The sequence below is a fragment of the Aedes aegypti genome, chromosome 2, assembly GCF_002204515.2.
Source record: "Aedes aegypti strain LVP_AGWG chromosome 2, AaegL5.0 Primary Assembly, whole genome shotgun sequence".
Classification (NCBI taxonomy): Eukaryota; Metazoa; Arthropoda; class Insecta; order Diptera; family Culicidae; genus Aedes; species Aedes aegypti.
Window position 1 is genome coordinate 195,454,163 of NC_035108.1, and position 975,175 is coordinate 196,429,337.

The 975,175-nt window shown below is 38.0% G+C and overlaps 14 protein-coding genes, 7 long non-coding RNA genes and 3 other non-coding genes across 41 annotated transcripts; 15 read left to right on the top strand and 9 right to left on the bottom strand.

Annotated features, from left to right (window-relative positions):
* The first annotated feature begins 54,422 nt into the window (after positions 1-54,422).
* On the top strand, positions 54,423-54,980 carry LOC5572980 (immediate early response 3-interacting protein 1). Its single transcript, XM_001654261.2, has 3 exons — positions 54,423-54,648; positions 54,738-54,839; positions 54,902-54,980. Exons 1-3 carry the CDS (start codon positions 54,561-54,563, stop codon positions 54,955-54,957), a joined length of 246 nt encoding a protein of 81 aa, XP_001654311.1. The 5' UTR covers positions 54,423-54,560; the 3' UTR covers positions 54,958-54,980.
* Positions 54,972-55,799, bottom strand: LOC5575610 (biogenesis of lysosome-related organelles complex 1 subunit 2). Its single transcript, XM_021843592.1, has 3 exons — positions 55,596-55,799; positions 55,211-55,517; positions 54,972-55,152 (listed from the first exon to the last, which is right to left on the bottom strand). The coding sequence occupies exons 2-3, from the start codon at positions 55,505-55,507 to the stop codon at positions 55,024-55,026; spliced, it is 426 nt and encodes a 141-aa protein (XP_021699284.1). The 5' UTR covers positions 55,508-55,517; positions 55,596-55,799; the 3' UTR covers positions 54,972-55,023.
* A 1,298-nt stretch (positions 55,800-57,097) lies between these two features.
* On the bottom strand, positions 57,098-59,191 carry LOC110675482. Its single transcript, XR_002499528.1, has 3 exons — positions 58,589-59,191; positions 57,368-58,521; positions 57,098-57,305 (listed from the first exon to the last, which is right to left on the bottom strand). It is a non-coding gene; the product is annotated as an uncharacterized LOC110675482 (long non-coding RNA).
* A 19,085-nt stretch (positions 59,192-78,276) lies between these two features.
* On the bottom strand, positions 78,277-91,477 carry LOC5572982 (PRA1 family protein 3). 2 transcript variants are annotated; one of them, XM_011495227.2, is made up of 3 exons: positions 91,319-91,477; positions 90,784-91,234; positions 78,277-78,788 (listed from the first exon to the last, which is right to left on the bottom strand). In XM_011495227.2, exons 2-3 carry the CDS (start codon positions 91,211-91,213, stop codon positions 78,652-78,654), a joined length of 567 nt encoding a protein of 188 aa, XP_011493529.1. In that variant the 5' UTR covers positions 91,214-91,234; positions 91,319-91,477; the 3' UTR covers positions 78,277-78,651. The 2 variants fall into 2 exon arrangements, with proteins under 2 accessions (XP_011493529.1, XP_001654308.1); XM_001654258.2 differs by having other exon boundaries at positions 90,784-91,267; positions 91,319-91,475.
* Positions 91,478-95,733: 4,256 nt separating this feature from the next.
* Positions 95,734-155,443, top strand: LOC5572983 (tyrosine-protein phosphatase non-receptor type 61F). 3 transcript variants are annotated; one of them, XR_002500239.1, is made up of 9 exons: positions 95,735-96,465; positions 125,933-126,106; positions 137,027-137,289; positions 137,514-137,739; positions 138,381-138,527; positions 138,593-139,269; positions 140,864-140,986; positions 154,249-154,390; positions 154,652-155,443. XR_002500239.1 is itself a non-coding variant. In XM_021843594.1 (8 exons), exons 1-8 carry the CDS (start codon positions 96,328-96,330, stop codon positions 154,271-154,273), a joined length of 1,773 nt encoding a protein of 590 aa, XP_021699286.1. In that variant the 5' UTR covers positions 95,735-96,327; the 3' UTR covers positions 154,274-154,432. The 3 variants fall into 3 exon arrangements, 2 of the variants coding, with proteins under 2 accessions (XP_001654307.2, XP_021699286.1); XM_021843594.1 differs by lacking the exon at positions 154,652-155,443 and having other exon boundaries at positions 154,249-154,432; XM_001654257.2 differs by lacking the exons at positions 154,249-154,390; positions 154,652-155,443 and having other exon boundaries at positions 95,734-96,465; positions 140,864-143,446.
* Positions 155,444-169,311: 13,868 nt separating this feature from the next.
* On the bottom strand, positions 169,312-171,565 carry LOC5572984 (zinc finger protein 808). The gene is made up of 3 exons (XM_001654255.2): positions 171,317-171,565; positions 170,488-171,260; positions 169,312-170,419 (listed from the first exon to the last, which is right to left on the bottom strand). The coding sequence occupies exons 1-3, from the start codon at positions 171,467-171,469 to the stop codon at positions 169,357-169,359; spliced, it is 1,989 nt and encodes a 662-aa protein (XP_001654305.2). The 5' UTR covers positions 171,470-171,565; the 3' UTR covers positions 169,312-169,356.
* Positions 171,566-172,266: 701 nt separating this feature from the next.
* Positions 172,267-178,139, top strand: LOC5572979 (zinc finger protein 25). Of its 2 annotated transcripts, none has more exons than XM_021843596.1 (3): positions 172,267-172,557; positions 175,110-175,849; positions 177,140-178,139. In XM_021843596.1, the coding sequence occupies exons 1-3, from the start codon at positions 172,402-172,404 to the stop codon at positions 178,116-178,118; spliced, it is 1,875 nt and encodes a 624-aa protein (XP_021699288.1). In that variant the 5' UTR covers positions 172,267-172,401; the 3' UTR covers positions 178,119-178,139. The 2 variants fall into 2 exon arrangements, with proteins under 2 accessions (XP_021699288.1, XP_021699289.1); XM_021843597.1 differs by lacking the exon at positions 172,267-172,557 and adding an exon at positions 174,054-174,647.
* A 19,971-nt stretch (positions 178,140-198,110) lies between these two features.
* On the top strand, positions 198,111-200,825 carry LOC5564029 (endothelial zinc finger protein induced by tumor necrosis factor alpha). The gene is made up of 3 exons (XM_001648301.2): positions 198,111-198,393; positions 198,461-199,287; positions 199,737-200,825. Exons 1-3 carry the CDS (start codon positions 198,220-198,222, stop codon positions 200,779-200,781), a joined length of 2,046 nt encoding a protein of 681 aa, XP_001648351.2. The 5' UTR covers positions 198,111-198,219; the 3' UTR covers positions 200,782-200,825.
* A 19,743-nt stretch (positions 200,826-220,568) lies between these two features.
* LOC5564030 (zinc finger protein 62 homolog) lies at positions 220,569-241,934 on the bottom strand. The gene is made up of 3 exons (XM_001648302.2): positions 241,602-241,934; positions 240,800-241,536; positions 220,569-221,530 (listed from the first exon to the last, which is right to left on the bottom strand). Exons 1-3 carry the CDS (start codon positions 241,773-241,775, stop codon positions 220,597-220,599), a joined length of 1,845 nt encoding a protein of 614 aa, XP_001648352.1. The 5' UTR covers positions 241,776-241,934; the 3' UTR covers positions 220,569-220,596.
* Positions 241,935-246,873: 4,939 nt separating this feature from the next.
* Positions 246,874-247,616, bottom strand: LOC110676289. The gene is made up of 2 exons (XR_002500241.1): positions 247,257-247,616; positions 246,874-247,199 (listed from the first exon to the last, which is right to left on the bottom strand). It is a non-coding gene; the product is annotated as an uncharacterized LOC110676289 (long non-coding RNA).
* A 3,602-nt stretch (positions 247,617-251,218) lies between these two features.
* On the bottom strand, positions 251,219-252,035 carry LOC110676288. The gene is made up of 2 exons (XR_002500240.1): positions 251,602-252,035; positions 251,219-251,544 (listed from the first exon to the last, which is right to left on the bottom strand). It is a non-coding gene; the product is annotated as an uncharacterized LOC110676288 (long non-coding RNA).
* Positions 252,036-274,825: 22,790 nt separating this feature from the next.
* LOC110675483 lies at positions 274,826-276,895 on the top strand. Of its 2 annotated transcripts, none has more exons than XR_002499529.1 (3): positions 274,826-274,860; positions 276,353-276,511; positions 276,858-276,895. It is a non-coding gene; the product is annotated as an uncharacterized LOC110675483 (long non-coding RNA). The 2 variants fall into 2 exon arrangements; XR_002499530.1 differs by lacking the exon at positions 274,826-274,860 and adding an exon at positions 275,414-275,452.
* A 151,502-nt stretch (positions 276,896-428,397) lies between these two features.
* Positions 428,398-497,367, top strand: LOC5579646 (zinc finger protein 329). The gene is made up of 4 exons (XM_001648055.2): positions 428,398-429,274; positions 493,669-494,631; positions 494,701-494,873; positions 495,567-497,367. The coding sequence occupies exons 2-4, from the start codon at positions 493,691-493,693 to the stop codon at positions 496,193-496,195; spliced, it is 1,743 nt and encodes a 580-aa protein (XP_001648105.2). The 5' UTR covers positions 428,398-429,274; positions 493,669-493,690; the 3' UTR covers positions 496,196-497,367.
* Positions 497,368-499,955: 2,588 nt separating this feature from the next.
* Positions 499,956-501,055, top strand: LOC110676290. Its single transcript, XR_002500242.1, has 2 exons — positions 499,956-500,272; positions 500,699-501,055. It is a non-coding gene; the product is annotated as an uncharacterized LOC110676290 (long non-coding RNA).
* A 366-nt stretch (positions 501,056-501,421) lies between these two features.
* On the top strand, positions 501,422-505,905 carry LOC110676291. Its single transcript, XR_002500243.1, has 2 exons — positions 501,422-502,394; positions 504,935-505,905. It is a non-coding gene; the product is annotated as an uncharacterized LOC110676291 (long non-coding RNA).
* A 14,400-nt stretch (positions 505,906-520,305) lies between these two features.
* On the top strand, positions 520,306-520,378 carry Trnav-uac. The gene has a single exon. It is a non-coding gene; the product is annotated as a tRNA-Val (tRNA).
* A 20,771-nt stretch (positions 520,379-541,149) lies between these two features.
* Trnav-uac lies at positions 541,150-541,222 on the bottom strand. Its single transcript has one exon. It is a non-coding gene; the product is annotated as a tRNA-Val (tRNA).
* Positions 541,223-556,020: 14,798 nt separating this feature from the next.
* On the top strand, positions 556,021-587,211 carry LOC110676292 (fibroin heavy chain). The gene is made up of 9 exons (XM_021843599.1): positions 556,021-556,722; positions 580,782-580,882; positions 580,952-581,052; positions 581,117-581,200; positions 581,258-585,396; positions 585,454-585,653; positions 585,711-585,833; positions 585,954-586,027; positions 586,130-587,211. The coding sequence occupies exons 1-9, from the start codon at positions 556,654-556,656 to the stop codon at positions 586,897-586,899; spliced, it is 5,661 nt and encodes a 1,886-aa protein (XP_021699291.1). The 5' UTR covers positions 556,021-556,653; the 3' UTR covers positions 586,900-587,211.
* On the top strand, positions 556,827-556,899 carry Trnav-aac. The gene has a single exon. It is a non-coding gene; the product is annotated as a tRNA-Val (tRNA).
* A 41-nt stretch (positions 587,212-587,252) lies between the features above and the next one.
* Positions 587,253-636,791, bottom strand: LOC5578845 (coiled-coil domain-containing protein 102A). Of its 3 annotated transcripts, XM_021843600.1 has the most exons (7): positions 636,280-636,791; positions 619,686-619,796; positions 599,811-600,587; positions 599,543-599,752; positions 599,209-599,483; positions 597,966-598,710; positions 587,462-587,833 (listed from the first exon to the last, which is right to left on the bottom strand). In XM_021843600.1, the coding sequence occupies exons 1-7, from the start codon at positions 636,373-636,375 to the stop codon at positions 587,825-587,827; spliced, it is 2,223 nt and encodes a 740-aa protein (XP_021699292.1). In that variant the 5' UTR covers positions 636,376-636,791; the 3' UTR covers positions 587,462-587,824. The 3 variants fall into 3 exon arrangements, with proteins under 3 accessions (XP_001664051.2, XP_021699292.1, XP_021699293.1); XM_001664001.2 differs by lacking the exon at positions 597,966-598,710 and having other exon boundaries at positions 587,253-587,833; positions 636,280-636,768; XM_021843601.1 differs by lacking the exons at positions 619,686-619,796; positions 636,280-636,791 and adding an exon at positions 600,647-600,776.
* On the top strand, positions 623,890-624,580 carry LOC110676294 (lysozyme-like). Its single transcript, XM_021843603.1, has 2 exons — positions 623,890-624,253; positions 624,326-624,580. The coding sequence occupies exons 1-2, from the start codon at positions 623,947-623,949 to the stop codon at positions 624,463-624,465; spliced, it is 447 nt and encodes a 148-aa protein (XP_021699295.1). The 5' UTR covers positions 623,890-623,946; the 3' UTR covers positions 624,466-624,580.
* On the top strand, positions 627,212-627,858 carry LOC110676293 (lysozyme-like). Its single transcript, XM_021843602.1, has 2 exons — positions 627,212-627,587; positions 627,662-627,858. Exons 1-2 carry the CDS (start codon positions 627,281-627,283, stop codon positions 627,799-627,801), a joined length of 447 nt encoding a protein of 148 aa, XP_021699294.1. The 5' UTR covers positions 627,212-627,280; the 3' UTR covers positions 627,802-627,858.
* An 8,616-nt stretch (positions 636,792-645,407) lies between the features above and the next one.
* Positions 645,408-657,649, top strand: LOC110676295. Of its 2 annotated transcripts, XR_002500245.1 has the most exons (5): positions 645,408-645,462; positions 646,135-646,678; positions 646,738-646,866; positions 656,141-656,251; positions 657,504-657,649. It is a non-coding gene; the product is annotated as an uncharacterized LOC110676295 (long non-coding RNA). The 2 variants fall into 2 exon arrangements; XR_002500244.1 differs by lacking the exon at positions 645,408-645,462 and having other exon boundaries at positions 645,980-646,678.
* A 680-nt stretch (positions 657,650-658,329) lies between these two features.
* LOC5578843 (homeodomain-interacting protein kinase 2) lies at positions 658,330-970,899 on the top strand. Of its 10 annotated transcripts, none has more exons than XM_021843606.1 (14): positions 658,330-659,298; positions 659,500-659,690; positions 670,260-671,316; positions 679,225-679,812; positions 876,349-876,429; positions 896,476-896,816; positions 917,536-917,856; positions 948,894-948,994; positions 949,130-949,339; positions 949,402-949,848; positions 949,984-950,583; positions 963,979-965,189; positions 965,475-966,076; positions 968,671-970,899. In XM_021843606.1, exons 3-14 carry the CDS (start codon positions 670,785-670,787, stop codon positions 968,782-968,784), a joined length of 5,148 nt encoding a protein of 1,715 aa, XP_021699298.1. In that variant the 5' UTR covers positions 658,330-659,298; positions 659,500-659,690; positions 670,260-670,784; the 3' UTR covers positions 968,785-970,899. The 10 variants fall into 10 exon arrangements, with proteins under 10 accessions (XP_021699298.1, XP_021699299.1, XP_021699300.1 ...); XM_021843607.1 differs by having other exon boundaries at positions 658,330-658,487; positions 659,210-659,690; XM_021843608.1 differs by having other exon boundaries at positions 658,330-658,487.
* Positions 970,900-975,175: the final 4,276 nt, after the last annotated feature.

Here is a 975,175-nt window from a genome sequence, read left to right on the forward strand (position 1 = left end):
GCTGACTACAGTTACAAAAGAGCCAATTCTCCATGCCTCTCCAAAAAAAAATAGATCACAGATGGTGAGCACATAGAGCCGATCGTTACGATCACATCTCAAAGAGAATCTGAAGATAGATACTCCGTAATCATAAACTACCCATAAAAACCTTATCAGTAACCCTCATCACAGGCCGATACACTCTCGCAGCATCCCATCTCTCGATTCGCCTCTCGTTATCGCCACCCACCGATGAGATGTGATACACCATCATGGTTTGAGCTGGGTCATTTAGTTGATGCAAAGTCAGTAGTCAGTTAAATGTTAAGCAGGCAACAAGTGAATTCAAGCTTTCGAACGCAGATAGCCTGACTGACGAAAGCTGTAAGTGGCAAGAAGAGAAGAAATTTAGATGTGCTCCACTTTCAAGTACCCACATAGTGGAATGAATCCGTTTGTGCGAGCGAGTAGAAAAATGGAGTAGTGTTACAAAGATTACGGAGATCGGTAAGATTAGGGTGAATCGTAATCCCTGAAATGTATCCCAATATCCTGCGAGTGACCTAAAGTGCCTATTAAAAATTGTTTTCATATAGGCCTTTCTGTTCACCCAAAAACCCATGGTGATGGTAGCCATACGGTGGCTCAGTGTTGGGACCCTAGATTCGGTACTAGCGTGGTCAGCGATGGAGATGCCGGCTTGGCGCCGGTGGTTAACCCCTGTCTGTCCGGGCAGACCCGTTTTGTGCAGCCGCCGAGGGATACACCATACACTGACGCCCACTCCACATTAGGATTAAGTATCATAACTAACAAGTAAGTAATAAATCTTTATTAATTATTATGTGAAATCTCTGCTTTGATTTCTCCATGGTGAGACCCGTATAGCTTTTTTTTTTCTTTTTGGTTCCACTATATCGAACCTGGTTGTTAGTTGGCAGAGTTGATATGTGGGAAATCAATTCCTCTGCAACTTCTTTCAACCGTTTTGTCTCCGTCTCATGCGGCCTTCTTATGGGGAGGTGACAAATGGCGCCCAACGTAAATGTAAATGTACAGTGGATAACCATCTTGACGAAGTTTTTCAATCATGGAGTCATTCGCTTATAATAAAGCAGGTTTTGAATTTTCATGTGCAATGGTGGATGGCTTTTGTAAATACCTTTAGAATAGTTTTCTTTGAATTGAAACTTTTGAACTTTTATTGAATTTCTATAATGGATTTTGAAAAGAAATTTGAATTATGCCTTGCATTTTTGGAGTTTTGGCAAGGAGTTGTAAATATGTAAATAGATTAATAGTATTAATGAATAGAATTAGTATATTGAATTGAATTTACTTGAAGCTTTATGAACGTTACTAGTATTATAAGTATTCTTCCAATTTCATTTTCATTTCATTGAATTTCCATACGTTTTTCCATACTTTAACACATTTTCAGTTTTTAGGATAATGAATAGATTGGCCGATCTCAAAAGTAATCGTTTCGTCGTTAATTGAATACCTAGAAGAAAAGTGCAATTAAAGTGAAAGGACACTAATGGCGCATAGCGTAGGAAGTGAAGATATCGCGGATAATTTAGTCGATTTTGATAGTGAAGCTAGTCCGGTGATGAATATAAATAAAATGAGTCAGCGGCAAGTTCGTAGACTCACAATCTCTCCCACATTTCGGGACAGATTAAACGAGGTTTATGAGAATAAAGCAAAGCAAACTGCGGATTCGGTTGTGGAAAATCAACGGGATAAACGCGAGCTCGAGAAAAATCCGGATAATGAAAGGCAAATTATTCCTCCCCCGCCGCCACCGGCAATGCAGCGTGAAAAAGTTACGCGCGGTGAAAATTTAGATAGCATTCGCGAACCAATGATAGCAGGTGAAAAGTACACGGGTACTAAGAAGAAGATTTCGTCGGTAGTTCAGGAACAAAATGGTGCTCCTGATTTAGATTTGAATTTCAATCCTGAAGTGATTTTAGTTGAAGACCAGAAGGATTCGGTTGAATTTCTTCCACCGGGTTTCAACATTACTTCTCAGTTTTCAAATCCAGCTTTGTCGAACAATCCCCTATTTTTTAACCTTCCAAATAGAAGCTCACAAAACAGCAAATCGCTTCCGGTTTCTCAATGGCCGATCAAGTACGCAGGTAATGACAATGGAATCGGTTTGAATCTTTTCCTTCGAAGAGTTGAATTCTTTGCACAATCTGAAAAGATGTCAAAAGAAGAATTGTTTGAATCAACCCATTTTCTTTTAGTAGGGCCTGCTCAAGACTGGTTTGTTGCGAAATGGCCGATTTTACGCAACAAGAACTGGGATTATTTTATCCAAGCCTTGAGACACCAGTTTTTGCCAAGCAACATTGACCACTACATCAAAGTGCGTTCATTTTCAATGTTTCAGGCGAAAGCAGAATTATTTTCGAACTTTTTGGTTCGCATGGAACAGTTCTTTTTGTGCAGAACCACTCCAATGTCTGAAGAAGACAAATTCGACATAATGTGGCACACAATGAGGCCCATCTACCGAGACCGATTGGCCTTAGTAGACGTTAAAGATATTCACACTCTTGAACAACTGTGCACTAGAATTGATAACAATAATGAATCAATCATGAATAAGTTTGTTCTCTCATTCGAAAATCAAAAAATAAATGAAATCAATTTTAATAGCAATCCTAGAGCAAACCTTCACTCCATTGTCGGACCATAATCGAACAATAGTAATCAAACCAATCAACAACGAGTTCAACAACATAATCAAAATAATAGTAGAAATAACCAAAGCAACTCAAATCAAAATTTCAACCCGCAAAGCAATAGACCAAGGAACAATTCTAATTATAACAATAATCAAAATATTCAGCAAGAATACCAACCAGATTGTGGATGGAGGGAGTTGTCGTTGGATGATATTCTGAGGCACTATAAAGTTCCAGATCGCAGAATTTGTTTTAATTACAGAAAATTTGGTCATCATTTCACTAAATGTTTCTCAAGGTGCAATGTATTTTGCTGCATATGTGGACTCCCGGAATTTCATTACGAGGAATGTCCATTCTGTGAGGCAAAAAACCAGAGAAGGGGAGATTAAAGGAGGTGGTTTCCCCAACCTCAGAAATTCCTCCAGATTTGAGTCGTAACCCTCAAATCATAAATGCATTTCAACAAATCGTTTCAGAATTCCAGGATACAGATTGTACCATTGAGAAACACGAAACTGATGATATAACAAATTACGTTGGTTATTTTCATCAAATTGAAACAGTTTTTGTTAATTTAAATAACGATGCAAGATTTTTTTTTGAAATTTAGTGTTTTAGGATTGCAGCTGCATGGATTATTGGATAGTGGGAGTAATGTGTCATTAGTTGGAGAACACTTTGGAAATTTAACCAACTTTTTACAAATTCAAGATCTGAACAAAAACGTTAAAATCTCAACTGCCAGTGGTGAACCAATGCAGATCAAAGGATTTGTTCACGTTCCATTTACAATCAAGCAAACCACTAGAATTTTACCTTGTTTAGTTGTGCCTGAACTTGGTGCTCGATGCATTCTAGGGATGGACTTTTTCAAATTATTTAATATTAAGCTTACCTTTGAAGATGTTGAAGTGTTTGATACGTTGGCTAACTATAATGTGGAATTAAACAATGAAATTCAGCCAGCCTCTCATCTCCTTGATGCAGAAGAGACTGAATTACTAGAATCCGTTAAAAGTACTTTCAAAATATCAGAGCACTCTAGAAGCTTGCAATGTCATGAAGCATAGCATTGAACTTACAGATAAAAATGCCATTCATTTGAATCCCCATCCATGGTCGCCCACAATTCAAAAGAAAGTCAATGAAGAAATAAATCGATTATTGGACTTAGACATAATTGAACCCTCAAACTCAAATTGGGCCTTGCAAGTTGTACCAGTTACCAAAGAAAATTGTGATATGAGGCTTTGTTTAGATGCTCGCAAGTTAAATGCTAAAACTGTTAGAGACGCATATCCTTTGGCAAGTTCCATGAGAATCTTGAACAACTTAGGCAAAAATCGCTACTTTTCGGTGCTGGACTTGAAAGAATCGTTTCTTCAGGTAAAGCTTGCCGAAGACTCCAAGAAATATACAAGCTTTAAAATAATTGGCAGGGGTCTCTTTCAATACAAAAGACTTCCCTTTGGTTTAATCAACAGCAGTGCTACCATGTCTCGTATTCTTGACAGAGTTTTGAAAGAAGGGCTCTACGAACCTTTCATATTTTCCTATCTTGATGATATTATAATTGCAACCAGAACATTCAAGGATCACATAAAATATCTAAAAAATGTCGCTGATTGCGTACGAGAAGCTAACCTCTCTGTGAATTTGGCTAAGTGTAAATTCTGCCTGAAAAGAGTAAAATATTTAGGTTTTATTCTTTCAGAGAACGGCTACCAGCCGAACCCTGAAAGAGTTACTGCGATCTCCAAGTTTGCTCGACCGCAAACTCCAAAGGAGATTTGCAGATTCTTAGGATGCGAATTTTAGCGGTATATCAGCCCCTATCTCTGACTTGTTAAAAGGCAAGCCCAAGAAGATTAGGTGGAATGATAAAGCAGAACAGGCATTTATCAAACTAAAAGAATGTTTGATCTCGGAGCCCAGACTGGGCAAAAGAATTTACTATTCAAACCGATGCCAGTGATGTGGCAATAGCTGGCATACTGACGCAGGAGTTGGATGGTAAAGAGCACATTATTGCCTATTTTTCACGGAAGCTGAGCTCTTGTGAAAAGAAGTATGGGCCCACCGACAAGGAAGGTTTAGCTGCACTCGAAGCAATCGAGCATTTCAGAAGTTATGTGGAGGGTGCACACTTTACACTGGTAACGGACTGCTCTGCAGTGACGTTCATCTGCAATTCGAAGTGGCGTCCTAGCTCACGATTGTCACGATGGTCAGTTAAATTACAAGAATTCGACATGACCATCAAGCATAGAAAGGGACGGGACAATGTAGTTTGCGATACCCTTAGTCGTGCTGTTTGTGCCGTCTTCGATGACTCGACTTCAAAATGGTACAATGAGTTGAAAAGTAAAGTGAGCAATACACCAGAAAAATACCAGAATTTTAAAATTGAAAATGGCGACTTGTACAAGTTTGTCACTTCCAGATCTTCTCTTGACATGGGCAGACTGGAATGGAAAGTGGTTGTGCCACCTGACAAGATGACACAACTAGTGGATGAGGAACATGCCAAACTAATGCATTTTGAAGCAGATAAAACCCTTGAGCGAATAAAATTAAAATATTATTGGCCTAAGATGAAATCTGATGTCAAAAGGATTTTATCTAAGTGTGGCATTTGTAAGCAATCTAAGCATTCGACGATTGCTACTGTTCCTCCAATGGGGGAGCAAAAGGATGCTACGCGTCCATTTCAAATGATTGCTATGGATTATATTAGCGGTTTTGTGCGTAGTAAGTCTGGAAATAGTGATCTGCTAGTTTGTCTGGATGTGTTCACTAAATATGTTCGTCTGTTCCCTGTTAAAAAGATTAGTGTTGAAAGTTTGACTCAGTTGATTAAGTGTGATTGGTTTTTGAAATTTGGGGCTCCACAAGTGGTAATTTCAGATAACGCTGTAACGTTTTTAGCTAATAAGTTTCAAGATTTGTTGTCTAAGTTTCATGTTCAACATTTTAAAAATAGCAGGAGACATTGTCAAAACAACCCTGTTGAGCGAGTGAACAGAGTCATTCTGGCGTGTATTCGAACATATTGCCAAAATGATCACCGTATTTGGGACTCTCGGATCCCTGAAATAGAATTCGCGATCTATAATACCAAACATTCATCGACGGGATTCACACCTTTTTTCCTGGTGCATGGCTATGAGTCGATAGTTGATGGAAGGGACCATCTCCAGGATAGGTACACTTCTGATCCATCATCAGATCAATTCATCCAACGCAGGAATGAAGTTATGGGCACCGTGTATGAAGAGGTAATTAAAAAAAATAAAAAACAGTTTGAAAAGTATAAAAAGAACTATGACAGCAAGCACAAAGGTCTGCCACCCACTTTTACCATTGGTCAAAAAGTTTACAAGAAGAATTTCAAAATTTCAAGTGCTGTAGATCACTATTCAGCCAAACTTGGCCCCGTTTATGTCCCTTGTAAAATTATAGCCAGAAGAGGAGCAACATCATATGAGCTAGAAGATGAGGAAGGAAGGAATTTAGGTGTGTTTGCGGCACAAGATTTGATTCCTGAATAGATTGTATGAGAATTAGTTCGAGAAGTATGTCTTACTGAGATTAGTATGTTAGTTCGTGTAATGTCCGAGAAATCTTGGATTGGGTTGTACAAATGAAAATCGCGTGCGTTTGAATAATTGAGAAACATTGGTAAAGGATGCTCGAGGAATTGGTGATCACCGAGAGTTTGCGTAGTTTAAGCATAACAAAATTCGTGTATGTGTAGAAGTTTGAATTGAAAGAATATTTGCGTAGGATAAACCGAGTGTTCGCGTAGCCTAAGCAAAGAAAGTTCGTATTTGAGAGTTTGAGTCAATAAGATATTTGCGTAAGCGTAAACGAGATTTCGCGTAGATTTAAGACAGTGTTTGAGGAATGTTAATTTGAGTTGATCTGTTATTTGCGTAAATGTTACTGAGAGTATATGCTTGAGTGAAACTCAACTAGACTGTATGTCCGTGTTTGAATTTGTTGTGTTATAATGTATTGATATGGAAAATGTGTGGATAGTTATGATCAATGAATGTTAGAGTTGCTTGCACGATTTGTATTGTTATTAATTTTTTTTGCCCAATGTTTGGAGCTCCTCAGCTGAGCGCCAGCACGACCTTCAGTTGTCTGCGCAAAACAAAATCAATTGAAATATTGCTGTGTGCATTTGAAACGCAAATATCAAATGCGGGAACACCAAACGCGGTAAGATTTTTCACAAGTAATGCGAAGTCAAAATTTGATTTTCTTTGCTAGGTTGGCGGTGAAATGGATCATGGTTGCTAAGTATCCTTTGCTTGCTTTGTGTTACCGCATTTGAAGCCCAGTTAGCCAAGGTTTGCACGTCAAACGCAAACAGCAATATAAACAAACTCTATGTAGACACAGCAGTTCATCGAGAGTCATCGTTGATCTGTTCTTGGACCAAGTAAGTCCCTGTTCTTAAAGTACATGTTGAGCTGAAATAGAGCTAGTAAAAATAAGCATTGATATCTGGTAAACAAACATCCTTTCACATATGAGAGTTGAAAATTTTGCTCGGACAAGAATGATCTTTGTGTTGGAATACAGATAACACTTGACGACACCTTACACTGCTTTACAAGGTCGACAAATGTCGAACACATGATTGGATTGCAAATGGTAAGAGAGAAACCACTGCTATATAGAGATGTTATCCCTATATTGCAGTCTGGTGTGAGGGTATTGTAACCTGCATACCCACTACTACCGTCCTCGCGTGTGGCTTTAAATGATTCCACAAAGTCTACCATATGAAATGGAAGTATAGATCCCTTACCATATGTAAAACACTACACTTACAACACACACAACAGAACACATCGTCTGGTCAGCAGCAATAGCTGACCACAGTTACAAAAGAGCCAATTCTCCATGCCTCTCCAAAAAAAAAATAGATCACAGATGGTGAGCACATAGAGACGATCGTTACGATCACATCTCAAAGAGAATCTGAAGATAGATACTCCGTAATCATAAACTACCCATAAAAACCTTATCAGTAACCCTCATCACAGGCCGATACACTCTCGCAGCATCCCATCTCTCGATTCGCCTCTCGTTATCGCCACCCACCGATGAGATGTGATACACCATCATGGTTTGAGCTGGGTCATTTAGTTGATGCAAAGTCAGTAGTCAGTTAAATGTTAAGCAGGCAACAAGTGAATTCAAGCTTTCGAACGCAGATAGCCTGACTGACGAAAGCTGTAAGTGGCAAGAAGAGAAGAAATTTAGATGTGCTCCACTTTCAAGTACCCACATAGTGGAATGAATCCGTTTGTGCGAGCGAGTAGAAAAATGGAGTAGTGTTACAAAGATTACGGAGATCGGTAAGATTAGGGTGAATCGTAATCCCTGAAATGTATCCCAATATCCTGCGAGTGACCTAAAGTGCCTATTAAAAATTGTTTTCATATAGGCCTTTCTGTTCACCCAAAAACCCATGGTGATGGTAGCCATACGGTGGCTCAGTGTTGCGACCCTAGATTCGGTACTAGCGTGGTCAGCGATGGAGATGCCGGCTTGGCGCCGGTGGTTAACCCCTGTCTGTCCGGGCAGACCCGTTTTGTGCAGCCGCCGAGGGATACACCATACACTGACGCCCACTCCACATTAGGATTAAGTATCATAACTAACAAGTAAGTAATAAATCTTTACTAATTATTATGTGAAATCTCTGCTTTGATTTCTCCATGGTGAGACCCGTATAGCTTTTTTTTTTCTTTTTGGTTCCACTATATCGAACCTGGTTTTTAGTTGGCAGAGTTGATATGTGGGAAATCAATTCCTCTGCAACTTCTTTCAACCGTTTTGTCTCCGTCTCATGCGGCCTTCTTATGGGGAAGTGACAAGGTCTTGAGCCTTTTTTTCAGAAACGTTGCTGTTGAGCCCTTTTTTGCCCGACCACGCAAACTAACACCGCTATCAGAAAGATTGGTGTTAGCTCTTCCTGATAGTGGTATTGGTGAGCTTGATCGAGTTGAATTGGGCTCAACAGCGTCTTGCAAAGCCAATGTTTACCAAAGTCGATGTGCCCTTTTTAAATGTTTGTCCAGAATTAGTCATTGGAGCTTTCTCATGAAATGTTCCAGATATTGACAACAGTTACGAAGAACCATATACGCTTGGCTAATTTGCAGATGATTTGGAAATAGCTCACGAGCGGAAATCTCACATTTGATCTATTGTAGTACAGTCATCTTTCCCTTACTCGCTATTGAAGGGACCATCGAGTTAGGGAGGTATCGAGTTACAGAACACAAAACCAGTGCAGCTGTGATCTGAGGGACCATCGAGTTAGCCATGAAAACCAACTTTTATTATGGTTCTCTAACTCGATATCGAGATACGGAATATCGAGTAAGGGAGAGTTAACTGTATAACTTATGATTGCTTCAACGCAATGACTGTTTTTAGTTACTGCGAGCTTATTTATGCGACTTCCCTGCAGACACAAGTAGAATAATCATTCGATGAAATTCACAGTTAAAATCGAGTCTTTGCTTATACGTAAACCATGTTACATAAAACGCATTTGTGTATTTTCCACGGAACAACACAACTGATGCAAACAAGTGAAACTTAATTTGAATTGAAAATGGCTGTCCTACTTCAGCACGCCTGGTCGCATCAGCAACAGAGCGTGAAAGGGTAGTGTAAAAATAAGTTACTTTACCTTCATACAGCCAATTTGATTTTCAAATGCTGAAAAACACACTAAAATGTGCATAACTATTTTGTTATTCGATGGATTTTAAAAATTTTAGAACTTCCCGAAAAAATCTTCTAGTTTACGGTACGGGATACTTGGGAATATGGTCCAAGTGGTTCCAGAGTTACTCCGGATTGGACCAAAATTGGACAAATCATTCAATCAACGGATATCTCAAGACCCAAATGTGCAAGAAGTTTGATGTATTGTGCAAAATTGTTCAGCAGATCAAGGCTATATGGCAGTAACAATTGTAATTGGACATTTATCCACTAGGTGGTGCTAGTAACTTTTTTTTTTTAATTTTCTATATCAAGTTCCTGATGAGCTAGAAGGTTGGCTGGAAGTTGTTCAGGAGATCAAGAGCTACCCGGTAGTAACAAACCTAATTGAAAATATATCCGCTAGGTGGCGCTAGTAACAAATTTCCAAATAATCTTCCATATTCAGAGACACTGATAAGCAAGAAGGTTTGTGTCTTCGGCAAAGTTGTTCAGCAGACCAAGGGCTATCTGATTGTAAATTTATCCGAGAGGTGATATTTGTAGCAAATTTAATTCGATCTTCAATATTTAAAGATCCTGAAACGCTCGAGTATTAGGTTTTTTAACAAAGTTGTTCAGCAGATCACATTGTATCACATTTTTCATAGAGATCTCCAAAAGCCTAGCAATTGCCAAAGGAACTTTGTTCTCCACGCCCATTTATTCAAAATATATATATATATATATATATATATATATATATATATATATATATATATATATATATATATATATATATATATATATATATATATATATATATATATATATATATATATATATATATATATATATATATATATATATATATATATATATATATATATATATACAGGGTGTTTGGTTCCATGTTTTTAATAATTGGAGGGTAGATAGGTCTCCATGAGATATGAAAAAGTGCCCATGGAACATAGGGTCGCAAATCACTGCTAAGTGAGTTATTCACGATTTTAAGATATTCAACTTGTTCATCTTTGGAACCACATATCTAATTAACTATGCGTCATACATTTAATCTCAGCGCATGAATCGAAAGCTTATGATCTAATCTATCTTAGTTTCTTGGACGTAATTTTTGTAGAAAATGATTCAAAGGCTCAAATTACGAAAAGTTTGCAAAAAGTGACGGAAAAATCAGCATTTTTCGACGTATTTTTATGAATTTTATTAAAATTATCGTAATTAATGTTAAAAAAATTCTTCTACAAAACATGCATTAACTTGTTAGCTACCAAAGTGTCTTGAGAGCAAAAGTGTATCTCTTGTAGATTCGTCACAATATCATGTTGAAAGTTGTGCTTCAAAGAGCAAAAAAATCAAAATAAATATCGGCTGATAACTCTATTCGTTCGTCCGTTCGTGTGTTGCCTCCGCGTGTGGATGAAGTGCTCGGAAACGACAGATGTCGGTCGTGCCGAAGCGAAGGGGAAATGAAATCGCTTCGCAACATGCGCCATTTCTTTCTTCTCTTCGCGGCGTTTGGTTTGCAAACAGACGCATAAATAGATTTAGTGCGGTCGCCGCACGACCACAGCAGTAGCGAAAGTGTGTTCATAAAGACTGATCCCTTTAAATTCCTCGCACTAGTAGCTGAGCTATGGTGCAGAGCAGATGGGGGGTGCGCTTGCGCGTGTAGCGAGGACTCAATTTATGCATTTCTCGCCTATGACGTGGAACTTTTGATGCATTTTGAAGGGTTTTAGGTCGTCTATTAATTACATAGAGGTGGACAAGTGAGAGTAGAATTCACGCCGTTGTAAAAGTACAACACTACCAAGTAAACCTCGCCCGTGATACACAGCACGAGCGAGGTGAATTCTTAGGTTCAATAAAGTAATTTAGGTATCGCACTAATGCTTAGCGTGAACTGTTGGAGCAGCAGGATGAAATATCTCACAAAATTAGTGACCGTCTATCCTACTACAGCTTGGTTTTCTGTATAAGGTTGCTTACAAATTATGTTCAATAGATCAATAATCTCTCAGTTAACTATTTTTATAAAATCAAATAATAGACCTACATGTAATATTTCATAGAATTTTCAGTGTCGTAACCAGAAAATTGCTCTGGGGAGACGAACGACGCAAAAAAGTGGATATTTTTACAAAAATTGGGATGGCTCAAGACGGTTCAACCACATCATTTTGTTTTTCTTTTATCCAGCAAAATAATAGAATAACTGCATAAAATTAAGAATTTCTTTTGAAGTTGAGACTTTGGCAGTTTAAAAGGTTCTATGTGCAGTCACAACAATTAAAAGTCACAATTTGTAGATCAGTACTTCTCTTAAAAAAAAAAGCCTGAAGCCTTGCAATGTTTGTAATATGAAATCAAATATTTTGAAAAAAAATCAAATAATTCATCAAATTCCAACATTTTTACTTCATTATTGAAATAATTTATGATAGATTGAACGAAAACGACACAATTTTATCAAGCAGGTTGATGAGGTTCTTGTACAAGAATAATAAAATATAAATAAACCTTTTGTTATGCTCTAAATCAAATAGTAATCAGATCAGTACCCAAATATTTGTAGTTCAAAATTTCATTTTTTTTCTCTCTCTCTCTCTCTCTGTTGAGTTACTGAGTTCTATTTTTTTTAAATTTGAATTAAAAACCAAGAGAAGTGTTAATTTTGAACCATAACATTTGAAATATTTGCAGTTTGCTCTAATAGATGGAAAATTAGAAATCAAATTGAATATAATTTAACAATTAAATGTATTGAAATGAACTTTAAACAGTCACAGTCACAATTAGAAATTGAAGCTCTTTCCAAACTTTAATCACGTTTTAATCATCAAGTTAACTGTAACTCTAGCGATGGCAAAATCATTTAAAATTTGACTCATGGAACATATTCAAGGCATAAATGTGTATGATTTAACACGAATTAAATTTAAAAAAATACCTGCTGGAAACCCACCAAAACCCGGAAATATGAGAATATGTCATTTTTCAAACAAAACTAGTTTCATGTTATTTAAAGCTCCCACAGCAATTTACGGATGCTAATGGTTGTCACTATGGCAAGCCTGTAAAATTTCGTGAAGGGAAATATCCTTCATCATTTTAGTAACAGAACCTCCGAAATGTCAAGAAGGCGAAAGTGTAAACACGACACGTAGCAAAACATTTTTTGGGATGAACAATATTTCATTAATAGTATCAAGAACTTTGGTGATCACTAAAGCCTCTCACTAATTTGAATTTCAAATCCAAATGTTTAATTTTAAAAATAAAATTCAATTCACATTTTCAAAACTGAATAAGCCAAACATGGTTTTAAGAGCGTTTTTCGTATTTCAAGTGGTTTCACACCAAAAACTTACTCCAAAATCCACTAAGGTGGAGAGGGAGGGAGGGTTGACCCTCAAACACACCCCCTCCCACTGATCACTTGTTTCTGTTTTGTAGACAATATGATCTTAATTTTCTTTCTGGCGTTATGTCCCAACTGAGACAGAGCCCTGCTCCTCAGCTTAGTGTACTTATGAGCACTTACATAGTTGTTAACTGAAAGGTTTTCTCAGCCAAAGTTGCTGTTTTGTATGTGTATATGGGCAGAGGCATATACGTTTTAAATATTTTATATGGGACTAAGTCCACGAGACCCCTCCCAGCTCTGAAATTCTTTGGAAATGAGCATGTAGCTTAAGGACAGCCAAAAAAGCACTGCAATATTAAATAAATGAAAAAAAAAAAACTCTAGTGGAATTAAATGGTATAGTACTAGATTCGGGTTTTCTTTTATTTATAGGTACCTATTCCACTAAACAGCTCGAAGATTTAATACACAATATTCTTAATTTTTCTCATGATCTCAATTAAATGCTTTTCACACAAAACAAAAGCATGATTACTGCATTCACATGAAAATATTAATTTAGAAAATATTCAAGATCTATCCTGCAATTTCCAAGTTGTTCCAATAATTTCTCCACAAATTCCTTCAGGAATTCTTTCAGTTAATGTTCTCAGGAGTTTCCCAGGGATACCTTCAGACTGAGACCACTTGAGGAATCCCAGGCTGGTTTTTGGGAGGGCCGATCCGACAACGAATCAGATATTACCATATACATCTTGCAAATGAACTTAGATAAATTCTTGGAGTATAACTAGCAGACTCACCATCTGTTTGGATTGGAGACGAGGTGTCAATGTCGTGTGTGAATTTAGATGGAAGTAAGGAGACGCACTTTGGAATTCATTGTTCAACATTGCACTCCAGGGTGATATTAGGAGACCAGCGAGCAAAGAAATGACACTATCATGACACGGTCACATCTTCTTCTTCTTCTTGACATTACGTCCTCACTGGGACAAAGCCTGATTCTCAGCTTAGTGTTCTTATGAGCACTACCACAGTAGTTAACTGAGAGCTTTCTTTGCCAAAGTTATCATTTTCGCATTCGTATATCGGGTAGCAGGTACGATGATACTTTATGCGCAGAGAAGTCAAGGAAATTTCCATTACGAAAAGATGCTGAACCAACCGGCAATCGAACCGAGACACCTTCAGCATGGCTTTACTTTGCAGCCGCGGACTCTAACCACTCGGCTAAGGAAGGCCTACGGTCACATATGGTCCTTGGTCTTGTGGACGATATCGGCCACATTTAAATCGATCGCAGGTCAGTGGAGGAGGTTTTCGAGGCTCTGAAGAATCTGAATATCTCCAAGAATTCGTTGAGGAATATCTGCAAAACATCTTTCAGCCATATTTTTAGGGATCACCCCTGATGCTCCTTCAAGAATTATTTTATGAATTTCTCCAGGATTTTACATCAAAGATTCCTCTAGGAACTCCTCTAAAATTTCTTCGGGGTTTCGCGGATTTCACCTAGCACTCCTTCTCTTAATTCCACTAGGGATTTGTTCAGAATTTCCTCCAAAGATTTTAACAGGAATTCTTCCAAAGATTCTATCAGGAATACCTCTTTGAATGCCTCCAGAAATATTTACATTTTTTTTCTTTATTAATGTGAATTTTAACACATATGGCTAGTTCTTCACTCATACAGAAAAATATTTAAAAGGATTTCTCGTAAAATACATCCAGAGCTCCCTCCAGGAATTCCTTAAATTACATTCCTTCAGCATTTTCTCCAGAAATACCACCAAGAATACCTCCAAGAGTTTCTCTAAGGATTCCTCTAAAAATACGTCCAAGGTTTCCTCCACGAACTACACAAGAAATAACTTTAAAATTCTACTAAGAATAGCTCCAGGGATTCTTTAGGATTAACTTCATGGTTTCTTCCAGGAATACCTTCAGGTAGAGGAATATTTTTCAGGATTCGTCCATAAATTACTGCTTAGATTCCGCTAGCAATAGCTTCTAAGATTCCTCCTGAAATTAGACCATGGGTTCCTCCTGATAAACTTCAGGATATTTTTATCAATTTCTCCGTCATTTGTATAGGAGCTGTCTAGTAACATCCTGTAACTCCTCCGGAGATTCCTGCAGAAATTCCTCCAGAAATACTTTCATTTTTTCCTCCAGGAATATCTCCAATGGTTTGTTAGGAAAACCGTCAGGGTTTTCTCTAGCAATCAATAACATATCCATTGGTTTTTTTCAAGAGTACCACTAGGTTTTTCTCTAGGAATACCTCCAAGGATTCCGTCAGTTATAAACCCATGAATCTCTACTGGAAAACGTTCAAAGATTTCTTCAGAAATATCCTACCTCCATGAATATCTCAAAAGATTGCTCCAAGTAAACTATGAAGATTTCTTTCAGGGAGTCTTTCTGGAATTCTGTTTAAACTTTTCTTCGGTGACTCCTGCAGGCATTCCTCTAAAGAGTTACTCCAAGAATTCCTTTAGGGTTTCATCCAACGATTTCCTTAGAAATCTCTCCAAGGATTCCATCCGGAGCTTCTCCATTGGTTTCTTCAGGAATTCTTCCAGAGTTTCTCCCTGTTTTTAAGAATAACGATTTGGATTTTCTCTTGGAACTTCAAAGAATCCTTCTTAGAATACAGGGGATAGGCAAAATGATTGAGATAGGCAAAATTTTTCCCAAATTCAAATGCTTATAACTTTATGAAAAATGGATGAAATTGGATGCATCTGGAAGCAGTCGACGGCAAATTTGGTTCAGTTTTAGGAACTTCCTTGGCCATGCATATTGGCCACTGGACACCGGAGATGTTCCGGATTTTCTGACGTCATGTCCAAATGTCATTTTTTCTGTCGCTTGTATTTTTGTGTGGTGTAAAGTTAGATAGATGTTTGCAATTTTCCTAGAAACTAGAACTAATAGGAAGTTGAATGCCACCGGACACATTAAGATTGGTTGGAAATCTTCAGAAATATGACCATTTCCGTAAAACTGGTTCCGGAAAGCATGGTCAGTCATGTTTGTATTTCCAATCATGTAAATATTATCCGGAGCTATATCCAAGCGGACACCAACCTTAAAAATGATGTTTCCTGCAGCGTATTCAGAACCATTAGATGCACAGACCACTCTATAGAACGTTCCAGGTGCCCTGGGGGAAGTAATCAATTAGGAACATATCCAGAACCATATCAATATGGGCATCAAACTTTATTATTTTCAAAGGTTATGCTTTCCGAAGCATTTCCAGCATCACCGGCTGCCATAACCACTTTATAGTAGGTTCCAGGTGCCCCGGGGGATGTGACCAATTCGGAACCTAACCTGCCTATTCCCTGTAATTTCAGGATATTTTTCATGATCTTTTCAAGAATTCTTATGGAGATTTCTACAGTGACCCCTTCAGGAATCAATCCATTCTTAAAAACAGGGAGAAACTCTGGAAGAATTCCTAGAGAAACCAATGAAGAAGCTCCGGACGGAATCATCGGAGAGATTCCTATGGAAATTGTTGGATGAAATCCTAAAGGAATTCTTGGAGGAACTTCTTAAAGCAGTGTTTCCCAAACTTTGTTAACTTTCGCCCCCTTTAGGCTAATATTTTTTGGAATCGCCACTTTAATTTATGAAACACACATGTATGCCAAAAAATGTCTTCGATTTGCATATCCCTCATGAGGGATTATGAGGGATATTGCAATATTGTCGGTTATCGGACAATGATTAAAAACGATTAACTGAACATACAGTCGACTATCCACATCTTGATATCTCACCCTATGTCGATGAATTCTTCGGTCCTTTTATTCTGCATATAATTATCCTCTCCATGTGTCGATATCTTCGTCGATCGATGTACTGCCCATAACTGCATATTTGTCACATTCAACATTTTTGAAAATTTCGAGTTTGTACCGGGGAGGGTTATCAAATGACAAATACTTTCGATCAACTTACCGAAATCTTTGAGATTGTTCTAGAAAATTAGAAAAAATGCATAGTTGTTTTGTCACATTGGCAATTGTAACCGCATAACAGTCACATTGAGATTATACATGAGCCTCATAATGTAGTAGCAACAAAATTTCTATCAGAATTATTTTTTGACTACTCTTCCTATATGCAACATGAGTTAGGGGGCCGTCCATAAATGACGTAGCATTTTTTCGCTAAATATTTACACCCCCTCCCCCCTCGTAGCATTTAGTCACAAATACTGATACCCCCCTTGGAAAATACGTAGCATATCAAGCATCCCCCCCCCCCTTTTCAAATTTTATATTTGTTTTCCTCAGCGATTGGGCTAAACCGAAAATTAGATCCAGAAATTCAAAAGTTTGATATGTTTAATTGATGTTAAGTACCGACTGAAAATCTGACAAATGATAGTTTAATATACTGTAGCGCTTAAAAATCACTTGGAAAACAGTTTAAACCAACTTATTTTCTGTTTAAGTTACATAATTTTGGTTCCCAGTTTTAATTTAATTTGATTAAATTTGGGTTAAATTTAATATGTAGTACTTTTGCTGTTGTTACAACCTAGAACAAGTATACAGCCGAAAATGTAGACAAAAAAGATTAAAAAATTTGTGCAGATTAATAAAACTAACAGCAAGGAGTGAGTGTTCAAAATAAGAGGAGTTTTTATTGGTTATTCCTGGTTAAGAAGCAGGTTTAAGTGAACATGATCAACAAAATTCCTTAATTTGGAATGGATCTCCGTCATTATTTTCTAAATTCAAATCCATTCAGCAAATAGTTACCAGATAGAGAAAAAGAAACAATTGCAATATTTGGAATGTTTCAAAAATCAGCTATTTTTAAACAATCATCTTTATTTATATTTCAACTAAACTTAATCATCGTCACCCATACTGAAATATTCTAACACAACTCATAATGACAAAATGAAATAATAAAAATGCTCGTTTGCTGAATTATCGAGTGATTTAGAAAACTTAATGATAGAAAAATTAACATCCCCGAGATAGTCACTAAAAAATTTTCAGTGACGACTTCCTTCGGAAGGGAAGTAAAGCCGTTGGTGAACTAGCCCAGGGCTAAAAATCTCGTTAATAAAGATAGAAAAAAAAACACATTGAAAATAACACTCGAATTTGATGTCCTCATTATCATCTAGGCTTTTCATCGAGAGCAATGATATATCGAAACAAATCGTTGAGTTGACTGAGTGGAAATCTCCTGCAACATTGAACGCACTGAATAAATATCTTGTTTTACTATAACAACGTTAATATTTGCCTTAATGAGCATATAATATTCTTTTGAGGAAATAGGTATTGAACTTCAACAGTTGATGCTTTATCTTGTTAACAAATGGAAAAACAATCCAAGTCGATAAAGCATTGATTTTTTCTTAGCTTATTGAACTTTAAATTTGTTTATTTATAAATAAAATAGTTTGGACTCGAATACAATATAATGTTTACATAAATATTTAAAGAGTCACAAAATCTGTTTGATTTCAGAAAAATTAAAAATGTCTTAGTTAATTTAATAATTCGATAAGAATGTTATAATCTTATTATATTACTGTTTTGAAGCTGAATCATAATTTTACAACTTTAGTTAAATAATTCAGACAAAGATGTTTGATAAAAAAAACCGCTTGTTATTTTTTAGCGTTACTCTTTTCACCGAAATTATTCAAAATGCTACGTCCGTAAGCTGGGACCCCTCCCTCCCCCTCGTCACCTATCGTCACAAAATCGTGAAGACCCCCCTCCCCCCAAAAATGCTACGTCACTTATGGACGACCCCTTGTACAAAATTTCAGCCTCAAATAAGCAATTATGGATTCATAGTGATTTTTTTGAAATTTTAGTTTCCTTCAATACTGCAATGAAATGCAAACTAGGTATATCATTTACTAAATGCCTACTTTTGTCGAATGTTACAAATATGCAGATATGGATAGTTTAGTCTTGTAGTTTTTTCATTCCTGATTTTCTTTCCGTACGTCGCTATGCCCATTATCAAAGGATACTAGTTCAAATTTTCGCGATTCAAAATAATATAGGTGCATAAGATGACGTCTGCTTGTTTATTATTTTGCTTATTTCCCTTCGTATTTCCACGCAATCAACGCATGCTTCGTAAACTGTTTAAGGTTAACGTCAACGAATTAACGAAACGACGTTAATCGTTGATTAACGCTAACAACTCTGTTTTGTACGCATATTTATCGATCTACAGCAAATTGTTAACGATTTTCTTCGAATACTTCGATAGGTAATCTCAGAATAACATATTATGAAAACAATATCTGAAAAATAGAATCCAGTTCATTACAGCAGTGTTGCCAATTTTGATGATTGTCAATGTACTTTGAATGGTCTTCTAAGAATGAAGCAATTGTGTTTCTATTGTGCTTTAAATGTGACATTGGGACTTAATAAGTAACTCTGTGAAGGCGTAAGTTATTTTTCATATTAATACTATATTAGCACTTCCGTCAGGGCGTACTTTTATCCAAAAAAATCTAATCATATCAGTTCCTTTCAAATTTAAAATATTTTTCTCTAAAAAATATAGGGGGAAAATGATTTTATGATATCTGTAAAATTGTTGCTCCAAAAATAATTCGATTTTCACCATCAGGCTTCTGATTGATGATTTTTCCTAAGAACAAGCCTTTTATGAAAATAAAAAATATAAATTGTCGAATTTTCAGCCAATTTGAGCAATCATTGGTTTTGATAACCTCCAAAAATCGACCGTTTTAATCGTTGTTCTATATTCGTGTGAAATTTAATTATTTTGGAGATTTTTTATTATCACAACATTGTAAAATACTAGTCGAACGATGTACAGAAACCCGATTGAAATTTCATTAATATATTTAAAAGTTACAGCATGCACAAAGTGTCCATTTTATAAAATGAACAGTCCTTAATTTCAAAGTTCCATACAAAAAAGTTCCTGGTATTCAATATTGAACATTGGGATAATTACTTAAAATTCTCAGATAAATGTTTTGAACTTTCAAAACATGTTATCTGTGTTCTCAATGATATCAGTGATTTATCTTTTCGATTCAGAGAAAATCTCAAATACCGATCATTCACATGATATGGAAAAAATGAATGCATATTACAAACTTTTTGTTTTTGACAATCATTCAGTGTTTTCTATCATAATTTTAAACGGAACATGCTTAGAGTTCTAAGCAGTCTAAGATAAAGGAAATCATGAAAATGGTTTAGTTTAGAAATGATACTCCTTCAGATGCATTAGTAATAGTTTCTTGTTGTATAGTTGTACTTGAGTGTGTTCTTCAAAGGTTATAAGTAACAATTTTCAACTGCTCCCATGTCAGCTTTTTCTAGATTTTCGCTCCCCAATTTATGTTTTACAAATTTTCACTTTAGGAATCACTGCTTTAGAGGATTCATCGGGTTATAACTGACGGAATCCTAGAGAAAACCCTAGTGGTACCCTTGAAAAAAAATCAATGGATATATTATTGATTGCTAGAGAAAACCCTGACGGTATTCCTAACAATTCATCAGAGATATTCCAGTTAGCAGTAATTTATGGACGAATCCTGAAAAATATTCCTCTACCTGAAGGTATTCCTGGAAGAAACCATGAAGTTAATCCTAAAGAATTCCTGGAGCTATTCTTAGTAGAATTTTAAAGTTATTTCTTGTGTAGATCGTGGAGGAAACCTTGGACGTATTTTTAGAGGAATCCTTAGAGAAACTCTTGGAGGTATTCTTGGTGGTATTTCTGGAGAAAATGCTGAAGGAATGTAATTTAAGGAATTCCTGGAGGGAGCTCTGGAAATATTTTACGAGAAATCCTTGTAAATATTTCTGGAGGCATTCAAAGAGGTATTCCTGATAGAATCTTTGGAAGAATTCCTGTTAAAATCTTTGGAAGAAATTCTGAACAAATCCCTAGTGGAATTCCTAAGAGAAGGAGTGCTAGGTGAAATCCGCGAAATCCCCGAAGAAATTTTAGAGTTCCTAGAGGAATCCTTTGATGTTTCTCATAGGAAATCCCTGAGAAAAAAAATTGTCAGAATTTACCAAACAATTTCTGGAGAAAACCCTGGAGAAATTCATAAAATAATTCTTGAAGGAGTATCAGGGGTAATCCCTAAAAATACAGTTTCTTCAGAGCCTCGAAAACCTCCTCCACTGACCTGCGATCGATTTAAATGAGGCCGATATCGTCCACAAGACCAAGGACCATATGTGACCGTAGGCCTTCCTTAGCCGAGTGGTTAGAGTCCACGGCTGCAAAGTAAAGCCATGCTGAAGGTGTCTCGGTTCGATTGCCGGTTGGTCCAGCATCTTTTCGTAATGGAAATTTCCTTGACTTCTCTGCGCATAAAGTATCATCGTACCTGCTACCCGATATACGAATGCGAAAATGATAACTTTGGCAAAGAAAGCTCTCAGTTAACTACTGTGGTAGTGCTCATAAGAACACTAAGCTGAGAATCAGGCTCTGTCCCAGTGAGGACGTAATGTCAAGAAGAAGAAGAAGATGTGACCGTGTCATGATAGTGTCATTTCTTTGCTCGCTGGTCTCCTAATATCACCCTGGAGTGCAATGTTGAACAATGAATTCCAAAGTGCGTCTCCTTACTTCCATCTAAATTCACACACGACATTGACACCTCGTCTCCAATCCAAACAGATGGTGAGTCTGCTAGTTATACTCCAAGAATTTATCTAAGTTCATTTGCAAGATGTATATGGTAATATCTGATTCGTTGTCGGATCGGCCCTCCCAAAAACTAGCCTGGGATTCCTCAAGTGGTCTCAGTCTGAAGGTATCCCTGGGAAACTCCTGAGAACATTAACTGAAAGAATTCCTGAAGGAATTTGTGGAGAAATTATTGGAACAACTTGGAAATTGCAGGATAGATCTTGAATATTTTCTAAATTAATATTTTCATGTGAATGCAGTAATCATGCTTTTGTTTTGTGTGAAAAGCATTTAATTGAGATCATGAGAAAAATTAAGAATATTGTGTATTAAATCTTCGAGCTGTTTAGTGGAATAGGTACCTATAAATAAAAGAAAACCCGAATCTAGTACTATACCATTTAATTCCACTAGAGTTTTTTTTTTTCATTTATTTAATATTGCAGTGCTTTTTTGGCTGTCCTTAAGCTACATGCTCATTTCCAAAGAATTTCAGAGCTGGGAGGGGTCTCGTGGACTTAGTCCCATATAAAATATTTAAAACGTATATGCCTCTGCCCATATACACATACAAAACAGCAACTTTGGCTGAGAAAACCTTTCAGTTAACAACTATGTAAGTGCTCATAAGTACACTAAGCTGAGGAGCAGGGCTCTGTCTCAGTTGGGACATAACGCCAGAAAGAAAATTAAGATCATATTGTCTACAAAACAGAAACAAGTGATCAGTGGGAGGGGGTGTGTTTGAGGGTCAACCCTCCCTCCCTCTCCACCTTAGTGGATTTTGGAGTAAGTTTTTGGTGTGAAACCACTTGAAATACGAAAAACGCTCTTAAAACCATGTTTGGCTTATTCAGTTTTGAAAATGTGAATTGAATTTTATTTTTAAAATTAAACATTTGGATTTGAAATTCAAATTAGTGAGAGGCTTTAGTGATCACCAAAGTTCTTGATACTATTAATGAAATATTGTTCATCCCAAAAAATGTTTTGCTACGTGTCGTGTTTACACTTTCGCCTTCTTGACATTTCGGAGGTTCTGTTACTAAAATGATGAAGGATATTTCCCTTCACGAAATTTTACAGGCTTGCCATAGTGACAACCATTAGCATCCGTAAATTGCTGTGGGAGCTTTAAATAACATGAAACTAGTTTTGTTTGAAAAATGACATATTCTCATATTTCCGGGTTTTGGTGGGTTTCCAGCAGGTATTTTTTTTAAATTTAATTCGTGTTAAATCATACACATTTATGCCTTGAATACGTTTCATGAGTCAAATTTTAAATGATTTTGCCATCGCTAGAGTTACAGTTAACTTGATGATTAAAACGTGATTAAAGTTTGGAAAGAGCTTCAATTTCTAATTGTGACTGTGACTGTTTTAAGTTCAATTCAATACATTTAATTGTTAAATTATATTCAATTTGATTTCTAATTTTCCATCTATTAGAGCAAACTGCAAATATTTCAAATGTTATCGTTCAAAATTAACACTTCTCTTGGTTTTTAATTCAAATTTAAAAAAAATAGAACTCAGTAACTCAACAGAGAGAGAGAGAGAGAAAAAAAATGAAATTTTGAACTACAAATATTTGGGTACTGATCTGATTACTATTTGATTTAAAGCATAACAAAAGGTTTATTTATATTTTATTATTCTTGTACAAGAACCTCATCAACCTGCTTGATAAAATTGTGTCGTTTTCGTTCAATCTATCATAAATTATTTCAATAATGAAGTAAAAATGTTGGAATTTGATGAATTATTTGATTTTTTTTTTTCAAAATATTTGATTTCATATTACAAACATTGCAAGACTTCAGGCTTTTTTTTAAGAGAAGTACTGATCTACAAATTGTGACTTTTAATTTTTGTGACTGCACATAGAACCTATTAAACTGCCAAAGTCTCAATTTCAAAAGAAATTCTTAATTTTATGCAGTTATTCTATTATTTTGCTGGATAAAAGAAAAACAAAATGATGTGGTTGAACCGTCTTGAGCCATCCCAATTTTTGTAAAAATATCCACTTTTTTGCGTCGTTCGTCTCCCCTGAGCAATTTTCTGGTTACGACACTGACAATTCTATGAAATATTACATGTAGGTCTATTATTTGATTTTATAAAAATAGTTAACTGAGAGATTATTGATCTATTGAACATAATTTGTAAGCAACCTTATACAGAAAACCAAGCTGTAGTAGGATAGACGGTCACTAATTTTGTGAGATATTTCATCCTGCTGCTCCAACAGTTCACGCTAAGCATTAGTGCGATACCTAAAGTACTTTATTGAACCTAAGAATTCACCTCGCTCGTGCTGTGTATCACGGGCGAGGTTTACTTGGTAGTGTTGTACTTTTACAACGGCGTGAATGGCACGTCATAAATTCTACTCTCACTTGTCCACCTCTATGTAATTAATAGACGACCTAAAACCCTTCAAAATGCATCAAAAGTTCCACGTCATAGGCGAGAAATGCATAAATTGAGTCCTCGCTACACGCGCAAGCGCACCCCCCATCTGCTCTGCACCGTAGCTCAGCTACTAGTGCGAGGAATTTAAAGGGATCAGTCTTTATGAACACACTTTCGCTACTGCTGTGGTCGTGCGGCGACCGCACTAAATCTATTTATGCGTCTGTTTGCAAACCAAACGCCGCGAAGAGAAGAAAGAAATGGCGCATGTTGCGAAGCGATTTCATTTCCCCTTCGCTTCGGCACGACCGACATCTGTCGTTTCCGAGCACTTCATCCACACGCGGAGGCATCAACACACGAACGGACGAACGAATAGAGTTATCAGCCGATATTTATTTTGATTTTTTTGCTCTTTGAAGCACAACTTTCAACATGATATTGTGACGAATCTACAAGAGATACACTTTTGCTCTCAAAGACACTTTGGTAGCTAACAAGTTAATGCATATTTTGTAGAAGAATTTTTTTAACATTAATTACGATAATTTTAATAAAATTCATAAAAATACGTCGAAAAATGCTGATTTTTCCGTCACTTTTTGCAAACTTTTCGTAATTTGAGCCTTTGAATCATTTTCTACAAAAATTACGTCCAAGAAACTAAGATAGATTAGATCATAAGCTTTCGATTCATGCGCTGAGATTAAATGTATGACGCATAGTTAATTAGATATGTGGTTCCAAAGATGAACAAGTTGAAAATCTTAAAATCGTGAATAACTCACTTAGCAGTGATTTGCGACCCTATGTTCCATGGGCACTTTTTCATATCTCATGGAGACCTATCTACCCTCCAATTATTAAAAACATGGAACCAAACACCCTGTATATATATATATATATATATATATATATATATATATATATATATATATATATATATATATATATATATATATATATATATATATATATATATATATATATATATATATATATATATATATATATATATATATATATATATATATATATATATATATATATATATATATATATATATATATATATATATATATATATATATATATATATATATATATATATATATATATATATATATATATATATATATATATATATATATATATATATATATATATATATATATATATATATATATATATATATATATATATATATATATATATATATATATATATATATATATATATATATATATATATATATATATATATATATATATATATATATATATATATATATATATATATATATATATATATATATATATATATATATATATATATATATATATATATATATATATATATATATATATATATATATATATATATATATATATATATATATATATATATACATATACATATATTTTTTTACAATTTTCTATTTTGATCAATAAAACTAGCTAGGTGCTTGATATTTTCTGTCAATTTAGCGAAATAATTGTTTTAAAGCACTTTTTGATCTATTGTCACAGATAAACAGAGGTAGAGTTGTGTTTGATCCTTGACGCTTGCTCCTGCGGGGGCCGGCGCACACTGGGGCAGAATTGAAAAAACGCGGAAACAACCTGTAGTTCTTTGGAATTAAGAGATAGACGTTTGGTGTCTTCAGCGAAAATGATTCTTTCAATGAGGACGATGTTTCGAGATAAAGTCATATTTTTTAGTGTTATTCGCATAAATGACTGAAATACCATTTCGGTCAAATGGCAGTTTAGGTGAATGGTTTCTTCGGCAAAGTTGATCATTATTTGATGCTCACATTGATGAATGGTAAGCTAATCCCAAGCCCCATTCACTAAATCCCTGTGCAACTTCGATTGTTCTGGTCAATCACGGAGTAGCAACTACGAATTGTACGGTCATTTATGCTCATGCTCATGCTCATGCTCAAAGTTGATCATTATTTGATGCTGAAAATAATTGCTGAAGACGTCAAATTTCCAAGGCCTACTATTTTTGAAATATAGACATTTATTTAAAAAATGTGCTAAAACCGAAATATTTGGGTTTGGTTTGCAATGTTTCAATTAAAATTCCATATATCGCCTATGACTATATCGTTAATTGACATAAAGCAGGTCTGGTGAAAATTTGATGGTGAAAATAAAATTTTGTTCGATTTTTTAAGTAACATTTTCAAAAAACAGGGATATTGCGTAAAGGCCATTCTTGCGATCGGGCAAGTTCGGGCAGGTTTTTTCATCGCCATCCACTTACGAAAGGTCAGAGCAATCATGTCTAATTTTTCCAAGGATATGATATTTAATATATTTTTTCTATGTGATCTGAAAGTATGCTAAGCTTATAAAAAGGTTCAAAATTATTTTACATAACGATGTAACAGTTTTACAATATAAACAAAAGTTCAACATAGTCATAAATATTCTTGTGGTTTATTGGTACCCAAATGCACTTAACTATTTGCTTTTTACATTGCTTGTATATTTGATATTCGCAAAAACGCCCTAGGCGCCAGACTCATTATGTCAAATCATTTCGGTCGAATGAAAATGTAGGTATATGATCCTTCGGCAAATTGGATCGTTTTTTAAAGCTAAAAAACAATTGCTAAAGATTTCAAATTTACAAAGCCTACTATTTTTAAAAAAACTGACAAACTATTGATGATTTTTGGTAAATTTGTTTTATACATAAGTTTAATATTTTTTCGGCTTAAATACCATTTATCGCCTATGATCATGTCATTCATTGGCAGAACTGGTAAGAAATTAATGGTAAAAACAAAATTTTTGTTTGATTGCTGCAAGAATAGACAATATCACTGTTAGTTTTATTGAATTTTCTTATTTTTTTTTTTGTTTTTACAATCTCTGCCTAATACCAATGAATGGCAAGATCATAGGCGATTTGGTATTTGAACTGAAAAAAAAACACAAAACTTATGTATATAATGGTCTTTAACACAATTTATCAATTTGTTTTCAGTTTTTAAGAAGAGCAGGCTTTGGAAATTTGTCATCATTAGCAATTGTTTTCAGCTTGAAATAACTTGATCGACTTTGCCGAAGGAATCATATACCTACATTTCCATTCGACCGAAATGGTTTGACATAATAAGTCTGGCGCTTTGGGCGTTTTTGCGAATAGCAAATATACAAGCAATGTAAAAAGCAAATAGTTAAGTGCATTTGGGTACCAATAAACCGCAAGAATATTCATGACTATGTTCATCTTTTGTTTATATTGTTAAACTATGTAAAATAATTTTGAACCTTTTTATAAGCTTAGCATACTTTCAGATCACATAGAAAAAATATATTAAATATCATATCCTTGGAAAAATTAGACATGAAAGCTCTGACCTTTCGTAAGTTGATGGCGATGAAAACACCTGCCCGAACTTGCCCGAATGGCCTATACGCAATATCCCTATTTTTTGAAAATTTTACTTGAAAAATACAACAAAATTTTATTTTTACCATCAAATTTTCACCAGACCTGCTTTATGTTAATTAACGACATAGTCATAGGCGATATATGGAATTTTAATTGAAAAATTGCAAGCAAAACTCAAATATTTCGGTTTTAGCACATTTTTTAAATAAATGTCTATATTTCAAAAATAGTAGGCCTTGGAAATATGACGTCTTCAGCAATTATTTTCAGCATCAAATAATGATCAACTTTGCCGAAGAAACCATCCACCTAAACTGCCATTTGACCGAAATGGCATTTCAGTCATTTATGCGAATAACACTAAAAAATATGACTTTATCTCGAAACATCGGCCTCATTGAAAGGATCATTTTCGCTAAAGACACCAAACGTCTATCTCTTAATTCCGAAGAACTACAGGTTGTTTCCGCGTTTTTTTCAATTCTGCCCCAGTGTGCGGCGATGAGGGCAGGATCAAACATGTCGCGCATCGGTCGAGTAAAGTGAAAAAGGGCCGCGTTCGATTAGTTCTTTTTGATCTTTCGACGTTGACGCTTGCTCCTGGGCAGTGCGTCAAGAAAGTCCGAGCAGTTGTTTTACCTCTCGGGTCGCGCGCCTATTTTCTCTGAGTGCTTTTATATAGCCGAGCAAACGAGTGAAGCTGAAAGTGGATTGTTGCTGCTCAAGGATGACGGATCAATTGGAGAGCTCGTTTCATGCTACTATTTCTAATCTATAAAATATGTATGACTGCACCTTAAATCGTTATAACGGTGAGACGTAAATATGATTTCTCAACAAACTATGAAAGGTTCGTCACTGTGAGTGTCGACATAAACTCTGCTTCATAAATTATTTATGTCTATTTTTTTTTCAAAACACCTTTTTCCTTTAATCTTTACTTTTGTAATTAAAAAAAACTTTGAATGGTTCGACACTACGAGTGTAGACTTGCGAAAGGTTCACTTTATTCAACAAACTTTGAAAGGTTCGTCACGTCAAGTGTCGGCATAAATTTTCTCTACATTGATATTGTTCATATTAAATGAAAATGTTATATTTACATATAAGCATGTTTATATCTCACCAATGATTATTTATCATGGTCTAATCGCTTATCAAAGTGAATCCTGTGACCCAACGATCCTCTCCATTAACAAACATCCCTCCCAGTAACCTTTGTGGAGATGCAGAGGCAAACACGGTCTCCAAATAGCAAAGGTTACACACTAACATTCCTTCCCCCAATCCAACCTGACTGCAAGGACGTAGCCGGCGCCGTTATTGACCATGTATAAATAGAGGCACTGAATTATGCACACTGAAGAAGATTATGGCCAATCCCAGCCGATCTTCTAATTGATTCTTTGTGCATTTTCACTGACTTCGGTCAATCACGGAATAGTAACCATTGATATGTGTAGTCAGTCTAAGCAAAGCTAAGCTAAGCTGGGAGAAATCATACATTGTGTGCGAGAACTGACTTTAATTATTTTGTACGAAGAAATTCGGCTCGTTTGCAGCTTTCCAGAAACACTCCCAGCTCGTCATTTCTAATCAAGTATCTTACCGAAAAACTGTGTTTTAACGCTTCCAATCAATACTGACTGAGAAATAAAAGACGAGGAATTTGATAGTTCCTGCTAATTTATTCAAGATGTTTCAGATAGTGCTGAAATGCATCAAACAAAATATATATCAAAAAATGGGAATAGATGACAAAACTGTTCACCCATTAAAGGTTTCTATGTCGTATGCTTGTAGTGAAGCGGTCAAAGAATTTCTAATGAGATAACAACGGTTGTGTAATTTGATAATAAAGAATGGAAAGCATGAACCAAAACATGTTTTTATTTTGTTTTACGTGACACACAAAACGCCGTAGGCAAAATGTGATTTCTGCTGAAATTGCCATTCGATGAATGTTATGTCTAAAATTGGGCAGATAACACATCTGCACAAAACGTTAAAATATGACAATTTTTATCATAAATGGTCATTTTTCATAAATCGATCTGGTGGATCCACTTAACGATTGTTTAGAACGTTGGTTTTTTGTACAAAAATGCTATGAACAAAAACATCTTTCACAGGGTTCGAACAAAAAGTGTAAACTTTAGTGAGATATAATGCACATAATTGAACTAAACATGAATGATATGCCATGTAATGTACATATAACACAAATTTATATGATTTCAAACTTAAAATAACATGACTTAGTGGCACAGCCGAGAAACATTCCTTACGAAAAGTTTCAATGACTGAGGACGGGAATCGAAACCACATCCTATGAAACGATGCAATTACTGCCTGACAATACTAACCGCACGGCCATGAAGCCCACAAACATTACATTCTAGGGTAGAGTAGGGTAGGTGTACCAGTTTTGGCCACCCTAAGGCAAAATATTGTTTATACATAAATCAAACGATCTTTGGTTACTGTCAATACATCAAACGAAAGCAATCAATCCATGCTCAGCAGGAAACATATAAAAAACTAATCAAAAACTTTGTTTTTGTATTGAAAATGGTGGTGGCGAATACTGGACCACTTGCACCAGTATTCGCCACGATTTTAATTTCGGTTCCTGAATTAGCCACTTACGTTGTTTTCTTATGGAGGGTGGCGAATCAGGAACACCATAGCGAAAAATAGGTGCAAAGTAGCAAAAATTTTAAGGAAAATGATTTTTTTCTATTATTTTCTGAGAAAATTTTGCGGTTTCCGAGAATGTTTCTGTATCATCTTAAAGCAATTTATCGAACACTAAACAATTGGTAACCATATATGTCGTAAAACGGTATATAATCTGGGGTGGCAAATAACTGGTACATGGCGAATACCGGTACACCTTCCCTATTTTGACTTTTCGAACAACGATTTTGTTTCTGGGACACCCTATTTTACATACAATCGCCAACCGAATCGTCGACCGAAGTCAGTAGCACAATGACGACGGCGTGGCGCTGCAACATTGAAAATGTGCGGGAAAACGACGAACATGCAAACAATCAGAGAGCAAAAACAAGCTGGCTTTCGGGTTTACCGGCATAACGATGAATGGAAGAAATAGCATTTCCTTCCTGGGTGGGCGGAAATTGAGGTGGGTCAGGTGAAGCAGTTAGAGGTTTTGCAATATTGACTGTGTAAGAAAGCTCCTCGCGGTGTAGATTTGTTGATTGTGTACATAACTACATTGTCAGACGAAACTGAATGGATTAGTTTTCATGGTTTGTATGAGCCGTACTGTGGCTTGTGATGGAAAGTCTGACAAGTCTGGAATTTTGAACTTCGTAGCTTGACATCATGATTACTAATTCCTGTCAGTAGTGATAAAAGGGGAGACTGAACGTGCACATCAATAGCTTTATTTATCTTGACATGTCTATGATATAAATTTCTCATTTCTACAATTTTGAATATTTATTCTCCAGGAATTTCTTCTGATTTTCTCCAGAAATTCTACCAACAGTTACCCTAGAAATTCCTACAGATTTGCTCCAGAAATTCCCCTGGAGATTCTTCCAACAATTCCAACAGGGATTTATCCTAGATTTGCTCAAGAAATTCACCTAGGGATATTAAAGATTACTTTATAAATTCATCCCAAGGTTTTTCGAAAATTTTTCTCGTGAATTATTCCTAAATTCCACTTATTAATTTTCTTTATAAGTACAATTTCAAACTTTACTTTTTTTATATCAACATATTCTGTATTACGCAACAATACTAGTCTCAATTGGTAAAATAAATTAAGCTATTATTATCATTTGAGAACTGCATACTGCATTTCATTTCTGTTCGGCACATAAACCACTGCGACCAATATTTGATCTAATTTCCCGGGATTCCCGTGTCCTTTGTTTAGTGCATGTCGTGTTACCTTATCACTATTGAGAAGTGATAAAGTATTCGGTTTTCTTAAAGTTGTAATTCCTAACTTGATCGCAGGAAAGGATTCTAATTGAAAGGTTCCGCTGTTTATACCCTTTGAAGAATGTGGTGGGTACACTCTCCACAGACACGCCGATTTATCAGTCAAAATAGGATCCCTTGATAAAGCCAAGAAATTACACCGATATTGTCCATGCATCAGAATCCTAGTCCTTACATCTTCAAACTAGAGAACTAAACACATAAAATATTAGAAAACAAATTTTTGTGTTCGACTCATTTTTTTCCTAGTCTCAAGACCATTCTCGGCAACTGGGAAAACCGAGATTTGTCACTTTCAACAAGGTTTAAAAATGTAACAAGGACTGAAAAATGTTCCTTTGATTACTATAATATTCTGTTCTCTTCGTTTGAAGCAGTCAGGACTAGGGTTCACTAGTAGATCTTTACCTCACTAGATTGGTTCAAAAAATCGTTTTTGCTCCACACCGCTCATTCGATTCTAGATCAAATTCTGAGTGTCCTCTGAGCTCATTTGGATGAAAACTGAGACTGCACAAGCCCTTTAAAGTTTATATGGGAATTACTATGAGAAAAGCAAGAAATTCATTCAATCGGTCATAGTGTTTGCCCATGTGCTCTTGGGGATTAGAGCTACGTTGATACTGTTAGATACATTCATCAGCTACAACTTTGCCGAAGATCGTTTTCAAATCAGACACCTCAGTAATTAGTTATTGATTTATATCCAGTCACAAATTCTTCAGCAGTGCTCATTTAACTGAACAGGCAACATTGCTGCACCTGGCGCGAAAGATAGCACGCACAAATCATGGCTACTATGTTTTACTGCATATATCCAGTGATGCCTGCAGAACAGCCCAATAATTATTGCCAAAGTTTTACAACTCATTCAAAAATCAATAGCTAATGACTGGGGCGTACGATTTGAAAACGGTCTTCGGCAAAGTTGTAGCTGATTATTGTATCTCACAGTATAAACATAGTTCTAGTCCTCAAAAGCACATGGACAAACACTATGACCGATTGAATGAATTGCTAGCTTTTCCCATAGTAATTCCCATATAGACTTCAAGGGGCTTGTGCAGTCTCAGTTTTTATCCAAATGAGCTTAAATTTTTGGAGAGCACTCAGGATTTGATCTAGAATCGAATGAGCGGTGTGGAGCAAAAACGATTTTTTGAATCACTCTATTACCCCACGAGTTTTGCATACAAAATGTTTTGCTATTACGAAAAATGTCGTTCTATTGAATTATTTCTAACAGCACAATCCTATTTCAAGAGTATTCACATGGCCTTCCATGCGATGTATAGACTCAGTAGTTTTCAATGAGGTAGGCTGTGACACAGCAGACTGATTTTAATTATGTCAGTCACAAATTTTCACGCTTCAATCGAGATTCTATTGATCTGATTTCAACGAGGGACCTAGACGCCGCATGCAATTTTCGACTTTTTTAAGATACAGTAAGGACCCGATTTTGTCAGCCCCTCGATGAATTTTAGGCTGACAAAATGGGGAACCTGACAAAATCGGGTCATTTCATTTTGTTCCTGTTTTTCAAATTTTGACGTGTTACATGGTTACATGGACTTTTAAGAGGGCACTGGGGCTCCCTTCTCCCTTATATTGGTCATATCGATTTTTTTCACTTTTAATAAAAGGCATTGCCATTGCCTCCTCTGGCTACGCCCGTGCGTGCATGACATCAAACATCATCATAAACTTTAATGTGAACGTGGTAAAACATGACGATTACAACTTTTTGACAAATTTAAAATAGGCTGACAAAATCGGGTCAAAAAGCTGACAAAATCGGGGGTAGACAAAATTGGGGGCAGACAAATTCGGGGGCTGACAAAATCGGGTCAGTACTGTATTCATCTTGTACAAAGCTGCCTGCACGAACCTTGAAGAAGCGTGAAGTTAGGTTCCAGATATTTTGGGGTTTACCCTACAGCAACCTTTACAAACACTGGGTGAGCTGCTTCTAAATCAGAATGGCTCTCTGATCTCCTTTTACTCGGATACCAATCGCCCAATTGTTGCAGAAGCATGCATGACCATGATCAAAAACGTGAGATACAGACGTATGAAAAGACGATAAATCTTCGAGCTGTATCGTATTTCTCATGTATACCTAAATGAGCTAGTGTGCCATGCGATATCCCATATCGCAGCTCACAGATTATGTGAGACACGAGATGCAGATACGTACAAAATATATCTTAGTGAGCGAGTCTCATGAGACATCTCGTGAGGCTCGTCGCATGCGCTTACTTGGAGTACTTTTTTGCAGTTATGTTTGCCTAGTACAACAGCTCCACGGAAGCATACGGCTTCGGTCTATGCCTATGCTTCTTTGGTGACCAGCAAAAGTTTTTCAATTCAAATGCTAGAATCTTAACCGCGTTGAACCGCGTCAGTGCTTACAGGCAGTTTAATCCATGATTTGATCCCTTTCCCTTGCTTTGGCAGCGAGTCTCAAATGCACTGTCACATTGAGATTTTCTCATGAGACGGCACATGAGCCAGTGCAGATGTGATCGTTTGAGCTAGTACATTGCTACATGAGATCTAAAAAAATGTGTCTCACCATAGCACGTGCTCAAGCGCGCGGTTATTTTTGTGCGCTCATGGCAAGCTGATCTCAAGCTCTTGATGTGAAGCGCGTATACATGATGTCTGCTGTTTAGTGGAATATGATGAGTATGGAGAGACGCCAAGTTGGTGACTCTCAAAACAGAACTGAAAAGTGCTACTTTTCAGCATTGTTTTTATAGTTAGGAAAAGTAGGCCGTTATGTTGTGCATTACCTTGATATAAAGTAGGCTTATATGCAACTTAATAGCAAAAAAATCAATCAACGTTTAAAATTAGAGCACATCCCATTCGGTGAAAAAATAAATATGGCCGCTCATCAAAACAACATCTCCGTCAATACAATCCAGTTTTTGTGCTCTGAGTTTATTACTTAGTTATTTGTTTTAAAATCCATATTAAGTGCGCATAAACAAGTAACATAATTGTCATCTCCAGGTAAGATTCTGTTAATTACGCAGTGCCGAACGATATCGTCGAATGATGTGCTCTTTGCAGATATCCGTCATACAACGCATTAGTCCGGTTCTCAATCACCATCAGCAAGCATCATTTGTTGGCCTCTGCGACTTTTTTTCACTCTTCTGGTACATGTAAGTGAATAAAGCTGAAATCCTATGCAGCCGGAACCACTGTGCACCGGCTGCGTCCGATGCAGGTCATTCTGGGAATGGGAGAGAAATGTTAACGGAAAATATTATAGAAGCCGGGGGGCCCTCTGCACTTCCACAAGAAAATACTGGAAATTTGAAAATAGTAAAGGATTCGTTAAATGATAATGAAAATTACTGCATTGCTCGTTATGACTGAATGACACATGATAAAAGTGATGAAACGATACAAAAACGTGTCCTTGAAGGTGTATTGAACAATAGTAGTTTACAGAACAAGTTGAGTGCTGTAAAAATCGAGTTCTGCAAAGAGTTACGTACAACATTTTTTGCAATTTCGTAGAAGACCACGCGTGGGTATCAAAAATGATATCGAGTGCATTCACCATTGTTATACAATTTATGAAAAATTGTTGCGTAATGATTCATTACGCAACTCAAAGCGTGGCGTAATGAATCATTACAACACTGGTTTCAGTTGCGTAATGACTATTCCCGCACTGCATACTTCAGTGCCGTTTTATGACAGATTGGCGTGATGAAAAACAGCCTACACAGATAAAAATATTTAAATTCCAATGTAGTGTAAACTAAGGCATAGAGTTAAAATAAATCAAATTCATCTATTTTTACGGCATTTCGTTTAGTATTCAACCGAAGTTGCTTGAATGTTACATGATCGTGTAATTTTAAAGTGCATTTGATTGAAAAATAAGCGATTAATCGTTGGCATTTCAGTTTATTTTGATGCTCCAGATATGTGCATGGAAATAAACTTAAATTTACAACATATTTTTAGCTGTGTATTACGATGAGAAATTGCAAAAAATATGTAATTTTACATGTTAAGGGATACGAAAACGATGGAAATATGGTTGACAGCTCCCGAATGAGAAACTATCGTATTCAAATTGAACACAAATAACTAAATAAATAAATAAAAGACTTAAAATCATAAAATTTGGGGGGAGGGAGATGTTAGAGGAAAGCAATCTGATTGGACGAAAGCACGAAGCTTATCACGCTGTACTTGACCACCTCCCCCTCCCTTGGGACGTGACATAATTTGTGCATGGCTCCAAATATGAAAAAAATAAAGAAGGAAATAGAAACTTTGAGCAAAATCAGCAACAACTCTCTTACACCCAAATTTTTATTTTAGATCTAATTATCATTTTTCGCTATCTAAAATCGGTCTAAGCGCGTTTTGGATAAAAACTCATTTTTTATTCATAAATTTATGAATTTTGGTTTTGATTTCTCTAATTTTTACTTTTGAACATCTTCATACTTCATAGAGGTTTCAATCTTCTGATTGTCGATTCTTGACAATAATAAAAATTTGAGTTTTTACAGTACTTCGAAAAACAAAACAGAATATTTTTTTCTTGAAGAAGGGAGACTTGCGGCTTCGGCACCATTTGACTATTATCGGCAACCAAATTTCAAACGCCAAATATACAGTATTTTTCTATCAAAACTCACCAATAAAAACATTCAGATGATTCTTTGTTCTGTCAGCTTCTCGCTGACGAGATTTCCGAGACGGAACAAACAATTTCGTCAGAGATGTCATCAATTCAAATGTACACGCCTCGAAATGCGATTGATTTGGAGCTGCCGAACAGATTCGCCTGCAGCTCTTATGGGAAAACTGCCGAAGAGAATGAGGCTGCCGACAATAGTCACAGTGACAAGATATATTCGCAGCGTTGTGAAAACGTTTCCAAAAATATTTAAACAAGTCTGTCGGTGTGAATCGATAGAGGATTGAGCAGCGCATAAGAGTAAACAGACAAACACGTAATTTGTCTGCTGATGTCCGAAAAAATTACAAAAGAAGCGCGGCATTGGCTTGAGCTGCCGAGAATACGTAAGTTTCCTATAATTCATTTTCCACAGGCACGATTGCACTTCATGCCTAGGGAAGTCGAGAAAATTTCCTTTAAGAAAAGATCCTCGACCATCCGGGAGTCGAACCAAGATGCCTTCAGTATGACTTTGCTAAGACTATGGAAGGCCCTAGTACGCTAAAGAAAACCTTAATATGACATCATATAACGGAGGCAAGGTTGAAAAATAACTGTGCGTTGTAGTGCAATCCCGAACTTTTTCACTGAAGCGCGAACCACTTGTTAAATAATTAGCTACCATGCGCCCCCATGCGTTCTATCACTTGAAGCAGTGACGCCTAAAGTGGGCGAAATGGATCTTTAAAAACATTTAAAAAATTTGATGAAAGTAGTCTCCGATTGAGGAGAGTAATCGACTACTCTACCACTCTAATTTGACAAAACGATTCTTTGCTGTCCATTTTATGGGCAACACAACTGTATCTGGGGGTGGCCAAGCCCCTTATTTACTCTTCTCCTACTGCAGAAGCCATCAGCATTTTTCCTCGCTTTTCTTCTACAATTTGGGGAAGCACGTGTTTGTCATAACCGAACTCGACCTTCAAATCGCTGCGCATACAATGCACTGGGACGGGTCGGGTTGTGTGCAACAGAAGTACAAGATGTATTCGGCATTAATCGGGGAAACCGGAACCGGTAGGATGTGGGAGGTGGGTGGCAGATAAGTTCAACTGGACCGACCATGATGGGAGACTAACTTCGTTTACTTGGCCAGCGCACACACCATCGCATGGAAAAATGCATCATTGCAGCAGACTACATGCAACATTGCAACGGAACGAACACACCAAAACAGAAATCCGAATGCAGAACCCGAACGGCAGCCTATTAAATGCACAAATAAAGAAATGCTCCAACGAAAATTAAAAACTGCTTAATTATAAAAGCTGTTTTTCCTTTACAATTTATGACATGTTCCACAAACAAATGAGATTAATAAAAGCATTTTTTCTAATGGTTACTGGTACAAAACAACGAATTTATTGACTTGAAATAGAAAATTGTACCATTGAATAATTTTAAAATACACAAATATTGTGACTAATAAAATACACAAAATTTACCAATAGACCAGAGTTGACTAGATCCTTTGCTTACCGGTCAACAAAGACTGTATGAATATTGTATAGATATGACAATAACATATGTAAGAAGAAGGTACACTAGTTTTGTAGTCAATGGAAATGTTGCGAATTGGTATTATATGTGGAGTATTTTCGATGTGTATAATGTAGTTTGTTGAAATTCATTGTGGATTTTGATTTTTTATGAATAAAAATTGTATTTATTATGGAGTTTTAAAACTATGACTACATTATATGTTTTATATAGACTATACTTTTATTTTTGCTGCGTATTTTAAAATTATTCAGTAATTCAATTTTTCTCTTTAAGTTACAAAATTTTTGGTTTTACCAGTACCACTGATGTTATTTATGGAGTAATTTCGTTTATTTATGGAACAAGTTATAAATTGTTATGATTTTTATTTTCTATGGAGCGTTTTTATTTTCTTATAGTCGCAAAACCCTTTTTGTCGAATCCGAACATATCCGATCCCAATCGTAAAGCTACTGATCCTGGCATGTAACGGGAGCAGGAAGCCCTTCACTACTAGCTGGCTGACTCTACGACGATGATGATGACGACGACTGCCGTTGATGATGACGGTTACATTGTAGAACACATGCTTGAACCACAAATACAACGCCAGAATCAACGTCTCGCAATACGATGAACATAGTAGGAGTGCATATGCAACCATAATGCACAGACTTAGTCTTCATTTGCGCTATGGCAAACCACACACATTATGTCACATTAGAGAATCATCTAATTAATAATAATCTAATTCAGAAAAAATGATAGCATTCGTCAGATTGGGTTGATAACAGTGTAAGTAGTGATAGACCAAAAGGATTTTTTTTGAAAAGGACACGTTGACGTGAAAGGATAAAACAAGAAAAAAATAACAACTACCGAAAAGCTAAACATTACATATAATTTGCAATTGGATTAGATGGACAAATTGATGTGAAGATTTGCGAAAAAGTTACACGTCTTCTCAGTGAGAATCGAACTCACGACTCCCCGATCTCTAGTTGGGACGCGTTACCACTACGCCATGGGAGGACTCATGAACGCAGAAGTTAACCTGAATTCGATTTCATTTCGATCGGGGAGTCGTGAGTTCGATTCTCACTGAGAAGACGTGTAACTTTTTCGCAAATCTTCACATCAATTTGTCCATCTAATCCAATTGCAAATTATATGTAATGTTTAGCTTTTCGGTAGTTGTTAAACTTCCACTCGGCTGGTTAGCCGTAAACCACGATTCATAACTAAAAACAAGTATGAAGAAAAAAATAGCCAACCAGTAGGGGAAAGTGGGGTATTTTTGACCATGTTTGTTTTCGGAACATATCTCGCATAGCTTAGGATCACGCCCTAAAAGCCAATGGTAATCGAGTGTGTAGCATATTCCTTCTGTACAAACGAATAAGTATACGTGTTATTTAACAATTCTGTGATGAAGAGAAAATTCTCCTCTATCTCCCAGTTGTGACAGTTTTTTTATTCTTTCATTTGCTTAGAAACAACGAACTACACACTATGTTACCATTGGCTTTCAAGGCGAGATCATAAGTTATGATGAGATGGGACGTCATGTTTGTTGAGAATGATGAAATCGACTTGCTTATTCAGGACGAAGTTGTGAACTCCTCACATCGCGTTAAAACTCTAAGCTGATGATTGGTTCATCTCTGCGTTACCAACGGTGTGATGAAGTTTTTTACAGTAGTTTTCAATGATTTTTTTTCCGAAATTTTTCCTTATTTTGAACATAGGCTATTCTTTCGAGTTCTACTGGTTTCGTTACTAATGGCAAAAATTTGGCTTATATTTCAATTGGGAATTATACCTTCTTCAAATCATCGGCAGTTATTTGAAGTTATACTGATGTACCGTAAATTCTGGTGAAATAGATCACCATGTCACACGATTTTATTTCTTCCCAATAGAGCACAGATATCAATGTAATCTGCATTTAATGAACTTTGTTTGTCGCAATCATTGTTCAATTGTATGCTGTGAAGTTTTTTGCGTAAAAGAATGTTTATTTCTATGAACATAATGTAAAATTTCAAAATCATGTATCGTGTAGTTTTAACACAAGAAGAATAATTTAGCAAGAATATTCAGATTCAGCGAGCTCAAATTTAGTATATAGATCCGTTTTGAAAACCAACAATAATCGCATTTACAAGTGATCAATTTCACCCCGAAATGGGATCCCTCGATTTTTATATTAGAGATGATTTTTAGTACTAAAATTAAACTTATCGTACTTGTTTTTCTGCATGCACAACATTATAGAAAATAGACAAGTAAAACTGTTAAAAATGATCAATTTCACCCGAAATTACGGGGACGATTATTTGCTTATGTTTTCATAGAAGATTTTTCCTTCTTTTGACAAAAGACTGTTCTCTCAAGAGAAAACTATTCCTTATTATTACAGTGGGATTCCGTTTTTGGCATGTTGTGTCTGTTGCTCTTATCATTTGAATAGCAAGTCAACTACACACCGACTACACTCCAGAGCACCATTTTCGTAGATATTCCCCCAAATCCCACCAACTACTAAGGGCTCTCGTGCGCGCCTATTTAGTTCGGGAAAATCATCGTACATGCGCAACGTTTCATGAGGCCATTAATGTCCATCTGAATCTCAACTGGAGAACAAACTTTTTTCTTAGGCATTCATAGGCCAGTAGGTGATACACTTAATAAAACCACTTTTCTTCAGACTCAAGAGCAACACAAAGCTTATGACCCACGCAGAGTTTCAATCATAAATTTCATCTCATCTTTTTACCACACTGTTCTTATTATTATGGAATTACATACATTGCGTATGTCAAAAAAAGTAATAGAAACAATTAAAGTAAAATGTCGTGTATAATATTTTTTACGAAATTTCATAAAATAAATTGCGTTATTCTATAAAGCTGCTGAAGTGTCAACATGTAACCTAAAAAGTGTGCATATTTCACTATTTTGTATTTAATTTTTGATAATTTCAATGTACCGTTTAATACTGCCACCATAACAAATGCGAACACAGTGCTGCAAGTTTTTAACCATGATAAAGTTATTTTTACTGTCCAAATGATGCCATGGTAAAATTTAATGCACAAAATATTCGAAATAAATACGAAATTAGTCTACACAAATCAAGTGGCGTTGTGTATTTAATTTAACTCTCTGATATAGTATTTTCAACCGCAACGCTGTTCTCAGTGTACGCTCCCAAGTAACCACAAGCATTATATCATTGCATTAATTTGATCGAAAGTCAACATTTTTTGTATTAATAATGTTATCATGCATTTATTCAATAACTGTCCAGCACTGATCCATTTGATTAACATTATAAATGCTTTGTAGCATTATTTTAATTCAGCATTATGCTCAACGTTTATAGTGAATATACAGTTATGCTGCCATACAAGATTACGTAACCTCATTAAACGCACTCGAATCTGTAATAAATAAGTAGGACGATCGAGCACGTTTGCACTCGCTTATTACGTTTTGTGAGATATGGAAAAAGAACAATTTTTATAATGAAATGACTTTCTTCCATCTCGAACACCGATTTCATGATTCATTGTATTGTACTTATTTAGAATTATGTTGTATTTTTATTTATGAGACTCTTTTATTTTTATGGAGCGAAAAGAAATGTCGATCAATTTCTCTTCCCTGAATGCGCTGGGGCATTGTTTTGTGGGTTAAGTTCTGTTATTTCCTCTACGAGAAAGAATGATGATCAAATTCTTCCTATTGATGTTTCATTTGGTGAGGAAAGGAAATCACTGTTGTTCAATCGCCGAACAGAATTCTTTCTATTCGTTATAACTGGGCGAACAGTAATGGTTAACACACACAGTGTCATCGTTTATAAGGAACTTTTAACCAACCTTATCACATCAGCAGCTTTAGCACAGGACACCAACGCGCCAGGCATCCAGCACACCATCATCCTACAGTATTGGACAAAACATTTGCAACATTTTCGATTTTCCATACAAAATGACCAACTTTGGTAAGCTAGATATCACTTATTTATCGTCCGATTTAAATAAAATTTTCACAGAACATCAGATATAACTTGAATTTTAACATATATTTTTGAGTGATTTTTCCAATCACGGGTTTATAAATTATAACGGTTTATCTAAAGTGTAATTTTCGACGAAAAATTCATAACTATTTATCTCAAAATCTGATAGCCCTGCACAAAAACTGTCTTCAGCAAACTTGTTCACCTCGTTAAAATCTACAACTTTGCTGAAGATACCATGAAGCTATTCCTTCAATATGTTTAGTTATGTCATTAATAAAAAATCATCAAAAAAATAACTTCAGTCAAATCGTTACTGCTTTTGAACTTGTGATTGGAAAAATTACTCAAAAATATATGTTAAAATTCAAGTTATGTCTGATGTTCTGCCAAAATTTCATTCAAATCGATCTATAAATAACTGAGATATAGCTTACCGAAGTTGTTCATTTTGTATGGAAAATCGAAAAAGTTGCAAATGTTTTGTCCAATACTCTATGTGTGGGTTCGAATTCTGATTCCAACAAAAAAAATATCATTGAGGTGGTAAAAAGACCATTGAAAAGTAGCCAATGGATTCATTGTTTTGTTTACTTTTAACGCAAGCCCTAAATATACATTATTTTAAACTAATATACATCATGAACCCTAAAAATACAACCATAAATGCTTTAGTAGGGCTTGTGCATTAAAACTGCTTAACCAAGTATTGCATTAATTTGGTTGTTATGGAACCCTTTCCCACTTTAATTATGTTTTATAAAGCTCTTGAAGATTTGTTACCTATGTGATAGGTCACAATCATGCATTTGACTTTTTTTTTTGTATTTTTCTTTTTTCATTTTGTTGTATATTTTATCCTGTAAATAATTATGCTTTAACTCTAGCTCAAATTTGAATATTCTAATATGTAAATATTATTCCTATAATCTTTATCCTAATATACCATTTACTCTTAATATAAAACATAAATAAAAACCCAAGTAACCACAAGCATTATAACATTGCACGTATTCTACTGCATATCAACACCATTGATGCAACATTGCTTTTATTCAACAAATTTCAAGAGCTGTCAAGCAATAAAGCATTAACCCTACATTGCAAATGTATCAATGCACTAACATCACTTTATAAATTGTACTGCTGCATTAATATTACTTTATAAGTTGCTTCATTGCTTTATCGTCCTTTTTGCATTAATTTAACTGTAAAAGTGCCCTTTTCCACTTTTAATCTACTTTAATGGTAGGCTTACGGCAATGCAGCTGCATTATATATGCAATTATATAATGCTCCATGGTTACTTGGGAATATGTAATGAATTTGTAAATATAAATAATTTAAATTTGAATTTGAAATCCTCCCAAACAAACCTCTGGTATCCCACCATCAAAATCCTTCCCAACCATATATGCACTGATGCATCATGGCGCCTAATAGGGATCATTCAAATATTACGTTACACAAAATTTGCCAATTTGCGACCCCCTCCCTCCCCCACGTAACAGCTTTTGTATGGAGAATTTAAAATTTTTGTATGGATCGTAACATCATGGAATACCCCCTCCCTCCCCCTATTGCGTTACGTAATATTTGAATGAACCCATACCAACTGTGCGAAGACAAATCCCTCCCGGGAAATGTTCCACTGATGATGTTTACTGCATCATCCTAAGGGATATAAAAAGGATATGCAAGCAAAGGAAAAGATCTTTTCGGTAACAAAATTCCGACAGTTTAAATCGTCCGTTATTTTTAACTTTCCAAACCCTTAGGTACAAAATTATAAGTGAATCGCGAGTGGAAGACATCTGTACCCCACCGCAGCTCAAAATCGGAAGTGATAGTGTCAAAGTGTCCTACTAGTGGTCCTGGTGAACTACTTGGGACGACCGAACCGGACGAAGCTTCTTTGGAGATATCCCAGAGACGTGAAGCCCCGTTGGTAACACGATCACCGTCAGCCAACGGCCGGTCATTTGGTATAGCCGTCGGCAAGGAAACCAGATCAATCGCCGCCTACCGTCCGAGCCAAAAATCCCTCCACAAACGATAAACCGCAGTTGACTTTTCAAAGTGCATTCCTTCCATAATTTCCTAAATCCTAATCCTAAATTAATAAATTTACATATACATTTGAAATTATTAGTGATTCAGTATAATTATTTCGAGCGCAACTCATTTTCCTCCTTCTTAAACTGTGTTAAAATTGAATTCGCGAAGCAAGTGTGGGTTGTGAGTCCGCCCTAGTAGTGATTCTCCCGGACCCTGAGAAGGCTTAAATGTAAATAATTCAGCAAATTTTGCCTTAATTATTAGTTTTTGAATTCAAGTTTTTTCTTAGTGTTAATTTCCTTAGTTTTCTAGTTTTTCTTTTCTTATTATTATTAGTCTTGAAATTTAAATGAATTAGTGTTTGTGGAAAAATAAAAGATTATGTCACTTTAAAACAAAATCTGATAGTACACTATAGAGCAAACATAAAGCATTCATACATAGCTTCGTGGTTACTTGGGTTGTCTCTCCAATACAACAAGGGAACCAACAACGGCGGAGGCCGTGGAATGTAGGCGACGGAGGGTGCCCCGATAGCGTCTACAGCGGGATGGTGATGGACAACAGATCGAGGCGGTAGTCTTGAATTGTTAGGGGTATAGCGGACGACGTGGCGAGGCGGCCGGCCTGAGTAGATGGGTGGCGAACGACGTGGGAAGGCGGTGTGCCTCAACTGACTCCCAGGATGAGCGATGGCGGGAATCCAGCAGTCGACCTATGGAGGTGACGGTCGCAGATGACGATGGCGGTTTAGCGAAGAGGCTTCGGGTAAAATGCCGTGTGCGAAGTAGGTTCCGTTGCTTTGCACTGAACAATGCGGGCCACGCAAAGCAGATGGATGCTGTTACTACGACGAACTGGAATAGCGGGCAAGGCTTCTTCTACTAGAGCCCAAGGAGCTACTAAAAATTGACCAGAACCAGAATGTCCACTTGACCAATCGGAGCTCGGTTGGACAAAGTCGTTTTTCTGGCGATTTGGGTTCTTTGCGGTTAATGGTTTAACACTAACCCTAATTTGTTTGCTAACAAAGTCCGAAAACCTCCATACTACCTCCTGTAACGGCCGTGGGATTCGAGAACTCCAAAAGAGGCCTTTTGAGCTCGCCCCGCTGACTGCCGTTGGTCTGACCAGCAGTCTGGGGTTTTGACCGGTTCCCCACCTGGGCTTCGGTGTCCAATGCTCGAGGGCTAAGAGAACCGTACCAGAAAAACGGTAACACTATACTTTGGACCCCCTGGGTCATTTTCTTGCAAATTTCCCAGCTTGAATCGAGAGACCAAATCAATTCGCATTCTATTTGGAAAGATAGGACTATTCCTCACTTGCATCAACCGTTTGTACATAGTGTTTATTTTATTTAACTATCTGAAATCAATTTAATTTAATCGGCAACCGATACAACACATTACATACAGAAATTGAAGCCGACAGAAATCAATCGATTGATTAGACCACAGACAAACAGACGTAACACTGATAAAATTTCCATCGACCAGTCATTTAACGATCATTTCAAATTCGATATGTTACAAATCTCACAACCAGAGGCGCGCGCATCGTTTTTCTTCGCGTTTGACGTTTCACACTACCAGCGGGGCCCAGATAGCCGTAGCGGTAAACGCGCAGCTATTCAGCATGACCATGCTGAGGGTCGTGGGTTCGAATCCCGCTGGTCGAGGATCTTTTCGTAAAGGAAATTTTCTCGATTCCCAGGGCATAGAGTATCTTCGTACATGCCATACGATATACACATGCAAAAATGGTCATTGGCATAGTAAGCTCTCAGTTAATAACTGTGGAAGTGCTCATAAGAACACTAAGCTGAGAAGCAGGCTTTGTCCCAGTTGGGACGTAACGCCAGAAAGAAGAAGAAGAAGTTTCACACTACCGCCACCTGCCGGTCTTGTTGCACGAAACACCTTTTCGTGCAACATGCACACCAGATGATGATGGTGTAAACTGGGCGATGGATTTTAAAGAAATTTGTTCCAAGTGTTACGTCTGTTTGTCTGTGATTAGACTATGGGCAAGCATACTATACAACCAGTGTCGTGGACCTTGTCTTCAAACGATAAAAAATGCCAGATGTCCAAAATATATACTTTGAGAGTCCAAAATATACTGGTGTGTCCAATATAATGAAAAACAGTGCTTCACAATCAAGGGGGTGGTCACTCTGCGCATTGTGCCTTGCGCAGCAATGGCACATTTCGGCGCACTGACTGGCACACCTTACCAAAGTAGGTTGCTATAAAAATTGCAGTGAACTGAAATTTCCGTCTCAGCTATCATTGCGTTTTCTGAGTTGTTTGTTATCTGTCGAAAACTTCAACTTCGGGTTCAAAACTAAGGGGTCTATTTTGTAAATCGAGCGGTTTCATGTGACTCATCTGTAGTCATTGTCGATCAAAGCAAGCATGCATATTTCAGATGTCACCCGTCGACTCCCATAGTAATCCAGTCACATAAAGTGACAACTGTCGATAAACTCGAGTGACAGAGCCGACTCGAGCGAACTTTTTGGTCGACAGTGACTCCAGTCGAATCGTTTTTGATCGACTCGACTTATAAAATAGGGCCCTAACCTTCTAACACTTTTAAATATAGTGGGTTTACAATTATATTTTTTTTTGTTTCAGAACGAACGAACCTAGAGTGGCACCATACCAGCAGGGCCCAAACGATCTGAAGATGATGGAATCGGCTGTGACTCATGTCCTATACAAAATTCACAATAAATAATTACAAGATACAAAAAAAAAAGCGTCAGTGTCACTTATAATGACGGGGAGATGGGTAAAACATGTAGGAGATCTTTGGACGTATGTCCCGAGGATTACAGTGATCTACACATGACATACGTCTTACTGCATTGTGCTTTCATCGTAATGTTCTCGCAAATCTTCGCATCCTTCTCCCTTCTACTACGATTCCGTACATAATCGTTAACGCTGCGTGCTGCAGTTTTTCATGGGGTGGTACTTTTCTAAATTAACGAGAATCCAAGTATATGTAAGACTTCAATAGGAAGATTTAGAAAATGGCCCAAACGAATTTCTGTCCCGTGTTGTCCTAGAATTCATGCGCACCATTTTCTAAACCTTCTTATTGAAGTATTTTTTACATTTATTTGACTTGGATTTTTCGTTAGTTTACCCTAAAATAATGTAAGTAAACTGTATCCCGGAAAACAATCGCAACATAAAAAAAAACCCTGACGGAAAAGTAATGCAAAATTTGAGAGGCAATCCAAAAAAAAATGAAATGTCAATGCTTGCTGAGAAAGTTTTTCCATAATTTCAGTTCATTGATTGTAGTATTATAGCACGTTTGGCACGCTTGGCACACTTTGGCGCACTGAAGGCACAACTGTGCCGAATGAAGTGCGTAAAGTGACCTTCCCCTTGTTCACAATTCAATTATTTTCGACGTTTTTTGGATCCTACATGACCGTATGAGAATTTTTATCTCGTAGGGGAAGTTTTCTCTACATTTTGCCGTGTTCTTTGACTTGGTTACGCTGTGCAATTAATTAATAGGGTCCTAAAATGTCGAATTAAATCTTGTTTTCATTTCATAACACGAAAGAGCATGTTACTGCAACTACTTTAGCATTTTTTCCCGCTCAAATAACGGATATGTCATATTAAACCTTTAATTTTGGAAATTTGATCCATAAATAAAGCGACCATATATGTCCCGCGAAACGCGGGACACCATGTCAGATATTGTTCCCAATCAAACATTATCCGTAATGGATGTGTGTTCTACAAACATTTCAGGTCGAAATCATGATCTTATTGCTCAGTTTAGTCAAACAATTCGATTTGACGCGTAATATCATGTTGAAAATTGCGTTGTCCCTTATCCATAAATCCGTCTTGTCATCTTATCCATAAATAAACCTTGACACTTGAGATCATGTTCTCTGAGCAGAATCTCAAATAGAGAAACTTTAAAGTAGATGGAGTACCGTGTACCTTTTAATTCCGCTCCTAAATGCTTATCTTTGACAGACGCGCGTATCTGTCAAAGATAAGCATTTAGGAGCGGAATTAAAAGGTACGCGGTACTAAATCTACTTTAAAGTTTCTCTATGTTTTTTGTGCTTAAAAAAAAGACAAGGACACCGTCTTCAGCCATTTAGCTGCACAGACTGTAACTTAACACTAGACAAAACTGAAATGAATGGCTTCGTAAATCGAACGACATTTAATCAATAGAATTTACAATGAGCAAATATTGTCAAAATTACTATAAAATCAGTTATAATGAACTTCATTATGTTATTTTCTTACAATAATAAGAATGTAAAATTGACGAACTTCAAAGTAGAAATTTCCATTCGTTTTTGTTTACGTTCCACCATTTTATCATTCATCTGTATTCCTAATATTTACAAGTGGAAGTGAAGAAAAATTGTTATGTTTCCGTCTTAATAGCATATGGAACCACTGTTATTTGTGAGAATGATAAGCGCTGAGCTAAGAGCATAGAAGATTATATTGGGTAAGTCAATATTTCACATAAATTACTGTTTTCTTCATCTGTTTGCTGCTGTTTGCCTCTTCAGGTCATCCTGGGAACAAGTTCGTGAAATACAACGTTTGTACGTAATATGGTTTTTAAGGCTCCAAGTTACCGGCGTCTTACAAGTGTAGCACGGATCCTAATACATAAAAATACCAGATGATGAAACTCCGTAAAATATGCGTATAATTATGTGTAATATTTATCAATGTTTGATCCTGTTGTTGAGCATAAAATAAATAAAAAAAATAGTTTTCAATGACACAGTATTGAAGATTTTTTTTTAAGTGATTGAACGCCATGAACTATGCAGCAGTTTCTTCAGCACAGTCCAAATAACAGAGTTTTCTTGTATATTTAACTAATGAACAGTAATATAGTATTCATTAGTGAAGCCAACAACCTCGACCAAATTCTGTCATAATAGTAAAAACTACAACACTTCTTCTTATGGTAATCATGAAATCACTTCGGTTGAAAATCGTTGGTGCGAGTCTGTCAATTGTAACCTCTATTGTAGTAATTTTCACTACAAAGCTGTTTTCAGTGAACGGACAAGCATGCTCCAGTGGCACAGCCGAGAAACATTTCTGACGAAAAGTTTCAATGGCTGAAGCGGGAATCGAACCCATACCCCATGACACGATGCGCTTAAATGCCTGACGACACTAACCGCACGGCCATGAGGCCCACTAAACAAACGAAAAACATAAAAAATAGGGTAAACCTGTGTTTTTGGCCTAAACTCAATTCGCTTAAGCAACATTTGTGTTAAGCATATTATATTATGTGACCACGTGGGAAATTTAGTAGATTGAGGAGTATTGGAAATCGAAATCTTCTCTTCTTTCGTACACTTCAAAAGAAAACATTATGATTTAATGAAAAGCAACGGAATTTCTCTGTTTTATGTTGGATTCATCGCATATTTTTGTTATGCACCGGCACGGTTTATGTTTGCAAGAGATGACGGTGTTGTCAGGTGGTAGGTGACTGATTTTTCTACCAATTGTTATGTGCGTGCTTTCGGAACATTTGCTGCATATTATAAAAACTTGCCATTTTGTAAAAAGTTTATCATCACAAGATCACTGATTTAATAAAATTTTAATGTTTTTGTGATCAATTCGCATTAAATGCTATGATTTTGCGGATAGCACTTCTGACATCACTGAGCTCAACGATCGCGATGATTTTGTACACATGGTAGACGCGTCCCGACGCATCGCACTGTGGAGCTTGTCATTATTTTGAGTGGTCCAAATTGCTAAACTCTTGGTATAATTTCATACTTCGTAGAGATGATTTCTGTAATTTGTAATAATCGCAAACAAATAACGTATGAGTTTAAAGTTTCCATGCTATGCCCAACCTTTCTAAGCTGAAAATTACACCAACAGAAAAAAATGTTGGACATTTTAGACTATAAACACAGGCATGTCTAAGTGTGCGGCGGCGTCGTCGATTTGCAGCAAGTGAAAATCACCGCCATCATAGTTTTCAGTGCTGCGGTTAATGAAACTATATAAATATTTGATTCCCGTTTGAAATGTGTTCCTTTAAGGAAAGTGTAGGAAAGATTTGTTTAGTGGAATTGTTGTGAACGCAATATGAAATTCAAAACACAAATGTTTGCTGCAGAATTACAATGAAAAAGGTAAACACTGTTTATTTACAAGTGTAGTTGTGTGAGGCAATGAAATGCGGCATGAGATCGGAGATTTTTTTGAAAATATAAATCTCATGTATATTGTCGCTAAATTGATAATGCTGTATCTGAAAATGTGCCTTAAATATTGAAATACCACCTGAAGCATTTTTCTTCGTACAAATTATCCATATAATCAGTGTACGTAAATTAGTTGTAAGTTGTGATTGTAACGAGTACCCAAGAAACATTTGCCTATTTTATAATCATTTATTAAGCAATTTTTCACAACTACATACTGAATAGTTGCTTTATTATATTACTTTGCAGCTGCTACGCACACATTGTTCAAGCAAATCTGGCGAAATTATTAAGCTTCTTATCATTTAGTGACTGTAATCATATATTGTAATGATGTTTATTCAGGTTTCACTTAGCTTAATAAGGATTGATGATTTAACAACGCTAGTTTAACAAACTACATTATTGCAGTTTAATTCAGCATCATGTTTAACAACATTTTAATTATTTCCAAGTGAAGCCTTTGTTCAGGCGTTGTTCACACAAATTTGGAGAAGTTATAAAGCGTGTCGTTGTATATTGACTTTATTCTACAACTTCAAAATCGCTTTATAAGCATTCATATCAGCTTTTATTCAACTGCCACAAAATTGATTGAAAACAAATAAATGACTAAAAATAGCTAACACTGTATACATCAAATGCAGTGTATACATTTACCATGAGTTAATAACCACCCCTTTAATAATTACCTGAATACTGGATTCAAACTCGAGACCTTTCCATCGTCAGCGGTATACCTTGCCATCTGCGCCATCCTTGAATTCATATATTAGCCTTCCAGTGCCCAATATAAACCTCTTGTAGCTGATTATTGATCATGCTTGAGCTTCTATTCAACAATGACTAATCAACACGTGCTATGCTGATCAACAACTGAATAAGCGCATTACTTCTGCTGCTGTTCAGTACTGATGCGAGGTGAACTCCGAGGGCTATTTATAGCGCACAGTGAGAAAATTTATTTCAATGCTGGGCAAAAATAAAGTTTATTCACAAAGTAAAAACAGTCTGTAATGATTAATCGAATTTCATAATAAGTTTTAACTTGTTTAAACTTGAATTGAATTGTTCATCCAACTATACTAAAATTCATTTATTAAATGTATAATATTTCTACTAGGTTAATAATTTTAATTAATTGTCACAGTTTTTCCATCTATTAAACATTATACAAATATAAAATATATTTCAATCAATAATCCTATGTCAGAAGACTGATTCAAATATTTTCTAAACATATTTGAATATTGTATTGAGAAAGCATCAGTTATTATTTTATCCAACATGTTTTTATATATTAGTAAGTTAGTGACGAATTTGCCAAGAGCGAAAAGCCACTCAAATAAAGATAAATAATAATAATATTAGTAAGTTGAACATTGCACTACATTAGGAATGCAACGCAATTTTTAGATATTTTGTCCATTTTTTTTAAAATTTGGCTATGGTGTGACCTATTTTGTAAGGCTTCTTTGTTGCTGAACAATGTGTTTAGTAATCGTTATTTTGGACTTCTTTGGATGACCTGCTCGGATGATATATCTATGTTGTATTAGGATTTTATAAAATACCTATTCAGCTTTTAATCATGTTCATGTTAAACATGGAAACAGCTGAAGTGCGAAGCAACCAATACGTTAGTTCGTCTCCTGTACATCTGTTTACACAATTATATTTGTTTGGTGGAATATTGGCTCTTTAATAGAAGGAAAAATGACTTGTTCAACTCATTAGTAAAACAATCTTGACAAGTCGGCAGAGATTCTTTGGAGGAGTTTAATAAGTGTTGATTCTACTATTATTCATTCCAATGAAAAATGTTGAACATTGACTTAAATTTGGATCTAAATACCATCTTCTCAGCTCTTTGTAGCGCATTTTTTCAACTGTCACCATTATTCAACAATAATTAACTATGTATACGTTTATTTGTGACACTGGACTGTAAGTTAGGTAACCACTTTCATGTAACTATTGTTAAATTATTATTTATACTTCGATTATCATTAAAAATGTTATGAATAGTAACTTTTTCCGATATCAATAACGTCGTAGATGATGATCACTACATTTGGAAAAAATACATTTTGATATTTTTAATCCAATGTGATTCGAACTTTACCCTCGTTGATCCATTTCGTCGCCATTACGTCCATTACGTTAATCCATCCATCGCATACACTTCTTGGATTTGATTTGAAAAACATTTGAAACATTTGAAAATAACATAAAAAGACATAATACGTTTTGCTTGAATAAGAGCATACTCATATACTGTTATTCACATTGTTTATAAGTTTTACTAATCATGCTGGACAACATTTTAAGTATTAGACACTGAAACTTTTGTACGATTTGTTGTTAATCAAATGTTCAATATTCTACTAAAATGATGTCTACAACCTATAGAAGCTTTTAATCAGTCAATTGTTAAACTTCTTATGTGTTGTAGAACAAAACCTACTATATTTGCATTTTCGGAGGTTTATTCAGCTCTTATTCAAAACACAAACTGCAAGTGGAATAACAGCTTTTTTATAAGCGGAAATTAATATTATTCAATTATTGATTCAACTTAAAATTTGTTCAGCAATGGTTGCTGCTATGCAGCTTGTATTAAGCACGTAAGTATCTTAAAAGCTACCAATTGTTCCTTGGGTAGAACCCCCACCGAGCAGGAGCACTCCCAAGTAACCATGGAGCATTATATCATTGCATATATAATGCAGCTGCATTGCCGTAAGCCTACCATTCAAATAGTTTAAAAGTGGAAAAGGGCACTTTTACAGTTAAATTAATGCAAGAAGGACGATGAAGCAATGAAGCAACTTATAAAGTAATATACTGCTTCGCGTTAGAAAACGGGTTAACCAACGTGCGAAGTTTGATTTTTGACCAACTTCGCCGCGTCGCAACTCGATTCTCAATAGTGCGCATAATGCACACGGTGACGGGCATAGATGCGCACTATAGCGAAGTGACTCGCGACGCGGCGAAGTTGGTCAAAAATCGAACACAGACAAACAGACGTCACACTCTCACCGATGTCCATCGACCACCTTTTAAACGGCCGATTCAAATATATGGTAGGCGGCCAATCCACCACCCGCAGCGCTCGCATCGCTTTTGTTCTCGTTTGACGTTTACACACTACCGCCATCTGTTGGTCCATCGGCCAAACACACCGATTTTAGCATTGGGCGTACATGTCCTCGTGACTATGATTTTTATCGCGATTTGTTCTAAGTGTTACGTCTGTTTGTCTGTGAATCGAACTTCGCACGTTGGTTCATCCATTTTTAGTCGCGAAGCAGTATATTAATGCACCAGTACAATTTATAAAGTGATGTTAGTGCATTGATACATTTGTAATGTAGGGTTAATACTTTATTGCTTGACAGCTCTTGAAATTTGTTGAATAAAAGCAATGTTGCATCAATGTTGTTGATATGCAGTAGAATACGTGCAATGTTATAATGCTTGTGGTTACTTGGGCTGTTTCTCGGTGGTGGGCAATAAATCAGTAAAAGTAGTTCAAGTCGTTCGTTATTCGTCTGCCCCTTCGGGACTTAAAATACACAACGTAGGGCCTGGTCAACCTTGGACGAAACAGTATACTTTCAATAGGTTTAGCTTACTTCTTAATTATGATTATCATTTTAATGTTATGAAATCAATTATAGCCTTATGAAATCAAGTTTTATGTTTTTTAATGTTGAAAATCTCAAAAAACTTGTATACATTAATTAAGCTCAGTTTCTTTCTTGTCATTTCAATAATAAAAAATTAATAAAAGCCTTATGAAATCAAGTTTTGAGTATTGTTTAATGCTTCATAAGGGGGATTTGATGAATTTCGATAATTAATTTGCCTGACTGTATGTGCAAATTTCTCGAGAAAACCTGTTTCGGTATTTCTAAGAATAAATTACAAGATGTCAGTTTATTTTTCAATTTAATATCAAGACGCAAGGTTGCATCAGATCACACCCCACACTGAGAACAGCGTTACGGTTGAAAATACTATATCAGAGGGTTAAATTAAATACACAACGCCACTTGATTTGTGCAGACTAAATTTGCATTTATTTAGAATATTTTGTGCATTCAATTTTACCATGGCACCATTTGTATAGTAAAAATAACTATATCATGGTTAAAAACTTGCAGCAGACCAGAATCGAACCGAGGATCTGGCGATTGTCAAGCGCGAACGCTAGCCGCTCGGCTATCGACGCGGTTGGATTGAGAGGGAACAAAACGCAAATAAAAAGCGTTCATGATAGCTCAATCGTGGTTGGAATAGTAAATTTAAAAACACGTTCATGGTTCTCATTACTGCAACGCTTGTTTCAGTGCAGCGTTCTGATATAGTAAGCCGTAATACTGTTTACGCCCTCTTTCTAGCACACGCTTGATTTTTCGTTTTTCGAATATTTTCCGTGCCGGCTCTTTGGTGTTATACAGCGTTACATTTAAGCGTAACGGCTGTTATGATGCGTTTCTCATTGACAGAGATGACGTTTCGCAACAGTGTCACTTTTCGAGTGCATCGCGCAGCGATTCGGAATTTGAAAACATTTCATCGTAGTCAATCTTGAACAAAAATTTTGAAAATTTTTAAATAGTTCAATTTAGTTCCACTTTTATTCACCCAACAATGTTTACACTGTGGTCACTGATAGAAGCATCGCTTCTCTGCCTGAATGCGGTTTGTATTTTGCACGAGGAACGGTTTCTAGCTAAATGTAAGTTCAAAGTGTCATCCATCTGGGAATTTGCTCAAAGTTTGTGAAATAAATATACCGACCACTAAATGTTCAAAAACTACTTTCAGTTGGATGGGGTGCGACTGCCCAGGTTCAAGGATTCGGCGAAGCGCCTACGGTGAAAGCTCAGGTTCTCAACTTAGTACGGTCGATTAGAACTGTTGCCAAAAGTAAGTAGCTGGTGTTTGATCTAATTCATGAATACTAACTTTTAAATCTATTCTTCTTTCAGTCCCGCTAATATTTCTCAACATTGTGGCAATAATATTTAAATTATTACTAGGATAATACAACCAGTTCACTCCAATTACCTAAAATATTTTTATTACGAATAAAATCACATTTCAACTACAATTATTTCTTAGCTTTCAATGCTTTGAACTTATTCTCTAATCGAATGGTGTAAGAATCGAGCTGATAGGCGGCCGCTTCTAGTTTGTTTACGGTCGATTCTATGTCCTCTACCCTCTGGAGAAGTGGTTTCTAAAATAGAGCAACTTCTCTTAGATTTGAACAACAATCTCGTTTAACCGAGACTCACCAGTTCCTCATATTTCCGTGACAGTTCGTTGTTCTTGACCGCAATCGATTCGGACATCTGTTTCATCTCCAGTACCTTTCCCATCATGGCTTTGTTCATGTTCTCGATGAGCCGGTAATCGTCCGCGGTAGTGCTTAGTTCGTGGCCAATGTACTCGCCGGTTTTCTGGAACATCTTCGTGGCCAACCTGGACAGATTCGGATCGTGGGCGTCAAATGGCTCGAAGCTGGATGTCGACGTGGAAAGCGTTGGTCCCCGCTTGGGTGAATCCGTAACACCACCGTAATCGTCTTCCATGGTGCACTAGCTGCGGTTTTAGGGTTTTGTTTGGGTGAAATTAGTTTTAATGCAAGAAAATATTGCAAAATCTAACGATTTTATTTACCTTTCTTCTGAGATCGATTGAGGATGTTTTTTTTTTTCACTTTGCTTGTTTGCATCTACATTATCGACTGAACAAGCGTATGCTAGAATAAGAGCGAAAAAAACATGTTCGATTCCTTATCTTTGATACTCTTTCCTCTGAATTAAAAGTTAGTAGTATTTTTGCATATACATTTCCATTACTGTTAACATTTTAAGATGAAACACTTTTATCAAATTTGCTTCTTGACACCTTTATTAATCCAGTTTACGTCATTTTTCTAGAAGAAGCTTCAGCTTATTAGAGATGTGAGTCGATTAATCATTATTTAATTAAGGTGATACTTTAAGCTAATCTTCACGTAAAACAACGCTAGACCTGGGAGGGAGAAACCAATACAAAATTTCTCTACGTCACAGTGAGCCACCTTGCTGTGAGAGTTTGCTGTCACGAACTGTCACTGTGAGCCCGGATCTTAAACAATGGACAAACATGATAAAAGCGCTTAATTAGCCTAAGCATATTTTTGCATTTTATCAAAAGTAGTAAAAATCGAATTAGAATCAATTCATGCACATTCAAAAGTAACGTCACGAGAGCACTGTTTATTCTAATTGAATGTAACGTATTGGAATGAGGCTCTTTTTACGGTTTTCATTAAAACTGAAAATTAAACGCATAGAAAACTGTGGCCCTTTTTCAATGTTTGTCCAGAAAGATCGAAGGTACACAACAAATGAAAATTAGCAATTTTAACTAAGCCTGCCTTGATTGCCATTGGCAAACTGGAGTTATCTTGCAATTGGGTCCTAAAATGTTTGATAAAATCTTGTTTTTATTCAACAACACGAAAGAGCATGTTACTTCAACTACTTTAGCATTTTTTCCCGCTCAAATAACGGCTATATCATGTTTAAACATTAATTTTAAAATTGGGTCCATAAATGAACCTTGACACTTGAGATCATGTTTGACGTTCGCTTAGTGGACAAAAACACCACAGGGGTTTTAGTTTTAACACTGGGGTTGTTCCTATCTGACATTTCGGAAGGGACACGGAAAACAAAATTCATCCAAAATTTGAGTTTAAGCCAAAGGGTGTGACAAAATCTAAAAAAAACAGAAAAAAATGTTTTTCGGACTTGAACCAACGGAAAACATTGAAAATTGAATAAACATGTGTTTTTGGCCTAAACTTGAGCGTTTGGCACTAAAATCGGGACAGGGCTTTAGGACCCTATTTGGAAAACAATTGTATGCAATTTCGTGCACGCTAACATCAAAGTACCCATTAATGAGTAAAAAAGTACCCATTTTCGAGAATAGTGGCTTAACTCATTAAAAGAGTAAAGTCGACTTACTCATTAAAGGGTATTCGCTTCGAACTTCAAATAATGGGTATTTTTCACTCTTGGTCTTCTCGATGAAAATACCCAAAAACCTCACTTTTTAATGAATTTTTCCACAGATTTAGGTTAGGGATTCGGAGAGAAAAAAAAGGAAATATGTAACAACACTATAAGAAGACTTTGTAAATAACATATAACACATTTATTATCCATATGTCAATCACGAATTACAAAATTTGTTTCCCACTGCGGGATTAATCAAAAGCCAATTGAAGATGTTGAAACACTCCAAAACATCCTCCTTGGAACCGGCCGGAAGATGACAACTTTGTCCATGGTAATGCCTGTAGCGGGCAGTACGACAGAGGAGAAGCTAGAATGTCTGCAAAATAGAAGCGATTTGTAAAAATCATCATTTCTGAAAGAAGCACCGATATTACTTACGTATTTGTACAGTAAAACAGTGTGTCTTCCACTATGCACAACGTGTTTTCATTAATTCTAAACGGCAAGCGAAACAAAATCTAAAAATGGCGATGTTGATGGTACCAAGCTACCATGTATACTATTTACCCATTATTTCTATGAGAGCAGATACTCTATAATGAGGCTAAAATACCCTTTTTAATGTCATTGTAAGATACCCTTTTTCTGACATTTCCATAGAGATTATAATAATGGGTACATGGTACCCATTTAAAGGGTACTTTTATGTTAGCGTGTGTGTAGTATCGGTGCCTCCCTCCCAGGTAGATACCATTAAATCAATCCTAAATGAGGTTTGAAGTGCAACAGCTCCCAAAGTTTATCGAAAATATTGCGGGCACCATCTTAGCATTCGAGCTCAATACTGAATGTTCGTGCGATACGCAAATGTCAAAATTAATTTAGGTACCTACGTGAATTTCAGGTCAGTGTGATAGGTAATTAGGTTAACCTCAGTAACAATCACCGAGTGTCCATTTGGTGGTTATGTATGCACTGAAAGAAGGTTGATGGTGGAAAATACTACAATCGGGGTTAGAATTGACAAACTCGCACCAACCGAAGTGATTTCATTATTGATATGAGAACAAGAATTGTATATTTTACCATTATGGCAAGGGGTTTTCAAGGTTGGTGCCTCTACTAATAAATCTACCATGGATCCGTTAAATATACTAGAAAAAACGGTTAATTTGATTGTGTTGCAGCATGTAATATAATTATCGTATTTAATGATAATTAAATTGTTTCTTTGCAAATATTAAAACAGAAAACAGTTTTATTTAACTTTTTGTATTTATATGACAAATTATTAAATAAACGTGATCATGCATTGCAGTTAATAGTAGGATGTAGAGTGCCTGTAAACAAGAGTGACGTCATGTTCCAGTTTTGACAGGTCTCCTGCTCGATTGGAACGCGGATTTGTATGGAAATGACAGTTCGCCGCTGTTCCAATTTTGACATTGACGCCACTCTTATCTAGATCCACTCTGTAGGATGTGAGTTCGTTCGATTAGGTATGTGAATACCTGGTTTACATTCCAGGTTTACATTACCACTTTTCGAAGTATGGTTAGCGTCTGTCGAGGAAGCGACGAATCCATCCACATCTGAAAAAATCACAATATTACTAAATCAGTGGCCATGTTTTTCTCTCAATATGCAAATCGATATTACCCATATTACCTTACCATTTTGCATATGTACATCTTTTCCATCAGCGAACATTGTGTTGATAATAACTGCTATCTGCTCTGCTACGATCAAAAAGCGAACTAAACTTTATTTTCTGTAAAAAAAATATCGCCAAATGTATTCTGAGCTGTGACTAATCGAATTGTTTTCATAATTCGTTCACATCAACAAACAAATGAGGATTGAAGCAATTCCTACGAAATGTTTACTTAGCAACAATCACTGTATATTCTTCCCAGTCTGCGCTAATTATTGAAATATTTTTTAATGTTTTTAAACACTTTTTAGCCAAGAAAACTTAGAAGCTGTTCCCGCGTTGCAACATTTACGATGAAGGACAAAATGGAGGGCAGTGTATAAATAAAAACGGATGAGAAAATGTATTTCGATGTCGGTAATTTTTACATTGTAAACATTGTCAAATTGAGAATTTCATTATCTTGTGAACAATGAAGATAGTTGACTGAGCCATAAATTGTCATAATCTGTTTTTTGTTTTCAAAGACTTTGTGTTGTTAAATTTACCATCAGGTATCAGGTATCAGAAGGCCGGCTCCAAAGGCACGTTCCCCACCAGTTGGGAGATTTGTGCCATCGCCATATTTGAGCCTATTTCGTCATCTACCCGATGGGAGAGGAAAGGGAAGGGAAAGATGGGAGGAAATAGGAGTGGGGTCCCTTGAAGAGGGAAGATCGCATAAGCGAAATGAGAGCATGTAGCTCCATACCACAATGGGTTCGAACAGCGCCCTAAAAAGGGCACTGCAAAACGCATGAGCGTAAAGAGAGCCTATAGCTCATTACCACAGCGGGTTAAGAATAACAGGATGTCCTGAAGATTCAGGCTTCTGTATTCAGTTTCACTTAATAAGTGTTTACCAAGTAATTGGAATCGCATTTGCGCAAAAACTGGACAGTTACATATCAGGTGATACGAAGTTCCATAATCGGAGTCACAACTATCACACACAAATGAGTCAGCACGCTGAATATTTGCCATGTGATAGTTGAGTCGGCAGTGGCCTGTCAACGCTCTGACCAAGAGACTGCAATTCTGCTTTGACAGATTTGTTAAATACTTCGCCACCTTTGAAGATGGCTCAGTAATGTACAACTTTGTTTGACGACACGACTCCAAACTATTCCAATATTGCTTGTGCTGAGTTGCCGCCCAAGAATTAATCTGAAGCTTCACCCAGCACTTCGAAATTGGAATAGCCGGCTCAGGGCCAATGAAGTCATGCGATGCTCCATCGCGAGCTAGCTCATCAGCCAATTCATTTCCAGCGATGGAAGAATGGCCAGGTACCCATACAAGATTTACAGAGTTGACTGAATTCAGTTCCTCAATTTGAGTTCGACATGCGATAACAAGCTTCGACCTTGAGTTGGCCGAAGCGAGAGCTTTTATAGCAGCCTGACTATCTGAACAGAAGTATATGACTTTACCCATTACGCGCTGTTGAAGTGCTGATTGCACTCCACACATAAGAGCAAATATTTCCGCCTGAAAAACGGTGCAGTTTCTACCAAGTGAGTAAAACTGATTCAGCCTTAGCTCACGAGAATATACTCCTGCACCAGCTTTATCTTCAAGAAGGGAGCCATCAGTGTAACATACTATATTGTTTGATATAATTCTTTCCAAATAGCCAGACGTCCACTCTTCCCGTGAAGGGAATTGTGTGATAAATGTCCTGTAAGGAAAGTGACAAGCAATTGTGAAATCACTTGGAGCAAGGACAATTTTGTCCCAATTCACCAAAAGTGGAAACAACGAAGTGTGTGTAGATCTACGATTCACCGGATTTTTCTCCAGTAGATCCAGTACCCATAAACGGTAAGAGCAAGAAAGTGCTTCTTGTTTAAGATATATGTGTAGTGGCGCAACGTCGAAAAGGGCCTCGAGCGCTGCTGTGGGAGTTGTAGAGAACGCACCAGACATCGCCATCAAGCACATCCTTTGGAGATGGCCCAATTTTGATTGGATTGTTCTCACTTCGCCCTTTTGCCACCACACAAGACATCCATATGCCAATATTGGTCGAACAACTGTTGTGTAAATCCATTTGATATATTTGGGTTTGAGGCCCCAAGTTTTACCAAAGGTTCGCCGGCATTGACCGAAGGCCATACAAGCTTTTTTGACTCTGAAATCAATGTGAGCTGTCCATAAAAGTTTGGAATCTAGAATGACTCCGACATACTTTACTTGATCAGTCACATTAATCTCAGTGCCAAAAAGACATAAAGGTCGAATTCCATCGCGGTTTCGTCTTTCCGTAAAAAGAACAATAGATGTTTTATTCGGGTTAACCGAAAGGCCATATTGGCGACACCAACTCTCGACTACCTGAAGAGCACTTTGCATCAGGTCGAATAGGGTGCTTATGCACATACTAACTATCAGAGCTAGATAGTCGTCGGCAAATCCATAAGTTGGAAAACCGCAATTATTGAGTTGCCTAAATAGCGTATCTGCTACGAGATTCCACAAAAGTGGTGACAAGACTCCCCCTTGGGGGCATCCGCAAACACTCAATTTTCGAATCGCTGCTTGACGCAATGTCGAGAAGAGATGTCGGTTTTTGAGCATTTGATGAATCCAATTGGTAATCATTGTAGGTAGCCCATGGTTTCGTGCGGCATCCAATATGGCATCGAAAGACACGTTATCAAAGGCACCCTCAATATCCAAGAAAACACCCAAGCACGATTGCTTCTGAGCGAATGCTTTCTCGATATCGTATACAACTTTGTGTAAAAGAGTCACAGTGGACTTTCCAGATTGGTAAGCATGTTGATTCACATGAAGAGGCATGTTTGCCAAATAAACATCACGGATGTGATGATCGATAATGCGTTCCAGACATTTCAGAAGAAAAGAGGTCAGACTGATTGGTCTAAAACTCTTCGCTTCCTCATACGACGCACGTCCTCCTTTTGGGATAAACTTTACAGTAATATCACGCCAGGATTTGGGAATGTACCCCAGCAGCAAAACTGCTTACAAGTAGCTTTTTCAAAACATGTTTGATAGACTCAAATCCCTTTTGGAGCAGAACAGGATAAATCCCATCCGCTCCTGGAGATTTGAAAGGAGCAAAACTATTAAGTGCCCATTGAATCGATTCAGTAGTTACGATACTGCGAGCCGAGCCCAGAGACTCGTAACTACATCAAAAGACATTTGGTTCATCCGTAGATGCTATGTCCACACATCCGGGGAAGTGTGTATTGAATAAACATTCTAAAACTTCTTCATCGGAAGAAGTAAAGTCACCATTAGGTAAGCGAATTTCGTTCACTTGGAAATCCTTAGACTTTGCAAGAATTTTGTTCAACCGACTGACTTCACTCAAACTGGAAACATTTGTACAAAGGTTTTTCCAGCCGGATCGTTCAGCAGAACGAAGAGCCTTCTTGTAAGCCTTGCGAGCCGACTTGAACGACTCTGATCCAGCTGAACGGCGTCTGTTCCAACTCCTTCTACATTGTTTCCTGAGTCTAGTCAGATCGGAATTCCACCATGGGGTCCCTCTTGTAGTCTTTACAGACCGCAGAGGACATGCTTCTTCAAAAACTTCCATAATGTAGGATGTTGTAGTATCAACGGCATCATCCAGATCACTTGGATTTTCAATGGATGGAGAATATCCATGAAATTTGGTCGCAACCAATTCAATATAGAGTTCCCAGTTTGTTGACCGGGGATTCCTAAAACGCAAAGTCTGCGCAGTTACATTTGAATGTTCAAAGAAGATGTAGCGATGATCAGATAATGATTCCTCATCTGATACATGCCAATTCGTCAACTCGTGACTGATTCTATTCGAGCAGAGCGTTATGTCTAACACTTCTTCTCTATTAGAAACCATGAAGGTTGGGCGATTGCCTATGTTAAGTAATCCAAGGTCTGTACTACTTAAGTATTCCATCAGACTGGAGCCTCTCAAATTGATATCCGAGCTGCCCCAGATGATGTGATGAGCATTGGCATCACTGCCCACAATCAGCGGAAGGCCTTTTGTTACGCAGTGTATGACAACTCGTTCGAAGTCATCCGTTGGGGATGGTTCATCATGTGGTAAATATACCGAACAATAGACGTATTTCCTGTTGAGGTCACCAACAGAAACATCGATTGTGACAGCACATACATCTCTGGTAGTTAACTCAGAAATGAGTGTAGCAACGATTGCTTTATTAACGAGCACGCATGCGCGGGGCATGGAGCGCGAGTTTGCCATTTCAAGTTTGCTAAAAGTAGCAAAAACTGGGTCCACAAGGTCACCTAGATAGAAGTTCCCTCTACGAAAGTAGGGTTCTTGAACTAGCGCCACTTGGGCTGCACCATTTTGCATGAGTCTGCAAAGATTGATCGTTGCTGTTCTTTTATGCTGAAGATTGATCTTAGCTAACCTAACCGTAGCCACTACCCAAACTAGGCAGGATTAAGCTTTTTGCAATCTCAGCACGAAAAAGACCAGCAACGAAAAAACCAGATCGGTATCTATTTAAAGTCGCCAAAGGCGAAAGAGCACAGAATACACTGTGTAAAACGCATAATGCGAATCCATATAGGTGATAATTTAAATTAAATGTCAACATATTCATAATCCCACCCTTATTAAGCCTCAGGATAGAGACTGAAGAAGGGCAGCCGATTATCTCGGAGAAACACAAGGTCACCTGCACCATTGCTCCGGGTAGCACAGGAAGGACTCAATACTGTGGAGGGCGCCCTGGTACCCCACAGGCTCCGTTAGCGGTTAGGTTTTATTTAGACCCCCCTAACCATTCATTCCTAGGCACGGTACGCATCACACCATAAATTAGGGGTCACCTGTGAGGTGGACTTTTACCACCGGAACAGGCAGTCCGTAGTGTTAATTCTTAGCCAGTTGAAACAACCGCTACCGACACTACGCGGCTATCTAGGCTGCTCGGGAAAAGGAGGTTAATATTGATGATCAACTCCTGACGTGCCCAAGCAGCCGCCGAAGATTTTCCATCAGCGAACATTGTGTTGATAATAACTGCTATCTGCTCTGCTACGATCAAAAAGCGAACTAAACTTTATTTTCTGTAAAAAAAATATCGCCAAATGTATTCTGAGCTGTGACTAATCGAATTGTTTTCATAATTCGTTCACATCAACAAACAAATGAGGATTGAAGCAATTCCTACGAAATGTTTACTTAGCAACAATCACTGTATATTCTTCCCAGTCTGCGCTAATTATTGAAATATTTTTTAATGTTTTTAAACACTTTTTAGCCAAGAAAACTTAGAAGCTGTTCCCGCGTTGCAACATTTACGATGAAGGACAAAATGGAGGGCAGTGTATAAATAAAAACGGATGAGAAAATGTATTTCGATGTCGGTAATTTTTACATTGTAAACATTGTCAAATTGAGAATTTCATTATCTTGTGAACAATGAAGATAGTTGACTGAGCCATAAATTGTCATAATCTGTTTTTTGTTTTCAAAGACTTTGTGTTGTTAAATTTACCATAATAGAATGACCTGAAAGATTGTTAAAATAATGAAATAATGATAATTTTAACTGATTTTATAGTGATTTCGACACCTTTTGTCCATTGTTCATTTGACTACTCGTTGGTCGTTCATTTTACGATTGAACTAATTTCAGTGTGGTTTAGTAATCACTACCTTAGTCAGGTGAAGCGGACTTAAAATGAATTTAGAATGGTCTACGTGATTTTTCACGTAGCAATGACGTTTGGATTATTTTGAGTGTAGCTCTTGTTGGAATAGAGGTAGTGACGCACCTCAGGTAGAAGAATCGTCGGTTGAGAAGCATGCGTCGTCGTACACGCAGCGAACTGGGCTATCGAATTTCATACATTTTGCCTTATGAAAAGTGGAACGATTATTGCAATACGAACGCTTTATGTATCGTTTTAGCATCACTCCACATCAAGGCGTCGATAGGCGCGTGGTGTACGCTCGGGCCTGACGATCGCAATGTTCTTGGTTCGATTCCAGGTTGCCGCGTAAACGTTTTTTGTTTTCAAATTCTGGTTTCATAAGGCAAATTTATTAATTTCAACCCGATTTCATATGGCGACCCAAGTAATCACGAAGCTATATATGAATACTTTATGTTTGCTCTATAGTATGCTATCAGATTTTGTTTTAAAGTGACATAACCTTTAAGAGCTTTATAAAGCATACACGCAGAGAATTAACAGCTATTCAAAATAATAAATATTTGTGTTGTTTTTTATAAACATTTTTAATTTATTGCAATTCAAAAATGCGTTGGAACAACAATATTTTTTATCAGAATAAATCAAAAAATTTGTTGGATTGAATAGGAGCAATTCTAACTAGAAATTTGTTGAAACAACAAAACAAAATCATTATATCAAATAAAAGTTTTATTTGTTTTAATTTCCCTCACTGTTGGTTCAATTAACCATGCGTGTAGCATGAAAACTGCCCCGCCATTTTGGTTCTCATTTGAAACGGTACGAAAGTGGAAATATTAATTCGGTGTGTTGTATTTAAGTGAAAAACGTGCAAAAACTGCTGTGTAAGGAGTTTAGGTCATCGTTTTTTCATTACTGTTTCAGAGTCGAAACTGTTTTTGGTAAGTTTCGGCCATTGTTTCTAAATTGTTGTTTCCACTAATGCATTCCAAATTATTGCAGTCGATTCCTACACGAGCTGATGATTGCATTCTTTCTTGTCGCAGAGCTGATAAAATTCATTCGTCAGTTGAACACATTATGGAGCAAGTTTCATAAACTTCTTACGTAAGAGAAAATAAAGTAGGCTATTCAGAACGATTATCGTTGTTTATTTTATAAAAAGAAAAAAAAAACAAAGATTTCGGGGGACTGAGATTAATAAAAATGAGTTTTTATTTCAAACAAAAACATTATCACACCAAAAAACAGTGCAATATTGTTCCAAAAACTATAGGTTTTATTTTAATGCAGAAAATTGTTGTTTCGAAAGAAAAGAAAGTCGAAACAAAATATATTTTTGTTGCCCCGCATTTAACCCAGCTGTCAAATTCAACAATAAATATTTTTGAACCAAATTACGAGTTGTTATTGAAACAATGAAAGGCAATTATAAGCCGGCAAATAATACAGATATATTTTTGTAATGATATAGAATATATTTAATATTAAAATTGTTTTCTCTGCGTGTAATTAAAGTGGGAAAGGGCCCCACAACAACCAAATTAATGCAATACTTGGTAAAGCAATTTTAATGCACAAGCCCTACTAAAGCATTTATGTTTGTATATTTAGGGTTCATGATGTATATTAGCTTAAAATAATGTATGTTTAGGGCTTGCGTTAAAAATAAACAAAACAATTAATCCATTGACTACTTTTCAATGGTTTTCTTTACCAGCTAATTTTCATAAGGTGTTCCTATGTTTATCGATAGTCCATTTGCCTGAGCACGGAGGAAAAACAGCCTAGTTTGAAACAACCAATTTTTTGGTTGAATTTCAAACTAGCAATTTAGTTGTTTTTAACCTAATATTTGTTGTTTCAAGCCAATGGTTTTGTTTGAAACAAACTTTTTTTATTGGCTGTTTTAAATTGAAATTTTTATGTTTTTTAACGAGTATTATGGTTGTTTTAAACTAAAGTTTCAGTCAATATTAACAAACAGCTGGTTTGTTTTAACTAAAAACTAGTTTGTTTATTTCTCTAGTAAATATTTAGTTTCAAATTGAAATAATAGGTTGATTTGAAGATAACATTATGTTGAAACAAACTAAGATTTTGGTTGGATTATAAACAACCAACAAATTAGATTGAAACAAACCAACTTCATGTGTTGTTCTTTTTATTGTTGGTTAGCTCACAGTTATCTTTAGAAACTCCGACATCTTGAAATATAGTTGAAGAACATTTAAGAATATGACAGGTTCCGGAGGTAATTTGATTTGTTATATATTGTTTTTTAATCCATATTCAGTCAATACTTTTATTTTCAAGCGTGCATCCAAATGAAGGCCATACAACATCCTTCGCAGAGCAGAGAAAAATACTATGGAGGTGCTTCATTTATTATTATTTCATTCCACAGCAACGGTAAGAGAGATTTTCTTTAACTTATTTGGATGCGCACATCAAGTGCTTTTCTAAAAATATATTTTTTTTTTCCAAGACAACCAAGACTCGGAATCGCTATTCTGAATTCTGAATTCCTTGAGGAATATTATCGACAGCATACAAAATTCGTTCAATCGTAGAAAGTCATTATAATGCGGATTTAATTTTTTTGTTATTCCAATTAAATTTAAACACACGATAGATTTGTTGCATCAGTTTTATTATTGAGAAAATGAAAAAAAAAACAGTATAGTACCATAATCAAACACAAACATCAGGTTAAATCAACCAGCAAAATTGTTTACTTTGAATTGATTCTTGGTTGTTTCAAACTGCTTTTCTTGGCTTGAAACAACCTAAATTTTTGGTTGTTCTCAGAACTGTCAAATTCAACAACAAATTTAAAGGTTGTTTCAAACCTAAGATAAGATCGGACACCTGGCTTCTTTTAGTTGTTCTTCTTTTCATCCATGAGCACGGTTAAATATAAAAATACTAAAACGCTTATAAACCATACTAAAACCACATTCGATCTATTCACCCCTTACAAGGCATATCCCTGCATTATTGCGTCATATAATAAAAGGCTTTTAATCGTTGCAATGCTTAAAACGATTAAATTCCCGCAGTGGCTTTCAAGCTTTTATTTACTTTCCTCCGGGTATTATAATAACAGAAAAAATCAAATAAAAATGAAACTAATCAATGGATTATTTTTATTTTACTAATTCTTTAAATAATTGTACATCACAAACTGAATTGAACAGAGATTAGTGCAGATAATCATTTCGGTCGGTACCAGATCAAGATCCTACTGCAGTTTGGTTCGCGTATGCCGGTAGTTGTTTGGCCGACGAGTTTTGTGTCGGTTTTTATTGCACCCGCTTCCATTGCTGCTCCGTCTCCCAAGTTAAGATTCACTCCAGAGAATTATCAGATTTCGTATGCCAGGTCCGGGTTCCTGGGCACTCCTGAGCTTTCTTGCGACCAACGATGAAACCAGGTCCGTCCAACTCGGGCTCAGATTTGGTACCACTTCTAGTACTGCATTTGGTCCCTCGGTAGTGCAAAAGGTACCCAAGTTTGACAGATCGCAGTACACTTTTCACGGCATTCTAGATTACCTTATGAGCCATAAAATTTTGGGCAACTGCAAGGGACATGGAGGTCTTTAATGTGTCTTTGATGAAACCCCTGCGATATTCTGTGATTAGTGAACAACACAGAGAAAGACAAATATCATGTAACTTACCATCACGTCCCCTTCATGCCTTCTCAGGAACATTCTTGTTGAAACAGCTTCTGCAGCCAGCTTCTTTTATGTCCATAGTCTCCATGCGGCATACGCCCTGCGTTTTTTCGAGGCTTTTGTACTTATCAAAGTGAATGAAACACCGACTCTTTGTTAATGAGGACTGACTTCAATATTTCGAACTTTCTGTTGATAAATTAAACTGAAACCCGCACTAGATCGCGTTTTTCGTGTTTGTTTAAACCGCATTGCAGTAATTTATGTCGGTTCGGGAGCCGGAAAATATCACTAAGTGCCAAGTGTAGCGTTAAGTGTCTCATATGCACGAGGAAAAATAAATCTCAAAAATACATTACAATGATTAAAATATATTGAGCTTGTGCATATTTTATATGATTTGTAAAATATAAAGATGATAAAATTCAATATGTATTAAACAATATTAAACAATAGTCTAAATAGAGTTTTCGTTTTTCTCCGTGAGCCCAGTTGTGAATTTTCCACCCTTGCGTGTTACGTAAAAACAGTGTTGCCATTTGTATGGAAGACGGTACACTATTTCACAAAAAAATATTCCTTATTATTATTTCTTTTTAATTGTATTGATTAGGTGAATTATAGTTGTATTCTTCTTCTTGGCATTACGTCCTCACTGGGACAGAGCCTGCTTCTCAGCTTAGCAAGGATGGAAAAAAATCAGCTCTAACGACAAACAACACGGTATTTGAACGGTCCAAGAGGGCCATCGCTCTTGCAGCAACATGATTCCAACACCTCACCACGCGCGCTAATCATAGATATATCGAGCATCCGATAAACTGTTTGTCGTAGGGGTTTGTTCACAAATTTCATAACGCTAAAAATGGACATTTTCGACACCCACCCACCCCCTCGTAACGCTTTTTGTATGAATATTTTACAAATTTTGTAAGAGCCGTAACAGCACGAGGACACCCACCCACCCCCTTCAGCGTTATGAAATTTGTGAATGGGCCCTAGGACAAAGGGTTTGTCGGATGTTGTAACAAGTTGCGATTAATGCGAATCAATTTAAAATTCACGGATAAACTTTCTCACATTCCATGCACGATTGACTTTAGGATCAAAATTGGTATGCTAGAAGTCATATTGCAGAGTGAAAGCGTGAAAATCTTCCAAAATTTATGAATTCGGTTTGCGAACAATTGATCGTTAGCACACTGGCCGAGCGATTTATTTTTCGCGGAGCGAAGTTTGTTATGATGGCTTGACGACTAAGGGTTTATCGTTGTTGCTATGATCGCACGATAAAGAACAACCACGATGCATCATTTGTTTTATCATGATCACTAGATTTCCATCCTTGCAGCTTAGTGTTCAATTAGCACTTCCACCAGTTATTAGCTGGGAGTTTTTATTGCCAAAGTGGCCATTTTCGCATACGTATATCGTATGGCTGGTGCTATAATAGTTTATGCCCAGGGAAAGGAAATTTCCATTGCGAAAAGATCCTGGACCGACCTGGAATCGAACCCAGACACCTTCAACATGGCTTTGCTGTGTAGCCGCGGACACTAAAATTTGTTTTTTCAATTTGTTCTTCAATTCGAATAATTTCAATCGATTCAGTTATTCATATATTTACTTTATACATATTTAAAGGGCCTTCCTTAGCCAAGTGGTTAGAGTCCACGGCTACAAAACAAAGCCATGCTGAAGGGTTCTGGGTTCGATTCCCGGTCGGTCCAGGATCTTTTTGTAATCGAAATTTTTTTGACTTCCCTGAGCATAGAGTATCATCTTATCTGTCACACGATATACGAATGCGAAAATGGCAACTTTGGCATAGAAAGCTCATAATTAATAACTCTGGAAGTGTTCAGTGAACACTAAGCTGTGAAGTAGGCTCTGTCCTAGTGAGGACGTAATGCCAAAAAGAAGAAGAAAAAGGCATATCTATCAAAGGCAAAAGCTCTGTCACTTCGCCTTGTGCCGTCTTCTCCTGGAAATGTTACTATTACTTGTAGTTTTGCAACATACAGTTTCAAATTTTTTATTCATTCCGATCTGATTTCGTTTCATTTTTTTGTTAGGTTTACATCAGTCGGCTACGAACTTTTATGCATAACCGCAAAAAAATAAAGACCCAATATAGCAATCCGACAACACGGGCACAACCAAAACAAACGCATCCGATGGTAACTTTCCACACGCAGCTACACACTCGCAGACATCAAATTCAACCAATCAGCGACTGGATCACAAACTGGATTCAATTTTATTCCCAGTTGTAATATCTTTATCTTAGTTTCAAACTAAAGATTTGTTGAAATTATCTGGAAAACCGAAAAACAAACAACCTGGAATTCTAGTTAGTTGCATGTTGTTGATTTAAACCAGAATTTTGTTTGTGCATATTTCAACCTATAAATTTGTTTGAAATTAACTAAAAATTGGTTGTTTTTACTAATTATTTTTCTCCGTGAGTGTAGGTAAAAGTGTGGAAGATTTGTTGTGAGATATAATATTTGTGTAGGATGTTGAATTGTAAAAATAGATACCTGGTTTGAATAAAGAGTGTAACCCCCTAGGCTATGCTCAGTGGAAGGGGATCTACAGGGTCGGAAGAAGGGGAATCGGTACACACTCACTCAAACGTCACTCGAAGAATCCATCTCCAACGGGAACTGAAACTAAGAGCACATCCACTGACGTAATTAGGGTTGGGTAAACTCACTAACAACTACTTATGATTGTATGCAAGCTCAAAGGCCACACTACAAATAATATTCCAATCAGAACAAGAAGGGAGGGAGGCATGAAGATCCCTTTGTGGACCCGGAATGGAACAGAGAGAAAAATGGAACAATAGTGAGACTTTAAACACACTGAAATGACTTAAACGATCAAATTCACATGCACAGAATTGTATTAAGCTAATTTTACAATAATCAACGTTTTCATTTAAGCTTAAGTCTAAATTGTGACGTCACATTTGCTACTTGCGGTTAGGTCTAGCTTTGGCTTGGTGTTGTTGCGTGGTCTTTCCTTGTATACCCAGACCATGGGTTGCTGTACTGGGTGCCTAGCTGAACAGCTAGGGTAACATCGGCGAATATTGCCCTCCGGGGTTGGTGGTAAAGCATCAGCCACGGATCGTGCGCAGTATAGCCGGAAACTGCTAGATCTTGGCTTTAGGATGACAGCTTGGCCGGATATGGTTTAGAACCGTTGAACAATTCCGGCAATTGGAAGATCCAAAATGGCGCCTTCCTAGCGCGGTTTTGGCTTGCCCGCTTTGCAAGCTCGATCCTTTTGTTCAGTATTGTCCTGTTCCGTCCTTTGTCCGAGCGCGATGGCGGCGCAGACAATGGGTTGTCCAAAATACAAAAGAAAAAGGCCCTTTTTCTCTGCGATCGTATCGTAAATTGATAGTAACACTTTTAGTATAGGCGATTATGTGTCACACTACCCACTTGTACATAGTTTTTTTAACCACTACTAACAATACTAATAATGATTTTTGATTTCTTTTGGACACTAGACCTTGAGCTATTAACACGTCGCGCACTTGCTGCTCTCTAGCGTGTTCGGAACGGACTCAATTTTGTAGTGCTAGCATGCCGAGCATCTACCGTTTCTTCAAATTCATAAGAATCCGAACAAACCCGAGTTTGTCGGATATTTTTCATAATCTGCCTTATGAGTTACGCCACTCCTTGCCTTGCCTATGGATAGTGCTAAGGAACTCGGGGCTGAGTGCACGCCGATGTTCAAACCGCTGTGAACAAATCTCTCGAGGCGAGAGTGTGTGATACCGCAGGGAGATATTGGAAGTGGGAGAGTGAGAGATGAGCCCTTTCCCGTGAGCATAACATTAAGGTAAACAAAATCATTTCTTGTGATGGAGTCACAAGCCCAAATTTGGAACCATCGGTTCCAAGAGAGTTGCAGCTGCTGGTTGAGGCATCAGTCAGTTAGCTGCCCAGTTGAAGGAGACATCTACTGTATTGTATTTCTTTATGATTTGCAATCGGATGTGGACGGGCTAGCCTCCCTAGGATTTGCGTGGTCTTAGCGGACTAGCTCTTCAAGGGTTTATTCAAAAATTTCATAACGCCAAAAATGGCCATTTTGCACACCCACCCACCCCTTCGTAACGCATTTTGTATTGATATTTTTCAATTTTTGTATGAGCTGTAACAGCGGTAAACGTGCAGCTATTCAGCAAGACCAAGCTGAGGGTCGTGGGTTCGAATCCCACCGGTCGAGGATCGTTTCGGGTTGGAAATTTTCTCGACTTCCCAGGGCATAGAGTATCTTCGTACCTGCCACACGATATACACATGCAAAAATGGTCATTGGCATAGTAAGCTCTCAGTTAATAACTGTGGAAGTGCTCATTAGAACACTAAGCTGAGAAGCAGGCTTTGTCCCAGTTGGGACGTAACGCTAGAAAGAAGTAGAAGAAGTATGAGCTGTAACATCTCTCCCACCCCCTTCAGCGTTATGAAATTTGTGAATGGGCCCTGTGGGAATCTCGAACGCTACCAACAATCACCCAGCGCTGATGTACATGCACGACCGGTATCCAAGCACGTCTGCTATAGACTGACAGCAAGCGGAGGACACCATCAGTGCCGCAAGTGGAGTCATTGTCTAGACTGGTCCGAATATAGGCTGGTCAATACCACACAGGCCCCAACAGCTCTTACATAATTCCTGAAAAATGATTTGATCAAATTCCTACTGGCATCATTCATACAAATATTTAGAGCTTATTATGACGATTTTTGGACAGGTTTTTTTTTGCAGGATTGTTAAAGGAATTCTGCGCGATGAAACATGCTTCAAGCATCTTCAAATTCTCACGAAAAAAAAAATTGCGATTAGCAGGGTTATTTCAGTGCCAAGAGAAAAACAACCCAAGTAACCACAAGCATTATAACATTGCACGTATTCTACTGCATATCAACAACATTGATGCAACATTGCTTTTATTCGACAAACTTCAAGAGCTGTCAATCAATAAAGCATTAACCCTACATTACAAATGTATCAATGCACTAACATCACTTTATAAATTGTACTGGTGCATTAATATTACTTTATAAGTTGCTTCATTGCTTCATCGTCCTTCTTGCATTAATTTAACTGTAAAAGTGCCCTTTTCCACTTTTAAACTATTTGAATGGTAGGCTTACGGCAATGCAGCTGCATTATATATGCAATGATATAATGCTCCATGGTTACTTGGGAAGGTTCTGTTCAAAAATTTTGCTACAGATTTCTTTATTAATTTTCCCAAAAATTCTTCCAGTCATTTATCAAAGGATGCTTAGGAGAATTTCTCCAAAATTTGCTTCGGGAAATCCTTTAGAACTCCAAAGCTATTACCTCCAGTAATTTCCTCAGCTATTACATTGATATTTTTCCAAAACTATCCTAGAATTGCTTCCAGATATTTCTTTCACTAATCCTTCAACCGAATTCTCCAGTTTTTACTCCAATGATTTCTACAGAACTTTTTTCGTACAAATCCTCAAGGGTTTATTCCAGAGTATTTGAAAAAAAAATAGCTTAAGAACTCTGCAAAAAATTTTCCACCTGTTCCTCGAGAATTCATTCACGATTTTTCCTAGAAATCCAAAGCTCCTTGAGGGGTACTTCGAACAAATCCTTGTTTTTAGGATTTTTTCCAGCATTTCATCCAAGTATTACTCTCGCACTTTACCAAACATTTCTCTAAAAATTACTCAAAAAATTCCCATCTTCAAGAGTTCATTTAAGTTTTCGCACAATTCTATACTACAGCAAGTTTTCCAATAATTCCTCCGATCATTCCAACAGAATTCTATAGAGATTTCTGTCCAATGTTTTCGAGTAATTTCATTAGAAAACCCTTCTGAATATTATCCCGCGATTCTATTGGTTTGTTTATTATCCTAGAAAATTATCAAGGAAACCTTCTGAAACTTCCTCAAGAGTCCAGGATTTTTCAGAGTTCCTTGTTCATTAGGCGGACTTTGAAAATTACACAAGTTTTATCAGTGGTAACCCTAGCATTTTCTTAAAAAAAACTTGCAGGTTTAATTTTTATAAAAAAAATTCTTGTCATTTATCTGAACCTGGAGACATTCATGGAAGAATTCTTGAAAAAAAAAACTTTCAAGATATACTTGAGAAAATTTCAAAGAATTACTGGAGGAATTTCTTTAGAAATATTAGAAGCGATCTGTGGAGCAATTACTGAAGGTATATTTAGAAAAAATATATATAAATCCTGAAACACAATTTTAAGGGAAATCTTTAGAAGTTTCTGGAGAAGTTATTGATTGAATTTAAGAATACGTTTTGACCGGGAACCTCGAAGGATGTGTCAGGGAAATCGATGGATGAATCACTGGATAAAATCTTCGATGAATTAGGACTTTCTTGAAAATTATTTGAGGAATTCAGATGATTTTTGAAATATTCTTTAGAAACTAATGCATTTCTGTGGTTCTCCTTGGGGAAATCCAGGTTGAATTCTTAGGGCATCCTAAAAAAATCTTAGAGAAATTCCCTAGGAAAACTCGTGGAATAATGATTGGTCTCTATTTATTTTTTCTTCCCTTTTTTGGGGCAAGAGGTCTATAATTTCCTATTTTTAAAACACTCAGTCGCTGCTAGCTTTTCAAAAACGAAAAGCTTTTTTAGTCTTGCCGTAACTACTGGTATGGAAATAAGGAGATTATAAGCAAAGGGGTGTCGTGACAAAAACCTAGTTTTGAGAAAAAATAGTTTGAAGTTTTTTCAGCAATTTTTCATTCTATACTAATTGTATGGGAGTAAAACAAACAAGGCAGTCTTCTAAGATTTATGTTTTTTTTTCTGTTGAGTGAAAACATCAACTGAAAATATCGTTAGAACGCTAGGAAACATTGGAAACAGTAGAATTTCCTCAACTCAATTGAACACCGACCAAAATGCCGCTTACACTTGCGTTTGAGCCCCTCAAATACAGTAACTCTTAATTTCCAGTCCAGGGATATTTTTTTTTTTAGCTTCACTATGTATAAAATATTTGTCAATGTTTGTTCTACCCATGGTTTCGAACTTATACGCGCCTCTGACTCTGACTTATTGTGATCACCGAAATAACTCAGGAATGACCACCGGAGATATCCGGTATTCGCCATGTACCAGTTATTCGACACCCCAGATTACATACCGTTTTACGACATATATGGTTGCCAATTGTTTAGTGTTCGCTAAATTGCTTTAAGATGATGCGGAAACATTCTTGGAAACCGCAAAATTTTCCCACGTGGTTTACGAGGTCAGCACATAAACTTTTTTGCTGACGCATTTAGGACTACACAATGTTCTACAATGTTTTAGAACAACCGATTTGAAGCAACTTTGCCGAAGAACCCAAATTTCTATCTCTTATGGTTCGTGAGTTATGATTTTTTTTAACAAAAAAGTTAGGGTGGTACTGAAAAATCAGTTTTTTCTTGATAACTTTTTATGCGATAATTTCTCACAAAAATTTTGTTCCGAGCACTTTTAGAACTTTTGATTGCGCCACTTTTTGCCGAAGAAACTAATGTTCTATCTCTTATGGTTACAGAGTTATCAGAAATTTTCTCCAAAAAAATGGTTGTTTTCAAATGCCGATATCTCTGCAAGGCGCAAACGGATTTTCAATCTTTTGTCGGCATTAGAAAGATTATTTCTTTCTCTGTTTATGGTGAAAAAACTGTGAGGACGTTTTTTGTTTGAAAAGATTGACAAAATTTTAAAAATAATATGATTTTCAACCGAAAATTGTCCATAACTTGAAAAATATTCGAGATAGCTCTTTGGTGCCTTCAGCAAAAATGTGCAAAATTGAAAGTTCTGAAAGTGCTTCATACAAAGTATTCATAAAAAATCATTGCTTTTAGATATATTCACCATAAACCGAATTTTATATGGTAAAGAAAGCGAAAAAAAGAGATATTTGCTGGAACATCCGGAATAACTGTATGTAAAGTCATTTAAAATTGAAAATATATGTAATGAAATAAGATCGATCACAGTAAGCGAAATGTTTGGGGTTAAGGAAAGTTAGTTGCTGAAGCAGTTTTAACAGTGATCCATGGAACATTAATCCATAAACGATGTCTTGTTATTTCACGCGACATAATGTTTGTCCAGCTAACCTATGCCGTGGTTGGTTATAAATTGCTACCGCTTCGGCTTACTAAGCAGAAGGTCATGCGTTCAATACCGGTTCCATTTATTATATTATCAACCCCAAACGATAACAAAACGTATACTTTGAAGAATTCCTTCAAATTACCAAAACCTTACTTCCCGTGATATCCTCCCATAGAAATATAGAAGTATCTGCAATTATTCTATCTGAGCATCCAAATTATCCCATTCAATTCAATCAAATCCAATAAATCTGCCACAACGAATTAATCAGGGCAGCATTCGCGTGTTGAAGAATGCATGAATCTTGAACAAGAGCCAGATAGAAATCCCAAATATCTGTCTAAGGTAACGAACCAGAAGTTTGGCCTTGATCACTTGAAAACTGCTTCAGCAAATAATTTTCCTTAGATTCCGCTTACTTTGATCGATATCAATACATGTGTATTCAATTTTAAATGACATACATACAGTTATTTCGATTGTTCTAGCAAATATCTCTTTTTTCGCATTCTTTACCATATACAATTCGGTTTATGGTGAATATATGTGTAAGCGTTGATTTTTTATGAATACCTTGTATGAAGCACTATCAGAACTTTCAATTTTGCACATTTTTGCTGAAGGCACCAAAGAGCTTATTTTTCAAGTTATAGACAATTTTCGGTTAAAAAACATTATTTTCAAAATTTTGTCAATCTTTTCAAACAAAAAACGTCCTCACAGTTTTTTCACCATAAACAGAGAAAGAAATAATCTTTCTAATGCCGACAAAAGATTGAAAATCCGTTTGCGCCTTTCGGAGATATCGGCATTTGAAAACAACCATTTTTTCGAAGAAAATTTCTGATAACTCTGTAACCATAAGAGATAGAACATTAGTTTCTTCGCAATCAAAAGTTCTAAAAGTGCTTGGAACAAAGTTTTTGCGAGAAATTATCGTATAAAAAGTTATCAATAAAAAACTGATTTTTCAGTACCACCCTAACTTTTTTGTTAAAAAAAAATCATAACTCACGAACCATAAGAGATAGAAATTTGGGTTCTTCGGCAAAGTTGCTCCAAATCGGTTGTTCTAATACATTGTAGAATATTGTGTAGTCCTAAATGCGTCAGCAAAAAAGTTTATGTGCTGATCTCGTAAACCATGTGGGCCACCCTATTTTCACATCTCTGAAAAAAATGTCTGAAAAATATGGAGAAACTTTGCCGAAGACACCATACATCTAAAATTGACGGTTTAGGCGCAATCATTTTTGTCTTCCTAGATATGGCTTTGGGACCAATGTGCATTCGTTTGATGTATTGACAGTAACCAAAGGTCGTTCGATTTATGTATAATCAATATTTTTCCTTAGGGTGGTCAAAACTGGTACACCTACCCTACCTGTGACTCTTCTAGTTCAATTATAGATGAATGACCACTCTGACTTATCGTGACTCCCGAAATAACTCAGATCATGCTATCGAATTCTTCCAGCTCGTCCTCTCCGATCAGACAGCACCGCACCTGTCCGGCCTCGACCGCATGTTGGCCTCCAACTATTGGGCACCTCGTTTATGCCACCAGGCTCTACCTCCTCAGCGAGATTCTGCCTCCTCGTGGTTTCTCATCGGAGTCGTCTCAGCGTCCTCCAGGCGTTCCTGGGCCCATAACCTGTTGAAATAACCTGGGTATTTACGGGGTAAAACTCCCGAAAGCAATTTCCTGGGTATTTAACTAAAAGGCTTCTTCATTCGTGGGCCCCAGATAGCCGTAGCGGTAAACGCGCAGTTATTCAGCAAGACCAAGCTGAGGGTCGTGGGTTCGAATCCCACCGGTCGAGGATCTTTTCGGGTTGGAAATTTTCTCGACTTCCCAGAGCATAGAGTATCTTCGTACCTGCCACACGATATACACATGCAAAAATGGTCATTGGCATAGTAAGCTCTCAGTTAATAACTGTGGAAGTGCTCATAAGAACACTAAGCTGAGAAGCAGGCTCTGTCCCAGTGGGGACGTAACGCCAGAAAAGAAGAAGATAAGCTTCTTCATTCATCGTCTTCGGCTTAGATTCACCAACTTGATACTTATTCAAGTTTCAAGTAACGGATTAGAATTCGTTCCATAATCTTGTATTTTTAAATTGAAATACCGCTCGGTTTCAAACTTGATCAAAATATACTTTATTGATGTTCATTGTTAAGGTGTTATATTATTTTTTGAGAAAGACAAACATTATTTTAAATATAATTACCTCCACGGTGAAGGCTCTACGACTAGGTATTGATTGCTGCCTTGCGCTAATTGATGCCTATGTACATTCAATCAAATCATGAAACAGACTCCCATCAGATTCTTTTTAAGATTTTCAAAACATAAGTCCGTTCCAGCAACGGTTGGTTTCGAAGAACAATAACGATGTCTGTTTAGGCTTAATCATTTAGTTTGGTTTCGTTAAATAAATCACTGCGCTTTGGATGGCTTAGCGAAGCAGATAGTGTCCGCCTGATGGAAACGCGTAGATCGCGAACAAGTTAGAACGCATCGGGCATCAGACCCATCGCTTCCAAAAACTGTCCCATCGGGCTTTGCTTGACGCCAACGACTTCAATCGTGTTGGTGATTTTGTTCTTAATGTTTCGCAATCGCAGAGAAGCGTGGACGAAGGTCACTGAAAGCAAGATAGTACGGTTAATTGCTCGTCATTCTATTTATCAAGAATTAAGTACAGTGGGATGAGATCACCGACGCACACTGTTTCGTTTTGTCGATTTTGTGCGCTTTTTTAAATGCGCCCAACCGTTGATTTTAGCGATATAGTTTGTTCGGAGATGTTTCCTGGTAAATTGAAGCGCATCTTTTAAGGTGAAGATGAATCGAAGCCACACCTCAAATTTTCGAGAGCACAAATCTGGAGAACCGAACATCCGTTTGAGCTGAAAATTGACCAATCTATTAAGTTTGCAGCTTAAACGGATGTTTGGTTCTCCAGATTTGTGCTCTTGAAAATTTGAGGTTTGGCTTTGATCCATTTTCACCTTAAAATTCTCACGTCTGTGCGACTATTGTCGTCAGCCTTCCCCATAAAACCTGCAAGTCAATTTGTTGTTCTATCGGCAACTAGGGAGTCGAAGCCGGTTATGGACCCTGTGCGTATTATGGACCCCCTACAGAAAAACATAAAATTAACACTCAAAGCAACCTTATTCCTATGAAAATCCACCGGGGGAACTTCGATTGCATTGTTAGTCAGCAGTTTGAGGCAAAATAATTCGTTTGAGACGCATAAATACAGATATTTGAACAGGTTTGTAAATGAAACCACACAAGAGGGTTCATAATACGCATTTCCAGGTGGGTCCATAATAGGCTCGTCGGCAGCGAGCCGGATTACATGGGAATCAAATGGAGGGTCCATAAAAGGAAACGTCAAATTTGTGAACATTCCTATTATGGACCCCGGGACGGTCCATAATAGGCATTCGGACAACAGTTTTTCAAATGCATATTTCGCTGGAAAAATCGAATGATTTTGCATGTTTCACAGGCGTACTGTGAAGTAAAGACATTGAATTTGTTGTTAGACTCCACAAAACGCATATGCGCATATGAGATATCATTGCGGATAAGCGTCGAGAATGAATTTCAACTACTAAGGGGTCCATTACTAACATTGAAACCCTACTAGTCAATTGCATTTTAAGCTATATTTATTTGATTCAATGACAACGTGGCGAAATTGTTCAATTCATTCTTAGAAATCTTATCAGGGTGACAGACCAAAAAATTATCTGAATGTTTCAGTTTTGAGTCCAATGGTACCGAAGCTGTAAATTACCATAGAGAGCTGGATCCTATTCTTGGCATTTTTGATTCACTTCGACAGTGGGGTTTTTTGAAAGCTATATCGGACTATATATATTTTTGTCTTGATGCATTTTAATTTTAATTTGTTTTTTTTTTTTTTTTGTTCAAATTCATCCTATCTGTAACTTTTGATTTAATAGTTTTCACACAACGTTTTCCAACCGTTATCAAAAATTGAGATAATTTGTAGTTCGTCACAGAACATATGAGAAGAATCGGATGAGAAACGGAGGAGATATAGCTCTCTTGAGTTGACCATTTTGTATGAAAAATGGCTTTGGTGCATTTACCGCAAGGTTTTACCACAGACAAACAGACGTCACACTTTCATCGATGTCCATCGACCTCCTTTTAACAGTCGATTCAAATATATAGTAGTTGGCTAATCCACCACCCGCAGCGCTTGCATCTTTTTTGTTCGTGTTAAGCTTTGATTACACAGTGCGTGCAATGCACGAACATTTGTTCATTCGTGCTAGTCAGATTGATAATGAAAACACTGGAGTAGGAAGAAAATTTATCTAAAGGCACTACCAGAGATTTCTCCATGTTTTTTTTTTTTTTTTTTTGAAGATTCCTCCAGGGATTTTTCAACAAATTGATTCAAGATAACCTCTACAGTGATCCATACATCTATCCATCCAGGTATTTTTCAAGCGATTTCTCGTGATGTTTCTTCAGAGATTTCTCCATAAATTCTTTCAGATACTTCTCCAAGCACTCCTCCAGAAAAATATCTACTGAGACTCTTGCACTGCCCATAACTGCAAAACAGTCACATTCGACATTTTTGACAAAATGGAGTTAATACCGGGGAGAGTCATCAAATGGCAAATACTTTCGATCAACTTACTGAAATCTGTGAGATTGTTCTAGAAAATTCGAAAAAATACCAAGTTGTTTTGTCACATTGGCAATTGTAACCGCATAACAGTCACATTGAGATTGTACATGAGCCTCATAATGCAGTAGCAACGAAATTTCTATCAGAATTTTTTTCTGACTATGCACCTTATATGCGATATGAGTTGTACAAAATTTCAGCCTCAAATAAGCACTTTTGAATTCTTAGTGATTTTTTGAAATATTAGTTTCCTCCCATACTGCGATAAAATGCAAACTTGGTATCCCATTTACTCAATGCCTACTTTTGTCGAATGTTACAAATATGCAGTTATGGGCAGTGCAGTCTCTAAGAACTTCTCCAGAGATTCCTCCAGGGTTTATACTAGAACAACTTCTTTTAAGATTACTTCAAATATTTCTACAGAAATTAGTTCGAGGATACATACATTCAGTGTATTCCACAGGTAGTCATCTCGAAATTCCTCCAGGAATTATTTCGGAGATTCTCAACGGATTGCTTCAGAGATTCTATCAGGAATTTTTGTAAGGATTCTACCATGTATTTTCCTAGGATTCTACGAATTCTTAAAGGGATTCCTCAAGAGTTTTTTTTCAGAAACTTTCCTAGACATAGCTTTAGCAAAATCGCTACAGGAAGTAATTTAAGGATTTTAACAACTACCTAATTATTTTAACAAATCCTCCAGGGATTTACCTAGAAGCTTATCTAGAGAATTATTCTGGGCCTCAAAAATTACCTTAGGGGATCTTTCCAAGAATTGCTATAGAAAATCTTCCACAGATTCCATCATGAATTCCTCCAGGAATTTTATCAGAAATAATCCCAAGTATTCTTTTAGAGATTCCTTCGAGAACTTTTGCAGAAACTCCTTCCATGAAGAAATTTTTGGAGAAATTCGTAGATACATTCCTGGAGAAATACTTGGAAGGATTAGAGGAGCATTCCAAGAGGAACATAGAGAAAAAATATTAAAAAATCCCTGCAGCATTTACGGAAGAACTCCCAGAGGAAGTTCTGTGAGAAATCCTGGAGGAATCTCTGGTTAAATCTCTGTAAAAATCCCTGAAGAAATTCTTGCCGAAGTTTTTGGAGGAACACCCGAAAAAATATTGGTGAAGGAATCCTTGGAGACATCTTTGGAAAAATCCCTGGAGAAAATTCCTGGAATATCCTTGGAAAAAAATCTGGAAGAATTACTGGAGGAATCTCTATCTATATTTTTCTGGAAAAATCCTTGGAATGATCCTTTGACGAATTGCAAAATTTATGAAGAATTACCTGGAAAAATCTCTGGAAATTTTTCTGGAGGGATTCCGGTGATTACCGGTGGAATCTCTGAAAAAACTCTCTAGCAAAATAACTGGAATAATGGAATAAAGCTTTATCGGAACTGGTCTAGAAAATACGGTTGTGGTAGAAAGTTCTTTTTAGGGAATCTCTGAAGGTTTTTTTTTTGAGAAATTTCTTGCAAAATTATTTGAAGAGTTCTTGAAAAAATAGATACTACAGGTATGTTCCGTTTTTATCAACACGATCGGCGATTTTCAGTTGACAAAAACGGAACCGTGACAAAAACGGAATAATTTTCTTGGACAAAATATTTTACAAATCTGTATAGAAAATAGCACTTTTAACCGAAAAGTACACATTTTCGTTGAATATTGATGTTAAGGGGCAGTGAGGATCCTTTCAATTGTTCATTCGTGTAGGTACGTAATGGAATTTGATTGCAGTCTCCAATCAATAAGTATGATTTTGCGATAAATCCTTAATAGTTGTAGTCTTACTTTTGGTCAGAATGGCAATATATGCGTTATGGAATCAAGTTAACCGGTTTGTATGTAAATTTATGTGCAAAAATTTACAGCATATATGAGTTTTTGGATGCTAATTATTACGAATCAATGAAGTGTGTATTACTTTCGTTAATACAAGAGATGGATTATTTAGAAAACTTTGTAACTGGCATGCAAGCATGATCGAAAATTCGATCAAATTGATATTCCGGTAATTTCGAACAAATCATGTCTAACACTAAAGTTAAGATCCTATTTTGCAAGCTCGCTGTAAATAATTGCCAAAAGATTAAAAACCCTAGTTCAAATTTCATTGAAACATCAATAAAACAAGGATTTTTTATAACTTTGACAACCTTCAATAAGAAATTGTGATGTGCTTGTAAATTTCTGTGAGCGGTATAAGATTCAACATTCTAAAATTTAATGCAGATACATAAAAGACACACGAAAAGGTTATTTTTGTTTCGCAATGTAACATGTATTTTTGAACTGAAAACTTAACTAAAGTTCTTGTTGTCTATTCAGTAGAACTTATGTTGAACAGATTCATCAAAAATATAGAAGTATACATACTCAACAACAAGCATCCTTGTCAAAGCATTGAAGCTTTTTGATTGGAAAATGTTTTGTTAATGGTTTCAATAAATTAGATGCATTATAGGCTAATGCCAGTTTGTATAAGACTCTTCATAAATGTATTTATTTCTAAGTGGAGAAGAGATGAGTGTCTACTTGAAGGTCAGGATCCCAACAAATTTGTAATAAAGAGGTGCATAGTGTGGTAACGGCAGATAGACAGCTTCTTAAATTTTCAATCATTTCAGCCCTACCTATTTCTCCTTCCTTGATGTAAACTTATATAATGGAGATTCAGAAATTTTCATTAGATTGCTATGTTCTACTGATTCTTGTCCTCTCCCTCTTGAATTAGAACTCTTGCTATAATCTGTGAAATTCCATCATGTTTGAGTCAAAAGAAATAAGAAATGATTAAAGTTTCTTTATCCAAAATACAACGGGTTTATAACTAGTCTTATCAAATACGAAATAAACTCGATCTTGTACCGTGTGCCGTTGCCCAAACATTTATGGTACTTGAGCAAAAGAAAAGTGTACAGTAATCTGTCAAATTTGGGTAACGAATTTAATACTAGAACGGGTACCCAGTTTGAGCTTCATTACAGCGTCTTTATTTCGTCTCTGGTCTGAATGTAATCGCCTCTACTTTTATGACAGAATATTTTAAATTTATTCCCTAGTTCATCTCTTTTAACAAGGAATTGAACATTGTCTGATCGAATATGCCAATAACATTTACATCGAATACCCTATGATGCCACATGACAAATAAGGATATCTGCAGCTCTAAAGGTACTTAATTTATTTTGAATACGTACTTAATTCAACTAAGAGATCGTCCATAAACAACGTGGTCATTTATTGGAGGAGGGAGGGGGTGTCTGGCCAATGACCACAGTCCATACTAATTTTAAAATTGTTGTATGGACAAAACACCACAAGAGGGGGAGAGGTCCGAAAATAAGAAAATGACCACGTGGCTTATGGACGACCCTTACAATCTTCAACTGTTGCTAAGACGTGGCCGTAGCAACTATCGACTGTTGAAGGATGTGTTAATGTTGTCTAGTAGCCCTAGTCAAGCTTGAACACTCTGTTTAAACAAAAGGAGGCCGAGAAGGAGGCAACCCTCATTGAATAGTATAGGACTTGACACCCACAATACATGTGCACAACACTAACATAATGTCGAAAATCCAACTCTGAGACATTCAAAAAACATTTGATTAGCTTCAAAATAAGTTTTTAGACTATATTCTAAGCATTCGAAAAAATAATAATTTTCCATATTTTTGTGTTGATAAAAACGGAATAGTTTGTTGACGAAATCGGAACGTGACAAAAACGGAGCGTTATAAAATCGGAACGTGACAAAAACGGAACATACCTGTATAAAGATTTGGAGATAATTATGAATAATAAAACGACCTTCTAGGTGGCAATACAAAGTTAGTTTTTTGTGAAAGTCATCAATAAATTTATGGAGAGAAGTTGGAAGGGATCTGAAAGAATTCCTGAAAAAATCCCGGCAGAAATTATTATCCTTTCTAATACATTAAGAAAAAGTTACACATTATGCATTAAGGGTCAAAAATGACCCATGTATTTTAAACCGATATTCGTTCTTTTAACTTTATATGAAACGAATAGAACTCTTGTGGGTATGGCCATGTCACAATGGCACAAGGACACCTGGAACCTGTTTCAGAAGGAAATGGTACATATCATTTACGGTTTAAATTTCATAGTTTTGCATTTACAAGAGCATCAAGAGAAACTTCTACAGTTTGAGTTTATTTTTTTGCTCATTGACCATGCTGATGTGTATATCGTATGGCAGGTACGAAGATACTCTATGCTTTGCTAAGTCGGGAACATTTCCAATCCAAAAAAAAAAACATCGACCGGTGGGATTCGAAAAGATTCGCTCTCATTCGACAAGTCATAATTCATGTCTTTTTTACCTATGAGTAAAACGACATTTTATCGCTGACGAATTCTAACTTTTGATAGCAATCAAATGACCAGTTCAAATGGGGCTCCAGGTTCCTTCAGGAAAACCTCCAGGGATTCCTTCAAAAATTCCTACCGAAATATCTACAGAGACTCTTCCAGAGATGTTTCCAGGAATTCATTCGGAGATTCCTCCAGAGATTTTACCAGTAAATACTTCAAGATAATCTCTCCCGTAATCTCTATAGGATTTTTTTCAGGAATTCCACCGGCGCTTTACCAGAGATTTCGACATGAGACATTTTAGACCTTTTCTTATAGCGCTTCAGGATTGTCTTCAGCGATTCCTCCAAGGATTATTCCATGAATTTTTGCAGGGATATTTCTACAGGGATTCCTTTATTTAGAGATTTCAAGAGGAGTTCCTGCAGGAATGTCTCCAGTGTTTCGTTTATAGATTCTTCCAGTAAAATCTTTACTGGGATTCTTCCAGGAGTTTGTCTAAGGATTCTTCTAGGATTTGCTTCAGGAATACTACGCATTTTTACGGAGATTTTTCCAGGGATTCAAGCGATTTATCCTTGTATTCCTTCAGAGGTATCTCTAGAAAATCTTTCGGAGACTTCTTCAAGGATTCCTCTAGGAAAATCTCTACAACGATTCTTGCAAAGATATATTTAAGGCATTCAGCTAAGTATGCTGTTTCGCTCAAGAAAAGTAAAGAAATTCCTTGACTGAATGAGTCAAGAAATTTCCTACAGAGAGCCCCCTTTGAAATGACATTTCTTCTCAACTGCGTACTGCGATCAGAAAAATGTGATTTTCTGGACCATTTCTGGAAATAAATTTTCCACACATCGAGATAGGCGATTCCTTTTCTTGTCAGTAGCAAACTAGCCTTTCTTCAGAAATTGTTCCAGGAGTTATAATCTCTTCAAGCATTATTAAAGTTATTTCCCTAATAATTTCTCCAGAGTTTCCTCTGAGGGTTCCTCCAAGGATACATACAAAGATATGCACAAGTAGTAATCTAGAGATTCTTTCAGGAATTAATCCGAAGATTTTTTCCGGGATTCTTCCATAACTTGCATCAGAGATTTTACCAGGGGTTTCATCGGGAATTCCTCCAGGGGTTCTACAACTCACGAATTCCTCAAGAATTTTATTCAGGAATTCTACTAGTGTTACTACCAAGAAAATCGCCGCATGATTTACTCCATTCCAAGGATCTGTCCAGATAATACAGGGATTCCCCTTAGATTTCTTGGGAGATTAGTTCTGGGCCTCCAAAAAAAAAAAACATCCAGCGATTCCTTCAAGAGTTCCTCTTCGAATTCTTCCAGAGATTCTCCCACGAATTCCTACAGGAATTTCATCAGAAATTATCCTATCCAATTTTCCAGGAATTACATTAGGAAAATGTATACTAAAGTTCTTCCAATAAATTCTCTAAGGGCCGATTTCTTCACCCTTGCTTAAGTCGTAAACCACGTTTACCCATACGATTAAACCAGGTTTAAGGTCTAAGCGGTGGTGAAGAAACCGCTTATAAGGGCCAATTTCTTCACCTTCGCTTAAGCCGTAAACCACGTTTACCCATACGATTAAACCAGGTTTAAGGCCTAAGCGGTGGTGAAGAAACCGCTCATAAGTCAATTCCTTCAGGAAAATCTTTTCATGGATTTCCGAGGATTTCACCTGGCATTTCTACAAAAATTTCCCAATGGATTCCTATAAAGACTGCGTAGCCGAAAAGCGTGTTCCATGTTCCAGGGATTTCTTCAGAAATTCCTCCAGACATTTTCTTGGGAATTTCTCCACAAGCTCATGCAAGAATTTCTCCAGAATTTCTTCCAGAAATTTCACCGAGGATTCCTTTAGAGATTATTCTAGATTTATTAAAGAGATTCTTCCATGGATTGCTCCAGAAATCCCTCCAGGAACTTATCCAGAGAATTGGGTCCTAAAATGTTTAATGAATTATTGTCTTTATTCAATAGAGCGATCAGGGTGGCCAGTGAAAAGTCAATTTCAAATTCCCGGTTTTCTCCCGGTTTTTTCCCGGTATTTCAAAAATATTCCCGGTTTAATGATATGCTAAGAAACATTATTGCGATTTTTCAAACGACTTTTAATAAGATATTTTGCTGCGCATTCAAATTTTCTGGGCTTATATTGATTCTGCTAAATTCCAGTTTGATCTATGAAACGATATTTTACGACGGTCATTTTAAGTAATCGTGGAAATTGTTATGAAAAAGTTCAGTGGTAAAACAAATTTGACCCTTGTTTATATGATGGGATCGAGTCAATCTTTGAATAAATCATAGTTTAAATTTTAAACGGTCACAGATTTGGAAGACATAAAAATGAATTTTTCAATTGTTCAACATTTCGTTCCATGGTCATCAGCATAGAATTTTTTGTTATGTTTTATCCCCACAAATCTAGAACATTTTCTCAAGGCAATTATTTCTGATAAAAAATAATAGTCATAAAAAATAGTAGTCTGAAATGAACTAGAATTTTATAGTATTTTTACCAAGCCCAAACAAGAAGCGAATGGCATATCTTCAATGAATAGCGTAGGTTGTAAACGCATTTAATTTGATCTTAGTGAATTACAAGCTTGCTTAAAGAAATTTATAACATTCAAACATTGTAGTTTTTAACTTAAAAAGCATCATGAAACTATATGAAAAACTTTTCGCAAAATGTTCCTTCATTAAATGTTTTCAATTTACTGGCTAATTATTTACTGGATTAGAGTAGGGGAAGACGGGGTAAGAGCGCCCGTCGGGGTAAGACGGATCACCTGTAGTTTGGCATGAAAATGGCGAGTTTCTTGAAAGTTCAACAAGCACTTTCAATAAACACAAGATTTTTGACATTCCGAAGTATTTGGGGTGATATTCACATTATTTTTTTTTTTTTTTTTTCATAACAAGTATCAAAACAAAGTTTCTGCTCGTCAATATCGAATTCGATCTAAGTTTAACAGATGCTCACTTAAGGATTTCGCAAGGGATTGTTTTGTAAAAACATATCAAATTACCCGTCCATGCTTTAACAGAAATATCATATATACTGCAGTGAAGTGATATATGAATTGTGAATATTTAGCTATGAAATAAGGCTCTTGTTGTGAAATTTGTCCAAGCGGGGTAAAACCGACGACTGTAGATGGGGTAAGACCGCCACCTCTAATTTATACCAAATAAAATGTCTAAACCATTTTAAAAGTTGTACATTACTATTCATGTAAAATGAAATCAATTTTGTTAAAAATACAAGCCAAATCCGCATATTTTTCCAAAATATGGATGCCTTAAGGTAATAATAAGTATATATCTAAGTCTTTTAATTAATTAACCCTAAATATTTTTCAATATCCACGATAATTAATGAAAAACATGATACTTTTAGAATAACAGGGAACTGATATACTTTTTTCGCAAAATTGAGCACGAAAATCGTGGTGGTCGCTTTTACCCCGTGGGTGGGCGTTTTTACCCAGTCGCTAAAAATAATCGTGATAAGAAATCACTTTTTCAAACTTCAAGAAATAAATAAATTATCACAAATATTTTGATCATGCACAAGGCTTCAAAAAACGATATGCTGCATCGAGAAGGGATTTATTCATTCTTAATTTTGACACATGAATTGAATTGCTTAGGCGGGCGGTCTTTTCCCGTCTTCCCCAAAGTGGTAACATTAGTATAAAGAATATGTTCTTGACTTTATTGACTAACTTGGGATTCGAATTCAGAAGCTTTTGTAAAACTCCACTAAAGTACAGATCGTGCTGGTTAAAACATTACTTGGTATGCATAATTTTCCCGGTGCTAATTGAAATTCCCGGTTTTCTCCCGGTGATTCGAAATTCCCGGCTTTTTCCCGGTTTTCCCGATTTCCCGGTGCGCTGGTCATCTTGGTGTTCTTGCAACTACTTTAGCAATTTTTCCAGCTCAAATAACGGCTATAACATATTTAAAATATAAATTTAAAGATGCTTCCAAATATGAACCTTGACATTTTTGATCATGTTTGTCGACAAAAATGCCACAGGACCAGTCTTGGGAACTGTGACCACAATTCACCACAGTTCATCGATTCTGCCATTCAACCAAAACACAAAGCAGCAGCAGCATCAATACCATCAGGCGTTGCGCTGCCAACGGTTCACACACTGCTTGACTGTTTTTGTCTCTCTACTATGACCGTTTTCGGGCAGCCATTCCGAGGTGAATGATTGAAAAAAGTGTTAAATCATTCAATCGCTAATATTTCGCTAGTGTTTTCAATAAATTGAAATCTATTAGCCCTAACAGAAAAAGCATAATCATTCCGTTGCGATACATATAAACAAGTTCAATTTCATGCTACCTTTATCGAGCAAAAATGCAAAACCCCGAAAACCGCAAAAATCGTGTCACCACTGTGCTCGAGTCATTTCGCATTCGGGGTTGAAAAACGTTAGGAAGAAGAAGATTACAGTTTTGAAGAGCCGTGACATTTTTTGGTTTCGAACGGTCATGGTTTGCTTTGGATTTTGATGGTCGTGTAGAAAGATGTAAATGTAGAGGCGGTAAATGTTTGCTCCAGTACTTTTCTCATCACTGCACAGGACTTCTTATTTATTTGATGAAATCTCTGGAGAAATTCATGGATGAATCTCTGTAGGAATTTATAGAGGAATCCTCGAAGAATTTTTTGGACGCCCAGAATTGAAATTGAAATCGAAATTCCGTTACTCAGTTCATTTCAAATTCAATTAATCCTTTATAAAGCTCCACCAATTCAGACCTGTCGCATGGCTAACCATGGTCACTCACATTCCAATCGCAGTGTTTGATAAAAAGAAGAGTAAAATTAGCACTTGGTTTGCGTAAATTAAAGATTAAGAGAATGACTTCAAGTATCGAAAATTAATCTTTTTTTAACAAACATACATTAATAAATATTAGTGTTTTTTTCCTGTCGGTGGTACTTCCAGGCGAGGATAGAATTTTAGAAGCCGCGATTTTCGTGGATGAAATTTAGAAACAGCCCTGAAATAGTGACTTTAGTGAATTTTTGTTGCAAATACTGACATTTAACTCTCACATTCCCATGGTAGCTCCTGAGCTCCATTTATTTTCAACGAATTTGAGACAAAGCAAATCAGATGTATGTATGCATTAGTTACTAGAGTATAATTATTCACTCATCAGATTAATCTACATGTCAACTAACTGTTTCAGTAGCCAAAACTATTGATAAACAATCAATCTTTAAAAACATAAGTATCGCGTAAAGTAATAGAAATATAAGGCTAATGTTTCTACTCGTAAAGTATAAGAGAGAGAAATATCGTCTCTTCGGCAAAGTTGTTTCAAATTATATACAACTTTGTCAGACACCATATGTCTATTAAATAGAAAACTATTCTTTCGTAACATTCACTGCTAGATGGATTGATCACAAAACTTATTGCAACAGAAGATTCGCTACAATATATCAAGAAACTATCATCGCTAAAATCAATGGTTTATGCGCCATTCTAAAATCGCTCGAAATCGACAAAACGAAACACTGTGGCGATGGGTTTGACTTACGTGAGAAGGGAAGAAGCACGGCAAGCATCACAATCAGGACAGCATCGAACATGAACAGCAAAAGATAGCAGCATCCGAGAACTCCTCCCAGGACGGCCCACTTGTTCGGTTGCTGTTGGCTACTGGCCGCCCCCATCGTCCTGCGTGCCTCAGCAGCGAAGAACTTTACAAACACGTACAGCAAGGCCATAATGACCATCATTCCCAGGATCACCTTGTAGGGATGAATCAACCCGATCAGCAGAAATACGGCTCCACTCATCAGCATGTAATTGGTTTGATAGTAGAGCAGGTTCTTCACCACTCGGTTGCCCCACTTTTCGAAATCCTGAAAGTTGGGCAGCTGGAATCGGGCCGATTCTAGCAGGAAATCATTGACGGACCGCAGAGGCGCCAGCTGGAGGCTACTTCCCGCCTGAGTGCTAGTCATGGTTTAGTCCTTTTACGAGATCTGGAAAAAAGAGGGATCCGAGCCAAAAGAGTTCTAAAAATAAAACATACTCACTTCACTCATATTTTTAATTGAAACACTTACCTCGGGAAGCGAAAAAGACCTTACTTCTTGCGCTTTGATTCTGGATGTGAAAATGCACCTTTTCTGTGAACTGCACGACGATGACATCAACAAAAGGGAAAATCAAATTCTCTGTTGTTGTTCTTTTTCTCTTATTCTTGCACGATGGTGACACGGAACATCATCGATGACACCGAGGCAAAAATGACGATGACTCATCAGAAGGTGCTACGCGTAACTTTTTTCACACATTGATATTGCGGCGCTCATTTTAAATCCACATCCAGCGGCGGTGGTAACGCGCAGATAATATTTATGCGCACAATTCAAACGCAACGTCATAATTCAAGTAAGGTTGGATTTTTTTTTTCCATTCTTCGAGGACGCGAGCAGCTCCTCCTTTGTAATAGCAGCTTCAATAATCATTTTATCTTCTTCAAAGCCAATTCAGGGCGTGAACCATTTGGGGTCTTCGTTTAACTTTTGGTTAAAATTTGACAGTTCGGTAGTTATTTCCCCTCAAACGGTAGAAAAATAACTTCGGGTTCGACCCATTTGGAAGTTTGACAGATGGGTGGTTATTTGAAGTGAGTCATTTCTAAAGTCTCCCATAGCATTTCAAAAGCACTTATGAACGTTTTGCACTATTTTTTTTTAGTCCATGTATAACTTATAGTAGTTTTTGAACACAAATCAACACTTCATTAGATAAAGTATGCTTCAAAAAATTATTAATTTAATTGATTTGCCTAAATTAATTAATATAAATTTCGTTAAACTCAAAATATTTACCCTGTAGGAATGAATATAGATAAGTCCTTTTTGAATGTTACTCGACAAATAAAGTTCAATCCAGAAAAATCAAAATTGAGAAAACTTTCAAAAAAAGCAAAATGATTTCCTACGAAGTAATTTTGTTGATTTTCGTGATGTTTTTGTATTTCTTTAAGCCAAAAGATAACTCAGCGGAAATGTTTTTACATTGCATGATGCCATCTCCCAGAACCGTAAGTTTAATTGATTTGTTTTAAAATGAAATTTTATTGATTGATTTCTCGCATAACTTCTGATCTCGCCCTAAAAGCCATTGGTAACCATGTGTGTAGCTCGTTGTTTCTGAGCATTTTAATGGATTTTCATGTTATTTAACAACACTATGTGGAAGAATGGATCATTATCTACCTGCCCGTGATGTTGGTTTGGATGCTTATTCTTTCATTTGCTCAGAAACAACGAGCTACACACGTGGCTACCAATGGCTTTTATGGCGTTATCTCAGAGTATGCGAGATTTGTTGATATGGTTTTGTTTTCAGGGAGTAAAATATGCTGTAAAATGTCCTGGATCCAGAGTAATGACGGAGATTTTGAACTTTAACCCTGTCGCGATAAAAGAGCACCTCAGAGTATCAGCAGCCGTTTTTCAAAGAATTTGCCAGCTAGTTCCGGAAAAGCGATCTGGATGGGAAACGGAAATAGATGTAGCTGTTTTCCTTTTCTGGTTGGCTACTGGAACCAGTCGTCGGGTGGTTGGCGCAGTGTTTAATGTTCCTAGAAACACAACGAAGAGGATCTGTGACAACATGTTGAATTTCGTAATCAAGATTTTGATGAAACAAATCATCAAATATCCGCGAGAAGAGGAATTAGCAAACATTGCCTATAAATTTTGTAATCGAACCAGAACACCGATCTTCGACAAAGCTGTAGGGGCGATTGATGGTTCACACATTCGTATTCAGTGTCCGACTGCTTTACATGACCAGTACATCAATCGCAAATTGACCTATTCGATCCAGTGTCAGGCAGTTTGTGACAGTAATTACAAATTTCTAGATATTTGCGTAGGTTACCCAGGTAGTGTACATGATACACAAGTACTGTATAACAGTTCGTTATACTATAAGAGATTGTATCCTCCTCCTGGATACTACCTGCTAGGGGACAGCGTTTATCCATGCAGCTTGAGCCCAATTGCTTTATTAACTCCATTCAAAAAAACAGGTGGACAAAGACTTCCTGCGATGAAAAAGCGATTTAATAATCTCCACAGTAAAGCGCGCAATATTGTCGAATGTGTTTTTGAACAGATGAAAAACAGATGGAGAAGTATTTTTAATAAAGAATTAGAACTGAAAATAGAAAATAGCATAAGAACAATCGTTGCATGTTGCGTTCTACATAATATCTGTGTGGATATGAATGACATAATGGAAGCTGATCTGGACGTAGAAGAACAAACACAAAACATTCGGAATGAAGCGGACGTTCAACCCGTTTCCGACACAGGTGAAGGAATAGCTTTTCGTTTAGATCTTTTAAACAAACTGGAAAACATAGTATTGTACAACTCTATGAATAATTGATATTGATGTAAGCGGACTTTTTAGTTGATAATAAAGAAATAAAAAGTATACAGTTCGATTCGTTTATTTCCAATAATTCATTTAAAAAAACAGTTTAAAAGTTCGAATTTTAAAGACTTATTCCGATCCCGAGGAACTGGAGTTGTCGAATGGAGGAACGGAGTTGTTCTGTGATTCTGCTATCGACTTTAGCAACATAAGACAATTTTTGGTTTCTTTCCGCTTTCGTTTCGACTCTCTGCGGAAAAACTCAAACATGTCCTGTTGGAAGTAACGCTTCTTTCGTTTTTTCTGCGACTGCATCATATTTTCCGGCTCTTCTGTACCAGGGCTGTCACGGGTTCGTTGGTATCCTGAAGGACCAGCTACAGGCGAAGACGTTGCCATTGGTACCGGCTCATCGGAAGACGATATTTCCGGATCAAACATAATGTACTCACTTATGTTGAAGTTTTCATCATTGCCAGCTGTCTCCTGCGCGTTTCCGTTCAGGCCATCGACTTCCGGCTCTGGTTCAAAACCAATGCAATCACTTAAATTGTCGATTCCGTCACTTACTTCCGGCTTCGGTTTTCTCTGTGAGTTTCTGATTACATCGCCGTTACTGTTGACAACCAACGGAGGATAGCATGTATGCTGAGTGGACATGAACTGATGCATTTTATTAAAATGTACCCACTGATCCGCTCTCAGCTCACCGTTCTCTGTTGAGCCTCCTGTTGGGGGTGCGATAAGTTTCAAGAATAAAAGGTAATAATTAATTCTGACTTATACACCAGCCATGAAATTCAGATTACCTTGTACTTTTTGGCCAGGTTGTTCCATTTGGACTTAATTTCTCGCGTAACATTACTAAAGGACCTATGTACAAATGAGAGATTCTCTCCTCTCTCGTTCTCTTTCGATTATAACAGTGGAACACTAAAGATTTTGGGAAGTTTTTCACTATAGATCGAAAGTCAATTTCCTTGACTAGCGTTTCATACAAAAAACGCAATAGATGAGATTAATGTGACTCAGTTATTAATGAAAGAGAAAGTAAACAAAGAGAGCCTCTCAATGTTAGATAGGTCCTTTAGTAATGTTACGCGAGATTTGCTCTATGGAATAGTTTTGGAGTACTGATGTTTCTTGTATGGTGCTGAAAGTTAATAATATTAGGTAAAATGTGTTAACGCTACCATATGAACACTTACCGCCAGGCCTCCTTTTTATCGTAATTTTTGCTCGTGAACAAATGGCTGTGTTTTATGCGGACACTGATCAAGTACGAAACTTCGATGTCACTCACTGTAAGAGTAAAATTAGTTATAAAAGCATACCTAGACAACAATAATTTTAATAATACTTTTTTTCGCTTTCTGATGCTTGCCTTCCATCGTTCTGATATTCACGAAACTTATAAATACAAAAACAAAATATTTTTCCTGTCTCACTTCTGGCCGCCTACTGTGTAGAAAATGAAATAACTATCGAAGTGTCAAAATCAACCATGCTCAACAGCAGGGTTATTTTCAACCGGAGGGGAAATAACTACCGAACTGTCAAATTTTAACCACAGAGAAACAGACGTAACACTTAGAACAAATCGCGATTAAAATCATAGTCGCGAAAACATGTACGCCCAATGCTAAAAACACTGTAGGTGGCCGATGGACCAACAGATGGCGGTAGTGTGTAAACGTCAAACACGAACAAAAATAACGCGAGCGCTGCGGGTGGTCGATTGACCACCTACCATATATTCGAATCGAACGTTTAAAAGTTGGTCGAGGGACAGCATTGAGAGTGTGACGTCTGTTTGTCTGTGTTTTAACCAAAAGTTAAACGAAAACTCCAAATGGTTCACGCCCTGAACAGTCGAGTCCAATCTGGAAATCGTACAATACTTGGGCCTTAAACAATAATTATTTTGTTCTATTTTGTCTAGAGCTATCTCAGCGTGTACTATCGTCGATAAAGAAGAACGAAAATGATGATGATGACACAACTGTCAACGCCAGTGTTGCCATCCTGCAAACTGTCAAAATGCTTTGCTCGTGCGAGAGTGTGTGTGTTCGTCTGTATGTGTGCACCGTCGAACGAAAAGTCGCGTAGTTAAAAATCCGAATGGAATCGAAGCGAGCAGTTTTTTCTTTGCAACATCAGCCATCATCGTCGTCGTCGCCGCGGTCCGTCGTCATTTTCGTCGGATGTTTGTGAAAAACTGGAACCATGATCTGTTCCGGAACGAACGGATCCAAGCAGTTTTGAGATTGTTTCGCGGATTGGGAATTGTGCCGAGTGGTGACCAGATAGGTTAAGTGCGGAATTTTCACGGCGAAAAGTGTGCAGTAAAGAGCTTTCCTACATTATTTGAAGTTGCGGGGAGAAGCAAAAGGAATAAGAAGCAGAGGGTTTTTTTTTCGGAAGAAATCGACGGGAGTGGAAGAAAAGAGAATCGGTAACAAAAGTGTGTGGAAGTGAAGGAAGAATCTTTCTTCGGTCGGAGGCTGGAAAGAAGCGTAAAATAAAGTGTGCGTGTGTTATTGAAGAAGAGGGTGTTGCTTTAGGTATTATTTTGCTCTGATTTTTTCTCCGTGCTGAACATCCAAGAAGCGGTGCTACGCCACCAATCGAATTCTGATTGCTCCTGGATTCAAGATTCAGGGATCTGTGCTTCAAAATGAGTTCCAACAATACGGCCACCACAAACAGCAGCAGCACCACCAGCAGTAACAGCAGTAGCAGCAGCGGATCGAACAGCATCGAGGCGGAATACAACGAGATCGAGTCTCGCCATGGATGGGCTTTGGTTTTCCAGGTGAGCGATATTCCTATTCATTCTCCTCCTCGTTGGATTGCCTTTTGGCTTCCCATGCAATCCGTTCGCCGCCCCCACGCACAGATAGCTTGAATTATGATTGCAGGGCTGGTCGCGAGTCACTTTTTAGCGACTTAAAAGGCACTTCAATCCAAAAAATTTTCAGGGTTTAATTCAAAGCTTTTCCTCGAATCCTCAATAAGTCCAATCGGGGATTTCTTATCAAGTTGTATGGCTGAAAAGCTTGGGCACGTCAGGAGTTAATCATCAATATTAACCTCCTTTTCCCGAGCAGCCTAGATAGCCGCGTAGTGTCGGTAGCGGTTGTTTCAACTGGCTAAGAATTAACACTACGGACTACTTGTTCCGGTGGTAAAAGTCCACCTCACAGGTGACCCCTAATTTATGGTGTGATGCGTACCGTGCCTAAGAATGAATGGTTAGGGGGGTCTAAATAAAACCTAACCGCAAACGGAGCCTGTGGAGGGGTACCAGGTCGCCCTCCACAGTATTGAGTCCTTCCTGTGCTACCCGGAGCAATGGTGCAGGTGACCTTGTGTTTCTCCGAGATAATCGGCTGCCCTTCTTCAGTCTCTATCTTGAGGCTTAATAAGGGTGGGATTATGAATATGTTGACATTTAATTTAAATTATCACCTATATGGATTCGCATTATGCGTTTTACACAGTGTATTCTGTGCTCTTTCGCCTTTGGCGACTTTAAATAGATACCGATCTGGTTTTTTCGTTGCTGGTCTTTTTCGTGCTGAGATTGCAAAAAGCTTAATCCTGCCTAGTTTGGGTAGTGGCTACGGTTAGGTTAGCTCAGATCAATCTTCAGCATAAAAGAACAGCAACGATCAATCTTTGCAGACTCATGCAAAATGGTGCACTCCAAGTGGCGCTAGTTCAAGAACCCTACTTTCGTAGAGGGAACTTCTATCTAGGTAACCTAGTGGACCCAGTTTTTGCTACTTTTAGCAAGCTTGAAATGGCAAACTCGCGCTCCATGCCCCGCGCATGCGTGCTCGTTAATAAAGCAATCGTTGCTACACTCATTTCTGAGTTAACTACCAGAGATGTATGTGCTGTCACAATCGATGTTTCTGTTGGTGACCTAAACAGGAAATACGTCTATTGTTCGGTATATTTACCACATGATGAACCATCCCCAACGGATGACTTCAAACGAGTTGTCGTACACTGCGTAACAAAAGGCCTTCCGCTGATTGTGGGCAGTGATGCCAATGCTCATCACATCATCTGGGGCAGCTCGGATATCAATTTGAGAGGCTCCAGTCTGATGGAATACTTAAGTAGTACAGACCTTGGATTACTTAACATAGGCAATCGCCCAACCTTCATGGTTTCTAATAGAGAAGAAGTGTTAGACATAACGCTCTGCTCGAATAGAATCAGTCACGAGTTGACGAATTGGCATGTATCAGATGAGGAATCATTATCTGATCATCGCTACATCTTCTTTGAACATTCAAATGTAACTGCGCAGACTTTGCGTTTTAGGAATCCCCGGTCAACAAACTGGGAACTCTACATTGAATTGGTTGCGACCAAATTTCATGGATATTCTCCGTCCATTGAAAATCCAAGTGATCTGGATGATGCCGTCGATACTACAACATCCCACATTATGGAAGCTTTTGAAGAAGCATGTCCTCTGCGGTCTGTAAAGACTACAAGAGGGACCCCATGGTGGAATTCCGATCTGACTAGACTCAGGAAACAATGTAGAAGGAGTTGGAACAGACGCCGTTCAGCTGGATCAGAGTCGTTCAAGTCAGCTCGCAAGGCTTACAAGAAGGCTCTTCGTTCTGCTGAACGATCCGGCTGGAAAAACCTTTGTACAAATGTTTCCAGTTTGAGTGAAGTCAGTCGGTTGAACAAAATTCTTGCAAAATCTAAGGATTTCCAAGTGAACGAAATTCGCTTACCTAATGGTGACTTTACTTCTTCCGATGAAGAAGTTCTAGAATGTTTATTCAATACACACTTCCCCGGATGTGTGGACATAGCATCTACGGATGAACCAAATGTCTTTTCATGTAGTTACGAGTCTCTGGCCTCGGCTCGCAGTATCGTAACTACTGAATCGATTCAATGGGCACTTAATAGTTTTGCTCCTTTCAAATCTCCAGGAGCGGATGGGATTTATCCTGTTCTGCTCCAAAAGGGATTTGAGTCTATCAAACATGTTTTGAAAAAGCTACTTGTAAGCAGTTTTGCTACCGGGTACATTCCCAAATCCTGGCGTGATATTACTGTAAAGTTTATCCCAAAAGGAGGACGTGCGTCGTATGAGGAAACGAAGAGTTTTAGACCAATCAGTCTGACCTCTTTTCTTCTGAAATGTCTGGAACGCATTATCGATCATCACATCCGTGATGTTTATTTGGCAAACATGCCTCTTCATGTGAATCAACATGCTTACCAATCTGGAAAGTCCACTGTGACTCTTTTACACAAAGTTGTATACGATATCGAGAAAGCATTCGCTCAGAAGCAATCGTGCTTGGGTGTTTTCTTGGATATTGAGGGTGCCTTTCATAACGTGTCTTTCGATGCCATATTGGAAGCCGCACAAAACCATGGGCTACCTACAATGATTACCAATTGGATTCATCAAATGCTCAAAAACCGACATCTCTTCTCGACATTGCGTCAAGCAGCGATTCGAAAATTGAGTGTTTGCGGATGCCCCCAAGGGGGAGTCTTGTCACCACTTTTGTGGAATCTCGTAGCAGATACGCTATTGAGGCAACTCAATAATTGCGGTTTTCCAACTTATGGATTTGCCGACGACTATCTAGCTCTGATAGTTGGTATGTGCATAAGCACCCTATTCGACCTAATGCAAAGTGCTCTTCAGGTAGTCGAGAGTTGGTGTCGCCAAATGGCCTTTCGGTAACCCGAATAAAACATCTATTGTTCTTTTTACGGAGAGACGAAACCGCAATGGAATTCGACCTTTACGTCTTTTTGGCACTGAGATTAATGTGACTGATCAAGTGAAGTATGTCGGAGTCATCCTAGATTCCAAACTTTCATGGACACCTCACATTGATTTCAGAGTCAAAAAAGCTTGCATGGCCTTTGGTCAATGCCGGCGAACCTTTGGTAAAACTTGGGGCCTCAAACCCAAATATATCAAATGGATTTACACAACAGTTGTTCGACCAATATTGGCATATGGATGTCTTGTGTGGTGGCAAAAGGGCGAAGTGAGAACAATCCAATCAAAATTGGGCCATCTCCAAAGGATGTGCTTGATGGCGATGTCTGGTGCGTTCTCTACAACTCCCACAGCAGCGCTCGAGGCCCTTTTCGACGTTGCGCCACTACACATATATCTTAAACAAGAAGCACTTTCTTGCTCTTACCGTTTATGGGTACTGGATCTACTGGAGAAAAATCCAGTGAATCGTAGATCTACACACACTTCGTTGTTTCCACTTTTGGTGAATTGGGACAAAATTGTCCTTGCTCCAAGTGATCTCACAATTGCTTGTAACTTTCCTTACAGGACATTTACCACACAATTCCCTTCACGGGAAGAGTGGACGTCTGGCTATTTGGAAAGAAGTATATCAAACAATATAGTATGTTACACTGATGGCTCCCTTCTTGAAGGTAGAGCTGGTGCAGGAGTATATTCTCGTGAGCTAAGGCTGAATCAGTTTTACTCACTTGGTAGAAACTGCACCGTTTTTCAGGCGGAAATATTTGCTCTTATGTGTGGAGTGCAATCAGCACTTCAACAGCGCGTAATGGGTAAAGTCATATACTTCTGTTCAGATAGTCAAGCTGCTATAAAAGCTCTCGCTTCGGCCAACTCAAGGTCGAAGCTTGTTATCGCATGTCGAACTCAAATTGAGGAACTGAATTCAGTCAACTCTGTAAACCTTGTATGGGTACCTGGCCATTCTTCCATCGCTGGAAATGAATTGGCTGATGAGCTAGCTCGCGATGGAGCATCGCATGGCTTCATTGGCCCTGAGCCGGCTATTCCAATTTCGAAGTGCTGGGTTAAGCTTCAGATAAACTCTTGGGCGGCAACTCAGCACAAGCAATATTGGAATAGTTTGGAGTCGTGTCGTCAAACAAAATTGTATATTACTGAGCCATCTCCAAAGGTGGCGAAGTATTTAACAAATCTGTCAAAGCAGAATTGCAGTCTCTTGGTCAGAGCGTTGACAGGCCACTGCCGACTCAACTATCACATGGCAAATATTCAGCGTGCTGACTCATTTGTGTGTGATAGTTGTGACTCCGATTATAGAACTTCGTATCACCTGATATGTAACTGTCCAGTTTTTGCGCAAATGCGATTCCAATTACTTGGTAAACACTTATTAAGTGAAACTGAATACAGAAGCCTGAATCTTCAGGACATCCTGTTATTCTTAACCCGCTGTGGTAATGAGCTATAGGCTCTCTTTACGCTCATGCGTTTTGCAGTGCCCTTTTTAGGGCGCTGTTCGAACCCATTGTGGTATGGAGCTACATGCTCTCATTTCGCTTATGCGATCTTCCCTCTTCAAGGGACCCCACTCCTATTTCCTCCCATCTTTCCCTTCCCTTTCCTCTCCCATCGGGTAGATGATGAAATAGGCTCAAATATGGCGATGGCACAAATCTCCCAACTGGTGGGGAACGTGCCTTTGGAGCCGGCCTTCTGATACCTGATACCTGAAGTTCTTCCAGATATTTTGTTCTAGGAATTGCTCCTGCATTTCGGCCACAAATTGCTCTAGCTCAATCTTCATGATTTTGAATATATGTGTCTCTTGTAGATCAATTATAGATGAATGACAACTTTGATTCTTCTTGAGAACCGAAATAACATAGGAAAGATCACCGAAGATACCCGTATTGAAACAATTGAGTTATTGTTCCAAAATTTCAGTTTTTGTTGAACTTACTAGTCCAATAGTAAATCAAGTTACTCAGGACTTCGAATACATTTTCAATCAAGAGAACGTTGTCGAAAATTCCTGGGAGACTGATTTGGAAGAAGTAAGGACTATTATTAAAAAATTCAAAAATATGAAAGCTCCTGGCGATGATGGAATTTTCTACATCTTCATCAAAACAACTTCCAGAAAGTAGCTTACCATTCTTAGTTGATATATTTAACAAATGTTTCAGTTTAATTTTCCTGACAAATGGAAAGATGCTAAGGTTGCACAAATTTTAAAAACCAGACACAAATCCTAGCTATCGTCCAATCAGTTTGCTTTCCTTCATCAGTAAACTTTTTGAAAAGGTCATTTGGGACAGAATGATGGTCCACTTCAACGAAAATTCAATTTTTGCTGCCAATGAGCAGTTTGGATTCCGCCATGAACATTCGACCACTCATCAAATTTAACGTGTAACAAATTTGATTCGTCCCATCCCAACAAATCTGAAAGCTATTCTACTGGTCTTGCTCTTCTAGACAAAGAAAAAGCATTCGACAGTGTTTGGCATGAAGGTTTGATCGTAAAATTATTAACTTTTATTTTCCAACATACAGAATATTTCAAAGTTATCTGTCAAATCGTACACTTCAGGTTAATTATCAGAACTCCAGGTCTGAAAGACTTCCTGTAAGAGCTGGTGTTCCTCAAGGCAGCATTTTGGGACCAATATTATACAATATTTTCACATCTGACTTACCTGAGTTACCTCAGGGATGTCAAAAATCCTTGTTTGCAGATGACACAGACCTCTCCGCCAAAGGACGAAGCCTGCGTGTCATCTGTAGTCGATCGCAAAAAAGTTTGGATATTTTTTCTTCACACTTGCAAAAATAGAAGATTTCTCCTAATGTTTCCAAAACTCAACTAATGATATTTCCACATAAACCAAAAGCTCTTTATTTGAAACCTTTAAGTAGACATGTTGTCACGATGAGAGGGTTTCCAATAAATTGGTCAGATAAGTATCTAGGGCTCATGCTAGATGAGAATTTAACTTTTAAAAATCACATTGAGGGCATTTAAGCCAAGTGTAACAAATATGTAAAATGTCTCTATCCCCTTATTAATAGAAAATCAAAACTTTGTCTTAAGAACAAGCTTTTGATATTCAAACAAATTTTCAGGCCAGCCATGTTGTATGCTGTGCCAATATGAACTATAGAAAGCTCTGCAGAGAATTCAAAATAAAATTTTGAAAATGATTCTGAAGCTTCCTCCCTGACGTAGTAGCAATGAGTTGCATAGAATATCCAATGTTGAAACATTGGAACGAATGTAAAATAAAATAATTAATAATTTCAAACAAAAATCGTTACAATCTTCTATTGCCACGATTAATGCGTTGTATATTTAGGTTAAGTTAGGTTAAGTATATTTTTCTCTTATAAGCAGGTGAAATCAACTCACCTGTAAAAAAATCTGAACTGCTAGGGTGATGTGCTAGTATCCATCGTATTAAGCTTTGATCAGTGAGAACTGCCGTTTTTCCAGTATTGCAGTGAATGATGCTGATACAAACCGATGCCAAACAATTCTTTCTCAAAACGGCTTTAGCATTGTATAATAACATTTTGATAAATCTTGATCTCTTTTTGGAAATAATGCAAAGAAAATGCATCTTACCGTATTCTCAATCCGTCGTATCGTTTTCAACTCCGTCGCAATCAGTTTCCAGATTCGTCTCACAACTTACGGCTCACTGTGATGTATTGAGTGGTTAAAACACAACATATCAACGCTATAATAAAATGTTTTACTAGAATATAAAGATCTACGGGCATCTCCCTCCATTCCTTCAGCATGATGGAGTATACTAATTTCCTTTAAAATTAATTGTTCGTCATCAAAATTCAGCCCAAACATATAGAGGGAGATAGAGGAAGATCTTCTCTTCATCGTAGCATTGTTGAATAACGTGTAAATCCATTCGTTTGCTCTGTAAAAACTAGCTACACATGTGGTTACCAATGGCTTTTGGGGCTTTATCCCAGATTATGCGAGATTTATGGCATTTGCTCACAGTACAGCGAAAACAACACAATCAAAGGAACACGTCGAGCGTCGCGCATACATTGATGCGCACAAGCTTTTTTTGTCAGTACGACGGATTGAACTTTGTTTACATTCTCAATTATACGCGGCGGTTGAGGAAATTTCGTAAAATTTGGTGATTTATTGAAGTTTTACGGCGTGTGATTAGAATGAAATTCAGTGAAGAAGTACGAAGGTATTCCATAGTGAAAATAATTGCCCGGCAAAGTAAGTCACCCACGGGGGCGGGAAGAAACTTGTGTTGGAAAGTGGTGTAACTCAGTCGATCGCTAAGCATTACTCTCAAATCGTGTTCGTCCATGCGATTTCGGTGAAAAAGTGCAAAGTGAATAATTGAACTCAAGTTGTTTACCGAAATACAGTAGTTTTATTGCATTTTTGGTGTACAAGTGTACAAACCATAACAGCTTTCACAAAATTACACTTGGATAATGAATCTATGTTGTAGGGAAGTTTGAATATCCGCCGTAGTGGAACATTTAAAGTTTGATACGACCCATTTAAAGTTTGATACGACCCAGATGGGGCCCAGATAGCCGTAGCGGCAAACGCGCAGCTATTCAGCATGACCAAGCTGAGGGTCGTGGGTTCGAATCCCACCGGTCGAGGATCTTTTCGGATTGGAAATTTTCTCGACTTCCCAGGGCATAGAGTATCTTCGTACTTGCCACACGATATACACATGCAAAAATGGTCATTGGCATAGTAAGCTCTCAGTTAATAACTGTGGAAGTGCTCATAAGAACACTAAGCTGAGAAGCAGGCTCTGTCCCAGTGGGGACGTAATGCCACAAAGAAGAAGAAGAAGACGACGAATAATAGCGCTTACGACGAAGTAGAACAAAACCCTACGGCAAATGAAATGTAATATGTTGTTAACAAAATGTTAATAAAATCTTAGATTTGTTTTACCAAATTAGGACGATAGTGTTGTCTAATAACACAGAACACCTAGATATAAGAAATGAATGTAATGTTTGGAATAATAGTAAAAAAAATATAAAAAAACAACAACAATAAAAGATAATATTTAAGTTTTTTTTTTATCGCAGATTTTAATTTTTCTTTTAGTGATTCGATTATCCGGAGGATTTGATTATCCGGAGTGAAAGAAAATCGATACTCCGGATAATCCAGTCCGACCTGTATATATCGTATTTAGATGAATACTAAGTTTTACATAATATGATTGGTTACTATTCACGGCTTTAACGAACGTAATTTCATTTTACGGTAAATTTTAAGATCACTGTTTTCAGTTTTAAAGTCACTTTTTAGATACTATTTGGTCACTTTTTTGATAGAGTGCGGTTTGAAAAGCCCGTGCAAGCATGAGTTTTTTTTTCTTTGCGTCTCCGGTTTTGTTTTTTTTTTCTCGGTTTTCGCCTTTGCCGGGCAGTGCGGTTTGAAAAGCCCGAGCAAGCATGGGTTTTTTTTTCGTAGCGTCGCCGGATTGTTGCGTTGAGTACAGCTAAAAATGGATTGTGGCTGCTCAGTCAAGGATGAAGGACCAATTGGTGAGCCCGTTTCATGCTTCTATTTCAAATCTGTAAAATTTGTATGACTCCCCATTTAATCGTTCAGCGGAGATACGTCAATATGATTTTTCAACAAACAAACTCTTATTCATAAACTTTATATGTTTTACATATTTTATTTAAACACTCCTTTCCTTTTATCTTTGTTTTTGTTATTAAAGAAATACTTAGAATGATTCGACACTATAAGTTTAGATAGTTTAGATATGCAAAAGTTTTACTGTATTCAACGAACTTTCAATGGTTTGCCACTGTATGTGTCGGCATTAGACTGTTCTGTGATGGTCCAGCCAATCGAGGTTTTTTCTTTTCATATAAGTAAAATATGATAACACATGTTTCCGTCCTGACAGCTTTAGGAATGGTGCGTTTAGCTATTTGTGCCGCAAATTTTGAAGGGTTCGTCACTTCAATTGTCGACTTTATTTTCTTCTACTGGAAATTTTTTTCATATCAATCAAAAATATTATATTTAAAGGCATGTTTATATCTCACAAATAATTATTTATCATGGTCTATTCGCTTATCAAAGTTAATTCTGTGACCCAACGACCGCACAGTATTTCGATCGGACGAAATCGTGAACTTAATTCTGTAGCACCTTTAAACGTGATTTTTTCGGAATGGTGTCTTCAGACGTAAATTTTCTAAAAATATAGCGCATATATTGACGGTAAATGTTCGCAACTTTGCCACGGGCGGCGCTGCGAAATTTTTTTTTTTTTTTGAAATGACGATCTTTAAATATAATGTCTTCGGCAAAGTTATAGATAATTTAAATACAAACAACTTTGCCAAAGACACCTAGTGTGTATTCAGCCGCATTTCCAAAATACGGGAGTATTTTATGAACGACCCCCTAAAACTAATTTTTCTCGTATATTTTGAAAATACGAAATTTCCGGTAGCAACAATGTTCTACAAAATTATGTAAACAGTCAAAATGAATCATTCTCTAGAAGACACTAGGTTTCTGAAGATCAAGGAAAAACAGTTATAACCATTTCAGTGCAAAAATCAGCCATTTTTGGAGTCCGTGTATTTATTCGGGTGGCAGATGAAACCTAGTAGAATTCAAAATACATCATTAGTAGTTGTAAATGTCGATAGTGTCATAAGTATCCACGAGTATCCCTTTTACGTAGAGGAAGTTTCATCAATGACTCTTATTACCCTGTAGTACTTAGTTATATGATGGGTAGAGGGCTATGTGGCTTTTTGACACATTCTTCATCATTACGCATAACCAAATACATTTTTGAAGAAAGTTCTAAATCTCGAGAAATGACATTTTACGAAATGACTCGCCCTACAACTATTTTTCACTTGAGATTTTTGCGTTTTTTCGTACATCCCAAGTAACCAAATAGCACTTTAATTTGCTCTGCGTGCTAGCATTATACAGCTGACACGCTTAATTGGTCGAATAATAGCACTAAAAGACCAAAAATATGAACTAGCAGGCTAGTGTTTATTTGAGATATACACTATGACACGTGCAAGCACGATGCGGTGAGTAGCACCGTGATGTATCAAATGTATTAAGTGATTTAGTGATTGTATTCAAATTAAGTGATGTATCAAATTCAAATCCAAAAATCAGACAAGAGCTGCAATACCCGATCATTTTGTAAATGAGTTTTGCAACCGTGAGAATTGCGTTAACGTTAAAACACTGATTTGACTCACAGAATAGTGATTCAATTATTTAGTCTTTTCTCAACAGAATATTTCACCAAATTTGCATAGCTTGCACTTGCTATAGTGTCTATGTACGAAAAATAGCTAAAACTGCAAGCGAAAAATAGTTGTATGGCGAGGCGTTTTGTAAAGACTAATTGAGAACTTTCTTCATAAAAGTTGAGTGTGTGTATAAAGATGAAGAATGTGTCAAGAAGAAGAAAAAGAAGAAGTTTGGAGTCACATAGCCCTCTACCCATCATATAACTAAGTATATATTTAAAGATCGTCATTTCCAAAAAAAATGTTCGCAGCGCCGCCCGTGGTAAAGTTGCGAACTAACATTTACCGTCAATATACGCGCTATATTTAAAAAAAAAAATTCGTCAGAAGACACCATTCTGAAAAAAATCACGTTTAAAGGTGCTACAGAATTAAGTTCACGATTTTAGCCGATCGAAATACTGTGGACCGTCCCCATTAACAAACATCCCTCCCAGTAACCTTTGTGGAGATGCAGAGGTAAACACGGTCTCCAAATAGCAAAGATTACACATTAACAATCCTTCTCCCAACCCCACCTGACTGCAAGGATGTGGCCGGCGCCGTTATGCATTATGCACACTGAAGAAGGTTATGGCCAATGCCAGCCGAAGTTCTAGTTGATTATTTGTGCATCTTCACTGACTTCGGTTAATCACGAAATAGCAACCATTGATATGTGTAGTCAGTCTAAGCTTATCAAACTATTTGGTAACTTTTTTGATAATTTAAGTCCAGCACTGTATGCAAAAAACTAATAAATCTCAAAGCATCCATATGGTAGGCCTAGAAACAATCGATTTTGATTTTCTTTTGTTCCATACAATGAAAGTTCGACAATTTACCTGGGATCGAATCCCATCCCCGAGATTGTCACTAAATTATAGTGACGACTTCCTTCGGAAGGGAAGTAAAGCCGTTGGTCCCGAGATGAACTAGCCCAGGGCTAAAAATCTCGTTAATAAAGATAGAAAAAAAAAGTTCGACAATTTTCTCGTCGATTTTTATAATATTTGGAGTGAAAGTCTCTTGCGAATCACTATGATTCGAACTTTTGCGCCAGTTTACTTTATGGATGTAGGAGAAAAAAAATGTATTTTTTTATGAATGGGTGTAAGCGTGAATCTAATGTTTACACACTCAATCACGATTTGCTTGTTCGATAATTGTTTATACTGGGTACGAATTGTAAATCATAAAAAATACCGAACTTTCAGCTTTTGGATTGCAAACTTCTGAGGTTCAGTCATAATTTTTACTTTTTACTGAACTACGGTAGCTGTCAGACCCAATTTTGCAACATTACTGAACATGCCGAAATGTCAGTAAAACAATTACCGGCTATTCAGTAGTTGACGTTTTTTACTGACTTGTCGTCAAAATCAAATCAAGACAAACTGATGCGCATGCGGGAATGTGTCAAATGAGAATCTCCTGATGTAGAATCGAAACTTTTCCTGCACCTATTCTGCGTTTTCTCGTGGTAAGTAATCGAAATTTAGTGACAAACTCAACTATTATAGCAATCAAAAAGGCTCAGCACGATTTAACTGCTTACGTTGGTAAATTCGGTTGTTTTCCATACAAGAGGTAAATTCATCTGTATAATTGAGTTTGCCTCTTGTATGTAAACCAACCAAATAATAATGATTTTGTCACACATTTTTCGATTACTTCCATTGAAATATGAGCATACTATAGATGTTTATTCTCACGAAAAATGCTTAATAAGGGACATTTCCATGTCGATAGAGTATTTATATTTATTTTTGAAAAAAACAATAATTCAGAGGAGCCAAATACTCTACAATTTTACTGACTAAGTCAGTAATTTCCATCAATCAAAACATGTTTTTGTTTACTGGGTTTTTTCGGTAATCGTAAAAATTACCGAAAAATCCGTAGTTCCAAAATCCAGTAAAATTTTACTGGAGTCGGTAATCTGAATTGGCTGTGCATATCAATGTTGGGAGTGACGCAGCTAAGAAAGTTAATGTCACTCCATGCGCGTTTGTCTTCCAGGGATGAAGCACAGGTATTTCCACCTTGTATTATAGCTAATGAGCTTTGTATTAAGCGCCATTACTCGCTCTCTGAAACGAGAAGATAAATTTACCCTTCCATATGATACAGAAACAGCCGAGTTTGCATTGAAAATGGGCAGTTTAATCGGAACAGTCTCACCAAATCCGTTCGTTTATCTTAACGCTGGAAAAAGAAGCCATCTCCACAAGGAGTTCCAATCGTTTTGTTGGAAAGTGGAACCAACAAAGCCAAGAAAGCACAAACGAAAAAAAAAACTATCTGGGTGTCGTAACACTGGCCCAACCACCAGCGGAATCACGTAAAAATCTATCACGCATAACGCCACAAGCCGTTTTTGAATTCTTCGTAAAACATGTTTATTACTTTACTAAACATTTGCAAGTGGTATAGCACTATCAGCCGATTATATTTTTCATCAGCTGAATTGCAAATAACGCGGAATCGTGATAAACGTGACAGAAAATTCAAAACGAGGCCGCCCTCGTGTGCGGCTTGCTGCGATCCCTCAAACGTCAATGTTAACCTTTACGTTACCGAACTCCGACACGGTATTTTCAAATAGCTGCCTTTTTGCCAATAAAATAAATGCCATTCGATTTTTTTTTTGTAACCACCTTCAGTTGACTTTAAAAAGGTACTAGTTATTTATCCCAAATGGACAATGCTGAATGCGGAACCATACAGGAAATATTCCGGGTTGTACTGGTGACAAATTTTGGAAACACCGTAGTCGGTTCCGCCAGGGCCTCTTTGGGGACATTTCCGTTTTATGTCCAAAACATACCGTGCGACGTCTCAATCTTCATGGATTTGGGAGAACATGACAGTAAAAAAAGAAAAAAAAATGGTACGAACAGATGTGGCCATTCCAGGGCTCCTGGCACAGGTTCCATGAAAGCCTTTTTTTTAAGTACATTTACGTTTTATGTCCAGAAAATGCCGTGCGACGTCTCAATCTTAATGGTGGGCTTCGTGGCCGTGCGGTTAGCGGCATCAATCGTTTGGGCGTATTGTGCCACATAGCGTGGGTTCGATTTCCGCTCCAGTCGGTGGAAACTTTTCGTCAAACGAAAAATTCATCACTGATGTTCGAGATTGTTCAGTCTGTGCAGCCTTTGGCTGAAGACGGTGTAAATCAGTGATTCCCAAAGTGAGCGAATTCGCCCCCCTGAGGGCGATTTTCACGCTCAATGGGGCGAAAATTTGTAAAACAGAATTAGGTGGGCGAAAAATCCAGAAAGGGGACGAAAAGGCTAACACCGAAGCATTTGAGAATATTTACACATAATCTTTTTAGGACACACACATCTGAAGGTAAATCAATTCCAAACTTAACTATGGTACAAACTCAATTGGAGTTTTAAATAATGGCGACTTTAACTTAAAATTTGAACTCGTTTTACAGAATTACTTCCTTTTTTATTTTATTGTTTTAATATTTTATTATTAAATTATTTTAATAATGCAAATGTGCTACCAGCCCTGTGGTTGCAAGCCGGTTTTGTGTCCACTTTCGCTGAACCACGGTCATAACGCTTGTCCTTGCGCCAGAACAACACATTCATTGAGCGGCTGGCGTTGTCCTTTCTCTAGCTAAAACGGACAGAAGCTTGGGTGCAGCAGCCTTTCGCCAGATCATTGTCCCATCAGTGCAAAGTTATCCACAGAGGAATTAGAGGAATAGAAAGAGAGAGATAGAGAGAGAGTTTGTGTGTCACGGATAAATACGTTCGAGGAAAAATTAGTCACGGGCTGTCGTAATTCTTGAGGGGATTGCCGTTTTGTGGCACCACACAAGAGTTTGCACAATTGATTGTAGTTGTAAAGGCATCCATCGCTCGCGACGAAGGGAAATGCATGTTTCTGTAATCGAATTGCATTACTTTTTTCATACGTTCGTGGGTTTGTGCATGGCCTGGCTCTGCTGCTGTTTGGCCAGATACCTTTATTATAGTTGGATCGTTGATCTGGTCCGGTACCCACACAGCATTACGAGCTAAAGCATGGAACGGAGGTTTGCAGGAATTTATTGTTGGCGGTTTGCCGGAATCTTTCGTGCTTGCGTGTGTGCTTGAAATAGTCACATTATCTCCTTCTTGGAGAGATTTATTTCAAACTTTCGTTGTTGGTATTTATATTAACAACAAGCCGTAATTATCGCAAACTCGATTGTTCTGCAGAACTGGTTAATGATTGCCTTATAAGACTTCATGTTTTCTTTGATGATCGAGAAAATTTTTGCGACTTTGTAGCAAAATTAAGAGCATAATAAAAGTCATTGATTGCTAATCCAGTTTGTAGCTAATCAAATCATAGCTTCTGAACATATGTAATACAAAGGGTGATAGAACAATGTTTGCATTTTAATTTATTAACGCTATGATAAACACACTCCGGGGCTTGGAATTATATTTTCCAGGGAGCGATGATTTTACATATTTGATCGCTGTATGTTGCAGTGTTGTAGGTTGCATGAACTGCCAAACAGTGGCAAAGTTTTTATTACGATCAGATTTTTTTTGTATTCTAATTTAGTGATCCTATTCAAACTACTGCATTATACGATTACCATTCATTGAAATCATTTATACTCCAGGGAGTGCGCATCGTACCTTCGTGCTGTGCGTACTTGAATTCTCTTTGCTCTTGAAAGTTTTTTTTTTCCAAACTACTTGAAGCAATAAAACAGTGCTTTTCAGTGCAACAAAAGCAGTAATTTTCAGTGCTAAAATTAAAAACGTCAGTCAGTCAGTGCTACTAAAAAAGTACTTTTCAGTACTATATTTTCTACTATTGATCCCTTTGCGATCCTACAGCTATAAATGGTAATTTTTCTTGGACACCGTTTTGGGAAAAAATCTCTTCTTTCGTTCATTCACTAAACATGATTGCAACTACAAACAAAAAGAACGGTGAATCTCTGAATTTACAACTTCCTTCAAAGAAAGTGGGGTTTAAAACTGCCACTAAACGTGGCAAGAATGGAAGAAAGGCCGTTTCTCCGGATGATCCGGGTAATGTTGATAATTCCATTGATATGATCAGGCTCTTTGATTCAAGTGCCGAAGCAAAGAGTTTCGCATATCGTGGTCAGTTGTTCCGAATTTGGGGGCTTTAGGCAAAAGATCTTGAACTCCATTCCAAATCGCAAAGAAATGAGACTGTCGTGTTTTGCCGGAAACTCTTAAAGATCACAAACTTTTTCCCAAACATCTTGAAAGAAGAAGCACCAACTTTTTACTTATGACGACAAAACTGAACGTTTATTCAAAGTCGTCTTGAATAATCTGTCAAGTGACTATAAGTCACATGAAGAGATCAAAAATGAAATAAATGATTTACTTGGATTTTCCCCAGTCCAAATAATCATTATGAAAAGGAAAACCAAATCTGGCATTCTTCGGAAAGGGCTTTCTCAAGGATATTATTAAGTTCACTTTAACAAGAAAGATCTAAATAATATTGAAGCTTTTGATAAAACTAGACTTATGTTCGATGTCCGTGTGACATGGGAACATTTCCAGAACCCCACTCAGTGCCGTCGGTGCCAAAAGTAGGGTCATGGAACAAAACATTGCCTAATGTATGCTAAAGTATGCATGATTTGCGTAGGACGTCTATCCAGTGAAAGAAGATACCAAAGAGTTTGAATGCGCAAATTGCAAGGGCCCTCATGAACCTAACTTTTGGGATTGCCCTTCGCGTAAGCGAGTCGTCGAGACTCGTGCCAGGCAGATGAACGGTAATGTCCGTTACGATAACGGTCGTTTCAGGAATGTCCCTAGTAGAGTATCGAACAATGCTCATTTTTCAGTTAACGATCGCTTGATTAAGAATCATACCCATCAGGAAGATTATAATCATGCTCATACACAAATTAATTTTGTTCCGTCGGGTAGCCGTTCGGATCTTTGAATTTCGAATGGATCTACCCAAAGAAAATCCTTTACCGATATTGTGCTAGGTAATTTACCCTTTTTCATACTACGAGTAACCGGTCTGATTGTTCCAAAAAAAGAAAAAAAAACAAGTTGCCTCAGGAAACTTCCACTCCGTCTCTTCAAATCAAATGATTGATGCAATGTTCAAACCACCACTATGACTGAAGTAGTCCAAGTTGATGTAAAATTCACTAATCAAAATCAAATTGTTATTGGATTACGTTTTTCTAATGAATCCAAATAATAATATAAATATTTTCAATTGGAATGCTCGTTCTTTGAATTGTAAAGAGGACGAACTGTTTAGTTTTCTAACAGCTAATAACATACATACAACAGTTATTACTGATACTTATTTGAAACCTGGATCCAAACTCAAAAGAGATCTTATTTTTTTTTTTGTTTATCGTAATGATCGACTTGATGAGGTATGTGGGGGAGTTGCAATCATCATTCATAGGCGTATAAAACATCAACTTTTTTCGTCATTTGAAACTAAAGTTTTGGAAACTTTATGTGTTTCTGTTGAAACACAGCTTGGTAAATATACTTCCATAGCTGCTTATTGCACTTCCCAATGCTCTGGGAAGCAAGTTAATTTGCTCCAAACTGACTTGCGAATGACTTCAATGCCAAACATCGGTCATGGAATAATTCTCAAAGTAATTCCAACGGCAGAATTTTATTTGATGAGTGCTCTTCAGGATATTTCTCAATTCAATACCCTGATAGCCCTACGTGCTTTTCCTCTTCTTGGAACCCCTCTACGATTGATTTGGGCTTAACCGACTCTAGCCACCTTTGTAGCCAATTGGTTACGCATTCTTCTTCTTCTTCTTGTCATTACGTCCTCACTGGGACAGAGCCTGCTTCTCAGCGATAGTGTTCTTTTTTTTTCCTCATCTGTAGAGCCTTTCCACCACTGCTTCCAGTATTTAGCAATATTGTGGTATGACCCATATTTTATTTGGTGCTCATCAAATATCCTTTCACAATTGAGATGTGATAGACATTGGTTGATGTGTCACACTGTCCCAACTGGGCACAACTCGTTTTATAAAGTCTATTACCCTATTAGGACTACCTTGCCAAATTTCCAAGGGCTCTAATAACCCTTTTCCAAATGTTAACATTCTTTGATTAAGCAATGCTCCGCAGTTGCAGAGTAAATGCTCAGCAGTTTCGTTTTCAGCTTGACAAAAACGACACTCAGAGGATTGTATTTTTCCTATATTTTTAAGATGATACCTACTTGGGCAGTGACCGGTCATCAGGCCAGTTATTACCCTAAGATTTCCTTTATTAAGATTCAGTATAGCCCGGGCTTTAGCTAGACTGGGTTTTATGAATCTTTTCGCTTGCTTGGATGTATCCGTGGCGTTCCAATTGGATTCTACCATGGACATTTCCCAATTTTTCAGTTTCATCCTGAGAGTGCACTCAGGAACACCACAAAACGGTTCAGGGCCGACAAAGCTCAAAACTGCACCCTGTCTTGCTAGATTGTCGGCGATTTCATTCCCCTCAATTCCGCAATGGCCGGGCACCCAGTACAATGTAACTTCGTTCCTACTGGCCAATTGCTTCAGAGAAAGAATGCATTCCCACACTAACTTTGATCTACATGTGAATGCCTTTAGAGCATTCAAAGCTGCTTGACTGTCCGAGAAAATACAGATCTTTGCAAACCTATAGTTTCTTTTGAGACAAACATTTGTACAGTCAATGATGGCTTGTATTTCAGCTTGGAACACAGTGGGGCTGCGCCCCATAGCGATTACCTTGCTGATACCAGGGCCGAAAACTCCAGCTCCGGTATTGTCGCCCATCTTTGACCCGTCGGTATAAAATACAATAGAACCTGCACGTAAACTTGGCCCACCAGAATCCCAAGTATAGCGGATTGGTTTAACCACTTTGAAGGGAACATCATAGTTGGTCTTCGTTATCATCCAATCTTCTATTGTTTTGTTATCTGAATTCAAATTGAATTCCTTGATGATCTTCATGTGACCAATCAAATCACCATCTAGTATTTTATCATAACGAATAAACTGCAAGGCATTTTTGCAGCTTGCAGTTTAATGAATTGATGCAAAGGCAGTATATTAAGAAGGGCATCCAAAGCAACCGATGGTGTACTTTTCATTGCCCCTGTCATTGATATACAAGCAAATCTCTGCAACTTAGCCAGCTTCTTCTGAGCGGTTACCTCATTTGTCTTGGGCCACCATACCAGTGAAGCATAACTAATTTTTGGTCGGACTATTGCTGAATAAATCCAGTTTACCATATTAGGTCGCAGTCCCCAAGTTTTTCCTAGGGCTTTATTGCAGACCCATAGGACATTAGTACACTTACTTATGACCTTGCTCAGATGAGAGTTCCAGTTCAATTTCTTATCCAAAGTAACCCCAAGGTGTTTAACTTCTTCCGAAAATTGAATTTGAACTCCATTCAAAGAAGGCTGTATAAGCTTTACCTTTTTCCTTCTGGTAAAAGGCACGATAATAGTTTTTGAAGGGTTTACGTTTAACCCCTCTTTCCTACACCACTTGAGAGTAATGTTTAACGCAGTTTGCAACCGATCGGAAATCGTGTTATCAAAATTTCCACGAACCAAGATGGCCACATCGTCGGCATATCCAATTACCTCAAAACCTTGATCTATTAAATTTCTAAGGAGTTCGTCTACTACAAGAGACCACAGTAAGGGCGATAACACTCCTCCTTGAGGACATCCCTTCGTAGATATTATAGATATTTGTGCACTTCCTAGATCAGCAGAAATTGTGCGATCCTTGAGCATAGTCATAACCCATTCGATAACACTTTTATCCAAGCCCCTTGCTTCCATGGCTGAACTCATAGAGCTATAGGATGCATTATCGAATGCTCCTTCAATATCGAGAAAAGCAACCACGGCTATTTCTTTGACTTCAAGAGATTTCTCGATTTTATTTACCAGCGACTGCAGCGCCGTAATGGTAGATTTACCTGATTGATACGCAAATTGGTATTTACAAAGAGGCATTTCTATTAAACTTGTTGACTTGATGAAGTCATCAATTATTTTTTCCATTGTCTTTAGGCTTATAGGTCTAAAGGCTTTGGGAATTGTTTTATCCTTTCTTCCAGCTTTTGGAATGAAAACAACTCGAACCTTTTGCCACGCTTTAGGAATATATGAAAGCGCAACACTTGCTTTGAATGTTTCGGTTAAGAGCGGACAAAGCGTCTCTTTTCCTTGTTGCAGTAAGCCTGGGAAAATATCATTTTTCCCGGCAGATTTGAAAGGCTGAAAAGAACTCAATGCCCATTCGACCCTCGAAGGCGTGAAGATTTCACAAGCTTTCTGATAGGCATTTATCGACCATACATGTCTTGCCTCATCTGAGACCTGTTCTTCATCCGAATATGGGATCGATTCAGGGAAATGAGTTCTCATCATTACTTCCAGTGTTTCAGAAGAGTCAACAGTATAACTGCCGTCTTCTTTTTTAAGGCTACCTAGACCATTTGAATGATCTTTTGAAAGGACTTTGTGCAGCCTTGCAGCTGCAGGAGCGTTGTTGATGCTTTCACATACCCGTCTCCAGTCCTTACGTTTGGCGTGCCTTAGTTCTCTGTTGTATTCTGTTAGGGTTTTTTTGTATTCAACCCAATCTAAAGTGATCTTTGCTCTATTGAACAACCGCCTGGATTTCTTCCTCATCCTGCCAGCTTGTCATTCCACCAAGGCACATCCCTGTTAGATGACCTTTGTTGAATAGGACAGCTAGCATGATAAGATGAGACCATTTGGTCAATGATCCCATCAGAGGCATTTTCCAGTTGTGAAACAGTCGTGAACTGTTCACCGTTATATGAATTCTTATTCGTTAAATGAAAACGATAAAGATCCCAATTGGTTATCTTCGGGTTTCTATAGCTTTCTGTTATTTCTGATCCAGCTTTAAAATCGAACCGGATTTGTTTATGATCTGACAATGATTCTTCATCAGAAACATGCCAGTTCACAATCTTCTCCGATAACAAGTCGCTACAGATTGTGAGATCAAGCACCTCTTGTCGGATAGAGTTTACAAAAGTAGAATCACCTCTATTACATATGTCTATGTTGTTAGACGACATGTAGTTTAAAAGATCTTCTCCTCTTTTATTAATATCGATGCTGCTCCAAATTGTATGATGGGCATTTGCATCGCACCCTATTATAAATTGGGCATTAATTTTCTTACAGTAGTTGACAAAATGAACGACAGAGCATGGAGGCACATCCTCAACATCTCCAGGAAAGTAAGCAGAAGCAATACATACCTCCGTCAGGGTGTCTACTACCTGGAAAAACCTGGAAAACCTGGAATTATCAGGGAATTTTATTCAACCTGGAAAAAACCTGGAAATCTCAGGGAATTTCGGCCACACTCAGGGAAATTATTCCGAAACAGTAATACATGGTGGAATATGTCCTTTTTGTAACACAAAATCTTAGAATGATTTTTTTTGGCTGCGCCGCTATTAGAACGCTACTTGAGATATTCAGTACTTTATTTTTTATTGATATCTATTTATTTAGAATAAAACTTGTCTAAACAAGGAGGCAGGATTTAAGATTGCCAAGTACAACTCCTGGTTCCACCTGGTTGCCTTTCATGAGCATAAATTTCGTAGGGAAAGAGTAAATATTACAATAGGTATGAGAAATAGTACATTTTCAGGTAAGCTGGTCCCTTTCAAGAGTCTTAGTGGTGCATGTCCCTAAGAAATCTATTTTTGGTTTAAGTCTCTATCGACATTCTAATCAAAATGGTCTCTAAAGCCACTACTTTGCCCTAATCTGCTTGCAGTGAATCCTGGTGCAACATTTTAGAGGCTCCAGTAAAACTTTCAGTGATTATGTTCCTATTTTTCCAGAGATTCCTCCTGGAAAACTTTTAAAAACTCTAACATGGATGCGATCAGCATTTTGTTCAATAGATACTTAGAAGAAGTTCTTCAGAATTCAATCCAGAAAATCCCAGAGCACTCAGTAATTTTCGTTTACCCTGCAAAAAATCTCAAGATTGTCTCCAGATGTTTTTTCCACTGATTTTTTCACCGATTTGTGTTACTTCTAGAAAATGTCCTACAGAAGTTTCTCCACAAAGGTTTATTCCAGAGTTTTCGAAAAAAAATCCAACATTTTTCAAGAAAACCTACAATAATTCCTATGTCTTTTTTCATTTATTTCATTTAATTTTTATATGGGTTCTTTTAAAATGCATCCACAATAACGCTCCGAAATTGCTTAAAAATTCCTTAAGGCATTTGGGCTTAATCAACGAGTGGAGTGAGTGAGAATGGTCGGTCTCGTAAAGCGAGATGACAATTCTCTATTCGAGTGAAGTGCAAATCAAATGAAGAGCCACTTCACTCGAGTCGAGAATTGTCACCTCGCTATATGAAATCGACAATTCTCACCTCACCACTCGTAGAATAAACTAGCGTTGGGCAAATTTGTCTATAACATCGATGTTACTGAATCGATTCCCAATTGAACTGCTGAATCGATTCACCGATTTTATCGAATTATTTGAATCGATGTTTCAGAATCGATTCGAATCGAATTCGAATTTAAATTTATGAAGTTTGAAATAAGACCATTGCATATGCATTTGATTTGACCATCCTTAAATTTAATCAGTTGTGAAATTCAGTGGAATAGATTTACTACCTCGTGCACAATGTGATGAAAAATAGATTTAACTTATGATAACAAATGTTGGTTTGACAGCTGCTACGGATTGATTCGACTTATTTTGTACGAGTGTACGGGACGAAACAAAATGTACAAATGAACTCAGAAAAAAAAAGCATTTTATGCGAGGAAACTCATCAATCTGACGAATGGTGCATACACTGTTTTGCGGGTTTGATGTAATTTGATGAATTAACGAGTTATTACGTGAACTTTCATACGATTTATGGTTGTCTGGGCAATCAATATATGAAGGTTTCTAAACGATTCTTGGAAGAATTGCCTACATAAAAAGTTCGTAAAAAATCAGGAAACAAACTCCTCAACAGGTCTTTGGAGCAAAATGTGAAATAAATTTACAAAACGAGCAGTAATACTTGTTGTAATGTCACGAGGATTTCCAAAACAGGTCTTAGAAATATTTTTTTAGATAAATCAAGACCAACAATTGAAAAGGCCTCAAGTCCAAAATGTAAACAAATCGGTTTTCTGCTGATTTTAGTGTATAAGAGCCTATTCTTACTAAAACATACAATAGTCATTTAAAAATATGCATAAAAGTTGAAAAAATAACATTTTTCTAAAAGGCCCCATCTCATTTTCCGCTAACCAGGATATTCATCGCAAATGCGGCCTTTTCTCAAAAAGGCCTCATTTCTATATCTGACGGAAACCGAGTTGAGGCCTGTTAAAAAAAACATCAAAATTGCAATGTAGGTTGCGAAAACGTTCCAAATTCACTAAGTAGATGCAGATTATACTACGGAGCGACTGCTCCTTGTATTATTTTATACATTGGTTGTCTAAACGGCGAACATTATCAAGTTTTCCGTCGGGCTCCTGTAGACTGATGTATTTTGTATCACACTACCTAATAATACCTGTGTCAGCCTGCCTGTACTTCACAAATTATCAACAAAAACACAATTTGGTTTCAATTGCATGAAAAATAACGTTCAATTGCAATATTATTCCAATTGAACCAATATTTCCATACATTTTCTCGACGACAAACTCGCGTAGCACATACATAATGTTCATGGATGACGAGGGGTTCAATCAATCACATATCTAATCGACCGCACGAATCTTCTCTTGCTGTAGGGATCTCCATGTACTTTACTTCACCACTTAACACTCTTCTACACTTCAAATTTCTTATTTCATCATCAATTTTGAATGATTTTCAAAAGGCCACATCAGAAGATAATGAAAAAACAAGCCACAACTAGAAGGCCTCAACACATTTTAGAGTAAACAAAGGCGTCAACTCACAGGCCTCATCAGCGTCGGCCGGCGTCTATGGGCACAAATGAAAAGGGCTGCACAGCTTTTGGTGAAATAAAAGCCTCATTTCCTTTGACTCGTTTTTTTAGCAGGATTTTTTGATAAAATGATAGTAATGAATATTCATAGCTATAAATCAGTTTATCCATCGACTTTCTGGACGATAAAATAACATACAATGCTTAAATTCATAATTTAAATTTGATTTATTGTTTGACAAAACAAGATTGCATTTTTCTCATTGTTTACTTTTTGGAGATGAGGCCTTTTGAATTGTTAGTCTTGAAATGTCGGTTCAAATGACGAACCAACCTCTTATGTCGTGATTCTTGTTAGGTTTATTTTTGTATTCATAATTTATACATGATCTCTTTTTATTTAATGTTTATTTTTTTTACGCAAGGGTTCCCTAAAGTTCTTGATCCTGAAAATTTAATGAAAATCGCCAAATTTCTTAATTTTTTGTACGTCGATTACATATTTCAGACATTTTTTTTTATTGAAGTGAAAAATACTTTGAAATTTATCATTAGTTATTGTTTTGGTTTCAGTTTTTCGAAGCCATACTACCTATATTCAAAAATAATTATTTAGTTACCTAAATGTAGCCAATAGCCATTCGTCAATCTTTTATGTATATTGGAGTTTTTCTTAAACCTGGAATTATTTTTTCCAATCCTGGAAAAACCTGGAAATATCAGGGAATTTCATTTCTGTGAATCAGTAGACACCCTGTCCGTTTTCCCACGGATAGTTGGCACCTCTACTTTGATCGCAACAATGTCTCTACGGATAAATTCTGTAATTGGGACAAATTTTGTGTCCCTATTTAAAAGAATAGCTGTCCGTGGTTTGGACTGAGTTTCGTCGTACAAAACTCTACAACTGCTCGAAGGGCAGCCAAGTACCCTTCCATTATTTACCCAGGGCTCTTGAATTAGTCCCACATTGATATTTTCCTTGGTGAACCTCCTGCTGAGCACTGCTGATGCGCCCTTTGCATGATGAAGGTTCACCTGGATAATTTTGATTCGATTCATATTACATTAACATGCTCCCACTCGTATTAAGCCTCTGATTTGAGGCTAAATATGAGTAGCCGATTATTTCGGAGAAGTACAAGGTCAACTGCGCCATTGCTCCGGGAAGCACAGTAAGGGCATAATACTGTGGAGGGTGCCCCGGTACTCCACAGGCACCGTTCACGGTTAGGTTTCTTTTGACCCCCCTAACCATTCATTCCTAGGCACGGTATGCTTTTAGCCGCATGACACCATGAATTAGGGGCCACCTGTATGATGGACTTATACCACCAGAACAGGCAATCCGTAGTGTTATTTCTAGCCTTGTTGTAATCGGCTACCGACACTACACGGCTATCTAGGCTATTCGAATATAGAAGCTGATATTGAGGATCAACTTCCATTGAGGCCGAATAGCCATCGTGCCATAGTGTTCTTATGAGCACTTCCACAGTTATTACCTGAGAGCTTTCTTTGTCAAAGTTGCCATTTTCGCATTCGAATTATACTCTATGCCCAGGGAAGTCAAGGAAATTCCCATTACGAAAAGATCCTGGACAGACCGGTAATCGAACCCAGACACCTTCAGCATGGCTTTGCTCTGTAGCCGCGGACTCTAACCACTTGGCTGATTTTGATTCTGATCATGTCCCTGTTACATTTCAAATATCCCATGAAGCGATTCTCAATTATTTTCGAGCCGACTGGAATATATATGGAACGGTTTATGGACAAAAGGTCGAAAGACAAAGCGTCGAAAGGACAAAAGGTTGAAAACTATTTGCTTGGTGGGAAATTTTTCCTTCTTTGAAAAAAGATTTTCGACCCTTTGTCCCTTCTTTTTTGTTCTTCGACCTTTTGTCCTTTTTACCTTCTGTCCTTTCGACCTTTTGTCATATTCATATGAAACATATATCGATAGTAATCTTGATGTTAACATATCAAAACTTGATATTGACAATACTCTTGAAACTTTAACAAATTTCATTGTTTGAATCTGTGATTATATACGATGATGTTAAATTCTTGATCCGTCATAAAAACGTGAAAAGAAGGCAATTTGTATGCACTCGCGATCCTGCTATGAAAATTATATGGCAGGATCTGCAGAAAGAAATTAAAAAACCGATTTTCACAATTAAAAAACAAAAAAATTGAAAATAAAATCTCTCCCTTTTGGAAAAAAACTCAGATGCCAAAAGAGGAAAACAATTACTATTACTTACTATGCAGTTTGAAAGCGCGCACAATTTTACTTTAGCTCTTACTAGTCCAAAAGAATATCAAAGAATATCAAGTTACTCAGGACTTCGAAAACATTCTCAATCAAGAGAACGTTTTCGAAAATTTCTGGGGGACTGATTTGGAAGAAGTGAGAACTACTATTCAAAAATATGAAACCTCCTGGCGTTGATGGAATTTTCTACATCCTCATCAAACTTCCAGAAAGTAGCTTATCATTTTTAGTTGATGTATTCAACAATGTTTTCAATTAGCATATTTTCCTGACAAATGGAAAAATGCTAAGGTTGTACCAATTTTAAATCCTCTACTAGCGTCTAGCTATCGTCCAATCAGTTTGTTTTCCTCCATCAGTAAGCTTTTTGAAAAAGTCATTTTGAACAGAATAATGGTCCACATTAACGAAAATTCATTTTTTGCCAATGAACAGTTCGGATTCCGCCATGGACATTCGACCAGTCATCAACTTTAACGTGTAACAAATTTGATCCGTTCCAACAAATCTGAAGGCTATTCTACTGGTCTTGCTCTTCTAGACATAGAAAAAGCATTCGACAGTGTTTGGCATGTAGGCTTGATCGTAAAACTTTAATTTTCCAACGTACATTGTTAGAATAATTCAAAGTTATCTGTTAAATCGTACACTTCAGGTTTATTATCAGAACTCCAGGTGTGAAAGACTTTATGTAAGAGCTGGTGTTCCTCAAGGCAGCATTTTGGGACCAATATTATACAATATTTTCACATCTGACTTACCTAAGTTTCCTAAGGGAAGTCAAAAATCCTTGTTTGCAGATGACACAGGCCTCTCCGCCAAAGGACGAAGTCTGCGTGTCATCTGCAAAAAAGTCTGAATATATTTTCTTCATACTTGCAAAAATGGAAGATTTCTCCTAATGCTTCCATAACTCAACTAATAATATTTCCACATAAACCAAAAGCTCTTTATTTGAAACCTTTAAGTAGACATGTTGTCACGATGAGAGGGTTTCCAATAAATTGGTCAGATAAGTATCTAGGGCTCATGCTAGATGAGAATTTAACTTTTAAAAATCACATTGAGGGCATTTAAGCCAAGTGTAACAAATATGTAAAATGTCTCTATCCCCTTATTAATAGAAAATCAAAACTTTGTCTTAAGAACAAGCTTTTGATATTCAAACAAATTTTCAGGCCAGCCATGTTGTATGCTGTACCAATATGGACTAGGTGTTGTAATACCAGGAAGAAAGCTCTGCAGAGAACTCAAAATAAAATTTTGAAAATGATTCTGAAGCTTCCTTCCTGGTATAGTACCAATGAGTTACATAGAATATCCAATATTGAACAGTGTTCCCAAACCAACACCGAACACGTTGGTTCCGGCGGTTTCGTACTCTCCTTGCACTCTGTTCTCGTGTGCAAACCGAAACGCTCGAACCTGAACCTAAACCAAAACATTGTGTAAAATGAACTTCCTATCAAACGCCGATTCAAAAACCGGTCCATTTTTTTTTTAATTTGTTTGTTAGTATCATTCCAAACATTACATTCATTATTTCTTATATCTAAGTGTTCTGTGTTATTAGACAACACTATCATCCTAATTTGGTAACACAAATCTAAGAACTTAACCTAAACATATAACGCATTAATCGTGGCAATAGAAAAAAAACCGGTCCATTTGTACCTCGGTTGCAACCGCGGTTCAAACTTTGGTGCAAATCTTCGATTGCATCCGAGGTTCAAAACGATGACACAAACAGACAGACAGAAAATAGTTGATATTCACGCTTAGCAATTTCTGCATATCGTGTCTTGTAGTATGATAAGTAAAATCCTTGTTTCATAAAGTTACCGCTAAATGTTATTCAAAGTATTGATCTTAGTTGATCTGCTTAAATAAAACATTTATTCAAGCCTCAAGGGTCTTGCTGTTTGAACCAAGAAGTTCCATATATGATCGTAGAATTTTATCCGCGCGGATTTCAACCGTTCCCTGTCTGTCTGCGTTGTGCCATTATTTGAACCAAAGTTTGAACCGAAGTACACATATAACGGGTTCGGTTTGAAACACTGATACAGAGACGAAGCGCGTTTGCGGTTCAACACAAGTTGCAAGGTTCAAACCAAAGTTGCACATTGGTTCTGTTCATGGGAAGACTGAGATTGAAACATTGGAACAAATGTCAAATAAAATAAATAATAATTGCGTTATATATTTAGGTTAAGTTTTTTTTTCTCTTATAAGCAGAATTCACCTGTAACAAATCTGAACTGCTACGGCAAATGAAATGTAATATTTTGTTTACAAAATGTTAATAAAATCTTAAATTTGTTTTACCAAATTAGGATGATAGTGTTGTCTAATCAGAACACCTAGATATAAAAAATGAATGTAATGTTTGGAATGATACTAATAAAGAAATAAAAAAAAATGTTTTGGAGAAAATCGACTTTTAGGTTTTTAGCCATTTTTTATTCCACACATATTGTATGAGAGCCAAAAAAAAAACCAATCTTTTATGAATAATATTATTTTTCCTATTGGACGCCAAAACCACCTAAAAATACCGTTAAATAGTTTAAAGTAGAAAAAAGCGAAAAAAGGGGGCATTCCAAAATAGATTTTTGGTGGCCAACCCTGTCTCCCCCTACTGTAATTTTTTGATGAATTTTTATATACTAGAAGGCTTGAAATGATAACTGAGAATTAGAAATTTGGTCAAATTATTATTAGACGAGAGTAGTCTTATTTTGTGCTGGAAAATTCCATATTTTCACAAGCTATGATAATATACCCATAAACTCATATTCTTATTATTTCTTATTACTTTTATCATGGATAGTAGTTGGATGAACGTGTATGACGTTTTTTTTCAAACAAAATTCATTTTATCATTCTCAAAATTGAAGGGGCGCTAATCTTGCCCCGTCCTACCTTACAGGGCCAAACCAATGTTTCTATAGAAAACCTAATGTAGAGCTTTGATATTCAACGTAGGGAGTCGGATCTTATTCTTGAAACATTTGATTCACGCTGGCAAAGAAGGTTTTTGGAAGCTACTGGGCTCATATGAGCCCCACATTATGCGACGTATTGAAGTGCCTCTTTAGTTATTACAAAGTTTCAGACAACTCGGCCAGCCCCTTGCCAAAGTGAACTATGGAAGTGCCCACGTAGTTCTTTACCTTAAGCCTAGTTATCTTTCAAAAGCTAATAAAAGATTGTAAGTATTGTTGAATTTAGAATAATATCAAAGACAATCTTTCGGTGTTGAAAAAGTTCCATGCTCTATTTCAGATCAGTTGCCGACAAAAAAAAATGAAAAATAAGTAAAGCACTAACTACACTGTCATATATACCTTACCGGCACTTGCATGAGTCGTACCAGACAGCATTCTAATTCAGAGCAGAATGAATAGAATAGAACTTCTATTGAAAGTCATGTTGTGTGCTTTCTCCAACCATGTCCTAACGGTGTCGTTCACCATCATTAGTATCCATCGTAGCATACGTCTCTGCAGCGGCGCAACTGCTGCTCTATTCTGCTTTAGGTTCGTTATTCAGTTCCAAGCAACAGCGTAAACATTGTTCTAGCAAACAAAACCGAAACCGTCTGGGCCACAATCTAAATTTGATTGAATTGACACTTGCCATTTGCGAAACTTTCAATTTGCGCGCCTCGCACGAGTATTGTTTTTCCATTCTAAATATACAGGCATATTTGCGCATTTTCCCTCTTCCTTTCAATACTAGGCCAGGTCAAATTCTCGTCCGGTTCGATTCAATTTCGATCGTCTCGGATTGACTGGCTGGCCGTGTTCCGTTCCGCATGACTTTCCAGCACGTTTAGTTTGTTTCCTGACCTTGGCTAACAGTTTGTCTGAACATTTTTTTTATTTCTGATTTTCAGGAAATCCGGGAGAAGAGCGAACAGGAAGCACGGTCGAAGGATTTTTCCACCAATGAGTCGAAAAAGTTGGATAACAGGCGATTGAATCGGTACAGGGACGTGTCTCCCTACGACCACTCCCGGATCGTGCTGAAGCGAGGCGAGACTGACTACATCAATGCCAATCTGGTTAAGGTAAGCGGATTTTGGATAGCGTAGAATAAGGAGATTTCCTTCAATCATGTAAGAAGGATTGGATGTTTTGATTTATACATCATTATCCGAGAGAAACGGGTGGCTGTAAATTCAATTATTTTTTTAAAGGTACGCTTGTCATTTCTAATTCTGAACTTTATTATCAAAACAAGTATTCTATCCAAAAATAAGCCAATTTTGTAATTTTTTAGAGGTAGCGTAGTCCGGGGCAAATTGATCACTATTTTACATCTTTTTGTTTTGTTATCCTTCGGAATTCAAATATCGCGCTATCTAGTGTAACTTTTTAGCAAATTCCACTACAATTTGTCCATTCAATCCAATTGCAATGTGTATGCAATGTTTAGTTCTTCGGTAATTGTTTAAAAATGAAATAGTTCAAAATCATCATTAGACATATGGTCGGTGTTCAGACAGACCGGACTAGATTCCCGACTAACCAGTCTTCATAATTCTTTATAGATCTTTGTCCGACGATGGCGATCGCTAACGATTCAAAACGAATCGGTATCAATTGCTATCAAAAATCTCTGACTGGTTGACCGGGTTATATTTTGGTGTTCTAAAGATACGTTAAGAACTCTATCAATTCTGATTTTTCCGATGCTATTTTGATACAGATGCGTCATAATATGGATTAGTTCCATTACTATAGCTAATAATGCAAGTATTTTGATATTTCAAATACCTGGCGTACGTTTTCCTGATACCATCAAAAAGCACTTGGTCCAGTCTGTCTGAACACCGGCCATATATAAATTGTAAAACATGGAACGCCTGTGATGCCAACGAAGCATTCAGCATCCTAGGAAGGAAATGCTTTTTGGTACCGACCTGATCAAATTCACCCCAGTGATCAATTGGTCGGGGTTCTGCTAAACCGCACCAAGTACCAAAATCACTTTTTTGAGGTATTTAACTTTAAAGTTCACTCACCTGCGAGTAGATCGCGAATGACTCTTTTCACAATTTTACCGCTCACAGATGACTAACAGGTTCCAATAAGTAAGTCAAGATAGAATATTCAAGAAAAGCATCATATATTTTCCATGTAATTAGAATTGATTTCAAAGTAAAATGCACTCAGTTCACTCTGGCTGAACAAAAATGGAAGAAAATGGTTTTCAGTTCGGTATGGCTGAATGTGTTTCATGATTTCCAGCATTACAAGAAAAAAATGAAGACAAATGGTTCGTATCATCGCCATGCATGTTGAAATGCATGTTTCAAATGTTTATGCACTACGAATGAGAAGGATTTGTAATTTTCCATAGAACTGGTCTACAATGTAATGTTGGGGACCTATTTGAACAATAAATTGGTACAAGGCATCCTAAACGTATTCTATCTGTCTTTCTCATGGTGGATTACCTATTTTAATAGAAATTATGTTAAACCAAGGTCCACACGCGTTCAAAGATTCGAAAGAGACAACAATGATGTAGTTAAAAGGCGATGATCGAAGAAAACCATGAATTTGTTCTGCCAGAGCGGTCCAAGTTACTTGCATTAAGAGAACCTTGGCTGAACAAGTTCACGATTCTTCACGTGAAGAATACCAGGAATTGCATGAAATCCATCATTCACCACGGATAGCATGAAATTTTCATTGTTTATAAAACCGCTTCTGATCTATAGTTTAAAAATAGTCACATAAGCTGAAAGTTGATTGATTTATATGACTATCTCTTACAGGCAATGTAAAATAAAATATTAATCGGGATTCGAACTCGTGCCCATCGTGTGATGATAAGGCGCGCTACCTCTCGGTCGTTTCGAACTGTTGAATTGAGAGCTAAAAACTAGAAACAACTTATGTGCATTCTGATCAATGAGGCTTGATGGTGAAAACGTAATTTTCTGAACAGCTAAAGCGCACCATGTGCTTGCAAATAATTCAAACAACATCAAATTAAAATGTCTTGTTATTTCATTACGACTCCTTCATGGATCCATCAGCATATTATATAAAAAGCAAAGGCTAGCGTTTAGCGCATGTTGATACCTTTTCTTCATACAAAAACACGATTTTCATATAAATGGTATTTGGTGCGGTGTGGCTGCACAAAATTTGAATGAAAATACATCAGCCCCACCGAAACAATAGTTTATTTTACATAGCCGTTCGCTTACATTACATGCTAATATCGGATGTCGTTGGTCCTGTAGGTTGTCCGGAATGGCCAGTTTGCAATGTTTTAGGAAGAATTTGAAAAAAATGCCGTTTTGAATCAAAATACTAAATTACCTCCAATGTCAAGCTTAGGTTTATGGTTCGCTCTGGTTGGCTACAATTTCAGTTTCCAATATCCTGCCAGAGAAAATTTTTGAATTTACACAAAGAGGAATGATTTAAATTCTTCAATGTTTGTAATGTGGAAAGGTTATGATAATCTGAATCCTCTAATGTAAATAACTCATTTTTGGAAAAATTGGCGCTTGGTGCGGTTTGGCAGAACCCCGACCAATTTGCCTTCGGATTACGATATATCACAACGATTTATTAGAAAATACCTTTAGTCTTTCGCTAATACAATAATCTAGCACAATACCGAAAATACTAAGGGCGAGGTGTCTCTACTTCTTCATTATGCTTAGTTATGCAAAAAAAATGCGAAAAGATATATATTTTCCTACGCAACCAAATTAACTTTTCTTTTGTTTTATTTTTGTATTGAATTAAATTAGCTATTCCATCTAGGTGTTACAAACCTATCGTTCATACTTCATGTTTATCCATTACTCAGATATACAAAAAAGTGTGACTAATAGATATTTTTCTTACAAACCTCTATGCTGATTTGCAAATGAAGGTGGGAGAAAATTTGATTGTTCGGAAAGGGCTTTCTCAAGAATATTATTTAGTTTATTTTAGTGAACTAAATAATATTAAAGCTTTCGAAAAAGCAAGACTTATGTTCGATGTCCGCGAATGGGACATTTACAGAACCCCACTCAGTGCCGTCGGTGCCAAAAGTGGAGTCATGGTACAAAACATTGCCGCATGGATACTAGATGCATGATTTGGGGAGGTTCTTCTCATGCTAAGGACATCTGTCCTATGAAGGTTGATATCACAAAATTTGTATGCGCAAATTCCGGGTATTCATAAATCTAACTTTTGGGATTGCCCTTCGCGTAGGCGGTTCTTCGAGGCTCGTGCCAGGCAAATGAACGGTAATGTCCGTTACAATAACGATAACAGTCGTTTCTGGAATTCCCTTGGTAGAGTATCGAACAATGCTCATTGTTCAGTTAACGATCGCTTGGTTAAGAATCATACTCATCAGGTGGATTATAATCATGCTCATTCACAAACTAATTTTAATCCGTCGGGTAGTCGTTCGAATATTTTAATTTCGAATGGATCTACCCAAGAAAAATCCCATGTCCATATCGTAACAGGTAATTTGAACTCCTCCCCTTTTCATACTACGAGTAACCGTTCTAATAATGGTTTCAAATCAAATTTTAAAAGAAAACCCTGTCGCCACGGGAAACTTTTATTCCGTCTCTTCGTCTACCGAAAATCTTAACGGAAAATTATCAGATGATGTACTTACTTTAAGTAATATGTCTAACTCTGATTTTATTTTTCTAACTGATCAATTGAATCAAATGATTGATGCAATGTTCAAAGCCACCACTATGACTGATTCAGTCCATGTTGGTGTAAAATTTACTAATCAAATTGTTATTGGATAGCGTTTTTCTAATGGATCCAAAGTCAAATAATAATTTAAATATTTTTAATTGGAATGCTCGTTCTTTGAATGATAAAGAGGACGAGCTGTTTATTTTTTCTAACAGCTAATAATATACATATTGCAGTTATTACTGAAAACCTGGATCCAAATTCAAAAGAGATCCAAACTTTTTTGTTTATCGTAATGATCGACTTGGGGGCCCAGACAGCCGTAACGGTAAACGCACAGCTATTCAGCAAGACCAAGCTGAGGGTCGTTGGTTCGAATCCCACCGGTCGAGGATCTTTTCGGGTTGGAAATTTTCTCGACTTCCCAGGGCATAGAGTATCTTCGTACCTGCCACACGATATACACATGCAAAAATGGCCATTGGCATAGTAAGCTCTCAGTCAATGACTGTGGAAGAACACTAAGCTGAGAAGCAGGCTCTGTACCAGTGGGGACGTAACGCCAGAAAGAAGAAGAATGATCGACTTGATGGGGCATGTGGGGTAGTTGCAATCATCATCAATAGGCGTATAAAATATCAACTTTTTTTTCGTCATTTTGAAACATTAGATGTTTCTGTTGAAACACAGATTGGTAAATAAATATGGTAAATATACTTTCATAGCTGTCTATTTGCCTTTTCAATGCTCTGCGCAGCAAGGTAATTCGCTCCAAACTGACTTGCGACAATTGACTTGCAATAAGTCAACATTTTTTGTCATTGGTTACTTTAATGCCAAACATTGCTCATGGAATAATTCGCAAAGTAATTCCAACTGTTACATATCAAATATTCCATGAAGCGATTCTCAATCCTATCAACTCCACTTTCAATTATTTTCGAGCCGACTGGAATTTATATGAAACATATATTGACTCTAATCTTGATGTAAACATTTCTTTACAAACAAAACTTGATATTGACAATGCTCTTGAAACTTTAACAAATTCCATTGTTGAAGCCAGGAGCATTGCAATTCCAAAATGTGAAGTAAAATTTGAATCCGTGATTATAGACGATGCTCTTGAACTCTTGATCCGTCTTTAAAACGTGAGGAGAATGCAATTTCAACGCACTCGCGATCTAGCTATGAAAATTATATGGCAGGATCAGCAAAAAAAAAAAAATCAAAAAATCGTTTTCACAATTAAGAAACAAAAATTATGAAAATAAAATTTCTCAATTGGACCCTGGCTCAAGGGCTCTTTTGGAAATTATCTAAAAGTTTGAAAAACCTCAGAGAGCAATACCGGCATTGACAGAGAAATATAACTAAATTGCTAAAAAGCTAAAACTTGCTATGCAGTTTGAAAGCGCGCACAATTTTAAATTAGGACATACTAGTCCAAAAGAAAATCAAGTTACTAAGGATTTCGAAAACATTCTCAATCAAGAAAACGTTTTCGAAAATTCCTGGGAGATTAATTTGGAAGAAGTGAGAACTAGGGGGATACGGGGCAGTATGGACACCCTAAGGAATTTGCCTATTTTGACTGTGAGGACATGAATATTATACTGTTTTTTATGTGCAGTATGCTTTTTAGAGTTCTTAAGCATTTGTTAAACATGGTTGCATAATTGGGAAAAAAATATTTTGTTTTCATAAATAGGTTTTAAAAAAGCTTATATTTGATAGTCGCCATCAAGCTAGCGGGCAAAGTTGACACCCCCATGGGACAGTATGGACACCCTAATGTTTATAGAAAAATTGTCCCGCGATCGTTCTCAAAACCTCGAAAAATGAAGTTCATATTCAGGAAACCATAGTGACAGGTCACTGTGCCACTGAAAACATGATTAAAACCAATTTACGACATTTTTCGTAAAGATGCTTTCAATATTGCTTCCAGGTTAGTTTTGATCAAGAATTGACAATTTTCAACTGATTTGTGGTTCCGCTTCATAATCATTGCATTGAATGCTAAATATATTTGGATAACTTTGTACCGTAAAATGGGGTGTTGAGGGATGAAAAAAAAAATTCCACTTAAAATTCGAGCAACTTCTAGTATACCAATAATTGAACAAAATACAGTCCTACCATTCTTCCGGCGTGTATATCAAAAGCCAATTACAATGAAGACGATCATATGGCAGATTTCTGAGATAATCATAAAAATGTGTGATTTTTGACGAAAATGCAATATGGGGTGTAAAGGAATTTGAGCTTTGTATATAAAACTATATTTTGCCAACAGCAAAAAAATATTATTTTGGTCAACATCGTTGATGTGTCCCTTCAACTCTAAAGGTCTTGTTAAATCTAAAGATGATATTACTTCAATATAATTCAAGTTGGAACTCCTGAAAACGATAATCATTTTATTTTAACTGCTAAATCTCTCATACCTATTGATTCTATTTTCAAGCAAGCTATCAGTGCATCGCACAATTGTCTTGAAAAGATTTTTATACTTATGTGCAGTACTCGTATTCTAGAACAGTGCAGAGCAATCTTGTCATGACTTGTCAAAAGATAGATAATTTCAACAAGCTTTAAGTGTGAATAGGGTAAGTGTCTAATTTGCCTTTTAAATAAAGCACCACACCAAATAACGGATTTGCATGTAACACCCAGTGGCATGATCGGGAAAAATCCTAACAAAAAGTTTCCAATACAGAGCGGAATCGTTCACACTATACCACACACTATATATTTTTCCAAAAAAAGCTCGGAAATAACCTTATACTATAATTGTTTATCTAGGACCTAGGTAATACTTAAAAGAATTTGATGGAATATCGACCGTTTAGACTGATTTTGAGATTTATTGGCGTAATTTAGGTCAAACCTGTTTAGATGTGCTCGGGTGAAAGCTGTGTAAGTTTGTGCTCTGTTCAAATTAAAATTATGTGAGTTAAGTTATTATGTCCGAATTTATTTGTAATTGCAGTGTAATGTTGTTAGCCGTTCAATCAATGTTTGTTCAAACCCACTTGACTTAAAAACAAATCAATGATGTAAGTACTATTAATTAATGTTTCGGACTTGACTAGACAAATAGTATATATTTTTGTAAATTGTATTTTGCCCTGAAGATGAGCAAATAAACGTCGGCTTTAATCAAAACGATTGGTTATTAATGTAACCCGTGGACCGAAATTACGCCAATAAATCTCAAAACTTAAAAGAATTAATAACTCCAAAACCATTTCAAATAAGATAATCATTCCTATATGCAAACTTTTCTCCAATGTGATGGAACAACTTATGAAAATATTATCATAAAACAACCATATTCACATTAATCAGTTTTTATTTAGATTTTCCTACCAATTTTATCAAATTTTGAAATAAGTCATTTTTGGAGATATTTAGTGACTTACTAAATAGATCCTTTAACTTTACATTGTAGTTCAACTTGACGGAACAACTCAAAACTGTATTTAAATATAATACGGCATAAATTTAATGAGTTTAGTTACTTAGAAAAGTTAGAATAGATAATTCCTTAACACCCCACTTATTTTCAAAACGAGACTTTTTTCATAAAAGTTTCTAAAAACCGAAACCCAGACATAATTTTATGAAGTTCTTGTCTGTACTATGATCTCAATTAAATTTCCTTATCTTCTACCTCACTCGTGAATTTTTCTAAAATGTATTTCATGGTTTTGTAGACAAATGTATTTAGCCCATAAAATTCGAACAAAAATGTTTTGAAAGGTTTTCAAATTCTAGAAACCACAATACTTCATATTAATAGACAGCTCCTATTACATAATGCAGTTCACAATCCTCTGAACAAATCGAGCATTTCAGATGACTTATATATCGATTTTCGAGGTTTCTGTGATTTGTCGAACTTGATTGAGAAGTTCAATCCCTTAAAACTCCACGAGTCCTTAACACCCCATTTTACGGTATTTGAAGTTATATTATTTTCTCTTTGAAGTGTCAGCTCTACTTTGTCACCCGGTGTCCATATTGCCCCAACAGTATAAGAAATTTTTATATAAGTTTTTCAATGTCTTAAAGTACCAGAAAAAAATCTACTATATTTTTGAATATAGCATAAATAATTGAAGATTCAATCAAGAGCTACATTATCGGTCAACTTGCAGTCATTTGCCTCTGAAACCTTATTTGGTGAGGTGTGAATGTTATAATTTTCGAACCAAATAAAAACATGCTCAATTTCTATTTAAAATCAATGTTTTGAACATTTTTTCTGAAATTTTAGTGGATAATTTACTCCTCCGACAGGCAACTGAAATATTGTTTGCATTTAAAGTGTAAAAGTATTCGCTTATGCAAAGATACAGGGGGTGTCCATTCTGCCCCGGGTGTCCATACTGCCCCCGGTACCCCTATTATTAAAAAAATCAAAAATATGAAAGCTCCTGGCGATGAGGGAATTTTCTACATCCTCATCAATAAATTTCCAGAAAGTAGCTTTCATTCTTAGTTGATATATTTAACAAATGTTTTCAATTGCCATATTTTTCTGACAAATGGAAACATACTAAGGCTGTACCAATTTTAAAAACCATACACAAATCTTGCAGATGCTTCTTGCTATCGTCCAATCAGTTTGCTTTCCTCCATCAGTAAATTTTTTGAAAAGGTCATTTTGAACAGAATGATGGTCTACATCAACGAAAAAACTATTTTTGACAATGAACAGTTCGTATTCCGCCATGGACATTCGACCACTCATCAAATTTGTAACACATTTGATTTGTTCCAACAAATCTGAAGGCTATTCTACTGGTCTTGCTTTTCTAGACATAGAAAAAGAATTCGACAGTGTTTGACATGAGGGCTTTATTGTAAAATTAAAAAAAAAACTTCAATTTTCTTATTATTTTTGTTATGTCTATAGCGGTCATGCGACTCAAAGATAAAGGGAGTCTATAGAAGATTTTTGCAAATGATGGAAATGAATAGGTGGATAGGCGTCGCAAGGGAGCGACAAGATTGAAATTTTATTAGGTGGTGAAAATTGAGCATGTCATTTTAAAGTCAGTAAGCATCGAAGCGTCCTGTAATCTACCTAGCTTCTCTACTGGAGAAGAGTTTGCTCAAAACTTTGAGCTTTGCTAACAACACAGGCAAAATACAAGAGGCTTCAATGTGCTCATATTCTGAAGGCAATCACCCGAACGGTTCTATCGATCGATGACTGATATTGGGAATTAACACGCAGTCAGAGATTGTTTGTCCCTATCATGTGTGCTCTTCCCGCCAGTCACCACATGGTACAGTTTGAATTGCATTTCTTATTAGCCAAATTTCAAATACATAGGAGAAGGTATCGACCGTGATTGTTTTATATTATTTTTGTTATGACTAGGTATAGCGGTCATTTAAATGGCTCGATCAATTTTCACCACCTAATAAAATTTCAATCTTGTCGCTCCCTTGCGACGCCTATCTTATTTATGAAATCGTACACTTCAGGTTAATTATCAGAATTCCAAGTCTGAATGACTTCCTGTAAGAGCTGATGTTCCTCAAAGCCTTTTTTGGTAACTTTTTGTTTTATTCAGGCATGAGGTCTCAAAAGTTCCTTCTTTTCAAGCACTTAGTCGCCAATAGTGTTGTAATTACTATTACATTAAAAAACAAACTGAGAAACTGTTGAATTTTAAATGTTTCACATTATAATACCGAATCAAAGATTTTTTTTTTTTTTTTTTTTTTTTTTTTTTTTTTTTTTTTTTTTTTTTTTTTTTTTTTTTTTTTTTTTGTATGGTATTCAGTTGGAGCTGCCTGACAGCTTAACTTGTCAAGGCTGAACCCTCGGTCTGGCTTTCGCCAAGTTTCCCCTCTACCAGGACCAATACTCAGACGGACTAGGCAATGGCGCCCACATGAACACTGTTTTTTATTAGTATTGTGACGTGGTAATTTTTGAAAAGTACCCATATTCCCTTGCTTCTGAGAAAAGGAAGCATTATGAAAATCAGCAGCTCCATTAGAATTTGTTTGAAATAGTAGTGTAGAATTTGTTTGAAATAGTAGTGCATTACTAATACTGTCTAGTCGAAATGGTTTTGAATAATTTGTCTTTCAAGTGCTATTCTGATTACTATTGTCTTTTACGTAAGATTAGAGTCTTAAATGTCAAGTGTCGTCAAGTCTTAACAAAATTAGGCTGTTCAGTAGTAGTTCTAGTTAATTTCATTTTTTGTTGTTGAAAGTATTTATTGGTCATTACGTTCATATATCCTTAAAGAAAAAAGTCGCTTTCCTTGACTGTTCAACAATTTTTCGAAACTAGCAAGTGTATCCTAATGATCGATCTCAGCGTCTTACTTTCCATAGTCATTTTTATAGTGTATATTGAAGAGTAAAGTTACCTTAGGCTTCTATTACAGTCTCCTACAAGATTCACTTTTCGGTGGCAAATGCAATGCTTCACAACGCCTACTTTCTACTTGTAAATTTTGCGAAAATGAAGCTGGAATTAGATTATTTATACCGCTGTTACAGGTATTTCTTATTATGGCAATGTAAAAACCATATTAAAATAAGATTGTCGCCACTTATTTCTACTCAGTGAATCTACTAGTCATTTTCCTAAGAGTTCCTAAGTATTCCCTACGTCGTATATGATAACGATGTATCTAGCTAGCTAATAGTAAGAGTGGCTACGGATCATTCTGGTTAGCAAAAGGCAAACTGAACGTCACCAATAGTATTAATGTCCACTTCGAATAGATTAATTATTTGAAATGGGCATCAATTCTATCAATGACGCAGAATGTCCGTTGGATCACATCCGAGATATTATTGCGTCTATGCCATATGAATTATGACGCGGCTTTAAGCAACAAATGCCAAAATGTGATACCACCACTACAGGTTACGCCTTTGGTTTCCATCATATGGGCTAATGGATTATGCCCTCCCATCGCGGCAAGGTCGCATAACCAAGGGGAGGGAATACCGAATCAAAGATTTTTTATACTTTTAAAGCTCTTAAAGAAGGTGGAAACTTCCCTGATTTGTTATTTATCCAAATCTACAATTGTCAGATCCCGTTGGCTATGGCTCGTTAGCACTTGCTATTGTTGAACTGATTCTGAGAAAATCGCTTTTGATATTTGGCCACCTGGATTCCCAGAACTCGACTTCGTAGCAACATATATTATGCTGACAACGGCAATCAAAATGATTTATTAGTTTCATAGAATTTAATCTTCATTTTTTCAGTATCAATCTACTAATCAACTATGTTCGTCCTATCGTTTCAGATGGAACGGGCCGAGCGAAAGTATATCCTCTGTCAGGGTCCGCTACCGCTCACCGTTGGACACTTCTGGCTCATGGTGTGGGAATACAATTCCCGGGCGATACTGATGCTGAACAAACTAATCGAAAAGAAACAGATCAAGTGCCACCTGTACTGGCCGGAAAAGATTGGCGAAGAGCACAAATTGGAACTCCCGGAAGTACAGCTGGCAATCGAGTACGTCAAGTGTGTCGAGTATAAAAACTTCTGCAAAAGGACGTTCCGGTAAGTTCGGTTATATTTGTTTATGATTCTGCTTTCCAAGGCTGTGTACGATCGGGTGATTGCGTTTAAGTGAATGGGTGTGATTGATATGTGAATGAGGAAACCCCACTCGTGGAGGAAATGAGTCACTTAGGCTCGAGTGTCATGTGCTAGCAGCTGTTGTTACGATTACGATGCGTTGTTTAATGTTTGCATTTCCCCGTTCTTCTATTACAAACCTATAGATTAACTGACATGGAATCGAGTAAAACACGAGAAGTTGTACAATTCCACTATACCACTTGGCCGGACTTTGGCATTCCCAGTTCCCCGGTGGCGTTTTTGCAGTTTTTGAAAGAGGTTCGAGAGTCGGGAGCGCTAGATAAGGATGTAGGTCCACCGATCATTCACTGCAGTGCAGGAATCGGCCGGTCCGGAACGTTTTGCTTGGTAGACTGCTGTCTAGTGTTGGTAAGTCGACTTGAGTTATGGCTGCAAAAAGCTGCATAAGAAGGTCGTTCCCCCGAACACCGTTTCTCAGGTTTCAACTGCCCAGAATCTCGTTCCAAAGAATGAATCATTCCCCAGAATTACTAATTATCCAAGTACGAGATCCTCAAGAAATAGGCTGTCCATTAATTACCTAAGACAATTTTGAGCATCTTCCAACACCCTCGTCCTCCTTGATAAGACTTTTTGTATGCAAACTAAAAAAATATTTCGTGCATTAGAAATCTTAAACCCCTTTCCCTCCATAAGCCCTTACGCAATTAATGGACAGCCCAAAATTAGGGTAGATAGGGACAGTCCAAACTAGGGTAGATAGGGACAGTATGGTCCTCCTAAGCAAAAGCTCTCGAAAAGCATAGAAACACACTACAATTTAATCTTTCCATGAGGTTGATTTGTATTTTGAAGTATCTCCTTTCATATAACAGTTGTATTTTGTAAAAAACGTTACTTAGAATTTTCTTGTGGACATTTTTGAATATTTGTGTGTGATTCTACACTAGGAATTTTGAGGAACGATTCATTCTGGGGAAAAAATCTTGTAGAAATGTTACATAATCCAAAAAGCAAGGGAAAAAACTAAATTTGTCTTATTCTTTAAGATCGATAAGGAAGGAGAAGACAAGGTGGCAGTACAAGATGTTCTGCTGGAATTGCGGCGATACCGCATGGGACTGATACAAACAGTAGATCAATTGTATTTCTCATATCAAGCTATCATTGAAGGCATGAAGCGTATGAATAATTCGGTAAGTAATGCCAAATGTTCTCCCCTGGTTCTCCAAAAGTAACTTACCAAACTTTCTTTTTCCAGTCATTCGAAGATTTCGAAGAGCTGTCGGTGGTGGCAACCAATAATCAGGTCACATCGGATCAAGAGAATGACGATACCCCACCGCCTTTACCGCCACCTCGATCGCACTCGCTTACAATCGCTCAGAAACCGTTGCCACTGATTCCAAACAGCGAAAGTGTCCACGAAGATTTCCTAACGTGCAACGAGCGGGACATGGTTAACAATTTGGTGAACCTAGAAAAGAGTAAGCAATATGAGATTAGTAAGGATCGACCGCTGCCACCGTTACCTAAGGACTCGCTGGAGAAGGTACACGAGGCGACCAGTTCAGGTGATAGTGGCGCGTCCAGTAGTGATGAGGACGAGCTTATTGAGGAAAACGATAGCGACCAAAACGGTGATGACAGTGAGGAGGACAATAGTGATAACATCGAAAGCTCCGTGCTAGACGATACAACGATAACCAGTTCGTCCTCGTCGGCAATGACTTCAACGTCGACGGCCACATCTACGACATTGACAACGACGACCAGTGCAACAGCAACGGCAGCCAACAGTAATACATCGACGTTGGAATCCAATCGTGGCGGAGAAAAGTTCGATGCCAATGCGACGCTGCCACCAGTGCCCAATGGTGTGGACAGCAATAGTAATAGTGCCGGAGAGGAAGCAGTGTCTAGCCCAGAGAGAGGACAGTAAGTATTGCAAGATTATAGGTTCCATACGCGATTTTTTCCATAATGAGAGGTGTTCAGATAATCTTTGTCACTTTCTTTAACCTCGCATTAGAAATTTCATGGACTTCAAATATAGCGAAGGATATTTACGCTCATCTACCGCATGTTTGAGCATTACCATTATCATTATCTTTCGTTTACTTTACTTGAGGTCTAATCTGGTTTGCCCATATGATTTATTTCGTATAAAATTTTATATGAAGAATCCTGCTGCAATTCAGTTGCCCATGGTTCTTTGTAAATATTCAAATGAATTGAATGACGAAAAAACAAATAGTTTAGTTTTAGTTGTTGTTCAATAGTAAATAGTTCTTTGAAAATCAATAATAAGTCAAACAAAAACTTCATATTTCGTATGAAAAAATATCGGAACTGAGCAAAAGCTTTCTAAACACATTAAAAATCTTGTTGGTCAATATAGGGAGTCGATGCCAGCTATTGACCCTTTACGTATTATGGACCCCCTACAGAAAACATAAAATTAACACTCACTCCGGGAGGGTCCATAATAGGCATAAGGACAAAAGTTTTCCAAATGAGTATTTCACGGGCTGAATCGAATGTTTTTGTGTGTTTTAAAAGCGCACTATGAAGTAAAGACATGAAACTTGTAGAAAGGCTGCACAAAACGTATATTCGTATGAGATATCATTGCAAAACAGCGTCGAGAATGAATCTCAGCTACTAAGGGCTATTCATGCTTATTCAAAAGTAATGTTACGATTCTGATTGAATATAATGTATTCAAATATGAATCATTTTATTTTTTCTAATAAAAACTAAAATGAAATGCATAGAAAACCTTGGTCCTTTTTCCATGTTTGTCTGAAAAAATCGAAGGTACACAGTCAAAAACACTAGCTGTTTTCATCAAGTTTGTCTTGATTGTCGTTGGCAAGCTAAAGTTTTCTTGCAGATTGAAAAAACTTTGTGTCACATTTCGTGTGTAGTATCTGTGCCTCCTTCCTAGCATTTTTTTGCTACGACCAACAGTCATGGAACAGAAGACATGTTTGTTCGAACTGTGTAATAATTATATGGGCAAAAATATCGTCTTACAGAACCTCGAACAGTTCGCGCAAATAATGAACAGTGTTTTTGAACAAACGTTCGTGAATTGCGCGCGTAGTGTAATCAAGACTTTAAAATTTAGTATCATCTAAAAAAATGGAAAAAGTTCTTTAATATGCCAGAAGATAATCAATATCATCAGAATTCATTGACGGTATTTCTTTTTTTTTTTTTTTTGCAAAACTATGAAGTTTGCGAAGTTACAAACCAGCGTTTAGAACTATTTGAATTGTAGTTACTTCTCTGAGGGTACCGGGTTCCCGAAAAATCCCAAAATTTGCCAGTACTTTTGAAAGTTTCTGAAATGCTCCTGGAATAATCCTGAAGAGAGTCAATGTCCCACTTCCCTGATGGCGCAACATTTCTGCAATATATAAGGAAGAATCTCTTTTGAATACCTCTTCGAAACTTAAACATATTAAAATAGATTTTCATTTCGTGCCAATTCCTACATTTTATTTTTTTTTCTTTCTTCAAACAGATCACCAAACGCCGAGCTGCGCCGCCGGAAACGACTCGAGCGCCAGTCCGCAATGGAGGAAAAGATTCGGGAAATCAAACGCAAGCAGAAGGAATCGGAAAGCAATTCGCCGAAAAAGCGCAGGTCAATAATTCTTACCATTGCAGCCGGTGTCTGTATCGGTGTGCTCTGTGTCTACCTGTACACGAGAACGATGTAAAAGCAAAACCGCCCCCTCGTTTCTATCCTATTTCCCTATAACTGCAAATGCTCGTCCTGCAGCAGCTTCCGTCGTTTCCTTGTACACGCCCCCCGTAAAGTGTACCTCGCATCTTCGCACGGTACGGGCTCATTGCATTTAGAAATTTCACACAGAAGGGGAAAGTCGGGAGAATGTTTACCAGTTATTGTATGAAAGTATGTTTTGCATTTTTGCTCGATTATTTCCATTTTTTCTCGAAGTGAGAATATTTTACCGAGATATACTGAAAAGCAGGACAGAAATGAGGAGCGAATTTATTTATTGCCAGATAACATCTGTATATCTGTAGCAATTATATACAAGCGAACTGTGAAGTGTCGAACAAGTAGAAGAAGGCACATTCTTATAGAGCAAGAGGAGCAGTACAGCTATTAACCAACTAAAGCCGATTAATTGTGTAGTTTTAAAATACGATCAATGTTGTATAGTGCTGAACACTCACAGATACACACATTAGACATGCCGGTGTTTTGGTAACGTCGAGATCGTAGCGCGTTCTGAGAATGGATTTTTCAGATTCATGTTTTTGATTTATTCTCCTGGAGTCATCGGATTCATTCCAAGTAGCGAAATCGAATGAAATATTAGGATATTGAGCTCTTTCCAAGAGCGGTACATCCCATACATAATGTCGACATCATTCACACTCATACACACCCACATGTTAATCTAAATTTGCGTTAGTTTAATATTCAAACAGAATGCCGAACGAAAGTTTACATATCAAGTAGATTGGTGCAGCATTGATACTATGGTTCTCACCTAGAGTGCGTATTTCTGCTGCAATGCCAATTGCCCTTGATGTGTTCTTTTTCGTTTAGACGAAGCATAATAATAATAGTACCTAGTTGATAATAGGTACACACACTCTTAGTCGCATAGTAGTAAACTCAGTTGAAGCGGATTCCCTTGTTTGTTACACCATTTTCGTTTCAGAACCTGTTTTGCTAGATTCATTTTACTCTTATTTTTAAATACTGGCTGATTACGTTTAGAAACCCATTCATCAATATTAAATGTAGATCATTGCTTCCTTTTTAATTTCATAATTAACGCTTTTTTAGAAATCTGAATTTTATTTCCTTTGTATTTATTTCTAAGCGAAACCTTTTTGTTTGAAAGACAGATGTTAACATTTTTGTGATAGATACAACAGTGAAATAAATGAATGAATTTTTACTGTGCTGTTCATTTATGTATGTAAACCACACTGTTGGACATACTGTTGTTAGAATCACAATAGATTGATATAATTCTGTTGACGCATTTGGTGGCTTTTATTAGTCCAATTAACTTGTACACTACCAAACCTGGATTGAATGTTCGCAAAGAAAGCCATCATACGTGTTAGCTTCGTGGGGAGGTCATATGGCAAAAAAGTCGCTAAACATAAAGCCATTTGGCTTAACCATTTTAAACACTGAATGGTCATCTATGAAATTATCATTTCATAGTTATGCTCCTTCTTCCTAAATGGAATGTGTTATGTCAAACGTCCATTGGTCATATAATGAAACGACAACGCCAACCGACCTTATGCCAAACGACTTCATGCCGTTCAGGGTAGCCCCATTACCTTGTGTCATCTCAAACAATTATCAAAACTACAGCCATTTATGTGAGGTTATTTACGAGCCGGTATCCCTAAATTTTGCGAACTATAATGAAGGGAGGAACCAAGAACGTATCACACACCAGCAATATCTACAAACCGACCCTACATGTGGCCCGCCGAACAGGTACAGGTACCGATCGTAAAGAAAAGACAGGGAAGAGCGCTCTACGTTGTTAAATTTCTTCAAATAAGATGTTACAAAAATATAGGTGTGTCAATAGGTGTTGAAAAGAACACAATTAATACAATCAATAATACAAGGAAACAAATATATGATACGAAAAGACACCAGTGCCGTGTCTCCTATCCAGCGTAGAGAAATGAGAAAATAGCCAACGGTCTCGACAGTTTGTAGATCCGAGATATCTGAAAGTGAATATCGTCCATGTTTTAGAGATAGAAGTTTACATTTTTCTACCGATGGAATATTTGCTTATTTTTTATTATATGACACAAAGGTGAAACGAGACAGAAATGGATCATTGTGAAGAAATTCTAATATTTTATTATAATTTTCCTATTCTATAGAGGACGTAGATTAACTATGTAGATTGTTTTGTAATAGAAAAGCGCGAAGAGTAATAATCACTGGCAAAAGAGAGCGAATGATAAAACTGAAGCTGAACTTATTATATATAACTGCAAGAAACGATGCAACTGTATAGATGATTGTTTTAGACAAAAATTAAAGAATGGAACATAAAGATGAAATTGGTAAAAACCTAAATTGCAGTTTGTTTTATTTTAGATTTGACTGTTTATATCGTTTGTCTTGGTTTTCTTTTTTGGTTACGCGTCTTTAATTTCTTTGTAGCTGATGCATCCTAAACATTGTTGCGGTCATGCAAGAGACAAAGGTAGGACAATTTTCTCATTCATCAGTAGATTAATGATCATAAGTAACCTATAGAGCACCAATCAATATGAATAGAAGAAATCACTTTTTGGCCTCTTCCCTGTCTGCTCGGAACGTTCGAATGAGTGAATGGTTAACTAATGTGATGGCGTGGAAAATAATGATTGTGGTGTGATTGAGTGTGAATCAAAATTGTTGTAATCTTCAACTGCCTTGTATAATGCACCTATAGTAGTATTTCTAGTTGTTTGAACACTTTCGTATCGTGGAATGGTTTTAGATTCAAATGCCACAAATCCGAAATAATTCCTCATTACTGACTATTGCATTTTAAATACCTTAACATGTCTACTCTGTATAGGGGAACTTACCTATTTTCGATCGTTTTGCTCATTTCGTCATAGGAGATTTTTATCAACCAAATTTTCTAGAACTCGGCAGGCAGTAAGATGCACTTACATATATGCTAAAAGCATTGATGTAAATTTTCAAGGAAGTGAAGAAACTAATAAGGAATTTTCGCTAAAACCAGGCCGCCATCGGCAGTCGGCACACATTGTTAGAATTTTTATTTTATTTCACTGTTCGCTAATATCAAATTGGTGGACCCCTCGTACGCAAACTAGCTAAATAGTTTGCGAGTAAGCCCATTTTTTTACAAGTCCTAATTCTGCACATGATATGTCTATATTTAAATTTAGAAATTTGACCGCCATCTTGAATTTCGTCAGAAAAACTGTTTTTTCACCATTAGCTCGTTTTGAATTCTGAGACCACCATCAAAAAGCTGAGATGAAAGTGACTAAGATATGCTACAAAAAATAGGTGAGCAATGGTGTTTGCCCTATGAAATGAATGATTTTCTAAACCATGTTCTGCGACTTTTACGTATATAGTAAATGCAATCATTGCGAACATTTTTTGTTTCTTAATTATTGAGACTTTCAGCCCTAGGCTGGTTCATCTCATATTGATAGAAAGAGGAGATTGTTTAGGAAAAAAGGAAACCTGGTTACAAACCATGGGGGTAGGAACTAACTGTTTTTGAGAAAAAAAAGTAATTGTTTTTCTCTTCTGGTTCTCGATATTGGAATTTCAAATTTTTCCGGTATACCGATGTCCCGTGTACTTGCGGGGTCTGTACCTGTTGGTCTCCGTATTGCTTTTTCGGCATTCCTTGTTGCAGTTAAGGATATCTCTCGGGGCTCCATGCTAGCGTGCTTGGTCTATAAATTTGGTCATAAATTTTAGCATCCTTCAAAAATTTAAGCAGCTCTCTTCATCTCGACTGAGTGCTGTTTGAATGCCGTGTTCTCTTTGTAAAGCTCCAGGCTAGGACAACTGGCAATAAAATGTTCGACGGAGTTGTGGGTGTTGTAGGTTTCGCACCATATTCTGAACTCGTCCCCTTTTGGCTTCCATATTATGGGGGAGTCTGGTGTCCTGTGCTTAGTTTGGAAAGGACAATTTAGTTCCTCCATGATGCAGGGTCGTCCTATCATTCAACATTGGGTTTGATTTTCCTAGCAAAAGTTGTTCGGTCTAGAATCTAGATGCCAACGAAGAGACCATCAGTCCCAGATTACTTTCTTAACCCAAAGCTTTACGTCGTCCGCCGATGCTTCGGGTGTTAGTAGATGACTTTATCAACCCCGATTTGTCAGCAGGTCCCCTTGTTCATTACCGTGTATTCCACAGTGACCGGGTACCCATATTAAGGGTACGTCAATTTCTTTCTCGTCCAGGATACGTTGTATCCGTTGTATAAAAGGGTGCTTATTCGTCGGGGATTCGATGGCCTGTAGTGCACTAGCTGAGTCAGTAACTATCAAGATCGATATTGTGCTCGGTTGTTGCTGCTGCTTCCGCCATTTTGGAAGGGACACGGAAAACAAAATATTCCCAAAATTTGAGTTTTAACCAAAGGGTGTGTCAACATCTCAAAAACCGTAATAATATGTTTTTTTTTTACTTAAACCAACGAAAATCATTTAAAAATTGAGTAAACATGTGTTTCTGCTCTAAACTTAAGCGTTTGGTACTAAACGGGCTTTAGGACCCTATTCGCTAATGTTCTTTCCAAAAACGCAAGCGCTCACAGAGTTGCTTTTCTTGGATCCTTCCTTCCGATCAGCTCATTGAAGTGGCCCTGCACTTCGTATGGGGTGGCATTTCTTTCAATATGATTGCCGATAGGAGGAACTTTTGCCAACCAGCTTCTTGGCCCGACGCGGTGGAGCCCAGCCACCGGGGGAAGCTGGTAATTGGCCACGCTTTACAGGGTACGGTTGGCTTGATCGGGACCTATGTATGGTACGTTCTAGGAAGCCGATAGCTCGGTTGCAGAGTGCATATGCTGTTTTGTACTCGACTGGCAATATTCCTGCTTCCGAACAGGCTGCAAGGGCTGGTGTGGACGGCAACAAGCTTGAGATAATTCTAATTGTTTTATTGAAAGTTGGCTCAAGCATGCTTAAAAGGGCGTCGAACGCTCGGCAGGTGATTTCGTTACTGTACAAAATTTTGCCTACGATAACGGCATCAGCGACACGGAGTCTAAAGGTACGATCACTGCGTGTTCTTTGCCCAGATATAACCCTGATAAGGTTCAGTCTGTTTGTATAGCTGTCTTTTATTTTTTTTTAAATGGTTTTGGAAGTCCCAATATTTTAATGGCCATTCGCATTGGAATTGCAGTTCCATTGATTGTCACTGGTCTTCTTAATGGTAGGTGATTGGACCCACAGATATGCAATCTAGCACATTTTTCAGCTGCTATATCAAAACCTTTTCGTGTCGCCCTCTTAACGACGGCAGTTACGGCTAGTTTCCTGCGGATTAGCTTTGGTGCTTATCCGTCACCAATACGCTACAATCAAGGACGCATTTACGGGGGGCCGAGAGGGCCATGGCCCCCACAAATATTGACAAAATTATTTATAATTTAACTTTTACAAATACTTATTATTATTATTATTATCTTTATTAAAGAGATTTTCAGCCCTATGGCTGGTTCATCTCCGTACTTAGAATCAATGAAATTGTACAAAATTTTTGAAATCGTGTGATTTGAATAATTATTTTTTTAAACAAATCCGGGATAATGGGAAAAATGTATGCAATTAAACTCAAATAAAATTACTAAAATCATATTAGAACATTCAGAATGGATTTTTGTTAATTTCACGCGGAAATGAAAACTAAGTAAGATGCAAAAAAGATTTGGATAAACAAGTAGAGTGTCATCCTTTTGCTTAAATTCCTAACGTTCTATAACGTGACTTTTCCAACTGTAACGTAAGCTTTCTCAACAATATTCAAGACTAGATTCGAATGCATAAGTACAGATCAAGTTATAGAACTTCATTATTTAAATATTTATTTTGAAAGTGACTCTATCGATCACACTGCAGGGCTGGTAGTGTTTAAGTGCCTTGAATATAGGAACTTTAGAAACCTCTAGCTTAATAAAAGAGACCAGACCGGAACCAAAAAGAGACCGAAAATGTACCAAACAGGGAACAGAAATACAAAACGTAACCTAAAAAGAATCAAAATTTAGTGAGAACTTAAGTATTTTTCCAAAGATTTAGAGATTATTCCGAAGATTTCTCCAAGTGAATATTTCCCGTGGAATTCCTTCAAGAATTTTCCTAAGAAATTCCTCCAATAGTTTTGTTTCGGATATCTTAAGAATACATGGATTTTCTAGGAATAACCGTAGAAATTACATAAGAGATATCATCAGTAATTTCTCCAAAGATTCTTTTAGATATTTTACTAGGAAGTCCTTAGTCCTCCAGGATTTTATCCGGTGATTCTTACAACGATTTTAGTACTAATAGTACATCCTTCAAGATTTACGTTTAGAACATCTTCAAACAATCTTTGTAAGACCTTTTAAAGAAACAACTGTAGAATTCAGTTGGAAGATTAGTGAAAAAATATCTGGAGGAACTGCAAGTATAGTCTTTGGAAAAAAATGGTGTAATCCCTGAGGCAATTACTGGAGGATTTACAAGAATTTCCTGGAGAAAAGTCTGGAACAAATCCTTCGAATAATCGCTGGAAGAACTTCTGGGAAAATTGGTAGGAGAATTTCTGAAGAGAACCTCGTATGCGTCGCTGAAAGTATTCCATATGAAATCTCTGAACAAATCACTAACAGATTTCTTGAAGTGTTGAGACATTTGAGATGAAATTCTAGGAAAACCACGTAAAGACTTTATTTTTTTCGCTGGAGTCTGTAGCATGTATCAGGATTCACTGCGATCAGAATAAGGAAGAAAGAGACTTCAGATACCATTTTGATTAAAATAGAGACCAAGTCTCTAGAAAAAAGATCTACTACCAGCTTTACACCAATTTATTCTACTCTAAATTGTTAAGCAAAGTTGAACAAACAACAACTTGAATATTAAAACCTGTATAGGATAAGCATAAGAAGGAAATCATTAAATGAATGTTGGTGTTGAATAAGCCCCAAAAACATTGCATTTACCTCTAAACATACAAAATCTACAAAGAGAATCAAAAAAGTAGTTTACGTAGTAGTAGTAGTACTAGTAGTACTCAACCTTGTACCAGTCAGTGGAATCGAGTAACTGACACTGAAGAAGGCTTCAAGTGGTAGTCAAAAAACGCGTATCTTTCAATGATAATCAATTAGAGCGGATATAAAAGGTACAAGGTACTCAAATGTACTTTTTTGATACTCTATTGAAATTCTGCTGAGAGGGTTCGAATACATTAAAAAGAGAAAACCTAAAAATATAAATAAAATATTAAAAAAAACATTAGGTACATTAATTTCAATTTAAAATTGGTTTATGTTCATCATGGATTTAAAACATTTGTTAACGTTATAGAATGGTTTGATTTCAAGTAATGAAAAACTTGGCCTAGAACATTAAAAATATATCTCGAAGACTTATTCAAACAGACTCAAGTCAGAAAAGTTAACAAACTTACTTTATCAATCCTACGTGTTTCGTAGACGAAATTCTACACGTTCCGCTCTAAATCAACTCGATTTTTCCCTTTTGGAACGTTTAATTTCCGGAATTACAATACGACGAAAGTAAGATTCTCCACTTTTGCAACCTTACCGCTACTTTCGCCGCTCCGTTGTATGGGAGACAAAGTGACTTAACCACGAATCAAAACAAAACACTACTTGAGTCGATTTTACACTGGTACAAAAACGTCGTAAGTAACTGATTGAAACGGCTTATCATTTTGTTATACAATTTTTGTGGGAAGTGAAAGGAACTACCTTGAGTTTTAACGCGAGTTGATTGTATGCAAAATTTAAGCTATGTACACAGTAAAAAAATGTTAAAACGGGGATTCATTTTAAAAAAGTTTAAGAAGAAAGTTTGTGATTCTTCTTAATTAATTTTCTCAAAACCGTATGAAAGTTGCTTACGTCGATTTGAAAAAGTAATCGAGATATAGTCTATTCTAAAGTATTAAAATTATTTTCTGGAAAAAGGGCCCCCACATATGTAAATCCGGCTCTGGATACAATAGTACGTCGACAGCGTCCACCAAAATGAAAACGCCCCCGGGAGCCGCATGAAAACGCCATTTATAGCTACAAGAAATAAGGTCACAGCTATGACCGAGCCCTGAGGCACTCCGGTTTCTTCAGGTACCGTTTTAGATCGACGATTGCCAACGGTAACCTGAAAGGTGCGGTGCGACAAATAATTTTGCAGGAATTTCAACATATTGCCAGTAATTCCCCAAACAGCTAACTGCTGCAGTACTCCGGGCATCCAAGCTCTATTGTAGGCTTTGGCTAAATCCAAAGACGCCAATTCAACATGCTCATTTTGTTTCATGGCGCCGTCTAGAATCTGTCCTAATGAAGCAAAGTACGTGCCAATACCGAATCCAGGACGAAACGCATGCTGTCGGGGGTCGAGCCTTCGATCAGATTCGAGGAATTCGGTCAGCGACGATTCACCATCCTCTCCATTACTTTTGCTAAACAGCTGGTTAAGGTGATTGGCCTGAAATTATTCACCATGTTTGTTGGTCCCGTTCCTTTTGGAATTAGGACTACTAACCCATATTTCCATTGTTCTGGAAGAGTGCCATTAGTCCATTCCTTATTGATACTTTCGAGAAGAAGACGTTTACCGCAAGGCGGTAGATTCTTCAACATTGGGTACCCAAAATCGTCGAGACCCGCAGATTTTTATTTAGACCTTTCGAAGGGCAAGACTAACTTTTTCATGGAGAATGGAGTGTTGAAGTCCTGTCCTCGGTCCGGTGGTATTTTCAGGTTTACGATTGCTATTGCAGCGGTCGGATTATGCTTGAGGAAGGTTTCATTGTAGCGCTGTATGGACGAGGCCTCCTTGAAAAGTCTGCCAAGGTGTCCTCAATAATGGTCGAATCTCTCGAATCTCGGTCGCGGATTGACTATAATTTATGCCATCGAGGAATGCTGTCCATGATTTTGCTTTGGCCTCTCGTATAACTTGACGGCAGGTGTTGCGGAGCTCGTTTATGGCTTCAGTTTTGTCTGGATGCATATCGGGACGTCGCTTGCAAGCTCTCAACGCTTTTCGTCATGCTTTGATCGCTTTTCTGTGGTCCCACGCATGAATGTAGAAGAACCGTCGTTGAGGAGAAGAAGCTGATGTTTGTTAACGATGTTCAGGATATTTGAGCCGCGGGACAGTTTTTACTGCTACTAGATTATGGAAAATTCTGTATCGCGAAGATCCTTTTACTGATTGTCTGCGAAGGCGGTGACATACGGCTTATCAGATCCCTATCGACCGCTCGCTCCGGCGAGAGTAGAATCCGTTGAGTTGGAATTTCGAAACTTCTCATCACCAGGATTTGTTGAGCATCCGGGTACTATCAAGGCTCGAGGGCCATAGCGGGAGCGATGCAAAATGTCATACAGGTGGGAATTTGTAGCCTCTGGGCCGAGGGAGGTAAAGAATTGTTCCTCGTTAGAGGGGCAGCCATTAGTGGTACATTGTTCTGATACACAATTATGTTGCCATTTTGCTGAATCGATTGTTAAATTCACAGCACAAAAAAAAAATCAGCGAAAATTTGCTGGTTTACAGCAATAAAATTTTGGTGTAAAGAGAAGGGTAATACTTTCGGTTTTACATCGGGACCATCCAAAAAACCACGTGTTCAGGAATGACGGTACCCCTGATCCTGAGAATTATGGTGACCATGTTCTCTCGTTTGCCACCCTGTGTTCGTCGCGTAATTCTTTTCACTTTTCTAACCCCCTGGTCTGGAAGTTGTTCCAATAGGTAGCCCTCACTCAGTCCAATGGAGTCATGGTTTGTCACAACACACTTTCTTTGGTTCAGGAACGGATGTTACGTAATCCGTGTCGGGGTCCAATCCTGAAGTTGTGTCATACGTAGCAGCCGGTTAAACTGCTTCTTGCTCCGCACCTTCAGAACGTATGATAAGCCCTTGTTTTCTCCTTAAAAGCCCCGAATATGGAACCTCCGATTGCTTTTTCGACGGATAAGCGTAGGAATCACACCAGCGGTTGATTCCATTTTTATGTATTGCAGTTGCCCTGCGATACCTTTCGGGTCCATAAAATCAGGCAGTAGTTGACCGGTATAGTCACCATTTTTCCGGGGGGTGACCCATTTCGCTTAAAGACGTTTCGCGTAAGGACGTTTCGCATAATGGACATTTCGCATAAAGCAGTTTTATACAAGAACAGGTAGCATTTTAAAGAAGGCATATAATTCTCATTATGCCAAACGTCAATATGCGAAACGTCCTTATGCGAAACGTCTTTATGCGAAATGTCCCACCCCCATTTTTCCGGTTATCTAAACTACCTTATAATACCAAGATGTTTGTCACACAATCATAAAATTGCTGTTGAATATGGTGATGTCACCAATCACATCAGCGACTCTTGTCTTCGAGTTATTGTCGGCGCGGTAAAAAGTTAGAAATGGTCCCTCGCCGAATTTTGATTTTTCTCAGAACCTATGGGCGATACCTAACTTCGGAAGTGATGCATTCGATTCGCATCGGAATGCGCTCAAATGCGCCCTACTTCCGAAGTAGGGTATCTTGCATGGATTCCGAGACACATCCAACTTCGGCGAAATTCATTTTCTAACGATTGACCGAACTTACAATATGTAGAATTTGGAACATCCGCATTGAAACCGCTGATACTTCCATGGAAGATTTTCTCTTTTTTGATCTAAGACTACTTTTTTGTCTACATTGTGCAAGAGTATAAAACACAAATAATGAATCGCTTACTAAAATGAAGTACACTTCAATTTCACGTCTCAACCATAACAAAATAATGGTAAAATAAGAACAAATTTTGCAATCATATCTTGTTTAATCATTATTATGGTATTGATATATGACATAAATATCTCGTCAATAGCAAAACACACAATCATAGCAAAATTTGTCGTTGGTATGTTATACTTGAAAGTCATGTAATAACTAATCAATAACAAAATATACTATCATAGTAAAAATATTAAAAAACATGAAATATCTTAAGAATAACAAACATCGTCATCACAGTAAAATATGTCATTATTTTGATATTTGAAAACTTTATTTAAATAATTCATGAGAACAAACTAACATCATATTTTGCCATGATAGCTCATTTTACTATTCGTATGATATTCATTGAAGATTTAAAAAGCAAATGTTTTTTGCAGGAAAGCAGAAAGTTTATTTTTCAATCATGCTAAATTTAGATATTAAAGTCAAAGAACTAAAATTACCATTATTTTGATTTACTCGTGAATAGCTCATTTAGTTATTATTTTGTTATCAATATCTAAATAATAACATATTTTATTATTTACGGTTGCCTATATTTTTGCTATTATTTTGTTATTACAATGACAAAATATGATATTATTTAGTTTTTATGCCATATAAACTTAGTTATTATTTTTGTTATTTTATCTTTTATTTCAAACAAACAAAGAACAAATTTTGCTATTCAAACATTCTATTTTAATGGTAAGTTTTGTTATTCTTTTGCAATTCTCCTCTACCCGGGTGACTACTTAAAAATGGTTCAAGCTGGATTTCAAGATGCTAACTATAATTGAAATATATGTTTCCATCGTTACCTTGTAGTTAATTATTTTCTGTTTTAGGACTAGTTTGAAATTTTACGCTAGAAAGTTATTTTATATCAAACGTCCATTATATCTAACGTATTATTTGCCTAGCGTCTGTTATGCCTAATGTCTTTATGCCTAACATTCTTATGCCTAACGTCTTTATTGGATTATTTGCCGAAGAAAGTTTTGTACATTTCCAAAATCTATATAAGATTATTCGAGGAACTTTTTGATGAGTCTTCAAGAGAACTCTAATTCGTGGAAAAATCTTCGATGAAGTCCTAGAACATTGCTTGCATAAATTTTTGCAGGAAATGCCAATTAATCTTTTATGTAATGTAATACCTGAAGTAATTCGAAGATTAATCTGAGAAGGAATGCTTGAATAAATATACCGGTAAATATTTTAAACAAATTGTAATGATTGGATGAATTATGTTAACTTCTTTTAGAACGTTGAATAGGTGTTGCTGGGAAAATTATTAGGATAGTATTTAAAAATATTCAGGGCAAATCACTTTGAAGAATCCCTTGAGCATTTTTTTTTTTTTTTGAAGAATCCCTGCTGGGAGATGTTTTTTGTCAAATTTCTTATCGAAAGGAACACGCTGAAGAATGACTGAAGACAACCTCTCCAAACACCATAGCATGTACTTTTCTAGAACAACTGAAACAATTCAAGAAGCAAATGCTTGTATTTTGAAGAGTTCTTTCAGGATTGATGCAATCCCAAAAAATACTTTGAAGTATTGCTGATGACTCGGTAAAGAAATTTGAGGTAATCTAATAGCAAATACACGAATAAACTCTGAAGAAAAAAAGGCAAAAATGTATCAAAAAATCTGAGAAGGAAAATGTTTAGCAATTCCTTAATAAATTCTTTGACGTATTCATCGAAGAACTCCTGGATGAATTTATTTTAAGATAGCTTGGCACATCCTTGGTATAAGCCTTTTAAGTTCCATAACACATTTCTGGCAGATCCCTCGCGAGATATATTGCGGACTGTTGATAAAACCTTTGAACGATTTCTGGTTAGATTGACGTTTGAAGTCCAATTGTTTGGTGAACTCTAAAACTTCTTCAATAATTCAATAATGACACAAATCACTTAAAAACAAATACTGAAGAAATACATTGAGAAATGTGGCGAGACAATGCAAAATTTTCTGAATGATTTCCTGGAATATTTTTTGGCAGAACTCTGGGTTTTAAATGGAAAGGTATTATCGAAAAAGTTTATCATGACGTAATTTTATGTAAATACAAATGCTGAAAACAATCTTTGAAAAATTCAAACCATATATTAACCTTCATAGCAAACTAAATGAATATGATTTTTTTTTTTCAGCCAGGAGGGAGGGGGGGGGGTTTAATTATTTGATGTAAAAGTGTATTATTCTAAATTAATTCAACCAGCAAGTGGATTCAACTTTGTTTGCAAGTAAAAGTTCACATCACTAATTCAAGTAATCAAATTAATCTTCTAATCAAGACTGATTATCTATAAGGCAAATCAAATTTATCGAATGCATTTTTATATATTTACAGGAAACAAATGGAATCAGAGAAATGATATTTGCAAATACCATGGAAAATCTATTTCATATGTTACATCTAAAACGATGTAAGATTTCGGCTACAGAAAAAAATTAGCAGCCCAGCAAGGACAAATGAATTGTTAACAATAACCGTAAAAGCACAGAGAAACAGACGTAACACTTAGAACAAATCGCGATCAAAATCATAGTCGCGAAAACATGTACGCCCAATGTTGAAAACACTGTAGTTGGCCGATGGACCAACAGGTGGCGGTAATGTGTAAACGTCAAACACGAACAAAAACGACGCGAGCGCTGCGGATGGTCGATTGACCACCTACAAGATATTCGAATCGATCGTTAAAAAGTTGGTCGATGAACAGCGATGAGAGTGTGACGTCTGTTTGTCTGTGGTAAAAGTGTTAATCTATGGACAGCACAAAATGTAGTGGAGGTATTCGCGAGTACCTAGGCCGCAGAAAAGTCATCTCTTCATCAGCATTCACACAAGCTCAACAACAGCAGGAAGTAAAAACTACAGTGGTATGATATAGGGAAAGAATATCGATAACACTGGCTGCAGAAAAAAAACACACATAACTAGGAATCAAAGACTGCATAATTTGTATCGATTTATAAGTAGAGAAAAACATATTCCATAATAAATAGTCGATCATGGGAAAGCATTGGAAATGAGAAAGTTCAATTACAGTACACCACACCACAATAAATAACCATTACCTTCTAATGAATTCGTTTTTGAAAAATATAGAACGAATCAGCAATTCGATACGGTTAGGGTAGGTTCCTCTGATACATTACAGTATATTCCTATAACAACGTGAAGGCACATATTTTGGCATTCAGGTATTGAAGGTAGGTTTAAGGCTTAGCAACTACAAGATAGATTTGGGATAGTGGTAATAGCGGTAGGATTTATTAAGTTTACCCTCATTACATATTAGACTAGTTCATTGATTTGTAGACTTTGCGTTTTACCTCACAAGGACTCGTTGGTTACAGTGTGACTGGTATTAGGTTACTTTATTAGTGTTGTCATATTGGTACATTCGATTTATGCAGTTTTAATCCAACTCTGGTGAATGATTTGTAGCGAACATTTTGTTTTAGAGATAAAAGCTCAAAGTTGTCCCGAAATAATTGTTTAACAAGAAGAGAAAATAAAGGAATTGATATTTCATACAGTTATGGTTACGATTATAATTTTCCGTATATCTTCTTCGCAGCAGTTTTCGAAGGTATTATTTTGTAGTTTTTTGCTTTTGTATTGTGCAAAAAGGAACATGTATCCGAAATCGGCCACTCGGCATATCCTCGCTTCGAATTTCGTTATCTAGAAGACGCAAATGAGGCCTTTCTTAGTCGAGTGGCTAGAGTCCGCAAACGCTACAACGGAAAGCAATGCTGATGGCGTCTTGGTTCGATTCCCGGTCGGTCCAGGATCTTTTCGTAATAGAAATTTCCTTGACTTCCCTGGGCATAGAATATCATCGTACTAGCCACACTATCGAATGCGAAAATGGTAACTTTGACAAAGAAAGCTCTCAGTTAATAAGTTTAAAACCAGACAAATTGAGATGTAATATTGGGGAGAACAACAGAATCGTTCTGGTGGGCCTCGACCCCACGACTCCCAATACGCTAGACTGGGCGCGTTAACCAACTACGCCACAGAACGGGTAACGATTCTTTGGCCAACCTGAAACCAAAGTCCGTCACGACCCCATATTCTCCTTCACAACCCAATGTCCAATTCGCAGGGCTGGTAGCAAAAATCAGTGCCGAAAAAAGTTATTTTAGTGACCAGATTTGAGAAACAAGTGACTAAAAAGTGACTTCCGATTCTCGAAAAAGTGACTTGAAAATCAAAACGTAATTAGTTTTTTTTTCAGTTCTACTACACTGTTTTACGATGAAGAAGGGAATATCCTTTATGATCTAATACAGGTAGGGTAGATGTACCAATAGTGGAGGTACTAAGCACTGTTGAACTTCATTTAACAGCCTAAATTTAGAAGCGCAACGAATGTACATGTTAATGTTGTAACGGAAACTAACGACCATTGACTTAATGAGAAAAAAATATTTCATCGCAGTAATCCACGGCATGTCAGTGAAAAATAATACCTCCATTATTGGTACACTGTTCCTTTAGTTGCGGTATATTTTTAATTTGTGTTCCTATAGTTGCGGTATCCGTGGTTTTCTTATGGGATCCTCCACTATAGGAACACTTTAGCGCAACTATTGGTACAAGCAAGAACAGTTTAAGCAATTTTAGTGATATTTCATCAGTTTTAAAGCAATTTGAACGCTCTTTTCAATTATTCCGTGTATCAACAAGCCAATACGTTGATTGGCAGTTCCGGTTCTGTGGCTAATGTAATAAAATCAGTGAAAACGATACTACCGCAACTATGGGAACACCCACAACTAAGGGAACGCTTACCCTAGTAGTACCGTGAAGGCCCCTAACTCTGCGCACTTTAACCAAAATCCATCAAAATCTGGTAAAATATTTGAATTTTCGTTCAAAATTTATTTTTTATATATTGCTATCATAGTAATCAAAAAGTACGCGAAGAATTGTCTTGACCGTACTTTAATATAAAATAAAATAGCTTTGGAATAAAGTAATTTTGATTGTTTGTTTAATTTCATGACTCAATATCAAGTAATGGAACATCGACTCAGGAGTCGTATTTGCAAAATAGAAACGCCAATAAAATACTGTTTTTGATTTTCTATAGGAATCGTTCATTAATTACGTCCCGCTTATACAGATTGATGATTTCGATTATTTTGAGAGCTACATTTAATGGCATTCAATAACAGTAACTATCCGGGATTGAATTATAGATAAAATTCACTTCACTTAGTAAAATTCTATGTTTAAGACATGCCACGTTCCACTGTGGACGTAAAGTCGTAAAAAGCAAGAAAATAAAGAACAATTCGGAGTTTAAATGCTAGTAATGCTTTTAGTAAAATACTTCACCCACCCGTTATAAAAAATTTATCGAGCGCGTAGAGTTAGGAACCTTAATGCGCAGACTAACGAGCCTTGCAAAAATGAGTGCGCAGAGTTAGGAACACGTACACCCTTGAGAAGATTAAAAAAATTGCAATGAAAATCATTACTTAGTGAAGCTTTTATATTTTTGCCTTATACATAAGGTCAATAGGTATGTGCTCCCAAAATTTCAGAGTATTGTGTTTTGTTTTCAATTAATTACAGCTGATTGAAATTTGAAAAGCCTTAAGTGCGCAGAGTATGGGGCCTTCACGGTAGTCTAGTTGCCTACCAAATTTAGAAATTTTTATTGAACTTCCAAAATTTCAAGATATTGGCAACAATTTTAAACAGAAAAGTTAGCATTTAAGCAAATAATGCTTTTTTTAGTAGATTTCCAACCGTTTCAAAGTTTTAGAAAGATGCATTGAAGAAGATCACCATTTGTGTCTTTTATATCACCAAAGTACAGTCGCCTCTCCACATTTCGATATCGAAGGGACCATCGAGATAAGGAGAGATAGAGACAAAGAACCAATTTTTATCGAATACTAGATTGAAAAGCACTCCGTTGCCAAGAAAATAATAAACAATTAGACGTCATTGCGCATTCCTAATTTGTTTTGAATCCCAAAAATTTGGTCTAGTAACCTTTGGTATTGGTCATATCGACATACATAGAGAAAATTGGGAATGAAAAATCAACAGGCACACATCGAGATATGGAGATATCGAGATAAGGAGGATATCGAGATGTGGAGAGAGAAAATGTATGCAGAATGAAGGGACCTAAGAAATCATCGACATAGAGAGAGATATCGAGATATAAGAACATCGAGATGTGGAGAGTCGACTGTATTTTATTTTGTAATGTAAATTTTAAAAAGAATTTGGTATACACACGCAGAAGAATTTCTGTATGTTAAGATTGCAATCCTGTCAATTTCTTTAACTTACGCACAAATAGTTGTTTCGAAATAAAATTAACTTACGCCAACACTAAATTAACGTCAAATCAAATACACCCACTTCTTTGATTGAGCTATCCACTTGTACTTATAACAATTATAATTTTGATAATTATCACTATTCGGAAACATTCACCTCCCTAGACTTCAAGTCATGCTCACAAATCTTCTTACTTCTAACTTGCAAGGAATAGTGTAGGTGCTAAGATGACCACCTCTCACGCAGGAGACCACATATCAAGTTTTTCGACTCGCTCTTTGTTTTCATTTTTGCAATGTTTTTTTTAGATCGATAAAGCAGCACCGATTTTTTTCAGATATGTTGATAAAGCAGAACAAAATGCTGAGTAAACATTGCAAAATATTGTACTACTTATTTACTTATTTGGCTTTACATCAATTATCTTGATAAAGCCTCGCCAACAATATTTCGCCAATTCCCTCGGTTCATGGCCGCTTCTCTCCATCCTCGACTGTGACCCACGCTCTCCAGGTCCTGGTGTACCTGGTCAATCCACCTAGCTCGCTGCGCCCCACGCCTTCTTGTTCCGACCGGATTCGTGGCGAACACCATCTTTACAGGGTTGTTGTCCGGCATTCTTGCAACATGCCCTGCCCAGCGTATCCTTCCAGCTTTAGCTACCTTCACGATACTGGGTTCGCCGTAGAGTTGAGCGAGCTCGTGGTTCATCCTTCGCCGCCACACGCCGTTCTCCTGCACGCCGCCGAAGATCGTCCTTAGCACTCGGCGTTCGAAAACCCCAAGAGCTTGCAAGTCCTCCTCGAGCATAGTCCACGCCTCATGCCCATAGAGGACTACCGGTCTTATGAACGTTTTGTACATCGTGCATTTGGTGCGGGGGTGAATCTTTCTTGACCGCAGTTTCTTCTGGAGCCCATAGTAAGCACGACTTCCGCTGATGATGCGCCTTCGTATTTCCCGACTAACATTGTTATCAGCCGTCAACAAGGATCCGAGGTAGACGAACTCGTCCACCACCTCGAAGGTATCCCCGTCTATCGTAACACTGCTTCCTAGGCGGGCCCTGTCGCGCTCAGTTCCGCCAACCAGCATGTACTTTGTTTTCGACGCATTCACCATTAGCCCGACTCTTGTTGCTTCGCGTTTCAGGCGGGTGAACAAATCTGCCACCGTTTCAAATTTTCTCCCAATAATATCCATGTCGTCCGCGAAGCAAACAAATTGTCCGGATCTCGTGAAAATCGTGCCTCGACTGTTAAGTCCGGCTCTCCGCATGACACCTTCAAGCGCAATATTGAACAACAGGCACGAAAGTCCGTCGCCCTGTCGTAGTCCCCGCCGAGACTCGAACGAACTGGAGTGTTCGCCCGAGATCTTCACGCAGTTTTGCACACCGTCCATCGTTGCTCTGATCAATCTTGTGAGCTTCCCGGGAAAGCTGTTCTCGTTTATGATTTTCCATAGCTCTATGCGGTCGATACTATCGTATGCCGCCTTGAAATCGATGAACAAATGGTGCGTAGGGACCTGGTACTCACGGCATTTCTGGAGGATTTGCCGCACGGAAAAGATCTGGTCCGTTGTCGAGCGGCCGTCGATGAAACCTGCTTGATAACTTCCCACGAACTCGTTTGCTATAGGTGATAGACGACGGAAGAGAATCTGGGATAGCACTTTATAGGCGGCGTTTAGGATGGTGATTGCACGATAATTTTCACACTCCAGTTTGCAAAATATTGTAAACTCAATAAAATTCACTTTGAATCAACTAAAATATAGTTGAATTTTGACGTTTGACGTTAGTAAATTCAATCAAAAATATAGTTGCCAACAACTATATGGTATAGGGAGTCGATGCCGGTTATGGACCCTTTGCGTATTATGGACCCCCTACAGAAAAACATAAAATTAGCACTCAAAGCAACCCTATTCCTATGAAAATCCACCGGGGGAACTTCGATTGAAATGTTAGCCAGCAGTTTCAGGCAAAATATTTGGTTTGAGGCGCATAAATACAGATATTTGAACAGTTTTGTAAATGAAACCACACAACAGGGTCCATAATACGCATTTCCAGGTGGGTCCATAATAGGCACGTCGGCAGCGAGTTGGATTACATGGGAATCAAATGGAGGGTCCATAATACGCAACGTCTAATTTGTAAACAATCCTATTATGGACCCCGGGAGGGTCCATAATAGGCATTCGGACAACAGTTTTCCAAATGTATATTTCTCTGGGAAAATCGTATGATTGTGTATGTTGCATGGGTGTACTGTGAAGTAATGACATTGAACTTGTTATTAGACTCCACAAAACGTATATCGGCCTGAGATATAATTGCGGAAAGGCGTCAAGAATGAATTTCTGCTACTAAGGGGTTCATTACTAGCATTGACACCCTAGTTATAGTTAACAATATACTGTCAATTCAACTATATTTTTAGTTATCTCCAAATCAACCTTAAAATATAGTTAAATTGACCGGAAAAATGATTACGAACACTATATTTTGTTCTCCGTGCATGTGAAATTTTTTTTTTTTCAAACTCCCAAAAAATGATATATTTAAATCCGCTACAATTGAATTCCTTGTAAAATGTGTAGATCCCAAAATGTTTTCATTACTTCAAGTCGATAAGAATTATTAGCGTATAGATGAAGTTGGATCAAATATAACATTCACAGGTATCCTTCTATTAGTGTAACTAGATCAAGATTACGGAAAATGTAATATTTGGCCATCAATCAATATTTCAAATTAAAAATGATTATGGATTAGGATCGAATATGATGCTTAAAACCAATGTCGTCCTTCGAACGCCGACTAAGGGTGAACACATAGTTGAATCAAGCATGAGTGAAATTGAAATTTTTCAAAATAGATTTCGATCAAATAGATAATATAATTATTCTTGAATTTGCGTTTTAGTTTGAATACCTTTTTGTAAAATTTTAAAGAGCTAATGTGCTTCAGACTAGGAAGGTTTGGTTAATAAAACGGATTTCGACGACCCTTATTACTCTTATAAGGGTGCATATTTTAAAACGTAGTGTTCGACAATAGTCGTTCCATGTAATTTATTTATTTATTTATTGTAAAAGTCTTCGATAAAAAAAACTAACTATCGTATAGACTATAGCTTATGCGCTAATTCTTAATCTAAACACATTTTTGGACAAAGTAAAGTCAAACAAGTGGTACACTTCATTGAAACGTTGACAACACATATTTAGAGGGTTATTATGCCCATACTGGGTGCGATGCGTAGCCTTTCCAAGAGATCGGAGCAGTCAAGGTTGTTGTTGAGCAGGTCGAATATCAGCAATCGTTGAAGAAGTTCTCGTCGATTCTGTAGTGTAGGCAACTTTATGAGGGCGCAACGTTGTTCATAAGGAGGGAGATGGTGATTGTTACGCCATGGGAGATGACGAAGTGCAAATCGGAGGAAAGCTTTCTGTACGCGTTCTAGGCGAGCGATTTGAACAGCATGGTAAGGTGCCCAGACGGTGACGCCGTATTCCAATATACTGCGTACAAGAGATACATACAATGATTTGAGGCAGTATATATCGCGAAACGCTTGAGTATTGCGTCTGATAATACCCAGCACTACAAATGCCTTTGCTGTCACGGATGATATATGTTGCGAGAATCTGAGTTTAGCATCGATCGTAATTCCTAAATCTTTAACGTATGCAACTCTCTCCAACACGTTATCACCCATAGTGTATTCAAAAGCGAACGTTGATTGTAACCGTGAGAATGTATTTACGTTGCTTTTTGTAAAGGCCCAAACGCAATGATAGCGGAACGGCAACGGAATGCGGAACCGGTTCGCCAGCAAGAATCACACCATCTCGACTGAGCTGACAACGAATGAAAGTGAACCAACACTGAATCGACAAGCATGTTAAAGTTCATGCTGGCGAATCGGTTCCGCATTCCGTTGCCGTTCCGCTATCATTGCGTTTGGGCCTTAATGTTCACCTCCATATCATTTTCCTTGCACCAGTCCAGCAGACGGTCGATATCCATTTGTAGTGCGCAGCAATCTATAGGAGATGTCACCACACGGAAGAATTTGAAGTCGTCAGCATACATCACTTTAGAGGATTTGATCACAGTGCATAAATCGAGAGCAAACAGCACAAAAAGAAGTGGTCCTAGGTGGCTGCCCTGCGGGACACCAGATGCGACTGCGAATGGGGCACTGGGGCAGACATTGATGATCCAACCCTTACGTATGCTTTGCGACCTGTTACCTGAAACCCATATCGTTTCAGTTTCTCGACTGTGAGGGACACGGTCAAATGCTTTCGAGAAATCGACGTAGATGGTGTCCACTTGCTGTCGTTTTTCGATTTTGTCTATGAGAAAGGACACGTAGCTCATGATGTTGGTGGTAGTTGACCGTTTTTTGACAAACCCGTGTTGTTCGGCTGCGATGATATGGTGCACCGACGGGTATACGACGTCGAGTAGCATACTCTCAAAAATCTTCGGTACGCAATCGAGGTGAGTTTTTATTCGACACACTTTGAAAGAAACACGAGAATAAGCCTGCGGGCTCGGTGGGCGAGCTAGATGTGGTATGTTTGTAGAAAACGTTCAGAGGAATTCCGTTGCTCGTTGTACGCTGCCGAATATATTTCCATATATGCTGTGGGTTTACCTCCATATCGTTTTCGATGCGAAACACGTAAGACCTAAAGCATGCTTGGTTCAGAGAGTTGAATTGGCACTCTAATTCCCGCACAACTGCTTTTTGATCCCTGCTTCTCGAACGAAAATAACGAACAGAAGAAGCCAACCATCTAATAATCAGAGTTGTTAACGTTAATCAATGATTAACGCCGTTTCGTTGATTCGTTAATGTTAATTGTAACGATCAACGAATCTTCCGTTGATATTTTAAAGCCGTTGATCAACGTTAACGCTTGACGTTGATTTAACATCAACAACTCCGTTAATTTTGACGTTAAAGCGAAGTATGTACTTCAACAGAAAAGTAATCGCCTATCTCGATGCGTGGGAAATTTCTTGCAAGAAATGCTCAAGAAAAGCATTTTTCTTTGATCTCAGTACGCAGTTGAAAAGAAATGTCACTTCAAATGGAGCTCACTGTAGAAAATTTCTTGACCATTTCTTCCGCAGAAATTTTTACTTTTCTTGAGCGGAACAGCATACTTAGCTTAATTATAGCCTTTGTGCTCTCAATATTCAGCAGATCCCAAACCGTGCTTGTATGAAGTAGGATGTGTAACATAGGGCCTCTCGGAGAAGCAATTGTGCTTATTCTGCGCGGCGTGTGAGTTGAGACGAGTCGCTCTCACCTCGAGTGACGTGAGACGACTAATGTTAATCAAATGGGATCGAGTCGACAATTGTCACTTCATTTGTCTCGTCTCACCTCACTCACCGCGCAGAATAAGCACAAATTTAGCTATTTTGGATAAATGAAAAGTTTCTGGTTTATTTTTTGTTGTTTTCAGACTTTTAGTAAACAAAACACATATAGTTTACGTCATCTACTTAAAAAAAAAGTGAACAATTGTTGTAAACTACAATCAGTTTTTTATACAGTCAGTGACAAATTTAATAAGCAAATTTTATTATTCCATACAACATGCCCAAGTTTGGGGCTCTGTATCTCAGCTTCTGGAGTTTGAATGAGCTGACAAAACCTGAAATTTTGTCTGCATTGAATTCATTACACCGCAGTTATTTAAAAAAAAAGTTTTAGATGGTTGTTGAAGGACAAAAGAAAGTAACCGAGATAATTTAATTTTATTTAAGAACCGTGAGTTGTAGGAAGTTGACGTGTTCTGCAAATATGCGTAACTTCTGAAAGTAAACAACTTTTCTGTAGAAATCATTCATCCACTACTTACCGTTTTATAATTAAAATATCTTGGTCACTTACTTTAGTCTTTGGAAAATCCTCTAAAACTCTTTGGTAAATGGCAGTAATGTAATGAATTCACTACAGTTAAAGCTTCAGGTTATTTATGATTCGTGATTCAAGGTTTAGCCTGAGATACAGGTTCCCAAACATTAAAATTTTGTATGGGAAAATAGCATTTTATTTCTTACTTTTGTCACTGACTGTAGATGAAATAATCTTCTAGGAAGTAGCTTCATGACCACCAGATCCTTTTTCTAGATACGTATGTTCAGGAGATCGAACCTATGTAACACCGTTTTCAATCGCTTGGTTCGGGAGTGGTCAAGAATTTCTCTTTATCCATGTAGGGGAATTCGGGGTAAAACCGACACCCTAAGCTTATTGATAAAATTTATGTACTTTAGCTTGTTAAACGAACCCAAAATTGTTGTAGAATCACATATTGGTTATAAATCTATCAATCCTTGCAATCGCTGGATGATATATTAAGGTTATATAGTGATTTAAATCAAATTGATATTGCATCATTTTTAGGTGAGACAATTGAGAGTGCGGGTAAGATCGACACCCTGTTGGGGTAAAACCGACACATGCACTTTGAGTAAAATTTATACGTTGTAGGGGAAATCAGGGTAAAACCGACACTGTGGGTAAGATCGACACCCTTTGATTTTTCATGTTTTGAGCAGATTTTCATACAGTTTCCACCACGCTCTATCTTAACTTGTGAAATATTGTGTTTCGAATCACATTACAACTTACGCTACCAATAAACTGCCAAAATAAACAACAAAATCATATTGGATAACATAGAAGCAACAGCAGTTGCAATATTTGGCTGTTATTCTTTAACTATTTCGCATGTGAAATTTTTTAAATGTCATTATTTGTTCTGCGTCTACATCATCATTTACTATTATTACGTTGATACAACATAAAGGAGAAATTATTTTTTAGTTTTACGACAGCTGAAAACGCTATTGAAAAATAAATGCTCACTCGGGGTAAGATCGACACTTTCATTTGGGGTAAAATCGACACCTTTCTTTGCTTCATAATCTAATTTCAGGGAATCTTTCTAATCGGAGGACTATCTCTGTAGTTTATGTGAGTCTTTATTTTTGAATTCCAGTGAAGTTCATGGACGGCGAACTTGTTAACATGTAAAATATGATACTATGTAACTTGCTATCATTTAGTATTAAAAAAATATTTTTATGCTATCACGTTTCAACTTATTTGATGAAGCTTGAAGAAAAATTTCTCATTTAAAATTGAAGAATTAACAGAATTTGAAATATTTTCATATAAATTAATCTTATTATTTATTTACGAACCATGAGGTTCGACAGTTTTTATTATCTAAAAATAATTACACTTTTCTGTTTTGTAAAAATAAAACAGTATTTATTTTCACAACCAATTATTCGCTACAACTTTATCAACGTAAACATTACATGAACACAAATTAATAATATCCATGTGTATTCACCCCAACTTTATAATCTTAGCATGGAACATTTGAAATTTTCACATTTATTTAGTGGTTCTTTGACCTCTCCTCAATGATTTACGTAATATGTGTATGATCCTTCAGAGGAAGGGGTCATAAATGTCGAAAGTCATGTTTTAAGCATTCTTTCGAATATGAAATGTGATGGTGATGTTTACAACGTATAAATTTTACTCAAAGTGCATGTGTCGGTTTTACCCCAACAGGGTGTCGATCTTACCCGCACTCTCAATTGTCTCACCTAAAAATGATGCAATATCAATTTGATTTAAATCACTATATAACCTTAATATATCATCCAGCGATTGCAAGGATTGATGAATTTATAACCAATATGTGATTCTACAACAATTTTGGGTTCGTTTAACAAGCTAAAGTACATAAATTTTGTCAATAAGCTTAGGGTGTCGGTTTTACCCCGAATTCCCCTAAACATCACCATCACATTTCATATTCGAAAGAATGCTTTAAACATGACTTTCGACATTTATGACCCCTTCCTCTGAAGGATCATACACATGTTACGTAAATTATTGAGGAGAGGCCAAAGATCCACTAAATAAATGTGAAAATTTCAAATGTTCCATGCTAAGATTATAAAGTTGGGGTGAATACACATGGATATTATTAATTTGTGTTCATGTAATGTTTACGTAGATAAAGTTGTAGCGAATAATTGGTTGTGAAAATAAATACTGTTTTATTTTTACAAAACAGAAAAGTGTAATTATTTTTAGATAATAAAAACTGTCGAACCTCATGATTTGTAAATAAATAATAAGATTAATTTATGTGAAAATATTTCAAATTCTGTTAATTCTTCAATTTTAAATGAGAAATTTTTCTTCAAGCTTCATCAAAGAAGTTGAAACGTGATAACATTAAAATAATTTTTTAATACTTAATGATAGCTTGTAACAAGTTACATAGTGTTACATTTTACATGTTAACAAGTTTGCCGTCCATGAACTTCACTGGAATTCAAAAATAAAGACTCACATAAACTACAGAGATAGTCCTCCGATTAGAAAGATTCCCTGAAATTAGATTATGAAGCAAAGAAAGGTGTCGATTTTACCCCAAATGAAAGTGTCGATCTTACCCCGAGTGGACATTTATTTTTCAATAGCGTTTTCAGCTGTCGTAAAACCAAAAAATAATTTCTCCTTCATGTTGTATCAACGTAATAATAGTAAATGATGATGTAGACGCAGAACAAATAATGACATTTAAAAAATTTCACATGCGAAATAGTTAATGAATAACAGCCAAATATTGCAACTGCTGTTGCTTCTATGTTATCCAATATGATTTTGTTGTTTATTTTGGCAGTTTATTGGTAGCGTAAGTTGTAATGTCATTCGAAACACAACATTTCACAAGTTAAGATAGAGCGTGGTGGAAACTGTATGAAAATCTGCTCAAAACATGAAAAATCAAAGGGTGTCGATCTTACCCACAGTCTCGGTTTTACCCTGATTTCCCCTAGTAATTCGACCTGATGGTTTGTGATTATGAAATCACGTCGTTTCCGGAACCAGTGTACAAGACAGCATTTGAAAATTAATTCGGCGAAGGGGCCACTTTACGAATGGTGATACGCAGGGTAGCTTGGACATGGATCTGCAGATCTTCATTTTTCTCCTTTCATCACCTTTGACACCCTTGTTTTCTAAGGTCCTCCTTCGATTTGAGGTACATTCGTTTTGAATGTCGGATTGCACAGTGCAATCGCGAAACGTAATTCCAAGCACTCTGAACGTGTCCGGATTCGTTGAACACTAGTAAAAAATTATCTTGAACCTTTAGGCTTGCACCCTTTTATACCCGTAAACAAGGTGTTTTTTTCTCAATTTCCTTGGTAACGGCATTTGCATTGAAATAATTTGTTTATCCAAGTAGAGAAAATTTTCATTGCATATACACCTGGCTACACAAGTCATTCAATAATCAACGATGAAATTACCGCTGTTCGTTGACGTTGATTCAACGCAACCCGTTAACACTAATGTAACAAACATGAAAATCAACGAAACGCCGTAGACGTTGATCTCGACAAAAATTAACGTTAACGGCGTTACTGGTTGTTTAACGTTAACAACCCTGTTAATAATACACCACAAGATATACAAAATCCTATTAAATGAGAATTCACGAGATTTTCAAAAAAAAAATACTAAAAATTGAAACCTTCAGTTTTACAACAATGAACTTACAACATACTAATAATAACTTAGATACTATTACAAATTAAGTGCAACTCTATGAAAGATTAACTTTTTTCACACAAAAACATGAACCAAAGTTTCGATACTGACATTAAGTTAAATTTAAACTAAGCCTAATGCCAACTCGACTCTCCTACACTGAGGAAAGCAAACGTAAGACTGTCATAAGATTTGCTTATGGAATTACGACACAAGAAAAATCTTTGAAATTCATAAGACCATCGTATGGTTTTCGGCAGATGTTGTTTCCATAATACACTTCGAAGGAATTTCGTAAGATGATCTTATGAACCATCATTGACTTGATAACAAAATCCATAGATAGTCTTATGAATTACGTTCTGAACCATTCTGGGTCCATAAGACTGTCTTGTGTAATTTGAGCTTTAGATTATAAATTTCAATGAATGAATAATACTAATCCGCGTTGAAAAATAGGTTAACCAACTTGGGAAAATCAAATTTTCATCCATTTTGTCACGCCGCAATTCGATCAAAGCACTTTACTGTAAGCATTAGAATCGATTTGCGATACGACAAAATGGATGAAAATTCGATTTTCTCTAGTTGGCTAACCTATTTTGAACGCAAAGAAGTATATCATAGCAGCGAAACATTATTGAGAAAAGTTGTGAAGAACGCCTGAATTGTTGCAGGTTTACGTTAGGGGCGGATTAATGGATGAGGGGGGTTTGTGATTAATTCTTACGCGTCATACAAATTGTTTTGAATTTTCATTCCCAAATCTTATTGTTTGGATCCAATTCCTCAATCTGTTCGAAAGAAAGTGTTAGTTACAGCGGAATTGATGATAAATAGTAAATATTTACCCTTTGATGCATTAGAAACGGAGTCAGTCAACGACAAATCAGCAAACACGTCCATTTCGGAAGCCATATTGAATTTCTGATAGTGAAATGAGAAAATTTGCCTCACGTGGTTCTTCACAATGATGAGCAATGGGGTTCATAAGCTTTCTTATGACATTGACAATTGATAGTTATGATAAAATTACACTTGTCTTATGAATCTCAATCTCGTCGAATGAAATACACAAGTGTCTTATGAACCAACAAAAAAATAATAAAAAACGCGTTCATTAGAGTGATCTTATGTAAATCATGCGAGATTTTTGCCTCAGTGTAAGCGTGCCTACGAACTACAATGAGATATTTTATTTTTAATGTCGTACTGTTGCTTTGTTTGTACCACACTACTCATAAGCCAACGATTTTTTTTTCGATTTTTTTTTTTTCGATTGTGATTATGCTAGCCGAATAAAAGCAGAGCAAAATGCTTGAAAACGATTTTAAAGCTAAAAATTAAAGTTGGTATTCAACGACATGCTTTGAAGTTTCTGGAAAAAATAGTGTGAACAAGGCCTGGGGATTATTTGGAAGTAATATTGGATTGGAGCAAATCGAAAAATCTATTACCATTAGTTGTTATTCACTGGTTTCGTGAACGTTTATTTTCGAAGTTTTTAATTGGATGATTCAACACCTTCATTGTTTCTTGGTTTCATGACATTTATCTTTTTAACTGTTTGAGTTGTTTGATCGCTATCCTGTGCACTCTTATTGATGTTCGAAACCTTATCACTCAATTTACGCTTTTTAGTCACTTTCGCCACATGTACACGAGCTGTGTGTCTGCCCAGATCCATCTTCCGCCGGAAAACTTGATCGCATTCGTCACACTGGAAACGCATATTGGCACTGTGAACGGCCATGTGCTTCTTCAGGTCGCCATTATTGATGAATGCTCTATCGCAATCGCTGCATTTGGCTAGCCGTTCGGTTGAGTGCATTCGTATCACGTGGTCTTTCAGCAGGTGAGATTGCTTGGCTCGATAGTTGCAGTGAGGGCACTTGTGACGCTTCTCTGTGTCGTGCGATTTCATATGCTCCTTGAGAAGGTATGCTTGGGAGTACGCTTTTGGACAAGTTTCACAACGGAAAGGGAACTCCGTGGCATGTTTGTTAGCTATGTGAGCGGAGAGATAGGAATGGTGTTTAAAATGATGACCGCATGTATCACATATGACCGTCTTTTGCTCGACGCTGTGTTCTTTGTGCCTGTGGGACCACAACGAGTTCTTAAACCGATACATTTTACCGCAATCGTCACAACTGTATCGAAGAGCGAATTTTTCCCTTTCTTCTCTCGATCTCCGCTTAGCCGTGGATCGAACTTGCTTGTCCTCTTGCGTTTGATTATGAACTTGAGTATTGTGCTGAAGCAAAAATTCTTCACTCGTAAACTGCAAATTGCATAGAGGACACTGATGAAATGTAACTCTGTTGATAGCAAAAATTGTGAATCTAACTGGTTTCTGTTCTACGCTATTTTCTGAGTGTTTCATGCGTTTATGTCGATCCAGCAGCGCTTGGCTCAAAGATGTGTGATCGCATTGGTCACATGTGAATAACGTTTCAGGATGTTGCTTACGAGTATGGCTGATCCAACCAGGAAGATCAGCGAATGTTTCATCACAGATTTTGCATACGTTATGCTCATGAAGGTGAGAATAGAGATTCTTTTGCCTGAAATCAAAAGTAGTTTGAGCGCAATCAAATACTTTAAAACCGATTTCTTTTTAAAGAACACTTACTCCATGAATCCTTTTGCGCAGTATTGGCAGTTGAAGTGTATTCCAGTGTCGTTGTGCACTTCTCTGATGTGAACCATCATACTTCCTCTAGTGGTGAAAGTTCTCTCACAAAACTGGCACTTTACTTTAGCCTTCTCTCCATCGTGCAGTAAAACGTGATTGTGGAAGGATGTTCGTGACGCTAAAACACGTCCACAAACTTTACATCCATATCGGTGAAAATTCTTCTCATGATGTAGATATGCAGCACGATTTCCAACCAGATATTCTTCCTTGCAACCCTCCAGCGGACAAGATTTAAATTTTTGACCTTCTCTGCAAATTGTTTTACGTGACTGTTTCCGCCTTTTCTTTTTGAAGGGTTCTTCATCCTCCTCGGGTTCTGATTTCTGTTCAGCTGTCTCAATGATTGAATATTCATTTTCTGAATTCATGTCTTGATTTTGATCAACATCGACAGTAACTTCTTCCAAATGGACTTCCTCTTCTATGGTTTCAGTTTTATGACCATTTCTCACATTTTCAATCAGAGTGTCGATCGTTAACACTTCATTGTCTATAACATTTAAACGGCGTAAAACGCGTTGCAATTGATCAGATTTGTCAGACTTGAGCATATCAATCAATGGTTGAGAATCGTTTCTTTGCTTGAGCGCCAACAAAGCGATTGAAAATTTGAGAATATGTTCAGTCTGTCGTCTGAAATTTGAAAATTGCTCGATGCGTTGAGCACATGCATTGCACAAAAACGATGGTAGATCATTCTTGTATTCCTTAAAATGATAGTTAAAATTAATTATTTATTATAATTACTAGTCCATAAGCATACCTGTGGCGGAATGAAAGATAGTTCGTTTAATAAATCCTCATATGTTAAACGGAGTTTGCAATAGTCCAACCTTGCAAAAGCACTAATGTTGCAATCAAGTGTTAACTCGAAACAAGTGCGGCAAACCGACGGAAAATTTGAAAAATCTAACATAGCTTTCGTTGATAGCTCTTAAAATGTTTATTCAACAACTAATTGTTAAGAAGAAAAAGCATTATGTAAATATTTTTCAGGTTTTGTTTTGGTCGCTTTATACGCTTCACATACACCATCACATCTTCAGTCGTGTTACCAATTATATGGGGTGATGCTGAACGTATTGAACCCGTCTAAAATATAACAGCAGATGGTGAAATACCAAAAAACTTATCTAATACTTATTAATTTGCTTTAATGCAATATTAATGTTTATGTAATAAATGCTAATTCAGGAACTAATTTCTAGAACATTGCATTTCACTTAGTTGAAAAAAATACATGTATCCTGAGACCTAACGGCAAGTACCATCGATAGTAGTTTACGAAATAAGTTGCAGAATGATGATTTTTACAGCACGAGTCGTAGCTTGTTGTTACTGAACAAACGAAAGAATTTACACATTATTTAACAATGCTATGATGAAGAGAAGGTAATCCTCTATCCCCCAGTTGTTGTGATAGTTTTTATCTCGGTTAATTCATTCGCGTAAAACAATGAGCTACACACTCGGTTACCAATGGCTTTTAGGGCGAGATTAGAAGTTATGTGAAAAATCTAGAGAACTAAACAGCCGTCCAAGCTGAAAACTTGGGTCAGTTGGTCACATGATTGTGGTTTTCAGCTGGAACCGTATTCTGGACTATCGCTCTCGAAGATTTGATGTATGACTTCGATTCATCGTCATGTTAAAGGTATCATAACAATTGGACATTCTCTTATAATTCCCAGAGATGGCCCATTGCTAGCTGGTAGCATGTTATGTTGATGGTTACCAATGTAGACGTATTACAATAATCATTCGATTTGTTGTGTAAACATAGCTAGGAAAATCGACAGAGTTAAAATTTGTTATTTTAATGTTCAGCTACTAGGTACGAAATCGAACATGAATGCATACGGAAAAACGTACTTTTCCAACATTTGCCGCTTGTGTTTGAACAGTGTCGAAAAGCACAAATCGTTTCCAGTGGATGCAGTTGAAGAAAGGAGCGGAACCAGTTATCGTCAATTTCTCAATCGATGGGACGTCGAAGCACGAATGGTATGATTGAAGATAAGAATGTTGCATGATTCGATTCTTGAAACTTATGATTCACTTCAGAAATCACAAAGGCATTCAATTGACGTCAAAATGTTTTTAATACAAAATCATATTTTGTTAAATTTTTGAAAATTGTATTAGACTTTTAAGCCAAATCATTCACTTTGGCTTAAAGGTTTCACTGAGAAAACGAAACGTATGAGGGGCACACAATTTTCTTATTTAATAACGACATATGGAAATTTTTGTTTTTCAACTCGAAAATATAATAAATGTCCACAACAGGCTTATGGCAAAATACTCACAATTCAAACAGGTCTAATTTCATAAGGAATCCTTCTAGGTGTCATAAGCATTGGTCATTGGCTTTCATAAGACAATGTATTGAAGTACCATTTTCGTAACTATTTCAATCGAAAAGTTATGAAAAAAAAAACGAGGATCAATTTTATTACCATAAAATGTCATATAGAAGTTCCTAGGCGTGCGTATGACGGTAATTTGTAATGCCGTTCCTAATCCGGAGTAACATCGATCAGCGGCGTAAAATTGATCGAAATGTCCCTCTTAATAAGAAGCTCGAATCATCATTTATCAAAGGAATATTTTCAATGCATGCATGCAGCTTCTTTTTATTATATTCATGAGCAAATAAAAATTAAGCTTTTTGTAAAAAATAAGTTTCGATCATACTTAAGTTTTTCAATTTTTTGAAACATTAATTTCCATGATTATGGATGACACTACCCAATATTCATGTCTCAAATGAGTTCTGCAAATGATGTGAGCAAGCAAAATGTTGATTTTACTAAAATAATGGTATCGCCAAAAACGATTCCGTCGTCAAAATTTTATAAGTATTTTCAATTCAGCAACATTGACGAATTACTATGAGAAATGCCGAATTTTTTTAGGAAATCGCCTACCTGTAGACGTATACCGCGGTTCAAGGTATATTTATTTTTTAAATAACTTGAAAATCAAATGAATTGTAAGAATTTGGCCTTGATATTCGGTTTGAGGGGCCATGATTTTAGTAAGTAACGTCTTTTTCATAAATACCGATCATTGTTAACTTGAGTGATCAATGTTACCCCATATCACCTAAATCAAAAAATCTCACAAATCATCTTTTTCAACATGCTTAAATCTTTCAGAAAACAAAATACAGCAAATATTCACGAGCGATTAAAGCCAGCACTGGTTTAAAAATATAAAAGTTGCAAAATTTGCATTTTCAAATGACATTTTTAGTAAATATAAAAAATAAAACTGATCGATGTTACCCCATCTTGATGATCGTGTCAAAAATACGAGTGACTTACATGCGAATTTATAATGAAATAAATACATAAGAAAACCCTATAAACTTCCATCGATCATTGCGTTAGAAATATGAATTGATATATAGTTATTTATGCAACAAGATGCAAAATGATCATTTTTTCAGCACGAGTCGTACAAATACGATGAGTGCTAGTCATTGAAAAACACAAAGTATTCCAAAGACAAGCTGTAAGAACCATTGAGATAGTTAGTTGGAGATTCTCAAAACAGTACTGAAAAGTGTTACTTTTCAGCACCCAAAACAGTGCTGGAAAGCAGCACTTTTCAGTTCTCTTTCTTTTGTTAGAAAAAGTAGGCCGTTATCTTGCTTATTTTATTGATAAAAAGTAGGCTAATAAACCACGGAATAGCAAAAATATCTTTACTGTGACGAAGTAATGTAGTGTTGTTGAAGTATCCATTCAGACAACATTGTATGATAAGCAGAGAAATGTCTGTATGGAAACCAATTGTCAGTTATTGCTCTAATATTGGCTCGTAAAGACGTTTTGAGGAACACTATTTTCAAGTTACTACAAAGGCGCAGCCGGTCGACACGAGGTAATTGAATTTCTCGAATTCCTTGTAAGGCTACTGAAAAATACAAAATCTAAAGAAATATTGATAGAATAAAATAGTAGTCTCCGATGGACATGGGCGGAGATGAAAGGCAAACGTTTTCTGACGGAAATGGACAGAATTCCGAAAAAAAATGGTCTCTGGTGGACAAAGGCGGAAAATGGCAGAACTCCAGAGCAAAACTGGTGACTCTAATGAATACTGAGTCCATCTATGAGTGTGAAATATTCCTATTGAAGTTGTATTCAAAATTATTCATCTATTTCTGGAACTCGAATGAACAACATATGGCTTTGAAAAAGCAGCTGAGGTTGATACATAAATAGCATAAAAAAGAGCTCCAAAAAGGAGGCGTAGAGGACCGACAATTCAAGCATCAGAGAATAACTTGAAATGGCCTATAATTCGAATGTCGTTGTATCTTTGGTATCGAAATCTGATGATCTTTATCTGACGACAGTTCATTGAAATTCACACCGAACGGCTAAGTAACATGTGAATGTCTAATTATTACCTCTATATAGAACTTTAAGTAGCTCTATATTAGCCATCTAATATGGGTTTAGCACGATATACAACTTTTGGGTACCTAGGAATTATCATTCCCAACGACACTAGTTACAAATAAACCGAAATTATACTTTTAGGATCAGGCGATCGAGGAACATCTTCCGCAAAGAATATGCCGCACCTGCCAACGCAAAGTGGACGATGTCCTACACTTTCAGATTGAAACCGTATCCAATATGCAACTGCTGATGGCCGTAGCTAAGGCCAAACAATACGGAAGCCTTACTACACTCGAAAGTCAACTGCAAACCGATCCATGCCGTAACGGTCTATTTCGTATGAATTTAATTAGATCGAAGGATTTATCAGAAGCGGAGATTATGCAAGAATTGCGACGAAATCTTCTTCCTGAATCTAGTATCGATATAAAGACTGAACCGCTCGATATTGTCGATTATGCAATCTATCAACAAACAGAAGATACAGTTCTAGATGAGTGTGTAGTAAACAACGATTTACAGATGAAGTTTGAATTGGGTGAAGAAACTGATGAACCAACCAGCAAGATAGCAAAGCTCAGCGTCAAAAAGAGACCTTGCACCACACAGGGTTGCGAATCCGTTACTATTGGACAAGGCATGCAACACGCCATTGAGAAACATCGATCTTATTGCAAAATATGCGGACAAGTATTCGGCAAACTCAGTCAAGCGATGTACCACGTGGCAGTACACAAGCCCAAGGAGGAACGTCTGAGTTGTACCATTTGCAGCAAGACGTTTTGTCGAAAATATGGACTGGACACTCATCTACTAGAGTTCCATGGTCAGGCAACAGCGAATCACGAATGTTCTCTTTGTGAACAGGTTTTCTATAAGTAAGTAAATACAGTGTTGGATAGTACATTTGTACCTTTTGAGAATTTCCATACGAAGTGGTCAACTTTAGAGGTTTATATGTGAGTTATTCTTAGATCAATTTGAATGAAGTTTTCACACAACTTTAGACATAACATGCAGAGAATATTTTATTATAGTTTACTCATTTGAAACAAAACCATGAAACGAACGCACCACTTGATAATCCATCCTCGATCGAGCAGCCACAAACAACTTTTAAATTTTACATAAGAACGATTGCCTGGGGCTCAACAAAACATTCGCTTAATTCAGCAAAGCTGTAGCGTTAGACACCAATATTGTTATACGGTCTAGTTTCTCGTCAAAAGTTTTATGGGTTGTTTAAGCGAGAAAGTAGTACGTTCAAAATTTGGCGGCATACCCTTCATTTAGATAAAATGAACACATTTGTTAAAGATACTTGATCAGTATCAGCTGATTATAATTTTAATATGAGTTTGTAAATATGTAACCCTAGAATTAAGCAATGAATTTGAACCACCCTAACATTATATAAACTCTCACGAGCTTTACTGAGAGCGAATACGAACGGTCAATTTTTTGCCTGACCGAAGAAACGGCAATTATATTTAATCAGTAGCAAACAAAACGTTGAACAGTTCGCTAACAAGGGTACCTATATTCGGTCAGTATTTATTGTTCTTGTTGCTCGTAGTCTACGAAATGAAGTGTAGTGTCGTGGTGGAATAAACAAACCAATTTCAACTGTGGTCCCGAAATAATTAACTATTGGTCGGTCGTAAAGTACGTGCGTGAATGAATTTACGAAACTATTCACTCAATTCTGTGTGGTAATCGTGAAGCCACCAAGAGATCTCTGCAGATCAAGTCTTTTTATCACTTTCGATTAAGCAGGTGAAGAAAACGTGTGACAGTGTTTCGTACCGCAAAATTGTCCCCACTGGTTTCTGTGCGCCGTTCGAAACACGAACGGGAAGAAACACTTCCAAATCCCGGCAACATATCGAGCCTGCGGCTCGAACAATACTTCTTGTGCATGTCTGTATTATTTTCAAATAAATGCAAAGTTTTTTTTATAATGTCTATACATTCAAGTAAATTTCACTTCGTTATTAGTTCATTGAGATACCCTAGCTGTTTCAACTGCTGTGAAAATTTTATTCAAATTGGTCTATGAATATCGAGGAAGTTGCAATTTTTTGTCTGATACTATACGTATTACATAAGTTTTAAAATTGTTACAAACCTCATATCACAGTTAACTAATCTTTTTTTGAAAATTTCAGAAAAACGGACCTCGCCAAACATCGGGAAGTTCATTTGAAGTCGCCTTGCCAATTCTGCGACCGAAAGAAACCTTTTGGAAGCTACAAAAAGCTGAAGGAACACTTCCGAATGATTCATGAGAAGCAAATTTTCAAATGTGAACAGTGTGCAAGCAGTTTCCTGGGTCGGCGAGAGCACGAAAACCACATAGAAAAACATCGAGACGGTACAATCGATAACTGTGTCGAATTTGCTCTTCGATTGTGGAATGATAACTTCAAGTGCACGGTGTGCGATCGGTCGTTCTATAACGAAACGTATCTTGATGCACATCTGGAGAAGGAACATAAGGTATACAACATCAAAGCTCCTGATTGTAAATCAAATATGATCGTCCCTGACTACAAATTTAAATGTAAGGAATGCGATGCTACGTATCGCTTGAAGTCCTCTTTGAAAGGCCACGTGTTTAAGAACCACCGAAGCCAGCCAAAGGTTTGCACTCACTGCGGAGCAACTTTCAAATCGAATAATGAACTGGATTGTCATGTTCGCTACCTTCATACAAAGGATTTTCGGTTCAAGTGTGACTTCTGTGATAAACGATGTAACACTAACAGTGATCTACAGGTTCATCGACGGACCCACACCAACGAGCGTCCGTACAAGTGTTCCTACGAGGGCTGTGGAAAGGACTACAAAACTAACGGGGCCATAATAAAGCATATCCGGTCAGTTCACACCATGGAGCGCCCGTACAAATGCTCGTACGAGAACTGCGATCGGAGTTTCGTTTGCAGTCAACAACTGAAGTCGCATGGTTTTACGCACACCAAAGAGAAGCCATTTCCGTGCGCTTATTGCGAATTGCGATTCAACCAAAACTATTTGCGCCGTGCCCACTGCCGAAAACGACATCCTGGACAACCGGACGAAGTAGTACCCGACGGTAAGGATAATCTTGAAGGGGGGATTAAAGTAGAAAATTCACTGGAATAAATAGATTGTCCTTAGTGCCTATTTGTAGGTATTTTTGAATTCCCAAATCCGAATCGACCGAATATAAGATACCTACTCGAAAGTCACTATCGGTGCAGCAATATACAGTCAAACCCCTAAAAGTCGATATCTGAAGGAACTATTTTTTTTTCTTCTGTTTCTGTTCGGGATGAACCACTGCGACCAGTTCTCTTTGATCTTTTGTGGTAGGTCCGTGTCCTTTGTTTAGTGCATGTCGTTCTACTCCATTACTATTGAGAAATAATGAAGTAGTCGTTTTTTATACAAATATCATTCTTTACCATTTTGCATAGAGCCTCTTTAGAAAAAGATACCGCTATTTATACCTTTTGGAGAAAACAGTTTGTCACCATTAAACTCTCAAAAGCGCGCCCCTTAATCAGGTTCAGCCACTAAGCTGGTTGAATGATACTGATTTTGACCATGCATCGGTACTCTAGCGTATCAAATTATTGCTTCTACTTATAAGGTACAAAGTCGTTTTTTGAAACTGTGAACAGGTTTCATCGCAGGAGACATTTAGATTCCTTGAAACAAAAAGCTTATTTTAGAAGTTAAGAGGTCTGCTACTCCACTGATTCGGAATCGTTTCCCTCCTAGATATCGAAAGATAAACTCTTGAACTTGGAAAGTACTTGTCTCATGAGTTGAAACCAACCTCAGATGATGATTGAGCCATTTTTCCACTTCGACCTCCTCATCATCTAGGACAAATAGGTGGGTCTTAGTGGCGTACCGTAAAACGGGGCGAATAGAAAAAAGTGGGGCGAATAGAAACAAAGCGACCTTTAGTTAAAAATGCGACTATTATGCAATGCTAAACTTTAGAAACCTACTGAAATATATTTTTTTCCATTAGTTCAATAACAACAGAGTATCGCTAAACTATTTTCAAATTAAAAATTTTGCTACATTTCTCATTAAAAATTTGAGAAGAAAATATTGAAATCTCAATCATTTTTGATAGCTTGAAACATCCGCCATTTTGGCTGATTTCAAAAATGATCTAAAATTGAACTTGGTTTCAAAATTTTTAATTTTTTTCTTCACTAGGTAAATACATGTTGATGTTTCTTCAAGATACAGTTAAAAATGTGTTTATTTTCCCATTTAAATAAAAAAGTATTGATATTTACTGAACAATGTTTCTATTCGCCCCATTGCGGGGTGAATAGAAACATACAACATTTTCATAAATCTTTGTACAATATAATTTTTATTTTTTAACAGCGATTGGGGTCTTAGCAAAGGAAGACGCGACCCATATTTAAGACTAATAAAATTGGATTTTATCCACACGGTTTAAGTTTGTAACGAGGTTACAGTATTTTAATGTAATCTTTAATTACAAAAACCAAAACAGTGCGAAATGTAATATTATTTCCGTGTAGCCACTTTTCGCGTACCAAGTCTCTGATTCCACAAGTTGCGATGCAACAGTAGAGTCCTTATCAAAACTGAAAACTTGCGTTCTTAAAGGAAGTACACGAAAAACGACGAACATTTACGAACTCGGGAACCGCCGGTACAGGGTAATAGCCCAAAATTTCTGAAATTGCCATCCTCTTTAATCTAAACCGTCGAACAGTTAAGACGGTCTTTGCAAAAAGTTAAATATAAAATTAAAAGTCAATCAGTGATTTTATACAATCTAGTTAAGAGTGAAAGGTGTGTACGCAGTTGAAAAGTAAGATTTAGTAGAAGTAGAAATTTGCCAAGTTTGTTAAAATAAATATTAATTCCCATTGAACAGTTTTTTTGAAAACGTGCTCTGAACAAAAGTTTAGATTAGTTCTGGTAATTTCGTGCGTGTGTGCAATCAGGTAACTCTTGTAATACAACGAGAAACAATGTTAGAATCTAACTCCAAATACTGTCTCGCTTGAAGAACTTTCCTTCAAGTGAAGGTCCACCCTTAGGACGGGGCGAATAGTCCAAAGCCTCCACCGTCGACGGTATTCATCGACGTGGTGTACGTTGGGCCGATGAGCATAGTGCCAGTGCAGCATAATCAGCCTCGTGTCGATGTAGCGAGTGACAGATCGCCGTAGCCAGGACCACCATCATAATTATTTCGGCCAACAACAACAACCTCAAATTCACCACGCTTCCGAGAACGTCACAGAGCGAGCATGATTGTGACGCTCAGAACGTAACGCACTGTCTTCGCTAGCGGCCGCTAGAGGGCCGTGAGAATTTGAAACGAACGCACGTGTACGCTACCCGACCAAAAAGGAATTCGAATCGAGGAGATTGGAACGGAGAAAGGATTCGGAGTGTAAAGGAACAGGATTCGTTGGACCAGGAAAGGAAGGATAAGGAATAAGGACAATGGGAAAGGATCAAGTAAGCGCTACCTAAAATTGTAAATACTAACCCCCTACATTTTAAGATGAAGATTATAAAGCCATGAGCAAAAAGTGAATTGAATAAATAGGTACCTAATGAATTTTCAAGCCTTGGCAAGATTTTAGTTTTTGCACTTTTAGATAAAAGAGAACTGGTATTTTCAGATTTCGGTTTTCGGGACGAGTAGAATAGGCTCTGGGTAGGAAAACCTACAAAGGAAACCTACCCACCCTCAAGTGTTGAAATCGTTTCTTGATAGTTTGTTTTTATTCGTTGGAGGTCGTGTACGGATGTTTCGGTCGTGGGTCAACGGTCGCGATTAAGGACTCGCCCTGAGGTCTCGCAGCCGGGTCGGGATTCTTTGTTTGAGACAACTCGCTCCTTCGCGGCAAGATAAAACTTGCCTGGCGCTTAAGCGGAGGTAGTATTACATCCGAGGTTTTTGCCGCCCCTAGTCCCGTTACATTTGGCGCCCAACTAACGGTTTTTTGAATTTGTACAGTATTTAGTTAAATTGAGTAGGATTAGTTTATAAGTTTAAGTGAATTTGTAGATATTTAAGAATTGGGATTGAGTTAGTTACGTTCATTGAAGATATATTTCGGATTAATATTAGAATTGGCTTTAAATTGAATTTGTTTTGCTGCATTATACAGAATTTGAATTTTTATTTTTACTGAATTGAATTTTTATAAAAATATAGGTCAATTAACATATAATTATTTCTTTTTCTTTTTCAATATTTTTTTTTATTCTCCATTCTGTGATTGCGAAGGTGACCTGAAAGTATAAAGAAAAACTTGTTAAAATCATGGAAGTTCAGAATTTTGAAAAAATGGATTATTATATTAATCCTAATGATTTATTACAAGATGAAATTGATTATGAATTAAAATTGAGATGCTTAGCAATTGATGGATCCGTCCAGGAAAAACGCCAAAAGTTGAGACAAGCCCAGCTAGAAGAAATACGGAAACAGAAAATTTTCAGAGTAAAAAAATCAATCACGCAAGAATATGATACGGTAAAAGCAAAGGTTCAAGCTATCAAACATGTAATGCAGTTTTATCCCGAGCAAAAACTTATTTCACGACTAAGACATTGTAGACTTAGAATCATTCGAGCAAATGCGATCACAAGAGAGCAAGTTCGGTTGAAAAATGAACTAGTCTACGAAATTGAGAATTTACTCGATCGATATGGCAGTTTAGTAGATCGTAGAATGAGCTTGCCGCTAAATACTCATTTGAATTTTTCTAATGTAGCGGAACTTAATGTTCAGAAAAATGAACAGGTTGGAAACTTGAACTTAACAAGCCCTTCAGTTATGGGACAAGCTATTGTTAATACAGTACAGACCCAGAACCGAAGCTCAGATGCTCCTTTTTTGGATGAATTGCGAATTGAAAACAATTTATTGGATGAAGCAGTAGGAGGAAATGATTTTGCGGAAAGTGACGGGTTCGAAGAACAATTAGATCTACTGTTTAACGATTTTCGAGACGCATCTCAGCATCAAAGAGTACGTACTCATGAGCCTCTATTACCTGGTAGAAAGGAACAAGATCTGATCAACGTTCTGCCACGGAATCAAATAGATACTTTGAAGCAAGAGATCAATCAATATATACAACACGCTTTATCCGAGCAAATGGCGTCACTTATGGAAAAAATATCGCCAATGTTAGATAATCAAAGGTCTTCGACACCTAATTTACCTCCACCCCCACCTCCGCCTACACCTCCACCACCCGAAATGGCAGCACCACCGTTTCAACCACCTGCGCCAGCACAACCTCCTAGAGAACAAGTGCGGCAGATGAGAAATGAGTATTATCCTAATTCAGTAGCATCACATGTTTCGCTCGCAGGAGATATTAATCCCATACAGCTTAACAGACCTAGTTTTGAATCTCGCAATCGTTGGCAAGTCCCGGTCAGCAAATGGAGAATCAATTTTAGTGGTGACTCGCGAGGACCAACGGTCACTCAATTTCTCAACAGAGTTGAAGTGTTGGCCACAAATAACAGAGTTTCAGAAACTGATTTGTTAAGTCAAGCTAACTTCTTTTTTAAGGAAGGATCGGAAGCGGAGGAGTGGTACTTCACATTCTGCAATAAATTTACGAACTGGGTCGGTTTCAAGCACCAGCTAAGGTTGCGCTTTGAACAGCCGAATAAAGATAAGGTTATTGAACGGCAAATTCTTGACCGGAGGCAACTCCCACATGAAACGTTCAATGCCTTTATTTCAGCTATTGAAAGGCTGGCTCAACAATTAACTAAACCAATGTCTGAAGAGAGAAAGCTGGATATCCTTACTGAGAACATGAAGGATAGTTATAAACCCTTCCTAACAATCTATAGGATTGAAAAAATAGACGATCTTGTCGCCGTCTGCCATGCATTAGACAAGTCTATGTATAGGAGCTACAATAGCTATCCTAAAAGTAGACCGCATCAAATTAATAACATTGAGGAAACGGAACAAGATTCAGATTCCCAATACGAACAGGAAGAGGGTGAATTAAACGCAATAGGGCAAGCCCTGCGGCGTAAGAAAGTAGACGAAAAGACAAGGGAATACGCTGGTGCTATTCCAAAAATACCGAAGGATGACCAAAATAATGTCTTGTGTTGGAACTGTAGGCAATATGGCCATTTTTGGCGCAATTGTGACAAACAGAAAAAGATTTTCTGCCATTTGTGTGGACAAATGAATTTTGTGACCGCAAATTGTCCCAATAACCATCGATTCCCATCACAAGCTCAGGAAAACGAAAATCCAGATCGATCGTAGGGAGTGATCCATCTGAAGTCACGGAAAACTCCCCAGATAGAGGTTCTCAAAGAACTGAAAATGATCAATCATATTCAAAATATGCCACAGCGTTCCAAATTAATACAAAACCTAATCGGTGCCCATATGTTAAAGTCGAAATTCTCGGGACACCAATTTTGGCGTTACTAGACTCTGGGGCTAGTGTAAGCATTTTGAGTTCCAGAGAAATAGTAGAGAAACACAAGTTCAAAGTTCAACCGATCAACTTGATAGTTAAAACTGCAGATGAGACTCCCCTAAACTGTGTAGGAGTGATACAGATCCCATTCACATTTCAAGGAAAGACTAATGTCATTCCGACACTCTTGATTCCAGAAGTTTCAAAACCCCTTATACTGGGGATCGATTTCTGGAATTCATTTGGAATTGCTCCAGTAGTGGTAGATCATAATGGAATGCAACCAATCAGTACTGTTGGCGATCACGGACTGAACATGATTGAATCGTTTTTTGGTGATCCAGATGAGTTGATTCTTTTTACGGTTGAACCAAACGGACCTTCAGTGGTAGAAGAGGATTCAACCGAAGATATTTCCTTAGAACTTCCGTATATAGAAGACTCTGAAAATAGAAACATAACAAATATTATTACAGAGCATACTCTAACAATACAAGAGCGAGAAGAACTCAATGAAATAATTGAACTATTTAGAACTACTAATAATGGAAAACTAGGAAGAACCCATCTGTGTTCCCACAAAATTGAATTGGTCGACGGTGCCCAACCTAAAAAGCCCCCTCAGTACAGATGCTCACCCCATATTCAGAATGAAGTGGATAAAGAAATAGCAAGAATGTTGGAACTAGACATCATAGAAGAGTCAACCGCAGAATGGTGTAATCCGTTACTGCCAGTCAAGAAATCGTCCGGTGAATGGCGAATCTGCTTGGATTGCCGCAGAATTAATGAAATAACAAAAAATGAAGCATATCCGTTTCCAGATATGCTTGGGATCCTTGGGCGCATTGAGAGGTCGAAATACTTCACGGTAATCGACCTATCGAAAGCCTATTGGCAAATACCCCTGGAGGAATCCAGCAGGGATTACACTTCCTTCAGAGCTGGAAAGCAGTTGTTTCGTTTTAAAGTAATGCCATTTGGGCTGAAAGGTGCGCCAATTACTCAAACGAAACTGATGAACAAAGTTCTTGGGTTCGACTTGGAACCGCATGTCTATGTGTACCTTGATGATATTATTATCACGTCTAATAGCTTAGAAGAACATTTTCGCCTTCTGCGCATTGTAGCAGAGCGGCTACGACGAGCAAACCTCACAATAAGCTTAAGCAAATCTAAATTTTGCCAAAAAGAAATCAGTTATTTAGGCTACACTTTGTCAGATAAGGGGCTAGCAATAGACAGTACAAAAGTTCAACCAATTTTAGAGTACCCGATCCCCAAAATTCCTAAAGACGTAAGAAGGTTCGTGGGTATGGTCAGTTTTTATAAACAGTTTATAGATCATTTCAGTGACCTAACTGCACCCATAACAGACTTGTTAAAGAAGTCGAAAGGGAAAATTGTATGGACCAAAGATGCAGACGAAGCTTTTTTACGAATAAAATCGGAGTTGATATCCCCAAACGTATTAGCCAACCCAGATTTTAATCTGCCCTTCACTATTGAGTCGGATGCTTCAAACGTCGCGGTTGGAGCCGTTCTGACTCAAAACCAAGACGGAATTAGAAAGCCCATAGCATTCTTCTCCAAAAAGCTCTCTGCAACTCAGCGGAAATATGCCCCGACTGAAAAAGAGTGCCTGGGAGTAATATTGGCCATACAGAAGTTCAGACACTATGTAGAAGAGTCTCGTTTTACTGTAGTGACAGACGCTCAAAGTCTGATCTGGCTTCGCCAAATCAGTGCCGAAGGAGGCTCAGCAAAACTGATCAGATGGGCACTGAAATTGCAACAGTACGATTTCGAACTGTTGTATCGAAAGGGCTCCTTAAACATCACTGCTGACGCGCTGTCTAGAGCAGTCGATGCGGTTAGCGTAAGTGACCCCGAATACGAGGAACTGAAACGAAAAATATTGTCAAATAATCAGAAATTTAAAGATTTCAGGGTGACTAAAGACAAAGTGTACAAGCTGATTCCATCCAAAATGATTGACCCTAGGTTTCAATGGAAATTTGTCCCACCAATGCAACAACGATTTAAAATCATTCAGGAAACTCACGATTCCATGCATTTTGGGCGTAATAAGACATACAAAAAATTGCAGGAGCAATTCTATTGGCCATCAATGGAGAATGATGTCCGAAAGTACTGCCAGGGATGTGAAACTTGTTAAAAGGTCAAATATCCCAATGCTAACCCAAAGCCATTGATGGGCAAACAGAAGTTGGCATCGATGCCATGGCAAACAATATCAGTCGACTTTGTCGGACCGTTCCCTAGGTCCAAAGCAGGCAATTCGGTCCTTTTAGTAGTTACGGACCTCTTCTCAAAATTTGTAATCATTCAACCCCTACGGGATGCAAAAACAACACCTTTGATCACATTTCTCGAAAATATGGTATTCCTCCTTTTCGGAGTACCAGAAATTCTGATCTCTGACAATGGGGTGCAATTCAAAGCCAAAGAATTTGAAAAGTTTTTGAACAAATATCATGTGTCTCATTGGAGAAATGCTAACTACCACCCTGAAAACAACCCCACAGAAAGGGTTAACCGGGTGATAGGAGCGGCCATCCGTTCGTATTTAAAGGAGGACCATAAAGAATGGGACAGAGATATACACAAGGTAGCCCTAGCCATTAGGACAGCTGTCCATGAATCGACACATTTTACACCCTATTTCATTAACTACGGGCGTAACTACATCAGCTCAGGAACTGAATATAAGTATATAAGGGATAATGGAATGGATGTTGTCTATGAACCATTGCATATGAACGATAATCTGCGTGAAATTTTCGATACTGTTAAATCAAATTTGAAGAAAGCATATGAACGGTATGCTAAATACTACAACCTTCGCTCAAATAAGGCACTCCCAACGTTCGATGTAGGGGAGACTGTCTTGAAAAAGAACTTTCATCAATCAAATAAGAGCAAGCAATTCTCTGCTAAGCTTGCTGATCCATTTTCGTTGGCTAAAGTAGTAGCAAAAATAGGGACAGCGTGTTACGACCTAGAAGATCTCAACGGAAATCGTTTGGGCGTATATCACGCTACGCATCTACAGAAGAAATAATCAATTGAACCAAATTTACAGCTATGTCTGATGCACACTAAAGCACAGTTACAATGAGATTAGTCCAAAAAAACACAAACTTACGGTTTGGCAACTCCGAGTTCAGCGGGAGGGATTGGCTTCAATAACAGTTTTCATCCTACAAGCAATCCCCTCTTCGCGTCTCGATGGCATCACCCTAGGACTGCTTCTGACCTAAAAGAAGAAGAAGCATTTAGTTCTAGTGGATTGATAAAAAGCTATGTAATAGAATATGCAAGAGAAAAATCGGTTGCCCTAGAACGATCAGTCAGCTTAACCACCCAAGCCCGGAGTTCACCGAGGTGAGCTGAGATGGGAGAGTACGCTGGAAGTCGGTGCGAGTCTGTAGGGCCAGACGATGACCAGACTGACGTTCAAACCTAGATTCTTCTCTTACATATCCTTGGACAAAGTTTCACAACACAAAAACACTTCGAACAAGTCTTAAGTTCACAATTTTACAGCTATGTACAAAAACAAACGATAATAAACACTGTGAACGTTTACCACAGGCACTAAGCGTAAACATTGTATATAGTCTGTTTTTAAGCTATTTCTCAACTTAATCAATGAATAATCACTTATTTTCGCATTCTTCAGTTGTACATAATATGTATTATAGTTGTTCAGTGCGGGGGCGTAATGTTTTCGTCCGATGCGCAGTGAGCGACATTTAGTGCGTAGATGATTACCATGTTTCCATAGATCCACCAATGTAAATTTCCTGTTAGAGTTCCATGTATCAGCATCCATAGTCCATTCCGTGTTTTCCATCACAATTTACAATAGTTTGTTTAGTTTTTCGCGTAGTTTCAGCAGTTTTTTTTTTTTGATAATTCTCACAATCCTGAACCGATTCCATGTTTTTTCTTGCTTCACTTTGTTTTGATTGTCTTTCTTTTTCACATTCACCACAGAGATTTTGACAGTACGATATGTCAAAGCTTTTCGTCGATTTGTTTGACATGTCGATCAATCAGTTTACAGTAGAGGCTGTTGCAATAGGGATACCGTAGGTTGATGTTATTTTGGGAGCTCTGATAGTTCCTGCAACAAATTAAGTAGTTTGGTTGATGTTTGTTCGGATGTTTCCGGATAGTTCAAAATCATGATTTAATGTTGGTTTAGAAGTGGCTGAGAAGTTTCTCGGCGATTCAAGTAAGGATAGGGAGATGCGTTGTGAGCTACGCAAATGGAGTTTTTCACTTAGGTATCCCATATGAACGGCACAATATAATTGGCGAACTTAAAAAATAGGGTTTAGTTCTTAGATACGCATTAGATATTAGAGTTAATTGTAAATATTCAGAATAATTATTGAAAAATACCATGAATTAAATATAAGTAAACGTATATATGCAGCAACACAAAAGTTTTTCCAAGTAGTTTAAAAAAATACCAGAGCAATTTTATCGTCTACAGATGACTAGTTATTTTTTGAACCACAAAAAAATAAATTCAGTCCCTTCATTCATATTTTTTAGTTGGTAGGGGGAAGTGTAACGAGGTTACAGTATTTTAATGTAATCTTTAATTACAAAAACCAAAACAGTGCGAAATGTAATATTATTTCCGTGTAGCCACTTTTCGCGTACCAAGTCTCTGATTCCACAAGTTGCGATGCAACAGTAGAGTCCTTATCAAAACTGAAAACTTGCGTTCTTAAAGGAAGTACACGAAAAACGACGAACATTTACGAACTCGGGAACCGCCGGTACAGGGTAATAGCCCAAAATTTCTGAAATTGCCATCCTCCTTAAACTAAACCGTCGAACAGTTAAGACGGTCTTTGCAAAAAGTTAAATATAAAATTAAAAGTCAATCAGTGATTTTATACAATCTAGTTAAGAGTGAAAGGTGTGTACGCAGTTGAAAAGTAAGATTTAGTAGAAGTAGAAATTTGCCAAGTTTGTTAAAATAAATATTAATTCCCATTGAACAGTTTTTTTGAAAACGTGCTCTGAACAAAAGTTTAGATTAGTTCTGGTAATTTCGTGCGTGTGTGCAATCAGGTAACTCTTGTAATACAACGAGAAACAATGTTAGAATCTAACTCCAAATACTGTCTCGCTTGAAGAACTTTCCTTCAAGTGAAGGTCCACCCTTAGGACGGGGCGAATAGTCCAAAGCCTCCACCGTCGACGGTATTCATCGACGTGGTGTACGTTGGGCCGATGAGCATAGTGCCAGTGCAGCATAATCAGCCTCGTGTCGATGTAGCGAGTGACAGATCGCCGTAGCCAGGACCACCATCATAATTATTTCGGCCAACAACAACAACCTCAAATTCACCACGCTTCCGAGAACGTCACAGAGCGAGCATGATTGTGACGCTCAGAACGTAACGCACTGTCTTCGCTAGCGGCCGCTAGAGGGCCGTGAGAATTTGAAACGAACGCACGTGTACGCTACCCGACCAAAAAGGAATTCGAATCGAGGAGATTGGAACGGAGAAAGGATTCGGAGTGTAAAGGAACAGGATTCGTTGGACCAGGAAAGGAAGGATAAGGAATAAGGACAATGGGAAAGGATCAAGTAAGCGCTACCTAAAATTGTAAATACTAACCCCCTACATTTTAAGATGAAGATTATAAAGCCATGAGCAAAAAGTGAATTGAATAAATAGGTACCTAATGAATTTTCAAGCCTTGGCAAGATTTTAGTTTTTGCACTTTTAGATAAAAGAGAACTGGTATTTTCAGATTTCGGTTTTCGGGACGAGTAGAATAGGCTCTGGGTAGGAAAACCTACAAAGGAAACCTACCCACCCTCAAGTGTTGAAATCGTTTCTTGATAGTTTGTTTTTATTCGTTGGAGGTCGTGTACGGATGTTTCGGTCGTGGGTCAACGGTCGCGATTAAGGACTCGCCCTGAGGTCTCGCAGCCGGGTCGGGATTCTTTGTTTGAGACAACTCGCTCCTTCGCGGCAAGATAAAACTTGCCTGGCGCTTAAGCGGAGGTAGTATTACATCCGAGGTTTTTGCCGCCCCTAGTCCCGTTACAAGTTGTACACATTCAAACATGTCGGAAAGTGTTTCTATTCGCCCCATTTTACGGTAACTTATAAGTATTCACAAGAACAGATACAGCAAGAGTATAATTTGGTAGATCTTACCCCGTAACGCACCTCGAAAAGGTGATCTACCCGCGTTACGGGCAGAAGAAACTATAGACTCATGGAATAGAAATTGTTTGGAAAGCTATTTGAGGGGATCATCATAGTAACCTTGAAGTTTATTTTTTAGATTGTTAACGATAATAAATTATTAACGAAATTTTTAACTCTAGGATAATGGACCCTATTAGCTATCATACTAATTTTTCGTTAATTTTTTGTTTGTTTTTTTTTTGTTGTCCAAGAATCGGTGTTTCTACTTCAAACATTATGTTTAGTTTCTCCAATGAATTTTGCAATATGTTTAATTTTTTTAATGTCTGTGCTAACTTTGCTGCTAAATCCGCCCTCTCAATTCCTACTAATCCTGAGTGACCAGACCAGGTACCCATTAAATTTATATCCTTTCTATTTGTGATTCATGTATATCTTTTTTCAATTTTGTTACCAAAAAGTTATCATTTGTTGCATTGTTATTAATAAACTGTGCTGCACTTTTAGAATCAGTTAAAATTACTGCCATTGTAATATTTTTAGTTTTGAGATATTCTACCGCTTTCAAAATTGCAAATATTTCTGCGTTCATAATTGTATATTGCGTTTTTAATCTTCCACTGCACGAAGTTTTCTCTTTACTGTCGTATATTCCATACCCTGTTTTACCTTCTATTTTCGAACCATCAGTGTAAATTTTGTAATCTCATTTGTATTTTTGTAAAATTAATTCAATTGCCATTTGTTTTTGTATAGCTGTTGATTAGGGTGCGGCTTATTTTTCAAAAGTTCTCAAAACCGAAAATTCGTGTGCTCTACTGAATTCAAATCACATTAAAAGAGAAACCTCAAAATTTGAGCCAAAAATATTAACATTTAGGGGTGGCGCAAGCGTCTTGAAGGTGAATTTTCAAGTTATAAAAAATAACCTTCAGTGAAGTAAACATAACTTTGTTAGTTTTCAAGCGATTTAAAAACTTTTAGCATCAATACCTTTAAAATTAAATTTACAAAAACTTTGTAGAACATCAAATTTGTCTAAAATCAAAACTAGTCTTAGTTCAAAATACTTTTATACACATTTTTCCTCATTTTACTAAAAAAAATCAACTTAGTTGGACCATAACTTCTTGAATACTCAATCAATTTCGAATCTTTTTACATGTTTTTGAAGCAAATTTAGTTGTTTTCAAACTGTTCATACAACACATTTTTCTAAAAAATGGTTTTGACTAAGTTTTTTACCAAAAACTATCCAAAAACATGATTTTTTAATGAAAAAATCAAATTTCTTTTCATTATTTAAGTTTTTTCGCCGGAAATTGCATTTTTTCTATAAAACTTTAATTTATAAAGCATCTTGCCTTTATTACGAGTTGAATAGTGCATATATTTTTCAACATATGCAAACATATTTTTGTTTCAAAATTATTTGAAAATTGTTGCAAAGTCCTTCTCAAAGAATTAACAAATGTGAAAAAACAGTTTCAGCTTTAGAGATAATATTTAACTTGCAAAAGTTTGAAAAAACTGGCATTTTTCGTTAAAAAATCATGTTTTTGTGCAGTTTTTGCTGAATAACGTGGTCAAGACATTCTTTTAGTGAAATGTGTTGTATGAACAGTTTGAGAACAATAAAAACAGCTTCAAAAACATGTAAAAATATTTGGAATCGGTTGAGTAATCATGAAGTTATGGTCAAACAAAGTTGAAATTTTTGGTAAAATGAGGAAAAATTTGGAATAAATTACTTTTAACTTAAACTTGTTTTGATTTTAGACAAATTTGATGTTCTACAAAGTTTTTGTAAATTTAATTTTGAAGGTATTGATGCTAAAAGTTTTGAAATCGCTTGAAAACTAACAAAGTTATGTTTACTTCACTGAAGGTTATATTTTAGAACTTGAAAATTCACCTTCAAGACGCTTGCGCCACCCCTAAACGTTAATATTTTTATCTCAGATTTTGAGGTTTCTCTTTTAATGTAATTTAAATTCAGTAGAGCACACGAATTTTCGGTTTTGAGCACTTTTGAAAAATAAGCCGCACCCTACTGTTGATGTTTCTTTTTTCCTCAAATTGTCTATTTCTGCGAATACTTCCCTGGGCTTGGGATTATATTTTCCAAGGAGCGATGAGTTTTGATAATTGATCGCTGTTGTTAGTAGCTTTGATTAGATGTTGGATGAATTTCAAAGCAATGGCAACCTTTTTATTACAAAATTTAGATTTTGTCTTCTGACCTAAAGATTCTGGTTAAACCACTGAATAGTACGGCTATCACTCATCAAAATTACTTTCACTTCGGGAAAATATAATTTCAAATTGGCGAGCAGATCACAAACTGAGGGTGGGTTAGGAGTCAGACCCTTGAATGTGCAATGTGGGGTAGTAATTGGGATTGCCATTGACGGTTTGTAATCTTCTACGAGGTTTTCGAAAACCAACAGGGCGCGTGCACCGGGTTGCGGATAGGAGTAAAGGGAGATCAATAGCATCTACTTAAAATAATAGAGCAAAAAGCCGTTCCATGATTAGGTAATGTTTAGCGATCTTCTATGGTGTTCTAGTACTAAAAAAATATTCACTCACTGGGAATTCTGGCCTTGATAATATCAATAGTGATAAAAACATAAAACAATACCTAATACTCAATAAGTACAATGTAGCCTCAATGTAGTAATAAATGAAATAAAATCAATTTACTATACTTGACAAGGTTTTGAAGACAATCAATGAGTAAAAGAACTACCTATTAGAAAAGCCACATCAGCTAAGGCTATACATATACAAATGTTTGTCATCCGGTCATGGCGAGCATTCGGTATGTATGTCTATGACTGATTCTGATCTAATAGGGGCACTGGAAGACCACGCGGACAATTTCGAAACAAATTATTTTTATACATCGGTCTTATGATCCGAAAGGCTCAGCTATGCTGTAATGTCATTTTTTAAGCTATTTATTAGTGCTGTTTAATTGTTTATTCTAACAAAACTACATAATTACTCATTACTAATCACTGTTCCTATATTCTCTCTTTCTCACCTTCTTATCTGTTGCATGATTATGATCATTACTAATATAATGCATGAGCATGCACAATAAGAACAATTTCAGAATTTTAAGGAGTCAATGGATAACTGGATAGAATAGCTTCGAAAAGGATGCTCAAATCAGAATAATTCTGGTCAGGGAAGTATTAACATCATGAGTAAGTAACACATTTCATTTTAATAATATCAAATATGTTTATATATATCAGCACCGCAAATAATTTTATATCTGTACATGATAAAAACAGATAAAGTTTGTAAAGTTGTCATCATCGATTGAATTGCGTTCTTTATAGTAATGTTCAATCATTATCAAAAGCTCCTAAAGCGTCGCATCGCGCCATTAGCAGTTCTTAGCATCACTCTCATATTGTTATTACTTTGTTGTTTATTAAATTTCTATAAAGCGATCAGCTCATTCTTTCTTACTTGTACAATTGTTCGGAATTTTAATAAATCAAACCAAACTTCAAAACTCAAATTAAATTGCTCTCAGCACATTTACATTTTGCAGCATTAACCGCATTACTGTGTCAAGTCTTCTCCAATTTCCTATACCCTACCCCAACCCTTCCTATCATTTCGATGGTGTTCAAGTGGTCCGCATAGACTATTACGGCCATTACCTATCCCTGCCCCCGGCTTTGGACTGACTTGCGCTCTCATTGCCCCACCAAATGCTGCAAAATGAAAATGAAATTGTCTCTTTCTGTGAATACTTTCAATTTTGTGGTGTTTTCAACAGGTATTTTAAACCCTAATTGGATTAAGTGAAAGTTGTTAATCGAAGCAATTTTGTTTTTAAATAAGAACATTGATTCGGCAATTCGTCAGATGTAATAAAAAATTGAAAAAAAAATAGACAATGGCGTATTCTGGTAGCATAATATTTTAATAATTTCCTTCAATGTTAAATATTCTGCTCTTTCCTTTAACGGCACTATGCCACTTTCTGCTAATATAACGTGATTTGGCGTCGATCTCGGATAACGCATACATGTTCGTATGTATAAATGATGTACAGTTTCAAGTTTGGCAAATATTGTTTTGGTGCTTTAGCAATTATTGATATGCCATAATCTAAATGTGGCTGTACTATGGCTTTGGCTATTTCCAACATAGTTTCAGGATGAGCTCCGTTTTTACGTTTTCCGATCATTTTTAAAATAATAAATTTCTTTATAGCTTTAACTACTGTTGAATTAATATGTGTTTTATAATTTAATTTATGGTCGATTTGGATACCAAGAAATTAATGGAATGCTTTTACTTCGATAGGGTTATTATTTATGTTAATATGTATATTTGGATGAAACTTATTTGTAAAAACAAGTGTAGCACATTCATCTCGATTGACTACCATACCGAGATTATTAAGTTTATCAACAAATTCTGCAAGGAAGATGTTCAGTTGATGTTTTGCTATTACAATCACGGTGAAATTATCAGCAAATTGAATTAATATTTTATCCTCTTTAACTAAAGTATGGACTCTTTAATGAATATAATGAATATCTCAAATAGAGAAACTTAAAAGTAGATGGAGAACCGTGTACCTTTTAATTCCGCTCCTAAATGCGTATCTTTAACAGATAACTCGTTACTCTTTGACGTCAGTTACTCGTTACTCTTTGACGAGTAACGAGTAACTGACACTGAAGAAGACTGCAAGTGGTAGTCGAAATACGCGTATCTGTCAAAGATAAGCATTTAGGAGCGGAATTAAAAGGTACACGGTACTCCATCTACTTTTAAGTTTCTCTAAAGTATGGAGTTCCGTGGTATGTATATTAAAAAGAATAGGAGATAAGGGGCAGCCTAGAGGTAGTTCCTTATTCGTTGTACACTGAAATGAATTTTATTGTAGAAACTACTGAATCCATGGTAATATTAAGAACTGCACCAACGATTTTCAACCGACTACATTAATCTGTTAACTCTACCAAAACATAGTCAACATCACTACACAAGAAAATATATTCGGTATATTTAACCAGAGTTGTAGTATTTATGACTAGAAATATTATTTATTTGACAAGGTTGGCATTGTACTTTTGACTACATTGTGTTGTACGGTGAGTGTCACGGATTGAAATACTATGCTTTGTAGTGGATGCTACTATGGACATTGTCATATTTACTGCACTGCTTAGTGATTTTTACCAGATTGTAGTAAACTTAACAGATTTTTGTAGTCGGTTGAAAATCGTTGGTGCAGTTCTTAATTCTACCATGGATTCGGTAAATTATACAACAAAATTTGTTTACGTGTAGCTGATATAACATTCCCATCGTTAAGAATCAATTTTGTATTTCTTCTCTTCAAGTAATAATAAATCCAATTAGTGATAGGTGCTGGTACTTCAATTACTAATAGTCTTGAAAGTAAAATTTTAACATCAACGTTATCGAAGGCTTTTGTTAGGTCTAAAAAGGAAATAAGAACCGAACTATTACAACTTCACCATCTCTTTTTGCTTTATGGACATGTGAAATAAGTGTATTGACACAATTAATTGCAGACGTTTTAGTTTTAAAACCAAAAGAATAAGCAGGTATGTTGTTCGATTCCAGAAAAGTATTTAATTGTTTTTAAACTACAAAATTGACTATTTTCAGAATTACAGAAAGCATAGATAAAGGTCTGTAAGAACTTACATTATTTGGATTTTTTGATGGTTTTAAAATTGAGACTATTTTTATATCTCTCCAATTGCCCGGATATAATTGGGGATATACTGTTGACAACAAGGTGTCACGTGATTCTCGAATGTCCTGAGCTTGTATGTGTGTAATTTTAGTTTGTGGTTGTGTAAGATCTTTTGTCGTGTATTTGGTCTGTTCCTGTGTTCGTGATTGTTGCGTTGCAGTTCCGGCATCCGCCATGTTGTCATCTGTGATTATTTCAATTCCTGTCGATTTTCCACCATTTTCTTTTTTGCGTCCCATTTCTGTCTGTAGTCGCTTAGGTTCTACGTCGTGATCTTCATTCAATTTCCTTTTATTTCTTACTTCAATGGTCTTACCTTCGGAAATCGAGAATCTCTCGATTTCTATTCCATTATCCACATCACCATTCATTTACAACTTACACTACCGTAAATTCGGGTGAAATTGATCAGTAGGGTGAAATTGATCACTGTGTTACACGATTTTATTCCCCTCTAATAGAGCACAGAAACCTATGCAACCTATGTCAATGAACGTTGTTTGTCTTAACTATTGTCAAATTGCATGATGTGAAGCTTTTTGTGTTGAGGAATGTTTATTTCTATGAAAATAATAGGAAATTCCATCATCGTGATCTGTGTGGTATTGGCAAACAACAATAAACTTATAGTTTTCAACAAGGATTTGGACATGGTGTCAACCTGAAAATTTGTAAGGATGCTTGAAATATATCCCCAAAACAAATTTTATCATCAATATTCGTACCAATTTGTTCATTCTGTTGTAATAATTGAATTTTTGTATAGATATCATCAAATTCCTTCGGAAATTGCCTATATTTAGGCGTTTTCTGCGGTATTGCTGAAAATTAATTGTTTATTATTTCCATAAATGTTGCATTGTTAAGAATTTGGCAAGCATATTTGGATTCAGGAGGCTCAAATTAAATAAGTAAAGTTGTTTTCAAAACTAACAATAATTGTTTTGACAGGTGATCAATTTCACCCCGAAATGGAATTCCTTGATTTTTTATTTTAGAGACGATTTTCAGCACTAAAATCACAACTGTATGAAAATTTGAGTATATAAACCAATGAAGCTCACCGTCGTACTTGTTTTCCTGCATTAAGTTGTTTGGAATTGGCAACATCATGAAAAACAGACATGGAAAACAGTGAAAAGTGATCAATTTCACCCGAAATTACGGTACTGTTTTTATTCTTGATAATTATGTACACCGTTTTTCTACTTATTCTAACCGACACCGCTTATGCTAATAAATTGGAGAAACTTAAAAGTAATGGAGTAATAAAAAAAACGCGATCTTATTACATGCTATTTACACCTTCACCACTGGCATCCAAAAGATCGAAAATTTAACTTCAACTTTTTCACAACCGAATTCGCTTCCGCGGTAGCAAACTAAGACTTAGCTTTTACTTTCCACTGTTGCTGCGTTGCTAGTTGGTGCGAGAATGCCTATCAGCCTTTCCCAATTTTAATACTAAATGTCAGACAGGAACAACCCCTGTGTTAAAGAGTTGAACCCCTGTGGCGTTTTTGTCGACTAATAGGGTCCTAAAGCCCTGTCCCAATTGTAGTGCCAAACGCTTAAGTTTAGGCCAAGAATCCATGTTTACTCCATTTTTTTAATGTTTCCGGTAGTTTAAGTACAAAAATCATTTTCTATGTTTATTTTAGATTTTGTCACACCCCTTGGATTTAACTCAAATTTTGGGTGCATTTTGTTTTCCGTGTCCCTTCCAAAATGTCAGAAGGGAACAACCCCAGTATTAAAACTAAAACCCCTGTGGTGTTTTTGTCGACTAAACGAACGTCAAACATGATCTTAAGTGTCAAGGTTCATTTATGGACCCAATTTTTAAATTAAAGTTTAAACATGATATAGCCGTTATTTGGGCGGGAAAAATTGCTAAAGTAGTTGCAGTAAGGTGCTCTTTCGTGTTATTGAATAAAAATAAGATTTCATTAAAAATTTTAGGACCCAATTGAACGTCAAATATACCTCTACCTAATACAGAACACCTAGATATAAGAAATGAATGTAAAATGTTCGGAATGATACTAATTAGGAAGTAAAAATAATAAAAAAAAACTGCACACTTTATAACTAATGACTTTAAATGCGAGAGCAAATTAAGCGAGAATTATATCACTTTTTCAAATCGGAATGCATCCTTCCCAATAGACCAATCCAGCTGCCTGCGTAGTAGTGCAATGTTGACAAAATTTTCTTTGTTTGCTGTGAGAACTGTCACAACATTGCTTTTGTTTGCTGTGAGAATCCAAATATAAACAGAATTGCTGCAAAACAACCACTTCCTTGTTGGCCTGCCGTTGACCGAAAGCTCAATGACGTCAAACAAACATCGATACGTTTTCATTCTGAGGAAATCGACTTGTGTAAGATTAATTGTGCGTTGGTGTTCGTGGCAGTTTGCTTGGGGACCTCTATTCAAACACGATTTTGTACATATTTAATGTCGTTTTCGTTTTTAGGAACTGGGTCGGTGATCAACACATAAACAAACCAATGTCAAATAAATTGTAGTTCCGTTGTAGTTGAATCGGGTTGGGGTGGAAACTGTGATTCAGAACGGGTTGCGCCAGTTCCAACCTAGGTTCAAAAACGAATTCGACATAAGTTTGCACTTAGAATTTTGTCAATAAATTTCGATTTCTGGCCCATAGTACACACCTCCTGTCAAAATTTCATTCATAAAATCAACGATCAGCTGTTTTTACGGCTCACCTGTGGGATACTTTCTTTGGATATTCTTTCATTTACGTAAACAAGCTAACAAAAACATGGATATAAAAATTAATATTCCAAATTACCCGAACATCTGTCGGGTATGTTTTGTGGAAATTAGACACACTGAGTCGTGTGTCTCGGTAAAGGATCAACTGAAGAATGGTGCTAGTTACTGGACGTTAGTTCACGAGCTATGTTCTCTAGGTCTTGAACAAGAGCCTAACGAGGTAAGATGTTCCTTTCCATTGTGATATGGTTCCTGTGAAGTAATTGACCAGATATATATCTTTGCAGAATGACACCAGTGGAAGCCTTCCTCAGTACATTTGCAATAACTGTACAAAGCAGATAGATCTCCTACAAACATTTAAGTCCGAAACGGTCGCCAATCAGCTATTTCTGAACGCGTGGATTGCATTTAAATATCGAGCAGATGCAGGTCCTTTGAGGGACCTGTTTCACATACAAGTCAGTTATCACGATGCAATACGCAAAACTCTCCGGCGAATCAAGATACTTGAGGACGAAGACGTATGTCTCGAGACTTTGATAAACGATTCGGAGGAGGTCAGTTCCCATCTTGAAGTTAAGTTTGAAGTGAAGAATGAGCCTTTGGATATCGAAGACCCGTTGCTAAACTCTGTCTATAGTGAGTTTGATAATGGCGCCAAAGAGCAAAACAATTACGATCACCAAACTTGTGAGGATGAAGATGGGTTTGGAGAGAACAGTTTGGTCGCCCTGAAGGATCAAAAGAATGCTGGAGACAATAAACCTCCGAAAAAAAGAAAACGGAAAGTCGATCTTGAACTGAACATAGATGGCGTCTCAAGTCGACCGTGTTATCTGGAAAACTGTGAACCGATACCAGTGGGTCAAGGGGAAAAACACATTCGCGAGAAACACCGGGCTTACTGCAAAATTTGTGGAATGGTGTTCTTGTCCCACTCGCAAGCTGTTCACCACGTGGCGATTCACAAAAACGACGAAGACCGCTACCGGTGCGAGGTTTGCGATAAGCCGTATTGGCGTGAACTTGATCTCAAACTGCATAGGCGGGACTTCCATGGGATCGACGTTGCCAATCACGAGTGTCCCTATTGCGACGAAAAATTCCAGAGGTAAAATAGTTGGCTTAGGGGAGAGTTTGCTATGGCCGGTCAGCCTGTTTGTCCGGACACTAGGGACGTTTTTCAGAAATTAATTGTAATTTAAAAGGTTTTTCTGGCCCACGACTGCTCTGGGAAAAAATGTTCTGAATCAAATTTCACTAGTTGTTAGAAATTGTCTAAATTTATCGAAATCGTTAAAAATGGCTTGATTGTACATAAATCAATATATCAATATTTTTTGGGTATCAATAGTTACACTATTTAGGTTTATTCTACGAGTGGCGTGAAGTTAGAAAAATCGGTAACGAGAGAACTTTTAATTAGAACAAAACTATCACCAAAATTACTCTACCTTTTTAATTAAAAAATTGAAACAAAAAGTGTCCCGAATATATATGATTATTTCCTATGACTTTTTTTATAATCTTAATATAGTTTGATATTTCATATAATTTCAGAAAAGCCGATATGTTACAGCATCGCGAAACCCACACCGTTTGTAAATTTTGCCCCAAGCAATCCAAATTTTACAAAACTATGTTGAAGCACGCGAGGGAGCGACATCGAGATCAGCTTAAATCTTGCAAATCGTGCCAGGCCGTGTTTCTCGGAGCCAAGGAACTAGACATGCACGAAAAGGCACATCTTGAGGGCAGAGAGGAAAACTGCATTCAATTTCCGATCAAGAACTGGACCCCAGCGCATTGTCAAACCTGTGTGAGAGATTTGTTCAATCAAGAATATTTGCTACGTCACAACGAACAAGCTCACACGCATGGATTGTCGGAAAAGCCGCCGAGAAATCGGAACTTCAAAAACCGTACCAAGGAAGAGTTAGATAAGCTGGAGTACAAGTACAAGTGTGACGATTGTTCTGCTAAATTCCGTTTGAAGACATCGCTCAAGGGTCACTGGAGAAAGAATCACAGTGGGGAGAAATTCATCTGCGAGCACTGCGGAGCGTGTTTCAAATCCAGAGCTGAAATGATGATGCATGATCGGTACTTGCATGCAAAAATCACGCCATTCGCGTGTGACTTTTGTGATAAGCGCTGTCACACGAAAAATGATTTGAAAATCCACCGGAGAAGCCACACTAACGAAAAACCCTACAAATGTTGGCATGAAGGTTGCGATAAGGCGTATAAAACTAGATCGGCCGTGACGAAACACTTCCGAATCCATACCGGGGAGAAACCGTACAAGTGTTCGTACGAAGGCTGCGATAAATCCTACGCTTGTAGTCAACTGTTGAAGGTTCACCGTCGGAAGCACACGCTGGAGAAACCGTTCAAATGTTATTACTGCGAGTTGTACTTCGATTCTACTAACAACCGGAGAAAGCATTGCCACCGGCATCATGCAGGTTTACCCATCGGTAGGGAACTGGAGAGGCTAAATCAACAAGGTGCGAAAGGGAATAGCACGGGTGAATCTACGGAGCATTCTGAGGGTTCAAGAAGTGCTGAGATGCCAGTTAAACAAGAGGTGGATGGTTCATGATAAGGAAATAAAAGCAAACTCATACTGCAACGTGGGCAACAGAATTGTATTGTATTTTCGGGTTGGAAATTTTCTCGACCTCCCAGGGCATAGAGTATTTTCGTACCTGCAAGCTGTCCCAAAATTTCACTTTGTCAGATAACTTGGGGGCTAGACCTCCAAATGGTAGCTAAGGATGTTACAATCAAACATTTGTTGAATATATCAACTAAGAATGAAAGCTACTTCCTGGAAGTTTCTTGATGAGGATGTAGAAAATTCCATCATCGCCAGGAGCTTTCATATTTTTGTTTTTTTTTTCAATAATAATTCTCACTTCTTCCAAATCAGTTTCCAAAGCGTTTCGAAAACGTTATCTTGATTGAGAATGTTTTCGAAGTCCTAGTAACTTGATTTTCTATTGGACTAGTAAGTCCTAAATTAAAATTGTGCGCACTTTCAAACTGCATAGCAAGGTTTTGAGCTTTTTCGCAATTAGTTAATAATAATTTATTTTCCTCTTTCAATGCCGGTATAGGCTTCTGAGGTTTTTTCAAAATTTTAGATAATTTCATAGACGGATTCATATTTTACTTCACATTTTGGAATTGCAATGCCCCTGGCTTCAACAATGGAATTTTCAAGAGCATTGTCAATATCAAGCTTTTTTTGTAAAGAAATGTTAACATCAAGATTACTATCGATATATGTTTCATATATATTCCAGTCGGCTCGAAAATAATTGAAAGTGGTGATTGGATAGGATTGAGAATCGCTTCATGGGATATTTGAAATGTAACAGGGACATGATCAGAATCAAAATCAGCATGAGTAATCAGTTGGTTACAAAGATGACTAGAGTCGGTTAAGACCAAATCAATCGAACAAGGGTTTCTAGAAGAGGGAAACACATGTAGGGCTATGGACAAAACAAAAAATGTATGAAGCATGCAGAGTACAGTAGTAGCAAAACACTACAATTGCACTAGAAAACGCGAGAACAATATTAAACTACAATTGCTTGAAGATAGACATCAATCATGCATTTCTGGCATGAAAGGAATGTGTAGACAAAGCAATGATGGCCTTATAACACTCAACAATAGAGTGTTATAAGGCCATCATTGCTTTGTCTACACATTCCTTTCATGCCAGAAATGCATGATTGATGTCTATCTTCAAGCAATTGTAGTTTAATATTGTTCTCGCGTTTTCTAGTGCAATTGTAGTGTTTTGCTACTACTGTACTCTGCATGCTTCATACATTTTTTGTTTTGTCCATATCTGTAGTTGCAAACTAATTATGGATTTGTGCTAGCTCTTGTCTAAATACAATGACCAATTCCGAGAATGCCTGATATACATGTACATTCTAAGTAGGGACAATGGAAATTCGTGGCCAAATTCTTGAGATTTCGCGTTTGACCAAGGCGATAAATTCAAAATTTCGCGGTCTTGTCGCGGTCCCACACTTTTGGCCTTATTTTACACAAAAATACACATATTTAGTGAAAATAGCCTTTATATGTGTAAGTTTTGCGGAATGTCATCAAATATAGTGGATATTTTACAAATTTAGATAAAAAGTTTGTTATAAGGATGGTAATTCAAAAAGTGAAACGAAAGTAGCAAATCAAAAAGACGTCCAAGTTAAAACTAAACAGGTATTAAATTTTGTGATGGAACTTCAACTTCAAGATGAATAGACCATTTTCTTGAACAAAACACTGAAATGCATTGTGATTTTCATATAAATTCTCCAAATTTAACTAATTTCGCGGCATTTCGCGGGATTTCCTGAATTTCGCGACAGAGACCAAATTTCGCGGATTTCGCGGCTTCCGCGAAATCGCGAATTTCCATTGTCCCTAATTCTAAGGTTATTTTATACACAATCAGCCCCACATGGATGTATCCGCATATCAAATTGATTGTTTAGTATAGAACATCTAGGATTTTTCAGAGTCGTGCTGTTGTTCACGGGTGGCGACAAGGTTTCAATGTAAGAAAAAGGTGGTTCATAGAAATATTAGAAATTCTGAAATATTCCATGACATTGCGTAAACTGCCAGTGGATTATTTCAGAATGATCAAAACCAACGGCTCAGCAATCCATGAGCGTTCTGATGATTTAACAAATGTCAACAGTTTGTTTTAGTACGTATTCGGAAAATCGAACAGTTAATTATTAGTGTTAACAAAGTCTAAATCATGCTGAGATTATCATTCACTTACTTTCAGAGCAACACTGCTTTTTACTTTGATCTATTCTACCCACCAGGAGCACCACTGCTGCCTGCTGGGCAGTGGGTTCAGCATGCAAAATGCATACCCAATTTATGATTATCAATAGCAATTTATCCCGACGTCCAATCAAAATGTGGTCTTCGGCAAAGTTGTAGCTGAAAGGATTTCACATGAGAAGATTGTGTTCACTTTTCCATAAATCATTATGACGCAGATATAAAGGGCTGAACACAAAAGGATGGCGTTTTCCATAGTAATCTCCATATAAACTTAAAATGGCCTGTGCACAGTCAAATTTCTTCAGATTCATTTCAAACTTTGGGAGGATGCTATTTACCATAATATAAGTCGTTTGTGCATAGGGGAGCCAACATTTCAAAATTTGCATCACTCTAATGAACATCGATCATAACGATCAAGCGGTGGTCCCAACGACCATAGGAGAGGTTAAAAAGTCTATCAACGAGACTGCTGGAAAGGACGAGATCCCGGTTGAGCTTCTCAAGCACGGAAATGAGCAGCTTTAGCAGTCGATCCACCGAGCACTTCTGAAGGTATGTCAGGACGAAGAAATGCCCACCGGATTGTTGTATGGCCTCATATGCCCATCATGCTGTTTAACAGACTGAGACCGTTCTAGGAGTCCTTTTTCGGCGGATACCAAGCTGGTTTTCGTGAGGGCCGTTTGACAACGGACCAGATGTTTAGCTTGCGAATGATCCTAGATGAATTCCGGGAGTATAACTTTCAGACTCACAATCTGTTTATTGATCTCCAGGCGGCGTACGACTCAGTGAAAAGAAATGAGCTTTGGCAGATAATGTCTGAAAATGGTTTTTCGGCGAAACTAATTAGACTGATATGTGATACACTGGATGGTTCGAAATCAAGTGTTCGGATCGCAGACGAGGTGTCAACCTCGTTCGTGACGTTAGACGGGTTAAAGCAGGGAACACACACTTTCGAATTTACTGTTCAACATTGCACCCGAGGGTGCTGTTAGGAGTTCTGGCGTGTAGAAAAATGGCACTATTATCACAAGATCGCACATGCTCCTTGGCTTTGCGGACGATATAGACCTAATTGGAATCGATCGCAGGTCAGTGGAAGAAGCCTCCGTGCCTCTGAAGAGGGAGACAGCGAGGATAGGCCTGACAATTAATTCTACCAAAACGAAGTACTTGATTGCAGGTAGAGATTGGGTCAGGCCTGATGGTGTAGGTGCTGATGTAGTGTTTGATGGGGATGTGTTTGAAGTTGTTGAAGAATTGTTTACCTTGGAACACTTGTGACATGTGACAACGACGTTTCCCGCGAAGTGAAAAGACGTGTTGCGGCAAACGGTACCAAAATTCCCTGTATAATACATTGATTCTTTCGGTGACTCTCTACGGGCACGGAGTGTGGACGTTGAACGAGGCAGACCGGAAAGCTTTCGGTGTTTTCGAGCGTTAAGTGCTGTGAACAATACTCGTAGGGAAGCTCGAAAATGGTGCGTGGCGCAGACGCATGAATCACGAGATGTATCAAGAGTACAAAGATGCGAATATAATCAAGCGTATAAAATACGGCAGACTTCAGTGGGTAGGTCACTTAGTGCGAATGTCGGAAGAAAGAATTGCGAAAATAATATTCAGCAGGGAACCAGGTAGAGGTCGGCGGCTTTGGGGAAGACCACAAATACGATGGTTGTACGCAGTGGAAGAGGACCTGGCCACCCTAAACGTTCGGGGCAACTGGAGAAGTTTCACCTAAGACCGACGAAGATGGAGCTCTACAATACGCCAGGCAATGGCGTGACGCTACGCTGTTTCCAACAAGGTAAGATAAGGTAAGGTAGGTTTCAACCAAGGTTTCAACAGAAACTTCTGAAGTTTCAAAAACTTTGGTTTCAAATGACGAAAAAAGTTGATGTCTTAAACGCCTACGAATGGTGGCAACTCCACCGCATGATCTATTCAGGTGATTTTCTCGATAAATATAAAAGTTTGGATTTCTTTTGAGTTTGAACTCAGGTTTCAAATATGTTTCATGTATGTTATTAGCAGTTAGAACATGTTATTTGCTATTCAAAGAACGAGCATTTCAATTCAAAATATTATTTGGATTTATTAAAAGCTGCGCATATTCAACTTTTGAACATAAGGCAGAAATTTTGAAATACCCAATGGGCCAGCGATATTTTTTTTTTTGATGAAAAGTTTACAGTTGATACCGACTGGAGAGAACCCACGCTTCGTAGGATTCATAATATACCTGAACGATCGATTCCGCTTGAAAGATTTTGAATTTCGAAGGCATTGATGAAAAACATTAAAAATTTCGAAAAAGTTTTTAAAATTAATCTCAAATCGTGTTCCGAACAGACGAAACAAGCAAAATAAGAGCAAATTTTTATATGGATATCTAAAAGTGATATTGACTTGATAGGTGTAGTAAATAATCTGAAAATGATATCTATACAACTTACTCCTGAAATACCATTCGTATAGCATTTTCAGCTCTTGTAGGATTTCACCAGTAGCAGCGTGCTATTTATTAGATCTGCAAATATCAAAACATGCTATGGCTCAGAAGTTCTAGGAATTCAATTTTTATATTATACACTCCCGTGCAAAAGTTTGGGTTCACCCCCTAAAAAAATATACAAAAGTGTTCTGTCCATATCTCTGTGAATTCACGTCCAATTGAAACTCTCTAAGTCGAAGTCGAAAGGCAAAGAGTTATTCTTACTTCGTATGTATTTTTCCAAAAACATTTTTTGAATTTTGTTTACTAAATTTTAACTTGAAGTTGTTGCATTTTCAAAAAGCACACTGAAAAATCATATCTGATTTCCTCAGCATTGGATCGACCAAAATTTTAAATCAAAGTGCCATTAGAATCGTAATTTTATATTCCTTGAAGAGACCCCACGAAATTTTAGCGAAAAAATCTGGAAAGTATTCCAAATCAATGAAACAGTCAGTCAAGTCATCGTGCAGTAGTTTGGGTTCACCCCTCAGTATGATGCAAATCGTGCAAAAGTTTGGGTTCACCTGAGCCGCACGCATATCATTTTTGTCAATATCTCTGCCATTTTTCAACCGATTTTAATAGTTTAAAGCTTTTTTGAGCGCAAGTAATGGCGCGTACATGATTGGTTTGAGATTTCACAGATTTAAGTAAGTTCAGGTGAACCCAAACTTTTGCACGATGACTTGACTGACTGTTTCATTGATTTTGAATACTTTTCAGATTTTTCCGAAAAAAAAATCGTGAGTGCCCTTCAAAGAACGATTCTAATGGCACCTTGTTTTAAAATTTTGGCCGATCCAATGCTGAGGAACTAAGCTATGTTTTTTCAGTATGTTTTTTGAAAAATGTCACAACTTTATGTAAAAATTTAGTATACAAAGTTCAAATAATGTTTTTGGAAAAATACATACGAAGTAAGAATAACTCTTTGCCTTTCGACTTCGACTTAGAGAGTTTCAATTGGACGTGAATTCACAGAGATATGGACAGAACACTTTTGTATATTTTTTTAGGGGGTGAACCCAAACTTATGCACGGGAGTGTATTTTATGTCAATCAAGCCGACATCACGTTTTAATGGCCAGAACTTCAGTTTTTTTGAGTTGAGGAATTTATGCAGGAATTGTGGTTGCCATTAAAGGTTTAGTCTTTAGGGGAATTCCTGCCAGAACATGTTAGGGAAATCGAGTGGCATCCTAAGAGGAGTAGTACCTTTCTTCCAGAGAGGTATTGTGAGCACATATTCCCTGTAACAGTTTCTTGGAGATGTACTTAGAGGGTGAGTGAAAATTTGGATCATGTGTTCAGGAAGGTCTTGGAAATCCGGAATAAAGAGACATTTAACTTAATCAAAATCCAAATCAGATACATATAGAATAGTATTGTTTTTTTTTAAGGCTAAGGAGGGACGTTAGTAATTCTTACACATTTTTTAAGTGATATAAATGGTCGGCGTTAAGTCAGAGGGGACCAAGTACAAAACTTGGGAAAATTGGATTATTCTCTCATTAGATGCGAAATTACATTACCTCCGTTTCACTTTGATCAAATTTAATGAATGCTGTAAACTGCGAGAGATATGTAATAAATTTACTTTGGATGATCAATTAAAATCGATAAAAGTATGCAGTAAGAGTGGACCAAGTGCTTCTTATCATAACCGCGAAAATGATCAGCGCGCTGAGGAATGCGAGGAAATGGAAAACATTTTAAGTGATTTGTCAGGTTTTTCGACATCGAATGATTCTTCTACTCATTCATCAATAGAGATTTATAAATATTACTTTATTCGGTGCATTTCATTTTGATTTTTAGCCTTTTACCATATTTGGATAGGTGGTCAGAAATTGCAACAATTTCTGTGCAGACAGTGCGGACCAAGTGATATCCTGAAGAGCACTCATCAAATAAAATTTTGCCGTCGGAATTACATTGCGAATTATTCTATGACCGATGTTTGGCATTAAAGTCACCAATGACAACAAATTTTGACTTTGCGAGTCAATTTTCGCAAGTCAGTTGGAGAAATTTAACTTGCTGCCCAGAGCATTGAAAAGACAAATAGGCAGCTATGAAAGTATATTTACCAAATGGTGTTTCAGCTGAAACACCTAAAGCTTCAAAAACAAATGACGAAAAAAGTTGATGTTTTATATGCCTAGGAATGATGATTGCATCTCCCCAACATGTCGATCATTACGATAAACAAAAAACTTAGGATCTCTTTTGAGTTTGGATCCAGGTTTCAAATAGGTTTCAGTAATAACTGCTATACCGGTTATTTGGCAGGCTCAGGGCATAACAGAGCCGAAATCTATTCTTTTTTTTTTACATAATTTACATTTGGAAATTTGTACTTATTTTAAAAACTATGTTAGTTTGGTGAAGTTTTAAGGTTAGGGAATACATGTGTAACAGGGAAGGAGAGGATTTTTCGGGATTTCTTAAGCTACTTAGACTACTAAGCTGATGAAGCTTGAAGGGACAGGATGTCCAGATCTGTAAAGAAACTAAACAGAAACGGTTTGTGGGATACACGACAAGAAGAGGACAATTTGAAGGGGAAAAAGAAAGACAGGGAACGAACGACAATCAAACTCGGATATTGATACGCTTCAAAAACAGGTAGATAAAATTCATATATTTTAAATCGAGGCCCGCCAACACTTCCCTAACAGGTTTCTGCTGTCTTCCTCGGATCCGGAGAGTTTCAGCCAGTTCAGATCTGATGCCACGATGCTCACCGCATCCCCACACAACATATTCGATATCCTGGTAAGCCACGCCGCAAACCCAGATTGCTTTTGAGAGCCCAATACGGTGGGTATGCGCGTTTAACGAATAGTGATTGGACATAAGCCGACACATGACACGAATGAAATCACGGCTCATGCACAACCCCTAAAGGTGAAACATCTCGGAATCCAAAGATGGCCGTCATAATGGCCGACTTGTGACCCTACTCGCGTTTTCAAAGGCACAAAACTGGAGAAATAGTAGGCAAACGTTCCTGATCTTCTTATTTTAAGCTTTTTGCTAGTGCACAAAGCCAAAATAAAAAGTGCACTGTTGTTGGAGGCCTGCTTTGCGGGATTTGTGCCTTTGAAGTTTTAGTGCAATCTCAGAAGTTGATTTCAAGCTGTTTCACCTTAAACCATGTTTTTTCGACACATGTGGAAATATTGAATGCAGCCATCTACCCATTTCTCCGTCCCTCCATTTCTGTTGCCAGCTGATCAAGGTCTCCCGACGAGCCAATGAAATAAAAAATCATCGAAGGCGATTTGACCAATGAGAATATATCCTAAGGTGTGGAAGAAGAAGCAAAGGTTATGTATTAGTAACAAGAAAAAACGTTAACAAAAATACGTCACTATTTTACACGGCTTCTTATAGGAGCTCACTTGCCTGTAGTTGTGATAGATTTTGCACCGTACACGGATATCACTCACGCTAAATGTCGTCTTCCTCACCTTGGTATATATTCTCATTGCGATTTGACGCTCGTAAACATCGCCTTCTTTAGCGCCTACCTTAGCCAGAGAGTCCGCATTCTCATTGCCCGGAATGGATCAATGGGAAGGGACCCAAGCTAGAGTAATAGTATAAAAGCGATTTGACAAAGCACTCAATGCTTGGCGAATGCCATTCAAGAAGTACGCTGAGTGCTTCACGGGCTTCATTGACCGAATAGCCTCCAGAGAGCTTAGACTGTCGGAAAAAATGAAGAAGTGTTCGGGTGGGAGAGAACTGATGTACTTTAAGCTGTATATGTAGCTGCTAGCTCAGCAACATATACAGAACATGGCTTTTGAAGCATGAAGAAGGCGCTATGAAAAACGTTGTAAATACCGAAACCAGTGATACACTGATTCCACAGTTATGAATCATTTATGGATCTGCTTAAATTTGAAAAATTAGGACGGACCAAATCTTAAAATCTTCTTTTGTCACCTTCCATCAAAATGTGTCGAGGTGGGGGGGACAATAAATAATAAAATGAAAACTCAGGGAAATTCATCATTTTTTACTCTCATATGCTGCAAAACCATGTTTTACCATATATATCCGTCAAATCAAAATGTCTTGAATGTTCTTTTTCATTTTTCATAAGATCGATCGCAAAACATTTTCCATAAAACGACTATCAAATTGTACTCTAGCTATTAACAATTTCAAGAAAAATGCAAAAATTGTGCACTTATATGTAACTTGAAACCATATTTAAATAGTTTCAATTTGGTTCAACGTTACATACCACTCTCTTAGTAAAAATATTCACTAGATTTGAATGTAATTGAAGAAAATTGGCACTGTGAAATATATTGCCCTTCTACGCCTTCAGTGTCAAGTTCTGTGAGATAAATATGCATAGAATGATAATATAGTAGGATGTAAGTATCTTGAAAGGCATCGTTGAGGGCACTTATCCTACATACAGTTTTATACTTATGCAACAATTTCCCCCATTCATATGATTTTATTTTTTAATTCAAAATAGAATCAACTGTATAAACGTATAAGCACAATGATGACAAGTTATAAAAACACATTTGATGCGCAGTTTGTGAATGATGATTACCAACAGTACGCAATTTATAATCCATAAGAAGCAGAATGCATAAGGAAAACATAAATATATTGGAATAAACTTCAGGAATCCGATGCTGAATTGATTTGACAAGTTGTTCATAGAGGATTTCTATAAATAATAATTCCATGGGTTGCAGTTTCTGAAAATTTTTGTGTAAAGATTCATTACGCAACTTAAAACAGTAGCATAATGAAAAAGCGTTGCTTATTAGTCATTAAGTAACTTTTTTCAACCTATTACGATGAGAAATTGTAAAACATAATCAAAAGTTACACTGAAATATTTTATTTATTTTCGCCTTCTGACTTTTTGAAAATTTAGGAGGGGGGGGGGGGGAGAAAAAGTAAAATTTCAAATTTGTTCCGGCCAGAGAGCAAAATAAACAATATTTTTGATGAAATTAATGCCGAATGGTAAAGTGGGGTAAATACCTGCAGTTCATGCACAATGTTGTCATTAAAATTGTTGAAAACATTTGAATTTTTCACTTATTTGAACATTGTTTAAAATCACAATTTGTGAATCGGCAAAAAAGTTGTCTACAAATATGAATCAATGTAAACACGATTTATGAATCAGTTGTTTACTTTCAATTATTTAAAAATTAAATGCTATATAATTCATTTGTTTATTAGAACATTGCCTCGGACAACGTTAATTATATCCGGAGGTGAACCGGAACCAAGTATTTCAAGAATCTGCATAAAATTACTTGTTTTTTTTAATTTCACTACTGAGAGGACCTAGTGAACATTGAATTTGTGGATTTATATATTTTGAGCATGTTTATTTGGAAGAGGTAGTATAATAGGCAGGTAGTGTAATTAGATCTAGATGGCAGAACTCGTAAATGCTTGACTCTTCGACTGCCTTTACTGGAGGGTTCCAATTTGATATGGCGATTATATGGTGGCACGCTACGCACGTGAAAAAATCGGGTAAAGATAGTCCATGACCTCTGATGTTTTTTATTTTATTTTTTTAAGCGTGAATACCTTTTGCTTCTCCATGTGTCTGATAGGAAAGCCAACAGTTTAGCCTGGGAGTTCATCTAAAACAACTTACGATCAACAAAAGTGATCATAAAAATAACAAACAATTGGTATTGATATCAATCACAGAAGATGCAGACCAGTTTTTTTCTTTCTCACTCGTTGCTTTTGGTCCTTCTGAAGAAGTAATACCCCGTTTTTATAACAAAATAAGGAAGAATAAGGTGTATCAGATGTCACTAAAACATTCTTTACATTGTTTACATCTATACTGTTTCTTTTTGTTCCTCACAAATTTAGGATTTTTTATTTATCCATAAATTATTCAACATAATGAACTTTGAGGCCTTACATAAACAACGTCCACAATTTTTATGTACATATAAGACTATATCCCCCTAAATAACTTTTTTCATAAGAAGTTGTTTTTTTTCTCAAAATCATAGAAATTTATTAGTATGTTCAGAGTCCTTTTCCACAAAAAAAAAACGTTGTTCATGAACGGTCGAAAACCACTTTTTCTCTCACGAAACAAAATTTTACGTTGGAAATTATTTGAAACTGAGAAACATTTTTTAAAGTACTAAAAAATACTAAGCATTAGTAGTTTGAATGCTGATTCATAAATGGTGACTGGTGTGTATATTTCCCACAATTTATTGATTAAGTATTTTATTCAAAAATCTTAGCCAAATCCGTATAAATACGCATTTGTCTCTCATAGCTTTGTTCATTGAATCTGTAAATGTTGTCTAGGGCTCAATTTCTCATAGAAAATCTTTGAAACAAATTTTAAAACGTCCTTTCTAGCTAGGCGTCAATTGGCACACGGTTTACAAAGTTGGCCAAAAAAACCGCCCAAATAGCTACAAAAATAATTTAATAATATTGTTGGTTCATACCACGGTCCAGAGCTATTTTACTGAGATAAAAAGCCTTGAAATGGCTGAACACTATGTGTTGCTTATCAGTAAAAATGATCCTGTGATGTTCTGTGATGAATTTGATAATAATTTTGTCTTTTGAAATCAGCTGATTCATAAATTGTGGGTGATTCAACTGCGTGGGGTGACTGTATCAGTGAAGAACTGTTGGTACTCGCTGACAGTCCTGAATTTACTTGCAAACATGGAAAAGATAAACTTTGAACGAAAGTGATCTGGTATACCATCTGGTATCTGGTATTCATGGACAAATCAAATACTACAGAGGAACAGTCGAAGTCTAGGAAGTTGTAGCGATTTGTGTTTAGCGAAGATGGGCTGACCTCCAGCGTCATGTACCAGTAGTACACACTCATGAAACCAGTTTGAGGGTTCTGTTCAAGCAGCTTTTTGTAGTTTTCAATAACCAATGGATTGAGAACCTCACAACGGATGAGGAACCTGAGTGTATGCATGTTATTAGCTGTAAGAAAATTAAACAGCTCGTCCTCTTAACCATTCAAAGAATGAGCATTCCAATTTAAAATATTTAAATTATTATTTATTGGATCCATTAGAAAAACGTAATCCAATAACAATTTGATTAGTAAATTTAACACCAACATGGACTGCTTCAGTCATAGTGGTGGCTTTGAACATAGCATCAATCATTAGAATCAAATGTTCAGTTAGAAAATTCCCAGTGAACCACGTATCGTATAAGAATGTGCGCCAAAAATCTCATATTCATACGTCAAAAATCAGAATCGCACAATATGCCTAACCCAAACGAATAAATGTTAACACAAATTGTATATAATTCTTCACTACAATTCATTGTCGACAAACTTTGTTGACAACAAACCATGCCGTAAATAGTATAATCTAGAATCGCGTCAAGTTATATAAACTGACAGATCATATATCAATACAGACTAGCAAGAAATGGAATCGCAATAACTTTGCAAAATTTGCCACCCGACCCGATGTTGGTATCTTCGAGCGGTGGGCTTCAAAGAACAACAAAGCGTATGTAATGTATAGCAAACTTCCTTTCATATTGGCAAATAATCACACCTCGTTCATGAAGAGATCTGTAGTGTAGTGGTATGGTACCGGGTTAGGGATTCAAAGGTCCGGTGTTCGAGCCTCGGTGGAAACTTTTTTTTTATTTTTATCGGAATTTTGTGGCATCGTATTACTGACCATGGAAAGTCTGAAAAAGTCGTGGGAAGTGCGTATATGGCCTCCACTTTGGTGTGTATATAGCGTTTTCGTGCATTTTATACGAGTGATTCAATTCATATAGAATGATGTATAGCAAAAAATATACCAACCAAAATGTTGACTGGGTTAAAATCAGAGGCAGACATATCACTTGAAGTGGGTACATTCACCCCTATTCTTGTTTACGTTCGAATGCTCTTTCGATCGAAAATCGTTTTGCATTCACGTTTACGCCATCAAAATCAAGTGGGCTATGGATTCGAACGAATAGGATTCGATCGAAAATTGGATCCGTCGTAAACAAGAATGAGGGTGATTATCTGAGGATTTTTCGTTAGATTTTTCGGTAGACGAAGAGGCGGAGTAGAACCCAAGAAACAATTTTTGCTTTAAGAAAAGTTTCAAAGAGCTGTTAGTTGCTTAATGATTGACTTAGTGAACATCAAACTTTTATTCAAGCCTTATTCGCCCAGAAATGGAGAATCTATTCAACAACAACCATTTTGATAACGTAATTTAGTACATGTTTATTCAACTACCTTACCTCGGCTGTTAAACAGTGGTAACATTATAAGTAGACTTTATCATGTTTATTCAACATTTAATCCACCAGATTTACAGCAATCATCAAGAGATGCTTATTAGGCGTTTGTTTTACAGGATTTCATGACGTGTTATTTCTAAATTGTCGAAGAGAAGTTGTAGATGCCATTATTACTCATGATTACTAGTGTACAAAATAGAAGACTTTGTTCAGCATTATTTCAACAACAACACATGTTGAACACAGTCTGTTTAAGTGTTTTGTTCAACTGAATTAGACATCATATTTATTTATAGAATGAATTGTATAAACGTACAAAAAGAGGTTTGTTCGATGTTTCTTCAACATTTATTTTATATAGGAAACAGCAAAAACATTGATAGTTATTTGCGCTCTTCATTAATGTCGTAACTTGCTGAGGATGGTAAGCATCCTCAGCCAAACCGTCGCAACACGTCCGTTGCTTTCAACTATGACCGATTAACTGACTCAATTTTTCTTCTGTGATCATTGCATAGTCAGCAGACCTCCCTATGACTGTGTTTGTGATCGTATCACTTGCGAACACACTCTCTCGTTCTGTTCTTTGCTGAAAGAGAGAGAGAGAAATAGAAACGGCTTCTTCCAACCGAAGTCTACACAGATTCAAATAACGCACCCACTGGAGGGTACATCCAGCGTGATGCTCAATCGAGCGTTATTATTGAAATGGTCCTATTTTCAAATGATGCTTATCGACATCATTTATTTAAGATCAAATTTGAATGTATTTCTTATAGCTTCAATATATTGTAACTTTAAGTATTATATAGAGCTATGAATCCATTACCACAATTAAGTACTTATATCTGGATGGCTAGAAATCTGACGTTTCATTATTAAATTTCAATTAATTAAACATTGTTACGATGTCGAGGCTCGAACTCAGGACCTTCCGATTTACAGGCGCATGCATCTCCACTGCTCCATCCAAGGTTATATAGATCAGCAGGTGAAGAGCAATATTTAAAGAAAATAAGATTATCGAACAGATTGTCGTACATATATTGTTTAAACACTGTCTAAGTATTTTGCCTGCCTACGGTGTATGTAAACATCATTGTTGAACATTGCTTGTGAAAAGGTCTCAAACGCAAGCATCATTACAGTTTAATAGCAGACGAATAATCACCTTATGAAAACATGTTGTTGAACTAACACTGTTTAAAGGTTATTTTTGGAATGATGGTGATAATAAGTAATAAAGACTTCTTCAACTTTTCTTCCACAATTTATTTATTCTCGTTATAAATCCCTGTTAGACAATCGCTGAATAAGCATTTCTGAATGTTCAATGGATAACTGGTGGTGTAATTGTTGAATACACATTGTAGAGTCTATTTAAAATGTTATTACTGTTTAACAGCCGAGGTAAGGTCATTAAATAAACATGTACTATATTACGTTAATCCAATGGTTTATTATTAAATAGATTCATCATTTCTGGGCGCATGAAGCTTGTATAATAGTTTATTTTTTACTAAGACAACCATTAAACAACCAATAGCTGAATAAATCAGCTCTCAGAAACTTTTCTCAAGGGAGAAATTCAAAGTTGAATTAAAAGCTTCTCAATGCAAACATATCATCACTGCTGTTTTGACCCATTTAAGTATTGTAGAAAAAGTGACGAAAGAAGTGTTTCTAAAAATTGTTATTCAATTGTATGTCGCATGTGGAACAACAGAGTCCAGATCTATAGAAACAGCTCATCTTCAATTATAATAGATAGTAGCTTTTAGACAACCAAACTAAATTATCAACCAAAGTTGCTTCAACTTTAGTACTACTTGCTATTAAAATTCCATGAAAGTTTGGAACTAAAGCGCTGCTAAGAATATTTGCAACATTTGATCATCACTTTATACAACTTATACTTTTGTTCAACAATCACGGCTATTGTAAAGCTTTAGTTAAGCAGACAAGTTTATCAATCGCCTAGAATTGTTTCTTGGGAAGTTTCTTGTGGCGACAGGGTTTTTCCCATTTGATTTGAAACAATTAGAACGGGTACTCATAGTATGAAAAGGGAAGGAGTTCAAATTATCTGCTACGATATCGGCAAAGGATTTTCCTTGGGTAGATCCATTCGAAATTAAAAGATTCTAACGGCTACCCGACGGATTAAATTTAGTTTGTGAATGAGCATGATTATAATCTTCCTCATGGGTATGATTCTTAATCAAGCGATCGTTAACAGAAAAATTTTTCTTTCATCGCAGTACACTGTTGAAAAAAAATATCAATTCAAATGAAACTCACTGTAGAAAATTTCTTGACCATTTCTTGAGCAGAAATTTTTACTTTTCTTGAGCTGAACTGCATGCATACTTAGCTTAACGGACATTACTGGCACGAGCCTCGACGACTCGCCTACGCGAAGGGCAAGCCCAAAAATTTGACTTGTGATTGCCCCCGCAATTCGCGCATATGAACTTACCGGTATCTTCCTTCACTGGACCTAGAACCTCCGCAAATCATGCATTTAGCATCCATGCGGTAATGTTTGGCACCGACGGCACTGAGTGGGGTTCTGGAAAATTCCTACAGGTTTCTGGAAATGTTCCCATGTCACACGGACATCGAACATAAGTCTTGATTTTTCTAAAGCTTTAATATTATTTGAGAATAAGTTCGCGATCTTTAAGAGTTTCCGGCAAACCGCGACAGTCTCCTTCCTTTGCGATTTGGTAGGAAACCTTGATTCCTCTAATGGAATTCAAGATCTCCTGCCTAAACCCCCCCAAATTCGGAACAACTGATCACGATAAGCGGCACTCTTTGTTTCCTCACTTAAATCAAAGAGCCTGGGCTAGAGGCTGGTTCGAAATGGTGTTCGGAAAATTTGTCTAGAGCATTGAAATGATTGCTCATTTTGATGCAATTATCAACATTATCCATTTCACCCTTGGAAGAAAGCGCGCAGAAACGTCCTTTCTTCCATTCGTGCTACGTTTAGTAACAGTTTTAAACACCACTTTTTTGGAAGGAAGTTGTGAATTCAGAGATTCACCCTTGCTTTTGTTTGTAGTTGCAACCATGTTTACTTGTATTAATTAATTATGATTCGTGGTTTACGGATAACCAGCCGAGTGGAAGTTTGACGACTACCGAAAAACTAAACATTACATATACTTTGCAATTGGATTAAATGGTCAAATTGATGTGAAGTTTGCGAAAAAGTTACACATCTTCTCGGTGAGAATCGAACTCACGACTCCCTCTTCTCTAGATAGGGCGCGTTACCCTTACGCCACGAGAGGACACATGGACGCAAAAGTTAACCTGAATTCGATTTCATTTTTTTTTTTTTTTTTTACTTGGGATTATATTTTCCAGGGAGCGATGAATTTTGATAATTGATCGCTGTTGTTAGTAGTTTTGATTAGATGTTGGGTGAATTTCAATTTCAAAGCAATGGCAACCTTTTTATTACAAAATTTAGATTTTATCTTCTGACCTAAACATTCTGGTTAAACTACTGTACTATGCAGTTGGGCTGCACTAGGCTATCACTCATCAAAATTACTTTCACTTCGGGAAAATATAATTTCAAACTGGCGAGAACATTACGAACTGAGCATGGATTAGGAGCACAATCAGACCCTTGAATGTGCAATGTGGGGTAGTAATTGGGAATGCCATTGACGGTTTGTAATCTTCTACGAGGTTTTCGAAAACCAACAGGGCGCGTGCACCGGGTTGCGGATAGGAGCAAAGGGAGATCAATAGCATCTACCTAAAATAATAGAGCAAAAAGCCGTTCCATGATTAGGTAATGTTTAGCGATCTTCTATGGTGTTCTAGTACTATAAAATTCTTCACTCACTGGGAATTTTGGCCTTGATAATATCAATAGTGATAAAAACATAAAATAATACCTAATACATAATAAGTACAATGTAGCTTCAATGTAGTAATAAATGAAATAAAATCAATTTTCTATACTTGACAAGGTTTTGAAGACAATCAATGAGTGAAAGAACTACCTATTAGAAAAGCCACATCAGATAAGGCTATACATATACAAATGTTGGTCATAGGGTCATGTCGAGCATTCGGTATGTATGTCTATGGCTGATTCTTATCTAATAGGGGCACTAGAAGACCACGCGGACAATTTCGAAACAAACTATTTTTATACATCGGTCTTACGATCCGAAGGCTCAGCTATGCTGCAAAGTCATTTTAAAAGCTATTCATTACTACTGTTTAATTGTTTATAATTCTAACAAAACTACATAATTAACTCATTACTAGGGACAATGGAAATTCGCGGCAAAATTCTTGAAATTTCGCGAGTGCTCAGGCGATAAATTACAAATTTCGCGGCTTTGTCGCGGCCCCGTATTTTTGACCATTCTTTACACAAAAATATACATTTTCAGTAACAGAAAAAGCCTTTATATGTGTAAATTTCATGGAATTTCAATCAATTGTTTATTATTTTACAAATTGAGAATATATGTTTGGGTGGTTTTTGCAAAATGTAAAACGAAAATAACTAGCAGGACAACGTCGAAGTTAAAACTAAACAGTTATTATTTTTTTATGGAACTTCGACTCCAAGATGAATAAACCATTTTCAGAAGCAATAAACTGGAATTTACCTTGATTAGCATACAAATTCTTCAAATTTAACTATTTTCGCGGCATTTCGTGGGATTTCCTGAATTTCGCGGCGAAGCCAAAATTTCGCGGAATTCGCGGCTTCCGCGAAATCGCGAATTTCCATTGTCCCTACTCATTACTAATCACTGTTCCTATATTCTCTTTTTCTCTCCTTCTTATCTGTTGCATGATTATGATCATCACTGATATAATGCATGAGCATGCACAATAAGAATAATTTCAGGATTGTACTGGATACCTGGATAGAATAGCTTCGAAAAAGGTGCTCAAAATATAATATTTCTGATCAGGGAAGTATTATTATAAAGGGTATGTAAAATTTTTCCATTATTAACACTTAGATCACACAAACAAATGAACTAATAATATCAAATATTTTTATATAAATCAGCATTGTCAATCAGTGCAAAAACCTTGGCAAAAACAGATAAAGTTTGTAAAGTTATCACCATCGATTGAATTGCGCTCTGTATAGTAATGTTCAATCAGTATTAAAATCTCCTAAAGCGACGCATTGTGCCATCAGCAGCCCTTAGCATCACTCTCATATTGTTATTATTTTGTTGTTTATAAAATTTCTAGAAAGCGATCAGCATATTCATGTCGTCACTTGAGTGAGAACGACACGTTGATAGCCTTCCCACATCTTTACTCTTCCACAATACAGTTGTTGTGGAAGCGATGTAGGTACGATAGGCAAACAGTTTCAACACTAAACAAATCGCACTCGCTCGCTCCGCGTGTGTAGGAACATGAGATGGATGGATATTGGTTATGAAAGGGGTCCGCGTGGTCTGTAGGGATTTGAATTCTAAACTTGTAACCAACTCAGTTATTGGGTCACCAAGTGGCTCGGTAGCTTAGTTGGTAAAGCGCTCGTCTAGCATACAAGAGTCCTGGGTTCAAATCCCAGCCGAGCACGTGGATTTTTTTCATAATTTCACCCATAATTTGTCCATCTTTACCACGCGTAATGAGTTAATTAATTTAATAACCATGCGGATTGGATTACCGAATAGCTCAATATAAGTGTCAGCATATTCTTTCTTACTTGTACAATGGCCGATCTATTTGGAATGTTAATAAGTCAAATCTAACTTCAAAACTCAAATTAAATTGCTTTCAGCACATTTACATTTTGCAGCATTAATCGCATTACTGTGTCAAGTCTTCTCCATTCCCTATACCCTACCCCAACCCTTCTTATCCTTTCCGATGGTGTTCAAGTGGTCCGCATAGACTATTACGGCCATTACCTATCCCTTCCCCCGGCTTTGGACTGACTTGCGCTCTCATTGCCCCACCAAACGCTGCAAAATGAAAATGAAAATGAAATAATCACGTGGTCCTTTTTTGCAAAGCGCACCTCTTTCGGAAGAAATAGATACCCATCCAAACACAACGCTTTATATTTATATCCAATGCCTAGCCCGAGAGCGCATTATTTTCTAGGTATTGACATACCACACCACACTAGCCAACGTTTTTCGGTAGTCGTCAACCATGTTTAGTGAATAAACGAAAGAAGACGTGACCTTCGAGAGGTTTTTTCCCAAGACGGTGTCCAAGAAGGATTACCGCCGCTACCTTCCGCTGGCAGGTCCAACGAAAATCGGAGGCACGGGTCCAAACAAGGAACGTGTAGGGATCAATAGTAGAATAAAATAGTACTGAGAGGTACTGTTTTTTAGCACTGAAAAGTTCTGTTTTATCGCTTTAGGTAGTTTTTAAAAAAAAAACTTCCAAGAGCAGAGAGAATTCGTGTACGCACAGCACGAAAGGTTTGACCATCGAATCTACCAAAACGAAGTATACATGATTGGAAATAGAGATAGAGGGAAACCTAGTGGTTTCGGTGCTGAGGCAATGTTTAATGGGGATATATTGGATGTTTTTCAAGATGTTTTTATTGTGCAATATGTATAAAGAACATGTGATAAAGATGAGCAAATTTAACTATTTTGATGGAAAAGAAAATTGATTGACCGATGGCTTCCAAATTCAAACCGTTCTCTTTTGAGTTAGATCAAATCTTATAGGAACCTTTATGATAATGCTTTCTTTTGTCCTATTTCACCAATCCTTCCAGTATCGATGAGTTTAAAAATATATTAATCAAAGTTACGTACCTTCCGTAGACTCCTTTTGCTCCAGTTTGGTAGGCAATCCGGGATGCGCCCGCAAGATGTGTCTCCTGCGATTCCTGGGAACATTGAAATGCTGTTCGCAGTGGAAGCACTTGAATGCCTTCTCATTGGTATGGGCAATTTTATGCGTCTTCAAACTGCAGTGGTCTTTGAAAGTCTTCTCGCACAGATCGCACCGATAGATCCTCTCCCCGGAATGTGCTCGCATGTGCTTCCGATAGCCATCGTTGGTTTTGAACCGCGCTTTGCACAGCTCACATTGATAGGGACGTTCATTGGTATGGACTCGACGATGTCGCAGCAGATCGGAACTTGTGGCACAAGCTTTCGGACAGAACTCGCAAAAATAGCGATAGTTTCGCGTATGTTTATAGGTGATGTGCTGCTTGAGATTGGACTTGTTATTGAAGAACGCTCCACAAATATCACAGACGAATGTGGCGGAATGGGTCTTCAAGTGCGTTTCCAGTGAAGTTGGTAGTCTGTAGCAAGCGTCACACTGATCGCACTTAAACTTTTTCTCCAGTTTGGCCAACTCCGCCTTTGAACGCCTTTTGAATACAACTTTAGGTCGGCTTGCCGGGTCATGCTTTGTCATGTGTGCCAAGCGGTGCGCTTCTGAAGTAAATTGCTTCTCGCATTGGTCGCAAACGAAGATGGGCAAATTTTTCAATGTTAGTAACTGATAACTGTCCTCAGAGAAAGGTGATTCCGTATGTTTCTTTGAATGACGATCCAATAAAGCCTGTGTAACGAACATTCTTCTGCATACATTGCATCGCAACAGATGCGTTGGATGCATCCTTTTTACGTGATATAGCAGTTTATTTGAATGGTCAAACTGATACTCACAATAGGCACAATTCTTCGGAAGATGCGATTCTCGGTGAATATTTAGTAGCTTACGTCTACAACAATAAAGGTAAAAATGGTAATTAAAAAAAATATTGTATAAAAATCCCCAGAAAACAGAATCTCATTCCCCAGAAAGCTGTATATCCAAGTTTTTGGAAGTTGCTATTAAAAACAGCTAAGAGCAAAGAATAGTGATGCACTGAGTATTGATATTCCAGCCAACAGTTATCTGAGACAGGCAGTAGATACTTTCTTTTCGCAAAAGCGGTTTGGTATACGCTTGAATAATATATGATCTATAGAAACCATTGAAATCAAAATCGAATTCCAAAGAAATACTTTAATTTTGTATGGCTAAAAACAAATTTTAAAGTGTTTTTGATTCAATATTAATTTATACATTTCTAGAAACTTTTTTAACGCATGCTGAAGCTATTCCAATATTCAATATTTCAATATGAAGGTGCTAAAAATACCAACGTTTAAGTTTTATTCAAATAAAATATTAATATAATTTTTTTTTCTATCTTTATTAACGAGATTTTTAACCCTGGGCTAGTTCATCTCGGGACCAACGGCTCTACTTCCCTTCCGAAGGAAGTCAATTGATATTATTAATATATTAATAATATATATTAATATTATTTGCCAACGATGGATTTTTTTATTTCGTTTGTAAGAGCTCTGTTCATCATCGTGAACTGAACGGAACTTTGAAATGCATCATGCATATGCTTCTTTTTTAATGCTTTTTATTTCCAATTGGTCATTTAGATACCTAATACAGCCTCATGGGCGCATGGGATTTGTGGCAATATGTTAAAATAAAATCTAAGTTTACCGATGTTTTCGCAAGTAATCATACATTTCTGATCTGCATAAAAAATAAATTCTTTAAAATATCTCAAATTGATTGAATCGTGTTGAAGGTTCGTTACAAAAGTCATCTGCTACATATTTGATAAGGTAAATATATTCCCATCGAAATTTGTACAAATAATCCCACCACCACCAAGTGGCTCGGTAGCTTAGTTGATACATCGCTCATCTAGCATACAAGAGTTCTGGGTTCCAATCCCAGCTGAGCACGTAGTTTTTTTCATAATTTCATCCATAAACTATCGATCTCTACCACGCGTAATGAGTTAATTAATTTAATAACCATACGGATTCGATTACCAAACATCTCAATATATGCGTCAATACAAATCATCCGTTTAATTTTTAGATCCCAAGATCATTTTTTTTTTTGATAATAGAAACACGAACTTAAGACAAACTGATATGATTCCATACACATCAGATTAACCTAACACTCGTTGATGTCGTTCTGGTAGCGACTTAATGCCTTGAAAATAGGAAATTTGAAAAACTCTTTTCTGAAAAAAGAGACTGAACGAAACCAAAATGAGACCGAAAGGAGACCAAACGGTAATCAAAAAACAAAACGAGACCTAACAGTAACAAGAAGAAAAAAGTTTGATACGACCAGACATTTCTCAGAGAAAATTTCTTAAACTTGTTTTGGAAATTTCTCGTGACATTACGACAAATAATTTCTTCGGGTTAGATGAATAGATAGATAACTTTATTTGAGAGATTTTCTTTTTTTTTCTTCAGAGGTTTATTTAGTGATTATTTCCCATAAAATCTCCAATATCCCCGTTTAAAACATGTTGGAATATTCAACCAGAAACTACTCTAGATGTCTCCAAGGATTTATCAGGATTGTCAGGATTTATATCACCTTCTCAATTTTATGTGGGAAAAATAAGGAGATATGTTTTTTGCTTTTTTCACGTACACGGTTCCTTACGAGGTTTTCCGTTGGTGCGAGTGCTTTGTGAAATCTCTTTTTGCTTCGTAGTCGCGAATTGCCTGTAGAACAACAGGAGTGTTGTGGAGTTTAACAACTACCGAAAGCTAAACATTACATATATTTTGCAATTGGATTAAATGGACAAATTGATGTGAAGTTTTGCGAAAAAGTTACACGTCTTCTCAGTGAGAATCGAACTCACGACTCCCTGAAAATGTTTTCGTAGCTTGATCGAAAGGGTACGTTTGTCTAAGTATAATACAATTTGATAGCGCTTCAATATCATTATTTTGACGCTATGATTGATTAATGAAGATTTAAATCTGTACACTCAATGACATTTCAATTTACATAATAACGACTCGTCCCGTAGTAACATTTGCCGAGCAATGATTCAAAAGCGATTTCTATACTAACTTCAAATGTAATTTATAAAAGTTCCAGGGCACGAAAAATTATGAAACTTTGGATTCTGGCTCAATTTTTCACGTAGAATCATGATATGTAAACAAAAACTAGATACCCCTTAAAAAGCCAATTGAATAAATTGAATTTATATTCCGATTGCAGTACAAATTTGACCGATTTTCATAACTATTTTATCTGTGTGAGTATTTTCGTGTAAGATAAACAAAAATGCAGCGTACCTTCAGTAGCTGTCAAAATATGTTGGGCAGGGTGTCTACTCGTTTACCGAAACGAAATTCCCTGATATTTCCAGGTTTTTCCAGGTTTCACTAAATAATTCCAGGTTTGAGAAATACTCTAACTTTGTATGGCTAAAACAAAATAATGACAAATTTTAAAGTTTTTTTTTTGATTTCATAGCAATTTATACACTTCTAGACATTTTTTAACACATGCTAAAGCTATTCCAATATGAAGATGCTATAGCAATACTATAGTTTAAGTTTTTTTCAAATGAAGTTTATTTGCCAATGATGGAGTCATTTATTTTGTTTGTAAGTTTGTAAGAGCTCTGTTCATCATCGTGAACTGAACTGAATTTTAAAATGCATCAGTATGCTTCTTCTTAAAAGTGTTTTTTTTCTTGCAAAAAAAAAAATGCATCATTCATTTCCATGGGTTTAGTAGTCATACAGTTCTGACCTGCAAAAAGCCATTTTTTTAATATCTCAAATTATTAAATCAATCGTGTTAAATGTTTGTTACAAAAGTCATGTGCAACATATTTGATATCACCAATATGCCGGTAAACAAATCAAATATAATTATCACGATCGATATTTTAATCGATTATTTTAATCCCAAATTACTTATCCAAAATCTTTTTTTTAATCAAATATTTTCGAAAAAAAATTAAAATTGTGCATGAAGCAGTTCTGGTAGCGACTGAGTGTGTTGAAAATAGGAAATTTGAAAACCTCTATCTTGAAAAGAAGAGACTAAACCAGAACCTAAAAGACTCTGAAAAAAACTAAATGGTCGGCGTCAAGTTAGAGTGGAAAAAGTGACATTTTTTATTTTTTAAGAAAAATGGGCTTAACGTCTAACACTTTGTATTTTTTTAAACTTGTTTAAATTTTAGTTAAATATTTCTACACATCTTTATGTTACTTTCAAAAAAACTAATGTGAAGTGATTATCATTAAAAGTCATAATCCAAACCTCTGATAGAACGATTTTTTGATGGACTATGTGTACTTGGTCCAATCTGATTGACCTAAAGACCACCGTTCAGTGAGTTGGTTCACTCTGACTGAACAATTTCTTGGAAAATGACAATCATTTAATGCTTGCATGGTCAAACTAGGTGCATATCTCTAAGATAAACAGATTACCAAGACCCTTCGACACCAGTATCGTAAACTCTTCAATAATCCATATCGCCAATCCCGAAATCAGTGCTAGCTACCATGAAAATTAAGGTTTTGCAGGGTCAAGGTGAAGACCAGAAATATTCAAATACGCGTTCAGTCAAAATGAACCAAGTGAAAATCTTGAGTACCGACTAAAATATACTGGTCTAATAAGCGAGTTCTAGGACATCCCATACATAGACTATAGAACTACAATAAACTTCTTCTATCGGACTCTGAAATTGACTCAAAAAATGCAAGAATAAATCAGTTTATTGCTTTTTAACACATGGTCCGGTCTGTCCAAAGGCAAATTAAAAACCTCCATGTCCCTTGCAGTTGCCCAAAATTTTATGGCTCATAAGGTAATCTAAAATGCCGTGAATCTGCGATCTGTCAAACTTGGGTACTAATGCACAGAAATTGTTGCATTTTCTGACCGCCCATCAAAATATGGTAAATGGTCAAAAAACAAGCTCAAATGCATCGGATTAGGTAAAATTTATGAATGTATATTGATGGATGAGAAGAAGAATCATATGATGTCAAAAAATCCAAATGTCAAAAAGTCCACTCTGACTGCATACTTTTTATCAATTTTTATTGATCATCCAAAGTAAATTTACACCCGATTCTGTTTTTGTACGGGGGATGCGTACCGTGCAAAAAGGTTTTCAATTCAAAACCCGTGCAAAAAAAGCACGGGTTCGATTCCCGCCTCAGGCCAAAAACTTTTCGAGAGGAATGTTTTCTGACTGTGCCACTGAGCGTTGCATGCTAGTCCGTTGTCTAGTGTGGTGCTTCCTTCAAAGGGCAAATAGCCCACTGGAAGCATTAACGTGTGTAGTGTCCTTTTTTTTTTAAACAACATTTATCAACGTTTCATGCAAAAATAAGGTTTTGGCGGAAAAAAATGTATGAAAACTTTTTCTCGTAGTTTACAACATTCATCGAATCTGATCAAAGAGAAATGCAGGTAAGGTAATTTCGCATCTAATGAAAGAATAATCTAATTTTCCCAAATTTTGTACTTAGTCTCTTCTGACTTAACGCCGACCAATGGTCATCACAAAAACAAAACGAGACTTAGTACCCAGGAGAAAAGAGTTTGGTACGACCAGACACTCGGAGAATATTTCTAAAACTTGTTTGGGAAATTTCTCGAGACATCACGACAAATAATTTCGTCAGGTTAGATGAATGGATAGATAATTTTATTTGAGAGATTTTCTTTTTTCTCAGAAGTTCTCAAAAGGTGATTCTTCTTCTTGGCATTAACGTCCTCACTGAGCACTTCCACAGTTATTAACTGAGGGCTTTCTTTGCCAAACTTGCCATTTTCGCATTTGTATATCGTGTGGTAGGTACGATTATACTCTATGCCCAGGGAAGACAAGGAAATTTCCTTTACGAAAAGATCCTGGACCGACCGGGCATCGAACCCAGGCACCTTCAGCATGGCTTTGCTTTGTAGCCGCGGAGTCTAACCACTCGGTTGAGGAGGGCCCCAGAAGGTGATTATTTCCCATGAATCACTCCTAATTTTCCTAAAGAACTTCCAAAAAAAAATGTTTTAAATATCTCAAAACAAAAACCTGTAATTGTCCAAAGATTACTACAAACAATACCTCCTGTTCCGTCTCCCGACGGAAGCGCAAATCATGCACCACCCTATTCCCATGCGTACCCATCACCACCCTAATTTCAAACCCAGCTCAAGCCAACTGCAGTCTCAACGGCTGCATCAGTTCACTTTCACCCGACGCCGAGAACGCACCTTTTGCGTAAAACCGTATAATATTCAAATCGATGTAGAGAAGAAGTAGAAATAAAGTTACTAGTTTTAGCGTAGCCGTCCGCGTTCAATTCCTTCGCATCCCAAGAAAGTTGGCCCTTGCCAATCCTCCCGCGAAAGTGATCCTTCCGCCGCGAAGTGTTTTGTTCCGCCGTGTTCCCCCCATAGTGTTTTACAGTCCGCTGCCTTTCGACCCACCCTGCTGGGCTCGAACACCTCCCGTTTAAAACATGTTGGAATATTCAACCAGAAACTACTCTAGATGTATCCAAGGATTTATCAGGATTGTCAGGATTTGTTTAAGATTTTAATCATTAATTGCTCTAAGGATACCATCAGGAATTACTCCAGAGATTGCTGCTAACATTTTTTTGAGAAGACATCCAATCATTCTAAAAGATTTCTCAACGAAGTTTTAAATAGTTATTTATGCAACAAGTTGCAAAATGATGATTTTTTCAGCACGAGTTGTATATTTATCCAACGAGGCTCGCCGAGTTGGATAAATGCAACGAGTGCTGAAAAAATCGAGTTTTGCAACGAGTTGCATACAACATTTTTTGCTATTTCGAAAAATGCAGTTTCAACTCGATAAACTCTAAAAGCACAAACAAACATTGCAAGAGAATCCACATGGGCATACAGTCATGCGTAGTTTCAATTCAGTATTTTTCAATCACGTAGGCTGTGACACAGTAGTACCCATGAATGTCACAATTCTTCTCGTTCCCATCGGTATCATGCAGATCAATATTCCCTATTAGAGGAATGAACAGGTAAGAAAGCACAGTGACTACAAATGCTGGACGATCCGACCCCGCATCAGTATCGCCAACCTGTGTCGGAGCCTGATCGCACGACAGATGTAGACTCTAGTGAAGTGACTCGCCATGTAAACCAAATGGAAAGTCACTTCGCTCGAATCGAGAATTGTCACCTCGCTATAGGACATCGACAATTCTCACCTCACGCCAGACATAGAACAAACTCAAGAATCAGATGCACTCCTTCCATTTGATCAACATTAGTCGCATCACGTCACCCGAGGTGAGAACGACTCGTCTCGACTCACACGCCGCGCACAATAAGCATGGCATGAAGAGACTAGGACACTGGGTTGTTCGGTTGACGCCTACCAAAACAGTACTGAAAAGTGCTACTTTTCAGCACCGAAAAGAGTGCTGAAAAGTAGCACTTTTCAGCACTGTATTATTTGGTAGGAAAAGTAGGCCGTTATGTTGATCAACTTCTCAATGAAAACTTGATTGATTTGCAACGGAATTGCAAAAAAATATTTTCAAGCATTCTTTCGGGAGTTACGTATTTCTAATGCAAATCTATCTTGTTAAAACATGTGTAAGTTCTTTAGAAGAAGTAAGGATTTCTAGAAGAAATCACTGTTTAAGAAATTTTACCAGATTTTCTAGATTATTGCTAAAATAATAAAAAAAAACAAATGAATCTCTGTTTAATATCAAGAAGGATTTTATGAAGGAACTCCTGGGAAAAAAATAGGACGCAATCCCTAAACGAAATGAGTAGGAATAATTGAAGGATGTCATGAAAAAAATGCAGTAGTGTCAACTGGTGTGGTAGCTTAAATGAAGCTTTGAATATTCCATGGGGATTTTTTTTAATAATTCGTTGAATATTTTTCGGAAGAACTCCAGTAATCCTTGAATGAATGAATGATTTTTTTTTCTCTCGGTTGTTGTATTTGCTGTTGTTGTCCTTAAGTCCAAGCAAGCGAGTTTGTTTGTGCGTCGCCTGAATGTCTCCGTTTACATATTGCAATGGATCAATGCACGCGTTCACTCGTTGACGTTTGAGCAGTGCCGTGTTATTTACGTGACCATAGAAACCAGTGCATTTGGCACCGCTTAAACGTCAAATTAGTGAACTCGTGCATCGGTCCATCTGACGTTTGAGCGGTGCCATGTTATTTACGTGTCCATGGCAACGAGTGAATTCGGCACCGCTCAAACGTCAAATTAGTGAACTCGTGCATTGGTTCATTGTAGAGATAACTTTCCGTTCTACGGTTGAACAGAAAGCTACCGCAGCTGTCACAGTACTGATTTTATCAAAGCATCATCGATCAGTTGCGATGATACCTTGGAAACCACGCTGATGTTGTTTTCAGCTGTTTTTCAAAGCTTTCGACTCTACAAGCATACTTTGATTAGTTGGTTTCGTTCAATGATAAAATCAAGGTTCTAGATACCTTGGATAAAATGATTTTCAAGTCTACGGTAGAACTTTGACAGCTGCGATAGAACTTGGCGGCTACCGCAGAACGGAAAATTTTCAAATGGACCGTAATACGACGGCGACCCAAACCATCACAATCGTTTACATAATCCCATGTGTCGACATTTTTCATTTAGATGGTCGATTAAACGTTGAATTGCAGAGAAGTTTCAAATGCAGAATTCGGTGAGTTTGTTCCAATATAAACCAATGCCAAAATAATATTCATAGGTGCCAGAACGTCTGCCAAACGTACCCTACGGCCTTCCCCATCCTATTAACATTCCACAATATCCTGTAACACCTATGAGAGGTCGTAGAGTGCATTCTCTGCATCTTTCATAAGTAGGTGTTCAATTAATTATTCCTTCTCATTTCTCAGCATTCGCAAGGACGTGGCCAGGCCAGCTCTCAACTGTTGTAGAAGATGGGGGCTAAGAGTCAAAGGTTAGTCCCAAATCTTTGACTTTGGTAACGGACGGGGAGGAGGTAACCCTCATACAATGGTTTAGAACTGTACCACCTACGAATTAGTGCGAATTGCCTAATGTTAATGCTAACTCCAGTAATCCTTGAATGAAATGCTGGAGAAACTCCTGGAAAAAAGGATCTGGAGGAAGTCTTAGGATAGCCTATGGAAAATTGTTGAAAATTATCCCTGAGAAAATTACAAGAGGTAGTAACGTTGAAGTGCTCAAGGATTTCCTGAGGCAAATTCTGGAGAAATTGTTTATTGGGATCCTTTGAGAAATTTCTGAATGAATCCTGTTTTAGTTCCTGATAGTATTTTAGATGAAATCCCTGGAAAAACCACTAGGATAATTCCTTAAGGTGAAACAGTTTGGAATCAACTTCTAAGATTGCACTGAAACTTCAAAGACACAAATCTTGCGAAGAAAACATCCAACAGCAGTGTACTTTTTATTTTGACTTTGTGCACTAGCAGAAAGCTTAAAATAAGAAGATCAGAAACGATTGCCAACTATTTCTCCAGTTTAGTGCATTCGAAAACGTGAGTAGGGGCACAAAACGTGAGTAGGGGCACAAGTCGGCCATTGTGGCGGCCATTTCTGGATTCCGAGATGTTTCACCTTAAGCTGTTCTTGAGAGATATGAGAAAAAAATGCATCATAATTATCTGCAAGCAAGATACGGAAGAAAAGAGACTTTAGAGACCTGTTACTTGGGAGTCGGATGACCCCTCAGCAAGACCTGAGTACCGGCGAGCTAGAGCGTGAGCTTTTTGCTCTCAGGATCGGCTTTTCGAGAGGCTAACCAAGGGCTCAATAAAAGGACACACTCTAAATGAATTTTACTATTTTATTACTCACAAATCTGTGTGGGCTGTGTGGGTGTTATTCGGTGGGATGGCCGGCCGGCGCTTACTGCTGCTGCTGTTGGGGTCGGTGGGTCGTTTTTGGTAGGCAGAATGGAGGCGAGGAGACGGCACGTGGTTTCTCCACTCTTACGAGACGTCGGGTCCTCGAGGGTTAAACTCCAGTCGGGAATGGCCTTCGACCGACAATGGGGGACTTCTTCGGCGGTAGCTGGTCCTAATTTCAGTTGGGCGCTTCCAAAATGGAAATAAGCTAAGCGCTATTGGGTCCTAAGGGCATTAAAGGTTAGGGTAGGTTTAGGGTTAGGTGATGGGCTACTGGGTTTATTGCTGGGTAATTACTTCTAGAGGAATGGCATACCTGATTTACTCAATTAACCGTGTGAATGCGGTATCTTGATTTCACTGCCACTGGCGGTATTTCTAGAAAGTTTCACTTCAGCTTTTGAATTGGCTTTAGCTGAAATCTAGCGTCTTACAAGCTTGGAGATCACTATAGAAAGAGACCGAGCCAGCTTTTTAATTTCCCTAGTAGCCTACCCTTTCCGTACCAAATTCCCTTTTTCATCTCTTTTTCTTACAGTCCTTTCCTCAACTCGCGACAACTCCTCGAAAGTTTCCCCTGCAGCAGTTTTTAGTGTGTTGTGTGCAATGTTCTAAATGTGTTTTACAAATTTTGTTCTGTTTAACAATCATGACTTCTTTTTAATAATTTAATAACTTATTTCTACTAACATTTTAAGTGTGCATGCATATTGTAAAGGTTTCTTTTAAGTTTTAATTACTTTTTAGTACATATATACTTTAAGTTTAATATAGATTTAAGCGACTAACATTTTAACCTTACTGACTTTTTCTTTTTATTCGGCATGATTTTGGATTTTATGCCCCAACGGTAACACTACCTCATCTCCCCCCTCAAAATTAATCAAAACAAAGTTTTGGATTAATTTTTCATATGTTGGATTCATTTATAGTCATCTCAGGGTTGAGTCGCAACTTTAATGCTCTCGAGAATTCCCAAAAATCGATATAAATCGCATCTTTTCAACAAACAGTTGCCTTATTAAAAAAAAGGACTTTTGTTAATGCAATTTCATATTCGCGGAACGGTTTTTCAATCTATTCATCTCCCAATGGCCGAAACATTTGCTTGTTTCGAGGAAGAGGTAATTTTTTTTTCTTTCTACCAAAACGAAATCTTCTGATGGTTTGATTTACGAATGATATTCTTGCCAAACTGAGAACCATAATTTTAGGTGTGGTGTGATAAATTGAGGTAATTGACTAGGAGTGTGTTATCATAACTTGGAAAAGCAGGGCAGATCACTGGATCCGTAGCTACTGCACATCGCGATTTAGAAATTTTTCATTTGTTATTGTTTTTATCCTTGATCGGTTAAATTTCCCTGTCGCTTCTGCTTCAACCAATAAAGATGGACTATTATTCTATTTTAGACGAAACGGGACAGCAATACATATATTGTTTTCGGAACGGCCAGACATTCTAAACCAACAGATTCGCTATTTCACTTACACAATATTTGCTGTACAACTCACAATAACCGACGATCATCTTATTTACGTACGTTGACTTACGAAGGCTCTACACAATTCTGGACACAACATTGGAATTTCTGGACGTATAGACTCTAAATTGACAGTGGAATTGGACAAACATTACTCTTCATCGGGGACACCGGGTTTCAAATCCGCCGACGAAAATATCCCAAGATTCTTACCTTGATTGTCAATAAGCTCATATGAGCTTGTGCCTCGGCGAGACACAACAGTGCATGGAGTATAAGCTGGACCTAATTTTGCATTATAGGCTTCTCCAGCCACCGACTGCGAAAAGTTTCGCTTATAAACATTCTGTCCCACCTGATATACTGGAGCAGGTTTCCGGAACCGAAGATTATAAGCTCTGGTACTCTTATCATGAGCTTTGGCTAAGTTTTGGCGTACTATTCTCTGGATTTGATCATCAACTTTTAATTTCCTCTCTGCTCTTTCAGATTCAGACACATCGGAAGTATCGGGATCACGAAGATGTTCCGTACCCTCGGAAACGATCTCATGTCCGAAAACAATCATATACGGGGTGAGACCCGTAGACGAATGCGACGTATTGTTCAGTGTGTGTTCTACCTCGGAAATTCTCGTATCCCACAAACGCTGGTCGGTTTTAACGTATGTTCGGATACAAGCGTTTATACTCCGGTTCAAACGTTCGACCGGGTTGGCCTGGCTGTGATGCCGGGAGTTGGCCCAGTGCTTCACCTGATAGCGAGACAGAAAGTCCTTGAAAGCATTACTGAGGAAGCTTGTTGCGTTATCGCTTATCAGGATTTCAGGAACAGAGAAGCGGCGGAACCACTGTTCCTCGATAATCTTAATAATAAGATCTGTCGCAATTTTTCTCACAGGGACCAAAACAGTCCACTTCGAAAAGACATCTAACAACACCAGAAGGTGGGTATGGCCAGCTTTAGATCGCGGCAATGATTGAATAAAATCAATCGCCAACATTTGAAACGGTTTTCTAGCTAGTCGTGGGTTTCCCATGACTGGATGCTGAGAGATTGTAGTGGGTTTGCACTCTTTACAAGTTCGGCATCGCTCAACGTATCTGCGAATCGTGGTGGCCATCTTCGGCCAGAAATATCTCGTGCGAATTTTGTCCAGCAGTTTTTCGTAACCAATATGGAACGCTTCATCGTGCTCTTTTCGGAGAATCTCATCTCGTGATTTCTCCGGAACACAAAGCTTCCATTCGAAACGAAAATCGAGGACTTCGGTCTTACTTGGTACAAATTTGTACAACTTCCCCTCTTCAACCTTGAAATCAACGTTCTCATCCGGTGCAGAGCGAACCTTTTCATATAGAGAGGAGTACCATGCGTCCCCTTCGCTCAGCGTGGCGATCTCCATCGAACGCGAGAGAGCGTCCGGGATAACATTGTCCTTCCCTCTTCTATGCCGAATTTCAAAATCAAAACCCTGCAGCTCGATGCTCCATCGGCTGAGGCGTGACGACGTGCGCCACTTCCCATTCATGATATGGGTGAGTGCGGAAGCGTCGGTAATAACGACAAATCGAGTGCTTTCAATATACGGTCGGAATTTGTTGATTGCAGATAGCACCGCTAGACCTTCCTTCTCGGAGGCTGCATATGCTTGCTGTGCCGGAGAGAGTTTTTGCGAGAAGTATGCCACCACTTTCTCGCCACTGTCGTGCTGTTGTGTGAGGATCGCAGCAATAGCACTGTCACTCGCATCGGTCTGAACTTGGAAGGGCAGCTGGAAGTTTGGATTTGCGAGCACTGGTGCTGCAATTAAATTCTCCTTTAGTTCAAGGAAAGCTTTCTCTGCGGTCGTATTCCATACGATCGTTTTAGGCTTTTTTCTCAGGAGATTGGTAAGAGGTGCCGAAATCTCGCTGAATCGGGGAATAAAGCGTCGATAATAATTCGACATTCCCAAAAATCGACGTAAAGCACGAAGTGATGTTGGGCGCTCATAATTAATTATTGCCGATACGCGATCGGGGTTTGGTCGCAAACCGTCGGATGAGATTATGTACCCGAGGTAGGGTAACTCTCTCAGACAAAATTTTGATTTGTCGAGGTTGATGGAGAGGTTGGCCAGTCGTAATCGACGGGCCACCTCGGTCAGAGATTGGATGTGTGCTTCGAATGTGCTGCTTACCACGACGATGTCGTCGAGGTAAACGAACACTCTCGGTTCCAGTTCACCGTACCCTAAAACTTCGTCCATTAGTCTTGCCAGGGTGGCAGGACTGTTGACTAGGCCAAAGGGTAATCGGGTGAACTGGAACAATCCTCTGCCCAACACCGAGAACGCCGTATATTTTCGTGAGCTAGGGTCAAGTGGGATCTGCAAAAAAGCTTTGGTTAAATCGATTGTTGTTAAATATCGACTTGACCCTAGCCTACTCAATATTCGATCTTGGTGTGGTAGAGGATAAGCGTCCCTCCTAGTCCGATCATTTAACCGTCGTGCGTCCAGGCACAGGCGAACATCGCCCGAAGGTTTAAGCACAGGAACCGTACTAAGAGCCCAATCGCTCTTGCTTGGTTCTATAACTTTTTGCCTGAGCATATTGTCTAGTTCGTGGTTTATCTTCTGTTGCATAGCGGGGGACGTGGGATAGGGGTTGATTCTCACCGGTGGCGCTTTTTCGAACTCTTCTTTGAGTTCTATTTTGTGAGAGATGAGTGGAGTTACTCCGAGAACTTCTCCTTCAATTGCAACTTTGAAAAGTTGTTTTACTTGCTCAAGTCTTAATTTTTGTTCTTCTGTTAGAAGTTCCTGCTCATTTCCTCCTTCCTCTTCTCTAGTTTCCTCATTCCCGAATCCTTCTCTCTCCATTTCTTCCCTCAACTCGCAGTGTTCGAACTGCACAGTGGGGTGAAGATTGAATACTCTCCAAAAATCATACCCGAGTATTAATCTACGTTGGAGATTTGGAGTGATCAGAGCCTTAATGATTTTTGTCTCATCATTGAAAGTCACTGGTAGGTGTACGTAGCCTTCTACTTCTACTGGAGTTCCAGAAACAGTTTTCAAAGATACATCCGTAGGAAAAATTTTTAAATTCAGCGATTTTATCAGTTTCTTGCACCCTATTCCTAGTATGGAGCGCTGAGCACCACTGTCCAGTAACCCGATCATTTCTCTTCCCATCAAATGAACTTTTGCAAACGGACGGTTGTCTCCATCTACTTTAACAAAAAGCTCGTTAACTTCCACTTCGGGGACATAATCGTCATCCGAAAATGGTTTATAACCGTTTTGCAATAGGTCTTTGTATAGCCGATCGTCTTTTGAAGGATTTAGAGTCGAAGCTTCAGCTTGCCTTCTCAAGCTGAATTCTGCTCGTTTTTTTGGCAGAAAGGGCATTCCGGCGTAATGACGTCCAAGAAACCACATAGCCTACAAAATTTGTGTCTCTTTTCTGAGCAATCGCCGTAATGGTGCCCATGTTTCCTGCAGTTGTAACAAGTGCCTATCGGTGGGCGCACATATTTTTCAGCTAAAGCTTTCAACGTTCCCTTAGACGACCCCTCAATCGGATTTTCTTTCCTCTCATTCCTCTCCCCTCTCTCATTCTTTTGCTCCTCTTGCTTGCTATGCTCATTATCGGTCTTACTTTTTGGTTTACTCTTGAAAAAAGTTCGCGTGTTTTCGGGTTGACTAAAAGTTGGTTTAGATTTCGAGTTGTTTGAGGCTGAGATCTCATTTAACTGGTGAGTTTTGGGCCGATTTGAGTTTTCGCTCGGTTTCTGGAACATATTCCAATTGTTCTCATCTATGATTCGCCCATATTTCTTTAATTTGGATAGAGATTTAACCCCTGCTCCAGTTAAAGCATTTTTATAGTCGAATCTCATATTTCGCCAGATGATTTCAAATTTACGGCGCTCTGAAATCGGCTTTGTCATCGACTGAAAAAGCTTTTGCATGTCATGCATATAATCGACGAATCTTTCACCGCGAGCCTGTCGACGACCAGTGGCTTGAATTTCGATTTGAAAATCTAAATCGGGCGGTAGGAATTCTCGTTTGAGCTCCCTTTTCAACCCTGACCAGCTATGAAAGTCATGATTTTCGTATGCTTCCATGAACCAGTCCTTAGCTCGTCCTGTAAATAAGTGGATTGCGCTACGAAAAAGTTCTTTGTCGGATACGTCTTCCGATTTACACCGCATCTTAACTTCCTTCAGAAATTCTGCCAACTTTCGTCCCTGATCCCTTCCGTCATATTTTAGTTTCCATTCGGAAACTGGAATTCGCCTCAAACTCTGCCTAGCTTTTCGTTCCTTCTTATGCCTTTTCCGCCTACGTTCTGCTGATCTACTAGTACTCGACGAACTTTCTGAAGTATCCTCGCTTGCATCTTCTGAGCTACTAGTAGTTTGTGAGCTACTAGTTGTACCACTGCTTGTCGAAATTGAGGAAAAGCTCACCTTTCGATGGCGCTTTTTGTTAGACTTTGTGGATAATGATCTCCTGTTACTTTTCTCCTTTTTCCCCTCCTTCTTTTTTCTCCTTCCCTTGCTTTCTACTGATTTATGTTTCCGAAAAACTTCAACCGGACTTTCAGAACTACTCTCTTCAAACGATTGCTGTTCAGCGATCGTTATATCTTCTTCTTTACTCGATTTTAATACTTGGTCATTTTTGCCATTCGGTTCTAATGACCCCTTTCCCGTATCTACCTTCTCAGGGTTTATTTCTGACTCTCTATCAATTCTCTCCTGATTAAACTTTATCTGATCATTTAGGTTGATAAGAAGCTTTTCTAATCTTTTTTTCCGCTCTATATTCTCCTCAGCTTCTTTCATACGTTTCTCTTCTAAAGCGATTTCTCTTTCTCTCATTTCTTTCTGTTGCTTCGTAGTGTGTAACACAAAATTTTTGAAATGTTGGATTACATCTTTTAAGCTTTCCTGCTTTCCTTCCTCATATCCTGTTAACACCCCCAAAATTTCATCACATCGAATCATTGATGCCTCTAGCTCCTGCTTTTTAGACTCAATTGTCTTCTTCTTTACACCCCCACTTGCTCCCTCTTCCACGACCGGCTCTTCCAAGTCATTACCTGTAGCTGTTACATTTAAAACTTCTATTTCGCTTCTGACTTCCTCTAGAACTTGATCAATTTCTGATTCTAAACGTTTGGGTTCGGGTTGGGCTTCAGGGCTAGATTCCATCTCGGGAAAATGTTTACGGAAAATCAGACTAGCTAGTTTACCAAGATCGGTTATCTCTTTCGTAAGTTTATCCGATCCAGGTGATTTATAGATCATGTATATTCGCACTCTATAATGCACCAGTCGAGTACACAGCTTTTCTCTCTGGCGAGCATCGGTTTTTGGATTGTCCAACAATCCTCCGATGACCAGAAGCTTAGCCTTAACTATCTCAATCTCTTCAGGTACCGTTCTCCAAATAGGAGCGGCAACAAAAATATTATTTTCGCGTTCGTACTTCATTCTATCTTTCAACTTTCTCCGTTTAATGCTTTCATGTTCATCCGGTCCGAATACCATGTTTCTCACATGTAATTCATGTTCAACCTCATCCATGGAAAAATGAGACACGTCCATCCTTTTATAGAGCTTTTGTAAATCCATATCAAATACCGATTAATTACAATAAAATACCTAATTGAGTAATCACGAAGATACTATTTGAAAAACTACCTAATACAGCTATCACGAAGAAGCAATTGAAAAAAAAACCTAGTTGAGCTATCGCGAAGAAGCTATTGAAAAAAAAAACTAATTGTGCTATCACGAAGAAGCAATTTAAAAAAAATACCTAGATGAGCTATCACGAAGAAGCTATTTGAAAATTGCTAATAATCACTCAAAATTGAGAGTGTCGACAAAATCATTCATCAAACCAAACAATTTCAGTCGTTTTGATCCGAAACATTCGTTGCTCAGGTCATTTAGAAGAATCAAGACCCAATAACCATTGTTATCTTTCAATTAAACGCAAAATTACTCCTACTGGTTGGTAAAAAAATTGCAAAGAATATCAACTTTTGTGAGTGTACGCGCACTAGTAAGATGGCTTAATGAACTCCGAAACGATCCCCAAAAGCTAAAGCTTTACCATTGAAACACTCAAACCTTATCACTTGCCGTAACCTAGCTAACCTACCATGCACACTTGATAGAACAATGTAGCACCTTTTTGAACTCTTGATTAGCTTCGATTTTAGTTGGTCGCCAATTGTTACTTGGGAGTCGGATGACCCCTCAGCAAGACCTGAGTACCGGCGAGCTAGAGCGTGAGCTTTTTGCTCTCAGGATCGGCTTTTCGAGAGGCTAACCAAGGGCTCAATAAAAGGACACACTCTAAATGAATTTTACTATTTTATTACTCACAAATCTGTGTGGGCTGTGTGGGTGTTATTCGGTGGGATGGCCGGCCGGCGCTTACTGCTGCTGCTGTTGGGGTCGGTGGGTCGTTTTTGGTAGGCAGAATGGAGGCGAGGAGACGGCACGTGGTTTCTCCACTCTTACGAGACGTCGGGTCCTCGAGGGTTAAACTCCAGTCGGGAATGGCCTTCGACCGACAATGGGGGACTTCTTCGGCGGTAGCTGGTCCTAATTTCAGTTGGGCGCTTCCAAAATGGAAATAAGCTAAGCGCTATTGGGTCCTAAGGGCATTAAAGGTTAGGGTAGGTTTAGGGTTAGGTGATGGGCTACTGGGTTTATTGCTGGGTAATTACTTCTAGAGGAATGGCATACCTGATTTACTCAATTAACCGTGTGAATGCGGTATCTTGATTTCACTGCCACTGGCGGTATTTCTAGAAAGTTTCACTTCAGCTTTTGAATTGGCTTTAGCTGAAATCTAGCGTCTTACAAGCTTGGAGATCACTATAGAAAGAGACCGAGCCAGCTTTTTAATTTCCCTAGTAGCCTACCCTTTCCGTACCAAATTCCCTTTTTCATCTCTTTTTCTTACAGTCCTTTCCTCAACTCGCGACAACTCCTCGAAAGTTTCCCCTGCAGCAGTTTTTAGTGTGTTGTGTGCAATGTTCTAAATGTGTTTTACAAATTTTGTTCTGTTTAACAATCATGACTTCTTTTTAATAATTTAATAACTTATTTCTACTAACATTTTAAGTGTGCATGCATATTGTAAAGGTTTCTTTTAAGTTTTAATTACTTTTTAGTACATATATACTTTAAGTTTAATATAGATTTAAGCGACTAACATTTTAACCTTACTGACTTTTTCTTTTTATTCGGCATGATTTTGGATTTTATGCCCCAACGGTAACAGACCATTTTGGTTAAAATAGAGACTTGAGAGACCTTTCATCAAAAATAGAGATCTTTTAGAAACTTGCATAGAAATAAAGACCAATTCTATAAAAAAAACCTGCTATCGGCCCCAAATATGTAAAGCATTTACTGAATAAATGTTGAGATTTTGAAAGCTTCCAAAATTTTATACTCGGAAGGACACTCAATGAACAGCTCAAATAATGTTTTGATAGCGGCGCAGCCGAATTTTTTTTTTTTTCAATTGAATATAGAGAGGCGAATGACTGCTTTTGCGGTTAAAGCCTCGTTAAACCAAACAACCAACCATCAATTGAATATAATTTTCTTCTGAATTCAAATAATGGTTGCGCTCTCTAGGTTTTGACGCAAAAATCATTTTGTTGTGATTGTGAACGAAATTTCCTGATAATTCCAGGTTTTTCCAGGTAGTAGACACCCTGTCTTTGAAAGATCACCAAGAGTAACAATTGGAGAACTCGGTTGAAGAGTTAGTGGAAAAATATATGGAGGAAATCCTAGGATCTTCTTCTTTTTCTTCTTGTCATTAAGTCCTCACTGGGACAAAGCCCTTTTCTCAGTTTAGTGTTCTTATGAGCACTTCCACAGTTATTTATTATAATTATCTTTATTAACAAGATTTGCTGCCCGAGGCTGGCTCATCTCGGGGCCATAATTATTTACTGGGAGTTTTCTTTGAAATTTTTGCCATTTTCGCATCTATATATCGTATGACAGGTACGATGATACTCTATGCCCAGGAAAGACAAGAAAATCTTCGATACGAAAAGATTTTGAACTGACCGGTAATCGGACCAAGACACCTTCAACATGGCTTTGTTTTGTAGCCGCGGACTCTAACCACTCGGCTAAGGAAAGCCTCCATCGCAGGATAGTGTTTGGAAAAACAAATTTAAAGTAGCTCCTGAGGAAATTACTGGAGGTAGTAGCTTTAGAGTGCTGAAGGATTCCCTGGAGCAAATTTTGGAGAAATTCATTTAACATCTGAGCATTACTGAGAAAATTGGAATAGGAATCTCTAGAAGAACCCAGAAGGAGTCCTTGAAAGTATTCTAGATTAAATCTCTGGAGAGATCACTACAATAATTTCCTCAAGGAATCTGAGACGAAGTTCTTGGAGAACCTGTTGATTAGTTGCCGTTAGAATTTCTAAAGGTTTCTCGGGAGCCTGTAGAATTTTGCATCAGGGTTTGAAATAAGCACATACGCAAAATAGAGACTTATAGACCATTTTGGTTGAAATAGATACTTATGTGATCTTTCATTAAAATAGATACCAAGTTTCTAAAAAGAGACCTGCTACTAGCCTTATTCTGGGGAGTGTTGCTTTCTGGGTAAAGACATTCTGGAAAATGATACATTCTGGGGAATGAGATTCTAGGGAACGGGAGTATGTTTTTCTGGGGTATGTTATAGAATCAGCAGTACCTCCAAACAGAAAACGTACCTTTCAAACATTTCACCGCACTGGTCGCACTCGTAATTGGCTGCTTGCTGTAAATGAACATCTCTGGCGTGGCAGCGCATTTTGGCCACATTGCAGAACATCCGCTCGCAGAAGCTGCACTTCACAGTCGGTTGATTTTGGCTGTGACTAGTCACATGTTTCTCCATAACATGCTTCAATTTCAATATTATACCGCACTGTTTGCAGCCGTAGCGGTGCATTTCTTTCAAATGGTCAGTGTATCTGTTACCTACCAATTGTTGCTGACAGTCCGGAACGGGACAAACAGTCAATCGAGGCGCCTTTGAGGCTTGTTCCTTCCGTTGAATGGTAGCTAACGTTTCATTATTGCTTGATTCTGAGCCCTCTGAATCAGGATAGTTTTCAAATTTTGGAGAGTCGATTTCTACTTCATAACTAATAAATGGTGAGTTCTGAAGATCTTCCACTAAGGCATTATCCTTTTCAGATTTAATACAACCAATTTCGGAAAGCAACGTATCACTGTCAAGGTTTTCACTGGAAGTGACTCCCAAACGGAACAAATGAGCTCGTAAATCGTGGCTTATACTGTCCGCCAACAGATTCGATAGTTGATCATCATTGCTCTGGGCCTGTAGTAATGTTTTATAAAATCCGTACACTTCCGTACATTGACTGCGGAATAATCGTATATTTTGCAGCCTCTGGAAGCAGATTTTGCAAATTCCATTCCCCTCAGAATCCGGTGTTTCAAGCTGAAACAAAATAAAAATTAGAATCATTACCAACTTGATGGTCCTAAGAAGTAAAAGACACTAACCTCATGGTACGAAGAATCCAGGAGTACCTCGTGAAGCATCATGGCCACCGTCAATCCGGACTGCGGATCCACGAAATCGGGAGACACGGTTTCCGTTTCCGAAGCCGGTTCCATCGGTTTCAAACATACGCAGCAATACGAAAGCAAGTCCTTGTAGTTGAACGTGGTTGACATTGTAATTTGTTCGGATAACAAATACGTAATTTAATAATTAATTATTTTGTGTTAGTTGAGTTTTTATGATAACTTTTTGCACAAAATATGATCTTGAATCAGCGCAATTTGTTTATTTTATGGTCGTTTGTTTTTGTTTATGATGCGGCTTTTGTTTGTGTGCCAGTGTTGCCATTTTACCAACACGCTCGTTCAAATCTACTCAAAAGTTAGTAGAATTCGACTCAGTTTTGGAACAAAGTAGGGTAACGGTCGTATTTTGGACCCTCTAAGAGCAACTTTAACGGTGTGCGACTAAACTAAATTACATTGCGCAGCATCATTACGCTGATCCGTACCGGGCGCTGCTAACCGGGGTAGCAAAAAGACAGTGCTGCTTTTGGGAAGCATCGGGTGAGCAAATTTAGTTGCGCGATAGTAGCGCTACTATTCGATTTTGATTTAAGCATACAGTGGGAGTTCTGAGATTCTGGTGGGAAGTTTGAAAATATGATGCGCATAAAGTGGAAATTATGAAATTTTGGGAATTCTAGTAAAATTTCAAGATATTGATAAGAATACTAGGAATCTGATTTAATTATTGGAAATACGGGAGAAATTTTTGAAATATTCGATTTCTCGAAAGAATTTGTCTTTCGGAATTCTTGGGATTCCAACGTGAATCCATAGGATTTTTTTGATCCTTTTCTTGGATTCCCGTTGGAATCCCAAGGATTCCCGTCGGAATCCCAAGGATTCCCGTCGGAATCCCAAGGATTCCCGTCGGAATCCCAAGGATTCCCGTCGGAATCCCAAGGATTCCCGTCGGAATCCCAAGGATTCCCGTCGGAATCCCAAGGATTCCCGTCGGAATCCCAAGGATTCCCGTCGGAATCCCAAGGATTCCCGTCGGAATCCCAAGGATTCCCGTCGGAATCCCAAGGATTCCCGTCGGAATCCCAAGGATTCCCGTCGGAATCCCAAGGATTCCAGTCGGAATCCAAGGATTCCAGTCGGAATCCAAGGATTCCAGTCGGAATCCCAGGATTCCAGTCGGAATCGGAAGGAGGCGTTCGTTACCGCAAAGTTTGAGCGACCGATTTATCGATAGAAGTGCGATAACGACGGTGAATATCGTGGAAAGCGCTTCAAGAAGTTTTGCAAACGCAAGGGAATCCAAATTGAGTGGACGGATCCATATACGCCAGAGCAAAACGGGCAAAACGGGCTGAGTGAGCGTATGAACCGTATGCTTGTTGAAAAGGCAAGGGCGATGTTTGATGATTCTGCTGTTGATCGCAAATTCTGGAGATAAGCTGTACTGACGGCGGCCTATTTGGTGAATAGGAGTCCAACTGCGGCGCTCGAGACGAAGCAAAATCCTTACGAGCTGTGGGAATCGAAAAAGCCGGATGTGTCGAATATTTGTGTTTTCGGCTGCGATGTGTTTGTCCATGTTCCGAAGGAGCTGCGACAGAAGCTTGACGCTAAAGCGTGGAAGGGAACCTTCAATGGGTATCGCGTGTGGGACCCTGTAAAGAGGACGATTGTTACAGCAAGAGATGTCGATTTTGTGGAGATCGAGATTTAGAAGCGAGGACAACACACACCTGAGTACAGCGAGCAGTTGTTGGAAGTGCCATCGAGCATCAGGCAGCCGGGAGAAGAGGAAAGCTGTGAGGAAGATTCTGCCGGAGAAGATGTGTCGGATGACGAATTCAATAGTTTCATCGAGGAAGAAACTGATGTTCAGGTTCCAACGGGTACACAATCCGGAGATGGAAGACCGCAGCGTATACGGTCAGCACCCGCATGGCATAAGGATTTTGATGTGGAGTATGCCAGTTTCGCTCTCAATGCCATGAATTTTATTGAGGATATTCCGGACTCGGTTGCCGAGTTGAAGAAACGCGATGACTGGTAGAAATGGAAGACCGCGATGAACGATTAGATAAGTTCCATGGCGCGAAATAATACTTGGACGCTGGTTAAACTTCCTCCTGGGCAAAAAGCAAACACCTGTAAGTGGGTCTTCAAGGTGAAGCGCGGGGGTGCGGAGAAGGAAAATCGATTCAAGGCGCGGCATGTTGCGAGAGGATTCGCCCAGAAACAAGGTTTTTATTACACCGATACGTACTCTCCAGTGGCGAAGCTGGATACGCTACGGGCGGTGCTAGCGTTGGCCAACGAGAGCAAGATGTTCGTTCATACCATGGACGTGAAGACCGCATTTTGAACGGTGAATTAGCTGAGGAGATCTATATGACCCAGTCGGAGGAGATTCAGCAGGGGAATGGATTGGTCTGCAAGCTGAACCGGTCAATTTACGGCTTGAAGCAGGCGTTACAGGCGTGGAATGATAGATTCCACCTTTTCATCAGCAAGCTGGGATTCGTCCGAAGTGCCAACGATATGTGCCTTTACACGCAAGGAGCTGGAAAGGAGAAAATTATTCTGGTGATCTATGTTGACGCTATTTTGCTGGCCTGTTCGTCCTCGCAGTTGTTAGAAGCGGTGAAGCAGAAATTAGCTGAGGAGTTCGAGATGACCGTCAAAGGCGAGATCAAACAATTCCTCGGAATGCGTATCGATCGCGACAGGAGCGCAGGTGTTTTGACACTACCAGCATGACTACTTTCATGGACTACTGAGACGTTTCGGAATGATGGATTGCAAGCCAATTTCGACGCCGTTAGAAAATCAACTGAAACTGCAGAAGGGAGATGAGAAGCAAAGAACATCCAAACCTTATCGTGAGTCGTTTGGGTGTTTGACATATGCGTCGATTATCACGAGACCGGATGTAGCTGCGGCTGTGATTTTTAACAGTCAATTCCAGTCGTGCCCCAATGAAGAGCAATGGATTCATCTGTAACGGATTACCCGCTACATCAAGGGGACATTGGACGTGAGTCTGGTGTATAAGTTGAAGGAGAATGAACCGTTCTGTGATGCGGATTGGGCGAACGATCCGACTGATCGTCGTTCGGTTTCTGGCTACGTGGAGAAGTTGTATGGGTGCACTGTCAGTTGGCTGACTAGGAAGCAACAAACTGTGTCGCTGCCGTCAACGGAAGTAGAGCTGGCGGCGCTGTGTACTGCTGCGTGCCATACAATGTGGAAGGTGCGCGTACTGGAAGATCTGGACAGACCATTACATGGTGCTGTTCCGATATACGAGGCAATCAGTCTACTATCAGAATAGCTGAGGATTCGCGAGACTTTAAGACGCTGAAGCACGTGGATACCAAGTTCCATTTTCTTCGAGAGCTTGTGCAACAAGGTAAGGTGGAGATAAAGTTTTTGCGTTCAGCTGAGCAACAAGCGGACCTTATGACTAAGGGTTTACCGGCAGTCGTTTCCAAGGGCCTTCGCTCCTTGTTTAGATTGGAGACGTGCTGTGTTTGAGCAGGGGTGTTAAGATGGCAACCACTGCACTATAATTGCCCCCACTTTGTTCAACCCTACTGTTCTGAGTACGACTCTGGCCATTTGACAGTTTCCATTTCCGTTTTTGGTTTTGTCATTACATAAAGAAAAACACCGTGAAGTCAATACACGTTTTTATTTGTTGTTAATCAAATTGTGATTGTTTTAATTAGTTTTCTGCCTCTGGCTCATCCGAAAACCTCTACCGGCAAAAATAATTGCCGAGAAACCTCTCAGCGCACCACTACCACAGCATTATCATTGAGAGGAGTAGAAGTTCCATGGAATATTCCTAAAAAATGTAATAAAAATAGCTGTATCAGAGCTGACTTGCCTGAATGAATAATATAATAAATTATCTGAATAATTACATGTAGGCACTCTTCCTCTTTCCAAGAACGTTTTGAAACATTTAGAGCACATGTTAGTTTCTGCAGCTCTGTTTTTTTCGGTTTAGGCACACGGAGAACAAAATATAGTGTTCGTAATCATTTTTCCGGTCAATTTAACTATATTTTAAGGTTAATTTGGAGATAACTAAAAATATAGTTGAATTGACAGTATATTGTTAAGCATAACTATACCATATAGTTGTTGATAACTATATTTTTGATTGAATTTACAAACGTCAAACGTCAAAATTTAACTATATTTTAGTTGACTCAAAGTGAATTTTATTGAGTTTACAATATTTTGCAATGTTTACTCAGCATTTTGTTCTGCTTTATCAACATATCTGAAAAGATTCGGTGCTGCTTTATCGATCTAAAAAAACATTGCAAAAATGAAAACAAAGGGCGAGTCGACAAACTTGATATGTGGTCTCCTGCGTGAGAGGTGGTCATCTTAGCACCTACACTATTCCTTGCAAGTTAGTAGTAAGTAGATTTGTGAGCATGACTTGAAGTCTAGGGAGGTGAATGTTTCCGAATAGTGATAATTATCAAAATTATAATTGTTATAAGTACAAGTGGATAGCTCAATCAAAGAAGTGTGTGTATTTGATTTGACGTTAATTTAGTGTTGGCATAAGTTAATTTTATTTCGAAACAACTATTTGTGCGTAAGTAAAACTAATTGACCGGATTGTTATCTTAACATACAGAAATTCTTCTGCGTGCAGATTCACTTTGCCGTAATATTTTTTTCAGATTTGACTTAGTTGATTGTATTAGCAGATTCGCGAAGAATTAAGTCCTAAAATGTTTGATGAAATCTTGTTTTTATTTATTGACACGAAAGAGCATGTTACTGCAACTATTTTAGCAATTTTTCCCGCTCAAATAACGACTACATCATATTTAAACTTTAAATAAAAATTGGGTCCATATATGAACCTTGACACTTTTGATCATGTTTGACGTTCTGTTACTATTTGGATACTAATTGTTCTAATTCATTTAATTCAAGAAAAATAATAAGAAAAAAGGAACTACACTAGAAAACTAAAGAAATTAACACTAAGAAAAAACTTCAAAAAACTTCAATTTAAAATTAAAAAAAAAAACTAATTAATCAAGCAAATCTTTGAGAACTATTTACACTTTAGCCCGCTCAGGGTCTATCCGGGAGAATCGTTTAGGGGCAGACTCACAACCCACACTTGCTTCGCGACTTAAATTTAACCACCACGAAAGAGAGAGAAAAAGGGGAATGCGTCCCAAATAATAATGCTGAACCACTAATAAAATTCTAATTTACACATGATTTATTTTAAAGGGTAAGGATTTAAGAAGGTATGAAAGGAATGCACTACAACTTCACCTGCGATTTGTCGTTGCTGATGGGAGTTTCGGTCCAATAAATGGCTAGTGACTTGGCTTCCTTGCCGGCGGTCGATGGATGTCGAGATGCCAGCGAGGCTTTGCGTCTCCGGAATGTCTTCGAGACCCGTCCTGTTCGGTCCTCTCAGGTTCCCTTGAGTTTCTAGTGGGACACTTGGCACTTATCACTTCCTATTTGATCTGCGGTGGGGTACAGGTGTCTTCCACTCGCGATTAACTTTTAACTTTGTACCTGAGGATTTTTAGAAATCTAAAATATCGGACGATTTAAACTGTTAAACTTTGTTACCGAAAAAGATCCTTTCCTGGGCCTGCATATCCTTTTTATAGGACTTGATGATGCAGCAAAACCAAATCTTAGAACATTTCCCGGGAGGGATTTGTTTTCGCACAGTTGGTACCGGGCGCCATGCATCAGTGCATATATGGTTTGGGAAGGATTTTGATGGTGGGATACCAGGGGTATAGTAGGATGGGTATGAAATTCAAATTTAAATTGTTTCTATTTACAAATTCATTTTTTATATAATTCATTTTTTTAATATTAAGGGTAACTGGTATCTTAGGATAAGGATTATAGGAATATTATTTACAAATTAGGTTATTTATATTTAAACTAGAGTTAAATCATAATTATTTACAAAAAAAGGGAAAAAATATAACAAAACGAAAAAAGAAAAATACAAAATAAGCAAATGCACGATTGTGACCTATCACATAGGTAACAATTATCCCGGATCGAGTGTAAAAAAAAACAAAGTTTTTTTTTATTATGGGGTCCTCTACAATCGAGTGATCAGATTACGTAAAAAAGTTCAAGCAAAAGTTCTCTCTTCTTCCAGATTTTATTGATTTGGAGCAATGATCGATCCTATGCGGCAAGTGCTGTTGCTCGAAACCACCTAAATTTGGAAGAATGAGCCTGCTTCTGCATGAATCCGGTTTTTGTTCTCTGCCTCTGACTATAGGATTCCCAGGCGTCCAACTATAAGTTTCGCTACACAACTCTCTGTTCTGCCAATTTTAGTTGATTCTTCGCAATGATTGATCCTGGACGGCAAGTGCTGTTCCGAGGAATCATATAAAATTAGAAGAGTGAGCCTGGTTGTCGCGGAATTCGTCTTTGTCAAGACTTTCAATATCCGAATCTTTTCTTCGAGCTACCATGTGGATAGAACTGCCGTTTATTCTATACATAGTTCTCTTCTTCAGGTTGATTTGGAGCAATGATTGTTCCTATGCGGCAAGTGCTGTTCCTTCAAATCACTTGAATTTGGAAGAGTGAGCCTGCTATGAATAGAAATATAGCAATCCTTTCCGGTCGCTCGAAGGAAAAGAGCCGGAGCTTCCAAAGTATTTCCATTTGGTAGAGGGATCTGCGTGTCGAGATTTGGTCAACTATGAAGACCTATTCAATTAGTAGTTCTCTGCTATTTCAAATTCAATTTAATTGAGAGCAATGATTGTTCCTGAGCGTCAAGTGCTGTTGCTCTTAATTACGTGAATTTGAAATAGTAAGGCTCACTATCTAATTGAATACGTACTTCTATGTCGCCATGATCTGGACAGGTGATTTGTCCCGAGGAATAATTAGAATTATTAAATTGTGATCTGCAAACTGCAATTGTACTTGAAATTACAAAACCATATTTCGTCAGAAAAGCTCGCATTTTGCCACTCACAGAACCCACTGAATACAAGGCCTAAATAAATTATTTCTCTGTCAACATTCGTTGACTAAATAACTTAGAACTAATTTGCTTAATTAGAGAGAAAAACAATAATTACTTCTCTTTTTTTTTAATGACGTCACAAGATTTCACTTGGACCAGATTTGATTTTCATATACTCACATTCAAACCTCTCATTTAACAAACATTCATCAAGCTACTCAATCATTTCATTTCCACTCATTCTCCTTTATAATTTTCAGTCATCCCATTCATTCACACTTTCTCATTCAAAAATTACACTCATCCTACTTAATTACTACTAAACACATGATTGTAGGGCGCCCTTGATTTATGGTTGTTTCTTTGATCACTCTAGCGTCTCTTTTTCTAAGAGAACTGGTGATCTTTCTGCGAAACTTAAATTTAATGAACCGATCTCAATGCTGCTTCTTTACTCTCTCGCATGCGAGAAAAAATTGCAAGCAACATGAGAGGCTTTTAATGATTACAACTAATGTCGACCATACCAGGTTGAAAAAAGCCTTTTACTCAGCCCTGTGTATGTCGACTAATAAAGAAGACTCTTGTGTGGGTGTGAAATGTCAAAGCATGTTTACATCTCTCACGAAACAGGAGTTGGATCACCGTGAATCTGGAAGATAATTCACTGTTTTCACGGTTTTTATCACGATTTGCAGGTGAATATTAATCATACGCATTGATTGCGCACATAAATAAGTTTGTTTACATATGTTTCTTTTATTTTAGGTGGATTGTTGATTTATTTTTACAGCCAAAGAGTGAAGAAAATAAAATTGAATGAAAAAGAAAATCCGTTGAGTTATTTTATTCGTGCAGAGAAATGCCTAAAACATTTATCGGGTTACCGTTCATACATGTTTTGAAAATTAAGCGTATGATTAAGTTATACTGGACACAAAATTGAGTAGCCAAAAATGATTCATGGCTAGATTAATGATGGTATGTTTGTATAGGTATTGGTTTGCTCTTATGGTAAGAGATAATGGGAATTTACGCACTAATTTCGGATTGATGTAGTGCGATTAGAAGAGCCACAATCTGCGCATAAAATGAAGGTTGAGCGCTCGCCGTTTCCTACCGGGTGGCCAAGATTGCCACAATTGAAGCATCTGTCTTCAGGTGGGGGGTGGTACGAATCGAAACGGTATTCGTATGCCGATGGTATTTTCGCATGGCTTTCAGGATTAGTTGGTTTCAAAAGTTGAAACTTTAAGTAGCATGAATGCGGTTTGGTTGATCGGGAATAATAGGAATGTGTTGATTGCTGATTGGGAAATGGGTGAGATGACTGATATTTATTATTGAACAGATAACCACTGCTCCATAATTTTGAACAACACTGTGGATTTGGCCAGAAAGTCATTAACGGTGATCGTAAATTGACGCACTTTAACTGTGATGAAATGTCTGGTAAATTCTGGAATGCATTTGAGTGATTTATTTCGTTCGGAGAATTAGAATCAATCGCCGTCGGTGGATTCATGTAGGCTTGTTGCATGTCGATTGCCAGTTCAGGTTCAATAGAACTAGATGTGGAATTGCTCGACACACTGCCGTCGGCAACTGAGATTTGCACTTTTGATTCTTCTTCGCTATTTTCAGCCAGTTTACTTTCAAGTTCTTTGACTCGAAATAACAAAGACTCCAAAACAGTTTTCTCATCCGCACTCATATTCGGTTGTCTCGCACATAACTGCGTATAGTCATACATGAAGGTAGAAAACGTAGCCATTGTCATAAGATCAATTCGCAAAATAATAAAAAAAAATCACCAAATGTGGAAAAAGTAATTCACAAAAGAAATAATTCACAAAAGGTTTTCAATTCACAAAAGAAATTCAATTCACTACACAATTAATTCACAAAAGAAATTCTATTCAACACAAAATCAATTCACACGTTATTTAAATGAAAATAATTCTATTCAGGACTGAAACAATGAGCTATAGAATGACACTTAATTGTTCAATGAACAAAGAAAAAAAAAGCTTTTATCATCATCCGAAATGGTTTTGTTCTAACACAATAGATTTTGCAATTTGAAAGCACAATTTAGTAATTTTAATTTGAAAGGAATTGGAACGAAATTGAAATTTTTCGATTTCGGATTCTCCCGGAGCACAATTCAAAAAAGGTTCTAATTTAGAGTTAAAGTAGAAACTTTGTTGTTCACACACTAATTTACGTTGGGCGCCAATTGTTACTCTAGTCTTTACTAACTCAGAAATTCATTTTGGTATTTAAATTTTAATAATAAGAAGATAAGAAAAAGATGAAAAGAAAACTTGAAAACTAAAAAAATTAACACTAAGAAAAAACTTCAAAAAACTTCAATTTAAAATTAAAAAAAAAACTAATTAATCAAGCAAATCTTTGAGAACTATTTACACTTTAGCCCGCTCAGGGTCTATCCGGGAGAATCGTTTAGGGGCAGACTCACAACCCACACTTGCTTCGCGACTTAAATTTAACCACCACGAAAGAGAGAGAAAAAGGGGAATGCGTCCCAAATAATAATGCTGAACCACTAATAAAATTCTAATTTACACATGATTTATTTTAAAGGGTAAGGATTTAAGAAGGTATGAAAGGAATGCACTACAACTTCACCTGCGATTTGTCGTTGCTGATGGGAGTTTCGGTCCAATAAATGGCTAGTGACTTGGCTTCCTTGCCGGCGGTCGATGGATGTCGAGATGCCAGCGAGGCTTTGCGTCTCCGGAATGTCTTCGAGACCCGTCCTGTTCGGTCCTCTCAGGTTCCCTTGAGTTTCTAGTGGGACACTTGGCACTTATCACTTCCTATTTGATCTGCGGTGGGGTACAGGTGTCTTCCACTCGCGATTAACTTTTAACTTTGTACCTGAGGATTTTTAGAAATCTAAAATATCGGACGATTTAAACTGTTAAACTTTGTTACCGAAAAAGATCCTTTCCTGGGCCTGCATATCCTTTTTATAGGACTTGATGATGCAGCAAAACCAAATCTTAGAACATTTCCCGGGAGGGATTTGTTTTCGCACAGTTGGTACCGGGCGCCATGCATCAGTGCATATATGGTTTGGGAAGGATTTTGATGGTGGGATACCAGGGGTATAGTAGGATGGGTATGAAATTCAAATTTAAATTGTTTCTATTTACAAATTCATTTTTTATATAATTCATTTTTTTAATATTAAGGGTAACTGGTATCTTAGGATAAGGATTATAGGAATATTATTTACAAATTAGGTTATTTATATTTAAACTAGAGTTAAATCATAATTATTTACAAAAAAAGGGAAAAAATATAACAAAACGAAAAAAGAAAAATACAAAATAAGCAAATGCACGATTGTGACCTATCACATAGGTAACAGTTCGCTTAATCGATAAAAACACCACAGGGCTTTTAGTTTTAACACTGGGGTTGTTCCTATCTGACATTTCGGAAGGGACACGGAAAGCAAAATACACCCAAAATTTGAGTTTAAGTCAAGGAGCGTGACAAAATCTAAAAAAATGTTTTTTGGACTTGAACAAAAGAAAAACATTAAAAAATTGAGTAACCATGTGCTTTTGGCCTAAACTTAAGCGTTTGGCATTAAAATTGGTGTCATGTCTACCTATCTTAAGTGATGTTAATTATTTTACCTTTTGACTTGGTACCTTTTATCTGTTCGTACCTACGGTATTTCTGAGCTATAAGTACTGGCTACAGTTAGTGCAGAAGAGAGACTTCCCGAACTGTGGACTTATTAACATATTATTTTATTCTTTATTTACAGGATATAAAAGTGGCGACGAGGATCATGGAAACGTGTGTTGAAGATAATCGATTTTCTTTGGGGTGGCGAATTGCCAATTGTATCTATTTTTGAAAGTGTGGTTAAATTGCCAATTTGAGTTGAACCAAATTGTTCTTCAGAGCTGACGAAATTGTCGTTTATTGTGAACATAGTTGTTCTTTTGTGAAGCGATTGCTGTATTGAGATTAACGAAATTGTTCTTAAGTGTTGATGAATTTGTCAAATGTAATGTTGAGCAGTAAAATCCAATGATTTGAATGTTTTGTTATAGTCATGGAATCAGCAAATTTGCGTATTTAAGATAAGATCGTGGAATTCTTTGGATATATTTTCGATTGTTCGTTGTATGAGTTGTTGCAACTTGTAAATGGCTTTTAATTATTAGAAAGTTTCTAAAGGGGAAAGGACTGTCATATCTTAAGTGATGTTAATTATTTTACCTTTTGACTTGGTACCTTTTATCTGTTCGTACCTACGGTATTTCTGAGCTATAAGTACTGGCTACAGTTAGTGCAGAAGAGAGACTTCCCGAACTGTGGACTTATTAACATATTATTTTATTCTTTATTTACAGGATATAAAAATTGGGACAGGCCTTTAGGACCCTATTAAGGAACTCATTATATATGTATACAGATATCTGGCCTTTAAATGCTCTATCTTATAGGAAGGCTCTGGAAAACTGAATTATACTCTGAATTGAATGCACATTTAAGAAAATGCATGCTATCGAATTGAAAACTCGAAAACAATTATAATTTATTTTTCACATGAATGTCAGCGTCCGGATATCGGTGCATCACGGTATTTAGGGTAACCAATATATTTTGGACCCCTATATATTTTGGACCCCTGGGCCATTTTCCTGCGAGTTTCCCAGTTTGAATCGAAAGACCAACTCAATAGGGTCCAACAGCCGTGTCCCAATTTTAGTGCCAAACGCTTAAGTTTAGTTCAAAAACACAAATTTACTCAATTTTTTAATGTTTTTCGTTTGTTTAAGTCCAAAAAACATTTTTTTTATGTTTTCTTAGAGCATTTTTAACGGGGGCGACTATTCCGGTGAGTAAAATGATCACCCACAGAGCTGTCATTTTAGTTTAGTCACTCATTCTCACACCGGTCGCTACTTCATTTAGTACAGTCAACTTTCGTTCGTTGCACTAAACCCGTGGCCCGATTAGTGAAAGACTTTCACTAATCGGGCTAAGATTTGAGCTGTCAAAACACCGATTACAATAGAAATTCAGGGCTACCAACATTGACAAATTGCGGTTTATGTCAGAATGTGACGCTTGTCTTCGTTTTAGGTGGGCTATAGCCCACTTAACGGGAGCCCGATTAAAACGAAGTGCAATTAAACGTAGTGCAACGAACAAAATTCGACTGTAACTCATTTCCGTACCGGTCGTTGCCTTTTGGGTCAACATATTGGGTTGTGAAAATAATGGTGATCATTACAGACTGGGAATTTTTGGAACTCTACTGGAATATCTATTATATTGTGGTGCGGAATCATAATAATTCAATCGGAAATACTTGTGAATCTGACTACAATCCTAGGGATTCCGACTGGAATCCTGGGATTCCGACTGGAATCCTGGGATTCCGACTCCAGTATCCCAGGATTCCAGTCGGAATCCCTAGGATTGTAGTCAGATTCACAAGTATTTCCGATTGAATTATTATGATTCCGCACCACAATATAATAGATATTCCAGTAGAGTTCCAAAAATTCCCAGTCTGTAATGATCACCATTATTTTCACAACCCAATATGTTGACCCAAAAGGCAACGACCGGTACGGAAATGAGTTACTAAATGAAGTAGCGACCGGTGTGAGAATGAGTGACTAAACTAAAATGACAGCTCTGTGGGTGATCATTTTACTCACCGGAATAGTCGCCCCCGTTAAAAATGCTCTAAGAAAACATAAAAAAAAAAAATGTTTTTTGGACTTAAACAAACGAAAAACATTAAAAAATTGAATAAATTTGTGTTTTTGAACTAAACTTAAGCGTTTGGCACTAAAATTGGGACACGGCTGTTGGACCCTATTGAGTTGGTCTTTCGATTCAAACTGGGAAACTCGCAGGAAAATGGCCCAGGGGGTCCAAAATATATAGGGGTCCAAAATATATTGGTTACCCTAAATACCGTGATGCACCGATATCCGGACGCTGACATTCATGTGAAAAATAAATTATAATTGTTTTCGAGTTTTCAATTCGATAGCATGCATTTTCTTAAATGTACATTTAATTCAGAATATAATTCAGTTTTCCAGAGCCTTCCTATAAGATAGAGCATTTAAAGGCCAGATATCTGTATACATATATAATGAGTTCCTTAATAGGGTCCTAAAGGCCTGTCCCAATTTTAATGCCAAACGCTTAAGTTTAGGCCAAAAGCACATGGTTACTCAATTTTTTAATGTTTTTCTTTTGTTCAAGTCCAAAAAACATTTTTTTAGATTTTGTCACGCTCCTTGGCTTAAACTCAAATTTTGGGTGTATTTTGCTTTCCGTGTTCCTTCCGAAATGTCAGATAGGAACAACCCCAGTGTTAAAACTAAAAGCCCTGTGGTGTTTTTGTCGATTAAGCGAACGTCAAACATGATCAAAAGTGTCAAGGTTCATATATGGACCCAATTTTTATTTAAAGTTTAAATATGATGTAGTCGTTATTTGAGCGGGAAAATTGCTAAAATAGTTGCAGTAACATGCTCTTTCGTGTCATTAAATAAAAACAAGATTTCATCAAACATTTTAGGACTTAATTCTTCGCGAATCTGCTAATACAATCAACTAAGTCAAATCTGAAAAATTTATTACGGCAAAGTGAATCTGCCTAAACCGAAAAAAACAGAGCTGCAGAAACTAACATGTGCTCTAAATGTTTCAAAACGTTCTTGGAAAGAGGAAGAGTGCCTACATGTAATTATTCAGATAATTTATTATATTATTCATTCAGGCAAGTCAGCTCTGATAAAGCTATTTTTATTACATTTTTTAGGAATATTCCATGGAACTTCTACTCCTCTCAATGATAATGCTGTGGTAGTGGTGCGCTGAGAGGTTTCTCGGCAATTATTTTTGCCGGTAGAGGTTTTCGGATGAGCCAGAGGCAGAAAATTAATTAAAACAATCACAATTTGATTAACAACAAATAAAAACGAGTATTGACTTCACGGTGTTTTTCTTTATGTAATGACAAAACCAAAAACGGAAATGGAAACTGTCAAATGGCCAGAGTCGTACTCAGAACAGTAGGGTTGAACAAAGTGGGGGCAATTATAGTGCAGTGGTTGCCATCTTAACACCCCTGCTCAAACACAGCACGTCTCCAATCTAAACAAGGAGCGAAGGCCCTTGGAAACGACTGCCGGTAAACCCTTAGTCATAAGATCCGCTTGTTGCTCAGCTGAACGCAAAAACTTTATCTCCACCTTACCTTGTTGCACAAGCTCTCGAAGAAAATGGAACTTGGTATCCACGTGCTTCACCGTCTTAAAGTCTCGCGAATCCTCAGCTATTCTGATAGTAGACTGATTGTCCTCGTATATCGGAACAGCACCATGTAATGGTCTGTCCAGATCTTCCAGTACGCGCACCATCCACATTGTATGGCACGCAGCAGTACACAGCGCCGCCAGCTCTACTTCCGTTGACGGCAGCGACACAGTTTGTTGCTTCCTAGTCAGCCAACCGACAGTGCACCCATACAACTTCTCCACGTAGCCAGAAACCGAACGACGATCAGTCGGATCGTTCGCCCAATCCGCATCACAGAACGGTTCATTCTCCTTCAACTTATACACCAGACTCACGTCCAATGTCCCCTTGATGTAGCGGGTAATCCGTTACAGATGAATCCAGTGCTCTTCATTGGGGCACGACTGGAATTGACTGTTAAAAATCACAGCCGCAGCTACGGTCTCGTGGTAATCGACGCATATGTCAAACACCCAACCAGCTCACGATAAGGTTTGGATGTTCTTTGCTTCTCATCTCCCTTCTGCAATTTCAGTTGATTTTCTAACGGCGTCGAAATTGGCTTGCAATCCATCATTCCGAAACGTCTCAGTAGTCCATGAAAGTAGTCATGCTGGTAGTGTCAAAACACCTGCGCTCCTGTCGCGATCGATACGCATTCCGAGGAATTGTTTGATCTCGCCTTTGACGGTCATCTCGAACTCCTCAGCTAATTTCTGCTTCACCGCTTCTAACAACTGCGAGGACGAACAGGCCAGCAAAATAGCGTCAACATAGATCACCAGAATAATTTTCTCCTTTCCAGCTCCTTGCGTGTAAAGGCACATATCGTTGGCACTTCGGACGAATCCCAGCTTGCTGATGAAAAGGTGGAATCTATCATTCCACGCCTGTAACGCTTGCTTCAAGCCGTAAATTGACCGGTTCAGCTTGCAGACCAATCCATTCCCCTGCTGAATCTCCTCCGACTGGGTCATATAGATCTCCTCAGCTAATTCACCGTTCAAAATGCGGTCTTCACGTCCATGGTATGAACGAACATCTTGCTCTCGTTGGCCAACGCTAGCACCGCCCGTAGCGTATCCAGCTTCGCCACTGGAGAGTACGTATCGGTGTAATAAAAACCTTGTTTCTGGGCGAATCCTCTCGCAACATGCCGCGCCTTGAATCGATTTTCCTTCTCCGCACCCCCGCGCTTCACCTTGAAGACCCACTTACAGGTGTTTGCTTTTTGCCCAGGAGGAAGTTTAACCAGCGTCCAAGTATTATTCCGCGCCATGGAACTTATCTAATCGTTCATCGCGGTCTTCCATTTCTACCAGTCATCGCGTTTCTTCAACTCGGCAACCGAGTCCGGAATATCCTCAATAAAATTCATGGCATTGAGAGCGAAACTGGCATACTCCACATCAAAATCCTTATGCCATGCGGGTGCTGACCGTATACGCTGCGGTCTTCCATCTCCGGATTGTGTACCCGTTGGAACCTGAACATCAGTTTCTTCCTCGATGAAACTATTGAATTCGTCATCCGACACATCTTCTCCGGCAGAATCTTCCTCACAGCTTTCCTCTTCTCCCGGCTGCCTGATGCTCGATGGCACTTCCAACAACTGCTCGCTGTACTCAGGTGTGTGTTGTCCTCGCTTCTAAATCTCGATCTCCACAAAATCGACATCTCTTGCTGTAACAATCGTCCTCTTTACAGGGTCCCACACGCGATACCCATTGAGTGCGTATCCGACGGGCCCAGATAGCCGTAGCGGTAAACGCGCAGCTATTCAGCTAGACCAAGCTGAGGGTCGTGGGTTCGAATCCCACCGGTCGAGGATCTTTTCGGGTTGGAAATTTTCTCGACTTCCCAGGGCATAAAGTATCTTCGTACCTGCCATACGATATACACATGCAAAAATGGTCATTGGCATAGTAAACTCTCAGTTAATAACTGTGGAAGTGCTCATAAGAACACTACGCTGAGAAGCAGGCTTTGTCCCAGTGGGGACGTAACGCCAGGAAGAAGAAGAAGCGTATCCGACGAAGGTTCCCTTCCACGCTTTAGCGTCAAGCTTCTGTCGCAGCTCCTTCGGAACATGGACAAACACATCGCAGCCGAAAACACAAATATTCGACACATCCGGCTTTTTCGATTCCCACAGCTCGTAAGGATTTTGCTTCGTCTCGAGCGCCGCAGTTGGACTCTTATTCACCAAATAGGCCGCCGTCAGTACAGCTTATCTCCAGAATTTGCGATCAACAGCAGAATCATCAAACATCGCCCTTGCCTTTTCAACAAGCATACGGTTCATACGCTCACTCAGCCCGTTTTGCCCGTTTTGCTCTGGCGTATATGGATCCGTCCACTCAATTTGGATTCCCTTGCGTTTGCAAAACTTCTTGAAGCGCTTTCCACGATATTCACCGTCGTTATCGCACTTCTATCGATAAATCGGTCGCTCAAACTTTGCGGTAACGAACGCCTCGTACTCCTCAAAACACTCCGTTACTTCGTCTTTCGACCCCAACAGGTAAACCACGGTGAAGTGGTTCCAGTCGTCGATGAACGTCACAAAATATTTCTTTCCATCAAATCCGACTGGCGTAACCGGACCACACACATCCATGCACGCAGAAGAATTTCTGTATGTTAAGATAACAATCCGGTCAATTAGTTTTACTTACGCACAAATAGTTGTTTCGAAATAAAATTAACTTATGCCAACACTAAATTAACGTCAAATCAAATACACACACTTCTTTGATTGAGCTATCCACTTGTACTTATAACAATTATAATTTTGATAATTATCACTATTCGGAAACATTCACCTCCCTAGACTTCAAGTCATGCTCACAAATCTACTTACTACTAACTTGCAAGGAATAGTGTAGGTGCTAAGATGACCACCTCTCACGCAGGAGACCACATATCAAGTTTGTCGACTCGCCCTTTGTTTTCATTTTTGCAATGTTTTTTTAGATCGATAAAGCAGCACCGAATCTTTTCAGATATGTTGATAAAGCAGAACAAAATGCTGAGTAAACATTGCAAAATATTGTAAACTCAATAAAATTCACTTTGAGTCAACTAAAATATAGTTAAATTTTGACGTTTGACGTTTGTAAATTCAATCAAAAATATAGTTATCAACAACTATATGGTATAGTTATGCTTAACAATATACTGTCAATTCAACTATATTTTTAGTTATCTCCAAATTAACCTTAAAATATAGTTAAATTGACCGGAAAAATGATTACGAACACTATATTTTGTTCTCCGTGTGTGCACCAGTTCGAGCACCCGCGACGATCTACGGCCTTCATGGGACGGGAAAGGCTTTCGAGTTTGCTTCCCCACGACGCAAGATTCGCAAACGACGCTATCATTATCCGTACCGGTGGCGTTCAGTTTCAGTCCCGTTCCGCACTAGACACTTACTCGTTCAAATGTCCATACCGACGGTGCCAAAGTTCAAAACTATTTTCGCATTCGGCCGCACGACATCAACGAGACATTATCCGCGCTATGCCTTTCGGAATAAAAGTTCAGTCCGTACAAATTATTCTGCAACGAACCGCACGCGACGATTTCGGAACCACTATAGATGCTTACTTTACCCGCTTCAAATACAACGTGCATTCCGGCTTGCTCAACACGCAGCACCGAAAACGCAGCGGAACGTAAAGTGCACTCTTTATTGTGCAATCAGTATTCCAGAGTATTCCGCTCGTATCGTTTCCCCATTCTTGGCCACCACAATCTCGATAGGCTTCCTCAAACGACGCAACTCCAAAAACAGCTCCTTGTCGCGCACAAGAGTTCGTAGCTCCCGAGTCGATGAACCTCTGTGTGCGATTCTTCTCCGGCAGGGCTGCTCCGCTCACACTAACGAAGCAAACACTTTTCCGTTCGCCAGATTCCGCCTTTGAATTCTGCTCCTGCTTGCGTACCTGCTAGGTTTTCTTCTCCGGGCATTCCAACAGCTTGTGGCCGTCCTTTTTGCACGCTGCATCCGATTCGGAAGGGGTCGACAAGTCCATACCTTTCCTCTTGGTCTCCTCGTCAAGCAATCGACACTTGACGAATTCGACTGACAAGTTCTCCTCGGACATGGTTTTCAGTGCCTTCACCACACCGGAATACGACAATCCCAGCGTGAGTAGCAGATGGCACACAACATCCAAATCGTCTAAAGCCGCACCGGTTGCACGATACTCCCGGACCAGCTTATCGAACAGCAGAAAATGCTGCTGCAGCTTACCTCCATCAAACCGCATTGACAACATTTGTCGCTTGAGGTACATCCGGCTGGCAGTACTCCTCCGCTCAAATACTCGATGGAGAGCGTCCCAGATGTCCTTCGGCGATTCCTTATCGTGAATGTACTCCAGCTGCGTGTCGTGGATCCAGCAACGATTTGCAGCGATCCTTTTTGATTCGCTTCTCCAAGGCTTTTGCCTTTACTTGCTTCTCCTCTGGTCTGTCGTTCGGTTGCTCTTGCAGCTCCTCCAAATCCGCAACGGTCGTCCGCACACACTCCAGCAACTCATGCTCCTCTAGGAGTATCTGCATGCGGAACTTCCACGCTGAGAAGTTTGAGCCGTGGAACAGCGGCAACAACAACACCGATTTTTCCTCCTGTATAACGCCCAGCAAAACCGATTACTACTTCGGATCAAACGCGACCTGGGCCCATATCCTGAAGTTTTCGGATGAGCCAGAGGCAGAAACTAATTAAAACAATCACGATTAACAACAAACAAAAAAGTGTTTTGACTTCACGGTGTTTTTCTTCATAAATATAATGACAAAACTAAAAACGGAAATGGAAACTGTCCAACGGCCAGAGCCGTACTCAGAACAGTAGGGTTGAACAAAGTGGGGGCAATTATAGTGCAGAGGTTGCCATCTTAACACTTATGAGCACTTCCACAGTCATTAACTGAGAGCTTTCTTTGCCTAAGTTGCCATTTTCGCATTCGTATATCGTGTGGCAGGTACGATGATACTCTTATGCCCAGGGAAGTCAAGGAAATTTCCATTACGAAAAGATCCTGGACCGACAAGGAATCGAACCCAGACACCTTCAGCATGGCTTTGCTTTGTAGCCGCGGACTCTAACCACTCGGCTAAGGAAGGTCCCTATTTTGCCGGCCTCTGCGAAATAAATTAAGTTTGAAAACATACACTCAGGCAAATGGACTATCGATAAACATAGGAACCCCTTATTAAAAATTCGCCACAAGGAATCGGGTTGAAATTCATAAATTTACCTTAGGGTTCATTCAAATATTACGTAACGCAAAATTTGGCAATTTGAGACCCCCTCCCCCACGTAACAGCTTTTGCATCGAAAATTTTAATTTTTTGAATAGCGTTAGCGTTAGCGTTAGCGTTAGCGTAGTTACGGTATACTTCGTAGATTGGATACTAACAATATTCATGTTATTATTTTGATAATCTCATCCAGATTGCTTTCAGGAACAAGGCTTGGGAGTTAACCTTTATCCAATCATAAACAAGAGTACCAAAACCATGAATACTGCTATTCCCGGCCACGCCCATCTTTACCGTAACTTGGGATAGGGAAAGGAAATGTTGATGTAGCACTTACTAAACGAGAGGCCACCGACTCAGCGACGCCCTCATAAGTGCTACGGAGCTGGGGGTTGGGAGGGGTATTAGGTCATTATTCGCTTGAAAAGCTAGCGATGGACACAGAGCATTTGTTGTTTAATTGTTTTTAATTTAATCTCTTGAAACCCGGCAATCAAAAGAGAAGCAATATTTTATTTACAGTATGAAGAATGTTGTTTCGCGTGAAATAATTGAAAATAATTGATTACGGTAATAGTTTTCTGCTTGTTAACCAGTAAAAAGCAGATTCGATCCCTCCAGGGTCATCGAAATGTAAAAAAAAGGTCGAAATTAAGGTGCAAGAAAAAATGAAGCAAATGTCGAAAATGAAAAAGCAGTTTTTGTCCTTGATATCAACAAATCGGAAAAAACAAAAACACACAGCCTTTTTATTTTGCAAATAAAACAGCTGTGCGTCTTTATTTTTTTCAATTTGTCGATTTCAACGCCGAAAACTGCCTTTTCACCTTTGACATTTGCTCCATTTTCACTTGGGCCTTAAAGGAAAGTTTAGCTATGACAACCGACCGATCGAAATGTGCAAACCGAGATAAAAGCCTCAATCCGAAAAAAAAAAATATTGCGTTTACTGCTCTTGTTGGTAATTACCTACAATGTTTTTTTATATTAACCTAATCGGCGCTGATTCTACCTACGAACTCCGAAATCGTCAATATTACCGCGTACGAGCAATGCAATGCAATGAACTAATGATCCTAGACTGAACAAACTCAATTCACCAATGGACAAGTCATTTTCTAATTTATAACCACACCCGTCATAAACTGATTTACTTGCTTAAAGAATTTATTCGAGTTGAGCTTGGATTACATTCAAACGTACGAGCCCTCAGGTCCAATGCCAGATCGGCACAGCACCTATCAAAAATGAATTCCATCTATCGAATCCATTCCCATCAGACGCGACTAACGATCATGGGATTATCCATCGGTGAACCGAGTCAAATCGGTCCGATAATCCAGAATCACTAACAGGACTCGAACCCCCGGAGAGCATTCAGAAGCGTGCCCGCTCAAGCTTCAAAACTCCCGCACCGAGCGAACTCAATTCCATGGTGGATAAGTCAATACCCGTAAAACACTCATAAAACACAAAGACGCATGCTACACAAGCTATAATGCTGCACAGCTTCCAATCAAACATGCGACGCATCTCCCACACAAAGTAAAAAAAAAAAAAAATACACACTCGTGTGAGCGTCGCGTAGTGATCGAAAATTTCTGTGCTCCCCCCGCACATCCTACACTGCGTGATGAATGCAGCATTCATCGAAGCAAGCAGCACACATACCTACATATTCTTATGTGCACGCACGTATGGTAGCATCACAGCACGGAAAAAATGAGAGAATGGACCTATGCACTGGTTCAATATTTGACGTTTGAGCGGTGCCGTGTTATTTACGTGACCATGGCAACCAGTGAATTCGGCACCGCTCAAACGTCAATTTAGTGAACCCGTGCATTGATCCATTATTCTCTCGTCAGTAAGCACCATACACACTCACTCAGCCTTACTGGCGTTCATCCATTCGACACACATACACAGTGGTAAAAAGAAAAATACTTCCTTGCGATTAATCCAACGAGCGCAGCAGCCATTTTCGAAGCAGCTCAATTTCTATCACCATCTATTTCACTTATTTCACTAACCAACACTTGACGATTCACGATTTCACTTTCAAACGAAGCCTATTACTATTATTGAGCAATTGCAAGATGGCAACACATTTTAAACACGCAAATTCTGACCGAATTTTATATAAATTTGAGAGCTAGCGATTTATTGTTTACACTGGGCTAATGTTGCCGTTCAGCTCTCCCACTGCAGGTTTTCGCACCGTGTCCGAAAATTTTAATTTTTTGAATGGACCGTAACTTTATGTGATACCCCCTCCCTCCCCCTGTTGCGTTACGTAATAGTTGAACGATCCCTTATGAAACCGAAATTTGAAAACAAATATAGTTTACGCGGCAATCTGGAATCGAACCGTGGGCAACGTCGATAGACTCGTGCGTACACTCCACGCCTATCGACGCCTGGATGTGCAGTGATGCTAAAACGATACATAAAGCGTATGTGTTGTGATAATCGTTCCATCTTTCATAAGACAAAATGTATGAACTTCGATAGTCCAGTTCGCTGCGTGTAGGTAATATGTTGTTTCAACAGAAATTAAAAAAGAACAGTAAGCTGAAAATAAGAGTTTTAACAATTTTTAGAGAGCTTTGGAAATTTGAGGAAATGCTGAAGCTCTTACCCTACAAAAGGTTCCTAGAATAACTATAGAATCTCAAACAGATTTAAAATCGTTTTTATGCTGATAAGTACAATCGATTCTCAAATTTAAATATACAATAATCGTTTTAATATCCAACTGAGAAAAATGCAGTCAAATTTGCCATGATTTAACTGATCATATTTTCAAAAACTTTAGGACTATTTAAATAACATTGAAATTAAATCTCGATCATCGTAGAAGTACGGTCTACATTACATTATTTTTCAAAATCCGTTCACGGGTCGTACAAATCTCTCTCAAGGGGCGTAGTTTGGTGATCACTGGTATAATTTGTTGAAATGTGCCACCCCCGTTTCTGAGCTTTTTTTCGGACTCCCTCTGAGATTCTTCCGCAGATTCCCTGTGTAATTCTTCCGTACTCGCTCTTGAGTGCTTCTGGAGACCGGATTCCTTCTGCGATTTTTTGGACTTCTTTTGGAGTTCTCCTAAACTCCATGTGGAGTTTTTGTAGTACTCCATCTGGGATTAATTCGGATTCCATCTGAGGTTCTTTCAAACAACATTTGGGTCTTTTTTGGATTTCATGATTTCATGTGGGATTCCCAAGAAACATTAGTTGCGGAATAACAGTTCATTTCACTGAATTTAGCTTGAGAGTGATATGTTCAACTTTTATTCAGCAAAAATGTTTGTTTGATTATTATTTTCAGACTCCCTCTGGCACTGAAGAATTGAACTTTTGAAGGTTTCTTCCAAAATTTTTCCTCAATCATCATGATATTTGCAGGAACTTTTCAGATTGTTTCCTGAATTATTCCGGCAGGACCCTTGCAGAATGCTTTCAGGATGTTTGCAAAATTCTTTCAGGTTCACCACCATCAAGCAATTTGATTGATTTTCAACGCGAACTGCTGTCAGATTCTACAGTCTTGTGCACTTAAAAATTCAAAGTTTGGCTTCGTTTTATAATCTCCTTTCTACTTTTGTAAATTCTGAAACTAACGATGGTTGTACTACCCAGCTACCTTGTTCTCTAAAAGAGACGAAAAGGAGAAACAAGCGTTTAAAATTTTTGATGACATTTCAATTTAAATATTTATTAATATAAATTGCAAATAGAAAGGTATATAGACCACAAAATAGCTTTGGGACAATGATTCACTGAACAGAACGAACCGACAGCTGTGCATCGCGCCGTCGTCTCAGCAGGTCATCGTAACGACGGGATGGCAATCATTTTGCTAAGTAGTTACACTTAGGGACTTGTTATTCATTCAGGAAGTGAGTAAATATAGCAACCTATTTGCAGTGAAAGTTAATACATGCATAGTGACTATAGGGAGTAGCAATCGGAATATGAAACGAACGAACGCAAACGGGAAATATAAGCTTTGTACTTGTCACAAGAATCAGACAAATCGGATCTGCAACGGTGACATGCAGTGTTGCATTTCATTCATGAAAACACAAATCATAGGTTACGTTGACTAATGGCCATCACGGCTTAATATGTTTTGAGTCAGATTTTATTATTGATTAATAAAATTACGTCAAGCAAAACTCGGAGATTTTACTATTGTACGAAGACCTTTATATATCAATAATAAGCATTATATTTACGTAATGTATAGTACATTTTTATTCAATGATGTTACATCGTATGTTCAACAGTATTAACATTATAAGTAGCAACTACAGTCCCAAGTAACCATGAGCACTAAAAACAAGCCATAAATCAGCATCATTGATGCATACAGGCATTATAATAACATTACAAATGTTTACACGCTTAAGAACAGCACTTCCACCACATAGGAAACCAATTACCATCAGTTGTACTGCATATGCTATTTGTCTCCTTGCCATTACCGTAATCCGGGGGCAAATTGATCACTATTTCACAATTTTTTGTCATGTTATCCATCAGAATTCAAATATTGTCAAAACTATTTCGGTAAAATCAGTACTTCATTGATCTCTATCAGTTTATGTAATCGATTTTTTATGAAATTAAATTTAACATTTCATAAAATTAGTTTTAATAGCAAAAATTAAAAATGACATATTGGGGCGAAATTGATCACTATATAATAAAGAATATTTTAGAAAGTAATATTTTCCTATCTACTAAATTTGGGTCTCATGAATCTGAAAATGATGTCAAAATTCTTACAACTCATGTATATCATCATTTTAATGCAAAATTAAACTTCGTAATTATGAAGATCCTAAATGTATGCAATTTCCCTTAAAATAAGCACGTTATTCAACAATAAACGGTTTTATGAGCAAAAAAACTATTCTTGTAATGCTGTACGATTTCAAAAAAGAATTCACACTGAAGCTTACACAACATTTTTGATACTCAAAGTTTGCATGCAGGCTAAGCACCAGTGGATTGTTTAGTACCGATATTTCCAACATGATTATTAACACCTTCAAAAACTGTGAATATTTCTATGCAAAACTGACTCTTATAAAAATGAAATAGTTCAATATCATAATTGAACATCTATGAACTAGAAAACATGAAATGTCTGTGATGTCAACGAAGTATTAGGCATTAGACTGATGCAAATTTTGAAGTTTTTGCTCCCCCTATGCTTAAACGATGTCAATCATGATAAAAATCATTCTCCCAAAATTTGAAGTGATTCGGAAGAAATTTGTTTGTGCACACGCCATTTGAAGTTTATATGGAAATTACTATGGGAAAGGCGAACCTTTTGTGTTCAGTCCTCTAACTACTCGTCGTAATAATCTATGGAAAAGTAAACATACTCTTCTCATGTGAAATCTTCCCAGCTACAACTTTGCCGAAGACCACATTTTGATTGGACGTAAGGATAATTTGTCATCATTGATAACAAAGTCTAAATCATGCTGAGATGATCATTTACTTATTTTCAGAGCAACACTGCTTTTTTGCTGTAGAACATAGTAGCCTGGATTACTTTGATCTATTCTACCCGCCAGGATCACCACTGTTGCCTGTCGAGCAGTTGGTTAAGCATGCAAAATACAAACCCACTTTATGATTATGAATAGCAATTTATCCTGACATCCAATCAGAATGTGGTCTTCGGCAAAGTTGTAGCTGAAAGCATTTCACAAGAGTAGAGTTTGTTCACTTTTCCATAAAATATTATGACGACGAGATAGAAGGTTGAACACAAAAGGTTGGCGTTTGCCATATAGAGTAAGGTGGGGCAAAAGTTCGACCTTAGTGGTATTATCAAAGTTTCCAGGAAAACAATAACAGTTAAAACAAAACAAATACCATACAGTGAACCTTAAACATATTGGCTATAATTTTGCTGAACAAACTTGTGTCAAAATATTTACCCATTTTTAGTTATAACAGTTTCAAAATTGATTGTCTTATTCGAACTTTTGCCCCACCGGTGGGGCAAGAGTTCGAATCTAGGTGGGGCAAAAGTTCGCTGGCTAAAACACAAAATATCGATCCTTTTATGACAGGCATACTTTACACCAGCCGTAAACTTAAGTTTAACGCAAAATACACACTAAATTTTCATCAAAAAATTGCCCAAAACCGGGTTGATTGTAACATACTCAAAAATAGCAGTTTTTCGAAAAACTAAGTGGAAATGTAAAATTTTGGTGACAGTTTTCACACGATCAGACAAATTTAACTAAATTTGAAGATAATATGTGGATATTAGGCAATTTGCAAATTTTTACGTGATTTTTTACATGGGTCGAACTTTTGCCCCGCTGATTTGAACTTTTGCCCCACTTTGGGCCAAAAATTGTTTTCAAGCATTTATGCAAAAACTAATACACCACAAAGCATCCTTATGATAGGCCTAGAAACGCCCTTACATAAAATATTGAAAAAAATTTTGTCTTCAATTGGTTCCACGCAACGAAAGTTTGCCCAAAAATTATAATATTCACGTCGAAAAACAACAAATAGCCATAACTTTTCCAAATCTCAATCGATTTTTATGATATTTGGATTGAAAGTCTCTTACTTGAATAGCATTCGAACCACCATGACATTTATAAGATTTGTTTTGAATTGAGCTAGAAATCTTAAAAAGAAACTCTTACCCCACTCGAACTTTTGCCCCACTTTACTCTAGTAATCTCCATATAAACTTCAAATGGCGTGTGCACAGTCAAATTTCTTCCGAATCACTTCAAACTTTGGGAGGATGCTATTTACCATAAGGAAAATCGTTTAAGCATAGGGGAGCTAAAATTTCAAAATTTGCATCACTCTAATTAGGCATCTTTGAAAGAAAATGCTATATGGTATCGACCTGATCAAATTCACCCCAGTGATCAATTTGCCCCCGGATTACGGTACTATTATAAATACAATTAATTCAATTTTTCCATCTTTATCAATTGTCAGGATGATTAAAGCTGGTGTGGTTAGACATTTAACATTTATATTCTGTTAGTTAGGTATTTTGCCTACCCAGACATTCGCGTATAATGTAAGCCTGCTACCATATGGTCCAAGCTAAGATGGGGATGGAGGGATGCTGACACACTGGGACACATTATTCGCCAACCGACCGCCCATGAATTCTGTGTGTGAGCACGCGCTCAAAAGATATTAATGCTTTGTTTTGATTTCATTTGTCGTGAACTGCTGGCACTTTGTTAACCATGTGTGCCTTTTTCGCTTACTGAGTGATTACAAAAAAAAACATACACAAAGAGATATAATTTGTTAAACAAGACAGTTATCAGCTCGGTGTTGAAAATGAAGACTACCTACGCACCCAGTCGTCGATATTATACATATTCATATACACTTTTGTTGTACATAATAAGAATGATTTTTTAGTCATTTTTTTGGCCCTACTGATAATAACTACCCATAAACGCATAATTATCCCATGTGAAATAGTTTTTTAAGGAGTTTTTTTTTGTTTATTTATTAGTATTATTTTAAACATTAAAATAATTTCTTATATCTAGGTGTTCTGTGTTAGACAACACTATCATCCTAATTTGGTGAAACAAAATTAAGATTTTTTTAACATTCTGTTAACCACATATAACATTTAATTTACCGTAGCAGTTTATATTTTTTACAGGTCAGTTGATTTCACCTGTTAATCCAAATATCCAATCTGTTTTGCAATCTACTACAAAAGACATGCCCTTTGGCAGAAAGGCCTGTGTTATCTGCAAACAAGGATTTTTGGCATCCCTGAGGTAAGTCAGCTAAGTCAGATGTGAAAATATTGTGGTCCCAAAATGTTACCTTGAGGAACACTAGCACTTGCAGGAAGTCTTTCAGACTTGGAGTTCAGATAATTAACCTGATGTGTTCGATTTGACAGATAATTTTTGATTTAATTTTACAATCAAGCCTTCTTGCCATACACGTAGAATACATTTTCTATGTCTAGAAGAGCAAAATCAGTAGATTAGCCTTCAGATATGTTGGAACGAATCAATTTTTTTACACATTGATGCGTGGTCGAATATACATATTATAATCCAAACTATTCATTGGCAAAAATCGAATTTTTGTTGATGTGGACCATCATTCTGTTCAAAATGACCTTTTCAAAAAGTTTACTGATGGAGGAAAGCAAACTGATTGGACGATAGCAAGAAGCTTCTGCAGGATTTTTGTCTGGTTTTAAAATTGGTATAACCTTAGCATTTTTCCATTTGTCAGTAAAATATGCTAATTGAAAACATTTGTTGAATATATCAACTAAGAATGATAAGCTACTCTCTGGAAGTTTCTTGATGAGGATGTAGAAAATTCCATCACCACCAGGAGCTTTCATATTTTTGATTTTTTTAAAATAATAGTTCTCACTTCTTCCAAATCAGTCTCCCAGGAATTTTTGAAAACGTTCTCTTGATTGAGAATGTTATCGAAGTCCTGAGTAACTTGATTTTCTATTGGACTAGTAAGTCCTAAATTAAAATTGAGCGCGCTTTCAAACTGCATAGCAAGTTATTGAGCTATTTTGCAATTAGTTCGTAATGGTTTGTTTTCCCCTTTCAATGCCGGAATTGGCTTCTGAGGTTTTTTAAAAATTTTAGATAATTTCCAAAACGGCTTAGAGTCTGGGTCCCATTGAGAAATTTTATATTCAAAATTTTTGTTTCTTAATTGAAAAAATTGTATTTTAATTTCTTTCTGCAGATCCTGCAATAAAATTTTCATAGCGGGATAGCAAGTGCATTGAAATGGCCTTCTCATCCCGTTTTTAAGACGGATCAAGATTTTAAGATCATCATCTATAATCACGGATTCAAATATTACTCAACGTTTTGGTATAAGCCTCTGTACGTGCCATAAATTATTTTGTTCTTATGACTTTTACTGTGCGCCGTGTGTTGGTGCTGTCTCGCTCTCTCTTACTGGCAACTTGAAAACAGGGCGCACAGTAAAAGTCAAACGTTTTATAGCAGGGCTGCCTATTTTGTGCGGCCCGCGAAGTGTTCGAAGATTCTTCTCATATTTTGCCCGTTGAATATTCTACCAACCCGAATCTAGAACCTACTAACCCAATTCAATTTAGTTTAAACCTAATATTCTAGCTTAGTAAATCTTTGAATTGTTTTGTTTTAACCCTCTTAGATATTTTATTTTATGAATGGTTAAAATTCTAAATCTCTGGGTGTTTCAACAATGTTTCTACCATGACTTCCTCCGACATTCATCCTTGACAGGATTATAAGAAAGGCAGGCTTTTTACAAAATCTTGAACAGGCTTTTTAAAAAATTCTGGACACGACTTTCAGAACAGAATTCTGGACACTAAATACCTTGACTGAATGGGACAGACCCTATTTGAAATGGCATTTCTTCTCAACTGCGTATTGCTATCAAAGAAATGTGATTTTATTGACCATTTCATGCAAGTAATTTCCCACGTATTTTGATTGGCGATTAGTTTTCTTGTCAGCAGCAAATAAGCAGCAGCCTTAAGGTGAAACAGTTTGGAATCAACTTCTAATATTGCACTAAAACTTCAAAGGCACAAATCTAGCGAAAAAAGCATCTAACAACCATATTTTGACTTTGTGCACTAACAGAAAGCTTAAAATAAGAAGATCAGAAACGTTTTCCAACTATTTCCCCAGTTTAGTGCCTTTGAAAACTTGAGTAGGGGCACAAGTCAGCCATTGTGCCGGCCATCTTTGGATTCCGAGATGTTTCTCCTTAACATTCGCAAGATTCTCTCTGACTTATTACCAGGATTCCATAGCCAGGATTATCAACGAGTTCAATTCATATTTTTTAGAATACTGGGCAACATTACAACATAACGCTATGTAACATTTTGCCAGAACACTAAACGAATTCATGATAAAATTATGAGCAGGTTTCTTTTTTTTGGTGGCTTTTGGGATCGGCCAGTTTATAATCTTTTCAATTTTATCTTGGTTAGGTCTTATGCCTTTCTGGGTGACAATAAGACCTAGAAACTCGCACTCTTTACGTAGGAACTCACATTTATCAAGCTGAATCTTAAGATTAGCTTGTGAGAGTCTTTCAAGGACTTTATTCAAATTATCGAGATGCTGTTTGAGGGATTTACCGAAGATGATGATGTCATCTAGGTACACTAGACAACATTTTCCAATTAAGTCGCCGAGAATATGATTCATTACGCGCTGGAAAGTGGCTGGTGCGTTCTTCAGCCCAAAAGGCATGCGAATAAATTCGAAATGCCCTTTGTCCGTGCTAAAGGCGGTTTTCGGTCGGTATTTGGGATAAACTTCAATCTGGTGAAATCCAGATTTCAGATCTAGTGTAGTGATATACATACTACGTCCAAGACGATCTAAAATTTCCTCAATTCTAGGGATAAGAAATTTGTCATTTTTGAAATTTTTCATTCAGTTTGCGATAGTCAATGACGACTTGCCATTTCTGCTTACCGCTAGCATCCAATTTCTTTGGAACAATCCAAATAGGGGATGTCCAAGGAGAAATGGAATTTTGAATGATGCCGTTTTGCAACATTTCGTCAATTTGTTTTGCAACTTCTGCTTTATGAATATGTATCTGTATCTTTTTTGTGTGGACTGGAATGTCGTCCACAGTTTTAATTCGATGTTGTATTGCAGAGGTGCAGGACAACTTCTCTGATTCATGGTGGAAAATTTTAGAATTTCTGGAAAGGGTTTTAAGTAATGCAGATTTTTCTTCAGAGTTGAGGTGGTCAATTCTAATCATATTTTCTAATTCAGAAGTGGTTATGTGAGACGCTTGAAAGGTTTGGTAGGAATTTATAATGTTGACTTCTGTTACTTCGATAGTTTTAGCCGGTTTCGTCCAGCGGAAAGCTACAGGTTTTCCGAAATTTCTTATTGGAGCGTTCACAAAACTTTTCGTTGCTTGGTATAATCCAGAAGGGATTACAGCATTGCTAATTTTAATATCGTTAGGGAGATAGACGTTGCCACTACTCTGAGAAACGGGGAGTTTGATAATTCTTGTTGAATTTTCGGTTAGTGTTATCATTGATGGCCCTAATTTTCTTATTTTCATCGGGACTGTCTTATGCGGACAGATTAGTTTATGATTGTTTACATCGATCAATGCCTCCAAATCAGAGTTTCGTATCCAAGTATTCCGTCAAAAAAATTATGAAAATTTAAAAGATAGAAGGTTACTTTTTGACTTAGGCCAAAAATGGTGATTATATACTTTTTATCAGCAGAGTGATGCCCTGAACTGTTTGTGATTTTAATGGTTTTGCAGTTAAATTGTTAAGATTTTGGGATGAGATTGCGCGAAATGAAATTTTTGCCATAAATGTTTAAAATGACATAAGGAAGTCCGTTTATTGCATTCACGTCAATCCGTTCTGAGCGCGAATCAGCTAAAACTTTACACCTGTTTCACATCGTTTTCGCTATCAGTGTCATGGTCCTCACTTTCGTCTAACTTGTCTTGTTCTTGTTCTGCGTCATGGTGGTACACGCTAACTTTAAAGTATCTAATACTTATTTTTATTGTTAGTACTGAGTTGTCAGAAAAAGGGTATTATTTTTTGACATTAAGAAGGGTACATTTTACGCTTCTTGATGAATGTGTCCCTTCAAAAATAATGGGTAAAAAAGGCCACTTGTCGTTACTTGGAGCAAAATATTGAAACTTTTTGCAGTTAATTTTATTTCCTTAATTTATTGGAAAACAATCATGGTAAGTAGCTATTTTTTGCACAAATCGTGTATATCTTAGACTAACTTAACGTTCTTTTAAAGCAGAACCCTCCGGAGGTGGAGCAGGAAGATACGGAATAAGTTACGGATACGGAAGGACTGAAGAGAAAGTCTACGTTTCAATTACCACTTTATGTATATAAGTATGATTCAATAAAATGATTTTTTATTAGATTGTATGTGTTGTGTCACCTGAATTACGTTAAATCTTAATTTGAAACCGTTTCACGTAGGTGCCGGCAATAGGGGGGTATTTTTTACCCATTTTTGTGAAATCCATGAGGAGTAAATTTTACCCATTTCCTGAAGTTTGTGGCAAATACTCTTTAATGAGTAAACGGCCAATACACTGTAAGATGAAAGTACCCTTTAAAGGGTAAAAAAGTACCCTCTTTGAGATAAACTAGTTTAACTCATTAAAAGAGTAAACGGCCTGTACTCATTAAAGAGTAAAGGGCTTGTACGTCAAATCAACGAGTAAATTTTACCCATTATTCAATATAAATTGTTTAGCAAAGTGGGTAAAATTCACTCTGTTTTATTTGCTCATAATTTCGTCTTTTTAAAACAATTTCAATCAAAAACTAACACAACAAACGCTATACGTTAGGCTACGTTATATGTATTTATTAAAAGCCATTTGAAAAATTATAAAAATAATTGATTGGGATCCTCTTCTTTCATTATAATCACCGAAGGAAAAAAAATGGCTGGATAATGGTAACTTTCGTTGTCTGGAAGAAAAGCCGGAAATAACGCTCTTCGGATTATGTGTCCTGCATCACTTGATAACTTAGTGACTGGTCCAAGTAGTCCCATTGCAGGCATTACCGTAAAAAAATAGTAGATCTTTGATAGCGGAAGATTTGTTGCCTCCTAACTTCGTCTTCGATTCCATAATTTCCATTCTAAAAACAATCATTTTATCGATTAGGATTTGGTGATAAAGTTAATTAATTGTACTTACATTTGAAGTATTTTTGATGCTCTTTCCATTACTTTCTCGCTTCAAGACCATGAATGATTAATCTGTATCACTTCCCCAAACTTCAAGAAATTTTTCACCCTTTAATGGGTAAATGCTTTGAACTTTTAAATGGGAGAAAAATACCCTTTATTCAAAATTTGAAAGTACTCTTTATTTTGACATTTCCATATAAAAAGAAAAAATGGGTATTTTTTCCACATTAAAGGGTAATGTCGAGTTTACAGTGTACCCATCAAATGAGTTGAACCACTTTACTTTGAAATGGGTACGAAAGTACTCATTAATGGGTATTTCGAAGTTAGCGTGTATATTCTATTTGAGCGTAGCGATGGGTCAACTTCCATCGGTGTCGTTTTATTTCTATCAGATGCTGCCTTGTATCGCATTGTAGGTTGAGTGTCTGATTGTTTATTAAATGGTTTGTTATGGTTTAACATATTTACTGGTATGTGGTTGTTGATCGTATAGTGGTTATCACGCCCAATGGTATGGGTGCCCAAGTGTAGAAGTAGTTGTGAACCTTAAAGGAAAACAATATGCACTCTGTCTCGAAAAACACCCAGAATCCGGGTGTAAATTTTTCAAATTGGGTAATATTTCCATATGCATTTTAATGAGTCTGGAAAGGGTGTGCAAGTTTTTTTTGAGGAAAACAAAAACAAACTGTGTATGACGAGTGTATGCTAGTCTACGTGTGTTCAAATGTCACTAAGCTCTATGCAGCTTGCGTTTGTGATTTTGTTTTCTCCGCGTTTTGGAATCTACATAGAAAAGCGTATGCATCCTCCAAATCAGCGGGTTGCGCTGTTTGAGCATAGCCAAAGTAAGGTTTACTCAGGCCATTTATAAATGCCGCCAAGCATTCTTGTTCCAAAAATTGATTTATTGCTTCCCAATGGGTCGCGTAAGTATGGTTTTGTCTAGCTAAAGATTTCATGTTTACCATGATTTCTTTAGTGCGTTTGTAATATAAATGTAATGATTCGGTCATTTTTAATGACCATAATTGTGTTTGGTAAGTTGCAATTGTATTGCGATCACTATGAACATTGTGTAGAATATCCGCTACTTCGTCGAAAGTAGTCGGGTTTCCATTCACACATATCATATCGCGGGCTTTACCCTCGATTTTGTTGATCACCGCCTGCTCGTACATGGCATATAGGTCAGGTGCAACGTGTGGTTGGCATAAATTTAAAGCACGTCGTGCTGTTTCCAGCCAGTGACTAAGCTGTCTTTTGTTCCCTTCAAATGATGGTATCATTCTGATGGGGTCCGGAATGGATCATTAAAATAGCCAAAACGGCCGCTATGAAAAGCATAGATAGCGCCGTCGTAGCCTTGTGTGTTTGACAGAACAACAATGCTGTCACAATGTTAAATCCCATATACAGTGGTGCCTTTGTTTTGATGCGGTGAGTACTTGCAAAAACTACCTTCAATGATCCATTCTAAAGAAATCCGTTCGACGGCTTTCCGCTACGGGAGCCTGTCGCTGTAATTGTTGCAACTGTTGTTGTTGCTGGAGTAGATTACACCCGATTCTGTTTTTGCACGGATTTTTTTTACACGGCCGTGCAAAAAAAGTTTCCATACATTTTTTTCCGCCAAAACCTTATTTTTGCATGAAACGTCGAGAAATGGTGTTACTTTTTTTGCACGGTTTTTGAAATTTTGAACTGAAAACTTTTTTTGCACGGTACGCATCCCCCGTGCAAAAACAGAATCTGGTGTACTGAGCTTCTGCTCCATGTTTTGGATTTGGTCGAGTCGCCTACGTGTCGAGGGATGGTTGGTAAGCTGCGTCCTGCTTCACGAGATCGCGAACAGAATCAAGGCCCAAACGCAATGATAGCGGAACGGCAACGGAATGTGGAACCGGTTCGCCAGCAAGAATCCCACCATCTCGACTGAGCTGTCAGCGAACCAACGCTGAATCGACAAGCATGTCATAATTCATGCTGGCGAACCGGTTCCGCTTTCCGTTGCCGTTCCGCTTTTATTGCGTTTGGGCCTTCACTTTTGCACTCACTTACTTTCCGGCACGTTTGGTGTCACGGATTGGACACTAATTTGAGAATGTCACTAAATGTATGTAAAACGCCACGGATTGGGCTTTCACACTGCACTTGGTTCTTAAATAGTCAGGTTTCTTCAGCACCGTAGAGTGCTCCGGACGACTGCGCCACTCATGTCTTGATCATCATTGAAGATTTTTAAAAAACACTACACTGCGACTTGTCGCTCCTAACTCACAATCTTAACTGACTTTCCTGTCTGAATTTACCTATCTCTAAACCTGTCACCTGGACTAGTAACTGCTGGCTCAGCGGGATCGATTAAGTGGCGTCGACTGGCCTTTGTTCCTTGGCAGGCGACGAACTGCTGACTCCTCGGATTCCTCCTGGCTGATGCAATAGCGGTGGCCGGATGTGGGTTGCAACATCAGCGTACCTGTGGCTGACCGTTGGCTGGTAAGTGGATCGCTGATGTCTCCACGTGTTTGGTACTAACGATGGGTTTCGGCTAGCGCGTACTTTGCTGACGTCTGCGTGTACTGGGGCTCAAGTTATCGAGAGGTTGCAGGATGCGTACATAACTGTAGATATGTAAAACGGTACTTAATAAGCCGAAAAACATGTTATTATTGAATATTTTGAGAAAAAATCACTTTGGGGGGCTAAAATGTCAGTTATTCCCCTACTATACTTCAGAAACTACTAATGGTGCCTCATTTTAGTTTATTATTATGATTTTGTTGATGATGTTTACATTTTTATTAATTTTACTCCAACAATTTTTGTTTATATGTGCTAATAGTGTCGCCAAAGCCAAGCGTGAGCTACGGCTTTCTCGCCCTAAAAATAGAAACCGCACGTACATCGCACAAAAAGGAGACCGAGAAGCTTGCTCCGCACCACCTTGCGTCACGCATCCATCTGCGTTCTGGCGCCAAAGTTCGCCCGGTGGCTCGAAGCCGGAAGGGAGTAGCGACCGTCACCAACGCACTCCAAGCCCATTTCCATCCATCAAGCTTCGGAAGTTGGATCACTAGCCCGAGAAGTGCCTGTGAACCTCGTGAGCAACCGTGAAAGTCGTCGAAGCGTCAGCATCCCTCGAGCGACCATCGGCATCCAGTCGACTTCATCGTCGACGTACATAGTAAGCTACAAACCGTGAGTACGTTCCACGAAACCTTGCATGCAAGCGTGTTAGCACGGACACAGAGAAGTTAGTGTTTGGAGGGGATTTTAACCTCCAAATTGCCAAATCATCACCTCCAAGTTAGTTCTAATAACCTCCGTTATATGAAATATGGTGGCGCGTCGATCGTCGCAAGTTTATCGTTAAACAGTCAATAGTTCAAACATTTCTGAACAAATAAAAGCTTTTGGCATGTCCAACGACTGTATTATTTATTAGGTAAAGAATGCATATCAATGAAAAAATGCAGTTTGCACATATTGGGCTTACGTCGATTATGCGAACATGGGTATTAACTATTTTGCTGAAAGTATGTTTATTTTATGAGAAGATAACTACATATTGATAACAATTCGGGAACTAGGTACACTAGGTACAGGTGGGAAAACCTTAGACCGTGCGTCAATGGTTCAAGGGCTTCTATCTCCAAAAAGCCCTATATGAACAATCTATTGATAGAAGATCAGCATAGGCCCTCAAATAACTGATTTTTTATTGGAGATCAAGGAAAAATCTAATGAATGTTCAGAACAACATCTGAAAACAAAAATGCCACAGAAGAATAGGAAGATTTTCCAATCAAAAGTCTTTAACAACTTTAAACCTGTCAGCAAGTTCTGCTTTAATGCGTTTGTGTGCTCCATTAATGGCGTTCTGCTTCATCTTTGGAGAAGAACGACTGCCATTTGATATCACTTTACACCAGTGTTGATTACTAATCGATCCTAAATGGGTCCACTACATTACCGATTTGGGTGTGTTTATTTTGTTTGGCAGTCCCTATAAGCATGGTTAATGGAAGGCCCTACATCGCGAAGCGCCAGGCCACGTTTCGATCCATAGGATAGGGCAAAGAAAACACTCCATCTTCGAAGCTTTATTTTCGCTGGATCGCAAAGCGATGGTTCATGGGATTGTGTTTGTTCACTTGTGCAACTGCCAGCATACTTACCTTTGTAAGCTAGACTGTATCGAAAAGTAATTATCAATATTTTTGACTGTCCCAGAAATGTTGGGTCGATCTTCAAACTTATTACACTATTTTGGTGGCAGATTTTCTTTCACTTACAGGTTTACTATCATATGGCGAAATTATTTTAATGAAAAAAACATTAATCATCAATGTTCAAATAATACAATTTTTGGTAGCTTCCGATGAGAATGTTTAAATCTGTTTTTAGTGGTTTATAATAGATATAATTGATATTATTCTTATTTTTAGTGCAATTTTTTTTTAAATGGAGAGGGTGGACGAATCTTAATCTTTTTGAGAATCCTACTTCCTTATCTTAAGGGGGCAGGATCCGTCATTGATTTCGGAATTTTTCAAAACAGTTTTTTCTTTCAAAATCACGAAAATTTGCAGGGAAATTTTTTCTCTGTATTCTATTCTCCAACCGAAACACAGTGACCACATTTTCATCAAACAACTTTCAGTTTTTAACAGAAAAACTGCTTTTGAAGTTTTGATGAGGACGATGATTATGATGACGGAGCGTTTAACTGTAAAACAAGCATCTTGGATGTTGCTGATTTTTTTCGATACTGTCTTTATGAACAGGCCATCCCGGAGGAAAGCGGCCGGCCGGCCACGAAGTGTGGAATTCTTTCTCTTGCACTGCTTGATTTGTTTGCTTATTTACGAAATCTGGTTGCAATCGGCTCCGGGCGTTGCATTTTCCAATATAACCGATAGTCTATCCTCTCTATCGGAATGGGTTGGACTTTGTGTGGCAAAGAGACGACGAAGTGGTTCGTTCGTAAAACTACTCCTGGCACGCGTGAACGCACGTATCTATTCTCCGTTGAAGAGGAACTTTGCAGCTTGCCCTAAGCTGACTACTGTAGTTTGGTGGGAATTTGAATATTTCACCTTAATGCCCAGAACATTGGGCACTATACTATATTTTCTGCACTATCTCCAGCAATCATGAATCAGGTTTAATCACATAAAGAATAATGCAGTGGAGGATTGAATTTGTACAGTTCGTTTAATAATGCAACACCCATGGAACCGTACAAAGCTATGAAGGTTGCAATTACCGACCACTTTTGTTAAGTATCGCATTTACGGTTCTGCAGTAGTCAGTATATGTAGTACCGGTAAAATAGTAGTAATGATAGATTTTTCACTAAATCAGTATGAGGGCTAGAGCGATTGAGAGTCTGAAAATTGCATGTCGGAAAAAATACCAAGTAGAAGAATAAAAAAAAGGCCAATTAAAAGCAAAAAAGACCAATCAGGAGCCTTGAAGCTTCCTTCCTGGTATAGTATCAATGAGTTACATAGAATATCCAATGTTGAAACATTGAAACAAATGTCAAATAAAATAATTAATAATTTCAGGCAAAAATCGTTACAACCTTCTATTGCCACAATTAATGCGTTATATATTTAGATTAAGTTAGGTTAAGTAAATTAAAAACGTGTTTTTTTCTCTTATAAGCAGGTGAAATCACCTCACCTGTAAAAATGCTGAAATGCTACGGCAAATGAAATGTAATATGTTGTTAACAAAATGTTAATAAAATCTTAAATTTGTTTTACCAAATTAGAATGATAGTGTTGTCTAATAACACAAAACACCTAGATATAAAAAATGAATGTAATGTTTGGAATGATACTAATAAAGAAATAATAATAAAAAAACAATGAGGCACTTAACCCCTCTACCGGCAGCTTCATTTTTTACCGCAAAATAAATATTCAAATCGTTATAACTTTTTTGTTTTTCAATATTTTTGCACCATTTTTTCACAAATTCTCAAAAAACTCTTCTAGTTTAGAAATCCATGTCGATGTCAATTATTGGTCATCTGGTTTGAAAGATATTCCGATGTTCCTTGGGGGACCGACATTTTCCATATAAAATGTCTTTGGCGGCCATTTTGTTTTTGATCAATTTATCAAAAAAATAAAATGTTGGCTATATAATGCCAGATAATAAGGAGCTTCTCTGAAAAAATCATACAAATCGGTTCAGTATTCTTGGAGATATCTGAAAATTACGATATGATGTTTTTTGAAGTTTTTAAGATCTCTATTTGGCCAGCGTGGTTCCAGAAACCTAAATGGCCATTACTTAAAGACGGCTGCACCAAATTGTTTCATTTTTTCACAACATACTCTCATTAATGTATTGTTCCGAAGAGTGAATATCCGAATACGATTAAAATTCTGTAGCCTGAGAAATTAACGGGGGGTTCTAGTTACGGGTCGGTCCCCCAAGGAATTTTGGAATATCTTCAAAACAAGATGACCAATGATCAATATCGACACAGATCCTAAAACTAGAAGAGATTTTTGAAAGCTTGTGAAAAAATGGTGCAAAAATATTGAAAAACAAAAAAGTTATAACGATTTGAATTTTAATTTTGCGGTAAAAAATGAAGCTGCCGGTAGAGGGGTTAATAACGTTGTAAGAGTAAATTCATCAGGATTCTATAGAGATTCCCTTATCAGAAAGCATTTTTAAGAGATACCAGCATACGCTTGCTCTTCATAAAGTGGTATAAGAGACAAAATACCGAAAATAATGACCAAATATTTATATAAACAACACCTGCACAATAACAAACTGAAGTACCGTCGATGGGGGTGACAATGGGTCTGGGGGCTGAGATTGGGTCAAAACGGAAAAATATGATTTATGAAATATTTCAGCTAATAATGCTGATATTACTAAAATTAATAATTCATATGTTAGGGAACATATTATTACTCGTAATTCATCACAATATACATTTTTAGAAATAGTAGCCTTTGTTTACTATATCAATAAACTTGTATGTTGAAACTAGATAAAATTTACAACATTAAATTTCCCCTGTGCAAAGTATCACGCATGTACTTTAACCTCTGTCGTTATATTAGTAGGAGGTTGAAAGTCTTTTCATTACACTTCACACGCATTTTTCGGAATGTATTTGATTTTTCCACAAAAATTTCATTTTTTTCGGTACGGTGTCTAAAACATTAAAAATGGGGGTGAGATTGGGTCAAGCAAGAACGATAGTAAATGAAATTGCAAGTCCACTTTTTTGATATTTTACGGTGCCGGATGCTTTTTTTCATTCATATGTGTTGATTATTTCTAAATACAGCATCTGTGAAACATCAAACAAGTCTACTTGAGTATTCCATGCATTGAATAACAATACAACGCATTTTGACAACTTCTCAAGCCAGAAACTGTGTTTCGTGCGCAGCAACATCGTAAAATTTTATCAATTGTTTTTTTTTTTTTTAATTTAATTATTTATCAGTGTTTTCATATTATAGAAACATCTCACGGAAGTACAAATGAGTAGGATCGCTGAAATACTGGGATTATGACGTCAACATCTGTCTGAAATGTATTGATCGTGGAATGTCGCATCGAAATTTAACTATTTGCGATGGTTTAAAATAATCACTGTTTCAGTGCACCTTTAGGGAAACTTAATAGACTTTATGGCAATGGGGATGAGACTTTGAAGACAATTTGAGGAAAAAAAAACAAGAAAATTTATGTAAACTTAATGACAAATGTTGGGTTTACATATTTTTTCTCAAAGCTCTTCAATTTTTCGGTATATTCGTTTTCTTAAGTTGGTTTATGATACTTGTGAAACTTCTTTGATGTTTTTTTAGTCTTGTTTGCATCATATTTCATCAATATTTTTTAGCTATGAATGGCTTTGTAATCATATTCTCAAAAACAAGTTATTTCAATTATAGTGACCCAATGTCACCCCCTCTATGGGGTGAGATTGGGCCATTTTTCATTCACTTATAGTACCGCAGTGAATAAATATTTTTCTAAATTTTTTTGGACAGTTGTTAAAGTACCATCAAAGTACATATACACCAAATTTGAAGTTTATTGGAGTTAAATTGCGAAAGTTATTCAATAAATAAATCGTACATATCCTTTTTTGACCCATTGTCAACCCCAACGACGGTATATTAATACTATATGCATAACAAAACGTTGTTAAGTGTTCTCAAAAGTTCAATAAGTTATTGAGTAGGTATTGAATAATAAATTCATAGCAAAATTGTTATTGTGATAAGCGAAGTATGCATTTAAACAGAAAAGTAATCGCAGATCTCGATGCGTGGTTAAATTCTTGCAAGAAATGCTCAAGAAACGCATTTTTCTTTGATCGCAGTACGCAGTTGAAAAGAAATGTCAATTCAAATGGAGCTCACTGTAAGAAATTTCTTGACCATTTCTTGGGCAGAAATTTTTACTTTTCTTGAGCGGAACAGCATACCTAGCTTTAGTATTTAATACCAAATTATGCTGGCAAAAGCAGCACATCTTTTTCTAGATGTAATAAATGACATTTTAAAGCAACTAATTCATTTCAAGATCTTGGTTGTACGATTTATGAGGTTCATGACACATAGTGTCAATGATTCCCACTTCAGCCTTTGAAACTATTCGTGAGAAATGTTTCTCGACTGTGCCATAAGAGCATGCTTGGGTATTATCAAATATTGAGTTACATTTTGTGCAACTGAATTGCTGAAGAACATGTACTATTTCAAGGTCAAAATGTGAAAATTAGGCATCTATTTAGTTAACATCTAAACAGATAACACTAAATCAACATTTTCATGCTACAATACTCGGTCCGTGGCTGCATCTCTCCATCCTCGGTTCTATCCCACGCACGCCAAATCAATACGGCCACCTAGCTCGCTGCGCTCAACGCCTTCTTGTACCAACCGGATTTGATGCGAACAGCATCTTTGCAGGGTTGCTGTCCGGCATTCTTGTAACATGCCATGCCTATCGCTTTCCAACCTTGGCCACCTTTTGGATACCGGGATCGCCGTAGAGTTGATCGAGCTCGTGGTTCGTCCTTCACTGCCACACAACGTTTTCTGCACACCGCCAAAGATCGTCTTAAGCACCCGGCGTTCGAAGGCTTCAAGTACTAGCAAGTCCTCCTCGAGCATCGTCCACGTTTCATGCCCGTCGAGGACTATTGTCCTTATGAGCGTTTTGTACATGGCACATTTGGTGCGGGTTGGAATCGTTTTGACCGCAGCTTCTTGTGGAGGCCATAGTAGGGCGGTCTTCAACTGATGATGCGCCTCATTATTTTACGGCTCACGTTATTGTCAGCCGTCAGCAAGGTAGACGAACTCGTCGACCAACTCGAACATATCCCCGTCTATCGTAACACTGCTACCTAGGTGAGCCCTCTCGCGCTCGAACCCACCTACTAGCATGTACTTTATCTTGGTCGCATTCATCACCAGTCCAACTTTTGCTGCCTCGCGTTTCAGGCCTTTGCACAGGTTTGCCACCTTTTTAAATGTTCGGCAAACAATGTCCATCTCATCCGCGAAGCAAACAAGTTGACTGCATCTCGTAAAAATCGTACCCCGGCTGATGAGTCCGGAGAATCGGGCATAACACCTTCTAGCGCTATATTGAACAACAGGCATGAAAGTCCATCACCTTATGGTAGTCCCCTGCGGGATCCAAACGAACTGGAATGTTCGCCTGAAACCTTCACACAATTTTGCACATCTTCCATCGTTGCTCTTATCAGTCTTGTGAGCTTCGCGGGAAAGCTGTTCTCGTTCATGATTTTCCATAACTCTCTCCCTGCACATCTCGGCTCGAGGCACGAAGCCGTTGCGGGATGCGTTGGTTACGTGTTTCTTGAGTCCGGCACAGCTGTTCCATCTCTACGCACTCCGTCTCCTACAGGCGGCGTTTTCTCTGCCAAAAAACGGGTTTGCTGTTGTCGTTTCTGTCTATAACGTTCCACGTTTTGCGAGGTCTTGATGCAGCATGACCGCCCGCGCTGCATTCTTCTTTTCCAGAATCTGTCTACGTCTCCTCACTGTTGTCCTGCAGTCCTCAAGAGGGGCTTCTCTAGCTCACCCTTTTCCGGTAATGCAGTGTCGAGGTGCTGCACGTACAAAGTTACGACATCCGGTTACTGAAGCCGCTCTAGGTCATACCGGGGTGGCCGTCGGTACCATACGTTGTTAACAACGGAGGGTTTTGGGTGCAGTTTAACCACAGAGAAACAGACGTCACACTTAGAACAAATCTCGATCAAAATCATAATCGCGAAATCATGTACGCCCAATGCTAAAAACACTGTAGTTGGCCGATGGACCAACAGGTCGCGGGAGTGTGAAAACTTCAAACACGAACAAAAACGACGCGAGCGCTGCGGGTGGTCGATTGGTCACCTACCCAAAATTTGAATCAATCGTTAAAAAGTTGGTCGATGGACAGCGATGAGAGTGTGACGTCTGTTTGTCTGTGGTTTAAGCATCACCCAATAGTGGTCAGAGTTGATGTTAGCGTTTTGGGTGCAGTTTAACCATCACCAGATAGTGGTCAGAGTCGATGTTAGCGCCAGGTCCTGAAGTCAATAATATCGGAGAAGAGCCATCAATCAATCAGAACGTGGTCGATTTGTTTGTCGGTCTGGAAGGCTGTCGTACTCGCGTTCGAGCTGCGCCTAAAAAGCGTCTTTATCATCATCAGTGCTTCCGGAGTGAGGGCTGTGCACGTTTATTATGCTGAAGTTGAAGAACCGGCCTTTGAGCCTCAACTTGCACATTCTCTCATTGATCAGCCACCACCCGATTACGCGCCTCTGCAAATCATCCATCACTATAAAAGCTGTTCCCAGCACGTGTGTGTTGCCGTAGCTCTGGTAGATGGTATGGTTACCCTAAACGTTCGCACCATTGATTCCTTTCAAAACACTTCATGCAACGCTACGATGCCGAATCCGCGGTTCTTCAGCACGTCGGCAAGTAGGCGAGTATGCGTGTGCTCCCGATAAAATTGAGAGATTTACAGTTCCACGTACCGAGCTTCCAATCGCTAGACGTCGCTGTGGTCTTCGCCGATTGTCCTGGTTCGTATTCGCTCGTGGATTATTCGTTACTTGATCTTTTTTACGGCTGGTTTGCAGGGCCTGAAACCAGCCCCCTAGATTTCCGGAGGAACATTCCCCCTAAATATTCGGAGGACCATAGTACGCAGTTTAGCTCAGAGTTCTTCTCTGACACTCGGACGATGATCAGCCGCCCTGCCATGGGGAACAGGCGCTGTTGTAAGCCACTTCAAACATGGAGTACAGACGCTCCTTGTCAGCATACGACCAAAGTTCCCGCCGGGGTTGGTTACCCGATCTTTCTCAAGGTAGCTCGTACCCCGGCTAGTACCGTGAGGAGATAGGGATAGGAGTTGCTGGGCAAGAGGCTAAGAGATCTGTTTTATTCTTTCAGGTACGCGAGGTACCAATGGTACGCCATGCCCAGCCATTTACCAACCGTTGCAAGTTACTCATTTTAGTTAGAAAAAAAATCGGGTAAAAATTTGACGTCCGTAAGTTGACGCTAAGTGGTCCCCCAGAGGCCCTGTAATAGAACGTGGAGGTTATGCACTTGCGACTTTGGGATGGAACTGGATGGTCATCGAACTAAGAGACGACGCGACTCCTTTGGGGTTCTAATTAGGAATCATTTTATAGATTCTTATTCAGACCTACATGCTATCGCGCGGTGGTGCATACGTGACCTTTTTCGCTACATCAGCATAAATGCGTTCATCGCCCGGGTGGCGTGATCGCCTTTATGCTGATGTATTGTTTACTTTAATTTGCGCTTATGGATAAGTCCAACGCGTATACAGGGCCGCATCCACCACAGCCCTGAAGGCATCAGATGTAGGTGACCTCTGTGCGCAATACCGAACACGCTGCTCTAGTGTACGCAATATACGTACGTTGCCATATGGTTGAGTTGCACCTTACCTATCATCTAACAACGAAAACATAGTCTGGCAACAGTTTGTTTGTTTAACAGGTGTTTCTCATGTGTTGCACGGAAGTTTTTGCGAAAAGTTTATATTATTTCAGGCGTGGCCTAATTTTGCCAGTAATGAACTTGTATTCCGAAGGGTGCAATAAAGCTGTAAGCAACAAGCTTAGATTAATGAGCCCTGTGGTCGCTTTTATAACGCATTGGCGAAGCAATAGGGTCCTAAAGCCGTGTCCCAATTTTAGTGCCAAACGCTTAAGTTTAGGTCAAAAACACATGTTTACTCAATTTTTTAATGTTTTGCGTTTGTTTAAGTCCAAAAAACATTTTTTTATGTTTTCTTAAGATTTTGTCACACCCCTTGGCTTAAACTCAAATATTGAGTGTATTTTGTTTTCCGTGTCCCTTCCGAAATGTCAGATAAGAACAAACCCAGTGTTAAAACTAAAACCCCTGTTGTGTTTTTGTCGACTAAGCAAACGTCAAACATGATCAAAAGTGTCAAGGTTCATTTATAAACCCAACTTTTAAATTTAAGTTCAAATATGATGTAGCCGTTATTTGAGCGGGAAAAATTGCTAAAGTAGTTACAATAACATGCTCTTTTGTGTTATTAAATAAAAACAAGATTTCATTAAACATTTTAGGTCCCTATTGTTCGAAGAGCTGGAGGAGTAGTGAGTAGAGGAGAAGATTGGTGATTTTGAGGTCGGAATTTCGATTCTCGTTCATATTTTTGTTTTCATTTTTTTCTTTTAAGTATTTTGCAACAAATAAGAAATTTCAATATAACTTCAACATGTTGCAAACAGACTCCGCCTCTTGCAATTTTTGCGTTGCTATTCAGTGCAATTGAAAGTCATTTTTTCAGCAATTGACAACTCTGATTAGTTTCAAGAGATAATTTTATTCTTGAGTTGAAACAAACTGTGCTGCTTGGGAACGTGCACTCTCCAACGGTGAATTTATAACATTTCGCATTTTCGAAAAAAAAAGGACGGCCTAATAGCCACTCATATTATTTCAGTGGCCTAAGCAAAACGAATCGCCAAAACCCAACAGCTGAGAATTTGGTAATTTTAAGTTTTTGAGCAACATTTTTCCTGGACCGACCGAGAATCGAACCCAGACACCTTCAGCATGGCTTTGCTATGTTGTTAAGTCGTATGAACTTAAACACACTGAGGGCCTCAAATGTAGACATACACTTGGGGCCTTCCTTGGCCGAGTGGTTAGAGTCCGCGGATACAAAGCAAAGCCATGCTGAAGGTGTCTGGGTTCGATTCTCGGTCGGTCCAGGAAAAATGCTGCTCAAAAACTTAAAATTACCAAATTCTCAGCTGTTGGGTTTTGGCGATGTCGCACATGCGAATTTTCACTAGTTGCAAAACAACTCAATCGATGAAGTAAAACCAGCCGCATTCAACAATTCGATTTCATATGTGAAACACAAACTAATTTTACAAGTTAATTTACAAATTGTCGAAGTCCTTGCTGGTCAATTTTATTAGCAACTTCTTCTATTTATGACACCAATATTCCATTTTGGGCGCAGGTTTCCCAAAAAGAACATGTTAATAAACACGTCACGCATTGAATTGAAAAGATAATCTTTATGATGATATGCAAACTAGTTCTACTAGTGATGGACTTTATAATTGTGTTGAACGTTGAAATCATGTGTAAAAGACTTTGGTATCGAACCAGAGTCAATCTCTAACAATATTACAAATTTAATACCTTGTCAATCGACACAACAGATTCACGTTGATAAGAATTTGAACTAAACGTGTGGATTATTTTCAGTGTAACGTATTCGGATATTGATATACAATGATAAATTTTCAAATTGATTTGTGAACTTGAACTTGAGATCTGCTTCTTCAAATGTGCAGGGTAATGGTTGCAGATTACAATGTTTTCCTGTGCGCCATTAAGGTTCCTAAAATTTCCGTTCGATATTGTATCTAGCCTAGAGTTCTGCATACACTGATTTAGTGACAAGTATATGTTCCGCAAGTATATATGCGCAATGTTACTCTATCTCACGGTATCTGCATGGACATAGTGCAACGACTTTTGGAATCGATGCTAAAAATAGTGCGCGACACGTTGCGTAGAGTTGGAGTAGTTCTAGTGGCGGAGGGAACACCGTTCAGGAATCACGGTGAACTGAATAGTGGTGCCGATGAACCGTGATGGTGGCAAATGCTGTTGAACCCATCGCCAGATGATGATTGGCCATATCCGAGGGCTGGTATGCAATGGCAAGCTTAGGAGGAGGCACCCGTAGCCTAAGGTGAACGAACTCGATTAGGTACTGGTTCAGTGGCGGTTGGGAAATGGTTTTCCACAAGTGGAGGACTCTATTAGTTGGAAATAGACACAAATTATGCTAGGCAGTGGTATGAATCATCGGCCATCATCGCTGGTCGTGATGTCGAACCATATTCGCTATTCAGAGAAGAGGCATAAAGTCTTTGTGCGAAAACTTACGGCACCTGTCTGGCGTAGAATACGCATCATAAAGGGTACGCGCAAATTGTAAACTAAAATTGTTTACTCTCAGAACCGGAAAATTAACACATTATTACCACGCAGCTTGGAACCTCAAGATAGTAATTGCCCCTGGGTGGAATTGCAGCTGCCTTCGAGTCAGCTGTGGCAGTTTTATTATTCGAATACAAGTTTCTCATAAGGAATTTATGGTTTGGCTTCACACAACGCCGACTAACTATTTGAAGATTTAAATTTGTGCTATTGATTTTCTGCTATCACATGCTTTGAATGTGATTTGGTTTGATCACCACTACGACCAGAGAATCATTTTTATAACGTTACATACCAAACTTGAAAATGGTGCTCCTTGGCATGTGGAAATTAAGATGTACTACTTTTTTTCCGAATGTTGTTTCCCGAACGCCAGTTCTCTGAATACTCCATTTCCTAAAATAACTTATTTCCCCGATAAGTTTTTGGCATCCATAATTGTCATAACTTTGGTGCTGCTTCATAATAGCCCAGTACTTCTCGATGGGGCGGAGCTCCGGAGTGTTGGGAGGGTTGAACATTTTCGGCACGAAATTGATATTATTGTCCGCATACCACTTCAGCACGTCCTTGGAGTAGTAGCATGAAGCCAAATTCGGCCAGAAGATTGTTGGGACGTTGTGGGCCTTCAGGAGAGGAAGCAACTCCTTCTGGAGGCACTCTTTCATGTACACCTGTCCGTCTATCGTGTTCTGGGTCACGAAAGGTGCACTCCGCTTCCCGCACGTGCAGATGGCTTGCCAAACCAGGAATTTCTTCGCAAATTTAGACATCTTCTGAGTGCGGACATGCTCCGGAACGCTGAACTTATTCTTGGCCGTAAAAAACAGATTGCCGGGGATCTGTTTGAAGTCGGCCTTCACATATGTTTCGTCGTCCGTGATGCAGCATTCAACTTTCGTCAGCATGTTGAGGTACAACTTCCTGGCACGGGTTTTGGCGGACTTGTTCTGCTTCTCGTCGCGATTAGGGGCCTTTTGTACCTTGAACGTTCGAAACTCAGCCTTAGTTTTGGCCTCTTGGACAAAACTTCGGCTTAGGTGCAGGTTCTTAGCAACATCCCGAACGGAGGCGTTCGGGTTTCGGTTGAAGGCCACAACTACGCGGTTGTGATTCTGGGCTTCCGATCGGTGGTCAATCGTTCCTCGAACCGCTTAATCACTCGCGACACCGTGGAATTCGCGATTCCCAACGTTCTAGCGATGGAACGATGCGAGAGATCCTTGTTCTCGTGATGAATGCGCAAGATTTTACCACGCACGAGCTGTTCTTTCGACTCCATTTCCGCGAGTTTTGATCATAGGACTTTAAAATAATGCACTATGAACTAAATTCACCCAAATTTTCATTAAATTCTACCCAACGGTTAAAAAGTTAGAGCAATTTCATAGTGTGGCAATTTCATCGTGGATACCCTTTAAAGGGTCAATCTCTGAATTCACAACTTCCTCCCAAGAAACTGATGCTCAAACATAGCAAACATGAAAGGAAGTGCGTTTCTTCGGAATGCGCGCTTCCTGTTAAGAGTTAAATTGATAAGGTTAAAAACTATACCTAGATGAGCAATCAATTGAATCAAATTTTCCGATCAACTACCAAAGCAGCCTGTTGCCCAGGCTTTTCGATTTTCTAAGTGAGGTAGCAAATGATATCGTCAACCTTAGTCAGTATTTCCGGATTGGTTGAATTGGGATTCATTGCTACTACGCATTGTTCAAATTTAAATAGCTTAAGTAGTGTAAATTTGAAAAAAGGAGAAAATACACAACATAACCATTGATATCTATTTAATTTTAAATAAATTGTACATAAATCGAAATCACAGCCTGCTTTTAGAAGAAGGGAGTGTTTCTAGTTAATGAAAATTAATGACAACATCATCCTGGAAAATTTTGCATTTTTTTTTTCTTTCATGACAAGAGTATATTTTGGATAACTTATTTCAGAAACACCAATCGCCTAGCTCAGTTTTAAATAGCTTTTGACTGAGCTTAGTATAATAATATATGATACGTCGCTATGGTTAAAATATGTATACAAAACAATTTATGTAAAACTAATCCTAAAAAAATAATTGTATTTGTAGAGCAAGTGGCACGAAAACATTTGGCTTTCCACTAGCCGTCAAGATTTGTGATTTGCCAAAATTTACCATATACCTACCCAATATATAATACCATTTGATATTTTCAATCGAATTAATCACTATTATTTTTTTTTCCAAATTGTAGGGTACCTTATTTCTAATTATTTTCATGCTTTTACTGTAGTAAATTATTGAATGAACAAAAAAAAAACGCGATATTGGTTAACCTCCCTCAAAATGGGGGCTGGTTGGTTTCCATCATCCGCAGCAGGCTTTGGAAAATTTAACGATCATTGACACACGAGCCATAATTTTATCCCATTTATCCGCCTGCAGTCATACGACACGCATGACATTTATCGTTTGTTGAAGATAACGAGCCATGAACGAAAACAAGACAGACACACAACCACCCACTTTTTGGCGCCGTACACTGTGTGTCAACACTTGTAACATTCACTGACCCACTCCCATTCTGATCAAGAAACAGAGGCGAATATTTTCAAACTTCTGTGCTATGTTTGCAACCAAAGGGATGTTTAATCCAATAGATTATATTTAGGTTGTCAAAGGCTGCATAACCAGAAAATATGAAAGTTATTACCAATTTTAAGCAAAACATAAATCACCCGAATGGCTCGATACTGTTGCAGTCTGTGAGAGTTGCTGCTCTTGAACGCTCTCGTGCCACGTACCAAATAAGATAGTGAATGTTTACATTCATATGGCTCTCTGATTGCGATGTGCCACGAACTGTTATGGTTCGCGAACTTTTACACTCTCCGAATTTGGTTCGATCGGCTATTTTGATCCAAATCCAAACACTGATCCAAAGTTTTTTTTTTTTTTTTTTTTAATTTCTTTATTAGTATCATTTCAAACATTACATTCATATCTTATATCTAGGTGTTCTGTGTTATTTGACAACACTATCATCCTAATTTGGTAAAACAAATTTAAGATTTAATTAACATTTTGTTAACAACATATTACATTTCATTTGCCGTAGCAGTTCAGTTTTTTTTACAGGTGAGTTGATTTCACCTGCTTATAAGAGAATTTCTGATCCGAAGTACTGACGAAGACATTTCCTCCGTTGTCTCGACCTTCATTGCCTGTGCTCTCAGCGCATTAGTTTAGGGTGATAGTTTAGGGCGCAATTCAACCATCACCAGATAGTGGTCAGAGTCGATGTGAGCGCCACGATAGGACCTGACGTCGATAATGTCGGAGAAGTGCCGTCCATAAATCAGAACGTGGTCGATTTGTGATTCTGCCTGCTGTGTTGATCTCCAGGTGTATCGGTATGAAAGGCTAGGTAGGTGCTAATAGCACATTGGCGAGTATGAATGTGCTGTTGATTATTCGTTGCTTATCTTTTTAACGGTTGGCTGACACTGTTGTGAGCCGCTGCTAACATGGAGTACAGACACAGCAGAAAATTATCTTGATAAATCATCCATTTTATTTTTATTTTTTGTTTTATTCAACAGACTATCTTAGTTTCAATGGCTGCCACAATACCGTTTTGTCTCAAACTCTGAACAGTCTCATACCCAGACAACCAGAATGCACGTATAATGAAATCACCTTTTGCGTTATAAGATGTCGTGAAAAGGCTCTATACGTACAAAAGTGGAGGCGATATATGTGCATATTTTCTACGATGAAACATAACATTCAATGCGAGTGTGTAGATTTTATTGCGAACTAATCTATACTTTTATGCGACTTAATTTATGATAACAAAATTTATTTGACAGCTGCTACGGATTGATCCGAATTACTTTGTACGAGTATACGGAAAGAAACTAAATGTACATATGAACTCGTAAAATAGCGTTTTATGCGAGGAAACTCATCGATGAAACGATTTTAACCACCATTTAGTGCGGATGTGACGCAATTTGTATGAGTAAACGACTTTGTTCGTAAACTGTTATGCGACTTCCTGTTGTCTGGGTATTCCTAACACTCGGTTTTTGTATGGCGATTTGGTTGAAATGTTTCGCTGAAATATGGCACCAAATCATCAGGTAATGGCAGTCAATTGAAATTGAATTTTAACGTCTTCACATCTATTTTACACCCCAGAAAAATTTTCATTCTCTAGTTTGAGGTCAGTAAAATAAGCTCAGATAAATTTATTTGCGAATTTAATCATTTGAATACGATTTATTCGTGCTGTTCGGAATTTGAATCAAGGTGTTTGGAATATGAGACAGAATGAACATAATGTTCGGAATTTGAATTAAAATGTAGTTCCATACTTTTACGTAAAAGCAATACTAAACAAGGTTGAATAAATATTTTTATCAGCACACCCTAAAGCTCAAAGTAAGACCTTGCGATGAAATTAAAATTCTTACAAATATCAGCTAATTTATGCCTATCAGATCAATTTGAAGTCACTATTGGCCTTCAGTGTTCGGAATATGAGTCAAAACGGTACTAAGTGAGCAACAAATCTTAGCTTACAATAAATTAGAAGAATTAAAAGAATTTCTACGAATTTATGGGAAACATGCTAGAGAAATATTTATACAGTCAATTCTTCCAGTAGAAGCATTAGCCTTAGAGTGCTAATGTCGCGACTATTCATGTGACCAACATATAGTTTGCCACGCTCTGACAGTTTGAGTGCCGGGTGTATATGCGTCAAATTATTTTTTTAGCCAAAATAAAACAATCTCTATAACAAGGCACTAAACAAACCATCAAAACCTTGAATTGAAAGTACTAATAAAACTTTTGCGGCAATAGCGCCACTAGCGTTCTACAGTCGCCTCTCCACATTTCGATATCGAAGGGAAGGGACCATCGTGATAAGGATAGATCGAGACAAAGAACCAATTTTTATTGAATACTAGATTGAAAAGCACTCCCCAAGTAACCACAAGCATTACAACATTGCACGTATTCTACTGCATATCAACAACATTGATGCAACATTGCTTTTATTCAACAAATCGCAAGAGCTGTCAATCAATAAAGCATTAACCCTACATTACAAATGCACTAACATCACTTTATAAATTGTACTGGTGCATTAAAATTACTTTATAAGTTGCTTCATTGCTTCATCGTCCTTCTTGCACTAATTTAACTGTAAAAGTGCCCTTTTCCACTTTTAAACTACTTTAATGGTAGGCTTACGGCAATGCAGCTGCATTATATATGCAATGATATAATGCTCCATGGTTACTTGCGTCCGTTGCCAAGAAAATATTTAATAAACAATTAGACGTCATTGCGCATTCCTAATTTGTTTTGAACCCCAAAAATTTGGTCTAGTAACCTTTGGTATTGGTCATATCGACATACAGAGAGAAAATTGGGAATGCAAATCAACAGGCACACATCGAGATATAGAGATATCGAGATAAGGAGGATATCGAGATGTGGAGAGAGAAAATGTATGCAGAATGAAGGGACCTAAAAAATCATCGACATAGGGAGAGATATCGAGATATAGAACATCGAGATGTGGAGAGTCGACTGTATTACTTAGGGGCTGTCCATTGATTACAAAATTCATAACCCCTATAGGGGGAGGGGTGTTTGAGATTTCCTACGCGTTATTCAAATTATTTTTAATTTTCATACAAAAAACCTTACCATGGGGGAAGGGGGTGTTGAAAAATCATCAAAATTGAGTGATTCCAAGCAACAGCACCAAAATTTGGTAAATTTTTTAATTCATTTTTTTCTATTGAGCTGAAACTTTGCACAGTTTTCCAGTTCCATCTAAATCGTCATTTTCCGATATCAAATCTTCAAGTTGAGTCACGACTAACTTTTCAAAAGGGTGTATGTGAAAATGGTTCAAAAATATTCAAAAAGCTGCACAGCAAAAACGGTTCGTTCGATTGGTAGACAACTAAAGAAACAAAGTTAGACAACTAAATAAAGATTCCAAAAAAATACACACAGTAAAAAAAATTTTTTTTGCATTAAAAACATAATTTTTGACACAAAAACTCAAATATCTCAAAACCCTATCGGAATACCAACGTAATTTTTTGAGGGAAAACGGTCCATTATATTAGCTATCTAAATTTGGTGATGGTAAACCAATAAACAAAAAAGTTATGACATTTAAAACATGTCACAATTTTCACATTTAGTAGAAAAAAAAAATTTTTTTTCGGTGTAAATTATTACGGGAACCGTAGTTTGTTGCTGATTTTATTGTTAAGGGCCTTGCGTGAATTAAACAAGTCGTTTTCATGTATTCATTAGTATTACGTATATTATATGTATAAATATTATGTATATGTATAAATATTATATGTATATGTATATATGTATAAATTAAAATGAATTAACAGATTACACGAAAATATTTTTTTTTTACCAGGATATTTTTTTTTAGAGTATGATCGATGAGTTTCTAAATGTTATATATAAACTTTAAAAGTTTTGGATTTGGGTATGCGTTATGAGATCATGAAAACATTTTATTAATACTTATTTATTTATTTATTTATTGTTATTCAATTTTTTTACAATATCGAACACTTTTGCATCATTATCAGTACAGTTCGAGTATAGTTTTGCTTTAATTTTATTTTCTGACAATGGAATGAAACAGTGAAATTTTTGGGTTCCTTGGATCGTTTTCGCGTTATTATATTGCTCGCTGAGCTCTGATGCCGTTAATTCGTACTCTTCAGTAGTAGTAAAACAAAATGATAATTTTGTTAAATCTTCTTCTTTTCTGCGATTCGCCCAATCAAATAGTTCTTTTGCAGTTTTAATTGGATGCTCACGTTCTTTGGCTAAATTTGCTCTTGTGGCCATGCGCTTTATGGTTCCTCCAATAGCATCACAAGGACCTTTGCCATGTGACGTAGCAAAGAAATGCCATTCTGCATCAATTCCGTACTTTGATTTAAATTGACATAGGCTCGAAAAATTCTTACGGTTTTTGTACTGCGATGCTGCTCCATCAGACATGAAATATGTCTTTCTGATTTCTTTATCCTTATCAACGCGTAAAAAGTTAATCATTTTGGCAATGAACAAATTTACAGATACTGAGTCGTGTCTTAAATCTTCGGAAATTACAATAAAACTAAAATGTTCAATTTGCGTACTTCCATTGAAATTAATAACGAATGGATGAATTGTAGCTTGTTGTATGTTCCAGTGATGGGACTGCACTTCATCTTGCAATACAAAGCTATAGTTTTCAGAAAAATCACAAATGAATAAAATTTCACCATCTTGTAATGTATTTTTCGTATTTTTTAAAAAGCGGGATTGCTCTGTTTTAATAAAGTCGTGAGGAATTAAACTTTCTAATTTCAAGCAAAAAAATGATACAAACTCATCTACAGGTTTTACAATAGTTTCTAGGTCACACCTATCCGTGGTCACCCATTGCTTAAATGATAACTGATCAATATAATTTTCTTCAAACTCAGCGAATAAAGTATTTTCCAATGATGAAGAATCTGGACAATCCGAACAAGATCGTAGTTTGATGTTGTATTTTCACACAAAAGACTACCAGTTAACATTTTAATATCCTTTGATGAATTGATTCTTTTCAAACTATGTAAGATTAGGTTAATCTTTTCGTGTGTTGTGCACACACAAACATTATGTGTTCCTGAATTGGATAGAAGCTTGCATTGCCTTGGACGAAGGCTTGCAAATGAGGAAAAACCTACCTTAATATTTTCGTTAATTTCCTTGAAGCGTGTATACGCTTCTTTCAAAGTAGTCATCATTAATCGTTTTTGGATTGCTTGACGCTTTCCATCTTTTTTACAGATACATAATCTTTTTGGCCAGGCATAGCTCTACTTACTTCATCGTCTTCAAAATATTGAATTATTTTTTCTTTTGTCTCATCTGTTAATGAAGTACTCGACCTAGCATTTTTGGTTGCAAGACAGTTATTTTTGAATTGTTTTGCCTCTTTTGCTGTATTTCTATTGGTTTTGAACTCATCAATGGCGTCTTGAATAGACCACGAGCTTGGCAGCATCGACAAAATCAATAATTTTTCTTTCCTTGTCGTGGCTAGATTCGAGAACCTTTCCTTCATATTCATAATTACCTCATCGTAGTCTGTATTTTCCACATCCTCAGGTCCTAATTTGAAGAGGTTTCTTCGTACAGCTTCGTTGATTTCACGGTATTTTTTCTCGGGATAATTGACGTAACCCATCTTCGTCCATTTAATCGGAGTCACTTTTATTCCAGCTATCCCTTCGTTGAAGCGTTCGATGTTGACCTTCTGGATGCACTCATCTTCTGATTGATTTGTTGAAACAGATGTCGCTGATGGTACCGTGGCAAGACTATCTGCACTTGGTACTTCTGGTAACTCCTCAGTTGTTGTCGGTGCATCTAGTAATTCCTCAGTTGTTGTTGTTTTCGAACTTCCTGCAACCTGATCCACCGATGATGTACAGATTGCCCGTTTGTCAACGTTTAAACGGCAGGACGTACAAATGCGTAAATTTGTATTCAATGTAGACATTGGAGCATAACCAGCCGCTTTCAGTTTATCTATGGTGCTTTCGGTGAGATTTCGTAGCTCTTTCGAACACTTTTTTCTGCAAACGGCCTGCAACAGTTGAGAAAGCGACTACTCATGTTGCTCGTTAGATTTTAATAAACAAAATCACTTTTAAGTTTTTACTGACTAGTTTGGTGTCGTTTGCTTGACTGAAGAAAAATTTTACAATTAAATCTTTTATAACCATAGTGGTAGCTACACTTTTTTATATTAAACTTTGGGAGGGATTATTAGAGTATGTTTAAAACTACAAATGAACTTTAACACTTCACTTTTGCTCACCTTAGTGATTTTAGTATTTTTTTTTTGCAAAAAGTGAAGTGTTAAAGTTCATTCATAGTGGTAGTATATTTTTAGCTTTTTCGTGAGTATGTTCATGGTATGTACCTATCATGTTTTTGATGTTGTTGAAGTTACTCGCTTTCTCCCAAATATGATTAACAAAGTCTATTCTCTACCAAGGCGGGTCTATACCCAGATGTAATCAGATTTTAACTTTGTGGAGAAAACCAGCGCCGAGAAAACCGACCTGCTTTACGTATACTAGATCACCTGGGTATAGACCCGCCTTGTTCTCTACGAGGTAAACTTTTTGCACGTAAACTAGTCGTATACCTGTATAGAAAACTTTTTTTGTAGCTTTTGTCTTCAATATTAGATTTCTTATAGGTTTCTTTTATCAAAAGGTTTTAACACTATTGAGAGAATTTTTCTTCAGTTACGTACAATAAAAAATATGACACTATCAAGATTTTAGATCACAACACTGGATCGCGTCTAACTTTCTAATAGATGCTATAATAGTTATGAATAATTAAATAAAATATCATGAAAACAACTTGTTAACCTCATGTGGTACCCTTAACAAAAAATTCAGCAACAAGCTGCGGTCCTAAAAAATATTAACAATGAAAAAAAAAAATTCATTAAGTGTCAAATTTGTGAAATATTTGAAATGTCATAACTTTTTTGTTTATTGGGTTACCATCACCAAATTTTTATGGTAGATAGCTAATATAATGGACCGTTTTTACGTTGGTATTCCGATAGGGTTTTGAGATATTTGAGTTTTTGTGACAAAAATTATGTTTTTTAATGCAAAAAAAAAATTTTTTACTGTGTGTATTTTTTTTGGAATCTTTATTTAGTTGTCTAACTTTGTTTCTTTAGTTGTCTAACAATCGAACGAACCGTTTTTGCTGTGCAGCTTTTTGAATATTTTTGAACCATTTTCACATACACCCTTTTGAAAAGTTAGTCGTGACTCAACTTGAAGATTTGATATCGGAAAATGACGATTTAGATGAAACTGAAAAACTGTGCAAAGTTTCAGATATTTTTGAAATGGTCGATCAGAATCGACTTGCATGCCTCCGTGGAATCCCTCAATTGTCTTACGTATTTGAGGCCCGTATTTATGTAGCCCATGTTGATTTTGCATCGCGCAATATCAAAGCGATTAAACTCAGTCAACATAAGTAACATTGATTCAGAAAAGTATCACTACTTGCTCTTACATGCAGAAAGTATGCTGATACTTTTTCAGCTATGTCAGTGCAAAATCCAGTGATTTTCTTTAACTCGTAATCATGAGGCGAATCAGTCATAATCATCGATGCCCAGTAAAAATTTCAATAAAGGCCTACTGCGCCCTAATGGATCGCCCCTTAGGAATTCATATTACTCTTCCTTACTTATTTTGTGACTCTTTATCGAGTTTTATGGCTACCTCGATGATCCATAGGTCCGCAGTTGCACTGGTTTTGTGTTCTGTAACTCGATACGTCCCTAAATCGATGATCCCTTCCTGGGAGGCAGAAATGGATACGAAATTTATGTACGTCAAAGTGAGCCGAGATTCTGCTGTCACGGACTGTCACTGTGAGCCCGGATCTTAAACAATGGATAAGCATGATAAAAGCGCTTAATGAATCAAAAAAAAAAAAAAAATTGCATTTCATCTTATTTGACAAAACATTGATAAAGAAATTATTCATGTTTATTCAAAAGTAATGTGACGATTGAACCTTTTATTCTGTTTGAATATAAAGTATTCAAATACGCATCATTTCACTTTTTCCAATAAAAGCAAAAATGAAATGTATAAAAATTTTTGGCCTTAAATAATTAATTTTAATAATACTACAGCTTTCTTTCCAAACCAACACCTTGACTGTGCTAAGGAGCGGTTCATAAAATGCGTGTCCATTTTGAGTGAAGCGGTCTGGCCAAAGGTTATGGTTCATACACATAGAAAATGTGGAGAATTGTACTGATTAGATCACTAACAATCAACTCGGGCCACCCTATTTTCATTACCCGTTGGAAAATGTCCATCAAAGGACTACAATGTAGATTACTTTCCATGATTGACATGAAAACCAATTACTTTTCAATCGATTCCCTCTGTACCATAAGTACGGTTTGACGAAAGAGGCGCTCAATTTCATCATCTCACAGGAAGATGAGAAGTAATTTGTCAGCAGCCGCGTCATAACGCTAAGAGAAGCCAGTTGTCATCAATCATAATCACTGGATGGTTGCATTTTCCTTGCACTCTTTCCCTACCAAGTTGCTGTTGTCAATCGTGGCTTGTCGTTCTTCATGATCAAACCCAACCACACGTTGTAACTCTTTCTCCTTGGTTGGGATCATTCACTTTCCATCGTGTCACGAAAGTGCCGCCGTGATCTAACTAAGCATTACAAAGAAGGACCTCGCACGCTTCCTAAATCTGGATTTCTGGAACCGTTCTCTGAATCATGCTCGGTAAGCGGCAATTAAAGCGTTATTTATGGGTTCCTTTGGGTTTCAGCTCATCCACAGAGTGTCACCCGACTAAAATTAGACACTTTGTTCGTTGACTTTGACTAGATAGAACGTGCCAGATTAAATCCCAAGATTCCCCGAAATTTCAAGTTCCCCTTCAGGAGAAAAACGACGACGCAAGTGATTTGGACCTACAATAATAGATCACCTTGAACGTTGCGTTCCCTCGCATTTGGAGGTGGAATGCACACATCACACATGCCACCCCAGTGACTTCTGAATGATAAAACAAGCCAGAAAAACGATGCATTTTTCCGTCTGTGAAGGCCAACTTGGAGATAAATCCATGCGTCGAAGCATTTCCAGCAGAGCAGTGGTGGTTGTCCAAAAAAAAAATCGTTTCCATTCTGTTTCTATTCCAAGAGATGTCGAAAAAAAAACCTAATTTTCTATCTTTGAAAAAGAAGACAAGGTAACAAGGAAGATTTGGAATACTATACTAAATAGCATAATTATAGACGAAGCCAGGTTTTCTATCAGCGATCTTAAATGTTCATTTACGAACTTCACGCAAAACGATTATTATCCATAAACAGTATTAGTAGTAGATTTGGAGCAAAATTTCTGTTATTCGGTGTTCTCTAATTAATTTTAGTATAATCTATTTGGAATTACAGGTATGTTCCGTTTTTATCACGTTCCGATTTTGTCACGCTCCGATTTTGTCAGGTTCGATTTCGTCAACAAATTATTCCGTTTTTATCAACACACAAAAATTGTTTTTTTTTTTTTTTTATTTTTAAAATCTTTAGAGTATAAACTAAATACTTATCTTTAAGCAATTTAAATGCTTTTCAATAGCCTCAGAGATGATTTTTTGACATTATGTTAATGTTGAGCACCTACGATACATGATAGGTGTCAAGTTATATACGATTCAATAAGGTTTGACTCCTTCTTATGCACTAATCTATTGGAGTTTTCAAACTTAGCATGGTCTGTTGGACAAGATTAACCCAACAACAATCGGGCTTGGCTTCAACAATCGAGAGTTGCTCTGGCCACGTCCAATTGTGGAATTTGTGATTAGTTGAAAACGTACCTAAGAGAGTTGCAGAGACCTCTCCTTTCTCTAATTTTTCTTTTCTATGAAAATTTGATAGACCCTATATTCTTTAATTACGTAAGACAATTTTGGCGGTTTTTCGACCCCTTCTCCTATGGTATGATTTTTTGTATGAAAATTAAACAAAAATTGTATGGCACGTAAGATATATCAAACTCTCTCCTCCCCTTAATCCTTATGTTCAGTTCTTTTTTTATAAGGGATGCACTTGAGAATGAACTCAAGAATGTTTGAGCAATGACAAGAGACATGATCGAACTTATTTTATTTTTGATAAGACTGTCGACCCCGTCATATCTTGAACATTCTCTTCTATTTCTTGAAATCGATAGCATTGATCAGATCGATTGATTAGATCCTGTTTAAGGGGTACAGGAACGGGCCCAGCAAAACTTAGCAATCTATAGAACATTTTGAAGTCTCCATATACTTGATAAGTTTGCATCGAGGAAGAGGATGAAGGGCTGAAATAGCTGAAATTTGAGAAACTGTTGATACTGGACGTTCCCACATTACGCACGTTACCATCCCAATAGGGTCCTAAAATGTTTAATGAAATCTTGTTTTTATTCCAGGCTATCGACATGATGGAGACACCATCTTCTATGGTGACAGAGGGCTCGATTGGTTTGTCAGATAGATCGGGCCCGGGACATCCTGTCTACTGCAAATCGCTGCAGTTGATATAGGGCATGTCCATTGCCTGTTTTATTCAATACATGAATACATGAATACATGAAAGAGCATGTTACTGCAACTACTTTAGCAATTTTTCCCGCTCAAATAACGGTTATATCATGTTTAAACTTTAATTTAAAAATTGGATCCATTAAATGAACGTTGACACTTTTGATCATGTTTGACGTTCGCTTAGTCGACAAAAACACCACAGGGGTTTTAGTTTTAACACTGAGGTTGTTCCTATCTGACATTTCCGAAGAGACACGGAAAACATACAAAATACATCCAAAAATTGAGTTTAAGCCAAGGGGTGTGACAAAATCTAAAAGAACATAAAAATATGTTTTTTTCGTCTTAAACAAACGAAAAACATAAAAAAAATGAGTAAACATGTGTTTTTGGCCTTAACTTAAGCGGTTGGCAGTAAAATTTGGACAAGGCTTTAGGACCCTATTTTACTGGGATCTTGATCTTTGAGCAGACATGAACCCCTTCCCCAGATGGAGACTAAAATGTTAATTAGGAGTCTCATACCAACAGCCATACGCTTATTCATAAAACTTTACAAAAGGGTTTTTTACCAAAAAGTTCTAATTTGTTGATGCTTGTTCTAGAGTTTATACACTTTTGTGTTTTTTATGATCTTCTATATAAATAAGAAATGGAATGGTGTTTGTATGTCACGAAATATCTGAAGAAAGGGCTAATAGTCTTACATGATTATTTCACTGTTGCATTGGTCAAGAATTCTGACGTGTTTGAGTGAAGAAAACAATTTGGAATGTTCTCTGGAATAACTGGAAAAAACAACTGAAAGCTAATCTCTCGTGTTGTATGGGAGATTGCATGCCATTTTTCAACCTACTTGATGACAAAATGAAGTTTGCCGGTTTGACGGGCCACTAGTATTTAATATTATTTTTACTTAACAAAAAACTAGAACTTTAGGTTTATTCATTGCCAGTCTCCTCGTGTTCTAACGTAAAACTAAAAGGCGTAACTAACGTAAAGCTAAAAAGATGACGCTGTTCCAAATTGGCAACTAGTGCATCCCTGTCGAAGTTGGTAGTATGTAATAAAAAAATAAATAAAATCAATAAAATAAACATCCCCACAATCATTTTACTGATAACATTTTGGCAATTCAAAGCACATTAAACCGTAAATATTCATTTCAGTTTGCAAAACTTTCGTAACATAACTCCACATTGAATCACCAATCGGGTGTGGCCAAGAATGCAAAAAAGTACCTTGGCAGATCTCAGTTGATAACTGCGGAAGTGTTTATAAGAACACAAAAAGAAAAAGCAGAAGGATGAGGATGAACAGTGGAAAGAGAAGTTGTTTCTTGTATATATATGTTTGTGTAAAACTAAAACTATTAATTACTAGTGGTCCCGGCAAACTTCGTCTTGCCATCAAGTAGGCTGTTGAAAAACGCTTTTGATCGTCCCATATAAAATGACAGTTTCGTTCGCGCTTGTTTTTCAACTTTCCCGGTGAATATCCTGGGATTTTTATACACACAAACACGTCGGAACCCTTGACGAACGAAACTGAGTAAGAATCATTCAGATCCGTTGACCCGTTCGAAAGCCATTTCGTGACATACAAACACCATTCCATTTTTATTTATATAGATTTATTACATTATATTGATTGATAGGAGTCTGCAATCAACTTTCATTACCAACCTAAAGGAATAAACAATCTAAATGCTCTTCACAGCTCCTAAACATCAATACTGTGCATTTATATGATGCAAATGTGTATTATCCTGACAAAGTGCAATTTTATTTTCAAATTTGTAAAATATTTTGCCTAAGAAAATTATTCCGTTTTTGTCACGGTTCCGTTTTTGTCAACTGAAAATTGCCGATCGTGTTGATAAAAACGGAACATACCTGTACTTGCGGATTTAAAATATAACAAGATTTCTTGGGAACATGTAGTTAAAGGATTCTGAGAGGCAGATCCCCCTGTCTCTATGTCAATGCAAGCAACCGTGAAAACTTTGTCGGATCCGAATTGGCTCACACTGAAGTGAAACTGTTAAAATCTTTCTCTATCTCTAATGATACAGATCATTCCGCGCATGGGGGAAAATTCATAGACGCGTAGAAAAAGAAAGGAAAACCGAAATCCCGCACATGTAAGTTATCCATGCAGAAATTTGGCTGTCGGAGAAGCTGATAGCTACCAGAGCCGAAAGAATGGCACGATTTTTAGCAAGCAGACACACAAAAACTTCCGAGACGAGTTTTTATTTCCTTTACTCTGCCCAAAACCGAGACAAGTTGACTTCTGTTCAAAATAGGTTGTGCATGATTTCGACTGTAGCCGGCATTTTTTCGTTTGTGTCTAGAGGGGGATTTGTGTCGCGTGCCATCCAGATGACGACTTTAATGCGGTGTTCAGAAGTGATGTGTTGGATTTTAATTAACCGATCCTAATGAGACTGGGTTATCTTGTTTCGGCTCTTACTATAGCCATGCAACATTGTTTTAGAAATTATTATCCATGATTGTTGCAATACAGTACTTAAATTGTAGTAGTCTGAGAGTATGACTTAAGACTCCTGATGACCTTATCAAGACAACACATTAATACACCTTCATGGAGTAAAAACTCCAAGTCTTCTCTTCAACTTAGAAGAGGGAAAGAGTCTAAGCTTTTGACAATTTTTCAAGGAGCCAGAAACTCTCAGAAATTCAAGATTCGGGAAATATTGGAAGGCAAAGTTCTGGACAACCTGTGAAAATTGGTCAAGCTTCGGGCTTTGGAGATGGACGACAGACAGCTGATATTTCTGTGAAAATTGATTCTGGGGAATAATTACACATGATTTTTGAAGATTTAATTTGCCAATATGAAGATAACATTCTCATTCTATAAGTGCGTAAACGGTTATAAGCAAGAAAATGGCTGACTGATACTTTTGGACAATACTGCAAAGAAGAACAAATTCTAGCGATGCCTTTACAACTACGGGAGCCTGAGTTTGTAGAGTGTCTAGTCGAAGGAATTCCAGACCAGCCACTGAAGAATCAAGCTAGAATGTAAAATTTTCCAAGATACGAGGACCTTCACGTCCAACTCCGGTCGTGTGCTATAACTGTAAGCTGCCTGATGTCGTCAAGTTCGTCAAACGTTTGTGCCAAGGATGCAACCAACCAATAGAAATATTTCAAGAACGAGAGACACCAGAAAGGGAGTCGTTGATACCATGAAAAGAAATTGGCTGACCAAGAACGCAACGAACTGGTAGGTATAAAATTAACAATTACCAATGATTTAAAGCTCTCTATGCTACAGGATGTCCTGTTTCTCTGATACGCTTAAAATTTACAAGACTATTAAAAATTAAAAAGTTGGTGAAAAAAGGTTTAGATGTATTAACTACTAATATTGTTGTTCAAAATATTCATTGTAGGATTAACTTTTTGGTCTTTCCTGATTCGACGATATCATTGTACGGCGCTATTAGGTATTGGAAGAAATTTTATCATGAAACCTGGTATTCAAAAATTTATTGAGAGAAGCCATATCACTATTTCTGAAAATCCTGTGATCAAAAGGATGGAATCTGGAATTTTACCAAAACAAAAACAAAAAACAATGTTGGTAACGTAAGTAGCGATCATTGTGCAATTTTCTTAAAAATTTTGAAAATGAATTACTTGTAATCCGATAAACCTAGTCAGCCAAATGATGAAATGAAAATATCTCTAAAACTGGTACTCAGTTTCACTTTAAACCTAGGAGGCCATCATATTCTGAGAAAAATAAATTCGATGAGAAAATTAAAGAACTTTTATGTGATAAAATATTGAATGAGAGTGATTGTCCATTTGCTAGTTCGATTGTAGGGGAATTCGGGGTAAAACCGACACCCTAAGCTTATTGATAAAATTTGTGTGCTTCCGCTTGTTAAACGAACCTAAAATTGTTGTAGAATCACATATTGGGTATAAATCTATCAATCCTTGCGATCGTTGGATGATATATTAAGGTTATATAGTGATTTAAATCAAATTGATATTTCATCATTTTTAGGTGAGACGATTGAGTGTGCGGGTAAGATCGACACCCTGTTGGGGTAAAACCGACACATGCACTTTGAGTAGAATTTATACCATCACATGGCATATTAAAAAGCATGCTTTAAACATGACTTTCGACTTTTATGACCCCTTTTTCTAAAGGATTATACACATATTACGTAAATTATTGAGGAGATGACAAAGATTCACTAAATATATGTGAAAATTTTAAAATGTTCCGTGCTAAGATTATAAAGTTGAGGTGATGGGGTCATGGATATGATTAATTTGTGTTCATGGAATGTTTACGAAGATGAAGTTGTGGCCAATGATTGGTTTCAAAAATAAATACTGTTTTATTTAAACAAGAAGTGTAACTGGAAGTGTAATTATTTTTAGTCATTTAAAACTGTCGAACCTCATGGTTTGTAAATAAACAATAAGATTAATTTATGTGAAAACATTTCAAATTCTATTAATACTTTAATTTCAAATGAGAAAAAATTCTTCAAGCTTTATCCAGTAAGATTAAACGTGAAACATAGAAATATTTTATTTAATACTTAATGATAGCTTGTGGAAAGTCATATAGTGTCATATTTTACATGTTAACAAGTTCGCCATCCATGAACTTCACTGGAATTCAAAAATAAAAACTCACATAAACTACAGAGGAAGTCTTCCGATAAGAAAGATTCCCTGAAGCTAGATTATTAAGCGAAAAAAGTTGTTGGTTTTACCCCAAATGAAAGTGTCGATCTTACCCCGAGTGGGCATTTATTCTTCAATAGCGTTTTCAGCTGTCGAAAACCCAAAAAACAAATTCTCCTTCATGTTGTATAAACGTAATAATAGTAAATGATGATGTAGACGCAGAACAAATAATGGCCCTTTAAAAATTTTACATGCGAAATAGTTAAAGAATAACAGCGAAATATTGCAACTGCTGTTGATTATATGTTATCCAATATGATTTTGTTGTTTATTTTGGCAGTTTATTGGTAGCGTTAGTTTTAATGTCATCCAAAAACACAACATCTTACAAGTAAAGATAGAGTGTGGTGGAAGCTGCATGAAAATCTGCTCAAAACATAGAAAATCAAAGGGTGTCGATCTTACCCACAGTGTCGGTTTTACCCTGATTTCCCCTATCAATAAAAAAACATAATGATATTCGAATGATTATCGTTGATTGTCGTAAATTACACATAGAGACAATTACCCTTTACCATTGATTGAAGATAAGCTCAGATACAAAAGGATTTTTGACGTAGAACTACGTCTTTCTTCTCAATACAGGAGTGAAATTGGAATTTCGAAACCAAGAGCGTAACGTTGGCATGAATTATTTTAAACGTTCATAACTTTTGGTTGGCTTAAAAAAAATCATTGATTAGCACCTCAATCGAAAGACAAGGCATCAAAGGTTCATGTCGTTTACTTACTGAATCCCACATATCTGTTCAAATAGTAAACTGTTTTAAAAGAGAACGTTGATTTCATGCAAATCTATAAATAGGGGTGCTAGAGAAAAGTTGACGTCATTTGCTTTTCACTCTCCGCTTGAATCGCATCTCAGCAGGCAACAGATCGTCTTGCTCTGACTGGGCGTGCTTCTCAGGCACAGACATCGATAGCGAAGGATCCCCCCGTTTGTCTTGCTTTGCTCAAATCAAAATAACCGTCGACCGACCGAGAGAAGATGCCGTCCGAAGCCAAAGCCATCACCGCTGCCGCCGCCAAGAGGAAGAAGAAGCAGTCCATAGGAGAATGAGATAGTAGTGGCCAGGGCAGGCAATCGTCAGATTCGTCACAGTGCGATGACGAAATAAAAAAAGACATCGTCATCCAGTATGACAACTCTGGCAGGTCGTCGTCTCGTCATCGACGAGAGAATGCACGACGAACGTCAATCCAAAATTGTCAACGAACAACTTTGTCTCCATTCCGTTCGCTTCTCTTCCTCAAACGAAGGAGGCGTTTATTCTATATTCGCTTGCTATGCACAAAACGGCGAATGCCATCCCAGAATTGCTTGTATTGGCAATTTAACCCGTACTCCTCAAGCTTCAACAATAGCTCTGTTGGTAAGCGCGTGACGTTGACGATTCGGAGATCGTTTGTTCAATTCCGGTCACGTTTTGTTTTTTTTTTGTTTTTGTTTTATTTTTTCAAAATAGGTTCATAATCTATCGACGCCACGGTTCATATTTTTAGTCGGCTCAGAGCTCCCGGACCACTGCAGCAAATCGTCATCCAACGCTGGTTGAGTGACGAAGATGATTCTTTTTTTAGTTTCGTCGACGACTTTTTCCATTTGACGGTGACGATTGTCTACCCTGGTTGTGGCCGCTATCGCAGCACGTAACGAAAGGAACGGGTCCTCCCTGCAGAATATCGAGAAATTCATCGGCGGAAACTAAATCCCGGGAAACTGTGGCTGTGGTTGGCAGCCGAGAAGGAGGAGGAGAAAAAGAAGGCAGTTCCTAAGCAAAACCCCACCAAGTTTCAAAGACCGCCGCGATGGAGGAGACCACGAAGAAGCCGCCACCGCAAACCTCATCGGGCCAGGAGGATTTCAACCTGAGCGCCGTCAAAATGTGTCCGCGTTACTCGAATTCAACAATTCAATCGGTCCTTTTCAGAGCCAACAAATGTGTACTAAAGAGTTATTTGTGCAACATTTCCTAATATGTTTACCACATACTTGCTATAATCTCTTAATTCTTCTTGTAGAATCATACAATATCTGATTTATTACGAATAATTATGGCAATTTGAGGATGTTTCCGAGGACGCTGCTGCAGTGCTGTCAGGATGCAATAACAGCATAATGCACATCTTGTACATCCCTTAACAAAACATCAGTTTCATATAGCCTATTTCCCTGATCAGAAAGCGAAGAATACGAAAAGAAGGAGCATCATCTACTATTCTTAGGGTATAAAGTCCGTCGTTGAATTCGGTTCCATTCTATTTTCGCTTTCGACCTAGTAAGAGCTCCGCCGAACCTGTTCAGCTCCTCGTTACCTGTGCCACAGAGCTCTTGATTATCAAGCTGCTGCAAATCCAGAAGTGGCTGCAGGAATCGGTGCGCCAACGCAAAATTTGTACAAGATGGCTGAAGAAAATTAGCCACAGCCGCTCGTAGTCAAAATGTGTGTCCTTTAGGGCGGTTCAGATTTAAAAAAAAAGTTTGAAAATCCAATGTCCCATACCTTTCTTACCATAAACATAGTGTTCTGTGAAATTTTCAGTTTTTTCGGTGGTGATTTAATCATATGGAATAATAACCCGGCAAACATCTACAAAAATCCGAAACAAAATTAGCTCAAAAGGCTTTTGTTTTTTCAGCATCATCTTTCATTAAAGTTTGAAGAATGGGATTTGACTATACACGCAGAAGAATTTCTGTATGTTAAGATTACAATCCTGTCAATTACTTTTACTTACGCACAAATAGTTGTTTCGAAATAAAATTAACTTACGCCAACACTAAATTAACGTCAAATCAAATACACATACTTATTTGATTGAGCTATCCACTAGTACTTATAACAATTATAATTTTGATAATTATCACTATTCGGAAACATTCACCTCCCTAGACTTTAAGTCATGCTCACAAATCTACTTACTTCTAACTTGCAAGGAATAGAGTAGGTGCTAAGATGACCACCTCTCACGCAGGAGACCACATATCAAGTTTGTCGACTCGCCTTTTGTTTTAATTTTTGCAATGTTTTTTTTTAGATCGATAAAGCAGCACCGAATCTTTTCAGATATGTTGATACAGCAGAACAAAATGCTGAGTAAACATTGCAAAATATTGTAAACTCAATAAAATTCACTTGGAGTCAACTAAAATATAGTTAAATTTTGACGTTTGACGTTTGTAAATTCAATCAAAAATATAGTTGTCTACAACTATATGGTATAGTTATGTTTAACAATATACTGTCAATTCAACTATATTTTTAGTTATCTCCAAATTAACCTTAAAATATAGTTAAATTGACCGGAAAAATGATTACGAACACTATATTTTGTTCTCCGTGTTCTGTTCAAAAAAGTACAAAAGATGTTCAGCGCTTTTTAGGATTCACAAGTTATTTTCGAAAATTAATAAAAAATGGAGGAGCACTTATGCAACCTCACGCTTTTGCAGAGCGTCTTCCTCCCATGATTCGTTTAACCCGTAGGCTAGTATGTTCTGAAGACCTTGAGAATATCAATATTCATACCAGTACACTCTTTGAGACATATGAAGCTTTATGGATAGGAACGAGATAGTTTCAAGAGAATTGGGTTAGTATAGACTGTAGTAGATTTGGTTGATCATAAGGACCTGAATTCCAGGACGATTTGGATGACCTTCAATATCCAATTTCTTGTCAAAATTTGTGGACATGTCTGTTAAGGCTTAGTGAGTGATGTAAATCAACAGTTGTAGACATCAATTGATGAAAAATAACGTATGAACCTTTGTTGAGATTATGGCAAAATTCCAGAATATTCTGGAGCCCTAAGTCTTACTTTAGGTTAATTATAAACTTTAAAAATGTTCTGGCCTTCGTAACTGATTACAAATAACGGGTATGTTCACATTCTGTATGAAAACATTTCGTTTCCAAATGATAATGAGTTCTAAAAGAAAATTTGTGATTTTTACCCTACCTGACTCTGTAGCTATACCTTCCCATCACTAATGAAACTACAACTAACAGTGAAGCAATCCTCAATAAAAATATCGAGTTATGCGCAAATACGAGCAATTTGAATTTTGTATGTCAGCCCCGTAACCTACGTGTTAAACTGGGCTAGCCATCAACAGTCCCTCCACTTCATGACACTGGCTGAGTTTAGTGATTGGTTGTACAAGTTGGCAGAAGCAGTGCCGATGCTTCAGTTCTACGGTAGCAGTGGACAACAAATCTGAATGAATTCTGCACTGTAAAGGAGTTGAAGCTCCCTTCACAGTCATTACCGGTTGACAAGCTGATCAACAAGTACAATCACCTTAAAGGGTTGCCGATAGAATCCCACAGCAACGTTCAGTCAAACCTTTTGATAGGTGTGAGCAACGCGAGGGTGATGCATGCCCTTGATGGCCGAGAGGGACAGTTGGATGAACCTGCTGCTGTTAAGACGCGCCTTGGATGGACGATTTACGGCACGTATTCGTCAGCGGACGGTTCAATTCCGAGCGAAGTTCCACGCAGCTTCCATATTTGCCATCATTCCAACGATTCGAATGAGAAGCTACACGAGGTGGTCAAAAACTATGGACCAATGCACGAGTTCACTCGTTGACGTTTGAGCGGTGCCGTGTTATTTATGTGACCATGGAAACGAGTGAACTTGGCACCGCTCAAACGTCAAATTAGTGAACTCGTGCATCGGTTCATTTTGCACTCGACAGTACAGGGATCAGCGCCCAGAAGAATCAACTTCTTTCCAAAGAAGACGAACGAGCTTTAGCTAAATTGCGCGAAGTCACAACGTTTCGGAATGGATGTTACTCTGGAAGTACGATGACGTACGCCTACCCAACAATCGATCTATGGACCGATGCACGAGTTCACTAATTTGACGTTTGAGCGGTGCCGAATTCACTCGTTGCCATGGTCACGTAAATAACACGGCACCGCTCAAACGTTAAATAGTGAACTCGTGCATCGGTCCATGGCGTTGAAACGTCACAAATGTCTGGCCAAAAGAATGGAACGTGATTCCCCGTTAGCCAAATCATTGAGAGCAAAGATGGTAGACTACAAAAGCAAAGGATATATTCGTAAGCTCACATCGGATGAGAGTGTGAAGCCTGGAGATCGTACCTGATATTTAACAATTTTCCCTGTTTTCAATCCCAACAAACCAGGAAAAGTTCGAATTGTTTTCAATGCTGCAGCAGAATTTGGAGAATTTCCTTGAATTCCGTATTACTGAAACGCTTGGATCAACCAGTACTTGCAAGAGTTCGATTAAGACTGAGTTCACCACTCCAACAACATCGTGGCGTTTAAACCTCCTTAGCATCACCACACATGGGTGGGTGCTGGGAACGTCTCATCCAATCAATGAAGAAGATCCTGGCCGTCGTTATACCTCAGCGGGTGCCTACAAAGCAAGTACTTCAAGTGATTCAAATGAGTACTTCGAAGTGTTACGAACCTATTTGATGCAGGTTGAGAACATCGTCAACATTCGTCCACTGACACACGTTCCCGTGGATGACCAGACCACTCGTATCCGGCGCTAACTCTAAACTATTTTCTTGTAGGTTCATCAGACGGATCCAAGCCATTTGTTAAGTACACAAATTGTCCGGTCAGACTATAGCTGTCTTGGAAAGCATCGGAGGCACTGGCAAATCGGTTCTGACAACGGTGGGTGCCTACAATAACTCGATGCACTAAGTGGTTTCAACCTATGAATCCATTCGCAGTGGGAAATGTCGTCATTATGGTAGATCCAGAACTGCATAGTAACTACTGCCCAAGGGACGAGTAGTATCCATGAATAAATCCTCAGAAGGACAAGTGCGTTCTGCGGTAGTGAAAACTGCTGCGGGAATCAACGAAAGACCTGCGACCAAGTTAGCTGTGCTGGACGTAGGTGCAAACGATTAGAGCCCAGCTACCATCGAAGTTCGAAGCATACCTGCAACCTGCAACAGCATTTTTACGCCGAGTTAAGAAACTAGTGAAATTAGACTACAGTTATCTAAAACTTTAATACTATTGTGCTGAAATCGAAACCTTCTATTATAGGGAGATTAGGGGCATAATGAACACCAGGGGCGAAATGGACACCCCCTCAATCTCTGAGAATACGCAAACTTCATCAAAAGTTCATATACTGCATGAAATCTGTATTGCATTTGATATGTTTGACGGTAAAAAAGTTTATGTTGTGCTTCAATTGTCCTTTGAAATTTGACTTTAAGTTTTTCTCCGCTTTAAATTGGCATATGAGCAAGGCGGTGGGAGAATTTAATGTTTGAGCAAAATATCGAATCCAGAAAAATTATTTTTAGCTCTGATGATAGAGGGAGAGCCCTTTTACACATCGGAACGTCTGACAGACATTACATATTTAGGAATCATTAAATTTCATGCAAGTGTTCATTTTTCCCCAATACCTTTTACTAGCCTTGTTTTGGACCTAATTTTCTATTTCACTTTTCTGGCATATGATATGATTTTTATTACCATGAATGAATGTAGCACGTCGTACTAACATAAAACTTGAAAACTAGCCGGGAGTGATTTGAAAAAAAAAACATGGCGTGGTCTTAAAACAAGCATTTGCTTGATGTGTCCATTATGCACCGAATTCCCCACATGGTAAAATATCCCGTTATACAAGTTGAACTTAAAAATAAAGAAATTATCTAAAAATTAAAGGATAGTAAAAAAAGTGGTTGGAATCTACATACACAGAACTAAATAAATTGATTAAACTCTAAGGAGTTCTGATCTTCACCGATTTTGCTGCAGCATAATCCATACCCAAGTCCTAAAAAACGTACAAACGAAAGTCACCTAGAAACTAAGCTAAACCACTAAAAACTCACTATGTAATATAATACAGGAATATTCTAATTGTCAAGTCAATAAATACGTCAATTGAAATCTTGGAAAGTGTTTCCTTCGTTGCATAAGCAATAATCATTGAACATTTTGAATGATCGAGTGAAAGACATAATTTGATTCAGCGAATCTGTAGCTAATAGTTTGAGGTTCCATTGCGCGGTATTTATATCTTGTCAACTGTTCTAGTTTGTACCGTATCTATGGTACCTGAAGAAGGAATTCATCAGTATGAAATTTTATCTCTAATGCTCAACTGATTTCAATTGTGATGCATTCGATTTCATTGTAAAAAAAAAACAACGGTTCAACCCGACAAACGCTGCATTTTTGCTCTATTTAAAGAACTTTGTTTTAATTACGATTTGAAATATTGTTCAGTCTCCCCTCATTTTTCCGGGGAAAAGACCTGCTACTTTTTGTCTTGCACAAAGGTGGTACCCAGTATTAAGTTACTACTACCACGCCCCACCAGCACAGCCACCTAGTGCATTTTAGTTGATTTTGTGCAGCAACATGGATCGCGGTATTTGAGGAAACCAACCAATCATAGTTTTCCTCTGCGGGCTATAAATGTTTACATTAGAAACAGGATTCTCTTTGAAATTGAAGTTTTTCACGTCCGATGGCGGTTCGGCGAAGCGTTCATGCACTTGTACAGGGTCGGGCAATATATTGGCACCTTTTTCGATTTTCTATACAAGAAGGTCAACTTTGGAGGATTAGATCTTCAAACCGGTTGGTAAATAACTGAGATCTTCTTTTTCTTCTTGGCATTACATCCTCACTGGGACAGAGCCTGCTTCTCAGCTTAGTGTTCTTATGAGCACTTCCACAGTTATTAAATGAGAGCTTTCTTTGCCAAAGTTGCCATTTCCACATTCGTATATTGTGTGGTAGGTACGATGATACTCTATGCCCAGGGAAGTCAAGGAAATTTTATTACGAAAAGATCCTGGACTAGCCGGGACTTGAACCCAAACACCTTCAGCATGGCTTTGCTTTGTAGCCGCGGACTCTAACCACTTGGCTAAGGAAGGCCCCAACTGAGTTCTAGTCCATCAAAGTTGGAAAAAGTTACAAATGTATTCTCCAATACTGTATGCACGTTATGACCACCGTATTTTCTTCCTCCCATAAAATCTTGCCGGTAGCATCCCTTCGGTAGGGAATAATACTCATAAATGGAGAAAATTAAAATTAGAATCTCTGCCACGAGCAGCAGAAGCCAGCAAGACCGGGGCCAAGTGCATTGGCAACCAGCCGTGGAACCGCTCAGAGTTGAAGATCACCACCGCAAACAACCGCAGGCAAGTGCGTATTTATGCTCAGCTCAGTAGCCACGTCACATCCGCCAGAAGTGTGCACCAGTCATGCACTTGCGGGTTGCAGTTGGCTGCAATTGCATATGCACTACCTACTGTATTGCTGCTTTTGCTGGTGGCTGATCATTGGAGGAAGAAGACGATTGCCCTCTGTCTGCCCCTCAAAAGCTGTAATGGACAAACTGATTGGATTTACGAAGCGGGATGTTAGACTACTTGATAGTAATGTGTCATTTAGTTTTGACGAAGATATAATTCGTTCGATATAGAGTGTCCATCCCGGGACATCCCGAAACGAAAAATCCCGAGATTTGACAAATTTCGGGATTTCCCGTTTCCCGGGATATAAGTTTTCCATATAAAATGTCTTTGGCGGCCATTTTGTTTTTGATCAATTTATCAAAAAAAATAAATAAAACGTGGGCTATATAATGCCAGATAATAAGGAGCTTCTCTGAAAAAATCGTACAAATCGGTTCAGTATTCTTGGAGATATCTGAAAAATACGATATGATGTTTTTTGAAGTTTTTAAGATCTTTATTTGGCCAGCGTGGTTCCAGAAATCTAAATGGTCATTACTCAAAGACGGCTGCTCCACATTGCTTAATTTTTTCACAACATACTCTCATTAATGTATTGTTCCGAAGAGTGAATATCCGAATATGATTGAAATTCTGTAGCCTGAGAAATTAACGAGAGGTTCTAGTTACGGGTCGGTCCCCCAAGGAATTTTGGAATACCTTCAAAACCAGATGACCAATGATCAATATCGACACAGATCCTAAAACTAAAAGAGTTTTTTGAGAGCTTGTGAAAAAATTGTGCAAAAATATTGAAAAACAAAAAAGTTATAACGATTTGAATTTGAATTTTACGGTAAAAAATGAAGCTGCCGGTAGAGAGGTTAACTGAGAGCTTTCTGTGCCAAAGTTCCCATTTTTGCATTAGTATATCCTGTGGCAGGTACGATGATACTCTATGCCCAGAAAAGTCAAGGAAATTTCCTTTACGAAAAGATCCTGGACCGACCGGGAATCGATCCCAGACACCTTCAGCATAGCTTTGCTTTGTAGCCGCGGACTCTAACCACTCGGCTAAGGAAGGCCCCTCGTTGAGACTCGTACCAGGCAGATAAGCGACAGCGCTCTCCATAGCCGGAATTTCTCAGGCAGCATCTCCATCAATTCTCATTTGAAATTAACGATCACTTGCTTAATAATCATACCCAACAGGTAAATTATAAATCTGTTCATTCACTAGCTCAGACGTTTTCAGCCATTTAGGCTCGCGGAGCACTTTTTGAAATAAAATTGGTGCGCGGAACACCTGCTCTTCATCATCACTCACTTTGAAATCAGAAATTTTAATACGCCTGAATCTACCCTATAATTACTACGAAAATGCCGAAGTAAGGTTTTTGTTGGTCACTCTATTTTTTTTAGTTTAAACTTGTATAACTGGTAAAAACTTTTATTTCTATAGTTGATCCGGTAAACGTTGTGTTGCCACGAAATAGGCAATTTTATGTTCACGTCGTCACATTATTGCTGAATGGCTTTGGTTATAGAAATTTACGAATTATGTTTATAGGTCGCACAACTGAACGAGTTTCTGTGTCGAAATATTTCTTTTTAATATTTCTAATAATGTGTTGGAATGGGTTAACCACATGTTGAAAATTCACGTAAATATTTATAATTTTGATGAAACTCGTGATATTCCTAATATTATTTCACGTTATCAAAATCTCGATAAGTATCAAATTGTACCTCAGGTTTTATTTCGACGAGGATAAGTATCCTGACAAAACTTCCACGACCTGAAAGTGTCAAAATATTCTGTCCAGGAAAATTAGCTATTATTGTTTTACAAATTTTCAAAACTAGTGTTTTTGCTCAAAACAGAAGCAATGTATATGAAAATCTATCATTGCTTTGCATTTGCCATCTGTAATGCAGTGATAGATTCTTATGATGATAAATTCAAATTTGAACGAAAAAACTGGTTTTTCATTTTTTATGATTGCTGATGATTGAACTATGGATTCTTGAGCTTTAAAGGATTATCTTCCATACTTACCCAGGAAACCTTATTTGGCATCTAAAACTGTCATGTGACTGTGACAAAATGTAGGGAAAATTTTTCGCTTACAGAATATGTTTAACCTTCCAGTCACAAAATCTAAGCCCAAATGCTGAACTTTTTTTTTTTGTAAAAATATACGAGATACATACAAGTTCAATTTTGATTGAGATTCTGACACCATGTGCATAACGGTCACAAATTTCATTACGCCGAAAACTGTCATTTTTGACACTTGTCCACCCCATCGTAACGCTTTTTGTAAGATTATCATATTGAATTCGTATGAGCTGCAACTCCCAGAGGACACCCACTCACCCCCATTAGCTTTATATAATTTATGAATGAGCCCTAGGGATGGTACACAAATTATGTCACGCTAAATTTCAACTTTTTCGACACCCTCCCCCCTCCCTTTGTCACACTTTTTGTATGAGTTCTCCGAAAATTTTGTATGGCTTGTCACGCTTGGCTCGACCCCCTCTCCCCCTTGGAGCGTGACGTAATTTGTGCATGACCCCCTAAGACTCGTTGAAACCGTTTTGTGTCATCCAAAATAATCTTGAAAACATCATGAGGTGAAGATGAATTAAAACCACCCCTAAATTTTAGAGAGAACAAACTGTGGTTTTGAATGAATATTCGATGGATTGGCCGCTCTAATTTTCAGTGCGATCAGTCATTTTGTTCTCTATACTTGAACTCGTGTAAATTCTAGATATGGCTTGGTTGGGTATGATCAAAAACGTATTTTAAAGCAAAAGGCTAAAATAATCCAAAACGTTTGCATGAATTTTCAAAACTGTCGCGGAGCACCTGCCGAGGCTTTGCGGAGCACGATATGGAAACCGCTGAACTAGCTAATTTCCTCCCGTCGGGTAACCGTTCGAGTCTTCTGATTTCGAAGGAAACACCCAAGGAAATTCCTATGCCAATATTGTCGCAGGTAATTTCCGTTCCTCTTCTTCAACTTGTCTTCCTAGGGTAACCATTAGAATTGTTTCAAATACCCAAGCTTATGCCGCCGCCGTCATTTGAAATCAAAGTACCTACTTGGAACTTTGGGTGTTTCTATTGCATTACAGCTTGGTAAATATACTTTCATAGCTGCCTATTTGCTTTTTCAACGCACTGGACAGTAAGTCAATTTCCTGCAAATTGACTCGCAATAAGTCAACTTTTTTGTCATTTCAGGCATAATGCATTAATAAAAGAAAAATCAAATTCATAAATCTTCATCTAACACAAGCTGAAAGTGTTGCCTGTTCTGATGATAATGATACTAGATGAACATAAGTTAAATATTGGTGGTTTTAAGGCAAAACATCGCTCATGGAATAATTTCACCGATGAAACTTGGAAGTAAATAGAGGAGCGGATGGAAGCCAAAGCCGTGATAGAGCGGACGAAAATCAATGGAGCCAAGGTACTTTCCCGTCAACGATATTCGGCTCTAGAAAGGGAAGTTAAGCGCTCATGTAGGCGAGACAAACGAGCGTGGGAGGACTCCCTTGCTGACGGAGGTGAGCAAGCCGCAGCAACCTCTACGATATCTCACGACGCCTTAGCGGGGCAGAGATGAATACGACGATGCCCGTGAAAGACACGACTGTACAGCTGTTAATCGACCCCACTGACCAGCTAAAACGACTGTTTGAGCAGTCGGATCAACTTTTTCAAGTACCAACCCGACCACCAAAACCTCAGCATGATTCGCCTAGGGTTCGCCGTATTAGTCACGTCAACACCGAAGCTCCATCACAGCAGGAAATGGGAACAGCCATTTAAGGGGGCATAATCCGTCATTGATTTTGGAATTTTCAAAAGCAGTTTTTTCGTTACACTTTTTTATATTAAACTTTGGGAGGGATTATTAGATTTTGTTTTATCGTTTGCGTGACGTTTCGGCCCTAAAACAATACGTGCCAGGTCAAAGTACAAAAACGAAACCAATTGCCTGTCCAAAAACACCACTTCTCATTGGTCGTTTTGGCAAAGGCTTACTCTCACATCGTTGAGTTGGATTGCAACAGGGCACTTTGTTGCTAGCCCGGCCGTGTTGCTAGTTCATAAACTTGATTTTTTTAACAAACGTTTGAAAATTTTCATTGAAATCTTTTTGTTTCAAAGCTATTTTTATTTGATTTTAAATTTACCGCATGTGCTCCTGCAATGCTAAAATGATCAGCGCAGCTAAAAATACCTCCTTCCAATCCAGTTGGGAGATCACGTAATGTTCAGAGAGGTACTTTTCTGTTGTGGTGTACGTCCTCTATCATTCTCGCTTCGTCTTCTTTCGTTGTTGGTCACTTGTCGTAGTTTAACCACTAACGCATTGTAGTTAGTGTTGAACGAACCATACTCACGCTGTAGGTTGACTATATTGCTTTCTCCTGCCAATATGATACGGAACGTCTCCGCCACGATCCTGAAACGATCCTGAAACGTGGTGTGTATCAGCGGGGACCACTCAACGACTATAGGTGTTCATCAACAGATGCCTACGGTATATAATTCGGGCATGGTGGCCACAAAACTGGATCTCTAATGCTGAACTCCATCGTCGGTTACCAGCAACCGATACAAACCGAAATTTTTCAATTCAATACCCTCGCAGCCCTATTTGTCATTTCTCTTCTCGAAACCCTTCTACGATTGATTTTGTCTTAACCGACTCTAGTCACCTTTGTAGCCAACTGGTTACTCACGCTGATAATTGATTTTGATCATGTCTCTGTTACATTTCGAATATCCCATAAAGTGGTACTCAAGCCTATCAACTCCACTTTAAATTATGTAAAAGCCGACTGGAATACATATGAAACATACACCGATAGTAATCTTGATGTTAATTTTTCTTTGAAAACTAAACTTGGTACTGAATTTTATAATTGAATAATTGAACGAATCCGTGATTGTAGACGATAATATTAAACTCTTGATCTTAAAAAACTGCAAAAGAAATTAAAAAACGCTTTTCTCAATTAAGAAAAATAAAATTGAAAATAAAATTGCTCAATTGGACCCTGGCTCTAAGCCCTTTAGAAAATTACCTAAAATTTTGAATAAAACCTCAGAAGCCAATACCGCAATTGAAAGTGGAAACAAAATAGTTATTAACGAATTGCGAAGAACTTCAAAAACTTACTATGCTGTTTGAAAGAGCGCACAATTTTAATTAAAGGCTCATTAGTCTAATTGAAAAACTTGATTTTCAAATAAGTGAACGTTTTCGAAACTTCACGAGGGACTGATTTAGAAGAAGTGAGAATTATGATTAAAAAATATGAACGCTCCTGGCAATGACGGAATTCTTCTTCGACGAAACTTCCAGAGAGTAGCTTATCATTTTTGGTTAAATATATCAACCAAAAAAACAAATGTTTGCAATTGGAATATTTTCCTGACAAATGAAAAAATGCCTAGGTTGTACCAATTTAAAAACCAGACAAAAATCCTGCAGAAGCTTCTAGCTATCGTCCAATCAGTTTACTTTCCTCCATCAGTAAACTTTTTGAAAAGGTCATTTTGAACAGAATAATGGTCCACATCAACGGAAATCCAATTTTTGCCAATGAACAGTTCGGATTCCGACATGGACATTCGACCACTCACCAAATTTTACGTGTAATAAATTTGATCCGTTCCAACAAATCTGGAAGCTATTCTACTGGTATTGCTCTTCTAGATATTTAAAAGGCACTGGACAGTGTTTGGCATGGAGGCTTGATTGTAAGATTTAAAAACTTTAACTTTTTAACATACATTGTTAGAATAATTCAAAGTTATCTATCAAATCGTACATTTCAGGTGAATTCAGATTTCGGCGCACTAAGTTGATCACACCTATTTTCTTGCTCGGAGACGGTTGCCGATAATCATTTAACTCATACAAAAACAAACTTTTTCAATGGAATTAATGAAAAAGATTGCATAACTGGCAACTTTGCTTGCTCTTCGGTGGTTGTGGAAGATCAAAAACCAAAGCAAAACAGTGAAAGACAAAGGCAGAAGTGGTAGCACGTGGATTTTCATGACATTTCATTTTGCAAATATGCTAATTCAGCTGAGAAGCAGGCTCAGTTCCAGTAAAGACGTAACGCCAGGAAAAATAACGGAATTGAGGGCTACAACAAGTGCTAACAAGGTGAAAAACTGATTCTGCTACTTAAAATCAAAATGGCGCCAAAATCCATGATGGCCGACAGATATTATTTTCACTTAAGGCTAAGTAGCCCGTCATTCGTTTTGGCAACAATGATGACTTTTCAGCTTGCATTTCAAAGTGATAAAACTCAGTCTTGATGGTTTATATTGACTTGAAAAAGTATCACTGCACGCGCTTACATGCATAAAGTATACTGATACTTTTTCAGCAGTGTCAGTGCAAAACCAACTGATATTCTTTGATTCGAAATCGTGAGATAAATTAGCAACAATCATCAACAACGCGTGCAAATTTCAACGACGGCCTACTTCGCCTTAAATTAATACTCTTATTCTTCACTCAACTCTAATAAAACACCAACGATTGAAAACTTGTTTATTTGTTGTACAAAAATTGATGTTTGCATTGATTGCACTCGTCATATACGTCAAAATCGTAGAACATGATTCAGTAAATCGTTCATTTCAAAGGACTGTTATCATTACTCACATAGTTTTTGTAGCCTATCTTACTCAAGTTTTTCTCAGGTTTCTGATGGTGAAGAAAACATTTTTCTGACAAAATTCAAGATGATCGCCAATTTTTTTTAGCTTTAAATAAAAACTATATTCTTCTCTAGACGATGACACTAAGAGTGCTTGGTGTTCCAAGAGAAATATGAGACATATCACGCGAAAAAAAAAAATATCAAAAAATGGGCTTTTCGCACACTGTTTAGCTAACTGGCGTACGAGGGGTCCACCAATTTGAGAAAATTGAAAGGACCACTCTTTAGTTTTTGCATATACTAGCGATCAGTGATATAAAATTGGAATTCTAACGATGTGTGCCGATGGCGTCCTGTTTTCAGCGAGAATTGCTCAAAAATGTGTATGTTTCGAATTTACAAAACGCTCATAAGTATTTGCCGCATAACCTCAAATGCATACAATATATATTTACATAATAATACGTAAATGGATTTTAAGTTTAAAGAAACTACGTAAATGTAAGTTTCAGAGTGCTATTTTAAAACTTAAAAACAGACTTGTTTTCTGGCGAAATCAAACAAACTGCACCGTCAAATACCAGCATATCAATGTTAGCGAGAAAAGCAATCCGCACGTGCTAAAAATGCGTCCCTTTCCCGATATGCTATTGCTGGCTGGCGTATTCAAAAACTGCCTTTGCTCTTCTTGATTGGGACCGGTGCGTTTTACAGTCGCGTGTGTGTCCTTGATTATGTCCGCCGCTGCAGTTGCAATTGCATTTGCCGCAGTATGGTCTTACCATTGGTGCCGTATTTGTGGGTTTCCTTTTTCGCGTACATGCTGCAAGCAACTCCTCCTTGATCATGAAGCGGAACCGAACGGCAACAGCATCCGTAGCAACGACGACTTTCCCGAAGATGACGATGCACAGCGGTTCGAAGGCGGCCAAAACCTCAAAAAATAAAGTAGTTTTTTACAAACTGTAATATTCTTTTAGGTCCCCTAATTATTTTATGGGGCGTATGGGGCGATCAATATCGTTTTTCAACAGCCTACTTGATGGCTAAACGAAGTTTGCCGGGACAACTAGTTTCTCAATAAAATGTTATTTTTGCGGTCCACAATTTGCGAGCTATTTATGAATTGTATAAAAAGCTTAAACCATAATGATATCTTCTAAGAAGTTATATATATACAGTATACCTGAGTTTAATGAAAATTTCCAATAAATTCTGGCGATTCGTCCAAATATCTTGTGGCAAGTACGAAGATACTCTATGTACTGGGAATCGAGAAAATTTCGCTTACGAAAAGATCCTCGACCAATGGGAATCGAACCCTCAGCTTGGTCTTGTTGGATAGCTGCGCGTTTACTGTTATTTATGAATACCGTAAAACGGGGTAACTTCGATAGTTTTTTCGAAGAAAACTTCAATATTTATGCATGCTATTTCAAAGAATTATTATTTATATTTTTAAAACAAGTATTGGCATCCTAGCTATCGATTGCAGTCGATAGATTTCCAAAAGATTTATTTTGAATGGATATATAATTTTTCATATAATCGAAAGTCGGTTTCCTGTTTTGGGGTACCGTAACACGGGGTATCTTTGATCATGCGGGTAACTTTGATAGTGCGAGACCCATTGGCGTAAATACGGGGGGGCTAGGGGGGTCTTAGCCTCCCCTAGAAAAGTTCAAGCCCCCCCTAGAAAATTTGAACTCTCATGCTAAGTTTGTACCTTGCTTAAGAGATTTTTTTATCGAATGGGCCAAGCTCCCTCTAGATTTGAGTTCAAGTTACGCTAATGGCGAGACCCACAACATATTGCACGAAATAACGAAGTTTCTGTTAATCAGTTAAGAAAAACGAATGCAAAAGTAAAGAGTACTAGTAGGACACTTCATGTTAAAGCTATTTTCGTCTAAATCAAGTGCATTTGAGGATTTATATGCAAATATGAAAAATTTACAAGATTTTAGCATTTTTGCAAAGCTTACAAACAATCTGTTCTACGATCACTATTTGATAAAGTCGTAATGAGTTCGTCACTTATACATGACAGCCTAGTTATAGTAGAACATGAATTCTGTCTCAAATCTCTTAGCGAAACCCATTTTTACAAACTGGTATCATTTTTGTTATCCAAATCAGAAATTTCCATATAACGTTAATAGCTTAGAGGTATGCAATGCCCTACAAATGTTACGTAATTCATTCAATCTTGTTCGATTTGTACTCTATTATCAAAGTTACCCCAGAACAGAAAACCGACTTTCGATTATATGAAAAATAATATATCCATTCTGAATAAATGTTTTGGCAATCTATCAAGTCCAATCGATAGCTAGGATGTCAGTACTTGTTTTAAAAATATAAATTTGAATTCTTTGAAACAGCATGCATAAATATTGAAGGTTTCTTCGAAAAAAAAAACTATCAAAGTTACCCCGTTTTACGGTAACGTTGATAATGGAGTATGAATCGAACAAAATTGAATGAATAACGAACATTTGTAGGACATTGCATACCTCTAGGCGTTTAACGTTATATGGAAATTTCTGACTAGGATTACAGAAATGGTCCCAGTTTGTGAAAATGCTTTTTGCTAAGAGATTTGAGACTGTATTCAAGTTCTATGATAACTAGGCTGTCAAAGATAAGTGGCCAACTATTCAAAACTACATCAAATAGTGATCGTAGAACAGATTGTTTGCAAGCGTTTCGAAAATGCTAAAATTGTATCAATTTTTAATATTCGTATAAAAATCCTCAAATGTTCTTGATTCGAATGAAAACCGCTCGTACATGAAGTGTCATACTAATATTCTTTAATTTTGCATTCGTTTTGCTTAACTGATTAACAGAAATTATGATATTTCGTTTAGTGTGTGTTTAGCACTATCAAAGTTACCCGCATTATCAAAGATACCCCGTTTTACGGTACGAACAATAAACCATACCCTACTAAACATACATTATTTATTTCTTTCGACAATTATATTAACTATATCCTAATTTTATTAACCCAAAATAAGAAAAAAAAAATTTTTAATAATTTAAAGAAAATTTGCCACTATATATACCATTTAAATGAAAATGTGAGGTTCCAGCCGACATTTGTTTTAGATCGATCCACTGTGCGACGGCGTGCAGCCACAACTCATTAAAAGTGTGTTTTAATAATAAAACCAAAGGCTGCTGCACATTTGCTCTAATATGTTTCAAACAAAGAGGTAAAATAACGACCAAAACCAATTGCAACGCTTCTGCTGCTGCAACAGCACATTAAGCCGCGAAAGGAAACGACAGATGATTATTGCAAATGTCAGCTAACTGGTTGCTTGCAGGCCAGCATGTGCACTTTTTCTGCAAGGTGCTAGAAAGGAGGGCGAGGAGTAAATGCAGATATTGCACATGCTTCGGGTGACTATCCTCTTCCAAGAACGGATATAGACAAATCTGTGCGCGACAACTGCAACTGTAATCTGTCTTGCTGCCGTCGTGAAGAAGGGAAGAATGTTATCTTTGTATAAAATTGCGGCTCACTGTAACGCAACATGTGTCAAACAATCTTGTCTATGCCTTTGGTATACCTACTCCTAGTGACACCGTTCTCAAATAGACCTGCAAATGAAATTCTGTGGGCAGAACCGAAAGACTAAATTTAGTTTAGAATTACTTCTTGAGTTGACCGCCAGCCACTTCTTGTGGTAGAACTAGAGCGGAATGTTCTGGATCAACCAAGGGCCAACCGGCCAGATCCCCAGGCGAACGGTTGTTGTTTGTGGTCGCCTATATTCCGAAAGTATAAATAAATGATCTGAAGAACACTTTCATGTGTAAATAACAAAACAGAGCTGACATTGTCCGACTTTTGAAAATCAGGTTGTTCTAACTTAGTACAATGTAGTGCTTTAGAATAATTGTGGTCGTCTAGGTACTGGAAAACGTAGGTATTGTGAGACCTAAGATGAAACATGAGCACACAATGAAACTTTCATTTACGTAACTTTTATTGACGTAAATTTTACTTATTTAATTCCATTAACGTAATATTACGTAAATAGAATTTATATTCATTCGATGCTACCCGATTTTCGTTAAATAGCACATATTTATGAATGTTTTGTAAAGTCGGAACTAGAGTTTCCAGTCCCGGGAACATTTCCCGGGAAATGAGATTTCCCGGGATTCCCGTTTAACGGGAAATGATTTTCTGTTTCCAGGGTTTCCCGTATTTCCCGGGATTTCCGTACTTCCAGGGTAGTTCTATTAAAAAAAGGATTGACCATCTATTTTCAGACAAAAACCATCGCTCAATTTACTTTTTATATCATTCTAACCAGAGACCTTCCTTGACCGAGTGCTTAGAGTCCGCAAATACAAAGCAAAGCCATGCTAAAGGAGTCTGGGTTCGCTTCCCGGTTTTTCCAGGATCTGTTCATCTATCCAGTATCATCGTACCGGCCAAACAATATACGACTTCGAAAATGGCAATTTTAGCAAAGAAAGCTTTCAGTTAATGTCTGGGGAAGTGCTCATTGAACACTAAGCTGAGAAGCAGGCTCTGTTCCAATGAAGACGTAATGCCAAGAAGAAGAAGATCGTTCTGAGCAAGCAATGACCTCAGTTATATTTCGATGTGGATTTGTTGTTCGTAATAGGGTAATGACTGTTTATTTTGTTCTCAAACGCTAACAGTTGGCGCCAGCAGCAAAAATTACAGACAACAACCTTTCGAACATTCAGTTTCTCTTACCGGCCGCCGAGCGACGACACTGTTGTTTGTATGTCACCCACTGATCGCGCTACGCTGGATTCTCAAATTTCTCAAACTTTCAACACAAGCGCATGGAAGAATGGTAGTCGGAGAACTGTCAAAACGTATGAAAAATAATGAAAATCGTAAATTGCTTGCAATTAGGAAACTGGATCAAAAAAATAATGATTAGAAATCAAGTGTAAAGTGAATACATAACTTTTTGTGTTTAGTTTATCTTCCGTGGTGCTTTCTTTGCTTCAGGATTTCGTTTTTACTACCATTGAAAAAGAGCCATCTATTGCCATTTCAGTTTTGAATATCGCCCCATTGTTGATAAAATGCATATCTTTTTGACGTAGAAGTACGTCTTTCTTCTCTATACAGGAGTGAAATTGGAATTTCAAAACCAAGAGCGTTACGTTGGCATGAAATATTTTAAACGTTTATAACTTTTCGCTGGCTTAACGAAATTCCTTGATTAGCACCTCAATCGAAAGATAAGACATCAAAGCTTCATGTCGTTTACTTACTGAATCCCACATACCTGTCCAAATAGTTTAATAAAAAAAGAGAACGTTGATTTCAAGCAAATCTATTAATAGGGGTGGCTAGAGAAAATTTGACGTCATTTGCTTTTCACTCTCCGATTGGATCGCATCTCAGCAGGCGACAGATCGGCTTGCTCTGACCGGCCGTGCTTCTCAGGCACAGACATCGATAGCAAAGAATCCCCCGTGTGTCGTGCTTCACTCAAATCAAACTGTCGAGCGAGCGAGAGAAGATGCCGTCCGAAGCTAAAGCCATCACCGCTGCCGCCGCCTAGAAGAAGAAGAGGAAGCAGTCCACAGGTGAATTTGCGGTCGAACTGTGGTTCACCGCTTGTTTGCGTTCACCCAGCCATCGTCATCGCCGCCACAAATTTCATCGGCCGAGGAGCTGTTGACCCGCGCTTCAAAATTTCGACTCGTGATGAAATCATCATTGGTAGTCAAGAAGCAATCCCGTTAGGAGCAAATACCAGAAGCCCCCTGAGTTTTGCTGGTCCGAGCAGTGTTATTTATCCGTAACAACATCGAAGCTAACAAAGCCATCGGTTTTTTTCAGAGCCATCAAATTTGTGGAAAAGAGTTAAAAGAGAAATATTTCCGACTTTATTTATAACTTCTAATATTCCTAAATCAATTTCACGGCTTCATACAAAATTTCATTTGTCATGAATAATTTATGACCAGTGTTGGAAAACGGCGAACAGAGTCTGTTCATGCACAACAGAAAAATGCTACCACATCGGTGGTTCCTTTTGTGCGATTGCGTTCCTGCTTTCTTTGCTCACGATCGCCCGAACACATATACTGTAGAGGGCATCGCAGCATTTTATTTTGACATGCAATCACGCGTCCGATTCCCTGTTATATTTCTACAACAACACCATATATCGGTCAATTTTCTCAATACTCTCGTACATTAGTTTGTAATTTATCTACTATAATCATAATTCACCCAATTATTCACACAAAAAGAAAGTTATGAACGGAAAGAAGAACGGCTGTGAGCAGTCTCTGCTCATCCAGCAATTACGCTCTTTTTACATTTGTTTTGTTCTGGTTCTCCGATGCCACGCATGTTTTGGTTTTGTGCCAATTTTAAATATTTCTCATCAATGTTCAATGTGTTCTGATTTATATACTATGACATTTGCAATAGACTAACATGTAGAAAAATTTCAAATCAATAGTTGCTCATTACAATTGGTCAGGAAACAGTTTTTTTGAACAGTATTTAAAATCTGTCGCAATTTTAATACATTTTCCAATTTCCATACTCGAGAATTTAGGAAGTGTTCCCCCATTATATGATAAATCAACGATGCTGTTAGAAATACCATACAATGCTGAGTAGTATGATGTTATTACGGTCCGACGGCGCTGCAGTGGTAAATTCTCAAATTCATGTAATTATGTGGGGTAAATTATGTGAACCAAATCAAGTTTTGTAGTATACCGCGATATTTAGATCATTATAGATAAATCAGTAAATATCATCCAATAAACCCTTTTATGAACGTATGTTGGCCCTGAAAAGGGCCGATTGAGCTTGGATGCTGTGACCACGAGTCAAAATCTAGAAGCGCGGATCGGTCAACCTAGAAATCTTGAGCGATTTCACTAACCAGATGCTGGATTGGCAGCTTAAAGATTGACAGCTCAGCAGATTTCTAGCAGCGAGGTACTTCTCGCTGAGCAATTTCGGAGAAGCTCTTTCCAGCTCGAAAGCGGAATTGGAATGAAACTGAATAAGACGAAGGAAGCAAGTTTTATAACCTCAGAATAGCAGATGATGATCCTCCCTTTTGTGCTCTTCGCTTTCTGATCGACCAATCTGGGAAATGGGTAGGTGCCAATAATGTGTTGGGCTCAGAATAACTTGAAAATTGCGGAGAATACTAAAGCGTGAGAAATTGGTCGAACATGAATTGCTGGAAGGGTTGACATAAACTAAATATTCAATACGAGCTATTGATAATCAATAGTTTTCTTTATTATGAAGGTAAATTTCTGATGGGTGCCAAAATTATTACAATTGTTCAATGAGAATGTCTTTTCAAAAGCATTCTTAATATGTCGCAATTTTGTTACATGTGATAATTTTGTTAATCAAAGTGTTCCCATAAAATATGGAACATTAAAGACGCTGTTGGAAAAGCCACTCTATTTTATAATTGTTGTGGAATATTGAGCACTCACCCCAACGGCACTGCAGCAGCATCCGCGATTACAGTCTCAAAATGTTTAGTCATAAATTATTCATGACAAATGAAATTTTGTATGAAGCTGTGAAATTGATTTAGGAATATAAGAAGTCATATATAAAGTCGGAAATATTTCTCTTTTAACTCTTTTCCACTAATTTGATGGTCCTGAAAAGGGCCGATGGCTTTGTTAGCTTTGATGCTCTTACAGATAAATAACACTGCGGGATGTTATCAGTTGATTGCCAAGGTTAAAAGGGGAATCCTCAAATCAAATGTATAAATTTGAGCAAGTTATTTGCTTAAACGACGAACCGAAAGTTTCGTGGCGTGGATGGCGCACAACAGTGACAGGTAGTGGATCACCGGGCTTAAATCGAAATATGATGATGGCGGCGATGACGATGGCTGGGTGAAAGCAAACAAGCGGTGAACCACAAAGCGAGAATGACTCGCCCGACCGTGTTCACAGTTCGACTGCAAATTTTTCTGTGAACTGCTTCCTCTTCTTCTTCTTCTTCTTCTTGGCGGTGGCAGCGGTGATGACTTTGGCTTCGGACGGCATCTTCTCTCGCTCGCTCGAAAGTTTGATTTGAGTGAAGCAAGACAAACGGGGAGGTCCTTCGCTATCGATGTCTGTGCTTGAGAAACACGCCCGGTCAGAGCCAGACGATCTATTGCCTGCTGAGATGCGATCCAAGCGGAGAATGGAAAGCAAATGAAGTCAAATTTTCTCTAGCAGCCCTATTTATAAATTTGCTTGAAATCAACGTTCTCTTTTAAAACAGTAATTAAACTATTTGGACAGGTATGTGGGATTCAGTATGTAAACGACATGACCCTTTGATGTCTTGTCTTTCAATTGAGGTGCCATTCAAGGAATTTCGTTAAACCAGCAAACAGTTATAAGAGTTCAAAATATTTCATGCCAACGTAAGGCTCTTGGTTTTGAAATTCCAATTTCACTCCTGTATAGAGAATTTTTATTTTACTTTCACACTGTGCGGCATAATCAAATGCAAACGCATTCAGTTCCCAATGGTTAGTGCCTGTGCTTTTACTGTTCATAAGTCGCAAGGTGGAACTTTCCCCGAGGTCGTGTACGACTATGACAAAAGCCAGGATCAGCAATTGGTATATGTTGGTTTGTCGCGGGTTACTTCACTGCAAGGACTATTTTTGACAAACTCTTTCAATTTTTTTTTAAGTTTCATCACGCCAAAGGCAGCAATTCTCCCAAGAGGGTCGACTTGAGGAATGAGCTGCAGCGCTTAGGCAATCACTGGATCACTAGAAATACTGGATCATAGGGGCCAAGCCTACATATTGATGAGTATCAATGTACAGAGCCTAAATGTTCATGCAATGGATATTGCTACAGACCAAAGCACTGGACCGATTCTATCGATTCTCACGATCGAAGCACTAATCGAACATCTAATCTACTGGAGGAGTTTGGCAAACTACAGCTGGAGCCAGAAACCGATCATCCATCCAAGCAACACAAGGAAGCAACGACCAAACAAACCAATTCAATCATCTGGCATTATTCCTGGAACACCAAACACTGGTTCTCGGAACCACAGAACGACAAATGGTTCATTTCAGGACTACCAAAATGAGTCCAAAAAGAGTTAACTTCTGAAAACTTCATCCGATCAATAATGGATTTTTTGAGGGATAGTTTTCATGGATGTAAGAGTCACATTTTTTAGCATAAGACTTTAGTTGGTTTTTGTTCTTCTGCGTGAAATGATTGATTCAATGTTGGTGAATTTTATTTGAACTTCATATGATTTGACAAGAATAACCTCCACATGGGCTCTTACTCAATGTTATAAACTTTCTTGTTTTAAAGCCTAGCGATTAAAACGAAGCCAACAGATTGTTTTTTCAGAACCATAAACTGACAAAAAGACAAGTAACCAAACAAATTTACTGGTATTAAATAAATACTCATAAAATACGAACACGTTTTTGGAAATTTCCCGGGATTTCCCGGGAATTGGCAATTTTATTCCCCGTTTCCCGGGAAGTCAAAACGCGGGAAAATTTGAAACTCTATTCGGAACATTGAAGCGCGTGCAAAACCAAAGGAGCATATTAACAATATCATTCTTGATGATCACAGATATGTATTCCTGAACTCACGGACTCTTTGTATATAAAGGTAACATCGAGAGCTTAATCACTGCAAGTCCTACTTACGCAGGATAATACAACTGTGATTGTTAGTAATTTCAGTTTAACGCCTATCTAATGTTATCCAAGTACTCATTTGAATATAGGACATCAGATCTACAGGGGAAAGGCAAAATGATTGAGATAGGCAAAATTTTGCCCAATTTCAAATGATCATAACTTTTTGGAAAATTGATGAAATTTGATGCATCCGGAAGTTGCGGCGTGAAGTTGTATAGATGTTTGCAATTTTCCTAGAAACTAGAACTAAGAGGAAGTTGAATGCCGCCGGACGTATTAAGATTCATTGAAACTCTTTAGAAATATGACCATTTCCGTTAAACAGTTCCCGAAAATATGGTCAGCCATGTTTGTATTTCCAATCATGTCCGGAGCTATATCCCAATGAGCATCAAAATTCAAGATGATGCTTCCGGTAGCATATTCAGAACCATTAGACGTGCTGACCACTCTATAGTAGGTTCCTGGTGCCCTGGACAACTAGGACCATTTACAGAACCATATCAATATGGGCATCGAACTTCAAGATTTTCAAACGTGATGTTCCATTTTCAGAACCACCAACTACCATGGTCACTCTATAGTAGGTTTCAGGTGCCCCGGGGATGTGACTAATTCAAAACATTGCATTACATTACATCAATATGGGCATCGAATATCAAGATTTTGGAAGGCACCGGCTGTTATGTATAGTAGGTTCGAGGTGCTTCGATGGAAGTGAGTAATTTCGCACATGTACAGAATCGTATCAATATGGATAACAAACTTGAAAATTTTTAAAATTCATGCTTTTGGAAGCAGTTTTACAACCACGGTCTACCATGAACTCTGTGCAGTAGGTTCCATGAGCCTTGGAGGATGTGGAGCATTTTCAGAACCACAAAATGTAATAACCACTCTATAGTAGATTCCAGGGGTCCCTAGATCAGTAGACAATTCGTAACATGACCACATCCCCCGGGGCACTTGGAGCTTGCTATACAGTAGTCATGGCTGCTGGTGGTTCTGGAAATGTTCCAGGGAGCATCACCTTCAAAAACCTTGAAGGAATCAATACCCATATTTATATGATTCCAGACATGTTCCTAATTGGCCACTTCCTCCAGGGCACCTGGAACCTACTATAAAGTGACCAGTGCTTCGAATAGTTCTGAATATGCTGCTGGAAGCATCATTTTGAAGTTTGATGCCCACTTGAATATAGCTCCAGATAACATACAAAAATAAAAAATACAAACATGACTGACCGAGAAAATGGAACCAGGTCATATTTCTGATGCGTCCGGAGGCATTCAACTTCCTATTAGTTCTAGTTTCTAGGAAAATTGCAAACATCTACCGTTAAGTCACCAGTCACCGTGCGGCCTCCATTCACCGTGCACATATACAAATTCATACAGAATATTCATACAATTTTCACAAATTATTCTTTTGTCAGCAAAATAAGATAAAACTAATGAAATTAAGTAGTTCTTGTCACAAAGCATTTTGAAAAACCTAGTTTATGTAGTCAAAATTATGTAAATTCTGTTTGATAATGAGATTTTTCAACATTCTTAGTAGAAACGCCAAAAATTCACATTTTTAGTTTTAACGTTAGAGTATGATTTTTTTTCAAAATTTCAAAAAGTTTTAACTGTGGATACTATGAATAAGATGTATTTCATCGTATGAGCAATGAAATTTTATGCAAATTAGAATTTTCTATTGTGTCTCAGTCGAAACCCAAATGCACGGTGAATGGACCCTTTTCAATATATATGGTTCCTATTACCGTGCATCAGGGTAAAAGGCATTAAATTATTCGGTAATATTAGATTTATTGCTATGTCGTGATTGAACCACTTCATATTTAGTTTTTGAGTGAATATGGAATGGTTTGGACAATATAGTCAAATCTATTATAACGATTTTAGTGAAAAAATAACTTAGCCAATTTTTAAACTGTTTATGGTTTTTATTGTAAATGAAGATTTTAATACTCTTAAAAATGAGTGTGAACACTACTAGCAACATAGTTGCTCCATCAAAAACGTTTCTTCAAGATACAAAATAAAATCATGACGAAAACTATACGCACGGTGAATGGTGCACTAGTGTGCACGGTAAATGGTGACATAGAACGGTACGAGGCGACCTTAACATTACACTTTCAAACATAATTTTTGAGTAATTTTTTGTTATGCATCACTAGTTTTAGATTTTTCCCTGAATTATTATATAATTGCACGCTACGTAGTGGTATTCTAGTGCGCTTCAAATTATTTGGAAAAGCTATATAATTTTTTGAAGTGCAATTTTTTTTTAAATGCACGGTGAATGGTAGCTTGACGGTATACAACTTCACACCGCACAAAACTTCAAGCGACAGAAAAAAAATGCCATTTGGACATGTCCTCGGAAAATCCGGAAAATTTCCGGTGTCCGTTGGCCAATTATATGGCCGAGCAAGTTCCTAAAATTAGACTAAATTTGCCGTCGAATACTTCCAGTTGCATCCATTTTCATAAATTTTTCATAAAGTTATATGCATTTGAATTTAAGCAAAATTTTGCCTATCTCAATCATTTTGCCTATCCCCTGCACACGCGTATCCAACGACCATTTTGACCTCAATGGACAAGGATTACATCCAAACAGGCTCCATAAAATATGTCCAATTAAGTTTTGAGTTCAACAATAGTTTGCGGCTATCGAAGCACTGCTTTGAATAAAGAGCTTCAAATCAACAAGCGTAACCAGAGATATTTTGGAGGTTTATGAATACAGTTCATACTCATACAAAATCAAATAAGCAATCTATAAAGTTTTGAGTCCACCGGCTGACATGGATGACTTCGTTCAATATAGGTAATAGGTCAATAGGTAATTATGCACACTGAAGAAAGTTATGGCCAATCCCAGCCGAACTTCTAGTAGATTCTTTGTACTTCTTTGGTCAATCACGGAATAGCAACCATTGATATGTGTAGTCAGTCAAAGATCTAAGCTCATCATCCTACTTCGTACTGCATTGTAAAACCTAACGAAAATCGACTTAATGTCACGAAACATTTCAAAGAGAAAATCCATTAAAAGAAATCGATAGCTGTATATACGCCCTTATAATACTCAACGCAGCATTTGTACGAGTTGGCGCGAAAAGTGTAATTTCAAAAGTCTTCGTGCTTAAAATTATGCCGCGGGCCGTATACTAGGTAACTGCAATACAGGTGTCGCAACATTTCGTTGCTTCGCACTACATCCAAACAGCACAACAGTACAGACCTAAATTTTCTACCTTGTCCACATTGACAAGCCCCTACAGTATGTGCGCCAGAGAACTTTAGTGAGCGGAAGATACAGAAGAAACGTCAGGACTGTCAGACTGTAAAATATCCAAGTAACGAAAGGCGTGCAAAGTACACTGAAATGAATTTTATTGTAGAAACTACTGAAACCATGGTAAATTTAAGAACTGCACCAACGATTTTCAACCGACTACATTAATCTGTTAACTACTGTATACTAATCTCAATGAACGTCTTTACCGTGCGCATCTAGTGCAGATTCAAGATCGCCTCAAGTCCGACCCCAAAAGCTTTTGGCGTCATGTCAGTGACCAGCGGAACCAAACAGGTCTACCATCTTCAATGACGAACGGAGCTGATTTGGAAGCCAACTCATCAACAGAAACTGCAGAATTGTTTCGAGCTCAGTTCAGCAGTGTATTCACCGACGAAATACTCACCGCTGAGGACATCAGTACAACTACTCGCAATGTACCACAGCTGTCGAATCCAGGTCTTCCTGTATCAGTTACTTCCAACATGGTGATCAGCGCTTTGGACAAACTAAAGTCTTCGAAAGGATACGGTCCAGATTTCATCCCATCAGTTCTTCTTAAAAAATGCGCTAGTTCTCTGGCGTTACCTTTAGCTAAAATTTTCAATACGTCTCTGCTTACTGGCGAATTTCCGGCTTGTTGTTTTTCCCGTATACAAGAAGGGTTGCAGACAAAACGTTGGGAATTATCGGGGAATAGCTGCATTAAGTGCAATCTCTAAACTTTTTGAGCTAATTCGTTCTCGATAAACTTGTTCAAACATGTGCACATTATATCTCGCCTAACCAACATGGCTTCATGCCCAAACGATCAACAGCCACAAATTTAACGGTTCTAACTACATTCGTAATTCGCGAGATACAAAAAGGTCACCAAGTAGATGCCATTTACACTGATCTGTCGGCTGCATTCGACAAAATGAATCATGAAATCGCACTTGCTAAATTTGATAAGTTAGGATTCAAAAACAACTCACTCAAATGGTTACGCTCATATCTGATCGGCCGCAGCATGTCCGTTAAAATCGGCGACCATATTTCATCACCTTTTCCGGTTACTTCTGGCGTACCTCAAGGCAGCCATCTCGGGCCGTTTCTATTTTTATTATATATGAATGATGTCAATTTAATTTTGAACTGCCTAAGTCTATCATACGCTGATGATTTGAAGCTGTATTATGTAATCAAACACAAGAACGACGTTGTGTTCTTGCAGCAACAGCTTCAAGTTTTCGTTAATTGGTGTCGACGTAATCGGATGCTACTGAATGTATCGAAATGCTCGGTGATATCTTTCGGCCGAAAACACTCATTATTAGTGGAAGATTATTACTTAAATAATACTAAATTGCAACGAGAAACGACAGTTAAGGATCTAGGCATTTTATTAGATACTAAATTAACTTTTAAAAATCACGTTTCCTACATTGTGTGTAAAGCCTCTTCGCAGTTAGGTTTTGTTTTACGATTCGCGAAACAATTTAAGGACATATATTGCCTGAAAGCTTTGTACTGTTCCTTAGTTCGACCTATACTGGAATATTCAGCCATAGTTTGGTCCCCATACTACCAAAATGAGGTTCAACGAATTGAAAAAATCCAGCGCAAGTTTGTTCGCTTCGCTCTTCGTAATCTCTACTGGAGAAATCCCTCGAATTTACCAAGCTATGAGAGCCGCTGTATGCTGATTAACTTGGAGCTTCTTCACGCAAGGCGAGATGTTTCAAAAGCTTGTTTCATCAGTGCTCTACTTCAAAATCAAATAGATTGTCCTGCTTTACTCGCCAGGTTAGATATTAATATTCGAAGCCGTAACCTACGATCACACTCTTTTCTGCATTTAAATGCCGCAAGAACAAATTATGGCTTAAATGAGCCACTGCGTAATATGTGTCGTACTTTCAATAAATGTTTCGAAGGATTTGATTTTCATGTTTCCCGCAATGTGAACAAGAGTAGATTTAAGAGAATTCTTTGTTAGTTTTAAGGTGTATGTTATAGCCGTTAAGCATGTCATTGGGGTGTATAATTTTAACCTGTTGACAGTAATAATAATAAATAAATAATAAATAAATAAATAAATAAACTCTACCAAAACATAGTCAACATCACTACACAAGAAAATTTCTTCTGTTGATTTAACCAGAATTGTAGTAATTTTGAATAGAAACATTCTTGATTTGAGAAGTTTAGCATAATACTTTTGACCACACTGTGTTGTACGGTGGGTGTCACGGATTGAAATACAATGCTTTGTAGTGGATGCTACTATGGACATAGTCAAATTTACTGCACTGCTCAGTGATTTTCACCAGATTATAGTAAACTTAACAGATTTTTGTAGTCGGTTGAAAATCGTTGATGCAGTTCTTAATTCTACCATGGATTCGGTAGATTATACAACAAAATTTGTTTGCGTGTAGAGTCTGTTCAATTAAAATTGAATTAACGTAAAAAAAGTGTTACTGCTTCACTTGAGTTGATCTGGGATAATATTTTGTAGGCCGCATTTAGAATGGTGATCGCTCGAAAGGTCTCACAATCTAACTTGTCGTCTTTCTTGTAGATGGGGCATATTACCCCTTCCTTCCACTCCTCTGGTAGCTGTTCTGTTTCCCAGATTGTGCCTATTAGCCGGTGCAGACAAATGGCCAGCCTCTCCAAACCCATATTTGTTCAGCTCCGATACCATCCTTGCCAGCAGCTTTGTTGTTCTTGAGCTGGTGAATGACATCCTTAACCTCCCTCAATGTGGGGGCAGGATGGTTTCCATCCTCCACAGTACCGACGAAGGCATTTCCTCCGTTGTCCTGACCATCATTGCCTATGCTCTCAGCGCCATTCAGATGTTCGTCGAAGTGCTGCTTCCACCTTTCGATCACCTCACGCTCGTCCGTCAAAATGCTCCCATCCTTATCCCTGCACATCTCGGCTCGCGGCATGTAGCCGTTGCGGGATGCGTTGAGCTTCTGATAGAACTTGTGTGTTTTTTGAGACCGGCACAGTTGTTCCATCTCCTCGCACTCCGTCTCCTCCAGGCGGCGTTTTTTCATCCGAAAGTGGCGGGTCTGCTGTTGTCGTTTCTGTCTATAACGCTCCACGTTCTGCCGGGTCCCTTGATGCACCACGACAGCCCGCGCTGCATTCTTCTCCTTTAGAATCTGCCTACATTCCTCGTCGAACCAATCGTTCCGTCGTCTCCGTCCCACGTACCCGACGCTGCTCTCAGCTGCATTGTTGAGGGCTGCCTTCACTGTTCTCCAGCAGTCCTCAAGAGGGGCTTCATCCAGCTCACCCTCTTCCGGTAATGCAGCCTCGAGGTGCTGTGCGTATGCCGCTGCGACATCCGGTTGCTTGAGTCGCTCTAGGTCATACCGGGACGGCCGTCGATACCGTACGTTGTTAACGACGGAGAGTTTTGGGCGCAGTTTAACCATCACCAGAAAGTGGTCAGAGTCGATGCTAGCGCCACGATAGGTCCTGACGTCGATAATGTCGGAGAAGTGCCGTCCATCAATCAGAACGTGGTCGATTTGTGATTTTGTCTGCTGTGGTGATCTCCAGGTGTATCGGTTTGTCAGGCTGTGCTGGAAGTAGGTGCTACGTATGACCATATTCTTGGAGGCGGCGAAGTCAATTAGTCGTAAGCCGTTTTCGTTCGTCAGCCGGTGAGCGCTGAACTTTCCAATAGTCGGTCTGAACTTCTCCTCCTGGCCAACCTTAGCGTTTAGATCTCTTATGATGATTTTGACGTCATGGCTTGGGCAGCTGTCGTACTCGTCTTTATCATCATCAGTGCTTCCGGAGTGAGGGCTGTGCTCGTTTATTATGCTGAAGTTGAAGAACCGGCCTTTGAACCTCAACTTGCACATTTTCTCATTGATCGGCCACCACCCGATCACGCGCCTCTGCATATCACCCATCACTATAAAAGCTGTTCCCGCCTCATGTGTGTTGCCGCAGCTCTGGTAGATGGTATGGTTACCTCTAAACATTCGCACCATTGATCCCTTCCAACACACTTCCTGCAGTGCTACGATGCCAAATCCGCGGTCCTTCAGCATGTCGGCGAGTATGCGTGTGCTCCCGATGAAGTTGAAAGATTTACAGTTCCACGTATTGAGCTTCCAATCGCTAGTCCCTTTACGTCGATGTGGTCTTCGCCGATTGTCCTGGTTCGTATTCTATCGTTGATTATTCGTTGCTTGATGTTTTTACGGCTGGCTTGCAGGGCCTGACAACAACCCCCTAGATTTCTAGATTTCCGGAGGACCATTCCCCCTAAATGTTCGGAGGGCCATAGTGCGCAGCTTAGCTTAGAGTCCTTCTCTGGCACTCGGACGATGATCAGCTGCCCCTGACATGGGGAACAGACGCGGATGTGAGCCGCTTCTAACATGGAGTACGGACGCTCCAGGTTTGCAGAAGCAAAAGCAAAAGCAAAGTGCTAGCTGGTGGGGCTGAGCGTGACGGGCTTGCCTAGGTAGCAGTGTTACGATAGAAGGGGATACATTTGAGGTGGTCGACGAGTTCATCTACCTTGGATCCTTGATTACGGTTGACAATAACGTTAGCCGTGAAATACGGAGGCGCATCATTAGTGGAATTCGGGCCTACTATGGTCTCCACAAAAAGCTGCGGTCAAAAAAGATTCACACCCTCACCAAATGTACCATGTACAAAACGCTCATAAGGCCGGTAGTCCTCTATGGGCAGGAAACGCGGAGGATTCTCGAGGAGGACTTGCAAGCATTTGGAGCTTTCGAACCTCGGGTGCTTAGGGAGATCTTTGGCGGTGTGCAGGAGAATGATGTGTGGCGGCGAATGATGAATCACGAGCTCGTCCAACTCTACGGCGAACCCAGTATCCAAAAAGTGGCCAAAGCTGGAAGAATACAATGGGCAGGGCATGTTGCAAGAATGCCGGACAGCAACCCTGGAAAGATGGTGTTCGCTTCGAATCCGGTTGGAACAAGAAGGCGTGGAGCGCAGAGAGCTAGGTGGGCGGATCAAGTGCGTATCGATTTGGCGAGCGTGGGGCAGAACCGAGGATAAAGAGATATGCGGCCACGAACCGAGTATTGTGGCGTGAAATTGTTGATTCAGTGTTATCTGTGTAGATGTTAACTAAATAAATGAAAAAGTAATTGAAATGGTTACACTTGTAGATTTATAGTCATGCATTCTAAAAAATATATTGGATAACCTTAAAATTTGTTCAATATCCGTTGAACTCAAAACATGGTAGGATTTAACTACATGATCCTGTGTGAATATCATAATTGTTTGCAATGATCAGCCATTGTATTAAATTTTTGAGAATCCCATGGCTGTTTTATTATCTTGAAGTTAAAACATATCAAGGCTAGCTTTTTCAAAATTTCTGATTCTCATTCAAAGATTACAAGAACAAAAAGTTATTCATAAACATTCTTCACCGTTGTTTGCATAAAATTGAATTACGATCTATTTTCAACAAAATCTGTTGCTAAGAGTTGATATGATCAATCACAATCTTACTTTTTGGATTCTCACAAAACCATGGGTAAAATCACACAATACTCAGAGGTATTTATCACAACTTGAGAAAAGTGTTCCACTTCAAGGTGAAGATGAATCGAAGCCAAACCTCAAATTTTCAACAGCGCAAATCTGGAGAATCAAAGCAATCGATTAAGTTTTCACCTCAAATGGGTATTCGGTTCTTCAGATTTGTGCTCTTGAAAATTTTAAGTTTGGCTTCGATTCGTCCTAACCTTACGCATTTTTCTAACTAACATTCTCCAAGGGTCTTCCTTATAGCCGCATGGTTAGCGTCCACGGCTACAAAGCAAAGCCATGCTGAAGGTGTCTGGCATCACACTTGACGCAAAACTAAATTGGAACACCCATCTTCAAACAATCATAAATAAAGGTCTCATTTCACTCTGGGTTTGCTCAAAGACCTGCCGTAAAACATGGGGTCTAAAACCCAGTATGATCATGTGGATCTATAAAACAATCGTTCGGCCTAGAATAACCTATGCGTCCCTTGTTTGGTGGCCTAAAACAAAGGAAGCTACGGCTAGAGCTAAGCTGAACAAAATTCAACGTACTGCCTGTATTGCCATAACCGGTGCAGTTCGTAGTACCCCCTCGTTTGCCCTAGATGCTATACTCAATCTGCCCCGGCTGGATCAATTCATAAAGCTGGATGCTGAGAAAAGTGCTCTTAGGCTAAAACGATCAACAGTCTTACTGTCAGGGGACTTAACAGGTCACCTCAGTATATTAAACGAATTTTCGATAAATCCAATTGTTGAAAAATGTAGTGACTGGATGGAAAAAGTGGTAAACTATGACTCGCCATTCACGGTGGTCTTTCCTTCTCGTGAGGAATGGGAAGGAGGTGGACCCACCATTTCACCAGGATCTACTAAAATCTACCCAGATGGTTCAAAAATGAATAATCTGACAGGGTCTGGAGTATACGGACCGAAAACCAAAATCTCTGTCTCTCTTGGCCAGTGGCCTACAGTATTTCAAGTAGAAGTCTATGTAATCAAGGAATGTGCGCAGCTGTGTCTGAAAAGAAATTACAGACATGCCACCATCTGTTTTTTCTCTGATAGTCAAGCAGCGCTTCAATCTTTGAAGGCTTTCACTTGCAACTCAAAACTTGTGTGGGAATGCATTCTTGCACTGAAATCCCTAGCTGAACACAATCGAGTTAAACTATATTGGATCCCAGGACATACGGGTCTAGAGGGTATCGAAATTGCCGATCAGCTAGCAAGGCATGGATCAACCAATATGTTCATTGGTCCAGAGCCATTCCTTGGCATTTCAAACTCTGCACTAAACACGGAATTGAACAACTGGTTGTTCGGTTAAATTCAATAAAAATGGAATACAGTTTCCAATGCGAATCAGTCCAAAAGGTTCGTAAAAATAAACACAACACAAACACAAAAACTTATAGGTCTCAACAAAAGAGATCTCAGAACATACATCGGTCTAATAACTGGTCACTGCCCAAGCAGATACCACTTATACAAGATCGGTGTCGTCCAAAACACAAATTGCCGTTTCTGTGATGAGACGGACGAAACCTCACAACACCTTCTCTGCTCTTGCAGTGCACACATCCATCGTGGGTTCAAAATATTTGGCACGCACTACTTACAGCCAGCTGATATTTGGAACGCATCCCCCAGGGAGGTGGTTAGCTTTATTAGGCCAGATTGGGGGAACTACAACACTGCAACCTAGGACTTCTGCCCATCAAGGGCAGATGGTTCAAAGTTCAGTCAAATGCGCAAAGTATTCCGGAGGCACATTTGCTACTGGAAAACATTGTGTACATAGAGTAATAGGGTACACACTTAGATTTTTTTCACGAGCTCGGCTGTGCGAATCTCGGTTTCCCGATTTTAACCGAGACTCAGCTAACAAAATGTCCGGTTGCTTAGCAACGAAGCCCGATTTACTGATACTCGGCTTTTATTTGCTGAGATCCCAGTTAATTTATTTGCCGACTAGTCGGCTGTGCGGATCTCGGTTAAAATTAGCCGAGATTCGGCATTTTGAATTAAGTGTGTATATCACAATAGTCCTAAAAAATGGACGCAGTGATCCCACACCCGACAGAAGAAGAAGTAATAGAAATTTCCTTGACTTCCCTGGGCATAGAGTATCATCGTACCTGCCACACGATATACGAATGCGAATATTTAGGCAAAGAAAGCTGTCTGTTAATAACTGTGGAAGTGCTCTTAGAACACTACGCTGAGTAGCCGGCTCTGTCCCAGTGGAGACGTTAATGCCAAGAAGAAGAAGATTGTCCAAGAAGATTACCCAAATAACCAGGGGAAGCACAGCTTTCAAAATTTTCGCGGGCTGCTTAAAACTATACCGCGTTCCGTATACTAGATAGCTCTGCAATACAGGAATGGGGATAACGAATAATTCTTCTTATAAGCTGAACTATTAGTGCAGATATTACGAATATGCCAGTAAAACAACGAATAATTATTGATTATCAATTATTGATCAAGAACCTATCATATTCTAGTGACTTTTAGCTAAATTCGTCGTAAAGGTTAACGTACCTGCCTCAGTGTCTACACGCTCGTAGTTAATAACCATTGCTACAAATGCACTGGCATATGTCACGAACAAAGATTGATTGCCCATGCTACTTCACATTTGGAGAGTCACATTGCTGGCATGCGTCATGCGTTTGAACCGAGAAGAAGAACACCGACCCATCTTGCAATTCCAAACAAGTTGGAAATTTCGGTGGTCCGTCCCCTCTTGTCATCGGAAATGCTTTCAAAACAAAGAAAAAGCGAAAATCACGATCGTGTGCCACTGAGCAGTGATCTTCAAGAAGCTGTACAGCACCGCCGTAGATTATGGCCCTTTTCGGAAGCATAAAACTTAACGCGTTATTAAATGCGTACAAAGTTTTCCTGTTGCGCCTGTCGGCTGTCAATTCAGAGGGGTGAGTGCAATGAGTAGGCACAGACAAACGAACGTAACACTGACGAAATTTCCATCGATCACTCGTTTAGGATTATTTTTAAAACGTTGTACACCTCACAATCAAAGTCTGGTATTTACACTATATGGTCAATCAGGTGACTAATAATCGAAACAATTGACATTTTCTGGAAGATATTTCTGGTACGTCACTCCATAGTCAATAATTTTATTAACACATTCCTGGAAAATCAGAGTAATTTTAATGATAGGTACAGTGCACCAAAGTTAAAGTTGAAAAATCAATACAAACACAAACACAAAATATATGCTCAATTAAACTCACTGCATAATCGTTATATATGTAATACAGATCTTTTTGAAAGTTTAAATTTAAAATTGGTACAACCCTTGCATTTTCCCATTTGTCAGTAAAATAAGTCAACTGATAACATTTGTTATATATATCAACTAAGTTTTAGTAATAATTTATTTTCCTCTTGTCTTGGAAATGGAATTGTCTTGAGGTTTTTTCAAAAATTTTGTATAATTTCCAAAAAGGCTCCAGGGTTCAATTTACATTAAAATTTGTGTTTCTCAATTGCGAAAAATGTTTTCAATTTCTTTTTGCAGATCCTGCCATATAATTTTTATAGCAGGATCGCAGATACGTTCTAATTGCCTTCTCCTCACGTTTTTAAGACGGATCAAGAGTTGAAAATCATCGTCTATAATCCGGATTAAAATTTTACTTCACATTCTGGTATTGCAATGCCCCTTGCTTCAACATTAATTAAAGTTTCGAGAAGTTTAGTTTGCAAATAAACGTTAACCTCAAGAATACTATCGATGTATGATGTGAATAGATTTAATTCTCAACAGATAATTATGGAGTGTACAGACCAAAGATTTGAAAGAAATATGTTCTTAGTGTTACGTCTGTTTGTCTGTGATATAGTGTGAAAGGATGTGCAACAGAACTGTTTAAAAGGAAAAAGGTTTGGCGACGACAGTACCTTACATAGTAGCAGTCAGTAGCAGCAGAGTGCAGTCTAGATAAGGTGCGGAAACGATGCTTGGAGATGAAAATCACTTGTTGAAATGCGTGGAAGCAGGTATCATTGGCTGTGGGATGAATGCAGAGAGTGGCAGCAATGTGTGTAACTAATGGGTGTTGTTTGGATGATGGTTGGAAAAACACTATTCGTTCGGTACCATCTTCTACATATATCTGACGCTACCTCCGTCCGGTCTTGTCTTTAACGTTCCGGTGCGGCGGCTGAATGATGAGGAAGCGTGCCTGTTGCATATGTTTATTTTTGAGTTCACATACCTTCGGCTTAGGTTGTTGAACTTTTGTGTCGAAGCAGGAAATTAGGATTGGGGCATATGTTTTTCAGTTGAGTGGCACCGAGAGCGAGATGGAAACTTGTTGGAAACGCTTGATGCCAACTAGAGAAACTTTATTTCCAGAAACTACATATTATTGTTTCTTGATCAAATTGACAAGCCAAATTCGCCACATTGAGTAGAGAAGTAGTGTTATAAAATAGTACACTACTTATTAGTGCTACATTTTCTTAAATATTCCCTAAATACTCATGTTTTCTGAAATATATTTGTAAATATGAGGAAGCACGAAGTAAAGATGTACGAAAATATCCAATTTGAATTAATAAATGTATGAATGTCACAAAATCGTATCTTGTACCTTGATGGCTATAGCGTAGCGTCACGCCATTGCCACCATATTGTTCCATACTGGGACCAACGCTGCGATGTACGACGGAGTCCTATCGCTGGAGTCACCCAAGGAATTCGAGATTGTCGGCTTTGCCGATGATGTCCTCCTAACGGTAATAAGTTAGACGCAGGAGGAAATAGAAATGCTGGTAACGGAGGCAATTGGTCTGGTCGAAGATTGGATGAAGGGAATCAAGCTGAAGAAGGCCCACCACAAAACGGAGGTGCTACTAGTTAGCGACTGCAAAGCAGTAATGCACGATGAGATCACTAAAGGTGGGCATGCCATAGCATCACAGCGAAAGCTGAAACACCTGCGCGTAATGCTAGACGATCGGATGAACTTCAACAGTCACGTCGATTATGCATGCGAGAAGGCGGCGAAGGCGAGCAATGCGTTCACAAGACTTATACCCAACATAGGTGGTCCTAGAAGCAGTAAGAGGCGTCTTCTGACTGTCGTAACAACATCGCTACTAAGATACAGACCAAGCGGAATCGGGATAAGTTAAACAGCCCGGACCATGTGAGTGGTGAACGCGTACAGGACTATATCGTCGGAAGCGGCATGCGTAATCGCTGGGATGATCCTGGTCTGCATCATCCTGTCCGAAGACATCGACTGCTATTAGCGACGAGAAGCCCGACAGGCGAGGAAGTTGGCAAGAATTCGTTCGCTGGCTAAGTGGCAGCAAGAATGGGATGCCTCCGAGAAACGAAGATGGACCCACAGGCTCATCCCGAATCTATTGGCCTGGGTGAACAGGGAGCATGTTGTCTTCAACTGCTCGAGGTTCAACATAGTACGAAAAACGGTGGCGGCTGCTTTTGGTGAGAACTTCAGCGTAGAAAGTGTGGTACACGGAACGATAAGCGATCCCGCTCTTTGGAATATGATGACCAACATGCTGGTGCAAATAATGTCTGTCGAGACGCAGAGAGCTGCGCTTGACGTCGGGTCGTCGGGGGGCTGATGAAACGGAAGCCAACCTCCCACCGGAATTGTCTGATCGACCTCGGTAATCGACAAGTCAGTCTGTTGATGAAAAGAGACCATCGGGCGCGAGTAGGCTAAATCCTCCATCGAGGACTAGACCGAGTAGAAAGAGCGTAACGTAGTATCGGTAATACGTCGTCGAGGCGCCTGTGAACCGGAAGTCACCCTCCAACCGGAATTGCAGAACCGACCCTGACACTTGGTCGATCACCATCGAGTCGGAGTAGACTAGATCCTCCACCGGGTACTAGCTGCGAAACAGCACCGGCAAATGGTCGTCGAGGCGCCTGTGAACCGGAAGTTTCCCTCCACCGGAATCGCAGGACCGAACTCGGCATCTGCCCGGCCAGCTTCGGAGTAAGGGGACAAGCTGAGTAGATCGCGGAACAGCACCGGCAAATGATCATTGGGACATCTGTGAATCGGAAGTTTCTTTCCACCGGAATAGCAGGATCAACCTCGGCATCTACCCGGATAGCATCGGTATTGGTATTGTACTATTGTTCTTCCACCGCCAGGGAAATCTTCGTCAGAGTAGGATAGATCCACCGTCGGGGGCTATTCTGAGTAGTACGAGCGTATCACCGGATTGAGTCGTCGGAGCGCCAGTGAAGCGGAAGCCATCCTCCGGAATCTATGGACCGACTTCGGCACTCTACCGGCCAACAACGGAGTATGAACAACGCGTATTGTTACCGGTTTCGGGAGATATTCCTCCGTTGAGGAACTCTCCATCGGAGTATGCTAGCTTCACCGTCAGGAATTACGCCGAGTAGTATCGATCACGATGAACCACCGGCTTTGGGTCGTCGGGGCGCTTGCAAACCGGAAGTCACCCCTCAATCGGAATCGCAAGACCGACCTCGGCATCCAACCGGTCCGCCCGTAGAGCATGATGAGTAAAAAAAAGGAGTCAGGCGCACCAACAAAACACAGTAGCATCCAGTCACGAATTAAGCGTTGATTATTTCAAATTATTGCCAACGTTCGTGACTGAAAGCCGAAATCTAATTATCATCCTCAAAGTCCAGTCAATCTTCCTTAACACAGTAGCATCTATAGAAAGAAGTCTCATATGGCCCAGGCGTGTGGTCGCCCCAAAATGTGATGACGTTGAAAAGACACATTGCAGACAGATCGAATAGAGCAAGAGGTGACGAAAGGCATAGAGGCATCAACAAGCCCTATGCCTCCTGAAGTAATACTATGAGGTAGTTCCAGGGGGCATCGGACTTGTAGCCCAAGTCAAAGAAAAGTGGCGTGATACAGAGTTGTTTTACCATTTTTATCTCTGTTACCGCACTCGAGACGTGCATTAGCGGCAATGTTGTTCATTGTAAAAATACCTATTAAAATCTGTGTTCAGAATATTTATAGAGGTCAATGGGCGACCTCTGGCGATTTTTCTTTGCAAAAGTAAGTTTCCCATAGTAAATCCCATACAAACTTTGAACGGCTGGCGCTAAAATATAGTTTCTCCGATCGAGCTGAAATTTTGCACAGTTGTTATGGGCCCTAAATGCAATCCAAAAAGTGGACTGGAGCGAGAGTCTTAATTTTGTCCCACACTAACGTGCATCCGCAGTAGACCGTTGAGTAATAGACCGTAATAGACCGGTAAGTGAGAACCACAGATCGTAAACCCCATGATAACCGGGTTAGGTGACAGTTTCAAGCTTTGCTAGAAGTGCGAAAATTCTATTAAAAAAATTATTGCCAGGCGTATTGTAGAGCCCCATCTTCGTCGGTCTTGAGCGATACTTCTCCAGTTACCCTGAACGTTTAGGGTCACCAGGAACTCTTCCACTGCGTACAGCCAGCATATTCGCGATCTTCCACGAAGTCGCCGACCTCTACCTGGTTCCCTGCTGAATATTATTTTCGCAATCCTTCCTTACGTCATTCGCACTAAATGACCAGCCTACTGGAGTCTGCTGTATTTCACACGCCTCAAAAAATTCTTTATTCTTTATACTTATGCTTCATGCGTCTGCGCCACACACAATTTTCGAGTTTCCCACCGAGTATTAGCACTTTACGCTCGGAAATACCGAAGGCTTTCCGGTCTGCCTCCTTTACCGTCCACGCTTCATGCTCGTAGAGAACAATCGAAAGAATAAATGTTCCATACTGGGCAAATTTTGTTTCTGTTTGCAAGTTACGGGAGCAAAGCTGGTTACGAAGTTGTCACATGTCATAAGTGTCCCAAGATAAACAAATTCTTCAACAAGTTCAAACACATCACCATCAAACACTACCTCAAGAGGCTGCATCACAAAACCTGCCTCTGTCTCTACCTTCAACCATGTACTTCGTTTTGGTAGAATTCATGGTCAGGCCTATGCACGCTTCCTCCCTCTTCAGAGGTACGAAGGCCTCCTCCACTAACCTGCGATGGATTCCAATAAAATGGATATCGTTCACAAGGCCAAGGAGCATGTGCAACCGTGAGATGATAGTGCCGTTTCTCTGCACACCAGATAGTACCTCGAATGCAATGTTAAACATTAAATTCTAAAGTGTGTCTCCCTACTTCAATCCGTCTAACGTCACGAACGAGGTTGACACCTTGTCTACAATCCGAACGCTTGATTTTGAACCATCAAGCGTTGCAGGTATCAGCCTAATTAGTTCCGCCGGAAAACCATGTTCAAGCATTATCTGTCACAGCTCATTTATTTTCAATGAGTCGTACGCTGCCTTGAAATCATTAAACAGATAATGAGTCTGCAAGTTATACTCCCGGAATTTATCTAGGATCATTCGCAAGATACACATCTGGTCCGTTGTAGTGCGACCCTCATGAAAACCAGCTTGGTGTTTGCCGACGAAGGCCTCCACGAGCGGTCTCAGTCTATTAAACAGGATGGGCGACTGTATTTTGTACGCTGAATTCAGCAGGGTAATTCCTCTGTAATTGGCATACTCCAGTTTGTGCTCATTCTTGTAGATAGGGCGGATGAGGCCATCCAACCAGCCGGTGGGCAATTCTTCGTCCTCCCATACCTTCAGAAGTACTCGGTGGATCGACTGATAAAGCTGCTCACTTCCATGCTTGAGTAGCTCGACCGGGATCTCGTCCTTCCCAGCAGCCTTACAGTTCTTCAGCATGCTGATAGCCTTTTTAACCTCTCTTATGGTCGGTGGATCCACAGCTTGATCGTCATCATCAATGTTCATCCTTTTCCTCGCTAAATTTCCATTTTCACCGTTCAACAATTGCTGAAAGTGCTCCTTCCACCTGAGCCACCGCCATTTTATCGGTCAGCAAATTCCCTTCTCGATCATTGCACATGGCGGGCACTGGTACGGTATTGTGCCGCGCACCATTGACCGTTGCATAAAATCTCTGCATATCGTTCCGGTTCATGCTATATTGAGCTTCAGCTACCACATGTTCTTCGTTCTGCTTTTTCTTTTTGCGGAGGATTCACTTTTCTCCGTCTCTCGCTGCTCTTACCGCTCTCTGTTCTGTCGGGTATCGGCCACTAGCATACGGCTTCTGGTTGCACTCTTCAGGTCTGTCACTCTCTGACACTCTTCATCGAACCAGTCTTCGTCGTTGGCTAGTGCCAATCACTTCCCACGCCATTGTTATCACAGATTCGTGGATAGCGTCTTACAGGCTGTTGACATCTCCAGAAAAGTTTATTCTTCCCAACTGCTCGTCTAGCTGCTGGCAGTACTATGCGGCTACCCCATCAGTTGACAAACGTGAAACGTTTATTATTTTGTTTTGCCAAATCCGAACTTCTGTACCTTTAGGTTAGCCCCTTCCTTAAAATGTTGCACAGTGGTCTCATCGACCTTATTTGCCGCCGAACGCCAGTCTGATTCAAACAACTGCTCGTTTTCAATTATTTTATGTTTTCTTTTTAAATTCCATCTGACCATAGTCCAATACCGGGTTGGGTTCCAGGCTGTTGAGATAGTGGTTCGGATACCAAAACCAAGTTGTTCGCATGGTACAACTCGATTGCCTTTTTCCCATAGTGGCAGCTAGCCAAGCCTGACCAGAACAGCACAGGTTTATTATGTTGCTTTAGGAATGGTAGCAGCCACTTTTCGAAGCACTTCTAGACGTAGAACTTTTGATCGATGGTTCCCGTTATAATAAAAATGTCACTTTTTAGACCACACGTTCATGTGGCATGCCGGACGAGGTTTTTTTTCGGGAATTTCGATAGTTTGATCAGGTCCGTCCCACTTGGGCTCAGATTGGGTACCACTTCTAGTACTGCATTTGGTCCCTCGGTAGTGCAAAAGGTACCCAAGTTTGACAGATCGCAGTACACTTTTCACGGCATTCTAGATTATCTTATGAGCCATAAAATTTTGGGCAACTGCAAGGGACATGGAGGTCTTTAAGTTGTCTTTGGTTTGATAGGTTTAAAAAATCCCGGAAGCTACTTCGTGTGAGAACTTCGGATTCTCTTGCTGCGCGAACAGAATTTTGACACGCTGCTCCTCTTACTTGGTCGACATTATGAAAACTGGAGAGCAAATAGTGAAAACTTATCATAGCAATCTGAGAGAGAGGATACAGCTCACTGACAATTAGCATGTTTTCTTGCCTTCTTTGACTTTTTTTCTACACTTAGGTTGTGCACAACGGTCAGATTAGGTCCGTCCCACTCGGGCACAGATTAGGTACCACTTCTAGTACTACATTTGGTCCCTCGGTAGTGCAAAAGGTACCCAAGTTTGACAGTTCGCAGTACACTTTTCACGGCATTCTAGATTATCTTATGAGCCATAAATTTTTGGGCAACTGCAAGGGACATGGAGGTTTTGTCTTTGGTCAGATGAACTTAATTTGATCAAAATCATATTCACTTCTCTTTGTGACTTAACACTATGTGTGATAAGAAGACATAGAATAAGTTTTTGTGAAACAATTTTGAACTAAAGCGGAATGAAAATAAGTTTGAAGTGATTAAGTTCGTTATGTGAAAAATTGAATGCGTATTCGCTAAAAGACCCATTCAAGCATGAATTTGTCAACATTCTGTTGTGAGTTTGCTGATGAATTACGCTACTGCTGTGGCATACGGATTGAAGCTGAGCTGCAGCTTTTGTGAGAGATTTTCAATTTATCCTTATCTCTTCAACATTCTAGTAAACTTTGGGATTTTACATACCGTAATCCGGGGTATCATTAATCAGCGGGGTAACATTGATCGGAATGACTCATCTCGTAAAAAGTTGGTACACGGAGAAATATTTTTACCTAATTTTTGAGTTTACTTTACCCAAAATTAAGTATATCGATTATAGTTTCAACCCAAAATCTCTCGGTTTTCTCTTTCTCCCACACGAATGTTGTCAAAAATAGAGAGAGCTGCATCTACCCAATGGGGGTACTTTGGCCCAATAAGCCAAATTTGGGTAAATGCAACTTTTCTTATGTTTGGGTCGAAAGAACTCAATTTTGCGTTAAATCAACCCAAAATTGAGTATATTTTTCTAATGGAATTAAAGCCAAACTACCTAGTGGGGACCTTGGAAATTTAGCCAAAATTGAGTTATTGGGCTCAACTACGGAATTGCGTTGAAACAACCCAAAATTGAGTTGAATTCCGTCTCCGTGTACCGTAATCCGGGGGCAAATTGATCACTTTTTCACAACTTTTTGTCATGATTTTCTTTGGAATTCAAAAATTGCCAATTTATTTTCGGTAATATCAGTACTTCATTGATCTCTATCAGTTTATGTAATCGATTTTTTTATGAAATAAAATTTAACATTTCATAAAATTAGTTTTAATATAAAAAATTGAAAATGACACATTGGGGCGAAATTGATCACTATATAATAAAGCATATTTTAGAAAGCAAAATTCCCCTATCTACTAAATTTGGGTCTCCTGAATCTGAAAATGATGTCAAAATTCTTACAACACGTGTATATCATCATTTTATTGCAAAATTAAACTTTGTAAATCTGCATAATACGCCTAAATGTATGCAATTTCCCTTGAAACAAGCACTTTATTCAACAAAAAACGGTTTTACGAGCAAAAAAACTATTCTTGTAATGCTGAACGATTTCAAAAATGAGTTCAGCAGTTCACACTGAAGCTAACATAACATTTTTAACAATCAAAGTTTACATGCAGGCTTAGCACCAGCAGATTGTTTAGTGCCGATATTTCCAACAGTATTGCTAACACCTTCAAAAACTGTGAATATTTCTATGCAAAACTGACCTTGATAAAAATGAAATAGTTTGAAACCATCATTAGACATCTATAAACTAGAAAACATGGAGTGTCTGTGATGGAAACGAAGTATTAAGCATCCTTGAAGGAAATGCTGTTTGGTATCGACCTGATCAAATTCACCCCAGTGATCAATTTGCCCCCGGATTACGGTATCATCATTTATTGATGAAACATGCGTAATTGGTCAAGTTTGCGAAACAATGATTTCAATGGTTTAGGATGACACTACCGAAGATTCATGTCTCACATAGGTTCTGCAAGCGATATGAGCAAGGAAAATGCGGTTCTCACTAAAAATGGAATCGCACAAAACGATTCCGCTGTCAAAACTTTTATAAGTATGTTCAATTAGGCAACATTAACGAATGTTAGGAATGTAAAATTCCCTTAGGGAATTGCCTACCTTTAGGCGTATTTCGCAGTTTGAGGAGTTTTTAATTTTAAATTAACTCAAAAAGTAAATGAGATGTAAGCGTTTGGACATCATATTCGGCTTCAGGGGCCATGATTTAAGTAAGTAACGACATTTTCAATATTACCGAACGTTGTTTACATGGATGATCAATGTTACCCCATATCAGCTAAATGAAAAAATCACATAAAACATTTTTGTAAACATGCTTAAATCTTTCAAAAAACAAAATACAGTATGTAGTCACGAGCCATGGGTGGCAGTACTTGTTTTAAAAATATAAAACTCAGAACATTTGCATTTTTGAATTCAATATTTAAGAAATATACTAAAAACTGATCAATGTCACCCCGGATTACGGTACGTTTATCTTGAATGGATAAATAATGGAAAAGGGATCAGATAGCTTTCTTTTCGTTTCAGAGAGCGAGTAATGGCGCTTTAACCAAGGCTTTCGAGCCAGGGCATACGAAATAAATATCTGTGTCCCATCCCAAGGAGAGAATAACAAACAGCAATTGAGTGTGCATTCATTATCTTAGCTACGCCACTTCCAACGATTACCTATTCCCCCTCAATGAAACGGTTGGTATGGTTGTCCCCGTTCCCTCTCTTGTAAAATTGAAAAGTTTTCGCTCCTCATGTTATTCATTCGTGAATAACCTGATGGTCGTGATTTTTTTAATTATCTTCAAACCCAAGTCTGCACAGTAGGCCTGGCCATTTTAACATTTGTGTCATATTATCGATATGCTGCAAATATCAATGTCGACAAGAAAATACAAGAATTACCCAGGTACCCATTAAGCACTGTGATAAGCTGGATAATAACCGTATACCAGATTTTTAATGCTTACAAACTGCATATCATATTTTCAAGTGCCTATAGGCTTTGTGTTATTAAAGCAGTAATGTAGGTTCTATATTGGTATATAACGCTATGTAACAGTGCTTATAAGCCTAGTCCATTTAAGCCGTATTTGATGTTCACTACTGCCAATATGAAGATTTGTTGTGAATGACATTTTGAAAAATCAACAAACAAAATAAACATTAGAAGAAAAATAGCCACAATGGATGGAAGTCAGATTTGGCAAAAATTTCTCAAAAGTGGTAGTTACAGGAGAAAGTTAGCTAAGTATGAGCTATTATTGTTGGACGATGGCAATCTACCATCGACTAGTTACACAGTATCCGAAAATAACGGAGAGAACGATGAAACCATCGATAGTTCTGCAAACGATTACAAGGCAGCCTCGGGAACAGTAGCTCTAGATCTTGGTTTCGATGATTCCGACGTGTTGGAAGTTCATGGTGCCCTTGAAGTCATTTGACTATAGTCCTGCTGGATCCTCAGACTCTGAGCAGGATTGCACTGACGATAATGAAACTTTAACCACTTTCATCCAAAAATGGAGCCTGGAACACAATGTTTCTCATTAAGCTATGAAACCACTGCTTAATCGGCTCCCCACCATAGATAGGTGCCTTCCCACCGATCCGCGAAGACTGCTTAAAACCCCTCGTAAAGAACCCAACTTGATCCAAATTGGAGGTGGCCAGTATTGGTATCAAGGATTGGATATATTGTTTTTGTATTGAAATAAGATGAAAGAAAATTTAAATGGTGTGTTTTCTATTCGTTATAGGTGATTGTCTGGTTCAAGAATTCTATGATCTTAAGCAGACTAGAAAAATTTCTCTTAATATAAACATTGACGGATTACCGCTTTACAAAAATGGTACTGATCAAGTATGGCCAATTTTGTTCAACATTTTCGAAGCACCAGCCATGAAGCCAATGATTATTGGCATTTTTCATGGCAAAAGCAAACCTACTTCTGTCAAAATGTTTTTGAAGCCGTTTGCAGATGAAGCGGAAACAATTTTAAAATCAGGAATCCTAATCAACAGCAATCTATTGACGGTTAAAATACTAGCCTTTATTTGTGACTCACCCGCAAGAGCCTTCATTAAAGGTAATTGAAGTCGATACTCTTTTGCCATGAATTCATATCCATGTATAATTACAGGAACGGTAAACTTCAATTCATTCCATGGGTGTTTGAAGTGCACAGCCGTTGGAACACGTTCAAAGGAACAACGCGTAAATATGTATCCTGTAACAGAGGCTCCCAAGAGAACAAATGAAAGGCTTAGGAATGCGCATCTTTCCTAAATTATATTGGGATAGAACTTCTCAAACATGTTGTTGATAAAACTCAGTTTGAGAACTTCATCAGTTTGTTCTACGCCGTCACGATTTGCTCAAGTGAACACTAAAGGAAATATTTACCCGTGGCTGAGAACCTTTTCGAAGCATTCATTAAAATTCGAGTAACACTCACAACCTTGTTCATATTGTGGACGAGATCAAAAAATTTGGATCATTATCTTCGTTAACATCATACCCGTTCGAAAATTTCTTATTTCAAATTAAAAATATGGTGCGATCTGGACGGTTACCATTGAACAAAATAATTAACAGAATCTCCGAGAAAACTCAGCCCCACAACAACAGCCCAGTCATTCAATCATATCCTAGTTTGAAACAGCTTTCTCGAATAAATGGTGATAACTTTCTGTACTGCACAATATACGAAGGGTTCAGGCTAGCAAACAAGTTCGAAGATAAATGGTTCCTTACAAATGATAAGTCAATTGTAGCTATGAACTTCGCGAATGAAGATGGTATAGTTGGTTCAGAACTGAAACAATTCGAAGCACACGTTGAAATACCATTTCCCTCAGATGTTTTTTAATATCTATAGAACAATTACAAACAACGATTTCAGTTCTTGTAAGGTTTATCCATTCAGCAGCATTTTTTTGTAAATTGGTTGCGATAGAAATTCACGAAGAAACTATTTTTGTACCGTTACATCATACTCTTCCTAAGAAATGAGCAAAGTCAAATAAGAAAACTGTCAACCACAATTTATTCTCGTCGAATTCACATTTCGGTTTTATTTTTTAGAAGTTCATCACTGAAATAAGAGTTTAACAAAAAAAAAACCAATCAATGTTCCATTCCACGGGGCTAATTTTGAATTTTTAACCACTTTGGCGGCAAATTCTCCTCTTCCTCCAGAAACTCTACTTGCCACGATGCATTTCTGTTGGTTTCTACCAGTGATCCTTCGTTGTAACTTGTATCTGCCTCTGCAATGTTGTCGAAATCCTTACTCTGTCCTCCGGTCATACGGTCTTCAGGTGGAACGACTTCGTTCGTCAATTGCTTCCGTTTTCTCGAGACTGGTTTTCTTATTCCGGTCACCTCCGCGAACCGTTGATGTGCGTTCTTCAAGCAGCGGTGCAGAAAAGTTTTGCATTCATCTAGCGTATAGGATGGGTCGGAATAAAGCACCGTTTGATAAAACAAATCAATCGTTCTATCAAACTTCGTGAAGGGTACTTTTTACTTTTTTGCTTCCTTGTTACCGGACGAACGAGTAGCACCTGTCCACGGGCACTGTAGCAGGATATTACGAGCGAAGAAGTAGTCGATTATTCGAAAACTCACCGTTGCTCCTTGACTTGCATATCTGTGACGATCGTGAATATTTCCAATGGAGGCAACAATTCCCTTCACAAACGATTCATCTCGGCAGCGATCCTCCAAACTTTTAACGGGTTGGAAAGTTATCTTCGAAAGATTGATCTGCTCATTTGAAGATCTTCCAGGCTGCTGATATTGATTCGCGCCCAACGCATCCACTTTTGTATTCACGTGAGACAACAGCAAAAGGCATTTGTTTATTTTGATAGTCTGCGATGAAGCATCTTTCTTCTCTGGTGCTACCGGCAAGTTATCCGTAGCCTCGTCCGAAGCATTTTGCGATTGAATGGCTCGCATCAATGCAGCTGCACTTATTTTTTTCTGGATTGTTCTTTTGGCAGACACTTCGGTGAAAAACAAAAGCATTAGAAAATCATTAGCAAATTATATTGATTTCAAGTTTACTTACTTGTCCGTCCACTTTTCTGCTTTAAGAACGCTTCTTAGACGATGATTTAATCAGACCAGAGGATGGATCAATTGGAAAAGCGCTGCAACATAATATTCTACACAACTAAGAGTACTTAGTTCGAGCCTGGAACCGACCGTTTGAGCTTACCAAAAACAACTAAAAACTACAGAAAAAATGTAATGGCCTATCGTGATGAAGCAATTGATGCGAGAAAGAAGGAAACAAAATAACACTCTTTTGATTCATAGCGGTTGAAATAGGATAAAAAACAAAACAAACAGATCTTTTTTTTTTTTTTGCTTTTTTATCTGTGGTGGGTGCTACCCACTGAAAAATGTTTTGACGTCTATTGCACGGGCGTTGTTTGAAAGTAGGGGCAGGCAGTATATGGGCCAAAAGTGGCTGTTATGCAGCACTTTAGAGGAATATAGTGTTTATAGGCTCTGCGAGAGAAGTTCTTCATAACACTATAGAACCGATGTTGTGCCAATTTTTACGGCTTAATGGTTACCTGGGTATTTCTAGTATTTCCAGGATGCTTTTCAATACTGGCTGTGCAAGCGCTTAGATAGATAGATAGAAATCATATTCACTTCTCTTTGTTCACTATAAAAAAGGATATAAATATTCAAAATCAGTTTGGCAGTTTGGCAACATACAACTATATTTGGGAAATCAATTTTCTTAAATGTAAAATCGTCGAAAATTGTCGAGAAATTTCAATTACGTTCATTTGAATTTTGACGGGTTTTCACGCTCTTCCCTTCGAATATGCGGTTTTCCAGTGACAGTTAGTGACAGGTTCCCTTGACTTTTGGGAGCTTGCAATCTAAGCCAGCTGTCTGCTCTCTCTCAAATAGCAACCATTGTATATACACTTAACTTTCAAATGCAGCATTTCAGGTTTTTTTAAGGCATTTTCAATAGAAACACATTAATTTGAATTTGATCAACTTTTGCGCATTTGGGGTTATGAAATTCACGAGGTTTAGTGCATTCGGGGTAGTGGCATTCGGGGTGATTTGATTCTATGGGGTAGAATCGTCCCAGAAAGTATTGGCACGATTTTAATAATAAGAACAAGAGTATATTTTCAAACAAACAAATATTTTTATATTTTTGTGTTTTTATTTAAGGTTTTGAATAGCTACCTATGGCAATTGTGTTTGGTCAAAAAACCTTTTACATTAAAAATTATGATTTTATAAAATCAGTTCCTATCAGGCCAGCACGATAATAATAATTTTAAAATAGAAAATGAGATACGTGATAGTCTGATCAATAATCGTTCTTTTTCTTCTTGGCATTACGTCCTTACCGAGGCAGAGCCTGCTTCTCAGCTTAGTGTTCTTATGAGCACTTCCACAGTTATTATCTGAGAGCGTTCTTTGCCAAATTTGCCATTTTCGCATTCGTATATCGTGTGACAAGTACGATTATACTCTATGCCCAGGGAAGTCAAGGAAATTTCCATTACGAAAATATCCTGGACCGACCGGGAATCGAACCCAGACACCTTCAACATGGCTGTGCTTCGTAGCCGCGGACTCTATCCACTCGGCTAAGGAAGGCCCCCAATAATCGTATCGGCACTGATAAATAAAAAAGAAAATAAAAGATTTTGATTGTACTAACCTTCTGACCTAACACGAATTTTATAAATCAAAGTCGCTAAAAAATAACGCGATTTGTGCAAAACTGGTAAGAGATGCTTCTAAAAAATATTACGTCATCTACACATTGATAGTGATATAATTCGCTAGAATTCAAAACCTACTCTTGATAAGTGCAAAAATTAAGGCTCAATTTGGAATCACGCATTTTCCAAAACATGAAAAGTAGTTTTCTTCCAGAAGGAAAACAAATATAGTAGAATAAAAACTACATTTTGATACGGACGTTCTTTTTCATCGAAAAATGAAAAATGTTCGATTCTAACTTGAGCCTTGAATTGTGAAAATCAAATGTTGCACTAGTCTTCAAAATGTAGTATGGTAAAATCATGCCCATACCATCTGATAGTCCCATATAGTACACAATAAAATAAAATCATGAATGGGAATTGCAAAAAATCTAAGATATACATGATAGATCGTGCGTCAAACGTCGTTCAAATGACATTTGCCAATTTACCATCGCGCAGAATATCGTGAATAACATAGCTCCGCCAACATGACGAATCATACAGAGAGAGCATTATAATAGTAATTCACAGTAAATATTTAATAAACCACCAAAAGCACCATCCAACCACACATTGCATGATTTATGCGTGACAGTTTACGCGAGAAAACGATTTTTGTGATTCGCCAGAAGCGTGTTAGACGCATCACGCGGCTATGATAATTTTCGCTAATGATCAGACTCAGACACAAAGTTCGGCCCAAATGGGAGGACGTCTTCTTGGAAATGAGTTTAAATTGGCGGTCGGCTTGTGGGGTAATCGAGCCGACTAAAGGTCAATTTGGGAGGTATACCACACTACACAGCGAACGGTGAAAATCTTCCACCTTTTGCGCACAGTTCAGGGTGATAGCCCTGACAGATCATCATCAACTTCATCAGGGCCGTTCCGTAGGAGGAATTTCTCTTTTTCGTCGGCATTTTGATATGCTGGATAGATGAGAGTGTAGCATAGGATGCTGCTACCCGAATAAAATATTACTATTAATTTTTTGGTTGAATATATTCATATACCTATGGTAAACAATGGAGTCTATGATTAGTTTAATATCGAATGTTCCAGAAAGGTTCAAGCATTTAATGGTTTTGATTTAAATTCACAAATGTTTGAATTGTGATGATGACGATGATGACAATGATAATGATGATGATATAACCTACCATCTTTTGTAGCAAGGTATCCATCGGTAGCAATGACCTGTTCTAACAAAAAATGTGTTCAAAATTGTATGACTATTTGTATTTAATTATACTCCTGTCTGATGGGTTAAAAACAAATGGCGGTCCCGTAAGCTGAGACACTTACAAGGGAAAAAGAATTTTCTTTCAGAAGTAAATTCACACAAACGTACACACACTGACAATATGGCATTATTGTGAGCTTCTAGAACATGAGCAATTCACAATTGTTTTATTGTATCACTGAATTTCATTATTTTTCTATCATTATCATTAACAAAAACATTTCATTCTTGAGTCACGTCACTTTTTAAAAGCATATTCCTCAATAACTTCAAGAAAGATAGCTGAAAACAATAGAACAACTATTAATATTATAGTATTGAAATTAATAGGTACAACAATAAAGTCATTATTTTAAGCGTTATAGGCTTACGACATTGCTCATTTTGATCAAAACATTTAAAAACATTTACAAAAACTTTGAAACGGTATGATATACAACTCTGTTTTAATTGCCAAAATTCCATTTACAATTAATTAAATATAACAAATCAATGAAACAAATTGAAAATGAGCTGTTAAATTTACGTTTCGGTTTATGGTTAACGTGTTGGAAAGTATGGTATAAATTCAATTGTATCTTAATAAAATATTTTTATCAGGATAGACCTGTAGTCTTCTGGTGGCTGCCACACAGCGTGAAACGATAGTTGCACATTAGAATATGTTAACGAGATGACGCTCCGAGTGACGGCTGCAATGTGAAGGTTATTTATGGCGGACCCTTGGAAGCTGGTTGCATGAGACAGGTTGATGTGCGGCTCGTTTCAATTCTGTTTTTGGAAAACTCTGTCGACGGACGCAGGGTGTAGCTGACGATTTCATTGATCAAGTTCTTACACATGATACCATTATGTCATGTAAAATTGATAATTTTTCTTGCATAAACCGCTGTAGGAATTCTTTGTTATATAGCCTACGGTTCTTGCTAGAGAAGTTTGAAAAGGAACACGTGGAAAATATCTTTTAAAGTTTATGATTGCTTTTCTAGGAGAGTGGCGCTCATCCTGCGGATGTCTAGGCCTGAGGAAACTGTCCTTTTAGATAAATGAAAGTTGATTATTATTTTTTTTTGTGCATTCATCATTAATTATATTAACTAGAATTTTATTTTTATTTTTTTGGTTTTGAATTCTGAAAAAATGAGAAAATCTCTCACTTATCGCTCTCTGTAACAATCATGATTTGCAGCACATCAATTGAGCCTGGTTATCGTATACTCCTACATCTCTCTACATGAGAATGCAATTTTATTGAATTATTTCCATCGCCAAGCATGGGGCTAGAAGGATAGTAAAAGAGAGCAGGCTTTGCTTTCTCTTGTACTCGTTCGAGATTGCGATAGGAATGACGTCACTACCAAATGTCATTTTTCGGAATATAATACCTTGTTTCTTTTTATCGTGGGGGCGACCAAAACTACCAAAAAGTTTTTCGAGATACAGGTCGGACTCGATTATCCGGAGTATTCATTTTTTTTCACTCCGGATAATCGAATCACTAAGAAAAAAAATTTAAATCTTCGATAAAAGAACCTAAGTATCATCTATTTTAGTTGATTTATTCATATGATGCGGTGGCCTAGCCAGAAATTATTGCTAGGAACAGAAGAGGTCTGTACAAGAAAAAAAAATTTGTTCAGCATACACAAAAAACACTTTTTCAAATCCTCCTTTTCTTAAATACGTTCATAACTGGGGATTTTTTTTTATTATCGTACAAATTGGGCCGACGGGTCTCAGATTTTCATGAAACTTTTTCCACAGGCAGGGCTCATGGATATATGAATAAAAAAAAATTGAGAAAAATTCAGGGTCGCCTATTTTTCCGGAAAACTCAGGTGGAAATTTTTTGTTTTCCCTTGACACTACTTACTTTAAAAAATCATAACTCAAGAACGAAGCATCGTAGAAACAAAGTTTTTGATGAAAATTTAAGCAAATTTTCTCAAAAATCCAAAAAAAATATGAACTGGAAAAAGTTTTCCATAAAATTTTCCACCGTTGGGAAAATTCGTAAAGAAAAGCCGGAAAAACTATGCCCGAACTCGTGGAAAATTTTCAAAAAAATATTTTCGAGAAGGTAATTTTATAAGCTTTAATCACTGAAATTTTTGGAATGCACTTTTTTTTCGTTCTTGAGTTATGGCCAATTTTGTGAAAAATGTCCAGATGTGTCATATAAGACTTTTCTTTGAAAAATCATAACTCAAGAACGAAACATTGTAGAAACAAAGTTTTTATATGAAAATTTAAGCAAATTTTCTCAGAAATCAAAAAAAATATGAACTGGAAAAAGTTTTCCACAAAATTTTCCACCGTTAGGGAAATTCATAAAGAAAAGCTGGAAAATCTATGCCCGAACTCGCGGAAATTTTTTATTAAAATATTTTTGAGAAGGAAACTTTATAAACTTCAATTCTAGTAACTTTTAGGATGTACTTTTTTTTTGTTCCTGAGTTATGGTCAATTTTGTGAAAAATGACCATATTAGCCTTTTCTTTGAAAACAAATCTTTGTATTTTTCACAAAATTGACCATAGATCAGGAACTAAAGAAAAGTACATCCTAAAAGTTACCAGAATTGAAGTTTATAAAGTTTCTTTCTTAAAAATATTTTATTAAAAAATTTCCGCGAGTTCGGGCATAGATTTTCCAGCTTTTCTTTTTGAATTTCCCCAACGGTGGAAAATTTTGTGGAAAACTTTTTCCAGTTCATATTTTTTTTTGGATTTCTGAGAAAATTTGCTTAAATTTTCATATAAAAACTTTGTTTCTACAATGTTTCGTTCTTGAGTTATGATTTTTCAAAGAAAAGTCTTATATGACACATCTGGACATTTTTCACAAAATTGGCCATAACTCAAAAACGAAAAAAAGTGCATTCCAAAAATTTCAGTGATTAAGGCTTATAAAATTACCTTCTCGAAAATATTTTTTTGAAAATTTTCCACGAGTTCGGGCATAGTTTTTCCGGCTTTTCTTTACGAACTTTCCCAACGGTGGAAAATTTTGTGGTAAACTTTTTCCAGTTCATATTTTTTTTGAATTTTTGAGAAAATTTGCTTAAATTTTCATCTAAAAACTTTGTTTCTACGATGCTTCGTTCTTGAGTTATGATTTTTTAAAGTAAGTAGTGTCAAGGGAAAACAAAAAATTTCCACCTGAGTTTTCCGGAAAAATAGGCGACCCTGAATTTTTCTCAATTTTTTTTATTCATATATCCATGAGCCCTGCCTGTGGAAAAAGTTTCATGAAAATCTGAGACCCTTCGGCCCAAACCCGTACGGTAATAAAAAAAATCCCCAACTGCAAAACCTTTTATATTGTATATTGCAATACCAATTTATCTCAGATTTATGCATAAAAATTGAAAATAAGAACATCAAAAAACAAATTCCGGATAATCGAGTCTAAAATTCCAGATAATCGAATCCCGGATAATCGAGTCACCGGTCCGACCTGTATCTGTATTTATGTTTTTTATCATTTTGAAATATACTTCATGTATTATATTATTATGATCCTTAAATGAAATTATATATAATAAACTAAAACTTGAAATTTTAGCAGAAATTTGCTGATATGCAAGTTTTGGATAATACAATATTTTACATATATTTTGACAATATTTTTCATACAAAGTTTATTTAAAGTATATTTAACCACTGTTCATACACATTTTGATCAAATTCGGTCAAATATAAACAAAATTTGTGTTTCAGCCCAGTTTGATAACATTTTTAATAAAAAAAAAAACATTTTATTTTTTCAAAGCTACGTAATATGTGAATCATCCCTTCAAAAACAATAAAAACGCCAAGTAACATATTCAGATTACATATTTCAACGATTAAAGCGAGAAAACTAGTTTTGGTCAAACTTTTTTTGTTCGACCATTGTGCAATGGTTCCAGATGCAAAAGCATGGTCAAAAAATAGTCATTGAGGTCAGAGTGGATTTAAATGAGAGTGGCGTCAATGTCAAAATTGGAACTGCGAACTGTCATTTCCATACAAATCCACGTTCCAATCGAACAGGAGACCTGTTAAAGTTGGAATATGACGTCACTCTTGTTGATAGGTACTCTAATTGAGGTATATATAAATAGATAGGGTAATTTAATAAATGGTGTATGAAGAGACGCAAATGTTTAGTTGATGACAAAACAACTGAAAGTGCTACTTTCCAACACCGAAAAGAGGACTGAAAACTTTTCAGCACTGTTTTTGTTGTTAGGAAAAGTAGGCTGTTATGTTCGTTGATAAATTAGGCTTATATGCAACATAATTGCAAAAAAAAAACAATTTTAAATCTGTTATAGCAAAAATGGGTATCTATGATAATAGGGGACTCACTACATACTATACGAAATAATATAATTTCTGTTTATCAGTTTAGCAAAACGAATGCAAAAGTAAAGAGTATTAGCATGACACTTCATGTCATAGCTATTTTCGTTAGAAGCGATAACATTTAAAGCTTTACTTTCGAATATTGAAAATCGTTGAGATTTTAGTATTTGTGAAACCCTTACAAACAATCTGTTCCACGATCATTATTTGATGAATTTTTTTAAGAGTTCGTCGCTTATCCTTGACAGCCCAGTTATAATAGAACATCAATCCGGGCTCAAATCTCTTAGCGATAATCATTTGTCAAACGCCTACTAGAGGAACAATTTTGTCTCAAATTCCGAACAGACTCATATTCCGAACACTCGGTTTTCGTATGGCGATTTTGATGAAATATTTTGCTGAAATATGTCATCAATTACAAAGAAATGGCAATCAATTGCAATTCAATTTTAACATCTTCCAATCTATTTCATACCTCTGGAGTAGTGATGATTATCTAGTTTAAGACCAGTAAAACTATCTCAGATAAATTCATTTGGGAAATTATTCCCTTGAATACGATTTATTCGTGGTGTTCGGAATTTGAATCAAGGTATTCGGAATATGAGACAGAATGAACACAGTGTTCCAGTAGCGCAATCAGAATTTGGTTCTGGGGGAGGGGGTGGCGGGGGTTGTAAACTTGAGTTTGAAAATGTATTTTTTAATAGAATATAATCGACTTGAAGATTTAAGCAAATTTCACTATTTTAACACGCATAGTATAACATTGTTATTTACAATGCATTGACGTGATACCGTTTGTTCGTCCATATGTGTTGAAAAGACATTTTTCAAAGTTTTCAACGATGAGAATCATCTTTAGCGCAAAATTTTGCAATAGAATCATTGCAATTATTGTTACATCCGGAATTGTTGGAAGCAAACCAGCATAGCGAAGCTTAACTTCCAGTGGGAACATAATTATCTAATGTTAAAGAACCGACAATCCAGAATATCGAGTCTAAAAGTCAAAAACGAGCTTCTTTCACTGTGAAGATTTAGATAACCAAATATGTGTGAACATCTTTTTACTTGCTTTTTTTTTTGCTGAGTACGAATATAGATCGATGTTGTACAAAATACAAAAGCGCCACTACTGAAGTATCTAAAAGTCCCCAATATATGTAAATATTTGACAAACTTCCCACACAAAGTTTCCTATTTCCTATTCCGAAAAGGCAAGAAAATTTTGTTGCATATGAGCTTTTTTTTAATAAATTCTTCAGAGATCTGAGAGATATAACTTTGAAAATATAACTGTAAAAATCACTGAAATTTTAGTGCTAATTTGAACCGAACTAAATTACTGCTGCGAAGTTGCATAAGATGTGTAGTGATGAGTTTCAAAAATATACTTGATTTTCCTAATTTTTTTCGGCCCTGGGGGGGGTGTCACTGCAGTGTTCGGCATTTGAATCAAATTGAAATTCCATACTTTCACATTAAAACAATTCTCAACAAGCTTAAATAAACAATGTTATTGGTAAACCCAACAGCTTAGACAGTTAGAATTTACGAAGAAATTTAAATTTCTACAAATATCAGCTCATTCATACCTATCAGATGCATTTGAAGTCACTGTTAGTGTTCGGAAAATGAGTCAAAACGGTTTGCAACGCCCTATCTGCAAGAGGTAGTTCATTCGGTTTTATTCGAGACTTACTATTTTATATTCCAAAAACGTTTGATTTATGTTGATTTCAATGTCGAATTGTGAATCTGTCGATATCTCTTCAGGAATATTATTTTTTGCAATTTCTCATCGTAATAGGCTGTTTTTCATCACGTCAATCTGTCATGAAACGGCCTACTTTCCTGCACTGAAGTATGCAGTGCGGGAATAATCATTACCTAACTGAAACCAGTGCTGTAATGGTTCATTACGCAACGTTTTCTCATTACGCAACTGTTTTTCAGTTGCGTAATGAATCATAACACAACAATTTCTCAGAAATTTTAAAATAATGGTGAATGCATACCGACATAATTTCTGATATCCTTAAGTGGTCTTCAACGAAATTGCAAAAAATGTTGTACGTTACTCGTTGCAGAACAGGATTTCTACAGCACTCGTCGTAATTATCCTACTCGGCAAGCCTCGTAGGATAAATTTACGACTCGTGCTGTAAAAATCATCATTCTGCAACTTGTTGCGTAAACTACTATTACACTAATCCTTACAAGCCTATAATGGTGTTTGTCATGCATGTTTGAACTAAAATCACGTATGTCGATGAATTTGTCTATAAATTTTGTTATTTCATGAACAAAATCCAATCTACGTTCTCCATTGACATCCTCCAATCAAGTTCCAACTGCAATGATACCAAACATTAGTTTGGTTGTCGATTTTCATGTATTTACAAACCCATTATCTAAGGTACCCCAACATCAATAAACCCAACCCAAGATAAAAGACTTTCGATAGTATGAAAAATTATCGTTTTAATAAAATGAATCGTTATGCATTCTTTCAACTGTAATCGAATGACCAGTAGACTGATGCAAATTTTGAAATTTTTGCTTCCCTATGCTTAAACGGTGTCAATTATGATAAATCATTCTCCCAAAATTTGAAGTGATTTGGAAGAAATTTGTTTGTGCACACGCCATTTGAAGTTTGTATGGGAATTACTATGAAAAAGGCAGTGCTTTTGTGTTCAGTCCTTTAACTGCGCGAAATAATAATCTATTAAAAATAAAAAAAAAACTCTTCTCATGTAAAATCTTCCCAGCTACAACATTGCCGAAGACCACATTTTGATGGGACGTAAGGATAATTTGTCATTATTGATAACAAAGTCTAAACCATGCTGAGATGATCATTTAATTACTTTCAGAGCAACACTGCTTTTTTGCTGTAGAACATAGTAGCCTGGTTTACTTTGATCTATTCTACCCGCCAGGAGCACCACTGTTGCCTGCCGGGCGGGCAGTTGGTTCAGCATGCAAAATGCACACTTAGATTTTTTTCACGAGCTCGGCTTTGCGGATCTCGGTAACGATTTATCCGGTTGCTTAGCAACGAAGCACGATTTACTGATACTCGGCTTTTATTTACTGATATCTCAGGAAATTTGTTTGCCGACTTCTCGGCTATGCGGATCTCGGATAAAATTAGCCGAAATTCGGCATTCTAATTTAAGTGTGTGCATACCCAGTTTATGATTATGAATAGCAATTTATCCTGACGTACAATTAAAATGTGGTCTTCGGCAAAGTTGTAGCTGAAAGTATTTTACATGAGAAGATTGTGTTCATTTTTCAATAAAACATTATGATGAAGAGATAGAGGGCTGAACACAAAGGCATGGCGTTTTCCATAGTAATATCTATATAAACTTCAAATATACTGTGCATGGTCAAATTTCTTCCGATTCATTTCAAACTTTGAGAGGATGCTATTTACCATAATATAAGTCGTTTAAGCATAGGGGAGGCAACATTTCAAAATTTGCATCACTCTAATTACCAGTACTTGTTTTAAACCTATAAAATAAAAATCTTGAAAGCAGGATGCAGAAATATTCAGGTTATCTTCCAAAAAAATATCAAAGTTACCACGTTTTATGGGTACCTAAATACTTTGACACAAATTTGTTATGAAAATTTTAGCCCATTTGTTCTATGTGTAGTATTTATTTCTTTTCAACTTTTTCTGTTTTTCTAGATATAGTTACCGATGAAATAAAGTTCTTACTTCTAACTTGCTTGTTGCCATGCAATTTGGCTTTCACAAAGGCGAAACAAATGTGTCTAAAATATATCACGTAACAACAGTGACATTTCTGCCTCTAGAATCAAATTATGTGTCTTTAGTAGATTTGGAGTTGCTGAATGCCGTTCTCAGAAATGTCCGAGCGCGTTACGTCTTTGAGCTACAGGTCGCCAACGCGGTATGAAACACTGGCTTTATAGATGTTTAAATGAAATTTAATGCGGAATAGGAGTTCAACTTTCATATGAAAAATAATTTGATTTAAATTGCACGGAATTTCTTCCGGTATTTTCAGAATTAATATTTGCAGCATATCAGTAATATGACACAAATATCAAATAGGCCAGGCCCACCGTGTAGGTTTTGAAAGTAATTACAAAAATACGGCGAGAAGATTATCCACGTGTGAATAACATGATAAACGCAAATATTTGAATTTGATTTTTTATGGAAGAAGCGGGAACAACCGTTCCATTTCAGGAAGATAGATAAAATCATTGGGAGTGACGTTGCTAAGAATGCTAATGCACACTTCATGCTTCTCCTTATCTTGGGATGGGACACAGGTATTTCTCCCTAGTGCCCTGACTCTACAGCCTTGGCTTAAGCGCATTTCCTCGCTCTCTGAAAAGAAATGAAAACCCTTCCAATATGCAATAATTTAAGACTAAACATAACCTATTTCTATCTTTGGATCAAAAACACATACACACCCATTTTTATAGTATATTGGAACGAGCTCACCAAATTCTACAAGTCAACTCTGCTATCCAACGAATCCGAAAATTCAATCATTTCTTTAAATTCATTAAAAAAAAATATTGTGGCAACTTCTCGAACAAATTCTGTGCCTTAATCTACTGAATTAGAGTTATTGAATCTAGATTAAAGCTATTGTCGAAACTTGCGGATTTTAATTTCTTGTTTTAACACAATATTGATATTCTCGATATATTGTACATGTTGGTAGACTATCTTCATATTGAATTCAGAAGAAAGTGGTTTCCGTTACAAAACTGGCGCGCCAAAAGAATGCAAATCAATGATAAATCTCTCCACCAAAAAAAAGTACCATGCAGCCCACCTTTATAGTGCTATATTAAGCGAATCCGAACACCATCTGGTGGCGCGCCGTGTCGGTATTTCATATCCGAAGACAACGACTACCGGCCCATCCGAGAAAAGAATTTAGGCCACACTCTTGCGTTGTCGATGTGCCGATATAAATCAGTTCATATTCGATAAAACAAAGAACTCAGCGACGACAAACCAAACGACGACCGGTATTTGGTCCCAAAAATAGGGGGAGGATGTTGTGACAGTCTTAAGCGCTGACATCCGCGAAATTGAAAACTGCACGCGTCTCGTCTTGATGGCATGGTGTTCCCCAGATCGATACTATTAGAAAATGAAAACTTCATCAAATCTGTGCTCACCATAGTCTTTTACTATGAATAGGTTGCATGTCTGCATGTCAAAAATAAATTAAGCTTAACACTAAATATCGTTTTGACTCATATATCCCGAAAACTTAAGCCCAAAAGAGACTTCAACTGCATCTTATTTTGTCTCATATTCCGAACACCTTGATTTGCGTTATGTGCAATGGTATTTTTTTCGTAGTACAAATTTCGAACGAATTTTTGATTCTTATAATCACGCTAAATAAAAACCGTTCGAATATCATCGATTTCGTCTGAATTTGTGGTCAAAAAGGCGTAGCCTCAAATCGGGGTTGCCAGGCCTTGGTGAGCTCAGATATGATAGAATATTTTTTTGTGATAATAACGGTCTGCGGAGCACCGTTTCGGAAAAAAAAGAAACGATTTGAAACATGTGTCCGTTCCAGATTGTGTGCAGTGCGATCAGCCACCATCGGGAATCAAGGACGATCTTGCTGGAGGTTTCTTTCCACTTGCCAGCACCCGTCTGGCAAAGTATTCATTAATCATGAAATTATTAACGAAAATGGCAAACAGAAGACACTCATTTTGGCACGTTTTACAATCATCGTCTAGAGCGCTCGGAAGGACTTAATAACACATAATGCTAGCGAATCATTGCGATACTGTGAGTGGGAGTCGGTGGTGCTTGAAAGTAGTTAATTAAAATTCACATCGCTCACAACACAGGATTAAGGCAATCTCTGCGAATGAAAATAATGGATTTATGATTATTTGCAACAGATGGCGAAGTTATTGAGCGGAACATACAAATGCCACGTTTGGACCATGTTTTGACTCGAATATATTGCTTTTTAGCAACTACTGTTCAATATTGGTTCGGCGAACATCCCACAGCTTTTGTAATCTTTTATTGTCGCACCGCCACCAAACCGGATCGCGCCAGTGAGACTCGCGACGCGCCTCAACTCGCGCGATTTTGAAATCAGTTTTTTTGGTGTGGCGCTGCATACTTACGATTTTTATGAACACAGCGCACTATTCACATATTAGCTGCGACGCACGAGGCCCGAGAGAACAATAATTATAAATAAATGTTGGTCTTGATTTCTACCGGATACATAATATTCGTGCAATTTTTAACACTGCACAGAACTTCTCATAGTGTGCGCTTTAAAACCGATAACATCCATGGATGGATTTCGTCAATAAATTATTATTTGTGTTCCAAATGAGGCCGATAACATATCCCATATCTTCACACAGTACTGTACAATATCCATCCATGACTTGATCTGACTAGACTGTTTACCGGGAAAACCGTTCTCGTCTATAATTTCCCATAGCTCTAGGTATATAGGCCGCTTTTCACTCGATCAATAGGTGGTGCGTAGGAACTTGATATTCGCAACACTTTTGAAGGATCATTTGGTCTATTGTCGACTGCCTGTCCACGAGACCGGTTTGATAACTTCCTACAAATCTACTTGCTTGCGACGATAAACGGAGGCAAATGATCTGGGAAAGCACTCTATAGGATGCGATTTTTTTAATTAAATGCTTTTTAGTATCATTCCAAGCATTACATTAATTTGTTAAATCTACATGTTCTGTGTAAGAAAACTATCATCCTGATTTGGTAAAACTGTTTCAAGCATTTATTAACATTTTGTTAACCACTTAACCACATATAAGATTACATTTGCAATAGCAGTTTAAAATTTTACAAATAAGTTGATTTTACCTGTTTATAAGAAGAAAAACGTTTGCAACTAACTTAACCTAGATATAAAAAGACAATTAAAAAAAATACAATTTACACCGTCTTCAGCACAGACTGAACGATCACTAACATTAGGCAACGGACAACACGAAACACCCAGTAGCCCGGCGATGAATTTTTCGTTTGGTGAAAAGTTTCCACCGACTGGAGCGGGAATCAAACCCACACCCCGTGGCACAATATGCCTAGACGACTGACGCCGCTAACCACAAGGCCACGAAGCCCATATATATGCCGCATATAAATATATAAATAAATAAATTTATCGTGGCAATAGACGATTGCAACGATTTTTGTTTAACATAATTAATAATTTTATTCGATATTTGTTCAAATGTTTCAACATTGGATATTCTTTGTAACTCATTAGTTCTATACCAGGGAGGAAGCTTTGGAATCAATTTCAAAGTTGTATTTTGAATCCTCTGCAGGACTTTCTTCCTGGTATGACAACAGCTAATTCATATTGGCACAACATACAACATGGCTTGCCTGAAAATTTGTTTGAAGATCAAAAGCTTGTTCTTCTGTTCCGAACAGACTCATATTCCGAACACCCGGTTTTTGTATGGCGATTTTGATGAAATGTTTTGCTGAAATATGTCATCAAATAACCAGGAAATGGCAGTCAATTGCAATCAAATTTTAACGTCTCCCAATCTTTTTTATACCTCGGGAGTAGTGATGATTCTCTAATTCGAGACCAGTAGAGCTTACTCAGATGAATTTATTTGCTAAATTATTCATTTGAATATAATTTATTCATGCTGTTCGGAATTTCAATCAAGGTGTTCGGAATATGAGACATAATAAACACAGTATTCAGCATTTGAATCAAAATGTTGTTTCACAATACTAAACAAGTTTAAATAAACAATTTTATCAGCAAACCCAACAGGTAACAGTTAGACTTTCCGATGAAATTAAAATATTCACAGATATCAGCTAATTTATACTCATCAGATGCATTTAAAGTCTGTGGCCTTGATTGTTTGGAATATGAGCCAAAACGGTAAGTCCTAAATTAAAATTGTGCGCGATGTCAAACTGCATAGAAAGTTTTTGAGCTTTTTCGTAATTAGTTAGTAATAATTTGTTTTACTTTTTCAAAGCCGGAATTGGCTCATGAGGTTTTTTTTCTAAATTTTAGATAATTTTCAAAAGGGCTTAGACCCAGGGTCCAATTGAGAAATGTTATTATCAAAATTTTTGTTTCTTAATTGTGGTACACGTTTCTTGATTTCTTTCTGCAAATCCTGCCATATAATTTTCATAGCAGGATCGCGAGTGCGTTGAAATTGCCTTCACCTCACGTTATTAAGACGGATCAAGAGCTTAAGACCATCGATCATCTCAAATTTGTTGAACAATGGAATTTGTTAAAGATTCAAGAACATTGTCAATATGTTTCTTAGTAAAGAAATGTAAACATCAAGATTAGAGTCAATAAATGTTTCATATATATTCCAGTTGGCTCGAAAATAATTGAAAGTGGAGCTCATAGGATTGAGAATCGCTTCATGGGATATTTAAAATGTAACAGGGACATGATCAGAATCAAAATCAGCATGAGTAATCAGTTGGCTACAAAGATGACTAGAGTCGGTTAAGACCAAGTCAATCGTAGATGGATTTCTAGAAGAGGAAAAACATGTAGGGCTATCAGGGTATTGAATTGAGAAATATCATGAAGATCACTCATCAAATAAAATTCTGCCGTAGGAATTACTTTGAGAATTATTCCATGACCGATGATTGGCATTAAAGTCACCATTGACAAACAATTTTGACTTATTGCGAGTCAATTTTTGCAAGTCAGTTTGGAGCGGTTCCGGGTCATTTGGCCGAATGCCATTTGGCCGAATGCCGTTTGGCCGAATGCCATTTGGCCGAAAGGGTCATTTGGCCGAATGCCGTTTGGCGGAAATAGGAAATAATAGTGAATTACAGTAATATGCTATTATTGAAGTGAGCTTCGAAGCTGAATTTCAAAGAACTTATTCAGCTTATTTTTAAAGAAGGTTAATCATCATTGATATACACATAATTGGCTCTTTGATGTCAGTTCAACAAACAGTCAGTGCTGAAAAAAGAACATCCTTAATGTAAGCAAATATTCACTTCTCTGCTAGTGGTAATAGCTGCCAGCAGAAGCTTTTGCATTGTGTTTGTAGTCAGCTTTTGACAGTAACTATAAACGGTTCACGAATTATTAGTCCTGCTGCAGGACTGGATTGCTTCGATCCCTCGAATCGTATTAAGTAAATTATTTCATAATTCTAGTAACCGCAAATTTTGGCTTCTTCTTTTCACAAAGGAGAAACTGTGAGCTTTTTCCTCGTAATTGTTCACCGAGTCAATCGGTTTACTGCTTCACGCAAGCAATGGTGCAGAGCTCAGTTCAAACGTTGCAATCTTAATATTAGAGCAGAAACAGAAAGAACAGCCTATGATCAAAAGAAGGAAAAAACTCTTATGAAAATTCAAGCAAGTGTTATGCAGACAACTTTTATATTAGTATAACTACAAAGAACTGCCGATGATTTGAAGAAGGTAAAATTCCCTATTAACATATAAGCTGAATTATTGCCAACAATAACGAAACCAGTATAACTCGAAAGAATAGCCTATGCTCAAAAGAAGGAAAAACTTCTAATGAAATCATAAAAAAACTTGAACCCTATCATACCGTTGGTAGCCCCAGATGAAACAACCATGAGCTTTGAGTTTTGATGCAATGAATGGAGTTCACAACTTCGTCCTAAATTAATGGGTCAATTTTATCATTCTGTTGAAGCACTTATATAGCGACAAACATGACGTCCACATTATTAAAGTCAATTAATTAGCTGATCAATTATTGGGCAACACCTAAGAATCTTACACATAAGTGTTGTAGTAATTTGATATTTTTTGTTCGTAATTCGGCCAAACGACCCCTTCAGCCAAATGGAATTCGGCCAAATGGCGTTCGGCCAAACGGCATTCGGCCAAAAGGCGTTCGGCCAAATGGCCGGACACCTTATTTAATGGATCCATTAGAAAATCGTAATCCCATGAAAATTTGATTTGTACATTTTACACCAACTTGGACTGCTTCAGTCATAGTGGTGGCTTTGAACATTGCATCAATCGTTCAGTTAGAAAATTAAAATCAGAGGCAGACATATCACTTGAAGTGGGTACGTTTGATGATTTACCGTTAGAACCGGTAGACGAAGAGGCGGAGTAGATGTTACCTGTGGCGGTAGGGTTTTTCCATTTGATTTGAAACAAGTAGAATGGGTACTCATAGTACCGTAAACTGGGGGGAAGTTGATCATTTTTGAGCGATTCTGTGCTGTAATTCCTAGCGGGATGCATGTATTATCATTTAAATATTTTTAAAACCTGTACTGGTTGAATGTTTAACGAATTATACAAACTAAATTTTGACGAATTATTATCATAATAACGAAAACATGTTTTAGATATCAAAAAGTGGTGTTTTTGATTCCGGGGTGAACTTGATCAATTACTGCGATAGGCTTCCTAAAATAAAGAAATATGCTATTCACTAAATTTGGGGTCTCTGAATCTGAATCAAGACTCAAAAATCTTACAACTTATTGATAAATCGGTCAATTTTTTAATTGAAAGTTGTGGATTACAGATTACACCACATTAAACGCCTAAAGGTAGGCAATTTTCTTTGAAATTAGCAACCCTCTTGCAAAAAGATCATTTTTTCTCTAAATAAAGAATTTGTATCCCCAATACAAATTCGAAAATGGGTACACAAAACATATCTGGAATGTATGAAACAGTTTATTAAAACTGTAGCTTTGTATAGCCGTGGAAATAGTCGATTGTTTGGAGAAGAACCCTTCAACAGTTCATCAAACATTTCTTAAAAAAATCTGTTTTTCCATGAAATAATTACCCTGAATGCCAAACCGAATTTATGAAAATCAAGAGTAGCTAGTAGGTAATGCCACAACTCAAAAATTGTGATAATTGAAATCGGGTCATGGCTCTTATAACAGTCTATACATGTGGGTACAGGAATGATCAACTTCTCCCCGCTGATCAACTACACCCCGACGAATAGGGGAGGAGTTCAAATTACCTGCTACGATATCGGCAAAGGATTTTCCGTGGGTAGATACATTCGAAATTGAAAGATTCGATGCCATACAACTGCCAATGCCATACAACTATATTCACTGCTCTGTCAGAAAAAACACTGACTAATCGCTGGTATTTCCCGAAAAAATCACCGGTGCTCATTTTTGCATTACTGAGAAACCACTTGTAGTTTGTTAGTATTCCCAGTATTTCGGTTACTTTTCTGTTTCTGCGTCCCGCTCGCAGCAGGAGGTAGCTATAGCAGATCACGCGATGTATCATTCACTGTTTATAAATAAATGCCCAACATTTAGTCCGATTCGAATTGATATTTACCCCCATCTTTGCCACGTCTGACATTTCATCAGTATCTATTAGATAGAAACATGAAATTCACTGCGGGTCGCATGATCCGTACAATATTTGCATCGTTCTCATTTCCATCATTGTCTAGAGGTAGATAGTCAGATGAGAAATATGAACGAAGTGGCCCAAAAAGCATCCAATCAGTCATCGCCCCACCCAGCCAGTGAGGAAAAAATCGTTCGTCTGCCGCCGTTTTACACCTCGATTCAGCACATTATGACGCCTTTTCGCGTTGACATATGGATGCGAAAAAAAATGTCCAAGATATTAATGCACTAAAATTCAAACAAGTGTGTGTCCCGTTTCGTCCATCGGTGGTGGCATTTGCTGTACTAGTCTCTAAGCGTGAAATTTGCCCATCGTATGAGAGCGCAATTTTTGGCAACCCGCACCAAACACACCTGTTGTTGTGAACTTCAGATCGAGTGCGAATTCACGAAATTCACGATAATCACGAGTGCGGTTCTTACGTCTTTTGGGATACGGATAGGCGAGGTGGGTAAGGTGCGATCAAGTAGATTTCATACGTCGATCAAGAGCGGTCAGTGGGCAGTTTTTCGGCCGTCAGAGATCATGTGGGGCGTGGGAAGCGAATACGGTCGGGTTATTATAAGTGATTTATAACCGACTTGTAAAAATGCTCAATTACTTGGTGATAGAGTGGCAAAGTGGTGGTCTCGTGCAGAATTACTTGGGATACTTTGCACCACGAGGCACACTTTTTCGAGGAAACGATGGGCTGTTTGGGAATTTTATTGAGTGTAGAATGTTTGTAATGAGCGGGGTTTCACACCGTCGTCAGACGTCGATTTGCTGGTTCGATGAGTATGTTAAATTTGGAAAGTCATCATTAAATTAGGGTTGCATCGTAAAATTAACGACGTCGTAGCCGAAGTGTGCTCATTTTCATACACAAATGGCACAACAAAGTACAGCGTATAATCACTCCATTTGTTCGGCATGTGTTGAAATGAAACGAAAACCCTAGGTCAAGATGTTCTACAGAAACCTGTCAGTCAATGTCGTTCAGATGCAGTTACGTAGGAAATACAAGAAAGGAAGGCTTAAAAAGCAGACGACATTGAAATGCAATTTTCCGCGGTACTGCACTCATCATCGGACGTAATAAAAGGATATAGGTAAATATTTACGTCCCAATGGGACAATGAAACACCTTGAACGGAAGGAGTTTTTGCCATCCATATGCAGGTTTTCTATAAATTAAATGTCTCATAGATTCACCATATATGATGAGCATTGATGAACGTACAGTTCGTAGTTACTACTCTGTCGTGATTAAGCTACTACTAAATTCCGGTGCGCAGCTTTAAGTTCGATTTTCCCACCGAAAAAGCATCCTAAACTGGCTGTGGTTGTGCGGGAAAAATCGATCCACCAGACAGTTACAGGTTCTACCGAACCACACTGGACGAAAGAACTGTAACAATTGAGTCCCTGAGGAAGGTCCCAAACGGACCGAAACGTTGGACAAAATTAAATAACAGTTTTTAATTTTGTCAAGACGGAAAAGCCAATCTATCACCAATGACCTCTTTTCTTCTGAAATGTCTAGAACGCATTCTCGATCATCACTAGAGACAATGTAAATTCGCGGCAATTTTTTTGAAATTTCGCGGGTGACCCAGGCGATAAAACCAAAATTTCGCGGCTTTGTCGCGGTTCCATAAATATGATTATATTTAATATTTAAATGCATGTCTGCAGTTAAAATATTTTTGCCATTTTTCATCGTAATAGGCTGTTTTTCATCACGCCAATCTGTCATGAAACGGCCTACTTTTCTACACTGAAGTATACAGTGCGGCAATAGTCATTACGCAACTAAAACCAGTGCTGTACTGATTCATTACGCAACGCGTTCTCATTATGCAACTGTTTCGAGTTGCGTAATGAATCATTTCACAACAAAATTGCAAAATGAAAGTGAATGCATTCCGATATATTTTCTGATACCCCAAGTGGTATTCTACGAAATTGCATAAAATGTTTTTTGCAATTTCTCATCGTAATAGGCTGTTTTTCATCACGCCAATCTGTCATGAAACGGCCTACTTTCCTGCACTGAAGTATGCAGTGCGGGAATAATCATTACCCAACTGGAACCAGTGCTGTAATGATTCATTACGCAACGCTTTCTCATTACGCAACTGTTTTGAGTTGTGTAATGAATCATAACACAACCATTTCTCAGAAATTGTAAAATACTGGTGAATGCATTCCGATATAATTTCTGATACCCTCAAGTGGTCTCCTAGGAAATAGCAAAAAATGTTGTACGTATCTCGTTGCAGAACTCGATTTTTACAGCACTCGTCGTAATTTTCCTACTCGGCAAGCCTCGTAAGATAAATTTACGACTCGTGCTGTAAAAATCATCATTCTGCAACTTGTTCCGTAAACTACTATTTCATATGTGTAAATTTACCGGAACTTCATTACATGTTTTTTCATTTATCTTAACTTATAATCTAAATATTGCCAATGTAAAATTTCAAACACATCAAGAAAACCATCCATCTTGAAACTAAACGATTAGAAGATTTCTGATGGAACCTTGAATTAAAAGTAAATTACCCATTTTCATAAGCTAACATCCTAAATTAACTGGGATTGTAATATAAATTCTTTAAATTTAACAAATTTTGCGGGTTTTCGAAATTTCGTGGCGAAGGCCAAATTTCGCGGATTTCGCGGCTTCCGAGAAATCGCTAATTTCCATTGTCCCTAATCATCACATCCGTGATGTTTATTTGGCAAACATGCCTCTTCATGTGAATCAACATGCTTACCAGTCTGGAAAGTCCACTGTGACTCTTTTACACAAAGTTGTATACGATATCGAGAAAGCATTCGCTCAGAAGCAATCCTGCTTGGGTGTTTCTTTGATATTTGCGGATGCCTGCAAAGGGGAGTCTTGTCACCAATTTTGTGGTATCTCGTAGCAGATACGCTATTGAGGCAACTCAATTTGCCGATGGATTTGCCGACGACTATCTAGCTTTGATAATTGGTATGTGCATAAACACGCTATTCGACCTGATGCAAAGTACTCTTCAGATAGTCGAGAGTTGGTGTCGCCAGTATGGCCTTTCGGTTAACCCGAATAAAAGTTCTTTTTACGGAAAGACGAAACCGCGTTGGAATTCGACCTTTACGTCTTTTTGGCACCGAGATTAATGTAACTGATCAGGTAAAGTATATCAGAGTCGTTCTAGATTCCAAACTTTTTTGGACACCTCACATTGATTTCAGAGTCAAAAAAGCTTGCATGGCCTTCGCTCAATGCCGGCGAACCTTTGGTTAAACTTGAGGCCTCAAACCCAAGTATATCAAATGGATTTACACAAAAGTTGTTCGACCAATATTGGCATATGGATGTCTTGTGTAGTGACAAAAGGGTGAACTGAGAACAATCCAATTAAAATTGGGCCATCTCCAAAGGATGTGCTTGATGGCGATGTCTGGTGCGTTCTCTAAAACTCCCACAGCAGCGCTCGAGGCCCTTTTCGACGTTGCTACACTACACATACATCTTAAACAAGAAGCACTTTCTTGCTCTTACCGTTTATGGATACTGGACCTACTGGAGAAAAATCCAGTGAATCGTAGATCTACACACACTTCGTTGTTTCCACTTTTAGTGAATTGTGACAAAATTGTCCTTGCTTGTCACTTTCCTTAGGGGCGATCCATTAATTACGTAAGACAATTTTCGGGGTTTTTCAACCCCCCCTCCCCCTGGTAAGATTTTTTGCATGAAAATTAAAAATAAATTGTATGGCGCGTAAGAAATCTCAAACCCCCCCTCCCCCCATAAACCCTTACATAATTAATGGACAGCCCCTTACAGGACATTTACCACACAATTCCCTTCACGGGAAGAGTGGACGTCTGGCTATTTGGAAAGAAGTATATCAAACAATATAGTATGTTACACTGATGGCTCCCTTCTTGAAGGTAGAGCTGGTGCTGGTGTATATTCTCGTGAGCTAAGGCTGAACCAGTTTTACTCACTTGGTAGACACTGCACCGGTTGTCAGGCGGAAATATTTGCTCTTATGTGTGGAGTGCAATCAGCACTTCAACAGCGCGTAATGGGTAAAATCATATATTTCTGTTCAGATAGCCAGGCTGCTATAAAAGCTCTCGCTTCAGCCAACTCAAGGTCGAAGCTTGTTATCGCATGTCAAACTCAAATTGAGGAACTGAATTCAGTCAACTCTGTAAACCTTGTATGGGTACCTGGTCATTCTTCCATCGCTGGAAATGAATTGGCTGATGAACTAGCTCGCGATGGAACATCGCATGACTTCATAGGCCCTGAACCAGCTATTCTAATTTCGAAGTGCTGCGTGAAGCTTCAGTAAAACTCTTGGGCGGCAACTCAGCACAAGCAATATAGGAATAGTTTGAAGTCGTGTTGTCAAACAAAATTCTACATTACTGAGCCATCTCAAAGGGTGGCAAAGTATTTTACAAATCTTTCAAAGCAGAATTGCAATCTCTCGGTCAGAGCGTTGACAGGCCACTGCCGACTCAGCTATCACATGGCAAATATTCAGCGTGCTGACTCGTTTGTGTGTGATAGTTGTGACTGCGATTATGGAACTTCGTACCACCTGATATGTAACTGTCCAGTTTTTGCCTAAATGCGATTCCAATTACTTGGTAAACACTTATTAAGTGAAACTGAATTCAGAAGCCTGAATCTTCAGGACGTTCTGTTATTCTTAACCCGCTGTGGTAATGAGCTATAGGCTCTCTTTACGCTCATGCGGTTTGCAGTGCCCTTTTTAGGGCGCTGTTCGAACCCATTGTGGTATGGAGCTACATGCTCTCAATTCGCTTATGCGATTTTCCTTCTTCAAAGGACCCCACTCCTATTTCCTCCCGTCTTTCCCTTCCCTTGTAATTAGATTAAGAAGACTTGTGGCAAGCTGCTAATGTAATTGCCCTGTACTCGAAATGGATAAAACATATGTCTATCGAGCACATGGTGTAAAAAAACTTGATTATAATCTAACTGTTATGTATCGTCTAGCTACCATTCACCGTGCATTTAAAAGAAATCTGCTCTTCAAAAAATTATATAACTTTTCCAAATAATTTGAAGCGTGCTAGAATACCACTACGTTGAGTGCAATTATATCAAATTTCAGGGAAAAATCTAAAACTAGTGATGCATAACAAAAAATACTCAAAATTATGTTTGAAAATGTCATGTTAAGGTTGCCTCGTACCGTTCTATGTCACCATTTACCGTGCTTACTAGTGCACCATTCACCGTGCGGATAGTTTTCGTCATGATTTGATTTTGTACCTTAAAGAAACGTTGTTGATAGAGCAACTATGTTGCTAGTAGTGTGCGCACTCATTCTTAAGAGTATTCAAGTCATCATTTACTATAAAAATCATAAAAAGTTTAAAAATTGACTAAATAACTATTATTAATTAAAATTGTTATAGGAGATTTGACTGTATTGTCCAAACCATTCCATATTCACTCAAAAACTAAATATGAAGTAGTTTAATCACGACATAACAATAAATCTAATATTACCGAATAATGTCATGCCTTTTACACTAATGCACGGTAATAGGAACCATATTCAGATAACTCTCCCTTTCTCGATATTTCCCCTAACTCGCTGGAATACGCGGTCCCTTCAATCTAGCATGCTTTGATACCCTGTAAGCAGTGTTGTTCAGACTCATTTCCCCGAAAATAACATTTTCCGAACTACGAAGCCACGAACTACTACAACCATGCTCTATCCTCCTAAGATAGAAAAGCAGATGGTTAAGCTTGAGTACTGCACACAAAATTGATCAATTTTGATCCCAGAGAGCCACAATTCAAGTTTCGGTGAAATGAAATGAGTGAGTGAGTGAGTGCGAATCATTTCACTGAAACTTGAATTGCGGCCCACTGAGATCGAAACTGTCAGATCCCATGTGCAACACTCAAGCCCAACCACCTCCCCCTCCATCTCAGGAATACAACGCACTGTTATAACAGTTCATGGCTTCACAATTCGAATTTCGGGGAAATGAGTCTGGTCAACACTGCCTGTAAGTCGATACCTCTCTAACTCGATGTTCCCTTACGCGATGCTACCTGTTTCAGTTTTCCCTGTGAGTTTACCTCTCTAACTCGATATTTTCATAAAAAGTTCCAAATGTTAAGAAATTTCAATATTATGATTATATTGATAGTAAAATTAAGGTTTACTGCCCATTTCTAGGTGATAAAAAGTATCACAAAAGTAAATGTAGTAAAATTGTACTATTTTTAACGCTAAAATTACTGAATGTATTTTGTCGTTCTGTATGATTGTACCCCGTTTGACATACAGTCGTTTGGCATAATGGCTGTTTGGCATAATGATTCACTTAGATATCGTCATTTTCGAAGTTTTTACCGAGATCAACATCACCGAGCCCATAGCAAACATTTTTCGTAGGTTCTCAAAAAGCGTGGTGATTGTTCAGAGCAAGCTATAAATGTAAAAAAAATTGTAGTGATATTAGAGAGCATAACTAAATAAAACTGGTCTGGTGGAAGATTTTTTCGGAATAATAATGTTCTCCGCATCCCAGAACATAGAGTATCTTTGAGCTTGTTGCGATATACATATTTGTAAATAGTAAATTGGCAAAAAAAAAGTTCGCAGTTATTCATAAAGGGTACGCTCATAGAATATTTCGCTGCAGATCAAGCTCTGTCCCAGTTTGGACGCAACACTTGATGAAAATTACTTGGTTAAAGAAGGGAAAATTTATTTGCAAAATCTTATCCCAAGATCTATAATTGTAGCATAATGCAAAAATAGCCTTTATACGAGAGCAGATTACACTGCGGAACACGTTTTTGTCTCAAGCACTAAAATACCGCTATACACTCAATAAAGAGTTGCGGAATCCATCGTTGTTTTCAAAAATATCATAGCACGTCTTTTTTTTGAGATACTGGCTGTTGAAATTGCAAAAAATGACTATTTCAGCCAACTTGCATGCAAGCTTGCCAACTTGTATGGCAATTTATTTGCTCAATTTGTCATAGAATTCAAACTTTATGTGTATAACAATACATATCAGCAAAGTTTATAATACGTTCGATGCGGAAAAGTTAGTTCTGGTGGTTTTAAAGAGTGTTGTATTTTTCCATATAAGAGAATCGAAGAATTTTGTATGGAGACAGCAAACATGTTGAAAAAATCGGTATAATCCAAATTTAATCGATCAATTTCAACCAAATGATATGTAAAATGAATATTTAAGTCCTTTAATGCATGCTTGGGGGATTAGATCACAAAAAAGTTTGATAAATTATACTATAAATTTAAAACATTAATAAAACCAGTATTTTATGCAACTTTGGCGACCTGTAGTTAAAAATTGTGACGTGCTGGAACATTTCTGAAAATGGAATCAGATTCAGCAACCCCAAATCTACTAGAGACACATAATTTGATCCTTGAGATACGCAAACATGTCAATTTTGTTACGCTTTCGTTGAAAATATTTAAGACTAATGTAAAAGAAAACTTCTCTCAGTATAACTCAAATGAACAGCACATTTTTGGAAGACAATATTTGTGGCAAAACATTTGAATGATTCAATATGAATTTTAATTTTGGAAGTGTACATCAAAACACTGTCTATTATTGAAAGAAGGGAAAATTTGTAATTCATTTTTTTCCAGCATATCTTGAAAGGAGATCAAAAAAATATGTTGAACATTGGCATATTTTAAAGTTATTATCATTTAAACAGCACGTCTTGCAAGAATTGATAAAACAGCAAAATATAAAAATGATTAACATTTAGCTTTACTAAATAATAAAATTTAAAACATTTTAAATATAAAGAACAGCCTGTTTATAAAAGAAGACAAAATTTATAATTAAACCAATAGAAGATTGGACGCCAAAAATAATTGCGGCATAATAAAACGAAAAGACATCAAAAATTGTGTTCAGCATCATCGAAGTGATTGTGCTACAGTATGGCCCATAAAAAAATGCGAAAATTGTTTGAACGTGAATATAGCATCCACAAGCGTTATTTTCATTGTTTTTGATAGTGAATGTAATTTCTGGCTAATGTAGTATATTCTGACACAACTTCGCTATCCAGGACAATTTTTGTCATATTATTCTTACTGTCCTAAATAATGTTATAATGCAAATAAGTTCAAAGGTTTTGTCCGCCCAAAGCTAGAAACAGCGTCTGATTGTCGTATACTTTGGTGATAAACTTTCCACCTTCAAAAATCACACTTTATTGTTGAAAATTTAAGTTTGTTTGGTATCAGAGGATGGAGGAGTTCTAAGAGATTGTGTTCTTCATGATCACAATAAAATATTCTGCCATGGTCATACATTTGAGGGCATTTGCGTCTTATAGGTTTGATATGCCTTTATTTTTTTGTTAAGGTTGAATTAAAAATAAATACAGAGGCCTATAATAGATTTTTGAGGATGAAATTTGTTCCATCGGTTAGAGACAACTTATATCAATACTAGCTCATAGGTTTTGAGCAAAACGGAGCCGCTTATCACACTTATATGAAGGTTCAATCAAAGCTCTGCAAAATGAGCCGTTTTTTCGCAAATATGTTTAAGTTTCCAATTACTCAGGTATGAACCAATTCTGTCATTTGATATGGGCGTATGCTGGAGACAAGGCCTGTGAAGAATCCCACGCCATCGTTGATGTTTTAGAAGCTTTCATCACACAGATATTGAACTCGACGTCCACATGATAAAATTAGAAGGTATCCTTCCAATTCCTCTCTGGTAAGGTGAAAGCAACAGATAAAAATCATATCCAAAGCGAAAAACTGAGTCTGAATAGATTAAACAATACAAGTAATGATTAATATTTATGTTTCATTCACATTTTCTATGTAAAAACTACCATAAAACATGATATGACCATTTTCGCATTTTTTTATGGGCCATACTGTACTTATCCCCGAATGTCGTTTCTCCGAATGTCGGTTTCCCGAATGACCCTTTTGCCCCGAAAAGTTATGCAGTTTAAATAGGTGCTATAAGTGGTTGGATGGTGAACGAGAAAGAACGATAAGCAATCAAAAGAAGAATTCTCGGCTACACACTTGTTGGCAAAAATGCTGAGAATATTAAAACTCTAAAGAATCGCCAAATAACCAGTTCATTCACCACCCTGAGAAGCATAAAGCTACGGCAATTATGAATGCCAAAAAAATTTCGGGGAAATGGGATATTCGGGGAACTGGCGTTCGGGATTACGACATTCGTGGAACTTACATTGGGGGAAAAGTAGCACAACCCATTGAAGTAACTGCAGTCATCGATTTCTCGTTTCGCTGATAACTTGAGCAGATCAATGTTATCGATTGCCGCCCTTTTGTCAGTTGGAAACAAAAAAAAATATCTATAAATAAAGCTCCAAAGAACTGCTTATGCATAGAAGAAGGTGAAATTTATTTAAATTTTAAATCATCGGTTTGTGCATTTAATTATAGTTATATCATATTTAGAAAAATAAATAGAATATTTGAAAGAAGGGTAAATTTGTACTAAATATATCGAAATCTTCAGTGCAAAAATGTATTTCTATAGCAGAACTCAAATAAAGATTAAATATTTGAAAGAAGGGTTATTTCTGGATAAAAAATAAAATACTATTGGCAATAACTTTCCTAATATGCTTTAGTTTATTCAAGAGCATATGATTGTTGAACATTTTGTATCAATTGACTCTAAAACAAGCCTGTTATCATCAGAACGATTCAATAGAAACGTAAAAACGAATGTCATCTTAAGAAATTCGTGGTTTCAGACTCACTTCAGACGGCCTAAAATATTTTTTCCATCTCATGTCGTATTTATGAGTTTTGTGATACAAATTCGATGTTTTATTTTCAAAAACAAACTTTCGAGACTAACTTTTGAAAAGGTCCTCTAGCGAATTATGCGCCATTTATGCGATTTACGTTGTGCAAACCATTATAAATGTTAGAACTTAACCCCTCTACCGGCAGCTTCATTTTTTACCGCAAAATTCAAATTCAAATCGTTATAACTTTTTTGTTATTCAATATTTTTGCACCATTTTTTCACAAGCTCTCAAAAAATTCTTCTAGTTTTAGGATCTGTGTCGATATCAATTATTGGTGATCTGATTTTAAAGATATTCCGATGTTCCTTGGGGGACCGACATTTTCCATATAAAATGCCTTTGGCGGCAATTTTGTTTTTGATAAATTTATCAAAAAAATAAAATGGGGGCTATATAATGCAAATTAATAAGGAGCTTTTCTGAAAAAAAATCATACAAATCGGTTCAGTATTCTTGGAAATATCTGAAAATAACGATATGATGATTTAAAAAGTTTTTAAGATCTTTATTTGGCCAGCGTGGGGCCCAGATAGCCGTAGCGGTAAACGCGCAGCTATTCAGCAAGACCAAGCTGAGGGTCGTAGGTTCGAATCCCACCGGTCGAGGATCTTTTCGGGTTGGAAATTTTCTCGACTTCCCAGGGCATAGAGTATCTTCGTACCTGCCACACGATATACGCATGCAAAATGGTCATTGGCACAGTAAGCTCTCAGTTAATAACTGTGGAAGTGCTCAAAAGAACACTAAGCTGAGAAGCAGGCTCTTTTCTAGTGGGGACGTAATGTCAGAAAGAAGAAGAATTTGGCCAGCGTGGTTCCAGAAACCTAAATGGTCATTACTTAAAGACGACTGCACCAAGTTGCTTCATTTTTTCACATCATACTCTCATTAATGTATTGTTTCGAAGAGTGAATATCCAAATACGATTGAAATTCTGTAGCCTGAGAAATTAACAGGAGGTTGTAGTTACGGGTCGGTCCCCCAAGGAATTTTGGAAAATCTTCAAACCCAGATGACCAATGATCAATATCGACACAGATACTAAAACTAGAAGAGTTTTTTGAAAGCTTGTGAAAAAATGGTGCGAAAATATTAAAAAAAAAAAACAAAAAGTTATAACGATTTGAATTTGAATTTTGCGGTAAAAAATGAAGCTGCCGGTAGAGGGGTTAATGATGATATTAATGGTTTATGAATGATATATTCAGGTATTCTCTGAATTATTTTTAGCTGTTTTCAATAGAAAATGGTGAAAAACATTGGAAAAATTCAAAAAGCCCTAAATAAAAAAGTGCAATTTTGTGCAGCTATATTCTTCATGATCCTTTAATTTACATTTCAAACACCTCTTAGAAATATATTTTAGCCTAGGACAACTTGGGACAAAAAAGTATGGGATGTGTAAGGTTTCGGTATAGAATCAAATATATTTTTTTCAGTGCACTCCCCGCATTTTCCGACCTAAAGTACGAATTTTTATTTCATTTCATTTTTCTAAGATAGCTTTTTGGATAATCTTTCGGACAGTGTATAAACATCTGTATAAAATATTACGATTATGCAGTATATTGTATTCAATGTGTACCTTGTGTTCGCACTGGATTCTTCATTTTTCTTAAAACTCTAACTTTGACCTACTGTATCAATTAAAATATAAAAGATCGTGCCCTTATATTCCAGGAATAACTTAATAGAAGTGTTTACTATGGAATGATGTACAAAAAAACCTATCAGAACAAGTGATTTTTTCGATTTCGGCCACCTGATTGCCCATAGTGTGCTCATACGATGAAATACATCTTATTAATAGTATCCACAGTGAAAACTTGTTGAATTTTCAAAAAATTTCATACTCTAACGGTAAATGTGAATTTTTGACGTTTCTACTTAGAGTGTTGAAAAATCTCATTATCAAACAGAATTCACATGATTTAGCTTAGCTTAGACTGACTACACATATCAATGGTTGCTATATATATATTCCGTGATTGACCGAAGTTAGTGAAGAAGATACACAAAGAATCAACTAGAAGTTCGGCTGGGATTGGCCATAATCTTCTGCAGTGTGCATAATTCAGTGCCTCTATTTATACAGGGTCAATAACAACGCCGGCCACGTCCTTGCAGTCAGGTGGGATTGGGAGAAGGAATGTTAGTTTGTAACCTTTGCTATTAGGAGACCGTGTTTGCCTTTGCATCTCCACAAAGGTTACTGGGAGGGATGTTTGTTAACGGGGAGGATCGTTGGGTCACAGGATTCACTTTGATAAGCGATTAGACCATGATAAATAATTGTTTGTGAGATATAAACATGCTTATATGTAAATTTAATATTTTCATTTGATATGAACAATTTCTATATAGAGGAAAATTATGCCGACACTTGAGGTGACGAACCATTCAAAGTTTGTTGAACAAATACCTAAATATAACATTCTTGACACTCTTATTTTTATGCCGACACTTACTGTGGCGAACCATCCAAAGTTTGTTGAATAAAGTGAACCTTTCGCAAGTCTACACTTGTAGTGTCGAACCATTCAAAGTTTTTTTAATTACAAAAATAAATGTAAAAATAAAGGGGTGTTTTGAAAAAAAAAATGTTAAATAATTCATTAATCAGAGTTTATGTCGACACTCACAGTGACGATCCATTCATGGTTTGTTGAAAAATCATATTTACGTCCCACCGTTGTAACGATTTAATGTGCAATTATAGATATTTTATAGATTACAAATAGTAGCATTAAACGAGCTCACCAATTTATCCGTCATCCTTGACTGAGCAGCAACAATCCAGTTTCAGCTTCACTCGTTTGCTCGGCTATATAAAAGCACTCAGAGAAAATAGGCGCGCGACCCGAGAGGGAAAACAACTGACGACTTCTCGGGCTTTCTTGACGCACTGCCCAGGAGCAAGCGTCAAGGTCGAAGGATCAAACACTACTCTCAAACAGAATTCACATGATTTTGACTACATAAATTAGGTTTTTCAAAATGCTTTGTGACAAAAATTACTTCATTTAATCAGTTTTATCCTATTTTGCTGGCAAAAGAATAATTTGTGAAAATTGTCTGAATATTCTGTAGGAATTTGTATAAGTGCACGATGAATGGAGACCACACGGTGACTGGTGACTTAACGGTACCTACTGCAAATATTTTTATATTTTTTCCAAAACTTTAACCATTCAGAAAGCTTCAGTTTTAATAATTCTGTTGGCGAAAATTCGTTCATCAATACATTTTTGATACAGATTTAGTTTCAAAATTGACTTGCCATGAACACAGTATAATAAACTGAACAAAAAAAAAAAAAAAAAAAAAGAATTATAATGTTTGTATTCTTCCTAACTCGATATTCAAGGGTACAAAGTTATAACATTTGAACTTTTTACGAAAATGTCATGTTAGGTAAACTTACATGGTTAACTAAAAACAAATCGCATCCAGTTAGGAAACATCGAGTAAGGGAGGTATCGATTTAAAAATGATCAAAGTATGCTAGACATGAAGGGTACGCGCATTCCATCGAGTTAGGGAAAACAGGGAAAAACATAGAGTTACGGAATAAATATCGAATTAACTACGAGCTAACTATTATTTGTTGAAAATTGTCTGAGGTATATTTGTGATGATAATAAAATTGTTGACAACATTCAGATAAATAATGGAAAAAGATACCTATCAGAGAGTTAAGTTACTCCAAAAGCGGTAAAAAAACGGGTGTGTCATTCAAATCCACCCGTTTATCCCCATGTTGTGCAACTATTTCTAAAATTCACAAGCATCTCAACATATCAATAGCGCACTTTTCACAGCCAAACGGTTTTGCTACTGTCATCAACCACATGGTGAGAATGATAGCGGCGACAGTGCGCTGCATCTGAATGCAATCCATATCGGCTGCATTATGCTGGAGGTATTTTCCATGTGGAGGTGGCGTTCTTTTTTAGTTCTTCTCAGGCCACATGTAGGGTACGATGCACACTTGCTTGCTCGGTCATGAACGTTGAGAAGTTTTGCACTTTCGAAATCATCTTCAGCAGTCTCTGAGGTGGCATCCCACACACCAGGGAAATGGCGCACAGGGGCTGACGTCCATGCGAACGTCGGAAAAAATCTCAAAAATTGTCCAGAAGGTTGTTTTAAGACAAAGTTGCGATATTCTTAACTTCTTAACTAAACTTCATCCGACCAATTTATTGTAATCCCTCTCTGCTCACATGTTGAAGGTTTCAAATAAAGAGCTTTTGACTTGTGTGGGAACATTATAAGTTAAGTCCAAATATCCAAACTTTTTTGCAATCTAGTACAGATGACATGCAGGCTTCGTCCTTTAGTGGAGATTCCTGTGTTATCCACAAAAACTAGATACCTGAAGTAACTCAGGTACCTAAGTCAAATGTGAAAATATTGCACAATATCGGTCCCAGAGCGCTGTCTTGAGGAACATCAACTCTTACAGCAGGAAGTCTTTCAGACTCGGAGTTCTGATCAGGCTTGATAATTCTCCTCAACATCATCAGAGTTCGGTGACATACTCTAGAGCAGCGTGCTGCCAGTGCCTCTTTGCGAGGGAGCCAAAAAATGCTAAGCAGCGAGGCAACGAAAAATGAGCGAGGAAGATGCAGCACAAAAAAAAACCGAGTTAAATTCCATCAAAAAAGGGTGCTCTCACAACTCCCCGAGGACTGTCTGTTCGGGCGGCAGACTCGAGAGTTCGTTTGAAGTGTGAGTGGGGGTGAGCATCGCAACGAGAGAGAGAGAGTGTCTGAAAAAATCCTCGCATTTTTCTGCACTCTCACTCGAATCGCTTGAGGATCTGTGTTGAAAAATTTGAGTTTATTTTTTTCTCCTCAGAAAAACGGCAAAATCGCCTCCTCTTTGCCTCGCAGAGGAGTTTCTATCAAGCCTGGTTCTGATAACTAACCAAAATTGTACGATTTTACAGATAACTTTGAATTATTCTAACATTGTATGTTAGAAAATTAAAATATTATAATCCTGGTGATGAATTACTGTGACTATATCTCCCAACTTTAAAAATTTTCTGTTCGGTTGCGATTTTTGTTTTTTCTTAGTTGAAGTTGAAACTAAGAAAAATATTTGCAATATAAAAAATTGATAACAAATTTTCGAGGTTTTGTCCGCTTTTCCGCCACTGTGTGGCGATGCGAAGAACCTTTTGAAAAAGCAGCGCCGGTGGTAAAACGATTCATAGCTAAACCTGGCGGTCGATCGGTGGCAAAGTAGTTAGTTATGAAGTAAGTTAGGTAGGTATGAGTTTTGTTGACACTTTTGCAGTGAATTATGAATAATTGCCCTGCGCTCAGATGATGGATGTCGGGTCTTTTGCCATGGAATAGCGCGGCCCTTACCCTGGTAATCGGGTGCGACTAATTTGGTGACGTAAAACTGCAGTTGGACGATATCTGAATCTTATCTCTGTGAAGTTCTGGCTTGTGACTTTACTCCATATTGTTGCATAAAATATGATAACGATGAATAACAAATCTCGTGAGTTCTTTATTTGTGATTTTCAACTATTACTTTCTGATAATTGTAACTCAATCCGAGTCGTTAGCGGTATGAACGCGATCGATAGAATATAGTGCAGCTTCAAACTGCGAATAGGATTTTATGAATTACCTAGAATAATAAATGTATATTATTTCTTACACTTTCGGTGTTTTTTCACAGTTCAGCCTACCAGCCGTGCAATAAACTTGTCTTCTTCATTAAATTAATGTAAAAAATATAATCATAATTATGGAAAAATCGTATATTAATCTATCATTACTTCGTCACAATTCTGCTCACACATTGTGTGTCGACGAAACGGATGATTCATAAATTATGTCACGCCAAATTTCAACTTTCAACCAGGAAGAATTTTAATCAGAATATTGAAAGGAATTCGATAAGCATCCTTATATTCGCAACAATGTTTAAATAATTCCACAGAGAATGGATGGAATCTATACTTATCAGATTAGATTAGGAAGAATACTGTTTAGAATTCTGAACGGACTCTGTTGAGTATCCCAGAAGGACTCGGTTGCGAATTCTAAAAGTGGGGATTCCTGGAACGATTCTGATGAAAATTATAAAACAAAGTAATAAGAATTCTGATGAAAACCCTGGAAGGATTGCGATGAGAATCCTGGGAGTATATTCTGAAGAATACTGGAAGCAGGTTTTGATGAAAATCATGGAAAGATTCATATGAGAATTCTGGAAATACTAATTTAGTTCATAGTTTCCCAAACTGTGGGTCGTGACCCACCGGGGGTTCGGGAGCTACTCTCTGCTACTTACTTACTTACTTATTTGGCTTTACATCAATTATCTTGATAAAGCCTCGCCAACAATAATTCGTTAACAGTTTTATTGTTCTTATCGTTCTTTATTCTCTACAGTAAGATTGTCTTAAAATGCCCCCAGAACCCAAATTCACCCTCAGGATGCAAATAAAAAATGCAAAAAGGTCAACGACACGCGACGTTCCCAAGCGGTCACCCATCTAAGTACTAATCGCGCCCGATGTTGCTTAACTTCAGTGATCGGACGAGAACTGGTGTTTTCAACAATTCACTCGGTTCATGGCCGCTTCTCTCCATCCTCGACTGTGACCCACGCTCTCCAGGTCCTGGTGCACCTGGTCAATCCACCTAGCTCGCTGCACCCCACGCCTTCTTGTTCTGACCGGATTCGTAGCGAACACCATCTTTACAGGGTTGTTGTCCGGCATTCTTGCAACATGCCCTGCCCAGCGTATCTGCTTCCAGCTTTTTCTTCCTTCACGATACTGTGTTCGCTACTCTCTGATGGATCGCAAAAAATTTGTATTATTTTTCTAGGTTTTTTGTACATTTTCATATTTCTCCTCGAAATGAAGCAAACGGTTTGAAATTGTTCTCATTTATTCATTTCTGCAAAAATACATTGAACTATTTCACATCAACGCTACTGTAAAAAGAGTTTTGATAGAGGTCGAGATTTACATACTGCATTTCTGTGCCAAACTTTTGAAACATACACTAAATTTAGCCAAAAATGAAATATCTGTTCAAAGAATTTTATCACAAAAAAAACATGATTTTTAAAAAAGTTGATGTTTAATGATGAACAGCACTCTCAATGCTAAAATTTTCAGCTCTGCAAAAATTTGCTGAATTTTGCTGTTAACCACCGAAAATACTACAAAATTGATAACTTTCCAGTTGAAAACTTATTAATTTTTTCTTGGTTCCTTAGTTTCTATGTACAGCTCATTTATATTTCCATCAAATATTTATTACCGTGGAATACAATATGTCATCGTGAGTATAACTTGGGCGAGAATTAGATAATTGAAATGTTGGAGCATTGGTGTACGTTCTTTGTGCATACCGTATCCAACAAAGTAACGATAGACATCGAAAGTTTTAGTGGAAAACTAATTTCCAATTTTTACCTTGTGGGTCGCGAGGAATATGCCTGACGGATAGGTGGACCACGCACTCGAAATGGTGATCGCTCGGAAGATCTCACAATCTAACTCGTCGCCTTTCTTGTAGATGGGGCGTATTAGCCCTTCCTTCCACTCCTCCGGCAGTTATTCCGTTTCACAGATTGTGCCTATCAGCCGGTGCAGACAAATGGCCAGCCTCTCCGGGTACATCTTTATGAGTACCAGCAGGTTTATTGTTCTTGAGCTGGTGAATGGCATCCTTAGCCTCCCTTAATGTGGGTTCTGGTTGATTTACATCGCCCGCAGTACTGACGAAGGGATTTCCTCCGCTGCCCTTTGGGTGCAGTTTAACCATCACCTGATACTGGTCAGAGTCGATGTTAGCGCCACGATAGGTCCTGACATCGATAATGTCGGGGAAATGCCGATCCATTCAATTAGCATTTTTTCCTGACAAATGGAAAAATGCTAAGTTTGTTCCAATTTTAAAATAAGACAAAAATCCTGAAGAAGCTTCTAGCTATCGTCCAATCAGTTTGCATTCCTCCATCAGTAAACTTTTTGACAAGGTTATTTTGAACAGAATGAGGGCCCACATAAACGAAAATTCAATTTTTGCCAATGAACAATGATATTACGTGTACCATTTGATCCGTTCCAATAAATCTGAAGGCTATTCTACTGGTCTTGCTCTTCTAGACATAGAAAAAGCATTCGACAGTGTTTGGCATGAAGGTTTGATTGTAAAATTATAAAACTTTAATTTTCCAACATACATTGTTAGAATAATTCAAAGTTATCTGTCAAGTCGTACACTTCAGGTTAATTATCAGAACTCCAGATCTGAAAGACTTCCTGTAAGAGCTGGTGTTCCTCAAGGCAGCATTTTGGGACCAATGTTATACAATATTTTCACAGATGAAGTCTGCGTGTCATCTGTAGTCGATTGCAAAAAAGTTTGGATATTTTTTCTTCATACTTGCAAAAATGGAAGATTTCTCCTAATGCTTCCAAAACTCAACTAATTATATTCCCACATAAACCAAAAGATCTTTATTTAAAACCTTCAAGTAAACATGTTGTCACGATGAGAGGGTTTCCAATAAATTGGTCAGATGAAGTTAAGTATCTAGGGCTCATGCTAGATAAGAATTTAACTTTCAAAAAATCACATTGAGGGCATTCAAGCCAAATGTAATAAATATGTAAAATGTCTCTATCCCCTTATTAACAGAAAATCAAAATTTTGTCTTAAATTTTGGTTAAGAACAAGCATTTGATATTCAAACAAATTTTCAGAACAGCCAACATGGTTATGCTGTACCATTATGGACTAGCTGTTGTAATACCAGGAAAAAAGCTCTACAGAGAATCCAAAAAAAAAATTGAAAATGATACTAAGGCTACCTCCCTGGTATAGTACCAATGAGTTACATAGAATATCCAATATTGAAACATTGGAACAAATGTCAAATAAAATAATTAATAGTTTCAGGAAAAAATCGTTACAATCTTCTATTGCCATGATTAATGCGTTATATGTTTAGGTTAAGTTAGTTTAATTAAATTGAAAACGTGTTTTTTTTTCTCTTATAGGCAGGTGAAATCAACTTACCTGTAAAAAATCTGAACTGCTACGGCAAATGAAATATAATATGTTGTTAACAAAATGTTAATAAAATCTTTAATTTGTTTTACCAAAATAGGATGATAGTGTTGTCTAATAACACAGAACACCTAGATATAAGAAATAAATGTAATGTTTGGAATGATAAGAATGATAAAAAAAGTCGTAAGTCGGTGGGCGCTGAAGTTTCCAATAGTCGGTCCTCCTAGCCATCCTGAGCGTTCAGATCTCCTATGCAGATTTTGACGTCGTGACTTGGGCAGCTGTCGTACTCGCGTTCGAGCTGCGCGTGAAAAGTGTTTTATCATCATCAGTGCTTCCGGAGTGAGGGCTGTGCACGTTTATTATGCTGAAATTAAAGAACCGGCCTTTGAGCCTCAACTTGCACACCACCACCCGATCACCCCAGCACCCCTGCATATCACCCATCCCTATAAAAGTTGTTCCCAGCTCGTGTGTGTGTTGCTGCAGCTCTGGTAGTCCGCACCATTGATCCCTTCCAACATATTGTGCATTCAGATTAACTTTAGACAGTAGTTCATAAGAGAAATGAAATATCACTGAAAGTTCGCCGAAGTTCGGCGTCGGCATTCTACCGAAGTACTACGTCGACATAGGCAATCCTTATGCGTCGACGAAGCACCAAATTAGAATGCCGACGCCGAACTTCGCCGAAGTTTTCACTGCCGAACTTCTAATTGTCACTCGAATTGTCAATACTTCCTGCAATGCTACGATGCCGAATCCACGGTCCTTCAGCACATCGGCGAGTATGCGTGTTCTCCCCATGCAGTTGAGAGATTTACAGTTCCACGTACCTAGCTTTCAATCGCTAGTCCCTTTACGTCGCTGTGGTCTTCGCCGATTGTCCCGTTTCGTATTCTCTCGTTGGTTATTCGTTGATTGATTTTTCACGATTGGCTTGCCGGGCTCTCCAACTCCAACTCTTCGGTGCCAAATTCGCCGAAGTGTTTTCCACCGAAACGTTGGATGCGGACCAAGTCAACTTTGCCGTCAATGGGCTGCCTATATTTAGTCATTCGCTAAGCACCTTCCATATTGATGAATCGATGATAGCTGATGCTGCTTCCCAACTTAAAACATCATTCAATCCAGGACCTGACGGTGTACCTCCAGCTTTTCTTAAGACAAATATCGATCACTTACTGCACCCTCTTTGTCGGCTGTTCCGTTGTCATTATCATGCGGAACTTTCCCTTCGTTCTGGAAGAAAGCACATATGTCCCCGGTTCATAAGAAAGGATGCGAACGAGACGTAAATAATTATCGTGGAATAACATCGCTGAGTGCAGTTTCGAAGTTATTCGAACTAGTAGTCATGGGACCACTACTTTCCCACTGCAAATAGTATTTGAGCGATGATCAGCGCGGGTTCATCGCTGGTAGCTCTACAACCACCAACTTGTTGTCATACGCAACTGAAAGTATGACCCAAAGAGCGCAGACAGATGTGATTTATACTGATTTGTCCACGGCTTTTGACAAGCTAAACCGTTTTGGATTCCCAACTCACGTACAAACAGCACATTTCGTACGTAGTAGACAAGGCATCCAAAACCCTTGGGTTTATTTTTCGCTGTGCCAAAAACTTCACCGACGTTAATTGTCTGAAGGCACTTTACTCTTATTATTATTAGCTTTATTAGGGAGATTTTCAGTCCGCGGCTGATTCATCTCCATATGAAAAAGCACATTACTCTTCCTTAGTCCGTTCCTCGCTAGAATACTGCTCAACTGTATGGAGCCCATCCCAAGGTATTTATAAGGAATTATAATTAGGAATATGTTTTATTTCCAATTAGTTTCTCGCGTGGTGGAATAACAGCATCCTGAAACAGAACAATTGAATTATTACTTAGACCTAATATAAGAAATATATTTATTTTTTACCTGTATTCTGAAGTTGTTGCTGGTATCTGTAGAAAATGTTCCTTTTGAATTTTCAACACGTAATAATAAATATTACGGCACTATGGAGACGATAGCAACCGATGGAGGGGAAAATTGCATTAACAAACTCGCCAGCTGTCATTTTCCTCCCCTCGCTGTCTACCACTTCCCGCATGCACTGACTGCTTATATTGCTGTACCTGTACCTTGAAGGCACCTTGGCCCATCCTACAGCAACGGCGCAGAAAGAATAGAATCCATTCAACGGCCTTCGAAGACTACCCTGGAATAATCCTTTTCGTCTGCCCAGCTATGAGAACCGATGTCAGCTGATGTGTTTGGAGCCACTTTCATCCAGACGAGATACTGCTAAGACTCTTCTGATCGCTGATGCACTGGGTAACCGTATTGACTGCCTATCTATATTGGAACAGATAAACGTCAACGTTCAACCTCGTACTTTGCGCAGCAGTGCAATGCTGCGACTGCCCTATCGTAGCACAAACTTCGCCACTCTTTGTCTACCTGTTGGAACGGCGCAAGACGTTGAAAAAACGGGACACTGATTTTGTAGCGATTTCCATATTTATTCGGCAAAGGGCTTTAAAACTATAATATAAATTTCATTTTATGTTCGATTAATCTTTTTTAACAGTAAACAATACTCACATCTCAGTGACTCTAGTATTTTCAGTCAACGTCTTCGTTACCGTCATGTCAGTCTAGTCAATTTACCTATTTAAGTCGATTTTAAGGTTTTAGTCTTAAGTCATGTTTTAGGATGTATGTTTACTTACAATTGCATGGTTTTATGAAATTTTAAGGAACTGTGGAACTGCTCTTAGAACACTACGCTGAGTAGCCGGCTCCGTCCCAGTGAGGACGTTAATGCTAACAAGAAGAAGAAGAAGAAGTTAGATGAACATGTTTTAGTAGTAATAGAAGTTTCTGATTACACTAAAAATTTATTTTACCCAAGAAACTACGTAAAACCCTGTTTAATAAACATATATGCTTGTAAATCAAAATTCCAATCGATTATATGTCATTTTTCCTGCATAAAATTAATTTCAGAAGTGAAGATAAACTTGTTGGAGAAGTAATATAAATTTTTGATTACACTCGAAATATTTTTAACCCTAAAAAACAACGTGAAACCTAGTGGAATATACAACATTTATGCTTGTAAAGAAATAATTAAAGCAAAAATATATTTTAGTTATCAACTTCAAATTGATTATAGAAGGTAAGTAAACATGTATGTAAAGTAATGCAAATTTTTGATTACACTCGAAATTTATTTCTCACGGGAAACAAAAAAAAATCCTTAAATCATATATGAAGGCAATGATATTTATTTTTTCGTTATAAGTTTACTAATAGAGCTTATATTAACATTTTTGTGTTAAAAATATAACATTATTGAGTAGTGTGAAGAGAAAATTTTGTGCATATGGATATGGAATTGAAATTGAATAAAACAAACATTGAAAAATATTCATAACATGTTTTATTTTACTCCCTAAAAGTTTCAAGATGATTGCTTGAACGTACGAGTTTTGCCAAATATTTGTGTGTGTCGCAATTTGATTCCGTACATCCTTTACGTTACCGGCACTCTCCACTGTATAATCGGGAGCGACTCAGACAGTCTGACTCAGTGCAATGCCTCGATCGTTGCTGGACACGTGTAAAGCATCGATTAAAAGCGTAGCAGAAAAAGTCATTGAATTCGTGGAAAACATCCACGAAACGATTGGTTTTACGAGGAGTGTTAAACGATTTCAGACGAAAAGAATGCAGGTCGGGCGTTAATGCTGCAGCAGAGAACCCTTCCAAATGTAGAGCGACACACGGATGACAGGACAGCAAAATCATCTTTTGCGCGATAATAAGAGCCGTTTGGAAGAAAAGGTCTGTCGCTCAGGAAGCACACAAAGTTTACAAGAAAGTTTATTGTGCATCCTGATAAATAAATAAAATTCAGAAAAAGAACTTCGCTCAATTTCCTCTTCTTTATCAACGAACTTAAGGTAACACACGATAGACTCATCGTGGCATCCATGAAAAATCTATGTTCAAACTATCGTTGAAAAGAAAATATTTCTGTTTTATATCATATCGGTCATTCGGTGATCTATCGGGTCATATGCTTGCTGATAACAGGCATGTTGATATACTTTCAGTTCATCTCTGTCCGGTAGAACCGATATCACATCCCCAAAACTACAAAATTGATCATCGTTTATGGATAGCAAACAGTTGCACCTTAAGCACCGCCAACACATTTTCAATCGGAAGGATTTTGGCGCGCTCGAATTGACAAATCCTCCGTTGTGGTGAAACTTCTTCCGTCGACGTGATGTTGGACTGTTTTCAAAAACAGTCGAGATAAAAGCCAAGCCGGCAGAGCAATGACAGTTAGTTCGTTCAAAACTTCGCTTCGGAAGTCCAACCGGCGAACTCCAGATTGGTGCTGCGAAGTCAATATATACTGCAAAGGCTTCGAACCGAAATGTGTCGGGATACGGGATTCTCTAAAAAGTGATGTATGTAAAAGTTGTAGATCTGGCTAAAACCTACAACTTTGCTGAAGATAGCACGCCGTTAACTTTGACGGGGTTGGTGGTCTGATGGCTACCGCTTCTGCTTCATATGCAGAAGGTCATGGGTTCAATCCCAGGCCCGTCCCTTTCCTCGTACTTTGTAGTTGTATATCTCTCACTTGCTTCTATCTTCCATTCTAAATATATCCCACTCATACTATTCGTTCATAGCAAACGCTAGAACCAGAGACGGACAAGAAACCGTTTCCCTAACGCTTCCTACTTCCACGCGCACGCCTTTCTTACGCCTGATACATAGGCAGTCTGCTAACCACAAAAGCAAACCTCTCTGCCATGCCTTTCCCCCAATCCATACACTCCCGCATGAACTGACGTGGATGCAGTGGAATATACGGTCTACGTGGGAGTCAGTTCAATGCATCATCAATTCCTCCCCCTTCTCCTCATTGGTCTGCATTCTGACGTGGCAGGTGCCATTGTTGCCTAAAAATAGAAGATCACCAGCACTTATACACTGAGGATGCCTGTTAGTCCCAAGCAGTCATTCGGTTGGTTCCTTGTGTAAGTGCAGCTGATCTGGCGATACTGGAGTGCATCCACGGGCGGCCAATCAAGCTCAAGCTCAAGCTCAAGATAGCACGCCGTTAACTTTGAAATCTTGTGAGTTACAAGCAAATTTAGAGTTTTTAAGTGTATTTTTGAAGTGAATTTTCTCAATTTACAAAAATTACGTTCTCACAGTTTTTGCAGCAAAAGTTGCCTATCGTATGGCCTTTCGATTGCCACTAAAAGAAAATTTTTATCAAACCAACTCCATGAGTTATGGGCATCTGAAGATTTCATAGTTTTTCACTTAAATTTGCTTATAACTTCAAAATCACAAGAATTACAAACTTGCGATGTTCAGCAAAAATGTGTATCTTCACTTCCTCTGCAACTCTTCTGAAGACCACATTCACGAAAAACTGAAAATAAAAAAGTTATATCAAAATAACTGATTTTTTGGGTCCACCCTAAGTTAAAACTTTCAAAATCAATTTACTTAGCTCAAATGAAGAGTTAGATCAAAAGTGTCTTCGACAAAGTTGTTCAAAATAACATTTTCTAAAAGTTTGCAGAAGACCGCAGCCACAAATTTCATCAAACAAAAAAGTTTGAGTCAAAATTTTAACTTTAATAAGGGCCACCCTATTCAACTTTTTTATTAAAAGATGCAAAACTCAATTACGAATAACTTCTCTGAAGACATCAAACGTCTAAAATCAACGAGAACAGAGAAAAGACTTTTTTCCGGCTAAATTGTCGATTCGGTCCAATGTGCACTCGAGGAGGACCTGTGTTGTCTCGGTGAAGAGCTAGTTGCTATGATATCGTGTGATGCTTCCATGCCGAGAAAAGCCCCTCCTAGAGAGAACAGGCCGCCAGTGTATTGGTGGTGCGAATCAATTGCAAATCTTCGAGCAATCTGCCTTCGGGCTAGACGAAGAATGCAACGCGCACGCACAGAAGCACAAAGAGAGGAACGCGGTGCAGCATTCAGAGAGGCAAAGTTGGCTCTCAAAAAGGAAATCAAGAGTCGAAAACGGGCATGCTTTGAAAGTCTATGCGAGAGTGCCAATTCTAGTCCATGGGGTGACGCCTACAGAGTGGTAATGGCTAAGACCAAAGGAGCCATAGCGCCCCAAGAGAAATCGCCCGAGTTGCTGCGATCGATAATCGATGTACTCTTCCCGCACCATCCCATAAGCCCATGGCCCCCAGCGCCGAATGCGGCAGATGAAGGAGAAGAAGTGGCGAGAGTGACGAATGAAGAGCTGGCAGAAGTCGTGAAATCATTCGCGTCAAACAAGGCACCGGGACCCGATGGTATCCCGAATGTTGCCTTAAAAGCGGCAGTGAACACGGATCCGGACATGTTCAGAACCACGATGTAACGCTGCATTGATCAAGGAATCTTCCCGGATGTATGGAAGCGACAGAAATTGGTGCTACTACCAAAGGCGGGGAAACCACCAGGTGACCCGTCGGCGTATAGACCTATCTGTCTACTAGATACGACGGGCAAGTTATTGTAGAGGTTGATTCTCAACAGACTAGTACCGTATACGGAGAGTGCGGACGGCCTGTCCAACAACCAGTTTGGATTCAGAAAAGGTAAATCTACTCTGGACGCCATCCAGTCGGTCGTTCAAACAGCTGAGGTGGCAATCGAGCATAAAAGGAGCGGCATCCGTTACTGCGCGGTTGTCACTCTGGATGTGAAGAATGCGTTCAACAGCGCAAGCTGGGAAGCAATAGCACACGCGCTTCACCGCCTCAAGGTACCGGTGCAGTTGTGTAAGCTTCTAGAAAGCTATTTTGATGGTAGGATTCTACTGTATGACACAGAGGAGGGGCAGAAAAGCGTTCGAATTACCGCGGGAGTACCTCAAGGTTCAATCCTGGGCCCGCTGTTATGGAATGCGATGTACGATGACGTACTGAGGCTGCCCCTTCCGACGGGTGTTAAGATTGTTGGCTTCGCCGACGATATCACCCTAGTGGTCTATGGTGAATCAATGGAGGAAGTAGAGTTGACAGCAGCGCACTCTATTTCCCTGGTTGAGGAATGGATGAAGTCTAGGAAACTAGGACTGGCCCGTCACAAGACTGAGGTGGTGGTGGTCAACAACCGCAAGTCCGAGCAACGGGCGCTTATCTCGGTAGGTGATTGCACCATAGAGTCCAAGCGATCCCTTAGGCATATTGGGGTAATGATCGATGACAAGCTGAGCTTCGCTAGCCACGTTGAATATGCCTGTAAAAGGGCATCTACGGCTATAGCGGCGCTTTCGAGGATGATGTCTAACAGCTCTGCTGTAATTGCCAGCAAACGCAAGCTGCTGGCAAGCGTGGCGCTATCCATACTAAGGTATGGAGGACCAATCTGGTCAAAAGCGCTTAGAACGAACAGAAACCTAAAGCGGTTGGAAAGCACGTACAGGAGAATGTGCTTAAGAGTAGCAAGTGCATACCGGACGGTATCTAAAGAGGCCGTGTGCATCATAGCCGGGATGACGCCCATCGGGCTCATCATCAAGGAAGATGTTCAATGCTTCAACCAAAGGGGTACCAGAGGAGTCCGCGACACGTGTAAAGAGGAAACGCTCAGAAGCTGGCAGCAGGAATGGGATAACTCCACTAAGGGTAGATGGACCCATCGACTAATACCAAATGTGTCAGATTGGTATGGTAGAAGCCATGGGGAAGTGAACTTCCACCTGACGCAGTTTCTGTCAGGACATGGTTGCTATAGACATTACCTGCATAGGTTCGGGCACTCAGAATCTCCTGCGTGCCCCAATTGTGCTGGTGTAGAGGAAACAGCGGAGCATGTCGTGTTCGATTGCCCCCGTTTCATTGTTGTGAGAGGTCGCATGCTCACTACATGCGGAGGGGACACGTCCCCCGACAATATTATAGAGAGAATGTGTGCGGATGCCGAGTGCTGGAATGCAGTAACTACGGCTGTCACTCACATTATGTTAGAATTGCAGCGTCTATGGCGCGCCGACCAAGAGTTGGCTGCAGAGGATTAGCCCTGCCGAGGCTGGTCCCTTGTAACATTGTTTAAGTCGGCTAGGAGAAGCAGTTTGCCTAGGCTACTTCTGCTACACGTGTTGTGCTATATGCACTGGTCCCTTCCCGAAGGAGGCAAACTCAATGATGCAGATGTACTTTCCTCTTGTATGGAAACCAACCGAATTTACCAACGTAAGAGCAGTTCAAATCGTGCTGAGCCTTTTTGGTTGCTTAAAATTGTTGAGTTTGTCACTAAATGTCGACTACTTACCACGCGAAAGCGCAAAATAGGCGCAGGAAAGGTTTGGTTGCCGTGGACGTGTCTCCTGGCGCCGGCCGGATGATTCTACAGCAGGAGATTCTCATTTGACACTTTCCCGCATGCGCATCAGTTTGTTTTGATTTGATTTTGACGACAAGTCAGTAAAAAACATCCAGTACTGAATAGTCGGTAATTGTTTTTACTGACTTTTCGCCCTGTTCGGTAATGTTGCAAAATTGGGTCTGACAGCTACCGTAGTTCAGTAAAAAGCAAAAATTATGACTGAACCTCAGAAGTTTAAATCAATCAAAAAGCTGAAAGTTCGGTATTTTTTATGGTTTACAATTCGTACCCAGTATAAAAAATTACCGAACAAGCAAATCGTGATTGAGTGTGATTTTTATTTCAGGGTGTCTACTAGAGATGTGCCGAATAGCACTATTTGGGTTTCTGCCGAATTTAAGTTCTAAGATTTAAGGTCAAATTCAGTTTTAATTCATGTAAATAGATTAAGCAGGATATAGTGTATGGAACCTAACCTGAAACCACAACATTAGCAAATTAACTAATATTTGTAATTAATACAACTGTCTTTCATATATAACTCACTTTTGGGAATTACTCGAGTCCATTGGAATTCATTGTGAGTAATCGCATGTAAATAATTGTCTAAATTAAAGGATTTTAACTGGATTTTAGCTACGATAGCTTTCCAAATGAATCACACTTTATCAACGATCTTCTCATAAGCAATTTGTTTATCTCCACTCACAACGTTGAAGTCATTGGGTGACAAGCCGTCTGTCAAATCCACAGCGTCCCTGTTGGGAATTTCTACTGCCGCGCCAAAGGTTGTAACGCCTCCCGCGACATCCCCCTCCACGTAATGCTGCTCCGGTCCAGCAGGATTACCTTCCGGAAGTACGTTGATCACGGCCAGCTTTGCCACGGGCCGGCGAAGAATTCCTGTAGCTGTTTGAACATCTACCTGCCGGACACGACCGTCTTTCCCAGGGATGACCTTCAAGACTTTACCTCTAGGCCATCGATTCCGAATGGCCTCGCCTACGATGAACACAACATCACCTTCCTTAACAGGCTTTACTTCGTCGTGCCATTTAGTACGCCGGGTCACGACTGGTAGATATTCTCGGATCCACCTACTCCAGAACTGATCCAGAACATAGCGGCACAAGTTCCATCCATTACGAAGTGCCTCGCCCTCTGTTGTAGGTGCTTTCTCCGGTTGTTTGACCCCATTCGAACTAAGGAGAATAAAATGATTCGGAGTCAAAGCCTCCTGGTCCGACGTCTCCAGCGGTACGTACGTCAACGGTCTGGAGTTGACAATTGATTCCGCTTCACAGATAATCGTGTGAAAAACCTCTTCAGACGGCGCACGGAATTCGTTGATCACCTCCATAGCTGTTTTCACTGATCTTACCATTCTCTCCCAGGCACCACCCATATGCGGGGAGGACGGTGGGATGAAGAACCAACGGGTGTTGGTGTTGGTGAATGTTTCCGCAAGCTCTCGGTTCATTGTAGCCAACTGATTGGCCAACTCTCGGCTAGCCCCAACAAAGTTTGTTCCGTGATCGGTGTAGATTTGTGTCGGTGCGCCTCGACGCGCAATGAATCTCCGTATTGCCAACTTACAGGACTCCGTAGAGAGTGATGCGGCTACCTCCACGTGGACGGCTCTTATCACCATACACGTAAAGAGCGCCACCCAGCGCTTCACCTGACTGCGGCCGATTTTTATCATGTACGGTCCGAAGTAGTCGACGCCAACCAGCGAAAAAGGACGGACGAACGGAGTTACTCGCGCTTCTGGAAGAGGCGCCATCTTAGGCACCGCCGGTTGTGCCTTGTAAACGTTGCACCATTGACACTTCTTCGACAACTTGCGCACCATAGTCCGGAGTGTTGAGATGTGAAACCGCTGACGAATCTCGTTAACTACTGTCTCGCCGTTGTGATGACCAAAACGCCTGTGGTGCCAATCTATCAGGAGCTCGGTGACACGATGATTCTTCGGCAAGATTATTGGGAATTTCGAATCGTACTTGGCAAGTGGGGACGCCTCTGTTCGGCCTGCCATCCGTATCACCCCAAACTCGTCCAGGAATGGCGACAACTGCTTAAGCGGGCTGCTGTTCTCCAGGTTCAGCAACCGATCTTCACTCTGATTTGCTTGCCGCAATACAACAAGCTCTTCGGCGTATTCTTCGGCTTGTGCAAGTCGCCACAATGCCCTCTCAGCTCGAACCAAATCTTCCTGCTTCAACACTCCTCCAGACTGCATCGATCTTTCCTTTCCTAGATCCAGATAATGATCCATAAACTGGTATACATATGCCGTGGTTCGTAGCATACGCTCCCATTTGGAGAACCGATTGTAATCGATGCACGGTTGTAACATTACCGCATGATGCACGTGAACTACTCGCAGTTCCTCTTCGGTGTTTACTACGGGAGCTTTTTGCCGTGGCCATTCACTTTCCGGCTTAAGTAGGAAGTCTGGCGCAGCAAACCAACGGCTATTCGGACGACAATCAGGGCCCTTTCCCCACTTTGTGGCTTCATCCGCTACATTGATTTTGGTGGATATCCAACGCCATTCCTCAGGCTGCGTTTCTTCCAGGATCTCTCCGATGCGTACCGCTACGTATTGCCGATACCTCCGAGCATCCGAGTTGATCCAGGAAAGCACATTTGTGGAGTCACTCCAGAGGAATCTGCGGCTCGGTGCTATAGTGTGATACTCGGAAATAGACTTCGCTAGTCGACTTCCAATCACCGCCGCTTGTAATTCTAATCTGGGAATCGATAGTGGCTTTATCGGTGCCACTTTGGCCTTTGAAGCTATCAAGGCACATCGAGGCTGCCCATTATCGATAATCCGGAAGTACGCGACACAAGCATAGACAGATTCGCTCGCGTCCACGAAAATATGAAGTTCAAGGGTTTGCAAACTGTCTGGATTGTATCCGGGAAAATAGCAGCGTGGTATCCGCGTTTGACTCAACTCGGAGAGCTTCTTAATCCATCGCTTCCAGTCTTCAAGCACGTCTGATGGAATTGCCTCATCCCATCCAACTTTAGCTCTCCAAAGGTCTTGGATGATGATCTTGCCGTGGATGAGCAGGTTCGAAATCAATCCAAGCGGATCGAAGACGCTCATGACGAACCGCAGGATGCTCCGCTTCGTTACTTCACCGAACTGGTCCGGCAGTTTGACCGCATATACGAAAACATCGTCGTCCGGTAGCCACGCCATACCGAGAACACGTTCTACTTGGCTTTCCTTGTCCACGCTAAAGTCCTTTCTTGTATCCTCTGCCACTTCTCCCAGAATCTGCAACACCTGCTTCGAATTTGAACGCCAGTTCCGTAGTTCGAATCCCGCGGATTGTTGAACCTCTCGTACCTCCGACGCCAGTTTTGCCATGGCTTCCTCCGTATCGCGGCTATCGAGGTAGTCATCCACGTAGTGGTTTTCCACCACTGCTGCCGCCGCTTCCGGAAATTCTGCCTTGCACTCCATCGCGTTAGTGTTTTTCACGAAATTTGCCGAACAGGGCGAACATGTCGACCCAAAGGTTGCCACATTCATGACGAAAACCTCCGGCTTCATCGATGGATCGCTTCTGTAGAGAAACCGCTGAACCTGTTGGTCTTCCTTTCTGATCTTCAGCTGATGATACATCTCTCGGATGTCACCTGCAATCGCTATCTGTCGCTGACGGAAACGGCACAATACTGTTGGTAACGACGTGAGAAGGTCCGGCCCCTTTAAAAGTGTGCCGTTCAGAGACACTCCGTTGACTTTGGCGGCCGCGTCCCAAACGATGCGAACCTTACCGGGCTTCCGTGGGTTAGTTACCACTCCGAGAGGCAGGTACCATGTACGATGAGGATCACTTTCTTCCAACTCCTGCGGCGTCGCTTTGTGGGCGTAGCCTTTGTTCAAGTATTCGGAAATCTGCTTGTCCAAACTCGCCCTCAATTCTGGATGATTTCGAAGTTTCCGCTCGAGGCAGATCAGCCGGCGCTCGGCCATGCCATAACTGGATGGCAACTCCACGACATCGTACCGCCATAGCAATCCGGTTTCATAGTGACCGTCAGCACGCTTGACAGTCGTTTGCTGCAGGATCTCCTTCGCTCGACGATCCTCATCTGCTTCTGGCCCGCATGTCACGGATACTCCAAGGTTTTCAACCGCAAAGTAGCCTTTTACTAGGTCATGTAACCTATTATCGTCTTCGTTCTTGCATATGTGTAATATTCGAGGTGACGAATCCGCTTTCGAGTCTCCGATGCTCCCGAAGATCGTCCATCCTAGCTTCGTTTTTGCCGCCACCGGTCCAAGTCGTCCTTCGCGCACCTTGAGGGGTAATGACAGTCTTATGTTGTCCAGCCCAATCAGGATTGTCGGAACGGCATTCTCGTAGCTTCTTACTGGTAGTCCGGCCAAATACGGGTACCGACGAGACAGTTCTTCATACTGCAGCGTCTGTACAGGAAGCTCCAGTTTACTTACGGTGCTGACGCTTGTCAACGAGAAACTTTTGCTGCTTTCTTCGCCGGAAATCCTCAGACTGACAAGCCGTGAGTCAGCTTCGTGCCGAGAGACATTCCCCGTCCAGGTCAAACACAGTGGTTTCAAGTCTCCTCCAAGATTCAGCAGGTTTGCCACCTCTCGATCGATCAGGGTCGATGACGAACCTTCATCAAGAAAGGCGAACGTGGATAATCGGGTCTTCTCACCATACAACACCACCGGGATGATGCGGAAAACCGTGGCGCTTCGAATCCGACAATGCACGTTGACGACCGCTTCAGATTTCGGCCGCGCTCCTGAACTTTCAGACGTTGGTTTCACCCCTATCGGTTGACCCGGGTGAAGTGATGGATGGTGTTTTTTATCGCAATCTCCGACTCCACAGATGCGTGTAGATTTACAGGACCATTTCCCATGGGGTACTAAACAGACCGCACATAGCTGGTGCGTTTCAACGGTCTTTAACCGATCTCCGAATGACAAGGACTTGAACTTGTTGCAGTCCTTAATCCGATGCTTCACACTGTGGCAAACGTAGCAGGGTCTTTCCTTGCTTTCCACCTTCTTCACCTGCTGTTGCTCAAATTTCCGGGGCTCCGAAGACACATGAGCGTTGACGAACGCCTTCTCCTTTCGTTGCTTCTCGTTTCCGCCGGCCCGAGGTCCTTCGAAGTCGGTGAAGTGCGCCACATCACTTGCGGCCGACGTGATGGCACTCATATACTCGCAAAACGTTCTCAAGTCCACAGGACCGGCGCTCTTCTTGTATAATGCCCAATCCAATCGGAGATGCGGCGGCAGCTTTTCCACCAGCTCTTGTAGAAGCGTGGGGTTAGTGAGGTGGGCTAGCTGATTTGCGGCCTGCAAATGACCAACAAGATTCTGGACAACGAGGCCGAAATTCACTAGAGTTTCAAGCCGTTCAGCCTTCGGAGTGGGTACACTACGTACTTTGCTAAGCAACGACTGGACCAATCGCTCAGGGCTCCCGAAAAGAATCTCCAGCGTCTCCATAACTTTCGGGACCGATGTTGGCAGCAGCAAATTACTCCGAACGGCCTCCAACGCTTTGCCCTTAAGGCATCTCTGCAGCCTCATCAGGTTCTCTGACTGAGAGTAACCACACATTGCAGTGGAGTTACGGAAGCTGCTCACAAAAAGGGGCCATTCCTCTGGATTTCCAGAAAACACTGGAAGTTCCTTTGGAACAACCTGTCTGGCGGACAACTGCTGCTGGAATTGTCCCCACATCGCCTGTTGATTTTGTATCTGCTGCAGCTGGGTAGCATATGGCTCGTTCTGTTGCAGTGGCGATGAATGTGACGATGCAGGTTGATGTATTGCTGACTGAGGCAATAATATCTCCGGCTCGACATGATGTTGTGGAGGTGAGGGGGTGTACGAAGCTGAGGAGCGCAACGCAGATGGAGGCTGAGATTGATCGTCGACTTGATCACACACCACCGATCTCGATACGTGCGACTGTGTGTGAGCCTGTTGAAACGAAGGATTGAACGATGGCAACGTTGATGCTGGTTGCACACTCGATTGCTGCTCGATTAAGTGGGCTAGGGGTTCTTGCGACGAGTGCAAAACTGGGGGAAGCTGCGACGACGTCGACACCATGCTGCGAGGAGCTTTTGCTTGTGCTGAATTCGACGGAGGCGATTCGACAGTCAAATCCACAGGCGGTCTACCAGTTGTGTGTGGTAATGATGTTTCGCTTACGGGTGGGAACGAAACACGTGTTCGAGTTTTTGGCTTCGAGATCGGTTCTGGGAATAAGAACGTCGGTAGGGGCGGTCGTGGAACTACCTTTGGCAGTATGGACAGGTATTGCATCTGCGTGGATGGGGGAAACAACGACTGTGTATAAACCGGCTGGGTGTACACCGACTGTCTATACATGGATCGTACTGGCTGCGAACTTTGTACGGTACCACCGATTCTTATTGGAGTCGATGCTGTTATCGGATTATTGATACCTGCCACCGACCCGATACCTTCTGCTTCTACGTTATCGTTGATAACAGGCCCAGGACGATTTCCTCTGCCAACCGCTTCAACGTTTGGCGATGGGTTCGAGGTGATTTTGGGCACAGCTCCGGTGTATCGAGAAACTATTCCTCTTCTAGGCACAACCATCTCAGTGCCAACCGAAATTGGTGGAAAAATATCCTCAATGTGTTCGGGCACTGGATTTCCTCCCGCTGCTTCATCCACTCCGTCCACCCACTCCTGAACCTGGCTATTTCGGCTAGCTCGGCTTCGACGACTACTACGACTATCCGCTTCTTCGTCCTCAGCCTCGGCGATTAGAAGAGCATATTTCTCATCGAGATATTTCTTCTCCAGCGCAGCTTTTGCTTCCAGTCGAATACGATCCTGTTCTTGCTGCTCTTGAATCAGCTTTTCTTGAGCCCTTTTCTCCTCCTCCAGCCGTAATAGTTGAAGCTGCAACCGTGAAGATCGTGAAGTGCTGCCGCTTTTACCGGATACCGAATGATCACTTATGGTCACCGTGAATACGCACCGCTCGCATGACCACTTACCGATGTACCTCTCAGCCACCCCCGCACACGCACGATGGTACCAACGATGACACCGATCGCAAGCTACCATTTTCGTCACGTCGTTCGGGTTTTTGCACTTTTCGCAAATGCGCTGAGATCTCGTTGTCGTGGGCATGATGGATTCGTACTCTGCACCTCCGTAATCTTTTAATCCGTTTCAGCAACACACTTTCTATGAGTTGAGATTTTTAAAGAGTGTTGGAACGGCGCAAGACGTTGAAAAAACGGGACACTGATTTTGTAGCGATTTCCATATTTATTCGGCAAAGGGCTTTAAAACTATAATATAAATTTCATTTTATGTTCGATTAATCTTTTTTAACAGTAAACAATACTCACATCTCAGTGACTCTAGTATTTTCAGTCAACGTCTTCGTTACCGTCACGTCAGTCTAGTCAATTTACCTATTTAAGTCGATTTTAAGGTTTTAGTCTTAAGTCATGTTTTAGGATGTATGTTTACTTACAATTGCATGGTTTTATGAAATAGTTTAAGGTCAAATTCAGTTTTAATTCATGTAAATAGATTAAGCAGGATATAGTGTATGGAACCTAACCTGAAACCACAACATTAGCAAATTAACTAATATTTGTAATTAATACAACTGTCTTTCATATATAACTCACTTTTGGGAATTACTCGAGTCCATTGGAATTCATTGTGAGTAATCGCATGTAAATAATTGTCTAAATTAAAGGATTTTAACTGGATTTTAGCTACGATAGCTTTCCAAATGAATCACACTTTATCAACGATCTTCTCATAAGCAATTTGTTTATCTCCACTCACAACGTTGAAGTCATTGGGTGACAAGCCGTCTGTCAAATCCACAGCGTCCCTGTTGGGAATTTCTACTGCCGCGCCAAAGGTTGTAACGCCTCCCGCGACACTACCACTTTTTTTTAATTTCTTTATTAGTATCATTCCAAACATTACATTCATTTCTTATATCTAGGTGTTCTGTGTTATTAGACAACACTATCATCCTAATTTGGTAAAACAAATTTAAGATTTAATTAACATTTTGTTAACAACATATTACATTTCATTTGCCGTAACAGTTCAGATTTTTTACAGGTGAGTTGATTTCACCTGCCTATAAGAGAAAAAAAAAGCTTTGAATATACTTAACCTAACTTAACCTAAACATATAACGCATTAATCGTGGCAAAAGAATATTGTAACGATTTTTGCCTGAAATTATTGATTATTTTATTTGATATTTGTTCCAATGTTTCAACATTGGATATTCTATGTAACTCATTGGTACTATACCAGGGAGGAAGTCTCAGAACCATTTTCAAAATTTTATTTTGAATTCTCTGCAGAGCTTTCTTCCTGGTATTACAACAGCTAGTCCATATTGGTACAGCATACAACATGGCTGGCCTGAAAATTTGTTTGAATATCAAAAGCTTGTTCTTAAGACAAAGTTTTGATTTTCTGTTAATAAGGGGATAGAGACATTTTACATATTTATTACATTTGGCTTGAATGCCCTCAATGTGATTTTTGAAGGTTAAATTCTTATCTAGCATGAGCCCTAGATACTTAACTTCATCTGACCAATTTATTGGAACCCCTCTCATCGTGACAACATGTCTACTTGAAGGTTTCAAATAAAGAGCTTTTGGTTTATGTGGGAATATTATTAGTTGAATTTTGGAAGCATTAGGAGAAATCTTCCATTTTTGCAAGTATGAAGAAAAAATATCCAAACTTTTTTGCAATCGACTACAGATGACACGCAGGCTTCGTCCTTTGGCGGAGAGGCCTGTGTCATCCGCAAACAAAGATTTTTGACATCCCTGAGGTAACTCAGGTAAGTCAGATGTGAAAATATTGTATAATATTGGTCCCAAAATGCTGCCTTGAGGAACACCAGCTCTTACAGGAAGTCTTTCAGATCTGGAGTTCTGATAATTAACCTGAAGTGTACGATTTGACAGATAACTTTGAATTATTCTAACAATGTATGTTGGAAAATTAAAGTTTTTTAATTTTACAATCAAACCTTCATGCCAAACACTGTCGAATGCTTTTTCTATGTCTAGAAGAGCAAGACCAGTAGAATAGCCTTCAGATTTGTTGGAACGAATCAAATTTGTTACACGTAAAAGTTGATGAGTGGTCGAATGTCCATGGCGGAATCCGAACTGTTCATTGGCAAAAATTGAATTTTCGTTGATGTGGGCCATCATTCTGTTCAAAATAACCTTGTCAAAAAGTTTACTGATGGAGGAAAGCAAACTGATTGGACGATAGCTAGAAGCTTCTGCAGGATTTTTGTCTGGTTTTAAAATTGGAACAACCTTAGCATTTTTCCATTTGTCAGGAAAATATGCTAATTGAAAACATTTGTTAAATATATCAACTAAAAATGATAAGCTACTTTCTGGAAGTTTCTTGATGAGGATGTAGAAAATTCCATCATCGCCAGGAGCTTTCATGTTTTTGAATTTTTTAATAATAGTTCTCACTTCTTCCAAATCAGTCTCCCAGGCATTTTCGAAAACGTTCTCTTGATTGAGAATATTTTCGAAGTCCTGAGTAACTTGATTTTCAATTGGACTAGTAAGTCCTAAATTAAAATTGTGCGCACTTTCAAACTGCATAGCAAGTTTTTAAGCTTTTTCGCAATTAGTTAGTAATAATTTGTTTTCCTCTTTCGTTACCGGTATTGGTTTCTGAGGTTTTTTCAAGATTTTAGATAATTTCCAAAAGGGCTTAGAGCCAGGGTCCAATTGAGAAATTTTATTTTCAAAATTTTTGTTTCTTAATTGAGCAAAACGTTTCTTGATTTCTTTCTGCAAATCCTGCCATATAATTTTCATAGCAGGATCGCGAGTGCGTTGAAATTGCCTTCTCCTCACGTTTTTAAGACGTATCAAGAGTTTAAGATCATCGTCTATAATCACGGATTCAAATTTTACTTCACATTTTGGAATTGCAATGCTCCGGGCTTCAACAATGGAATTTGTTAAAGTTTCAAGAGCATTGTCAATGTCAAGTTTAGTTTCTAAAGAAATGTTTACATCAAGATTAGAGTCAACATACGTTTTATATATATTCCAGTCGGCTCGTAAATAATTGAAAGTGGAGCTGATAGGATTGAGAATCACTTCTTGGGATATTTGAAATGTAACAGGGACATGATCAGAATCAAAATCAGCATGAGTAATCAGTTGGCTACAAAGATGACTAGAGTCGGTTAAGACCAAATCAATCGTAGATGGATTTCTAGAAGAGGAAAAACATGTAGGGCAATCAGGGTATTTAATTGAGAAATATCCTGAAGAGCACTCATCAAATAAAATTCTGCCGTTGGAATTACTTTGAGAATTATTCCATGACCTATGTTTGGCATTAAAGTCACCAATGACAAAAAATTTTGACTTATTGCGAGTCAATTTACGCAAGTCAGTTTGGAGCAAATTAACTTGCTGTCCAGAGCATTGAAAAGGCAAATAGGCAGCTATGAAAGTATATTTACCAAATCTCTTTTGAGTTTAGATCCAGGTTTTAAATACGTTTCGGTAATAACTGCTATATGCACGTTATTAATCGTAAGAAAATTAAACAGCTGGTCCTCTTTCCCATTCAGAGAACAAGCATTCCAATTTAAAACATTTAAATTATTATTTGGATCCATTAGAAAAACGTAACGTAGTGGGACCCAGATAGCCGTAGCGGTAAACGCGCAGCTATTCAGCATGACCAAGCTGAGGGTCGTGGGTTCGAATCCCACCGGTCGAAGATCTTTTCGGGTTGGAAATTTTCTCGACTTCCCAGGGCATAGAGTATCTTCGTACCTGCCACACGATATACACATGCAAAAATGGTCATCGGCATAGTAAGCTCTCAGTTAATAACTGTGGAAGTGCTCATAAGAACACTAAGCTGAGAAGCAGGCTCTGTCCCAGTGGGGACGTAAACGCCAGAAAGAAGAAGAAGAAAAACGTAATCCAATAACAATTTGATTTGTAAATTTTACACCTACTTGGACTGCTTCAGTCATAGTGGTGGCTTTGAACATTGCATCATTCATTAGATTCAATTGTTCAGTTAGAAAATTAAAATCAGAGGCAGACATGTCATGTGATTTCCCATTGGAATTTTCGGTAGACGAAGAAGCGGAGTAGGAATTACCTGTGGCGGTAGGGTTTTTTCCATTTGATTTGAAACAAGTAGAATGGGTATCCATGGATCGAACAGGGGAGGAGTTCGAATTTCCTGCTACGATATCGGCAAAGGATTTACCGTGGGTAGATACATTCGAAATTGAAAGATTCGAACGGCTACCCGACGGATTGAAATTAGTTTGTGAATGAGCATGATTATGATCTTCCTGATGGGTATGATTCATGATCAAGCGATCGTTAACTGAAAAAAGAGCATTGTTTGATACTCTACCAGGCAAATTCCGGAAACGACCGTTATCGTAACGGATATTATCTTTCATCTGCCTGGCACGAGCCTCAATGACCCTTTTGCGTGAAGGGCAATTCTAAAAATTGGACTTATGGTTAGCCCCGCAATTACAGCATATGAACTTGGTGGTATCTTCCTTCACTGGACAGACGTCTTTGGCGTGGGAAGAACCTCCGCAAATCATGCATTTAGCATCCATGCGACAATTTTTTGTACCATGACCCCACTTTTGGCACCGACGGCACTGAGTGGGGTTCTGTGAATTTCCTCCAGGTTTCTGGAAATGTTCCCATGTCACACGGACATCAAACAAAAGTTTTGCTTTTTCTAAAGCTTTAATATTATTTAGTTCTTTTTTGTTAAAGTGAACTAAATAAAATTCTTGAGAAAGCCCTTTCCGAACAATGCCAGATTGGGTTCTCTTTTTCATAATGATTACTTGGACTGGGGAAAATCCAAGTAAATCATTTATTCCATTCTTGATCTCTTCAGGTGACTTATAGTCACTAGAGAGACCTTTCAAGACAACTTTGAACAAACGTTCAGTTTTGTCGTCATAAGTAAAAAAAATGTGCTTCTTCTCTTCAAGATGTCTGAGAAGAAGTTCACGATCTTTAAGAGTTTCCGGCAAAACGCGACAGTCTCCTTTCTTTGCGATTTGGAAGGAAACCTTGATTCCCCTAATGGAGTTCAAGATCTCCTGCCTAAATCCTCCAAATTCGGAACAACTGACCACGATAGGCGGCACTCTTTGCTTCCTCGCTTGAATCAAAGAGCCTGGGCTAGAGGCTGCTTCGATTTGGTGTTCGGAAAATTTGTCTAGAGCATCGAACTGATTGCTCATTTCGATACAATTATTTATTTCACCCTTGGAAGAAACTTAGCATTCCGGGGAAGCGTCCTTTCTTCCATTCTTGCCACGTGTAGTGACAGTTTTAAAACCCACTTTTTTGGAAGGAAGTAGTGAATTCAGAGATTCACCCTTCCTTTTGTTAGTTGTTGATACCATGTTTAGTTAATAAACGAGAAAGACGTGACCTGCGAGAGGTTTTTTCCCAAGACGGTGTCCAAGAAGGATTACCACCGCTAGCTTTCGCCAACGGGTCCAACGAAAAATCGAAGGCACGGGTCCAAACAAGGATCGTAAAGGGATCAATAGTAGAAAAAATAGCACTGAAAAGTACTGTTTTAGTAGCACTGAAAAGTACCGTTTTTAATTTTAGCACTGAAAAGTACTGTTTATGTAGCACTGAAAAGTACTGTTTTATTGCTTTAGGTAGTTTTTAAGAAAACTTCCAAGAGCAGAGAGAATTCGTGTACGCACAGCACGAAGGTACGATGCGCACTAACTTTGACTACCACTTGTCTCGCGAAGTACTCCGTATGAGATTCTCAGAATATTTTAGTAGATAGTTGTATTTAAAAGTCTGATATTTCCTTAATTTGTTTGTAAATTTTGTTCGCTTTAATTGTTTGATTAGTGACGTTTCATGTACCGTCGGACGGGGCTACTTTTGATTCCGGGAGCTACTTTGGACACTCACCTTTTGTATTTATTTACAGCGTAAATATTAATCTGAGCAATTTTGTGTCTTCAGCACTTTCATTAACCAATGTATGATCTACCACTGGGCATGATTTTTTTTTTTTTGGAACAACAGCAACAATAACAGGATAAACACGAAGACATTCCAAAAAAGTCGGAATAGATATTCACAACGTTTAAACATTGGCTTTGCAAGCATTTTTTAAATTTTTCCCATGTCTTGGAAAATTATTGGAAGCATCACAAAACTATCAAATCGTCATGTTTCATAAAAATCTTCTAATTTGTTTTGCTTAAAACTGGTGTTTCATTAAAATATTAGATCAAAGGTCTTATTTTTACGACTTCTATTTTTTATAATGTTTTGGTTTGTATATTTCAAAACATAAAATAAAATAAAATAAATATTTGGAAAAGTGAATAGACATAAAACACACATATTTCAATACGTACCAATAACAAGTTCACAAAATAATCTCTAGAAAAAATATGACGGAAAATTTGACATGAATTTGCAGTACAAAACTATTGCATCTCTCAATTGCTAAAATAAACTACTTTGAGCCAGATCTTAACTCCTAAGAAGCTAAAAGCAAACTTTTACTTGTTTACGATCTTGCAAAACTTTACTTCATATATTGCGTTTTTAATGAAAATTACTTATTAGTTACAGGTATTAATGTGATCCCTCTACATATAACTAGTATATAACAGTAAGAATAGAAAATACAGTTTTTGTACATAACTCATTAATAATCATACAATCATCGCAGTACCTAGTAGTTACATCGTTCGTTTAGGTCAACATAAAAATCAAGCATTCGTAACTAATAGTTCCATTTAAACGAAAGTTGAAAGTTTAAGTTTCATACTGCAAACTGAATATGGTAAATAGCATGTTTCGCTGAAATTTGTTATTTTTTTTTCTTCTTATTTATTTTATTAAGCTGAATTCGCCATTAGGCATCACGCCAGCTGAGTACAGTTTGATATCTGAACACTTGAACAGTATCTGAAAACACACTACTACTGCTATGATGGTCTATTTTTGGATCTGACCGCGACGATGATGCTTCTTTACCTCTGTACGCAGGTAGAGTGAAGATCACGTAGATGTTGTTTGTGATGTTGCTGTCAGTCCATCAGAAGGGAACGATGAGAAGCTGTCCATTTTTATTACCATTGGTCTGGTTGCCGGTTATCAGGATCATTAAGAGCAGATGCTCTAGAAGAGGGACAAGGTGCCAAGCCGCTTGACGAAAAGTTGTGTTGGGGGGGCTGGGAATCAAACCCATGACCATCCGCATATGTAGCGAACGTGCAGCCAACTACGCTACGTCGACCCCCTGAAATTTATTATACATGTGTAATTGTTTCGAGCTTTTCAATTTTCAATTTCTATTATCTAAATTATGCTTATCAATAAAAAAAAAAGTTCAATAACATCACAATGAACGATAATCTATAGAATAATTTGAAGTTTGTAAGGAAAAATCATTTCATTACCAAATTGTGAAAATGTCCAAAGTAGCCCCTTTTTTGTCTTGAAGGACACACATTTTTCGTTATTCAAGCATTTTTGTTATTTCTTGATGGATTTGCCTCATACTTTGCACATTTGTTACGTACATATACAACTTAAATATATGCAAGAATTATCAATATCTATCCATAATTGCTAGAGTTACAAATCTTCAAAGTTGAAGACTGTAGAAATAATGTCATAAGAAGCACCGTTTGACGTACTTATTTTTTTTTATCATCATTTGGCCAACTCAGCCTTTTGATGATACCAATAAACATAAACCCCCTAGATTTCCCTAGGACCATTTCCCCTAAATAATCGCTTCCCAAACTTGGCTTTCACGACCCCCCGATCTGTCAGCTGCTCGCTCTAGTCGTACATCAAAAAGCGAGGTGACGAGACGTTGGAGCGTCGCGAAACCCAAGTTAGGCAAACAGCAAATAAACTATTGTTTTCCAGATTGTCAATTATTAGTATAGTTAATAAATAGCAAATTAAAAAAGTATTTAGTATAAAGCTTCAATTATCAAGAATTACGGAAGTATTGACAAACATTCCAAATATATCTTGGAACTGAAAATTGTATAACAATTTCAAGATATGATGCAATTATTGATAATTAATTGGTCAAATCATTGTAAAAAATCATATAGCGTTCAGTTTCTGGCATCAGATTTTTGTGTTTTAAAACAACGAACAATTCGGAAATTTCCAACTTAAAACGTGCATGACTAAATATCAGTACCAAAGTTTTGTCACTCTCCGAAAATAAATCAATTCTGATTGATAAGAGGCGTGCCTTCGTTGAGTTGATTCTTTGAGAATGGTCGCTATTAAATCGAGACCTTTGTAAATTACTTTATTTTATGAGAAATTAAAATATCCAGTTTAAAACCTTCATAGAAATTAGGAGAATAAATTTACAAATGGCAAAGGTGGTAGGTCAATTGGCATAAAGCCAGTCATTCGAGCAACTGGCATTCGGGGAACCGACATCCGGAGAAATGACATTCATGGAAAAGCATCACAATCACTTCGATGTCTTTTCGTTTTATAATGCCACAATATTTTTTGGCGTCCAATCTTCTATTGTTTTAATCATAAATTTTGTCTTCTTTTAGAAATAGGCTGTTACTTATATTTATACTGTTTTAAATTTTATTATTTAGTAAAGCTAAATGTGAACTATTTTTATATATTGCTGTTTGATCAATTCGATAATAGCAGTGTATACTTCCAAAATTAAATTTATATTGAATCGTTGAAAAGTTTTGCCACAAATATTTTTTTTCAAAAATGTGTTGTTCATTTGAGTTATGCCGTGAGAAGATTTTTTGCGTCAGAGCCTTAAATATTTCAAATGAAAAATAAGTTGCTCTAGTATACTGCCCATAACTGCATATTTGTAACATTCGACAAAAGTAGGCATTGAGTAAATGGAACACCAAGTGTGCATTTTATGGCAGTATGGGAGGAAACTAATTTCTAAAAATTACCAGGAACTCAAAAGTGCTTATTTGAGGCTGATATTTTGTACAACTCATATCGCATACTGGGTGAATTGTCATAAAATAATTCCGATGGAAATTTCATTGCCATCACATTACGTAGCCCATTTATAATCTCAATGTGACTGTTATGCGGTTATAATTACCAATGTGACAAAACAACTTGGTATTTTTTCGAACAATCTCATAGCTTTCAGTAAGTTGATCGAAAGTATTTATCATTTGATGACTCTCCATGGTATTAACTCCATTTTGTCAAAAATGTCGAATGTGACTGTTTTGAAGTTATGGGCAGTATATAGGTAGGCTATTTTTGCGTTATGCTGCATTAATAGACTATTGCGTTAAAGCTCTCAATATTTTGCAAATAAATTTTCTCTTCTTCAGCAATTTTCATCAAGTATTACGTCTTAACTGAGACAGAGCTTGATCGGCAATGTTCTATGAGCGTTCCTTTTATTATTAACTGCGAACTTTCTTTGTCAATTTACTATTTTCAAATATGTATATCACAACAAGCTCAAAGATACTATGTTCTGGGATGTAGAGAAAATTATTATTCAAAAAAAGATCTTACACCAGACCCGTCACGAGTTTATTTAGTAATGCTCTCTAATGTCACATCAATTTTTGACATTCATAGCTAGGAAAATCTCTGAACGAACACCACGCTTGTTGAGAACCTACCAACAAATTTTGCTATGGGCTCGGTGGTGTTGATCTCGGTAAAAGCTTCACAAATGCCGATATTCGTTCTAAATCAATCATTATGCCAAACGGTCATTAAACCAAATGATCGTTATGCCAAACGGCCATTATGCTAAACGACCATTATTGCAAATGACTTTATGCCAAACGACTTTATGCCAAACGGAGTACAATCATGGCAAACTTATTCTTAGGAGTATGGATAACTATTGTAAAAGACCACAAAACGTAAAAAAGGAACACATACATACGGACATATACTTAAAAAGAAGAAAACCTTCCCTTTATATTAGCATGTAGACTAAACTTAAAAAGGGAAGACCAAATATCACGTGAAAACATTTCAAAGATATTTGTTTCAACTATTCAAAATATTTTTAGTAGATAGAGAAGAACACAAAAAAATTGGCTGAAGATAGATATCCTTTCAATAAAATATTACGTAAAATATCATACGATTAAATTTTAGAAAGAGAAATACTAGAAGAAAAAAGTTTAAATAAAAAGTACAAGCATTCGAAGAGGAAATGAGAGATGAGATTTGTATTCAGAAAAACGGGTAGGAAATAAAATACAATTAGATAGTACTGATTAAAACTAACGACAAGGTCATCCCCTTCAATAATAAGAAGATGTAACTGAGGACGTAATCTGATAAGATTTAATAGGTATGTAGGGTAATAAAATTATGTTCAATGGGAGTCTTAATTTCACTGGCAAACTACAATATAACTTATGTAACTTTGGGAAGGGCATGCTCAATTTGTTTAAAATTAGATTTAAAATGTTATCCACAAAAAAAGCAATATAACTTGCAAGGAACCTTAACTTGCAAAAACCGTTTTCATTAAAATAAATTGACCATTTTACTGTTTAACTATGTTCATTTACACAAAAAATTATATTATAGTTAAACACGCCAATACGTCAATGAATTACAAGTGATAAAGGGATACAGTAAAAGGCATAGCTACTGTAGATAAGTAGAGGACTAAATCAACTAATACATTCATTTTAACTGCCAAAATTTTGTAATAAAAATAACAGAGCTGAGAAAAATACAAAAGCCAATTGAATGCTTACAATAACTTTCAACAAAATCCATCAATTTCATGTCCGAAATATATCTTAAGAGTGGCAAGCTCATGACGTGGCTTATTGTCTGAACGCATCGATACAACTGAAACCAGGAGCAAGCCTGCGTCGTGCGTGTTTCTTCGACATCGACATCTTCGGGGAGAGTTCGCGTTGATCCGCGTGCGCACATATGCGGAGATTTTATTGTGTTTTTATGCTACCACCATACACGCTACACATGCTCATAGGATCAAAGCAAGCATATGCCACGTAAACATCATTACCACCACTGACTGGCTGACTGGTTGCGCATGTCACTTGCTGAGCTGAGCCAAGGGAGATGCCGGTAGGATTAGCATCTGGAGAGTACGCAAGTGTGTGCGCGCTCGGAAAACCTCGGGTAATGTGGTTTTACAAAACGAGGAAAAAAACAACTGTAACATTGAACGAAACGCGCACATGTCGTCGATCCTTGCTGTGAGGTACCTTGCATAGTGGGTTAATTATGAGAAAATTGTATAATATTGATAATTATCTATATATTCGAATGTAATATGGATACAGTAAAACGATCTTGGAACATGCGGATAACTTTGATAATGCAGAACCAGCAACATATCAAACGAGATAACATAATTTCTTTTTATTAGTTAAGCAAAACTAATGCAAAAGTAAAGAATATTGGTATGACACTTCAAATCAGAGTTATTCGTATTCATATTCAAATACAAAAATAAATATGATAAGATATTAGCAATTTTTTAACGGTCTTTCAGCATTATTACAAATTGAGACAATTTTTGTAATCAAAGTAAAAAAAATCCCTATAACTCTAAACGCTTAGAGGTATGCAGCGCCCTGTATACTTATCACTTCAGCCGTCGCGCTGTTGTATTTTGTACAACAGTGGTGAAAAAAACTCGCTTATCGTACACAGTATCAGCGTGGTGGTTCTGACGGCTACAAACCGCGCGACGACTAAAGGGTTAACGTTATTCATTCGAGGTTGTTCAAAACATACTCTGTGTATCATAATTGGCTTTTTTCGGTAAGAATTGATATTTTCATTATACAATTAAAAAAAAGTAATAAATAAAAAGTGTTTGGAATAAAAATCATGTTCTGAATTTGAGGGTATCAAGGGTGCCGGTAATTTATACTCAAAATTATGGACCAACATTTTGCTTCAACTCCGAACACTGTGCTCATGCTGTCTCATATTCCGAACAGCTTGATGCTAATTCCGAACAGCATAAGTAATAAACATTTATATTGATAAAATAAAATCAAATCCTTTTTCAACACAAAATCCCAATGTGCAAGCGGTAGCCAACTCTAAATGAAGCATATGATCTTGCAAGATCGCGCCCATGAACAGCAAGTAAGACTCAATAAAATCTTATGCTCATAAAAAAATAACATCGCGGCAGGAGCCACCAAGAGCACTGCATTGGTTTTTCATGCTCTCCTCAAGACGCATACTATCCCATATGCTCACAGATCCTCCGCGATCGCGCAAGTAAGAGGAAAAACAAACCCAAACAATGAGGGATTTAAACTTTTTTCTTTTACTCGGATCTAACGCGGACGTGTGTGTATTGAAGATGATCGGTGCTCGGGAGGACGCCACCAGGCAGCATCCCATGTAACAAGCCAGCACTTACAGGAGTAATTTGGGTCAATCATGGTCAAAATTATTTTCTGCCCTTAATGGTTTACTCATGCTTTAATTTTGGTGTTCAAAGTAAAATCAAAGCCTCTAGCCCAAGCTCTTTGATTCAAGTAGGGTAGCAAAGAGTGCTGCCAATAGAGGTCAGTTGTTGAAAATTGGCAAGATTTAGGCAAGAGATCTTGAGCTGCATTAGAGGAATCAAGATGTCTTTCCAAATTGCTAAGAAAGGAGACTGTCGCGTTTTGCCGGAAACTCTTAAAGATCGCGAACTTCTTCTCGAACCTTCTTGAACAGAATAGGCACATTTTTTTAGTTATGACGACAAAACTGAACGTTTGTTCAAAGTCGTCTTGAAAGGTCTCTCAAGTGACTATAAGTATCCTGAAAAGATCAAAAATGGAATGGATGATTTACTTGGATTTTCTCGAGTCCAAGTAATCATTATGAAGAAGAGAACCCTATTTGGCATTGTTCGGAAAGGTCCAAGGATATTATTTAGTTACTTGAACAAAAAAGATCTAAATAATATTGAAGCTTTAGAAAAAGCAAGACTTATGTTCGATGTCCGTGTGACATGGGAACATTTCCAGAAACCTGGAGGAAATTTCCATTACCCCACTCAGTGCCGTTGGTGCCGAAAGTGGGGTCATGGAACAAAACATCGGCGCATGGATGCTAAATGCATGATTTGCGGAGGTTCTTCTCACACTAAGGACGTCTGCATGTGAAGGGAGATACCAAAAAGTTCATAGTAGCAAATTGCGGGGGCAATCATAAGTCTAACTTTTGGGCTTGCCCTTCATGTAGGCGAGTCGTCGAGGCACGTGGCAGGCAGATAAACGGTGATGTCCACTACAATAACGGTCATTTCCGGAATTCCCCTGGTAGAGTATCGAATAATGCTCATTTTTTTAGTTGACGATCGCTTGATTAGGAATCATACCCATCAGGTGGATTATAATCATGCACATTCACAAACTAATTTTGTTTTATCGGGTAGCCTTTCGAATCTTTTAATTCCGAATAGATCTACCCACGGAAAATCCTTTGCCGATATCGTAGCAGGTAATTTGAACTCCTCCCCTATTCGTACTATGAGTTCCCATTCTACTTGTTTCAAATCAAATGGAAAAAACCCTGCCGCCACAGGAAACTTCTACGCCGCCTCATCGTCCACCGAAAATTCAAATGGAAAATCATCAAATAATGTAAGGTAACACGGGGCAAGTGAGAATCCGGGGTAAGTGGGGCGTTTCGTCATAGCTCACTTAGCAAAAGTTTTTCATGGGGGTATTCTTCTAAAAAATTGAAGATACAATGACAATGAATGTATTTAGTACTAAACATATTGTTATTTATATTACCATGTGGTTCATGTAACAGTTGTCGGTTCAGCGCCATTTTCAACTTGCATGATAAATTGTGACACGTTTCACATCTTACATTGACTCTCAAAAAATAAATGTGTTATAAAGCGAATTTTCATCAGTAAGCTATAATTTTGAGTATTATTACAAGCTGCTAACGATAAACCAGTATTTTATTTTCATTTCATATGAAATTTTCGATAGTCTATCTTACCCCAAAATATCTTTGTACCCGGGGTAAGTGGGACCTATCAAAACAAAAACCAGAATCAAAACTTTTCGTATACGTTTCATACATTTTCCTAGAGAGTAGCACTAAAACATTCAAACAAATGATTTTTATCAAAAAAGATCAATCTCAAATTACGTAATTGCATAAGAGGGAGAAGAAAAGTGTAATTATACTTTATTTTTTTTATTTTTGAAATACGACTTCAAAGTTGAACAAACACAAAGATGAAATTCGAAATGCATCATGAGAACGATCACTTTTCTATTATATTTGAACTTCATTTGTTATTTCTACCAAATTAAGTAGTGATGGAAAACAATTCCACCCAATTAAGTGGTTTTCTGCCTTGCAAATAAATAATAACAAAACATATTTATAATTTCGTCAATTATTGATTGTTTATGTGCTACATTTTAATTGACAACTTATAAATGGTATATTTTGAACATGTTTGATCCCTCTTTACGCTTTTATTGAGGAATTTACAGTTAATATTAAATGTGAGGTGACATACTATTAAATAAAGGTTTTCTTCCTAAAACGTTACGTATTTTATGGTTGATCCCTTATGTACATCAAATATGTACTTAAAATTAAAAATCTATGATTTATCAATCCTATTATTGTAATGGTTGACTTGCTGATGTTTATTGGCGCATGAAACTGGATGTGTCCCACTTGCCCCGTTTAGCGAGGTAACTGCGGCTAATGGCTCATTCTGAAACTTTCTTCCAAGGTTTTCACAATTTCGAAACTATTCGATCAGTTTCATGCACACACACTCAAATATGTTGCTAAAATGTGATTGTGTTGTTGGATTTGAAAAATATTGACATTTGAAAATTTTATTAAACAATTTGTTTGAACTATCGTTTTTTTCGTTCCCACTTGCCCCGCGGTACCTTACCCACTTCAAGTGATATGTCTGCATCTGTTTCTATTTTTCTAGCAAAACAATTGAATCAAATGATTGATGCAATGTTCAAAACCACCACTATGACTGAAGCAGTCCAAGTTGGTGTAAAATTAACTAATCAAATTGTTATTGGATTATATTTTTCTTCTTCTTCCTGGCATTATGTCCCTACAGGGACAGAGCCTACTTCTCAGCTTAGTGTTCTTATGAGCACTTCCACCAAGGAACGGTGACGCATGGAGGAGGAAATGTGATGGTCTGGGGGTGTTTTTCATGGAGTGGAGTAGAAAGCCTCTTGAAAATCGACGGAATAATGACGGCAGATTCCTACATTAACATCTTGCGGGAAAATCTGGAGATTTCGCTGATCCAGATATGCCTTGAAGAGAAATTCATATTACTCTAGAACAACGACCCGAAGCATACTGGAAAGAAGACCAAGTCTTTCTTCCGGCCTTGTCGGATTAAACCGCTGGAATGGCCTCCACAAAGCCCAGACCTCAACCCCATCGAGAATTTGTGGGCGATTCTCGATGCCAGGGTTGAAAAAACTGGTGTTACCAACAAAAATAATTATTTTGAAGCCTTGGAGCGCGCCTGGGAAGAACTAGATCCACAACACCTACAAAACCTGGTGAAAAGCATGCCGAAGCGCATCCAGCAAGTCCTTAAGGCCAAAGGAGGACACATTAACTATTAAATTGCTTTTTATTTTTCTTAAATCATCTTTTCTGGGGCCAAGAAGGAAGTGGGCACTTTTTTTGTCACTACTTTTTTTTTTTTCAAAACAAATTGATTTTCTTTTTCTTTGAGTAAAATTCTTTTTTTATCAAAATTTCGTAAGTGAAACTTTAAAAGAACATCAAAAATAAAATATCACAAAAGATTTAGGTGTGTTAACTTTAATTTGAACCAAATAAATGAGATAAATTCGAAAACTGGTAAGGTGGGCACTTTATTTTGCCTATCAGTGTACTCTATGCCCAGGGAAATCGAGAAAATTTCCAATTCGAAAAGATCCTCGATCCTCTAAAGTGACTTTTTTCAGATGCAGCAGGTTTCCGGTGGCCGCAGTGACCAAATTCATATATCCGGGAGGGTTTTTGAAGCTAGACATGAATGCCTTTCATTTAAGCCCAACAGAACTCAATTCAGTCAACATACTGATTTTGGCGAGCTGTTTGAATTTTCGGGTCAAAATGAGCCTACGTCACAATTTGTAACTTTTTGTTAGAGACGAAGGAAGGTTTAAAAACGTTTTACTTAATTAAGAAATAAAAAAAAATGAAAATATTTTTTTTTTAGATTGGACCCAAACTCTAACCTATTTTGGAAATTATCTAAAATTTTGAGACAAAACCGACATCTAAAGTGGAAACAAATCATGTTGTTTGCTGTACCAATATCGACTAGCTGTTGTAATACCAGAAAGAAAACCCTGCATAGGACTCAGAATATTTTTTTATGATTTTAGGAACATTTTCCCTGGTATAGACTAATTACAGAGAATATCCAATGTTGAAACATTGGAACAATTCTCGAATAAAATTATTAATAATTTTAGACAAAAATTGTTGCAATCTTCTATTGAATCGTGGCAATAGAAGATTGCAACAATTTTTGTAAATATGCCTTATATATTTAGGTTAAGTTAATTGAAAGCGTTTTTTTTTTCTTATGGGCAGGTGATATCAACTTCCTGTACAAATTCTGAACTGCTACTGCAAAAGGAATGTAGGGGGAGATCCCCCAGTACCGGACAGCATCCAATACCGGACAAAGTCGAAAAATTGAGAAATCATGGTCCAATCAAGATGGTGTATTAGAAGAAAAGAAAGCTATAATGGAGACTAATGTTTGCGTAGAATAACATATCCTTGAAATATGTATGCCTTTTTTTAAAGTAGAAAAGTTTGAAAATCTTAAAAAAAAATTACGTATTGCCATAATTTTGAGCCTATTAAGTAATTATTTTAAATATGAAAAAATAATTTGCAAGCATGATCGAACATAATCCTAATTTGATAGTACCATAATTGAACAAAATATGGACAAATGAAAATTTAAGTTAAGCGCCTCTTGTCCCTCAGTTTCGGACAGCTTGATTTGTTATATTATATCTTTGTAATTATTGCACCAGTGTCTCTAAATACATTCATTTTTCATGGATTTCGTCGATCATGGCATCAAACATGCAATAAAATTAAGAAGAAAAAACAATCAGAACAACATCGTAAAATGTGCTATTTTTCATCATATATGAAAGAAGTTTTTGATGGACATCTTGCAAATTAAGAAAAACTCAAATTGTTCTAGTAAATGTTGCAAATGCATTGTATTGGCAATTATATAATATTCCTATAGTAAAAAAATCCAATGATGCTCAAATTTACATAATTCGAAGCATTTCCAGATCGTGTCCGGTATTGGGTACCACCTTTCAAGATCGATCAATTTGGTACTAAAAAACATCAACAAAATCCAATGTCAAAATTCATATTTATGTTTTCGAATTTATTTTTGTTCACTATATAAATGATAATATTTATCATAAATGGGTAACACGAGCACATAAAACCAATATTTTTCGACTTATGAATTTAGTGGCTTAAGTGTCCGGTACTGGGGGATCTCCCCCTAATATGTTGTTAACAATATGTTAATAAAAGCTTAATTTAGTTTTACCAAATTAGGATGATAGTGTTGTATAACACAGAGCACCTAGATATAAGAAGGTAATGTAATGTTTAAAATGATACTAATAAAGTAAATTTAAAAAAAAATGGTCGGCGTTAAGTCAAAGTGAACCAAGTGACATTTTGAAAATTTTGTGAAAAATGGGAATAAAGTCTAACACATAGTAATTTTTTAACTCGTCAATATTTCGGTTCAATATTTCTACACATCTTTGTATTGCTTTCAAACAATATAATGTGAATTGATAATCATGATAAAAACATGATCCAAACCTCTAATAGAACGATTTTTTGATGGACTTTGTGTACTTGGTCCACTTTGACTGAACTGAAGACAACCGTTTAGTGATTTGGTTCACTCTGACTGAACAAATTTTGGGAAAATAACAATCATTCAATGCTTGCATGGTCAAACTGGGTGCATAAGATAAACAGATTATCTACATCCTTCGACATCAGTATCGAAAATTCTTAGATAATTCATATTTTCAATCCCAAAAACAGTAGCATTACAATAGCTTGAAAATTAAAGTTTTGCAGGTTCAGGACTCTGAAGACCAGAAATATTCAAATATGCGTTCAGTCAGAATATGGTAAATATGGTAAATGGTCAAATCAAAATCAAATGCATCGAATTAAGTAATATTTATGAATGTCTATTGATGGATAAGAAGATGAATCATTGGATATGAAAAAATCTGACAAACCATTTGCAATGTCTCTCATTACCTCGCATTCTTCAGCGCATTGATCATTTTCGCTTTTATAGTAAAAAGCACTGGTCCGCTCTGAATGCATACTTTTATGGGTTTTTGTTGATAATCCAAAGTAAATTTGTTACATATATCTCGCAGTTTACAATATTCATCAAATCTGATCAAAGTGAAATGAAGATAAAGTAATTTCGCATCTAATGAAAGAATAATCTATAGATTTATATTATAATTTCCCAAGTTTTGTACTTGGTCCACTCTGACTTAACGCCGACCAAATGGCGTTGGACATATCTCTAAATATGCGGAAAGCTAGCTTCTGGAGTCGGTCCTCTGATAGCTGATACTTGACATGTTAAAAAAAAATAGCAGGTTCCAAAATCTCACATTTTCAGATTCGAAATTATGATCATGAGTTTGTTCTTGTTACTCCTCTGTGCAGCGCATACATGTTCACGATCGTGTGCGGCACAATGACGATTTTCCCTCCTGGCTGGTTGGCCATCGAGTTGAGGAGGTGGAAAATTCATCCTCGTCACGATCATCAGTCGGTGCTAGGACCGCCACCAGTAAGCAAGTGATCGCGGCGCCGCGCAACATTTTTCACGAAGCCGTGGTGTGAACAAAGATCGAGGATTTGTGTCGGAAGAATAAACGGACGTCGTGATTATTGGACCAATTGGGGATACGACTTTGCAGCTTGATCTAGATTTTCAGTTTGCGACGTTGTTCGACGGTATAAACAAGCAGAGGAGTGATTGTAGTTTTGGATCACGAGAATCTTTGTTAGGCATTCGATCGTCGGTTGGGAAGAGTTGTGATTTGTGGTGATTTCCCCGAGAGGACAACAAACAGTAAATTAGATCAGCGTGCGGAGGAGGACACCAAGAATTAGGTGGAATTTCCCGAGCGGCACCGATCAAACAGTTATCTAATCAGTGGCCATTAGTGCCGAAACGAGGAATTCTATTGTCGTCCCATTGCCGTTCCGTGAGAAACGTGAGAAGAGTGATTTTTTCGGTGAAATGTTGTCATCATAATTCTTCACATGCTTGTTTGGACAGTTGGACGCGAGCACACGCTGCGAAACGAAGAAGAGTCCGCCAACGAGTTCAGGAAGCTGATGGGGAGGCGAGGATAGTAGAAAGTAAAAGTGAAAAATTTATGTACTATATTTGCGCCAGGCCCGCGCCACGGTTTGCTTTCCGGAGGACTCCGGGGTTCGGTTTGGAGTGAGAGGGTGTGACAGTTTTACGACAGGAAAGAAAAGCCGGCAATTTGTTGTCGCGTTGTTTCGACGCCCCCACCACGACTTCGTCCGTTCCAGTCACCGAAATATTTCGGTAATTTACACGGAATACTAATTGTACGCCAGCGAAAGGAAGTCTGAGTGAACAGCAGCAGTATAACGTCTATTCTGCAGGTGAGTTTTGCACTCCAAGATTTTATTGAATTCAAATCAATTTTCAAATGATAGGTCTGAGAGCGTGTTATATCCGGAATGATTCAGTGGAAATTCTGCAGATTTGTAATCTCTCAAGAGGGAAAAAAAGGAGAGCAACACACCCCCAGCAACAATTTTTGATATTTTTTTCGACGCGTGGTTTCGTGGTCCCCGTGACGCATAGAGTCGAAATTTTCAAGATCGAACAAGTTCTTTTATATTTATATACGCGGATGACTTCAGCGGGAAAATTGAACCACATTGGGAAATATTAATCATTCGGTGCTTGACTGAGGAAGAAAATTGAACAAAATATCGCTAAACATGATTGATGAACTTGAGATTGTTGTATCAATCGTGAGGATGAGATCAACTTTTAAATATTTTTCTATAGCTAAACTATGTAACTCAATATACCATCATTCTTTGAAATTTGGAAAAATGCAATAAAATCTTTGACTCATGTCAATTTTTTTTTACTTCTATGAACAGAAAAAAATCATCGATATCAATATGCTAAAATTTAACCAGAATGTTAAACATTTCGAATAGTAATTTCAATACCTTTTACATTTATTTTAAGTTGTAAAATGTTTAACTACTATTGAAATAATTGAGCTATGATTGCCATGTGCATTGAAAATAACTAAATGCAGGGCTGTTACAACAGTCGCGAATTTCGCGAATCTCGCGGATTTCGCGATTTTCGCGGATTTGTAGTGGATTTATGCCGCCAGTCGCGAAAATCGCGGGTGAATAAAATACTGTCGCGAAAATCGCGGATTTACCCTCAATCGTGTAAGTTTTAATTATGATATATTTTTTACAAAAGAAAGCCACGCTCCTCATTGTGTATACTGAAAGTGCAGAGCCTTCATTGAAGTATGGCAATCAAATTTCTATTTTAAGTTATCGTTTTCTTTGAAATCATTGGAAATTTTTCATATTGAAAATATTTATATATAGTAGTTATCTGAAGCAATTAAGCTGTATATAACTTATCATTGGAATTTGAAAGACAAAACTTTTGCATCCAATTCGTTTGGTTTCCTCGTGACATTTACAAATCGTTAATGTGAAGGCAAAATTGTTATGGTATATGGGAGTACTACTATAAATAACCTTCTAACACATAACCCGCCTTCAAACGGGGGTATGCTTTGTAATTTTGTGTATTTTTTCGTATTTCGAAAATATAAAAAAAATTGTTTTTGACTCAAACCTTGTACTATAACACGCATACTAGGTGAGTATTGTGTGATGTTTTAAACATTTCTGTATTTTAGGAAAATATTGAAAAAAAAAAATTGTTTGTATAACTTACACATGCTTGATTTTTATATAATGAATAATTTAAAAACTCGTTTATTTTATATTTTTATCATAGAAATAGAGTCGGGTGACATCAAATTTACTCTAAACCTATTTTTTCGTTAGTTACACAAAAACAAAATATGCTTCCGAAAAAATAAAAAAAAATTGTTCAAAAATATTATCAAATTACCCAGGGCATTAAAAAAAAAGAAGATTGGTATGTTCAAAAAATAAAAATGGTAAAAATAAAAACCCAAAATTAAAAATTCGCGTATAAAAATAAATAATTGTTCAAAACGTGTTCAGATCGATTTTAGATGACGAAAATGATATTTAGATCAATAATAACAATTTGGGTATTCAAGGTTAAAATAAATTTTTGATTCAGTTTTTTTATTGACAATATTTTCAACATGAGATATGAAATTTATTGTCAAAATAAAAGATGTTTTGTTTTTAAACTGTGGCTTGGTATATTATTAACTGCTTGGAACTGAATTGTAGACCTGTAACAGTCAAATGTTTAACCTCATAATAATCTAATGTGAAATTAGGTTCCCATATTATATAAATAAATCTTCATCTTTTAGTCGGTGTTACAGACATCGATTTTTAACGATTTTCTACAACATAATCATTTTGAATTTCTGATAATAAATGCATTTGATGTATGGTATAGGAAATTATACACATTTTCTGAGTTTTTTGGTTTTAAACCAAGTTTAAAAAATGATCATATTTCCGGAACTTTTAAAAAATGTACCGTTTAATTAAATCATCAACATTATCTTAGAAACCGGCAGACATTTTTTATGGATTTTTTTTTTGAATTTCTTTGATTATTTTTATTCGACCAAATTCAATTTCCAAAATTATCCAATATTTGCAAATTTTGAATTTGTGTGGATTTTTTTCTGATAGTCCCAAAACTTCCTACTAGGTAGCCACTATTAACTAAGTCGATTTCGATTATAGTTTTTTGTTATGAGCAAACTTTCAATTACATTGCAAATTTTGATAGTTTTTTTTGGCGCGGATTGGTATTCTCAGTCGCGGATTGAATTTTAGAAAGCGCGATTTTCGCGGATAAGATTTTTAAGTTTTTGTTACAGCCCTGTAAATGTAATGGTGACCGCACGTCCCGTTCTTCGCATTTTTAACATTTGAGTCTCGCTGAAACGTGTTCCGTGAAACCATGAAAACGTCCCATATTTCTTTTGAAACTATGCAATCTTGTCGAGTTATTCATGATTTTTTTTTTAAACTAATTAAATCCAAAGTATTCGTAACAACTAATTCTCAACAAGTAAAAAACAAAAAAAAAATAGAGGAAACTTAACATTTTTTTAAACAATTATTTTCTTATGTTTACTCATACTCTTTTTTCATTCAGAATAACGTAAAAACCTCTCGTAATACTCTGAGATAGTTTTACTTAGGATCCTGTGAGATAATAACCTTATCAGAATCTTTAAAAATCTTGAAAGAATATGTGAGAATACAGTCTAGAATTTTAAGAAAATCCCTCTTACAATTCAGTCTGAGCTTCATTGAGATTTATGTACGAGTCCATCTCTAAATTCTGTAATAATTATGTTTCCGAGTTTTTACTTAGATTTTATGGATTCTGATAGCGATTATTACGTATTCTTCACTAGAGCAAGTTAATCTTAAAACTATTTTAAAAGTCATCAAACTGAAATTTTAGCTTTAAATTAAGAAAAACCGGTACTATGCAGAGCTCTGCTGATAATTAAGATATTTAAGGAGCAAACACATGAAAGTTTCGACCTAAACTGTAAGGTAGACTGTGAATCCGTATCTTTATAGAGTCTTTTGGAAGTTTGCAACATATTTTCTACTGTAGAGGAGTGGCACGTGCGTTCATGATCGGAGCCTATGTCCGTTTTGGAGGAAAATAAATCTGGTCACTTCAGATGAATATCAACTACCGTAATTTCGGGTGAAATTGATCATTTTTCACGGTTTTTCCAGTCTGTTTTCTATAATGTTAACAATCCCAAACAACTAAATGCAGGAAAACAAGTACGAAGGTGCGCCTCATCGACTTATGTACCGAAATTTTCTAACAAATGTCATTTTAGTATTAACAAATACCTCTAAAATAAAAAATCAGAGGATCTCATTTCGGGGTGAAATTGATCACTTGTCAATGCCATTATTGTTAGTTTCCAAAACAACTCTATATGATAAATTTGAGCACTCTGAATCTGAATATGCTTGTAAAATTCTTAACAATGCAATATTTATATAAATAACGAATAGTTAAATTTCAAGAATTACGCTGAAAACGCCTAAATGTATGCAATTTCCTAAGGAATTCAATGATATCTAACAGAAATTCAATTATTTCAACCATATGAGCCAATTGGTACGTGTTTTGGTGATGAAATCTGGTTTGGGGATATATCTCAAGCATCCTCACAAACTTTCAGGTTTAAACCATGTTCAAATCCTTGCTTATACATAGAAGTTCATAGGTGTTTGTCAATACTGCACTGTGCATGATTTTGAAATTTTACGTTATTTTCATAGTAATAAACATTCTTTAACGCAAAAAATTTCACAACACACAATTCAACAATAGTTACGACAAGCAACGTTAATTTACTGCAGCTAACATCAATATTTGTGCTCCATTACGAGTAAATAAAATCGTGTGATACGATGATCAATTTCACCCTTCTGATCAATTACACCCGATTTTACGGTACCTACAGATAAACTAGTTACTGAAAAAATAGACACCGAAAAAAAAATCCCAAAATACAATGCAGTTGTTTATTCCAAAAATATTGATATGTAATCTTGTACCTTACTGAACGAAACATTTGCAACTTTTTCGATTTCACTTTGTATGATTCTTTAAGTCTAGATATGAGTTATTTATGGGCCGATTTGAAAAAAATAAAAGCGCTCCAGATATAACTAGAACTATCAACTCATAGGGAAAGTGTACCAGTTATGGCTACAGTTGTTCCCTATTTGGCCATATGTGTTTTCTCGAAAACTTTCACATTTTGAATATTTTTTTAATGGGTTAACATCAAGATTCATTTGATACCAAACTACTAATACACACAGAATGATTAAAAATTTGAAAATAATTAAATTACCACGTATGGCGAGATAGGGAACAATTATGTCCATAACTGGTACACTCACCCTACTCTCCATTAGGGTAGATGCAGTGAAGTATAACCCAGCATAGAGCATAGAAAATAAATCATTATGTATGATACCTTAGCGTTATCGAGCGTAGGAAGCCCTTATCTTTCGCATGGTGGGTAAAAAATACGCTTCGGTAACTTGAATAAGTTTAAATAAATCAAAATGTGTGGCCTTTGCATGATTCTTATTCCGGACGCTTCCTCACTTTTGCCTCATACTCCGGACACTTTGAATCGAATTCCGGACAGCTCATGATAATCATTAATGGAACAGTCAAATCATCAATTGAAATCGTCAAACCACAAAATAGACATCCAAGGTAGCTGGGCATTATAAATTTTCGAAGATATTTATGGAAAAAGCTTACTAAAAAGAGCCTCGAAATTGAGAACTTTTAAACGGCAAAAATTGAAACATTTCGTGTGAAATGTTTCCCATACAAAGTAGAGTGTCCGGAATTTGAAGCTGTCCGTAATATGAATCAAAACGGTATATCTTGATGTTAACGCATTCAAAAATATTGAAAATGTGAAATTTTTCGAGAAAATACGTATGGCCAAATAGGGAACCACTATAGCCATAACTGGTACACTTTCCCTGTTTTCTGTTTTGAGCTCAAAAGTATTTAACACACTTAGATTAATTTCCGGATTTCGGTAAAATCTGAAAACTGAAAAGTTAGTTGGTAGATAATTCACAGAGATCTGTAAAATTTCATGCAACTTACATAATTTAAATCCGAATTGTTCAACAAAGCTGTAAAATTATAAATTTCATACTCTGTATGATCTAGCTACACAAAAAATGTCTTAAACAAAGGCTTAAATCTCATGCAAATCTACAACTTTTCTTTAGATTGAAGCTTGTTCTTAAATTTATTCAGTTATAATAAATCTTCGAGTGTAAAATGTGTGACTATTAAGGTGTTCCAAAATTTCACTTTGTCAGAAAACTTGGGGGCTCAACCTCCAAATGATAGCTAAGAATGTTGCAACCTAATTCTCGTATTAGGAGAATTCTGATAAATGACCTCTAGAGTTGCGCCGTTGAGATTTTTGAAAAAAATCCGATTTTCGTGAGTATTGTGAAACTGTTAACGGTGCTGAAAAGTAGCACTTTTCTGTTATGTTTTAGGAGTTGCCAAAATAATATCAGAGCGAGTCCTTACGCCATTCGTTAAATTAGTCTGGATTTGTCAATGACTTCTCAACTAGCTACTGATTCTACATCTTCGGATGATCCAAATCCGATTCAGGTAAGGGATTCTGTAATTGGAATTGGATCGTCTAGCTCTAGCAGATGTAGAGGAGGCAATAGGGTCCTAAAATTTTGAATGAAATTTAATAAAACAAAAGAGCATGTTCTTGCAAGCACTTGAGCAATTTTTCCTGTTCAAATAACGGTTATATCACATTAAAAAATAATTTGAAAAATAGGTTCAAATTTGAACCTTGACACTTTAGATCGTGTTTGTCATTCATTGAGTCGGCAAAAACGCCACAGGGGCTCATTTTTTTAGCATTGGGGTTGTTCCTATTTAACATTTCGGAAGGGACACGGAAAACAAAATACACCCAAAATTTGAGTTTAAACCAAGGGGTGTGACAAAATCTCAAAAATCAGAATAACATGTTTTTGGCCGTAAACCAATGAAAAGCATTAAAAAATTGTGTAAACATGTGTTTCTGGCCTAAACTTAACCGTTTGGTACTAAAATTAAGACAGGGCTTTAGTCCACTCTCTAACATATCGGGATTGTCATGCAGTTATTCGCGCAAGTAGCTCGGCACATAAAATAGTAGTTTTTGCAATTTCTCATCGTAACAGGCTGTTTTTCATCACGTCAATCTGTCATGAAACGGCCTACATTCCTGCAGTATGCAGTGCGGGAATAGTCATTACGCAACTAAAACCAGTGCAATAATGATTCATTACGCAACGCTTTCTCATTACGCAACTGTTCTTCTTCTTCTTTCTGGCGTTACGTTCCAACTGGGACAAAGCCTGCTTCTCAGATTAGTGTTCTTATGAGCACTTTTACAATTATTAACTGAGAGCTTTCTTTGTCGATTAACCATTTTTGCATGTGTACAGAGCTGTTCTGAATAATAGCAGCGCATGTCGATTTTCATACAAAATGCTCAACTTTGACATGCTGTAGTTTTGTTCCCTTTCAAGCAATCGAGCTGAAATTTTCTCCACAGAACTACAAATATGATCAATTTTGTAACTACAAAATTTCAGTTTTTTCTGAGTCCCTGCCGAAAAGTGAGACACTAGGTGAAATTTTTCGAAAAAATAGCAGTTTTTCATTTCAAAATTTTTCTTCTACAAATATTTTACACATTTTCGGTTTAGGTGTAGGTTTGATAAGTAGGAGGAGATTGTTCCAATGGTAAGTGATATACAATTTAAAACTATAATGTCAAGCCGAAATTCAAATTTTTAAAACTGCTATTTTTTCGAACAATTTCACCTAGTATCTCACTTTCCGGCAGGGGCTTAGAAAATTTTGAAATTTTGTGTTTACAAAATTGGGCATATTTGTAGTTCTGTGGAGAAAATTTCAACTCGATTGCTTGAAAGGGAACAAAACTACAGCATGTCAAATTTGAGCATTTTGTATGAAAATCGACATGCGCTGCTATTATTCAGAACAGCACTGTATATCGTGTGGCAGGTACGAAGATACTCTATGCCCTGGGAATCGAGAAAATTTCCTTTACGAAAAGATCCTCGACCAGCGGGATTCGAACCCACGACCCTCAGCATGGTCATGCTGAATCACTGTGCGTTTACCGCTACGGCTTTCTGGGCCCACCATCTGTTATGAGTTGCGTAATGAATCATAACATAACATTTTTTCGGAAATTGTAAAATAATGGTGAATGCATTCCGATATAATTTCTGATACCCTCAAGTGGTCTTCTACGAAATTGCAAAAAATTGGGTACATAACTCGTTGCAGAATTCGATTTTTTCAGCACTCTTCGTAATTATCCTACTCAGCAGGCCTCGTAGGATAAATTTACGACTCGTGCTGTAAAAATCATCTTTCTGTAACTTGTTCCGTAAACTACTATTACGCAACAAGTTGCAGAATAATGATTTTTACAGCACGAGTCGTACATTTATTCAACAAGCCTTGCCGGGTTGGATTATTACGACGAGTGTTGTGAAAATCTAGTTCTGCAAAGAGTTGCGTACAACATTTTTTGCAATTTCGTAGAAGACCACTTGAGGGTATCAAAAATCATATCGGGATGCATTCAACATTATTTTGCAATTTGTTGTGTGATGATTCATTACGCAACTCAAAACAGTTGTAACGGGACTAGGGGCGGCAAAAACCTCGGATGTAATACTACCTCCGCTTAAGGTGAAACAGTTCGGTATCAACTTCTAAGATTGCACTGAAACTTCAAAGGCACAAATCTTGCGAAGAAAACATCCAACAGCAGTGTACTTTTTATTTTGACTTTGTGCACTAGCAGAAAGCTTAAAATAAGAAGATCAGAAACGATTGCCTACTATTTCTCCAGTTTAGTGCCTTCGAAAATGTGAGTAGGAGCACAAATCGGCCATTGTGCCGGCCATCTTTGGATTCCGAGATGTTTCACCTTAAGCACCAGGCAAGTTTTATCTTGCCGCGAAGAAGCGAGTTGTTTCAAACAAAGAATCCCGACCCGGCTGTGAGACCTCATGGCGAGTCCTTAATCACGACCGTTGACCCACGACCGAAATATCAGTACCCGACCTCCAACGAATAAAAACAAACTATCAAGAAACGATTTCAACATTTCAGGGTGGGTAGGTTTCCTTTGAAGGTTTTCCTACCCAGAGCCTATTCTACTCGTCCCGAAAACCGAAATATTTTCAGATCTTTTTTTTTTCTAAAAGTGCGAAAACTAAAATCTTGCCAAGGCTTGAAAATGCATTAGGTACCTATTTATTAACTTCAAGATTTGCTAAACTTCGCTCATGGCTCATGTTTCGGGTCGGGTTCGGGTTTGGAAAAAGTGAAACCCATCATCTTTGAATGCAACTCGTTGCAAAACTCGATTTTTTAGCACTCGTCGTTATTATCAAACACGACAAGCCTCGTTGGATAAGTGTACGACTCGTGCTGAAAAAAAATCTTCATTTTACAATTGTGTCATAAAAAATTATTTTTTTACGGAGTGTAAACATTGATTTTGATGTTCTTCAAAAATAGACAGTTCTGAACGTTATCGCTTATTTGTTTGTAGTTAAATTATTTGAGTGGCTTTTTAATAAGCAAAACATCGTACAATACTGGTTAAAATATGGACTTGACACCGATTCATTGATAAATTTTAAAGATTTAATATGCACAAAGTGTCCACTTTATAAAATAAACAGTCCTTATCTGGTAAAAATCATTCACTGTGTGTTTTGCACGATTTTTTTTTTAAATGCTCGTGAACTATGATTTTGCAGTACATTTTTATTTTATACCATGAAAAGTGGGTATCAAACTTAACGCTAGAATTATTCTTTACTTATTAAAAGGCATGAAATTTTGTAAGGAAAAACTTTGCCGAAGACAGCATATCCCTAATTTTATAAGTTTTGGAGTTATTCGAGATTTACTGCAGGCTAAAATGCGCCTTGTTTTTTTTTTGCCGTATATCCTACAAATTTGACATATGTCCCCTTGTCCCGGAGAAAATCCAATGGCATTGTATTTTATATATAATTTTTGTTAATGCTGGATTACTTATTTGGTAGACGGTATATAGCTATTGAGATTATTTTTTCTTCCTCATTGTACTCACTACATGCTCGATTTTTTCAATAGAGCTTTAATGCTGTTAGTACAAAACCTCATACTATTATAATAGTTTAATCAAAACTATTTGAATTATTGGTTAACTTTGCAAGAAAACTGAATTTATTACATTAAATTTATTTTATTTTTCAAATTTAAGTATTGTATAATTATTTCATAAGCCGCATCTATCCTCTATACTATGCAGTATCTGTAAAATTATTTCCAAAATATTCGAAACAATGGAGAATGAACCCACTATGAGAACGTTTTGCATAGGGGAAGTGGTGGTAAAATGAACAGGGGTGGTAAAATGAACACCGTTCTTTTTACCGAGAAAAAACAAATTTCGATGAATTTTTATCACGCACGGACGATTTAGAGCATAAATCTGAGTGTTCGAGTTGATACGGAGGTCAATTGAAGTGAAAAAATCAACGAAATCTAAGATTTTAGAAAATAACGTTTGAAAATTAAAACTGACGTAACTTTAAGTTCGGAAGACTTGAGGTTTTTCAACGTTATATTCACGTTATGATATGATGTCAAATCTGATACCTTTAGAATTCTTTTTCAATGGGTTACAATCATTAATGGATTTATTTTCGGTGAAGCATTGAAATTTTTCAGAAATATTTGTTTTGCTCACGTTTTTTGCGTGGTGTTCATTTTACCACCACCCGCTGTTCATTTTACCCACATAGTGCAGGTAAAATGAACATTTGCATCGCTTTATGATAGCGATGAAAATATGTGAAAATTTAGCTATTTTAGTCTGAATCCATGTCGCTGCTATAGAGTACTTCCCTATTTTTGATGTTGTGCGAAAGAACTATACAAATTCTTCGTTTTTCTATCAGAAACAAGATGATTTCCTTAAGGTGTTCATTTTACCACCCCTTCCCCTAATACATTTGACCAGAGATGCATTTTGAACGCTCATGTTTTGTGAGCGTTCACAAATGCTCCTTTGATTGCTCTCGTGTTCATGTTCATTTTTTGAACTAACACAAGGATTACTAGACTGATCACGAATTCGTGTTCCCCAAATTGTTTGACAAACTCGCATTTGGCCTTACAGTCCCACGATTTCACTATACAATCTACCCAAGAATCCACCCCCTTTTCTATCCTGATTTTAGTATTGACTGTTTAACGATAAACTTGCGACGATCGACGCGCCACCATATTTCATATAACGGAGGTTATTAGAACTAACTTGAAGGTGATGTTTTGGAGGTTATTTGGCAAGTTGGAGGTTAAAATCACCTCCAAACACTAGCGATTTTGCGGTGGGATGTTGACGTTTGATCACGAATAGCATGGATCTGTTGATTAGGTCATTGCTGCGCCTCAACAGGGGAATTATAGGCACTTATTGAGGCAACTGAAACTTGGAATGAATGATCAAAAATTACACATATAGATAGAAGATCACCTCGGAACACGCAAATATAGAAACTGGATTGTGGAATCGCATGGGTAGTAGCAATATTCAAAAGCTTGTTGAGCTGCAGTCGCAAACAGAGTCAATCAATATTCGAATAACGGATGTGCATCATTTGTTGCGCAACAAATTTCAAATATTCTGGCAATTAATTCAACGGGCAATGTAAAAAGACAAGCTTTGAAAATACAATGCATGTTTATTTATGAATAAGTCATAATTATCTGCAGACCGGTATTCTATTTTGCGCTTGAAGGAATGCGTAAATGATCGATCGGATAATCCTGCTCACATCAGAATATGGGTCTAAAAGAGATGTTTTGAGGAGTGCCCTGGCTTATTAGTGCGACCTAGAAAAAAGAATCAGATTAATTAATAGCCATTCACTTTTTTAATACAGCTTTTAACTTGACACGAATAAAACTACTATGAATTGTAATGCTTCTGCTTTTGCATCCATCGAGGAGAATAACGAATGACGGTAATGGTTGCCACGCGATGATCAGAGTCCTGTGATCAAACAAGCTATTTGTTTGAACTTGAACACAGCTCTCGTGAGCACAAGTTTTGAACAGAACATGAACAGAACGCGTTCAAATGCATCTCTGCATTTGACATGATGGATGTTTAACAGTCAGTTCTTGTACCAAACGAAATGGCTTAACTTGTCCACAATATTTTAAACCCCGCCTTACTTAATAACAATTATATGTGAAACACTATGTGCCATTGGATTTTCTCCGGCATGAAGGCATGTTTTGGAAATTGGAATTTAAACTAAAATTTAGAAGTCATTAAAAAATGACGTCCATCATTTGGGGGAAGGGGATCTATGAATGTATGACACTGCATGTACTAGATATTGGAAAAAGCGTGACAGAGGGGAGAGGGGGGGGGTCCAGAAATCCCGAAAAACGATGGACGTCATATTTGAATCGTCCCGTAAAAAATACCTCGGAAACGAATTTTTGGAGAGATTATTCATCATTCATAAGAGAATTGAAGAATAAGTATTTACATTAATATCTAAAGAATGAGTTCTTTGGAATTATATTTATGAAAAGCATATGAAATTGGCGATGAATCAAGGATACAAATATTCAAATGATTACTGTGAAATAACTAAAACAACTAAAATAAATCATGGTTTTAATTCCTATGCGAGTTTGAGACGGAATTTCGGAAGAAATTCCTTAGAAAATATGGAAAACAATCTGGACATGTCATTAGTGGATTTTTTAACTAAATACTTGGAAAAAATCATAGTACATGTACATTTCATGTAAACGTTCCTTAAAAGCTGCATGATATGATAAGTTGTGTCAGCATTCCTTCTAGAAAATATTTCATGGATCAACCTCAGGAAACGAGGTTGTTACTTACCTCGCATCAAAATTCAAAGTATAGAAAGTAATAGAATTTGATATCCTTGAAAATAATCACAGTAGTGAAACTTTCATCAACACCAAAGAAATCTTCTAACAAGTTTTATTGTTATTTGTTATTACATGGTTGTGAGATTCTGGATTTACTATTCTATCCAGCTTTTTACGCTTGGTTGCTATAAACTTTGATTCACCCCCTTCCGACATTTCTTGTCTACTCCATAATTTTTATGGCTGGGTCGTAGTAAGCTTTGCGAGTAATCAATAATTTTATGTTGACTAGGTAACAAAACATATTTTCATGTTGTTGTTAGTTTGCCAGAAAATCGAAAATTATTTGTTTTCTTACTATATACAAATGGTTCTTATCTGAGAGAGACTCGCGAAGTCAAATGCAGCCCACCGTTTTTATGGCTGAAAAAGTGAAAAGTATTGTGTTCAAAGTAAATTGTTATTGAAAATCTCAGTCAGCGGAGCAGTTTTTTCCAAAGTTGCTGATAAATCAAAGCAGAAGATTAATTATTTCTAATGTCTGCTACGTTTGCTGGCATGAAATTTTACTCAAACGGCTATTTATGATTCGATGTGATGCAAACTCAATCTTTTTTTGCTGAGAGGTTCATGTGAGGATTTGAACGGCTTGCGCATAATTGGTATAAACACAAAGTGGAATAAGAAAAAAACTCAGCAATCACAGAAAAAGAAGACCGTCTTCGCGAGTCTCGTCTCAGGTTCTTATATTTCAGGTTTTCTGGAAGCATGTGAGAGGTATAAGCTTGATTTGTGTCTGTACAATGAATGATTGCTGTTGATATGAATGTTGCGAATAAGTTACCGGCGGAACTAAGAAAATGGTACCAGAATGGTTTTGTATCTTAACGTTTAGCTATTTCACACCATGTAGTGCCTGTGTAGTGTACAACAGACAACAGAGAATGTGAAATATTTTTACTAAATTATACAGCCTTCGGTGCATCCGAGACTATTCCTGACTGTCTTTTTTTCCGAACTCTTGTGCTCCAAATTTTACGTTGATGCGTTCATTGAGAAAAATAAAAGACCTCTCTATCCCTTCATGCATCCTGCCACGGGCAGTTCTTCGGTATGTCCCAAACCATACAATGTTGGTTATACATTGCGTAGTACATTGAACATCAAAGATCCTTTTTTCTTGCATACTTTAGACATCTCATTCTGACGATCTTTGACTAAAAGGCTTCATGTTTTCTGAGACTCAAACGTATTACACTACTGCGCATTGTGCGATTATTTATCGCGACGGCGATCTTGAAAACTTCTCAAATACATGTAGATCGCCGCAGGTACTTCAAATCGTTTTGGTGTCTTCTGCGCGATTATTCCTGATTGTCCAAGGCATGATCTCGCAGAAAACACCAAAATGATTTGAAGTTCCTGCGGCGATCTACAAGCGTTTTTTAAGATAGTCGGCGTGTGCGCCACGCATAATACCTATATAGAGAAAATCAGCGCGAATCTAAGGGCCATTTTTCTAGAATTACAAATACATTAAAGTAAACTGTTCATTGGATCATTGGCTAGATACCCTTTTTGCTGGATTTATGTACGGTTTTAAAAGAAACATAACTCGACCGGAACTCTGAATCTGAACTTTGTTCTGAATAGTTGAGCCAAAAATGGAGTGCATATATGCCGTAATTGAAGCTTCTATTCATTTTAATTAGCAGAAGTATTTTTTTCCTATTGTGAAGTGGAAGTTTCCTCCGTGCCGGGTACCTAAAATGGTATGAAAAGATTAGTTACTTCAAATCATTGATTAATTTTAGATTTTGTTGATTCGAAATAAAAAAAGTTGAACTCCAAAACAAATGCAGTGAAAATTATTGACATCTCGATCAACAATTGAAAAAATTGCCTACTAAGATCAGGCTATAAAATTTGTTGACAATAAATGTCAAAATCGAATCACCCCTCGCAGTTTTATAGCCAGCGTAAAAAGCTGGATTGTGCAGACAAAAACAAATAATTTTGATTTGATGTTTTCGCATCGTTTCATTTTGAAATTCTTTCTAAGTTCGGGAGCTGGTCTAAAGCTAATTGATTGATAAGAATACGTACTACTAGTGGTCCCGGCAAAATTTGTTATGCCATTAAATAAGCTGTTGAAAAACTCTATGAAATGTCCTGTACAAAATGACAGTTCCGTAATCTTTCGTTTTTTGACTTCACGTTTAAAATCCTGAGCAATCGGAACACTTTAGGAACATAATTATGGAAGAATTTTCAGAATCCGATAGCCCATTCTCAAGCAATTTCGTGATATACAAACACCATTCCATTTTTATTAATATAGATTACAGTAATGGACAGAAAAAAGTGATTTTTTTTGCGTACAAAACTTCTCATTTTGGAAGCCTGTATTTTGGCTTGACCTGGAATACAAACTTTTACATTATCTCAAATGTACCATCATCCTCGGTACGACGACGACCGCGCACCCCGTGGTGGGTTGATGAATGTACAACGCGTTTAAGGTGAAGATGAATCAAAGCCAAACCTCAAATTTTCAAGAGCACGGATCTGGAGAACCAAGCATCCGTTTAAGCTAGTGACCGATCGATTAGGTTTTCAGCTCAAACGGATGTTTGGTTCTCCAGATCCTTGCTCTTGAAAATTAGAACTTTGGCTTCGATTCATCTTCACCTTAAAGAATATCGGAAACGTGGAACACGGGATAACTTCGAGCGGTATAATCAGGCTTTATTTATTTTGCTCATCTTGATTTGTTGGATGGAGCAAACTCTTAAGCTTACAAAAATTGTGAGTCAACATTCGATGTCCATTAAATAATCCGTGGCTGAGAGAAACGTTGGCTATAGCCAAAAGCACATCTTCCATTTGACAGCTCGTGCTTACTGCGAAGCTTATCTACCTTATCATTGCTTTTGCGGTGAACTAAGGTTGGTTGCTCCGTCAACGCAAGAGCATAATTTCGTTTTCCTCTTTACCCTTTTGGGCAAAGAGCTTCCAAGAGGCAATGAAGAACTGTCTGGAAATGCTCTTCCGCGTACTGAGAAGTGGTAAAAAATGCTCTCCCCCGAACTGAGAAAAATGAACGAAAATCTCTTTACCTTCGAGGCGCTGGGCTTATCAAAACAGACTCCTTACCACGCACTGCGGGCAAGAAAATAAGCTAACACAAACGTGTAAACTCTTCATCCCGCAGAGTAAATACGTACGCTCAGTTTGTGTGTGTGGGTAAAATTACTTTTCTTTTGTAATCGATTGTTAAAAGGAAGAGAAAGCTGCTAAGTCAAGAGCAAAGTAGAAGCCTGGGTATAATTGTCTGGATCGCAAGGGGAAAGCGAAGAAACGCGGTTACTAAAGGAATTTCGTCAATGTTCTATCACGAGAAACGTCGATGTGATCTCTTTGGACTGTCGGAAGAAGGATGCGCAATGCGGTATTGGTAAATGAGGATCGTGAAAGCTCTTCTCGATGAATATTCGACTTCGTGAAGAAAGTTTGCCCGGACTCAACTTTTTCGATGGTAGAATTCTTACTTGCTCTCCTTTCATGTTATTATTCTGCACCAGGAATGGATAGAATAAAGTTTAATTTGCTCAAAAACCTCCCAAACGTCGCAAAGAGGCGCTTGTTGAACTTATTCAATATATTCTTGGAGAGCAACATTGATTCGGATGATTGGAGACAAGTGAGAGTTATTGCCATCCAAAAGCAACACGGAGAAATATTTTTACCTAATTTTTGAGTTTACTTTACCCAAAATTAAGTATATCGTTTATAGTTTCAACCCAAAATCTCTCGGTTTTCTCTTTCTCCCACACGAATGTTGTCAAAAATAGAGAGAGTTGCATCTACCCAATGGGGGTACTTTGGCCCAATAAGCCAAATTTGGGTAAATGCAACTTTTCTTATGTTTGGGTCGAAAGAACTCAATTTTGCGTTAAATCAACCCAAAATTGAGTATATTTTTCTAATGGAATTAAAGCCAAACTACCTAGTGGGGACCTTGGCAATTTAGCCAAAATTGAGTTATTGGGCTCAACTACGGAATTGCGTTGAATTCCGTCTCCGTGCAGGAAAACCTGCGTCGGACTACAATTCTTACCATCCTTTTGCGATGTTGTCGTGTCTTCGAAAGTCTTTAGAGAAGATGATCCTCTTTCGGCTGGACAAAATTTTAATGGGTTGTATCGAATGGCCTTCTCTCAGATACTTAATTTGGATTCAGCAGAGGCAAAGGCAGGAGCGATTGTCTTGTGCTGTTTTTTCTTAAATTCAACTGACCTATGCTCAAAAACAACAAATGGGCTCAGTCTTTTTGGATATTAAGGGTGATTTCGATACAGTTTGCGTAGAAGTCCTTTCAGACAAACTCCCCGATCTTGAACAACTAGGGAGCCGGATCCTATTTATTCTTGGCACTTTTGATTCACTTCGGCAGTGGGGTTTTTCAAAAGCTACTAAGCTCATATTTGACCACAATATGCGTCGTATGGAAGTGCTTCTTATTGCAAAGTTTCAGACAATTCGGCTGAGAAAAAAACCCATGGCAAAGTGAATCATGGTAGTGCCCAAGTAGCTCTGCAATTTGTTGTCTGAGAAGCACATGTTTTTCTCACATGAAAACTCGACAACTTCGCGAATAAGCCCCCAAGACTCGTTTTCAACTCCTATTTTGTTTTGGATAATTTGTCCGCTTGGGCTGTTAAGTTGGGTATCGAATTATCTCTGGAGAAAACTGGGTTAGTTGTCTTTTCTTGGAAGCGTAACCCTGCGGATCAAGAGCTTTAATTTATGGGTAATGACTCATTCAAGGTTTATCGCATTTGTATTAAGGTTTCTGGTTTGATTCTAAATGTAACTTGGGAAAACAAATAAGGTATCTGTATCAGAAGTGCCAACAGCGAATCAACTTCATGCGTACACTCATAGGAACATGGTGGGGAACAAAGCTATATCGCACAACGATTCTGTCGGTTCTTGAATGCGGTAGTTTTTGCTCCCAATTCGCCGCGAAAACACACATTCTGATGCTCCAGCGTATCCAGTATCGCTGTCTTCGTATCGCGTTAGGCTGGAGAAACTCAACTCATATCATGAGTTTAGAGGTATTAGCAGGAATACTGCCTTTATTTACAAAAAAAAACTTTTTAATTGTAGGGTAGAGGATTTTTTAACGACAAAGCTCTTTGTGTCCCAGATTCCCATTCCGGTCAGTGCTGATGGATTTCACCCGATCAGCTCATCCGTCGTCATTGTTTATAGCTACTTATCTGCATCCTCCCTGGAAAATGTGAGTACGTATACCTCTTGAAGCTATTCGATTCGTCCAATAATGATCTCAATGGGCTCTAGATCGGCATCGTTTCCCACCACAGGTGGTGGAGTGGCATGGTTGTTCGTTCAAATCTCGCGGTCGTAAAAATATTACGCATCGCTTCGGAAAATATCGACATTTTGAGGCTTCCCGCCAGCTGCCCCCTTTAATGGCCGTCTCGGGATGGGGGAAAATCAACCACCAGCACTCGATCACATGATACTCGGCGCCCGCTTGGTGCTTATACAGTCAGTGACAAAAAGTTAGTAACCAAATGCAGTTTTTGGATACAATATGCTCAAATTTGGGGCTCTGTATTCTAGCTTCAGCAAAGTTATTTGAGCGATCCTCTGAAATTTTATGAATTCTCTAAATACAAATATTCCGGTCATACAGAATTTGGTTACTAACTTTCGTCACTGACTGTATTGCTGACCGGTGGTGATTGCTGATGGGTGATACAAATCAGGGGTAGGGTTATTTTTACCACCACCCCAAGGAAGGGTAACGCGCCCCGGAAGGGGGTGCTGTATTATGAATCTGTTATTTATACTTTGCAGTGGTTTTCTGGAGCTCGAGCGTGATTTTTAGTACATATTGGCTATTTTCGATCAACGATCCGATCCACTTACACTGATCGGTTGCGAGTGAAAGCAGACTTCCATTTCTCGCCCGTTGCGGTCAACTACCCTAGCCGGTCGATATCTCACCTTCCATTACGTCCGATCCATCGCAGCACTATGGGCAATTTTTATGTGATCTGACGGCCAAAACTATTTTTGCCGTCTTGATGAAAAAAATTGAAAAACAAGTTTTCAAGACAAACTTTTGAATAGATCCCATACTGCCCATAAAAGCATAACTGTCCCATATGGATTTTCGAACCAAAACCTTTTTCATCATGCATCGTATAGACGTCGAATGACTTCAAGGGAGGGCTGTTCTCATGCACTCATGCACTTCGTCAGTCTCAGCATCTAGCTGTTCTGCTAGTTCGCTACTGAAGCTTAATGTCGTCAAAAACGCTGCTCACTAGGATATTTATCCGGTGTGTCTGTGACTACTCATTTCACTCAATTGGCGATTGAAGACGTCGCCGGGGCTTCGGACAGCTTTCTGTGCGACAACGCATACTTCTCGTAGGGCGTCAGAGCACTGTTGAACTTCTACTGGACGGTCATGGGCATTTCGTTGCTCTACGACGACTCGTTCTCCGCTGCTGCTGTTCGAGCTCTCCTAGTTGACCAGTTGGATGCCGTGGTCGGTCTAGCGATTCCAGTTGAAAGATGACTTCCAGTTCACTGGTGCCCCGACGACCCAAAACTGGTTAGTAACGCTCGATACTACTCGGCCTAGTCCCCGACGGTGGATTTAACCCACTCCGGCTACGCGCTTCTTCATGCTTTGGTACTGCCCGGTGGAATGCCGAAATCGGTCCAGCGATTCCGGTTGGAGGACGGTTCACTGGCGCTCCGGTGACTCAAGCCGGTGATACGGTACGTACTACTCAGAGTAGTCTCCACCGGTGGATCAATCCTACTCCGAAATCCCTAGGTTGCAGCCATCTGCCACAGTGTGCGTTGCAGCCCAAGCCGGGACTCCGTATCTCAGTATGGATGATGATACGGTCGCCAGAAGACGCCTCGTACTGCATCTTGGATCTCCAATATTAGGCATAATCCTAGCTACAGTGTTCCTGTTGAAGTTTAGTCTGTCGTCGGCCATTACTCCAAGGTGCTTTAGAGAGCGCTTTGAAGAGATTGCGTGTCCGCCGACGTTGATGTCGAACTGCTGAACCGCCTTACAGTTGCTGATCAGCACCTCATCCGTTTTGTGATGAGCCAACTGTAGCTTGACTTGATTCAATGGTGTCTAGCGAATCCGCCGTCAGCATCTCCACCTCCTCCGCAGTCTAGCCAGTAATCGCAAGAAGGACGTCATCCGCGAACCCGACGATCTCGACTCTATTCGGCAGTGTCAAGGTTAGCACCCCATCGTACATCATATTCAACAGTGCTGGACCAAGTATGGATCCCTGTGGAACTCCCGCCGTTACTTCGGCTGACATCCGTCCATGGTATGTGTTGTAAACCAGGTACTCGGTTCTGAAAGTAGCTTAGCAGAACTTTACACGAATATTCGGAGAACCGTATTCTGTGTAGGGCTACGGCGATAGCCTCCCAACTGACATTGTTGAACGCGTTCTTAACATCTATCGTTACCACTGTGCAGTATCGGTTGCCTATCCTCTTCGGCTTGGACGCTTTCTCCGCGCACGCGATGACTGCCCGAAAAGCATCCAACGTCAAAGTCTTTTTACGGAATCCGAACTTCCTTTTCGACAATCCGTTCTCGCCTTCCGTGTAGATCGTCAGCCTGCCGAGGATGACCTTCTTTAGAAGTTTGCCAAGAGTATCCAGCAAGCATATTGTTCTATATGAAGCTAGACACTTCTGCAACGCTGTCCTGAATATGTCTGGGAACGCCAAGATTGCTGCCCTTAACGCTACATTAGGGATACCATCTGGTCCGGGAGCTTTGTTCAGCTTCAAGCTTTTCGCAACCGTTATCAGCTCGGTGTTAGACACTTGTATACCGACATTTTCTTCAGCCCACGACTGTTAGTCGACGTATCCAATCCGTAATCCGTGTCCTGTCCGTTGTTCTGCGTTGTGACCAGTATACCATAATCAGGATTTTACTGGCATCCATCCTGATGTGCCGGTTGGCACTCCAGAGGGCTAAGGTACTTTGAAAGCGGTACCAGGTCACTTGTTCAGGGTTACTTGCAGATATGTGGTTTTTTTGTAGAGATTCACCAGAGCCCACTGATGAACCCCCGCCACATCCTAGGTAGACCATGCTTGAGCCCCTGGTCAGATGGACCAGACGCTCGGCCACCTCCCGAAGGAAGTACTAGAGGTGGTATTCCATACGGCTGTATGTACGAGTTTCGCTTGGAAAGGGTAAGGGTAAAGCTCCCACCTGGCACTCCCTCACTCTAGCTGATCTCAGAAGGACAACAGTGCCCAGATTGCACTACCAGCTAAGTACGCAACCCTTTTTTTTTTTTTTTTTTTTCTTCTAAGCAATGGGGGGATAATCTGCTCAACAGACGCCGTGTGGGGTTAGGGACCATTTACTACATGCAAGCAGTAAACAGGACTACACCCCCGACCCACTAAACCATTTCCATTGCCGCCAAACCCTTCGTCTCTCCGGGACCACCAAGAAGGCATTGCTTCGGAGAGGGGCTATTGCACATCGCATCCTCCAGGTTAGCTGCGTAGCCATGCAGCAACGAACATCGATGACACGCTTAGGGGGGTCCACCAAGGTAGCATGCTGGCGCTTTGCCAGCTTCCCAGGTGGTCCTCACCTCCCGTTGTCCGCTGAAAGCGGGCAGGGTCGACCACTACGCCCGCGCCCAGCTGCACCGCAGGTATCAAGAACTGATACTGCGGGCTTCGCAATTTGACCTACTGAAGGCTCAGGCCCTATCAGCTAGCACCAGCTGGGATTGCTGACGAAGGGGCCTCCACCTGCCCCGAACAACCAGAGGCTCGTATCCACCCAGTAGGCCGGCGCCACGACAGCAGCGCTACCAGGATGTTCTCCCCGCGGCCACTTAATCGCTGTAAGGGTCGATTTCGACCGTAGGGCACCGGTATGACCTACGTAGCCGACTGCGAACCCTTGGACCACCTGTTGTTTAGCGTCTGCACTAGCCACTCCTCGAGTCCACTCGCCACCTCCTTTGCAGTTCCGAGACGATGTGGGTGATAGCCGATGAAACGGCATTCCAGCCAAACTCGTCTTCACACATCCTCTGGACCAAATTGTCCGGAGTCGTGTCCCGACCGCATGTGGCTAACATGCGGTCACGCATTGTGCGGAAACGCGGGCACACGAACAAAACGTGTTCCGCCGTTTCCTCTAAACCTGCACAAACTGGACATTCGGGAGAACCCGCATGACCGAAACGGTGTAGATACTGTCTAAAGCAACCATGGCCCGAAAGGACCTGTGTCAGGTGGAATGTTAGTTCCCCATGGCGCCTATTGACCCAGATATCTAACCTCGGAATCAACCTGTGAGTCCACACTCCCTTGGTGGAACTGTCCCACGCACGCTGCCATTTGACCATGGAGGCCAGTCTGGCAGTCCTGCGTATGCCTCTTGTGCCGCGCATTTCGAAGCACTCTATGTCTTCCATGATAAGGATACCAATAGGCACCATACCGGTGATGACGCAGAGTGCATCGTGTGACACGGTACGGTACGCGCTCGCAACCCTCAGGCACATTAGCCTATAAGTACTCTCTAGCTTGCTACGGTAGCTCTTGGTACTTAAGGCCGTGCCCCAAGCCGGGCCACCATACCTCAGTATGGACGAGGCGACACTGGCCAGAAGCTTTCGCTTGCTGGCGTACACCGCAGAGCTATTGGACATCATCCGGGACAGTGCCACAATAGCTGTGGAGGCTCTCTTGCAGGCATAATCGACGTGGCTACCGAAGGTAAGCTTATCGTCGATCATCACCCCCAAGTGTTTGACGGAGCGCTTCGAAGTGATCGTGCAGTCGCCTACACTGATCACCGCTTGCTGCACCGACTTTCGGTTGTTGACAACAACCGCCTCAGTTTTGTGGTGAGCCAATTCCAGTTTCCTGGAGCTCATCCACTCCTCCACAATTGCGATCGAGTGGGCTGCAGTCAATTCCACTTCTTCGATCGATTCACCGTAGACCTCCAGCGTAATATCGTCGGCAAAGCCAACGATGACCACACCCGCCGGGAATTTTAATCTCAACACCTCGTCGTACATGACATTCCATAACACCGGGCCCAGGATGGAACCTTGCGGGACTCCTGAGGTTATGTGAAAGCACTTCCGACCCACCTCTGTGTCATAGACTAATACCCGATTCTGGAAGTAACTTCCGAGAATCTTGTACAGGTACTCGGGTATCCCCAGACGCAGGAGTGCATCGGCAATAGCCGCCCAACTGGCACTATTAAATGCGTTCCTTACATCCAGAGTCACTACTGCGCAGTAGCGAATCCCCCTCCTCTTACGCTGGAGTGCTATCTCAGCGGTTTTCTTAACCGTCAGAATAGCGTCTACGGTGGACTTCCCTTTCCGGAAGCCGAACTGGTTGCTTGAGAGACCATTTACACTCTCAGTGTACCTCAACAGTCTGTTGAGGATGATCTTCTCGAGCACCTTCCCCGCCGTGTCAATCAAGCATATTGGTCTATACGCCGACGGGTCACCAGGTGGTTTCCCCGCCTTTGGCAATAGTACCAGGCTCTGCCTCTTCCACGCATCTGGAAATACTCCCTCGTCCAGGCATATCTGCATAGCAGATCTGAACATACCGGGAGCCTCCAAGATTGCGACTTTGAGGGCCAGGTTTGGAACTCCGTCCGGACCTGGTGCCTTCCCCATGCTTAGGGATTTTGCAATCCCTACAAGTTCCTCATCGGTTACTCTATCCTCATCGCCAGCCCCAATCCCCGGCTGTCCTACAAAAGGAGGCCATGGGCTAGGGTTGTGGCGCGGAAAGAGCCCCTCGATGATCCCCTCCAGCATCTGTGGAGATTGCTCCGTAGGAGCAATTGCACCTCTTGTCTTCGCCATAACGATCCTGTAGGCATCACCCCACGGGTTCACGTTGGCACTCTGACAGAGTCTCTCAAAGCAGGCCTTTTTGCTTGCCCTTATCTCGGACTTCAGCGCGACTTTGGCAGCGGTGAACACCGCCCGTCGTTCTTCACGCTCCTACTCGGTACGTGCTCGCTGCATCCGCCTCCTGGCCCGTAGGCAGGCACGGCGCAGGTTCGCAATTGCTTGAGTCCACCAGTACGTCGGTGGTCTCCCATTTCTAGGGTGGACTTTCCTAGGCATGGTCGCATCGCACGCATGCGAAAGCACCGCTACCAGTTCGTCCCCGCTTAGGCCGAGTAGGTTACGCTCACGACGGAGCGCCTCCCTAAGTACTTCGTCATTGAAGTACGATGTCTTCCACCTACGAGGGCTTGGCCGTGACCTAGCCGCTTCCTCTACGCGCTGCCTGCTGTTGTTGTAGTCGATACTGTAGCGAACCGCCAGGTGGTCGCTGTGAGTGTAGGCATTGTCTACCCTCCAGTTCGAACTACTCGTTAGGCCAGGACTACAAAAAGTAACGTCGATAATCGACTCCGCTCCGTTTCGGCTGAAGGTACTTTTGGTACCAACATTAGCCAGATCGACATCTAGCACGGCCAGTGCCTCTAGCAGGATTTGACCTCGCTGGTTCGTGATGCGGCTTCCCCATTCCACGGCCCAGGCATTGAAGTCACCCGCTATTACTACTGGCCTTCGCCCTGTCAACACGGTCGTCATGCAGTCCAGCATCTGCGTGAACCGCTCGGTCGACCAACTCGGAGGCGCATAGCAGCTACAAAAGAGGACCCCGTTTACCTTGGCGATCACGAAGCCCTCGTAGGTAGTAGACACCAACTCCTGGACGGGGTATTTACCCGTCGTCCATATCGCCGCCATTTTTCCGGATCCATCCACGACCCAGTTGCCGTTGCCGGCGGGTACTCGGTATGGGTCCGATATGATGGCGATGTCCGTCCCCCACTCAGCAACTGCCTGGTACAGCAGTTGCTGAGCTGCGTCACAGTGGTTCAGGTTCAGCTGCGTTACCTGCACTGTGACTTTTCGTTAATGGCTCGTTTGAAGGTCGGGCACCTTGAGCCTCCCGTTGGATGATTGTTGTTCACGGACTTGCCGGAACAAATCAAGCACTTGGGAGGGTTCTTGCAGCCTAATGCCTTATGACCTTCCTCACCACAACGCCTACACAACTTGGTCCTATCAGGGCCTTTACAGCCCCAGGACTTGTGTCCTGGTTCCCTACACCTAAAGCAGATCACCGGTTGCTCATGTATGTTCAGTGAGCATACTGACCAACCAACCTTGATCTTGCCTACCTTAGCGGACTTATTTGCGTCCGCCACAGGTAGGTGTACTAAGGCCACCTGAGTACCTGCCGGACCTTTCCGTAGCTGAACGGCAGCGGTGGACACCTGAATCTCGCACTGTTGCCGCAGTGCTGTGACGAGCTCTTCTGCGTTGGTGATCTCGTCAAGGTTCATCACCTTCAGAGTCACTGACTGCGTCAGAGCCCTCACTTCGACACCCTCGCCAAGGACCTCTTCCGCCAAACTTTTGTAGGCGGCGCCCTTGCGCTCCTTGTCGCGCTTAAGCTCGAGAATCATTTCACCTGTACGAGTGCGTCTGACACTGCGTACGTCGGCTCCAAGATCTGCGAGCTTCGCGTCACTGCGCATCGCCTTCAGGACTTCCGAGTACTTGGACTCTTCCGTCTTGATGATGATCGCATCACCCTTTTCGCGCTTGGCACCTACCCTCCTACTTTTCTTAGGCCTGGTATCCCTGCGCTCCTGAACTTCCTGCTTCTCCTTCTTCTTCTTTCTCACTACGGTTGTCCAGAGGGCGTCCCCCCCCTGATCCGCCCTAGCCTGTGGTGATTGAGGACCTCTCAAAGGTCGCAACCCCCTGTTCCCATCACTCCGTGAGGGGCCAGCCTTTTCGGGCCCACCCTTCTCGGCTTTCCGGGACGCCTGGCTGGGGTCCGATTTTCCGGCACTTCTGCCGGTTTTCGGGGTTAATATCCGCCTGGCCTTGCGAGCGCCGCCGGGTAGCTCCTCCCCTGACGGCTGCCTCGCGCGCTTCTGCGATTGCTTGTTGTAAGCATTCGCTTCCGCACTTTTGGGGCTACCCGCGAAGACGAAGGGCTCCGTCTGGGTAGACTTCGGCACCTTCAATTTCACGGGTTCTGCCGCAGCCACAGTCGCCATGGGTTCAGCATGGTTCTGCTTGGCCGCGAACATCGACTTACGAAGTCTGAACAGGGCCTGCTTGAGGTCCTTGCTGATGTTAGACTTCGAGGACGCAAAGTCAATTATGGAGTCGAGCTGCTGTGCAGCCACTTCCATCGCAGAGAGCCCATCTCTACTTTTATTGATGGCCCTCATCAACCACGCTCCATCCATAACCTCACCCGATGCGTTAGCCGGGGATGAAATATGGTTTCCAGCACTGGCACTACGTGCACTGCTGCCTCCTCCTGCTTCCGCTCTCCTCAACGGAGACCTAGCTAACCCACTTCTTGCGAAGGGGTTCGCTTCCCTACTACTGCTACTACCTGCACTACTACTAATATTTTGATTTTGGTTTAAGTTTGTATTCATGATTGGATCCCACGAGTAGCACGGGAAAAGAGGTCCACCACGCCAGAGCCCTGCATTAACGCGGTAAGGGACAAAATACTGTGAGGGGTGCCCAGGTGCCCCACAGGCTCCGTTAACGGCCGAACATCTTTTTCACCCCTTCGACCATTCATTCCTCAGCACGGTTTTTCGCATCACACCTTGAATTGGGGTTACCCCGTTTGGTGGACTCTTACCACCGGAACAGGTCGTCCGTAGTTCTATTCTATACGCCGGAACTACACGGCTATGCTGGCAACCCTTAGCTGGCGATCTTTGTCAACGTTAGACCCGTGGAAGCGTGAGGTAGGGGCTTGTGAGAACCAGAGCTATGTTGGACTCTCCTTCCTGGTTGTCGACTCACCATTTTGCACCCCACGGCGAACCCTGTAGAAGGTGGCGAAAGCCGGAAGGGTGCGTTGGGCAGGGCATGCAGCAAGACTACCAGACAACAACTCTGCAGTGATGGTGTTCGCGTTGAGTCCGGTTGGTACAATAAGACATGAATCAGCGAGAAAGTTGGCTTGATCAGGTGCAACAGGATCTGGAGAGCGTGGGCCAAAATCGAAGTAGGAGGGACACAGCCATGAACCGAGTAAATTGGCGTAACATCGTTACCGATGTTTTATCAAACTAATTAATGTAACACCAAGTAAATAAAAGCCATCGCAACCATCCACCTTTATCGTCTTTGGACCTGTAGCTGTGGTTCTCAAAAGTTTCAAGTTCTTTCGGACATCCTATATGGTGAGCCGTCATGCGCTAGCGGTATTCAACAGTGATATCAATGACATCAATTTCTAGAGTATTCTTGATAGTCAAAACAAGGTATTTTTCATTAGGTATTGTAAAAAACAGATTTATGACCGCTTCGTAAAACAAATGCCACCACTATCCATCAGATCGGGCATTCAAGTGATTATGAACTGTCGGTTCGGGTGATATACAAGGTGGCTGACCATCAGCCCATATTCGTTGGTGGGAATTGAAATGCGTAGCGTGGAAGAAGAAATAAATTTTCCTGATGTACACTTTGAATCCACTTGTTTATTGGCATCTGTGCGAGATCGTTCTACCGGGGCAGTTAATAACCGATGATGCCGAAGGGTGCGGAACAAGTACTTAAGGCGCATTCCATGGGGGCAATTTCAATTCAATTGGGGCCACTGCGCACATACATACACACACGACGCATGATCGTTATTTGAGCTGACGACGACGCCCCCTTGGGACGTCCAAGCTTCACTCAACTCTACCTTGGAGAGGTTTGATTTTCCAATCTGAGGGATAACTATAATTAGATTCTCGTCGAAGGAAAGACAAGGGAGATTAGTTTCATTACATAGTGGGTTAGTACTGTGGAAGATTATAGTTTTTTACGCGCATGGTACTTTCGTGCTGAGCGTGTACGAATTCTTTTTACTGAAAGAAGTTTCAGGTTCAGGTTAATTATCAGAACTCAAAGTCTGAAGGACTTCCTTTAAGAGCTGGTGTTCCTCAAGGTAGTATTTTGGAACCAATGTTATAAACTATTTTCACATCTGACTAACCTGAGTTACCTCAGGGATGACAAAAATCTTTGTTTGCGGAGGACACAGGCCTCTCTGCCAAAGGACGATGCAAAAATAAAAGATTTCTCATATTGCTTCCAAAACTTAACTAATAATATTCTCACATATACCAAAAGTTCTAGACATGTTGTCACGATGAGAATAGTTTCAATACATTAGTCAGATGAAGTTAAGTATCTAGGAATCATGCTGAATATAAATTTAGCTTTCAAAAATCACATTGAGGGCTTAGTACCACAAAATCAAAACTTTGTCGTAAGCACAAGCTGTTGCTTTTCAAACAAATTTCCAGACCCGCGATGTTGTAAGCTGAGAGGATTCAAAATAAGGTTTAGAACATGATTATCAAATTGCTGGTATGGTAATTACGAATTACATAGAGTGTCCAGTGTTGAAATATTGGAATAAATGTGGAGGAAAATTATCAATAATTTTAGACAAAAATCTTATTAGAATGGTTTAAAAATGTAAGCGACTTACCATTACCTTGAAATGCCACTTACCCCATTTTAAACGAACCGAAACCCGACTTGTACGGCCCCATAACCTAGCTTTTGTCAAGATTTAATTAAACAGATCTAATTTGCCTCATTATCTGTCGCTCTTTGTGGAGCGAATATGGCACTGCCGGTTAATGAAGTGGTAGAACATTTTCACGATTAGTGAAACATTTTATCAACATACAAGCCAGAAAGACAACAACCAACAAGTGTCCCCGTCCAACCACGCTTCCCAGCTTCAACGCGGCTGCCCAGACTTTATATGCTTTTCGCTCCGCCGCCCGGCCGCAGATATTTACGAGTGTCAACGGGCGTAATTTAAAATTAGGATCCATCCATCAAACGTGATCAGGCCATGCCAAAGTCTCTTCTTCTTCGGGACCTCCTCTTATGTGGTCCGTTTGGTTTGTGCCGGTTAGCGTTAGCGTTATTGTTTTTGCCCATTGACTTTTGATGGTTGGTAAGGTACTAGTTACCGGTATGGAACCGTACCCTACGCAGAAGCCGGTGTAAAATACGCGCAATACGTACGCACGGTGCTTCGCAGACCTTTATTAAAAGAAAATGAAATTTCATAAAATGAGTGCTCATATTAGCCTAGCAGCTGACAGCACAAACCGTAAGCAGAAATTTAGAAAGTATTATTTGAAGAAAGGTACAGTTATAAGTTGATTGTGCGTTCTGAATTCTGAAATTCTGAACCTGATGAATTGCCATTGACAGACAACTCTTAAATTGATAGATTTTTTCATTCAAAACTCCATATACCATTAAATGGGCATAACTTAAAAATGGGCCGTACGCTTTTTTTTTTTAGATTTCGCCTGGACATTTAGCTTAGTCATAGAAAAGGACTGGTTAACACAAATTTGACGATGATATTTTTTTTCTTATAATAACGATCTGGGGAGGACCGTTTTACGACGATGATGGTACGACTTTCGCGCGCTTGCCAGTAATGATATATGTCACGGGTGTCGTTAGGCGAAAATGTGTGAAACAAAGTGACGAGTGACAGCTAAAAATTCCCGGTGAGACCAAAAATGCGACGATATGGCGAGGAAAACCTAAGATGCTTGCATAATCCTGATTATACCCCGATCGAGCTCTGCCACGTGTTGCCTCTATGGAAGAAGATCCTGTCGTTGATGCGCTCTCAAAGTGTGGTCTCTTCAAGGTGGGCGGCAATCATCATCAGAAAACGATTTGGATGGGGAATTTGATGGAAATATCCTGTGCAAACTTCCGATTTGTTTGTTTTTCTATTTTAATTTTATTTTACTGACTTGCGTAACCGGATGTGCGATTGACGAATGGACGATTGGTCATCATCGAAAATCACATGAACTACTCATCGTACTGAACCAAAACTCCATCGGTGAGCTGGGTCATTATGGTTTGGGAATCAAACAAAATTTGAGACCTTCCTTAGCCGAGTGGTTACAGTCCACGGTTACAAAGCAAAACCATGTTGAAGGTGTCTGGGTTCAATTTCCGGTCGATCCAGGATCTTTTCGTAATGGAAATTTTCTCGACTTCCCAGGGCATTGAGTATCTTCGTACCTGCCACACGCTATACGAATGCGAAAATGGCAACTTTGGCAAAGAAAGCTCTCAGTTAATAACTGTGGAAGTGCTCATAAGAACATTAAGCTGAGAAGCAACTTCATCTGACCAATTTAATGGAACCCCTCTCATCATGACAACATGTCTACTTAAAGATTTCAAATAAAGAGCTTTTGATTTATGTGAGAATTTTATAAGTTTGGCATCAAAATCGCCAATGACAAACAATATAGACTTATTGCAAGTCAATTTGAAGCAAATTAACTTGCTGCCCAGTGCATTTAAAAGACAAATAGGTAGCTATGAAAGTATATTTATCAAACTGTGTTTCAACAACTTTGGTGTGAAATGACGAAAAAAGTTGATGTTGTATACGCCTATGAATGATGCACTCTATGTCCCAACCAGCAGATAATGAAAATTGAATGTACCTAGGATTTTTTTCCGGTAGACTATAGTATTTGGATTATATTTTCATAATCGGAAGGTTTTAATATTCCATCGGTGAAATTTTGATTGCTTCCACTTTTAGCTATTTTTTTCATAATTCATGAAAATCGCGTTTTCCTACGAAACCTTTCGATTGTGAAATAATATACCAAATACTGATCTCTATCGGGAAAAAATCCGAGGTACATCTTTAGACTTGATTTGCATGTAGTTTAACTGTCAGGAAACGGTGCTAAAAATTAGCGTTACCCAGATTTTTGAGGAGTCATAACTCTAAAACTAGTCATTCAATTTCAAATTATCTTCCACAGTCGTGAAACTTGGCTCTTGAACTAATAAATAGAAATATTCTACATAGTCGCGACTAGTCGTAGCGAGGAAAACAGAGTTTTAAGGGGGGTGAAAATGTCTTCTTAAGAAAAAACGTTGCAATGGATAAGAGGTTATACCTGCACCAACCCTACTCCAATAAAAGCCTCCAGTATTTTGCCTGAGTTGGTAGCAAAGCACACAGCTTTGAACCAACCCTTCTCCAGTAAAGAAGTTAGGCAAAATACAAGTTAGGACGCTTCGATGCATACTGACTCTACGGTGGCTTGCTCAATTTTCACCACCTAACAAAATTTCAATCTTGTCGCTCCCTTGCGACGCCTATCCACCTATTCATTTCATCATTTGTAAAAATCATCTACAGACTTCCTTTACCTTTGAGTCGCGTGACCGATACAGCAATAACAGAAAAATGCTTAACATGGTCATAGCTAAGAAAAACAGTAATAAGGGGCTTTCATTAAAAAAAAAATGCCTTAAAACTTCAAAAAATCATAACTTTACAAAGAGCAAACCGATTTTTGATTTTCTTTGACTATTTGAATGCTTGAAGTTGTGTTTTTCAGAGAAAAATAATATTACACATAGTCGTAGAAGGATATAAGGTTAAGGCACACCCCTGCCCTATTTCTTGGTCCCGTTTGTCTGTAAATCAAAACACAAGCAACGACATGTAGTTTTTTCTCCATAACATTGCACTATGGTCCAGGAATCAGTTTTACGCGGAAAGATGCATTTTGAGCTTTAGAATGAAACATTAGACAAAAACGGTCTTCTGCAAAGTTGTTTGTATTAGTTGAGCCCTTTGTTTGGTTTTATTGAAAATTAGGGTGGACCACATTTTCATAGAAATTGTGTAACTAACTTTCTTATTTGTAGAAATTATATTATACATGCTTCAGCAAAGTTGTAGACCATTCAATTTCAAGCAACTTTGCCAAAAAAAGTGTTTTTTGTAAAAAAGTTTTTTTGTATGACCGATTTAGAGCTTTTTTCCTACGGTGACATAGGGTGGTCCGAACAAAACTGGTTTTCTGGCTCTAGAGTTTTCAATTCAAATTTCTCATCAAAGTAGTCTATGAAACACTTTTAGAGCTTTGAAAAATGCGCAATTTGGTGAGTCTAGAAACTCACTATCTCCTTCCGTTTAGAAGTAATTGTTGTTTTTCTCTCAAAAACATACCTACTTTGATTATGAATATCTCTGATTAGGGCAAACATAAAAAATATCTTTTGACGGCATTCAAAAGACAAAATAAAATTGTATATTATATCAAAAAATTACAGATGTGCATTTTATTAGAGTTACAAAACACGGAGAAAAATATAGTGTTCGTAATCATTTTTCCGGTCAATTTAACTATATTTTAAGGTTAATTTGGAGATAACTAAAAATATAGTTGAATTGACAGTATATTGTTAAACATAACCATACCATATAGTTGTTGACAACTATATTTTTGATTGAATTTACAAACGTCAAACGTCAAAATTTAACTATATTTTAGTTGACTCAAAGTGAATTTTATTGAGTTTACAATATTTTGCAATGTTTACTCAGCATTTTGTTCTGCTTTACCAACATATCTGAAAAGATTCGGTGCTGCTTTATCGATCTAAAAAAACATTGCAAAAATGAAAACAAAGGGCGAGTCGACAAACTTGATATGTGATCTACTGCGTGAAAGGATCATCTTAGCACCTACACTATTCCTTGCAAATTAGAAGTTAGTAGATTTGTGAGCATGACTTGAAGTCTAGGGAGGTGAATGTTTCCGAATAGTGATAATTATCAAAATTATAATTGTTATAAGTACAAGTGGTTAGCTCAATCAAAGAAGTGTGTGTATTTGATTTGACGTTAATTTAGTGTTGGCGTAAGTTAATTTTATTTCGAAACAACTATTTGTGCGTAAGTAAAAGTAATTGACAGGATTGTAATCTTAACATACAGAAATTCTTCTGCGTGAAGTTGTTCAGGGGATCAAGGACATCCGGAAAGCGAACAGTTTAGTTCGCGATTTTGCCGCTTGGTGGCGCTAGTGAGCATGCACACGCAGAAGAATTTCTGTATGTTAAGATAACAATTCTGTCAATTAGTTTTACTTACGCACAAATAGTTGTTTCGAAATAAAATTAACTTATGCCAACACTAAATTAACGTCAAATCAAATACACACACTTCTTTGATTGAGCTATCCACTTGTACTTATAACAATTATAATTTTGATAATTATCACTATTCAGAAACATTCACCTCCCTAGACTTCAAGTCATGCTCACAAATCTACTTACATCTAACTTTCAAGGAATAGTGTAGGTGCTAAGATGACCACCTCTCACGCAGGAGACCACATATCAAGTTTGTCAACTCGCCCTTTGTTTTCATTTTTGCAATGTTATTTTTAGATCGATAAAGCAGCACCGAATCTTTTCAGATATGTTGATAAAGCAGAACAAAATGCTGAGTAAACATTGCAAAATATTGTAAACTCAAAAAAATTCACTTTGAGTCAACTAAAATATAGTTAAATTTTGACGTTTGACGTTTGTAAATTCAATCAAAAATATAGTTATCAACAACTATATGGTATAGTTATGCTTAACAATATACTGTCAATTCAACTATATTTTTAGTTATCTCCAAATTAACCTTAAAATATAGTTAAATTGACCGGAAAAATGATTACGAACACTATATTTTGTTCTCAGTGCATTCAGAAATGAAGTGTCACATAACATTAATCATTTGGATATAAAACGAATCATATCTGAATAAATTGAACAAGAATGTAATCGGTCCTGAATTACTTGTGTATGAAGTGAATATTACCTTAAACACTTGACTATGAAGTGAATCAGACATGAATCACATGAAGTGATTCTCACCTGAAACACTTGAATATGAAGTGAATTGGACATGAGTCTCTTGGATATGGAGCTAGTCAAATCTGAAACACTTGAATACAAAGTGAATGAGACCTGAATGCCTTAAATTAACTTCAAAAATCAAACATCAATCACTTGGATATTGAACTAATCAAATCTGAAAAACGTACATAAAGTGATTCAAGCATGAATCACTTGAAAATGAAGTGATTCAGCCCCTACCTGCTTGAACATCAAGTTATACCTGTAAAAGTGGAAAATTCTAGATGAATCAAACCTGAACTACTTGAATACAGTCATCCCTCCATGAGTCGATGTTCCATTACTCGATATCGACTCATGGAACCACACTAAAAACATAAAATCAAGGTTACTATGATGGTCCCTTCAAACAGCTTTCCAAAGAATAGCTGTTCAATGACTCGATATTTCCATGAGTCGATGGTCCCTTCAATATCGACTCATGGAGATTTGACTGTATCAAGTAATTCGTACTTGAAATAGGTGAATATGAAGTGCTTCAGACCTGCAGCACTTGAATATAAAGCGAATCAAACCTGAATCACTTGAATATGGAGCGAATCCGACATGAATCACTTGGATATGAAGCGAATCAAACATAAATCACTGGAAATAAATCCTGAATCTCTTGAATATGAAATCAATCAGACCTGAATCACTTGTGCATAAAGTGAATCAAACTTGAAACATTTGAAAATGAAGTTAATCACTTGAAATCATTTGAACATCAATGAATCAAACCTAAAACAGTCGAATATGAGTGAATTAGATAAGAATCACTAAGATATGGAGCAAACTGAATCACTTGAAAATGAAATGAATCAATTCTGAATCACTTGATAATAAAGTGAATCTGACGTGAAACACTTGCGGGTATGGAGAGAACTAAACTTGAATCTATTGAATATAAAATGAATCAATCCTGAGTCACATGAACATGGAGTGAATTTGACATGACTTTTGTTTACTCCATATTCAAGTCAAACCTGAATTTCTTGAACATAGAGTGAATCAAACCCGAAAGACATGAATACAAAGAGAATAAGACATCAATCACTTGGATATGAAGTCAATCAAACTTGAACCACTTTCTATCTCATTTGGCTCGAAAGATAGAATTTGTTTCATATATTAAATTAAATATGCGTACTAGTGCAACCTAGTGGCAAAATTAGAAACCAAAAAATTGATATGTGGATGTCCTTTACTTTATTTCTGTTATTTACTTTCCGAAGACTCGAACTTTCTATCTCTTTTGGATCGCAAGCTAAAACTAGTTCAAAATGCTCAGTTTTACATGCTCACTAGCGCCACCTAAATCGCGGTAAAATCTCGAACCAAACTATCTGTCTTGCGGATGTCCTTGACTTTCTGAACAACTTTGCCGAAGACTCGAACTTTCTATCTCATGTGGATCAAAACCTAGAACTAGTTTGAAATTCTCAATTTTGCATGCTCACTAGCACCACCTAGTGGCGAAATCTACAATCTAACTGTTTGTCTTCCAAATGTACTTGGCCTTCTTAACAACTTCGCCGAAGACTCGAACTTTCTATCTCTTATGGATCACAAGCTAGAACTAGTTTAAAATGCTCAATTTTACATGCTCACTAGCGCCATCTAGCGGCAAAATCGCGAACTAAACTGTTCACTTCCCGGATGTCCTTGATCCCATGAGCAACTTTGCCGAAGACCCGAACATTCTATCTTTTATGGATTTGCCTGCTCACTAGCGCCACCTAGCGGCAAAATCGCGAACTAAACAGTTCGCTTTCCGGATGTCCTTGAACCAAAGACAAATTAAAGACCTCCATGTCCCTTGCAGTTGCCCAAAATTGCGATTTGTCAAACTTGGGTACCTTTTGCACTACCGAGGGACCAAATGCAGTACTAGAAGTGGTACCCAATCTGATCCCGAGTAGGACGGACCTGCTTGAACCCCTGAGCAACTTTGCCGAAGACCTGAACTATCTCTTATGGATCACAAGCTAGAACTAGTTCAAAATGCTCAATTTTCATGCTCACTAGCGCCACCTAGCGGCAAAATCGCGAACTAAATTGATCGCTTTTCCGATGTCCTTGAACCCCTGAGCAACTTTGCCGAAGACCCGAACTTTCTATCTCTTATGGATCACAATTGTGAGTACAATACTGCGTTAATCAAATGGTTTATTATTGAATAGATTCTCCATTTCTTGGCGAATAAAGCTTGAATAATAGTTTTAATTTCATCAAGACAATTACTAAACAATCAGTAAAACAGCTCTCAGAAATTTTTCTCGAGGAAGTAATTGTTTCTTGGGAAGTTGAACAATACTTGTGATTGAGACTTTCGATCTTAGTCGGTAATAATGGTTACTACCACACTTCTACAAGGTTTGAACAAGGATGTACCTACAACTATGTTTAAGAGCTTTTATATTACTGGTGGTTGAAAAGTTGAATTCAAAGCAAACATATTTTCACTGCCGTTTTGTCCCATTTAAGTATTGTTGAAAAGTGACGAAACAAGTGTTGCTAAAAATTGTAAAAGCTTGTTGTTCAATTGTTTGTCGCATATGGAACAACAACAGAGTCTGGATCTTGAGAAACAGCACATCTTCAATTATTATAGAGAGGCTCTTATACAACCATACTGAATTATCAACCAACGTTGCTTCAACTTTGGTTCTACTTGCTATTAAAATGCAATGAAAGTGAGGAACAAAAGTGCTGCTAACAATATATGCAACATTTGATCATCACTTTGTACAACTTATACTTTTGTTCAACTACCACGGCAGGTGTAAAGCTTTAGTTAAGCAGGCAAGTTTATTAATCGCCTACAATTGTTTCTTGGGAAGCTAGAACTAGTTCAAAATGCTCAATTTTACATGCTCACTAGCGCCACCTAGCGGCAAGATCGCGAACTAAACTGTTCACTTCCCGGATGTCCTTGATCCCATGAGCAACTTTGCCGAAGACCCGAACTTTCTATCTCTTATGGATCACAAGCTAGAACTAGTTTGAAATGCTCAATTTTGCATGCTCACTAGCGCCACCTAGCGGCAAAATCGCGAACTAAACTATTCGCTTTCCGGATGTCCTTGATCCCCTGAACAACTTTGCTGAAGATCGCTTCTTTGCAAGTCGTAAGGATCTCGAGATATAGAAATTTGAATTAACCTGTTTTGAGGTGATGCTAAACTTTTTGGGGGTGATTCATTATTATTCAGCTGAGTGTTGCAATGCTTATTTCAGTGAGTCCGTATTTATGACGGGTAGTGTATATGTAAAGTTATTATTTTTTTTTAAATCCGTGTAACACTATTTTGGGGTCACCATCGTCTACGGGTTTTTTTTATCTCAAAGTAGCATGACAGTTAATATGTCGCAAAATAGGGCTCAGTACCGCCAATGGTCACTTCCTATGGGGAACAGGGTATCCAAAATAACCTGACATGTGATCAAGTCATCCAGAAACGTTTTAATCATTTTTCTTCTACTTGATTTGGGATTTATGAAGTTTGTTATATCACAAGCCTGGTTTGAGAACTGCCAATTTAGTGGCCACTTCCCCCAGGGAACTGGATATCCGAAATATACGGCATGAGGTCAAGTGACGTTTGAACCAATTTACTTGATTTACAAATTCATGAAGATTGACACCTCGCAAGCCATGTTTTAGAGTCGCCAAAATAATGGCCATTGTAGTTGAAACCGGGATTCGGAAAATCCAGCACTTCACAGAGCATAGAGTATCTGCATAACTTCGTAACGCATTGAAAAATGGTTAACTGGCATAAAGGGCGAACAGAAAAGCATTTCGATGAAGCCTTGAATGTAAAATTAAAGGCATTTTAGCTTGATGCCCTCCGTCAAAGTCTTTACAGTGTCATCCGGTACTAGTTTCTCAGTTTTTTTTTTCCATTTTCTCAACATGTCCTTCTCGTCTTAGACTGTCTTCTTGCTCTTTCGAAGTTCCCGCTTTATTATTGCCCAGTACTGCTTCACCGGGCGCAGCTCCGGACAGATTGGCGGATTCATGTCATTTGGAACAAAATGGGCAGAATTTTTCCTCATACCACTCCAGGACACTTTTAGAATAGTGCCATGATGCCAAATCTGGCAAAAAAAAAGTGGAGCTTCGTCGTGCTGCTACAAGAACGGCAAAAAGGCGCTTCTCGAGGCACTCAGATTTGTAGATCTCGCCATTTACTGTGCCCTTTGTCGCGAAAGGCTCACTCCTCAGTCCGCAAGAGCAGATGGCCTGCCAAATGAGATATTTGGTGGCGAACTTCGACATTTTCTTCTTCTTAAATTTGTCGTCCACATTGAACTTGCTCTTGTCGGTGAAAACTCCAACCCCGGAATTCGCTTAAAATCGGCTTTTATATACGTTTCGTCGTCCATCACACAGCAGCCATATTTTGTCTTCTCGTAGAGCTTCCGTGCCAGAGTTTTAGCCGTCGATTGTTGACGCTCATTGCGGTTTGGGAAGTTCTGTACCTTGTATGTATGTGGTCCAGCTCTCTTCTTTGCATTCTGCGACATACCGATCTTTTTAGCCAAATCACGGCTTGTGACGTTGGGATTTGCTTTAATCATCCGCTTCACCTTCCCCTCCGTCGTTTTGTTCCCGGGCCCGGGTTTCTTCCAGCTGTGTCGCAATAATTTCGTATTCGCTCTTTAGAAAGCTCTCAGTTACTAACATTGGAAGTGCTCATAAGCTGAGAAGCAGGCTCTGTTCCAATTGGGACGTAACGTCAGAAAAAAAAGAAGAAGAATTAACAAACCAGTACATGGTTTTTTAATAAAACAAAAAAATTAAGGCGGTGTTCAAAGTTATACAGTACAAACGAATGGCTTGTGGTTTCTAAACGTTGTGTATGTCTAGTATATACGCGAAGCGTTAGCTTCGAAAGTGGTTTTATTGAAGGTTATAAAAAAGTAATTTACGCTCCTACATTTTATATGAGAATTTTATCGGAAGAAAAAAAATGATAGACATCACAAGCCTATCATTTCTTATTGTTTATTGTTTACCGTTACATTTCCTGAAACTGCGTAGACAAAGCGCTTCCAACTGTCGCTAGCCAGTATGTCAGCGAAAAAATAGATCTACAATCGTCAAACATCCGTCCAGAAGCAAATCCCCCTTTCAGCCATACGTCAAACTCTACGTATCGCGGTGTAGTTTCTTTTTGGATCGCATCCAAGCTGGTGTAAACAATTTTTCCGGAATCTTCCCACCCCTGGTCGTTGCTCTCCCGATTGCCCCTCCGTTCCTTATGGATCCAACCGGTACGACTCAATTTTCGTGAAAAACCAAAATAAAAGCGCTGATGACGCATTTCCCTGACGCCCCCCCCCCCCCCCCCCGATCGTTGCGATGATGGGAGTATACGTTAGTGTCCGTTTCACCATAAGGTTACAGTGTTGCCAAGCGTTAACGCTCCGTAGCCGGTTATTACACTAGGCAACACTGACTTAGCCGGTTTCAAAAGGGTTTTTTTTCTTAAATTTTTATGAGAATCAAACGTTTCCCAAGCCACTATTGATTTCAGTTGCCTGTCGAAATCTCAATTGGGATGTCCCATATTTTAAAGTTAGATTTGAATTCAAATTATTGAATTACAAGTATGTATTTCAAATCTGAGTATGTATTTTATTTAACAGATATCACACAGCGTATTCAAGTTCTTCTTCTTTTTTCTAGTGTTACATTATAATTGGGACAGAGCCTACTTATTTGCCTATAGTGTTCTTAAAAACACTATTAACTGAGAACTTTCTTTGCATTTTTTTTTTATATTCGTATATCACGTGTAGTTTTTTCAACTACATTTATTATAAAAAGAACTGAAAATTTAAAGTTTTATCTTTTGATATCAAGATATGAATTATATTAGATGTATATTGCAGAGCTTAATTTTGCATTCCAAATTTAAAGGCCAAATAAGAAAAATTAGGTGTATTGTTATTATTATTAGCTGAAAGGATTTTCGTTGCCTAGTGTTACCCATCCGCAACTGACCACCCTGTCGCGTTGAACCACTTTTCGGCCAAAACCAGCTGTAGCTCGAAGCATCAAGTGTGCAAAATATAATCTTCAAACAAACGGCCCCCCTGTCCAACTCCGCATCCTTCCTCCCAAGCAACTTCCCGTCCTCGAGTGGTGAAATGATTTTTGAAAAATCAACAACCAACCAACAAGCAGCAGGTTGTATCACCTTTATTTGCACGCGCGATTCCGAATGTTGTTTTTCCGCGCCGGCTGACGTAGAAAAGCCGAAATTTCCCAATCCGCAGTTGCCGTTGATGACCTTAGACGTGATCTTGCTGCTGCTGTTACCGACTTGTTGTTGATCTGTCTATCTCTAATACGCGGACGGTGATCGCCCGTCCTGGCGATACGTATAGGGGAGACTGGGGAGACTTGATCCGGTTTTCTTCATGTAGCATGTAAATCAAAATTGGATAAGTTTGAGGACTCGTCTCATTCTGGCCATGTTGATTGTTTTATCTGCATTTATTTATTTTTTTTTTAAATATCAATAATCATTAGAACTGTTTGTCTTAATAATCTAGCTTTACAAGACCGTTTTGAGATTCGTAATGTCAAAACCCAGTTTTATATGTAAATTAGCTCTACTTTATTTGTAACATAAAAGCTTGATTAACTGAATTCCATTTGCTCGTAGGCTGAATTTTCTCAAAATTCTGACAATAAGTTGCAGAGAATTCTGGGAAGGATTTGAACAAAATCTTGGGCAGGATTATCTAAAAAATGGGCTTGAACTCATAAACAGGATTCTCACAGAATCATTGGCATGAATTTCATGGAAACCTTGGGAAGGATTCCCACAACATCTTTAGCAGAATCTTTGACCGGATCTGGGACATTATTCAGGGTACGCCATTCCTATCCTACGTATGGTTCTGAAAAAATTCTGAAGTAGATTCGTATACAAAACAAGAAAATAAATGTTAGGCAAGATTCTGACATAATCCCATGAAAAATTCTCAGAGAATTTTGCGCATGACTTCCATTTAGTCATAGACAATATTTTCGAAAAATCTTGGGCAGCATTCTCTGATATTCGGCCCGTGGTTCAAAAAGGTTGGACAGGCCTGGAAAGACGAAGTACTGCAACGAAATTGTTTAGAATAAAACCGTTCTAGATTCAGAACAAATAGAGTGCGGTCAATTTCCACCAGCGATCAAGCTCACCCAGTCTCCCCTATGAAGTTAACTCGAAGCAGCTATCGGATCACGCCGGGCCCATTAGATCATTCACTTGGTTGAAGTTGAAGATGATTTTTCTCCCCCATGTGCTGTGTCTTTTTTTGCCGATGGGTGGTACATTGCGGACGAAAAGCTATTAACGAGCCGTTCAGTTCGATATGCTATTAATCTTTCACAGCGAGATCCAAGTGGAGTGGTCGACGGTTTTCTTTTTCGCTATGATTTGTTTCGGCAATGTGTGGTCGGTGGTTCAAATATCAGGATAATAATGATTTGTTTATATAGGGCCCTTACAAAGTGTCACTCAATGTAAAGCAAAAACAATGATCCCATAATTGACGAAAAAATTTAAAAAATATTCTAAATTCTGTAACTCGATGCATTCTTTGACTAGATTCAATGTACGATCTATTAAGGTGGAGATGCATCGAAGCCAAACCTCGAATTTTCAAGAGCACAAATCTGGAGAACCAGACAACCGTTTGTGCTGACAATGTTACTAACTAGTCACCACCAGCGAGTGACTAGTGAGTTAAATTTTCAGCACAAACGGTTGTCTGGTTCTCCAGATTTGTGCTCTTGAAAATTAGTAACATTTTCAGCACAAACGGTCGTCTGGTTATCTAGATTTGTGCTCTTGAAAATTCGAGGGTTGGATTCGATGCATCATCACCTTAAAACAATCATGCATTATCCCCCTTATAAATAAATAGCTACCTTACTCAATGCATCTATTCCAGATACCTATCCTAGTTCATTTCACAGGTGACGAAGTTCATGGTGTGATATGGTTTCATGCTCATCGTTTGAAATCTGAAGCTGAATAAGGGTGGAAGTATGGGTATGTTGTTGTATTCTGTGCGTTTTCAACTTTGGCGTCTTTCTATGCATAGTGATCTGTTTTCTTTTCACCGCAGTTGCTTGTCATGCTTCGAATGAAATAGATTGACTCTGCCCTGTATGTGAAGTTGCTATAGTTGCAATAACTCAAATCAACCTTCAACATAAAAGAGCAACAACGATCGATCACTTACTTTCGCATAGAGAACTTCTATCCAGGTAACCTCGTGGATCCAGTTTTAGCTACTTGCATCAGAAATGCTATGGCAAACCAGACATCCCAAGCATTATGTGCAACATCTTTCAAATTACTGTTTCTCAACTATTGACATGACATGACAATTGTTGTTACTACGTGATAGATCGAAACTGGTAAGAATTGCATTTCGATCGAAATTATTAAAGGATGGGACTTCCCGCTTACTCTTGAAGTGCACATTTGAACAGTTCTCATATCACTGATCAATAACGGCGCCAATCAAGTCCTTACAGTCAGATGGGGTGAGGAAAGAATGTTAGTGTGTAAGGTGTGTAATAATTGATGCTTCTAGAAACCGATAATACCTCTGCATCTTCACAATCACCACGGGAAGGGTGTTAATTAGTAAGGAAAGAGAAAAATCTGGAACTTCTGAGAGATCTGGGAGATTCTGGAAGTCACATTTGGTCGGTGATGACATCCAATGATTGAAAATTATGTCAACATACATAATGTTATTTTTAGTAATGACCAAAACAGAGAGGTATCCCGGGCAAAGTCGAATAACAATCGCATAACAAGATATATATTATGAATTATTGTTATATTGTTATTTTTTGTTATCAATAGGAAAACTCTTGTTAGTAACAAATTTGAGCTGTCAGATCGAGGATGCCATCGACGGGTGAATGATTTGACGTCATGTTATCATAATTCGATCTTGATAACTAATTGATGACATCAATGAGGAAGATTGGATGTATAATAGAACTTGTTATCAACCTGTTTCAAATGATAACATAATGCGAAATTCATATGATATCTGTAATAAAAACTTTTGTTATGTTCCCTGCTAATTCAACCAAAATGAAAACATACTAATTTATTAAATGATTGTTACCCAACTTTGCCCGGGATGTGTACATTATCGAGGATCTAAACCTTACACAGAGCAGAAAAGTTTATATGACTAACCATACATATTTTTGAAATTTAAAGCTGTTATCTACTAACACCGGAGTAGTAGGTTTTATTACCAGTTAGGGTGCCGGTACCAATGGTTGTATTGTACCAATAGATTGGACTATGCAATTAAATGTACATTTTTCGATAAAAACGACATGTGCTATTTTTTGGGGGATAGATTGCCTCTAGTTTAGTCGATTTGCCAAATTTCAGCTTCTTATTTTATCAAAAATTCATATAAATAATTAGGTTTACGCAAAAAATTTGCTTCCTTGCACCAATAGTTGCCGTCGTGTTCCAGTAGTGGATCAACGGATAGAAGCAGTTTTAAAAATGGATGTATAAAAATGAAGAAAAGTCCTAGAGATGATCTTTATGCTTCATTCGAAATATGTTAGTTGCTGTTCCGAGGAAAAAATGTTAAACCTATGTGAAAATTTACCATTTTGTTTAAAAATCCTTGTATCATTCCCGAACGTCTACTACTGGAGCACTAGTGCAACTACTTGAACACGTGTACCAATAGTGGCTCAAGCGATTTCATGTTAAACAATGAGTTTTATCACTCTTTCTATATTTTTTCCATATAGTAGAGGTTGAAATCTTTCTGTTGACGCCAAAAGATCTCTGTTAAGGCTTTTCATTATTTTGTTATGATTTTTTATAGCTTAGGTAGTCCACTAATGGCACCGGCACCCTATAGTCTTCTGAGTTGTGCCTTTTTTATTAGGGTCTCAAGAAGTTTCATAGAAACGCAAATTTCTCACTTCTATCAATAAATATACTGCTGGTTTTAAACGATAAGTTCGTCTAACATAAATCAAGATATATTGGGAAATTTTAAACAGCTGATTGATGTATTATTCAAAGCTTCTATAGTCTTTCAGTTGGCTCAGCATTTAACTGAACTTTACGACCTTCAGGGCACGTAAATTCATGGAGAAGCAATTCTTTAGTTTTCTTTGACTACGAATAAAATCCAAGGAAAGCCTAAAGGGGATGGCGATTTCGTTCCTAACCTGAAAAGTTACAAATATTCGTCTACAAGCTTGCAATGTTTCAAAATCGGCAATGCCGATTTCTTTTCAACTCGCTGTTTATAATAATCTCAATGTTTTCTATTGCAACTTAATGCACTGAAGGATCATTTTCTTCGTTTAAAAACATGAAAACATATTTAGGGAAAAGAGTGATTGAACGTTATCACGCTATTAATGTATGTGCATCCGATATAATCATTAGTGTAGAATAGGACGAACTTCTTATTTCACGATGAATGTAGATTTGAATCGTTATCAAAATATTTAAATATCGCATGAACTTTTTTAACCCTTTAAATTTTGGAAAATTTCAAACAGGCTTCCATTAACTAGTGGTGTTAGCTCATATAAAAAGGTATACCTGGAGTGAACGATAGAAGCTAAAATTTTCTGATGTTATTTCACCCTATTTGAATGTTACACTTTCACTTCCGTTTTATCTCCCTAGAGCCAAATCCTGGTTGCGCTACTGGAATAAGGGTTTATGTCGGCACTTGTAGTGACGAACCGTCCATAGTTTCACAGTTCGAACGAAACGTGTAAATTTCTGAGACATATAATGCACATAATTGGAGCGTGGAATATCATGGATATTTACATGATATGTCATGTAAACTTCAATTATATGTCATGTAATCCAACAGGATCCTGAGTGATTACATGACATATAACACATTTTTACATGATATCAGACTTAAATTTACATGATTTCTTGTTTACATGGCATAAATGAAGTTTACATGACGTGTAATCTTCATTATTTTTTACTGTGTTGTATGAAAATTACATGAACGTAACGTTGCTGCGATAAAAATGTTTAATCCTAAGCATGAAACAAGCTCACCAGTTGGCAATCCATCCTCGACTGAACACGAATATCATTTTGCACTCGCACAACGCGAACAGTACACGATTTATCTGGATTTCTCTCGCTCGCCCGAAATAAACGGAATAAATAGACCACACACTACTCTGGGACCGTTGCATTTTAATGTAAAATAGTCTTACCATATCAACTTAGTTTCACGCACATTACGATTCACCACGTGTACCAGATGTATCAGATGTACCATGCAACAATAGTGCAATATCATGCATCGGTTTTCTTATGTTTCTTTGGAGGACACCCAATTTTTGACACTGACCACTTTTATGGTGCTTTTGCCACCAGTTCTTCCACAATAGCTGATTGAGTGCGGTGTATGGCTCGTGATCTCGATGTCCGTGGTTCGAATCTGGGTACCGTAATCCGGGGTAACATTGATCAGCGGGGTAACATTGATCGGTATGACCATTCTCGTAATAAGTTCGAATCATCATTTATTGATGGAACATTTTCAAAGTATAAATGGTTCCTTCCTTTCTTACATTCATAAGCTAATAAAAATTGCGGTTTTTGTAAAAATTGCGTTTCGTTCATGTGCAAATTTGTCAGTTTTTTTAATGAATGATTTTTATCATTATAGATTACACTCCCGAATATTCATGTCTCACATGAGTTCTGCAAATGGTATGAGCAAGGAATATGCAATTGTTACTAAAAATGGCATCGCTAAAAAACAATTCCGTTGTGAAATCTTTCATAAGTTTATGCAATTAAGCAACATTAACGAACTACTATTAAGAATACATAATTTCCTTAGAAAAGTGCCTACATTGAGGCGTATTCTGCGGTTTGAAGTGTTTTTAATTTTAAAATAACTCAAAAAGTAAATGACTTGTAAGAGTTTAGTCTTCATATTCGGTTTCAGGGGCCATGATTGAGGTAAGTAACGACATTTTCAATATTACCGAACGTTGTTTACATGGGTGATCTATGTTACCCCATATCAGCTAATCAAAATATCACTTGAAACATTTATTTAAACATGCTTAAATTTTTTGACAACCAAAATTCAAAATATGGTCACGAGCAGTTGGTGTCAGTACTTGTTTTAAAAATATAAAACTTGCGATATTTGCGCTTTCAAATGAAAAATTTAAGAAATATTTAAAAAAAAACTGATCAATGTTACCCCGGAATACAGCACATTCTTTTATTTTTGGTACATATTTCTTCCGTTCATTATGCAAATAGGCTCCACTATTGCGATTTTTTTAGTTTTTTACTTAATCAGGGGCTACGGATCATGCTCGATTGGATACGATCCGATTGGCTCCAATAGTTCTATCCGCCAGACTGTGAATAGTCTTTTTTTATCCTTTAACTAAAATTCTCTCTAATAACGACAAAAAAAGAAAAAATGGTAATTATTTGTTTCAAAAAATACAAATCGAATAAAAATAATGATCCCAACACATTTCAACAAGTACCACATAAATACAAAGTATTGCTTTGTAAATTTATGATTAAAATTCAATTGGCACTTTTATCTGGAAACCTTTGAAATGTATTGAGTACTTATCATCTTGTAGCATTCCTATTTCACTCTACGTAGAACCATGTTGAATGAATAAAAATAATCTATGTTCTCTAAAACATTGGATTCTTATGTTAATATAAAATTCTTAATTAGAATAAATCTCGATAACGCCCTAAAAGCCATTGGTAACCACGTGCGTAGCTCGTTGTTTCTGAGCAAATGAAGGAATAGCATTCAAACCAACATCACGGGCAGGTAGATATTGATCCTTTCTTCCCCATAGCGTTGTTAAATAACATGAAAATCCATTCAAATGCTCAGAAACAACGAGCTACACACATGGTTACCAATGGCTTTTAGGGCGAGATCAGAAGTTATGCGAGAAATGTTTAAAATATTCTTAAAATAATGTCATAGTGGAAGATGGCTACCAATGGACCCTTTTAAGGTGAAGATGAATCGAAGCCAAACTTCAAATTTTCAAGAGCACTTATCTGGAGAACCAAACCTCCGTTTAAGCTGAAAACTTAATCGATTGGTCACCATCAGCGACTGACTGGCAGGTGGTAATATTCTATTTGGAAACGTTTCTAAAACACTGTGGAAATTTTATCCACGGGAGGGCATATTGCTTGGGCTTTTTTGAAATGTCAAAAATTGGACTATTTACAAAAAAAAAACAATTTGTATCGGTTTTTAGAAGGCACAACATGACATAACAAAACTATAGAAGTAATGCATTTGCTATTGCAATAGAACAGTTTTTCCTTAATGTCGCTTGTCATATGTATTTGTCTTATTAGCCTCATGCTACTGGGATAGTTTTCGCGCCGGATTGGTTTAGTCAAGGATGGGTTACAAACTGGTGAGCTCGTTTTATTACAAACGTTTAAATTTTTTGCAGAAATTTGCTAGTGTTCAAGCTAGAGCTATTTAAATAATTCAATATTTTACATATATTTTGACGATATCTATCTATCTATATATATATAAATAAAAATGGATTGGTGTTTGTATGTCACGAAATGGCTTACGAACGGGCCAACGTATTGAATAATTATTTCTCCGTGTTGTTCCTCAAGGGTTCCGACGTGTCTGTATGTATAAATATCCTAGGATATTCAGCGGAAAAGTCGGAAAAACGAGAATGAACGTAACTGTCATTTTGTATGGGACGATCCATAGTGTTTTTCGACAGCCTACTTGATGGCAAGACGAAGTTTGCTGGGACCACTAGTTTTTCATAAAAAAAATATAATTTAAAACATATGTGTCCACTCTTCATAGGCATTTTGTACGAACTCGGTACAATACAAACAAAATTTGTGATTTCAGCCATGTTTGATCGCATTACTATTAAAAAATTGTTTTTCAAAACACGATAAAAAAAATTACATAATATGTGAATAATTCCTTCTGAAATAATAAAAACGCCAAATAACATACTAATATTACATCCAAATCGTTGTGGATGCATTTGGAGGTGCAAAAAAACCTCAACGACTCCAACCCACCGTTGCTCCGTTGTTTGCCAGACGTCTACAGCTGGTGAGAATATCTCATCAATGAACTACATAACAATCGACTCGTCCAACCATCTCCCGGTAACATCACAGAACAACAGGGATGTCGGAATACTTGCTCCTGGACACACCGCTCAATCCATTTCTGCCAGTTACTATGCCAGTTTCCACTGCACAAAAATCTCAAAATAGTAGGGAAGAATTGTGTGATAAGGTAAATGATCATTCTACGAAAAGTAGTTCTATTGGAAACCTCAACACTCAACACTTGCAATAGCTGTTTCCTCCTTAGTTTCCTCAAGCATAGATAATGATAATTGGTATTACATCACTCGCTTTAAGCCACACGAAACTGAAGAAAATGTCATAAGACATATTGCTCATCATGCTCATTGTAACTCCAACCGAATACTTTGTCGAAAACTCGCCCGATTGAACGACGAATCAAGACCGTTTTTGTCTTTCAAAATAAATGTGCCTAAGAGTATCGAACAAATTCTTGTCTCTGACGGCTTTTGGCCATTAGGAGTGTCCATTGCTCCTTTTTTAGACCGTCGATCGAACAGCTACAAACCTACAGGCACTCGACCTCACTACCGCTCGAAACACATGCTTTGAAGAAACAACTAGCATACACCATGCCACCCCCGTTGGAAACAACCTCTCTAACGAGTACGAAACCAAGAAATCTGCCGCCCGTTTATCAATTAAAGAACCAGCATCGATTCCTACCGAGTCCAAATGTAGCTCCCCAAGTGTCTCTACTAGTTTCAACAATACGCCAAAGAACTGCGGCTCCCCAGTTCAGGACATCCTTGGTTTAGATGACATACAATGTTACTATCAGAATCTCGGTGGTATGAACTCTATACTTTCTGACTACAGACTCGCGTTTTCTGATTCAGCGTATAGGCTCAAGAAATCTTTCCCATATCCAAACTCCCTAAATTGACCTGCATTTGGAAGCAGCCGGCGCCGTTATTGTTTGTTATTATATTGAGAGCAGCGGTACTTACACATTGATGATGCTACTGATCCTGAGTAGCATCCCTGTGTAAGTACAGCTGTTCTTGCAATAACGAAGTAGCAACTGCGGGCGGTCAATCATGCTCATGCTCATGTCCTAGAAGCAACAATCATTATACGACAACATTCCTTCACCATCCTAACTGACTGTAATGACTTGGCCGGGGCCGTTATTGATCAGTAGAAGATCTGCTAAATTGTGCACTTCGAGAATTGCACTGCACTGATTTTTTCGGTAGTCCAAAAACCCAGTAAAATTTTACCGACCCCAGTAATCTAATTAAAGTGTGTATCTATCAGTTCTTTTCACTTCATATGCGAGTCTAGTTGAACGTATGGCAGAGACACAATTTTGAAGCTGCTTCTCAATGAATCACCAGTACATCCGTCTAGGAATGCCATAAGAAAAAGAATAAAATTTCAAAACGGGGAAATATTTAAGAAAAGTCTCTCACCTAATCTCCCTCGCTGCCAATCATTTTCTGGAGATGTTTCCGTTTCTGTTTTTTATTACCTCCTGCCACACGGAAGCTATGGACCCCGAAAAAAAAACCTCAATAAAAAAAATACCGTAAGTCATCGCACCCGTGCTCATCGAGTTTCCGAGCCACACAAAGTCGACCCCTTTTCCACGGAAAATTGACTTTGTTTAGATTACACACCGTTTTTGGTTGAGCACTTTGCCGGTTTTCTAGCTGCTCTCGTCCAGATGAGAATGAGTGGTGTTGTTTGGTTGTTGCTACTACCAGATTCTACACGCTTCCCCTACTTATTCTCATTCTTACAATTCGGCAGCCACGTTGTGTGATTGTTGTTCGGTCAAAATCAAAATAAACAATATTCCTGTTCTTTCAAGCTGCGTATGCAGGGTAACATGGCTCAATACGCACCGAGGCGGTAATATGACCCGACTCATTCAATCATTCCTAAAAGGATTCAATTTTAATTCTTTGTCAAATTATTTGTCGAAATATGTTTACCGAGAAGCACCGGCTACAAGCCTTGAAGTTAAACTCATAGATTTTTCTTCAATTTTCCAGTAAAATTCAAAAATATATAACTTGAAAAAAAAACAAACTTTTTCGATGATATTTTTTTTTCTTAGCATTTCGTCACAGATAGAGCCTGCTTAGTGCCCAATGAGCACTTTCACAGTTATTAACTGAGAGCTTTTTTGTCGAAGTTGACATTATCGCATTCGTATATCGATGATACGATGATACTCTATGCCCAGGGAAGTCAAGGAAATTATCATTACAAAAAGATCCTGGACCGACCGGGAATTGAACCCAGGCATCTTCAGCACGACTTTACCTTACCGACTCTGACCACTCGGCTAAGGAAGGCTCCCTCATGTATTTAACAAGCTTTGTAAAAAAACACTCAACATTTCAAAAATAATTGTTTCAAATGATGAAAAACGCCTATGAACGATGATAGCAACTCCACCACATGCTCCATCCAGGTAATCATTTCGATGTACGATCTTTTTTATGTTTGTATTCAGGTTTCGAATAGGTTTCAGTAATAACTTGTATATTTGCACTAAATTTGGCCCTGAAATATGGATTTTATTACGAGAAAAACAAACAAATTCCCAAAGTGGCATTTTGGACCACTTTTCCCTTTCAAGCAAAGCCACCAACACATCGCATCACATCCCATTCAGGAAGCAAACAGAAGGTAATATCATAAATTTCCACTTTATGGCTTTCTCTTATTGCCCGGAGCGCCGCCAACAGTCTTTCCACCGTATCGCCCATCGATCGCGTGCCCTCACATTGGCGTTCTGTCGATCGATGGCACATTGCACTCCCGAAAATCTTTTCCCTCATCTTTTGGTAGGATAAGGTGGGGCAAAAGTTCGACCTTAGAGGAATAATCAATATTTTTAGGTAAACTATGACAGTTTAAATGTAACAAATACCACACAGTGGACCTTCAACGTATTGGGTACAATGTTACTGGACAAGCTGGAGTCAAAATATTTACCCATTTTTAGTTATAACAGTTTCAAAATGGATTGTTTTAAACGAACTATCGTCCCACAAGCTGACTAAAGCACAAAAAAAACGATGCTTTGGACCAAGAATAGTTTATATTAGTCGTAAAATCTTTTTGCTGGCATTACGTTCTCACTGGGACAGAGCCTGCTCTCAGCTTCAACAGTTATTCAAACTGAGAGCTTTTTTTGCCAAATTTGCCATTTTGTCATTTTTTCGCATTTGTATATCGTTGGCAGGGTACGATGATACTCATGCCCAGGGAAGTCAAGTAAATTTCCATTACGAAAATATCCTGGACCGACCGGGAATCGAACCCAGACACCTTCAGCATGGCTTTGCTTTGTAACCGTGGACTCTAACCACTCGGCTAAGGAAGGAAGTCGTAAAACGATGTGTGCATAAAAATACACATTAAATGATAGTGAGAAATTTGCCCAAAACAAGTTTAATTGTAATATACTCAAAAATAGCAGCTAGGGGGGTCCGTAGCCTTGAGGTTACGCTTTCGCTTCATAAGCGGAAGGTCATGGATTCAATTCCCAGCCCCTCCAAAAAATAACCCGTCCAGCTACCAGAAGACGCCGCACGGAGGACCGTGCTTAGGAGGGGAGCACATCCATCCTCCGTCAGTTTCAGATGGTGACTGAGACAAACTGACCCACTTCGCAGGCAGCTAGCCTCAAACGACTCAGGAACACGACAAAACGAACCACCGCGAGAGCAATGGACTATGGCTTATGGAAATCGATTGGACCAACAGCAGAGCATTCTCCTACCTGCTCGGTGTGAGAGCAAAAGAGCAGAAGAGAGTGAAAGCAGATGTAAATATAGATTAGTTAAAAATAGAACTGTATCGGTAAGGAAGATACAGATAAACTAATCCCGGCACAGTAGTGGCCACGAGCACGGAGTGCCTTAAAAAAAAAAAAAAAAAAAAAATAAAAAAAAATAAAAAAAAAAAATAGCAGCTGGGATGGACCTGATGTAGTGGTTAAAACCCATGGCTCTCATTTGAGGCAGTCTAAAAACAACAAATTACTATAACTAGCCCAAATGTCAATCGATTTCTATGATATTTGGAGTGTAAATCTTTTACTTGAATCACCATAAAATTTAAAACATTTGTTTGATTTGAGCTAGAAATCTTGAAAAAAAAATGATTTCCCCGCTCCAACTTCTGCCCCACCTTACTCTATAGTTTTCCTCTCGTCCTTCTCTTTCTCGCTCCGATCGCGACGTGCTGGATTTGTACACAAAGAACCACCACTACGCGATCCCTTTATGGGCTGTATCCAAGTTGATTCCATGGTTTAGCGGCGGGTGGTTTAGATTGTGGCGATCCGGACGCCTCGATTCATCCGTATGTTCATGTTCATGTTCACACTAAACAGATGGCTGCAGGTTGCCATCATCGCCACCACTAACATCGTCATCATCATCATCGTCACGTTCATTGCCAATAAGGAAAAAGTAATGGAATGACCACCCTTGCGATGTAAGAATTACTTTTCTAATTGTAAATAAGTGCCAGTCATTTCGAGTCTTTCGACTAAATAAGATTTAACAGAGGACTCATAACGGGAATAATGACGATATAGAAAAGAATATAGTTAATAATTTATTTGCACGAATGAGCGTTCAATTTAAATTTTATCCAAACAACAAAATGATGATCGCGCGAAAATTCTGATACACCTCTATTTTCTCACGTAGTTGTTTTGTATTCTAAATATTACCGGCTGGTACAAACAAAGTAGCAATTCTTCTTAATAGGCTTGTACCTAATTATTTTGTGCGTAAGCATGAGCAATGAGCATGAGTACTGATGACCTAGAATATTTACAGTGAAGTCTTCATAACTATTTTTGAATCAATTTCAAAGATTTTGCTCTTCAAAATTAAATTTATGAAAAGTTTGTAGAACGTAAAATTTGTCTAAAATCAAAACTAGTCTTCGTTAAAAAAAATGTTTCTCCACATTTTCATTTAACCTTATTTAACTAAAAAAAACATCTTTATTAGACCATAACTTATTGAATGCTCAACCGATTTCAAATATTTTTACATGCTTTTGAAGCTATTTTAGTTGTTTTAAAACATTGAATGCGACACATTTGATTGAAAAAATGGTAATGAAAATATCAGATTTCTTTGAACTGTGAAAGGTTTTTCGCCGGAAATTGCAATGTTACTGAAGTTTATAGAGTATCTTGTTAACTACGAGCTTGACACTAAATTGGCTCCAAAAGCATGTAAAAATATTTGAAATCGATTTGAAAGATGATTTTTTAGTAAAATTAGGAAAAATTTGGAGCCTTTTTTTTAAATTTACTTTTAATTAAGACTAGTTTAGATTTTAGTTGTTTTACAAACTGTTCATAAATTATTCCATAATGTACACTTTTGAGGATCCCAGATGTTATCATGTCAATAACGACGCCGGCCACGATCTTATCACGATCATCGGATAAGAAAGGGAAATTCAAAATTTTCAGTTCCCAAAAATTGGTTCCCTTTTATAATTTTTTTGTTTAATATGGATTTAGGAACATCAATAAGTTCTGGTTGCGTCATCCTAGATGACCAGACTTCTGAACGGTTCACTTCAAGGCATATTTCTGTAGGGTTGGACTATGCTATGAATCTATAGACCCATATTATTAATTGTGGCCGACGATTCACTTGCTTTACATCGTTAAAAATTTTTCTATGGTTTTTTAAAAGCTTTTTGTTTACTATTTATATAAATGGACCATGTTAACACAATAATCGCAAAATGATCATTATCCAAAGACTGAATAAGGAAAAACTGTGTAAGAATACTGAAATGCAATACATGTAATTTTAATCATATTTAGAAAAAATATTGGTGTTACAAATGTTTGTTTTTTTAAATCAATGAACATGAAAAACTCGTCAAATTTGCAATATTTCGTAAGTTGGAAATGGGTCTTCAAATTAATGTTTCTTTCAAAGTAAAGCATTTTTTATTGATTGATCGACTGCAGTCATAAAGGCAGGAATAAACATCTGAAACCAATTGCTATACACAAAAATTATGGTATTTGTCAAAACAGAATATTGATTTAGATCTTAACATAGATTAGATTGTCCATGGAAATATGAATATAAATCTCATAGAAGAATGACTCCAAAATGGTATAGAACAGTAAATCTACAACCAGTGGACCGGATGAAAAATGCATGATCCAAAAATGTTACCCGTTATTTCGTACAACACACAAATAAGCTTATTGACATTTTAATTTGAAATTAGTTTCAATTATCTTTTACAACTCTTTAATGAATGTTCGAATCCTCTGAGCAGAATCTCAAATAGAGAAACTTAAAAGTAGATGGAGTACCGTGTACCTTTTAATTCCGCTCCTAAATGATTATCTTTGACAGAGACGCGTATTTCGACTACCACTTGCAGTCTTCTTCAGTGTCAGTTACTCGTATCCACTGGATTACGTATCCAGTGGATACGAGTAACTGACACTGAAGAAGACTGCAAGTGGTAGTCGTAATATCGTAATACGTAATCCAGTGGATACGAGTAACTGACACTGAAGAAGACTGCAAGTGGTAGTCGAAATACGCGTATCTGTCAAAGATAAGCATTTAGGAGCGGAATTAAATGTACTCCATCTACTTTTAAGTTTCTCTATCTTTTACAAGTTAAACTTGAAGCAAACCATATGAAATCAGGAAATTCGTAGGTTCTCGCTATGATATCTCAAAAGCCTGATACAAATCTTACGGTGCTCGTTACCAATCCACAGGATTCCTTTAGGACTATGATGCATCTCGCATGGAGTTCTGTGATATCACCTAGAATTCAGGAGTTTGGAGGATATTGTTTAATGATTGTCGTACCTAAAATGAAATTATTATTCAAGTGTTATTCACCCAAAAATGGAGAATCTGTTCAATAACAATTTTTTCATTGATGTAATATTGTACATGTTTGTTCAATGGGCTTACTTCGGCTATTTGACAGTAGTAACATTATAAATAGACTCTTCAATGTTTATACAACGTTCGAACCACCAGTTATCCATCGAATATCCAAAAATGCTTGTTCAGTGTTTGTCTAATACGGTTGTATAACGAGTAATTACTTAATTGTGGAAGAAAAGTTGTAGAAGTCAATATTACCCAACATTACCGTCATTCAAAATAAAAGCCCAAATACAGTATTCATTCAACCACATGTTTATATAAAGTGATTGTTCGTCTATTACTGAACCGTAATTAAGCTGATAGCTTTGATAAGTGTTGTGTTTGAGACCTTGTCACTAACAAGGTTTAACAATGGTGTTTAGACGATGTTTGAACAACACATTTACGATAACCTGTTCGATTATCTTGCTGTATCTTTAAATACTGCTTTGAACTTGCTGTTGTGTGTAACCTTGGTTGGAGCAGTGGAAATGCAAGTGCCTGCCAATCGGAAGGTCCTGAGTTCGAGCCCCGGCATCACAACAATGTTTAAGGTGATTATAAAACAAAGCCAAACTTTGAATTTTCAAGTACACAAGATGAGAGAATCCAACAACAGCTCGCGTTGAAAACCAATCAAATTGCTTGCTTGCTGGTGTTGACCAACGGGATAGATTTTCAACGCGGAGCGCTGTTTGGTTCTCAAGTCTTGTGCTCTTGAAAATTTGAGGTGTGGCTTCGTTCTATAATCACCTTAATTAATTGAAATTAAAAAAAATCGTTCTAGGTACACAGATATGTGTATGGAATAAAGTGTATAAAAAATACGAATATTTTTCCTATTTCTAGTTAAAATAAATGTTGAAGAAGCATCAAAGAAACTTCGTGTGGTACGTTTATACAACCAATTCTATAAATAAATATGGTAGCCATACCAGTCGCATAAAGCACCAAAACAGACTGTGTTCAGCATGTTTTCTGTTGAACTAATGCTGAACAAAGCCTACTATTTTGTATACCCGTAATCATAAGTAATAATGGCATCCATAACTTTTCTTCCACAATTAAGAAACAACACGTCATACAATCCTGTTGCTTAAACACTGAACAAGCGTTACTTTATGTGCTATGGATAGCTTGTGGTTGAAATGTTGAATAATCATTGCCGTGGCTGCGTATAATCTTACTACTGTTGAACAGCCGAGGTAGGATTATTGAATAAACATGTACTATATAACATTGATAAAATGGTTATTGTTGAATAGATTCTCCATTTCTGGGCGAATAAGGCTTGAATAATAGTTTTATTGTAACTAAGTCGATTATTAAGCAACTAATAGTTTAATAAAACAGCTCTGAGGAACTTTTCTTAAGGCAAAAATTGTTTGAAACCTTGATAAACTAAATACGGGCCAGTTCCAAAGAGCATATCTTTGGGTTTGGAAGTGTGTTTGTATTATCATTATCCATTTGATAACGGTAATGCACACATGCGGGGCATATTGTTAGTGAAAGTGATTTCTGAATGGACGTGTCTCTCCAGCCATTCTGAAATGGGTCACTGGATCTTCTAATTCCTGGACCAAAGCTTTCTGCAAGAGCATCAAAAAGCATTGTAGGAAGATTTCTTCCATAATATCACTGCCGGACAGTGGGTGTTAGTTGGATTTCACACACACATAAATATAAATTGGTTTGCGCGTTTCATTTTGTTTCAAAGAAAGAAAGACAAAGCTTTGGTTAATACGACACAACCGAGATGAGCCAGCCTCAGGCTGTAAATCTCGTTTATAACGCAGTACACTTTTCACGACATTCTAGATTATGCTCTATTACCTTATGTGCCATAAAATTTTGAACAACTTCAAGGGACGTGGAGGTCTTTATTTTGTCTTTGATGTCAGCTTCATACCAACCGCATTCTTGAGCTTCCATATTCGTCGATATTCTCCCAAACTACACCACCTAATATGGCCCCGTACACACCTTTCCACTTTGGGATGGTTATGTATTCGTAACATTTCATGACGTCATTAATCTACAAATGTATCTCAACTTGATTTCCTACAAATTTTCCCAGGCATTCATGACCAGCCCACTTGAGTCTGCCGATTGGTGATACACTTAATTAAAAAAAAACTTGTTCTTGCAGATTTGGAACCGTTTGTACAACGCACAAGAGCAACAAAAAGTCTATCACTTACACAAAGCTTTAAACTACCCATTGTTCTCAATAAGATCAATTAAGCATGCATTCAATCTATCTACGTTAAGTATTTAGAGTTACTATCCATCTTTAGTAGAGATTCTATATGACGTACTTTACCAATTGTGCTCAAGCTAGAGTTTACTACGTGTAATCAAGATCAAGATTTTTAATCAAGTATACATGCCGAATAAAAAAAATCAAAATGTATTTACGAGATTCTTGGAATTAATAGTTGCCTAATCAGATCCTGGAGAATACTTACGGGAGCCTACCTAAGTAACTATGGAGCACTATATCATTGGTTATATGAGGCAGCTGCATTGCCGTAAGCCTACCATTAAAGTAGTTTAAAGGTGGAAAAGCACCCTTTATACAGTCGAACTAATGGAAGAATGTTTATAAAGCAACCAAGCCATTCATTAAGTAATATTAGTGCATTGATACATTTGTAATGTAGCGTTAATGCTCCATTGCCTGACAGCTCTTGAAATTTGTCGAATAAAAGCAATATCGCATCAGTATTGTTGATAAGCAGTAGAATACGTGCAATGTTATAATGCTTGTGGTTACTTGAGTAGGTTTCTCTAGTGCGCTACTGACAAATTTAGGCCGTTTCTTGAGGATATTGAGTACAATTTGGAGTTTCCTAGTGGACTTTGTGAATTTTCAATTAGGATTTTCAAATTAAGACTGTCTGTGGGTGTTACACGTATAACTACGACGGGACGACTGTCATGCAATGTAGCTAAAACAGCTTTACTGTATTATTGCGAGACCCCTTGGTTGGGCTCGAAAGGGGCACCCCCTAAGGGTCCTCTTCTATTTTTAAGAGGCACCGTTCCGGTGACCTCTCCTGACGAGTGTTGAACTAGCTGTAAGTTAAAAAACACTAAAATAAAGATAAAAAAAAAATAGTGGACATTAGGGTGTTTTTACGGGATATATAATTAGTTATTGGGGATGCCGCGCAAAATCTTGCGATTCTTAGTAGATTCCTAATGATTCTGGGGCATCCTGTGCATTTCTAGCAGAATACTGTGGATTTATAGGGGTATTTTGAGAATTTCTGGCAAAATTTTGAGAATACTGAATTGGTTTCCAGTGGAATTTGGGAATTGCTAGCGTTTGTCTTGAGATTTGCGTGTTTTCAGCAATATCGCAGCGGAATCTTAACCACCTAAACAATATCCTCCAAACTCCTGAATTCTAGGTGATATCACAAAATTCCATGCGAGATGCATCATAGTCCTAAAGGAATCCTGTGGATTGGTAACGAGCACCGTAAGATTTGTATCAGGCTTTTGAGATATCATAGCGAGAACCTACGAATTTCCTGATTTCATATGGTTTGCTTCAAGTTTAACTTGTAAGAGATAGAGAAACTTAAAAGTAGATGGAGTACATTTAATTCCGCTCCTAAATGCTTATCTTTGACAGATACGCGTATTTCGACTACCACTTGCAGTCTTCTTCAGTGTCAGTTACTCGTATCCACTGGATTACGTATTGCGATATTACGACTACCACTTGCAGTCTTCTTCAGTGTCAGTTACTCGTATCCACTGGATACGTAATCCAGTGGATACGAGTAACTGACACTGAAGAAGACTGCAAGTGGTAGTGTGTCGTATTAACCAAAGCTTTGTCTTTCTTTCTTTGAAACAAAATGAAACGCGCAAACCAATTTATATTTATGTGTGTGTGAAATCCAACTAACACCCACTGTCCGGCAGTGATATTATGGAAGAAATCTTCCTACAATGCTTTTTGATGCTCTTGCAGAAAGCTTTGGTCCAGGAATTAGAAGATCCAGTGACCCATTTCAGAATGGCTGGAGAGACACGTCCATTCAGAAATCACTTTCACTAACAATATGCCCCGCATGTGTGCATTACCGTTATCAAATGGATAATGATAATACAAACACACTTCCAAACCCAAAGATATGCTCTTTGGAACTGGCCCGTATTTAGTTTATCAAGGTTTCAAACAATTTTTGCCTTAAGAAAAGTTCCTCAGAGCTGTTTTATTAAACTATTAGTTGCTTAATAATCGACTTAGTTACAATAAAACTATTATTCAAGCCTTATTCGCCCAGAAATGGAGAATCTATTCAACAACAACCATTTTATCAATGTTATATAGTACATGTTTATTCAATAATCCTACCTCGGCTGTTCAACAGTAGTAAGATTATACGCAGCCACGGCAATGATTATTCAACATTTCAACCACAAGCTATCCATAGCACATAAAGTAACGCTTGTTCAATGTTTAAGCAACAGGATTGTATGACGTGTTGTTTCTTAATTGTGGAAGAAAAGTTATGGATGCCATTATTACTTATGATCACGGGTATACAAAATAGTAGGCTTTGTTCAGCATTAGTTCAACAGAAAACATGCTGAACACAGTCTGTTTTGGTGCTTTATGCGACTGGTATGGCTACCATATTTATTTATAGAATTGGTTGTATAAACGTACCCACACGAAGTTTCTTTGATGCTTCTTCAACATTTATTTTAACTAGAAATAGGAAAAATATTCGTATTTTTTATACACTTTATTCCATACACATATCTGTGTACCTAGAACGATTTTTTTTAATTTCAATTAATTAAGGTGATTATAGAACGAAGCCACACCTCAAATTTTCAAGAGCACAAGACTTGAGAACCAAACAGCGCTCCGCGTTGAAAATCTATCCCGTTGGTCAACACCAGCAAGCAAGCAATTTGATTGGTTTTCAACGCGAGCTGTTGTTGGATTCTCTCATCTTGTGTACTTGAAAATTCAAAGTTTGGCTTTGTTTTATAATCACCTTAAACATTGTTGTGATGCCGGGGCTCGAACTCAGGACCTTCCGATTGGCAGGCACTTGCATTTCCACTGCTCCAACCAAGGTTACACACAACAGCAAGTTCAAAGCAGTATTTAAAGATACAGCAAGATAATCGAACAGGTTATCGTAAATGTGTTGTTCAAACATCGTCTAAACACCATTGTTAAACCTTGTTAGTGACAAGGTCTCAAACACAACACTTATCAAAGCTATCAGCTTAATTACGGTTCAGTAATAGACGAACAATCACTTTATATAAACATGTGGTTGAATGAATACTGTATTTGGGCTTTTATTTTGAATGACGGTAATGTTGGGTAATATTGACTTCTACAACTTTTCTTCCACAATTAAGTAATTACTCGTTATACAACCGTATTAGACAAACACTGAACAAGCATTTTTGGATATTCGATGGATAACTGGTGGTTCGAACGTTGTATAAACATTGAAGAGTCTATTTATAATGTTACTACTGTCAAATAGCCGAAGTAAGCCCATTGAACAAACATGTACAATATTACATCAATGAAAAAATTGTTATTGAACAGATTCTCCATTTTTGGGCGAATAACACTTGAATAATAATTTCATTTTAGGTACGACAATCATTAAACAATGGATAGCTTAATAAAACAGCGCAGATAAACTTTTATTAAGGCAAAAATTGTTCCGTAGTCGTGTATCCATTGATCATCTGTTAGTTGCGTGATTGTCTATTAAAAAAACATCGCACTGATGCTGTGCATAGAAAATGAGATTTATTCTTATGATTCGTAACAAGCCCGAGCACGTAAGTATTTAACTACTGAAAAAATTCTCGATTTGGAAGTACGAAATATTATAAACATCAGATCATTGCAGTATCAAGTGATTTAACTAAAGCTGTCAACAGTTACTAAGCAAATGTTGTTAAACATTGAATGTGCTTGTTATTCTGTGTGCCACATATTGAACAACAACATTTTATTTTACAAAACCATCTCTTTTTCAATTATTTGAAAACATATTTAATGATGTACATTGCCACCACAGTTTTAACTTTTATTCGATCAATTATGAAATGATATAAAATTGAGAAACTAAAGCGCCGCTTAGACTATATGCAACATTTATTCGTCGCTTTGTACAACATTAACTCTTGTTAAACTGCCACGGCTATTGTGGAACACTAGTTAAGCATACATGTTTATCAATTGCACTGAATTGTTTCTTGGGAATAAAGATCGGAACAATCTCACCAAATGTATCCAAGATGCCTACGACGCTGTCTACCCAACACAACAATTCGAAGCACTTTCTTCACCTTTCCACCTAGTATACAGACACCCGGTCATCACTAAACCACACGTCTAAACGGTATTACTGTGCAACTATTTCTCGGAAAACAACGAGACAAACATCAATCGTAATATACAATTTGTCTCAATGCATTAAACACTGTGGAACATGCCTCGGATCCGGGTGGCATAGTACCATCCAAACCACCTACCGCAATCGCAAAATTATAACTTGAAAATCATTCTTACACCAATACAAGACACTACCGATCACTAAAAACCTAACTGGTTGACCGTCTTGATACTGATCACGCTGTTATCACTTCACAAAGCAGCACTTTTCTTCTAAATGTGTGTCGTCGGGTGGCATAGCACCATCAGCCATTTTGCTCTTTCATTAGCCGATTCAAGAACAACCCGAAACCGAGATAAACGTGACAGCGAATTAAAAAACGCAGCCGCTGCGATCCACGCGCAAACCAATCTAAAATTGAGCAGCCGTAAACCATTTTCACCTTTTAAAAGGAGCAAACCGAAAAAAAACACTTGGGAACTCCGCACAAACGATAACGGTGACTTGGGCTTCCCAAAGCACTCCCAAGTAGAGTTACATATTTCTCAGGAGCTCATAAATGTACTGACGAGTCTCCAACCAAGCCGTCTCTCAGCTCATCGAAATCCTGGTGTGCTGCGCTAGCCGGAGTCTCACGAAATTTCTAAAAGCGCGCTCTAGGTGATGTGCTCCCGAGGAGACTCGTCTCATGCACTGCTCGGCGCTATGGCTCGCCATCGGTATCCAAATTGTGAAACAACTGCTTAGTAACGAAGAGCCTCTACAACTTTTTTGCCTTATTATGCAGGTGTCTAGATGGTCTACATGATATGGTCGAAGACTCTTGATCTAAGAGTTTCGATCCTCTTTGAAAAATTTTGTCATCACTTCAATCATTGCACAGAATTTTAAACAGCACATGTGACGGAGCGCATGAGACCGCATTGAGACATATCTTAAGAAAAATGAGGCACACCAAAAAAGGTCTCACAATGTACTGCACTGAATAATAGTTATTTATGCAACAAGTTGCAATATGATGATTTTTTCAACGAGTTGCATACAACATTTTTTGCTATTTCGAAAAATGCCGTTTCAGCCGGATGAACTCAAAAAGCACAGATCAACATTTTAAGAGAACCCACATGGGCATACAGCCATGCGTGAAACTACGCATTCAGCATTTTTCAATCACGTAGGCTATGATACAGTAGTACCCAAGAATGTCACAAATTTTCTCGCTCCCATCGGTATCATGCAGTTCTATATTGCCTATTGGAGGAAAGAACAGGTAAGACAGCACATAAAGTAGCTGACTACAAATGCTGGACGATCCGATCCCACATCAGAATCGTCAGCCTGTTTAGGAACCAGATCGCACAACGGATATAGACTCGAGTGAAGTGACTCGTCCTGGAAACCAAATGGAAAGTCACTTCACTCAAGTCGAGAATTCAACACCAACAATTCTCACATACCCAAGTCGTAGAATAAACCCTAGAATCAGAGGCAAGTGTGCTTATTCTTTGCGAGATGAGTCGGTGACGTGTCAACTCGCTCCCATTTGATTAGTCGTCACACGTCACCCGAGGTGAGAACGACTCGTCTCGATTTATACGTCGCGCAGAATAAGCACATATGACATGAGGAGACTGGGTTATTCGGTTGACGCCTACAGAAACAGTACTGAAAAGTGCTACTTTTCAGCACCGAAAAGAGTGCTGAAAAGTAGCACTTTTCAGCATTGTTTGGTTCGGTTGGAAAAGTAGGCCGTTATGTTCATCAACTACTCAATGAAAACTTGATGGATTTGCAACCGAAATGCAAAAAGAAATTTTGATACAGCACGTGCACAATAACTCTACTCCCAAGCAAAGCGCGCGAAGACAAACGCGATTGCTTAGATCATCGTCTAGCAAAGCACGGCAAACCGAGAAAAAACACTTGCTAATCACGCGAAAACAAATACGATTGCATGACCTTCCCTAGGGCCTTCCACAAAGGAGTTCCAGTTGGCTTGTTGTTCTTTTGCAGCTGAAGATAACCTCCCACGAAGTGGAAGTAGGTTGAGTTCCATCGTTTGGAATGCTGAGGTGGTCATTTCTCTCATTGTCTAGAGCTTTTTCCATTCAGGTGTTCGTCGTAAAGCTGCTTCCATCTTTGTCACTCTACATCCTAGCTGCAGCATAACCATTTAGCTCTAAAATACTGTAGGCCTTCCGATTTGCCTCTTTCAACGCCTACGCTTCTTTCCCATAGAGAACGTCATTGTCACATATCACAAGTGTTGCAGGAAGAATAAAATCTTCAAAACTTCAAATACCAACTCAACACCACTAAACCTGGTTTCTTTCTCTACCTGCGACCATGTATTTCGTTTTTGTAGAATTATAATTTCCATAATTATGGGTTTCTTAAGATAACCGCTTCAAAATTATCTAGTAATTCTTCAGAGCTTTTCAAATTATTCATCAAGGGTTATTCGCATAAATTTCCTTGGAAATAATGAAATCCTCTGCAATAAAATAATGCATTAAGGTGCTTTGAAGATATCTCGACAAAAAATCCCAAATGTGTTGAAAATCTGAAGCCCCCGCGCCGAATTCTAGAAAGAATTAAAATGCAATTTTTATCAAAAGTTTTTACAGAAAACAATCGGAAAAGAAATACTAGGTGGAATTGTTGGTGGAATTTGTAGAAAAGAATTCAAAAAAAAAAATAGTTAGAAGAAGAAACGATATATGTACTTGTAAAGATTTGTTTTGATTTATCTGTGTGATAAAGGTACACAGGCCATGATGGACTGGTCACTTTGCTTGTGGAGAAAAATTAGCAAAGATAGTATTCAAGGCAATACCATAACGCGAACATCTAGTTCAGTTATAATTTTAAACGAGTTTCGCTTAAAAACATCCTTGGTAAAAATAGTGGTGCTTCCCATAAAATATAAAAAACAACCAAATGTCTATTAAAATCATATCTTCTTTGATGCATGGATTATGGAGAACAGTACGGCGTTCAAACATTCCTCCAGATATAGAAACTATTCTTGAAAGAAAAAACATTAGTATAATGACATTTTTTCATAAGTTTAAAATGTTCAACGAATTCGATTTGAAATCATTATATAACTTATAATATAAGGATTAATTTTGAGTACGAATCGTGGCTGTAAAGGTGAAAAACAGGGGCCAGATTAAAAAAAAAACATAGTAAATCTACACTGGAACAATTTTTCAAGATAAGTAAAACTTCCACAAGTTGTATGATTGTCCAGGAGAACTCGATTATGTGTAAGTCAATTCAATCCTGTTAAACTTAGATTTTAACCTAATCCTTCGGAATTTGATATCGAAACGCCAAAAGAGCCCTCACATCGTTTCCTCTCATTACACGGGTTACAACGAGTCGAGTGGTTGACTTAGGGAAGTCTATAAATATAATGAACCGGTATAGGTAGAGTCAAATAAATGCGAGATACTACCTCCCAAAAACGCATGGAAAGCGATCGCACCACCGACTGCCATATGAAAGCAATAAATTTTCTTTGATGATTTTCACCTCTAAAAGCAATTTCTAAATGGGAAGGGCGTAAATGCGGCAATTGCCATAGAGAAAGACGGCGACGCGGAAGCGTCATGAGGGGAATTATTAGTTTACGTTCGCGTAGTTCCGGGATATGGTTCGCTCACACCCACCAACACAGCCTGCCGTGATGATCTCTATAAGATGAATCTGTTTTTAGTGGATTTTAATTGCCTTTTCTCGTGTTTCATCTCTGCCTGCAGGGTTGCTGCCATTCGAGTCAAGATGGTTCAGGAAATGCCAAGTAGCAGCGTTCCGGAGGAGCTCTACAATCTTACCCAGCTGGCGGAGGTATCGTTGGCTGCCGGAAAATTGAGCACAACCATCAACGCCTCACCAGGAGAGCAGTACCATCACCATCACAATCATCATCTACAACATTATCACCACCCGGAACAATACAGTGGAGCCAAATACTACACCTTGCAGCATGAATCAGCTGGTTATCACCCGCCCGAATACTATCACTACGCACTTTCTTATCACGGTCCCCTTGGTGACGATAACGATGACAATCGGAAACGTTATCTCAACAATCCATCGCCATCGCCAACAGACCAGAAGAAAGAACACCAACCAGTGACACAGTCATGTTCTGCGACGAAGAAGAAATGGAAGACGAACTGGGAGATCAATCGGAAACTGAAATTGCAGCAGACACAAAGGGTCAGTAAGATAAGGGAAGCAGATGGACGTGTCGATTGTGACGATTCGTATGACTCAGGCAGCCTTACGTACTACACCTCGACGATAAGGCCAGTTGAGAGCGGTGTCGAGGCTAGTCCACCGAGGTCCGGCAGCACCAGTCGTGCATTGACCGAGGAGGAACATGTGTTAGAGAGAAGAAGCTCGTACGCGTCGGAGGAGTCTGAGGACTCGAGTTATTCGTACTCGCACAAGGTGTTCGATCGGAAAAAGTCGCGGACGTTGTCGTGGAACAGTGGAAGCAGTTATAGCCATGGCGAAGAGGGGAATCGAAATGGTGCGGAGCCTTTGGATTACGGAATCTATGAGCGGGACTATCGGGAACTGAGGGAAGCCGAAGGACGTACCACGGCTAGCAGTGGTGACGAGGTCGGATCAACGGATGATGTGCACAGTTGTCCAGAATGCGGAAAGAAGTACTCGACGTCTTCGAATCTAGCGCGACATCGACAAACCCATCGGTGAGTATACTAAATGGATCGGTATTCAAATTTGATCAGTTTAATAAAAGTGAAATTTTGTAATCGTAGATCACTACAAGACAAGAAGGCTCGTCGATGTCCGCACTGTTCCAAAGTTTACGTCTCGATGCCGGCCTATTCAATGCACGTCCGTACGCACAATCAGGGTTGCCAGTGTCCCACTTGCGGCAAATGTTTCTCCCGGCCGTGGCTGCTGCAGGGTCACATCCGAACGCACACAGGTAATTTCATCTCCACTAACAGCACTTAAGGATTGCGTTTGTTATGGCTGTAGCTTATCGTGGCCCAAAATATGCAAAATAGCCAAATTCAAACGACGTTACCCAAGTAACAACGATTGTTTCAGGGACTTCTCTAGAAACCCCTCCATTTTTCATGAATCCAATTAAAAATTATTCTAAAGAAACGTAAGATGCTATGCGCACTAAAATTTGTGAGATCATCTATACTACCCTACTAAGGTTAAGGGATAAGACGTTGAAAGAGCAAAAGGTCAAAAGACGAAAGGACGGGAGGTCGAAAATGATTTGCTTGCTGGGAAAATTTGTCTTCTTTCAAAAAAGAAGGATCCTTTTGTCTCTTCTATTTTTCTCTTCGAACTGCTGTCCTTTCTAAGGCTTGTCTTTCGGCCTTATATCACAGATTCCTGCCGTCAATAAATTTGTTTGTAATTTTTATAAGCAAGAATCTTTTGTGCGCTTATAATTTCTTTCAAATCAGCCCAATTGGCTTAAAGACATTCGATGAACTGTCTTGCAGTGAAGACGGTGTAACAAACCATATCATTTGCATATTAACAATGTTCAGTTCAATTCTTAAATCTTCATGACCGTATTGAAAATTTTAAAATTTAGGCAAGGACGACAAATCAGTATATTTTCTAATTTATCTTTTTTTTTTCTTTTGCATTGAAGGCGAGAAACCATTCAAATGCAGCGTCTGTCAGAAGGCATTCGCCGACAAGTCGAATCTCCGGGCGCACGTGCAAACGCACTCGAATACTAAGCCACATTCATGCTCCCGATGCGGAAAAGCCTTCGCCCTGAAGTCCTATCTGTACAAACATGAAGACTCGTCCTGCATGAAGAACAAGCCTGGAAAGCACCCCTCGACCAAGCAAGGTCACGCCAAAGCGCGTAGGAAAGTCGATAAAGAACGTTCTTCCGGAGGATACGACAGTGGATATCCGACCGGCTACGGAAAGTTTCATCAGTCGCCGCAGCAGATCATCAGTCCCTTGGATTTGGCCCGACAGACTGAACAGCAGATGAAGAAAGAAGCTGTACGGGCCAAGATCCGAGAGGTGCTGGAAGACAACTGCAAGAAGTCAGCCCAGCTGAAGGCAGCTATGGACAATCGGATTAGTGTTATTCGTACCACGGCTAGCACTAACCACGAAGCAGGATACTACTTGGGCCATCGACGAGAATCTACATCGATGGATTCTCGAGAAACTGCTCAAGTGAATTTGGGAAGTGAACGAAGTGATAGCAGTAGAGGCAGCAGTTACGAATATCCAAAGAACTACGCAATCAGTGCGTAACAATTTTGTAGTTAGTTTTAAGACTAGCATTTGGAACAGGGTAGAAATCTATGACCTCTAAAAGTGATAGCAAAAAAAACAAAACTCTGACAATTGTAAAAAAATCTCCTTTAGATGCATTAACAATTTGAGATCAACACTGCAGTTGTTATACTTCTGTTGCGATTTTTGTTTGTGCCACTATAGTGGTATACTGGTACAAGTTACAAAAAAGCAGTTATTATACATTGAAAATCAAGAGTCATATTCATACATCACATTCGCCCTTTCCAACATCCGACAAGGATATTGAAAAAAAAAATTAGCATTTGAAAATCACATTTTGTAGTTTTTAAGAATTGGTCACGCAAAAGTATTGACGACAAAGCGCAACCACAAGTGAACTAATGTGCCATAATCAAAGTTGAAGGTTTTCCTTCGACTAGATGTGTAAATACTCCCGTAGGTTAGATGTATACAAATGATAATTTCATCGCCATCATTACAGCTGGACCAAAAACCAAAAAATACTGTAGTTTTAAACGAAAAGCATTTTGGAAACAATCAGCCCTTATTTATGATTTTGTACAAATTGTAATGTTTCTATGCTTTTTATTTCGCCGTTACTTACGTAATTTAAGTTTAAGTTATTTGCTTACAAATTTTTAGTTTTAACATTTGTTTATCAAAAAGGACGAGAACGTTCTAGTCTTGCATTTATTTTTCATTAAAGTTATTTTGTTTTGTAACCTAAGTTAGCTTTATTATTGAATTCTCAATGTATATTTTCTGTAACGACTGCAATCGAATGAGTTTTTCTAATCATCTGACTTTTACTTAAGTTCGTTTTATAAATTATGTTTTTAGCATTACGCACATTATCACAACTTGATTTATAATGATAACGACTCCTTTCTAGAGGAAGAACGGTAAGCTGATATTCATGGTGCCAACAATAGCAATAGCAGTAGTGCTCGTAGTATTCATAGAAATTTAGAAATGCCTTACCATGCTGAGGTTGAGGCCGGAAACTGTGCAATAACACCAAAGAGATTTCAGTCTCGAAATAATATAATTTTGTAGATGATTAAGAAAACCAAAACCTCTGTACAATAAAGAGATGAACACAAAAAATCAATATGTTAGAATAGATCAAGAAGACTTTTAATAATAAAGAATTTTTGTAACAAAAACGTCTGCTGTGTTGTGTTTATGGAAAAATTACATTGACTCTTCTACTGCCAAGGGGGTGAAACCCGTGAAAACCCAAGCCAATAATCGAAAGTGCCAAAAAACCCCATTTTGAAAAATGCATACATAGTAAGATTGTCTTAAAATGTCCCCTAGAACCCAAATTCACTCTCAGGATGCAAATAAAAAAAAAGCAAAAAGGCCAACGACACGCGACGGTCCCAAGCGGTCACCCATCTAAGTACTAATCGCGCCCGATGTTGCTTAACTTCAGTGATCGGACGAGAACTGGTGTTTTCAACATGGTATGATCGTTGACAAAGGCAGTCACGTTAAAAGAGGATTTTATTCTGACCAAAGTCAAAAGTGAATGGTCAAAGTGATAATCGAAATTGATTAATTGAATGACAAAACCATCATTTGGAGGCACTTTTCTAAAATTGGACGCATGTAATGATTTCAACCATTTGACGTAGAGTTTTGGTACCGGGAGTACCGGTACCGTAAATGCCGGTACTACCGACTATTTTTTGGTACCGAAATACCGGTACTGGAAAGCATTGAGTACCGGTATTTTCGGTACTGATGAAAGCTCTAATAATCGTTTGATTCAATTTTTCACAATAAATGGTACGTAAATTTGATAAAGTTTGTTGTTGGCGAATTTCTCAAATCGACCAAGAAACGGTGGTTTATTCTAATTATAAACTTTGAATCACTAAGTATGATTTATCTCCGTCCATAAAAACGTTAGAAATGAGCGATTCCATTTAAATTCGAATGTCGGTTTACTTTTGTATTTTTTGATTTGGATGAAATTTTGCACATGCTTTCTTTATGCCCAAAAATGCCTTTTTGCATCATCGGCTCGCCATTTTGACTCTAGCCTTACTTTTGAGAAAGGCATAAGAAAAAAATCCTTAATAATTTTCAAAAAATTATAACTTAGAAACGGTTTGTCCGATCAGTTTGGTGCCTTCCGCAAAGTTTTAGGTTACTGTTGGGACTATCTGGAAAAAAAAATATACACTGTAAAAAAATGTTGTAATTTTTTATACATCGAAAATAAAGCTTTAAAATCAATTTTCTCAAAAATCGTATTTTTGATTTTTTTAATTTTTTTATATGTTGAAGTAGACAAAAAAAAGAAGTCTTTTGCACAGTGGGTCAAGATGGAGAAATCATGGACAAAAAAGTTACGATTTTTTTAAAAAAAAGGTGAGTTTGTTGAAAATGGTCATAATAAACTTTCGGTAGCAATTAGCAACATTTTCTCATATACCTTTTTTGTTGAAAATTTTGCGTACTTTCATAAAATCGGGTCGAAAAGCATTCAAAAAGTTTATTTAGACCATATTGAAAAATCAACCTTTTTTTAAAAAATCACAACTTTTTTGTCCATGATTTCTCCATCTTGACCCACTGTGCAAAAGATTTCATTTTTTGTCTACTTAACCATTTAAAAAATAAAAGAAATCAAAAATACGATTTTTGAGAAAATTGATTTTAAAGCTTTATTTTCGATATATAAAAAATTACAACATTTTTTTTTTTACAGTGTATATTTTTTTCCAGATAGTCCCAACAATAACCTAAAACTTTGCGGATAGCACCAAACTGATCGGACAAACCGTTTCTAAGTTATAATTTTTTGAAAATTATTAAGGATTTTTACTGTTAGTGTATGCTTTATACTTATTGCAAAAAAAAATCCACCACCGGTATTTTACCTATACTACCGGTACTGAGAGTGACAGTACCGTAGAACCGGTACTCGTCAAAAGGGGTCGGTACTAGGAACCCTAAATTGCCGTCCTAGGTTTGAATCCCGTTCCGGCCACATCGGATTTTCAAGTGCCAAAAAACACCATTTAGAGGCCTTTTTCGAAAAATTCATACATGGTAAGATTGTCTTAACCCTCTAATACCCAACCCCGCCTTTAGACTGGGTACACTTTGGAATTTTGTGTATTTTTTCATAGCTCGGAAATTAAAATGATTTTATTTTTGGCTTAAACCTTAACTCATAACACGCATATAAGAAAAGTTTTTTTTTTGATTTTTGAAACTTATTTGTATTATTAAAAATTGTTTGAAAAATTGTATTCTTATATAACCTACAAATGCCTGGGATTCATTTAACGTGTATTATAAAAAATCGTACCTTTTATATTTTTCTACGATCAACCTATCACAGAAGAAGAGCCTTATGGTATTGAAATGATTTCAAATCTGTTTTTCCGTTATTTACACGGAAAATAAAAAAAAATCCAGAAAAATATTTAAAAAATCATATTTTCAAAAGTATAGTAAAAATTCAAATTTTTATTATTGTCAAAAATCAGTATCCAGAAGAGGCTTCAAGGAAAAAATTAAAAGGATAGGGATGTTCAAAAATACAAATAATAAAAATCAAAAACCAAAATTCATAAATTTGCGAAGAAAAATAAATCATTGCCCGAACCGTGTTTAGAATGATTTTAGATAACGAAAAATAATATTTAGATCGAAAACAAAAAGTTGGGTATTAGAGGGTTAAAATGCCCCCCAGAACCCAAATTCACCCTCAGGATGCAAATAAAATATGCAAAAAGGCCAACGACACGCGACGTTCCCAAGCGGTCACCCATCTAAGTACTAATCGCGCCCGATGTTGCTTAACTTCAGTGATCGGACGAGAACTGGTGTTTTCAACATGGTATGATCGTTGACAAAGGCAGTCATGTTAAAAGAGGATTTTATTCTGACCAAAGTCAAAAGTGAATGGTCAAAGTGATAATCGAAATTGATTAATTGAATGACAAAACCATCATTTGGAGGCACTTTTCTAAAATTGGACGCATGTAATGATTGCAACCATTTGCCGTCCTAGGTTCGAATCCCGTTCCGGCCACATCGGATTTTCAAGTGCCAAAAAACACCATTTAGAGGCCTTTTTCGAAAAATTCATACATGGTAAGATTGTCTTAAAATGCCCCCCAGAACCCAAATTCACCCTCGGGATGCAAATAAAAAATGCAAAAAAGGCCAACGACACGCGACGTTCCCAAGCGGTCACCCATCTAAGTACTAATCGCGCCCGATGTTGCTTAACTTCAGTGATCGGACGAGAACTGGTGTTTTCAACATGGTATGATCGTTGACAAAGGCAGTCACGTTAAAAGAGGATTTTATTCTGACCAAAGTCAAAAGTGAATGGTCAAAGTGATAATCGAAATTGATTAATTGAATGACAAAACCATCATTTGGAGGCACTTTTCTAAAATTGGACAACGATTATATCAATTTGCCGTCCTAGGTTCGAATCCCGTTCCGGCCACATCGGATTTTCAGGTGCCAAAAAACACCATTTAGAGGCCTTTTTCGAAAAACTCATACATGGTAAGATTGTCTTAAAAAGCCCCCCAGAACCCAAATTCACCCTCAGGATGCAAATAAAAAATGCAAAAAGGCCAACGACATGCGACGTTCCCAAGCGGTCACCCATCTAAGTACTAATCGCGCCCGATGTTGCTTAACTTCAGTGATCGGACGAGAACTGGTGTTTTCAACATGGTATGATCGTTGACAAAGGCAGTTACGTTAAAAGAGGATTTTATTCTGACCAAAGTCAAAAGTGAATGGTCAAAGTGATAATCGAAATTGATTAATTGAATGACAAAACCATCATTTGGAGGCACTTTTCTAAAATTGGACAACGATTATATCAATTTGCCGTCCTAGGTTCGAATCCCGTTCCGGCCACATCGGATTTTCAGGTGCCAAAAAACACCATTTAGAGGCCTTTTTCGAAAAACTCATACATGGTAAGATTGTCTTAAAAAGCCCCCCAGAACCCAAATTCACCCTCAGGATGCAAATAAAAAATGCAAAAAGGCCAACGACACGCGACGTTCCCAAGCGGTCACCCATCTAAGTACTAATCGCGCCCGATGTTGCTTAACTTCAGTGATCGGACGAGAACTGGTGTTTTCAACATGGTATGAATACGTTAAAAGAGGATTTTATTCTGACCAAAGTCAAAAGTGAATGGTCAAAGTGATAATCGAAATTGATTAATTGAATGACAAAACCATCATTTTGAGGCACTTTTCTAAAATTGGACAACGATTATATCAATTTGCCGTCCTAGGTTCGAATCCCGTTCCGGCCACATCGGATTTTCAGGTGCCAAAAAACACCATTTAGAGGCCTTTTTCGAAAAACTCATACATGGTAAGATTGTCTTAAAAAGCCCCCCAGAACCCAAATTCACCCTCAGGATGCAAATAAAAAATGCAAAAAGGCCAACGACACGCGACGTTCCCAAGCGGTCACCCATCTAAGTACTAATCGCGCCCGATGTTGCTTAACTTCAGTGATCGGACGAGAACTGGTGTTTTCAACATGGTATGATCGTTGACAAAGGCAGTCACGTTAAAAGAGGATTTTATTCTGACCAAAGTCAAAAGTGGATGGTCAAAGTGATAATCGAAATTGATTAATTGAATGACAAAACCATCATTTGGAGGCACTTTTCTAAAATTGGACACATGCAACGATTATATCAATTTGCCGTCCTAGGTTCGAATTCCGTTCCGGCAACATTGGATTTTCAAGTGCCAAAAAACATCATTCAGAGGCCTTTTTCGAAAAATTCATACATGGTAAGATTGTCTTAAAATGCCCCCCAGAACCCAAATTCACCCTCAGGATGTAAATAAAAAATGCAAAAAGGCCAACGACACGCGACGTTCCCAAGCGGTCACCCATCTAAGTACTAATCGCGCCCGATGTTGCTTAACTTCAGTGATCGGACGAGAACTGGTGTTTTCAACATGGTATGATCGTTGACAAAGGCAGTCACGTTAAAAGAGGATTTTATTCTGACCAAAGTCAAAAGTGGATGGTCAAAGTGATAATCGAAATTGATTAATTGAATGACAAAACCATCATTTGGAGGCACTATTCTAAAATTGGACACATGCAACGATTATATCAATTTGCCATCCTAGGTTCGAATCCCGTTCCGGCCACATCGGATTTTCAAGTGCCAAAAAACACAGATTGTCTCAAAATGCCCCCCAGAACCCAAATTCACCCTCAGGATGTAAATAAAAAATGCAAAAAGGCCAACGACACGCGACGTTCCCAAGCGGTCACCCATCTAAGTACTAATCGCGCCCGATGTTGCTTAACTTCAGTGATCGGACGAGAACTGGTGTTTTCAACATGGTATGATCGTTGACAAAGGCAGTCACGTTAAAAGAGGATTTTATTCTGACCAAAGTCAAAAGTGGATGGTCAAAGTGATAATCGAAATTGATTAATTGAATGACAAAACCATAATTTGGAGGCACTTTTCTAAAATTGGACACATGCAACGATTATATCAATTTGCCGTCCTAGGTTCGAATCCCGTTCCGGCAACATTGGATTTTCAAGTGCCAAAAAACATCATTCAGAGGCCTTTTTCGAAAAATTCATACATGGTAAGATTGTCTTAAAATGCCCCCCAGAACCCAAAATCACCCTCAGGATGCAAATAAAAAATGCAAAAAGGCCAACGACACGCGACGTTCCCAAGCGGTCACCCATCTAAGTACTAATCGCGCCCGATGTTGCTTAACTTCAGTGATCGGACGAGAACTGGTGTTTTCAACATGGTATGATCGTTGACAAAGGCAGTCACGTTAAAAGAGGATTTTATTCTGACCAAAGTCAAAAGTGGATGGTCAAAGTGATAATCGAAATTGATTAATTGAATGACAAAACCATCATTTGGAGGCACTTTTCTAAAATTGGACACATGCAACGATTATATCAATTTGCCATCCTAGGTTCGAATCCCGTTCCGGCAACATTGGATTTTCAAGTGCCAAAAAACATCATTCAGAGGCCTTTTTCGAAAAATTCATACATGGTAAGATTGTCTTAAAATGCCCCCCAGAACCCAAAATCACCCTCAGGATGCAAATAAAAAATGCAAAAAGGCCAACGACACGCGACGTTCCCAAGCGGTCACCCATCTAAGTACTAATCGCGCCCGATGTTGCTTAACTTCAGTGATCGGACGAGAACTGGTGTTTTCAACATGGTATGATCGTTGACAAAGGCAGTCACGTTAAAAGAGGATTTTATTCTGACCAAAGTCAAAAGTGGATGGTCAAAGTGATAATCGAAATTGATTAATTGAATGACAAAACCATCATTTGGAGGCACTTTTCTAAAATTGGACACATGCAACGATTATATCAATTTGCCGTCCTAGGTTCGAATCCCGTTCCGGCAACATTGGATTTTCAAGTGCCAAAAAACATCATTCAGAGGCCTTTTTCGAAAAATTCATACATGGTAAGATTGTCTTAAAATGCCCCCCAGAACCCAAAATCACCCTCAGGATGCAAATAAAAAATGCAAAAAGGCCAACGACACGCGACGTTCCCAAGCGGTCACCCATCTAAGTACTAATCGCGCCCGATGTTGCTTAACTTCAGTGATCGGACGAGAACTGGTGTTTTCAACATGGTATGATCGTTGACAAAGGCAGTCACGTTAAAAGAGGATTTTATTCTGACCAAAGTCAAAAGTGGAATGGTCAAAGTGATAATCGAAATTGATTAATTGAATGACAAAACCATCATTTGGAGGCACTTTTCTAAAATTGGACATGCAACGATTATATCAATTTGCCGTCCTAGGTTCGAATCCCGTTCCGGCCACATCGGATTTTCAAGTGCCAAAAAACACCATTTAGAGGCCTTTTTCGAAAAATTCATACATGGTAAGATTGTCTTAAAATGCCCCCCAGAACCCAAATTCACCCTCAGGATGCAAATAAAAAATGCAAAAAGGCCAACGACACGCGACGTTCCCAAGCGGTCACCCATCTAAGTACTAATCGCGCCCGATGTTGCTTAACTTCAGTGATCGGACGAGAACTGGTGTTTTCAACATGGTATGATCGTTGACAAAGGCAGTCACGTTAAAAGAGGATTTTATTCTGACCAAAGTCAAAAGTGAATGGTCAAAGTGATAATCGAAATTGATTAATTGAATGACAAAACCATCATTTGGAGGCACTTTTCTAAAATTGGACACAACGATTATATCAATTTGCCGTCCTAGGTTCGAATCCCGTTCCGGCCACATCGGATTTTCAAGTGCCAAAAAACACCATTTAGAGGCCTTTTTCGAAAAATTCATACATGGTAAGATTGTCTTAAAATGCCCCCCAGAACCCAAATTCACCCTCAGGATGCAAATAAAAAATGCAAAAAGGCCAACGACACGCGACGTTCCCAAGCGGTCACCCATCTAAGTACTAATCGCGCCCGATGTTGCTTAACTTCAGTGATCGGACGAGAACTGGTGTTTTCAACATGGTATGATCGTTGACAAAGGCAGTTACGTTAAAAGAGGATTTTATTCTGACCAAAGTCAAAAGTGAATGGTCAAAGTGATAATCGAAATTGATTAATTGAATGACAAAACCATCATTTGGAGGCACTTTTCTAAAATTGGACACAACGATTATATCAATTTGCCGTCCTAGGTTCGAATCCCGTTCCGGCCACATCGGATTTTCAGGTGCCAAAAAACACCATTTAGAGGCCTTTTTCGAAAAACTCATACATGGTAAGATTGTCTTAAAATGCCCCCCAGAACCCAAATTCACCCTCAGGATGCAAATAAAAAATGCAAAAAGGCCAACGACACGCGACGTTCCCAAGCGGTCACCCATCTAAGTACTAATCGCGCCCGATGTTGCTTAACTTCAGTGATCGGACGAGAACTGGTGTTTTCAACATGGTATGATCGTTGACAAAGGCAGTCACGTTAAAAGAGGATTTTATTCTGACCAAAGTCAAAAGTGGATGGTCAAAGTGATAATCGAAATTGATTAATTGAATGACAAAACCATCATTTGGAGGCACTTTTCTAAAATTGGACACATGCAACGATTATATCAATTTGCCATCCTAGGTTCGAATCCCGTTCCGGCCACATCGGATTTTCAAGTGCCAAAAAACACCATTTAGAGGCCTTTTTCGAAAAATTCATACATGGTAAGATTGTCTTAAAATGCCCCCCAGAACCCAAATTCACCCTCAGGATGCAAATAAAAAATGCAAAAAGGCCAACGACACGCGACGTTCCCAAGCGGTCACCCATCTAAGTACTAATCGCGCCCGATGTTGCTTAACTTCAGTGATCGGACGAGAACTGGTGTTTTCAACATGGTATGATCGTTGACAAAGGCAGTCACGTTAAAAGAGGATTTTATTCTGACCAAAGTCAAAAGTGAATGGTCAAAGTGATAATCGAAATTGATTAATTGAATGACAAAACCATCATTTGGAGGCACTTTTCTAAAATTGGACACATGCAACGATTATATCAATTTGCCGTCCTAGGTTCGAATCCCGTTCCGGCAACATTGGATTTTCAAGTGCCAAAAAACATCATTCAGAGGCCTTTTTCGAAAAATTCATACATGGTAAGATTGTCTTAAAATGCCCCCCAGAACCCAAAATCACCCTCAGGATGCAAATAAAAAATGCAAAAAGGCCAACGACACGCGACGTTCCCAAGCGGTCACCCATCTAAGTACTAATCGCGCCCGATGTTGCTTAACTTCAGTGATCGGACGAGAACTGGTGTTTTCAACATGGTATGATCGTTGACAAAGGCAGTCACGTTAAAAGAGGATTTTATTCTGACCAAAGTCAAAAGTGGAATGGTCAAAGTGATAATCGAAATTGATTAATTGAATGACAAAACCATCATTTGGAGGCACTTTTCTAAAATTGGACACATGCAACGATTATATCAATTTGCCGTCCTAGGTTCGAATCCCGTTCCGGCAACATTGGATTTTCAAGTGCCAAAAAACATCATTCAGAGGCCTTTTTCGAAAAATTCATACATGGTAAGATTGTCTTAAAATGCCCCCCAGAACCCAAAATCACCCTCAGGATGCAAATAAAAAATGCAAAAAGGCCAACGACACGCGACGTTCCCAAGCGGTCACCCATCTAAGTACTAATCGCGCCCGATGTTGCTTAACTTCAGTGATCGGACGAGAACTGGTGTTTTCAACATGGTATGATCGTTGACAAAGGCAGTCACGTTAAAAGAGGATTTTATTCTGACCAAAGTCAAAAGTGAATGGTCAAAGTGATAATCGAAATTGATTAATTGAATGACAAAACCATCATTTGGAGGCACTTTTCTAAAATTGGACACATGCAACGATTATATCAATTTGCCGTCCTAGGTTCGAATCCCGTTCCGGCCACATTGGATTTTCAAGTGCCAAAAAACATCATTCAGAGGCCTTTTTCGAAAAATTCATACATGGTAAGATTGTCTTAAAATGCCCCCCAGAACCCAAATTCACCCTCAGGATGCAAATAAAAAATGCAAAAAGGCCAACGACACGCGACGTTCCCAAGCGGTCACCCATCTAAGTACTAATCGCGCCCGATGTTGCTTAACTTCAGTGATCGGACGAGAACTGGTGTTTTCAACATGGTATGATCGTTGACAAAGGCAGTCACGTTAAAAGAGGATTTTATTCTGACCAAAGTCAAAAGTGGATGGTCAAAGTGATAATCGAAATTGATTAATTGAATGACAAAACCATCATTTGGAGGCACTTTTCTAAAATTGGACACATGCAACGATTATATCAATTTGCCGTCCTAGGTTCGAATCCCGTTCCGGCCACATCGGATTTTCAAGTGCCAAAAAACACCATTTAGAGGCCTTTTTCGAAAAATTCATACATGGTAAGATTGTCTTAAAATGCCCCCCAGAACCCAAATTCACCCTCAGGATGCAAATAAAAAATGCAAAAAGGCCAACGACACGCGACGTTCCCAAGCGGTCACCCATCTAAGTACTAATCGCGCCCGATGTTGCTTAACTTCAGTGATCGGACGAGAACTGGTGTTTTCAACATGGTATGATCGTTGACAAAGGCAGTCACGTTAAAAGAGGATTTTATTCTGACCAAAGTCAAAAGTGGATGGTCAAAGTGATAATCGAAATTGATTAATTGAATGACAAAACCATCATTTGGAGGCACTTTTCTAAAATTGGACACAACGATTATATCAATTTGCCGTCCTAGGTTCGAATCCCGTTCCGGCCACATCGGATTTTCAAGTGCCAAAAAACACCATTTAGAGGCCTTTTTCGAAAAATTCATACATGGTAAGATTGTCTTAAAATGCCCCCCAGAACCCAAATTCACCCTCAGGATGCAAATAAAAAATGCAAAAAGGCCAACGACACGCGACGTTCCCAAGCGGTCACCCATCTAAGTACTAATCGCGCCCGATGTTGCTTAACTTCAGTGATCGGACGAGAACTGGTGTTTTCAACATGGTATGATCGTTGACGAAGGCAGTCACGTTAAAAGAGGATTTTATTCTGACCAAAGTCAAAAGTGAATGGTCAAAGTGATAATCGAAATTGATTAATTGAATGACAAAACCATCATTTGGAGGCACTTTTCTAAAATTGGACACATGCAACGATTATATCAATTTGCCGTCCTAGGTTCGAATCCCGTTCCGGCAACATTGGATTTTCAAGTGCCAAAAAACATCATTCAGAGGCCTTTTTCGAAAAATTCATACATGGTAAGATTGTCTTAAAATGCCCCCCAGAACCCAAAATCACCCTCAGGATGCAAATAAAAAATGCAAAAAGGCCAACGACACGCGACGTTCCCAAGCGGTCACCCATCTAAGTACTAATCGCGCCCGATGTTGCTTAACTTCAGTGATCGGACGAGAACTGGTGTTTTCAACATGGTATGATCGTTGACAAAGGCAGTCACGTTAAAAGAGGATTTTATTCTGACCAAAGTCAAAAGTGGATGGTCAAAGTGATAATCGAAATTGATTAATTGAATGACAAAACCATCATTTGGAGGCACTTTTCTAAAATTGGACACATGCAACGATTATATCAATTTGCCATCCTAGGTTCGAATCCCGTTCCGGCCACATCGGATTTTCAAGTGCCAAAAAACACCATTTAGAGGCCTTTTTCGAAAAATTCATACATGGTAAGATTGTCTCAAAATGCCCCCCAGAACCCAAATTCACCCTCAGGATGCAAATAAAAAATGCAAAAAGGCCAACGACACGCGACGTTCCCAAGCGGTCACCCATCTAAGTACTAATCGCGCCCGATGTTGCTTAACTTCAGTGATCGGACGAGAACTGGTGTTTTCAACATGGTATGATCGTTGACAAAGGCAGTCACGTTAAAAGAGGATTTTATTCTGACCAAAGTCAAAAGTGGATGGTCAAAGTGATAATCGAAATTGATTAATTGAATGACAAAACCATCATTTGGAGGCACTTTTCTAAAATTGGACACATGCAACGATTATATCAATTTGCCGTCCTAGGTTCGAATCCCGTTCCGGCAACATCGGATTTTCAAGTGCCAAAAAACACCATTCAGAGGCCTTTTTCGAAAAATTCATACATGGTAAGATTGTCTTAAAATGCCCCCCAGAACCCAAATTCACCCTCAGGATGCAAATAAAAAATGCAAAAAGGCCAACGACACGCGACGTTCCCAAGCGGTCACCCATCTAAGTACTAATCGCGCCCGATGTTGCTTAACTTCAGTGATCGGACGAGAACTGGTGTTTTCAACATGGTATGATCGTTGACAAAGGCAGTCACGTTAAAAGAGGATTTTATTCTGACCAAAGTCAAAAGTGGATGGTCAAAGTGATAATCGAAATTGATTAATTGAATGACAAAACCATCATTTGGAGGCACTTTTCTAAAATTGGACACATGCAACGATTATATCAATTTGCCGTCCTAGGTTCGAATCCCGTTCCGGCCACATTGGATTTTCAAGTGCCAAAAAACATCATTCAGAGGCCTTTTTCGAAAAATTCATACATGGTAAGATTGTCTTAAAATGCCCCCCAGAACCCAAAATTCACCCTCAGGATGCAAATAAAAAATGCAAAAAGGCCAACGACACGCGACGTTCCCAAGCGGTCACCCATCTAAGTACTAATCGCGCCCGATGTTGCTTAACTTCAGTGATCGGACGAGAACTGGTGTTTTCAACATGGTATGATCGTTGACAAAGGCAGTCACGTTAAAAGAGGATTTTATTCTGACCAAAGTCAAAAGTGGATGGTCAAAGTGATAATCGAAATTGATTAATTGAATGACAAAACCATCATTTGGAGGCACTTTTCTAAAATTGGACACATGCAACGATTATATCAATTTGCCATCCTAGGTTCGAATCCCGTTCCGGCCACATCGGATTTTCAAGTGCCAAAAAACACCATTTAGAGGCCTTTTTCGAAAAATTCATACATGGTAAGATTGTCTCAAAATGCCCCCCAGAACCCAAATTCACCCTCAGGATGCAAATAAAAAATGCAAAAAGGCCAACGACACGCGACGTTCCCAAGCGGTCACCCATCTAAGTACTAATCGCGCCCGATGTTGCTTAACTTCAGTGATCGGACGAGAACTGGTGTTTTCAACATGGTATGATCGTTGACAAAGGCAGTCACGTTAAAAGAGGATTTTATTCTGACCAAAGTCAAAAGTGGATGGTCAAAGTGATAATCGAAATTGATTAATTGAATGACAAAACCATCATTTGGAGGCACTTTTCTAAAATTGGACACATGCAACGATTATATCAATTTGCCGTCCTAGGTTCGAATCCCGTTCCGGCAACATTGGATTTTCAAGTGCCAAAAAACATCATTCAGAGGCCTTTTTCGAAAAATTCATACATGGTAAGATTGTCTTAAAATGCCCCCCAGAACCCAAAATCACCCTCAGGATGCAAATAAAAAATGCAAAAAGGCCAACGACACGCGACGTTCCCAAGCGGTCACCCATCTAAGTACTAATCGCGCCCGATGTTGCTTAACTTCAGTGATCGGACGAGAACTGGTGTTTTCAACATGGTATGATCGTTGACAAAGGCAGTCACGTTAAAAGAGGATTTTATTCTGACCAAAGTCAAAAGTGGATGGTCAAAGTGATAATCGAAATTGATTAATTGAATGACAAAACCATCATTTGGAGGCACTTTTCTAAAATTGGACACATGCAACGATTATATCAATTTGCCGTCCTAGGTTCGAATCCCGTTCCGGCAACATTGGATTTTCAAGTGCCAAAAAACATCATTCAGAGGCCTTTTTCGAAAAATTCATACATGGTAAGATTGTCTTAAAATGCCCCCCAGAACCCAAAATTCACCCTCAGGATGCAAATAAAAAATGCAAAAAGGCCAACGACACGCGACGTTCCCAAGCGGTCACCCATCTAAGTACTAATCGCGCCCGATGTTGCTTAACTTCAGTGATCGGACGAGAACTGGTGTTTTCAACATGGTATGATCGTTGACAAAGGCAGTCACGTTAAAAGAGGATTTTATTCTGACCAAAGTCAAAAGTGGATGGTCAAAGTGATAATCGAAATTGATTAATTGAATGACAAAACCATCATTTGGAGGCACTTTTCTAAAATTGGACACATGCAACGATTATATCAATTTGCCATCCTAGGTTCGAATCCCGTTCCGGCCACATCGGATTTTCAAGTGCCAAAAAACACCATTTAGAGGCCTTTTTCGAAAAATTCATACATGGTAAGATTGTCTCAAAATGCCCCCCAGAACCCAAAATCACCCTCAGGATGCAAATAAAAAATGCAAAAAGGCCAACGACACGCGACGTTCCCAAGCGGTCACCCATCTAAGTACTAATCGCGCCCGATGTTGCTTAACTTCAGTGATCGGACGAGAACTGGTGTTTTCAACATGGTATGATCGTTGACAAAGGCAGTCACGTTAAAAGAGGATTTTATTCTGACCAAAGTCAAAAGTGGATGGTCAAAGTGATAATCGAAATTGATTAATTGAATGACAAAACCATCATTTGGAGGCACTTTTCTAAAATTGGACACATGCAACGATTATATCAATTTGCCGTCCTAGGTTCGAATCCCGTTCCGGCAACATTGGATTTTCAAGTGCCAAAAAACATCATTCAGAGGCCTTTTTCGAAAAATTCATACATGGTAAGATTGTCTTAAAATGCCCCCCAGAACCCAAAATCACCCTCAGGATGCAAATAAAAAATGCAAAAAGGCCAACGACACGCGACGTTCCCAAGCGGTCACCCATCTAAGTACTAATCGCGCCCGATGTTGCTTAACTTCAGTGATCGGACGAGAACTGGTGTTTTCAACATGGTATGATCGTTGACAAAGGCAGTCACGTTAAAAGAGGATTTTATTCTGACCAAAGTCAAAAGTGGATGGTCAAAGTGATAATCGAAATTGATTAATTGAATGACAAAACCATCATTTGGAGGCACTTTTCTAAAATTGGACACATGCAACGATTATATCAATTTGCCATCCTAGGTTCGAATCCCGTTCCGGCCACATCGGATTTTCAAGTGCCAAAAAACACCATTTAGAGGCCTTTTTCGAAAAATTCATACATGGTAAGATTGTCTCAAAATGCCCCCCAGAACCCAAATTCACCCTCAGGATGCAAATAAAAAATGCAAAAAGGCCAACGACACGCGACGTTCCCAAGCGGTCACCCATCTAAGTACTAATCGCGCCCGATGTTGCTTAACTTCAGTGATCGGACGAGAACTGGTGTTTTCAACATGGTATGATCGTTGACAAAGGCAGTCACGTTAAAAGAGGATTTTATTCTGACCAAAGTCAAAAGTGGATGGTCAAAGTGATAATCGAAATTGATTAATTGAATGACAAAACCATCATTTGGAGGCACTTTTCTAAAATTGGACACATGCAACGATTATATCAATTTGCCGTCCTAGGTTCGAATCCCGTTCCGGCCACATCGGATTTTCAAGTGCCAAAAAACACCATTTAGAGGCCTTTTTCGAAAAATTCATACATGGTAAGATTGTCTCAAAATGCCCCCCAGAACCCAAATTCACCCTCAGGATGTAAATAAAAAATGCAAAAAGGCCAACGACACGCGACGTTCCCAAGCGGTCACCCATCTAAGTACTAATCGCGCCCGATGTTGCTTAACTTCAGTGATCGGACGAGAACTGGTGTTTTCAACATGGTATGATCGTTGACAAAGGCAGTCACGTTAAAAGAGGATTTTATTCTGACCAAAGTCAAAAGTGGATGGTCAAAGTGATAATCGAAATTGATTAATTGAATGACAAAACCATCATTTGGAGGCACTTTTCTAAAATTGGACACATGCAACGATTATATCAATTTGCCGTCCTAGGTTCGAATCCCGTTCCGGCAACATTGGATTTTCAAGTGCCAAAAAACATCATTCAGAGGCCTTTTTCGAAAAATTCATACATGGTAAGATTGTCTTAAAATGCCCCCCAGAACCCAAAATCACCCTCAGGATGCAAATAAAAAATGCAAAAAGGCCAACGACACGCGACGTTCCCAAGCGGTCACCCATCTAAGTACTAATCGCGCCCGATGTTGCTTAACTTCAGTGATCGGACGAGAACTGGTGTTTTCAACATGGTATGATCGTTGACAAAGGCAGTCACGTTAAAAGAGGATTTTATTCTGACCAAAGTCAAAAGTGGATGGTCAAAGTGATAATCGAAATTGATTAATTGAATGACAAAACCATCATTTGGAGGCACTTTTCTAAAATTGGACACATGCAACGATTATATCAATTTGCCATCCTAGGTTCGAATCCCGTTCCGGCCACATCGGATTTTCAAGTGCCAAAAAACACCATTTAGAGGCCTTTTTCGAAAAATTCATACATGGTAAGATTGTCTCAAAATGCCCCCCAGAACCCAAATTCACCCTCAGGATGTAAATAAAAAATGCAAAAAGGCCAACGACACGCGACGTTCCCAAGCGGTCACCCATCTAAGTACTAATCGCGCCCGATGTTGCTTAACTTCAGTGATCGGACGAGAACTGGTGTTTTCAACATGGTATGATCGTTGACAAAGGCAGTCACGTTAAAAGAGGATTTTATTCTGACCAAAGTCAAAAGTGGATGGTCAAAGTGATAATCGAAATTGATTAATTGAATGACAAAACCATCATTTGGAGGCACTTTTCTAAAATTGGACACATGCAACGATTATATCAATTTGCCGTCCTAGGTTCGAATCCCGTTCCGGCAACATTGGATTTTCAAGTGCCAAAAAACATCATTCAGAGGCCTTTTTCGAAAAATTCATACATGGTAAGATTGTCTTAAAATGCCCCCCAGAACCCAAATCACCCTCAGGATGCAAATAAAAAATGCAAAAAGGCCAACGACACGCGACGTTCCCAAGCGGTCACCCATCTAAGTACTAATCGCGCCCGATGTTGCTTAACTTCAGTGATCGGACGAGAACTGGTGTTTTCAACATGGTATGATCGTTGACAAAGGCAGTCACGTTAAAAGAGGATTTTATTCTGACCAAAGTCAAAAGTGGATGGTCAAAGTGATAATCGAAATTGATTAATTGAATGACAAAACCATCATTTGGAGGCACTTTTCTAAAATTGGACACATGCAACGATTATATCAATTTGCCGTCCTAGGTTCGAATCCCGTTCCGGCAACATTGGATTTTCAAGTGCCAAAAAACATCATTCAGAGGCCTTTTTCGAAAAATTCATACATGGTAAGATTGTCTTAAAATGCCCCCCAGAACCCAAATTCACCCTCAGGATGCAAATAAAAAATGCAAAAAGGCCAACGACACGCGACGTTCCCAAGCGGTCACCCATCTAAGTACTAATCGCGCCCGATGTTGCTTAACTTCAGTGATCGGACGAGAACTGGTGTTTTCAACATGGTATGATCGTTGACAAAGGCAGTCACGTTAAAAGAGGATTTTATTCTGACCAAAGTCAAAAGTGGATGGTCAAAGTGATAATCGAAATTGATTAATTGAATGACAAAACCATCATTTGGAGGCACTTTTCTAAAATTGGACACATGCAACGATTATATCAATTTGCCGTCCTAGGTTCGAATCCCGTTCCGGCAACATTGGATTTTCAAGTGCCAAAAAACATCATTCAGAGGCCTTTTTCGAAAAATTCATACATGGTAAGATTGTCTTAAAATGCCCCCCAGAACCCAAAATCACCCTCAGGATGCAAATAAAAAATGCAAAAAGGCCAACGACACGCGACGTTCCCAAGCGGTCACCCATCTAAGTACTAATCGCGCCCGATGTTGCTTAACTTCAGTGATCGGACGAGAACTGGTGTTTTCAACATGGTATGATCGTTGACAAAGGCAGTCACGTTAAAAGAGGATTTTATTCTGACCAAAGTCAAAAGTGGATGGTCAAAGTGATAATCGAAATTGATTAATTGAATGACAAAACCATCATTTGGAGGCACTTTTCTAAAATTGGACACATGCAACGATTATATCAATTTGCCATCCTAGGTTCGAATCCCGTTCCGGCCACATCGGATTTTCAAGTGCCAAAAAACACCATTTAGAGGCCTTTTTCGAAAAATTCATACATGGTAAGATTGTCTCAAAATGCCCCCCAGAACCCAAATTCACCCTCAGGATGTAAATAAAAAATGCAAAAAGGCCAACGACACGCGACGTTCCCAAGCGGTCACCCATCTAAGTACTAATCGCGCCCGATGTTGCTTAACTTCAGTGATCGGACGAGAACTGGTGTTTTCAACATGGTATGATCGTTGACAAAGGCAGTCACGTTAAAAGAGGATTTTATTCTGACCAAAGTCAAAAGTGGATGGTCAAAGTGATAATCGAAATTGATTAATTGAATGACAAAACCATCATTTGGAGGCACTTTTCTAAAATTGGACACATGCAACGATTATATCAATTTGCCATCCTAGGTTCGAATCCCGTTCCGGCCACATCGGATTTTCAAGTGCCAAAAAACACCATTTAGAGGCCTTTTTCGAAAAATTCATACATGGTAAGATTGTCTCAAAATGCCCCCCAGAACCCAAATTCACCCTCAGGATGTAAATAAAAAATGCAAAAAGGCCAACGACACGCGACGTTCCCAAGCGGTCACCCATCTAAGTACTAATCGCGCCCGATGTTGCTTAACTTCAGTGATCGGACGAGAACTGGTGTTTTCAACATGGTATGATCGTTGACAAAGGCAGTCACGTTAAAAGAGGATTTTATTCTGACCAAAGTCAAAAGTGGATGGTCAAAGTGATAATCGAAATTGATTAATTGAATGACAAAACCATCATTTGGAGGCACTTTTTTAAAATTGGACGCATGCAACGATTATATCAATTTGCCGTCCTAGGTTCGAATCCCGTTCCGGCAACATTGGATTTTCAAGTGCCAAAAAACACCATTTAGAGGCCTTTTTCGAAAAATTCATACATGGTAAGATTGTCTCAAAATGCCCCCCAGAACCCAAATTCACCCTCAGGATGTAAATAAAAAATGCAAAAAGGCCAACGACACGCGACGTTCCCAAGCGGTCACCCATCTAAGTACTAATCGCGCCCGATGTTGCTTAACTTCAGTGATCGGACGAGAACTGGTGTTTTCAACATGGTATGATCGTTGACAAAGGCAGTCACGTTAAAAGAGGATTTTATTCTGACCAAAGTCAAAAGTGGATGGTCAAAGTGATAATCGAAATTGATTGATTGAATGACAAAACCATCATTTGGAGGCACTTTTCTAAAATTGGACACATGCAACGATTATATCAATTTGCCATCCTAGGTTCGAATCCCGTTCCGGCCACATCGGATTTTCAAGTGCCAAAAAACACCATTAGAGGCCTTTTTCGAAAAATTCATACATGGTAAGATTGTCTCAAAATGCCCCCCAGAACCCAAATTCACCCTCAGGATGTAAATAAAAAATGCAAAAAGGCCAACGACACGCGACGTTCCCAAGCGGTCACCCATCTAAGTACTAATCGCGCCCGATGTTGCTTAACTTCAGTGATCGGACGAGAACTGGTGTTTTCAACATGGTATGATCGTTGACAAAGGCAGTCACGTTAAAAGAGGATTTTATTCTGACCAAAGTCAAAAGTGGATGGTCAAAGTGATAATCGAAATTGATTGATTGAATGACAAAACCATCATTTGGAGGCACTTTTCTAAAATTGGACACATGCAACGATTATATCAATTTGCCATCCTAGGTTCGAATCCCGTTCCGACCACATCGGATTTTCAAGTGCCAAAAAACACCATTTAGAGGCCTTTTTCGAAAAATTCATACATGGTAAGATTGTCTCAAAATGCCCCCCAGAACCCAAATTCACCCTCAGGATGTAAATAAAAAATGCAAAAAGGCCAACGACACGCGACGTTCCCAAGCGGTCACCCATCTAAGTACTAATCGCGCCCGATGTTGCTTAACTTCAGTGATCGGACGAGAACTGGTGTTTTCAACATGGTATGATCGTTGACGAAGGCAGTCACGTTAAAAGAGGATTTTATTCGGACCAAAGTCAAAAGTGGATGGTCAAATAGATAATCGAAATTGATTAATTGAATGACAAAACCATCATTTGGAGGCCCTTTTCTAAAATTGGACGCATGCAACGATTATATCAATTTGCCGTCCTAGGTTCGAATCCCGTTCCGGCAACATTGGATTTTCAAGTGCCAAAAAACACCATTTAGAGGCCTTTTTCGAAAAATTCATACATGGTAAGATTGTCTCAAAATGCCCCCCAGAACCCAAATTCACCCTCAGGATGTAAATAAAAAATGCAAAAAGGCCAACGACACGCGACGTTCCCAAGCGGTCACCCATCTAAGTACTAATCGCGCCCGATGTTGCTTAACTTCAGTGATCGGACGAGAACTGGTGTTTTCAACATGGTATGATCGTTGACAAAGGCAGTCACGTTAAAAGAGGATTTTATTCTGACCAAAGTCAAAAGTGGATGGTCAAAGTGATAATCGAAATTGATTAATTGAATGACAAAACCATCATTTGGAGGCACTTTTCTAAAATTGGACACATGCAACGATTATATCAATTTGCCATCCTAGGTTCGAATCCCGTTCCGGCCACATCGGATTTTCAAGTGCCAAAAAACACCATTTAGAGGCCTTTTTCGAAAAATTCATACATGGTAAGATTGTCTCAAAATGCCCCCCAGAACCCAAATTCACCCTCAGGATGTAAATAAAAAATGCAAAAAGGCCAACGACACGCGACGTTCCCAAGCGGTCACCCATCTAAGTACTAATCGCGCCCGATGTTGCTTAACTTCAGTGATCGGACGAGAACTGGTGTTTTCAACATGGTATGATCGTTGACAAAGGCAGTCACGTTAAAAGAGGATTTTATTCTGACCAAAGTCAAAAGTGGATGGTCAAAGTGATAATCGAAATTGATTAATTGAATGACAAAACCATCATTTGGAGGCACTTTTCTAAAATTGGACACATGCAACGATTATATCAATTTGCCATCCTAGGTTCGAATCCCGTTCCGGCCACATCGGATTTTCAAGTGCCAAAAAACACCATTTAGAGGCCTTTTTCGAAAAATTCATACATGGTAAGATTGTCTTAAAATGCCCCCCAGAACCCAAAATCACCCTCAGGATGCAAATAAAAAATGCAAAAAGGCCAACGACACGCGACGTTCCCAAGCGGTCACCCATCTAAGTACTAATCGCGCCCGATGTTGCTTAACTTCCACGTGGTCGACGGAGAACTGGTTTTTCAACATGGTATTGATCGTTGACAAAGGCAGTCACGTTTAAAGAGGATTTTATTCTGACCAAACAAAAGTGGATGGTCAAAGTGATAATCGAATTGATTAATTGAAGTGACAAAACACATTTGGAGGCACTTTTCTAAAATTGGCACATGCAACGATTATATCAAAGCGATCCGTTTTATTTCTGCCAAAACCAAAGTCAATACAGTGGAATGCCCCCAGTCCAAAGTGATAAACGACACGCGATTCCAACGGATAATACTTGATGTTGATTCATGATCGGACGAGAATCAACATGGTATGATCGTGACAAAGGCAGTCACGTAAAAGAGGATTTTATTCTGACCAAAGTCAAAAGTGGATGGTCAAAGTGATAATCGAAATTGATTAATTGAATGACAAAACCATCATTTGGAGGCACTTTCTAAAATTGGACACTGCAACGATTATATCAATTTGCCATCCTAGGTTCGAATCCCGTTCCGGCCACATCGGATTTTCAAGTGCCAAAAAACACCATTTAGAGGCCTTTTTCGAAAAATTCATACATGGTAAGATTGTCTCAAAATGCCCCCCAGAACCCAAATTCACCCTCAGGATGTAAATAAAAAATGCAAAAAGGCCAACGACACGCGACGTTCCCAAGCGGTCACCCATCTAAGTACTAATCGCGCCCGATGTTGCTTAACTTCAGTGATCGGACGAGAACTGGTGTTTTCAACATGGTATGATCGTTGACAAAGGCAGTCACGTTAAAAGAAGATTTTATTCGGACCAAAGTCAAAAGTGGATGGTCAAAGTGATAATCGAAATTGATTAATTTAATGACAAAACCATCATGTGGAGGTACCTTTCTTAAATTAAATGCTTGCCTCGATAGACATGAAATTTAAATATACTAAATTATACTTAGTTAAGTTGTGATAGTAATTTTATAAATTGGTTTTGACAATTTATATATCTATTATCTTGTACCTGTTACAGATTCAGCAAGTCAGCAAAATGGCAAAATCGCCTATATGTATGCTATACTGTTAACGTTTTTTGCTTTTGTTTCACTAACACTATAGAAAACTTGTTTACAGTACCTGAGTTAGATTCAATAAAAATAAATTCAATGTTTTTAATTAATGGGATGGTTATTTTACTTTTAATCAGAAACGTGTCTCTTATCTTAATACTATAAATGAAACTGTCGTAATCGGCGGACCAAGAAGAATAGACATTGATATCTGAGCAAACCCAAGGCCCTGAGTAGATTTCTTTTACAGTGTGAAAATAGCCACAGGCAATGTCCCGCAACTACGGCAACGTTGGAATTCTGCGCATGCGCTCGTTCACCTTGCTGTAGCTATTTTTATTTCTCATTCAATCATCTCAAACCACTACCAACAGAAATAAGAAGCCATTTACAAATTCCGTAAAGATATTTTGCTTTAGGGGAGATACCAAAGCATCAACAAAAAATGAACTTAATTTGCCCTTCATAATATGAAAAATTATAATAGACATTAGAAACAAGTTATCGCATAAGTTATGATTTCTCGCATTGGGCTCATTCACATATTTCATAACGCTAAAGGGGGTGGGTGGGCGTCCTCATGATGTTACAGCTCATACAAAATTTGTAGAATATTCATACAAAAAGCGTTACGAGGGGGTGGGTGGGTGTCAAAATTGGCCATTTTTGGCGTTATGAAATAAATTAATGAACCCTTACTTCTGATCTCGCCCTAAAAACCATTGGTAACCGAATGCTAGTGAAGCTGAGATTTATTATTTTTATTATTTTAAGGAGACTTTCAGTCAGTGGCTGGTTCGTCTCCGTTTGAAGCTGAGATTGTGAATGGATTAAAATAAAAACTGTCAACACTGGGAGATATAGAAGGATCTTCTTTTCATCGCAGGATTGTTTAACAACGTGTAAATCCATTCGCTTGCTCACTAACCACAAGCTACACACTTTGTTACGAAAGGCTTTTAGAACGAGATCATAAATTATGCAAATCATTAATCGAAATTATGAAAAATCGATTAAACGCCTAATCATGTACAACTCGTGCATTGGTCTGTGGTGTAATCTGTGAGTGGCGATATATTTTGTTTTGGGGGAACGACACGCGCTTGCGCATTAATGTTGCTTCGTTGTTATTTATATTGCTGCCATGGAAATATATTCTGAATATGGGACTACATTCAAATTTTTGTCTTGGCCATAACCGAACACATCGGGTTCCATAGTGTAGCGGTTATCACGTCTGCTTTACACGCAGAAGGTCTCCAGTTCGATCCTGGATGGAACCAAATCTTTTTTGTGAATGTAACGGTTTCATCGGGAAATGCCCTTGGTTTTTTTTTCTAATCTATGGATAGGTCCTTTTCTTCCACTCAAAACGTGGCGATCATTTTAGTTTGCAGTTTTCAGCTACTCAATCGACTAAAGGGGGAAACGGAAGGCACAACAATATAAATATTAGTATGTTGGTAACACGAACAGTAGCGACATTAGCATACTTAGGTTAATGCTTCTACTGGCACAACACTCATTTTGAATTAATGTCCATCACGCACAGTGCTGCTTGAGTTAGAATTTATGATCTCATGATCACATCTTTGCTGTGGGCGTTTCGAACAACAATTGAACAGTTTTTCTGAAACGTTCAATTTGTCTCTGCTGATATTGCTATTCTATGGGGGGACACTTGGATTCAGACGATTGTTAACAGAATCTGATAGTAATCTATCTGATTGATACCATCGTGATTAAAATTGCGATGACGATACAATTGATGAAAAAACTCATTTCTAACCTTACCGTATATCGAGTTATGGATTGACGGATGAAAAATAGGCTGACCCTCACACTTCATAAACATTATTATATGGAAATTTTTCTGTCGTTTTTGTCGTCCAAATGATCTTTCTTGGAACATGCAACATTGTATTATTTATGGCCATTGAGATTGACGCAAAAAGCATGTAGCGAGAAGCGTAAGGTAACATGTGTGATTGATGTGTGATTTATTGTTGTCAAAATGGACGGCTGAGGTATTACTTAAGGTTATTATGACGATGTATCTACAGGGTTGATACAGTGATATTAATCGAGAAAGGAAGTATGTAAGATATCAGCATCGTGTAAAAAAAGTTCTAGGGACCAAGTAAAAATATATGTTTTATAGTCCTTCCACAATATTATACATTAATAACCATAAAATCATGATCGAAGTACTTTTATCTTCCTAGCATACTCCAAAACCTCTTACAGAGAAGAACGTGATTAGTTGTACGGCTGGTTGCGGCCAGACAAAAAATAATAGTGGCTTTAGTGAGTAAAACTATCATAAAAGTGACCAAAAAGTTACTAAAATGTGGCTTCAACAAATTACAAACATTAGGGGAACGGGGGCAGTATGAACACTCGGGGCAGAATGGACACTCCCTGTAGCTTTGCATATGCGAATTATTTTACATTTTAGATGCAACGAATATTTCAGTTACCTGTCGAAAGAGTAAGTTGTCCACTAAATTTTCAGAAAAAATGTTTTAAACATTGATTTTATAGCAATAAATTGAGCATGATTTTATTGAGTTCGAAAATTATAACATTCACACCTCACCTAATAAGATTGCAGAGGCAAATTACTGCAAGTTGACCGAAAATGCAGCTCTTGCTGAATCTTCAATTATTTATGCTCAATTCAAAAATAAGGTAGATTTTTTTCTGCTAGTTTAAGACATTAAAAAACTTATATGAAAATTTCTTCTACTGTTGGGGCAATATGGACACCGGATGACAAAGTAAAGCTGACACTTTAAAAAGAAAGAAAACACAAACAGCCATTCCATGAAAAACTGATCTAGTGGGTCACCGAATTCCGTGAAAATGTGTTATTTTGTTCCTTATCCGAAATAAGGACAGATTTTCAAACTTTTTGGACGAAATGAAAGCTAAAGAAAAATAAAAAAAATATTTTTTCAAAGTTTCATATTTTTTTCTGAAAAGTTGAAATTTTAAGCTTTTATTCCATAGAAAAAGATTGAAAATCGGTTGAGATGTTCAAAAGTTATGATTTAAAAAAAAAAATAAAAAAATTCAATGCGCTGAGTCCTACAGTGTGTGCCGATGAAAAATGACTGATTTTTTATTTTCAAAAAATGTACCTAAAAAACTAAAAAAAAATGTGTAGGGAGTCGATGCCGGTTATGGACCCTTTGCGTATTATGGACCCCCTACAGAAAAACATAAAATTAGCACTCAAAGCAACCGTATTGCTATGAAAATCCACCGGGGGAACTTCGATTGCATTGTTAGTCAGCAGTTTCTGGCAAAATATTTGGTTTGAGGCGCATAAATTCAGATATTTGAACAGTTTTGTATATGAAACCACACAAGAGGGTCCATAATACGCATTTCCAGGTGGGTCCATAATAGGCACGTCGGCTGCGAGCCGGATTACATGGGAATCAAACGGAGGGTCCATAATACGCAACGTCAAATTTGTAAACAATCCTATTATGGACCCCGGGAGGGTCCATAATAGGCATTCAGACAACAGTTTTCCAAGTGTATATTTCTCTGGGAAAATCGTATGATTTTGTATGTTGCATGGGTGTACTGTGAAGTAAAGACATTGAACTTGTTATTAGACTCCACAAAACGTATATCGGCCTGAGATATAATTGCGGAAAGGCGTCGAGAATGAATTTCAGCTACTAAGGGGTCCATTACTAGCATTGACACCCTACATCGCTGAAGATTGATAATCGGTCAAACGGTTCAAAAGTTATAATTTTTTAAAAATAAAAATTTTGCTAAATCGCGATTTTTCTGGTCACCCTATTTCGGAAATGGTCACCCTAATCAAAAAATCCAAAAACACATGTATCCTTAATTCGGATAAGGAATAAAATAGCAAATTTTCAATTAAATTTAATGACCCACTAGATCGGTTTTCATGGAATGGCTGCAAAATTATCCAAAACTCTTTAGCGTTTAATGCAATGATTACGATGCGAAACCACAAATCGGTTGAAAATCGTTAATTCTGTATTGCAGTGATACCCCCATGAGTCGATGTTCCATGACTCGATATCGACTCATGGAACCATATTAAAAACAAAATTTCATGGTTACTATGATGGTCCCTAGAAGCAGCTTTCCAAAGGATTGCTGTTCCATGACTCGATATTTCCATGAGTCGATGGTCCCTTCAATATCGACTCATGGAGGTTTCACTGTAAAACTAAACTGGAGGCAATATTGAAAGCATCTCTTTAAAAAATATCGTAAATTGGTTTTTTATCATGTTTTCAGTGGCACAGTGAACGATCACTATGGTTTCTTGGATGTGTACTTCATTTTCCGAGGTTCTGGGAATAATCGCGGGACAATTTTCCTATAAACGTTATGGTGTCCATACTGCCACTTTGCCCCGCAAGCTTGATGATGACTACCAAATATGCTTTTTTTAAACCTTTTTTTGGAAATGAAATATTTTTTTTTTTCAAAATTTTGCAACAGTGTTTAAGAAATCTCGCGTTTAGTATCATACAGGCGTATCTGCATTGATCGATTTCTCTTCGTCGATTTTCTCTTTGTCCTAGTACAGGGAATTCAATCAATTTAAGGTAATATTTTTCGATGTAATATGACGAAGGACGATGAGTTCTGTCTACTGAATCGAAAAAAGCAGTCAGTAGCAGTCACCCGACCGAGTGATTAGCTGAAGAGAAAATCGATGAAGAGAAATCGATCATTGCAGTTACGCCCTTATGATACTAAACGCGAGAAATGCTTGAGAACTCTAAAAAGAATATTGCACATGAAAAACAGCATAATATTCATGTATTTACAGTCAAAATAGGAAACTTCCTTAGGGTGTCCATACTGCCCCGTGTCCCCCTAGATTGCGCTCAACTATTATCACTCCTCAATATAAATGTTCCATACCGTCAACTTCGATCGAACCATTTAAAAGTATGTGCCGATCGTTCAACCGTTGTTTCAATGAATTTGATTTTCATCTTTTCCGTTCAGCTCTTCGTAAAAAATCCATCTGGTTCTGGCAAGCTAGGTTTATATTAGTCATAGTTATTAAGTAGATTTAAGTAAGACAGCGTAACAAAAATGACATTTTTTGGGTGTCTCAAGGATTAAACTATGTGTCTCTAGTAGATATGGGGTCTCTGAATCTGATGTCGTTCTCAGAAATGTTTCTGCACGTCACAATTTTCAGCAAGCATGCATAAAAGGACTTAAACTTTCATTTCAGATATAATTTGGTTGAAATTGCACGATAATTTTTTTTATTAAATTGTTTTTTTCAACATGCTTGCAATCTCCATACAAAACTTTTCGTTTTTCTTATATGGTAAGAGACAATACTTTTCTAACACAATAAAACATGAATTTTGCGCATTTACAGTATTATGAATTTTGCTTATAAGTATTCGTTCCCAAAACGTTAATTCGTCCGCTGAGGTGCGCTGCTGTCGTCATGATTCTGGTTTTCGAAAGCAATGTCAAAACATTCGGAAGAATATATTTATTTACACCGCTTAAGTCAAGTAATGTATGAAACTGAATGAGATCCAATGGTAGAAAGTTCCAATAAAACTAACCTCACATATCCTTGTTTTTCTAACCTCAAACTAGTGCTCTTACAAGCCGGATCTCAATTTTTATGAAAGTAGAGAAATAATACAAAAAACAAACGTGTGTAGAACACAGAGAATGGATATTCCTACCTTTTCCGCCTAACTGTTTTACTGTTAGTCAGCTTATAACAGGAAAATAAAACATTATTCCCCACAGCGGCATGTGATGGATGCGTGGAAAATCAAATCTTTAATCCACTGACTAGTAGCGCTACCTAAGTATAGATAACTAACAGTATGTTGTGTTTCGCGCTTGGAGGCGTATTGCTATATACATGAAGTTTGAATTCTGTGGCGAATTAAGCAAATAATTTGCCATACAAGCTGTGAAACTTGCATGTAAGTTGGCTGATATAATCAAATTTTGCATTTTCAACAGCCAATATCTCAAAAACTTAACGTGCTATGATATTTTTGAAAACGACAATGGATTTAACACCCCTTAATTAAGTAAATAACGGTATTTTTGCTATTCCGTGGTTTATTAGCCTACTTTTTATCAATAAAATGAGCCACATAACGGCCTACTTTTCCTAACAAAAGAAACGAAACTGAAAAGTGCTACTTTTCAGCACTGGTTTGAGTGCTGAAAAGTAACACTTTTCAGTACTGTTTTGAGAATCGCGAACTAACTATCTGAAAGGTTCTTACAGCCTGTCTTTGGAATACTTTTTGTTTTTCAATGACTTGCTACTTTTTCTACATTTATTAGACGATCCGATATTCGTGTATGCGATTCTGGTTCGTCATCGGGTCATATAGCAAGACGTAGACGAGGCAGTAGAATCATCTACATTACTTCTAAAAATTCCGGTGCGTGTCAACAATTTGGCTATTCATGTGTCATTTGTACAATTTGGTATAAAATTGCATGCAGCATCTTACCTGGCCTGTCCTCGAATATCTGTTGAGTCTTGATCACTGTAGGGAATAGATGTAATAGTATACAAAAATAAGATTGGTTCTATTTGAATGAAAAGAAAAAAAAAGTAAATTGTGAAGTGTAAAAAAGTAACTTATTTCAAATATTGGGTGTTTGTAAACCAGAGTGTAGAAAAAGGACTTTTGGGATCGCAAGGGTTTAAATGCGCGCAAGGCCCGTAGAGGGTTGGAATGCGAACGAATTTCGTAAATAATTCAGTTTTGAAACGGATTTATGCGACATCGGACGTGAAATTACGACAATGACGCAGTTTGTGGGGAACCGAAGCTCCCAATTGCTTTATTGCTCGGCCACAGTAATTTTATTTTTCAACGCGGATTATGATTTGTTTTAATTTTCGGAAGTTTTCTAGTTTGCTTGTTTGTTTCATTCTGTTTCGCGTAAGTGTGCGGTTGTAAAATTTTTGCTTGTAGTGTTGTGTTTTCAGGTGATGAGGAAAAAAAAAGGATGAAGCAGATGGCTGATCCGAATCGTTTGTGTATGGTGTGAGGTGAGTGTTTGTTTGCGTGAACTGCAGGCGCTGTGAGGGTGGTATGGCGAAGAAGAAATTGTTATTACAGTGAGGTCTCTTTTCATGCGGTCCTGATTATTGACTGTTTAACGATAAACTTGCGACGATCGATGCGCCATCATATTTCACATAACAGATGGTATTAGAACTAACTTGGAGGTGATGATTTGGAGGTTATTTGGCAATTTGGAGGTTAAAATCCCCTCCAAACACTAGCGATTTTGCACTCCAACACTAGCGATGTTGACGTTTGATGACGAATAGAGCATTGCACTATTTTGATGTACGATTTTGATTGAGTGCGGAGCCTCATACTAGAAGTATGATTTGTTTGGTAACTAGTGAATGTCAGTGGTAGCAGTTCAATTCAATACACTGAACGTCTTATTTTTTAAGAGTTTGGCGGCGGTCGTACGCCGCAGCCGTTACAGAAAACTGACATCAACGGAATAAAAACAAATAAACTTCCCACTAATATTACGAGATGACTCGAATTTCATAAACAGAAACCGAACCCGAAAAAAAACTAGAATAACTTTATATAGTTGATGACACGGTGACATTATATATTTTTTTGAGTAGTGTTCAGCAAAATGAGAAGCTTGAACGTAAAAGAAACCGTATAATGTGTTTTTCATTGAAACTATTGTAAATATACAGTACATACGAAAACGAGCCGAATATATTTCACAGACCATTCACATACGGTTCATTCCAACGGAACCAGGGATTGAATGCGGAGAAAATTGAGATTATCTCTCAATTATCCCTCTCTGTAATAATCGTGATCCGCAGCACAACATGAGAATCTGCTTATCTACTGCTAAAGCTATGATTGAATTGAGTGGATAACGCTGAACAAAAAAAAAACATAAACAAGCTCCAAACGTGGGGGGATACTATTGCTATCAGAACACGTCCCTCAACGGTAAGTGAACGAGAAAAGTAAAAAAAAGGAAAGGTATCGTTCACAGCTGTTACTTATCAAACTTGTTACAACTTGCGTAATATTGTCGATCATGGACCGATACATATGAAATGTTTTTTTTTTCGCTTGCTTGGATTGTGTATCGAAATCAAATGAGAACGATTGGAACTGATATATTGTATAGTTGCCCAATGGGAAGTACATAATAAGTTTAAGGTAAACTTGCGATATTATTTGTAAATTGACATAACAATACAGCACCAGATTTTATGTTGAAAGTGGAGACAAATCATTTGATTAATGAAAACGGCGTTTGTAAAAAAAAAAAAAATAAAAAAAATCATCCCAAGGATAGGTATGTAGTTTTATGACATGCTTGAGGATTTATCAAGCTGTTGAGCTTAACCAATATATAACTTAAGATCAGATTTTTTTATTGCGGTTCGTTGTAACAAATCCGCAATGGTTGTCGGAAATGGTGTAAAATTTAAAATGTTTCATTACATCGGAAATGTGATCTTGTTGGGTCAAAGGCATTTGAAATCCCGCTTTGGAATGAGTTGGTCGATGGGTCGGAATAGCCATCGGACCTAGTTGGGTGAAAGGAATTTGAAATCCAGCTCTGGAGTGAGTTAGTCGATGGGTCGGAATTACAAATGGGCAAAATGGTCCAATTATGGGAACGAATCGTAGGTGACTCACTCACAAAAGTGAATCGACTTTTTCGATCGATTCAGTGACTCATTTAGTAATATGGACAATGAATCATGTATCTCGCTTAAGGAACGAAAAATATAACAGTTTTTGAAATAGAATATTTTTCAAAGAACAAACTATTTACACAGGTCTGGCTCATTTTATTGTTATAAATCCAAGTCAAAAAGAGTTGGTCGATGGGTCGGCATAGCCATAGGGCCTAGTTGGGTCAAAGGAATTTGAAATCCGACTATGGAGTGAGTTGATCGATGGGTCGGAGTAGCCATCGGACCTAGTTGGGTCACAGGAATATCGAAATCCAGCTCTGGAGTGAGTTGGTCGATGGATCGGAGAAGCCATCGGACCTAGTTGGGTCAAAGGAATTTTTAAATCCAGCTCTGGAGTGAGTTGGTCGATGGGTCGGAGTAGCCATCGGACCTAGTTGGGTCACAGGAATATCGAAATCCAGCTCTGGAGTGAGTTGGTCGATGGGTCGGAGAAGCCATCGGACCTAGTTGGATCAAAGGAATTTTTAAATCCAGCTCTGGAGTGAGTTGGTCGATGGGTCGGAGAAACCATCGGACCTAGTTGGGTCAAAGTAATTTTTAAATCCAACTCTAGAGTGAGAAGGTCGATTGGTCGGAATAGCCATCGGACCTAGTTGGGTCACAGGAATATCGAAATCCAGCTCTGGAGTGAGTTGGTCGATGGGTCGGCATAGCCATCGGACCTAGTTGGGTCACAGGAATATCGAAATCCAGCTCTGGAGTGAATTGGTCGATGGCTCGGAGAAACCATCGGACCTAGTTGGGTCAAAGCAATTTGAAATCCAGCTCTGGAGTGAGTTGGTCGATGGGTCGGAGTAACCGGAGTCAAAAGGAGTAGTTGGGTCACAGGAATATCGAAATCCAACTCTGGAGTGAGTTGGTCGTTGGGTCGAAGAAGCCAAGTTAAGCCAAACGAATTTTGAAAACATACTCTGAAGTGAGCTGGTTGATAGGTCAGAAAAGTCATCGGACCTAGTTAGGCCGAATAAAATTGATATGCTTTCGATTATTTGTCTTGTACCAGTTAAACTCAGTAAAGAATAACGTGAGTAACAAACAATCAAGTGTGTAAGTGTGTAACTAAAATCAGAGTAAGCTGTTTGTAGTGAGTTAGAACACGTAAAATGAGATGATTGTTGAACATTTTATGATTTTGCTGCTAATGGGATACTTCGAGCCTGGTAAGCTCAATAGCAGAATAGCATGAATAAAATCAAAGTGAGCTATAGAAAGTGTGATAGGACATGCAAAATAGGATGATTTTTAGGATATACTTGAACATTTTCTGATTTTGCTGCTAAAGGGATACATCGAGCCTGGTAAGCTCAATCCAGAATAGCATAAATAAAATCAGAGTGAGCTACAGTCAGTGACATAAGTTAGTAACCAAATGCTGTTTTTCCATACAAAATGCCCAAGTTTGGGGTGCTGTATCTCAGTTTCTGGTAGTCCGAATTGGCTGAAATTTGGATGATGAACTACAAATAACTTGAAATTCGGCTTGTAAAGGAATTATTACATTGCAGTCATTTTACACTGAGTTTCAGAGGGTTGTTCAAAGACAAAAGTAAGTAACCGAGATACTTTTCAATTTAATTGGAAAACGGTAAGTTGTGGAAAGTTGGTGTGTGCTGCAAAGTTGTGGAACTTCTGAAGTTAAACAACTTTGTGGAACAGACAAACAACCCACAACTTACCGTTTAAGAATTAAACTACAAAGTCTCTCGGTTACTTACTTTTGTCTTTGAACAACCCTCTGAAACTCTATGTAAAATGTCTGCAATGTAATAATTCCCTTACAGGCAAAACTTCAAGTTATTTGTAGTTCGTCATCCAAATTTCAGCCAATTCGGACTACCAGAAACTGAGATACAGCACCCCAAACTTGGGCATTTTGTATGGAAAAACAGCATTTGGTTACTAACTTATGTCACTGACTGTATAGAAAGTGTGATAGGACATGTAAAATGAGATGATTTTAGGATATATTTGAACATTTTCTGATTTTGCTGCTTAAGGGATACTTCGAGCCTGGTAAGCTCAATCCAGAATAGCATAAATAAAATCAGAGTGAGCTATAGAAAGTGTGATAGGACATGTAAAATGAGATGATTTTTAGGATATATTTGAATATATTTTGATGTTGCTGCTTGAGGGATACTTCGAGCCTGGTAAGCTCAATCCAGAAAAGCATAAACAAAATCAGAGTGAGCTGTTTGTAGTGTGATGGAATATGTAAAATGAGATGATTTTAGGATATTGCTGAAATTTTTTTGATTTTGCTGCTAAAGGGATACTTCGAGCCTGGTAAGCTCAATCCACAATAGCATAAATAAAATCAGAGTGAGCTATAGAAAGTGTGATAGGACGTATAAAACGAGATGATTTTTAGGATTTAATTTAACATTTTCTGATTTTGCTGCTTAAGGGATACTTCGAGCCTGGTAAGCTCAATCCAGAATAGCATAAATAAAATCAGAGTGAGCTATAGAAAGTGTGATAGGACGTATAAAACGAGATGATTTTTAGGATTTAATTTAACATTTTCTGATTTTGCTGCTTAAGGGATACTTCGAGCCTGGTTAGCTCAATTCAGAATAGCATAAATAAAATCAGAGTGAGCTATAGAAAGTGTGATAGGACGTATAAAACGAGATGATTTTTAGGATTTAATTTAACATTTTCTGATTTTGCTGCTTAAGGGATACTTCGAGCCTGGTAAGCTCAATCCAGAATAGCATAAATAAAATCAGAGTGAGCTATAAAAAGTGTGATAGGACGTATAAAACGAGATGATTTTTAGGATTTAATTTAACATTTTCTGATTTTGCTGCTTAAGGGATACTTCGAGCCTGGTTAGCTCAATCCAGAATAGCATAAATAAAATCATAGTGAGCTATAGAAAGTGTGATAGGACATGTAAAATGAGATGATTTTTAGGATATATTTGAACATTTTCTGATTTTGCTGCTTAAGGGATACTTCGAGCCTGGTAAGCTCAATCCAGAATAGCATAAACAAAATCAGAGTGAGCTGTTTGTAGTGTGATAGAATATGTAAAATGTGATGATTTTAGGATATTGCTGAATTTTTTTTGATTTTGCTGCTAATGGGATACTTCGAGCCTGGTAAGCTCAATCCAGAATAGCATGAATAAAATCAGAGTGAGCTATAGGAAGTGTGATAGAACATGTAAAATGAGATGATTTTAGGATATTGTTGATTTTTTTTATTTTGCTGCTAAAGAGATACTTCGAGCCTGGTAAGCTCAATCCAGAATAGCATGAATAAAATCAGAGTGAGCTATAGAAAGTGTGATAGGACATGTAAAATGAGATGATTTTCAGGATATATTTGAACATTTTCTGATTTTGCTGCTTAAGGGATACTTCGAGCCTGGTAAGCTCAATCCAGAATAGCATAAACAAAATCAGAGTGAGCTGTTTGTAGTGTGATGGAATATGTAAAATGAGATGATTTTAGGATATTGCTGAAATTTTTTTGATTTTGCTGCTAATGGGATACTTCGAGCCTGGTAAGCTCAATCCAGAATAGCATGAATAAAATCAGAGTGAGCTATAGGAAGTGTCATAGAACATGTAAAATGAGATGATTTTAGGATATTGTTGATTTTTTTTTATTTTGCTGCTCAAGAGATACTTCGAGCCTGGTAAGCTCAATCCAGAATAGCATAAATAAAATCAGAGTGAGCTATAGAAAGTGTGATAGGACATGTAAAATTAGATGATTTTTAGGATATATTACTAAAGGGATACTTCCTGCCTGGTAAGCTCAATCCAGAATAACATAACTAAAATCAGAGTGAGCTATAGGAAGTGTGTTAGAACACGTAAAATGAGATGATTGTTGAACATTTTATGATTTTGCTGCTAACGGGATACTTCGAGCCTGGTAAGCTCAATAGCAGAATAGCATGAATAAAATCAGAGTGAGCTATAGAAAGTGTGATAGGACATGTATAATGAGATGATTTTTAGGATATATTTGAACATTTTCTGATTTTGCTGCTAAAGGGATACTTCGAGCCTGGTAAGCTCCATCCTGAATAGCATAAATAAAATCAGAGTGAGCTCTAGAAAGTGTGATAGGACATGTAAAATGAGATGAGTTTAGGATATTATTCAAAATGTTCTTATTTTGAAACTAAAGGGATATTTTGAGTCTGGTAAGCTCAACCCAGATTGACATAACTAAATCAGAGTGAGATGTTTGTAGAGTGTTATCAATCATATTGTCAATGAGAGTAGAGGAGAAGGTGAATGTAGGGAATAGATGTAATAGTATACAAAAATAAGATTGGTTCTATTTGAATGAAAAGAAAAAAAAAAAGTAAATTGTGAAGTGTAAAAAAGTAACTTATTTCAAATATTGGGTGTTTGTAAACCAGAGTGTAGAAAAAGGACTTTTGGGATCGCAAGGGTTTAAATGCGCGCAAGGCCCGTAGAGGGTTGGAATGCGAACGAATTTCGTAAATAATTCAGTTTTGAAACGGATTTATGCGACATCGGACGTGAAATTACGACAATCACTTCCATGCATCTATCAATAAAGCGTGAAAATTTGTGACAGTCATGTAGTCGGTATGTATCACAGCCTACCTGATTGGAAAATATTGAGCCTATACGACGCAAGGATGTCTACGTGGGTTCTCTTGAAATATGTTTGTGATCCTAGATAGAATTCGATTAAATGTTTTTTTTTGTAATAGCAAAAAATGTTGTATGCAACTCGTTGCAAAACTCGATTTTTTCAGCACTCATCGTATTTATCCAACTCGACGAGCCTCGTTGGATAAATGTACGACTCGTGCTGAAAAAATCATCATTTTGCATCTTGTTCCATAAATAACTATTTGATGCTTGAGACAAAAACGTGTTCCGCAGTGTAATCTTTGTATCAGTTGGAAACAAATGTAATGTAATGTAATGTCTGTTGATACGAAAAAAAGAGGAGATTTTGCACCCATTTGAGAAAGAGCTCAATATTGCTCAATTCAAATGGACTTTTGCCTGCTCCAAATAAACAAATAAACAAATAAAAAAAAACTAGGTATATGAGTGTAAATCAACATTTGATGCGATGGCATGTATGTTTTATAATTAAAAGAAGATTGTAGAAAACCATTGAACATGTTTGCGCAGAAACAGTAATGTCTGAAAACGTTAAATACATGTTTTACTTTAAAAAGTATGAAAAACCATGTTCTAAACTGTTTATTTTAACGATATAAAACTGATTGTAGAATTCAAGTACCCGAATTCCGGCGCGTGGTTTCTTATAAGAAAAGAAAATTTTCTTGCTATTGAAGAAAATTTATTTTCTTCGAAGAAATTGTCCGCCAGAATTCGCATACAGGAATTTTTTTTTTTCAATACACTTTAAATTTTCAATATTTAAAGCAATTTCTAAGATGTCAATGAGCATAATAGTAGGTTTTGATACAAATATTAAAATGGCCAGGCCCACTGTGCAGACTTGGGGTTTGAAGGTAATTCTTACACAATCAAATTCGTGTTAAAAACACAAAATTAAAACAATTTTTTTCGTGGTTTGTTTTAGTAAAAGAAATATTTCGGCCCAAACATATTCATTAAATTTCTACAAATGAATTCACGCCAAAAAAACTACATGCCCATTCTTTGCACATTATTTTACATGTAAACGGCATGAAAATTTAGAAGTTCTCATAGGTTTATTAATGTAAAAGTTTTGATTGTAGCCCAAAATTTAACAAACATATTCACTGAACTCGTATAATCTAATTTATGCTGAAAGTGTAGTAGTAGTTTTATCACTTTGAAATTTGATTTATATGCAAACAGGTTAAGAAACCAGGATTTATTGAAGGTCTTTAATAAAAAAATAATAATGTGTAATCTCCATTTTTTATATTACTATTTTAAAATGTGTTTTTGGACTACTGCAATCAAATTAATGTCGAAAAAACTACATCTCATTGCTTTGAATTTTGATTCATAGGCAAACAGTTTAGAAAAAAAGTATTGCTTAGTTCTTTTCAGTAACGTTAATTTTAAGTTAAAACCTTTTTTTTATTTGTGCGCTAACATGTTTACTGCACTTATACAAGCAAATTTATATTGAATAATGGTCAAAAATGTCTCATTGAACAACATCGTAGAAGGAAAATTTTACCTAGAACGTTCATAATCGAAGATAAACCTGATCTAGATCAGTTATAACCTATCTAGGTGAAAACCGAAGCGATCAAAAAGTAGTGCCACTTATTCGAAAATACTTTGTCGATTATGCCAAACGGCAATGGCAACAGTAACCCAAAATTTAATAAATTTAAAGTAAATACCGGTATTTTGATGCTTGAGACAAAACGTGTTGAACATATTTCCCAGAATGACGTTTCCCAGAACGCCATTCTCCAGAATAGGACATTTCCCACAATTCTGTTTATTTTTTTTTAACAAAAGTTTTGATGCAGTCTTTTAATTATTAAATGAAGAATTTCTTAATCGTTAAATCAAGAAAATTATCAAATAAAGCACCACCTACGGTCGGAAATGTAATCAGAACTGTTTGGACGGTTTGCATATAATTGGACGATTTCCGCTTTACAAAATTTCAAGGTCGTTTAATCCCTTCTTAGAGTTGATAGATTCTGCTCAAATTTTCACAGTAGTTATTTGCTGCAAAAGGAAATTATCGAAGATAGGGGAAATTTTCTATTGTATTTATGTTCAATTATACTTAATAATTACGAAGACAATAAATCTAGAAAGAACAGCCAATGTTCGAAAGAAGGAATAATATCCTATGAAAGCAAACAAAAAGAAACAAATTCTACCAATTTATTTTGTGAATACAAAGAATATCACCCTTTGGAAATACATTTAAAAATAACAGCCTATTTGAAAAGAAGGAAGAATAACTATAAAAACAAAAAAAATCGAATAGCTTAGGTCAAGTTTGGTTATAAAATATAGTATGACATATGTAAAAGCAGCTTATCTTAAACAGTTCTACTACTTTTCCCCGAATGTCGGCTCCCTGAACGCCAGTTCTCCGAATGCCAGTTAACCGAATGACACTTCCCAAAATACTCCATTTTCCCGAACACCCCAGTTCCCCGAAAAGCGTTTAGCTATCATAATTGTCATAACTTTTTGCGTTTCAAGGTGGTGAGAACCGTCCATCTCATATGAATCCTTATTTACTTGATTGGCGGTTCTTCCGAGTTTACTGTTCTCGGCATTTTTGGCAAGATGTGATGACTCTAATGACCTTATAATTTATTATTTTTCCTTCTTTTGATTGTTTATCAGTTCAGCACCCAGCCCCTAAAGACTATTCTTGTACCTGTTTTAACTGCATCAATTTTCAAGGAAACGTGTTATTCGAGATAATGGCTTTCGGGAAAATGGGTCTTTCGGAGAGCTGGCATTTGAGGACATGACATTCGGAAAAACGATAATAGGAAAAAATTAACACAATCATGTTGAACAGTTGTAAAATTGTTAAACTGCTTTTAATGTAAAATATGTAATAAAATAGTAATAATAGTAAACATGTAAAAACAATAAGGGGTCCTAAATCATGATTTTTAAATAAATTTATGTTTAATTAAATATGAATTATTAAGATTATGATCGGGTCTGGCCATGAACCACATAGTCATTTTTTTTTAATTTCTTTATTAGTATCATTCCAAACATTACATTCATTATTTCTTATATCTAGGTGTTTTAGACTAATTTGGTAAAACAAATCTAAGATTTTATTAACATTTTGTTAACAACATATTACATTTCATTTGCCGTAGCAGTTCCGATTTTTTACAGGTGAGTTGATTTCACCTTCTTATAAGAGAGAAAAAAAAGTTTTCAATTTACTTAACCTAACTTAACCAAAACATATAACGCATTAATCGTGGCAATAGAAGATTGTAACGATTTTTGCCTGAAATTATTGATTATTTTATTTGACATTTGTTCCAATGTTTCAACATTGGATATTCTATGTAACTCATTGGTACTATACCAGGGAGGAAGCCTCAGAATCATCACCACATAGTCATTTATTTTGGATTTTCAAGACCTCCTTATTCCCTCTGCGAGATCTTTTGTCCATACAATACAAATTTGTATTGGTATCTTTGGTCAAAACCTTTGACGTTCTGGGGTTTGACTTTCTGGAAAATGTCCTAAAACCAACGTGTTCCGCAGTGTAATCCATTTAGATTTTTTTGATCCTGTGGTTTTTTGATCCCGGGGCTTTTAGCTTATACAAACAGATGTAACAGTTACATTAGATTACGATCAAAATCATAGTCAGGATTACATGTACGCCCAATGCTATAATCCGTGTGTTTGGTTGACAGTAGCGTTGAGCAAATTTGTCTAAAACATCGATGTTAGTGAATCGATTCACATTTGAACTGCCGAATCGATTCACCGATTTAATCGAATCCTTTGAATCGATGTTCTTGAATCGATTCGAATCGATTTAAATTTTTTTTTTTTATTTTGAAATGAGACCAAATGCATTTACATTGTGTTTTAACATCTCTGAATTTAAATTAATTATTAAAGTCATCAAGACAAATTTACTATTTCAAGGCTAGTTCAAAATTTGGTTTCTTTTCATCAGTTCATTAAGAAATATTCATAAACTTTAACAAAATGAATCGAATCAAAAAATCGAATGAAGAAAATCGATTCACCCGATTTCAGATGCCCCAAGCATCGATTCAAAAAAATCGATTAATCGGAATGAAAACATCGATTTTCGGAACATCGATTCAAAATCGCCCAACGCTAGTTGACAGGCCAACAGATGGCGGTAGTGTGTAAACGTCAAAAACGAACAAAAACGATGCGAGCGCTGCGGGTGGTCGATTGACCACCTACACGGAAAAAACAGTTTTCCCAATTTTTGAGTTCACTTTACCCAAAATTAAGTAAGGTACCGTGGGGTAAGTGGATACATAAAAATCAATAGTCATCTTCATTGTTATGTACAGCTAACGTGAACAGTATAATTCAAACTTTTTTCTGTGGATAACAAATGAGGGACTAATATACTTCAAATCGTCATTTAGTTTGATTTTTTTGATTGTTATGTATTGAGTATGAGGGACTTGAAAATTTGCGCCAAATGATCCACTTGCCCCACCATGCTTTAGTTAACACTAATTCGAGCAAAAAAAAAAAATACATTGTAGCTGGAATAATTTGGAGAAAATTCATCTACTTAAACACATAAGTTATACTAAAGTGTTGTAGGATTATTCCTAACGATGTTTTCGAAAAACACTCGTAGTTTAAAATTATTAGCTACAATTATTTTTGTTTAACAAACTGAAATCTTTTCCCTCTATTTATGAATATATTTGTATCATCTATTTAGAACTATTTATATGACCAAATAAGTTACGATAATATGCTTTCAATTCGAAAACTTGTATATTTTACTCTTTTGTAACTCAGCTTGGATAAACCACGAAAAGTTTTGTTTAAATTTGGCAATACTCATACGTTTATATTTTATTATACCAGAAAGATCAAAATAACTTTTCAAATTTTCTGTAGTCAATTAGACAATGTTAAGCTAGGAATGAAAAAAGTGAAAGGAAAACATCATTTTCGGATATTCAAATTATCGTTAGCAGTCTGCCAATAAATGATAATAATACTTGATCCACTTACCCCACACCATTTAGAAGTAGGGGTAAGTGTACCATGTCCAATATATTTGTAATTATTTATAAAAATCACATATTTTTCGTTGTGATTCATTCAGTTAAAATTGAAATGTTCACCATGCGTTGAAAAAACTAGTAGAATTTGATTTAAGGCTAAGATAAAATAGATTTTTGATTGACGGAAAACAAATTTCAAATTAATTTATTTTTGCAGCTAACAAGTATGCTTGTGTTAGTGTACGTGTAGTACCAGTTTTGAATTAGTATTAGTGTGGACGTAAGAATATTACCTAAAACGAAGCAATGGTGCGAAAACATTCAACATATTTAAGTATTTATGCTTAATATAGACAAATGATCCACTTACCCCACTGATACACTTCCCCCGCTGTACCTTATATCGATTATTCTCTCAACCCAAAATCTCTCCACGGTAAAAAATAGGCACCATGCTATCAATAGTTCTGCACTTGGATTTGCACTACTGTTGAATCTTTACAAAATCAAGGTAACAGCACTTGAATTCAACGTTGCATGTTTTGATTTAAAATAAACATTTCCACCTGACCCAGATTTGAACCACCAACCTTCGGAGTGCAAGTCCAGTGTCTTACCTCGACACTAACTCGCATCTGTTGAAACGGATTGAATTGATCTCAATCACTTTCTACAACGAGCTGTCAATGATTGCTCTCATGCAAAAGACATGATGTTCAAAATCAACGACTTTTCACTTCAGAGTCTAGTTCTAGAGACAGTAGAGCAAATCCAAAGTAGAAACTCTTCAAATCATGGTGATTTGTGTTTTGAATTGAGTCAAGTGATCAATCTATTCAATCGAACGTGCTGATTTTTTACCGTGTCGGTATTCTCTCGCTTCCCCACCAATGTTGTCAAAAATAGAGAGAGCTGCACCTACCTAATGGGGGTAGTTTGGCCTGAGAGAGACTCGCGAAGTGGAAAAAAAACAACGTCATATGCAGCCCAGATTCCGCTGTCACAAAACGTCAAATGCAGCCCGTCGTTTTTATGGCTGAAAAAGTGAAAAGTATTGTATTCGAAATAAACTGTTATTAAAGATCTCAGTCAGCACTCCGCTTTTGCTGCAGTTTTTCTAAATATGCTGATAAACCTAACCACAAGGCTAGTTATTTCTAATGTCTGCTACGTTTGTTAGCATGAAATTTCATTTAAAAGCCTATTTATGCTTCGGTTTGATGCAAACACAATATTTTTTTTACTGAGATGTCCATGTGAAAGTTTGAACGGCTTGCGCATGATTGATGTAAATACAGAGTGGAATAAGAAAAAAAACTCAGCAATCACAGAAAAAGAAGACCGTCTTCGCGAGTCTCGTCTCAGGTTTGGCCCAATAAGCCAAATTTGGCTAAATGCATCATTCTCAAGCTTGGGTTGAATGCACTCAATTTTGCGTTGAATCAAACCAAATTTAAGTAAATTTTTCTTATGGCTTCAAAGGCAAAGTATCTTATGGAGGCCTTGGAAATTTAGCCAAATTTGGGTTATTGGGCTCAACTACGGATTTGCGTTGAAACAACTCAGATGGAGTATGATGAGAGTGTGACGTCTGTTAGTCTATGCTTCTAGTGTTAATGAATATATCAATCCAACTTGGATTGCTTTCATCTATTGTTTGAGATTTGAACATCAGAGTTTTCTTGCGTTATTATAATTTATTAGATAACACTGAACAAGCTAGTCAGCTTGAAATCAAGTTTGAGGATTTCAGAGGCTGTATCAACCCCGTTTTCAAACCTTTTAGTAGTAGCGTGGTTTGCTGATGCTGTTTAGAGAAGCGAGGTTTTTTTACCTATGTTGATCAACATACAACAGCGCGACTGATGAAGTGTCTAAGGCCAATTTGCTGTTCGTTTTGCAAACAAATCTCGCATAACTTATGATCTCGCCCTAAAAGCCATTGGTAACCATGTGTGTAGCTCATTGTCTCTGAGCATTTGAATAATTTTCACGTTGTTTAACAATTCTATGGTGAAGAAAGGATCATTATCTAACTACCAGTGATGTTGGTTTGGATGTTTATTCCTTCACTTGCTCAGAAACAATGAGCTACACACATGGTTACCAATGGCTTTTAGGGCGTTATCTCAGAGTATGCGAGAAATCATCCTTTCTGAAATCGATCGCAAGGCTGCAGGGTGTATTTCTGGCATACTCTGAGATAACGCCCTAAAAGCCATTGGTAACCATGTGTGTAGCTCATTGTTTCTGAGCAAGTGAAGGAACAAACATCCAAACCAACATCACTGGTAGTTAGATAATGATCCTTTCTTCACCATAGAGTTGTTAAACAACGTGTAAATCCATTCAAATGCTCAGAAACAATGAGCTACAGACATGGTAACCAATGGCTTTTAGGGCGAGATCATAAGTTATGCGAGATTTCTTTTCCTTGAAAAGAGAGAGCGTGGATAGGCATGATATAAATCATATCGAAACTATGTACATGGTTACAGGTGAAAACCGTGGCAGTCATGCTCTTTTAAGTATATGAAACGAACGAGAACTTATTAAAGACCGTTGAAAGTTTTCATCCATGTATTCTGTGCCTTATTTATTTACCAGTCACCATTAATTGTGCACCGAGAAAAACTGTACTCCGTATTTTTCACATTTTGTTTATCAGCAAACTGATTGGAATATTAGCGCGATTTTTTGATAGCCTCACAACACAAGGTGTTTCCGGATTTCTCGAATCCAATTTGATTTGCCGGGGCTGTTTGTTACTGTTTGACATTTTGTCCAAACCATAACAATTCCAAACAAACGTTTCCTCTGTTGCCTTGAAATCCCAAACAAATGTGTAGCAGAAATCCGTTTGCTACCATCTGGCATGATTGCGCTGGGAGCTATTTCAACATAATCGATTGTTTTTACAGCGTTGGACATACCCAGATGCCAAACTGTGCGCAGATCGAGAAAATTGACAAACCCCACCATACCGCATTTGTTCGTAGCCTGAGCCGCGAGTCGTTAATTTAATAATTGATATGAACTAATTAAAAACCATCAATAAAGCAAACAGCATTAAGTTTCTCACACTCCCGTCAACGCCAACGCACAATGCTACATTTTGTGCTCTTCCTACAGCTGAGCGCAAACCAGATTAGTACATATTGCGCTTAGACGGCATCGGGGCAGGACCCAGAGGGAGATCCATAAAAAGATCGTTTTTCATTGCCATATTTGGAGCACTTTTTCCAACGAAAGCAAACAGAGAGCAACCAAAGCGCGCTGCTATAGTCAATAAGGGGATTGAGTTACTAAGAGTTTTGAAATCACCAGTCGCCCCTCCCGTTGATACGTGATTGACTGATGACGGGTCTAATTCAATTAAAAGTTAACTGTTACGCATAGATCGTGATGCGATTAAAAGGAGATTTTCTCGCTTTTTGTTCGCTTTGTTCAGTGTTGCTCTGCAACCGCTCAATAATGCCCAGCTGTGATACGCATGACGAGACATTCGAATCTCGCTTCGCAGTCAAAACGAATAAAGATGTTATTTCGAGGAAGCATTAGAAAAAGTTCATCATAAAAAAATATCAAAATAAAATATTTGGTTCCATCCAGGATCGAACTGGAGACCTTCTGCGTGTAAAGCAGACGTGATAACCGCTACACTATGGAACCTGTTGAAAGCCGGGCCGCTTACAGTAGCATCGGAGCGCTGGTCAAGCTATCAGTACACGCTTTATCAAATGTGCAAATATTTGGCACTAGACATAAAGCAACAGACAGACATCGATTTCTACTCTGAAAAAATCTTTGCATTGTCAAGCAATTCTTTGTCTCTGTATCAAACAATGCCAAATATTTTCCATCGCGTACTGATAGCATGTAGCCTTTTAGATGAAAATGCGTGATTTTTATCAGGCCTAAATAAATTAAATTAAACTATCGTTTGATAATAACCCAACGTGTATTCCATAACTATATACGCTCCCGATCAAAAGTTCATCTACTGGAAAACATAGAGTAAAGTGGGGCAAAAGTTCGAGTGGGGCAAGAGTTTCTATTCAAGATTTCTAACTCAATTCAAAACAAAACGTATAAATGTTATGGTGGTTCGAATGCTATTCAAGTAGGAGACTTTCAGTCCTAATTTTATTAAAATCGATTGAGATTTAGAAAAATTATGGCTATTTGTTGTTTTTTGACTTGAATATTGTAATTTTTGGTCAAACTCTTGTAGCATGGAACCAAATAAAGATGAAATCTTTTTTAATATTTTATGTAAGGGCGATTCTAGGCCTACCATAAAGATGCGTTGAGGTGTATTAGTTTTTGCATAAATGTTTGAAAACATTTTTTGGCTCATAGTGGGGCAATAGTTCGACCCATTATCGACCCCTATTGCTTTCAAATTTAGCGAGATTTGCCTGATCGTGCGAAAAATGTTACCAAAATTTTAAATTTTCACTCAGTTTTGCGAAAAGCTGCTATTTTTGGGTACATTGCAATCAATCCTGTTTTGGGCAATTTTTTATGAAAATTTAGTGTGTATTATTCGGCAAACATAAGTTTACGGCTGATATAAAGTATGCCTGTTATGAAAGTATCAATATTTGTGTTTTTTTGTCAGGGTACTTTTGACCCACACTAGATTCGAACTCTTGCCCCACCGGTGGGGCAAAAATTCGTTTAAGACAATCAATTTTGAAACTGTTACAGTCATCTCTCCCTTACTCGATATTGAAGGGACCATCGAGTTAGGGAGGTATCGAGTTACAGAACACAAAACCAGTGCAACGGCGATCCAAGTGGCCATCGAGGTAGCCATGAAAACCAACTTTTACTATGGTTCTCCAACTCAATATCGAGGTACGGAATATCGAGTAAGGGAGAGTTGACTGTATAAAAGTGGGTAAATATTTTGACAGAAGTTTGTTCAGCACAATTATAGCCAATATGTTTAAGGTTTACTATATGGTATTTATTTTGTTCCAACAGCTATTATTTGTCTGGAAACTTAGATGATACCACTAAGGGATGGTACACAAATTATGTCACGCTAAATTTCGACTTTTTTGACCCCCTCCCCCCCCTTTGTCACGTTTTTTGTATGAGTCCTCCAAAATTTTTTGTAAGCCTTGTCACGCTTGGCTTGACCCCCCCCCCCTTGGAGCGTGACGTAATTTGTGCATGACCCCTAAGGTCGAACTTTTGCCCGACCGTACTCTATTCTTATCTCTGGGATTACAGTCTAATTTAACTCTCTATGACTCATTCGAAAGGCAATAAATTGATCTCACTTCGTAGGTAGGTATTCGGGCAAAATTATTATTTGATTTTGGTTCACTTGAATTTGTGACATTTTTCAAAAAATACATTGAAAACCATGGCCAATTTTCTTAGCGTTGGATCGACCAACATTTTAAACTGGTACAGCATTAGAACCGCAATCTCATAATCTTTGAAAAGCACTCACAAAATTTTGGCGGATAAACTGATTAAAACAGTGTGAACAGAAATGATTCAAGCCATCGTGCAAAAGATTGGGTTCACCTGAGTTGCGTGATACCGTGTGGGGCCGAAATCCTTACATCTGAGCACTGAGGCAATTAAAACCGTCTTTATGGCGAAGTATGCCGTCATTGAAATTTGTACTGGGCATCGATGATTGTGGCTAATTTTTCACACGATTGCAATTTGAAGAAAACCACTTGGTTTTACGTTTTACACTGCCATAGCTGGAAAAGTATCAGCTCATTTTCTGCATGTAAGCGCAAGTAGTGATACTTTTCTGAAACAATATTACTTATGATGGCTAAGTTTTATCACTTTGAAATTGCAAGCTGCAAAATCAACGTGGCTACAAAAAAGAATGACGGGCTACTTAGCCTTAAAAATATGTGGATATAAAATAGGCGACCAATTAGTCATTATTCTATAACTTTCACATCTTTTGAGATATAATTAATCACAACGATTACGGCTTCACAACGTTGCGACTCAACTGAGACAAAGCCTGCTTCTCAGCTGTTCTAGGAGCATTTCTGCAGTTATTAGCTGAGAGCCTAAGTCAACTGACCATTAAGTAAGTACTCTAAAGCTCGAAAGTTGCAAATTTGCCAATCAGAAATAATTTTGACTCGGAAATATTCAATTCTACCAACCTCAGCTTGATTTTTCTGAATATCTTCACTTTTCCGCAACGTAGGCTCTAATATTGCGATATCAAAATTTGATTGAACGTGTTATTGATTTGTGGTTTAATAAGAAAAGAATCACATGATATAGTTCGGATAACTATGTTTTCAAATTTAGACAATAAAACGAAACACAACGGACAAGGATAGACAGAATGAATAGAATTATTTTTATTACACACTTTTGATGCCAAATAATAACGAGGCCAATATAAATCGAAAAAAATGCATATGAAATAAGGTATGATGATTTTAAGCAAATGGAACTTCCCAATATTTAAAACTGTGTGGAGTTATGATGGTTTCCTTATTCTCTTAGGATAACACAGTTTAGAATTCAATTTTAATATTGTATCAACATATAAAACACTAATCTTGCGAGGGAAACGACATACAACAGTTCAATTCTTATTTAAGCTTTATGATTTAACATAAACAAAATCAAGTATTAGTTTAGTGCCTTGGTAATCAAGAGTAGGGACACAATTCGTCATTATGACGTCCATCTTTGTATTCCAATTGTACTATTTTCCTCCAACCAGTCCCCAATTTGAGGGAGGTTAAGGATGCCATTCACCAGCTCAAGAACAATAAAGCTGCTGGTAAGGATGGTATCGGAACTGAACTCATAAGGATGGGTCCGGAGAGGCTGGCCATTCGTCTGCACCGGCTGATAGGCACAATCTAGGAAACAGAACTACAAGAAAGGCGACAAGTTAGATTGTGAGAACTTTCGAGCGATCACCATTCTGAATGCGGCCTACAAAGTATTATCCGTCGGCTGTCACCAGTAGTAAACGAGTTCGTGGGAAGTTATCAAGCCGGCTTCGACAGCCGATCGACAACGGACCAGATCTTTACAGTACGTCGTGAATACCAGGTCCCAACGCATCACCTTTTCATCGATTTCAAGGCGGCATACTACAGAATCGACCGCGTAGAGCTATGGAAAATCATGGACGAGAACAGCTTTCCCGGGAAGCTCACGAGACTTATAAGAGCGACGATGGAAGGTTTGCAAAATTGTGTGAAGGTTTCATGCGAACACTCCAGTTCGTTTGGATCCCACCGGGGACTACGACAAGGTGATGGACTTTCGTGCCTGTTGTTCAATATTGCGCTAGAAGGTGTTATGCGGAGAGCAGGGCTTAACAGCCGGGGTACGATTTTTACGAGATCCAGTCAATTTGTTTGCTTCGCGGATGATATGGACATCGTCGGCCGAACATTTGAAAAGGTGGCAGACCTGTACACCCGCATGAAAAGCAAGGCAGCAAATGTTGTACTGGTGGTGAATGCGACCAAGACAAAGTACATGCTAGCTGGTGGGGCCGAGCGCGACAGGGCTTGCCGATAGACGGGGATACGTTCGAGGTGGTCGACGAGTTCGTCTACCTTGGATCCTTGCTGACGGCAGACAATAACGTTAGCCGTGAAATACGGAGGCTAGGGTGTCCCATTTTTCTTCGACCATCTAGGGATCGTTCAAATATTACGTAATGCAACAGGGGAGGGAGGGGTTCTTACGTAGTGTTACGGTCCATACAAAAATTCAAAATTTTCCATACAAAAGCTGTTACGTGGTGGGAGGGAGGAGGTCTAAAATTATCAAATTTTGCGTAACGTAATATTTGAATGAACTCCTAGAATTTGAGCTCCCCCTAAGTCTCAAGCTTCCTTTTGTTATTCATATTCTTCCTGCAAAGTTTTAGCTCAATTCATTGTAAATTCGAGCATCGCAATGAGTTTTTGCAAATCTGGTACTTTTGATACTTAGTACATAAAATTACATACTATCTTCTTGCAGGCAAGAAAAATCTACTCAGTGTGCGGTGATATTTCAAATGAAAACAAACATCAAATTTGTGTGACACAGAACACTGTTTTGAACGGCATTTCTGCCGTGAATCGTAAGTCAGTCCCATCTGCATTTTCGTCAAAATTGAGTTGAGTTCAGTTTTCAACATTTCTTCCAGTGTTCTTTCAGCTGCATTAATGAAATAATATGGTTTGTTCGGAAAAATTAGGAGAAAACAGCAAGTCAAATTGTCCCATAATGAAAAGTAATCGCATATCAGTCCCACTACAGACTTTAGCACCGTGGAACACAAAAATGTAACTTGTTTTGATTATCTCTATATTTTTATCGGAAAGATATCGTAGAGAAAACCAAGTTGTGAAAGTTTCATAAGGATTGGAACATGTTCCAATCCTCTGGAATTTTTTGAATATTAGTATGAAAAACGAGTTTGAAAACTTCACAGCCCATTTTTTCAATGCCTACTTTTTACAGATGGGACTGACTTGCGATTCACGGCAGATTTATAGTGGAACAATTTCATTTTTATTCAAATGACTAATTGCATTTCTTTCTTTTAGCATCTGAAGTTCGATCATTGGAATGATGAATCGTATACCAGAATGAAATTATTTAGCAGTCAAGTGTGCTGCTGACATGTTCTTCACTGGAAGCATTAATCTGTTGAAGAATTGAGTGCTTCAGACATCAACATTAATTAAGATGTTTCTATTAAATCATTTATACATTTCAATCATCTAACTGACATCTAACCCTCTAAAGTTGACCATTTTGAATCGAACATCGAAAATGTTGCAAATGTATTGTCCAATACTGTAAAAGAGAAGAGATTGGTTAGAAAATAGTAAGTTTTTGCGTGACGTTCCTAATGTATGATTGAACCTATTCAGTAGTGATTTCAAGAAAAAGAAAAATCTATCAATGTGTTGTTAAAAGTTTACACATAATTGAGGTGTTGTTTATTTCTACACACAAAGATAGAAACAGAGTAATTAAAATTTTAATGCGTATTTGCTCCCATAGTATGCTGTCGAGCGTACGAATATTGAAATCTATGCTCATCTCAATTCTACTCAATATTGGTATCTTCATATACGACCATCTTTTCATGTCAATCATGTCTTCAGATGCTGAAAGAAATAATATAATAATTATTATTTGTTTAACGAAAAATGCAATTATGCCACTGAAAATGCCGTTTCTAAAAGTGTTCTGCTGCCAGACATATTCGATATTTGTTTTCATCACGGTAAAAGGAAGTAAGGTATTATACTCCGAAAAATGACATTTGGCAGTGACGCCATTCCTATCGCAAAGGCCTCATACTTGACGATAGGAATGACGACACATGTTTTTATGGAAAAATTGTTGTTTACACGTGGGAATAGCCTCTTGTTGTGTCTACCGTGTGTTTTCATTTGAAATATCATCTCACACTGCGTAGATTTTTGTTGCATGCAAGATACTCGCATGCAATTTTATGTACAAAGTATCTATAGTACAAGATTTCGAAAAACTCATTGCGATGCTCGAAATAACAATGGATTGAGTTGAAACTTTGCAGAAAGTATATGAATAACAAAAGGAATAAAAGGATAAAAGGATTAAAATCTAGATGGTCGGGGAAAAATGGGACACCCTAACGGAGGCACATCATCAGTGGAAGTCGGGCCTACTATGGCCTCCATAAGAAGCTGTGGTCAAAAAAGATTCACGCCCGCATCAAATGTACCATGTACAAAACGCTCATAAGGCCGGTAGTCCTCTACGGGCATGAAACGTGGACGATGCTTAGGACGATTTTTGGCGGTGTGCAGGAAAACGGTTTGTGGCGGCGAAGGATGAACCACGAGCTCGCCCAACTCTGCGGCGAACCAAGTATGCAGAAGGTGGCCAAAGCTGGAAGGATACGATGGGCAGGGCATGTTGCAAGAATGCCGGACAGCAACCGTGCAAAGATGGTGTTCGCTTCGAATCCGGTTGGTACAAGAAAGCGTGGAGCGCAGCGAGCTAGGTGGGCGGATCAAGTGCGTATCGATTTGGCGTGGGGCAGAACCGAGGATAGAGAGATGCGGCCACGAACCGAGTATTGTGGCGTGAAATTGTTGATTCAGTATTATCTGTCTAGATGTTAACAAAATACATGAAATACAACAACATTGTTCATCGCGAATTTGTTTCGATCCAACGATTTTGACAGTTACGATTAATATAAATGTTCAAATCAAATTTTGATCATTAGTATTCACTGACCTAAATACCTCATCACTGCAAGAAACCGTTGAAGTTTATGATTATAAAGACTGTTATGAGGTGGCTAAAGATCGAGGAAACATTCACAACTTAGAAAATAGATAGAAAAATACTTTTTTTTCTTTCGCGACCCACTGGACATTAGCTCACGACTAGGTCGCGACCTACAGTTTCGGAAACTATGATTTAATGAACAGATGAAAAGTAAAATAAATTATTAACTTGGATTTTCCCTAGTAAAAGTAATAAAAATGACAGGAATAACCCACTCTGTCAAAGTTCGTCTCGCACTAAGAACGTCTGTTCTGTGAAAAAGAATACCAAAATGTGCCAACAATATGTGCAATTTTTAGGATTGGATTAAAATCTATGAAACACTGCGAAAAGTAACTAAAATCTGTTCAATTTCCGTCTGAATCACGCACGGAAATCGAATCACATTCTTCTCGTAAAAGGTCAATGTCGCCCGAATTGGGTTGTTTCCAAATAGAAATTAAAATATAGCGAAAAGCGCTGACCGTCCATTCATGTGTGGCGCAAACTGGGATGATAACGGTCGATTGCGTTGTCGCATGCGTGACCATTATCACTGTCAAGAGTCTGGAAGAACATTGTATCAATTCTTCCGAAAATATTGAACCATGGTTTTTCTTCACACCAAAAAACGATGACGAAACTTCCCGAAGAGACCAGCGTATCCAATTTAGACAGTTCTCTGAGGGGAACGAATATTTATGAAATTATATGCCGTTGATACCACTCAAAATTGAATTGTATCAATTGAGCTAAATTCATTCAACACGCGCAGACCAATCAAATCAATTGTGGCTCTGAAGCTCCGAAGTGTTTTGTTTCCAAAGGGAATCGTGATTCTCTTTAGGCTGCCTTTTGCTCTGAAACAAAGAAAAAAACTCTTAACGGGAATCGTTGAATTGAGCGGGACAAGAGCAGTAAGTAACGATCGTTTCCCAGAACCAACGGATCTCGCGAGCATTACATTCTTTGTGAGATCGCTTCGGAACGGGTCATATGTCGAATGATCGAACACCGACGCTCAAGCCAATACATGAGTTATTGAAGTTGAACAGTTATTTTCATTCAGGTCTAAGATTGCCAATATTGTACAATATTTACACAACACAGGGATAATAAAAATCTTTGTTTGCGGATAACATAAGTCTCTCTGGATTTAGCCTGCATACCTTGTGTAGTAATGTAACAGTCATATTTTGGACCCCCTAAGGAAGTGATTTTAGTTTTTTGTTCCAATTAATTAATTGCACAGCGTAACCAAGTCAAAGAACATGCCAAAATGTAGAGAAAAACTTCATCTACGAGATAAAAATGCTCTTACGGTCATGTAGGATCCAAAAAACGTCGAAAATAATTGAATTGTGAAGCACTGTTTACATTATTTTGAACACAGCAATACATTTTGGACCCTCTAAGTATATATTTTGGACACCCGGCATTTTTTTATCGTTTGGCGACAAAGTTCACGACACTGGTTGTATAATATGCTTGCCCATAGTATAATCAATCGATTGACAATGGAAAACACAAGAAATTGTACGCTTTTAGTTCAGAAATATGAAAAAAGTTTTTGTTTACATTTGAAAAATTTCTGAAGGCTTCAATTTATGTGTGTAACGTGTTGTAACGGTTGCATGGATGAACCGATTGAATAAAATTAATTTCGGATAAAATAAACACATTTTCTATGTACAAACGGTTGATGCAAGTGCGGAATAGTCCTATATTTCCAAATCGCATGCGAATTGAGTTGGTCTTTCGATTTAAACTGGGAAACTTGCAGGAAAATGGCCCAGGGAGTCCAAAATGTGTTGGTTACCCTATATCGCAAAAAAAAGGGTTCCAATAGTTGGTCAGATGAAGTTAAGTGTTTAGGACTCATGCTATATAAAAATTACCGTTGAAAAAATTAATTTTTTAGTTATATGTAAAAACTATCTTGAAGAATAAGAGGATGATTAAAAGAAAAAAAAATATAAATATATAAATATTTGGAAACATATTTTTCAAATTTTATAGTAATGAATCCAGTTAAAAATGTGAAATGCATGAAGGTTAGCGAGGTTGCACGGCACAGAACTTAATTGAATCGGGAATGATCCAACATGTTTTTGTCTCGAATGTGATGGAAAGAGAAGAGTGGACGTAAAAGCTGGCTACTCCTTCTGTTAGATGTAATTTATGAAGCCTGTCATCTATGCAAAACCTTCAAACTTCTGCACAAACGACGTATTACTGTAAAGATACCTCCATAATATCTAAAAACAGCACCGTATCAAGGGTCGAATTTGATTAGATCAGTACCAAATAGCATTTCCTTCCAAGAGCACTGAATATTTCGTGGGTGTCACACGGAATATGTTCAATTTTTTATAGTTTATGAAATTCAATGTCTAATGATTATTTTGAACTATGTATTTTATTTGTTTTTTTGTGAATTTTAATTTTTAAATAATATGATCAAATTCACGAGTTGTAAGAATATTGATAAAACTTTCAGATTCAGGAGACCAGCATCTGTAAGATAGGTAAAAGAGAGTTTTTTTTTTGTTAAATAACTTTTTTTTTCAAAATTGGCTTGTTTATACATTTATAGCTTATTGTTGAAACGATGAGTAAAGAAAAATTTAAAAACTCTAAATACAGCAGATATTTGAATTATCAAAACTACTATTATTTTGAGCGATTTCACCTAGTGCTTAAATTTTTAACCGGTAGTGCAAATAAAATTGAGGAAATTTGCAGTTCTCTGCAAAAATATCATGCCGATTGCTTATAGGGAAACAAAGTTACAGCATGTAAAAGTTGAGAACTTTGTATGAAAATCGGCTTTCACTACTATTATTCTGAACACAACTGTATATTCTGTATCTCGATATTTCACCTAATTCGATGGAATGCACGGTTTACTTTTATCCCTCTGTAAACCAGTACCTTTCTAACTCGATGCGATCTGATTGAGTTTCTCATGCAAGTTTACCTTCACTAGCTCAATATTTTCATGAAAAAAAATTAAATATTTTCAAATGGTTATAAATTATATGAATTGGAATGTTGTAATTATGCTTATGATGAAAATAAGGGTTGTAACTTGTTTCAAGGTGTTAAAACTTTATTTCTTGTTGACTGTTCAAAAGAACTCATAAAGATGCGTCCGGAGAGGCTGGCCGTGCATTGAATAACAATATAACGCATTTTGACAACTTCTCAAACCAGCAGCTGTGTTTCGTGCGCAGCAGCATCGTAAATTTTTTATCAAAAGGGTGTTATTTTCTAAATTTGATTATTTATCAGTGTTTTCATATAATAGAAACATCTCGCGGAAGTACAAATGAGTTGGATCGCTGAAATAGTGGGATTATGACGTCAACTTCTGCCAGAAATTTATTGATCGTGGAATGTCGCACCGAAATTTAACTATTTGCGAAGGTTTAAAATAATCACTGTTTCAGTACGCCTTTGGGGCAACTGAATGGGCGTTATAGCAATGGGGATGAGACTTTGAAGACAATTTGAGGGAAAAACCAACAAAATTTATGTAAACTTGACGGTTTACATATTTTTTCTCATAGCTCTTCAATTTTCTGTATAATCTTTCTTTTAAGTGGGTTTATCATACTTGTGAAATATCTGTTTGTCTTGTTTGCATCGTTTTTTTATCAATATTTTTCAGTTGTGAATGGTTTTGAAATCATATTCTCAAAAACAAGTTATTTTAATTACAGTGACCCAATGTCACCCCCTCTATGGGGTAAGATTGGGTCATTTTTCATTCACTTGTGGTGCCGCTGTGAATAAATATTTGTCTTTCATTTTTTGAACAGTTGTTAATGTACCATCAAAGTACATACACACCAAATTTGAAGTTTATTGGAGTTAAATTGCGATAGTTATTCAAAAATTAAATCGAACATATCTCTTTTTGACCCATTGTCACCCCCAACGACGGTACCATTTTAGGGGGTTAACTTAAGCGCTCGCATCGGCAATTTTCAGCAGACCAGAAATGCGCTTAATTTTACCATGTCTGTAGTTGGAATCAGATTGTTGTAAATTATTTTTGTCAAATGTACCAGTAATGCGGTGGGGTGTACCTTGAACATAGTAAATTGGTCTAAATTTCCATGGTAGTTTCAAGAATGGGCGTAGTCAGCTAAAATAGTTATTTTACCACAGATTTTTTTCCCGTGTACATATTCACTGACTTCGGTCAATCATGGTATAGCAACTATAGATATGTGTAGTCAGTCTAAGCTAAGCTAAGAATCTGTTGTGTTATACGACGATCAATTTTGACACACTGGGGTCAATTCCAATGTTTAATTTCAAAATAATTTTATGAAATGTTAAATGTTATTCAATAAAAAAATAATAACGTAAACTGATAGGGATTAATGAAGTACTGATTTTGTAGTAATTAATTTAAAAATGTTTGAATTCCTTAGGATAATATATCAAAAAGTTGGAAAATTGGGGATCTGCCCATAACTGCATAACAGTCACATTCGACATTTTTAACAAATTGGAGTTAATATCATGGAGAGTCATCAAATGATAAATACTTTCGATCAACTTACTAAAATCTGTGAGTTTGTTCTAGAAAATTCGAAAAAATACCAAGTTGTTTTGTCACATTGGCAATTGTAACCGCATAACAGTCACATTGAGATAATACATGAGCCTCATAATGTAGTAGCAACGAAATTTCTATCAGAATTATTTTATGACTATTCACCCAATATGTGATATGAGTTGTACAAAATTTCAGCCTCAAATAAGCTCTTTTGAATTCTTAATGATTTTTGGAAATTTTAGTTTTCTCCCGTACTGCAGTAAAATGCAATCTTGGTATCCCCCATGCCTACTTTTGTCGAATGTTACAAATATGCAGTTATGGGCAGTGATCTATTTGCTCCGGTTCAATATCGACTTTGGACTCGAAAAAAGGCGCTGGTCGAGGATTTACATTCTTCTCAGCCGACTGCTTAGGACGACCATCTCATGGAGATTCAAAATCAGGACATTTTGCAATTTTCAGAAATTTGCATATGTAAATTCGAAGACACTAGTTTGTTTTGACTCAAAAATGTCGCCATCAATTTATCGATGTTTTCAAAGAAATCTGCTTAGTGTCTGATCAAGATCTCGCTTGACAATTTTTAAGGTGGCCGGCACAATGGCCGACTTCGCCCCCTACTCACGTTTTCAAAGGCACACAACTGGAGAAATAGTTGACAAACGTTCCTGATCTTCTTATTTTAAGCTTTCTGCTGGTGCACAAAGCCAAAATAAAAGGTGCACTGTTGTTGTTTTAGTGCAATCTTAGAAGTTGATTCCAAACTGTTTCACCTTAAGAATGTCAAAAAACATCTCAAATAATTAACATCCGCTCAAAATCTTTATCTTTCATTCTTATGGTTTCATAAAGAATCTGCTAAGAATCTTTTTAGAAGTTTCACAAAAAAGCTTCCGTTGCGTTTCCATTGAGATCTCATGATAATTTGCTAAGGATCTTGCTAGAAATTTATAAAGTCCTACTTAAAAACAAAATATGTTGGGAGAAATCGGGCTAAAATTTTCAGTAGAAAAAGACAGTTTGTTCAAAATGATACTCAGAGACATTCGTTAAAAATCTCACCGGAAACTCGTGAGATGCTAAGCGGTCGTGCTTCCTAGTTTAATTTTGTATTTTCGGTCATGGTTCATAAATATTAACTCCACTGAAAGATCAAACAAATGGTCGTAATGATAGTACGCCCAACACAGGAAAAAAATCAACTAAAATTTCACATTTTGTTTTTTGAGAACATCTTAAATAATGGCAGCAAACGTAGAAACTTTTTCATTTGATATTTCTTTGAGCTTCAAAAACATGGCAAAACGAGGGAATGCCATATTACGATACATAAAAATATTGCACAAATATAGGACACAGTTCTATGTTTCCATGTTTGCTATCATCTGTGCTGATGCTGTTTATTGGCATTTCGGAGCGCTCTTTCATTCCTATAGCAATAGAATTCTGTGAAAATACACCAACGATGATAGCTTGAGTTTTAATACGATGAAATGCCTAATTCTATTAGCAGTACCATAACCGTGCATTGAGGTTGTGATACGGTATGAAACGCATTCCAAACAGTCCAATTTCTAGGTGGCTGAAATCGATTTCTTAACTAAAAACACAACATGGATTTCTGGAAAGATGCCATTTAAACATTATTGCTGTTTTTTAGGATAGCTTTTTATTATTCGAAATATCTTTAACATTCCAAGGTATTCGCCAAGCAGCAACAAGCAGTACAAAACTATAAATATGAAAAATAAATCAGGACGCCTCTAAAGAATCTCAAAATCAGGACATTGTTACATACCGATTCAAGAAATCCTTTTTATTTAATTGAAACACATTTTTCCTATGCGTGCAAATGCAGCACGTATTTTAAAAACAATATGTTTATGGATAAAATTGATCCATTATTTTATTTTATTTTATTATTGTTTTTCTATTTAAGATCATTTAATGATCTATCAAAATTCAAAACGTTGTTTGTAATACTTAAGCTGTCAGTTACAACGTACCTACAATTTACATAAACGTTCCTGTGAACTTTTTGAATATTCTCTGGACTTATCAACCGATGTGTTATTATATGCTTAGATTTTAAATTTACACTTATTTTGAAAAAAAAAAATGGGATAGTAGAAATATTCAATGTACTAATATGTACACGGTAAAAACAGTTTACCTAATTTTTGAGTTGACTTTACCCAAAAATAAGTATATCGATTATTCTTCTCAACCCAAAATCTCTCGGTATTCTCTCTCTTTCCCACCAATGTTGTTATAAACAGAGAGAGCTGCACCTACCTAATGGGGGTAGTTTGGCCCAATAAGCCAAATTTGGGTAAATGAATAATTCTCAAGCTTGGGTTGAATGAACTCAATTTTGCGTTGAATCAAACCAAATTTAAGTATTTTTTTTTTATGGCTTCAAAGGCAGAATACCTAATGGAGGCCTTGCATATTTAGCCAATTTTGGGTTATTGGGCTCAACTATGGTTTTGCGTTTAAACAACTCAAATTTAAGTAAATCCGCGTTGCCGTGTAGTCATTTGCAAAGAATGAATTTTGGCGAATATTCTCCAGAGAAAATATGTAACCATGTACAATGTAAAATGAACTTCCGTAATCAAACTCTGATCCTCAAGATCGGTAGTCGAGAAGCTTGACCTCGGGGCTATATCACATATGTAATTGCTTAGAATCAAATGCGAATGTTATTTGAAGCACGACTGCGTTGATGGCATTTGCTAGATGTTTTCTTCAATCATCATCCATCATTGAAAAAGCAAAGCTACTATGTTCAATTTTGTAACATATCAACAATTGCACCATTTGGCAGTAGCTTTAAATGCAGGGGAATGAGGAATGTCGTATTTCCGACGATTTTTTACAATTTATCTGTATTTCGGGAAAAAAATGATGTACTACAATAATGTTCACGGTTGAACTTTTATGATTAGACATGAGGTTAGGAAGCTCGTAGAACAAAAACTGTAGAGAAATGTATGTTTTACAGGTACTTTAATGAACAGAAATCAATTTTATGAGGTCAAAACCATCTCTAATCGGCATACAGTGTTCTCGAAAGTTGTAAAGTACTAATAATACGTTCAACTAGTGGTATTTATTTTGATTTTCGTTTTTCCAAATTCCGAATTTTTTGAGAATGTAAAATATAATAAAAAACACAAATTCGACTTAAGGCACCTCCTAATCTTCTCCAAATTGGATGAAAATTTGTCTGGTAGTTTATTTCAGTATTGCAACTAGGACTAGGGGGTGACTGGTTGAATCCCAGACATTTTGATTTTTGTGAAACTGTACATAGAGATTCAAATATCAGAAATAATGTAACTTTGAATTATGTGATTGATAACATCAGTCAAATGTCCGTTAAATGCAATACTCTTCCGGTCCGTCATCAAGGAAATGATTATTCTTCCCGAACTCATCGCCAAGACCAGCGTCCACAATTACAAATTCAACCGCCAGCAGAACATCGACTCTTCCCGATTCTCAGCAACTCTCGCGCTATCTCCAAGCCGCGCGAAGGGTTCTAGTTTTCTTAGTGACTCTCGCCCACCGAAGGGGGGATTAGTATTCGCAACATTGGCCATCGGCAAGTCACTTGCCGTTGGACTGTTCCCCAGGACGGTCGCGTTTTCTCGGAACTACGGGCGCGTGGCAACCACCGGGTTGAAGTGTTACTCTGTGAGAATAAGTGTGGCTCAGTACAAGAAGAAGTGTCTCATCTTAGAACTTTGTGAGTGGATGTTCGAGACCGGACCATTATCATCCATGCATGTGCTTAGAGTTGTGGAAAGTGGAATTCAATCTACGATCGCATTTTGGAGTTGTATTTCCCCAGCGAAGGATTGGCTACTGAGGGAGCTGCTTTGAAATTACCAATTTCTCAAGTGCTTGAGTAGGTGGCACAAATGAAGTGTTGATACATAACGGATATAAAGTTGAAGTGCCCTGTGATGTTCAAAGGAAATTCAGTATTTGGATGATCGTTTCATCGTTACCGACAGCAGAGATGTGATAGTGCTGGGGTATGAAAGCTGCAACACCAACAGGAAAATGAATGTTACATAACTGTATATGGAAATAATTAACGAATTGTGAATCAAGTGGTACAACTATATAAAAGTGTTGTTTTGTTGAAATAACATCTTGCAGTAGTGTGTTTCTTCAAACTTATTCTGGCTGTTGCAACGGTCGGAGAAACGCAAATAAAATGCAGCCCGTCAGATGGGCACTTCTCGTCACGCTATGCCTAACGGTCAAAGCGTCTGAATCCCAAAACGTAAGTCAGCATGCATTCCATTCATAAATCGAATTCAATCAACAAGTGTTTTATGTCATTCTTTTTAAAATATCATTACAATTAAGCAACAGCTTTACATAGCTGTTTCCGTGGTGTAGTGGTTATCACATCCGCCTAACACGCGGAAGGCCCCCGGTTCGATCCCGGGCGGAAACAGAATTTTTCGATCTTTTTTGCTTGCTACCAGTCTTGCATTTCTATACAAGCATATGAAAGAAGATTAGGAAAAAGAATCCTAAGCGCTTGAACGCTTTCAGAGCACAGCCTTCTGTCCGAGAGCGCTATCGCCGCCCATTCGTAGTTTACTTCATTTGGCAGCAGGTCTCAGTTCCATTTTCGATGATGCGCGAACACAAACAGTTGCAAACGGGCAAGGGAGAGCCGCGATTAAAACCGGCGAACTCTTTTTGCCGCATTTCACACGGATTTGGATTAGTGCTGATAACACGGTTGAACTGGGCGAAGATTACGTGCGTGAATTAGAATAGAAGATGAGCATCATCATCACACGCGTAAAGCACTGGAAGTGGGCCATCGGCGTATTCCGGTTGTTTTTTTTTTCCTTCGGTTGGTGCTATCAGCTTCCTCCGAGTGCAATGATTCGGCAGACGGGTTTTAACGTTTTGATAATGACCCTGAGAACACAAAATAAGTTTGATTAGTTAACGATTCGTTTATTTCATAAAAATTTCTAAAATTATTATCTATGCATGTTGCGGGGACTTTTGCAGCACAACGATGGAATGTTATGACGGAAGTCCCAGATACAGAGGGCATGGTAATTAAATGTAGATTTTTTACAGACTACATACCTACGTTTTAAGCATATTTTCATTCAAATTTGAATCAATTGAGAATACCCTTCACTCAACGCTCATGTAGTCAGCATCACTACTGTTTGACAAATCTGCTATAGATATTTTTTTGAGTGGTTATTTGAAGAAGATCTTAAGCTCAGAGTTTTTGCTCAGTCTATTTGAATATTATTATATTTTGAATTCTGTCGTATTTAGCTGTGCTTGAATGCAGTAAATCTCGCATAATTTATGGTAACGCCTCAAAAGCCATTGGTAACCTATACACACTTGGTTGTCTCGTTGTCTCGAAGCTATGTAAGAAAAGGAATCCACTAATACGTTCAGAAGCAACGGGCTATACCGGGGCGGTATCCTAAATTATGCGAAACGTTTGTAAGTTTGTACATACTAAATGTGTCTTTTTTTTTTCTAAAGTCCATTTCAAACTTTTTTTTATTTTCTTGTATCTAGATATTAGAGTCAGGTAACACCATCACCTTTATTTGGTAAGACTAAATCAAGATATCATTATCCTTTCCAGTACTGGGTGCTGGCATTAAAGTCTCAATTCGGTATCTGTATCTGTATTTAATTCTGCATTGACGAGATTTTTGGGAAAAACCACAAATGAGTTATAGTAAAAATTTTGAATTTGGGGACGATTTGAATCTTACAGTTGTGTTCAGAATAATAATAGTAAAAACTGATTTTCATACAAAATGTTCAAGTTTGACATGCTGTAAATTTCTTCTCCTATGTGCAATTGGCATGAAATTTTGACAGAGAACTACAAATATGATCAATTCCATCTAGCGTTGGGCAAACGACTAGAACATATGTTATATCGATATCGATGTTACTGAATCAATTCAAATGCAATGTGTCGAATCGATTCACCGATTTAATCGAATCTTTTGAATCGATGTTTTTGAATCGATTCGATTTGCAAGCTCATATGAAAATTTACAAAAACAAACTCTTGAAATAAGACCAAATGCAATTGCTTTTGATTATTATGTTCCTTCAATTAATAACTTTGAACTTAAAAAAAAGTATACCGTAAAATGGGGTGTTAAGGACTAGTGGGGTTTTAAGGGATTGAACTTCTTCATCAAGTTTGACAAGTCATAAAAACGTCGAAAGTCGATATATGAAATATCTAAAATGCTTGATTTGTTCGGAGGGTTGTGAGCTGCATTATGTGATAGGGTATGTCTATTAAAATATAGTATTGTAGAGTCTAGATATTGAAAACGATTCAAAACATTTTTGTTCGAATTTCATAGGCTAAATACATTCAACTACAAAACTTTTTTTTTTTGTTTTGTTTTTTTGTATGGTATTCAGTTGGAGCTGCCTGACAGCTTAACTTGTCATGGCTGAACCCTCGGTCTGGCTTTTGCCAAGTTTCCCCTCTACCAGGACCAATACTCAGACGGACTAGGCAATGGCGCCCACATGAACACTGTTTTTTATTAGTATTGTGACGTGGTAGTTTTTGAAAAGTACCCATATTCCCTTGCTTCTGAGAAAAGGAAGCATTATGAAAATCAGCAGCCCCATTAGAATTTGTTTGAAATAGTAGTGCATTACTAATACTGTCTAGTCGAAATGGTTTTGAATAATTTGTCATACAAGTGCTATTCTGATTACTATTGTCTTTTACGTAAGATTAGAGTCTTAAATGTCAAGTGTCGTCAAGTCTTAACAAAATTAGGCTGTTTAGTAGTAGTTCTAGTTAATTTCATTTTTTGTTGTTAACAGTATTTATTGATCATTACGTTCATATATCCTTAAAGAAAAAAGTCGCTTTCCTTGTCTGTTCAACAATTTTTCGAAACTAGCAAGTGTACCCTAATGATCGATCTCAGCGTCTTACTTTCCATAGTCATTTGTATAGTGAATATTGAAGAGTAAAGTTACCTTAGGGGCTGTCCATTAATTATGTAAGGGTTTATGGGGGGAGGGGGGGTTTGAGATTTCTTACGCGCCATACAATTTATTTTTAACTTTCATACAAAATATCTTACCATGGGGGGAGGGGGGGTTGAAAAACCCCGAAAATTGTCTTACGTAATTAATGGATCGCCCCTTAGGCTTCTATTACAGTCTCCTACAAGATTCACTTTTCGGTGGCAAATGCAATGCTTCACAACGCCTAATTTCTACTTGTAAATTTTGCGAAAATGAAACTGGAATTAGATTATTTATACCGCTGTTACAAAAGAGGTATTTCTTATTATGGCAATGTAAAAACCATATTAAAATAAGATTGTCGCCACTTATTTCTACTCAGTGAATCTACTAGTCATTTTCCTAAGAGTTCCTAAGTATTCCCTACGTCGTATATGATAACGGTGTATCTAGCTAGCTAATAGTAAGAGTGGCTACGGATCATTCTGGTTAGCAAAAGGCAAACTGAACGTCACCAATAGTATTAATGTCCACTTCGAATAGATTAGAAATGGGCATCAATTCTATCAATGACGCAGAATGTCCGTTGGATCACATCCGAGATATTATTGCGTCTATGCCATATGAATTATGACGCGGCTTTAAGCAAAAAATGCCAAAATGTGATACCACCACTACAGGTTACGCCTTTGGTTTCCATCATATGGGCTAATGGATTATGCCCTCCCATCGCGGCAAGGTCGCATAACCAAGGGGAGGGAAATACATTCAACTACAAAACTATGAAACAATATTAAGAAAAATATGTGAGTAATTTAGAATATAAGTATATTTAATTGAGATCACAACGAAGACAAAAACTTTAAAAAAAATTATTTAGATTTCGACTTTTGATATTTCTTATGGAAAAAGTCTCTTTTTGAAAATAAGTGGGGTGTTAACTTTTCTCCTTTGAACAAGTTTTTAAACTCATTCGATTTATGCCGTAATATATTCCAATATACTTTTGGCTTGTGGCATGAAGTAGAACTGCATTGTAAAAGTTAAGGGGTATATTTTGTTAGTCCTTAATATTACCAAAAATGACTAATCTCGAAAATCGGTAAAATTGGTAGGAAAATCTTGATAACAACGTATCAAAGTAAATATGGGATTTTTCTTGATACTATTTTTTAAAACTTGTTCGATAACACTGGTAAAATGTTTGGTAAGTTTGAATGATTCTTTTATTTGGAAATGGTTTTGAAGCCATTGATCCTTTTTGAGGTAATCCTATGAAGTGGTAAATTATAATATTTGTCATTTCTCAGACTCTATAAGTGAAGAGTTTCATAAAGAGTGAAACCAAATCTACCTGTCGAACTGTCAAACCATCTACCCATCGAACAGACCAGCAAAACAAATAGGGGCTATTTTCGAAGACGAAGGAGAACAATCATTCAAAGAAGCCTCTTCGCGCAACTCTCTGTATATAGACTCTGTTATTTCTGAGCTCTTTTTGATACACTTCGCGGCCTCGTCGGGTACTAAACGCATTGTGTTATAGCGTGAGCGTCAGATTTCCGCTCCACACTGGAACACTTAATTCTTCTTTAGTATTTTTCCGACTATGCCACTAGGTGTTGCATGCAAATACTTTGTTTAGTGTAGTGTTTTATTTACAGGGCAAATTGGCCATTTCATCTATTAAAACTAAAAGCTTGTTAAAAATCTCCTTATATTATAGATATTTTATGAAGTTGCTCTGCATAGCTTACAGGATTCGTAAATTATGTGATTTTGTTGCATTTAAAGTATAAAAATCATTTCAAGATAATTTTACGATGTATTAATAGTTTCCAAATAGGATTTAGAACTATGAAAGATTTAACAGTTAAAATAAAACGGTTTGCGTTTACAAGGGTTCCAAGTTCAATAATATTGACGTATTATCTGATTAAGGTTGAACGTAACTTATGAAATAGAATGAAAGCATCAAAGTTATTGATCAAAAGAATTATGATTTGTTGTTGACATTTGTTGGTTTCATTTACGAAACTCAAATTCCTTAACAACCCATTTTGCATTTCCGTCAAAAATCACACATTTTCATGGTTATTTCAGAAATCTGTTATAGGATCCTCATAATTGTATTTGGCTTTTGATATACACGACGAGAGAATGGTAGGGCTGTCTTTTGTTCAATTATTGACATACAAGAAGTTGCTTGAAATTCGAGCCGAATTTTTTTTTTCAGCCCTTAACACCCCATTTTACGGTACATTAAACACTTCAAGGGTTTTCAAAACTAGGTGTAATGGTTCATCAACTCATTCAAAAATTCTAATCAAGTTCATCCTTTTAAATCGAAACAAAAAATCGAATGAGGAAAATCGATCAATCGGAACGAAAAAATCAATGTTCGGAACATCGATTCAAAATTGCCCATCGCTAATTCCATCACCACAACATTTGATTTTTTTTACAGTACCGATTAAAAAGTTAAGCACCAGGTGAAATCGCTCAGAATTCAGCAACAATTTTGTTAAAATGGGCTTGTTTATAAAATAGTAGCTTGGCTGTAAATGGTTGAAACGATAGGTAAGGATTAATTTAAAAATTCAAAATACAGCACATATGTAATTTATTAAAACTACTATTATTTTGAGCGATTTCACCTGGTGCTTAACTTTTCAGCCGGGATTGTGAAATATTTTGTGATAATGAAATTCATCATTTTTGTAGTTCTCTGTCAAAATCACATGTCGATTGCTCAAACGGGAACAAAGTTACAGCTTGCCAAAGTTGAGCATTTCGTGTGGAAATCTGCTTTCACAACTATTATTCTGAATACAACTGTACTGCCTATAACTGCAAAACAGTCACATTCGACATTTTTGACAAAATGGAGTTAATACCATGGAGAGTCATCAAATGACAAATACTTTCGATCAACTTAATCATCAATCAATCAATCAATCAATCAGTAAGTTGATCGAAAGTATTTGTCATTTGATGACTTTCCATGGTATTACCTCCAATTTGTCAAAAATGTCGAATGTGACTGTTTTGCAGTTATGGGCAGTGTAGGTATGTACACATTTTTGGGGTACCTAGGGTATTTTCAAATTAAAATAATCAGGAAATGCAAAACAAAATATTATTATTATTTTAATCAATTTTAATTAATTTTTGACAGAATGTATACCTTGTTTAAGTTTGGATACCATTACATACAAATGTAAAGAATAATAAATTTTGAATGAAGTCCTCTGGTCAATAATGTGAAACTGTGCTGAGAAAAAGGCTCTGATCTGGTAGGACGTAACGCCAGAAATAAGAGTAAGGATATGAGATGATGTCTATTCACTTTTGTGTGAAACATTATTGAATTTCCAAAACTAGTAATCCGTTGCCTGTCATAGAAACTCCGTAAATGGTCAGAACCCCTTAATAATTCATGACACACTATTTAGTCACATCTTTGTATCCAGAATCATGACTTTTGAGCCATAGGAAGCTATCAGTTCATGATATTCTGGAAGTGGCCCCTCAGGGTCCCTATAGGAATCGATATTCGGTGATCAAGGTCCTAGATAACCACAATGGTTTTAAAACTATCTAATAGATAAATGTTTCATTGATTTTTTATTTTATTTTTTTAGATGAAGTTTCATTATGAAATACCCTAGATACCCAAACAAATTCGGAACCGTAACCGAATTCAAATTCTCTAACGCATAAAGAAAAATAACCCACTTGTGATTTTTCTTGAAAATCTCATCAAAATCGATCGAACGATTGAGAAGATACATGATTTTTAAACATTGATGTCGGCACCCAGTGTTACCTTCCTGACATTAACATTTCATTTGCAGCAGTAGCAGTTTACCAGTTTACATTTTTTTTTGTGAATTGAGTACCCTGCTCATAAAAGAAAAAAAATAAACTAAACACATTATGAACCATTTTTGAACCAATGATTTTGCCCAGAACTATAGAAAATGTTATTCGACATTTACTACAATGTTTCAACATTGGACATCCTATGTAATTCATAAAAACTATGTAATTCATAAAATTCATAACTAACTACACATAGAAAAAGCATTCGGCAGTGTTGAAGTTATGATTGTAAAAGTGTATATTGTGTAAATATTGTTGTAAATGTGTATATTGTAAGTATTCCAATATACACTGCTAACATAATTCAAAATAATCTCCTAAATCGTACAATTTAGGATAACTATTAAAACTTCCTGTAAGAACTGGTATCCCTCAACGCAGCATTATGGGACCAATTTCGTACAATATTTTCGCATCTGATAAACCTGGGTTACTTCAGAGATGTTGAAAATCATTGTTTGTGGATGACTGTTGGCTTGAAGAAAATTAGCTATTTCAAAAAGTCTATCAGATAATTAACCTGAAGTGAAAATTTTGACATTCTTTACACATAACATTTGATGAGTTGTCAAATGTCCATGTCGGAATCCGGACTGTTCATTATGTTTAATATAGTTTTTGCAAAATGGTAGGAGAGAAATGTTATTTTTAAATCAATCAAAAGACTTTGAATATTGTCAACATACTAGATGAAAGCATTCAATCCATGGCAAGCAGCAAAAATATCAAAAGTGGTCAGAAATTTTGACTTTGCATTGAACATTGGGGTGGCCAATACTGGATCAGTACTAGCTGTTTTAAATTTTGGTTCCTGAATTCGCCACATTCCTTGATTTCTTGAGGGTGGCGAATTCATGAACACCATGGCAAAATTAGTTGCAAATTATCTCCGATTATTTTAGGGACAATTATATTTTTTTGATTCAATGAACGCTAAGCGATTTATGGCTTTTTATGTCATAAAACGGTATATAATTCGGGGCGGCGAATATCTGTATATTTTCTTTATGTGTAATGATTGAGGACAGCAAGCTAATTGGACGATAGGTAGAAGCAACGGCAGGGTTTTTGTCTGGGTTTAAAATTGTTAGAATCCTGACATTTTCCTTTTTTAATGAAAGTATGCTTCAGTATTTTTTATACATTACCTAGCAAGAACGGTGAGTTACTTTTTGAAAGCCTCTTAATGAAAATGAAAAAAAAAAAATATATATATCGTCGCTTGGTACTTCCATGTTTTTTTTTTCTTAGAATTAACTGCCGTGAATCGCAAGTCAGTCCCATCTGTAAAAAGTAGGCATTGAGAAAATGGCCTGTGAAGTTTCCAAACTCGTTTTCCATACAAATATTCAATAAATTCCAGCAGATTGGAACATGGTCGAATCTTAATGAAACTTTCACAATTTGCTTTTCACTACTATATCTTTCCAAGAAAAATATAAAAATGAGTAAAACACGTTTCATTTCTGTGTTATACGGTGCGGAAATTTGTAGTGGGACTGATATGCGGTTAATTTTCATTATAACACAATTTGACTTGCTGTTTTTTCCTATTTTTTTCGAACATATCCTATTATCTCATTAGTGCAGCTGAAAGGGTATTGAAAGATATGTTGAAAACTGGACGCAACTCAATTTCGACAAAAATGCAGATGGGACTGACTTGCGGTTCACGGCAGATTAGTTCCAACCTAAATTCTTCCAAATCAGTCCCTTGTCCCTTGACAAATGTCGAAAACGTTCTCTTCATTGAGAATGTTTTCCAAATCTCTAGCAACTTGAATTTCAATAGTGAGATCTACATTGCGCTTTCCATCTGCGTAGGGATCGTTCAAATATTACGTAACGCAATAGGGGGAGGGCGGGGGTCTTCCATAGTGTTACGCTCCATGCAAAAAATTTAAATTTTCCATACAAAATATGTTACGTGGGGATGGGAGGGGGTCTAACATTGACAAATTTTGCGTTACGTAATATTTGAATGATCCCATACTTGGCAAGAGATAAGATAATTTCTTAAAAGGCTCATACTCAGGAGAAACCTTTCAAGAATTCCTTGGACAAACGTTCGGTATTGTCGTCATAAGTGTAATACTTGTGCGTCTTCTTTTCAAGACGTTTGAAAAGTAGTTCACGATCTTGAAGAGTTTCCTGCAAAACGTAACTGTTCTTTTTTTTTGCGATTTGGAACGATACTTTGATTCCCCTAATGGAGTAAAAGATCTCCTGCCTAAATCTACTGAATTCGAAAATACTGACTAATATTGGTGATACCCTTTACCCCCCCTCTCCTAAATTGAACAGCCTAGGTAAGAGACTGCTTTAATGTGCTGCTCGGAAAATTTGTCTAAAGCAGAGGTTTCCGACATTTGTGAAGCAACGATCCCCTTTGAAGATCTACAAACTTTCTGCGGATCCCTAAAATGGAAGCATATGGAAGGCTTCCAGAAATCTTATTTTGGGCCAAAAATAATCTTGTTAGTGTAATCTGATAAGGAACTTCTCGAAAGGATCTTGCCAAAATCCACCAAATATCGAGTGGTTGAGTTTCGAACATATACCATGATGGTGTATTAGAAAAAAATAAAGCTATTATGGAGAGCAATGTAATTGCATTGTAATATGCACGTCTTTTTGAAAAAAGTTGAGATGTTTGAAAACCAATAAAAAAATTACGTATCGCCTTAAATTTACACTTTTGTTTCAATGATTCTGAATATGAAACAAATATTTGGATTACGCAAGTATGAACGACTACAATCATAATTTGAAAGCATGAATGTATTTTGAAAAATGGACAATTCACAATTTTTATCTTGCATATCTTCTTCTTCTTCTTGGCATTAACGTCCTCACTGGGACAGAGCCTGCTTCTCAGCGTAGTGTTCTTATGAGCACTTCCACAGTTATTAACTGAGAGCTTTCTATGCCAAAGTTGCCATTTTCGCATTCGTATGTCGTGTGGCAGGTACGATCATACTCTATGCCCAGGGAAGTCAAGGAAATTTCCATTACGAAAAGATCCTGGACCGACCGGGAATCGAACCCAGACATCTTGCATATGCTATCCCCCATTTCCGAACAGTTTGATTGCTCACATGATATCTTAGTAATTTTTGCACCAGTGACACTCAAAATACACTCATTTTTCACGAACTTTGTCGACCATGGTATTGAAGATGACATAAAAATAAGAGAAATCAACATTCAGAACATTATGGGAAACTCTGTTATTTTCCATCATATGTGGAATGATTTCTGGGTGGACTTTTTGCAGGCAAAATGGAACTAAAATTATACATGTGAATGTTGTAAATACTTTGCATTGGTAATAAATTACTACTCCTGGAGTGACAATATCCAATGGTTTACATATTTAAAGAATTTGAGATGTTTCTAGACTATGGATGACAGAAAACAATTTTGAAATGAATTGATATTTGCAGTTTGCTTGTGTTAGTGTTAGTTTTGCAGTTTGCTTGTGTTAGTGCACGTACTTTACTTACCAGTCAGGCTAAGGCCTGGGTGACCTCGGCTCAACGTAGGAGCTTTCTCCATTCGACTCGGTCCATGGCTGCTTGTCGCCAGTCACGCATTTTGCGAAGGGTCCGCAGATCGTCCTCAATTTGATCGACCCGGTCGGATTGTTTTCGAGAACCATTTTCACCGGATTGTTATCCGACATTCTGATGACATGTGCGGCCCACCGCAACCTCCCAAATCCCAAAAAACCCCTCGCTATCATGCACTTTGTCTTCGACACATTGATGTCCAGCTTAGTCGAATGTACGTACCCGCCATCGTTTAAAAGTTCCTTGCTACGATATCTATGTCGTCAGCAAAACCAAGCAGCTGGACGGACTTTCTGAAAATCGTGTCACTCGTGTCTATCCCCGCTCTTCAAAGTAAACACGAAAGACCATCGCCTTGCCGTAACCCTCTGCGAGGTTCGAAGGGACTCGAGAGTGTCCCTGATACTCGGACTACGTACATCACTCGCTCCATCCTTTCTACGTAAAAAGGGGCTGACAAAATCGGGTCAGTATTGTATAACCTAAAACGAAGCAATAGTGCAAAAACATTCAAAATATTCAAATAACGGGTGTTAAAAAAAAATGGGATTTTTTTCATTCATATACCTCGATAATTTTTTTCAACGGATTAATTTTTTTTTTTCATTCAAAACAATAGGAAGGATAAACTTCAAAAAAGCGTCAATGAACATTGGAGATGGGGCCCTGATCACGTTACTTTGTCGCAATGCTCTCACAAGAGCGCTGAACAACACTGACGTCCGCCTTCCGGATACAATTCCAGATTATCGTCTTTCGACCTCGACCTTCGTATCCTTGGCCCGCCAATTATTTTTGTACACTAGGGCACTAATTGAGACGAAAAACTCCTCAATGGGATGGCGCTTGCGCAAGTTGGTCGGGTTCTTTTCTTTCGGCACGTACGGTATCTTCTTCTGCTCAACGACCTGTGAATGTGACTCAATTGGGTCCTAAAGCCCTGTCCCAATTTTAGTGCCAAACGCTTAAGTTTAGGCCATAAACACTTGTTTACTCAATTTTTTAATGTTGTCTGTTTGTTTAAGTCCACAAAACATTTTTTATGTTTTTTATTAGATTTTGTCACACCCTTTGGCTTAAACTCAAATTTTGGGCGTATTTTGTTTTCCGTGTCCCTTCCGAAATGTCAGATAGGAACAACCCCAGTGAAAAAACTCCTGTGGTGTTTTTGTCGACTGAGCGAACGTCAAACATGATCTTAAGTGTCAAGGTTCATTTATGGACCCAATTTATAAATTAAAGTTTAAACATAATATAGCCGTTATTTGAGCGGGAAAAATTGCTAAAGTAGTTACAGTAACATGCTCTTTCGTGTTATTAAATAAAAACAAGATTTCATTCAACATTTTAGGACACTATTCACAGAATAATAGAGTAAAGTTCGAGTGAGGCAGAAGTTTATTTTTAAGATTTCTATCTCAATTAAGGTGAAGATGAATCGAAGCCAAAGTTCAAAATTTCAAGAGCACGGATCTGGAGAACCAAACATCCGTTTGAGCTGAAAACCTAACTGCCGTGAATCGCAAGTCAGTCCCATCTGTAAAAAGTAGGCATTGAGAAAATGGGCTGTGAAGTTTTCAAACTCGTTTTCCATACAAATATTCAAAAAAAATCAGAGGATTGGAACATGTTCCAATCTTAATGAAACTTTCACAACTTGCTTATCATTATGATATCTTACCGAGAAAAATATAAAGATAATCAAAACAAGTTGCATTTTGGTGTTCCATGGTGCGAAAGTCTGTAGTGGGACTGATATGCGGTTACTTTTCATTATGGGACAATTTGACTTGCTGTTTTTTCCTAATTTTTCCGAACAAATCATTTTATTTTATTAGTGCAGCTGAAAGAGCATTGGAAAAGATGTTGAAAATTGAACTCAACTCAATTTTGACGAAAATGCAGATGGGACTGACTTGCGATTCACGGCAGCTAATCGATTGGTCACCACCAGCTAGTGACCAATCGATTAAGTTTTCAACTTAAACGGATGTTTGGTTCTCCAGATCCGTGCTCTTGGAAATATGAAGTTTGGCTTCGTTTCATCTTCACCTTAAATACAAATGTTATAAATGTTGATTCAAATACAGTTCAAGTAAGAGACTTTCACTCCAAAAAATGAAGAAATCGCACTTTACAGTTTGTATGCGAATTACTATGGTAAAAGCAAGCTTTTCATTCAATCAGTCATAGTTTTCCTGGTTTATTCCAGTTTTCACTTAACGAACACGACTACGGTGCAAACGCGACGGACTTACTTTAATTACGGTGCGATAGCCATCCTGGTATTCACCAAGTGGGTCGCATTGGAGTCTTCAACGTAGTGGTCGATAGCCAAGATTGGATAACATCCAATTGGGTCGAGCTAAATCAAAAGAATCCTCTATTGTCTGAAAGTTCTAGGGTTTTTATACCCTGTCAAATACAATACATTGCATGTGTCTGAAAGAGTGATATAGATATGTAAAGGAGACGACTGGAGTGACAAATAGCCAAAATTGCCTATCCTTGCATTATCGATTCTTTTGGGTTATTTGCTTCAAGTGCCCATGGCTTTGTAATTTGAATCCTCCGCGCTGCGGGCTATCGGCCCTCGCGCCACACAAGTAGAGGTAGAGAGAGAGTCGATAGAACGGTGCGCCTTGGTGGTTAATGACTTCCAGATGTGTTGTTTACAATTGCATAACTATGCGTTTTTGCGCACGGTCGTTGCTTTGTTATTGGTGAGTAAATTTGATTACAGTTTGACTTTGCATGTATGACATTTGTGTATTAGGGTATGCTACACCATCCCCCTTTGGGAGAATAATGTAATGTAATGAAATTATTCTAAAAGAAATGTCTCTCCAGTTGACTCTTACAAATGATTATATATATATATATATTTTTTTTTGTACAATGTTGGTACTTAATTCTACTATAGTTCTAACCGAATTTTTCACTCCGTAGCTTTGAAGCTCGGAACATTCACCTACCTCATCTATTTACTTATTTTTTTATTTTTACTATTTTTTGTTAGAGGTTAGGCTCGGTGGAACTCTTACTTAAAATTAAGCTCTTCTTAATTATGCTCTTATTAGTCTGTTTTTGTGTACTGTTAAAGATTTTCCAGAATTGACATGTTTTATTTCACAGTTTGGCTCGCTAATTGATATTACTTGATAAGGTCCAATATAAAACGAATCTAATTTTCTTCTATTTTCGTTTTTCAGATATACTGTATCATTGATTGAAATCGGTAGTGGATTAATATTGTTGTCAAATTGTTTTTTCCTTTGGTGTTTTTGTATAATTAATTTCTCCTTTGCTATTGCTTGTGATTTACGTAATTTATATGTTAATTCGTTCTTATATAAATCAAAATTGTATATTGGTTCATTACTGGTTTGTATAATATCCTGTGGAAGGTTTGCCTTTTTTCCGAAAATTAACTCAAACGGTGTGAAACCATGTTCGGTGTGGGGTGTTGTATTGTACGCGAATTCGTAAAATTTAATCCAGTCATCCCAATTAGTTTGATGTTCATTAGTAAACGATCGCAGGTATTCGTTCAAACACCTGTGATTCCTTTCTAGTGATCCAATTGATTGAGGGTGATATGGGGTTGAGAATGTTTGCTTGATTTCAAGAATTTTGCTGATCTGTTCTATTACTTCGTTATTATACTCGGTACCTTGATCAGAACGCATTTCAGTAAAGTGTCCATATGTTAATATGAATTCTTGAACTATACCTCTTGCTATTGTATTTGCCTCCTTATTTTGAATTGGAATAATTTTGATATATTTTGTTAAGTCGCACTGTATAGTAATACAGTAACGATTGTTATTTGGTGTTCTAGGTAGTGGACCTACCGTATCGATGGAAATTACTTCGAATGCTTTGGACGGTGTTGTTGTTATCACCATTGGTTGTATAGTGTGCTTCAATATTTTATTTCTTTTGCACAATTCGCAGGCCTTGACGAATTGAACAATAGAATTTTTCATATTATGCCATTTGTATTTTCCACGGAGTCTGAGGTACAGACGATGCTGTCCTACGTGACCTCCAATAGGGGTATTATGATGATTAGTTAGAATATTCCTAATATCATCTATGTTGTTTATGAAGATTGGTTCTTTAAAAATAATTATTTGTAAATCCTTTAATGTTTTATTTACCATTAGTTTGAATAAATTGATTGGTACCATTTTAAATATGTAGTCATCTGCAGACATTGCTATTTTCCTCGTTTTGAATCCCTTTGTAATTTTTTCAATTTTTGGAAGAGCATGCACTAATGCGTGACTTCCATTTCTGACATCTTCGTGCACTTGTGCGTGAAGTGTTTTGTTATCTTTCTTCAATATTTTAAATTTGATTGCATTGTTTTCTATTTCTGTCGACAGTTTCATTAATTTTCTTGCTTCATAGGGATTTTCAATTTCATAGCACAAGAGGTGATCAATCTCTGTGTTTTCATTTATATTTTTCTTATTATTGCTAATGATATTTTTCTTTGTCATAGATCTAGTATTTACAACTAGTACATCTACTGCTTTTAACATATCTGATGTAGTAACTATACGTGATAATGCGTCAGCTGCTACATTTTCCTTACCCTTAATATATACAACATCAAAATCAAATTCTTCTAATTCAATTCTGATTCTTGTCAGCTTTGAGGTAGGATTTTTCATCCCAAAAAGGTAGACAAGTGGTCTATGATCGGTTCTGATGGTGAATCGTTTACCATACAGGTACGGTTTAAAATAATTTATCGCCCAATGTATGGCTAACAATTCTTTAAGTATGGTCGGTTTATTTTTCTCTGCTTGTGTAAAGGTTTTACTAGCGAAAGCTATTGGTTGGTCTCCTGCTTCTGTAGCCTGTGACAAGACAGCTCCGCAACCTATATCGGATGCGTCTGTCGTTAATGTAAATTCTTTAGAGAAATCGGGATACTGTAATATCCTAGGAGACATTAAATTATGACGTAAAAGATTAAATGCATGTTGGCATTCCGAAGTCCAATTAAATTTAGTATTCTTTTTAAGAAGTTGATTCAAAGGATATGCAATTTGTGAAAAATTTTCGACGAATTTGCGATAGTAGTTGCAGAAAGCAACGAATCTTCGCACATCGTCGGCATTTTTAGGAATAGGGTAATTCTTGATTGTTTCATATTTTGATTCATCAGGTATTATTCCTTTATCCGTTAACTTATGGCCCAAATATGTAACCTCCGTTCTGAAAAATTTACATTTCGAAATGTTTAATTTTAATTCGTATTTTCTCAATCGTTCGAAAACTGATCTTAAATTTTGCAAATGGTGATTCAAAGAACATCCAATTACCACAATATCATCTATATAGACAAATGCACGCTCTGGGGTTAACCCAGCCATAGCGATGGTCATCATTCTTTGAAAACTATTCGGGCTAATGTTTAATCCAAATGGTAGTCGTTTAAATTGATAATGACCAGAATTTGTCGAAAATGCTGTAAACTTTCTTGAATTTTCTTCTAAGGGGATTTGATGGAAACCAGACATCAAATCCAAAGTGCTGAAATATCTAGCTCTACCAAGCTGATCTAAAATGCTATCAATTCTTGGTAAAGGGAATTTATCTGGTAGAACTCTTTTGTTTAGTTGACGAAAGTCTACTACCAAACGCCATTTTTTATCATTGTTTTCTGATTTCTTCGGTACTAGTAGTATTGGCGAGTTATAAGATGACACAGAAGGTTCAATAATGTCCTCTTGTAGCATCTTTTGAACTTGCCTTTCCATTTCTTCTCCTTGCGAATAAATTGTTTTATAATTTGGAATGTACACAGGAACATTGTCGTTTAAGTTAATGTTCTGTTTGTAAAAATTGTTGAATGTTAACATTTCATCGGGCAGACAAAAAGTGTCTTCATATTCAGTTATTAATTTTTCAAAATCATTTCTCGCGTAAGTGGGAATTTCATGCATATTGACTTCTGACAAGATTTTTGCTCGTCGTTCTGATTGAGTTTTGTTAGCCTTCTTGGGTTTACAGACATGAAAATTTTTAAGCGGTTGCATTTTTGGTTTGAAAGTTGCATATGCGATATAAGCTACGTCATTTGTAGTATTAATAAATTTGAATATGGGTTCTTTGGCTGATATTATTGTATTGCCACAAAATATTCCAGGTTGAATTTCTTGTGAATATACAACCATATCTTCTTGTAACTGCATTCCTGGTATATATCGAGTAACTTCATGACGAGATGGTAGAAACAACATTTTCTGAAAATTATCTTCTATTGGTATTGAAATCTGTACTTGGTCTATCGTAAAGGATAACAACCATGGTTCATAGTCAATTTTGCAATGATATTTAGTTAAAAAATCTCTTCCAATGATTCCATCTGTTGGAATTGGAAAATCATTTTCTACTATATGGAATTTCTGTTCTACTGATACGTTTTCAATAGATATTTTAGCAAAAGTGCTACCTAGTGACGAAATTCCGTTATGACCAATTCCTGAAATAATACATTTCTCGTTTGGATAGTAAATTTGAGTAGATTTCACCTTATTTGCCTTTATAATAGATATATCAGCACCAGTATCTATTATGAAGGTACATCGAGTGTCTGATAAATCTAAAGATAAATTTACGTAATTAGAGACGGCTGCATTTATAGTGCCTACCGTCCAAACGGTGTGCCTAAAAAATGTTGGTTTGGCATTTGTGTTTGATTATTTTGCAAATTTTGATTTGGCATAATTGATTGTTGAGTATTTTGTTGCATTTGTTGAGCTAGAGGTTGTTGCTGAACCGATTGGTTCATCATTTGTGGATTAGGTTGCATAAGGTAAATCGATGGTCGTCCTCTATGGTTCCATTGACCCCGATAGTTCCCTTGCCCTCTCGTATTTTGGAAACGTGGTTGGTAATGTTGTGGATGATTGAAATTATTATTTCGCCAATTGCCTCCATATCTGTTGTAAGAATTATAGTTTCCTCGTCCGTAGTTAAGATTACTACCTCGTCCACGGCCTCGGTATTGGTTCCTGTTAGCCATAAACATTTGTGCTTGAATACCGTTTGAAGATTTAGCTCTATCTTCCGAATGAGATCCCTGAACCTTTTGTGTTGCATCATTCTCATGTAATTTTTGAATCGCATCGTTTATTTTAGTAAACGTTCCTGCGCGTAATATTGTTTTTGTTTCCGAATTTTTCGTACCGGCAATTAGTGCGTCAACTCCACTTTTGGTGGCCATTTGGGTTGCCACATCTGCTGGAATTCTATTCCTAATGTAGATAGTCTTCAACTCTTGGGTGAGCTTTTCTACTTCTGTACAGAAAGCCTCTGCGGAAGTTGATTGCCTTGTACTTTTTAGCTTTGCTAAAACGTTATCAGCTGTGGTTTTCGGCGAACAGTTTGCCTTTAATGCGTCGATCAATTGATCGAGAGTCGCATTTTCTGGAATTGCTTGCCTAGCAGCTTCTGTTAGTCGGGTTTTTATAAATCGAAGTGCGGTGGCTTTAGCAGCATTTTTAACATCCTGTGATGCGGCTGCGTTATCGTTATCAACGAGGTCTGCGAAAAGTGCAACCGAATCCAGGAATGTTTCTAAATTTGTTGGGTTACCATCATACACATGAATAAGTGTGGCACCAGTTTTAATATCTACTTTTGCCATCTTCGGACTAATTTTACTTTTTAATTTGTTGATAAAAAGAATTGCATAACCTAATGAGAATATGCTGATTTCATGTATTGCAGCGAATTCAAGCTTGGTTGATATTAAAATATGTATGTCACTGTAAACTTGTCGAGCTCCCTTAGTTAAAAATAATAATTCTGACTCCTCTATCACCGTTTCAATTTTAGCTAAGGCATCTGTAATTCGCCCGTAATTTAATTTTGCATGGTTCAATTTTTGTTTTAATGTAAATTGCCTATATTTTCTATTGGGCGCTTTATTTAAATTCCTCAGGATATTATTCAAACTTTTCATGCCCTCATCAATAATAAATCTATTTTCAGTTATGTTCATACCTTTGTATTATGTTACTTGATTGGTACATCTGGCAGCGACATGTTATTTAACTGCATCAGTCGTCGTATCAGTCGGCATGGAGCGGCACACAAAACTACTTCATCAGGGTTCGTCTCGTTGGTAATCCTCACGCACTGGCACTCAATTTCACTGCTTCGGGTAATTCGTGTTGTCTCGTGAATATTTGCCCTTAACGCCCGGTGTGTAGAATAAAACAAACGTGGGCGGTCGCAATTATGGTCACAGCTTCTATCTAACACGATCACTGGTGGTCAGAAAGCCACTCCAATTATTTGACCTCCCATACGTTGGTGTAAAGCTTCGTGGTGGGACATAACTCCCATCCTTGTAAAAATGAGTAAATTACCCATCACAGTCGGCACCAGCTTTGCAGCTATTTGTAACAAGTTTGTTCTTCTTACTGTGATTAGTTGTGACAATGCACTAAAACTTGATGCCTCTTTGTTCACTTTCACTATGATTTGTTCGTTATTACAGATCACTAATTGTAACAGTCCTTGATCTGATAAGATTTGCAATAGTTTCTTAACGTTAGCATTCACTGCAAATTCAACTTCCATGCACCTTTCCCTGGCAATATCCAATTGCTCAAGCACTGATTTTAGCAAATTAAGAGTTGCCATTTTGTAGGTTTTAGTTCACACTTTTTCATTGCAGTTCTCCTTGCATGAATGGCACAGGTACACTGATCAGATTTGTTGTGTTTTTTCCACTGGCTTTTCTGTTTTTTAAATTTTCTATCACTCACGCTTCTGCCAAATTGTTCACACATTTGGCCAATTTGAACGCTCGATTGCGCTCGCGTTTCTTCAGCATGAAGTACAGAGTCAATAGTAACTGAGTAGCCACTATGCCCAGGATCAAATAAATTAGTGTTTCGTGCTGCTGTAACATTTCAGCATGATATTCTTGGTTGTTGATTATTCGTACTTGAGGGTCCGCATTATGCACTACGTCTGACTTCGAACTTGTTTTACCCATCTTCAACTATTGGGTTTCACTATATGCACTTATCACTAAGTTTATTCATCAGGTTCGATCGGAACGGTCGCCATTTCCTGGTTTATTCCAGTTTTCACTTAACGAACACGACTACGGTGCAAACGCGACGGACTTACTTTAATTACGGTGCGATAGCCATCCTGGTATTCACCAAGTGGGTCGCATTGGAGTCTTCAACGTAGTGGTCGATAGCCAAGATTGGATAACATCCAATTGGGTCGAGCTAAATCAAAAGAATCCTCTATTGTCTGAAAGTTCTAGGGTTTTTATACCCTGTCAAATACAATACATTGCATGTGTCTGAAAGAGTGATATAGATATGTAAAGGAGACGACTGGAGTGACAAATAGCCAAAATTGCCTATCCTTGCATTATCGATTCTTTTGGGTTATTTGCTTCAAGTGCCCATGGCTTTGTAATTTGAATCCTCCGCGCTGCGGGCTATCGGCCCTCGCGCCACACAAGTAGAGGTAGAGAGAGAGTCGATAGAACGGTGCGCCTTGGTGGTTAATGACTTCCAGATGTGTTGTTTACAATTGCATAACTATGCGTTTTTGCGCACGGTCGTTGCTTTGTTATTGGTGAGTAAATTTGATTACAGTTTGACTTTGCATGTATGACATTTGTGTATTAGGGTATGCTACATAGTGTTTGCCCATGTGCTCTTGAGGGTTAGTATTGTGCTGATACTGTTAAATACATTTATCAGCTTCAACTTTGCCGAAGATCGTTTTCAAATCGCACTACTCAATGATTAATCACCGAGTCTAGTACACGACACTGAAGACGACCTTACAATTGACACTGAAGAGCCTTCAGTGTGCCACTTTCCCTAAAACCCCATTCCCCAGAATAGCGCATTTCCTGAATTGACACTCGTTATTGTCATAACTTTATACATATCAAGGAGGTGAACGAACCGGTCATCTGATATGCACTCTTTCTTATTTGATTGACTGTTCTTTCGAATTTTGGTTTGGTTTGGTTCAGCATTTTGGTCGATATGTGTTAGGTGAAGAATGGCCAAATGTTTTCTGCTTTTGTTTGAGTATCGTTCTTTTTAGTTCACCACCATTTAACTCAAGACTATGGGCGGTATGAATAAAAAGCGTTGAACTTTACTACAAGTAGCATCTACTCAAAAACAAAATCCACAGAGTTTACTACACTTTTGGTATGAATAAAAAACCTTTCGAACATGTAGTACCTACTACTTTCGAACATGAGTATAGTGACTGATGCTGCACGTTAAGAAGATTCCATTCAGAGTCCAGAGTGATGCTGCATGTTAAGAAAATTCTGTTCAGAGTCAATATCAAATAAAATCAATAAAATCATGCATATATGCCAAATTTGTCGCTTATTCACACGACAAATCATGTGAAAATATGAATATTAATACATTCTCGCTATGCATCGAGTAATCGATTATGAACAAAAATTCATGTAGGTTATGTAACTTTACACGTTTTCTTGCGGTCAAGCCAAGCGTGACATGCCTTACAAAATTTTCAGAGGACTCATACAAAAACGTGACATAGGGGGGAAGGGGTCAAAAACGTTGAAATTTAGCGTGACACAATTTGTGTACCATCCCTAAGAAACAACATAATTGTCGTAATGCCAGATTGAACAATAATCGTAATGAGTATCTTCGTACCTGCCACACGATATTCACATGCAAAATGGTCAATTGACATTGAAAGCTCTCAGTTAATAACTGTGTACGTACTCATAAAAACACTAAGTTGAGAATTAGGCTCTGTCCCAGTTGGGACGTAACGCGAGAAAGAATACCAGATCTCTCAAATAAATTCAAAACTCATTACCGGAATCTCAAAATTCTTTTCGAAATATCAAAATTTCTACGGAAATCTCAAAACACCTTTCGAAATATCAAAGCTGACAAGGTTTTCCCATGATATCTACTCAAATTTTAATTATTCCGTTCATTTCAACAATCTCAAAGCATGAGAAGCAACCTCTGAAGCTAACTACCAGTAGCTTTGTAGTAAATGCTACCTTTATTCATAGCAACGCGTTGTTTGTAGTATGTTCGAAAGGTGTAGAAAGATAAATAACACAAACATGTTCCACTCGTGTTCCACATATAGCTTTTACTACCGATAATGTAGTAAACTCAACTTTACTACATTTTATTCATACCGCCCTATATGTTTGCGCCTTTTTGAACTACATCACTTTTCGAGGCAACGGGTCATTCGGGAAAGTGGCGTTCGGGGAAATGACATTCAGTGAAGCACAACCATAATTTTCCCATGAAAATGACAATTTTTCTGAAAAATTATGATTTATAACGGTCGTTGGGAATTATTGCTATTTGGCATACTTCTCAAAACTGTTGAATGATATTAAATTCCATCCATTAAAAAAGTAATATTGATCTAGGTGTTGCTAACAAGTTCGCGATTTTACATTCTATTGTCAGTCGTTGTGTTGATAGGACATATTACTTATTCTTATTTGTCTTGAAATCAATATTAAATAAAGCTAAACGGAGTTAACCCATTTGAGCGAAACTCTGGTTTCTTATAAGGCTTCCGGTAAAATGTTCCTTATTTCAGATTTATTTTTCATGGAAACACGTCCATTAACCAGTAGATGTCAGTGTGAATTACATACACAAAGCTGCATTGGAAACTTATTTTTCGAATGTTCCGGGTTTCCGGAACCGAATATGAATGCTACATAATTTTGTAACTTTATTCGTAGTCCATGCAAATCGGCTATCAATCTGATTTTTGCGAGTTGTTTAAAATTTTAGGGTCATTATTTGCAACTTTTTTATAAAGATTCTCTAGGGGATTACCTATAAGGTACAGTGGGGGAAGTGTATCAGTGGGGTAAGTGGATCATTTGTCCATATTAAGCTTAAATACTTGAATATGTTAAATGTTTTTGCACCATTGCTTCATTTTAGGTTATATTTTTACGTCTACACTAATACTATTGCAAAACTGATACTACACGTACACTAACACAAGCAAACTTGTGAGCCGCAAAAATTGATTTATATTAAAATTGTTTTCTATCAATCAAAAATCCATTGTATCTCTGTATAAAATTGAATACTATTAGTTTTTCAACACATGATGAGCATTTCAGTTCTAATTGAATGAATCACAATGAAAAATATGTGATTCTTATAAATAAATACTAATATATTGGACATGGTACACTTACCCCTAGTTTTTAATGGGGTGGGGTAAGTGGATCAAGTATTATTATCATTTATTGGCACACTGTTTACGAGAATTTTAATAAGTTTAATATCCGCAAATGTTGTTTTCCTTTAACTTTTTTCATTCCTAGCTTAAATTTGTCAAATTGACTATAAAAATTTGAATTAATCCACCTAATAGATTATTTTTAATCTTTCTGGTATAAAACATATAAAAGAATGAATATTGCAAAATTTAAACAAAACTTTACGTGGTTTATCTAAGTTGAGTTGCAAAAGAGCAAAATATTTGTTTCTTTCAATTGAATGCCTAATGTCGTACCTTATTTGACCTTATAAATTGTTCTAGACATATGATACAATTATATTCATCAGTAGAATAAAAAGATTTCAGTTTTTTAATCAAAAATAAATGTAATTGGGTCCTAAAATTTTTAATGAAATCTTGTTTTTATTTAATAACACGAAAAAGCATGTTACTGTAACTACTTTAGCAATTTTTCCCGCTCAAATAATGGCTATATCATGTTTAAAATTTAATTTAAAAATTTGGTCCATAAATGAACCTTGACACTTTTGATCATGTTTGACGTTCGCTTAGTCGACAAGAACACCACAGGGGTTTTAGTTCGACCACGGGGGTTGTTCCTATCTGACATTTCGTAAGGGACACGAAAAACAAAATACACCCAAAATTTGAGTTTAAGCCAAAGGATGTGACAAAATCTAAAAAAAATGTTTTCTGGGCTTAAACCAACGGAAAACATTAGAAAATTGAGTAAACATGTGTTTTTGGCCTAAACTCAAGCGTTTGGCACTAAAATTGGGACAGGGCTTTAGGACCCTATTAATGTTTTTAAACAATTAGTGTTTTTCGAAAACGTCGTTTGGAATAATCCTGCAATACTTCTGTATAACTTATGTGTATAAATGGATGAATTTTCTCCAAATTGTTCTAGCTACAATGTTTTCTTTGTTCGAATTAGTGTGAACTAATGTATAAATATTTTAAATACTTTTTTGATAAAATAAAGATATTTTTTAATGTTTGAACTATCAAAATGTAATATTACTAGCACTATTAACAAGAACAAAAGTAATATCATTCATACTATACATAATTATATCGTACTAGTTTTGAGAACAGATTTTTTTGTTTGGTGATCCACTTACCCCACCATGGTGGGGCAAGTGGATCATTTGGTGCAAATTTTCAAGTCGCTTATACTCAATACATAACAATTAGAAAAATCGAAACAAAAAACGATTTGAAGCACATTAGTCCCTCATTTGTTATCCACAGAAAAAAGTTTGAATTACATTATTCACGTTAGCTGTACATAACAATGAAGTTAACTATTGATTTTTCTGTATCCACTTACCCCACGGTACCTTACTTGTTTTAAGAGAAATGGAATTTTCTACAAACGTTGTCGGAAAATTTCAAATAGCTGGGTTTTCAATCAAAATATCAATGATATGTAATTTGAAATGGGTGTAAAAAGACTCAAAGTTTTTACTAAGGATAAAAAAGAGCAGCTAAGATAAATTAGTTCATAAGGCATTTTTAAAACATAAAATATCTTAACTCTCAAATTCATTTTCTCCACTTCCAGACTAAAACGATAGATGATAGTTTAGAATTCACTGCTACCACGTTAGCGATAGATGATAGTCCACTCAGTAGAGCTAAGCGCAACGGAAATTTTCGGGGAACGTAAGTTGCTTTTATTCCTAATGGACATCATTCCTAATGTTCCCATTAACACTTTTCTCAACATTTCAGATTCCGTGGCCAAACCCAATCACAGTACTTACATTTTGGAGAAAACCAGGACGGCAAGGCAGAAGCCGAAGCGACACAGCATGGATCTAGAGCGGTAGTTGGTATGTTGATTAAATAATCTTAAAGAATCAATGTGATAATCTACGGCAACCATTACTATTCCAGTTGGTTCCAATGGTATGGGACAAGCTCAAAGCCAATCAATGGGAGGTGACTGTGGATCATGCGACGGGGGTAGTTATTTGTATGGTGGGTAAAATGTCTTACCAGTTTTATGACCTTATTACAACCTATTTTATTATCTAGACGCACGACCAGATCCTTTGAGGGTGCCCGATGGTGATAGATTGCGACTCCCGGATGGTTATGATTATCGAGTTCCTGGCACGGATGGTACAGGACAACGTCCAGGTACTACAGACACCGGATTCAGACCAGGCTCCGATAGTTTTGGACAATTTGGACAGCCGGGTGTGTTGCGACCTGCTAGCAGACCTGGTGATGCAGGTCCAGGTACCGGAATATCCGGACGACCAGGTGATACTGGAGCTGGTGTAGATGCATACGGGAGACCGATTGGTGGAAGACCTGCGGACGATTCGCATGGCAGACCGGGACGTCCTGGTGATACGGGAGTAGGAGGTGGATTAGATGTCTATGGAAGGCCAATTTCTGGCAGACCAGGTGATGCTTTATACGGAAGACCGGCAGCGACTGGGCGTCCTGGCGATACTGGAGTTGACTCATATGGAAGACCTATCGGCGAAAGACCTGGTGACGATTCCTATGGACGACCAGGAGGTCCTGGACGACCTGGCACAACTGGTACGGGAGCTGGAGTTGATGCATACGGGAGACCGATTGGTGGAAGGCCAGGCGATGATACATATGGAAGACCGGGTCTCCCAGGACGACCTGGTGATACTGGTGCAGGGACTGATACAGACGCATATGGAAGACCAACTGTTACACGACCAGGTGATGATTCATATGGAAGACCGGGAGTAGTTAACCGTCCTGGCGACACTGGGGCTGGTGTTGACGCATATGGACGACCGATTTCCGGAAGACCAGGAGATGACTCAACGGGAAGACCTGGTTCTGGAAGGCCTAGTGATCATGGCACTGGTGTTGATTCTTTCGGAAGGCCATTAGCACCCGCGGGTAGACCAGGTGAAGGTGCGGGGGATGTTCAAGGAAGACCAGGAACAGGAACGATGCGACCAGCAGAGGTTGATTCTTTTGGACGACCAATCGGCCCTGACGGAAGACCTGTCGGACCTGGCGGAAGACCCCTTAGTCCGGATGGAAGGCCTGTTGGACCGGACGGAAGACCTATTAGTACCGATGCAAGACCTGGTGCACCTGACGGTAGACCTATTAGTCCTGATGGACGCACTACTCAATTACCTGGATTCATTCCAGGATCTGTTGGACAACCAGGAACAATTGGGGGACCTGGACCAAGCACACCAGGTTTCACTACAGCACCAAGTGGTCCCGGCACAATAGGGGGCAATGGAGTAATTGCGGGAAGGCCAGGTACAGGAGTTCCTGGAACAGTAGGCGGACCCGGAACGCCAGCAGGTCCTGGTATAATAGGAGTGCCTGCTGGACCTGGTACTATTGTAGGTCATCCAGGAGCACCAGGTGGAACCATACAGAGTCCAGCTGGTCCTGGATATATTCAGCGCCCTGGAGAAACTGGATATTTTGCTCCTGGACAAAGGCCAGTGGGGCCCCAGCCACATATTATAGGGCCATCTCTATCTACAATTGGATCATCGGATACAACAGGGGTATATCACACAGGAGCGCATTCGGTAACTCTACCCGGGCATGATCATACTGTCGTTAATCCTACTGGTGGTCTTACTGTTTTAGTAGGAACGGGAAGTCCTAAGCAAACAGTAATTGGTTCCGACAGTCGCTTAGATGGGCACGGGCCAGTCAAGATTCTTTCAGGTCCAGCAGACAGCAGTGGCCCGCCAAAACAAACGGTTTATGCACACCCTGGTGGCGTCACGGTGCTAGTAGGAACTGGTGGGCCGCATCAAACGGTACATCATTTACCTGTTGCTAGTGGTGGTTATGGGCACGGAACAGCAGGTGCCGGTGTTGCTACCGGCCCTCAGCAAATTCATTCAGGAACAGGAGCTATTAGCCCTGGTGGAATAGTTCATCATTACCCAGGAGCTACAGGTCAACCAAGCACTAGTGGACAGGTACCATCAGCAGGCCAACCAGGAGCAGGCGCAGGTGTCAGTCAATATCCAGGCGGACAACTGGGCACAGGTGGTTTAGTAGCAGGGCAATACCATGAAGGTCAACAACCTGGTGGAGCAGGACAGTATCCTGTAGGTCCTGCGGGACAATATCCTGGAGGAGTTGGTATTGGACAACATCCCGGTGGGACAGGAGCAGGACAGCATCTAGGAGGTACAGGGATTGGACACTATCCTGGAAGTATGGCAACAGGACAATTTCCTGGTGTAGCACCAGGTGCTGGCCAGTACCCAGGAGCCACAGGTGCAGCACATTATCCAAGTGGAGCAGGTCATTTCCCAGGGGTACAATATCCCGGAGCAGCAGCTGGTGGACAATATCCGGGAGGAACTGGTGTAGGTACTGGACAAGTCCCTGGACAATATCCAAGTGGCACAGGGATTGGGGCTTATCCAGGAACCAGCACTGGGCAATATCCTACTGGAGGAGCAGGCACTGGCGTAGGACACTATCCAAGTGGAGGTGTGGGAACCGGTGCGGGACATTACCCAATGGGAGGAAGTGGAATAGGTGCTGGTGCTGGTGTTGGTCAGTACCCAATAGGTGGAACTGGTGCACTGGGTGGACAATACCCAGGAGGCACTGGAGCTGGTCAGTATCCAGGCGGAGCAGGTGTTAGTCAATATCCAGGAAGTGTAGGAACAGGACAGTATCCAGGTTCAGGACAAATACCTGGAGGTGTAGGCACCGGAACTGGTCAGTATACTGGAGGAGCTGGTGCAGGTACAGGGCATTATCCTGGAGGTGCTGGTACAGGACCAGCTCAATATCCCGGAGGAGCCGGGACAGGAACAGGTCAATATCCTGGAGGGGCCGGAACAGGAACAGGTCAATATCCCGGAGGAACTGGGACAGGAACAGGTCATTATCCCGGAGGTGCTGGCACAGGAACAGGTCAATATCCCGGAGGTGTTGGCACAGGAACAGGTCAATATCCTGGAGGGGCCGGAACAGAAACAGGTCAATATCCCGGAGGAACTGGAACAGGGACAGGTCATTATCCCGGAGGTGCTGGCGCAGGAACAGGTCAATATCCCGGAGGAGCCGGAACAGGAACAGGTCAATATCCCGGAGGTGCTGGCACAGGAACAGGTCAATATCCTGGAGGTACTGGCACAGGCCAGTTTCCAGGTGGAGCTCTAGGAGTGGGAAGTGGCTATTACCCAGGAGGAGCAATAGGTACAGGTGCTGGACAACACCCGGGAAGTATCAGTTCAGGACAATATCCAGGTACAGGTGTCGGCACAAGCACAGGACAATTTCCTAGTGGAGGAGCAGGGCAATATCCAGGAACAAATGCAGGTCAACATCCAGGAAGCATAGGTACCGGCATTGGTCATTATCCGAGTGGAGGACCAGGCACAGGTGCAGGTCAATATCCAATTGGTGGAACGGCAGGCGTTGCACAATACCCAGGAGGTGGCATCGGTACGGGTGTTGGACATTATCCCGGAGGTGCTGGTCAATATCCAGGAACAGGTGCTGGTGCAGGTCAATACCCAGGATCAGGAACCGGAGTAGGTGCTGGTGTAGGTCATTATCCAGGAGCTGGGACCGGTGTAGATCAGCATCCCGTAGGAGGCACAAGTGTTGGTACAGGTATCGGTACAGGTCAATACCCTGGCGTCGGAACAGGGCAATATCCTGGAGGTGCAGGCACTGGGCAACATCCAAGTGGCACTGGCGCAGGTCATTATCCGGGAGGCACTGGAACAAGTGGTCAGTACCCATCAACAGTGGACCAATATCCTGTATCCATTCCTCAAGCAGGAGCTGGTACCGGAACAACAGCTGTTGGTGAACCATCAAAAATTCAGGTTGCTGAGGAAGAGGACGATGCGTTTTCGCAGGCAGAAACATCCGTCAAGAATGGAGAAGCTTTGGCCAGTGCACAAGGGCGTAAGAATGGAGGTACTGCGCAAACTCAAGTATCCGGAACGTATACTGGTGCCGGCTCATTCAGTGCAAGTGCGCAGACTAGCGATAGTGACAGATCTGCACAGGCACAAGTATCAGGAGGTAAAGATGGTGCATTGAGCTCTGCGCAAGGTGCAGGGGGTGTTGGTAAATCGCAATCGCAGGTTCAAGTGAATTCAAAGACCGGTGGAACCTCTGCTACGTCACAGAGCGGTGGTCTGGGTCACGAAAGTCAGTCGGAGGTACAGTATGATATTTATTAAATATGTGGTACAATTATGCAATAACGGTTGAATTAGGTTGTAGCAAATGAGAAAGGAGGTTTGGCGGATGCTCAATCAAGTGGGCCTGGTCAAACTTCGTCCCAGGCACAAATCGGTTTCCGACCACAAGGGGAAGATAGTGCACAGCTAAACATTTTCAACGGAGGAGGACAGGCTTCAGCGCAGTCTGGGGCACACTCTGGTCAAAGTCAGTCGCAGATTAGTGGAAACTTCAAGTAAGTTGAACTACGTTTGGTAGATCTGAATCGTGTACAGCAGGTGTTCTATTACAGGTTTGGTATTTCTTATCACGGAGCGGCTCAAGCTGCATCAGGCACGAAGGAGCAGGTATCGCGCTACCGAGAGAATGGAAAGCAGCTATTCCACACGATTAATCTTTATGGCCGAAATAATGGGTACGAAATCTACACCAATGCATGACTCTGTTCAAACACTGGTCATAAACTCACACAATCCATTTTCTACTTTTTCTTTCGCACACAAATACATTACAATCGCACGCACACACCGAACAGTGCCTCAGTTAGACGAGAGTCAGACGGAGTGGATGCCAATGGAATGAGGCTTCGCACATCACAGCAAAGCTCCGGTGAGTACTTATTAATGGGCGAACCTTATGGACCGCGTGACAAATATGCGTAAATCAGTAGTATTGTTGCATGATTAACTTATATCATATATTTGTTTGCAGTTACCGACTTCCAGACACTTCCTAAACCGGACGAGGAAGTCGAATACGAGGAAGAGGATGAAGAATACGAAGAAGATGAATATGAAGCAACCGAAAGTACGGGTCTAGTAGGAGTTGAGGCAAAATCGCGCAAGACTTCCAGCGATGATGAAGAGAAGAAAACAACCATTGTTGAACTACCTCCGCCAACCGTTGTGACTGCTTCAACTACAACAACATCTCGCCCGAATAGGAACTACAATATCAATAATGGAAATGGAAAAACTTTTTCCCAAAATTCTCCCACTCAGAAACAGACTGCCTTCGTTCCGAATCTTGACAAATATCGACTAGTTCAAACTCAAAACGGCAAGACTTCGGTTCATGATGCTTCCAGCGAAAAAACTCCTGAAGGATTTAGTGACATTCATGGTCAAACATCTTCCAGTGTTGATACAACAACAGCCACTACCTTGCGAGTGACGAGTTCAACGCCAAAGTACAATACGCGCTATCTGCCTTCGAAACATGGGGAAACGTCGAACAACCGAATCAACGGGTCTGGAGTCAAGCCGCCCAATCCAGATAGCTACATCTCGGTCACAAAGCAAGTGACGGGCATTGATGAGAACAGTAAAGTGCCTGCTATCCCAGGCAAGAACTACGAATCAACCTACTATACGAAATCGTCCACTTGCGGATATTTCACATTTTCGTGTAATATAGTCTACGGTGAGAATGGTCGAAGCAAGATTTGCAGGCCGAAGCCACCGACGAACGGCAAATGCTAAACTTTAGCTGCTAGATGAAGAAGATAGAGAATCGATATAGCGCTTTACTTACTTATATACAACCACATCCACACGCGCACACACATACTGCCATCGATCGTACAAGACTCCGATTCGAAACGTGCCTTCGATATAATTTTAAGCGAAAGTCACTCATCAATCAAACTGCCACAGACGTTGACACCATAGACCTACGCCTACGCCATAGACTCTAGCAGTGTCAGTTGCCATAAGCGATAAGTGTATTGCTAGTGTACCAAATAGTTAAACCATAGTGATCCAAAGATAGTGAATAAACGTCGTACTTTGAGAGCCCAAGGATATTTCGGATGAAAGAAGGCCCCAGGAGTGTGTTTGTCTCACAAGCTAAGTACATATGTTGCACGATCTATTAGAGCTTCGAAATTATAAATTTCTGGTTGTTCTAAACTCTTTAAGTAAAATCAACAAATCTAGAAAATAAAGTCGGATAAAAATCGATACGTCATTTATACGAACTTCTAATTAAGAGATCTAATAGAGAAGTTTTCCGTTTGAATTCTTCGGAAGTGTTGTTGAACTAGCGCCATTTTTTCATCAGAACTGGTCGAAAATACTATGAATACTCGATCCGTGTCTATACTCTATATACGGATATCTGTGATGCTCTGATACTTAGTAGTCTTTATGTATATCACGAAGTACAATTAAACACGACACGACTAAATGCATTAAACGAATACTAATACTATGAGCTATACTTACTCGTGTAAGATAAATGCATTTTTATCTCTTAGGAAATACCTACAGCAAAACTACTCATTGTCAGATGGTTCAATTTTGCTTCCAATATGTTTTGTTGAGGATTAATGGCGCACATGGCGACGACCCTCAGTCGTTGTCACTATTATCGTCATTGGCCGACAGGAGACTGGTCGATCCGTAACTACGGAGTCTGTGAATGCACGGAAAGAAATAGTTTTTTAGTATGAATGCACTTGTTTTTCAATAATTTTATAAATCTAAGTTGTTTTAGTAAAATCATTCAAATATATACAATACTCGTACAATCTAGGTTCGTAATCACCAAACTGAGCCCCTTGAGCAGGTATGCGGCCCGCAAACGGTTGTTGTCCATTTGGAGTAATGTCTTGACAAGACATAGCGTAGTTTTAATTTATATGTTCTTGCAATCGCATTTGAACAATTGGTCGGCGTTCCTCCTTTAGCAATCGACTGTATCAACCCGCACATTGTTTCTAAGAACCTAAGTTTCACACTTATTGAAGTTTTCTTGAATCCGGAAAGAAAGCTCTGGTATTGAGGCTAATGGCATCAAAATTCCTTAGGGGAGGTTCCCCTAATTCGAACCATCAATACTGGCGCTACTGTAAATATTATGTGTACCGTTTTTCTACCCACAGTCTGGCTTGGTTCTAACACAATAAATTTGACGCTTTTCAATTAATTCGTTTGATTTTTATAAAAGTTTGTTGTTTTGAAGTCCTAGTGCACACAGCTCGAACGAAACGTGTAAATATCTGAGATATATAATTCACATAATTGGAGCGTGGCATATCATGGATATTTATATGATATGTCATGTAAACTTCAATTATATGTCATGTAATCTAGCTGGATCCTGAGTGATTACATGACATATAACACATTTTTACATGATTTCAAACTAAAATTTACATGACGTCATGTTTACATCACATAAATGAAGTTTACATGACGTGTAATCTTCATTACTTTTAACTGTGTACTGTCGGTTAGCATTATTTCTGGACAAACATTTCAAAAGGGCACATCGACATTGGTAAACATTGGCTTTGCAAGACGCTGTTGAGCCCAATTCAACTCGATCACGCTCACCAATACCACTATCAGGAAGAGCTAACGCCAATCTTTCTGATAGTGGTGTTAGTTTGCGTGGGCGGGCTAAGAAGGGCTCAACAGCAACGTTTCTAAAAAAAGGCTCAAGACCTCTTGGGCCCTTTTCAAATGTTTGTCCAGATTTAAAAGCTTCTGTAATCGATAATAATTCTCCAATCTTTGTGTTATTTTTTAATAGAATCCTCCAGGCCTAAGCTTTTATCTGACCATATGGTTTTGATTTATCTATGCACAGTTTGTGCTTAACTAGTTTGAAAATCCAAAAATGTGAGTTGCTCCAATCTGGACCATTTGATATGGTTCAATACGGACCTCTTGATTTTCAACGATCACTCAGTATACTCCAAAAGCTCCATTCCAAGAAAGACTCCTCGACTTGGTAAAAAATCACAGAAGTTGTAATATTGATCAATGGTGCCTTTGTTTCTGTTGCGGTCGTGAAAAAGTCTTCGAAAAAGTCATGGAAATACGCTAGACCACAAATAAAAAATAAAGGACTCAATAAATCAGCTATTTGAAAAGTATCTCCATCGATACCACATCCTATTTTGGATATAGCTTCCCAAAATAGTTTGAGAATACGATACAAAAAAAACATTTACGGATGCTGAGAACAATACATTCTTTCTCTTACCCGAAATTCGGTGTTTAAACTCGATAGAATGCGCAGTCCCTTTATGATGATTACAAAAAAACTCAAAGATCACTAATCTAGAGACTCAAACAGCTGAATATTTGATCGATTTATCATCACTAGCATGCAAATAATTGATCAACTTTTCAACACAAACGGTTTTTAGGTTCTTTAGATCTGTGAACTTGAAACTTTGATGTTTTGCTTCATTTTATAATTATCTAAACATAGCGTATTTTGACCCTGTAAGTCGATACTTGTCCCACATGAAGTCCTGAGACTCGATGCTGCATTTTTTAGTTTCCCATACAAGCTCACCTTTTCAACTCGATATTTTCGTACCTACAAAGTTTTAATGTGTTGCAATTTTACTATACTCAAAGCTAAGATAACTATTTCAAATGTATTTTGTCGAAATAACAATGAGCTTCAAAATTAAAAAAAATGTGTTCTTTATCTCGATATCTCCCATACACGATGGTCCGTTCAAAATAGAGTTGAGGAGAGTTGATTGTACTCAATTTTGAACGAGTGTCGGGTTTCATCCATGTTTTTTTTTTTAAATGAAATTAACATTTTACTTGAGCTAATTCGGACTCGAATTAAATTGAAATTTTTCACGCATTGTGTTTTTTTTTATGGTTGGGCTTACAGAAGAAGTTCAACAAGCTTCGAAATACAATTATTCCGTGTTATATTTTGTATCTACCATAGCAAAAAACGATGAAATAAAAAGTGGTCGGAATTAGAACATGGGGGGTCCGAATCGGAACAGGGTTGGTCCAATTCGAAACTTCTGGAGAATTTTGTTCAAACATGTCTAGTCATGTCCTGGTAGGAGATATCAAACTCTCTGAGAGAAAAGTGTGCGCGCTGAATAAGGCTTTCACGAAAACATAAAACTTTTTTTGTAGTTCATCGTGCTAAAAAGTTACGACCAAAACACTGTTACTAGGTCCGAATTGGACCATGTTCCCATATATTTCAAATGAGTTCTTCGCTTTGCTAAAACTCCTACTTTTAGTTTATTTATGTATTTTAGTTGTTAGAGTAGAGTTTTCTCTATGTTTTATAGGGCCTAACATTTAGGAAATACCCTTAGTTTTCTAGGGGAATATTGAGCTCCGGCTCCTTTTGTCTAGTCGTAGGTACTACTATTTAATTTTGGCTTTATTGACAATTTGAAAGTTTCTCCGAGCTCGACAAATCTCTGACATTCATGGAATGTCTCTTCAATACTAACTGAGTTGAAAATATTTGAAAATATTGTTCTTCACTGGAGAGCCATTAAAGACCCAGAGATCTCATCCTCTGTTCATAAAAATAGAGATCTTTGCAACCCTACTGGAAATTTTTCAATCAAATCCTTACACATCTCGTCCCGTGTTTTGAAAATATTGGGGTGGCCCTTATGATCAATTAAGACTGAGGACAGCTGACCTTGGTCTAATTTTCATAAGTTCCACCTAATACTTCATGGATTAATTGATGATAAAGACGGACGGACAACCAAAGGTTGCATAATTGGTCAGTGGTGCAGCCTGTTATCACCTTCTGGCATCAAATAGAGTGAAGAGATACGTATCTGGACAGCTTGACGCTGACTCAGATGACCAACTAGTTCAAAAATTTCTCTCGGGTACAATGTGCCTCCCACGGAGCTCACATTTAGACAAAAAGAACCAATCCGCTCAAATCCCATTAGCTACGGGCCTTACGCGGTTCAGGCCGTTTCGTCAACGGCTTTTAGGAAATACTCTAAATATTCATCCTAACATTCCATCGAAAAACTCATCAATGAATTATTCAAGGGATGTATCCAGCAAATTGGCAAAGGATTTTTTTTAGGAATCATAGAAATTCATACAAAATAGTGAAGATATGTATAAAAGATATCCTGAAGTAATCTCTTTTGAAACTTTTGTAGAAATTCCTGATGAATTCCTGAATGAAGGATCTCAGAAATAAATCTTGGACTTTTGAGGAAGTCTTGGAGAATTTCCTGGGTAAATTCCTGAAATAATTATTGGAAACATTATCAATCGATTTCCTAGCTAATAACTTGCAGGTACCGCGGCTTATGTGAAAAAAAAACATGTAAATTTTAGTGAATGTGTAAGCTAATCTATCAAAATCCTGCAAAAGACTTTAAGGCCATTCATAAACTTACGACAAGAAAGCAATTTATGGAATTTTGCGATCATTGTTACAAACAGTGCGAAAGATTTGTAACCTGTCAACTAACACACCGCAACAAGTTGATGGCGCGCAATCTAATTTTAATATTTTCAGTGTAAAAAGCAGCGGATTTTTTTTTTCTTCAAATATCCATCAGTAAGCATGTTTCGCATTTATGTATTCAAAATAACAATTTACTTAAAAAGTTCGAAGCTATTATAAATATTACGATATTTCGGTATTTACTTCGAACAGTGAATTTAAAGGAAGACTTAAATTAAAAGATTTCAATATAAGACACATAAAAATAGGTGTTTGGTCTATTCGCTCAATAAATACTTTATCAGAGGATTGTGTTCCCAAAAGTGATTACCCCCGAGGAGTTTTACGATGTCACAACCGACTTTCTAATAAAAAAAACTAGCTTGCGAATGGGTAGAAATTTTACAAAACTGGAACGCTAATGCTGTCTTGTGGTGCAAGAAATAACATTGAAGGTGTAATTATTATGATGTCGATTGATTTGAACAACAATGACCTAACTGAAGAAAATTGAATTGACAAGAATTAAAAGTTCTTCGTTTACATGTGCTTTATGCTAGTATTTATTGGGATTCTTAAACAAATGTTAAAATTATTAGAAATCTGTTATTTTTTTTCAATTGTCGTTTAAGATGACATTATTTCACTTGCCAAGTAAAAATGGGTGACACGTTTTTTAAAACATTCTCGATTTTCCTTCCTGCAGTTTTGAGCATGAGCATGAGCATGATTGACCGCCCGCAGATGCTACTCCGTTATTGCAAGAACAGCTGTACTTACACAGGGAACCAACAGACGTTACTCGGGATCAGTAGCATCCTCAATGTGTAAGTACTGGTGCTGTCATTATTATAATAAACAATAAACAATGTTGACGTGTTACTTGCTTTATGGAAGCCGAGGAGTCCTCTGCACTTCCACAAGTAAACACTGGGAGTTTGGATATGGGGGAGGGATTCGTTTTGGTAAACGATAAATATATAATTTGAAATGAATGCGCCTAACCGGATTCGCGATATTACTCGATTTCGAAAGATCAAACAGAACTGGCGGACCGATTCACTTTTTCATGTTTGATCCTGCCCTCATCACCCGCCCCCGTAGGAGCAAGCGTCAAGGTCGAAAGATCAAACAGAACTCCATTCTCGATTTTCCTTCCTTTCATTTTCATTTTCATTTTGCAGCGTTTGGTGGGGCAATGAGAGCGCAAGTCAGTCCAAAGCCGGGGGCAGGGATAGGTAATGGCCGTAATAGTCTATGCGGACCACTTGAACACCATCGGAAATGATAGGAAGGGTTGGGGTAGGGCATAGGAAATTGGAGAAGACTTGACACAGTAATGCGATTAATGCTGCAAAATGTAAATGTGCTGAAAGCAATTTAATTTAAATTTTGAAGTTTGGTTTGATTTATTAAAATTTCAAACAATTGTACAAGTAAGAAAGAATGAGCTGATCGCTTTATATAGATTTAATAAACAACAAAGTAATAACAATATGAGAGTGATACTAAGAACTGCTGATGTCACGATGCGACGCTTTAGGAGCTTTTGATAATGATTGAACATAACTATAAACAACGCAATTCAATCGATGGTGACAACTTTACAAACTTTATCTGTTTTTATCATGTACAGATATAAAATTATAATTCAGTTCACTGATTGGCGGTGCTGATTTATATAAAAATATATGATATTATTAAAATGAAATGTGTTACTTACTCATGATGGTCATACTTCCCTGACCAGAATTATTCTGTTTTGAGCATCCTTTTCGAAGCTATTCTATCCAGTTATCCATTGACTGCTTACAATTCTGAAATTATTCTTATTGTGCATGCTCATGCATTATATTAGTAATGATCATAATCATGCAACAGATAAGAAGGTGAGAAAGAGAGAATTAGGAACAGTGATTAGTAATGAATAATTATGTAGTTTTGTTAGAAAAATAAACAATTAAACAGCACTAATGAATAGCTTAAAAAATGACATTACAGCATAGCTGAGCCTTTCGGATCATAAGACCGATGTATAAAAATAATTTGTTTCGAAATTGTCCGCGTGGTCTTCTAGTGCCCCTATTAGATCAGAATCAGTCATAGACATACATACCGAATGCTCGCCATGACCCTATGACCAACATTTGTATATGTATAGCCTTAGCTGATGTGACTTTTCTAATAGGTAGTTCTTTCACTCATTGATTGTCTTCAAAACCTTGTCAAGTATAGAAAATTGATTTTATTTCATTTATTACTACATTGAAACTACATTGTACATATTGAGTATAAGGTATTAGTTTATGTTTAGCACTATTGATATTATCAAGGCCAGAATTCCCAGTGAGTGAAGAATTTTATAGTACTAGAACACCATAGAAGATCGCTAAACATTACCTAATCATGGAACGGCTTTTTGCTCTATTATTTTAAGTAGATGCTATTGATCTCCCTTTGCTCCTATCCGCAACCCGGTGCACGCGCCCTGTTGGTTTTCGAAAACCTCGTAGAAGATTACAAACCGTCAATGGCATTCCCAATTACTACCCCACATTGCACATTCAAGGGTCTGACTGTGCTCCTAACCCACCCTCAGTTTGTAATCTCCTCGCCAGATTGAAATTATATTTTCCCGAAGTGAAAGTAATTTTGATGAGTGATAGCCGTACTATGCAGTAGTTTAACCAGAATCATTAGGTCAGAAGACAAAATCTAAATTTTGTAATAAAAAGGTTGCCATTGCTTTGAAATTCACCCAACAACTAATCAAAGCTACTAACAACAGCGATCAATTATCAAAACTCATCGCTCCCTGGAAAATATAATCCCAAGCCCAGGGAACTCCATTCTCGATTTTCCTTCCTGCAGTTTTTTACAAAAATCGAATTTAGGATAAAGCTTAGATTTAGTAGCATATTAATTCTTTTTAATTACAAGCATTAAAAACACACCCACTTGCCGCACAGTACCTTAAGAGTTTCTTGAAAAACATCGGACGGATTCTCTGAAGAAATTTGTGTTGGCTGTAGCATTTGCTGTCATTTAAATGGGCGTTTCAAGAATTCTTGGAGCTTTGCTGCAAAAATCTCGAGAAATGTTTCAAAGAACTGCTGTAATAATTCCTAAATGAAATAAGGTACCGTGGGGCAAGTGGGTAATGGAATTCGCATAGTTGAGGTTCTTCAAATTCTAGAGACTTAAAATTGAAACAAATGAGGTCGTGTATATTTTTTAGCTTTACTCCCACCAAATATAAGCAGCATGCTAAAATTGATTTTTTGCAATTTCTCATCGTAACAGGCTGTTTTCCATCACGCTAATCTGTCATGAAACGGCCTACTTTCCTGCACTGAAGTATACAATGCGGGAATAGTCATTACCTAACTGAAACCAGTGCTGTAATGATTCATTACGCAACGCTTTCTCATTACGCAACTGTTTTGAGTTGCGTAATGAATCATAACACAACAATTTCTCAGAAATTGTAAAATAATGGTGAATGCATTCCGATATAATTTCTGATACCCTCAAGTGGTCTTCTACGAAATTGCAAAAAATGTTGTACGTAACTCGTTGCAGAACTCGATTTTTACAGCACTCGTCGTAATTATCCTACTCGGCAAGCCTCGTAGGATAAGTTTACGACTCGTGCTGTAAAAATCATCATTCTGCAACTTGTTCCGTAAACTACTATTTATGAAAAATTGAAGAAAAAAATACAGAAAAAGTTTTTGAAAAATGTCTCCTTACTTTTCACTTGCCCCAAAAGTGGGGCAAGTGAAAAGTTTACCGTTTTGAACAATAAATTCAAAAACAAACAGTTATATTCACGATTTCTATTAGCTTTAACATTTGTTAAGGCTTCCCAATAACAAAACAATAACATAAGTAACATGTAAACAAAGAAAATGTTATTCTTTTCACTTGAATTTTCTTCTGTTCAGAGATGATTCGACAACATTATAACTGCAACATTTCCAATGTTAGCTCTTACATTATAGGACAGCATTTGCATTTCTACTCTGTAGAATTTCCACCGCTCGTTATTTGTTTTTGAGAATGTCGGATATGACGTCGGATAACTCTTCGGGAGAAATCAAACAGAATCCGTCAATAAAGTATTTAGAATCTTTTTTATGTGGATAGACATATACCCCATTTTTATGTTTTGAACTAGCTTTACATAGACATTCCACGAGATTTCCGTGTGTTCTCTAATATTGTAGCTTTTCAGTCAACGTCTTCCTTTTAATTGGTTGCCCGAAGTAGACATATTAATATTGTAATGTTTGGCAACATTTTTTAGAGAAGTTCCATGATTTCTAATAGCTTTTAACGCTTGAGTATAGTGTTTCTTGAATTATCAGCACGTTATGTTTTTCTATGATAATTGCGAACCATGTTTACTTATGGCTACTTAAAGAGAAAACACAAATTCAATATCTAATGATAAACTTTTCACTTGCCCCACCTGATAAGAAAATTGACGGTGTTTAAATTTAGTTATTTTTAGGTCTACGTTGAATTAATTCTAAAACTTTTTTTATTGCAGTTTGAAACTGTCACAGAGGACAACTAAGAAATGGTACAGGAAATTATTTTCCGCAACTTTTTTCCACTGAAAATATTAAAATAAGATTGTACGCCGCCAACTTGTTACGGAGTAACAGTTGACAGGTTAACAATTTTTCGCTCTATTATGCAATAATGGCTGAAAAATCTCAGAAATCTCTTACCTATCGTAATGTTCTCAATGGCCTCAAAGGTTTACGCATGAGTTTAAAACGTTAATTCACATATTCAGTAAAATATATCAATTGTTTTCACTTACCCCATTTACCCACTTGCCCCGCGGTACCTTACTGAAGAAATTTTAAAATCAAGTAATTCATGAGAAAACTCTGATCTAATTTATTTCTCAGGACTTCATAGAAATTCCTGGAATAAATTCTAGAGGATTTTTTGGAGCAACTCCTGGCAACTATGGAAGAATGATTGATTATTGAAGTAATCCCTATGAAAATAATTGGAATAATTGACGATGGAAGAATGCAAATAATGGAAAAATGAACGTAGGAACTCCCAGAGAAAATGTTGGGTTGCCTGGAACAATACACTATTAAAAAAAAAAAAAAGATCTGATAGGTACAATCCTTTGGAGATTTTTTGATAAAACTCTTGTGAAAATCTTACGAAAATCTCTTGGAGTATTAACTTGAGAGATCGATGGAAGCATAACTGAAAAATAACTGGAGAAATCCCTGATGAGTTGCTGCAATTTCTTGAAGCGTATTTTTTGATAAATTGCTGAATTTCAACAAATTGGGACCATTCAAAAATGATCTAAATCCAATCCATCATTTGGGGGAGGGTGGAGGCTGTCAACGTGTGACAGTTCATATATCAGGTATTGGAAAAAAACATGACAAAAAGGGGAGGGTGTTCCTCGAGGATTAATTCACAAGGAGATTATTTTGGTGGAATAAGAGAGACCTTTTATTAAAAATAGATACTTTTTAAAAACTTGCATTAAAATAGTGACCAAGTCTCTGAAAATAGAGTTACTACCAGTCCTGCGGTCATTGACGAAGTCAACAATCTTAACACCCGTCGGAAGGAGCTGCCTCAGTACACCATTTTACATTGCATTTGATAATACCGGGCCCAGGATTGAACCTTGAGATACTTCGAAGTAATTTGAACGCTTTTCTACCCTTAAGTCTTGTTTTATGTCATATATCGTTTGTAAAAAAAAACAGACAATGTGTACGTTATTCTGTCCAGTACTGTATACCATAAAAATGCAATTGTTTTCATAATTTCACACAATAGTTTAAATATTTATTCAAACAACACACTTTTATAAAAAAAAAACAAATCAGTTTAATTTAATTGATATGAATAAGGCTGATACAAATATTAATTTTCTTTTATGTCACCCCCCCCCCCCTTCGAAAATCCGAAAATTTTGAAGGGGAGAAAAAAAAAAGATTCATAATTTTTTTGACATCAGTTAGGTTTTTTCAATTTACAAAGTAAAAAACTAGTAAAATAATGATCCAGAGGACGATTAAAAACAGTTCAACAACTGTCATTAAAAATAAAAATTCGAAAAAATAACTTTTTTTTCAGTTTTATTTTTTTGTTCCTTATTTATTTTTATCCCCCCCCTCGTACCTTCCAAGTAGTCTCGGACATAAAAGAAATTTAATATTTGTATCAGCCTAAATTGAAATATTAACACACACACACAAATCAGGCCACATCAAGCAAATACCAATAAAAACGCAAAAGAAAAATCAAACCCAGCCGACTGCTCGGTCCAACTTACCGTATCGTCCTCGGATACCTTCAGCGCATCCAGGTTGATGTTATTCATCTTGGTTATGTTAAGCTTGCTGCTAACTCCACCCCCGCCTCCACCAGACCCCTTCACCGGCATATCGCTATCGAAAAACTGAATCGAATCGTTAATCACCGCCCCTCCGCCGGAAGACGTCTGCTGCTTCGAGGATGACGATGACAACAGCGGAATGCTGTCCTCGCAACGATTGTCGGAAAAGTTGTTGCAATCATAGTACGATCCCGGTGTTGGGCCCGCATTGGAACCGGATCCGGTAACGGACCCGGACGGGACACTGGACTGACGCTTTGGAATACCGGAAACGGAACTCGATTGGGACGAGTGGTGCTTGGAACCGTTTTGACTGGAGGAAGAACGTTTTGAGTTTGGTGGTCCAACGCCTCCAGCCGACCGGGAAATATTGTCGAACTTTTGTTTGGCACGCTCGAAGTCGAACATGTTATTTAGGGATTTGTCTTTGACGTCGTAAGGAGAATCATTATCGATATAGGTTGGTTTGGCGTCGTAGTATGATCCTGATAGGAACGAGGGTTGGGTTTCAGTCGTTCCGGAGGAGCGGGATTTCGATTGCAATTGGCGGTCATTGTAGTGACGCGAGTCAAACAGTTGCTTCAGATCGTTTATGTTCGGCTTGTAGTTGGAATTGGAGGTGAAGTTAGATTTGTTAGTAGCTTTGTAGTTGCCCAAGTCCTGTAGGTTTTTCGGGCTACCGCTGAATGTGGTTTGCGTTAGTTGATTAGGCAGGAGTAATTTCGATTTGGATTGCGTAAGCAGCGTCCACAAGAAATTAAGCATTTCGTGATTGGTTAGTAAGCCCATAACTATCAAACTTTAAAAATCTTAAGTTACATCCCCAAATGTTCATTTGGACCCCAGGAAGGAGTTTTTGTTAGTGAGAGGGTTCAAAAGCTACATGATCAGGATTCACCTTGATTAGTGATGCGATTCATGTAGCCTCAATTTAACAAATTATTTATCAGTGTTATTGTAGTGATTGCGTGTTTTCCCTATATATTTGGTCGATTTTAGGCATTTAGGCCCTTCCTCCTTTAGAGTTTGCAGATTCCGCTCAAATTGGTTACTAGGGATCCAAGTGAACAAATATATACGATATAACTTGAGATTTTTACAGTTCGAATAGGCTACCTTATTGATTAGTCAGCAACAAGCTACAAGTGCTTCCATAGAAAAATAGCTGTACAGTACATACCTCGTTTGTAAGTGTTGAATCTGAACCTGAAGTCCTTCGGTTTGACCGGAAAGCTCTTCGTTGGTACGCTGCAGTCGGCGAACATGGTTGCAAGCCGAATCTAACTCATCTTCAGCCCCGGCTAGCTCGCGTTTAAGCTCCTCGACACGCGATCGCAAACGCTTTACCTCGGTTTCGTACTGCTCGGCTCGTCGAACCGCATGGCCCAGTTCCGTGTTCGCTTCGGAGAGCATTTTTTTCATCTTGCTGTGCGAGTGACGGATATCACTTATTTCCTGTTTAAAAAAAAATGTTTGAATTAGATTTATATATTTTTTTAATGCACCTGTTTCACCTTATTCTTATCGAGCAGCTCTTGTTGAAGCGCACGGAATTCTGTATCATTGTTGCTGACTGGTCCCCGGCCCTTCCGTTCCAAGCGTTCCTGCAGATCTTGACATTCCGCTCGCAGTTTCTTATTTTCACGCTCGAGATTCAGTTTCTCCGTTTCCAGACGCTCCCGTTTGCCCCATTCGGCAGCATTTTCAGCCTGCATTCGCTCTAACTACAATGATTCCCATTTTCAGAAAGATTCTAAGTATAACACTGTTACCATCCCTTACCTCAGTTCTCAGCTCGCACAGCCGCCTCTCCAGTGTCTCTCGGGCAGCCACCTCTTCCTGCAACGTGTTGTTGGTAATCCTCATCTCCACTCGATGCTGTTCTTGTAGAGTTAGCAACTCCCGCACTGCATCTTGCTTGGCGGCTCGCAGCTCTTCGCATTTATCTCGCAGTTCCTGCATGTCCTGTCGGAACTTTTCGAAACTTTTATGAATGCTGTTCTTCTCCTCCCGTTCGATCTGGATCGTTTTCTGAGCATCATCTAACCTCAGCTGCAGCATCGATATCTTCTGCAGGAGATAATCTTCGTCGTAATCATCCTTCGACAGTTGTTGAATCAGTCTTCGCTCTTCGGCCATCACATCAGTCTTGTCCTTAAACTCTACGGAATGTTTGGGCATGGCCCCACCCTGCAGGATATACTCCTCAATATCCAAATCATCTTGGCCGCTGTCGTCTGGCAAATTGTTCACTTTCGTTACCAGGCCATCTTCGCTGTTCACATTCTTCAGCCCATCGGAGGAAATGTCCGGCGAGCAGTTGTTATCCCGCCCATCTCGTTCTGGTTCGTCGGCCGCGTCCAGACTGGCCTTGTTGAACTGACCGGCGTGTTTCATCATCAGCATGTGGACCTTTTCCATTTCCTTCTTAAGCTGGGTGATTTGAATTTCCAGTTCACATTTTTCCCGTTTGTACGAGTTTGACTCTTTGATGGCCGCTTCCAAACTGCTACGCAATTGCTTAGACTCTTCTCGTGCCTTGTTCCGTTCCGTACGGACCTGCAAATGAACAAGATTATGAAATTTTATGAGGTGAAACTTTTTTAACCTCAGAAAACCTCCAAGGCTGCCAGAAGTTTGGCAGTGTCTTTGTCTAATTCAGCAAGAACTTCTTGGAAGCAGCTTTTCATGATGATGCTTCTCTTTGGTTCGACTATGAGCAACTGATTCATTTCTTGTAAAGAAGTTTGCATGCCTTAGAAATCGATTACACCTCAGTGTACCGCTCTTTCCCTAAATAGTTTGACTGTCCTTGAAAACCATTTACGAAAAACACACTGTCTGGTTATGTCCTAACAGCAAACGATTGAATGAAACATGGTTGAAGAAATATTCAGTGCGGTTCAAAAGTATGAAGACATCGATGCGTAGAGTATTTGCAAGGAAATGTTTGAACCGCCCATTTACACAAAGGAGCAATACACTGCAATGACTGCAATAGATACAGAGAATGAGCAACCGAAGAATTTAGTATCCTCGTGCCGTTATTGTGGAATAAACAAACAACTCGCAACTAACAAGCGAATGACGAAAAGGCTCTATAAGATTCGAGATACCGTAATCCGGGGTGACATTGCTCATTTATGGATATATATCAAACATTTCATTTGAAAATGCAAATGTTGACGGTTTCATATTTTTAAAATAAGTACTGGGGATTTTTTTTTATTTCCGTACAAAGTGGGCCGAAGGGTCTCAGATTTTCATGAAACTTTTTCCACAGGCAGGGCTCATCAATATATGAATAAAAAAATTGAGAAAAATTCAGGGTCGCTTATTTTCCCGGAAAACTCAGTTGGATTTTTTTTGTTTTCCTCTGACACTACTTACTTTGAAAAATCATAACTCAAGAACGAAGCATCGTAGAAACAAAGTTTTTTTTTATGAAAATGAAAGCAAATTTTCTCAGGAATAAAAAAAAGTATTAACTGGAAACAGTTTTCCATAAAATTTTCCACCGTTGAGAAAATTCGTAAAGAAAAGCCAGAAAAACTATGTTCCAATTAGTGGAAAACTTTCAAATATATTTTTGAGAAGGTAATTTCATAAGCTTTAATCGCTGAAATTTTTGAAATGTACTTTTTTTTCGTTTTTGAGTTATGGCCAATTTTGTGGAAAATGACCATATAAGCCTTTTCTTTGAAAACCCACCGAAAAATTACACCGCTAAGAAAAACTGAAAAAAAAACTGTTTCTGCCTCAATTTTTCATTACACTGAAAAACGATTCATTCTTTTCTATGGAACAAATAATATTATGATTATTTTTTTTAATTTTATTTATTCAATTATTCAGTATATAACTTACATTTTCATCTTAATGTCAAATTTTAAAAATGTATGCAAGCATGAAAATGATTTTAAAATTAAAGCAGAATGGCACTTTTTCCCAACCTCACATGGAAAAGGTCCTTGTGATGGTATCGGTAGCAACATTAAGCGAATGGCTAGAGATGCTAGTATTAGAAAGTCATCAGAAATTAATAACGCCAAACAATTTTTCGACTGGGCTGTGTCGCAAAAGGTGAAAGACCAATTTAAAAAAAGATTGGAAATTTATCTATGCAACTGAAAATGACTATTCAGAGGCTGAAAAATTTCTTCAGGAAAGATTTTCTAACCTTGTTCCCAGTGTTGACCAGACTCATTTCCCCGAAATTCGCATTGTGAAGCCATGAACTGTTATAACTGTGCGTTGTATTCCTGAGATGGAGGGGGAGGTGGTTGGGCTTGAGTGTTGCGCATGAGATCCGACAGTTTCGATCTCGGTGGGCCGCAATTCAAGTTTCAGTGAAATGATTCGCACTCACTCATTTCATTTCACCGAAATTTGAATTGTGGCTCTCTGGGATCAAAATTGATCGATTTTGTGTGCAGTACTCAAGCTTAACCATCTGCTTTTCTATCTTAGGAGGATAGAGCATGGTTGTAGTAGTTCGTGGCTTCGTAATTCGGAAAATGTTATTTTCGGGGAAATGCGTCTGAACAACACTGCTTGTTCCAATTCTTGGAACAAAAAATATCATTCATTTATACCAAATGACGAACGAAGCATTTTTGCTAGTGAATTCTCAGATGCACATGAAAACCAAGAAAATACAGCATGCTTTGTTCTTAATAATACAAAGAAACGAAAATCTTCTGGTGTTAGCAACCAAATACAATCTTCCCGGTTGAAAAATAGATAGTATTAAGATGAAAATGTAAGTTATATACCGTCAAGCTACCATTCACCGTGCATTTAAGAAAAATTTACACTTCAATAAATTGTATAACTTTTCCAAATCATTTGATGCGTACTAGAATACAACTACGTAGCGTGCAATTATATAATAATTCAGGAAAAAATATAAAACTAGTGTTGGATAACAAAAAATACTCTAAAAATATGTTTGAAAATGTTATGTTAAGGTCGCCTCGTACCGTTCTATGTCACCATTAACCGTGCACACTAGTGCACCATTCACCGTGCATATAGTTTTCGTCATGATTTAATTTTGTATCTTGAAGAAACGTTGGCAATGGAGCAACTATGTTGCTAGTAGTGTGCGCACCCATTTTTAAGAGTATTAAAATCTTCATTTATTATAAAAACCATAAAAAGTTTAAAAATTTACTAAATAAATAATTTTTCATTAAAATCGTTATAGGAGGTTTGACTGTATTGTCCAAACCATTTCATATTCACTCAAACACTCAATATGAAGTTTTTTAATTACGACATAACAATAAATCTAATATTAATGAATAATTTCAAGCTTTTTACAGTAATGCACGGTAAGGGGAACCATGTGCATACATATTGAAAAGGGTCCGTTTACCGTGCATTTAGGTTTTGACTGAAACACAATAAAAAAATAATAAATTGCATAAAATTTCTTTGCTCATACGATGAAATACATCTAACTAGTAGTATCCACAGTGTAAACTTGTTGAAATTTTGAAAAATTTCATACTCTAACGTTAAAATGAAAAATGATAATTTTTGGCGTTTCTACTAAGAGTGTTGAAAAATCTCATTATCAAACAGAATTCACGTGATTTTGACTACATAAACTAGGTTTTTCAAAATGCTTTGTGACAAAAACTACTTCATTTTATCAGTTTTATCTTGTTTTGCTGACAAAAGAATAATTTGTGAACATTGTATGAATATGCTGTAGGAATTTGTATATGTGCACGGTGAATGGAGCCCGCACGGTGACTGGTGACTTAACGGTACTGAATAATTGAATAAATAAAATTAAAAAAATAATAATAATAATAATCTTATTTGTTCCATAGAAAAGAAAGAATCCCTTTTCAGTGTAATGAAAAATTGAGGCAGAAACAGTTTTTTTTCAGTTTTTCTTAGCGGTGTAATTTTTCATGAAAAATATCATCCATTCCGACTTATACTTCATTAAAACCAATCCCATATATTTTTTTCAGATGTTTTAGAAAATTTGCAATTGCTTTGATAAAAAATCTTTGTTTTTCCGATGCTTCGATTGAAATATGGGTTTTCAAATAGAAGGCTTATATGGTCATTTTCCACAAAATTGGCCATAACTCAAAAACGAAAAAAAGTACATTTCAAAAATTTCAGTGATTAAAGCTAATGAAATTACCTTCTTAAAAATATATTTTTGAAAGTTTTCCACTAATTGGAACATAGTTTTTCCTGCTTTTCTTTACGAATTTTCTCAACGGTGGAAAATTTTGTGGAAAACTGTTTCCAGTTAATATTTTTTTTTTATTCCTGAGAAAATTTGCTTTCATTTTCATAAAAAAAACTTTGTTTCTACGATGCTTCTTTCTTGAGTTATGATTTTTCAAAGTAAGTAGTGTCAGAGGAAAACAAAAAATTTCCAACTGAGTTTTCCGGGAAAATAGGCGAAACTGATTTTTTCTCAATATTTTTTATTCATATATTGATGAGCCCTGCCTGTGGAAAAAGTTTCATGAAAATCTGAGACCTTTCGGCCCAAACCCGTACGGAAATAAAAAAAAATACCCTACTGGCACCCATCGCTCGGATCCTATTCTTGGCACTTTTGATTCACTTCGGCAGTGGGACTTTTTGAAAGCTAAAGAGCTTATATTTGGTCACAGTATGCGTCGCACTAAAGCACTTCTCTGAGCCAAGTTTCAGACAATTCGGCAGAGATAAACCCCCGATACCAAAGTGAATCATGGAAGTGCCCAAGTAGCTCTGCACCCTATATATAGTATTTTGTTTTTTATAGTTTTGGGCTTGTTAAAAAAAATACACGTGATTTTTTTTATCTAGTTTATATGGGGTAACATTGTAAATTTAAGTAACATGTAAACAATGATCGATAATATTGAAAATGTCGTTTTTTACTAAAATCATGACTTCTGAAATCAAATATGAAAGCCAAACTCTTACAACTTATTTCCTTTTTGAGTCATTTCATCGTGAAATACGTCTAAAGGTTGGAAATTTTCTAAGGACATTTTGCGTTTTTCATAGTATTTCGTGTATTTTGTTGAATTGAAAATACTTATGAAAATTTTGACTTTGATTCAGGCGATGCCATTTTTAACTCATGATAATAAAAAGAAGACGTATTTGGCACCAACTCGAACAGATGTTGGCAGTACCATCTCAGATTTCAATGAAACATACTTAGTTTTACCAATCTGGACTATTATTTGATAGGGATCAAACTTTTTCACCCGATTTTTTTTCCAAAATTATGCAACTGAAAATTTACAATACCTACAAAAAAGTATTGTAAGGGTGACTTTTAGATAACTGTATAAATTTTTGAATACAAATACTGAAAAAAAATCGAAACAAAGGTGGATTTAAAAATAAATGGTCATTTCTTATTCTAATGAAAATTTGTTTCAAGATAGGTGATTATGTTTACTACCTACCGTTCATAGATCGCAAGATGGACACTTTTAAGGATAACAAAAAAGTGTTTCTAATAATAACTTTTCCTTGTCATAAAATAAATTTTGTAGAGTGTTATTCTCAAACAAAACTAAACAAATGAAAGTCACAACAATCTCAGAATTCAATGAAGCGAGTCAATTTTGAAACAAATTATATTTAAATAATCTTAACTATCGAAAATTCCATATAAAAAGGGCTCATGTCGCGTTTCTCGTCACATTATTTTCGGCGTTGGCAGTACTCTCTCAAAAAATAGATATGAGACTTTATCACAAACTGGCTTACTTAGTCAAAATCTACACATCAACAAAATTGCATTGAAATTTGAGAGGGTGGTGCCAGCTCGGAATACGATTTGATGCAAAATGGGTCAGAACTATCATTCTTGCATTGAAAATATCCCATCGTTTAATGTTGATTAGAACTTTTTACTAGGAGGGACATTCCGATCAGTGTTACCCCGTTTTACGGTACCTAGTTCACGACAAGGGATGGTTATTGTTAATAGACTGAAGTCACGCGATGCCAGAATACCTTTTCGCTTTCGGCAGTTGGGAAGATGTAATTTAACTGAGAAGTTTTTCTAGAGACAAGTGTTTAGGGTTCTCCCATAGATCAGTGGGTAAAAGCGCAGCCTTACTTTAAAGTAAGGCCATGCTGAACTGGGTTCACATTCCTGTCCATTTTCAAGGACATGCAGAATTATGCAAAGCCGATAACGAGTAAGTTTTTAAAAATAGTAATTTTTTGGCACATCATATTTGAAAGGAACAGAAAAAAAACAGAGGCAGAAAATAGGAAATACTCCAACAATTTCAATTAGAATTTATGTATGAATTGTCGAAGAAATCCGCAATACAATACCTAAAGGAAACTTTGGTCAAATGCATGAAGAAATATATAGAATAAAACCTTGCATATCACGAGAAAAATTCTGATCGATTTCAAATAAATTTATTTAAGACACGCCTGGTAGCGGCTGAGTGTCTTCAAAATAAGCCTGCTTTATAAACTTCATGATTGAAAAAAGAATCCAAAAAGAAACCGAACAGGAACCAAAAAGTGACTACATAGAGACCAACAAAAACAAAAACAATCTATACAAAAATCTGAAGATAAATGTTTCTATAAGAATTATTCAGACTCAGATCAAACATTTCTCTATGGCTGGTAGCGACTAATTGTTTAAAAAATGGGACTTTATAGATCCAATGAAAAAAAAAACAGGTATCAAGTAAACATAAAAAATAACCAAATAGAAAAAATAATAGTTTCATAAGAATTGCTCATGAAATGAAATCCAGCATTTCTGTAACACGATATTCCTTCCGAGTTTTTGTTTTGGAAATTTCTCGTAACATTACAAATATTACTTCTCGTACTGTATGTATTTTTTTTTTTCATTATTTTCTCCTGCAAATAATTAAAAAATTGATTAAGTTGTTTGTCAAAAGTTTCCTTGTGGTGAGCCGTTTTTTAATAACGTAGGGTGATGTGCTAGTATCCATCGTATTAAGCATTGATCAGTGAGAACTGTAATTTTCCCAGTATTGCAGTGAATGATGCTGATTCAAACCGATGCCAAACAATTCTTTCTCAAAACGGCTTTAGCATTGTACAAAAACATTTTGGTAAATCTTGATCTGTTTTTGGAAATAATGCAAAGAAAATGCATCTTACCGTATTCTCAATCCGTCGCATCGTTTTCAACTCCGTCGCAATCAGTTTCCAGATTCGTCTCACTGTGATGTATTGAGTGGTTAAAACACAACATATCAACGCTATAATAAAATGTTTTACTAGAACAGTGGTCCTCAGCCTAACCGATTACACGGGCCATCTTAACTCTTTCAAAATCAGTCGCGGGTCGCAAGATTTATAATGATTAATTTTAACAGCTCACTTTAAATCACTATTTCTATAAGAACGGATAATACTTTTCTGGGAACTTTATGATCAAAGCAAAGGGGTTTGGAAGCAAAGATATAAGTGACCGAAAAAAATGACATGTTTTTAATAAACTATGTTAGCTAATACAAAATAATTCTTTTCGTCATGAATTCTTTTGTATTAGCTAACATAGTTTATTAACATTGAATTTTTAACATTGAAAAACTTTTTTAAAGCTAGAAACAGAGCTTTATTAATATACTCAACTCAAATACGATCAATATGTCTCTTACCGTATTGGACAATGCAATTGCAACTTTTTCGATTAATAATACAAAATGGTTTACTTTAGACAATTATGCTGAAGATACTTGTGTAGGTCTCTTATATTTTGAGATAAATCGTTTGAATATTTTTCGCGAAATTCACTTAATCGAATCCGTATAATTTTTCATTTTTTTGTATTCAATTATTAAATACTTCGGGCTCCTCAACAATTCAGAAAGCAATCCATAGTAAAAAAATCGAATAACATAATTTTAAAAGTTTTACAGAAAAAGGAAACATTTTTGAAAACAAAATTTAAAAAAATCAGCATTCTGCGGACACCTCTGCAAGACCAAGATCCTGGTTTAATTTTGTAAACTTAAATATGTTCAGAAGAGAGATTTCAAAACTGATGTTATCACAAATACTGATTTGATGTTCGCCCGCATTTCTTAATACCCCACATCGGATCTACGGGCATCTCCCTCCATTCCTTCCTTGTTCGTCATCAAAATTCAGCCCAAACATATGAACACAGTTCCTTTTGACCGTATAATTATGGCATTTGCTCACAGTACAGCGAAAACAACACAACCGTATTTTTACGTCGAGCGTCGCGCACACATTAATGCGCACAAGCTTTTTTTTCTCAGTACGACGGATTAAACTTTGTTTATATTCTCAATTGTTGAGGAAATTTCGTAAAATTTGGTGATTTATTGAAGTTTTACGGCGTGTGATTGGAATGAAATCCTTCAGTGAAGAAGTATGAAGGTTTTCCATAGTGAAAATAAGTGACCGGCGAAGTAAGTCACCCACGGGGGCGGGAAGAAACTTGTGTTGGAAAGTGGTGTGGCTCAGTCGATCGCTAAGCATTTCTCTCAAATCTTGTTCGTCCATGCGAAAAAGTGCAAAGTGCAAAGTGTATAATTGAACTGATGTTATTTACCGAAATACAGTAGTTTTATTGCATTTTTAGTGTACAATTGTACGAACCATAACAGCTTTCACAAAATTACACTTGGATAATGAGTTTATGTTGCAGGTAAGTTTGAATATCCGCCGTAGTGGAACATTTAAAGTTTGATACGACAAATAATAGCGCTTACGACGAAGTAGAACAAAACCCTAAGTGGTGGGTTTTTGAGGTTTACTACGCGCCTCATAATTTATTTATTTATTTGATTTTCATATAAAAAATTATCATAAGGAGCGGGGGTTGAAAACCCCGAAATTGTCTTACGTGAATGGTGGACAGCCCCTGGTGTTACTCCGTGTTATTTATTCAGTAGTTTATTTAGTGATCCTTTTACAGACTTCCTAAGGAATTACTTCAAGAATTTTGCCTGGATTCTTTCTAAGGATAATCCTAGAAATTACCCCAGAGATTCTATTCGCACATTTTTTTTATGAATTTCCATATATTCCAGAAATTTGTCATTAACCCCTTAAGTCCTTCAAGAATTTATGTAGCTACTCTTCCATCGATTTGCATACAATGTCATCTAAGATTTCCGTTTAGGACATCTTTGAGAATTAAACCAGCAATTTCTCCTAAATTGTTGTTCACGATTTGTTTAAGATTTTAACCAGGGATTTTACTTCAGGAAAAATCCAACTAAATCTCCTAAGACTTCTTGAGGAATTCCTCCAGAAAATTCCTAAGGAAGTCCTAATGTATGTAATCTCTGATGTAAATTCTTCAAGAAACTCTAAAAACCTCAGGACTCTTGAAAACTTTATAGATAAATTCTCAAGATAATTATTTAAGAAATATTCCTGGATTTTCTGAAAGAATGCCTTGAAAAATTTTGAACAGAATCCCAAAAAATATGTTAGAATGATCGGAGAATTTTTTGAAACAATTGGTAAACTTCATGAGGAATCCCTGATCATAGATTTACTGGAAAAATCTCTGGATAATTTTTTGAAGCATATCGCCTTTTTTTTTGGGAAAATTTGAATAAAATGATTGGAAGAATTGCTAGATTCAGCGTAAGAACTTTTGGAGGAGTATTTGTAAAGTTAAAATAAATCCCTAAGCGAATTTCTTCAAAAACTCTGCAAGAAATAGGGGAAAAACTTCTAGAGAGAATACTGGGATAGTAACTGGGAAAATTTTCAAAGAAAATTACTACAGGTCAAGCATTTTTTGGAGCAAATGATGAAAAAAAAAACAAATGAAATTTTCTAACGAATTCCTGGGAGATTTGATGAAGGAATAGGTAGAGGATTTTCTAAAGGAATTTCTGGACCATTCCCTGAAATTATTCCAGTGGACTTCTCTGGAAAAATCACTAGAAGAATTCCTGAAGTTTTCTTGAGAAATCTCAAGTACCATGCCCACACAGTTACGGATCACTCACAGTGACGGATCACTTTGGCGTTCAACATCGGATAACTCGCTCAAAACATAAACGTTGACGTAAAACATATTTTTCCCATTTTTTTTTTTTTATATTCATTTATTTGGTAGGCTCGAGGCGCCATTACAGCATTACAGAGCCGAAATGTTGAAACTAAAACTAGTTAAAAATACATTATTTTGAACTTTTACGAGCGGTCTTTTTTGGTCGTAATTCAGTAGAGCCTGATTTTGCAAACTGCGCCCGTCTTTGAATCGCCTGTTCCTTACTAGGGAGCTCGTCAATCATTTGCGATAATTTGGCAACATTTTCCCGAAAGTTCTCCAAACCAAGTTGCTCTGCTGCTTCATCGATTTCCCTCAATTGCTCCTCGTCCATGCTTTCCACATGCTTTCGAAAACTTGATGAACACGACTCTTCCGTTGCATGAGCTTCCTGTGACAAATCCACTTGATCCAACACGTCCGAATTTTCCAAAATTTCCTCCTCCACTATTTCAATAATATCATTCTCGATATTGTCCGTTTCTCTTGGTAATGCTGCTTCTCCCAATTGGACAACCCCCGCATAAGAAGTATGCTTCCGATTCTCCACAGGCTTCTTGGTTGGACAGCTACTCCTTTGATGACCCTCACACTGGCACAAAAAGCATTTCTCCTTCAGTCCATCATAATACAGCTTTGCTTTCCATTTGAAAACATCCATCGCTGGGGGGATATCATTTTCCATCTCCATAAAAACTCCACGAACACCAGTATACAAGTGGTCCATTCCTAAATTTGCGGGAAATTTTTCCCGCACCATCCGTTCAATCCTTCCGAACTTCCCAATCACCAATGCCAATTCCTCATCGGTAACTTCTGGAGGGATGTCGAACACCCGAACATAGTGAATCTTTTTTCCCGCTGTAAGCATCCGTACTTCCACTGTCTTTCCATTAGTGAAATGAAATTTAATTGCATCTGGATGCCGTCTTAGGGCATCTCGCATAGCTGCTTCAGACTTGTATTTGATGCATAACGATTTGTTTGCACCTATTTTGTAGACAGTGTCCATGTCCTTCGCATCAGAGTCCAGATGCTTCAGAAATCTGGCAATTTCATCCCAAGACGGCCTAGGCGTGCCCGGGGGGAAAGCAAATTGAACCGTATTGCAAATCATTCCTTCACTCATTGCGTGCGGTATATCGAATCGTTATGCATGAAACAGATCGAACGGCAAACCGAACAAAGAAAACCAATTGTAGGAGAAAAAAAACTACCTACGGTTGAGTCTCAAACTATTTCATCCACTGCTAGATCAGGCGCGTCCGACGTTTGCGAGTGCAGAACAACAACTGATATTTTTCCCATGTTATACTATTTGTCTTCTAGCATTTGTAAAGTTAAGCACAACATTCAACCGCTTAATAACGGTGTTTTTGACAAATGTTTAGTTGGTACCACACAGCTATCATTATATGGTCGTTTTCTGTAAGAAGTGCCGTCAGCATTCATAACCTCCCACAAGTGGTAAAATTCATATATTATAGCATAAAACATGCTCGTTCGCTTCGATTTAGTGTGAATTAATCTTTAGAAAAGAGTTTTCTTGATTGTTGATTCTAAATACCGAATATTAGCACTTCAAACTAGTGATCCATAATATGGACCAGGAAATGATTGTTTACCACGGTTATGGATCACTACCAAAGAATGTAGATTTCTACCATTTTAAGCATTGGATTCGACATTTTCAGACAATAGCACTAAGGATAAAACTAATACAACATCAAGGTTGGTAAATTTCATTTTTTAGCAGACAAAAATGGGTGGAAAACTTGGTGTGGAGAGAAAACAGTTCATGCCTCAGTTACTACAATGCAGTATATCACAAAAAAGGGCATTTTACCCTTGTTTCCAGCTCTAACAATGCTATTTTTTGCAGTAATATGTGAAACATTGTTAACTTTCACCAAATCATGCAATACAGATGCATTGAGTTTAAAATCTCTTGATTTTGCGCACTGATCCGTAATATGTCACAATTTGATCCATAATATGAAAATTGATCCATAATATGGTTTTCAGAAACCGATGCAATTTTTAATTTTTATGTAATCATATGTAAATATTACACTTAAAACAGTTTACTAACCGAAGTTCCAAATTGAAATGATTCAATTTGTGCTTTTCAATTACAATTTTACGTTTTCCATGTCGTTTTATTGAATTTTATAGGTTGGACTCCACACTATTTGATCCATAACTGTGGGGTCATGGTACCTGTGAAATGGTAGCGTAAGTCTCTGAAGTCTTTTAAATTTTACACCAAAATTGAGTGTAAAAAAGTGACTTTCGAGACCATTTGAATTGAAAACAGACTTAAGAGATTTTTATAACAAATAGATACTTTTTAGAGACCGACCAAGTCTCTAACTAAGTCTGATTGTATTTTTGAGCATTTGTTTCGTAATTACTCGGGACACGTAAGGTATTACTTTATACAATTTTCAGGCGTTCGTCGAAAGTTTTCTTCAGATATCGCCATGTGCGTTTAAAACGTAAATATCAAATGCGGGGACACCAAATGTGGTAAGATTTTCCACAAACAATGAGGTGTCATAGATAGATTTTTCTTGCTAGATCGGCGGTGATTTAGATAATCGTTGTTAGGTGTCCTGCACTGAAGTATGCAGTGCAACAACAGTCATTACGCAACCGAAACCAGTGCTGTAATGATTCATTACGCAACGCTTTCTCATTACGAAACTGTTTTGAGTTGCGTAATGAATCATTACACAACAATATTTCAGAAATTGTAAAATAATGGTGAATGCATTCCGATATAATTTCTGATACCCTTAAGTGGTCTACTACGAAATTGCAAAAAAATGTTGTACGTAACTCGTTGCAGATCTCGATTTTTACAGATTTTTTACATCATTCTGCAACTTGTTCCGTAAACTACTATTACAGATTAGTAAGATTTTTTTTCATCCAATAATTTTTTATTCCAACATTATCATTATTCCTCCAACATTATTATTGAAGACTTCTTCATTTTTTTTGTATTGGATTTCTTTAAGAAATCAGCCACCTTTTTTTAGGAATGCTTTAATCCAGACATTTTTTCCAGAAATTTGTTAATGAAGTTATCTATGAACTTTTACAGGAATTCGTTGATTCTTCTACTTCTATGTATTCTCAACTTACAAAATAACGGTTTAGTTAGCCCTGCATGCTAATATCGTGCTACTATAGAGCTGGCATGCTCTATTAGAGCGGTTCCTAATTTGAAAATGTTTGAGAATTCAATCTCCCATGTTTTCCTTACCATCCTTACCATAAAATTGTTTGTGAAATTTTCAGCTTCATTAAGATTTTAAGAATGAGTTCTCACTATGGGATAATAAGTTTAAGCTTAGATTACAGTACTAACGTGTGGAACATTTTTCAAAATTTCTCCATAGTAACTTCCATATAAACCTACTATGTATTTGGGCCACCTTTAAATCACCACCTAGAAAGCTGAAAATTTCACAAAACACTAATTTTATTGTAAGGATGGTATTCGGACTTCGGGAACTGATCTTGAAGCAGATTCCAATTTATCGGTCAGCTCAAAAAAGTACTTTCTTTTCTATACCTCGTGCTCTGCGTCCCCGCTACTTTTCAACTGATTTCTTCATGATTTCAGATACTAATTTGCTTCAAATCCATTAATTGTACACTTGATTTTAGATTGTTTTTCCGAACTCTACTTCCTCAGTAACAATCGGAGGTTATTGCCACTACAGATGGTAAGGAAGACATGGGAGATGGGATTTTCAAACATTTTTACATTTTGAACTAATGCCCTATATTACTCGTCTAATAGTCCTATAAGTCCTAACAGATGGTTTAACAGGCCAGTGAATTATTATTTTTTTAGTAATTCCACTAAAATGTTTGTTTAGGACTCCTTCAAGAATTTAACCATTGATTTTCTTCAGAGGCGACTCATAAGATGTCACAACCTCTCTTTTTGCCTGCTCTACAATACCATAAATTGATATTTTGTCCAATTTACAATCTAATGCAGTGGCGTCTGGTCAATCTGTTCAATCTGTTCATTGAACAGATAGACCATTTGAATCAAAATCGTACAACTAATTCAAAAAAAGCAAATCTAATTCAACGAATATTTAAATAGCATGAGTGTGGGTTCATACGCACTACATTGAAAGTAGCATAGCTATTGCCCCAAGGCGCCAAGAACGTTGGCGTAGTGTGTTGATAAGTATTGTTATACACATGAACTTTGAATTGTGTGGCAAATAAAGCAAATACATTGCCTTACAAGCTGGCAAACTTGCATGCAAGTTGGCTGAAATGGTCAAATTTTGCATTTTCAACAGCCAATATCTCAAAAACTAGACGTGCTATGATATTTTTGAAAACGGCAATGGATTCAGCAACCGTTTCAATTAAGTAAATAGTGGTATTTTGATGCTTGAAACAAAAACGTGTTCCGCAGTGTAATCTGCGCGCAACTCAAACGCAACGTCAAAATTTAAGTAGGTTTGATTTTTATCGTTCTTCAAGGACGCGAATGTTTCAAATTAGCTAAATCTGAAACATTTGATGGTTTTTGTTATCACTGCGACGTATATCAACATTTTCAGTTATTCGCATTCCGTGGATTTTTCTTGCCGAGCACAATATACAATATCACATATTAGTTGCAATGCCTGGCGACCGAGAAAATTATTTTTTTTTTCTAAATTTCTTCAAATCTGTTGTGGATTTTCTGGAAGAATATATAATTTACAATTGTGATTTTATTGAAAAAGATCACTCGTTGAAATTGCCTAATTCCGCGCATTTTTTTAAACGCTTTTCCATATTTCGCGCAGAAGAATGCCTAATTCCGCGCACTTGCGACGCAATAAAATTAACATTATTTTCAAGTGAGGCAGCATCCATTCATTATGTAAGATTTAATTTTAAGGAACATTGTAACAGTCGAACATCGACATTCTAAAACGATGAAATTTGTAAGAGCTAATCGGGGCAATAACATAACACTGACTTATAACATGCCTATTCCTTCATTTCCTAGACCTTGGGTTGCATGTCATTTCAAAAGAAATTTTAAAAAATTATGCATTTTTCAAGGGATGCTCATTCCCATTGGCGAAACCGTCCCGGGTACAATACAAGAACCAGTTCGCATTATTGCTTGGAATCGATAAGCTTTAAAAAAATCAATTAACCGTCAATGCCACGGGTAACTGATACCTAAATTTTTATTAAGGCTAAGTAAACTGACACTTATATTGAGCTATTCGGTAATCCAATCCGCATGGTTATTAAATTAATTAACTCATTACGCGTGGTAAAGATGGACAAATTATGGGTGAAATTATGAAAAAAATCCACGTGCTCGGCTGGGATTTGAACCCAGGACTCTTGTATGCTAGACGAGCGCTTTACCAACTAAGCTACCGAGCCACTTGGTGACCCAATAACTGAGTTGGTTACAAGTTTAGAATTCAAATCCCTACAGACCACGCGGACCCCTTTCATAACCAATATCCATCCATCTCATGTTCCTACACACGCGGAGCGAGCGAGTGCGATTTGTTTAGTGTTGAAACTGTTTGCCTATCGTACCTACATCGCTTCCACAACAACTGTATTGTGGAAGAGTAAAGATGTGGGAAGGCTATCAACGTGTCGTTCTCACTCAAGTGACGACATGACTACTACAGAGAGGCAGTACACTCTAATATAAACTGACACTTATATTGAGCTATTCGGTAATCCAATCCGCATGGTTATTAAATTAATTAACTCATTACGCGTGGTAAAGATGGACAAATTATGGGTGAAATTATGAAAAAAATCCACGTGCTCGGCTGGGATTTGAACCCAGGACTCTTGTATGCTAGACGAGCGCTTTACCAACTAAGCTACCGAGCCACTTGGTGACCCAATAACTGAGTTGGTTACAAGTTTAGAATTCAAATCCCTACAGACCACGCGGACCCCTTTCATAACCAATATCCATCCATCTCATGTTCCTACACACGCGGAGCGAGCGAGTGCGATTTGTTTAGTGTTGAAACTGTTTGCCTATCGTACCTACATCGCTTCCACAACAACTGTATTGTGGAAGAGTAAAGATGTGGGAAGGCTATCAACGTGTCGTTCTCACTCAAGTGACGACATGACTACTACAGAGAGGCAGTACACTCTAATATAAACTGACACTTATATTGAGCTATTCGGTAATCCAATCCGCATGGTTATTAAATTAATTAACTCATTACGCGTGGTAAAGATGGACAAATTATGGGTGAAATTATGAAAAAAATCCACGTGCTCGGCTGGGATTTGAACCCAGGACTCTTGTATGCTAGACGAGCGCTTTACCAACTAAGCTACCGAGCCACTTGGTGACCCAATAACTGAGTTGGTTACAAGTTTAGAATTCAAATCCCTACAGACCACGCGGACCCCTTTCATAACCAATATCCATCCATCTCATGTTCCTACACACGCGGAGCGAGCGAGTGCGATTTGTTTAGTGTTGAAACTGTTTGCCTATCGTACCTACATCGCTTCCACAACAACTGTATTGTGGAAGAGTAAATATACACAATACAGTTGTTGTGGAAGCGATGTAGGTACGATAGGCAAACAGTTTCAACACTAAACAAATCGCACTCGCTCGCTCCGCGTGTGTAGGAACATGAGATGGATGGATATTGGTTATGAAAGGGGTCCGCGTGGTCTGTAGGGATTTGAATTCTAAACTTGTAACCAACTCAGTTATTGGGTCACCAAGTGGCTCGGTAGCTTAGTTGGTAAAGCGCTCGTCTAGCATACAAGAGTCCTGGGTTCAAATCCCAGCCGAGCACGTGGATTTTTTTCATAATTTCACCCATAATTTGTCCATCTTTACCACGCGTAATGAGTTAATTAATTTAATAACCATGCGGATTGGATTACCGAATAGCTCAATATAAGTGTCAGTTTATATTAGAGTGTACTGCCTCTCTGTAGTAGTCATGTCGTCACTTGAGTGAGAACGACACGTTGATAGCCTTCCCACATCTTTACTCTTCCACAATACAGTTGTTGTGGAAGCGATGTAGGTACGATAGGCAAACAGTTTCAACACTAAACAAATCGCACTCGCTCGCTCCGCGTGTGTAGGAACATGAGATGGATGGATATTGGTTATGAAAGGGGTCCGCGTGGTCTGTAGGGATTTGAATTCTAAACTTGTAACCAACTCAGTTATTGGGTCACCAAGTGGCTCGGTAGCTTAGTTGGTAAAGCGCTCGTCTAGCATACAAGAGTCCTGGGTTCAAATCCCAGCCGAGCACGTGGATTTTTTTCATAATTTCACCCATAATTTGTCCATCTTTACCACGCGTAATGAGTTAATTAATTTAATAACCATGCGGATTGGATTACCGAATAGCTCAATATAAGTGTCAGTTTATATTAGAGTGTACTGCCTCTCTGTAGTAGTCATGTCGTCACTTGAGTGAGAACGACACGTTGATAGCCTTCCCACATCTTTACTCTTCCACAATACAGTTGTTGTGGAAGCGATGTAGGTACGATAGGCAAACAGTTTCAACACTAAACAAATCGCACTCGCTCGCTCCGCGTGTGTAGGAACATGAGATGGATGGATATTGGTTATGAAAGGGGTCCGCGTGGTCTGTAGGGATTTGAATTCTAAACTTGTAACCAACTCAGTTATTGGGTCACCAAGTGGCTCGGTAGCTTAGTTGGTAAAGCGCTCGTCTAGCATACAAGAGTCCTGGGTTCAAATCCCAGCCGAGCACGTGGATTTTTTTCATAATTTCACCCATAATTTGTCCATCTTTACCACGCGTAATGAGTTAATTAATTTAATAAGGCTAAGTAGCTCGTCATTCGTTTTGGCAACCTTGTTGACATTGCAACTCGCAATTTCAAAGTGATAAAATTCAGTCCTCATAGTTCGTAATGATCCAGAAAAGTGTCACTATATGCGCTGACATGCTGATGCTGATGCTGATGAGTATGCTGATATTTTTTCAGAAGGATCAGTGCACTTTACGGTAGTTTCCTGATCATTTTTTGGGAAAATCCGTGGGCGAGTTTTCGAAGTAATAAACGAAGTAATCACTGTGAAAATTACTAGAAAAAAAAACTGACAAAATCGCCGTATGAATTGTTGTAGTATTTCCAAGAAGACCACAACGATTTTTTTACCAAAAAATGAAATATGGCCGTTATAACATTAGTAGGGTTCATATTATTATTATTTTCTATGTGTTTTTAACAAAACTATCACAATCACTTCCAATGCCATTTGCAAATTTGCATCACCATACATTTCTTCAAATTTCATTACTAGCACAAATAAACAAATAAATAAATAAATTACTAGCACCGTTACTATGCATCACTAATTTAAAACACTTAAACTGCGGAACACGTCTCAAGCACCAAAATACAGCTATTTACTAAATTGAGGATTGCTGAATCCTTTTCCGTTTTCAAAAATATCATAGCACGTCTAGATTTTTAGATATTGACTGTTGAAAACGGAAAATTCAACTATTTCAGCCAGCTTGCATGCAAGTTTGCCAGCTCGTATGGCGATTCATTTGCTCAATTTGCCACAGAATTCAAACTTTATGTGTATAACAATTATTATTTTGTTGATAATGTTTTCGATGTTCAAAAGTTATTTTTTGATGGTTTCGCAAAGCATTGTATTTTACCATATAAGAGAAACGAGACTGTCAGAGGTCTATTATTAACTATCAAATGAGAAGGGAGATTGTATGTTCAGGAAGAAAATGAAACATTGTAATGTAGCTCTTAAGTAAATATTGTACCAATTGAAAAATAATAAATAAAAATAATAGAAAATAATAGAAATAGAAACGAAGAATTTAATATGGAGACTGCAAGCGTATTGGAAAAATCGATTTAATCTAAATTTAATCGTGCAATTTCAACCAAATTTTATCTGAAATGAAAGTTTTAGTCATATATTGCATGCTTGATGTATTAGATCATAAAAAAGTTTGATAAATCAAACTTAGAATTTCATGTGAATATTAATGAAAATAGTGTTTTATACAGCTATGACGACCTGTAGCTAAAAATTGTGACGTGCTGGAACATATCTGAGAACGGCATCAGATACAGCAACCCCAAATCTACTAGAGACACATAAATTGATCCTTGAGACAAGAAAAAATGTAATTTTTGTTACACTGTGTTATTCTCATGTTATATTATTAAACGATTGATCACACGTTGGCTTCGAAACTTAACCACCATTGCTAATTATAGCAAAGGATGCTACAGCTCGTGTAAACGAATTGATACGTCAACAACCGGCACTGGATTATAAGTAAGTACTGTGCCCTGGCAATCCCGCCGTTCAAAAAGGACCTGACAATATACCGAAACAAATTAACAGATCCTCCCTTCATCTGAAAGCAGCCGTTTCATGATAAATCATGGAGGTGTGCCAAAGCATTGGGAAGGCGATATGTTTCACAAACGGATATTATTATGGTGCACCTTCTAATTTGACACCGTCAAACCCTGAAATCTTGACCAGAGCTGACGTAACATTGGTAGGATGCTTAATATTGTAAATCATCTATGAATTAATTTACCTTGCTCCATTTCTCCCTCCAGTTGGCCGTACAATCCGACCACCATTTCATGGTTTTCTCCATCTGAGCAGCCCTAGCACGAGCTTCCTCCAGCTCACGTTGACGTTGGGACTGTAAAAAATAGAAAACATAAATCATTATTATTAATACCTGATTTGGTGAGATCATAAGTAAGAACAGATAGGTTAAGCGGTCTTAAATATTGGCCTAGAACGTCATTTGGATGCTTATGTACAGTAACCCCAAACAGTTGAATCACCCACAATTTATGAATTAGCTAAATTTAAGACTTAATTATAAAGAAGTATGCCACAAAACATCACAGAGAGAATGAGGTCCAGATAATATTTCAGCATTATTTTTTCAAAAGTAATAACCGTCGCTCTCTTTGCGTTATTACAGAGACTGATTCTTTTTCGTAACATATGTTTGTGCTTTAGGATGAAGAATCACTATATCATGCTTCATTAACAAGAAATACTATAGATTTATCTAATTTAGCGAAAGAGAGGACACAGGCCGTTATTATGCAAAAAAAATGTCCATCAAATCTGAGTACAGGGCTCGATTCCTTATATTATTCTGCATCCTCTGGGAGAATTAAAAAAAAAATCCTAGGAGGAATCTCAATAAATCTTGATTTGAAGTTTTTGACTCAAAATTCCAATATAAATCATATTAAAATTGCGTAAAAGCACTGAAAAAACTACAAAAACGCTCAAAAAGTTGATCAAACTGTTCTTAATAAGTATAAAATAGATACCGTTGTTATAATTAGAAATGTTTACAACTGATTTAACTCACCGGAGTGGCTTAAGTACGTTCTTTTCCATAGTTTACTAGTGTATATTGTTAATTGATTGTTGTTTTCTACGTTAAACCGATTGAAAGGTAAAACAAGTAAATTTACAATTAACAATGTTGTTATTTCGAAAAAGAAAGGATCTTAGAATAAATGTAGCACAATAATGGTTAGAAGGTAAGGCATGTGATAACGTTCTAGTCGATTAGAGCAAGTATTAAACGTTTGTTTCCGATCTGGAATGCTTTGGTTGCGCTGGTACGCTCACGTCAATATCAGAATAGACTTACGCGGATGTCTTCCACGGGGCCGCTGATTGAAGCAACTTTTTATTCCGGCATTCGCACTAAATGGACAGCTCAATGAAGTTTGCCGTATTTTATTCGCTTAATAGTCTTTGCCCATGTTCTTAAATAAGTGAGGTTAGAGAGCCAGGTTTTATACAAGGAAAATTGACAATGATTTGGGCATGCTTGCATTCATCGTTGCTCTTTTTGCATTATTGTTGAAAACACTTTTCAGTGTTGTATGATAAAGGATCGTGAGGTGTTTTGGCGAAGTTACTAACGGAAGACTGGATCTATGAAGTCAGAGAAGCCTGTATCATGCAATAGTGTATAAAAGTCGTTTCCCTTTGCAAGTTGCGGGTCCCTAAGCTGATTACGTAACCCGTGAAAGGTCACAAGTGTTCTATGGCTCTTTAACAACTTCAACTACATCCCCATCAAGTACTGTCTCAGCACCAACACAACTGAGGCTGTTTATGTATCCACATGCAAGCACATACGATTGGCGGGTCACTTAGTCGGAAAGTCGAAAAATAGGCTGTAAACAAATAGTATTCAGCATTGAATAATTCACGTTTATCAAACATAACATCAATATCTTATTGAAACTTATGACTTTTTTTTATTAAAGGCACTTTACGCTATTCAGTGCATTCGTGTCTGTAGTTGAAAAGTACATAATTACATTATAATTAACATTTATTTTTTAACGAGTTTGATACACTTTGTACCAATCAGAATCATTCCTAGTATCGACCTTCTGGCTACCCTGGCCACACGATCGTTTCGGTTTGTTGTCTGCTGTTGTTCCACTGGTTATGTCTTGAACTTCATTCTATTATTCTTATTATTATTACTGGTTTAAGCCATGTAAAAACATAATTAAGCTACTCCAGTAAGTTAAGTCAGTCGTAAACATTTCTAATGTTAACAACGGTAACAATTGTATACTTGTTGAGAACAGTTTAGCCAACTTTTATTAGCATTTTTGTAGGTTTTTTCAGTGCTTTTACGTAATTTTAGTATGGTTTATATTGGAATTATGAGTCAAAAACTTCATATCAAGATTTCTCGAGATTCCTCCTAGGGATTTATTTAAAAATTGGCCCAGAGGTGCAGAATAATATAAGGAATCGAGCCCTGTACTCAGATTTGATGGACAATTTTTTTGCATAATAACGGTCTGCCGGGGCTCCGTGGAGGATAGATTAAGAGAAACAGCTACACGAAAAAAAATGCGAAATATCAGAGTTTTTTTGCGTCAAATAATTGATTTATAAATGTGGCAAAAAACACGCCAGTTACAATTTATGAATAGGCGTTCAAACTGCTAGAACGTGATGATTTTCAAATATATTACTCATTTATAAATAACTAGTGGACCTGCAAAATTTCGTCTTGCCATCAAATAGGCTGTTGAAACACCCTATTGATCGTCCCATACATAATGACAGTTCCGTTCACGCTTGTTTTTCAACTTTCTCGGTGAATATCCTGTGAACAAACACACACACAAACACGTCGGAACCCTTGACGAACAAAAAGGGAGAAAGAATCATTCAAATCCGGTAACCCGTTCGTCAGCCATTTCGTGACATACAAACACCATTCCATTTTTATTTATATAGATTTTCAATATGAAATTATGTGATAGAAGTTCGAAAAGAGCAAAACATTGGTTTGGGACCGTAATCGAATCGTCCTCTGTAACATCGACAATATTAGGCGGAAACCAGCAACATTGTATTTTTATATACTACATATTTCGAATCAAATCAATTTTGGGCATCTGAGCTATTTTGATTAACTCCTCATTAGTCATGTCTATTGTACTTTGAACAACACAAGTGAAAAATATCGCTTTTCGTATACAACTCCAACGTAGTGCTCTTGGTGGTGGTCAACTGCGCGACTGCTGGATGGTTGACAAAAAAAAATGTTACAAGACTTGACTTTCAAAATTATGCCTAGTCACTTTCGAGCCGCTATTGTAAATCCAAATAATCATGTTGCCTTATACAATAATTATAATCATGCTTTTAAAAAATGCATGCAGCATCTTTTGTAAAGCTTCTAATTTATTTCATCTCCCGAGCTCTCGGCACTGGTACCGGGGTTCCGCTATATATCCCTTAATTATGTTGTCCGAGGTATTGTTCTCGCAAACATGTAGAATTTTTATGGAATGTTTCATTAAATAGTAAAATAATCAGCTGATTCATAAACTTTGGTCAGATTGATTCATATTTGTAGACAGGTTTTTTGCTGATTAACAAAATGTGGTTTTCGACGATGTGCAAATATGCAAAATTTTTCAATATTATCGACTATTTCAATGAGCACAATGTGCATGAACAGTAAATTTATGCCGAACTTTATCATTTAATGTTGAATGCATTCGAATATATTGTTTATTTCGCTATATTTTTTAGAATTTTCGCTAAACCTTTAATGATTCATAATTGTGGGACTACTGTATGAAAGAAAATTAATATTAACTGTATCATAAGCGCCAATATAGTTTATCATTGCTTGATTTTTAAGTTTATGCTGATTTAGATACTCTAGCTTTACATACTTATTGCAACCAACTCTAGACAAAAACGTATGTACAACTCTACTCTATTTTGAATCGATTTATTGAAATTTAAACACAATAGGGTGCAGAGCTACTTAGGCACTTCCAAGATTCGCTTTGGCATGGGTGGTTTTCTCGACCGAATGGTTTGATACTTTACAACAAGAAGCACTTGAATACGACGCATATTATGAACAAATATGAGCTCAGTAGCATTCAAAAAAAAAAACACTGCCGAAGTGAATCAAAAGTGCCAATAATAGTATCCGGCTCCCTACGATAGCAATTGTTAAAATAAATCATTATTGTAGGTATTACGCACTTTCTTAAACGATAAAATTTACAGCTTAGAGTTCATCGAGGGGTATTGTTAAGTTTTACCGAAACACATCCGCAAAGTAATCTCGTCGATAACAGCAGTTGTCCATAAAATAGCATCAATTTGGGTTCTTTGCCTTTGGACCGTAGTACAACTGTGTGAAACTCGGCCAGATAACGCACTCTGGTCAATGTTACGGTAGGTATATAAAACATGGTTTCCAAAGACTGATTCAAACAGTCCGTGCGAAAAATCGGTGTTCAAACACCATCAGAATGGGAAACGCAAAGTTGCCGATCGTACTGGTAGGACTTTTTGTCCTACTGGCATCCACAATCGAAGCAAAAAAGTTCGACAAATGTTCGCTGGCCAAGGCTTTGCTGGCTCAAGGATTCAGCAAAGCAGATCTACGTAACTGGGTCTGTCTGGTGCAGAATGAAAGCAGCATGGACACCAACAAGAAGCACAACAACAGCAATGGATCCACCGATTGGGGCCTGTTCCAGATCAACGATCGATACTGGTGCGATCCACAGGACAAGAAGAAAAAGACCTCGAACGAGTGTAAGGTCAAATGTTCGGGTGAGTTGTAGGGATGGAAGGGGTTAAATTGAAATAACTGTTAGATAATCATGATGTTGTTCGAATTTTTAGAATTCCTGAAAAGTGACATCAGCAAGGCTTCCACATGTGCGAAAAAAATCTACAAACGACACGGTTTTAGCGCCTGGTACGGATGGACAAACAAATGTAAAGGCAAAGTTCTTCCCGATTTGAGCAAGTGCAAACTGTGAAAAATGGGGACAAACAAATAATGTTTCGAGACAAATAATACTATGAATAAAATTTACACTATACTTCTGGTATTTGAAAGAAGACTTCAAAATATGATGCTTCCAAAAAAAATAACGCTGTTGGTTAACATTTCCACCTCCTAGTTGCAATGATGAACAGTATATTCGAAAGCCCTTCTCCTTGCTTAAATCCATCTAACGTCTAGTTTGACCTCATCTGTAATGCGACCACATGATTTCAAAACATCTAGGCGTTTCACCTATCAACCTAATTTGTTTCGCCGGAAAACCATGTTCAGACATCAGCTGCTACAGCTCATTTGAAAAAACCTGTTGCGGCCGCGAATAAGGCCTTTTACGGATTCCACAACCAGCTTAGGTCCCACAAGTTGCAAACGAAAACAAAATTCATTATCAAGCTAAAACTTCGGCAAATTCAAGTCAATTTACGTAAATCAAATTGAGAAATAGAATGCAGCAACCCGTCAAACATTTTATGACTGTCTAATCATTCTTCCATCGCTGCAAATAAACTGGCTGATCAGTTAGCTCGTATTTGATTAGTGCATGATTTCATTGACCATCTGCCAGCTATTCGTAAGTGTAAGAAACACTAACACACTAATCGCTATAAGTATGGAATCGCATCACCGAGTATTGCAACACTCCAACAAGATCAGGATCACCGGTATGCACAAGTTGCTGCTGTCGTGATTCTTAACTTTTCAGGTATTTTGCAAAATTCATATCGAGTGTTGCATTACTCGATTATACGATCCCATACTTTCGGCGGGTAGTTTATTTCTGACATACAATAAAGCTTTATCAATAACTTCGTCAAAGAGAATCCTATATGCAAATTTGAAATTGCGATCAAAGTTGTAGATCATATGACTAAGCGTCGAACAACAACTGCATTCATTCTCAGATTAACTCAGTCATATGAGAAATGGTTTTATCGATGTTAAAATATACCGGGGCATCACCGTTAAGGAGCAGTCCCGAAGGGGATCCCCCGATGTTGCTACAGCTGCAAAATTAAATCTGTGTCTTCTGCTAGCGTGCGCCGTTTCGGCTAAGTCAAACCAACAAACGAGGAACTGTGCTGCACGACGACTCGACCAGATAACGCACTCTTGTCTATATCAGGGCTGGTAGCGGCCAATATAGTTATGATAGTGACTTCAAATCTGCAAACATCAATTTAATGCAATATACCTAAATACGAAAATAATCATGAATACAAGCGAATTTAGTGTTAAATTTAAAATGTGGTATTCGTAGTATTATTCGTAAGTATTATTCGTAAGCTTTCTTATAATTAATTAAGCTGAGAAGCAGGATCTTTCTAGTAAGGACATAACTTCAGGAAAAAGAAGAATGAGAAGATGATGAAAAAAAAATTGTCAACGGTTGTCCTAAAATTAAAAATATTGGGCGCTAACAAGGTGAAAAGTTCATTCTACTACTTAACATCAAGATGGCGTCAATATCTAAGATGGCCGCCGAATATTTTCACTCAAAATAATACCCCTATTCTTTGATAGACTTTAAGAAAAAAACAAAAAACAAACATTGCACTCGCCATAGATAATTTCATAGGATAAATTCTATTGCTCACCTAGTTTTTGTAGCATATCATACTCACTTTTTGATCAGCTTGCTCAGCGCTGATTCTGATCTCATCTCATCTCTCGCTAATGGTGAAAAACGGTTTTTCTGACGAAATTCAAGGTGGCGGCCAAATTTTAAACGAACATCAGAGAGTTTCACTTAAAATCAAAGCTATATCCTTCCTGAATACGATGCCACTAAGTTTGCTACAGTATTGGAAAAAACAGTTGCAACTTTTTCGATTTTTCATACAAAATGGTCAACTTAGAGTTATTTTTGGATCGATTTCAATAATGCTTCCACAGTATGTCAGAAATAAATGGAATTGCAACATACATATTTGAGTATTTTTCACTAGTTTAAAAGTAATAACGGTTTGACTAAAGTGAGTTTTTTTTATTGATTTTCATAATTGTCATAACTCGAAAAAAATGATTGATTAGCTTCATGGTATCTTCAGCAAAGTTGTAGATATAGACAAGATTAACAAGTTTGCTGAAGACAGTTTTTATATAGAACTTCCATATTTTCGGAAAAATCGTTTATAATTGTTCGTAAAAAATTGCACTTTAGTCGAACCGTTCTTACTTTTGAACTCGTCATTGGAAAAATCACTCAGAAATATATGTTGCAATTCAAGTTTATTCTGACGTGAGGTGAAAGTTTCATTCAAATCGGTCCATAAATAACTGAGATCTAACCATTTTGTATTGAAAACCGAAAAATTTGCAAATGTTTTGTCTAATACCACAGACAAACAGACGTAACACTTAGAACAAATCTTGATCAAAATCATAGTCACGAGGACATGTACGCCCAATGCTAAAATTAGTGTGCTTAGTCGACGGGCCAACAGATGGCGGTAGTGTGTAAACTTCAAACGCAAACAAAACGATGCGCGGGTGGCAAATTGGCCACCTACCATATTTATGAATCGACCGTTAAAAAGGTTGTCGATGGACACTGATGAGAGTGTGACGTCTGTTTGTCTGTGCTAATACTGTATGTGTTCCAAAATAAAAGTAAAAACAGTGACTTTTGTGAATTTGTGTTTCGAGCCACTGAAAACTGACTCGTTACCAGCCCTGCTATATGGAACAGAGCGTGGGTATATAAAACATGCTTACTCTAGGAGTTCATCATCAGTTAAACAAGCAGCTTGAAAGTGCGGTATGGTAGTTCGTGTTGGAACATCTTCAGAATGAGAAACTTGAATTTATTGATTGTACTGGTGGGCCTTTTTGCCCTGTTGAGTGTAAACGTTGAGGCCAAAAAGTTCGACAAGTGTTCGCTGGCCAAAGCTCTACTCGCTCAAGGATTCAATAAAGCCGATCTCCGAAACTGGGTATGCCTGGTGCAGAATGAAAGCGGTATGGATACCAACAAGAAGAACAACAATCGCAATGGGTCCACCGATTGGGGCCTGTTCCAGATCAACGATCGATACTGGTGCGATCCACAGGACAAGAAGAAAAAGACTTCGAACGAGTGCAAGATTAAGTGTTCTGGTAAGTACAAGTTCTTTGAAACGCTGTCTTGGAATAGTTGTCTGCTAATAATCGAATGGTTTATGCATTTCTAGAACTTCTAAAAGACGACATCAGTAAGGCTTCAGCGTGTGTGAAAAAGATCTACAAGCGACACGGCTACAGAGCCTGGTATGGATGGCTCAATCGCTGTGAAGGCAAAGCGCTTCCCGATTTGAGCAAATGTAAACTGTAAACATGTCGAGAGCAGATAATTTTGGTCACTAAATAGATTGAATTCATAGCCCTAATACTTTATTGTTTTGTGTATTTTATTTATTAATGCATAATTCCTTCACTACGTCTTATTAAAAATATCCAGAGATTTACTATAGAAAGGTGTCCCGGGATTGCAGTGGAAATTTCTTCAATAATTCTTACTTAGCGATATCTAGGAATTCCTCCTTTTAAGATTGTTTCAACGATTACTTCTGGAAAGTTCCAAGATAACTTTCTACAGGATATTATACAAATATTTTTTGACAAATTTGTAGGGTGATGTGCTAGTATCCATCGAATTAAGCATTGATCAGTGAGAACTGCAATTTTTCCAGTATTGCAGTGAATAATGCTGATACAAACCGATGCCAAACAATTCTTTCTCAAAACGGCCTTAGCATACAATAAGATTTTGATAAATCTTGATCTCTTTTTGGGAATAATGCAAAGAAAATATACATCTTGCCGTATTCTCGATCCATCATATCGTTTTCATTTCTGTCGCAATCAGTTTCCAGATTCGCCTCACATCTTACGGCTCATTTTGATATAGTGAGTGGTTAAAACACAACATATCAACGCTATAATAAAATGTTTTGCTAGAATATATAGATCAACATGCATCTCCCTCCATTCCTTCAGCATGATGGAATATACTAATTTCCTTTAAAATCCAAAAAGGCAAAATTCCTTTTGACAGAATAATTATGGCATTTGCTCACAGTGCAGCGATAACAACACAATCAAAGGAACCGTATTTTACGTCGAGCATCACGTACACATTGACGCGCACAAGCTTTTTTTTCTCAGTACGACGGATTGAACTTTGTTTACATTCACAAAGAAGAAGAAACTTGTATCATAAAATGGTGTGCCTGGTGTCGATCGTTAAGCATTTCTCTCAAATCGAGTTCGTCCATGCGATTTCTATAAAAAAAAATGCAAAGTGGATACTTGAACTGATGTTAATTATCGAAGTACGGTAGTTTTATTGCATTTTTGGTGTACGAACCATAACAGCTTTCACAAAATTACACTTGGAAAATGAAACTATGTTGCAGGTAAGTTGAAATATTCGCCGTAGTGGAACATTTTAAGTTTGATACGACGAATAATAGCGCTTACGACGAAGTAGAACGAAACCCTATGTGAAGGTGCTAAGGATTTTTTCGAAGTTCTCCGTCGGCACCGAAGGCACGGTCCCCGTCTATTTGGGAGATTTGTGCCATGTGTCTTGAAGTTATTGCTGGTTAAATCCCTATAAGAATCGTTTAGAAATTATCATGGAAGGAACTCTTAAAGGTAATTTTCAAAAAAAAAAACCAGAAGGAACACTGTGAAAATTCCTAGGAGAATACTTGAAATATTCCCTGAAGGAATATTTATAGAAATTATTCTTGCACTAACCATTTAGATGAAATAATGTAAAAGAATGACTATTATTGGAAAATTCTTGGAAACCTCCTTGAATGCTCTCAGAACATAATCAAAAAATAGTTTCTGGAAGAATCGTTAGGAAAATAATAGACAATTCAGGATAAATTATCTGGGGAAGTTTTTCCAGGAATCATTGAGAAGGATTTACTTGAGATATTGTTTACATAATAGTTAATAGAATCATTGGATAGCTTTTAGCAGGACTTTGCGAAATAATTTCTGGAAAATTTCTTAAGTAAATGAAAAATCGGATTCAGTACTGTTTAATTCCATTCCAACCATTTAATTCCAACTAAAATGTGTATCCTCTGACAAAGACTCATATTTCGACCTCATCTGTTAGGCAGTCTTCAGTATCGTGTACATCATAGGAAGAACTAGAGATTTCTCCAGGAATTCTTTCGATGATTCCTCCAGGGATTCTACCAGAAATCTCTCCAAGATAATCTCTACCGTAATCCCTACAGCGATTTTTCCAGGGATTCCACTAGCGGTTTTATCAGAGGTTCCTCAAAGAAGAACTTTTGTTCGCTACTAAAATTTCTAGACCATCAGTTTCGATGGGGCTCCAGGAATATACTCAGCAATTCGTTCAACAATTTTGCCAGACGTTTCTCTAAGGATTCCTCCAATTTTGGCATGGATATTTCTTCAGGGATTTCTCTAGCGATTCCGCCAGGAGTTTCTGTCAGAATATCTCCAGTGGTTCCTGCTGTAAAATATTTTCTAGGATTTTTTCAGGCGGAGGAATATCTATCCAAAAAATTCTTCCAGCGACTGCTCTAAGGATTCCTCCAGAAAAATATCTGCAGGGATTTTTGCAGAAATGACTTCAAGGCTTTTCCAGGTTACACTACAACAATTTCTTCAAGGATTACTTCGGATATTTCTCCAATTTCTCAGATAGTCATCTCGAGATTGCATTACGAATCATTCCTTAGATTTCCAGAATTCTATCAGGAAAGATTCCATCAATTCATCTAAAAATACTACAAAAAATAACTTCATGAACCCTATAGGGATTCCCCAATAAGTTCTGTCAGGAATTCTCCCAGGGATATCTGCAGGAAAATTGCTGCATGATTTTCTCTAAGGATTTTTCCAGGTGATCCTCCAGGGATTCGCCCTGAAATTTCTCCAGTGATTCGTTCTTTGTCTCCAAAAAATCCTCCGGGGATTCCTCTTGAAATTCTCACAGAGATTCACCCAGGGTTTCCTCCGCGATTTTGTATAAGATTTCTTCAGGAACTGCTTTTCTGAAAAAGTTTTTTTTAGAACTCTCTAGATAAATTCCTGTAGGAACCTCTAGAAAAAAAAACTAAAGTAATCCCTCAAGGAATCTCCGGTTGAATTTGTGGATGAATCTCTAGAGAAATTCTTGCATGAAACTATGGAGAGATTCCCGAAAAAATCTCAGGAGGAATTACGGAAAAAAAACCTTGGAACATCAAATATGCTTTTCGTCTACGGAGATTTTTTTTTCGATGGATTTTTTATAATAAATTCTGCGTAGACGAGAAGCATGTTTAATCAAAATATACACTCGTTTCTCTACCAGCAAATCCCTGGAACAATTTATAGAGGAAACCAAATAGAGATACAAATACAAATACAAATCTCTGCAGAAATCCCTGTAGAGATTTTCCTAGATCCCTGGAGGAGTATCTGGAGAAACTCCTGTAGGAACTTCCAAAAGATTATCTAAGTTAACTACTGAAGGACTTATGGAGGCATCTCTAAAGGAATCCCTGGAGAATCCTTGGAGGTATCCCAGGAAGAATCACTATAGAAATTTTGCTGGTGGAATCCCTAGAGAAATCCCGGGAAAAATCCCAGTAGAGATTTTTCTGGAGAAATCCCTGGAATAATCCTTGAAGGAATTCATGGATAAATTTATGGAGATACCCAAGAGAAATCTCTGGAGGAATCCATGGAGAGATTTTTCTACAGGAACGTATGAGATTGCACTGGAGGATTTTTTGTAGAGATTTTCCTAAGGAAACCCTGCAGAAATTCTTAGTATAATTTCTGATGAAACTCCTGCAGGCATTTATGGGAGAATCTCTGGAGGAATTTAAAGAGGACCTCTTTGAAGAATCCCCGTAGGATATTCTGGTGGCTCAGAACGAATCCTTAGAGAAATTCCCTGGAGAATTATCTGGAGAAATCTTTGGAGTGAGTAATGTAGCAATTCCCTGGTAGTAGCCCTGGGAGAATTCCTGGAGGAATCCCTTGAGGAATTTGTGAGTTGTAGAACACCTGGAGCAATTCCAGGTAGAATCCCTGGAGCGATCCGTGAAATCTCTGGAATGATTCTGATGAATCTCGAGACTACTTGGGGATATCTTTGTAAGTATCCGTGGAGGAATCCTCAGGAGGAATACCAGAAGAAATCGCTTGAAAAATCCCTAGAGAAATCTCCGGAGAAATTCCAGAGTATAGCCTGATTCGCTGCTGACAAGTAATTTCTAGGCCTATCTTGATGCATGGGAAATTTCTGCAAGGAATCGCTCAAGAATGCGCTTTTTTATGATCGCAGTACGCAGTTGAAAAGAAATGTCAGTTCAAACGGGAGTCGCTGTAGAAAATTTCTGAAAGGAATCGGCGAGAAATTTCTTTAGCGATTCCTGTTCAGCAGCAAATCAGGCTTATTCCTGAAACAGATCCTGAAGGAATCCTTTGAGAAATTTCTGGAAGAATCTCAGTAGAGATTTTACTCAACCACTCTATGAAGGCATCCGTGGAGATATTCAGGCAGGAAGTTCTTGTGACATCTCTAAAGGAATCTCAGTAGATATTTTCTTGCAAGAATCTTTGTGTTTAAAGCCTGATTCGCTGCTGACAAGTAATTTCTTGGCCTATCTTGATGCATGGAAAATTCCTGGAAGGAATCGATCAAGGAAGCACTTTTTTCTGATTGCAGTACACAGTTGAAAAGAGATGTCAGTTCAAACGGGAGTCGCTGTAGAAAATTTCTGCAAGGAATCGGCGAGAAATTTCTTTAGCGATTCCTGTTCAGCAGCAAATCAGGTTTAATACTGGAGGAACTCCTGAAGGGATTACTGAAGGTATTCCAAAAGCCATATCAGAACCGGTATAAAATGACACATGACGAACAAAATTGGATTATAGATTATAATATAAATTATCTGAAGAAATCTGTGTAAGAGTCTCTAATATGCATGATGTGTCACTTTTCGTAGCGCCGCTTCAAAAGGTAGTTGAAAGCTTCTTTTAGCACGAAAATGTTCGTTTTTGAAAGTTTGGAAAAGTCAGAAAATTTCAGATTTCTATCTCTTTTCTCTACAAAGTTATAGCTCCTTTACCGTGCCGATTGGTCAAAAATGACCTCAATGCACAAGGAAGGTTAAAGAAGGTGTCAGATCATTGGGGCGAAGTATGTTAGGCCGGAGTTTTTTAGGTCGAATCGGTCATCAAAACTTAACAGAAATCAGACATTTTTCTCTCTCTTACTATACTATACACGTTCGACCTAATGACCTAACATAATATATTATAAACGGAAATTCCAAAAGGAAATACTGGCAGGATTTTCCAGGACATTTTGTGAAACATATTTGAGAAACTTTTAGAGAACTCCTTGATGAGTTCTTTTAGACAGCATTGGAAGAATAAATGTGAAGTAATTAATGAATCATCCTAGTGCACTGAAGTAATTTCAGTTACATGCGGTAGCATAGGCGACATTTTTTTCAAATGCATTGTATCTGTAAATGAATTCATGAAAAATACTAGAGGAATCGAATCAAAAACAATCCTGAAGGCAGAGGCGACTCGTAACCTCACTTTTTACTGTTCTACGAATCTAAAAATAAATAATTCGGCAATCTTGGATTATAAAGCAAACAGTACATTATTGGAATCGTCCTTTCTAACAGATCTTTTCTTCATAGATGCAAATTTGTTGCTGAAATTCAAGAATTTATATTCGTGGAACAGTTGGATTTGTGGTTAGGGAATCGCCACTGCCTGAAGGGATTTTTTTTTGAAAAATAACACTGCGGAACACGTTTTTGTCTCAAGCACCAAAATACCGCTATTCACTCAATTAAGGGTTGCTGAGTCCATTGCCGTTTTTAAAAATATCATAGCACGTCTAGTTTTTGAGATATTTGCTGTTGAAAATGATAAAATTGACTATTTTAGACAACTTGCATGCAAGTTTGTCAGCTTGTAAGGCAATTTATTTGCCTAATTTGCCACAGAATTCAAACTTTATGTGTATAACAATACTTATCTGGAAAGTTTATAATACTTTCGATGCGGAAAAGTTATTTTATGATGATTTAAAAAAGTATTGTATATTCCTATATAAGAGAAACGACGAATTTTGTATGGAGACAGCAGGCATGTCGAAAAAATCGGTTTAATCCAAATTTAATCGCGCAACTTCAATCAAATTAAATACAAAATGAAAGTTTAAGTGCAAAATAGCATGCTTAGTGGATTAAATCACAAAAAAGTTTGGTAAATTATGCTTTAAATTTTATGTAAACATCAATAAAACCAGTGTTTTATACAACTTTGGCGACCTGTAGCTAAAAATTGTGACGTGCTGGAATATTTCTGAAAATGGCATCAGATTCAGCAACCCCAAATCTTCTCGAGACACATAATTTGATCCTTGAGACACGCAAAAATATCATTTTTGTTACGCTGTGTAATCTATATACGTAATTGTTGGTAGCCTAAGATTTTTTTTTCCGGAATTCCTGGATACATATTTCGGCGAATATTGAAACAATTTCTTTGAGAATACCATGCAAGGATTCTTGTAACTCCTGAATAATCTTCACATATTTTTCTAAGCAAATTCCAAAATGAGAATGAAGAATTGCACTCCATATAAATTCTTTGAAAAACATCAAATATTCTTATACTCACACAATCGTAGGAGTCACTTGAAAAAAAAAAATCATGGCAGAACCACTTGAGAGATTCCTGGAGGAATCCGGAAAAGAATCATTGAAAAATTCATGAGAATAATTTTTGGATACATTCGTAAAAGAACGTAAGGAGTAATTGCTCAATAAATTATTGAATTAGTTCTTGAACATTTGTTTATAAAAGTTCCCACATATTTTGAAATAAAAAACTGTGAATATCTTTGGAAGATGTTATCCAATTTTTTAAATAATCTTTTTGAGATGAACAATAATGTCACGCTATATTGAGACTATTCCAACACCTTCTCTGCCTTTGTCACACTTTATGCTCCTAAAAACTTGTAAGGCTCGTCACTTTATGATGCCTGACCCTCTCGGAGACAGAGCAAACTCTTCGCCAATTCCTTCAGAAATTTCTCATGTAAGTTCTAAGTTCTCCAGGAATGCCATTGATTTTTTCATTGAACTAGGATTTCCCCCAATATTTTTTATTTCTAGAATTTTTGGGTTTATTTAATTTTTTAGGAATTTATCTAGAATTTATTCCATTTTTGTTGTATAAATAACTGAAAAGTCGTGAGAAATCTCTGAAGGTACACTATGATGATACGAGTACAAGTATCATCGTAGTTTACCTTCAGAGATTTCTCACAACTTTTCAGTTATTTATAAAAAACTGGAATAAATTCTAGATAAATTTATGCAAGTAATGAATTCTTGAGGAAGTTTTGGAGAATTCTCTGGATTAATACCTAAGATTGTAAAAATAATCAATAAAATTCTTCGAGGAAAATAACCTTCATCATTTTTAAAGTTTTTTTTTGCTCAAAATTGTAGCAATGTTCAAGAAAACCTATCATTGCATTGCACTTGCTATCTCTAATGCAATGATAGATTTCCATGAAAATTCCTTGAAAAATGAACAAAAAAATTGTTTTTAAACTTTGATAATTACTAATGATTGAATGCTGGATTCTTGAGGCTTAAAAAGCATGAAAAAAACTAAAATGAAATTCTGAAGAATTCATGGAAATTTCACTAGACACTCTCAATATTGGAGATAACTGCAGGGGTAATGGTAAAGAAAATCCTCAGTTAATAATTGTTGAAGTGATCATAAGAACATAAAGCTGAGAAGCAGTTCTAGGACGTTGCAACAGAGAGAAAAAAATAATCTTAGGGCATATTTTAGACAAATTCCTCTAAGCATACTTGAAATATCGTTGCAGGAATCTTTGGGAAAATTTTTAGTGGTGTTTCTGATCTCAAAATTTATCGATTTAATAATATCGATTACATGCTCAAAACATTGGACGATACTGGCATTCTTGAGTACGTTTTAGGCGAAACCTTTTATTTTTTTAGTACGAAATATGAGGAATTGTAGGAGATGTATAATACCACATGAGGATTTTTAACTAGGGTTGTGAAATGTGTGTCAAAGTGAAAAGGTTTAAGTTTGAGTATATTTTCTCCAATTGGGATTAAAAATTGCACATGAGAATTTCATTGGTTATTTTCTCATTGTTATTGATTTGTCAGATAGGCCCTTATCGCGAATCCCTCTCGAAATGGAAAACTTTCTAGAGATCCTTAAGGTAAAATCGAATAAAAGCCAAACCTCAAATTTTCAATACCACAAATCTGGAGAACCGAGCACCCGTTTGAGCTAAAAACTTAATCGATTGGTCACCACCAGCTAGTGACCAATCGATTAAGTTTTCAGCTTACACGGATGTTCGGTTCTCTAGATTTGTGCTCTTGAAAATTTGAAGTTTAGCTTCGATTCATCTACACCTTAATAAGGATTTGGAATAATAATGTAAGAATCTCTGAAGGTTCTCTGGAACCTCTTGAAATTTTCACCAAGATTCATTTTCAAGTGAAATTTGTAATTGTAATTGTATTTATTAATCTTACGATAACCAACATTAACAATTTTAATCAACCAAGTAACAACATGATAAACTACGAATTGGAGATCTTGAAAGAACTTCTATTAATTGAGACTTTTTACCAGCCCTGTTGTAGCAGGTTCCACAAATTTAATCAAATAAATTATATTGATGTCGAGTATTAATCAGATGCCATATCCATTCGGCACTACTTACCTCTCGTGCCTCCCATTCGGTATCGCCAAATTTCGACGTCATGACTTCCGGATTTCCACCGCTAGGAGGATGTCTTCGAGGAGCACTTTGCGACATTGTTAATCCGCGGTGGTCTCAGTTCAAAACTCAGTTTTTAATTAACATTCAATCACAATCACTTTGCAAAACAAACGAGCAACGCACCGCAAGGACGGTACTAGCTTCCAGCAGTTCACACTTTATCGATTTTTCGGCTTAGAATCTTTGCTCATGATGAGAGCATACAGCTTCCGTTTGGAGTAAAATTCACCGCTCCGCTTAAATCAAAATAAAGAACCACCCACACAATATTCACAGCTTGCCACACCAGGAAACACTTGCACAGATCAACGGGAAACTATTTCGATGATTTTTTCGACGGAAACACAACCCGAACGCGGACAGATGTTCGATGCTAACGGAGATTACGTTCGATTTGGCTCAATACAGGCTGCCATTTTTGCGTAAATTGAATTTTTGTTTTGTTTTGAGCGTTTTGAGGCGGGCGGCGCGTTGACGTCTTCATCGCGGTTTGTTTAGTGCACCTACAAACGGTTCAAGCATTTGCAAGGAAGGGTTTTTGCGCTCATGTTCCAACACACGTAAAAAATTATAGCAAAGTTTAAAAATTCAAAATAGGTCGTATGAATAAACTGAGCAAAAGCTTTTACTTTACTCAAATCCATCTGTCAGATAATTTTCTTGAGCATTTACTCAAGTGTATATGATAAAACTGAGTACTTGAGCATTTACTTTTCGAACATCCGAATTCGTATGAATAAAGCGGTAAAAGCTGAGTAGATGCTCAGAAAATCCTGAGTCACCTACTGACCATGCTCATTTGAAAACTTCATGCGTGAACATTTGATTAAAAATTCTAAAGCAGACGGATGTACTCGGAAACTGAACCATATACAAAATAATTTTACAAATTCAGGCGGAATGGGTGGGGGCGTGGCGTAACCAGTATTTTTTGCGAATTGTGATATACGGTGGAGGTGAAGAAGTGTTGAAAATAGTAATTCTTGCGTCACGTTTTTTAAAATACACGGACACGCCCATTTCCAAATTGCTTAACGCTGATACGTGGGTGTCTTTTTAGGGCTGTCCCTAAACCACCTGATTATTTATTCCGATTTCATGAACCCTACCACTCGTGGTCTTTTTTTCCATACACACATTTCAAAATTTGTATGGACAGTGGTATTTGGCCAGGCACCCCCCTTCCTTCATATATAACCACGTGGTTTATGGACAACCTCTTAGGTGCCGTCCATTAATTATGGAAGAATTGATATAGGAGGGAGCAAGCATGGGAAACATTCACTCGAATATTGCATTTCTCTCGCTCACATCCACAAGCGGTCAAGAGCGAGATTGCCGTTTCTCCGACCAAGCTGAGTGTTTCAATTTCCAATGCGCTTTCTTCTTGTTCGCCGAGCGACAAGTTAGACAAAAACCAGGTCCGTCACACTCGGGCTCAGATTGGGTACCACTTTTAGTACTGCATTTGGTCCCTCGGTAGTACAAAAGGTACCCAAGTTTGACAGATCGCAGTACACTTTTCACGGCATTCTAGATTACCTTATGAGCCATAAAATTTTGGGCAACTGCAAGGGACATGGAGGTCTTTAATTTGTCTTTGCAAAAACGGCAACAGAATGATTCACTACCGACTCCTTGTGCCGAAGGCATCCGATTGCTGTAGCGAATGATTCTTTACATTCCGATTCCGCACGAGTGGCATTCGTATTTGAGAGCTGAAGAGCGTTCACTGACTGGTAATACACAAGGCGAAATGTTTCAGTGAACGCAAAATCTGTACATTTTGCAGGAAGCTTTCAGTGATCGAATGGCGAACGCGTTCTTTCGTGTCTCCAATTTAAGAGAGGATAGGTGCTCTCTCCGCTCCGTATATCTTTTCATTTTCGGTTTATCTCAATCGTTTACGATTTGTCGGGTTTGCGCTCACCCTAGTGGCGTTCGGCAGTCATTGAACATTCGGTGGCAGCAGATACTTTGCAAATATTTTATCGGTAGCGTTCGGGTGAGTGAGTGAATTTTCCCATGCTTGGGAGGGAGGTTTAAGATTTCTTGCGCGCCATACCTATACATTATTTTTTATTTTCATACAAAAATACTTACCATATGGGGTTTAAGGAATCGTCAAAATTGTCTTACATTATTAAGATGAAGATGCATTTAAGCCAAACCCCAACCGTTCAAGCTAAAAACTTGATCGATTGCCCACAATCAGCGTGTGATCAATCGATTATATTTTCTGCACAAACCGTTGGTTCTGTAGATTTGTGCTTTTGAAAATTTGAGGTTTTGCTTCGATTTATCTTCATTTTAATGGTCAGCTCCTTATCCTTATCCTTAAGTTCACACAGGACAACTGAGCTGAGCGATTTAGTTGAAAGCATCTGAATTAAAAAAAATAAATTGACCTAAGTGTTTCGACGATAAAAGTCAATTGAACACTCACTTTAATACATCCCAGTTGAAACAAGAGTTTGGATTGATCAATCCGAAACAGTTTGTTTTCAGGCAAGGGGTTGTTAATTATCCACGTGGCCTTTTCATTGAATTTTCAGAAGATTCTTATTGAATTAAATTCAGAGATTCCCTCAAATAATCGTTCAGATAACACTTCCAAGATTGAACAGAAACCTACTAGAAAACGTAATTTCAGATGCGCCTCTTGAATTTTTTTTCTTCTTTTTCACAGAAATTCAGTAGATTCTCGAGCAGGTTGCTTCAAATCATTGTTTTACATTATATTGCTTTCCTGAATTCCCAATTAAATTGTTTGAGTAATTATTTTAAAAATCTTCTTTCTTGAAGTTCTTGGAGTTCTTGAAGTTATGTGTTTGGTGTATTCAGAAAAAATGCAGAATAAATACTTGAAATTCATTTTAAATTTTAGTTAGCAGAACTTAAAGGGACAACCCTGGAAGAATCTATAAGGATGCTTTAAAAAAATCGTGAATTAATGCTTGGACTAACACTAGAAAAAAAAATCATGGAGAAAATAAAATTCTGGAGCAATAATTTGAGGAATTCAGGCATATCAAGAATGAATATTATAAAAATGAAGAAAGACATTTGAGTCTTTATTAGGAATTCCTTGGATAGTTCCTAGACGTACTTTCCGAGAAATTTCTCTCCAAAATTTTTGAAAGCGGGTTGGAAATTTATAAAGGTGCGTCTTAAAGGATCTTAGATGATTTCTTCGAAGAATGCATGAATAAATTTATTTTGAGTTAACTAGGTTTATTTGGGCACTTCCATGATTCACTTTGGTAGGTTTTCCACAGCTGGATTATCTAAAACTTTGCAAAAAAAAATGCACTTTAACATTACGCATATTGTGGCCAAATATGACCACTGTAGTTTTTTAAAATAAAGATAAAATCCGTGGCAAAGTAAACCAAAAATGCTAAGAATAATCAATAATTTCTTTAAAAAATCTAAAAATACCATCTATTTGAGTTTGGTACTATGATTTATTTAAATATATTAAACATCCCGAAATGGTCGTGGCATATTTCGACCAAAAGCCTGTCCTGTCCGTTTGTGCCACTGTTTCGCAGTATGTTCGCTAATCACACTGGAGCAGTTCACTGCGATGTCTTTGCCTTGCCCCGTTCCTCCTTTCACTTCAAACCGGTCGCCTGTGGCATGTAGGATCCATTCATGGTAGCCGAATTGACCACTAGAGTTTTCGCCAGGTCGATCCGTTCATTGGTAGAATAGTAGCTTCCTGCTGAGTGTGCGCTTGGTCTATTCTACTGATAGACATTTCACTTCCTTGAGTTGCTGCCGATTTGGGTTTTGACGGTGCTGTTGGTTTTGATCGCTGGTATTAGACCCGCAGGAACTCCAATCGGTAAAGTCGTTTGGTACGCATATGTTCATCCTATAGCACCGATTCTGCTGAATTCCGGTAGCTGAGTATCCACCGTTGAGAGCTAATCGGGAGGGATGCAAAAAGTTAAATTGCAGGATAACACAAATGCACAACACTTACCGTTAGGCACGGACCAGTTACCACCACGGTTGTGCACTGCAGAGGCACTTGGATGTTCTCCATTTACGATTTCCAATCCTTGCAGGTGACACAGTATAATTTTAGTTCCTCCCGGTTAAGTTTCACCGGGCAGGAAACTACAAAAAATCCGCAAAGGCACTAGGTACTACCTAGGTGTTTGCGCCGCTAGCATCCTACTTCCCCGTAAAACTCTGATAGCCAAAAAATAAACAATATTTTTGACAGAGTAAAATCTAAGTTCGAACTTACTCTGAGCAAAGTATCGTTTTATTCATACGGTTTTGAGTAAATGCTCAGAGACTTTACTTTGCTCAGATCGGGTTGAGCATGAGCAATTGCTTGGTTTTATTCATATGACCTAATATCGGAGTTTTGAGACTTTTGAGGGGCGTTAAAACAATAGAAACATTAGTAGCAGAATGCTTATGGCGCTGTTCTCACAAAACTGAATTAGTTTATTTAGTACCTTTAACTTTAGTACCTTTAACTGTATCTTTTCATTGTTTGAACGATACCATGTTGTATTGGATGGTTTTAAAATTTATTTGACACTTCGAGGACCGGTACTCAAGCTGTCAGCGCGTGGCAAACTAGATGTTGGTAACACGAACTGTAGCGACATTAGCATTCTTAGGTTAATGCTTCTACTGTTAAAACAAAATTGGCGATCAAAAGTGAGGTTAAGTCACGAAAGTTTTTCAAATTGAAATGAAATTTACGGTTTCCTGTGCCTTAAATTGCAAAAATCTTGTCAGTTAAATGATTGTGGTGATATGCGTGGCGCGAAAAATTCTCGCGCCGAATATCTTAAAAAACGCTTGTAGATCGCCGCAGGTACTTCAAATCGTTTTGGTGTCTTCGATCATGCCTTGGGCCACTAGGAATAAACGCGCAGAAGACACCAAAACGATTTGAAGTATCTGCGGCGATCTACACGCATTTTAAGAAGTTTTTAAGATTGCCGTCGCGATAAATAATCGCGCAATGCACAGTATCACAAAATGTCATCATCTTCACTTTCAACCATTTCCAAAATGGTGCATTCGACCGTAAGTCAACCATTGCTGGGTAATGTTTCGACTGTTATGGGTGAGGTTTTTGAAGATCCGACCATACGAACAACGAGTTGTTAAGAATGTTTACCGTTCCAAAATACAATTTTTCTCACACAAATTTGGAATGAGAACAACAGAAAAATCATATCTAGTGAGGCTGACAACCTTATAGCTAGGTATGCTGTTCTGCTCAAGAAAAGTAAAAATTTCTGCTGCAGAAATGGTCAAGAAATTTTCAACAGTGATCTCAATTTGAATTGACATTTCTTTTTAACTGCGTACTGCGATCAAAGAGAAATGTTTTTCTTTTACATTTCTTGCAAGAAATTTCCCACGCATCGAGATAGGCGATTACTTTTCTGTTGAAGTGCATATTGTCGCGCGCCCACCAAATCGATACGCGCGTGTGGGACACGCGACGTGTTACTCGTTCCCGACATAACTGTCATAATGACATTTGTGGCGCTGCATTCTTACGATGTTAATGAACACAGTGCACTATTCAAGTATTAAGCTAGGTATGCTGTTCGGCTCAAGAAAAGTAAAAAATTTTGCCCAAGAAATGGTCAAGAAATTTCCTACAGCGAGCTCCATTTGAATTGACATTTCGTTTCAACTGCGTACTGTGATAAAAGAAAAATGCTTTTCTTGAGCATTTCTTACAAGAAATTTCCCACGCATCGAGATAGGCGATTACTTTTCTGTTAAAGTGCATTCTTCGCTTTAGTCGCGACGCTCGGTGGTTGAGAAAAAAGTAAGAGGTTGTTTCCGAGATACGACCGCCAAGTTGACGTTGGATAACGTTAGCTTCTTTTATTTCCTGGCTTGAGACCGTCACAAACTTATGAAAGATCAATCAATTTTCATACTATTTGTTGCATGTCAATTCTGACGTATTATGGACATTGAGTGTTATTATTTTGGTGGTTCGGTTACCACTTCAACACCGATAGAATCGGTCGATGGAAGAAGAAGCATGAGCGGTAACTCTTGCTCCCTAAACAAAGATTCCGGTTGAACGTTAGGTCCACGCATAATCCACTAAGATTGGTTGTTTTAGTGAGTTTCGAAGCCAGTTTGGGGTTGAGGTACTTCTCCATGAACCGCGAACTCTATGTTCTCCTCTTTGCTCAAATCGATGTTAAAGTTGCGTGTACCGTAGAACGGGGTAACTCTGATAGTTTTTACGAAGAAAACTTCAATATTTATGCTTTCGGTTTCAAAGAATTACAATTTATATTTTTAAAACAAGTACTGGCATCCTAGCTATCGATTACAGTTGATAGATTGCCAAAAGATTTATTTTGTATGGATATATAATTTTTCATAAAATCGGAAATCGGTTTTCTGTTTTGGGATAACTTTGATAATGGAGTAGATATCGAACTAAATTGAGTGAATACGTAACATTTGTAGGGCGCTGCATATCTCTAGGCGTTTAACGTTATATGGAAATTTCTGACTTAGATTACAAAAATGGTCCCAGGTTGTGAAAACGCTTTTCGCTAAGAGACCATTTTCAAGTTCTATGATAACTAGGCTGTCAAGAATAAGTGACCAATTATTCAAAACTACATCAAATATTGATCGTAGAACTGATTGTAAGCGTTTCGAAAATGCTAAAATCGTGTCAATGTTTAATATTCGTTTAAAAAGCTTCAAATGCTCACGATTCAAATGAAAACAGCCCTTACATGAAGTGTCATACTAATATTCTATAGTTTTGCATTCGTTTTGCTTAATCGATTAACCGAAATTATGATATTTCGTTTAGAATGTGGTGGGTAACGCACTATCAAAGCTGCCCGCATTATCAAAGATACCCCGTTTTACGGTACATGTAAACTTAAAACGTCAAAACCTTATAACAGCAAGAAAAATGTGCTTTTCTATGAAAAATAAGACATATCTCGATACTTCCCAATTTTTCAATAGTTTAGTCATGAGAATCAATAGTTTTCATTGTTGGAGTAGATTCGTAGGAAGATTTCCAATCGATTGGTGCATGAATCTTGAAAATCTATCCCGGCGTTAGTAAGTTATTAACAGTCAAAATCCAACCACTTTTCGTGACGCGAGCGATTTTACGTGTTTCGAAATTGTACCCCAGTATGTTGCCGTAAGACGTTATCCAACGTCAAAAATATATACAAAAAATGTTTGTCGTTATTTCTCTCGGATCCATGGATCCTCACTCAGGCAAAAATACTATGAATATTCATCATTTCCCCTTATGTTTATTTGCCACAAGAAATCGGTAAGTATTTCATTGGTTCACCTTATGAATTAATCTGAATCACGCCAGTGTGGTGTCTTGCTGATTTCATAAAACAGCATTATGAACATTGAAATAAAAATGATGAATTTCTTATATCAGCAATATAAACTACATTGCTTTTTATGACACAAATTATTATTTCATTATTAGTTTTTATATTCAGTTGAAAATACATTTCATTCAGAGTATTTACAGAAATGTCAACGCTTTCACCTACTCATTATTAGGTGAAATTTATTTTGATGTTGAGCAAACGAGTGGAAATTGAATTTCCAACTATTTTATCGTGTTGCGAGCATCACAATAAAACGCAGCAAAGTAGTATTGCACATCGAGCTCCTATTTTACGTTGGTCAAACCTAATGCCAAAAAGATATTGAAGAAATTGGCAATGGCATTAATCATACTACAATATTTTGATGACGTCAACTCAACCATTACTCTTCGTTTATCAAAATCTACATCTACATCTTTTTCTAATTATTTGGATCCCCGCGATTGTACATTTCCGAACTTCCTTTCTGGACTTCTGAAAAATTTGACGCAATATGTTGGATCTCAACGATGGCGGTGATTTCGTGCTACAACTTTTCATAATAACAACCTTATGAGTTTTTCACATTAGTGACAGCTATGTGAATCGTAAGGCGGTCTAATGAAATTGATATATGGTAATGTTGTGAAACATACTTCGCACTTACGGTTTTCATCGAACTAAGGGCTCATTCATTTATTTCATAACGCTAAAATTGACCATTTTGGACACCCACCCACCCCCTTGTAACGCTTTTTGTATGAACATTAATGAATTTTTGTATGGGCCGTAACATCCTTTGGACACCCACCCACCCCCTCTAGCGTTATGAAATTTGTGAATGGGCCCTAATATGAAATCCATAATAGCCTTATGAAATATGGTATCACTAAGAAAATGATTCATGACGGCAATGGAAATCTTAAGGCGTGCAATGGAATTTGTAAAAGTTCAATGTATTTAATAATTTTCCCAATTATGGCTATCATTTCAACGGTATGAAATCCACATTAGCCTTCTGAAATAGGTTTTTATAGATTTTTCAATGCTTCATAAGGGAAAATTTATGAAATTCGTTAATTAATTGCATCGATCCATGCATAATACTTCGCTTAAGGTGAATTTCTATGTGCACAGCAAAAAATAATGTAATTTGCATCGACGTAATTCATGCCGATGTAACAAATATTCGATGTAACCGCTAATTTCAAGTGCAAAATGGCATATTTTTGATGTTATATTACATCGCTTAGAAATTACACAAAAATATAATTACCATTTTTCATCACATTGACATTGTGTAATATTCACATCTAAACTATATAAATATTACACAGAAACAAATGCAACCAAGTCATTCCGATATACCTTAGTAATATTACACAAATTCAATGCTATTTCGCATGCGTAACGAATGCAATAATCAGTCCCGCAACACTGCCCAGACTTTGTTTCGGTCGGTGTCTGACGAAGTGTCATGGCGTCAGATTCCGTGCGCGTTTGCATCAGATTTTTTTTTTGTCGAGTTTGCATGCAGATATTTCCTGCTATTATAATAAATTTAATCAATGGTAAGTAAACACCTGTTTAAATATGATTTTAACAAACCAATAATAATTATTAATGGCCATTCAACATTGTTCATTCCAGGTCAAAAATTCTTCCGGAATTTCTTAAGGAGTTCCAGGAGTTTTTAGAAGTACATCCAGGAGTTCCTCCAGGAATTGCTGCCCAAGTTCCTCAGGTAATTTCGCTTGGAGTTTCTCTACGAATTCTTCATGAGTTTCTTCAACAACTTCTCCAGAAGTTCCTTCAGGAATTCCTCCATGAGTGTCTCAGAAACTCTGTAGGATTCTTTTTCAGGAATTACTCCAGGATTTCTTCAAATTTTCTTCGATAATTTCCTTAAGTGCCTTAAGAAATCAGCCACGAATTCCTCTAGGAGTTCTCCATAAAATTCCACTAAGAGATGTTTTCCATGAATTTTTACTGGAGTTCTTTCAAGAGTACAGAAAATCCACCAGGAGTTCCTTCTGGAATTCGTTCAGGTGTTCCCACTGGAATTTCTACAAGAGTTCCTTTAGGAGATCTTTAAGGAACATCCCAAGGAATCCCACCAATAGTTCTTTCATGAATTCCTTCAGAAACAAAGGGATTTGAGCAGTAATTTCTTTCAGGAGTTCCATTCCTTTAGGAATTCTTCCAGGAGTTCCTCAGGTTTTTATACAGGAATTCCAAGGATATCATTCATCTTCTCATTGAGGTAGTTTACAAACAAGCAATCAATAATCTCTAGAAGGGTGATAAAGAGTGTCACGAAATAATATTTACATTAGGCGCTCAGCTTCCGGCTTGCCTATTTAAACACTTTTTTTAATCGGTTCTCCCTTCTTCTTGTCTGTGTGTTTTGTTTTAGGATGGCGGTGAAGGCCTCGTTAGAACGGTGCGTAATTTCGAGTCTCAAGAAGAGGTGGTCGTCGTTTACGACAAAGGCACTGCTAGCAACTATTGGTGCGCGGACGCATCTGATCTTCGAATCCTGGATAGTGCCCCGACCGAAATTAAACACGTGAGAACCATGTACGACAGATGCCGATAATTGCCATATGCTGGAAGTGTGCCGAGTGTAACAATTACGATCTGTGCTCGATCTGCTATCACGGAGATATGCATCATTTGAGGAATCGGTTGCATCGAATTTTGACACCAGGTGGCGAAAAAACGCTGTTGGAACCGCAACGCAAATTAAAAAACATTGCAGTGCGGGGGATTTTTCCTGGGGCACGTTTTGTCCGAGGAGTCGATTGGCAGTAGGAAGATCAGGACGGTGGTAATGGCCGACGCGAAAAGGTCAATGTAATTCAGGACTGGTCTTCGGCTTCAACAAATTCAGCTGCACTGCAACAATTTGCTGTGGGTGATTTTGTCGAGATTTGCAGTGATTTGGAGAGGATCAAGTGGTGAGATTTGCTTTTTTTGCCATGTCGAAGAACTTCTAAGTCTCAATTTCTAATTATAGGCATTTTCATCGACTGTTACTACAAATGGAGAACGATTGTCGGCACTTTTGGAAAAGTTATTTGAACCACACGCGTCTGATGATACGACTGAAGAATTGATGAAGGCAGCCAATGGTGATGTTGCTAAGGTAAAAGAATTTCTCTTCGGATCTTCCTCACAAAATGTCCTTTCATCTTCTACCAGCTCCCAGCATTCCTCCCAAGTGGTTAAAGTCGATGTTAACGGAGTCTTTGCCAATCACACGGCTCTGCAAGCGGCCAGCCAAAATGGTCACCTTTAGGAAATCCTTCAGGAATATCCCTGGGAATCCCACCATTAGTTCTTTCATGAATTCCTACAAGAATTCAGGAATTCCTTCAGAAATATAGGAATTCGACCATTAGTTTCTTAAGAAATTCCTCCAGAATTGTTTCTTTCATGAGTTCCATTGGAAATTCCTTTAGGAATTCATCCAGGAGTACTCCAGGATTTTATCCAGGAATTCCAAGTATTTCTTTCAAGAATTCATCCAGAAATTTTACCAGGATTGCATTCAGAAATTCCTCCAGGGGTTCTTTCATAAATTGCTACAGAGATTCCTTCAGGAGCTGTTTCTTAAATTGCTTTATGAATTTCACCAGGAATTCGTTCAGAAATTCTTAAAAATTTCACCTAGAGTTCCTTCAGAAATTCATCCAGGATTTCCTCCAGAAATTTCCTCCCCTTGGTTATGGGACCTTGACATTAGCCCATATGATAGAAACCAAAGGCGTAACCTGTAGTGGTGGTATCACATTTTGGCATTTTTTGCTTAAAGCCGCGTCATTATTCATATGGCATAGACGCAATAATATCTCGGATGTGATCCAACGGACATTCTGCGTCATTGATAGAATTGATGCCCATTTCAAATAATTAATCTATTCGAAGTGGACCTTAATACTATTGGTGACGATCAGTTTGCCTTTTGCTAACCAGGATGATCCGTAGCCACTCTTACTATTAGCTAGCGAGAAACATCCTTATTATGTACGACGTAGGGAATATTACTTTGAGGAAAATGACTAGTAGATTCACTGAGTAGAAACAAGTGGCGACAATCTTATTTAAATATAGTTTTTACATTGCCATAATAATAAATACCTCTTTTGTAACATTGGTATAAATAATCTAATTCCAGCTTCGTTTTCGCAAAATTTACAAGTAGAAAGTAGGCGTTGTGAAGCATTGCATTTGCCACCGAAAAGTGAATCTTGTAGGAGACTGTAATAGAAGCCTAAGGTAACTTTACTCAAAATATTCACTATAATAATGACTATTGAAAGTAAGACGCTGGGATCGATCATTATGGTACATTTGCTAGTTTCGAGAAATTGAACAGACAAGGAAAGTGACTTTTTTCTTCAAGGATATATGAACGTAATGACCAATAAATACTTTTAACAACAAAAATGAAATTAACTAGAACTACTACTAAACAGCCTAATTTTGTTAAGACTTGACGACAATTGACGTTTAAGACTCTAATCTTACGTGAAAGACAGGAATAATCAGAATAGCACTTGAATGACAAATTATTCAAAACCATTTCGACTAGACAGTATTAGTAATGACTACTACACTACTATTTCAAACAAATTCTGATGGAGCTGTTGATTTTCACAATGCTTCCTTTTCTCAGAACCAAGGGAATATGGGTACTTTTCAAAAACTACCACGTCACAACACTAATAAAAAAGCAGTGATCATGTGGGCACCAATGCCTAGTCCGTCTGAGTATTGGTCCTGGTAGAGGGGGAAACTTGGCAAAAGCCAGACCGAGGGTTCAGCCTTGACAAGTTAAGCTGTCAGGCAGCTCCAACTGAATACTATACAAAAAAAAAAGGATTTCCTCCAGAAATTCATACAAGGGTTCCTTTAGCAATTGCGCCAGGAACTTTTTCATACATTATTTAATGAGTTGTACGGGAAATTCCATCAGGAGCTCCTCCAGCAGTTTTTCCAGGAAATAATCTCGTTTTTTTCCCAAAAATTCCACAAGATGTTTCCACAGGTATTCAACCAGAAATTCCATCAAAAACATCCCCGAGAATTTCACCTAAAGTTCTTTCATGAATTAATACATATAATTTCCATCAGCAGTTTCTTCAGGAATACGATCAGTAGTTCCTTCAGAAATTTCTAAATAAATATTTCTAGAAAATTCTACAGAAGTTTCCCAGAAATTCATCCAGGATACGTCCAGAAATTTCTTCAGGAGTTCCTCCAAAAGTGCAATTGGAATTTCTTTAGGAATTCTTTCAGTAGTTCCCCAGGATTTTATCCAGGAATTCCACTAGGTGTTTCTTCAAGAATTCCCTAAGAAAATCTTTCAAGAATTCCTCCAGGAATGTCACCAGGATTGGATTCGAAAATTCCACCAATAGTTCTTTTATAAATTGTCACAGTACTTCTGTCAGAAATTCCACCAGGAGTTATTTTATAAATTGCTTCATAAATTCCCCCTTCAGTAATACAGGAATTACTCAAAAAAAACTTTAGGAATTCCCCCAGGAGTTCCCCAGAAATCCATCCAGGACATCCTTCAGGAAGTCCTGTAGGAATTGCTCCTGGCACTTTTTCACAAATTCTTCGAAAAGTTACTAGAGGAATTCTATCAGGAATTTTTCCATGAATTAATCGTGGTATCTCCCTAGAATTCCACAAGAAGTTTCCCTAGAAATAATAACGGTTCTCTCCCAAGAATTCCACAAAGATTTTCCACTAGAATTTCCAGAGTTTCTTCTGCAACTCCACCATAAGTTCCTTTAAAATTTCCTCCAGAAGCTTCTTTGGATATTCCTTCTTCAAAAATCCCTCCAGTAGTTCTTTCAGGAAGTCTTCAAAAATTTCCTCCAGAAGTTTCTACAGGTGTTCCTCCAAGAGTTCCTTCCAAAGGAATTTCTCCAAAAATTTCTCCAGAAATTCCTGCTAATGTTCCTCTAGCAATTTCTTCAGGAGTTCCTCCATTATTTTTTCATAAGTTCTTCCAGTAATTATTCCAAAAGTATCCAGGAATTCCTTCCGTAGTTTCTTAAGGTTTTCCTACAGAAATTCTTCCAGGAATTCGTTCCAGAATTTTTCCAAAGAGTTGTTTAGGAGTTTCCCCAGAAGTTTCTAGAAATTCATCCAAAAGATCCTCTAGAAATTTCTACCCAAGTTCTTCCAGTAATTTCTTCAGGAGTCTCTCCAGGAGTTCCTTCAGGTGTTCCCAGCGGAATTTTTACAAGAGTTCCTTCCGAAATTCTTCCCATAAGTTTTGTCGGCATTTCATGTAGGAATTTCACTAGGAGTCCCTCTAAGAATTCCTCCAGCGGATCTTTCAAGATATTTTCAAGAATTTCATCAGGATTTCCTTCAGAAATTCCACAAGGAGTTCTTTAATTATTTGCAACAGTGATTCCTTTTGAAAAAAACAAGGCTATCCGTTCCAACTACAGACTACTACTGACTGATATTGCTGCGATGTCAGCAGCACCTTGTCTTCCACATCTGGATACATATTTACAACATGGATACATATTTACAATCTTACTCGCTAAGCGTAACCTCTATAATTCTTACACGAAGATATCTCCAATGCAGGATGTGTGATAACCTGCTCTTCAACAATTCCATGAGGTGTTCTCTCATAAATTTCTACAGGAAGTCAAGGAATTCCATTAGAAATTCCAAATGGAATTCTTTCATAAAATAAGACAGGAATTTCTCTAGGAGCTCCCCCTGGAATTCCTCCGGGAATTCTGTCAGGAATTCCACCAGTATTTCATTAACTAATTGTTACAGGAATTCCACTAGGAGTTCTTAAATTGCTACAGGAATTTCATCAGAAGATCCTTCAGTAATTCCTAAAAATAAAATAACTCTGGAAATTCCTACAGAATTTTCTCCTGAAATTCATCCAGGACCGGAATTCATCACAGGAATTCTACCAGGAGTTTCCCCAGGAAGTTACTTTAGAATTTCCGCCAGTATTTTCTTCTAATATTGCTTCAATAATTCCTTCAAGTATTTTATCAGGAGTTTCGTCATGTATTTCTCCAAAGAAATTACTTTAAAAATTGTTCTATGAGTTATCACAAATTCATCCAGAAGGTTCTCCAGAAATTCCTGCGGGAGTTATTTAAAAATTCCTCCATTAGTTTCTTCAATAATTTCCAAAAGAGTTTCTTTTCTTTTAAAGCTTCAAAAATTATTTAGATAGCCCCATTACTTTCCTGTAATACTTTCAAGTAATGTCCATGTTCCGTTAGGATTTTACTCATATTTTTTATAGAATTATTAGAGAATTCATCAGAATTTGTTAAAGAATCTCCTTAGAAATATTTCGACTATTGCTCTGACGAACATTGTGTTTCATTTCAAGAAATCTTTCAAAAATTTCACCCGAGATTTCTCAAAAATAACCAGAAGTTTTTCCGAAATCTTCTATAATTTTCGCCAAAGATTCATTAATCGATTCTGATTTGCTTTTACCTTGATGAGATTTTTATTATTGTAAAACGGGTTGACATTTATTTACCCCCCTCGTAAAAGTGCAAATCAACATTTTTCGATGGCACATTTACAATGCATGAATGGTGGTTCTCGTTCTTAAATTCATTAACTTATGGGAATTGAGGTTTTTGATAAAATTGAGTTTTGTTTTTATGCGCAAATTTATGAACTTTTCAAAACAACGATTTCCATGATTATGGATTACATTACCGAAGATTCATGCCTCACATGAATGCTGCAAATGAAATACGTAAAGAAATTGTTGTTATTACTAAAAATAATATCAACGAAAACGATTTAGTTGTCATTTTTTCAAATTATGTTCAATTTAGCAAAAAGAGCGAATTACTATAAAGAATCCCAAATTGCTCTAGTAAATTGCCTATATTTAGGCGTATTCCACGCTTTATTTGGTTTTAATTTTCAAATAAGGTACCGTGGAACAAGTGGGTAATGAAAATCCTATAGTTGAGACTCTTCAAATTCTAAAGACGTTAAGTTGAAATAAATGAGGTCGTGTATATTTTTTAATTTGACTCCCACTAAATATAAGCGGTATTCTAAAATTGAGTTTTATGTAAAATTGAAAAAAAAAACAGAAAAATTTTTTAAATGTATACCTACTTTTCACATGCCCCATAAGTTTTGAATAATAAATTGATAAACTAACAGTTATATTTACGATTTCTATTATCTTTAACATTTGTTAAGCAGTTCTAATGAACAATAACATAAGTAACTTGTTAACAAAAAAATTGTATTATAGTCATTTAAATTTCTTGTTCAATTGATTCGACAACATTACAACTATAATATTTTCAATGTTAGTTCTTATATCATGGAATTGCAATTGCATTTCAGTAGGTGAATTGCGGCGAACAATTTCTTCGAAGAGAAGACATTTTCTTCCACTACTAAACAAGAAAATTTCCTTTTCTTCTAAGAAAATACGCGCCGGAATTCGCCTACGGCTCTGTTGAATTTCCACTGCTTGTTATTTGTTTCTAAGCAAGTCGGAAATGACGTCGAATAACATTTCGGGAGAAACCGTTTTAGGAACGGAATCCTTCAATAAAGTGTTTAGAATCTTTTTCGTGTGGATAGAGCTATACTCCATTTTTATGTTTTTAACTAGCCTTACATAGAAATTCCACGGATTTCCGTGCGTTTCCTTTTATATTTGAACTTTTCAATCAACGTATTCCTTTCAATCGGCTGTACGAAGTAGACTCATTAATATCGTAATGTTTGGCAAACTCTTTTAAAAAAGTTTCATGATTTCTAATAGCTTTGAGTAAAGTGTTTCTTTAATTATTAGCACGTGCTTTTCTCTCACCTAAAGAGCAAGCAAAAAATCAATCCCTAATGAAAAACTTTTCACTTGCCCCACGTGATTAGAAAATTGACAATGTTTTAATTTCGTTATTTTTAGGTCTACGTCGAATTAATTTTAAAATTGTTTTTATTTCAGTTTGAAACTGAAACTTAAAAATGGTAGAGAAAATTATTGTCCGCAACTTTTTTCCACTAAAAATATTGAAATAAGACTGCACTCCTCTAACTTGTTGCGGATTTATAGTTAACAAGTTAAAAATATTTTAATCTTTTATGCAATAATGGTTGAAAAATCTCAGGAAACTCTTCCCTATCGTAATGTTCTGAATTGCCCCAAAGGATTAGGCATGGGTTTAAAACGTTAATTCACATATTCAGTAAAATACACACATTATGTTCATTTACCCTATTTACTCACTTGCCCCGCGGTACCTTATCTAAAAAAGTAAATGACTTGTAAAAGTTCGGTCTTCATATTCGGTTTCAGGGGTCCATGATTTTAGTAATGACATTTTCAACATTACCGAACATTGTTCACTTGGGCAATCAATGTTGCCCTATATCAGCTAAACCAAAAAAGCGCTTTAAACACTTTTCAAAAAATGCTTAAAACTTAAAAAAAAACAAAAAGTCACAAGCGATGGGTGCCAGTAGTTTTTTTTTTGTATGGTGTTCAGTTGGAGCTGCCTGACAGCTTAACTTGTCAAGGCTGAACCCTCGGTCTGGCTTTTGCCAAGTTTCCCCCTCTACCAGGACCAATACTCAGACGGACTAGGCTATGGTGCCCACATGAACACTGTTTTTTATTAGTATCGTGACGTGGTAGTTTTTGAAAAATACTTATATTTCCTTGCGTCTGAGAAAAGGAAGCATTGTGAAAATCAGCAGCTCCACCAGAATTTGTTTGAAATAGTAGTGTAGTAGTGTCATTACTAATACTGTCTAGTCGAAATGGTTTTGAATAATTTGTCATTCAAGTGCAATTCTGATTAATCCTGTCTTTTACGTAAGATTAGAGTCTTAAATGTCAATTTTCGTCTTAACAAAAATAGGCTATTTAGTAGTAGATCTAGTTAATTTCATTTTTTGTTGTTAAAAGTATTTATTGGTCATTACGTTCATAAAGAAAAAAGTCACTTTCCTTGCCTGTTCAACAATGTCTCGAACCTAGCAAGTGAACCCTAATGATCGATCTCAGCGTCTTACTTTCCGTAGTCATTTTTATAGTGAATATTTAAGATTAAAGTTACTATAGGGGTCTATTACAGTTTCCTACAAGATTCACTTTTCGGTGGCAAATGCAATGCTTCACAACGCCTACTTTCTACTTGTAAATTTTGCGAAAACGAAGCTGGAATTAGATTATTTATACCAATGTTACAAAAGAGGTATTTATTATTATGGCAATGTAAATACCATATTAAAATAAAATAGGGTCCTAAAGGCCTGTCTCAATTTTAGTGCCAAACGCTTAAGTTTAGGTCAAAAACACATGTTTATTCAATTTTTTAATGTTTTTCTTTTTTTTAAGCCCAAAAAATATTTTTTTAGATTTTGTCACACTTCTTGGCTTAAACTCAAATTTTGGGTGTATTTTGCTTTCCGTGTCCCTTCCGAAATGTCAGATAGGAACAACCCCAGTGTTAAAACTATATGCCCTGTGGTGTTTTTGTCGATTAAGCGAACGTCAAACATGATCAAAAGTGTCAAGGTTCATTTATGGACCCAATTTTTAAATTAAAATTTAAGTATGATATAGCCGTTATTTGAGCGGGAAAAATTGCTAAAATAGTTGCAGTAACATGCTCTTTCGTGTCATTAAATAAAAACAAGATTTCATTAAACATTTTAGGACCCAATTGTCGCCACTTGTTTCTACTCAGGCTGTGAACCGTTTCACAGATTCGTTTAACTTTTAGTTAAAATTTGACAGCTCGATAGTTATTTCCCCTCCGGTTAGAAATAACCCTGCTCTGAAGCATGGTTAAACTTGACAGCTCGAAAGTTATTTTCTGCTCCCGTGAATTTGAAAATAACTAACCATCTGTCAGCTTTGTTCTGAAATAACTACTCAAATGTCAAAGCTCAAATGGGTCGACCGCGATGTTCAATTTAACCATTTGAGGGGAAAATAACTATCGAAATGTCAAATTTTAACTAATAGTTAAACGAACTGGTGAAACGGTTCACAGCCTCAGTGAATCTACTAGTCATTTTCCTCAAAGTAATATTCCCTACGTCGTACATAATAAGGATGTTTCTCGCTAGCTAATAGTAAGAGTGGCTACGGATCATCCTGGTTAGCAAAAGGCAAACTGATCGTCACCAATAGTATTAAGGTCCACTTCGAATAGATTAATTATTTGAAATGGGCATCAATTCTATCAATGACGCAGAATGTCCGTTGGATCACATCCGAGATATTATTGCGTCTATGCCATATGAATAATGACGCGGCTTTAAGCAAAAAATGCCAAAATGTGATACCACGCCTTTGGTTACGCCTTTGGTTTCCATCATATGGGCTAATGGATTATGCCCTCCCATCGCGGCAAGGTCGCATAACCAAGGGGAGGGCACAAGCGATAGGTGCCAGTAGTTGTTTTAAAAATATTAAATTAGCAACATTTACATTTTTAAATGATTTTTGACGTTAACTACGTCTTACGGCAATATATTGGGTGTCAATTGAAAATCTTAAATGTTGCGACCGTCACGAAATTATGTAAGATTTTGAATACTAATAATTCAGCCATTTACAGGTAGATTTTCAATATTTTCCCACCAATCGGTCGGGAATTTATACAACATTTTACTCAAATTAAGAAAACTTTTGATTGTTGACGATAGACTGTCGAAAATTGTGAAAATGTCGACCCCTTTCTTACGCAACCAAGCACGTGGGTTGGGAAGCACACTATAAAACCAGACCAATTTCTGCTTCTTCGCTCATTCTTCTTTTGACGTTAACTACGTCTTACGGCAATATACTGGGTGTCAATTGAAAATCTATAATGTTGCGACCGTTACGATATCATGTTAGAGTTTGAACTAAAGGAAGGCTGCAACTATGACAATCGACTAAAATTCAAATGCAGAAAATCACTTGGCGTAGTTAACGTCATGAGGTTGTGTCTTGTACACAACCCCCTCTGATTTTTTTTTAATTATTCAAAGAACCTGATCAATGTTACCCCAGATTACGGTACCAAGAAATTTGTTCGGTAATGCTTTCAGAATCTCTTCTAATCGTTTCCCTTGGAATCCATGTATTTCTTCTTCTGCTGTTGCAATGACTTCTCTTCGATCTTTTTTCCTAATATTTCCCAAGAACTTTTTTCTAGAGAAAAAAAAAAAACAAAAGAAATCTGAATTATTCTCAGAAATTGCTTTAGAAATAACTACTGTAATTTATCAAGTTACGAATCTTGAACAAATTGCTCCAGAAAATTCTCCTGCGGTTCCTCGTGATGTTATTTTCATGTACTACCAATAAAAAATCATCCAATCAGTATCTGTATACAGTTATAACTAATGTTATTATTTTTCAGGATTGAACCCAACTATTCAGAAAAACCAGCTAGCAGAAGTTCGGGAGGAATCCAAATCCGTAGAGACGCATATTACGTATAAGGAAAAAGGAATAAAAAAATAATAATCAGGTAAATCTCACGAAATCTCTGTATGTCTACAGGATATCCTAGAGTTTCAAAAATAATTTCTATAGAAAGTTAAATGCGAAGAGATGTTAAAAAGACTTAAATTAAGCCAAATCTCAAGTAACCATGCTACTCAAACTGCAATTTAGACATATAAATAAACGGTATACATAAAGCTTGCATTCCTGTATAACTACAAATAAAGTTGATTTATTATCGTTTATAATATGAGTGGCTTGAAAAATTCTCGCGCCGGCGATCTTATTCATAAAACGCTTGTAGATCGTCGCAGGTATTCCAAACAGTTTTGGTGTCTTCTGCGCGATATTCGCTTGGTCAATCAGGAATAATCGTGCAGAAGAAACCAAAACGATTTGAAGTAGCTGCGACGATCTACAAGCATTTTAAAAAAAATTCAAGATCCCCATCGCGATGAATAGGGTGATCAAATTAATTTGGACAGACCGTTACGCGTATATAATTTGGCCATTTACGGCAAAATCAAATGGAGATGGCCAAATTATATACGCGTAACGCTCTGTCCAAAATACATAAAACACCCTAATCGCGCAATACACATAATTCATAAATTGCAGCTTGAGCAAAGAATCTTCCTGAAATTTCTGTAATGAGGACTAGGCGTGCACCTGAAAAGTAATCGCCTATCTCGATTCGTGGGAAGTTTTTTGTCTGAAATGCTTGTCTTAAGTCATAAACGTTTCGGAAGATCTCTGAACCAATCTGATTCAATATTCTCTCGTCACATGATAGTTTTGAAAAATGAATAACCGAACATGACAAAAAATGTGTAGCCTGCGAGATATTTAAGGTAAAACATCTCGAAATTCAAAGATAGCCGTCACAATGGCTGACTTGTACCACTATTTTCTGTTTTCAGAAGCATTAAACTGATTAAACAGTCAGCTAATATATCTTAAAATTTTAAGCTTTTGGCTAGTACACAAAGTACCGATGTCCTAAAATCCTTAAATAAACAGGGTACTGTTGTTCGATGCTTTGTTCGCAGATTTATACCTTTGAAATTTTGGTACAAGATTGAACTAGGATTCCAAGGTGTTTCATCTTAAGAAAATTATGGCTACGCGTCGGGCTCCCTAGAAATTAAAAAATTGTTAACAATTCCAGGTAGATGAATAATTATATTAGATTTATTTACTAAAAATCACATTTTACATTTAAAAATTATCAAACAGTACATTTCTCTAATATTTCATTTTATTTTATTTTGGTATAGGTTCAACAGACTTGTACGAACTGCTCAAAATGGTTCACAGTCTACTCTGGAAGTCAGCACACAAGATCGAGCGTCTTCTAGCATTCATCCCTCTGGGTGCCATTACGAAGGACTACATATAATTAAAAAATAAAATAAATATAAAAAAGGATTTATAATAAAATAAAATAAAATTTATGACTGTTTGTTTAAACATTCGTTATTTTTATTATCAAATTCTGTACAATGGCTGTTCAAATTGCTTTTTATCCATTTTTGAATATGTAATAATATGAATATCTTGTCTGCGAGTAAAACGCGTTTCACACCATAAATGATTTTGATATAATAAAGGATAATAAGGCAATTTGATCAACCATTGGACGGAATTTGCAATTGTTTTGTTGTTAAAATCGTTCTGATTACATAGCTTTCATATTACATCGCATCAATTACATAGTATTGTGTACGTCGAATATATTACATCGAAAAAATTACATCGGTCGCATTTATTACACCAATTGCCCTCGAGTACGTCGGGCTGTGTAATATTCCACAATCGAGGGAACGACTTGGTTGCAGCAGTTTCGATGTAATATTCAACAACTTTTTTTGCTGTGTGGGTTATTTATTTTCCTCTAAGCAAGTCTCGTCTCAGTTTCCGTGTAGTTTTCTGCTTGCAGGACAGGACAACCAGGATTATTGCCAGATGACGTTTCATCTTCCATCCCACCCCTGTGTATGTGTGGAAACTATTTCCACCATTTTCAGCCGCCGACGTCCGGCTTTTCTCTCTGCTCTTTCCAGAATTCGGAGAGACAACACCTTAAACTCCTTTTCCGAGCCGCCGTCATTCTTCATTCATCAAGCGACTTTCAACAAGCGAGTACGCGTCGCGTTTCGTGTCGTCGTCCGTTCGATTATTATTATTAGTGGTTATTATACATTATACTACCAGCTAGTGAATCCTGGTAGTAGGTAGAATCTACTACTTGATAATAAATAGTAGGTATTTACTTTGTGCTGCTGCTGAATAATTTTCCTTGGTCGTCGCCGTCGCGTCATCGATTCGATTGAAGAGAATCTCTGATATTCGTCGTCGCCTTCGTTACTGTGAGGAAAAATCGTGAAAAAGTGAAGTTTTGTGAAGCTCTGAGTGCTGGATTCTGCCAGGCTGGAAAGTTTGCTTTCTATGCCGCAGAAGAACCCGTGGGGTTGTGGTTTGATTCCGAGAAACGGCCCCAAATCTGCAAAGCAAAAACCCCACTCGAAAATGGTGCCGGGGACAAAGTGTTGAATGTGGGAAAACGGATTCTTTTTCTGGTCGAATAATTCTCGCAGGGTTTTCTCTGCCGAGTGTCAGGAAGAAAATTTCGTTTCGTGAAGATGCTCTTGTTCGAGTGGGTGTTGTGCTAAAAAGGTGGAATTTAATGTAAAGAAAGGAAAACTACTGTTTTTCAAACCTGAGAAGCAAGCAGAAGAAAAATAAACGCCAGAGAAAGTTTTCCCAATTGAGGGCTGCTAAGAAAAAAAAATCCCCCAGCCATATGTGAACGGAAAAGCGACGTTTCTCGTCAGTATTTTCATCGATTCGGTTCAGAGTTTTTTCCGAGATAAACTCCGTGTGAAAATCATTGCGATCCACGAGGAGCAAAGAAGAAAAATCAAGAAAATTGTAAAATTTTTGCTCGGTAATAAATTCCAACCACAAAGTTTTTCCTTGGCAGTTTATGTGCGCGAAAGCGAGATATCGCGATATCTGGCGTTGTGACGAGGCAAAACGAAAAGGCAAGACGTCGTCGCGCTGCTTCTCTGTGTGAGTGTTTGGAAACGTCACTTTTTCTCCACACCAGCAGTAGCAAAAACATCACCGAACGTGTGGGTGTGTAAGTGCATGTGTATGCGTGAAAGAGTGCGCGCGCGGCAGTAATAATAATAATACTAAAAATGGTGGCGCAGTTTCATTAATCCACTTCTACTTGTGTTTGTGTTGGTGCTCTTTTGATTCACTGAAAAGCTGTTACTAGCGGCGGTTGTTCCGTTGTGTTGATGCCGTAGTGGCAGATGTGTGATGGCCGATGTTTCCATTGGGCTGAATAACAATAATAACCGAGTGGAACAACAACAACATCAACAGCAGAAGCAGCAGCAGCAAAAGAAGCATCGAATCGTCTTTGTCGATTTGGCAGCAGCAGAAAAGTTGTTCATGTAAGAGGCCTGAAATAGTTTTAACGAGAAAGGGTAGTAAAAATGTTGGCGAGATAGGATTATTGCGTAGAGATTTTTTCGAGCAACTGCTTAAGCTTGTACATAACAATAATCAGTTCATCAACAAACTACACTGAGTGTAATTAGATTAACTTTCCTATGTGAATACTTTCAAAGGTTGTTTTCCTTGTCCCGATTAACAGTTGTATTACTGACAAGATACCACTTAATAAATTACAATTAGGTTCATAAGATTGGCCCCACCACTACCTATATGAAAACTGGTAACATAAGATGTATCTAGGTATATCTAGGCAGGTCTCTAAAAAGCCTTTATTTTTAATGGAAGGTCTCTAACGTCTCTTACTCAACCAAAATGGTCTCTAAAGTCACTTTTATAACAGTAGAAGGGGAATTACTGCTTGCAGTGAATCCTGACGCAAATCCTAAAGATCTGAAAGAAATATTGAGACACTTATATAACTTTTCCACACATTAAGCGTGTTTTTTTTCAGAAATTACTTCTCAAATTCTCAAGGAAAAGCTTCAGTGTTCTGTTAGTCTGTTAGTTCTTCACGGATATCTCCAAACATCCCACCAATTCTACCATGAATCTGCTCGTAAATTCCTTCTGAGAATTCACTTCAGGAAATTCTCGACTATTCCTGCGCTACAAATTTCAGGTATTCCTCAGGGCTTACTCTTAACATTTTCAGGAATATGTCAAGATATTCCAGTTTTTTTAAATTAATTTTAGACCGATTTCTCCAGGATATGGTGGCATCCATTTATTACGTAACGCTAAAATTTGAACTTTTCGACCCCTTCCCCCCCAGCAGTAACGCTTTTTGTATGGATTTTTTTTTTAAATTTTGTATGAGTCGTAACGCTCGAGCTTACCCCCTCCCCCCTTCGAGCGTTACGTAATTTGTGGATGCCGCCTATGTACAGTTGCACTGTTTTGCAGTTGAAAATTTATCAGCATCCTTTCTGCATGTGAGCGCACATAGTGATATTTTTCTACATCAATATTAACTACGGCGACTGAGGGCCCTATTTTATAAGTCGAGTCGATCAAAATGACTCGACTGGAGTCACTGTCGACTAAAAAGTTCGCTCGACACGGCTCTGTCACTCGAGTTTTTCGACAGTTGTCACTCTATGTGACTGGATTACTATGGCAGTCGACGGGTGACATGTGAAATATGCCTGCTTACTTCGATCGACAGTAATTACAGACGAGTCACATGAATATGCTCGATTTACAAAATAGACCCCTGAGTTTTTTTTACCTTGAAATTGCAAGCTTCAAAGACAACATGACTACCATACAAATGATTGGCTACTAAGTCCTAAATTCGCAAGTAAAATCTTCATGAATTCTTCAAAAAATAATATAACAGTTTCACTCCAGCAAATACTATAACATGTATATTTCAGTTATTCCTCTGCTCATTTGTACATACATAATGTCAGGAATTTCCAATGCAACAATAATTAATTGTTTCAGAAGATATTATTAAAAGATTCTATTTTGATCATGTTTGACGTTCACTTAGTTGACAAAAAAGCCACATGGTTTAACTTTTTAACACTGTAGTTGTTTCTATCGGACATTTCGGAAGGTACATGGAAAACATAATTCAGATAAAATAAAACCAGTGGGTGTGGCAATATCTAAAAACTGGACTTAAACCAATATAAAAATAAATGTTTATATGTGTTTCTTAAATTAAGCGTTCGCTACAAAAATTGGGACAGGGCTTCAGGACCCTGTTGATGCCAATTATCACTTTAATCAGTCTAAATTGAAAGGTCGACTGGCCTTTCGAGCAGTCCAGTAGATACATCCCCAGCAACACACATGTTATAATTGTGTATTATCAACTGATATATGACCAAAATAAGTCATATATAAGTTGATAATACACAATTATAACATGTGTGTTTCTCGGGATATATTCTAATAATATTAGGTAAAATATATACGATGATGAATAGCCATTTTTATGGAACTAGAAATAGTTATTTTTATAAACTCGAGTTTCCCGCACAAAATAATATTATTTTGCAGACTACAACGGCCCATCAAGATTTATAATTGTTATCAATAGTTTGATAATTGTCGTTCGTTTCATATAAATTTATTGTTAGTTGTTACATACCTTTGACAATAAAATGAGTGTTTCGTGTATTGTGTATGGACCTACTTTTCTGTCAGTTCTCCCGTAAAGACATTCCCTAGTATCGTGTGTCTAACTTGTCCTGCAGTTATGACAAATTTACGGCAACAGCCCCACATACGCTTGAATGTGCGAAAACAGATCCTATATCTGAAGATTTTCTCTGACAATTCTTGCACACCTTTTGATAAACTCTTCGAAGACTTTCCTGGGAAATTTATAAATGTAATTTTTGAAATTATCCTTACAGAAATTCCAGATTAAAATCTTTAAAAGTCCTGAACGACAATTTTGTTGGAAACCGCCTGGAAATTATTGGTTGAATTCTTAAATATGCCCTAAACGGAAATGTTGGGAGAAAAATGGGCTAATGAAATTGGTGGAATCAAGATAAAATCATGGAGGTCATGGACTATTTTTTTTTTGAAAAATTTCTTCGAAAAGAAACTTTGAAGGAATTCCAAGTGGAATGTCTGAAGTATGCTGGAATTACTCTTAGAAATGTCAGAGACGAACCAGCCAAGGGCTGAAAGTTTTTTAATAAAGACAATAAGACATAACTCTTAGAAATAATCCAGATTTAATTCTTGAAAACATCTTGAACGCAAATCTCGGAGGAATCATCCAGGAAGTTCGTTAAAGAAAAACTCATGAAAAAATCTTACTCATTAGTGTTACTGTTTGGTCGCTTCCAGTCCTACATTCTCTTTGATTAATTATTAGGTTTCAGTTACCTTGTGTTTGTACGAGTGGCTAGCCATTGACATGCCCTTTTTAAATATCTTAAAATACTGAAAACTGTGAGGAAAGAATATTTCATTGGTAGATACATCTCATTGAAGCTATGCGATAATTGAATGCGCATTGAATCTTTGCATGATCCTAGTCGGATTGTTATAAAGATCTTAACAGTATTCTGGTCATGATTTTTCAAAGATTATGTTCAGATTTCACGCATGACTCTGATCGGTATCCTCACAGGAGTTTGTTCGCAATCTTTATAAAATTCATTTTAGGATCTTTCCAAGATATTATTTGAAATGTTCCTAAAATACTGATAGAAAATTTCTTGTATCATAATCGATGTGAATAACAATCTACTGGAAAACTTAGTGATATTATTCTATAGAAATATCTCCAGTAAATATGGAAGAAATTAAATGAATAAATCGCAAATGCTATTGCTGAATATGAATATTATAAATCCTGCTACGAAAACAATTAAATTAATAAATTAAAAATTAAAGGAATAAATTCTTTCAAAAGCTCTACGAGGACGAGTTTCAACCATTTTTCCAGTGGTTCCGTCAGGATTTTCTTCAGGAATCGCCTATAAATATTCTTTCAGTGGTTTCTCAAAGGCTGGTCTAAGGATGTCCGTCAGAATTTCTTCCAGAAAATTCTTCACGCATTTAACGCTAATACCTACAGTCGCCAAGACAAGATTGCCTTAAAGATTTCCAAATTTGTTTCTACAAAAAATATAGATTCTACAGATTCATAAGGAATTCTTCCAGGAAAATCTCCAGAAAATCCTGTAGAAATGCTTTCTAAGACCTTTTTTTTAATTTCCTCGTGATTTTTTTAGGGATTCCAACTGAAATTCTATTCAAGTTCCTCCAGGAATTTTTACACTATTTGACTTTCGAGTATCTCCAGCATTTCATCCAAGGGTTACTAGTTCAGTATTACTCTCGAAAGAAATCTGAAATAACTTTTTATGTATTCTTCAGAAAGTTTCCGCCAGAAAAATCTAAGGTAATTATTTCAAAATTCAGGGATTCTCCGGATATGTGTCCAGGATTACATTCAGAGATTCGTCCAGGTATTTCTCAATAACAATATATCTCCCATAATTTATTTACATTTTTTCAGGACTTCTGCCATTTTATCCACTTTTAACTCTTCAATTTCTCTCAAAGATTTTTACACATATGTTTGCAAGAAAATATACAAAGGTTTATTATAGGTTTGTAAAAAATCGATAAGGGAATCATTTCAGGATATCTTACAAGAATCTCCGAGAATCTCTTACGTCTATTTTTTCAGTTTTTCTTCCAGCCAATTTCATAGGGATACTTTCAAAAATTCCTTCACGGGTCTCTCAAAAACTTTTACATGAAATCATCCAGGGTTTATACATTTCTCAATTAATTCGACATGGGATGCCTTATGAAGTTTCTGCAGGTATTCTTACAGAATTTTATCTTAAGGTTCACTCCTGCAGTCTATTCCAAAGGTTTTTCAAGTGAATTCCCTATGATTTTTAACAAGTTCGTATAAGGATTTAAAAAATGTGAAAGCAATTATTTCTTTGTTTCCTCCGTTTATTATTGAATACATTTCTCCAGAAATATCGCCCGAGTATTTTCAGGGATTTCTATAGAAAATCATGTAGGCCGAGCTATTGTTTGGTGATTTGTCCAATAATAATTTTCTGGAGAATCTCTAGAAGTTCCTAAAGATATGGTTGCTGGAATTCTACAAGACTTCCTTAAGAGAAGATTAAATAAGGATTTGCCTAGAAATAGATCCCGTTTTCAGTTCAATTTCACTCTGAACGGGATCAGAGTTCAATTTCTGGAGGAATCACTGGCCTTTTGGGTTTATCTGTTACGTAATCTTTTACGGAAATTAGACCAGTTCTGCCTTAAAACTAAAAGAGGATGTCCATCCGTCCGGGAAAAGCGGGAGAAACTCGGAGCTTTGAAATCACCGGGAAATTGAAGATCGCATATAGGAAAATATATGTTTCAAACATATGACTACCGGTATGCTAGAAAATTTTGTCAGAAGTTGCATGACTGCATCACTATATTCGCTACGTGAGTTGCTATAGATAAAATTAAGGGTTTCTAGTAGTGTTTTACCGATTTCTTATGAGATTTCTGGTAACAAGGTAAACAGATTTAAAGATGATCTTATTAAACTATGTGATTAAGATATGGAAAAATTTCTAGGAGAGTTCTTAGAGATTCCTGGCAAGATTCTTGATGAAGGTGCTTGCTAGAATAAGAATTTTGGCAAATTATTCATGAGATTTATTTAGAAATCCCAACGAAAGTCGAGGCGATAGTTGACAATTTACTTGAAAGTTCTTCGGAAAACCACTGGCAATTAGTGGATTAGTGGTTTCTATAAAGATCCTTGGTTAATTTTTCTGAAATTTTAAGTAGATTCCTAGTTGAACATTTTGGTAAACTTTTTAGGAGATTTAAATGGTTTTCTTACTAAAATCCTGAATGAATTCATTGAGTATTATTGTTTTGCGGGTTTCTAAGATACTGATACTGATTCTTGGTGAATCCTTGCTTGAATTATTCACTTGACTACTCATTGATCTATGATAAATTGCTTAAGATGCTTTGTATGGATTCTTCGAACCATTCTGAATGATCTTTTAGATTTTTTCGGCGGATTTTTGTTTAGCTCTTGGTGAGATTCTTGGGAAAATACTTTCTTGGATTTATTTCATATTTTAGGAATGCCTCATCAGAGGTCATGTCTAAGGCATCATTTCGAAGGTGTTCCGAGAAGAGAAATGTTTTTCCCTAATTCCAAATCTCTTTTATTAAAGACGGTGAAGTTTTGCCCTTGTCAAGTATTTTCTTCGACGTATACGAAAGTGATAAGAGAATTTTGACCCACGTCTGTAGCGTTGGTCTTGTAGATTTTTCAATAAATCGTTTATATCTGTTTGTCAAAAACTCTTTCGAAATTCAAACCATTCCAATAGTATTCAAAAAAAAAAACCGTCAAAATCATACTAAATAACCTAATCTGATTCCTCCGTATTTGGCACTTTTGTATAAGTAACGAATTTTATCAATAATTTCAATTCTTATCCTGCAAATATTACTTAATACTAAACTTTCAATAACAAGCAGCTGGCTAATGTCAAAACCCTTCTGAGAGATAGTGCTCAAATTCAAATATCTGTTGAATCATCTAGTCTTTTTATTTCAATACCTAAGCAGGTACATTGTTAATGCCTATATTTTCCCCAATATTTGACAAACTATATGGTGCTTTGATGTTGTCGGACTGCACAGAGTTTTTAAATTATGAAAAAAAAAACTTATGTAAGACATACCCAAGTAATCAAAGAGCACTTTAATTCGCCCTGTGTGCTAATATAGTGCTATCATGCAACAAACATGCCCTACATTAGCCGTGTAATAGCCCTATATGCCCATAAAGGCAAATTAGCGAATATTTTGAAAGCCAAATCAAACATTTTTTTTAATCTAAAATTTGGAAAATATCAAATCACCGGATCATGATGCCTATCGGTTTTAAATCCGTTAAATAGAAAACTGACTTTGAAAGGACACCCTTTACATTTTTACTTGTTATGTTCACATCGTTCAAATGCAATTAAACTATTTTCAAAAGCATGCTAGAGAAAATGTGATCTTTAAAGTATAAATTTGAGAATAAATGTTGAGTTGAGTATGAATTGATCCGATCAAAGTGCATTCGCTTTTATGACGATATGAAGAAATGAAGAAGGTTTATTTTAATTACTAGGTGTCCAGGGTGGAAGCTTCAGAATCATTTTCAAAATTTTATTTCGAAACCTCTGCAGAGCTTTCTTTCTGATATTACAACAGCCAGTCCATATTGGTACAGCATAAACATGGCTGGCCTGGAAATTGATTTGAAGGTCAAAAGCTTGTTCTGAAGACACACTTTGCAAAGTTTTGATTTTCTGCTAATAAGTGGATAAAAACATTTTAAACAGTGATAACATTTAGCTTGAATAGGTTTAGGTTCAATGTGATTTTTGAAGTTAAATTTTTATCTAGCATTAGCCGTAGATACTTAACTTCATCTGACCAATTTATTGGAACCCCTCTAATCGTGACACCATGCCTACTTGAAGTATTCAAATAAAGATCTTTTGTTTTATGTGCGAATGTTGTAAGTTGATCACTGGAAGTATTAGAAGACATCTTCCATTTTTGCATATATGAAGAAAAATATCCAAACTTTTTTTGCAATTTACTACAGATGACACGCAGGCTTCATCCATCGCGGACATTCCTGAGGTAACTTAAAAACTGTCAAAGTATCCAATAATATTGGTTCCAACCTTGAGGAATACCAGCTCTTACATGAAGTCTTTCGGCTTTGAGTTCTGATAATTGGCCTCAGTGTTGATAGACTCACACTCAAAATCTCAATCAATACGCTCTCCCGTGAGAGCAAACTCATTAGAGATCTACTTCGCAAATCTCACGCTTGAGATTTTGATGTAAAATCAACTCAATCAACTCAAACCGTAAAAAATGATTCAGTCGCAAAACCCGGCAAAAACTCGTGAAACCCGAATGTTGTTGTTTACGTTAGAAAGGATTAACATAATTTTACCAGACTAACTCGAAATTATTGCCGTGTGAGAGTAAACTGTGGAAATACGCGACAATGAATTAAAAAGGTGAGCCTACTCATCCATGATTTTTTGACTGTTGAGCTGCATGATTGACAACTCACGCATGAAAAATCTCAAGCGTGAGTTGTGAGAAATTGAGTTTTTCACAACACTGATTGGCCTGAAATTTACGATTTGACAGATAACTTTGGATTATTCTATTGTTGGAAATTAAAGTTAAGCCATTAGTTTTATTTTCCTTTTTCAATGCCGGTATTGGCTACTGAGGTTTCTTTTTCAAAACTTTATATAAACTTCCAAAAGGGCTTTGAGCCAGGGATTAATTGAGATTTTTTTTTCAAAATTCTTATTTTTTAATTGAGAGAATGGTTTTTTAATTTCTTTCTGCAGATTCTCCCATATAATTTGCAAAGCAGGATCGCGAGTGCGTTGAAATGGCCTTCTCTTCACGTTTTTAAGACGGATCAAGAGTTTCAGATCATCGTCTACAATCATGGATTCGAATTTTACTTCACATTTTGGTATTGCAATGCCTCTTGCTTCAATAATGGAATTAGTTAAAGTTTCGAGAGCATTGTCAATATAAATTTTTGTTTACAAACAAATGTTAACATCAAGATTCCTATCGTCTTCCAGTCGGTTCGTAAATGATCGAAAATGGAGCTGATTCGATTGAGAATCGCTTCATGGGATATTTGAAATCAGAGGCGACTCGTAACCTCACTTTTTACCTGTCACGTTCTAAAAATGCCTTTTTCGACAAATTGAGATCATAATGCAAATAGTAAATGATTGGAATCTTCCTTTTTAGCAAAATTTTCACTTGATAGATGCAAATTGGTTGCATAAAAAATCAAGAATTTCTATTCGTGGAACAGGAAGATTTGAGGTTAGGGAACCGCCACTGTTTGAAATGTAACAGGGACATGATTAGAATCAAAAACAGCGTAAGTAACCAGTTGGATAGAAAGGTGACTAGAGTCGGTTAAGACCAAATCAATCGTAGAAAAGTTTCTAGAAAAGGAAAAACATGTAGGGCTATCAGGGTATTGAATTGAGAAATATCCTGAAGAGCACTCATCAAATAAAATTCTGCCGTTGGACTTGCTTTGCGAATTATTCCATGAACTATGTTTTGCATTTAAGTCATCAATGACAAAAAAATTAACTTATTGCGAGTAAATTTCCGCAAGTCAGTTTGAAGCAAATTAACTTGCAGCCCAGTGCATTGAAAATGCAAATAGGACGCTATGAAAGTATATTTTCCAAGCTGTGTTTCAACAGAATCACCTACACTCCCGTGCAATAGTTTGGGTTCACCCCCTTAAAAACATACTTAAGTGTTCTGCCCATATATCTGTGATTACACGTCCATGTGAAACTCTTTAAGCCGCATTCGAAAGACAAGGAGTTATTCTTACTTCGTATATATTATTCCAAAAACATTTTTTTAATTTTGTATACTAAATTTATATTTAAAGTTGTTACATTTTCCAAAAAACATACTGAAAAATCATATCTAATTTCTTTAGCATTGGGTCGACCAAAATTTTAAATCAAAGTGTCATTAGAGTCGTAATCTTATATTCTTTGAAGAGACCTTACGAAATTTTGGCGGAAAAATCTGGAAAGTATTCAAAATCAATGAAACAGTCAGTCATGTCATCGTGCAAAAGTTTGGGTTCACCCCTTAGTATGATGCAAATCGTGCAAAAGTTTGGGTTCACCTGAGCCGCACGCACATCATTTTTGTCAATATCTCTGCCGTTTTTCAACCGATTTGAATTGTTTAAAGCTTTTTTGAGCGCAAAAAATGGCGCGTACATGATTGGTTTGAGATTTCACAGATTTAAGTAAGTTCAGGTGAACCCAAACTTTTGCACGATGACTTGACTGACTGTTTCATTGATTTTGAATACTTTTCCGTTTTTTCCCCAAAAAAATCATGAGTGCTCTTCAAAGAATATAAGATTACGATTCTAATGACACCTTGTTTTAAAATTTTAGTCGATCCAATGCTGAGGAAACTAGTAATGTTTTTTTCAGTGTGTTTTTTGAAAAATGTCACAACTTTAAGTACAAATTTAGTATACAAAGTTCAAAGAACGTTTTTGGGAAAATACATACGAAGTAAGAATAACTCTTTGCCTTTCGAATGCAGCTTAAAGAGTTTGAATTGGACGTGTAATCACAGAGATATGGACTGAAAACTGTTGTATGTTTTTTAGGGGGTGAACCCAAACTTATGCACGGGAGTGTATAGTTCCAAAAACTTTGGTTTCTAATGACGAAAAAAGTTGATGTTTTATACGCCTATGAATGATGATAGCAACTCCCCACATGCTCCATCCAGTCGATCATTACGATAAACAAAAAAGTTTAGATCTCTTTTGAGTTTGGATCCAGTTTTCAAATACGTTTCAGTAATAACTGCTATATGTATGTTTATAGCTGTTACAAAATTGAACAGCTCGTCCTCTTTACCATTCAAAGAACGAACATTCCAATTCAAAATATTTAAAAAAATATTTGGATCCATTAGAGAAACATAATCTAATAACAGTTTTATTAGTAAATTTTACACAAACTTGAACCGCTTCAGCCATAGTGGTGGATTTGAACATTACATTGCATTTGATTCAATTGCTCAGTTAAAAAAAACAAAGTCAGAGCGAGACATGTTACTAGAAGTAGGTACATTTTCTGTTGAATTTTCTGTGAAAAATGAACATTTTTGCATTTGTATATCGCTGGATCTTGCTGAGTAACTGCTTGTTTACCGCTGTGACTTTTTGGACCCTTAGGCTTTGGTTCAGTAGGAATGTGACGCCATAAACTGAAAAAAGAAGACACCCATTTAATAGATTATAAAAGTATACACAGTCAAAACGAAAACAACGTATAAAACCACATCTTATCGTATCAAAAATTCCTTCTACGCCGTCCTATCTCGCCAACTTTTTTCATTGATAAAGTTATCATCATTTTCAGCAAATGCAACATTGTATGTATGAACAAGTGTTGAGGTGAATCTAACACAGAAAAATGACAAAACTAAAACTTTTAGAACTCTGTGATTCATTCCCAAGTATTCCAATTGTGAGAATAAATTACACCAAAACTACACTAAAAGAACAATAACTATCAAAGTGAGTGTAAAACAAAACCAACCAATAATGACTCATCCCAAAGTGACAACCAAATCAAGTACCATCATTCACATAAAAACTCACCGACAACGGTTCACCTCGTCAACAGGTGGTCAAATTCGCCGGATGGCGGCAGTTTTATCAGCCGCAACATTTGGCAGTGATTGAATGCACTTCGCAGCAGAAATTCTGCCGAGTTCACGCGAAAAAGTTCTCCCTGTTTGGATCGACCCACTTGTCGTTTGGAGAGATTCGCATAACCGGTTTCATTTGTAACTTAGAAAACAGAAAACGTGACGCGTTTCCTAGTTAGGTAGCTTGACCAAAACCTGCCCCCGAAATCCCACTTAGCCGCTGGAGGCCGCAAATGAAAACGTCGCATTTCCGCTCGAATTTCGACTTTTCCGGTCGGCCACCACTAGTTTCTCCGTCGTCGTCGTCGTCTTTGTTGACTCAACAACATCTATCGGAACAGGAACAGTCGACTTCGAATCACCAACAGCAGTTGTTTTCGTCTTCGTCGCAGTCGCCATCGCAGCAGTTTGACCAGCAATTCCGCGAAGGATATCTCCATCGAAGAAGTGGTCTACATCATCGTCATCAACGGCAAAGTGGTTCCAGCAGTAGTAGTGGTGGTGGTCTTAACAATCTCAATCAGCGCCACCTGCAGCAAGCGATACAAAGTAACGAAACCAGAGGCGAAGGTTTTCTGCCAAAAGTTGGGGAGATTGTTGCCGTGTCATCGTCAACGTCTCCGCCGCCTTCGCCAGCTCCACTTCCCTTGCCGGAGTCCTGTGCGGACGAACAGCAGAATCAATTCCTGTCGGTACCAACTCACCAACATCACCATCATGATCAACAGCAAGAACAACAACTGACGAGAGTGGTTAGCTATCAAGGTAAAAAAAGATTGTTTGCCGGTTTCGGCTTCAATTCCCGGTGCTCTCTGTCGAATTTTAGTTTGATTGAGTTGTGTTTTCCGTGTTGTGGTTGTTTTCTTTCGGTTCAATGGTTTCCTTCGTTCTTTTCTTTGATGTTTGGGTAGCAAGTAGCTATATGCGGTGTTTTGTCGTCCATTTGATTTGTTTCGTTTTATTTTTGTTTTTCGATGGTTTCACTTTGGCATGTATTTGTTTTAACAATTTCGTTCTTCTCGGTCTTCTTTATTTGCGTGTTCAGTTTCGTTTGCATAATTATTCGAATGAAAGTTATTGTAGATGTTACTTTTTCAATTATTTCGATATATAGATTTTCTCCACATGTTAAATGAACAAAACAATGATTCTTCAATAACATTGCAACTTTTGTTCGCCACAAGACTCGTATTTCAGAGACTTTTTCTGTTCAGAAGAAAAATAAAATTCTGGAACCGGTTAACCAACAGCGATTGAATAAGTAAAAACTACAATTTTGCACTATCATTATCATGTGATTAATCCAGTTAGAAATATGTGGACAAATGGTGGCCAAGAGCTTCGCTTAGGATCAATCGTATTTTATAGTGATGGTTCTAAATTGAACAATCGAGTTGGTACTAATATAACTGGCCCAGGAGTTAACATATCAATTCCTATGAGCAAGTTCAAACAGTCATGTTTTTTCAAGCAAAAAAATCTATTTTAGAATCCGTAATGTTCGATAGCCTAGCAGCTTTTAATGCTTTGAAATCAACAACTCCCAAACATGTTAGGGAGCTGTAAGGACATAAAGAAGGCAACAAAGTATGAAAAGCAAGCTTAGAGAAAACGTGAGGATGGAAACTAAGAAACAATCATACTGTCAGTTATTGGTCAAACAAACTGTGCCTTGAACAAACGTTGTTCAAATTACTACAATGGTGTAGTTTGTAGAATACTGGTAAGAAATATAAAATATTGAGCAACTAATAAGGATTCTGAGAAATCAAAATTTCTATGAAATAATTAAAACAGCAATATCCGACAGCCATGGGCGGAGATGACGATTTCTGATGGAAAAAGGTATAGAGTCTAGATTATACATTGATACATTAAAGACTTCATCAGATCTGGTTTTCCCATATGAAACCACTAGTAACCTACAAATGCAAGACAGTCGCAGCGGTTCATAAAATCAAACGTTTTTGACACTCACAATATTTAAAAACTTCCTTAACCCCTCTACCGGCAGCTTCATCTTCTTACCTTAAATAAAAAATATTCAAACAGTAATACCTGTTTAGGTTTATCGATATTTTTGCACCATTCTTTCACGAGCTTTCAAAAAACTCTTTCATTTGAGGAATCTATGTCAATATAGATAATTTGTAATATGGTTTTGAAGATATTAAGATGTACCTTGGGGACCAACATTCACCATATAAAAATTCTTTGGCCGCCATTTTGTTTTCATTCAATTTATCAAAAAAAAAACTAATATGTGGGCTATACAATGGCAGGTTATAGGGAGCTTCTCTGAAAAAATCATGGAAATCGGTTGAATTGTCTTCAAAAAATTAGAAAATTACAGAATTGTTATTTTTTGAAGTTTTCAAAATCTTCATACTGCCAGATTGGAACCAGAAACAGAAAATGTTCATTATTCCAAAAAGGTTGCACCAATTTGTTTCATTTTTTCACCACAGACTCTCATTGAAGTATTGTTTCGAACAGTGAACATGAGAAAAAATCTTTAGCTTTAGCTTATGGCAATACGTCGGTCCCTTAATAAATTTTGGAATATCTCAGGATCCATATGTCCAATGATCAATATCGACACAGAGAATATGTGGGAAATGATTCTCACCATATTTTTGATTTTAGGTGCCACTATGGTCGATGAATTTCTAATTTGGAGAGTCTCTAATCAACAGAGAAAATACTGCAGCAAACCAGAAATCTCTTCGTTATACATAGAGAGACTGAAATTCGGTATCCTCACAGGATGGAATGGGCAGAACCCACAATTTTTCAAATGTGCTCCGATTTTGTTTAATTTTACAAAGCTAATAGCAGTTCTCTTTTCAGAGACTTGGTTTCTATTTAAAATTTTAATGCAAGTCTCTGGAAGCCTCTATTTTCAATGAATGAATAAGTCTCCATTTTAACCAATATTGTTTCTAAGGTCTCTTTTTGGCATATTCTGCTTTCAGTAAGTTCTGATGCAAAAGTCTACAGTAGAGCGGTTCAAAATTTAACAATATTTGGAAATCTAATCTCCCATATCTTCCTTATAATCCTTATCATAAAAGTAGTGTTCTGTGATATTTTTAGATTTCTAGGTGGTGAATTAAAGGTGGCCCAAAGACGATGTACGTTTATATAGAAATTACTATGGAGACATTTTTAAAAGAGTTCCAAACACGTTAGTACTGTAATGTAAGTACAAACTTATCATCCGATAGTGAAAACTCATTCTTCAAACCTTTATGAAGGATGCTTCTGGACACAAATCCCTTTTGAGCTATTTTTGTTTGGGATTTTTAAGATGTTTGCAGGGCTATAATCCCACATAAAGCTAAACAATAGCAAACGAACTCATGAATATATCTATCCATCGGATTTAATTGCTTAATTTGAAGAACGAGTTTCCACTTTTGGATGATAACTTTTTACTTACATTACAGTAAACGTGTTTGGAATATTTTCCAAAATATTTCCATAGTAAATTTCATATACACCTACGTCGTCTTTGGGCCACCTTTAAATCACCATCAAGAAAGCTGAAAATTTCACTGAGTACTATTTTTATGATAAGGATTGCAAGGAAGATATGGAAGATTGGATTTTCAAACTTTTTTAAATTTTAAACCGCCCTAGTCTACAGACGCCAGGTACTATAACGTGATTATTTAACTGATTCTTTAAGAATTTATTTTCAATTCCTCGAAGCAAAGCTTCAGGAGTTATTCTAATTATCTTCAGAGATTTTATCTGGAATATTTTCTGGGACTCCTACAGGGATCTCTCCAGAAATTCTCTACCAATTCTCTCAGAAATTCTTCCAGCGATTTTTTTCCAAGGGATGCTTAGAGCAAATTATCCTGAATTCACTTCAGGAGACCCTGGAGCATCACAACGCTACTTCCCCAGGGAATTCTTAGAAAGTTGCTCTAAAGACTACTCCAGATATCTTTCCATTAATCCTTCAACCAAATTCTTCAGCTGTTACCCCAGGAGTTACTGTAGGAATCTACAGAAATTCGTCAAAAAAAGGTTTTTTTTTGTTCAGAGTTTTTGAAGAAATTCCTTTGAGAGATTTTTCAAGAAACCCTAAAAGAATTTCTTTGCCTTCTCATCCAAGGTTACTGCCAGCAATTCCTAAAAATTCATTGAAGGGTTATACGATTAAATCTAATAAAAACTTACCCAAAGATTCCTCAATAAATTTAACCTTTGATTTATCGATAGCTTCCTTTAGATTTTTTTTTAATAATTTCAATATTTCATCCAATAATTATTTCTACAGTTCTTCTATCTAGATGTTTTTCAATAAAGTCTATTAAAAGCCCCATATAATCTTCAAAAGTTTATAAAAGGGTCCATAATGGGCTGTCCCTTATTTTTCAAAAATGCGAAATGTTATAAGTTCGTCATTGTAAAGTGCTTGTTTTGGTAAGAAAAAATTCAGGTAAAAAATTGAAGTCCGTACGTGCACGCTAAGTGGTCCCCCAACGACCCTAAAGGTATTAGGTGTAGACGACCGCCGTGCGCCAAATCGAGCTTGCTGTTCTAGTACACGCAACATGAGTATGAAAAGTCACTAGTAAGAAATTTATAATCAGTATAGAATTTTAAGTAAAATGATATTTTATACTGTGAATATATTCATAACACTGCACGCTGACATAAAATTCATAATTACTAAGGGATCGTTTAAATTTTACGTAACGCAACAGAGAGAGGGAGGAAGTCTTACGTAGTGTTACGGTCCATACAAAAATTTTAAATTTTTCATACAAAAGCTGTTACGTGGGGGAGGGAGGAGGTCTAAAATTGGCAAATTTTGCGTTACATAACATCTGAATCATCTCAAAGAAAACAAACTTCTATGCTGATTACAAACGCGCGCAGGACAATTTGTACTGGTGGCTTTTCGTACTCATGCTGCGTGCACTAGAGCAGCGAGCTCAATTTTGCGCACGGGGTCATTTACGCCTAATACTTTCAGGGCCGTTGGGGAACCACTTAGCGTTCACGTACGGATTTCAAATTTTTACCTGATTTTTTTCTTACCAAAACGAGCACTTTACAATGACGAACGTATAACATTTCGCATTTTCGAAAAATAAGGGACGGCCTAGTCCATAACAGTTAACACTTCAGCATTTTTCCTATAATACATTCGATCACAAATTTCATTAGGGATTCTATCCGATGTTTTTCAAGGAATTCCTTCAAAATATTTTTCGAGATATTATCCAAAGATTTGATTGATTCGTTTCCCAAATCTATCTAGAAAATCTCCTAAAACTACATCATGACCCAACTTCATCATGAAGAACTTCATCATGAGTTCTTACAGAAATCCTTATGCATCGAGAAAGACTTAAAAAAACTTACACAAACTTCATCAGAGATTACTTTAACGGCTTTCTTCAAAAATATGCCACAGAATTTTGTTTAAAAAATTTCTCAAACAATATCTGAAAAAAAAAATCTTAACATTCCCTTTGCAACATGCCTGGAAGAAAACTCCTGGAAGCCTTCCTAGGAAAATATCTCGAAAAAAAACCTTTACAAATTCCTAAATAAATCTCTGGAATAATTTCAAGGTTATCATAAGGAAAATTCCTTGTTGAAATCCAGCAAGGAAATTTTGTAGAAAACCCTAAGAAATCCCTGTAGGCATCTTTGGAGATGTTACTGATTGATTTTTTTTGAAGATGTTTTAAAAGAAAGTCTTGGAGAATGTTCCAAGGGAATTGTCGTAAGAATCATCGGATAAAATCTTAGAGAACTTAGAGAATTTCTTGAAAAATACCGTTGTGCGAGGTGACATTGGGGCATAAGATTAACGAAAACAATGTGACAAAAGAACATGATGTAAAGATCCACTAAATAGTCAGTTTTTTGACGTGTATACTAGCGATTACATGTATTAAAAAGGGCGGTCAAAATCACCCTCTTAGGTCAAACAGGTCAATCTCTGAGGTAATATCTGTGTATATTTTTTAGAAAAAAAATACAGGTTGTATTCTTGAGGTATTTAAAACAATTTTGGAGGAATTCTCGAGTAACTTTTCAAAAGGACCTATGAAACAATGAAAGGTTTTCTCCTCCCTTTCGATTATAAAAGTGCAATGCTGGGAAGTTTTTGGCTATAGATCGAAAAACGATATTCTTGGCTAGCATTCCATACAAAAAAAAAACACACACAACAGAAGAATTTAGGCCTAGTTATTGATTGAAGAGAGAGTAAACAAAGAGAGCCTCTCAATGTTAGATAGGTCCTTTTGAATAAGACGCGAGAATTTTTTAAGAAAATTCTTTAACGAATTCCATGGGTATTAATCACTAAATGAACTCTTGAAGAAATCTCCGAAGTAATATCTGAATCTTTGGATAAATCCCTGAACTATTTTTTTCAAAGATCCCTCTACGATTTTTCTGAGGACTTCATTTACGAATGTTTGGAAAATCTTTTGAGGAATTCCTGATGATCTTGAGAATAATTTCTGGAGTAATTTCTAACGTCGTCACTAGAGAAATTTCTATTCGAAATCTTCAACCAAATCTGAACGAAATTTTTAGTGGAAATTCTGAAAAATCTCAAGTAATTTTTGGAGAAATCTTTCGATGAAATACGAATTCAAACGAAAATCTTGAAATCCTAGGAAATAATTGGAGAACTACTGAATAAAAACCCGATGAAATCTTCAAAGGAAGCTTTGAGCATCTGAAATAAGTTTTGAGCTATTCTTAAATATTTTTTTAGAAATGCTATTTGATTGATGTAAGATTTGATTTTTTTGAGAAGATATGTTCCAGAAGATGTTTCTATACCTAAACACCTGAACTAATTTTTAATGAAATTTGTAGATACAATCTTAAAAAATCATATAGTAATACAAGCAGTGATACTTGTCGTAATGTCATAAGGCATTCATAAAAAAACCTTCAATAAAAATGTTCTTAGGGAAATGAGTAGTCAGATTCAATGAGGAATCAATCTCTCTTGTTTGGTCTCTTCTTTCGTGGAAGAGGTCTCTAAAGTTCTTATTTTCAAGACACTCAGTTGCAAATCCGGGAAATCCAAATGATCGACTCTATTATTATAAAAGGCGAAAATGCACTAATGCCTGACAACTGCCTCTTCGCATTTGATAAGTTGCTATAGGGATTGTAAACAATTTATATAGTCATTTTTCATCAGAGTTCTGTAAAATCGTTGGTATCCTGGAAAGACCACTGACAGATTCTTCTTACGTTTTTTATTGATTTCTTGAAAAGGTGCTACAAATTTCGTGCGGCAAAATATTACAGTTTTAAAGAAGAATGAAACATCATGTACATCCTTCAAAAAATCTGTAGAAGAGTACTCAAAGATTCTTAGCCAAGGTTATCATCGAGAAAATTTAGCATTATTAAGATGGTAAATACTTGATGCCATTCGTGCAAGAATCACATCTGTTTTTCGGATTCACATTGAGATATTGATACTGAATCTCGGTGAAGCCTTGCTTGGATTACTTGCCTGACTAGTCCTCGATTTAAAACCAAGTGCTTGTGAGGACCTAACGAGATTTTGTATGCATTTCTGTAGATTTACAGCGAATTACAGTTATTCTCAGCGAATTCATGACGAGGTTAAAATGTCTCTGAGAAGTTGGCTCCCTATCAAAATTTTCTATCAAACGTTTGGGAAACATCAATTCGCAGGATCATAATATCATCATGATTGAATGGGCAACCCGCATCCAAGAAGATATCTATCAATTTCAGATTGCTCAGATATACCTTAATAATAATGTGTGATCCATTTAGCTTTTTACATAACTATACGTAACGGATTTTTTGTTTCTTCCATCTGCCAATAGAACAAGCAGAACCGAATAGATCCCAACTGTGTGCCTTCCTTTTGCCATATAAAATGTCAGCATTTTATTTCGATCTTCCAGCGCTATTTGGTTATTAGCACCACCAAAATGCGTCAATTTTAACGAAACCAGCTCTTTCATCAGCCCCGAATCGCCGTCTTCGTCTTCGGTCGGCCCAAATTGCACTCTCGGATAAATGTCGTCTTCCCATCCCGTCAGACCTGTTTTGCCATGTATACCTACATCCCGTGAGCTCTCGAAGTTAAATTCAGCTCCAGTCGTAAATTTTCACCCATTTAGCACTTCCCTCATCCGCTGGTGGCGTTCTCTAGCGGCGTCGTGGTGCTGGTGACTCTAATTGATTGACCGGACAGACTCCGAAAACCGGAGCAAAGAAGATGGGCGTCAGCGCCGCACAAAAAGAAAGTGGCGTCGTCTTGGAAACAATGCCGTATGCTTAGCTAATTTGGGTTACTTTTATGTTGCTTTATGTCCAAAAATGGCAAACTTCGAATTGGACGACAATTTCAAGAGAAAGATTCAAAGTAATGAAGAAGGTCAACGATGGACAAAAGGGGATACGGTACCATAATTTTTCGATGCACACAAATTAGTCAGGTTACCAAATTGAACTTCCTGAAGCACTAAACCTGTCATCGTCTGTCCTTTATTAACGGAAATCGTTACCTTTTTGCTTCATATTTTCTGCATGTGTCGATTATTGGTTTAAGAAGTTATCATTTGCTTCATTTTACGACCCTCTCCTCATTTATGGCTTTCTAATTAATGCCGTTTTCTTTCTCTACCACAGATCAACAGTATTCCTCCGGTGACAGAGCTGCTACTAGTGTGCGACATCCACAGCACCATAATTTGTACCAGCAGCGACGCCAAAACCGCCCTGGTGAAAAAGAATCCTCTGCGATTGTCGTTCCAGCTCTAGAAGAAGAACAAGAAGATCGAGGAGCCCCTCTGCCAGCAGTCGTCCGATCGAGTGCGGTCGTTATTGACGGTGGACAATCGTTGCTGGCCCCGTCTGTCATCTACGAAACGTCATCATCATCATCGTCGTTGCGCTATGATGGTGGATTGAGTTCCCAGAGACAGAATCAATCGAAAGCAGCAGAATCAACAGTTGCCGCCATCGATAACAGCAACGGTAATTTGCAACGTCACAGTCAAGCTCAGCATCAGCATCAGCATTTGGTGGCTGCGAGTACGACAGTAAACTCGAACTACAACCGGAGCCATCAACAGCAGCAGGCTGAAAATAGCAGCCGTAGCAGCAGTAGTGGTATTGGCGGCGGTCATATAAAGTATCCACCACCGCCACCAGCTCCAAAGGGAACGACGACAACAGCAACACTAGCAGCTCCGACTAAGCGCAAGAGAGAAACAGGTAATTAGCATCATATTGTGCCCCTCCCCCCTTGCGGTTTGAATTTTTTATCGTATTACCTACATTAGCCATTAGAAGTTGGAAGCAGATTCAACGTTGATTTTAATGCAAATCTGTGATATTTTATTAGCAGGGTTTAGTGTTACTGCTTTTCCACTGCTCTCTACTAGCACTTTATACTCATCTCGGATTGATGGACCAACGGGACCACCTTTAGGCGACAACTTTTCGTCTGATTTCTTTCATCTAACAACAGTTTTTTCCTCGGTTTCAAAATGAGTTCAATGTCTTAAACATAGTTGCTCGATTTGTCAATGATTTGAACATTTTCGCGATTTTTGTAAATTTATCGCAAACAAGTCGTGCTGTGGATTTCCATACTGTCCACTGTAATATATTTGACCATTGCTGGGAATTGATATTTCATTCAAGCAAGTAAGGTGCTCATCAGCCGCTTTCCGGATGCTTTGAACGCCACCTACTTGCTTATATATAAACGATAGAAGAATAATGTCTTGTTTTATTTGCTCAGAATTGATAATTGCAAAGCCGTCTCCTAAGGGCCCAAATAGCCGTAGCGGTAAACGCGCAGCTATTCAGCATGACCATGCTGAGGGTCGTGGGTTCGAATCCCACTGGTCGAGGATCTTTTCGTAAAGGAAATTTTCTTGATTCCCAGGGCAACCTGCCACACGATATACACATGCAAAAATGGTCAATCGGCAAAGAAAGCTCTCAGTTAATAACTGTGGAAGTGCTTATAAGAACACTAATCTGATAAGCAGGCTTTGTCCCAGTTGGGACATAACGCCAGAAAGAAGAAGAAGAAAGCCGTCTGCTTCTTTTCATTTGTATCTTTCGTAAAATTACTTGCCCAGATTATTGAATTGATAGTGATTTTGTTACCTGAGAGCTTTACTATTTACACACTTCATTCAGAAAGGTTATCGTGATCGAAACAAGAAATAGGCTGAATCAAGACCCATATCTTAGCGTTTCTCCTTTCATATACCGAAAGCCTGTTAACCCTTCAGTCGTTGCGCGGTTTGCCACCGTTAGAACCACCACGCTGATGCTATGTACGATAAGCGAGGTTTTTTCACCACTGTTGTACAAAATACAACAGCGCGACGACTGAAGTGTTAATGGTCCTCCATAGCATCGCGGATGATACTGTCATACGTAGGCCGCCTAGACATTGATGAACAATTTTGAAGTGTTTGGTCAGAAATTGACAGCTTATCCTGGCTCATCTTTACTCTTAGTCCATCCTTCATGGGTAGAAATCAGAATCCAAAAACAAGATTATGAATCATGATATCATGATTTAAGTGTGTTTTCATCTTATGAAAATACACCATGATTTGGACTCATGATATCATGAGTCAGATTGTCGTAACGCAACACACGCGTTAGGTTTTTGTTGTGATTGCTCGGAATCATGATTCAAATGCCAAAAATGCTGAGTCGCGCATCCGTTTATGATCGACAAAATAAAAAAAAAGTTAAAAATAGTATACATTGAGATTCGAGCCAAGAACCTTCAGATTATTAGCCACGTACTCTACCACTCAACCGCTTCGTCATCTTGAATTAAGAGTGATCGATGCGGATGAGATGAAGCAAAGTGCACCGCTTAGTGTTTTCACACTGGATGTTACGCTTATGAGGAATCATGATTTTGACTCCAGGAACCATGATTTGTGATCCTGATATTATGACCTAACCAATTTATGAATTTCATGATTTACACTACCCGCCATAAGTATGGAATCGCATCATCTAGTATTGCAACACCTCAATTGAATATTGCAGCACCCCAAAAAGTTTAGCATCACCCGTAAGCTATTACACTAATGACGCAATATCTTGGAAACCTTACTTTCTAGAAAGCTGCGGTCTTCAGCAAAGTTGTTCAGAAGCCTTACGGCGTTCATCAGCTGAAATTTTTAATGCGCCATTTTGCCGCTACGTGGCGCTAGTGTGCATGTAAATTGGTCATATTTTAGACGGCTCTAGCTCATGAACCTGACCACTTAGAATGTTCGTGTCTTCAGCAAAGTTGGTCAGAAGCTTAAAGGCAATCTGCGGCAGCACTGATTGGTTAGCAATTTTGCCGCTACGTGGCACTAGTGTGCATGTAAATTGGTCATATTTTAGACGGCTCTAGCTCATGAACCTGACCACTTAGAATGTTCGTGTCTTCAGCAAAGTTGGTCAGAAGCTTAAAAGCAATCTGAGGCAGCACTGATTGGTTAGCAGTTTTGCCGCTACGTGGCGCTAGTGTGCATGTAAATTGGTCATATTTTAGACGGCTCTGGCTCATGAACCTGACCACTTAGAATGTTCGTGTCTTCAGCAAAGTTGGTCAGAAGCTTAAAAGCAATCTGAGGCAGCACTGATTGGTTAGCAGTTTTGCCGCTACGTGGCGCTAGTGTGCATGTAAATTGGTCATATTTTAGACGGCTCTGGCTCATGAACCTGACCACTTAGAATGTTCGTGTCTTTAGCAAAGTTGGTCAGAAGCTTAAAAGCAATCTGAGGCAGCACTGATTGGTTAGCAATTTTGCCGCTACGTTGCGCTAGTGTGCATGTAAATTGGTCATATTTTAGACGGCTCTGGCTCATGAACCTGACCACTTCTTACCGTTTGTAACAATAAGCCTGTTAGTTTGTAAGTTTTTGTTTTTTCTATTATTATTATTTATATGTCTCCGTAAATTTGAATTTTAAATCATATTGCATGCCATAAAAACACCCCTACACCTGATATAAATTTAGTACACTACACTACAATAAAAACTAGCTATCAGTAAATGTATAACATTTAGAGTTCAGTGGAGGAAAAGTAAGAGAAAAATACTACCCAACGATAGAGGGATTAGGCATCGGAGAAGGATAGATTCGGTCTATTTCCTATAAGGATCCAATTCGAAGTGGACGTTGAAATTTAAAAGAAAATTAACAAGAAGATAAAAGAGTTAAGAAAGTGGAAGTTAAGAGAGTTAAGAAAGAGAAGTAAGCAGCGAAGAAGCGAATCAGGTATGCCTGTGACTGCAGAAAAATTGCTAGACCCTAAAAGGTTATATTCGTGAATTTAGGACCCGTGGAGTTTAATTTTGGAAACTCCTTCCGGATTGAGTCCCTTAGAGCCCACTAGGGCATTTGAATCCAGGTTGGTAGTAGAACGAAGCCTGCTCCAAGACCAAGTGACCGAGTACGTAGAATCCCGTGGCCGACGACCCGGTTTCGAAGGACGCTAACCTCCAGGACGGGTCGTTCTTAGGAATCGAGGCCAACGAGCGTCCATTCCCAGCACCCCGTTCAGCTTTTCCACGCTGTCAGCTCCGTCGAACCTGCTCCGTAGTATACCGTGCCACCATCCCTGCAGAGATCCCTGAATATACCGGCCGGTTAGGTAATTAGATATAACGACACTACACTGCACACCCACCCACACAGATATGTACATTGAGGGCAATATACAGGCTACATTATAACCATATAACCATAGCCCAACCATTGGAGTGCCAACCGGCACATTAGGATCGATGCCAGTAAGATCCTAATTACGGCATACTGGCTGCAAGGACAAGGACAAGGTCAAGGACTGTATCAACACGACGCTATAGAGCTGACAATCGCTCTATTCCACTTCCTTAGTAAGAATGGGTGACACTATTCTGAAACGGCAGGTGGGCTAATGGAACGGTTGCCCCCGTCCCGTTAAAACCGTGGCAGGCCTCCTAGTACGTTCAAAGCTCGCCACCTTAGCTGGTGGAAGTAGGCTCAGATGGATATTCCTGACTAGCGTCGATCTGGCTCTGAACCCGGTACCCCATGAAGGACCGTGTCAGCCCTCGCGTGGACCTCACTGCAAGCAAAGATACCCACGGGATCACAAGGACGACTACCTACGACGGGTGGAGATAGCGGCTTGGAGGGGGGACCCTTAAGCATGGAAGTGAATAACATCAACGTAGGTGAAGCAGCGAATCCGTTCGCAAAAAGTGGCTTGCCGAGGTCGCCACCGAAGCAAGGCCAACAGCAGGAGCTGGAACAGCAGCAGCTGGAACACCAGCATGGCGAAGATGAGCTGCACGAGCAGCGAACACGTGAACAGGAGCGGCGGGATAAGTCGCAAAGTGAGCAGGAGCAGCGTGAGAGACAGCAGCAACATCAGCTGCAAAGTGCGTGGAAGTTACCCCCGAGCCAATCGAAGGTGGAAGCGGCGAAAACCGTCGTAGATGAGCTTCGGGAATTCGTCGATAAGAGGCACAACGTGCACAAAGACATTAAGGACCTCGTGGCAAGGATTCAAGGAACCCTCGGATCCGCCGTCAAGGACTGGAGGAAAGTGATGCAGAGGATTGATGCTGTTGAAACCGAGTTAGCGGCGACCAAAAAGGCCCTGGCAGCTGCGGTAGTGCAGCCGGCAAAAACCGGCATAGCCCCTCGGAAAGATAGCAAGGGGAAAGAAAGGTCAGCGGGAATAGGAACTACGCCAAGTTTCACCCCTAAAAGACATAGGTCGTCACCAGGAGACGAAAGACAGGCTGTACCCAAGAAGCCGAAAAATGCAAATCCAAAACCGGCGGATGAAGTGCTCAGTGGGGGACCCGGCGATATCCCATGGCAAGAGGTCCGGAACAAGAAGAAGAGAGGCAAACAGGAGAGTGCCAGAAAGCAAAGGCCAATCAGGAAGAAGGCAAAATGCGAAGCTGTTGTCGTCAAAACTAGCGAGGACACTTATGCTGAAGTCTTGCGGGCCATGAGGACGGACCCTCAACTAAAGGAGTTTGGTGCCGACGTTCAGAAGATCAGACGCACCCAGACGGGAGACATGCTCATCGAGCTAAAAAAAGACTCGGTGAACAAAAGCTCAACATACAAAGAGCTAACCGAGAGAGTCATGGGCGAAAAGGTGCAGGTGAAAGCCATGTGCCCTGAAGTGACACTCCAATTGCGGGATCTGGATTGGATCACCACCGAAGAGGAAGTGAGGACCGCCATAAAGGAACAGTGCGATCTGGAAACGGTGCAGATGACAGTACGGCTAAGAAGAGCACCGCTTGGAACACAGGCGGCGTCGATAAAGCTCCCAGTAGACGCAGCCAACAAAGCGCTGGAAGTCGGGAAAATTCGGGTCGGTTGTTCAGTATGTCCACTGAAGATCTCCCAGAGACCGGAGGGATGCTACAGGTGCCTGGAATACGGCCACCTGGCACGAAACTGCGAAGGACCAGACAGAAGTAAGCTCTGTAGATGGTGTGGCGACGAAGGTCACAAGGCGCAGGATTGCAACAATAAGCAAAGGTGCCTGATCTGCAAGGACAAAAGTCGCAACAGACACGCGACGGGAGGCCCTAAGTGCCCGGCCTTCAAGCGAGCGAGAAATTCTAAACCGCAGTGGAGGTAACTCAGCTAAACCTCAACCACTGTGACACAGCGCAACAGCTGCTGTGGAAGTCCGTATCGGAATCGAAGTGCGACGTAGCTATCCTTGCCGAGCCGTATCGAGTACCAGCTGGAAACGGTAACTGGATCGCTGATAAGGCGAAGACAGCGGCAATCTGGACGATGGGGAGGTATCCTATCCAGGAAATAGTGTTCCAGGCGGACGAAGGCTTCGTTATTGCAAAGGTTAACGAGGTGTACGTGTGCAGCTGCTACGCACCCCCCCGCTGGACATTGGACCAGTTCAACGAGATGCTGGACGAGCTAACCGATAAGCTAGCCGACCGGAGACCAGTCGTCATCGCTGGCGACTTCAATGCTTGGGCAGTTGAGTGGGGCAGCCGTCTCACCAACCCAAGAGGGCGTAGTCTACTAGAAGCGCTGGCAAGGCTGGACGTAGACTTGGGTAACGAAGGAACAACCAGCACCTACCGTAGAGATGGCCGGGAATCAATAATCGACATCACTTTCTGTAGTCCTGTGTTGACGGGAAGCCTGAACTGGAGAGTCTGCGATGGGTACACTCATAGCGATCATCAGGAGGTCCGGTATAGAATTGGTGGAAGAACACAATGCTCACAGAGAGCGAGTACACCTCATGAGCAGATGTGGAAAACGAAACGTTTTAACGAAGAGCTTTTCGTGGAAGCCCTCAGAAGAGAAGAGCAGGTTCTGAACTTGAGATCGGAGGAGTTAACGGCTGCGATGGTACGAGCATGCGACATTGCCATGCCACGGAAGGTCGAGCCGAAATACAGACGTCGTCCGGTATACTGGTGGAATGAGACACTTGGCAACCTCCGCAAAAGATGTCTCCAAGCCAGGAGACGGATGCAAAGAGCCAAAACCGATGGTGAGAGGGAAGAGCGAAGAGTAACATTGAGGGCGGCGAAAGCGGATCTGAAAAGAGAAATTTCGCTGAGCAAGAGAACGTGCTTCAAGGAGCTGTGTCGCGATGCCAATGCAAATCCGTGGGGAGATGCATACAGGGTGGCGATGGCCAAGATCAGTGGTCCAGCCGTACCCGCTGAAACATGCCCAGAGAAGTTGCAGATTATCGTCGACGGGTTGTTCCCACAACACGCGCCAACGGTCTGGCCACCGACACCGTATGGCCAGGAAGGTGAAGAAAGAGCAATCATTACCAATGAGGAGCTCATAGAGGCGGCCAAGAAAATGAAGCCGAAGAAAGCGCCTGGCCCTGATGGTATCCCCAACGTAGCGTTGAAAGCAGCTATCACGGCCAACCCAGATATGTTCCGGACATCACTCCAGATCTGCTTAGATGAGGGACATTTCCCAGCACAGTGGAAAAGGCAAAAACTGGTTCTGCTACCGAAACCGGGTAAGCCCCCCGGTGATCCAGGCTCGTTTCGGCCGATATGTTTGCTCGACACACTCGGAAAGCTGTTGGAGAGGATCATCCTCAATAGACTGATGGCGTTCACTGAGGGAGAGCGTGGACTGTCGGAGTGGCAGTTTGGATTCCGGAAAGGAAGGTCAACGGTAGATGCCATCAAATCAGTGATTGACACAGCCGACAAAGCAAGGACAAAAAAACGAAGAGGTAACCGTTACTGTGCTGTTGTGACGATAGATGTGAGAAACGCCTTTAACAGTGCAAGCTGGGAAGCCATTGCTGTGGCGTTACATAAAATGAAGGTTCCGGATTATCTGTGCAAGATACTAGGAAGCTACTTCGAAAACCGGGTCTTGAGCTACAGCACTAGCGAAGGACAGAAGTCGAGGTCGGTAAATGCGGGAGTTCCACAGGGCTCTATCCTGGGTCCAACGTTGTGGAATGCTATGTACGACGGAGTGCTGACGCTTAGGCTGCCAACAGGCGTCAAAATCGTTGGATTTGCAGACGACATCACGCTTGTGGTCATTGGTGACTCACTGGAAAGGGTGGAGGTTCTCGCTACAGAAGCAGTGGACGCAGTCGAAAACTGGATGTACGAGAAGAAACTGGTGATAGCCCACCAAAAAACGGAGCTGTTGCTTATCAGCAACCGAAAAGTGGTGCAAAAGGCTGACATTACAGTGGGAGAACACACCATAGCCTCAAAGCGGGAGCTAAAACACCTCGGCGTAATGATCGACGATCGGCTGAACTTTAACTGCCATGTCGATTACGCGTGCGAGAAAGCAGCGAGGGCAGCCACGGCGCTGTCCAGGATCATGCCGAATAACTCGGCGATTTGCAGCAGTAAGCGGAGGCTATTGTCTAGCGTGGCTACGTCGATCCTGAGGTACGCTAGCCCGGCGTGGGGAACCGCAATGAAGACGAAGAGGAACCGAGTCAAGCTTAGCAGCACGTATAGGCTGATGGCCATGCGGGTAGCGAGTGCCTATCGAACTATATCTTCGGAGGCAGTATGCGTGATTGCCGGAATGGCCCCTATCGGCTACGTTTTGGAAGAGGATAAGGAGTGCTACGAAGCTAGTAGTACTAGAGGAGCCCGGAAGATTGCCCGAGCCGACACGATGGTGAAATGGCAACGCGAGTGGGATACCACTGAGAAGGGAAGGTGGACTTATCGCCTTATTCCAAATCTGGCGAAATGGGTGAGCAGGTCCCATGGAGAAGTCAACTTCCACTTGACGCAGTTCTTGTCAGGTCACGGCTGCTTCAAGAAATATCTGCACAGGTTCGGCCACGCAGAGTCGCCGCTCTGCGCTGAGTGCCCAGTCGTAGAGGAGTCGCCGGAACACGTCATTTTCGAGTGTCCACGTTTTGCTGCGGAACGTAGCGAGATGACAGCGGTCTGCGGTGCTGACGTAACCGTAGACAACGTAGTGGATAGAATGTGTAGCGATGAGGTGATGTGGAACGCGGTGAACATGGTGGTGACGAAAATAATGTCATTGCTTCAGCGGAAGTGGAGGGAGGAACAAGCAAGTGCGCACGGCGACAACTCGGGTCGGGTTTCGTAGCCCGGTCGTATACTGCCCGAGCCGCGCACAAATGCTGGAGAGCTAAATGGCTAGATCCACCGCCAGGGACAAGACCGAGCAGAACGCGACGCAGTACTGGTTCTGGGTCGTTGAGGTGCCGGTAAACCGGAAGTCAGTCTCCAACCGGAATCGCCGAACCGACCTCGGCACCCAACCGGTAGGTATGCATGATCGGGGACCGGACCGAGTAGATCGTGGAAAAGCACCGGAAGTTGTAGGCTTCGTGGCCGTGCGGTTAGCGGCGTCAGTCGTTAAGGCATATTGTGCCATGAAGTGTGGGTTCGATTCCCACTCCAGTCGGTAGAAACTTTTCGTCAAACGAAAAATTCATACTGGGTGTTTCGTGTTGTCCGTTGCCTAATGTTTGTGATTGTTCAGTCTGTGCAGCCTTGAGCTGAAGACGGTGTAAATTGTCTTGCCAAATTGGTCGTCAGGGCACCTGTGAACCGGAAGTCATCCACCAACCGGAATCGCAGGATCGACCTTGGCACCTATCCGGGCAGCATCGGTACCGGAAGAACTTCCACCTCCGGGGAAGTCTTCGTCGGGGTAGGGTAGATTCACCGCCGGGGACTATCCGAGTAGTGCGCGAGAACCTGGAGTGCTAAATGGCACGCGTCCAGCACCGAGAGAACTTCCTTCGTCAAGGAGTTTCTGGCACCCATGGTATCGTGAGCCGAATGGCTGAATATGGCATGTTTAGATCACAAACTAGGAATACTAACAAATTATTAATGGGAGCCGAAGGGCTCAGCATGGCATGGCATTCGCTGAAAGCAAAACAAATTAATAATGGAACTAACAAATTAATGATGGAGCCGAAGGGCTTAATGAAGGGTGCGCGTAGCATGTGTCGCCTCTTCTTCGAAGTAATACCGCAAGGTGGTGCCGGAGAAGAATTCTTTACGGTGACGGTGTACCTAGGAGACTGTTTTTTAGTGGGTAGGCGCCCCATTGCGAATCCCACACAGTGCCAAACCATACACTGTGGCATGAGCATGAACAAATACAGGCCAGTCTTGAGAAGATTTTTTTTTAACTCCTAGAGATGCATGACAAAAAAAAAAAAAAAAAAAAAACAGGCTACATTATAAATCACCAAAGCTTTCATTTACACCCATCCCAATATCCGAGGTCTGATTAGCCTAATAGAGTACTCCAGCCGACCTTGAGACCAGAGAGGTGCTCCAGATCGCGCTAGCCAAGAAAAGAGGTCCTTGACGCACCCAACCCAAGTAACCATAAGCACTAATAATAAGCCCTTAATCAGCATCATAAATGCGTACATGCATTATAATAGCACCACAAATGCTTACACACCCTATAACAGCACTTCCGCTGCATAGAAACCCTATTACAGCATCATTAATGCTTCTAAGCCTGATGCATACGGGCATTAAATAAGCACTATATTGGCTCTATATTCGCATACAGGGCCTGTTTAAATGCCATCCAGTGTTTTGACAGATATACCACGTGCTTTGTGTTTACATATAGTGGTGAGAGGGAGTCAAACATAAGTCTTCTCACTACTACAATTGCAGCTTTTATGACGGGGAAAAGTGGTGGTTTAAATTGGTCACTTTTCTTTCCAATACTATTCATCTTATGTGGGCGAAGGAGCAAAGGAGCAGAACTTCAACAACTCAACAATACAGGTGTCGCAGGTTCGAGACGCAAAATGAGGAATTTCATCATCATAAAACAAGGATCAATATGTGGCAATTTCAAGTCCTCAAAAGGATTAAAACCACCAAAATGAATAAGTCTGATACGGAGAAGTACTATCTCAATCATTTTATTACATTTTGCATACTATTCGAGGTTTCCATTTTCATTCATTTATTTATTTACCTCGTGTACCAGCTGCTTGGCCGCATACGCGAAAGCTCTCTGGCTGCGTACGCGAAAGCACAAAATATTCGCCCGAAAAACCTGGCGAAAACAACTGACGTTTCTCACGTGGTCTTATATCAGCACTAGTGATGCCGAGAAGCACGGTTATATCTTCGCATTATAATGGCACGCTATTTCGCCTTTTCTGGCATTATAATAGCATTATATGCGTATATAAAACTGACAAGCATCAAATGATTACCCTATATGCGCATATAATGCTGTTACCGTGCCGCATTATCGTGCTTACTGGTTACTTGGGAACCTCAAAAGGCAGGCCGTTACTTAGCCAAGCTTGCCGAGGTCTTTGTCCTGGTAGCCCACGTGTTGTCCAACCTAGCAGTAACACACTTAGAATGTTCGTGTCTCCAGCAAAGTTGTTCAGAAGCTTAAAAGCAATCTGAGGCAGCACTGATTGGTTAGCAATTCTGCCGCTACGTGGCGCTAGTGTGCATGTAAATTGGTCATATTTTAGACGGCTCTAGCTCATGAACCTGACAACTTAGAATGTTCGTGTCTTCAGCAAAGTTGTTCAGAAGCTTAAAAGCAATCTGAGGCAGCACTGATTGGTTAGAAGTTTTGCCACTACGTGGCGCTAGTGTGCATGTAAATTTGTTATATTTTAGACGGCTCTGGCTCATGAACCTGACCACTTAGAATGTTCGTGTCTTCAGCAAAGTTGGTCAGAAGCTTAAAAGCAATTGGAGACAGCACTGATTGGTTAGCAATTTTGATGAGGGTGGCTCTGCTTTTAGCGAAATGATGGATCCGAAATTTGAACTGAATGTTGGAAATAACTTTAAATTAAAACTGTGTACGATTCCTTAAGGCATTAAATATAGCCTATTTTAACAAAAAATGTCAAATTTTGTATTTTTTTAACACATACAGTGAAACCTCCATGAGTCGATATTGAAGGGACCATCGACTCATGGAAATATCGAGTCATGGAACAGCAATTCTTTGGAAAGCTGCTTCTAGGGACCATCATAGTAACCATGAAATTATGTTTTTAGTATGGTTCCATGAGTCGATATCGAGTCATGGAACATCGACTCATGGAGGTATCACTGTAGTAAACAATTATACAGTACTGACCCGATATTGTCAGCCCCCGATGTCTTCCCCCGATTTTGTCAGCTTTTTGACCTGATTTTGTCGGCTTGTTTTAAATTTATCAAAAAATTGTTTTCGCCATGTTCTACCATATTTTCATTAAAAATGATGATGATGTTTAATGTCATGCACGCATGGGCATAGCTAGAGGGGGCAATGGGAATGCCTCCTCCCCTTTGGACGATGCTAAAAATAATATTACGGGAATTTATCATGTGTTTGTATTCTTAAAAGATTGTCTGCAGCACTCATATTTATATAATTTTTGCATGATGATAGATTGGAAAACTTATGAAGTGTTCCAAACAATCAGCTTTTTGAAAAACTTCTTGCCATAAATTTTTCGAAGGGTATATCAAATCTGTTGGGAAACTCAAAAAGGTTCTACAAAATTTATTGTCAGCAGAATATTATCATTAGAGTAATCGGACTCCTCGTATTTCCCACAGGAATTCCACTCGAGATATCATTCATAATCCTCCAGATATTTCTCCAACGTGTTTCTCCAATTATTCCTGAAATTATTCTATAAATCGTTCCTGGCTGTACCTCGAAAATCTCCAGACATTCCTCAACAAAATTTAAAGGTGTTTTCTAGAGGTGATTCTTAAAATTCTTCCATAAAAACTCAATTTAATATGCCAAATATTAAACGAGTTATGCACAGTGATCTCAAGTATCATAAAACTGTGTTTCGTTACTTAGCAACTTGGCAACTCGCTAGTTAAATCATTCTTAAAATTAAAAAAAAAACGGGATTCATACAGCCGAGTTTATGACAAAAAAAAACATGTGTGTAGGTTCATTCATGAATTCCTCCGAGAATTTCTCTCAATACTATTTCAAAAATTAATCTATGGATTCCTGTTACAGTTAACTCTCCCTTACTCGATATTCCGTATCTCGATATCGAGTTAGAGAACCATAGTAAAAGTTGGTTTTCATGGCTAACTCGATGGTCCTTTGGAACGCAGTTGCACTGCTTTTGTGTTCTGTAACTCGATACCTCCCTAACTCGATAGTCCCTTCAATGTCGAGTAAGGGAGAGATGACTGTAAAACTTTTCTTTCAAAAATTTCCAAACAATAATTTCATAAATTGTTCCAGAAACATACTGGGTACACCGAAAGGGTTTTGCGTCTAAATTAAAACTGATTTTTGCTTGAACTTGAACTCGACCACAAACGTCACTCAAAATTCTAATAGAATATTTTTATTTTTCAAGTAATTAATTCAATAATTATCTTCTTTTAGTCCTTGTTGAATTCATTCCATTTTTATCTTCAGTATGTCTCGAGATAAACTTCAAAATTTGCTCACGAGATTTTCAGCAACTTGACTAGGAATTTCACCAAAATCATTTTGAAGCATTAAATCATCCCTTAGGTATAGGAATAATTTATGAGATTTATTCACAACTTCATGTGATGTAATTTATGAATACTTCTGCGCTAAAAACCCAGCAAAAAATATCCATGTAAACTGAAGAAAATTTCTTGGTTTTCATACAGTAAGAAATATTTTTACACACATTCCATTTCCAAACGTTGAGTTTTAAAACAATGTTTAGGAAAAATTATGTGAAAACTCCGTATGAAACATTTTTTGAAGTATACTAAAATGAATTCCAAGAAGAGCTCCGAGGCAATTATTTATGCTATGTATTTCGAAGGAATTTTTCCAATAGGTAAATCTGCAAGACTTTAAATAGACCCGTCACTCAACATTGAAATAAGACGCGTTTAGGATTTTACTTAGCTTACTATGAAAAAAATACGGTGGGTATCTTGTATAGTTTTATGTTTCATGCAAAAAGAGTGTATTGTATAATGATCGTTTTGTCGTGAAAATCGTGAATGCAATGTTAAGATTCGATCTTCTCAAGCCCCCCCCCCCTGATGAAAAAACCTGGCTATGCCAATGGTCATCGACCCCTTAGGGACCGTTCAAATATTACGTAACGCAACAGGGGAGGGAGGGGGTCTTACATAGTGTTAGGGTTCAAAGAAAAATGTAAAATTTTCTATACACAAGTTGTTACGTGGAGGTGGAAGGGGGTCTAAAATTGACAAATTTTGCGTTACGTAACTTTTTAATGAACTCTTAAAAGTCCATGCAAGTTCTTGACGCGGTTCACAAGCAATCATTAACACGTCGAAATTTGAAAAACAGGAACATAATAAAATGACCCGATTTTGTCAGGTTCCCCATTTTGTCAGCCTAAAATTCATCGAGGGGCTGACAAAATCGGGTCCTCACTGTATTATATTCCACAATGTTTTGAATTTTATCTAAGTAAACAGTTTCGTAGAAAATGCCTTCTTCTAAATATTTGCTGAAGATACGAACATTCTAGGTGGTCAAGATCATGTGCCAGAGCCCGCGGAAATATAATCAAATCTACCTGCACATCTGAGAGAGAAGAGACAGATAATAAAAAAATAAATAATAAAATAATAAAAAAGAAGTCTAAGAAGGCAAGAAAACATGCCAACTGTCAGTGAGCTGTCTCCTCTCTAAGCTGTACGCTAGCACCACAAAGCGGCAAAATTGCTAACCATTCAGTGCTGCCTCACATTGCTTTTAAGCTTCTGAACAACTTTGCTGAAGACACGAACATTCAAAGTGGTCAGGTTCATGAGCTAGAGCCTGCTAGAATATGATCAAATGACATGCACACTAGCGCCACGTAGCGGCAAAATTGCTAACCAATCAGTGCTGCCTCAGATTGCTTTTAAGCTTCTGAACAACTTTGCTGAAGACACGAACATTCTAAGTGGTCAGGTTCATGAGCTAGAGCCGTCTAAAATATGACCAATTTACATGCACACTAGCGACACGTAGCGGCAAAATTGCTAACCAATCAGTGTTGTCTCAGATTGCTTTTAAGCTTCTGAACAACTTTGCTGAAGACACGAACCTTCTAAGTGGTCAGGTTCATGAGCTAGAGCCGTCTAAAATATGACCAATTTACATGCACACTAGCGCCAGGTAGCGGCAAAATTGCTAACCAATCAGTGTTGCCTCAGATTGCTTTTAAGCTTCTGACCAAATTTGCTGAAGACACGAACATTCTAAGTGGTCAGGTTCATGAGCTAGAGCCGTCTAAAATATGACCAATTTACATGCACACTAGCGACACGTAGCGGCAAAATTGCTAACCAATCAGTGTTGCCTCAGATTGCTTTTAAGCTTCTGAACAACTTTGCTGAAGACACGAACCTTCTAAGTGGTCAGGTTCATGAGCTAGAGCCGTCTAAAATATGACCAATTTACATGCACACTAGCGCCACGTAGCGGCAAAATTGCTAACCAATCAGTGTTGCCTCAGATTGCTTTTAAGCTTCTGAACAACTTTGCTGAAGACACGAACCTTCTAAGTGGTCAGGTTCATGAGCTAGAGCCGTCTAAAATATGACCAATTTACATGCACACTAGCGCCAGGTAGCGGCAAAATTGCTAACCAATCAGTGTTGCCTCAGATTGCTTTTAAGCTTCTGACCAAATTTGCTGAAGACACGAACATTCTAAGTGGTCAGGTTCATGAGCTAGAGCCGTCTAAAATATGACCAATTTACATGCACACTAGCGCCACGTAGCGGCAAAATTGTTAACCAATCAGTGCTGCCTCAGATTGCTTTTAAGCTTCTGAACAACTTTGCTGAAGACACGAACATTCTAAGTGGTCAGGTTCATGAGCTAGAGCCGTCTAAAATATGACCAATTTACATGCACACTAGCACCACGTAGCGGCAGAATTGCTAACCAATCAGTGCTGCCTCAGATTGCTTTTAAGCTTCTGAACAACTTTGCTGAAGACACGAACATTCTAAGTTGTCAGGTTCATGAGCTAGAGCCGTCTAAAATACGACCAATTTACATGCACACTAGCGCCACGTAGCGACGAAATTGCTAACCCATCAGGGCTGTTTCACATTGCTTTTAAGCTTCTGACCAACTTTGCTGAAGACACGAACATTCTAAGTGGTCAGGTTCATGAGTTAGAGCCTGCTAGAATATGATCAAGTGACATGCACACTAGCGCCACGTAGCGGCAAAATTGCTAACCCATCAGGGCTGTTTCACATTGCTTTTAAGCTTCTGAACAACTTTGCTGAAGACACGAACATTCTAAGTGGTCAGGTTCATGAGCTAGAGCCGTCTAAAATATGACCAATTTATATGCACACTAGCGCCACGTAGCGGCAAAATTGCTAACCAATCAGTGCTGCCTCACATTGCTTTTAAGCTTCTGAACAACTTTGCTGAAGACACGAACGTTTTAGGTGGTCAGGTTCATGAGCTAGAGCCTGCTATAATATGACCATATTACATGCACACTAGCGCCACGGTGCGGCAAAATGGCGCATTAAAAATTTCAGCTGATGAACGCCGTAAGGCTTCTGAACAACTTTGCTGAAGACCGCAGCTTTCTAGAATGTAAGGTTTCCAAGATATTGCGTCATTAGTGTAATAGCTTACGGGTGATGCTAAACTTTTTGGGGGGTGCTGCAATATTCAATTGAGGTGTTGCAATACTAGATGATGCGATTCCATACTTATGGCGGGTAGTGTATAAATCATGGTGTGGGGATCAGATTTTTATCCGTGTTTCCTGGAGAATCTTTCAGAGACTGTTACGAAACTATTCAACTGATTCTTCAAGTATTTACTTTCATATTTCTCGTGAAAAAGCTTCAATAATTATCCTATTGGTTCCTCCAGAGATTTCGTCTGGAATACTTTCAGGGACTAATACAGGTTTCTCTCCAGAATTTTTTCAAGAGATCATTCTACACCCCCCACCCTATTTTTCAAAGGATACTTAAAGGAAATTGCCTGAGAATTTGCTATGGGATATCCTTGAGCACTGTAACGTTATTACTTCCAGTAATTTTCTCAATGATTACTTTGAAACCGAATTCTTACGCTGTTACTCTTAGACAGACCTGCTTCTAGGAAACCCTCAGAATCTCCATTAGAAAATCCTATACTAGAAGCTGTAAAATATTTATCCAGATTTTTTTATGTATTCGCTCAGAAATCCACCAAGGAATAGGTAGTTGGAAACCCTGCCCAGAGTTTTAAGAAAGTTAATTTTGAGGATTTTGAGAAATCCTGCTATTTTTTTTTATTTTTCTCAAGTTTTCTGTTGATTGATGCAGATAATTTTGTAAGAATCAAGCCTTTGCGGTGATACTCTGTTCAACTAGTAGAAACTTTCACCGTCATATTTTATTTAAGCTTGATCGAAGGTCAGTTTTCTTTCTCAAATATTGAATAAAGTTATGTAAAGTTTTTCTTAAAAACTAAATAAAATTATTCCTATTTAAACAAAATTGTGCCTCATTATGATTCTAACAAGCAAGATGTAAGATAATTTCAACGTTTATTCACTTCAAATAAAAATGCTATCAAGTTTTCCTGTATTTGTAAATATGAAATTGAAACATCTCAAACTATTAACGAAATCAAATAATTTAAGAATTTGAAATCGAGATCATCTTATCAAAATATTAGATTGAAATTCAATCGAAAGTTTTAATAATGATCCTGGGCATGTTCCAACATTAAATAAGCACAACGAACGGTCAACGGGCCGGATATGAGAAAATTCTTTAAACTCTTCGCGAGCCGTACAAAATAACGTAATACAAAGATTAATTCATGAGTTTTTAGTAAATTTCGTTCAGGGGTTAATTTTTTTCAAGAAACTCGACAAGAATTTCTACGCCATTTCATTCACGATCACTCCAAAAAATCGCTCCAAAATTCTTCGAGGTGTTATTCGAGTAAATCTGTTAGGAACATTTCAAATAATTTCCCAAATTCCATTCAGTTTCACTAGATTTTTTTTTAGGAATTTCATCAGCATTTGATCCAAGCACTGCAGTTCTTCCAAATATTTCTCAATGAATTTCTCAAAAAACTCCCCATGGAATCTTCAAAAGTTCATTTAAGGTTTGACACTATTCTCCGATCATTCCAACACATTTTTTTAGAGTTTTCATACGATGTTATTTCTTTCAAGGAGTTCTTTCACAAAGATTCAATTTATCTTTTTTTTTCTTTTTTTTATTATCTTAGGAATTAAACGAGTGTTTCTCTAGAATTCCTTTTTATCAAGTGTGATTAAAGAACTTACACAAGTTTTATCACAGGTTACTTTACGATTTACTTTAGAAATACGTCCCAAAATATTCTGGAAGTATGCTTGGACAAATATGTGTAGACGTTCTTGAGAAATCTTTAAGAGTTACTGGATTAATTTTCAAACCAATCTTAAGAACAATCTCTTGAGTAATTCCCGAAGGTATTAGAGAAATTCCTAGTTAAAATATTAAAGGAATTCTGGAAGACAATTTTGTAATGAATTATGAGAAATCCCTGGAGGGATATCTGGAGAAGTTTCTGGTTAAATATACCAACATGTTTAAAACGGGAGTCTTGGAGGATGCTCTATGAAAACCGATATCAGAATAACCGGAGAAAAACCTTCAGCACTATAGGCATTCTTGATAAATATTTGAAATTAAATATGAAGTAATTTCTGATAATCTCTGATGTAATTTGTGTAATTAATTTTGAAAAAAAGGGGATGGACCTGGTGTAGTGGTTAGAACACACGCCTCTCACGCCGAGAACCTGGGATCGAATCCCATCCCCGAGATAGTCACTAGAAATTTCAGTGACGACTTCCTTCGGAAGGGAAGTAAAGCCGTTGGTCCCGAGATGAACTAGCCCAGGGTTAAAAATCTCGTTAATAAAGATAGAAATTTTTTTTTTTGAAAAAATCCAGGTTGTATTTTGAGATATCCAAAACCAACTTCTTCTTTCACAAGAACGCAGTCATAAAAAACTTTCAAGAAGAAGCATACTGATGCATTTGAAAGCTCCGTTCAGTTCACGATGGCGAACAGAGCTGTTAAAAACAAAATAAAAGACACCATCATTAATAATTAATAAATAATTAATTAATAAAATCACTTGAATAAAACTAAAGCTTTGAGATTGTTTGCACCTTGCTTTGAAATGTCTAGAAGCATGAATAGCTATTGAATCAAAAACAATAAAAAAAAAATATTTCGTTTTGTTATTATTATTATTATTATCTTTATTTATGAGATTTTCAGCCCTAGGCTGGTTCATCTCTATATTTCGTTTTGATCATATATGATTAAAGTATTTCTTGAACCTGCAATTTTTTTTTAAATCTGTAAAAACCTGGAAATATCAGGGAATTTTATTTCGCTAAACGAGTAGACACCCTAATCTTTTAGTAATTCGTATTTCAGTAAAGATTTGTCTGATGATAATTTTCTACAAATTTGCTAAGAAATTCTGCTTTCTGTAGCTCCAACAGCCTATTTCTTGAGATTCACTCTATAAGAAATACATTAAGAAACTCCTCCAGACATTCTTACTCGAACTTCGTGTGAAATTCTCCCTAGTATCTTATCGGAAAATGCTCATCTCAACAAAAAAAAATCTGTGAGATGGCCACCAGCTATTGCTCAAAATTCAAGCAGTGTATAATATTCTCCTGTAAAGTTTTCCAAATCTCTTGACAGGATTTCTTGTATAACAGAAATGTCTATAGGAGTTCCAGCAGAATTTACTCCAGAGATCCTACTTGGATTTCTTCAAAGAGTCTTTCAAACACTTTTCATGAAGTCCTCGTTCATATTTTTTCAACAGATCGTCAAGCGAGTAACTTGAAGTTTTTTTCTTAGAATCAAACTTAAAAAAATCAACCATCGCGTTCAGTATCATAAGAGCGTAACAGCAGTGATCAATTCCTCTTCATCGATTTTCTCTTTAGCTTATTACTTGGCTGGTTGATACATTTTGACTATCAGTTTTTGATTCAGTAGAAAGTGCTCATTGCCCTTCGTCATGCTGAGACGTAAAATGTTATGGCAATCGAGAGAAAAATCAAAAGAGATAATCGACGAAGAAAAATCCATCACAGCAGATACGCCTATATGATACTAAACACGAGAAATAGTACTGATATTTTAGCAAGGTTTCCCTAAGAATGTAAGAAAGTAAGGAAAATTCAGAAACAAAAATATCCTGGTGTATTTGTACAGTTAATTAGTAAGTAATCTCTGATGAATCACCTTTGAGGAATGCATGGCGAACTCTTGTCGGAAACAAATTCTGCAAAGCTCTCTCTAAAAGAATTTCTGGACCCCTGTCTAAAACCGGATACTGCTGATGTCCCACATCTGTTTGCCGACCAGTCCAGTTGTGGCAGTCCGAATCACATATTCCGACCATCTTGATTCAAATTCCAAACAGCATGCGTAATAAACATTTAAATTGATAATTTCTCAAATAAATTCTTATGAGCTACTTGTTACGGTCTAGAACTATTTAACTGTTACAACTCATAAAGTTCCAATTAGCGTTAAAGGCATTAAACTTGAGATGAAAATGACCGTCCTATCATGGAAATCTATTGAAATATTTCAACCGCAATTTTCCTTATTCGGTTTCGCCATAATTTCACATATTCGGCATCGTAAACTGTCCTAAAAACGATGAATATTTTTTATTTATTTAGTCATAACAAAAATAAACTTTGTGTCTTGTAGACCACACAATGTTTATTTTATACTTATAAAGAAGCCTTTCGAAGCCGGTTTGATAACTTTACGTATACTATTGATAACAGAGGATTGAGGTCGATGTGTGATAAGGCAATATTCAGAATGGTAATCGCTCGATTATTTTCAGATTCCAGCTTGTTGATTGGGTATATAACTCCTTGTCCCCTCATGTCTTAAAGGAATATACATCACTAGCTTGGAAGAAACTTAATCGAATAGCAGTAGTCCGAAAGCAGCATTTTAACATATAGGATACAAATTTCTTCAGAAGTTGCTAAGCCTGTCTTCTGTGTTTTCCCATTTCCCAGTAATTCGTCAAGCCGTTTTCATATACATTCATTAAAAAGCCATGTACCGAAGTTATTAAGAAATGATCCTGAAAATTTTCCTCAGGTCCCTACCAGAAACTCCAAAGTTACTCCATTATTCATCAATGAATTTGTCCAAGGATTGAATTTCCTTCAGTATCCCTCTCAGGGATTTTTCTAGCAGACTATACCGAAGACTGCTCTAGTAACTTCTAAAGTTAGAGTTTGAAGTACCCACGAGGAAACTCTACAGCAATTATTCTAGTAATTTGTACGATTATTCCTAAACTATACAAATTTATCCAGTGGTTCCGCCCAAAAACCACTTTCCACTTAAAAGATTTATTCAGAATACTTTAGTAAATGCATACGCGTTGGCGTTTCTTTTGGAATTGCCACATATGTTTGATTCATAACTGTTGTTATGGTTTTCAATGCCCCACAGTTATGAATCAACACTTCTAGTAATATGATTGACATTTTATTTCCAACGGACGGAAAAACATGCATATTAGGCATATTATAACTGATTGTTATGCTGTATAGATTCATGTTTCACTTAGGTAAAATGTTTTTTTTTCTCGTAAATGCTATTAGGTTCTAAATTTTTTAATGAATAAAATTAATTTTAATTTAATGAAAAATCTAATAATACGAAAGAGCACGTTCTTGTAACTACAGCTCAAATAACGACTATAACACATTTAAGCTTTAATTTTAAAAAAGGTTCCAAATAAGAACCTTGACGCTGTTGATCGTTTTATCGAAAAAATGCCTCAGGGCTTTTAATTTAAACACTGGGGTTGTTCCTATCTGCATGGTGTAAGTGACAAAAATCTAATTTTGAGAAACACGAGTTTGAAGCTCTTTTTAGCAATTTTTCATTCGATACATATTGTAGGGGAACCTGAAAAAATATGCAATTTTCTACGAATTATGTTATTGTTTCTGTTGCACGGAAACATCGCCTAAAAATATCGTTGGAAAACTTGAAGGTAGTAGAATATTTTAGTACACTCAACTCAAAATCGACCGAAATGTTACTTACCATCCCACGGGAGTTCTTCCAAGGAAATCCTCATAGTCTTATTCCAGATTTTTAGAAGACATTCGTTTGGGTTGCCCTAATTTGGCATGAATCATTCCATCACTACTATTTAGGAACTCCATGGTCCTTTTGTCGACAAAAATGCCTCATGGCTTTTCATTTCGGAAAGGACACGGAAAACAAAATATACCCAAAATTTGATATTAAACCAAGGGGTGTGACAAAATCTCAGAAACCGTAAGAAAATGTTTCTTGGACTTAAACCAACGAAAAACATTTAAAAATTCAGTAAACATGTATTTCTGGCCTAAACTTTAGCGTTTGGTTCTAAAATTGGGACAGGGCTTTAGAACCCCATTCTACTCAGGGATATATTCTTCGTTTACCCTAACTCTGATCTGTTTGCTATCCATAACTGTGGGGCGACTGTATATTTGAGATTAGGGAATCGCCATTTGTCTCCATATTTTTAGATTTAAGTATAATTTCGGGATCATCCTAATTTTGCACACGCATTTTTCATGTAAAATCATAATCGACGGCATCATTTGGTACTTTCTTACAGCCATTTAACGTTAACGTCATACGCGTATGCAAATTACTCTCAGTATGTACCTATGCGCATCAGCAGCGACCACTTAATATAGCTGATGATGGCCCCGTTTTCTTCAGGGTAGATTCAATTTACTGGCACAAGCCTACGGCTTCGTCTCCGATGGTGGTGTGTTGTAGTCTTGCCATTTTGGGCCAATGGCTTCTTATTGGCTCGGGTGCTTCAAATAAAAAGGCGGTAATGTTGAAGAGCTCTGCCATGCTGAGATGACTTTCCACCACTATAGGCGCACGACCATACATTGCTTATTGCTGAGGCTGATTTATTGAAGATTTCCATATTTTTTGCGTTTACTTCTATCACTTGGCAATTGCTTGGATCGTATGCTCTTAGGTAGGTTCGTAAATTGACGGTTTATCTGGTTATCGATGTGTTACGATCATGATTTGTGGTAGTTGTGTCGTATGGGTGGTATAACCGTTGATAGGTTAGATTTCGAAACCTTCAATCTCTTGGTTGCTATTCTTGGTGGAACCAACCCGATTTTTTCTCACAGTAACCGACCTTCAACTCAAATACCATAACGCATTGAATCTGCGCCACTGCCTGATCACCTCAATCAACAACCTGTTTCACAACCGATGTAGGAAAATAGACTGCAAAAAAATGGCAAAATACATCCAAACAAACGCAAATCCTATCCTTCACATCGTATCCCGAAAATTGTCGATGAGAAACCCGAACTCTGTGCTAACGCCCGACACCGTCCACGCCTAGTGGTTGGTTTTTCCTGTTCAATGGATTTTCCAAGCAAACATTTTTCGTCGTCGTAGTCCAACTGGCGAGTAAATGACATTGATGAGCAACATTCGGTGATTGATGGTCTATTTATGAGAGGTTCGGGTATGGGTTCGAGTGCTGGCGGTTGGTAGGAGGTGTACGCGGGCATTAGGGCGGTTCAAATTAAGAACGAGATTGAACATCTTTCTTGCAATCATATAATGCAAAATTCCAGGATTGTCTGTCTGCCAGTAACGCTTTTATATGTTTCACCGGAATGTTTCATTGAGCACTACATAAGTTTTCAAGCACTAAAATAGTTTATTCAAATGTCAGAACATTGCAACTGGGATTCTGAAAAACGACCCTATATTTTAGAACACTATAATATCTATTTAGAGCCCTTCCTCAGCCAAGTGGCTAGATTGCGCGGATGCAAAGTAATGCCATGCTGAAGGGTCTGGGTTCGATTCTTGGTCGGCCCAGGATCTTATCATAACGGAAATTTTCTTGACTTCCCTGGGCATAGAGTATCATCGTACCTGCCACACGATATACAAATGCAAAAATGGCAATTTGGCAAAGAATGCTCTCAGTTAATAACTGTGAAAGTGCTCATAAGAACACTAAGCTGAGAAGCAGGTTCTGTCCCAGTGAGGACGTTATGCCATGAAGAAGTAGTTATTTAAAAACGGAAGCTGGGAGATAAAATTTACAAACTTTTTTCGTAATTTGAACCACTCTAGTGTATGTACGTACGCTCAAATCAAACACATGAGCTAAATGTTCACGGCTTTTTGTTAATATTTATTTTGTTCGCTGTTGTTCTTGGTTAGAGGTTTGTTGTGCAACCTTGGAACTAGGTTAGGCTGCAGAGAGGTGACTTTTTGGGGTTTGTTTTCGCGGTGGCTGCCTGTGGAGCGCCAGTCTCATTGATGGATTATGTTTTGTGCAGGGTACACACATCACTAAATCCGGGGCGCTCGATTCGGCAGATGTGGGCGGACGACTGGTAGGTTATGGCGAGGCAAACTGGGTTTTAATTAGTTGTCAATGCCGAAAAATGGAAATTTGTTGCGGCTGGCGCGATTTATAGTTTGGAGATTGAGTTAAACTCAGCCTGAACTGATGCTTTATACTTAGGGTAATTGGCCAATTTTTTAACGGTTTTTAAAGTTTTCATCGACTTCTCATCAACTTTTACAATAAGACAGGGTGTTTTCTGTTTGCAGGGCTTGTAACAGGTCTCTTTTTAAATATTCGGTCTCTAGTTCAATACAAGTCTCAAAAAGTTCCTAGTTTTGATGGAAGATCTCAAATGCTCTTTTTTTAACCAAAATGATTTTGATGTCACTTTCTTCCTTACAGAGAATTCTTGTAATTCTTGTGAAAAATTATAGAAGTTTAAGAGATACTATTAGAAATTTTGTTACCATTAATAAATAAATATAAGTACTCAGTATAACTACTACAGAACATATCTACATCTGTAATGTTACCTCTACCTCTTGAGTATGGAACGTTACTCTTTGAGCCCTACGGGATGACTAGGTTTCGTATTAAATGTTTGAGCCTTAAGTCAATCCCGTACATACGTGTGTTTCTTCTTCGATTCCTCAAGAAAAAAGCTTAAGGAAAGTTTATAGTGATTTCTCGTGAGATTCCTCCAAGAATACTACAGGGATTCTTTCTCCAATTTATCAAAAGATGCTCAGATACAGTTCTTCAGTATTTCCATCAGCACTCCAACGCTACTATTTCCAATGATTTGCATAGGAATTACTTTGAAAAACTTCCAGGGACTATCCCCGGATTTCCTTTATAGATTTTTCAGTAATACTTTCACCGATTTCTCCATTTGATACTCGAGGAGCTCTTTCAAAGATTCATACTGGAGTTCTCCCATTCAAAAGCTACACAGCTTCATTCCAGAGTTTTTGATGAGAATCGCTTAGGATTTTTTGGGACACACTAAAAGAATTCCATCAGGAGTTTGTACGTCAATTTCCCAGCTATTTTCATTATATTGAGAATTCATCTACGACTTCTTCCAAGATTGAATCCAAACGTTCGCCCAATTTTTTTTTCTTTTACAAAATCAATCAAAAATTGATCTAGGAATGCTTCAATAAATTCGGCCAGGGAATTCTATGAAGTTTCTACATAAATTCAACTGTGATTTTCTCTAGCATTTTATCCAGGGACTTAAAACAACAACTTCGCTCAATTTCTCAGGTAAAATCTTCATGGATTCTTAAAATGTTCATATATAATTCCACATCAGCAATCCTTGTACCAGTAGTTGCTCCGATTATGCCAACACAAATTTCAAGATCAAATCAAACCCTTCAAAACATCCTGCAGGTTATTATCCTAAGATTAGATTAAATATTTTTCCAATAACTATCTTTGGATTTCCTTTGGAAATACCTTCCGAATTTTCACAGGAATTTCTAGAACTGGTCCTACAAAATTTCCTCATCAATTCTCTGGAGACAACCCTGGAAGATTTCAGCGAAAATTCTGTTTCTCTTTGGGTTCTTTTTCTTTGCTTGGTCGTTTGATTGGTTTGGCCCATTCTGGATCTCTATTTGTATGTTTTTGTTTTTTTTTTCTTTTTAAGGCATAGGGACTATAAAGTTCTTTCTATTACTCAGTCACTACTAACCCAGATGTCTTTTTAGAGGCTTGGTCACTATTTTGAGGCAAATTTTTTTTTTCATGAGAGGTCTCTAAGGCCACCTTTAATCTTTTTTCTTTTGCAATGAATCATATTGCAAAACTCTAAAGGCTCATGAGAAACCTTCAGAGACATGATTATTTTACAAGTTTTTCAGGAAACGATTTTCTAATTCCTTAAAGAAAACCATTAGGAGTTCTTCTAGTGATTTCTACAGTAATTTCTCCTGGAATACTTTCAGGAAAGCTTTCCATTCATCCAACCAGAAGTTACCTTAGAAATTCCCCATCAATTCTATAAGGAATACTTCCGAAAATTACTTTAGAGATTTTTCAAGAGATGCTCCGATAAATTTCACCAAAAATTGCTCCGGGAAATCCAAATTTAATTGTTTTTACAGGGATTACTGTAAAAATGTCGCAAGACCCTATTTCATCATTTAAACTAGAGGTTTTCCACTAATTGTTCCACTGATCTCTCCAGTAGTTAGCAGATCTTCCCAAAAGTCGTGCATTCCAAAATTTTTGAAGAAATTCGTTTGGGTATTTTAAGATTTTCTGCCCTAATCTTTAATGAACTATTCCACGAAATCTATTAGGAACTCATCATTAGGAATGCCTCAATAAATTTGACCTGGCGTTTCTAATAAAATTAATCTAGGAATTTCTAAAGCATTTCAACTAGAAATCATTCTTGCAGTTCTTGCATACATTTCTCGAGTAGCTTCTCTAAATATCCAAGGGTTCTTCAAAATTTTTCAAATTCTAGCCATTCATCAAAATATATATATAAAACGATTCATTCTGTATGATACCTTAATGTTATCGCGCTTAACACACTTAACTTTCGATTCGTGGTTAAAGAGTTTGATTTGTCAGCTTGACAAACAAAAAATAATTAGAAATGTGCTTCCTATTCTTATTCCGGACGTTACCCCACTTCCGGACATTTTGATTCGAATTCCGGACAGCTTGTCATCAAATCGTTAGAGAGACGTCTAAGTCAGCTGATAATTTTGAATTTTCATTGCCATCTCTAGAAATTGCTTATTAAAACGAGCCTAGAGAATGAGGACTTTTTAACAGCTGTTTTTGAAACATTTCATGCGAAATGTTTCCCATAAACTGTGGATTGTCCGGAACTTGAAGATGTCTGAAATGTGGTTCAGACCGGTACTACTTAGAATTTCTTCAATAATTTAAAAAAATAATCATAAATCCCGGAAACTCCGTGGTACAAAATCTTGGATATTTTTTATTCTGCCGTGGAAAATTTGTCAAAGAATTTCTAGAGATTTTTCTGGATGAATCAAGAAGATTCTCTGTAGTAGTTATCCTGGTTAAAATCTGAAAAAGATCCTGAAACACAATTTTGTAGGAAATCCTAAGACATCGATGGCTTTTGGATCAGGCATTGCAAAATTTGTTCTCATTTGATTTTGAAGCACACAGAGAGAGCGATGATAAAACTCATTTCTCTCGCTCATTTACCATTTTGGGGTTTGGTCTTTTATTTTACTGACATGATAAACAATTCCCTAACATCCTATAGCGATAGTGCCTCCAGGTTTAGAGCTTGTTTTAATGTTTATCATGCACTGTTATCCCCCCGATAAAATCAGAGCTGTAGCAGAAGATTGCGTGCAGACTCTCATGATGTGTTGCGGATCATGATTGTTACAGAGAGCGATAAGTGAGAGATTCTGAATTTTCTCAGAATTCAACCCCTCTTCAGAATATATTCCTGCCTGAATTCTTGAAGATATTTTAAACAGAATTTTTGGACGAAATCATAGGGAAATCGATAAATGAATCAATTGACGAGTTTCAGGGGGACTTTAAAGAGGAAACTTTGCGGTTGTTCCTGGTGGTTAATTTATGAAAAATTCCAGTTTGAATTCTTTAAGGTACCTTGAACAAAATTCTTGAAGTCATTCTTACAATATATGAATTTCTTTTACAACTTTTTTACCTTCTGGAACAAGCTAAATTGCGATGTGGAACAGATAAAACCTTCTATTAACGCAAAAATTGAAGATACTTGGCATCCCGGTAAATCTGATGCATCGCAATTCCAGATAATTACTGTTGCAATCTGTTTCATCAGAAGCCAACTCAGTTGCCTTGCTAACAAACTGATAGTCGACAAGCAAAGAAACACTTGGGTCAGCTTTATGAACAATCACACATGATCACACGTGATGAGATGGGAATCACGTTTCATCATTTCCAGAGACAGAAGTATAGCGTTAAATTACGCATACCGATTCGGTGTGATCCAGCCTGTGGTCTCAGTTAACATGAGCTACGTCCACGTGAGTTACCGAACTGTTCCAATAGGGATTAGGATACTTGTCGAACGAAAGCGTAAGAGTTGCGAAATTCCATCTCACGCACTGTCAGACAACAACATATCGCAATAATTTGAGCATCATTCGCTGGCGAGTTATTTCTGGATTGTTACCATACTGCTGCTGTCGAACCACTAGAACCGCTGCTGCTGCGTGACAGTTTCGAGGTAATCTAACTGTTCTGCGGCTACCAGCAGCACTATCTCTCATGTCGGGGTATGGAAGGCGCATTATTAAAACAGTCATTCGTCTCTCCGCCGTTCGCACCGTGATGCTCTAACCTCTTCAAGTGTCATTTGCGGCAGCTTTCCCTCCCCTACTTTCTCGTTGGACCACAGTGGCCCCAAAGATGTCCAAAAGTGGAAACAAATTTAGTTTGCAAATTCTTCCACTTATATTTTTCTTGCTTTCTGTATTATTAAATAAAAATTCTCCAAAGTTTTAGATCGATTAGGGTTTGCTTCGTTTTTCAACATCATATAGAATGACCTATTAGGCCCAACAAACTTCGACCTAACGTACTTAGGTTTAATGACCTGATACCCTATTTCCGACCGATTCTGCTAAATGCGCCGTTAATATCGATTTTTTGTTTGAAGAACTCTCGATTACTTTTCCAATTCGACGTGAGTAACCTTCATACGGGTTTGAGAAAATAATTAAGAAGAATCAACACCTGAGTGATTCCAAGCAACAGCACCAAAATTTGGTAAATTTTTTAATTCATTTTTTTCTATTGAGCTGAAACTTTGCACAGTTTTCCAGTTCCATCTAAATCATCATTTTCCGATATCAAATCTTCAAGTTGAGTCACGACTAACTTTTCAAAAGGGTGTATGTGAAAATGGTTCAAAAATATTCAAAAAGCCGCACAGCAAAAACGGTTCGTTCGATTGTTAGACAACTAAAGCAACAAAGTTAGACAACTAAATAAAGATTCCAAAAAAAATACACACAGTAAAAAAAAATTTTTTTTTGCATTAAAAAACATTATTTTTGTCACAAAAACTCAAATATCTCAAAACCCTATCGGAATACCAACGTAATTTTTTGAGGGAAAACGGTCCATTATATTAGCTATCTACCATACAAATTTGGTGATGGTAAACCAATAAACAAAAAAGTTATGACATTTCAAACATGTCACAATTTTCACATTTAGTAGAAAAAAAAATTCGGTGTAAATTATTACGGGAACCGCAGTTTGTTGCTGATTTTATTGTTAAGGGCCTTGCGTGAATTAAACAAGTCGTTTTCATGTATTCATTAGTATTATGTATATTATATGTATAAATATTATGTATATGTATAAATATTATATGTATATGTATATATGTATAAATTAAAATGAATTAACAGATTACACGAAAATAATTTTTTTTTTACCAGGATATTTTTTTTAGAGTATGATCGATGAGTTTCTAAATGTTATATATAAACTTTAAAAGTTTTGGATTTGGGTATGCGTTATGAGATCATGAAAACATTTTATTAATACTTATTTATTTATTTATTGTTATTCAATTTTTTACAATATCGAACACTTTTGTATCATTATCAGTACAGTTCGAGTATAGTTTTGCTTTAATTTTATTTTCTGACAATGGAATGAAACAGTGAAATTTTTGGGTTCCTTGGATCGTTTTCGAGTTATTATATTGCTCGCTGAGCTCTGATGCCGTTAATTCGTACTCTTCAGTAGTAGTAAAACAAAATGATAATTTTGTTAAATCTTCTTCTTTTCTGCGATTCGCCCAATCAAATAGTTCTTTTGCAGTTTTAATTGGATGCTCACGTTCTTTGGCTAAACTTGCTCTTGTGGCCATGCGCTTTATGGTTCCTCTAATAGCATCACAAGGACCTTTGCCATGTGACGTAGCAAAGAAATGCCATTCTGCATCAATTCCGTACTTTGATTTAAATTGACATAGGCTCGAAAAATTCTTACGGTTTTTGTACTGCGATGCTGCTCCATCAGACATGAAATATATCTTTCTGATTTTTTATCCTTATCAACGCGTAAAAAGTTAATCATTTTGGCAATGAACAAATTTACAGATACTGAGTCGTGTCTTAAATCTTCGGAGATTACAATAAAACTAAAATGTTCAATTTGCGTACTTCCATTGAAATAAATAACGAATGGATGAATTGTAGCTTGTTGTGCGTTCCAGTGATGGGACTGCACTTCATCTTGCAATACAAAGCTATAGTTTTCAGAAAAATCACAAATGACTAAAAATTCACCATCTTGTAATGTATTTTTCGTATTTTTTAAAAAGCGGGATTGTTCTGTTTTAATAAAGTCGTGAGGAATTAAACTTTCTAATTTCAAGCAAAAAAATGACACAAACTCATCTACAGGTTTTACAATAGTTTCTAGGTCACACCTATCCGTGGTCACCCATTGCTCAAATGATAACTGATCAATATAATTTTCTTCAAACTCAGCGAATAAAGTATTTTCCAATGATGAAGAATCTGGACAATCCGAACAAGATCGTAGATAGCAATTTGATGTTGTATTTTCACACAAAAGAGTACCAGTTAACATTTTAATATCCTTTGATAAATTGATTCTTTTCAAACTATGTAAGATTAGGTTAATATTTTCGTGTGTTGTGCACACACAAACATTATGTGTTCCTGAATTGGATAGAAGCTTGCATTGCCTTGGACGAAGGCTTGCAAATGAGGAAAAACCTACCTTAATATTTTCGTTAATTTCCTTGAAGCGTGTATACGCTTCTTTCAAAGTAGTCATCATTAATCGTTTTTGGATTGCTTGACGCTTTCCATCTTTTTTACAGATACATAATCTTTTTGGCCAGGAATAGCTCTACTTACTTCATCGTCTTCAAAATATTGAATTATTTTTTCTTTTGTCTCATCTGTTAATGAAGTACTCGACCTGGTTGCAAGACAGTTATTTTTGAATTGTTTTGCCTCTTTTGCTGTATTTCTATTGGTTTTGAACTCATCAATGGCGTCTTGAATAGACCACGAGCTTGGCAGCATCGACAAAATCAATAATTTTTCTTTCCTTGTCGTGGCTAGATTCGAGAACCTTTCCTTCATATTCATAATTACCTCATCGTAGTCTGTATTTTCCACATCCTCAGGTCCTAATTTGAAGAGGTTTCTTCGTACAGCTTCGTTGATTTCACGGTATTTTTTCTCGGGATAATTGACGTAACCCATCTTCGTCAATTTAATCGGAGTCACTTTTATTCCAGCTATCCCTTCGTTGAAGCGACTAGTTTGGTGTCGTTTGCTTGACTGAAGAAAAATTTTACAATTAAATCTTTTATAACCATAGTGGTAGTATATTTTTAGCTTTTTCGTGGTATGTACCTATCATGTTTTTGATGTTGTTGAAGTTACTCGCTTTCTCCCAAATATGATTAACAAAGTCTATTCTCTACCAAGGCGGGTCTATACCCAGGTGTAATCAGATTTTAACTTTGTGGAGAAAACCAGCGCCGAGAAAACCGACCTGCTTTACGTATACTAGATCACCTGGGTATAGACCCGCCTTGTTCTCTACGAGGTAAACTTTTTGCAGGTAAACTAGTCGTATACCTGTATAGAAAACTTTTTTTGTAGCTTTTGTCTTCAATATAAGATTTCTTAAAGGTTTCTTTTATCAAAAGGTTTCAACACTATTGAGAGAATTTTTCTTCAGTTACGTACAATAAAAAATATGACACTATCAAGACTTTAGATCACAACACTGGATCGCGTCTAACTTTCTAATAGATGCTATAATAGTTATGAATAATTAAATAAAATATCATGAAAACAACTTGTTAACCTCATGTGGTACCCTTAACAAAAAAATCAGCAACAAACTGCGGTCCTAAAAAAATTAACAATGAAAAAAAAAATTTTTTTCACAAAGTGTCAAATTTGTGGAATATTTGAAATGTCATAACTTTTTTGTTTATTGGCTTACCATCACCAAATTTTTATGGTAGATAGCTAATATAATGGACCGTTTTCCCTCAAAAAATTACGTTGGTATTCCGATAGGGTTTTGAGATATTTGAGTTTTTGTGACAAAAATGATGTTTTTTAATGCAAAAATTTTTTTTTTTTTACTGTGTGTATATTTTTTGGAATCTTTATTTAGTTGTCTAACTTTGTTTCTTTAGTTGTTTAACAATCGAACGAACCGTTTTTGCTGTGCAGCTTTTTGAATATTTTTGAACCATTTTCACATACACCCTTTTGAAAAGTTAGTCGTCACTCAACTTGAAGATTTGATATCGGAAAATGACGATTAAGATGGAACTGAAAAACTGTGCAAAGTTTCAGATATTTTTGAAATGGTCGATCAGAATCGACTTGCATGCCTCCGTGGAATCCCTCACCTGTCCTGTAAACTATTCTAAATTACTTACTTCGTTTTGTAAATCCGGAAATAAATCTCTAATAGTGAAAAATAGAGTTGGTTCAGAGCGGAACGCGTAGAATTTTGTCTGCGAATACTATCGATAAACTAAGTTTGTTTATTTTTCTGACATGAGGGTGTCATCGCGTAACTTTTACAAAGGACCTATATAACAATGAAAGGTTCTCTCATTCTCTTTAGATTTTAACTGTGCAATACTGAAGCTTTTGAGAAGTTGTTTACTATAAATTGAAAGACACTGTCAGAAAAGGCACATAAACCACTTATCAGTTATATATTAAGGTGAAGATAAATTTAAGCCAAAGTTAAAATTTTCAAGAGCACGGATCTGGAGAACCGAATATTCTTTCAAGCTGAAAACTTAATCGATTGGTGGTGACCAATCGATTACGTTTTCAGCTCAAACGGATGTTTGGTTCTCCAGATCCGTGCTCTTGAAAATTTGAACTTTGGCTTCGATTCATCTTCACCTTAAAGAGAGATTAAACAAAGAGAGCCTCTCAATGTTAGATAGGTCTTTTTGATATTATAAATTTTAAACGATTTAACTGAGCTTTTACTATTGGCCAACATTTATATGGAGTCAGACCACTGTGCAGCATACATTCATAGCAGCCTCAACCGTAGACTGTAGAGTCGAGTCGAGTGCAGCAAAAATGTAAAGTTGATGATTGCGCCAGATGGAACTATTTTTAACCCTATCTCGCTCTCTATGCCGGCACTCAACGGCAGCAGAAAGCGGCACAAGACTGGCTTCTTGAACCGAACTCCGACACCGAACGACGTTTTAGTTTGTCGTTGCATTACCGCCGGTTGTCTACTTTCTATCTAGGGGTACCTACGGACGTGTTCACATTTCTACGTCATTTTGAAGCAACGGGGAAAGCACGAGGAGAGCAGGTCAGAGCAATTACAACGAACCTTTTCACCTTTTCAGCTCTTTTTGCATAAGGGACGTGTATATATGAAGCTTTTTCGATTTTCTACAAAAAAAAATAACTTTGGATGCCTGTACTGTGAACATTTCATTCAATCGGTCTATGCATAACTGAGATTTAGCACATTAAAGTTGATAATTTTGTATGAAGATTCGAAAAAGTTGCAAATGTATTGTCCAATATTGTAGTTTTCTCTAGTTAGTAGTGGATATGCATTGTCAACATTCGTTTAACCGGCCCCATATTAATTTACAAAAAAAAAACAAAGATATTAGTTCTACAGTAAAATGTTTGTTTTGCCTGTTTTTTTTTGACACATTTTGGTAATAGTTTGGCGACCTAACGAATGTCTACCACTGCAGCTCCTGGATAACTGGTCACTCTACTAAGTTTGTAATTAAAGGATGATAAATTTGATAATAAATTGAAATCTAGTTGCAGACCGCCCACATCCCGTACTTCCTCAATCAGAAAGCAATCTGTGCCAGTGACAACTGCGGAAAACCCCCGACACAAATAAATGGAACGACAAATCTTTGCAAACATCGAAGGTCAAGATGTCACGAATCGACAGCCACCGAATCGATGCCATTGTTGATTTCGACAACAGCAAAACCGCTTCCCCGAAATTGAACTACATTTTGCATGGCTTTCTCAACAACAAACAGCCCCCTCTCCCCAACCGCCCCACCTACATTTACCATGACCGAAATGGATGAAAGGTTTCCATTGTCCACAGGGTGTCCGTATGTTACGTGAAAAACAAAATTTGGGGAAGATTTTCTCTCGTTGAAAACTATATTTCAATATGCCAATGTACTTTTCATAACAAATGTATATGCTAACAAAAATTGAATTCTCAATAATAGCAATAATTGCTCCATACTGAGACAAGCACAATAAAATGCTTTCGAAGTTTGTACGGACAGTTTTCGGACACCCTGTAATGCTTTCAAAGTGCGAGCGAAAGACTGCTATCGTTGTCGTCGTCGTCGTAGTCGGGCTGTCTCCTGTTCTGGCATACCTAATATACCGTACCAATTTGGCAGAGGCCTTCTCAACTAACTGACAGCAGCACTCCGAAGACTGAAGACGACAACCGGCGACGAACGGCGTGGAATTCCTGTCAAAATCAACCTGAATTTGGGTCTGCGGGTGCAGGAAAAATATTCACCGGTTGTAGATCATTGAAAATTGCTTTTTTTCTTCTGACGGTGACGGCAAAAAAACTGCGTCGCAAATAATACGAATGCCGTCTGGATGAAGGTACAAGTCTGCCATGCCGAGTAGGGTACGGCTAAATGCTGGTGTATCTAAGTATTTTCATATTGATTAGTTAAAATTTGCACTTTTACATTGGACATTATAGTAATGACGAAGAATCGATTAACTTTTGATCAATTATCTCTAGGCTTCCCATTTCTCTTATTGAATTCAACATTAACTTGACATACAGACTGATAGTGTTTGAAGCTGGTACGTTCTAAAGTTATTAATAATTTTCTGTGACATTTGTTCCACTGTTTCGATATTTGATATTCTAAGTAATTAATTACTTGAGTCTACTCTCTATTACTCGTTATTTAAGAGACCATCGAGTTATACAGGGTGTCCGCAAATTATCCGAACAGCTAAATATTGGAAAGATGATCTCGCATTGAAAAGAATGAAAAATCAATGTCCATGTACCTTTTATGATACATCTATATTAGACAGTTTCACAAAAATTAAAATTTCTGGGATTCAACTAGTCACCCCCAAGTACTAGTTGCAATACTAAAACAAACTACCAGACAAATTTTCATCCAATTTGGAGAAGATTAGGAGGTGCCTCAAGTCGAATTTGTGTTTTTTGGCTATTTTTTACATTCAAAAAATTCTAACAAGAATTTGGAAAAATGAAAATCAGAATGAATACCACTAGTTGAACGTATTATTAGTACTTTACAACTTTTGAGAACACTGTATGCCGATTAGAGATGGTTTTGACCTCATAAAATTGATTTCTGTTCATTTAAATACCTGTAAAACATACATTTTTCTACAGTTTTTGTTCTACGAGATTCTAAAACTCATGCCTAATCATAAAAGTTCAATCGTAGTATCATTCCTTTGTCATTTCTGAACATTAATGTAGTACATCATTTTTGTATCCGAATTACAGATAAATTGTAAAAAATTGTCGGAAATACGACATTCCTCATTCCCCTGCATTTAGAGCTGCTGTCAAATGGCGCAATTGCTGACATGTTTGAAAATTGAACATAGTAGCTTTGCTTTTTCAATGATGGATGATGATTGAAGAAAACATCTAGCAAATGTCATCAACGCAGTCGTGTTTCAAACATCATTCGCATTTGATGCCAAGCATTTAAATGTAAAAAATAGCCAAACAACACAATTTCGACTTGAGGCACCTCCGAATCTTCTCCAAATTGGATGAAAATTTGTCTGGTAGTTTGTTTTAGTATTGCAACTAGGACTTGGGGGTGACTGGTTGAATCCCAGAAATTTTGATTTTTGTGAAACTGTCTAATCTATATGTTAACACAAAATACAACTTTAAAAAAATCGAAATGATTGCTTGTTACTGAGATAGGGAAATTTAAATTTTTCGGAGACGTTTTTCCTGAGGTCCGCTAGTCATACTGGAGATGTTTTATCCCTAAAACCTAAAAGAGATGAATCCAAATGCCCTATTATTATTTGAAGTAATCTACAGGTTAGTGGCTTCAAGTTAGACTGGAAATAGAAAATTGTACGGTTCAAACCCAGTGAGGTCTATGGACATTTCTCTTTCGTCATAAAGATAAAAAAATCAGCTTCCTTTAAGACACCTCAATACATTTGGGTTGGTTTTGTAATTATTTGAAATCGGAAATGTGTCAAACTTACTTCTTAAGAATATAATAAGCCAATGTATAAAACCATGCAAGGATATTGATTTTATTATGTTTGATTGTATAGAGCCATGTCTTCAAAGTTTGTACGGATAATTTGCGGACACCCTGTAGAACACAATATCAATATATTTGTCCATCAATATTCGACAAGCAAGAATTTCTTCACAATTTGTAAGGAAATCTGGATTATCCTAATGGAGGTCGAGGTCTTCTGCTAATTCTGAAATACTGAACACGATTGGTGACATTCTTCACTTAAATAGTAGAGCCCCAAGGTATCAGGTAGCAGAAGACCGGATCCAGAGAGGCACGTTTCCCGCTATCTAGGAGATTCGTGCCATCGTCATATTTTAGCCTATTTCATCATCTACACCTTTGGGGTGGCTCAGTGATGTATAATTTTGTTTAACGACACGATTTGGGGTTTTTTTAGCCGAGTCGTTAGAGTTCTCGGCTACAAAGCAAAGCCATGTTAAAGGTGTCTGGGTTCGATTCCCGGCCCGTCTAGGATCTTTTCGTAATGGAAATTTCCTTGACTTCCCTGGGCATAGAGTATGATCGTACCGGCCACACGATATACGAATGCAAAAATGATAACTTTGGCAAAGAAATCTCTCAGTTAATAATTGTGGAAGTGCTCATTGAACACTTAGCTGAGAAGCAGGCTTTGTCCCAGAAGAAGAAAACACGACTCCAAACTATTCCGATAGTGCCTATGGTGAGTTGTGAGTTGCTGCACAAGAATTTCTGAAGCTTCACACAGCACTTCCAAAATTGAAATAGCTGGTTCAGGACCAATGAAGTCATACGATGCTCGATTACGAGCTAAATCTTCAGCCGATTCATTCGCAGCGATGGAAGAATGGTCGGATACCCATACAAAATTTACAAAGTTGACTGAATTCAGTTCCCCAATTTGAGGTCGACATGCGATAACTACCCTCGATCTTCAGTTGGCTGAAGCAAGGTTTCTATAGCAGGAATTACAGCATGGGGTCGTTTTTGTAGTCAGGTCTTCACGGACTGCAGAGGACAAGCTTTTTTAAGAGCTTCTAAAATGTAGGATGTTGAGTTTTCAACGGTATCATCCAAATCTCTCGGACTTTCAATTAAAAATTGTTTTGCAATTGATTTGCGAAAGTTGCGAAGTAACATTCAAGTACAAAAAAAAAGATGTAGCGATTGGGGACGGACCTGGTGTAGGGGTTAGAACACACGCCTCTCACGCCGAGGACCTGGGATCGAATCCCATCCCCGAGATAGTCACTAAAAAAGTGACGACTTCCTTCGGAAGGGAAGTAAAGCCGTTGGTCCCGAGATGAACTAGCCCAGGGCTAAAAATCTCGTTAATAAAGAAAGAAAAAAAAAAAGAAAGATGTAGCGATAGTCAGAGAATGATGCATGCCAATTAGTCAACTCGTGACTGATTCTGTTCCAGCACAGCGCTGTATCTAACGCTTCTCATCTAATAAGATACCATGAAAGTTGGGCGATTGCCTATATTAAGTAATCCAAGATCTCTCAATTTAATATCTAAGCCCAGATGATGTGATGAGCATAAGCATCAAGAAGGTTTGAAATCTTCCAATAGAGATGGTTCACCATGTTGCAAATAAACCGAACAATAGACTATTTTCTATTAAGGTGACCAATAGAGTTTCCAATTTTCCCGGGATTTGATTTCCCGGGAAACGGGAAATAATATTGTCATTTCCCGGGAAATTCCGGGATCCCAGGTAATACTCAAAACCGTCAAAATAAAGCAAATTTGATGGAATTTTTTTTTTCAAAGTTATCCTTATTTCATGTATGTTCATTATAAACCAGTAAATTTGTATGGTTATTGATTAATATTCTCTCTTTTGTGAGTAATTCATTCATGTTTCTCAAAAAAATCGACTTCGTTGCTAGCTTTCTAAACAAGAAAATGTAAAACATTAAGCAAGTCCATGTGAACCATATACGTGTCGAATCGTATGAAGCTCAAATTATATTGACCTACAGTTGTGTTCAGAATAATAGTAGTGAAAGCCGATTTTCATACAAAATGCTCAATTTTGGCATGCTGTAACTTTGTTTCCATATGAGCAATCGACATGAAATTTTGGCAGTGAACTACAAATATGCTCAATTTCACTATCACAAAATTCACACTCAAGCATGGGAAACACTCACTCAGTTTTTGTGTTTCCCTCACTCGCATCCACGCACAATCGGGAGCGAGAATACCGTTTCTCTAACCAAGCCGAACGTTTCAATTTCCAGTGCCCATTCTGCTTCTTCGGCGAGCGCCAAGCGAAACAAAAAACGGCAACTGATTGAGTCGCTACCGATTCTAAAAGCCGAAGGCAACCGAATGCATACCGAATGATTGTTTACATTCTGATTCCGTTGGAGTGGCATTCGGATTTGAGTGCTGATGAGTGTTCACTGACTGGCAATCCACACCACGGAATGATTCAGTGAGTGGGAATCCGCTCACTCAGTTCAATGCATTCGGCGAATGGATGCTTAATGCTTTCACTCGTGCCTCGCAGATACAAGTGTATTGGTATTCACTTCTCTTCGTGTTCCTTCCGATTCTTGCTTTTACACAATCGGTTTTGACGCTTTCATGCTACACTCCACCCAGTACGATTCAGCTATCACTGAATGTTCGGTAGCAGCAGATTTTTTGCTATTTTTTATCGGTGGCGTTCGGGTGAGTGAGTGAATTTTCCCATGCTTGTTCACACTACCATCACATCACACTATCGGCTGAAAAGTTAAACACCAGGTGAAAACGCTCAAAATAATAGTAGATTTTCTTTTGTAAATTTTTGTTCAGCAACAATTTTATGAAAAATTGGCTTGTTCATACATATATAGCTTGGGTGGAAATGGTTGAAACGATGAGTATATACTCTATATATTCTATATAGAAAAATTCAAAAACTCAAAATACAGCAGATATTTGAATCATTAAAACTACTATTATTTTGAGCGATTTCACCTGGTGCTTCACTTTTTAGCCGGTAGTGTGAAAATTTTCAAATTTTGTGATGATAAAATTGAGTACATTTGTAGTTCACTGCCAAAATTTCATGCCGATTGCTCATATGGAAACGAAGTTACAGCATGCCAAAGTTGAGCATTTTGTATGAAAATCGGCTTTCACTACTATTATTATGAACACAACTGTACATTGAATCAACCCTTTCAAGCACTAGAATAAACACCAACTAGAGTCTTATGTTAAAAATTTGTGACTGTTACATCCATGCAAACTTTATACGCTTACTCCATTTCTCGAAAAATCCTTTATTACGAAAAACTACACACGAAAAACGACAAATCAACATCGAAATATAACAAGTGATCTAGTGGTTAGAATGGTATGAAGAGTAAATTGTGCGACGGTCAATTTTTTTTTTTCAATACAACAATCCGGGAAATTCGTAAATCCCGGGAAATATGGGAATCCCGGGAAACAGACAATCATTTCCCGGGAAACGGGAAGCCCGGGAAATTTCATTTCCCAGGAAATTTTCCCAGGATTGGAAACTCACTCACCAACAGAAACCTCGATTGAGACAGCACATACATATCTGGTAGTTAATTCAGAAATAAGTGCACCAACGATTACGTTATTAACGAGGACGCTTGTAAGAGACATGGTACGCGAATTAAATATTTCATTTTTGCTAACAGTAGCAAAAACTGGGTCCATAAGGTTACCTAGATGGAAGTTACTCTTGTACCATTTTGCATGAGACTGCAAAGACTGATGTTACTATTCTATAATGCCGAAGATTGATCTGAGCTAAGGTGTGCCCCACTTAGAATTGGAACAAACTTTTTTGGTTCTTACAAGGACTCTAGTGGTCCAATTTAGAAGCTGAACCGTCCATGTGTGCTCTATAACAATAATAACATCACATGATTTTTTTCGCAGCTTAATTCGAACGCACATTTGAGAAATTCTACATGAAAAAAGAGAGAAGAGAAAAAATCGCGCACAAAAATTTGAAAAAAAAAAACCGTTTTGATCAGGAATAGAAATTGAAAAAGCGTTAGGTTTTTCAATAAATACTGTGTGGCTCGTACTGAATAAGTACGAAGTAACTATTTTGACAGATTGCAGGCCACAAAGGAAGCGTCGGGCAGTTACTGTGCACCGTCAGCTGTGGATTCAAATCAGGACCATTGAATCAAATCCAAAGATTTAAGACCGCGATTTGGCCAAAACCAAATTTTTTTGCCGTGCAATGGATTCGACTTCGGATATTGAAGCCTCCGATCATACCATGTCTGCAGACAACCAAATACGGGACAAAATTAGAGAAACTTCCCTGGCCACGATCACAGGGTTTGACGGTGCCAAAGTAGAAGGTGCACCATAATAATACCCGTCTGTGAAACATATCACCTTCCCAATACTTTGGCACACCTCTAACGGTTCATGATTTATCATGAAACGGCTGCATTCAGGCGGAGGATCTGTTAATATGTTTCGGCATATTATCAGGTCCTCTTCGAACGGAGGGACCGCCAGGGCTCATTAGTTACTTATAAACCAGTGCTGATTGTTGATGGTTCAGTTCGTTTACCACGAGCTGTAGCATCCTTTGTACTAATCAGTAATGGTTGTTAAGTTTCGAAGCTAACGTGTGATCAATCGTTTTATAATGCAACATAAGAATGGGTGTTTGGTGGAACTGCGCGTAACACTTGTTGTTATTAAATTTAGTGATTGTGTTGGTGCTAATGGTGTGTTTATAATACAATTTATGGTGATGAAAATTTGAAAATGAAATTGGAAGTGATTCTGATAGTTTTGTTAGAAATATAATAATGATGATGTAAAATGATGTGAACTCTACTAATTTAATAAAGGCCATAATACATTTTGCAATCATTTCTCGGAATATAAACATTATTGCGTAGTTCTTCAAACATGCATGATAAAAGTGTTAATAATGACGGCGATTGCAGAAAAATGGATCGAAGTGATTTTGTTTGTTGATAGTGCTAAATTGTAGTTTGAATAGTAATGACTCTACAGCAACAAAAATAATGAAACATTTAAATTGAATATCTTTTAATTACTTAGTAATGCTAACAGATGGTAAATGCTAATAACAATGAATTTATATGAAAATGGTGTGATGTGAAAAGTGATATGGAAAGTATATCTGAAGTGTATTACGAAAGTTGATGAGTGATAATCGGTGAAATACGTGATAGAGTCGAAAATAAAAGTGACGATAGTGAGTGATGAAATGAAATGGGGAATGAGGACCTTTTAATAAAACTATTTCGTTCTTCACTTTAACCACTCTAGTAGCATTTCAGGCCTTATCATAGTTTGATAGTAGTCTAAAGTACTAGACTGCAAAACTACGGTAAGGGCTGATTGCTGCTAGGGTACACAGTGACCATTTGAGCAACATTGCTTAGGAACGTCTGTGTGATGAACGCAATAGAGGCTTATAAAAGCAAATGCTGGGAAGGAGCTTAGGGCAGATTAAGAGTGCCAGTACTACCCCTATCGCTACCGACAAAAAAAAAAAAAAATAGAGAAACTTCTGTACCATGAAGTTGTGTGATCAAGTGTTTACGGAATTTAATATTTTTTTTTATGCTAGGTGATGCCCACGTTATTGACCCCAACTTAGCCCGATTTAGAGAGTTTGGGCTATTATGAAGCGGAAGCTAAGAGCGAATAAAAGTATCACCAAAACATCGACGAACTGTAAACTAAATGGGATAAACTTGTCAAAAATATGGATGTAACGGTCGTAAAAGGTTGAGGTGTATTACAAATTCTGCTTTTAGATCTGCACTTTTGTTCAATCTTGACAATATCAAAGAAACGGTTTTTGAATTCAACGTTGCATCTTATGGTTCGAAAATAAAAATCACCATAATATGAAGAGTGGGGCCCAGATAGCCGTAGCGGTAAACGCGCAGCAATTCAGCAAGACCAAGCTGAGGGTCGTGGGTTCGAATCCCACCGGTCGAGGATCTTTTCGGGTTGGAAATTTTCTCGACTTCCCAGGGCATAGAGTATCTTTGTACCTGCCACACAATATACACATGCAAAAATGGTCATTGGCATATTAAGCTCTCAGTTAATAACTGTGGAAGTGCTCATTAGAACACTAAGCTGAGAAGCAGGCTCTGTCCCAGTTGGGACGTAACGCCAGAAAGAAGATGAAGAGTTCAAACTTTGGAATAACTCTACTTAACTTTATAGAGTTAAACGCCCCTTCTGGTTAAAGCTCCTCTAAAAAAGTAGAGCTAATCCAAAGTTAAGTAGAACCCTTCATTTCATGGTGATTGGTGTTTTGAATTGAGTCAAGAGATCAATTCATTCAATCGAATGTGCTGATTTTTTACCTTGTCTATATATGAAGGGGCTTCATCCTTGACGATGATGGAATTTTCTACATTCTCATCAAAAAAACTTCCAGAGAGCAGCTAATCATTCTTGGTTGATGTATATACCAAATGTTTTCAGTTGGCGAATTTTCCTAACAAATGCGAAGTTTGTATCGATTTTAAAACCGGAAAAAATCCTGCAGAAGCTTCTAGCTATCGTCCAATCAGCGTTTGAAAAGATAATTTTGAAAAGCGTTTTGAAAAGATAATTTTGATCAGAATGATGGTCCACATTAACGAAAATTTTGCCCATAAACAGTTTGGATTTTAACATAGACATTCAACACATCAACTTTTACGTGTAACACGGCGTTGAGCGTTTTATAATTACAGCACATGAAGAACAATTGCTAAGAATTTGATAAGTATCGATTGATAGACACCAAAAACAAAAAAGCACGGAATACACTGTGTAAAAAACCCAAGTTCTATTATAAGTTTACCATGAGAATCTCATGTTCTTCTTCTTATTCTTCTTTCTGGCGTAACATCCCAACTGGGCCAGAGCCTGCTTCTCAGCTTAGTTTTCTTATGAGCACTTCCACAGTTACTATTTGAGAGCTTTCTTAACCGGTTGACTATTTTTGCATGTGTATGTCGTGTGACAAGTACAAAGCTACTTTATTCCCTGGGAAGTCGAGAGTTTTTCTTTGAAGATCCTCGACCAGTGAGGACTCCAAATTTAAGATGATTCTTTCTTCAGCAAATCCATGGAATTTTGCTTGATTTGTTTATGTCGAAATCTATGGTTCTTTGTATAGTTGCTTCAACCAATTCAAATCGTGATTCAAAAGTTAAATATTTTAACTTTTTTATAACATCTTGAGTATCAACATATCAATAAATTTGCATTGCTCAAAGTTGTAATGTATGGAGAATGTATAAATTTTTCCCTCACTTTCAAAAGGCACATTTCATTGAAAGTCTCAATGAAAATTTATTTCAATGTCCTACCAAATTTTAAGACATCGACAGTGTTTTATTTTGCGAGTAATTGCGCTTCTGAACAACGTTGTCCGTCGTTATCTATCGATAATTACATATTCAATGTTAAATCGCATCAACCCAAAAGTGGTCGCACCATGTACTGAGTTCACGGCTCATTTGAGATTCTCGCTAGTTGTACAAACCACGCTCGTATGGTCTGTGGACGTGCGACTACTCTCGTGCGGTACAAAGCCTACGTAAATTAAATTAGATATTACGACTCAAAACCTGGAAAAAAACATGGCCCGTTTTTCTTCTACTTCGCCTTGAAGAACTCAGCCACAACTTCCCTTGGATTTCACCGTACAGTAGAGATCGCTGCGCGCTCTCATCCACAAACATTCCTCGCACGAAACGCGTCCAGAGACCCAGACGGCTATCATATCGACGACGACCACCGGTCAATTATTTGAAGGCCTATCGACTATCGAGTTTGTTTTATGCATTGTGTATATATGCGTTTCAGTGTCCAGTTTCTAACGCAGACGGAGACGGCCCTCGATTGAGCGTGTATTTACTTGTAGATCTGCTCGGTCATAAAAATTGCGAAACTTTTTGAAACGCACCTCAATGCGAGCACGTTTCAAGCTCTCAGACAGTTCAATGCGTAATCAACGGGGCAGCACTCGACTCAATGTGCGTTCGTTCGTCTTTGGGACGTGATCTCCAATTATTGGAGAAGGCTGCAAACCTTGAAGGGGTTGGTTTAGAAGCAACTATGGCTTCCTCAGGGTGACCTAAGTTACTAGCTATACTTGCGTTCGTCGACGCCATCCAGGCGGATGACCTTTTTCCTATAATCTGTCACCGTTGGTGTCAATCTCTAAGCGAAATAACAAGAAAACCAAATCAATCTCCTGCTGATGATAAATAGTCCTGGGGGGGGTTGGCAATTTCGCTCTGCGTGGGGAGATGATGGCCGTCCTTTTGGTACCGTCGTTGGGGGTGACAATGGGTCAAAAAGGGATATGTGCGATTTATTTTTTGAATAACTATCGCAATTTAACTCGAATAAACTTCAAATTTGGTGTGTATGTACTTTGATGGTACATTAACAACTGTTCAAAACATTAAAGACAAATATTTATTCACAGCGGCACCACAAGTGAATGAAAAATGACCCAATCTCACCCCATAGAGGGGGTGACATTGGGTCACTGTAATTGATATAACTTTTTTTTTTTAAATATGATTTCAAAACCATTCACAACTGAAAAATATTAACAAAAAACGATGCAAACAAGACAAAAAGATATCTAAGATGTTTCACAAGCTTGAGCTTGAGCTTGAGCTTGAGCTTGAGCTTGAGCTTGAGCTTGATTGGCCGCCCGTGGATGCTACTCCAGTATCGCCAGATCAGCTGCACTTACACAAGGAACCAACCGAATGACTGCTTGGGACTAACAGGCATCCTCAGTGTATAAGTGCTGGTGATCTTCTATTTTTAGGCAACAATGGCATCTGCCACGTCAGAATGCAGACCAATGAGGGGAAGGGGGAGGAATTGATGATGCATTGAACTGGCTCCCACGTAGACCGTATAATCCACTGCATCTACGCCAGTTCATGCGGGAGTGTATGGATTGGGGGAAAGGCATGGCAGAGAGGTTTGCTTTTGTGGTTAGCAGACTGCCTATGTATCAGGCGTAAGAAAGGCGTGCGCGCGGAAGTAGGAAGCGTTAGGGAAACGGTTTCTTGTCCGTCTCTGGTTCTAGCGTTTGCTATGAACGAATTGTTTGAGTGTGATATATTTAGAATGGAAGATAGAAGCAAGTGAGAGATATACAACTACAAAGTACGAGGAAAGGGACGGGCCTGGGATTGAACCCATGACCTTCTGCATATGAAGCAGAAGCGGTAGCCATCAGACCACCAACCCCGTCTGATATCTAAGATGTTTCACAAGTATGATAAACCCACTTAAAAGAAAGATTATACTGAAAATTGAAGAGCTATGAGAAAAAATATGTAAACCCAACATTTATCGTCAAGTTTACATAAATTTTCTTGGTTTTTCCCAAATCAAATTGTCTTCAAAGTCTCATCCGCATTGCTATAAAGCCCATCCAGTTTCCCCAAAGGTGTACTGAAACAGTGATTATTTTGAACCTTCGCAAATAGTTGAATTTCGGTGCGACATTCCACGATTAATAAATTTCAGGCAGAAGTTGACGTCATAATTCCAGTATTTCAGCAATTCAACTCATTTGTACTTACGTAAGATGTTTCTATAATATGAAAACACTGATAAATAATCAAATTTCGAAAAAAAAAACACCCTTTTGATAAAAATTTACGATGTTGCTGCGCATGAAACACAGTTGCTGGTTTGAGAAGTTGTCAAAATGCGTTGTATTGTTATTCAATGCACGGAATACTCAAGTAGACTTGTTTGATGTTTCAGAGATCCTGTATTTAGAAAGAATAAACACATCTTAATGAAAAAAAGAGAACACCCGGCACCGTTAAATGACAAAAAAGTGGACTTGGAATTTCATTTACTATCGTTCTTGCTTGACCCAATCTCACCCCCATTTTCAATGTTTTAGACATCGTACCGAAAAAATGTTTTTTTTTGTGGGAAAATCAAACAGATTCCGGAAAATACCTGTGATGTTTAATGAAAAGACTTTCAACATTCTACTAATACAACGATAGAGGCTAGAGTACATGCGTGATACTTTGTATAGGAGAAATTTAATGTTGTAAATTTTATCTAGTTTCAACATGCAAGTTTATTGATGTAGTACACAAACACTACTATTTCTAAAAATGTATATTGTTATGAATTATGTGTAATAATATGTTCCCTAACAATTAATTATTTATTTTAGTAATATGAACGTTATTAGCTGATATATTTCACAAAACATATTTTTCCGTTTTGACCCAATCTCACCCCCTAGACCCATTGTCACCCCCATCGACGGTATACGGAGTCGAGCTGTTGCTGTTACTCTGCTTGACAAAATCGGGTTGAAGGTTTTGCGAACCGAGACTGTTAGTGGATTGCAGCAGAAAGCTTTTAGCATCCACGTGGGTCGTCTTGGTATCCTTATCGCCCTGTCATTAGGCATGGTGCGTTTTAGTGGGCGACGGATTAGCAATGGTGTCGTTTTGTTTTCCGTAATGATTGCTTTTAGTGAATGACGCCGAATGGCGATGATGTTATTGAAATGCGGTGACAAACTGCCTTGAACTGAATTAGGGAAGGTGGGTGGTACAACCGAAAGCTGAATGGTTTTGTTGCTAGTGCACATCGTACTCTCGTGCTGTGCGTTCACAAATTCTTTCTGCTGACGGAAGTTTCAAAACTACCTAAAACTATAGAACAGTACAGTGAAACCTCCATGAGTCGATATTGAAGGGACCATCGACTCATGGAAATATCGAGTCATGGAACAGCAATTCTTTGGAAAGCTGCTTCTAGGGACCATCATAGTAACCATGAAATTATGTTTTTAGTATGGTTCCATGAGTCGATATCGAGTCATGGAACATCGACTCATGGAGGTATCACTGTACTTCTAAGTGCTATTTTTTTGCAATACAAATTCCAGCACGGACATTCGATCACTCATCAACTTTTAAGTGTAATGAATTAGATTGGTTCCAACAAATCTGAAGGCTCCAACTGGCCTTTCTCTTGGCATGAAGGTTTGATTATAAAAAAAAACATTATTTTTCATACATACACTGTTAGAATAATTCAAAGCTGTCTGTAAAATTGGACACATCAGGACAATTATTAAAACTCCAAGTCTTAAAGACTTTCTGTAAAAGCTGGTGTTTGTCCAATATTGTTCAATATTTTCACGTTTGACTTACCTGAGTTACCGCAGAGATGTCAAAAATCTTTGTTTGCAGATGACACAGGCGTCTCTGTCAAAGGGCAAAGCCTGCGTGTCATCTATAGTAGATTGCAAAAAAGTTTGGATATTTATACTTCATACTTACAAAAATTTATTTTGCAAGCAGGTAAACTCAATTCACCTGTACATATTCTGAGCTGCTACGGAAAATGAAATGTGATATGTTGTTAACAACATGTTAAAAAAAGTCTTATTCAGTTTTATCAGGATTTTACTAAATTAGGATAACACAGATATTAGAAATGATTGTAATATTTGAAATAATACTAATAAAGAATAAAAAAACTTGTTTTTACTGGTTTGCAGCTCAAAAGATTTTCGCGGGTTCAACTTCTTCGCCTCGGGTTTGAACTTTGTTTGAGCACTTACATTATCGCTACTGGCAGAGGTCGATCAAATCCATGGAACATTAATTACGCCTATTTCGGGCTGAACAACGCCAACCACATGAATACCGCGAGAACCCATATTACACGAGAGCAGATTTGCGCGCCTTCAGACGTTGTTGGCCTATCTCGAAATCGTCAAACCAAATGGCCAGCCTTCAACCCTATTGGCGAGGCGTTTGAAATTTTCAGATTCTTGCCCAACTCTTTGCGGTAGGCAGGCACGACGACGCTTTGTGAGTCACTTCGAACAATAACAAGGTCAGCTTTTTTGGGGCCCGCTTGTCGTCTAGCACGTACAACTGCGCACTAGGGTGGTTGAAATAACGAAAAAGTTCGAACATCTTGTCTCAGTTAACTGCTTTATATTGATGATAAAAATGAAGCTCTGACAAATTTTCAGAAATTTTGGTGAAAATTTGAAGGTGTCTCTAAGATATTGATAGTTATATGGAAAGTTGTATGAGAAAATGATTTCGAAATAATATTTTCAACGCCGGTATGCTGAAAGTTAATGCTAAAACAACTTTAAATCAGTTGGCTGAAAATTTGGCAAAAGTTATGAGAGATGGGGTTTTCAAACTTTTTCGAAATCTGGACCGCCCTACTACACACACGCTGGAACATAGAGTCTCGCACAATCTCGTTTCGCATTATAATCGCCCGGAGCTCAGCTGGAGAGACCCCTGAAAAAACGTCTCAAGCCTCATTGTGTTGTGTGTTCATTTTCTTCGCTATTATCGTCTCACGCATTTTGCTCCGGTCCGGCCTGCTAGAGCAGTGGTGCTCAAACGAGCGCATACTGCAGGCCAAATGAAGACCTTTCATCAGAGCTGCGTGTCGCATAAATATTATACAAATCTCGATTACTTCTTCAAATCGACGTTAGTAGCTTTCAATCGGTTTTGAGAAAATTAATTTAGAAGAATCGCAACCTGTTTTCTAAAACGGGTTTAAAATGAATCCCCTTTTTAACATTTTTTTCGCCGTGTACATCGCTTAAATTTTGCTTGCAATCAGCTCGCGTTTAAAAACTAGGTAGTTTCTATCGTTTCCCACAAAAATTGTATGACAAAATGATAAGCCGTTCCATTCAGTTACTTACGACGTTTTTGTGCCAGTGTAAAATCGATTCAAGTAATGTTTTGTTTTGATTCGTGGTTAAGTCACTTTGTCTCTCCATACAACGGAGCAGTGAAAGTCATATTTAGGTTGCGAACGATGAGAATCTTACTTACGTAAATCCTGAAATTAAACGTTCTAAAAGTGACAAATCGAGTTGCTTTAGAGCGGAACGTGTAGAATTTCGTCTACGTAACACGTAGGATTGACAAAGTAAGTTGGTTTACTTTTCTGATTTTAGTCTGTTTGAATAAGTTTTCGAGTTATAACAATAACAGTGCTGGTAGCAGGTCTCTTTTTAGAGATTTATTCAATATATGTCTCTAAAGAGTCTCTATTTTTAATGGAAGGTCTCTTCTGGAGACACCTTCAGAGACTCTTTAATGAGTTTTCTCCGTGAATTTTATTTCAGATTCCTAATTCACCTAATGATTTCTCCAAAGATTTCTTCTAGAATACTATTAGGAGTTCCTCCAGGAACCTCTCCAGAAATTCCTTACAATTTATTCTAGAAATTCGTCCAGAAATTCCTCCAGAGATCCTCCTGGAAATTCAACACATCTACCTCTAGTAATTGCCACACGAATTACTATGAGTTTTTTTTTTCTCTGATACAAATCCAGGATTTCCCCCAAAGTTTTTCCCTCCTATTCCTTTACAGATTTCTTCACCGGATGTTCCGAAGATTTTTACAATTCTTTCAAGAAAACCCTCAAACGTTCACTCTTGACTTTTTCAACAAATTTGTTAATGGATTTTTCTAGTCTTTTTCATGTGAAGTCCTTCACGAATTTATCAACAGCTTGTCTTAGGAGTTTCTCCAAAATTCGTCCATGGATTATTCCATGAAATCTAGAGTCAAAATCTCTTCCATAAATTCGTCATTAAGTTCCTCCAGATTTTTTTCTAGGAATTTCTTCCACACTTCGTCCACGAAATACTCTTCCAGTTATCACCATTGGTGGAAAGCATTATGCCGTTTACGCAAAATGAACTAATATTAAGCAGGATCCACGCTCACACGCTCACGAACCAATAGCGACCGATGTGATCACAGATTCTTGCATCAGAGAACCAGAACAAAACAAATGTAAAAAAAGCATGATTGCTGGATGAGCAAAGTTTGCTCACGGCCGTTCTTTTTCCGTTCATAGCCATTCTTGTAAATAATTGGGTGGATTATGATTATAATAGATAGGTTACAAATTAATGCATAAATATCACAGGGGATCGGATGCGTGAGTGCATGTCAAAATAAAATGATGCGATGTTTTCTTAAATTTGTTTTACCAAATTAGGATGGTAGTGTTGTATAATAACACAGAACACCTAGATATAAGAAATGAATGTAATGTTTGGAATGATGCTAATGAAGAAATTAAAAAAAAAAATGATGCGATGCCCTCTACAGTATTTGTGTTCGAGCAATCGTGAGCAAAGAAAGCAAGAACGCAATTACACAAAAGGAACCATCGAAGCGGTAGCATTTTTCTGTAGTGCATGAACAGACTCTGTTCACCGTTTTGCAGCACTGGTTATCACAAACATTTCTCGAGGGGTTTTGAAATTCCCCAACAAATTTCTTCCGGAATTGTGTTTGACGTTTTCAAAGCATTTTACCAGATAGTCCTACAGGATATTATACACACATTAAGCTCATTTTACAGAAATCCGTGAAATCTCAACAGCTGAACAGTTCGGTAAAATAAAACACCGTTATCCCGTCGAAATTTGTCAGACTCCGGCGAATGTTTAACGAATACTATAAAAAAATACCGTACTCCGGTAATTTATTTTACCGAACTGTTCAGCTGTTTAGATTTTACTGAAATCCGTAAAATAATTTAGGTGTTCAGGAAATTTATTATTTATTATTAAAAAAAATCTTAACAATTTATCTAGAACATTCTTCCTTAGGAATTGCTGGGTTCTTACAGAGGTTCTTCAAAGAGTTTATCAGGAATTTCTACAGAAGTTTCATAAGATAATACTTTGAGACTTGTTTTAGAAATCCTTCCAGATTTTTTAAGACAACAATTTCTAACAACAATTTCTCAAACTATTTCCTCAAATAGTTCTCTGTTATTCCCTGGAGACATCCTAGTAAACATTTCAGGATAAATTCGGACATCCTTGAGAAATTTCTCAAATGTTTTTTGGAGGATTTCCCGAAGGAATTTCAGTAGTAAATTTTTTTAGAGAAATTTCTACAAATAGACAAATGGACTATCGTTTACCTTATGAAACCAAAGCCGAAAACAAGAAAGTTTTCGCGGCACCCTGGAATTGAACCAAGGATCTTGCGATCGAAAGGCCGTTGCGTACACCACGCGTCTATCGACGCCTTAATGTGGGTTGCAGCTGAAACGATATATAAAGCGTTCGTATTGCAATAATCGTTTAATCTTTCACAAGGAAAAATGTATGAATTTCGGTAGCCCAGTTTGCTACGTAGGGTTAAAATCCTAAACGACAACTTCCGACAAAACTTATGTAATTAGTTAAAGCATAGCTGGAGAAAATACTGGTTGAATTCTTAAAAACGGAAATTTTGCTCAAAATTAGTGGCAAAATCACTTCATAAACTCCAGGAAGACTTTAAATTTTCTTGAGAAATTAGTTAAAGTATCTGAAGGAATTCCCAAAAAACATGTTTGAATCCCTGAAGTAATTTTTGGGGTTTAAATTTTAAAAATACAGATTGAGCTTAAAAAATGCATATAGCAATGCTTGTCTTAATGTCAGTAAAACTTGTCGCAATTCAAAAAAATAAAGTCCATAGAGAAACATCTGGCGGAATTTTCTGCAATAAACTTAGAAAAAACTCCTATTTTCTGGTTATTTTAAAGCCTTTATTTGATTCTTGTTTGATCAATTTAAATTCCAGTTCGGTCTCTTTATTTCAAACATGATGTCTCTAAAGGCACTGGCCGGTATGAATAAAATGTAGTAAAGTTGAGTTTATTACATTCTCGGTAGTAAATGCTACATGTGGAACACGAGTGGAACATGTTTGTGTCATTTTACTTCACTACACCTTTCGAACATATTACAAACAACGTGTTGGTATGAATAAAAGTAGCATTTACTACAATGCTACTGGTAGTTAGCTTCAGATGTTGCTACTCATGCTTTGAGATTTTATAATTGAATGGAATAAATAAAATGTGAGTAAAAATCATTGAAAAATGAGATCAGCTTTGATATTTTGAAAGATATTTTGAGATTTCCATAAACAATCTGAGATTTCAAAAAAAAAAAAAAAAAAATTCCGATAAGATTACCGTAGGAATTTTGAATTTTAGTGTTAATTTTCACAATAGGGTAACGATTGTTTATTTCGTTCTTAAATGCTAAAAGTTGGCGCCAGCGGCAAAAAGTACAGAAAACAACCTTTTGAACATTCAGTTTCTCTCATTGGCCGCCGAGCGGCGACACTGTTGTTTGTATTCCACTCACTGATCGCGATACGCTGGATTCTCAAATTTCTCAAACTTCCAACACAAGCGCATGGAAGAATGGTAGTTGAGAACTATCAAAATGTATAGAAAATAATGAAAAACGTGGATTACAAGCAATTAGGAAACTGGATCGAAAAATGATTAGAAATCAAGCGTAATGTGAATACATAACTTTTTGTGTTTAGTTCATGTTCCATGGTGCTTTATTTGCTTCAGGATTTCGTTTTTGCTAACACTGAAAAAGAGCCATCTATTGCATTTTCAGTTTTGGATATCGCTTTATTCAGGTATTTATAAAAAAATACTGAACTTTACGTGAGAACTGTAACATCCAAGATTCTCGGATTTGAATTTCTAGTGAAATGCTAATAATTTCCAACAAAAATTTGAGGATTCTATGCAAGATTGTAAGGCTTTCTGAAAACAACCAAATTTATCCCAGGGAAATCTTACGACTCCTAGCGAACATCTGAAAATGTCCAGTTGAATCTTGAGGATTCTGTAGCTTTGTTGCATGATTCTCAGCAAGATCCTGCGAATTACTGCGGTTTCCGAAAGATTTCTGGAGGGAACCTTGGGTACTACAACGGGGTCCTTGAAGTTCCTAATGGAATCCTGATAATTTTCCGCGCACTGCTATAAAATTGAGTGGAAATCTTGGAATTCCAGTGGACTACAGAAGTTCCCAGCACGATTAACTGGATAAGTAAAAGAAACCTGAGAATCTTGCGTAATCTTAGCGGCAGCTCAGTAGAATTTGACAATTATCGGAAAAATCCTGAATAATCTTTTGTGTTCGACGAACAGCCGAGAATATGAGCGGAATCTGGACATCCCTATCAGAATTCTTAGTGAGATCCTGAGCATTTCCAGTAGAATCTTGGGCATTCCATCTGGGTTTACGAACGGGATACTAGCGAGTCTCAGCGGGATCCATATTCTTCGCAGAATTAAGTAGTTTCTTAGTGCAACTATGCTGATTTTTTGAGTTTCATAACTGGATCCAAGGAATCAAATGGATTCATATCGCTTTATAGGAAATTTTCAACGAAATCTTGACAATGCTGTATGCAAACCTAAGGTAATTGGTGAACTAGGGGTACATTTTGGAAGTTTCCTGAGAAATCTAGAGACTTTCAAAAGAAATTCCGGAGAAATCTTAGGATTCTTGAGTGAGAATATAGGGCATTTTGATACAGATTCGAATGATAAACAGCTTTTTTGTGTATTCTACAAGACTCCACGGGCCGCATTAATGTAAAGATTCCTCGAAGCCAAACCTTGAATTTTCAAGAGCGCAAATCTTGAGAACCTGGCAACCGTTCGCGTCGAAAATTTGATTGATTGGTAACCACCAGCAAGTGTCCAGTTATTTAAATTTTCGACCCAAACAGTTGTTTGGTTATCTGAGTTTGCGCTCTTGAAAATTTTAGGTGTGGCACGAGCGGTCCGCGGGCCGCAAGTTGCACACCACTGCTAGAGCTAGACCGATCGGGATGTTTGTTGGTCTGGCCCGCTTTCGAATGATGAAAAATTACTACCCTTTCAACTCGGCTAATGGGACCGTGGCTGCCGGTGTCTACCACGGAGTCGTAGTCCAATCTCCTGGGAACCCGCGCCGTTGTCCGTTGGCTCGAATTTTGGAAAGGGTCCACACGCCGAGAAGTTTTACAAAATTGCAAACCAAATCGCATGGGAATTTTTTTTCGAGTCTGTGATAGTGCAGTGAGTGGACGTCGTCGTCGTGTTCCCTGTCGACGTGAATTAACCTACAAAATTTGGCACGGCTTCTCGGCGGCAGCATCGCGACGGAGACGACAGCAGCAAGCTGCGGTTCGCAGATCTCAATTTTTGGCGGTTTGGCGATAGGGAAGCTGAATGGGGAATATAAAAGATGATGATTAGACCCCATGGTGCCATGAAAAGTGGCGACGATCCCTCAGGGGAGAATTTTCGTACAGCAGCTGGGCGCAGAGTGATTTGTGAGAAATAATGATTTATGATTGTTTTTCCTGTAGAAATGGGCTTTGTTAGTTTTAGAATATTAGTTACAGTAAATTTCATTCGATATTATCTATATCTGCATTCACTACATGACATACTTTCTCTTTACTTTCAGGTAATTGCCACGAACGATTGTAATGAAGCTATCCCTTGAAACATTTTAAAAGGCAAAGTAAGTGATTCAAGAGTTTCGTTATTGGTTACAAAATATTTATAACAGTGTATTATCATTATCATTATTTCATTATTTTAAAAACTTTTGTGAATGAAGAAGGTGATCCTATGTACATATCCTCAAACTCGAGCATTTTGTATGGGAAAACAGTATTTGACTAATCACTTTCGTCTCTGACTGTATGTTGTATATTCTATCGAATATACTTGTGAGTAAACCTTTAAGCTTGGTTTTCTGATCTCCGTAACATCATCGACGGAAGTAAACTGTAACCGTTACAGTCGTCAGCGGAACACACAGACCTCAGATACCCATTAGAGTGCTAATTAGTATAGTTCCAAGAGTTACACAACTTGTGTTGATTTAGCTTACCTTGCGTTCTGGGTACGGTATATCAAACACCTTCATCTGCTGTGGTCCTCCACGCGTCATTTTACACACGCAAGCACCCATCGTTTTAACTTTTCTAATTACAAGCTTTATTATTCCCGCCGCAGTATATGAGCCACCTCTTTCTCTATCTCGTAATCTCCCGAAGAACCCCCCCGCCCAGCACCAAAAGCATCTAATGTAGCCCGGCTAATTCCATTTGAAATCGTAATTAAAGTTGAAAATTGTATACATTCTGCGGTGCGTTCTCAGGAGGGGCTCGCACGATGCGGGAAGGTACCCTATCCTCGGTGCCGCAACTTTACACGCACCACCCCAAACTGAGATAAAAACTTCCGGTCATGGACCCGTGATTCCCGGGAGTAAGAGACTCGTAGATCTTCTTCATCTTCGCCCGATGCATCATCTTCTCCACGGCATGTCTTGAATCGTTATTTTCGAAAAAAAAACATCAATTCTGCAATCACCGAAAGAAATGAAAATGTGGAAATATTTAGGAAGAATTGGAATATAATAAATTGAATTTGTATTGGATTTTAGTTATAGATATTGTTCTAATGAGTTTATGTTAAGCTTCCTGTGCAAATTTTATGTTTCGGTTATAAAAACTATCTCATCAATCTTGCTAGAAAAACGTATTCAACATGACATCTTATCAACACATTTCATTCACTTCTATGAAGAAGTTGTTAGGATACTTTATCTTTCGAGTGGTGCACCACTGGTGGGTGCAAAAATGTTTTTTTTTCGGTAATAACAATTTTAGACACACCGTGTCCACCCATCTTGTGGGCCGGAGGAAAGGCGCGCAATTTAAAAAGTAATAAAGCATATCTCGGTCTGTTCCACGCGATATTCCCGGGACCCATTATTCCCATTCCGCGCGAACCGCGACTCGATTCGAAACGTCGACGTCGCCATATTGGCCAATCTAGAGCGGGTCTGGGGGCTTCGCGAGTACCTACAGCCAAACGGAATTTTATTATCAATTCAAAGTTGGTATGTTTACTTACCCGCGCGCAGTACTAAATTCGTCGGTTCAGAAAATAGAAATATTAGTAGTAGAACGCTAGTAGCGCTAATGTCACAAAACTGATTTTAATTATTATTACCTTTAATTATGGTTTTTCATTGTTTGTTCAATGCCTTGTTGTTGTTTATGTTTTTATAATTGATTTGACACTTTGATGCCCGGTACTCAGGCTGTCAATTCGTGGCAAACTAGATGTTGGTAACACGAACAGCAGCGACATTAGCATTCTTAGGTTAATGCTTCTACTGTTCAGAATGAGATACAGTAAGACGGGGTATCTTTGATAATGCAGATAACTTTGATGGTGCCACAACCCACAACATACTGAACGAGATAACATAATTTCGGTTTGAAAGTCTAAGTAGCCCGTCATTCGTTTGCATCCATGTTGACTTTGCAGCTCGCGATTTCAAAGTAATAAAACATAGCTGTCACAGTTAAAGTTTGTTCAGAAAAGCCTACTACTATTACCATTCCCAGCACTGCTATTGTTGCCTAAAAATAGAAGATTACCAGCACTTAGGCGGCATCCACAAATTACGTAATGCTCGAAGGGGGGGAAGGGGTAGGCTCGACCGTTACGACTCATAAAAAATTAAAAAAAAATCCATACAAAAAGCGTTACGGAGGGGAGGGAGGGGATCGAAAATTTCCAATTTGAGCGTTACGTAATAAATAGATGCCGACTTATAGACTGAGGGTGTCTGTTAGTCCCAAGCAGTCATCTGGTTGGTTCATTGTGTAAGTGCAGCTGATCTGGCGATACTGCAGTAGCAACCACGGGCGGCCAATCAAGCTCAAGCTCATGCTCGATTTAGCATCACTCTATACCAAGGCGTCGATAGGCGATACAAACGCATGACCCTATCGATCGCAAGGTCCTTTGTTTGATTTCAGGTAGCCGCGAAAACTATTTTGGTTTTCAAATTTTGGTTTCATAAGGTAAATTTATGAATCTCTTCCTTGTGGCGAATTTTCATAAGGGATTCCTATGTTTATCGATAGTCCATTTGCCTAAGTGTATGAAGACACTTCATGTCAGAACTATTTTCGTTGGAATCGAGAAGATTCGAATATTAAAAATTGATAAGATTTTAGCTGTTTTCAAACCCTTAAAATCTGTTCTACAATCGCCAGGTAATGATGTTTTGAAAAGTTCGTCACTTAACCTTGATAGTCTAGTTATAGTAAAACATGAATTAGGTCTCAAATCTCTTGACAAGAAGTATTTTTTTTACTCAACTTCGGGTCAATGTTATAATTAAAGTCAGCAGAATACAGAAATTATCAAACTTTCTTCAAAATAAGACATCAAGCTACCCTGGTTTACGGTACAAGAAGCAAACTATGTAGGTACGGAAAGCTAGAGCGAGAGATGGGTCAATTAACGCATTTCATTGCTTTTCTGCTGGGCCTGTGTCTGTAATCTACCGCTATCTCTATCGCTGTTTGCCCCACGATGAATGGTTGAATTGAATGCATCTATACCGGCATCTCCTGGAGCCTACGTGCAGAATTGTTATGGGAAGCGAAGTTTATTTTTTGCCCAAAAGTGCGAGTTGTTTGTGTGTGTATCAGCCACGAAGAAGAAAATTGAAAATATTTACATTTGAGTCTGTACGAAACTTCATTATTGCACATTCGTTAGCTCAAATGGTGAACAAAGCAATTTCGTCATGTATACAAGCAACTGGAATTATTGTTGAGATAACAACGTGTAGGGTAAATCACTACTTGGGCATACCCATGGGTCATTTGTCATAGTTTCTATGGGAGGTTAAATTTGATATCAGCTGAAGGGCTTTCTTAGTCTGCCAATGAATTGAAAAAACTTTTTACAAACTTTTTTTTTGAAAACATTTTTGGAAATGCTCAAAAATCACGTTGCAATATTTTTTTTTATTTCCATGTTTTTCGACTTTCATTAAAACTTGCAAGTATTTAATTAGGGTGATGTGCTAGTATCCATCGTATTAAGCATTGATCAGTGAGAACTGCAATTTTCCCAGTATTGCAGTGAATAATGCTGATACAAACCGATGCCAAACAATTCTTTCTCAAAACGGCTTTAGTATTGTACAATAACATATTGATAAATCTTGATCTCTTTTTGGAAATAATGCAAAGAAAATGCATCTTACCGTATTCTCAGTCCGTCGTATCGTTTTCAACTCCGTCGCAATCAGTTTCCAGATTCGTCTCACAACTTACGGCTCACTGTGTGTATTGAATGGTTGAAACACAATATATCAACGCTATCAAGTTGGGAATTACAACTGTAGGAAAACCGAATACTATATCACTTATCAATAGTGATAAGGTAACACGACATGCAATAAACAAAGGACACGGGATATACTACAATAGATCAAATATTGGTCGCAGTGGTTTATGTTCCGAACAGAAAAAAAATGCACTGTTATCCCTCCGATATAATCAGAGCTGTATCAGAAGACGATAAACAGACTCTCATGACGTATCGCGAATCGTGATTGTTACAGAGAGCGATAAGTAAGAGATTCTTTCACTTTTCTCAAAATTCAACCTTTCATTGAGTTACTATCGTGGAATGAAGGTTTCACCTTTTCGAACGCTTTTCCTCACCTAATCGCCATGGCATACAAACAAATTCACTACGTTCATTTATTTCATCCAAGTTGTGATGGGAGAATCAAGTCGTACGACAATAAAAATGCCAGCATTCAAACCACTTCCCAGGCGATAAAAAAAAAACAAAACAAAGGCACGAGCAAAAGTTGAAAAAATCTAATCGATGGCCTTGATTTTGATTACTTTTCAGTAGAGAACCTTTCGGTGGTTGCTTATCTCTGACTCTGTCATGGCGGCGCGCAGACGACTGTGAATTGCTATGCGTAACTAGTAGGTAAAAGGGAAAAGTGGGGCAAGATGATCAATAGTAGTTTTAGCCTTGAGATAAGAGATTCGTTTTGATGAATTCGATTTTTGGGGCCATGAAGGACCGGCTACTGATTGATTAGTTTAACATGCAAGTACAACTAGGGGGCTATTCATAAACCATCCCATGTTTTTCTCTTCTCCATGTAAGCTTTTGACAGTGCTGTTAAATGTCAAAATTTTGGAGGAATTGAAATGCAAATATCTATGGAAAATTCTATAAAATAGTCCACGGAGAAGAGTGATATAAGCAATATTCAATTCTCAAATTCACGTGATATTCATGACATTAAACAGCACAAACTTCTTCAATTTATTAATTGGTCATCTCTGCCGATCTTACCCCACATTCCCCTAGACTAGACGATGTGCCATTTTTTCAAAGTCATTCAATTTTTGCGCGCTCCTTCGCACGGAGTTGAGTGATGATGGCCGCTGGCTGCTTCTTGCTGCTCCCCGATGGGATTGATCTTTTTTGTTTGTTGTTTTCGGCGTGGCGGGTTTTGCGTCTTAAAAATTGCGAATTGGTTAGAAGACGATTGTCTAATCACACTCGAGAAAGTTTGCGTTGCTCTCTGTGGCGTACGGCAGCCATAAATGTTTGTGTGTTAGTGTTTATGTGCGTGAATATGATAAATGGGGCGTTCCCCATCTGGGGTTGAGTCAATCAATCAATTTATATTATTATGATATGTAGATAAAAAGTATACGATGTGGGCTGCAAATGTTATTGTGTTTATGTATGGTAAGACAGGAAAGCGTTGTTTTTGAAATAGATTCCTACGAGAATTTCTCCACAGACTCTCCCAGAAATTTCTCTATGAAATGTTTATTTCACCAAATCTTTCAGAATATCTTTCATGAATTCTTCAATGAATTCGATTAGGGATTCCTCTTGATGTTTCTCCAGGAGATTTCTGTACAAATTTCTCCGACGTTTTTCCAGAGATTACTCTTGCAGTCTTTTCTAAAAATTCCTCTAGTTTGTTGTTCATGGATTCTGCAAAAGTTTGTTTTGATTTTAACACCAAGAAATGCTACAATAATTATTTTTGTATTTTTTTTATTTTTCTTACATATTCTTTCCAATGTTTCCGCCCAAGGCTTTTTCAGGAATTGCTTCTGAAAATCGCACGAGATATTATCCACGACTTCAGTTGATAATTCTTCATGAAATTATTCTGAAGGATTAGCTACGACTAACTCGTTCAAAGATTATCTTCTACAAGAGTTTATTATGTATTTCGTCGTGAGTTCTATCAGTGATTACTTTTGGATTTGCTCTAAAAAAACCTCGGATTTCCGATAAATCCAAGAATTGCTTGAAGTTTTTCATGATACATTTATTGATGACTGAGAAAAATTCTGGATCAATCTTTTGGGGTAAATCATGAAGGAATCTCTGGAGTAATTCTTGAAGATACCTACAAATAAATTTCTGGTAGAAATGTTGAAGAAATTCTGAATGAAAATTTAGGGAAAATTTGGGGAATCTTTGAAGATTTCTGAATTTCTGAAGATAGCCTCAGAGAAATTACTAGTTGAATTCTTAAAGAAGTCCTAGACGAAATCTTGAAAGCAATCCTAGAATGAATCCAGGGAGAGCTGAGGACTCTATTGAAAAGAATCTGGAAGAATCCTTAGAGAAATACCTGACCGAATCTCTGAAGCAATTTATGTAGATATTTTTGAGAAAATTCCTGGTTGAATCCAAAATCCTGGAAATCCATGAAAGAGTCACTGGCACTGGCAATGCTTGACGGAAACATTGATCAAATACCTAAGTTACATACTAATGAAATTTCAGAAGATAATCATGAAAAATACATGCAATATATAATGTTACGATTAAAACTTATTATTTTTTTAGAAAGATTTCTGTTCATTCAGAAGAGGATCATTTATAGAAACAGGAACAATTTATGAATCTAATTGGAGTTCACATAGATCCTAGAATTACCATTTGAATGCTTGATTTCATATTCAATTAAAAAAAAAACAAAACCTCTCGTCTAAAGGCTTCCAAATCAGTTGGAACGAAGATAATTTTTATTGCATTGATTGAAATTTAATCTCCAACTGCAACAGACTGCACTTTCGATCGCCAGTGCACAGTTGTTTGCTTTTTACATAGCTTCAGCAGTAGCAGCGTCAGCTATCTCTCGCGTTTTGCATTGCAGCTGCTAAGGCCGAAATTCGAAACGGCTTACGGAATGAAATCAAAACAACAAGTACCTAGGTAGTATGGAGGAGAGTATATAATAAGCAATTCACGATTCGCATTTTGCCATATTTATACCTCGACTGGGCTCTGGTTAACTGGCTCGCTTCGCATGTTCTGCGCTGTTTTGTTATTATAACTCCGACTGACGTAGGGGCCCCTTAGTGGATGTTTGTGTGTGGGTACGTGTTGATTTGCCCAACGAGCCAACGCCAGTATATTTTCTTTAACCCTCTAATACCAAAATTTTTATTTTCAACATGAATATCTTTTTTTATTATTTGATATCGATCTGACTGCGTTTTTTAAAGCACTTATTGAAATATGAAGGTTTCCAAATTTGTATGTAACTTATTTTATTTTCCTGGAAAAAATGTTCTGAAATGCATTCAGAATCACCAGGCTTTTCTTCTATCATAGGTTGATTGTGGAAAATATTGAATATGAAATGAGACTCAGGTATCCGAAAATTATGCAATAACTCAAATTTTGAAAAACTTTTTTCAAAAATACTGTAATGTTTCAAAAGTGGTAAGTTGAGGTATGTCTGTTATGGCCCTATTTCAAGTTATTTTGATTTTCGAGCTACAAAAACATACAAAAAAAATCCAAAGGGTATCCCGTCTAAAACCGAAGTTGGGCATTAGAGGGTCAACTTTGCCCAACTGTTTGTACGTTCACCCAAATCGGCCGTCCCGTAAGCCAACCGCAGTATAGAAGATTGGCCTCCATATCTTTTGCTCGGCGAGCTCACACACGAGGCTGAGGCGACTTGTTTATACGCTTGTGCCACCCATATTCCGCCAGCAAGTAATTTCGATTTATGTACTCACTTGACCAAAAATAAAACCATTTATAATCTTGTCCTGTTAATCGCCCTCGAACGTTGCACAATGGCACATGGCTGGACGAAACCTCACAATTGCTTGTTAATATTTTTATAGATTCCTCTACTTGTAAATGACGTTCCTCCAAAATTTTAGATTGATTCGTTTTGCTTTAGATATTTGCTTTAGATTGTGGGAAAGTCAGTAAAATTTGATTAAATTCGTCAACTATGATGTACTGTAGTTAAAATGTTAAAAATATTATTAAAATACAATTATTGGATAATCTATTATATGTTTTTTTATGTATCCACACCATGTTTTCTAACAATATTAATGTTACCGTAAAATGGGGTGAAGTTAATCACTTTTGAGCGATTCTGTTCTGTAACTCCTAGTAGCATACATGTATTATTATCCAAATATTTTTAAAACATGTACTGGTTGGATGTCTATCGAATTATACAAACGAAATTTCTACGAAATGTTTACTTCATAACAAAAACATTTTTAAAAAATAAAAAAGTGGAGTTTTTGATTCCGGGGTGGAGTTGATCAATTATAACGATAAGTTTCCTAAAATAAAGAGATGTGCTATTCACTAAACTTGGGATCACTGAATCTGGATCAAGTCTCAAAAATCTTACAACCTTATGATTTATCGGTCAATTTTATATTTGAATGTTGTAAATTACAGAACACACCACATTAAACGCCTAAAGGTATGCAATTCTCTTTGAAACTAGCAACTAGCGCACACAAATTTACATTTTTTACTCAGAAAATGATTGTTTATCCACTAAGCAAATGCAAAATTGGATTCAAAGAACATATCTGGAATGTATAAAACAGATTATTTAAATTGTGTCTTTATATAGTCTTGTCAATACTCGATTGTTTGGAGAAGAACCCTTCAAACATTTTATAAAAAAATCTGTTTTTCCATGGTATAATTATCTTGAATGTCAAACCAAACTAAGGAACATTAAGCTATCAGGTAATACGACGTCACATAAATTGTGCTAATTGAAATCGAATCATAGCTCTCTTGACAGTTTATACATGTGGGTATACGAATGATCAACTTTTCCCCACTGATCAACTACACCCCGAATTACGGTAATTATAAAATTAAATGTAATTTTTCCTTGGTTCGACAAGAATTGTTAGCTATATAAAATTATCCAGCTTTCTACGAGCGCTAATGGTTGCCACAAACAAGCTCGCTTTTTGGTAAGGATCAAACGATTCGACGTTTGGCTTGGGTTAGCTCAACATAAAACAATCCAAGCCAAACGTCAAATCGAATTATTCCCATTAGAAAGCGAGCATGTTTGCAACAGCGATTAGCGCTCGTGAATATCTGAATTTATTTTCAAATATTTTCTAACATTTTGATCAAAATGGACAAGGGGGGGATGTTCTTAGGGTTATTCACAATTATCATAACGTCAAAAATGACCATCTCTGACAATAACGTTCTGACAATGCGTAGCCATCTTGGATTTCAAAATGGCATCGGACATCGATTTTCGTCATCGACTCGTCATGCCCGTTCCGTAACTACCCATATTGCATGGATTTAATGATTTTCCCAAATCCGAGGTCGATATTTTGGATTTCAAAATGGCGTCGAACATCGATTGCCGTCATCTTTTCGTCATGCCCGTTCCGAAATTATATGGGATTTCAACGATTTTCCCAAATCGGAAGTCGCCTTCTTGGATTGCTAAAATTGGAACTAAGTTAATTTTCTATGCCCATAGCTCACCAATGTTAATGCTATAACTTTATCGATTGATGAAGATAGAAACTCTATAATTAATAATTGAGAGATGTTATACTGATAATATCATCATCAGAAATTTTTGGGATAGAGATACTATTATTCTATACTTTATCACTGATAGAAACCGGTACTATCAGTGATAGACAAGTAGAGATAGCATCAGCTGGCTGAATTGATAGTATCAGTGTTCTCTCAGATCATCTGCTATCTGATAATTTTGATGCCTGAACTAAAAGATTGTCTTTATTTTTCAAATTGACGATAACCATGTCAATTTCCACATGTTACAACAATTATACAATAAAGTTATGTAATAAAATTTAGTATTGAAGTTTTAGAAAATTTAATAAAAATTTGGCGTTATCAGACTTTTTTCAAATAGTAAGATGTAACATTTACCATATAGGCAAATAATTCAGCAGTTTCGGTTAGTTTCATTCTCACGGCATGGTGAAAATAACGAAATTTTGAAGGTAGGTTATCTACCGTGATACCGTGATGGCTACAGCGTAGCGTCACGCCATTGCCGGGCGTATTGTAGAGCTCTATCTTTGTCGGTCTTGGGCGAAACTTCTCCAGTTGCCTCGAACGTTCAGGGTCGCCAGGTCCTCTTTTTTACAGCCAGGGTATCATGGTCTTCCCCGAAGCCGCCGATATCTACCTGATTCCCTGCTGAATATTATTTCCGCAATTCTTTCTTCCGACATTCCAGCCCACTGAGGTCTGCCGTATTTTACACGCTTGATAATATTCGCATCTTTGTACACTTGATACACTTGATATTGTCCGCAGCACTTTACGCTCGAAAACACCGAAAGCTTTCCGGTCTGCCTCTTTCAACGTCCACGCTTCGTGCCCGTAGAGAGCCAACGAAAGAATCAACGCTTTAAACAGGGCGAATTTTGTTTCCGTTTGCAAGCTGCGGGACCTAAGCTGGTTACTTAGTCCGTAAAAGGCTCTATTCGCAGCCGCAACACGTCTTTTCACTTCGCGGGAAACGTCGTTGTCACATGTCACAAGTGTTCCAAGGTAAACAAATTCTTCAACAACATGTGTTTGAACATCACCATCAAACACTACCTCAGCACCTACACCACCATGGCTGACTCTATCTCTACCTGCAACCATGTACTTCGTTTTGGTAGAAATAATGGTCAGGCCTATCCTCGCTGTCTCCCTCTTCAGAGGCACGAAGGCCTCTTCCACTGACCTGTGATCGATTCCTATTAGGTCTATATCGTCCGCAAAGCCAAGGAGCATGTGCGACCTTGTGATAGTAGTGGCATTTCTCTGCACGCCAGATCTCTTAATAGCACCCTCGAGTGCAATGTTGAACAGTAAATTCTAAAGTGCGTCACCCTGCTTCAGCCCGTCTAACGTCACGAACGAGGTTGACACCTCGTCTGCGATCCGAACCATCCAGCGTAGCACGTATCAACCTAATTAGTTTCGCCGGAAAACCATGTTCAGACATTTTCTGCCACAGCCCATTTCTTTTCACTGAGTCGTACGCCGCCTTGAAACCAAAAAACAGATGGTGAGTCTGCAAGTTATACTCCCGGCATTTATCTAAGATCATGCGCAAGCTAAACATCTGGTCCGTTGTCGACAGGCCCTCACGAAAACCAGCTTGGTATTCTCCGACGAAGGACTTCTCGAGCGGTCTCAGTCTGTTAAACAGGATGCGCGACAGAATTTTGTACCCCGAATTCAGCAGGGTGATTCTTCTGTAATTTGCACACTCCAGTCTGTGCCCTTTCTTGTAGATTTTGCGTATGAGGCCATCCAACCAGCCGGTGGGCAATTCTTCGTTCTCCCATTCCTTCAGAAGTACTCGGTGGTTCGACTGATAAAGCTGCTCACTTCCGTGCTTGAGAAGCTCGACCGGCATCTCGTCTTTCCCAGTAGCCTTACAGTTCTTTAGCTCGCTGATAGCCTTTTTAACCTCTCCTGGTACTGTATTGTGCCGCGCACCATTAACCGGTGCATAGAATCTCCGCGTATCATTCCGGTTTCTTCGTGATGTCTTTAAACCGTGCGATTTAAACCGAAACTTATGTTCAGTGTACTGGGACTGAGAGCATAGATGCAGACTCAACTTTCAAATGACGATTCAACTGGATTTTTTTTTTAATTTTTCCATCTTTTGCACCCGATTTGATATTTCAAATCAGCAGAAAATTAGTGAGTTTTGATTGTCTTTTTTTCCTGAGAATTCAAGGTTAAGGCTGTTTTTTTAAATTGTATATTGTTTCATTATGTACGGTAGTAATTTGAGCTCAAATTTTGTGTTCATTAAAGCTTCATTAAAGAAAAATAGTGATATATTGGAGGTAGCAAAAAGCCTATTTTTTCGGTTTATAACACGAGGCAGTATTACTTTCAAATAGCATTAAAATTCTTAAAGATTTTTGCTATTTTACCATTCGTAAAAGTAGACAAGAAAAACATTCGTAATTTCTTCAAACAAACACCGCTAGCGCATAAAATCAGTCAGTTAAATTACACTGCGGAACACGTTTTTGTCTCAAGCACCAAAATACTGCTATTCACTCAATTAAGGGTTGCTGAATCCATTGCCGTTTTCAAAAATATCATAGCACGTTTAGGTTTTGAGATATTGGCTGTTGAAAATGCAAAAATTGACTATTTTAGCCAACTTGCATGCAAGTTTGCCAGCTTGTAAAGCAATTTATTTGCTTAATTTGCCACAGGATTCAAACTTTATGTGTATAACAATACTTATCGGACAAGTTTATAATACTTTCGATGCGGAAAAGTTATATTTTGGTGGATTAAAAAACTATTGTATTTTCCCATATAAGAGAAACGAAGAATTTTGTGTGGAGACAGGAAACATGTCGAAAAAATCGTTTTAATCTAAATATAATCGCGCAATTTCAACCAAATTTCATTCAAAATTAAAGTTTAAGTGCATAATAGCATGCTTAGTGGAAAAGATCACAAAAAAGTTTGATAAATTATACTTTAAATTTCATGTAAACATCAATAAAATCTGTGTTTTACACAACTTTGGCGACCTGTAGTTAAAAATTGTGACGTGCTGGAACATTTCTGAAAATTGCATCAGATTCAGCAACCCCAAATCTACTCGAGACACATAATTAGATCCTTGAGACACGCAAAAATATCGTTTTTGTTACGCTGTGTTATCGTACGAAAGTCCGGGACCATCTGAGACGCATGTAAATCATTTTTGTCGATATCTCACTCCATGAAAAGTATATAGTGTTTACATTTTTGTATTTATTTGTTTTTTGATTTGTAGGAGCAGCCTTTTAATCTGAATTCTTAAGAAACATCATCTGGACAAAATATTCGCTTGGTAAAATTTTTAATTGTAAATGAAGGCGCACCACTGTGCGTTGTGCACATAGCTTCAGTCTCGTATCCAAGACGATGACAACGAAAGACACGATAGACAAAGATAGGACCAGGACATCATCTCGATCGCTGTGAACTATTGACGTACGCATATATCATCAAAAATCACGGAGAAAACAACGCCCGTCAGCCAGAGTTCATTTGCATTCCGAATTGATGGGAGGAAAATTTCTCAATTCTCCGATTTTCGTTATGTATGTTTCTCCGGTTTAAATTGAAATTTATTACAAAATGTGTGTGTACGTGTTCACCGAGTCGACCCGACCCTGTTTGCTCGCTGATCATTACGCGACCGCATTGGGTTCGAAATTTCACGTAGGGTAAATGCTCCCTTAGCGGAGCGCACTATGAAATGACCATGTGATATTTTTGTTTGATATACGATGCGAAAATAATACAATCATTAAAGTAATACCTATGGAATATAATCATAAAGCTTCTCTTCTTCTTGCCATTAACGCCCTCACTGGGACAGAGCCTGCTTTTCAGCGTAGTGTTCTTATGAGCACTTCCACAGTTATTAACTTAGAGCTTTCTTTGCCAATGTTGCCATTTTCGCATTCGTATATCGTGTGGCAGGTACGATGATACTCTATGCCCAGGGAAGTCAAGGAAATTTCCATTACGGAATGATCCTGAACCGACCGGGAATCGAACCCAGACACCTTCAGCATGGCTTTGCTTTGTAGCCGGGGATTCTAACCACTCGGCTAAGGAAGCCCCTATAATCATAAAGCTATTTAAGCAATTATTTTCCTTCAGAAATTTGCTTCTTTTGCATCTACAGTGGTACATCAGTACCCATAATGGAGTGTCCCATAAGAATTAAATAGATTGTGCAATTGAAGTAACCATGCTAATAACATACCTCCACTAAAGGAACAGTGTTGCTATTATTGGTGCGAAGATTTTTGCTAGACAATTAATTATTCTTGATTTTTTACATGTTTTGTACATCAACTTCTTCTTTTTCTTCTTGACTTTACGTCCTCACTGGGACAGAGCCTGCTTCTCAGCTTAGTGCTCAATGCTCACTTTCATAGTAATTACTGAGAGCTTTATTTGCCAAAGTTGCCATTTTCGCATTCTTGTGTCATGTGGCAGATACAATAAAGTGAAGGAAATCCATTGGCTTTGCTTTGTAGCCGCTAACTCTGAACACTCGGCTAAGGAAGGCCACTTGTACATCGACTGATACGTTGAAATCACATGTTTCATGATTTTGTCACCACATTTTAGCTGTTTTTCCTTAGGTGCTCCACTAATGATACACTTGCCCTACCTACCTTACTATCTTTGGACACATTATTATTATTCCCATCGCACAACCCGGCCTCTGGTGGTGCTAAGAGGAAAAAGAGAAAATACCTTTTTTCGGTTCGGTTTTGTGAAAGACGCGCGCGTGTGCATATCAAAAAGACATCGGCTAAGGTTTTGCTGGTGACCGACCGACCGAACCAACAAAAATTACCGGTCAGAACGAGGTTTGACTCCGGTTTGGTGGAACCTTTCCCTGCACACAACGGCTTGTACTGGACTGGGGCTGGTAAAATTCAAAATATATAAGAAATATAAAAGTGATTGGCATCGAAATGAGGCCGAAACTTATATTTTATGGTTTCATATGTGTTTCGCGTTCTTTGCTCTTTTCATGTCCTCACAGGTTCTTCTTGGTCGTGATACAGGGAAAATATTGTGTAGAAGAAATATTGACAAAGAAAGTTCTGAGTGAACTGCTTTACTGTCATTATCATATGTTTACCTAAAGAGACCGTATAAGTTATTTTTTGTGCTATTTTATTCATAAGCTCTTTTTTCTGTTTCAAAAAAAAAAAAATGTAGGTGTAGATCTAAGTAAAGGCCTCTATTTTTGGTTTCTCAGGTCACATCTATGGAAGTGCTCGTAAGAAACTTAACTGATAATCAGGCTCTATCTCAAGCTGTAATGCTTTAAAGAAGAAGAGAAAATCCTTCAAAAGTCCATCGATCCATACGAAAATTTCTAGCTTTGCAAACATTAAAATCCAGTAATAAATTATATGGCATATTCCTACAATGTAACACTGCTTCGCCGATTTAGAACATAGATGTTCTGATTCGAACATGCAATTCGAATTTCCCATCCTGGGCAAAGTGGCGCAGCTCGTTCATAACTTCAGCTGCCGCCATTATGCTAACAGTAGCTGTAATTTTAACAACCACCATAAAGTTTTCGAAGAACTTTTGGTGTTTTGCGCGTCCCTCCTGGATGGTGACCGAAGAAGAGATCTTGTTTGCGACGATCAAACAAGTTTTGGAAGTTCAACGTGCACGGATCAATGTACGGTTGCCAACCGTCGGTTGGTCGGGTGGACGGGCAGTCCCCCGAGTTAGTGCTGACTGAGTGCGTTTTCCATCCGAGCAAAAGCAGAGCGCACGGTGGTCTAGGTTCAAAAAATCATGTCGAAAATTTGCTATGCTCATTGCTATGCTAAGCTCAAATTTCATTTTGCAACTTGTTGTATAAATAACTATATTTATGCAACAAGTTGGAAAATGAAACTTGTTTCAGTGCGACGTGTATATTTATCCAAGGTGGTTTGGCAAATTGGGTAAATACGACAAGTGCTGAAAAAATCGAGTTTTTCAACGAGTTGCATACAACATTTTTCGTAATTACGAAAATTTTAGTTATAGCTGATTTCTAGAAGCATCGATCACTCACTCAAGTCGCATTCGGATAACCCAACGGTCATATAAGCAGAAGCTTGTTAACAAATCCAGAGCAATTCGATGGATATTATTTGGTCAACTCCCAAACCAGAACTTAAAAGTATTACTTTTCAGTTCTGTTATTGAACAGTGCTGAAAAGTAGTTCTCTCTATTATTGTTTTCGGTGGTAGGAAAAATAAACCTTTTTTTATAGAAATATATGTAGCGGAATGCAAAAAAACATTTTACAAGTTTTGATCTTGACAAGTGTTGAGGAACAAGATTTTAAGGTTGTAGGTCCTATATTGGACATAGTTGCATGTTTTTGCATTCATAGAAGAACAATTTAACAAAATCGCTATTTTTTATGCATTTTGAGGGTCTCAAAAAAATTTTCTCAAAAAGGAGTGTTTATACTAACTTAGGAGATTCTGCTCTAATCGATTATGTAGACATTAAAGTCCATTTGAGCAAGATATCTCTGTGGTGAGCGGTGGGCAGAAAGCCTTGTTGGATAAATGTATGACTCGTGCTGTAAAAATCGAGCTCTGCATAATGAAAATTAGCACCTATTCTAAGTCCAAACATGAAGAAAAACAAATTTCTTTTGAAATTTTCGTATTTTTATTGATTGAATCTGATACTTATTCGGAAGTTCAATATTTGTCAGATTTTTAGAAAACTGAACCTCTATAAAGCCGATGTTGTTATATAAATCGCTCTCTATGGCTGGTAGTTTTGCACAAATAGTTGCACTGGCTGGAACAGACAGCCACTATAATAGTAGCGACAGACAGGGCAATTTATGTGTTTGTGCGTGGGCCCGTCAGTCGTCGTCGTCGTTGTCGCATTCAGCTGTACTGCTGGTGGGTGCTATTGTTACAAGCAACAATTAGCACACAATCTGTTGTGTGTACGTTAATGCCGCAACACGACTGTAGGTTTTCCCGACCTTTGGGCTATCACTTGCATTATCACCGTTGCACGTCAGATACAGGTTATGAACTTGGTCAGGTTCTTAAACGTGTTCAGAAACATTAAAATAAGAAACAGTATTCTTTCGTGACTTTTAGGCTGTTTTGCAACTGCAAGGTTAACTTTGCAAGCTAGTCCACAGCAATAGTGATATGCTCATCTGATCTTTTTCTCATCTCTTCGTGATTTTGGAAGAATTTGGAGAAATCCTTCATTATTACAAGTTATGTAGAAACAATATCCAAACTTTTTTGCAATCTCCTGCAGACAATATTTATCCCAGAATGCTGCCTTGAGGAACACCACCTCTTACAGGAAATCTTTCAGAATTGGAGTTCTGATAATTAACCTGAAGTGTACGATTTGACAGATAACTTTGGATTATTTTACCAACATTCATTTGCTCTAAAACCATCGTTTGAATTGTAAAACGAACTCAGCAATAAAGAATGTAACTATGTATGCAACGGAATAGTTGACTCACGCAATTTCCGTCCCCGTAGAAATTATCCAACCCACCGGCAAGATGTACCTTCGGGCGTTCGGTCAAGCTTCGTTCCATTCAATTAGCCCAAAGGCAACCGCCGGGAGTGGCTTCGCTTCGGCTCAAACGAAATCTTTCACCGGACCGGATCGAAGACAGCACAGAGGCTATCGCGTGTTGATGCGCGAATAAAATTAAATTTAGCGAAAACAACGAAAAACAAATGAGCGAAATTACACGTTTCTTAATCTTGTTTTGGCGTCACACCGAAAACATCCATTTTGACTGTCGACGGATGGCAATATTCGTGTCGCCGTGGTGGTGGGTGGTGGTCAGAAAGCGTACATTATTATTAGCCATTCGGCGGAATTATTGACCGGCGGAAAAACACCCACCGCCTTCCTTTCTCTGAAAACGCCGGATCCGCCGGAGCTCATCATGTACAGTGACGGACAAATCCTTACTGAAAACTAATAAATTTTGCGAATAACACATTAGAAGAACATAACATGAGCAAAACGAGTTAGCAGGAGCGTATGAACATAATGAGCTTGAAAAAATGTGAGACAAAATCATTAGAATACTACTGGAAAAACATTGTTCTACCATAAACTGTATGAAACTCAATTACATCCATGATAGCTTGATATTTTAGAAATACATTGCAGTTTGTCATGTGGACAGTGAGATAATGACGTGGAATATGTTCAATATGGATAAATATGTTTTCCATCAAAACTATTCCAAATTTCAAGTTTTTTTCTTTCCAAAATTGCTTTATGATTGTTTCAAAGAACCTGAAAAACCTGTTGAAGGATCGATGCTGGTTGTTAATATTTTGTTTCTATTATTGGTCATCTGTCAGATCATTGATTTGTTGGTCAATCTATAAACTTACCAGATATTATTTTGATCTAAATTTAAAGATCATATTCGTTTGCCAACTATTTCTTCCAGGCAGGACGGTTCGGTTTTGCGTCGTCCGATAGATTTTGCTCACGGTTTCGCTCGTGTTTTCGTCGCCGGAGATTTTTTTTTCCTGTTTCGGAGCGTCTTGCTTGGTAGTGCTTCGTGACGCCCAAGCAGGACAGTTCGGTTTTGCGTCGGTGGATGGAAAAAATTTGGGCATTTTTGTCAAAATGGGCGGATTTTAACAACTTAGACATTCTTGCATAGAATTTGATGATTTCCTTTCATTTGTTTGACGAGAATGACTTCTTCTTTTGATTGTTTATGGCTCTTACTAGTTCGCCACCCTGTTACTGTGGACTGTTCTTGTACCTTTTCGAATGGCATCACTTCTCGGGGAAACGGGTCATTCGGGAAACTGGCGTTCGGGGAAACGACATTCTGGGAAACGATATTCGGAGGAAAATGGCACAATTGAGCAGATTATACTATGACTACACTATCTGAATCAATTTATGAAGAGAAAATTATGAAAAAAAAAATCATTTAGTAATACGAGTAATAGGTACTTATTGTCATAATGTCATAAGGTATTCCTAAAAACTTTTAAAATATCTTTAGAAAAATCGGACTATTGTTTGGTTTCTTTTTTATTTATTGATTCCTGTTTAGCAGTCTCTATTTTGGTTTTTGTTTGTTTTTTGAGACATTTAGTCGCTTACAGCCCTGGTATTGAACATATTCCAGGCTATAATCAAACTGTTGATCCGAACAACTACACATTCAGCAAACCAACTAATAGCTGAAATTCCAGCACTAATAGCTGAAATTCCAGCACAATACGTCCGGGATCTTTTTGTAATGGAAATTTCCTTGACTTCCCTGGGCATAGAGTATCATCGTACCTGTCACACGATATACGAATGCGAAAAACGGCAACTTTGTCAAAGAAAGCTCTCAGTTAATAACTGTGGAAGTGCTCATTAGAACACTAAGCTGATAAACAGGCTCTGTTCCAGTGACGACGTTAATGCCAAGAAGAAGAAAAAGTCCTTTAAATTTTGTCCGTCACTGTATAAAACCCGGAGAAGGTGCCGGTGATAAACAAATCAGTAAGATCGCTAGCTGCCACAAAGCCATTCCGAAATGAATTCCATGCATAAAGATTGCGATGTCGATGATGGTGGGGGCGGTGCAAGGCCGATCGGTGAAGCAATTTGCGGAATGACGCAAATGGAAAAAAGTGGGAAAATCGATTTCCACATCATCGTCGTCGTAGCCTAGGTGTGTAGTGAAGAAAAGTCTCTTGCGAGCCCAGCCAAAAAGCACATTCAGCTCACTAGCTCACATTCATCCATCGTCCAAGTAATGTGTGCGGTTTGGAAAGTGCTGTGCGCCGCGCCATTGTTGAGGATAATAAATATCACTATTTATACATCGGAGTCGTGGAGGAACGATTATTATTTGAGATAGGATATCGGAGGTGTTGCGCGCGAAAATTATGGCCATCAACAACGCAGAAGCTCATCCATCACTTTTTCGCCCATGGAAATGGATGAATGTGACAGCGACATGTTACGTTATTGATGAATGCGAAAAAAGCGACGTAAATATTGGAAGATATAAACCTGGAAATTTTACGTGAACATCTGTCAGTCGCGTTTATCGATGTAGGTTTTTAAATAGAAGATTTTTTTTACAAGAATCGTTTATCAGTGTAGTTAACCGTAGTTGTCCGCTATTTGAAAAGTTCAGTTTTTGTGTATTTTAGAAATGTTTGTCGAAATTCCATGGGCTCTATCCGAATCTTATGAATTTCATAGTTTTACACAGTTCTTCCGGATGGTTTCAAAATCTCACCTGTATTTCCTGTAGCTATTTCTGTTTGATTTCTGAATCTTCAGGAGGAATCTTGCAAGATTTTACTGGATAGTTTTCTGCACGAATTCTTGAAAGAGTTCCGCGTGGAAATCTTGGAGGAATTTTAGATGTTTTCTGTAGGGATATTGAAATGAAGAAATTTCTCTAAAACATATTTTATTCCCATATTCATCAATAGATGGCCTAATGGCTACTGCTTCTGCTCCATAAGCAGAAATTCATGAGTTCAATCCAAGGCCCGTCCCTTTCCTCGTACTTTGAAGTTGTATCTTTCATTTGATTCTATCTTCCACTCTTAATCAATCACTATTAAAACTATTCGTTCATTTGCTATGAACGGACTAGAAACCGTTTCCCTACGCTTCCGTTCTTCCTTAATTACAGAATGCCTAACCATAAACAAGACTTTCTACCATCAAATGCAGAGGTATATCCGGTCTAATGTGGGCCAGTTTTAAAAGCAACATCAATTCCTCCCCCTTCCCTTCATTGGTCTGCATTCTGACGTGGCAGGTGCCACTGTTGCCTAAAAATAGAAGATCACCAGCACTTAAAAACTGAGGGCGTCTGTTAGTCTCAAGCAGTCATCTGGTGGATTCATTTTGTAAGTGCAGCTGATCTCGCGTGACTGGAGTAGCAACCACGGGCGGACTATCTAGCTTAAGCTCAAGCTCAACCCTTCACCATAGTTTCAGTCTGTAGCTAAGCCAAACAGATGCAAAAAAAATCCACGTTATTTTTTTTTCTTTTAAAACTAATGTTAAGGTGTGTCAGTAAATTAAACAACTGTCTATGCTGTCAGCATACATTTTTTTTTTCAAATTACTTTGAGATCATCAGAACAAACATGTCGTCGCACATAGAAAAAGCATTCGACAGTGTTTGGCATGAAGGTTTGATTATAAAATTAAAAAAACTTTAATTTTACAACATACATTGTTGAAATAATTTAAAGTTATCTGTCAAATCGTACACTTTAGTTAATTATCAGAACTCCAGATCTGAAAGACTTCCTGTAAGAGCTGGTGTTCCACAAGGCAGCATTTCGGGACCAATATTATACAATATTTTCACATCTGACTTACCTGAGTTACCAGGAATGTCAAAAATCTTTGTTTGCGGATGACACAGGCCTCTCCGCCAAATGACGAAGCCTGCGTGTCATCTGTAGTCGATTGCAAAAAAGTTTGGATATTTTTTCTTCATACTTGCAAAAATGGAAGATTTCTCCTAATGCTTCCAAAACTCAACTAATAATATTCTCACATAAACCAAAAGCTCTTTATTTGAAACCTTCAAGTAGATATGTTGTCACGATGAGAGGGGTTCCAATAAATTGGTCAGATGAAGTTAAGTATCTAGGGCTCATGCTAGATAAGAATTTAACTTTCAAAAATCACATTGAGGGCATTCAAGCCAAATGTAATAAATATGTAAAATATCTCTATCCCCTTATTAATAGAAAATCAAAACTTTGTCTTAAGAACAAGCTTTTGATATTCAAACAAATTTTCAGGCTAGCCATGTTGTATGCTGTACCAATATGGACTAGCTGTTGTAATACCAGGAAAAAAGCTCTGCAGAGAATTCAAAATAAAATTTTGAAAATGATTCTGAGGCTTCCTTCCTGGTAGGTACCAATGAGTTACATAGAATATCCAATGTTGAAGCATTGGAACAAATGTCAAATAAAATAATTAATAATTTCAGGCAAAAATCGTTACAATCTTTTATTGCCACGATTAATGCGAAATATGTTTAGGTTAAGTTAGGTTTTCAAAGCGTTTTTTTTTCTCTTATAAGCAGGTGAAATCAACTCACCTGTAAAAAAATCTGAACTGCTACGGCAAATGAAATGTAATATGTTGTTAACAAAATGTTAATAAAATCTTAGATTTATGTTACCAAATTAGGATGATAGTGTTGTCTAAAAACACAGAACACCTAGATATAAGAAATAATGAATGTAATGTTTGGAATGATACTAATAAAGAGATAAAAAAAAAACATGTCGTCGCACTTCTAACATTCGTGGCCCTAATTACATTGTTACGTGCACCTCTCCGGTTGTCAACCCCTCCAGGCCCGTAAACCGATAACTGACACACATACAATCACAATTGCTATAAATCAAGATATCACCCAAAAGACAAAACACCCTGCATTCGCCAAACGAAACGGCATTTGACGCCGTCGGCAGCTTTGTCAAATTCTTGGAAAAAATTAATGAGTCACACGAGCCAAAAACGACATCCGATAGACGACCAACCCTCCGTCGTTATTTCCGTCGAGTCTTGATTGCGGGCCATCTCATCGCTGCATGATAAGCCAAGCAAACGAAATTTTCCGTCAATAATGGAAAATCCCAAAGACGGCGTTTTTCCTTTGCATTTGCCTTCGCTCTCGCGCGTTTTCGCTGTTTCCGGCGGTTGTTTTGTTTTATTCATGAAACTGACTTTATTCCACCAAAAAGGACCTACACGGCTCTTATGGTTCCGACTTATTACTCATCAGCAGCCGGAACCCTTTGGTGCGGGACCGGAGACGACAAAGAAAGAATGACGCAATCTGAAAGGCTATGATTTGAAGTTTTCAACCGCATAAGCGGAAATCTTGGTCCATAATACGGTCCCACTTTCCGTCCCCTTTGAGCACCTGGCGAGTGAAATCCTTCACACCCGGCCTTTGGAAGTAGAATGGGGGTTGCAATTTTCCGAAACTAATTCTTAATAGGGGAAGATAGTTTAAAATGCCAAGTGAAGCTCAGTAGAAATTTACAGAGTTATAACAATTTTTCTCAAGAAAACTGTAGCATATGAAAAAACGTGCAATATTTTCTATTGCCAAATCAAATATATTACCTAAAAACAGATAATTGTTAACTTTGGGGTGAAACAAATTAAAATATTTGGACGATTTTTCATTATTTTAGTTAATACGATGATATGATAAAATAAGAGTTGGGGGTCAGAATAGATTTCTAGGAAATTCAAGGATATTTGTATTGGAACCAGTAAATGTGAGGGGTGTCAAGCAGACATATAAAATTGTACAATAAGCCAGCTCCTTACTTACACTCCTACAGTAATCTTGCCACCTAGAAAAGTCCTCAAACTCATTTTTTGTCTTCCTAAATCTTTCTCAGACGGATTGCCTTCGTTATAGTTCGAATGGAATCGTCTGGATGTCTTAACATCATTGCAATTATTGAAAAGGTCCACCGTTGTTTTCAATCAACTTTTACCTAACTTATTAGAATAAATCCGAATCCAAATGAACTTGTTTCTATAGTTACAAACGTCATTTGAGAACTAAATTAGTCACTAAGACCAGACTTGACCTTGAGTATTTTTTTTGATTATTTATGGGATCTCGTTTGAACCCGATGAAGATATATCAATTTTTTTTTCTTAACCGTCGCAATTTGGGTGCTGAACTTCATCATTTGCAAAATCTAACTCAGACATGGTCGTGGGAAATCATTTGAAGGATATTGGTCACTTAGATGACAAGTCCAGTGACCTAGAACCAGCTTTTCTACAAAATGGGAAAAATTTCGAGCTTAGTAATATTAGCATTAGCAATAAGCATTTCGCACAAATTCGTAGCTGGTACAGTTCTAGACCATTGTATGAGAGTTGCCTCCTTCCCGTCCGTTACCAAAGTCATAAGTTTGGGACTAACCTCTAACTCTTAGACAAGATTGAGGCATTCTCCAATAATCGAGAGCTGTCCTGGCCACGTCCTTGCGAAAGCTGGGGAATGGGAATGGGTGATTAATTGAGCACCTACTTAAGAAAGATGCAGAGAACTCTACGACCTCTCATAGGTGTTACGGGATGTTGTAGAATGTTGATGGAAAGGGTAGTGCCTGTATCCTAATTCGGTAGACGTTCTGGCCGACAAATGGTTAATATTTACGCATTGTGATCATGCGCTGGTGATCAGAACAAACTCACCAAATTCCTTTTTTGAAACTCCTCTGCAATCCGTCTCTCCTCAATAATGAACAATAGCGTGAGCCGTAACTTGGCGATGCCCATCAAAATGCACGCACCGCAGACATAAAAACTGCAGTTAATAAACTATCCCGAATCGAGCACCACAAAATATAAAAAAACGAGTCGCGCGAAACGAATTCAATTGCTGGAGCCATCCCAAAGCACTTACGAGCAAAACGCAAGCAAATCATCTTCTGAAAAAAAAAACACTTTTATCACTTTATCACTTTGAAAAACATGTTTCCACAGAACATTTGCTCGTGGTATAGCACCATCCGCCAAATCTAGTTTTCACAAGCCGAACTGAAAAAACTTGTAGCGAGGTAAACCAAAGAATTTCGAGCTTAGTAATATTGTCAACTATTCTTTTATTTTTAGGTGGAAACTTCCCTTAAAAAGATCTTGTTCGATTAGGTCTGAGCTGCTTTTCCAAAATGGTAAATGGTAACCAAATTTGCCACTTCAAAAGTTGTAGAAAAAAATTAAAACAAATTGAAATGAAGATAAATTTATATCAATTAGTTGGGTAAAGGTGATAAAAAAGGAACTTGGGATCATCTCTACCCCACTTTACCCAGTGAACCACCGGAATAACTCCGAAATAGTGAACATTTCCAAAATTGCATTGATGCTTGTAAAACTAGACATTCAGACAATTACAGTTAAACTAAAACGAAGGCAATGCGTCAAGGATTGCCGAAATAGCTGCAATTTGTTTTTTTTTTCTGTTTACTGGGCAGATACGGGTTAAGAAATTTCTGAACGACAGTGTCAAAAAATCTTACGAAATCAGTAAAAATCTTGGTTAAAATTTAGCGAAATCGATGAAAAATCAATTCACAAGTTTCTGGAAGACTTAAATTTTCTTGAGAAATTTGTAAAAGAATATTTGAAGGATATCTGCAAAAACTAATAGCGAAATCTTTTCTGGAGTTAAACTCAAAAAAATCGCGTTGAATTCTTGAAGGTATTTTGAACAAAATTCATGGATGATTTCCATAATTAGGCCGTTAAACAATCAATACATAAATTCCTGAAGAAATTTTCGGAATAATACTTGAAGAAAAAAATATCTAATGAAATTCGTGGAAAAATTTTAAAAAAAGGGCCTACAGGTTATACTTATTGTAATGTCGAGAGTAATGCTTGTCACAATTCAGTATAGAAATTTCGGACCGAATTTTTTGGTACTACTTCGATGTCTTCTTGGTTTCTTTTTATTAAAGCTTATTTTTTAAACACTCAGTCGCTACCAGCCCTGTACCCGGTAAATACTATAAATATTAGAAGGTTCAACGATTTAAAAAAAAGACAAAGAAAAAATATTTTCGATCTAAATATAATTTTTCGTTATCTGGAATCGTTCTAAACACGTTTTGGAAAAAAAAAAAAATTTCGAGAATTTAAGAATTTTGGTTTTTGATTTTTATTGTTTTTATTTTTGAACATCCCTATCCTTACAAAAACTTAAAAGTAGATGTAGTACCTTGTAATTTTTAATTCCGCCTCTAAATGCTTATCTTTGACAGATTCGCGTATTTCGACTACCACTTGCAGTCTTCTTCAGTGTCAGTTACTCGTATTCACTGAACAAATCGTCGCATCTCTCTACCTCAAATACTAACACCAGATCAGTACCTACCAGGCTATCGACATTGATGGAGACACCATCTTCTATGGTGACAGAGGGCTCGATTGGCTTGTCAGATGAATCGAGCCCGGAACATCCTGTCTACTGCAAATCACTGCAGTTGATATAGGGCATGTCCGTAGGCTGGTACCTACACAATTAATCTACAAAGGAAAGTTTTAACAGGGGTATACCTGCCATGTCGTGGTCAGAGGATTAGAATACATTCATAAAATTAATAGTTTGTAAAATGAAACTATTAATTTTTTTTCTAGATTTTTTTTTTAATTTTCCGTGTAACTAACGGAAAAAAACAGGTTTGAAATCATTTTAATACCACCAGGATCTTCTTCTGTGATAGGTTGATCGTAGAAAAACATAAAAGGCATGATATATTGTATCGCACATTGAATGAACCCCAGGCATATTTAGGTTATAAAAAAATGCAATTTTCCCAACATTTTTCAAAAACATAACAAAAAAAAAATTCAAAAATCATAAAAAAAAACATTCCTTACATGCGTGTCTAAGGTTTATGCCAAAATTAAAATCGTTTAGATTTCCGAGCTACGTAAAAAATCACAAAATTCCAAAGTGTATCCCGTCTAAAGTCTGGGTTGGATATTAGAGGGTTAAACTGGGCCATTTTACGCCATGAGAACATTTTGAATCCCTCTACCCTAGTACCGGGAACACCCGACTCTCAGTACACATTTACCTTTTGTGATTTGAAATGGTTTGTAAACGTGGCTTTCACAGTCCGACAGCGTCGCAATCCCTCGTCGGCGTCTTTATAGCTCTGTTCTTTCATGCTAGTAGTGACGGGATTTTAATACCAGATCGGTTGACATTATAAAAGCAGGAGAGTCGGAGGCAGTCTGTGTTTACATTAATACTAACTCTATAGGCTGTCTAGGGCTGTTTTGGTGACATGTAGATTTTCCATCAATTCTCGTCTGGTCTTCCGGATAATGGATTTTGGGAATATGGAGGTGGAATTGTACGGTGGGAAATCATGGGACACAGACGTTTAATATACGGCGTCGAGTTCGATGCTGAATAATGGAGGAGATTTAACGCATGTAATAATGTGCAGTGAAGTGCTTACAAATTTCTAGGCAGGGTATTTTATCAGCCTTTCAGTGCATGTGTATGCTTACCGAGGATTCCACATTATAGTTTCTCGCTGCGACATGAATTATGAAGTTTATTGAACGCTGACGGGCAGAGCGGTTTTCGCTGTGCAGTACATAAGGTACCATCGATGGGTGGCAGAATGGATCAAAAACATATACGTCCAAATTAATTTAAACCGGAAATATATGAATTCAAAAAAAAATCAAAAGAATAACATTTGTTCAAAGAATATGTAATTGTAATAATTGTATAGACCCACGTCAGAATACACAGGAACTTAAAAGGGACCAGGAAATACTCCGATAATGATAGAGATTTTTAGAGAATCCGCCTAGACATCTCCTGGATATTATTTTTTCAAAAATTTTATTAGGATTTTTTAGTTGCATTACGCTAAGTTTTATTCAATGTTTTCCAAGGTTTTATCCAGTAATTTCAACAGACTTCAATTCAGTTATTTACTCAAAGTTTCTTCAGATTTCTCCCTAAGGAATTTCTTCCAGGGCTCATAATACCTACGAGAATTCAACCAGGAATGTCATCAAGTATACCTCCAGAAATTATTACAGATATTCATTCAGAGAATGGAATTTCTCTAGATTTTTTCTATGAAGTTCTCAGGCCTCTTGTAATGCATCCTATGATTCCCTGGACAAACTAGAGCATTTCAAAATCATTAGCGTAACTTGAGCGAAAATCTAGGAGGAGCTTGGCCCATCAGAAGGCAAAACTCCTTGAGCAAAGTGTCTACTTTTTTTTTTTTTTATCTTGGTCTGAATTTATTTAGAGTACTAACTTATAAAACTTTTAGATTTACAATTCAAGCTTAAAACTACTAACATTAATTTGTTCTTCTGGAGTACAACATATGAAGTATACAAATTTTGCAAAAAGCTGATTAATTTTGAGTGCTTCTCTGGATGGTATGCCTCTTAACTCAGGAAAAAGAAAATAATTCGGTGACTTCCGTTGAAGGGCTGGCTTCATTCTTGAAATTATTGATTTCACAAAAATCCAAACAGGTTTTGACACAAGACATGAAAAAAGCTTATGCTCAACGGTATCTATGACACCTGGACAACGGTCGCATAAAGGAGAGTCTCGGCGTCTTTGTTTGTAGAATAATTCGTTATGATTAATCTTCCCATGGATTGCGGTATACCAAACTGAGCGATATTGTGAATGAATTCGATGATCTGCTATATACTTGAAAATCACCTTCCAACGACGATTAACGCTCAGCACTTCAGGATCATTTTCCGCTAAAAGTAGTTCCGAATATATGTTGGAAGAACTATGGTGCTCCAGAGTTTTATTGGCCAGTGTTGCCACTTCCAAAGCAAATACTTTGACTTGAGGGTAAGCAGCTGGAATCTGAAGAATCTGGTCCGTATTTAAAAGTCCACGTAGAAACGGCAGATCGTACAAATTCTCAAGAATTCTGTTCGTTAATAACGACACAGATTTCAACCCCGGACAATGTAGGTTTAAGGTAGGAAGGTACTTCCTGTCGGTTGCTGTCTATTTTCTTGGAACAAATCTTCGAAATATGTGACAACGCATTGCTCTATTTGACCACTGTCGTTGATCATATCACCTCCAACATCCAATTCCGTAATCAAGGTTTTTGAACGCTTGTAGTTCTTTCCCGACAAATGAAATAAGGAAGTTGGCTCTCCTTTCAGATAAGTTTCCTTAAGTTGTCGCCAGTTGCTTGATGACTCACGCTGCTTCAATAGCATAATGCTTTTGATCCTATTAATTCGTGTCAATTGTGTTGCATCATTGGCATACAGTTGATAAGCCCTAGTTAGTTCACCGTGTAAGAGATTCATAGTATTACGGAAGTCTTGAATCTGAAGAGAAGTCTGCCAACGAAAAAAGGATGCAACTTTAGGTTTTGCGTAATCTAACCACCATGATGACCAGGATCGATAATTTTGCTTTTGTCGGACTAAGTAGTTCCATCTAGCTTGAAAACGGTTTTGCGTATCTTCATCCTCTAAAACATGAGGGTTGAGTCGCCATAGGCCTCTCCCGATGATGGGACCAGTTATTGGTAAAACCATTCGCATTAACACTGCTTTATGATCGCTGAAGCACGTAACTGAATGATTGATGGTTCGTAGCCAGCTAGTGGACGATCTAGAAACTAGGAACCTATCTAGTCTCGAGGACGATCCAGCACGCACGAAAGTATAATCGGTCTCATTTCGATGTAGAACACGCCATACATCAATCAGGTCTAAGGAACTCATTAGCCGTGACGTCATATTACTCCGTGAGGTAGCACCAGTCGCGTCTCTGGGATTTACAACGGAATTGAAATCACCCCCAAATATTATCGGTCCTGTACAATTTCTGAGATAATTTGCACAAGTGAAGTTGAAAAAGTCTTCTCGTGATGCCCTATTTTGCGCTCCGGTAGGGGCATAAATATTGCACAGCGTGACCCCATTTTTCAGTGTTATTGTTATTAGCCTACCATCCAGAGAATTTTGAACTGCTGTGTATTCAATACTGGGCTTATGAGCAATTGCTACACCTCTATTTCTATTATCAATGTTGAAAACAATTGAGTAACCTGTCAGTTGTATAGACGTATTTTCGACTTCCTGCAGAAAAACTATATCAATTTCGTTTAACCGTAGGAAGGAATTGAGAGCATCTATTTTAGTTGGACTGTATATATTAGCAATGTTTATGGTTGCTAAATTGAAGCTCAATGAATCCATTTGTATTTTAAAGAGTCAAGTATACGAAATGTACCCTAGCCGTGAAGTGAGCTCTCAAAAGCGTTCCCGGTCGCTGAGACTTATCGTTTGCTGTTAAATCATTTGCAGTGTGTATAATAGTGACTCTAATGACAAGTTGTCTATTGTCAGCCTGTTTATCTCTGTTATCGCTCACCTGTGTTGTTGGTGTCCTACCGTAAACAACAATTTGGTTATTGCTGATGTTCGTCAAGCATCGAGATCGTGGTAGTTGAGACTCCGATATTGTATCCTTCTGTCGACATACTCGTGCGCTGGATTTTGCTGAAGAGAGAGCCGCTGTTGTGATTTGGCCTACGGATGTTGAAATTTGCTTGACAGGTGCGGCAGTATCCAAAAACGCGACGGCAGGACATATACTATGTATTATTACCTTACGGAAAGGGCGATGCTCCAACGATGGGAAACCTTCCAGCCGGCATGAACAGTCATCGCAATCCCAAAGGCAGATAAAACTCGGTACGGCTTCTACGGAGATTGTTGTACTTTTCAGGACGGTAGCATCCAAATACACTTCGACAGGACATATACTTTTTGTTTTTACCTTGGAAGGAAAGTGTTGCTCCAACGGTGAAATAGATTTTGGTCGATGGTGATGTTTTGAATTACAGTTGATGACATGATTTTGCAGGTGGAGTTCTGAGGAGTTTATTGAAATTTTCAGGACGGCAGTATCTGATGGCGCTACGGCTAGACATATACAATGTATTTTTACCTTTGAGAAATTAAGGTGCTCCAACGATGGTTTGCGTAGATGGACATGTAGATAGCATGGTACGGAATGTTTGGCTTCGATGGTGAAGAAAGTTATCCTTACTTTGAAGTGTGTCGTTGAGATTTTGTTCGGCGTTGAGGTCGTTGTGATTCTTGCTCAGCTTGCTTCGGCGACAGAGTTCGTTTGCGACCTCCAAGAGGATCTGTTTCGGTTTCCGAGGTGACAATTTTCGACGAATTCGATGTAGAGGCGACGGGTTTTTTTCATCGTTGTGGCCAGTGAATCGGCCGTGGAGAGCTGGGTGGTAGTAGCTTCTTTTGACGCGACTGATTCATCATCAGATTCACTATCTGTGGCCTCCATGAGTTCTATCGGGGACTCGTTGGTACTAGCTTGCGAGTTACTGACAATTTCGGCTAATGTTGATTTCTCTCCTGCGTTCTGGGAAGACTCCTTTCGAGCAGCCGAACATGTCTTTCCGATATGGACCTTCTGGGTACAATGCCTACAGGTCTTAACCTGGTTACTGTACAGGACGTATGACAGCTCTCCGGCCACGGGGACATACGAAGGAATCGGCGTTTGGATTTCCATACGAATTATTCGCACTCCGTTAGGGATGCCTGGGAAATAGTCCTTCCAGACATCGTTCTTCACGGAGAGAACCTTCCCATAAGCTGAGAACTGCGCTGAGATGAGATTGTTTGGCATATGTGGAGGCAAGTCATACACCTTAACCTCAATGGCGTTGTCTGTCGGGTGCACTGGGATATGGTAGAGCTGTTTGTCATGCTCAAGTGTATGCTTCATGTTGTGCAGCATAACGACGTTCTCAGCTGTTGCTGCGGAGTCCAGTTCGATGATGACATGGGACTTAGTAATGCTTGTCTGCAGGTTTTTGACTAGCGACATGTCTAGGGACATCTGCTTGAACAGGAACTCTTGAACAACGTTCAGCTTTGGTCGTACTGGCATGACGCTAAAGTCAATTACGATTGAGTTTTTGCGGAATCCGGCCATCCTTAAGGATGATAACTAGTCGTTTACACGAAAACTTAATGAATAAGCCTTTCGGACAAAGTCCGATTAGCGAAAAATATATGCGGTGTTTTCACTTGGCAAACAATACACGTCTGTTTCGTATGAAGCCTAAATGTCAACTGAAATCATGGGACACAGACGTTTAATATACGGCGTCGAGTTCGATGCTGAATAATGGAGGAGATTTAACGCATGTAATAATGTGCAGTGAAGTGCTTACAAATTTCTAGGCAGGGTATTTTATCAGCCTTTCAGTGCATGTGTATGCTTACCGAGGATTCCACATTATAGTTTCTCGCTGCGACATGAATTATGAAGTTTATTGAACGCTGACGGGCAGAGCGGTTTTCGCTGTGCAGTACATAAGGTACCATCGATGGGTGGCAGAATGGATCAAAAACATATACGTCCAAATTAATTTAAACCGGAAATATATGAATTCAAAAAAAAAATCAAAAGAATAACATTTGTTCAAAGAATATGTAATTGTAATAATTGTATAGACCCACGTCAGAATACACAGGAACTTAAAAGGGACCAGGAAATACTCCGATAATGATAGAGATTTTTAGAGAATCCGCCTAGACATCTCCTGGATATTATTTTTTCAAAAATTTTATTAGGATTTTTTAGTTACATTACGCTAAGTTTTATTCAATGTTTTCCAAGGTTTTATCCAGTAATTTCAACAGACTTCAATTCAGTTATTTACTCAAAGTTTCTTCAGATTTCTCCCTAAGGAATTTCTTCCAGGGCTCATAATACCTACGAGAATTCAACCAGGAATGTCATCAAGTATACCTCCAGAAATTATTACAGATATTCATTCAGAGAATGGAATTTCTCTAGATTTTTTCTATGAAGTTCTCAGGCCTCTTGTAATGCATCCTATGATTCCCTGGACAAACTAGAGCATTTCAAAATCATTAGCGTAACTTGAGCGAAAATCTAGGAGGAGCTTGGCCCATCAGAAGGCAAAACTCCTTGAGCAAAGTGTCTACTAAGCTCAAGAATTTTAGTTTACGCCAATGGCCAAAATTGAGCATTTTGTATGGAATCGACATGCACAGCTATTAATCAGAACAGCAAAGTATTCACAAGTTTGCTATAAAACAAAAAAAAAATGTGGTAGTATCCACTTATAAATTCACATTCAATATCACATAAAAACAGTCTCCTGAACTGTAACATGAAACTCTTCAATTTTGCTAATTGTTTCCAGCCTAATTTGTTCTTTTCTTTTCTCTCACTCATTTCAGGTACGATTCTGGTCTTGAAATCCATACAGGAAGCATTTCAGTGTCCCATATTATGATAAGTAAATTTAAGGTATGCACAGTACTGGGTTTAAACCATAAGGGGTCGAGTCAGACCTCATGATGGGGATCCTAAGCTAAATACAGTATTGAACTTGAATATTAAACAGAATGTTGCAGTCGAAATTTCTTAATTTTCTTTGCAATACGTCCCCAATTCGATCGAGCCTGTTTCGAATATATTAGTTTGTAAACTTTTTTCACTTTCATATCAAGTCAACAAATAAAAATTAATTCACTTTTTGATATCATATGGTTCCGAAGTGTGAATGCTAGTTTTCCTCGAATTCCATTTCACCGAATAACCCTTTCCCTAAAAAGGACGGAAAGGAAGGATAGTTTAGAAACTCAATTATCATAATTTTGAACGAATCATTTGTCCTTATCTAATTAATCGGCAGTTTTTTCAAGTTATATTGTTCTACGCATCCTTGGCATCAATTTTTTAGACGAGGTGTATCGAGCTTCCTCCATATTCAATGGAATCCCTGTCTAGTCTTTCTAGTTTTCTACCCTGTCACTATAGTGCTTATGTATCCTTTGATAATCCTTTGATCACTTTTCGGGGAATCGCATATGGAATAATGTCACATTTGTTTTCTTCGAAACTCTTCAGTAATTTGTGGTTTCCTCGAACGCTGGTTCCTCAGTACGGTGAATTTCTGTAGAGCTACGGAAGATGAAAATTTATTAATTTTCTTCGATTTAGACATAATTTCATTCATAATGTTGTATTACCAATTGAAGAATAATAATTTATGTAAATCGTACTGTGAGATTCAAATAGAAAATAAACTCGCATGTGATTACTCTACCTTTTTTGGAAACTTTTATCAAGTATTTTGTAATGTGATATCAAAATCCAAAACTGTGTTGTATAGAATAATTTATCTATAGGAAATTTATTCAAAAGTATGTCAAACTGTTTTTTTTTATATTTTGGATTCTCTGGTTTTTCTGATCGGAGGGCCCGGGCTTTTTTTAACTTTTTTTCTTTAAATTACCACCAGCTGCGATCAAAATATCGAAAAAAGTCATTTGCAATCTGTAAAATAATCTTTTAAACATTTTTACTTCTTGTTTCGAGAGCATTTAATTATAATTGTGTACTTTTTTTAAGGCACTGACATGTTACTGATTCCAGTGGGAATTTTGCCCTTTAAAGGAAGCACCACACTAGACAACAGGCTAGCATGCAATTCCTCACGAAAAGTTTTCCGGTTTGAGTCGGGAATCGAATCCACACTCTTTAACACGATGCGGCCAAATTCCTGGTGACACTGTACTTAAATTGTTCAAAGATTACCAGACAAACAAAATTTAAATCAATTGGATACATACAACATACATACACAGTTTGATTCAATTGGATTGTTATTTTATGTCGTCTGAAAAAACTTTTTAAGAGTCGGTTTTAGCTTCTGAAGATCTTGGGATAGGAAACTTCTTCAAAAATACGACAGCGCCACTAAACAAACAAAATTCAAACTCACACATGTAGATTTCTGCCATCTAAATTTATTTGCCGATAAAAATAACATGCAAGTTTATCATGTTCTTGAAATAAATTAGTTCTCTGAAAAGTTCACTAGTGATAGCTGGCAAAATATTTGGATCGATAATATCACTATCTGACAGATATTGGCACTCTGTTTAGTAAAAACATCAAATTTTTAGCTATTCATGATCTTCAGTTACAGAAGGAGAAAATTTTTTAGAAATACCATATACCGTTTTGCTTCGAATTGCCGGACGCTTCGAAAGCCGGACACTATGATTATTTTTACGTTTTTTCATAACCTAAAATTAAATTTTCTTGTAACACTTATGCAGTAAACTATTTTTTTACTTCAATTGTATGTTATAAATGTTAATGTATCGTTGTAGGCATTAAGATATTGATAGCAAAAATAAAAGAACGAAATGCGTATCGATACTCACACATTTCAACGCGTGTAGGACTGCATCTTATAGTTGCCATAAAGCGGAGAGTAGCAATTTTGCCATAATTGTGTTTACCTTTCTGGTAGCTTCAGAGTTATTTACGACATGAAACTTTTGTGATTACGTGTAGTGAACTGTTCAAAATCCTAAAATATATAGTTGGTGAGTTGAATTTTTTACAAAATATGCCACAGTTCCGTCAAAAAGAAGTGTCCGGAAATCGAAGCAAAAGTGTCCGGATTTCTAATCAACCTTATATGAGTGTCCGGATTTCGAAGCAAGACACATCTCTTGTTTTCGCATATTTAAACGTTTTTTGAATATATAATCGCTATTTTTATTACACTATGCTAAAAAATAAACATATAACAACGTTAAAATACACAGTACATTATGGAAATAATTATCATTAATTGTAAAAATTATGCTTGAAGTTAATGCAGTGCTTAAGTGTCCGGATTTCGAGTCATAACGGTAACCGATGAATATTTGTTCAGTTTTCCATCTTAGTTGGCCTTTGGAGTTCTTTTTGATCTTCCGACGTTGACGCTTGCTCCTGGGCAGTGCGTCAAGAAAGCCTGAGCAGTCGTCAGTTGTTTTCCCTCACGGGTTGCACGCCTATTTTCTCTGAGTGCTTTTATATAGCCTATTAAACGAGTGAAGTTCAAAGAGGATTGTTGCTGCTCAAGGATGACGGATCAATTGGTGAGCTCGTTTTATGCTACTGTTTCTAATCTATAAAATATGTATGATTGCACCCTTAATCGTTACAACGGTGAGACGTAAATATGATTTTTCAAACAAATATGAATGGTTCGTCACTGTGAGTGTCGACATAAACTCTGATTCATAAATTATTTATGTCTAATTTTTTTTTTTATTCAAAACACTTTCTTCTTTTTACCTTTATTTTTGTAATTAAAAAAAAAACTTTGAATGGTTCGACACTTCAAGTGTAGACTTCCAAAAGGTTCACTTTATTCAACAAACTTTGAAACGTTCGTCACATCAAGTGTCGGCATATTTTTTCTCTACATAGATGTTGTTCATATCAAATGAAAATATTATATTTACATATAAGCATGTTTATATCTCACAAATAATTATTTATCATGGTATAATCGCTTATCAAAGTGAATCCTGTGACCCAACGATCCTTCCCATTAACAAAAATCCCTCCCAGTAACCTTTGTGGAGATGCTGATGCAAACACGGTCTCCAAATAGCAAAGATTACACACTAACATTCCTTCCCTCAATCCCACCTGACTGCAAGGACGTGGCCGGCGCCGTTATTGACCATGTATAAATAGAGGCACTGAATTATGCACACTGAAGAAGATTATGGCCAATCCCAGCCGAACTTCTAGTTGATTCTTTGTGCATTTTCACTGACTTCGGTCAATCACGGAATAGCAACCATTGATATGTGTAGTCAGTCTAAGCTAAGCTAAGCTAAGCTAAGTTTTCCATCTTAGTTGGCCTTTGATTTATTGAACAACCAGTGTTAGTAGACTGACACTCTATCAAACATTAAATTCTCTCATAAGAGCAACATTATTTGAGATCAGCTTTGAAAAACTCACACATGAGGTTTTGATTAATAATCACTTGCTCACGCTCAAGCCGTCAAAAATGATTCAATCATAAAACACATCGAAAATCTGTCACAAGTTGACTCACAACTCAATGTTATTGTTCGCATTAAACAAGTTCGTTATATTTCTAGCAGAAAAACTAACAACTGTGAAAATACAAACCAACGTGTCAAACTGAAGATCCAGCTCACGTATAATATTGTGGAAGTATAACTGCGTGAGCTACAATTTAAGCGTTGAAATTTCCAGATATTTCCAGATAGCGCTTGGTCTGTTCAACGACTTTGCCGAAGGCACCAACCTTCTAGCTGATAAGGACCTCGAGGTATAGAAGATTGATGGAAATTTGTTACTAGCTCCACCTAGCGGATAAATCCCCGATTATGTCAAAACATTTCATATTAAGCGTTACGTAATAAATGGATGCCGCCATACTGATATCTAGCGAGAAAGTACATTCGATTTTTTGATGTCTACATATTACATCTATTTTTGATATTTCAGTTTTGTTACCTCGAAACGTTTGAAGGAATTTTACTGTTTTCTAATAATTCGAATTATTCAAAAACGAAAAGTAAAAAAGTCCCGGTGAGCATGACGTAAGCACTCGAACGACAGGATAGCGACGTATCGCTTCTAACAAACCAGCTTGGACCGGTACTTTATGGCAAGGGATAACGTGGGATACGATAGCCGGGTGCACCTGCTGCAAAGTGCGCGCATCGGGTGCCGGTCGTCTCGATTGCCAACAGCAGTATAGCAGCGAACATAATTTGGCACCGTAGGCGCAACAACTACCACCACACTATGATACACCTCTTAGCTCAAGTCAGGGTTTCCCAACCGGTGATCCGAGGACCTTTGGAAGACCGTGACGACTTCTCAAATGATTGTGAAGGCCTGGCTAATATTCGTGGTTTCTCATGATTGATGCATTAGTGTTAATCCGAAATCATTTACCATGCTCAATTTTTTTTTATAAAGTACAGGCTAAATCATATTATTTTTAATTACGAAAATACTGATTACAAGACTGGTAGCGAGTCACTTTTTAGTGACTTGGTCACTTTTTTGAGGCCAGTCACTTTAAAGTCTCTTTTTTTAAGCCAATTCAACTTAAGTCACTTTTTTCGTCAAAAAGTCACTTTTTTTCAACTATTTTGAGCTAATTTTTCGGGAGAAAATTTTGAATCGGCCTTCTTAATTTAGGCTAAGTTTTAAGTTAGCAGGGTGTCTGCTACCTGAAAAATTCTGGAATACCTGGAATTATCAGGAAATTTTTATCAACCTGGAAAAAATCTGGAATTATCAGAGGATCTCGGATATACGCAGGAAAAAAAAACCTCGAAGTAATTATTATGGCAGAATATGTCCTTTTTGTAACACAACATTTCTTCGATAAAAAAAAATTTCGGCTGCGCCGCTGTTACAACTTGAGGTATTCAGTCAATGCACTTTAAGTTATTTTTAATATTCCGAATAACTTGTTTAAATAAGGAAGTAGGACTTAGGATTGCTAAAATGGGAAAGGCAAATACGATTTCCAGTTCTAGTTGGGTATCTTTCATGAGCATAAAGGCTTGGATACTATTTCAAAGCATATCTCTAAAAAGTGTTTATTGTTAGTTAAGCATAGCATAGCATAGCATAGACTGACTGTACATGTCAATGGTTGCTACTCCGTGATTGATCGGAACTGGTAATAATTGCACTGCGATCCAAATGAATAAAGGATGGGAGTTTCCGCTTACTCTCGGAGTGCAATTTTAGCAGATCTAATATTATTGATCAATAACGGCGCCGGCCAAGTCCTTACAGTCAGTTGGGATGGGGAAGGAATGTTAGTGTGTAATGATTGTTGCTTCTAGAGACCGAGAATACCTCTGCATCTCCACAATCATCACGGGAAGGATGTTTATTAGTGGAGTAGGAAAAGATCTGGGAGTCACCTTTGGTCGGTGGTGCGATCCATGGATAAGGAGGAAAAATACGGTTTATACTTAAAGCTAGTTTTTAGTTTTGTCTCAAAAAGTTTTTGGTAGAAGATTTGAAATAAACGTCAACATCTGTAATGTCGAACCATTCAAAAGAAGTTTTATTAATGGCGAAAAGAGAAAAATATATGCGTATATTTTTAATTATATGAAACAGGAATAATGCTGACACTTGTAGGGAAGAACCATACATAGTTTGTTTGAAAATTACATAAAAGTATTACTGAACATTTATGCCTCAAGAAGAAAAGCCTTTGGTAGAAGTTTCAAAATAAACGTCGACATTCATAATGTCGAACAATTCAAAAAATATTTTAAGTAATGTCAAAAAGTTTCTATGTTTATTAGAACGAACCGTCTTGCTTGGGCTTTCCAAAACTCGCGAACCGAAAACCAAACTCCCGGCGTCCCGAAAACGAAGCGTCTTGTTTGGGCTTTCCAAAACACTGCCCACCAAAACCCGCGAACCGAAAACCAAACTCCCGGCGTCCCGAAAACGAAGCGTCTTGTTTGGGCTTTCCAAAACACTGCCCAGCAAAACCCGCGAACCGGAAACCGAACTCCCGGCGTCCCGAAAACAAAGCGTCTTGTTTGGGCTTTCCAAAACACTGCCCACCAAAACCCGCGAACCGGAAACCGAACTCCCGGCGTCCCGAAAACAAAGCGTCTTGTTTGGGCTTTCAAAAACACTGCCCAGCAAAACCCGCGAACTGAAAACCAAACTCCCGGCGTCTTGCTTGGGTTTTCCAAAACACTGCCCAGCAAAACCCGCGAACCGAAAACCAAACTCCCGGCGTCCCGAAAGCGAAACGTCTTGTTTGGGCTTTGCAAAACACTGCCCAGCAAAACCGGGAACTGAAAACCAAACTCCCGGCGTCCCGAAAACGAAGCGTCTTGTTTGGGCTTTCCAAAACACTGCCCACCAAAACCCGCGAACCGAAAACCAAACTCCCGGCGTCTTGCTTGGGTTTTCCAAAACACTGCCTGTGGCGAATAGAGTTGTTATAGATTGAAATATAAAAAAATAGAGTAAATTGATTTCGATTTTACTTGTATTATTTATGCTAAGCGTGTCTACCCAGCAAGGCGCTCCAAAACAGGGGAAAAAATTCTCCGGCAACGAAAATACGCGCGAATTCGTCAGCAAAATCAATCGGACGACGCAAAACCGAACTGTCCTGCTTGGGCTTCACGAAGCACTCTCAACCGCGTTCAGCGCGTTACGGAGCCGAAATTCATATTTTATATTATTTACATTTTTTTCACTTCATCAGTACCAAAATTAGTACGTTACAATTCGGTTTGATACAAAAATCTAGTACAGTAGTGCAACCAGGATTTAGCTTAAGGGAGTTTTAGACGATAAAACTGGAGTCAAAGTAGGAAAAAACAAATTTGTTTCTTAGACTAACATTTACAAAGGACGCAACAACATTTGCAAAGTTTAGTTTCTCTGGTTTGCTCGGGGCATACTTTTTTGAATAAACTTACACCACTAGTAAAAAAGAGTCTGCTGCACCGGGTGTAATTCTCCAATATACGCCTGTGATGGATTAAAGAAGCTCGTATTTCACAGGATATGTTCATATAATTTTGCTTTTCCAATATGAACGGTAAAAAAAGTTCATACAAAATTTAAATATTCTGATAGCGATTTAAATCCTCACCCACTGTGTTTTTTGTTTGAAATTTCATCCAAAACTGTTTTTTCACTTCACTATCCACATGTGTTAGAGCAGTTTTTCCCAACTTTTTTTTCTAGTCTTTCGCCCCCTGAGGTCAATATATTTATTAAACTATCTATGTTGGAGTTTTTTACCAAATAGGTAAGTTATAAAAAAAGACAATTTACACCGTCTTCAGCACACAGGCTGCACAGACTGAACGATCACTAACATTAGGCAACGGACAACACGAAACACCCAGTAGTCCAGCGATGAATTTTTCGTTTGACGAAAAGTTTTCACCGACTGGAGAGGGAATCGAACCCACACCCCGTGGCACAATACGCCTAGACGACTGACGCCGCTAAACGCAAGGCCACGCAGCCCAAAATCTCTCTAAAAAGTGTTTATTGTTAGTTAAGGTCTCTAAAGAAATTATAATCAATATGGTATCTAAAGTCACTTTTTTGCCATAACCCTCTCTTTCCCATGGTAGCTCCAGAGCTCAATTTTTTTTGACGAACTTAAGGCAAACCGAACCAGAGGAATACTATGCATTAATTTCTACAGTCAACTCTCCATAACTCGATATTGAAGGGACCATCGAGTAAGAGAGGTATCGAATTATGGAACACAAAACCAGTGCAAATGCGACCCTAGGGACCATCGCAGTAGCCATGAAAACCAATTTTTACTGTGGTTCTCTAACTCGATATCGAGATACGAAATATAGAGTAAGGGAGAGTTAACAGTAGATTATGATTCCATACTTATCAGATTAATCTAAAAGTCAACTAACTTTTTAAATAGTAAAACTATTGGTAAGCAATCAGTTTACTATTGTAAACAACCAACAAATTTTAAACTGATTTTGAAAAAAATAGACCCTTTGAAATATTGTTTTTTAAATTACTTTTTATAAAAACGCTTTTTTATAAAGCAACTGTCGATTAATGTCGTCGGAAATAGATGGTTAATCTGCTTGCAATGAATTCTGGTGCAACATTCAAGAGGCTCCAGAGAAACCTTCAGAGACTATTACGTAACTATTTATCCAGAGATTTCTTCTGGAATACTTTCAATAACTCCACCAGGAATGCCACCAGCAATTTTTCAATAGAAGTTCAGAGGAATTTCTTCTCAATTTTATACTAAAAATTTTAGAGCATTCCTACGCTACTACCTCCAGTAATTTTCACAGAGATTACTCTGAAGAAAAAATCTCAGTATTTCCTCCAGATCACTGATTCTTCCACAGATTTCTTCAATCGCTACTTCTAGGATTCTTCCTACGTGCCCTACAGAAGTTTTTCCCCAAAGGTTTATTATAAAATTTATCGACATTTTTATAAGAAACCCTACAATAATTCCTACGCCTTTTTCAATTAAATCCAGGCATTTTTATAAGGATTCTCTCAAAAATTCATCCATAATTACTCTCCGGAATTTCTCAAAACTGACTTAAGGTATTATTGGATAAAATCTTTTCCAAGAATTGCTCGATGAATTGCATCTGGGATTTCTCTAAAAATTTCTCCAGCATTTCTTCAAAATATTTTTACTGCGGCTCAAACACTTCACTGATATTTTTCAAATACAGTTTCCAGACCTGCATAGATACTTTAAAATTCCATTCAAGGTTCCACACTAGTTAATACTACAGCAATTATTACAGTTATTGCTCCGACCATTGATGGATTAATATGCTTTTATTATCATAGCAATTTATCAAGAAATATATTCATCAAGAATTCGAGAGATCCAGTGATCCTCGTAGGTATTCATCATTATAAGTCACACAAGTTTCATCAGAAATTACACTAAGATTTGTTTAACAAATTCTTCGTGGATTTTTCAAAATTTTTCACAAAAAATTTTAATTATTTTTAAGTTTCAGTTTTTTTGTTCGTGGTTTTTCTTTAAAAGAAAAACAGATAGAATACATGAAGGTATATAAACGATTCTAAGAAAAATTACATAAAAAGTTGTTAAAAATCACAAAACAAACTCCTGAAGAGATCTTCGGAGTATTAAGAAACTTACGGCAAAACGAAAATTTACTTGTCGTAATTTCACGAGGAAGTCTTAGAATGTGAATACCTTCCATTAAACTTACTGATGGAGAATTTATTTCTTATTCGGCGTTTAAAGGACGCGGTTTAAGTAGTATTCCAATCAAATTCGATCTTCTGTCATCATTTTTTATTTCAAATATCGATTAATGCATTAGAATATTGACCTTATTAGGAGTTTAAATGGACATGTGAAATGACAAATATTTTAATTTTATAAATGTTCCAAATTCTTATTAAAATTTACAATATAAAATACTTTGGTAATATAAAAGACACAAAAGAAAATATTGAAAATCTACTAAAAAGGATTATTTACGTAAATATAAACTACCCAGTTTGAAAAAATTCTAGGCGATATCTTGTAAATTTGGAAGCACAATAAAAATATCTAAATATGGTACTCAACTAGACCTACTACCTGCAGAAGATCACATGGAATATTCCCTATCATAATTGATATTGATCGTAAAACAGTATACTAGAATTGAAATAAAATTGATTACGTCTTGCTTTTCAAGTCACTTTTAGTCACTTTTTCGAGAATAGAAAGTCACTTTTTAGTCACTTATTTCTCAAATTTGGTCACTAAAATAACTTTTTTCGGTACCAATTCTTGCTACCAGCCCTGTGATTAGAAACTTTTGATGTCATTACATATGTGAATTAAAGCTTTCCAGTCAGGTATTAATACTATTGGGATCGTTCCTGGAGGGATCAGTTGCTAGATCCATTTGAAAGTTTTAAGGATTATTCTACAAGATTCAAAATGGACACTTGAGATCTCTAGGAGAAAATTGCTTCAAATTTTTAGAGCAAATTTCAGAGATGAACACATTCTTTTAAGAATTCTTTCTTAATTTCTGGGAACAATTTTGAAAGATGTCTGTGTGAAATGATATTGTACATTTAATTTGGTCACTATCTGATGTACTGAAATAACCCGACTCAATGCTTATAACTTTAATAAATTCTATATTTCTAAAAAACAAATGATTTTATGATCTCTAATTATCAGAAGTCCGCGGGAAGCTTATAGAAATTAAAACGGAGTCGCTGCTTTGAAAAGGTTGGCAATCACTGTCTTAGCTCCTTTGGCCGGACCAAGTGTTGAGGAAAATTGCACAGCTAGAGAAAATGTTGCTGGGTCCGATAGGATGTAGGACAGGTAATGTGGGGAAGTAGCCTCTATACAATCGAGCAATTTACATGTTTTCCCACCCTCACCCGGGCCGGCGTTTATTCACAGTCACTGAGAGTACGACAGAAGCCCGGTTCGAGAATGGTGCTACCGTGGCCGTGTAGTTCCGGCGTCCAGAATAGAACTACGGACAACCCGTTCCGGTGGTAAGAGTCCACCAAACGGGGTAACCCCAATTCAAGGTGTGATGCGAAAAACCGTGCTGAGGAATGAATGGTCGAAGGGGTGAAAAAGATGTTCGGCCATTAACGGAGCCTGTGGGGCACCTGGGCACCCCTCACAGTATTTTGTCCCTTACCGCGTTAATGCAGGGCTCTGGCGTGGTGGACCTCTTTTCCCGTGCTACTCGTGGGATTCAAAAATGAGTACAATATCTAATCAAAACAATAGTAGTAGTGCAGGTAGTAGCAGTAGTAGGGAAGCGAACCCCTTCGCAAGAAGTGGGCTAGCTAGATCTCCGTTGAGGAGAGTAGAAGCAGGAGGAGGCAGCAGTGCACGTAGTGCCAGTGCTGGAACCCATATTTCATCCCCGGCTAACGCATCGGGTGAAGTTATGGATGGAGCGTGGTTGATGAGGGCCATCAATAAAAGTAGAGATGGGCTCTCTGCGATGGAAGTGGCTGCACAGCAGCTCGACTCCATAATTGACTTTGCGTCCTCGAAGTCTAACATCAGCAAGGACCTCAAGCAGGCCTTGCTTAGACTTCGTAAGTCAATGTTGGCGGCCAAGCAGAACCATGCTGAACCCATGGTGACTGCGGCTGCGGCAGAACCCGTGGAACTGAAGGTGCCGAAGTCTACCCAGACGGAACCCTTCGTTTTCGCGGGCAGCCCCAAAAGCGTGGAAGCGAATGCTTACAGCAAGCAATCGCAGAAGCGCGCGAGGCAGCCGTCAGGGGAGGAGCTACCCGGCGGCGCTCGTAAGGCCAGGCGGATACTGACCCCGAAAACCGGCAGAATTGCCGGAAAATCGGACCCCAGCCAGGCGTCCCGGAAAGCCGAGAAGGGTGGGCCCGAAAAGGCTGGCCCCTCACGGAGTGATGGGAACAGGGGGTTGCGACCTTTGAGAGGTCCTCCATCACCACAGGTCAGGGCGGAGCAGGGGGGGGACGCCCCCTGGACAACCGTAGTGAGGAAGAAGAAGAAGAAGAAACAGGAGAATCAGGAGCGCAGGGATACCAAACCTAAGAAAGGTAGGAGGGTAGGTGCCAAGCGCGAAAAGGGTGATGCGATCATCATCAAGACGGAAGAGTCCAAGTACTCGGAAGTCCTGAAGGCGATGCGCAGTGACGCGAAGCTTGCGGATCTAGGAGCCGACGTACGCAGTGTCAGACGCACTCGTACAGGTGAAATGATCCTCGAGCTTAAGCGCGATAAGGAGCGCAAGGGCGCCGCCTACAAAAGTTTGGCGGAAGAGGTCCTTGGCGCTGGTGTTGAAGTGAGGGCTCTGACGCAGTCAGTGACTCTGAAGGTGATGAACCTTGATGAGATCACTAACGCAGAAGAGCTCGTCACGGCACTGCGGCAACAGTGCGAAGTGCAGGTGCCCACCACCGCCGTTCAGCTACGGAAAGGTCCGGCAGGTACTCAGGTGGCCTTAGTACACCTACCTGTGGCAGACGCAAATAAGTCCGCTAAGGTAGGTAAGATCAAGGTTGGTTGGTCAGTATGTTCACTGAACATACATGAGCAACCAGTGATCTGCTTTAGGTGCAGGGAACCTGGACACAAGTCCTGGGGCTGTAAAGGCCCTGATAGGACTAAGTTGTGCAGGCGTTGTGGTGAGGAAGGTCATAAGGCACTAGGCTGCAAGAACCCTCCCAAGTGCTTGATTTGTTCCGGCAAGTCCGTGAACAACAATCACCCAACGGGAGGCTCAAGGTGCCCGACCTTCAAACGAGCCATCAACGAAAAATCACAGTGCAGGTAACGCAGCTGAACCTGAACCACTGTGACGCAGCTCAGCAACTGCTGTACCAGTCAGTTGCTGAGTGGGGGACGGACATCGCCATCATATCGGACCCATACCGAGTACCCGCCGGCAACGGCAACTGGGTCGTGGATGGATCCGGAAAAATGGCGGCGATATGGACAACGGGTAAATACCCTGTCCAGCAGTTGGTGTCTACTACCTACGAGGGCTTCGTGATCGCCAAAGTAAACGGGGTCCTCTTCTGTAGCTGCTATGCGCCTCCGAGTTGGTCGACCGAGCGGTTCACGCAGATGCTGGACTGCATGACGACCGCGCTGACAGGGCGAAGGCCAGTTGTAATAGCGGGTGACTTCAATGCCTGGGCCGTGGAATGGGGAAGCCGTAACACGAACCAGCGAGGTCAAATCCTGCTAGAGGCACTGGCCGTGCTAGATGTCGATCTGGCTAATGTTGGTGCCAAAAGTACCTTCAGCCGTAACGGAGCGGAGTCGATTATCGACGTTACTTTTTGTAGTCCTGGCCTAACGAGTAGTTCGAACTGGAGGGTAGACGATGCCTACACTCACAGCGACCACCTGGCGGTTCGCTACAGTATCGACTACAACAACAGCAGGCAGCGGGTTGAGGAAGCGGCTAGGTCAAGGCCGAGCCCTCGTAGGTGGAAGACATCGTACTTCAATGATGAAGTACTTAGGGAGGCGCTCCGCCGTGAGCGTAACCTACTCGGCCTAAGCGGGGACGAACTGGTAGCGGTGCTTACGCGTGCATGCGATGCGACCATGCCTAGAAAAGTCCACCCTAGGAATGGGAGACCACCGACATACTGGTGGACTCAAGCTATTGCGAACCTGCGCCGTGCCTGCCTACGGGCCAGGAGACGGATGCAGCGAGCACGTACCGAGCAGGAGCGTGAAGAACGACGGGCGGTGTTCACCGCTGCCAAAGTCGCGCTGAAGTCTGAGATAAGGGCAAGCAAAAAGGCCTGCTTCGAGGGACTCTGTCAGAGTGCCAACGCGAACCCGTGGGGTGATGCCTACAGGATCGTAATGGCGAAGACAAGAGGTGCAATTGCTCCTACGGAGCAGTCTCCACAGATGCTGGAGGGGATCATCGAGGGGCTCTTCCCGCGCCACAACCCTAGCCCATGGCCTCCTTTTGTAGGACAGCCGGGGATTGGGGCTGGTGATGAGGATAGAGTAACTGATGAGGAACTTGTAGGGATTGCAAAATCCCTAAGCATGGGGAAGGCACCAGGTCCGGACGGAGTTCCAAACCTGGCCCTCAAAGTCGCAATCTTGGAGGCTCCCGGTATGTTCAGATCTGCTATGCAGATATGCCTGGACGAGGGAGTATTTCCAGATGCGTGGAAGAGGCAGAGCCTGGTACTATTGCCAAAGGCGGGGAAACCACCCGGTGACCCGTCGGCGTATAGACCAATATGCTTGATTGACACGGTGGGGAAAGTGCTCGAGAAGATCATCCTCAACAGACTGTCGAGGTACACCGAGGGTGTAAATGGTCTCTCAGGCAACCAGTTCGGCTTCCGGAAAGGGAGGTCCACTGTAGACGCTATTCTGACGGTTAAGAAAACCGCTGAGATAGCACTCCAGCGTAAGAGGAGGGGTATTCGCTACTGCGCAGTAGTGACTCTGGATGTAAGGAATGCATTTAATAGTGCCAGTTGGGCGGCTATTGCTGATGCGCTCCTGCGTCTGGGGATACCCGAGTACCTGTACAAGATTCTCGGAAGTTACTTCCAGAATCGGGTATTAGTCTATGACACAGAGGTGGGTCGGAAGTGCTTTCACATAACCTCAGGAGTCCCGCAAGGTTCCATCCTGGGTCCGGTGTTATGGAATGTCATGTACGACGAGGTGTTGAGATTGAAATTCCCGGCGGGTGTGGTCATCGTTGGCTTTGCCGACGATATTACGCTGGAGGTCTACGGTGAATCGATCGAAGAAGTGGAATTGACTACAGCCCACTCGATCGCAATTGTGGAGGAGTGGATGAGCTCCAGGAAACTGGAATTGGCTCACCACAAAACTGAGGCTGTTGTTGTCAACAACCGAAAGTCGGTGCAGCAAGCGGTGATCAGTGTAGGCGACTGCACAATCACTTCGAAGCGCTCCGTCAAACACTTGGGGGTGATGATCGACGACAAGCTTACCTTCGGTAGCCATGTCGATTATGCCTGCAAGAGAGCCTCCACAGCTATTGTGGCACTGTCCCGGATGATGTCCAATAGCTCTGCGGTGTACGCCAGCAAGCGTAAGCTTCTGGCCAGTGTCGCCTCGTCCATACTGAGGTATGGTGGCCCGGCTTGGGGCACGGCTTTGAGTACCGATAGCTACCGTAGCAAGCTAGAGAGTACTTATAGGCTAATGTGCCTGAGGGTTGCGAGCGCGTACCGTACCGTGTCACACGATGCACTTTGTGTCATCACCGGTATGATGCCTATTGGTATCCTTATCATGGAAGACATAGAGTGCTTCGAAATGCGCGGCACAAGAGGCATACGCAGGACTGCCAGACTGGCCTCCATGGTCAAATGGCAGCGTGCGTGGGACAGTTCCACTAAGGGAGTGTGGACTCACAGGTTGATTCCGAGGTTAGATATCTGGGTCAATAGGCGCCATGGGGAACTAACATTCCACCTAACACAGGTCCTTTCGGGTCATGGATGCTTTAGACAATATCTACACCGTTTCGGTCATGCGGGTTCTCCCGAATGTCCAGTTTGTGCAGGTTTAGAGGAAACGGCGGAACACGTTTTGTTCGTGTGCCCGCGTTTCCGCACAATGCGTGACCGCATGTTTGCCACATGCGGTCGGGACACGACTCCGGACAATTTGGTCCAGAGGATGTGTGCAGACGAGTTTGGCTGGAATGCCGTTTCATCGGCTATCACCCACATCGTCTCGGAACTCCAAAGGAGGTGGCGTGTGGACTCGAGGAGTGACTAGTGCAGACGCTAATCAACAGGTGGTCCAAGGGTTCGCAGTCGGCTACGTAGGTCATACCGGTGCCCTACGATCGAGATCGACCCTTACAGCGATTAAGTGGCCGCGGGGAGAACATCCTGGTAGCGCTGCTGTCGTGGCGCCGGCCTACTGGGTGGATACGAGCCTCTGGTTGTTCGGGGCAGGTGGAGGCCCCTTCGTCAGCAATCCCAGCTGGTGCTAGCTGATAGGGCCTGAGCCTTCAGTAGGTCAAATTGCGAAGCCCGCAGTATCAGTTCTTGATACCTGCGGTGCAGCTGGGCGCGGGCTTAGTGGTCGACCCTGCCCGCCTTCAGCGGACAACGGGAGGTGAGGACCACCCGGGAAGCTGGCAATGCGCCAGCATGCTACCTTGGTGGACCCCCATAAGCGTGTCATCGATGTTCGTTGCTGCATGGCTACGCAGCTAACCTGGAGGATGCGATGTGCAATAGCCCCTCTCCGAAGCAATGCCTTCTTGGTGGTCCCGGAGAGACGAAGGGTTTGGCGGCAATGGAAATGGTTTAGTGGGTCGGGGGTGTAGTCCTGTTTACTGCTTGTACGTAGTAAATGGTCCCCAACCCCACACTCCCGGACCTCGGTCCGGAGTCTGTTGAGCAGATTATCCCCCCATTGCTTAGAAGGAAAAAAAAAAAAAAAGAATGGTGCTACCGGGCTGACTGGCTGATGGTCGTCCTTCTCAACGGGTTTTCAACCCAGCTGGGGGTTTTTCCCATCACGAACACGCAGGCATTCATTCGTTCTTTCGATTTGCTGTTGGGAAAAATATTTTCATTAAGTGAAAGAATAAACATCAGTAATTTTACCAAAAGCAACCAGTTTTCATTGGCAACTATTTATTTTTTAGTGCTAATTTTGTTTTACTTGTTTATTTCGTTTTTTTAATTGAGTGCTCAATTGCTATATTTCATTGGTAGTTTTTTTTGGAGTTTAATATTCTATATGTTTTCTTAGAATATTCTAATACTCTTCGTACAAATTTTATTTTGTTGTTTTATTTTTTTTCTTGTTGTTATTCTTATTTTATATTGGGCACTTTTTAATAAAACAAAATGTTTATGTTTTCTTTAAATGCTTGTTAATTTGAGTGCCATTTTCCATTCCATCGTCATCGGTACCGGCTTCTTTCGGGTCGAGGTCCTTTCAGTGTTTTTTCCTCGTCGCCACTTTTCTTCTCTTTCTTGCTCTCTCGCGCTCGATGGTATCCAATCTCACAAAGGATCACGTGGCAGCAGCAGCAGATTCATGAGCATGAATTTCCCATCCCTGACACGAGCTGCGTGAGTCATCGGGAAAAAGGATTTTTCTCTGTTCGCAAAGCTTGACATGTAAGAGTCGGTGACTCACTCCGGGATATCTATTTCAAAACAATGTCGTAACATTTCGATATCGAGTTTCCATTTGGACGCTGTGTGACATCTAGATTTTATAATAAAGCAAATATGCACTGGTTGCAGGGGTGGTAGCAGGTGGCTTGTTCGAAACTTGTTCACTATTTTATATACTATTATCTTCAAGTTTCTGTTTAGATTGTTTTTGTTTTCTTCGTTACTATCTGATTTCTTTTTGGTTCTTTTTCAAGCATGAGGTCTCTAAAGTCCTTATTTTAAAGATACTCAATCGCTACCATCCCTGTTGGTTAGGATTTCTCCGGTTCAAACGTAACCTCGCAGTGGCAGCTTTCGTGGAAGGACTTCCATTTCATTCCCGCACAATAAAGGTCAAACGAGCTTTTTACACCTCTCAAATCCCGTCAGCACTTTATCCACTTCCAGCAGCGGGTTACACAACTGCATCTCCATGGGGACGGCTATTGTGAGGGGACCCTATACTGCCCATAAAGGCATAACTGTCTCATATGGAAAAAGTAGGCATTGAGAAAATGACGCTCAAAGTTTAAAGTTTGCCATTTCATAAAAAAGTTCATAATTTTCTTGTGTATTTTCGCATGACATATTCAATAATCACAACCACACAGATTACTCATTTTGCTACTATTGATCAGCAAAAAATGTAAACTTGAACATAATTCTAGTTTTGCAGCTGCTATTGGCTTTCAAAGATCATATAGAGACTGTTATGCCTTTATTTTTCAATATGGGACTACACTAACTTCACATTTTTCCACATCATTTTCAAACAAAGTGTGTAAATTTGTATATACATGGTAAAGTATATACTAAAATATGAATGTTGCAATGAAAAAAGGTGTTGGTTCGAAAATCAATATGGGACAGTTATGCTTTTATGGGCAGTATAGCCGAACGTACGACGTATCCTTGACACTTTCTTGGATGCCATCGTTAAAAGTCGCTTTCGCCACACCGTTGTCAGTCATTGATAAACTGCGCAAAGCTAGCTACCGTTTTGACTCATATTCCGAACACTTAAGGCCAACAGTGACTTCAAACGCATCTGATTGGCATAAATTAGCTGATATTTGTGTAAATTTTAATTTCTTCGCAAAGCCTAACTGTTAGCTATTGGGTGTACCAATAATAATGTTGATTTAATTAGTTTTAGTATTGTTTTTACGTAAAAGTATGGAACAACATTTTGATTCAAATGCCGAACACTGTGTTTATTCTGTCTCATATTCCGAACACCTTGATTCAAATTCCGAACAGCACGAATAAACCGTATTTAAATGAATAATTTCGCTAATAAATTTATCTGAGCTGATCCTACTGGTTTCAAACTAGAGAATCATCACTACTCCCGCGGTATAAATTATATTGGAGACGTTAAAATTGAATTGCAATTGACTGCCATTTCCTTGTTATTTGGTGACATATTTCAGCGAAACATTTCAACCAAATCGCCATACAAAAACCGAGTGTTCGGAATATGAGTCTGTTCGGAATTTGAGACAAAACGGTAGTTGCCATCTGGGGTTGAACCATACCGAACTCCTTCGCATTTGTGCGTTCGCCATACGTCAAGGATTTTTTTTTCGTAGATGGTGCCAATGCTAGGCAGGAGGACAAACTTTTCAATCCATTAAAAAAGATCTTGAGAAGTTTGTGTGAATACCACCGGTACTGATTCTAGGAAAATGTTTCCTACTATTGTTGGGTTCATAATGCAAAGGGAATTGTGAGTTTATGTTGTCCAGCTGGTTCAAAGGTAACTGATGGGAATTGCGTATGATTATTTGCTCGTTGTTTCGTCGTTATGACGGAATACCATGACCCTACAGTTATGGATCAAATAGTGTGGAGTCCAACCTATAAAATTCAATAAAACGACATGGAAAACGTAAAATTGTAATTCAAAAGCACGAATCGAATCGTTTCAAATTGGAATTTTGGTTAGTAAACTGTTTTGAGTATAATATTTACATAGGATTGCATAAAAATTAAAAATTGTGTCGATTCCTGAAAACCATATTATGGATCAATTTTCATATTATGGATCAAATTGTGACATATTACGGATCAGTGCGCAAAATCAAGAGATTTTCAACTCAATGCATCTGTATTCATGGTATGGCGAAAGTTAACATGTGTCATATATAACTGCAAAAAATAGCAGTGTTAGAGCTGGAAACAAGGGTAACATGCCCTTTTTATTGTGATACTGCATTGTAGTAACTGAGACATGAACTGTTTCCGCTCCACACCAATTTTTCCACCCATTTTTGTCTGCTAAAATATGAAATTTACAAACCTTGATGTTTTATTAGTTTTATCCTTAGTGCTATTGTCTGAAAATATCGAATCCAATGCATAAAATAGCAGAAATCTACATTCTTTGGAAGTGATCCATAACCGTGGTAAACAATTATTTCCTGGTCCATATTATGGATCACTAGTTAGAAGTGCTAATATTCGGTATTTAGAATCAACAATCAAGAAAAATGTTTTCCAAAGATGAATTCATACTAAATCGTAGCGCACAAGCATGTTTTATACTATAACATTTGAATTTTACCACCTGTGGGAGCTTATGAATGCTGACGGCACTTCTTACAGAAAATGACCATATAATAATAGCTGTGTGGTACCAACTAAACATTTGTCAAAAACACCGTTATTTAGCGATTGAATGTAGTGCTTAATATTACAAATGATAGAAGACAAATAGTATAACATGGGAAAAATGTGTTTTACGTTAACGTTTATGTTTTGAGCGAGTTATCCGATGTTGAACGCCAAAGTGATCCGTCACTGTGGGTGATCCGTAACTGTGTGGGCATGGTACATTTAAGTTATATTGTCAGCATTTTGGTTGAGATTCAATTGTGGAATTTCTACAAATCAAGTGCATAATATTCAGTATTTTGTTGAATACTGTTACCTATAGTAAATACGAGCCTATTTTCATACAGAATGTTCAGCTAAACTGTGCTGTAATATTTTGACTCTATCGGTTATTAAACTGATCTTTTTTGTAGATACGAAGCCATTCAGGAATATCAACAAGGATAAGTTCCCGAATCTCCCTCCATCCACTTCAGATATACAATGAAAAGATTAATGATTTAAAGATTTATGTAAAAGAAATGTACTAGACACGCTCAAAAAAGCGTTCTGGAAAACGTGAACTGTCAAAAATACACCGTGAACTACCATGATTGGTCTCGTATACATGATCTAGTTCACGGTGTATTTTTGTTGTTGACGAGTTCACGCCTGCTGTTCACGGATACGAGAACGGATTTTTTTCTGTGGAGCCACGCGTCCGGGGCACCTTGCATCTTTCATGGGTTAATTTTTCAGTAGTTAACAAGATTGAAAGACAGTGCTCTTTTCTTCAATAAGTGCAGTGATGTCTCTGAAAATTCCATTCGAAATAGCTTCTGAGTTTCTTACTGAAATTTATCCAAAGATTTTTAAGGTGTAGCTCTAAAGGTTTGTACAAGAGTTCGTACTGGAATTCATCCAGAAAATTTGCGAGAAAAATGGTATTTCATTGGGAATCCATACTGAAAATTTCTTAGATTTTTCGCTCGAATGATTTTAGATATTTTTCAAAGGTTTTATCAAGAATTCGTATAGAAAGTCTTGCAAGATTTTTTTAAAAGTTTTGCATGAAATCCATCCAGCTATTCGTTACGAATGTTTTCCGAAAGTATTCTTTCAGAAAATATATATAAATAAAAATGGAATGGTGTTTGTATGTCACAAAATGGCTTGTTAACGGGGTATCACAATTCTTCCACAGTTATGATCCTAAAGTGTTCCGACGTGTTTGTGTATATGAAAAGCACAGAATATTAAACAGGAAATATATAAAAAAATGATCGAAACTTTCATTTTGTACAGGACGTTTCGAGGCATTGTTCAACAGCCTACATAATGGCAAGGTAATGTTTGCCGGGCCACTAGTAATCTATAAAATATAAGAATCCTCATAAAGTTCGACTTAATATTTCCTGAGGATACCTTTATGAACTCGAATTGGGATTTTCTCCCGAAATTGCTTCAAATATTTCATACACAAGGAATTACTTCAGGGATCATTTTGGGAATTTTCCCAAACTTTGCCACAGATCTTTATTCAAGATATCGTCCAGCGATTCTTTTATAGATTTCCCTGACAACCAAGATCAAGATTGTTCCAAAATTAATCTAAAAATTAGCTAAGAATGACTATGAGCACAAAGTTATAATTTTTTTTCAGGAATTCATCCGTTGATTTTTTTTTTGAAAATTACGAAAGAGTTTATCCAAGGATCACACTAAATACAACTCCAAACATTTATTAAGGAATACCTAAAGTTTGTCCAGAATTTAGTCCCTCTAGGGACATCTACAAACATTCATCAGTTTTTTTGAACGAGTCACCCATTTCTAATTTCCACAGTTGTTTTCTTTTTTCTGGTGTTACGTACTAACAGGGATATTTCCATTATGAAATGATCTTCGACCGGTGGGATTCAATCCTACGATCCTCAACTTGCATGTGCGTGGAAGAATGGAAGCGTTAGGGAAACGGTTTCTTGTCCGTCTCTGGTTCTAGCGTTTGCTATGAACGAATAGTTTGAGTGTGATAGATTTAGAATGGAAGATAGAAGCAAGTGAGAGAAATTCAACTACAAAGTACGAGGAAATGGACGGGCCTGGTATCGAACCCATGACCTTCTGCTTATGGAGCAGAAGAGGTAGCCATCAGGCCACCAACCCCCTCATTTCACTAATAATTTCCCATAGATTCTGCAAAAAGTCGTTGAAAAGCCTACAATAAGATATGCTACACAATTATTTCATCATCGGATCCGGTTTTGTATGTTTTCAAAAATTATGTCTGAAATTCATGTTAAGAATACAGTCTAGAAGTTTTTTTCAGATAATCTCGTAAAAAAATCTATTTGCAGGAATTACAGAAACTTTTTACATAATCTCTTTCAAAGGTCTTTTACAAATCGTTTGACAACTTTCCTGAAAAATACTCGGATAAATTCCTGGAAGACTTTTTTTTCGGAAATTCCTGAAGGCATCTCTAACAAAAACCTCTAGAAGAATCACCGGGGTAGTTCTTGAAGGAATCTTTACAGACATTTCTGGTTGAAATAATTACCACAAGAATTCCTAAAAATGTTTCTGAAAAGATTATCCTAGAAATTTCAGGGATAATTTCTGTAAAAACTCCTAATAAAGAAATCTTCAATAATTTATTGAAGATTTTATTTGAGTAATTGCTGCTACAAAGAAATATAAAAAAACATGAAAGTGTCGCTGGATTATTTCCCGGAAGACTTCGTTGCAAAATTTCTGGAAGAATTTGTAAATAATCTTAGCGTAAGTATTCTAGCAAACTTCATGTTTGCAATCTGAACGAACTCCTTGACCTGAACATGGAATGTAATCCTAAGAAAGTCTGTGGAAGATAAGTGAAATCCCGTGAGCAATTTCTAAAAAGAAGAAGAAATTGCTAAAAAATCACTAGTTTAATATCTAGAGTTATTTTTAGAGAAATTGCTTGATAAATTCTTTACGAAATACTTGACAAAAACTTTTGCTCTCACGGTTTTATTATCAAGTTTTCTCCAAATCTTATTGAACCCAGTTAAAGTTATTATTAATGTGTATAACATAGTGCAGAAAGAATTCCGATAACTTGTTTACTTTTTGAAAGAGAGCTTAGTTTAGCTTAGCTTAGACTGACTACACATATCGAAAACTCGTCAGTAGTGTTGGATCCGTTGAATCTGTTGCATGCTCCTTGTGGGCGAGCGACGGAATCCGGATCCATTGTGTCCGATTTGCGTTTCGTGGAAGACAAAACGAAGTGTGTCGGTGAAAAAAAAACAAACGCGTCAGTAGAGTTTGATACGTTGGACCTGTTGTATGCTCCTGTCGAGCGAGCAACGCAATCAGTATTGTGTCCGGTTTGCATAGTAACCGCACTATCAGTGTCGGTCGTTCGTGTATATTCTCACGTAATCATTTCGAATTATATATTTATCGTTTACCAAAACGAATCCTTTCCCATATCCAAGCTCCCAGTGTTTTCTTGTGGAAGTGCAGAGGACTCCTCGACTTTTGTAAAGCAAGTAACACGTCAACATTTCCCTCCCATTCCCAAATTGACCTGCATTCGGACGCAGCCGGCGCCGCTATTGTTTGTTATAATAATGAGAGCACCAGTACTTACACATTGAGGATGCTACTGATCCCGAGTAGTGTCTGTTGGTTCCCTGTGTAAGTACAGCTGTTCTTGCAATAACGGAGTAGCAACTGCGGGCGGTCAATCATGCTCATGCTCATGCTCATGCTTAGACTGACTACACATATCACCGATTGACCGAAGTCAGTGAAGATGCACACATAATCAAATAGAAGTTCGGCTGGGATTGGCCATAATCTTCTTCAGTGTGCATAAATCAGTGCATCTATTTATACAGGGTCAATAACGATGCCAGCCATGTCCTTGTAGTCAGGTGGGATTGGGAGAAGGAATGTTAGTGTGTAACCTTTACTATCTGGAGACCGTGTTTGCCTCTGCATCTCCACAAAGTTTACTGGGAGGGATGTTTGTTAATGGGAAGGATCGTTGGGTCACAGGATTCAATTTGATTAGCGATTAGACCATGATTAACAATTACTTGTGAGATATAAACATGCCTTTAAATATAATGTCTTCAACAGTTATCAAAAAAAAAGTAAAAGAATCTAATGTCGACACGTGAAGTGACGAACCATTCAAAGTTTGTTGAACAAATAGCTAAATTCACCATTCCTACAGCTGTCAAAACGAAAGCATGTGTTATCATATTTTAGTAATATGAAAAGAAAAAAAAATCGATGGGTTTGACCATCACAGAACACTCTTATGCCACTTGCAGTACATTTACAGTGGCAAACCAAGTTTGTTGAATAAAGTAAAACTTTTGCAAATCTAGACTCATAGTGACGAACCACTCATAGTTTGTTAGAAAGTCATATTTACACCCCATCACTGAAGGATTAAATTTGGAGTCATACATATTTTACAGATTTGAAAATAAAGCATGAAATGAACTCACCAATTCTCTTCATCCTTGACTGAGCAGCCACAATCCACTTTCTTCTTCACTTAACGCAACAATCTGGCGACGCTAGGAACACCCGGCAAACCCGAAAACCGCAAAAAAAAACCGGTGCCGCAACGAAAACAAAAAACTCATGATTGCTCGGGCTTTCCAAACTTCACTCAACTTGTTTACTTTATGAAAGAAAGCTGAAAAACATTTTGAAAAAGGGGCTGACAAAATCGGGTCATCTATGTATTTCTATTAATTCCTAAGAAAAACCTTAAAAGTGTCCTCGGTGAAATGTCTGACCGGCTTCTGTAAAACCTCAAAACCCAAAAAGAATTTTGTTTGCTGGTTTCTGTTTGGTCTCTCATTGTTTTTTTTTCTTCTTATTTTTGTCTCATTTTGGCCCTGTCTGGCCAGATATCAAAATCTTCTTTTCTCAGGCATATTATTTTCTAATGTTCCTGAACTCAGCCGCTACCAGCGCTACGAAAAGTCATGAAAGAGCAATTCTCGCGTAACTTTTCAAAAGGATCTATCTAACATTGAGAGGCTCTCTTCGTTTACTTTCTCTTTAATCAATAACTGAGCCACATTGACCTCTTTAGTTGCATTGGTCGTATGAAACGCTGAGCGTCCCCCTAAGAAGGCAGCCCTCGGGGAGTTGTGATGGCAATTTTTTTTTATGGAATTTTACTCTGGTGTGTTTCATGCTGTATCTTCCTCGCTCAATTTTCGTTGCCTCTCAGCTTAGCATTTTTTTGCTCCCTCGCAAAAAGGTAAAGGCAGCACGCTGCTCTAGAGTATGTTACCGAACTCTGATGATGTTGAGGGAAAATATCAAGCTTAAGTACAGTTACGCGAGATTTTATCTTTCTAAAGGTAGGGTCGATGTACCAATAGCCGCATAGCTAAGAACAAATATTCGTATAAAAACGAAAAATAACGCTAGCGTCATTATTTTTACATCATCTGAAAGCTTTTTATCTTGGTTTTGTGGGAAAAATATGAAAACTGCGAAAACTCATATGTTTGCATTTATTATCGCTTGTGCCACTATAGGAATACATGTGCTATAGTAGCACTATTTCTAATTTCTGTTCCTATAGTAGCACTAGCATCACGGCGTTGGCAAAATACTAATCAAAACCGTATTTTTACAAAGCTTTTATATTTTTCCTTGAAAATGTGGATCAAAAGCTTTCGTTTGATGTAAAAAAAAGTACTTAATTCATTGATTACTCTTATAATAAAAAATAGTTTCTCTCAGTAGTGCTACTATAGGAACAATAGGTTAACTATAGGCGCAAGGGAGCTCAAATTTTAAGCAAAACTAATTATTTCGATCATTTTTTGAACAAAATCAAGCTGTGTATCAATGGTACTGAGATAAATAGCTCCTGACCTTCATGTCAAAAAATATTTTGAAAAGATTCATAACAAAGCGGCCGTAAAAAGCCACTAGTGCGACTATAGGGGACTGTCCACTAAGGGAACACTGACTCTATGCAAATATGCAGGAAGGTACAATTCTTTACCTATGTTAACTTGTTACGAAAACCGAGCCTTTAATAATATTCAAATTGTATGTTTCCCATATTAAAGAGACTAAAGTATTGAAAATCTTAAGTATTTCTGTCATACTCCTCCATATTGAGCAAATTCATTTGCGCGTCTGACTAAAACTTCCGAGCCTACAAGAAAAAAATAATGAAATTTTGCATCAGCTCACTTCCACCATGCCATTTTTGTATCTGATTAAATATATTTTTGCATTATAAACGAACGAAGTCTGCAGCACAAGTAAGAGGTTGTAAAAAATGATGACCGGCTGGTGGCGCATCCAGCATCCCAGACCCGGCTCATCAAGTTTGTAGCACTTTATCAATGGTCGTCCCTTCGGGGAAAGTTCAGGGCAATGGGACTCCGCTTGCCCCGCAGGCTCCTCATCAGCGGTGAATAGCGAGGTATAAGAGCCGGTGTATCCATCGACAACAGTTCAACTATAGGTTCCTCTCAGACCGTCTCGTTGATCAGCGCTTTCTAATGTTTAGGAGTCACGATTCAACTTGAGCGACAACGTCATTCGATGCGGTGTCGATTGGTAGAGGAAAATGAATAAATGTAGTGACATTTGTGGAAAATAATGAAAATTTATTTATCTTTTTTCCCGTCGTCGCCGCCGGTACTCCTTTGGACCGGTGGTGTAGCAATTGGTCTACGAACCCGACATTAGGGCGATTCAAATTTCAAATAAAGTTGGAAAATTCTATTTACATATCTTTTGTATAATCTTTACAATAATGATTTCTGCCGTTTTCGTAAGGATTTAAAAGTAGCCCAATGAAAATGTATCAAATTTTCTCCTTCATTGAGATTGTATTTTCAAACTTTTTTGCAGATTGAACCGCCCTAACCCGACATTCGCATTCATGTTGGATTGAGTGCGATCAAATTCTGTGCCGGCTGGCTCTCATCCTCATTTTTGCGTGGCGCGCTCGGCTATGTCGTTTTCCTCTTATGTGGTCTTTCGCATTTTCGCCAGTGCATACATATAGCTAGAGAGAGAACCCAGACGATATCCGAGAGATACGCTGGCAGCAATTCCGAGGCAAGTGGTAGAAAGCCGGTCCGTTCGATGCTGCGAAAATCGCACTGAACTAAACAACAACGGAGCAGCTGCTACGCCATCGCATACCTCTGCCCGTCGTTGATTTGGTGGACCCCTTGGTGGATGGCTTGAATTGCCAGTGCGATTACCGTCAGCCAATGAGGGGAATAAACTTTCAACGAGCCACACACGTTTCGATAGGGCTCATATCTCTTCTAGTCGCCCCGCGGGAGTGCACATTATAATCTTGTGGATATGAGTTCAATTTGCCGATGCTGCTAGAGAGTATCGGCTGCACAATGATAATGCTGCGGTTCCATTTTTAGATCATTGAGCTATCGATGGGCATTTATGATCTGTGATGAAACTAATGGTCTAACGGTGGATTTAAAAGTCTACCTTTCTTAACGTGACCGCACAACAAGTTTGAAATTATGTAAAATTATGGATCGATGTTGGGGACCTTTATTAGCAGCTTCTTCTTTCTGGAGTTACGTCTCAACCAGGATATAGTTTGCTTTTCAGCTTAGTGTTCTACAAGCTTATCAAAGTTTTCAATTGGAAGCAATAGTTGACATTTTTTGTTTATGGGAAACTTCATTTCTGCCAAAACAAAAATAATGAATGACCCTCAGGGGAGCTCCTATAAAAAGTTACAAATCAGAACTTAACCTCTCTGCTCCAGGAAATTTTCCGGGAATTTTTCTATAAAGTTCTCAAGGAATATTGTCAGAAGAGTGAACTGTGAATGCTTCTTGCGATTCCTTAAAGAAGTTCCAATATGAGGTTGTTTTTTTTAGAGATTCATCCAGAAATTTCCTCATAAAATCCTCCAAGAATTCCATCAGTGATTCTTCCATAAAAATCTCCAATTATACTCTGGGAATGCTTTCACTAAGTTTCTAGTGAATACTGTGAAACTCTTTCCAAGTTTTCTACGAGAAAGGAGATTGGGCAAATCTGGGCCCAGAATGTACACAGATGAGTCATATATCATTTGGAAGATCTAAGTGAGACAAGAAAAAGTTTGTATGGGGTCAAAAATATCCGTCGTGGGAGAAAAAAGTTATTCCGCATGGTTTGAGATGGATTTTCTATGTGTTTTATTATATTTTTGCTATATTTTTTATCGAATAAAAATGAAAACATATATATTTTTCTGCACCTATATGATGATGAATAGCTCTATGTTTTAAATAAGTGAATTAGGACTTTGATTTAGAGATAAAAATATTACATGGTGATGTTACACCGTAATAACATTAAAATCGTTATAAAATACATATGTATATTCAGTTAAGTTTTCGACCAGCCCCTGCTACTCACATTATACTAATCGCAGTTTTTTGACCGACTTATACTATTTTTGTTCGCTATAAGGTAATATTGTGGCTTGTATTTAAATAAAAAGTCAGCCTCATTCGATGACAAAAACAATTGGGAAGCAGTGGTGAAAGAGAAGTGTGTGGTGGCTTATAAGAGAACTAGCTGTACTTGTTTTTGCTAAAGTACATATTATTGATTTGTCAGTAAAACCATCCACTCAACCTCAATGAACAACATCATCAGCATAAAAAAATGTTAAATGTGAGTTGAAAAATCATTTGAACTTATCAGTAACATATGCGTAGTTTCAGGATGTCATGTGTTTAAGTCAATGACAATCAAGCTCGCTAATATATATCATCAGGCGCTGTATACTGCATACGTGGATGTTTAGTGCCATATGTACTCCAACTAGTCTTAAGTTAAAAAGTCAGTCATAAATGGTACACGAAAGCCGCCCAATAACATTATTTTTTCTGATGAGTGCATATATTTTATTATAGGATCTCTTTCCGTCTATAACCTTCCAGTTACTTGTTTGCAAGCCCTTGGCAACATCTATGCAAGTATTACAGATAGAAAAAAAAAGACAGATAGATAGACACTTACGTTTTCTATAAATAGGGTATTTGAACCCTTGGCTCTACTCCTCTTGTAGATTTCATGTCAGCCGACATTTTCGGGCTCATATTGATGACTTCCATTCGTATACCATCCTTAACAATTGCTGTGTTAGTCTTGAGATGTTGAAAGGCATCCTTAACTTCCCTCAAAGTGGGATCTGGTTGGCTGCTATTGTCCAACATTCTGACGTACAAATGCACCCTGTAGACTTAAAGCTCCGTGCCTGTGCTATCGACACCGGTCTGCTACTTCCACTCCTACGTAAGGTGCTCCACGTTCTTCTCCTCTAGAATAATTCTACATCCTTCGTCGAACCAATCGTACCATAGACTACTTTCAACGCACAATGATTCCACCTGTGAGTTGATGACTACTTTTACTGTAGTACAACCAACAAGGGTTTCAGCTAGCAAAACTAATTCCGGTAACGATTGCTCGAGATGCGGAGCGATGCTGTGGCGACATCCTTCTACTTTAGTCGCTAAAGGTCATGCTGAGGCGGGCGTCGGTACCGTTCGTCCTTTACGACAGGGAGTTTTAAGCGGAGTTTTATAATTATCAGGTAGAGGATAGAGTAAACATTAGCACCGTGATAGATTCTGACGTTGATTATGTCAGAGATGTGCAATCCATCAATCAATATCTGATCGCTTCGAGTCCGTTTGCAGTGGTGATCGCCAGTTATATTGGTACGGGAGGTTATCTCGGAAGAAGGTGCTACGATTGACCATATCTTGGAGGCGACAAAACAATTAAGCGTAGGACATTCATGTTCGCCAGTCGTAGATCACTGATCTTCCCAATCGTCCATCTGAACTTTTAATCTTGGCGTTCTAATCTCCTATAATGATCTTGACGTAGAAGCTTCGGTGGCGGGCCTACTAGCGTTCCAGCTGCGTCTTTTTCATCATCAATGCCGTTGATCGACCGTTGATACTCAACCTGCACATTGTTTTGTTGATCGACCATCATTCATCTTGTGATTTGGCATGTCGTACATCACGATGGAAACGTCGCCAATAGAGCTGACATTGATAGAAAACTGAAACGGTTCTGCTCGGATTACCGGCAGTTTGTACACAGCAAACAGTAAACACTTCAGTTACTTCCAGTTCAAATGATTCTCTTCTCCGAGAAGTAATAGCATGACAGTATGATGTTATTGATATCAAAGATAGAAGTGTGGTAACAGTCGCGCAGATTCCCAGCTCGCTGAAGCTTTGTACAACCAGCGAGTTATTTCTACCAGCGTAGTACAGAATACAACAACGCAACCACTATAATGTTAAAACGGATAAAATCTGGAAATTCCTTCCTGAGTAATCCTCCGGTTTATTCAAACATATTGCTAGAACACTGAAATAGGATAATACGATTTGATATTTGTGTCCAACTGTTACCTAAAGTGACGTGATTGTCAAACGCACATACCTATATCCTTATTTTTTATCTCCGTATGTTTTAAGTATTTACATTGCAGCAACACAAAACGTCATGAAATCTGTGTCAAATAACAATATTTTAAATATATTTACAAATAAAATAAAAACATGCATAAGTACATACATACGCACGAATTCAAAACATTTGCGCAAGAACATATTATTTAATAGAAAACTGTCCAAAATATACCCCTTTTTACATATTTCTAGCACAAATAACTTTTTTCTCCCACGACGAATATTTTTGGCCCCATATCAACTTTTTCTTGTCTCATTTAGATCTTTCAAAGGATATATGAGTCATCCGCGTACATTCCGGGACCAAACCCCATACATTTTTGCCCAATCTCCTTTCAATTGTCCGACATTTCCCCGAAAACCATTTTCTCGAATGCTTTTTTTTTCCCCCGAAGGATTCTTTCCTGAAAACCATTTCTCCGAATATTCTGTTTTCCCGAATGCTTTTTCCATATACATTTTTAAGATCTTGTTTAGTTATCGGTATAACAACTGAATTCAGCAAGTTTAATTATTTCTTCAAATGAATAGGTCTCTTATTAGGGATTCGAACCGAAAAACGACAGCCGAGATATTACGATTGGAAGAAAATCAGTGACAGTTTTTATTGGTAGGACTGCTTTGATAGTTACATTGAAAAAAAAAGTTTAAAATTTAAATTTTACGATGTCAGGATTCGTCATAAAATGAAGAAAATAAAGAGGGTTGTTTTTAAAAGAATATCGAAGAGGAAATCAAATCTGTTGCTAAATGTTACTTATAAGAACATCAATTTATTTAAATGAAATCTGGCTGAAGGCAAAATAATGAAGTAAAATTCGACTGGTTGATATCATTTTGCATGATTCAAAGGCGTGACCCAAAAGGGACATAATCTTAATTGCATAAGAATTTCAAGATTAAAAATGATTCGATTAGTTTGCATGGGACGCATATGAGAGTTGAACACATCGTGTCGATGCTATTGTTCGATCATTATCTCCATGGTAAGGGTCGTCATCAATTTCGTAAAGGATGGGAGGAGGGGGTTGTAAAAGTTGTCTTACGTAATCAATAAACGGTTCCTTAGTAGTTTCTATTTCATGAAACATTAAATTTACTTGTTTTCAAAATCATAAATATTCTTCTCTAAAAACAGAGGTTGTTCTTCCTTATTTTACTGGTTATTGGCATTGAATCAGTTGATAATTTTAAAGTTAGTCTAGCATTCTTCTAGCCTTTTTATCGTAGGTATTACATTGAAGCTTTGCTTTGTTAATATTCTTTGATTGCAGCTGATAACGATGTGACCAAAAAGGCGAATTATGCGAAACTTTGGTATATCCATAAAACATTAATATTACTTATTTCTTGTAGTAATAACATGCTATTCTTTGAACGTTCATTGTTAAAACGATTACGACAAATTCTATTGTTTTGACCCAACATTTTTAATACTATCGATCGACTCTAAATAAAGATTTTTTTTTTTCCAAAATCAATAAGTTCTTTTCGATCTATGTAGTGACTATTAGCATTTTCAATTCTCATTACTGGCATGCTCTTCCTAATTCACTGTTCAGTGTAGACGACCCTTCTAGCCAAATGACGTTCGGCAGAATTGCTTCCAACTCAAACATAAAAATATATTTATTTGGAAAACAGACATGGATTGTGAAAAAGTAAATAACGAAGCATGGTGTTACGTCTTTTAAAATTTTCTAAAATGAAGACTCTGGATATGCAATTATGTATGGCAAGATATAACAGATTATATCTGTAGCCTAAAGATGAAATAAACACGACTAGAAAGCCTAATGAACTAAAAGGGACTTACTTTAGTTACAGCCCTTTATATCGCACTAAATATAATGAAAAAAATACGTTTTGCCTAATGGACATATGGCATAATAATGTATATTTGCGAACTATTATGAAAAAGTTTGAAAGAACAGCCTATCATCAAAAGAAGGGAAAATAATAATTGAAATATTATCAACTCAGTGCCAATAATTATTGAAACAGTATACCTCAAAATAATAGCCTATTATTCTAAGAAGGCAAAATTCGGCCTTATGTCCACAAACCAAACATCTATATGCCAAACCTACCGCTCATCATGTGTTCTCTTTTTCATGACAGACTATCACAAGAACGATTTTTAAGTTATTTAAAGTTAATTGCGCGTGACACACCCTATAGTACATCAGTTACTTTTAACACATGGATTTCATAACAAATTCAACAAACTTTCATCTGAACATACACAAGTTGATACGCCGAACTCTTCTTGGCAGTATAATCATGCATGTATAATCGGTATGTAGAGTACATCGCGAATTTTTCGGATAAATGGTACATTCGGAAAAATAGTATTCGGGGAAGTAGTTCGTTCGGAAAAACGTCAGTCGGAGAAATTTCACTCGAGGAAATGGTTTTCGAGGAAAACTCGAACAATCAGAAATTTCTCTAGGCTCTTTCTGCTAAGAATTCCTCTAGAGATTCTTTCAGTGTTTTCTTCAAGATTGATCCATGCACTCCCTCAAGAAAAGATTCATGAATCTTAGCTGTACTTGCCAAAGGATTCCTGTGTAATTTTTTTTTTTCATTGTTTTTGTTAGGAATTTGTAGAGACTCCTTCATGTATTCCTTGAGAAATCCCTAAAGGAATACCTTGACAGTCTAGAAGAATCCATTGTTTAATGAGTATCTGAAGGATTTTTTGAAGTAAATCTTAGAAGAATTCTTGACAGAATACTTCGAGAGATATTTGGAAGAATCATTGGACGAATTTGTATAGAAATTCTTAGAGGAATCGTCCCAATGGAAATTCTGGGAAATTCTCAGGAAGAATACCATCAGCTATTCCCTTGAGGAATTTCAGGTAGAACCCCATTAGAAAATTCAAGAAATATTGCTGGAGAAACTAATTGGAGAAAGTGTACTAAAATCCCGGCAGGCATTTTTGAAAAAAAAAATGAGGAATTTCAAAAGGTATTCTTAGGAAAATCCTAACAGAAAATACTTGAGTATCATAAGAAAAGTAACATGAAAAATTCCTTGCAATTTCTGGAGTAATTACTGAAGGAATTTCTAAAGTAATATTTGGTGGAAACCCTGAAGAAATCTATAGAATATGCTTCTAGAAATTTTATGCGAATACCCCTCAAGAGATTTCGTAAGGAATCCCTGGAAGCATTACTGGAAAAAAATCTATGATAATCTCTGGGAACTCCTATAAGTATCCCTGGAGAAATACTTGTAGAAATCGTGGGATGAATTGTCGGAGTAATTCCTGGAAGAATTACCAGGGAAATCCTTGGGAAGAATCCCTGTATCTGAAATAAATGTTCGATAAATGCTTGGCTGAAGGAATCTCGGAGAAATACCTAAGAGAATTTAAGCAGAAGAAATCCGTAATGGAATTTCTCGAGAAATCTAGGATGGAATTTTGGTAAACATTCATGTTGGAATTCTTGAAGAAGTCTCTGCTGGAAATCCTGAAGGAATATCTGGTATTCCTGTTGAAATTTGTGGTGTAATTCCAGGAGAAATCTCTGTTTGAATACCTTAAATCCGTAGTAGAATTCATAGAAGAATTTCTGGTGAAATTTCTGAAATAATCTGGTAGAAAGCAAAAAGAAATCTCTGATGGAATTTCTAGAAAAATTCATGCTGATATTCTTATTTGAATCTGTGATAGAATTGTTGTATAAATCCTTGATGGAATGCTAATGAAATTTCAGGCTTTGTTTTCGAGACGCCGGGAGTTTGGTTATTGTTTGGCGCGTTTTGCTGGGCAGTGTTTTGGAAAGCCCAAGCAAGACGCTTTGTTTTCGGGTCGCCGAGCTGTGTGAGTGCGAAAAGATATTCGTGTTCAGTCGAGGATGGATTATCAAGTGGTGAGCCCGTTTCATGCTTATGATAACACATTTTTTCATGAAAGCGTTACTTTTATATAATATTCAATCAAACTTTGTATGGTTCGTCACTACAAGTGTCGGCATTATTCCTGTTTCATATAATTTAAAATACAGTTACCTCTCCTTTACTCGATATTCTGTATCTCGTTATTTCCCCTAACTCGATGGAATGCGCGGTCCCTTCAATCTAACATACTTTGATCCCTCTGTAAGTCGATACCTCTCTAACTCGATGATGCCTAACTCGAAGCGATCTGTTTCAGTTTTCTATGCACGTTTACCTCAGTAACTCGATATTTCCATGAAAATTTTTAAATATCCTCCAAATGTTAATAAATTTTATAAATATGATAATTACGATCATAGTTATAGTAAAATGAAGGTTGACAAGTCATTTCAGGGTGATAAAAAATTGAATTTTTGAAGACTATGCTAAAAGTGTCACGTTGCTAAATGTACTGAATAGGGTTTCGTTCTACTTCGTCGTAAGAGCTACTATTCGTCGTATCAAACTTAAAATGTTCCACTACGGCAGGTATTCCAACTTACCTGCAACATAGATTCATTTTCCGAATGTAATTTTGTGAAAGCTTTTATGATTCGTCCACCTGTACACCAAAAATGCAATGAAACTACTGTATTACGATAAATAACTTCAGTTCAATTATCCACTTTTCACTTTTTCACCGAAATCGCATGGACGAACACGATTTGAGAGAAATGCTTAGCGATCGGCATCAGTCACACCACTTTCGAACACAAGTTTCTTCCCGCCCCCGTGGGTGACTTACTTCGCCGGGCACTTATTTTCACTATGGAAAACCTTCGTACTTCTTCACTGAAGGATTTCATTCCAATCACACGCCGTAAAACTTCAATTAATCACCAAACTTTACAAAATTTCCGCAACCGCCGCGTATATTTGAGAATGTAAACAAAGTTCAATCCGTCGTACTGAGAAAAAAAAGCTTGTGCGCATCAATGTGTGCGCGACGCTCGACGTAAAAATACGATTCCTTTGATTGTGTTGTTTTCACTGTACTGTGAGCAAATGCCATAATTGTACGGTCAAAAGGAATTGTGTTCATATGTTTGGGCTAAATTTTGATGACGAACAATGAATTTTAAAGGAAATTAGTATATTCCATCATGCTGAAGGAATGGAGGGAGATGCCCGTAGATCTATATATTCTAGTAAAACACTTTATTATAGCGTTGATATGTTGTGTTTTAACCATTCAATACACACAGTGAGCCGTAAGTTGTGAGACGAATCTGGAAACTGATTGCGACGGAGTTGAAAACGATAGGACGGACTGAGAATACGGTAAGATGCATTTTCTTTGCATTATTTCCAAAAAGAGATCAAGATTTATCAAAATGTTATTGTACAATGCTAAAGCCGTTTTGAGAAAGAATTTTTGGCATCGGTTTGTATCAGCATCATTCACTGCAATACTCGGAAAATTGCAGCTCTCACTGATCAATGCTTAATACGATGGATACTAAAACATCACCCTATGTATTATTTTTCACATTCAATTTACTATTTTGAATGTACTTTGTCGAAATTATGAAAATTTCAAAAATTGAAAAATATGTGTTCTGTAACTCGATAACTTCCTAAATCGATGGTCCCTTCAATATCGATTTAGGGAGAGTTGACTGTATATGCATATATTTTTCTCTTTTCGCCAACTTCTTTTGAATGGTTCGACATTATAGATGTTGACGTTTATTTCAAATCTTCTAGCAAAAACTTCTCGAGACAAAAATAAAAACTAGCTTTAAGGTGAAACATCTCGGAATCCAAAGATGGCCGACTTGTTACCCTACTTACGTTTTCAAAGGCACTAAACTTATTTTATGCTTTCTGCTAGTGCACAAAGCCAAAATAAAAAGTTCACTATTGTTGGATGCTTTTTTCGCGAGATTTGTGCCTTCGAAGTTTCAGTGCAATTTTAGAAGTTGATTCCAAACTGTTTCACCCTAAGTATAAGTCGTATTTTTCCTTTTTCCTCCTTATCCATGGATCGCATTACCGACCAAAGGTGACTCCCAGATCTTTTCCTTCTCCACTAATAAACACCATTCCCGTGGTGATTGTGGAGATGCAAAGGTATTCTCGGTCTCTAGAAGCAACAATCATCACACCCTAACATTCCTTTCCCATCCCAACTTACTGTAAGGACTTGGCCGGCATCGTTATTGATCAGTAATAATATTATTAGATCTGCAAAAATTGCACTCCAAGCGTAAGCGGAAATCCCTTATTCATTTGGATCGCAGTGCAATTCTTACCAGTTCCGATCAATCACGGAGTAGCAACTATTGCAATGTACAGTCATTATATGCTAAGCTATGGAATGCTAATGAAATATCTGTTTAATTCCTTTTAGAATCCCTTGTTCAATTTATGAATTGCCTGGTAGAATTCATGGAGGAATATCCTGCAGGCAACTTCGGTTGAATTCCTTTTGGAATCGCTGGTGGAATTCCTCTTGTGGAATTTCTGGAAGAATCTTCGATAGAATTTGGTATATCTGCTTCTTGGCATTAACGTCCTCACTGGGACAGACCCTGCTTCTCAGCTTAGTGTTCTTATGAGCACTTCCACAGTTAATAACTAAGAGCTTTCTTTGCCAAAGTTGTCATTTTTGCATTCACATATCGTGTGGCAGGTACGATTATACTCTATGCCCAGGGAAGTCAAGGAAATTTCCATTAGGAAAAGATCCTGGACTGACCGGGATTCAAACCCAGACACCTTCAGCATAGCTTTGCTTTGTAGCCGCTGACTCTAACCACTAGGCTAAGGAAGACCCCGAAATAATTTGGTGTATAGTTGCTATATAGACTGAAGGTAATTGTAATTAGGACACTTTCGTTCACAGTTCTTAGGGCTCTTATGTACGTATGGAAAGTATTTTCAGAGAAGTTATAGCGTGAGAATTGCAAATAGAAAAGTGCTGGTTCAAGTTTCTCTGAGTCTTTTGAACAACGTTTGCGAATATACGAATTTTCTATATGATCAAGATCATAAGCTGCAAATGCTCCACAATACTTAATAAGCGTAGTAGCAGAATTGCCAAACAAAGTGTTCTTCCAATTGATGTCTGTTTTATTTTATATTTTATTAATTATATTATATTGTATTATGTATATGATAAAGACATGGAATTGCTAAGTTATCGGGAGCATAAGCTGGGATATACTTGAAAATACATATTTTACATGTACTGTACATGGAACTAGGCAGAATTGCTAATCAAAATCCTCAAGGAATCCCTGGAAGTATTTCTGAATGAATTTCTGTGGAAATCTCTGGGATCCCAACCTTGAAGAAATCGCTGGATGAATTTTCTTTCAGAGTTATTCCTGGAATAATTCTCATAGAAATCTTTGGGACATCTGGTAAAAATCTTCGATAAATGCCTAGCTGGAGGAATCTATGGAGAAAGCGAGTACTTCAAAAGAAAGTTTTGCAGGAATCCTTGAAATGGTTGGTTGAATTAATGTAAGGCTCTCTGGTAAAATTCCTAGAAAAATCCCCGATGAAGTTCTTGGAAAAATCTCTATTAGAAATAAAAAAATCCGTAATCCTAATGAAATTACCTTAGTTCAATTTTACGAGAAATCCCTAGCGGAATTGCCAAGGAATTTCCTGGTAGAATTAAACAGAATTCTACCAAAATTGTACAGATTTTTCTGCAAAAATGAAAATATATATTTTCAAAACCTCAAAATTTAATGTTAGTTGTGACAATTCTGCAATGTAGCTACAAATGATTGATATTTCCTTGAATGTTATGCGCAATTCTCATTTCGATCTCAATATTTAGCGATACAGATTTCAAATACAGATATTATGCTCTAGAATACAGAAATACAGATAATTCAAGCAAAAAATACAGACTTTAACCCCTCTACCGGCAGCTTCGTTATTTACCGCAATAAAAATATTCGAACCTCGATAACTTTTTTGTTTCTTAATATTTTTGCACCATTTTTTCACAAGTTCTCGAAAAACTCTCCTTCTTTTAGAATCTGTGTCGATATTATTAATTGGTCAAAAAAATTCTGCGATATTCCAATATTTCTTGGGGGACCGACGCGTAGATATAACCCACGTAAATATCTCAGCCTACATAATTTTTATCGTATTCGGATATTCACTCTTCACAACAGTACATTAATAAAAGTATGTTGTGAAAAAATGAAGCAATTTGGTGTAGCCGTCTTTGAGTCATGAGCATTTATGTGTCTGGTACTACGCTGGCCAAATACAGAACTTGAAAACTTCAAAAAACATCGTATCGTAATTTTTAGATATCTCCTAGAATATTTAACCGATTTGTATGATATTTTCATCATTCTCTTTATTACTTAGATTTGTGTAGCCCATATCTTTTTTTTTTTAATTGACGTAAAACAAAATGGCCGCCAAAGACGTTTCATATGGAGAATGTCGGTCCCCCATACAATATTGGAATATCTTTAAAACCAGATCACCAACCACAGATATTTTGTTTTTTGAAACATAGTTTTTTGAGAACTTGTGAAAAAATGGTGCAAAAATATCGATAAACAAAAAAGTTATCAAGGTTTGAATATTTTTATTGCGGTAAAAAATGAAGCTTCCGGTAGAGGGGTTAATGTGGCAACCCTGGTTGGAACCCCTGGTGGAATACCTGGAGGAATGTTTTGTGGAGTTTCTGAGAGGAATCTCTGACAGAATTTAAGAAGCAATCTCTGGAAACAATTCTTCAAATAATCCCAAATGGTTGTAATAACCATGAGAAGCGATCATAAGTTTTTATTGTCGACGGTTTTAATTTTGTTTACTTGTGGATAAAATATCATAAATTTTAATCAGTCAAATGTCTACATTTACAACCCTGTTATTCTGATCTAGTAGTAAATACATATATAAAGAAATTTAATTTGTAAATAATGAATACCTTTGCTATTTTAAATTTAGTTTTTCTAAGGATAAATACTCTTGTGTATAATATTCTTAATTTACAATTTGACTATAGCCAAAACCGGTGCAGTTACCCTGTTAAATTGATTGACAACAGATTGTTTGTAGAATCATCTAAACAATCAGTGTAGATATAAAATAACACATTCATTAGAATATGTCCAAGCCCACGCTGCTCGAATTTCATTGACGTCATCCTCAAACGTCTTCTCAACTTTTCGCTCGAGACGTCAGCCGCCTTACGACGCATTATTACACGTTTGTGCTGCTGTTGAACTATACTGCTGATGATGATGTTCCCATGAATGCGACGAATCGAAACTGATGCGATTTATTGATACGACACGTTTCAATCGGTAGGTTTTGTTGTGACTTGAATTTTCCTTTTTCGAACTCGAAACCGTCGCCTGTTTTGAGATGTTGGCCTATCAGTTTCCGTTGCTCATGCACTTATAGATGCATATGCTGCTTCTAACTAACTTGATGAAGAAACAATTACAGATTTTTTTGTGATTGTCGATACAGGGGGGAACAGAAAGGGCATAACAGTATAGGTTTTCCTTGTTCTTAATAAAGATCATGGTAATAGTGTTATTCAAAACCTCAAATATTGATGAAGTGCATAAGGATTAGTTTTGTAAATCTAACGGTCATATCCCGTCGATTTGACTGCATTACGTAAGTCGCCCGACCCGGGTTGACACAACTCCGCTCGCAATTCTGCCGTTGCATTGCAATGCAATGTAAAACAATTTCGATTACAAAACCGATCACTTGAGCTACTTTTGCCACAGCAATCGTCATTTCTTCTTCTTTCTTTTTTTTTTCTGTAGCGTCAACCAGAGAAAACTTTCAAGTCGGAATCGATTGATCGATTGTCCAATCGCAGGCGGCTTGCCTTTAACCGTTCCGTCATCCCTTACTGCATATATACACAGATTGAGCCATTGTGGTGGCCACTCTAGCGCGGCGAAAAACTGCCACTGAGTAGGGTGGATGCATCGGTATTCCCAACAGTATCAGTATTCGTCACCTCTATGCCGCCTAAGACACAAATAGCCATAAATCTTTTTAGTGTTCATAAAATCACTCTGCAATAATTTGGAAACCAGAAATTTTAAAGACTGCTGAGAAAAGAACAGAAAAATATTTTTCCATAAAATGTACATATGCTCTTTTGCACCTTTTTTCGCCTTCTTCTTCTTTTTCCAAGTTTGTGATCATTTTTTTATTTGTTTTCTACTAAACACGGATTGGAAGCTTTCGTTTATCGAATTAACAGTTATCAAAAGTCTGTTGACTGAATTATAAAAAATGATTTCCTTAGGGAGGTGAATACTGGTGCACCTACCCTATGACCCTCGGTTAGGAATGATAGTTTGTGTGCTCACATCGCTGGAAGTGATTGCTCAGCTGAATCGGCTAAAACGGCTGGCTGTGCTCAATGGTTCGGCGGAGAAGGGAATCCACTCGAACGATGATGGGCGGTTAAGAACAAAACGGGTGATTGAAAGAGAGAGGTTCTCAATCTCGTAGGAAAGGAATTATTTATGTGACCGGCAATTTAACATATTCTCCTGAGTGCATTTCATTTTGATTTCCGAGCTATGCAAAATAATGTAAATTGGGTATTGAAGGGAAAATCCAATGATTTGATATGATTTGATTTGATGAATTTTAGTTTCTTCCTATACTGCCATAAAATGCACACTTGGTATTCCATTTCCTCAGTGCCTACTTTTGTCGTCTTTTACAAATCTGCAGTTATTGTCAGTTTGAACGGTCATGAGTTAAGAGTGACATATTTCCATAAGGAAATGTTATGCTTGAAAGAACAGACCAAATAAGAATTACTCGCGACTCAATTTGAAATATTTTTTGAAAACCTCTGAAACACTCACCTATTGGTCCGGAAAGAACTTACTACGAACAAACACATCCCCACCGAGAAATCCTTACACAATCCAAAATATTGAATGATTGGTTCTTTTCATCGGATCCGCTTTGTGCGGTTGAAGAATGCCGAACCAACTTACGTAAGTGTTTCTAGTGGTTATACAGATCGAATGTTTAAACTTGCCGGGCAAAGTCAAACAGCGAAACGCAAACCTAATATGTGTATTTCCCAAAATTCAATGCGGAGTTCACGGCCTATTCACATGCCGACGAAAAGACGGCAGTCTCACCGAATGTGCAGGCATGTTTTGGGAAAAGTTTCCATTACAAATTTCCTTCTGACGAATTGTACGAAAACTAATATATGGAAATGGAAATTACTTTTTCGTTACAGCGGTTCATCTCCTCCTCTTCTTTCCGCAGTTTGTGGCTGCGGATTTGTTACTAACTGCTATAACTTTTGCCCGAAAAAACTAGAAAATTGGTGCTGTCCGAAGAGGTTTTACTCTCTTGCTCATCGCATCCACGGTCGGTCAACAGCCGGAGTTAGATTTCACTTCTAATGGAAAAATAACATCCAACATCGGCACAAAAAAAAAACCAAACTTGCTCGCTGCATTCATTGGATCTCGACATGGAGGTTGGAAGATAAGTGTAGCCAGAGCTAGATAGAAGACTGATACGATACGTTGCCAGGCTTCTAAGTATGAATCCGAAGCAATGATTTTGCAGCAATTAGCAGTGGCTCTTGTTCCATTAGCACATGGATGAGTGGTTTGTTTTTGCAAAAGTTTGATTCGGACGATTCGGTCATACATCTATGAGAGCATTGACTTCTTTTGCTGAGGCCTCTTTTGCGTTTGCCTTCGTGTAACATTTTCTGGTTTGTTTGTTTTGGATATTTCGGTTATCATGGTGAAGTTTTTGCTTTTCAATTTTGGGATTTAGTTTTGGGTATTTTATCGGTTTACTTCATCCCTGGTAAGTGAGTTTGGCCCAAAACGTATTAATAAAATCAATAAGATACTTATGAGGCAGTTACGGTTTTAGTTAATTTTGATTATCAGTGCATTATGCGTTTTATCCAGTGTATTCTGTGCGTTTTCGCGTTTGGTGACTTTTAATAGATACCTAGCTGCTATTTTTTTCCTACCTAGTTTTGGTAATGGCCTCGGCGCTTCGTAATGCCCAAGCAAGCTAGTTCGTTCTTCACATCGCTTTAGGTAAAGTTTTGTTTCATTTTCGCATTTCTCTGGGCAGTGCGTACCTAGTGTAGGATCTTTTGATTCTGCTTCATGCTTCTGTGTAGCAAGCGACGGAATCAAGATCAATCGTGTCCGGTTTGCATTGTGCGAATGCGAAAAAACATTCGTGTTCTGTTGAGGATGGATTATTGACTGGTGAGCTCGTTTCATGCTTATGATAACAGATTTTTTATCGTGGCAACATTACGTTTATGTCATTTTCAAAGAAATCAGGAATGGTTCGTCTATTACTTATTCCTGTTTCATATAAACTTAATATACGCCATTCTGTTTTATCATTAATAGAAATAACAAATATTCAATTGTCGACGTATGTTTTAAAACTTATATTTCACCGTGAGACAAAAATTGAAAACTTGTTTTAAATAAATGTAGTAATTTTCTTCCTCGTCCATGAATTGCATCATCGAACAAAGTGATTCCTACATCTTTCCCCTCTTTAATTAGTTGTGGCTGTGGAGATGCAGAGGTACTCTCGGTATCAAGAAGCAACAACCATTACACACTAGCAATCCTTCCCTATCTCAAATTACTGTAAGGACTTAACCGGCGCGGTTACTTCGTAGTACAGTGGGATTCCGTTTTTGGCAACAAAGTTTAAATTTTCAGTTGCCAAAAACGGAACCGTGCCAAAATCGGAACCCATATTTCAATTTTTTTTTTCAACTATTGGTTTTGAAAACATCATTACAGTGTTAATACATCATTTTTATGGAATCATAAGGCGTTGAGACTTCGAAAAGGTTTTTTTTTCGAAGCATTTTTTCGAAAGATTATACTATACTATGAATCTATAGCCCCGTAATGTTAAATCTGGCAAACGTTTTTCTGGTGGCGTTTTTACGCCTCAACGTTTTCAATTATTTTTTAAAAGCTTTAAGTATAGCTTTTGTATAAGAGGGCCTTGTAAAACCAATTATCGAAAAAAAAAATGTTTTTTTTTATAAAGACGTATTTATGAATGAAAAGCGCTGGGTATTGCAAAGTGGCATTAGCTTTTTTCTAATTGTATGAACATTTAAAATCAGTTTAACTTTGGACTTTAACGTAAAATTTGAAAAATTCGGGCGGTTTAGAATAGCTTCTTCAACTTATGTTTCTGATAATGAATGATTGACTGCAATCAAAAGGGCAAATATAAACGTGAGATGATGCATAAACGTGACTCGTGATTTGGAGAATTTTGTTTTTACTTGAAATAATTTTAAATTGAGCTTGATATCAAGGTTCCAAATAATCGTATCGTTGAACACTCATCTCGAATGTTTGGCCGATAAGGATCGCAAATCTCAGCGTGCTTTGTTTGATCGCTTCGGCCACGAACAGAGCTGTCATATTTTTGCAGCTGTAAGCTTTCGTTGGTTTCAGTATCGCTCGTGACAAAAAAGCTCTCGGGCAATCACTCTAGTTCATTCAGTTGTCAAAACTATCGCTCTGTCAGTCGGCAACAACAAACTTTCATACGTCGTGAAAATCGGGAAAGTGATTATCGCGGGGTTTATTTTTCGCAGATTCTGGTGAAACCGAGTTGAGTGAAAATGAGTGAAAAACGAAAACTACAAAGAGAAGTGGTGCTAAACGTTGTGGAGGAAATTGCTGATGCCGATGGAAAAACAATACGGTACCGATGCCGAGCTAGTTGTGACGAAAATCATCCGTGCAGTTATGTGCAGTCTGTGTTCACTCCCGGAAACTTTAAGCGACATTTACTGAGCCTGCATCCGAATGTCGCCAAAGAGCTCGGGTTTGTTTTGAAGGATGAGCCGCCAGTTAAAAAGCCGCGTACCTCGAGGTTGATTGTGGAATCTTCTATTAGTCAAGTGGTTCTCGGCGTGTTGGAAATGGCAACGGAAAACAATATGCCCTTGCGTTTCCCGGAATGGAAAGGCACCAAAACATTGATCGCCCCGTTGTGGAATGATGCTGGCTTAAAAATGTCTCCGGAGCTACTGACTGAGTTGATCGGAAATGCTGCTTTACTTCTTCGGAAAGTTATAGCTGACGAGCTTACCGGAAAGATAATATCCCTAAAGATCGACTCTGCTTCCCGGAAGGGCAGATCTGTGTTTGGAATCAATTTGCAGTACATTGATGAAAATGGACAGGTTCGCATAAGACACCTTGGTATGTATAAAACAAATTTGTATCCCTACACAAAAACCCGGAAACTTTTTGTTTTAGGGGTCATGCACAAATTGTGTCACACTCCAAGGGGGGGGGGGAGGTGGTCAAGCCAAGCGAGGCAAGCCTTACAAAAATTTCGGATGACTCATACAAAAAGCGAGGGGAAGGGTCCAAAAAGTTTAAATTTAGCGTGACATAATTTGTGTACCATCCCTTATCTACATATCCAGACTAACATGTGAAAATCGCGAAACCACGTTTGCAAATAGGAGCATCTCGACTAATAAGCGGTTTCTTCACCACCGCTTAGGCACTAAACCTAGTTTAACCATATGGGTAAACGTGGTTTACAGCTTAAGCGAAGGTGAAGAAATCGGCCCTAATTCAACTAATTCAATTAAACTTTCACCACTTGTTAGTGGAGTAAATTTAAAAGAAATTCTTTAAATGCGCCTGTATCGAGCCAAGAAATTTCTGGTTGCAAAGGTTGTTCCGCCCATTCCACATGTTAGTCTAGATTTTATGCAGTACACAGGGCTGGTAGCAGTTTATTTTTAGATAATTGGTCCCTATATTAGTGCAACTCTCTGTTTTTAATCAAAAGTCTTAAGTCTATTTTTACCAAAACGGTATTTAAAATCACTGTTTTCATTCTCTTTGCTGTGATTTATTATTCAAAACATCTAATCAGGCTATAATGAATCTTCGAGCTGTTTCATTTATTTACCGTCAAGCCACCAGTCGCCGTGTGGCCTCCATTCACTGTGCACATATACAGCTTCTTATAGAACATTCATACAATTTTTACAAATTATTGTTTTATTGGCAAAATAAGCTCAACCTGATGAAATTAATTAGTGTCACAATGCATTTTGGAAAACTTAGTTTATGTAGTCAAAATCATGTGAATTCTGTTTAGTAATAAGATATTTTAATAATGTACTGTAAATTGACCCTTTTTAAATTTGTATGCTTCCTCTTAAGAGGTATGAAATTGTTGGGTATTATTGGATGATTGTTCTTTCATGATATTTAGTTTTTGAACGAATATGAAATGGTTTGGACAATACAGGTAAACTTACTATAACGGTTTCAATGAAAAATGATAATTTAGCTATTTTTTCAACTCTATGGCTTTTTTTTTTGTAAATTAAGATTTGAATACTCTTAAATATGAGTGCGCACACTTTAAAGGCAGGGGCCTTCCTTAGCCGAGCGGTTAGAGTCCGCGGCTACAAAGCAAAGCCATGCTGAAGGTGTCCGGGTTCAATTCCCGGTCGGTCCAGGATCTTTTCGTAAAGGAAATTTCCTTGACTTCCCTGGGCATAGAGTATAATCGTACCTGCCACACGATATACGAATGCGAAAATGGCAACTTTGGCAAAGAAAGCTCTCAGTTAATAACTGTGGAAGTGCTCATAAAGAACACTACGCTGAGAAGCAGGCTTTGTCCCAAAGAGGACGTTAATGCCAAGAAGAAGAAGAAGAAGACACTATAAAGGCCCCACTAACAACGGTTTTTCAAGATACGGAATTAACTCATGACGAAAATTAGACGCACGGAAAATGGTGCACTAGCCAGCACGGTAAATGGTCACATATAACGGTACGAGGCGACCTTAACTTGATATTAGTAATACAATGTTTTTTTGTGATTAAATTGCACACCTCCTAGTAGTATTCTAGTTTGCCTTAAATTATTTTGAAAAGTTATATAATTTTTAAGCGCAGTTTTTTTTTTGAATGCATGGTGAATGGAAACTTGACGATATCTAATCGGGAATTTTACAAATTAGTCTGAAAAATTTCCGAAATGCTGTTTCAAGACTTTCTCCAGAGATTTTCTACCAATTCAAGATTTCCACTGGTAGCTACCCTAGAAGATCTTGCAAAGATTCTTACAGGAGTTCTTCCATGATTTTTCCCTAATGATTTAATCCAACGCTCGTACACCGATTTTTCAGTTATTTCTCCAGCCATTTTCATATGAATTCTTACGGCTTACGGTTTGTGTCAGGAATTGCTCGCAAACACTTCTAAGGATTAAAACTGCCAATCGATCAAGTACTTTTCTAGAAATTCCTGAATCAATTGAGGCCAGCAATTCATTACTAAGTTCTTCTACAAATTTATGTTAAAAAAATTCCAACAACTTATCCTGCAGCAGTTCTTTTAAACCTTTTTCGAGTAATTTTCCAAATGCTCCATGTTTTCTTCAAAATTTTATTTTAGGTTTCACACTAGCAAATATGCCGAGTATTTCTACAGAAGTTTCATAAAAGATTTTTGTAGCATTTGTTAACGATACGTTCAAGATTTTTTCAGGGATTTCTCCAATAATTACTCAAAAATATCTGTAAAAATTTCCTTGGAAAATTTATGGGTTTATTTTTAAATTTGAAAAAAATCGCAAACTCTGGAGGAAGTCCTCAGAAATCAGTGAACACATCTCTAAAAAAATATTATTTGAGTTCTGAAAAATATCCTAAACGAGTATTTGGACGAAAAAATCTTTGGAGGAATTTCGGAATAAACTCATGGTGGAGTCGCTGGAGTAATTTCTGAGATTCTCCCTAAAAATCTAGGTTGAATTATTAAAGGTATCTTGAACAAATATATATCATGGAGAAATTCCTTATAAAGGCCGTTAAAGAATCAATGAATTATTTTTTTAGGCAAATACCTAATTTAGCTTCTGAAAAAAAGCAGTATAAAATAAATAATTAAGCTCCCGTACGATCTATTTTTGTTTTTATTTATTCCTATTCGGTATCTATTTTCAAGCATAAGGTCTCTTCCTGTTAACTGTTAAACTGTTTAACTGTTAGGAAACGGTGCTGAACAAAGCGTTACACAGATTTTTGAACGGTCATCACTCAAAACTAGTCATTCGATTTTAGATTTATAATATTCTACATAGTCATAACAAGGAACAAAGAGACTAAAGAGGGGCGTTGAAGAATGTCTTTCTTAAAAAGACAGTTACAATGGTTCGCAGCTCAGTCATTAGACAAATAAATTTTAATTTTACTTCACCGTTGGAAACATTCAACATCAGCTTTGCACTAAAAATATCAAACATATAGGGTGTACCAGAAAGTATGGGCACTGCCTTTCAAGACTAGTGCAAATGAAAATCTGATTTTCTCTCGTTTTACTCTTCCTTTCATTAACCCCTCTACCGGCAGCTTAATTTTTAATCGCAAAATTCAAATTCAAATCGTTATAACTTTTTTGTTTTTTAATATTTTTGCACCATTTTTTCACAAGCTCTCAAAAAACTGTTCTAGTTTTAGGATCTGTGTCGATATTGATCATTGGCGATCTGGTTTTGAAGATATTCAAAAATTCCTTGGGGGACCGACCCGTAACTGCAACCCCCCGTTAATTTCTCAGGCTACAGAATTATAATCATATTCGGATATTCACTCTTCGGAACAATACATTAATAAGAGTATGTTTTGAAAAACGAAGCAATTTGGCGCAGCCGTCTTTAAGTAATGACTATTTAGGTTTCTGGAACCACGCTGGCCAAATAAATATCTTAAAAACTTCAAACAAACATCATATCGTAATTTTCAGATATTTCCAAGAATACTGAACCGATTTGTATGATTTTTTCAGAGAAGCTCCTTATTACCTCGCATTATACAGCTCACATTTTATTTTATTTTTTGATAAATTGATCAAAAAAATGGCCGCCAAAGAAATTTTATATGGAAAATGTCGGTCCCCCAAGGAACATACGAATATATTCAAATCCAGATCACCAATAATTAATATCGATACGGATTCCTAAACAAGAAGAGTTGTTTGAGAACTTGTGAAAAAAATGGTGCAATAATATTGAAAAACAAAAAAGTTATAACGATTTGAATATTTATTTTGCAGTAAAAAATGAAGCTGCCGGTAGAGGGGTTAAGAATCAAGAAATCACCTACAGAGAGCCCAATTTGAAATGACATTTCTTTTTAACTGCGTACTGCGAAAAACGGAAACGGATTTGCTTGACCATTTCTGGAAAGAAATTTTCCAAATGTCTGATTATACAAAAATATTTTACTAAAGAAACTGCAAATCATGGGTCACTTTAAATGATATTTAGTTTTCTTCAGTACAAATTTTGTTTAAAAAGAAAAAATATATTTAAGAAGAAATCAAATTTGAGACTTCATTAAAGAATATGTTGACCTAAAACTATGACAAATCTTTATTGTGAACTTGTAAATGTAAATTCAAAACAATGACATGTAGCTTTCACTGCATAAATTTGCTTATTGAAGTTAAATGAACATTCAGGAAAGACAGATTTTTTTTTAATAACACACAAAATTTCATTCACCAATAGAAACTACGTACCGTTTTGACTCATATTCCGAACACTTAAGGCCAACAGTGATTTCAAATGCATCTGATTCGTATAAATGGGCAGATATTTGTGTAAATTTTAATTTCCTCGCAAAGCCCAACTGTTAGCTGTTGGGTGCACCGATAATAATGTTGATTTAATAAGTTTTAGTATTGTTTTTACGTTAAATTATGGAACAACATTTTGATTCAAATGTCGAACACTGTGTTCATTCTGTCTCATATTCCGAACACCTTGATTCAAATTCCGAACAGCACGAATAAATCGTATTCAAATGAATATTTTCGCAAAAAAATTTACTTGAGCTTGTTCTTCTGGTCTGAAACTAGAGAATCATCACTACTCCTGCGGTATAAATTATATTGTAGATGTTAAAATTGAATTGCAATTGACTGCCATTTCCTTGTTATTTGGTGACATATTTCAGCGAAACATTTCAATCAAATCGCCATACAAAAACCGAGTGTTCGGAATATGAGTGTGTTCGGAATTTGAGACAAAACGGTAAAACCCTGTTTGCTGATTGAAAAATTAAAATTTCCGATTTTTTTTTTCTTCGATATCGATTTACTTGTGGATGATCAATGAACATTGTTGAGCAGAATTAGACATTTAAAATTACGCTCAAAATGCCTTTTACCAAAAAAAATGTTCGCTGAAAAATCATATTTTAAAGCGACTGTAAAAGTCCAATGAACATGTGAGAAGTCCAAACGCAAATGGGTGTAAGTGATATTTTGGTCGGTTTTGTAAGTAAGTAAACTTATAAACTGAGTAAACTTAAAAACTCTACTGTTTCCAATGATAGTTTTAGGTAATCTTTCCGTCAAATGAGAAAAATTATAAAATTTGTATTGTATTTTAGGCACACATATTGCAATTTCAGAGAAAACTTTCCGTTTTACAGTCCAACGAAAAGCTACCGCAGCTGTCACATCACTGATTTGTACTGATAAATCATCAGTAGGCTTCAATGATATCTTGGATACCGTCTTGATGATTGTTGTTTGTTGCTATTTTCCATACCGTTTTCTCTTTCAAGCATACTATGATTGAATTGTTTGCTTCAATGATAGAATGATTTCGAAGCCTGCGGTAGAACTTTGGCAGCTGCGGTAGAACTCGGCGGCTACCGCAAACCGGAAAATTTTCTTAATAACCGTAATACTATTTGTGTGGTACGAAAAACAGCTGAAAATTTTTTCTCAAACCTAGGTTTTTTGTCACTTAGAGTCCTTGCTTTTTTGCTTCATCTCATGTTTGAGTAGAAACAGTTTTTTAATGGCCTCACAACACTTATATTGTAAAAAGTGATGTGATTTAAAAAAAAACGCCACAAATATTTTCCGGGATCACTCTATTTCACTGTACCAAAACAACGATATATTCTTCTCTGAAATGGCTTTCGCGTAACGACTTTTTACATCGTTCTCAAATGCAAACAGTTGGTGCCAGCGACAAAAAAAACAGACAACAACCTTTTCGAACATTTAGGAACAGGTTTATAATTAGATTTTTTGTAATATTTAAGTAAAACATATTTTGAGTATGTAATTTGTAACTCAAATTTAGTAAACACGATTTCTATAAGCAAACTGATATCGAAAAAGGCTAAATGTCATCAATTCAAATTCTGATTTATAGGCAAACAGGCTCATGAAGCAGGATAGTTCGTAGTTTCTTGGGTAAAATAAATTTTAAAAAATTAAAAAATTGATTGCATAGCGGTACCAACATATTTTTATATGTTTGGCAAACATTTCTAAAGGAAGCCCTCCATTCAACATTTGCTTTACTACGGCTATGTTTAGTATTTTTTTCTTCATTGGTGGTCTTAAATGTTCCCAACGGTGAAAATTTATTTAATTTAAATTTAAATTGAAATGTACCATAGTAACGCAATTTTTTCGGTTTGACTATGGGGCTCTGCGTAAAAATCGTTCCCTCTCATTCACTCTTTCATAAAATGTGTACACAACAAGGCCAGTAAACGTCAAACTTCCATGTAAAATCAAAACAATGCAGAGCCCTGCACTGTTTTGATTTTGTATAGGATTTTGACGTTTATTGGCCTTATTGTTTACTAATTTCGTGGCAGTAAACGTCAAACTTCCATGTAAAATCAAAACAATGCAGAGCCCTGCACTGTTTTGATTTTGTATAGGATTTTGACGTTTATTGGCCTTATTGTTTACTAATTTCGTGGCAGAGTGAAAGAGAGAGGATGATTTTTGTGCAGAGCCCCATATTTGCTCATCCCCTTATGGCTTGCTTCGACCATGTTTGTTATTTTTCTCTCAATTTTAGGCCACAATGTTTTTGACAGTGAACATTTTTAACATTTGAACGAATAATTTCATTGAAAAAGCGTGTAACACTTATTTAGCGAAACCGTGATTCACGGGTGTTTTTTTTCATAGTAGCATGACAGTTAATAAAAGTCGAACGACAAACCAAGGAGAACCTTCAAAAAGTGATGGAAGAAGAGCTTAGGTTGATCGACGTGAATCTACAACAAGTGCTAACGATTACCCACGATAATGGTGCAAATATGATTGCATCCGTGAAGTGTCTGAAATCTCTTTTATCCCATCGTGAGACAGACGATCATGAACCCTTATCTGCGATTTTCCAAAACGAAAAGAGTATTTTGCAGTACATGGATAAGGAAGATGATAAGGGATGCATCAATACTGATGACACAGAAAACGATGAAGAAGAAGCCAACGATTTTATGGGCGAAACAGACGATCCCCTTTCGGATGACTTCGTTGATGGAGACGGAAATGATGACTTTTCATTGGATGACACGGACGAAGATGATCAGCTAGACCTGCTCGAAAGTATTAGGTGCGGAGCCCACACCGCACAGCTGGCGGTCTGGGATGTCATTAAGCCATATAAACGCCGACTCAACACTATCAATAAATTATGCATTAGGATGCGCCACAAGGAGTTTCAGCATTTGTTTAAGTGCTACAAATTTCCAGCTCCGCCTAAAGTAAATGAAACACGTTGGAATGTCTGGTACTTATTACTGAAATATGTGGTATCGCTGAAAGAGCATCCTATCTTGGCCATGCTGAAAAATCAAGATTCTACAATTGGTATGTAACTCGCTATTTAGTGCTCTCATTTTCACTCAATGTTTGTTTATTTTTTATTTGTTCCTTACAGATTTTTCACGTCATTGGGGTTTTATTGGTAAATTTTGCGAAGCATTCGAACCGATGTTTGTTCTGACTATGCAGCTACAGAAAAATCACGTACCTCTCTCTCAGCTCTACGTAGATTGGTTAACGTGTATGGCGAAATTGAAGACCATCAGCGAAAATACATTGGCGAAGAAACTTTTGAAGGCAATGGACACAAGAATTCAGAAAATCAAAGGAAATGTAGCTTTTAAGGCTTGTCTGTATTTTGACCCTCGATTCAATTATATTGGATCCAAACGCATTTCAGCCGAGGATAAAGAATCTGTGCAGGTATATCAATCAATATTTCTTAAGATTTTGATTAATATCTATAAATATATTATTTTTCCAGAAATATCTTATCGCATTGAATAAGAGACTAGAACAGCTTTCGTGCAATGAAACTCACGAAGAATCCACTGATCAAGGGCAACAAGAATTCCGAAACGACATAGTTGAAGATTTTCTGGCAGAACTTTTCGAGGAGGATACAGAGCTCTCTGTACCAGACCGTGAATCAGCTGACAGTTTGCTCGGAGAAATAGTCAAACTTGAGTCTAGGCCAAAAGTAAATATCACTACATCTCATCCAACGGATACCGGAAACCGTTCAACAGAGCCGCAACCCGGATCTTCTAAAAGTGTTTCATCCGTTGTACACTCTCCTTTCGACCTAGTTGAGTACTGGAAGAAGAAAAAGGCAGTATACCCACGTCTATACCGCCTGGCAAGAGCAGTCATAGCTATACCGGCAACACAAGTCACGGTAGAAAGGTTGTTCAGTCAACTCAAGCTTGTACTGACTGATAACAGACTGCGTTTAACCGACAACAATGTCAGGAATCTGATGATATTGAAAATGAATCAGGATCTGCTTCCTAAAGTAGTGGATCAATTGTTGGAGCTTGGTTATGTACGCAAGACTATCTGAAAAACGTAACGTCATGATTTTGGTTTGAATTGTTCAGACGATCACTAACATAAACCCTGAATAAATAAATGAAATGAAAAATGAATAAATCTTTTCATTCGGTAATCTGAGTCAGTGGTTACGTCTGTTTGTCTGTGGTATAATCATACGATATACGAATGCGAAATTGGCAACTTTGATAAGGAAAGCTCACAATTAATAACTGTGAAAGTATACATTGAACACCAAGCTGAGAAATAGGCTTTGTTCTGCTTGTCGTAATGCCAAGAAGAAGAATACATTACTTTTACGCAATCAAGAATCCCCTCTTTCTAGAGGCGTGGCGCATTTAAGGGGGGAAGGCGGCTGTCTAATGGGAGTAAAAAAGCCGCCAGCCTAAGTCCAAAACTAGTTTCAAGGCTTAACGCGGAATTTTTTACCTTTATCAAAATTACAGGTAATCAATGCGCTTGAGAGATATTGTTTGCAGGCAGTTATTTCCTACGTGCTGCTGCAGTGCGCTGTTGGCAATTTTATCAGCAAATTCTGATAAATTCCCAGAATAAATGTTTTCGATAAAGTTGATTACGCCTTCACCATTGTTAGGTCGTAATTTGGTATGGCTGTTTACATTTTAGAACCAACGGACGTTGGGGTAGCAGTAAACAGCCTTCGTGCGTAATACTTCACACCCTTGGGTGCATTCAATTAAGGGCCTCTTTACAGTTCATAGATTAATTACCAATAATTTTATAAAAGAAAGTGATGAATGCTAGGCAGCAGTCTTTTATTACGTAGCGCTAAAATTGAAAATGTTTGACCCTCTTACACGTCCCTGCATCCGTGACACCTTTTGTATGGAAATTTTCAAAATTTTGTATGATTCGTAACGCTTGTACATATCAACCCCTCCCCTTCGGGCGTTACGTAATTTGTAGACGCCGCCCCATTTAGTACCTTCCATAATCTCACAATGAATAAAAAAAAAGTCTCAGAGAATTCCTGAAAATTGTTTAAAATTTTTATGTATGGAATATACTATTTAAATTTTAAAAATATGTCTAACGTGTAAGAGACGGTTTAAAACTAGTATATCGCAGCGCATTATACTCCTTATGTTTAAAAGTGGTTATCTCGTACAGTATAAACTACATCAAGCCAGTTCATTGTAGAAAGTGGTAAATGTGTTCTAGCTCGTTAGCTCCAAATTACGTTACAATTTGGAACAAGAACCTAAACAATTGTGCGGATACGAGCGGAAAACATTTTCCCAGTTTTTTTTTCTGCTCTCAAATCCATTTCATATACTAAATTTACTTCATATACTAAAAATAGCAAATGGTTTGCTAAAGATGTTTAAAAAACACTTCGTCATGCCGTACTGGTGATATTTTCATTGTGAGTGAAAATCGAAATGAAAGCTGAAAATCAACACGATAATATCGGTTCATCAAATCCCAGTAGATGAATATCTTAAACCCAATGAACATTACTGTGAGTGAGAAAGCTTATGATTCATCCAAACATGGATCGGGTAACTCACTAAATCACAAAGAGTTCATTCCACTTTTTCATACATAAACAAAGAAGCTTTCATTCTCAGCATGAACATTGACATCATTTGCAATGAACCAAATCTTGCAGTTGTAGTGAAAATTATCAGGTATCATCATCCTTGCTTGATATATGTTTGACTCCTACCTTATGAAATCAACTGAAATTCACAGGATCCTGTTATGAAACCTCAAGAACCTTAAAGGAATCTTCAGGTTCTCATAAGGCATCTACAGAGAAAACGCTTGAGCTCTAAAGCATCTTGCCAAGCACCCGTAGGATCTCGCATAGAGTTCTCAGGATCTTGCTAAGGATTTTGCTAGGAATTCCGCTGAGATGTTGCTGAAAATTCTCAAGTCTCCGAAGAAAAAAATATTTAAAGTTTATTATTATTAGGCTACCACTAGTGCACCTCAAATTCCTCTGGGAACCTTTTGACATAAATTTTAAAAATACTACTAGGAATTCACATTATCCCGCCTAAAAATTACAGGACGCCCTAGAGATTATTAGGAATTACCAGATTTTGAATAAATTCTCGGATCCCTCAAGAAGCCCTCAGTGTCCACTTGGAATCTACAGATATCCTCATGATTTCGATAAAATTTCTGAAAAGTCCCACAAGAACCAAGAATTCCTTAAGGATTCTCCAGGTTACAGTTAGGGAACTCATAGACTCAGCCCGTAAGGAACATTTTGATGTTGTTGAGACCCGTATCCTTGATTAACAATCTTGTACAGAATTCTGGATCATCCTTAACAAATCTAACGCCTTACAGAGCCTATAGAAAAGAGGGAACGTAGCTTTAAATAGTTGACGCAGAAATATCAATATACACACCAATACCACCGTAGTTATCGCACGCTTCAATGATATTATTGAGAATAAATTGTAGTTTGGACCGTACTCGCATTTGTCATGTTATTTAATGAAATTTATTAAAAGTTATGATACACGACATTTTGCTGTACATATTTGTATCTATTATTGCGGTGTTTTTTTACATGCACAATGTATTTAAATGCATAATAATAAAAACAGTGAGCCAAGAAGATGAGATAAGATTTATGATGGTAACTCTGTGTGAGTCATAGATTTTTTGTTGCTCTTATGCCGGTGCTGGTGCTTTGTTCAAACAAGTTGTTCCGAATCTGAAGAAAAGTGTTTTTTATTGTATCACCAATTGGCAGACTCAAGTGGGCTGGTCACTCGATATGAATGCCTAAGATAAAAGATTGGTCTTTAGTTGAGATACTGGTGGAGATTATTGGTCTCATAAAACGTTGTCAATGTACGACCAATGACCATTCTGAAGTAAATAAGCGCGTACCCGAGTCCTTAGTAGTTGGTGAGATTTGGGAAAATATCGACGAAAATGGAGCTCTGGAATGTAATTGGTGTGGAGTTGACATGCTTTTCAAATGACTAAAGCAACAGACACGATAATATTTACAAAAAATACAATTTTTAATGGTATTGAGAAATGTTGCCAAAAACGGATCCATTTTGTTGCCAAAATCGGGGGGTGCCAAAATCGGAGCATGCCAAAAACGGAATCCCACTGTACTTTGATGAGATTGTGTATGTTTATATTTACAAATACATTGTTGCCAGGATTTCTGTCTCGTGTGCTGAAAAATACAACACTGTGAACTTCTGCCCTGTGTTACTCTATACAGTGAGGACCCCATTTTGTCAGTCTCTATGAATTTTAGGCTGACAAAATGTGGAACCTGACAAAATCGGGTCATTTCATTTTGTTCCCGTTTTTCAAATTTTGACGTGTTATTTGGTTATATGGACTTTTAAGGGAGCGATGGACATGGGCGCAGCTAGGTTTTTTTTTATCATATAAGGGGCTCCCCCCTTATGTTGGCAATATCGATTGTTAACACTTCATTCAAGATTTTCACGCCAAAACGATCATTATACACTACCTTTGTCCCCTTTTTGTATGAAACATAATAGTATGCAAGATATCCAGATCCACCCTATCTTTTCATAGTAAGCAGAGTAAAGTCCTGGACGCGTCTTGTTTCAATGTTGAGTGACGGTTCTATTAAAACTCTTGGAGGTTTACCTATTGGAAAAAATCTGAAGATTCGATTCGTTGTGGTCGGCAATTTCGCTCAGACCAGTAAGACGAACGGAATCAACCTGAGTTCCTGGTTATACATGATCTTTGAATTATCTATGTATTTCTCCCAGAATACCAAAGTTCCTAAAGAGCTTCATATTAAAATTCCTCTGCATTCATCTGGTATTTTCCACGCAAATGTTCCATACCATTATTTTGAAACTCATCCAAAAGCGTTTTGAACATTTTTTCAAGGATTTGACCTGGAATGTTTGTAAAAATGTTTCTAAAAGTATGAAAACCAAGTAATTTTCTTTAGTTTCCTTTGATAATTTATTTGTTGTGCTCTTAGCGCAGAAGTTTTTATAAATTACAATACATGAAGTCGTGAATAATCCTCTGAAATTTTTCCTATAACTTTGGGATGATTCAATGCTTCAAAATGTTCTTGGTGAAATTCCTGGTCAAATTGTTGTGCAAATCTTGTAAGATGATTCATGTAGGAATCCATCGATATAGCATAGAAATTTAAAAAACTCAGTGTATTTCTGAAATAATCTTAAAAACAGTTTTTAGAGGAATATTGGAATTATAGAAAAATAGATTTTTATGAATCCTAGGTAAAATTTCATCAAGAATATCCTAAGAAAGCTTCAACAAAACGTATTTCTGCGTGCAGGGCATCAAACATCATCTTCTATTTTGATGCAAACGTGGTAAAACATAACGAAAACAATTTTTAACTAATTTAAAATAGGCTGACAAAATTGGGACAAAAAGCTGACAAAATTGGGGGCAGACAAAATCGGGGGCTGACCAAATCGGGTCAGTACTGTATTTATGATTAACAATTATGTTTAGGGGAATCAGATGAATCATAAAAACCGAAATGATCGTGAACTAAGCCAAAAGTTTACTTAATATTCAAGAAACTATCAACCTACAATAAATTAACGTTTCCTAAATTCGTTCTTACGTAGCTAGCCACGTTGGGTAAGCTAGAAAATTAATATGTCCTAAATCTTCCTGGGAAATGAAGCAACTTGAGCCTAGCCTTTCAGCTAGATTATTTAACCGAAACCGGATCCGAATTCTATAACACAAGCTTGCTTCACAGTCTACCATTCTATCGCTGAGCTGTAAAAGATCCCATAGTGATGTTTTCCTGCCATTCAAAAGTGGGTGCAACTCATAGACACGAACAATGGATTAATCTGCAAAAACCATTTAATCCTACACCTTACAAAATAACTGCACAATCTCCTGATTTATGTTCTATGCTCGGCTCAAAGGGTTTCCCTGATTCTATTCGTGCCCATCGGGCTAAGTCAACCATGTTTCCTACATTAAAGGGTAACACTTACAAAAGATGTAAGCAAGCACACACACCCTTCATGTCCATAACTCATTTTCGCCTTTCTTCTTCTGTTTTCTGTGCCGGCCGAACAATCTTCTTCAGGATCAGGCCCCACGCTCCTGATTTTCCATCCATTTGAAGAGTAAATTTTCAACATGACCTATGTCGTAAAAATTTTACAAATTGAGATTTGCTTTGCATGTGCTCGACTACCGCATAATCTACGTATAGAGTCCACAAAAATATTTAAAAAAAATATAATAATAAATTTCAATTATGTCCTATGTGCACTTCGCTTAGTGATTTCCATTTGGCTATATATGCCCACGTTTGGCAAACTTACAAAAAATGTTTATTTGTTTGCTAAAAGTGTTTTAGAGTGAATTCCCTTTTAAACATTTTTTTTACCGTGTACATTGCCCAAATGTAGTTCCTATCGTTTCCCACAAAAATTGTATGACAAAATGAAAAGCCGTTTCAGTCAGTTAACAACGACGTTTTTGTACCAGTGTAAATCAATAGTTCCTTTTGAAAAGTTACGCGAGAAATGTGATGATAAAAGCTCGTCCATGCAGCGTTGACGTTAACGTTGCCGCCGTTGTTAGTAATAATCAAGAAGAAAGCTACTTCTTTCTGGTTCCGGTGTAGGTCGATGCTACTTGGCTTTGGTGGGGCCCTGTTTGGAGAGACCGCGCCAGCAGCAGCAGCTGTTGTATCCCGGGTACCTACCACTCGTCAAGACGTTGTGCGTGTGCATTATACTCCTTCTGCGGAGGTTGTTTATTATTTTTGCCGAGTATTTTTAGCTCTCGGTGTTTGCTATCTGCTCCACTCATCGGGAAGCTTGAATGCGCTTCTCGCCATTTTTTTTTTAATAATAATGAACGATGATTACTTACTGCCTCTTATGGTCTGCGGAATGTTCTATTGCTGCGCTATTCAAATTAACGAGCAATCCAATCTAACTTCGATTTTCTTTCTTCTCTTGTTATTTTTTCAGGTGAGAATACTCGACTTTTGCGGGAAAATGGCCAAGCACTTTTGACGACCCTTCACCGAAGAAGGCATCCGAAATTTGCCATTTCAGTGGATAAGTGAAGAGGTACATAAAAAGGTGAAACGATATACCGGTCATAGAAGGTAATGCTCGATTGTTCTTAGTTTCAATATTTTTGCACTTTGTCTATCATCTTCTAAATTGGGTTAATTTTGTCTGCCATAGACAACATGAAATTCAAAATCTGACTTTTTAGGGAAATCAAGCGTTTAAGGAAATGGCGTTCGATGAAACGATCTGACTTTAGTTGCATTTACAAAACCGTAACTTTTTCTAACGAAGCTATCGTAATCAGTGGCATTCGATTGACATTTTTTTTCGACATTCGTTTGACTGTTATTGAAATCTATGAAACTTCTTGGAAAGTGGTTTGTGAATACTTCAATTTGAATTATTGTCCTAGCAATGCGTTAATGAATTTATCCCGGAGCTATCAGAAGAGATATTACAAAATACTGGATAAGTTGAAGTATTTTTTATGGATTTTTACAAAAATTTTTGGCAGTTAACTTCAAAAAATCTCTAGGGGATCATAGTGCTATATTTGACAATTGGCTGATTAGCGATTCTTATTCTTATTGGATTTTTCTCAACCTTTGATAGATTCTTGGATACTTTATGATTGTTTCGATGATGCTTTGCATGTCAAGATCTTTGACGGATGTTTTTTGAAAAAAAAAAAAAAAAATACTTGTCAATAACACATTTTTTTTAAATATTTGGCAATATTTTGATAACAACTCAACTGGACATCAAAGTTCAAATATGAAAGTTTCTGTTTGTAACTTTGACCTAATAATTAAGATAAATTCTTTATTTCGATGAATTAACAATTTGACTCTTGGATAATTTACTTTGGGCCGTGAATTGTTGGTAGGACCTCATAGAGGGTTGCAGTTCTAAGTTTGTTACTAATGCCATCTAGCGGATAAATTCCCAATCAGATTGTTACATTGTAAGCTTGTATTGCTTTGACATGCTGAACAGCATCGCCGAAGATACCAACCTTGGCAGCGTCCATTTATTACGTAACGCTGAAATTGGGAACTTTCAACCCCCTTTCCCTCTCTTCCGTAACGCTATTTGTATGGAAAATTTCAAATTTTTGTATGAGTCGTAATGCTTGGGCTTACTCCCCCCTCTCCCTAGAGTGTTACCTAATTTGTGGACGTCGCCCTCCTAGCAGTTCAGGATCTTAAGATACAGTAGACAGGGCTGGTAGCAGGTCTCTATTTAGAGATTTGGTTTCTGTTTTAATGCTAGTCTTTAAAAATTCAATATTTTTAATGGAAGGTCTCTAAAGTCTCTATTCCAAAAAAAGGCTCTCAAGTCTCTTTGTCCTTATTTCGCTTGCGGTTTTATTTTGGCTCTAGAGAAACCTTCAGAGGCTATTACGCAACCTTTCAACAAGTTCTTCAAAAAAATCGTCTCAGAGTCCTCGAGGTAAAGTAGTAAGGATTATCTTAGTTATTTCTCCCAAGATGTCATCAGAAATATTTTCAGAGTCTCCAGGGAAGAAATTATTCTGGAGAATTCTCTATCAACTTTCTCAAAAATTCTTCCTGCGATTTCGAAGGACGCTTAGAAGAATGTCTCCTGGAAATCCTTGAGCACGCTATTACCTTCAATAATACTGTAATTTTTAATTTCTCAATATTTTCCACTAACCCTTCAACCGGGTTCTTCAGTTACTCTTTCGTGAAGATCCACAAACAAAATCCAGAAAACCCAGCGTTTTTGAAGACATTTATTTAGGGATTTTTTCGAAAATTTTGGAAGAATTTACCAGTTTAAGTTTAATACTTTTAAGAACACACGGCCAAGTGGCTCCAAAATTTCTTGCGGTATTGTTCGCGGAAATCTGCTAAGAACTTTTCCAGGATTTCCTCAATGAATTCGACCTGGGAATCATGTCAAGCTCCTATATATTTTTTTCAACGAATATCTCCAGCATTTCATTCATGGCTTGCTCCTGCAGTTTCCTTCAGAAAATCCTGCTAAGTACTATTCAGAGATGCGATTGATGCATCTAGATTGAATTTTTGAAGATGCTCTAAACGGAAATCTTGAAGGATGGATCTTTGGAGGACTCAGAACATTATTGAAGAATTTCTGCCGGAATTTTTGGAGGAATTTATATAAATAAAAATGGAGTGGTGTTTGTATGTCACAAAATGGCTTGCGAACGGGCCACCAGATTTTGACAATTCTTTCACCAAAGTGTTCGTGAAGTGTTCCGACGTGTTTGTGTGTATGAAAAGTTCAGAATATTCACCGGGAAAGGCGAACGAAACGAAAGTGAACGGAACTATAATTTTGTATGGGACGTTTCACGGCGTTTTTCAACAGTCTACTTGATGGCATGACAAAGTTTGCCGGGTCCACTAGTTTTTGATAGTTTTCTGATGATTTCTGAGAAATTCCTGATGATCTCTGTGGTTATCCTTTGGAAAAACTTGGTTGAATTCTTTAAATATCCAAAAGAAAATTCTTAGAGGAATTCCTTAGAAAAATTCTTGTAGGAATTAATAGGAAATAATTACTTGTTTTTAATTATGAATCGTGGTTTACGGCTAACCAGCCGAGTGGAAGTTTAACAACTACCGAAAAGCTAAACATTACATATAATTTGCAATTGGATTAGATGGACAAATTGATGTGAAGATTTGCGAAAAAGTTACACGTCTTCTCTGTGAGAATCGAACTCACGACTCCCCGATCTCTAGTTGGGGCGCGTTACCACTACGCCATGAGAGGACTCATGAACGCAGAAGTTAACCTGAATTCGATTTCAGCTCAATAATCACGTGGTCCTTTATCGCAAAGTGCACCTCTTTCGGAAGAATTAGATGCCCATCCAAACACAACGCTTTCTATATGTATCCAATGCCTAGCCCGAGAGCGCATTGTTTTTTAGGTATAGGAATAGCACACTACACTAGCCAGCAACTGCGCTGGCTGAGGTTTTCTATCTTCACATCAATTTGTCCATCTAATCCAATTGCAAATTATATGTAATGTTTAGCTTTTCGGTAGGAAATAATTACTAAATGATTCCCTAATGAAATCTTCGGAAACATTTTTGGGAAAACACCTGAATTAATTTCAGAGTAAATTCCTAGAGAAAGACATGGAAAAATGCAATGATACGGGTAGTTGTACTTCTCGTAATGCCAAGAGGAATTCCAAAAAAAGTTACATTTGAGAGAAATGACTGGTCTGATTCTCAGAAGAAATCAAAATCTAATCTCCTGGCTTCTATTAAGTTTCGTTTTGTTTCCATAGTTCCCGTATGGCCTCTTTTCGATCTCTTCTTGGTTTCTGTTAGGTCCCTTTTTTCATGAACTAAGTCTCTAAGGTTCCTATTGTCCAGGCACTCAGTCGCTACCAGCCCTGAGTAAATCGATGGAAATATGTTAGTAGCGCCACCTAGTTTTAAGATGCAGAAAATCGAAGAAAGTCACTTTCTCACCGCCAAACAGCCCTTGTTCTGCTGACCAACTTTCTGGATGGATCTGAATTTTGAATTGTTTGCTCCCCTATGCTTAAACGATTTTTAATTATGGTAAATAGCATCCTTCTAAAGTTTGAAGTGATTCGGAAGAAATTTGACTGTGCACACGCCATTTGAAGTTGATATGAAGATTACTATGGATAACGCCAATCTTTTGTGTTCAGCCCTCTATCTCTTCGTTATAATATTTTATGGCAAAGTGAACAAATGCTTCTAGTAAATTCCTCCCAGCTACAACTTTGCCGAAGACCATTTTTTGATTGGACCTCAGGATAAATTGTTATTCATCATAATAAAGTTGGTTTGCATGTAGCATGCTTCACCAAATGTTCGACAAGCAACAGTGGTGCTCCTGGCGAGAAGAATAGATCAAAGTAATCCAGGCTACTATGTTCTACAGCAAAAAAGCAGTGTTGCTCTAAAAGTAATTTAATGATCATCTCAGCATGATTTAGACTGTTATCAAAAATAACAAATTATCCTTACGTGCCATCGAAATGTGGTCTTCGGCAAAGTTGTAGCTGGGAAGTTTTCACATGAGAGAGTGTGTTCACTTTTCCATAGATTATTCCGACGAGCAGTTAGAGGACTGAACACAAAAGGTTTTCCTTTTCCATAGCAATTTCCATATAAATTTCAAATAGCGTGTGCACAACCAAATTTCTTCCGTATCACTTCAAATTTAGGGAGTATAATTTTTGTCATAATTGACATCGTTTAAGCATAGGGGAACAAAAACTTCAAAATTTGCATCAGTCTAATGGTCAGGATCTTGAGAATAGTGAAACAAATTTGCTATTGGCGGCACCTAACGAATGAATTTCTCATCAGATTTGCCAGATAGCCCTTGATCTGTTGAACAACTTTTCCGAAGACGCTAACCTTTTAGCTTATCAGGATCTGGAGATGTACGTTGAATGAACAATATGAACCCCAAGACAAGGGCTGGAAAGGGGTCATGCACAAATTACGTCACGCTTCAAGGGGGTGGGGCATGTCAAGCCAAGCGTGACAAGTCTTACAAAATTTTCGAAGGACTCATACAAAAAAACGAGGGGGAGGGGGTCGAAAAAGTCGAAATCTAGCGTGACATAATTTGTGTACCATCCCAAAGCGTCAATATAAATAGAGAGATGCTTCCCTCACCGTCATCGGACGGCTAGACAATAACAGAGATTTTTTTCGAGTTTTTTTTCAGTTTTCCGTCGCTACGGCTTGTGATGGAATCGTAAACTTGATAAATTTTAGTTCATTATTTGGTATGACTGTTACTTCTATCACAAGAATCATAGAAGGATATGCACTTAACTTACCAAACACATTTACATTCCGAAATTCTCCAAAATAAGATAGAAATTTTAGTAGCAAAATAACATTAAAATTGCTCTCGTGTGAGCTCTGCCATTGCGGCGTGACAAAGTGGGCACATGAAACATAACTTCGTCTAGTGACAGTGAGAAGCCTCGTTTCGTCAGTGATGCAAGTCGGTCATGATACTTAACAGCACTGCTCAAGATAAACCGGAATAACTTCAGAACTACTTGGACCATAGTCCCAAATTCTTAGGACAGAGGAACGCTTTCAGATCTCTCATTTTTGATGAATCGGGACAAAATTTCCCTTGCTTCAAGTGATCACAATTGTTTACATCAATAAAGCTAGTGTTGATGAGTATTCTCGTGAGTTAAGGCTTAGTTTTATTCATTTAGTAAACACTGCACAGTTTTTCAGGTGGGTAAACTCTAGATCGAGGTAAGCTATCCCATGTTGAACTCATGTTGTGCACTTCTGCAAGGACTAGAGAAAACAGATGGCTACTTGATCATTCTTCCATCGCTGGAAATGAATTGACTGATAAGTTAGCTCGTAATGGAGAATCGTATAACTTCTTTGGCCCTGGTCAGGTATTTCAATTTTGAAATGCAGGTCGAAGCAAGCTTCAGATCAATTCTTGGCTGGCACATCAGCACAAAAATACTGGACTAGTTTGGATTGATGTCGTCAAACAAAATTGTACATTTCAGCCATCTCCAGGTGTGGTAAAGTATTTATCAAATCTGTCAAAACAGAATTGCTTTCTGCTGATCAGAGCGTTAATTGGCCATTGTCGTCTCAGCTATTACTTCATTTCATGTTTACTTTACTTAGAATAAAACGTAATTTAAAATTGTATTACAATTCAATTTCCTTGTTGCAATGCAACACAGTGAAATGTAAACTTCAATCCCAAACGTAAAACCTTCCAATCCCCAACCGTGAGAGGCTGTGACATAGTTTACCGAAGGCAATCCGCCTCAACGACTATCGAACACGGAGAGATGCACAATTCACGTTGCCTTTTCACACCGACGACGATTTACTTTTTGCGCGCGCGGGCGAAGAAAGATTGCTTTCTCTTTATACCATTTTTTCCCCCTTGGTGCGAGCCAAGCTTTTGTTTTGTGGTGTTTCATTCCGCGAATTTCTACATTGCTGTTGAGTCTTTTCTCCACTCGAACTCGAACCTCGCTAAGATGCCAGCCAAAAGCTAACTGTGCAGTCTCTGCACCACCATCGTCGCCATCTTCACCTCGCGACAGATATCAATGGTAAATTAACTTTGCAAACAATAGAGAAGAGTGCATTACTGCAGCGTATTTGCATTTTGTCTGTTAGAGGTTTTTGTTTTCGCCAAACAAAATAGACTATTTATCCCCGCTGAACCTGGCCATTGTACCGGTATCATTGTGCGTCGAGCTGAGACTACGGAGCACTATGGGCAATCAGGCCAGGTCAAAATTCTGGAAAGTGACATTTTTGATAGGTTTTTATTTGTTTATCATTCCATAGTTAATACTTCTATTGAAGATATTCCTGGAATATAAGATCTCTTGTACTTTAGTTGATACAGTATGCCAAGCTAGAGTTAAAAAAGTGCGATGCAAACAAAAGGTATTTGAAATATAGTCCATCCATAGTCGTATCATTTTTTACGTTACTTCAAACTCGAACAAATGCTATTCGAGCGCCACGAGTGAGTATGTGGCACACTACCAAATATTATTATTGAGCGCTTTTTTGCTGTATGAAGAAATAAATAAGAATATTATGTCGATATGTTTATATTTCACCACAAAAAACTTCAGAGATTCTTACGCGGCTTTTCCATAGGTTCTTTCTAAATTTATCATGAGATTTTTCGAGAAAAAGTTTCAGGAATACTTCTAGCAATTTTTTCAGAGATTTCTTCTGCAATACTTTCAAGGCCTCTTCAAGGGATCCATCCCGCAATTTCTCCAGAGACTTCTGCAACAATTTTTCCAAAAAAAGTCCGATATTTCTTCTAGCAAACTTCTAGGAGAAAAATATGTCCAGCGTTTTCGCCAGGGAACTTTGAGCATCCCAACGGTACTATTTATATTTTCTATGTCAATTCCTTTGAATATTTTGGGAGGAGTTATGCCAGTTTATTATCGAGAGACTTTTCCAAAAATTCTTACACCAATTTTTCTAATTGTTGCTCTAGAAGATGTTTTAAAGATTGCTACAGAAGTTCCATAATTTTTGAATAAATTTATTTAACCCTCTAATACCCAACCCCGCCTTTAGACGGGGTACACTTTGGAATTTTGTGTATTTTTTCGTAGCTCGCAAATCAAAATGTTTTTATTTTTGGCTTATACCTAGACTCATAACACGCATATAAGAAAAGTTTTTTATGACTTTTGAAACTTTTTTGTATATTTAGAAATTGTTTGAAAAATTGCATTCTTATATAACCTACAAATGCCTGGGCTTCATTTAACGTGTAATATAAAAAATCGTACCTTTTATATTTTTATACGATTAACCTTTCACAAACGAAGAACCTGGTGGTATTAAAATCATTTCAAACCTGTTATTCCGTTAGTTACACGGAAAATAAAATACGCTCCGAAAAAAAAAAATTAAAAATTTAATATTTTTAAAAATACCGTAACAATTTAAATTTTTATTGTTGCCAAAAATCAACAACTAGAAAAGGCTTCAAGAAAAAATGAAAAAAGCTAGGGTGTTCAAAAATAAAAATTATAAAAATCAAAAACCAAAATTTAAAAATTTGCGAATAAAAATAAATAAATGCCCAAAACGTGTTTAGAACGATTTTAGATAACGAAAAATAATACTTAAATCGAAAATAAAAATTTGGGTATTAGAGGGTTAAGTATTTTCCGTAAAACCCAACAAGGTCTTACTCCAACAGTTCCTCTTATCTCCTGAAAATCTATTGAGAACTCTTTAAGAAATGCTTCAATAAATTCTATCAGGAATTCCTCATGAAAACCTTTAGAAATTTCTCTAATATTTTTTTTCCACAATTTCATCTATGACTATATTAGCTTCAAAACATTTCTCGAGTAAGTTCTTTCCGAGGTTCTCGCAGGACTTGAACTGGAATTTCTGTAGAAGTTTCAGAAACTTTAAAATTTCCTTTAAAAATACTTTTTTGCAGGAATTTCTTCAATAACTTCTTAAAAAAAGTTTTTGAAAACAAACATAAAAAATGTATCATAAAACTGAAAAAATATGGCACTTCATGGCAAAAACATTTGTGGTCGCAAAACTAAGGAACCGGCCCTCAGTGCAGAGTGCAGGGCGATGATGACTGCACTTATTGCTGAGGCGCTTTCGGTTTGTTGGCGGCAGCGTGACGCCGACTCGCAGCCATATCGGGCCCCGGACGACTGTAAACGGGTTTTAAAAGTCGTTTTGCGGAGGTGCCCTGCTGATGATGATGCTAGGAAGTCTGTTGTCTTGTCTTTTGCAATTGAAATTAGGCCTCTCCTGTGTACCGGAGAAAGGGTGAGCTGTCACTCCAGAAAGCAGGGTGTGTTAGATTCAGATAAATTTCCCTGTGGGATTTATGGGGCACAATTCTGTATGCATTTGATGTTTCATTGCTTTTCGAACGACTGACATACAATCGGAAATACGGACGAAATTTTGGATTTTTAAACATTGAATGCATATTCTATTGGTGAAATAGACAAGCACAGAAACGGTCACTAGCGAAGGAGAAAATTACATTCAATTGCGCCAACGCACGTCCATAGTAAGCAGGACTTGAATATATCTTCATCTCCAACTTTTGAATTTTAAATTTATTGACCAATACAGTGTTCACCAAACTATTAGATGAATTCAAGATCCAAAGGATCTCCATACATTATAAGTAACATGATATCGCATTTCTAACGTTAGTTGAATGTTTAATATATTGAAAATTTCACGGTGGCCTATGCATTTTTTCAGAAACTTCTTCTACTTCTTCTTCTTCTTGGCATTAAGGTCCTCACTGGTACAAAGCTTGTTTCTCAGCTTAGTGTTCTTATAAGCACTTCCACAGTTATTAACTGAGAGTATGGCTTCAGCATGGCTTTGCTTGGTAACCGCGGACTCTAACCACTCGGCTAAGGAAGGCCCCAAAATAAGAGCTCTCCTGTACGACTCTGTACTAGAATCCGAGATTTGAAAATATAAGCTAATCTTAGCATTTACTTACTCCGTAAAAAATGAGGAAGTTGATCTCATATGTTTCTTTTATACTTCATTTTATTGTGATTCAGGGACATGTTTTTTGAGAACGAGTATTATAATGCATTCAATAATTTAGTTAACATCTAAACAGATAACACTGATAACAATTTCACGCCACAATAACTCGGTTCTTGGCCGCATATTTCCATCCTCGGTTCTGCCAAACGCTCGCCAAATCGATACGCACTTGATCTGCCCACCTAGTTCGCTGCGCTCCACACTTTCTTGTACCAACCGGTTCCGAAGCGAACACCATCTTTGCAGGGTTGTTGTCCGACATTCTTGCAACATGTCTTGCCCATCGTATCCTTCGATCTTTGGCCACCTTCTGGATACTGGGTTCGTTGTAGAGTTGGACAAGTGGTTCATCCTTCGCCGCCACGCACCGTTTTCCTGCACACCGCCAAAGATCGTCCTAAGCACCCGATATTCGAAGACTCCAAGTGCTTGCAAGTCCTCCTCAAGCATCGTCCATGTTTCATGCCCGTAGAGGACTACCGACCTTATGAGCGTTTTGTACATGGTACATTTGGTGCGAGTGTGAATCTTTTTTGACCGCAGTTTCTTGTGGAGGCTATTTTCCAGGCTAAGGCTATTATCAACCGTCAGCAAGGATCCAATGTAGACGAACTTGTCGTCCACCTCGAATGTATTCCCGTTTATCACAACACTGCTTTCTAGGCGAGCTATGCCGCGCTCGGCTCTACCGACTGGCATATACTTTGTCTTGCTCGCATTCACAACCAGTTCAACTTTCGCTGCCTCGCGTTTCAGGCGGGTATACAAGTCTATCTTTATGAGTTTCGCTCCGATACCATCATTACCAGCAGCTTTATTGTTCTTGAGCTGGTGAATGGCATCCTTAACCTCCCTCAAAGTGGGGCTGGTTGATTTCCATCGTCCGCAGTACTGACGAAGGCATTTTCTCCGTTGTCTCGATCTTCATTTCCTGTGTTCTCAGCGGCATTCAGGTGTTCGTCGAAGTGTTTCTCGTGTTTCTTGAGACCGGAACAGCCGTCCATCTCCTCGCACTCCGTCTCTTCCAGACGGGGTTTTCTTTCGAAAGAGGCAGGTCTGCTGTTGCCGTTTCCGTCTATAACGTTCCACGTTCTGCCGGGTCCCTTGCTGCAGCATGACCGCCCGCGCTGCATTCATCTCCTCCAGAATCTGCCTACATTCTCCGTCGACTCCGTCCCACGTACCCGACGTTGCTCTCAGCTACATTATTGATAACTGCTTTCACTGTTCTCCAGCAGTCTTCAAGAGGAGCTTCATCCAGCTCACCCTCTTCGAGTAATGCAGCCACGAGGTGCTGCGTGTAAGCAGTTGCGACATTCGGTTGCTTGAGCCGCTCTAGGTCATACCGCGGCGGCCGTCGGTACCGTACATTGTTAACGACGGTGAGTTTTGGGCGCAGCTTAGTGGCAGATAGTGGTCAGAGTCAATGTTGGCGCCACGATAGGTTCTGACGTCGGTTATATCGGAGAAGTGCCGTCCATCGATCAATACGTGATCGATTTGCGATTCTGTCTGCTGAGGTGATCTCCAGGTGTATCGATACGGGAGGCTGTGCTGGAAATAGGTGCTACGAATGGCCATGTTCTTGGAGGCGGCAAAATCTATCAGTCGTAGGCCGTTCTCGTTCGTCAGCCGGTGGGCGCTGAACTTTCCAATCGTCGGTCTGAACTCCTCCTCCTCGCCAACCTGAGCGTTCAAATCTCCTATGATGATCTTGTCGTCGTGGCTTGGGCAGCGATCGTACTCGCGTTCTAGCTGCGCGTAAAAAGCGTCCTTGTCATCATCAATACTTCCGGAGTGAGGGCTATGCACGTATATGATGCTGAAGTTGAAGAACCGGCCTTTGAGCCTCAACTTCCACATTATCTCATTGATCGGCCACCACCCAATCACGCGCCTCTGCATATCACCCATCACTATAAAAGCTATTCCCAGCTCGTGTGTGCTGCCGCAGCTCTGGTAGATGGTATGGTTACCTCTAAACGTTCGCACCATTGATCCCTTCCAACACACTTCCTGCAACGCTATGATGCCGAATCCGAGGGCCATAGTGCACAGTTTAGCTTAGAGCCCTTCTCTGGCACTCGGACGATGATCAGCCGCCCCTGACATGAGAAACAGACGCTGTTACGAGCCGCTCCTAACATGGAGCACAGACGCTCCAGGTTTGCAGAAGCAAAAGCGTGGGCTTCGTGGCCGTACAGTTAGTGTTACCAAGCATTTAGCCGCATCTCTCAAAGGGCAAATCGTTCACTGGAAGCATTAACGTGTAGGTGTCACATACATCCCTTTGCGTTTGGTTCCCTCAATTGAAAGAAGTTAAAATCGAATGCAAATGCATTTGGTCTCATTTCAAAGTTCCTAAATTTGAATTCAAATTCGTCTCGAATCCATTCAAAAGATTCGATTAAATCGATTCTATTACATCGATGTAATAGAAAAAAAATGCCCAGCGTTAGTTAGTAGTTGTCATCAGGCTTATTTTTAGGGTAATATCCAATATAATTTGAATCAATGTATTGTTCGCATCGTCCCAAAGCCGTATCTGACATTTTAACTGCTAGAATCTAATCTTCTTTCACCGTAATACTCGGAGCTTGGCATATCCACCCAATCGAATGCCTAATAGAGCACAGTGAAAATCAATAAAAGCTGGCATTGGAAATTCTTGGAATCTCTTTCCCCCAACACCACATTACCTCAAGAGTGTCTCCCGTTAGTATTCATCACATATTTGAATGCAATGAGCTCTTGTGTGCTGTGCCGTGTGTGTGTGTGTGTGCTGGGCCTCCATCAATTCGTGAGACAACAAAGTAGGAAAAACCTCGTACGTGTGCATACGATAGCGAGAGAGACACACTTGGCAGCCCCTACGAGAGAACGACCTCCATGCCATGACAAAACAACAATTCATAAACCCAAGCCAGACACAGCTATTTACCAACTGCAGTTCCACTTTTGCTCGGAAAACTGTGATATGAGAAATGGTAGCAGCAGCAGTAACAGTATTGTTACAACATTGTAGCGGCTTTCCAGCGCGCTGCCGAGCATAATATTATAAAATGTTTTTCAGCGGCGCCACAATCACGTCCACGAGAAATCCATAAAGTTTCCCGAACAGAAAGAAAATTGCTGCTGAATATCGAGCTAGAGTCTTCCATATCAAATAAATTTCAATAGTTACCGCCTAGAAAGGTATGAAAGAGCCCAGAATAAGTAGTATTGGATCAGGTATAGCAATGATGAATTTTCAAATAGATGTGAAATTTTTTAATAGTAGTTCAATACCTTAAGTAGTCCTCATTAACTTTCGAATTAGGTTTTTCATATCATACCAAAATGAACACTATCTAGACTACTGAACAATACCAAATTATGGTATGCATAGATAGATGTGACTTATTCGCTCCTGCTCGGGATGTGTTTGTGCGAAGGAAAGTTTTGGCTTCTTACTGTGCAGCACCACAGAAAATGCAAATAATGGTCATTTGACGAGTTCGGAATCCATTTGCGAAACTTCATCAGCAGGTTTGCTGTGCCTTGATTGCAATATTATTTTGCAATGACAAATTATCGCATCGTGCCACTGTTGCAGCTTGCACTACGAAGTTATAATCGATTTGGCGCTCAAATTACAGCAAAGAAGCAACAATGTATGGCGATGACGACGGACGCCGGTGAACATCTAAAAGGCCTCACCTGGATCCGTTTGCCATCATTTGTCTTAGGGCGCTGCCATAGTAAACGCGTCGAGCGACGCGTCCGCGTGTGCGAGCCCGCAAAGCAGAATATCAACAACAGGAAATACTTTGATCGCATCGCGTTCGCGGACGCAGACGCGTTACTATGGCCTCACCGTTACTCATCGTAGCAAAAGCAGTAGTAGTACTCGACAGCATGAGCGTAGTCAGGTTATGTCAAGATACGAGAACCATCTACTGACATATACAGAAAAAAGCACTTTTTTCACTGATTTGGTCTTATTTTGCCAATAACTCGAAAACTGTAGGATATGGAATTTTGACGTAATTTTGAGTGATTCCTCCATTAAATTATCCGAAAATTTTTCGGGGACAAATTCCTCCAGGATTTGTTTGTAGAAAACTCCTCCAAAAGTTCCTCCATATATTTCTCCCAAAAATCATTCCCGGAAATCTTTCAGGATATTCGCCAGAAACCACTCCAAAAATTTCTCCAGGAATTGCTCCAAGAATTTCATCAGCAACTCTGGGGATTTTTCTAAGAACTACTCCGGGCTTCCTCCAGGGAATCATCTTTAAATTCCTCCGCAAATTAATCAGATATTCTTTCAGAGGAGCTTCCGGAGGAGCTCCTACATGAACTTCCGGAAGAAATCCTACGCGAACTTCCGTAGAAGCTCCTGCACGAACTTCCGGAGGAACTCCTACAGGAACTTCCGTAATAAATCCAAAATGACCTCCTAGAGGAACTTAAAAAACCTATAAGGGCTTCCGAAAGAACTTTCAAAGGAGAAAATTCCAGATGAACTTCTAATGGAGCTTCAGGAGGAAATTTTACGAAAAGAATTCTTAAGGGACTTACGGAAAAACTTTTAGAGGATCTTCCAGGTGAAATTGTTGATAAACTTCCGGAAGAACTTTTAGAGGACTTGATAGAAGAAATCCTTGAGGAATTTCTGGAGGAAGTTTCGGGATAAATTATATAGCAAGTTCCAGATGAACTCTCTAGAAAAAATCTTAGAGTAACGACCAGAAGATCACTCAGAGAAGCTTCCGGAACGACTCTTTCAGAGGAGTTTCCGGAGGAACTCCTACAGGATCTTCCGGAGGAGCTCTTACACGAACTTCCGGAGAAACTCCTATAGGAACTTCCGGAGGAGTTCTTACAGGAACTTCCGTAAAAAATCCAAGGTCACCTCTTAGAGGAACTTTAAAAAAACCTAGAAGGGCTCCCGAAAGAACTTTCAAAAGAACTTCTAGAGGATTACGAAAGAAATTCTAGAGGAACTTACGGAAAAACTTTTAGAGGTGAAATTGTTGAGAAACTTCCGAAAGAACTTCTAGAGGGCTTGCTGGAAGAACTCCTTGAGGAATTTCCGGAAGAAGTTTCGGGATAAATTCTTTAGCAACTTCCAGATGAACTCTCTAGACGAAATCTAGAGGGACATCCAGAAGATTACTCAGAGGAACCTCCGGAGAAACTCCTTGTGAAACTTACGGAAGAAATCCAAGGAACTTTCGGAAAAACTTTTACAGAAACATATGAAGGGGGTTTTACGGAAGAACTGCTACATGAACGTCCAGAGGATCTCTTGCAATAACATGCGGAAGAGCTCCTACAGGATATTTCGAAGGAACTTGTTCGGGGGGGTCACTATTTTCTTGAAGCAGCTCTTTTATGGTTTTAGCAGCTCAAAACTGTAACGATTGTTTATTTAATTATCTTTCAGAATCATATAACAATTACTTCACTTACATGAATAGCTTCCTTCCTTCAACCAATCCTCCTCTTCCTTAATATCCAAGAACCTTTTCCTCCTTTTACTGAGGTTTCCTTCCTCTCAACTTTAATTATTGAAACAAATTAAATTATTATTATTAATTTTCTCTCACACTTATTTCAACTTACTATTAGATGCAGTCAGAATAATTCAGATACGTTTGTTCCCACTAATGATGAAATACGTGCACTATTGGTGACAACCTGGATAACTACATCGATATTAAAGAATGTCTAATAATTTCAGTTCTACACTTACGTTTGAGGCTTTAAATGTCGAAGTACAACTTCGTATAATGCGCGATTAAACAAAAAAGTATATTTTCAAATTATATTCACTTTAATAGCAAAAACTGCATGGCAATGATAGATTCGACAATTCACTGTTATTGAAGGTTTTGTTTTGGTTCTAATCCCTATCTATCTCTCGGTTTCTAAGGTTGTTCGATTTGTTCTATGTTACTGTGATAGTGCGCCTGGGCTGTGTTGCCAGTGAACGGTGCCTCAACAGCCCCTCCCCGTGACTCTTTCGCAGACGCCGTCAAGTTAGAGTTCACCGAACGAATCTCTGGTACCGCTAGTTTTGCCACTGGCCGACGGTACAAACCTTTCGTCGTACGTACCATCGCTTGTCGAACACGTCCATCAGCACTACGAATCAGCTCTTCTACGACTCCTCGTACCCAAAGCTTGCGATTTTCATCATCAGCCATAAAAACGACTTCTCCCTCAATAATCGGTTCCGAGTCTACATGCCACTTTGACCGCTTGTTTATCGAGGGAAGGTATTCTACCAGCCAACGCTTCCACATCTTGTTTGCTAACCATTGAGACCGCTTGTAGTTATCACGTAAAGCGTCAGCATCTCCAACTATTGATTTGAATACGTCGCAACCAGTCGACGGAAGTCCTCGAATGAAGTGGTTCGGGGTGAGCGATTCAGATTCTGCCGACTCTTGAGGGATGTATGTTAGCGGACGTGTGTTTATCATTTCTTCCGCGTCTGCCAAAGTCGTCAGTAGAATCTCGTCTGTTAATTTCCGCCCGTCATCGAACACACGCATCACCTCTTTTACTGAACGCACTAACCTTTCCCAAGCTCCGCCCATATGCGGTGCACTTGGTGGATTAAAGTTCCATTTAGTCCTGGCATCAGTGAAGGTATCACTGCAGTCCTCGTTGATTTTACCGATGATTTCTTTGCACGCTCCGACAAAGTTGGTTCCGTTGTCCGAAAAAAACTCTATCGGCATACCTCGTCGGCATGCGAAGCGACGGATGGCCATGACGCAGCTTTGTGAAGACAAACTATGCACAACTTCCAAGTGTATAGCCCTGGTTGTCAAGCAGGTGAATAACGATACCCACCGCTTCTCTGCACGACGACCAACTGTAACTATCAGTGGACCAAAGTAATCCACACCAGTGAAGCTGAACGGACGCAAATTTGGAGTTATACGTTGGACAGGAAGTGGTGCCATTCGAGGAACCTTCGGGCGACATTTGTGTACTTTGCACCACACGCACTCTTGCATCACCTTTTTCAGTTGAGCTCTGATGTGTGGGATGTAAAATCTTTGCCTCAATTCATTTACCACTGTTTCTCGATTTGCATGGCCAAATTTCTGATGATAGTGTTCCAACAGCTTGATCGTAATCGGGTGCTTCTTTGGCAGAACAATCGGGAATCGCACTTCGAAGGGAAGATGCTCAGCTTCCACTGTTCGCCCCTCTTGACGAAGTATCCCAAATTCGTCGAGAACTGGGGTAAGTTTATGGAGGTCACTAGTCTTGTCTGCCTTCGGCAGATCCTTGCCACTGTAACTTTGCTGGAGAATACGGATCTCGGCTGAAAATCGCTCACCTTGTGCAATTTAAAAAAAAAACGTTCAGCTTCTTGGAATTCCTCTCTTCTCAATGCTTGCCTTTTAAACGGAACCAATTTTCTGACAAGACAGCTAATCTTGCTAGTTACCGGTAGAACTTCAATCGGCTGCCCCTGCCGTTTTCTACGAAGATTTGAGATGAAACGTAAAACACACGCCACCGTTCTAACCAAGACACTCCATTTAGATATTCTCGACGCTTCCAAAATTGGTTCTGCTAACTTCACGTCGTGAAACAGAAACGTTGTGCGAAGTTCTTCACGTACGTTGGGCTTGATCTCTGGCTGTGCCGGCCACATTTCCTCTGCTTGGTACAAAAACGATGGTCCTTTAAACCATCGACTGTCTGGCTCTAGTTGCGGACCGTTGTTCCATTTCGTCAATTCATCTGCTACATTAAGCCGTGTCGGTATCCAATACCAATCCGAAGCCATAGTACGATTCAAAATGTCACCTACACGCAATGCGGTGAAAATCTTGTAGCGCCACAAATCCGATCTAATCCACGAGTGAACCGTGCGTGAATCAGTCCACAGAAACACCTTCCCAATGTCCAAATTGTGGCTCTCCTTGACCGTATCTACCATTCGGGCTCCTAGTACTGCTGCCATAAGCTCTAATCGTGGAATAGTACATGGCTTTAATGGAGCCACTTTTGATTTCGCTTGCACTAATGAACATCTGGGAACTCCGCCGGCCAGAATCCTAAAATACGCGACACAACCATAAGCGCACTCACTGGCATCTGTGAATACGTGCAATTGCAGGGAACTGTAGTTTAACAACAGACCGTCACCGAAGTAGTAACGAGGAACTTTTACGGATTCTACCACTGACAGACGGCTGATCCATAACGCCAACTTTCGTGCCGATTCGTCATCTATCATTTCGTCCCACTCACATCCTGTTCTCCATAAGCTTTGAATGAAGATTCTGCCGTAGATCGTGAATGGTGTCAGAAGTCCTAACGGATCGAACAAGCTCATAACGCAGCTGAGTACAACACGCTTAGTTGGCCTTTTACCTTCAAATAGATACGGTAGCAGATCATCTCTTATTTTTGTAGAGAACTTAAACACATCTTCTACTGGATTCCAGACAATACCCAGAACTCGTTCTGTTTCCGTTGATTTGTCTCTGTTGAAATGTACTGCTTCACTCCTTTCTGTTTCGCCAAGTTGTTGCAAAAATTCCTCTGAATTGGATACCCAGTTTCTTATTTCGAAGCCTGCCTGGGAATGTATGAACCGTACTTCACTAGCGCGTTGGACTGCCTCCTCAATATTATGCGCACTATCAAAATAGTCGTCCACATAGTGCTTTTTAACCACTGCCATGGACGCTTCTGGGTACATTGACTCCCACTGTTTAGCATTACAATCTTTCACGTACATCGCTTGACTGGGTGAGCATGTAGCGCCAAATATGGCACAATCCATTACAAACACCTGTCCAGAGAACAGAAATCGCTGTGCTTGTCTGTCTTCTGGCCTAATTTTCACCTGGTGAAACATCTCTCGGATATCACCACCGAACCCAATACGATGCTCCCGAAACTGGCAGATTACTGATGGAAGGGACGTGAGGAAATCTGGTCCTTTAAGCAACTGCGAATTGAGCGAAATTCCTTGCACAGCAGCCGCAGCATCCCACACTAAACGAACTTTACCCGGCTTTTTGGGGTTGAGTACAACATTCAGTGGTAAGTACCACACCTTTTCGGGATCGACGCCGGTAAGTTCTTCTTTCGTAGCTTTGTGGCAATAACCCTTGTGCTGATAGTCAACAATCTGCGTTTCGACATTCTTTTTCAAATCTGGGTCCTTGGTTAGTCTTCTTTCTAAACATTTTATTCGCCGTTGTGCCATCGGGTAACTGTCAGGGAACATTGGATTATCATGTTTCTATAGCAGTCCCGTTTGGAACCGATCTCCTATCTTTACAGTCGTGTTCTCCATAATCTTTCGGGCTCGTTGATCTTCGGACGACTCTGGTAACAAACTCACCGAAACACCGGGTTCCTCCAAAGCGTAATGCGATCGTAACAGATCGTGTAGTTCTTGATTGGTCACGCCATCGCATGAATGATAACCAACATAAGACGACGTTACTTCCTCGGGAGTTTGAGATCCGTAAACCGTCCATCCTAGTTTCGACCTTACGGCAATTGGTTCTCCTGGTTTGCCAATTCGCGACTCCAGTGGAGCAAACAGATGAAGGTGTTTTAGGCCAATGAGAATCTTCGGTGGCTCTCTTTCATAGTCTACCACCGGTAGATTTTGAAGATGTCCGTACTGGTTGGCCATTTCAGCATAACGCAACGCTTGTTCTGGAAGTTTCAAAGATTGCACTGTGTGTACATTATGGATCAGGTACTTCTCTTTCGATCCTCGTGCAGACAACGTTAAATGAACCTGCTGAGACTCTGGTCATACCAGCTGTCCATGTTACCCGGAGTGGTATAGTTTGTCCCTTAATTTTCAATCTGTCCGTCAGAGAACTTTCTGCCAGTGTGTAGGACGAGCCTTCGTCCAAGAACGCAAGCGTGTTGATTGCACGTACGCCGTTGTAAATGGTCACCGCTTGGCCGTGTAGTTCCGGCGTCCAGAATAGAACTACGGACAACCCGTTCCGGTGGTAAGAGTCCACCAAACGGGGTAACCCCAATTCAAGGTGTGATGCGAAAAACCGTGCTGAGGAATGAATGGTCGAAGGGGTGAAAAAGATGTTCGGCCATTAACGGAGCCTGTGGGGCACCTGGGCACCCCTCACAGTATTTTGTCCCTTACCGCGTTAATGCAGGGCTCTGGCGTGGTGGACCTCTTTTCCCGTGCTACTCGTGGGATTCAAAAATGAGTACAATATCTAATCAAAACAATAGTAGTAGTGCAGGTAGTAGCAGTAGTAGGGAAGCGAACCCCTTCGCAAGAAGTGGGCTAGCTAGATCTCCGTTGAGGAGAGTAGAAGCAGGAGGAGGCAGCAGTGCACGTAGTGCCAGTGCTGGAACCCATATTTCATCCCCGGCTAACGCATCGGGTGAAGTTATGGATGGAGCGTGGTTGATGAGGGCCATCAATAAAAGTAGAGATGGGCTCTCTGCGATGGAAGTGGCTGCACAGCAGCTCGACTCCATAATTGACTTTGCGTCCTCGAAGTCTAACATCAGCAAGGACCTCAAGCAGGCCTTGCTTAGACTTCGTAAGTCAATGTTGGCGGCCAAGCAGAACCATGCTGAACCCATGGTGACTGTGGCTGCGGCAGAACCCGTGGAACTGAAGGTGCCGAAGTCTACCCAGACGGAACCCTTCGTTTTCGCGGGCAGCCCCAAAAGCGTGGAAGCGAATGCTTACAGCAAGCAATCGCAGAAGCGCGCGAGGCAGCCGTTAGGTGAGGAGCTACCCGGCGGCGCTCGTAAGGCCAGGCGGATACTGACCCCGAAAACCGGCAGAAGTGCCGGAAAATCGGACCCCAGCCAGGCGTCCCGGAAAGCCGAGAAGGGTGGGCCCGAAAAGGCTGGCCCCTCACGGAGTGATGGGAACAGGGGGTTGCGACCTTTGAGAGGTCCTCCATCACCACAGGTCAGGGCGGAGCAGGGGGGGGACGCCCCCTGGACAACCGTAGTGAGGAAGAAGAAGAAGAAGAAACAGGAGAAACAGGAGCGCAGGGATACCAGACCTAAGAAAGGTAGGAGGGTAGGTGCCAAGCGCGAAAAGGGTGATGCGATCATCATCAAGACGGAAGAGTCCAAGTACTCGGAAGTCCTGAAGGCGATGCGCAGTGACGCGAAGCTTGCGGATCTAGGAGCCGACGTACGCAGTGTCAGACGCACTCGTACAGGTGAAATGATCCTCGAGCTTAAGCGCGACAAGGAGCGCAAGGGCGCCGCCTACAAAAGTTTGGCGGAAGAGGTCCTTGGCGCTGGTGTTGAAGTGAGGGCTCTGACGCAGTCAGTGACTCTGAAGGTGATGAACCTTGACGAGATCACTAACGCAGAAGAGCTCGTCACGGCACTGCGGCAACAGTGCGAAGTGCAGGTGCCCACCACCGCCGTTCAGCTACGGAAAGGTCCGGCAGGTACTCAGGTGGCCTTAGTACACCTACCTGTGGCAGACGCAAATAAGTCCGCTAAGGTAGGTAAGATCAAGGTTGGTTGGTCAGTATGTTCACTGAACATACATGAGCAACCAGTGATCTGCTTTAGGTGCAGGGAACCTGGACACAAGTCCTGGGGCTGTAAAGGCCCTGATAGGACTAAGTTGTGCAGGCGTTGTGGTGAGGAAGGTCATAAGGCACTAGGCTGCAAGAACCCTCCCAAGTGCTTGATTTGTTCCGGCAAGTCCGTGAACAACAATCACCCAACGGGAGGCTCAAGGTGCCCGACCTTCAAACGAGCCGTCAACGAAAAATCACAGTGCAGGTAACGCAGCTGAACCTGAACCACTGTGACGCAGCTCAGCAACTGCTGTACCAGTCAGTTGCTGAGTGGGGGACGGACATCGCCATCATATCGGACCCATACCGAGTACCCGCCGGCAACGGCAACTGGGTCGTGGATGGATCCGGAAAAATGGCGGCGATATGGACAACGGGTAAATACCCTGTCCAGCAGTTGGTGTCTACTACCTACGAGGGCTTCGTGATCGCCAAAGTAAACGGGGTCCTCTTCTGTAGCTGCTATGCGCCTCCGAGTTGGTCGACCGAGCGGTTCACGCAGATGCTGGACTGTATGACGACCGCGCTGACAGGGCGAAGGCCAGTTGTAATAGCGGGTGACTTCAATGCCTGGGCCGTGGAATGGGGAAGCCGTAACACGAACCAGCGAGGTCAAATCCTGCTAGAGGCACTGGCCGTGCTAGATGTCGATCTGGCTAATGTTGGTGCCAAAAGTACCTTCAGCCGTAACGGAGCGGAGTCGATTATCGACGTTACTTTTTGTAGTCCTGGCCTAACGAGTAGTTCGAACTGGAGGGTAGACGATGGCTACACTCACAGCGACCACCTGGCGGTTCGCTACAGTATCGACTACAACAACAGCAGGCAGCGGGTTGAGGAAGCGGCTAGGTCAAGGCCAAGCCCTCGTAGGTGGAAGACATCGTACTTCAATGATGAAGTACTTAGGGAGGCGCTCCGCCGTGAGCGTAACCTACTCGGCCTAAGCGGGGACGAACTGGTAGCGGTGCTTACGCGTGCATGCGATGCGACCATGCCTAGAAAAGTCCACCCTAGGAATGGGAGACCACCGACATACTGGTGGACTCAAGCTATTGCGAACCTGCGCCGTGCCTGCCTACGGGCCAGGAGACGGATGCAGCGAGCACGTACCGAGCAGGAGCGTGAAGAACGACGGGCGGTGTTCACCGCTGCCAAAGTCGCGCTGAAGTCTGAGATAAGGGCAAGCAAAAAGGCCTGCTTCGAGGGACTCTGTCAGAGTGCCAACGCGAACCCGTGGGGTGATGCCTACAGGATCGTAATGGCGAAGACAAGAGGTGCAATTGCTCCTACGGAGCAGTCTCCACAGATGCTGGAGGGGATCATCGAGGGGCTCTTCCCGCGCCACAACCCTAGCCCATGGCCTCCTTTTGTAGGACAGCCGGGGATTGGGGCTGGTGATGAGGATAGAGTAACTGATGAGGAACTTGTAGGGATTGCAAAATCCCTAAGCATGGGGAAGGCACCAGGTCCGGACGGAGTTCCAAACCTGGCCCTCAAAGTCGCAATCTTGGAGACTCCCGGTATGTTCAGATCTGCTTTGCAGATATGCCTGGACGAGGGAGTATTTCCAGATGCGTGGAAGAGGCAGAGCCTGGTACTATTGCCAAAGGCGGGGAAACCACCCGGTGACCCGTCGGCGTATAGACCAATTTGCTTGATTGACACGGTGGGGAAAGTGCTCGAGAAGATCATCCTCAACAGACTGTCGAGGTACACCGAGGGTGTAAATGGTCTCTCAGGCAACCAGTTCGGCTTCCGGAAAGGGAGGTCCACTGTAGACGCTATTCTGGCGGTTAAGAAAACCGCTGAGATAGCACTCCAGCGTAAGAGGAGGGGTATTCGCTACTGCGCAGTAGTGACTCTGGATGTAAGGAATGCATTTAATAGTGCCAGTTGGGCGGCTATTGCTGATGCGCTCCTGCGTCTGGGGATACCCGAGTACCTGTACAAGATTCTCGGAAGTTACTTCCAGAATCGGGTATTAGTCTATGACACAGAGGTGGGTCGGAAGTGCTTTCACATAACCTCAGGAGTCCCGCAAGGTTCCATCCTGGGTCCGGTGTTATGGAATGTCATGTACGACGAGGTGTTGAGATTAAAATTCCCGGCGGGTGTGGTCATCGTTGGCTTTGCCGACGATATTACGCTGGAGTTCTACGGTGAATCGATCGAAGAAGTGGAATTGACTGCAGCCCACTCGATCGCAATTGTGGAGGAGTGGATGAGCTCCAGGAAACTGGAATTGGCTCACCACAAAACGGAGGCTGTTGTTGTCAACAACCGAAAGTCGGCGCAGCAAGCGGTGATCAGTGTAGGCGACTGCACAATCACTTCGAAGCGCTCCGTCAAACACTTGGGGGTGATGATCGACGACAAGCTTACCTTCGGCAGCCATGTCGATTATGCCTGCAAGAGAGCCTCCACAGCTATTGTGGCACTGTCCCGGATGATGTCCAATAGCTCTGCGGTGTACGCCAGCAAGCGTAAGCTTCTGGCCAGTGTCGCCTCGTCCATACTGAGGTATGGTGGCCCGGCTTGGGGCACGGCTTTGAGTACCGATAGCTACCGTAGCAAGCTAGAGAGTACTTATAGGCTAATGTGCCTGAGGGTTGCGAGCGCGTACCGTACCGTGTCACACGATGCACTTTGTGTCATCACCGGTATGATGCCTATTGGTATCCTTATCATGGAAGACATAGAGTGCTTCGAAATGCGCGGCACAAGAGGCATACGCAGGACTGCCAGACTGGCCTCCATGGTCAAATGGCAGCGTGCGTGGGACAGTTCCACCAAGGGAGTGTGGACTCACAGGTTGATTCCGAGGTTAGATATCTGGGTCAATAGGCGCCATGGGGAACTAACATTCCACCTAACACAGGTCCTTTCGGGTCATGGATGCTTTAGACAATATCTACACCGTTTCGGTCATGCGGGTTCTCCCGAATGTCCAGTTTGTGCAGGTTTAGAGGAAACGGCGGAACACGTTTTGTTCGTGTGCCCGCGTTTCCGCACAATGCGTGACCGCATGTTTGCCACATGCGGTCGGGACACGACTCCGGACAATTTGGTCCAGAGGATGTGTGCAGACGAGTTTGGCTGGAATGCCGTTTCATCGGCTATCACCCACATCGTCTCGGAACTCCAAAGGAGGTGGCGTGTGGACTCGAGGAGTGACTAGTGCAGACGCTAATCAACAGGTGGTCCAAGGGTTCGCAGTCGGCTACGTAGGTCATACCGGTGCCCTACGGTCGAAATCGACCCTTACAGCGATTAAGTGGCCGCGGGGAGAACATCCTGGTAGCGCTGCTGTCGTGGCGCCGGCCTACTGGGTGGGTACGAGCCTCTGGTTGTTCGGGGCAGGTGGAGGCCCCTTCGTCAGCAATCCCAGCTCGTGCTAGCTGATAGGGCCTGAGCCTTCAGTAGGTCAAATTGCGAAGCCCGCAGTATCAGTTCTTGATACCTGCGGTGCAGCTGGGCGCGGGCTTAGTGGTCGACCCTGCCCGCCTTCAGCGGACAACGGGAGGTGAGGACCACCCGGGAAGCTGGCAATGCGCCAGCATGCTACCTTGGTGGACCCCCATAAACGTGTCATCGATGTTCGTTGCTGCATGGCTACGCAGCTAACCTGGAGGATGCGATGTGCAATAGCCCCTCTCCGAAGCAATGCCTTCTTGGTGGTCCCGGAGAGACGAAGGGTTTGGCGGCAATGGAAATGGTTTAGTGGGTCGGGGGTGTAGTCCTGTTTACTGCTTGTACGTAGTAAATGGTCCCCAACCCCACACTCCCGGACCTCGGTCCGGAGTCTGTTGAGCAGATTATCCCCCCATTGCTTAGAAGGGAAAAAAAAATGGTCACCGCTACCATACGAAATATTACCAGCTGACACAAACCGACCTGCGTGTGCGTGTGGCAATCAGAACGAAGCACCGATCGGGACTGATGTAGAAGCGTATTGTGTCGTTGGCCACAATTATCTACTTTACAAACGATATTGAGCTTGCATTTTGCCTTACCGTGGTCATTGAGACAAATCCGACATAGTTCCCATTCTTCTACAGCTTTCAGGCGAGTAGATGGATCCAACTTACGAAATTCCGCACAATTCCGGACTCTGTGATCAGTTCTGTCACACATCGGACATGGTGTTCTTTTCTCTTGTTGAAATTCCACAGTCTTGTTGCCACTACTCATGCTTCCTGCGAAATCGTGCGCATGAACATAACCGTCGTAACATTCTTTGCTTGCCTTTCCCTTCTTGTTGGAGCGGTTCTCTTGTGCCATCCTAGACGGCAGCGGTGAATCGTTGAACAGTGTTGCTTCACTGGCATCTCGAACTATTTCCATTAGAAAATTCGATAAAGTGCGAAGTGTCACACCCACTACTTGCCTTTTGTACCGTACCCATTCCATTTTGGTACTAGCCGGTAGTTTCTCCACCAACTCCTGAATCAACATCGGATTCACCAAATGATCTCTCAATTTCGTCGCTTCCAAGTGATCGACCAACTGCTGCACAATCATACCGAAACTGATGAAGGTATTTAAACGATCTGCTTTTGGCGATTCTGCTTTTCGCACCTTGAACAATAACGTGTTTAGTAACTGTTCTGGACGGCCATATAACATTCGAAGCGAGTCTATGATCTGCGGCACCGCATTTGGCAACAGTAGACGACTGCGGACTGCCTCTAACGCTTGACCTTTCAGACATTCCTGTAGACGAGCTAGGTTTTCAACGTTAGAGAAACCACAGGCCTCGTTCGCTGTCTCGTAGCTCGAGATAAACATCGGCCAATCTTCCGAACGACCCGTGAATATAGGCAGCTTTTTAGCAAGAAACTGCCTAGCTGAAAGTTGAGCACTTGTTGGCCTTACCGTTCGAGCCGAGGTTTGAGAAACCGATGGAACATCGGGCAAATCTTCCTCGCTGTCAAACGCGACATTTCTTTCCTCATTAATTCCGGGCGCACCAAACTGTTCCTTCGGTGGAACCGGTGATAGGCTATCCTCTGCTCCCTTCGGCGTTGAGTGTTTACTGTAGGCACCGCGGTAATCTCTTGTCTGCGCTGGTGGCATTGCTGCTATTTCAACCACATCGTCTGCCACCGTTGGTCTCGAGCTTTCAGGTCCGCAAATAGCTTTCATCTGCATGGGATTTCCCGTTTGGCGAATACGCAACTGATCTAAATTTACTTGAAGTTCATCTCGCATCGCTTGTTGTTTCTTACGGAAGGCCTCTTCTTCGGAAATCGCTTTTTGTAGTTGCTCCTTTTCAAACTCCAACTCGATTTGTCGTTTTTCGCGTTCCATTTGCTGTCTTTGTTCGGCCAATTCGCGCTGCACCTCTAACCGCCGTCGATGTACTCTCTTTTCCAGCTCCATTCTGCGCATTTGTTCGTTCCGCATTTCCTCTATTTGCTCTAGTTCCCGCTCCAGTTCTTCAATGGCGGACACTTCAGCGTCCGGGTCTTTCTCCGTATACGGCTTTGCTCCGGGGACTGCATCTTGATTTGGAACTACTTTCGGTTGAGCAGCTGGCTCGGCCTGACCACTATCTTCTGTTGCAACTAAAGGTCTCTCTTTGCAATTAACGCAGGTCCATGAAATGTCCTTCACATCAGCTGAAACTCCAACACATTTGAAATGGAACCACTGGGAACAGTTGTCACATCCCACCATACCGACATCGTCATGATCCGGTCCTTTGCAAATAGCACAGTTGCAGTCAGTTATCTCGGTACTGTTGAGGTTAGGTCCTTGTCTATTCATTTTTGAGATTGTTCGGGTGGGTCACTATTTTCTTGAAGCAGCTCTTTTATGGTTTTAGCAGCTCAAAACTGTAACGATTGTTTATTTAATTATCTTTCAGAATCATATAACAATTACTTCACTTACACGAATAGCTTCCTTCCTTCAACCAATCCTCCTCTTCCTTAATATCCAAGAACCTTTTCCTCCTTTTACTGAGGTTTCCTTCCTCTCTGCTTTAATTATTGAAACAAATTAAATTATTATTATTAATTTTCTCTCACACTCATTTCAACTTACTATTAGATGCAGTCAGAATAATTCAGATACGTTTGTTCCCACTAATGATGAAATACGTGCACTATTGGTGACAACCTGGATAACTACATCGATATTAAAGAATGTCTAATAATTTCAGTTCTACACTTACGTTTGAGGCTTTAAATGTCGAAGTACAACTTCGTATAATGCGCGATTAAACAAAAAAGTATATTTTCAAATTATATTCACTTTAATAGCAAAAACTGCATGGCAATGATAGATTCGACAATTCACTGTTATTGAAGGTTTTGTTTTGGTTCTAATCCCTATCTATCTCTCGGTTTCTAAGGTTGTTCGATTTGTTCTATGTTACTGTGATAGTGCGCCTGGGCCGTGTTGCCAGTGAACGGTGCCTCAACAGAACTCCTACAGGAATTATCGGAAGAACTCCTATAGCAACTTCCGGAGGAAATTCTAAAGTAATGAAAAACTCATGTACGAACTCCCAAAATAACTTCTAGTGCAACGTCCTTACAAACTTCTACAGGAGCTTTTGCCAAAACTTCTGGAGGAGCTTCTGGGAGATCTCTTAGCGTAGCGACTAGGATAATTATCGGAGGAATTTCTATGAGGCTTCCGGAGGATTTTCAAAATAAACTCTCAGAGGAATTCCAGCAGAAATTTCCAAAGACGATCTCGAAGTTAAAAAAAATCCGGCTGCAGCTGTTAGGATTTTGGCAAAACAGTGATATTTGATAAGAAGAGGGAGAAGTCACTTGTCAAACAATATCACCATAATATCTGTGAACGGGCTCCGTGATACAGTAATATCACGTTGCTTGTATCATGATACAACTCCGTAGTCGGAACAAGGCATAACGCTAAAATTTACAATTTTCATATCTAAAAAGTCTCTATTTTAACCTAAATAGTCTCTGAATTATTTCTTTTTCCTTATTCTGCTTGCAATGAACCCTGCCGACATATTCTAGAGATTCAAAAGAAATCTTCAGAGATCATTACGTTACTATTTCACAGTTTTTTCAGAATTTTCTTCTCAGGGAGAAATTTTAAGAATTTTGGTGGTTTTTTTTTTAAGAATTTTAGTGTTTTTTTTTTTGGTTTTTGGCATATTTTCTTAAACTCGTACAGATATCTCTTCAAAAATTTCTCAAGTGATTCCTTCACCATGTCTTCCAGAAACTCTTCCAGCGTTACATCACGATTTTTCAAGGGATGCGGAGCGAAATTTCTTAAAAATTTGCTGCAGGAATTTTTTGAGCATTCAAAGTCCTCTGCCTCCTGTAACTTTTACAAAGGTAACTGTGTTTTTGACTAGTTCTTCCACCGATTTCCTCAGTAGTGACTATATTAATTCGTTTAAGAATGTCTCTTAAAAATTCCTCTAAAGATTATTCGATGTAACATATTTAATACTCTTCCAAAAATTCATCAATAAATTCGAAGGATATCTCATTAAGAGTCTCCAGAAATTTCACTATGGATTTCTTCATCATTTCACCCAACAATTACTCCTGCAGTTTTTCCAAGAAATTTCTCAACTGTAGTATTATTGGCTTCTTCAAAAATTAATTTGAGGTTTAAGGTATAATTGCAGTAATTCCTTCCCATTTTTTTTCAGAGATTCCTTGCGATAATATTCAAGGAATTCCTGCATTTTCCAGTGATTTGTTTGTTTATTCAATTATCTAAACAATTTATCTATGTCATCCTTCAAGATATCCTCAAGGGTGCAGGAGCTTTTTTAAAAATCTTCATGGAAGTTCATTATCAGATGTTGCTCTAGAAGAAGGAATCTCTGTAATGCTGCCTGAAGATATTCTTAGAGAAATTTCTGGTTGAATATTAAAGGAACACTGAATGACATTTTTGTAGGAAATTCTAGAAAATCTCTGAAGAAAATGCTGGTTGAATTCAGATGTGTTGAACGGCAATATTAGCGGAAGTCTTGAGGAAGCGATGGTAGAATCATTGGAAAAAATCTTGGACTTTCTTGAGAAAAATATGGTAGAAATCCTTATGGAATCTGAGAGGTAACTGTGGTTATCCTTTAAAGAATTAAAAGTTGAATTCATGAAGGTATCTAAAACGAAACTCTTGGAAGGATTAAATAGAATCAGTTCTAAACACCTGAATTAATTCATGTAGAAAATAACAAAAAAAAAACTACACACAGTAAAAAATACATAAAGTAATGGGACCTTCATCAGTCCCCAGTAAACACGAACTCGTATAAGATAGCGCATAAGAGTACAAATGTGGAGGCGATATACGTACATGCACCATAAGGATCCATGCAAGATGTACGTATATCGCCTCCACAATTGTACTCTTATATCCCATCATATACGATGGTGTGTTCACTGGGTCGAGTGGTTAGAGTCCGTGGCTTCAAAGCAATGCCATGCTGAATGTGTCTGTGTTCGATTCCCGTTCGATTCATAAATGGAAATTTCCTTGACTTCCCTGGGCATAGAGTATGAACATACCTGCCACACGATATACGATTGCGAAAATGGCAACTTTGGCAAAGAAAGCTCGCACTTAGTAACTGTAGAAGTGCTCATTGAACACTAAGCTGAGAAGCTAGCTTTGCATGAAATGTGTAAAATAACCTCTCAGGTCGTTTGCTCCCCCTCCTGACTACGCCCATGCTCTCTACAGTGATTCGTGTTTTCCATAAATAAATAATCAAACAAATCCAATCGATAAAGTACCGGCCTCTCGGCATTTGCAGACAGTTCGAGCAAAGACACGAACCATCCAAAGTGCCTTTGGGGCCAATCCCTCCTCGAAGGGACTCTCCCTGTTGTGAACGAACATTGCATTGGTGCGGTCGTTGTCCGTCCATTACTGTCGGCAGGCAGGTTGGTGTCGCGCAGAGATGAAAATTTATTACACCCGGCTCTGCCATCATCCTAGTAGACCCTAGACAAATGTGAAGCGAATTTATTCCTCGCAGTGCAACCGCGTGGTGCAAATTTATTAGAAACGCCCCCGTGGTAGCTCACCGGGCTCGTTACCGGCACTAGAGCGAGACGCCCACGTCTAAAAGCGTCTTGAGGCTAGAGGGTTACCATATTTGATCGGAATGGAAAAAGTACCCTGCGAGATTAAACTTCCCGTCAAAAGTATGGAATCAATCGAATATCGCAACAATTACCATGCCCACACAGTTACGGATCACCCACAGTGACGGATCACTTTGGCGTTCAACATCGGATAACTCGCTCAAAACATAAACGTTGACGTAAAACACATTTTTCCCATGTTATACTATTTGTTTTCTACCATTTGTAATGTTAAGCACTACATTCAACCGCTAAATAACGGTGTATTTGATAAATGTTTAGTTGGTACCACACAGCTATCATTATATGGTCGTTTTCTGTAAGAAGTGCTGTTAGCATTCATAAGCTCCCACAGGTGGTAAAATTCAAATGTTTTAGCATAAAACATGCTTGTGCGCTTCGATTTAGTATGAATTCATCTTTGGAAAACATTTTTCTTGATTGTTGATTCTAAATACCGAATATTAGCACTTCTAACTAGTGATCCATAATATGGACCAGGAAATGATTGTTTACCACGGTTATGGGCACTTCCAAAGAAGGAGATTTCTGCCATTTTAAGCATTGGATTCGATATTTTCAGACAATAGCACTAAGGATAAAACTAATAAAACATCAAGGTTTGTCAATTTCGTTTTTTAGCAGACAAAAATGGGTGGAAAACTTGGTGTGGAGCGAAAACAGTTCATGTCTCAGTTACTACAATGCAGTAGCATAGCATAGCATAGACTGACTGTACATTAGAGTGATGCAAATTTTGAAATGTTTGCTCCCCTATGCTTAAACGATTTTAATTATGGTAAATAGCATCCTCCCAAAGTTTGAAGTGATTCGGAAGAAATTTGACTGTGCACACGCCATTTGAAGTTTATATGGAGATTACTATGGAAAACGCCAATCTTTTGTGTTCAGCCCTCTAACACGTCATCATAATATTTTAGGTAAAAGTGAACACACTCATCTTATGTGAAAACTTCCCAGCTACAACTTTGCCAAAGACCACTTTTTGATTGGACCTCACGATAAATTGTTATTCTTCATCATAAAGTTGGTTTGCATGTAGCATGCTTCACCAACTGTTCGGCAGGCAACAGCGGTGCTCCTGGCGGGAAGCATAGATCAAAGTAATCCAGGCTACTATGTTCTACAGCAAAAAAGCAGTGTTGCTCTGAAAGTAATTGAATGATCATCTCAGCACGATTTGGACTTTGTTATCAATAATAACAAATAATCCTTACGTCCCATCGAAATGTGGTCTTCGGCAAAGTTGAAGCTGGGAAGTTTTCACATAGGATGAGTGTGTTCACTTTTACCTAAAAGATTATGATGACGTGTTAGAGGGCTGAACACAAAAGATTGGCGTTTTCCATAGAAACTTCAAATAGCGTGTGCACAATCAGATTTCTTCCGAATCACTTCAAATTTTGGGAGGATCATTTTCATCATAATTGACATCGTTTAAGCATAGGGGAGCAAAAACTTCAAAATTTGCATCAGTCTACTGTACATGTCAATGGTTGCTACTCCGTGATTGATCGGAACTGGTAAGAATTGCACTTCGATCCAAATGAATAAGGGATGGGAGTTTCCGCTTGCTCTCGAAGTGCAATTTTAGCAGATCTAATATTATTGATCAATAACGGCGCCGGCCAAGTCCTTACAGTCAGTTGGGATGGGGAAGGAATGTTAGGGTGTAATGATTGTTGCTTCTAGAGACCGAGAATACCTCTGCATCTCCACAATCACCACGGGAAGGGTGTATATTAGTGAGGGAGGAAAAGATCTGGGAGTCACCTCTGGTCGGTGATGCGATCCATGGACAAGGGGGAAATATACGACTTATATTTGAAGCTAGTTTTGTATTTTTGTCTCGAGAAGTTTTTGGTAGAAGCATTAAAAAATACGTCAACATCTATAATGTCGAACAATTCAAAAGACGTTTTTATTAATGACGAAAACTGAAGATTACATGTATATATTTTAAATTATATAAAACAGGACTAATGCCGACATTTGTAGTGACGAACCATACATAGTTTGTTTGAAAATTACATATGAGTATCACTGTGCATTTTGTCTCGATATGGTAGAAGTTTTAAAAAATACGTCGACATTGTGAACAATTCAAAAGATAATTTTTAATAATGTCAAAAAGAGAAAAATATATGTATATTGAAATTGTATAAGAAAAAGCATAATGCCGACACTTATAGTGACGAACCATACAAAGTTTGTTTTAATATTATATCAAAGTTACGCTTTCAAGAAAAAATGTGTTATCATAAGCATGAAACGAACTCACCAGTTGGTAATCCATTCTCGACTGAACACAAAACTGACACTGACAGCAAAACTTCTTGGCGTCCCGAAAACAAACCGTCTTGCTTGGGCCTTCCCAAATACCTACCCAGCAATCTCAGTTACTACAATGCAGTATCACAAAAATGGGCATTTTTCCCTTGTTTCCAGCTCAATTTTTAATTTTTATGCAATCCTATGTAAATATTACACTCAAAACAGTTTACTAACCGAAGTTCCTATATGAAACGATTCAATTGAATTTGCTTTTAAATTACAATTTTACGTCTTCCATGTCGTTTTATTGAATTTTGAATTCCTTGGACTCCACACTATTTGATTCATAACTGTGGGGTCATGGTAATTTGAATATGCAACATCCTCGAAAAGTTTAGAATCAGTACAACAGCAATTTACTCTTATCGTTTTTTTAGATTTTTAGGGTGGTTCTAAATCTTCTTCTTCTTCTTGGCATTAACGACCTCACTGTGACAGAGCCTGGTTCTCAGCTTAGTGTTCTTATGAGCACTTCCACAGTTATTAACTGAGAGTTTTCTTTGCCAAATTGCCATTTTTTGCATTCGTATATCGTGTGGCAGGTACGATTATACTCTATGAACAGGGAAGTCAAAGAAATTTCCATTACGAAAAGATCCTGAATTTATCGGGAATCGAACACCCAGACAACTTCAGCATGGCTTTGCTTTGTAGCCGTGGACTCTAACTACTCGGCTGAGGAAGTCCCCAGGGGTGGTTGCAAAATCCAAATCGAGTGTTGCAATACTCTTATAATTTCTTCAACAAATTAAATAAATTAATAGTCAATCTTGTGAAATATCTACATGATGCTACACTTGATGCTGTTTAGCAAACAACTAGTGCACCATTTTTTAGCGAAAAATATACTCTAGAAAGAGTACGTCTGGTAACCCTGCTTGAGGCGCTTGTTGTCGTCGTTACGGTAGATGATTAAAACGCTGCTGTTCCCTTAAACCAGTTGTCAATCAATTAAGGACACGAATACGAACTGTGTATGGTGGTTTACTTACTTCGGGCTCTAACGAACTCGCTTTATGTTGCTCGGAGTGTGTAGGTTGTTAACTTGGGGACCGAGTTTCTATTGAAGAAGTACAGCCGTGGGCTTCTAGTGCATGAATTAGGTTTGTTGGGCGCACAAGCAATCGTCAAAACGTGGGTAGGTCAAATTTCCGTCGTACCAAATCAAATTCATGATTGAAATCATGAAAAATTCTTCCAGTTTTGATTGTGTTATTCCATACAATAACTTTTTTGGGCCCACGACCCTGGTAGAGACCACAAGGCAAAAAAAGCCTTGAAAAAGTTAACTTCATCTTCTTATGAAAGGAAAGATTGAAGTTAAAGAATGTAAACATAAACAAATTTGAATAATTTAGAGCGTTATAATACCAAATTTTCTCGACTTTCCAGGGTATAGAAAATCTTCTTCAAATTTTGGCTTTTTTATATCAGATATTGTCATAGGGCAGAAGCACCGGTTTTAGCTATACGCCAGTTGTAGCCATAGTGGATTATACACTGTTTTATATAGCTATACACTGTTTTATATAGCCAATCAGCATGAAACCTTTTGTGTTCAGTAGATCACATTCAAATGATAGAGATACATTCATTTACTTGTCCGAATTGATTGAAAACATACGAAAAACAATTCATGTTCCTTATAATTTTAACTCCCATACACCTAATTTGGCCAGGGTACTCCTAATTTGGCCAATCTCGTAAGAAATCAATGTGATTGGCCAATTTAGGAACCGAAGTTAAATCTCTGGCCGAAACTGGTTCTGGTAGCCTATATTGACCAACGAGATTTTCAAAGCGTAAAAATGGTTTTAGCTCAGTTTCGATATTTTACATACATAGTATGGATTGAAAGCTTGCATTTGACATATTTGTAGTATAAATACGGCTTCTCATATATTTTTTATTGACATTCTCTCTTAGGCTGGCCAAAACCGGTGCTTTTACCCTAGTGTTCCTAAATTCGCCACCCTTCGTAAGAATTCAACGTAGGTGGCAAATTCAGGGACCGAAATCGAAAACATGGCAGGTGATCCAGTATTAGCCACCTCAATTTTCAATGCTATAACAATGTTTCTGACATGTTATTATATTTTTCTTGGTGAACATGGATGAACAGTATTCGTTCAACGTATTGACATTGAATTCTGCCTCTTGATTGATTCCTAAAAATTATTTCTTAGGATGGCGAAAACTGGTTCGAATGCAAAAATGGTCAATTAGCAATGAAAGCTCTGAGGTAATAACTAATAAGTGATCATGAGGACAGGGAATTTCGATCACAATTCCCTGATTGATCAGGGATCCTTTCGAGTATTAAATTTTATCGACTTACCAAATTGAAGTTTTCAATATCTCTATATTAAATCAGTAAAGGATAAGCATATCTAGGGCCGGTAGCAGGTTCCTTTTTAGAGAATTGGTCTTTATTTTCCTTTGAAGTCTCTATTTTAACCAACCCGGGAGCATCATGACAGCTGCAGTACAACGTCAATGTACCGAAAAATTTTGGTCCGTGGTACTGTCAAACTCAATGAAATCACGGAGTGTGCTCAAAATAGGGCGTAGACTAGAATTATGCTTGATGGACATAAAAAAAGTTTTACAATTTTTGTTTGGCATTTGTAATATAATTATAAATGAGTGATTACCAAATTGCGATTCTCTGAAAGGATTTGTAAGGCCATCGGGAAGATTTTGCATGGCCGAATTTTGAATAGTGGTGTGATGTGGTCCGCATGTTGTAAGTTGCTTATAAATAGTAACCGATCCTTTGTTTACGAAATTATTTATTAACCACTTGGCAATTCAAAGCAAGACAAATTTGTTAGAGATCGTTCAAATATTACATGACACAACAGGGGGAGGGAAAAGGTCTTTTGTAGTATTACGGTCCATACAATAAATTGAAATTTTCCATACAAAATCTGTTACTTCAGGGAGGGAGGGGGTTTAAATTGACAAATTTCTTCGTAACGTAAAATTTGAATCATCCCTTAAATATTTACGATGATCATTAATTTATGGGAAATTGACTGTAGTTTTAAGCCTGAAATCAATCTGAGATCATATCCAGCTTTTGACTCGCAGTACATTTTTTTTTGTGGATTTGAACACTTTTTTTCTCATAGTCACCCCCAGATGTCTATGTTTTAATCAGATAAGTTTATTGGATAAACTATCCAGGTTTTTACGAGCGCTAATATCACCAAAAATTAGCCCACTTTTATAAAAAAGGGATCTAGTGATCTGACGTTTCACATGGTTCGCTTGATATAGTGATAACTTACGCCCAATGGTATTGGTACCCTAGTGTAGATGTAGTTGTGAACCTTAGAGGAAAACAATATGCACTCTGTCTCGAAAAACACCTAGAATCCGGGTGTAAATTTTTCACATTGGGTAATATTTCCATATGCATTTTGATGAGTCTGGAAAGCGTGTGCAAGTTTCTTTGAGGAAAACAAAAACAAACTGTGTATGACGAGCGTATGCTAGTCTACGTGTTTTCAAATGTCACTAAGCTCTATGGACTTATCCACCGGTGCACTAAATTTACTCAGTCCAAGAATTTTGACACTTGGGAAGCATTGAAAAGCGTGACCTGCTAAAGTGTCAAAATTCTTGGTCCGAGTGAATTTATCACACCGGTGGACAAGTCAATTGACCGGACCCAAGCCATACGTCAATATGTTGGATCCCTTCCAGAAAGTAAACTAACTTTTGGCGGCCATTACCGCTTTTGAACAGCTGGGTAGTTCATCCAATGTACTTTTCCAAAGTCTTCTTTTCTTGTTGATTTTTTTCCGATCTAAATCTAAATATTACATAAAATGAAATCCGCACCAACACGAATGTTCACCGGATGAACAATGCGTGGATAAATGTGCAACGAAATCGTTTATTTTTCTGTATTCATACATTTTTAAAACATTTTTCTGTATGCAGTAAAGGTTTCCTTCTCGCTGGAAGTTGCAGCATGGCGTCATCGTATATTAGTTCATAGGCATATTTGATTGAAACATAGACCTCTGGTGGTGAGTATGAGAAAAATTGAACACTTTTCCGCATAGAAAAAAAAACTGCAAATAAAAAATATATCACTTTTTGACTTGATTCGATCTTATTGAAACCCGTTCAAATAAAAAGACAAGGACTCCGTCTTCAGCCATTTAGCTGCACAGACTTTAACATAGCACTAAACAACGGACAAGCATGCTCCAGTGGCACAGCCGAGAAACATTCCTGACGAAAAAATTCAATGGTTGAAGCCTGATTTGCTACTGAAAAGGAATCGCTAAAGAATTTTATCGCCGATTCCTTGCAGAAATTCTCTACAGCGACTCCCATTTGAACTGACATTTCTTTTCAGCTGCGTACTGCGATCAGAAAAAAGCGAATTCTTGATCTATTTCTTGCGGAAATTTCCCATGCATCAAGATAGGCCGAGAAATCACTTGTCAGCAGCGAATCAGGCTTGAAGCGAGAATCGAACCCACACCCCATGACACGATGCGTTTAAATGCCTGACGATACTAACCGCACGGCTGCGAGACCCACAATGTTTCTCTTGAGGGTATAAAAATGATCCACAAAACCAGTTAGGCTGTATTGTGAGTAATTTCTGATGGATTACTTTCCCGCAAAACAAAGCACTAACAGGTCATTTAATCTTTTCACCGAACGAATTGGTGTGCTCTGAAGTTCATTTGGTGCTTAAACTTGGTGATTTTATTAAATTTATTTTCATTGGAAAACAAAAATATCAGACTCGCCCTTATTTCATTTCATTCCATTCGTTGTTTTGCATCCGTCAACAACGAAACAAAATTCCGATCTGCCATAGTGAAAAATCGTGCCGGCAGCGGTGGATGGCCCCATTGTTTACGTTGCAAGTAGGTACGTGAAAATTGCGTTATCTGTCACTTCGCGGGGGGGTTGATTTTAAACAAAATGGTATCTAAAGCCTTTTTTATACTTATCTTGATTGCAGGCAATTATGATGCAAAATTTCTTCTCATATTTCTCTAGAACAGGTTCAGTGGTTTCTCGAGGGCTTTCATTTAAAATACTATCAGAAACTAATACAGGGTTCTCTCCAGAATTTGCTTCAGGACATCGTTGGGCACTTCAACATTACTACCTCCAGTAAATTTTCTCAGGAATTACTTCGAACAATTTTCGAAAGACTATCCTAGGACTTCCTACAGATATTTTTTCATACACTTTTCAACCAAATTCTACAGTCGTTCCAAAAGAGTTCTAAGAGATCTTCCAAAGATTCCCACAGAATTTGTTTCCAAGCAAACTTTTAAAGGTTAATTCCAGTGTTTTTGGTAAAATTCGTTAAAGGATTTTTCAAGAAATCCGATAAGAATTTTTACACCATTTCATCTACTCCATAAATTCCTCGAGCGAGGGATTATTCGAGTGAATCTATAATGAACATTTGAAATAGTTCCTTAAATTCGACCTTTGTTTCATTGTTGAGTTTCCCTAGATTTTTTCTAGGAATATCTCCAGCATTTTCAAGGATTACTCGAGTACTTCCAAACATCTTTCAATAAATTACTCAAAAAATCCCCATTCTAAAATCATTCAAGATTCCACACCAGTTAACACCACAGATTTTTTTTTCAAAAAATCCTCTGATCATTCCTTTAGGGATTTTTTTTAGGAATTTCGTCCTATGTTTTTTAAGGAGTTTCTTCACAAAATTCTGCGGGATAGTATCCAGAGATTCAAAGATTTTTTTTCTTTTGTTTTAATAATCTAGCTATTATCTAGAACATTTTGTAAAATTTCCTCAATAGTGAATTCTTCTAGAAATCCTCTTTCAAAAAGGGTGACTACAGAACCTACACAAGTTTCAACAGAAGTTACCTTAAGATTTGTTTTAGGAATACGTCACATTTTTTTTTTCAGCGATTTCTCAGCCTTCTAGAAAATTTCATTCACATTTCCTTGGAGAAATAGATGGAAAACTCCTGAAAAAAAAAGCCTTGATTTTTTACGGAAAACTTTCTTAAGAAATCTCTTAGAATTATTCGATGACTTCCCAAAAAAATCTTAGGAGCAATCTATGGAGTTGTTTTTAAAGGTATCCTTAGGAAATTTTAGTTAAAATCTCAAGAAGAGCCGAAGGACAATTTTGTAGAAAGTCCTGATAAATCATTGGAGACATCTGGAGTAGTTTCTGGTTCAATATTCCAACATGTTTTGAACGGGAGTCTTGAAGGATGTTCCAGAAAAAAAAAATGGGAGAATCACTGGATAAAATCCTGGAGGACTAAGGGCTTTTTTGAAAACAAAAACATCAGAAATAATATATGAACAAATTCGTTTTTGAATCCCTGAGGTATTGTTAGTGGTAATTTAAAAAAAAAACAGGTTTAATTTAGAGATTTGTTTTTAGAAATTCTTAAGAAAAATTCTTGAATAGATTTCATGAGAAATACTATGAAATGAACTTCTGAAGATAAAAAGAAAATCTCTCAAAAAAGTTATCTATTCATTATTCTAACCTGAAGTAATTATTTTTCGTAATTTCATGAGAAATTTCCAAAACAAATTTTAGAAATATTCTCCGAGAAATGTCAGGTGAGTCTTTTCTTTTGGTTAGTGTTACGTTTCGTTGTTTTTTTTTATTACCGATCTTTTTCGGTTTCTTTTTGATTCCTGTTTAGTCTTATTGAAAAATATTTGATTTCATAAAAAACGATTTTGTAAAAATAATCTTTAAATCACGTAACAATTATGATCAACTTTCATTGATTATTTCTTTACGAAAAAAGCGTTTTTATAAAAGTTGGTTAAACAAATAGGGTTGCGAATGAGCTAATTTATTCAACCATTAACACGATTCAATCAATTTGAGATAATTTAAAGAATTTGGATTTTTTGCAGGTCTGAACACTGTGATTACTCGCGAAAACATTGGTAAACTTAGTTTTTATTTTAACATATTGTCACAAATCCAAATTTTTTTTTTTTTGCGCCCATGAAGTTGCCTAAGGTAGACCCATGGAAATGAATGGTGCATAACCGTTTTTTGCACGAGAACGCAGTACTGAAAAAAACTTTCAAGAAGAAGCATACTGATGCACCTGTAAGTTCCGTTTAAATGACGATGATAAACAGAGCTCTTACAAACGAAATAAAACACGCCATCATTGGGAAAAAAATCATTTGAATAAAACTTAAACTTTGGTATTGTTACCACCTTCATATTGGAATATTGGATACTAGAACAGGTCCAGCCTGCGTTAAAAAATGTCTAGTTGTGTTTAAATTGCTATTAAATCAAAAACACTTTGAAATTTTTCATTATTTTGTTTAAGCCCTTTTAAATAAGAGTATTTGTTGAACCTGAAATTATATTGCAAAACTTAGGAAAACCTAGAAATATCAGGGAATTTCATTTCGGTAAACTAGTAGACACCCTGTTTATAGACTAAAAAACATCCCTAAAGATTCTAACACTTTACACTTACATTATGCATTCGTGTCTAACTTCATAATTATTTATTTAGACTTCACATTCGAAAAACAAGATCAGACTCAGATAAGACATGTCTATTTCTTAGGAATTACTTCAAATATTGTTCAAATGAGTTCTCCATGATTTCTTCATTTTAGAATTCCTTTGCTAATTTCAACTGGAAGCATTCCTAGGGTGCCTCGAGAGAATCCTTCATCATTGTTTCCAGCACTACTGCAGCAATTTATTCAGAAAACCCATCGATACATTTAGTTGAAATTGATCACAATCAGGGTGTTGACTACCTGGAAAAACCTGGAAAGTCAGGGAATGTCAGGGAATTCGATTTTTGACCTGGAAAGTCAGGGAAAGTCAGGGAATTTCACTAAAGGTCAGGGAAAAATATTCAATTCTACAACATCAAACAAGTTGATTTAGAAGATGCTTCTATGGATATGAGAGTGAGCTGTACTTTAGAATCCAAAATTTTCTGAAATGAAAAGCATCAACAGTGCTCTCTGAACAATTTCTTCAAAGTTGGTGTAGCTTTCTTTATTAATATTTAGTTCCAAAGTTTGCTAGATCAAATCATTGTCTTCTCTTCAAAATCTTGAGGAAAAATGGAATTCACTTAATCAAATCATGTCAATATTTACAAGTTTGCCTAAAATATCCAAGTTAAACTGATAAAACGAAATATAGAGAACAACCAATTAAGATTCTCGTATTTAGGTGAAGATGAAAACCGTATATCAAAATTTCAAGAACATAAATCTGCTAAACATAATTCCTGAATTTTTTATCATGTCGTTTCTGGAAACAATAAAGATAATACCGCAAAGTGCACTAATATTGATATTTGTATACTTTGCTATCTATTTCAATTTTGATTTTTCAATTTCAATTTTCCAGGATTTTATGAAAATATTGTGAATTTCAAGCGTTACTTCAGGATTTTATTCAGGAGCTTACTTACAGATATGTCCAGTTTGTTTTTTGTTCTGAGAATATACAGGAAATTCTCCAAAAATTCTGAAGATCATTATCTAAGATATCTTTGTGAATCGGTAAAATCCATAGAAGCAGAACTTTCAGGAAATTAATTTGAAGGAATCTGCTCGATAATCCTTTGATAGTTTGTGAGATTACTTGGAAGGTTAGTCGGACATCTTCCCGTAGATGGGCTAGACCGAGCTCGAAACCGGTCGAATAAAAAAGTAAATTTAAATCCTTTTTTAATTGTTTGTAAGAACAATATGTGTTATGTCCGTTCTCGTATCGCGTTCTGTGAGTTTACATGAAGTTCTTACGTTAGCACAAACCTCCGAACAAAAAGTACTTGGAAGATACTCATTGAATACTCTTTCTTAGTGTAGTTAAATCGAGGATTGTTGGAGGCACGACACATTAAAACGAACATCTGAAAACTTATTATTAGCACGTTATTCAATTCCAGAATGCATCCCGTTAAAAATATTTAGATAAATTTCTGGGGAAAACGGTTGCCTAAATTAAAAAAATCACATCAAAATTCTGAAAATTTACTAACATAAATTACCTGTATAGACATGGTGAAGAATTTTAAGAAAAAATGAATACATTTTGGAAAAAGTGTCTATGTGATCCCTTAACATTTTTTGAAGTACCATCAGTGCACCAGATTCTGCTCATATAAGGGAAGTTATGTGTTCAAATGTTTATTAAAAAAACTATTGTGTCGATCAATTCGTTTTTTATGTCACAATGTATCTCCAACTATAGGTAATCAGCGGCAAAATAAAAAGAATTAAAAAAAATCATAAAAAATCATTGAATTCCATTTATGACTGCATCAAAGCGTTCCTTTTTCCGCTCACGGTAAACAGATTTCGTGACGAACTTACTAAAAAATGCATTATATTGAATTACTTTATTTATCCTGATATTTTTTATAATCAAAGCATAGCTATAATACTGTAATAAAGAAGGCTGTATACTTAAATCGACATATCTTTAAAAAATTGTTTTACTTTTTGCATGAGCGGTTATTGGAACACACAAAAATACCTATTGATCCAATAACCGCTCACGAGGTATTGTGTTTTCTGTATAAAGAATTATGTTATCATATGAAAATAATCGCAGACGACTTCATTTGAAAGTTGTTATTTAACCTTCGGGCTGTCGCGCTGATGTAAATACGCGAAAAAATGGGTTTGATCATCAATTTGGGGCTCTCTTTCGCAGCTGCTACTTATATTTTGTTACAACTTGCGATTCATTACAGATCATAGAGCGATACATATGCAATGTTTTTCTTTGCTTGCTTTGATCGTGCTTCGAATTCAACTGAGAACGAATTCTGCAATGCCTGACGGGAAACATGTCCATGCAAAATATAGCATCAGCAAATATTGCCATCCACGAAGTTCAGGAAAGATCACCGGGAAAATCATTTTCCGATTACTTTTTACACAGGGAAGAATGATATTAGCAATATTCATTTGTCAAAGCTACCGTGATGTTCATGACTTTTAACAGCCCTGGTCCGCAATGCTTTCAGCCATTTTCAATCTATTGGGAAACTTTTGCATATATTCGACCATTGATTCGTCATGAAGTTTCTCCTGGAATTTCCTCCAGAGATTACTGTCGGTATATTCCCAATTTTTAATCTAGGGATCAGTCCTGTAGCCTCTTCCAAGTACTTCTCCAGTAATTATTTAAGTAAATGATCAATGGTTTCTCCATAAGTTAATTTAGGGTAACTGCAACCTTCAATAGTTTTCTGAAAATCTTTATTGGCAATTCCCTAAAAATACTTCTAAATAGATTCTTTGATGACTTCTTTAAGCAATATCTCCAAGAATTTTTTGCGGAATTCCTGAGCAGTATTGCTGTCTGTTTAGCTGATTAGGGCCCATTCATAAATTTCATAACGCTGCATGGGGCGGGTGGGTATCCTTGAGAAGTTACAGCTCATACAAAATTTGAAAAAAAAAATCATACAAAATGCGTTACAAGGGGGTTGGTGGGTTTCGAAAATGGCCATTTTTGGCGTTATGAAATTTGTGAATAAACCCTTACTTTTCCTGTTCGATGGATGTTATGATCGACCAAAATCTTGTTTCGTCATTCAAGCCAAAATTCCGCCAGAACGATCGAATCTCATTATCATTTGACGAGTTTTTATTCGTATCCATCGCATCTCGATGCGATTTTTTTGAATCAGAATCATGTACGATGTCACGTCGGCAGAGTCAACTTTGTGTATTTGTGGTATGGCAGAGACCGACCGTCTTATATTCATTCCTAGCACGGTTGTTATTTGTTATGTTTTGGTCACAAACAGGCAACGCTAAAATTAGATCACATTTTCATATTCTGCCAGTCAGTAGTCATCCGTCAGACAAGCAGAGCCAGAAGAAAGCCAACGAACGTGAACCCATCACTTAATGGAATGTATAGGGTGTATGCTGCTGAATTGTACCAATGGGCTTGATTTTTCCTATGAATTTAGGCCAAGATTGTTTTGATGAATTTGCAAGATTGATATTAACGAATTAACTACCTTGCATGATTGATAGTAATGTTATACTATAAACAGAGAATTGAAAACAGTCACCCTGAGTGCAGTTTTTCAGAAATCTATCAATCTAGACCTAAAATTCAAAATAAGCGAAGAGCGCGTTCAAAACCAAAATATTTACAGAATATCACCAACAAAACAGTCAGTGAGTGTGCAAAAAAAAAATCGCAAAATTTGCTGCGCAAAACACCCATCCTCTGGGTGCGTGTTACGGAAAGTATTTATTTACATACATGGGAGCGTACTGCCGGCCCGAACGAAGTATAAGGGAAAAAGACTCCCAAAAAGGAAAACAAACCCACCGTCTGAAATCGAGCTTGCAAGCCTCTGTATACAGTGACTGATATTCATATCCGCACAAGACAATGTTTTCATTCAAGATTTTTTCAACATGCTTGCAGTCTCCATACAAAATTCTTCGTTTCTTCTATAAGGCAAAATACAACAATTCTCTAAACCATCAAAAATCAACTTTTCCTCATCGAAACTATTATAAACTTTGATGATAAGTATTGCTATATACATAAAGTTTAAATTCTGTGGCAAATTAAGCAAATAAATTGCTTTACAAGCTGGTAAACTTGCATGCAAGTTGGCTGAAATAGTCATTTTTTGCATTTTCAACAGCCAATATCTCAAAAACTAAACGTGCTATGATATTTCTGAACACGGCAATGGATTCAGCAACCCTTAATTAAGTGAAAAGCGGTATTTTGGTGCTGGAGACAAAAACGTGTTCCGCAGTGTTATATTTGAGAAGAATTTCAAAGTTGAGCCAAAGTAATCTGGTTTAACTTTAAGATGACAAGAACTGCTTGTTATTTATGTCACAAAATACATTTCAATTAAAACTCCTGAATTATTTTTTTTAAAATTGATTATTTAATTATTTAATTTGCTCATATATTTGTTTAGGTTTCAAATATGTACACCTACAAATTGCCTAAATGTACTCTAATACATGTGAACAAAATTTCAATTGACTTCAACAATGATATAGAGCATTACAATTTTGTTTCATGTGCTGTGTGTTTCAATTTTAATAGATATGCGTATATAGAAGCAGGCTTTGTCCCAGTGAGAACGTATTGCCAAGAAGAAGAATTAGAAGAAGCTCTTCATTTTTCAGTCTTTTGACTTCGATACATCATATGTTAGTTTTTACCAACTCGATGTAAAAACAGTGTCCTGTACGTATATGCATTTAAGTCACTGTAGCGGCAAGACTGGTTTGAGTTTGAGAAGCTGAACTTGGTGGTGTCGGTCACGTGGCGTATTTAGTCGGCAACCACGACGACGATGATAGTCTTCAGAGCTTTGACGTCAATCCGCATATACTCCGGGCGGGTTTAATCGTTGTGCTTCGCGTTTTATGTGTTTACGTATCCTTGGCGGCAAATCTGCTGGCTTGAGCATTATTTCTTCATTGCGACACGTGCCTCTCTGGTAGCTACCAATTATGGGAGAAATGCAAATGTTGAATGATACTGAACAGTGTTTAAACGTAGGGTATTGGCCAGCCTAAAAGAAAATGTCAATAAAAATTCAATGGGTAGCCGTATTTATACTACAAATATGTCAAATGCAAGTTTTCAATCCATATTATGTGTGTAAAATATCAAAACAGAGCTATAACCATTTTTTCGCTTTGAAAATCTCTTTGGTAAATATAGGCCAACGGAACCAGTTTTGGCCAGTGATTAATCTTCGGTTCCTAAATTGGCCAATCGCATTGATTTCTCATGAGAGTGGCCAAATAAGGAATGCCCTGGCCAAATTAGGTATATGGGAGTTAAAATAAAAAGGAAAATGAATTGTTTTTCTTATGTTTTGAATCAATTTTACGAGTAAATGAATGTAGAATTATGCGAATGTGATCTACTGAATACCAAAGATTTCATGCTGATTGGCTATGTAAAACGGATTATAATCCCCTATGGCTACAACTGGCGTATGGCCAAAACCGGTGCTTCTACCCTTCTAAATATTCCGGTATTTTTTGAGTTATCGAGCAAATTTGATTGGATTATATTTCACAGTTGCAACTGCCAAACAAGTGTGAATTAAGTTTATGAACGATATCGTTCGTTCCAGGTGCAAAAAGTAAATAGTGACATTCAATGGTACACGAGTCAAACGAATGGCTTTTTGTTTTGGATTGTCGAAGTGATATATCAACTTATCACAGTAGAAGAACCTGGTACACCCAACCAATGTATGCAAGTTTTTAAACATTTTTGCATGAGAATGTTACAATATTGCCTAATTATTTCAGTTTTGATATATATTACGGCCACTTAAGGTCATAGCATAAGATAACTCATCAAAAATCATTCACATTAAATAGTTATGTATGATACCTATATGATATAAACCTAACTTTCGAACCGTAGTTGAAAATTTTGATTTTGCAACTCAAATAATTTCAAATAAATAGAAATATGTGGCCTTTCCATGTTTCTTATTCCGGACGATACCTCACTTTTGCCTCATTAATAATTGAGCCTTAAATCAATCATTTACATGTTAAGCAATAAATCAAACATGCAATCAGTGAAATATTCTTCTAGATTAAATTTCTATTTTGGGTTTAGAAATTTAATCTCGAGGAATATTTTAGACTTAATATTAAATTTGTATTAGACCCTTACATATACAGAACTTGTATTGAAATCTTAGATTTTCTGTATTAAAACCTTACATTTACCTTATAAGAACCTCACCATTTGTGAAATCTTGTAGTCAGTGGTTGGGTTTGGAATATCCGATTTATCATTTACCCCTCTTGTAGATAGGACACTAATTCATTTTTTTACTAAATTTTTTGTAGCTTGGAAATCGCTTATAATTTCGGGAAATAATCTCAGAGGTCCAGATTTTTGAAAAGGTACGAAAACTCAATTACCAAACATGGTTCATATGGAAAAATAGAGCCAAACATTCATCTATTATATAAAATGCATATGAGCACATACAAGATCAAATTAAATTAAAAATTCAGTTATTTTTCTTCTTGTTTGGACCCTAAATGGATGCAAACATCCAAAAAATATTGAAGCATATTTTTTGCTAGAAAACTCATTCTAACCTTGGTTCAGCATCTCTGACTATGCTATGTTCAAATTGTTGCTCGTGGAGATATCTTGCTTAAATGCCCTTTCAATATTACGGTATCGATTAATAAAAATTGTAATCGCCTTAATTTGACTTAACATTTTTTTTTGAAGGTGGAGGCATGGAAAAAACAATTTTGTTTCAGGAAAATCAAAGAATGTTGACCAACGTCCGAAACAGAGTATGTTTCCCTAGATTATGGTGGACGTGGACAAAAATAGTGAAATATAAGGAAGGCGTCATTTTTGCCATAAATCTGGACTACTGTGCGTGTACCGAATGTTTTTAGAGCTGTCATAAATGAAACTTCTTCGTGAAATGAAATATGAATTTCTCCAGTTATTACTTTGAAAGATCTTTCGATAATTCCTATAGGAATTCTTTCAGGTGAGCTAACATAAGTACAGTATCGAACATATAAAATGCACCAAAGCCGTTTTTCCATACAAAATGGTCAACTTCAGATAGCTATATATCCACCGTTTCTCCACCGATTCATTTCATTTTTCTGTGACGAACTACAGATTTCCTCAATTTTCGAAAAGTGTTGTAAAAGTAGTGTGAAAACTATTAATTTAAAAGTTACAGATAGGTTGAATTTTGACATAAAAATGCACCAAAGCACAAATTGATGTAGCAGAAAAACTACGCATCGCATCTTGGTGTCTTCAGCACATTTGTTCAATGAGTGATAAGGACCAAATGCGCTGAAGACACCGAAAGGATACGATTCATAGTTTGTCTGATGCATCACTTTTCGTCTTGGTGCATTTTTTATGTCAAAATTAAATCTATCTGTAAGTTTTAATATTTTTTACACAACTTTTTCAATAGTTATCAAAAATTGAGGTAGTTCATCACACAAAAAAATGGGAAGAAATTTTTGAATGACCCATAAAGTGTAATGATAATATTCATATTTTTAAGAAAATATTCAAAACTGAAAAAATATTATTTCAAATCAGTGAACACAAAAGGTTCAAAGCAAAAACAAAATGGATAAAATTGTCCTCAAAGACGACAAAATCAGGAACCAAACCTAATAAAATTGCCAAAAATAACATGATAAAAAAATTAAATGAATCTAACACAAACTTTCTGCAGACTATAATATATCACTACACTTTTTTATTAAATTTAGGGGAGGGATTATTAGAGTACCGTCGTTGGGGGTGACAATGGGTCAAAAAGGCATATGTACGATTTGTTTATTGAATAACTATCGCAATTTAGCTCCAATAAACTTCAAATTTGGTGTGTATGTACTTTGATGGTACATTAACAATTGTTCAAAAAATTATTGAAAAATATTTATTCACAGCGGCACTACAAGTGAATGAAAAATAACCCAATCTCACCCCATAGAGGGGGTGACATTGGGTCACTATTATTGAAATAACTTATTTTTGAGAATATGATTGCAAAACCATTCACAGCTGAGAAATATTGATGAAATACGATGCAAACAAGATGAAAAGATATCTAAGATGTTTCACAAGTATGATAAACCCACTTAAAAGAACGATTATACCAAAAGCTAAAAGCTATAAGAAAATATATGAGATTCAACATTTATCGTCAAGTTTACATAAATTTTCTTGTTTGTTTCCCTCAAATTATCTTCAAAGTCTCGTCCCCATTGCCATAAAGCCTATTCAGTTTTCCCAGAGGTGTACTGAAACAGTGATTATTTTAAACCCTCGCAAATAGTTATATTTCGGTGCGACATTCCTCGATCAATATATTTCAGGCAGATTTTGACTTCATAGTACCGGTATTTCAGCGATCCAACTCATTCGTACTTTCGTGAGATGTTTCTGTAATATGTAAACACTAATAAATAATTAAATTTATTGAAAAAAAAAAAAAAAACAATTGATAAAATTTTACGATGTTGCTGCGCACGAAACACAGTTGCTGGTTTGAGAAGTTGTCAAAATTCGTTGCATTGTTATTCGATGCACGGAATCCTCAAGTAGACTTGTTTGATGTTTCAGAGATGCTGTATTTAGAAAGAATAAACACATCTTAATGAGGAATGAGAACACCCGGCACCGTAAAATGTCAAAAAAGTGGTCTTGCAATTTAATTTACTATCGTTCTTGCTTGACCCAATCTCACCCCCATTTTCAATGTTTTAGACACCGTACCGAAAAAAATAAAATTTTTGTTGAAAAATCAATTGGATTCCAGAAAATACTTTTGAAGTGTTATGAAAAGTCTTTCAGCCTTCTACTAATACAACGATAGAGGTTAAAGTACATGCGTTATACTTTGCACAGGAGAAATTAAATGCTGTAAATTTTATCTAGTTTCAACATACAAGTTTATTGATATAGTAAACAAAAATTACTAATTTTAAAAATGTATATTGTGATGAATTATGTGTAATAATATGTTCCCTAACACATGAATAATTATTTCTAGCGATATCATCGTTATTAGCTGATATATTACATAAATCATAATTTTCCGTTTTGACCCAATCTCACCCCCTAGACCCATTGTCACCCCCATCGACGGTATGTTTAAAACTACTAATTGAACTTTAACACTTCACTTTTTGCAAAAATTAAAATACTAAAATCACTAGAAAGGCGAGTAAATACCTTCAAACTATAATATGTTGCTTATCTTGACAGATAGGCCTATTTCGTCTGCGAATTACAGACTTCTTCAGTGTCGAGTGCTCTACTTGGCTTTATATGACATCTTTTTATTCCAAGCAATTTTTTATGTTTGGCGAAAAGTTATGGCTCTTTTTTTCTCTTTAGTGGCTATTTATCTACGTTTGAACTTGGAGCATCTTGTCACATAAATCCGATTCTCATAAGGGCACTTTGCACAAAGCAGTTTTATACAAGAAATAAACGTATAAATTGGCCTTACGTTTCATAAATACAAATAGTCCACGACGATAGACAAGGATAGTTAATAGTTGATGAAATGTCCACAAGCCTGGGATACGGTTATATCTTATCTTATTATTGGCGTTACGTCCCAACTGGGACAAAGCCTGCGTCTGAGATAAGTGTTCTTATGAGCACTTCCACAGTTATTAACTGAGAGCTTACTATGCCAATGACCATTTTTGTATGCGTATATCGTGTGGCAGGTACGAAGATACTCTATGCCCTGGGAAGTCGAGAAAATTTCCAACCCGAAAAGATCCTCGACCGGTGGGATTCGAACCCACGACCCTCAGCTTGGTCTTGCTGGATAGCTGCGCGTTTACCGCTACGGCTATCTGGGCCCCATACGGTTATATGAAAAAATGAGGTTCTCGCTTCAGTCCACTTTTTGAATTGCATCACAACTGTGCAAAATTTCAGCTCGTTCGGTGAAACTATATTTTAGCGCCAGTTGTTCAAATTTTGTATGGAATTTACTATGGAAAAACTTACTTTTGCAAAGAAAAATCACCAGTGGTCGCCCATTGTCCTCTATTCTAAATTTTGAACGCAGATCTCGATGAACAACATTGTGGAAGATCGAAAAGCAATCCGATGCTTGTGAAAAACGTTATTAAGCATAGACTTTTCGGAAATGTTGCTCAATTTTAGTCAACGACGCCTTGTCAATAAGTTTTCATTGAACAAGTGTCGGATTGTTTCGCGGTCTTTGGCAACATTCTTCATCGTTAAAATACCTATCGAGGTCTGTGTTCAGAATTTTTATAGAGTTTTCCCATAGTAAATCCCATACAAAGTTTTAACGGCTGGTGCTAAAATATAGTTTCACCGAACGAGCTGAAATTTCGCACAGTTGTTATGAGACTAAAATGCAATCCCAAAAAGTGGACTGGAGCGAGGATCTAAATTTTGACCCATACCAATGTCTACCAAAGTAACATTAAATCGCTCTGCGTTCTAATATAGTGCTATTATAGAGCTGACACGCCCTATATTAGCCTATAATAGCCCTATAAGCCCAAAAAGATGAACTAGCGTGCTAGTGGCTACTTGGGCAATCTGTTGAAATGAGTTTAATATACACAGCCATTGAAAGGACGGACCTGGTGTAGGGGTTAATACGCACGCCTCTCACGTCGAGGACCTGGGATCGAATCTTATCCCCGAGATAGTCACTTGGCATATAGGCCAAATTGACCTGTTAGCCATTGGCAGTACTGATTACAGCAGTATTTTATATATGTTTTAATTATTATTGTAATGCAAAAGCATGGAACAGAATTTTGCTTGAAAAGCCGAAAACTGTGTTTTTTGTATCTCATATTACGAATATATTGATTCAAATGCATAATTTTGCTAATGAATTCATATCAGTTAGTTTTGCTGATCTCGAACTAAAGAATCGTTACAACGCGCATTGTCTATAACAACATGGAAGATATTGGAATTTATTTGTATCGTTGCATAGATCGATTGATTAAGCTGCTCATATCCGTGTTCAAGGAGCTCGTCCTCCCCAGCAGCATTTCTGTTTCCAAGTTTATCTATTTTGATCCAAACCTTTTCTTGTCCTAACCTTATTGAAGGTATCCTAAGTTTTTGAATAATTAACACTTACACGTATGTACACTTATTCGAAACACTCCCTCTTCGTAAATTGTTTATTTTATTACTTATAATTGACAACTCGGTTGGATAGTTTAGTATGCCTTAAAACTTCTTCTTCTGCTTGGAATGACGTGCTCACTGGGACAGAGCCTGTTTCTAAGCTTAGTGTTCTTATAAGCACTTCCACAATTATTTCCTGTGAGCTTTCTTTGACAAAGTTGCCATTTTCGCATTCGTATATCGTGTGGCAAGTACGATGATATTTAATACCCAGGGAAATCAAGGAAATTTCCATTGCGAAAAGATCCTGGACCTGAACCAGGACCGAGCGTCGAACCCAGACACTTTCAGCATGGCTTTGCTTTGTAGCCGCAATCTCTGACCACTCGGTTAAGGAAGGCCTCAAAACTTGTTTATGCTAATTGTAGGTGAAGTTTCATCAATAAAAATCCTCCCATTCGGAGCATCCAATAAATTTATTAAGCATCTGCCCCGTTGTCCTGACAACTTACCCAATTTTATACCGTTTATTAACCACCGTTATCTCTCTTTCTCTCTTTTTTTCAGGTGATCCTTCTATCCAAGCCAACATCCCGGTTTTCGTGTCTTATCCATTGCGAGCGAGAAAGCCAGCACCAGGGACACCAGGTGACCAAGTTAATTTACCATCATCCATGGCATGGACGTATCAGACGTACCATTTTATGATCCAATAATAAACTTTCCTACAGCGACCGTAGGTAGGTACGCAGTGTTGTGTCGAAACGAATCTCCTCTCTGGGTGGACGGATGGAAAGTTCCCCATCCGGATTATGAGTTTTATTTACCCAAACGCGGGTGATTACGGCGAACATCTTGGGATTTGGATCTGTTTATAGCCTGTGTAGTGCACTAAATCACGTTTTCCGGAATTGGTTTATCCTGGAACTCGTTTTTGAAGGACTATCAATAAGGTGGTGGTCAATTGTAATTTTATGCAGAGTTTTTAGCACCGATGTTTTTCAAACAACAGTTGTGCAGTTTCTGCCGAAAGGTTATGTATGGCCGATTTCAAATTGAACGTAATATACCTGCAACCCGTCCCGAAAGTTGCTGCGTATCTTAATTACCCACATTGAGTAAATTGTTATGTATCTTTTGGGGTGTGCTTCAGTTAACCCTGCAACGATTATAGTTGTCGTCATCAGTCGATTTGATTGCCGTTGAGTGTGACCTTGCTGGCGCTCTATACCTGGCCTACCCTGAGATTGAGCTGTTCCCCATGTAGCTCTACAGCACCGGTTGCACTTCACGCGAACTGGGAGCCTCTGGTGCTTGCTGTTTTATGACGACCAGTTTTAGCTTGACGGTTTGACGGTCGTCGAAACTTGATTCGCTTACAGAGTGGTAGTTGTTTAGCTTTAAGCGTCAGTTTCAAGAGTTGACAAAACTATCTAAACATTTTGTCATCTTCAAAGGGTCGTAAGTAAGACGGTGGTGTTTTGACAGAGTGAGATGTTTTGATGACTATTTTTTGCCCAAACGATGTATTCTGGGAAATAACGGCTAATCTGTGGTGGTTTTCATCTTAGGTTTCAATTGTCGATTGTTTAGGATGTTGGATAAATGCTTATGCGCCGCTGATTTTAAATTTCTACGCCTTATAATTCAGATCAAAAAAAGACACTGTTTTCACAAATATAGGTAATATTGCTTCAGGGATTCCTATGAAAATGCTTACAGGAATTCCTCATTAGATTTCTCCAAGAATATATACAGGAATTCCGTAGATTCCATCGTGAAACTCTTACGAATACCTCTAGGCATTTAGTTATAGAATCGTTTAGAAAATCCATCAGTGTTTTGGTCAGAAATTCCGTTAGGGTGCGCTTATTCATATCCCCAGGGATTCGTCAAGTACAGTGGTTACTTGGGCCATTTTCATTTCAATTACATGTCGAAATGAGTGACTAATGATCGTGCCAAGGTGTTCCAGAATAGTGTGAGCAGTGTAACTACATTAAAAATACTTCTTAACCTTCCTTGTGCACGAAGAAAAGAACATTATGCATTAAAGATCGAAAATGCTCTCAAAAAACCATTTTTGAATCGAAATACAAATCTAGATGTGGAAATACTAATCCGAGCTATTCGGCAAAGTTGAAGCATTGATTAAGAACTTTCCAAAATGGCCATTGAAAATTTCATATTCTGATAATAGATGGCAACACTGCTCGATTGTTATCAAAAGAGCTTATTATATGGGGGTGTTGTATGCAAATACCAAATAAAGATAAAGATACTGAATGTGATACCAAAATTGAAGGAAGTGTTGTGTGCCATACAGTCGGCCGGAACACAAATGATCATGTGGCTGGTAACACTGTTTAAGAAGAATTAACTTTTGTTTAGGCAGCATCCATTTATTACGTAACGCTAAAATTGGAAATTTTCGTCTTCGGCAAAGTTGTTCAGTAGCTCAAGCTCTATCATTATAAAAGCCATGAGGTTCGAAATGTTGCCACTAGGTGGCGCTAGTGAGCATGAATTTTTTTTTGTGGTTATCTCTGGATCCTGACCACTTAGGAAGATGGTGTCTTCGCCAAAGTTGTTCATAACCTCTAGGACTATCATTGATATCTTAGGATCCTGACCACTTAGAAAGATTGCATCTTCGGCAAAGTTGTTCAGTAGATCAAGAGCGACCATTATTCTAGTCAAGAGGTTCGAGATTTTACCACCAGGTGGCGCAAGTAAGCGTGGAACTTTTGTTTTGCGAATATCTCGATTCTGGCCACATAAAGAGTTAGTGTACTCTACAAAGTAGCTCATGGGCTATCATTATTCTAACTAAGAGATTCGAGATTTTCCTTTCAGGTGGCGCTAGTGGGAATGGAACTTTCGCTTTGCGGTTATGCCAGGATCCAGACCATTAAAAAAAATGTGTCAAGGACTTTCATTATATCAACCAACATACTTGAGCCTTTGACACCAAGCGACGCTGGTGAGAATAAACTTTTTGTTTGGCCAATATTTCAGGACTATGATCACTTAGAAAGATTGCGTTTTCGGAAAAGTTATTCTGTAGCTCAAGGACTATCATTGTTCTATCCAAAAGGTTCAAGATGCAACGGTAGTAGAAATTTTTGTTCTGCAACTATGTATTTCAGAAACATGGCGTCTTCGGCAAATCTACTCAGTTAGTCAAGGGTTATTATTGTTCAAGCTAGTTGATTCAAAACTTTGCATTAGGTATAGTGAGCCTGAGACTTGTTTCATCAAGAGTCTGAGCAATAAGAATGATGACGTCTTATGTAAAGTTGTTTAGTAGCTAAAGAACTATCACTATTTGAGCCAAGTGTGTTGAGATTTTGCTATCAGACAATGCTAGTAAGCATGAAACTTTTGGTTTGCAGATACCAGATGCCTGCCCACTTAGAAGGATAGCGTCGTCAGAGAAGTTATTCAATAACTCAAGGACTACCATTATTTGAGCCATGAGATTCAAGATTATGACACCAGTTGATACTTGTGTGCATGCCGCCATCTCTCTAATTGGTCAGGATCCAGATATATCCGCAAAACAAAAGGTTCATGCAACTAGCGGCACCTGGTGGCAAAATCTCGAATTCCATGGCTCAATTAATGATAGTCCTTTATCTACTGAATCACTTTACCTTAGACGCCATCTTCCTAAGTGGTCAGGATACTGACATAACCACAAAACAAAAATGTCATGCTCACTAGCACCGCCTAGTGGCAACATTTCGAATTTCATGGCTCAAATAATGAGAGTCCTTGAGCTACTTTGGCGAAGACGCCATCTTCCTAAATGGTCAAGATCCTGAGATAGCCGCAAAAAAATGCAGGCTCACTAGCGCCGCTTAATGACAACATATCGAATTTCATGGCTTTTCTAATGATAGCGCTTGAGCTACTGAACAATTTTGCCGAAGACGCCATTTTCTTAAGTTCTCAGGATCCTGAGATAATCGTAAAACAAAAAAATCATGCTCACTAGCACCGCCTAGTGGCAAAATTTCAAATTTTATGGTCCTTAAGCTAATGAACAACTTTGGCGAAGACGCCATCTTCCTTAGTACTTAGTTATGATCCCGACATAACCGAAAAACAAAAAAAAATCATGCTCACTAGCGCCGCCTAGTGGCAAAATTTCGAGTTTCATGGCTGTTCGCAAAAAAATGTGTGGTAGAAACTACATTTCCCTAAGGGATGTTTTCAGAAATTTCTCTATGAAATATTCCTAGGATTAATTTTTGAATGGTATTAGGAACCCTCACAATGGTGCTGCCAAAAGTTTATCAGAGATTTCTCAAGAGTTAAAATACATTTCCAAAAATTCCTGTAACACATCTGCGGTGATTTGTTCAAATATTCCTGCTAGACTTTTTTTGTGAAAGTTTTCATACCTTTTACCAAAAATAACTCCAAAGATATTTAATTTTTTTTTTAAATTCCTAATGAAATATTTTAGGGATTTATCTTTTTAGAAATCCTCCCATGACTTCTGTGGGGATTTCTCCACTAAAAATAAATTATAATTCTATATAAATAATTTTCTACAAACCATTTGGTTATTGGTTTCTTTCATCAATGTAATATGTTTTTTTTAATCTACTATAAGGAAATCACAGAAAATTAGAAACGGTACACTATTTACGGATGGTTCCGTAGGTTTTTAAAATTTTAATCTCGGCAATAGTAATATCCGAATTGCCAGCCTTCCCGGGGCTTTTTCCAAATCCGAATCCTACCCAATATTTGTTCATAAAAAAAATCTGTTGGGATTTATTAGTGATTTCTCCTTGTCTAAAGGAGACTCTTTCTTTCAAGAAACTAGTCAAGGATTTTTTGGAGAATTTCTCCTGTTGCTCCTTCAAAACTGTTCCTGGAATGTATGCAGCAATTATCTTCAGCTTGCAAATTTACAAAATCCTCCACCAAGAATTCATCTAAGGTTTTCCCTTAGTATGCATTCCAGAGCTTCTAGGGTAATTCTCCCAGTAATGATAACAAATGTTTTCCAGAGATTTCCATCAGGTTTCCTTCAAAGTTTGTTTCATTGGTTATTCCAGAGAATATTGATGGGATTTCTTCAAATATTCCTATTAGATTTTTTTTTCCAGATTCTTCTTAAATTTGATCAGGTCATTGAAAATATTTCGGCACTGAGGTCTAATTGCAAATCAATTGAGTTGAATATATTTTTAATCGCTTGTTTGACTCATCGATATGTTTCACCTAAACGATGCATTAGTCACAAAGAAGCACATGTCCCTCATATGGAATTACTATGTTATATAAAACGAATTGTGTATTTTAAGACCATTGGAAATGGACTATGTGTTGCATTTAATTTAACCCATACCTCACAGCAAAATCTAATGAATGTAATAGACTTTTCTGTCCCTTGAAAACGGTTGCCGCTATTAACAATTTATTTCCAGGCAACACCCGAGAACGAACCTGGTGGTAATCAAATTTCATTTTCCATTTCTGCATCTTCGCTGTCGTAGGCTTGTTGAAGAAGATCCATCTGACTACGGCAGACGATAGACTTGGGCAGGGTTGAGTTGGATGTCGCAACAACGGTTCGCTCCAAGAACGGTTTGTGCAAACTGATTTGATTTATTTTCTATCTTGGAATATCCGTTGGTGGTTTGGCGTTTTCAACCACTAGTACCTGTAGGGTAAACAGAATTTTCTTTCCGCTTGATTGCGTCAGATTCGAACATTTTCCGCATGAACTCCTGATAATTTAAGGTGATATTTCTTATTACCATTGAGCCGGTTCCACGCCGTTTCGCAAACCCGATTATTTTTGTATATTTTGAATCGCCTGAAAATTTGCATGCATCTTTATGACCAAAAATGCCATTATGCACTTTCAGACCGCCATTTTGAACCTCGCCTTATTTTTGAGAAGGGCGTATCGGAAAACGCATGGCAAATCTTTAAAAAACTGTAACTCGAAAACGGTTTATCCGATCGATTTAAGATCTTCTACAAAGTTGTAGGTATTGCTTAGGACTATATGGAGAAAAATATGCGCGGTAAAAAAAAGTTGCAGATATTTTTTATTTCAAAAACAAAATTTTAAAATCGATTTTCTCCAGAAACGCAGTTTTGATTTTTATTATTTTTGGATATGTTTTAGGGGACAATTTATGTGATTTATTGCACAATGTTTCAAAATGGAAGAATTATGGACAAAAAAGTTATGATTTTTTAAAAATTTACAGATTTTGAAAAAAAATCTAAATAGAGGAAAACAATATTTTTTTTATGTGATTATTCGAAAGCACAGAAAAATTGCAATCGAAAAGTACTTAGTAATTGTTTTATAGGTTGCATCAATTTCGAGATATACTCATATTTATATAAAATTTTCAAATGAAAAAAGAAAAATAGGCCCTTTTCAAGCATATTACGTGTTTCTCCATTCCAGAAAAAAATTATTTTGATTGAGCGAATCGTAGCTAAATCGTTTATCGTTTGATCAAAACATTTATGCTTAAGTATTGAAAAAAGAGTGCACGATAAAAAATATAAACGATATTTTCAAATGGAAAATTGAAGCTAATAGTTCTTAAAAACCGCAACTTTGATGTTTTTAATTTTTGGATATATTTTGCGGTTGTTGTAGGTATTGTTTAGGACTATTTGGAAAAAAATATGCACGGTAAAAAATAATGACAGAATTTTTAAATAAAAAATAATAAAATCGATTTTCTATGAAAATGCATCTGTGATTTTTATTATTTTTGGACATGTTTGAGGGAAAATTTATGTGATTTATTGCACAATGTTTCATAATGTAAGAATTATGGACAAAAAAAGTTATACTTTTTTAAAATATTACAAATTAAAAAAAAATCGAAATAAAGGAAAACAATATTTTTTATGTGTTTATTTGATAGTACAGCAAATGCATTGGAAGAGTACTTAAGTTAAATTTTTCTAGGTTGCATCAATTTCGAGATATACTCATACTTATATAAAATTTTCAAATAAAAAAAGAAAAATAGGCCCTTTTCTAACATATTTCGTGTTTCTCCATTCCGGAAAATTTTATTTTGATTTCAACAACACAAACCAAGTCAAGTCAAGTACACAACACTGAAGATGGCTTTACAGTTAAGGTTGAAATACGCGTATCTGTCGAAGGATACAATAGTAGAATTAAAAGGAACAGTACTACTCATCTTTTTGTATATTTACAGGCATTCTACTAAACAGGCTCCACAAGGGTTTTCATCACTTTTGCCTGTGTTAGTAGGTATGATGAACAAACACGTTTTTCCCATACGCATACATACATACATACATACATACATACATACAGTGATCATCAGGCGATTCTCTACAGCATCGGCCGGCGAATCTCCCCAGCGCCGATGAGAATGAGGACATACGAGCGGAAGTGGAAGACAAAGGACTTCGACAAGGAGGTGTTTATTGAGGCGCTTCGAACATACAGCAGGGCGAACCTTGACGCAGAAGAGTTGACAGAAGTGGTAGCAACGGCTTGTGATGCATCGATGCCGAGAAAGTTGGAGCCTAGGAACCGAAGGCGCCCAGCGTACTGGTGGAATGAGACGCTTAGTACCCTCCGTGCTGCATGCTTCCGAGCCAGAAGACGCGTCCAGAGAGCAAGAACCGAAGTAGAGAGAGAGGAACGGAGAATCGCTTTCCGTGAAGCTAGAGCTGCTTTCAAACAAGAGATTAAGCGGAGCAAGTCCAGCTGTTACAAGGAGCTATGTCGAGAAGCCGAAGAAAACCCTTGGGGCAACGCCTACCGTATTGTGATGGCGAAGTTTAAGGGTCCGGTGACACCAGTCGAAACATGTCCAGACAAGTTGAGGATTATCGTGGAAGGTCTGTTTCCGCATCATGACCCAACAGTGTGGCCGCCTACGCCATACGAAGACGAGGAAGAAGAACCCGGAGGTGTGCGAATCTCTAATGAAGAGCTACTAGCAGTGGCGAAGGGTCTGAAGGTGAAGAAAGCTCCTGGTCCTGATGGGATCCCCAATGTAGCACTAAAAACCGCGATATTGGCGTTCCCGGATTTGTTCAGGACGACGCTGCAGAAACTCTTGGATGAAGGCTGTTTCCCAGACAGTTGGAAGGTTCAGAAGCTGGTGTTGGTGCCAAAACCAGGGAAGCCACCAGGGGACCCAGCATCGTATAGACCTATATGTTTGCTGGACACACTTGGTAAGCTCCTGGAAAGGATCATCCTTAACAGGCTGACACAATGCACAGAGAGCGAGAGTGGCTTATCGAAGAGACAATTCGGATTCCGGAAAGGGGTCTCGACGGTGGATGCAATCCGGACAGTTGTACAGAATGCGGAGAAGGCATCCAAACAGAGGAGGAGAGGCAATCGGTTCTGCGCCGTAGTGACGATTGACGTCAAAAATGCTTTCAACAGCGCCAGCTGGGAGGCTATAGCCTTAGCACTGCATAGAATGCGAGTTCCTGGCTACTTGTGCAGTATGCTAAAAAGCTATTTCCAAAACAGAGTCCTGGTATATGAAACGGAGTTGGGTCAAAAGTCGATCAGGATCACGGCAGGAGTGCCACAAGGCTCAATCCTTGGTCCAACGCTTTGGAACGCGATGTACGATGGAGTATTAATGCTGGTGCTACCTAACGGAGTGGAAATTGTTGGATTCGCAGATGATGTCGTTCTAACGGTGACTGGCGAGACGTTGGAAGAGGTCAAAATGCTGACGACGGAAGCGATTGACACGATTGAAGCGTGGATGACTGGAGCAAAACTGCAGCTGGCTCATCATAAGACGGAGCTAGTGCTGGTTAGCAACCTCAAAGCTGTTCAGAGGGTTGAAATCAACATCGGTAGGCAAGATATTTCATCAAAACGTGCTTTGAAGCATCTGGGGGTCTAAACTTCAACGCTCACGTGGACTACGCCTGCGAAAAGGCGTCGAAGGCGGTCAACACGATAGCGAGGATCATGCCGAACGTCGGAGGACCGAGAAGTAGTAAGAGGCGTCTCCTAGCGAGTGTAGCGGTCTCTATTCTCAGGTATGGAGTCCCAGTCTGGGCCGCAGCGGTAAAGACCAAGCGTAATCGGAGGATGTTGAACAGCACATTCCGTCTCATGGCCATACGAGTAGCGAGCGCCTATAGGACGATTTCATCGGAGGCAGTATGCGTTATCGCTGGCATGATGCCCATCTGCATCACCCTGGCCGAGGACGTGGAGTGTTATGAGCGAAGAGGCACCAGAAATGTGAGAAGGATCGTTAGAACGGACTCGTTGGCTAAGTGGCAGCAAGAGTGGAACAACGCGGAGAAGGGAAGGTGGACTTACCGTCTAATTCCAAATGTGTCACTGTGGGTTAATAGGAAGCATGGAGAAGTGAACTTCCATCTGACGCAGTTTCTGTCCGGACACGGCTGTTTCCGGAAGTATCTGCATCGGTTCGGACATGCTTCTTCACCTTGTTGCCCGGATTGCGAGAATGTGGAGGAAACACCGGAGCACGTAGTCTTCGAATGTCCTAGGTTCGAAGAAGTGAGGAGGGACATGCGAGGAGTCACTGTCGATAACGTTGTCGAAGAGATGTGCCGAGAAGAAAGCATTTGGAACGCTGTCGATAGCACGGTATCGAGAATAATGTCCGAGCTTCAGAGGAAGTGGCGTAGCGACCAACGATCTGCTAGCTAGAGTGAACGCACGAAAGGGAAGAATGGCTGCTCGGTTCCGGGAGATATTCCTTTGCCGGGGAACTCTCCGCCGGAGTAGGCTAGATCCACCGTCGGGGACTAGCTGAGTAGACGCGACGTAGCACCGGTCCCGGGTCGTAGGAGCACCAGTGAACCGGAAGTTAGCCTCCACCGGAATCGCTGGACTGACTCCGGCACCCTACCGGTCGGCCCGTAAAAAAATTGAAGAGCAGCAGTAGCAGCAGCAGAAGAAGAATCGGTCTCGGAAGAACTTCCATCGCCGGGGAATTCTTCGTCGGTGTAGGCTAGGTCCACCGCCGGGGACTAGTTGAGTAGACGTGTCATAGCGCCGGTTTTAGGGTCGTCGGGGCACCAGTGAACCGGAAGCTAGGCTCCACCGGAATCGCTGGACTGACTTCGGCACCCTTCCGGTCGGCTCGAAACGTAGAAAAAGAAGAATCGGTCTCGGGAGAATTTTCACCGCCGGGGAATTCTTCGTCGGTGTAGACTAGGTCCACCGTCGGGGACTAGTCGAGTAGAGTGCGTCGGGACGCTGGTAATGGGTAGTCGAGGCGCCTACGAACCGGAAGTTATGCTCAACCGGAATCGTTGGACCGACCCCGGCATCCTACCAGCTGAACAAAGAAAAGGAGAAGGTCGTCGTAATTGTGTGAGTACGCGCTCTGAATGAGTGCAGAGTAGTGTACAAACTGGAGCCGAAGGGCTCAGAATGTTGCATGTAGGTACTAACAAATTGACGGGTCGCCAATGGGCGAAAATAGGTACTAACAAATTACTAACGGGAGGAGCCGAAGGGCTCAGCATGAGGCACAACGTTGAACGGTTTTAAAACTGCTAACAGGAGCCGAAGGGCTCAGGAGCCAAAGGGCTCAGGAGCCGAAGGGCTCAGGAGCCGAAGGGCTCAGCATGTAGAATAACAAATTGAAGAGGTGCGCTCAGCACGTTAGCCTCCCCTCCGAAGTAATACCGGAAGGTGGTTCCGGAGGGTTATGGTACTAAACCTAGGAGAGTGTTTTTAGTGGGGAAAGCACTTTGTGGATCCCACACCGCGCCAAAAATTACACTGGCATGAGCATGAACATATACAGGCCAGTCTATGAAGATTTTTAAACTCCTAGTTGCATGAAAAAAAAAAAAAAAAAAAACATACATACGCACCAAAAATATCGTTTTACATAAATTCGTTTTATTTATTTTTTTAAATAATTTATTTTTTATCCAAAGAATTTCCGTTTTGAGGCATTATGCAAGAAATTACAAACAATATGCTGCAAAACATATCCAAAAATTAAAAACATCAACAATGAACTTCAAATTTTCATTTGAAAATTTCGTATATATTTTTTTACCGTGCATACTTTTTTAAATACTTTAGTATATAGGTTTTGATCAAACAATAAACAATTCAGCTACGATTCACTCAATCAAAATAAAATATTTCTGGAATGGAGAAACACGAAATATGTTTGAAAAGGGCCTATTTTACTTTTTTTATTTGAAAATTTTATATAAATATGAGTATATCTCGAAATTGATGCTATCTAGAAAAAATTTACTTAAGTACTTTTCGATTGCAATTTTTCTGTACTTTCAAATAATCACATAAAAAAATATTGTTTTCCTCTATTTCGATTTTTTTTCAAAATCTGTAATTTTTTTAAAAATTATAACTTTTTTGTCAATAATTCTTCCATTTTGAAACATTGTGCAATAAATCACATAAGTTGTCCTCTAAAACATACCCAAAAATAAAAAAAAATCACATCAGATAGTCACTAAAAAATTCAGTGACGACTTCCTTCGGAAGGGAAGTAAAGCCGTTGGTCCCGAGATGAACTAGCCTAGGGCTAAAAATCTCGTTAATAAAGATAGAAAAAAAAAAATCTGTAACTTTTTTTACCATGCATATTTTTCTCCATATAGTCCTAAGCAATACCTACAACTTTGTAGAAGATCTCAAATCGATCGGACAAAGCGTTTTCGAGTTACAGTTTTTTAAAGATTTGCTATGCATTTTCCGATACGCCCTTCTCAAAAATAAGGCGAGGTTCAAAATGGCGGTCTGAAGGTGCAAAATGGCATTTTTGGTCATAAAGAATCTGTATGCAAATTTTCAAGCGATTCAAAAAATACAAAAATTAAATTTAAAAAAAAATTCGTCATGTTCGGTGGAATTGCGCCATTGCAGATTACAATTTGCTACATTTTCTACTGAATTGTAAGAAAAAACGTACAATTTTTACCGTGGCGATGTTCATTTCGTTTGTTGCAAATTAACAACACGCCCAAAGAAAGTTACATAGGATTGAGTTCGACTCATACAAATCGGGTTCCTTTAGACCAAGAGATGTGTAATATTTACACATTCTAAAAAAAATACTGCGTAAATTTATTCTAACTTTTCTTTAATTTTTTGAGTCACAGGGTTACTCAATATTGCCAATCATCTCTGCATACAAAAAATAAGAATTCAGCATAGGAGCAATTTTTTAAGATTTGTAAAAAATACACAAATTGTTTGTCAAATTACACAAATGTGTTTGCCCAGAAGATTTTGTTTGAGTCGTACTCATACTTTTGTGTAACTTTGTTCAGTATGAATTCAATTTCGTTGATAGGATGCTCATCGAAGGACGACTTCAGCAGCATCCGTTTGCATTTTTTATATCCGTTTTGGCGGTTGAGTGGTGCGTGATGACTACAACGTAAATACGACTACATTATTGTAGATACGACGACAACGCTTCCCCCAGTTCCGTAATTAGCGTCAATTTCAAACGGTTCTCGAGTTCGTTTATAACGCTAATATCATTATCAACAGCGCTGGATGCGTGTTCCGTTCGTAGTACACAGTCTGTGAGCGTCCACGAGATACCAAGGCTCTAATTGTGCCGGTAGCTAGCTGCCTTGCCGTCAAACTAACAAACTTACTTCGTCGCCGTTGTCGTCGGAATGTGCCGGAAATAATTATGTCAGTCAGGGTCTGGGTGGTGCGGCACCATCAAGGTAGATTTGGGAATTTTCACGAAAAGTTGTCCCTGAAATAACAACATGGCGCCGACATGTTTTATTCAAACAGCTTAGATTACCTATAAAAACTCATTTTATTCCGTCGTGAAACAGTCTGAAACATGACAAAAACCATTGCATTGTCGTATGCATTTGTAATGATGGAATTGAGCTTGAGGTTTCTGTTTGTTTTTCCTTATCTCGTTATTGCTGATCTTCAGCCAATCAAAATGTAATTTTGTTGTAAAAAATTAGGCAAATAAACGCACAATAATGTGTTTGTTTGATGGCGAACGACCTTCGGATCCGATGCGATTTGGATTCAGAGTACCTGCTGCGTTCCAGCTGATTTGTGTATTTTTAAAATAGTTCACCCATCAACGGGAAAATGTGGTGACGCCCACCTTCATCGTTATGTCACATTGGTTACCCGACAGAAAACAGAAGTCACACACCAGCAGCATAGAAAGGTAATCAAATTCCTTACACTGCGCGTGTCGTCTTGTTCGCTTCCTCTTGATGATTTCCTTAGAAGTGGAGTCTAAAAATAAAACATTGGAATTTCCAAGGTACATTGCGTTCTATAAAGGGTGATTATAAAAGACAGTGTTGCACCCAAGATGGAATTGAAAACAAAGATGTCCGATAGGAAATTAATGGCAAAAATTATGGCGGAAATTATGCCTAGTGCATATTTAGCAATTGCTGAAACATAAGTGGTTCAGAATATTGATGTAACATTAAAAGTCATTGCCCATATACACAAAAGGAGTTTGATTTTGTTCAGAATGATATGTTAGAAATGAAATTCTTTTAGAAAATTGGTATACTTTCTTCCTTAAAGCTGACGTTCTTTCATTTTTTTGATACCTGTTTGCAGTATGTTAAATTGATGCAACACATTTCAATTTTCAGAATGTATTCTTCTAAAATGTAATGTTTGATTTTTGGAAACAAAATCGTCTCTGTTTTATCCAAATCCTTTCATGAACAGGGATAATATTCACATAGTTCGTCTTTGGTCAAACATACCATACAATCTTTCGTTGATTTTTTACAGTAGGTGATTCTATAATGATCGGTTGATAAGAGAACTCAATTGTTTAAATTTTTCAAATATATATATATATGTTTAATCCCAATACTGTCATATCTGATAATATTCAATAAATGTTCAATATTTTATCATTATATCGATCACCTTCAGTGAAGCACAATAATCGTCATCAAATCAAACCTGACGCCCAGCACCGTTATGCCATCCAATCAGTTCAGTACAGTTCTTTGTTCTCGACGTTATCAAACGATTCCTCATCAGTACACACCCACCCACACAACCAGCTCGTAACACACACACACAAAAGCAATTGCCGGCAACCTACGACAACAAAGGCGCACGGGTCGTCGTCATGACCACTTTCCACTGAGTGTACGCAACAGGCTGGAAAAGCGGTTACATCATCACCCACTTTTGTCCTTTGTTTCCACACTCACTTTCCAGCAACACACGGCAATTGATTTGTCCTTGTTTTCCGCTGAATCACTGGATGATATTCTGGAAAAAATAAAACCGGCTTTATATAATGAGACCGGGGGCTTAATATGCACACTCCCGCGCAAAAGTTTGTGGTCAACTTTTGGAATACATACACAAATGTTTTGTTCATATTTATGTGAATGCAATACGTCTAACTTAGATTTTGTATAGCGCATTCGAAAGGTAATGAAGCGAGTTTACCTCGTATCTATTTAATTAAAAACATTTTTTGAATCTTGTTCGTTAAATTTATAGTTAAAATTGTGACATTTTTAAAAAATCACACCGAATAACGTTGCTAATTTTCTGAGATCCAATAAAATTATTAATCAATACTGCCTTAGTATCGTAATCTTATATTCTTTGAAGAACACTTGCGGAATTTTGACAAACAAAGTGTGAAAACTATTCAAAATCAGATAAAGAGGCATTCAAGTCATCGTGCAAATTACATTACACGTAAACAATAAAACGTACATAATTGGTATACAGTTTTCCAGAGTTTTCGTATTTTAAGCAAGTTTTGCCAAAGTGGGGCCTTCCTTAGTCGAGTGGTTAGAGTCCGCGGCTACAAAGCAAAGCCATGCTGAAGGTGTCTGGGTTCGATTTCCGGTCGGTCCAGGATCGTAATGGAAATTTCCTTGACTTCTTTGGGCATAGAGTATCATCGTACCTGCCACACGATATACGAATGCGAAAATGGCAAATTTGGCAAAGAAAGCTCTCAGGTAATAACTGTGGAAGTGCTCACAAGAACACTAAGCTAAGAAGCAGGCTTTGTCCTAGTGAGGACGTAATACCAAGAAGAAAAAGAGGTAAGTTCTACCGACTCTGAACTTTTGCACGATGCACCATACTGAGGTGATCCCAAACTTTACTACTAGGACTTGAATGACCATTTTAATTATTTGAATAATTTCAGATCTTTTTCACATGTGCTCTTCGAAATTAGCCATAGTTTTTCAATATAAATTTTGAAAAATTTCAAATTCTTTCAAATTTTTAACTTCAGGTTAAAATTTTGTTAACAAATTACGTAATTTGTCAAAATACCTACGATGTAAGATTAACTCATAGCCTTTCGAATGAGCCACAGAGAGTTTCAATTTGACGTTTAATCTCAGAGATATGTACAAAAAACTTTTTTCTACGTTTTATTGGGACTAACCCCAATCTTCTGCATGGAAGTGCAGATGGTTTTCCCTTTGGGGAAGGCTGAAAGCTATGGGTCATTGAATTTTCGCCGGGCTTCGTTAGAGAAAGTGAGGAGGGAGTGCATTTGGTATTCAAATAGTTGAGAGTAGAATAAATGGGTGCAAATAAAGTGGACTACAATAAATAAGTTGTCAAAAGTTTAGATTGGGGAGCTTTTGTGTGGATTCGGGTCGCGTTTTTGGTTCCGGAATGCACCAACAGCAGCCGGAGCAGAATGGGGACAATGATCGGAGTCAATTTTCGAACTCAGCACGAATTTCAATTGAATGAACAGTTTCTCACGCCTGCCGACACAGTGGTTCGAAGGTAGCCAGAACTTAAAAAATCAATGTTGTTTTCTCTGATCGGCTAACACTTTAGTGGATCAAAACCAAATTTTGAAGCAGATTCATCAGAATTCAAATTTTAAAAAACTTTTAACCGATTGACTCATGATTTTCTAAGATAATGTTTATTTTCGATCCATAACTCATCAGTTATTTATACATTTATAAAGTGCTCAAACCGTAATGGTATCTTCAAAGAAGTTGTTTGTAGATAAATAAAACACCGTTCTGATATAAATTCCGGCCATTTACTTGAAATTAGCCGCTCAAAAGTTTCCAATTTGTAGACTCATTTTAAAAAGCATTTTCATGAATGCTGACAATGCACAACTATTATTAACATTTCTCTAACGGCTGAGTGAGTTTAATTGATGAATTTTTGCTTAAGTTTTCAAAAGCACACTGAAAAAACATTTTATGTTTTCTCAAGAAAAATTCAAAAATAATACTTAAATTTTAAATTACACAACAACAGATGTTTGGGACAAAGTTTCATGATGGAGAAATTGTTAATAAAAAAGTTTTCCTAAGAACATCTTTTGGTCGTCATTCATAATTTTGATTTTTCGTAAAAACAAATACGTTCTAATGATACAAGGGGTCGTCCATAAATGACGTAGATTTTTAGGGGGGAGGGGGGGCTTCACAAATTTGTGACGATGTGTGACGAGGGGGAGGGAGGGGTCCTAGCTAGTGGACGTAGCATTTTGGATCACGCCGCTAAAAAATGACACATTTTTTTTTTATCAAACTTCTTTTTTCATTGTTTGACTGATAAAGTTGGGTTATAAAATGATGATTCAGCTTCAAAACATTCATATGACATGATTAAAAAAATTGTAACAAAATTTTAGATTTTCTGTAGTGCAATATATTCATGTAATAATAAATTAATTTATAAAAAAAGAAATTAAAAGATAAATAAATTAATTAAAAATCAACGCTTCGACGACTTGGAAAACATTGTTTTAGTTTAATTCATATATTCTGATAGAGCTTATTTCTTGAAAAAATATGTTCGTTTTGGCAAATATTACATTCAAACAAGATATACATTTTGTTGTGATATATTAATGCTCTTGATGGAATAGCCTGAATAAAACTTGATGGAAAAGCCTGGACAACAGATTCGAGTGTTATCGAAATTGTTCTATCATTCAATTATCTTAATAACTCGGTAATTTGAAGAAAGCTTATTTTTAGTATTTAATTGTATCGTTATAGGTTGTGTAAGATTATTTCAGTATGGGGAACGATAATGAAGTTAAGCTGAAATATCAATAAAGTTGAATAACTTGTACAATAATCGCTTAGATTTTCTGAACATTCCAAATATTACAAGTGTAATGTTTTCTACATCTGACACCCAATTGATAAATGGATTTGAATTTGGATAATAATGACGAATATCAATTTCTAATCAAATATATCTTATCTTGATCATTTTCATTGAAATCTGTTTCCTAACAACGAATAATTGAAAAACAATCCTCTAATATAACTAAATTTCTTTTAAACATATTAGAAAATCTATTGTACCCCAACTCGTTACTGTTAGCTTCATCAATCCAATCAAAGATTTTTCCTTTTTTCTATATTTTCAGCTGTAAACTAATTGTTCAACAGGAGAAGTAATACAATTTAGCCAACAACTTAAATAGGAAAGTTCATTTAAAACTGTTTTCCAAATTACTTTTGAGAGCTACTGCAAATCAAACATTTATTCGTTAGATTATCCTTACGTTTCAGTCAGTAATTAATAGCAAAATCTGTATTGAACTTTTGAATTCCAATTTTTTGTTTTAACCCAATTGCTAAGGAAAACAAATAAAAAAAAATTATAGGGGGGGGGGGGTTGCTTGAAATGCTACGTATTTTCCAAGGGGGGGTATCAGCATTTGTGACGAAATGCTACGAGGGGGGAGGGGGTGTAAAAAATCAGTGAAAAAATGCTACGTCATTTATGGACGGCCCCCAATAAGATTCTTGAAATTATTCTGAACCATAATGATTATATGGATAATTTCTCTAGAATTAGCCATTTTCGAATTATATCGAGTTCAATGCAAACAAATATTATTTATTTATAAAAATGGGCCATTTTCGTTTGTTGTTCGCGATTCTCCATCAAAGAAAACAAGTAAGTGGAAAGAAATATAGTCTCCATTCTGTATTATTATTGATGGAGATTTGCGAATAACTAATAAAAATGGCCTGTTTAAATATTTTAATAATATTTTTTTCATTAAACTCGATATAATTCGAAAATGGCTACTTCTAGAGAATTTATTCATATAATCATTATAGTTTAGAATCATTTTAAGTGTCTTATTGTATCATCAGAACGTATTTATTTTGACAAAAAAACTAAAATTTTGAAAATCGACAAAAAGTTGTTCTTAGGGAAACTTTTTATCGACAATTTCACCATCATGAAACTTTGTCCCAATAATAACAATAATAATGTAATATAAAATTTAAGTATTATTTTTGAATTTTTCTTGAGAAAACATAAAATATATTTTCAGTGTGTATTTTTTTCTTGTAGGCCGAACGGTTCACTACAACTTTTTCATAGATCATTTTTCTCTTAAATCAACAGTTTCGGAGTTAGAATTTTTCAAATAAGTTACATGCAAAAATTAATAGGCCATTTTCAAAAGTTATTCTTATTCAAAATGATTGGTTGTTCTATGGAAAACATTTATTGTATCATACCAAAAACATGTATAACATTTACTGCAAATCGAAGATGGTCGAGTTCTGTGATTGACCGATTTGACATGGAATTCGTCTGTTGGTTTCTATTTGATCTTCTTTGGTATTTTTTATTTTATTTTCCGTCTGTTTTTGTAGCATGAACTTTCTAAAGTTCATATTTTTAAGAAACTTAGTCGCTATCAGCCCTATCTTCTCCTAATAGTGTATTATAATATATGAACGCTCCCCACAACGGTTTCGAGTTTTATGAATATAAAATCACATAATTGTTTCAAATCTTGACTAACATTAGAAAACACCGCATGTCGTAAATGTCAAGAAACTTTCCTAACGTCAAATCTTACCTGTTCATGTATATCAGCAACAAATATGCATCTAATAAACAGAGACTTTTTTTTCATTCAATTCATCTACGATTTTTTTATTTAAGAAATCCGCCATAATGTTGTCTACAATCAACAATTTTGCCTGGAATTATTCCACAAATTTGTAAAAAAAATGGACAAGTAATTCGTTTTAATTAATTCGTTTTCTCATGAACAACAATTCTATCACGAGTTTGTTTTACAGAGTTCATGATTTTCATAAACTAAGAGTTTTCTTAAGACAGAAATTTAAAATATTATTAAAGTTAAACTAGTACATCAAGCCAATATTCGTCTCGTAAAAAATGAGGTTTGAAATCTCCAATGGACATTTACAATAAGTATGGAATCGTTGCAATACTGAGTATCGCAGCACTTTAAAGTTTAGCATCACCCAAAATCCAATGCTAAACTTTTTTCAACAAAAATAAAAAATCGCGTGAGCTCAAAGACGTTTTTTTAAGATGACCTCAAAAATACATTGATCTAGCACTTCAGAACTACGAGATAATATTCAATTTAGGTGATGCTAAACTTTTCAAGGTGCTGCAATATTCACAATACGCGATTCCATACTTATGGTGGGTAGTGTATAACAATAAAGTCTTGTCCTGGACAGACAGGCTTGATAATACTCCTAAACATCATTAGAGTTCGGTGACATACTCTAGAACAGCGTGCTGCCCTTGCCTCTTTGCGAGCGAGCGAAAAAATGCTAAGCAGAGAGGCAACGAAAAATGAGCGAGGAAGATGCATCACAAAACACCACAGAGTAAAATCCCAAAAAAAAAGGTGCTCTCACAACTCCCCGAGGACTTTTTTGTTCGGGCGGCAGACTCAAGAGTTCTTTTGAAGTGTTAGTGTAGGTGAGCATCGCTAAAAGGGAGAGAGAGCACCTGAATAAATCCTCGCATTTTTTTTTGCACTCTCACTCAAATCGCTTGAGGATCTGTGTTGAAAATTTTGAGTTCAGTTTTTTCTAAAAAAAGGCAAAATCGCCTCCTCTTTGCATCGCAGAGGAGTTTCTATCAAGCCTGCGGACAGATAACTGTTAAGAAATATTTCAAATTACGTTAATTACGAAACTATTTGCTTAAGGATGATTAAAATCTGAAATGGCCGTTTTTTTAAATCGACTTTAAAATTTTGAATAAGTTTTTTCAGTGTGGAAAATGTTTTTTTATTTTTTCAATATTTTTTTTCTAAAACTTCAGGAAATTCCACGACAGTCCCCCATACAACACTTTTTTTGTAGGTATTACCGTTTTCAAGTTATACGGGTTTATAAAAAAAAGGAAAAAACTTTGACCCTTTCCAAATGTTAGTCTAGATTGATTTTGAAAAAATAAAATATGCAAAGTATCTTAGTTTTACATACTTTTGACATCCAGAAAGTTTCATTGAATTCTGAAGGGGTGCTGCCAATCGCGTGTCGAGTTGGCGTGAAATCCGTCATATGAAATTTTGATTGTAATATCCTTAGCTGCCATTTGGAGGTTGAGCCTCCAAGTTTTCTGACAAAGGGAAATTTTGGGACACGTTTGTGTGTATATCCTAATTATCAGATCAAAACCAGAAATATAAAAAAAAAAGTTTGAATGTGACTAAAAAAATATATTAAACACATAAGTTAAATAAAAAACAACAATATTTACTATTTATATGAAAGTTAGAGTTTTTTCCAGACATGTGTTCTAGATCGAACCACTATGCTGCCCCCGCCAAAACTCCCACGAAGCGTTTGGCGTGGAAAACTAGTGCACGGAACTAACCGATGGTATTTCTCTGTCCCTATTTCTAGCTGAGTGTGACTGTGGCTGCGTTGAAAGTGCTACGGTCGTTGTAACAACTAGCGCTACCAGTTCTACTTCCCTGGTCGGTAATAACAACGGCAGCAACAATAACAACAACAACAGCATTAAGAACTCCGGCAGCGGCGGCGGAAGTTCCGTTGTAGTGGCTGCTTCCTCGGGGGCTATGGGCGCCCCATCCAACGGCTCCAAGACGGCACATTCAAAGGTTGCAACCGGAGGAGGTCATGCCAACACGCAGACCTCCAGCAAACGCTCGAGCAGTGGAGCCGACGGAGACTATCAGCTGGTGCAGCACGAGGTGCTGTACTCCCTTTGCGCGCAGTACGAGGTAAGTTTCCCTTTTTCCGTTTTTGCCGGGGTAAGATAATCCCTTTTCCCAAGGACCTTTTCCATTTTCTTTAGGGGAAGTGAAATTTGATCCTTGTTTCAAAAGTTGGCTGAAGTTTTTTGCTTCAAACTTTCTCGCAAATCCAAATGTCCTCCAGCAATGGCTGTGTTCGCTGCCCAAATTGAATTGTGATTTACGTCGCGTCCGAAAGTCTACGGCTATTTAGCTATCTTGTTTCAAAAAGGATTTGCCAAAGACTTTGGCTTGTGAAACTATATGAAAAATTCAACGAATAAGAGGAAGGTCTGAAAATTGTGATAAAATGATTAGCAAAGGGATCTATTTAGTGGCGTTGTTCATCTTGAAGTTGTTTCGATGTATATTTATTGGATAATTTAGGAATGAGGAGAGATTTGTTTCAGATCTTTACAATTTAACATTAAAATGATTTCGTTCAGTTATCATAATTTAATTAGATTACTTGAACAATCGATCCAATATCCATGCCGAATCGAATGACTCACGCTTCTGAATAATTTCAGGAATCGTACGTTCAACCCATATCAAAATATAACTTTTCAATTCAGTTGATGCTTGCTTATGGATGAATAATCGATAAAATCTTATTGCTGCTTGAAATAGTCTGAACTTGAAGCATGCTCCTTAGCTTAAAATAAAGCACTTTTTCAGATTAGTTTGTGCTATTATTACAGAAGTTGTTTTCTGTATTCTTATAAGGGATCGTCCATAAATGATGTAGCATTTTAGGGGACAGGGGGGATCTACGATTTTGTGACAAATCATGTATTGTGTATTTCTTTCACTACTGGACTGCGAACAGCGGCTTCATAAGTGCGAAAATGCGAATAAAAGTGCGAGATTGCATCGAATCATGTTGGTGTCGTTAGAGAACTTATTCTTTGGGCTGCGATGAATAACCCCGCTGAAGACTCCGACTCGATTTGATGCAATCGCGCACTTTTATTAGCGTTCCCGCACTTCTGCAATAACTTCTGCGATAGTCCAGTGGTGAAAGAAATGCGCAATATTAGGTATGGGAAAATAATGATCCTGTATAAGAGAGATACGCGGAAGCTGACATTTCTGTCAAAGCGTGAATCCTTGGAAAAATTCTAAAAGAATTAATTGAAAGTTCCGGGAAAATATTTGAATATCCAGGATCAAATTTTTTGCAACAATACATGATAAAATGCTTTGCCATGAATCCTAGTGTTAACCCTAGAGCTTTCAGAAATTCCTACGCGGCTCTGTCATAGATTTTTCATAAATTCCTTCACAGATTCCTTAAGGAAGAATTTCAGAAATTCTTGTACAACCAAATCCCCATAACTCGATATTAAAGGAACCATCGAGTTAGGGAGGAAACGAGTTAAAGATCATAAAACCAGTGCAACTGCGATCCAAGAAACCATCGAGGTAACCATGAAACCCAAATTTTACTTGTAGCATGCACTAAATCTTTCACGTAAACCTCATTACCACTCTAATATATTGTTAAGAACAATCCTTTCACATTCAACACCGTCGAATGACGCGGGAGCACGGGTTTCATAGTGCACACTTTCAAATCCGCCCTAAATTATGTATTGTTCGCAATGATCACTGTTGCTGTAGTTAGCTGCGATTTCAAATAAATGATAAATTGAAACAATAGACCACTTAATGGGCGTCGGTGTTACACTTTTGTAATTTTAAACACTCGCAATTCCATAAGCTTTGCAAGTGAAGAACAACGACAACGGTTTTTCTATTTCCAGTTCACTTATTTAGTGCACTTTATGTTTGTGCGGAGCTGTGATCATGAATTTCCCAGCGCTAAATCAAAACAACTTGAACCTTAACAGTAGAATCTGTTTCTAGTGCCATTGTCAACATAAGAATGAAACATCTCGTCAACGGCGGAAACACAATTGAACGCTCTCCGGACATTAAAATTCATAGGTGATTATTTTGCAATTGAAATATTGTCTGAATGGATGATAAACACATGGGCAACTTTTGCTGCATCTCAAGTTAGTGTTTTGCTGCTACTGAATGTTATTTAAGCTTCGTTCTCTATACACAATGGTGCTTGTGCTGAAATGACATAAATTAACAGCTTGCGTTTTCGAGATTGATACCAATCGGTCGTGAGCTTTGTTGATTGGGCGGTGGGAACGGTTTTTTTTGCTGATGCAAATTAACTTTTTAAGGGTACAGTCCCATTCGTCATTGATAACCCTGCGGTTTATAAATGGATACACTTGAGCCAAACGCAGTGCCAATTTATTTAAAGATGTGCACATAACATAAGTGAAACTCGAGCTCAAAAAGTGGTACATACTTTAATATTCGTAAGCTGGTATAAGGAGATTAAAATTCCAAAAGAGTTATACAACCAATACATTAATCGACATTGTATTGAAATCAACCAAAGATAACATATATCCAGAGTAGAAACAAAAAGAATGAAAATAACATTATTTTGGTACAATCTTAGAATTAGATTTACGCCACTCATATCCGAGAAAATTGAGTCAATGTATAAGGTATCTATGTCGTTTCAAGCATAAAGTATTTTTTAGGTAAAAGGAATGATTATGGATAAAAAAAGCTTTTTCACGTAATGTAATAGCAACTATTTTGATAGGAAATAATATTTCCGAAAAGATGAAACATGAATATTGGGAAGATTCAACATTTACATTTTGTGAAAAAATAAAAATGGGGTTTGTCTTCAGACATTGCTTTCCAACGTTGTCGAACGCGTCCCCTGATGTTAACCTTCATCCAGCCAACATACTTTTCACATGCAAAAAACACACTAAAATGTACATATCTTTTTTGTTTTTCGATGGATTTTGTTGAAATTTACAGAACTTCCCGAAAAACTATTCTAGTTTATGGTCCAGGAAACTTGGGAATATGGTCCACGTGGTTCCGGAGTTATTCCGGATTGTCTTGGGGTACCAAAATTGGCCACATCGTCCATTCAACGGATATCTCAAAACCCAGATGAGCTAGAAGGTTGGTGTCTTCGGCAAAGTTGTTCAGCAGACCAAGAGCTAGCCGTCAGTAACAATCTTAGTTGATAATGTATCCGCTAGGTGCCACTAGTAACATTTTTTCTTCAATCTTCTATATCTCAAGATCTTGTAGAGCTAGAAGGTTGGTGTCTTCAACAAAGTTGTTCAGTAGACCAAGAGCTATCCGTCAGTAACAATCTTAGTTGGGAATGTATCCGCTAGGTGTCGCTAGTAACATTTTTTCTTCAATCTTATATATCTCAAAATCCTGATGAGCTAGAAGGTTGGTGTCTTCGGCAAAGTTGTTAAGCAGATCACGAGCTATCCGTCAGTAACAATCTTAGTTGGAAATTTATGCGCTTGGTGGCGCTAGTTACAAATCTTCTTCAACCTCATATATCTCATGATCCTATAGAGCTAGAAGGTTGGTGTCTTCGGCAAAGTTGTTCAGCAGACCAAGAGCTAATAAATCTAATTGGGAATTTGTTCGCTAGGTGGCGCCAGTTACAACTTTGGAATCAAATTCTTCTTAAACAAATACGGCACCACCACCTAAACTCAAACCAACTTGATCCCCATTAAGTAGATTTCATATTGTTGAATTAGATAAGTTCTATGAAAATAGCACTAGTGACATTTAGGGAACAAAATTTAAATCGATTTTATCACTATCAGACAGATATTGGGGCTCTAAACTGTTTAGTAAATCATATTTTAGCTATTTAGGACCACCAAATTCAGAATTTTGGGGAGGTTGTTAGCACCATACAGCGAATGAATATTGGTTCAGTTTTCCATTTCAGATGGCCCTTGATCTATTGAACTTCCAGTATAGGTACATTGACACTCAAATCTCAACCATGAGGTTCTCTCACAAAAGCAAAATCGATTTTTGGATGCAAAATCACTTGCTCACGCCCATGCCGTCGAAAATATTCAATCATGAAACACATTGAGTGTCTGCCAAAGCCCAATGTTATTGTTTACATTAGAAAGGTGCGTTATAATTCTAGCAGAAAAACAAAGAATTAGGACTCTATGCGGAAATGGACTCGGTATAGTGATTAGAACATACGCTGAGGACCTGGGATGCGACCCATCTAAGAGATAGTCATTAAACATTTTAGTGACGACTTCCTTCTGAAGGGAAGTAAAGCCGTTGGTTCCGAGATGAACTAGCCCAAAGCTCGTTCTTCTTCTTCTTTTTCTTGGCATTACTTCCTCACTAGGGCAGAACCTGCTTCTCAGCTTAGTGTTCAATGAGAACTACCACAGTTATTAACTGAGAGCTTTCTTTGCCAATGTTGCCATTTTCGTATTTGTATATTTATCGTGTGGCAGGTACGATACTCAATGCCCAGAGAAGTCAAGGAAATTTCCATTATGAAAAGTTCCTGGGCCTACCGGGAATCGAACCCAGATACCTTCAGCATGGCCTTACTTTATAGCCGCGAACTCGAACCACTCGGCGAAGGAAGGCTCCACCAAAAAATCTCGTAAATAAAATATAAGGCTTTGAGTGAAAACAGCATTTAAAGCAAATTGATGATCCAAGTCATGTATTGTGACTGTTAAGCTGCGTAATCAAGCGTAAAAATCTCGATCATAAAATATGAAATTTTTAAAATTTTCGCCACGATGTGAACAACTTTGCCGAAGACAAACTGGAGCCTCCCAACATTGATCTGCTTGTTAACTTTTCATACATAAAATTTAAGAAAATTTGTTACTAGCGCAAGCTAGCGAATAATTTCCCAATCACTACCAGATAGCTGTTGGTCTTCTGAACAGGTATCAGGTATCAGAATTTGGGCTCAGGCGGCACGTTCCCCTACAAATGGGAGATTTGTGCCTCGCACGTCATAGCCATTCATCACTTACCCGATGGGAAAAGGACTAGGAAAACAAGGAGAAAGAAAAGGAAACTTGTAAGGGATGATAAGATTCATACAAACACCCTGGAAGGATGCTTGTAAGAATTGATGAGCATCAAATTTCACTTCTGCACCCCCGGAGGGATACTGAAAATGATTTCTAAACAAATTCTCACACTCTATGATGACGTTACATAATCTACCACAGCAGAAGATGCTTTGCCCTTTAGAGTACGAGAACCTGTATTATTTCAGAGAACACGACAAGAAACTATATGAAAAACCCGTAGTTTATCAAAAAGTTTCGTCCTTAAAGGAGGATTGAATAACAATTACAAATACTGAAAAAGAACGGAGCTGTCCTTTTCAGTATATGTGTCTTTTTAATCCTTCTGAAGTTTCCAAAACAGCTTAATTATGGGAAACCATACGATTAGACACCGTTTTGATTTAAATCTTCAACAGCATTCCGGGAAATGCAGCAAATACTGCACTGGTGAAGATTATAAATTTATTAATGAATTTGTAATCAAATGACACCTATTCATTTATTATTAGCAAACTTCATTTGAGCCAGTCTTGGGTTTCCTGGTTTCCAGTTGAAACCAGATTTTCCAAGTCTGAGCTTAAAATCGAAGAATGATAAGATTAATGAAATAGGTGCCGTATGATATTGCAGGACGTTTAAATCCTTCATCAGTTCATCATTCATCGCATTCATAAAATATGCCTTTTAAGCCTTATTTGCAAACGCAATGAAGTTCTTGAACTGCTAGTTTTCCCAAAGAGAGATTATACCGGTCAAAGCAGCTTTGCGGTATTTATCTCTCTGGGTTTTCGCATAGTTTTTGCCTTTGGCGGCTAAACTAAGATCACCACTATTCATGGCCAGGGGCTTCACACATTGTAGTTCTTTTCCAACATGCAGTATTTCTCAATGAGAATATATACCGAGGTGTGGAAAAGACATTTAGTGTGCGTGACATTCGTGTACGGTGCAAAATGTTTCACAACTACAAGCGAGTGAGCTCCCATAAGAAGCCGTGTAAATTAGTGACGTAGTTATTTTTGTTTACGTTTTTTCTCTTTACTAATACATAGCCATTGCTTCTTCTTCCACACCTTGATATATATTCTCATTGAGTATTTCTCCTTTAGCACGTCCAGTAAAAGCTTTAGAAGAACTCACTGAATGCTGCACGGAACTACTAAAGGATTTAGCTAAAAGCTCAGCTATTATACCAAAACTAATATAATCGCAAAGTCAAAATAATCAAACGTCCAGAGTCAGAAAAAAATGCCTACTTCTGATCGTCTAATTATAATTGTTGTTGAACCAACAAACAAACTGTTGGCGAAAAATTGAACGCCAAAAGCTATAGAAAAGAGTCTATACAAAATCATAAACGAATTGCACTACAGGGATAAAGTCAAGGCGCACATTTTGCCATACACCTTTAAATACCCCACGTAGTACAAGAAGCTCAAAAATTATAATGCACTCTTATACTCTCATGTAGAGAAAAAATTAGTTTGTAATACATGCAATAAATCATAACGCTGTATTCCAACCAAACGACGAACATTTACTGTCATACGTTACCCATGAACATATACAGCTTTATGTTATTTTAGTGGAAATACCAAATAGTGAACAATTTGTAATTCAGGGATATTTTACCGACGCACATAATGTCATGCACCCGAAAGATACCCCATTCAAACAAGTGATCATACAAATAATTCCACTCTTCCACTCTTAAAAAGAGGCTAATCAATCAACAATACTTTCGTTCGCACGGTTATATTGATATACCATATACCCCCACAAATGCACGCTACCCTGTAGGTAGGTAGTGTCAATAGGAGATACATTGTTGAGCGCATAGTTTTGTACTTCAGTTGTCCCATCACAGCCAGCTGCGTACAGAACTATATTGCGCTATCGGGCTGTAGTTTTTACACACGGCTATAACAGAGCCCGAAAGAAATGAGTTACACTAGCACATTGAAGATAACTCAGGTCAAGCTAACTACCCTTATAAGTGAGAACACTATATGGAAGATGAGATGTTCTCATATACAAGTAAGGTGCCGCACTTTCTACGTGTGAGGTAGAAATTAACTATTGCACTAAATGACGAAGTTGCGCTTCACAAACTAGAAATATTGCTTTCACTATATTTCTATTTAGACGGGTCAGAGACACTTCAATTTTCTTCACCCGTTAACACGGTGGTAATACATTTTTTAGAACTCATTGCCTGAAGGGCAATTGAAGGATGACACCAAAATAATATTAATTAAACTGGTACCTCATACAGCAAGCGTCCACTACCCAACGGCATCACACCATGAATTAGGGGTCACCTGTTAGGTGGACTTTTACCACCGGAACAGGTAATCCGTAGTGTTAATTCTTAGCCAGTTGAAACAACCGCTACCGACACTACGCGGCTATCTAGGCTGCTCGGGAAAAGGAGGTTAATATTGATGATTAACTCCTGACGTACCCAAGCAGCCGGCAATACCTTCAGCATGGCCTTACTTTATAGCCGCGAACTCGAACCACTCGGCGAAGGAAGGCTCCACCAAAAAATCTCGTAAATAAAATATAAGGCTTTGAGTGAAAACAGCATTTAAAGCAAATTGATGATCCAAGTCATGTATTGTGACTGTTAAGCTGCGTAATCAAGCGTAAAAATCTCGATCATAAAATATGAAATTTTTAAAATTTTCGCCACGATGTGAACAACTTTGCCGAAGACAAACTGGAGCCTCCCAACATTGATCTGCTTGTTAACTTTTCATACATAAAATTTAAGAAAATTTGTTACTAGCGCAAGCTAGCGAATAATTTCCCAATCACTACCAGATAGCTGTTGGTCTTCTGAACAACTTTGCCGAAGACGCCAACCTTCTAGCTCATCAGGATCTTGAAATATAAAGGATAGAAAAAAAATTGTAACTGGCGCCACCTAGCGAACAAATTTCCAATTAAGATTGTTACTGACGGGTAGCTCTCGATCTGCCGAACAATTTTGTCGAAGACACCAACCTTCTAGCTCTACAAGATCTTGAGATATAGAAGATTGAAGAAAAATTGTAATTAGTGCCACCTAGCGGATAAATTCCCAACTAAGATTGTTACTGCTGGGTAGCTCTTGGTCTGCTGAACAACTTTGCCGAAGACACCAACCTTCTAGCTCATCAAGATCTTGAGATATAGAAGATTGAAGAAAAAATGTTACTAGCGCCACCTAGCGGATAAATTCCCAATCAGGATTATTACTGACGGATACCTCTTGGTCTGTTGAACAACTTTGCCGAAGACACCAATCTTTCTTGTTCTACAGGATCTTGAGATACAGAAGATTGAAGAAAAATTGTAACTAGAGCCACCTAGCGGATAAATTCCCAACTAAGATTGTTACAGCCGGATAGCTCTTGGTCTGCTAAACAACTTTGCCGAAGACACCAACCTTCTAGCTCATCAAGATCTTGAGATATAAATGGTTGAAGAAAAATTGTTACAAGCGCCACCTAGCAGATAAATTCCCAATCAGGATTGTTACTGACAGATAGCTCTTGGTCTGTTGAACAATTTTGCCGAAGACACCAGCCATCTAGCTCTACAGGATCTTAAAATATAGAAGATTGAAGAAAAATGTTACTAGCGCTACCTAGCGGATAAATTTCCAACTAAGATTGTTACTGACGGATAACTCTTGGTCTGCTGAACAACTTTGCCGAAGACACCAACCTTCTAGCTCATCTGGATTTTGAGATATCCGTTGAATGGACGATGTGGCCAATTTTGGTACCCCAAGACAATCCGGAATAACTCCGGAACCACGTGGACCATAATCCCAAGTTTCCTGGACCATAAACTAGAATAGTTTTTTGGGAAGTTCTGAAAATTTCAACAAAATCCATCGAGAAACAAAAAAGTTATGCACATTTTAGTGTGTTTTTTGCATGTGAAAAGTATGTTGGCTGGATGTAGGTTAATGTTTGCAATCTTTATAGCAACTGGTCTACTGATCGAATTATGTGTTTTTTGTTTACCATTGGCAATGACAGTTTGATGTCTTCTTTACTAGATATTCTTATTCTTCTTCTTCTTCTTTCTGGCGTTACGTCCCCACTGGGACAGAGCCTGCTTCTCAGTGTTCTTATGAGCACTTCCACAGTTATTAACTGAGAGCTTACTATGCCAATGACCATTTTTGCATGCGTATATCGTGTGGCAGGTACGAAGATACTCTATGCCCTGGGAAGTCGAGAAAATTTCCAACCCGAAAAGATCCTCGACCGGTGGGATTCGAACCCACGACCCTCAGCTTGGTCTTGCTGAATAGCTGCGCGTTTACCGCTACGGCTATCTGGGCCCATTTAGAGTGGTATTAAAGTGGTTCAAAAAATCGTTTTTGCTCCACACCGCTCATTCGATGGTAGATCAAATTCTGAGTGTCCTCCCAATATCTGAACTCATTTGGATGAAAACTGAGACTATATGGGAATTTATTCAATCGGTCATAGTGTTTGCCCACGTGCTCTGGAGGGTTAGAGCTATGCTGAAACTGTTAGATACATTCTTCAGCTACAACTTTTCCGAAGACCATATTCAAATCGGACGTCTCGATAATTAGATAGGCAGTTTTACAAGTTATCGAAAAGTGCAAAAATAAGGTTTAGTTCAATATTCCTGAGCACCAGCAAACAATCATTTGAAGTATGTATACAACATTTGAATAAAAAATGTGTAGAATGAACTTTATTTTATTGGTTTATTTTTTATTTTTATCCCCATCGTATCACCCAAATGATTACGGACATAAAAGATGATTAATATTTGAATAAGCCTTATCTAAAATGAAAATCTATTATGCATCATAATTGAAAATACATAATTATGTGTGATATCCACTAATTTAAAATATTTTCAAAACAACGTGAATACATGACATTTACAATGCCGTAAGCAAGTGTGTTTTAAATACAGTCAAACCTCCATGAGTCGATATCTGAAGGAATCATCGAGTCATGGAACAGAAATGCTTTAGAAAGCTGTTTGAGAGACCGAATGTAGTACTAGGTGTGGAACCCATTCTGAGCCCGATCATTATGTTTTTATACGGACTTTGATGTGACTGTTATGCGAATATTTTCAAGATGGGGCAACACAAGTGGTGTTTGTTTTTGTACACGTTAGGAACAAAGGCTTTTTTTAGCAGATTTTATCGAGCTTCTGACGATGTTGAGTTGATTTATGCAAAAAACGCAAATCGGTTAAAAGTCGACATGGGCTGTTATGCGAATACTGTTTTAGCGAAATGTGTTGTATCAACAGTTTGAAAACAATTAAATAAGCTTCAAACCATGTAAAAAGATTTGGAATCAGATGAGTGTTCAAGAAGTTATGGTGAAAAAAAGATGAAACTTTTAGTAAAATGAGGAATAATTTGAAGTTACCTACTTTTAACACTTCAGTCGTCGCGCTTTTGTATTTTGTACAACACTGTTGAACAAACCTCGCTTTTTGTTCACAACAGCAGTATGGTGGCAAACCGCGCGACGACTGGAAGGTTAACTTAAACTAGTTTTGGTTTCAAACAAAATTGGCATTCTACGAAGTCTACATAAATTTAATTTTGAAGATTACTTTTGCTAAAAGTTTCAAAATTGGTTGAAAAATAACAAAGTTATGTATACTTCACTGAAGGTCATTTTTTATAACTTGAAAATTCACCTTCAGGTCGCTTGCGCCACCTCAAAATGTTGATATTTCTGGCTCAAATTTTGAAGTGTCTCTTTTCATGTGATCAAAAATCATAAGAGCACACGAATTTTTGGTTTTGAGAATTTTTGAAAAATAAGCCGCACCCTACAGAACCTTAAGAAAAAATGAAATGTGCTAGATATATCAGAAACAATAAGCATCAAAGAATGTAATACATTCTTAAATTTGCAAACATGCTAAGATAATTCTAGAAAACGAATAACCATACTGCCCATATTCGCATAACAGTCCCATGTCGACTTTTAACCGATTTGCGTTTTTTGCATAAATCAAAATGAGTTAAAATTTGGAGAAAACTATATTTAACCGAGACTAGTTTTGATTTTAGACAAATTTGGTGTTTCACAAATTTAATTTTGAGGATAATGGTTTTAAAATTTTCAAAATTGGTTAGAAAATAACGAAGTTATCGTGACTTCACTGAAGGCCGTTTTTAATAACTTAAAAATTCACCTTCAAGACGCTTGCGCCACCTCAAAATTTTAAAATTTTAGCTCAAACTTGAAGGTTTCTCTTTTAATGTGATTTGAATTCATAAGAGCACACGAATTTTTGGTTTTGGGAACTTTAAAAAAAAAATAAGCCGCACCCTACTGTTCTGGTTATCGTTTTTTTGCCATAAAAACATTCCTGCATGCGAGTTATGGTATCTAAAGTCCTTTTTATCATTTTTTCTCCTTGAAGTGAGTCTTTATGTAGATTCTGGAGGCTCCATAGATTCTTACGAACTTATTCGATAGTTTCTTTCGGTTCAACCTATTTAACAAATTTAAGTTAGCCCCTTATAGCAAAGCATTTACTTTGATTAAGTATAGAGTCTCTTCTGATTCCTCCTTAAAGAATATCATCAAGGATTCTGCATTGAGATTTGTTCAGGAATATATTCAAAGACTGCTCGAGGGGTCCTTCCTGCAACCCTCTCAGGAAGGCGTCCTGAAATTCTGCTTAAGATATCCTCTATTTCGATTTCAATGCTTGGATCAATTTCTCTAGGAAATCTATCAGCAGTCCAAGGTGAATTCTATTGTACTAGAATATATTTTCCATCCATTTACATTTTTTTTTTGTAAAATCCGCATAAATCTATTCTAGGATAGAATAAATTAGTTTTGAATTAATTCTAGGAAATCCTCAAAGAGTACCTAGGGCAATGTTTTCCAGTATTTTTTCCGACCATTTTCATTTAGATTCTTTCGGAAATTGCTCCATGAATTCCTCCTGGGATTATTCTATGAAATCTATTCGGAACTCTTCCATTAATTCCTCAAAAAAAAAATCGGCCTTATGAAGTTTCTCCAAAAATTTGCAACAGAGATTCCTGTAAAACACTCCCCAGAATTGAATTTTATAATTTCAGGATTTCTACTGCGGTCTCTTAAGGTGAAGATGAATCGAAGCCAAACTTCAAATTTTCAAGAGCACGGATCTGTAGAACCGAACACCCGTTTAAGCTGAAAACTTAATCGATTGGTCCCTACCAGCTAGTTGCTAATTTTGTACGAAAAAACAGGATACAAGCTTTTGTCTTTGACTGGAGTTGAAAAAAAAAGTTCACTCGCTATGAAAATGTAGATGCAATAAACTACACGTTCTTTTTTATTAAAGTCTGAATATAACAGATAAATAAACCGAAAATTTGTTTTTAACTTTGTTGCTGTTTTATTTCTTACCACTCGCTACATAACATAGGTATCTCGAAACAAACTTTGAGATTTTTTAACATTTGAAGCACAAAGGCCATAATTAACGTAAAAAATTAACGTTGACCCTTGACGTTAAATCAACGCCAAGCGTTAACGTTAACGTTGATCAGCGGCTCCGAAAAATCAACGCAAAATTTGTTGATCGTTACAATCAACGAAATGGCGTTAATCGTTGATCAACGTTAACAACCCTGTTGAGAAGTCTGTGAAAGAATTACTTAATCTGCTTCTGAATATTTTTTCGGAGTAGTACCTGAATGGAAATTTTATATAGACCTGAATTCCATTCTGTTAAAATTAAACACTTTTTATGCATGGAAAATTTAAGGATTCAGATAAACTGAAAATTATCTAGTATTTTAGTTGTCGCGTTAAGAATATCACTTTACCGAAATAAAGTTTTTTGGTAGTAGAAGGAATGAACGCTACACGTTTTCCATAATAGGCCAGCTCTTTATTTTACAATTTTTGTTTTCCAATAATTAAAAATAATATTTTGTATCAATGAGTGCGCTTGGTAAACCAAAGCAAGCAGGTTCCCTTTTTTTACAGTGTTGTCGGACTGACTTCAATCAAAGAATGATTATCAACTGGTGAGCTCGTTTCATGCTTGTGATATATCGTGGGAATGTTGTGATGTATCTTGTCAATGTTGCATTTATTTCCTGTTCAAAAGAGGAGATACACGTAACTATTCTTTCATTTTTCGTCGCGGTTACTAAAAATAATCTTTGGATAGTTCGACGCACTGATAGATAACATTTTAAATGCAGGTTATATGAATCGCATCACCCACCAAGGAGAATCCTGAGCATGTAGCTTGTGAACCCTCCCAGTAACAAAAATCCTTCTTGTGAAAACCATGGGGATGCAGAGGTGATCTCGTTCTCTGGTAGCAACGGACGTCACATTAACATTCCTTCCCATTCTCGATGACCATAAGGACGTGGCCGGCGCTGATATTGACATTACTAAGTTTCGAGTTCTCGAAATTGTACATTGCAGATGTACATTACGCTACATTTGTACAATTTGATAATTGTTCTATTTTCATTATTCCGGTCAATCACGGAGTAGTGACTACGAATTGTACGGTCATCAATTTTTAGGCTTATGCTTAGTCTCAAACAATTTGATTTGGGTTAAGTGTTTGTTAATTATATGGAGATTGTTGAATTAGTGATATTCAATTTAAGAACACAATCTTGAGGCTAATAGAAAAAAATTGTTAAATTAGGTATCGAGGAACCCTCATAGAAATTGTTAATAATTCCTGATAGATGTCTGATCGGAATCTCACAGAAATCCTTATTAAAATTGAAAAGTATTTACTGATCTCTAGTGTCATTTCAGTTTATTTTTGGTCTCTTTTTCGGAACGGTTTTTTCTAAAGTCCCCCCTAAAAGACGCTCAGTCGCTTAAATGAAAAAAAAAAAAGTTTGTTTAAAAGCAAATGTATGCTTAAATGTTTAAAATAATAATCTGGTAGTCTATACTGTTGAACTCTATACCTAGCTGGCTAAACTGCGTAATCATCTTTCTGTAGAATCGTAGTAGGATAGTTTCAAATCTTGTATTCGACTTGTGCTTTATTCCTCGCAAAAACAATTTCGCACCATTCTATTTAATATTTTCTCCTTCAATTATGACAGCACATTCTAGCACAATTTCTGATTCACGAGTGCGTAAACTATGTGGATAATGTGCTGCCAACTTCATCGCCTTACAGCAAAAGCAGTTAACGATGGTTGGACCAAACGATGGTTGGACCAGTAGTCTGGCTAGTGTCGCCGTTGGCGATTATTTCTTTCAATCTGGGTTCGTTAGAGTGTACATCAAATCTGTTCTGGGAGTAAAAACCTCCAACGACGATCAAGAATCCACCGGTCGGCATATTTTACGTCGTTTTCCAATTAGTGCCAAATATTTGCTTCGAAAATAAAACTAATTTATCCACTGGCTGGCCCCGTTCAGATGCCGTCGTGAGGTATGCGCTTGGCAATATTTTTAGAAATGTAATTTGAACGACGGCAGTGTGGGACCCGTAGGACAGAATGGGTAGTTCTCCAATTCAATTGAAATTTTCACTGAAAGGTTCATTCGATCGGTGATTGGAGTAGTTCGCCACCGCCTGACAGTTACAACTTGTGAGCTTATCAAGTAAGCCATAAACCACAACTAGGCGACCTTCCAATGAATTGCAGTGGCCAACATCAACAGTTGTGTATATTTGAATGGAGGTTTAACCAGACATCTCTTAGATTTTGTAACAGTCAACTTGATTATTCTGCCGTCTGTTTTCACTGTTGAGTTCCATTGAAACCAGAACACAATATCTGAATTCAATGAAACTGACATCGATTGGAGTCTTCGGCTAGTTCACCCGATTCGAACGTGAAATCTTAATGCGAACAAAACTTAGTATTAGGCAAGCATTACAATCTCATCTGATCGCAGTGATCATCTTTGCATGTTAAAAAGATATTATTCCTAATCCAAGAGCACATTGAAATGATTCAATCTTTTCATCTTGTGCATAAAATAATCATCTTGGCAGTTGATAAACGTACCGTTTTGATTCGAACTACCTGGACGCTTAGAATTTCTAACATCGGCATTTATTCATTTAAAACTTATTACTTCATCAACTTTTATGAATTCAGCATGTAGAAGACGTCATAGGTATTTAAAGATATCAAGTGAAAAAACATCCACAAATAGGAAAGGTTTACCGGTATTCGCCACCCCGGATTAAATACCGTTTCACGACATATATGGTTGCCAATTGTTAAGTGTTCGCTAAATTGCTTTTAGATGATGCGGAATTATTCTTGGATACCGCAAAATTTTCTCAGAAAATAATAGAAAACAATCATTTTCCTTCAAATTTTTGCTTCTTTGCACCTATTTTTCGCCATGGTGTTCCTGATTCGCCACCCTCCATAAGAAATCAACGTAGGTGGCGAATTCAGGAACCGAAATTGAAATTGTAGCAAATACTGGTGCAAGTGGTCCAGTTTCCTGTTGAGCATGGATTGAAAGCTTTTGTTTAATGTATTGACAGTAACCAAAGGTCTTTTGATTTATGTATAAACAATATTTTTCCTTGGGGTGGCCAAAACTGGTACACTTCCCCTACCGTTAAAAAGACGAGGGCCCGACTTTCGAAGCGTATAAAGAGCTTTTGGTTTATGTGGGAATATTATTAGTTGATTTTTGTTAGCATTAGGAGAAATCTCACATTTTTGCAAGTATGATGAAAAAAATCCAAACTTTTTTGCAATATAGGGGGATTAGGGGCATAATGAACATACGGGGCGAAATGGACACCCTCTCAATATCTGATAATACACATATTTCATCAAAAGTTCATTCACTGCATGAAATCTGTAATGCATTTGAAATTATTTTTTGCTTCAATTGTTCTTTAAAATTTGACCTAAAATTTTTCTCAGTTTCAAATTGGCATATAAGCAAGACCGTGGAAGAATCTAATTTTTGAGCAAAGTAACGAACCCAGAAAGGTTCTTTTTAGCTATTATGATTGAGGGAGAGTCCTTTTGCATATCGGAATGATTGACAGTCATTGAATATATTGGAATAACTAAATTTCATACAGGTGTTCATTTCGCCCCGATACCTTTTTACCAGCCTTGTTTTCGACCCAATTTTCTATCTCGCTTTTCTGACATATGATATGATTTTTATCACTATGAAGGAATGTGGCACGTCGTACTAACATTAAACTTGAAAACTAGCCGGGGGTAAATTAAAAACATTGCCATTTAAGGGTCTTAAAACGAACATTTGCTTAACGTGTCCATTATGCCCCTAGTTCCCCTACTACAGATGACACGCAGGTTTTGTCCTTTTGCGGAGAGGCCTGTGTCATCCGCAAACAAAGATTTTTGACATCCCTGAGCTAACTCAGGTAAATCAGATGAGAAAATATTGGTCCCAAAACGCAGCCTTGAGCAGGCATGGGAAACATTCATTCGAATATTGCATTTCTCTCGCTCACATCCACAAGCGGTCAAGAGCGAGATTTCCGTTTCTCCGATCAAGCTGAGTGTTTCAATTTCCAATGCGCTTTCTTCTTGTTCGCCGAGCGACTAGTTAGACAAAAACAGCAACAGAATGATTCACTACCGACTCCTTGTGCCGAAGGCATCTGATTGCTGTAGCGAATGATTCTTTACATTCCGATTCCGCACGAGTGGCATTCGTATTTGAGAGCTGAAGAGCGTTCACTGACTGGTAATACACAAGGCGAAATGTTTCAGTGAGCGCAAAATCTGTACATTTCGCAGGAAGCTTTCAGTGATCGAATGGCGAACGCGTTCTTTCGTGTCTCCAATTTAAGAGAGGATATGTGCTCTCTCTGCTCCGTATATCTTTTCATTTTCGGTTTATCTTAATCGTTCGCGATTCGTCGGTATTGCGCTCATCCTAGTAGCGTTCGGCAGTCATTGAACATTCGGTGGCAGCAGATACTTTGCAGATATTTTATCGGTAGCGTTCGGGTGAGTGAGTGAATTTTCCCATGCTTGGCCTTGAGGAACATCAGCTCTTACAGGAAGTCTTTAAAACTTGGGGTTCTGATAATCAACCTGAAGTGTACGATTTGACAAATTTGTATAGTGTGTAACGCTGGTTTACCCTAGAACGTTTCAAAGCAATAATGCAAAACTTTAACGAAAAATGATGTTTTTTTTTGCAACACAATGTCATTGGTTGAATCGCTAAACGTTTCTGTTTAATCTAGACCACCCCAGATTAGCAATTGCATTGAGTCAGCGTTCATTATGAACTATGCTTAGCAGTCGATTGTTTATTGAATACATTTTTGTTGAGCTGTGAGTTGTTTAAAACAACACATCAGTCGATTGACGGCTGATTTGTTGAAATTTAATGCTTCTGTGGATGCTTTCTTCGCATTTTGAACAATTTCAACACAGTTCAATGGGTTTTATTGTATCTGCATCAAATGCGAGCTAAGAAGCGTGGGTTGATACCAGATTTCTTTCTGTGATGTGATGACTACGCTTTTGTGTGTTATTGAACAGAGAAAAAAAAACTAGGGCATAATTAGGTTCATTGATTGGATATTTCCAGTAGTATATCTTTCCGCAATGATCACAAAGGCTTAGTCTGTTTGATGCAATATCAATGTTGCCTGATGTTACCCCGTAAGACGACAGTAAAAATCCTTTTTTTTTTGGTCGCCTTTTATTATAAACTATTGGTTCCGGCAAACTTTGTCTTGCCATCAAGTAAGTTGTTGAAAATCGCCATGAAACTTCCCATACAAAATGACAGTTCCGTTCATCCCAGTGTTCAATATCCTGTTTATTTTTATTTACACAAACACGTCGGAATACTTTAGGAACATAACTATGGAAGAAATTTCGATATCCGATAGCCCGTGCTTAAGCCATTTCGTGGCACACGAACACCATTCCAATTCTGTTTACGTAAAGATTCAAATTATTATCTTTCTGAGTCAATTCGCTTTAGCTGTATACAGTACTGGACAGAATAAAGTACGCATTGGCCGTTTTTCCATACAAAATGGTCAAGTTTGGAGGTCTCAATCTCGGCTTGTAGTGGTCCGATTGATCTAAAATTTTCACCACAGCTCAGATATAACATATATTTTACTCACCTGAAATATCACAGTATTTGAAACACAATCTTATGAATTTTTAAATATTTATCAATTTACGAAAAATGGCATAATTTTATTTTGGAAATATTTTGAACGCAATCAATTTTATCGAAAAATAATGTTTTGCAAAATTGTGTGCCTTATCAAATTGCATATTTTTGCAGAAGAGCATATTGTTCTAAAAATTTTCATTTAAATATTATTTGTATATCAAAATTTTTGTCATGTTTATCAAAATTTCAGATTTGCGATAACTTAAAAGTTTGTTAAAGGAAAACTATGAATTTATAGACTTGCAAATTTGAAGTTACTTTAAAGCTGCGGTGAAAATTTCAGGTCAATCGACTTCCAAACTTGACCATTTTGTATGAAAAAACGGCCAGTGCGTACTTTATTCTGTCCAGTACTGTATGTCTAGATTATAAGCCTGTTTATGAATTTGACAACTGATTCTTTTCTTTTTTCTATGTCGAAATTGTCACTTCTTCTTCTTCTTTCTGGCGTTACGTCCCAACTGGGACAAAGCCTGCTTCTCAGCTTAGTGTTCTTATGAGCACTTCCACAGTTATTAACTGAGAGCTTACTATGCCAATGACCATTTTTGCATGTGTATATCGTGTGGCAGGTACGAAGATACTCTATGCCCTGGGAATCGAGAAAATTTCCTTTACGAAAATATCCTCGACCAGCGGGATTCGAACCCACGACCCTCAGCATGGTCATGCTGAATAGCTGCGCGTTTACTGCTACGGCTATCTGGGTCACTAATGCATTTTAATATCATGTGGCAGGTACGAGGATAAGAAATGCTCAAGAAAGTCAAGTAAATTACCATTTGCTTTGTAGCCACGGATGTTTCCACTAAGCTAAGAAAGGCCCATGGTTGGCTAAAGTAAAACGTTTTCCGCAGATGTGGGAGCGGTTATTGAACATATTGATTCCGTTTGGTTATGTGTACCGAAAGCGGCATGTATGTATTTCTCGGTGGTCAAACAAACCCTGACAACTTGAAGCCAATAAGATAAGAACAAAAAAAAAAAAGAAGGGCGTCTGCTGCGAGATTCTTATGGCATCTGATAAGGAGCGAGTACATCAATGGGTGGCTGACCTCTGTTTGTTCTTCTTCTACATCTTTCTAGTATTACGTCCCTAATGAGACAGAGCATGCTTCCCAGCTTAGTGTTCTTATGACCACTTCCACAATTATTAAAGGAGAGTTTTCTTTACCAATTGATCATTTTTGCATGTGTCTATCATGTGGCAGATACGAAAAAACTATATGCCCTGGGAGGTCGGAAACATGTCCTTTATGAACAAATCATCAACCGATGGGATTCGAACCCACGACCCTCAGCATGGTCTTGCTTAATAGCTGAGCGTTTACCGCTATGGCTATGTGGGTCCCCTCTCGGTTCCTCTGCGCTGAATTTTTTTATTTGATTTGAAGCTTTATTGGAAAAAATGATATTACTTATCAAATGTTATATGGCTATATTGCCATTGATTATCAATCAAAATTGATGAATATTCTATTGAATTTCAGACTTTTATCAAGTTTTTCTTAGTCACAGATGGAGCTCGAGTAGAAAATTAAAACAAAAAAAACTGATTTTGCTATTGTGTTGATAGCAGTTGATGATATCTTCGATCGAGTTAACAACAATCAAAGCAGACTTTTTTTTTTGTTTGGTATTCAGTTGGAGCTGCCTGACAGCTTAACTTGTCAAGGCTGAACCCTCGGTCTGGCTTTTGCCAAGTTTCCCCTTTACCAGGACCAATACTCAGACGGACTATGGTGCCCACATGAACACTGTTTTTTTTATTAGTATTGTGACGTGATAGTTTTTGCAAAATACCCATATTCCCTTGCTTCTGAGAAAAGAAAGCATTGTGAAAATCAGCAGCTCCATCAGAATTTGTTTGAAATAGTAGTGTAGTAGTGTCGTTACTAATACTGTCTAGTCAAAATGGTTTTGAATAATTTGTCATTTAAAAAGCTTGACCGTATAATTTAATTTATTTCGTATTATTTTTACTACTTTATACAAAGTAGTTCAAACTAAAAATATGCCATGAATCTAGAGTTTGTTGAATTGTTTCATGTTTTTATACCAATGAACGGTAACACAATACAACCCATTCAATTGCTTTGTAATCTATATTGGGACAACGTTCTCCTATTTATAGATTTATTAGCATCGCTTTTTCCTCTCTAGTTAGTTTTACATTGTTTAACAAATTCTAAAATAGACTTATTTTCAGGATGCCTAATTTAGAAGGTAATTATAACTCAGTGTCTCAACTTTCTTCGGCGACAGCCATAAAAAAAACAACTTATCTCATTACCCTTCAAATACTAGTAAACGCCCCATCAAGAAGTTAAATAGTGACACATTTTCTAAATAACTACTGTTAACCACCCCTCAATTATTTCCGACGGGCAAACAGACAATCAGTAGACCAAACAAAGCTGAAGAACTGCCATCGACGATTAGTTCGTAAGCCAACATCGACGGCACGAATCGTTCACATTCTCAGCGTCGACTTCTTATTGGTGTCACACGCAAACACTTCAGATCGATCCCGTTCAGAGTAAATATTGACCTAACACCTCCTTCTTTCCTTCTTTTCTCTTTACATTCCAGGTGCTAGAGTTTCTCGGCCGGGGCACATTCGGACAGGTGGTAAAATGCTGGAAAAAGGGCACAAGCGACATCGTCGCCATCAAGATCCTCAAGAATCACCCGTCCTACGCGCGGCAAGGCCAAATCGAAGTGTCGATCCTGTCCCGACTGAGCCAGGAAAATGCCGACGAGTTCAACTTTGTCCGGGCGCTGGAGTGCTTCCAGCACAAGAACCACACCTGCCTGGTGTTCGAGATGTTGGAACAGAATCTGTACGACTTCCTGAAGCAGAACAAATTCTCGCCGCTGCCACTCAAGTACATTCGACCGATCCTACAGCAGGTAAGTGTCGTAATTGATCATTATACTGGACAAATTGGTTTCAAATTAAATATTAGAAACTGCTGGATTCATCTTCTTTCTTAGCAAAGTATCGAAAATAGTGAAATCGCCTGCAGCGAAGTTCGCTACCCATTGATCGCTACACTAGAACTTAATTGAAGCCTCCAAAAAATAGTTTCGGCATCATTTGAAGAAGAGCTCTGCATGGTTTAATTCACTCACATTTACATCAATTTGTGCGCGCGGGACGAGTTCGGCAGAAACACATTGCAATTTACGAAAGCATACAACAACACACACGCATAAGGGGAGGAATCAGGAACTTGAACAAATTAGTGGCAATTTGGCGAGATCTTGAGAGTTGGCGGCCTCGCCAGTGTCTGCGCCGAAATGAAGCTCAATTCTTCCTCGTTCGTTGTCGTTGTCACGTTCAGCCGCAGCATCCACCATCGCCGCACTGTGGGCCATAAATCAAAATTTCGAGGCGAAATTCCAACCGCTTGCATTATGAACAAAAATCAGCATCAGTATTACACAAATTCAAATATAGCATAGCATAGCATAGACTGACTGTACATGTCAATGGTTGCTACTCCGTGATTGATCGGAACTGGTGAGAATTACACTTCGATCCAAATGAATAGGGGATGGGACCGTTTATTCTCGAAATGCACATTTTAACAGTTTTCATATTGTCGATCAATCAATCTATTGATGGTAGATACCGGCAAATCCCTTACAGTCAGTTGGGATGGGGAAGTGTGTGATGGATGCTGCTACTAGAGACCGAGAACTCCTCTGCATCTCCACAAGTGGGCGAAGAAAGATCTGGAAGCCACCAGATTGGTGATGCGATCCATGGATAAAGAGGAAAAATACAACTCTTACTTAAAACTAGTTTTGCATTTTTGTCTCACGATGAAAAGATATTGGTAGAAAATGAAAAAAATATGTCAAAATTTAGAATATCGAAGTATTCAAATGTTATTTTAAGTAATTACGAAAAAAAAGGTGGTATAGAACAGGAATAAGGGTTTATCCACACACTCGACATGCTGAGTGCTATCAAGGTGAAAAATTCATTCTACTACTTAAAATCAAGATGGCGTCAAAATACAAGATGGCCACCAGATTTTATCATTCAAAATAAAACTCTTATTCTTCATTTGACTCGAATAAAACACCAACGATTGAAAATTTGTTTCTTTGTTGTACAAAAAATAATGTTTGCATTGATTGCACTCGCCATATTCGTCAAAATCGTAGAACATGATTTAGAAAATCGTTCATTTCATAAGGTAAGAACCATTGCTCACTTAGTTTCTGTAGCCTATATTTCCTCAGCTTTCTGATGGAGATCTCAGAATTCAAAACGAGCGGTGCGCTAATAGTGAAAAAACGATTTTTCTAACAAAATTTAAAATGGCGGCCAAATTCAAAATGGCTGCCAAATTTTTTTAACTTCAAATGAGAGCTATATTTTTTCTCTATACGATGCCATTAAGTTTGCTATGTCTTCCAAGGAAAATATGACACGTATCACGTGAAGAAATACCCAATATTTATCAAAAAATGGGCTTATTCGCGAACTGCTTAGTTAGCTGGCGTACGAGGAGTTCACCAATTTGAGAAAACCGGAAGGACCACCCTGAAGTTTTATCGAAAACTAGCAATCAGTGACATAAAATTGGAATTCTAACGATGGGTGCCGATGGCGGCCTGGTTTCAGCGAGAATTGCTCATAGGGTTATATTCAAAACTGAAAAGGCTTTTTCAGTGGTGGTAAAAACGAAATCTTGTAGCAAAGAAAGCACCGCGGAATACGAACTAAACACAAAAAGTTATGTATTCACATTAAGCTTGATTTGACTTTTTTTTTGATCCAGTTTCGTTATGCAAGTAATTTACGTTTTTTATTATTTTCCATACGTTTTGACAGTTCTCGACTACCATTCTTCCTTGCGCTTATGGACAAAACCGGTGCTTCTACTCTACGTCCAATGCGTCCAATTGGTTATGCGATGTTAAAAAATAAAGTACCATTTCGATTCATTACGGACACGGCCTCAGTGAAGTACCTATAACTTATCCTAAAGCATATGCAACAAGGTTAATGTGTTTATTCCTCAGACGATACCATCAGTGCACCAGATTCCGCTTATTTAAGGGAAGTTATGTGTCCAAATGTTTATTATTAAATAAATATTGTGTCGATCAAAACTATTTTCATGTCACAAAGCTTTCATAACAAAATATTTAATTGCATTTGTTTCTGCATCTAAGTGTTCCTATTTCCGCTCACGGTAAACAGATTTCGGGACGAACTTACTAAAAAATGCATTATTTCGAATTTCGTTATTTATCCTGATATTTTTTATGGTCAAATCATAGCTACTACTGCAATACAGAAGTATACTAAAATCAACATTTCTTTGAAATTTTGTTTAAGTTTTTGCATAAGCGGTTATTAGAACACACAAAAATATCTAGTTGTCTAATAATCGCTCACGAGGTCTTGTGCTTTCAATATAAGGAATTATATTATCAAATGAAAATAACGTCAGACGACTTCATTAAAAAGTTGTTAGTATTGCTAGAATATATCCATGCGAAAAATGTTGGTTTTTGACACGAAAAATCAATTTTTACACTAGTGAGCGGAAATAGGGGCATGAGCGGATACTGGTACACTGATGGTACCTCACTTTTGCTTTATTTTCCGAACACTTTGATTCGATTTCCCGACAGCTCATGAAAAGCATCACTATAAAATTTAAACCACTAATTAAGTTCATCAAGTCGTTAGAGAGGCGTCTCATTTTTTATGAATTTATATGCTTATCAAAACGCGCCTCCCGAGTTGGAACTTTAAAATGACAAATTTTCAAATATTTCAAGTGAAACATCCCTTATAAAATGTATGTCCGGGATATGAAGCTGTCCGGAATATTAATCAAAATGGTGGAAAAAATGCCTAAATTATCGCTTGTACTTGAACCGATCTATCTTGACCATCCTCAATTTATCTATCTGATTCTTTCAGAGTTAGGTTCTTGAAGTGTTTCGACGTAATTGTGCGTACACATAGTCGAAGAATTTCACGGCAAAATTAAGAAAAACAGGGATAGAAAACTGACTTTTTCATGTTATCGAATAGCCTACTGCGGAACAAAACAAGGTTTGTCGGCTCAACAAGTAAATACATAAAAAGCTTCCACCTAAAACTGGTTGTAAGTCAAATACGGCAGAATATTTTCACTAATAAGCCGAATAAAAAAAACAATAGGGGAAAGTAGGGCAGTTTGGCCACCTTAAGAAAAAGTCGATAAAAGTGCTGAAAATATAATGGAAACATTGGATTTTTGCGTGATTTCCAACAATTCTTAGATCAATACACTAGATCTGTGTGATTTCCGTTGTCTTATAAAGTTCCCGAATGAATGAGAGATTTTTCAAAATTTGTCATATTTTGAGTCGATTTTTTACCGATGGGGTGAAATGAGCACCCTATTTTTGTTCGTTAAATTATCTCATATAATCTAGGAATTCAATTATTTTTTTCACTACAATTGAAAGTTATTAGTATTTATAAACACTCAGTGCAAAAAGATTAAATTTAAAAAAAACATTCTAACAGTCAAATTGTATTATCCCAAAATGATGAAATTTGAAAGAGCCACTCGGGGCAATAGTTTCTTTCGAACTTCATTTATTTCTTTTTCTTTGAGTTTAGAACACTGAATTGTAGCGTGTCTATTGCTTCATTGCCTTGTCAGCTTTGGGGTTGCATGTTATTTCTGATGAAATTTCAAGAATTTATGCAGTTTTCAAGGGGTGCTCATTCCACCCCATTGGCCAAACCGCCCCGACTACCCCTATTGGAAACTATGGGTACATTTTACACCAGATGTGCAAAATATACCAACTTGTGCTAATGCTTTCCAAAAGTTTACATAATATAACACAGCGTAACAAAAATGACATTATTGCGTGTCTCAAAAATCAAATTATGTGTTCCTAGTAAATTTGTGGTTGTTGAATCTGCACGGGTAGAAATCAGAATCCAAAAACAAGATTATGACTCATGATATCATGATTCCAGCGTGTTTTCGTCTTATGAAAATACACCATGATTTGGACTCATGATATCATGAGTCGGATTGCCGTAACGCAACACACGCGTTAGGTTTTTGTAGCTGATTGCTCGGAATCATGATTCAAATTCCAAAAATGCTGAGTCGCGCATCCGTTTATGATCGAGAAAAATAAAAAAAAAGTTAAAAGTAGCATACTTTGAGATTCGATCCAAGAACCTTCCGATTGTGAGTCACGTACTCTACCACACAACCGCTTCGTCATCTTAAATTACGTTCGATCGATACGAATATGATGAATATGCCGCTTAGTGTTTTCACATTGGATGTTACGCTTATGAGGAATCATGATTATGACTCAAGGAACCATGATTTGTGATCCTGATATCATGACCTAACCAATTTATGAATTTCATGATTTGTAAATCATGGTGTGGGGATCAGATTTTTATCCGTGTGATGATATTTTCAGAAATGTTCTAGCACATCACAGTTTTGCGCTACAGGTCCTCAAAGTTGTATAAACAGTGGTTTTATTGATGTTAACATGGTACTTAAAGTATGATCTGGTCCATTAAGTGTGCAAAACAGGACTTCAACTTTCATTTACGATACCATTTGGTCGGTGTTTAGTCAGACTGAACCAATTGCTTTTTTATGATTTTAGTAATCGTACGTAGTGTTTGTAATAACAGATTTTTTGCATTATTCGCTGTTATACAGGAACTTATCTATTCGATCTGTATCAATTTTTTTTTTCAAAAAAATCAGAACAGTTTGAGTTCTGTTCAATCTGTACAATCGAATTTTTCAATATGCTTGCAGTTTCTATACAAAACTCTTCGTTTCTCATATACTTATCTATATTATCTAAAAACTAGTGGTCCCGGCAAACTTCGTCTTGCCATCAAGTAGGCTGTTTAAAAACGCTATGGATCTTCCCATATAAAATGACAGTTACGTTCACTCTCGTTTTTCCTCACTTTTTCGGTAAATATTCTGGGATTTTTATACATACTAACACGTCAGAACCCTTGAGGAACAAAACGTAGAAATTATCATTCAAATACGTTGACCCGTTCGTAAGCCATTTCGTCACATACAAACACCACTCCATTTTTATTTATATAGATACGTTTTGAGCATCGAAAATTTAATGAACTTAAGTATTGTTTAATAAGTAAAGTTTGAATTCTGTGAAAAATTAAGCAAATAAATCACCATACAAGCAAGTAAACTTGCATGCAAGTTGTCTGAAATCGTCAAATTATGTCAAATTAATGATTGTTGAATAACAGTCAATATCGCAAAAACTTGACGTGCTATGATAGTTCTAAAAACTGCAATGGATTCAGCAACCAAGCAAATTAAGTAAATATCGGTATTTTGGTGCTTGAGACAAAAAGTTGTTCTGCAGTGTAATTGAGGAGGTTAGAAGCAAATACCACCGTATTCGAGAAAGCGACTTTGAAGTTTTTCAGCAATTGTGCACACCGTACAAGTTACTTGAGGGCCTTCCTTAGCCGAGTAGTACGAGTCCGCGGCTACTAAGCAAAGCCATGCTGAAGGTGTCTGGGTTCGATTTCCGATCGATCCAGGATCTTTTAGAAATGGAAATTTCCATGACTTCCCTGGGCATAAATTATCATTGTACCTGCCACACGATATACGAATGCGTAAATGGCAACTTTGGCAATGAAAGCTCTCAGTTAATAACTGTGGAAGTGCTCATAAGAACACTAATCTGAGAAGCAGGCTCTGTCCCACGTTAATGCCAAGAAGAAGAAACAAGTTGTATGGGAACCAAAAAAACAAACTAATATTCTATAAATTGATATTTTTCCTTTTGAAAAATCTATACATGCATCGTTTACATAACGTGATATTACGTACTACACCTACTATGACGACCCAAGCCAAGAATTCGACTACCTCTGACATAAGAAGGCATTCTATAGGAAATTAAAGTAAATATCTAACATCGACATAATTTACGTTATCCCATTCGAGTAAACAAATAAAACGAACTATGTTGCAGGTTGCATTACTTATCGCGAATGAAAGGATTGCATAGATGACTGCGAAAGCATAAATTATGTAAAAATGCTATTATAAAGATTTACATAGTAGAACAGCTTTTTTCTCTTTATGTTCAGAGCTGTCTTTTCAGAAGTTAAGGATGATTTTTCCACCGTGTTCGTTATGATGGGTCAGCAGTGTTTGGTAGCCTAGCTGAAAAATAAAACATTTATTGGATATTAAGTACATGGTAATGTGATGATGGATCACTGCTACCAATTATTAACGAAATTATTTAGCTAAAAACATCCTCGCTACGATCCGCTATTGATCCGTCGTCCGTCCTTAAGGACGATCTAAGAAAAACTAGGGACGATGCGTCCTTATTTTTGAAATTACGGCCAATTAAAATCGATCCCATGAGGTAGCCCCATTGCTTGAACTTGGAAGTTTCACGATTTTGAGTCTTAGTCGGGGTAGCTTTTGATTTCTGTTCTGCACGGATAAAAATCTGATCCCCACACCATGATTTACAAATCATGAAATTCATAAATTGGTTAGGTCATGATATCAGGATCACAAATCATGGTTCCTGGAGTCATAATCATGATTCCTCATAAGCGTAACATCCAATGTGAAAACACTAAGCGGCGTACTTTGCTTCATCATATTCGTATCGATCGAACGTAATTTAAGATGACGAAGCGGTTGTGTGGTAGAGTACGTGACTCACAATCGGAAGGTTCTTGGATCGAATCTCAAAGTATGCTACTTTTAACTTTTTTTATTTTTCTCGATCATAAACGGATGCGCGACTCAGCATTTTTGGAATTTGAATCATGATTCCGAGCAATCAGCTATAAAAACCTAACGCGTGTGTTGCGTTACGGCAATCCGACTCATGATATCATGAGTCCAAATCATGGTGTATTTTCATAAGACGAAAACACGCTGGAATCATGATATCATGAGTCATAATCTTGTTTTTGGATTCTGATTTCTACCCGTGTGAGCTTGCCCCAGCTTCTTCTGGTGCAGATCTTTCTCGTTGCGTGCCTCGCGTTTTGACGTCAAAATGAGTTTGTAAAGTTCAGACTGAATCAGTTTGTCGTACTCGTCAATCGATGCAGCTTTTTGCAGGAAGGATGTAGCTCATGCGGTATCACCATCGAGAATTGTTTCCTCTCCTAAAAAAAGCCTTTGCATTGTTTGGCTGACACTGTAGAACGTGATCGACTGACTTTAGGCTGAATTATCTAGAACTGAGCTAAAGCTAAATAGTTGTAAACCTTCATGCAATCTTCCAACAGTTCTTGTAGTTCTACGTTCGTTGGCTCCATGTTTCCATTTTCCGTTGGATTCGTGATGCTGCCTTCGTCCAGATATTTTACCGCCCTTCGGTAGCTCTGAATTGCCAAATTGAACTCTTGCCGTTTCATCCAGAAGACGCCCCTCAATGCTTCCATCATTCAAACGTCCGGTGAAGTCAACAATGGCTATGTCTCTGGCCTTCTTTTAGTACCTTCTTCAGGAGTGTCCAATTCCCCAAGATGTCCATATACTCTTCCTTGTGGTACCTGCTTCCTGTTGTTGTTGCCCAGTGGAGGAATTCTTTTCGGCCGCTCTTGCTCATTGATATTGGAAAGATCTTCAAACGAGCTGCTACTCGATTTTCCCGCGTTCATTTTGATTGTTCGTCTGCTTCTCAAAATCAGCATCAGCATTTAAGATAGTTATGTTAAAAGGTTTGATTTAACTGCAAAACTATTCAAGCTTTCTAAAAGTACAAACAAATCAGCGTAAAAGTAATATTAAATATTCTTTTTCCTCTTCGGCAGGCAGCAGAGGAAAAAAATAATATATTGCATGGAATATTGCAGTACACGTAAATCAAAACTGATTAGAATATCACTTATTACCCTTTGGGCCCAAACGCAATTCAATAATTGTTGCAATTTACTACCAATAATCATATGTACATAAAAAATGCAGAAAAGAGGGCCCAGATAGCCGTAGCGGTAAACGCGCAAGCTGAGGGTCGTGGGTTCAAATCCCAACGGTGGAGGATTTTTTCGGGTTGGAAATTTTCGCGACTTTCCATCAGTATCTTCTTATCTGCCACGCGATATGCACATGCATAAATGGTCAATCAGCAAAGAAAGCTCTCAGTTAATAACTGTGGAAGTGCTCATAAGAACACTAAGCTGAGAAACATGCTCTGTCTCAGTAGAAACATAACGCCGACAAAAAGAAGAGGAAGATGCAATAAATGATTGTTTTTTGTTTAAACAAAGTTTAACTTTATACAATGATATGACATTCTGTAATAAATCGAATAAAAGCGTCGCTATAAATCACAAATGTTTTTAAAAATTAGTAATTCATTCAATTAAAAAATATACTGCAAAATTTTGGTTTCTGGGCCATAGTGCGCCGGTCGGCAGGCACACACATTTCGTATTCCGAATTGTGCGCTAAAAAACGGCAGACACGCAAATTCAGTGCGTACAGTGTGCGCTTCGCATCAGCAGATCATGGGCCCAGGCCGGTTACGTCGCATCGCGCTGCTGCTTATGACCCTTTCTCCACGACGTCTGAAGTGTCGGGATGAAGGCGGTGGCGCACTTTGGAGAGCCGATTGTAACGCTCCCACATAAATCGAGGTCACCAGACAACGAGAAAGTCGAGTCTGCTGAGAGGCTGCGAGGCTTTGTTATCAAGAGTTGATTTTTTTTTGCGCCGGTCGGTGCGGGGTGTACTTGTATGATGGCCTTAAGTATGTACCGGCCGACAATGAATCAACATTGTTATTGCCATACTGAAAGAAGAATGATCGCTGCATTAAATTCGGAAGCCTTAAATGGCAATGGCCTATTTCTGCATGTAAACCAGTTATCGTAGTGGAAGTCTTTAGCGAATCTTTTTCAATAACCTTTCACTGCCACTTCTTCAGGAAGCATTAAGGTCCGTAGGCGTTTCGCAGTGTGACTGCAGAAAATTGTTTTGTGATTATGGATTCTGGGAAGTCTGCGATGCGATACACGTCGGTAATTTAAAATACATCTAGTTTAGTGTTGGGAAGCTTGGGGGACTGTTGGGCGACATTTAGCCAAATGAAATGATCTGGGAAAAAAATAATTAGGGTAGGTGTACCAGTTATGGCCATAGTGGTTCCCTATTTCGCCATACGTGTTAACTTAAATTTCTTCACATTTAGAAAAGTTTTGTGTGTTTAAGCAGTAAGATAAAGGATGTATCTAGATGTTAAAACATGCAAAACTATAAACAATGTGAAAGTTATCGAAATTTCACATATGGCCAAATAGGGAACCACTATGGCCATAACTGGTACACTTTCCCTAGATATCAAAGTAACCAGATATAAATATACCGTTCAGCAAATAGAATAAACCATTAATGTACAATATTATTCTTGTTTGTAGATGCAATTCAAAAACAATTTAATATTTTGTAACAGAACAGTGAATTTTTTTAACGATGGCTCAGTCAGGTAAAAACAAGAAAAATCTTCCAAAGAAATCCCATAACAAAGTGAAACAATGAGAAGAATTCAATATGTTTCGTTACTCCTGCCCTACCTTAACGTACTTGGACATTAGCTTAGAGACTACAACGAACGAGCAGGCTGGATTATTTAGATCCACTCTTCTACAAGTAAGACGAACATAACAAAATACGAATGAAACCAAATCGTGACCAATAAGTTCCAATTTCTTCGATCGAGCCAAGGCACGGCTCGAGCAATACAGTTGGACAGCATTTAGAGGCAACATACCTACTTTTAGACAATTTGCAAATCTTTCAAATAGGTTGAATGAGGACCAGGGAAAACGATTGGGTCACGATCCTGATTTCGAAGTACTTTCTATTTTTCTCGAGAATAACACGGTTCGTGTAGAAGTATGGCGACATGGGGTCTCGTTGACTTCTGCTACCGTCCCGGTTTTAAATGCAAACCTACCAATGGAAAAGTGCAACGAACTTTATTTTTTGTTATTCCATGCAAGCGCTACGAACAATAAATGTTCCAGAGTGAAATGACATATTTTATTGCTTGTCATTCGAGTTCTTAACGTGCGATATACCGTGTTATGAAACCAAAACACGTCGCTCTCGTTGTGCTAGTTATGGTATTTCCCCAAAATTTTATTTAGTGGTGCGTTCGTTGAAGATTCTGAACCAAGAATAACCGGCAAGCGTGGCAGTATACCAGTTATGTCCTGGCCAGTGCAGTAATCATACAAATCCGAGAAGGACGACCAAACAACCGGGTAAATCCCTTCTGATGATGCTTGTCGCAGCCAGCAGTGATCTCCCTATTTGGCGGCGGACCAATTTTTAAATTAAGGTAATTGCTCACTGACAAACTCTGTGCTACTGCTCTGTTCTTCATTCAGTCGCATTTGATGGGAATGTTCTGTGCATCGGAATTAGCGCTGATGTGCATTTTTTTTATTCGTTTCACACAATGTACAGTGGAAGTCGAGGTGAACCGTACACTAGGCAATCGTTGTTTTCCGCTTCTTTGAATTATTACATTGTTTTGCATTGTCACTTTGGTGCAACTTAACGCCAACTGGGTTGGCAAAATGGAGCATAAAATTTTGCTCCGACGAACCGGAGAACCCGCCAAATTTCTGTAATAGCTTTTTCGCTATAGTTGGGACTTCATCAGGATTGGATCCTTAATTCAGAACAGTTCTAAATACTTTCTTTTCGTTTCCATTATCCTAGTGGTGAACTCCATGGTTTGAAAACAAAGCCATGCTAAAGGTATCTGGGCACGATTCCCGGTCGGTCCAGGAGCTTTTCATAATGGAAATTTGCTAGACTTTCCTTCGCATATCATGATGCGAATAGAGATAGATGACCACAACTTCAGTGTGTTCTAGAGACCTCGAGATTTTCAAAATTCATACATAGCAGTACACTTTTCACGTATATATAAGCTCTTATGCTGTCTATGTTCCTAAGGATGACGTAAGCGCCACTAAACGCGTTGAAACATTTGAGCGAAAACCTTCATCCTCCTTCTGTCGGGTGTGAGATCACTGCGTCCATTTTTTTTTAGAACTATTGTGATATACCCTTTTGCTTTTACAAAGACCCTCAGTGGCGGGAACGCCACCGGAATACTTTGCGCGGTGACTGAACTTTTGTCCATCTGCCATTGATGGGCAGAAGTCCTAAGTTGCAGCATTGTGAATCCCCCAATCTGGTACGATCAGCCTGATAAAGCCGACCACTTCCCTGGGAGATGCGTTCCAAATATCGGCCGGCTTCAAAAAGGACTTGCCAAATATTTTGGATCTTCGTTGTATATGTGCACTGCAGGAGCAGAGAAGGTGTTGTGAGGTTTCGCACGTTTCACTACAGAAACGGCAATTTGGGTTTTGGATGGCTCCGATCTTTTGTAAATGGTATCTGCTGGGGCAGTGTCCAGTTATAAGACCGGTGTAGGTGCTGAGGTCCCTTTTGTTGAGACCAATGAGTTTTTGTGTTTGTTTCGAATTAATTGTGACGAATCTTTTAGATTGATTCGCATTGGAAACTGTATTCCAATTGGATATAATTTGCCTGGACAACCAGCTGTTCAGTTCAATATTTAGTGAGCAGTTTGATATGCCAAAGAATGGCTCAGGACCAATGAATGTATTGGCCGATCCATTCCTGGCTAGCTCATCGGCAATTTCATTACCCTCTAGACCCGTATGCCCGGGGATCCAATATAGTTTAACTCGATTGCGGATGGCAAGGGTTTTTAGAGCAAGAGCACATTCCCACACTAATTTTGAGTTAAAAGTGTAAACTTTCAGAGCATGAAGAGCTGCTTGGCTGTCGGAGAAAATACAGATTGTGGCATTTCTGTAATTCCTCTTTATGCTGAGCTGCACACATTCAATGATAGCATACACTTCAGCCTGAAAAACTGTAGGCCACTGTCCGAGAGGGACAGAGATTTTGGTTCTTGGTCCGTGCACTCCAGATCCAGAACGATTGTTCATTCTCGATCCATCAGTGTAGAATTTGATTGAACCTGGAGGAATACTCGGTCCACCTTCTTGCCACTCTTGGCGAGAAGGAATGAACACCGTATATGATATGTCATAATTCACAACCATTTCCATCCAGTCACTGCATTTTTCTACAATTGGATTTATAGAAAATTCGTTTAGTATGCTTAGGTGACCGGTTAAATCACCTGGCAGAAGGTTTATTGATCGTTTTAGCCTCAGAGCGCTTTTCTCAGCAGCTTTATGAATTGATCTAGCCGGGGCAGATTAAGCAATGCATCTAGGGCGAATGAAGGGGTGCTGCGAACTGCACCAGTAATGGCGACGCACGCGGCGCGTTGGATTTTGTTCAGCTTGACTCTAGCCGTAACCTCGCTTGTTTTTGGCCACCAAACAAGGGAAGCGTAGGCTATTCTAGGCCGAACGATGGTTTTATATATCCACATGATCATATTAGGTTTTAGGCCCCACTTTTTTCCACAGGTCTTTGAGCAGACCCACAGAGAATTGAGACCTTTATTTACCATGTTTTGAAGATGTGTGTTCCAATTGAGTTTAGCATCAAGCGTAATGCCAAGGTATTTGACTTCATTTGAGTAAACCAATTGTGTTTGATTAAGGAAAAGAGGTTGCAGCTGTACCTTTCTGCGCTTTGTGAAAGGAACAATCGTAGTTTTTGAAGGATTTATCCCCAGTTTCTCTTTCAGACACCAGGAGAGCGTGTAATCGAGAGCTGATTGCATTCTTGCAAGGACAACGCTTTCAAATTTGCCGCGTACAATGATGACAACATCATCAGCGTAGCCAACAACCTCGAATCCTCTTTTTTCCAGGCTATTAAGTAGATCATCCACCACTAGAGACCATAGCAAAGGTGAAAGTACCCCTCCTTGAGGACACCCCTTTGTGGCCATGACAGTGGCGCACGATCCGCTCAACTCGGATGAGATTCGGCGATTTGCTAGCATAGCATGTACCCAGGTAGCAATGCATGGGTCAAATTTCCTCCTATGCATTGCTGACACTATAGACGAATAGGAAGCGTTATCGAATGCACCCTCAATGTCAAGAAATGCCACGATGGCGATTTCCTTTGCATGAAAAGTTTTCTCGATCTTGTTGACTAGCATGTGTAGTGCTGAGATCGTAGATTTTCCACTTTGGTAAGCGAATTGGTATTTGGAAAGAGGCATTGCTTCCATAAATTTTGAATTTATGAACTCTCCTAAGACCTTTTCCATTATTTTAAGCATCACTGACGACAGACTTATCGGTCTGTATGCTTTGGGATTGGTTTTGTCTTTTTTTTTCCCGGCTTCGGGATAAAGACAACTCGAACTTGACGCCAGTCATCTGGAATATGTCCTAAGACTAAACTGGCCTTAAAAATCTCTATCATGGGAGGAATAAGCGTTTGCTCCTCTTTCTGGATAAGCGCTGGGAAAATTCCATCCATGCCAGCAGATTTGAATGGCTCAAAGGATCTCACTGCCCTTTCCACCCTTGCTCGCGTAAAGGCTTCTTTGGCAACCTTCAATGCGTCTCTTTTGGTACTTGAGTCCCATGACAGGAGCTCTTGTTGACCAGAGACGCCATGTCTGTTGCCATTAGCGTTCACGATCGCGTCAGGGATTGAATCAGGGAAGTGAGTTCTCAGCATTTCACTCAGTGTTTCTGTGGGATCCACAGTGAGCGAACCGTCAGTCTTTCGGAGAGTTCCCAGACCATTGGAGTGGTCTTTCGATAGAGTTTTTTGAAGTCTGGCAGCTACTCAATGCTTTCACACATGAGGACCCATGATTTCCGCTTAGCTAGCCTTATTTCCTTGTTGTAGTCTGTCAGAGCCTTTCGGTATAGGCTCCAATCAGTAGAGCGTTTGGCACGGTTGAACTCCCTCCGTGCAGTTTTCCTAAGCTTTTCAAGATGGTTGTTCCACCAAGGAACATCTCTGCTCGACCTAACAGTTTTAGTCGGACAGCTTTCTTGATATGCATTAAGAATTTTGGTTTTTATAGCATAGCATAGCATAGCATAGACTGACTGTACATGTCAATGGTTGCTACTCCGTGATTGATCGAAACTGGTAAGAATTGCACTACGATCCAAATGAATAAGAGATGGGAGTTTCCGCTTACTCTCGAAGTGCAATTTTAGCAGATCTAATATTATTGATCAATAACGGCGCCGGCCAAGTCCTTACAGTCAGTTGGGATGGGGAAGGAATGTTAGGGTGTAATGATTGTTGCTTCTAGAGACCGAGAATACCTCTGCATCTCCACAATCACCACGGGAAGGGTGTTTATTAGTGAGGGAGGAAAAGATCTGGGAGTCACCTCTGGTCGGTGATGCGATCCATGGACAAGGGAGAAATATACGACTTATATTTAAAGCTAGTTTTGTATTTTTGTCTCGAGAAGTTTTTGGTAGAAGCTTTAAAAAATACGTCAACATCTATAATGTCGAACAATTCAAAAGACGTTTTTATTAATGACGAAAACTGAAAATTACATGTACATATTTTAAATTATATGAAACAGGAATAATGCCGACACTTGTAGTGACGAACCATACATAGTTTGTTTGAAAATGACATATGAGTATTACTGTGCATTTTGTCTCGATATGGTAGAAGTTTTAAAAAACACGTCAACATTCACAATGTCGAACAATTCAAAAGATAATTTTTAATGTCAAAAACAGAAAAATATATGTATATTGAAATTGTATAAGAAAATAGCATAATGCCGACACTTATAGTGACGAACCATACAAAGTTTGTTTTGATATTACATAAAAGTTACGCTTTCAAGAAAAAATGTGTTATCATAAGCATGAAACGAACTCACCAGTTGGTAATCCATTCTCGACTGAACACAAAACTGACACTGACAGCAAAACTTCTTGGCGTTCCGAAAACAAACCGTCTTGCTTGGGCCTTCCCAAATACCTACCCAGCAAGACGCTCCAAAACAGGGGAAAAAAAAAAAAAAATCTCCGGCGACGAAAACGCGCGAAATCGTGAGCAAAATCGATCGGGCGACGCAAAACCGAACTGTCCTGCTTGGACCTCACGAAGCACTACCCAGCAAGACGCTCCAAAACAGGGAAAAAATTCCTCCGGCGACGAAAACGCGCGAATTTCTGAGCAAAATCGATCGGGCGACGCAAAACCGAACTGTCTTGCTTGGGCCTCACGAAGCACTACCCAGCAAGACGCTCCAAAACAGGGACAAAATTCCTCCGGCGACGAAAACGCGCGAATTTCTGAGCAAAATCGATCGGGCGACGCAAAACCGAACTGTCCTGCTTGGGCCTCACGAAGCACTACCCAGCAAGACGCTCCAAAACAGGGAAAAAAAAAATCTCCGGCGACGAAAACGCGCGAAATCGTGAGCAAAATCGATCGGGCGACGCAAAACCGAACTGTTCTGCTTGGGCCTCACGAAGCACTACCCAGCAAGACGCTCCAAAACAGGGGAAAAATTCCTCCGGCGACGAAAACGCGCGAATTTCTGAGCAAAATCGATCGGGCGACCTGCATTAGGAATTTTGGTTTTTATAGAGTCAGAAGCCATTTCTAACTCTAGTACTGTTTTGATATTAGGATTTATGATGTAGTCTTCGGATCGGAGAGTGGCTGAATAGGTTTCCCAATCAGTCTTCTTAGGATCTTTAAACAATTTTGCAATAGTTAGACCCCCTTCCCATTCAAAGACTATGTGTTTGTGGTCTGACATAGATATTTCATCAGAAACATGCCAGTTTGTTATTTTGTGGGAGATGGACTGACTACATAAAGTCAGATCCAGCACTTCCTGTCGTATGGCGTTTTCATATGTAGGCTTGTCACCTGTGTTACATATGTCTATGTTGTTTGAGGATAGAAACTGTAAAAGGTACTCACCTCGAGGATTTATATTTGTACTTCCCCATACAGTGTGATGCGCATTCGCGTCACATCCGATGACAAGGGGAATGTTTTTTGTTTCACAGTAAGAGGTTAGCGCAGCAATCTCTGGAGGAGGAACATCTTCCGCGTCGCCTGGAAAATAAGCCGAGACCATGACGATATCAGCCTTCCCTCTAGCGGTAGGAACCTCCACCCTGACTGCTACGATGTCGCGTTTAATGAATTCTGTAATTGGAAAGCATTTAGTGTCATTGCGTATTAGAATAGCTGCTCTTGGAGAGAGCTGGCTGTCATCATATACCAACTTGCATGAGTTTACATGAATACCCTGTATTCGAGATTGGTTGACCCATGGCTCCTGGATAAGAGCCACAGTGAACAGTTCTTTTGTGAATCTCCGGCAAAGCACATCCGTTGCGCTTCGAGCATGATGGAGATTCACTTGAATGATCTTAGTCATTTTTAGGTGTGCCGCAGTTTCCAGGACGGAGGTCGTCCTTCTTTGGATGCTGCGGATCATCTTGTATTTGTTTTGGATGATGTTTCGGGTGTTCGTGTTTGTCAATCTTCTTCCCTAGACCAGCCTTTTTTGTCTCTGTAGTCAAATTCAATCTTTTACCAGATCCACTGCTCTTAGATGGCACCAATCTGCCACCGCTAGAGCTAGGAGTTTGGTTGGAGCTTGAATCTTTAGAGACAGGCAGACTGGCCTTTTTAATGAGGTTTGATTGTGGGTTTTTGCTAGAGGCTGCCTTAGATTTCTCTTGGGGCACCCTATTAGTTGAATTTTCGTTCGACTGAGTGGTTTTGCCCTTTATTTTTCTCAGCTGTATTTCGCCAAAGCGATAGTTGAGGATAAAGTTGGATTTTGTTAGGTTCGCCATAGACGGCCCATCAACCGTAAATATCCACTCGACATGGATATCGTTTGGTGTGCTTCTTTGGAGAATACGCCAACTAGAGGTTGTGATCTTGTTTTGACTCTCGATGAGCGTTTTTATGCGCTCATCACAGTATTTTGCACTTTGTGGAAAGAACGCACGAATTGGTTCTGGACGCTGAATTTTCTCCTCGTCCATTGCTTCCAACTCGGCACCTTCCCAAGGGATGAGTGAAGGAGTTATTTCTTTTACCCAGTCTGCAGTCTCGAGATCCTTGCAGACAAGAACCATGTATCCAGACTTGTAGAGCAGGTTGCAGAATTTTGGTTTCATCGGCTCATTACGCTGTTTCTCCACTTTTAGCAGCAGGGCCTCCTGAAGAGCATCAAGCTGAGTCGTGGAAAGATGGGATGTGGGAAAGTGTTTCGGAACAACTCCGACCTTCCTACGATTGGTCATGTCACTGTAGCTATGACCAGCCGTTTGGTTTTCTCCACTATTTTGGTGACCGTCACTTGACTGCTGAGCCATTGGGCCATCGTGGTTGGATTGCTCAGCTCGATCTCTGGGATCCAGGCGTTTCTTGGTTCGTTTCTGCTTGGGGACGTCCTCACTGGTAGCCGAGTTGTCTAGGTCCGTCCTGCCACGTTTAGAGGAAGCTAGCTCATCTTTGCCCTTCCCAAGTTGAATGAGGGCTTCAGATCGACTCACGCCGCTCTGCATCAGTGCTTTAAACTTCTTCCTTTGTCCTCTCGTGAGGTTTATTTTTGTCGTCTGTTGGTCATTCGCGTTGTTCGGATGACATGAAGGATCCGTTTTGGATTCAGATCCTGATGGTTGAGATTCTGGGATGTTGATGATAACATTTATACCATCGTTATTATCGTCGTCCATGTCCAGTTGGGTGTCCGGATGCGGATGGTTTGTTGATTTTTTGTTGCTTACTTCGGTTGCATCGGTAAGCATATCCTCCTGTGAACTTGCGAGTAACTGCTCTTCGGTTAGCTCAGTATTGCTCTGCACGTCCTCCACTACCATTGGCTCCGACTGAGAGAGGCAGTCGACACCTTCAAGATTGTTGTTGTTTTGATTTGTACTCATATTTGTTCCCACGAGTCGCTGGGGAATAACGGTCCGCTGCATCATTGCCCCGCCATAATGCAGTAAGAGCTACATGCTGGAGAGTTCGCCCTGGTGCTCTCCAGGCTCCGTTAGCGATTGAGCATATTTTAAACCCCCTCAACCATTCATCCATCAGCACGGGTCGCATCACACCTTGGGATTGGGGTTACCTGATTAGTAGATTTTTACTACAGGATCAGGCAATCCGTAGTGTTATTCTTAGCCAGTTGAGACAACCACTACCGACACTACACGGCTATCTAGGCTGCTTGGAAAAGAAGATAACATTGAATATTAACTTCTATGGACGACCAAGCAGCCGGTAGCGAAAACCTTGATATTTTTAACGAATTATAACTGTCCAAAGCACTAAGTGCAATTCCCTTCCGAAAATACAAATTGCTGCACCGAACAGCTCTTATGTCTATATCATCGATAAAAATCAAGTTAATGATGGTCTGATATGTATCACCAAAATTAAATTTTAAGCGAAATTTCGCTGCGGTTCTCACGCTTTTCATCCTGTGATTGGATGAAGCTGGCCTATAATCACATTTGCGCCACGTGGAGCTCGATGATAAGCATCGTCGCTATGGAAATTCCTCGTGGGAATTGTAAATTAATCCTCCTGTTGTCGATGTTGCTGTGACTGCTACTTACTAGCGTTGTTCGTGGTGGAGCTTTATCATCATCGCATCTCGCCAGCAGTTGGGAGGTCATAAACCATTCCTACCGACTATAACGCTTGCCAGTAGCCTTTAGCTTTAATCTATGAACCGCAACGAATCAGCAGGCAGCAACTATATGTCAAAGAACCGATTCAAGCTCCACTTTAAATGTATATGCACATTGCACATGATGACCACCAAGCTTCCATACTTGTGTGAATATGCACTGCTTTTCCGCAACTACATACCAGGGCTGGTAACAACTCTCTTTTTAGAGCTTTAGTCACTATTTTAATGCAAGTCTCTAAAAATAATATAGGGAAAGTGTACCAGTTATGGCTATAGTGGTTCCCTATTTGGCCATATGTGTTTTCTCGAAAACTTTCACATTTTGAATATTTTTGAATGTTTTAACATTCATTTGATATCAACTACTAAAACCCACAGAAAGTATGGCGTATGGCGAAATAGGGAACCAATATGTCCATAATTGGTACACCTAAACTATATTCAATGGATGGTTTTCAAAGTATTTTTTTAATCAAAATTGTTTTAAGTCATTTTACATAACCTTTTCTGCTTACCGTGAAACCTGGTTAAACATTCTATACGGTTCAGAAACTTTTTGCGATTTTTCCACAGGTTCTTCCGAAATTTCTTGAGGGACAGTTTCAGGAACTTTTGAAGTGGTTTCTACACAGATTTCTTATGGAATATCTTCAAGGACCCGTTCTGGGATCAATCTAGTAATTCTCCAGCTCACCCAGGAATTCGCTCAGAAATTACTACAGATTTTTTTTCAAGGAACTTTCAGAGAAATTTCTCCAAAATTTGTTCCAGAAAACCATGAGCACTCCAACGCTTCTACCTCTAGTAGTTTCCACAAAAATTAATTTAAAAAAAATCCATAGACTATCCCAGAATTTCCTCCAGAGATTTTTCCACTAGCTCTTCAACCCAGTTCTGTAGTTGTATCTCAGGGATATTTCGTAACATTCCAACAGGAGTTCTTGCAAAAGACCCCACAAAGGTTTATTTCAAAATTTGTGAAAAATTCGTTTAGGAATTTTTCCATGAACCCTACAAGAGTTCCTACTGAAGTACCTACGCCGATTTTTTCAGTTATTTTCTCATCCAATTGTATACGTATTTCTAGCTCAATTCAAAGCAAATGTTATAAATGTCATGGCGTTTCGAATGCTGTTCAAGAGACTTTTACTTCAAATATGATAGTAATCGATTGAAATTTGCAAATGCTACCGCTTTTTGTTGGTTTTAGACGTGGGAATTGTGATTTTGGTTCGAATTTTTTAGTTTTGCAAAAAACACTACTATTACTGGTATAATACAATCAACTCTGTAATTTTTTAAGTAGTGTGTTTCTTTCTGCAAACATAAGTTTTTGTCTGGTATAAAATATGCCTGCCATGAAAGTATCGATATTTTGTTTTTCAGTCAGCGAACTTTGCCCCCCACGGGCTTCAAAAAATTCTATTGGTATCCCCTAATCATTCTATGCAGGGACTACTCCAGCAATTCTTCAAAAAAAAAAAGTAAAATGTACATTGGTTCTACAAAAGTTCAGTTTAAGTTTCACATCAGTAAGTACTACAATAGCTTTTGAAGTTTTTACCCCTACCATTTCTTCGTAAATTTGTTTGGGGAATCCGTTTTATGTTTTTTAGTTAAACCTTCATTGATTTTACAAAAATTCAATTAAGGTTTCACATTACTAAATATTGCATATTTATTCAAGTATTTACACCTATCATTCGTTTACAAATTTGTACAGGGATTCTGTTCTGTTCTTCTAGGAATACAGAAAATCCTGTAGCATATTACTCAGGGCTGCGATTTTTTTTATTTTTCAACAATTATTATCTTAGCAGTTTATTTATGAAATACTCCAATACTTTCTCAACAATCCAGGTGTTTGTTTCAGAGATCCATGCAGGAATTCATCAAAACATTCGAAGAAGTAGTACCAAAGATTACTTAAGGTTTTGCTTTATAAATTCCACCCGGATTTGTTTCTCCAATAATTTCTCATGGCCTCAATAAAAACTTCAGAGGAAATACTAGACAAAATTTATTGAAGAATCACTGAAAAAGTTCCTGGTGAATATAGAACCATCGTAAGAAATTTCGGAAAATATTTTTGGAGGAAATCCTAGTGGAATCTTTGTAGTAGTTTCCGTGGTTATCCTTAGAAAAAAACTTCAGGTAGAATTTTCGATGTAACACTCGGGATCTGGGTCATTTAACCGAATGCCGTTTGACCGACAAATTACACTAATAGGAAGCTATTGAGAGCATTTAAGAAACTATTAAGAACATTGAGGATAACATATGATGAATATTAAGCAGCAAATAATCACCATTACCATAAGCATTGCTTATGATTTTTAAACGCATAATTCCAAACTAAAAACGGGGGAAAGCCATGAATTTGAAATGACCGGGAAAAATACGGGAAATTGTAGAACATACCCGAGAAAACACACTATGAGTGAGACTATAGAATTTTGCTAAGAAATGCATAAGTTGCTAGATTGTGACAGATTTATAGTATGTTTTCTTCCAAATCCTTTAAAAAATTCTTTTTCAGATTTTTCTTCCAATTTTTACTGATTTCTTTTAAGCTGCTTTGTGATTTTCTAGTTGGCCATATTGAGCACTTTTAAAGGAGATCTTATGAAACATTTTCGAAACCAAAGGTTCTTGAATTTCTGTTAAGATTAATGGCAAATTTTTGATGAGTCTTTGCAGGAATCCCAACGAAAATCGTTGATCGGTTACTTGGAAGTTCTTTGGAAAACCACTGAGAAAGTACTAAGTGGATTGCCATTAAGATATTTTCTATGAGCCCTGACTATTTTTTGGGATTACTTCGGATTATTTGGATTACTAACTTGACTAATCTGTGGTCTATTACAATAACCTTAAGAGGTCCCTGATGAGATTTTGTATATATTTCAGCAGATTCGCAGCGAATTCTTCCTACCATTAGTGCATTTCTTGTGGGATGCTTGAATGTACGGCGGTGGATGAAGAGCAGTTGCCTTTAGTTTTAAAAACTTCAAAGTCCTTCAGGCATTCTCAAACAAGTTTTTTTTTCAATTCTTGAAGAAATTTCTGGCAAAATCTAATGGATTTCTGAGACGATGCTTGTTTGGTTAGCACGGTGCTCCGATTACCATTATTATCAAATAAAATATACCATCCAAACGGCAGTCGGCTGTTCATTCCCAACATTATTCTGCACCTCTGGATCGAATTTGAAAAAAAATCCTTAGTCAGAATTTTGAGTTACGCCCTTTTGAAGTTTATATGATAGAAATCACATGACGTATGTCACTTTAATTTGTTTAAACAAACAGATTATAATAACATTTTGTAATTTTATTTTTTATTTGTTATTAGATAATGAAAAATACTTTTTTCTAAAATTTATCAAGACCGACATTTGAAAAGGGCCAATGCTATGTTTAGTTATTACTAATCAGCCAATACACAGAAATTATATCTACCAACCTAACGCCTGATAGTGATTTTTGGAATTTATCTTCAGCACTCAAATATGAATGAATAATTCTTGGACAGGATACTTAGATACTTACGCCCTTTTGAAGTGTATGGAAAGAATATTGCATGATAAATTCCGTTCCATCTGTAATCAACGGTTAGGTGCATACATAATTATAACACCTTTGCGGTTGTTCATATTTCATTCAGGAGGTCGCGAAATCCAACTTTGGGAAACGCTGATCTAGATTAAGGTAAAAAGAGTAGAATTTTTTTACATATTTTCAAAATGTCTACGAATTTTATATGAATTCTCGTGGTTGCACGGTACTTTCCGTATTTTTGTTCTTTTGAATGAAAATAAATACTAGTAGGTTATTAGTAGCTTGTAAACAAAGGCCTAAGTGTAACTTCAGCAAACTTTCAGTTTTGACAATACATAAAAAATTGCATACAAATCTCTTGTACATGTCTTTTTATTTTACAATAATTTGTTTATATCTGTTTGTCCAAACTCTTGGAAATTGAAATCCTGTTTGACTTACAGTACTTTATGAATTTCATTGTAATTTTTCTATAAATAGCTTCGATCATAGTTCGTGTCATTTGACGTTTTCATAAGAAAAAAAAACTTGAAGTTGCAAATGGTTTGATTCTGTATCAATGGCACTGTTCTGTTTTACTTCAATTTTAATATCAAAAAGCAAGCAGACGATGAATTTCAAATAACCTTCTAAGAGTTATTGATTACATTCAAATGATCTTCTACTCTGTTTAATTCAATATTTATGGTACTGCGATCAATGACATTACTAATATTTTCCAATATTTGACAGTCAAATTTCAATTTCAATTTCAATTGTATCTAAAAAATATGAACTCTCGGAACCATTATGTCATCCGGTTATAAATTTATAGACATCCGGGAAAAATCCGGGAATCGAAAAACTGATTTTGAATGGACAACCTGTAATTATTATAAGGAGTCACTTGACATAACTTCCCTACTTCGAAAGAATACACCCTTCTTTGATTTTTGGGGCACACTTCTGAACCATACACTTTATCACTTTTTGGCAAACAAAAAATTAATCGCTAGTTCATGATACGGCCAAATGATACACGGCCAAACGACTTATTCGGCCAGATGGCATTCGACCATACGACGTTTGGTTGAATGGCTAGATACCCGATATCGACCCATAGAACCTCAATAAAAGCAAAAAACATGGTTACTATGATGGTGCCCTCAAACAGCTTTCCAGAGAATATCTGTTACATGAGTCGATGGTCCCTGTAATATCGACTCATAGAGGTTTTATTGTATATCTTAATCTAAATTCTTGGAAGAATTCCTCAGGAAGTTCGTCAAAGAATCACTAAATCGAATTCTGAAAAAAAAAACTTCAAAATAATATCTGCAGAAATTTTTTTGACAAACACTTGAATTAGTTTCTCATGGAATGCTCTGTCAAATTCATTAAAAAACATGTGGAAATTCGGGTATTACTTGTTCAAATGCCACAAAAATATAAACCCTTAGAAATATTCTTAGTGAAATGGCGCTACCAGCCCTGACTTACGAATCAGGGAAAGCCTAGACCATGGGAAGAAAGTAAGATGTGGTTCAGTTGGTAAACCACAGCAATCTCTCTCTCCATGGGGAATATGACAACTCTGAAACTGTTTGTTGTTCTACAATGTCCCATGGCTGATACTGGTTGGTACCGTGTCCCAAGTGGTTCACACTGCAACGCACTCCAGATTCGGAACTCAAAGCATACTGCTAAAACTGCAGTCCCGTAGACTCAGCTTCCCTGGGCTGTGGAGAAACAATAACGATGCCCTCTCTGCTGATGGGCCAATGGCTCTGTTTGGATGGAAATAATTTATTTATTGTACCACTTTGTTTTTATTTTCTGCCTCACTTGTCGTCGTGGTTCTGCTCGCTGGCCAGTCTTTTGCCTTTCGAAACGAAGCCCTCTTCGCTAGATTGATGATGATTACGCTTATCTGTTAAGTGTGATGGAAAGTGATGAGGGGAGAGCGAATGAGTGTGATTCGAATCAATGAGTTTGTTTGAGTTGAGTTTTACTTGGGGAGTGCATCTAAATTAGTGTGCTGTTTGCTTGGCTTAGGGTTGAGTATAACTTTCTGGTTAATGCGGAGATGTGGCTCTCGTAACGCCGGTTCTTCGAGCTTTGAATAATAAGAAGGTTTGGATTGATATGGGTACATGTTTTGAATAAAAAATCAGAACAGTTATTTGCTTCCAGAACTACATGAACCTAATTCTGTTTCATCCGGACTTATTATTTTTTCCTCCACTCTCTTGTAGTGTCCGGAGGGAAGAACCGGCATATATAAAGTTAGTGGCTCAATCAGCCGAATTGCAACAGGAGCAATTCTAGCGCAACTTCATCGCTCGAAACACTTTACAAGACTGACGTGTCATTCGTCTCTTCCCGTTTGCTTAGGTTTTCCTTGTTACTCAAACTATATGCCCTTCTGCTTAGTTTTTATCTTCTCTAGTACCCCTCTCAATCCCTACATTCTCCTCCTGATCTACTCTTATAATAATAAGATCGTTTCTTCTATTATTTTTCAATGGAAATTTAAATTTATATTATCTTTCATTCATCTTTTGCTTTCCTTGTGTTCTTTCATGCTAAAGATAACATACATATTTTCCAAAAATGTTAGAACATTTTGTTCTAACATCATCATCATCATCTTCCACATCATCATTCCTCATTCCTCATTACTCGCTTCTCACTCCTGATTATTTTTTCCTTATTCCTCATTCCTCACACTGCATTCCTCACACTTCATTCCTCATTTCTCACTCCTCACTTATCAGTCCTCACACTTTATTCTTCATTTCTCACTCCTTACTTCTCATTCCTCATTCCTCACTCCTCATCCTTCATCTATCATTCCTCATTTATTACTCCTCATTCCTCATTCTTCACTCTTCATTCCTCACTTCTCACTCCTTATTTCTTACCTCTCACTCTTCATACCTCATTCCTCTTTCTTCACTTCCTTCCTCATTCGTTATTACTTATCCCTCACTCCTCACTCCTCACTCCTCATTCCTCATTCCTTATAACATACTCCTTACTCCTCATTTCTCACTCGTCATTTTTCACTCCCCATTCCTAACTCCTCAATCTACAGACTCATTCTATTCCTCATTCCTTATGCTTCACTCCTCATTCCTCACCTCTCACTCTTCTCACTCCTCGTTCTTCACTCTTCATTCATCATTCTTCTTCAATCATTCCTTATTTCTTACTCCTCTTTCACTCACTCCTCGTTGCTCATTTCTTATTCCTCATTGCTAACTCTTCACTCCTTATTGCTAACTCTTCACTCCTCATTCCTCACTTTTCATCATCTCTCATTTCTCAATCCTCATTCTTCACTCCTCTTTCCTCAATTCTTACTCCTCACTTCCCATTTCTTCTTCCTCACTTCTTACTCCTCATTTCTCATTCGTCATTCCTTACTCATCATTCCTTATTCCTTACTCTTCATTCCTCATTCCTCACTTATCACTCTTTATACCTCATTCCTCATTCTTCACTCTTCATTCCTCACTTCGCACTCCTCATTTCTAACCTCTCACTCCTCATTTCTAACCTCTCACTCTTCATACCTCATTCCTCTTACTTCACTTCCTTCCTCATTCGTTATTACTTACTCCTCACTCCTCATTCCTCATTTCTTATAACTCCTTACTCATCATTCCTCACTCCTCATTTTTCACTGCCCATTCCTAACTCCTCAATCATAATATTCCTCATTCCTCATGCTTCATTCCTCATTCCTTACATCTCACTCTTCAACCCTCACTCTTCGTTCTTCACTCTTCACTCATCATTCTTCTTTAATCATTCCTTATTTCTTACTCCTCTTTCCTCGTTCTTCACTCCTCACTATTCGTTATTCACTCCTCACTCTTCGTTGCTCATTTATCATTCCTCATTGCTAACTCTTCACTCCTCATTCCTCACTTTTCATTCATAATTTCTCATTTCTCATTCCTCATTCTTCACTCCTCTTCCCTCAATTCTTACTCCTCACTTCCCATTTCTTCTTCCTCACTTCTCACTCCTCATTTTTCATTCGTCATTCCTTACTCTTCATTCCTCATTCCTCACTTATCACTCTTCATATCTCACTCCTCATTCCTCATTCTTCATTCCTCACTTCTCACTCCTCATTTCTCACCTCTCACTCTTCATACCTCATTCCTCTTTCTTCACTTCCTTCCTCATTCGTTATTACTTACTCCTCACTCCTCATTCCTTATAACATACTCCTTACTGCTCATACCTCACTCCTCATTTTTCACTCCCCATTCCTAACTCCTCAATCTACAGAGTCATTCTATTCCTCATTCCTCATGCTTTACTCCTCATTCCTCACATCTCACTGTTCATCCCTCACTCCTCGTTCTTCACTCTTCACTCCTCATTCTTCTTTAATCATTCCTTATTTCTTACTCCTCTTTCCTCGTTCTACACTTCTCACTCCTCGTTGCTCATTTCTTACTCCTCATTGCTAACTCTTCACTACTCATTCCTTAGTTTCCATTCATCGTCTCTCATTTCTCATTCCTCATTCTTCAATCCTCTTTCCTCATTCTTACTCCTCACCTCCCATTTCTCCTTCCTCACTTCTCACTCCTCATTTCTCATTCGTTATTCCTTACTCATCATTCCTTATTCCTCATTCCTCACTTATCACTCTTCATACCTCACTCCTCATTCCCCATTAGTAGTAAGTAATGAGAGAATGAAAAATGTTTCATTCCTCATTTCCCATTCATTCCTACTTCTCACTACTCTTTCCACATACCTTACTTCTCAATTCTCACTCCCCACTTCTCACTCCTCATTTCTCATTCTTTATTCCTTACTCATCAATCCTCATTCTTCACTTTTCATTCCTCATTCCTCCCTTCTCACTCTTCAATTCTCACTTATCACTCCTCATTTCTCATTCCTCACTCATCATTCCGCATACCTTATTCCTCCCTTCTCACTCTTCAATCCTCACTCCTCATTCCTCATACCTAACTCCTCATTTCTCATTACTTACACCTCAGTCCTCACTCCTCATTCCTCACTCTTCATTCTTTATTCTTCACTCCTCACTTGTCATTACTCACCCCCCATTCCTTATTCCTCACTCCTAATTCCTTATTTCTCATCTCTCAGTCCTCATTCTTCACTAGTTTTTACTCACTTCTCACATCTTATTCCTCTCTTATCATTCCTCACTCTTCATTTCTCATTTCTTGCTCCTCATTCCATATTCGTCACTCTTAATAGATTTACCCTCTCGGGGGAATTACTTTACCCTCTCGGGGGTGTTACTTTACCCTCTCGGGGGAATTACTTTACCCTCTCGGGGGAATTGCTTTACCCTCTCGGGGGAATTACTTTACCCTCTCGGGGAAATTACTTTACCCTCTCGGGGGAATTACTTTACCCTCTCGGGGGAATTGCTTTACCCTCTCGGGGGAATTACTTTACCCTCTCGGGGGTGTTACTTTACCCTCTCGGAGGAATTGATTTACCCTCTCAGGAGAATTCATGCATTGCCTTGACGTATTTCACTGTCGCTGTCACAATACTGTTTTATGATTATGTTCCAAGTTAGTTATTTACATTACGCTGTATCGTTCATAAACATAAAATGAAGTAAAATCTTATCGAACATTTAAATTCACTCAAGCAACAAAACATATTTTAAAATACTTTTATCGTAACTCCATCACAGCAATCTAGCATAAAATCAACAATTAACACATGTCTTCCGTTTAGTGCCGAAAATATGACGACTCACCCTGAACGAAAATAAACAGCAATCAGCATCGACTCAAGTTCTGTCTTCCGTTCCAGGCCGAGGCTTCAAATGTTTGGGAGCGCACAATACACTTACCAACTGTGCCATTGTAGTGTCCGGAGGGAGGAACCGGCATATACAAAGTTAGTGGCTCAATCAGCCGAATTGCAACAGGAGCAATTCTAGCGCAACTTCATCGCTCGAAACACTTTACAAGACTGACGTGTCATTCGTCTCTTCCCGTTTGCTTAGGTTTTCCTTGTTACTCAAACTATATGCCCTTCTGCTTAGTTTTTATCTTCTCTAGTACCCCTCTCAATCCCTACATCTCTTATATCGCAACTGGGATAGAGATAGGTTTCTTGCAGCTTAGCGTTTGATGAGAAATACCGCAGTCATTAGCTGAAAGTCAGCGCCTGCTGGATATCATTTTTTTACATTTTTACAAGGGAAAAATCTGCAGACTGACCCTTAGACGATAACAGGAAACCACCTTCTGTAGCATCTTGGTCGGCACGCTATAGGCTCTGCTATTCCAGCATAATCTGAGTTGCAGCCATAAAGGTTGTTCCCGTTAAAACTGCAACACTCGCAAAAAGTCTCAACTTTTTTGATTTTAATGTAAAATGATTCAAATTTTGAGCAACTTTAGTTTTGTATGTAGTGTTTCCATCATGTAAATTTAATTGAAAAATGCTAATAAAGCGTAGTGTGTTGTTTTTTCATTCCGTTGTATATTCCTGTGGGAGGAGCAACGGAAACTAGATCAATCGTGTCCGGTTTGCGTTGTTCGAGTGCGAAAAGATACTCGTGTTCAGTCGATGATGGATTACCAAATGGTGAGCTCGTTTCATGTTTATGATAACACATTTTTATCCTTGCAACATTACGTTTCTGTAATTTTCAAACAAGCTTTGGATGAATCGTCACTACAAGTGTCGACATAAACCCTTATTCCTGTTCCTGTTTCGTCATGACTAAAATAACCTTTGTACAGTTCGACATTATGAATATCGACACACTTTCTTAATTTTCTACCAATATATTTTCATTGCGAGACAAAAATGAAAACTAGTTTAAAGTAAGAGTCGTTATCCATGAATCGCATCACCGACCAAAGGTGACTTCCAGATCTTTTTCCTCCCTCACTAATCAACACTCTTTCTGTGATGATTGTGAAGATGCAATTAGGTATTCTCGGTCTCGGGAAGCAACTATCATTACACACTAATATTCCTCCCCCATCCATTGATCTATAATATGAGATCTGCTAAAATGTTTACTTAGACAATAAACGGAAAGTCCCATCCATTATTAATTTGGATCGAAGTGCAATTCTTATTAGTTCCGATCAATTACGGAGTAGATGGAGGATACCAAATTCATATTCGATTGCCAATCAAGTAAATTTGGGTTTGAATTGGATTTGGATTGGATTTGGATTGGATTTGGATTGGATTTGGATTGGATTTGGATTGGATTTGGATTGGATTTGGATTGGATTTGGATTGGATTTGGATTGGATTTGGATTGGATTTGGATTGGATTTGGATTGGATTTGGATTGGATTTGGATTGGATTTGGATTGGATTTGGATTGGATTTGGATTGGATTTGGATTGGATTTGGATTGGATTTGGATTGGATTTGGATTGGATTTGGATTGGATTTGGATTGGATTTGGATTGGATTGGATTTGGATTGGATTTGGATTGGATTTGGATTGGATTTGGATTGGATTTGGATTGGATTTGGATTGGATTTGGATTGGATTTGGATTGGATTTGGATTGGATTTGGATTGGATTTGGATTGGATTTGGATTGGATTTGGATTGGATTTGGATTGGATTTGGATTGGATTTGGATTGGATTTGGATTGGATTTGGATTGGATTTGGATTAAAATTTAATTTGGATTGGATTCGATTTTGTATTGGATATTTGGCTCTGGATTGGATTTTGGGTAGGATTTAGATTTAATTTGATTTGGATTGGGTTATTTTTATATTTGATTTGAATTGGATTTTTATTGAAATTGGATTGGATCTAGGATAGATTTAAATTTGATTTGGAGTGTATTGAATTTGAATTAGATTTGAATAGGATAAAATTCAATTTGAACTTAGATTATATATTTGAATTGGTTTTTGATTGGATTTAAATTGTAGTTAAATGGATTTTAGGTTAAATTTGGTTTGGCATTTCAAGAGCACACATAATAATGTTGAGTATGTAGGTTTGAACTTCCACGTATGTAACGTGACTGAAGTTAGCTTTAAATGTTTGTCATTAAAACCATAAACCCAAAAGCCCTGCTGCATCATTTCTATGCAAACATCAAACACTATTTCAGAGAACCTTCCTGATCAATGCTTCATTGTAACACATTGACGACACAAATTAAAACAAAAGCTGTGGGCGCGTGAAATATAATTCCACCGAACAATGAGAGCGTGACACGACACGACGACACAGGTCTCGCGGTTTTGTGTGCTTTGATCACATATTAAATGAAAAGCAACGCACATTAATTTATTTCAGGTTTTGATATTCAAATCCACGCGGCGACTGATTATGATGGGGGATATACCTACCTCTATCTGGTTGTTAGTGCAGTCGATATAAAAAAGCAATGCGGAGCATGAATTTCAATTTGCCTAAATAGTAACACAATTTAGTGGAGCACACAAAACAAGTATCGGTAATCCACAGTTAGCGGTTTTTGGGATCCGGTTGAATAAATTTAATTTAAATATGCAGTGCACAAAACTTCCACCGTTTCCCTTAAGTAATGCGCCATTTCTTCAATGTTAACATTGCGCTGCCACCGTTCGGAAGTTGGAAACCGCCTATTCTATAACCTTTTTAATTGTTGTTACCCATTTTCTCAATGCTCTGTTTCACTTCCCCACCTTCTAATTGCAGGTTTTAACGGCGTTGTTAAAATTGAAGCAACTTGGCTTGATTCACGCCGATTTGAAGCCCGAAAACATCATGTTGGTCGACCCGGTTAGGCAACCGTACAGGTGAGAGTCGGCACTTCCGTGTTACGGGAGCGCGCGGTGATGCCCTAATGAAATACTATATCCGTTCTAATTTTCTTCTTCTTTCTTTCTGCTTGTCCGTTCTACTTTCGTTTCGCTCGGAACAAACAAATGTAGGGTAAAGGTGATCGATTTTGGTTCGGCGTCTCACGTCAGCAAAACGGTGTGCAATACGTACCTGCAGTCGCGCTACTATCGGGCGCCGGAAATTATCCTCGGGTTGCCGTTCTGCGAGGCCATCGACATGTGGTCGCTGGGATGTGTCGTGGCGGAGCTGTTTCTCGGGTGGCCCCTGTACCCCGGTTCCTCTGAATATGATCAAATCAGGTAATACGCTAGAATCGCTGAAATAAAGAATAATCTTCTAATTTCAAATTCAACATCAACAGGTACATATCGCAGACACAGGGTCTCCCAACCGAACACATGCTGAATAGCGCCAGTAAAACGGCCAAATTTTTCTACCGGGATGTCGATTCCACCTATCCTTTCTGGCGGTTGAAGACACCGGAAGAGCACGAGGCGGAAACCAACAACAAAAGCAAGGAGGCTCGAAAGTACATCTTCAACTGTCTGGATGATATCGGGCAGGTGAATGTGCCAACCGACATTGAAGGTGGCCAGTTGCTAGCAGAAAAGACTGACCGACGGGAGTTCATCGATCTGTTGAAGCGGATGCTGACGATCGATCAAGAACGGAGGATAACACCGGGTGAAGCGCTGAATCATCCGTTCACAACGTTGGCACATCTGGTAGACTACGCCCACTGCAACAACGTTAAAGCGTCCGTCCAGATGATGGAGGTGTGCCGAAGGACGGACTCAATGATTCACACGTACGTATTTCTGAAACACATCTCTCTGGAATAAACCTCCTAAATTGTGTTGTACCAACGCACATACCACCCTGCGTTACTGTTGGCGTCTAAAATGTTTGTGTTTTATGTTTGCTCTCTTCCTAACATTTCTAGTTACAATTTAAGCGTTCAGCCGACGACGGCCACCCTGGTGACAAACTTCGTACCGAATGCCACCGAGAACATGACCATCACGTTCAACAATCAGGTGCAGAGGATCGTGCGGGAGCGTGGACCAACCTACGACAACCATCTGTATCAGATCTATCGGGGTCGGAATGTCGGTGGTCAGTACAGTAACGGACGGCCGGATGCTTTCCAGCATCAGTTGGTGTCTAGCATTCTGTGTCCTCCAGGGTATCAAACGATGCCAAGTCCGACAAAGCACGTCGTTGTTGGGGGCACCTCGATGCAACCTCCACTGCAGGTTCCGCCACAGCAGTACGTCAATGTTCCTGTTCCTGTGTCGATGGTCGAACCGTCATCCGGCCAGCGGATGCTGCTGACCAATGCGGTTCAACCGAACGTTGCCTGGCCGCAGAGTGGGCGCCAGGTGGCAATTGTGCCATCGTGGTCACAGCAAACCGGACCGCACTCGCTGATCGTCGACTCGGCGCCGTTTCTCAACGTGGAGGAGATCTACCCGAAGCCACATCTCAACATACAAACGCGGCATCCCGAGCCGAAGAAGGAATCACCGGTGCACCATCTTGTGTAAGCATTTTTCAATTTTTTATGCATAACTAGGGTAAACAGGTATAATACGCCCCCACCTAACGAAAAATTGCTCTGTTGCAGTGGAAAATGGATTACCTCTATTGTTATTGGAGTCAAAGTGTTGTTGACTTAGTTGGTCATGCTCTGCATGCAACTTTCTCTTGCCAGGTAACTTCTAAAAAGAGTACAAGACGTTTTCTGTAAATGGTCCAAATCTTGACGTTTCAAAACAAACCGGGCAATATGCCCCTCCCGTAGAAAAAGTTCCGCAGCGCTGTAGAAATGTTTTCAAGGAGAATTCCATCACTTGCTAAGCTTAAAAGGGTCTATTAGCAGTCTTCTTCCGGTAAAAGTTTATGTAATAAGTACAATAGTAAAGGATGGGCTTCATTTACAACGAGGCTTCCCTATCGGACCCAAAATGTTACGCCAAAAAGCTAATTTTCGATATTTTTGGTATTTCTATTGATTGTTCATACTTCACAAAGATCTTATATGTGCAATATCAGTTTTTCGCGGATATTCAAGGTGTGTAATCATATTTACGTGTCAAATAAGCCTTAATCTCTAGAAAATGAAGCGGGGCGTATTGCCCGGTTGGGGCGCATTATACCAATTTACCCTAATTGATATATACCAATGCTTTTTTAGGGCAGGGGATTTCAAATGTATCTTTGATAGGTTATATATGTGTGATCTATAATCCATTCATTTTATATGAAACAAACAAGATTCAATTCTACATCTCAAAAACTCGAGTGTTACACGAGGAATCTTCCATTAGAAACCTGATTATTCTAGTAGCAACTTTCTGCTCTGCTAGGAAGCAGGAGTTATATAAAATATGCTAGAGATACAGAGAACTTTATTTATTTATTTATTTATTTCACTTCGTCTTCAGCATTGCTGTACAGACTGTATTGGTCTTTATTTAATGTAATAATCTTATTCTAACTTTAAACTTATTTCTACACACATCAAAGTCAATAACATCAACATTTAACAAATTAAAGCATCTTTCCATCGGGTGATTTTGTCCAAATACCGTACGATGTCTTGCGGTCCAGAACAACGAAAGTGGGCGGGATCTCCGAGTCGGAACGAAAAAGTTCGCTTGTCGCAGAAGATCAGGGCAATCAATCCGATTCGTCAAGACATCGAAAGCAAACATTCTTTGGAGAAACACACGATGTGTTCGCAAAGGCTCAAGCTTGATTAGTTCACAGCTGTTCTCGTAAGGAGGCATTTTCGAGAGGAAATTGATAACTGCTAAGGCATGATTGGTATTTCAGTGGGTTTTACTAGAAAACTGTGGATTCCGGAGAGAAGCTAGTTTTTCAAGATAAATTATAAATAATATGAGGATTCTATGAACAGAGCAAACTCTTCTGTCCTGGAAGGAAGTGGAGAGTTTTTCATCATTGATTGAGAATTTATGGGAAAAACTGTATCATTATTTTCGAAAAAATAACGTTAAGCCCTGACCAAAATTACAAGGGTTGACGGTAAAGTGCGTCATAACATGTTTAATAAAGTATAATCAGTCTGTTTCCAAAGATCACTTCGAGAAATACTCCAGGAATTCTCCCACGAATTCTTCGTCCAGTTTCTTAAGGAAACAATCCAAAAGTTGTTTCTGGATTTCTCCAAAGTACTTACAAGACACGGGTCTACCCCGTCTGGTATAATGCCACATGGCATTTAGCATGAAAGTCGTTTCGCATAATTGCCATTCGATGTTATAGACGAAACATTGAATTTGATCAAATTCGTGCCATTGAACAAATGGGTGTTGAGAAATTGCTCGTGATCGTAACTAATATCTTATTAATTTCTTTACGGATTGCCATTTTGTCCGGGATATTATAGCGCATTTTCAAGAAAAAAAAAAATATATCCAACGCCTAAGATACAGTGACCGACGGAAAAAAAGATCATTTCGCCGTTTTTCATACAAAATGGCCAAGTTTGGAAACTTGGATCTTGACTCCTAGAGCTCCGATTGATCTGAAATTTCTAACGCCACTAGGAAATATCTTGAAGTATGTGCCATAAACAAACTCACACCATATTGAACGAAATGTCAGGATTATGGTTTTGATATATATTTTGAAAAGAGGGGCCGTAGCAGTATACGTGCAGCAATTCAGCAAGACAAAACTGAGGGTCGTGGGTTCGAATCCCACCGGTCAAGGATCTTTTCGGGTTGGAAATTTTCTCGACTTCCCAGGGCATAGAGTATCTTCGTACCTGCCACACGATATACGCATGCAAAAATGGTCATTGGCATAGTAAGCTCTCAGTTAATAACTGTGGAAGTGCTCATAAGAACACTAAGCTGAGAAGCAGGCTCTGTCCTAGTGGGGACGTAACGCCAGAAAAGAAAGAAGAAGATATATTTTGAAAAGTGAATTTTACAGAAAAAAAATTATTCTACCACTTGTTTCTCTTGTTATATCAAACATTTTTACCAAAGGGTATATTGCTCTAAATCCTTTCGTTTCAAATATAACTCAGAATGACAAATTTAGCCTTTTTACAAACTAGGGGCATTTGCTATAACTTTAAAGTGGGTGATCAACATGCTGTGAATTTTTCACTGCACAAATTTCAAATTATTTCCTAGTTGCGGTAAAAATTTCAGCTCAATCGGAGCTCTAAGAGCCAAGAACCATTTGTCATTTTGTTTGGAAAACGGTAAGATGATCATTTTTATTTTCGCCGGTCGCCTTTGTTATTTGAAAAGAAGGAACATGATTTTTTATGATGCATCTATTAGTCCCGGATACTACTGTATCACTGCAGTACCTTTCTTTTCAAATTACATATGCCAAACGGCCTTCCTTAGCCGAGTGGTTAGAGTCCGCGGCTACAAAGCAATACCATGCTAAGGTGTCTGGGTTCGATTCCCGGTCGGCCCAGGATCATTTCGTAATGGAAGTTTCTTTGACTTTCTTGGGTTTAGAGTATCATCGTACCTGCCACACGATATACAAATGTGAAAATGGAAACTTTGGCAAAGAAAGCTCTCAGTTAATAACTGTGGAAGTGCTCACAAGAACATTAAGCTGAAAAGCAGGCTCTGTACCAGTGAACACGTAATGCAGAGAAAAAGAAGAATGCCAAACGGGGTAGACCCTTCCAACAGTATTTCCGGATATTCCTTCAATAATTTCTCCTGTGGTTTATCCTGATTTTCCCCTAAGTATTTGTTTATAAATTTATTCGCGATTTCCTTCAAATGTTGGTATTTTTTTCAAGAATATTTCTTTATAAATCCATCAAAGGGATTTCCTAAGGTATCATACCAGGGACTCCCTTTTAGAGTTTATTTTTGAGATTAAAAGGATTTTCCAAATGATTTTTGTAAGAGGAAGAATTGCTATATAATTTGAGTAAGGAATCTTCTAAGAATATTGCTGTTTGCGTTTGAGGTGCAAATCCAGTCTAACTGAGCTTCAAACGCGATAACACAAAGTAACCAAAGGATACTTAGCAACCATGCTCCATATTACCGCCAACCTAACAAAAAAACCAATCGTAGACTTCGCCTTCCTTGTTGAAAAATCTTACCGCGTTTGGTGTTCCCGCATTTGATATTTGCATTTCAAACGCACACAGCAATATATAGAATCTCAATGAAAGCAAATTATTAGATTCGACTGGTGCAGTTTTTTGGAAAAAAGTGTCTATAGTTGGTTTATTCTGCACATCAAAGCCCAAGCAGAAGATGAAGATGCATCTTCTTCTTCTTCTTCTGGCGTTTCGTCCCAACTGGTATAAAGCCTGCTTCTCAGATTAGTGTTCTTATGAGCACTTCCACAGTTATTAATAACTGAGAGCTTTCCTTGCCGATTGACCATTTTTGCATGTGTATATCGTGTGGCAGGTACGAAGATACTCTATCCCAGTATTCAGCTTGAGCCGCTGTCTGGTTTTCTAGAATTGTGCTCTTGAGGGTTTGAGTTTTGGCTTCGTTTCATCTTCACCAGAAAAAATGGGGAACGGACGTTTTAAAAAATCTTGCTGCTATTTTTCTCGTGCTTGTCAGTTTTTGATTCGGCTGAAATAAAAAAGTTATGGCTGGTTATAGCTTAAATCGTTAGCAAGGTGTTTTAAGTGTATAATTTTGTTCGAAACGTGGAGTGGTAGAGCTGTTTTCGGAACAGAAATGTGTTGTAGTGTGCCAAACGTCCGAAGCTTCGCTGTTCGTGGGAAAACAAATAGGTACCCTTAGTTAGGGTTACCATATTTGCTCTTACTGAAAAGAGTACATTTTTTCAACTCTGTAAAAGAGTACTTAAGAGTACACTTAGCCTAGCTTGAAAAATTTTAAATGCACTACTATTTAATAATTTCGACATTTTCTTGCAAAAAAAAAGTTTGATTCTTAAGGACCAAACGCAATGATAGCAGAACGGCAACGGAAAGCGGAACCGGTTCCCCAGCATGAAACACATCGTCCTGACTGAGCTGTCAACGAACGGAAGTGAACCAAGTCTGAGTCGACAAACATTGCTATAGTTCATGCTGGCGAACCGGTTCCGCTTTCCGTTGCCGTTCCACTATCATTGCGTTTGGGCCTTTAATCACAGCCACTTTTCATACATTTCAATTAAAATTAAGTTTTTCAGGGAGACACTACTCTCAACTTTTCATCAAATATTTTACAAAATTTAACTCTTATTTTTCTCATGCTATATTTTCTTACTATATTGAACATTGACTCTAGATGAATCGATTTTGTCAATTATTTGAATTATATTTACGATACCAAGAGTCGTTAGATTTTTTAAAATAATATTGTCTTTCAAATGAGGTTTGTTGTAAAAATTCTTAAGAAAATGTAGAACAATTTGAGTTTGTGAAGGAACCGAAAGAACTGAGAAGAGTGAAACGTGGATTATAAAGAACCTCAAGCATTGTCTTCGATTTAAGTTTTATTAAGGACTTTTTAAAACATTATGAAGCTTAGAAACTTGATTGATTTAATAGTTTACTCTTTATGATTCTCATACTACACTTCAAACTGAAACCTTTTCATTCTCACATCTTTGTTCATACAAAATTGCATCGCCAAAACAAAGTTTCTATAAAAAAAAAGTTTGATAAAAAAAAAGTTGCTTCAATAAGATTGAATAAGGTCCTAAAGCCCTGTCCCTATTTTAGTGCCAAACGCTTAAGTTTAGGCCAATAACACATGTTTACTCAATTTTCTAATGTTTTCCGTTGGTTTGAGCCCAAAAAACATTTTTTTGAATTTTGTCACACCCCTTGGCTTAAACTCAAATTTTGGGTGTATTTTGTTTTCCGTGTCCCTTCCGAAATGTCAGATAGGAACAACCCCAGTGGTCGAACTAAAACCCCTGTGGTGTTTTTGTCGACTAAGCGAACGTCAAACATGATCTTAAGTGTCAAGGTTCATTTATGGACCCAATTTTTAAATTAAAGTTTAAACATGATATAGCCGTTATTTGAGCGGAAAAAATTGCTAAAGAAGTTGCAGTAAGGTGCTCTTTCGTGTTATTGAATAAAAACAAGATTTCATTAAACATTTTAGGACCCAATTGATCGAAACAAAATGATTTTGAATTTTGGTTGATTTTTTTAATTGAAAATAATTAGTAAATTGATTGTGTGACAGTTTTTGTCGAAAATCGGTGAATTATCTGTATTATCATTGAAAAAGGTTTCTTCAACAAGTTATTCGATTTGACGATTATCGTCAGTACTAACTGAAAAAGAGTACACTTGAGCCCGTTTATCAAAAAAGAATAGCACACAAATTTTTAAGGCAAAAAAGAGTACTTGTACTCTAAAAAGAGTACGTCTGGTAACCCTACCCTTAGTGGAACCGGAAACGTCGGCATAACCAAGTGATATCTAGTTGGAGTATTTGGTGAGTTTGTTCCATATTATTATTCGGGATTCAGTTGCAATTGTAATAGTTGCAATTTTGGTAGCTACCACCGGAATGATTCGATTTTTGTTGTTTCTTTTTGTGATGTGTATCGTCGGTTCACGGAATCTAGAGGTCCACTCCTGAAGTAGTGTTTCGTCATTCGATTCTGTTGCTTCTCCTACGGGGAGCAGGAGATGGAATCCTGTTCGGTTTCGTTTTATACGGATAAGAATAAGCATCGCGTAGTTCGTCAGTAGTGTTTGGTTTTTCGATTCGGGCGAAAGACAAAGTCAGTGATCAGTCGGTCGCTTGTCACAAAGTTGGCCATGCATAAAGGCTTTTTTTTCTTGGGCCGTTCGGTTTTTACGTTTTGGACAGTGTTTTGTTCCGAGACTCGTCAGCATGTGCGTATTTCTTTATTTTTATTTTTTTCGTTTGATTCCGATGACCTTGGAGGGATCGGCTCTGCTTTTTACAGAGCAGAATGTCACTGCCACCAAACAAGTTCTTAATTTATTTTTGAAAACAATATTGTTCATACTGTAAATACAGCATTGTTTCTTTCTTTTGATTGCCGGCATTCAAAAGTTTAAATTCAAAACAATTAAATATTAAATTCTCCGGGTCCATCGCCAGCTTCAAGCGAATCCTACCTCTCCCAACCCCTAACTCCATCCCAGACAACCTGAAATCGCATGAAAGTTCACGTTACAACTCGTTTATTCATACTAATTACATCAAACCCGCAAAACACCGTGGATAAACTCGTCAGATTGATGAGTTTCCTCGCATAAAAGACTTTTTTTCTGAGTTCATTTGTACATTTTGTTTCGTCTCGTACACTCGTACAAGTCGAATCAATCCGTAGCAGCTGTCAAATCAACATTTGTTATCATAAGTTAAGTCGCATAACATCGCAGGTTAATTCGGTAGAATATTTATTCACTCGCAATGTATGTTATTATTCATCACATAATATATGCACGCATATCGCCTCCACTTTTGTACGTAGAAGGCTTTTTCGCGACATCTTATAAGTGAATTTTTGCACATACAAAGCCTCCAGGTGATTTCGTTATACGTAGCACTTATGAGGGTGTGGAAAAAGTAGGCGACGAAACATAAAGAAGCATCGTCATCGTCACTCAACCAACCTCGGATGAGGAGGATATCGAGATATGGAGAGATAAATCGTATGCAGAATGAAGGGACCGAAGAAATCATCGACATTGGGAGAGATATCGAGATGTAGAACATCGAGATGTGGAGTGTCGACTGTATATACATACATACAGAAGTGTTTTGTCCGCATCTCTGTGATTACACGTCTAATTGAAACTCTCTATACCTCATTTAAAAAGGAACTTCTTAGGTATTTAAATAAAAAAAAAGAATTTTGTTTCGAAAATTACAATGATTTTTCTGATTTTATTTTTTGAAACATGTTCCATCTTCTAATAAAATATTTGTTACATCCTAGAGATTCGGGTGTCCGAGACACATATTCGTGTATTGAAACACACAGGTGTAAACAAAATAACAAATTAAAGGTAACTTTATTAACGTATAAAATTACATGATAAGACGCGACACTTAGACAGCACGACGGTTACAATACTTATATCTATCATTTGCTTTTGTGCATCTATCGATAGCAGATACAACTGATATGGATGAGCGAGCAGAGTGGAGAGAGAATGGGACGATGTCCAGTGGTTCTCAACAATGTAAACAAAATTCAAAAAATGTTTTTATCAGAATAGCTACAAAGTTCGATTAACTAATTGCGTTTCGAATCAGCCAGAGAGAGTTCTAATTAGACTTGTAGCCATCGAGTACATATTACAATTGATGGCATTTCATACGTTTTGTGGGTAGTATAGATGAAATAGATTTTTTTTAATTACGTCAAATTTGCTTTATTATTGCATTTTTGTGATCCCCGGGAAATTACAGTTTAATTCCAATTTTCCGGTAAGCTTAACCCGGGAAAATCAGAAACCTTTTTTTCAACGTATCTCTGACATAATTCCTGATGAAATACTAAAGGTATCCGTGAAAGCGTCGCTTCTGAAACATCATGGCATTCACTTTTTTGTGACTTAGTCACTATTTTTGATCAGGTCACTGAAAGGTCACTATAACCCAGGGGGGGTATACGCAACGAGATGCGCCTACCGTTCATGTTTTATGGGTGTATTCGTTTGGCTCACAACGCTGCTAGGCATCCTGCTGTTTGAGTGTTGAAATCCATCAGCATTTGCTGCCTGGCATGACCCGCGTTCGAACTGTGCTGTTTGGGTCGGCCCGCGTGAGAGATGATGCTGTTTGGGACGGCCCGCCCGAGAGATGATTGTTAGGCGAGCTTTGTTTGTAGTTGACAGCCGTACACCCACCCTGCTATAACCACCTTTTTTAAACTGTCACTAAAGACACTATTTTTGAGACCTGAGATTGAAAAAAAACTATACTTTGGATAAGCTTTCCAAATTAAAATAGCAAATTAGTAATGTTTCCTAGATTTTTTTCTTCTGATTTCAAAATCAAAAAATAGAAAAAGAAACGAATTGTTCGGATAATAAAATGAGATAAAAATTGAATTGTTTATATTTTCTTGTTTGGAACATGTGAAAAATTATAGTGACATTTTTGAAAAAAAAAGTATAAAATAGGTAATCAGAAACCATTTTGGGGCTGCATTTTCTAACCGAGATATTTGTACTACATTTAACTGAAATTCAAGACGTATTTTTGAGAGATTTACTGAACGAATTACCAGCAGAAGTTCTTGAGCAATCGGTTTTTGTCTTCATTTAAGGATTCAAGTGTTTTTTAACTGACGTTAGTTCAACACTTAACGGAAGTTCTAGAGCAATCTTCTACAAGAAAGTCAAAAGGAATCTCCGACCCATTTTTTTATCTGGAAATCTTAACAGAACTATTTTATAAGATATGTTTTAAGCTTCTTTCCAATTCCCACTAAACATTGAAGGAATTTGAGAGAAAGTGTTCCAAATATTTTATCTCAAAGCATGGTACCATTGGATATCATTGGAAATTACTTCAGCAATTTCGCAATGCGCCAGACAGAAACTTAACAATAAGAACCTCGTGGGATGTCTTGCTAAGTTTTTTAATGTTGAATATTGCCATAATCCCCTAGAAGCTCTAAAATTCATCAACGAATTTCAAGTATTCTACCAAAACTTATTCCACTTAAACTATTTTAGCATTTTTCTCACAGTCAGTGTAAATCAAAACTGAAGGCTATGACATGTAGTTTTTTTTTCGCATGAAATTACTTGTAGAAGTCAAGTTAACTTGTTTGAAAAGAAATAGAATTTTTTTATCACACTCAAAATTTATTTTACCCAAAATATTACGAAAACCTCTATTTTTCAGACCCGTTTGCCTGTAACCCGTTCGCCTGTTTATTACACTCACAATTTTCTTCGATGTTGATTTACAAACGATCTAGCTCTGGGAATACGTTTTTGTGTAGTTTTGTAGGAAAAAAAAAATAAAGTGCAATCATAACTTCTTATCTTATTCTACTCAAATAAATTCCATTGGCTTCTAAAAACAAATTCATTAAGGAAAAACTACAGGTTATCGCTGGCGAAAAAATAAGCTAAGGAAAACCCCGTTTTTGTGTTGTTGAACAAAATAAATTTTGAGTGTAATCGGATATTTTTTTTTACGACGAAAACCTCTATTTTTCAGACCCGTTTGCCTGTAAGTCAATATTCAAAGCGATGACATATAGTTTTTTCGACGTTAAATTGATTGTAAAACTCGAGTGAATATGTTTTAGTGAAAAATTTTTTTTCCGATAACACTTAAAATTAATTTTACCTGGAAAACCAAACGAAAAACGTATTTCTTAAGCTATTTTGTCTGTACATCAAAAGGCTGAAGGCTATGACATGTAGTTTTTTTTTCGACACGAAGTCAAGGGGTCAAGGGAATATTGTAGAGTAGAAAAAAAAAATTTGACTACACTTGAAATTGTTTTTACCGACAAAACAACATAAACAATTTATATCCCGAGTTTTTTCGTGTGTTAATATCAACTCAAGGCTATGACATGTAGTTTTTTCGGTATGAATTTACTTGTAGACGTCAAAGTCAATATGCAGAAATTGAAATTTTTGATTACACTCAAATTTTTTTTTAATCAAGCATTGTGATAAATCCTATTTTTTGGACCCGTTTGTCTGTAACTCAAAATTAAAAGCGATGTCATTTAGTTTTTTCGACATGAAATTGATTGTGAAAGTCAAATGAACATGTTTGAGTAAAAAAAAAATGAATTTATGATAACACTCAAAATTTATTTTACCCATAAAACCACACAAAAACGTAATTCCTGAGCTTTTTTGTCTGTAAATCAAAACTGAAGACAATAATATGTAGTTTTTAATCAACATAAATCTACTTGTAGAAGTCAAGTGAATGTGTTTGAGTAGAAAAAAATGACAACATTCAAAATTGTTTTTAACCACGCAGAGAATGACCAGCTATTTAAAATAATAAATATTAGTGTTGTTTTCAATAAACATTTTCAATTTGTTACAATTAAAAAATGCGTTGAAACAACAATTATTTTTATAATAAATCAACACAAATATTGTTGAAGTAATCTTAACAAGAAATTTGTTGAAACAATAAAAGAATAACTTTACTTCAAATGGAAGTTTTATTTGTTTCAATTTCTTTCATTATCGATTCAATCAATAATGCGTATAACATAAAAAATGGCCCGCCATTTTGGTTTTGATTGGAAATGGCGAGAATGTGCGCGGATATTACTAGTGCGTTGAATTAGACCAAAGTGCAACACGTGCAGGAAATTGATGTTTAAGGAATTCAGATCATCGATGTTTCATCACAGTTTCGGAGTATCCATAAACTATAATCTAAGCTATTTATGGTAATTTTTCGCCATTCTTTCTAAATTTTTGTTTACACTAAAGAATTTTCAATTATTGCAGTCAATTTCTACAAGAGCTGATGATTTCATCATATAACTTTGTCGCGGAGCGCATAAAGCTCATTCTCCAGTCAAACGGATTATGGAGCAAATTTCATATACTAACATAAAATGAAAATAAAGTAAGCTTCTACATGTGATTATCATAATTTAGTTCAAAAAAAGAAAAAAAAGAAGAGATTTCAGGGGACTGGGACCAACAAAAATGAGTTTTTATTTCAAACAAAAACATTTATCATATCAAAAAATATTGTTATTTGTTTTAAAAACGATGAATTTTAATTTAATGCTAAAAAATGGTTGTTTCAAATGAAAAAAAGTTGAATCAAAATTAGTTTTGTTGCACCACAATAAACCCAGCTGTCAAATTCAACAATAAATATTTTCAAACCAAATGACGAGATGTTATTGAAACAATGAAAGCCAATTATAAGCCGGCATATAATACAGATATATAGTTGTAATGATACAGAAAATATTTGATTTTAAAATTGTTTTCTCTGCGTGACCTAGACAACAACAAAAAAAAATTTCTTCTGGTTTTGTTTGCTTGTAATTAAAAACTGAAGGACTTGACTTGAAGTTTTTTTCGGCAAGCAATATCTTTGAACATGTTTGAGCAGAAATTGAAAATGTTTATTACACTCACAATTTTCTTCGATGTTGATTTACAAACGATCTAGCTCTGGGAATACGTTTTTGTGTAGTTTTGAAGGAAAAAAAAAAATAAAGTGCAATCATAACTTCTTATCTTATTCTACTCAAATAAATTCCATTGGCTTCTAAAAACAAATTCATTAAGGAAAAACTACAGGTTATCGCTGGCGAAAAAATAAGCTAAGGAAAAACCCGTTTTTGTGTTGTTGAACAAAATAAATTTTGAGTGTAATCGGATATTTTTTTTTTAATCAAACATGATCAAACTTGTTCAATTTAACCTTGAAAAATCTAAATATAATCACATTGAATTTTGAGTTACAGGCAAACGGGTCCAAAAACTATGGGTTTCCCTTATATTTCGGGTAATCAAAAATTTCATTTTCTGCTCAAAAATGTTCACTCGAATTCTACAAGTAAATTCATGCCAATAAAAACTACATGTCATAGCCTCGAGTTTTTATTTACAGACGAACAAAGTCGGGAAATAAATAATAAAAATTATTTTGAGTGTAGTAAAAAATTTATTTTTCTTCTCTACAGTTTTCACTTGAAGTTAATTTGTGTCGAAAAAACTACATGTCATAGCCTCCAATTTTAATTTACGGACAAAAAAGCTCAAGAAATACGTTTTTCGTGTGCTTTCTGGGTAAAATAAATTTTGAGTGTTAGGGGTCATGCACAAATTACGTCACGCTCCAAGGGGGGGGGGGAGTGGGTCGAGCCAAGCGTGACAAGCCATACAAAATTTTCGGAAGACTCATACAAAAAGTGTGACAAATTTTCAATTTCTGCTCAAAAATGTTCACTTGATTTCTACAAGTAAATTCAGGCCGAAAAAGCTACATGCCTTTAGTTTTTATTTGCAGACAAAAAAAAAAACTCGGGGAATTAGTTGTTTATGTTATTTTGTAGGTAAAAATAATGTTGAGTGTAGTCAAAAATTTATTTTTCTACTCTACAATATATACTTGATATCTGCAAGTAACTTCTTGTTGAAAAGTTACAGGCAAACGGGTTCAAAAAATAGGGGTTTTCGTAATGTTTTGGGTTAAATAAGTTTTGTGTATAATCAAAAATTTCAATTTCTGCTCAAACATGTTCACTACACTCAATCAAGCAAATTCATGTCGATGGCAACCAGCATCGCATTGAATGTTGCTTTATTGTTGAATTTGTGAAAAAAATGCGTTTAAAAAAAAAAAACTAGGTAGTGCCTTTTGCTTAATAACTTTAGGTAGACGCATCTATTTCAAAAACGCAAAGATGAATATCAATCTTAAATATTGTCCGGTTCTATTGCCGAAAATTGTTTGAAAATCGCTTCGAAAACTAGAAAGATATGCATGGTCAAAGTTGCACTTCCGACTCTCGGAGGGGGGTTGGGAGTACAGGTGTTAACGAACATCCCTCTCCCAGTTATTTTTGTGGAGATGCAGAGGTAAACACGGTCTCCAAATAGCAAAGGTTATACACTAACATTCCTTCCCCCAATTCCACCTGACTGCAAGGATGTGGTCGGTTATTGACCCTGTATAAATAGAGCCAGTGAATTATGCACACTGAAGAAGATTATGGAAAATCCCAGCGAACATCTAATTGATTCTTTATGCATCTTTACTGACTTCGGTCAATCACGGAATAGGATCCATTGTTATGTGTAGTCAGTCTAAGCTAAGCTAATCTAATACCTACTGAAAAACTTGTTACACTATTTGTGATATCTCTTCACATGGTGATCGAGAATTTTACTTTATAATGTTACTTAGCATTTAGTTTTCTCGTTCTCTGCTCTGAAATTCTATAATGTTATCGATATTTTTTCCTTTCCTTTCCACAGCGTCTCCCGCCACGACAAGAAGGAAAACAACCAACTTTCACCGGTGAAGAAGCGCGTCAAGGAGAACACCCCACCTCATCAGCAGCGGTACAACAGCAATCGGAACAATCACATGTGCCAGCAGTACCACGATGTCGGAGGGCCATCCTCTTCGTCGTCGTTCTATCACGGCAACAACAGCAGCAGTAGCAGCAGCAATCAACTGCAAATCCCACAGCAACAAATTCCGCCACAACCGCACCACCACCATTCATCCTCGTCTTCATCGTCTTCACAACAACCTCCGGCACAATCGCAGCTGCAACAGGCCAACAGTAGTAGCAGTGGAAATCACCACCACCATCACCACTATCAGCAGATCGATTCCGGATCGATGGGCGGTGGCAGCGGAAGTGGCTTGAGTGGATCGAACAATGTACAAATTCACCATTCTTCGTCTTCGTACGGAGGCAATGGAAGCAGCAGCAGCATGATGATGAACAGTGGTAGCATACATCATGGATCGAGCAGTGGTCACCATCATGGCAGTGGCAGTGGAAGTCACATACACCACAGTCACAGCAGTCACAACAGCAAACAGCAAACGATCACAATTCACGATACTCCTTCTCCCACGGCGGTTATTACCATTTCGGATAGCGAGGACGAGACAGCGGATGTTAAACAGTCGACTAGCAGTTCCAAATCGCAGCATCAATCCACAAGTATGTGTGGACCAAGCTCCAGTCAGCAGCACATTCGCGGTCATCCGTCGACAAATAGCAGTTCCTCGTCCTCAAATCAATGCCGTGCGAATATGGGAATGAGTGGAGTCGGTGGAAGCAGCAGCAGTTGTGGAATCAAACCCTCATCTTCATCGTCCAATATCCACCATTCGTCGTCGTCGTCTTCAGCATTGGCAGCATTGAATCAACAGCCTCCGCCGCCAAGTGGTAGCAGCTCTCATCATCACTCGCACTACCACTTGCAGCAAGTCCCACAGTCACACATGCAGCAGCAACAACAGCCCCAACAATCGCAGCATCATCCGAGCGTGATCAGCAGTGGCAGCCAGGCTGGTAGCAGTAGCATGTGCGGCGGAAGCAGTCAATCGGGATCGATATCAAGCAGACAGCGCAAAAGCACAGCGGTGGCGTCCACTTCGACAGCATGCGTGACCGTTGGCGACAGCGATGGGGAGAACGATCGGCGCAATACGCCTAAACACCAGAGTAAGTTGAATGTTTGTCAAATGGATTTCTATTAGGGCGATCCATAAGAATCAAACTACGAAACCTTAAATTACACCCCAAAAAATTTGTTCATTAGGACCCTCAGAAGCTACTGTAAAAGTTTGAGCGTAATCCGTTAACTCTAAGGGGAGGAGGATAGTTTGGTTCAGTAGGTCCACATGAAAAATTTTGAAGAGTGTCACTTGAGTTAGATTTTTTCTCATATAAAAATGGATCATCTTAATCCCTAGTCTTAACTAATCTTCGCATTTTTCTACATTACAGCGATAAAATATGAGCATCACGCAGGTCAGTCACAAAAGAAACGCCTGCTTGCGATGGCCCAAAACGAATGTCTGCTATCGTCGTCCACAAATCAGTTGCACGTGCCGAAGCAGGAACCAACGGAGTTCGTCGCGTACGAGTATCCTCAGGTGGATAAACGTTCGTCGTGGGCTCCACCGGGTTCCTCGTCGCACTACGGAGGTGGTCACAACAGCAGCAGCAGTGGTGGTCACAAGAGGGAATCGTCTGCATACATGCCATCGTCATCGTCCTCTTCTTCGTCGGTTAATCAGGGCAGCAGCAGTATGGGCGGAGGTCCTATGGGTGGCGGTTCATCACTTGGAGCAGCTCCTCCGCATGCTCATGCCAAAAACACACCAACCGGTGGCAGTGGTTCGTCGTGGGGGGCACCAGTCTACCGGCAGCATCAGCAAAGTTCCAACACACCGTTGGGAAGTTCACCGGGAGCGATGCTACAGCAGCAGGACATTTACGCGCAGGGAGACATTTACCGGCGGTCGGCGGTGTTTGTTTCGCAGGCACCGTACCAGACATACAATCGGGTGGTCCCACCGCCGGCGCACAACGCTTCCAGCCGACAGGTAAGATTGTGGCAAATATTAGATAGATGGTACTTTTAACATTGAAGTTTCGTTAAATTATTTTTTAAACTTCAAAAGAAAGCCGATAATTAATCGTTATATTTTCGGAAATGCAGTGAAAATTTTCGAAAATATTTGTTTTGCTCACGTTTTTTGCGTGATGTTCATTTTACCACCCACAGCTCGGGGAACTGGTTTTCGGTGTAATTTGCCATTCGGGGTAATGTGTCATTCGGGGTAATGGTTTTCGGGGTACTGGTTTTCGGGGAGATGGTTTTCGGGGTAATGGTATTCGGGGAAGTGTTATAGGACCCCTTACAGTGTTCTGTGAAATTTTCAACTTATTTTGTAATAATTATACTGGTGGCTCAAATACGACGTAAGTTTATATTAGGGGTATTCACTTAACAGCGTAAAACGCTGCGTAAATCACGATTATTTAATTATATTGAATCTTTCACAAAATTGCGTATACTGTACATGAAACATTTCGAACTGTCAAACATCTACACAAAATCGATCAAAGAATGCGTGCGTCGTCGTAACAACTATAATCAGAAGATAAATGAACAGAAACTTCCGCAACGGAGAATTATCTAAACTTTGATCAAAATGAGATTAGAAACTTTGGACATGGGCCAATTAATCATTTGATGGAAGCGTCTGGATAACAACTGTTCTAACCATCTAACCAAGAAATGATTCTCAAAGGTTTCGCATGTTTACAATTCGGTAATAAGGTCCATAATTTAAGCACTAAGCGAAGTCAGATCATTTGATGGAGCATTTTCTCCATAACTTTGAAACTATCGAAAGAGCTGCTATTGGGCAAGGTTTTCTGTAGTTCAGATTATTTGAGTATCTCTGATTACAGTCCAGATAAAATGACCTTTGCATGTTTTATATGAGCTACAACTATTGATTTATTAGAACGAAAAATGATTATACATGTTTTTATAATACAATTATTTAAGAGATATTAGAAATGCTTTTTTCACTCCCTGTAAAGAGTGGATTCAACAATGAACGGCTGCTCCGAGTTCTTTACTGGTAGTAGGTATACGGTTGGTGGAACGAAAACAGCTTCCGGTAACGGTTGTGTTGGTATCTTTGCACCAGCATGGAGCGGATCTTCGAGTCGTGGAACTGCTTTGTGTGCACACGACGATTATTGGAGGCTTTCACCGATTCGACCCTGACGATTTGGATGGAGTGGACTCCAGGAGGCGCTTGACTGAAACGATTACACCGGTGGTCTCCTTGAACTTGCGCAGCTGCCGCAAGAAGTACCAGAAACGGTATTTGGCCACGATCTGGTCCGGTGCCAAGATGAACAGCGGAGGGTTCCGTGCCTTCTCGGGCAGCAATAGTTTGTGCGTACCGTGAACGAAAATACAAAAAAATTCATAAAATATGAACTGAGTTCAAACAATGACAATTCTTGAAACGTTATTGGTTGGGTAACTAGATTATAAATTCGTCATTTGTCAACGATCACCGTCATAAAAGGAATTATTTCAATTGAAATATTTCTTTTACGAATAGCACACATAACCTTAGCTACGCAATTTTAAGTGAATACCCCTATTGAAATTGTTCCACACAAGCTAGTACTGTAATGTAATAATAACATGCTAATAAAAAAATACTAGCAAGCAAATTCATGAATATCTCTTCTCCCCCTGGAGAAAGATTGAATTGATCTCTTCAGCAACTTGTTTTATCATGGTTTGAAGAGTATGTTTTCACATGAACATCATTTATGCATTACCATCAAATAATATAACGCTTTTGAAAGAGGGCGGTAGAGGTCTCTAACATCAACATGGGAAAACGAAATCATTATCAGCATTATTAGCAGTTCAAAAAATGTAGCAATGAATCAGTGAACGCAGCTTTCCTCACAAAATTAAGTGCCCGTCTGTGAGTGAGATTTTGGTTCTCACTTGACCCTTAAAGAATAGCTGTTGATTAAAAGAAGAATAAATCTTTGATAACAAGAACACGAATTCAAATAAAAATCAAGCAGTAAATTGTATTCCATTAGCGGCTTCCAGGCTAGGACCGTTATTTAATATCATTGAGTAAAGTATATTTTGAAGTGTTCCCTACTTCGTCATATAGAGGAGGAGTTTTCTACTTCCGAATCCTTAGATTCTTTTTATCATATACATTAGCGTCAATTTGATAGACAAGGACCTCCAACGAACAAGAGAAAACGTGCTTAACCTCAACTTATTATTAAAAAAATGATTTGTCCATAGATTTGTCGCATCTTTATTTTGAAGTTTTCGGGGCAAGATAATTCGGGGTTATGGTCCTTTCGGGGAAATGGTATTCGGGGTACAGACTATTCGGGGCAATGGATTTCGGGGCATTGGTTTTCGGAGTACTTGACCGTTCGGGGTATTGACTTTCGGGGTGATGGTTTTCGGGGTAATGGTATTCGGGGAAGTGTTATAGGATCCTGTAAGGATGGTAAAAAAGGTATGGAAGTTTGAATTTATAAACTTTTTTAAAAATTTGCCCTGCGATGTTGATGACAAGTTTGATTTCTGATTTCTTACTCATAACAAATCTTTTACTTTCCCCAGGTTCTTCCGACGCATCCGCTGCCGGCGCACATCCAATTCCCGACGCAGTACAGCCAGTTCGGGCCACTCAGTCCGGCTCAGATTGCCAACAAACACTTCTGGTTCAACGAATAGAGATCGACGGTGTAAAAGGGACGGGGGTTATCGACACAGATGGGATCGCTTTTAGTCGCGCGTAGAACATATAGGTATTGGCTTCGCAACAATTGTCGGAAATACGGATTTTTCCAGGATGAGACGAAACACGTTTATTTTTCTTTTCTCTTTTAATAGTCATCATGTCTTAATGAATTGCCTTAACGGATATGGATGCAAGAAATGCTAGAAGGGAACGTCTCATCAATAGTCGTTAGGATTTATTTGTATGATTTTTCTTCGCTTGCGTACAAATGAAACTAGGAATCGTACATGTGTAAAAACAATATGGCAAGATGGCATAAGTAGATGTTTAGTTTGGCGAAAATTCGCAGTTACAGTATAAATTTTGTTCTACAGAAAGAGGAAATTTACGTTTCGCGCAATAGAGTTTATATTCCACCTCACTCATACACTCATATTATTACAATTTCACAGATAGGCCGGAGAAAGGATCCGTGCATACACTAGTAAACGGGAAATGGGAAAGTTTTTGTCTTAAAGTGTCTCAACTTAGATTTAGCGTTTATGATAGAAAGAGGATTTGGTGTTCCCAATTTTGGGAGATTTAGTGAGAAGGGAAGACTTTTTAGGCACGCATAGGAGCGAGAAAGAGATCGAGGGAGGGCAAAACTGTGCTGAATGTGATTATTTTATCTACTACTCTAGATATAGTCGAGATATAGTCGTTTAACGTTTCTAATATTTTTTTGCTTTAACGCGAGCATGAGAGTCACTGTAAAAATAAATATAATATCTATTCAGACCATCGCAAAACAGAAAACAAATTACATACAAATACACACAAGTAACAGACGCTGCAAACATAATCAATACTGTACATTTAAAGATCTCACATATTAATCCTATCTGAGTGCGTCCCACCATCATGTTTTGTTTTACGTTGAGGAAAATGATTATCATCGTGTTTACTATCTGTAACTGCTATCTAAAACTTTGAAAAAGCGCCCCCAAAAGGCGAACTGTGTTTTTTGTTTTGCGTGTGCGAGGAATGTTCGTTTTTAAACCTTCGATGTCCCATTTAGGGGTTGGACGCGACCGACGGAATGTCGGCCATAATGTACCTACGAACGCAGCAAAGTATGTCCTATTGCTAGACGAAACGAAGCGGAGCTAAACGCGGCTCAAACGACAGTGTGTGATTAGGTCTTGTTGTTTTTTTGTACATAGTCTTGTATTTGGTAGTGTTATCTAGATGTGGGATAGAGGTAGGAGTGTACACACAATATAAACCGAGCAAAATGGAAATACTGAAAACAATAATATATTTTTGTGCATATTTTATATTTATATATATCTGTAGTCGTAACACACTCACAGTAAATGGAACTAGGAAAAGAAAGGCAACCACGAAGAATCCGTCAATGTTTGAGGAAATACAAGTAGGAAATTTTTTGTAACGACTTTGATTTGATCTTTTGAGAGCATTTTATGTTCGAGAACGAAAGAAAAAAGAAAAAAGTGTAAAAATGGTGTTGTAGTAGCGAATCAAATGGCCGATTAGATAACATATTGATTTAAATGTTTTTTTTTTTTTTGTGGAAATGCTTTGCTTCGCTGTTTTTTTGTCGAATATTTCATTTTTCTCTTGTTTTACTATCATGATAAATTGCAATCCTATCAAATGTTTAAAGGGTCCCTCCTCTCAAAAGATTCATGTTCTGGGTGGGACAATGTTGTTCCAAATGTCTCTTATTAATCTAGACCGAATTGGCATAGTCGAGGAAATTCAAAGAAAAACAACAAAAATTATGGTTTAAATGCAAGTGACTTGTACTATAAAATGTTATCTTCCATGTTACGTCGATAATTAATGTTAACATCAACTTGCAAATTATTTCAGAAACTTCTTGGAAAACCATGTTTTTCTACGTGGTCACCAACCATATGGGGCATTATGAGCCACCCTACGGGGCAGTATAAGCCACCTCATTCAATCGAATGATTTTTATTTAAAACAGTATAGAGACGAGTTAGCTGTGAAGAGTACATTATTGGAAAGGAAATTGTATTAGCTTTGCTTGAAATTATTGGTTCTAGCGGCTTATATTTTAAAGATACATAATACATAGTCAGACAGACCATGTTATACTAGTACTAAATTGTGATACTTGGTTCAACGTATTTTCTAGCAAAGTGTTCCACTTGTAATGGTGCATAAAGATGACTGTGCAGTAAAAAAATAATGTAGTATATTTACGCAATGCATTTTTATGTTCAAAACATCGTTTGTTATGCTCAAATCTAGGTGGCTCATTTTGCCCCGCCCTTTCATCTTGAACATAATATATTGTTTTTTCAATAATTTTGTTTACGAACAAATCTAATTTCGCTCACGAACTGTACATTATGATCAGAAGTTTCAATGGATTGGTAAAATTTACCAGAATTATAAATATAATTGTCTTATAGGCTAAATTGAAAACTGCCAAAATTATAAGCTTTTCATGACGAAGGACGAATTTGTACATTTTTGTAAATATCTTGAGTGTTCAAACGAATATTCTTACTGTTTTTATTGTGGTGGCTATTTGAGGCATCCTTTAGCAGATCATAATGACACTAGACACTAAAACACTCCCAGTGAACATTTTGGTTGGTATAACTTTTGCTGTACATCATTCTATACGAATCAATTCAATCGTATAGAATGCACGAAAAGGCTATATAACTACCAAAGTGGAGGCTATATGCGTACTTGGCACGACTTTTTCGGACTTTCTGCGATCAGATATACGATGCCACAAAATTTGGAAGAAAATAAAAAAAAAGTTTCCAGCTAGTCTCGAACACGGAACTTCTAGATCCGGAATCGTGCACCCTACCACTGTACCACCAAGGGTTACTTGTCCAAAGAGTGATTATTTCCCAATCTTAATACATGTTTCATGTACAGCGACACATACTTTGTTGTTCTATGAGGCCCATCGTCAGCAGATAGACAAAGTTTGGGTGGCAATTTTTGCTAAGTTATTGCGATTTCATACGATGCTTACTGGATTGATATATGATCTGTCAAATTATATAACATAACGTGATTCTATGTTGCACTATTTACGACATGTTTTGTTGTCAACACAGATTGTTGTTTATGAATCGTATTGGGGATTTATATACAACTTGTATTGACATTGATAACGCTTAATATGGCATCTTGTGCAATTCTGATTTTGGACGAATGAATATGTGATTTTGGATGCATATTCTTATACGATACGTGGTTCACTGGGCTGTTTTTGAGGTCAAAACCGGGGTGGCTCATATTGCCCCGTATGTTCATATTGCCCCCATTGCCCCTACGCACGAATGCGTTATGATCCATACTTCTATAGCTGTGATGATTCTGCAAGATTTTTCTAAATCCAATTGATCTTGGTAGTCTTAAAATCAAAGATGTGAGTTTTGCTTTTGATTTTTCTGGAACATTGAAAGACATGGAGAAAACTGGTGGGGATTGCTCATCAAACCTTCCGGTCCGCCTCATAGTTACGTACTATTTGGTGCTGGGTGTAGTTCTTGTTTTTCCAGCTGTATTGAAAAGCATGAGCCATAGTCTTTGGCATACAATCGGATCTATCTTTAGCAGAAAAGAACCGAAATGTCTATCGACGACCGGTGATTGCTAGCAGATATAGTGGAAAGCTTGTCTTGAAACGTTCATCGCTTCAAGCTAGTTGAAAAACTGAATACACTGATTGCCTGTCGATCAGAGCCGAACTAGGCATAGATCGTATACATACATCTGAATCTACATGTCTTCGATGTATTACATCGTTCCAGGTGGGAGTTATCTGATATGTGAATATGGTACCATAACAGAATTTTCCATCTGAACGAAGTGATAAATCATAATATTCCGCAAACTGTATCACACATCTACAGAATGTATTGCGTGAAGTTAAGACACAGCAGAGTATTGGGTACATAGGACCAAGTCCCTGCCGGGTGGCGCGAAACTGATGAGCGATAGACAATAGAATCAACAACACTGCCATAAGGGATAGTAAGCATGTGACTATTGTCGAAACTATGATTAGGAGGCAAATCAACATCCCAAGATCAAATTTTTGTTACAACCCAATGTAGGTATTATTAAATTAGGCTGTAGAAAATGATAAATATCTGATCACTTAGGAACCTTGCAACTGGTAATAAATGCTCGTAGTCTGTTTTCTTCGAATACACATGTATAAATTGTTAAAATTGCCGAATCATACGCGGAATTTATTAAACGGATCATGAAATTAGGACTGAAATCATAATGATGATAGTTTATCAACTTTTCTTTCGTCTTGCTATTTGTTACCGTTAGAATCACCAAAATGATTGGTTTCCCACTACTTACACCAATACAACAGCACGAAAACTGAAGTATTATAATCGCGCGTTGGAACTTTCAATATCCATATATTACATCAATAGTGAATTCTTGTATGTAGCCAGTATAAATAACAGAATCAACTTCTTGAACATTCTTTAACTGAAAACAGGATGCTTGTTTTATCAAACATGCTCAATCTGCACCTAAAATCTCGGATCCAAATAGTTTTCTAAATTAATAAAAATTGTGTTTAAATAAAACGTGTAGGCCAACAAAACATAATTGAGTAGGTGTTTACAAGTTACTTAGCACATGAAAAGCAGTTTAAATTAATCTATTACTAGATCAACACTAATGCTCACATTTTTATATTCTCATTTCATCATGGTCCTCATTGCTCGAGCGGAGACGAACACCCTGGAGATGGAAAAAATCGACAGCGCTACGATAAGGAAACGTAACAGATGAGAAACTATCGATACATTTATCAATTATAAAACCCCGTTTTAATGTTAACACTTTGTTTCTGTTTTTTTTTCTGTTTTTTTCGTTTCAGCAATCAAATAACCGAACCAACTCTACTATCTTTTCATTTCTTCTTCGTTATACTTATAGTCCTTCTGGCACTGAACCGAGTGGTGCGCCTTCCGCTTTCTTACTGGTGCTGTTTTTCCTGTACATTTGGCATAGTGTCGGGGGTGGTGTACTGTATTTGCTATACAACGCGCTACTTTCGATATTGTGCTTGGCGTGTGGGGAAGCAGTACTAGTGGTGAAGCGGAGGGCGCCATTCGGTTTAGTGCCAGAGGGACTATATCTATTTAATGTATCTGAAGCTTGTGGGACCGCTTTAATTCCGGCGCCTGCTTGTGGAAGATCCCGGTGTGCTAAACGGTATAGGACATGTTAACGGGGGAGGCTTGGTAGGTCCTCACCCAGCCCGTGTCTAGATGGGCGGATAATTGTCTGCCAGGGTGTGGATTGAGAAATTACAATTACAATTACAATTACATTGAAAGACATGGAGAAAACTAACTTGGGCGAAACTAGAATCTCACACTCCCCGAAATGACTAACCTGTGATGAGTTTCTTAAGAGATCGTTCACGAATTCGGGTAGAACGCTTACCAGAATCAAGTACAATATTTCGTTGATTTCCAGGGGACATCTCTAGCAAATTTTTCTTAATTTTTACATGGGATTCTTGTTAGGTTCTTTGTAGATGTAGATTTGGCTGGAAGATTCTCATTAGATTCTTGAAAAGATTGTTCACGTAATGTTAGCGACATTCTTTACGAATTCTTTCTTAATGCCATTTCGGAGAAAACACCAAACGAATTGAAAAAAAAAAGTTTTTGGTGGTTTGTTTGAATGATTGTTGACTATTCATTTTAACATTCTACAATCTGCGTTGATTTTTAGAGAGGTCTGAAGCGGACATTTTTTGGAATACAATCGAAAGGGCTGGTGATTTTCTTGGGAATCTTAGTGCATTTTCCTGATAAATTTCAAACGGTTCGAAACTGAAGGCATGAAAAATGAGATTTTTGGTATATTTCAAACTAAATTCTTAGCACATCGTTGGCAGTTGCTTAACTTTTGAAAGTATTCTGGCGAAATGTCGACAAAATGTGAGATACTAGTATTCGTGTAGATTTTTCAACAGATTCGTAGTGATTTTTAACAAGGGTTTTAGGTCTTTTGGGTCCTTTAAGTATTTGAAATGACAAAGAAAATGCTTATCATCAAGCTTTTGTCCATTCGATATTATGACCTGGAAGGGTTAGAGAGGCTACTTCGAAAGACTTAAAATCCTTTGGTTATTTTTCAGAAAAGCGTTACTGTTTTTTTTACGTTGCTGTAGAGCACATGAAAGCCAATCCATACACGTCACCGGCTCTATTAGAAAGAGAAAATCATTTTCTTTCCGATAGGGGACGATTCAAATATGACGTCCATCGTTTTTTGAGATTTCTAGACCCCCCCCTCCCCCCTCTGTCACGCTTTTTCCAATACCTTCTACACGTA

Bases quoted from the DNA above. Each gene is read 5' to 3' on its own strand.
- LOC5564030 (XM_001648302.2), bottom strand. From the start codon at position 241,775: ATGTCAACCACGTTCAACTACAAGGACTTGCTTTCGTATTGCTGCGTA. The intron at 241,537-241,601 runs GTTAGTGTCTTT...ATTTTGTTTCAG, and splicing joins TGGATTCTTCGTACCATGAG to CTTGAAACACCGGATTCTGA. The intron at 221,531-240,799 runs GTACGTTTTCTG...TTATTGTTGTAG, and splicing joins TGCGGTGAAATGTTTGAAAG to ACGTAAGCTACTAAATATTC.
- LOC110676292 (XM_021843599.1), top strand. From the start codon at position 556,654: ATGCAGCCCGTCAGATGGGCACTTCTCGTCACGCTATGCCTAACGGTC. The intron at 581,053-581,116 runs GTATGTTGATTA...TTACTATTCCAG, and splicing joins TGGATCTAGAGCGGTAGTTG to TTGGTTCCAATGGTATGGGA. The intron at 586,028-586,129 runs GTGAGTACTTAT...ATTTGTTTGCAG, and splicing joins CACATCACAGCAAAGCTCCG to TTACCGACTTCCAGACACTT.
- LOC5572983 (XM_001654257.2), top strand. From the start codon at position 96,328: ATGAGTTCCAACAATACGGCCACCACAAACAGCAGCAGCACCACCAGC. The intron at 126,107-137,026 runs GTAAGCGGATTT...CTATCGTTTCAG, and splicing joins TCAATGCCAATCTGGTTAAG to ATGGAACGGGCCGAGCGAAA. The intron at 138,528-138,592 runs GTAAGTAATGCC...TTCTTTTTCCAG, and splicing joins TGAAGCGTATGAATAATTCG to TCATTCGAAGATTTCGAAGA.
- LOC110676293 (XM_021843602.1), top strand. From the start codon at position 627,281: ATGAGAAACTTGAATTTATTGATTGTACTGGTGGGCCTTTTTGCCCTG. The intron at 627,588-627,661 runs GTAAGTACAAGT...ATGCATTTCTAG, and splicing joins GTGCAAGATTAAGTGTTCTG to AACTTCTAAAAGACGACATC.
- LOC5564029 (XM_001648301.2), top strand. From the start codon at position 198,220: ATGGATATAAAAATTAATATTCCAAATTACCCGAACATCTGTCGGGTA. The intron at 198,394-198,460 runs GTAAGATGTTCC...ATATCTTTGCAG, and splicing joins TTGAACAAGAGCCTAACGAG to AATGACACCAGTGGAAGCCT. The intron at 199,288-199,736 runs GTAAAATAGTTG...ATATAATTTCAG, and splicing joins TGCGACGAAAAATTCCAGAG to AAAAGCCGATATGTTACAGC.
- LOC5572979 (XM_021843596.1), top strand. From the start codon at position 172,402: ATGAATGCATACGGAAAAACGTACTTTTCCAACATTTGCCGCTTGTGT. The intron at 172,558-175,109 runs GTATGATTGAAG...TTATACTTTTAG, and splicing joins GGGACGTCGAAGCACGAATG to GATCAGGCGATCGAGGAACA. The intron at 175,850-177,139 runs GTAAGTAAATAC...TGAAAATTTCAG, and splicing joins TGTGAACAGGTTTTCTATAA to AAAAACGGACCTCGCCAAAC.
- LOC5575610 (XM_021843592.1), bottom strand. From the start codon at position 55,507: ATGGAAGACGATTACGGTGGTGTTACGGATTCACCCAAGCGGGGACCA. The intron at 55,153-55,210 runs GTGAGTCTCGGT...GCTCTATTTTAG, and splicing joins CACGGAAATATGAGGAACTG to AAACCACTTCTCCAGAGGGT.
- LOC110676294 (XM_021843603.1), top strand. From the start codon at position 623,947: ATGGGAAACGCAAAGTTGCCGATCGTACTGGTAGGACTTTTTGTCCTA. The intron at 624,254-624,325 runs GTGAGTTGTAGG...TCGAATTTTTAG, and splicing joins GTGTAAGGTCAAATGTTCGG to AATTCCTGAAAAGTGACATC.
- LOC5572980 (XM_001654261.2), top strand. From the start codon at position 54,561: ATGTTTACACTGTGGTCACTGATAGAAGCATCGCTTCTCTGCCTGAAT. The intron at 54,649-54,737 runs GTAAGTTCAAAG...AACTACTTTCAG, and splicing joins GGAACGGTTTCTAGCTAAAT to TTGGATGGGGTGCGACTGCC. The intron at 54,840-54,901 runs GTAAGTAGCTGG...TTCTTCTTTCAG, and splicing joins GATTAGAACTGTTGCCAAAA to TCCCGCTAATATTTCTCAAC.
- LOC5578845 (XM_021843600.1), bottom strand. From the start codon at position 636,375: ATGTCGCAAAGTGCTCCTCGAAGACATCCTCCTAGCGGTGGAAATCCG. The intron at 600,588-619,685 runs GTAAATTAATTC...GTTCATTTGCAG, and splicing joins GGAGGGAGAAATGGAGCAAG to GTCCGTACGGAACGGAACAA. The intron at 599,484-599,542 runs GTGAAACAGGTG...TTTTTTAAACAG, and splicing joins AGCTGCTCGATAAGAATAAG to GAAATAAGTGATATCCGTCA.
- LOC5579646 (XM_001648055.2), top strand. From the start codon at position 493,691: ATGGTTCAGGAAATGCCAAGTAGCAGCGTTCCGGAGGAGCTCTACAAT. The intron at 494,632-494,700 runs GTGAGTATACTA...TTGTAATCGTAG, and splicing joins CGACATCGACAAACCCATCG to ATCACTACAAGACAAGAAGG. The intron at 494,874-495,566 runs GTAATTTCATCT...TTTGCATTGAAG, and splicing joins TCACATCCGAACGCACACAG to GCGAGAAACCATTCAAATGC.
- LOC5572982 (XM_011495227.2), bottom strand. From the start codon at position 91,213: ATGACTAGCACTCAGGCGGGAAGTAGCCTCCAGCTGGCGCCTCTGCGG. The intron at 78,789-90,783 runs GTAAGTCAAACC...TCTTGCTTTCAG, and splicing joins CGTGCTTCTTCCCTTCTCAC to TGACCTTCGTCCACGCTTCT.
- LOC5578843 (XM_021843605.1), top strand. From the start codon at position 670,785: ATGAAAACGTCGCATTTCCGCTCGAATTTCGACTTTTCCGGTCGGCCA. The intron at 896,817-917,535 runs GTAAGTTTCCCT...TTTACATTCCAG, and splicing joins CCCTTTGCGCGCAGTACGAG to GTGCTAGAGTTTCTCGGCCG. The intron at 917,857-948,893 runs GTAAGTGTCGTA...TTCTAATTGCAG, and splicing joins TTCGACCGATCCTACAGCAG to GTTTTAACGGCGTTGTTAAA.
- LOC5572984 (XM_001654255.2), bottom strand. From the start codon at position 171,469: ATGTTAGATTTTTCAAATTTTCCGTCGGTTTGCCGCACTTGTTTCGAG. The intron at 171,261-171,316 runs GTATGCTTATGG...TATCATTTTAAG, and splicing joins TATCTTTCATTCCGCCACAG to GAATACAAGAATGATCTACC. The intron at 170,420-170,487 runs GTAAGTGTTCTT...TTTTGATTTCAG, and splicing joins TGCGCAAAAGGATTCATGGA to GCAAAAGAATCTCTATTCTC.